Here is a 1,117,184-nt window from a genome sequence, read left to right as displayed (position 1 = left end):
CCTTCCACATCCCCCTCCATTCCACTCTCCCCTTCCTTCCACTCCCCCCTCCCTTCCACTCCCCCCTCCCTTCCACTTCCCCCTTCCTTCCACTCCCCCTCCATTCCACTCCCCCCTCCCTTCCACTCCCCCCTCCCTTCCACATCCCCCTCCCTTCCACTTCCCCCTTCCTTCCACTTCCCCCTTCCTTCCACTTCCCCCTTCCTTCCACTTCCCCCTCCCTTCCACTGCCCCCTTCCTTCCACATCCCCCTTCCTTCCACTGCCCCCCCTTCCACTTCCCCCTCCCTTCCACTTCCCCCTCCCTTCCACTTCCCCCTTCCTTCCACTGCCCCCTCCCTTCCACTGCCCCCTCCCTTCCACTTCCCCCTCCCTTCCACTTCCCCCTTCCTTCTAGTCCCCCCTTCCTTCCACTGCCCCCTCCCTTCCACTTCCCCCTCCCTTCCACTCCCCCCTCCCTTCCACTTCCCCCTCCCTTCCACATCCCCCTCCCTTCCACTCCCCCCTCCCTTCCACTTCCCCCTCCCTTCCACATCCCCCTCCCTTCCACTCTCCCCTTCCTTCCACTCCCCCCTCCCTTCCACTCCCCCTCCCTTCCACTTCCCCCTTCCTTCCACTCCCCCTCCATTCCACTCCCCCCTCCCTTCCACTCCCCCCTCCCTTCCACATCCCCCTCCCTTCCACTTCCCCCTTCCTTCCACTTCCCCCTCCCTTCCACTCCCCCTCCCTTCCACTCCCCCCTTCCTTCCACTCCCCCTTCCTTCCACTTCCCCCTCCCTTCCACTTCCCCCTTCCTTCTACTCCCCCCTTCCTTCCACTGCCCCCCCTTCCACTTCCCCCTTCCTTCCACTTCCCCCTTCCTTCCACTTCCCCCTCCCTTCCACTTCCCCCTTCCTTCTACTCCCCCCTTCCTTCCACTGCCCCCCCTTCCACTTCCCCCTTCCTTCCACTTCCCCCTTCCTTCCACTCCCCCCTCCCTTCCACTCCCCCCTTCCTTCCACTCCCCCCTTCCTTCCACTTCCCCCTTCCTTCCACTGCCCCCTTCCTTCCACTTCCCCCTTCCTTCCACTTCCCCCTTCCTTCCACTTCCTCCTTCCTTCCACTCCCCCTCCCTTCCACTCCCCCCTTCCTTCCACTCCCCCCTTCCTTCCACTCCCCCCTTCCTTCCACTCCCCCTCCCTTCCACTCCCCCCTCCCTTCCACTCCCCCCTCCCTTCCACTCCCCCCTCCCTTCCACTTCCCCCTCCATTCCACTTCCCCCTTCCTTCCACTTCCCCCTTCCTTCCACTTCCCCCTTCCTTCCACTCTCCCTCCCTTCCACTCCCCCCTTCCTTCCACTCCCCCCTTCCTTCCACTGCCCCCTCCCTTCCACTGCCCCCTTCCTTCCACTGCCCCCTTCCTTCCACTCTCCCCTTCCTTCCACTCCCCCCTTCCTTCCACTCCCCCCTTCCTTCCACTTCCCCCTCCCTTCCACTTCCCCCTCCCTTCCACTCCCCCCTCCCTTCCACTTCCCCCTCCCTTCCACTTCCCCCTCCCTTCCACTTCCCCCTCCCTTCCACTTCCCCCTTCCTTCTAGTCCCCCCTTCCTTCCACTGCCCCCTCCCTTCCACTCCCCCTCCCTTCCACTCCCCCCTCCCTTCCACTCCCCCCTCCCTTCCACTTCCCCCTCCCTTCCACATCCCCCTCCCTTCCACTCTCCCCTTCCTTCCACTCCCCCCTCCCTTCCACTCCCCCCTCCCTTCCACTTCCCCCTTCCTTCCACTCCCCCTCCATTCCACTTCCCCCTCCCTTCCACTCCCCCCTCCCTTCCACATCCCCCTCCCTTCCACTTCCCCCTCCCTTCCACTCCCCCCTTCCTTCCACTTCCCCCTCCCTTCCACTCCCCCTCCCTTCCACTCCCCCCTTCCTTCCACTCCCCCTTCCTTCCACTTCCCCCTCCCTTCCACTTCCCCCTTCCTTCTACTCCCCCCTTCCTTCCACTGCCCCCCCTTCCACTTCCCCCTTCCTTCCACTTCCCCCTTCCTTCCACTTCCCCCTCCCTTCCACTGCCCCCTTCCTTCCACATCCCCCTTCCTTCCACTGCCCCCCCTTCCACTTCCCCCTTCCTTCCACTGCCCCCCCTTCCACTTCCCCCTCCCTTCCACTTCCCCCTTCCTTCCACTGCCCCCTCCCTTCCACTGCCCCCTCCCTTCCACTTCCCCCTCCCTTCCACTTCCCCCTTCCTTCCACTGCCCCCTTCCTTCCACTGCCCCCCTGCCGGCTCCTCTCGCCCGGGCACTGTAATAAAGTCCAGTGCGTGGCTCTCATGGCTCTCAGGGAATGAATTTTCCCAACAAGAGCGGAGGGCGACTTGGGTTCACCGGGTCCCTGAACCCATTTGCTGAGCTTGAGAGGGAGTTCTGGAGCGTCGGCTGCCAGGCTCCGCTCCAGCCCGCCCGGCACTGGCTCTGTGGGACTCCTCATGGAGGACATGCTAATCCACAGGACAGAAAGGCCGTGCGCTGCAGGGCTGTGGAGAAGACCCGCGTATCTGCGTCCACACCAGCTGCAAGAGCCAGCGCCACACCCGCACCCCAGCCACAGCCCTGAGATTTTTGTTGTATTTCAGGAGAAAATTCCCGTCCCCCAGGTGAGACCTGGGTACTACAGACAAGCAACGTGTAACCCAACAGAGGAAGGAAGGTTCCAGAGCCCTCCCCGCCCAGCCTCCGCTCTGTGCCATGCTCAGAGTCACCTCTCTCAAGACACATCACATCGCCCCCGTGGGCAAAGACGCCATCTGCAAACCCAGCTGCTCCCCATGCTTCCCTCCCCCACCCCGAAAACCAAATCTCACCAAGAGCATGGCCCAGAGCATCGCTCTAGACACAAAGACGCACAGAGACGGGCAGGAGCGAATCACAGCTACAGTACAGGACACACAGCTCAGAGACAGGAGTGAGCGTGGCTGGTGAGCAAACGCTCTGGGATCTACGTGTGATACTGTAGTTACCACCCCCCCCTCGGCAGCCATGTTGAGAAAAGAAGAGACTCTGCATGCTTTTGCAGCCACAAACTTAAGTGATGAGCACAAGGGCCGGGCACCAGTGACTCACACCTGTCATCCTAGCTACTCAAGAGGCTGAGATCTGAAGATCTCGGTTCAAAGCCAGCCTGGGCAGAAAAGTCCGTGAGATTCATCCCCAATAAACCACTAGAAAACTAGAAGTGGCGCTGTGGCTCAAGCGGTAGAGCACTCGCCTTGAGCTGAAGAGCTGAGGGAAAGCGCCCAAGCCTAGAGTTCAAGCCCCACAACCGACCAAAAAACAAAACAAAACCACAAGGGCCCTGGCCTGGCTGTCCATGGTCATCTCCAGCCTCCCCTGAACCCCAGCTCCACCCCAGCCCCCAGAACACCCAGCCCAGCCCACCAAGGCCCCCTCCACAGCCAGGCCAGGCCTGCACGGCAGGATGCCCCCAACTCCCACCTCTGCTTCACAGTCGGCTTTGTAACCAGACAAGGACCTGTGTGTGTCACCCAGCCACACCAGGAGCTCTCTGTGTTCCAGACCCCTGTCAGTGTGTCCTGCAAGACACAGGAAATTGAAACTGGAGCGAACACGAGTTCCTGAAGGTCCACTGCGGGCCCACCCGAGGGAGCTGGCCACTGTGACGGTCCACCGCCCCGGGGTCTGTCCTCTTCCTCTTCCTCTCGGTCTCTGGGGTCCTGCTGTCTGTCCTCTGGTTCTGTCCTGTTCCTCTTCCTCTCGGTCTCTGGGGTCCTGCTGTCTGTCCCGTGGGTTCTGTCCTGTTCCTCTTCCTCTCGGTCTCTGGGGTCCGGCCATCTGTCCCCTGGGTTCTGTCCTGTTCCTCTTCCTCTCGGTCTCTGGGGTCCTGCTGTCTGTCCCGTGGGTTCCATCCTGTTCCTCTTCCTCTCGGTCTCCCGGGTCCTGCTGCCTGTCCTCCTCTGTAGCCTTTTAATCTTCACAGGGATCATCAGGTGATTTCTCGGCCACCTGATTCATTTGTCTGACAAGGTCTCTAGGTTGGAGGCTTTGCTCCTTTTCTACTTCTCTACTTCTCAGTATTAAAGACCTGGGGTGGGGGGAACCTGTGCAGGGGGCTTAGGGTAAACTGACTGCTGGGGTTGACTACCAGGTGAAAGATATTTTCAAGGATTAGAGGGAGCAAGAGAAAAGGGGAGATAGAAGATAGATAGATAGATAGATAGATAGATAGATAGATAGATAGATAGATAGATAGATAGATGCTGGATAGATGATAGACAGATAATAAACAAATGATAGATGATAGATAGATAATAGATAGACAGATGAAAGGTAGATAGATAGATAATCGATAGATGATAGATAATAGATCAATGGTAGACAGATAATAGATAAACAGATATAGTCAGATGATAGGTAGATAGATAGATAGATAGATAGATAGATAGATAGATAGATAGATAGATAGATAGATAGATGACAGATAGATGACAGATAATGATAGATGTAAGATAGCTACACAGATGATAGATAGACAGTTGATAAATAGACAGATGATAGATCGGTAGCTAGATAGATGATGGATAGGTAGATAGATCATAGGTAGATAGATAGATGATAGACAGACAGACAGACAGACAGATAGGCATACCAACAGATAGACAGGACTGAGGTGAGGAATCACTTGCCAGGCCCTCAAGATAGATAGACAGACAGACACACACACACACACAAATGGACAGACAGGACTGAGATGAGGAATCACTTGCCAGGCCCTCAAGATAGATAGACAGACAGACAGACCCACAGATGGACAGACAGGACTGAGGTGAGGAGGCGCTCGCCAGGCCCCTGGGTGGTCACTGGGCCCCGCGGCAGCTGGCTTGGCTTCTGTAACACAATCCCCAGACCGTGGGCTTAGGAACAGAGGGGCCTTCCCCTCACAGTGCTGGGCCTCCGGATCGAGGGGTTGACGGGGAGTCTCTGGTCTGCTCTTCCTCCCGGCTTGTGCCACCCCTGCTGTGTCCTCATGTGGGTAGACAATAAGGAGAAGAGGGTCAGCGTCTGATGTCTCTCCTGGGACGGCTTAACCCCATCATGGGGCCCGCTCCTCTGACCCCAGATAACCCAGAGCCCCCCAAATTCCACCACACGGGGGTGAGCGTGTGCCGTCACACCACCCCTGCACCCCAGCCCGGACGGGGTCTGCACCCCAGGAGCGGCAGCTCAAGGAACTCTGCCAGTCTGGGGCTACCTCCTTCCCTTGCAACCCTCCCGCAGGGCAGGGGCCTGTGACGGGAAGAGCAATGGCCCCGCGTGTCCTCATCGCGGGAGGCTGAGGGCGTGATGCTCTGATGTGGGAAACTGCAGTAGTCCACAGCCAGGATCGTGAGAAGACAGCGCCCTAAGAGACCAGGTGGCCTTGAACTTGTACCAGCTCCAAGAGACAAAGGCTTTCCTGGGGGCCGAGGGAGCTGGAACCAAGGTCCCTCGATCTGCGAGGGGGGTCATCGTGGTAATTCCACATGCAGCACACTGTGAGCGAGCTTACCTCCCCGCTGCCTGCCTGTCTCCACCGGCTTCACTCTGCGTCTCAGTGTGGGTCAGGTTCATTGTACTGTCTCCATACGTGCCCAATGGACCTCAGTCCTCCTCACCCCTCAGCAGCCTCTCTCCCTCCCCTGCTGCTGACTCCCCACTAGATGGTCCTCCTTCACATTCAGATTCCATTATTACCACCACCACTACCACCATCATCACCACCACCATCATCCTCATCACCACCATCACCATCATCATCACCACCACCATCATCATCACCACCACCATCATCACCACCACCATCATCACCACCACTACCACCCCCATCATCATCACCATCATCACCACCATCATCACCACCATCATCATCCTCATCACCACCATCATCATCACCACCACCACCATCATCACCACCACCACCATCATCCTCATCACCACCATCACCATCATCATCACCACCACCATCATCATCACCACCATCATCACCACCACCATCATCACCACCACCATCACCCCCATCATCATCACCATCATCACCACCACCATCACCACCACCATCACCATCATCACCACCACCATCATCACCACCACCACCACCATCATCATCATCACCACTATCTTACCATCGCCATCATCATCAGCCTTATCATCATCATTATTACCATCAGCATCATCAGCCTCATCAGCATCATCTTCCCCTCACCATCATCATTGTCAAAGGCCTAGCTCCATAAATGAGCAAGATCAAGTGATATTTGGTTATCTCACTCAACAAGATGATTGCCAGTTCCACTAATTTTCCTGCAGATGACATGATTTTATGTGAGAAAATTAATTCTGATTACATAAGAACAACTAGTTTATGGTAATCCTGCGTGGCAACCCCAGTAAACCATACACAGATGGGCCATGGGCCTAGCCACCTGACCCCAGAGAGCCCGGCCTGTCTCTCTGCATGATTAAAGCAAAGAAAGGAAACCCACAACAGAGAAATCGAGGCTAATTTTGTAAGAAAATTTTATTTTAGAGAAAGTTTAAGGTATTTTCCCCCTTTGGTTCCCTTTGAGAGTAGGGGAAAGAAAGAAAATAGATTTCTCTACTCCAGCCCCCCCACACACAAAAAAAATCTGTAGTTGTGTGAATGGCAGAGGCTCAATTTGTCTCAGCCTGTACAATTCCATCATTCTAGACTATTAAAATTTTTAATCAAAGGCTTCGGTTATTAAACTGCCTGAGGTTGGCAAAGGTTTGCTGTTATCTTACATTAAAATCCATCGTGATCCAAATAAAATGAAATTAATTTGAGATGCCAAAAGAAACCGGAGTCAATAGAGCATTAATATTTCCAGCAGCTGGGCGGTGAGCAGCGGGCGCCGGGAAGGGGCTCGAGGGGCTCCGCGGGGCCAGCCCGGGGCACAGGAGTCAGGAGGTGCGGCATCTGGGGGCCCTGGGCCTGGGGGGAGGTCGTCCCCACGGCCCCCGGGAGGAGCCCACGCCAGCAGGGGAGCGCCGCCCTAGAACGAGGATCTGCAGCTAAGGCTCGTCCACCGGCGGTCGTCTTCCAGGCCGGCAGCTCTGCTCCAGCAGAGCCTTCCTGTCCACAGCCCGTGCGGTGGGCCCAGACTTGAGCCTCCACAAACAGGGCCAGCCCACCCCTGCTGGGAAGCATCCCGCTCAGCCTCAGGCTCCGGTCCTGTGAGAGCCCAGCCCCCAGCCCAGCGTCCGCAGCCAGGCGCCCCAGATCCTCAGGGCCTGAGCCCCTCACCGTCTGCGGTCCCCACTCACACAGCCACGCGGGCCTCTCTCCACCACCCGGGGCGGGAAGCGTGCCCCTCACCACCCTGCAGCCCCTGGGCACACCTGGCTTCTGCCAAGAGCAGGGCAGAAGCAAAGGCAGAGCCCAGGCAGTGTGCCCCGGCCCTGCCCGTCACGCCACCGTTCAGCATTCGGCGGTGCGTTCTACCTCGATGTTCCTCCAGTTTAAGATGCCACCAGTCGCAAATGCTCCCTTATTTTATAGACCACTAAGAAAGAAAAACGCTGCCTATTAAACTACACGGGACCGCCCTATGGCTTCCAATTTCCTTTTTACACCTCGGGAAGGAGCTCCTCCACCTTAATTAGACTTTGATTCATCCTGGCCATCACTGCGGTAGCACGTGAAAAGATGAATCGGAGCAAAGCACATCTTAAAGGCACCCCCAAACCTGAGCACAGAGACATCCAAGCCTTCCATTCTGCTTCCGTCCAGGCCAGCGCTGGTCCCTGAGAGCGACCCCTGACCCGGGACCGCTCATCTCCCAGAGCGTGGAAGGGGACACGAGGCTGGTGCCGCCTCATAGAAAGCAGCAGTGGCTGATGGGGCCCCCCCGCCCCGTCCCTACCACGTTTGTCTCCCAGAGGTCAGCAGGCTCCACTGCCAGCTCCAGAATGTTCTTTGCAGGATATTGTTGGGGGAACGACGGGACATCGGAGCTGGGCAGGACACCGGCCTCTCACGAGGGGGTGGAGAGAACTCAAGGGAGCTGTTTCCCAGCCCTGCCTGCAGGCTTCCTCCAACCTGGAGACGTCCAAAAGCTCCGGGCTCTGCTAGAGTCAAGTATGTTTTCAACAATGAGGAAGCAAGACTGGGGGCAGAGAGCAGGTGTGCGCTCACCATTTTGACAGGGACCTAAAACTTTTCTAAGCTATAAAGTTTGTTGTTGGACACTTGACAAGCCACTCCTGTCATTCACAGGCAGAGAATGAAGCTCAAGCAAAAAATAAAGCCCAGCAAAAAATAAAAATACACAAGGACCTCCACCCCAGCAGAAAAGACTGGGAAGGGTAGCAAAGTCCTGCCATCAAAAGCACAAGGAAATTATGGGGGAGTGGAGAAGGAGGAGGAAATACAAACCCACAAGATTCTATCTTTAAAATACTGAGAGCAGAAGAGGCTGGCGATGAGGCTTGCCCTGGAGAGCCTCTGCCGAGCAAGGATGAAGCTGGGTGGGCTGGGACGTAGCTCAGTGTCTAAGCACTTGCCTAGCTAAGCGTAACACCCTGGGTGTGATTCCGAGTCCCAAAAAGAGAAAAGACAAAACAAAAGAAGAAGAGGGAATCCTTGAGCTCAAAATCCCAGTACCACCAAGATAAATATGTTTATTAATTTGTTAATAACAAGACACTATGGTTCTCTTTCCTTTTGCCACGGTTCCCTTCTCTTCCCTTGCAGACAGCTCTCAAAGCTGGAGGACGCAGTCTTCCAGCTGTGTGGGTGAGAACTTGACAGGGGAGTGTACACAAATGTGCATCCTGGCAGTCACTTGGGAAGCTACAGCACAGGTCCGGATCATTTGTGGATGAAGGCCCTTAGCATTCCGTCAGAACCTCAACCCACTGGTTCAGGAAATGGGTGGATAGATGGATGGATATATGAATAAATGGATGGATGGATGGATAAATGGGTGGGTAGGTAGATAGATGGATAAATGAGTGGATGGATATGTGAATAAATGGATGGGTGGATGGATGGATGGATGGGTGGATGGATAAATGGGTGGGTGGATAGATACATGAATAAATGTGTGGAAGGGTACATGAATAAATGGATGGGTGAGTGAATGAATGGGTGGATGGATACATGAATAAGTGGATGGGTGGATGGGTGGATGGATGGATAAATGGGTGGGTGGATAGATACCTGAATAAATGGGTGGGTGAGTAGGAAGGTGAGACCATGAATGCATGAATGAGCGATCATATGAGGCGCCCACCCCAGGCCCTACCTAGACGGTGGGACGACCATCCCCAGGACGTCTCCCCCTTGGGAGCTCCAAGCCAAGTTCCGAGAGATATTTCACCTACAGAGCAAGTGCTCCTGAGAGCTGGCGAGCTTCCTGGTGAGGGCCGTGGTCCCTCTCAGGGCATCACAACACCTGGCATCCTTCTGCAGTAAGGAGCTCTGCCTTTGCCCGCACGCCCGCCCACCGTCCGCCTCCTTTCCCGAGAGCCTCCTCCCTCCAGGCCTCTGGCTGCTTCCCTCCCGCTCCCTCCTGCCATTCATCCTCCCCACGATCCCACCCAAGATAAATGGGACGCCTTCGGGACCCGCAAAACTGAAGAGCGCAGTCACATTAGGAATGGACTGTGGGGCTGTAAATTATGTAATGGCTCCTATGCCAGCCCAAGCTGGTACTTCGCAGAGGGTATAAATAAAAGCCTTAAATGATTTTTCTGAGTATTTGATTTTCCATCTGCAGTTTATTCCCTTCTAAATCCCCACACAGGCCCATTTACTCACCTCGAGGGAAATATGTGAAGTGTTTTCCTCTTGGCAGTGAGAGGCCAAGGCTTCTGACGGAGGGCTCGGCTCCCAGGTGGCAGGCATGGTGAGCAGACAGCAGCTGAGCTCCTGAGGTCTGGCTTTCCACCTGTAACGTAGCTGTTTTCCGGAGGGTTCCTTCAAACCTAGAAACAATGACAGGGGAGAAGAAGAAACAGAGCCATGTAAGACCCTGACTCTGACTTCTATGAAAAGTTGCATCCTAGCCCTGCACCAGTTTTCCTGAGCTGTCTTGTCACCAAGATTTAAGGGTATACAATGAAGGGTAGAGAGAGGGCACCAAGACATAAAGCAACATTAAAGGCGAGGAGGGGAAAGATCCTACAAAAAGCATGGTCTTCCAGAACATGGATCCAAAAGGAAACCACTGGGCCTTGCTGGTTCCCCAATGGCAAAGCTTCTCATTGCTTCAGGACTTGGATTGAGCACTCCATTAGAGAATCTCCTCCCTTAACACCCTGGCAAAGATCCCACTTTCAGACTCCCACTGTGCAGCCGAAGTACCCAACCCAGTTCACCACCCCGCCCCACCTGGCATGGATAGTCTGTGATGGTGAATGGATGATGGACGGATAGACAGATAGATGAGTGATGAATTATAGAAATAGAGAGGAGCAGAGGAATGATGGATTCTGTAAGGAAGAGTGGATGGGTGGGTGATAAATGGTTAGGAAGATGGATGGGTGGATGGACAGATGATGGATGGGTGGATGAATGGATAGGAGATGGATGAGAGGCTGATGGATGAAGAATGGATGGATGGATGAGAACTAGATGTAAGGAAGGATGGGTGGGTGGGTGATGGATTATGAAAGGAAGTATGGGTGGGTGGGTGGATGGATGGAAGGTTTGATGGATGATAGATGGATAGATGAAATGAAAGATGGATTGATGGATCGATGGAGGATGGAGGATGGAAGGAAGGATTGATAGGCGATGGTTGGAATGAGATGGGTGATCATAGAAATGATACAAAGCTATGTATTATGAACAAGATAGACAAGGCTCTTTCGGGGAGACCTCATCCTGAAGATAAATAGCCTTACAATAATCAAGAGTGGGATTGTTCCTGCTTGCTGAGCAAAAATCCTAGCAAGCTTTTACTGGTTTTCTGGGAAAGGCTAAGGTTTGAACATTTTTCATAGTCTGTGTGCATGGTATCCAAAGATGGCTTCCATGTGCAAGCTCCTGGCTTAGATTGCTGGACTGTGCATGGTGACCACCCAGGAATCGCTGAGCCCTGCCTCCTGCTGGCGTAGTTATCTGACATAAAGGTCTGGGCCTCGTGATACGGCTGAAGGGCAACCGAGACTGAGTTTCTGAGAAAACACAGGGAGGTAGAAGAAACACACATCTGCCCAGCGAGCCCAGTTACAGTCCTGGGCAAAACACGTCTCAGAGCTGAATCAAAGGTGGGTGCAGCAAAGGGGATAGATAAGATGGAAATGCCAAGCCTTTTATTCCATTCTAGCCACACATCAGACTTCTGTAGGCTCTAGCGGAGAGTCAGTGTATTTAGCAAAAGCACCTTCATGTTTCTGAAAGGCAACCTAGGCAACTGTGACTGTAACCCCCAAGTTAGGGGGGCTACTCCAACAAGCTAGCAATGTATCACTTCACTGTGTGACCTCCACAAGGAGAGACTAAGAACAAGAGAAACTAGAAGAGAAACTTCTTGTCTCCCTTGTCATTGTGTGTTATTTATGTTGTCATTGTAAACTGACCCACCCGTCTTCACTTGGCTTAGTCACAAGGAGCACCTGGTCTGTAAACGTGCTGTCCCTGTGGCCTCATCTAGCATTCTATGGCAAAGCCGTTGAAAGCATGCTTATAAGGGGTAATAGGTTAAGAACCCAGGGTTTAGTTGCCTTTTGTGCCCCATGGTTGTCCTTCCCTGATCAGATAGAAGGGAGGATAGATAGAAAAAAAGATGATGGATGGAAGGAAGGATGGATAGACAGATGATGATGGAACGAAGGATGGAAGGAAGGAAGGATAGACAGATGATAGATGGAAGGAAGGATGGATAGACAGATGAGGGATGGAAGGAAGGATGGATAGACAGATGATGGACAGAAGGAAGGATGGATTGACAGATGATAGAAGGAAGGCTTGACAGATGAGGGATGGAGGGAAGGATAGACAGATGATGGATGGAAGGATGGACAAACAGATGATGTATGAAAGGAAGGAATGATTGACAGATGATGGACAGAAGGAAGGATGGACAGACAGATGATGGATGAAAGGAAGGAATGATTGACAGATGATGGACAGAAGGAAGGATGGACAGACAGATGACAGATGGAAGGAAGGATGATAGACAGATGAGGGATGGAAGGAAGGATAGATAGATGATGGATGGATGGAAGGAAGGACAGATGATGGGTGGAAGAAAGGATGATAGATGGAAGTTCAGGAATCTCTCTGGCATACTGTATTTAAATACATATGTATTTAAATAAAATGTAGAACCTGTCCTATGCAGAAGCAAAAGAATTCATCTCAACCAAGGAGTATGGCTGGAGCAGGGTGAAGGCAGAAGCTCAAACTGCTCACATCCACACTGGGCATTGGTGCTCTCTGACCATCAGTTACCCCAGGGGTGGATTCTGTGTGATTTGCTAGCTGTATAGTCCAGTGTTCTGTTGTTCCGCTTAACACAAGACTGAGCTTTCCAAAGACAACAGCAAGGAAGGCTGCTCCCTGTGAGACTTCAGGAAATGCTATTTCTGGGTTCTGAGTCCTTGAAACATGAGTAAGATGGCCTCTATGTCTCTCATGCCCTGTGGACCAGGGGGTCATGGAGGGTCTGAGCAAGGAGCACTAAGCTGAGAGTCAGTTCCAGGGAGGTGGTATCTCTTCTGTGGGGGGGGGGGGTCTGTTCTGTGGGGGTGGGGTCTCTTCTGTGGAGGGAGGGGAATCATCTCAACACCTAGGGTCAGGAGATCCCCAAAAGCAGGACAGTACCCTAGCCAAGGCCTCCAGCAGCTACAACACAGATGTGGCCCTCAGTACAGGCTGAGGCCATGAGTCTCCCCTCTGTGCAGGTCCTCCATCTTTCTGGAAAAAAAATGCCTTTCCAGTGGCCCTCAAGGGGAGAAAAATCTTCAGAACATCCAATTAATAAGGTATAAATATGGGCTCAGAAACGGGCTCCTACTAGCTGGTTCACATGCTAAAGAGCCCGCAAGACAGACAGTTCAAGGTCTCTCTAGCTCAAGCTGAGCGCCACGAACGTGGACACATGAGTCTGAAGCTTTAGCTGCCACCTGCCTTCCTCTCCAGGCAGCTCCCATCAGTCAGAACAGGCTAGGAGAACAGGAGAGACTTCTGCCGGGTGACTCTAATTCCCTTGGGACCCTTGTAACTCAACCCAAGGATGGGCCCACGGAGAAGGAGACCCCATCGCCTGCTAGTGGCGGGGCTGAAGGAACAGCTGGTCCCTCCCACGCTGTCAGTGGTGCCAGAACAGGCATTTGCTTGTTTTGCTCATTATTATGTCTAGGCAGCACATGATCACGGCCCAACAAATCCCTGAGGATGAATACATAAGGGGCGGGTCACACCTGAAGCGTCCTGGGCCCACACCACCCCCAGGGGCTGCGGCCAGAGGTTCCAAGCCCTCTCCCTTTGCATGGCCTCACCTTTGCGGGAACTGCGGCAGCCAGGGCTATGGAAGGCATCTGGCTTCTGACCCTGGGGGGGGGCCATGGTCCCTGGAAATGAGCCGGGCACCCAAGGCCCAGGTGGCCCTGCGCCTGGGGCCTGGGACTCGCTGCAGAGTTGTGCAGAGTTTCCCGTCAGCTGAGCCCTAGGGTGTGTGCGGAGTGGGGAGATCACGAGCTCTGAGTCTCGAATCCCAGATCAGCCGCTCCCTCTGGGCAAACTTCAAGCACCCCCGCCGCTCTGGGATGGAGGGTGGGAATGATGGTGGCTATGAGCTGCGCAGGCCACAGTGAGGACGAGGTGGGCGGCAGGATCTCCTGCTGGGGACGGCAGACCCTCACACCTGCTGTGGACGAGAGGGCAAGGTGGGCGGCGGGATCTCCTGCTGGGGACGGCGGACCCCCACACCTGCTGTGGACGATCTCCCTGCTGGGGACGGCAGAACCTCACACCTGCTGTGCACAGCTCTGAGGAGAGGCGTCAGAAGGCGGACAGAGCCGGGACCATGATTTCATGCAAGGTTAGGGCCCAGGATTTATTATCCTTTGGCATCCGGAGCCATAGTCCAGGACTTTCAGCCCAAACCTTGGCAGGCCAATGGCCAGCTGGAAAGGGAGGCCGAGGCCAGCAGCTGGCTCCTTGTGATCTTTATTTAAAGGAGGATCTTGCAGAACTGAGAGGTGAGAGGCTGAGAGTCAGCTGCTGCGGGGACAGAATTTTCTTCTGAGACAGATGAAAGAGGGAGGCACTACCAGAACTTCTGACCACTAATCACCACCATCACCACCACCACTACTACACCACCATCACCACCACCACCACTACACCACCATCACCACCACCACCACTACACCACCATCACCACCACCACCACTACACCACCATCACTACCCACCACCATTACCACCATCATCACCACCATCACCACCATCACTATCACCATCATCACCACCATTACCACCACCACCACCACCACTACTACTATACCACCATCACCACCACCATCATCACCACCACCACCACCACCATCATCACCATTACCACCATCACCACCACCACTACTATACCACCATCACCACCCACCACCATTACCACCACCACCATCACCACCACTACTACTATACCACCATCACCACCACCATCACCACCATCATCACCATCACCACCACCACTACTACACCACCATCACCACTACCACCATCACCATTACCATTACCACCATCACCACCACCATCATCACCACCATCACCACCCACCATCACCACCCACCACCACCACCATCACCACCACCACTACTACACCACCATCACCATCACCACCATCACCACCACCATCACCACCATTACTACCATCACCACCACTACCATCACTACCACCATCACCACCATCACCACCACCACCACCACTACCACCACCTACCACCATCATCACCACCATTACCACCATCACCACCCAACACCAACACCATCATCACCTTCACCACCACCATCACCACCCAACACCACCACCATCATCACCATCACTACCATCACCATCGCCACCATTACCACCATCATCACCAACATTACCATCACTACACCACCATCATCATCACTACCATCAGCACCACTACCACCACCATCACTACCACCATCACCACCACCATCACCACCAATACCACCCACCACCAATACCACTGCCATCACCACCAACACCAACACCATCATCACCTTCACCACCACCATCACCACCCAACACCACCACCATCATCACCATCATCACTACCATCACCATCACCACCACCATCACCACCCACCATCATTACCACCACCATCACCACCCAACACCACCACCATCACCACCATCACCATTACCATCATCACCACCATCAACACCACCACCACCATCATCACCATCACCACCACCATCATCACCACAATTACCACCATCACCACCCAACACCACCATCATCACCATCACTACCATCACCATCACCACCATTACCACCATCATCACTATCACCACCACCACACCAACACCACCATCACCACCAACACCACTACCACACCACACTTGGAGGTGTCCCAGCACAGGAGGAAGGGAATCCTCTCACTGGGGGCCCAGGTATGGCCATAGGGAGCCAGCGTTTTGCACCTGTCACCTCCTTAATCCCCATGAGGGGATGAATGTCAAGGCCTGATTTCAAACAGAAAACCCAGGCTTAGGGAGACTCCAGAATTGTTCAGTGTTGCTGACTGAGCAAGCCGGCATTCAGGATTTGAATCAATATCTGCCCAGATGCCTGTGTGCACTCTCTCTCTCTCTCTCTCTCTCTCTCTCTCTCTCTCTCTCTCTCTCTCTCTCTCTCTCTCTCTCTCTCTCTCTCTCTCTCTCTCTCTCTCTCTCTCTCTCTCTCTCTCCCCCCATCCCTCTCTCTCTCCCACCACCATCACCACCATCCCTCCCTCCCTCCCTCCTCTCACTGAACTCTGAGGAATCAGCTTGCATTTGAGCTCTCAGAGAATTCAAAGATGGCCTGGGAATTGCATCCTCACACACTGCTCCATTGCTCCACAGGTGTCCTGTGTCAGGGACCGGAATTCCTGCCCCCCACCCCCCACCCCGTCCCTACTGCAGTGAGAGCTGGGAGACCCAGCCCAGGAGACCCAGCCTGGGTCTCTACAATACTGAACATCATCCACAGAGCTACACAGCACCCAGCAAGCGCACCCTGGCTCCTCCTGCCCCAAGGATACACATCTTGTCTCTCTCCTGGGCCTAGAACTCAAGGGTGATGTCTGCAGGTGGGAAAACTAGGGCAAGCTTCTGAGAGCTGTGAGAAAAAGCATCACCCTCCCCGCAGGTGAGTGGCTCAGCCCTGGCTCCGGCTGGCCCCCAGGGAATACTTGGTTCTGAGTGAAGCAGCTGACATTGGTTTCCAGGAGCCCAAACAAAACAAAACAAAAAAACTGGGGCAAGCACTCTGTCTCCCAGCCTGAGATTACAGCATCCCGGCCTGACAGCCCCTGGGGGTCTGGCGGACTACTCAAGCAAAATGCAAAACAGGAGAGGATGCGAGGTTTGCTCTGCGCCCTGTGTCACAGCTGGCCAGCTGTTGACTCCCACACCAGGCGGAGCTGACAAGTAGATTGCAAACAGGTGCCACCCTCTGCTCTCTGGGCCCAGATGCTGTGTGCCTCCCCCGCCCAAGAACAATGCAAACCCAAAAAGACTGGCCAGTGCGCCAAAGTGCCAGGATCCTGGTAAGAGAAACGAGGATTGTGGGAAAGTGCAGGCGACCACGGTGAAGCGGCAGCTGCTGAGGAGGTGGGGAGCATTCTGGAAGCAGTCCTAGATCCCGTCCTGCACACCCCGGAGCGTTAGCAGGTGCTGGTGGCCTGCCATGCCATAACTCAACCCACCTGAGCTATCCCAGGCTCACCTGCCGAACAGCACCGCGTGACTGGGCTGGCAGGGGGAGGGGGCGGCTTCCCTGGAAAGAAAGCTAGGCTCTGCCTTGAATTGGCCCAGCCCCGGGGAAGGGAAGGATAACTGGGAAGGGGAAGGGTGGGAGTGGATGGATGAATGGCCACTTCACTGAGAGGTAATCATCAGAGGTGTTTCACACAGGACCCACAGGACACCAGCAGAAATGAAAATCAGCAAACATGTCTGCAATCACCTCGACAGAACATCCAGTTGTGTCACTGTGTTTCTGTTCTGTTCGGTGGTGGTCACTAAGTCCTTGTGTGAGCTCCGTCCTGGGGAATGCAAACCTCCCTGCGAGAGGGGTCTTTGGCCCCCAGTCCTCATATGAAGCACATGGCAAGGAATCCTTATGCAGACCGCGTGCTATGGAAGCCTTGGTGTAGAAGCATCTGCGCGGAACGCTTGGTGTGTGATTCCTGGTGTGAGATCGAGGGGATCCTCTGTGGGATCGCTGGGGGAGAGTCCTGATTCAGAGCCCTGGCATACGATCCTCAGAGTGGGACCCTCGGTATGGCATTTGGGGCGTGCAGTCCTTCACGGAGTCCTTGGTGTGAAGTTCTCTCTTGGCACACTGGTGAGGGCTCTTCAAGTTAGAACCTGCATGGAATCTACGCTCTTGGTGGGGAACTCCTCTGTGTGGATTCCGTGGGGTAGAGCCCTCCGTGTGGAATCCTCCATGGGAAGCCCTCAGTACTAAACCTCTCACGTAGAGTACTAGGTGGGTGTGTGGCTTGTACTCGGTCTGTGATCCTCAAAATTTCATCCTTGGCACGGTCTCTGTGGAATCCAGAGTGTCCAGTCCTCAGTGTAGACTCTCGGTATACAGTTGTTGACATGGATTTTTGGGGTACGATGTTCAGGCTAAAACCCTTCCTGGGGAGTCCTCTTTGAGGGTGTCTTGCTGTGCATGGAATCTTCTGTGCAGCTCTTACTCTGGACTTTCTGGTGTGAGACCCTCGGGGTGGAATCCTCGGGCGGGACCCCCAGTACAGACATGGTGCAGAAACCTCTGTGTGGACTCGGCAGACCGTGCTCTGTGTGAAACCCTCCTCGTGTGGTTCTGGCTTCAGCATGGAAGCCTCGGTGTGCCATGTCTGGTGTCTGATCTTGGGCCTGTAGGCCTTGGTGTGGCTCTTCGGTATGGAACCCTGAGTGGAGAATTGTGGGAGCGGGGAACCCCTGGTGTGGAACCCTTCCTGCGGATGGCTGCCCAGTGGTGGGTAATCTTTGGTGTAGACTCTTCGGGGTGGAGTTCTCCCTCATGAACGAGGAGCTGGCTCTCTCCAGTGGTCCTTGGAGATGTTGCTTCGTACGGGTTAAACACTAGCTGGCAGGAAGGCCTCTTCAGCGGCCTTGCGGTCACGGAGTCTTTCGCCTTGGGGTGCTGGGATGGGCTTGGGCTTGATGAACGCAGTCACCAATGCCGCGGTCACTAGGATGGGAACAGGAGGCGTGGTCTTCTTCCGGATGAGAGGGTTTCCTGACCTCAACAGCTGCCTGGGACTTGAGGAAGAGAACATTGTCTGGCCCCCTATTTCCTTCACAGCCTTAACTCCCAAGCTGAGAGGGCTGGGAAGGACTAGGGGACCTGTCCTGTCCCTAGCCTGTCCCTCCAGTGCGTGGGGTTGAGGGAATCTGGCTTCACTGTGTGTGATAAAATGCACGTAACACACACTGGACTAGAGCAGCAGTGCAGGCCAGGCCACCCAGAGCAGCTCCCCGGATTAGCCCCTGCATTGTCTCCAGCCAGTAGAGGTGACGGCTGTTTGGCCTTCCTAGGAGGAAGGGGTGAGCCCTGAACTAGGAGGGCAAAGGCCCAGAGGATGGAAAGACCCTCCTCCTCCTCGCCCTCCTTCCCACAGCACCTAGGAAGCCCAGCCCAGCTCCTTACGCAGGACCCGGCTCTTGTGGGCCCATCTGTGTGAGATACAGAGTCCAAGACAAGGCCCCACAGGGCCGAAGAGGAAGGAGGTGATGCGAAGGGGATGGGAGACCCCTATTTCACCACCCAGGGCTGTGACCCTCAGAGCCCATGCCCCTCTGGGCCTGTGGGCAGACCCCAGTGGGGTCCAATCCAGATCTCTCCTCCCATCCACTGCTGCCAAGAGGATAACAATCCATTTGTATTCACAAGACGATTGTTAGGAGATTAATTAAAAGGAGAATATTTTTAACTATCTGTACTAATCCAGGGGAAGAACTTAGAGATACAACCATCTGATCTGTAAGTGAGGAATGTACAGACCCTCCTGGAACTGGGTGCTGTCACCCCAGAAGACTGCAACTTGAGCAAATTGCCGCTGCCTTTCCTCCTAAATTAACCAAATTACCCAGGAATCATTTAAAATGTTTTTTTTTAGGGGGGGAGGGAGGGAGGACAGTCACATACCAGAGATAGGACAGGCTTTCTCCCTTAAGTCTGGAGAAAACCACTCCAACAGGCAGGTACTGACTGCCCTATCCAGGCTGGGCTGCGCGGGCTGGGCTTCCGGCCAGACACGCAGGCAGAACGGATGTTCCCTGGCATAAATAATGCAGCGTGGAAATCAGGCCAGCGCAGCCTCAGGATGGGGGACAGCGCGTACAGCCCAGGGCCAGCATCCCGTTTCCACCAGAGTAGCTCCTCAGAGTTGGAAGTTGATGATCCAAAACTCTGTCCCATGGGAAGTGCCAGGCCCCAGTGCAGCTAGACATGTGCCTCGCTGAGACACACACACACACACACACACACACACACCAGCACACGCGCGCACGCACACACAAACACACCGGCACACACACACATGCACACACACACACAGAGGTATGCATGTGTGCTCAAGCTCCCAGTGGTGCCACGTGTTCATACATAGGCACACACACACTCAGAAGCTTCTGGAGATGAAGAGGGTTCAGACCCTCGTGCTGGTATGGATAAGCCATGGGACTCTGGGTCAGAGCTGAACCTTCCAGGTCATCGGGGCACACAATGTGGACACGCAGCTGCCTCCACAGGAAGAGTGACAGGCGCGGGATTGTCACGGCTGAACCACCTCAAGCAACAACACCGCAGGCAGGAAGGACGCCGGTCCAGGCACCCGTTCTCTCCCCATGGCCCATCTTCAGTGCCCTTCTGCTGACGGCAGCTACAGGTGTCTGCCGAACCAGGAGAGGGCTTGTTAGCGCCTGAGCACAGCCCTTTCCCTAAAGGACGGAGCAGAGGGAGAGGCACAGGTGCAGTAAAGGCGCCTGGACTCAGTTCAGGGTGTGATACAGCACCTGTGCCTCCAGGCCACTTCACACACAGAGAGAGGGAAAAAGACACCACCCAGATCCGGAGAGGGCCCATGTAGCTCAGGCTCTCCTGCTCAGCAGCAGCCCCCAGGCCCCTCCCTGGACAGCCCCTTCATCCTGCCTGGGTCCCGCCCTGCATTTCCCCCTCGTGGCTCACAGAGCAAAAAGGTCCTGATCAACCAGAAACACACTCATACTATGGAATACAACAGCCCTGCCCTGGGCTGTCAGGAGGCAGCCTAACTCCCCACCCAGTCCCAGCCTCCACGAGGGTCAGTCACGGGAAAAGAGGCAAGGAAGGCTGAAGAGAAGCCACATCCTGGTCTGTTATACTGGGAAAAAAACAAAATGGGAAAGAACGTGGGGGCGCCACAGACACAGCCTAGGCTTCAGTGTGGTAGCCGAGGGCGCTGCCGCAGGACACACGAGACCTGGCGGGAGTCAGTTCAGTGACCCCTCTTTCAGGAAAAGTCTCCATACCCAGACGAGACTGGAGGTCAGATGGAGGTCTGGAGGTCAGGTGGAGGATTGGAGGTCAGTAGAGGCCTGGAGGTCAGGTGGAGGATTGGAAGTTGGGTGGAGGATTGAAGATCAGGTAGAGGCCTGGAGGTCAGGTGGAGGCCTGGAGGTCTGGAGGTCAGGTGAAGGTCTGGAGGTCAGGTGGAAGCCTGGAGTTCAGGTGGAGGTCTGGAAGTTGGGTGGAGGATTGGAGGTCAGGTGGAGATCGGGAGGTTGGGTCAGGTGGAGGATTGGAGGTCAGGTGGATTGGTGGTCGGGTGGAGGTCTGGAAGTCAGGTGGAGGTCTGGAGGTCAGGTGGAGGTCTGGAGGTCAGGTGGAGGATTAGAGGTCAGGTGGAGGATTGGAGGTCAGGTGGATTGGAGGTCGGGTGGAGATCTGGAGGTCAGGTGGAGGATTGGAGGTCAGGTGGAGGTCTGGAGGTCGGGTGGAGGTCTGGAGATCAGGTGGAGGTCTGGAGGTCAGGTGGAGGTCTGGAAGTCAGGTGGAAGTCTGAAGGTCAGGTGAAGGATTGGAGGTCAGGTATTTGTGGGGACAGGATATACTGCTTCACACCTGTGAGTTTGTCAGGGTGGGCTCAAGGACAGAGTCCACCTGGAGCAAGGACATATGTCTGCGGCCTCCTGTCTGCCAGCCCCCTCTCGGGGTGGCCCAGCCCCTCGGGGCTCCATTGGGTGAGTGTTCCCTGCCATAAGGAAAAGAAGCCACACGAACCGCAAACCGTGCGCGACAGCCCCTCCACGCCAGCAGCACCGCCGCACGTGCTCTGAAGAGAAGAAAACGAAGACAGTTCACAATTGCACACTGGAACTCCTCTCTCCAGCTGGCGCTAATCCAGCTCGGGAGGCGGATGGGGAGGGCGGGTTCGGGGGTGTGCTGGGACATGTGGCTGAGCAGCGGAGAGGCGGCCTGGGCAGGTGCGGCCTGCCCTTCTAACCCTGAGGGCTCCTGGGGTGCTGGCCCACCGCGTGGTGTGCCCTGCCCCCTCCCCCGTGTTCTCACTTCCCCACGGCCGCTGTGACAGACCAGTGTCCCCTCCCCTTGACTTTATAAGGGAAGGACAGTAGGTCCCGGCTGTGTATCAGAACTCAGGTGTGTGTCATGGTGGAGAGAGCCCCTCGAGGTGGGGGACGTGGGGGGGGCAGTCTGGGGTGGGGGGAGCTCAAAGCCTCAGCCTCGTGCCCAGGAGTGCCGGTGTGCAAGCTCCGCCTCCCAGTCTCACCAAGGCCGAGGAAAGACCTTGCAGATCGACCTTCCAGATCCCAGCTGCTGTTCCTTCCAGGAAAGGAAAGACGCCCCGCCTGCAGGTGGTCTGTGAAAGGAGAAGAGTGTTGTGGCTCCCAAGCTCCATCATCTCCAGGGCTCTTGGAGGGCCTGACACAGGCGAAGACCACCGGCCCAGGCAGAGTGCCGGACAGACGCTCAGGAAGGCCAGAGGTCAGGGACCGGGGCCTCCGGCGTGGGAGGAGTCAGAACCTGACACAGCCAAGCAGCCTTCCTGGTCCAGTTCACGGGGCAGGCGGCGTCCAGGCGAGGGGGGGACAAGGATAGAACCGGGCAGGACCTCGGCGCCTGCGTCCCTCGGGCCTCGGGGGCTCGGGCTTCCTGCGGATGGAGCCACCAGGGTGGAAGCACAGTGCGGCCAGCCTGGCAGGGCGGCAGGAGATACGGCCAGGACCTGGGGCATTGGAAGCCAGCGACGGGGTGCTGGGGACCACAAAAATTTAACACATATATACATAAAGGCACCGGGACGGGGTGCTGGCTGGGAAGGAGCAAGGAGTAGAGAGAGGGAAGAAGGAGAGAAGGAGGGAGAGAAGGAGGAGGGAGGCCCTGGTCCTGTCCAGCCCTGGCTTTGTTCCCCCATCTCCACATGCGTGTGTGTCGACAGCCCCTCAAGGTCCCAGAAGGCCCCGGGCCACCGTGTCCCCTGTGACCTGATCAATGCTCTCAGCATAAGTCTAATAAATTTCTATTTTTTGTGTGCCATGTATTTTTCCCCTAAGGGAGAAAATGATAATGCTAAACACTGAAAAATTTAAAATTCAAAAAAAGAGGACTGGCACATAGCTCCAGTGGGAGAAAGCTTGCCTAGCAAGCACAAGGCCTTGAGTTCAAAGCCCCTGACTCACCCCCACAATCCCCAAAACCCTCAGAAAACCACCCAAAAGACAGGTCAAGAGCTGACCCTGTTGTGAGCCAGCAATCGGCTATTCTCCGAGGGGACGGCGCTGGACGGGGAGAGTTGCTGGCCAGCTGCAGCCCTGGGCAGTGTGTCCCCTGACCTCTGCCCCTGAGCCCCAGCTGTCTACATGGGCAAACTCTGCCTGTCCCCAGAGACCCAGGCATGGGAGGCCCAGGCTCTGTGGGCAGAGCGGGCCGTGCTGTCTGCCCCTCAGAGGCGGCCCTTGGTGAGGCCAGAGGGCAGTGGGGTCAGGGCCCAGCAGCGTCTCCAAGGTGAGTGTGCAGGGCCAGCCAGCGCTGAGCACCGCGCTGTGTGGAGCCACTGTCCTGAGCAAGTGGACTCACTTCTCATTCATGCACGTATTCATTGGTGAGTTGAGAAATTAATCCCACCAATATTTACAGAGAGCTCACAGAGCTCTTCCAAGGGAAAGCATGAAGACGCCGGCCAAGTTCCCACCTAAGCCTCCCTCTCGAGACAGGCAGGCTTGCGGGGAGATCCTTGTTCCTACAGCCTGAGGCGGGCACCCTGGCCTCAAGGCTGGGGCCTCCATCCCCGTCCTCTTCTGTGGAACTTTGGCAAGTTGCCTCAGTGACATATTTGTTTCCTGGGCTGATGGAATGGGACTACAGACTACATGGCCTACGCCGCAGAAAACTGCGGTCGGTGTGCCCTGGAGGCAGCTACCTTCGCCCTCCAACCATGTAGACAGATGAAGGCTTTCTCCCACGTCCTCACTCCACCCGCCACGCGCGGACATGACTAATCTCCTCTCCTTTCTTCCTTTTGTTTATGGTTTTCTTCGAGGCAGGATCCCACTGCATCAGCTGGTCTGGCTCTTAATCCAGACCCTCCTGCCTCGACTTCCCGGTACCTGCCTACAGGTGTTTACAGATCTGCTGTGCGTGTATGCGGGCGTGTGTGCGTGCGTGCGTGCGTGGCAGTATGGGGGCTTGAGTGCAAAGCCTTGCATCTCCTCAACTTGCTCCACCACCATCACTGTGCCCCACTCCAGCCATGCCTCCAGCCTTTTGGCTGATTACTTGGAGATGAAGTCTAGGAGAGTTTTCTACCTAGACGCGTTGAACCTCGATCCTCTTAAATCTCCTCTTATAAAGAGCCCGTGGGACTGGATTAAGGCCCATCCAGTGACTTCCTTTTAACTGGATGGCTTCTTCAAACAAGGCCACAGATACATCTCAATGGAATGAATGGATGAATGGGGAGGGAGACAGAGTTCAGCCCATAACAATCTCTCAATCCCATTCCCTCAGGTGAAATCCCAGGCGGGAACACCTGCCCTCCTGCATCCCAGAGCAGACCTACCAGGTGGGGCCCGGGAAGCTGCAGAGCCTGAGCTACAAAGGGCTGAGCCCATGCTCTCCTCCTTCTCTCCAAATACAATAAGAGACAGGTCCCCCCAGGGCCTGGCAGCCCTCTGACCACTCTGGGACAGGAAAGGGCCTCCGTGTGTCCACCGGCAGAGAAAGTCCTTTCAAAAAAGCCACACTTCTTTGAAGGGATTCAGCATAAGGTCAGGGGAGTCTCACCGCTGAATCCACAGCCGCCTGCTCACCACACGGCCTGCCTGGCTGATGGCACTGGATGCTAAGACCAGCTCTTCAGCAGTCATAATATTAAAAAAAAAAAGTGGAAGAGGCAGCCCTCGGTGGGGGGGGCTTTGGCGTTTTGTCTGAATTCCATAATGAATAATTTATATAAAAGCTTTACTGGAGCCCAGCGTCCCACAATAAATGTTCCATGAGAACACAGGCAAATATTTCAACATCGATATCTCTCCGGTGGATTCGGCTGACGGCCTGAACCAGATTTGAGTTGCTACATTGCTTATTTACGAAAAATATCATAATCTTGCTTTTATTTGCATTTTTCCAGGCATTGGCGGGTGATGAATTTGAGAGGCTGGGCAGCAAACGCAGCTGCTGCTGTTGGCTCCCAACAAGAGCAAGGAAGGGAGGGAGGGAGGGAGGGAGGGAGGGAGGGAGGGAGGGAGGGAGGGAGGGAAGAAGCTGCCTGGTTTCTAGGCCATAGCCTGTCCTGAGCCAGGGCTGAGAGAGGTGGAGAACAGTGGCTTCTCAGACGCTGCCAGAGGCTTGAGATCTGTTCCTCAGCCTCGTAGAGAAGTCCCTGGCTCCAATCCTCCTTCCAGATGTTACTCGGTATCTCTGAGCTTTCGCTGTCCTCATTTGTAAAATGATAGAAAGAAGTCTTCCCGAGCTGGGCATCCTCCTGAGATTGTTAACGGGTAAGGCCACCATACCATCACTCCGACCAGCGAACGGCAGGGAGAGCAGGGCAGACCCCGCATTCCAGAGCCTGAGGGAGCCTGGCACCCGTGGGCTGTCTTCTCTGGCACTGGGAGAGGTGCAGGCCCCGGGACCCAGCACCCACACTGCACACCGGAGACTCACGCATCCACAGACTCAATGGCATCCTCCCCTGTCTCATCGTTCTCCTCCTAGAGATGACTCTGTCCCAGGTCCCGGGCTGCGAGACACCTACAATGTGAGAAACTCCTGCCTGAAGACCCCTGAAGATACTCACCCAGGCGGAAGGGAGAGGGAAGCCCAGGGTGGGAGCTCAGCGGTGATGTTGGGCAGGGGAAAGGCAGAAGAGACGGTGCCCAGGGCCTGGAGTCACAGGAAACTCCCTACCTTGAAGAGACCTGGCAGGCACCACAGACCGTGATGGCCTGCCTGGCAACGTGGGCATCAGCCCCAGCTCCACAGTTAGCTAGCTGACTGTGGACAAAGCTCTTCGCTTCTCTGTCCCTCTGTCTCCTCATCTGGAGGCTCCCAGGTGGGATGTGCTTGTAGCCTTGGCACAGGACTGAGCTAATGTCACCACTTGGAGAAAAGTCCCTGGTCCCACTCAGCCTGCTCATTCTGCAAAGGAGCAAAGAGAACCCAGGGGGGTGGGGCCTCCCTGTTCCATGGAGGCTGGACTCCGCCCACGGCTCTGTCCTCCTCCTCCGGCTCTGCCAGGCCCCGCCACCCAGCTCCCCATCCCCCTCTGCCCAGTGGCACCCCGCTTGGGGTAGTGTCTCTCCTCTCTCTGCACTGCCCCTGGCCTTGGAGGTCATTCCGCCTCTCAGCTCAGAAGAAGCCCAATTAGCCAATCACCGTATGGCATTGTCTTTGTCAGAGACTGTTTCACCAATCAGCACACAGAATTATATATTAGCATATAATAGGTTCGGGAGTGGGCACATGACTTCCACCAGCCAATCAGAGTTGAGAAGGCGGTTGACTCCATCTCTTCTTCTCCCACCCAGTCGGAATGGGAACGTGGCTGGTTGTCCTCGTAGCCATGAGAGAAACCGCCTGAAGAGAAGGCAAAACAGAGTCCAGAGAAAGGACCTGGAGGCCTGACCGTGCTACGCCTGCAGCCCACCCTGCCTGGGACTCTGCGTTCCATGGTGAGTGGTGACAGATCTCTTTATGACCTGTGGAGACCTTGCTGGCAAAGTCTGAGATTCATTGACTGGTCCCTGTGGTCTTCTCTGAGAACTCAACATGGTGGGCAGTCATCTCAGTCAGAGCAATGGAAATCCATGCAACTCTTCGGCCCCCACAGTCGGGGAATGGAACAGACAATTGACAGATACCCATTGCCCTGGGATTGGGGTCGTAGCTCAAGAGATAGAGTGCCTGCCTAGCAAGCACAAGGCTCTGAGTTCAAACCCCAGTGCCACAAAAGGAAAAAGTTCAGCAGAACTGACGTTGGTGTTGTGTGACAACTGATTCATGGGCTTAAAAAGTTAGACATGAAAAATGCCTTAAAAGCCATGGCATAAGCCTTTTGAACAATTAACAGGCAGTTTAACAAAAACAATATGTATATAGAGATATAGAATAATATATCATTGTATAAGACATATAAAACATAATATAACATGATATATTAACAAAAACTATAGAGAGAGACATAAAAATAGAGAGAGAGAGATCTATATATCAGGAAGCTGAAATAAGATTGTAAAGGGAGTTATAGTAGGAGGGGTGGATAAATGAAAAAGGGGACAAATATAGCAAGAATACTCAGTGTGCATATGTGATGACATAGGACATAGGAAATGAATCTAAGAGGAATGAACAGGTGGATGGGACAGAGAGGGGAAGGAGTGATTCAGATCTAGAAGCACTGGACACTTGGATGGACATGTTAAATTGTTACCCCTTGCACAACCTTTTAAAGCTCAGGGAAAATAAATTTAACGTAATTGAACTTATTTTTTTGGGGGGGGGTTCCAGTCGTGGGGCCTGAACCCTGGGCCTGGGTGCTGTCCCTCAGCTCTTCAGCTCAAGGCTAGCACTCTACCACTTGAGCCACAGCGCCACTTCTGGCATTTTTCTTTCTGCTTATGTGGTGCTGAGGAATCGAACCCAGGCCTCATGCATGCAAGGCAAGCGCTCTACCACTGAGCCACCTTCCCAGCCCCTGAACTTATTTTTTATTCATTTGTTTTAATTGTTATTACAAAGGTGGTGTACAGAGGGGTTACAGTCACATGAACCAGGTAATGAGTATGTTTCTTTTGGGGTAGTGTCACCCTTCCCTTGCTGCCTGCCAGTTTTTCCCTCCCATCCTCACCCACAAGTTGTATGGTTCATTACTTATTTAATTTTAAAAGAAACAGATTAAAAAATTAAAAAAAACAAATGCTCAGATCAAATTTCAAGACACACAGACCACAGCACCTGAGACGAGAAACAGACCAGACAGGGTTAACGGCAGATGCGAAGCCCCACTAGAGAAGATCAGTGAGCTTGAAGACACAGTAAATTTTTAAAATTCAACACAGAGGTGTGGATGTTGGGAATCGCTTCAAGCAGCCGGGAACACGTGTGACTAGAATCGCAAAAGGAGAAAGAGGAAATGCAAAAATCTCTTTAAAGAAATAATGGATGAAAGTATCCCGAGTCTGAGGAGCCTGCCAGGTGTGTGACGGTTGCTGAAGACTCTGAAAGGGGCTTGCAGCCAGAGTGAGAAAGGAAGTCAGATTTCAGATCGCATCCATCAGCTTTCTGCGCCTGCCACCTTCCCTCCCGCCCTCCCCCCCCCCCCGTGGCAGGGCCTGGCAGCTGGACAACCACATGTGGGCACAGGCACCAAGGAAATTAAAGTTCTCTCTTTCTGGCTCAATGAGTAGAAATTGGTCTCCTACTGCTCTGAGAAAGGGTGAGACTCCTTACATATTTGCCCTTCTTTCCTCTCCCTGACCTGGAGTCCTGCAGTGTGTTTAGCAGGTGCTCACGGGGGCTGAAGCATGGAGGGAAGGGACCTTCCTCTCCAGTTTGTAATCTGGAGATCCGCCTTCTACCAGCACTTCAGGACACAATCACAGAAGCCTGTCAGGGCAGAACCATGAGACCCCTGGACTTCCAGTCAAGGACCACAACGGGCCAAAGAGAGCCGGGGACGATGGCAAAGGTAACAGTGCTTTAGAACGCAATCCTATCCATGATTTGTGAGCCTAGTCATCCCCTCCCCTCAAGCTGCCCAGAGCTGACCCACGTTCACATTCAAAGGCCGACACTCGGTTGGTGGTACATGGGTAGGCTGAACCTGAGCAGCTCAACAGAGGCTTTGCAAACTGCCCAGGCCCTGGAGCAGCCCGCGGGGAGGGAGCAGCTTGGAACGCATCGTTTGAACTCAACTAGGTGTGTTTCTTGTTAAAAGGAAAATATCAACATGTTTTCAAGTTTAAACAAAGCAGAGTCTCATAATGGAATTTCAAAATGTTCAGGATGCAATACCAAATTACATAGCAGACAAAAGAACAAAATATATATCTCAACTTGCATGGGGGGAAAAATAATCATTTATTGCTAGTGAAAAGGGGAGGAAGATACCAGGAGCGTGCCTGAGATTTAAAGGGATTTAAAGTGGGGTCTCATTCTGTTTTCCATTGCTGTAATGACCTTCCTGACGCAGGTTATTTTGTAAAGAACAGAGGCATATCTGGCTCACAATTCTGGAGGTGGCCTGATGGCTGGCAGAGTCCAGAGACCTCTCTCTTCACATGCAGCCACTTCCGTTCAAGCGTGGGGCTCTTCCCCATGGCCTCATTGGACCGCACCCCCTTCCAGGAGCCCCGCCGCAAAGCCATAGTCGTATTAAGGCCCCAGCTCCTGGGTGCTCGCAGCTGAGATCACATCTTCAGCAACTTCACGTTCCCTGCACCCAACGTCCCCTCTCTCCTGGGACCACGCACGATTGTGACCTGGGGGAGCTATTGCTAAGGCCCATAGCATTCTTGGGGGACAGGGCCTGTGGTTTCCCCTGGGGACAGACACCTCACCCCTCACCCCTGACTCTGACAGCATGAGTGGGTCACAGAAGCCCAGAGATCACGCCTCTGTCCCAGCACCTGAGGGACATTGACCCAGGGCTGTCCGCACTGCTCATAGCTCAGCCATCCGTGTCACCACTCCCCCAGAAGCCCCAGGCCAGCCATGGGAGCTGCTTGACCCCGGCCCTCTCTACCCGAAGGGGAGAATGACAACTTTCTGACACCATCAGTCTCCTCTCAAGGTCCTCAAGCAGCTGTGGGCAGCCCCAGGACCTTTTCTCCTCCTATCTAGAGGACAGTGATGACCAAACAGACCATTCAGGCTCGTTGCTTGGACGCCTCAGCCCTCAGCCCCCCTCAGCCCTCCCTCGGAAACAGACAGCTGTGGAGGGCGGCGGTGAACCACGACTCCCTGGCACCCACAGGGCTCCATCTCGGCACTCAGAGGGCGGAGTCCGAAGCTGTGATTGACCTAGCCTATCGCCCAATCACAAGTGCAAGGGTGAGCTGCCACCTTTTCCCATGGGTGCTCAGAAAGAAGCTGGTGGGACCCAGGGCTGCGGAGGCAGGATGCTCGCAGGGCACTCGGGAAAACGTTTCTCACACGCCCGTGTCTGTGTGCAGAGGCGAGAAGAGTCTGACTCAAAGACTCGACCCCCACAGGGGTCAGACACCGGGTAACAGCGAGACACCAAGCCTTTCTGAGTTCTTTGTATTCTTCAGAAATCTGTGGCTCCCAGTGAAGAGCCCCTGGAAGAGTCCACGGTTTTCCAGGGCTGGTGCAGTCCTCGCTATTTTGTGAGGCCGAGATTGGGAAGATCCGAGTTCCAGCCAGCCTAGCAACAGCTAGGTGCACGCCCACCATCCCAGACAACCAAGAAGCCGAGATCAGAAGGACTGTGATCCCACGCGTGAGACTCCATCCCAGCAGAGTCAGAGGGACAGCGTAACAGGCGCCTGACCTCTCAGCTATATTGGAAGACGAAGTAGGAGGATCGCTGTCCAGGCCAGTGTGGGCAGAAATCAAGACCCTATCTCGAAAATAACCATGGCAAGCCAGGCAGTGGTGGCTCATCCTCGCTACTCAAGAGGCTGAGATCTGAGGGTGTCGATTCAAAGCCAGCCCAGCCAGGAAAGTCCATCAGACTCTTACCTCCGTTTAAGCACAAAAAGCCAGACGTGGAGCTGCTGCTCAAGTAGTAGAGTGCTAACTTTGAGCACAAAAACTCAGGGACAGCACCCAGGCCTTGAATTCAAGACCGAAGACCAGCCAAAGGAAGAATAGTAATACTAATAACCTAGAGCAAATAAGGCTGGGAGCCTGGCTCAGCTACAGAGTGCCTGCCTAGAGTGCAGACTGCGCTCACACCCCAGTGCCGCAGGGAGGAGGGGGCAGTTAGTGTTTCTACCAAACACAGCCTTTGTGTTTCTGTAAAACAACCTAGGCAATAGCTATCATGGGCCACACGGCTGAGCTGTCACCACACAGAAAGAACACGCAAGATTCCCCCTCGCGCTGGATGGTACAGCCAGGGAAAGCTGCTGTGTGCAGGCGTGGAGGGATGAACCCCAGGAAGAGGAGACCCGGAGCCTGCACAGGGGGTTCAGCACAGGTGCCATCGTCCATCACCTCCGGGTGCCCAGGGGTCCCCGGCCCTCGCCAGCCCGTGTGTCCTTTGTGCTCCCGGGGTAGCAGGGGAATCTTATCCTTGGTAGAATTTCTAATTTAGGACGCAGTTGCAAGTTTTCCATGGGGGAAGGAGTGAGGCGGAGGGGAGAACGTGGGGAGCCGGCGGTGAAGGTCATATACTCCAGCACCACTACCGCCACCAGATCCAGACACGTCACCAAGGAGGCCCAGGTGGCTGCTGGGTGGCCAGCCCTGCTCCAGGCAGCCCTGGTACCGTTAGCGTCCAAAGTCTGCCAAAGAGGAGCAGAGCAGAAGGGAGCTCCTGGCCAGTCACGGGTCTCATTTCCTGTGCCAAGAAAACCCAACCCCAGCACTGCAATTCTGTTTTTGGAGGGGGTCACTGCCCCCTGCACCAGCCACTGCACCAAACAAAGGTGAGCAGCCGCCGGGCCCAAACAACCTGAGAACCCGGCGGGCACAGGGGCGAGCTGGGGGTGGGGCCTGCTGGGTGCCCGCTGAGACGCAGGCTAGCATACACGGGTCCCGTGGCCAAGCCACCAGACCTCCTGCCGGTGGGAACTTCATAAGCTGCCACATGAAATATTTACCCACTTACACCAGCTTAAGTAATTTGAGTTTGCTGGAAATCAACATCATGTTTTCATTTTTAATGAGTCTCCGCAAGGCAGCCGCTTCTGTCACAGGCAGGTGTGTGTGAGGGGGCAGGAGCCTTGGCCAGCTGCGGTTCTCAGCTCTGCACACCACACTGAATAACGCAGCCTGTGAGCAAAAGCCTCGCTGCCGGCCGCAAGGGCGTGGGGCCATGGCCCGGGCAAGCCCCACGTGCGCCGCTCGCGCCCCTGCCCTCTCTGAATGCCTCAAGACACGGGCTGCGGTGGCTGTCCCCATCCCCAGCTGCCACCCAGGACCGTGCTTGCTGGGCTGGAGGAAGGGACCGTGCGTCTGCTCTGAGGACCTGGACACGGGCAGTGCGATGCTTCATGTTGTGTGTCTGGGCCAGGGATGGCCACATAGCGGATAGGGCATGTGTGGGTGTGTCTGTGAGGTGCTTCCTGAAGAGCTTGCCACTTAAATCAACAGGCAGAGTGAACAGTCTCACCGACCAGTGGGACATCATCCAAAGAGAGTGGATTTTAACCACAAAGGTGAACCTCGTCCAATGAGACAGCGTGATCCAACCACATAGAACAGAATGGTGGAGGGAGGGAAAATTTGGTCTCCTTGAGCTGGGCCTCCGTCTCCCCCTGCCCTCGGGCATCAGAGCTTCTGGTCCTGAGACTTGTACCAATGGTGCCCTGGGTCTCTACACATATCAGCTGTCCTAGGTCTCCATAGCTTACAGACCTGCAGCTCAGGGGATGTCCGGTCTCCATAACCATGTGAGTCAGTTCCCACAGAAAGGCTCCTCTGTATAAACAGATATTTGTAATGATAGATGAAAGATAGCATACAGATAAACAGGGCAGATAGATAGACAGACAGACAGACAGACAGACAGACAGACAGACAGACAGACAGACAGATAGATAGATAGATAGATAGATAGATAGATAGATAGATAGATAGATAGATAGATAGATAGATGATAAATAAATAGATAGGTGATGCTGGGTGCTGGCGGCTCACGCTTGTCATCCTAGCTACTCAGGAGGCTGAGATCTGAGGATCACAACTCAAAGCCAGCCCAGACAGGAAAGTCTGTGAGACTCTTATCTCCAATAAACCCCCAGAAAACTGGAAGTGGCGCTGTGGCTCAAGCAGTAGAGCGCTTGCCTTGAGCTGAAGAGCTGAGGGACAACATTCAGGCACAGAGTTCAAGACCCATGACCAACAAAAAAATAAATAGATAATAGGTAAACAGATAGATGATAAACAGATAGATGATAGATAGATGATAGATAGATAGATAGATAGATGATAGATAAACAGATAGATGATAGGCTGATAGATGATGGATTGATGATGACAGATATTGACATGGGCATGCTGTTGACTCTCCATACTTCTAGGCACCATGGACTTAACCAACTACAAATTTAAATTTTTTTCAGAAAAAAAAAGCTTGTTTTTGCTCAAAAGTGCAATCTAAGAAAGTTGATCTCATATAAGCTGGGAGCAGAGCATGGGTTCCCAGAGGCTGGGGAGAGCCGGGAGAGAGAGGGAAGGCGAGGTCAGCGGGGCCCGGCGTGGCTGTCTGACAGGAGGAAAACATGCCTGCGTTGCGTGACACAGCATCGCAGGCACAGATTCCTTATCAGAGCAGCTAGATGAATCTGAATGCGCTCACCGCAAATGTTTAGATGAGAGATATGCTAATTACCTTGAGTTATCACTACCCAACGCAGACATGAGTCAAAACAACGCACTGAGCCTCATAAATATGTACAAATATTCCGCATCAATCAAAAAATTAAAAAGAAGGGAAATTGCATATGTTCTGATCATATACACTTTTTCTAGTCATTATTCCCTAAACAATACAGTATAACAACTATTTACATAGCATTTCCATTGGATTTACATCACATTTACATTGGATTAGATGTAAGTAATGTAGCCATGATTTACAGCCTGTGGGAGGGCTGGGGGTGTGGCTCAGGCATGCCTGAGGCCCTGGGTTCCATCCCCAGCACTGTGGCTAAACATTTCAATCCTAGTCTATGGGAGGATATGTACAGATTCTAGGCAAATGCTGTGCAGTTTCATAAGAGGAACTTGAGCACACAAGCGTACAGGGTATTCATGGGGGGTCCTGAAAGGAAGTTTCCCATGGACACTGAAGGACAATTACACTTATACATACATGGGGGGGAGGGGGAGATGGGGGAGGAGGGGAGAGAGGAGGGAGGGAGGGAGTGGGGGAAGGGAGGGAGGGAGATCTTATTGGCTCTATTTCTCTGGAAAACCCTAACAAGAGAGCTCTCCTGGATTCTCTGAGGCCCTTGTGGTCACAACGTGTCTTCTTTATCAGAAGGTGGCAAGGCAAATGGCTGCATCTGAAGGGAAAAAGCGCTTCACTGCTGGTTTGAAGACGGTGTGAGGGACCACTAGCTAAGGGGTGTGGGTGGCCTCCAAAGCTGAGAAGAGGAGGAATACATTCTCCCCAGAAGCTTCCAGAATGATCCCATCCCGAGCACCTGTCCTAGACGTCTGTCCTCCAGGCCACAAGAGGGCAACATCATGGCCTCCCAGGAGTGTGGCAACCCTGTGACCAAGGACGGGGATGGTGGCCTTCCAGCCTCTGTCGCTCAGCCAGCCACACAGCTCCCCTGAAGCCCGGGCCTCAAGTCTCAGCACGCCCCCTTCCCCCACTTCGCACTCTGTGTCTCTGGTACCCGAGTCCCCTCTGTAAGTGAGGACCAGGTAGGTGCTGTCTGTGTGGTACCCCTGGAGCTGCCCCGGCCCCTCTCAGGGGTTCATGAGTAGAACACAGGCCGTTCATCATCACACCCTGGCCTGGTGCAAACGCAGGGGTCCTGTAGAGAGGCACTATGTGCACAGAGCATCGCTGCGAGCCACAGAAGGAAACGCAGCCCCAGGCCCCACCTGGCAAGCCTTCAGGCTGAAGGCAGCGGCCAGAGCGCTGAGGGAAGGGAGCTCTGGGCTGGCAAAGTCACATCTGTGTCACCACAATGACCTTGGAGGAACGCGAAGAAGATGGGGAGGCCTCCCGCTCCTCCCCAACCCCAGCCCTCCTGAGGGAGAGAGAACGAGCTCCTGGAATATTCTGATTCATGCGGCCGACAGACGGCCCAGTGAACCCGGGCCCTGCCCTTGGGAAGCCCAAAGCCTGGATGGAGGAGAAGACCCCAGCAAGACACCAAGATGGCAATAGTCCCAGCCCTCCTGGATGCAGCCCGGGCAGGGGTGGAGCATGATCTGCATACATTAAGCACCTGCTGGGTACACACACCTGTCACAAACTGCCACAACGTAGGAGAATTGTCCAGATGGCTCCATCTGAGAAAGGCGTCTGTCACCCAGCTATTGGGGCTACGTGCCAGGCACGCTGTGACTCAGGAGATGGCAAGGACAGCCCAGAGCGGGGGTCTGGGGGAAGGGACAGCCTCCTCCCTGTGGAACCAGGCAGGACTGGGTGTGGGTGGCTCTGCAGGGGACGGACAAGGCACCCCCCCCCCCGCCCTGTTAGAGGAGCATGCGGCTGGGAGCTTGGAGCGCCAGTGGTGAACTTGGCTTATGGCTGTGAACTTGGGGTCCCGGGAGAGCCTCTGTGTGGAGGGGAAGCACAGGTAATGTGGGGCCTTGGAAGGCAACAGAAAGGCAAACAGAGGCTGCAGGTGCCTGCATCCTGCCCCCTTCTGTGTGGACCTTGGGGACCACTCCAGCCCCAGGGACGTTTTCCCCTCCCAGGGACACTTGCTCTTCTCTCATGCTGACAGCCGGGGGAGAGAGTGCTTGACCTGCTCCTCGCCCATACTGGCAGGACAGGGCCAGCCATGGGGCTGCCGATGAGGGGAGCACCCACAGAGTTCACGGCACTCCCTGGCAGGGACGGGTGAGGGAAGGGACTGGGCTGGGAAGGAGGGAGGGGGCTGGGAAGCCGTGTGCCTGGCCTTCCTCCCAGCTGCCCTGGGAGGACCCACTTCAAAGACCGTCACAGGAGACCAGGCAGAACTCAGCCGGCAGCTGTCAGAGTACCTGAAATGGCTTCAAACTTACTTAATCCCTCCGACTCTTCAGCTATCTTACATAAGCTGTCCATCCATCAGCAGGGAGCTTGGCATACAATGAGTAGGGCTATCCCCAAATGACCCCGGCCATGAGCCAGCGGGGACAGGGACTCCTCCTCCTCCCAACCTTGCGCCCCACCGACTCCACTCAGGCCCGGGAAGCTCAGGAGCCCCATGGGGCCTTCCCAAATGGAGGCTATTGAGCCAAGAGAATTCTCCACTCCTGCTGAGGAGAGAGCGGGGTTTGCATGCCTGGGAAGAATGAGTTAAACACCAGGAATCACAGGGAGACTGTAGGCCTCTGCTGATCAGTGCCAGGTTTAGGCCCTCTCCTAGGAGCTTAAGTGGATCATCTCATTTAAAGCTCACCTCAATCCCCACTTTCTAGTAGCTGGTGTTATGGAACATTTTGGATCAATATATGATTTGCATACCCAAAATGCACAACTCTGAGGTGCTCACTTCAGTGACGTCTGGCAACTTCTGTGCCTGTCGGAATCTTCACACAGAAAAGGAGGCACAGCAGGACTCCACCCCTAGACAGCTCCCGAAGCCCGGTCCAGCCCGCTGAGTGTCCACACAGGCCACGGCTCCTCTGTTGAGGAACTTGGTCAAGGCAGTTGTAAGAAACCCTTCACCACAATCTGGCTGCGGCTCTCCCTGAAGGGAGAGGGGGGCGTAGGTCCTCCCCAAGGCCCCTGGGGTACCACGCAGTGCCACCCTAGCCCTGCCCGACCAGGCAGGGAACAGCACCTGCCCGTGGGCACCCATAGAGGGACAGGCCACGCCGGCAGGGGCACTGGCCACGCCGGCAGCTCTTGCTCCCAGGCAGGCAGCGTTCCCCCAGCCCAGCTGCACTTGGGACAGGACCCAGGACCCAAGACAGGAGCATGCGTTGGAAAGGGAAGGGCGCGGAAATCATTTCCAAGGAGCCCCAGGTACCTACAGGAGGGGCGATCTCCAGCCTGCATGTCTTCTGCAGGGTCCGAGACCCTATGGCCATCCACTGGCAGTGTGCAAAGAGCAGCTTGCACACAGTCAGCCTCTGACGATCAGATCCTGAACTTGCACCCGTCCACCTCGGCTCCTCGCCCTCTGTGCCCGGGCCCCGGCCAGCCACCCTGCCGGCCTTTGCCCTGGCCTATAAGAGGCACAGAGCCCAGAGAGAACTCAGGAATCCCAAACAAGCTCAGCCCTCCGCTCATTCATAAAGGGTGCTGTCCTTGAGCCAGGCACCGGTGGCTCATGCCTGTAATCCTAGCTGTCCAGGGTTAGGAAAAAGGAAGGAAACAGGCTGGACTTCATCTTCCACAGGCAGACTGTTTGTTGACATAGAGTAGTGAGGGGCCTTCCTTGGAGACTGTGCAAAGAGTCGACAGGAGTTGTGGGTTTTTTTGGGGGGGTTAGTTGGGCCCACTATGGACTGCTTACAGCTAGGCTTAGGTAGATTGTTTGGCCTGCATCAGGCAGTCTAGTCTGTGCCTATCTTTGACAGCCTGACATCTGTATGCACCTGGGAAGACTGGGTGGGGGTCCGTCCTTCACTTGGGAGGCTGAAACCTGAGGATATTGGTTTGAAGCCAGTCTACACAGGAAAGCCCATGAAACTCATCTCCACATAACCACCAAAAAGCCAGAAGTGGAGCTGTGGCTCGAATGGTAGAGCACTAGCCTTGAGTAAAAAAGCTAAAGGGTAGCACTAAGTTTAAGTCCCAGTACTGCCGGGTGCCAGTGGCTCAGGCCTGTCATCCTAGCTACTTAGGAGGCTGAGATCTGAGGATCGCAGTTCAAAGCCAGCCTGGGCAGGGAAGTCCGTGAAACTCTTATCTCCAATAAACCACCAGAAAAACCGGAAGTGGCGCTGTGGCTCAAGTGGTAGAGCACTAGCCTTGAGCAGAAAGCTGAGGGACAGCACACAGGCCCACAACCGACAAAAAAAAAAAAAATTCTAACACACACACACACACACACACACACACACACACACACACACACACACACACACACACACACACACACACACACACACACACACACACACACACACACACACACACACACACACACAGGTCTCAGCTGAGTGCTGGTGCCTGGCATCTATTCCTAGCTACTCAGGAAGCTGAGATCTAAGGATTGTGGTTCGAAACCAGTCCAAGCAGAAAATCAGTCCAATTGGAGACTCATCTCCAATTAACGATCAGAAAGCCAAAAATGGATCTTCAGCTCAAGTGATAGAATGCTATCCTTGAACTAAAAACAGCTCAAGAACAGCACTCAGACCCTGAGTTCGTGCCCCAGGACTGGTACCAAAAATAGGATGGATAGGACACTGGTGGCTCATGCCTGTAATCGTAGCTACACAGGAGGCTGAGATCTGAAGATGAAGGTTCAAAACCAGCCCTGGCAGGAAGGTCTATGAGACTTTTACCTCCAATTAACCACCAGAAAACCAGAAGTGGAGTTGTGTGGCTTAAAGGGGTGAGTACTATCCTTGAGCAAAAAAAAAAAAAAAAAAAAAAAAAAGCTCAGGGGTAGCACTTAGGCCCTGAGTTCAAACCCCATGACTGACAGGAAAAGGAAAAACAAAAAAAAGATGGTTTTGGAGCAGGGAACAGCGTCGTCATCACAGCCACTCGACTTCTGAGTGTAAAGACGCAGATGACTTTGAGTCCCTATTTGGAGAAGAAAACAGATGATTTGCACAAAAGCAGCTGTTGCTGTGGGCTGAGAGGAAAAGGCAGGAAGAGCTGGCCTCGGCGGCTGGCCTTCCTGGCACACAAAGGCGTCCCTCGAACGAGTAGGAGACCCACGTGAGCCAGGAAGCCACAAATAGCGCTGAGAGGGCGAGCCCTTTGTAGCTGGTGAATGTCGGGACAGGGGCCCAGAGGTGGGAGGCGGGTAATCAGGGGCACCTTGCTGGGCAAATAAGGAGCCCTTACACTCCATCCTCCACGCTGCTCAGAACAGCCACTGCCTCCTTGCTGAGCCCAGGAGCGGCAATCCTGGAAGCAAAGCCCCCGGCCCGAGAGCACCCTTGGGGCCCGCGGTCTCTCGTGTGTCTGACCACGCCCTGCCATTGCTCTGCATCCTGGGCTGTGGGCAGCCGGGACTTGGGCTTGGGAATTTGTCCTGGAATCAGTGGGAGCGTTTCTGTAGGACACACAAGCAGCAGTCCACAGAGGTGCGCCGCGTCCTCCATGAAACACGTGCATGTACCTCATGAAGGGCGGGTAAACGCTGCCTGGAGAAGACTAGTGAGGACATCCAGGTGCCATCCCATCCCTGCCACGCTCTTCACACTGCAGCTCGCACAAAGCAGGCTGCCAGAGGGGACTCGGGAGCTCGTCTGTCTGAGCACCCATCTGCAGACAGGTGGCTCAGTCCTACTCCACAGGCCTCCTTTCGAATACCAACACCCCTGCTCAACTTCCAGCCTCCGACCTGCCCCTGGGAGCCCCCTAAAAGGAAGAAAGGAAGGAGGACCCAGTCTGTTGAGTCTCTATGACATGCCAGCACCTCCGTGTCTCCTACAAGCCTTGTCTCACACCTGGAAGCAGATGCAGGAGGCTCTAAGATGTCTAGGCCTCCCTGTCACCCACCCAGCAGGATCTGACCAATCAGCTCCAGCTGTCCTCTGACACGGACGATTGGCTCACAGCAGGGCCCAATCAGAATGCAAAGATCACCACCTGCCCAGGGTGAAATCTGGGGTGTGGAGCCTAAGCCTCCACCTCCTCCCAATCTTCATAGAAGTTGGGACTGAAATTATTCACAGGTGGAAATTGGAGGCAGCAGCTGAGCCCTGCAGCCTTTCTTGGGCTTGAGCCAATTTGGGCTATCTATTTCACCTGCAACCCAGAGTCATGTGGCACATTGTCCCTAGGTCAGATAAGGAAAGTGACAGGCAGAGGATGAAGTAATGTGGTCAGGTTCACACCACATTGACTTGCAGGCTGAGCTTCAAATTTTAACCAGGAAGCATCTGAATCCACCCAGAATAAACTGCACTGGATCTGACACTATACTAGTAGGTAATAGTATATAGGTCATTTCTTTCTTTCTTCTAAAAAAGAATTAAAAGTGCTACCCTTTAAACCTCAACACGGTATCTTCCTTATCATTTATAATGTTATTTTAGAATCCTTGGAGGAAATTTTTAGGTGGTTTTGGAGATTTTTATATACCTCCCTCATGCTCATTCAGAAAAAGGGCATCTATGGAGAATAAATTAGCTCCTGCTATCTCTGAACTCCCTGCCGTCAGAGCTCTGCTGTCCCGAGTCACCTTCTGACTCAGCGTGGCTGTGTGTGGCTCCCAGTGTCAGTGCTGGGCCCCTGCCAGGAATGACGGGAAAGGGATTTCTACAAAGAGGCCTGCTGCCGTGGCTGAGCCCTCTCTTCTAAGCGGCTGATTAGCATTCCAAGTCTGCATGCTGGCGCTTTCGAGGAGTCGAAGGAAGATTCTCAACTCAACCAGGATCCCTAGTCCCGCCCTGGTTTGTCAACTGGGATATCAAGGCTGAAAGTCCCATCTAGAGGAACTCCCGGTCGGGAGCATGTGATTCTGAGGTACCAGAATGGGACACAACACCTTTGCGCTGGGTGGTCCAGACACAGGAAGCCCCCCTTATTCGCATGTGAACAGTCAAAATAAGTAAATAAACTTGAATCTGAAAACAATATTTTTAGTGGTACTGGGATTTCAACTCAGAACCTTGAGCTTGTCGGATCGGAATATACCACTGACCCATACCTCCAGGCCCTCCCTGGGCTTTTTGTTTTTGAGATAGGGTCTTACTTCCTGGACTGTGATCCTCCCACTTTTTTAAAATTCTCCCAATAGCTGGATGATCAGCATGCATCAACATGCCCAGCTTCTTCTGTTGAAATGGAGGGTCTTGGACTTTTGAAGTGTCTTCAGCTCTCGGTGTGCCTAGGCAGCCTGGAAACTCAACACTCCTGATCTCAGCCTCTTGCACAACTAGGATGACAGGTACAGACCACTGTGCCCAGCTATTTGTTGAGAAGGGTTTGGTAAACGTTCTCCCCAGTTTATCTTTGGACCACCATCTTTTCCACCTCAGACTCCTCTAAGTAGTTACTATTACAGGTGTGAGCCGCCAGTCCTTGGCACAAAAATGTCCACTCCTGTACAGGCATCAGGCTGCGCAGGCAATGCTGAAAAGCTTTCAGTCACCTGACGTTATGATCTATTGTGTTTCACCTGTTTCGTGATCTGCTGTCTCCCTGCTCTAAATTGTGTGAAAAATCTACTTCCCCCAAAAGCAAACACCAAGACAGACGTGAACGTGCTTAATTGAAGTAACAAAGTGGAGAGTTTAGACTCGATGAATAGTAGCATGTGTTGAGTGGGTGGGAGGGGTCATATAGAAATGAACCCGTGCAGTACTGTACTGGATTCTTTATACTGGGCATGCGGCGTGGGCTTCCCTGATGACAAGCTCCACGACACTGTCACACACCTGCCACACCAAGGATCTACCACGGCGTGTCCTCCGTGCCCCAGGGCATGTGCAACACCTGCACACTCATTACCTACCTGTGGCAGTGAGCAGCCCATTCACCTGCATTTCACTAGGAAGACCCAGCAGGTAAGAGGCAAAGCTGCCTGCCACCCAGCGCTCTGAGGGACCCGAAGCATGTCTTCCTCGCCAGGTTCTGGACCAAGGAGGAAATAAGGCAAATGTGTCGGTGGACAGGGAACCACGATCTCAGTGCTGTCACATCAAGCAGACTGTGGCCCGGGAGCAGACCTGTGCGGCCTCCAGCAGGGACGCTGAGTTACAGGGCACATACGGGCTGCACGCCTCTCGGGACGCTGAGTTACAGGGCACATACGGGCTGCACGCCTCTCGGGAATGGAGTCAAGAGGGGAAGGAAGAGAGCTGGCACGCGGCCCTGCACGGTCTGCTCATCCGCTGCCTGGTCTCCTGTCTCGTGCTGCCCCCTGCTGTCAGGACGGAGACGCCCAGGCTGCACTGGGTCAGACGTTTCTCCTTTGGTCTTGCAGGGTTGAAATGTTGGGGAGTCTGTATCCAAAGCGGGGCCTTGGCACCTCCTTGCTGCGTGATCTCCAGCAAGTCCCCTCTGGGCCTGTTTCTCCAAAGATAAATGAAGGCGAGAGGAGGCTCTGGTGGTTTGTGGTGAGACTCCCATGACGTAACCCAGAGCAGTCCTGGCTCGGCCACAGGCGCTCTCAGCGCGTGTGGATGGCTACCCCTGGCCTGTCATGTGGCAGCCAAGCCCGGGCCGTCCTCACTGTCCACAGTGGGTGACACAAACCACAGCGCTCCTGACCTGAGACACCCACTCCCAGGCACCGGTGGACGCCTGCTCTCTGCAGAGGTGGGGACTGCAGGTCAGGGGCAGGGTGTGGAGCCTGCAAGGCTGGGCTTCACGCTGCTGCCGGTGCCAGTGTGTCCCGACTGCCCCGCCGTCCTCGGGGGGGGGGGTCCCTGGGCCCCAGTGGCTTGCCTGTGGGTGTGCGCACTACACCCCAGGCCCCTCGCTCAGTGCATCAAGGGGTTCAGGACATCCCATGTCACTGACATTGGGATTTTAGACACACATTTTTAAAAGCCCTTGCTAGAGAAATCTCCCCTCTCCTCAGAGAACCTCACACAGAAAACATTTCCCTTCAGCCACAGCGCCCTGCCCCTGGCGGCCAACGGGAACGGCTGGCACACACACTGCTGTGACACACTGCCTGGCCTTTAACCTCCAGTAGAAGTGAGCGGCTTCAGCAACCGTTGGGGTGGGGGGGGGGGGGAGTCGAGATAATGCATTTGGCACAAACCAGGGAAAGTGGGCCTCGGGTTTGGAAAGGGGCTCGGGTCTGCTGGGGCCAGCCAGAGAGAGGAGCCTGCCGCACCGGGGCACCCATGGCCATGGGGAGGAGGATGGGCTTCCAGACCTGGGGGTGTATCTCCATCATCGAGAGTCTATCTATCTAAGCAGTGTGGCACCCTGGGCTCTCTTGGGCCTGGCACAAACAGTAGAATGACATTATCTGTGCGCCTCTCTGTGGGAAGGGCGCTTCCCCTTGGCAACAGAGTCGAAGGATGTTTAGTCAATTAAAATATTATTCCCAAGAACATTTCTTCCTCACTGAGAAAAAGGCAGGGTGCCTGTGTTTTCCTTGAGGATAGCATTCTGTGAAGCCTCTTGCTTCCTTTTCATCAGGCTCCTGCAATAGGCAGTAGTTCAAAGGAATGTCAACAGGAATCAAGAGAGAGAAACAGAAAGTGTGTACACACAGGAGCACCTGCCAGAGCACGCATGGTGAATCACTTACTCCTGCCCTCCGCTTCCAGCAGGCGGTGACCTCTCAGATGCCCTGCCTGGGGCCTTGGTCACCCCCACAGTCCAAGTAGCTCAGGGTGGGGCTAGCTGGGACGGTGGCTGGCTTCTAGGGTGATCAGTCCATGATGCTTGCCCATGTGACAGGTCCTTAGTAAGAACTGTGGAAGCAGAGGCGGCTGGTGAGACTTCACGCGTGTGTCATACATTGGTGAGGGAGGGCAGCCCCTGGGGAGAGCCCTGAGCTTTTCCTGGACTCTGCCACACCCATCCCCTCTTTTGAGTATTTTTGCCCTGTGTCCCTTCCACAGGATAAGCCGTCACTGTGAGGATGATGGCTGCCAGCCTGAAATCCTGTAGGAAGAACCAAGCCTCAGGGGGCCCTGGGGGTTCAGCCGCACTGTCTTACATAAGCTGGGTCCTCACAGGTGGCCTGAACACTTGCTCTGGGGGAGGGGGGAGGGGAGAGGTAAGGAGGGGATTGCTTTCCTGACTTCCACATCTGGGTCATTCTTCCTTGTGGAATGCTAACAGTGTACATCCTAGAACTGACACCTCCCGGGGAAGGATTATCCCCCAACCTTTTGCTCTCAAAATTCAGGCTGAGTTAGCTGAGAATGTCCAAAAATTCCAAACAGTTCTGTCACACAATCCTTAACAATGCAGAAACCTTGGGTGAGCTGACACCCCACGAACTCAGAGCAGTGTGTGGAGCTCAGATAAGGAAGCAGGCCCTGCCCCCCTCCTCTGAGGAGGAGGAGGGAAGGGGGCAGGAGGGAAGCTTGAGCTCACAACACAAGGCAGGGTGAAACCACTTCCTTAGACAGCTGAGAATAGCCGGGAGTGCACAGCCTTGGCAACGCCAGGCCCAAGAGGCAAGGTTATAGCTGAGACAGCTCACACCTGTTAGCCGCTGCAAACAGGCGGCAGGCAGCCCTGGCGGGGCTGCTGACACTCACATGCAGTGCCATTTATCCAGCACTTAGCTACTGCCGAACGCCCGGACCAGACTTGCTCCCAATTCTTAGGGAAGAGCAGGATGCAGTGCCCACCTCAGGGCCCTCGGCAGGCAATGCCCATCAATGAATCAGAGATCCCTCTGTGCAGAGGACCTGGGTGAAAGAAACTGACGGTTTGCCGTTCTGGTCCTGGGCCGTGGAGAGCACCGTCCACCCTGACCGGCAGGGGGAAGCAGGGCCATGTCTGGCCAGCCCCATGGCTCTGGTTTTCTCAGAACTGCTTTCCTGCTGACCCACGTGCCGGCTACATGTTTGTGAGTGAGCCATCCTCTTCCTGGATGTCTTTGTCCTCCGCTGAGGTCCACCACAGGGTACGGGGAGATGGACCGATCTCAATGTCTTCTTCCTGGGGCCAAACCCATCCAATCCCTCATCTCCAGGAGAAACATGATGCCTGCCGGGTGGCAGAAAGGCCTCCAGGCTGTGCCCACCCTGCAGGGCAGGCATGGCCCCTCCAGGCTTGTCCTTCACTGTCCCCTTGGAGGCCCTGGATCCCGCTGGACAGCTGGAGAAGGGAACACTGTGGCCTGGAAGGCACACACGAAGGTTCAAGTCTGATCAGATTTAGGTCCGGGAGACCATGAGGCTGACCTGGGCTTGGGCGTGCATGGTTCTGAGGAGTCAATCCACCTCCTGCCAAAATGGGACACCAGGGCGGGCCAGGAGAGCGCCACGGTGGGGCTCCCCCGGGCACCTGTCCCTGCGTTAGAGGACAGGATGAGGCAGGAGAGGACAACGCTGGTCTGGATGAAGGTGAACCCTTGACCTTGGGCGGGTTCCCAGGCACTGGCTCTTCCTGTGTGCAGCTGGCACCACCACAGGGGAGGGGCGCCGAAGCATCTGTGGGAGCTAGCCACCAGGCTGTGGAGAGAGACTCACTCCCTCGCTCCCTCATCTAGCCCCCACTTCACACTTCACATGACTGTAGGCACCAGTACCACCCTGTCTCATGAAGGAGCCGGCTAAACATGGATTTTCATCTGTTTTTGTCTTTTTTTCCCTACTGGCCCTAAGTCGCTCAATGCATGGTACTTTTCTCACAGAGCTAGAAAATTAGCCTTTTCCAGGCTCTGCAAATCCCAAGACTTTCCTTCCAAGGACATTTGAAGTGGGATCCTGCTGCAGAGCTGGCAGAGCTGCCACAATGAACGCGGCCCAGCCTGGTGCCCAGATGATGTCAGAGGCTGCGATGTGAACTCTGGGTTGGGATCTGGAAGAGGGGAGGCTGTTCGAGGCATATCAGGGCAAGCTCAAGGCGCTGTAGGGTTTCTCCGCCAGCCTGGCATGGGCACTTGGGACTGGCCAAGCAGACTGCAAGCTCTCTGTTGACAAGAGCTGTGCCTGCCAGCTCCCAGCCAGGCCCTTCGGTGGTGCACGCAGCTTCTCATGACACTGAAGCTCTCACCAAGTACTCAGAGGAAGTGTGGTGAAGGAAACAAGAGCAGTTCCTCCACAGGAAGACGAGACATGTGGAGACAGAGCCTGGCCCTCCCTGGCATCCTTCCGCTCAGTCTGTGATAGTAGAACACACCAAGGACTTCCCTCTAAAAACCTTTCTATCCAGACGACCTACACCAAGATGCTTCTGAGCGGCTATCGGTGACAGAAGCACAATTAACTGAAGAGAAAAGAAGGAAGCCAAGAATGGAGAGACAAGTGAATGAGAAAGCAAAGAGTATGCAGAAACTGAAGGAAGAATGCTCTGCGCTTCCTGTCAGTGGACCACACGGGACCGAGAAGGGCTGTGAGCTGGGTCACCACACACCTCCTTGAACCGTCGACGCAGGCCACTGCCTTGGCTTGTCCTGCCTTCTGTGTCCTTCTGTTACATCTCATTCTACATGAAAAGGCTCAGAGGGGTAAGAAACAACCCCTCATCATAGAAGCAACCATCTCTTGGCAGTTAGAGGCCAAACTCTGGCCAGGTGCACTGTGAATGACCACTGACCACTGGTCAGCAGAAAGCTCGTCAACTTCTTCAAGTGTTTGTCAAAGGCAAGCACTGTGCTGTGTGCATGACAGTGTTTAAGCATACAAAGTCCCCTAGGAATCTGTGATCTCCTCCCTGTTGGCGGAATAGTGAGGGCTATGATTCATTCTACAGATGCCACCTGGCCAGCTGAGGCAGGACCTTGGCAAGTTCTAGGCCCACCTGGGCAACATAGCAAGAACCTGTCTCAAAATTGAAAGGGTGGCTGGGCGGTAGAACACCTGCTGCGAGTGCCCAGGTCCTGCTTTCAGTGCCAGACTGGAAAAAGAAAAGGAGTTGGTCCTCCTAGACACGACACTGTCCGCATCCTCAGGGGTCCCCAGCCTGCGTGGGAGACCAACTCCACACAGCCCGGTGCGGACACCTCATGCTGGAAGGCCAGGGGCACAGCTGATGGGGAATGAAGGAGGGAGGGCACACGGAGAGACAGGAAGGAGTGGGGGCTCCAGTTCTGTCACACCTGTGTTCCCTCCAAAACCTCCTGCAGCCCTCTCAGCAATCTGAGGGGACAGAGGCTAAAAGTTCCAGAACATTCCCTCTCCCAATTTCTGTGCCTGTGATCTCCTCCCCCGGTATGTTTCTTCCTGGTGGGCGTGGAAGGGGGGGAGGGAAGTGGTGACCCTTGGTTATCCCTGTAGACATGTTATTGATTACTTTTGTCCCTCCTGGAATCCAGGGTGATTGCTAAGTGCAAGAACTTACGCTGCTTTTGCTGAAAAGCACTGACTCCTTACTTAGGGCAAACATTAACTAAAAGCGCAAGGAAAGCTTAGCATCTCTGTCTCTATTTTGTGTATATTTTCTCTGTCTGCACTTAGCAATCACCCTGGATTCCAGGAGGGACAAAAGTAATCAATAACACGTCTACAAGGAGAGATGAAGGAAATTTCCCTAAAAGAGGGGACAGCAGAGCCTCCCAGGACTGCTTTTGATAACATCTTCTCAGGAACCCCTGATCAAAGACCATATGTTAAACATACATTAACTCTCCTCTCTCTGTCTCTTTCTCTCCAACCCCTCTTCATCTATTTAAGCCAAAAGCTCATGTCTATAACTGAGAAAATTACTAAAGGTAGTCTGAAAGATTTCCCACGACTGCTCAGGCCATGTCTAAATCTCCTCTTTGTGCCTGTCACCATCACCTTCTCTATTTTGTGTACAGGGGTAATAGCTGGACCCAACATGTGGCATCCCAGGACTCTGGGCCTGAAGACTAAATCTCCAGTATATGAATGAATGAAGGAATGAATGACCATGGTCTGGGATGCACTGGAGATACATACCAGATTGAAAAGGGAAGAAGGCTAAAAATCTGCCATTGACAGACTGACTTTGGGGTAGGGGCATCTGGTAATGACTCTCTCAGAACCGGGCAGCAGCAGGCAGCCATGCCCAAGGGGAACCCACAGTCAGCAAGCATTTAGCCAGTCAGTGCCTACTATGTGCAGATGCAGGGCTGGGCCTTGTAGATCCCTTTGAGACTGGTAACCTTGCTCCGCTAGCAGTGAAAGATACGGATCAGCACTCAGTGATAGCCCTGGCTGCCAGGAACAGCCAGAAAAGTGAAAAACAGCTCCAAGGCCTTAGAAGCCAAAATGATCAGGAACTGCTGATTGGACGTGCCAGTGGGACGCAGGAAGGAAGTGTCCAGCGCCATCCCGGGAGGAGGCCTGCGCTGCAGTGTGGCCATTCCCATTGCCCCCATTAGGAAGGTGGATCTGTGGAGAAAGACCTCGAGCCCTCCGGGGTGCTGACCTCTAAGGCGTGGCCTCCTGTGTTCACACCGAGGAAGTGCCTTCTGTGGTCTGCCCTCTGAAGGACTGGGTGACTCCAGAGCCAGCTGGAGCACAGTTCATTTCCTCTAACAGGCTTCCCTCCTGTCACACATGTGTGAGCTGCCTTCAACGTCATCAGCTAGCACCTCTGCGCTGGAATGGATGTGTGGGTGTGTGTGTCCGTCTGCAAACGTCTTCTCGCACTGCCAAATGCCACAAGAAGCCTAATTCCCGGGTGCCCGGGCAGCACCCCGCGGCCCGGCCGGACGGCAGGCCCGGGCCTGGAGGAGCCCCCATCACCTTCCCACCCCGGACCTGGGAACAGCAGACAAGGACGCTCAGCCTGCCGGGTGCTGCTGGGCGCGCTCGCCCCGCGCCCGACCCCGGAGGCGGCGGCCCCATCCCCGGCTCTGCAGGGCCGGCAGGGCCTGGCCTCCTGCGTGGCCTGGACAGGGCTTTGGGGTGTGATTCGAACCCGCGGAAGCCGCTGCCCGGCTGGCGGCGGCGGGCCTCGCGGCGCCCCCCGCGCGAGCCGAAGCGACCCTTCCCGCGCCCCGCCGAGGCCGGCCGCCGACGCGCGCGGGCCTACAGGCCCACCCCTACCAAACATGGCGGCCGCGGAGACATCCCGGGACTTGCCCTTCACAAACATGGCCGACGGCCCGCTCGACTTCCGGTTCCGGCGTTATGCCCTCGGAGCCGCGCCACGCCCACCCGCTTGCGTATAGAACAGCTTTGTTGGCTCTCGTGCCGCGCTGTGATTGGCCGTCGTGCGGTGACGTCAGATGCCGCCGCGGCGCGGGTTCAGGTCCGCGGGGCTGGGGCTCTGCTGGGAAGCGTTGGGTCCGGCGCAGGACGGCGGCGCGGCGCGGCGCACACTCATGAGGAACAGGAAGGTGAGGGCCGAGGCGGCAGGCCGTGCGCCGGGCTCCCGCCGCCCGTCCGGGAGGCGAGGCGCGGAGGGGCGCGGGGCGGCCGACCCTGGCCTCGCCCCGCACGGAGGGGCTCCCCGGCCACGCCCAGGGGTGGGGACGCCCTGGCACCCCAGGGGCCTCCCGGCCCCGCCCTGGGAGCCGGCCTTCCCGGCCAGGCCCCGCCCTGGGGTCCGGTCCCTACCCCCGACGGCTCCCGGCTGCGGGGTTGACTGCGCGCTGCGCCCGGGGGGTGCGCACGGCCCCCGCAGGGAACTGGGGAGAGGAAGCAGCCGGGAAGGGCTTCCGCCCCGGGGGAACGCGTTCAGCGCGGGCCCAGCCTGCCTCAGCCACGCTGCGGCGGCGGCGACCTGGTTAGGGAGGGAGTGGGGAGCGGCCCCAGACACCCGTGGGCCCTGCCACCTGGCGTTGGAGGACGCGGGGGACTGTATCCTGGCTGGCCTCGTTTGCCTTCTTCCTGCCTCCACCTCTGGAGCGCTGGCACCACCGCGGTCGGTCACTTTCCGCCTTTCTATCTAGTGTGGCTCCTGTAGACATTAACTGGATCTTTAAACAAAACCCCCAGGCAGATAGTCACTGCCTTTTGGCTGAATTGTTTAACCCATTTACGTTTAGTTTCATTGATTGAGTAGCATATGCCATTCTTGTAGTTTTCTGTGTGTCCCATTTAGTTCCCCTGTTCCTCCTCTGCCTAAGTGGATTTCATTGTACTTCAGTATTACCAGTGTATATTTTCGGGGAAACTTTTACCATATACATTTTAATCACATCAACTTCAGAGTTGTGGGAGCTTAATTCCAGTGAGAGTCAGAAATGTTAGTAGCTCTTTTCCCTACATGCACTTTTTGTGTGATTTATGTATTATATCTATTAACATTTGCACCTAACAACAGTATTATGATGTATTATCATCTGCAGTAGCTTTGCTCTTATCCACAGTTTTGTTATTTGTAGATGTGGTGTTTCTGTACATATATGCACATTGTTGTGTACAGCTTCTTTTAAGTCAGTTTAGGATGTCATTATCTTGACCTGAATGACCCCCTGTGGATTTGGGTTGTTGACCGGACCACTAGCATCAGCCTCAAGAACTCCTTCAGTATTTCTTGTGAGGTGAATCTACTAGCAACAACTTCAGCTTTTGTTCATCTGGAATTTTTCTTCCACCTTTATTTCTGACAGATACCTCTCCTGGCTATTAGAAGTGGGATGGGTAGGGTTTTCTTTCCTAATACTTCGGTTGTGTTTGAATGTTCTCTCTGTAGCCTCCACCATTCTGCTGATAAGCCAGTGGTCCGTCCATCTTTTGAGATTCTCCCCACCACCACTCCCTATAGAGCAGAGTTCCTTTCCTCCTCCTGCATCCATGGTTTTCACCCTTATCTTTGACTTTTTTACTTTCCAGAACTTTTACAAAGATGTGGATATATCTATCTTGAGGTTCATTCCAAGATGTATAGATAGCTGTTTCCAGTAAATAGGAGTTTTCAGTTCGTATTTCTTTGGATGTATTTTCTGCTTCCTCTCTCTCCTCTCTTTCTGGTAGTCCCTTCATGTGTATGTTGGTATGTATTAGTGTTTCTGAGGCTCTCTCCATTTTTCTTCACTGCTCTGTATTCAGGGACACAGTTACACTGACCTGCATTAGGAGCAGGGTTGCGCTGATTTTTAGGGTCAGTGTTGCGGTCTGTAGTCTTGGAGACAGCTCCTTTGCATTCAGGGTAAGTTGACAATGTGTTGACATTACGATTTCTGAGGTTGGAGCTAGGCGGTCATTTAGGCTCAGTTCGACCACCACCCTGGGTTCCGTCCCCAACACTACGGAAGCTACCTGCTTTAAACTGTAGGATTGGGACTCTCAGAGAAGGGTTCTGCTCTTTCTTGATACCTTGTGTCAAGAATTTTATCACCATATAAATGTTTGAGAGGCATCTAAGATAGAGCATGTATGGGGGCTGGGAAGGTGGCTCAGTGGTAGAGCGCTTGCCTTGCATGCATGAGGCCCTGGGTTCAGTTCCCCAGCACCACATAAGCAAAAAGAAAAAAAGCCGGAAGTGGTGCTGTGGCTCAAGTGGTAGAGCGCTAGCCTTGAGCTGAAGAGCTGAGGGACAGCGCCCAGGCCCAGAGTTTAAGCCCCACGACCAGACCCCCAAAAAAAAAAAGAGCATGTATGTACTGTTTACTGTGCTGACTTCAGGCTGGTTAACATGCAAACACTGGTTTCTAGGAACAGGGACAACGGGGGACAGATGGTTCTAAGGCCCCCAACCCAGAAGAGTTGGGTCTGGATGGGAACTTTGAGGCCATAGCTGCCTTTCCATTTTCATGGAAGTCAGGCTGGGGTCAGGGGCTGTCTTCAGGAGTCATTCTCTTGATCTGGGAAACTTGCAGCCATGTGTGCTCCTGTGGGACTGTTGTCTGAGCCGTGGTCTTGTCTGTCTAGCTCACAGGTGGAGTGCGGTCTTCAGCACGCCTGAGAGCCCGGAGTTGTTCTGCAGCCAGCTTGGCCTCTGCACAGGACGTCGTTGGCTCCAACTCTGCCAAGACAGCATGTCTGGTGAGCCTGGTTCCCAGGGGAAAGCCCACGTCCTGGCTGGGGATTCATTTAACAGTGTTGCTCCTTCACTAGAGGGGACGGTTTCAGAGGATGTGAGGCAGTGCTGTTCCTGCCTGCAGCCAGCCACTCTGCAGTCCAGTACAGCTGTGCCCTTTGAAGCGATATGGGTCTGTTACCACACTATTCACTCTGAAGGCTAAGTGTGTATGTGTTGTGTGCGCACTGGTACTGGGCCTTGAACTCAGGGCCTGAGCACTGTCCCTTAGCTCTTTTGCTCAAAGCTATCGCTCTACCACTTCAGTTACAACTATTTCCAGCTTTTTGGTGGTTAAATGGAGATGAAAGTCTTACAAACCTTCTTGTCTAGACTGGCTTCAAACTGTGATCCTCAAATTTCAGCCTCCTGAGTAGCTAGGATTTGAGGCACCTGCTGAACCCAAAGGCTCTTAGAGGCTCAGGGATGAGGCCAAGGCCTTTCACATTCTGCCATGCAGTGCACTGTGGCTCTTGAGCTAGACCAGTCTCATCCCTATACTTGGTAGCTGGGTCCGCTTCTCCACCTCAGCCAGGATCCGGGACATAGGGGTTACACCACACTTTACCCATGGAGCTGCCAGTCACATTTCATCCAAGGCAGTTTACCAAGGGTTTGCTGAGCACTTAGAATGCAACAGGTCTTATTTGGGGACAAAAGCAAACACCTATGCCTTCGTATGACTGGACTTTTCAATTACAGTCAAGAAGCCACAGCCCTGGGAGGACTGGGTGTTGGGTGTCTCTGGAGTCATCTTGGCCAGCTGTCAGCTGGGACTCAGCCCTTGGGTGGCAGCACAGAGACTGGAGCTGACGTTCCAGCTCACCCACGTGAGGTGTGAGGACAGGAGCCTCCAGATGTGTGGCGCGCCTCCATGGTGGGGTTCTCTCTCTCCCCTGGCAGATCACCTCATCACACAAGGCCCTAGACAGAAGAACTTCCAAGAAGTTCAAGTATGACAAAGGACATCTTGTGAAGGCCAAACTGCAGAAGCTAGTGCCTAAAAGGGACGGCACTTTGCCTAAAGGGGCCCCCAAGGCCCCTCAAGAGAGCGAATGTGCAGAAGGCGGCGTGGTGCTCCCCACTGGTGAGACAGCTGTCCTCCCCCAGCAGGAAGCTGCAGCTCCTGTCCACAGCCCCAGCCCAGCCGCGAGCGACACTCACTCCATAAAGACTGAAGATAGCCTGGCCACCCGGGAGCCCAGCCCCGGTGCTGGCACGGCAGCGGAGGCCTGCGGCGGTGCTGGCAGGCAGGCCCCGTCAGCACCCGAGGTGGAAGAAGCGCGGGCACCGCTGCTTCAGATGGACAACAGTGCATTTCAGGATGAAGACAGTAATCAGCCCATGCCAGTGAGCCGATTCTTCGGGAACGTTGAGCTCATGCAGGTAAGTCCCTCCTCTTCCACTCCTCCCTGCTCCTCCCCAGGGCTGCTCAGGCCGCAGACCAGGCAGGCCTCAAGCCACGCAGCCCCGCTCATCACTCACAGATAGAGTCCCCACACAGAGTTAAACGTGAATTAATGATGTTGCCACAAGAGGAGAGACAATGCAAACCCGGAGTACTCACAGCCCAAGACCCCCAAGAGGACAGCTGCCCCCATCAGGAAAGCGTAGGGGTGGCTGGACCCATGGCAGGGTTAGGAACAGCCATCTGCTGGCCGGGGACAACCACACTTCTGTTAAGGTCATATCTCTGGTGGGGGAGGCCAAGTGCTTGATTGATGGTTTCCACACATAAAGGCGCCACCCCCCAGGGCTGACCCAAGGCTGACAGGCCACCTGCAAGACTCAGGGCCAGTCACGTGCAGTTGTGGATCGGTGCGCGTGCAGTGTCACTTAGGGCTGAAGTCTGTGTTTTCTTTCCCCTCCAAGGACCTGCCACCAGCCTCTTCAGCTTGTCCTTCAATGAGTAGACGAGAATTCAGAAAAATGCATTTCAGAGCCAAAGACGATGAGGACGAGGACGAAGTAGAAATGTAGGGAGCACAGCAGTGACTTCTTTGCATACTTGGTACAACTGAGGATTCCAGGATTTAGGAATTTGTAACATTTTTATAAAATCTATCTGCAAGACAGTGTGTTCTTAATGGGACTTGAAAATTGATGCCTAGAAGTGCAGCACGCAGAGCAGGGTGCCTGAGGTTTCCTTGCGGGTGAAGGCGGGGCTGGGCCACCGGTGAGAGCGAACTTCGCCTGAGCTCGTTGATTTTGACAGTGTACAAAGTTTGTGTCTGCTATCAAAGTCTGATCATTCTTGAGACCAACTTAAAGCCAGCTCTTAAAGGACTCTCCTCTCCTTCTGAATGTGAAGCTAATACTTACCTTGAAAAATTTTTGCAAGCGATATATGGGGAAGAAATAAAATATATTTTGAAAACCTCTTAATGAAGCTTTAGATTCCTCTAAAATCTACCTCCAGTCTTCAGTGTTTGTGAGTCCAGGGAGGAAATGAATCCCACTGTAGGCTGGGACCCTGGGGCAGGCTCTGGCGTGGCCATCTCCCTGCTCCAGGCGTTCAGTCCCCGTGGACTCCCATCTGGAAGATTATCCCCAGCCCCCTCCTTGCTTTGCAGAGCCCTCGGACGGGAGGGCAGACCCCTGCCTGACACCGGCTATGCAAGAGGAAGGAGCCTGGATCCCCAGATAAGTGCAGGCCAGTTATAAAGACCTCCTGACACGCAGGGGGAGCATGCGTGGCTGGGCACTGTCCGAGACACCCAGGTTGAGTGGGAGCAAGATGTCCAAGTGCTCTGGAAGCAGAGACTCCCCAACTCTCACCGCTCAGAAACTAATCAGGCCAGGTGCACTGGCTCACGCCTGTAATCCTAGCTAAAGAGGTAGAGATGGGAAGGATCCACGTTTGGTTTGAGGCCAATTGTGGAGACCCCCATCTCAGCCAGTAAGAAAGCTAGATGTTGTGGAGTGTGCTTGTCCTGTCATCCCAGTTACTTGGGAGGTGTAAACAGGAAAACCATGGTCTGGGCTGGCACAGCATTTAGAGCATAAGAGTATTAAAAAATAAGCCAAAAGGGCTGGAGGCATGACTCAATTGGTAGAGCGCCTGCCCTGAATTCACACTAATATGAAAAAGAAACCCACTCTCCCTGCAGGTAAATTTTTCTCTAGTCATCTTCCCCTTAACTGTGACCAATAATCCTGTCATTGACTGATTATCTATCATTGGAAGCTGTTGCTTGTCCAAGTCCTCTTGTGAGCAAGGTGATGGCTTCTCAGAGTGGAGAACTCTGTCAGGGTTATCAGCACGCAGCTTTGAGATACCGAACTCCCCCCACAACACCCCACCATGCCTGCAGAAGATTCCCACCAAAAAGGGAAGAGGAGCTCAATGCCTTTGGGGGCCACCCTGTTCTCTCGCCATCCAGCCTACACTCACAGACACTACCAGGTGTGTCCGGGCAGTGATCAGTGCCTCCTAACTATCCATGTGGCATCTCCAGAACCAGCCCTAGGAAGCGGAGGTGTCACCTTGTCAGAGGATCCCGTTTGGACTCACCTAGTGTTGAGACAACAGACCTAAGTCCCTGGTCACTGGCAAGGTCCCCTAGGGACACAAATGTCCAATCAGAATAGCACAGGAGGGGCAGAGAGACTGATGTGACCCTGTGTGCTCAGACAGCTCCGATGGCAGTGTGGCGACTCCGAACCAAAACCTCAATATAGCAGACATTAAACGCAGTGGTTGTGAAGCAGTTGCACTGCACTTTTCTGTCTGGGGTAACAGTCATCTCACAAATGTGTGTGAAGTATCAGTAGTGAACACTGCATACTTTCACGGGACACATGCCAGGACAGACCAGTGAATGCCTCCTGTTCTCCCTGACGCTGGGACATGGCCACAGCGAACCTGGACCCCACCCAAGTCCCGACACACAGCAAACCATGAACACTGTTGGCACCAGCAGGAGGGCCTGATGAGGCCAAGCACAAGCTTCCCAGTATCCCCAGGGAGCTGCAGAGACCTCCCCCTCCCTCCCCACCTCACTTACCCCCCCCCCCCCCCCCCCCGGCCAGCCAGGAAGCTCAGCACAGCCATGTGCTGAATGCTATTGAAGGCCAGTCATTAGGTCTGGGCGCCTTGTGAGGACCTTCCTGTTCCCACCCACTGTGGGGCAGGGTACCTGAGGGCTTCACCCCCGCAGGCAGGATATCCTGAAGAAGGCCCCCTCTCCCCCGGTCCTCACTGCGATTCAAACAGCCCTTTACTCTAACTGCAGTCTAGTCTGGCTTCTGACCCCTCTGTTCACTCCTGTCAGCCTTTCCCCAAGCCTCAGTATGCCTGGCCCTGGCCTTTTCTATGGCTGCCTCCAGGAGCGTTGGTTCCTCCAAGAGCTCTCCTCTGGCCTCTGCCTCCACCTCGCTAGGGTACGGGAAGGCTGGGATCTCAAGGTCGGACTCACTGGACTGGAGAGAGCATGGCACAGGCCAGCGGAGAAGCCGGCAAGACCACGCCAGCTCGTGCCATCAGCAACCCACAGCTGAGGCTGCGACCCACCCCCACACGCTCTGCTTTCACATCCCACTGCAGGACAGGCCTCCGGGCACACACCATGCTCCCGTGAGCCTCCCTTGCTTGCAGTCCTCAAGAATGACCTTAGAATGTGCTAGGTATGCCACATCCCAAGGACTGGCCAGAAGAGCAGACTCCGTCTTCTGGAAGCCACATGGCCTCCAATGCCTGGCCCCAGAGCAAGTATTAGGGAACTCCATCTCGGGAAACAGAGAAGACACCACTTAGGAGGCAAAATTGGGAGTCTTGGAGAGCCAGAGGACTGCTGATGGACTCCTGTAGCCTCGAATGGACCAGTAGCCTCGAATGCAGCTAGCACAAAGCTTACACAGGCCAAAGCCACATAAGCTGTAAGGAATTTATCCTAACAAAAGGGTTATACAGGGCTGGGAAGGAGGCTCAGTGGTAGAGTGCTTGCCTTGCATGCATGAGGCCCTGGGTTTGAATCCTCAGCACCACCTAAGCAGAAAAAGAAGCGCTGTGGCTCAAGTGGTAGAGCACTAGCCTTGAGCTGAAGACTGAGGGACAGTGCCCAGACCCAGATTTCAGGCCCCAGGCCCCATGAGTGACAAAGGGCCGGGGGGGGGGGGGGGTTATACACAGCAAAGTGAGTCCTGGAGCCTCTGGGTAGGGGATCTAAGGCAGCTGCTGCTTGGGGTCTTGGTTCAGTGCAAGGGAGCATGAGCAGTCAAAGCTCAATCTGCCCAGGGCAGCTCTCAAGCTGTGGAAACGAGCTCAACAGGCCTCTACTGCTGAGAAAATCACTTTCTCTGTGTGTGCATGCTGGCTGGCTCAGACTCAAGCACATGCCTGTTATCCAACATGGGCATGCCCAAGCTACCCACTCCCATCCCTGTCTGGAGCTTTACCCCTCACCTGTAACCCCTGCTCCGCCCGGCTGAGGCCCCCAGAGCAAATAAAAGGCAAGGTCCCAGCCCAACCAGCCTGCAGCCCTGGCCCAAAGCTCGGTTTTTCTGCACAAGCTTGTGCCTGGATCTCACAAGCCAGGCTCAGGGAGTGGGGAGGAGGGGTGAGACCTTCACAAGGCTCAGTAACGGGAAGCTCCAGTAGAGGGCAGGGCAGAGGCCCTGGTGTGGTGTTTGAGAGGTATGGAAAGGCTGGTCCTGACAAAATCACGTGAAGAGACACAAGTGAGGCAGGGAGGCGGGAACTTTCAAGAGCTCCACCCAGCTGCTGGCTGAGGCGTCAGGAAGCAGGACTCAACCATTGACCTCAGTCAACCATTGACCTCTGCCCTTTTATTTTTTTTTTGGTCGGTCATAGGACCTGAACTCTGGGCCTGGGCTCTGTCCCTCAGCTCTTCAGCTCAAAGCTAGCACTCTACCTCTAGAGCCACAGCGCCACTTCCAGCTTTTTCTGCTTATGTGGTGCTGAGGAATCAAACCCAGGGTCTCATGTATGCAAGGCAAACTACCCGAGCCACCTTCCCGGCTCCCCTACTCTGATTTTTATACCATTCAATGAATGCAAACTTTGACATGTCTGTTTTGGACACTTTATTTTTCTGATTACATAATGAAAATAAAAATCTAAGTATTACAAAATGTATGGCTTTAAAAATACAATGAAATGTTATAACATAATCGTTTCTTTAAAAAATGTTCAAGTATAACACAGTACATGACGTAGGAAATTAGTCGTCGTACTCAGATCCCACCCCTGTCCAGCTCCTTATGTGTCATGCCCCTCACGACTTAAAAAACCAAGGGACTAGGGTTTCTGTGGCAGAGTACCGCCAGCAAGCACACAGCCCTGAGTTCAAACCCAGTACAGGCAGACACAGGCACAGAGCTAGGGCTCAAGCACTACACAGCTCTGTTTCCACACGCAATAGGAAAAACTGGCACACCAATGTGTAAAGCTGCTACAGCTTTGCTTTATAAGCATGTATTTGGTTGAACCATGAAATTAAATATATCCAACCCATTTTTTAGCTATAAAAACAGGATTTCGCATGGCTCAACACAATGCCACAATCAGCTATTCCCACTGAGAGATCTAGAACATTTCTGCCATGATGCTATTCTAAGCAATCTAGCAGTGGAGCAGGGAGCAGCAGAGAATTGAGGCCCTCATGCCACTCAGCAAGCTCAGCCCGGCGCTCAGGGATGTGGAGGTCCTTCACAGGGGCACGCAGCACAGCTGTATCGGGGAGAAGGCCCCTGAGTTCTAGACCACTGCCCTGACCACCGGGAGTGCACCCCAGAGCTGCCCTTGGACGTTGGGCTGTCAGAGGACGTGGGAAACAGACTGAGAAATGTACTGATTGCCCCTGAAGGGAAGATTTCTTAAGTTTTCCCCAGGAACTACTGAAGTGATGAGATGGCCTGTCACAGGTCTGCACAGCCCCGCACACGGCAGGCCGGCCCTCACCGGCGTTTCCGGGCTGGCCGCCGCCGCCTCCTGGGCCCAGTCCCAGCTCTGTAGATCCTGCTGTGGTCACACTGGAGTTTGTGGATGGTTTTCTTGTGGCAGGCGATGTGTACTAATTTCAGGTTCTCCAAGGTGAAGAGCAGGCCATAGAAGTACTCCCAGTCCACCTCCCGTCCGCCCCGCTCCTGGAGTGCTTCAGCCAGCGTGGGCACAACGGTGCGCTTCTTCTCTATCCTGCAAAGCCCGGGTGGAGACCATCCCTCTGCGGTCACGGTGCCACTGCCCTGGGGCGCTCTGACCGGCCACAGGGACTGGGCACGCCTCCTCTGAGCCCAGAGAGTCGCATGGTAAGGCCTCACTACAGAAGGCCCACTGCAGAAGGTTTAAGAGTTCTACAGGAACCACAGCTGGAAACATCCCAGAAGAGCCAGGTGGCAGTAAAACGGGAGTCGCTGAGCCTCTGGCAGAGCTAAGACGCTATCTTCATCGTCACAGGACCTCTGAGCAGAGCCCATGCAAGCCACATTCACCTTGCATGTTAAACCCTGATCTGTGGGCACTGTTTAAATGTGGAAAATACAGGGGAAAAACATTCATCCCCAGCCAGGCACCGGTGGCTCACGCCTATAACCTGAGCTGCTCAGGAGGCTGAGATCTGAAGATGGTGGCTCAAAACCAGCCTGGGCAGGAAAGTCCATGAGACTCTTCCCTCTAATTAAACACCAAAAAGCCAGAAGTGGAGTGCGGTTCAAATGGTAGAGAGCTAGCTTTGCGCAAACAACTCAGGGACAGCACCCAGACCCTAAATTCAAGCCCCAGCACTGACAACAAACAAAAAGTATATTGCCTTCCTTCACAATTACCCATTATCTACAATGTGGCTTGTGGTTATCTCTTTTCATCTATATGTAGATGTACACAGTAACATGGACGCTTTAAGAACAGAGCTTTTACTAGTAAAGCTGAAGTCCCCGCTCTCTAAGTCATGCCTCCGTTGGCTTCCTAGGGGCATTATGGCAAAGGCTCTGACCTTACTACTTCTGTGTGTGATTCTGCTTGCAGACAGAGTGTTTCACTGTTTCAAACACCTCAGGGACCAAGAAGTGGCACGTGTGTGGGCTGCAGAGCAGCCCAGGCAGCAGGAGGCCCGCAGCAGGGCTGGACAGGGCCCGGGGAAGCACTGGAGAAGGGGACCTGGACCAGGGCTTGGAGGAGAAAGAAGGGAAGCCTCATCATATCAACCATCAGTGCCCCTTTCAGGAGGCATGAGATGCCGGCCCTCCTCTTGCCTTCCTGCCGGCCTGCCTGCTCTCCTCCTGCCTGCCTGCCTGCCTGCCTGACTCTGCTGCTTTTCTGGACCACCCAGGGCTGGGTCCTTGGTCCCCTGCAGTCCTACATCCACAGGAGCTGGGCCATGCACCTCCCACAGCTTGGCTGCAATCCAAAGGCAGGCCCAGTGTGCAGCACTGCGCCCCTAGCTGTGTCCTCTTTGCTGGTGTCACATGCCACACCTGAGCTCAGGGAGGGGCACTCTGCGTGTGGTTCTTGAGACTGAGTTGTCCTCAGTCCTTTGTCAAACTTTATCTTGAGGCAAGGTCTTGCTAAGTTGCCAAAACTGGCCTCAAACTAGAAATCCCCCCATGTGCCAGGGCTGAGACAGCCACTGTCATCACACCTAGTTCCTGCCAGGCCTGCGTCCTGCACAGGCACCAGCTCCAAATCAACAGCACTGATGTGACACAGGAACAGCTGGGCCCGCTTCAGAACCTCAAAACAAGGCATCCATTGGGAATAGATTATAAGACCACTGCATGGAGACATCAGGAGGTGAGCACTGACAGAACCACTTCCAACACCTGCCACAAGACCCTCACCTCCAATACCAGCCACAGGATCCTCACCTCCTACACCAGCCACGGGACCCTCGCCTCCAACCAGCCACAGAGCCCTCACCTCCAACACCACCCACGGAGCCCTCACCTCCAACACCACCCACAGGACCCTCACCTCCTACACAACCACAGGATCCTCACCTCCTACACCAGCCATGGGACCCACGCCTCTAACACCAGCCACAGAGCCCTCACCTCCAACACCAGCCACAGGACCCTCACCTCCTATACCAGACACGGGACCCTTACCTCCAACACCAGACACGGGACCCTCACCTCCAACACCAGCCACAGAGCCCTTACCTCCTACACAACCACAGGACCCTAACCTCTCACAGGGTTTCTGGGTCCCTGAGACCCTCAAGCTCAATGAGGAATAGAAGACCACTGCCTGTGAAACAGGCCACACAGAGCTCTACTTTTGTGTGGCGCAGCCTCAAAGCTAGCCCAGGGAGGAGCACCAGGGCAAAGTCCAGCTGTGGAGCCCGTCCTCCCTCCCTGGGCAGACAGGGATACCACACAAGCACACAATGCCACTAGGCAGGCCAAGCCTCCGTGACCACAGGCCTCATCCTTCTATACAAAGTATGAACTTCGTGAGGCTGGCCAGTCACACTGTCTGACCCAAGGCCCACACCTAAGTCACACCGTCCTGTACAGTGACCCATGCCCCTGCACACCCAGCAGGGCACTGCAAGGGCTTTGTGGTCACCTCCAGGGGTCAGGTGCCTGCTAGACCCTTGAGCCGCCACACAACCATGCAGACACAAGCACAACCATGTAGATGCCCTTTAAATGTACTTAAAAGGGATGATTAAAGATAAAAAAGAAATGAAAATAATGGAAAGCAAATTAGCCTAACTTGTTTCAAAGTGTTAGGGCCTGAAGCTTGCCCGGCAGGTACTCTGCGTCCCAGGGCCTCTCTTGCTTTTTCAGGTAGTCCCGAGATTGTGCTCAGGGCCAAACCCTTACACCTCCAGCACAGCTGGGACCACCAGCACACACACCACAACACTCAGCTTGCCAATGACTGAGGGGGGGTGCTGCTAACTTCTGCCAGGGCTGGCCTTGAAAATCAGACTTATAGGAGGCAACAATGCTTGATAAGAAATGTACTCATTATCTCGCCCATGTAATTATAACCCCTCTGTACGGTATTTTCACAATAAAAAAAAAAGAGAAAAAAAATCTGATAAATGTACTCTTCCAATGACATGTAAACTACACCTAAATGAAGCTATTAAAATAGTAACATCAAAAAAAAAATCAGACTTATTTTGAAAAGACTGCTAAAAGCCCTTCTGAATAGGAAATAACACCGGATAGAGCACACATACTAAAGCCAGACAACTGCCAAGTGCACAGAGAGTGCTGGCTCTCTGCTGCCACAATAAAATGTATGTGAAGGAAATGGAGGCTTGGCCTAGGTGGTAGAGCACCAGCCAGTAAGTGAAAGCCATCAGATACCAAGGTCTGAGTCCTGGTCTCAAACCAAAACGAAGTGTGTGTATAGGTGAGGGGAGGCCCAAACACCTCAAGTCCAAGGTGAAGGTGCAGCATGGTCTGTTGGTCAGGTCAGCCCGCCTTCTGGTTTGTGGGTGGCCAGCTTGCTATGGTATCCCAAAGTGGGAGAGACTCCTTCCCCTTCCCCCATTGTAAGGACATCAGTCCTGCTGGATCTGCCCCTCACCTCGTGACCACATACCTTCATTACCTCCCAAGGGATCTCTCCAAGTACATCATACTGGGAAACAGACTCAGTGTGAAACTGGGGACACAGCTCAGTCCATGCAGCAAGTCAACCAGAAGAGGGCAGCAGCACAGAGCGAAAAGGTGGAGGGGCATGGCACAGGAGAGCAAGACTAGGCCAGCCACGCCTATGAGGGCCTGGAGGAGCTTCATAGCGACTCTCCAACCCCAAAGAAAACCTGCCACAGAGCAGAACAGAAGCCCGTCAGAACAGAAATGAAGACCCAGGCCTACATGTGCATCACTTTCCAAGAAAAAAAAAATCTGAAACTACCACTAAAAAGACAGAACTCAGAAAGCCAACAGGAGCAGATACCAAAGGGCAGTGGGGGAGGAGGATAAAAAGGCCAAAGCGGTCCAGAGCAGACGGGGCAGCGACCACCCTTCACCTGCCCTCCAAAGGAAATGAGACACAGGAAGCGCTGGGAGTAGAGAAGTAGGTGACGCTGTGGAGATGAAGCATAAGCATTCTGTGCAGGACAACAGCCTTAAGAAACCAGGGCAGATCAACAGCAAGCACAGAGACCAGAACAACTGACACGTGAAAAGAAAACTCAGAGTAGAACATGCAACAAAGTAGTCAACAGATATTTACTGAATGGCTACCGTGGTCAGATGCAGAACTAAGAGACCCAGTGATTTAATATTCCAGGGCAAAATCAAAGTCTCAGACAAGAGACAGAAGGCCATGACTAACAAAAAAATCACATGCTGGCACCCTTGGCTGTAACCCTGCCCTGTGGCAGGGAGGCAGAGATCCAGAGGACTGTAAGATGAAGCCCACCTAGGCAGAAAAGCCTAAGATCTCAGCTCCAAATATAAATCACAAAAAACTAGGCTGGAAGTATCCCTGGGGTGCTAATGTTTATGAAGTTTCCCTCTAAAAGTTGGGTCTCTTAGGGTCTTTGACGTCGATTGCAGAGCAAGAATTTCTGGACAAGTCATAATGGTACGAAAACGTGGCAGAGCTTTATTGACTGAGTAAGCAAGTAGGCAAGCAGACAGACAGGCAAGCAGAAGGGCAGAGGCCCACTCTAACACAGTATGGGTGGTCTCAAAGGGAGAGACACAGAACTCTTTGACATCAGGGACTTCTATGATAAAGGCAGGGTCTGACTTAAAGTTACGCAGAGAAGTGTTTATCTTTACTACTTGGGTTCAGGGTTTCTGAGACCAACCTGTACTTTATATATAGGACCACCATGTTTGGGCATCCCTTCTAGGAAAGAATACATTCTGCCATGTATTTTAAGTCTGGTATTTATCCTCGAGATCAAGATCCTGCCACAGATGTTTATCCTTTGGTAATCAGCACTCTGTGCTGGGAGAAGCCATTTTTCCAAGTATTTGCTTCTCCAGAACACATGTTGTTTTTACCAGGTCCTTTCTCAGTTTTCTAAGCACATGTGTTCTTGGGGCCAGCAGACAAGGTCAGATGGATAAAGCTACTCTTGCTTTTTTTTCTCCTTATGCTAATACTGCATCTTATGAAGTAGCACAGGGTTAAAACAAAGACAACGGGGCTCCTGTATTTCTAAGTACAGTGTTTCTGCCTTATTTTCACTAGTCTGCCCTGCCTCATTTTCTCCTAAAACAACTTTGGTCCCTCAATCTTAAGCAAGTTGATGAGTGAAGATCATTCTCCTGTATTCGCTTTACTCTGTTTTTGCATTCCTGCCTTTCCCTAATCTATCCTGCCTCAGAAGTGTTCTCTGAGTGGGGAGTGCCAACCCAGCCATTAAACCCTGAGTTCAAAACAAAAACCCCAACAGCAAAGACCACACTGCCCAAGGACTCTCTACCCTGTGCTAGCTCAGCAGGAGCTCACAGCTGGCTGAGAGCATCCTCCTGCAGCATGCCCCCGACACGCCACAACTGCCAGAGCTTCCCTTCCCGGCTCTTCCGCTCCACCAAGTGCCCATAGCCGCTGACAGCCCAGCCCTGGGCAGCCAGGGGCCCAACCCTGAGCTCTGAGCTAAGAGGAACAGGTCAGCACCAAGCACTGGACAGCAGCAGAAGAGCATCTGTCCAGCCATCCCTTCCCCATGCATAATACCTAGGGCTTCCAGCCAGAACCACACAGGCAGCACCAACGGCTACCAGTGAGACAGTCACACACCCTCAGTAAGGACAGGCCTGGAGCACTGCTCTTCCAGTGTGTGAACCTGAAATCCAGGCCCATGCGCACTTACACGTGATCCAGATTCCATGTGCTGAAGAGGACTCGACTCTCCCTGCTGCCATAGGGGTTGATGGAGTGCTTGGAGGTGCAGCCATCCAGGTCGAAAGGGCCCTGAAAGGACAGAGGTCAGGAAGGACATCGAGGCCCTCACTGCTCACTGCCACCCACAGACAGGCTTACTGGGTGGCAGGTCCCATGGGGGTAGTCCCTTGAGCCATGCATGGTGGGCGCACCTGTAATCCCAGCAGGGAGGAGGTAGAGTCAAAAGGAGCAGAGCTCAAAACAGCCAGACTGGGCTATGTTAAGAGACCCTATTCAAAACAAAATAGTCATATGCTGTTTGAGAGATTACATATTTTTCAGTCTCTGGAATTGCTCCCCTTTCCCCATTCACTACCCTGGCTTTGTATTCCCCCATCCAGGGGACAGGCAGGCTGCTGTCACTATCCCAGAGATGGGACTAGCCTCGCCTAGCGTGTCCTTACTGGGGAAACCCACCGGCTCCTGTCCGTGCTCCCGAGACCACACCACCGGCCTCCTATCTGCTCCTGTTAGTGCTCCCACGGCCCTGTGATCACACCACCGGCCTCACCTCTGTGCCCACTTTGAATGTGAGACCCAAACCTTCTTCTAGACCAATATCTGAATATCCTCCCAGCCACACCCCACGAGGGCAGTGCTCATCCACCTGGGTGACCCCAGGATAAAGGGTCTTCGGCTCACCTGGCAGGAGAACCAGCCCTCTGGTGTGCAGAGTCGGACTCCAGCCGGGGCTTTGCGGTCGAAGTAGCTGCCATGGTACCGCAGATCTTTAAGCTTCTGGCCCATGGCATCCAGGATCCGCCTGTACTCCTCTTGTGCTTCTCCACCCAGCACCGAGGCGTAAGCGCTCACCTGGAGGGGCCAAGGGCACTGCTGAGCCTGGGAAATGCCCCGAAGCCTACAACTGCCTCCTATGCAAGGCCCTCAGGGACTCTGTCCCTCTAGCTAGGGATCCAGACTCTGCCTAAGTAGTCAGGTGGTCTGAAGGTCTGGCATGGCTCACCTATACCATCCTGAGAAACCTCTAGGGCCCCTGAGTAATAATGCTGCACATTAGGCTGGAAAGGATTAAGAGATCAAGCTGAGCATGGAGGTGCATGCCTGTAATCCCAGCACTAGAGAGGCAGAGGCAGGAGGGTCAAGAGTTCAAGGCTGGCCTAGCGTACATAGCAAGTCTCTCTCTCAAAAAAAAAGATTGATTTTACACAATCAGCTGTCACAGCTGCTTCCCCATGCTCAGGCAAGCAGGGGTGAGGGGAGGAGCCCATGTACCCGAGGGAGAGTGCTGGTGCCGGTCAGTAACCCACAGTCAGCTAGCTAACCCAGGACACAGGCAGGCCTTGTGCCTACAGTCAGCTAGGCTAGGAAAACACTGGGACACAGGCAGTCCATGTGCCTACAGTCAGCTAGGCTAGGAAAACACTGGGACACAGGCAGTCCATGTGCCCAGAGTCAGCTAGGTTAGGAAAACACTGGGACACAGGCAGCCACAGAACCTCATGATGGAGAAACACAAGAGACAGTAGAACATTCACAGTTGTGCCACACTTTTGAATGTCATGAACCTAGCCATGTGTGGAGAGCTGTAGGGACAGGACAGGCCCTTCTGGGGAGACATCTCTGTAGCCGCTCACAGCTAATGCAGGAGGAACCCAGAGGCGGCCAGCAGCCAGCAGTGAAAAGCAGAACTGCTCTACCTCTGCAGAGAGAAAAGGTCTGCGAGCAAAGACTGGCCATGAGAGGAAGGGCTGTGGCTCTAGCTGCCTGGCCCTCCGGCTCACAGGTGACTCATCACAGCAAGCATGTCCAGTCTCCCCTGACATCTGCCACCAGAAAGAAACCCGGAAGGCCAGGACCACAGTGCCAGTCTCCCGCACAGCACCTCACCACACTGAAGCACAGGTGAGGACACTGAACAGGTACCTCCCCTCCCCAGCAGAGCGACGGGCAGGTGGGCAGACACAGGACGCCAGCACAGGATCAACACAAGTTGTGAACCAGATCTGAAGAACACCCCAGTGAGACATGGCTGAGAGCCCAGGAGGCCCTGGGGAGGCAGCAATGCTGCAGGCCAAGCAGCCAGGCAGGGCTCTGCACCAGGAACCGCTGCACAGAGCAGCACAGCACAGCAAGTCTTGCTTCCACAGGAACTAATGTTTTGCCCAAGCTTCAAAGCAGGGGTGTAAGACAAGGAACAGGACAGCCTCCGAATCTCTTCCAACCACACCACAAGGATGACACGTCAATGAAAGGCAGAGGGACAGAGCCCACCAGCTCTGTCAATGCCTGGGCTCCAGCTGGCAGATGTGCCTAAGGGGACAGGAAGCCCCGCCGATACAAGCTGCTGCCCCAGAGCCACCTCTGTCCTGCCTAGGGGATCAGAGGAGGCCGAATGGAGATAGGTGAAGGGGGTGCAAGGCCTCACGGCCAGGACCTCCCTGGTGACAGACACCTCACCCTCAGACACAGGCCTGCCTCTCCCGCCAGAGACCCACCCTCCACTCTGCACTTGTAGGAAGCCCAGGCATCACGCATGGAGCGTGACAGAGGTCGTCAGGGCAGCAGGTCTTGATGGTGAAGAACAGCTGTGCTGGGGTTTCCAGTCTGCCCCACACGAGCCTGCTGGTGACTTGCTACTCAAGAGCCAGTGCTCAGGGCCAAGAGGAATCTCCACAAAGCACCAGCAGCAAAGCAGCCCTCAACCCTGGGCCCCTCTGAGGACCACATTGTGCCCCACAGATAAAAATGAGCAAAAGCTGAAGAAGAGGCCACAGTCCATCTGTGAAGGCATCAGTCAGAGAGAATGGAGGAGAAAGAGAATGAGGAGCCTCCGTACTTGGGGTTGGCTCACATCACAACGGGTTGCCAGTCGGCAGACAAAGACATTCACAGGCTGGGGCACCTCTGTAGTGACGAAATGCGCAGGCCAGGGCTCACAGCCAGTCAGGACGCAGCCCGGATTCTGGTGCTGCTGAGGCAGCGGTCAGAGGCCGTCTCTCGCTGCCCTCTGCAGGCTTCGGTCAGCGGCCACACAGGCACACAGCAGTAGAGGGGTGGCAGCTCACCAAATGCCACCCATCCTGGGCCCAGAGCCCACGCAGAAGACCTGGCCACGGTATGAGCTTACCTCTCTCAAGTAGCCCCGGATCCGGCTCTCACAGCTGTGCCTCAGGTAGCCACACTTATTCCTGAATCGGGATTCCAAGCCTACAAGGGATGAAGATGCCATGAGCCCACGGGGTAGCCTGGGTGGGGATGGGGAGGACATGGGGGCCAGACTACTGCATCTGGAGGAACACCTGAAGCGGCATGCAGGGTCTGTGTGGGTTTTGCTTTGGAGCACCTCAAATACTCCTGGCTTCTCCCCCAGCTTCCGTTCCCAGGAGGGCTACAGCCTCCCACATCCTCACCAACTCTCAGAGGCTGAGTGATAAAGTGTGCTCTATGCAGGCAGTGGAGCAGGCCCCCCACAAGGAAGAACATCCTGACAGGACATGGCCGAACCTGAGGACAGCTTGCTGCATGACAAGCCTTCACCAAGGGACAAAAACTGCATGACTCCACTCATAAGGGAAATAAGGGGCGGGAGCCAGACAGCGTGGCTCCCACCCATGAGCCTGGCTGCTCAGGAGGTTGGGATCTGAATCCGTGTTCAAAGTCAGTCCAGGCAGACAAATCCAGGAACCTCTTATTTCTAACAGACTCAGTGGCCCCGGGCTATGTACCTGTACACCTACAAGCTCAGTGCAAACTCAGTCCCCCAAGGAGATTCTGCTAACCAGACTGTAAATCTACTATGTAGGTACATTTTTTTTTGTCACTTTCTGAAAGCCGCATAACAACTATTTATATAGCAACCATAGTTTATTTGGATCATTAACAATACAGAGACACATGAGGTCGCCTGAGCACCACCACAATCTATACGGGACTCACCTAAACCTGTGGACTTTGGTATTCTGAGGGGGCCTGGACCAATTCTATACAGATACCGAGACAATGTTCTTAGAAATGGCTAAGGTGGTTGGACAGAGTGGATCATGGCAGTAATCCCATCTACTCCAAAGACAGAGCATGGGAGGATCCAGGTTTGAAGCCAGCCTAGGCAAAAAGTTAGCAAGACCCCATCTCAATAAGCCACACATGGCAGTAAACCTCCGCAAGACCAGCTTCAGGAGACACTAAGTAGGCAGTCTGCAGTACAAGGCTCACCTGGCTGAAAACTAAGACCTTACCTACAAAATAACTGAAGCAAGGGTGGCCTGGCAGTAGTGTTCCCACATGACTCAAGTGGTAGAGCACCTGCCTAGCAAGTGGGAGGCCCCGAGTTCAAACCCCACTACTGTTGTAAAGAAACTCAGTCATGAGAGACAGAGAAGCCACTTCTTCAGAGGTCAAATTATGACTCTTTATTGGAGAGCCGGGGACTGCAGGTAGATTCCTGTCTCAAAGTCCAGCAGCCCCAAATACAGCTAGCACAAAGCTTATATAAGCCGAAACAACATAAGGTGTATGCAATTAAACCTTAAAAAAAGTGTTATAAATAAGCAAAGCAAACCAGATGAGGACACTTAAGCCTAGTAGAAAAGCAAACCATCTAGGGAAACCATCAGGGGAAATCAAGGGCCAATTATTAGGGGAAGCATAGACTCAGTCTCCTTCACCACCACCAGAAAAGATTAAAATGTGAATCTGGTGTTACCTACATTACCACAGCTTTTTAAACAATCATGAAAGTACCAAGGCCAGCCAGAGGCACCAGGCGACCCCCACCCTCAAGTCCTTTCTGGCTCAGGCCCTGCGGCCCAGGCTGTCAGTGAGCACCTGTCCTGACCTCCAGCCAGCCCAGCTGAGAAGCGGAGGGGACCTGATGCGGATGCCGTTTCTCCAGGGCCACCGCTGAGGTAGGCCCCCCCTGCCCACTCCCACCACGCACCTTCAAACCAGGGGGGGTCCTGTTCCCGGGTCTCGGCAGCGATGTTCTGGCTGGCATTGTGCAGCAGGTCAGCCAGGAGCTTCTGCCGCAGAGGAGCCTGCTCATCGGCCAGCAGCTGCCGGGCTGCCTGGATGACTGCTGAGTGTGGCTCTTGAAAGACGCTGAGGAAGCGGCCGAGGTCACTCACATCTGCCGCCAGCAGGAAACAAACAGAACTTTGGTCAGGAACAGAGGTTCCCCACCCAGCCCGCAGGACTACAAGACTCAGACACTCCACGCCACCAGCCCTCTTCCTGGCCTGCCACCTCTAGCCATGTGACCCCAAGTCTGCTGCTCAGGCCTCCTCCAGTCAGGGAAGGTGCCCTAGAGAACACCAGCACCACCCAGGCACACCTGCCCCACCCTCGGCTTTTCCACCCCCCCTTGAGGCCTCCCACCCCCTTCCCCCTCTCCTGGGAGCCACTCCACACCTCGAACAGTAGTGCAATCTCCCAGCAAGCACTCAATATCCAGTGAAACCAGGGCCCTAAGGACCTCAAAAGCAGTAGCAAAAAAAACCCTACAAGGCTATAATGGGGCGGTGTCAGGGGGCTCAGGTGGGAGAGCCTCACCTGCCTGCAGCGCTGGTTCCATGAATGGCACCGAGCAATCCACACGCTGCAAGGCTGTCCACTTCCTGGTATTGAAGCTGAACTACAATTATGTCAGGTGATAACTTGTGCGTTCCAGCTATCTTGGCAACATCCCACAAACCTATCACCATTTTTAAATCTTTAGAAAACAAATATACTGAGTTAGGAATATGGCTCAGTGGTAGAGCGCTTGCCTAGCATGCATGAAGCCCTGGGTTTGATTCCTCAGCACCACATAAGCAGAAAAAGCAGTAAGTGGCACTGTGGCACAGAGAAGCTCAAGGACAGAGCCCAGGTCCTGAGTTCAAGGCCCAGGACTGGAGGGGGGGGGAGAGAGAGAAGAGAGAAGAGAGAGAGGGGGGGGGAAACAGATGCACCCAGGAAAGGATTAGTGGCCTCAGGGAGGGAGGATGATAGAAGACAGAGGCAGCAATGGAGATGGAGAGAGCAGCTGGTCCTGCTCTGTCCAAACACCACCTCGCACAAGGAAAGGAAACATCCATCCTCTGTCGGCATTTTGGTCCAGATCCACCTCCACAGGGTCAGCCCAGGTGCCTTGTGGTGACTTGCTTCTCAGAGGCCCACCAAGAACAAGGGCTTGTAACCCACTCAGAAGGCACACCAGCCCATGCCTGTGGCTATGCAGAACTCCACCCTTCAGCTCCCCCTCCGCCCTTCATCAGATGACTTCCCCATCTCTGAGCTCCCAGTCCTTCCTGCTGCCCAGATCCACCTCCTGCAGCGATGCCCCCTTTGCACAAGAGCCCAATGCCCTCCCAGAGGAGGGCACACGAGGTGCAGAACTTGCTGTCCAGCTGCTTCTGAACGATTTCTCATCGGGCCTCCAGCACAGACGCCCTTAAAGAACCACCTGCCAAAGCCAGCACCCAGGATGACAGCCACCTGCGTTACCGCGCGGAGAGCCTGTTCTGCCCAAGGCAGCCGGGCGCTCCCTGTCCTTGTCAGTAACATGACCGGGGGCTTCCTCTCAGCCTCCGCGGGCTGCGGCTCCAGCCCGCGGGCCTCCACACCGCGGCCTCCTCGCCAAAGGCTCTGCACTTACAGCCCTGCCAAGTCTGGCCGGCGGTGAGCAGCAGGAGCTCGGCGTCGTCGGGGATGCCGGGGAAGTAGTCTTCGGTCACCTCCGTGCCGTCCTCGTACAGGCACAGGCGGGAGCCGGGCACCGGGACCTGGGGAGGACGGGGGGGGGGGGGGGGACGCTGGACTCCACCGCTGTCTGCGGAGGGGCGCAGGCCTCTGCCCGGGGCGGCGGCGACTGCGGCGCGCGGCTCGGAGAAGGGGGCGAGTGCGGGCCGGGCCGCAGAGCCGCACGCGCGCCTCGGCAGGAACCCCACCCCGAGCCCGGGGTGCGGAGGGCGCGGGCGGTGGCGGGGGAGCCCCGCGGCCTCGCGCCCGGACGCGGCCCCAGCGCCCGCCCGCTCCCGGAGCCCCGCGGCCTCGCGCCCGGACGCCGCCCCGCCGCCCGCCGCCCGCCCGCTCCCGGAGCCCCGCGGCCCCGCGCCCAGACGCCGCCCCAGCGCCCGCCGCCCGCCCGCTCCCGGAGCCCCGCGGCCTCGCGCCCGGACGCCGCCCCGCCGCCCGCCCGCTCCCGGAGCCCCGCGGCCCCGCGCCCACACGCCGCCCCAGCGCCCGCCGCCCGCCCGCTCCCGGAGCCCCGCGGCCCCGCGCCCAGACGCCGCCCCAGCGCCCGCCGCCCGCCCGCTCCCGGAGCCCCGCGACCGACCTGGAAGCGGAGGCAGCCCTTGCGCAGCAGTTCCTCGTAGCTCCGCGCCGCCACGCCGAACTTCCGCGAGCTGTGCAGGGCCCGGATCCGGACGGCCTTGGGCTGACGGAGCACCGCGCACATGGCGGCGCGGCGGCGGCAGGCGCTGCACCGAGCGCCGGGCCGACCGGGACCTGAACCCGCGCGGCCCGAACACACTCCCCGTGCGCAGGCGCAGCTCGGAACGCCCGCTAACCTTGCGCAGGCGCAGCTCGGGAGGGCGGAGCTGCGCGCGTGCGCAGGTACGGGCGTGGAGGCGCGTAGGCGCGCAGGCGCAGAGGCCCGGGCCGGCCCGGTTGTCATGAGAGCACGGCCGCGGCCCGGGCGGTGGGCGGAGGTGGCCCGGGCTGCTCCTCGGCTGCCACCGCCGCCGCGGCGGCCTCGGGGTGCGGGCGGCCCGGGGCGGCGGCGGAGGCGTCCCCTGAGCCCGAGAGGGCGGAGGTCATCGGAGGGCTGCCCGCCCGCCGCGCTCCTGCAGCGCCCGCACTTCCGCCGGAGTCGTCGGTGCTGAGCAGGTACCCGAGGGGCGGCGGGCGTCTGCGTTCCGCGGCGATCGGGAGATTGGCGGGCCCGCCGGGGCCTCCCGCGGCCCGGCCCGGCGGCCCTGCGGGGCCCGGCGCTGCCCGCCCCGGCCGCCCCGCCCTGCCCCGCCCCGCCCCGCCCAGCGGCCTCCTCCGCCGGGCGCCGCTGCCCGGCGTTGGATGCGGTGCCCAGCCTCCTGCCCTGCAGCGCACGCCTCGCTGACGGGGACCAGCTTCCAGAACCCTGTGGAAGACTCCACTCTGACTTGGTTTTTCTTTGAGGTTACTCTGAAGCCTTCCCGTCGGTTAAGATTGCCTTACCCCGCCCCCCCCCCCCATCGCTATTTAATACTGACACTTGTTTCTTTAACTGGAAACAGTTTTAGTTCCGTGACGGTGTAACAAAATCTCTGGAAGTTGCTACTGTGGCGTTTTAGTTCAGCTTAGTCTGGTGCGAGAACCAAGCATGGCCAGGGAGAAGAGTGATGGCACTTCGGGGGGAGCTTGGATCCCGATGCCCTGGGGAAGGCCAGCTGGCAGGATGCCCTCATCACACTCTAGAGCCCTGCAAGTGTCCCGTGTGATACTGATGTGTGTGAAGAGCACGCCCAGGGACGGAAGGCCCTTGGGGATGCTTTTCAGATGTCAGTACCACACTGGAGCCCGGGGCTGGTGGCTCCCACCTGTCATCCTGGCTGCTCAGGAGGCTGAGCTCTGAGGATCTCAGTTCCAAGCCACCTGGACAGGAAAGTCCAGAAGACTTCTTATCTCCAGTTAAGTAGCAAAAAGCTGGAAGTGGACCTGTGGCTCAACTGTTAGAAGCCAGCCTTGAGCAAAAAAGCTGGACAGCACTCAGGTCCCAGTACTCACACTCACACACACATCCGTGGTGGCCAGTCATCCTCGCAGGTCTTCAGGGTGAATACTTTGGAATTTATTGGGGGCAGCTGCAGAGACACATCTGTATTTGGACGTAAATGTCCAGTGTAACCAATATTTTGATTGGTACGTGAACCTAGTTGCCTGAGAACAAAAGCCATTGCCATGGTAGGCAGAGTTTGACAAGACACTGCCTTTAAAAGGTGATCCAAGGAATGAGAACTTCTGTGTGCAAGGATGCTACCTGTGAGCTTGAGGTTCAGTTTGGCTGAGCATTGGAATTGAAGACAAGAAGGGCTCGGAGAAGGTAGAAGGACTGTATCTAGTACAGCCTGGCACACCACATGGCTTTGGATGGTAAGGGTGGGTGTGGCCAAGTGGGGGGAGGTCAGCTCCAGGCTCCTAGCCCCAGTGACCTTGCAGATCAGGGAAAGCTGTGCCGTTCCTGGGGTGCAGACGTCACTGGGGGTAGCCAAGGCCTTATGTCACTCAACATTGGCTTTGGACTTGCTTTTTGTTTATCTTCTGGGTTTGTTTAGCTGAGTTTTCCTCTACTGTACTGCCACACCACATACACTTGGTTGAAACTTCTGGAATCGGCCGAGCTGGTCCGTCGCACTGTACTTTGCATAGATATAATTTTGCTTGTTGTTCTGTTTTAAATGCTTTTTTACTCTTACATTTCAAGAAACATTAGCAAGTTCCAGCCAGTCATTGGTTTATGGAAGTGCTCCTCCTCAGGGTCCCTGTGAGCTGGAGAAAGATGGCGCTTATGCACTGGGCATGTTAAAACGAGCCAGGCTTCATCCGACCTCCGAAAGAGGATTCTAATTACGAGTGTGTTTTATCTCAGAGACATTTCTAATGGATTCTTTTTAATCTTCTGACTTAGCAACAGGTGGTTTGGGTTTTATTCCTCTGACTTAGTGACAGGTGGTTTGGTCTTGCTTTCTATGTGATTTAACCTTGCTCCAATGGCTTGCTCAGCAGGGCTTTCATTGGCTGGTAACTGAAAAATAACAGGGAGTCTGGGAGTGGTGCAGGCCATCAGAGGCCTCACAAGTGGCCCCCGCCTATCAGTACCACTGCCCTCAGCCGGAGGGGAGCCTCTGCCACAGATGGTCCCGGCAGCCCCTTCTTCTGCATAGCCCTGACACAGAATCATCTGGGCCACAAACGTGTATTCCCATGAGAGCCTCTTACTGGGCAGGGGCATGCTATTTGTGCTCTGATCCAGCCCAGGAGCATACCCCATGTATGTCAGGGCCTGAGAAGATGGGCAGGCCAGACGCCCAACGAGTGACCAGAGGAAAGTCAGCGTGTGGTGCTGTTTGCAGCAAGGACAGCGTGGTGCCAGGCCACAGAAGTAGATGTCCCTGCCTGTCCTCCACATGCCGATGTCCAGCTGCAGTCAGAGTCGGTCTCCATAAGGTCACAACACGGAAAACTGACTCAGGGTGTTCTTTTCCCACTTTCTACATTCTGGCATTTTTGTTGCAGTGAATTCTTCCTTGTGTGAGGAGAGTTTGGAGGGAGGAGAGTCTTTAATTAGCAACCACTAATTGTACTAGGGCATTTCATCATGATGTTTCTGTACATGCCAACTGTACTTGGATCAAACTCACTTCATCTGCACTTCACCTCTTTAAAATTTTCTTTAAGTTTTTTATGTTCTGTTCTCACGCATGTATAGAAACTACTTCAACCATACGTATCCCCATTACTCGCCTTTCACTCCCCCCCTCCTGCAGACACTCCCCCAGAAGACCCTGTTTTGCCTTCTTGTCACTCTTTTGTTATTGTTGTCCAAGACTGAGACTCAGATTCCCTATCTGACACTTGCTTTCCCTTATTGGGTGGTGCTCTACCACTTGAGCCACTCCAACCCCCCGTCACTCTGAAGAACTAGATTCCACACATGAGAGAGAGCAGGCAATATTGGTCTAACTGTACAGAGGACATCATTTCATTCTTTTGTATAGCTGAATAGCACTCCATTGTGTACATTTACCACATTTCCTTTATCCCTTCATCAGTTGGTGGGCACCTGGGCTCACTCAGTATTTTGCCTGCTAAGAATAAACATGGTGGTAGGGTGATTCGCCTTCCTTTGGATTTATACCAGGAGTGGTGCAACTGGATCATATCTTAGCTCTGTTTCTAGTTTTCTCAGGAACCTCTACACTGATTTCCACAGTGGTTAGTTTACATTCCCACTCACAGTGCAGAAGGCCCTCCCCTACCCAGACTTTGCTTGTTTTCTTGGTGGTGGCCAGTCGGACTGGGGTGAGAGGGAATTTCAGTGCTGTTTTGCTTTGTATTTCCTTTATGGCTGACAGGGAACATTTCTTCAGGTGTTTATTTGTGCTTCTTTTGAGAACTGCCTGTTCATTTGCCCAGTTGAATTTCTTCCCCTGTTCATGTTTAGCTAGCCACCAAAGATTTTTTTCCTAGTCTATAGGTTTTCTTTTGGTTCCAGGGATTGTTGCCTTTGCTGTACAGAAGCTTCTTAATTTGATGTAGTCTCGTTTTCCAGTTCTTATTCTTATTTCCTGAGGAATTGGGGTTCTGGTCCGAAAAATGATATATGTACTTTCAAGAATGCTCCCTATGTTTGCCTTGAGAAGTTTCACCCTTTCTTTTTTTTTAAGTACTGATATGACATGACTTATTTTTTGTTTTTGTTGTTATTATAAACGTGATGTACAGAGGGGTTACAGTTTCATAAGTCACGTAATAATTACATTTGTGTTGGGACAGTGTCACCCCTTCCCTCACTCTTCCCCAGTTTTTCCCTCCCATCCCCACTCACAAGTTGTATAGTTCAGGGCTGGGAAGGTGGCTCAGTGGTAGAGCGCTTGCCTTGCATGCTCAAGGCCCTGGGTTCGATTCCTCAGCACCACATAAGCAAAAAGAAAAAAGCCGGAAGTGGCACTGTGGCTCAAGTGGTAGAGCGCTAGCCTTGAGCTGAAGAGCTGAGGGACAGCGCCCAGGCCCAGAGTTCAGGCCCCACGACCGGACCAAAAAAAAAAAACAAGTTGTATAGTTCACTTTCAAGGTAGTGTCTGGTGAGGAAGTTTCAGCTTTTTTTGTCTTACATTCAGATCTTTGATCTATTTGGAGTTCATTTTTGTACAAGGTGAGAACTATCAACACTCTTCTCAGTCTCCCATCTGTGGATATACTTCTACCAACACTGTGTTTTCCTAGTGGGTTGTTGTTACCAGTCCTAAGGCTTGATTTCAGGGCCTGGGCTCTGTCCTGCACTTCTTTTGCACACGACTAGCTACCACTTGAGCCACAGCTCCACTTCCAGCTTTTTTAGTAGGTTATTGGAGGTAAGAGTCTCACTGACTTTCCTGCCAAGGCTGGCTTCAGACGGCAAGCCTCAGACCTCAGCCTCGAGTAGCTAGTGTTCCAGGTGTCAGCCACCAATGCCCACCTCCTAGTAGTATTTTAAATACATCCTCAGCCAGTCGTCCAGTCCCTGCAGTCATCAAGTTTGCACTTGGTGAACCTGTCATTTTCATATAGCAATCACTGTTACCCTAGTGATCAATTCTTGTTATACTAGTGATCAATCACTGTTACACTTGTGGCTGAGTTCCCCCACCCCTCCTGTCATTGGCTACTAGTTTACACACTGGCTCTATTACTTTCCTAACTAATGCAGAAAAACTTGCTGTTTGTAACCTAGCAAAAAAAAAAACTTGGTTTTTGCCATCACAAAGTATCACAAACTGGTACTGGAAGGCTGAAGTCCAGGTGCCAGCCGGGCCTCCCTCGCTGCGGGCTCTAGGGGAGGCTTACAGAAGCCCCTGGCATTCCTCTTGGCTCCAGTTTCTGCCTTTTGTTTGGTTGGTTTTTGTTTTCTGGAGATTAAACCTAGAGCCTCACACATGCCAGTCAAGTGTCTTCCCTCTGAACTGCGCCCTTCCTCTTCCCCTTCTTAGAAGTCTGACGCCAGCCACATTGGAACGGGCCCACCCTCAGCACTTCATTTTCACTGGATCACACCTGCAAGGGCCCTGTTTTCAAATACGTTCACATTCACATGTGCCACAGTAGGGACTGAACATCTTTGGGGACATGAGTCAGTTCACAGCCCAAGCCAAACTTTGAACAGATACTTTGGAAAATCAAGGTACATTCTACCTTAAGTAGAACTATATTTATGAAAAGTGATGGAAAATTCTGAAGTCTTTGTGAACTTCTGTGTACATTAGGCATGCATGAACTAGCACTTTCAACATTAGGTTAGCGAATTCCTTTAAAGAAAGTGCCCCTTGCTCTTATACAGCCCAGGTGTGCAGAATGCCCCACAAGATTGGATTCGTAGTGGTCAGCTCTTCTGGACATGAAGACGGCTTCAGTGCCCGGGAACTAATGATCCACGCACCCACCGTCAGTGGATGGAGGTCACCAAGGTAAAGCTGGAGTGGGGGGAAGGGGAGGCAGGGAGACCGTGTCATGTGACTTCCTTTCACCTGACTCTGCTGTTGCTGTAATTTGGATGCCATAAGCCACAGGATTGTCAAATTGTGCTTCCGTGTTACACATCCCAATGGCTTTTTGTTTTCCAAGAAAGTCTGATGATCCTATTTCCCTTATAAGATGAGCCCACATTCTGGAAACGGTACAAGAACAGGAGAGGGTGTGTGCCTGTAATCCCAGCTCTCTGGAGGCATGCCTGCAGACACGCATCTTAGTCCACAGTGATAGCCTGGGTTGTGAAGCAAGACCCAGTCTCAGTAAGGCCAAAAGCTAATATAATAGCCCACTGGTAGAGCTCTTTGCCTCCCACATGCAAGGTTCTGGGTTCAAACCCAGCACATAAAGGTCACCCTGCAGCCCTTCTGTTCACCAGAGGTCAGTGCTGGCTACATTTCCTCAGTGACTGTGTGCCACTGGAAGGTTCTTACAGAGAACACACAGACCATTTTTTGATGATGTTTGTAAATAACAAAATAGCCCTGACATGGCACTCTGGTGCATTGACACAGCCTCCTGAAGGGTACATCATACTCTCAGAGGAAGGTCAGGGCTGTTGATGAGGGTCTCCTTCCCTATGGCCACACCCCTCACAGGAAGACAAGTCAACCAGCGCCCTGGGACAAGCTGTGATGCCCTGTCCCGGGGCCCAGAGTGCTTGTCACTGGCTGGGAGAGATGCAGAGGGGCTTTGTGGGGGTGGGCAAGTCCCTGCTGTGCTGTCCTCAGGACCGCAGACTCAGAGAGCCCAGAACCAGAGAACAAGGGAAAAACCTACAACTCGCACCTCTACGTGTCAGTCACAGTGACATGGGTGAGGCCTTTCCTGACTGCCCTGTCCCACGCACGGTGCCTCTCCTCTCCCATCCCCTCAGCACGGTCCTCCCGAGGCCACACTGCATGGGCGTGTTCACCAGTGTCCCGTGACTGCTGTGCTGTTCCAGCCTGCACACAATCAGTGCGTACCGTGGGGCGTTCCTCCATGGGTAGGGCCCCCACGTGCCTCGGTGCGTACCGTGGGGCGTTCCTGCATGGGTAGGGCCCCACGTGCCTCGGTGCATACCGTGGGGCGTTCCTCTGTGGGTAGGGCCCCACGTGCCTCGGTGCGTACCGTGGGCCGTTCCTCTGTGGGTAGAGGCCCACATGCTGGAGCCTAGGTTCCCCCAGCCCAAGCATGCACAGCAGGTGGTCCCAAAATGCTAGCCCAGCACTGGAAGCAGGTGCTTTCCAGGTTCCTTGGCCTGTCTGTGTGCACTGGTCCAGGCTCCTAAGACTGACCCACTCGTGCCAATAATACCTTCAGGTTCCCCTCCAACATCTGTCTCGTTGCCAAAAGCAAGGTTTGTGCCAGGCAGCTGCGGGTCCAGGCCTCAGCTGTACCTCTGAAAAGCATAAGAGATGGGAGCCGACTGCCATCATCTCCTGGGGACCCTCTGCCCCCTGCTCTGGATGCCGCTACCCACGCTTGGCGGCCGGAAGCTGTTGGCTTCTCTCAGGAAAACAAGGATGTGTGCGTTGGCTTACAGATTCTGCCAGTTCCCACAAGAAATTGTTCTTCAGATGGTGGAGAGATGTCGAATACGAAAACTGCAGTTACTAGCCCACCAGTACATGATCGCCAGTAAGATCGAGTTCTACATTAGTGAAAGCTTGCCGGAATATTTTGCGCCATACCAAGCAGAGCGATTTCGCAGACTTGGGTAAGAATAGAATTTAAAATGTACACACTGTTGATGGTTAATGTGACCACATCTCCCTCGGGGCTCCCGTCCTGGTCCTCTTTGCCATTCCTAGCATGGCGCCATCTGTCTGGCGCAAAGGAGGCCCTGTCACATCTGCTAATTCTAGCGTTCAACTGCTTTGCAAGTAGAGAGCTTTTCTCAAGAATATGAATTAGGCATGGTGGCACAAGTCTATAATCCCAGTTACTTGGAAGGCAGAGATAGGAGGATTGCAAACCGACTCCAGCCCAGGCAGAAGTCTGTAAGACCCCACCTGAGAAACTGAAAGAAAAAAGAAGCTGTGGCCTGGCTCAAGTGGTAGAGTGCTTGCTAATCAAGTGTGTAGCCCTGAGTCCAAATCCCACTCCCATAACAAGACCATAGACTAGAATTTGACTTGGGAGGCAGTTCCCAGGCTTTTATTTAAACTCGTCAGGTACAGTGGGAAAAGCTGCATTTTTGTCTTCAACCTATTCTTCCTCTGTGTTTTTTGTTTTAGCTATGTCTCTCTCTGTGACAATGAAAAGACTGGTTGCAAAGCCCGGGAACTGAAGTCTGTTTATGTGGATGCAGTAGGGCAGTTTCTCAAGCTGATTTTTCACGAAAACCATGTCAACAAATACAACATATATAATCAGGTGAGACAAATGCCCTACGCTTGTGACTCTGCGCCCTCCTTTCACAGAGTTATGGGTTGGGTGTTTTCTCTTACGTGCATGTTAAGACTTGACTACAAAGAGAAGGTTTGGGGTAACCGCTGCTCCTGGGTTCAGCCAGGCTGTCTCCCTGAGTATGGAGCTGTGCATGGAAAAGCAGGACACCGGACTTCAGAGAGCTTAAGAGCCATACTTCCAGCTGTTTTAACATCCTTTGAATCAAGCCTGGGGAACATCCAGCCTCGGGCCATGCAAGGCTGTAGAAATCACTTGATCCAGGATGGGCCAGGCATGTGCTTCTGTGCAGCTGCCCGAATGTATGGCCGTGAATGAAGTTACAAATACACAAATAGTCTGTGGCAGAAAAAGGGTTCCTCTCCCCCGCTCCAACTGGCTAGAATAGCCAATTGGTTCAACGCAAGACTGTTACTTAAAATTACATAATTTTCATGTGTGTGCCGGTCCTGGGGCTTGAACTCAGGACCTGAGCACTGCCCCTTAGCTTTTGTGCTCAAGGCTAGTATTCTACCACAGCTCTACTTCCAACTTTTTTAATTGGCAATCAGATTATCACAGACTTCCCTGTCCAGGCTGCCCTGAACCACAATCCTCAGATCTCAGCCTCCTGAGTAGCTAGGATAGCAGGCATGAGCCAGCAGCGCCCAGCACATAATTCATTTTGAAACTAATAATTCTGTATACTATCATAACACTACAGTTGATGCATTTTGATATATATATATATATATATATATATATATGTATGATCCCTGTGGTAATACTGTTGCTCACAGTTATAAGGCTTGAGACATCTCAGACATTACATTTTGTTGATTTTACCTCTTTCTTAGGTTGCTTTGGTTGCGATAAATATCATTGGAGACCCTGCAGATTTTGGTGACAAGAATAATATTGTAAGTTTGGGAGTCTCATTCCAAGTCATTTATTTTCATCACAAAAAATATCATTAAAACCATTAAGAGGATATTTTTTAAAAAATCTTTGTAAAACTGACTAGTGAATAACTATCAGATTATTTTAGCAACTATAATTTGTCTTCTACTCAAGAATTTTAACTATCCCTCTAACAGACCAGGACCACTGAACCTTGCTAAAACTTTCTAGCAATAGTTGTAGTTACACTTCCATGTTGTCCCTTGTTTGCTTAGATTCTAAGCAGATATTTTGCTCTTATAGACCTCTAGAGAGAAGCTAATTGACCATTATCTTGGGCACAACCCTGAGGACCCAGCCCTAGAAGGAACTTACGCTGGGTAAGAACCCTCCCCTACTTCCACAAGAAACCTTCACGACCATCATCAGAATCACCAGTGTCAAGTCATTTCCGAGGTGTGGATTGAGGGCAACTGGAGTCATGTAGGCATCTGGAGCCGATAAGCACCTGATCGGAATGTCTTGCCAAGTTGTAAAGACAAAGGCAGCTGTGATAATTTGCCAATCTGCACCTTTGCCTTTAGAGACTTCCTCAGTTCTAGCCTTGAGATGTCATCCTCCCTCAGGTACAGGCGGATGAAAGCATCAGCTGTCCTCGGGCCCAGGCAGATTCAGCTAGACAAGATCATTGTATGGCTACTTTAAAGCTACATGCATGTCATATAAGTTCTTAAAAATTACATTTTTCTCCACCTCTTTCCCATTATGTTATTTTTCATGTATAATTTTCATGAATACACTTCTACTGCGTGTGTGTGTGTGTGTGTGTGTGTGTGTGTGTGATTAATCGAAGTAAGAGTCTCACAGACTTTCCTGCCTGAGCTGGCTTCAAATTAGGATCCTCAGATCTCAGCCTCCTGAGTAGCTAGGATAACAGGCATGAGCTACCAATGCCCTGCTACAACCTCTTTTAATCTTATTTTTTGCAGTGTTATGTATCCCTGGCAGTAAAGAGTTGGGAAACTTAGAGAGCCAGATGGCTTCATCCCTCCTCACCCACTCCTGAGTACATCCTTAGGACACACAGGCTGAGCTCAAAGTCACTGCTGCCAATGAGAGAAGGGACATGCTGTTTGTTATGGCACAGGCCCCTATCCCAGGATGGCCTTGCCCGCACTGACGGCAGTCTCCTGTCCTGTCCTGGTGCCTACCTACCCCAGGAAGGGCAGTGAGAGGTTTGTGAGGAGCTGGCGTAAGCTGGAGCACTGGACTTTAGAACCCACTGTCGCCTCTGGGATTCCACAGTGCCCCTACTGCCATCGTCCTTGCAATTCTGACTGCAGAACTGTGGAACACTGTTTTGTTACTTCTGTTGATTTGGTAGAATGTATGTGATTGCGCGCATGTGTGTGTACAGGTATGGGCATGTGCATGCACTGGTACTGGAAGCTTGAACTCAGGACCTTTGCTCTCACTTGGCTTTTTTTGCTACTGATGCTCTACCACTTGAGCCACACCTCTGAGTTTGGCTTTTTGCTGCTTAATTGGAGATGAGAGTCTCATAGATTTTTCCTTCTTGGTTAGTTTTGAACCTTGATCTCAGATTTCAGCCTTCTGAGTAACTAGGATTACAAGCCTGAACCACCAGCACCTTGTGTGTCCAAACAAATTTTTCATGGCATTTCTTTTATTATAATTTGCCTATATGTAGTGATATCCAGGTCACAGATGCAACCAGGCACACACCATGCTGTTAGGGCACTGGCCACGGAGACTCTCCTGGTCCTCGGTGGAGTCTCGGCTGAGTGGTTGGACCTATATTGTTGCCTCAGAAGGAAGATGGCTGTTGCCCTGTTGTGGAAACTTCAAAGAATGAAGCATTACTTAATCAGAAGGAAGATATGCAGATAATGAAAAAGATTGTGTATATTCAGGGGCCAGTGGCTCACACCTGTCATCCTAGCTACACCGGAGGCTGAGATCTGAGGATGACAGTTCAAAGCCAGCCTGAGCAGGAAAGTCTGTGAGATTCTTATCTCTAATAAACAACTAGGAAACCAGAAGTGGCTCTGTGGCTCATGAGGTAGAGTGCTCGCCTGAACTGAGGAGCTCAAAGATGGCACCTAGGCCCAGAGTTCAAGCTCCATAGCCGACAAAAAATAAAATAAAATAACTAGCAAAAGACAAGCTGGAGGCATGGCTCAACTGGTAGAGCAGCAGCCTAGCAAGCAGAGCCCTGAGTTAAAACTCCAGTATCACCAGAATAAACTGATTCCTAAAAGAACTTTTCTGGACCTGCATAGGACTTGGGGTGAAATTGTACAGTGTAACTCTGAGTACAGCCCAGTGGTAGCAACGTAAACCTTTTGTGGTCATCAGTTAGCGTGATGACATGGAGCCTAGACTGGACTGCTGCCCCCACACCAGCTGGAGGGAGGCCTGGTCGCCCATTCTGTCCTCTTGTTTCCCATCTGTATTTGACTCCGGCAGCACACAGGCCCCTTGCTTCTGCCACATGTGGCCCAGATCTGCTCTGGGAACACTTTTGCATGAATGAATGAATGAATGAATGAACGAACACACACTCAGCTCAGAGGCCTGTTGCACAGGCAGCTAAGCATCAGGGTAGGGCTCTAGAGGCAGAATGGCCACTCTGGAGGCTGGGAAGGTGGCTCAGTGGTAGAGCGCTTGCCTTGTATGCCTGAGGCCCTGGGTTCAATTCCTCAGCACCACATAAGAAAAAAGCAAAAAACCGGAAGTGGCGCTGTGGCTCAAGTGGTAGAGCACTAGCCTTGAGCTGAAGAGCTGAGGGACAGAGCCCAGACCCAGAGTTCAGGCCCCACGATCGGACCCAAAAGAAAAACAAAAACAGAATGGCCACTGTGACTTAGAGCTCACGGCTCGAGGGCCACCAGGCCTTTCCTCTGGAGGGGCCGTGGACAGACGGCGCCTTTCCCCAGCCGTGAACAGGTGCGCAGGCCTGCCTGTCCTCAGTGGTCTTTTCTCTCCTCAGGAGATCTGACTACATCTCCCCCCTTGATGACCTGGCTTTTGACATGTACCAAGATCCTGAAGTCGCCCAGATCATACGCAGGCTGGATGAGAGGAAGCGGGAAGCTGTCCAGAAGGAGCGCTACGATCACGCCAAGAAGCTGAAGCAGGCCATCGCCGACTTGCAAAAGGTGCTGCTTCTGAGAAGCCACCTACCCCTTTGTGAAGCGCAGGTCCCTGAAAGCCAAGGAGCTAGTGCGGGGCCAGGTCCTGGGTCTCAGGTCATGGAGACAGTGAGCACCCCGAAGGCATGCGTGGCTCAGGTTCACCACCACCATAGCCCAAAGCTGTGGCCCTCAACACTTGCTGCAGGGACTGAGGGGGAGGGGGTGGGGCGAGGCGATGGGCCGTCTCAAAGCTTGCATGGGGTCCTGGCCGTGGGTGCTAGGACAGCAGCAGGACCTTTGGGAGACACACAGCCCGTCCTATAGTGCTCCAGTGCCTGGCCCTTCCGCGTAGACTCTCACGTGGTCCCTGCCTGGACCCTGGCGCTCCACAGCAGACCTGACCTCTGTGCCACAGGTTGGCGAGCGCCTGGGGCGGTACGAGGTGGAGAAGCGCTGTGCAGTGGAGAAGGAAGACTACGACCTGGCCAAGGAGAAGAAGCAGCAGATGGCGCGCTACCGCGCCCAGGTGTACGAGCAGCTGGAGCTGCACGGCCTCCTGCAGGGGGAGCCTGAGGTGAGGGCGTGGGGGGGGCGGGGACCGCTGTGGGGGAGGGGGAGCAGGGGGTGCCCCCCCCCCCCGTGTATAGCTGGCAGATTCTGCTGTGATGTGATGTTGAGCATGTGCAGTAGAGGAGGAAGGGAACAAAGCCTAGGTCAGGAGGTAGAGGCACTGCTGTTTGTCCACCAGCTCCTCGTCCCTCCAGCCCTGGCCTCTGTTCAGTCCAGGGACCCTTCGGGGTGTGTGCAGTCACGGGAGGTATACCCGCACAGCCTTGGTGCCCACAGGTATCATCTGGCCTTCTGATCTTACAGCTCATGTAGGTGGGTGAGCCAAACCCTGTGCAGGAAGGAAGCTTGGGCCCTGAGACCCACTGAATGGGTGGAGGATGCAGGTGCCCTGGCTCACCCAGCCCCTCCATTCCGGCTGCTGGTCTCTGGCTGCTGGGATGGGGTATGCCTCTGCCTTTGCAGCACTTGAAGCAGGAAAGCAGCCAGAAACCCGGGCCGAGGCCTGGGAGCCACACCAGGGCAGTGACCACGTCTGTTCTTCTGGGTGGCATTGCACAAAACCACTTGACCCACACAGTGGACAACAGTGCCCAGTGTTGAACCCAGGCCTCTTTGGATCCAGCCCAAGTGCCTTCTCTTCTCCTCCCCCACTCCTGCTTTTCCCAGGGGCAGGGGGGGAGGGGGGGCGGGGGGGGAGGGGGGGCGGGGGTTGCACGTACATGCCCACGTTCACACTAGGATTTAGGCGTGCCTAGAGATTCTGTAGCCCCAGTCCTAACTGTGGAGATGGCCGAGGGAACGCCACAGAATGCTGGAAATGGGAGCTTTGCTTTGTTGCGAGGCTTGACAGCGTGCAGGAGTCCTTCTCCCAGTGCAGCATTGGCCATGGCCCAGGAGTGCAGCGTCTCTTCCTCTCCTCCAGACACGAAGGCCTTTCGCTCTGCCCCTCCAGCCCCTCGCACATCCTGGCAGTCCCCGCCACCAGAAGCCAGTGCCCTCGCCACCACAGCCAGAAGAGGCGGTGCCAGAAAACCTGCCTGCAGACCCCTTTCTTCAAGAGAAACTCTCGTCACACACCCTGGAGACTCTTCCTCGGTGCTTTGCCGCAGACCCATCGCCTCCCGCCGCTGGCCCTCTGCCACGAAACCCTGTAAGTCCCTCTGCTGCCGCCTGGTGCACAGTCCCATCCGCAGCCCGCTGACGCCCACGGGGCCTGTCCCACTCCAGGTCTTGGTATAGGAGGACCCCAGGCCAGCCCACCTCTGGCCTTCTAGGAGGGACGCGGGATCACTGAACACAAGAGCCAGTTGGCATGGCTGGGGCATGGCTCAAGTGGCAGCCCACCTGCCTCACAAGCATCAGGCCCTGAGTTCAAACCCCAGTGCTGCCTGAGCACTTTGACAGAGGTCACAGAAAGCATGACTTGAAGTAGGGGTTTCACTGACTCCTGCAGCTAGCAACATAAGAAATCACGCAGGGTTTGGGCTAGTTTGATTCAGGAGCTCAGCAATGTCAGCAAAAAGCAGGTTTCTTCCTAGTGCTCCGTGCACTTTGGCTCCTCATCACCACAGAGCCGGCTGCTGGTGTGCGGGCCACTTGGGCCATCTAGGGTAAGCACATGCCTCACTCTGCGTGGGAGTCCTCAGATTCACCCCGCAGATGAGCCTCAGCCACATACCTCATCAGCCTCCGGCAGAGGAGAGATGTGGCAAGGCCTTCTGGGAGATTTCAGATACGCTACTGGACGAGGAAGGGCCAGTGTTCCCCAGAGCGTGTCCATGAGGGAGCAGAAGAGAGCAGAACAGCCATGGCTCCATCTTGGTCTAGGGTGCCCCTGGGAGGAGCTGTCACCACTCCCCAACACCCCGTCTTTACCAGGTTGACTGCTTGAGTTGAAATGTCCCTCAGTGGTCACTGTTTGGTGTCCTCAGCTTTGACCACAGGGTGGATGTTAGAACAGGAGCAAAGCTGCACACGGGCGCAGGCTCACTACTGTTTCTGTAAGGGCCGAGGTGGCTTCAGCACCACAGTGACACCTCCTCAGGACCTGGATCGCTTATCTGCTCATCCCTGAAATCCTGCTCCGTGCTGGCTTGTTTAATTGTATGCCTGTATCCCCATGGGAACAGGACCAAGCCCATGAGGGCAGGAAGTCCACCTTCCTCGTTGTGGGGTGGGGGCCGCCAGGAGCAGTGCCTGGCATAAATTCAGCTCAGTAAGTGTTGGCTGGACTGGTGGGCAGTAAATAGAATGGGCAGCTGCCTAGCCAGGGGGCAGAGAGAGCTTGTTAAATGTCAGCTGCCAGACATGAACATGTCCATTAGAATCAAGTTTGGTAGTTAATTAATTGTAAGCAATAAACTAGGAAGACATCAGTGATCTTGTCAGAAAAAAATAACCTTCACTTTCATAACCTGTGTGATTGAACCAAAATGACCCCTTCTGCATGGAGCCCTTAGCCTGGGGTGTTTTAACTTGTTTGCCAGGGAGGCTTGCTATAAAAACATATATTTATCCAACAGTACAGCTCAGAATACATGGCATAGGGAGGGGGGGGGAGGGAAGAAGGAGGAAGGGAGGAAGAGGCAAGTAGAGGGAGGGAGGGAAACAGTCAAGTCCACATGGATTTTTATTTCATCTAGTGTTGTTTAGAAAGGCTATATAATAGGAGGCCTGGTCTAACTTTGGCACTTACATCCCATTTATAGTATAAAATACTATGATAATATAACAGTTATAAATAATCTGATGGTACTGCTAGTTAAGAAAATGCACCATTAGGATCACTCACTTCCCTTGAGAACAGAAAGCTTGGGGACCCCTACCCTGACCCCCAGAGCTTCACCGCCTCCTCACCTCCCATGGCAGGTGGAGACTCTGCCCTATGACGAACGGCCCCTTCCAGCCTCTCGCAAGCCGCAGGAGGACACCTCAGGGGAGCCCGAAATAAGCCAAGCAGACTCGAGGGGCGCTCAGAGGGGAGGCGGCACCGTGGAGCCAGAGCCCTTGACAGAAAAGGCCTTGCGAGAAGCCAGCTCCGCCATCGACGCGCTGGGAGAGACATTGGTAAAGAAGAGAACCCAAGGTGTACTCACATGCACACACATGTGCGCACAGGCCAGGAAGGGAGGAGGCGCGAGCAGCCAGGCTTTGTTTTAGACCGTTGCTGATTTCCCCAGGGAAGCCACACACTATCACCCATACTCACTGCAGAACAGGAGCTCACATGTCAGATTTTGTGCATGAGCATTTATTTAAGACCAAAGTTCTTTTGGTGAAGATTAGCTCCCCTCGGAAACACCAGCTACTTCCAGTTTCTTGGGGAAGAAATACCCAGCTGTCCCAGGCCTCAGCTTCACAGTATCTCTGTGCACCTGTCACATTTTTAACACTTGTACACGGATTTGCAGAAGATCAGTTACTAGAACAGATTCTTCTTCCTACTAAAACACAAGCCATGTCTCTGGGTTGCGCAGTCTGGGGGACCTTATATGGTGTGGGAACCACTGTCCCCTACAGCAAAGGAGACTTGTGCTTGTGGCAGGTTGCTGGGGCCTATTCCAAGACGTGGTCCTGCCGAGAGGATGCGCTGCTGGCTCTGAGTAAAAGGCTGATGGAGCTGCCCATCGGAACCCCAAAGGAAGATTTAAAGAACACTCTGAGAGCATCCGTCTTCCTCATCCGAAGAGCCATGAAGGACATTGTGATCTCGGTGAGTCCTCCAGGCCCCGGGTTCCACAGCTCCACAGCGGCCCAGGATGGCTGTTGGACATTCTGGTCCCTGTGTAGCCATCACTGTGCACCGATGGCATCCAACAGGAGATGCACTGCGCAATCAGAGGGGCAGCTGTGCACCCCGGTCCCTCCTTGGCTCACAGCCTCTTCTCCATGATCCTCAGCAGCTGTGCGGGGGCCACAGCTCTCAGCTCATGTTTATTTTCTCAAGAGACACAGGAAGCCCACGTGCTGCCAATGCTTTTTAAAATTTTCATTATTATTTTATTGTTCTAAGGGTCTGTACAGAGGGGTTACAATTACATAAGTCAGGTAAAGAATGCATTTCTGCTGGGCTCACACTTGTAATCCTAGCTACTCAGGAGGCTGAGATCTGAGGGTTGCGGTTTCCAGCCCAGACAGGAAAGTCTGTGAGACTCTTAACCTCCAGTTAACCACCAAATAACCAGAAGTGGCGCTGTGGCTCAAGTGGCAGAGTGTTCGCCTTGAGCTGAAGAGCTGAGGGACAGCGCCCAGGCCCAGAGTTCAAGCCCCACAACTGACAAAAAAAAAAAAAAAAAAGAGTAGCTGCAGTCATGGTGGTGAGCAAAGTGAGTTATTAGCCTGAAATGATACTTAGATCGCACTTCATACATAGGCACAGGCTGGAGCTCCGTGGTAGCAGACCTGCCTGACACGTGCGATGGGTAGGATCCCACCACCAAAGAAGAGTTGGTCCTCGGCCTGGCTGGGCTCGTGGTGCCGGGGCTTGTGTGTAGGCAGTGGAGTCCGATGGCCTCAGGTCACAGCATGTGCCACACCCCTCCTGACGGCAGGACAGGAACAGGGTCACATGGGTGCAGGAATCTATCTAGAAAGCAGTCTCCAGATGGCCTGCCGGGCCAGACCTTCAGACAGGCCGTCCCGTTGAGTAGATGGTTGAGACTCATCAGGGGTGGTGAGCGCCATGGTGGCTGCTGGTGAGACCCAGCCACCACCTGCGTGCTTACCCTTCCTCTCAGGTCTTTCAGGCTTCTCTGAAGCTGCTGAAGATGATAATCACGCAGTACATTCCCAAGCATAAGCTGAGTAAAGTGGAGACAACACACTGCGTGGAAAGGACTCTGCCCGCGCTGCTCACCAGAACCGGAGACTCCTCCGCCCGCCTTCGGGTCATGGCTTCCAACTTTATCCAGGTCTGACCTTCCCCACAGACACACCCCACCCCGAGGAAGCCCAGGCCCCAGGCACCCGTCCCCAGAGCCTCCTTCCTGCTCAACCCATGCCAGCGAGAGGGGTTTTGACTTAGACATAAACTTTCAGTAAAATGAGTGGTTTGGTTTTTACAACATTTCTTTTATCCAACATTGACTATTTAAGTTAAAAAAAAAAAATGACCTGGTGCTGGTATCTCATGCCTGTAATTCTAGTTACTCAGGAGGCTGAGATCTGATCTGAGAATCTTAGTTTGAAGCCAAGCCAGGCAGGAAAGTCTGAAACTTGCCTCTCCAATTAACTACCACCAAAGCCAGAAGCGGAGCTGTGGCTCAAGTGGCAGAACTCTAACCTTGAGCACAAAAGCTCAGAGACAGTGCCCAGGCTGACGCTTCCCACCCCAACCTCTACAATAGCTGGAATTATAAGAGTGTGTGACTGCACCATGCCTTATTTCTTTTTTTTTTTTTTTTTTTTTTTTTTTTTTTTTTGGGTCCGGTCGTGGGGCCTGAACTCTGGGCCTGAGCACTGTCCCTCAGCTCTTCAGCTCAAGGCTAGTGCTCTACCACTTGAGCCACAGTGCCACTTCCGGCTTTTTTCTTTTTGCTTATGTGGTGCTGAGGAATCGAACCCAGGGCCTCAGGCTTGCAAGGCAAGCATTCTACCACTGAGCCACCTTCCCAGCCCCTGCCTTATTTCTTTTAAGCCTTATTAAATCCTGAGTGGTCCGGAAGGCTCAGATGACATTGTAGTGAAATGTCACAGGAACTTAGTTCTTTCACACAAGCGTGCCAAATGACCAGCCACACATTTACAGCTTATTTGTTGCTTAAGCAGTTTGCCGTGCATGCTTCTCTGAAGAATTTTTTTATTCTCCTTTGGTCTTTAATGTTTGTACAGTCAACCCAGGGACCCAAACATAAAGTTAATTGTGCTGGAAAAACAAGAGATGATTTTAGATGTGATGTGTGGATCTATTAGCCAGACATGGTGGCTCACACCTGTAATCCCAATACTCCAAAAGCTGAGGAAGAACTGAGAATTAGAGGCAAGGCTCGGCTACATGGTAAAACCCTGTCTCAAAAGGAGAGAAAACAGATTTCTTCCTATATTAGAATTTAAGTGCTTGAATATTTTATAATGTCATCTTTAAAAAGCATCTTTCCAAAAATATGTTGGAGATGAAAACATGTATGGTTTCATCATTTAAGATGTTTTTAGTTTATTATACTTGAAGGTATAATTTTATTCTCTAATTAAATATCTTACAGATTCTACCTCTTTTTTTTTCATACCTGGGTTTGAACCCAGAGCCTTAGCAAGTGCTCTACCACATGAGCCTTGCTTTTGCTCTTTCTGCTTTAGATTATCTTTTTCTACAGATCTTGTGCTTTCTGCCTAGGCTGGCCTCAGATCATGATCCTCCAGCCTGTGCCTCCTGTGTGGCTCAGATTAACCTTGTTTGTGAATCAGAAATACTGGCAGCTCAGACCTCAAATTTCCTACTGTTTTCTCTGCAGCCCTCATTAATCTCCCAGTGACCATGACTTGATTTCTTGGGCATGGGGTTTATACCATTCAGTAGAAATGTGGGTTTATACATCAATGATTTTCCTGGAGTTTATTCCAATCACTTTTCACTTCTCTATTTTACATCAGCATTTAGGTTGAAGTTGACGCTATGTGTACTAAGTTGTTTGTGGCATTTTGAAGTAGGAATTGACAGACCTCGTTGGCTTTGTAGGAAATGGCCCTGTTTAAGGAGGTCAGGTGTCTGCAGATCATCCCGCCTTCCTTGGTGCAGCCGCTGAGAGCAAACACTTCCGTCCATCTGGCGATGAGCCAGGTGGACCTGCTGGCCCGCCTGCTGAGGGACCTGGGCACGGAGAACTCGGGCTTCACCGTGGACAACGTGATGAAGGTGAGCCGCCACTGTGGTCACCCACCACATGGCTCCAGCAGGAGGCCACACCTGCAGCCGGGGGGGGGGGGGGGAGGGGGTGGGGGGGCATCTCATCCATGTCCCATGGATGAATGAATGACTCTAGAAAAATAACCAGGTCTGTCCAACACCTGAGAGCCCCTTGAGTCTTTTCTGTCTGAGGACCTTTGGGGTGTGTGGTTTGCACAGATCAGAACATGGTATGTGAGAGAGGTAACGGCCACACTGAATAGGTACATCAGCACAGCCACCTTCCTGTCTAGCCTGGACCACTGATACCAACCTTCAGTCCCCCATCCCAGGCTCCTCCACTCTGAGTGATCACAGCTGAGGCCGTGGCCCTGCTCTGCTTTGACCGCCCAGGGCCCTGTCTGGCTCGCCTTGCCAGTCCTGTCCTGAGCTCCGCTCTGTAGACCTTGTCAGAGGAAGCCAGCTGTAGGCCAGGGCCACCAGGGCCCAGTTGTTCTTGCCATTTTTCCTGCCCTGACATTATTTATGGCTCTGGTCTCCTGGCGGTTGTGTTCAGTTCTGTTTTGAGACAGGCTCTCACTTTGTGGTCCCAAGCTGGCCTTGAATCACAGTCTTCTTGCCTCACCCCCGAGTGCTAGGCTGCAAGGTTTGCGCCTGCACGGCTGGCTTGCAGCCACCTCTCCCCTGCCCGCAGGTTGGAGTGCCTACTTCTCCAGGGCCAGAAAGCGGCCTGCGCACGCAGGTTTTTGCTGTGGCACCTTACCCACTTCAGACCAGGCCAGGCCTTGGTCGCAGGGAGCTTTTGTGTATGGCAAACACTAGGGTTTCAGTGGCTGAAAGTTGATCGCTCTCTGTGGCTGTGGTCCCATGCCATTTACAAGGCTGGAGGGCACAGATAAAGCAGGACCAAGGGCCTGAGTGGCCAGGCACCCAGCAAGGTGTGAACAGACAAGCCAGCCTCAAACAAGGAGGCCAGCCATGGCTGCGGATGGACAGTGAGGGCTCCGTGAGGTGGTCATCGTGAAGTCTGTGCCCAGGGCACCCTACGGTGTGGCTTGAGTCCAACGTGTACAGCCCAAAGTAGGCAGTCCTAGAGTCTGGGTCACATTCCTCTTGGCCCCATGGTACCGAGGAGGAAGGAGACTGGGTGCATGGGTGTCCCTGAGGGGACAGACTGAACACAGGGGCTGGAGAGGCGGGTGGCAGGAGGACAACAGGGTGCGGTCACAGTCACAGGATGGGCCAGCGGCCACCCTGTGCATACATGCTGCAGAAAGGAGGGCGCGCACGTCGGTTTCAAGTGATGCCGACAGGAAGGGGGCCGCTCAGGAAGGCTAAGACGAGGCCAGCCACCCCTCAGTGCTTCTGTTTCTTACAACAGACAGGTACAAAACAATTGTAGCTAACTCTCAACAGCAGATCTGTGAGGGTCACTGTATTTCCTCTTCTACGCGTTTGAAATGCCTTGTGCTCTTCCTATGAAATCTATGGACGGGTCAAGGCCCACCAATGCTCGCAGGTGCAGGGCAGAAAGAACACAAGGCACACATGTGCAGTGTGTTTCTCTGGAAAACCGTGTTGACACAAGAGACCTGAGCGCTTTCTTTACTTACCAAACTTGTATAATGTGCCTCTACTTGCTCTTAGCTAGAAACAAAGCTAACGTCATTAGTCTGAACATCGGTAACAACTAGAGTAGCCTCCTCCTCTCAGTTCGCAGTGAGCGCCCTGGAGCACAGAGTGTATGAGGTTCGAGAGATGGCGGTACGGGTGATTCTGGACATGTACCAGGAGCACCAGGCCCTCACCCTAGAGTACCTCCCTCCAGACGACAGCAGCACACGCCGGAATCTTCTCTACAAGACGATTTTTGAAGGATTTGCTAAAATAGATGGCAGGCCCACAGATGCTGAAATTAGGGTGAGTTCACCCTCGCGGTAGATGGATGAAGCCACATGCTTGGGGAGCTTGTGCAGGTGCGTTCGGGGATACAGCTAAGAGTGATGCTTCCCTTAGTTCAGGACCTGGCTCCTACACTGTGAATGCTGAGTGCTGAGGCCATGAGCCAGTGGCTCACTGCTGAAATCCTAGCTGTAATCCTCAAGAGGCTGAGATCTGAGGATCATGGTGTGAAGCCAACCCAGGCAGGAAAGTCCAGGAGACTCTGATCCATCTCCAATTAACTACCAAAAAGTCAGAAGTACAGCTGTGGCACAAGTGGTACAGTGCCAACCTTGAACATACAAGCTAAGCCCTGAGTTCATGCCCCAGCACTGGCACCAAAAAGAAAAAAGCATCTTGGTTCCCCCAGTCCTGGCTCTTCCACTAAGAAAGCTGGTTCTCTGAACTCCATTCCTGGCTCTTCTGCCTCATGCCAGTGAGACCCTCACACCCCAGCCTGGGTAGACCAGTGGTTGGCACCTCTGTCTCCCATGAATCCTAACCTGTAGGATTTACTTAATCCTAATTATATTCTTGCCACTGAGGAGCATAATGTGTCAGCAACACACCTCACACATCTCCCACCGTCAGAAAGCCCTCCTCACAGGAAAATGATTTTTTCCAGGCACAGAAAAGAGCAGCTACAGAAGAAGCAGAAAAACAAAAGAAAGAAGAAATCAAAGTTCTGCAGGGGCAGCTGGCGGCCCTGAAGGAAATTCAGGCTGAAGTCCAGGTCGGGAAAGTTCACACTTCCTTTGCTGCTTGGTACAAATGGTATCTTTGCTGCTTCTGAGTTATTTTAGGTTAGGGAGTTGGAATCAAATGTCAAAAACCCAACCCCTCTAGCTGTGGGGCTTGTAGGAAGTTGCTGCAGGTGGACAGAGGAGGTCCGGGGCAGGGAGGAGACGAGGGACAAGGGAGAGAGTTTCTCTCTGACTGAAGGTCTGATTTCAGCACACTTGTGAAGGAAGTGTGTAAATACTCCTCACCTGGAGGCCTTCACCCAGGACTGGGGACATATCACCTGCGCTGGGACCAGATTCTATTTGGCTGGATAAAAATGTGTCCTTCTAAACTGCCCAGTGTCTGGGGTTGGAAATAGTCTTGTAACCTGAATATTGTAGTTAAGTTCCTAAATTGAAAGAAAGCACCTTAAGAAGAAAGGGGTGAGCCAGGCACTGGTGGCTCATGCCTGTAATATTAGCTACGCAAGGGGCTGAGATCTGAGGATCGTGGCTCGAAGCCAGCCCAGGCAGGAAAGCCTATGAGACTCTTTTATCACCGATTAACCATCAAAAAGCCAAAAGTGGAGCTGTGACTGTAGTGGTAGAGTGCTAGCCTTGAACAAAGAAGCTCAGAGATAGCACCCAGGCCCTTAGTCCAAGCTCCAGGACTGGCAAAAAAGAAATGTTCATGGGTTTGAGGTACAGTCTGCAACATGCACGAGGTTCTTGCTGGCGGCCATGGCTGCCTAGCTCTGCATGCTCTCATGGCACATGCTAAAAGACCAGCAGTGTGCACAGGGCGGATTGGAACCTAGGCCTGAAAACACTGCTGCTGGGTAAGAGCAGCCACAGCAGCTTTCCACCAGAGGTCAGGAGTCAGGAACGAGCAGCCAAAAAGTTCAAAGGCAGGAAGGGCTCAAGGAGCTGGGGCCGCAGCCAGGGCCTGGGCTGCCATACATCCCTGTGCCACAGGTTCCGGGCCACTAAATGCTTTTGACCACTCAGTGGCCGTGACAAACTGGCAAGGACCTGAAGGTCCTTCCTTGTGACACAAGGCTTATGCTGACCAAGGACGTCTCTGTTTTGTATCCCAGGAGAAGGAGAGTGCAGCGGTGATGCCCGCCATTCAGGGTAGGTGAATTTACACCTGGAAACCGCTTCTGCTCATTCCCCAGCTCCAGCAGCCAATCCTGCTCAAGTAAGGAGTTCCACAAAAGATGACTGAAATTGTTCTCTTTTGATCCATCTGTCAGACCCTCAGGGAAGGAGAGTGGCCCCGCCTGCTGCCCCGGATGCCCCCGACGACCATTATTTGGATAAGTGAGTCACGCTATCTTTACCTCACGGTGTGATAACTGTGGTAGAAAGTCTTACAACTTCTCCCTGGGTCACTGCGATGACTCTTAACTATGATTTTAAAGCGTGGAAAAACCACCCTACATCAACAAGCTCAAGTTAGACAGGTCACTGCCCTGCACCCCACCCAGGTCACTAGCTCCACGGCCCCTGTCTGCACCCCAGCACGGATCACCGCCCTGCTGCCCACAAATTCTGTGGCAGCAAAACACTTTTCACTGCTCAGTGGCCATGACAACCCTTCACGGACCGTAAGTGTCTTCCTTCCTTGAGCTCGAAACCATCCTGCGTGTTGATGGCCGCTGACAAGGGGCAAACTCAGAGGAGCCTCCGGTTGATTTGTCTCAGCCACCTGCTTGGCAGAGACTGCTCTGGCATCTGAACGGGCCCCTCAGCCCTGCCACCCTCCCAGCGAGGTCCAGCTGGCCCTCAGAGCAGGCCTGGGTACTTCCGGACAGGAGGACGCCCGGCCGGGATATGTTAGGAATGTCCACGTGGGCTGGGCGCGGAGGGGCCTGGGCGTGAGATCCTTGTGCTCTGTTGCAGTCTCTGCATTTTTTGTGGAGAGAGAAGCGAGTCCTTCACCGAGGAGGGCCTGGACCTGCACTACTGGAAGCACTGCCTCATGCTGACGAGATGCGGCCACTGCCGGCAGGTGAGGCGCGGGCGAGTCCGCGGCCCCGCGGCTCCGCAGGGCGGTCCCCCGCTGCCGCCCACCGTGTCCCCACCCCCGACACCGCACATCTGAGGGGAATTGTGCCGCGTTGGCCATCACGTCTTCCCTATGGTTCATGCTTTTTATGAGCCGCTTGGGAATTCTTCCCTACCATAATTATTTGAAGTTTTTAAATTTATTGGCAGTACTGAGGTTTGAACTTAGGGCCTTGCAGGACAGGTGCCAGTCTGCCTCCGCGGTGCTCCTTTTTGGTGTGTGTATTGAACTCAGGACCTGGCACTATCCCTGAGCTTCTCTTTCAAAGCTATCTCCCTACTATTTGAGCCACAGCACCACTTCCAGCCATTCAGAAAACCAGAAGTGGCTCTGTGGCTCAAGTGGTAGAGCGCTCATCTTGAGCTGAAGAGCTGAGGGGCAGTGCCCAGGCCCAGAGTTCAGGCCCCATGACCAACAGAAAGACTCACAGAATTCCTTGCCTGGGCTGGCTTCCAGCCTCAAGTAGCTAGGATCCATGCTCCTTTTTTTTTTTCATTTAATTTTATCATCATTATTAAGGTTGCCATTTCATGAGTTGGGTAGTGAATACGTTTCTTCTTTTGGACAGTGTCCCCCCTTCCTTTGCTTTCCCTGTCCCCCTGCCCGTCCCCCCCTCCTTCGCTTTCCCTGTCCCCCCTTCCCGTCCCCCCTACATAGTTCATTGTCCACATAGTGCCAAGCTCCTTTTCTTTCTTTGCTTTGTCTTTTTCTTATATATTTTTTACGATCCTTAAGTAGCTGTATAAAGCCACCCTCCTCCTTCAAGGAGAAGAAGACAAGACATTTCTCTCTCACCTTGAGTTCTTTCAGGCCCAGGCACCAGTCTGTCCTGGCACGCCGCACCCCCTGTCAGGAGACTCCAAAAACCTCTTTGGGGTGATTGTCCTCTCCAGCGCTGGGCCAACTCCAGCAACAGAGCTCGGGATGCCAAGAGAATCAGTCCCATCTCTGCCCATTCTTAGAAATGCTGGGGAGTAGCCAGGCTCACGCCGGTGACTCACGCCTGTAATGCTAGCTACTCGGGCGACTGAGATCTAAAGCCAACCCAGGCAGAAAAGTCCATGAGACTCTCCAATTAATCACAGAAAAAGCCAGACATGGTGCTGTGGCTCAAGGAGCTCAAGGACAACACCCAGGCCCAGAGTTCAAGCTCCAAGACTGGCCAAAAAAACAAAACGGGGGAATCAATTTGAATCCAGAGCCATACATACAAACACTGAAGAACTCAGATCAGCCCACCCACTGCTCTGCAGGCCTTCCACGGTTCTAGGTGACATGGAGATCGGGGCTTCACGCACCTCCAGCTGCCCTGTGGGATGAGTACCGAGGGTTTTAAGACACGGTTGGCACACTGTCCGGCGCGTGTGGGCACGGAGCAGGGTCACCCCGCAGGACACCACTGCAGCTCAGCAGTGCGCCCTGGGTTTCCTCACATGCAGGTAGTCGAGATCTCAAGCCTGACTGAGCACCTGCTGACAGAATGTGACAAAAGGGAGGAGTTTGGAAAGTGCCACCGCTGCAGCGAGGCCGTTCCCAAGGAGGAGCTGCCCAGACACATCAAAGCCAAAGAGTGCAACCGTGAGTGCCCCGCACGCACCCTGCAGGCCGGCCTGGGCCTGCCCCTGGGCCGCTGGGGGCGGAGGGACAGTAAAGGCTGTGTGCAAGCCTCATGTCTGCCAGCCACGCCACCTGCGTGTCCTGTGTCTCTCCCTTATTTAACTTTCAGATGTTCAGCTAAATTATTTGGCAGGGGCAATACTGGCGTTTGAACTCTGGGCCTTGATCTTACTAGGCAGATGCTCTACCACTGAGCAGCTCCTTCAGCTCAACTAAATCAGTTTTACTAAAATCGTTTCAGCTGCTAAGTCAGAGAAGCTGGCGAACCGATGTCCTCTGTGCCATGAGAATTTCACCCCCGGCGAAGAGGTGAGTGAGCGTCTGGGAGAAACATGGGCCTGACTGATGCTGACATGAGGGCTGGACCTGTGCGTGGGAGTCACGCTCCTCCTCTCCCACCAGTCGCTTCCCCAGCACTCACTGGGGTCCACCCAAAGGGCTCTGCTCTGCAGACAGTCAGAATGCAACGGCCTTGCTGGTCCTTGCAGTCATCTGTAGAGAGTGGCCTAGTCCTGCAGCCCACTGGCTGCTTGGGGTTAGTGCAGCCTGGCCCGTGCAGTTCGCCCACTGTGGTTCCTCCCTGCCCCGGGTGCGTGGTGAGTCCCTGGGGAGGACCAGCACTTCCTGCTCTGCTCTTCCACCCTCGGAGGCAGCCCAGAGCCCAGGGGCAGCCCGTGGCTCTGCACTACACAGAGCACTGCGCTCTGTGTGGCGGGCATCAAGCTGAGCCACGTGCAAGCCATGCCTTGGAGGCTGGCTCCTGGCTGCCCCACCCCCACCTCCCCCTCCCACTCCCCGCCCGGCTCCAGAAGGAAGTGTAGACCTAGACTTAGGTTCATTTGTGCATTTTATATTCAAGTCTTTGGGGAAGCCCTGTGTGACCTCCATCCCTGTGGAATAAGGCGTGTTCCGAGTCAGTGGCCACTGTCCCTTGCCCTCAGTCTCCTAGAGTACCACCCCCTTTGTGATGTCAGCGCGCTTGTGTGCACATTGGCTCCCTTTCCCCAGCTGCGCCAAGCTGAGCAGTGCTGACATCAGCAGATGGCAGCGCCTGCTGTAGTGTCTGTGCTTTGGAGCCCACGCCACAAGCTTCGGCCTGGGGCGTAGATAGCCAGCACCGTTTGCCATCTCACCCTGCCCTGCTTCTGAGTCCGCACACAGGGTTCTGGCTCCACCCATACCACCTGTGCTCACCCACGATCTCACCTGGGGCAGGGCTGGTTCTGAGGGCTCAGCAGGTTGTAGGCCCCTGGCGCTGTCTGGGGTAGAGCCCCACGCATGACCTGCGTGGTGGTGGAGGTCACAGGCTTCCATGCCCCCTGCAGATGCGCCCCTCACCCTGGCCGGCAGCCCTGTCTCAGGTCCCTCTGGGTCGCCACACTGACAGCTACCTCTTCCACTACAGGCCTGGAAGGCCCACCTGATGAGCCCCGCCGGCTGCACAATGAACCTGCGCAAGACCCACATCCTGCACAAGGGCCCAGTGCCAGCGCAGGGTGAGGCTTGTCCCCTGTGGGGCCCAGCACCACATCCCCGCACTCCACGCTCTGGCGCCCCACTGAGCAGGAGGCCAGTCACATGGCCCGTGGCCGCTCCGCCCGAAGTCCTCCTAGCGAAGGACGAGGCAGGCTCACAGTGCTCCATGACCCTCCCTACCAGATGGACTCCAAGGACTGGCAGACATGGAGCTAAATAGACCCTTAAGTAGTGCTACTACTTCATTGATAAACCACCCTGGTAGACGGACACCTCATGAGGGAGTGCACCTTCACTTTCAGAGTGACACTGTGTGGAAAAGCGGGGGCCCGTGTCACTGCGCAGGCCGCACCGGGCCTGCTCCGGCTCACGAGGCCTGATGCCATCCTAGTCCAGCCCCTCAGCAGTGAGAAGACCGAGGCCTATGGCTCCTTGTCCCCGGTGCCCGTTCTGTCACCATTCTGCTGGCAGCTGGGCAGTGGCTTCTGCCCTACAATAGGCCTCCCTCTGAGCCTCTGTCCATTCTCCCATTCTCCTGCTGCCCTGCAGCCATCAGGTCCCGCTCCTTGCAGTGGTCACCTGTGGACTGTCACCAGTGTCCACTATGCAGACCCGCCAGGCTGGGAGACAGCCTTCAGCTCTGTCTGTTCCTCCCAGCCATTCGCCCTGTCCCAGTGAGGTCTGCGTCGCTGCTCTAACAGTCCCTGTGCCCCGTGTGGCTGTCTTCTCTATAGGTAAAGGCCCCACCGCAGCCAGGTCGTGTTCGTCTGTGGCCAAGATCGGAAGTAAGATCCCCACCCCCAAAGGAGGCCTGAGTAAGAGCTCTCGCAGGACGCACACCCAGCGGTGACAGGCCCTCTGCCTCCTGTGTCTTCATTTCCTGATTCTAAACACATCTGAAACTCTCTTGCAGAGAGTCCTGTGCTCTGTCCCTCGGCTCGTTGCGTCTGCTTTCACGTAAACGGTGTAGATTTGACCAAAGAACCCACCGAGAGCTAGGGCCTGGCCACATTGTGGCTGAGCATGGGCAGGAGGGCCCGAGAGCCCGGGCCACAGCGGCCAGCACCGCTCCCTTTCCTGCCCTTGGCCCAGGCTCAGCCCTGGAGACCCCAGGCCGATGGCGGCTGTGTCCACTGTGCCTTGACTTCCACAGCCTGTCTGCTAGGCCTCCGGGCAGTACACGTGCTCACAGGAAGCAGGGCTACGTCTGGAGGATTTGTGTTCTCACCCAATCAAGAAATCAAGGTAGAAAAGGAAACTAGAAGGCGCCATCCTGAGAACGGTCTCCAGAACACTGCACCCCGTGCCGAGCACCGTCCCTGTGACTCCACCTGGAACATGTTCTACTCTGAGGGCTCACCACGCCTCGGTTCAGGGGTTCAAATCCTCCACATGGATTAAGTCCTGGAAAGTCAGGTTTCCTTGACATCTCTGATGGCCCTGCAGTCATCCAGCGTTTGAAACCATTTGGGTTGTGACATGGAACGCCTCCCCCACACACACCACCCTGACTCGCGCCCCTGCAAGCCCGACCTTCCCGCCAGCCCTGCTGTACCCTGTTCCTTCTCCTCCACTATGCCTGGCCCCTTCCCAAGCGGTGTGTGGCCTGTCAGGAAGCAGCCATCAGCAGCTCAGACCACACCCCTCCCTCGCGCACTCCATCCCACGCACAGGTCACCGCTCCCTTCCAGGAAGTTTGGTGAGACAGACGTGCCTGACATCTGCCTGGAAACCCAGCACCCTGTCTACCACTCCGCTTGCTTCCTGAGGCCGCTTGGGTAGGCTTTCAAAAAGCCATTTGGGAACATAGGGGATCAAGGAACTTAGTGTTATAGTGTGTAAGTATTTTTTAACTCCCAACCATGTAGTAAAAACTAAAAAATGCTAGGTACTCGAGTGATGTCCCTGGGTATGTCAGCGAGCATGGACAAGCTGTCCAAGACCCGCTGGGCACACAGCTTTACCAAGCCAGCGAGGTACCCACACCGCCGTGTTTACAAATGCTATGGTTCCAGACATGTCCACTGTTACTTTCTAATCCGTTTTCAGTAAAATACCTCTTTAAATAAAACAATAATGAAAAAGCTAACCAAGGAATTATTCTTTTCTCTGATGGAAATGCAGACAGACATGTAATGTTCTTCATCTGCTGTAACTTTAAGACAGTATTTTTCCGAATACTTCAGTTAGCTGGTCTTTGCCGGGACTGTGGGAATGATTCTGACAGCCCGCTGTGTGTGGTGCCCCACACCGGGAGCACGGACCAAGACAGGAAACTGAAGTACTAACACCCATCGGCCATGTATAAATAAATACATAAATCTGGACACTAATAATTGAATTTTCATTTATGCATATGTTGTGAATATTTAATATTTATTGTTATAACGATATTAAGTAATCTAATTTAAACATATCTATACATTTGACATGAGAACACAAATGTAAATACTTTTAATGAAAATTTGCAACTTTTTAATGTTTTAACATCCTTTTCTATTTATCTTTATTTCAGGTACCAGAATTATAAGTTATATATTTTTATTGTTACTGTTTTAGGGCTTAAGCATTGAATTCATCTCAAGTATATTAATATAATAAAAAGATCACTAAATGTTTTGGCACTTTTATTTGAAGATTACGAGACAACAATTCGTCAATGACTGTGACATCAGTGGACATGAATGGAAAGTGGGTGGGCCTTGAGCCTTTAAGAGGGTGGACTAGTGGCCAGGAACAAACTGTCAGTGTTAAACTGTCCTAACATAGCTGGCTCCCTGAGGTCAGCCATGGAAATGAGCTGGTGACATAGCCCTGAGGTCAGCCATGGAAATGAACTGGTGCTGAAGAACAGGGTAGATCAGAGCAAGCTGCTGGCAAACTTCCTGGTGTCAGAGTTCTCTTAAGTGACCATGGAGGAGGATGTCTCTCGGAAGGCTGTCAGTAAAAAATTTTAAAAAGGCAGCTGTCAGAGGGCTACAGCTGTATGCCAGCTGGGCACGCAGAGTGCTGTTGATGGTTTTATACTTGCTCCTATTATGAAGTCCTAGTATATACACCAATGCAGACTAGCTTAAAACTGGAAGTCACAGCATTTAAACGGCATTATTCAGATGTGTGTCCAGCAATGGTGCACGTGTGGAGGGCAGGACAGGACCCACCTGGTGATGGACAGTGCCAGTGCACCCAAAAGAGGGCCCCTCAGGAGCCCAATCAGAGTGGCCTACAGTCTGTGTACACACCACCTCAACTGGCCCACTGGGGGCAAGCTTGTGCTATTGCTGTCAAAGACAGAAGCAGCTGGGAAACACTCCTGGCAACAAGGCCAGCAGCCAGACCAGACTGGGGCACTATCTATGGCCCAGCCCCTCCCTGAAGGTGGACAGCAGAGGGAACGGAAGCCCAGGGAAAGTGGGCTTCCAGCTCTGCCTCTCCCTTTCCCAGGCATCATGAGGAAAGCAGTCTGCGGCAGCTCAAGCCCAGAGCCAGCTCACCATGGGCTGAAACCTCTTGAAATGGGACAAGAATAAACACTTCCTTTTTCGGCCTTTGTCTTGACGTGTGGCCGACTGAGAGGGTGGGATTCTAGCTCCGTTGGAAGCACTGATTAGCACAGACCAGGCTCCGGTGTCAATCCCCAGCACTGAAAGTGACCCAGCTCTTCTTTAAGGTACGTGGCCAAGAGACAAGCAAACATTAAAAAGCTGGGCCTGGTGTGGCATTTCTGTAATCCCAGCAGTCGGGAGGCTGAGGCTGGAGGATCCGGAGTTAGGGGCCAGCCTGGGCTCCATACTGAGACCCTGCCCTTAGGCAGGCGGAGGGAGGCTGTTAATGCAGTTCTTCGAGGTGAGCATCTTCTTGTTTCCTTGAAATAAGCTAAGCGGTTGGCCCGCAGCTCTGAGCACCCACAGGCCCCGGGAGAAGGCCGGGCTCCAGCAGTGCCTCCTTCCGCCTTCCCCGGGCGGGCGCTCGCCACTGCGATGAACTGGAGGTAAGTCTCAGGGACTTCGCTGCCCGGGCTGGCTTCGAACCGCGATCCTCAGGTCTCAGCCTCCCGAGGAGCCGGGATGCCAGGCGTGGGCACCGGCGCCCGGCCGGCTCCGCTCCACCCGCGCTCCCGCGCCGGGGCGGCGGCGGCGGGCCCCGGTGTGGGCTGGGGGTGACGGGGCCCGGCCCCGGGTCGCGCTCCGGGGGAGGAAGGCGGCCCTGGGCCGCACGGCCGGGCCCCGGAGGGGGAGCCGCCGCCGCCGCCGCCGCCCCACAGGCCCCCGCGCGCGCCCCTCTGGGCCGCTCTTCTCGACGGTGCGCGCAGCGGCGCTCTGGCGTCCGAGCCCGCTCTCGGTGGCCTCCCATCCGTACAACCGGAAGTGCCGCGCGCGCCGGAAGCCGGGGCGGGGGCGAGGGCGGCGGCGGCGGCGGCGGCGGCGGCGGCGGGATGGCGGCCGCCGCGGCGCCCGACGCCTGGCCGGAGCTGGAGCTGGCGGAGCGCGAGCGGCGGCGCGAGCTGCTGCTGACCGGGCCGGCGCTGGAGGAGCGGGTGCGGGCGGCGGGCGGGCGGCTGCCGCCCCGGCTGTTCACGCTGCCGCTGCTGCACTACCTGGAGGTGAGCGGCTGCGGCAGCCTGCGCGCGCCGGGGCCCGGCCTGGCCCAGGGCCTGCCGCGCCTGCACAGCCTCGTGCTGCGGGGCAACGCGCTGGGCCCCGGCCTGAGCCCGGCGCTCGGCCCGCTGCCCGCGCTGCGCGTGCTCGACCTGTCGGGCAACGCCCTGGAGGCGCTGCCGCCGGGCGAGGGCCTGGGCCCCGCCGAGCCGCCCGGCCTCCCGCAGCTGCAGAGCCTCAACCTCAGCGGCAACCGGCTGCGCGAGCTGCCCGCCGACCTGGCCCGCTGCGCCCCGCGCCTGCAGAGCCTCAACCTCACCGGCAACCGCCTGGACGCCTTCCCCGCCGAGCTCTTCCGGCCCGGCGCGCTGCCCCTGCTCAGCGAGCTGGCGGCCGCCGACAACCGCCTGCGGGAGCTCAGCCCCGACGTGGCGCACCTGGCCTCGCTCAAGGTCAGCGGGGGCCCGCGGCGGGGAGGGGGCCGCGGTCACGGGGGCGCGCCGCGCTGCGGGCCGCCTCGGCCCTCGGGCCGGTCCCAGTGCCCGTTAGGTGGCGGTGACGCGCGCGAGCCCGGAGGCGGTCCTGGGGACGAGAGGTCCCACGAGGTGTTTCCTTCGCACCTGACGGCCGTGTGGCGGAGCCGGATCCCCGAAAGGCCCAGGCTTGCCCCGGAGCCGGCGGCAAAGCCTCGTGTGGGTGTGTGGTTCGCTTAGCGTGGGTTTCCCGGGCTCCAGCAGAATGCTCGGCCCCGGGGGTGGGACGACGCCGGTGTGGAGCCCAGGCCTGCCTCTCCGTGAGGTCCCCTCTTCATCCACCCGTAGCAGGCAGGCCCGCCGTTCTCCCCCCGCTGCTCCGCCCCGAGTTTACACAGGCTTTTCTTATTAAGACATAAATGGCTCAGTAACTGGATTTGCAATGGCAGTCAACTTCTGGGGTAGTGCAACTCATGTGGCAAATGTCTGTATCTGTGTAAAGGTTTCTCTGCACTGTGTGAATGTGTGACGGGGGTGCGGAGATCAGAAGTAGATGGAGAGGCTGTGGGCTGAGACTCCCTGAGTGAGGTCATCCTTTTACTGCCCAGGTGTGAGGCCCTCCCCTCACCCTCCCACAGGTATATAACTATCCATTCTGCCTGCCCCTGTGTGGATGTTTTGGTCTGCCAGGACTCTGTTGAGCCTAGTGTGTGTCTTGACATGGCTTCTACGTCCTGTGAGTACACCCTCAGCTTACATTGCTTTTCCCTATCACTTGTCCTGCCCAGGCTCGGTTGGCTAGTTACGCTGCTCTTGCTGCAGTTTCTTGGCTGCTCTCTGTGTAGCATCCTGGTACTCTCCATCACTTCACCATGACAGTGTGCCATTTCTTAACATAAATGGAGTAGCTGCCAAGCCTTCAGGCCCAGACTTGTAGCATTTTCCCATGTCTACAGTTCATCCAGTCAAATAAGCCTGCAAAGCCCAGGCTAGGGTATAGAGGCAAGGACGTAGACACCAGGAGATGTCTGGATTAGGGGCATGAGTCGCAGCAGAGGCCTTTGCCTGTCCACTGACTTCACAGAGGAAAGCGATTGCAGGTGAAATCCTTGGCCTAGTTCTTAGACGACTTCCCTGGGACTGCAACAGGAAGACCTGGACCCCATTTGCCACTAAGCAGCGTGGGACAAGGAGGCTGAGGAGCTGGCCACCCTCTTCTGTCCTCTGCCTGCCAGTGTACTTGGCTTCATTGCCCTGTCTTGTACCTGCTTTGGCTGGCTGCCCTCTGGGGGAGACCTGAGAGACACTGGACAGCCTGCCATCTTGCAGGCTCTGGTGCAGTGCCACCAGGGCTGTGGTGGGCAAAGGCAGGGATGTCAGGTTGCTCCTGCCACACCACCCAGGCCCATGGTGCTGTCCTGTTGGGTCTGCTAGGAGGAGTGGCATAGTACCTCAGCTGGTTAACAGAGACTTCTCCGGGGGCCCAGGAATGGCCTTGTCTGCAGCTCAGACACAGTAACCAAGATGAACAAACCCTTCCCATATACCCCGCGTTTCTCAGCTCCTGGGAGGTGGCCAGGCATACTCAAGACCTGGAGAGTCCAGGTTCCTTGGCAGCATTTGACAGGGTGTGGTCTGAAGAATGGCACTGGGGTGCTCCTGCACATACCTGTCCCTGACACAGTCACGCCACTGGGATCCTTCTGCACACATCTCATGTCCACACGGAAACCTTGCGTCTGGGACCCGAGGGGCCTGTGATGACACTTCCTGTTGTCGGTGGTGCTCAGAACCCAGCCAGGCATCAGGAGGCTGCAGCCCAGCCTCACAGCCACTCTGGCATTGTCCGGAGGCACAGACTCTGTGCATGAGGCCAGAGGCTGCTGCTTCCCACCGGCGCTGGTCCTTCTCTGTGAAGCCTGAGGCTTCTTTCCATTTCCGTGACCTTGCTTCCTTGTGGGTGCCCAGGGTAGGGGTAGGAGGAGTACTTGGGGTGAAAAATCTGTACGCGCCAGAGCTGTGTCTTCACACTGCAGGATACCACTCTGTGTGCTTCTCTCTGCCTCACTCTCTTTTCTGGCGCCCCCTTTCTCCCTCTCTGTCTTAGGAGTTCCTATGGGACTTCTAGCAAATCCTAGACAAATCTTCCCTCATCCAAATTTTCTTTAGCATAAGTTTTTGCCTTAATAGAGCTCTCAAACCAGAGCCCCTTTGGACCATGTACTGACCTCAAGCACTGTACCCAGGCATCAAAGCCTCTGGACTGGTGGCCTGGCAGGCCACGCTCCGCAGCAGTTGGCCCGGCTTGCTCTAATGCTGAGCTCTGGAACTGGCTCAGAACCGGTGTTTGGTTCCCATGCTGCTGGCTAGGGGTACTGTCAGCCTAGACTCTGCTTCTGATAGGAGAAGCTGGCAGGCATGCTCTTGGTGAATGGCAGGGCCACCAACCAGTCAGCCTACACCCCCAGATCTGCGTGCAATGCAAAGCATCTGGAGAGGAATAATAGGTTCAGTATCCCTCATCCAAAAACCTTGAGCACTGACACTACACCCAAGTGGAAAATTCCACATCTGACTTTATGTGCTGGGTGGCAGTCAGACATGGGTCACTGCAGTCACTGTGTAAAACACTTCTGTGTACGTCCAGTGACATCATTGTGCACTTGGGTTCCCTCATTGATGCATCCCGACTTTGAAATGCTGGCTTGGGACAGAGGCCGCCCCCCTGCAGCAACAGTTCTATCGGACAGTCTGATCCCCACGTCCAGCTGCAGTGGTGCTCGCACCTGCCTCCCCCAGGGGTGCCCGGTGCTGAGGCCTGCTGACGGCTGCTGGGTCAGACTTTCCTTTCTGGAGGAGCGCTCGTTTGCCTGGGTTTCTGCTGTGCCTTTGGAAGCTTATCCAAAGCCCCTTCCCTGTGCCCAGCTGTCACATACACGCGCACGTGCGCACACACACACACACACACACGAGTCTGGCCGCCTCAGCCCCAGAGCAACCAGTCATTTCCCCCCCCTCTCCCTAGTTCCAAATGGAGCTGGTATTCGGCCACATCGCCACACAGAGAGAGGTGTGTGCTTCCAGGCACCTGTGTGTCACAGAGCTCAGGTGTGTCTGGAGCCACACCTCCCTCTGGACTCCCAGAGACCCCAAATGTTTAGTCCTGGCATCAGCAAGTGAAGAGCAAGGCCGGCCAGAGCCCCTCCATCCCCAGAGGAAATAAGAAGCATTAAGGTTCCAAGGCTGCCAGCCAGTCACACTGGGCAAGATACCTGTCAGGAACAAGAAGCACAAAGCAGGCAGTGGCCTCTTTCCCACAGCGGAAAGGGAAAGAGGGAGCTGTACACCCGCTGCACCGGACCTCCCCACCCAGGCTCCAAGGAGGAGGTATCAAGAAGGCCAAGGACAGTGTTAGCTGAGCACTGTGGTCTGCCAGCCCACAGTGAGAGCTATGGAAGACTCCTCCCACTCCTGGGCTCCAAGAGTGCGTGGGCACAGACAGTGAGCGCAGTGCCTCGCCCCCAACTGTGTAGAAGGGACAAGCAGACAGGCCACATCCCTGCAGCTTCGAGTCTGAATGTGGGCAGAGTCTGTCTGGAGACTTTGCTCCATTCTCTCTCTCTCTCTCTGCTCAGCACCACCTGGGAACCTGTTTCTGATGGGAGAAATGCTGGTTTGCTCCGCACCTTGCTATCTGCTCTCCTCTAGCTTGGTGGCTGACCAAAAGAGATACAGGATTCAAGAGAGATGCTTGAGTCAGAGAAAAGGTTTTCTGGAGGTGACTGCCCCTGCAGACCGCTCCTTCCTGTTGGGGACTCCTTGCAGGACAGAGATGGTGTATTTAGCTGGGCATAGTGGTGCAAAGCTATAGTCCCAGTTACTCAGGCATACTCAGAGAGATCACAAGTTCAAGGCTAGATCCTATCTCAAAAACAAAAAAGCAAACGTTGGGGAAGGACAGCTGAGGGTGGTAGAGCACCTGCCTAGCACCAGCCAGGCCCTGAGTTCAGGCCCCAGAATCACAAAGATGCAAAAAGATGTGAAGCGTCTGGCGTCCAGGTGGATCGCTGCGTGTGGCTGCAGCTTCAGGGTGTCTCAGTAGAGGAGCTCCCCTCCCCCTCCCCCACGTTTGGGTCCCTTGACATGTACATGTTCTCCGTTCTCTTCCCAGATGCTGGACCTGTCTAACAACCAGCTGAGTGAGATCCCCGCCGAGCTGGCCGACTGCCCCAAACTCAAGGAGATCAACTTCCAAGGGAACAAGCTCCGAGACAAGCGCCTGGAGAAGATGCTCAGCAGCTGCCAGACCAGGTCCATCCTGGAGTACCTGCGTGCCGGGGGCCGTGGCGGCTGCCGGAGCCGGGGCAAGGCGGACGGCGCGGAGAGGGAAGACAGCCGCAAGAAGCGGAGGGAGCGGAAGCAGAGGCGGGAGAGTGGCGAGGGGGAGGAGGAGGCAGCCGACATGGCCAGACTGCTGCTCCGGGTCCTGCACGTCTCTGAGAACCCCACGCCCCTGACCGTCAGAGTGAGCCCTGAGGTTCGGGATGTCCGGCCGTACTTCGTGGGCGCTGTAGTGAGAGGCATGAACCTGGAGCCCGGAAATGCGCTCAAGCGCTTCCTCGCCGCTCAGGTGTGGGCACAGGCAGCAGCCTGGGGCTGGGAGGGGCCGGGTCATTGGGGCGCGTCCTGGAGCCATGGTGAGGAGTGGTGCAGCCCTGCATCTCAGCTGAGAGGCTGCTGTGCCTCAGTTCCCCTCTCCAGTCCACGGGACGGGTCAGGAGCTGCTGTTCTTTGGTGTCCACAGCACCCTTTGCTCAGCCCTGGGCTCCGCGTCTGGGCTCCTCACCTCTGCCCTTGCTCTTTGACACTCCGCTTCTGCATTTTACCCTACCCTCTGAAAGTGGCCTTACCACCACCAAAAATGCATGCCAGCCACTTCAGTTCTGGGCTCTGGGCAGGTTTTCTGATTATGTAGTAAATTGCACGTTTTGTTCTACACAAGGTGGTGGTGAATCGTCCCCTTGTAGCAGTGACGCGGCTGGTAGGTTTTGCTCATACCAAGTGTTGTCTGTCTGGGATGCCAGGTCCTTGAGACAGAAAGCACACCTTTGCCTGTGAGCCCAGCTGCGCCAGGCTCCCTCCCTCCTGCCCAAGGCAGCCGAGTCACTGCCCTAGAGCCCTGCTCACTCTTGCCGCCCTCTGTGGTTCGGGGAGGAAGCGAGCAGCAGAAGAGCTACTGGGGAGCTCTGCTGAAGTTGTGCTTGTTCTGCTGTCACACATGTTATTTCAGGATGGGTTCTTGGAAATCTTAAACCCTGAGTTCTAGAATTAACGAACCAGCACTGCTGTGGCCCTGGGTCGGGAGGCAGGTCTGAGCGAGGTCCGCAGGCTGAGGACCTCACGTAGCACCTCACTGTGCCCTTCCTCCTCTCTGCCTGTGTTGTAGACTAAGCTCCACGAGGACCTCTGTGAGAAGAGGACAGCAGCCACCATCGCCACCCACGACCTGCCCGCCGTGCGGGGACCCCTGCTCTATGCAGCCCGGCCACCTCAGGACCTGAAGGTACCTGCCGCCCCGCCTAGCCCTCAGCTCTGACTGCTTTTCCAAAGATGCTAATGGTTGAGCCCAAACCTCCTGGTGTGCTTCTAGGCAGTACTAGTACAAGGGGAAATGAGACACTGGTGTGAAGTCGAGCTCTCTAGAAGCGGTTTCTTTCATGTGCTCATTAACTTGCATGTTTGTACCAGTCCTCAAGGGTAACATTCTACCACTTGAGCCACAGTTCCACTTCTAGCTTTTAGGTGGTTTATTGGAGATAAGAGTCTCACAGACTTTCCTGCCCACGCTGGCTTTGAACCACAGTCCTCAGACCTCAGCCTCCTAAAGAGCTAGGAATACAGGTGTGAGCCACTGGCACCCAACGGCTCATTAAGTTTTACCTGAAAATTGTATTTAATGTTCCCATTGTAAAACATCTGCCTTCAGGTTGGCTTTGGGTGAGCTACTGTTGCAGGGGTCCTTCAGATGCTAGCTGTCGGACCTGGCCAGCTCTGCCCGCTGAGCCCTGTAGGCCCTCAGAAACACAGGTGTGCGCTGGCTGGACTTAAGGTAGAGCTGTCTGAGAATATTTGAGGTTAGAGGCACTTCTCCAAAGGCTCCCACGAGAGAGCGCTCCATCCTCAGCCTGCTGGCTTTCCGTCCTAGAGACTTGCTGGCTCTGTCTAGAGGTCAGTCAGAGGAGCACGGGAGCTAGAGTGTCATTAATGCACAGACTGGAACAACAGGACAGTAAACTTTTGGGGTTGTGGGGTCAGCAAGTGTGTGGATTTTTACCCTGACAGATCATCCCCTTGGGGCGGAAAGAAGTCAAGGCCAAGGAGCTGGTGCGACAGCTGCAACTTGAAGCAGATGAGCAGAGGAAGCAGAGGAAGAGGCAGACGGTGTCAGGACTGCACAGGTGAGTTGGCTGGCCCTGCTGGCTCACCCCCACTGAGCCCCTCCCGCTCCTCAGCAAGCCCTCCACGCTGCCAGGTCTGCAAGGGAGGGCAGGACAGACCTCCCCAAGTTCCCTGCAAAAGGCAGACAGACGGTAGCCTGCTCTCTCTCCAGGGGCTTGGGCGTGAAAGCCTTCCCTGGGGAGACTGTGGTACCAGGGTGGAGGTCTCACCTACCTCTCGGGCAGGATGGCCCTCTGGACAGCAGTGGAATGGCTCAGGCACCACCAGGCATGTCAGCAAACCTGGTAGCATAACGAGTTTGAGCCCTGACCTGGTGCTAGGAGCTGCTCCATTTGCTCAGGCTGGCGGGTGGGTGTGCCCTAACTGCCTGCTAGGAGCTGCTCCATTTGCTCAGGCTGGCGGGTGGGTGTGCCCTAACTGCCTGCGATCTGTCCTGTCCCAGGTATCTGCACTTACTGGATGGGAAGGAAAATTACCCTTGTCTTGTGGATGCAGATGGAGACGTGATTTCTTTCCCACCCATAACGAACAGTGAGAAGACGAAGGTAGGGTGACGAGGCGGATGTGGCTTCCCTGTGTTGCAGTGTAAAGCCCTCTCTTGGGGGCCTTGGCCGTCCCTGGTGCTGCCCCACAGCAGGCATTCTATTGGTGCTGGGCTTGTCCCCGGCCTTGTTGGAAGGTCCTGGTCTCGCTTTGTTTGGGTTTGTGTTGCGGTTACCAATGTCTGATTTTGTTGACTGGTCTTTTCTGAAATCTGACATCTTTAAGATTAAGAAAACGACAAGTGATTTGTTTTTGGAAGTCACAAGTGCCACCAGTCTGCAGATCTGCAAAGACATCATGGATGCCCTGGTGCTGGTGAGTAACGGTAGCTGCCTGGCTCCCTGTATGGGTAAGTAGCCAGTCCTCTTCCTTGCCTAAAAAGGAATTTTCCTTTGCAGAAAATGGCAGAACTAAACAAATACACATTAGAAAACAAAGAGGAAGGATCACTCTCAGATACAGAAGCTGACACACTTTCTGAACAACCTTCGGATTCCCAAAAGAACCCAAACCCTGGGAAGGATGGACAGTGCCCCCTGGTGGTGGAGCAGGTCCGAGTGGTAGACCTGGAAGGGACCCTGAAGGTGGTGTACCCGTCCAAGGCTGACCTGACCACCGCCCCTCCCCATGTGACTGTGCTTCGCTGACACCCGCCGAGGCACCGGAGCCCCCGGCTGGCACGCAGGGGAGCCAGTGGCCGCGATCTTGCAGAGGCTTGTGTGTGGCGATGTCATCGGTACCTTTTCACCTGGCTGTTTTTAAGGTGTCTGTGTTTGTTCGGCTTTTGGGTGGTTGGTGGGGTAAAGTGACATTGTCACTAACCCAATCTTACTGTTTTCTGTGGAATTTCCCAAATACCAGGATTAACTGTTCAAAATGTTCTGATCATGTAGCCCCAGCAAGTAACTCCTTACAGGAAAGACAAACACTGAATGTGGTGTGAATACGCTGTATGTGACTAGAGAGGGCAGAGGACGTGGATTCTGTAGAACCGTGGTGATGTGTCTGACGTGCACCTCTCACCTTTCCCAGCTTGCGTCATCTCACCACGTTTGTAATGTGATCTTAGAAGTGGCAGGGTTATCCTCTTGGCTTGTGGCTGGCAGTACTCAAGGGGCAGGTTTGCAGGGAGAGGCAGGACCTGCCCCACATGACTGTACCAGGGGTCAGGCTGGCTGGTCGTGGCTCACATATTGGCCCTGCAGGTGCCCCTGCCCTGCTTCTGTGAGCAGACAGAAAGGCCCTGTGTACAAATTGTCAGGGCTGACTGGGGGAGGTAGCAGGCTTTCTAACCAAAAATCGCCATGTATGTGTGTCCAGCACCAGCCACTCCCTCCCTGGAGCTGGACTGCTTGGTCCTGAGGAGCTGCCCACTGCAGAGCACCTTCCGACCGCATGCCTTACCACCAGTCTGCAGATTTGTAATGGATGGCACTGTCTTAGCTTTGGTGGTCTTTGGCCGGAGTGGAGAGTTTTCTATCTTGTATAGAAGACATGATTGAGTTTGTGCAAGTGTCCCAGTAGCCCACAGGGACTCAGGAGGGTCCTAACCAAGCCAGGTGGCTTTCCAAAGCTGGAGACGTGGGCCAGCTGCCCTGTCCCCCAGCCTGACCCTAGGTTCTACCAGGCCTTCCTGGTGGCTAAGAACGCTGTGGCTGAGCACCGCTGCCTGGCAAGGCCTCCGTGGCTGTGCCTGGCGACTGTTTATCCTCCCCAGAAACTCGCAGATGCGGTGTGCAAGGGTGGTTCTGTCACCTCATGCTGTTGACCCTCACGCCCCTGGTGCTGCGCTTGGCAGTGTCTGCTGGGAGGCCCAAGGTGCTCTCTCCAGCTGGGACACTACTCCTGCTCCAGTGGGAGCCCAGGGGGGCCCTTTGGGGAGCTGCGGCTGCTGTGGCTCAGCCCTTGCAGGAAGTACGCTGCCCCTGGGCTCACAGGGACGGGGCACAGGCACGGCTTCGGGGTCACCACACCGCCCGGATGAACCAGCGCCTGTTGTGTTCTTTTCTGGGGCAGCCTGGATTCTGGGAAGGTTTGAACTTCCAGCAGAAAGCTCCCGCGATGTTCTTTCTGCCCACCCGACACTCTTAATAAAAAACATTTGACAGAAAATATCTCTGCTTCACCCAGTGATCTTCCCCACTTACACTCCCAGAGGATTTGTGGGAGAGTTGTAAAAATTTACTAGGTCTGCCTGTGGCTCTACATGGGGAAACTAAGGGCCTGGGCCTTGTGTGATCTTTGTTGGCTGCCCCTACCATCTCTGCCTAGATCAGGAACCCACCTGGGCCTCCTCCATCCATGACTCTGACTGGCCCAGTGCCCTGTCCTGCTCCCAAGTCTTCAGTGGGAAGAGAGCTGGGTAGCCATGATCTATCCATGATCTCCCAGCCTTCTGGAGCCCAGGGGCCAAGTTACAGAATGGGGCTGAGGCCTGAGCAGAACTGGCTCAAGTGGAGGCTGTGTGCAGCTGGAGTGGCTGCCCACTGACCGGCCCCGGTCTCTGCCACAGCCCCACTCAGGTGCTGGCGGAGTGTCAGGCCATTGTGCGGGGTGACTCGGGATGGGGGCTAGGGTGCAGGGTGCGGCAGCCCGGCAGACCCCAGTGGTAGCTCAAGTGCTGGACCAGCCAGAAGAGCAACCGGTCACCTTAAGTCCATGCTGTGGCCTGTCCCTCCTCATCCTACCTTCCTGCTGCTTGTGACTGAGGCTTGGGCATCCCTGGGACACCTGGGCAGAGTGCTGGGTCTTGGCTCCCCTAGAAGCTGAGCAACCATGCAGTACCCCCTGTTCCCAGCCTGAGGGCCAGTGCCTGTACCTCCCCCCAGCCCTAGGCCACGGCCATCCTGCAAAAGCTACAGGGAGGGACTGGAGCTGAAGCCGAGGCTGTAATGACCAGCCACTGGGACAGTCCCTGCCCAGCCCAGGAGCATCCCTCAGGGTCCCAGTCACAGCCTTTTGGGAATGGGAGGCCAGCTATGCGAGACCCCGTCCCCATTCTCCTCCCCCCCCCCCGCCCTCTCCCCCCAGATGGGATGGAGAAGGTTCTATCCATAGGACCAAGCACAACCTGAGTTTTCAGCACCTGGACCTGCCATCCGGCCTCCTTCCTGTGGCCCTGAGGACAGCAGCTGCCCATGCCCAGTTCCCTCAGCCCCTAAGTGAAGATCATTTTGCAATAGACCAGGGCAAGTGTGTAGCCCAGAGTCCCCAAGGCAACCAGCTGCAGCAGCCCGAGTGATCACAGCCTGTCCACACACGGCCATGGGGGGTGGGGGGGGGGACGACACAGGCCCAGCACATCCTGACCCTCAGCTTGTCCGTGTCCCTGGAGAGGGCCCAGACAGGAAGGGGCACATTCCAGGGCACGGAGCCAAACAGGAAGGGCTGCGAGGAGGACAGGCCTGGCCCTGAGTCACGCCTCACCAGGCAGCCAGGGCAGCACAGCCGGTGCGCATCGTGTTCCTCAACAGTCTCTTGATCCCTCGTGCGCACACAGGCTCAGCCTGGAGCCCTGGGGCACCTCGGGCCTGCCTGGAGTGGTTGAGAGGCCAGGTTGAGGCCCCCTGCGGACCACCCTTGTGAAGTGGGTGGCCAGGGAGTGCCTCGTCCCGTTTGTTGAAGAAGACTTAGTGGTGCCCCTGGGAGAAGGCGGCACAGGAATGGGAGGGTGGGCAGGATCGAGGATCCATGTCAGAGCCCACCCTGCACAACTACGCCAGAAAGGGGCTGCCAGGAAGGTGGGCTTGGGCTGTCTGCACTAAGCCCCCTGATCTCTACCTGGCCTAGATGGCCACAGGCTTGTGGGGACCCGGATCCTCCGCCACCAGTGCCCCGAGTGGCCAGCTGTACCCAAGCTTGTGTCTCATGTCCTGTGAAGGACTTCCGTGTGTGAGGGTGTGTGGCTTGCACATCTGTGCGTGCCTACAGGCTCTTGTGTGGGTCTGGGGCAACCATATACACCACACGTGGCAGGCCAGGTGCCAACACCTGTATGCAGTGTGCTCTCTGCTCCAGGGACCACATATACTTTTCCATGGAGGGGATCCAAACATGCCAAGGGGCCCCCTATCCCCGTGCCCCAGCGTGTGGCCAGCATCGAGCATGTGACTTAGAATTTATTTGCACTTGTGCACATAGTAACCGGTGACATAGCCCAGGATGAAGATGACCCAGAAAAGAGCAATTCCGCCGAGTACTTTCATGGCGACCCCCAGCTTGCCTGTGCAGAGCTTCTGGAAGATCCTAGAGAGAGAAGCAGTGGGAGGTGAGGCCTGGCCAAGACACAGGCAAGGCTCCTGAATGTGCTGTGGGACGGGCTGTGGGGGGTGGGGGAGAGCAGACCCAGGCCCCACGGGAGGCCGCCGGCCCACCCGTCAGGGGAGGCCCTGCTAGAGTCGGAAGCCAAGGGAAGGCCGAGGGGGGGCGATGGGCCGCCAGCACCAGGGCTGCACATGGGGTGGGCTGGCACAGGGAGCGAGGCCCCGGGGTGGGCAGGGCTGTGTCTGCAGGGCAGCCCGTGGGGCCTCACCTCCTGCAGGACGACTCCTCCGTGCTGGAGACAGCAGCCATGCTGACCTCGTCCCGACTGCTGTCATCCCACCTGCTGTAGTGGACGCCGCTCTCCTGGGGCTGCATGCCGCCCCTGGGGGGAAGGAGGTGGACTCAGCACAGCCCACACCGGGCCGGTAGGGGCCGCCTGGGCGCCAGAGGGGAGAGTTGGACTGTGCTCACCTGACTCACCAGGGTGGTAAGTAACTAGCTCAGGTCACGTGGCTTCAGGAGTGGAGCAGCCCCTGGGGCCTCCTCCAGCTGGACTTACCAGGACAAGCTGGCACAACTCTGACACTAGGACCCAGTGGCCAAGCCTAGCTGCTGCGGCCGGTAACTCTTCCTCCTCAGCCCTGCAGAAAAGAGCAGGGCTGCTCCAGAGGCTGGCAAGGGAAGGGATGAGCAGTAGGCAGTGACTGGTACGGCCAGTGCAGCCCTCCAGGGAGGAGGCCTGCAGCTGTCCTCAGCCCCCCCATGCGGTCTCACCCCGTCTGCACAGGGGTTATGCCAGGCCCCTGGGGGGCCCATGCAGGCCAGCAGACCACACAGCCCAGGGCCAGAGAGACCCAGGTCCTGCTCCGACTCACAGCGCTGGGACTCAGCTCAGGTATCCCAAGAGCAGAGGGAGGGCTGGGACTGAAATGAGGGTCAGAGTCACATTAGAGCCAGCACATGTCGCCTGCCCCTGACTGGGGCTGGAGGGAGTGGGGGCCTCTTGACCTTTAACCTCTGACCTCTGCTAAGACCTCCTGTTTACCCAGAGTGTGGGTGAGGCACTGGAAGGCCACGGTCACCTAAGCCGTGGGATGGCACTCAGTGTCCTTTTATGGTGTCTGGCCCTGCAGGGGCTGCCTACACAAGCGGCCCCTCACGCCTGGAAACGGAGCTGCCCTGTCCTTCCGGGAAATCCTGCGCACTCAGGCCTGAATGCACAGCAGGCCCCTGCTCCGTGAGAAAGCAGCCCTGAAATTCAGGACTTCCCATCATGCATCTGTGTCTGCCCTTGCCCTGATGTCAGGCTGATGTGGGGGGTGGGGGGGCGGAGGAGACTGTAAGAAGCCCAGCCACAGGTGGGAGCTGGTGGCTGGTGGCTGATGCTTGAGTTTCAGGAGTTCCTGGAGTGTGGACCCTGCTATCTGGGCGTGCCAGGCAGCAGGGTTCCTGGAGAGTGTGATCTATCTCAGGCAGCTCACCCATCCCTCCTAGTGGGCAAAATCTCCAATCTTGCCTCTGGCAGCAATGAGCCGGCATCACATGACAGCTACTACTGGGCTAAGATAAGCGTAACACCTTTGGTCTCCTTTCCCAAATCAGTAGGTGCGTGCCAAGTGCTGGGTGCACGGGAAGATGGTGCTTTCATGAAGCAGCCACTGATGGGAATCGCCTTGCTCTCAAAACCCCACGCTCCTCATAGCCCATGGACCCCCACCCACTGGGGGCCAGTGTTTGGAAAAACATCAGCCCTGGCCCTTTCTAAAAGTGCACATTGCCTCTGGAAAGACTGTCTGCGGTAGTTGCCCAATTTCACAACTAATTACTTCCTCATTTTGCTATGCTTAGACCCTGGGCCCCCTCCCTCTGCACCCCTGTATCTCTGACTCTGCTTTGTGTGCTTGGTGTCCCTCTGCAGTGATTATTAAAGTCTAGTCTGATCTGTTGAGCAGTCTCCTTTCTTTCATCCACTAGATCTTCCCTAACAGCCACCCCTTTCTTTTCCTTCTCCTGGCTGGGAAGGCAGCAGCCTCCCTGCAACCCAGGCTTACATGAGCAACTCAGCCTGCACATAGTCCTGTCTCCAAACCCACAGCACCTGCTGCCTCCTACAGGCTCCTGGGTGTGTGGAGTGTGGCCCCCAATTGTTTCCAGCTTTGGATCCTGTTCTTTGCTGATGAAGGCAGAGAACACATGGCTCCCAGACTATCTGGTTGGACACGGCCACCAGGAGCCCGGCTCTCCAGGCCTTCCCTCACCCCAGGTCTGTGCAACAGCTACAGGCCCGGCCAGGACCCTAAGAGCCAGCTCTCGCCCCCCTCTGGGGAGGGTGTGAGCCCAGCATTGCTGCACAGCCACTCCCCATTAGATCCTCTGGAGACCCCGCACTTACAGATCAGATCTGGAAGCCGCAGCTCTGGGCCCCGGAAGGAGGTCAGAGTCTGGCCAGGGGCTCCCACCGCCTCTGAGCTGGCCGGGCCGGGGCGCGATGTGCCAGAGGATGCCTCGGCCTTAAATAAGCAAAACGCAGGTGAAGGGAGGCGCTGTGGGCAGGCAAAGGGGAGGGGAACTGGCCAGAGGGTGTCCCTGGCTGCTGGAGGGGGTGGGCGGGCAGTTCCGGGCCTGCTGGACAGCCCTGCCCAGCCCGGGCAATCCTCTAGCGGGGGCTGGGAGGGGGCTCGGAGAGCTCTGGAGGGCCCCAACGAGGGGAGTCCAGCCCCACCTCCTCCCTGGGCCTCCCCGGAAGCCACAGCCTCGGTCCAGGGGTCTCACCTGCGCCCCCACCGGGCCGCTGCAGACGCTTCTCCAGCGCACTGGGGCGGGGGCGGGGCCTGCGTGGGGGCGTGGCCTGGGCGGAGCTAGGAGCCTCGGACATCTCCAGGCACCGGGGCGGGGCGAGGGCGGGGCCTGGGCGGAGCTAGGCTGCGGTGGGAGGGGCCGTCCAGGCACACGGGCGGGGACGGGGGCCTGGGCGGAGCCAGGCCGCGGTGGGCGGGGCCTGCGGGGAAGAGTGGGCCGGGTCTGGGCGGGGGTGGGCGGGGCCGAGGCCTGGCTCCAGCACCGGCTCCAGACCGCGCCCGCCGCGGGTGCTCCCCGAGCCCGCCGGGTCCGCCCAAGCGCTGCGGAGGCTCCTGGAGGCGCCGTCGCTCAGAATCCGGGGTGAAGGGAGGTCCGGCTGGCGCTGGCCTGACTGCCTCCTGGAGAACGAGGACCCGGGCGGCCCGGCTGCCCGCGTCCGGCCCGGTGCGGGCTGCGGGCGGGGACCGGGGAGGACGGCGGACATTCCTTCCACACACTCGGCCTTTGACCCCCAAGCCCATGCTGTCCAAAGGGCGGGAGCAGAGCCGGAGGAGGCCCCTCCCCCGCCCCTACTCCCCACCCCGTCACCCACCTCCCACCATCTTCCCCCACCCCCTCCTCACCCCGCCACTATCACCCCCACCCCGACCACCATCACCCACCTCCACCCACCGGTTCCCCACCCCACCGCCCACCATCACCCGCCCCCTCCCCACCCCGCCCACGTCACCCACCACCCACCATCTTCCCCCCCACCCCCTCCCCACCCCGCCCACTATCACCCCCACCCCGACCACCATCACCCACCTCCCACCTCCACCCACCGGCTCCCCCACCCTACCCACCACCACCCACCCCCTCCCCACCCACGTCACCCACCTCCGCACCCCACCCACCAGCTTCCCCCCACCCCCCTCCCCACCCTGCCCACATCACCCACCTCCACCCACAGGCTCCCCTCCATCCTACCCACGCCCTCCCCACCCTGCCCACCCCCACCCCACCCACATCACCCACCTCCCAACTCCACCCACTGGCTCCCCCACCCCACCCACCATCACCCACCCCCCACCCCCCTCCCCACCATCTCCTGAGCGTGGCCCAGGCCTGAGGCATGGCACCATCCATAGACAGTCTGCTTGGAGAAGCTAGTTCCATCCCCAGAACCACAAAAAATAAAAACAAATTGTGAGAATGTAGGCCAGTCAGTGAGGCCCTGGCGAGAGAGGAGAGAGAGAGAGAGAGAGAGAGAGAGAGAGAGAGAGAGAGAGAGAGGCTGGTGAGGTGAGGCAGGAGAGGGGTGGGCTTGGCTGGGAAGCCAACAGGAGCCCCGTCCCAGGCCTGCAAGGTAGGGCTGGGGAGGTGTCCCTGCTGGGTGTGGCTCCAGGAAGGAGCTCCGGGCCCCTGCCAGTGTGTGGCCCCCCAGTGAGGGAGCTCTGGGATGGGGGTGGGTACCAGGGAAGGAAAGACCACAGGCAACACCAGGGTTTAATTCTGTCTCAGATAGTGCTTCTCCCAAGGTGGCTTCCCAGCTGGCTCCTGGCATGCTCTGGGCCACCCAGTCCTAGGGTCCCAGGCTGGGCCAGTCTCCTGCTGGGGTCCCAGCTAGGCCTACTTGGAAGTAACCTTCTTGACCTTCGTAGGCAGGGTGCTGTCGGACTGCTGCAGCGGTGGGACCTTGACTCCCTTCTGCTTCAGCTGGTTGTAGTACTCATTTCTTTCCGAGATGATTTTCTGGACAAGAAACGACGCCTTTAGTGGCTTCCTCCACCCACCTGGACTTGGAAACCCCCCGACCCCCAGAACCACTCTGCAGCAGTGGTGTGCGAGAAGCTGTTACCATAAAGCTCCCTTCCTACCCCTGTGGCATAGATGCTCCCTGGCCACAGCTGCTCCCTAGTCTGGGGTGGCGGGGTGGGAGGAGACCATGCACCTGGATGACCTCACCCCTGGATGACCCCACCCCTGAAGCCAACACCGAAGCCACCTCTCCATCCATCCCCTTAACGATTATGAGGCGAGTGGGATTCCTCCAGACCAAGACACCATCCTCCCTTCCACCCTGGGTGGGGACATTGTCCCCTCCTTCTCTCCAGCTGCTCCTTCTGGTCTTTGCCACCGACAGCAGGCTTCTCCTTGGCTACACCTCCCCCCACCCCCTATCTTCCAACCAGCAGGAACAGGTCCGGGGTCCTGCTCTGCAGGGGACAATCACCAGGCCCACCCTCGCGGGCAGCCAGTGTGCGGGGCTCCCAGGGCAGTGCCATTGTGTACTGGTCATCCCTCTTCCAGGCCTCTGGGACCCCTCTGGGTCCCCAGGAAGCCGCCTCCCCAGCAGGGGGAGCAAGCAGAGCAGTGAGGAGCCTGTGGGGCGGGGCCTGCTGGAGCATCTGCTGTCAGTGAGGAGCCGGGCAGGATGTGTGCGCCACCATCCTGGCCCAGCGGAGGCCAGTGGGGGCAGAGAACCTCCTCCAGCCAGGCACCTTGCCCCTTCCCCGCAGCAACTGCTGACCCCACCGTGCGGGAGAGGCTGAGGGTGGCCAAGGCTTTACTCCTCTATGCCATGGCCATCCCTGGAGTGGGGAAGGGTTCGAGAGCACACTGTACAGGACATACAACCAGGAGCAAGGGCTGCATTCTCTGAATCCATCCCAGGCCTCCTGCCCCCTCGCCGCCCCCCACCCCAGCCCCCAGCTGTAGGTGGGGCTGAGGACACAGAGGTGGCCAGAAGCAGGGCGCACCTGCAGGGTTTCCAGGATGGAGTTGTCAGAGATCTCCGTGGTTGTCTTGGTCCCACTGGCACTGAAGGCAGCCTGGATGACCTTATTCCGGAGTCTCTCCAGCTGCAAGCAAAGGGGGACACAGCTGCTGGGGCAGGCCAAAACCAGATCCAGGTCAATCTGGAATTGAGACTAACGCATTACCACACTAAGTGTCATTTGTCTGTTCTTAGAACTGGAAAAGTAGAACCTGCATGCATACATATACACACGCATACACATATGTGATGTAGCTCAGTGGCTGCATGTGTGCTTAGTGTGCACCAGGCCCTGGAGTCTATGCCACACCATAAAAATAAGAAATAAAATTATAGCTGGGTGTGATGGCTCCTGCCTGGAATCTCAGCTACCCAGGAGGTGATTGGGAGGATAGAGGTTCCAGGACAGCTGGAGAAAAACATCAGCAAGATCTCATCTCAAATCAATAAGCCAAGCATGGGGGCACACAACAGGGATCCCAGCTACCCAGAAGCATGGGTAGGAAGCTCGCCCTGCAAAACCTAAGACCTTATTGGGTGGGGGGGGAGGCTAAGAAGAGGGCTGGAGGTGTGGCTCAATTAGTAGAGCATTTGCCTAGCAAACACCAGACCCTGAATTCAAACTCTTAGGACACCCACGGTGGGGAAGGGTTAAATAAATATATTACAAAGCTGCTCACAACGCCAAGGGCACCCTTTTGTCCCCAAAGGAGTTTCAAGAAGCGTGCTCGGCCCTTGGGCCACTCTCCAGAAAGCCAGTGTGACAGCGAGTGTGAGCTCACTGGCACTTAAAAATCTAGTTTACTTCATACAGTACTGGCCTTGAACAAAAGAAGTGTAAGGATAGTGTGCATGCCCTGAGCTCATACCCCAGACAAGCCAAAAGAAAAGAAAAAAAGTCTTTTAGTCAGGTGCAGTGGCTCACACCTGTAATACTCAGGTGGCTGAGATCTGAGGATTGTGGTTCAAAACCAGCCTGGGCAGAAAAGTCCATGTGAGACTCTCCAATTAATCACTCAAAAACTGGAACTGGAACTGTGGTTCCGAGTGGTAGAACTCTAGCCTTGAGTGAAAAAGCACAAAGGGATAGCACCCAAGCCCTGAGTTCAAGCCCCATGACTGACAAAAAAAATCTAGCCAGGCTCCAGTGGCTCACGCCAATAATCCTAGTTACTCAGGAGGCTGAGATCTGAGAATTGTGGTTCGAACCCAGCCTGGGTAGAAAAGTCCATGTGACTCATCTCCAATTAACCACCAAAAAAGTCATAAATGGCCCAAGTAGTAAAACACCAACCTTGAATGAATAAGCTAAGGGACACCCCTCCTACCCTGAGTTCAAGCCCTAGTTCTGGCAATAATAATAATAATAATAATAATAATAATAATGATGGCAGGCTTTAGTGCCCTGGTCTCAGCCAGTCAACAGCCCAAGCTTGAATGAGGACAGAACCAGGTTAGGTTGATGGAAGGGGAAGACAATATGTCAACAGCCACATGCTTGTGACTTTGTTCTCAGCTTTCTCTGAATCCTAAACCAGTCGTGGCTGAGAACTGAGTTTCAGCTTGGGACTGAGTCCCTGGCCAGCAAGGGCACTGCCCGCCCGTGTGCGCACCGGTGGCCAAGAGCAAGCCTTGCAGGTGAGTGGCCGCAGCATCTCCACAGGGCCCAGCACCACCTCAGGGGCTGGGCCGGCCTGCAGGCTGGGCAGGTGGGGTGGGTCATCCATCCTGCTTCCCTTCCCCTGCCTGGGAACTGGGAATTAACAATCCACCCCATAACAAAGCAAAAGAAAGACACAAAGGGGTCCACATAGGCAGAGAAGAAGTCAAACTATTCCTATTTGCAGATGACAAGCTCTTACATCTCAAGAATGGATGAAATTAGTATGATGAAAATGGCCATGCTGCCAAAAAATGAGCTACAAATTCAGCTCAATCCTCATCAAAATCACAATGGATAGAGAAAACAATCCAAAAACTCATATGGAACAACAAAAACCTAGAGTAGCCAAAGCAATTTTTTTTTTGGTCAGTCTTGGGGCTTGAACTCTGGGCCTGGGCGCTGTCCCTCAGATCTTCAGATCTACCACTTGAGCCACAGCGCCACTTCTTGTTTTCTGCTGGTTAATTGGAGATAAGAGTCTCATGGACTCTCCTTGCCTGGGCTGGCTTTGAACTATGATCCTCAGATCTCAGCCTCCTGAGTAGCTAGGATTACAGGTGTGAGCCACCTGCACCTGGCTCCAAAGCAATTTTACATTTTTTTGGGGGGGTCCGGTCGTGGGCCTGAACTCTGGGCCTGGGCGCTGTCCCTCGGCTTTTCAGCTCAAGGCTAGCACTCTACCACTTGAGCCATAGCGCCGCTTCCAGCTTTTTTCCTTTTTGCTTATGTGGTGCTGGGGAATCGAACCCAGGGCCTCATGCATACAAGGCAAGCGCTCTACCACTGAGCCACCTTCCCAGCCCGTTTTTTTTTTTTTTTTTTTTTTTTTTTTTAAGCAATGGTGGTATCACAGTCCCAGACCTCAAACTTTACTACAAAACTACAATAACAAAAACAGCTTGGCCTAAAGACCACTAGAACAGACAAGACCACCCAGAAATAAACTCACATATTTACACCTACCTAATATTTGATATGGGAGCCAAAAATATACATTGGGAAAAAGATAGCTTCTTCAATAATTGCTATTGGAAAACCTGGACATCTGTTTGTAGAAAACTAAACTTGGATCCCTATTTGTCACCATGCACCAATATCAACTCAAAATGGATCAAAGACTTCAAGTTCAGACCTGAAACATTGAGACTATTGCAAGATGGAGTAGGAGAAACACCAGAACTCATAGGAATAGGCAGGAACATTTTGAAAGAGTTGACAAATGGGATTACATCAAACAAAAGTTTCTGCATATTAAGGACATAGTTACTAAACTAGAAAGACAGCCAACAGACTGGGAAAAGATCTTTACCAGTAATACATCTGACAAGGACCTAACATCCAAAATATACCAGAAACTCAAAAAATTAACTCCCCCCATACAATTAATAAACCAATCAATAGCAAAGAAGCTAAAGAGACTTCTCAGAAGAATATAGCTCCTGGCTATAAAGGTAATGAAAATCAAATCAACCTTGAGATTCCATCTCATCCAAGTTAGATTGACCAACATCAACAAATGCTGATGGGGATGTAGGGCAAAAGGAATCCTATTGCACTAACCTAAGCTAGTACAACCACTCTGGACAGCAGTCTGGAGGTTCCTCAAAACACTATAGGACTTCCCTACCACCCAGCCATACCACTCCTGGGCATCTACCCAGAACATCATGAACCAGGATATGGTAAAGACACCTACACATCCATGTTCATTGCTGCACTATTCACAATAGCCAGTTGTGGAAACAGCCCAGATGCCCTACAATAGATGAGTGGGTCAGGGAAATGTACCTACACATGATGGAATTTTACTCATACATCAGAAAGAATACTGGGTCATTTTCAGAGAAATGAGTGGACCTAAAACAAACCATGTTAAGTGAGGTAAACCAAGCCAAAGGAGACAAATGTCACGTGTTCTCTCTCATATGTGGAAGCTAGATCTAAAATACACTGGGCATGATAAATTATATGGGGAATCTATGCATTTACACACAAACAAGCTGACTAAAGGAGGTTATTCGGCAGGGAGGTATCCAAATACCTAGCTCCACTGAACATCTAAAGGACTGTTTACCACAAATAAATTCCAAGACATAGAAACACATTTTTTTTCTTTTGCAAGGGGTGGGCAAAGGGGGACACAGGACAAGAGGGACAAAGGGTGAGCGAACGCAGTGACCGTATCAATATACACTATGTAAAATAGATGCCATGTAATGTGGAGGGGTACATGGGGGGAATGAAGGAAGGGGTGATACTGCCCAAGAAGCATTGTACTCATACCCCGACTTACAAAATATTAAAAAAAAAAAAAAAAAAAAGAATCCACCCGTCACTGTGTTAGGGGTGAAATGACGTCTTGTGCCCTGCTCACCACGGACCACTGTTGCTTTCCTTCCCCCTCCACTCTGCCTCTTGCATCCCTGGCCTTTTGCCCCTTGACAGTTCAACCCAAGACCCACTTCCTCCATAAACTAACAAGGAAGATTCCCTCCACCATCTTCCTTCCTTCCTTCCTTCTTTCATTCCTTCCTTCCTTCCTACCTTCCTTCCTGCCTTCCTTCCTTCCTGCCTTCCTGCCTGGCTGGCTTCCTTTTATTCCTCTTTCTTCCTCCCTCCCCTCCCTCCCTCACCTCCTTGCCTCCCTCCCTCCCTCCCTCCCTCCCTTCCTTCCTTCCTTCCTTCCTTCCTTCCTTCCTTCCTTCCTTCCTTCCTTCCTTCCTTCCTTTTCTTCCTTCCTTTCTTCTATTGGGTTTAAACTAAAGGCTTGGTGCTTTCTAGACATGGGCTTTGAGCTCTGCCTCCAGCCCCTTTTGCTTAGGTTGCTTTACTACTACTGCTACTATGGCTGCTGCTGCTGCTGCTGCTACTACTATCATTAATTTTGCCCTGTGCCAGTCTTGACCAAGATCCTCCCTCCTGTGTTCTCCCACAGGTGTGGAACCTTAGGCAAGCACCATCATGCATAGCGTATTGACTGAAATGGGGGTGGCGCTAACTTTTTGCCCCAGCTGGCCTCCGACTCCCATCCTGCTGATCTCTAACCTCCTGAGTAGCTGGAATTACAGGTGTGAACTACCGTGCGAGAAAGCGATAACCTTCACATGTCTTGAGGGTCAACTCCATGTCGGGTGCTGGCTCAGACCCCAGGCCGTAGAAGCCAGAAGCCTCTGCCTGCTAGAGCCAGCTGGCTCGTGCACAGCCTAACCGGATGGGTGTGCCTGCCCGTCACAGGCCGAGGCCCTCAGCCGGCCGGGCCGGGCCTACCCGGGACTGGGCGCTCTCCAGGGCCACGCGGGCTTGCTGCTCTGCCTGCTGGGTCATCTCATTCCTCATCTGCAGGTCTTCCTGCAGCTGCTTTCTCCGCTGCAGGTGGTTCTGGCACTGGTCCACCTGGGCCTGCAGCTCGGCCACCTTGGTGTCCAGCTGGGAGATGGTGACGTCTCGCTCCGCCACGTCCTTCTCCAAGTTCGAGACGTTCTGGGGAGAGCCAGAGGAAAGAAAAGTGGCCACGTGGCCAGAACCGCTCCTTCGGGGGTCCCACTGCCTTTCCCTGGCGTTCTCTGAACCCAGCTCAGCCCTACTCGTCACAAGGGGCCCGTGGGGCGGGTCTGGATAAAGAGGTCGGGACTCAGCTGCTGAGATGCTTCAACCCCACCTGTGTGTCTCAGCATCCTGACGCACAGCCAGGACCTGCCACCCCAGCGCCCACTGGCCGTCACCTGCCGGAGGATGAGGTTTTCCCTCTCGATAAGGCCCATCATCTCCTGGTGCTTCTTTTCCTCCCGGAGATTGGAGAACTGGAAGGCAGACGGAGGGTCAGAGAACACGCAAAGCAGCCTGCCTGCCCCCGAGGGGGAAAGGTGGGGAGTCTGTGGAGAGGAACCTGGGAACACAGAAGGTAGGGTGGGAGCCTGGGGGTATCAGACGCTATGGATCAAAGCAAAGGAGTCCTCAGCCGCCGCCGGCTCGCTTCACACTCCCGTTCTTGGGAGTCTCAGAAAGTGGCAGCACCCGACTCAGAAGTCTGGACATTGAAGAGCCCCAGACTTTCCCTGGACCTTGTGCACCAGGAACGTGCCCCGGGGCTGCCTGGAAGAGACCCAACTTTGTGTTTCATGTGGTGCTGCTGAGTTTGAGCCCAGTGGGGGGCCTTAGGCCTGCAGGACTCCTCCCTGAGCCCAGGCAGAGCGCGCCTACTCCCAGCCTCTCTCCACCAGGCCCGAGCACTTGCAAGCGAGGCCTGTGTCTGCAGGCAGACATCCCCCCGTTCCCTGGCTTCCCTGAGGGATCAGCCAGACTGACAGGAAGACTGCACGGCTCACATCCGTCCTCTGGGGACAGCTTCTCCACGGAGCACTCCGCGGTCACCCCTGCACCCAAGCCTCCGGGCAGCTCTGCCCTGGAGCAGATGTCCCTCGTGAATGACAGGAAGCAAGACACACTGGAAGGGAGTGTGTAGGGTGCAAGTGTAAGGGGCAGAACCACAGCTGTGCGGAGGTCCCAGCACTCGGGAGGCTGAAAGGAGGAGGGCCGCGGCCCCGGCTGCATAATGAAATCACGGAAGATTCCGGACTGGGGCTGGGAAGGTGGCCTAGTGGTAGAGTGCTTGCCTAGCAAGCATGAAGCCATGGGTTCCATTCCTCAGTACCACATACACAGAAAAGCCAGAAGTGGCGCTGTGACTCAGGTGGTAGAGCGCTAGCCTTGAGTGCAGAGAAGTTGAGGAACAGTGCCCAGGCCCTGAGTTCAAGTCCCAGGAGTGGGAAAAAAATAGTCCAAGCTCACACCTGAAATCCTAGCTACTCAGGAGGCTGAGATCGCAGTTTGAAGCCAACCCATGCAGACAAATCCATGAGGTTTTTATCTCTAATTAACCAGCAAATGAGCCAGAAGTAGAGGCATGGCTCAAGTGGTAGAGGGCTAAACCATGAGCAGAAAAAACTGAGAGCTAAAGAGCCTGAGTTCAAGCCCCAGTACCAGCACAAGGAAAAACAAAAAAAAGAGGGGAGGGATGGGATGGGGAGGGGAGAAGAGGAGAGAACAATAATAAATTGTTCCAGAACTAGAGACAAGTTTCCAAATTGCCACCATGTGCTCCTGCAGCAGATGAACACACAGCTCATTCAGCAGGCCCAGCCCTGAGAGGCCTCGGATCACCTGGAACAAAATCAGGCTCTCCCAGCCAGCCCAAACGGGCCATGTGAGGGGACAAAGCTCGGGTGGCTGTGAAGTGAGGGGGTGGGTGGCTGAAGGCGTGTCCTGTGGGGGGCAGCAGGGTGAAGAGGGGAGCATTGGGTTATGACAGAGAGAATCCTGTAATGGTGTTATAACCATGCTTTCTCAATACAGAAAGTGTGTGTGTGTGTGTGTGTGTGTGTGTGTGTGTGTGTGTGTGTGTGTGTGTGTGTGTGTATGTGTGTGTATGTGTGTTGGGGTTTGAGCTCAGGGCCTCAGACTCTTTACTCAGCTTTACCACTCAAGGCTGGGACTTGATCACTTGAGCCATACCTTCATGGTTTTTTGTTAATTTTTCTGGTTCATTGGTGATAAGTGTCTCACAGACTTCTCTACCAGATTGGCTTTGGCTACCAGCACCCATGTAAGATACAGGGGTTTTCTAAAGACTATGCTAGAAATGTTGAACGTGATTTCTTTGGGACAAAGATAAAGGAGAAAAAGAAAAACAAACACATGAACCTATTTGCTTCTGTGATAGGTATCGTGACTCCTTCAGATTAAAAAAAAAAAAAAAAAAAAAAAGAACGTGAAAGTACTTCCCGGAACAAGAGTTGGCGGGGCGGATTAGCACCCTCGAAGCATGGCTGGGCCTCTGCTCCAGATGTTTGGGCATCATGATATAGGAAACAGACACACTCGGGGCCTGAGGAGTTGGAATCCTGGCTCTGTCTCCACCACCATCAGCTGTGGAGTTCTGGGCAGGTGCTCAGAGACTGTGAACGTGAGGTCCCACCCCTAGGCCGGGCCGGCCGGGCCAGGCCAGGCCTCTGCGGGCGAGCGGCTGCGGGCTGGGGGAGCACAGGCCAGCCAGTCAGATCACCTTGTCGGACATGGCCTGCAGCTGCTGCTTCCGCTCCCGGAGCTCTCGCTTCAGCATCTCGTTCTCCATGTTGACCTTGCGCAGCTGGGATTCCTGGAAATCTATTTGTCGGTGTAGGGATGTGATGGCTCCTGCAGAGGTGGGGGGAGCGAGGGATGAGAAGAAGATGGGCGGGAGCCAGGTGTGACCCCAGCCCCCCCCCGTCCCCCAGGCCCAGAGAGAAGGACTCGCTCGGCCCCTCCCCGACCCCCCCCAGCAGAGAAGGGCGAGCAGGGCCGGGCCCCCACCTACGGCGAGGGAGTGCCGGGTCCTGGTGAGCTCCAGCTCGTTCTGGAAGTCCAGGAGCATGCGCTCGTACTCCTCCAGCTGGGCCAGCAGCTCCTCCTCGAAGGAGTCAGTCAGCGAGTACAGCTTCCTGACTGGATGCTCGTCTTCCTCCGGCAGTTCCCACCCATCCTGATCCTCCTCCTCCTCTTCCTCCTCCTCTTCCTCTTCCTCCTGCTGCTCCTCCTCCGTCCTCTCCGCGTCCCCTGCTCTCTCCTCAGTGGCGCCCATGCTGCCCTTCGCTGGAGCTTTGGCTGCGGCCTCCAGGTCCTTCTCTTCCTCCACTCTCTCCAGCTCCAGCTGCTGCTCCCTGGCGGGCTCTTGCGCCTCTTGCATCTGAGAGATGGGGAAGCGGGAGGGGCGGACAGGGAGGTGGGTCCCCCCAGGACAGGAGAGGGGCCACCAACTCAGACCCAAGCAGCCCCCCCCCCACTGTGTCCCTCCTGCCATCGGCACACTGCACCTTACCCGTGCCCTCCGAGGGCTGGTCTGACCCCCACCGCCTCCCCCTATAGCTGGGGAGGGCCGGCCCCAGCAGGACTGCAGGTTGGGGACCCTAGCTCCTGGCACTGCCCCGGGAGATGCTGGGACCAAAGCCAGTTCCACACCTGAATCCAGAGCTGCATCTCCTCCTCATCCTTGTAGATGTTCTTCAGGACGCTCAGCTGCCCCATGGACAACTCCTGTGGGACACCCCATGTGATGCCCACTCCCGAGAGACACCCCGCCTGGTGATGCCCACTCTGCACGATACCCTGTATGATGCCCGCCCAAAGTCCTCCGGGTGTGTGGGGGACTGCAGGGCCAGGCCGGGGGCTGCGGGTGGGCAGCCCTGTGGGGCAGCAGGGCCCTGGACCTCCTGAGAGCAGGTCCTGAGCAAGCAGCCTGGTGGTGAGGTGTGCCCTTGTTTGTAGGAGTTGAGGGAGCCCAGCCACACACACACACACACACACACACACACACACACACACACACACACACACACACACACACACGTCTCCACCCAGTGGCCCCAGGTCTGGGCAGCTTCCATGCATTGCCCCACATTCTTGAGTCTCCACCTGACCCCCTCTCTCCCTGCCCCTCATGTCAGCCTGGCACGAGTCCAGGCTGCATCCTCTGGGGAAAGAAGTCAAGTGTTGGGAATGATGAGGGGACCCACCCTGGGTCCTACCCAGACTGGCCTCCACCTGGACCTCAGGGTGGGTGGCACTCTGTCTCCACTTCCAGTCCACCTGCAGGCTGGCCGTCCCCCTGTCTCTGACTTCAGAGGTGAGCTCTGCCCTTCCTTTATGTGGGCCTCCAGCGGGCTGGGCACTTTGGAAGCAGAGCCCACAGCTCATGGGGGTCTTAGAGCCCCGCCCCGCCCACGGGCACTGGCTCACCCTCCTGGGTAGAAGCTCACCCTCCTGGTAGAGGCCACGGACGACTCCTGGCTCTTGCTTCTCAGGAGGGCGGCCAGCTGCTTCTTGAGGACCTCTTTCTCCTTCCGGAGCACCAGGATCTCCTGGTCTTTCTTCTGTACCTGTGCCTCCAGCTCAGCGAGTCGCTGGATTTCTTCCCCCATCATAAGTAGAGAGTGATCCTGGCAGAAAAACAGGGGACGCCCTGGCCACCAGCCTGGCGATGCTTGAGCTTCTGCAGCCCCCTTCCCAGCCTTCTTCCCAGCACACCACCCCCCAGCCCAGGTGGAGCTCTAGATTCCAGGCAGGGTAGATCTACTGCCCAGACACCCTCCTCACCCAAACTCAAGGCCAAAATACTTAGCCCCTTAGTGCCACCCCGGTCTGACAGCAGACACTAAATCCTATCCAGGACATATTTGGTCCCCCTGCCCCAGCCTGGCTCCTGCCCACCCCCACCACGGTACAGGTGCTAGGCTTCTATTCTGCCCTCACAGTTAAGCAGCAGCCCCCTCCAAGATCTTTGGGGTTCTGGAGATTTGTCAGGAAGCCCATTCAACCTTCCTCCCTCAAAACCTCAACTCCCCTAATGCTTCAGAATTGAAGACAAAGTAACATCTTCAAGCAAACAGGGGCTGAAATCAAGTCTCAGCAACAGTCTCTGAACTCGGAGGAATGTTGAAAAGGAATTCTCCAGACACATCGGGGAATGGTCCCCAGAAGAATATTCTAGAAGGGGTGTGCACATAAAGCGATAACCCTCAATATGGCTCACAGATCAAAGAAGAAATCACGCAGGAAGTGAAGACCCATTTAGAACTGAATGACATCAGACATTTGGGTGTATCAAAACCTGCAGATATGGCTAATGCTGTAGTTAAAGTCAAACTTATAACCTTGAGAAACATCTATGAGGAGAGAATAGAACAAATCAATGACATAAATGTCCAGCCAAAGAATAGAAAAAAAAGAATTACACGACAAGTAGATTATAATCCAGTCTCTCACAACATGGATTTAAAAAAAATGAAAGGCTAACATCAGATATTGTCTCACACACGAACCACTGCATGCCAAGTTGAAAATTATTATTTCTATTACTTAGAATACACGATCTAAAGTGGGAATTTCTGGGTCAACAGGTAATAGGGTGATTGCCAGTCAAGTTCATGCCAGCGTTAACTGCCACCCTCTGGAATGGAGACAAATGGAGACAGAGAGACTGGTCAGACTTCTGGTTCATGGCAGCCCAAGTAGGGGTCTGGGGGTGATCTTAGGCCACATCTGGGCCTGGCTGCCCAGCAGCCTGCGGGTAGGCAGGGCGCAGAGCCGTGGCTGGTACCTTATCATGGATGACAGAGATGTACCAGGGCATCCTCCGTTCGGGAGTGACCAGGAAGCCCGTGGGGATGGAACTCAGGCTGGAGCTCAAGGTGTCCTTCCGCAGGTAGCTGAACTCGCAGGCGCTCTTGCTGAACTTGAGGGAGTACCCTGTCAGGAGGCAGAGGTCAGCAGCCGTCGGCCCTCCTGGTCCCGCTTGTGGAGATGCCCACTCTTCCTGCCTCCCTGAGACCCACGTGTGCCCACAGCTACCATCTGTCTCTTAACCCTGCCTTCATCCCACCATCCAAACATCCTAGCCTACAGGTGGCCACAAGGAGGAGAGAGGGGGCCGCTCTGGGTGACCACACCTGTCCACACCAGGCCCAGAGGACACACAGTGGCACGGGCAGTACGGTGTTCATCCAGATTCCCAGGACAAAGGAGCCAAACCCCGGGAGTCAGTGCGAGGGCTGCCCCGTGTGCCCTGTGGTCCACCCACTCCCAGGCTCAGCATTCTGTCTCGATTTGAAGGGGCAGCATCTCCACTTCCCCAAGCCTGAGGGGAGCACAGACCCCACAGGCCCTGGGTTTCCTCCACTTGAGACAGCGGAGCCACGTTGGTGGAAGTCGTTGTCGGCGCGAGCGCTTGGTGGGTCCCTCCGGGAGTCTCCTCAGAGCCTCGGGAAGGGACAGACCCTCCCGCCACAGTTTTGCCACCACAAGGAACGGCAAGGGCAGAGCCGTGCTGCACAGCCGTGCTCCACAGCAGCGTCTGGGTGGCCCAGGTGCTGGGGGGCAGGACCAGGACAGGTGTCCCTGGGGACGTGAGCCGCAAGCCCAGGGCTCCGGGGTCTCCTCACCATCCTCGTTCGTGGTGGAGCCCTGTCTGTCCAAGAGAGGTTCCTCAGCCGCCCTCCAGTTTGGAGAGCTGACGCTCATGACCATGGGCAGGGTGACCACGCTGTCCGAGCCTGCGGGTACAGGGTGCCACATGTGAATGGAGTGGTCTCGCCGCCCCAGGAGCTCCAGGGCAGGGACTGTGGTGTCAGTGATCTTTTAACATCAAGCAGGGTGGGGCGTAGTGTTGTACCCCGGTCATCCCAGCCACTCAAGAGGTAGAGATTAGGAGGATCTCAGTTTTCCAGGCCTACCTTGGGGAAAAAGTGAGTGAGACTCCATCTCAACAAGTTGGGCATGGTGTTCATAACTATAGCCCAAACTACTCAGAAGACATAGGTAGGTCTATACGGCCCTCGGTCCAAGGATGTATTCAGAAATGGCCTAAATCAAAGCAGGAGTTCCAACCTCCTGTTACCACTATGTGTCAGCTGCACAGGGCAATGTCAGCATCCAGTGGATAGAATGTGATGGACACAGATCCACAGCCAGCACCCTGCTGGACCCCTCAGCTCCAAGAGACACAGACCCTCAGCCAGGGTACCATCAGTCTCTAGGGCCACAGCTTCTCATCAGGACAGTGGGGTCTGGGCACAGGCCTGGAATACAGGTGAATGGTGCATACATCAGTAGCGTGATTAAAGCACAAGCTCTATTTCCCATGCTTTAAGCTCTACTCTCCCTCACTGAGCTGCAAAAACAGTTACAAAAGCAACATTCTCCTCCCTCTGACCTTGCCTGCTGGCTCAAGCAAATACTACATGTCAGAAACCCAGGGAGGGTATACAAGAAAGATGTTTGTCCTGGGGAGAAGCACTTAGTAAAATGACTCCTTCGATCAAGAAGTGTTCAGAAGGCTGGTGGCTCACACCTGTAATTTTCTAGCTACTTGGGAGGCTGAGGTTTGAGGACTGCAGTGTGAAAGCCAGCACAGGGAGGAAAAGTCCCTGAGACTCCTATCTCCAGCTGACCAGCAAAGGGCTGAGCTATGGCTCAAGTGGTAGAGTACCAGCCTTGACCGAAAAAAGCCAAGGGACAGCACCCAAGCCCCCGAGTTCAAGCTCCAGGACTGGCATGAAGTATTTAGGGAAAAAATACTCATCTTTAGGAAGGCCACCTGACTTAAAGGAATGACTGATGAGGCCCATCCTTTGTTTAAAAGGATGCAGGAGGAAAACACACATCTTTATAACCATGCCTCAGATTGAGTAAACTGGCTGGATGTGGTACCCTGGGACTCCAATGATCATGGCAAACAAGGGAGCAGCCAGAATGACTGAATGCTCAGGTGTCCAGGACCCAGGCAGACCATTGTCCTTCAGGTGAGTTCCCCCCAACCCACTTTCACCTTAAATCCTCCATTATCCCGGCCCGGTGCACCTCTCCAGGGCACGTGCACCCAGGTCTGGTGGGGAGCGCCCTTTCTGGGCCGTCCCCTCGACCTTGATGGGTCCCCAGACCCAGACTCCTTTCTGTGAGGACACCATGAGCCTTGTCCCCTAGGGTGTGGGGGGGGGCTCCTCCTCCCATAACACATGACTGGGCCTGGACTCAGGGACGGGGCAGGGAGCAGGGGGTTGGGACGGGGCCGTGTCCCTAGGAGACAGGAAGCTGTGCCTTCTCTGAGCCTTGGCGGCTGCATCAGAACCAGGAGGGCTAGATGCATGGCTTCCAGGTCTCCTAATGGGTGTTTTTTTCCTACCAGGCCATTGTAGGCCTTAGGGGCCTCTTTCCTGAAGCTTCTAGTAGCTCCCACCATCTCCCTTCTCCTGCACTACTGGGCTGGCGGGGAGCAAGGGTGGCAGGGAATGGTAACAGTAACTGGGGAGGCTGTTCCACCAGCCTCCCTCCTTTCCAGTGGCTGCCGCTCCTGCTCTGCCCTGTGGGGGAGCAGCTGCTGCAGCTCCCTGGAAAGCCGGGCCGCGCTGAAGGCTGCTGGCTCTGGCGCGACTCTTACCCAAGTGCGTCATGGATGTGGCTCTGGTACTGAACTGGGGGCATCCGGGCCGCATGAGGAACATTCTCCTCAGTTCCTCCATTTTGGACACGAAGCCGGTAGGGCTGGGAATGTCCTTGAACCCATGGCGGGGGGGGAGCGGGGGGAGGAATGAGGCCACCATCACCGAGAGAAGGCAACTGGCTGGCCCCCCTTTCTGCCCCCCACCCCCCGCAACCGGCAGGCTGAGAGGCCCTGCAAGGCTCACTCAGACCTGAGCAAACACCCCTTGTTCCATTGGCCTTTGGGGCCTCCCCGAGGGCCCCGTATCTGCGACCACCATCCCAGCACACACCCCTCTCCCCCAGCGCAGGAAGACTGCAGGGGACCCGTCCACCTGGCCTTCCCTTCACCCTCCCTTCTAAGTCACGCCTAAAGACATCTTCCGCTTCCAGCCAGAGACCCCGGGATGCAGGCTGGCTGAGGAGAGGTCAGCCCTGCCCGGCTGCTCCCAGGGATGTCTGGGAGCTCAGGATTCAGGCTTGCCTCCGTCCATCTGCCTGTGGCAGCCCACACCAAACTCTGTGCAGCTGGCCGGGGCCGAGGGGCAGCTCCCCACTGCCCCAGGCTCACGGGGTGGCTCCTCTCCGGGGCCCCTACCATCTTGGAGTAGCAGCGGCTGACGTGGGTCAGCCTGTCCCAGGTGCCCCGCCGCTTCCTCTCAGGGTTGTGTGAGTCACGAGTGGCCACGCTCTGGAGGACCCTCATGCCCTTGGCGATGGGGTGGAGGGACAAACTGCGTTTCTCCGCAAGGCTGCCCTTCTTCGACAGCATGGCGAAGGAAGGACAGAAAGACAGAGAGTGGTCCTTTTGTCAGCGGACTGCTCCGGGCAGGCCCTCACTCCCAAGGTGTGCTCTGTGGTCTGGCTCAGACTGTCCAGGGCATGAAGAGCTTGGGCTTGGACCTATGGTCAGGTCCAGGCCAGTATGGGCCAACTTCGAAAGCCCCCCCTCTGATGGGATGCTGGGAGCAATGTGGCATCACAGATGTCTCCATAGAAACAGACGGATCAGATTCCCCCCCATTTTCTGCAATTAGGAAAAAGAACTGGGAAGGGGACCCAGAATCACTCAGAATGTCGCAGCCCAGGGGATAGGGTGAAAGCTGGCATCTACTCTGGGTTGGCTCTCCAGGTTCTCATTTTGGTTCTTTCTGATCTTCATCATCAGTTTTTCACCTTACCTACAAAGAAATTCATGATCTCATCCCTCCAAAAATGTCTAAAAACAATGTACCACCCAAAAATGCTTCTAATAAGCCAGGCTCTGGTGGCTCATACCTGTCATCCTAGTTACTCAAGAGGCTGAGATCTAAGGATCACAGTTCAAAGCCAGCCTGGGCAGGAAAGTCTGTGAGACTCTTATTTCCAATTAATTACCAAAAACCAAGAAGTGGCGGTGTGGCTCAAGTGATAGAGCTCTGGCCTTGAGCGCTTCTAATTTCTTTTATGCAGCCAAACATAAGATTGACAAATAAACCTACATATTTGAACTTTCAAATATTTTTTTTTTTTTTTTTTTTTTTTTTTTTGTCGGTCGTGGGGCTTGAACTCTGGGCCTGGGCGCTGTCCCTCAGCTCTTCAGCTCAAGGCGAGCGCTCTACCACTTGAGCTACAGCGCCACTTCCGGTTTTCTGGTGGTTTATTGGAGATAGGAGTCTCATGGTCTTTCTTAAGAGCCCGGGCTGGCTTTGAACCGCGATCCTCAGATCTCAGCCTCCTGAGTAGCTAGGATTACAGGCGTGAGCCACCAGCGCCCGGCTACTTTCAAATATTTTAACAAGCAATAGAGCTGTTTTATCCTTTTTGGATTTTGAGGAATGATTCTCACCTGGAAGATTCATCTCTGCTAGTTATTTGTGGTCTTGTGTACACAATTTCTTTCTTATCTCACTTTCTTTCTCTTTCCTTCCTTCCTTCCTTCCTTCCTTCCTTCCTTTCTTCCTTTCTTCCTTTCTTCCTTTCTTTCTTTCTTTCTTTCTTTCTTTCTTTCTTTCTTTCTTTCTTTCTTTCTTTCTTTCTTTCTTTCTTTCTTTTCTCCAATCCTAGGGCTTGATCTCAGGGTCTAAGATTCTTTTGCTCAAGGAGAGCATTCTACCTCTTGAGCCACAGCTCCACTTCTAGCTTTTTCTGTGATTAATTGGAGATAAGAGTCTCACACACTTTCCTGCCCAGGCTGTCTTTAAACTGTGATCCTCAGATCTCAGCTTCCTGAGTAGCTAGGATTACAAGCGTGAACCACCAGGACCCGACAACCTTACCCACCTCCCTTTCACTGCTTCCCTCCCTTTTTCTTTCTTTCTTTCTTTCTTTCTTTCTTTCTTTCTTTCTTTCTTTCTTTCTTTCTTTCTTTCTTTCTTTCTTTCTTTCTTTCTTTCTCTTTCTTTCTTTCTCTTTCTTTCTCCCTTCCTTCCTTCTTTCCTTTGTTCCTCTTTTCTTCCCTTCTTTCTCATTCCTTCCTTCTTTCATTCCTTCCTTCCTTTGCATGTGTCAGTACTCAGGTTTGAATTCAGGGTCTTGTGCCTTGTCCTTTTTGCTCAAGGTTGACACTCTACCACTAGAGCCACAGCGCCACTTCTAGCTTTTTGCTAGTGTCTAGGTTTTCTACATGCTTGGAGGATGTGCTTGGAGTGGTTTAAATGAGGGTGTTGGTACTAGAAAATTCACCCAGGAAGCAGGAGGCCCTGGTAGTTGGGTGGTGGGGGTGAGTGGCAGGCTGTGTTGGCCTCGGGGCCCCCTGCTGCCATCCAAGTTCTAGAGCCTAGTATGGTCCCGTGGAGGAGGGCAGGTGATGAAAGGGCCGGTGATGTGGGCTCACTGTGTCTGCTGGCGGCACTCAGACCAGGGACCTCGAAGAGCAGGTGGCCCTGTCTGTGGCCACACCTTCAAGCTGGTGTCCTGAGTCTTTGCCCGAACAACAGAACAACAACCTGGAGATTTCAGGATTAATAAAACCCGATTGATTGCAAAGTCCAATCAGTAGACACTTATTTTTGTTGTTACGTTTCTTTTTAATTGCAGTATCAGGTTTTTGTTTTTGTTTTTGTTTTCCAGAGGTAGACGTGAGTAAGGAAAGCTCTCTTGTGAATCAGGAGCTTCCTCTGGGAAGAGGGCTCCAACATCCAGGAGATAACAGGCTCAGAGAAACCGCACCATGGTAGGAACGGCAGGAGCCCGTGGAGACAGGTGCTGCCCAGCGGTCTCTACTCCAGCCCTACCCCCACACCAGGCTCCACCCACCAGGCCCTGCCCTGTGAGCAGGCCCTGCCCTATGATTGGCCACCACACAACCAGAGCCCCACCCTGTGGCCGGGCCCTGTCTGTCTCTCCCCTGGGGCCAGCGAGTCAGTTTCTGGATCCTGGTGATCCCTGATGAAAGCCACAAGGCAGGTGTGTGGGCCAGCCCGAGCCAGCCCCGACCACACCATGCCCGCCCCAGGCAGCACCGTGGGAGACTCGGTGCCCCCTTGAGAGGTCCCCCATACAAAATGCTAATTCATAAACAACGAGACGGGGGTTTGTGTAGAAAAGAAAGCACAGGGGGCTGGGAAGGTGGCTCAGCGGTAGAGCGCTTGCCTTGCATGCCTGAGGCCCTGGGTTTGATTCCTCAGCACCACATAAGAAAAAAAGCCAGAAGTGGCGCTGTGGCTCAAGTGGTAGAGCGCTAGCCTTGAGCTGAAGAGCTGAGGGACAGCGCCCAGGCCCAGAGTTCAGGCCCCACGACCGGACCGCCCCCACTGCCAAAAAAAAAAAGAAAAAGAAAAGAAAAGAAAGTCCAGGCGTGTGACTTGGGACCAAGGCTTGGCTTTGGGCCGGATGCTGGCCCTGGGTCTCTTGTTTGCCTGCGTTCAGGCTGTGCTGGTCTTCACAACCACTCCTGCGGCCAGCAAGGTAAGGAGGGGTGTGTGATTGCCTTGCCTGGCTGTCAGGCCATTCTTGCTTTTTCCTCCTTTGGGGCAATGGGAGAAAAAACAGTGAAAAAAAGATGTTTTTTTTTAAAACAAAAAAAACTGATTAGGTGGAGGCATGGCTCAGGTGGTAGAACTCCAGCCTTGAGTATAAAAGCCAAGTGAGAGCTGGAAGCCCTGAGTTCAAGTCCCAGTACTGAAACAAATAAACAAACAACACAACAACAACAACAAAAAGTAGATTGGCAGAATGATTCAAGCGTAGAATGCCTGATTAGCACTTGCCAGGCCTTGAGTTCAAGCTCCACTATTGCAAAAAAGGCAAAAGCAAAGCAAAAGTCTGGGACTGAGAATGTGGCTTAGCAATAGAATGCCGGCCTAGCATGCATGAAACCCTGGGTTCAATTCCTCAGTGCCACATACACAGAAAAGGCCAGAAGTGGCGCTGTGGCTCAAGTGGTAGAGCGCTAGCCTTGAACATAGAGAGGCTCAGGGACAGAGCCCAGGCCCTGAGTTCAAGACCCAGGATTGACAGATTAAAAAAACAAAAGTCTGAAAAAAATCTGTTTAAAACTTTTTAAAAGTGGGTAACAACTCAGTGAAGTTAGTTATTGGGCTCAAACTACTGTGCACTTAAATATCTATTACGGTTATACCCTCATCCCGGCGGGTAAAGGCTCTCTCCACAGGTAAAATTCTCCTGGGCTCCCTCTGGGACCAGGCTCCTGAGGTCTGATTGCACTAGAGTTCATGGGACACCTTCCCCCCGCCCCCCTGCCAGCCTCAGAGGGCTCTGACCTGGGTTCCTCCACTTGCTGGGCTGTGAGCTCCCCTGCCTCTCCCGCTCCTCCTCCCTCTCCCTCTCCCAGTGCAGCATCACTTCCTGCCTGGGGAAAGACTTCGCAGGACCATGCCGCTGTGTTCACAGACTCCATAGCCTGGCAAATCTGGGAAACCCTCTGGGACAGACCCTTACACAGATTTTCAGAATTCTGTGGGTTGGCTCTGGGTTCTGATCATTGCTTTCATTTGTGTGGTTGGGTTTTGCTATGTGGAGACTTTTTAATTGGGTAGTCTCGTTTGTCAGTTCTTGTTTTCTGGGCAACTGGAGTCCTATTCAAACTATACTGACCTGTTCTTATGGCAGGTCCAACCCTGGAGCAGCAGCATTTCTACTGTGTTCCGAGGGTTGGGACTCTACCCAGTCTGGCCCCAGCCCTGATCGAGAACTGCAGGGGGACAGAGGATGAGCTGTCTGTATGACCGGGTCCCCAGTGGGCCAGGCGAGCACAGGAAGAGCTGCTTGGACTGAGGAGGCAGGAAGGGGGCCTGGGAAGGCAGCCCCTGAACAGTGTGATGGCACAGGCCCTTACTCAGAGGAACGGGAAGGCTGGCTGGCTAAAGTCCTCACTAGAACTAAGTTAAGTGAGCAGACTCTGCAGGCTGGGGTACAGGGCGGACATTTGGGACAAGGAGTGGACAGGCATGAGCAGCTCCTTGGCCTGGCTGAGCAGGAGGGACAGTGGTGGGAGGGGAACTTGCTGTAGGAGGGGAAAACTTCGTGGAACTAGCTGCCAGCGCGGCTGGGAGCGTGGAGGGATTTGTGCCAACGCCTTGTGCTCTGGCCTCGGCTGCCCACGCCAAAGCTGAGTTTTTCTTCGTCTGGGGCAGAACTGCGTGGACTATGGGTCTCTGGCTTTCTCTCCCCTCTAGTTCCTGCTCTGGCTTTTCCTAAAACTGTCCCTGGATCACCAGCAGGCATTGCTGGCTTCCTCTTCCCATGGGAGGAGGAAGGGACATTTGGGACAAGCCAGTCCTGGACTTTACAAAGAAAGGACTCCGGGGCCAGAACTGCTGCACATGTGAAGTCCCTGGGCAGCCACTGCTATGGGCAGACTTCATTACCTGTCAGAGGAAGCGTCTCACTGAGGGCCTTGGATGCAGGTGCTGCTTCCCTGGGGAGGATGGGCCCCTGGTCCCAAGTCTGCAAGAGTCTTCCCTGTATGTATCATTGTGTGATGTTCTTGCTGATTCTGGGGTGCAGATGTAGGAAACTGCCCAGAGCTCTGTAGTTCTTATGACTTAGAGACTTCTGTCTGGCTCCCTGGTTCTTACACTCCCTAGCCGTGACTGTGTTTTTCTCTGTTTTGCTGTTTGCTATAAAGTCTATGTGAAAGGTTAGAGGACTTGAGGCAGTGACCATTTGTTGCTTGTTTCAGAGGTTGTGTGCCTTTATAAGACCTGCAAATCCTTAGCTCGGGGCTCTCCTCCTGGGCTCCTCTGTGTCGGAGTGTAGGACGAGGCCTGAGCTGCAGCCTGTTTAAATAAAACAGCTGTAGAGTCTGACTCTCGGTGATCTTCTTGGAGGGGGTCCTGTGACCTTGGCATAACATATTAGTGGGGGCTCGCCCGGGATCCCCCCAAAGACCCCCGAGACCTCAGACTCCAAAGGTAAAACAATGCTGTCTTTGTTAATTTGTCTTGTCCTGACATTGGTTTGTTTTACTTTCATTTTCCCTTGTGAGAACGGCTGCTCTGATTCGTAAAGGATTGTCGAAGCAGACACGCTTGCACGGCAACCCTGGAGGAACTGGGAGACGTCCCAGATCCTCTTGTGGGGCGGGGGTAACCCTGCCATGTGGGGCGGGGGTCCTTGGAACCTCGCCGTGTGGGGCGGGGGTCCTTGGAACCTCGCCGTGTGGGGCGGGGGTCCTTGGAACCTCACTGTGTGGGGTGGGAGTCCTTGGAACCTCGCCCGTGTGAATTGTGGGGCGGGGGTCGGTTCGGTGTTGGGCCGGAACTGACCAAGAGGGCCTCCTAACCGAGGCCCAACTCGCCCACTGTGGGTCTGCTCCTTCTGTGGGGCGTGGGTGTCCCATTACTGGAGTCAATTGACCAATATGGGAGATCTCCACTTCGTAAGCTTTTTTCCCATAATTGTCAGGCCTGGGTGTGTTTTCTTTGTACTGGTTATTGTTTTTTGGGCTGTACAACTGATGGGACTGGAAACCATGGGCACCACTCCATCTAACCCCCTAGACTTACAAAAAGAAACTGAGAAAGAGGAAAAGAAAAGGTACCCCTGGTTTTTCAGGGAGATAACTTGGAAGAAGAAATGTTTCCTCCCCCATACTCCCCTTTCCAGATTCCTTTTGCAGAACCTGAGAATGATCAAGAGGTCGAGGGAGCTATAGAACACTCGGCACCTGCCCTTAAAGTTTCTGAGGGGCCAGTCACTCGACGACACCGTGGTATCAACCCCCCTTCTAATGCGGCTGTTTTACCCTTACTCGCTGTAGGTCCTGTGGCTGCAGATGGTCAACAGCAACTCCAATATTGGCCATTTTCTACCAGTGATCTATACAATTGGGGCACCCAAAATGCCCCCTTTTCTGAGAAACCCCAGGATTTAACTTGTTTGCTTGAAACTATTCTCTTTACTCATCAGCCCACTTGGGATGATTGCAGTCAGCTTTTACAGGTCCTTTTTACCATCGAAGAGAGAGACCTTATCTGAGAGGCAGCCTGGAAACATATCCCTGGCCCCACAGGAGCACCCATCACGGATCCTGCCCTGATCGCTGCCTATTTTCCTGAGATCTAACCAACATAGGACTACAGTACGGTTGAAGGTAGGGAGCAACTCCTCGTCTACCGCCAGACTCTGTTGGCAGGTCTCGAGGCAGCAGCTCGCCAACCTACTAATATGGCCAAGGTTTATGATGTAAGACAGGGAGGAAGTGAAAGTCCGGCAGCATATCTTGAGCAGCTATGGAAGCTTTTAGTCAATATACCCCATATGATCTTGAGACCCAGAAATCAGCTCAGATGATTATGTTTGCCTATATAAATCAAGCTGCACCGGACATAAAGCAAAAGTTGCAGGCTCTAGACAAACTTGGTGAAAAGTCTATTAGGGATCTAGTAGCCGTGGCAGAAAAGGCTTATAAGAGAGAGACAGAGGAGCAAAGACAGGAAAGGAAGGACAGAGAACGTGAAATTGAGCGTGAAAAGAGAGACTGGGCCAAGGAAAAGAGGCCAGACTTGTTGGACTCGCCACTATCGCATGTTGATTATATCTGGTTCACAGATGGCAGCAGTTTCATTCGAGATGGAAAAAGGTACGCAGGCGCAGCAGTCACCACGGACACTGAGATAGTGTGGGCAGAAGCACTCCCCTAGGGAACATCTGCACAAAGAGCAGAGCTAGTGGCACTAACAAAAGCCCTACAAATGGGAAAAGGGAAGAGACTAAACATTTAAACAGACAGTCGGTATGCTTTTGCCACCGTGCATATCCATGGAGCCATCTACCAAGAGAGGGGGCTGCTGACAGCTAAGGGAAAGACTATTAAAAACTTACAAGAAGTTTTAAGCCTCATCCAGGCCTTATGGGAACCAGCAAATATTGCCATTATGCACTGTCGTGGCCATCAAAAGGGAACTGATTCTATAACCAAAGGAAATAACTTGGCCGATCAGGCAGCTAAGGAGGCGGCTCTCCTGCCCAGAGCGGAAGGGCCACGAGCTTTGCCTCCTGAGCCTCAGTACTCCCAAGAAGACTTGGAGTGGATAAAGAAAATTCCCATGGCCTATAAACCCCAGGGCAGAGAAGAAAATAAAGACTGGTGGAAAACTGGTGAGGGGAAACTTATCTTGCCACAAAGATTGGGCAAGGGGATTCTTAAAAGAATCCATCGGGTCTCTTACATGGGAACCTGAAGAATGAAGGACTTGCTCCAACACTCAGAAGAAAAATTAGGCAAGGAAATCAGCTCATTGAGGACATTGTTAAAAATTGTAAAGCCTGTCAACTCGCCAATGCCCCCAATCAACCCGTTACAAAAGGAGCTCGCCTCCGTGGAGATAGGCCAGGTGTGTATTGGGAAGTAGACTTCACAGAAATTAAAACTGGAAAATTTGGATATAAATATTTGCTACTTTTTGTAGACACCTTTTCAGGATGGGTTGAAGCCTACCCAACAAAACATGAGACCGGGAACGTCGTGGCTAAGAAGAGCCTGGAAGAAATCCTACCCAGGTATGGCTTCCCATCCACCATTGGGTCGGATAATGGACCGGCCTCCGTCTCAAAAGTAACTCAGGGAATAGCTGCGGCACTGGGGACGGATTGGAAATTACACTGTGCTTATAGACCCCAGAGTTCAGGGCAGGTAGAAAGAATGAATCGGACTCTAAAAGAGACCTTAACTTTGGAGACTGGCGCACACTGGGTATCGCGCCTTCCTTTTGCCCTGTTTAGAGTAAGAAATTCACCCTATCAGCTTGGCTTTACTCCTTTTGAAATAATGTATGGACACCCTCCACCCATTATCCCTAGCCTTCAGACTGAATTGCTTGCTGATTTGGATGATACTGAATTTCTGTGTAAGTTTGACTATTTACAGCTGGTACATAAGAGTATGTGGCCCCAGTTTAGAGCATTATATGATTCTGCTTTTATTTCTACCCCCCATTTGTTTAAATCAGGGGACTGGGTGTTTGTTCGAAGGCACAACTTGATCTCTGGAACCACAGTGGAAGGGACCTTACATGGTGCTACTGGCTACACTTACTGCCCTTAAGGTGGATGGCATTGCTGCTTGGATCCACTGCTCCCATGCCAGACTGGCTGACCCCTTTGCCCTGGACGATGATGGGGAAACATGGGAAGCCTCCAAGCATCCTACCCAACCACTCCGCATATGCCTCAAGAAAAGAACAATGAACTGATTGTTACTGGTATTGTTGTTTAATAGTATGGCTAAGGTCAGAGAGGGACTAAGCTGTTGGAGTTTAGTTTGGGGTCAGAGCCACAAGATTGAGTCTCAGGACCATAAGTCAAGGTGGGGAATGAAAGGTTAGAGTACTTGAGGCAGTGACCATTTGTTGCTTGTTTCAGAGCAGAGCAACACGTGGTGCTAAACCACCTGGTTGTGTGCCTTTATAAGCCCTGCAAATCCTTAGCTCGGGGCTCTCCTCCTGGGCTCCGCTGTGTCAGAGTGTAGGACGAGGCCCGAGCTGCAGCCCGTTTAAATAAAACAGCTGTAGAGTCTGACTCTCGGTGGTCTTCTTGGTGGGGGTCCTGCGACCTTGGCATAACACTATGTACCATGGATTTTCTTTTCCTGCCCGTCTTGGCGCTTGAACTCAGGGCCTAGGCTCTGTCCCTGAGCTCTTTTGCTCCAAGCTAGCACCCTACCATTTGAGCCATAGTTCTACTTCCAGCTTTTTTGGTGATTACCTGGGAACAAGTAGCTCATGGTCTTTCCCATCTGGACTGGCTTTGAATTATGATCTTCATATCTCAGCTTCCTGAATAGCTAGGTTCAGATGTGCTCAAGTCTAGCACTCTACCATTTTTGCCATAGCTCTACATCTGGCTTTTTGGATAAGAGTCTTATAGACTTTCTGGCCCAATTCTGGCTTCAAACTGTGATCCTCAGATCTCAGCCTCCTGAGTAGCTAGGATTGTAGGCAAGAGCCGCTGGTGCCCATTGCTTCTGCCTTTCTGACTGTACCCAAGCTCTGTTTGTCCCTTGTCCTTGCTTCTGAGCAAGGGACAAACCTAGGGACGGCTCAGTCATGAGATCCAGTCATCGGAAAGGGTGCTTTATTATATTACAAAAACAACATTTCCCACCAAAACACAGCTAAAAAAATAACACATTTTTTCTAGGATTACATTACCAAAAAGAATTAATAATATAGTTGGAACAAATCCATTAATACTGCTCAACAAAGCATGATATTGTATTGGAAACATGGACTTGTGTGTTGTTTATTTTGTTAAAGCATTCAAGTGCTTTTCCAGGCTGAAAGGCTCATGTGTTCTAAAAGATGCATTTTGCTCCGTGCCAGATTCCTGCACAATTGTGCTGGTGGTGCTGAGTGTGGTGGCCCCCTCAATGGCCCGGGACTGGAGGAAGCATCTAGACACAGCCACCGCTTGTAGAAAGTAGCGTGGGGGCCACCGGTTGGACACAGGGTGTGCGGTAGCTTTGGGGAACCCCGCGGGCCAAGGTGGAGCCACACATGGGCACACAGGGTCCTCTGGCCCCATCTTCTGTGAGCAGGTGGCTTCTTCTCCACCACTGACCGCTTCCGGACACTGTCCTGGTGCTGCTGGACACCTGGTGCCTGAAAGGTTTGTTTTCTCTTGGGTTTTGAGTTTTGTAAATGAAGGGCTTAAACCAGTCAGCATGCTTGTTCTATCTGTGTGTCCTCTCACAGCAGTGGCTCCTTCTCTCCTGTGGTGCCCTCCAGCCATGGCACCAGCACTGGGGGCTCATCCCGGATCTGAGGAGACAGGGGGTCTGGCTGCCCCTTACTGCCCCTCTCCCCCAAATATGCTCTTCCTTCCTTGGAGGTCTCTCCCAGGAGCACTCTCTGGAAGCCCCATGACAGCCCCTCTGTGATGCGATCTGACAGGGAATGGGTCTAAGAGCACAACATGTGTGACGCCACATGTTTCTCAGCCTGGCCCTAAAGGCAAGGGGAGGGACCTGCCTGGCCTTTGAGGTATCCCTGGAGAACTAGGCTGCAGCTGTATCTTCAAGAGCAAGTGAACGCTTAAGGCCTGGACCCCAACCCATCTGGCCTTGGTTTCCCCATCTGTCAGGACAGATGTGTGAGGTGGGTTGGGGCTGCCACATCCAAGCCCGGGAAGCACCAAGGCTGCTGTCCCACCGGGGCACAGGTGTGCATTTCCCCAGAGATCCCTGGAGGCCAAGCTGTGAACGCTGACCTGTAGCTGCAAAGGTCCACCGGGTACTCAGCCCTGGCCTCCAATGTGGAGCCTCCTGGCCCCTTGAGCTAGTGTCCTCAGTCTCTGGACTGTGGGGCAGCACAGCCTGTGCAGATGGGGACGGCGTGCTAGCCAGCTCCCAGGAGGAAGCCCCAGAGTGAAGCTGTCTTGGTGGGCTGTGTCAGTACCATCCTCTGCCTGAGGGCTCCACCTCCTCTGTCAGGGGTCTCTGGTGAGAGGAGGGTGAGCGGAAGGAGAGAATGCCACCACATGTGCTCTGGCAAAGGGCAGAGGCCCACACCTGAGGCCCTGCTGTCCTACTGTGGATGGAGGCCCAGCTTCTCACAGGCTCCCTGCCCTAAAGGGCTCCTTGGAGGTGGAAAGGTACCCATCACAGGGTGTGTGCAGTGGGTCTCCAACCCACTCATTGGGGTGATTCATAAAGGCCTGAACCCTCCCCCCGCACCTCTCCTCTTGTCCCAGTGCTGTCCTGGGATAGGACAGCATAGCCCTGGCCTCTGAGCCCTGGCATTGGCTTTCTGACCCCTGCCTACATCATCCCCACCCCACCCACCCCCACCAGAAAGGGCTTCAAGGAGAAGCACAGGCCCCTTCCCCAGCCACACTCTTTCTGGGTTTCTTTACCATCCAACCATCCTTGGGTACAAGTGACTGCCTTGTCTGCCTGCCTCAGGGTTTGTTTTTGATTTTGTTTTTAGGTTTGTTTATGGTTACAACACGAATAATCCAGGAATGTGCTAAGTTGGTCTTTGAAGGAAATGTGGGAAAGTTTAAAAAAAAAAATCTGACCCACCATGTAGAAAGCATCGTTTTATCAAACATGGACAATTTCCAGCAGTCCGAGCAGCACGCCACCCCTCTGTGCTCGGAGAGAGAAGGCTGTGCTTTGGGGCCAGCATGCTATTAGGACGAGGGCAGGCGGTCTGGTACCGGAAGCTCCCTCACTTCCAGGGAGAGGCCTGGCCCACCACCGCCATCTTCTGCAGGTCAGATACACTGACTATTCCAAGCGGCAGCAATGGGCACGTGTTAGGGACAGAGCCATCCTTGCATCCCGCGGAGGAGGCCCAGCCCCACCGTGAGTGAAGACATGGTTTGGAATGAACTCACAAGTACATGTGTTTGGGGTAGCTCCCCCTGCTGTTCCCGGCCATGCGGAAGCAGAAGACTTCAGAGAATACTTTTTGGCAGCCCATCAGCATCCGATAGAAGTATCTTGTTCACTCCCCAGTGGCATGGAGGCAACAGAGGCTGGCGTCCCGCCCACAGAGACAGCCCCTGCCTTGGCGACCAGCACACCTGGGCCTCGCCCACCACCAGGTAGGAAAGCTCCAGAAGTCTCCTCCGAGCCATTCAGGTCCAGTTCAACTGGGCCTCTCTGGGGGCCAGCGAAGTCTTGCAATGTCCCCTTGGGAATGGCGCCTGGCGGTAGGTCCTGGCTTTTTCTGTGGACATAGCCCACAGGTCCAGGCTCAGGAGCGCTGGTGGAGGAGGACGGGGAGGCCAGACAGGCTCCCGGGAGGTGGGGCCCTCAGTGGCTCTCGCTCTCGGTGAACTCCTCTTTGATGGATTGCTTCCGGGACTTGCAGTCAGGCAGGTCAAAGCCGAAGTCTGCCCACTCCTCGGGGCCGGCCACGCCGCCCGGGCCCCCACGGTTGGGGATGGTGATGGTGTGGCGCACGCGGAAGTGCACGGCCTCCATTACACGCTGGCGCTGCAGCTCGCCCGAGCCCCCGATGGAGATGGTGGCCGCGTTGCTGCTGGAGCGCAGCAGCTGCTGGCCGCAGTCATGGCCCTGCTTCAAGTCCTGCAGGCCTCTCCAGATGGTCATGCGGTACTGGTCGGGGATCTTCAGGGCCCCGAGGTCCTGCGAGAACAGCCACGGGCTTAGAGGGAAGAAGCAGGTGCAGCCCTGGGCCAGGCTCCCCTCCCCCAGCCAGGGCCAGGCTCCCCTCCCCCAGCCAGGGATGCCCCACCTGCATCGGTTGGCCGTCCACCCCCCACTACTTCTTGTGTGCTGAGAGGCAGTGTGCGTGTGGGGGTCTTAGAAGGGAGAATGCACAGGGGCTGCTCCTGGTGCTGCGACCAAGTCAGAGCAGAGATGGAGGCCGGAAGGACCACCTGCCTTCTGGCCTTGGGGCTGGTCCCCCTGTTAGCTCATCCCAGGCCATCCCTGAGCTCCCAGCTTAGCCACAAGCACATGAATCACAGTAGTAAGGACAGGGTTAAAGCGTGGCCTCAGGGTTGCCAAGCAGGGACCACTGAGGCCTGGGACCCGGGGCAGGTGGGGGCAGTTAGCAACACACAGAAAGGTTGTTAGGCACTAACTCCAGTTGATTGACAAGTCACACCTGGCCACCTATAGCTCTGGCCTGGGCCCAGGGCTGGGGATGGACTCGGGTAGGCCTCCGGCCCAGGCTGATCCAACTGGCTGGAGAACAGAGGCTGTACAAGGCACAAAACGGAGGCCCAGGACACAAGGCCAGCTGTTGTGCCCATGGACTTCTCATGCCACCTTCAGGACACATCTCCTAAGTCGACCTGCCAGTCCCATTGAGCCCAAAGACAAGCCCTGGCTATCTGGTCAACCCTGAATGTTTGGTAGCCACAGGTGTCAGAGGAGATGTGTGGCTTTGACCAGCTAATTGCCTTCTCTGGGCCTGTTTCTCCATGGATACACAGCTCTGAACTACCACCAGCTTCCTCTGGCTCTTGCATTGTTCAACTTTTTATGTCTTGGAAATGGCCCATCCCTAGACATCAAAGGGAGATTGTCCGGGTCACGGGAGATTCAAACAAGAACAACCCCTGGAGCACAGCTCCCAGAAGCAGGGATCATGTCCACCGCCTTCCTTCGGTGTCAGCTAACCTTGCCTATGAGTCCTGACTTTGGGGTTCACTGACTTTGGGGTACAGTCTGTGGAGAGTGCATCTCTTCTGCTTGACTGTGGGAAAAGTTTGCAAATTTCCCAGCCAAGAGAAAGAGCATCTCTGCCCACAGCTGTGCAGGTGGGCAGCCATTTACCTCTATGGTTAGGTTCTGCAGGTGATAAATGTTCTGTAACCCTTGGGACGTGAAATACTCGATGCAGTTTGGACAGCCCAGTCCTGTTAGGAAGCTGCAGACAGAATTGGAGAAATAAAGCAGCGTTAACTCCAAGCACCCAGGCTGTGCTTCACTCTTCATGCGGGGAGCGGGGGAGGGAGTGGACAGCTGGGGTGAAGAGGACCTCCTGAAGGGCAGCCCCCAACTGCCCACTGCCCACAGGACAGGACGGGACAGGATGGGACGGGATGGGCCAGGCCAGGCCAGGATGGGACAGTGTGTGAGTATGACCGCTCCCTCCCTGCAGCAGGAGCCATGCGCGTGGTTAGTGGACAGGGAAACAGCAGGAGCCAGGAGCCAGTGGAAGCCCACTCACCTGACAAGGCTGGGGTCAGCATGGTAGGGGGGTGGTGGGGTGCAGTGGGACCCTGAGACCATGGACTGGGAGCTGTGACCACCGTTCATCTCCCCGTTGGCTGGCATGCTGTGGTTGTGGCTGTTGAGCATGCCAGGGCCTGGGAGAAGGCAGGGCAGGCTGTCAGAGGGAGCTGGGCGTGGCTCCTGGGAACTACCCCTGCCCGGGCTGTGGACCCTGGGCTGTGGACACTCAGACTGCTCCCAAGGTAATGACAGCATCTCCAGTAGAACCTGAGCAGGACGGAACACACTGGGCCCAGTCTCCTGTCCCCGTGAGGTGGGGACAGAGGGCAGAGGGCTGCTGGTGCAGGATGCTCTGTTTGTCAGTGAAGTGATGGACTAAGCACTCGTCACTGGGTCCTAAAGGCTTTACGCCAGGCCTCACCACCGGGAATGCACCACGGTGCCCACATCAGGGCATTCTAGGGAAGGCCTGGACTTCCTGGTCCGACTTCCTGTAAGGTCCAGGCCCTGATGAGGCCTTGCATTAAATCCATGGAGCAAGGGAACCTAGTACTTCTGTTTTGTTTTTTGCTTTTTTGTCAGTCGTGGGGCTTGAACTCTGGGCCTGGGCGCTGTCCCTCAGCTCTTCAGCTCAAGGTGAGCACCCTACCACTTGAGCCACAGCGCCACTTCCATGGGCTTTCCTGCCCAGGCTGGCTTTGAACTGTGATCCTCAGATCTCAACCTCCTTAGTAGCTAGGATGCCAGGCGTGAGCCGCTGGTGCCCTGCTTCTGCTGTTTTGCTGATGGGGAAGTTGAGGCTCTGGGCTCAGCTGCCAGACTCATGGTTGTGCCTAGGTCCTATCACCTCTGCCTCCCACCAGACACGGCCCTCCCTTCCCCCGTCAGGAGCGAGCAGAGCAAACCACCTGTGTGCCAGCAGGCCAGAGCCGCTGGGGGAAGACAGCCAGCAAGACGCTCCCGAGTCTCCAGCCGGCCCTGCCCCTGGGTCTCCCAACCCGCTGCCCGGGTCCTCCGCTGCCCGGGGACTCACCCATGGGCCCCAGGTTGGCCCCAGCTGTGGTGCTGTGCGGGGGAGGCTGGCCCACCAGCTGGTTGACGGAGGGCAGCTTGCTGACCCCACCGTGGACCTTGTTCATGGGGGACAGGACTGGCCCATAGGACGGAGGCTGCAGGTGGCTCCTGTTTGAGAAGCAACAGCGCACGTTCATGGGAGGCAAGGGCAGCTCTGCGCCCCCCCGCCTGGTCTGGCACCTACAAGATGTCCCTGGGGGGGTGATGAAGACCCTGACCCTAGTGAGCCCTCAGAACAGCTTCATGCCGCGCCTCCAGCTGCCCCCACCCATCTGCATCTCCAGCACGGTGCTCAGCCCGTTGGGAGCGGAGGTGTGCCGCCGCCACCGGTATCCGTCTCCCACTGTCCCACTCCCCTCCCTGCCTCTCCTCTCTCTTGAGCTTCGGAGGGGGACGTGGTTAGGGAAGGCTGTGATCCTGGACTCCAGGGAAGCCCACAGTTCCAGAAGGCTCCCTGGAGGAGACAGTGCAGTAGAGGCCTGGCCCCACTGCCCGTCCGGTGGCCCCTACCCTCAGGGCTCCTGAGTGTCCCACTTTCCCTACCCAGGTGGTGCGGCTGGGCCCAGGGCCAGGGTGAATGCGGCTCACTCACGGCCTCTGCAGGAGCTGCTGCTGCTGCTGCTGCTGCCGATAGGAGTCTACCAGGGGCTGCGGCACGAGCTCCATCAGCTCCAGACTCTCCTTGACCTTCATCAGGATCTCAAAGTTCTCCCGGCCTCGCACCTGAGCGCAGAGAGGTGGACCCTGTGCCCAAGTGCAGACAGGACTTCTCCAGCCCCACCCTGGTGGGAGGGGCCGGCTGCAGCCCTGGTGTGGGGGGGCTGGTGGGAGGGGCCGGCTGCAGCCCTGGTGGGGAACTGGGGGGAGGGGCCAGCTGCAGCCCTGGTGGAGAACTGGGGGGAGGGGCCAGCTGCAGCCCTGGTGGGGGGGGCTGGTGGGAGGGGCCAGCTGCAGCCCTGGTGGAGGCCTGGTGGGAGGGGCTAGCTGCAGCCCTGGTGGGGGCCTGGTGGGAGGGGCCAGCTGCAGCCCTGGTGGGGGGGTTGGTGGGAGGGGCCAGCTGCAGCCCTGGTGGGGAACTGGGGGGAGGGGCCAGCTGCAGCCCTGGTGGGGGCCTGGTGGGAGGGGCTAGCTGCAGCCCTTGTGGGGGGGTATGGGAGGGGCCAGCTGCAGCCCTGGTGGGTGGGGCTGGTGGGAGGGGCCAGCTGCAGCCCTGGTGGGGGGAGCTGGTAGGAGGGGCCAGCTGCAGCTCTGGTGGAGGCCTGGTGGGAGGGGCCAGCTGCAGCTCTGGTGGAGGCCTGGTGGGAGGGGCCAGCTGCAGCTCTGGTGGAGGCCTGGTGGGAGGGGCCAGCTGCAGCCCTGGTGGGGGGGGCTGGTGGGAGGGGCCAGCTGCAGCCCTGGTAGGGGGGTGTGGGAGGGGCCAGCTGCAGCCCTGGTGGGGGGGGCTGGTGGGAGGGGCCAGCTGCAGCTTCAGGGGAGGCCTGGTACAGGATGAAGCATTGCTCTTCTGGAGGCTCCCCAGCACCCTAAAGACTGGCTCCTCTGGCCCTTTCTCTTTCCAGGTGCATGTCTGCCCTGAGCCCTGGACAGTGGTGAAGCCCTGTCCAGAGGAACTGTGTCCACTCCTCCCAGCACCAGGCCCTAGTCCTCTTCTTTCTACCCAACAGACACAGAGTTTTGTGGGAGGGAGCTGCTCTTGACTGCTCAGGAGAAAACATTCCCCATCACTGGGGACGAGTCCTGTCAGAGGCCAGGGTGACTTAGTTCACCAGCTAAGTGGTCACAGACAGCCGTGAACACAGCTGTACCACACCAAGTGCCAGGCTTCGGGAGCACCAGGTTCCCACTCAGTTTCCACACTAGTGGGCAGGGCAGCTTGACCAAGGAATGACAGGAGGCATCTGTTGTCCAGGGCGCTCTTGGGGTTTTGAGTCTCGCTGCTGTCCTGGTCAGCCCTCCGGTCCTCGCTGTGGTCTCCCTGGGTTGGATCTGACTCCCTCCCACCTCCCTCAGGGCTGGGGTCTCGGCTCTCCCAGGCCCCTCTGGGGCTCCCCAGGCCCGGCTCTGCAGACACAGCCCAGGAAGACCTGCTCTCCTGGGCGCGGCCTGGCGCGGGGTCCCCACTCACGTGCATGTAGTACATGTCCTCATCCCCGGCCCGTCGCTTCTTCACATTGGCACCCAGCGAAGGCATGGTGGGCGGGCTCTGCTTAAAGGCTGGAGGGGGGGAGGGGCGGGGAGGCAGGAAAGACCAGTGAGCCAGGCCCAACGCAGAAGGCAAAGCCTGGGACCCAGGTAACAGACACCCCCACCCCCGATGTGAGCTGACCCACCCCTGGGTACAGGGCCAGCACAGGGTAAACCTGGATACTGCCCATGCCAGATGGAGCTGGACACAGGGGGCCGCATGGTCCCTGGCCCTCTGAGGTCCCCCCGTTCCGGAGGTCCAGGGTCTGTGGGACACCCAGACAGTGCTCGCCCAGGGAGGTCTCTGGGCTCTGGACGCGGGTGTTCATGATGGCCTGCCAGTGTACGGCCCCAGCCCGAGCATGCCCAGCTCCGCCCAGCCATGCCGCCCGCCCACAGCCCCGCCTGGAGCCCCACGCACTGCGCTTGCTGGCAGCCCCGCTCTTGGAGGCGCTCTCGTTCAGAGCCTGCTGCTCCCGGTAGTGGTCCTCGTCGGCCTTGCGGTCCCGACCAGGGCAGGCACAGATCCGGCCTTCGAAGGACCGGCGGCCTAGCACCTGTCCACTGTGGGGGGCGGGGCACAGGAGAACGGTGAGTTTGGGGGACCCACCTAATCCTGCACACCTACTTCAGACCCCAAGGGCAGCGAGCTTTCTAGCTGGGAGGAGGGCAAATCAAGGCCAAAGCTTCGAGGGTGCTCTGAAACATTAACCTGAGACTCCCAACCTGCCTCTCCACCCCCAAGGCCCAGGCAGCACTGCGGGTCAGGCCTTCCTTCTAGCAGCTGCTCCCCCCCACCCCCCGCCGGCTCCCGGCATCCCACACCAGCCGTTGGCCTTGGCTTCCTTGTGTCCACAGCACATCCTCTCTCCCCCCGCCCCGGTGCTGCCCAAGTCCCCGGCCCGTGTCCACCTCCCTGTCACCAGCAGACTCACTCCCGGGTCTCCAGGGTGATGATGATGAGGATGGGCCTCCGGTTCATGCCCCCCACACAGCTGCTGTTACACATGAAGTTGTACAGGATGGTGGTGAATTCTGTTCCCACCTACGGTAGAGAAGGTAGGGAGGAGGCTTGGTGTCAGCAGGCAGGGACCACACACTACAGTAGGAGGGCCCGAGACTCCCCAGCCAGTGCAGATCTGCCATCCACTCACCCATCTATCCACCCATCCAGCTACCCTCATCCATGCATCTGCCATCTAACTGTCCGCTCACTAATTCCTCCATCCATCTTTCCATCTGCCCATCCATCCGTCAGTGTGTCCATTCATTTGTCCTTTCTTCCTTTGTCTATCCTTCTATCTGTCCATCTGTCCCTTTATCCACCCACTCATCCATTTATCTATCCATACAGTCACATGCCTGTCCATCCATCCGTCTGTCTATCCATCTGTCCAAGCATCTGTCTGTCCTTCCCCTTCCCATCATACAGTACACTGAATACCAAGCTCCTGCTGGGCTTTATGAGGCTTTAGATCTGGTCTCTGTTTTCAGGGAGGCAGAGCCTGCGGTCTGCCAGCCTCAAGAATCTCCTGCTGCTGGGGATGCAGGCTGGAGACAGGGGATGGGCTTGTGTGCGAGTAGCTGTGTATAAAGGGTGGTGGTGGTACATGTGTGAACCCCTGCCCCAGGACACCCCATCCCCATTTTCTGGGGAAGTTTGGAGCAGAGTTGAGGCGTAAACTTGGGTCTCTTGACCACTGCACACGCTGAGATCACAAAATGGGCAGTTTTCACAGTCTCCCTGGGTCAGGGGACTAAAGACAAGACCTGAGAAGGCAGCCGCCTGTCACAGAACTGCTGGGATCTGGTAGCCACCAGGGGGCGAGAGAGCCTGCTTCCTGAGCAGGCTGGGCCGAGGAGGCCGGGCATGGGAAGGCTGGTCACACCCTTCCAGCCCTGTCCTGCTGCTGGGCCGGCCTGGGAAGCTGGCCTCACACCAGACACAGCATGGCACCTTGCTGTCACACACTCACTGGGGACCCTCGTCCTGACTCCCCATCCTTCCAACTTCCCTGGAGTGCCTCAACCCTCAGGCTCCCTCCAACATAGCCTTTCAACCCCAGAGCTTCCCGCTGCCCTGTCCAAGGTCAGACCCTCACCCCAGTCTGTCATCTGGTGACTCTAATGCCCCTGTCTCCAGCCTGCTCCCCCTGTCTCCAGCCTGCTCCCCCTGTCCAGCCTACGCCCCGTATCCCCAGCCTGCATCCCTTGTCTCCAGCTGCTCCCCCTGTCCAGTCTGCACCCCCTGTCCCCAGCCTGCTCCCCTGTCTCCAGCCTGCTCCCCTGTCTCCAGCCTGCTCCCCCTGTCTCCAGCCTGCACCCCTCCAGCCTGCACCTCTGTCCCCAGCCTGCATCCCTTGTCTCCAGCTGCTCCCCCTGTCCAGCCTGCACCCCCTGTTCCCAGCCTGCTCCCCCTGTCCCCAGCCTGCGCCCCTTGTCCCCAGCCTGCATCCCTTGTCTCCAGCTGCTCCCCCTGTCCAGCCTGCACCCCCTGTCCCCAGCCTGCTCCCCCTGTCCCCAGCCTGCTCCCCCTGTCTCTAGCCTGCTCCCCCTGTCTCCAGCCTGCTCCCCTGTCTCTAGCCTGTTCCCCTGTCTCCAGCCTGCACCCCTCCAGCCTGCACCTCTGTCCCCAGCCTGCGTCCCTTGTCTCCAGCTGCTCCCCCTTCAGAACCACGCCCATGCAAGTGCCTGCCGTAGCTCCCCACCCAGCCACCCATCCCCAAGTCCTGCTTCCTGGCAGGCCTGGCAAGCAAGGGCAGGACATGTGGGGGGGGGTCAGGCCAGAGATGGGGACCACCACCCGTCACCCTGTCCTCTGCCCATCCGCCGGCCAGCCATCTGGCATAGCATACACAACACCATGCTGGCTCTGGGGTGCTAAGAGGCTCTTCAAGCAAAGCTCGGTTCCCTTCTCTGTGATCTTCCCTTTCTCTGCCTCATCCTGCCATCCTGTGCTAGTCTAGGAGTCGCCTTCTAGGTTACTGCCAAAGCCAGGATTCCCTTCTATAACTGCAGCCCTCACAGCACAGAATTTACTGTACCCCACCCCTAGCGCTCACTGGCTGGGCTCTGTCTCAGCCAGCCAGAGTCTAAGACGCCTGAAGCCTGCTCCTCTCTCCTCCAGAGCCTAGGAGCTCCAGGTAGGTTCCAGCCCTGAGAGGAGCTAGTAGGGAAAGCTTCCCGGAAGGCAGGGCTAAAGACCCGAAGGTTGTTTGCCTGCCCTTACTCTAAGGCTGGAGACACTGAGGCCAGAGAGAGGTGGAGTTGGAACCCAGGCCCCAAGCTGTGCGCACAGTAGGAGGTCTTGCAAGTGCCAGCAGGGGGTGAGGAAGAGCCCCCTGTGCTGGTCCTGTACACAGGTCAGAGTGGACCCAGGTGAGACCCAGGCCTCGCCCCACCCCCACTCCCCGTGCAGTGGGCTCGAGAGGCCCCGCCCCCAGCCTGGCCCCAGCCTACCTGTGGGGGTTCATAGGGCACCACCACGCTCTGCCTGCCGGTGACAGGATCGTCTATGTACTGCGACAGGTTGTTGCCTTCCACGCGGATGAGGTGGCTGGCTGGGGCAGACTGTCCTGCCAGGAGGGGACCCTGCTTCAGAGAACGCCCGGCCAGGTAGCCAGGACCCCCAAATGGCCCCATGGGTGGCCTCCCAGATGGGGCTCAGACCTGCTGCTGCCCTGCTTCCTGTCCGTGCCCTTGAGCCTGAACAAGCCCCCCACTCCTCCTGCTGATCTCTGGGCGCCAAGATTCCAGCACATGGGAAGGGAGCCCACCCTGACTTCCCAGGCCCCGAGAGACCTGTCCCAGCCAACTGCTCTGCCAAAGCATCACCGCCAGCCGATCTGGGGGGCTCTGGGGGGGTACTTGCTGACCCTCCCTTCCCCTAAGGGAATGGCTAAGGTCCCCACTCACCCGCCCCGCATGGCCAGCCCTCCCCTCCCGGCTGGGCTCCGGCCGCCCACCCTGGTGCTGAGGACGGCTGGGGACTGGTGGGGCCTCACCTTCGTTGAAGTCCCGGCCAAGTTCATGGTTGGGGCAGCGCTTCACAATGTCGGTCACGTGCTCTGCCTTCTTGTAGACGGGCATGGCCCTGATGGCGGTGCCCGGGGGCGGTGGCGTGGACACCTTGATCTGGATGGGGCACGTCTTGGCGATTTGGCAGTACAGTTTCTTTAGCAGCGGGGAGTACTGGGCAGGGAGAGATCACAGTCTGGCTCCTCCACCCTCTTGCCCAGGTTGTGTCCCCTTCTTAGAGTGCCAGGCTCCCCCAGCACCCTTTCCCAAAGCACTCTGCTGCACCCCTGTTGAAGTCCTCGCTGCATTCCTCCCTCCAAGCCTGGAGCTGGGCACTTCTACCCAGGCACCTGCTCAGCACTTGCTTGGTGATTCACCCCTGGGCCCCACTGCTGCGGTGGTTAGTTCCTGACACCATCATGTGTGAGCAAAGGCTGGGGAGGGGAGGTAGAGCCGGGGCAGGGCTGAGGGCTGGGAACGAGGCAGCCTGGAGCAGGCCTTGCTTTCCAGGACTGAGCCTCTGTCCTCAGTGCAGAGGTTTGCAAAGGTGGCTCACACCTGTCATCCTAGCTACTCAGGAGGCTGAGACTTGAGGATGGTTGTTTGAAGCCAGCCTGTCCAGGAGAGTTCATGAGATTATTATTTTTTTTTTTTTGGTAGGTCATAGAGCCTGAACTCTGGGCCTGACTGCTGTCCCTGAGCTCTTCAGCTCAAGGCTAGCGCTCTACCACTTGAGCCACAGCACCACTTCTGGCTTTTTCTGTTTATGTAGTGTTGAGGAATCGAACCTATGCATGTGAAGCAAGCACTCTACCATTGAGCCATCTTCCCAGCCCTCATGAGATTCTTAACTCCAATTAAACTCCAAAAAGCTGGAAGCGGAACTGTGGCTCAAGTGGTAGAGTGCCAGCCTTGAGCAAAGAAAGCTCAGGGAGAGAGCTTTTGTGCCAGGCCCTGAGTTCAAACTCCAGGACTGGAAAAAAAATACCCAAACAACAACAACAACAAAGAAACATAACCACAGGCGAGGGGGCCCCTATGTACCCTGCTTTAACAGAGACCGTGAGTCTCTGCTTGCTGGCTGGAGACCCTGACACTTTCTCTCCTGTTGGAACCACCAAGTCTAGGCAGCATGTTCTGAAACCTGGTCTGCACTACTCCCTGCCCCTGAAACAACAAAGCCCAGGGCCTAACGGAGGCCCATCTGGGACCAGCAAGGGCCAGTGAGAGGCCGCCCTTCCTAATCAAGCCCCCTCCCCCATGGGACCTTAAGCCTCTGCCCTGTGGCCTAGGCTGCCCCGTTGAGACCCAGATTGCCCGGGTGGCCACTCATATCTACGCTGGTGGTTCCTCCACTGCTCATTCCTGGCACCGGAGACTCACAGGCCCTCCTTTCCCTAGGGACTGCAGGGGAGTTCCCCAGTCTCAGATCAGAGGATGCTTTGTGTGCCATGCCATCCCCTGAGTGCACTGCGAGGACTCAGATTCAGGAGTCACACCAGCTACACATGCCTTGGGGAACGCCCATCTCCGTCCACCATGGTACAGTTTGGGAAACTGAGGTCAGAGATGGGGAACTGCTGGCTGGCCAAACCTGGAGGGCTCAGGGGGAGCTCACACACACCCAGAGCCTGTGCTGTGGCATGTGATGGGAGCCCACCACCCCAACTCCTGCAGACAAAGGACTCCCCACCCCCAGCCACAACAGTGAGTGTAGGAATCCATGTGCCCCCAGCTGGCGCAAATGCCCACAAAGCACAAAAGGGAAAGGAGGGACAGACAGACAGACAAGGCCCACGGTGCCGGCACAGCACAGCAGGGGCAAGCATGCACCTTGAGTCCTCTCTGAGGCGTAACTCGGTGGCTGCAGGTAGGCCTTGCTTCCCGGGGGCTGACTGCCAAGGTGCAGGGTCCCCCATCACTGTGAATGCTGCCCCTGGGCTCCCCAGAGCAATACTTTGGGAAACGCGTTGTTCTGCCTTGTACCTCAGACTTAGGCTGCAGGGGAGTGGGGGGAGAGGCAGGAGGGACTGGTTGGGACTCATTTGCCTCTTGAGCATCTGTCTGGGCTCTGGTTTTCTGCACAACGCTGGTGCACTGCAGTGTGGTCTCCATTTGGGGACAAAGGAGCAGGCCAGAGGGGTTGGGTGGTGGCAGCGTCTGCTCGGTGCCAGCACCCTGGGCAGGTGAGGAGGCTGGCATGCGAAGAGGAGGCCACTGAGCTTCTCTGAGACTCAGGGACACTGGTGTGGCGAGCCGGCCGTGGCTGCCATTGATGAAGCACCTTTTCATGCAGTGTGCATGCCCCCCTGGAAGGCAGGATCTGGAGGGGAGGTAGACCCCATTATCAGCAGCATAGAGCAGATTGGGAAAGGTACAGCTGGTGCTCAATAAACACATTGACGCTGTGCCCTGGGGGAGGTCTTGGGTGAAGCAGTGCTTACGGGGCACCGAGTGTCCTCCAGCATTAAAGAAACCAACCCCCAACCCAGACCCAACACTTTGGGCCAGAGTAGTGCCCAGCCCTCCTGCCAGCTCCCAGGCGATGTTCAGAACGAGCCCACAGCTCATGCAGGGCATCTCATGAGTATCAGACATGCTCCCAGAGGCTCTGCCGGAGAGAGGCCAGCAAGGGGGCTTCCTGGTGGGGGAGAACCCCTCCAGTAGTGACAGAGGGCTAGCTGACGGTTGGGAGACCCATCCCCTTGGCAGGCATGTGCAGAGTGCCTATTGTTTGCCAGGCCTAGGCTTGCCTAAGGAAAATGGGCATGTGCAGCTGATGAAGGCGATGGGGGAGAGAGAGCTGGTGCCAAGGTGGAGGGGTAAGGGGGGAGCGGGGCAGGGGCCATGCAGGGCTTGGATCCCTCCCTGCTGTGGCCTTACCCAGAGCCCTCATTCTGACTGATGCTCCAATCATGGCCAGAGATTTGGTTCTAGGCCCACCAGGGCTGGGGCTGGGATAGCCTGGGAGTGCAGGCCAGGTGGGCCAGGTGTAACTGAGCCCTGTGGCCACATTCCTGGGCAGCCCTGACACGCCTGGAGGGAGGGCGGGGCCTGGGCTCCCCAGCCAAGTGCTGACAGGGATGGAGCTGGGCTGCCAGCCTGGGGAGGAGGCACAGGAGGCCCCCTGCAGCTCCCGAGCAGCCCCCCCTACCGCAGGGACCCGTGACCCCAGGGCCCCAGGGATCATAAGGATCCTGTGTCCCCTGTCCTCCAGGGAGCCTGGGCCTTACCCTCTGCTGTGCACTCCTGTGGTTGCCCAAAGCTGAGGCCACCCCAGCTCTGTGCTGGGCAGAGATGGGTCCTGGCTGGGGTGTATGAGGTGGTCCCCCCTACCCCGCCCCCCTGCCCCACCATGAGATCCCAGGAGGTCTCAGCTAATCTCCTCCAGACTCCCGCCCACAGGGCTGGCCCGGGACGCAGTGGATGCCCCGCCCTGGGGAGGGGCTCGAGCTCGGGGAGCTGTCCCTGGTACCGATGCTGGGACCTGCCTCATGGCTATCTCTCAGAGCCAGGCGCAGGGCTGGAGCACACAGCCGCGCCAGTACCGACAAACAGCGCCCAGGCAGACAGAAGCAGGATACTGCCCTAGGGTGAAGCTGGTCACCCTTTTCCCTTCTATGCTCTGGGCAAGGCCACTGGCCCCCAAGGCCGTCCCTAACAGTGGCCTTTAGGACATCTCAGAGTTCCATGAAGGAACCACAGGCAGGGAGGCCTGGGGTCCCCCATATCTAGAAGAATGAATCAGGGCCCATGGGGGGACGGCTATGTGTTGCTTCCAGCCCTAGCACAGCTTGTGAGGTCAGCCCTCAGGGGCTAGGGTCTGAGGAAAGGGGTAAGACAGGGCCCCTGGTGGCATCTCTGTACAAGGTCACCCCGAGATGCTTCCTTTCGGCCTGCCCCCTCCCTTCTCCCCTAGAACCGCTAGATGGATGTGTTTCAACAGATTCTGAGCTGATAAAATCTTATTTATCTTCGGCTGTTGACACAGAGCGGTCCGGACTTGCCTGCTCGGATGCGTGTGTTCCTCGGTGCTTGCAGGAAACGGTTTGCCCAAACACTGGTGCAGCCCATCCTCTGCGTGGCGCATCTGCCCCGCCCGCCCTCCCTGCCTCTCCCCCCCCACCCCCATCCAAGATGGGCCCCGGCCTGGCTGGGAGCCCCGGGCCGGGCAAGGCTGGGGGGGGATGAGAGGGCGGGCGGAGGGCGGGCACGGCACAGGGCTGTTAATTTCCTCGCACCCGCTCTCGGCAGCTGGGTGCCCGGCACAGGCAGGTTTGGGCAGGAGGACAGTGGAGAGGTGATAATAACTTGTCTGTCATTTTCCCGGGACATGTTGAATCTTGTAAACCGCAAATACCGTTAACCAGCTTGGGTGAATCTGTTACAACAGATTCTAGAAGCCGGGCGGCTGTGGGGGCTTTTCGGTTTTTAAAATGATTTTTTTTCGTAACTCACTTTCATCCGTTTTCCATACATGCACGCATGTGTACATGTCTGTGCACATAGGTGTGCTTAAAGCCGCATTCCTCTTTCCTCTTACCCCCAGTGGGGTCTGGAGACCCCCCTTGAGGGTGGCCCCCTGGGGCCACAGGCCTTCTCTATCCCTACAACAGATCCCAGAATGAGCCATAGAACATGCACGAAATCTGCTGGGCACAGCGGGTCTCCTGATGCTTGCTCCTGGGTGAGGCCGGTCCAGGGGCCGCTCTGTGATCGCCCCTTTGTGGCTGTGTCTCGGTCCTCGCTGGCATGGGGTAGGTGCCTACCCGGCTCAGGGGCTCAGGGAGGATGGGAAGGCCAGCCCCTGCCCCAGGGGAGTCCTCTCTCTGGAGATGGAAGGAGTCACACGTGACAGTGCCCCCCCATCCGTGTGCTTCAGCACACCTGGGCGTCCAGTAATGGAGGGCAGCGAGGGTCCACGCACTGAGAACAGAGGCCTGGGGGCTCCAGAGAGCTTCGAGGCCACAGCAAAGCGATAGAAGAGGTGACCGTAAGCCCTCAAGAGTGGGTATTAGGGCCCAGAAGAAGGGATAAGAAACCACCCTGTGGGGAGGGGAGGGAAGAGGGCCGTCTGGGGCATCCCTCAGGAGCAGGGACTGTCCTATCATGATTCCAGCCAGGTACCAAGCCAAACAACAGGAGCTCTGTGGGGACCTCACCAAACCCCTCCTCCAGCCGGGGTGTGAGAGGAACCCACGGGCCCTCAGGTCACGGGGCTCGGTCCCGCCAGCCCACGTGCCTGTGCTGCCCCTTATCCCTCAGCTAGGATCTGAGCTGGAGGGGGAAGCGGATTGTCCTCCGGAGGGCCTGGTGGACACCTGCTCAGGAACGGAGGTGGGCAGTGCTAGCAGCCTGAGCCATGGGAGGGGGGACTCTCCCCCACAGTCTGGGGGGATCTGGAGGTGAAGCCGAGGGTCTGCATGGACACTGGGGACACGGTGGCCCCTCTCAGGAGCCAAGAACAATTACGCTGCATCCTCCAGAGTGCCTGAGTCCACCCCTACTGTCACTCTACCTCTGTCCTATTGCAGCAGGCAGAGCTTGGCTTCCCAACCTGCCAGTTCAGTCAGGACTCACTGGCACCCAGACCCGGGCTGCGAGCCCTCCAACTGTGAAGTACACATCGGGTCTGCGCCCCTGGGTCCCAGCATGCAGCGCCTCGAATCCTGAGGATCTACAGAGTGATCGTGTCTAGCTGATGGCTGGCTGCAAAGGCTTCGGGATGGGGTCTGGCTGGTCAGGAAAAGACCAGGGTAGGACTGGAGGGCTGGGACTTACAGCCTTGGGGGTGGGCAGGAACAGAGGTCAGCGATTGATCAGTCGGGCCAACATAATGAGGCACCCACAAAACCCCAAATCGTTCCCAGAGGGCTGGGCCCCGAGAGGGCCAGGGTGTACACACTGCTTGAGGCCTTGCAGGCTTGCTGGCGAAAGGGAGCCCCCTCCTCCCACAGCTCTGGGGGCCACAGAGGTCTTAGAGGCTGAGCCTGAGTTCAGATCTTTCTTTCATAGCTAGACCTCCAAGCTCCGTCTCCTAGCCTCCGACAGGACCAGGCTGGACAGGTCTGGGGACCTGAGGACTGGGCAGTCTGGCCTTCCGCACCTCTGGGTCCTGCTTGCATAGCCTGGACAGCCAGGTGGATAGTGAGGCTACCCATAGGTCAGCACGCAGGTCTCTGGGCTGGGCCCACTCCCCCAACGGGGTAAGGAGCTGAGCATGGGGGCCTGATTTACCCCGCTCCTCCCTTGGCTCTTCCTGACATCAGAGTGTGAGGATGCGGCTGACTGTAACGGGGGCTCCCGGCGGCTGTGCAAGGCCCATGCCCACCCAGAGGGCATTCTCCGACACACCCTGTGAAGTGCCAGTGGTTGCTGCCACTCCTCCTCGCCTCCCAGCCGGGGCAGGGTGTGGACTCGCTCTGGCCTCGTTCTGGACCTCAGGGACAGAAGGGACCGGGGCAGTGTTCTGAGTGCACGAACCGCAGTGGGTCCAACACGAAGCCTCTCCTCCCCGAGCTGGCCCACATAAGTCTCTCTACCACCAGCATGGTTTCAGACATGGCCAGCTAGAGAGCCACGCTGGCCAGTTCTGACCACCTTGAGAAGACAGCCCACACTGGGCAGCCCCTGGGCAGCCTCCGGGCACTGGACTCGGAGAACATACTCAGGCACAAGCCCAGCAAGGAGCCCATGTCCGGCACCAGCTGGCACTGGGTCAGCAGAGAGGCTGGTGGTCGCCTGCCCTGCCCGTGGCAGCCAGGCCTCTGATTGCCTCAGCCCCCAGCCCGACCTGTGACCTCCAATTGGAAGGACTCACTGCAGCCTTTTGAACCAGCCTGGACTTGTCATTGTGAGGAATGGAAGTGGGCTCTGGGTTCACAGGTCCGTCTGAGGTTTCTGGCTATGACTTTCCTGGAGAGGTGGGTATGGATGGTTCAGCTCCTTCCCCGGGGCCCTGCATCTCTCTCACAGCCAGGGGCCGGCGGTGGGCAGGATGGGGAGGGTGGAACTTCCTAGGCCTAGGAAGTTCACCTGACTCCTTACCAGAGAAGCTGGTTCCCATTTGTCATTAAAAATCAAGGTGGCTAGGCACCAGTGGCTCACACCTATAATCCAAGCTGATCAGGAGGCTGAGATCTGAGGACTGTGGTTTGAAGCCAGCCTGGTCAGGAAAGTCTGTGAGACTCTTATCTTCTATAAGCTACCTATAAAAGGCTCGAAAACGGAGCTGCGTCTCAAGTGGTAGAGTGCTAGCCTTGAGCAAAAGAAGCTCAGGGACGCCGGGTGCCAGTGGCTCACGCCTGTAATCCTAGCTACTCAGGAGCCTGAGATCTGAGGATCACAGTTCAAAGCCAGCCCGGGCAAGAAAGTCGAGAAACTCTTATCTCCAATAAACCACTCGAAAACCAGAAGTGACGCTGTGGCTCAAGTGGTAGAGCGCTAGCCTTGAGCTGAAGAGCTGAGGGACAGCGCCCAGGCCCAGAGTTCAGGCCCCACAACCCACACAAACAACAACAACAACAACAACAACAGCAACAACAGCTCATGGACACTGTCCAGGCTCTGAGTTCAAGCCCAGGAGCAGCGCCCCACCCCCTCCCATCAAAGACACACAGCAGTCTCTCCTCCACCACAGACAGCAATGAAAGCTTGATGTGGGCCGAGGAACAGTCTGGGCTTCAGGAGTCCTTTGTCCCTGGGAGGTAAGCAGGTGGCCCTCCGAGGGGCCAGAGCCTCCTTACTGCTGGTCACAGAGGTCCCGGGGACGGGGGGGTCCTAATCCCTCCCCACAGAGCTATGAAGGGCAGGCCCAGGAGGGGCCAGGCTGTTGGGGTGGGGGGGTCCCAATCCATCCCCACAGAGCTATGACCAGCAGGCCAGGAGGGGCCAGGCTGTTGGGCGGGGCAAGGGGGGGTCTCATTTCTACCCTTGGCCATCATCTGTGTGGTAGGGGGGGCAGAGCACCTGCCTGCCCCCGGGCTTGGGGTGCTGCAAGGTCACAGCGACAGGAGTGGCATGCGTGGAACCTTCGAGTCCATGCCGGGGTCTTGCTCTGGGCCACCCTCTGTCATGTGTTTGCTGAACATTCGTAAGAGGGACGTTTGCCAGCCGCTCCCACCATACTACCATCTGGGGCGCAGCCAAGGGGCATTGCACAGAATGAGCCAGGCACCAGGTCCAAGCAGCTATCTCTGTTTTGGAAGGAAGACCTTGAAAATGCAACATATAAACTGGAACACACTCCTCCTCAGCTGCTCGAACCCAGGATGTTCCGTGCCCTTCAAGGGTCCTGCCTTCTGTCCCCAGATGCAATCCTGGTGGCTTGAGGCTCAGCTACCTTGGCTGCAGGGATCAGCCAGTGACTGTCCATGCTGTAGCCAGAACCAGGCACTCTCTAGGAGCCTTCCAGGCTGCCAGGATGGTGGAGAGAGGAGAGAGGACCTATCTCGGGCCGTGGGCACAGGGGCCCGGACCCCAGCCAGAGCTGGTGCTGGGAGCTCCTCTCCCTCTGGAGCTGGTCTCCCCCCAGCGATTGCTGGTAATTTTTTCCCTAAGTGCCCTTGTTTCCCCCTAATAACCCACGTTTTTATCTCCACAATAAACATTGTTAGAACTCTTCCCTCGGCTCTAAATACACATAATTGCCCCTGGTGCCGGTAAAAGGTATTAATTCCACTTATGCATTCCATAAACTTTTAGGATAACGCAATTGATATCGCAGTCGTGTTGGGACACCTCCGCTGCTCTGCTGCCTGCAAACCTCCGAGGGACTGGAGAGTGTACTCCGAATCCGTTAGCATGGAGTCAGCCTCAGCCTCCTCAGGAATCCCTCATGGAGCCTTGGGCTTCCCGCCTGCTTTGCCCCAGACTTGTAACAGAGTCCAAGGGCAGCTGGGGGACCCTAGCGGGGCCACAGGTCTATCTGGAGTCCTCCAGGGACCAGCGGCATCCCCAGCATTGTCCTCCCTGCAGTGCCTGCCCCCAAGGTGCCCACGGATGCCACGCGAGCCTTTGTGCCTGGCCGTAGAGCCCCAAGACTGAGCTCAGCCATGTTCCCCTGGCCAACCAGAGCTGAGCAGACAGACACTGAACTGGAGCTGGGCAGCGTCCAGATGCCCATGACTCAATCAGGCTGTTCCAATGGGCAAAGGACATGGATCTGATCATTCCTCTCCTGGGCCTACAACACTGCCAACCAAGGGGGTAGGGGACAAGATAAGAATGACCAAAGGCCAGAGAGCCCTGCCAACACCCTGATCCCCATCACTCAGAAATGGCCCAGGGAGACTGAGAAACAGACAAAGCAACCGGTGCCCACATCTCCCACCAGCCCCACTCATCCACCATCCACAGAATCCCCACTGTCCCCGCTCTGACCAGTCCTAGTGTCCAGCTCTTCCCCGCTCCCTAGTGGTTCATGCAATGGATCAAACACGGTCCATTTTATGATGGGGAGCAGGACAAGGCGGCTCATACACATGGGCTTTGTGTGTGCTTCCCAGGCCCTGTTCTGAGAAGCCCCACAGCGGTTCTGTTCCCTTCTTTATAGCAGAGGAAAGACAGACAGAGAAGAGGAGCAGCAGTTGGTTCACAGGCAGAGATGAGACCAGGCAGCATGCGGCCAGCAGGCCGCCATCTCCACCCATACAGCCTGCAGCGTCCCATCCCTGGCATTGGCCCTGGTTTATAACTTGGTGACTTCTGCAGGGTCAGAGGTTGCCAGAACGGCATGGGTGTTTACCTGTGTGTGCTGTGCACGTGCATGCATGCATGCATGCATGCCTATGTGCTCACACACGTGTGTGTGTGTGTGCGTGCGTCCTGGACACGTGTGCCCCTGTGTGCTTGTGTGCCTGTGCTGTGCGCATGCGCATGTCTGCAGACGTGTTTGCTGAGGGCCCGAGCCTTTGGTACACGCAGCTCTCACAGCTGAGGGAGGACGGGCAGAGAGTGCCCCCGCCAGCTGTGGGGCGCTCACAGCGGGACTCAGCCACGCAGAGGCCAAAGACCCCATTAACAGCTGTAGCCACGAGGGGGCTGGTGAGGGTGCATCCGCTGATCTCAGGGAGCAGCGGAGGCAGCAGTGAATATGGAATTGAACTTGAGAAAAATGGGAATTAGCTATCAGTTACCAGCCGGTGGTATGGCGGAGGCCAAAGGTGGCACAGAGCGGAGGCCTGGGCTGCAAGTCTGGGCAGCGACCTTGGGACCCCCAGGAACAGAGAGCAGCTGCTGCCCGCCCCTTCCTGGGCAAGGAGAAAAAGCCCTCGGGGGTCTGCTCCCAGAGCGCCAAGGTGCCAAAATCTCATTATCAATGTTGGTCCCACCTCCGCCCTGTCTGGCCTGGGAGGGTTGGGGAGGGGGACAGGGGCCCGGCAGACCACAGCATTCCCCCTGCCCTCCTGTGAGGCTCGGCTTGGCTGCTCACACTAGGAAGGGGATCGCCTGGAGGCCCTCCGCGTGCTCTGCCCCCTGGTGTGACTGGCCAGCAGCGCAGCCTCAGTCCTGAGCAGATGACCCCAAGGGGTCACTTGGGGGGGACTTGGGACAAACCATGGGTCTCCTCAGCCCTGATGCCACATGCTTGGCAGGGGGTGGCAGAGTCCCAGGCAGAGGTGGGCAGCTCCTGCTTCTCCCTGGGAACTGCTCAGATCATCTGAGGGTTCTGATCACCCCTCCTCCCTCCCCAAAAACCCGCTGTCAGACACTGGGGGAAGGAGAGACAGCTCTTTCCAGCTGCCCACCAGGACTCCATGCGGTGGGCAGGCCCCTCCCTCGCTGGACCTCAGAGCTGGGGTGGAGGGCGGGTCCCGGCCCCTCCCACCGCAGAGAAGGGAGAGGCTTTCGGCAGGTGCCGATCCGGCCCACCAGGCTGACGGCTGCCCATCACCCCACCCCGGCACAGCCTCTGTGCCCATAGGCCATAGCCCACAGAGCAGGAGCTAGAAAGGGCTGTAGGAGTGCTGGCCTGGAGCCCAGGCCCACGTCAGACTTCTGCCCGGTCCTCTGCCCCCCAGAGAGCATGGGGAAGCCAGGGGACGTAGGTAAGATGGGACCAGGGAGGGGAGGGGCCTTGCCACCTCCCACGGGCAGGGAGCGTATAAACCCCGGCACTGGGGAGCAGCTCTGTCCCAGGGGTTCAGCAGCTCCTTGGACGGGGTGGAGCCCCAAGGGTGAGGAGACAGTGCCCCGGGAACCTCCTGCAGCCCCTGGGCTCAGGGTCCCTCTGTCCTCATCCACTGTGCAGGGAGACCTGGAGGAACCCAGGATGTCCTTCCCTCCCGGTGCCCTCCCTCCCCGCATGCCCGGGGAGGGTCCCAAAGCCTCAGCCCGCCTCTCCCGGCTCCTCTCTTCTCTTGCCACTCTGCCCCAGTGCCTCAACTTACCTAGGGTCTATGTAGCTCTGAGCAAGCTACTTTCCCTCCCAGTGCCTCAGCCTCCCTGGATATAAAGCAGGAGCCATAACAGAGTCCAGCCTGCGGGCTCCTGGGTGGGTTTCGGCAGGCCGGCGACGTTAGCCACACGGGAAACTCCTGACTATGAGCCCAGCTGAGGACCAGAGTCCTCGGTGCCATGGTTGTACCCTGTCCCGTGTCAAGGCTTAGAGACAATACCCCCAATTCAGCAAGGGCAAAGCCCACATCCTCTGGCAGGGCAGGCGGCCACTCGGCCAGAGGACATGGCCTCTGTGGACCTGAGCCAGTCTCAGATGATTCTCAGCGGTCTCACACTTCTGCTCGGGACAGAGTTCCAGGCAGAATCCCCACGGACGCACGGGAAAGCCAGCCAGCCTCGGCGGGCACAGCCTGCCCCTGCCTCCTGGACCGTGCTGGCAGCCACACAAACACATCCCACCCCTCCAGGGCCTGCAGGAGTCTGGCTAGCTGCTTCTGGTCTGTGGGCTGGGCACACTCAGACTACCAGCCCCGAGACCCGCCTCCTGCCCTTCCCTCCTCCTGCCTTGGGCCAGGGGAGATCCCCCTGTGGACAGTAAGAATGCTCCACCGCTCAGCCAGCACCGGCCACTCCGCCCCCAGGGGGAGCCCTGCAGGTGCCTGTGGGAGTAGGGGGGGGGGGGGACGGGAGGGGCAGGGCAGGGTCAACTCACCGTCCAGGTGGCGGACTTAGCTGTGCTGGACTGCTGGAAGGTGACCTCGAAGTGGTGGGGACCAGGGTAGTCCGTGTTGGAGGGGATGACGGGCGCGGGCGACATGGTGTCGAAGGTGGAGCTGGGCTGGGCGTAGGGTGAGTGGGTGGGCACGCTGGCCGTGTGCTCCGGGGTGTAGGGGCTGGCTGGGGCCGGGCGGCTGCTCATCTGGTCCATGGTACTGCTGAGCAAATTGAACTGGGCCTGTCAGGGAAGGGGGCGGAGAGAGGGGAGAGACATGGTCGGTGGGGCTGAGGGTGGAAGCCCCAGCCTTGAGCTCCTGTCCCATTGGGGAGGTGTCTTGTTACCAGAACCTTAAAGGGCCAGCCGGCTCCAAGTCATCCCAAATATTTCCTCAGGCCCCCACCCCACTCCAACAGGCCACTACTTGTGTTGGGATAAACTAACACATTCACCTCGCCCGCCCCTCTCCGTCCGACTCCTCGGGTGCCAGGGTTTCTGGGGATCCACCCAGCTGCCAGCGAGGTAGAATCTGAGCTTCCCACACCTGGAGCAGACGGAGCTGCTTCTCAAGGAGGCTTCTAGCTCCTGGCACCCCGTGGGCTCCACCACACTCCAGGGCACACCATCCGTCCTGAGCACGCCCGCCCCAGCCCCAGTTCAGAGTGGGCAGTCTGGGCTCCATGAGCCAGGTCGTGGGGGCTGGGCAGGGGGCAGAGGGCCCTGGTGGCTCTGGTGGATGGGGCTGTGTGCAGTCCTGGAGACGGGGGGGGGGACAGCGGGAATCAGATGTGACCCCTGGATGTAGCAAGTGATGGGACCCCATGGCAGAGGCTCCTTTTGGATTGGCTTCACTGAAGGGGCTCCTGCTGGCCTTCGCTGGGCATCCCCAGCACCCCAAGAAAGATGAGCTGGCAGCAGGCGCCTAAGGGAGCCCCCAGTCCACACTTGGGTGTCCGAGTGGCATGGCAGGCTGGAGGTGCCCTGGAGTCTAATAAATCCTGCAGCTCTGAGAAGAGGAGGGCCTGGAGGGCAGTACAGAGGGGCACAGCTGGCCAGGGATGGCCCCTAACTGCAGGTGCCTGGATGCTCTTTCCCTGCCCCTGTGCTGGGGGCCTCCCTGCCCTCAGGGCTCTTCCAGGCCGGAGGCGGCGTGGCATCTGAGCCGCAATAGTGGCTCACCAGCAACCGGCAGGGCGGTGCAGCCGCCAGCCCAAGGCCTTGGGGAGGAGGGACCGCAGTGGGGTCTCCTCTACTCCGCACCCCTCTTCAGAGAGGACTCAGGACACTGGCCTCTATCAGCACACCTCCCTCTGCCAGCCTGTTTCCTCTAAACTAAAAAAAAACAAGCGTATTCCTGACAACAGGGCCTGGCCAGGATTCCATCCTGGAGCCCCATCTGGGCTCCAGAGCCATGAGGACCCTGTGCTCAGCCCTCCTATCAAGGGCTGGGCCGAATAATCTAGTGCCAATGCCCTGGCTGTCCACCGTGCACAGGACAAGGATCTAACCCCTCCTGGTCCTGCTGAGGAGAGCAGAGTCCAAGTCCCAAGGGCCCAGCTGTGCCTCCCATTGGAGCAGACTAGGGTCCACTATCGGTGGTTGCCTGGGGACAGGAAGATCAGCCCAAGGGACACCACGGGGGCAGGGGAGGGACAGGGGCAGCCCGGGTCCTCTCTCTTTCTTGTTTTAAATCTTTTACTGAGGGAAAACCCTCATCGAGGGCCAGGGCTGTTCCTCCCAGAGAGAGGCTTCTCAGCGTGGGAGGGGGGGCTCATGCCCTGTCCTCATTCCTGGCCAACCATACCAAGAATACCTGTTGCTGCCGGGCGCCGGTGCCTCACGCCTGCAATCCTAGCTACTCAGGAGGCTGAGATCTGAGGATCATGGTTCAAAGCCAGCTCAGGCAGGAAAGTCTGTGAGACTCTGATCTCCAATAAACCACCAGAAAACCAGAAGTGGTGCTGTGGCTCAAGTGGTAGAGCACTCGCCTTGAGCTAAAGAGCTGAGGGACAGCGTCCAGACCCAGAGTTCAAGCCCCATGACCCACAAAAAATTATTAATTCATTAAATTAAAATCATTTACAGAAGCTAAGAACCAGTGCTCACACATATAATCTTAGCTACACAGGAGGCTCAGATCTGAGGGTTACAATTCCAAGCTAGCACTCACAGGAAAGTCCCTGAGGCTCTTATTTCCAATTAGGCAGGAAAAAAACCAACTAGAAGTGGAGCTGTGGCTCAAGTGGTACAGCACTAGCCTTGAGCAAAATAAAAAAAAGCTAAGGGACAGTGCTCAGGTGCCCAGGCCCTGGGTTCAAGCCCCAGTACCAGGACACAAAAAAACCTTTTACATATCTGTGATTTGGTAGGAGGTGGTGGTCATTTAGGAGAACACTGGGAATTCTGAAAGAGAACCAAGGGAGATGAAACAAACATGGACTGATGCGGGGAGGGATGGGGGGGGGGGGGGACCATGCTACCGGATAAAGTCAAATGCGTGGTGTTTCACAGTGTAATGGAGACCACAGGAATCACAGCCCCCACCAGCCTCCTGGCCTTGTTTCCTTCACCAAAGTGAGACTAGCTTTCGAGGGAGCAGTCTGCCATGGTGGGCATGGTAGGGCGGCTCATGTGGTAGAGCCAGGTGGAGCGAGGGCAGGGTCTGGCTCTGGCTCTAGCACTGTTGGCTTCCATTGCACCCCAGGCCTCCATTGCTGGCACAGTGACAGTCACCACCCAGATTAGATCTCCAGCCTCTCTAGGCCTGAGCTAGCCGATGGCCTCCTTGGGGTCAGCCGCCGGCAGAGCCTTGGCAGGAAGACTGGCCAGAGCCAGCTCACGTGGAACCACCCAGCAAGCCCAGCAGGGGGGTCAGGTCCTGTCTACCGCTGGCACCCCGGAGGTCTCACTGACCGTTCTAGGTGAGCTATGACCATCCTCCTAACTTCCTGTACCACAGGTTACCCCGGAGTCACCCGGGGCCACCCCCAGGCCAGTACCCAAGCTGGGAATTCCTCAGCTATGAGAAGAAGGAATCGCTGACACACACCACCACATGGCTAAGACAAAACACAGTGTTGGGCAAGAGAATCGGACACAATGTGCCACCCAGCACATGGCTCCCTGTGTAGGGTGTCAGCGGTGAGCAAAGTCTGAGAGACAGAGGCAGCCGGGCGGCGCTGGCGCTGGGGGGAGGACGATGGAGCGGGGACCGCCGAAGGGTGCGGGGCTTTTTGGAAGGATGGACGTTGGCGATGGTCGCGCAGATCCACCCACTCCCAGACCAGGGAGAACCCGCTCAGGCCCTTAATATGTGTGCTTTTCATGATGTATGAACTGGGCTGCTTTAATACAGGAAGGAGCGGGGCAGGGGTAGATCGTGCTTGCAACCCCAGCATTTGGGAGGCTGAGGTAATTGGATCATGAGTTCAAGGCCAGCCTGGGCTCTATACAGTATGACTGTCAAAACAACAACCCACAAACACACAAGGAAGGACCCGATCCTTACTGACCCCAGCTCTTGGGCTGTGTTAAGAGAGGTGCAGGCATGTGAGAGCTGCCCACCCCAGGAAGATACACCACACGCCCTATACCCCATGCAGGGCTCTGAGTGGAGAGTCCGCACCCCTCAACCCAGGAGCTGCCAGCAGGAGCCCGGCAGGGAGGGCTTCGGGAGACCCAGGGGAGGATCTGAGCAGGACAGGCCTTGCCTAGGGCTCAGAATCCCGGATTCTTCCCCACAGCCCAGGGTCGCTAAAGACTCCTGACCAGTGCCGGCCTCTGACAGCCTCCCTCACCCATCATGGCTCCAGGTGCCAGAGGTCACTACTCCAAGGGGCCGTCCATCCCCGGCTACACCAGACATCCTCCCACCATTCCCTAGAGGTGTCTCCTGGATGCCCAAGCTGAGCAGGGATCCATCTGTCCCACTGGAGCCCAGGATGAGTGGAATTGTACAGTCAGAATCCAGGACTCACCCCTGCCACTCATCACCCTGTGTTTACAACCAGACGATGTTGGCTAGGGCTGAGTGAATTTTTCATCACGTCTATCCGTTCCTTTCCCTTTTCTTTGTCTGCTTGCTTTACAGTACTAGGAATCAAGCCTGGAACCTTGCACATGCTCACCAGGGGCTGAAACCATATTTTCAGCTCTCCTGTCCCTGCTCACCTCATCTGGCTGTGTTTAACGAAGGCATAATTCCATTCTACAGTCGATCATCCCTCTGTTTACATGCGGGATAGGTCTAGATGCCCATGAGTACTGAAAGTCCCATGTATAAATTGGTATGGTTTTGCAAAGACCTTCAAAATATACTCCCTTCAACCATAAACCATTTCTAGGTGAATATCTCTCTTCATGGACAGAGCAGAAGCCACAGACATAGGTAGATTCCACCTACTGCATCTCTCCCGTATGACATTGAATAAGATCCTCTAAATCCATGACAGAGAGGTTGATGATTGAGCAAACTAGAAAAGGGAGGGATGGAGAGACGGATGGACAGATGGATGAATGGATGGATAGGTGCTTGGACAGATGGATGGAAGAATGGATGGATGGACAGATGGGGACTTGGACAGATGGATGGATGGATGGATGGATGGTTTGACAGATGGATGGATGAATGGATGGACAGACAGATGGGTGGTTGAACAGATGAATGGATGGATAGATGGATGAATGGATAGATTAACAGACAGATGTTGAAAGTAATAGATCTATTCTAAAAGATAATAAATACATGGACAGGTATTTATCACATCCGGTCTATAGGATAGCAGCAGGTATTCTTTTTTTTTTTTTTTTTTTTTTTTTTTGTCAGTGGTGGGGCTTGAACTCTGGGCCTGGGCGCTTGTCCCTCAGCTCTTCAACTCAAGGTGAGCACTCTACCACTTGAGCCACAGCGCCACTTCTGGTTTTCTGGTGGTTTATTGGAGATAAGAGTCTCATGGACTTTCCTGCCTGGGCTGGCTTTGAACCGCGATCCTCAGATCTCAGCCTCCTGAGTAGCTAGGATTGCAGGCGTGAGCCATTGGCTGGCTTTGAACCGCGATCCTCAGATCTCAGCCTCCTGAGTAGCTAGGATTGCAGGCGTGAGTCACCAGCGCCTGGCGGCGGCAACAGATATCCTTTGTACAGTTGGCCAGGAATGAGGACAGGGCATGAACCAGCCCCTCCCACGCTGAGAAGCCTCTCTCTGGGAGGAACAGCCCTGGCCCTCGTTGAGGGTCTTCCCTATGGGTGGGAGACACTCTCACACACCCCTACAGGCTCCCTAAGCAAGAATGGCCTAGTGCCGGGCTCTCTGCCCAGAGGAGTCCCCTTAGGTCAGGAAAGCGGGCAAAGGTAAGCCCCAACAATCTCCATCTCTGCACCATCCAGGTAACAGGAAGTCCCGGGTCTGGGCAAAGAGCCTGGCCTCCCTGGCTCAGAAGCAGGGTCAGGCCCATGACAGCAGAGTTCGTATTTGAACTTGTCCACATTCTTTAATGGTCTGAGGGCAGCGCCAAGGACTTAGTCATGGAACTCACAGGGAAGCCGATAGCATCTGCATGGAGCGGTCTTGCAGAAGGAAACCCAGAGCCCTTCCACAGCCAGCCGCCAGCGCGGGCACTCTGAGAGGTCCATGGAGCAGGCTTGCAGAAGGAAACCCAGAATGCTTCCGGCAGCCAGTCGGCCAGCGTGGGAGAGGCTGGTGGAGAGATGCTGGGGGTTCAGGGATGTGGGGCACCCTGCGGCCTGTCCCTCCCCTCCCTCCCAGTCTTGCCTTCTGTAACAGGGATCCTCTGAAGACCCTTCCTCCAAGGGGTGTTGGGCTGGGCCAGCTCCTCTGTCCAATGGGCCTTGACCCTTCCCTGTCTGCTCTGCTACTGCATTTCCCACACTCTCATGTCTGGCCATAGTGTCGTCTGTGCCACCGGAAGATGGCGGAGACCCCACGGATTAGGAAGTGAGGGTGACTTTTTGCTTTGCCCACCACCTGGCTTTCCTTCCCGCCCCCAGGTCCCCTCCTATCACCCTCTCTCCACCTGGGTCTCAAGACTCAGTCTGGGTCCCCGATCTACCTCTAGTAAAGCTGCTGGAACGTGAATACTGCGTGGGGAGGCCTAGACAGGCCCATGCAACAGCCCAGGGGTCCCCCAGAACCAGAGGCCACCCCGAGGCTGAAGCGAGACCCTCTTGGCAACAGTGACAGACCTAGGCAAAACCAGGACTTTTTTGGTTTGTTTTGTTTTCAATGAGAACTCCCAAGATAGTGGGCTGATTGGGACATGCCCGGCCCGCGGCGCCCCACAAGTGCCTACATGTGTACACAGGGCTGCTGGGCGCAGCCCAAAGAGACAGAGAGGAGCGGAGGGAGACACGGAGCCGGCGGTGGCCTTGCCTGCGGGGACCCCAGCGTCCAGAGGGGGGATGGGAGCTTTGCCCGGGGCTCTGGGCTGCAGGAGAGCCTGCCTCACACCAGACACTGCCCACCCAGGGCAAGACCGTCTGGCAGCCCCCCAGACCCCTGCGATGCTTCCCCGACTTGGAGCCTCACACACACACACCCAGGCCTCTCTTCTCAGCGGGACACAGGGTGGGCCAAGGGAGATCAGACCCGCTGGCAGGCTGCATCAATCTGGGGACCCTGTGACTGGGGACCCTCCTCCCCCAGGTCCCCAGGTCCCTTGGTTCCAGAGGCTCCTCTCTTCTCCCTGAAGATCTGCTAAAGTTTCCCAACTCACTGGGTTGGGAGCAGCCATCACAAAGGAGTCATTCTAGTTCCTTGACCAGCCTCTAGATGCAGCTCTATTCCCAGACCGTGTCCTCCTTGACCTCTCTGTACTCTGTCTCGAGTGACAGCCAGGTAGTGACCAGGCCTCTCAGAGAACCAGGGAACAGGCACACAGAACCAGGAGCAGGTGCCCAGTGCCCGCCCCTGCCCTGTCTGCTTGGGAGCAGAGGAAGGTCGGAGCTCAGCTCTACCTGCAGCCTGGGTCCCGCTAGCTGGAGCCCCATTCGAGCCAATGGTGCCCTCTGGCTTAGCTGGGACAGTGGGCAGGGTCCCTGTGAGGTGGGCAGGAGGTAACCTGCTTAACACCTCTGGGCCCTGCTGTCCAGGTCCAGCGAGGGCGCTGCTCCCTCCAGCCACGTCCTGAGGCCGAGGCCAAGGGGTACAAGAGACCTCCCAGGACTGAGCAGAGCATCCCCCCCACCAGCTTCATCTTCTCATCTGCCTGGCTGTGAGGTCCAGGGTCCAGAAATGCTGGCCATGGGGACCACCAAGGGGAGGGATGACGGCTCACTGTGGCTCAGGGAACCAGCATCCAGAAGGACCCTCTCCCGAGGTGGAATCTCCTCTTACTGTCGCGAAAGCTCAGCGGGGGGTAGGGGGAGAATTGAGGCTGACAGACACAGGAGAACCTGACCCAGGCCCAGGGCTCCACGGGAGGACACAAAGGAGGGGAGAGGACAGAACCACTGTCCCTGGACGGCTCCCTGGGCAGGAATTGGAGCCTGGCATTGCGGGCATCTGGCATGGAATCGGCTGCTCAGAAACGCTTGAGTGACACAGGCCTTCCTTGACACTCAAGGGAATCAGAAAACGGGCAGATAGTTCCAGGGTCTGCCCTTCAGGGGCCTCCGGTGGACGTGTCCATGTATGTGCTTGCCCACTGTCCTGGCCAATCACAGCCCCAAGCCCAGGTGGTACCCAAGGACCAGGTTTCTCCTACAGAGTACTATGAACGAGGTTGGGGCCTTCCTTCCATCCTTACCTCGGTTCCCCAGACTCACCCGTCCTGACCTGAAGCAAGCATTGCTAGGCACAGTGCCCTGGCCTTACCACCTGGGGCGTGGCCTCTCACAGGAACTTGTATTCTGGCTGGCACTGGAGGCTCACACCTGTAATGCTCAGGAGGCTGAGATCTGAGGATGAAGTTTGAAGGCCAACCCAGGCACGAAAGTCTTATCTCCAATCAACCACCAAAAAGCCAGAAGTGGAACTGTGGCTCGTGGTAGAGCACCAGCCTTGAGTGGAAAAGTTGAGGGACATCACTCAGGCGCTGAGTTCAAGCCCAACACACATATACACATGCACATGCACACACACAAATTTACATTTTATATGTTCACTGTTTCAAATATATAAACCATCTCGAACTACTTGTGTTTAGATGTGGATGGAAAGTAAATTTCTTTTTCAAATTTGTGGTCCACCCTCCCTTCCCCTCCTCCCCTCGCTCTGTGGCATCTGAAGCTGTTTTTCCGGAGTCTGAGATGCTCAGATGGATCCCAGCTGCATCGTGAGCTCTGGTGACAAAGGGCAGCATCACACACCTTCTTCTCCCTGGGATTGCTTTTCTAAAGAAAACAGCCATGGGAAAGCCTGCCAGTTCACCTTAAAATATACTGGTCATTCCTCCTACCACGCCTCACTGCTGTTCCAGGGTAACTCCTACCAGCTCCGTACCAGCTCAGCTTCTTCCTGGAAGTTTCTAGACCTGGCCAGCAGTCCCACTGTGCTGGGGCTTTCTCTCCCACGGCTCTAGGTATCATGCACCCACACGGGGTCCTATCCTGTCCCCTCTGATGCAAAACAGGTCTTGGGTCTTCACTGACCTCTGCCTGGGCCCACAGGGTCCTGCTCATCTGGGGGACCCCAGGCTCTGGGCAGACATGGTGTGTTTGTGAGAGGCGCTCCCTGTGGAAGCACAAGGTCTCACTCAAGCCCACACTAAGTGCTGCCCTCCCTCGGGTCAGAGCCTCCAGCAAGGGGCTCCACGGGCCTCCCACCCCAGGCCCAGGCCATCCTTTCTGGAAGGTGGGCTCAGCACCCCAGCGGCACCAGAGCCCGCGTATGCCCTGACTCTTTTCTCTTGTGACCTGAGCCAGGCCTTACGGGGAGGAGGGGGGGCATGGGGAAGGGGGGGAGGGAACCTGGCTACCAGAGAAGGAAGCTGCCACCAGGGAACAGGGAGGAAGCTGCTGACAGCACGGAGGGACAATGCGTCTACAGCCTGGCTGACCACGACCCAACACCCCCAGATGCACCTGTGACTTCAGAACCTGCTTCTGGGCTTCCTTTCCCTCTTTGCCTCTCCCTCACTCCCTCCTCCTCCTCTTCCTCCTTCCTTTCCCTCACCTCTCCTTTCTCTCCCTCCTCCCTTCTCCCTCCCTCCTTTCCCTCATCCATCCATCCTTCCTTCCCTCCTTCTCTGCTCTTTCCTGTAACCAGGCAGCCCAGGCTGGCCTGTCTCAGGACTCCACCCTGCCCTCTCCTCCTCACCCCTGTGGTTTTCCATCTGCAAGCCGCCCTGGCCTCCATCCCCTTCTGCGCCACCCCTGCTGCTTCTCCAGTCTTCCAGCTCCATTCTCACCCGGGAAGCCAAGGCTGCCGGGCCCTTCGGATAGGGAGCTAGACCAGTTCAGAAGACCCACAAACACACTGAGACTCTCGGCCGAGGACCTCGAGACTTGGGTCTACGTCCTAACTCAGCACAGCTTAGCTGCGTCACTTTCTTCTTCAAGAACGATCTATGCATTGGGGTCCACCCCAGTGTACTCATAGGGGCACAGTGAGGACGGAAATCGGGGCTGGGGATGCGGCTTGAGCCGTGGAGTCCCTGTTTAGTGAGCACAGAGCCCTCAATTCCAGTATCCCTCCCCCCCATAAAAGGATGGGAAGTGGGGCTGACCGGTGGAGGAGGGGCAGACGGAGCCCTGGACCCTCTGTTGGTCCTTCCCATGCTCCGTTCCAGAGCCACCTCAGCACTGTGCTCCATCCCAGCTCTGCCCACTCCCCAGCAGGCTCTCTCCCTGCTCCCCTGGTTGCTGGCTCCCCTACCAGGGTGGCAGCTCTGAGTGGGAGCCATGGCGCGTGCCTGGGGCCCCCCTACCCCTGTGCAGCCCATCACCCATCCCCCGACCACGCCAGCAGACACAGTCGGCTTGAGGGACAGGTCTGGGCTCGGGGTTCCACCGGACGCCTGCCCCTCACTCTGGGCCAGAGCCACAGCTACTCTGCTTTGACCCTGGCACCAGAGGACAGAGAGTCAGCACCCCCCTCCTCTCCCCTCTCCCTCCTCCCCTCCCCCCTCCCCTGGCTTCCAGAACCCCAGACTCAGACTGCCATGGATTCTTCTAAGAGTAAGAAAGTCTTCAGATCCCCGCTCTCCTCCGGTGGGCATGTCTGAGCCTGGGCCCAGCCTCACCCTGGGGTTAGTGACTGACACCAGCCTGGCCCCGCGGGGGACAAGCCACCCCGCTCACTTCCTCACTCGCTCAGAGACCTCCATCCCTCCTGTGTTTCCCACAGTCTCCCGGGCCTGTGATTAAACAGATGGAAATGCCAGCAAGACGTGACTTGTGCGTGGGGGGGAGGGCTGCCACCCTGCAGGTATGCACACTGCACCCTCCTCTCCCGCCAAGGCAAGGCCTGGCCTAGCCCATGCCAGGGCCATGTGGAACTTTCCACACTGAGCCCGGGAAGCATGCCCCCAGAAGCCCCGCCACAGGCGTGTGTGTGCAGGACCCACAGCCCCCCCCAGCTGCCCCCCCCAGCTGCCCCCCCCAGCTGCCCCTGCCCCATCTCAGCCCACACAGAGCCCGAGGCAAGAGCATCACAGAGGGTCCCTGCGGGGCCTGCATGCGGCGCCCTGACGGTCTCCAGTGCTGCCAATGAGAGGCCATAGCTCACAGGACCATCTGAACACAGGTCCCAAGGGCCTGGGGCAGGGTGGGGGGGGTGAGAGGTGTCCCCTGGATCAGTGCAGGAGTAACAATGCTACTTCTGCTTTCCTCTGGACCCACCACTGTGCATGGCCCATCCATCCATCCGTCCATCCATCTGTCCTTTCCACAGCTGCTCACGGGACTCTGTCTTCTCGGGGGACATGGCGGGGGGAGGCCCCAGCCCCGGAGCAGTTCAGGAGGGGATGGGTGGAGACCTGAGACACCGGGTCATGACACGTTCGCACCTTGCGGGCGCAGGGAGGGTAGCCCAAAGATGGCGAAGGCAGACCGGGACAGACTGGGGTACAGCCACCGCGGCTGAGGTCAGAGGCCTCCAACCTCAGACACAGCCTGCCTATCTTCTCTCCCACCCTGCACACTCAGGGGGCTGCTTCCCGCCAGCCCCAGGATCCTAAGCCAGCTCCCCACAACCTCATTTCCTGGGCTCTCCTAGGGATGGGAAGCAGGACGGTCATCGCCCCCAGCCTCCCGGATGGACAGCCAGCAGCAGCCCACGGGGGCCTGGTCCTCCCCAAGCAGTGCTGTGCAGTAGGTGCCCGGCATCTCTGCCTTCCCTGCGTCCCGCAGCTCAGCCTGCCTGTCATCTCCGGGAGCTCTGGCCTCCTCCCTGCTCACTCTCACCCCAGTGTCCCCACACTCCCCGCCCCCACCCCAGGGCCTAAGTGTCACGGTACATACCCAGGGCTGTACCTCTGTGCCCTCCTGCCCACGCGCCCCCACACTTGAGCACACAGTGGCCCCGATGCCCCCTCCAGTGTGACCTTATAGCCTTCCAGACAGCACTGCCCGTTCCAAAGGAAATCCCAAGCACCTTCCCTGAGTCCCCCTGCCCTTCTTTAAAGGAGCATGCAAGCCCCCTCCCCAGCCCCCCCGGGCGGGGCCTCAGCACCCCCTCGCTCTCTTCCTGTCTGCCCATCTGTGGCTCTCTCGCTGGATGAGGGCCTATGGCATCACAAACACAATGCCACCACAGGACGACGCCCGGGTCTCACTGCAGAGCTCCGCTGTGCTTGACCGTCTCAGACCAAAACCTTCAGATCACCCTCCCCCCCCCACACACACAGCCAGCCTGCCAACGAGTCCTGCCAGAGCCCTGGCTCCTCACACTCCCTCCTCACCTGGCCAGGCTGTCAGCATCTCTCACCTGGACCAGTCCAGCCACTTCCCAGCTCCCCTGTCCACCCCGCCCTCCTGTGGTCTGTTCCCAGCACTGCACCAGGTCCTTCTGTCCTTCCACTGCTCCCGGAAAGCCTCATGGACCAAATACATGTAACAGTAGAAAATAATGACGATGACTTCTTCATCCACAGGAGGCCAACAATGGCCCCTCTGTCTTGTACAGTGACTACCTGTGTGCACACAATAGGCACCCACTGTCTACTCCCTTGCACATAGTAGGCCCTGCGTGAATCTTTACAGCGACCCTGGAACACCTCCCCGGGGCCCATCCCCAGGCCTCTCCAGCTGGGGAGAGGGCTGCTGCTGTCCCAGACCCCCAGGGAGCCTGCTCCCACCACACAGCCAACTCCACGCTCAGCGCCCTCATGTCCTTCTGCGCTGAGCGGCACCAGGAGTCCTGGCATTCATCCACACCACACTGTCGACGGACACATGCTGTGCCAGAGGGGCGGGAGGCAGGCAGCCAGGTCCCCCTACAAACCTGCCAAACCCACCCCACGCAAGGCACTGAAGAGATCTAAGGCTCTGAACGGCAGCAGAGCCTTAGCGTCCTGGGGGAGGGGAAGTTGCGGGGCAGAGTATGCTAGGGAAATTGGGGGAGAAGAACAGAGCATGCCAGCCTCCATCTTCACCTTGTCTGTATACAGAAAGCACTGCTGTGGGTGGCAGGGCGGGGAGGGAGGGGCTGAGCCCCATCCCAGGCTGCCCTCGGCTCACACATGGAGGGATCCACAGGCAGGGGCTGCAGATCAGGTCTCTGCATGGAAGACTCGGGGCACGGAAGCAAAGACAGAGAGATGGCAGGGGAAGGAAAAGCACCTGGCTCCCAGGCCTGGCTTCTCTGAATCTCTACCAGTAGACGCCAGGGTTGGCACAGCCAGTGACCAGCACCTGCCACGGAGACCCTGGCCTGAACAGGCAACAAGGCAGAAGAAACCCAGGCTCCTCAGGTACAGCCAGCAGAGGCCAGAGCCAAAGTCCTGTTCGACCCTGAGCCACACGGAGGTGCATCTGCTCAGCAGGAGATCCAGCCAGGCATCAGACACATCTTTCTCAGGCTGGGCTTCCTCCATGGGCTCCCCAGCGGCCGGTGCACTCAGACAGAGAAAACCAAGATGGATGACAGACCCAGCCATCCTCATCAAAAGTCTTGTTTGTTCCTTCAGGCCTCGCATACCTTGAGCTGCGTCATTCAGTGGAATGGGGACACTGAGTCACCTGCCCAGATTAGGACGAGCCCACTCAGCGGGCTCCCCTGGGTGGCATAGAAGTGGCCATGGGGCCCCAGAGAGCTATGAGCTCCACTACTCCCTGTCCTTGATGCTCAGCTCCAGACATAAGGGGTGCCCAAAGAACGCTTGTTGATGGAGCAAATGAACGAACGAATGAATGAATGAATGAACAAGCCACAGCTAGTCTTGGCCTCCCAGAGGTGGAGAACATGGAATCCCTTGGTACATGGTGGGAGAAGTACGCTCCTGTTGGCCCTCTGTGGCTGCCTCAGTGATCTGCCATGCTGATCATTTTATATGGCCCCTAAAAGCATCCCAATGGCCCTCGGCCGGAAGGCGTTCTCAGCCCCAGAGGGAAGCAGAGCGGGGACATGGGGTCCATTGCTGGGCCTGGGGCCTGGGTAGAGGGGCGGGGTGGGCGCCTGTGGTCCCTGGGGGATGGAGAGGGTCCCCATGGCCCAGGTCAATGGCCTTCACCTCTGTCCTGATGCGACGCCCACTCCAAGAAGGGAAAAAACAAAACAGTCACGCACACCGCTGCTCCCAGCTTCACAGCTGGCCGGCCAGGGGCTTCCAGGACCCAGCTCCAGCTCAGCCTCCAGCAGTCACAACCAGATCCCGAGGCAGGAGGCAGTGCCACCCGTGGCTGGAGACCCACCTCTGAGAGTCCAGGCCACGGTGCGTTTCCAACAACGACACGCTGGATAAACAGATGAACGAGTGAGGGGTGGATGACAGATACCAAGGAGGGGAGGCCAGGGGGCTCCCAGCCCGAGTGCACAGACCCCCACATGCAAGCACAGCGGGAGACTAATGTTGCCCTTGTCTGTCTCCTGAGACCCTGAAACTCTGAACAACAGCAGCTGGGAGAAGGGGAGTGTGCCCAGGCCAGGCGGCGCACACAGGACACTCCCCTGCAGCCACACACCGCCATGCCTCCCAGTCCTGCTGTGACCTATACTGCAGGCACGAGCAGACACATGCACATACACTACCATGACACAAGCACGGCTGCATATGCACATGTGTGTATGCATTTATGACACACATGTACCCACATAGCCATGTCACACAAGCACACCTGCTTAATACTCCCACAGCAACCTGCACACACATGCATTCAGCCACACATTTGTGACAACACACATTGCACACGTTCTCAACTGCATGTGTACCTACCTTCACACTGATGCATAAACACACAAGCACACTCAAGCATGCCAGCTCTCACACACACACACACACACACGCACACGCACACGCACATCTGTTGCACACTCCTGCATGCTCTGGCCGTACCACTCTCCGAAGGTCTCTGGTCCCCAGCCTTTGGGACTCCACATTCACGACGCCTGTCCGCGGTCAGCAGAGCTCAGGGACGCTGGGCCCTGTCCAGCTGCCCCCTGTTCCTCGCCCATTGCTGGTCCCCTGCAGCCCTCACAGGGAAAATGGCCCCCTGGAGCAGCGAGAGCCACCCCTCAGCCTGCTCAATTAGCAGCCTGGTGCTGGCCTGACCCCAGGGATCTGGCAAGTCTGAAATGAGCTCAGATCCCCAGGGCTCAGGCCAAGCCTCCGCTGCAGCCCCCTGTGCCAGGCCAGCTGCCCCTGTGTGGCAGGAGCAACAGGAGGCTTTGGGGCCAGCCTGCCACACGTCTTTGACCTGGAGCTCACACCCAAACCACACAGAGCCCACACACCGCAAAAAACCCCATCACCGCCGCCGTCAAGTGAACAAACTCCCAGGTGAGTGTGCCCTTGGCACACCCAAGCCCAGGAGCAAAGATGAGACCTCCAGGTACCCGGAGCCCTGGGCAGCTGGGGTTGGCAGCGCAGGGTGGGGCAGCTCAAGAAGCCCCGAGCCGGGGCGGAGCTGCCACCCCAAAGCTGAGACGCATCGGAAGCCCCCGACTCCAGGGCTGATCTCCAGGCCCAGGCCACCAGTTCCTGGTCCTCAGAGCTACACCAGGAAAGACAAGCATCTCCGCATCTCCAGAATGTGCCTGGCCTCCAGCCCGGGAGGGAGCATCCTCCCGCCCCCCCTTAGACACGTCCTGACTCTGCCACACCAGCTGGCAGCAGATACTCAACAAGGAGAGAGAGAGAGAGAGAGAGAAAGAGAGAGAGAGAGAGAGAGAGAGAGAGAGAGAGGTCGTCTTTTGAACCTCCACCACCACAAGCCGCCTCCCACCGAAGCCCCTGAGGAAGATGGCACCAGGTCCCTTAGTGCAGGGCATACCCCACCTACCGTGGCGAGGTGCCGCATGGGGTCACCGAGGTACAGCATGGTACGAGCTCGGGAGTCCGCGCACGCCGGGGAGCCGGTGTGCTGTGGGTGGAGGCATGGGTCTAGGTGGCCGGGTAGGGTGAAGGGTCTGGGCCGCCCGGAGGGGTGGACGCAGGGGCCAGGCTCTGTGGCTAGGGAGGCAGGAGCCAAGGCTGCCCCGGAACATGTGGGCTGTTAGTTGGCATTTTTGCCTTTTCCATCTCCCTTAGTTCTGTCAACTGGCTGCAGCTAACAACAAAACCCAGGCCCCGCCCCTTCCTCCCTCGTGACCATTCATGCACGTTGGGGCAGGCCTCAGCTTGCCCGGGGATGTGTTGGACCGCACCAAGGAGGTGGCGTGGGGGGAGCACCGGGTCCGTGGCCGGCTCCACCGTCACCCCTCACCAAGCCATCGCCCAGGAAGACCTTAGGGGCCCCCAGCACTCACAGCACCAGCAGCCGCCCCCCTGAGCATGAGGGCCGAGCCAGGGTCCCTGATACCCTGGTAAGCAATAATAGGCCACCCCAAAGAGCGAGGTGGTGTCGCCAACCTCGGAGACCCCGGCAACCCGGGCTGAGTGAGTCTCTCTCCTACCCAAGGAACGGGGAGTCTGTGGGGAGCACCCCACACGCAGGAGAGGTCCATCCATGGGGAAACCAATCCTTGGACTCTTAGGGGTAAAGGGAGGGCAGGAGTCAGCATCCTGGGTGTGGCCATCCTCCTCAAAGACCGAAAGTGGCACGTGGGGCCAAACCCAGAGCCCTGCTTGACACACGTCATTTGCTCTTGCTCCTGTTGAGCGAGCCCCAGGAAGCAGCGCACGCACAACCACGGCCACCAGGGACAAGCCCCACCCCCATCACAGACATGGCAGCCCAGCCCTATCCTCCCGGCATGTCCTCCCTCCCCTCCCCCAGCCAGCAGCTGGTCCCTCATGCCTCACAGGGGCCACTGCCACTCCCTTGCTCAGGAACATCCAGCTTTCTGCTCCATTTTAGCCATCTCTGGCACAACATCCCCCCTTGGCGGAGGGGCCCAGTGTCCTCCCTGCCGGCAGGCCAGAAGTGGTCACTCGGGTCTGCAGAATTGATGGCAGGACTTGGAGTTTCTGGCAGCACAGTTGGAACCCAAAGCAAGAGCCTAAAACTCTGCAAGAAACGATGAGCATCAGGGGGACCCTTTTCTTCTGGACTTTTCCTACAGAGTCCCCACCCACCCACGGCCCTTCCTGGAGAGCTGCCTGGCATAGGCAGAGCGTGGGGGTGTGGGTCACCCACAGCCTCAATGGTGCACTAGGACCGGTGTTGGGGACCTGTGCCCATGGGGGCCGCTAGAGGCTCGGTGTGCACACAGCCCAGGGCCGGCTCTACCCCAGCGCTCCACCTGGCCCTGTCTGTGAGCATCCAACCAGCAGGTCTGTTCTACACCCCATGAGCCCATGGAGAAGAATAAAGCCAGTGGCTCATGCCTGTCATCCCAGCTACTCAGGAGGCTGAGATCTGAGGATCACAGTTCAAAGCCAGCCCAGACAGGAAATCCCATGAGACTCTTACAGCCAATTAATTACCCAAAAGTGGGAAGTGCTGCTGTGACTCAAACAGTAGTGTGCCAGCCTTGAGCAAGAAAGCTGAGAGACAGCATCAGGACCATGACCTCAAACCCTAGTACCAGCACAAGGAGAGAGAGAAAGGGGGGAGAGGAGGAGAGAAAGGAAGGAAAAGAAAGAAGAGAAAAGAAAATGTTAAATCGTTGTTTGCTAGTCAGATTCTGGAGGAGGTCGTCGGGGGTGGGGCCCATTGGGAAGCTCTGAACAAGTAAGCAGCCTCCTTCCGTGGGGTCAGGGAGGGGGCCCGTAAGCCCCCCATGGTACCCCAGGAAGGATGCTCCAGAACTCCAGGGAGAGAGTACTCTCAGCTTCCAGACTGGCCGGAAGGTGGCTCTCATCACCCACGTGGGAGGGACAGACCCTTGTGGGTGACGTGTCCGTTCTGGCGGGTGGGTGGCTTTCTCCCCCCTCCCCCGCCCCCGCCACCAGGGAAGAGACCAGGGAGGCTCAGTGAGCTGACTGGGTAGGGCTTCCTGGGGGTAGTGTATAGGCTGTGATATCCTGCTCCTCCCCCCCCCCCCATGTTCAATCTGCCCTACTCACGATGCAGCTCCTCCCCCAAAGGACAGAATGTCCTTTCTGCCCACCTGCCCCTTCCTGGCAGCGTGGCACCCACGCCTCAGCCCCCTCCCCACAGCTGAGCAGGCGCTCCATGATTCTCCACAGCTCCTGCAGCGGAGGGGCAGAGCCACACTGCACCTTCTGCCCTGGCCTGTTACAGCCCTTCCTCCTCCCCCTTCCCACGGCCCACCTGCCCCCGACAGCTGTCACCAGAGAAAGGCGCCAGGAGAGGCGGGAAGGGACTCTGAGGGGGGAGGGGACAGCCTGGAGGAGGCTCAGGGGAGAGCACAGGGAAGGAGGAGATCCTCCTGGCGTGGGCCGTGTGCCCACGGTCCCCGACACCTGCCCCTCGCCCTTGTCTCTGATGTTCTCTGGTCCTCCTCCGCTGTCCTGCATCCTAAAAGCTGCAGGGGCCTCAGCTCTCAGCCCTGGGACAGAGACTCGGAAGGGGGCAGGCGCATCCAAAGCCCAGGCCAGCATGAGAGTTTGGGGCATCTGGAGGGCAGGGGCAGGGCCTCCATCCCCAGCCACGGTGCTTTCCCTGCTTGCCTCTTGCAGACAGGGTCTGATCTTATTTTACTCATTTTTGCATCCATCTATCCATCCACCCGTCCATCCATCCATGCATCCACCCATCCATCCATCCATGCATCCACCCATCCATCCATCCATGCATCCACCCATCCATCCATCCATGCATCCATCCACTTCCACTCGTTTGTTTTTCCTGTGCACTGCAGCCTTGCTCTGCAGTGCACGGTGGCCTGGGACTCAGCTCTCCAGCCTCGGTCACGGGTCACACCTGGCCACAGGTCTGTGACTGTGCAGCCAGATGTCAGCAAGCCACCTCGGGTCTGCCGGGAACGAAGGCGTTGAGGTCAGGGAGCCCCGGCTGCAGGGGCCAGCGTGGAGAGCACCCACGGCCCCTCTCCCTGAACCACTCAGGGGCTCTGGGAAACAGAGCCTGGTCCACACAGGGCTGTCCCCTGCCCTCACCCGCACACTTGCCAGGTGTCACAAGACCCCAGCGGGCCAGACATCACCCAGTGTCCTCACACTGACGTCTGGAGGACCGGGGAAGCAGGGCGGGGGGAGGCCCGCAGAGGGGAGGCCCAGCCGGGCCTGGGCTCAGGGAATCCCCACCTCCGAGATGTGAGCTGTGCACCAGGAATTCGTGCATGGTTTCACTGAGAGGCATGCCACTGCCTGATGGCGTGGGCCCCTTGTCTGCAGAGGTGTGGGCTCCCTGGAGCCGCATGTCCCAGCAGGCCGGGGCTCATGAGCACCCCGGCAGACTCGCTCAGCACTGGGCCACCTGAGCCTTGACAGGATGCACATCCCAACCAGAGGGTCCTGGCCTGGATCTCCGGTCAGGCAGCAGCAGGGCTGGCGGGGAGGCAGACAGCTCTGCAAGGTCCTTCCTCCCAGGAGCCTGGCAGACTCCAGGATCTAGATGGGAGGGGAGGGTCAGGGCCTGGTCTCTGGGGACAAGGGAGGGGGCAGAGGTGGGGACAGAGCCTTACTATGGCGCTACCTGCTTGAATCGGAGGCCCACCATTTCCGTGGGTACTCAGGTGCTGAGCCTAGCTTGAGGTTTGTACTGAGATGGCCTCGTGAGCAGGGGCAGGGGGAGCAGGGGGAGAAGCAGCGGGATCAGGAGGAGCAGTGGGGGGGAGAGGAGGTAGGGGAGGCAGTGGAGGGGGGAGCAGCGGGGGGAGTGCTGGGGGGTGCGGGGCAGCGCAGGATGAGACATTTGAGAAACGGCCATCATGAGGCGCTGCCCCGCCCTGGCCATGACCTGTGACCTCCACAGAGAGGTGGTGAACGGGGCGCAGCCCCTCCCACGCCCCCCTCCCTCGCCCTCTGCTGTCTCATGGATGGAGCCCAGAGCCCTGGATTTGCTGGGTGCTCCAGGCAGCCTGGCCGCCCACCTGTGCAGGGGTGCCCTGGGGAAAATGACAGGCTCCAGCTTCTGAACGGGCAGCCTTGGGAAGAGGAGGCCAGGCCTCGTGCCCTCTGACCTCCAGAGTGGCAGGCTCTGCCCCTCCTGCACACAGGCCCCTTGTGGGTGAGGGGGAGCCTCGCTCACCACTGGGGAGGCCTCTGCTTCCGACCTATGCCTCCTCCCCCTGACCTGTGGCTCCTCCCCTGACCTGTGGCTCCTCCCCTTGACCTGTGTCTCCTCCCCTTGACCTGTGGCTCCTCCCCTTGACCTGTGCCTCCTCCCCCTGACCTGTGGCTCCTCCCCTGACCTGTGGCTCCTCCCCTTGACCTGTGGCTCCTCCCCCTGACCTGTGGCTCCTCCCCTTGACCTGTGGCTCCTCCCCCTGACCTGTGGCTCCTCCCCTTGACCTGTGGCTCCTCCCCCTGACCTGTGGCTCCTCTCCTTGATCTGTGGCTCCTCCCCCTGACCTGTGGCTCCTCCCCTTGACCTGTGGCTCCTCCCCCTGACCTGAGGCTCCTCCCCTTTGCCTGTGGCTCCTCCCCTGGCCTGTGCCCCTTCACACTCTTGGCAGAGCTGACCCATCAAGTCCCCCCAGAGCTGTCCTGGGCCCTGGGCCTTGTGGGGCTCCAGCACCCCAGTGGCCCACCAGAGTAGGGACAGCCGGCTTCACAGGCCTCCCAAGGGTCAAAGGTCTTTGTACCCCCTTTCTGGCACATACCACCCATCAGCTGTCCACAACCTGACCCCACCAGAGCCTGGAACAGTGGCCAGAGAGGCACGCAAGACAGACCCCGCCGGCCACCGCGCCGGCCTGCTTGCCAGGAAGAGCCAGGATGGATTCTCTCCTCTCTTCCAGCCCTGGGGTGGGGGTGGGGGGGTGGAAAGTCCCTAGGATGGGAAGTGGCACCGCTGTCCTGCCTGCCATGTCTGCTCCCTTCTTAGGGAAATGAGAACATTTGCGGGCCCTTCCCCTTCCTCTCTGTCCTGACCTGGCCTAGGGGACAGGATGGAGTCAGAGAGAGAGAGGCAATGACCGGGCTTCAAAGAAAGAGGGGTTCCCGATCCAGGGGGATGGAGAATACTGGAAGAGCCTGGCGCCCGTCACCAGGAGACGAGGGGCTGTCCAAGGACCTCGCTGACCAGGAATAAGAAAATCCACAGAGCATCTGGACCCAGCCACACCTGCAGCCTCCTTCCTATACCCAGACCCCAGACCCACCCAGGCTTAAGTCCTTTGTAGCTCTGAACTGACCGATGCAGGAGGAAACGTATTTCCTACGTCGAGATAAACAAAACATCCGGACAAACCCCAGGCTGTGCCAACCCAGACCCCGCTTCCCAGTCCCGCTGCACCACGCTGACCGCCCCACTCACCATGACAGACGTGCTCATGCCCTGCAGGTGGAAGACGTCCGTGCTGGCCTCGGCACTGCCCACCGCATCCGAGTTCCCCTGGCTGGACTGGGGAAGGTCGAAGTAGGTGCTGTCCGGCTCCCTAACGGGGGGGGGGGGGGAGAAGGTGCGGGGGGACAGGGGAGAAGATGGGCCATCAGTGTCCAGCCTGGGCATCACCCCCAGATCTCCTGGGCCAGGGGTGCAAGGATATCCCGTGACAACCAGTGACACCTATGTTTCAGCCCCAGGAGTCCTAGAACCCCTGTGCTACCAGAATCTTCCTAGGGGCCTCCTCCCCTGTCCCCCTCATCTTCCCACCCTCCTTCTGCCCCTTAGGACTCTCCTGGCCACTCCTCAAGAGACGCAGCTGTGGGGGAGAGCTCAGGCACTGGGTGCTATGTCCCCAGGAGAATGGCGGCCCCGCCTGACCCCTCACTTAGCCCTGCCCCAGTCAGGAGGCCAGCCCGGGAGCAGCGGGGCTGGCAGGGGCTGTACTCACAGGGAGCTCCAGAGGTGCTCGAACGTGGCTCCCTCGTGGGGGGCGGTGGAGCTGGGCTGGGCCATGTCCCTGCCCTGGCCGCCCAAGGGCCGCTCACTCTGGAGGGAGGAAAAGCGACCATTGAGCACAGAGAGTCTCATCCATGGCCCTCCTGTGCCACACGTCCAAGTGGGTGGACAGGCGCCGGCCGTCCCCGAGCACTGGCCAGGGGCCCCCCATCTGAGCGCAGCCCCCACCTGCCACCCCTCCCCTCCACTCCTCCCTCGTTGCCTGCCCTCCCTCCGCCCTGGAAGCGGAGGCTGAGGCTGAGGTGAGAAGCAGGAGCTCAGGCTTCGGGCTCCTCCGAGACAGGAAGTGGGGTGACAGCAGCGTGTCCACGGGCAGATCCCAGTTACCATACACTACATCTCTCAGTGTGACTGGTGTGGGAGCAAGCCAGAACCGGGGGCTCCCTGATGCCCAGGACGGAGGGCAGCATGCCCCCTGCCCAGCCAGTACACAGGGCCGTGTCCGGGCTGCTCCGGGACTGGGGTGGTCTCACACTCGGGAGCTCGAAGGACGTCCAACACTGAGGCTGCAGCCCTGGAGCTGGACCAGAGACTGCAGGGGCCCAGGCCCCGCCCCTGGCCCAGAGCCCCAGCTTCCTCTCTACTATGGGCTCTTAGGCGGCCTCACCCCAGCCTCCCGGCCCCTGGGCTCCTCAGAACCTTCCTCCACACCCCACACCACCCCAACCAGGAGGAGGCAGGGGACCAGGCCAGGCACAGCAGGACCAGGTGTGGCCCACACAGAAAAAAGGGGCAGGGACCTCCAAGCCACTGTGGGGTGGGCAGGTCCCGTGGGGCCCTCGCCCCGGCTCTCCGAAATCAGCCTGGCCGTGCCCCGCAGGGCCAAGCTGACAGGCCCAGACCTGCCCACTGGCACAGACGAGGGCACAGCCTACAATCTGTTACAGAGCCGCCCAGCACGCTTCTAGAGCTGACACGTGCCAGGCTGTGGGTCCGCAGAGGAGTGGCGCCCGCCGCAGGGCCACCTCTGCGACCCGGCGGGGCACAGGCGAGCGGAAGCCTGAGGGGGGCCGCCTGGCCAGGCAGCGAGGATGGCAAGCAGCACCGGACAAGAGCCACGGGCCGCAGGCCGACTCTCACGCAGCCTCCGCGGCGCTGCCTGGCACAGACACGCTCCCCGCTAGTCAGGAGACCGAGGTCACACAGCCGCAAGGGCAGGAGCGGATGACCACGTGGTCTTTTGTGGCATCAGAAACAGACTCACCCCGCCCCCACCCCCACGTCCACAGGGTTCTGGGGTTTGTAACAAGTGGCTGATTATCCAGCGCAGAAGGCTGACAGAAACCCACCTGGCATACCCTAACCGCTTTGCCGGTGCCGGCGGGCTGGGGGACAGGCTGGGCAGGGCTCAACGGACGGTAGGGACCGGGTTGAGCGCTTCCTTAGATCCAAGATGGCGAACCTGGGCATCTTGCCCCCAGGCTTCTCATGGTCCTGTGGCCTCCCGCACTTTGCCCCTGGCCATCCCAGGAGGGGACAGAAAGAACGTGGCTGGTGCGTCAGGGTGAGCAGGGCGAGGCCAGGGGCCCTCACGGCCGCACGCTCACTGCAGCCCATGGGAGAGAGCCCCGCCACCGCCACTAGGAGACAGACGCTTCCCTCTCTCCACATGGGAGAGAGCACACGGCCCTGATTTCAACCCCAGCGCGAATGGATCTTGAACGCGGGACAGTCTCCAGAGGAAACGAGGCCAGCCCCCGAGGGTCACGTCAGAGCACGCCACCCTGCGACGTGTGCAAACCCAGAGCGATGAGGCGGACGGGGGGAGGCGAGGGGGCTTCATGGGGTGGCTGTGTGCTAGAATGGACAGAGGTGGAGGCCGCCCCGCACAGAGGCCAGGACGGGCAGGCGCCTCCTGTGCAGCCGCGCAGCCCTGGCCACGGCTTCCCCGTCCCGCCCCGCTGTCCCATCCACGCTCTCGGGCCTGCCGGTGCCTGCCCTGACCTCAGGCCGGTAGCCAGGCCTTTGGGGAACCAAGGGGGGAGGGGGGCCCATCCTCACCCCTTGAGTTCACAGGACCTGAAGGGGCACCCGGAGATAGCTCAGAGCTGGGACACCGACCAAGCCCCACACCAGGGACATGGTAAGGAGGCTCAGGAAGGAACGGTGGTAAAGGCGCAGAGGCTCTGTGCGGATCCTGCCAGCGGTTCCTTCCCCCTCCTCCCCCCGTCTCTACCCCCCCCCCCCCGACCCCGGACCACGCACGCCACTCTATCCCTCAGCCAGCCAGGCTCTGCACCTACCCTGACGCATGGGAGGAGCAGGAGAGCAGCTGTCCTCGGTGCCCTCAGGCTCAGGACCAACCTTGAGCCCATTTTGGTGGCCACAGTCCCCCATCTGCCCCACCCACCTCAGCCCTTCCTCCCTGGTGGGAGCCTGCACCACCCCTGCCCAGCCCCCAGCGCTGTACCGCTGCCCCCTCCCCCAGCTGGGGCATGTCCACATGCTAACCCAAGGGTGGGGTGAAAAGCCACCACTCCCTCACAGAGGCCATCTTTAGTGCCCACCCTGGTTACCCTGTCCTGTTTTCTTCCCAACTCCTCTCATTACCTCAGTTCCTTATGTGTCTGCCTAGGGACCGTCTCCTCCCAACACTAAGAGAGATGGGGAGACAGGCAGAGACAGAGAGAGAGAGAGAGAGAGAGAGAGAGAGAGAGAGAGAGAGAGAGAGAGAGAGAGAGAGAGAGAGGGAGGGAGGAAGAGAGAGTGAGAGAGAAAAACAGGGAGAGACACATACAGAGAGAAAGACAGTGAAAAAGACACAGTGAGAAAGAGAGAGAGAGACAGAGAGAAAGACAGAGAGAAAGACAGACAGACAATGAGAAACAGAGAGACAGACAAACAGACAGACAGAGACAAAGAGAAAGACATAGCCAGGCACTGGTGGCTCATGCCTGTAATCCTAGCTACTCAGGAGGCTGAGATCTGAGGATCAAGGTTCAAAGCCAGCTAGAGCAGGAAAGTCTGTGAGATGCTTATCTACAATAAACCACCAGAAAACTGGAAGTAGTGCTGTGGCCCAAGTGTTAGAGCACCAGCCTTGAACTGAAGAGCTCAGTGACAGCAGCCAGGCCCAGAGTTCAAGCCCCATGACCAACAAAGGAGAGAGAGAGAGAGAGAGAGAGAGAGAGAGAGAGAGAGGGCTGGGAATGTGGTTTAGTGGTAGAATGCTTGCCTAGCATACATGAAGCCTTAGGTTCCATTTCTCAGTACCATATACACAGAAAAAGCCAGAAGTGGTGCTGTGGCTCAAGTGGTAGAGTGCTAGCCTTGATCAAAAGAAGCTCAGTGACAGTGCCCAGACCCTGAGTTTAAGCCCCAGGACTGGCAAAGAGAGAGAGAGAGAGACAGACAGACAGACAGACAGACAGACAGACAGACAGCAAGAGACAGTGAGAGAGACAGAGACATGACAGAGAGAAAGAGAGAAGAAAGAGAAAGATGGGTTAAGATAGAGATGGGAAGGGAGAGAGGAAGATCCAGAGAGTTAGAGCATATGCCCTGTCCTGTCCACCCCTCTGTGTCCCGCCTTGGGCCCAGGTCCAGTGAAGGGACACAGACTGTTCCCCATACAGGGCTCACACAAGGAGCCAGTCAGCAAACGCTCTGACCCGGGCCTGAATGTGGGCATTGGCCATTAGTTGTGTATTCCATGGTGTCATTTGATTGCACCCTCCCTTCCAGCCTCCCTGCCCTGGGCTGGGCCACTGTGTCCCCCCACCTGCAGCCAGCCAAGGCCTCGCTCGCTGCCTTGCTCAGCTGCCTGCCTTCCCTGCCCTGACGGCTCCCAGATCCTCGGCACCTCCAGCCTGCAGCACGGGCCTCTGCTGCCACCTCCAGGAGCTGTGGCGAGAGCCAGGCGCGGAAGGGGCTGGAGGGGCTTCTAACAGGACCCTGCCTTGTGGGAAGGAGCCCAGGAGCTGCACCTCGGCCTTCCCAAGGCTGCCCCCACCCCGCAGACCCTCTCTCTGCAGCTAGCCGCCAGCCTCCGCTGGGGAACGCACTCAGCTTCTTCCACGACACAGGGGACCTGGAGATCTCCCACATGTGAGGAGCTGAACCTCGGTTTCAACAACACCTACCCTGACCACGGGGGAAGGAGGGCCGGCATTGTGCCCGGGACCTCGCCAGGACTCTCCCCTGACCTCAGCCCTGCCCAAGCCGCATCCGGGTGGGGGCTCAGGGACCTCAGGCTGGACAGGACAAGGACGCAGGACACACTCTCTTGTAGCCACTCCGTGTGCATCGCCCTGCCTTCGGCAAGAGCAGCCCGGGACCTTGCCAGGACTCTCCCCTGACCTCAGCCCTGCCCAAGCCGCATCCGGGTGGGGGCTCAGGGACCTCAGGCTGGACAGGACAAGGACGCAGGACACACTCTCTTGTAGCCACTCCGTGTGCATCGCCCTGCCTTCGGCAAGAGCAGCCCGGGACCTCGCCAGGACTCTCCCCTGACCTCAGCCCTGCCCAAGCCGCATCCGGGTGGGGGCTCAGGGACCTCAGGCTGGACAGGACAAGGACGCAGGACACACTCTCTTGTAGCCACTCCGTGTGCATCGCCCTGCCTTCGGCAAGAGCAGCTCAGCCATCCCACAGCGGGATCCAACCGCCCCTCCAGCAACATCCCCACGAGAACGCCACGTCCCCAGGGACGCGGCCTCCCTTGCATTCAGAGCTGCGGTCTCCGGAGGAACAAAGTGCGGGACTGAGTTCCCAAATGTCTCGGAGCATTTTAAAAGCCATGTGGCACGGGGCGGGCGTGAGGAATGCTGAGAGGTTTGGAAGGAGTTCCGGGGAGGCTGTAAGATGCAAATCGGAGACTGGCAGGACTCTCCACAAAGACCGAGCTGTACAGACAGAATGAACCCCACCATACCAAGAGGGAGATGGAGGCCAACCCCATCTGCCCAGGGCCTGCCGAGGAGGACTTCCAGGTCTAAGGAAGGCAATGAGGGCCAGGCCATCTGGAAAGCTCACAATGCCCTGCCCCCCCCCGCCCCGTGCCCTGGCTCCCTGGCCCTCCAGGTCAGGGGAAGAACCGAGGACACTGGATGGGGACTTGCAGGGTCAGTCACTTGTGGCCGGAAGTGGATGGCCTCTGACATCCACAGCCCTCCCGGGTGCCACGCCGACCCCAGTAGAGTCTGCTTAGCATGGGAAACCATCTATCAGACCATGATAGGGGCCTCGAGACCTATCTCTGAGTTTTGGGACTTCACCGAAGTCTACCTCAGAGAATGGGGCTTTACAGAAACCTATCTCCAAGTTTTGGGACTTCACCGAAGTCTACCTCGGAGAATAGGGCTTCTAAGAGGCCTACTCCTGGGAAAAGGCTGGCAAAACCCCTGGGAAAAGATGTGTTTCTGTCTTTCTTCACTGTATAAGAGTGCCTATTAATCTTTTACTGCTTCTACTGCTCTTTGTACTTACTCATTGTCAACGTTCCCTTATTCAAAGCTCTTTCTTAAGAGTGTTGATGACTCCAATATCTGATGAGTGTCTTAAAAATATGACTAACTCACCAGAGTTAAGTGCTACCCTGAAACCCCTCTTATGGAGGCTAGTAGACAAGTTATAAGTAAATATAAAAGTATTGGAGGTTTCACAAAGTCACTCCAGCAGAAGGAATTGTAAGAAATTTACAAGAAGCTGTAGGCGCAGCTAGAACAGAAAGAATGTATGGCAATTGCTGAGATAACTACTTAGGAGAAAGAACTTCCTGTTACTCTCTTTCATTTATTAAGAGACTTGCTAGATCTAGGCCTCCGTGGTGCTTACTATTAAAGAAGGAACAGGAAAGATCTTAATGGGACAGTTAAGGCCTCTATAGAAAAAAGTAGTGGTTAACTGGTGACAATCATCGAAACCCATTGTATTTCTTAAAAATAGAGGTAAAGCAGGAAACAAGTGCCTATCAGGTGACCAGCTGGTGACCACCCAAGGATGAAGCCCTGCAGCAAGATTGTGTAACCTTTTGCCCTTTCTTCTGGAGACTTTTGCTATAAAAGTTTGTTATCCTCTGCATTAAATCGCATTCAGCACTCAGCATCCACTCCTAATGTGTGTGAGTTGTCTGTTTGCCATCTCCCCATCCTATTCCAGGTTCCTCCCCTAGGTGTCCTCCGTCGTCCCTACAGAACCCGGTCCGCGGCACCCGGGTCCCTCCCCGCCTCGCGGGTCTGGACAGGTAACCTGCTCCCAGTCCAGCACTGCCGCGACCCACAGAGTAGGAGCCGCTACCTGACAACAGCAGGCCTCCGCCGGCCACCGCCTCCATCCCAGGCGCCACGGAGCCTGTTGAGCCAAGCAAGCACCTGTGACTCGGGTACCGCAGGGAGGGGCCCCACCCCCACTGGGCCTCGCAGTGCCCCAGAACACAGCCGGAGGGGAGCAGCCCAGGGTGGTGCAACCCGTCCTCCGCCCAACCCCCATGCCCACTGCCTTCTCAGTTTGACTCACGGTTAGCCCAGTGATCTCCCTTCCCCGGGCTTAGCACGCTGCTTCCCCTTCACACGGCTGAGCATGCTCCTTTCCTAGGCCCATGTAGCAAAGGCGGTGAATAATCAGCCTCTAACACCCTCTACCTTGGGATGGCACTCTTCTGGGGCAGCTACCACCATCTAAGGCAGCAAGAGCCTCTTAGAGTGACCTTCAGGTCTGGGCAGCTGCAGGGCCCCTTATCTACTACTTGGGCAGCAGCCATCTGTCCTAGTCCGCCATGATGAAGCCCCTGGCCCGCACATCCACACCGGGGTCTCGGCCTCCTAGCCCCTTCTAGCCCCTCCTAGCCCTCCTAGGCTATATAGGTCACCCCAGACAAGAGCCGGTGCTTCCTCTCACTTCTTCTCCCTTGTGAGAAGGGGTCTTGCCCTTCCCTTTACTGGCAATAAACCTCTGCTTTGTTCTCTGTGCCTGGATGTCTGTGTGGTTTTCTGATAAGCTCTAACACCCCCTGAGCCCATTGGGCAGAGGGGGCTCAGCTTCCAGTGGAGAGAGACTGAGAGTGTTGCTCGCAGGCTCCACATACCCCTGCTCACCAGTGAGCTCTCTTCAGGGTGCCCAGGCTGTCCACTAGCCCTCAGGGGCCCCTGAGCAAGCCATGGCTGGGAACTTGGAGCCCCAGCTGCCCAAGTCTGGGACTCGCTCACCACATGGCGCCCTGCGACCCAGCTCCCCAAGGGGGTCCCTGGCTCTCATCTCCTCCCCCACCCATCCCATCCGGCCCTCCATGGCGCCCACCCTCCACCCCCACCCCTGTCCTATCCCTGAGCAAGCCCTCTCGGTGGCATCCCGTGTGGCCGGGCCGGGCGGCAGCTCTGTGTTCAGCCTTGGTCTACCCTTCCTCTCCTTCTTGTCCTCGCAGGCCAGGCCAGGCTCAGCCCTCTGGGAACCCTGGATCTCGAGTCTCCTCAAGCCCCCTTCCTGTGCCTACAGATCCCCAGGAGGTGGGATCCCATGAGCCTCGGTCCACACCAAAGGCTCCCATCCTGCTCCCTCCTCCTGCCCGGGCCAAGGACAGACTCCATAACTCCCTCCTGTAGACGAAGACCCTCAGAGCCACACCCCGCCCCTGGGCACGGCCCCCTCCCTGGTGCCAGCAAACCTGGTGCCTGCCCTCTTAGTAGAACTCAAAGCAGAGCTGTCCATGTTTAACCCAAGGAGAAACAGGACGGTGTGCCCCGTACCAGCCTCAGTGATCCAAAGCTCCAGTTTTTCCGGGATGGGGTGGGTATCAGGATCTCCTCTGTTCAGGTTGGTGGGAGCTGGGAAGCCTGCCTGGGCCGTGTCTAAACTAGCACATCTCCAGAGCAGCTCAGTTGTTCTGATGGCTGCCTTCCTACCACTGTCTTCGGCTTTCGTTTTCAGTGACTGAAACCAACATATCAAACAAACCTGAGGTCACCCCAGGAGGAGGCCGGTTCAACCATGCGGTGGCCCTCTCTCCAGGGAAGGTGTGGGGGCCAGAAGAGCCCTGCCAGGCAGAGCACCTGCTCCTCCCGCAGCAGCCTCCCCCACACCGGCCCCACGCACGGAGGGCCTGCATCCTGAGCTTCCAGACCTGCGTCCTCAGACAGACAGGGCTCTGCCCAGTCCCCTGGCCCACGGGAGCTGAGCACTGGCTATGAAAGACACATTTAGCCCTCCCACCCTGGGGTGGGGTGTACTATGCGAAATATGGAACGTGGAACAGCTGGAGGCCCGATTAAGCCTCCATCTCCGAGGCTCCGTTAAGCTGCCCGCTGCCTCCGGCCCCCGTCATGGGAAAAGGGATGGGGGCAGAGGCCGGAGGAGCCGTGACCCTCATCTTCATCCTTTGGCCTTCATCAGTGGCCTGGAGAGGTTGGAGGTCTGCTCTCTCTCACCCCTGACTAAGAACAGCAGGAGGCGGGTAGATGGGGGAAGACGGGCACGAGACAACCTTCAAACCACAGGGCCTGCCCTGTCCCCTGGAACCTTCTCTTCTCAGACAGGCACTTCTCTTCCCCTAACAGGGACCCAAGGGATTGTTGTCACGCTCAGACACCGCCTCTGGTCACCTCCACATTCCCACTGCAAAGTGCCCCCTGTGTGGACCCGAACTCCTCGTCCGTGGACTCAGCATGTCCTGTCTGTGCGGACCCCTGCCCTGCAGGCCGAGCGTCCACGCCTTTCCAGCCACCTGCTAGGAGTTCCCACAAATCACACTTGTGCATGCGCGCGCACGCGAGCACACGTGCACACACACACATACACACGCACAATCATCAATCACGTTTCCGGCTTTCCAGCCTCAAAGCTCCCTTCCTGCGGTGGGCTGCAGGGCTGACGTGACCCTGGTCCCCCCTCACCTCTCCCTCCAAGAAACATGCCCGAGCGGCCCTGCACCAGCTCAGCCCTCACCCAACAAAACCCGCCTGGCCTTCTGGGCACTCAGCAGCGCTGGCCTGGCTCTGGGCATCCCGGAGACCGCGCTCCGCCCTTCTGTCACCCGCGGGTGAGTTTCCAGGAGTGCACACCCACCACATCCCACCCAGGGCTCCGGAGTGTCAGTGCCAGGCTGAGCCCAATGCCAGGGAGCCTTCCTAACCCCTCCCCACAGACACCTGCCCTGCCTTCCTGGTGGCCCCCCAGTGGGGGGACAGAGAAGCGCCCCAGATCTTGCCTGCCCCCAAGTGTAAAGAGTCAGTCCAGCCCCAGAGTATGCTAGAGCCAAATCCAGATTGTGACTCCGCGGGTCTTTTTTGGGGGGAGAGGGTTTGATCATGGAGCTTGAACTCTAGGCCAAGTGCTGTTGCTGAGCTCTTCAGCTCGAGGCGAGCGCTCTACCACATGAGCCACAGCGCCACTTCTGGTTTTCTGGTGGTTCACTGAAGATAAGTGTCTCATGGACTTTCCTGCCTGAGCTGGCTTGGAACTGTGACCCTCAGATCTCAGCCTTCTGAGTAGTTAGGATGACAGAAGTGAACCATCAGAGCCCAGCCTGACTTTGAGGGTCTTAAAAGCTCTAGGGAGGGAGAGAATTATGGATGTGGTGATGTTGATCAAGACACATCGCACTCATAACCTGACTTAGGGAACTTCTTTGTATATACTTCACAATAAAAAAATTGGGGGGGGGTCTGATTATGGGGCCTCAACTCTGGGCCTGGGCGCTGTCCCTCAGCTCCTCAGCTCAAGGCTAGCGCTCTACCACTTGATCCACAGCGCCACTGCCGGCTTTTTTCTTTTTGTTTATGTGGTGCTGAGGAATCGAACCCAGGGCCTCAGGCATGCAAGGCAAGCACTCTACCACTGAACCACCTTCCCAGCTAAAAAAATTTTTTAATTGAAGAAAAGAAAAATAAAGCTGGTAGAGGTGTCCCCCCCACCATCATCATTATCATTACCACCATCATCATCCCCACCACCACCACCACCACCATCAATATCACCATCACCACCATCATCATTACTATCACCATCATTACTATCACCATCACCATCATTACCACCATCACCACCATCCTCTTTCTCCTCCTCCTCACCATCCCCATCCCACCATTTCCCACCCTCTGTTCTATAGTCCAGACAGGAAAGGTGTCTCCTGCTGGGCAGTCCTGTCCCTTAGAAACTTTCCCATTCTTGGCTTCTCTAGAGGAAATTTCGGTTTGCCTTTAGCCTGATAAAGCCCGGGCAGGTGCCCCCCTGAACGCCTGGCAGCCCCGAGGCCCCTTCCCCTGTGCAGATGGGGTATGTGCTTCCGGGACTCACAGGACTAGGGACGGCTGCTGAGTTTGCTCTCCGTGTCCCTGCCCTGGCCCTGGGCCCCTGGGCTCGTGTGTGTTCACATGTAACGAGATTACCATGCGCCGGTGCTCTTGTCTGCATTGCTTAGCACTGCTGCCCCAGCATCAGCTGGTGGCACCGGTGAGGAAGCAGGAGGAACAGAACAAATGAGCTGTCTGTCTCAGCGGGCGGGGAAGGACGTGTTTGGTCTTACACCTCTCGCCTCTTTGCCCCTGCTTTGGGCTTCGGTCTGCCAAGAGCTCGGAGTGCAGGGGGTGAGATGTGGAGCTGGGCCTGCCCGTGTCACAGCCCCGCCCAGTGTCCTCTCCCTGCCCCATGAGCTCTGCTTTAGGGACCGTCTTCTCAGGGCAGGTGGTAAATGTACCCAAGGTGGCAAATAAGGGAGCAAGCCAGGAACACCCCAAGACTCCAAGACCTCACCCTTGTAGGCTGCGTCCCAGCAGGCAGGCCGGAGAGGCCCGGGCTGGGAGCCTACGAGAGTAGAGGAGGGGATTCCGGGGCCTGGCCCCAGTGGGCTCTGTGGACACCCAGGGGGGACTGCCATGCCAGTCCCCCACTATCCACCCTGGCAGTACACGTGCACAGACTCACACATGCTCACATGGAACCACACGGTGCATGTGTGTGCACATACTTACATACGTATGTGCAGACAGAACCAGCACCCTCAGCACAGAGCATCTCCCGCTGTGGGCTCGGTGGAACCCTAACAACTTCTTGAGCTGGGGTGCCCCGTCCAATGCAGGCCAGCAGTGCAGGGAGACCCAGCCAAAGACAGAGGGGCTTCCTGGGCCTTCCACTGGGTGGAGGCCAGACCAGATAGGACCAGGAGGACAGGCCAGCTGGAGCAGGCTCTGGGGCCAGGTGACAGAGTCCTGGGGAGAGACGGCGAGTTCTAGGCTGGCCCAGTACAACTGAACATGGATGGGGTTCCCAGCTGGGCAAAACCCTGGCCGTGCCCTGCCTGGGCAGGGCCTGGCCAGCCGCTTAATGCCCCCTGGCAGGGAGTAGAGAGAGGAAGTGAAGGCAGCAGCAACAGAACAACTTCCGTCCCCGGCTCCGTCCACCCCACGTCAGGGAGTGGGCTTTCCAAAGCGCCGTGCCGGGGTGGCTTGTCCCACCAGGGAAACAACAGCCAGCTCCTCCTCAGATTGGCCTGGCCACCAGCGGGCCTGCTGGCCACCAGCAGGCGGTGGCTCTGTGCCCTTGAGTGGCTCCTGCCCCGCGGGCTGTCAACCCCTGCTTTGGGGCCTGAGGAGAGGCCAGCAGAGCCCGTGCCTACCTTGGTGGAGCCTGGGCCCAAGGAGGGTCGGTGGGGCCGGCCAGGCAACAGCGGCTGGAGGCCCTCGGCTCTCCCGGGCAGTGGCAGCAGCGTCCTGGTTGCCTAGGTGATGACATTGGAGTTGTGGAAGGCGGGAGGCAGTGACCAGCTTGGAGCCAAAGGGTGGCCAGGAGGCGGGGCAGGGCGGGGAGCCCTGGGGCTGGGGACCTGCATGCTGGCCTGGGCCCCACCCCTGCCCTCCTCACAGGGACTTCGCAAGGCTCCCTGCATGTGTGAGGAAGCCCAAGTCAGGAGAGAGGACCCGGGGGTCCGCGCCTGACTCCCCGAGCAGAAATGTCTGAGCACACAGAGCCAGAAGACAGCGCTGCGGCTGAATGTGGTCTTCTTGGGCATCTGGCTTCCTTTCCTGGGGCCCTTCAGAGCCCATTCTCCACCCCCTATCCTTCGCCTCCACAGGCACGTGCTGTCCGTGTGTCCCACGCAAGGAGCCAGCTTTGTAATCGTTACGTTAAACCACGGAATTGTGCTGACGCTCCACTGACTGTCCTCCATGCACACACAGCAAGCTCGGGTCATTCGACGTAAGATGCAGGCGCAAGCCTAACTCTGAATTCCCCAGCCCACATTCCTCTCTGCTGGTCACCGGCCTGTAAGGAGCCCCCCACCTAGTCGGGGGACCTTCCCATGCCATCGTCCCCCACCGCCTCCCATTGGGGCAGTGCAGATGGTACAAAGCTCGAATTCCCAGACAAATCCATTCCGGAGAGCCAGGAGGGCCCCATGGAACCACGGGGTCCATCCAGGAAGGGGAGGGGGATGGTTAGAGGCTAAAGCAGAGGTGGCCAGCACACTGGAGAAGGGCCTGGATGGGCTCTTCCTTGACACAGCCCAGTCTCCTGAGCCAACCAGCTCTTCACAGCTGGACGCCCAGCAAGAGGGCTTCACACATTCCCCACCTGACCTCCATAGGGAAGAAAGCTCCAGCATGCTGTTATAAGCCACCAAATTGTGTGGCCATGTTACAGCAGCGTGGGAATCAAGTCTGAGAAACATCACTTGCAACCGGGGTCCTGATGCCCTGGCCCAGCACAGGACGTGCTGGAAGCCCTGAAGGTCCCAGAGGACAGACATGGAGAAGAAGAAAGGGGCCAAGCATGGTTCAGACCAAGACAAGGTCAGCCCTCCCCGTACATCCTCTGCATGCACCTCACCCCCAAGGGCCCCAAAGCCCCATGACTGCGGTGTGTCACACAGTCTCTCTGTGTCTGTCTGTCTGTCTTGTCTGTCTGTCTCTCTATCTCTCTGCCGGTAGGATGGATGTCTGGTGCATTTCTGAGCTTTTCTGAGGGCAGTCAAGGGAAGCTGGGTTCCAGGCCATGTCAAAGCAGAAATGCATATGGCCCCAACCACCCAGGAATGTAGCTGTCAGCTCCAGACATGACTCAAGTGGTAGAGCGCTAGCCCTGACCTGAAGAGCTGAGGGACAGCGCCCAGGCCCAGAGTTCAGGCCCCACGACCAAAAACAAAAAAAAAAATTTTTTTTAATTAAAAAGCTGTTCCTAGGCTGGATGCCAGTGGCTCATGCCTGTCATCCTAGCAACTCAGGAGGCTGAGATCTGAGGATGGAAGTTCAAAGCCAGACACGTCCATGAGACTCATCTCCAATCAAGCAGCAAGAGGCCCTAAGTGGAAGTGTGGCTCAAGGGGTAGAACGCCAACCTTGAGTGAAAAAGCCAAGCAAGATCTCAATCCCCGAGTTCCAGCCTCAGTGCTAGTATGTGAGCATACGCGCGCATGCACACATACACACACACACACACACACACACACACACACACACACACACACACACACACACACACACAGCTGTGACTGTCACACTGGCCCAAAGCCAGGATCCTATTTAAGCTGAGTAGGGCAGGTGAACTCCAAGGAGACCGAGTCCTTGTTTCTCTCCTTCAGAGCCAGAGCTAGAGGGGACAGTGCTCAGGTGAGCCTGGCCCCAGTGCCCTGTGATCTCAATAACAAGGTTAGTCACGTTTAAGATGTGGTAAGGCCTTCATCCTGTGCAGGACTAGGGAAAATAGCCCCGTGTCCCTGCCACTCAGACACACCCAGGACACACCTGCCTTGGGCTACGCTAATGCGTTTTTTTCTTTCTGGCCAGCTGGCTCGGGTCTCATGAAGCACTGCTTTGGCCAAATACATGTGCTCCTTTCACCCCCGATGGAGCTTCCTTCAACCCGCCCTGGCCTAGGCTTCCTGAAAGCACGCGAGGGTGGCCCCAGAGAGCAGAGGCTCGGAGCACACAGGAGACCCCTGGCCACATCCCAAGTTCAAGCACAGCCAGCCCTGCTCCCTTGGTCAAGACCCTTCCTTACCTGGCCCTGAATAATCTGAGCAGCAAGGGATGTTTTATCAGCCCCTTTGGGTGGGTTATAAAATACAATTGAATACTGTGTTATTTTCTTATGTTTTATTTTTCAAATGGTAACCCCTCAGCTGGGCACGTGGCTCACGCCTGTAATCCTAGCTACTCAGGAGGCTGAGATCTGAGGATCGCAGTTTGAAGCCAGCCTGGGCAGGAAAGTGCATGAGACTTATCTCCAGTTAACCATCAGAAAACCAGAAATGGAGCTGTGGCTCAAAGTGGTAGAGTACTATCTTTGAGCAAAAGAGCTCAGGGACAGGATCCAGATCCTAAATTCAAGTCTGATGGCCCCCAAAAAAGGTAGCCCTTCTGTACAACAACATCTTAATAATAGTTCTAAAATTATATTTTTAAAAAGAACCTGAGGGGGCTGGGAAGGTGGCTCAGTGGTAGAGTGCTTGCCTTGCATGCATGAGGCCCTGGGTTCGATTCCTCAGCACCACATAAGCAGAAAAAAAAAAAGCTGGAAGTGGCACTGTGGCTCAAGTGGTAGAGCGCTAGCCTTGAGCTGAAGAGCTGAGGGGCAGCGCCCAGGCCCAGAGTTCAGGCCCCACAACTGACCAAAAAAAATAAAAATAAAAATAAAAAGAACCTGAGGATCAGTGCCTCACATCTATAAACCTAGCTACTCAGGAGGCTGAGATCTGAGGATCACAGTTCCAAGCTAGCCTGGGCCGGAAAGTCCATGAGAATCTTATCTCCAATGAACCGCCAAAAAGCAGGAAGTAGAGCTGTGGTTCAAAGTGGTAGAGCACTAGAGCCTTGAGCAAAAATCTCAGGGACAGCACCCAAGCCCTGAGTTCAAGACCTAGGACCAGCATATGTACACACACACACAAGGTTGGGTCTTGAGGACTGGAGTTAATCTGGACTCTCAGGTAAGGTAGGACCAGGCAGGACACAATGTCTGCGAAGCCTCCTCCAATTCCCTCTGAGCCTTTGAGCCCCACAGAGACGCCAGGCAGAGAGGCAGTGGTGCAGTCCCCAGGACAGACCCGTAACCTGGGTGGGAGGATGCTTCCCTCTATCTCAGGGAGCAGCAGACCTGAGGTGGGCTGGAGCCTACTTCTGCCGACTCTAAAGTCAGCCACTCACCCCAACTTTTCTCACATTCTGACACTGTGAGTTCCTGGGCACAAGCTTGGCCATTCAAAGAGTACGAAAGCAGCCAAGTGCTCACATCTGTAATCCCAGTTACTACTCAGGAAGCTAAAATGTGGAGAATCATGGTTGGAGGCCAGCCAGGAAAGAAAAGTTGATCAGACTCCATCTCCAAAAGGCAGGGCTGGAGGCACAGCTCATGAGGGAGAACACTGCTGGGTGCCGGTGGCTCACGCCTGTAATCCGCAACTCAGGAGGCTGAGATCTGAGGATCGCGGTTCAAAGCCAGCCCGGGCAGGAAAGACCGCGAGACTCCTATCTTCAATGAACCACCAGAAAACCAGAAGTGGCGCTGTAGCTCAAGTGGTAGAACGCTCGCCTTGAGCTGAAGAGCTGAGGGACAGCGCCCAGGCCCAGAGTTCAAGCCCCACGACCAACCAAAAATAAAATAAAAATAAAAATAAAAGAGAGAGAGCACTGTCCTAGTTGAGTGTGTGACACTGAGTTCAAACTCCAGTATGCAAAAACAAACAACCAAACAACAAAAGCGAAGGCATCTGGACAGCATGAAGCAAGCTCCCACCACAGAGAGCTGGCTGAAATGTAGAACAGGGAATGAGTTCTCATTATGATTTAGGAAAGGAAGACAAGGTTGGCTCAAGTGAGACTTCTGGCTTCTCTCAAAAGGACTCAAGGTTAGTGAAGAAACTTAAAGAATGAATTCTGAGCATTCTACCCCCCACACACCCCTCAAGAGCGTTTATTGGTTCAAAAGTGTTCTGCATGACTAGCTGCTATCCTGATGTCAAGAGCAGACCCTCTCTGTGGTTCTAGTGCTTTCGAAAATCACACCAACCGGAGGAAGGCTGGAGATGGATAATGTTCTTGGAATTACATTGACCTCAATCTTCCAGTCGTCTGGCTCCCTATCTTTTTTAAAACCAGGATCCGTCATTTTCACATTAATCCAATTAGCGTCCTGTTTACCCATGCCTCGTCTTTTTTAATTTGCAGCTTCATTCTGAAAGCTCGGGGACACTTTCTCAACTTTGTCTCTCCTCCCTCATTACTGCCAAATAATTAGTCAAACAGCCGTCCCTGATCAAAAATTAAGGACCCAGCAGCAAGCCGGAGCATGCCTGACTCCAAAAGAAAGAAATGACGGGAGGCTGCTCTAATTACCAGGCTTGGTTGACAGTCCTTGTCCAAGGGAGGCGAAGGCTGAGCCGGAGGGAAGGAGGGCCGGGCCTGCAGATGGCAGCTCGCTCTGGAGTTGGCCAGCCTGGTTTCAAGATGCCTGCAGAGTCCTTCCTTTGTGGTCTTAGGAGCCAACTCACCTCAGCATGGTGCCACAGAGCTGGGGGCCTGGGGGAAGTGGGGTGAGCTCACTTGCCTCTGTGGCCCTCTCAGCAGGAACTGCTGAGCCCCCGGCCATGCTGCCACCCTGCAGATGCTACCAGCCCTCCCGTGTCCTCTCACAGAGGAGCAGGATCCACACCGGGCCCTGGGAGGCCCCTGGTGAGCCAGGCCCTCACAATGACCAGGCCGGTGGGTCTGCCAGTGCGCCAGGCGGGCACCAGGGCTCTGCATAAGTGAAGCCCTCGCTCTGGCTGAGGGCAGGCATGGGGACCGCCAGGAGGCGTCTTCCAAAGCCCAGGAAGCGGCTCAGGAGAGGGAAAGGGACTGCCCTGCCGGCTTGAGGGAGGAGGTAAAAGGCAGAGGTCCCTCCTGGCAGGAGCCACCTGCCCAATTAGCAGGGCTACCCCAGATGCACCCACAGCCCGCTACCCAGAGCAGCAGGTGAGCAATTAGAGCCCAACCTGTCCTCTGGGGAGTGACCTGCCAGCTGCCACAGGCGGGGCCACGGGGTGGTGTCAGGCCCCTCCTAGACGCAGCACCCCAGGCAAGATGACAGAGTCTGCCCGGGCGGGGGCCCTGGCTGACAAGAGGTGGGGGGACACTAACTGCTTGTGCTCAGGTATGGGAGGGGCTGGAACAGCTTTCCTGGGCACCCGGTGCCCTGGGCTGTCCTCAGGGCCTCTCAGGTGGTACCCAGGGTGGTTCAGCATCAGCTCACAGGAGGGACACAGTCACAGCTCCCCAGGGGCTGGTGCAGAGGCAGCAAGGACACAGTCACAGCTCCCCCGGGGCCGGGTGCGGAGGCAGGTTGGCCAGCCCAACCAGGACACCCGTGGGCCTCCGGCTGCGGTAGCCCAACACACAGCATGGTGGCATTTGAGAAGGCAGAAGCAAGAAGCTCCCTCTCACCATCCCCTGACCCCTCTTCCTGAGACAAGCTATAAAATAACTATTGGACCAGGTACCAGTGGCTCACGCCTGTCATCCTAGCAGCTCAGGAGGCTGAAATCTGAGGATGGTGGTTCGAAGCCAGCCTGGGAAGACTCTTATCTCCAATTAACCACCAAAAAGCTGGAAGTGGAGCTGTGGCTCAAGTGGTAGAGCAGTAGCCTTGAAAACACACACACACACACACACACACATACACACACACAGACGACAACAACAACAACAAAACAGAAAATGCTAAGGTCATACAACCTGAGTTCAAGTCCCAGTACTAGAACAACAACACATTGTTAGGTCTACCTCTGGGTAGGGTAAGAGCCTCCTGTGCCCAGGAACAGGGAAGACCCTGCGTCAGCAGGCTGTTCACGACCTGCAGCTTGTCCCATCCAACCAGACCCTCTGTCCCCCAGTGCGCTTCCGCAGAGAGCAGGGCTGACTCCGTGTGTGCCGCCGCCGGCACTGACCTGGACGAAGCAGCTCTGCTGGGCTGAGTGTGAGTCCTCATTTCTGGAGGTCATGTAATGCCCATGCTCAGTCGGGCCGGGGCGTTCCCTTACTAGCCTGTCTTTCATCACGATGGCCTCTCTAGGGCTTGGCATGGGACAGAGGCCCTGCAGCCTGCCGGGCAGACACAGCTCTGCCTGCCTCTGGCCTCCGCCATTGTGCTCATCTTCTGGGCCTCTGCCTCCCTATCTTGAAATAGGATGGGTTGTTAAAGAAACGGCACAGATGAGGACAACACCAATGCCTAAGACACACTCAGAGTGGAGGAGGGTCCAGCGCAAGGATCCTGACCTACTTGTTACTCATTCATGTACCCAGTCCACAGACCGGTACGCAGAGGTAGATTTCCCTTCACACACAAGCATTCTGTCCCCACCCTCGGGTTCAGGCCTGTCCCAGGCCAGCTCTAGCTGTTTCCATCTCATGGGGGCTCTTTGGAAAAACTGAGTCTACCACGAGGGCCTACAGACCTATGTTGGGGTTTGAATCAGCTTACCCCAAAATGTGCCTGTGAGAGGCGGGAGTGGGCACATTTGTGGGGTACACTGAGTGTCTTTGTGTGTGTATGTGCTGGTCCTGAGGCTTGGAGGTAAGAATCTCGGGGGCTCATTGGTAGAGCACCAGCAAATGAGTGAAACCATCAGGTGCTGCATTCCAGCCCCGGTCTCAGGCCGGGAAGAGTCTCATGGATTTTCTTGCCAGGGCTGGCTTTGAGTTGTGATCCCAGGACCTCAGCCTCCAGAGGAGCTAGGATTACAGGTGTGAGCCACAGGCGCCCAGAAACACTTTGGAGTATTTCTCGCTGTTTTGCAAGCCTGAAGACATATGGTGGATCTGAGCCGCCCATCTGCGGGGCCAGTGACACTGGCACAGGTCATGCTCATCTGTGCGGGGTCTACACCAGGAGGAGAGCACCCCGCTTGTGATGTGTCTATCCAGCCAGGCATCTGCTGCTCCCCCTTCGCTGCCCCTCCCCCTTCTACATTAGTTTCTACCACCCCAGAGGCCCAGGCCCGCTCTGTCCCTCAGGACAGCCCTAGCTGCTGTTATCTGAGCCTCACCCTCCTGTGGGGCTCCTGTGTGTATGGACGCGTTCACCCTGGCAAGTTTAGGGTTCTCATCAGCATGGTGACAGACCTTGCTGTGGCCCGGATGACGTTCTTGCCTGTGTTATGTCCTAAGCACTTGGTGCCATTGGATCAGTCATCCATGCCATCGCTTTCTTAGGAGTTTATCTAAACGCGAAGCCCAGGGCAGACATGGCCTTCTCCTCTTGACCCTGGCTGCCTGCTTGGCACTGGCCACTCCCGCCCCACAGCACCTGCCTTGTGTCCATCACAGAGCGGCGGGCCCATGACCAACCCCACATCCCTGGTCACACAAGACAGTTTACACACACACACACACACACACACACACACACACACACACACACACACACACACACACTCAGACCCATCCCCACCAGCCTGGGGCGGGGACGCTGTCTCTCTCAGCCTGTTTCTGGGAGAGAAGTTGGGTGACGGTGGGGAGCTACGAATTCAGCAGTCGCACCCCACTCCTGAACGTGTCTGTCACTGGTGTTGGTGTTGAATCACTAGCCAGATAGTTTGACAGAGAGGAGGAGAGAGGTCAAGCCATGTTTTCCCATCTCAGATACACTGCCAAACGTCATTTGTGTGAGAGCTCTATTTTTTTTTCTTTTTTAAAAATTATCCCTAGAAAGGGATTACGGTTACATAAGTCAGGTAAAGAGTGCATTTCTTTTTGGACAGTGTGACCCCTTCCCTTGCTCTCTCCCAGTTTTTCCCTCCCAATCCCCCCACAAGTTGTAATGTTCATTTTCAACAGTGTCCAGTGAGTGCCACTGCTGCAGGTCTACCCTTTGTCCTTCCATTTCTGTGCCACCTCTTACCCTCCCAAAGACAAATACACAACAAAAAGGAATGAAACCAAAAACAGCACAAAAGAAAAAAAATTCCTCTTGTTTTCATTTCCTGGAGTTCATTGTGATAAATATTATTTTGTTCGATCAGAGATGCACATAGGCACTGCTGAAAGAGAAACAGGCACTTGTGTAGATTGAACATTCTTAAAACTTCCAGGCAAATAGGAAAAGGACCAAAATCTAGCCCCAGTTCGTGTAAACTGGAATAACCTTTGGCACATAAACACTAGCTTAAGTTTGCTGGATTAATTTCAACCGGCACATCTTCCCAGTTTTCGGCATCCAATATAAACCCAGAAACACACTGGTGCTCTTCCTGGGTCTGCGGGTCCCAGGAGCTGCTGATCTCCTCTGGATGTCTAATACGTGCACGGTGGTCCCTGCCTGTCACCTCGCACATAGACACGCAGTAAAGGGAACAGGAAATAAGTAAAAAAAATCTGCCAGGTCTCTGCTTTCCTGACATTGCTGCAAACCGTCCCCCAGGGGAAGTAACTTCAGATCATAACTAGCTCTGTTTAAAATCACAAAAGTGTGTGAAATTTCCAAAGTCTCATACACACATGATTGTTAAAAACAGGAGCACTAAACAGATGTCGGTAGAACAAAACTTGGCGAACAACCTTCTCAACAACTGTGTTTTGCAATGTCTGCTTCAGAAATCATTTCCCATTCTGAATGGAACATAACGTATGTATGTCTAAAATAGCCCGGTGAAACCCCCGGGTACAATGAATACACCTAAAAAATGAATGTAAAACAGGCTCCCTTGCAAAGGTTGACCAAGAGGATGAATGAGGATGAAGATAGTCCATGCCGTTGCTTTAGCATCTATAAAATTCCAACAGTGAAGCCTGCTGAAATTGTTTGAAGAAGGGGTGTAGATTGGGGGGAGAGAGTGAGGGAAGACATGAGGTTCGTCAGGCTCCATTATTCACATGTGTAGAACTCTCTCTCTCTCTCTCTCTCTCTCTTCACACACACACACACACAGACACACACACACACAACCTCTCCTATGTAACTGTGCTTGCATAAAATAAATGTTTATCACATCTCGTGGGTAGTATGCACCTTTAAAGTTATATACTAAGTTAAATATCTATTCATTGCACATCTAGATCACTTGAAACTTTGTAAGTTGAAGTATATCGAATTCTTTCCCTTTCCTTCCTTTGTTTTTCTTCTTTTCCTTTCCTTTCCCTTTCTCCCTTCCCCCTCTCCCCTCTCCCTCCCTTTCTCCTCTCTCTTCCTTTCCCCTTTTCTCCTTTCATTTCCCTTTCTACCTTCTCCTCTTTTCCCTCTCTTCCCTTTTCTTCTTGACCCTCCCCCTCCCTTCTCTTTTCCTCTCCCTTGCTCCCTCCTGTCTCCCTCCTCCCCTCCCCAGCCCCCAGCAGAGCCTTTCCCTAAGTGCAGCACAGTTCCTCCCAAGTCTAGATCTTTTTGTCTTTTTGATGGGCTTGTGCAGGCTAGGCGAATCTCCTGTCACTCAGCTATGCTCCCAGTCTGACTTTTGGCTTATTACTAAAGCTAAGGTATTTGGGTTTGTTCATAAACACATCTGTTCCACAGTAAAAAAAACTGAACTACAGGGAGCCACATGTTTGTAGGAATGGTGACGAGGCATATTTGAGGATGTGCCCGTCTATAGATAGAATGCTAGCGTCATAGCTTGCTGCTGCTTGCTTCCAAGTTTCCACCGGGATATTAGACTTATGAAGAGTTATAAGTCAATATATGTAATTAAAACAGCCAAAACTATTAAGAATGCAAGAAAAATAAAGCATGGTTTTGGTAAGAAGAGCCGCAGGAATGCTTTTTGTTGTTGTTGTTGTTCTGGAAAATGAACAAGTCATGCATGGATCTAATATAAAGGTTGCTTCAGAAATAGGAAGGAAGGGAAAAAGAAAACTAATGGTCATAGAAAGCTGGCAAGAGATGGAAGGGAGAGGAAAACCTTATGTGGTCAAGTTTCCTAAAACAGACTTCTGTTAGCAGGGTACTCGTGGCTCAGGCCTATAACCCTAGCTACTAAGGAGGCTGAGATCTGAGAACCACATATGAAGCCAGCCCAGGCAGGAAAGTCAATGAGACACTTACTTATCTCCAAATTAACCAGTAAAAATCTGGAACTGGAAGCGTGCCTCAAGTGGTAGAGTACTAGCCTTGAGCAGAAAAAAGCTGAGTTCAAACCCCAGTGCTAACAAAAATAAAGGGGGAAGGGGGAAACAGAAAAATGAGTATTAATATCACGAGTAAACTGATGTGGTCTGGGCTGAGCTCAGTGGTAAAATGCCTTCACAGGACCCTGGGTTCCATCCACAGCTCTGAAACAAATGACGATAAAAAGTAACTGGGGCTGGGAAGGTGGCTTAATGGTAGAGTGCTCACCTAGCATGCATGAAGCCCTGGGTTCAATTCCTCAGTACCACATAAACAGAAAAAGCCACAAGTGGTGCTGTGGCTCAAGTGGTAGAATGCTAGGCTTGAGTAAAAGAAGCTCAGGGGCAGTGCCCAAGCCCTGAGTTCAAGCCCCAGGACTGGCAATAAAAAAAGAAAAAAGTAAATGGATGCAAAGCTAGACTTTCTACTTCTTCTTTTACAGTTTTCCTGCAGGATTGGCTTGACCTTTTTTTTTTTTTCGGTCAGTCATAGGGCCTGAACTCTGGGGCCTGGGCACTGTCCCTCAGCTCTTCAGCTCAAGGCTAGTGCTCTACCATTTGAGCCACAGCACCACTTCCGGCTTTTTCTGCTTATATGGTGCTGAAGAATGGAACCCAGGGCCTCATGCATGCAAGGCAAGCACTCCACCACGGAGCCACCTTCCCAGCCCCTTATTATTAATTTTTTAAAATATATTTTTATTATCTTCAAGTAGTTATACAAAGAAATTGCCATTCAACAAAGCAGTTAATGAATATAATGCATCTTGATCAATGTTACCCCTTACATCATTCACACTGGCTTGATCTTGATATGAGATTGTTAAGAGAATTTTCTTCAACCTCTAAGAAATCTGCCAAAAAAAAAACAAAACACAACAACCACCAAGATTCTGTGTTATGAGAGTAGTTTCCTGAACTTATGTTTTCCTTAATACTTAAGAGAACTGACTTCTATTTAAAGTTCTATGGCTTTTTGAAAATTGTATAACCTTTCATACTTGTCTTTCAAATACTTAGCTATTGTCCTGATAAAATTATGTATTGTTATTTCAGAATGATCTGTGATCTTCTTTAACCAAGTGTAATACTTTTGCTATTTTGATAACTGTCCAAAAATCAGATTCCAAATTAAACCTTTTTTTGTCTCTAACACTGGAATTTTCAGATGCCCCTCTCCTTTAGAATATTTCAAAAGAACTCACTAATTTTCCCTCTAGAGGATAGTAAACTATTTACTTGCATGAGAAGGGTTATCAAAAAATGGGTAAATGCATTTCAAATCATAAAGCATTCCAAAACTCTATATATCCTGTATTGTTATAATTCAAATTATTTTCTTACAATGTGACAGAAATGACAAGATTTCCTGGCTGGATAATAAGCTCCCCTCTTGATTATCTGAAGTTAGTTGTATTCAGAGGCTTTCCTGAAAGCTCTTTCAAGCAAGTCTAACCCCGAGTGTCCATCTTCAAAGAGAACTGGGAGCAGGGCACTGCCTGGCACAGGTTTCTAATATGATTATGGTGACAGTATCAAACTGGGTACAAATCTCCACAATTCTAACCATAACTGACAGCAATCTGAAAACATTAAAATTTGTAGACAGAGCTGAAATTACTTGATTCTCCCAGAATGGGAAAACAATTGGTATTCATATTTTCAAATCAATATTGACCTAAATTCAAAAAAAATCACTTTAACTTGGTACCTGCCCTACAGGCTGAATAAGGCCCCTCACTCTCAGGGAGGGCCAGGAAACCTAAGAATATGTGGGGGGCTGGCACGCTGGGAGCTGACACCTATAATCCTAGCTGCTCAGGAGGCTGAGATCTGAGGCTCACAGCCAAATCAGGCAAAACAAAAGCTGTGAGATTCTTATCTGAAGTTAATCGTAAAAAACTGGAAGTAGAGCTGTGGCTAAAATGGTAGAGTGCCAGCCTTGAGTAGAAAAGAACAGAGTGTAGGTGAAACCCCAGGATGCACACACACACACACACACACACACACACACACACACACACACACACACACACTTTTTTCTTTGAGTACCTCTGAAAAGAAAGTTCCACTGGGCTACACGGGACTGCAGGTGGATGCTGGTGGGCAGCGGTGTTGCCCGGCTTCCTGGCCTCCAGAGACTTAAAGTTTAATCTGAGATTCCTTATTAACGATGCCAGCAAAGCAGAGCTAAAGAGAACCTGTACGGTCACTGTCGGGATAACCATTAGAGTAAGTCTGCGTTTCTCTTCTGGAATGGAACCCATCCTCGGGCTCTGCCCAGCCCTCCATAAATCAGGCCAAGTTCAAGGACATTTTGAAACTAACATCAGTCTACTGTGATTGATTTGGGTAGAAAGGGAAATGACGCTAGAGGAAAATGATATTTCTATAGAAAACTAGAGTGCACCTGTTATTAGTGTTTTCCTGTTGCATTTAGGTGTCATTTTCGGTTTCCACAGAGGACTGACCCTGACTGAATTCTTCTAGCTGCCATCTTGGGGATGTTTCAGATGGGGATCATAATTCACCCCATACCAGGACTGCAGGAACCTCGAATTCCACACGGATAATTGCTGATAATGTTGAGTGGATTGCTTTGAGTGGTCCTTTAATAGAGACAGCTGTTCCACCACACACATCGCACCTCCCCCCCCCAGCCCCAGCCTCCATCATCCATCTGACTCCCTATGGCACCTAGCCCTTCCTGCCACTCTGCATCATATACATTATATGCCTTGCTCATCTTGTTAATGTTTTAAGTCTCATATTTGTGTCACTAAAATTGTTTTTTTGGTTGGTCGTGGGGCTTCAACTCTGCACTTGTCGCTGTCACTCAGCTCTTCAGCTCAAGGCGAGCACTCTACCGCTTGAGCCACAGTGCCACTTCCAGTTTTCTAGTGGTTCATTGGAGATAAGAGTCTCACAGACTTTCCTGCCCGGGCTGGCTTTGAACCACGATCCTCAGATCTCAGCCTCCTGAGTAGCTAGGATGACAGGCGTGAGCTAGGGGTGCCCGGCAATTGTTTGTCTTTCTAAGTTCTTTTTAGACAAGGTCTTGCTGTGTAACCCAGACTGGCCTTGAACTTATGATGCTTCTGCTTCAGCCTCCAAAGTGATGGGATTATGCCATCATACTCAGCTCTGAATTTGTTTTTCTCTTGTGGATCTGTGTGGTGCCAATTTATGTCACAGCCTAGCCAACAAACCAAGAAGGCGGGGCAGAAGGAAGCAAGGTGTTCTCCCTTACAGCTCATTCTTTGGAGAGCCCTCCCCTCCACAGGAATGTCTTAGCCATAGAAATCTGATCTAATTGCACCTACCCCCTCCATGCACCCCTGCCCCAAGCTTCTCTACTGCCCCAAGACCTGACTTCAGAATCTTGCTCTGTCTCCAGCAGGGCACCTCCTGCAGCCTGGCCTCTTCAGGACTCAGTGGAACTGCCCTGTGATCCAGCCTTTCCTTCCTTAGGGCTCTTCTGCCCCCTCTGCCTAGGACGGTATGCCCTCACTAGCCTTTCCTGAGGCCCCTTAGTACCAACTGTTTCTTGCTCCATGTGTGTCTGGAGACTACAGGAACCCTTCCTTGAGGGAGGAAGGTTGCAAATACCTAAAGCAAAACAATCACCAATTACTGAACTGCAATCTGAACGGCAGTCTCCCCAAAAGAAACATTCGCCAGAACCTTCAAATGTGATCCTATTCAGAATTGGAGTCTTGGCAGATGTGATTAAGCCAAGGATCTCCTGAAGAGATCTCCTGGGTTCATCTGGTAGGTGTGGAGCTTTGATGACAAGTGGTTCAAGGAAATGCGAAGAAGAAGGTGGGGGGGGGAGGTGAAGAAGGTGTGTGTGGCAGAGACAGAGGCAGCGGGCACATCAACAAGCCAGCAAACACAAGAATGGCTGGTAGTCCCTGGTGTAGAGAAAGGCCGTGAATGCCCTTTCCCTTTGAGCTCCCTAAAGGAAGCCACCCTGCCACACCCTGAGTGCAGACTTCTGTCCCACAGATGAACACCAGTGAATTTGTTTCTCCATTTAATATTTAAAGGGCTAATTTGCTGCAATTGTGGGTCAGCAACAGAGCACCTGCTACCAAGGGGAGCCCTTGAGTTCAAACCCCAACATTACCAAAAGAAAAAATTCTAAAGGCAATCATACCCTGTGGCCAGTGGCTCACACCTGTAATCCTAGCTGCGAAGGAGGCGGAGATCTGAGGCTAATGGTTCAAAACCAGCCTGGACAGGAAAAGTCCTTGAGGCTTTTATCTCCCATTAGTCACACACACCAAAAAAAACTAGAAGTGGGGCTGTGGCCCAAATGATAGAGCACCAACTTTGAGCAAAAAAGCTAAGAGGGAGTGCCCAGGTCTTGAGTTCAAGCTTCAGGATAAGTGAGCACTCACCACACACACACACACACACACACACACACACACACACACACACACACACACACACACACACACACACACACACACACACACACACGTTTTTGAAGTGCTGGTCCCAGGATGAGTGGGCAGGCAGACAGCAAACTGTGAGCATTTGTCTACATCACCTCCACACAACCTGACTATGACTGGGGACAAGTAGCTGGCCAATGTGCTATGTATAATCAGCTGTACCAGAGTCAGACAGAAACAAGGCTGGTGTAAACAGGGACCTAGGAGTCACCCTCACGTAATTACTCATCAACGTTTCTTCTTTCTCTTTTACTGTTGAAGTAGAACCATGAGACAATACTGTGTCTTAAAGTAACTAACGGCTTTGTTTCCACCGTATTGTAAATGAGTCCGTTATAAAATGGTGGCCACACACAAAACACAATGATGTTTTAAACGATTTTTTTTGTTTTACTTTTCACAAACTCAAGTTTCACCGTGTCTACGTTGTCATTTGTAGATATCTGTAGACAAGTCATCCCTGAATTAGGCGACAGAAAATCATCTCCCACTGAAACAAATGTACAAGTTACTTTTATGCACTGGTAAAAATGTGCTGTTTGGGGGGCTCAGGGCTAGTGAGCCCTGAGCTGCAGCAGGGCTTCCCTGGCCCCACCCCCTGCAGCCCCCCTCTCCTCTTAACCCTGTCTCCTCTTTTCATCTCAGAGACTGCCTGTGGTCAGCATTGTAGATCCATTCCTGGGCCTGGGTGGGGCCTGATCTATAAATAAACACAGATGCCACCCAGGTCGTGGGCAGATCTCTGCTGCACTGGCATCTCCCTGCCCCCAGATCCCAGGCTACCAGAGAGCCGGCCCTCCCTGCGGCCACCCTGGCCCTCCCCACCCAGGGGCAGCACGTAGGACCAAGAGCCATCACGGTAGGGGTCACTGAGCGGTGCCAGGCCCTTCCAAGCCCTTTGGATATGACAACTTGTTCACGGCTCTCCCAAACCTTTGAGGCAGACACTGTTATCACCCTACTTTGTAGGTGGGTAAACTGAGTCTCTGAGCTGTGAAAGTGGCTTGCCCACAGCCCAAGGGCAGAAAGAAGAACTTGGACTCCTGTGCTGTGACTTTCTGTCCAGAATGGCTTTGCGGTTGGGGCTGCCAGCGGACTTAGCAGATGGACACCTGTTCTCCACAGCCTCAACCAGGAAGACCACAGGACAGACGAAGCCCATGGCTGCCCCATGGTCTGTCCAGGAGTGTGTGTGACACTTGCCCCCCCCCCAGCTGTAGCCCCAACTGATCAGTGCGCAACACCTTTGACGCTTTCCATGCCTTTTAATATTATTTTTAAAATTACATTCATAAAATCTTGCATAGCAAATTTCTAAACACTTTCCTGTTCTTTTCAAAGCAACGCTTTAAAAAACAAAAACGGGACAAATCAAAGGCACAAATTTTGGAACCAGTCAAGGGGTAATTTATTTTGTTTCCATTCACTCAATTTCCTCTAACGCGGAAGTGAAACAAATAAACAATGACGATAGTAATTTTTTAAAAACTCAACAACAAAAAAGTCAGGTATTATGTTAATGAGACGCGGGTCCCAAGGGTCCACAGGGATACAGACTCCAGCCCAGCGGGGAGCCAAGGGGCTGGGGTCCGAAGTCGGAGGTGCACTCTTTTCTGACCCCTAGCTGGCGGGCCTTCCGGCCGTCTGTGCCCCCAGACGCCTAGGTGTGTGCAGACTGGCTCCTTCCGAGCCACTGGGTAGGAAGGTAAGAAGACCAGCTTCCCCCATCCTGAGGGCGCTGGCGCTGGAGGAGGGCGAGGGCCGGGAGAGAACGAACCCGAGTTCCCTCTTCCGACCTGGAACCTGATTCCGTCCCCTGAGTGCTTTACCTTCCCCTTGGTCGGGAAGCAGAGGCTGGCTGGCAAAGTCAGAGCCCCGGGAACCGCAGGGCGCCCAGCCGCACCGGACGCGGGGCAGGGCCTCCCCGCGCCCAGAGCCCCCGCGGGCTGCGCCCAGCGCCCCTGCGGGCTGCCTGCGCCCTCCCGGCCTTCCTGCTGGGGGCGCGGGGGTCCGGGACGCGGACTCCTGGGAACCGGCCCTGCCTGCGGAGAGGAGCGTGCGGGATCCCGCACGCCTTCCAACTTCCACCCGCACCCGACCCGGAGACCGGGCCTCCTCCGCCCCTCGTCAACTGGATGGCCAAGGGGCGAGCGGGGGGGGGGGGTGGTGGGAGGGGTGGAATGCACCCCGGAACCCCCGGGCTCCCCACCGGCAGATCCTGGCCCCCACAGCTCCTGAACCCCTGGGAACGGCGTGTCCCCCGGTTCTCCCGCCCGCCCAATCTGCTCCTCACCTCTAACCCCCAGCTTCGAAGCGCCCGGCACCCCGGTTCCCCCCCCCCCATCGAAAGCAGAGCCCGGCGGGCCCCAAGCCTGCAGCGGGTTCCCGCGCGCTCCTACCTGCTGCGGCCCGAACCCCGGGCGTCGGCGTCCGGGCCCGGGCGGCCCCTCGGTGGGCGCGGGCGGCGGGCGCGCGGGCGGCCGGGCGCGGGCAGGGAGGCGGGGCGGGCGGCCGGGCCCGCGGCGGGTTATATGGGCGCGGGGAGGGGAGGTGCCGCGGGGAAGGGGGGTGGCCGCGGGCGTTAGCGCTCTTCGCGGCCCGGCGGCGGGAAGGCAGCGCGGGCACTGGGCCGTGGCAGGCGGAGAGCCCGGCGACGGGGCCGGGCCCGGCTCTCCTGCCCGCGCCCCGCCTCCCCAGCTGGCCCTCTCCGAGTCGGGGTCCGGGCCCGCTCCGCCCCGCGCGCTTCCCGCCGCCGTTTGGCGCGCGTCTCCCCCGCGGAGCCCGGGCCGCGTTCGCCGGAGCGAGCGGGGCTGGACGCGGGCGGGACGCGATCGCAACCTTCCGCAGGTCTGAGGGCGGCAGCCGGGCTGGCCGGAGCCCAGGGGGGCGCCCCGGAGCGCGCAGGAGCCCAGGGGGTGACCCCGGGGCCCGAGGGCTGACACCCGTGCGTGCAGAATCCCGGGGGGCGATCCAGATGCGCGCCCGAGCCCAGAGCGGCGACCCCGGGGCCCAAGGCTGACCCCGGTGCGCACAGGAACCCAGGGGGTCGACTCCGGTGCGCACTCCGCGTGCGATGCCCTTGCCCCCCCTCCGCGCTCTCTCTGGGGGCCCCAGGCGCCCCATCCTCAGGAAGCCTAAGTCCTCCCGCGTCCCGCACTGCGGAGCCTTGGAGTCGGGGTCAGAGGGGGCCTCAGCTGGTCGCGTCCACGCTCGCTGTGGCCAACGGAGCGGACCAGGGTGAGGACGGCGGGGCGGGTCAGAGAGGACCACGCCGTTCCCGAGCAGCTCGCTGCCCACTCCGCTCTCCGCGGCGCCACGGCCCCCAGGAATCTAGGGAAAACCCCTCCCCCCTGCCAAGGTCTCCCTCTAGGCCCGAGGGAGTGAGTCTTGGTGCGGACCCCGCAGGACCGTGGCCCCATCCCGCTTCCTCCCCTGGCAGTTTGCCCAAGGCCCCAGGGGTTCTGGTTCTCGGTTGAGGGGCGACACTGGCACGCGCGAGTTGCGCACCGAGCAGCTTCGGGGAGGCGGGGACTGTTCTGACCCGACGCCGCTGTCCCCAGGCTCCCTCCGACGCCCGGAGTTGGGGGCCTCTGGGGCCTCATCCTGGCAGGCCCGGCCTCCGCGGGACTGGGAGACTTGGTACAGCAAAAGCGAGACTTCAACGGGGGTCTTACAAAACCAGGGTCTGGTAGGCAGGTACACCTGGAGCAGTCGAGGGAAACGTCTTATCCTCCCAGCACTCCGGGCTCCTCGGCTGGCTGCGCACTGCGGGGTGTGCGATCCTTCCTCACCCTCATGGGATAGTATTCCCGCTCCCTTCGGGGCTTCCTTTCCCTTTCTTTACAATGATACTTAGTTGCCCGTTGTCCGCTGATCTCGCCCAGCCTTCTCTTTCCTGTGTGCCTGGGGACTCGGCGGGTGTCAGCAGGTCCTGGAGCGCTCAATCTCTTGGGCATTTCTCCCCAATGTCCAACGTTCTGCCTTAAAAACGGACCACAAGCACTTTTATTTCTTACAAGTGCCTTGCAAGTAATTTCGCAAGGACACGGAATTAATCCTGTTTTATTTTCTTGATTTTCAAAAGAAATACTTTATAGGCAAACATTGGAGTCCCCGCGCTTCGCCGGGGCCCCTGACGTTCGGGAGACCCGTGGTCTGACTCTGCAGGCAGGAGTGGGGGTGGGGGGATGGGGACCCTTGTCCACGGCGACCTGGCAGGGCGGCCACAGTCGCATTACTGTGGCTGCCAGACGGCGCTGCGGGCAGGGCCAGCTGGTGAGACCCGCGCGGCGCCGCGCCTCGAACCCACCTCAGCCAGCTACCACCCCGCTCGCCGGCAGTGTGTTTCAGAGACGCACACCACGCCGGAGGCTGGAGAGGGCTGGGGACGGAAAAAGCCTCATCGTACTGCCTGCTCGAGGCGCGCACAGACCCCACGTCTTTGGGGGTGTTGGTTACACCCCTGGGGAGCTTGGGGAGGGGGCCGGCGGCGCTGGGAAGCGCTCGACTGTCAGAACGCAGTGTCCAGGCTGCAAAGGCGCTGGCAGGGCCCGCGGATTCCACGAAGGGTGTCGTGCGCACGCGAGTGGCAAGGCCCGTCCCGCGAAGACCTGGTGTCTGGAATGGATTCGACATCCAAGAGGGAACCTGAAGTTCGAAAGCCAAGCCCCCGCGCAGGTGCTGAGTCCCAGGTCCCGCAAGCGCCAAGATCCCAAGTGGGAATCCGGCCGCGAGAATCCGGCCCCAGCGCCGACCTGACTCGGTCCTTCCTCAAGCACCTTGGAGTCCGGGTTTGCTCGAGGAATGAACAGGCGGGAGCGGGTGATGCTCTGGTTCGCGCTGCTGGCTCAGCGTCAAATTCGTTCCATCCCTGTTCCGAGAAACTCTGGAGCAAGAGATGACCCCCCCCCTTCCAGGAATAAACAAAAGCTGGGTGTCCTGGCTCACACCTGTAATCCTAACTACGGAGGAGGCTCGGATCTCAGGGTCGTGGTTTCAAATCAGCCTAGGCAGGAAAGTGTACGAGACTATTATTTCCAAATAACTCTCAAGTGAAAACAGAAGTGGAGCTATGGCTCGAGTAGTAGATCGCCAGCTTCGAAGAAAAAGCCAGAGGACAAGCCCAGGCCCTGGGTTTAAGCCCCAGCACACACGCGCGCGCACACACACACACACGCACACACACACGCACACAGAACCCAAGCAAAGCAAATGTTATGCATCACATATAACATGATACGTGTAGGCACTATATTAAATATATGTGATGACAAACATATACGTGCGCGTAAATATTTACACACGTGTGTGTATGCACACATAACCACGTTGATTACGCACACATAACCAAATTTAACCAGTTCCCTGTTTAATTTGAATTTCAGGTAAGCGAGACCTATTTCAGTCTGAGTTACGTCCCAGGTCACTAAAAGCAGTCACTGTTTATCTGAAATTCAAATTTAGCCGTCGCCTCCCGCATCCAGTCTGCCGCCCCAGCTGGAGGGGGGGAGAGTTGGGGGGATTCCTAGGGACCCGACAGTCCCGCGGTGCGGCCCGGGGCTCCGCGGGAGGCCGGGAGGCCGGCCCGTCCCGCCCGGGGCGGGGCTCGGGAATGCGACGCCCCCCCCCCGCCCGCGGCCTCCAGCAACGCCCTAAGCGCGGCGCGGACTCCCGGCCCCACAATGCAGCGCGGCCGCCCTGCGCGCCCATTGGCTGCGGCTGGCTTCCGCCGCCTCACTTCCGGGGCCGCGGCCGGCGGCGGTCGGAGCCCGCGCGGCGGCAACCATGAACTTCTCCGAGGTGTTCAAGCTTTCCAGCCTGCTGTGCAGGTTCTCCCCGAACGGCAAGTACCTGGTGAGCGGCGGCGGCGGCCCCCGGCGCGGACCCGCGGCGCCGGGAGCCGGGCGGGCAGCTGAACGGAGGCGCCGGGCTGCAGAGCTCCGAGGGCGGGGAGGGCGGGAGCGGAGCCCGGGACCAGGGGCGCTCGGGCGGGCGGGCGGCCGAGGCCGGCGGGGACCCTGGCAGGCGCAGGTGCCCGAATCCGGGGCTGAATCCCGGAGCAGGTGTCGGGGGCCGGAGCGGGACCTGGGCTTGCAGATGCCCTTAGAAGGTGCAGACTCGGCCGGTCCCAGGGCCGGAGGGGGGCCCGAGCAGGTGCCCTGGGCAGGGGTGAGATCCGGGCAAGGGCAGATCGCCTAGGTAGGCGTCAAGGGCCCCGGGGCCGGAGGGGAAGCTAGGCAGCGACCAGCTTCCTTGCACAGGCGAGTGAGGTCAGAGCAGTCCAGGGGGATGAGGAGGTGCTGCTGGCTTGTAACTGGAGGGTGTGAGCGTGCCAGCCCACTGTTACTTTGTCACAAAGGCACATGTATCATTTCCCTTGCTGCAGACTGATTCCCGGTGGGCTGCTTCCCTACCCTGTGTCCTCAGCACACCGGAATAAAGCATTAAATAACCAGCAAGGCGAAGAAGAGTTTGTCAAGACTATAGTTGTTTTTTTTTTAAGCTGCTCCTTCCAGGAGTGACAGGAAAGTGTTTAAATCACTGAGCAGTAACTCTGTTTCAAGAAATACCAATGTGATCAATGGTGTCGTTTGCAGGGGAAGAAGGAAGGGGGTGGGTATGTGACCCTGGAAAGCCATTAAGCAGAAGAAAAGCCTCACAAAAAAGTATGCTTTGAAGCCAGGCGTTGGGGGGTAAGCCTATCTACTCAGGAGGCTGGGGATAGTGGTTCAGAGCCAGCTTGGGTGGACAAATCTAGTTACCCAGCAAAAAGCTCAAAAGAGTTCAAGTCCCAATACCACAGGGGAAACATGCTTTAGTTTATCTATCCACTGTTTTCTGTTAACCGGCCACAGCTTTTTTTTTTTTTTTTTCTTTTTTCCAGTTTGAGCTTTTGTTGTCATTCCTGTTACCTTTGCCCAGGTCTTTGAGATCTCAACTCTCAAGTTTCATGTTTACTTTCTTTATAGAAAGTTATTCTAAATGGCATACAATAGCATTCAGCTACAAAAGTAGAAAATTAACTTAAATGGCACCTCAAGAATTACTATGTTTTTCAAGGTGCCCCTCCACAACTGTTTATGAAAGTTTCAGCAAATAAGAGGGGTTTTTTTGTTTTTTGTTTTTTGTTTTAACTTGTGTGTCTAATTTTGGTGCTTTGGGGCTTGTACTCTCTCAACATTTTGGCACTCTGGTTATAATCTCTTACTGGAATTGTATGTGTGTGTGCACATATGCACGCTGGTCCTGAGGTTTTTAAACTCAGATCCTGGGCATTGTCCCTGAGTTTTTGTGCTCAGGGCTGGTACTCTGCCACTGCCACGGCTCCACTTCTGGAATTTTTGGTGGTTAATTGGAGATAAGAGTCTCCTAGACTTCCCTGCCTAGGCTGGCTTCAACCCACAATCCTCAGATCTCAGTCTCCTGAATATCTAGGATTACAGGCATGAGCACCAGTACCAGGCTTATTTATTTTATGATGATTGTTTCACTTGTATAAATTTATAGAGTACATGTGATAATTGAATACACGTATGCGCGGCGTGATGATCAAATCGGTAGTACTCTAAAACCTAGTTTGCAGGTTCCAGAGTTATCTTTGTGTCACTTATCTTGTTTGGGGGAGTGCGTGGTGGTTGATAAACACAAAGCTAAGTAGACATTAAGTGTCTGAGACAGGGAAGGAGCCGGTCTCTGAGTACAGATCAGTGCTGGCGTTCTGGGAGCTCCCCACAGAGTAGCCTTGCTTTCTTCTCTTCTCCTAGGCTTCCTGTGTCCAATACCGGTTAGTGGTCCGGGAGGTGAGCACTCTTCAGATCCTGCAGCTGTACACCTGCTTGGACCAGGTTCAGCATATAGAGTGGTCAGCAGACTCCCTCTTCATCTTGTGTGCCATGTACAAGCGTGGAGTCGTCCAGGTGCGTGTGCTGTGTGCAAGCAGGGCGTGGTCCAGGGGTGTGCCTTGTACATGTGGGGAATTAGCCAAATGTGTGCCATGTGCAAGTGGAGGGTTGTCCAGGTGTGTGTGTGTACTATGTACAAGTGAGGAATTATCCAGATATGTGCTGTGTACAAGTGGGGAGTCATCTAGAAGTGTGCTGTGTACAAGGGGGGGTCATCCAGGTGTGTGCAAGTGTGTGTGCCATGTACAGTAAGGTTTATGCATTTGTGTGTGCTGTGTACACTGGGGCTCATGCAGGTGTGTTTGCTGTGTACAGTGGGCACATGCAGGTGTGTGTGCTGTGGACAGTGTTGGTCATGCAAGTGTGTGTGCTGTGTACAGTGTTGGTCATGCAGGTGTGTGTGCTGTGTACACTGGGGCTCATGCAGGTGTGTGGGCTGTGTACAGTGAGCACATGCAGGTGTGTGTGCTGTGTACACTGGGGCTCATGCAGGTGTGTGTGCTGTGTACAGTGTTGGTCATGCAGGTATGTGTGCTGTGTACAGTGGGCACATGCAGGTGTGTGTGCTGTGTACAGTGGGCTCATGCAGGTGTGTGTGCAGTGTACAGTGAGCACATGCAGGTGTGTGTGCTGTGTACAATGGGCACATGCAGGTGTGTGTGCTGTGTACAATGGGCTCTTGCAGGTGTGTGTGCTGTGTACAGTGGGCTCTTGCAGGTGTGTGTGCTGTGTACAGTGTTGGTCATGCAGGTGTGTGTGCTGTGTACAGTGGGCACATGCAGGTGTGTGTGCTGTGTACAGTGGGCTCATGCAAGTGTGTGTGCTGTGTACAGTGGGCTCATGCAGGTGTGTGTGCTGTGTACAGTGGGCTCCTGCAGGTGTGTGTGCTGTGTACAGTTGGCACATGCATGTGTGTGTGCTGTGTACAGTGTTGGTCATGCAGGTGTGTGTGCTGTGTACAGTGGGCTCATGCAGGTGTGTGTGCTGTGTACAGTGGGCTCTTGCAGGTGTGTGTGCTGTGTACAATGGGCACATGCAGGTGTGTGTGCTGTGTAAAGTGTTGGTCATGCAGGTGTGTGTACTGTGTACAGTGGGCTCTTGCAGGTGTGTGTGCTGTGTACAGTGGGCTCATGCAGGTGTGTGTGCTGTGTACAGTGGGCTCTTGCAGGTGTGTGTGCTGTGTACAGTGGGCTCTTGCAGGTGTGTGTGCTGTGTACAGTGGGCTCTTGCAGGTGTGTGTGCTGTGTACAGTGGGCTCTTGCAGGTGTGTGTGCTGTGTACACTGGGGCTCATGCAGGTGTGTGTGCTGTGTACAGTGGGCACATGCAGGTGTGTGTGCTGTGTACAGTGGGCTCATGCAGGTGTGTGTGCTGTGTACAGTGGGCACATGCAGGTGTGTGTGCTGTGTACAGTGGGCTCTTGCAGGTGTGTGTGCTGTGTACAGTGTTGGTCATGCAGGTGTGTGTGCTGTGTACAGTGGGCTCATGCAGATGTGTGTGCTGTGTACAGTGTTGGTCATGCAGGTGTGTGTGCTGTGTACAGTGGGCACATGCAGGTGTGTGTGCTGTGTACAGTGGGCTCATGCAGGTGTGTGTGCTCTGTACAGTGGGCACATGCAGGTTTGTGTGCTGTGTACAGTGGGCTCATGCAGTTGTGGCATGCACAGATAGAGACTCTGCAGGTATGTAATACAGGCCATATTTTCAGAGGCTCATACAGGTACTCTGGTGAGGATAGTGTTCATATTTAAGAAGGACTGATTTTCCTGTGTGCCATTTTGTTTTGGAAAAAAATGTACTATTCAGTTCCAATTGGTGTCTTTTAAGGCTATAGTGTTCTAATAGTTGAGTTGAAATACTTGTAAAATGAGAAGTCTTAGTTTGCAAGCAAATGCAAACACAAGTGTTTACGAAACGCACAGCTGCACCTTGGACTTGTATGTTTTAGGAAGTACTACCAAAGTACACCCAAAGCCTAACTGGCTGTGATCTGGGCTGGAGGCAGTACACTGCTCTGAAGGAAATTTCCACAGAAGGAAGTGGCCAAGCAGTGTCTCGCTGCTGCAGTGGATCTGGCCCCAGCCTTTTTGGCTAGAACTTCACAGTAGTTCTCCTTTTACTGTTTGTTGTTGTTTTGCTTTTGGTGTTTTTGCCAGTCCTGGGGCTTGAACTCAGGGCCTGGGCACTGTCCCTGAGCTGCTTCTACTCAGGGCTAGTGTTCTACCACTTGAGCCACAGCACCACTTCCAGCTTTTTCTGTGTATGTGGTGCTGAGGAATCCAACCCAGGGCTTCATGCATGCTAGGCAAGCACTCTACCACTGAACCACATTCTCAGCCCCTCATTTGATCCATTTTGAAACTACCCTCCCCTTCCCCCCCCTCACCCCTGCAGAGCTGGGTGGGGTGAGGTGGTCAGTGTTCAACCGTGCTTTACCTCTCGTGAATCTAGGTGTGGTCTCTGGAGCAGCCAGAATGGCACTGCAAAATTGATGAGGGCTCCGCAGGACTTGTGGCTTCCTGTTGGAGCCCAGACGGACGCCACATTCTGAATACAACCGAATTCCACGTGAGTGAGTCTCCACCCACCCACCTCATCCCCCACCCCTCCCTTTCCTCCCCCCTGGGTCCTGTTGGCATGCAGCACTTGGTGTGTGGCAGCCCTTTCCCACCCTTAGCAGTGTTCTGAACCCCCCCTCTCCCCCCAGCGGCCCTTGTCCTGTTGGGAGCTGTCCTCAGTGGAGTGTGGCCCGGGGAGCACTGTCCTTCCAGTAGTTCACAGGAACTGATAGAGGTGGCCAATATGTATATTTAGGTTTTGTATATTTAGTTTTATGTATATTTAGCATACATATATTTAGTTTTTGTTTTTTTGCCATATTGAATTTTGGCAAGATGCCAAGTGCATGCTCAATTCCTCCTCTTCCTTCCCTGGCAGCTGCGGATCACAGTCTGGTCCCTGTGCACCAAGTCTGTGTCGTACATCAAGTACCCCAAAGCTTGTCAGCAGGGTGAGTCGTCTGAGCCCCTCAGATGCACAGCTTTGCCGTGGTTCTGGGACCCTTTTGACATGGAGAGCTTCAAAGTAGCTCCAACAGCATGCCACACGTGCGTCCACAGCTCCTCCGCGCTGGGTGACCTCTAGTGAGACTCCTGGACATGCTAAGTCTGTACCTGGCCTCTAAAAGACAAATCTGCCCCACATTCACCATGGAAGATGCTTGGCTCTCACAGAGCTGGGGTCAGCTGTCGGATCAAACTCAAGCTCCTCGCAGAGGACTGGGTGATGGGGTCGCTGGGCCTGGGGCCTCTGGGAGGAAGGCTTGGCTGGCCAAGCACACCTGGTGATATGCTGGAATGCACACCCCATCCTAGCTGATGTGCTCAGATCCCAGAGGCTGCGGGGACGGTGCTTTGTACTTCGGCTGTAGAGTTGGGCTGCTAGCATCTCTCAGAGGGGACAGGCATTTCCTTAGTGGAACTAGTAGTTATTTTTTTTTTTTTTTTTTTCCCCTCACCCCTAGTAGTTATTTTTGAAGCATGGAACTTGGCCTGGGGCTTTTTAAGCTAATGCAGAACTGGGGAAAAAAATTTATGGTTTGGCCAAAGTTTTTTCTGAGTATTTATCTTTAATTTTTAGTTTTTCTTGGCTAGGTGCCAGTGGCTCAAGCCTATAACCCTAGCTACTCAGGAGGCTGAGATCTGAGGATCATGTTTCAAAGCCAGCCCAGGCAGGAAACTCCATGAGACTCTTATCTCCAGTCAACCACCAAAAAGCCAGAAGTGGCACTGTGGCTCCAGTGGTAGAGTGCTAGCCTTGAGCACAAAAACTCAGGGACAGCACCCAGGCCCTGAGATTAAGCACTAGGGGTGGCACACACACACACAGACACACAAAATTAGTTCTCCCAAATAATAAAATGTAAAAGCAAAAATAATACAGTAAAAAGTTGACTTTTGTCTTTGAGACAGGGTCTCACTGGGTTGCCCAGCCTGGCCTTGAGCCCAGAGCTCTCCTGCCTCAGGCTCCTGAGTGCCAGGTTTCAGGTGTGCCCACCATGCCCAGCTTACAAGCTGACTTTGTCTATCCGAAGATATCTTTGGGTTTCCTACAATTTTATTTTAAATAGAAGTTTGTAATTCACAAGGCACTTTATTCTTTCTGGAAGATTTCTGAGACTCATGAGGGATCAGCTCATTTGATATAACTCAGAAACTCTGGTGTGTGTGTGTGTGTGTGTGTGTGTGTGTGTGTGTGTGTGTGTGTGTGTGTGTGTGTGTGTGTGTGTGTGTGTGTGTGTGTGTGTGTGTGTGTGTGTGTGTGTGTGTGTGTGTGTGTGTGTGTGTGTGTATGCACGTGTGCGTGCGCACCAGTCTCCTGCCCTTAGATGAGCCCTGTGGCCAGACGTTGTACTGCAGGCTGCATTCGTGGGTCTTCCTTTTCTTGACCTCTGCTTTGTTTTTCTCATCCTTCCTTGGCAGTTACTGCTGTACTTTCTCTTGTTTGACACTTTTTGCTTCCTTTTTTTTTTTTTTTGGCAGGAATAAGTTTTACCAGGGATGGCCGGTACCTGGCGTTGGCCGAGCGGCGAGACTGCAGGGACTATGTGAGCGTGTTTGTATGCAATGATTGGCAGCTCCTTCGGGTAAGGCTGCAGGGGCGGGAGGCAGGGAGCAGGTGCCTCAGGACTCCAGGCATATGCGTGCAGCACAGAACTATAGGGCTTCCTGTCAGGGATGTGACTGACCGCCGTGCCCCCCCTCCCACAGCCATCAGTGCACCGCATTCACAAAAATAGGCACCGCACCAGGAGGAACACGGTTGAGCTTCACCCCTACCGAAGCTAGATCTCTACACGTTGGGGGCTGCAGCACAGACTACACTGCCCTGCAAGTGCATGTGTCTGCAGATGGCAGAACCTGAGCACGATGCAATAGAGACACGTGGGGAGGGAGGGAGGGAGGGAGGGAGGGAAGGGCCAGTGTCGGAACAGGGTTTAGGCAGTAGTGGTCTCTGAGGAGTGAGGCTCGCTGGGCAGAGCAGGTGGGGATGCATGGGATGTGCAGGGACACACAGTGCATCTTGTCGGGTGGGCGCCAGGAGGCAGAGCCCAGGCTGGCCCTGCCAGTGATGCCTGCGCAAGGTGCAGGCCTGGGACACAGTTCCCGGGAAGGATGCAGACATTTCTGTGTGTGAAAATTAAATGTAGAACATTAGAAACGTCCGTTGTAACCTAAGGCAGGGCAGGGTCAGTCCTCAAGGGGTCTCCCTGTCTTCCCTTGGCAGCACTTCGACACCGACACCCAGGATCTCGTGGGGATCGAGTGGGCGCCGAACGGCTGTGTGCTGGCGGTGTGGGACTCCTGCCTGGAGGTACGCAGTGGGGCGTGTTCTCGCCCGAGAGCTTCCGTCCGCGTTTACCTCACGCCCTTGACAGCCCTCCCGCCTCACTTCCGCGGTGACAGGGCGCTGCCTCCCCTCCCGGCTCGTTCCAGTCTGCACCTCTCCACACTGGAGGCCCAGCCCTGGTCCTCCGCGTCACCCCGGCTGGCAGCGGGGTCTCGCTGCAGCAGGCCCGTGGCGGTGCCGTGCTCCAGGCACATGTGACGTGTCTGCATGTGTCCCCTCCCCTGCAGTACAAGATTCTGTTGTACTCCTTGGACGGCCGGCTGCTGTCTTCATACTGTGCCTACGAATGGTCCCTGGGCATCAAGTCTGTGGCCTGGAGCCCCAGCAGCCAATTCCTGGCAGTGGGCAGCTACGATGGGAAGGTGAGAGCGCGCGCAAGGCATAGACCACCTCCGGGGGGCCGGGTGGTGGCACAGCCACACAGCGTCCGTGGTTCCTTCCCCAGGTGCGCCTCCTGAATCATGTCACGTGGAAGGTGATCACTGAGTTTGCCCATCCTGCTGCCCTCAACGACCCCAAGATAGTGAGTCTGCCCTGCAGATCTCTGCTCAGGCACGGGGGGTTGGGGGCAGGTGCTGCCCCTTCACTTCGTGGGTGGTTGCCCCTGACATTTCCTGTCACCAGGCTCCCCTAGCCCCTACAGGCCCGTACTTTCCCTGCCTACCCCAGCCACATGTCTCCTTCTTGGTTTGCCCTGTTGCAGATCCCTGCTTTCTACAGAGGAGCCAGGGCCCTGCCAGAAAATTCTAGATATCTGTTGTGTCAGCCTCTACTCTGGGTCTCAGGCAGAAAAGAGCAGACAGACTGCTGCCTCTGCAGAGTGGGGACAGAGGGACAGACAGGGAAGCAGGGCTGGAGGGCTGCAGTGGGAGCAGCCTGGGGCCCGTGGCAGAGAGGAAGGCCCACCTGGTGTCTGTCCAGCAGTGTTAGTGCGCCCCACCTGCTGACGCTGGCCGGGTTGCTGGGAGACAGCAGGGAACAAAGACAGATGCTGCCTCCCTCTCAGAGTCCACCTGTCCAGAGGTAACCCCAGACCAGCACGGTGAGCAGCGGGGGCTGCGGGCCAAGGTGGGGAGCTGCCAGGACCTCCCCAGAGCTGCCCTTGAGCACCACATGGGAGGAGGAGGAGGAGGCGCAGGGGGTGTGAAGTACCAGGAAGGCGGGTCTGAGGCAGAGTCTGGAGGAGCACAGCATGACTGAACACCGAGCATCGCGCATCTGTGTGCAAGGGCCCCGCTCGTGAAAGGGCTGACCCGACCTGGGGAGGTGCCGGGCCGAGCAGGGGCCACGTTGCTGCCCCTTCCTCCTAGTGAGGGTAGATCCTGCTGCCATGCCAGGCCTGGGTGCCCGGCACCCTCCGGCCAGCCCCCACATCCTCTGGCTTCCCAGTCTGTTACAAACCGGTTGGTGGCCTCCTTGTGTCTCTCAGGTTGTGTATAAGGAAGCCAAGAAGAGCCCACAGCCGGGGCTGGACCACTTGGCCTTCCCGCCGCCCCTCCCAGTGGCCAATCACCTGTCAGCTGCAGAGAGCAAGTGTGAGCAACCCACCCACGACTCTGCTCTTCCTGGGTGGGAGGAAGTTTGCTTGTTTTCTGCGTGTATATGTGGCATGTATGGTTCCTCTTTCCCGGTGCATTTTAGATCTGTTGTTTTCTGTACTAGAGATTGAGCCCAGGCCTGGATTGTTCTTGCTGGCAGGCGCTATACCCCTGAGCCGTGCCCAGCTGTTTTGTTTTTGAGGGTCCTGTAGCTTTTTCCAGTGTGGCCTGGCCCTGCTGTCCTCCCTCCACTCTTGAGCAGCTGGGTGCTGGGTGTCTGGTGTTCAGCCTGTGCCGCCCCCCCGCCCCCACCCCGTCACCAGGGGCTTGAGGGGGACTCGCTCAGAACACCCAGACATTGCTTATTGACTGAAAGCCCTGGAAATCCATTCGAGACAGCTGGTTCTGTGAGGCCAAGGTTTATATGGAAATTAAACCCCCCAAGTCTGGAGGGTGACTGGGCAGGGGCTGGACACCGGTGGCCTGGGGCCCATGCTTGAGCCCCTCTCTCTGCAGGGAGGGTACAATGAAAGCACCTGCCTACACAGAGGGGGGTGGAGGAAGGGCTTTCTCAAGGGCCTGTGGTAACCTGACCACCTCCTGCCGCCGCCACTAATCCCTTCCTATAGCTGGAAGCGGGAAAGCCAGGAGGCTGAGTGGGGCCCAGCTAGACCGTGAGCTGAGTGGCTGGGCGGGGTGGGGACATTCCCTCATCTGGGTAGCCAAGACCATGGCTGGGGCGGTGGGCAGGGAGCTGCTGGCTGGCCACCGCTCTCCCATCTCTGCTGCAGGCCCTGTGTGCGGTGGCACCCTTGCACCCCAGGGCACGTGGGCAGGCCTCCTACCAGCTGGGGCGCCTTCCAGTCGAGCCCGTCAGAGGTCGGCTCCCTCTGACTAGAAATGGGAGCTCCATCCTCTCCTGCAGCCTCAGTCCTCCCTCCCTCCTGTGTTCCAGATGAGATTGCTTCGATGCCAGTGTCCTTGCAGACCCTTAAGCCCATGGCCGACAGGGCCAACCCCAGGATGGGCGTAGGGATGCTGGCTTTCAGCCCTGACAGCTGCTTCCTGGCGACGAGGAACGGTCAGTGTGTGCTCACAGCCTGTCAGCATCACCATAGAAACAGCCAGCAAGGATGAGGGCGCCCTGTGTGGATCTGCTGACACAGAGAATGTCCTGCCTAGCAGCTCTGCTGTCAGTTCAGGGCCCCGCCGCCCTGCTCACTCCCATTGGCTCCTTAGGGAAGAGCCAGGGTCCAGGGTGGGGCTTACCCTGTGGGGCTGGCAGCCTTTGCTCTGCTCCACTGCTGGTCCCTTTGACCGTCATACCCCATGCCCCCCGCCACGCGTGACCCCATGCCGCTGCTTGCTCTCTTGCAGACAACATCCCCAACGCCGTCTGGGTGTGGGACATCCGGAAGCTGAGGCTGTTCGTGGTGCTGGAGCAGCTGTCCCCTGTGCGCGCCTTCCGGTGGGACCCGCAGCAGCCACGACTGGCCATCTGCACGGGGGGCAGCAAGGTGTACCTGTGGTCCCCTGCGGGCTGCCTGTCAGTGCAGGTGCCCGGGGAAGGTGAGCGTCTGGGAGTGGGGTGGGGACCGAGCCTCTGGCACAGTCAGGCAGCAGGGAGCCCAGCCGCAGAAACCTGCTGCTGTCCACAGCAGCAGTACTGACAGCAGCAGTACTTGATCTCAAGTCCCTGCTGCCTGAAGCTTTCGTGGCTGGAGGTGGCTCTGGGTCTACCTGGCTCACCCACAAGCTGCCCTCACAGAGATCCTGGCCTCTTGCTCTTCTAATCTGTGTCTCTCCCCAGGTGACTTTCCAGTGCTCTCCCTGTGCTGGCATTTAAGTGGGGACTCCTTGGCCCTCCTCAGTAAGGACCACTTCTGCCTGTGTTTCCTGGAGACCAAGGAGGGGGTCAGCCCAGCCCTAGGACAAAGGGATGGCCACGCATAGGACCTGGGCAGACCCCAGGCAGAGCTTGCACACAGCCTCGCCTCGCACGAGGGCAGGCTGGGGAGCCCTCCAGCCAGACTCCGGCTGCTGATGTGATTCTATTTTTCTGTAGCAAGATTTCTGTAAATATGTATAGTGTACCGCTGTAATTTTCATTATTTAAAATAAACACTTTTCAGTTCCTAAGACTACTGACCCTTGCTCCCTTCTCAGGCACGCTGTGGCTTAGACTCAGGCAGACCCCGCCTGCTGAGCTCCTCCCAGAGCTGGAGACAGCGCCCCTCTGCTGTAGGTCCTCTTCCAGCCACCAGCCACCGAGCACTCAGGACAGAGGGTGGCTGCTCCCTGCAGTGCAGTCTGCTCTGGAGTAGGGGCCCAACTCCCTGAGGCACACCCCCAAGGGGCAGCGGGTCAGTTATGCAAGGAGTCCTGAGTTCCTGGGTCTTGCTCTGCAGGGACACCCCTGGCCTGTCCAGCCCAGCTCCAGGCAGCTCTATGAGGTGCCCACTAGGCAGCCAGGCCAGAGCTCCACACAGTGAATCAGGACTCGCGTCTGGACCTGTGCTCCCCACTTGCCTGCCTTTCCACAGAGGAGCTAGCAGGACAGGCTGCATCCCCGCCCCAGAGCAAGCGGACAGGCCTGCAGAGCTGCACACATGCTGGTGTGCCATTTTAACAACAGCAACTTCAAAAAAGGAGCAATGTCTCTGTGGTTCTAAATGTCTTTACTACACAACCAAAGCACGGGCTGAGCCCTTGTGCACCGTCTGCACGCCCCAGCCTGACAGCCTGAGGCCCACAGCACTGGGAATGAGGACACGGACAGCAGCAACTGAATTTACTAAGTGCTTCAAGTGATGGGGGAAGCTGTGGATGCAGCCTTGGACACCACCAGGGAACGATGCAGAGGCTGCAGGAACAGGGTGTGTGTGTGTGGGGGGACACATCCAGGAGGATTTCATGTGGCCTTTTATGAAAGTGCATCTTTAATAAGCAAACCTCCCAGCCCCCTTTAAACATGAATAGAACACAAACTTAGGATACATCTAGCTGTCAAAATTGTGTGCAAATAACGATCAATGGCAACTCTCTCAAGTTATAAATTGTGTTAAGGACTAACCTTTTATGCCTCGACAAGGTAACAATTATTCACACAATCTGGATTGATTCTAGAAAGAGGATGACTTTAAGCTGAACTTATTTACAAGACCTGCTGTTCACTAGGAGCTAAGCAGGCCTAGGCTGCATCTTGCTCGTGACCAGTCTGCTGACTGCTTTCGTATTGAGCTTAAAAAGTGGACTGGATCTCAGATACAAAACTTGACGCCAAGTGTAAACATCTGTGCAGTCGTGCAGGCACTGAGACCAGGACCCTGCCACCGCACGGGTGGGGGCGGGGGGCGGACGGCTACAAGCCACACTGGGCATGCTGGAGGGGCGGGGCTACTAAGAGCCTGGGACATGTGGAATCGGACTCAGGAACACCAGGGGCACGGCAGCTCATCTTTATACTTTTGTAAGCTCACATCAGCCGGCATCCGACATCTGACTAAATACATAGAATCCACTTGACTATTCTAACTGTGCTCAGACCCCTACACGACACCCCACCCCTGTGGCCCACGCCCCAGCCCACCGCCAGCCTCGGGGTGTGCCCACCGTGCTGACGCTCAGAAGCCGATTTTGCCTCTGGTCATGGAGTAACCCAGTTTGGCCTCGTTGTTGATGAAGGACATCAGCCCCACATAGGTCTCAATGAAGAGTGGGCACTCCAGGACCAACACGCTGTTACCTTGTCCTGGCAAAGGACTTTCTTTCTGGGCTTTTTTGACAGCCTGGATTAACAAAGCCTTGAAGCTTTCCAGCTTTAAAGAGAGACAGAGAAAAAAAAATTACAATATAGCTTTAACTTTTAGGCAAAACCAGAATCATCCATTACATGGAAAAAGTAGCATTTTGAGAATTTAAGCCCCTCTAAACTCCGTAGTCACATGTGACATCCTGATGGGGGGGAGGGTCTAAGGAATGCATCACAGACAACCCATCCCCTGCACACACAAAGGATGGGCAGGCAGAAGCAAGATGGCACAGGGCAACCACAGGGTGTGAAATCCGGGAGACAGAGCAGCGCCACCTGCCTAGCACCTCAGACGGGCACTAAGCTGCTTCTGTTAAAAGGAGTATACTCTAAATAATCTTAAAGTGTATAATAAACATATAAATCAGTATGGTCATACTGTTACCAGTATATCTCCTATATGTAACTGCACTGCTATGAGGACCTTTTGTTTTTGTGCAGAGCTGGGGCTTGAACCTGGAGTCTTAACATTTGCTGTACAAAATTTACAGTGAGGGTTGTTCGGCCAGCATCGTCACCAACAATCAAGGAATGTGTGGCCACATGACTTGAGACAAGCCTGGTGTCACGAGGCAAGGGCCTCATGGTCTCTGCCCCCTCCCTGGCCGCTGTGACCTCCCTGCTCTGACCGCATTGGTGCTGACTGGAGTGGCCATGGCATACTGCACTTCCTGAGGGAGCAGCGTCGGCCGCAGCCCGGGGACCCCTCGCTGCTGCAGTCTTCACCACGGTGCTCAGCGGGATGAGAGCAGCACAAACTTGCAGAGCCTTTAGTAGCTCCTCATCCCCCACGGTCAGGGGGCAGCCCCACCACCCAGGCTGCATCCCGCCTGACCCTCTTGCAGCACAGCCCCTCATCAAAACGCAAGCCATGTCCTTCCCGTCAGCTGCGCTTCGTGCTCAGCAGCCGTGCGGCACCGCACTGGATGGTGCTGGCTGACAGCGCGGGTCACTGCGGAGGGAGGGGCTGTGCGGCATCGCTGCCCTCCGCTTACCTGGCACAGAGACGCCGTCTTCTCATCCACCCCTGCCATCGGGTGCTCTATGAAAGTGGCATAGGGCACGCTGGTGGACCAGGGGTTCCACCTGCTCATGAAAGAAGGGCGGCTCTGCTTGTCCCACTGAATGCGGATCCCAAAGCCTTCTCGCCTGAGGGAGCAGAAACGGCTGTCAACAGCGCACACAGCACTGGGGCTGAGCGTGGGACAGCCAGAGCGGCTCCACACAGGCAGACCTCACACGTTCCCCACAGAGAGCGGCTGGATGTCAGCGGTCACTACATCTCCAGGAACAACTGCTTTAAGAACTCCTTAAGTGTAGCCGGGCGCTGGTGGCTCATGCCTGTAATCCTAGCTACTCAGGAGGCTGAGATCTGAGGATCGCGGTTCAAAGCCAGCCCGGGCAGGAGAGACCGTGAGACTCCTATCTCCAATAAACCACCAGAAAACCAGAAGTGGCGCTGTAGCTCAAATGGTAGAGTGCCCGCCTTGAGCTGAAGAGCTAAGGGACAGCACTCAGGCCCAGAGTTCAAGCCCCACGACCAACAAAAAAAAAAAAAAAAAAAAAAAGAACTCCTTAGGTGTGACTAATTTTGTTCTCTTGGTTACACTAAACTTCACTTTTATATGCCTATGAAATTGGAACTATATGGAGATTAGCGTGGCCTCTGTGCAAGGATGACATGCAAATTCATCAATCATTCCATAGTTTAAAAAAACTCACAGCCAGGCATGATGGGAAACACCTGTAATCCCACTTGGGCGGCCGAGACAGGAAGGAGGATCATGAGGTCAAGGATAGCCTGGACAGTACGGCAAGGCTTTGTATTCCCTCCTCCCGTAACCCCAAATGAACGGGAATATATTAATCTACTCAAGTGTTTTTGGTTTTTGGTGGTGGTGGTGGTGGTCATGGGGCTTGGGCACAATCCCTGAGCTTTTTTTCTCAAGGCTAACAACTCTACCACTTTGAACCACAGCACCACTGCTGGTTTTCTGGTGGGCAACTGGAGATAAGAATCTGCACTTTGGGGCTGGGAAGGTGGCTCAGTGGTAGAGTGCTTGCCTTGCATGCATGAGGCCCTGGGTGCCATTCCTCAGCACCACATAAGCAGAAAAAGCCAGAAATGGCACTGTGACTCGAGTGCTAGAGCACTAGCCTTGAGCTGAAGAGCTGAGGGACAGTGCCCAGGCCCAGAGTTCAGGCCCCATGACTGGCCAAAACAAACAAACAAAAAAAAAAGAATCTGCACTTTCTTCCCCAGCTGGCTTCAAACCACGATCCTTAGTTCTCAGTCTCTGGATTACAGGTGTGAGTAAGCCACTGGTACCCGGCCGTCCCTGTAATGTCCTAATGAGTGTTGGCTAAAACTTTTCTAAAGGTGAAGTCTCCTGAATTCCAGATCTCTAAGTTTTATAGTTTGACGATGTGCTGATGCCTACACATTTCTCTTATTTCAGAAAACTCTCTTAAAGCATTGATCAGCTCTTGAAAGTCAGTCATGAGATATTTTCAGATGTATCTAACTTTTGGCAACATCTATACATTAAAAAGTATCACCTTACTTTTTTTTCTTTTGAAAATCAACCAGTAAGGAATACAGCATGGCCATGTAATTTTCTCCTGGCTGGAGATAGAATATGCTTATGTGGGAAAGTTCCAAGTTTGCTTTTAACATATCAGCTCTGCTTCCATCTATCAAAGACCACATAAACCAATTTTACTGCAGGCCTAAGAGCTGGGGCTGTTTCCTGCCAGCACCCCTTTCACAGAGCCATCTGCTGCCCTCAAGTCACTAACCTCTATTTTAAGAGCCTTCCATTACTCCTTGAAGCTGAGGGCAGAGACACAAGAGCACCAAGGAGGGCCTGAACGGTAAGGGGACTCTACCCTGACACCCCGGGACCTGGGCCCTCTGCATGTACTTACTTGTTGAGCGACTTCGGGGGAAACTGGAATTCCCCGTAGGAGATGGTGTCCACCGCACCCAGCGCCACCCTGACCACCTGCTGGCACTGAAGGCTGATGAAGTCGTATTTACAGATGAGCAGCGACTGGTCGGTGACCAGCACCAGCCTTTCCTTCTCGTTATTCCAGTGGTCCACCCTGGAGGCCAAGACGAGTCAGCTGGGGGCTATCGCAACGGCCCCCACCCTTCAGGACCATGGTCCGGCCGACCCGGGCCCACGATTCAGGGCAGGACGTAGAGGCCTTCCTGGGGGACCCAGGAAGGTGCCCCGGCCGCTCTGCCAGGCCGGCCGCTCTGCCAGGCCCGCCCCTCCACCCGAGCTCACGCCACCCCGCTTACTCGGTCAGCAGCCACACCCCCTGGATCTCGCCGTCCTCCACCGGCCGGACCACCGCACGGATCTCCTCCACCGCCTGCTCGATGGTGCCGGGCTGGGCAAGGCCGAGCCAGAGATTACTCCACGCGGCCCGTCCCGACCTTCCTTCCCCGGAGCCCTGGCCCCCGCCGTGGCCCGGCTTCCTCCCTGGGAGCCCCGGCCTCCGTCCCGGGAGCCTCGGCCTCCGCCCCGGCCTCCTCCCCGGGAGCCCGGGCTTCCGCCCCGGGAGCCCGGACCTCCGCCCCGGCCCGGCCTCGCCCCGGCCCGGCCCAGCTTCTCCCCGGGAGCTCCGGCCTCCGCCCCGGCCCGGCCTCCGCCCCGGCCCGGCCCAGCTTCTCCCCGGGAGCCCCGGCCTCCGCCCCGGCCCGGCCTCGCCCCGGCCCAGCCCAGCTTCTCCCCGGGAGCCCCAGCCTCCGCCCCGGCCCAGTCTCGCCCCGGCCCGGCCTCGCCCCGGCCCGGCCTCCGCCCCGGCGCTCACCCGGAACACGAAGTACTCCTTGACGCGGGCGCGGCGCGTGGGGTCGTGGACGCTGAGCGGCCACAGCGTCTGGCGCAGAGGCGCGCCCGATCCCGGCCGGGCCCCGCCGCCCGCCGCCACCTCCTCGCCCGCCGCCAGCAGCGCCGTCGGGCTGGTGCCCGCCGAGTCCACCGAGTCCCGCAGCTGCAGCATCGCCGCGCCGGCCCCGCCTGACCCCGTCCTGGCCGCCGTCCGCCGCCGTCAGCCCGGCCGCGCCCCCCGGCCACGCCTCGCTCGAGGCCCGCCGCGATTGGCTGCGTCCTGGCGGCCCCGCCCACGGCCGCGCTCCCCCGAGTGCCAGGATTGGCTCTGTCCCAGCCATCTTTCGCCATTGGCTCCGGCCCGCCGCGGTTCAGTCACTCCCCACCATAGCATCGCCGGAAGCGACGGCGCGCAGACTACTTCCTGTTTACGGATCTGGAGGGGGCGGGACCGAGGCCGGTTGCCGGGGAGATGCGGGAGGCAGGGCGGAAGGGGCGGACCCGGTTTCCCTGGGGGAGCGGCGGCCGGCCTGCACCGGGAGCGACGCCCCTCGGCCCTCCGCAGTGCAGACTTGGATGTCCGCTGGGGGCCCGGCGCCGTGCGGACGCCGGCGTCCATCGGGGCGCACGGCCGCCTTTGGAGGCAAAGAGAAGAGAGCCCGAGGCGCAGGACGGATGCGGGCCAGGGCGAGCACGGCCGCTCGCGTGCGCGGGGCCGGCCTGGGTCCCCGCACAGCTCCTACCCGGCCCTCGGCCCATCTCCGTGAAAGCCGCAGGTGAGCGGGCCCGCGATGCAGGCCTGCCAGCCTAACCGCTCCGGAGGCTGAGACCCCAGGAGCGCGGTGCGGAGCCAGCCCGCAGCCAAGGCCGTGAGACCCCCATCTCCAGAGAACCACAAAAGGCTGGAGCGGAGCGGTGTCCAGTGACAGAGCTAAGGGGACAGCTCGTAGGCACTGCGTTCACACCCCATTACTGAGAGGGGGGAGGGAGCGGGAGAGACAGACGGAAACAGACAGACAGAGAGCACGAAAGCTGCTGGTCCCAGTGCTGCCCTCCTTTGATCTCTCCCAGCTGCCCCTGGGCCTGCATTGATGACAGTCTGCTGTCGCTTCTGACTCCCTCTACCCCATCATGCCCCCTCCTATGCCTCCATTTCCCCCAGGCTTTTTAGAAACTTAGTCTCCCAGGAGACATCTTGCCATTCACCAGGGCTCAGTAGATGCTATGTTCTCGGCTTTACCCAGTCGTCCTGTTCTGTGCGCGCGCATGTGAGTGTATGCGTATGAAGGCGCATGCAGAATATTTGCTGGAGGGCTGGAACTGGAGATCCTGTAGAGGGAAGAGTGGAGACGTTCTGAGGGGTGGCAAACACGGAGGTGTGAGCCTGGGCCAATTCCAGGACGCTTACCTGAATGTCTGTGAGGGCAGATTCCACGCGGGTGCCCGAGCCCTCTGGGCATACGGAATGACCTGAACACCCATAAATCAGAGCAGCGACAAAGCGGGGACAGGTGACTGAGTGGATGAGACATGAACCCGGCATTCTGTGCCTGTCTCAGCCACCCAGCAAAGCGCCCCACGCTCTCTGTTTAAAACAGAAACTTTCTCACGCTTTCCAAGGCCCAAAGTTCAGAAGCAAGGGGTGGCCAGGGCCTCACAACCTCGGGAACTCTTAGGGATTTCTGGTACTGGCCTGTGGCTGCCTCTCCTGTCTGTTCCTGTCTCCTCCGCTCATAAGGATTCCATGTTGGGTTAGGGTCCATCTTCAGGGGATCAGCCTTGAAGACCCTTTTTCCAAATCAAGTCACCGCAGCACTGGGGAAGTCAGAGCTTGAATGTACCATCTTGGGAGGGGGACGCAACTCAGCCAGAACAAATGGGTCATTGAAAAGTTTCAGAGACTGCATCTCGCAGGGAGTGAGTGGGGTTCCATGGAGTTCCAGGCTTCTCATGGCTCCGTTTAGAGGTGGTTCCTACATTGGCCAGCAGGGGGCAGCATACCCTCTGGGCCCACAGAGTGAATTAAGCCCTAGATGGATGGAGTGGTTATTTATCTTCCCCCAGAAGCCTGGAAACCTCGGCTGGGAAGAGTGGATTCTTAGTTTCCTGATGGAAATCAATGGAAACCACTTTTCTTAGCTTCTGTTTTTCTGGGGTTTGGACTCGGGGCCTCACCCATACCACGCCAGTACTCTCCCAACTGAGCCACGCTCCCGGCCCGAGTTCTAGCTTTGACGCCTGTCTGAGGGACACAGAGGGACCCAGGGAAGAAACTCGGAAATCAACCAGCAAGCTTCTAGGGCAGAGCTTCAGATGCATGCCTCTCTCTCTAGAGAATATTCCAGATTTGTGTGTGTGCTCAGGGTCTGGGTGCTGTCTCTAAGCTTTTTTCCTGCTCAGGACTGTCACCCTACCCCTGGAGCTGTAGCTTCACTTCTGGCTTTTCTGCTGGTTAGTTGGAGGTGAGAGTCTCATGTACTCTCCTGTCCAGGTTGGGTTTGAACCTGGATCCTCAGATGTCAGCCTTCTAAGTAGCGAGGATGACAGCATGAGCCCCTGGTGCCCAGCTGTCCCCAGTTCTTGCGGGGATGATGTTGGGCTCCCGGTCATCACTGGCATGTGGAAAGTCCAGTGACCTTGAAGGCGCTGTGGACGCCTGTGTCTGAGGGCCTGTAGATGCCACTGGCGTCCACCATGCTGTCTCCCAGCTGTCAGGAGGGGTGCCTAGAACTGCTCAGACAGGGCAGCGCGCTGCTGGGGCCGGCAGACCCCTGGGATCTGGGCAGCTAGAAAGGAGGTTTCGCCTTCCTCCTCGTGGGAGCCTCTCCGTTTCGGGCAGGCTTTGGGCAGGCTGCAGGACGGCGGCCCGCGGTGGCCCTGGGAGAGGACGGCAGCCATCTGCTTTGGAAATGAGCTCAGCGTTTGGGTCCCCTGCTCTCCCCTCTCCATGCATGCTGTTTTTCTTCAGGCCAAAGATTATTTTTGTTATTTCCAACAGAGACTGAGACACACATTGCCAAGTGGTGTCTTTCAAAAGTGCTTTTCAGGAAGGCTACAATGATTGTTGGCCGTTTGTAAATATAGGACGCTGTCCACACCTCATGTGCCACAGACAAGTCTGTATCCTGTAAAAGAATGGCACAAATACATCCTAAGGAGGAGTCTGGACATTTGTCTCCAGTTTCAAGGAAGACCTTTGAATGCCAGGTGCCAGTAGCTCACGCCTGCAACCCTAGCTACTCAGGAAGCTGAGATCTGAGGATCACGGTTCAAAGCCAGCCCAGGCAGGAAAGTCCGTGAGACTCTTACCTCCAATAAACCACCAGAAAACCAGAAGTGGCGCTGTAGCTCAAGTGGTAGAGTGCTTGCCTTGAGCTGAAGAGCTGAGGGACAGAGTTCAAACCCAACTGACAAAAGAAAGGAAGGAAGGCAGGCCGGCAGGCAGGCCTTTGTGAAAGGAACTTAGGGCAGAGTCCAGGTTTGAGGTGGCCCTCCCACATTCATCCAGGAGGCCAGCTTCAGCACCTCTAACTGCCACAAGGGGGCAGTGTCCTCACAGGGTCTGCACAGGCGGGGAGCTTCTAGTTGAGACCTGCCTTCCCATAGTTCTGAAAGAATGTACCTATTTAAGGCGATCCAACTAAATTACAATCAAGCTAAAGAACAACGAATGAGAAACACCAAAATAAGAGGGACCGGCGGGCCTTGTACAGCCAGACGCTGCCCAGCAGAATCCCAGGGGTGCGCACTGCCTCTCACCCCGGGACACAGGACAAATACGGCAGCGATTTGGGCTGGGGGTGAGAGTGGGTCGAAATGCCCAAAAGCCTTTCTGCAGCTTGTCATTGGAGAAGCTGTTTCCTGACCTCGGCGGCCTCGGCACCTGGACACCGGGTGAGGTCATCTTCCTTGCAGCAGACTCAGGGCAAACTCTGCATGCAGTAACTGCGTGCAGTGTAAGAGCTGGGGGCCTGGCTCAGCTCGGTGGAGCCGTGCCTAGCAAGTGCTGGGCCCTGACTTCCGACGTCAGCAATCCCCACACACACCTTCCTCCAAAAAGAGATGCAAAGCACATGATCTGGGTCCTGTGCTTATTTTCAAGACCAAAACTTGGACTTGCAGAGTTGGGTGACACCACTGGCAACATCAAAGCCATCATTCCACTGGGGAAAACGGCAGTAAGGATTACGCCCCACAAAGTGTTGTTTTCTCATGAAATTGGACCAATACAGAAAGCATTTCCTGTTCACCTTAATTGCTAGAAAACAAAACCTGTTTATAGTGCATTAAATGTGTGTGTGTGTGAGAGAGAGTGTATTAAACACCTATGGACAGAGTAAATTAGGTACCCTCTGTATTCGGTTGCCCTGTCAGGAAGAGGCAGTTTGATGCTCAGCTATGGCTCCATCCCTCCTGTGCCAGGCTGGGCAGGACTCTGGGGGGAGGGGAGACAGGAAAGGGCAGTCCCTGGGGTCTTCAGGCCCATCACCGCTCACCTGCTTTACCTGCGCTGGGGTTGAGAGCCCTGTCTGAGAATGGAGGTGGATTTCTTCTACCTTGAGTAACGTGGGAGAAAGATGTGGCCTGTGCCCCGGGAAGGCGGCGTGGCAGGTGTCCTCACCACAGGGACTTCCCAGAACCGCACCCGTCTGTGCCCCCGACACCTGCCCGGGGCCTGGCAGCGGAACTTGGTGTCTGGTCAGAGGCAGAATCACAAGGAGGCCCAGAGAGCAAAGCTTTGCTCAGAGTCCTCTTCAAATGGGAGGCCAGGGGACCCAGAAATGCATGCGTGATTTGCTCATTTTTCAGCAAAATAGCTTCTTTTTGTGTTGCTTTTCTTCAAGAGGACCCTTGAACGTTATGTTTCAGGGCACACCAAACCCAGGTCCTCCCTTGCCCAGAGATTCCATTTTATCTGTTGGCATTCTTTCCTTCATCCTCAGATAAACTGGAAGAATTTCTGAGACTGAGTCACCCTCCCATCCCCGCCCCGGGAGGGAACTCGGCCAAGGGGCACCATGCATGCACTTCCACACCATCCACACACTTCCACACCATGTACACACTTCACACCACGTACACACTTCCACACCATCCACACACTTCCACACCTTCCACGCACTTCCACACCATCCACACTTCCACACCATCCACGCACTTCCACACCTTCCACGCACTTCCACTACAGTGCACTTCCACACCATCCACACACTTCCACACCACGTACACACTTCACACCACATACACACTTCCACACCTTCCACGCACTTCCACTACAGTACACACTTCCACACCATGTACACACTTCCACTGCAGTGCACTTCCACACCTTCTACACACTTCCACACCATCCACACACTTCCACACCTTCCACGCACTTCCACACCATGTACGCACTTCCACACCTTCCACACACTTCCACACCATCCACACACTTCCACACCATACACGCACTTCCACTACAATGCACTTCCACACCATCCACGCACTTCCACACACACACATGCTGACACACCAGTGGATGGTGCCCAGCTGACTCCAGGAGGAGGTGGTGAGCCGGTGGTAGGTTGGTGAGATGCAAACTTGTATCTACACCTTCTGGGTGGGGCCCAGGGCTGAAGCCGGGCACTATGGGTATTTTCTTCAGGCCCTCAGACAGACATGGGGGAAAACCAATCCCAATGCCAGGTTTTGGGCAGCGTTTCTGTAAAGATGCCAGCGAGGAATAAGCAGAGGGTGAGGTTGAGGGCAGAGCTGGGCAGACTGGGGTCCTGTCTGGAGTGCTGCCCCGCGTTTGGGGTCGTCCTGAGCAGTGAACTCTCTGGAATAGAGTTCTGTGCCCTTCACTGTGTTTCTTTGACTTATGGAGCAGGGCAGGGGCTGCCCAAGGCCGGACCCCTGTGTTTAGCTCCTAGGTCTGCAGTCCACTGGCCCTGTTTCCTCTCCTGGCCCAGAGCACCCTGCCTCTACCGCAGAAGTAACAGCACCATGTTCCAGGCAGAGCCTGATCCCCATGAACAGGACAGTGGGGGAAGGGGGGCACGGATGTGGCTCCCTCTGCCTCTCAGCCCTCCATGGAGGAGATCAGGGGTTCTGGAGTCTTCAGTGGTGGTGAGGGAAGGACGGGAGATGGCCTGCTAGCAAAGAGCGCACATCTGCAGCTGGCTCAAGTGGGCATCCAGGCTGTACCTCCCAGCGCCTTCAAAAAGCGCCCCCAGGGCCCAGTGTCCAGACCCAGTGTCCAGCTCCGGGGCGGCCCGGCTGTCTCCCCAGGTGAGGTTTCAGGGGGGAGAGGAGGGCTTGACTCCGGCCCCACAGCCCCCGCAACGCCCAGGCCGCGTCTTAGAGCGTGCCCAGAAATGGGGATGAAAAGGTTGGGAGAGGAAGCTGTGGCCAGGGAGGGGGGAGTGCCAGGCCAGGGTGGGCGGAGTGTCCACGTGGTCCCATTGTCCCCCCACCTGCGACCTGGGAAGGCAGAGAGGCTGAAGTCTGCGTCGAGGGTGCCGGGTCTGGGGGAGCGGCGAGGAGAGCCGTCGCCCCCTCCCCGGTCCGGGTCACTCATCGGACCGGGATCCGGGGCTTGGGGTACGTGCGCGCGCGAGGCCGGAGGTGGGGCCGGGAGCATGGAGGAGGAGCAGGCCTGGAATCGGACCCCAGGCTGGGGTGGGGGGATTGGGCGGGGCCTGGGGCGAGGGGGCGGGCCGGGGGCGGGCCCGGCCTCTCCAGCGCCCTCTCTGCTCCCTGCCCACGGCGCCCGGGGAGTGTCGGGCGGGGAGGCCCAGGCGCGCGGGGCTCGGCGCGGCTCCTCCGGACGCGAGCTGGAAGCTGGATCGCCCGCACCTGCAGCCACCCAGGGCGCGGGGCATCCGGGCTCCACCCCGCGCGCCCTCCTGGGCCATGGCACAGGTGGAGACGGCGGCTCGGGGCCGCCGGTGAGGCGCGGAGGGCCCGGCGCGCGCCATGCCGGTCCCGCGCCACGCGAGGTCGGCGGGGCGCGCGGTGGCCCTGGTGCTGCTGCTGCTCCCCGCGGTGCCGGCGGCCGTCCCGCCGCGGCCGCGGGTCCTGCTGCAGCCCAGCATGTGAGTTTCGGGGGCCAGAGGCTCGGCCGCGCTCCCGGGACCCGGGCCGGCGCTCGCGGCTTTGTCCCTGGGACCCCAGGACCATGGTCTCGGCCTTAACGGGGGCGGGTGGTCACGACCCCAGGGTCTGTCGTGCGTGGGGTTCCCCGATGCGTCCTCTGCCCCTGGGGTGTGGGCTCGGGCCGACGCTGAACTTGGGGGACGAGGGCTCCGGGCCCCGCGGCGCAGGGTCAGCCGTGGGCCGGCTCGCCCCGTCGGAGAGGAAGCCGTCCGCTCCCACTTCCTCTCCGAGCGGCGTCCGAGTCTGGGGGCGCGGGTGTGTGTGCGGTGTGTCTGGGGGCGCGGGGGCGGAGTGTCGGGGTCTAGGGGCGTGGGAGTAGGAGTGTCGTGGGTCTGGGGGCGCGGGGGCAGGGTTCGGGGGCGGGGAGCAATGGATCTGAGGGCGCGGGGACGGTGCGTCCAGGGGTACGCGGGGGCAGGATGCCGTGGGTCTGGGGGCGCGGGCGTGAGGTGCGGTGGGTCTGGGGGCGTGGGGGCGGTGTGCCGGGGTTTGGGGTGCGGGGAGGGGTGCGGTGTGTCTGGGGGCGCGGGGGTGGGGTACCGTGGGTCTGGGGAGGTGGGGGTGGGGGCGGGGACGGTGCGTCCTGGGATGCGGGGGTGGGGTGCCTGGGTCTGGGGGCGCACAATGGCGGGGTGCGGGGGCGGGGAGCCATGGATCTGAGGGCGCGGGAACGGTGCGTCTTGGGGTACGCGGGGGTGGGGTGCCATGGGTCTGGGGGCGCGCAAGGGCGGGGTGCCGTGGGTCTGGGGGCGTGGGGGTGCGGCGCGGTGGGTCTGGGGGCGTGCGGCGGGGTGCTGTGGGTTTGGGGCGCAGGGGTGGGGTGCGGTGGGTTTGGGGGCGCGGGGGCGGGTGTCATCGGTCTTGGGGGCGCGGGGGAGGGCTGTCGTCGGTCTGGGGGCGCAGGAGTGGGTGCCGTAGGTCTGGGGGCGCGGAGGAGCGGGGCGCAGGGCTTGATTTGTGTTCCCCACGTGTGCTCCGGAGAGGAAGGCTCGGAGCAAGCAGGGATGGCGGGCGAGAGGGGAGGGGAGCCGCCGCGATGGATTCAATTTTGAAAGATTCCCCGACAGGCCCTCAGCGGTCCTCCCTGACGGCAGAGCGTCCAGGGTCGGGGTCGGAGAGATGAGCCGGCCGCGCCCGGGGCCTGCAGGCGGCGGGGAGGCGCGCACACCAGGCCCCTCTCCTTGGGGCACCGGGCCGGCACGGGGCTGCACGCAGCGGGAGCAGGCGGCTCCGCCCCGGCCCCTCCCTGAGCCCCCTCCCCGGGTCGCCTCCCTGCGTCTTGGTTTGCAAAGGGCCGGGGGCTTTCCACCCGGAGACCTGGGCCCCGTGCCGTCCCCGTGACTCGAGCGGACATTCCCCCGGGAAGCCGAGAGCGCACCCGGGCAGGATTAGCGGGGGCTGGTGGGCGGCTGTGGGCCAGCCTCCTGGGAAGCCAGGGCCAGGAGCCGATGGGTGTCTCTGCCCCATTGTGCTCCCGGTAACTGCAGCTCACCGCCCCTTCTGGGCCCCCTCCCGGGCCCCCTCCCGCCGTGGTCTCAGGTTTGAGTCCTGTGCCTCTGGGAGTCATCTGTGAGAGAGAGTCCTTCCCTCCCTCCTCCCTTCCCTCCCTCCCTCCTTCCTTCCCTCCCTCTTTCCTTCTTCCCTCCCTCCCTCCCTTCTTCCTTTTCTCCTTCCTTCTGGTCCTGGAGTTTAAACTCAGGGCATGGTCCCTTAGCTTAGCTTTTTTTCACCCAAGGCTGGCACTCTACCATTCGAGCCATAGCTCCACTTCCAGCTTTCTGGGGGTTAACTGGAGATCAAGTATCTCATGCACTTTTCCTGCCCTGGCTGACTTCAAATCTCCAGTCTCAGATCTCCGCCTCCTGAGTAGCTAGGATTACAGGCGTGAGCCACCAGTACAGACTACAGGTTTTGAGAGGTGTCAGTTAGCCTTTGCTTTCCTCATCCCAGAGGAGTATGGGAGGGGCTGGGAGCACAAAGGGCTGTGGAGTGTTTGGTGCTCACTGCGGCCTCCCTTCCTTTTGGAGGCAGGGGCTGGCAGGGGCAGCAGTTTTGCCTGAACTGTTAGTTAGCTTCAGACTCTGGCCCCCCACAGCTACACCTGGACATCATGGGTACCTGGGGCTCTGAGAGGTGCTGACGGTGCTATTCTAACTCCCACCCCGGACGCCCTGTGGGCCCTGGTGAACCTGCTTGAGCCACGTGACGGTGCTCCAGCATCCCAGGACAGCGCGATCTGCTGGCTTTTGCCTCTCCCTGACTGCTTCTCCCCTGGGGCTGGGAACAGCCACTGGCCAGGCCCGGGGAGGGGGGCGGGGGATTGGTGAAGATCCCTGCAGGCTTCCAGGCACGGGATCCTGCGTGCCAAGACAGTTGCCTACACACTGAAGCTAAGGGCTGGGCCGGGCTGGGCCGGACCAGCCAGGGGCAAGGGTTTTTCATGGAGCAGCACCTGTGCTTAGACTCAGCTCGCCTTAGCCCCTCCCACCCGGGGCAGGCTGTCTCTTCCAAGCTCAAGCCCTGCCCAGAGGAGGCCCCTACCCCGCCACTTCAGGATTTGCTTTGAGTGGCCAGATGTGCCCACAGGGGGATGCTGTACCTCTGAGAAGGGGGAGGAGGGGCTGGGCACGGTGCCCGGGGCTTGTCTCCTGCCTAGAGGAGGAACTGAGCGTTGTCAGGTCTGGGGGGAACTGGACTCCTCAATCCCAGAGCCTCACACTTCCCTGCATGCCAGCTGCCCCCAGGCTGGCCTGGCGTTGTCAGAGGTGAAGGAGGCGCTGTTGGGAGAGCCAGCTGCCCTCGGGAGTGGGGGAGGGGCAGCCTGGCCTGGCAGCCGCCTGGCCTGTCTGCCTACCCCGTGCCTCTACTTCTGTGTACAGCTGCCCAGGACACCTGCCCAGGCTCCCTGGGAGGTGTCCGTGGGTCGTCGAGTGAGTCCTGGAGCCCTCGGGCTGCTGTGGCTCTGAGTTCCTCTGCACGGATGTTCTGGGGTACATCATCTATAGAGGTGGGCTTCTTGGGCCCATAGCAGAGTGAAGGAGGAAGAGAATGGCCTGCGGGTGGGAGGTGAGCCTCTCCAGCATTGGGGAGGTCAGGAGCCGGGCCAGGCCCAGCCCAGGGAAGGCTGAGGGGAAGCTTGCCCTGGTCTAGCTAGCCCCAGACCCCTGGCCTGTCCTCTTAGGCTCAGCCTGGGGTTCTTAGCCTGTGACCGCCTTTGGGAAGCTGAGGGGGGGGGAGTGTCCAGAACCCCCTCTTCAGCCATCTGAGGGGACAGAGTTCTAGCAGCTCCCGGGGAAGGCTGTAACTGTGGAGCCTGTTGCCCTGGCTCGATGGCACCTTACGGACAGTTGTTGATGAACTTTCCGGCCTAAGCACAGAGGAAGTGCTCCTGGATAGGTCCTGCATCCCGGGGGCAGGGTGGGGGTGTCTGCAAGAAGCCTCACCTGGCCCAGGAAACCCCACAGCTGGTCACCCCCGTAGCGTGTGGGTTCCAGATGTTTATGGTGTCTCGTGGGTCCTCACCCTGTGGTCATCCTGGGCGAACTGGCCAGCCATGGCCCTGCGGTGGGAAGTTTGGAGATGGTGGGGGCGAGGGCCCGGCGGGGGTCTGGGCTGGGGTGTGTTTTTGGCAGCCCCTTGGGCCTGTCTGGGCCTGGCTGCACTCGGCTGCGTTGTCTGGACGGGGTGACGGTACCGTGGCCAGGCAGACACAGCTGGGTGCTCCTGTCATCTGTGGATGCTTTCATCCCCCGAGGGGTGGGCTTTCCACCCAGCAGAGCAAGAAAAGGAAGAAAAATAAAGTGTCAGGTTGCCAGAGCATCCGGCTGGGGGTGGCTGGCCGGGGGCCAGGGTCTCGGAGGCTGAGGCTGGGGTCCCAGCTCGTCCACTGGGGATGTGGACCGAGTCCAAGGATGCACTCCTTTTCCCCCGGAGCCCCTGGGAGCGGGACTGGAGCTGGGGCAGGCAGGAGGGGGAGGGCCCCCCTGCTCTGCTTCCCCAGGGAAGCAGAGGAGACTCTGCACCGGGATTTGCCAGGCTCCCTGTGGTACCCCATGGACTGGATGCACACTGGTCCACTGGGATGACACGCGTCCCCTGGTGCTGGAGACAGCGCAGAGCCTGGCCCTGCAGGCCCAGCCTCGTTCCATCTCCCCCGGGCTGGTTCCCCTCCGTGGGTCACCTCCTGTGAAGCCTTGTTCTCTCTCCCCAAACTTTGCATCCCGGGTCCTTTCCCCTCAGCCGGGCGCTTGGGCGAGCCTGAGTTCTGGAAGGCCTGGAATGTTCCTCCTGCTGGCCTATCCTCCCAGGGCCAGCAGCCTTTCCCCTCTGGGCCTGGGGGGGCTCTGGAAGGTCGCTGTAGCCCCTACGGTGCTCTGGGTTCTGTGTCCTGAGCTGGGGGCTTCTTCAAGGAGAATCACACTGAGCTTGGAGTGGGGTGGGCTGCAGTTTCATTTTCCGGTTTCTCAGTCCCCCGTGTGGGCCCCGGGGCTGAGAGGGAGAGCCTGAGCCCTGAACCGGTGGACTTGGCACACCCTGGGCATGGAAGGCCTGCAGAGTGCCTGCTGCCATGCCAGGTTCTGGGCGGTTGGGTGACAGCTCAGGCGGTGTGTCACCCCTGTGTGTGAGGTTCGGTGGCCCCCGCCCCCACTAACTCTGTTCCCTTGTTCTGGAACACAGGGTGGATGCTGGGCGGCACATGCATGGCATGGGTCTGGACCCGGGGGGGGGGATGTGGGGGTGACCGGGGCCTGCTGTTGGTGGTGAGGTGCTGACAGTCCCTGTCCTCCATGCAGGCCCCACGTGTGTGCTGAGCAGGAGCTGACCCTGGCAGGCCACCGCCAGCCCTGTGTGCAGGCCTTCATCCGCACGGTGCCTGTGTGGAAGCGGGGCTGTGGGCAGCAGGCGTGGTGCCTGGGCCAGGAGCGCAGGTATGTGGCAGGGACCCAGGACCAGAGGGGGTGGGCTCTGTGCTCAGCCTCCAGCAGCGGTGCCCGCCCCCTTCCCAGGGCCCAGGCCGCAGGTGTTGGGGCCCTGTCCTGGGCTCTGGGGGGACCCAGCCTCTTCCACCCCCAGGAGTGAGCCGGCGGGGAGGCCACCCCACAGGAGGCTCTGCTGCTCATCATAGAGCTTTTGGCAGGGAGAGGGCCTGGGGGAGGGGTTGTGCGGGGAGGGAGGGGCTTGCTGCCTGACCCTTAGGCCTGGTTCCCAAGCCTGCTGGAACCTTTTATTGCTCAATATCGAATTTCAACATCAGTCTTAAGGAGTGCCTTTGCATACCTCTTCTCCGTTTATAGACTTGGGGTTGTAGAATCTGTCTGGCTGTCGGGGGGGGGGGCTGGCTTCGGCCCCAGTTAGGTGGGAGATGTCTGCTCTGGGGGTCTGGGGAGGGAAGGCAGGAATGTGTCCCACGAGGGGTGCGGTGCTCTGCTTCTTTAGCCAGGACTCCAGCCTGTGAGGCTCTGGGAGATGGGGTGGGGGCGGGGCGCCCGTGTCAGCTCTCCCTGCACAGGGCGCTGCAGGGATGGTGGCTGAAGGGGCTGCTTCTGCACTGATGTCTGCTGCCCCGGTCACCCCTGTTCACCTGGGGACGGTGGTCCCTGCCCCCAGGGCCCTGCCCGTGTCGGGAGACGTGCACACGGAGGCGAGCTGTGTGTCTGGCTGATGCAGCTCAAGCCAGCGGCGCACAGCAGAGCCTCCTCCATCCCCAAGGAGCTCCCGGCCCCAGGCCTGGAGGGCCAGAGACAGGCGCTTCACGGTCTCCCAGCCTGCACACGCGGGTAGCTGTCATGCATCTACAAAGCCGACCGGTGGTCCTGTACGCCCCTCGGTCCCTGCCATAGCTTGAGCAATGCTGCTGTTTCTGGAAGCAGCCAGAAGCCACTGGGATCCAACGCTGGAGGTGTGGTGGGGGCCGCCTGGGGAAGCCTTTGAGGCTGGCCGGGATGGTTGTGTCCGGCACTGGGTGTGGCAGGGCCTCCGCCTCCGGGCTGGGTGTCTGGAGACACCTGCTGACCCAGAAGACGCCACTTCCTGGGCTCTGAGCCAGCACCACAGGGTTTCCAACATGGTGTGCCTTTGGTTCTGTGTCCGGATTTCCTGGCTTGTGTGTCTGTGTGTGTGTGTGTGTGCGCGCGCGCGCGCACGTGCGCGTGCATGGATACATGTCTGTGCAGTGCACTGCCCGGCTCAAGATGTCTGGGCTCTGTTACCAGTCCTCCCTCCCCAGCCCGTGGTGGTTCAAGCTCAGTTCTGAGGGAACTGGTTGAGTTCCAGGCTCAGGACAATCCACGAATGGGCAGCTGTCTGCTGTCTAGTCTGGAGGGCAGCCAAGACCCACCTGTGCTCTGCACCTGCCCATGTCCTCTCCCCTTCCCCCTCCCCTTCCCCCCCCATCCTCCCCATGTCCTCTCCCCTTCCCCCTCCCCTCCCCCCATCCTGCCCATGTCCTCTCCCCTTCCCCCTCCCCTCCCCCCGTCCTGCCCATGTCCCCTCCCCTCCTCCTCCCCCCTCCCCCCCCTCATCTGCACCCTGGGTGCAGCTGGGTCTTCTCACTGCACTGGGGCCCTCGGGCTGCAGCCTCCTGCCTGGCTTGCAGGAGCTGGCCCCCAGTGGGCACCCAAGGCTCAGTTTGGCTCCTGGTGATCAGAGTTCCCTGGACGGCTCTAGCTCTTGCTTTCCTCTCCCTCTCGTTTCTTCCGAGTGGCTGAGGGCTGAGCCAGGCCGAGCAAGTGTCTCCCAAGCACTGTCGAGATAGACATCTGTGCAGCGGCTGCCCAGGACCTGGAGTGGCCAGGTGCTGGGATCTTCTGCCCATTCTTCCTGTGAGCCCTCCCCCTCTGCCCAGTCCAGTGGCCAGCCCTCCTGGACATCGCCTCTCTCCTTCCAGCTGAATCATAGTCCCCAGGCCCCACCCAGTGTCCTGGGGCCTCATCTGTTTCCCTGGCTTCTGAGCAGATGCCCATGTTCACCTCAGTGTGAACTCTGCCAGGAGCAGGTTCTGGGCGGCACAGGGAGGTGGGTTCTGGGGAGATGCAGGGAAGGAGGGAGGGGGGCTCGAAGCAGGGAGCTGTGACTCCTGCGTGCGGTGCTGTGCGTCCACTGCGGGCAGCAGGGCTGGGACCTCCTGGTCACCTCCGCTCTCCAGGGTCTTCCTTCAGAGGCCGCCGGGGGAGGAGCCAGGAGGAGCCGCACGTAGCCGGCCCTAGCCACAGCCCGGGCAAGGGGAGAAATATTTATGATGAACAGGCCCAAACCTGCTGCGGGCCAAATATTGTTTGTGCCTTGGTCACTTTCTGTCCAGGCAAGCGGTTTCATGTCCTGCCAAGGGGGGATCTTGTATTTTGTATAAGACGCTCCCAACGTTTCCGTGTGGTGTGCATGCAGGAACACGCGTGTCCGGGAAGCTGAGCCTGGTTTGTTTGTCCAGCAGGCCACAAGGCTTCCGGGCACTGGCCCCAACAAGCAGAGGCCAGTTGTTACCTGGAGACAGCTGTGCCTGCCACCGGCCACTCCCGGGGCTCTAGGGCCCTTGACCCTGTGGCTGTTGGCTGGGCCCCTGGACACCTGAGAACAGCAATGGGACTGGAGGAGGGGGCTGGGGTCACTGTCATCCCCCCCCCCGCAACCCCGTCAGCTTTCTCTGTCTAACCTCTGTCTCTGTCTCTGAGTCTGTTTCTGTCTCTATTCCCGTCTGCTCCTCTCTCTGTGTAGCTGTCTCTCCATCCGGTCCTGTCTCTGTGGAGATCAAGGCCTCACAGCTTGGGGCCGGAGGATGCAGGTGTGTGGAGCGCTGAGCTCTGCATTTGTTTGCTGGACCTCGAGGCCAGAGTGCCCAGTCCAGCCTCGGCCAGGGCTGGCTCCTGCAGCTCCAGTGCCACCCACATTCTTCCGCCTTACAACGTGCCACCATCTCTGCCCACCGCCCCCTGCCTCCTGCCTTGTCCTCGTGTTCTTGGGAGGATGCCAGCTTCAGGGTCAGGCCCACCCTGACAAAGTGTGGCCTCAGCTAAGCACAGATTCAGCAGGCCTTAGATTCGTCAGGTGACTGGTGACCTTGGGGGAGAGATGAGCAGCAGAGTGGACGGGCGGATGGCCGTGTGTCTCACGGACTTGCTGGGGACAGGAGTCACCCCAGGATGGAGGGCACCTTGGCCAGGCTCTGGGCAGTTGAGATTTGCTCTCTGATGAGGCGTGTGTGTGTGTGTGTGTGCGCGCGCGCGTGCATGCACGCACGCAGGTGCCTGTGTGTGCATGCGTGTGCGTGTGTGGGACTCTGGCTTGCCTTGTGGATGGTCCACAACTCTCATTTCCTTGGGAACTGAGATCCTTCACCAGGTCTGGAGGGCACCGCCCTGGCCCACTGCCCAGTGCTGGACCCCTCAGGCCATGATTCTTGTGAAAGTCCTTCCCTGTTCTGGACTCGGCATGTGCACTCTGACCCCTGACCCTCCCGGACTGGCCTGTGCCGAGAGCCAGCTGAGAGCCAGGATGTCTCCCGCCCCAGCGTGGAGCTGAGCCTGCCACAGGGAGGTCAGGGGCCACACTCGGCCTGATCTCGGGGGAATGTGACAGCCCTGCGGTGCCGTGGGAGCAAGGCTGGCCCTGTGTGGTCAACACGTTTCTCTCCCTTCTTGTTCCAGAACCATCTACTACATGGGTTACAGGCAGGTGTACACCACAGAGGCCCGCACTGTGTTCAGGTGCTGCCCGGGGTGGAGCCAGCAGCCCGGCCAGGAGGGCTGTCTCTCAGGTGAGTGTCCCCCTCCCTCCCTCTTTCCCACCTTCCTTTCCATGCAGCGGGACACGTCCTGGTCTCAGACCTGTTCATGCTGCCCACAGAGCCTCCCGCTGGCCTCTGCCCACCAGCAGCAGTTGGAGTGGATGGGTAGAAGTGAGGCCTTGTGGAGTTCCAGCAGGGCCTGCTGCAGCCCGGGGAGGCAGAGCCTGGTTGTGCCTGCAGGGGTGGGAAGCCTGTGCTACATCACAGACGATCCCTGCTCAGAGAGGTGTGCTCACAAGTGTGGAACCTGGCTGCCCGGGCTGCTTAGGAAGGGGCCTGTGGACAGAGGGATGGGGGAGAGGTGGGCTGACAGGTGTGGGGACAGATGGGCTGACAGGTGTAGGTGAGGACAGGTGGGCTGACAGGTGTGAGGACAGGTGGGCTGACAGGTGTGAGGACAGGTGGGCTGACAGGTGTAGGTGAGGACAGGTGGGCTGACAGGTGTGAGGACAGGTGGGCTGACAGGTGTAGGTGAGGACAGGTGGGCTGACAGGTGTAGGTGAGGACAGGTGGGCTGACAGGTGTAGGTGAGGACAGGTGGGCTGACAGGTGTGAGGACAGGTAGGCTGACAAGTTTAAGGACAGGTGGGCTGACAGGTGTAGGTGAGGACAGGTGGGCTGACAGGTGTGGGGACAGGTGGGCTGACAGGTGTTGTGGGGACAGATGGGCTGACAGGTGTAGGTGAGGACAGGTGGGCTGACAGGTGTGAGGACAGATGGGCTGACAGGTGTGGGGACAGGTGGGCTGACAGGTTTAAGGACAGGTGGGCTGACAGGTGTAGGTGAGGACAGGTGGGCTGACAGGTGTAGGTGAGGACAGGTGGGCTGACAGGTGTGAGGACAGGTAGGCTGACAGGTTTAAGGACAGGTGGGCTGACAGGTGTAGGTGAGGACAGGTGGGCTGACAGGTATTGTGGGGACAGATGGGCTGACAGGTGTAGGTGAGGACAGATGGGCTGACAGGTGTAGGTGAGGACAGGTGGGCTGACAGGTGTGAGGACAGGTAGGCTGACAGGTTTAAGGACAGGTGGGCTGACAGGTGTAGGTGAGGACAGGTGGGCTGACAGGTGTAGGTGAGGACAGGTGGGCTGACAGGTGTGAGGACAGGTAGGCTGACAGGTTTAAGGACAGGTGGGCTGACAGGTGTAGGTGAGGACAGGTGGGCTGACAGGTGTAGGTGAGGACAGGTGGGCTGACAGGTGTGAGGACAGATGGGCTGACAGGTGTAGGTGAGGACAGGTGGGCTGACAGGTGTAGGTGAGGACAGGTGGGCTGACAGGTGTTGTGGGGACAGGTGGGCTGACAGGTGTGAGGACAGGTGGGCTGACAGGTGTGAGGACAGGTGGGCTGACAGGTGTGAGGACAGGTGGGCTGACAGGTGTAGGTGAGGACAGGTGGGCTGACAGGTGTAGGTGAGGACAGGTGGGCTGACAGGTGTAGGTGGGGACAGGTGGGCTGACAGGTGTAGGTGGGGACAGGTGGGCTGACAGGTGTGGGGACAGGTGGGTTGACAGGTTTAAGGACAGGTGGGCTGACAGGTGTAGGTGAGGACAGGTGGGCTGACAGGTGTTGCCTGAGTGAAATAGGCAGCAGTCCTGCGTCCCTACACTGAGGGTCCACAGTTCCTTGGTGTCCCTCCCTCTGGGGACAGGCAGTCGTCCTGAGGTGACCTGCAGTGGGAAAGGGAAGCGCGCAGGCCTGGTGGCAATGTTTGTCCAGGAGGGAAGTGAGTCATCTGGGCAGGAAGGGAGCAGAGGAAAGAGGGACGAGGAGGCCAGGTCGGGGTAACATGGGCGGGGTTCTGGCCGGGCCCCTGGGGGGGGTTGTGCCCACCCCCTCCGCCCCTTCCATCACACTACTTCTCTCCCCACGCACCCAGGCGTCCCCTGAGTCTCAGCTGCTGGCGTCTGAGAGGAACAAAGGCGTCTGTCTGGTGGGGAGGGGGGGAGACATCAAAGCCGAGGTTCCCTGGCTTCCTCTTTGGGCTAGCTCTTACAGGGGACAAGACAAAAAGGGGGCCTGGGGTTAGGAGAGGAAGTGGGGCCGCCAGCCCGCCCCCAGGGCTGCAGGGGGAGGACAGGGTCGTATGCAGACTGCAAGGGGAGGGGGTGGCCTGGGCTCCGTCCCAGGCAGAAGGGAGAGATGAGCAGGGCTGGAAAGAGACGTGCAGGGCAGCACTTAGGGCCTGGGCTGGGCTCTGGCAGCCCTCTCCTTCATCTGTGTCTGGGCGTGGCCATGCCAGGGCCAGGGTGGGCAGGCGGGCAGGGCTGGGACTGGACAGTCGGCAGCAGGCTGGCCCGTCCCCACGGGAGGCAGCGTGTGGGGATGGGGCCGTGGCAGGCGTGGGAATGCCAGCCTCTCTTCTGGCCTCGGCTCACGCCAAGCCTTTCCTGTCTGCACCAAGTTCTAGGCTGTCACCTGCATGTGGGATCTGCGGATCTTAGGAGAAGCCAGTGACCCAGTGGTGGCCTGACCGACGTAGTAATGAGATGGGAGTGTGGTGGGGCCTTGGCCTCTGGGCCAGCCCTGGGGACGGCACGTCCCACTATCTGAGGCCGCAGAGCCCCCAGCTGCAGCTGGGTGCCCTTAGTTGCTTGCCTCTGGGATTTCATCTTCAGTGCGGGTTCTCTGATTGATGCACCTTGCTCTTGTGTGTTTTAATAATCCCAGCAGTGCGTGCTGCTCGATCCTCTCCGCATTCCTGCTGTTTAACTCAGAGGTGAGCGGCTGGGGCGGGTGGCGGCAGGGCCCCGGCCTGTCCCGGTGGCCTCAGCCTCCTTCCCCTGCCTGTCCACCCCAGCGGCCCCAAGGATGGGATGTGTGGGGACGCGGCAGGGGCAGCACCTGCCCACAGGAAAATGTGGTCTGGCTAGGAGGTGGACTATAAGCAGTCCTTGTCCTGGGGTTAGACTTTGTGGGGTCACATAGCTGGGGAGGAGTGGGGAGGACAGCTAAGGAGGAGGATGTCCTGTGGGAGGACAGCTGAGGAGGAGGAGGACGGCTGCCGACCCGGGGGAGGGGTCACCCCATCCGTTGGTGGTGACCCAGAGACTCTGGCCGCCGTGTCCCAACTCCTGGGGCCTCCACCACGCGCCCCCTCACCTGACAGCTGGGGCTCGTGCCTGGCTGAGACAGGGGCCCCAGCCTGGGAGCAGAGGGACAGGATGAGGGGCCTGCACAAGGGAATTGCCTGGTGTTGAGCACGCACCTTCTTCCCCTCCCGCTCCTCCATCCCGTCTCTTCAGGCAGGCCCGCCCCGCCCCAGCCGTTGGAAACCTTTCTAGCTTCCTGTGACCTGGCACCTTGGGGGGGGGGCACCGTGGCGGTGAGGGCGGGCACTGAGCCCCACTGTGCAGGAATGACAGAGCAGAAAGCAAAGGCTCAGAGAATGGCAGGAAGCCGCTAATCGCATCCTGCTTTCTGTGCAGTTACAGCGTTGTGGCTGGGAGGTGTGTCGGGCTGATAGCCGGGGCAGGGTGTCAGGCTGATAGCCGGGGCTTCCTGAGATCCGAGAGCACGCACGGCCGTGACCTGGAGATTTGGGGTTCATCCGCGCCTGGCGGGGTGCTCTCTGTTCTTTGGTGTGCCAGTACTGGTGATGGAACTCAGGCCCCAGACACTGTCCCTTAGCTTTGTCTCTCCAGGCTAGCACTCTACTGCTTGAGCCATCCCTCTACTCCCAGCTTCATTTTTGGTAGTTAATTGGAAATGGAAGTCTCATGGACTTTCCTGCCTGGTTGGTTTTGTACGGTGACCCTCAGATCTCAGCCTCCTGAGTAGTTCAGGATTGCAGGTGAGAGTCACCAGCATCCGGCTGGGGTGTTTTCTGAATTCCATCCTCTCCCAAATCTGTCAGACAGCGCTGTCTCAGCCATAATCACTCCGAGTGTCCCCACGTGGACCCTTGTGTCCTGCCTGATGGGATGGACAAGCAGGGATGAGGCACCAGGGAGACTCTGCCTCTGCCCCCCTTTGTTTCTCCCACCCCCGGGCTCTGGGGTCAGCTCTGATGTGCGGGGTCCAGTGTGGGGCCATGGGTGGAGCGGTGGAGGCTGAGGGGGTGTCAGAAGCACACGGCTTCTGGTCGGCTCTGGCCCAGCCAGCGCTTCTCACAGCTGCGGGAAGCAGGTTTTGTTTCTGTAGGACGTTGGCAAAGCCTTTAACAGGCCAACAGGCCCTGTGGGCCCGGAGGCGACCGAGCACAGAGTATTCCAAACTGAAAATGCAGGCAGCGCCTTCCCCAAGACAAAGCAGCGGCAAAGTCGAAGCAGTAGCACAGGTGCGGAGAAGCACCGATGCCTCCTGGAGGGATGCCACAGCACAGGGCTTGGCGCTCTGGCCCAGGGCGAGGCCCAGCCCTGGGCCTGGGCACGGAGGGAGGCTACGGACCACAGTGGGGGTGAGGCCAGAGGAGCTGGCTGAGATGGAAGTCGGGGAAGGCTGTGGGTTCAGGGCTTTGGGGGCCTGAGGTGAGGGTCGGTAGGTGCCTGCCGGGCAGGGGGTCCTGGCAGGGGACAGAGGGTGCAGCGAGGTCAGCGGCGGAGCCTGGTAAGGGAGGAGGCCGCCGTGATGACCACAGCGGTCCTGCAGATCCACTCTGCCCTAGGCCCGAGCCTGGTGCCCAGCAGCCGAGGCACCAGGTCTCTGGAGGACTTCACTGGGGTCTAGGACATCTGGCCTGGTGGCCACTACCTCCTCTGCCCCCAGAGCAGGCTGCTTAAGGCTTGGCGTTGGGGGTGGAGGGCTGCAGGAAAGCCGTGGGCCGGGGCGCCCTCCTCCTTTCCTGCTCTGCTGTCTGCGTTTCCTTTCCGTCTGGCCATACATCAGCCCCACTCCCCAGCGTGGGAATCGGCCAGGCCACATCCCAGGCCCCAGCCTCCCTTCCTCCTGGTGACCCGGGGCACACAGGGGCCTGTTGTCCCTCTGTGACCCCCTCTCACTGTCACTGTCCCCTGCAGGCCTCCCATCCACGAAGCCAGGCTCAGATGGGCCCTGGACCCAGGTACAATTTACACACATGCTGCCTTGCACAGATGTGCACACGCCCACGTGCAGCCATCCCCACCCATGCACACGAGCTCACTTCGGATGCTCATGGCCACACACACCCACTCAACACATCTGCTGGGCACAGGCTCACACAATGCATGCCTGCACACCCGTGTGTGCTCACACGTTCACCTCACAGCCGCGGTGTGCTCACACCCAGAGTGACCCGTGCTCTCTCTCCTCCAGCCTCTTCCTTGAGAGGGGGGTCTTGTGAATTTTTTGCCTAGGCTAGTCTTGAACCCTGATCCCAACAATCTGGGCCTCCCAAGGACCTAGGATATAGGCGTGAGCCACTGCAAGCCTGGCCCGGCTTCTTTTATGATAGGACGGTGATGCTCACAGGCTCTGGGCCTCACAGCCTCTGGAGATGGCTGTTTTCCATATCACTCCTCAACCCTGGAGGACTTCCTGGTGCAGATCAGGGTGATGGTGGGTCTCCCTGGGCTCTGCTTTGCCCCTTGTCCCCAGGAGGCCCAACTGGGAGCACCCCCGTGCAGGGATTGGTCTGGAGGCAGAGGCTGAGTTTGCTGCGGGGTGATGGCTGCGGTGTCTGAGGGAGGCCCGTGGTGGTGGATAAGATTCTGGGAGGTCAGGAAGAACCATCTGCGAAGAACCTGGGTCCCCTGCCAGCACGGGTGTCCTCCTGACCTGACATCGAAGTGGGACAGTGTTGGGCACCAGCCCTGGCGCTGGCCACCCTTGCTCTGTGACCCAGGGCTGCACACCCGGCCCAGCGCTCGGGCTGGAGGGCAGCTCCCTGGCTGGCCTGGGCATGGGGGAGTTGTGTGCACAGCTGGCCACGTCCCCTGGCCTCCGCCGCTGGCCCCTGGGAACTCAGGGCTCCTTAGCTGACTGCCACGGCCCCCCTCTGCGGAGGCATCCCTCCCTGCTCCTGGCAGGAGTGCCACGGGGGCCGCAGGCTGGCCGAGCCCACACGCCCTGCAGGCTCCAGGATGGCCGGGGCAGCTGGGCACTGTTGAGAACCCCCACCCAGCGAGTGAGCCCCACAGGATGGGCTGCCCCGCCCCGCCCCGCCCTGCCCCCCCACCCCGCCCCGCCCCGCCCCGCCCCGCCCTCCGCATGTGTATGCTGGTCAGTCACGGGTGCTCCCGTCCCCTGCGAGGCGCTTGGCCACCTGGTCTGGACACCCCGGCTTGAGGGGACACTGAGGCGGGGGCTGCCTGCCAGGCCCCAGGGGACTGCAGTCTCCACTCTACCTCTGTGGCCTTGCTCAGCTCTCGGGAGCCTCAAGGCAGCAGGTGCAAACACGGCCCCAGGCTGGAGCCGTGAGAGAGGGCTGGGCAGGGGTCAGCCACGGAGGGGGGAGGAAGCCCTCCACCCCTTCCCTCCACCTCCCTCACTTCACCCCTCCCGTCCAGGTCTGAGGGGGAGCTACCTCTCTGGTTGGTTCAGCCATCAGGCTCTTGGGGGGAGCTTTAGCTGTCCCCCACTCCTCCTCCTCCACGGGCTGACCTCTCTCCTTCCTTGCACCACCACTCCCGGCTCTGCTCCCCCAGGAACTTCCTGGTGCTACGCACCTTGTGGAAGTGAATTCAGGTTCTTATCCAGGGATTCCATTTAACCTGCTGGCTGAGGCTGTAGCTGCGTCTAGGGCTGCGGGGGGAGGGGTGTCTCTCAGACTGGTGTTGGGGACCAGCAGCCTAACTGAGCCCCCCAAACCAGGAGACAAGCCTGTATCTGGACAGGGACTCTGGGAGGGGTCTCCAGGGGCTGTGTCTGGACTGGGACTCTGGGAGGGGTCTCCAGGGGCTGTGTCTGGACCGGGGACTCTGGGAGGGGTCTCCAGGGGCTGTGTCTGGACTGGGACTCTGGGAGGAGTCTCCAGGGGCTGTGTCTGGACCAGGAATTCTGGGAGGAGTCTCCAGGGGCTGTGTCTGGACCGGGGACTCTGGGAGGGGTCTCCAGGGGCTGTGTCTGGACCGGGGACTCTGGGAGGGGTCTCCAGGGCTGCGTCCTGGAGGTGGTTAGCACCAGCCCGCGTCTCCTCACGGTCTCATCTTCTCTCCACAGCCGAATGCACCGCTGGCTTCTGTTTCAATGGTGGCCACTGTGCGCCAGGCTCCGCTCAGCTGTGCCACTGTCCCGGAGGCTTCCAGGGGCCCCGCTGTCAGCACGGTGAGTGGAGGCCCTGGCTGGAGGCGGCCTGCCGGTGGAGCTGGGCACCGGGGAGGCAGGCTTTCCTGTGCTCAGCTGTATACTTCCCTCTGGATGGCCATCCTCCGGCCGCTCTCCCAGCTCCGTGTGGCCCATCGGGGCTTGGTGGGAGGAGGAGGTGACCTTCAGAGGCCCTCTGTGGTGGGTGGCGCTGCACCCCACAATCTCAGAGCCCACATGGTCCAAACACAACATTTGTGGGTGGGGACATGGCGCCCAGAGACAGGGCAGTGAGCGGCCGGGTGACAGGGGTCCCCATGCCATACTGCGTCCCCAGCCAGAGCGCTCACTGTCCCTAATGTTGAGGGGGGGGGCTGTCCGAGGGCCTCAGTGGACGGCCAGCCATAGACCTGCCCCGCACAGACCTGGAGGTCGAGCTGCAGCGTGATTGGGGAAAGGTAGGCAGGGTGAGTGGAGCGTGCCAGGGGAGAGAATGTGCAGACGGAGAGAAAACTCAAAAAGAGCTTCTGCCAGACTCCCCCTGCCAGCTGGGCGCCCTGGCTTACACCAGTAATCCTGCCTATTCAGGAGGCTGAGGTCAGGGGATCAGGTTCAAAACCAGCCCGGGCAGGAAAGTTCGTGAGACTCTCAGCTGCAGTTAGCCAGCAAAAGGCTGGAAGTGGAGCTGTGGCTCAAGTGGTAGTGCAAGCACCGACTGAAAAAGCTAAGGGACAGCGCCCAGGCCCCGGGTTCAAGCTCCAGTACCGGCATAAACAACTGATGTTATCCTAATTGCCTTGAGGCATGGGAAATGAGGCGCACTTCCTCTGGGGCGCTCCGAGAGTCCTGAGCCCCATCCACCACATGCAATATCTCTCCTCCTTCCTGCGGGTGGGTGCGCGGGGCCTGTCCTACCCCGGCCTCCACTGCCCCCTTTGTCAGGAGACGGGGCTCTGGGTTCCCTGAGCACTTGGCTAAGCTCGGGTATTGGGGAGACACCATGGTCCCATGGTCGGGGGGCCTTAGGTGGCTGTATGGCAGGCCTGTGTCTCCACCGAGCCCACCCAGGCTGTTTCCTGGGCCCTGGGTGTGGGATAGCTCTGCGTGCCGTTCCTGAGTTCCAGGTTCGAGGATCCCAGGCCTAACCGGGCCTCCTCCAAGACCCCCTGTGGCCACTCAGAGGTGGCCCCTCTGCCCCAGCAGAGTGCTGGGGGCCCTGATCCCCCTCCGCACTGCTGCCCGGCAGCTCCTCTGCCGCTTCTCAACTGCCCTACCCAGGACAGGGGGCCTTTGGCCGCCAGTAAGTACGGCAGGAACAAGCTGGAAGGGTTCACTTAGGGCTAGGCACCTGGAAAATGGGGTGTTCCCTGGGGCTCGGCATCTAGTCGGGGTATCCTGAGCCTCTTCACCAAGAAACTCTGTGCCTTTGGGGGGGTTCAGCCCCCCACGGGGGCCTGTCTGGGCTGGGCTGAGTGGCGTGGTGGGCTCAGGCTGGTGCTGTGGCTGGGGTGTGCTCACGGCTCCTGCCCCCCAGACTCTTGGCCCTGACTTGTGGGTCACAAACCCTACACCTGTGCTACAGGCTTAGCACCACAGCAGCAGGCCCGTTCCCCACAGGGAGAGGAGCAGAGGACTAGGAGCTGGAGGCCCTGCCCGGCCCCGAGCCAGATCTGTGTGCTTTGCCTCCTCCACTCTTCACTTTGTCTGCATTGGGAGGAGGAAGGCCCCACGGCCGCTGGCCATGGCTGCGTGGGGCCAGCTGGATGCCAATGAACCCTTGGCACCTCTTGGTGCTGGGCCACGCCCGGCTCAGGGTGGGTCCCACTGAGATCTGCTCTGGAAGTGGAGGTCCTGAATCAGGGCGGGGCCCCTGACCATGGCCGGCTTCTGATCGGCAAGAGCTGGGTGTGCAGCACTGGCTGAGCAGACAGGGATGTGCACAGGGGTGTGCAGGACTGGGCATTCAGTGCTAATCGTGCAGGGCTGGATGTGCAAATTGAAGTTACAGGGCTACAGGATGCAGAGTGAGGTATTCAGGGCTGGGCTATAGGGCTGGGCTGTTGGGCTGGACTAGGGCTGGGTGTACAGGGTTGTGAGAATAGGGCTGGGTGTGCCGGGCTGTGAGCGTAAGGGCTGGGTGTGCAGGCCTGTGCATGCATGTCTTTGTAGGGCTGAGTGTGCACGAGTAGGTGAATAGAGCTGGGTGTGTAGGGCTGGGTGTTCGGGTCTGTGCATGCATGTCGGTGTGCGTGGCTAGGTGTACAGGGCTGGGTGTGCAGGTCTGGGTGTGCAGGGTTCCATGGTATAGAACTGGGTGTGCAGGTCTGGGTGTGCAGGGTTCCCTGGTATAGAACTGGGTGTGCAGGTCTGGGTGTGCAGGGTTCCCAGGTGCATAGTGGGGAGTACAGGGCTGGGTGTGCAGAGCTGAGTGTGCAGGAGTAGGTGTGCAGGGCTGGGTGTGTAGGGCTGGGTGTGCAGGGGTAGGTGTGTATGGCTGGGTATGTAGGGCTGGGTGTACAGGGGTAGGTGTGCAGGGCTGTGCCTGCAGGGCTGGGTGTGCAGGGGTAGGTGTGCTGGGCTGGGTGTGCAGGGCTGTGTGCAGGGGTAGGTGTGCTGGGCTGGGTGTGCAGGGCTGTGTGTGCAGGGGTACGTGTGCTGGGCTGAGTGTGCAGGGGTAGGTGTGCTGGGCTGGGTGTGTAGCGGTAGGTGTGCTGGGCTGGGTGTGCATGGGGTAGGTGTGCTGGGCTGGGTGTGCGGGGTAGGTGTGCTGGGCTGGGTGTGCATGGGGTAGGTGTGCTGGGCTGGGTGTGCATGGGGTAGGTGTGCTGGGCTGGGTGTGCAGGGGTAGGTGTGCAGGGCTGTGCCTGCAGGGCTGGGTGTGCTGGGCTGGGTGTGCAGGGGTAGGTGTGCTGGGCTGGGTGTGCAGGGCTGTGTGCAGGGGTAGGTGTATTGGGCTGAGTGTGCAGGGGTAGGTGTGCAGGGCTGTGCCTGCAGGGCTGGGTGTGCTGGGCTGGGTGTGCAGGGGTAGGTGTGCAGGGCTGGGTGTGCAGGGGTAGGTGTGCAGGGCTGGGTGTGCTGGGCTGGGTGTGCAGGGGTAGGTGTGCAGGGCTGTGCGTGCAGGGCTGGGTGTGCAGGGCTGTGCGTGCAGGTCAGGTTCAGGCTAGGGCTGTCGTAGTGGAAATGTGCAGGGCCGGCCGGCATGAGTCCAGGCTGCAGGCCGCCCGCAGGGTCAGCCTGGCTCTGCCCTGCCCGGTGCTCTGCCTTTCCTGCTCACTGTCGCCTGCCCTCGGAGCCCGACTTGGTACTGCAGCCCTGGCTCCTTTGCCGGACCCCATGATCCTGGATATCTGTTCTGAAAATGGACGCCCTTGTTTTGGGCCCCCGACTTCTGTGGCTGTCATGTGTGGCGAGGGGCCCCAGGAGTCTGCCCTGCCCAGTCCTCCTCTCCTGCCTCCCTCCCGGCCCTGCCTCTACATCCCCAGTCAGGCTTAGCTGCCCTTCTCTCCCACGCTGCCCAGAAGCCTGTGTACTGCTGTACAAAGCAGGCCTGTGTGCGTTGTGGGGCCTGGCATGTCCCGGGTGCTGCTGGCGGACGAGCCCCCACACCCCTGGAGCAGATGGTGGGACAGTCCACAGCGGGCGGCATGCGGGCATGCGGGCAGAGGGAAACCCTCCCTCCCAGGTGGGGGGAGCAGGGGTGTGGCGTGAGGAGCTGGGGGGGCCTTGGGGGCTGTCTGGCCTGGCGGGTGCTTCTGCCCCCTCCCCAGTCTACCCAACAGGGCGTCTGCTGCCCTGTGCCCAGGCCCGCACTGGGCCTTGCTGGGTCCCGGCACTTTAGGTACCCCATTTCCTGAACAGGCAGCTGGTGGAGCCCGGCTGCCATGCCAGGAAACAGCCCGGGAACCAGGCAGGCCACTGTGGGAATGTGGGGTGGGGAGGTCAGTGCGGGTGAGGCTGTCCCCAGGAGACATTCACCCAGCATCCACTCGAGGTCCCTGGGGGCGGAGGAGAGCCAGTGCTGCCCGCTGGCCTCGGTGCTGCCCTGTGTTGCAGGGTGAGTCTGGCTGTCTCCCCAGGTCCAGACACTGCTCAGGGCTGCCGCTCTTGGCCGCCAGCCTCGGCCAGGCCTGGGGACTCTGGCTCTCCCGCAGTGGGAGTGGGGAGGGAGCAAGGACTGCCCAGGGAGGCGGGCTGGGCATGGCTGTGTCTTTTCACTGCCCCTCCATGGCTCAGGCCAGGGGACCCTGCCCTACTGGACCCGAGGCTGCCCACCCCCAGCACCCCTGAGTCTGCCGCAGCCACAGGGGCCCAGCCTGGACAGGTTTCTAGTGGCAGCTCAGCTCCGTTCTGTGGGTGTGGGCTCGGGCTGACCGGCCCGGTCCTGGCTGGTTCTGTTCTGTGGGTGTGGGCTTGGGCTGACCGGCCTGGTCCTGGCTGGTTCCGTTCTGTGGGTGTGGGCTCGGGCTGACCGGCCTGGTCCTGGCTGGTTCTGGTTCCTCACACGGTTCTCAGGGTTCATCATCTCCAGGCTCTCGTGCAGTCGGGTGTCCTGCTTAGGGCTAGAGCAGGCTCAAGGGGAGGGCCACCGGGCTGCTGGGTGTGCGGTAAGGTCCCAGCGCGCCTGGGAGGAGCCAGCATCCACGGGGAGGACTCGGCACATCTGGCCTCCCCAGAGGCCTTACTGCTTCAGGGCTGGCTGGGTTCAGCCTGCTGAGGATTCAGGCCCCTGAGAGCAGCCCAGGGTCTGTGCTGGCTGCTGGGGAGAGGACAGTGGGCTGGCACCTGCCCTCCTTCCCCGGGGCCCGCGCTCTGCTGTGGGGGCAGAGCTAGGGCAACCGTGGCATCTTTGACCCCTGATAAGGTCAGGGGCCTCACAAGGTGGCAGAGCCCCTGGGGAGCCTGCCAGCCAACACCTGCTGGTCAGGTGGCACCCTGGCTCAGCTGGGCCGTGACTGTGGCCGGCAGCTGGAGAGACGGCCGGGGTTGCAACCCCTCACCGGGCCGGCTGTGGGAACGGCACGGTGCCATGTCCTCCCCTAGAATCGCTTAATTACCGGCTTTGCCCTCCGCCACCCACAAAAGCGCCTCTGCCTCACTCTGGAGAGAGTGGTCCCCCAGCGGGCTCTGCGGTGCTCATGCAGGGCGGTGCGGCCTCTCTCAGGGCCAGCTTCAGCGTGGGGTGGCGTTGTATTGACATAATCACAGCAGAGACGCAGAAGCAGCTGCTCCCAGTGTGGAGGGACGGGGCATGGGATCTGCCCTCCTCGGGGCGCCAAGGTCCCAAGTAGCCGGCTCTGTTCAGAGCAGCAGGAGGCCTCCCGGCCTGGGGGGCCCTGCACCCACCCTGTTCTCTGGGTGGTCTGTCTAGACAGTTGTCCCCAAGCTGGCTGGTGAGAAGGCGCCGTGTCCTCCCCTGCCCTTCCTGACAGCATGGAGCCCAGAGGATGTCCAGACGCTGTGGACCACAGGGCAGTCCTGCAGCTTGCTGACCTCAGTGTGGACGGATGCTGGGCCCATTCCACGCGGGGACCCTGAGCCTCCGCCAGTGCTTGGGTTGCTGGGAATCTGTGGTGTCTGGTGTTTACCCCAGAGCGGGGCTGGAGGCCAGGGAGCCTGGACAGCAGAGGGGGCGTGGGCGGCCAGCTGCCCAGTGTTGGGGCGCTGACATTGGCCGTGCAGGCTGCAGGAGCTCCCGCAGGGAGGGTCTGGGGCTGAGGAGCCGCACGGGACCTCTGGCAGACCTTCTCTTGGCAACTGAAGCCAGGCCTCTGCCCATTTGCCAAGAAGCTGTGGTGCCTGGTATAACGGCTCCTCTGGCCAGACCGAGGGCCGAGCGCTTTCTATTCTGGGCAGAGGAGCACCTGGGCCAAGCAGGACGGAGAAAATGGGTATGGAGCCCGCGGGCGGCAGCCCAGACATGATTTGAGATGCCCCCCACTCGGGCTGCCCTCCCCTGCCCCTGGCGCTCAGGCCCATAGCCTCTGGGAGGCATGTGTGTTCACAGCCCCACGTGGTGTGGGGGAGTCCTGTCAGGAGGAGCTGAAGAACTGGTGGGTGGTGCCCCAGGCCCTTAGCATTGGGGCATCTGGACAGGGCAGGAGAGCAGTTGTCTCCCTGGCCGCCCCCCCTTGGCTCTGAGGCCACACTCCCTTGGCTCCGAGGCTCCGCCCCTTGGCTCTGAGGCCACACCCCTGGCTCTGAGGCCCCGCCCCTTGGCTCCAAGGCTCCGCCCCTTGGCTCTGAGGCCACACCCCTGGCTCTGAGGCTCCGCCCCTTGGCTCTGAGGCCCTGCCCCTTGGCTCTGAGGCCACACCCCTGGCTCTGAGGCCCTGCCCCTTGGCTCCAAGGCTCCGCCCCTTGGCTCTGAGGCCACACTCCCTTGGCTCCGAGGCTCCGCCCCTTGGCTCTGAGGCCACACCCCTGGTTCTAAGGCCCCGCCCCTTGGCTCCAAGGCTCCGCCCCTTGGCTCTGAGGCCACACTCCCTTGGCTCCGAGGCTCCGCCCCTTGGCTCTGAGGCCCTGCCCCTTGGCTCCGAGGCTCCGCCCCTTGGCTCCAAGGCTCCGCTCCTTGGCTTTGAGGCCACACTCCCTTGGCTCTGAGGCTCCGCCCCTTGGCTCTGAGGCCCTGCCCCTTGGCTCTGAAGCCACACCCCTGGCTCTGAGGCTCTGCCCCTTGGCTCCGAGGCTCCGCCCCTTGGCTCCGAGGCTCCGCTCCCTTGGCTCTGAGGCCACACCCCGGCTCTGAGGCCCCGCCCCTTGGCTCCGAGGCTCCGCCCCTTGGCTCCGAGGCTCCGCCCCTTGGCTCCGAGGCTCCGCTCCCTTGGCTCTGAGGCCACACCCCGGCTCTGAGGCCCCGCCCCTTGGCTCTGAGGCCACACTCCCTTGGCTCTGAGGCCCCGCCCCTTGGCCCCTTCCTGCAGCTCAGGCCCTGCCAGCCAGGTGCTTCCGAGCCTCCCAGCCTCCTGAGGGACTCAGCGGGTGTGGCAGTGGTGTGGAGGCTGGACAGGACACAGTTCCTTGGTGGGTCAGCCGGTCAAGGGCTGCCCTGTGAGGGCTGTTTATGATGCTGTCCATAGACAGGGGGCTCTGGCTGACCCTTCTAGCAAGAAGATGCTGGTTTTCTAGAAAATGCTCGGACTTCAGAGCAGCCTGGGAACTGCTCAGTGCCAGCAGAGGCTGAGGGGCTGGCCTGCGTCTCGTGTCCCTTCTGCCCGCATGATGGCCTCCCACAGCTGTAGCTGCACACGGAGGCCAACTGCGGCAATCTCCCGATGGCTGGTCCTCAGATTCCCGGGGTGTGGGCCTGTGCACCCCCTTCCTGACGGATGATTGATGAGCGCCCCGCAGGCGCGGCCGCTGCCAGCCGCATCCCCAGCGCGTGCGCTCCCTCTGGATCTCGGCATTCCAGAGCCGGCCTGCCCGCTGCGCCCTGCTGCGGCCCGCTGCGCCGGGCCTGCGTGGCACCGCCAGGACCCAGGCAGCGATAACAGGCCAGGCGTGGGGGAGGAGGCGGCGGCGAGTGTGGGTAGTCTCATAGAGGGTGCCCATCCAGTCCTGGGTCTGTAGGGGCTCTCACTGGAAAGGGAATCGCAGGGCCCAGGAACCTCTGAGCGGCCATCCACGCGGTCCTCCAGCAGTTGGCTCCGCCAGCCTCACCCCACCGTGCTGGGGTCGCTTTCCAGACTGAGGTCAGAGTGGACTAGGTGGCGTTTCCTGCATGGAGCAAGACGGGGCCCAGTGTCCTGTTTGCCCTGGCACAGTTCTGTTCTCTCAGTGGATGTGGTCACCCCACTCGGAGGAGGCCCTGCCCTCCTCAGAAACCAGTGTGCCAGGCCCTCAAGGCCTGGGGATAGGCTGCTGGCCACTCAGTGTAACTGGGCCCTGCAGAAGGTTCTGGGACATGCGGGGTGGGGGAGCCGAGCCCCACGGTGAAGCTGTCTGGGGTGTGGTGTGCAGTGCTGGTGGTGAGACCTCTCTCTGCTGGAGGAAATGGGAGGGCGGCGTTTGGCAGCAAACTGAAGGTGACAGCGGTCCCCTTCCCGCTCAGTGCTCGAGGACGCGTCCCGTCCACGCTGGATTCTCACAGGCGAGGAGGAGGGGGTCCGCCATCTTGGGGTCCTGGGCTGCTTCCCTGGGCCCCTTGGTGGTGGCTGAGAGGTGCACCTTGGGCAGACAGGGCTTCCTGGCTATTTCCGGTTGTGCCGACGGTTCCAGGAGGAACTGTCGCTGGCCAAGTAAGAGGGCCTGGTTTGGGCCAGTGTTCGGACCAAGCCACCGTCAGCCCTTCCCCCTTCCCCCGGAATCGGGTTCCCCTGTGTAGCTTCATCCACTTGGACATCAGGGTGACTGCTGTACATCTGGTGACAGCTGAGTGTGTCTGGAGGAGAGGCAGACGCAGGCAGGGGACGCACCAGCAGGGAGCCCGCTCCTTGTCTGCTGTCCATCCGGGTATCCCTGCAGTCCTCCCCGTGTCAGATGTCCCTGAGCAGCGGGACATCCGAGAGGAACCTCCTGCAGCCCAGCTCGGGTCAGGGCAGGTCTAGGGGCTCACAGGCCTGGCTCCTGGAGTAGTGGGGCACTGGCACCCCCTGGTGGCAACAAAAGGCCTCTGCAGGTCCCCGGCTGCCTGGCATTTGAGTTTTAACAGATGAACTGCCTGAACTGAGTGGGTTGAGGGTCTGCTCCCTGCCAGGCTCTGTTCCCGATTTTGTCAACTCCTGACACCGTCTCCGCCAGTCTGATCATCTGCTGTGTCCTCACTGCATGCTGGCCCTGCACCGGGACTGGCCGTGCAATCAGCACAGGCCCTGAGCTCTGGGGCGGGGCCTGCGCCAAGCGGAGCTCACGGGAGGAAGGCTGTGACTCTGGCATGGGTGCTGGCAACACATAAGTCAGGATGGCAGAAGGCACCCAGGGCCGAGGCAGAGGAGGGGTAGACTCAGGCAGGTCCCGGGGGACGTGGCTGGGCAGGGTGGCCAGCATGGTGGGAGGGCCACTTTCCAGTCTGGTGGCTGTGCCAGGGGGGTAGTCCTGGATCACTGGGAACTTTGGATTTGGGATCAGGTCTGGGCAGGGTCTCTGCAGCTGCCCAGGGAGATGAATGGCTAGTTCTGGGGCCGTGGCAGGGTAATGTGGTGGTTGGGGCGGAGATGGAGGGAGTCCCAGTCATGGGGGGGGGGTCAGGCAGGTTCCCGGTGCTGCCCGGTCCTGGCCTGGGGGGACGGGAGGGGCAGCTTTCCCAGGAGGAGGGGGCAGGAGCAGGCTGGTGGGTGTGACAGGGAGGGGCCTTCACGGTGCACGCTGACACGTGCTCACACACACACACACACACACACACGTATGTAGCGCAAAGCTATATGCTCTATTCTCATAGGTGGGCAGCACAGGGCCAGCGGCTCTCTAGCCCTGCCCCATCCCAGGGCTCCTGTCTGCAGAATGGAACAGACGCACTCACACCCCTCCAGGCCTCTTTAATTCAGACAGTGCGTCAGTAACCCCCTCTGAGGGGCATTGGGGGAACTTAGATCTAAATCAATATCTCACGTAAAGCAATCCCAATATCCTCTTCCCTCAAGTCTTTATTAGCCTTTCCTAACCCCAGCAGGGGGCAGGCAGGCCCTGGGTCCCGGCCCATTCTTCTGGACCTACAGTCACCAGGAAGCAGAGGATCAGGGTGGGGGACACGTGCCAATCTGGGGCAGGCCTAGCCAGCAGGCCCGGGCTGGGCAGGTCAGCGGGCGGGGCGGGGCTGCCTCAGGTGGGCAGGAGCAGTCTCTCCCCAGAGAGCTCCTCCGGCCAGGACAGCTGCAAAGACTCCTGCCCAGGCCTCCTGACCCCCCCGACCCGTGGATCCTCAGCTCTTGGGCTGAGCTCACACTTAGAGCCCAGAGGCTCCAAGGCGTGTGCAGTCCTTGGTTTAAACCCAGGGATGTGAATGGTCCGTGGGCCAAGCCTGGCTGAGGGCTTACACCCAGGGGGCTTCCGGTGAGGCCCAGCCCCGGTGCTGGCAGGACTCTGCACGGTGAGCAGTAGGGAAGTGCTGAGTGCCCCTGGCGCTTCTGAATCTTGGCCCAGAAACAGAGACAAAGAGAGTGTGTCACATCCTGCTGTCAAAGTCTGCAGGGCGGGCACCTGAGCCGGGACCCTCCAGGCTTGCGTGAACTCCTATGGGCTTGGGAAATCCGTGAGCTTGGTGGAGAGACAGGAGAGGGAGGGAGTGCGGGGGGGGGGGGGGGAGGGGGAAGAGGGGAGCGGGGGGAGGGGGCAGGCCCTCAGAGAGCCTGGCTTGGCCCACACCAGCCCCGTTAACTCTTGCTTGGCGCTGGGTTCCCTCTGCAGCCTGGCTGCTCCACCAGAGAACGGAGAGGTCCCAGGGCCTCAGCCGTGGTGGGGGAGTTGAAGACCTGGATATGTGGGGAGCTAAGGAATGTTCTTGGCTCCCTCTGGGTCTTCACATCTTGTCTTGTTTTCTGGGAAACAAATGGAAACACACACATAGCCCGTTCCCACAGTTTTGGAGGTAGTCTGGACCCGATAGTGGAGAAGCGTGGCTCGCGTCATGGCTCTGTGGCTCCTCCCCAGGCTGGGGGCCACGGTGAGGGGAGCGGGGCTGTGCCCTGGGCACGCACAGGTGTGGACAGCAACAGGCATTCAGTCCGGTTCTCCCGGCTTGCAGTCCAGACGCAGCTGCAGCCGACGAGAGCCCGGCGTCTTGTGTCTGGGAGGCTTCCTTGACCTCCTGCCACTGGTGCTGGGCGACTCTGGCTGTGATGGTGACCTCTCGTGACAGGTGCTGTGGGTGTCAGCCTGTGGGCTGGTGACAGGAGGTGACAAGCCTCCAGTGCTGCTCGGGGCTCCACGTCCTGGCAGACCCAGCGATGGCTGATGCGCTCGGCCTCTGCGTCTGCGTGGACGCCTCCCTTTCCCTCCGGCCACCAGGCTGCCCACGTAGACAGTTGTCTGTGGTGGCTGACCCCCAGCAGCCTCACCTCCTGGGCCCGAGTCCTGCTTCAGCCCCTCTCCCCACCCCCAAAGCTTGGCTTAAGGCCTGAACCCCATCTTCTAGCTGGAGCCAGCGGCACTTGGTCCCACCAACTTCTAAACCCCATCTTTTTTCAGACACTAGTGGCTCATGCCGCTGCTGCTCAGGAGGCTGAGATGTGAGGATCATAATTCAAAGCTGGCCTCAGCAGGAAAGTCCCTAAGACTTTTCTCTCTAGTTAACCACCCCAAAAGTGGCACTGTGGCTAAAGTGGTAGAATGTTAGCCTTGAGCACAAAAGCTCAGGGACAGTGAGAGGCCCTGAGTGTTTCCACACACACACACACACACACACACACACGTTCTGTCTCTCTGTCCTGTTATGTGGGTGGCCGTGTGCTGCGTGTGTCGTGGGTGTCTGAGCGGCCCTGTGGTGAGGTCCAGACGTCATCCATGCACAGCTTCGGAGTGCGTGGCATTCGGGCGCTGTTCCTGCGACAGAGCCTGTTATTCCTGTAGCTGGAGAGCCCGCCCAGGGGGAGGCAGTGGCTTCACGCGAGGGCCCTGGGCTTCGCGTGGGGACGGGCTGCCCACCTCCCGCCCTGTGCGCGGCACTGGCCCAGGCCCCTGTGGTCCGCCCTTCTTCAGCTGCTTTCCCCAAGCGCTGGCCTGGCACACGAGGTGCCTCTCCCTCGGGAGGGTGGGGCGGCCTGCACTGGACCTGCCACTGGACCTGCCACTGGACCTAGACACCTGTGTCCCTCCCACAGGGCCTAGGGTCTAAAGGAAAGCGCCTGCCCTGGCAGCACAGGCAGCAGACCTGGTCTCTAGGCTCTGACGTAGCCCCTGGGAGCCAGTGCTACAGACAGCCCCCCCCCAGGGCAGGCGTGGCACCTTTAGACAAGGAAGCCATTGTTGCGCCTCTGCGGTGGGTGTGGCTGTTACACCCCTTAGTGTTGGAGCAGCTTCCGGAGGCCCCCCCTCCGCACTTCTCCCAGGAAGCCTCCCTGATTTGTCCTTCTGTGCTCCACTGGAGCACTCACCCCTACACTGCCCTCGCTCCGGGCTGGGCATCTAGTTGCCCCCCGCAGTGTGTGTGGGGGACCAGGTGGGTGAGGCACCCCCTCCTCGGGCCCAGCTCTGGTCTGTGCTGGGGTGGGGGCGGGGCCTGACGTGTTCGGGCCGCCCCGGCTGGCAGGTCTTCTGAGCTCTGGGAGAGAGATAACCACCCAGCAAGGTGGGCACGTGGCCGAAGCCGGGCTTGTCTGGACGGCGGCCTCCCCCAGCCCTGCTGGGCACCGTGCCCTCCTGGCAGCCAGGGGCAAGCCAGGAGCGGTAGGGGAGCCCTTGTTTGTTTGCTCTTCCTTCCTCGAGGTGCTCCACGCCTGGTGACTCCAGCGTTTCTTCTGCTACCACAACAAACCACCCACTGGATGACTGGCCGGGTGGAAGGAGCCTCTCTGGGTCCCCATCCTTGGCCGACTTCCGCCGAGGCCCCGGGGGAGTCTGTGTCCTTACCTCTCGCACGCCTCGGCTCCTGGCCTCTTCCTCAAAGCCACCCTCGCAGCGCCTCTCTGTGCTGCTTCCCCGGCTCCCCTGGCCTCTCCCCCGCTGCGTCTGCCTCCTCTCCTGCCTCCCCTCCCCCCCCTCACAGGGACCCCCTGGTACAGAGGATGCAGCCGACGATCGAGGACTCAGGCAACTGGTGAGCAGCCAAACTCCTCCTTGGCTGTGCACAGAGTTAGCACGTTGGCGGGCTCGGGGAAGGGGGAGCCTGGGGCCGGGCTCTGCCTGCAGCTGTAACTAGACACTGGACAGCAGATCAAGAAAGAGGGATAATTGCACCTCCTGTCTTGGAGCGTGCGAGTTCACAGTGCGGCGCGGACGGGCCTCCTGCGTGCCTGGTGGCCAGTTTCTGATCACTGCAGTGTCTCCTCCTTTTCTTGCCCTGTAAGGTGCTCTGTGCAGGCTGAAGACTGGCGTGGGGCCGGCAGGACCAGCCTTCGTTGTTCTGAGGTTTCTGTCCCTCACTGGGCCTCCGGGCAGTTCCAGGGTGGAGGGGCCGTCCCTGCTGGGCCCCGGCTGCTGGACCGGCAGACAGAGGAGCGGCGCCGTCTGGAGGAGGAGGAGGCGGCGTGGCATGCAGGAATTGCTCCCACCCTGCGTGATCAGACTCCGGGAGCTCCAGGAGGCAACTGCGCTTAGTTCCACCCTGCAACACAGTTCTGGGGGGGCCGGCCCTCATGTTGGCTTTCATGAAAGGAGGGGGCATTTTGTGCCCCAGGGAGTTGACAGACAGCTCTTGGGCCGAGATCGTGGGTTCTCAGTGACCCCACGGGCCAGAGAGCTGGTGGGGCTGAGGAAGCAGAGGGGGGGGCTCATCCTTGTGCACATGCATTTGGGCCCAAAGGCTCCGTACCCAGGTCACGAGCCAGTGACGGCCCAGCCCAGCCCACAGTTGCCCTCGCGTCAGCCACCTCGGGAGGGGCTCCGTTGGTCAGGGCGCTGTGCCAGCCCGCCCCAGGGCGGCTGGGACCCGCCAGTCCTGGGGAGGGTGGGCGTGGCCCGTCCTGAGAGGCGCGTGGAGCGCGTGGACCCTTCCCCAGCGGGTAGCGGGATTTTACGAGCTGGGTTTGCTTCGGGAAGTTGTGCTCAGACAGATCTGAGCAGGAGCTGCCTGGATCCTCCCTGGTGGCTCTGTGCTCGTCAGGGCGGGGGGGGGGGAGGGGGGGAGGGGGAGAGGGGGAGAGGGGGGGCATGGGCGGGTTCTGACTTTGGCTCTGGTCCCCATCTCACCTGGCAGCCAGGAAGCTCAGCCTTGGCCTGAGACCCCAGGAAGAGCTTCTCATACAAGCCCAGGCAGGTGTCCGACAGGGACCCGCTGAGCCCTGTGGGGACCCGGCCCTTTCCTAGGGGATCCGGGCCCTGGGAAAGGAGCCCCACGGAGCAATGCACAGTGCCTTGGGCCTAGGTTCTGTTTGTGTATGTGTCTGTGTGTATGTTTACTCAGGGCCTCATTGTCTCCCTTTGTTTTTTCACTCAAGGCTGGAGCTCTGCCACTTGAGCCACACCTCCACCTCCAGCGTCTTGCTAGTTACTTTCGGATAAGAGTCTCTTGGATTTGTCTGCCTGGGCTGGCTTCGGATGGCGATCCTCAGCTCTCGCCTTCTGAGCAGCTAGGATGACAGGTGTGAGCCACGGGTGCCTGGCTGACTCGTGCTTGGATCTGATGGGGGAGAGGTTGTCGGGGAGGGAAAGTTGACTTGGATCTGATGGGGGAGAGGTTGTCGGGGAGGGAAAGTTGACGTGGAGACGTGCTGTGGCCAGGGCTGAGGTTTGTGAGTGCGCCCTGGAGGACCTGCCCCGGAGCCTCTGTGCAGTCCCAGGCTCACCCCTTCCTGCCCAGGGCTTTGGCTTGGGGGCTCTATCCCCAGAGCCGCGACAGACTAAGTTCCAGTTAGCAGCACTTTGTGACAACACAGGAACTAGTTACCATCACCCCGTTGCCTCTGGCCCAGCCTGGGTGTGTGTGGGAACCTGACTCCAGGGGAATTAGCGGCCGTGAGGCCCGGGCGGCGGCATCAGACCAGCTTCCAGCTCTGCCCCGCGCCGCTGGCCCCCAGGTCCCCCCTGCCTGGCCCGGGCTGGGTCCCTGCCCTCCTTTGGGTGCTGCCCATGGCTCCGCCACTCCACCTTCCCTGCGGGCTGCCTCGAGAGCCCTGCACCGGCTGACCCGCGAGGCTCTGGGCCCAGAGCTGCACAACAACCGTCACCAGCACTTCCTGGGTCCCCACTGCCTGGGCAGAGTCCTACCGCCCTTGCCTGTTCCCTGGGGAGCCAGTGCCTGCCCCCCGAATTTGGTAGGGTGCCCAGGAAGAGGAAGTGATTGTGACTGCACCACCTGCAGGAGCCCCTGAGCCCATCCAGCCAGGGTGTGAGCTGCAGAGCAAGCCCGCACAGGGAGCCCCGCGTCCTGCAGCCCCTCGGCACAGGAGGGCCCCCCCCCGGCTCTGAGGCAGAACATTCCTGCGGAGGAACATTCCTGGGGAGGTAGGAGGGAGCAGAAAATGAGGGGGAGGAGGAGGAGGCCCCCCTCCCACCATGCATCCACCCTCGTGGGAGCCCTGTCCTAGGGGAGCTCCTGCTCCCCCCCCCCCCCGTCACACTGTCTGCAGTTGGGCACCACAGGGTAGGAACTGCACACTCCTAGAAGAAGTGCTTGCTAGCCCCCCGCCCCCGGCTCAGGGCTCTCGGGAAGCTCCCGTATCTTCAGCCCCTGTCCTCTGCTCTCTGGAGCCCTAGGTGTCTGACTCCAGTCCAGCTGGTTTTCATCAACCCTCTGGCTGAGATTTAGGGAGCAGCCCTGGCCTGTCCAGGTGACACCTGGCAGCAAGAAAGGGGGGGTGGGGTGGGGAATGGCTCTTGGCCCTCAGGCAGGCAAGGCCTGTACATCTCCTGACAGGCAGCAGCCTGAGGCCTCTGGTAGTGGTGGTGGTGGTGGGGACACGGTCAAGGCACCCACAGACCTCGGCTGAGACCAGGGCCCGGCGGCCCCTGTGGCTGCCTCAGGCTCTGCGGTGAGGATCGGCCTCCCCTCCCAGCCAGCTCTTTCTCAGGGCCGGGCTGTGGAGGGTTCCCCATTCCGCCTCTTCCAGAAGACTCCCAGGCAGTGTCTCCTACACTGAGGGTGTGGGCTGTCTCAGTGTCACCATGTCACCTCCCGTGTCCTTGGACACCGCCACGTGGCTCCTGGATCTGTCTTGAGGGGGTAGGGGGGAGGCGTGGGCCTTGCATGTGGGCCCGGAGGCCCGGCCGGGCACTGGCCCTCGGGCAGGGCCTGGGGTGTGGAGAGGACTTAGGCCTCTGCTCTGTCCACTGACTGGGCCTCAGCCCCTTCGTGGGGACCCTGCTGGGCCTGGTGTGCAAAGCAGCTATGCAGACCGGGCCGGGGGAGCCAGCAGTGGGGCAGGGGGTCACCTGTGTCCTGCGGACCACTCCCCACACTGAGACCTCCCTGTCCAAGTTGAATGCCTGGGCTTCCTTTCCAGTTCTTCCACCCTTCCTGGGCTCCATCCTGGGCCTGAGCCCCACTGCCCTTCCAGAATGGCCCAACCCCAGGCACTGCGGGGCTTTCCGTGTGACTGCGTGTCTGTGTCCCGCTTGTTCCTAGAGCCTGAGCCGGGGAGGGGGTGGCGCGGGGGTGGGACAGGCACATAGACTGCACTGCGGCCAGCTCTGTGCTGCGGCCGGGGAGGGGCTGGGAGGCCGTGCCATCGTCCTGTCAGGGGCAGGGGGTGTGCACGGAGACCACTGTGGGGGGACCTCCGCTCAGGGGGACGTCGGAGTGGGTGAAGCACCAGGACCACCACAGGGTGACGTCCACGCGGGGGCACTGTGGCCACCATGGGATGCTGTCCACTCGGGGGCAGGGGGGCACTGTGGCCGCCATGGGATGCTGTCCACTCAAGGGGCAGAGGGGCACTGTGGCCGCCATGGGATGCTGTCCACTTAGGGGCACTGTGGCCACCATGGGATGCTGTCCACTCAGGGGGCAGAGGACACTGTGGCCACCATGGGATGCATCTACTCAGGGCCACTGTGGCCACCATGGGATGTGTCCACTCGGGGCCACTGTGGCCACCATGGGATGCTGTCCACTCAGGGGCTGCAGACAGCACTTGGCTCTCCTGGTCCCACCTCCGGTGTGGGGTGGGTGGGGCCCGTTCTCTGCCTGTGGCAGGTAGGTCTCCTGTGGCATGGGGTGGGGATGAGCCCCGTGGGCAGGGGCTGCAGCAGGTAGATCTCCTGTGCAGCAGGCAGTTGCTGCTAGGGATCCAGGTCCCCTCCCCCAGTTTCTCCACCCCCATCCAGCCCTCTTGAGCAGCTCTGGACTCTTGCAGGATGGTAGGTCTGGAGGGCAGGGGTTCATGAGGAAGTGGGACCAGGTCTCCTGGCCTGGGCAGGCTGTGCCGCCGCCGCCGCCGCTGCCGCTGCTGCTGCTGCTGCTGCAGGTCATCTGGGGAGTGACAAGCGGGAACAAGCCTTGGGGACAGCATCAGTGAGGGAAGGTCCCCACGGCTGGCGGAGAGGTCCATGGGTCGCACTGCCACTCTGTTCCTGAGGGACGTGAACAGATGCAGATGCACACGTGTGGCTGTGCGCCCTCCCTCTCCGCACTTGGCTGGAGCTGCTCCTGGTGGAGGTCCGCCCCCCAGCAGCCCCTTTGGGGTCCTGTCACTACCCTAGCTTCAGCCCACATGATTCACGATGCTGAGCAGGCAAAGCATGCAGCCGCCCCGGGGCCCGTGCCGTGCTGGCCCACACTGGCTGCTTAGCCCTGGCTCTGTGCTTCTTGGAACCTGCTGTCACCTGCGTGGGCTCCCAGCCTTGTGTAAATGTAGAAGTGTCTGGTAGGCTGGGGTCAGGAGTGCCAGGAGGCTGGCACCGCCGGCTGGAGCTGCCCAGCTGAGTGTTGTGCTTTCTTGCCTGCTGGACCCCTCATGTCCCGGAGCGTTCTCAGCTCTGCCCGGTAACATCCACGCCCAGCACTGACAGACGCTCACCACCCGCCCTCTCCCTTTCTGCACGCGTCACGTGACTGGAGCACCACCAGGGCTGCCTTCACTATCCGCCTAATGCTGATCTGGGGGGTGACGGGAGCCGTGTGTCACTGGGGTGAGGGGAGGGGGGGCGCCAGGACAAGGAAGCGTTTAAAGGCAAAACGAGGAGGGCTGCTCAGGTTGTCTTCTTCTTTCTTTTCCCCACAGCTGCAGAGAGTTTAGGTAGCAGAGAGGAAGTAGAGGCCCTGGAGGGAGGGAGCACTGGGGCTAGCAATGGGGCTGCTCTCCTCAGGTTCTCCCAGCACCGTATCCCCCCGCCCCCCCCAGGCTCCCGGGCCATGCCAGCCGAGGCTGGACGGGCAGCTTCTGGGCCGACCTGCTCACATACATGTTTTCTGTGTGAAGTGGACTAGGTTTGGAAGAATGGGTTGTGACCATTCTTGTTTCCAGGCAAATGTGCGTGCATGAGACACCCTCCTTCAAAACCGCTGGCTTCTGTTGATTTCCTGGTTAGGGCTCCACTCGGAGCTGTAGTAGCTGGGTTGAAGACCGAAGCCTGCCCTCTGCAGCCCGGTGCTGTACAGGGGCCAGGCCAGGAGCAGGACGTGCCCCTGTGGAGGGGGAGATGGATCTCAGGCATGTGTGTGGGGGCCACTTTAAACAGGCCATTGGGCCCCACCCATCAGGTGTCAGCCCTGACCGCCTTGCCCTGAAGTCCCTACCTCTTACCAGATAGCCACACACTCCCCTGTCCAGCCAGAGGGGGCCCGCCGGCTCTCCCCTGCTCTCTGGCCCGGCCGAAGGCTGCCAGTGTCTGGGAGAGGCTCGGGCGGCAGTCCTGGCTTCTGTCCTAGAGGTGCTTGTGCACTGAGGATTTCCGTGGCCTCCAGACGGCTTCAGTCTAGCTGTCTGGATGGTGGACCTTGACCGGACATGGGCCTGGACCCCCAGTCTTAGGGAGGTGCAGTCCAGCTCTAAGATGCGTCACAAGGCTGGGGTTCCCAGCCTGGGAGGGGGGATGCGGGGAGACAGACATAGCATGTAGTAACTAGGCCCAGGAGTAGGGAACTGTCCATATTGAGTGACCACCTGACTACCAGCCCCAGCCCCCCAGCCTCCTGTGCCCTGCCAGTTCAGGGGCTTTTGTCGTGGGCACACAGAAACCCTGGAGCTCTGGGCTGCAGCGGCCCCTCCTGCTTGGTGTCCCCCGAGATGAGGCTCTGTGGGGTGGAGGCCCAGGGCCCATGGGGTGGGCAGGGGTCCAGGGGACCCAGGGCTGCCGGTGCCAGCATGAGAGATGTCTTAGTCTGTGGCACACCTGCATGGCCGCCTGCCTCCCAGGAGCTGTGCACACATCTCATACGCTGCCCTACCAAGCTGGCCTTTGTGCTGTCCCCCCAAGCCAGCAGATGGGGGACCCCAGGTCTGACCTCCCTGTATGCTGGTGCCTGCCTCACCCCGCGTAACTCGCGGCATTCCCGGAAAATCCCCACTGTTAACCCCTGGGGCTGGGCTGCCAGCTGCCGGCCAGCTGTCTAGAAGCAGCTGGCCTGTCGTTTGGGCCGTGGCTTTTCTTATGGGATAGTGGCCACACTGAAGGCTCTTAGCTAAGCTGGTGCAGAGAAGTGCTGGAGCTTTGGGGCTGGCCCGCCTTCCGGCGGTGGGAGGTGGGCAGGCAGCTGGCCGTGTGTGCCTGTGGCAGGTCAACACTCTCGCTCGCCCTGAGCCTGCTCGGTCTCACATTCACAGGGAGAGCAGAGCCGTGGCCTGTGGTCCTGAGAGTTGAGGGCAGGGACGCTTACTTGGCACCCCTTGGACCTCGGGAAGGGTAGTTCGGCAGGTGCAGTGGGTAGAGATGCCAGACCGGGGTGTCTGAGGGCAGCCTGGCCCTCCCTGCTGGAGCCCTCATCCCTCCAGCCCCGACTGGCTGGGTCAGTGCCAGCTGACCCTGGCAGACCAGTGAATAGGAGCTACAGAGTGGAGCGCCGGGCAGATCCCAGGCCGCTGTGAGGGTGATGGTGGTGATGGCGTGGGGTGACCCTGCTCCCACAGTGGAGAGGCCTGGGTCTGTGCCATCCAGTGGACAGGGAACGGAGCTGGCCGCCTTCCAGTGGGGAGGGGGCCGAGCTGCCCAGACGCTGGCTGGCAGCCTGCAGCGTGTCCTCGGGGTGCTCAGGAGGGACTCTGTCCTGCTGGCAGTGTCCCTGGTGGCCGGGGAGCCGGGTGCTCACCCCCGCTTCTCTCCACAGACATAGACCTGTGTGCCTTTGACAACGGGGGCTGTGAGGGCGCGTGCTGCAACACAGTGGGGGGGCTTCTACCGCCGCTGTCCGCCCTGCGGCCACCTGGGGGGTGATGGCAAGACCTGCCGAGGTAGGACTGTCCCGGGGTGCTCGTCCCGGGAGAAGGCAGGCGGAGGGTGGGCAGCGGAGGCCTGAGCTAGCAGAGGGAGCCAGCCCGCCTCTCAGGGGCCTGGGGCTAGACACGCTCACCAGCCTGGCCCCCACAACTCTGCCCAACAGGGCACACAGCCCGAGGATGCCTGAGACAGACGGGAACAGATGGGATGGGGCCGGGAGGAGGCAGGAGGGCATCTGGGCCTGTGCTGCCCACACCTCCCTCGCCCCCTCCTTTGCCTCCTCTGGCCGCCCTGCCCCCTCCCCTCTGCCAGCAGACGGGGGCCTCTGCTCTGCTTCCCCCTCAGACCGTCACTGACATCTGGCCGCCTAGGATATCTTTAGCACAGCTCAGCACTGTCTCTAGCCGTGCAGCCGTCCAGCTGGGAGCTGTACCACAGGGTGGGAGGCTGGACTAATGGACTGGGGGTTCAGAGGAGCAAGGGTCTGTGGGAAACAGGGATGTCTGTGTGCTTCCTTCTGGCATGTTCTTGTGGCCTAGGAGGCCGGGGCAGAGGAGAAGGAGCTGCTTACACCCCAGGCTCTGGGGACCCCCTGGGTAAGGGGGAAACTCGGGGTTCTGGGCTCGGTGAGGAGCTAGCACCCCCTGTGTAGACTCTGTCAGGTCCTGGACCCCCCAACTCAGCCTGGTCTTTGCCATGGTTTCTCCTGCGAAGTGGGCTTCACAGGGGTGACAGAGCCAGGACATGATAACGCAGGTGTGCAGGTGGTAGTGGAGAGGGGGTTATGCCCTCGGGTCCAAGTTGAGCGGCCTGTTGCTACAACGTACCGGGCCACTGTGGCCAGTTGTGGGGCAGTCCCGGGCCAGTGCCCCTCCACGGCCAGTCAGGTCCGAGGAAGCCTCACGCCTCAGGCTGGAGGGTCAGTGCCCAGGGGGCCAGTGGCTGGTGCAGGTCAGAGTTAGGGGTGGTGCCTGTGCCCCCCCTCGCCAGTCCACTCGGGGGGTTGAGCGCGGTCTCTGCATGTGGGTTCTCCAGCCGCCCCCTCCGCCCCCCGCCCCCTCCAGGGCTTCTTGCCAGCCAAGATTTGGGTCCTGGATTGGGGCCAGAATGCCCCGCTGGACCTCCACCATGGAGATGGCTGCTCATTGATTTCACGTCTTCACGGGAGAGCGGCCCATCGTCCCAGCCTGGTGTCACCACAGTGTGTTTGGTTACAAGGGCCCCAGTAGGCCCAGACTGGCCTGGATTATGACCAGCCATGGGACCCGGCCATGTTCCTTCACCTTCCCTCCTATGAGGAAGAGATTGATTTAACTGGTGCATGGAATGACTGTGGGGCCCTAGCTCAGGTCTGGCCCTGGGCAGGCTCCTCAGGAGCTGGGTCATCTCCTCTATGTTAGCCTGACCCAGCCAAGTACCACCTGCCCGCAGCACACCCTCCTAACGTGTGTGTGTGTGTGTGTGTGTGTGTGTGTGTGTGTGTGTGTGTGTGTGTGGAGCTGGACTTCCCGGCCCCATGCCCCTCCAGGCTGGGGCTGGCCCGGGGGACCTGATCCTGATCTGAAACTGCACTTCCTTGCTGGCACTCCTGCCAGGGCCTGGGGCCGCCTGGATGGAGTGTATGCTATCCCCCATGTGCCTGCATGCCCGGCCTGGTCTGCTGATCTCTCTCTGCCGGTGTCTGCCTGTCCAGCTGCCCTTCTTCTGCTGGTCCACCCCGTATGCTGCGGGGAAGCAGCTCTGCCTGCCCCGGTAGGAGGAGGCCCTGCACTGAGGCCACGCTCGAAGTCACTGGTGCCCTGGAAGGGCGGTCGGGGGGGCAGACAGTGCTCCCTGTGACCCTGAGCCTTGGCTCCCTTCAGACATGGATCTGCTGCTCTGGGGAGGTGGGCGGGGCCAAGCCCAGGTTCGGCCTTCCCTGCTCTTCCGCCAGCCTGGGATGGGCGGTGTGGGCTCCATAGCGGCAGTCCTGGGCAGGTGGTGTCAGGACGGGGACAGGCTCCCTGCTGCAGGCTAACGGGGCTCCAGAGGGAGCTGCCCTCTTCCCAGCCTGCCTGCATGTCTCTGTCTGGTGTGTGTGCTGGGGGGGAGAGGGGGGGTCTTGTTTGGCTCCTGGACTCTGGGGAGAAAGGAGTGGGGTCCTGTGTTGGTGCTTCACGCATGGCTGGGGTCTCTGCTGAGAGTCCCTTTGACACCTGGCGGAAGGAGTGGCTGGAGGCAGGGCGTGGGCCAGATTACCAGGGACCGGTGCAGGGGGCTACACAGTGTCCCCACCAGGGACCAGCCTAGGTCCCCTCCCTGAAGCACAGCCTCCGGCCCCGCTCCCGGCTCAGCCCTGGCCTCGGCCTCTGCAAATCCACAGCCCCAGCCCTGCGTGTTGGGGATAACTGGAGCTCTGAATAGTCATGTCAGGGGAGGGGCACTGCTGAGAGCCAGGAGCCTGTGTTTGCTCTGTCTCTGCCAGCCCGGCCGCCCCAGAATCGCGACTGTGGGGCAGGGGTGAAGGACAGTTGCTCTTGGGGTGTGTCCGAGGGCGCAGGCACGCACAGATCCCAGGGGGAAGGACGGCTTTGCTGGCTCACACGTAGGGCGTTACGCACCGGGTTGACGGTGGGGTGAGCCCAGAAACCGCTCCGGGTGATGAATCGGTGCTATAAAACAGCTCTGGCACGCGAGCCTGGCCTGAGCTACCTTGGCCTTGGCCCTGCTCTCAGGACCCTGTCCAGGCCGGCGTGTGTCATGCTCTGGGAGAGAGTCTTCAGCCAGAGCCTAGTCCGCTCTGCTGGGTTGGGCGGCTGTAGCCCCATGCTCTCCTGACCCTGGTCAGGTGGGCCCGAGACTTGTGTGTGGGAAGCCCAGTTTGGGAAACAAATGCAGGCTTATTTCTGGGTACCATGCTCCAGAGATCCCTCTCGAGCCAGACTTCTGTGTCCCTGAGAGCCGGGCTGGAGGAGCAGGGCTAGAACCCCCCTCAGGTCCTGGCCGTGTGGCTTTGAGTGACTAGTCAGTCTCCCCATCTAGAAAGTGGGACAAATACTGCTTTTGCCTTTCAAGGCCTCCTGGAGGATCCAGGGCCTTGTGGCAGAAATGCTGCAGGTGGCAGCACCAAGGCCGGCATCAGAGGCGGCCGGTGGTGCAGAGAAGCGGTGCCCCTCCTGCATGCGGACCTGGGCGGCCTGGCCCAGGTCCCTGCCCTCCCTGGCCTTCCCTTCCCCCAGGGTTTGGGGAGCAGAACTCTCCCTCCAGGCCTGAGGCACATCTGTGTGAGGCTCCAAGCTTCCCTCACTTTGCTTTCTCCCCCACTGACCCTTGATTTAGAGTTCAGTCCCGAGTGAAAACACTCCCATCCATAGCATAGAGTCAGACAGCCACACGCCAGTGGCTCACGCCTGTAAGCCTAGCTGCTCAGGAGGCTGAGATCTTAGGGTTGAGGTTCAAAACTAGCACAGGCAGGAAAAACCATGAGACTCTCATCTCCACTTAACCAGCAACAAGCCAGAAGTGTAGCTGTGGCTCAAGCGGTAGAGCACCAGCCTTAACCAGAAAAAGCACGGCACCCAGGCCCTGAGTTCAAGTCCTAGCGTCAGCCTGAACCTACACAGGTCCTTCTGCCATCAGGAGTGTGCCGAGTGTGGGCATCCAAGGGCTGCCTGCTGCTGGGCCCGGGTGTCATCCAGCCAAATGCCTGGAGTCCTGGGTCGTGGGAGGCGGGAAGGGCTGGTCGGCCTACCTTGTGTCTGTCACTGAAGGCTGTTAGCTTATCTCATTGGCCTCAAGTTTGACTACACACACACACGCACACACGTGCGTGCACACACATACATGCACAAATGCGCATACACATCACACATGCACGCACACACACACATGCACACACGTACACACACGCGTGTGCACACACACACAGATTCACACTAAGCAAGTGCTGGCTGGGCCTGAAGGATGCAGTGTTGAGGAGAGTCGCTCTGCCCCATTCTGGGAAGTCAGCTGCCAGGCAGAAGAGCCAGGGATCTCCTTGGGAGAAGTATGAGGACCCAGAGGGTCTCCATGGCTGGGCCCGGCCTCCCGAAGGCCGGCTTCCCCACGCGGGGGTGTTAGTCTGCCCCGAGACCGTCCTGCAGTTCCTGCTCCAGCTGACCAAGCTTATGACAGGAGATAAGGAAGGAAGGAGCCTGGGAAAGGGGGAGGCTGGCGGGGACAGTGTGGGGACTTGCAGGGCTTCCTCCAGGGGAGGGGACAGCTGTTCCCTGGGGAGACATGGCCTTCCAAGACTGGGCCAAGTGTCTGTGAGAGGCCTGTGTGGTCACCCCAGGAGACCAGTCCCCCACCGTTCCCAGGAGCCCGGCCCCGCCTGCCCTCAGCTGTCACTGTGGCTCCAGTCCCGTCTCTGTCACACTCCCTCACTTGGCCTCCATGCTGGGGGAGCCGCCAGGTCCTGCTGTCTGTCCCCAGGGAGGGGAGGAACGTGGGAAGTGACTTACAGCCCTGGTTAGGAAGCCCGGCTTGACAGCTGGCTGACCCAAGCCAGCTGTGCTGTTGCACGGGGAGGGGGAAGTGGCGCTCATCAGACCCCTGGCCTGGTGCCCGGGGCAGGTGCCTGGCACCGGAGGTGGCTGGGCGTGTGTGTGTGTGTGTGTGTGTGTGTGCGTGCGTGCATGTGTGTGTGTGTGTGTGCATGTGTGTGTGTGTGTGTGCATGTGTGTGTGTGTGTGTGTGTGTGTGTGTGTGTGTGTGTGTGTGTGTGTGTGTGTGCACCTGAGGAAGCCCTTGGTGGAGCTTTCTCTCACCTTCCCCAGAGAACTCGTCCCCATGGGCTCTCAGGCGACTGTTGGCCTTCCTGGAGCAGCCTGCCCTCCACGGACCAGGGAGCGGTGGGCTGACTGTGATTTGTGTTGAAGGATCTTGTGTGGGGTGGTGCTGTGGCTCCCACTAGAAAGTGAGCTCGGGGCCCAAAGAGGGGCTGCGATGGCTGCAGAGGCCCAGCAGGGGTGGCTGGGGGGAGCCCCGTGGCCAAGTCTGGAGGCTTGTGGGCCCCCTTGCACGGGGCCCCCACCTGGCGTTGTGCCCAGCTGCGGTGTTTGGTCCTGGGCTCTGTCGCCTGGTCCTGTCTCCCCGGGGCTCCTCGTTCGCTCTCTTCCTTCTCTGGCCAGCTGTGCGAAGGCCGGTGATGAGGTCCTCTCGGGTCCTAGGTTCGAATCCCCAGCCTGGTGAAACTGAGAGACAGGGCCTTTTGGGAAGTTGACTTGTCCTTATGCACGAGTTGATAAGGACTGTGTTTGCTGCATTCCTGCCCTGCTTAGAACCTGGGCCGTCCAGGGCCAGTGTCCTCTGGATGCGGGCAGGGAAACCTGGCTGTGAACGTCCAGGCATCTGTGGCCAGAGGCTCCTCCGTCAGAGGTGCTGAGAGTTGAAAGCTCTCGTTTCCCGGCGCTGGCTTGCGTTCTTTCCTCTAGTGAGCGAATTCTGGCAGGTGTAGCCTTGCTTGAGGCCAAGACAAGAGTCCAACAGCTGTCAAGGCCAGCCGTCAGAGCCAGCCGAGTGACAGGACAAAGGGCCTGCCCCGCCAGCCTGCCCTGTCCCCGCAGGGAGGCCATGGGGAGATTCCCGGAGGAATCTGCGGCTGCAGTAGGGACTCTCCTGACGGCAGAAGGGCCTGTGTAGGTCCTTCAGTGAGAAATAACATGCAGAGGCTCAAAAGGCCTGGAAGTGACCCTGGGGCCCGCCTGGGGCCGAGTGCCCCACGGACAGGTGAGGCCGCAAGGGTCAGCCTCAGGAATGTGGAGCGGGAGGCAGGGGGTGAGCACTTGTACAGTGAACCCCAGGTCACCCTGGCCCCACTGGGTCAGCAGCCCCAAGGAGGACAGCTCTGGACCGTACAGGAAAGGTCTTTCCCTGGTTCTAGATGTTTCTGTGGCAGGCCTGGGGCCTCCTGGATGGGGGAGAGGGCAGCCCAGACACCTGTCTTCCTGGGACCTTGGTGGTTCTGGGTCCCTGCGTGGTCCAGAGCTCCTCCTGAGGAGATGGGTGATTGGTGGGGAGCTGAGGGACAATGGCTGACCACCTAGGGGACCCCAGGATGCCTCAAGAGGGCACACTGGTCCAGCACTTGTGTCTGGAACAACATCTATCCCTAACAGGTCTTCTGGCCAGGGCCAAGGCACAGGGCCTGTCCCTCAGCCAGGTCCTGGACAGGGCAGGGCAGGGCAGGGAGGCCAGGCAGGGCAGGGAGGCCTCTGCTCAGCCTGCCCCTCCCACCTGTTCTCCTCCACTCTTTCTTCTCTGTTTCTGTCCTCTGTCCCCATGCGTTTCTGCTTGTCCAGTCTAGCCTCTGTCCTGAGCTCGGGCCTCCCAGCCGGGTCCTCATGTCTGGGACCCATCTTCACTGGGACTCATCTCTGCTGTGCTGAGAGAGATATGGCCGCACTTGCTGCCGACCAGCCCCGTGGCCCCCTTCCTGCTGTGCTCTGCCTCTTCCCAAAGCTGGTGAGAAGTGGGCCCAGACCCCTGCCACCCCGCCAGGCTTTGCCAGAGTCTGGAGGAGGGGTGAGTGGGAAGGCAGAGCTTCCTTCCTCCTGGGAGGGGGCAGATGAAAGAGTGTGACTGGAAGCAGGGAGGGGGAGGGGGAGGACACAGGGGCCTGAGCATCATCCAGCAAGGAAGGTCTGAGGGAGGGCGTGGGCACCCAAGGCAGGGGTGGGGTGCGGGGGTCCCCTCAGGCCCCTCGGCAACACAAAGGGTTCCCTTGGAGGCAGAGTGAACATGGGCTGGGCTGGGGGTTCAGTCAGGAGCTGCCGGCTCATGGCAGGGAGAGGGAGAAGGAGAGGGCAGTGGAACGAGGGACCGGTGAGGCCCCTGGCACCTCTACCCAGCAACCTGCACCTGCCCTGGGCCCTCCCCAAGTCTGTCTCCTCAGGGCCCTGAAGACCTCACCTCCAAAGGTGGCTCTGCCCGGCCTCTGCCCAGCCTGTCCTCTGGGTGAGAGCTGGAGGGCCAGGGCGTGGCTGGTGCTCTCCGCCTCCTCCTTGGCAGCTCTTGTGTCCCCAGGAGGTGGCTGGCCTCCCGTGGGGTGGGAGGGCTACTTCCCTTGTTGGGGGGGGGAACCGCATCTGCATTTGAGGCTCCTGGTCCTGAGCATGAACCACCACAAGGGAGATAAAGCAGGCGGCAGCTGCCCCGCGAGGCGGGTTGCACGCACACACGTGTGCACACGTGTTCCGTGGCCCCCATGCAGTTCCAGGACTAGCCCACGGGGCTGCCTCCTGGACACAGCCCGGGGGCCGTGCTGGGGTTCAGTGCCCCTAGTGGCCTGGTTTCTGGAGGAGGCTGTGGGTCAGTGCTGGACGTCCAGGCTTGTCTCGTGGCTGCGGCTGAGGCTGTGAGGGGTGGGGGCTCCCTTCTTTCCGCCGGCCCCTGCCAGGAGCAGCTGCAGCTGGAACGGCAGCTGGACCGGTGGGGACAGCCCTGGTTTTCATTTTCCTTCCTCGGCTTGGGTGAGGAGCAGAGACGGTAATGGGTTTACCAGGAGGCGGGCTCGGAGCGGCTCTGGGAGCTGAGCCGGCCCCGTGCACTGTGAGGCCAGGCCCGGGCCGGGGCTCTCCACTCCCCAAATAAACTGCAGGCCTCAATTCAGCAGAGGTGGTTGGGAGGAAAGTTCGGGAGGCCAGGCTCTGTGAGGAAGTGAGCTGGGCTGTGTTTGACTTCACCCTGCAAACTCATGTCCTGCTCTGGAGGTCAAGAGGAGCCAGGCAGGTTCATGGCAAGAGGTTCATGGGCAGCAGGGCTCTTTGGCATAGAGGCCTTAGCTCCTCCTATTCGGGCAGGTTCTGGCATCTTCCTGACCGCCTTTCCTGCAGCTGGGGACCGGGCAGGTGCACATCTGGTGGAGTCTGTGGGCAGCCCCCTCCTTCAGCCCCACACTGCTTTTCTACCTGCAGCCCGACCTGTCAGCCCTCATCTGCCCACATGATTATGCCTGAGACCCACGGTCCAGGCAAAGGCCTGCTGGTACACCCAACTTCATTTTCTGGTGCTGGGACTGGGGCTTGAACTCAGGACCTTGCACACTTGCTTGGGTTTTTTTTTTTTTTTTCTCAAGGATGGTGCTCTACCATTTGAGCCACATCTTTACTTTTTTTATTGTGAAAATACTGTACAGAGGGCTTACAATTACATGGGTAGATAATGAGTACATTTCTTATCAAGCATTGTAGCCTCCTCCTTTGTTTCCCCTTCCCATCCCTTCCCATCCTCCCCCCACCCCTCACCCAATCCTCCCCACCCCCACCAAAGTTGTAAAGTTTGTTTTTCCACATAACAACTTGTACATCTCATTGTTGTTTACTTTTTTTTGTTGTTGGTTGTGGGGCTTGAACTCAGGACCTGGGTGCTGTGCCTGAGCTTTTTTTTGCTCAAGGCTAGCACTCTACTATCTTGATCCACAGCGCCACTTCTGGTTTTCTGGGGGTTCACTGGAGATGAGTCTCCTGGATGTTCCTTCCTCCAGGCTGGCTTTGAACAGCAATCCTCAGATCTCAGCCTCCTGAGTAGCTAGGATTATAGGCATGAGCCACTGCCGCCTGGCCCACATTTCCACTTTTGCTGGTTAACTGGAAATAAGAATCTCATGGGCTTTCCTGCCCAGGCTGGCTTTGGACCATGATGGTCAGATCTCAGCCTCCTGAGTAGCTAGGGTTACAGGCGCGGGCCACCAGCTCCCAGCCAACCTCAACTTGGTCTAAGGTGGCTTAGGCCCAGCCTGGCCCCACATGGCAGGCACCCGGGCACACCTCCCTGTGTGCCCGGGGCACGCGCCAGGGGCACGTTACCCCTCAGGGACCTTGGCTGTTGCTCGCATACCTCCACCTGACAGTCTTCAGTGGACTTTGTTCTCACCAGGTGCCAGATGAGAGGTTCTGGTCAGGTGGGCTGCATCAGTGGTGTGGACAGGAGCCTCCTGGGTCCTCCGGCGGATTCCCCACCAGGCCCCTAGGCGCCTGAGAGGGGAGGTGTGAGACAGAAATGCCCGCGGGCCTCGTGTGCTTCTCTGTAGCACAGTGCTATTGTGTGTTCAGCCTGGGCAGCCTGGCCACTGCTGGCCCTTTGAAGAGCCAGCAGCCGTGCCCTGGTGCCCGTGGGCTGGGCTAGGGGTAGGGCTTCAGAGAGGGCTGCGTGGAGATGTTTGAGGGGGACACTGAGGGGCAGTCCTGCAGAGCAGGGGTCAGCTACGCCTTGTTGCGCTCTCCCAGCGCTCACTGACTCCAGAAAAGGGCAGTTCTGCTCCGCAGTCCCGAGCCAGGGGCTCCGCAGGGGTGAGTCTAGCTCTGATCCCCTGTACTAGCCCGCTGGCCGCCCAGACCGGGTGGGGGGATGGCCCCTTCTGCTGACACAGACATTCCAGCGGGCAGAGGCGCCCAGCTGTGTCTCAGCATCAGGAAGGCATTTCCCCAACGGCGTCCAGACCCCACAGCCATGGGCCTGATGTCCTCGGCGGCACCGGCGGGGGACGGCGGCGTGGCTTCAGGCACCGTCTGGACTGCCGCTGGCCTCCTGCACGGTGGCTGCTGCCCCTCGGGGCCACACCCGAGTTCCTGGGCCAGGCCAAGGGGGTCGGAGGACGTGGAAGCCTCGGGCCCCACTCCAGCCGGGACGGGAGCTGGAGTTGGTGGAAGGGGGTGGGACAAGCGGACCAGAGTGGGTCCCAGTTTGGATTTGGAGGGCCTGGAGCCCGAGGGGGTGGTGGGTGCAGACCGGGCCCACGCCAGGGGTCCTCCCGCTCCACGCGTGTTCACGACCGTTGCCGCTGACACAGGCCTCACGGCTGAGGCACTGCGGGCTCATCCTCCCCAGCCTGGCCACCAGCACCTGCTGGCTCTCCTGAACTCGGGGTCGAGCACTCTGCCCATAGGAGGGGCGCAGGCCCCAGGAAGGCATGTGTGCACTGCAGGGTGCTGCTGGGCCGGGCCGGGCTCTGGAGAGAAGGTGGGCAGGTGGATGATCAGGGCCTAGGTGAGGCCACCTCTCTCTGCCCAAGTGTCAAGACTACACTGGCCCTCTGCCACATCTCCTGGTGAGCGGGCATCTGGGGGCAGGGTCTCTCTGGAGTTGCTGGAGCTAGGAGTTCTCTTGAGCCGTTGTCTTAAAGATAGTACCTGAAGATGTCTCAGGTTCCGCATTCATACCTCCGAGATGGGGACATGGCAAGAGGCCGGTGTGTCTTAGAGCCAGGCCTCAGCATCCACTGGGCACTGGTCAGCTCTGGCTGTGGGTCTCATTCTCCACCATTCACCGGTGCCCGTTGGGTACTGACCTGTGCTAGGTGCTATGTGACCCGGCAGCACAGGTCCATCCTCCTGGCCTATGTGGCCGAAGTGGCCCCCTGTCACGTGCCCTCTGCCCGCTGCCCTTCTAGAGTCTTACGAGGGGAGACAGCCTCCATTTTCAGGGGACAGTGTGTGCTTCTGGGACGTTGCTGTTGCTGCTTTTGGGGACACATGGTGGAAACTTCCCGGAACAGTTGTGGGCAGGCATTTGTCCCCTCCGTGTCCCCTCCCTCCCAGCGGTCAGCCTAGTGCCCAGGGTGCCTTCAGCCAACACTAGGTTGGTCCCTGAGACAGATCGTTGCTGGGGGTTACCCTGCCCTCCGCCCGGCACCCCAGCTTTCTGGGCACCTCTCTCGTACCTTGTGAGGCCTTGGGAAGAGGGAGGGAAGGTGGCGCCCCCCAGTGGAAGTGGAGGAGGGAGTTGAGAGGGGGTGGAGGTCTTAGGGGTCTCCTTCCCAAGCTGGAATCCTGCAAGGCAAGCTGCGATGGCTAAGTGTGGGCTTTCCCAGGGGCACAGCCCCTGCTCCCCCCCAAAGGCAGCTTTCCCTGTTGCCTGCCGTGAGATTGTATGGATTTGTGTGCTCCTGTCTCTGGATCCATTGCTCTCCCCCATCTCTCCCAACCCCAACCCTCCCTTCCAGTTCCCTGGTTCCATCTTTACACTTCTGCAGTGAATATCACGACTCCATTCGCCCACCCTTCTTGAACTCTCCATTCCTCTGCCCCTATCTGAACTCCCTCCTTCTCTCCCTCCCTCCCTCCCTCCCTCTCCAAAACACATTTCACCTTCCTGATATTCCCCTTGGTAAACACAGATTAGTGGTTGTTCAAAGGAATTGGGACTTCACAAACCTCCTCTGTACACACCATACTTTAGGTGTGCGTGGAGATGTGTGTGTGACCGTATGCACGGTAGGCTGTGCCCTTGCCAAACCCCTGCAGCCCCATCCTGCCTTTGCTGACAAGTCCTCCCTGCTCTCCAGCCCTGTCCAGCATGCTCTCAGGCGGCCTCTTGCAGAGACCAGGTGCAGCCCAGGGTGGGCAGTGCCGGCGGGGGTGGGAGGGGCCCACGGCCTTCGGGCTTCCCACTCAGTGCTGTGGCCTCTCACGTGCCCACGTCTTCCCCCAGGCCTCCCCTGCAGGGCCTCCCCGCCTGGCCAGGATAGCGTCTCTGCTTTGGTTTCTCTTCTGTGTTGGCGGGGGAGCTCGTGTTTGTGCATGTGTGTCTGTGCAGATGTTTGCACGCGCCAGTGTGTCTGTGCGCGCCTCTGGCTGTGGGAGGCTGTGCATCTGTCTGCGCCCTGAGTGGGTGGTTGCACCCGTGGGTCTGTTTGTGCACACGTGTGTGTGTGTACGCGGGAGGGTTGCCTGGGCTTTTGAGTGGGTCTCAGTCTGTCTGGATGGATCTGGGTCCGTGGTGAGCCTGTGCGCTGGAATGCGCGGGGCGGGGCCTTGGCGGGAGCAGCTCAGCCCCCTGGGGGCAGCGGGGCGGGGCCAGAGGCGGGGAGTCTGAGGATTTGGCTTTTACCTGCAGGGGGCGGAGGGAAAGCTGAGAACATAAAAGGGGCCCAGCGGGTCCGAGGGAGCTGAGCTGATCTTGTGGCTGGGCTGGGCTGGGAATACCAAGCTGAGCACTGGTGTCTGAGCTCCGTCTGCTGCAGCTGCCCCACGGATCTGCAGACCAGGCATGGAGGTGTCCTGGGGCCGCGGCTGGCTGGCTGCCCTCTGGTGGCTGGGGTTCCTGGGGAACCTGGTGAGCGTCGCGGGCACACACTACCGCTACCTGTGGAGAAACTGCTACCCGTGCCACCTGGGCCAGGCTGGCTACTCCGTGAGCACCGGTGACCAGAGGCCAGGTGGGCTCCGGGTGAGCAGGGGCGGGCGGGCCCCAGGGCGCTCCCTCCCCAACAGATTTCCCTTTGTTTCCTTTTTGCAAAGTTTGTGCCAGGCCGCTTGACAGCCGGGGACTGGAGGGAGCAGACTGCGCAGCACCAGGCACGCAGCACCCAGCTTTGGGACAGAGCCAGGGTGTGCCCAGGAAGCAGACACCGTCCCTCCGGGACTGGCTGCAATGTGTTGATCTTAGGAAGGTTGTGTACGCCTGTGTGCGTGCATGTGCATACATGCATGTATGTGTATGTGTGTGCATGTGCTTGTATCTTTCTGCTCCGGTCTCAGGGATGTCCCCTGCCTTCTATGCCAGCAGCATGGGGTCAGGTCACGGGTCAGGCTGGAGTTGGCCCAGGGGTTTCTGAAGCTGGAGCCCCTCTCCTGGGTCCCAAGAGACTTGGCCCTTTGGGACCACGTGTGGGGGTGTGGGCTGTCCTTCCTGCCTGCTCACCACCAGCCTCCATGGACCTGGCCACTGGGTTCCTAAGAGGCTGTGGACTTGGGGCTCCTGTAGCTTCGGGGTACAGGGGCCCCCATTGTGTCCTGGATCCACCCTGTCCCTCTGCTGCTGGCATCTGGTGCCAACACTGGGCTAGTCGCCCTCCACGAGGCTGTCTGGAGCTGGGGACCCTCAGGAATGTGAGGAGGGGGGTGGTGTCTTTGGTTCCCATTGAGTCACCCCTGAACCCCAGGGGGGGTCCCCTGAGCTGTCCCCTGGGGGATAATCTCCCTCATGCCTGGAGGATAGCTGCCTCTCCTGGTGTGGTCACTCTACCACCTGGACCCAGATCGCCTCCAACCCGGGACAGCCTTCTGCTGACACCCAGGCTGGTGTGGCACCGCATCAGGGGGGCACTGAAGACTGTGTGCATGGAGGTCAGTGGGCTGGGCTGCCTTGCCCCGCCCGCCCAAGGCCTTCAGAAGGGCCGGGAGGGGCAGGCCCTGGGAGGGAAGGGCCCTGGCGTGGTGAGGGGGGGGCAGGGCGGAGCCCACTAGGTGCCAGAAGAGCGGAGCTTGCTGGCCTGTGTCCAGGGGTCTCCGGATTTCCGGAACTTGGGCAGTCTTCAAGGGGCCTTTGGGGTGGTTTCCGCAGCGGCAGTGTTGGCTGTGGGCCGGTCCCCCTGTCCGTCTGGCTGTACGTGCTGACAGTGGGTGAGGGTAGAGGCGGCCCCAGCCTCCTGAGTGGCACCCACTTGGGAGATGCAGGGCTCCCAGAAGACCCGGCCAGGGTTGGCACAGGGCTGACAGGGCCAGTGTGTGCCGCTGCTGCTCCCGTCCTCCGCCTGCCGGTGGTCTCCAGGCGCAGCCGAGGGGCGATCGGGAACCCGGGGCATCCCTGCAAATCCCGGGCCTGGCTGTTCCTTAAGACCACCCTGCCAGCGCTTTGCTCCCAGCCACACGGCCCCTCCCGGGTGCCCCAGGCTGTGCCTGAGGGGCTAGGGCTGGAGTGGGTTTGCCCCCTACCAGGTGTTACCGGGAAATGAAGCCCAGCTCTTGGAAAGAAAAGAAGGGGTGGCCCCCATCCCTCACTCGGTCCGCCCTGGGGTGCCAGCTCTGCCTGGGGCTCAGGCCCCCTTGTGGCGGCGGGTGGGCATTGCCACTGGAGTTGCCCATGCTTAGCCAGGCCAGCTCTGTGTGTGGGGAGGGCTCACTGCAGGTTTGGGGACAGTGGTCCTGGGAACGAACCCAGGGCAGGTGGACCTGGGAACCCAGCTTCCAGACGTGTTGGGAGGGGCGGGCAGCGGCTGTGGGCCTCCTGGTGGGCACAGGGGACTCTAAGCTGGGCCGGGAGCCCGGCTGGGAAGTGGGGGTCTGCTGTCCTATGGCCTGGGCCTTCAGGACTTGTAATTTGCTGAGTCTGGAGAAGACTCCGGAGACAAACAGCCTGGTGGGCTGCATTTGTGTCTTGTGGCTGCTGTTGCACATTGCCCTAAAGGCAGACTTATTACCCTGGACAGCCCTGTTTTTGTTTTTTTTTTGGGTCCGGTCACAGGGCCTGAACTCTGGGCCTGGGCGCTGTCCCTCAGCTCATCAGCTCAAGGCTAGCGCTCTACCACTTGAGCCACAGCGCCACTTCCGGCTTTTTTCTTTTTGTTTATGTGGTGCTGAGGAATCGAACCCAGGGCCTTATGCATGCAAGGCAAGCACTCTACCACTGAGCCACCTTCCCAGCCCATACCCTGGACAGCCCTGAAGGTCAGGGTCTGCCCTCGGAGGCTCCGGGGAGAAGCTTCCCGTGACACTCCAGCATGGGAGGCCGCCTGCATTCCTGGGCTGTCGGCCTCCTCTTCCATCCAAGCCGGCCTCTCCACATCTTGCGGCTCCAACCTCTGCTTCATCCTCACGTCCCAACTCTGACTCTGAAGTGGATCTTCTGTCTCCCCCTTGCAAGGCACACCTGGATAAGCCAGGACAGTCCCCCATCTCTTGATCTTATTTGTAAGGTCTCCTCTGCTAAGCAAGGCTCTGGGAAGACACACACAGACATCTTTGGGGTGCTCTTTGTCAGCTGCGCTGTCCCGCGTCTCCTGTCTCCTCGGGTTGCTGTCAAAGCCCTGGTTGCATGCCCAGCCCTTCCTGGGTCCTTGGAGATGTCGGGGCTCCCTGAGTGACGGGGCAGCCAGGGCTGCTCAGGTGCTTTCAAACACATCTACAAAGGCTCTCGGGGCTGGAGGGACCCCAGCGGGAGGGCACCTGGCCAATAGACAGGACTGGGTTCTTGGGGTGAAGGGTTCAGCCTTGAACCCACCCAGTAGGTCTAGACACTTCCTCTGGCACACAGCAAATGGGGTACATGGGTACTGAAAACCATGCCAGTGCTTCTATTACCCCTGTGTACATCCCATCGCAGATGCTACCATGCTGAGCAGGCACCCAACCTCTATACAGCAGTGTTGGGGGTAAGAAGAAGTTGGGGTCCGCGTGTCAGTCCCCCCGGAGGGGTGACAAGGCCCTGGCTTGCTGGGAGGCGGTCTGCCAGGAGTCAGAGCTGCTGTGGCCCCTTTGCTCAAGGCACCTTGGCAGAGCATTCAGCATCTGTCTTCTGCTGGGTGCAACCCTCAGCTGCCTGCCCCAATCCTCTGGCCTGGGACTCAGTCACTGGAGTCGCTCCACGTGCTCGGGCCCCCTGGTACTTCAGTGCCTTTGCCGTGCCTGAGCCCCAGGCCACAGAGGGGGCTCCTTTGGAGCTCTCCTGGGGGACAGGGGGTGCAGTAGGTGTCTGGTGCCAATAGAGGCTTCGCCTGGACCACACACAGGTGTCCTCGCCTCCCTGTATTCTGTTCCACCTGCGTCCATCTCTGTCTGGGCCTCCCTGCCCCGCAGCGTGGCAGACGTGGGCCTAGAGAGCAGGGAGAGGCCAAGACACCCCGAGCCCCTGCACGTCTGACATTCCCAGGGTGGGATCTGGCGCAGGGCCCCGGGCAAGGCTCTTCCTGGGCCTCGGGTTTACACCCTGCCACTTCCCCTGGGGCCTGGGGCCTGGTACTGAGGGAAACCCCTGCAAGAGTCACGGCCTTGGGCTCTCCCTGGCCTCTGACTGCCTACCCAGCTGTGGGCAGAGAGTCTGCCCCCGCCCCGAGGCCAGGAGGTCAGGGTCAACCCTTCCTCCTGCCTCTCCTTTCCTGCGCTTCCCTGAGTCTACAAGCCGAGCTTCAGACCTGCTTCCCCTCAGGCACTTGGCCAGAGGCGGGGTGGGAAGGCCAAGGAGCGCGAGGTCCAGGGCTCCCGTCCCAGAGAGGTAGCAGTGCCACCCTTCCTGTTTGGCACCAGAGCCCTGGGAAGGGAGGGTCTTACTTGTCCTGGAGCTGCCCTGAGCAAACCACAGCAGACGGCTTAAAACAGCAGGGAAGTATCTTCCCTTCCCTTCCCTTCCCTTCCCTTTCCCTTTCCCTTCCCTCCCTCCCTCCCTCCCTCCCTCCCTTCCTCTCTCCCCCCCTTCCTCCCTTCCTTCCTTTCTTCTTCCTCCCTTCCCTTTTCTCCTTCCCTCCCGCACTTCCTCTCTTGTGCCCATACTGGGGCTTGAATTCAGTTCCTCACACTCTTGCTTCATTTTTTTCACTCAAGGCTGGCACCCTACCACTTGAGCCACACCTCCACTTCTGAACAGGGAAGTTTCTCCCTTCCTCTTGGAGACCAGGATTCTGAGCTCAAGGTGTGCAGGCCTCTTCTCTGGAGCCTGCAGGGGAAGGCCTGACCAGCGTCTCTCCTCAGCTGATTCCCATCCATTCGTAGCTTGGGGACACTGCACTCCACTTCTGTTTCATTGGCACGCAGCTTTCTCTGCATAGGACCCCAGTCCTGGGATTTGGGGTTCACTGCTCACAGAATGATCTCATCTCCATCCTGTTTTACCCACAAAGGCTGTTTGCAGACAAAGTCACGTTCTGAGGTTCCAGTAGATGTGAGTCTGAGGGAACACAGGCCAGCAACCCCCCTTTCCTCTCTCCCCTCGTTCTCTCCATTGCCTGGGTGTGTGTCATTTCAAGAGTCCCCATGTTTTCCTTCTGGGCTCAGAACCCCTGGACAGGGCGGCCAAGTCCTGCCCTGCAATGTCATGGAGATTTGGCTTCCATAGGTGGCTCTGTTCCATGCTTGGCCTTGTGGTCTGGGGGGGGGGCCTCCTCGTGAGCCTGCTCCCACATTCTGACTGACCTGGGTGGCAGCTCTTCCGTGCCCCCCATTCCCTCTTAGGGAGGGCTGGGCCTGGCTGCCTCAGTCTACCCTGGCTCTTGGAGTGTGGGCTGGGGGTGGCAAGAGTTACAGGCATGGCCCGAGAAGGAGGTCTTGGGCCTGAGCTCCTTCCGCTCAGTGAGACAGGGTCTGTGTCCGATGGCTGTTCCACTGGTAACCCCGCCCCCTCCCACCAGATGTGGACGAGTGTCGCTCGCACAACGGCGGTTGCCAGCACAGGTGTGTGAACACCCCCGGCTCCTACCTCTGTGAGTGCAAGCCTGGCTTCCGGCTCCACACGGACGGCAGGACCTGTCTGGGTGAGTCTCCTGGGCCCCAGTCCGGGTCTGTGGGCCTCTGCCGTGCCCCACACTCCAGGGCGCTGTGCCCAGTCTTGGCCCTCACGGGTGAGTCCTGACCAGGCTGGCATTGGGGCTGACTCTGGGGCCTCAGTGTTCATCATCAGGGCTCCAGCCTGGGGCGGGGCGGGGAGGGAGGGGAAGGGGCTGCTGAGTCCCGGCTACACCCTGCCTCTGGGCATCCCACAGCCCACTGGTGGAGGCTGCGGCTCCGTGAGCAAGCAGGTCTCCAGGTGCTGAGTTAGCCGGGTCCCCGTGGTCTAGGTTGCAGCCACATGGAGTCTGGCTGGGCCTGGCCATCTGCAGGGATCATCGGTGTGGCTCCCTGGTGGCTGTGCTGCCTCCCAGGCTCAAGGGGGACTCCGGCCACCCTTGGATGACAGGGGGGCCAGGCAGCAGAAGGCCATTCATGGCCCCTGCAGAGCTGGGCCTCGGGAGTCTGAGGATGCAGGCCGGGGCAGGTGGACCCTAGCCCTCAGATCCCCTGCTGGGTCTCTGCTGCGGGGGATGACCTCAGTGGAGACATGAGGACACGGCCTGCTCGGGAGGGTTAACAAGAGGTCCAGAGAGAAAGTCTGCAGCCCAACGAGGTGGTGAGCAGCTGCCTTCTGCCAGCTCTGGACCAAGACAGACTGACCCTTGCCTCTGGCCTCCGTGTGGTTCTCTTGGATACTGCGAGGATGCCGGCACCCCTTCTTTCCACTGTGGAGATCCAGAGAGAGCCTGAGCTGGCTCTGAGCGGCCTTCCTCCTTGGCTGCCATGTGGGTGGCAGCCTGCCGGCCTGGGCTGGGGGTCGGGGGAAGGAAGGGGGGGAGCACTCTGCACACACATGTCCAGGCCGCTGTTCCCAGGAGCCAGGCAGCTGCCCTGGGTGGGAAAGTCAAAGCAGATGCAGGAATGTGCTGCGTCTCAGGAGAGCTAAGGCCAGGCGGATCCCAGCTGGCTGCCTGCTGGGGCTTTTGGGAGCCTGTGGCCAGTGCCCCTGGAGAAGTGGCATTGGACAGAGGCACATCCTCCCCACCCCCCCACCCCTGCTCTCAGGGAGGGTGTTTTGTGGAAGAGGGTGACTTGGGGCTGGTAGACAGAAGTCCCCTTGCTGCCGGCTGGTTTTCTGCTGTCCCCAGGGCTGGGACACTCACTCCATTTTTGTCTCCACCACCTCTGCTAATGAGGGCCTTCAATGAGATGCCTGCCAAAGGATCAAAGACGAGGATTAAGGCGTGGATGGCTAGGATGCTCTTTAGGGCCAGCAGTACCCCTGTGGCCGGGCTGTCCCAGCCAGTGGTCCTGGGATGTTTGGTCCCTGCCTGGATGGCCAGGCGGTCTTTCACTGTGCAGCCCATGTGTTAGGGCTGGAGGGACTAGTGGCGTCTGGCCTCAGGATGCCCAGGTGGGTGCCCCTCCGCTGGGCCTCTGTTCTCTGCCCCTGCTGGAGCCGGAGATGCTAGGATTCTAGAACACATGACCCCCCACCTCCTCCCTCCCTGCCTCCCTTTCCCCCATGGCCTATGGCTGAGTCTAGCTGGGGAACACCTTCCTTTCCTGGGAGCCCTGTTCTCGGGTGGGCACCTTCCCAGCCCCCTTCCCACACCTCCCCAGGGGTTTGACCCCTGCAGACACCTCTTGGCCGTGTAGGCATCTGGCTGTTGGTGGTGGATTCTGTGTGTCTGGAATTCCTAGCCATGTCTGGGTTTGGTGTGGGTTTGTCACCTGTCTCCACGGGGTGCTGCTTTCCTGTGGGCCTCAGCAGCTCAGAGTGAGAATTACTGGGGGGATTACCCATACATGGCAGCACTGGCTGGGAGCTCTCGGTCTCGGTCTCGGGGGGCTGCCCCCCTGAGGGTCCTGGGAAGACCCCAGAGGCGGCGGCAGTGCCGGAAGACAGCCTGCAAATACACTTGACTTCACCTCCAAATCGGGGGGGGGGGGATAGAGAGGGAGAACAGGAAATGGGCATGCACCACGCGGCCCTCCCTTCCCCACGGTCTTGTGGAAATAAAACCCAGAGAGGTTTCTGTTTCCATTCTTAAAAATGCAAATTCCTAAGAAGGACTTTGCCGTCCGGCCACTGCCCTAAGGGAAGTAGCTCCCCATGTGGGGTTCTCGGAGGCATTGCTGGGGATCCCTGGGGGGTGCCCCTCCTCTCTCTGGGCTGGGAAGGGGGGCGGGGAGGCCTGACCGCTGGTCTACCTTCCTGCCCACAGGGGCAGGGGCTGGAGCCAGTTCCTTTTCCAACTATGGAAAGTGGGCCTGCTCCGAGCCGCGGTTTGGCTGAGCGGCTAGGCATGTCAGTCCTACTTTTCTGTGACATCTTGCAGAGCAGCAGAGAACAAAACAATCCCTGGGTCCCTTACTGCTTGGTGCACGGAGCTCTCCGTCTGCATGTGGGCACCTGCCTGCCTGGTGGTCCTCAGTCTGACCTGCGGACGCTGAACGCGGACGCGGCTCTTTCCCCGGGTCCCTGAGTAGCACATGTGGGGCCAACCTGAAGGGCCATGGCTGTCCCTGGCTCACCCTGCAGAGCCCCTCCAGGTGTAGAGCACCGGGCAGGCTCTAGAACAGAGGTGGCTTTCTAGTCTCCTGGTCTCATTTCTACTGGCCTTGGGAGGGCTGTGCTCAGGGTGGGCTCTGCTGTCCACACGTGTGCCCTGCTCTCCACCTGGCTCTGCAGGGGTGTGCCTGTGGCAGCTTGTGGCCTTGGGCAGACTCGGACCTGAATCAACTCATCGGGGCAGTGGGGGGCGCTGCCCGGGCCCCCGGCTTACCCCCTCGGTTCTTGTCAGAGAGGAGGCTGCTTGGGCCCTGCAGGCCGCTGCTGGCAGTGACTTGGGGCCCGGGCCAAAGCCACAGGCAGCTGAAATGTGCAGACTGCCAGTCTCATCCCTGAGCAGCCACAGATGTGGCTTCCCCAAGCCTCCAGCCTCCGAACCCCCGTGAAATTGCACACAGGGTTTGCGCGCAGCCCGCAAGGCCCTGTCTGAGCCGAGCGCAGCGGGGAGTGGTGGGAAGAGGAGCGGCCGGCCCCATGGCCGTGAGCAGGCCAAGGCAGAGCGGGGAGGCTCTCACCCCGACCCAGGGAGGCCAAGGGCACAAACCACATAGCCTGGGCTGGTAACGAAGCCCAGCCAGGAAGACCAAGGCAGCTGTTAGAGTCTGTTAGACTTTGCCAGAAAACCATGCAGACATCCAGGTACAGAGAACAAAGAAAAGGTTTATTGCCAGTAAAGGGAAGGGCAAGACCCCTTCTCACAAGGGAGAAGAAGTGAGACGAAGCACCGGCTCTTGTCTGGGGTGACCTAATATAGCCTAGGAGGGCTAGGAGGGGCTAGAAGGGGCTAGGAGGCCGAGACCCCGGTGTGGATGTGCGGGCCAGGGGCTTCATCATGGCAGACTAGGATGGATGGCTGCTGCCCAAGTAGTAGATAAGGAGCTCTGCAGATGCCCAGACCTGAAGGTCACTCTAAGGGGCTCTTGTTGCCTTAGATGTTTGGTGGTAGCTGCCCCAGAGGAGTGCCATCCCAAGGTAGAGGGGTTGGAAGTTGATTATTTACTGCCCTTGCTCCATGGGCCTAGTGTTGCCTAGGAAAGAGGCCTGCTAAGTTATGGAGAGGGGAAGGGGCGTGTTAAGCTTTGGGAAGGGAGCTCATGGGACTGACAGTGGCCCCGCCAGGCATGCAGGGAGATGGTCGCCACGGGAGTTAGTTGAGGTGAGCTGGGGAAGGGTGTGTGGAGCTGCAGGAGGTTGCTTCACCTTGGGGCTGAAATAGCATCTCTCACGGATGACGGACGGCACTGCTTGGGTAGTGGTCATGCGGTCTAGGGGGATGGATTGTTTTCTCTACCCATTAAAGAAGTTAAAGGCAGAGACGTGTTTAAGGTAAAAGAGTAAGTTTATTTGAAAGTAAAGGAAAGCCATGAAAGAAAGCAGCAAAACTCCCCCACGAGGGGCCCAAAGAGTCCAGAGGGTCCCCTCCCAGGGTCTTTCACCGTCAGAGGCTCCTCCCACCTCTGCTCTCCCGGCTTTGTGCTGATTGCTTGATGGCGTGTACAAGGGCTGTCCCAGCTCTTTCCATTGGTTGAGCGGGCACCCGGAGCATTATGGGAAGAAGAAGCATTTGGTCAGGACCCCGGAGCACTATGGGAATAGGAAGCACCATGATGGGCTGCATATTAGCTGCTACCTGTTAGGTCTGCCCCTAACAGTTCCACCGTCTCTCCCTCAGTGGGGGCCTACCATCCAGATGCTGCCTAACCTCTGGAACTCGGCATCTGACGGGCCTGACGGATGGGCCATCTAAATGGAAAACCAGGAACACATACGTTCTCTAGAGAAACAAAAGCTAGTGATGCTCACGTGGCCTCCACGGGCAGGGGCGTGTGAGGCGGGACAGGTTGGGGCTGTGGCTGGGTGAGGAGCGGGTGTCCAGGCAGTAAGGGTGTTGGAGGTTGGCCTCATCAGTGCGGCCCGCTCACGGTGACTGGGGGCAGGGCCGCTGCTCTCCAGGCACCTGTGACCCCTTGGAGGCTCCCTGGGTCCTTCTTCGCCACCCCCTCCTTGTCTACCTGTCACCTCGGCCAGTCCACTTGAAGCCCATCTCGTTGGGGGCTAGGGCTTCCACACACACGTTTTGGGGATATAAACCTTAACACAGAGTGTCTGGTCGTGGGCAGGGACCGGAGCAGGCCCCTGGCAGAGAAGGCCCCTGGTCTTGGATGGGAGCTAGAGGCTCCAGCAGGATTGGGCTGAGGTTTCCTGCCCCCACCTCGGGCAGGGCTTTTCCTTTACGAGAATTCCATTTCAGTGTAATAGAAGTGAAAGCGGAGCCGGGGCTCGTGGAGCCGATTTATGTATTTATTTTTGAGATCCCGTCTAGTCATGTAGCCCAAGCTGGCCTGAAACTCTCAGTCCTCAGCCTCCCCAGTGCTGGGATTACAGGCGTGAACCACCACACCCAACTGTGGAGCCAGCTGTGTGAGTGCCGATCGCAGAGGGAGGCCGAGGGGTCTTCTCCCGCTCGGAGGCCACGTCCGACCCTCACTTTCTGACAGACGCCCGAGATTAGCTCCGAGTTCTGATTCGCAGAACTAGAACCAGGTGCGAGGCTTTGGCTTGTGGCCTGGGCAGGGGTCTGTGGACTGAATCTCAGTGACGAGAGGAAGCGGTCATCATCCCTGGGGCCCTGTCACACAGAGCCCGGCCCTTCCCAGAGCCGCACATCCCAGCACCGTGGAAAATCTGCCTCGCTCAGCTTTCCGGGAATCCACGCAGGATGTATGGAGTGGTGCTGGCCCGGCTCCCGGTGGTGCACAGCTTGGGAACATCTGGAGATCACAGCTCTGTGGCCTGGAGGACAGGAGGATGGGGCCTGCGGGTGCCAGGCAGAGAGGGATCCTGGGCCCTGCTGTGGACAAGGGGCGGCCTGTCTCCTTCCTGCCCTGCCACGGTCTCCCGGGCCCTGGTCCTCATGAGGTGCCTGACCAGCCTGCTTCCCTGCCCGGACTCTGCCCGGCTCTGCCAGAAAGGGCTTCTGGTTCCTATTACGTGTCCCGAGCAGGGATGCTATTGGTGTGGTGAACACAAATAAACAGAGCCCCTCGGAATGCGGGGCCGGCGCAGGCTGCGCGCACCCCTGATTCTATGGAAGAAAGGCCGGGGCCGAACCAGCTCAGGTGAAGCCAGCCGGGCCTGGGGGTAGACAGCTCCTGCTCTCTGATCTGGGAGAGAGTTGGACCCAGGGCGTGGCTCAGGATATTGCTGCCGTTCTTCCCACTTCAGTGTGCTGAAGCCCCACTGCCACCCCCAACTTCTGGCTTTGTTCCGAGGATGTGGGGTGGGCCCTCAGCCGTGCCCCCCCCCACATGGGGAGAGGGCCGTTTTGTGAGGGCTGTGGTTTTTAAACCAGCTTGCTTTGAAGGAAGCCTTGCCTTTGGCCGACAGTGCGCCTGGCCTCCTCGGAGCTCCGAGGCAGCTCATGTGCTCCGTGCGGCCGCCGGCGCCGTGGCCCCGGAGCGCCTGCCTGTCTGTGGTGCCAGCCCCAAGCCCAACCCGTGTGCGGCCCAAGTCCCACACCAAGCCAGCGCTCGGGAAGGTGGCATCGTGGGGAGAGCCCGCAGCCTGCTCCGGTGCCACGGCTCAGGTCTGCTCCAGCCCACCCTGGCTCAGGCCCGCGGGCCCGCGGCGGTGCTCTGCCCTGCCCGGCAGCAATACATTCTTGCGGCTTCCCTCCTGAGCTTGGAGCCAGCTTCCTCTAACCACAGAAGGGTTGCCAGATACCTGATTGCAACCAAATCCAGGCTGGCTGGAGGAGGAGCTGGCTGCGGCTGGCCTGGAGCTTACCACCAGCGCCTTGCCCAGTCCCACTTCCACCCCAGCCTCCCTGGCCAGCGCAGGGCATGGGCACAAGTCTACCCACAGGATATCCAGGCCCTCACCCATTCGCCTTGCTCCCGTAGAGCAGGGGGCCAAGCGCATAGGGCTGGGGCGCCGGTTCCCGGCCTGCGGTCTCACGGAGTGCTGTCCCTTGGCCACTGGGAAGAGTGGGCATCCTGGGGTCAGGTGTGAAGCGTGGCCCCGGCCAGGCCACAGGTGGCCATCCACAGCATCTCCACGCCATCTGCCTTGAGGACCAACCCGGAGGGAGGTCCCTGCCACCCTCTGCCGTCCTTCCAGGGGGCGGGGGGCTTGTTCCTGGGGTGCCGAGGCTTCACCTTGCCTACCCAGTGGCCCTTGATGTGCTGCGGTGTGTGCCGCCTTGGCTCTGTGTCCAGATGTCAGGCGGGCTGGGACAGGAGGATACAGAAGATGGCCGCCATCCTGCAGACCCATCGGTGGCAGAGAGCAAAGTCAGCCTGTGGGCCAGAGCGGCCACGGAGCAGTGCCTCCCCCTGAAGCCCCGCTCGGGGGCCAGGGGTGGATGGACGTCTCTGAAGGCCCTTGCGGGCTGGGCCCTGCCTGTCCCTGCCAGCCCTCCCTCCTGGGCTGACCTGGGCTCTCTGTGTCCCCAGCCATCAGCTCCTGTACCCTGGGCAATGGGGGCTGCCAGCACCAGTGTGTCCAGCTCACAGCCACGCGGCACCGCTGCCAGTGCCGGCCGGAGTTCCAGCTGCAGGAGGATGGCAGGCGCTGTGTCCGTGAGTGGATGCCGCAGACTCCCCGGGCTGGGACCGTGGGCCGGGGGGAGGAAGGGGGGACAGGGAGATGTCACAGAATTGGGGCTCATAGGGCTAGAAGTAGGTGCTCACAGAGCTGGGGTTACAGAGGTGTGGGGTCACAACACTGCTGTTGGTTCTGGTATCCTGGCCTCCAGGAGAGGACTCTGGGGCGGCGGTCCCTCTGGAAGCCCTCAGCAGCTGGTCCTGTGGGGTCCTCTGAACCCCTGACAGCCCTGAGCTGGGGGGTGGGCAGCTCAGCGGCTGGCGGCTCCTCAGCAGAGCCCTGCTGTGGGGTCTTCCAGAGGGTCTCAGAAGCTTCCCACCCATGGGGAGACCAGCCCCTGCCCAGGCCGGAACAGGGGAGCTCAGAGCTGTGGGCATGCGCCCCGCTGCTCACCCCACATGGGGAGATGCGTGGGAGACTGGGGGTTAGGCGGGCTCTGGGGACAGGAGTCTCAAGTTACCCGGTCCCCTTCCACCCTGCCCTGATCTCCTCCCGTCCCTCTGTGTCCGCTGCAGGGAGAAGCCCGTGTGCAGACGGGAACGGCGGCTGCATGCACACGTGCCAGGCGCGCCGGGGCCTTGCCCACTGTGGGTGCCATGCGGGCTACCAGCTCGCCTCCGACCGCAAGGCCTGTGAGGGTAGAGCGTGCTTCCATTCCCTCCGGCCCCCGGGTCTGTGGGTGTGGGAACAGAGGCGCCTACCCAGCATGCCTGGGCGAGCTGGGATGGTCCTCAGTCTTCCCCCTCCTCGGGGGGAGTAGGGATCGCTCCGTGAGCCACCTCCCCAATCGTGCTTCACCAGGAATAAGGGACATTGCTCAGCGTAGCATTTTATTTTGGTGTTTGGCAGTACTGGGGTTTGAACTCAGGGCTTCAGGCTTGCTAGGCAGGGGCTGCACTACTCGATCATGCCTCTAGCCCTTTTTGCTGCAGTTTTTTTTTTTTTTTTTGAGGTAGGAACTCACTTTCCCTCGTGTCTACTCCCTGGGTACTTGTAGGATGACAGGTGCACAGTGCCCAGCTGTTGGTTGAGATGGGCGTCTGGAGAATGTTTGGCTTGGATTGGCCTTGAACCACGATCCCCACCCCTCTACCTCCTGAGAAGCTGGGAGTTATAGGCACTGGTACCCAGCCTATTTAATCTTTGTTTTGGTTTATTTGCTGGATTTGAACTCAGGGACTTGTGCATTTTTTTTTTGTCAGTTGTAGGGCTTGAACTCTGGGCCTGGGCGCTGTCCCTCAGCTCTTCAGCTCAAGGCTAGAGCTCTACCACTCGAGCCACAGCGCCACTTTCAGCTTTTTCTGTTTATGTGGTGTTAGGGAATCGAACCCAGGCCTCATGCATGCAAGGCAAGCACTCTACCACTGAGCCGCCTTCCCAGCCCCGGGACTTGTGCTCTTGCTCAGTCTTTTTTTGCCCACATCTGGTGCTCTACCACTTGATCCATGACTCCAGGTCCTTGGGCACAGTTTCCAGATGCCTTTCCATGTCCCGCTAGCTCTCATCATCACAGTCGGTGACTTATGTGCTTCGCTTTATGCCTGGGTGTCTGGGTGTCCCGGCTCTTCCTTGTATCTGTGGACCCCCGGATGGGCAGACTTGGGGGCGCCTGACCTTGGGTCCAGTGACTTCCGAGGGAGTCTGACATGTTAACTGGCAGCCTGTGCAGCAGTGGTCAGCTCCCAAGGCACCCTGCGGGATGGCCAGCTGTCCACAGGGCAGGGACGGCCCCACACACTGTACCACCAGACCTCGTCTGGGTGTGACAGGCGAGCCTGTCACTCTGGGCACAGCTGGTTGCAGCAGGCTCAACGTCACACACACAGGAAGATCCAGGACGCCCAGATGCCCAGGGACCAGTTTTCCCCTGGGGAACCCGCGGGGCAGCTGTGGCAGGCAGGATCCGGTCCTGAGAGTGTGCGCCGCACGGCCACAGCCGGGAGGCTGATGCTCACGAGCTGGCGTCAGCAGCAGGTGCCGGTGCCACCGCGCTCCTCTGGGACCCTGAGCCTGTCCCCTGCTCTCTTCCTTCAGATGTGGACGAATGTGCCACGGGGCTGGCCCAGTGTGCCCACGGCTGCCTCAACACTGAGGGATCCTTTAAGTGTGTGTGCCACGCGGGCTACGAGCTGGGCGCCGATGGACGGCAGTGCTACCGTGAGCAGACCGTGGGCAGAGGGCTCCCAGAATGCCCTGGGGTGCCATCTTCACCTTCCTTCCGTGGCGATGGGGCCCCAGCTGTTGGGCGGGGGGCTGCTAACCCTGTGCCCTGTCCCCTGTCCCCGCCGTCTGGCTTTGTTGCAGGGATTGAGATGGAGATCGTGAACAGCTGTGAGGCTGGCAACGGTGGCTGCTCGCACGGCTGCAGCCACACCAGCACGGGGCCACTCTGCACCTGCCCCCGTGGCTACGAGCTGGACGAGGACCGGAAGACCTGCATTGGTATGAGCCAGCTCCTTCCCGGCTGCCCGCCCCACGCCAGCCCAGGGCTCACCTCGGGTCGGTATGAGCCAGCTCCTTCCCGGCTGCCCGCCCCACGCCAGCCCAGGGCTCACCCCGGCTCAGGGACTGGTCTGATGCCACATTTGGAAGCCAGTCCCGCCCTGGCTGCCTGGGCCTGCTCTGTGTAATCCTGTGGTTGTGTGTGAGTGTGTGCAGGCTGTGCCCAGGAGATGGTGGATGGGGTGCACAGGTGGGCTCTGTGTGTGCCCGTAGATGTCGACGACTGTATGGATTCCCCGTGCTGCCAGCAGGCGTGTGCCAACACCCCTGGTGGGTATGAGTGCGGCTGCTACGCCGGCTACCGGCTCAGCACTGACGGCTGCAGCTGTGAGGGTGAGTCCCCGCCCTCGGTCGCACCTGGGTGCCGGGGAAGGACGTCGGGTCCAGGCTGGCCCTCCAGCCTGCCAGTCCCTGTCCCCAAGCCCCATTGCTTGCTACAGAAGGGCGGTGCCAGCCTCCCTCCCTCTCTCTGGCCTGTGGTCACCGGCCGCTCTCACGGGGTGGGGTCCGCCCTCCTGGCTGCTCTTGAGCGGATCTCCGGTCCGGCCTCCTTCGGCGGGGGCTGGCACCACCTGAGACACTGCCGTTCTGTGGGTTGGCATTGCCAGTGTGCCTGGGCTCTGTCCAGGGGGCAGGGCCAGGGCGGGTAGGGCCCCCGTTCCCGACGCCAGGAGCTCCGTTTGCCTGCAGATGTGGACGAATGCGCCTCCAGCCGTGGAGGCTGTGAGCATCACTGCTCCAACCTGGCCGGCTCCTTCCAGTGCTTCTGCGAGGCCGGCTACCGGCTGGACGAGGACCGCCGAGGCTGCACCCGTGAGCATCCCGGCTGCCCCTCCCTGCCCCCAGTCCTGCGCGCTGTCCGGCCACGCGCCGCCCCCGCTCCAGGCCACCTCTTGCTTTGGTGGTAGGGCAGCAGGGCCGATGAGACAGCCCTCCCCAGACAGATGCCGGCCGGGGGTTCTGGGTGGCCCAGCTCCCCTGATCAGATGAGAGATGACCCGCTCTCCTTGGGAGAGCAGTGGGTGGCAGGCATAAGGTGCCTGTGTGGTCCTCCCCAGCCCTGGAGGAGCCCACGGTGGACCTGGACGGCCAGCTGCCCTTCGTGCGGCCTCTGCCCCACATCGCGGTGCTGCGAGATGAACTACCTCAGCTCTTCCAGGATGACTACGGGCCCGAGGAGGAGGAGGCGGAGCTCCGGGGAGAGCACAGGCTCCTGGAGAAGTTTGGTGAGGGCTTGGGCCCCGTGCTGCCCTCCTGCCCTCAGGGTCAGCAGGCCGCTGACCACGGTGTCCCACAGTGACCTGCAGAGGGTGCATGTCCATGTGGGGTTCAGGAGGCCCGCAGCTCCCAGGGAGGCTCTCCCTGGCCTCCGCCTTTGGCTCCTTCGAGGGCCTCTGGGCTGGGATGGCCCTCTAGTCCTCTTTCTTGGTCTGAGGCTGAGGTCCGGCTCTGAGGCGCCTCTCCCTGCCTGTCCCCAGTCTGCCTGGGTGACTCCTTCGGCCATGACTGCAGCCTGACCTGCGCTGACTGCAGGAATGGAGGGACCTGCCTCCCGGGCCTGGATGGATGTGACTGCCCGGACGGCTGGACCGGGCTCATCTGCAATGAGAGTGAGTCCCTGCAGGACAGTGCTGAGCGGGGGGTGGGGGGTGAGCCCCAGACAGGGCCAGTGGCACCATGGGCACCACTGGGGGGACAGCGGTGGGCACCATGTGCATCACTGGGATGGCACTGGGCACCTGTGGGCATCACCAGGTGACAGCGGTGGGCATCGTGGGCATCACTGGGGGGACAGCGGTAGGTGCCTGTGGGCATCACCGGGGACAGCGGTGGGCACCGTGGGCATCACCGGGACGGCACTGGGCACCTGCGGGCATTGCCGGGCTGTGATGGCTGTGAGGTTCGGGGTGCTCGGGGTGCGTACGTGCGATCAGAGGGAGAGGGTGCGGGGTTGGATGGTGACGTCTCGTCCGCCGTGAGTGTGGCTGGGTCTGGGAGTCACAGTTGTGCACTCCAGGCGGTGGCGTCTGAACCCGTGTGGGCCTTGGAACGTGTGTGGTGGGGACGCTGCTCAGAGCCCTACTGACCAGTGACCCTGGTGCTTCTCCTCACCCCCGTAGCTTGCCCCCCCGGCACCTTCGGGAAGAACTGCAGCTCGGCCTGCGGCTGTGAGAACGGCGGGACGTGTGGCCCTGTGACGGGGGCCTGCCGCTGCCCCCCGGGAGTCGGCGGAGCCCGCTGTGAGGATGGTGCGTGCGACCCCTCGGGAGCCTCTGCGGCTGCCCCTGGGGATGGGGGGGCCGGTCTCCTGCCCGGCCTCCTTGTGGGGAGGAGGGCCCGTAATGGGGGCTTTGCATGGACTCCTGCCCACCGGCTTCCAGAGCTTCTGCGGGGCCTGGGACGGAGGAGGCCTTTAGAGGGACAGATGTCGAGTGTTCCTTGTTGCTAATTCCCTGGGGCTCAGCTGCGGCAGGTGGAGACCTGGCTTGCAGCAGGTGCTTGGACTGGGCTTCCTGGGGAGGAGGGGAGCCCCCTTCCCGTTCCCAGAAACATTCATGTAGTGCTGGAGCTCCACAGGCTCTGGGGAGGACCGAGGGCACCTGGCAGACACCGGCCCGCCACTGCTTTGCCACATCCGTGTGGCTCCCTGGAGACTGCTCTGGGGTGCCCTGTGGGAGGGTTCCCAGACTCCCCAAAGGCCAAACAGACCTGGCCAGGCGAGTCCAGGAGGGTCTGGGCCCTGGCGGGACCCTGTGTGGGTTTCTCCGTCTCTGGGCACCTCAGCTCATGACTGCTTCGTTCTGGTCAGTGCCCGGTGACTTCCCACGGCTGTGCCCCACTGCCTTCCCCTCCTCTCAGATCCCTCAGCCTGTCTGGCGAGGACATTTGGGCCCACGTGGATAACGCAAAATGGCATCATCCTGGACTGATGATGCCATCCTGGGCATGCTGTCATCTTGTTATGATGTGTCATTCTGGGGGGGATGGCATCATCCTGGGGTGGTAATGTCATCCTGTTATGATGATGTCATACAGTTATGATGATGTCATCTGGGAGTGATGATGTCATCCTGGGGATGGTATCATTCTGGGGTGATAGTGTCATCCTATTATGATGATGTCATCCTAGGGGACGATGTCATCCTGGGGTGGACTGTGGGTCCACCTCCCATCCACTGCAGCCCCTTTGGTATGGGTCAGGGGAAGACATTCTGGAAAGCACAAAGCTAGCCTTGGAGCCTCTCGAGCCTGGGGCTGGGACCTGGCCAGTGGGCTCATGCGTCCTTCCTGCTGTGAGGCGGGGGAGTCAGGCCTCAGTCCCACGGAGGAGCAGAGTTGAGGAGGCCGCAGGCTGGGGGGGAGGGGACGCTGTCCCTTAGGCACACGCTGAGCGTCGTGCTCCGCCCCGACCCTTGCCTCGGACCGTGGGGAGGCTGGCCAGACGGTCCCTTGCCTCGGACCGTGGGGAGGCTGGCCAGACGGTCCCTTGCCTCGGACCGTGGGGAAGCTGGCCAGGGTCGGGAGGTGCATCGCTCCGCGCGGGCGGGGCTTCTCCCGTCTCCTGTGCCGGGGGACAGATGTGGGAACCTGGCCGCGCACCACAGCTCTCACTGAGGCCACCCCCATCTCCTCAGGCTGCCCCAAGGGCTTCTACGGGAAACACTGTCGCAAGAAGTGCCACTGTGCCAACCGGGGCCGGTGCCACCGCCTCTACGGGGCCTGCCTCTGCGACCCGGGGCTGTACGGCCGCTTCTGCCACCTCGGTGAGTGCTGCTGCCCCAAGTGCGTAAGCTGGCCCCGGGCCAGAGGGGCTGAGACTCTCCCGTGCTGGGAGCCCCGTGCAGCGTTCTGGGTTGGTTTGGGATCTGCGCTGCTCCGGGGGCGTCCCCCCCTTCAGGGAGCCTCCTGGCCCTGGTCTCTGGAGGGGCTGGGCCGTAGGCACCGGCTGGACGAGCCTCCCCAGGGAGCCTGGCAGGGGCCTGGGCACTGGTTGGGTTTTGGAGTGAGGCCTGGCAACGAGGCCCGGGGCCCGGTCCTCAGCCCCCCGCCACAGGGTGAGCCCTGGAGTGCACAGGGAAGGAAGAGGCTGGTGGGGGTGGCGGAGGGCAGACCTCCTTTGGGCATTTGTCAGAGGAGGGTTTGGAGAGGGGAACGTCAGGACTGGGTAGGAACGGTGTGGTCCAGGGCGAAACCTTAACTTCGCAGACCCTCGTTCTCGGCTATAAAATGGGCACAAGTGCGATGCTGGGATCCTCGGAAAGTTCTGGAAGGGGGCACAGCCTCCGGGGTCTGTCACTGTTGCCGTAGTAACCAGGGCTGGGAGGGGCGGGCCCTGCGGGCCGGCAGGCCCCTCACGGCTCTGTGGGTACAGCCTGTCCGCCCTGGGCCTTCGGGCCGGGCTGCTCGGAAGACTGCAGCTGCGAGCGGGCCCACACCCACTCCTGTGACCCCAGGGACGGCGGATGCTCCTGCAAGGCCGGCTTCCGGGGCCGGCGGTGCCAGGAGGGTGAGCCAGGGCCGGGAAGGGGTCGCAGAGGGGTGGAGCGGGGCGGGGTGGGTGGTCCTGGGCGCCTCTCACCCTCACCTCCTCACCCTGCAGAGTGCGAGCCAGGCTTCTTTGGGCCAGGCTGCCGGCACAGGTGCACCTGTCCACCAGGCGTGGCCTGTGACCCTGTGGGTGGCGAGTGTCGGAGGCAGTGTCCGCCTGGATACCTGGGGGAGGACTGTGGCCAAGGTGAGTGGCCACCCCCGGCGATCCTGGTGTGTGGGTCACGTGGGTCGTGTGCATGTGTGTGGCTCAGACGGCCGCTCGGCTCGAGGCTGCTGGCCATAGTACCCGGGCCCCCGTGGAGCCTTTACCTGCTGTGGCAGCAGCTGCTTGTGTGTGCTTTAGAACTGCCCAGGCCTCTGCCCGGGCCTGACCCAGAGAAGGGGTCAGTGCCTCTCCAAAACCGCTCTCACTCCTTCACCCCACTGGGTGTTCTGAGAGCACTGCACCTGGAGTCCGGGGGTGAGGGGGTAAGGTATGGGCTGCAGCTGCACAGGCAGAGATGGGGGGTCCCGTCCAGGCAGATCTCAGACACAGAGCCCAAGTGGACCAGTGAGTTCAGCCCTACGACCGGCCTGGAGCAAGTCATGCTGGGAACCCACACCCTGACCTGTTGGCAGTGGGAGGCAAAGGGAGCTGGATGGGAGGGTGGGGCACCGGGGCTGCCAGCAGCCCCCAGCCAAGCCCCCTGTGCCCCTCAGCCCATCTGGGCTGGGCAGGGATGACAGGCATCACGACCAGGAGCCCTGAGCAGCCGTGGGCCCATGAGGGAGGGAAGGCCTGGGTGTGTGCCCTGGGGCTGCGGCGGTGGCTGCTGTTGCGGCCTCCCTTGGCAAGGGCCCTGCTGTCCACTCCTGTTGGCCTGAAGAGCTGGTGGGAGCTGATGGGACCCATACATAGTTCCTGCCTCAAGGAGGCCGGGCCAGGGAGGGGTGGCAGAGCCGTGGCCGCTTCCCTTCCCTGCCCGCTGGGGGTAAAGCACAGAGAGGCCCTGCCCCACCTAGCCTGCCCAGAGGCCACAGAGGAGCAGTGTTAGGAAGTCAGCACCCTCTGGCCAGCATCTCAGCCCACATTGGCCGCAGCGACCAGAGCTGTGAGCACCCTGGCCAGGCCCCAGCCTGCACCCAGTGTCTCTAATCTGTACCCAGTGTCTGTACCCAGTGTCTCTCTCTGAACCCAGTGTCTCTGTCTGCACCCAGTGTCTGCTCCCAGTGTCTGCACCCAGCGTCTGAACTCAGTGTCTGTCTGCACGCAGTGTCTGAACCCAGTGTCTCTGGCTGCACCTAGTATCTCTATCTGTACCTAGTGTCTGTATCCAATGTCTGCACCCAGTGTCTGTATCCATTGTCTGCACCCAGTGTCTATCTGCACCCAGAGTCTGCACCCAGTGTCTGTGTGGGTGCTTTGGCTGGGCCCGCTCTGGGATAATGCCAACTCGCGTTCTCACGTTCTATTGGTGCAGGAGTGACATGGGTATGGGTGGAATCCCACCCTGGACACACGGTGTCTGGCTTCAGGTTGAGCTCAGTGGTTCCAAGTGTTTGCTTTCCCACTTGGGCAAGCATTGCGGGGCTTATAGAGATGTAGACAGTGCCCAGCCTCTGACAGCTCCCACCTGACACACACACACACACACGTACACACCCATGTAGACATGCAGTGTGCACAGTCTGCACGTGTGTGCATGGGCACATGCATGCACACGCGCATACTTGCAGCGCAGCCACCCCCAGGCCTGGGACCTGCCTTCCAGGCCTCATGTGGAGCTCAGAGGAGGTCTTGCCCAGCAGTCCTGGAGCCAGCCCGGGCGTCAGGAGGTAGAAGCCCCCTCCTCTTTTTGTTTTTCCTTGCCTGTTAGGGTAAGCCTTCCGTGCCCCAAGAATGAGCCACAGGAAATGACACACACACTTTTATAGACATTTCTGGGAACTATTACTGTCCTGCGCATGGGTCTGCAGCTAGTTAGTGAGGAGGCCGCTGCGGCCCAGAACGTGGCCAGTCTCCCTGCCCCGCCCCGCCCTGCGGACTCCTGAGCGTGCGCGGGGGCTGCGCGTGCCCCGGCCTGCCCCTGCGTCCCGGGACGGCAGCTCTCACCTGCTGCACACCTGTGGGGCCTGCAGCGTTTCCCTGACATCTGGGCTGGCGGCAGGGCAGCCTCCCCACGCTGTGCTCTGCCAGGCTCAGGGAGTGGTCACTGCGGGTCACAGGCTCCTAGAGCCCGGGGCGTGGCACCGTGAACCTTCCTGCAGCCCTGCTGTGGAACCCAGTGCCAGGCCACCACCGCCAAGGTGCTCTGAATCCTGGGCTGTTGGGCCCCTGTACTGAGTTCAAGGTGGGGGAGCCCAGGCCTCGGGGCCCCGGCTTGTCTCTGTTTAGAACATTCTGGACACCACTCCTTACCACCCCACTTCCTGTGAGCACCATGGGGTGGAGGCAGATTCTCCCACAGTCCGTGGGGCTGAGTCGGAGGTGCGGTACGGTGGGGAGGAGAGGGGCTGGATGGGTGCACCCCGGTGGGCTGGAGTGGTAGGGGTTCTCTTGGGGACCCCAGTGGGGCTGGAAGGGGGACAAGGTTGCCGCCTGCTCCTGGGAGCTCTCCAGGGTGCTGGTGGCCGTAGCTCCTGCCTGACAGGCCGCGTGCCCTCTGTCTGCCCCTGCCCATCTCCGATGGTGCCCCAAGGCTAACCTTCCTCTGTCCCTGTCCTTCTCTGCGACCCACCCTGGTAGTGCTCCGCTGCTCCTGCTGGGGCTGGAGTTGGTGCCAGCGCGGGGCAGCGCAGGGCAGGGCAGGGCAGTGTGGGGCAGCGCAGGGCAGGGCAGGGCAGCACAGTGAGGGGCAGCACGGGGCAGGGCAGGGCAGTATGGGGCAGCACGGGGCAGGGCAGCGCAGGGCAGGGCAGGGCAGGGCAGTATGGGGCAGCACGGGGCAGCACGGGGCAGGGCAGGGCAGTATGGGGCAGCACGGGGCAGCATGGGGCAGGGCAGGGCAGTGTGGGGCAGCACGGGGCAGGGCAGGGCAGCACAGTGCGGGGCAGCACGGGGCAGGGCAGGGCAGTATGGGGCAGCACGGGGCAGGGCAGGGCAGTATGGGGCAGCACGGGGCAGCACGGGGCAGGGCAGGGCAGTATGGGGCAGCACGGGGCAGGGCAGGGCAGTATGGGGCAGCACGGGGCAGGGCAGGGCAGTATGGGGCAGCACGGGGCAGGGCAGGGCAGCACGGGGCAGCACGGGGCAGGGCAGGGCAGTGTGGGGCAGCACGGGGCAGCACGGGGCAGGGCAGGGCAGCACAGTGTGGGGCAGCACTGGGCAGGGCAGGGCAGTGTGGGGCAGCACAGGGCAGGGCAGGGCAGTGCGGGGCAGGGCAGGGCAGCACGGGGCAGGGCAGTGCGGGGCAGGGCAGGGCAGGGCAGCACGGGGCAGGGCAGCACAGGGCAGCACGGGGCAGGGCAGCACAGGGCAGGGCAGGGCAGGGCAGCACAGGGCAGGGCAGGGCAGGGCAGCACGGGGCAGGGCAGGGCAGGGCAGCACGGGGCAGGGCAGCACAGGGCAGGGCAGGGCAGGGCAGCACGGGGCAGGGCAGGGCAGGGCAGCACGGGGCAGGGCAGCACAGGGCAGGGCAGGGCAGGGCAGTATGGGGCAGCACAGGGCGGCACAGTGCAGTGCAGGCAGGGCAGGGCAGCACGGGGCAGAGCTGGGCAGGGCAGACTCCCGGGCTGGGCAGGCAGGGACAGTGTGAAGTGGGCCTCCCATGCCCAGGGCTTAGTCCTCTCCTGCCCCCCTCCTACAGAGTGCCCAGAAGGGACTTTCGGTGTGAACTGCTCCGGATCCTGCTCCTGTGTCGCAGCACCCTGTCACCGGGTCACCGGGCAGTGCCTGTGTCCACCAGGGAGGACGGGGGAGGACTGTGGGGCAGGTGAGTGGCCTCCTCCTCTCTGGGGTACTGACTTCGGGTGCCTGGTCAGGGCTGGGCCGGAGGATGCAGCCCTGAAGACCGGAAGCTCCTGTGCAGCAGCTTCAAGCACTCACCCTGGACCCAGCCTGGGCGTGGGAGGGTGCTGTGGCCCAGGTGCTGTGGCCCTCCCGGCCTGGGTGGCCGGTTCCCTGCACGGGGTCTCCTAGCCCCTCTCGCAGTTGTCCATGTTGCTTGGTGAGCTGCCCCCGGCTGGGGTGTGGGTCTGGGGTGTGGGTGAGCGTCCTGCAGTCCTGGGACTACCTAGGACTCTGATACTCCAGCCTGCCCTTCCTGTGGGCAGCCCTAGGGGAGAGCAGTGGTTTCCTCTGGGCACAGAGGCCTTCAGTCGGGGCAGAAGGGGAGACTGACTAGCCCTGGGGACACCAGATTGTCCCGAGGGCCGCTGGGGGCTCGGCTGCCAGGAGATATGCCCTGCGTGCGAGCACGGCGCCAGCTGCGACCCCAGGACGGGAGCCTGCCTGTGCCTCCCGGGCTTCGTCGGCAGCCGCTGCCAGGATGGTGAGTGAGGCCCACACCGACCTCAGCCTGCCGCGCCGGCGCGGGTGCGCTGGGTGCCACGTTTGCCCTCTCTGCCGCCCACAGCTTGCCCTGCAGGCTGGTTCGGGCCCAGCTGCCAGAGGAGGTGTTCTTGTGCCAATGACGGGCACTGCCATCCAGTCACCGGGCGCTGCAGCTGTGCCCCCGGGTGGACTGGACTCAGCTGCCAGAGAGGTACCTGGCCTCCCCAGCCTGCCCCTCAGGCCGCCGCCTCTCCCTGCCCCGTCCCGGGCTGCTCAGGGCCTTGATCCGGCCGTGGTGGTGGGGAGATCTGGTGGGGTCTGCGCAGGATGACGCTGTGCTCTCTTGCAGCCTGTGACAGTGAGCACTGGGGCCCGGACTGCGTCCACTCCTGTAACTGCAGCGCGGCCCACGGCCACTGCGACGCCGCCAGCGGCCTGTGCCTGTGTGAGGCTGGCTATGTGGGCCCCCGGTGTGAGCAGCGTGAGTCCTAGCCGGCCCCCAGCCACACACACCCCCACCCCCGCTGCCCGGTGCACAGGGCATGCGCGTGCAAACACAAATCACACTGCATGCACACCTGGGCACATGCACTTGCACGCTTGTGCACAGAGGCACGTGTGCACCTGTCTTCCTGTCCCCATCTGGAGTTACCCCAGCGGGTAGGGAGAGGGTGGGCTCAGGCCAACTTGTCTTAGAAGTCGGTAAGATCCGAGACCTTCCAGAGCCTGCCTGGGACTTTAATGACCAGGTGCCCCCTCTGGTAGGGGAGGGGCCCTGTTGCTGGCTCTGGCCCCTGGCTGATGGGGCCGGGCTGTCTCAGGGTGCCCCCAGGGCTTCTTTGGGCCTGGCTGTGAGCAGCGGTGCCAGTGTGAGAATGAGGCGGCCTGCGACCACGTCAGCGGGGCGTGCACCTGCCCCCCCGGCTGGCGGGGCAGCTTCTGTGAGCGCAGTAAGTGGGCGCAGGCCAGGGATGGGCCCGGGGGCTCCTGAGCATAGCAGGGGTCCCCGGTCACGGTTACCTCCGCCCACCCGCAGCCTGCCCTGCCGGCTTCTTTGGGCTCGACTGCCTCAGCGCCTGCAACTGCTCCGCGGGGGCCGACTGTGACCCGGTGAATGGCTCCTGCATCTGCCCCGCCGGCCGCTGGGGCCCCCGCTGCTCCCAGGGTGTGTGAGGCTCCGCTCGGCCCGGGTGCCGCGGGGAGAGGCTCCCGGGCTCTGGGGGAGGGAGCATCCTGGGTGTCCAGGGCTTTGCCCCTGAGAACCCCAGGGCCTGTCCCAGATGTGGCCGCTCTGTGGAGGGGCGGCCCAGGCCGGGCTTGGGGCAAGCTGAACAGATGCCCCGCATCTGATCAGGTCCCTGATGCCCCCTCTCCCCCTGCAGCCTGCCCAGCCCTCACCTACGGGCTGAACTGTAGCCAGGCCTGCAGCTGCTCCAACGGGGCCTCCTGTGACCCAGTCCACGGGCAGTGCCACTGTGCGCCTGGCTGGACGGGGCCCTCCTGCCTGCAGGGTAAGCCCTGCCGGGGGTCCGGGCTCCAGGCCTCGATTGTGGCCTCTTGCTGGGTCTGTGTGGGACACCTGGGCAGTGGGTGCTGGGGTGGACACGACTCAGCAGTAGCCAGGGCAGGGCTGGGCGTGGACTCCCTGGGTCCCTGACCCTGGGGAGTGGGGTGCCCTTCGGTGCTGCAAAGCCAGTTGGTGGGCTCCAGCATGGGGCTGGGGTCGGTCATCAGCCGTGGGTGAGCTCCCCACCCCACGCCCTGGGCTGTGGAGGGGTGCTGGGAGCCTGTGTTCCCCGAGGGACCATGCTGGTCAGAGGCTGTAGCTTGCTTTCTCTTCCTGGCTCCAGCCTGCCCGGCTGGCCTCTACGGGAAGAACTGCCAACACTCCTGCCTTTGCCGGAACGGAGGGAGCTGCCACCCCGTCCTGGGCCACTGCACCTGCCCCGAGGGCTGGACCGGCCTGGCCTGCGAGAATGGTGGGCCGGGTCAGGCCGCAGACAGAGGGCTGGTGGGCCAAGACAGGCTCTGGGCCAGAACACAGGGTTCTGGGTGTGGGTTCACAGCTTGGTCCCCACGTTCACACGAAAACGCAGGCCCTGGGTTGGGAAGCTGGGGCCGGGGCCTCCTGGGCTCCACACACGGAGCCTGTCCTCCCCCTCTCCCTGCAGAGTGCCTCCCTGGACACTCTGGAGCCGGCTGTCAGCTCAGCTGCGCCTGTCTCCACGGGGGTCTGTGCGACTGGCGCACCGGCCAGTGCCTCTGCCCGGCTGGCTGGACCGGGGACAAGTGCCAGAGCCGTGAGTGGGGGGAGGGGGCGGGAGGCCCAGGGCTGGTCCTCACAGAGCCACCAGCGGAGGGGCGGGGCAGGGGGGGCAGGGCAGGGGGGGCAGGGCAGGGTCTGGTGTCTGAGCTGCCCAGCCTGTGGGCCTAGAATGCCAGCCTCACGGGGCTGGGGAGTGTTTGCCTCTGCTCTGCTCTGAGGGGGGTTGGTGGGGAGAGAGACGATCCGAAGCCATGCGGACTGAAGCCTGCGGTGTGTAGGGCACCGTCTCGGCTGAAGCCCTCTGCTCAGGGAGCCTGGTTATCCATCCAGGCCCGGAGCCCCTTCAGAGCCTGGACGGGTGGGCATGGAGGTGGACCCAAGTCTATCCTGAGTATGTGGTGGTGGGCGCTGGGGCGGCCCCAGGCAGGCTGGTCCAGTGCTCTTCACACTTTACTCCCGTGGCTGGGCCCTGCCTCCTCCGAGTCCCCGGGGTCCTGCGCCGCGGCCCAGCCCCTGCCTGCCTTCCTCCCGCAGCGTGTGCGCAGGGCACCTTCGGGGCTCGCTGTGAGGAGCGCTGCACCTGCCGGCGGGGGGCTGCTTGTCACCACGTCACGGGGACCTGCCTCTGTCCCCCGGGATGGCGGGGCTCACGGTGTGAGCATGGTGAGCCCCCCCACCCCCACCCCCCGTGCGGCACCTGGGCTGGGTGGGGGCGGGGCCTTCCTGCCCCGGGGCCTTCCTGCCCCAGTCACGGCCTTCCTGCAGGCTGCCCGCACGGCTGGTTTGGAGACGCCTGCGCCCAGCGTTGTCACTGCCCGCCCGGGGCCTCCTGCCACCACGTCACCGGAGAGTGCCACTGCCCGCCTGGCCTCACGGGGCTGGGCTGCGAGCGGGGTAGGTGACCCCCGGCTTCTGCTCCACCCACGGCGTCAGCCGGTGGGCCTCCTGGAAAGCTGCCCACTTGGGAGGCTGGGCCGGGCCTGACCCCACTTTGCCTACATCCAGCCTGCCAGCCTGGCACCTTCGGAGAAGGCTGCGGTCGCCCGTGCCAGTGTCCCGGCGAGACCTGGGCCTGCCACCCCACCACGGGGACCTGCACGTGTGCTCCCGGCTACCACGGCCCTGGCTGTCAGCAGCGTGAGTGCTGCCTGTGCTCTGGGGCCGGGGTTCTGCTGGGCCCCATCCCAAGGGGCTCCGCGGAGAGGGGGAGGCGGGATGTGGGGCGCAGGAGCTGCGTGCTATGCGATGGGGAGCTGCGGCCAGTCTCTGGCAGCCCAGCCCTGGCAGTCGGACCTCTCTCCTTCCAGGATGCCCTCCTGGGCGCTTTGGGCCAGGCTGTGCGCACACATGTGGCTGTCTCCACGGAGGCCTCTGCGATGCGGCCACCGGGGCCTGCGCCTGCCCCGCCGGCTTCCTGGGAGCCGACTGCAGCCAGGGTGAGCGCGGTCTGCGAGGCTGGGTGGCTCACCATGCGTCTCCCAAGAGCAGGGTCTGGGCACGGACGGGAGGCGGTGCTGACCTCGCCCCCTGACCGGGCGTGCGGCACTCCCGGGCTGAGTTGAGCTGGGGTGGTGGAGAGAGGGCATCCACGCCACCGTGGCCCGCTCCCCCCGCTCTCCGGCCAGCCTGACCGGTGTGGGCTGCCCTCGGCCCATTTGCCCCAGCCATGTCTGCCAGGGGCTAGAGCAGGGCTGGGCGGAGGCCAGGCTGGCTGCTAGCGGTGGCTCGGCTAGCTGCAGCTGAGTGTGCTAGCTTCCTGCCAGAGAGCCTTTCTCCTGAGTCATGGGGGACTTCCCTGTCTCGGGCCCAGACAGCTGAGGGTGACTGTGAGGACGGCGCTGGCCCTGAGCGCACCATCCCCCCCCACCCAGAGCCTGCGGTTGGATTGAGATGCTGGGGAGGGGGGGATGGTTTGTGCAGATGTAGAGCCTTCCCACCCCGGGCCCATCCTGTCCTGTCTCCCAGGTGTACCTGTCAGGACCCACTCACCCGTCCCCTCCCCACAGCCTGTCCTCAGGGCTACTTCGGCCTCAACTGTGCCCAGGTGTGTGCGTGTGGGCAGGGGGCAGCCTGTGACCCCGTGACCGGCACCTGCCAGTGCCCCCCAGGGACTGCAGGAGCCCACTGTGAATCTGGTGAGTGTCTCCTGGGAGGGAGTAGGCACCTTCCAGGCACTGAGCCACCGCAGAGGCCCATGGGGCGGGTTTGTTCCTAGGAGCCATTATGAATTCCCCAAGGGACGGAGTGGGATGGTGGGTAGGGGTCTCAGAGGTGGCACTGTCACTGTGCAGTCTGGGTAAACCATTCTCCTCCCCTCCCCCAGCCCTGCCTCTCCCAACTGGCCCCTCACGCACAGGCTGAGCATGGGTTCTGACCAGGGCCCCTCCCGGCAAGGGGGTGGGGTGGCTGGAGCCGGATCATCTCCTGGAGCGCCCCCCCCCCCGGCCCTCTGTGCCAGTCCCAGGCAGAGGGGACACAGGAGCGCAGGCGGAAGGGCAGGCTGGGACAGGGACGGCAGTTCACAGCCAGGACGCTGCCCCTGGCCACACCCCAGTCCCGCAGCCCAGCCTCTCCCTGGTTCCTCATTGAGGGGCTGAATTACCGCCCCAGGTGCTCAGCCTGGGGCTTCCCAGAACCCGAGAGGCCAGGGGGCAGAAGCCCAGGTCCAGCCAGGATAAGGCCCAGCCCTGCCGCGCTTCCAGGCTGGGCTCCACTGTGGATCAGGTTATAAGTGAGGGTCACTGAGGGGCCCGTGCCCCTCGCGCCCATTCCCGGGCCTGAGCTCTCGCCACCACGCCCAGACGGCTCCCCAGCCTGTCCTGCTGGCTCCCACAGGTGGTTCTGCCCGAGTGGCAGGTGCTGGCAGCCCCCAGAGGGCCATCGTCCCCTTTGTCTCTGAGTGACCCTCGGACCCGACCATGGGCGGCTGGAAGCGCCGGGTGAGCCGTGAGACCCGCACAGTGCCTCCCTGGCCCGCGGGCCGGGCGGGCGAGGCCAGCACCGGACACTTGGGTGTTTGCTGAAGGAGCGTCAGCCCGTGCTCGGCCATGCCCCCGGTGCGTGTCCAGCCCGGCCAGAGCTCTGAGCCGCACTGTCCCGCTCCCCAGGGTGTCCCCGGGGCCGGTTTGGCCAGGGCTGTGTGCACGAGTGTGACTGCAAGAACGGCGGCTGGTGTCACGCGGGCAGCGGCCACTGCTCCTGCCCCCTGGGCTGGACAGGGCCTCACTGCGAGCAGGGTGAGTACTGTGGGGGGGGAGGGCAGGAGGCCCGAGTCCCGCCAGTGCCTGAGGGACTGTCTGTGTCCAGCCTGCCCCGTGGGGCGCTACGGTGCGGCCTGCGGCCTGGAGTGCTTCTGCCAGAACGGGGCCACTTGCGAGCCCACCACGGGCACGTGTCGCTGCAGCCCCGGCTTCTATGGACAGGCCTGCGAGCACCGTGAGTCCACGCCGCCCCTGCGCCGCCCGGCCTCCATCTGGCCTCGGCCTCTCAACAGCTACGTCTGTCACACGGCTGAGGCTGGGATGTGAGGGAGCTGGCCGGGGAGGGTGGGGGGGGGAACGCAGACACACAGCCCCCCCCTCGCCTGGTCCCGCTCCCCCTGGGAAATTGGGGGCTTCCCGCTGCTTCCTGCTCTTGGCGCTCACTCCCTGACCCACTGTGCCCTCAGCCTGTCCCGCTGGCTTCCACGGAGATGGCTGCCAAGGGGTGTGTGAGTGCCAGCAGGGGGCCCCGTGTGACCCGGTCAGCGGCCGGTGCCTCTGTCCTGTGGGCTTCCAGGGCCGGTTCTGTGAGCGGGGTGAGTCTCCGGTTCCCCTGCGGGCCCCCAGCTGCCCTCGCACCCCGGCTCTCAGCAGCCGGGCAGGGGCTGGGGACGCTGAGCCCGCTGTCCCCGCAGGGTGTGAGCCAGGCTTCTTCGGAGAGGGCTGCGGGCAGCGCTGTGGCTGTGACGGAGGAGGACCCTGCCACCCCTCTACCGGCCTCTGCCTGTGCCCACCAGGGCGCACGGGAGCCGCCTGTGAGCTGGGTGAGTGGGGGCTCCGTCCTGGGGTGGGGCCGTGGGGTCGGGAGCCGTCTGACGGGGGGATCTTGCCTGGGATGGGGTGTGGGCATGAGTCCCCTGTCAGTGCACATCCATCCTATGGGGTACGTGTCCCTGTGGCCTGTGGTTCCCGTGCTGGACCCAGGTGTTCCATGGAGAGCCCGCTGGGCTTCAGCCCTGGCTGGACCAGGCTCTGCCTGCCAGCCGCCCACGGTCCCGCCAGTGTCTGCTGCCACAGTGGTACCTCTGCCGTGGGGGAGACCTGGGTGAGATGGAAAGATGTCCTGGGCCCATCAGCCACTGGTGGGATTCCACATGGAGGGGACAGTGGTCCTTCCAGACCGGGAGGCCCACTGGAGGGGCAGGCCAACCTGAGGGGCAGAGCCACCAGAGGGGTGGGCCAACCTGAGGGGAGGAGCCACTGAAAGGGGGCGGGGCATCCTGCTGGGCTTTGCCCTCCGCCTTGTGACCACCTGGCCTCTCCAGTACTGGGAGCCAGAGCGGCCATTGCCACCAGGCTTCCGTTTGCCCGTCGAACCACTGGCAGGGACGCAGGGGGTGATTCTGGGCATGCACCGTTGCCTGTGTCCTCCCGTGCCTGAACGCAAGGACACAGATGTCTTTGAGGGAGGCAGGGCAGAGATGGCGGCAGGCCGCAGGGAGCTGAGGCCCCCGGCCCTCCTCCGCTCTCCGCCGTGGCCCGTCCAGCCCCGTCCCTCTCATGTGTGCCCGCAGAGTGCAGAGCGGGCCGCTTCGGGCCGGGCTGTGCCCTGCGCTGTGACTGCAGAGGAGGCGCGGACTGCGACCCCGTCCACGGGCAGTGCCGCTGTGTGGACGGCTACACGGGGCCCACGTGCCAGGAAGGTGAGCCGGGCCGGGGTGGCGTGCGCCTGCCGCCGCTGACACCCGACGTTACCACATGACCCGAGCCAGGCCAGGAAAAGAGCCTCAGCCTTCCTGCCGGCCACGCGCGGTGCCCAGAGTTCCTCAGCCACCCTAGCGCAGGGCCGGGTGGGCTACGCGGCCGGCCTGAACTGTCCTCAGCGCCGAGGGGGCTCACAGGAGAGGGGCATAATGCTGCCCACAGCGCCACCCAGTGGTCCAGGGTGGTAGTGCACCACTGGGCACCCCCTGAGCAAAGCCAGGGTTATTTAGTGGGTCTCGGGTGTGCCTGAGTGGGGACTTGCTGGTTGGGGGTCCTGGGCCCACCTCCTGCCCTGGGGTGGGCTTGGCTTGGCTTTGAGGATGAGCCCTCCATAGTCAGCTCAGAGCTCTGCTTTCACCCCGGGAACTGTCACTCTGGGGAGCCCCCAGGCCCCTTCTGCTTGCATGGAGTAAGGTGGAGGAGATGGACTGTGTGGGGCCTGGCTTCACTGTGGCTGGGGCCTGAGCTGTGCCTTCCCCTTGCAGGCGGGCCCTCCCGGCTCCCCGAGAGCCCAGCCCCAGCCCCAGGCTCAGGTAAGGGGTGGCAGAGCACACTGGTGGGCAGAGGCTGGAGGAGCCCCGCAGCAGAGGGCTTTCTCGATGCCCGAGCCCTTCAGAGCCAGGCCTTGGAGGTGGAGCCGGGCAGGGCTGAGTGGATAAGGCTGGGCAGCTGGGAAAGGAAGAAGAGATACCAGCCTGAAGGCTGGCCGTTACAGAGAACCAACCCCCCCTCCCCCGCCCAAGCCTGACCCTTTCCTCTCCTCCCGTCCCCAGTGGCCACATGGGCAGCCTCCAACAGGACTGTGAAGCACCAGCCCAGTGGTCCATCTGCCCCAGAGCCACACCGCCCCGCTGCAGCCTGAGCCAGGCCTCTGGTGTCCACCGAGGAAACGCATGGACCCCGCGTTCCTGGCCCGGCCCCTCAATGGCTGTGGATTTCTACAGTTGTGGATCTGCCCCAGCCCTGTGGCCTTGAGGAAGGAGGCCACGAGAGACCCCTCATGTGGCCACGAGGGACTCAGAGGAGTGGATTGGTGCTCGGGCCACCTCATCTTCACCGGGAGCCCCGCAGGCTGTTTTGAGGAAGGCCTGGCCCGCCCTGGCCCTGGCTTGGGCCAGAGACCATGTGGGGCGGGGGGCTCCATCCGAGCGAGCAGATCCTTTCGGTGCTAGACCCTGGACTGCGGCAGCTGGCCATCTCCAGCCTGTATTTATGTAGATGATGATTTACGGGCAGCCCCACTGGCCGCGCAGCCCGAGGCCTGCACTCAGGTGGTGGAGCCGGGAGGGCCTCCGGGAGGCGGGCTCGACTCCTGTAAAGCCTGGCCAGTTAAAGGCGTCCTCTTGGCCCGAGTCTTTGTGTCTAGTCTTTCCCAGATCTGCCTGGATAAGAACCTCACCAACCCCCCCCCCCCCCCGGGTGTGAAGCTGCTCAGGCCCGTCCAGGCGGAAGCGGGGAGGCCTGCAGAACACCTGGTGCCCGGAGACCTCAGGTGTGGCTGGTGCAGCAGAGGTGGTGCTCGGGAAGGAGGGCCCCAGGAGAGGAGGCTGGGGCAGAATGGAGGCAGCCAGGTGGAGGCTCCAGGGCGGAGGCTCTGCACACCTCTCCAGGCTCATTCCAGCCTATGCAGCAGTGCCAGTAGACAACAGGGCCGGAGCCAGAGGCTCCCTGGGTGAGACAGGCCAGCCCCCCACCCCCATTGTACAAGGCTGGTGCCGGCCAGAGAAGCGATGCCCAGGGGCATGGAGTCCGGGGGGACTACTCAGAAAGGCGGTGGTGAGCGGGCATCGGTGACTCACGCCTATAATCCTAGCTACTCAGGAGGCTGAGATCTGAGGATCGTGGTTCAAAGCCAGCCCAGGCAGGAAAGTCCGTGAGACTCATCTCCAATAAACCACCAAAGAACTGGAAATAGTGCTGTGGCTCAAGTGCTAGAGAGCTCGCCTTGAGCTGAAGAGCACAGGGACAGTGTCCAGGCCTGGAGTTCAAGCCCCACTACTGGAAAAAAAAAAAAAAAAAAAAAGCAAGCAGCTGGTGCCCAGGGGTATGGGGTGGGGCCGGGTGGGTCCGTCGAGGTAGCTTCTGGGCAGCAGGCTGGGGTGGACAGCGTGGAAGCACAGGGTAGCGGGACACTGCCTGAGACCCTGCTCCCTGTCCCGCATGGCCAAGGCCCCTCACATCTGGGATTCCCTCCCCACCCCTGCCCCATTCATGCCAGCAAAGGCAGCTGGCAGCCCTGTGGCAGAGAAGGCCCCGGGCAAGGATGAGGGCTCCAGGACACTTCAGTAGGGGACACGGGATCGGCCTGCAGCGCGGGAGCTCACCGGTGGGCGGCTGTGTGATCTCAGGTGACACAGGAGGGGTGCGGGAGGCGCCACCACCACAGAGAGCGGAGCCAGGGCCTCCAGCACACTTGGAAACCAAGCGCCACTGAATGGGCGTGGCCTCCGGGCAGCAGGGAAGAGCAAGGAGAGAACACTGCACAGAAAGCGTCCTGGAAGAGGTCAGGGGAAGCCCGAACCGCATCCTCTGCCGAGGTCCTGGACGTGAAGCAGCGGTGGACAGGAAGTTCCCAGCGCAAAGGCGGACCGTCTCCCAGGACAGAGCAAGACAAGAGCACCATCATCCACGGAACTAAAGACCACGGGGACTGGGCGTGCCTGTGATCCCAGCACTCGGGAGGCCAGGCCCAGAGGACTGAGAGTTCAGGCCAGCCCGGGACACACGGCGACCTTCCATAGACTTGCAGATAGACAAGAGGAGAACATCAGGGCCAAGAGAAATTCTTGATGCCCAGGGGAAGGGGCAGGGGGAGTCAGGCAGAGGATAGGAAACGCCGAAAGCCAGAAAATGGTGATCTGTGCCTTCAGAGGCTGAAGAGAGAATACGAGACCTGCATTGGCTATTCGGCTGAACTGGTGAGGCGCTGGCTGAGGCGGGGCAGCATGGAAGGGCCCTAGGAGGGTGGGGAGCCCATGAGGGGTGGCAGGGCCTTTCCCGTGTGGGGGACAGCCAGGAGGGAGCAGCCTAACAAGTCCCCAGGCAAACGGCTGCACTGGACATCCCCAGCAGAGCTCCAGACTGCACTAGAACACTGAACGAGCCGTGCGGGACTCACACCTGTGATCCTACGCTCAGGATGCTGAGACCTGGAAGATCACTGTTTGGGGCCAGCCTGTGCAGAAAAGTCCACTAGATTCTGTGTCCAAAATAATCAGCAAAAAGCAGGGTTGGAAGCATGGCTCAAGTGGTAGAGCTCTAGCTGAGTGAGCAAGCACAAGGGCCTGAGCTCCAAACCCTGCTATCACTACAAAAACAAAAAAGCCAATTACACACGACTGAACCTTGACTGTAAGAGACCCAACTAAACGGTAGAAAAGATAACCACACAATGAAAAGCTGGGAAGGCGTTTTATACTGCAGGGTGAAAAGCATTACCGATGTCTGAATACACATACAATGAGGCTCAACACTTCTTAGAGTAAAGACAGATGTAGCAGGTAGGGAAATGGGTTAATTGGTGACTGCAATGTGCTTTACAAAATCCAAGTTAAGCAAACAAAACAGCAATGATAAAATCTGGATAAACTTTAGCACACAGCTACATATTCATTTATAATATTTGCATGTTCTGTTTATACACATTTATAGTTAAACTTTACACAGCAAATGGAGAACTCTGTGTGTGTGTGTGTGTGTGTGTGTGTGTGTGTGTGTGTGTGTCTGTCTGTCTGTCTGTCTGTCTGTCTGCCTAGGGATCAACTCTGGGCCCTTGCACACACTAGGCAAATGCTCTACCACCGGGCTACAACACCATTCCTGGAACACTGAAGGGAACCAAAATGTCCTTTGAAATCCAATAAACATAGGTGATTTACACTTTTTAAGACCTGAAGTGCAGCTGGGTGCTGGTGGCTTACACATATAATCCCAGCTACTTAGAAAGTTGAGTCCTGGAGGATTGTGGTTTGAAGCTAGGCCAGGTGAGATTCCTTTAACCAGCAAACAGCCAACCTGGGGGCGTGGCTCAAGCCTTGAATAAACTAGCTGAACATTCGGGTAAGCCCTGAGATTAAACATCAGTGGGGGTGGGGGGGGGAGAGGGGTGGAGGGAAGGGATCTGAAAAGGGGAAAAAAGGGAGAATCAAATAGACAATACAGAATAAGGCATTTTTTAAAGGAGGATTATAGGGAACTTTATACTGATAACTGACAAGGGGAAAAAAACGGATAAATTCTTCCAAAACGCCAGTTGGTGTAAGCAGAGATGGAGAAAGGGACGGAGCAATTAAGTAAATGCCAAGGCACGCACCCTCCCTCTGCCCAGCCTAAAGGCACAGGGTGCAGGCGTGGGCTTTGGGGCCGCCTGACTTCGAGCGCCAGTGAACTTGCCACACTTCATGGGGCCAGTATTTTTTTGTCGGTCGTGGGGCTTGAACTCACGATCCTCAGATTTCAGCCTCCTGAGTAGCTAGGATGACAGGCGTGAGCCACCGGTACCCAGCTATGGGGCCAGTATTAATTTTGTTCTAAAACCTGGTCTAGGCCAGGCTAGGAGAGCTAACTGGAGACATCTCATAAGCATGCAAAAATCCTAAGGAAAACATTAAGTATCCAAATAAAAAAAGCAGCAAGAAAGTGTGTGTGTGTAAAGAAGAGAAACCCAGAGCAGGGGTACTTGATAGAACCAAGCACCTGCCTAGCGGAACAGAGAAACTTTCCTGACCAGAGTCAAGCAAGTGGTGGAGGCCAGTGAACTCTGTGGCTTTCCCATACCTCCACCTGTGGCCTTCTGCACCACCCAGTGATGGCCACTAGAGGGCAGTCTCAGCGCCTTCCTTCTTCCAGCGCCAGCATTTGTTCTCAGGACCTTGCGTCTCTTCTGCATGGCATCCCCCACGGGAGCTCACGGTCTGGGCGGCAGATCTCAGTTCCCAGGCTGGACACCCTGGAAGTGGACCTGGGTCAAGATGCCTGCACCGTCCCTCATCTCAGCCCCCCACCCTGGCAGAGCTCCGAGGCCCGGGGAAGTCTGCGGTATGAGGCTTGCGGACAGGAGGAAGGTCTGCGTGGTTCCAGCAGACACGGATTCAGCGAGGTCGGGAAAGGAATAAAAACACAAAATCACGTAGAACATACAAAATCTAAAAATGACCAACACCAGCCAAAAGCCAGCGGAAAACAATCTAACCATTCACTGTGGGAGAAGTGTTGGGAATGTGTTGGGCAGTATTTCCTCTCTTTACAACTGCTTAAAACTGTAAAGACCTAAACAAAAGAAACCCGAGGAAAACAGAAAATGGGAGGAGAGAAAGCACCTCCCAGTCCTCACATTTGTCAAGATTCCAGTGTGCCCAATGGAAGGGCAGAGACAGGTGATACATTAGACTGAGATGCTAGGTTAGGTGGGGGAGGGATGGTCCCGCAATCCGCAGTGTCCAACGCGGACTGGGTAGAGAGGGAAGCGATGGGAGCGGCGGAGACGGAGACCGAACGCGGCTGGACATGCCAAGGACGCTGGGAGAGGCAGTCGCTGCCAAGCCGTGTGGAAGCGCTGGTCAGTGTCTTTTGGGGGCCAGGAAGGTGCCAAGTGCTGATCTCAGCCCTGCTTGAGGGGCCAAGGTCCTGACCGGAAGTGCTTCTGTTGGCCACCGGGGGCACTGGCGAGGCGCGCCAGCACATGGCTGGCAACAGAGGGAGCCTGGGGACCTGCGGGACAGTAGATGCAGTGGAAAGTTCTGGTGAAGCTGCACGCAGGTGGCCCTTGTCTGGCGCTGGTCCCCTGTGCTGCTGACACCTCCTGCTTCCGCCTCCCCAGGGAAAAGCCAGGCCCTTCCCCTCCCCCCAGTGCCCACGTGGAGGCTGGGCACTGAGGTCTGTCAGGATGAAGGCCTTAGTCCACAGCAGCTCCGGGCTGCCTTGGGAAAGCGCTCAGAGCCGCCCTCATTCCCCCCTGCCCTGCAGACCGCTGGCTACTGAGCTGCCCCATGGCCAGCCAGGCCTGCGTGTGGGGTCTGGACACCAGGGACGCTGGGCTCCGGGCACAGCACAGGCCTCCGGAGAGTCTCTGGAATCACTGGGAACATCCATGGCCGCTGCAGGCTTTGACGCCAGCAGTGGGGAGAGGGCGTGGGCCTCGGTGTCCCTATCTGTAGGAGGGTCCATCCATGGCCCTGCTCAGGCCACCAGCTGACCAGGAAGAGGGCCAGAGCTAGACAGGCCTGCCCCTGGTGCCTGGCAGGTGACCGGCCCCCTCAGGCCCTGCTGTGTGGACAGAAAGCCCCTGGGGCCTAGCCCGGGCTGTCGGTCACCACTTACAGACTAAACCAAAGCAAGCAGAGCCACCTGCCCCGGGTGACATAAGCAAGGACAGGCTTCCGCCAGTCCCGGCCTGGTGGCATCGTCCCAAACGCGCGGTTCCGGTTACCATGCACTGGCAGGGGTCCATGGGTGGGCCAGCTGCTCCTCACTGACCCTGGGGGTCAGGAACAGAAAGCTACCTGCTAGCTCTTCTGCCAACTGGGGGGGAGGTGTTATACATGCACACACACACACATCTTGTGCATGCACTTGCATCCATGCACACCCATGCATGTGTGCACATACCTGTGCACGTGCACACCCATGCACACAAGGCTATGCATGCACACCTGTGCACGTGCACACCCATGCATGTGTACTCGCACCCCTGCATGGGCCCTCAGACCCGTGTGCACACATGCACTTACACCCACCCATGCACACTCACACCCCTCCTTACTGCCCAGCAGCTCCTGAAAAACCAGGACTTGCCCAGCATGCAGCTGGAGAAATGGAGGCTTGGGCCGCCCAGGGCCCCAGCTCCCAGGTCAACCCCAGGCTGTGGCTTTCCCGAATGCTGGCCCTGCCCTGTCCCACAAGGCAGCCGAGAAGTTAACTTCTGTCCAGGCTGGGCCCGCACTGGCCCTACCAGCCACTGCCAAGGAGCTGCTGACCTCCGTGGCAGCCCCAGGGCGGGCGGGGGGAGCAGGTGGCGTCTCTGGGAGTCTGTTTCTAGTCTGCACTGCCGGGGGGGGGATGCACCCCGACTCTCACACAGAACCTGGGGCCCGGTGGGATGCCAGACTCCCCGGCACGTGCCGGGTGCCCACCCCACTCCAGCAGCAGCTCACCCACAGGCAGACGCCTCCCACCCCACCGCCTGCTGAACGGAGGGAGGGGGGCTGCTGGGGGCAGGGTGGCCTCCAGCCCCAGGGCCGCCCCAGAGAGGGGCCTGCAGGCCTCCTCGGTCCCCGGCCAGACCTCATGGGCAGGCAACGGCTGGGGCACCCCCGACGCCACAGCTGTCCCTGGCTGGTGCAGACGGGGCGTTGCCAGGGTCAGCGTGGGCCAAGGGGTGCAGTGCTGTCCGCCCCCCCCTCCGCACAGACCCCAAGCTCTCGCTGCGACTCGTGGCTAGACCGCGGCTGCGTTCAGGGTTGCTGTGCACATCTCAATTTTAATGCCATCTGTCACTTAAACCTCTGAAGCCCCAGCTTGCCTGCAGACTCCTCCTCCCACCGTCCGTCAGCACGGGGCACCCGGGGCCCGGCACGCTCTGGGCGCCAATCAGGGGCAAGAGGCCGTGGTCCTCCATCATGGCCAGCCAGGGCACAGCCGCCCCTCGGGTGTCCAGCGAGGAGGGCGACACGGGGACCAGAAAGCCGGGCCCATCTGGAGCCAGCTGGGGCCGGTGCTGCAGGAGCCATGCCCTGTGAACTGTCCCGGGTGCCCGGGGCCATCTTCCTTCCGCAGAGCGCACACAGCCTGCACTTGGCCCCACGTCTGGGCGCACGGGGACAGGGCAGCGCCCCGGGCACAGGGCCGTCGCGTGCGCTGGGCCCGGGCGGGGCAGCGTCTCGGTCAGGCCTGGGTCCCGGCCGGCTACACGTCCGTCTCCACCCGCAAGCGCTCCATCCGGCGGACGTTGTCTTCCACGGCCACGCGGCTGGTGATGGTCTGGGCGAAGCCGTCGGGGAACCAACCCGTTTCTCCGTCCCGCAGCCTCTCTCCGTACAGCCACCCTGCAGAGCCGGGGCAGTGAGGGGCGGCGGGGGACGGCAGGCCCCACGGGGCTCTCGGACGCGAGGTTTGCGTGTGGAGCTGCCCCGCCCCTCCCAGCGTCACCCCAGTCCCGTGGGGGGGACCCCTCCCGCTCAGGCAAGGCCCGGAGGAACTTGTTCCCGCTCATTCTGGTCATTTTCAAAGTTCTCGCGGGGTGGGGGGGGACGACGGAGGAACACGCAGGTCCCCCCTGCTCGGCCATGGCGCTCAGCCTCCCCTCCCCCACCATTATCCCCCCCCCCCCCCCCCCCCGCTCACCGTCCTCCTCCTGCAGGACCAGGACCACGTCTGCCTGCTGCAGCGTGATCTCATCCGCCTGCTTGGCGAAGTAGGCCTTGGTGATCTCCACCTGGGGCAGCTCTGGGGGGGGGGGGGAAGGCATCATGACAAGCCTGGGACTGCTGGGGGGGGGGGGTCCTGCGGCCCCGCCCCCTGCAATGCCTGCCCCTCCCCCACCCATTGCAGCCCAGCACCCCCTTCCCCCCCCCCCCCCAGCTGGGAGACCAAAGGCCCCAGCAGTGGCAGCGAGTATGGCCGCCCTGAGCCTCCTCTACTCCGTGGCCTCCGCTTCCCCGGCTGTGGGTGGGTGAATCTGCCCTTAGAGCCCAACAAAAGGGCAGAGTCTGGACCTAGGAGAGCATCTGAGGGAGGCCCCGTGCCTGGGGCGGGCAGGGCTGAGGCCCGGGGCTGGAAGCTGCCCCCTCTCTGGCCAGCCCCGCCCCACACTCACCTCCTTTGCCGTCCAGGCCCTGCCACTGCCTCTCCTTGTGGGTGAGCGCTGTGATCCAACGGGCGCGATCGCTCCTGGGGGCGGACGGGAACGTGAGCCAGGCCCTCCCCCTCCCCCTCCATGCTGGACCTGCCATTCTAACCCGCCTGCCGTTCCCGACCCCTGCTCCACCTTGCATCACTGCTCCTGGGCGAGGTGTTCCTACCTCGGGGCCTTTGCATGGCTGTGCCCTGGACAGCACTGCCTATGTCTGCTGCCTGGCTCTCCCCCGCTCTGAGCTTCGACTTCACCCGATAATGACGAGGTTTCCTTCCCACACTCCATCCCTGCCTCGCCCTCCCGGGGTCTGAGCAGCTCCGTGGTTCCTGCCCTGCATGCCCGGGCCCCAGCACACACGTGCCCGGAGGCAGGCTGCGGGCACACAGAGGTGCTTGGAGCAGCCCCCCCCTCCCCCACCGGGAGCTGCCACCCGTCTTACGCGGAGTCAGAGGACAGCAGGATCTGCTCCTGGCGACCCTCGCTGTTCCGCAGCAGGGTCACCTGGAAGGGGTGGGGCACAGAGGAGCTGCGGCTGCCGCCCGCCGGCAGAGAGGGCTCCGTGGGCTCCAGCTTCCGCACCTGCACCTGCTCCAGCTGGGCGTAGTCCTGGACCAGGTAGTTGTCCTCGCTGTGGGGACGTGGGGAGGGGGTGTCGGTGGAGCTCCCCTTCACAGGGGTTGCCTAGACAGGCCCCAGGTCTGGGGGCAGAGGCCCGGGGCCCGCAGAAGCCCTGTGTGCTGCAGGAGCAACCTGGCCGGCCCGTATGGCACAGGGCTGAGTGCCAAGGTCAATGGGCCTCGGGACACTTCTCTGCCCCCTGGCCTCTGTCTGCCCCCAGTCGCTGGGCCCCCGGCCTGGTGTGTTCCCCTCCCCCCATCCCTGGGCCCATGGGCCGCGCCCACCTCTTCTTCTTGGTGATGATCAAAACGTCACTGAACAGGAACAGGTAACACGTCGGCCGGCTGGCGATTTTCCTAAAAAGCCCAGTTTCCTCCACCAGGACCAGCTCCCCCCGCTTCAGCAGCCAGCGGGAGGCGGAGATCAGAGGAAGGGACTGGGGACAGACAAGTCAGGTGGGCAGCTGGCCAGCAGCACAACCCCTGGACCCCGAAATGGGGTGCCTGGCCGGCTGCCAGACTGAGGGCTCACGAAGTGTGCAGGGCTTTACACAAAGCTCGTGCAACTGGCTGACGTGCCCTGGATGCCCAGCGGCCTGGACAGCTCTGTCCAGCCTCCAGCCAGGCCACAGGTTTGCTGGGCAGCTGCTCAGCATCCCCGCGGCTGGGGTGGAGCCCAGGTTCAGAGGCTCGTCCTGAAATCAGTTGCCCGCTTCAAACACGAGAGGAGCTGAGCACAGGTGCACGTGTGCGAGGGGGGGGGCAAACGCCCGACACCCTCACACCCCGTCCACCAAGCCCCCCGGAGGCCGCCTGCCCTCTCCAGCCCTCACAGGACCCACCGCAAGGCCGCCTGGGCGCTGGGACTCAACGCACAATGCAGGGCACCTCTGCGTGGACAGTGGAGTGGCCAAAGCCCCAGAGGGAGGCCCAGGCAGGACCACACGCAGGTGGCACAGACCACACAGGCGGAGGGGGGGGGCGGTGGCTCGCCGAAGGGCTCTGTGGCAAATGAGGCCTGAGCCCTTCTGACGGGAGGGGCTGCGGGCTGCCCAGGCCAGGCAAAGTACCTTGGCTCTTCCACAGGACCTGAGCCTCACTAAGCCTGGGCTGGTCCGCAGATCAGCGTCCTTAGGGATGCCCAGAATGCAATCCTGGGTAGGCAACGCCAGGGGCCTGGGCAGGGGCTGCGGGGAGACGCCCAGGCGGGGCACTCCCCAGAGGCCCCTCTTCGCCCTCAGGCCCAGGGAGTGTGGCCCCTGACGGCAGAGGGAGGACCGCGGGGAGTGGGGGGGGGCCGCTGGCAGGGGCCTGGCCCCAAGGACACCCACCTTGACCTTGCCGAAGTCCAGCTGCGTGTGCAGCGTGTACATCTGCTCCGTGCGCTCCATCCTGTGGGCTCCCTCATTGCACTCCTTCACCAGCTGCAAGCGTGGACACGAGTGAGCGGGGCCAGGCCGGCCCTGGCCTCGGCTTCTCCACCCGCAGCGTGAAAAGCTCGGCAGGGGTGATCCCCGAGCCTCCCCAGCCCCGCACGGTGCTACCAGGCTGGTGGGGGGAGGAGGACCGGGAGAACGGAGGACTGGGGAGAACTTGGGGGGAGTGAGGACTGGGGGAGCAGAGATGGCGTGGAAACGGGGGATAGTTCAGGCAGGGCGGGGTGCCCCTACCACCTGACTCCTCACCTTGCTGATGGCCTTCAGTGCCCGGCTGGCGGCCTTGTACCTTTCAGGGTGACCCTGAGTCTTGATGCAGAGTGTCTGGGGAAGACGCAGCAGTGAGGAGGGGCTCCCCAGGACTGGGACAGGGGCTCCCCTCCAATCCCAGACCCTGTTGGACAAGCAGTGGCCCCCAGAAGACTCCTGCTGGGTGTCACCAGAGGCCTGCACGTCAGGCCTTCACCATATCAAGCCAGATCGAGGGGAGCAGGCGTGGCGCCCCACACCCCTGCTGCCCATCTGAGCTGTCTTCTCCCGCTGGAGGGAAGCGAGGACGGAGGTGGTGGCCCCACCGCTAGGGCTCTAGGGGCTGAGGTTCCTCGCCAGACTGTGGGCACCCAGCTGGGCTTGTACCACATGCACGCCTGGGTGTGCAGGTACACGCGTGTGGACACGGGCACACTCGTGCATGTGTGCACTCGGCAGGCCACAGCAATCATTTCCAATCACTCCGACAGAGCCAGGGTGGAGGGGGCAGTGGGAGGGGCAGCGCCTGGCTGGGGGAGGGGGCCTCCAGGGTGGGCCCCCACCGCGGGGCGTGGACGGGGGTCCGTCAGGGGACTCACGTCGGTGAGGAGGGGCAGCCGGGTGACCCTCTGCATGGGGAGGATGAGGAAGGAGATCATGGGGAGGCCTCCGCACGCAGGCCGCTTCTCGATCTCCCTCAGGACCTCGCGGAAGGTGGCGTTGCTGGTCCTGCAACGGAAGGCAGGGCCGTCCCTTCAGCTGGGGGCCGGAGCCCTGGGCGGCCCGCGCAGAGGCAGGGGCGGGGCGGGGGTCCCCCACGAGGGCCGCACGCACGAGAGCTTCTGCAGAGTGCGCTGCTGGTAGACCTCGTTGGCGCAGTAGGCGACGTAGGGGTGGAAGTGCCGCTCGGCGTGCTCCTCCAGGATGTCGCTGATGTCCTCCACGCACACCTGCTGCTTGTGCCGCTGCTCCAGGGCCTCGAAGAACCTGCGGCGTGCGGGGGGGTGGGGGGGTGAGGGCCTGTCCTGGAGGCCCGTGCACATGTGTGTGACGCAGACAGGCACACACAGACAAATGTGCGCCCACACAGGCACGCGAGTGTACACACACACATTCACACGACAGGATCCACGCTCCTGGAGGCAGCATACAGCAGGCGTGCGGCGGGTCAGATCTCAAGCTGAACGGGAGCGCGGGGGCACGGGCCGGCGCGCTGCAGTCCCACCGTGTGCTGGGAGCCAGGGCCCCTCCAAGACAGCACAGGTCGGCTCCTCTCCCCACCACCCGTGCAGCATCGGACGCACACCTGGCCTGGGCACGAGCTCAAGAGCAGAGGGGAAGTTCCCAGCCTCCTAGGCCCCAAGGGGCCTCGCGGGGCTCCGAAGGACGAGGGAGGGGCCCTTCTCCAGGGACACAGGCTTGCACGCGAGGCAGCTCTGCCAGGCGAGCTCAGGCCATGCTCCAGGGCGTTCTGAGGGGCGGCCACGCAGGCTGTGAGGGCCCGGCTGGCAGACCCGAAGGGAAGGAAGCCCTCCGCTCCTCTCTAAGCTAGGCCTTGACCGGGGTGGTGAGGACAAAGTGAGCTGATCCCAGCAGAGCTTGGCTCGGGGCTCTGCTAGTCTTGGCTGGACCAACAATGGCTGCCCGGGGTGTGGAGCCTTCTGTCTATCCTGCAGTCACTAGAAGGGCCAGACTCTGAGACCCGACTACCACTCGAGGCCTGGGTGGGCCTGCCCTGCCCACTGCTGGACCTGTCTGTCTGAAAAGTCTCTTCACTGGCTGGGACATGACAAGTGTCCCTGGGAGCCCTGCCGTGCCCTCCCTGTAACCAGGGACACTCTGAAGGCCTCTGCCCTTGGGAAGCCCTGGACTACGAGATGCAAGATCAGGACATCCTGTGGACCAGGTCAGAGAAAGCAGAGGCCCAGCTGCCTTCAGGCCGGGCCAGTCAGCTGACACACATGACTCTGGGATTTCCAAGAGTGGACCACCAGCCACTGGCCCAAAATAGCACTGGTCCCCAGGGGAGGCCATTGTACAAGGCCAGAGGAGGCAGCCAGAGTCCCACCGGACACAGGGACGACTGGCCCGAAGCCTGTGGAGTCCGAAGGCAAACAGCCTGCTCCACAAAGGGGACCCCACCAGGGAGACCAGATGGGGGTGGAGGCGGGTCTCCCCTCAACCAGCTCTGAGTCAGGGGTGGGGAGCTTCTGACACCACAGCTCTAGAGGAAGGCCCCCCCCCGAGGGAGGACAGTCCCGGCCCTGCAGCTTCCGGCATTGAGGGTGGACGCGCCCACAGGCAGCAGATGTGGTGGACTTGGGAGAGGCGAGGCTGATTCCAGCCATGTTCCCAGAGCCCAGCCTTGACACCTGAGCACCATGACCCACCCACCTCAGGCCCACCTGGGCTGCATCCTCAAGGAATTAGATGGACACAGGCATACACACACACACACACACACACACACGTGCACACGTGATCAGACATGTTCACACAGACACGTGTGTACGCACACCATGCACTGGCATGAGCACACACAAGACACAGCCACGCACACAAGACACAGCCACGCACACACACGTACACGCATGTAAGACATGTATATAATGCTCATGTGTAATGAATACACATGCACATCAGCATAATGCTCATACAAGCCCACACACGTGTATACACGGACACATGGGACACAATGTATACAAACTGCAGAAATGCCCACGTGTGCAAGGCACATACATGGGTACGCATGCATACGCGCACGTGCGCACACACTCCTCTGCAGGCCTACAGCTGCATATTTGGCCCATCCTCCACCTCTGGGTCCTGCAACCAGAGCACAGCTCCGCCACCAGACACTACTGCGCAGAACATGACCTGGGCTGAAACCTGAGGTTGCTCCTTGGCCTGGGGAGCGCCCTGTAGGCACAGCCTTCTTGTTAGGAGCGCCCGTGGCAATGCCTGGCCAGGCGGCCATCTGCAGCCAGCACTGTGGAGCAGGCTGCCCTGTGGAAATCACCCACCTCTCCCGAGTGCTCAGCCCGTCACCCAAGCTGGCTCCTGGAGGCTGCTCCTAACAGTCCCGTCCCCAGATGCAGCCCCTCTCCCCAGAGCCGGCTGATGCCACCATGGTGCTGACTGATGGGGAGGGGGGGGTGCTTCCCAGACGTCCTGCCTTTGAGAGGGGGTCTGGACACGGGGGCTGGGTGAGAAAGACTCACTTCTGGCTGGCGGCCAGCACGTCCAGGATGTTGGAGAAGAGGTGGTGGTACTCCATCTGCGTCATGGCTGCCCGCAGTTCTCGGGACTGCAGGAACTCGGCCACCAGGATGCTCAGGCTGTGCAGGTAGGAGTACTCAGACGTGAGAATCTCAAACATGGCCTGTGGCAAGAGCAGACTGGTGAGCCGCTCTGCCCCCGTGAATGTACGCTCAGGGCAGAGGAGCTGAGGGGGAGGAGGTGCTCTGGGCGGCAGGTGGTGGGGTGGGGGAGGACCAGGGATCCCGGGACAGCCCGCCTAGCTCTCCAGCTGAGCGGACCCTCCCTAGCTCCAGACTCTGGCTCAGCCGAGCCCCTATCCTGGCTGGCTGAGGCTTTGTGAAAAGACTCAGAGAAGGGCTGGCCTGAAGCAAAGGCCACAACACTCAGCCAGCATGATGGATTCCGACTGGACGAGTGGGTGGACACCACTCTGCCCCCTACCCGGGTGCTGTGTGGCTTCCACGGTCAGGAAGCCCCCGCCGGCGCCCCTACCTCCTGCCTCTTGCGCTCCTCCGTGGACAGCGTGTCTAAGATGCCTGACTCCACCACCTGAAGAGGGCAGAGGGCTGGGAGTTACAGATTGCACATCCTGGAATCGAGCCCGAGCCCCCTGGGGACCAGAGCCGACGTGAGGCCGGAGCAGCCCGGAGGAGGCCAGGCAAAGCCAGCCCTGCCCAGAACCCCTGCAGCTGCCCGTGATCGGCTCAGAGCTGGCTGGTCCTCTCTCTCGAACCCCCAGGGAGAGCCGGGCCGGCCCAGGAGGAGTGACAGGTGTCTAAGGCAACATTTCAGGTGGAAGGATCTTGTTCCCCAAAATCTGCCCTGGTGGGGAGGCCGGAAGCCCACCCAGGGAGGAGAGTGCCGGGCAGGGACACAGGCAAACAGCACCGGGCAGGTGTGTGCGTCAGGGCTCGGGGGCGGGACAGTGACACAGAGCCAGCCTGGTGGCACTGCCAGCGCTCTCCGCCCCTTGGGGCCTGTGGCCCACAGGCAGCCTTGGTTAGCGCATAGTTCCTACAAGCTGTGGCATGCCTTGTCCCTGCAGAGCGGGCCCGGCCATGCTGGATCCGGGACGGCCATGACTGCTCTTCTCCTCTCGACTAGACAGACAGGCTGGCCACGGTGCCCGGGCTTCTTACCCAGCCAGGGTCTGATATCGAGCACCATTTCTGGAGCGCAGTGTTCTGGGCCCCGCCCAGGCTGAGGGGCGGGAATGCACACAGATCCACACCCCGCAGACAGAACACGCGTGCGCCCACACTCCCCCCTCCACCAGGCCCTGCTCCGCTGCGTGTGCCATAGCAGCCGCCCAGAGCATGGAGACAGCCAGGGAGGGGCGCCACGGTCCTGAGACAGAGGGCAAGCCAGTCAGCCTTCCTGCACAGCCACGGCCCTTCTGCTTTCCATCCACAGCAGTGCCCTGGGCTCCCACAGCCGGACAGGCTCCCTTTCCAGATACGAGACGTCCTGGCTCACTGTGGAAGCCAAAGTGTGGCACTGGCTCCAAGCTCTGGGTCCCCCTCCTCGGCTAAATACCCCTCCTCCTCCAGATCCTCTGAACCCATCCTCAGCTGAGGGCCCAAGGGGCCCGCACCACGTACCCTGCACGTCTGTCTGAGCAGGGGTGATGACAGAGGACCAAGCAGGTCCCTGACTGCCCTCCCTTCCAGTGACCGCAGGGGGCTTGCTGTGGTCTCCACCTGGCTGGCCTCTGCCATGGGCCCTACCTCCGGGAGCTGGCTCCAGGTGACCTGAGCGGGCCGGTAGCTCTTGACGACAATGGTGGTGTCCACTCTCCGGGCCCCCTCGGGGCTCGGGGGCTCATCCAGCACGTCATCATCGGACTCGTGGCTGGTGTTCAGGCCCCGCTCCCGGATCTCCTGGTAGAACCGGGGGTCTGGAAAGAAGAGCAGAGTCACCGTAGGGGACGGAGCTTGGGGGAGTCCTGCAGAAGGCTTCCTATGCTCCCCACTCCCTGACAGCACGGGGCACTGCAGGGGCCCCAGGGTAGCTCCCCGCTGGCTCCTGTGGCCCTGTGGGGTCACCAGGGAGTCAGCTGGCAGCCCAGTGATGAATGGGCTGAGCTGACCAATCGGAGCCATGCAGGGACAGGCTATGCCTGGCCTGGGAGGGGAGGGGCCAAGGGGCCTCTGAAGGCCGGGCTTGGGGGGTGCTGGGTGCCACCTGGTGGCTCCGTCTCTGCAGCAGCCGGGAAGCTGGCCGCGAGCCCTGGAGAACTGCTCGGGCCTCGCTGAGATGGTCGAGGAAGACTCGGTCCTCGCTCCTGGCCGTGGGCATCCTGCCAGGACCACGGCATCACGGCACACCTAAGGTTGGGTGGGGGCACCCGAGCCCCTAATCCTTCCCAGGCTTCACGGCCTCCACCTGGCCAAGCGTCTGCAGGCTTCAGCAGGTGCAGAGCGGCCATCTCTACTCCCCCACCCCCGCCCCCCAGCCCCCAGAGCGGGCCTGGAAGACGCGCGCAGAGTGCACCCCACGATCTGGCCTCGGTTCCGCCGGGTGCTCACGGGTGACCCTCCCCCCGCGTGGGTCGCACGGGAAGGAGGAGAGCTGGTAGTGATAGTCACGTTGCCCCGGAAGGACTCTCAAGCTCCCCGGCATCATCCAGACCAGCTTCCCCTGGCTAAGGGCAAGGCCTCGGCGGCCGCAGGAGCCACCTACCGTCCTTGAAGGAGCCCTTTTGTGCACGCTTCCGCCCCAGGGTCTTCTGCAGACACAGAGACACAGACCGTCAGTCAGGGTGGGGGACACGGGGACCCCACGATGGGAAAGAGCTTAGCTGAGCACACAGAGGGGGTCCCGCTTCACCGGGGCCTCTGGACTGCCAGGCAGAGGCCAGGACCAGTGGGAAGGGTGGAAAGGGCTGGAGCAGGCAGAAATGGGGACCGAGGCTGGGCAGATCCAGGCAGGCCTCCTGGTGGAGGGGGGACCCCTGAGATTACAGGAAGGCTTGGATGGAAGCCGGGACAGGCAGAGGTCCAAGATGGGGCCGTGGGGTAGGACCTGGGGCGGTAGCAAGAACAGGCCGGCTGGTTACTGCCTGATCTGTGGCACTGGTCAGGTAGAGCAGAAACTAAAGGAGCCCAGCAGAAGGGACCAGGGGGCCCAGCCTCGGGGTCCTCACCCCTAGCTGCCCACCGAAGTTGCAGACCAGCAGAAGGGGCCAGGAGGCTGAGCCCCGGGGGCCTCACCCCGAGCCGCCCACTCAGAGCCCACTACTTGGACAGGACACCAGGCTTTGGAAGGTCCGGTTCCAGGAAGGCAGAGGCCGGTTTCTGGTTTCTCAGAACCAGTTGGGGCCTGAAAACTCCCCTTGCTGGTTGGGGAAGGGAGGCGCTCCCAGCCACACCTGGCCCGGCTCCCTCAGCACCTGGGGCCGCCCGGCAGCCTCTTCCCAGTCCTCTCCTGGTCCTCTGGCCTCCCTGCTTCAGCCTCCTGCCCAGCCTGGGCCTGAGCAGTGAGGAGCCGCTTCTTCTGCGCCCCCTGCTGGACCTCGGCCCCCCCACTGCGTCCCCTCCATCCTGGGGCTCCCCAGTGATGGGGCCTGTACCCCAGAGCAGGGCATGCCCTGGAGCTCAAGCAATGAGCGAAGGTGGGGTCAGCAGGGAGCGAATGATGGAGAGGTTGCAGGCCTGGCCCCGGGAGGCAGATGGTGCTACCCTTGCAGCTGGGGCGTAGGGGCCCACTGTGGACGTTCCACTAGTGTTGGGGGTCTGGGCATCTCAGGTGGGCAGGGAAGGGCACTGGGGTCACAGGCCCCACCTTGGCCTCCAGCGAAAGCCCAGGGCCTGTCCAGGTGGCCCTGCCCAGCAGCTGCCACCTTCACACGCAGTCTCTGCTCCTTCCAGGGTCCAGCCAGGGCCCAGGGCCCAAACTCTGTGCCCCCTGCTCCTGGAGTGCACCGCAGGACAGTTGTCAACCCCCTCACCCACGGGAACGGGGGGGGGGGGCACCCGGGCGGGCGGAGGGAGGCACTGTGGAGGTGCCCAGGCAGGCACTCCTGCCCTGTGCTCCATGGGAGCCTGAGCCACCCAGGCCCTGCCACACCCCGTCCAATAGGACCAAGCAGGATAGGCGGGGCCCTAAAAACCCTACAGCCCTATTCTGGAGATAGGACACTGTGCCCAGGGGCCAGGCAATTCTCTCTCAACACAGCCTTCCTGCTAGGGCCTGGCCCTCAGCTACAGAAAGCAGGTAACTCAAAGGGTTCTTGAGACATGGGGTGGAGCCCCGAAAGTCCCTCCTTCCCCCCACCCCCCACACCTCCGGGCTGCAGTAACTACCCCAGGAGGGATGAAGGCAGAGCCTTCCCAGCTTCAGGGCCCGATAGGGAAGTCTGGGAAATGGACAGAATGGTAGAGGAGTAGACTCCTCCAGGGCTAGAGATTGGGGCTCTGCCCACCTCCCTTCTCAGTCGGTCAGGAGCCCCCTGGCAGGGCAGGCCAGGACTGGTCCTGGCATTGGACAGGGTGGATCCAGCTCAGACTCAGAGAGTCGCCAGGGCCGTGCTGTCCACTCTGGATGCGGGTGGGGACGCAATCTGCGGGCAGCCACACCCTTGACCCCGCTGAGCCTCTACAACCCCGTAGGACAGGGTGCTGGCCCTCACTGCCGGCCTCTGGGCTCAGCCAGAACAATCTGGTCAGCAGCCTGCACTCAGTAGGGCTCATTCACAACAGCCACCAAGATGAGGGAGGAGAGCCAGCTGGGCACCACCTTGCCCCTCAAGCCCCGGGCACCACCCTGCCCCTCAAGCCCCGGGCACCACCCTGCCATTCAAGCCCCCGGGCTAACCTTACCTTGTTTTTGGCTGGACAGCGGGCTGAAGGCTGGCTGGACTCCTCGGCTAGAGCCTGGAGCTTGGAGCTGAGCTGGACGGAGTCCCCCTTACTGCCTGGTGGCCCCAGGCCCTTCATTGCCGCCCGGTAGGACTGATTCCTCAGGTTGCGCTTCAGCATTCCCCTGGGACCTGCGTCCATGTCCATGTCATCCAGGGAGAAGCTGGGTGCCGGGAGGAGCTGCGGGTCCCTCCGGGCCGCCTCCTTGCTGAGCATGGCTGCCCCAAAGCTCTGGTGTCGTGCTGGGGTCTTGGCTTTGCTGGCCACGGCCAGGCTCCTGGGGATGAGCTGCTGGGTGCCCATCTTGAGGGCCGCGGGGCTCTGCGTGCTCAGGATAATAGGCCGCGACTCCTTGTCCTCCGTGGATGATGCCGGTGGCACCGAGGCCTCAGGCTCGAAGGCAGCATTGGTCCTTGCCCTAAGGGAGCCCCGGACCATGGGGAGACCAGATGCGGGGTTCCCATTGGCATCGAGCCGCAGCTCGGAGTGGAAACGGTATTCCAGGAGCTTGTCCTCCAAAGAGCTGTCCGAGTGCCGCTGTGACATGCTGGGCGGCTGCGGGGCCTGGGGGACAGAGGTGAGGGGGTGAGGGGGGCCTCCCCGCATGGTTCTCTGGGACGTCCATCCTTAGCATCTGCCCTGTGCACAGCCCCGGGACACAGCAGGCTGGGGATATAAGCAAGCGTGGAGCTGGCCGTCAGCTCAGCCTGTCCCCGGGCGTGTCCCTGGGAGAGGCCACAGCCCACCGGAGCTGCACAGGGAGCCAGGGACGGCTCACCCCAGCTCCTGCCCACAGCTCATCAGAGGATGGAGGCCGAGCCCCTCCTGGGGTTGTGCTAGCCACTGGCTCTGTGCTGAGGGACGGGGGGTGGGGGGTAGGTAAGACTGTGGTGGAGCTTAACTGCATTCCATGCCCGTAGCACACATCAAGTCCTGGGCATGGACAGGAAGAGACAGTTGAGTCCTGCAGACCAGGACTAGAGAGAATCCTGGCCAGTTCCCGATGCTACCTGGTGGCCACAGGTCTTCTAAAACCACTTTATCGGAGCCCAGGTGAAGACAATCCCATTTCCCTGATCAGATGACCGACAGTGACCCCACCCCTGCCTTCCTGGTGGCCCCGGAGGAAAGCTGGCTGGCTGGCGGCCCCGGGACACAGCAACCTAAGCTTAGGCCTCGCTGGCTCTCCCTTCCACGGCTGGGGCACACCTTCCACACCACCACGACTGGCCATCAACCCCCCGCCTCTCCATGGTGGCCACATGCCCGCACTGGAACCCGTGAGCTCGGGGTGGGACCGACAAGCCGTCTCAGGAGCCATGGTGGGCCCGGTGGCAGGGACCGGGGTGGGTGTGGAGCCAGCCGGGGACTGAGGTGTTTACAGGGTTCCAGGACCGGAGCCACAGCCAGCACAGCTGGGCAGGAGCCTTACAGCCGCCCCTGCAGCATGCAGTGCCACTGTGGGCCACCAATTCTCACCCATGGACACGCCGGCCAATCCCACCGGGCAGCTGTGTCCCCGAAGCTGTGTCCCCCAACCCCACCCCTTTGTCTTCTCCACTGCCACTGATGGGTTGCTGGCCTCCTGGCCTGCAGGGTGCTTGGCCCCAGCCCATCCCCCAGCCCCCTTTGACACAGGGCAAGGTGGGGGCAGAGCAGGCACAGGACTGGGTTTTGTCAACGAGGAGAAGGTTAAAAGGAACATGTGTCCTGTTTATTTTGGTTGGTCGTGGGGCTTGAACTCTGGGCCTGGGCACTGTCTCTGTGCTCTTCAGCTCAAGGCGAGTGCTCTACCACTTGAGTCACAGCGCCACTTCTGGTTTTCTGGTGGTTCACTGGAGATAAGAGTCTCATGGACTTTCCTGTCCTGGCTGGCTTTGAACCGAGATTCTCAGATCTCAGCCTCCTGAGTAGCTAGGATGACAGGCAGGATGCACTGGCACCAGGCCGGAGGCAGAATCTTAAAGCTGGGTGTGCGACTCACCATCATGCCAACCCCTCCATCCTCCCGCATCCGCTCTCCGCAGCACCCCTCCCTTCTGGCTCAGGAACAGAAACCCAACGTCCTCAACGATCAAGAAACACCACCGCTCCACCCAGGCCCTAGTGTGTAACACGGACACACTGAGGACACAGCTACCTCCTGAAGGTGTGCAAAATGGCCGGGTGCAGGGGCCACACCAGCAAGTATCAGGGCCGGGCTGAATCCAAACTGCCTTCCTTGTCAGACCAACTTCTGGTCCTCAGGCTGCATTGACGGCAGAAATACCTGGGCGCTGGGGACCTCGGCAGGATCCAAACCCCCCAAACTCACTGAGATTACCCCACCCCAACCCACCCCGCGCTCCTTTTTAAAAATAGCAACGGGGAGTGTAGATGTTAAGATGTAAGTCTCACCAGGTCTGATGCTGGTGTCCGGTCTCAGATGGGGTGACGGGCAGAGTCGGGGGTCCACATCAGTGGGGAGGCTGTGGGCTGAGCACCAAGCCACCACAGCCTTGCTATTTCCTGGTGGACCTAGAAAGGAAGGTTTCCCAGGGCTACTGGCACCTCTCCGAGCCCAGGGGTGACCGCGGCTTTCGACCCGCACAGTGTCTGGAATTAAGGGTGCAGCAGCTCCCAGCCCTAGCCTACCTCCCCCCCCCTCCCGCCCCGACTCCCGGCCTAGGAATCTCTCCCTGCAGGGTGGGGCTGGCCCTACAGCTGAGGCAGCTGTGGGCCACCCAGGAAGCTGGCTGGCGGTCCCTGCCCAGCCCCTAAAGCCACCCAGCTCTCCCACTACACAGGACATGGTGCCCTGCTAAAGCTAAAAAATCCGGTCCCAGGAAGGCACAAACGCTGGCTGAGGCTGGGCGGGGGAGGGGGCTGGAGCCCTGACTGTCTCTGAGGGCGCATTCCTGAGGACATTCCAAGTCACAGGCTGAGGACAACAGCAGCCACACCAGGCCCTCCTCCCCTGGGAACTCCAGTCTGGGATGAGGTACTGCCAGCCGCGGGGGCTGGGCTGCACCCTCACAGGGTAAACGCGAGACAAACCAGTTGAGTTCCGACTTCTACCATCTGAAGACACCGAGGGCTCAGAGGGCAGCCGTTTACCGGGGGCACCAGGTCGTCAGAAAGCACAGGGGCCCCAGCTGCTCAGGTACCTCATCTCCTACCAAACAAACATCTATCGGCTTTCTCTGAGCCGGTGCCCAAGGCCCAGTGGGAGGCAGCCCCACCCAGCAGAGGGCAAAGTCTGCTCCGGGGCCCAAAGGTGCCCAGATGGGAACCTGTCAGGTGAGCCAGGGGCGAGGCGTGACCTCCAGTCCCCGCAAGGCACCACACCCACGGGCCTGGGGCTCCACCTGCCCATGTCCCCCCTGGGATGTGGGCACCTGCCCCTCCCCCAGGAGCCAGAAGCCCACTGGGCGCTCAGCTGTGAGGCTTTCAACGACATTAACGAACTGCGCGCACAGATTGCTCCCAAGCATGGAAAGGTCATTTTACGGGTTGGGTGGTCGGCTGACCTCCCTGCCCCCTCCCAGGGCTGCCCTGTCTGGAGAGGCCAGCACTGCCCGCTGGCACTCCGCTCTGCCCTGGCCGTCTCTGAACACGGCCTGGGCCACACGGCCCTTGGTGACGGGAGCCTGAGGCCTGGCCTGCCTGTTAATGATTTCCCTCAGTTCCACAGCCCGTTCTCCTCTGTTAACTTCCCCGGGTTCCAGTTTCTCAGGCACACATTCCATGCGCTTAGGAAGCACTTTCTGCTTCCGGGCAATCCTCTGGGCACAGGCCTGGTCCTCGGGCCACCCAGGTCTCCCCCTTCCTGTCTTTCCACACTGGAGCCTGGGCCCCGGGCCTCATCCCTCTCCATGCGAAGCACTCCTGGGCACGAGGAGGACAGATCTGAGTGTCTGAGAATGTCTTCCTTCTTCGCACCGCCTGGTAACTATGGCGAGTCTAAAGTTCCTGCTTAAGATTACTTTCTTCTAGAATCAGGAAGCATTTTCCATGTCTTCCGTGGTACTGAAGAGGCCTCCCGAGTCCTTCCAGGCTCTGGGGAGATTCGGGCCCCTCCGTGTTCAATGGCTCAGCGAGGTGTCTGGTGGGATTCTTTTTTTTTTTTTTTTTTTTTTTTTTTTGGGTCCGGTCGTGGGGCCTGAACTCTGGGCCTGGGCGCTGTCCCTCAGCTCTTCAGCTCAAGGCTAGCACTCTACCACTTGAGCCACAGCGCCACTTCTGGCTTTTTTCTTTTTGCTTATGTGGTGCTGAGGAATCGATCCCAGGGCCTCAGGCATGCAAGGCAAGCGCTCTACCACTGAGCCACCTTCCCAGCCCTCTGGTGGGATTCTTCTTTTTTTTTTGGTCAGTCGTGGGGCTTGAACTCTGGGCCTAGGTGCTGTCCCTCAGCTCTTCAGCTCAAGGGGAGCGCTCTACCACTTGAGCTACAGCGCCACTTCCGGGTTTCTGGTGGTTTATTGGAGATAGGAATCTCACGGTCTCTCCTGCTCGGGCTGGCTTTGAACTGCGATCCTCAGATCTCAGCCTCCTGAGTAGCTAGGATTACAGGCCTGAGCCACCAGCGCCTGGCTACTGGTGGGATTCTTGATCTGCTGGCTCTGATGGTCTGGGCTGTGCTGTGTGAGGCTTCATATCATTTCTTGGGTAATTTCTCTCAACTCTGTTTTCTCCTTCCAGAACGTCTATTTGTAAGTACTGAAACCTCTGAAATTTTCTCCCAGTTTCTTACCTTGTGGTCTTCATGCTGTACAGAGGCCTCTCACGCCCTCCCGTTGCTTTTCAATCACTGCATCCTGTTCTTGCCTTATGGATGCACAGCTTCTATTAACTGAAGGGAAAAGAACTGCTCTTTCTTGTGCATGTTTCCTCTGTTGGCTGGCCACGGGGGCATGGCTCTTTCATGCGTGCGTGTGAATGCACACACATGTACACACACACTCACTCTCCTGTTAGCCTCTGTCTCAGGCTCAAGGCTCTCCTCAAACACCTGCTGGGGACAGTTAGCAGGCTGCTTCTGCTTTCTGCAAGAGGAAGGACGTGTGCTCAGCCACACACTGGGAGCACAGCTTCTGTCCTGTAGGAGATCTGTCCTGCAGAGTATCCGTCCTTCAGGCCCTCCGGTCCCCCACTCCATCGTGTGTGTCTGGCATCTTTCCTCCAAGCTGGCTGGCGTCTGCAGAGCATTCCGTCCGTTCTCACTGGGACACCAGCAGAGCCAGGCCAAGAGCGGTGTCTCCCTCCAGTGTCCCCCGCAACAGGACCTACTACAGTGCGGCCAGCGTCCCACCCAAGTCCCTGGGCCATAGAAGCAGAGGAGACCCTCAGTGAGGGCGGCCCGGGTTCCCCGAGCAGGAAGCTCCTCCAAAGATACACACAGTCGTGAGGGCTCGGCATGCATCCCTCTCTCCCCCCAAGTCTGGGAGCCCTGGGGGGCAGGGCAATTTCCTGTTCCTGTTCCCACTAACAGGGGTGCAACTCCTGAGCTTAGGGGCTGATGTGTGACACTGGCACTGGCTCTGCCCTGGTCTCCGCACCCTGGCTCTGTATCTCGAGGAAGAGGCCCGGCACTCTGTGAGAATTGACCCTCGTGAAGTGTTGGCGTAACATAAGCAGACGCAGGCCAGGGTGGCTCCACAGAGGCTTACAGACCCGTGCGGGGGCATGTGGGGGCTGTCTTCCTGCTGCTTCAGCTCAGGGGGTGGGCTGGAAAGTCCCCTTCCCCAGGATGGGTGCCTTGGAACCCATGCTATTGTCCTGTGGGGCAGGGAACAGAAGGTGGGGCCGGGCGGGGTCTGTCTCTGGATGGCTCAAGGACCGCCCCCCACCTCTCCCGGGTGAGCCTTCCAGTGCTGAGCGGCCTGTGCCTTGCGTGTCTGGCTGCATGTTGGATCCGGCCTGAGGTAGGCAGGCCGCTCTGAGCCCAGCTCTGTAGTGATTCTTCCCAGCAGATCAGCTTCCCAGGCCCTGGTGGGCACTCACACCAGCCTTTCCACTCCCCTAGGAGCCTGATTTCCCAGCCCGGGCTATCACTCCTTAAAGCTGCTCATCTCAACCCCAATTACCCTGAGTGGGGTACACGGGCCCCTCCGGGAGCTTCCCTCTCCAGGTCAGGGGCAGCCCCGCCCTGGGCATTTCTGCCCCAGCTACCCCCACCCTATCTGGGGGAGTTCAGCCTCTCCAGCCCCAACCTACAATGGCGCCCTTGTACTCGGGTAATTCTGCCTGGGCGAACCACATCAACTGGGGGCAGGATTTGGCTTTGTCAAGCACAACACACACCAACCAGCACCACTGGCAAGATGGCCAGGGGCTCAGCCTCAGAGACTCTCACCCTGGATCGGCTTTGCTGGCAGGGGACAGGGTGACACTGGCGGTAGTCACCAGTCCTGGCATCCTGTTGACGTGGCCACCTTAGACATCCACAGTGCACAGGACAGCCCTACAGCAAAAAAGGCCGCCAGAACAAAGGTCTGTGGCCACTGAGTCCCTTCCAGTGGTGGTGGGGGAACTCACCGGGCCTACCTGGACACACACACCCAGCCTGTGGCACCACTTACGGCTCCCAGTCCATTCCAGGTCCATCCCACGGACCCGGGCGCCACTGCAGGCCGGGCTGGCATGGCCGTGCCCACACCTGGACAGGAGGCAGGCTCTGCACAGCCGTGTCTGTCCGTGGTAAACCAGTGTCCTTCAGTGCTGGCCCACCCACTGTCTTTGGCCCTCCCCAAGCTTCTGGAAGCTCTTCCATCTCTGACAGGTGAGCAAAGTGACCTGCTGGGTCAGAACGCTGGCCAATGAGAGCCAGGTAAGATGCCAGGTCCCGCTCTGACCTAGATGACTGTCCCCAAGCCAGGTACCCCCGGCAAGCAGATTCCAGACCTGTCCACCACAATGGGGACACACAGTCACCTGAGCACTAAAGTGCCCCAGGAGCCGGACACTGACCAGATCCACAGACCAGATCCAGAAACCGAAACCAACGCTGCCGCTCCCCCCCCCCACCTCCAGCAAACGGGCAGCCCTGCCCCACCCAAATGCCAAAGCCGACTGCCTTCCGCAGGCACAAGCTGTGGGGACCCTGGCCGTTCACCACTGTGCCATTGGCAGCTGCCCCGTGCGGTGCTCCTGTGGGGCTAACGCCTGAGAACCCCTCTCAGCAAGGGACTTGCCCCTACAGACGTGGGGGGAAGGTGTGGAGCGCTGGAGTGGCTCAGGCCGCCCCACGCCCAGCTCCTGTGACTTAGGGCTGAAGCCGCCCAGGACCCCTCCCCTCCCACCACGGCTGGGTCCCCGGCTCTGGGCAGTGCTCCCGAGTAAACGTCCAGTTCTCTCCTTGGACCCCAAGCAGGGGAAGGGATGGTCTGGCTTGTGTCCCCCGAATGGAAGGTGCTCAGTAGCTGACCCGGCCCCTTCAAGAGGGGCTTGCATTACCTCTATTTACGATGAGCACACCAAGGCGGGAGGCTTAAGTGACTTCTACCTAGCACCATCCGAACCCAAGGTCATATACGGAGGCCCTTGGCCAGGGTGGCCTCAGGGAAGAGAGCAGCCTCTGAGACCCTCCCACCAGTCCAGCAGATGCCAGGCAGGACCTGGCCCCAATGGCCCCATGAGGACCTCCACACCCCCATTTAGTCGATAAACAGGCGGAGCAAAGCAAGGAAAGGGACCTTGCGCCCCTCACGCGGGAGGCTGGCTGGGGCCTGTCCCTACCCCCTCCCATTTCACACGGCTGGAAACTAAGGCTCAGAGGCGGGGCCGGTGTCCAGACTGCTAAGTAAGGGACCCACGGCTGTGGAAGCAAACCCTGCCCCTCCGGGCGCCCGAGGAAGCCGTGCCCCTCCCCCTGCGCCAGGGACAGGGGCGGGGAGGGCGGGGAGGGCGCGGGGAGCCTCACGTGCCCCCTGCACCCCTTCAGCGCTCAGGCGAAGCAAATACCCCGCAAGACGCGGGGTCGCTCCCGCCTGACCCGGGGATTCCCAAGCGTCCCAGCGCCCGCCGAGGGCCCCGCGCCCCGCGCCGGGGGAGATCTCCATGCGCTGTGAGGCTCCCGCGCCCGCCAAGGGCCCCGCGCCGGAGATTCCCGCCCCCGCCGAGGGCCCCGCGCCGGGGGAGATCCCCGCCCCCGCCGAGGGCCCCGCGCCGGGGGAGATCCCCGCCCCCGCCGAGGGCCCCCGCGCCGGGGGAGATCCCCGTGCGCTCCGAGGTTCCCGCGCCCGCCGAGGGCCCCGCGCCGGGGGAGATCCCCGTGCGCTCCGAGGCTCCGGCGCCCGCCGAGGGCCCCGCGCCGGGGGAGATCCCCGTGCGCTCCGAGGTTCCGGCGCCCGCCGAGGGCCCCGCGCACCGCCGCAGTTCCCCGGGCCGGCGAGGGCGGCGCTCTGGGCGCAGGGCGCAGGGGCGGCGGCTGGACGCCTGCGGCGGACCCCGGGCCGCGCACGGTGGTCCTGGGCCCCGGGCGGCGCCGGGGTCCCCGCAGGCCCCCGAGGCGGCCGCCCCCCGTCCCCGACTCACCTGTCCTCCGGGTCCGCCGGCGCCGCGGGGCGGAGCAGCAGCGACGCGCCGGGCAGCCAGGCGCGCGGTCCGGCCGGCGGCTCGTGCCCGCCCTCCCCGCTCTCCCCACTTCCTGTGCGGCCCGGGGCGGGGCGGGGCGGGGCGGGGCGGGCCCAGCCCGGCAGGTGGACTCCCGCGGGGCAGGGCGTCGCCCGGGCACCTGCGGGGCCTCGCCTGCTGGCCACGCCTCCCGCGTCGCCCCGCCCGAGCGTCCCGCGCCCACGGGGCCGCGCGCCTCGGGGTTGGGGGCGGGACGGCCTCGGCCGCCCCCGGCTGCCCTGCGCTGCGCCGGCCACCCTGCCCCGCTCCCTGCCCTGGGCTCCCCCGCCGGCCTCCTCCTCCAGGAAGCCCGGCCTTCCGCATTCTGTGAAGCGGGGCCGCGGGCTCACCACCGCCCGGAGGGGCCAGGCCGACGCCCCCACACCCCGCTTCACAGAGGAGGGCCTGAGGCCGGGAAAGGAAGACGCTGGCCAGCGGCACAGCCTCCCCGGAGCCCTGCGGGCGCTTGTGCCTGGCCTGGCCTGGTTCTCGGCCCACCGCTCCCGGTGCTCGGGAAGGGACTGGGTGCTGCGCAGGCCTGGGCCACACGCGCAGAGCAGTTACCTGGGGCAGAGGGACAGAGACGCTGCTGCCATGCACGGTCGTGGCTCGCACGGAGGTGTGAGCGTGGCCAGGTGAGAGCCTGGCTGAGGCTGTGGAGAGCTGGAAGCCCCAGGGCTGTGCCGCCAGGAGCAGGGGCAGGAGCAGGGCTGAATGCAGGAGCCTCTCTAGGCTGTGGTTGCTCGGATGTGGCCAGTGTGCTCTGACGGGTGCCTCCTGCCCCTGGGAGAGGGGAGGGTGCAGCCAGCGCGGGGCAGATGCCGGCTCCAGGAAGCTGACGCCATCCTGCCTGGACGGCTTTGAGCTGGGGCTACTCACCTCCCGGGTCGGCGGTTTCCTGTTACAAGTCGAGGTGTACCTGTTCCTCGGCCCTGCTGTGTCATCCTTGGCCATTCTTGATGGGACTCTGCACACAGGTGGTTCATGGACTGCACAATGACGCTCCCAAGAGCGTCAGAGCGGACCCAGCGCCTCCAAGAGCGTCAGAGCGGACCCAGGGCGCGCCCTCTCCTCTGTCACCACAGCTCCTCCTGCGTGTCCAGCTCACAGCAGGAGCCTGGTGCCTGGGGACTCACGGCTGTGGCCCGGGGTCCCAGAACTCTGCCGGGAGCTGTTGTGCGTGCCAGTCCGCTTTCTGACCTTTCAGGAAGGGGCTGTGGCCAGGTGAGAACAACACCTACAGTGAACTAGTACTTGGGTCCCCGGGTACTGTCTAACTAGTAAGCAGAGCCTCCCCTTACCAGCACTGGCTCTCTGGGCTCAGAGGATGTTTGGGGATCTTGGCATTTTCTTGGGGGCTGGTGTGGGGGGGGGAGAGACAGCATGAGGAGGGGCTGTGGGGTACTCTTCTCCCAAGCCCTCCACGTGTCGCCTGAAGCCCAGTTGTCTGGAGGTGTGTGGTGCCCACCCCGGGGTGCAGGTGGACACTACCTCGTACCACAGGCTAGCCACCATCTATCTTACTGAGAGTTCACCGGGCACCCTTAGTCACCTAGGGTGGCTCTTTTGCTTCCCAGCAGCTCCCGAGAAAAAGTGGCTCACTGCTGCCTCTCTGAGGCCATTGCGGGTACTGCACCACCGCCACCACCGGTGGAGAAACTGGGGTCTGGAGTTGAGGGCTCCAGACCTACACTTCCTGCTCGCCTGTCCAGCCCTCGAGTAGAACCTGACCTGGTCACTCAGGCCTGCAGGTACTGCTCTGCCTCCACACTGCGTGCTCTGGGGACTTGTCTCAGAAGCCGGCACCAGGCATGGAGGCTTCGGGCCACTCATCCTGGTGGCCTGGGCCCTGGTGCCAGGCATTGGGCCGGAGCGCACGCGTCACTGTTACCTTCCGAAGCTAAGCTGCCTGTAGTCTGCACTGGGGAACTTTCTCCTAGGGTCCCTTGGCACGGGAGTGGAGGTGAGCGCCCGTCACTGGCAGCAGCTGCCCCTGTCTGTCACCTGAGCCCTGTGCAGCCATCCATGGAGCTTGCTTGGCATCTTTCCGACTTCTTCTCAGGCTTTGGAGCCTCGAGGCAGAGTAGCAGTGTCCTGGGCCAGGAGCTGAGGACCACAGCCAGAAGGAGTGGGCAGGGCCCTGCCTGCCTTGCTACCTCCGTCGGTGGTGCAAAGGATGTGTGGCCAGCGGGAGGCGCACAGTGGGTGACTTTCCTTTTCAGGACCGCAGCCTTGGCCCCGCTCATGCGTGGCAGGGCTCCCCCAGGTGGCCCTGCCCAGCCAGAGGGCAGTGGGCAAAGGCTCCTGCTGGCCTGGGATGACTCAGAGGCCAGGAGAGGCCTGGGCCAGGCTCCCGTGCGTTAGTGGAGGTGGGGCTGCGTGGAACTAGGCTGCTGTGGCCCAGCACAGTGACCTTGCTGAGCGGGAACTGGGCCTCAGAGAGCCAGTGTCCCTCCTTCTTGCACTATAAACACAGATAGCCACAGAACAGAGAAGCCAGAACCAACACCAAATGGTCATTTCCTCCTCTCACATGCCTGCCAGTGCCAGGCTTCACAGTAGGAACTTCACGTGCATTATCTGATTCTTTTAAAAAATTTTTAAAATTTATTTACTTGTTTCTATCTGTTTGTTTATTCAACTTTGTGCTGCTTCTGGGGCTTGAACTCAGGCTTGAACTCCCATTTTCACTGAAGGCAGTTGGGTGGTTTTGTTTTCCTTGTATGAAACTAAATACTCTCTCAGCAGATCCAGTGATTCCAACGCTTGGCATTTATCCAAAGGAGTTGTCCACACAGAAACCTGCACACAGACGTTCACAGAAGCTTTGTTTATAATTGCCAACACTTAGAAGCTTACCTGGGGGGTTGAGTAGCCTGAGATCTCAGGATCGTGGTTCAAGGCCAGCCTGGGCAGGAAAGTCCATGAGATATTTGTGGCCAATTAACTAGCAAAAGGCTTAAGTGGTCACACACCAGCCTTGAGAGACAGAGCTAAGGGACAGTGAGAGGCCCTGAGTTGAAGCCCCAGGATTGGCACAAAGTAAAAGGAAGAAACAACTTAGAAGCAACAGATCTGTCCTCTGTCAGATGAGTGAGCAGGTGGACAGTGATATGCCCAGCGCTGGAAATTCACCCAGTGCTAGAAAGCAGTGAGCTCCTGAGCCACAGGAAGACCAAGAGACAGCATACTGGGGGAAAGCGGGATTCTTTCACTAAGCGAAAGAAGTCAGCTAAGGAGACTGTGTGCTATAGGATTCTAGCTATACATGTCTGGAAAAGGTGAAACTGTGGGGATGTGGAAAAGGCCAGAGTTTGCCCAAGGCTGTGGGAGGGAAGGAGGGAAGGCAGCACACTGAGGAATCTTAGGGCAGAAGGACCAGTCCGAAGACACTTGGCTGTGTATACAAGGCTTACATGTGTCAGAATCCACGGCCTGTACGTGGGAACAAAGCTGGTGGAGACCACGGGTGATGACATAGCGCTGCCAGTTCAGCCATAACCAACACGTCACTGGCAGGAAAACCCGGCGGGCATACGGCGGAGCCCTGCAACTTAGGAGCGGTTTTCCTGTGGACCTAAATTAGCTGTAGAAAAGCAAGGACAAAAACTCTCAAGCACTGGCGACCTGCAACAGCCAGCCAGGGAGCCAAACAAGAGCCCCTGTGGCCCGAACAAGGACCCCAAATGCCCGGAACCCAACTCAACAGTGAGAACGTTCTGATTCCTGCCCTGCTTCCAACTCATGCTCAAGCCAGATACACAACCCATCCACGGGATGCCTGCCTCCACTGACCGGCCTCCTGCTAGCTGCCTCCAGTGCCCCCAGCTGACAGCGGCCCGCCCTGCAGCTCCTACAGCTGCCCTTCCCCACCTCTGCATCTCCACCACGCCCCTCTGAGCTCGGTCTCTGAGTGTGCATTCCTACACCGCGTGCTGTGAGCTCGGCCCCTGGTGTTCGTTCTTTTCCACACTGTGTGCTCCAAGCTGGGGCTGGGCTCCCAGTTCTTACCAGTTGGGCCATGGTGATTATAGCTATATGCACATTACTGCATCTGACTTTGGTGGAGACAGATTTGCAGCTTGCTGCAAATTTGTGTGTATTGATTGTACCAAGGGGCTCCCATGGGGTTTGAAAGGTGATCACTGAAGTGTGTGTGTGTGTGTGTGTGTGTGTGTGTGTGTGTGTGTGTGTGTATTTATACTGGTACTAAGGCTTGAACTTTAAGGCCTGCATACTGTCCCTTAAGCTTTTTGACTGAAAGTTGGTTCTCTACCACTTAAACCACAGCTTCATTTCTGGCCTCTTGGTGGTTAGTTGGAGATAAGAGTCTCACGGACTTTTGTGCCCGGGCTGGATTCAAACCACAATTCTCAGATCTCATTCCTCTGAGTAGTTAGGTGTGAGTCCTGGCAGTCTGACTGTCACTAAATTTTAAAGGCTGCTCTGCCTGGCCTTTCTGGCTTCCAGGCTTCCTGGTCGGTCAAGAATTCTACCCGGGGTAGAGGATGGGCCAGTTCCTCCTCTGGGGTCTTGGTTGGGTCCTAGCCTGTCTGTGGGGCCACTGTCACCCCTCAAAAGCTGTGTGGGCTGGTCCCATCTAGTAACCACAGAGTCCTATTCTGTGACGCCCTGGACCGCAGGACGGAGCTCAGCCCAGCTTCTCCTGCCTGAATTAGATGACGGGGTGGGACGGATGCTCTCTGGCCGTTCTCCCAGCCAGGCTGGTGCTTGGGCTTGGGGGCTGGGGACCCCGTGAATAACCTCCATTGCAAATCACCTCGCTCTGGGTCTCTCTGACTAGATACAAAAGCCTCCCTGGCCAAGTATGGACCCATCTTGATTTTCAGAAAACTTGCTGCTGTGAGAAATAAGCTTGAAGGGTCTCTAAAGAGACCCAAATACGATTTAAAAAATAACCACTAACTCGCTTGGCCCAGAGCAAAGCTGAAGGGAAATGAAGAATACGTCTTTACTCAGGAAACAGATTCTTCTTTGACACATTTCCCCCCCTCCTGTTGATTTTTTTTCATCCTGTGTCCAAAATGGGGCCTTTCTCCTCCATCTTTTATGTGGGGCCATAACCGCAGAGAGACAAAGTCCACTTGTCAGCCGGGTTCTGCCTGCTGCTGCCGTCCTTTCCTCCAGGGTCCCCCAACAATAGACCCATTATCGGGTACTCTGAGAGCCCACGCATTTCCCTCTCCCCTCTGGGGCTCATGGGCAGTCAGGCTGCCAGGCTGGAGGAAATGGGGACAATTTCCACTTGATGGAGCCCCAACGTGGTAAACTCTGGGAAGGGCTGTTATGGGGTGTGTTGGACACCATCCGCTGGGACTTTGGGGAGCATGGGCGTCCGCCAGTACTGTCACTCACGCCATCTGTCCTCCAAGAACAGAAACTTATTCCCAAAGAGAGGCCTTTCAAGAGGTCCCGGGCCTTGAGCTCTGCTGAAATTCTCACCTGATACAGCCATCACCAACCCCCCTCCTCCCCCCCACACCAGCCCTGCACAGCAGAGAAAATAACAGGGTTCAGCACCCCACGTTGGGTCTGGAGCCTTGAACCAAGAGTAAGGTCCACTCTTCCCCCTTGGTGTAGCTGCCAGGAGCTCACGGTGACCTCCGTCAGAGCCTGTTTGGCTCCTCGGTGAGTCCCAGAGGCTCCGGTCATTCCAGAATTCATGTTGAGTGACTCTCAGGGAAAACCATTCACCAGCACCTGTGCCTTCACACACGCCTCCGTCCAGGGGCTCAGTCTGGCCCGGGGCTCAGAGAGCAGCGTCCAAGCCCAGGACACTGTTGTAGTTGGTGAGCAGAGATGGGGTGGGGTGCAGTGTCCCTCCATATCCCAGGGCCTTGCCACCCCAAACCCTTCTAAACCCTTCTCAATCCGGGACGAAGTGGGGCTATTTTGCTGCATGTAAATGCGATAACTGTATCATCCTAATACCCGGAAGGACCGGGGGCCCTACGCGGTCGGTGGGGCTCGGGCAGCTGGCTGAGCCCCCGCTGCTGTGAGTCCTGTTGGTGGCTGTCCTGGCTGAGGGTGGGGGCAGGGGCAAGGGGCAGGGGGCAAAGAGCAGGTGGGACGTTCCCGAAGGGTGGGGGCAGGTAGGGCCTTTGGCTGGAGTGAGCAGGAACCCCCTGGGTCCAGTGTATTGGCCTCGGCCATTTCCAACAGGACTTGGAGACTCTGGGAGTCAGGCCACAGTCTCGACCCTTCGGTTCATTCCTTCACTTCAGCTGAGCTGAGGATGGGAGCCTGGAGTTCTACCCAGAGGAGGGGGAGGAGGAGAGGCGCCATCTCTGTGGGGACGTGGGGACATCTCTGTGGGCACCCACAGGAGGCCCAGCTCAGGACAGCTGGGCTGGCACTCCCTGCTTGAGGTTCGCTCGCTGTGGGCCTCTCTGTCAGACCCCAGGAAGGAGTCCCCGGCAGGTCCTCCAGGAGAGAGACCCCCCCCCAGGGGAAACTCTGTCTGCTCCCCGGCAGCCCCCGGGGCTTTGGCTCATCCCCAATCCACTGTCAGGGAGGATCCAGGCCTAGCTGGGAGAGTGGCGGGTGTGGGAAGTGCTGCCTCCATCGGGAGGCCGGCAGAGGCCCACTCTCCCAGAGGACAGCTCCCGGAATGCTGAGCCCGATGCCACGGGGCTCACGGGTGGACTGCTGGGGCCAGCACTCCCGGAGCGAGGCCGGAACCCTGGAGGTAGCCCAGCGGGAGCATCGCCTGACACACGCAGGAGTGCACACGCTGGTGGCTGTTGCTCCCACGTGGAGAGGTTCAGGGCAGCCTGTGTGAGCGGCTGCTTCCCCAGCAAATGGAACAGCGGCCAGCCGCCGGTGGCTCACACCCATCATCCTCGCTACTTGGGAGGCCGAAATCTGAGGATCGCAGTTCAAAGCCAGCCCAGGCAGGAAAGTCCATGAGACTCTTATCTCTAATTAAGCACCAGAAAACTAGAAGTGGCGCTGCGGCTCAAGTGGTAGAGCATTAGCCTTGAGCTGAAGAGCTGAGGGACAGTGCCCAGGCCCAGAGTTCTGGTCCATGACCGACACACGCACAAATAATAAATAAATAAATATTTTTAAAAAGTAAGAAAATGGAACGTCCAGGTGCCTGTATCAGTGGAGATATGGGGGTTGGAGGGGATGTGTGCCCTGAAGCCTCCCTGGGCACCACTGTCAAGGTTAGTGAGCTCGACCTTGACCAAGCCCCCGCCCCCAGCCCTCCCTGCCATCCTCCTCCCAATGACGCTTGAGGGACAGCAGCTTAGAAAAGCACACAGATTTATTGCATATCAATTTCATGTATAAATTCATTGTAACATCAGAAAGATTACATTTGGTGTACGGTCCTATTCTACAATATTACCTCAAAATCAGCACCTCCTAGGCTTTATCCGGAAGAAATTTCTCTACACAAGTACATCTGTCTTGATTACAAGCATCAAAATGAAATTTGCAAAATCGCTCTTTTGATTAAGTTTCTACACGTCCCGTCTCCTTGTCTCTTTATTCTCGCACAGCGATTTCCATATCCAATAGGAGCTGTGCCCCCGTTTGTAAGAGGAGGGGGTCAGCTCAGGATTCCCGGTCTCCGCCTAGACCCTACTCACATATCTGTATTCAGGAAGTGCATCTACGGAATCGTCCTTGTAATAAAAACTCACAAACAGACACGGTAATGACCGCTAGACACTTGTCATGCACAACTCACTTATAGAAACACAACAGAAGCAATTTACAGGGAAGCTGGGTGAGATCGAGCACCAGCCTCCTTCTCCGTGGTTTTCCTTTTGTGTTTTCAACGTTCTATGAAAACTGGACATTTACATTTAATTTCCTCTTCAACACTATACAGCTCCAAAAAAGAAAACAAACAAACAGAAACAGAAACAGAAATGGAACCAAATCTGAATGTAACAATGACAGCGGGCACACAGGCTTGGTCTTGCCTGAAGAAGCAAGGGCGTATATACTTTCACTTACCAAGTATATATGCATTTATATGCGGACTTTAAATTACACATTGGGACACTCCCCTTAGGTGAAGAGAGCCAAGGGGCATAAGAGGCCCGGAAGGAAACTCCAAGGTCGCCTTGGTTCACAAGTGAATTGCACGTTTGGAAACGCAAGCTGCCTTTATTCATTGTATCTTTTTTTCTCTTTTCTTTTCCAAAAGTGGTAATAAGAAATCAGTGAGAGAAAGGAATCTCACACACACACACACACACACACACACACACACACACACACACACAAATGGAATGGAAGGAGAAAGGAACTCTTCTCAGAATCACGCAAGAATGTCTTTGTCACAGTATTCAAAGCTGCAGAGACACAGTTTCATGGCTTTTGATACCCGGCTGACCGCCGCTGACCAAGAGCAGCTGTGTCCCATCACCCGCAGCCGGGAAGTAGTGCCATCTTGTCCCGGCTCCCTGTCCCCCGCCCCAGCGCCAGTGCCAGTGCCAGGCCCTCCCCCGGCCCCCAATCCCGGAGACAGCGCGGTGAACACGCTCAGCAGGCTTCAGCCACCGGGGCAGGGGATGGGGGGATGAGACCACAATCCAGTGCTTCGAGGCTTCGCATCTAGACACGTGATATGTATGTAGCAAGTGCTTTCTTTGCGAATGCTCACTGGGGAAGCGGTTGAGGTGAGGAGGCCCCAGGGCCCAGCACTGGGGAGCCGAGGCGCTGGGCCAGCCAGGGCTGGCTAGACCAGCTGCACGCCTGGCCTCTGAAGAAGGGCCTCTGGGGCTGAGGGGGGGGGTGTTTTTCAGACCATGCAGTGCCCACCCTGTCCCCTGGTTTGCATAGGGACACTCTCGCGGGATCTGCCAGGATGGGGGAGCTCCCTGCTTTCCACCTGATGGTCCTGAGGTTGCAGCAGCCGTGATGCTGGCAGAAGATGGCCAGGCACCAGAGTCTGGGGCCACCAGAGGGAGGGGGCTCAAGGAGCCGTCCTTTCAAATCTCCACGAAATTCAAAGGACAGTAGTCCTGGCCAGACAGAAGGCTCCTGGCCCTGCACAAATCTGGCCCCGTAGGACCTCTGGCTCCAAGGCCTGATGGTGGCCATCCAGCCAGCCGCCTTGTTCCATCTCTGTTCACGCTACATAGCAAGCCTCAGGGTCCTGCTAGCGCTTGGTGCTGCAAAAGCCTGGATCTCAGCATTCTTAGGCCCAGGCCCAGTTCCCTGGTCTCCAGCGGATCTCTGGGCACCAAGGGCACTGGGCCTGAGTGAGCAGAGCATGGAGGGGTCTGGTGCTGCCGAGGAAGAGGGAGGCAGGGAGGATCGGGCTCCCTGGTCTAGGGCTGAGTTGATTCAGTGTATCAAGGATGTGCCAGCACAGGGAATAAGTGCTCTTTTCTTTTCTTTTCTTTCTTTCTTTTTTGGTCTGGGAGTCCAAGGACGGAGTCCCCAAATATCAAGTGCCGGGACCCGAGGGGCTGAATGTTCCGGATAATCTGGATTCATTATCATCCTTATTAGGGGGCAAAAATATTCAGCTTAAAATATGCAGCCCAGGCTCTTGGCAGAAGGAGAGGAAAAGAATAAAAGAAGAAAGACTATTCAGGAAGTTTGGCCCCGAACGGCAGAATGGGCCTGAGAGGCCTCTACAGCCAAGCGGGGCGCCACCCCCCGCTCCCCCCCCCCCCCCCGTCTGCTCTACCGATGCCAGAAAGATTCGCCAGCCAGCCAAACACGTCCACCTTGGAGAGAGAGAGAGAGTCACCGCAAAAAGAAGCACACACCTTACTCGTTCGCAGCAGAAAGTGTATAATTGGGGTTTACAGAAACGGGCATTTGCATCTGAGGTTGACGTTGTACAAGGATCCCGCGTAGATCAGGAGGAAGGAAAAATTCTGTGCATGGATCTGGCCTACCTGTGCGGCTGAGGGGCTGCCCCGGCTTGGCAGAGCAAGGTGAATGGTTGGGTTTGCAAAATCTGACAAGGGGGCCAGCGCCAGCTCTTCCGCACAGCGCTGCCTCTGCTCTGCCGTGAGCATCCTTCCGGTCTGTGCTCCTGGGGGGCACGGCTTCAGCACCAGCAGGGAGGGTGGGGGGGTGGGGGGGAACCTTTGTCTTGCCCCAGCTTTGGGATTTCTCTGTGATCTGTGGGTTTGTGGTGTGTGCAGGGACTTTCCTCCTGGCCAGTCCCCAGTGCAAGCCAGGACTGCCGGACACTGCCAGAGACCCCCTGCTCTCGCCGGGAGTGGCCAGGCCCTGTGTGGGACACGCCCACTCGGACACTTCCTGTTGCTTCTGGGGAAAACGCGGAGGAGCTGTCTGTGGGGACAACAACCAGGCTTTCGTTTGTTTGTTTTTAAGGGCAACTCAGGCAATTTCTTTTCTCCTTGGGACACTTGCTAGTTGTTTTTTTTTTTTTCTTCCAAACAATAAAAGAAATAAATAGAACACTTGTCTTAAATGCAAATGAAACTCAGATTTAACAAAAACAAATGATTGTCTGGTAAGAGGGCAGCACTATAGCAGGGTTTGTTGGGGGGATGCAAGGGTTTTTGGCACATTTCAAAGCCTCCCCACTCCTTGGTTATCGGTCAAACAACACACAACCTTATCACATGGTTTTGGTCCTTCACCAGATACTTATATTAACATTATTTCTTCACAATAAGATGTCTAATGCCAAAAATACTGTTAAGGAAGAAATAAAATAAGAAAAGAAACGAATTAGAAAAAAAATTACAAGTTATATACAGATTAAGGTAAATTCCATTAGGGAAAAATATTATTTGAAATTGGCCCCTATGGGAATAATTTAAAGCCCATTCAAATGGAAAAGCGGATACCACCCGAGAGAGTGAGGCATCTGGGCCTGGGCGGGCCCAGGCTGCGGCCTGCGCTCCTTGCAGTGGGTTTCCTGGGTTCATCTCTCCAGGAACGAAGAGCCCAAGTGGCAGCTGGGTGGTGGATCCGGAGTCTTAGGCACAGGTAGCGCTTGGCGTCCTGAAGTGCGGCCGGTATGCAGAGGTCACGGGAAGGACACTGAGCATCCGGGGGGAAGGGGGGGTTCGGGGTGGTGTGAGTCTGGAGGCCCAGAGGCCCTGTCTTCAGAAGAACAGCAGCTGGAGCCAGCGTGGGGACAGCAGAGACGTGGACCGAGCGGAGGGGGGACCACCAGGTGCTTGGAGGACCCGAGCCACAGGCTCCTGACTTCTCATACAATTGGGGGTGCTTGGGTGGGGGGCCAGGGCGGGAGTGGAGGGCTGTGGAATCCTCTGTAGGCCACACGAGTGGACAGAAGCCTGACAGTCCAGCCTTGAGCCAGCCTGAAGCCAGGCCCACTCAGAACTCCACCCCCAACCCCCACAGAGTCCACGTGGCACTCAAAAGAGTGGTCTGTGCCCCTCAGCCTGTCTTGGGAGCACTGCGGTCACCTTGGCTGGTACAAATAGGGTCAGAGAGAGAAAACTCTCCCGTTTCTACAGTATAAAGGACGCACCCAAGCACGGGGCCAGGTGCCAGGCAGGCGTGGGTTCGCAAAGAAGCTGAAATCTCAAAGCAATGCAAAATTACTTTTAAAAAACAATTTGCAAGTCTCTCTCTCTCTCTCTCTCTTTTTGATTTTTAAAAAATACTATTTTTAAAACCCACATGCTTAAATAGACTCTGTAAGTCATTAAGGGTTAACCAAAAGGGTTACTCTCGTAATTTTCTTTATAAAAATGGTCGGCGCGATCTCTCTCCTTGGCGCATACCTGTGTCTTTGCATTTCCCTCCTTGATGCCACGCAGATGCCCGCGAGCGGTGGGCAGGGTCCACCAGGCTGGAGAGCCCGTGGTGGCCTCGGGCAGCTCCTACGGTGGCAGGCGGACAGCGTGTGCTGGACCGGTGCAGAACAGTGTCCTCAAGACCAGGTCTGACAGTTGGCCAAGACCGATAACCGCTCCTGGGACTTTCAGGTGTGAGTTTTTCATCGGAAAAGTGAGACTTGAACTACAGAGGGGCTGGGTGCTGAGTGACCGAACACAGGTGTCAGAGGCTTCTCCCTGGCATCGCCTCCATTCCCCCAAAAGCTGCTGCCCTGGCTTCCGACTCTGGCCCCGGGGCCTCCAGGCCTCTCAGAGGTGATTGATGGAGCTGAAGGCCCCGGACTCCGACGTGGCTCCTGGGATGTTCAACCAAGTGTCCAGCGAGCTCTGGGCGGGGACGTGGGGAGGCGCGTCTTCAGAGAGGGACAGCATCATTGCATATGCCTGGCGGGAGAGGGCAGCACACGGACAAGTGAGCCCTGTCCCTGTGGGCAGGGCTGTGCCCACCCGCTGCCCCAGCCCACTCAGCCTCACCCCATCCGGATGGCCTGGGAAAACACAGGTGCCAGAGAGCCCTGCTGCCTCCTGGCCTGGGAGAGGGAGATGAGCCTGGCGGGCGCAGGGTCAGGAGAGGGCCACACCTCCTCACCAAAGTGAGTTCAAGACCCCCCGGCCCCGTCCTGCCTGGGACCGCCTTTGGTCTCTGAACCATCCACAGTGGTCTCTCCATTCTCCCTCTTTTCTCTCCCCAGTGATCAGCAAAACGCCCACTGGCAGGTGTCTGGTCCGGGCGGGACCTTGGGACTCAGTAGAGGTTATTGCTAAGACCCATACTAAGTAGATTCCTTCCCTGCCTTGTGGGCATTGGGCCCGCGGGTGCATGCCTGTGCTTGAGACTGCGGCGACACCACAGAGCCAACCCCAAGGTCAGATGTACCACATTCGGGAGCTGGCGGAGTTACAATGGGATCGGAGGTATCTGCTGGCCTCGGCCTGTCACAGGGCATGCTCCTGCTGGGGCCACCGGGACTGGGGGCCGTGAGGAGGATCATGAAGGTTGGGTACTGGGGAAGCCCAGTTCCAGTCCCCCCCACCCTTACCCTAGCAAACACTGTGGACAGAATTAGTAAGAGACAAAGACAGACATGCAGACGGCTTTTGCTGAGACTCGAGGGGTGGGGCTGTGCCCTCTGGGAGGCTGCGGGAGGGGGGGCAGAGGGAGACCCAGGCCTCTTAGAGGAGCAGAGGCAGGGCTCTGTGGTCCCCGCCCGGAAGGCAAGAACACAGTCCTGGCTGACAGGAACCTGTGGGGAGCAATGAGCCCTGCATGAGGAGCCCCTTCCGGGAAGAGTCCCGGCTGCCATTTGCCTGGCTCAGATCAGAGCAGGGAAGACCCAGAGGCTGGACTCTGCTCATGGATGCTCCCTGCTGGGGGTGGGGGGAGCAGAGGGAGACCCACAGTCACACCTGTCTGCCTGTGGGAGGGCAGCACCACTGGGACATCTCTCTAGCTGGAGCAGGGGTGTGGGAGGAGGGGCACCCTGAGCTTCTCCCAGGCCTGAGCCAGCCGCAGCAGGAGGCCAGCGCTCGGGCTGTCCCTGGATGAGCACCATGGTGGCCGCCTGCCTGCCCTCGGAGCCACGTGGAGATACACAGGGCGCAGGGCTCTGTGGGTACCTACCTGGTTCTTAGCCTGCCTGTACAGGGTCTGTTTTAAAGTCTCAGAATCTAAGGTGGAATTAAGCACATCTTTAACTTCAAATGCTTCCTCAGCTGCTCTGCGGAGGTCCAGCCCCTTCCCAAAGGTCGCCGTCGGCTCCAAAGCTAACAGACTGCCTCCTCGCTCCTCAACACACCTGCACCAAGGACCGGGAGAAGGGCCTGGGGTCAGCTGACTGGCCACTGGCCGCCTCTCTAGTGCCGTGCGGCCAGCCCTTGGCCGGCACGCACGCCGCAGGTCTCTACCAGCCGCATGCGCAGACAAGGAGACAGACACAGGGACACACAGACAGACGTCTAGACGTGAAGCCACACGGAGGCGGAGGCAGATGCAGGGGGCGGGGCGGGGGACCGAGGGCAGGGGCGAGGAGGGCATGCACCAGGCTCCGAGGCAGCAGGCAGGCGATTCAGTCTTAGGGACCCAGGGTTGGGAGCAGGCCTGGATTCGGAGACTTCAGGCAGTTTGGGAGGGGCTGTCTCCCCTCCCAGGACGCAGAGGCCGGGGAGGTCAGACGTGAGGTCACGTGTCTCGGGATGACCTCTCCTGGGAGCATCTCAGGCCGGCAGGGGAAGTGCCTCTGTCCCGTACCACCTCTGCCACCCCGCCCTGCACCCACAGCCCTGCCAGAGGCTGAACCCCACTGCCCCGGGTGGAGAGGGCAGGGCATGGCTGCGTCCTGCTCAGCGGGGAAAATGTGTCTTCCCTTCTTCCCTCTGCTTCCAACCTCTAGATGCCCAAGGACCCTGACTCTGCCACCTGGCTCCAGCCTCCGGGCAGCAGTGGCTGCGGGGCCAGGGTGAGGCCAGGCTGGAGGAGGCAGCTCCCGGCGGGTGGAAGAGGAAGGTCACCCTGGTCACATCCCAGTTCCCACGCCCACCTTCGGGTGTGCTGGAAGCCCAGGGCCAGGGAGGCGGGCGGCTCTTCATCCTCTTCATCCTCGTAGACTCCCTGGGGCTCGGGGGTGGGGGACACCATGTCGTCCTGCGACTTCCCGGCCAGACTGTCATCATCCTCTTCCTCCAGCTCCTCCTCTTCCTCCTCTTCCACATCCTCTGGCTTCTCGCTGGCCGAGCCTGGACACTGCGGGTTGTCATCTAGATCCTGGGCCTCGGGCCTGAAATGACAGGGGAGGAGGGACGTGGTCAGGGCAGGCCGCAGGTCCAGGCCTGCCCAAGGCCTATCATGAGGACCCCAGGAGAGTCATGGACACAGGGGGGGCTTGAGCTGCCTAGCATCAGGCCTGCACCACCAGGAAGGGGCGGGCTTCCCGAGCCCAGGCCGCCTACCTCAGGGGCCAGGATTCAGCAGCCTGGATTCAGCTTTTCTGCCTGGTTTGGGTTCCACTTTGTCAGCAAGGAGAATCTGGGTGAGGGGTGTGGCTCTCATTTCCCTCAGTCATTGGAGGAGAGGGTTGGGGAGGGGGCTTGGAACTGGGCCCTGCACCCCTGCAGCCCCCAGCGGGTGTCTGCTCAAGCACAGGACATGGAGAAGGGCTCCATGCTCACGGCGCCAGCCCCTGCGCCTCAGCCTTCCTCCGGGCTGACCCTGGTGGCACTGAGGCACTGTGGTCTGGGGGGGGGGGACACGAAGCCTGGCTCATGGCAGTGAAGAGACTCTGCTGGTGGGCCGTGCATTTGGAGGTTGCCTGTGCCCACAGGGCTGAGCTGGGCAGAAGCCACTGCGGCAGGGCTTGTGGAAACCCGGGCGCCACTTTCTTGTCTTTCCACGTGGGAGCACTGGAGATGCAGGCGGCTGACTTGGCAGGCCTCGGGTTGGGGCGTGCCCTGGTCCTCGGTCACCTGTGGAGGTGGTGGGCTCACAGCAGGAGCCTCTGGTGTGCGTGTCCATCTCCCCGGGCTGGGCGGGGGGCTTGGAGCTGGCTGCGATGGGGCTCTCCTTCCCTGAGCGGGGGTGGGGGGCTCGAGGGCGTAGGAACTCAGCCCTCACAGTCTGCTCCCAAGGCAGGTTGGGACCGGGCGGGACCGGGCGGGTAGACAGCCCGGCCCGGGGCTTGATCACGCCCACCAGCTGCCAGGTGTGGACAAATCATGCCTGCTGGGCAGTCCTGAGCAGATATAAATAGAGTCTAGTTGGGAGCAGGCCACACTGGGCTTTGCTGTCTGGTCCCTCTGCACAGACGTGGTGCCCGGGGTGTGGGGCAGGAATTGTCCCTGCGGGCTAGAGTCCTTTGCATAGGACAGCCACGCTGGCGGGAACACGCCAGCGTCCAGCTTCTCACAGGACAACTGCCCTGGCGGGAACACGCCAGCGTCCAGCTTCTCACAGGACAACTGCCCTGGCGGGAACACGCCAGCGTCCAGCTTCTCACAGGACAACTGCCCTGGCGGGAACACGCCAGCCTCCTGCACCGCTTGCAGTGGCAGGAACTGGTGCTCAAGCCAGCAAAGGCAGCCTGAGGTCAGAGGCTGGCAGGCCTGGCTCTGGGTGGCACAGAGGAAGCATCTCCAGCTCCCGGTGCCCCCCAAAGTCCTCCGGGCTCCTTGCTATGTGCACGCGTGCCACCTCAGCCTCCGCTTCACCTGTGTGCACACGTGTGCACAGCCTTCTGCCCATCTCCATCTCTCCCATTTTTTTGGACGGCCCCTGATCATGCTAGAACCTTGTCACAACCTGGTGGCCCCTTTGGAGACCCTGTTCTCTAACGGCCACAATCTGAGGCCCGGGGGAGAGCCTACCAGGGGGCTTTAGGGTACACTTCATCCGAGGACTTGTGGGTGTGGGGCCAGGAGTCCTGGCAGACCTCACTGCCAAGGAAAGGACCCAGGACTGAAGATCAGATGATGCACTGCCACCCGTGGGCTGCCAGGGTCATCCATGTTCTCGCTTACGACAGTGCCTGGGGCCCTCTGGGCCCATTCCCAGTGTGGGCCAGGGTCGGGAAGGTGGCTTAGTGGTAGAGTGCTCACCTAGCATGCACGAAGCCCTGGATTGTAGTCCTCAGTACCACATACACAGAAAAAGCCAGAAGTGGTGCTGTGGTTCAAGTGGAAAGTACTAGTCTTGAGCACAGGGAGGCTCAGGGACAGAGCCCAGGCCCTGAGTAGAGTAGCGAGGGGCCGCGGGAGAGAGCACTGAGTCAGGGCCCCGGATTGAGGACTAGGAGGCAGAGACAGTGAAATGCTTTGTCATGATTGCTTGCATAGGTCTTCCTAGATGAACACTGAACACATGACGTTCATGCACACACACAAGCACACACAAGCACCCCCACACATCTGCACACTAAGAGCCACATGGTACACATATAGTATACACGGATGTGCTTATGCACGCATGTAGGCACACGTTACACACACATCTGCACCTGAGTCCACACACATGCTATACAATGCACACGTGAAAACACATGAAGTCACACATGTGTGCACACATGTACATGGATGCATATGGCTATGTACACGTGTGTGCAAAGGCGGTCTCTGACACAGTAATTCTATTCAGGATTTTCTCGAGTTGATGGCGATGTGAAAGCAACACACCTTTGGGAGGAGCTGCACTTGGCTTTTGGATTTTCCTCTTTCCCAGGTACAGGCAGAAGCAGGGAGTCAAAGCTCTTTGCCACCCTTACCCCGTACCCCCAATTCCAAAGACGAGAAGCCACCCTCCACAGAGCTCTGTGATGTCAGATTCCTGGAGAATTGCAGGAGGTAGTCGTCACTGTGCTATAAAGCAGGCTTTGTGGAGATGCTTGTGTCTAGCTTGGGCGAGGCGCGCTCTGAGCATGTCCAGGGCTAGTGCTCTGAGCATATCCAGGGCAGCCTCTGCGGTGGTGGAGGTGGTTGTGTTAGGTGTGAGGAACACATGTTTGGGCAGCATTTTCCCCTGCTGATGAGTTTGTTGGGACCTGCTCCATGTTGGGGTTCAGGGCCCGGCTGGGCTGGTGCAGGAGCCCACAGCTGTCTGTGTCTGTGTGCATGTCTGGAGGTGTGGGCCCGTCCAGCCTAGGCCTCAGTCTATGTGTCACCAAAGTAGGACACCTAAGGCTCCGTGCGTCCCCTGGCTGCACAGGGCTGGCAAGAACCACCCTTTCTAGCTGGAGAAACTGAGGCAGGCAGGGGGAGCGGGGTCCTGGTCTGCCATGGGGCCTGGTGTCCGTCAGGGTGCCCGTGCGGCCCCACGGGCGGCCCAGTCCGGCGCTGCCCGCCCAGCCCGCACCATGCTCTGCTCTCACCTTTTGTCCGTACGCGTCGAGGCCTGGTTCATCTCACTGTTGGCGATAAAGTTCCTGATCTCAGAGAAATAGGAGTCTTCCTTCTCGTCTAAAAGTGCGTGGTTGTCAGACTCGGAGGTGGGGGACGAGGCGCTGGTGCCCAGGTGGTTTGTGAGGACGCCCGCGTGCTGGCTCACTGTGGACAGGGTGGGGGGTCAGGAGAACTCAGGGGAGCCCCGACCCCAGGCCCTGCCTGCACTTGGCCTGCTCTCCCAGAGCCACTTCTTAGGGAGAACCAAGAGTGGTTCGAGGGGCGAATCTGCCCACAGTCCTCGGGCCGCCTAACTCCCTCTCCTCCTCCCGGCCCTGGGGGCTCCCTGCGTCCCCTCCCCCTGCTCCCCGCCCCTCCCCCACCCACCCACCTGGCGTGCCCTCGTGCTCATGCTTCTTCAGGTGTCTGTCCAGGTTGGTCTGCTGGCCGAAGCAGCGGTTGCACAGGTGGCACTTGAAGGGCTTCTCCTTGTTGTGAATGTTGCGCACGTGCCGCTGCAGGTTGGAGGAGATGCTGAAGGAGCGGTCGCAGTACTTGCACCTGGAACACAGGCATGCCTCACCTCAGAGAAGCCCGGGGTGGGAGGAAGACCCAGCCTCCATCCCCAGCGGCCTCGGAACCATGACCCGAGGGCCCAGGAGCGTGCTGGGGAAGCCGCCCCCGGAGATAATCAACCTGAAGAGGCAGGGGCTGGCCACCTGTGCCCCGGATCTGGAGGAGAGACCCCCCCACCCCCTGGATTCTGGCTTTTGTCTGGGCCTGGGCCTGGCTGGTAGGTACACAGCCCAAGGTGCCATGCTCCTGGTGGCCTCAAGAGGGCGCCACCGCACCATGGAGAGATGCTGAGATGACAGGTTCTTCACTGTGATAGGCCAGTACCAGGAAGCCCTGGCCCGTCCCCAGCCCACAGCATAGTGGGGTTACAGGAAGGCCCTGTCTCACTTGGGATCCCAACATGACAGTCCTGTAACATTCTCCACGGCCCTGTGGGTGAGGTGGAGGCTCCTGAGCCTCACTGCCTCTTTCAGGCACGGTCAGCTCCAGGGAGCCAGGGTTCCAGTCCTGTCCCCTCTGTGTAGACAGGACCTCACCGGCCAGGACAGGATGCCAGTCCTGCGCATCCCAAACTCGTCAGCAGAAGGCGCTTCACTGCTGGAACTGCGGAGGGCCCAGCCGCGTGAATGGTCTGCCCCATCCATGCACAGACCCTTGCGCCACTTCCGGCTTTTTGCTAGTTCATTGGAGATAAGAGTCTCACAGACTTTCCTGCCTGGGTTGGCTTTGAACTGTGATCCTCAGATCTCAGCCTCCTGAGCAGCTAGGATTTCAGGCGTGAGCCACTGGTGCCCGGCTGGACTGCCTGTGTGTTTGTGTTTGGAACACGATCTCTGCTACACCCATAGCTCAACACTTAGGAGACCCAATGTTCAGGTCACGTCTTTTGAGAACTAGGGTCTATGCCAAGAGCCCCAGTGGGGCAAGGACGTGTGTGTGTGTGTGTGTGTGTGTGTGTGTGTGTGTGTGTGTGTGTGATGGCTCACGCCCACCCCAAGTGGGCGCTGCTGTTCTAAATACAGCAGCCTCACATGCCACAGGGCAAGGCCTCCCCCGACCCTGAATCGGAGCTGGAGATGCCAGCAAGGAGACTGGTCACGAGTGTTTGTCACATGGTGGGGACGGCCCGAGGACACTCGGGGCACAGAGTAGAGGGCGGTGTGGAGTGGCTTTCACAGCTCTGTGCGTCCCAGAAACTGACAGTGGAGGCCAGAGGCTGGGCGCAGTCACCGCCCGGGTGGCTGCGGGACACGCCACCCCTCCCCGGGGCCGCTGCGGGACACGCCACCCCTCCCCGGGGCCGCTGCGGGACAGGCCACCCCTCCCCGGGGCCTCTGTGGGACACGCCACCCCTCCCCGGGGCCGCTGCGGGACAGGCCACCCCTCCCCGGGGCCTCTGTGGGACACGCCACCCCTCCCCGGGGCCGCTGCGGGACACGCCACCCCTCCCCCCGCCAGGACCATGGGGTTCCCAGCCTAAGCCTTGAGCTCTCAGCGCCCGCAAGTCCCCTGTCTGCAAGCTGCCGGCTACAGCCTAGGAAGTTCATATTGGTGATTCTGAGAATGTGAGGCGCCTCTAAGAGAGCGGGGGGGGGGGGTGTCCCCTTTGGCTCAAGCCCCTCCCTCCTCTAGGCCCACGGCGGCTGCCTCACAGCTCCTGCAGCACTTTCCAGGCTCCTTCCTGAAGTCCTGCATCCTCCAGACAACGGCCCCTAGGGAGGGGGCTTCCCCTAGAGTCCCAGGCAGTTCTAGGCTCAAGAGTGTCCCCGGAGCATCAGGCTGTTACAGCCTTTCCACCGGCAGCCCTGGGATCTTCCTGTTCCCAGGTACCATCGGGAGGCCCTCCCTGGAGGCAGGGGTGTGTGTGTGTATGTGTGTGTGTGTGTGTGTGTGTGTGTGTGTGTGTGTGTGTGAGCGTGCACATGTGCATGCTGGTTCTCTCAACCTGAGCCATCACAGTTAGACACATGCAGGTGGTGGCTTGCGCTGCTCAGCGCTGGCCTGAGATGCTTGGCTCCCAGGGTTTCTACACACCAGCCCAGAAGGAGGAAGGCCACACCCCACAGGGCCCTCTGCCCTCAGTGTCCTCGCAGATACAGACACCCCGGCAGTGCCAGGCCCCCTGCTTCCTGCTCTTTGGGGGTGATCACTCAGGAAGGAAAAGTTGATTTGCACCCACAGAGAAAGCCAGGTCTGGATGTTCACTGACCAGCTCGAGACTGACCCTGGGCACGGGAGAGCCTCGGGACTGTCTGCGGCGGGCTTGGGAGACAGGAAGGAGGAGCCTGGGACGGTGTGGGTGCTGGTGTGGGCCGTGTGCCTGTGCGCAGCCCTGGGCGGGAGGGGCTGTGGGTCCTGCCTGGCTGCAGAGTCCTGACTGTGGCCTCTCCTGGTTCTAATCCAAATAACGGCCCAGGCAAACGTCCACTTGAAATTTAGGGGAGCAGCGAGCTTAGGGCTGTGAGGGGCCAGAGTTGGCCCAGCAGCTGGGCTCCACGCCGTGGAGAGGTGGACAGGCAGCTGGGGAAATTTATAGCCACACAGCATAGAGTAACACGCCACAGAGCTCACAGGAGTGGGAAGGAAAGGCCGGGCACACTGGGAGCCGGGATGCACAGGACCGGGGAGGAGGAGCCGGGCACCTGCCAGGGCCCAGAGGGACACGGCCACCATCAGGGAACTGCTGCGGCCGTTTTGAAAGTGAAGGGGGAAACAGAGTAAGGAGGCCAGGCACCTGCGGCTCACGCCTGTAATGCTAAGCTACTCAGGAGGTAGAGACCCGGAAGGTCACAGTTTCAAAGCCAGCCCAGGCAGGGAAGCCTGCAAGATTCCATCTGCACAATGATTAAAAAGCAAGGTTAGAGGCATGGTTCAAGTCCTAGCAAGTCCTGCTCCACTCCCAGTAAAGCACAAGGCCCAGAGTTCAAATCTTGGTACTAGGGGTGGAGGGGGAAGGGAGGGAGAGAGAGGGGGAGAGAGAGAGAGAGGGGGGGGGGAGGGAAAGGGAGAGGGAGAGAGAGAGAGAGAGAGGGAGGGAGAGAGAGAGGGAGGGAGGGAGGGAGGGGGGCATCCATGGCTCATGCCTATGTTCCTAGCTATTTAAGAGACTGAGATCTGAGGATCATGGTGTAAAGCCACCCCAGAAAAGGAAAGTAAGGAAAGTCTGTGAGACTCTTATCCCCCATTAACCAGCAAAGAAGAAGAAGAAGAAGAAGAAGAAGAAGAAGAAGAAGAAGAAGAAGAAGAAGAAGGAGAAGGAGAAGGAGAAGGAGAAGGAGAAGGAGAAGGAGAAGGAGAAGGAGAAGAAGCAGCAGCAGCAGCAGCTGGAAGTAGAGAAAGAGAGAGGGTGGGAAGAGAGAGACTTTTAAAACTTAGCATTGAAAATAAAGACAGAAGACATGTAGGGATGCCTTGTAACCCTTCTAAGGGGATAAGGGAAATCGTCTTTCCTGGCAGATTGCAGGACAAGATCTGGGAGGAGATGGAGGAGGCGCTGAGGTGGGCCCCTCAGACGTGGGGTGCCTGGGAGGTGCCCAGGCCAGCCATCAGGGCTCCCATCCAGGCAAGACACAGGTGCCCCTTGGCTGCAGTCAGGGTGATCTCGGCATGGCCTGGAGGAAGAACGTTGGGACACAGCCCCTGCATGCCCAACGCCATCTTGACATCTCTCTGAGCCAAAGCCCAGCAAGCCTACTTGCTGGAGTTTCAGGAAATAAGACGACGACACCATCGACACCTTTACTCAGACTCCAGGTTGGGGGAAAGCTGGGAGCTATAAGACTGCTTCCTGGCTGGAGCAGACGGGAAGGTGGCCTTTCCTCTGGGAATCATGCCCCCCCCATGCTGGCACTGTTAGGGTACTGAAACACATTCTGAATGATTTAGATAAGAAGGCAAGGATTTAAAGGGAAGAACCTTCCAGCGCCCTCAGGTTTGATGAGCTGATGGTTCAAGGATCGTTTTTTTCTGGGGGCTGGACTCTACAGGGTGCACACCTACACAGAAGTGCACGTGTGTGCACACAGAGTGGGCGTCTGTGTGGACGCTGGCACCAGGCAGTGCCCACACTGGGCAGGGTGGGGCCATGTGCGTCTCGGTGGGCCTGTCCTGTGCAGGGGCTTCCACGATGGACTTTATTTTCTTCTTCCAACTTGAAATCCTTCTGCTGATCAAAGCAAGCCCAGAAACCACCAGCAGTACCATCGAGAAACAGCACGCTCCCACCCCTCCGCCTTGAGCCAGATAAAGTCGGGATTTGCAACACAAACTTGCAAAGCAATTATTGTTACCAAAGTCGAAACTCACAGATTGGAGAGAGCAAAAGAAATCAATGATAATTAAATTCTTCTATAAACACGGCTGGCCCCTCTGGGGGCTCTTCGCATGCCACACTGTCCGGAAGTCGGCTCTCATTACAGAAAAAACACACGGCTTGTTTTCTGGGAGGGGACCAGACCAAATAAATCTTTGTGTTGCTAGCCTTTGTTAAGTTGTAAGTCACTATTTTTGGAAGGCAGGCAAGGGGGTGGGGGCTGTGTGTGGGACGGGAAGGCTGGGAGCCGGAGGATCTGTCATTGTCGTGGCCCTATGCGGTGGTGTATGTGCTGTTTACCTGAATGGGGTTTGGGGACCGCCTCCCTCCCCGGGGACGGTCACAGATGGAATTTCCAGGGCCTGTATCCTCATGCGGTCATTCCCTAGCGATGCCAGCTCTGCACGGACACAGTACAGAAATCTAATTTCAACGTGAAATCAAGCCAAACCCTGTCTCCAAAGCCTCGGAAGATCAGGCACACCCCAGAACGTGTTACTAAACTGGTCCTGGCAGAGACAGGGTCGCTCCCCTGCTGCATTGGGGCGACCATCATCTGAGCTGTTTGAAAAGCTCACTCCTGGGGTGGGTGCCTGACAGCCTCGGGAAGTCAGGCCCTCACGGGTGGTTCTCTCCTGTCCCGTAGAGAACCGGGACACTAATCGGACAGGGACCCGGGCTGGGCTGCAGGGGAAGGGGGCAGTGACACGTGGGAATCTCTGAGCTCAGGAGCCTCATCTTTGGGGTGGAGATGTCCAGACTCACTGGAAGGCTACTGGGAACCCCAAGTTCAATGGCACACACATGCTGAGATGCTATGCAGCTCCTCTGAGAAAGGAGTATGGTGGTAACAGATGCTTGGCTCCCCCTGGCGCCCTGAGCAAACTCCCCATGACTCGCTAAGGCAGGGATGGAGACCCACAGCTGCTGATCATTCCTGCGCCCATCCACGGTCCCTGTGAGGAGAACCACGTCAGGCGGGGGGCTGGAGAGGGGGAGGCTCTCCAGAGCTCTCCGGCTCCCTTTGGGGCCTGCCTTCAGGTAGAACCTGCCTCTGATGACACCTGGTGGCAGGGGGAAAGTTGCTCCCTTCCTCGTCTGTGAGCATTTTAGGAGCCTTCTAGAAGCTTCCAAGACAGTGCTTCTACAACATTCCAGAAGGTAGGCAGTGGTGGGATCAGGAGGGAGAGGTCCAGAGTCCTCCAGGAGAGCATTGGCTCCTTTCACTGACCCTCTGGGGGCCACAGCCCGTGGGGTGTCAGAATCAGAGTATGGCGGAGGCCCTGAGCCGCGAAGCTGAATCCCAGCCCGGCTGAAGCCTGGCAACCCCGCCCCCGGCCAGGCTGGCCGTACCTGTATGGCTGCTCCCCGGTGTGCGTCCGCAGGTGCCTTGTGAGATTTGCTGATCGGGGGAAGATCTTGCCACAGTACCTGGCAAGGAGGGAGTTTTCAGGGTTTAGGTGACCCACAGTCCTCTCCCAGCGTGCTCCCCGGCCAGCACCCCGCACAGAGACCTCGTCCTGGGGAAGGACTCACCCCAGCGTGTGGGCTGTCAGTGTCTCTTGGCCCTGATCCCAGCCCCAGACTTCGAGAGAGGCTCGGTTGGGGGGAGGAGGGGGGAAGGAACCTTGTAGATGGTCCAGGCCCGTGCTAGGGGCATCAGAGCCGCAGTCCCGGGGCACAGCTGGGACCAGCTCAGACAGGACAGGAAGTGTCCTCTTAGCACCATGGCCAATGGCAGAAGCTGTGGGGTTGGGTTCATAGTCTCCTGAAGAAATACGGTAAGCACTGACCCAAAGCCCAGCTGGATTCCGGGCTGGGCTGAGGCTGCGTCTAGGGCTCATTTGAACCCAGCTAGGTGGGGGGTGCAGGGGGGGCACAGCCCGGGGGACCTCAGACAGGTGCTTTCCGAAGCCTAACTCCGAAGCGCTGCGGGCCCTCCCGGCCAACACCCCAGGGGCGTGCAGGTCCTCACCTGCACGTGTACCGCTCCTTGCCCTTCCTGAGGATGGGGTCTGAGAGCGTCGGGGGTGGGGACCGGAAGTTGAAGGCGTGGTGGGGCAGGGGCTGCAGGGAGCTGCCCGAGTCGGCTTTCATGGCTGCGAAGCTCTCGAGCTTTTCCGTCATGGTTTCGATGGCTGACATCTAGCACGAGAGAGGGCAGGGGTCAAAGGTCAGAGGGCGATTCTGTCTTCAGGGCGTGGACAGCTACCCTTAGAGCCATCACCATTCTTTTTTTTTTTTTTTTTTTTTTTTTGTCGTTCGTGGGGCTTGAACTCTGGGCCTGGGCGCTGTCCCTCAGCTCTTCAGCTCAAGGCCAGCGTTCTACCACTTGAGCCACAGCGCCACTTCCGGTTTTCTGGTGGTTTATTGGAGATAGGAGTCTCATGGTCTCTCCTGCCCGGGCTGGCTTTGAACCACAATCCTCAGATCTCAGCCTCCTGAGGAGCTAGGATGACAGGCGAGAGCCAGCAGCGCCCGGCACCATCACCATTCTTTACGGTGGAGAGTGTCCACCTGTGGTCCTCTGGTGGCCCTTGGAGCCCAGGGCTCTGGAGAATGATTAGTACCAGCCCTCACACCAGGAGCTTGTTAATTCATGGTGGAACATGGGCTCCGGCTGCCCACAGGTGGAAAAAGCCACAGGGTCCCAGCTAGCTGGCCCTAGCCATGGAGACCTCGGCCTTTCTCAGAGTGCACAGTATGTCCATCTGGGACTGACTTAGGACATGGCTGTCTAAGGGACACTGCTGGCAGGGGACGGGGCTTTGCTCTAATGGCAAATATATTTGTTACTTGGAGACAATGGGGTACAATGAAAACACCTTGGAAAGCATTTGCTGAGCCCAAGTTGTACTTAGGCACCATGGCAAAGCCCCTCCCCCGGCCCACCCCAAACCCTGGCTGCTGCCCCTCCCCCCGCCCAGTGGCTCAGGCTGGTGGGATCTGGGTTTCACCCCATCAGTGTGGCCTCATGTGCACACAGGCGCTAACCATCCCCACTGGCGGACCAACGGAAGCCACCTTGCTCTCTTGGCCACTGTCCAGCCCAGATGGGCTCCCAGTGTGGAACTGGGGCTCCAGGCTCAGAGACTGACTGCGGCTCACCTGCCTGTGGGCCTGTGCGTGAGCCTAGAACACGAGATGCCCCTGGCCCCCGGGATTAATGAGGTCTGGGCCCAGGCAGACCTCTGGCCTGCTCCATCCTGCACCCAGAGGACCGCACGCCTGCATGTGAGGCTCCAGGACCGAAGGGTCAGAGGATGGGCACCTGCTGGCCCAGGCCTCTGTACAGTACAGTAGTGACCTCTGGGCTTTCGAGAGCCCTGTAGTCATCAGGAGCATTCTGCCTGAGTGCAAGCCCAACCCTGGACCGTTTAATTTGGTGACCTATTCGTCATGGCTCCCCGGCCCCTTCCTCCTGGCCCTCGGCCACAGGGGCAGCCGTAGGGGTGGCAGGACCATGGGAGGAGTAGGCAGGAGAGACAATGGGCAGCCGGCCCCCCACCAGCCAAGCCTCTCTTCCTCGGGCCTGGGTGGGTCCGGCCTGGCTGGCCTGCTCTGCCCGATCAGATATTCCTGCGGCCTCCCCACACAAACACAAACACAGGATGCGCCTGGCGGGCCTGGCGGCTTTTTCCAGCCCATCCAAGGAAAATCAGGGGAAGCTATTAACCAAACTTGAGGCCTGGCGGGACAATGGGAGGCACTAAGTTTAGCTGTGAACTCAGCCAGGGCCCAGGTTTCACGGACCAGGGTTCGTGGAGCCGGGAAGCATCCAGGAGAACAATGGGTGGTGTGGGCTGGCGGGTGGGTGAGGGGGACCCAGGGCCAGAAGCTGGTGGTTCTGTGGAGAGGTGGGCATAGCATACAGGACACCTGTCAGACTGCCCTGCCCTGTGCCCAGCCCCCAGAGCATGCAGCCCGGGCAACAGGCTGGGGTTGCTGTCAGCCGCCCAGGTCTGGAACCCACATCTAGGAGCGGACCTTTCCCGTTGCACCGAGCTCCCTTTGAGTGGCCTCGCTGTCCTTTTCTCCCCCTGCCTATCCTGCCCCTACCCCTGCCCCTCTCCATGTTGGCTCATCCTCTCTCTCTCTCTCTCTCTCTCTCCTTTCTCTCTCTCTCTCTCTCTCTCTCTCTCTCTCTCTCTCTCTCTCTCTCTCTCTCTCTCTCTCTCGCTCGCTCGCTTTGGTCGGTTGTGGGGCTTGAACTCTGGGCCTGGGCGCTGTCCCTTAGCTCTTCAGCTCAAGGAGAGCGCTCTACCACTTGAACCACAGCATCACTTCCGATTTTCTGGTAGTTCATTGGTGATGAGTCTCACGGTCTTTCCTGCCCAGGCTGGCTTTGAACTGTGATCCTCAGATCTCAGCCTCCTGTGTAGCTAGGATGACAGGTGTGAGCCACCAGCGCTCGGCATCTTCTTTCTCTTGATTTAAACACTCTCAAGGGCTACCCACCCAGGAAGACCAGTTGCGAACTGGTGTTGTCTTGGTTGTGTGGGGTCTGTTCCCAGTGTTCAAGATTCTGGGCTCCACCCCAGCTCTGCCTGCCTGTGGCTGAGTGGAGGCCATTCCCTCCTGGGCCCTAGAGCGCATATACCCCCTTGGGCATGGTGCCCAGCCCAGGAGGCCCCCGGAGGGGAATCCCACGGGGATTCCTCCTTCCCAGCCTCTCTGGCCTTGTAGTGAGGCGTGGAGTCCCACCAGGAAGGGTGACAGACGCGAGGCCGGGAGACGGCCCGGCGGGGTCCCCAGGCACAGGCTGCCCGGCGCACGCCTGGTTCTTACCTGCGGGTGGAAGAGGAGCGGCGAGGGCCGCAGGTACTTCTCCTTGAGCACTCCCATGGGGTCCGTCACCTTCCGCTTTTCTACCCTGCTGGACGGCAACACAGAGGGTTACGTACCTGCCGAGCCTCCTGGCCACGCGTCCGTCCAGGGCAGGCCCGTGGCCAGCTCAGGGGCGCCCACAGCCGCCCTGCCTCCTGCCGCCCGAGTCCTCGCGGGCCGTGGGGCTGGCCTGGGCTGTCAGCCCAACCCCCGCCGCACTCACTCACTGCTGGTGCCCTGCACACGTTCCCCATCACATTCAAGGCCCCCCAGAGCCCCTGCAACAGTTGTCAGCCCCCATGCCTGTCACAAAATGCTCAGGGCTAGAATCTACAACATTCTCTGAAGATCCCATGGGCAGCAACTTCCTGCTCGTGGGCTGGTCAGCCTTGTGGGGGGGGGATGGGGTGGGGGGAGAGCCTGTGGGGTCCCTGGCTTATCCACAGGCTCTGTGTGGAACATTCTGGATGCTTAATGACTATATCCTGACTTTCCTGTTTCACCTTGTCCTGGGCTTGGGGACCTCTGCCTCTGTGTGCGTGCGTGTGTATGTGTGTGTGTGTGTGTGTGTTTTTGTGTGTATGTGTGTGTGTGTGTGTGTTTTCCCGTCGGTCCTGGGGCTTGAACTCTGGGCCTGGGCACTGTCTCTCAGCACTTCAGCTCAAGGCTGAAGCCACTGCACCACTTCTGGTTTTCGGGTGGTTCATTGGAGATAAGAGTCCTGCCTGCACTGGTTTTGAACCTCGATCCTCAGATCTCAGCCTCCTGAATAGCTAGGATGACAGGTGTGAGCCACCGGCGCCTGGCTTGTCTTTGTTGATAAATGTGAATGATTGGTGTGTTTCACGAGGGACCCCCTGTAGCAGTCAGGGGGGCTCATCCTCCATGCCACCGGAAATTGCACTTCAAGAATCTTCCCAGAGGACCAGGGACAACTTCATGAGATGAACTTCGCTGGTGAGTGGAGGTAGAGGAGAGGCATTGACCACCAGGCCCTGGGGTGGGCAGATGCGGGGAGGGGGCGTGGCTGAGGTGGGGGTGGGGGGTGGGCGGATGCAGGGGGCGGGGCTGAATCCCTGAGCCTCAGCGCTGCGGTGTTTGGTTTGTGCCCCCGCCCTGCCACCTCCCTGCAGATACTCAGAACAAGCCACGCCTTGTGTGTTCACTGGAGTCCTACGTGTGTCCCGCTCACCCACCCCAGCTCGGACGCTGCTTTTCCCAGGCCTCCAGGGCAGAGCAGGCCAGGCCAGGGAGGGGGCAGCAGGGAGACCCAGCAACCCCCACAGGATGACATCCGACCCCAGTGAGCTCCAGCTCGGCTTTGCTGCCTGCCTCTCCCTCACCTTGTGCCCCCCACTGACTGCAGTGGCCGCGTGCTTTGTACCCTGGCTCCCACTGCCACCAGGGCCTGCATCCTGACAGGTGCAGAAGGACCCGCGGGAAGGGGGGGGCGCGGGGTCCACGCCATCCATTGGGCGGCAGCTAGCGGCCTGCCCTGCTCCACCAGCATTTCCCCTCCTCTTTATCTTCTGCCATCCTAAGGCACAGCAGCTGAGTGAGTCCTCTTTGCCCCTCAGAGATGGGGCCCGGCCCCTGGGGGCCTTCCAGAGCCCGCTCCAGGCATAGTGATGCAGGTATTCATAGCTGGGTGCACGCGGGCCCTCACACCCCGAGAAGGGTGGACGCTGAACACAGCCCTCTGTCCTCCCCGAGAGGCTGCCTCCCACGGACACGGGCCCTGCGCGCTCAGCCCCCTGCCTCTCAGGGGGGCTCAATGCCTGGAGTGGGATTCAGTCCATCCACCAGAGATCCTGATGTTTCACACATCTTCCCTACCTCTCACTCCTCCTCCTCCTTCTCTTCTTCCTCTATCCTCCTCTCCAGGGACCCACAAGCCCTCTCTGATTTCTCCTAGTCCACCCATGCCAATGTAGCTCCTGGGGTAGGGGTGGGGCCACAGAAAGATGGGAGAAAGCCAGGCCCTGGTGGCTCACTTCTGTAATCTTAGCTATTCAGGAGGCTGAGGTCTGAGGATCGCAGTTCAAGGCCAGACTGGGGAAGAAGGTCTGTAATACTCTTAGCTCCATAAGAGTATCACAGAAAACGGGAAGTGGCGCTGTGCTCACGTGGTAGAGCGCTCACCTTGAGCTGAGGAGCTGAGGGACAGCGCCCAGGCCCAGAGTTCAGGCCCCACGACTGACTTAAAAAGAAAAAAAAAGAAAGATGGAAGAAGGGCTCAGAGGCATATGAGGACCCTGGCGTTTGTGGGAGGTGGAGATTTGGTCCAGAAAACAGCTAGACACCAGGAGGGGTGTGAAGGGAGGGTCTCAGGAGGAGCTGAGGCAGGGTGGAGGGTCTCAGCTGGGGTCTCGGCAGCTCACCTGTCCAGAAGACCCCCCTCCTTCCCTCCGCTGAACCATGCCAGATGTCCCCTACCTTCTGGAATCTAGCAAGGATGGAGGGAAGGACCTTGAAGTTAACAGAGAGACAGACAGACAGATGGACAGATGGATGGACAGACAGATAGATCCTCCTTTCCACCAGGCCTGCACCGCCCCCGCCCAGCTCACAGCACGGTGGGCCCAGCGGCCAGGCGGGAGCAGGTGAGGGCGGGACATGTGAATACCTGTAGATGGGGTCCATGAAGAAGGGCGAGGGCTTGGCGTAGTGCAGGGAGGGCTGCTGGGGCAGCTGTGCCGGGCACACCTTGGGGAGCCCCTCGCCGGGCCCCAGCTTCCGCTCGCCGTAGATGTGGTTCTTCCGGGGCTCCCGGCTGCCTCCGTTCAGGCTGGCCCGCGCCCGGCTGCCGATGCTCAGGTCCAGCGGCTGCTCCTCCCCGGACGTGGGCACGGAGGGCGCCTTGGGCCCCGGCAGGACGGGCTTCGCCTCTTTTGGTTTGGTGGTGAGGTCGAAAGGGCACTCGGTGCTGGGGCCGCCCAACTTGAGGGCGTCCCGGGGCGACTTTGGCTCGGCCTTGACCAGCAGGCTGTGGGTGAGGGCTCGGTCCGTGAAGGGGTACAGGGAGTGGGGGAAGTTGGGCAGGAACTGGAAGGGGAACACAGAGTGGTAGGGCAGCGAGCCCATCTTCTTCTCCTGCATGCCCATGAAGCCGGGCCCGAAGTACTTCTCGGCGATGGACGCGATGGCTTTGATGGAGTCGCCCGCGGCGCCCGAGGCGGTCAGCAGCTGCTCCTCGGGCGGGGGGAAGAAGGAATGCTGGGAGTAGAAGACGGGCACCTCGGCCACGCTGTTCACGGCCCCCGGGGGCGCTGAGCTGCCCCCAAACTCAGCCTTGCCCTGGGCCGGCTTGCCCTTGTCTTTGACCTTGTCGCGGTCACTGTCGGCGTCGCTGTCCAGGTCGGAGCCGGTGCCGGTGGTGGTGTCCAGGTCGGTTCCCGTCGTGGTGTTGATGTCCTCGAAGTCGCTGCCGTCGGACATGTCCGGGCTCCTGGCCTTCGCCTTCTCCACGTACCCGTCCTCCAGGCGGCCCTCAAACTTCTCCTCTGAGCCCGCGGTGGCCGCCAGGCCCTGGCTGCCGTTGTTGACGGCCGAGACAAGGGGCAGCGCCGGGTTTCCCAGGGGGCTGGGGAGCTTGGCGTCCTGAGTGTGGCTCAGGGGGCTCTTGAGCAGCGGCGTGGGAGGTAGCAGAGGCGGCCGGGGGTACAAGGACGGCGGGAAGATGCCCGGGAAGCCGGGGGTGAGCGTGGGGAAGGCCGGAGGGGCCGCCGAGAAGGGCAGGCTCCCCGGGTGCGGCCTGGACGGGAAGAACTCGGTGAAGCCCAGGCCCCCGTGGTTGAGATTCGGGGAGGGCTTTGCCTTGTCCATCACCGGGCTGGGTGTCAGGGGCAGGCCTGGGGCAAAGATGCCCCCCGGCGTGTAATGGTTCTTGCCCTCGCAGAAGCGCCGGTGCTTGTTGAGGGAGGAGGTAGTGCTGAACATCTGCCCGCAGTCCTTGCACTTGATCTGCGTGCGGCAGTCGGCGTGCATCCGCTTGTGCCGGCACAGGTTGGAGAACTGCGTGTAGGACTTGTGGCAGACCTCACCTAAAGCATCAGCAGAAAGCAAAGACAAACACGGTATGAAATTACCGGGAAACCCTGGGCCTTGAGGGGCATGGGGTCCAGGTGGGCGCCTGCGTGTGGGTGTGCGTCCATGTGCACACGCTGCACATGCGTGTGTACACAGCACCCAGCCACCCCTGTGTCTGTGTATGTCTGTGCACTCTGCAGAGTAGATTGGAGGCACACACATGTGTGCACATGTGGACGTGTGCATACACAAACGTGTGCGTGTGTGTGTACAGGTACCCCACCCAGGGAACGGCCCGAACTGGTGAAGCCTCCGCCAGGCCCTTTCCCAGGCTCTCCAGGCCAGGAGAATCGTCCGTCTGCACCTCAGCACTCTGAAGTGTGAATTGGGGGGAGCGATGCCAGACCCTCGCTCTTCAGAAACCCCTGGGAATGCGAGCCTGCTCTCCAGGCTGGACCAGGGCTGAGCGAGGATGCACTGCGTCTCTGCCATCTGCTGCTCAGAAGCACTGGACTCAGTACCTCCACCCAGCCTCCCTCAGCACTGCCGTGGAAGGAAGATGCCGGCTGTGGAATCGGGCCCGGCTTCGGGGCTTGGAGGTGGTTCGGCCTGCTCCTGGGGTTTTAGGAGCTCCAGAGCCAGGTCTAGGTTTGGGGAGCATGGCTCCTGGCAGCGCGTGGCCATTTGGGGTGGCAGAGGCTTGGCTTGGGAGGCGAGTCTGAGACAGTATGGGCTGGGCGGGAGGGCAGTGGATGCTCTGTCTGGTCACCACCACCACACTGGCTGATGACCCCATGCGGGTCAGATGCAGAGAGAGCCCAGCCTGGCTCCACACGCTCAGGGACCCCAGATGGCCATTTTCCTGAGGCGGGAGGACTGGAAAGTCTGCCCTCTTTTCTCTTGCTTTTTTTTCCACCAAGAAACGTGTTCAAGCACAACCAGAGTGTGTCTCTCTGCAGGACGATTTGCCCCTACATACAAACCTGGTAGAAACGACAAATAAATGCACGCGAGCATCTTGCTCTCCACAGATCCTTGGCTGCCTGCTTCTGTGCACCTCTTTTGCTCTGAGACGGCTACACTCTTTGATCGTGGTATCTAGTTAGATTGACTGTGCTGCCTGTCTGGTGGTGTGGCCTGGCAGGGTGTTTTTCTGGCTGAAGGAGATGAACTTTGTCTCATGTAATCAACTCTTCCCTTTGGGGAGACTCCTCAGAGAGAAGAGAGGCCTCACCCCACAGATACTCTATAAATACGCCCTCACCCAGCCAGCCTGCAGGGTAAGTGGGCTGGCCCGCCCCTGGGGTCACTCAGGCCACACCAGTGATGCTCCTTCCTGCCCTCAGGCCTTAGGAGGAAGCTAGGCCATCGGATCTACTCTTGAAGGTGATCTGGGGGCTCAGGGCTCTTTCCCCCCACCCCCTGCTCCCCGAGCAGCCTCTTCTGCACAAGGCCCTGCCTCATCGCAGGACCACGCGACCACTGACGGAAACTGCGTAGAAACGAACCTAGCTTCTTGCGGGCGTTTACCCCAGGCAGGTGGTGACAGGATGGAGAGTGGACCGGGCTGCTCCGCAGGAGGCCTGTGCCTGACTGCACAGGGCATGCGTGAAGCCATCCCACAGCACACGCTCAGCACCCGGGAGCCCGCAGGGTCCTCAGAACTCACCAAGACCCAGGTGGCCCACAAGCCCTGCGACCCGTGCCAGGTGACCCGTCCACTTTCCTTTGGTCCCCATCCTGGGCCTCCTTTGTAGGCTCTGTGGGTGCAGCCCAGATGCTCATCACCGGATCAGGAGTGGTACCCACCTGCACTGCTGGCCCTGGGCGGAGGTCTGCCCTCCCCTCCACCCTAAGAAGCTGCTTCCCGCCCGTTGCTGTGTGCACACCACCAGGAGGGCACTGACCACAGACTGGGCTCCCTAGGGGACCCCGTGCCCAGGCCAGCTGGGATCGCCACAGAGTTCCTGCTAGAGCTCATCCGGGTGGACGTGAGCCCAGGGGACGGGAAGGGGATGCAAGGAGGGAGGCACTGTGCTGGCCTTTGCCCACTGCCGTCCTCCAGCCCCTGAGAGGACATGGGAAGTGGGCCAGAAGAGGACCGAGGGCAGAATGGGCAAGGGACAGCGCCACGGGCCCAGAGGACACCAGTGGGCGGCGAAGCGACACGGGGGTCTGGAGTGCCGGAGGACCCAGGGTCACATGGTCGTGCCTTCCTAGGACCGGCGGTGAGGGCTTCTGGATGGACAGCGGTCCCCTGCATGCGGGCCTGGCCATCTGGACATCCAGGGCTGCCCCGCCGCCCCCTGGCGCGGTGACGGGTGCGGACGGGCGGGCAGGGAACTCACATATGAAAGGCTTCACCGTGCTGTGGATGTGCTTGTGCTGCTTGAGGCCCGAGGACGTGGCGAACGTCTTGCCGCAGTCGGGGCAGGCGTGTGCCCGGGCGCCCACGTGCTGGGAGCGGATGTGCCGCTGCAGGTTGCTGGGGTCCGTGAACACCTGGGGAGACGGGCTCCGTGGGCACACGCCCTGCCCGGACTCCCCACCGGCCCCCGGGACATGGTGGCCTGGCCTTCCCCTCTCCCTCACCGCCCTCCCCGAGCCAGGACATTGGAGCACCAACCATGGCGGCCGAGCCCCAGGGCTGAGACACTGTTTCTCAAAGGCTTCGGCTCCGGGATCTTGCCCCTGCCGGCCTCTGCCATCCGTGCCAGAGGGCAGGGACTGCCCTGGGGCGGGCCCGGGTTCTTTCTGGGACTTCCTGTCCTCTGGGTCACTTGGAGGCCCTGCCGTGGCCACACCCACCCGCATTTGCTCAGCGGGGTGGAGGGACGGAGCAGTCTGCAGGCAGGGGTGGGTCTGGGCCCGGTGGGACCTGTTGGCAGGGGTGGGTCTTTGCTCTGCGGGCCCGTGCATAGTACCTTCACGCAATTTTCACATTCAAAGCGCTTGCCGCTGTCATGAGACATCTGGTGGCGGATGAGGTTGGACTTCCAGTTGAAGGCCTTGGGACACTGGTCACACTTGTACTCTCGCTCTTCTGTGTGGACAATCATGTGCTGCTCCAAGCTATACGCAGGGGACAGGGGTCACTCCAGGGCCTGTCCAACAGGGACGCTGTCCCACCCCACACGACTCTTCTCTTTTCAGGCCCTAGGAGGCCCCCTTTCCCCCAGCACATGGTCTGTGGCTCAGAGCCTGCTCAGGTGGCATCTGGACATCTCCTTTCTGGGTGGCCCACAGAGATAAGGCGCAGGGACAGCCTCTCTATGTCAGACGCAGGGGCTGGTGCGGGACCATGCTCGGTCTTTCACCCAAGACCAGCCAAAGGCAGGGCAGGCCTGTGTTCTGGCTGCTGCTCTAGACCATCCCAATTTTGAGGCTAAGCCTGGGCCCAGAAAGAAGGAGTCTAGCAGGATCCACATTGCCATAGACCCAGGCTAGGGGCCCCAGGAGCCCCTTTTCTGGGTGGTCTTTGGGTGCCCTCCAGGCAGCCTGGCACACCCAGGGTGGTGGCCAAGAGTAGAGGCCAGGGTGTCCAGATGGTGGGCAGGGCAGCTGCTTGGAGGGGCCGCTCCTCCTGGCTGGCCGGGCATCCTCTAATCCCGTCCCCTTGGGGACCCCTGCCTCTCCTCCGGTCCCCAGGATGACCGTTAATCTTCATGAGCGAAGCAGTAATATATCACAGCCCGTTAATTACGGGGCCCAGCCATCCATTTAGATCAGAAACGCCTGCTTTTCCAGCGTGGAGAGATTGTATCTTTTCCCTGTTGTTAATTGTGATTTATGTGTTTATGTAAAGAAAACACGGGCGCTCTTTAGCCACACTCAGTTCAATGGGCCCAGTCGGGATTGGGCCACTTACTCCCCCAGTCATCTGTTTAGAGTGGCGGGCCTGCAGTCCCCGGGGAGCCTGGTCTGGATTGCAGTAAATCCCGAGTAATCACATAGTTAGCAAGTGGCCGGATGAGGTCTCTTCTCCGGCTACGCAAGGTGATCCAGGGGAAAGGCACCAGCGCAGGGAGGGCCTCCCAAGCTAGAAAGTTTCCTGGCTCCTAGAGCCTGGGGCTGGAGGTCCTGGCTTTCCTCACACATCCCAGCTTGCCTAGCTTGTCCAGGGGTTGCTGTGGGTCCTCAAGACACCCACCCACCCCTGGGGCCCCGGTCTCTGGGTCCTGGCTCCTGTCTGGCCTTCAGGGAAAGGGAGAGCCAGCTGGGCCTACTTGAGTTGTTACAGTGCCTAGTTGTCACTCTGCCAGCCTGGTGGCCTCTGTGCACATGGCGGGGGGCGGGGGAGAGGGGGAGGGCTTCATGGGATGCCCAGAGGAGCTGCACATGCCTCCTGAAGGGGAGGCCACCTGCAAGTCCCCCTGTGGTGGGCGCTGCGGCCCTTGACCTCTCGGCCTGGTAGCAGAGGCGCAGGCTCTCTGGGTTTAAGGGCGAGTGGAGCCGGTGGTCTGACCAGGCATGGGCCTGCCTTCCTGGGGATAGGCCATTGCGGGACTCTGACCCTCCTGCACTGGCCACGCAGCTGCTGGGCCTCCAGGGTTGTTTCCGCACGGGCCCGCTCACAGCCCAGGCCTGATGGGTGGTGGGCCGGAGCAGGGGCAGGGGCGGCACCTGTACTTGTTGGGGAACATCCGCTCGCAGTCCTTGCACTCGTGCACTTGTCCGTCGTCACCGCCGCCGCCCGCGCCGAGGCCGTCCGGCTTGAGCTCCTCCCCCAAGCCCTCGTAGAGCGCGGCCCCCGCTGCCCCGCACGCGTACTTCTTGTGGCGCCGCAGGTCTAGCTTGCACTGGAAGAGCTCATCACACTCCTCGCAGCGGAACGTGGGCTCCTCTGCGGGACAGGAAGAGAGGGGCACATGAACAGGGTACTGCCTGGGGTCCCACGGAGGCCCCGCCCCGGGCCCACCTGCTCCCTCCAGCCTCCATCCTGCCCAGAGCCACGAGGGCACAGGCAGGGACTGCAGGCAGTGCCAGGGGACTCTGATCGCTGTACCCGAGGAAACACTGGCAGCGCCAGGGCCGCCTTGCATCTTAGGTGGCCAGGGGGTGGGGGGGAGCTGAAGGAAGGCCTGCCTCTCCAGTGCAGAAGAAAACCAGGCCAACTGCTTTGTTTATGAATTAGGAAGAAAAAAAAAACCAGGACAGAGCTCCAACCATATAATAAATTATTGTTGTCAAGGTCAAACAAATTAAAAGGGGGGCAAGCTATTATTAAGTTTATGAGGCAGCATCCTGACCACAGAGCCAAGCCAAACAATCAGCCGGGAGCTGTAGCTCTCGGCAGGGGGGTGTGAGGGGTGTGGGAGCATGGGGGTGTATGTGGGTATGTGTGGGGTTTGGCTCATTCCTACTTCCCTTGCTGCAGCTGCCTCAACAGCAACCTCCACCTGCAGGGGGCGCCCTCCACCCCAGGATGACCCAGCGCCCCCCCCCCACAGAGAAAACACCTGCACATGTGGGTATGTGTATAGATGTGAGTGTATGTGTGCATCTAGTGCACAAGTGTCCAGCCATGCATGGTTGTGTGTGCAATGCAGTTGGGTTTGTGTGAGCGTGCATATTCCAGCAACCCGCACCCATCTCTGCAAACCCGTGTGTGGATGTGTGTGCATGCCTGTGCATTTGCACCCAGGTTTGTGCGTACAGATCTACTCACATGTACACATGTACAAACGGGCATGTGTGTTATATACATGATTACATGTGATATTTGTATACTTGCACAGATATGTGGTTTGTGTGTGCTTTGTGCAAGTGTGTTGGCCTGTGTGAAGGTATATGTATTCATTCCTGTACATCTTTGTGTGTTCATGCCTGCAGTTTTCATGTACTTCTATGTGCTATGCAGGCATCTGTATGTGCTCTTTACGAGTGTTTATGTGCATAGGCAAAGATGATGTGTTTTGAGTGTTGCATGCATGAATGTGGGCACACAGATTTGTGCTGTGTGTGTCCATGTAGGCATCTGTGACATTGCATGTGCACTTGCACATGAGTGAATATGTATGCCCATGTTTGTATGTGTTAAGGAGTTATATTTGCTTGCTAATGTGCCAGCTGTGAATGTGTGTGCATGTGAACATACATGGATATGTGTGTGTGCATGTGTGTATGCTCACGCATGCACAGGGCTCTGTCTGCACTGAGCAGAGCTTTAATAAACTAGGCCTGACCACTGGCTGAGCCTAAGAGGCAGGAGGTGTGAGGGCGGTGGGGGGAAGGAGGGGCCACTTTCTGCCTTCCATTTGGGGAGATTGAATGACCACGTGCCACTTCAGAGTCCCCGGGAGAGAGCCGCTCTGCAGCCGGACAGCGTGTGGTTACTGGGGGTGCTGCGGGGGCTCTGCCTCTGCGTTTTCACTGGCCAGCTGTGGCTGGGGAACCCGGGTCGCTGGCCTGAGGGAGGGGAGGAGCCCTGGGGCTGGAACCCTCCCACTGTGTGGGGAACCCTGCTTCCACAGGGCCCTGTGAGAGTTTGGGGGCACTCACTGTCCCCTCTCAACCTCCCCCATCTACAGATTTTCATCAGGGATGGAGCCGTGGGTCTGAATGCCAGCATGGCCCCAACCTGGCCCCAGAGAGCTTCCCCTGTGTGCTGGGGGGGGGGGGGGGCTGAGGGCCTTCCGCCCGTGTGGGCCTCAGAATACCACTTCCATGGTGCTAGTCTGGCTCATCAAAGAACAATCCTAGAAGCTGAGATCTGACAACAATACTGTCTATAAGAAGAAATCTCAACCCTGCTCATCCGTACCACTGACCAAGTAAGGTGGACTTTGGATCTAAAATTAAAATTGGGGGGCTTAAGATGAAAATCTAGCCCTCTGAGGGTACCTGGGCAATGGGACCCACCCTGGTGACAAGTGCTGCCCTCCTTCTCCCCTGCACCCTTCCCTCCCAGCCTCATCTGCCCCTGCGAAGGGCAGAGCTAGGGGCAGGACAGGCTTCAGACTTCCAGGCCCGTGGGAGTCTCACGGCTGGACTCCTGGCCCGAATCCATACCTGGGCCACTGCAGGCCATTTGTTTTTATCCCATCATGCAAAGTTCATTTTAAAGAAGTTTAAAGAATTGCCAGGTGCTGGTGGCTCATACCTGTAATCCTAGCCACTCAGGAGACTGAGACCTGAGGACTAGGGTTCAAAGGCATCCTGGGATAGACAAATATAAGACTCTTATCTGCAATAATCCAGAGAAAAGCTGGAAGGGGAAGCGTGGCTCAAGTGGTAAAGTGCCAACCCTGAACAAAAAAACGCCTAGCAAAAGCACAAGGCCCCAAATTCAAGTCTCAGTACTAGCTTAAGAAAACAAAGGAATTTTAAAGAATTTCTAAAAGGGTAAGTTATACCCTGATATTTTATTCTATCATACCCCTTCATGTTTTCTTTCTCTCTCTCTCTCTCTCTCTCTCTCTCTCTCTCTCTCTCTCTCTCTCTCTCTCTCTCTCTCTCTCATAAATACCATACAATACATTGTGTCATCTTGACTTCTTCAGAAGGGGAAGTAAATTATTATGAGCTTTTCAGAAAAGCATATTTGAATGCAAATGACTTCTTATTTTCTCCCAAAAGCAATAAATTCTCATGAAAGCGACTTCTCCCCCACCCCCAACACAAGAGTTGAAAGAAAGCAACTCCCCAGTCACCTGAGGAATCTGGCTGGCTACCTGTGTGGGCATTGGGCTGGCATTTCCTCACAGAGCTCAGCTCCAGGGAGGGGTGGGTGCAGGCCTAAAGCCCCAGAGCCCGCCCAGGGGCAGTGTCACACCCCCCCCACCTCCTGTGGCCACGCCCCTCACCACCTGCCACCTGCACATCTGCACAGGGTCCCCAGCCAAACCCCTTACCCTCCATAAACGTACACACCTTCAAAAAGAGCAGCTGGAAATAAAAGTCTTCATCTAAATGAGGAGAGGGCTGTAGACTGGGGTAGAGGTCTGCCCCCCACCCAAACCGTCACGCACCAGCGCAGCGGCAGCCTCTGTGTGGCCTGTCAAAACCCGCACCTCACCCGTCTAGTTTAAGTTCTATGAGCAACTTCTACGGCCAGGCAGAAAAATAAATCAGTGCCTAATGGCTTTGAGACCGAGGGGTTCACAATTATGCACCATCCACATGCTAATCTACAACTCGAGCCTCAAAAGCGTTCAAGAGCCTACTTCAAATTCCTGCAGCGATATGGGCCCGCTGCATTTAGCCTGGGCTAGGATAAAAGATTTTTTTAAAATGATAATTATCTTAGTGAGGAACTTTATTTTTCATTTTCTTTCTGTATGATTCTGAGTTTAACTGGGGGGGGCGGTGGCTGTGAAGGGGGAGAAGGAATGAGTTTGACAGCAGATGCTAGAAAAAGTCAAATATTTGGTGTCAGACTATTATGTGTGGAAAGCAATTAGCCCAGGAACGTGCGATCAATTATTAGGAAAATGTAGACCGGGGTTATTTAATATCAGGGGAGGGAGGTGGATGGAGAACAGGAATCAACTTAAAAAAAAATGCTTTTGGAAGAAAGAATTCCACTCTACAAGTGGAATTCCAGAGTTGAGTGTTCCCCTTAAGTGAAGGAGATTTATCTTCTGGGCTCTCATGTGTTCTGTGAGATTCACAGGTCTTTCCAACAATTATTTTAAGGAAAGTGAGACCTTCCTTAGAGATGGTGGGGATTTATTTTTCTTCTGGCAATGGCCTAATTTAAACCAAACTTCAGAGGACAAAACAGAAGGGACCTGGCTGGTGAAATTATTCCTTCCTGACAGCTCAGGGACACGAACTGCTGCGGTCTTATTAGGCGAGACTTTGATTGCAGGGCTATTTCTGGGGCTGAAAGGGTAAACCAAGGCAGAGTTCTCTGGGTCTGGTCTCGGAACTTTCACGCCAAATCCAGCGCCCTGCTCTCTGGCTGGAACGGACCACTCCTTCTTGTAGGAATGAAGTGGCCCTCTGAGAAACTTCTGGGTAATCATTAAGCTGTGGGGTGTCTGCAGGGGAAGGGAAACCCAATCCTCTCCCATCCCTAGAGTTTTAGAAACTGCTAGAAGGGAAGAACGCTTTTCTGCTCACTGGTGGGGCAGAACCTGGAGCTACGCAGGCAGGAAGGCCATCATAGGCCACCAGACCCATGCTCCACGGTCAACATGGTGTTCTCCAGACCCACTGCTCCGGGGCGGCAAGTGGACAGATGCTGCTTCACATGGGTGGGAGACGAGTCTGACCTGTGGGCTGTGGGAGGCTGGCTTTCTCTTGACCATCACCTCTGAGATACTTGGGTGTGGAGGGATATGTGTGGAAACTTCCTGTCCCTCCTGACAGCCGGTGCTCTCCGACAACCCACAGCCCTGTTGGGAAAGGCCTAAGGACTTCCCTCCCATCCATGAGGACCTCTCCAAGCCTGGCTCTGCCCTCCCACTGGAAAAGATGCTCTCACATTTCCTTGGGTGTGAAGCCTCTGATGGGCTTGGTTCCTAAAGGCAACAATGCCTTCCTCTCTGTCACACGAGACTGAAGTGTCTCATCATGGAGCGGTCCCTGGGGCTGTCCATGTCTCCATGGCACCAAAATGATTTTAGCTTTAAAACTAAAAAAAATATTAAAAATATACTGGGTAGGGCTGGGAAGGTGGCTCAGTGGTACAGCACTCGCCTAGCATGCATGAAGCCCTGGGTTTGATTCCTCAGTACCACATAAGCAAAGAGAAAAAAGCTGGAAGTGGCACTGTGGTTCAAGTGGTAGAGCGCTAGCCTTGAGCAAAAAGAAGCTCAGGGACAGCTCCCCAGGCCCTGAGTTCAAGCCCCAGGACTAGCAAAAAAAATATTGGCTAAAGCTGATAATGAAAATAATATAGTTTTTTTTAATCACCAGAGACTCTTAACACTAAAATGGTATAATTCAGCACAATACCAACTTGTCCAACTTGTGTGATGCCACTCTTAAATTTGAGGTTCACAGAAGGAGAGAGGGGCCTCCAGGCTGGAGAGCTGAGCAGGGAGGCCTGGGGATTCCTGGCCTGGTCACACGAGATGCCCTGGGCACCCTCCTCCTGTGGGGTGGGCTCCTGGACAGTCTTAGTGGGGTCTTACCATCCAGGCTGGGTGGCACTGCACCCAGAGAGTAGGCCCCCTCCTTTATGTGGACCAACAGCTCCTCTCCGGGCTCGATGTCCTTAGTGACTTTATAATAAATCTGGAATGGAGAGACCAGAGAGAAGGGGTCAGTGCGGATGCCGTGTCTTCTGCCCAGAGCCACTGTGCGGACACTGCCCGGCACGTCCCCTGCGCGGCTCATCGGGAAGGCCACCCACAGGCCACTTGAGTGGGCTTATAATTGCTATGAAGAGGGTCCCCTCAGGAGCGTTCACAGCATCTGCTCGGAAGGAATCAAGTCCCTTTTAATTTGTTCCACCCTGTTCTGTATCAGTAGACAGGGCACAAAATTAAAGAGGCGAATGCCAGTGTCCAAGTCCCGGTGACTGGGGAATGTCCTGGGAAATACCCCAGACACGAGTGGTTTTCCATCTGGAGTGGGGCTTGAGTCTGTTCTCGAGACTCCTTTGTTAACATGGGCGTAAGTGAGACACACTGGCGGGGCTTCAAACGCGTTGGCTTGTTTATGAAGGTGGTATGGCCACAGGCTCACGGGGTTGGGAACAGTGGGCTGTGATCTCCCCAGGGGCCTGGCAGCTGGGGTGCAGGGAGGCTGGGGGCTGGGAGGAGTGCGCGTCCACCCGAGCTTGGCCTCCAGCGAGCGCAGGGTGGGCTCCACAGCCCGGAGGGAGCCTTGGGGCAGAGGGGGACTCCACTTGGGATGGCCAGAGCAGCGGCGGCACGGGTCTGAATCACATCAGACTGAGCCTGCCAGCGTCACGGTGATTCGTGAACAGGTGGTGTGGAAGTGGGGTGCCAGATGGTCAAGGCACTGCAGGTCCAGGGTGACTTTGGCGGGCGCCGGGGAGTTGGGTCTCACTGGACCCTGTCTCGCAGAAACACTGGAGACACCTGGAAACACAGGTCCTCCTCCGTGTTGGCCCCCAGAACCCCACAGGCCTCCCCACCAGCACAGCCAACGCAGGAAAGCACACATCGTCAGTCCAGAAGCGTCCAACGTCTAAGAACAATCTCTTCCTCCTACGGCACACGGGTGTTTGGAACTCTAATCTGCCAATAAGGAGCTGTAACCTGGAGAGAGGCCCAGCACCCGGGAGGCCCAGGGCTGAGGTTTCTCCTCCTGCTTGAGGCTAGCCCACTGCACTGCACCCATGGGGGAGAGGAGGCAAAGATGACCGGGGACCAGGAAAGGAAAGAATGCTCTCAGAGGAGACACGGGCAGGAAGGGGTTTCCAGACACGGAGGGGAGGTGGCGGTCTGGTGTGGGGACATTTCTGTCTCACTCACAGATCCCCGACTGGGGTCGTTGGCCCTGTAGAGACTCAGCACAACCAGGCCCCAGCAGGCAGCTGGCCTCCCAGGCCGAGCTGGCTCTCCCCGGAGTCCCGGGCAGCTACCTCCAGGAGGATACCGTGAGCCCCAAAGGACAGAGACAGTGCCGGTCCCCAGGGCCCGGGACAGCAGACACAGGAACTGCACACGGTAGAAAGCCTGCAGGTGCACGCATATCTTATCGGCGTGTGAAGTTACTTCATGGTGCGATCATTAGTAGTTATTTTATTTGGCAGTCTTTCCCGGGTAGATTGATAAAACAATGAGATTTTAAAATGGAGAACAGAAAGCAAACCAAATCAACTTCTCGAAGGAAACCAATTGTCATTGTAATCCCAGTTTTGTATCACTTGATCTAAAGGAAAAAAAATCAAAGTGGTTGAATAATTTCTAAAAAGAAAAAAAGAGAAAAGAACAGCCACCACCAAACCAGACCCGAGCCACTGTTTTGGAGAACTGAGTGTCACAGTGCGGAATTCAAGAAGCAAAGAATGGAGGCACGCTGGGACCAGGGGCCACGGGGCGGTGTTAGTAAACAGGAGTGATTTTTCTTCCAGCCCACAAGCCCACGCGCACACAGCAGGGGCCTGCTTAGGGCTGGGTCTCAGTGCTTGGTGTGGCCCAGGTCGATGCAGGGGTGAGGAGAGCCGAGGCTCTGAGCCAGGCAGCCCCTCCCTGCCCTGGTTAAGCGTCAGGGAAGACTGCCTCCCACTGCCTTCCTCCACAGGCCATGGCTGCCCACATGCCCAGCCTGGCACCAAGCACCGGCTCGGCAGTGGCCTGCTGCACTGCGCTCCCTTCGAGACCCCTGGGACTCCCCCCCCCAATCAGCCTCCCTGTCCCAGCCTCACCCCACGCCTCCAGGAGCCCCCCCGGCTGGCCCCTGACCCTGGGAGCTACCCAGCGTCCCCCCTACCCCAGGCCCGCAGGAATCCAGGGGACCCCACCCCAACCTCTGCTCCTCAGCTTGCTGGGCCTTCTGGGCTCCCTACTGGGGCTGCCAGGACTTTGAGCCTGGGACGGAATTAATAGCTATTAGCACTAATCGCCAGACTCAGAGAGGGCGTGGCTTGGGGTGCCCCGGACCTGCCTGCACATGGGGGGGGGCAGGTTTGGAGGGAAATGGGAGAGGGGAAGACCTTGGGGGAGTATGCGGCACTGCCCTTGCAGAGCGTGGAGGTGGCACCAGCATGCTCCGGGGATTGTAACTACCTGCTCCGAAGTGGGGGTCTGGGGCCCTGGGGGGCCAGTGGCTTCCTGGGACAAACCTGGGACAAAGGCCGGTGTCAGAGGGAGCTGGGGGTCTGGCTGCCTCTGTGCTTCTAGGGTGGGTGTTACAAATTACCATTTACGGTCCCGTGCCAGGCCCCTTCCGTGTGGGGCCCGTCATAAATTATAATTGCAACCCCTTAAAAATTCCTGCAGCGGGTTTATTGCGCGGCCCTTGCTAGGTCCGTGGAAGTTAGCAACATGGTGGCTAGGACTTTTCATGCATGCGGAGGGGAAAAAAAAAAGGGCCCACGGGAGTCTGATACTCATTACCCTCCCCTCCCCCCCCCAGGCCCCAAGGGCCAAAGGGAGTGGCTACAGGAAAGTCACCAGAAAGTCTTTGTTACATTTTCTAGACCTGCATGGCCCCACAGGCTAAGTCCTTGGGTCCTGGGGCAGCAGGCCTGGCATCTTCTCCCCGTTTAAGGGTTGAGGGTGCAGCCCCTCTTACCAACAGCTGAGATTACGAGCCTAATAAATGTCTGCTCTAAACGGCTCTAAAAAATAATGATGGCTAGCAGACAGGGCAGGAGCTGAGCCTCTGTTTCCTCCCCTTGGCTTCTTTCTGCCGACAACAGTTTTTATTGAACTTGGGCGAACGGCACTGAACACAGGTCCTCAGAATTATAAGTGTACTTAGCATGACCCAAGCTATTTTCTCCCTCTTTTATCACTTTTCAGACACAAAGGGGCAGCTCCTTGTAGGTACACAGAGCTCTGGTAGAAGTCCCTGGCGGCCTTCTCACCCAGAGACAGAGAATTGCCTGTGGAAAGCTGGATTTAGGGCATGCGAAGTTCATGGCGACAGAGCCTTTTATGAAAATGAGCTTTACTTCCCCTGGGAATGTTCTGGAAGACAAAGAAATATTTTTGTAATGGCTGTGAGCTTTTAGATTCTGTCTCCCCGAGAGTCCCCAAACCATACTGAAGATACTATGTTCAGATAGGAGGGTGTAAGAGATACTCTTTTTAATTCCTACTTAATCCTGGAATTTTAGCATTTATATAAACGAAAACCTCGGTCCAGAATGCACAGGATAGAAACAAGCTGACCACAGGTTCTAGGTCAGCGGCTTGAATACGGGCAGCATCCCCTCTCTCCTTCCTGGAATGAATGGCTGCTTGAATCAAGCAAGTGAAAGCCCAGGCCATTCTATTTTCCTTCTTCTCTGGCCAGTATAAGAAATTTTAAAGAAATGTTGGAATAAAGTGGGTGAAAATTTCTTTCCATGTAAATATCTTGGAAAGAAAAAGAGAGAGAGAAAGAGAGAAAAGGAGGCACAAGAAAGGAAGGAAAAGAAAGGAAGAAAGGCAGGAAGAGAAAGAATGAATGAAAGTATGAATGGATGAATGGAAGAAAGAAAGAATGAGAGAAAGGAAGGAAGAATGAAAGTAAAGGAAATAATGAGAGAAAGGAAGAAAGGAGGGAAGGAGGGAAGGAAGGAAGGAGGGAAGGAAGGAGGGAGGAAAGGAAGGAAGGAAGGAAGGAGGGAGGAAAGGAAGGAAGGAAGGAAGGAAGGAAGGAAGGAAGGAAGGAAGGAAGGAAGGAAGGAAGAAAGGCACACCAATTTCTCACTATCTCAGGCTTCCAAATTCCTTGACGTAAGTTGGTAAAGGTCTTGGAGTGGTTCCCTCAGAAAGACACGTGCATTACAAATGGAAATTAAATTGCCTTAAAAATCACTACTAAATAACAAATTCAGTCAGTGACTGGGTTTGTCCACTGAGAGAGAATCTTGGTCCCGAGGCCGTCACTGGGCATATGTGTGTGTGTGTGTGTGTGTGTGTGTGTGTGTGTGTGTGTGTGTGTGTGTGTGTGTGTGTGTGTGAGTGTGTGTGTGTGCGTGTGTGTGTGTGAGTGTGTGTGTGCGTGTGTGTGTGTGTGTGTGTGTGTGTGTGTGTGTGTGTGTGCACATCTCTCAGAACCTCTGAAGACCTTCGTCAGGTCCCAGCCTTGGCTCTGGGGACTTGGGCAATCTCACTGTGTGTGCTGCATGCTGTCCCCAAACTATGAGCCACGTTCCTCTGGGGAAGAGCTGCAGTCACCCAGAACCCTTGGGCCATCTGAGGGTTGAGCAATTGGTGGTTAAAAACCAAATTCCAAAGATGGTCTGTGACCCAAGAGCTGCTCCTCCACGGCTGCTCACCCTGTGGACATGAAGTTTGATTTCTCCTGTTCCCGGTGGTTTTCCTCTGGCCTGTTTTGTTGCCTGCTCTCTCAAAGGTGTGCAGAAGTTAGGGGCCAGAGCAGGGCTGGGCACACTGGGCAGACTGCAGGAACATGCAGACAATGCCTTCCTTCCCTACCTAGAGAGGAAAGGACTCAGTGACATCCCTGTGATATGCCACTTCCCTTCTTCCCAGGCACTGCCGAAGCAGTTTTATTTGTGCCTAAATCTTTATTGCTTTGTCATTACATATTCTGCCACTTTCTTCTCAGCTCACACATTGAATAGAAAAACAATGTTATTCCTACGTGTATCCCTTTCTTAGTTTACAATGTGGATCAGAATTGTGAACATGGGAGTTCTTCGTTTATTGTTAAACCATCCACATTTTGAAATTGCCTTGGCTAGTAAAATATTGCATTTAATTAAGAGAAGATACATTTAGACAAAGGGTTACTGGGAAACAGCACGGAATACCTTCAACCTTGCGGCTCTTCAGAGAGAAAGATAGTCCAGTGGCATGTGACAGCATTTCTGAATCCAAACAGACCTAAAGGTGTTCCGTAAACTGTCTAAGAAATGCTACTGCTTGCCTGCTTGCCTTCCGAGGGAAACTGATGTCTCCTATTTGAACCGACTCAGTTAAAATTTTACGATTTTTAATTTTAAAAAATGGTGCGGCGTAAGAGCAAAGGAGTCAAGCAATGTCAGGGGGTCAGCACAAGACACCCCTGTTTAAAATTCCAGCCCCAGCAGATCACACGCCCTGGTGAGGGAAGGGGGGGGTCTAGGTCGGGGCCAAAGAAACGAAAGCAGAAGAGACCAGCCCTTGGCCACCAGGCTGCACCGGGTTGAGCCACACCCGGTTTTCATTAAGAGCAAGGACCGGCTGTGCATCCACTGTCAGTCTTCTGCTCAGACGGCTTCATTTAGCATTTCTTGGGGAGGGGGTGCCCCATCTGCCCGACTGTAGGGAAATTCTGCCGCTGAGCCCAGGGCAGCACCTGGGCCCTCTGTTCCCAGGTGTCCCCGGGGGCTGTCCAGCCAGGGCAGGCCAGGCTGCTCTCCTACGGTCAGGTGATCACAGAGCAGAGGGGGCCCTCTGGCCTCTGGCTTCTCTGAGTTGTGTTGGGAAGCGGGGCCTCCGTTGTTTTCCCATCCGCAGCCTGCTGGCTGGTGGAAGTCCCCCCACCACATCCTTGCCGTATGGAGACCATGTGAGAAAAAGAAAAAGAGCACCTGCCCGCCTGCCCGCCTGCCCCTCCGCCCGCCTGCCCGCCCACCGTGCCCAGGCGACTGCCCGCTCCTTTGGCCACGGCTTCCTCCTGCACACCTGCCCTTCATGTCCAAGCCCTTGCTTTCTTTTTTACCCTTAAAGCAAATCCAGGAACAGACACTGTCTGTGTCTCTTTAACATTTCAAACCAACTCATTTGCTCGGAATCGCAGGAGAAAGAACCATCCACGTGTGACCTGCATGTCTGGCATTTTCTAAACAGAAAGCCGGGCCTGGTGATGGGCTGGGGTGAGACAGGACCTGGGGCTGGGTGAACTGAGATTGCGCCAGGCTGGCGACATCAGCCAGAGCTCGCGGGTGCCTTGCTCACTGACTATCCAGCAAAGCTACCGGGCTGCAGCCCAATCAGCCCCTAAATCCTGGAGGAAGCGCTGAACCCCCACTGACTGCTACCAGGTGGGTCACCTGGAAGCCTTTGTTCCGGGGAGTGGGAGAGCCATTGGCCCCAGAAGGCTGTGATGTGCCCTTGGCCGTGGGCCAGGTAGGCATCACAAGACACCTTTTGGGGCCCAGGCTCAGGCCCAGGAGGAAGCCGAAGGGACATGGCGGCCTCTGCCGCGGTGTGCTGTAAGGAAAGGGCCGTGGGGCCTGCAGGAGTGGGTGAGCCCCTTCTCATGGGGTCACGTGGCTTCTTAGGAGACACTCGGTCGCAGAGGTTAGGAGGGGACATGGCCCGTTAGGTGCCATGGAGAGTGGTCCCTCTGGGGTAACAAAAACCCAGGGAGGTGGAGGAACTCGAGCTGCCCCAGGGGCACAGACCCCGGCCAGCCCTGCCTGGGAAGGGGGAGAGGGGACACAGTGAGCTGCTCTTCCGGGCGGAGGCAGGCCCAGTCCAGGTGAGATCTGGGTGAGCACGTGTGGCTCCTGGTTAGCCGGGAGCTGCACAGAGCCGGGGGGGGGGGGGGCAGAGGAGAGTCGCTGTTAGTTCCAGGGCCTGTGTGAATCACAGCACCACGCAGCTAGAACCCTCACCAGCTCAGAGAGACAAGACTCCCTCCCATGGCGCTGATGTTCAGGTCTCTTCCAGGACATCAGCAGGCCTGGCTTTTGAGTTTACCCAAGTCCTGACCATCACCAGGAGATTCCCAGGGGGACCAGAGCCTAGGTCTCTAGTCCACCTGCTGACCTGAGTCTTCAGTTCACCACCACTCTCCTCTGGGGATTGTGGCTTCCAGAAGTTTCTCTTAAGATGCTGCTTTTTTCTTTCCTCTGACAACAGTGGCTGAGGTCATGTGCCTTGAACTTCGAAATGAGGTTGATGCCTTTCTGACTTATTCGCTGTGGTAAATACCACTCACAGACCCAACACTGACGATTTTGTGCAGTGCAGACGTGCAGGTACAGATATCTTGCCTTCAGTGTGGAGGAGTGTGTATGTGTCTCATGGAGTTTCCTGCTCGGGCTGGCTTTGAACCTTGATCCTCAGATCTCAGCCTCCTGAGTAGCTAGGATGACAGGTGTGAGCCACCAGCGCCCGGCTACAGTTGGCTTTTGTACCCTCAGGTGCGTGCGTGTGCATATGTGTGGATGTGTGTGTGGTGCTCATAACTTCTCAGACATTCTGGTAAAACCCCCTTGGGATGGTGGAAATCTGAGGAACTCCATTAATACTGTGTAATGTTTCCTATTCAAGGAGAAGCCTGTCTTCAAAACCTTTTGGTTTTTTTTTTTGTTATTACTATTTCTGGCCAGGTTTAATGTCCGCCCCAGAGCAGGGCAAGGCGGGCTGCCACGAATGACTGTGGTCAGGACCTGGGTAGCAGGGCTTTCGGTGGGGGCTGCAGCTGTCCAGAGAATCAGCAGTTTGGCTTTTGAGAATCTATTGAATAATTGGTTTGAAATCTACTATCTCTTCCTCAAAGTCACATCATTTAACCAGGAAATATTTACTGAGACTACACTGGTTTTTCATATAGTGAGTTTAAATGTTATTATCCAAGACTTTGAATACATCCTCATCAATGGCTCGTTTTCCTTGGATGACCAAAATTCAAAGGTGAGATCTGGGGATCGGAAGGAAAGGCCTGATGGCTTCTAGCAGTTTCTGACCCATGCCTGATGGCGGTCTGCAGCCACGGCCCTAGCACCCAGCTGACCACCACCAGGTGGCACACTGGTGCCCCAAGGCCAAGCACTGCGGTGGGGGGGGGATCCTATGTGGCTTGGCGGGAATCTCAGGTGCCCCACAGCACTCAGTCTGGGTAAGGGCCTGTCTTCTCTCAGGGGAAGGGAGGGAGGGGACAGGAGGAATTTATGCCTTTGGCTCTTTAAGGTGGCATGTGGCAAAGCTTCAATTTCCCATTGAATGTGTAAGTGTTATTCTGCCCATGGACCTGAACTGGGAAAAACTCATCCCACAAGGCCAAGGTAGAGGGAAACCCACAGAGGTGCACAGAGGCTGAAGGCACCCAATATGACACCAGCTCAAGGGAGCTCCCAAGGTGAGCACAGAGCTCAGAGCAGGTGGGGGTTGGGGGGGAGGGGGGTGGCACAGAGCTCAGAGCAGGTGGGGGGGAGGGGGTGGCACAGAGCTCAGAGCAGGCGGGGGGGGGTGTCAAGTTGGGAATGAACTGGATGGACACAGCAAGGAGCACAGAGCAGTCCCACGCTGGTCCAGACGATGGAGCTGGACCCAGGCGCTTGCACTTGGCTCACCCATGGAGCTCTAACAAAGCCTCTGAAATGTGCATTCGTAAAACAAAGATCTTTGAAGACAAACTTCTCTTTGAAAAGATTATTAATCTGCGTGGTTTCCAAAAGGCTTGCTGCACAGAGGAGCCTGCTTTCCTGCTTCCGTGTGGCCCCGTTCTGATGAACATTTGTTTTCTAAACCATTAAACGCGCATCCTTCGCTGCTCTCCACGCTTGCATTCGCCGAGGCCCTTCCACTTCCCAGCCCAGGGCCCCGGCTCGCAGTACACCTGAACACAGGTCTGCTCCACAGGGCAAATTTTTGGAAGTCAGCATGGCCTAAATCTAATTCTTCATACAAATTTCATTTTCATCTGGAGGCAGAAAAAGGTTTTTTTTTTGAGTTCTGTTTTAATGTTTAGGGTGTGTCTCTTGCTTTGATTCTGCATTATTATTATTATTATTATTGTTTACAATCAGGAAGTTTCTCTTTCTTCCAGATTTTGGACTCTGAGAGCCACTGAGGTCCTGGCAGCAGAGGCAGATCCACAGCCCTGCCTGGAGACAGACGGGGTCCTGTGTCCAAAGGTGTCGCTGCCTGGTCCAGGCTGAGTCTCCTCCAGACTCAGCCCCTGAGAAGGCAGTACCGGCAGCCCTCGGAGGCCAGAGGGCCTCCCTCCGGTTAACTCATTGCAATTTTAAATGCAGAGTATTTCTCTAGTCAAGAGCCTGAACCACTTTTAATAGCTTGCCTGGACTATGAGAGAATGTGGCCTTTGTAACGTGGGCTCCATGAATGGTTTGAAAGCACCGGGACTCCCCCCGCCCCCTGCCCCATGAAACTTCACACACAGGCCCAGAGATATAGGCAAGAACAAACTCTGCTGCTGGGGGTTAGGGTCCCCGGCACCCCAGAAGAACCCAGTGCTCTGAGCACACAGCACAGAGTCTCCAGCAACCCCTACATGCTTGAAGATAAAGAAAGGGGCAAAGCAGCAGGGTACACTTTGCCTCCTGGGGTTGGTAGAACCCACACCACTCTCCCGTCAGCTGTGGGTCTGGGTACCTGCCCAGCCGTGTTGGCTACAAGCCACAGAGCTCCAGGCGCTGACAGGTTTTCATCACAGTCAGACAGCCACCCCTGCAGCAAGACAGGGCTGGAGAGAGGACCCTGGCCGGGGCTCAGGCTGTCTCCCTCCTCAGTGCCCCCATCCACCTTGATGCAGTATCCCCAAGGACAGCCCTGGGGGACACCCATCCAGACCTACCTGCTCGTTGACCTGACACATGGTGAGGTTCTGGTCATTACAGGAACATGCCACACGGATGTACTTGAGCCAGCTGCCGGTCCCCGCCTGGTGAGTGTCCACACAGAACTTCTCACTGCCCAGGTCTTCAGACATCTGTCAGGGGGGAAAAAAAGCAAACCATGGTGAGAGGCAACCCAAATGCTACAGCGGCACGCTGCCCAGGTCCCGAAGACCCAGAGTGAGGTGAGAAGTCACATGTGACTTCACCCCCACACCCCACGCAGCGTGAGGCCCTCACCACGCAGCCTACCTGTGCCCCGGCGCCTTTGGGAGAGAGGTGGGGGATGGCCCTTTCTGCTGTCACCTAGCAGATCATTATCCTGGTCAGCAATAGCACGAGTCTTTAGCCTTGTGGGAAAACTCCCCAGCAAAAAACGGTCCCAAGCGTGAGAAAGGCAGAGGCCGCTGGGCTGAGAACAAAGCCCTGTGCCAAGGACACAAGCCTGTGCTGGGCTAGAAAAGAGTGCTTCTGAGATGAAAGGTGTTACTGGGTGTGCAGCTACATCAGAGCCTGTGCACGCACGTGCGTCAAGGTGTGCACGCTCACCCGTGCAGGTGCAGGCTCACACCAGCTTGCACATCACCCTGCGAGAAAGCAAGGCATTTCACGTCCTTGAAGCCGGGAAGTTTCTGTTTGACACCTGTGGCCTGCACATGCCTGGCTTTCCTGCGCTTCCCTCCCTCCCCTGGCTCCCCACCTCCCCCAGCTTGGCTTTGTTTTGCTCTTGTGCTCTGAGCTCTACTTGACAGCAGGGCAGTGAGGGCTCAGGCTTGCTCTCTGATCTCACCCTGCCACAGAGAGTTTCTGCAGAAGCTGCTGGCCTCACAGGCCTTGCTTCAGAATCTGAAGGTGGCACACAACAGCACCAAGCAGGCGGTCAGGAGGCTGGCCGCCACCCGCTACCATACCCTGTGGTCTGGCAGGCTAGGTTTTCTTGTAAATTGGGAGGGAGGTTGGTGGGCAGGATCTGAGGCCGCTACCGCACTGAGTCCTAGAACGTAGAGCGTGTGAGTCCTGCCGTGCAGGTGTGTCCCGGGAACAGCGTGCACATGTAGCTGGACATTTTCCTGTATATAGGTCCCCAGGTGTAACCCGGTGTGCAGATTAGACAGGTGGGCAGGTGCATCCTAGGGCAGATGTGTCTGGTGCACAGGTGTGTGTCTAGGTGCACAGGTGTGTCCTGTGGGTGGGTGCATCCAGGTATGACCACCTGTGTCAAACATGCAGCGGTGGCAGGTGAACAGGTATACCTCTATGTAATCAGGTATTTCCAGGTGTGCAGGGGTGACTGGAGAGCGAGTCCAAAGGACCTGGTGAAGGCCGGGCAAGGAGGCAGGCAGCGTCTCACAGAGTGAGAGACGGCTCTGTGGGCCTCCCGCCCTTCCTGTCCCCTGGGGTCCTTCTGAGTGCTCTGCTGTGAACAGCAGGACCCAGGGGAGGCGCTGTCTCCCACCTCCAGGTCTGGGAGCCCCCTCCTTCCAGCCAGAGTCAGGTGCTCTGGGAAGAAGTCAAGGAACCTCAGACCATCCCTGAGTGGCCAGGGCTCTCCTGGCTTGGGACTCAAGGGCAGTGTCCCTCAGCAGGCCCAGGAGCCGCTGCTGAGCCCGGCTTTGTCTCCGCCCAGCTGGAGCCTGTGGGTTCCACTGTGGCAGCTCCTCCTCAGCCACAAGCTTCTGGGTGCTCAGGCCCAGCTTTGCGAAGATGCCTGCAGGCTGACCTGGAGCGGGACTGTGGGCCCTCTGTGCTGACAACCCTTGACCTTTTGGAGACTTAAGCGTTGGTGCCAGACGGCATGGGGCAAACAAGGAGAACTCACTCTGTCCCTGCCTGTCAGCCCCGGGAGGCCGCTGAGGAGCGCACCATGGCTGCTGAGCCTGCAGCCCCGTGCGGGCAGGCCCCACTTGGCCACAAGGCCCTCAGCCCTTCTGCGTGGGTTTTCCCGGGTAACAGACCCACTGGGGTCCAGTCAGTTCAAAGCAGTGAGGAAGCACCTGGCCTGAATGCCCTGCCTCTGCGTCCCTGTCTCTTCCCGAGCCTTGGGCAGAAGGCCAGGCACCTAAGCCACACAGGTAGCTGAGGGTCTTCGGTCTCTTCCCTGCTGACACTAGCCATGGGCGACTGACTGAATTACTGACAAAGCCTGGGCAGAAAGGGGTGGGCAGGAGGGACTTGGATATAGGAAGACCTCCCAAGGCAGAGGGGCGCCCCTGTGTGCCTGCCACACGCTGCTGGCTTGCTCCCAGGGCCTCTGCAGCTTCTTCTGGGGCAGCCAGCAGGTTCTCGGCAGCTCCTCTTACTGAGGAAGTGGCAGGGAACGGAGATCATGCAGCCGTTTCTGGGCTGGGCAGCTGCTTCTCTGTGACTTGGGTCAAATGACTGAGCCCTCCAGCCCCTCGTCCCCATCTTCTGCTTTGCCCAGGGTCAGTCCGCAGGCCTGACCACTCTATGCTGGCTATGGACAGGCCCACAAAGCACCTGCATGTCAGAAGCTGTGTGTGTGCAGTGGGTGGAGAGAGAAGAAGACACAGAATACTAACAGGCCTGGCCCTGCACAGAACGCCAAGCCCTCCCACTCACGATCCTGACTTCCCCTCAACATGGAAGTACCAGCTGTGTTGGCACAGCGGGCACGTGCTGTCCCCCTCTGAGCCCAGGGACCTGGCAAGGGTTAGGCCACCTTCCCAGGGGTGCCAGGTCGCAGTGGTGTACCTGCCCTTCCCCCGGCCCGCAGCCTCTTCCCAGCCCCTGACCCCTGAGTCTGTCACAGAGTGGCGTCACTTCCTGCTGGCCAGGACACCAACGCCCATGAGCACTTGAGCTCTAGCTCCTGGGCAGTGAGGAGGAGCCTTCTGGGGTCCACACGTGTCCTGTGACAAGAACCCGCTGGGCTCTGGGCGCTTCTAGAAAGAAGAACTGGGGACGGCCGAGCCCTTGAGAGGGTGTCAGGGTGTGCCCTGTGCAGCAGGGCACAGGCTCAGGCAGCCAGGGCCGGCCTGACGGGGGCTGGGGCAGGGTGTCAGCCCCCTTTCTGATGTGAGTGAACGCCACATCTAGCCACATCTGGGAGGCGGGCCACTGCATGGGCTTGAGCTTTGACATGAAGCCATACAGCTGTGAGCCACACAGGAGGCTGACGGCTAGTCGGGAGACAAGCGACACGCATGGGGAGGAGAGCAGGGACAGCGAAGGAGGTGGCCCAGCCTGTGACATCCTCTTGGCCTGTTTTGTCAGGCACGTGGTGGCTTTGGGCCTGCACCCCCGTCTAGACCCACAGTTCAGCTCCCTGCCTGGTCTCCACCCCAAAGCCTGCTTCTGTTGGGGCCAGGCCTCGGGAAGCCCAGACCCTCTGATGAATCTGCTTACCCCCAACTTGGCCTTTCAGACCCCTCATGTCCCCTGCCAGTGTTCCCAACTCATAAATCAACCCCGGCAGAAACGCTGAGCTTCGACGCAAAGGCATGGAAAAACTGTCTGAACCTTGACAATTTTTGTTGCACATCATTTGAGGTTTCCTGCACTTCTACATCATGGGTCTCCACTGGGCTGGTTCTTTCATGTTTCGCGGGCATGGGCAGTGCCGACCCCGTCCAGGGTGAGCACGCAGGCAGGAATGGCCCAGCATCTGTCATCAGCTCCCCTAATGGGTTCTGAGCAGGCGGGAGGGAGCAGGGCCTGGGAGTGGCCCCCTGGGCCCACATCCTACAACAGCAGCATGGCTCCCCACACCCCACACGTCTGCACACGGCTCTGGCTGACACCCACAGCTCTCTCCAGTGAGGCGGAGCCTTCTTGCCCGTCCCCTTCTTTAAGGATCCACAATTGATTCCGAGCGACTGGTCTGGCTGCAGAGTCTTGTGGGTCACTTTTTTATGATTAGGTGCACGTGTGTATGCACGCGCACACACACACACACACACACACACACACACACACAGGGGCACATGTACCCACACTAGCATAGACACACAGGCACATGCAAAATGGCTATACACGCACACACACATGCACACACACATACACACGACAACGGTTAGGATTTACGGCATCCACAAGTAGCTGAACAGAAAGTCCATTCTTGTGACGGGAGAAGGGAAGGCGTTCTGGAAAACTCGCCAGTGCGGGGTGGACATGGAGCCTGGATGAGCTCATAAATCCCCATCCTGACGCTCGTTATAGCCCGGTGCTGACATGGCCAAGCGCTGAGGAGAAACGTGTCAGGCGCGATGGAGTTGCACGGCTGCCAGCAGACAGGAGCCGGGCAGTCCGGTGAGCGGGCCTGGGGCCCACCTGCTCAGGCTGCGGCGGGGCGGGGGCTGGAAGGGCAGGTGGGAAGGGGGGAGGGGATCAGGGAGGAAGGAGGGATGGAGGGAGGAAAGGAGGGGGAGAGCCAGCGAGTGAGCGAGCACTCTTCTTCTGAGGCTGGCTTCTAGAAGAAGCTAGCTGGGTCTCCCTGACTTGCCCTGGGTGGCACTGGGCGGTGGTATGGCTGGAGTCGGGAAGGGTCAGGATCTCAGAGACCTCGGAGCACAGCCCAGGATCTGGAAGGCTCTGTCGTCTGACCAGATGAGAGGGCCCGATGACAGGGACGGTGCTGAACTCTACTCCGGGGATACCTGGCTGTGTGTGGGTCTCAGGCAGATTCTCTTGGCTCAGGGTCAGGCTGAGCAGCAAGTTAGAGGTCCCCGGATCATGGCGCACCTGGGGTGCACACACATCTTCTCAGGGTAGAATTCCTCTCTCATACCAAGGCCATGCAAAGGCCTCCGAGATGTTGGGCAAGGACCTTAGGATTCACAGATGGTCTCCCCAAGATACAACCTGGAACCACAGATCTCTTGAGGTGCAGGCCTTGTGTGCTCAGCCAGACACCCAGACACCAGGCCCTGCTCAGCATGTGGCTAGTTCTTCTCGGTTCTCTCTCTCTGGCTGCTCCTCTGTGTCCTCGGTCCCTTCCACACTGTTCAATTGACGTCTTCCCTCTCCCTTTTGCCCTCTCCCTCTCCCTCTCCCTCTCCCTCTCCTCTGTGGGCTGAGACTCCACCTGGGAGGGAGACTTACACATGTGAGTCTCCGGCAAATATCAGAGGGGTGGAGAGGAGGGGCCAGGCAGACCTGGGGTGCAAGGGCTGGTTCTCACTGTCTCTGCAGTGGCTGGTCACTGGCCCTTCCTGTGACTTAGATACAAACATACTTCAGGGTGAACTCACCCGGGCCTGCCACTGTTCCCCTGTGGCCTGCGTGGGGTGCTCAGGGGTGGGACTTCCTTTCCAATCATTGACTGGTCCCCCTTGGCATTGGTGGTTTGTCTTGTCAGTTACAGACTAGAGCTCTGACCCATACCTGCTTTCCCTATCTAAAGCGAAATAAGGAATGAAACACAGACTGTGGCAAATGCAGCGGCCACCTGGCGTGAGCAGCCGGGGTCACAGGCAAGCCATCTGACACTGGCTGCTCATGGGGTGCTGAGGACCCTGGAGAAATAATGAGCAGGCCCTGCGAGCTCACCATTGTCAACTGCTCCTGCCTCGAGGTCCTGCCTCGGTTTCCCCTTTCTGCTTCCTCGCCACGAGGAGGCCACAGCGGCCTGTACAGATGGCAAGCTCCCAGGAGCCGCTGCTTTGCCCTGTGCTGGCCCATGACCCTTCTCTTAGTGGCCATAGCAAGTTCCCCAGAGCCAGTTAATTTGGTGTCACTTTGCTTCGAACTCTGATTCTTGTGAAGCTGAGCATTTTACCCATTTTACCACCTCACACGTCTCCCCTGAGAAACGCCTCAGGCCACACCCAGCCACCGTGTACACACGCGAGGTCCCAGCAGGATCCCCGACCCGGCCGCACGAGACACAAACTCCAAGTAACCGTTGTCGGTGACTTGCCAACAGGAAGCCATCAGCCCGGACCTGACCCTGCTCACGTCTACTTGCCACAGATGGTCTCCAGCAAGGCATCATGGGGTCGGCCTTGTCCCCAAGGGGTCACCAGGACCCTGGTCATGGGCTCCTGGCTCTTTCCTGCCTGAAATCTCCTCTACCTTCCTCTCCGGGGCCCAGGCCTCCATTCCTGGTGTGCCGTACCTTCCTCGCTCCCAGGCCTGCTGAGTGGAGGCTACCTGGAGCCGTGGAGCCCCTTCCACTGGGCCCCGTTGCTGGGCATTGCTGGCCGCTTTGATGACAATGCAAAGCCAGGATGTGGGGGCTGAGGCTGAATCTGCTGGGAAAAGTGAGCCAGCAAGACCCTACGGAGCCTCTCACCTCGAGAACTCCGGAGACAGCGGGAGTCGCCGTGCTCGCGGGCCCAGATATCAGTTCCTGCAGAGGCTCCTGGCCCATGGCGGTGTGGATCTCTGAGTCACAGTAATCCAAGCACTCTTGGGAGATGCTGGGCAAAAAGGCCCTGCTCACCTGTGTGTACCCCGGCCTTGTGACGGGAGAACCAAGACTGAGGATGGCCTAGGGCTGCTCCCAGCATGCACCAGCCCGGGGTAGCGGGTCTTGCGCCTGTGGCTGTCCCTCCAGTCCACACCACTGGCAGAGCTGTGTTGCTAGCAAAGGCTGGCGGTCCAAAGGCTGCAGGTCCACAGCAGGGCCTCTCCTTCCCCACCTCCCCTGAGGTCTCAGGCCATCTCCGATCTTGGCTGAGGCCAGAGCCTTGACCCAAGTCTCCGGAGGGAGGAGGAAGGGTCACGGGGCAGTTGCATGGCCACTGTTGCTTCTCCTGTCCATCTGGAACAGTGCTGACCCAGTTCCAATGTGACCAGCTCCAACAGTTTTTCAGACCTAAACTTGCCTGAAGCTGCGCGAGGAAGCAGTAGAATTCTAGAGCCTGGACGTTGCTTGTTGGCAAAGCTTCGCCTGACCTTCTGAAACGAGCTGCCTTTGCTTTGGTCTGGGTTTTGATCATAAAAGAGCTTAAGAAAAACCCTTTACAACCCCAAACCAAATGCCTGTGGCTGCACCCCTACCCAGGGTGAGCGGGCCGGGTCTGCCACAGGAAGCCCCTCCTGCGCACGGAGGCCAGGCCAGGAGGTGTCAGGCTACTTTCTCTGGCTCTGAGATGGTGACAAAGTGCAGAGCTTGTGGGCGCGGCAGCCCCTGCCAATGCACGCGGGAGAGTCCCCACAGAGAGCAAGCCGTGGCACGGTGGTGTGTGTGTGTGTGTGTGTGTGTGTGTGTGTGTGTGTGTGTGTGTGTGTGTGTGTGTGTGTGAGAGGGGGGTTCAAAAACAGCAGGCACGTGGTTTCCAAGGCCCTGTGGGAGCGAGACCTTTGGGTGTTTTTTCGTTTTTTTTTTTGTTGTTAGACAAAGGCTCCCAGAGTAGACACCCAATGCACCGCCATGGCAGGCTCTCTTCTTGTTGGGAGATGCTCCTGCCTGATGCCCAGTGAGTCATCTGTACCTTAGCACACAGCTTCAGAATGGGGTTGCTCAGGACCTAGGGCCTCCTAATCCTTAGATCCTCTCCCACGGCATGGCTGTCCACCACAGCCATCACGTGAGGCACTGGAACAACTAGAAGAACGATGGGTCCCAAGAGCACCTGATGCCTCCCAGCAGACAGGGTGGTCAAAAGCCTTCCCACCCACAGGGCTCCCAGCAACGGCCCTGAGCTCCTCTGATCTCAACCTTGGCCAGCCCCACCCCCACCAAGGCTGTGATCACCTCTGCTTCCTTCAGTGGTAGCTGCTGACCTTGATGACCCCAATCATTGGGTCCCACATCTCCTCAGGGACAGCCACCTTGGAACCACATTTGACGATGGGGAAACCAAGGCACAAAGGAATCCAATAATTGGCTGGAGGTTGCAGAGCTGAAAAGGGGCAGATGGACTGGGCAGCGGGCACTGGCTGCTCTTGTCAGTATTTACTGTGCATCTTGTCTCATCCTGACTCACTTCTCCTTTACTGGGGGATGGAGGCTCAGCACAAAGGGTGCTTCTCCAGAGCCTCTTCCAGAACGGGTGTTCAGTTGGGACTCACTGAATATCTCCAGGAATGGGTGGGGGGGGGTGGATGGGTAGATATGTGAGTTGGTAGATAGGTGATGGGTGGGATGAATAGGTGGGTAGATGCGTGTGATAGGTATGTATTTGGGTGAATGGATGGATTTTGAACGGGTGGGTTGATGGACAAATAGACGTATGTAGGTTATATGGACGGAGAAATGAACAGATGGGTTGATGAGTGGCCAACGGTAGATGGGTGGCTGGGTGGATTTGTGGATTGTAGTTGGTTGGATAAGTGAATGGATGGCTAGGGGGCTAGATGGACATTGGGTGGGTGGGTAGAGAGACGAGGGCACTGGTGGGGAGACAGATGGTTTGAGGAAGGGGAAGAGTTGTCCCACAACCTGCCCAGCCCACAATGGCTTCCTCAGCTGCCACAATAAAACAGAAGAGCTGTAGTTTGGAAGAACAAAGGGCACCTCTCCTGGGAGGCTTCCTTGGCCCCTCAACCCAGGGTGGGCGCACTCCAAGAGGCCTGCCCAGCCCCCACCCTCCCGGGGGAGGCCCTGCAGTGACCAATCCTTCTCCACCTCACATCCTTCTCCTCCCACAATAGCAGCGGCCACAAAGGTTTCCTATGTCTGAGTCCCAGAGCCAGGCAGCCCGGATAGGGTCAGAGCATGCTGAGGAACTACACGACTGTGTTGGGGGGCTTCAAGTCAGCTGAGAACGCCCTGGAGTGCCCCCTGTGCTTGCTTTTGCGTGCTGGTCTCTTTTCTCCTCTGCGCTTTCTAGTCTGGCCCTTTCCCTTCCCTCTCCACCTTGGGTTCTGTGAAGGTCCTGCCAGTCCTTCCAGTGGCCTTCCCTTTGGTCACCAGAGCCGTAATTTGTCTCAGATCAGTTACAGAATCGTTGTGCTGAGTAATGTTCCTCACAGCACAGTGCAATGGAGACCTAGCTCCCCAGAGCCAAGGCTGTGGCTAGTCCGTGGGAGCTGGCACACAGTAGGTGCCTAGCCAGAGTCTGCACACGGCAGAGTTATATCTGGTGCCTTCCACGGCCCTGACGCAGTGCCTGAGAGCCCGTCCCTTTTCCTCCTCCCAGGGGCTCGTGGGTAACAGAGCAGCCAGTGACTCACCGCCTTTCGTGTCAGCCTGATGTTTTGAGGTCAGCTCTGGGAAATAGCTCAAATCTCAACAGGCCAAGTTCAAGCAAACACCTTGCCAACCCCTACAAAAGCACAGTCCTTGCTGCTCTTTGACATACAAAAATGGTCATTGGCAAAGAGCTTGGTGCAGCCCATGTTGTCTTTGGAAGTACTAGAAATAGCCAACTCTAGTCTCTCGCCGGAGTGGGCCCAGGTATCTGTGCAAGGAAAGATGCGGGCCAGGCCCCGGCCTTTGTTTTGGCTTTACTGAGTGACGAGCATGCTTTTCCTCTGGGTGATTTATCGTGGTTCTGCTTCCCACATTGTTTTTCTGCCTGGAACTCGGCCACACCAGCTGGGTGAGCCGAGAGGGGCCCAGGATCCACCGCCTATGATACGCTTAGCCGACCCGCTTTGTGTAGCCAACAATCCCAGAGTCTGATGTGGAGCCCCTAAGACACAGGAGATGGTGACGCAGGGTTGGCTGCTAACCAGGGACCCTGGTTAAAGCTATACACGGAGCCCATCCCTGGCCGTGAGCTCAGCCTGAGACATCTCCCTGGGGATCCAAGGTAGCTTCCTTCCCACACCGGGCGGTGGGTCAGATGGGCAAGTCTGAATGACTCCTAGACAGGGGTGTGGTCAAGCAGCCTTGAATAAACAGATGGAACCAACTGACCCCACAGCGCTCCTCTTTCCCTGTGTTCTAGCCAGCGGAGGTGGATGACAGTTACCAAAGGAATGACATGTTTTTTAAGTCTTGGCCAGTCACGTCCAATGTCTATTGGAACCCAGGAAATGGGATGGAAGAGAAGTATTACAAGCCCAGTCACAAGAAGCCAAAATGACCTGAGCACCTCTTCCAGCCTTGTGGGACGCAATGGACCCAATTAGTTACCCAGCATGTGAATGGGGGTGTCTGGGAGCCATAGGACATTTCATCCGGGTCTTTCTATGTAGATTCTGCTATGATATCCCCACCCCACCACACACACCGGAAAAGACAGATGGAGAGGTTACATTGCTTTTTCTCCCTCAAGGAGGCCTGGAGATCAACTTGTTCTGCAGATCTGTGTTTAGCAATGGTCTCAGGATGTGAAGGGAAGTCCACAGAAAAAGGAGACAGCACATGGAGCTAGAGCACCCCCTGGCTGGTGGTGAGTGTCCCTCAGTCCTCACGGTCCTGGGCTGGGGCATTCTCCCCGGATGGCCAGACTGCAGCTTCTGTGGAGGAGGATCCTCTTCCCCGCCAAGATAGAGCCCTGCCTCTCAGGGTAGGAGTGGGGTGGGGGGGAGACGGAGGCGGGGATGCCGTGCCTGGGGACTCTGGCGGGCTCTGGATCCGGTGGGGGACACCCAGGGTGCCTGTCCTAGTGGCCGACACCCCCAGACTTCCCTCCAGAGACCTGCTTTCTTTGGCTGTGGCTCCCGAATGGGAAATTCGATCTCAGAGTCCATGGGTCAGGGCTGACCTAAGCAGTGACCTGTGGTTGGTCCATCTCAGCAGTGGCTTGGGGTGGGCCTGGAAGGACAACAGGTCTTTATTTATTCCTGGCTGGTTAGGAATGTTCACTAAGTCAAGTTCCACGTTGCACACACCTCCTCCCCTCTGGCGGGCTGTTTCCTAGAAGGTTTTCTGCAGGTATCTGAGAAGGTTCAGCCTTTGCTGTGCCAGAGACCTGAACCACACAGCAGCCTCTGCTCAACCTCTTTCTCACAACCCATGCCGCTTTCATTTTAAATCACCTTTGTTGGGTTTTCCTCTCTCGACAGTGGGTACTACTGTGCTTGGGGCTTTGTGCCTGGGAAGCTGGTGGTCTACTGTTCGAGCCATGCCTGCAGCCTTGTTTTGTGGCTGGCTATTTTGTAGATCAGTTTGGAGTCTCATGAATTTTTCTGCCCAGGCTGGCCTCAAATTTTGATCCTCCACGTCTCAGCCTCTCATTCAATGCCTGAGCCGCCAGGACCCAGCATAAAATAATTAAAAAAACAGAAGCAAACACTTTGATTATTATTCTATCACTCCTTCCCCAAGGGTGTGGAAGATAAGCTTCTTTTAATATGATATCCTACTTTACTTTCTAAAACCTTAATGAAAAATGTAGCAGAACCCTCACATTTAAAATAACTGCCTTTCCCACCTACTCTAGCAAGTCACTGAAGTCTCAGAAGCACGCACAATAAACTTGGGAGTATAATTACCTTAAAACACACGACTTCCGCCAGCCATAGTTTACACTTGCATATACACTCAGCCCTCGGCTTCCACGGCTGTGGGTTCAACCGACCATGGGGAAAAAATACCCCACCCCACCCCAAAGTGTGCCTGTACTGAGCCTGTACCGACATTTCCCTCGCTCTCATTTCCTAAACAGTACAGCGTAACGGCTGTTGGCATAGCCATGGCTCATCAGGTATTCTAAGTCGTGGCAGGGTGATTAGTCCATGGAAGGATGTTTCTATGGCAGTTTCTAGAACCAATTCCCCTCATTTGCAGAGAGATGACTCTTTGCTACAGTGGAAACAGACATTCTCTCAAGAGAATAAGAACCACCTGCCTGCATGCACGGCTCTGAGCAGCAAGTAGAGACCTGGAGGAAGAGTCGGGCAAACCACTCCTCCTCATCCCAGGCGGTCTCAGGGTGTTGGTGTGCTGGGCTTGGGGTCCGCGGAAAGGTCCCTTCTAGGGGGGTCCCAGCCCTGCTCAGCCACAGCACGGGGCTCGTGGTCAACTTTTCTCTTTCCACCCACGCCAGGTCTGGGGGAAGCCACGCCCACACACCCAGCTTCCTCTGCCTCGTGGGCCGTGGGGACTCCTCCCTGCCACACCGGGAGGGCTCAGCGGCGGCGGCGGCCACCTCTGCTGGTCAGAGCACAAACACTGGAAGACGCTCACACCTTCTCCAACCGGCCGCCAACATCTCAAAAACAAAGCCGAGCAAAATAAAGCCCACGTGCAGCCCACTCTCTGCGCCACCCCCCATGCCACAAAGTCTCCTTTGTCCACGGCAGACCCAGGCAGACTGACTGTGGTATGGCAGACACAGCCACAGCCTGGTATTATGCAATAGGATGTTAACCACACATTCTAATAAAAAATAAAATAAATAATAATAAACACTGGAGCGAGAGTACAGATCTTTCACGAGACGCCCTAATCATTTTTCTGCTCCAACCTCAGTTTTCTCTGGAGCGGCTCCAGGGAGCCCAGGGTGGTAGGGCCGCCGTCCTCTCATGGGGGAACAAAAGGGCTTTTTCAGTCTTCGGGGCTGTCAAGTTTATCCAAATATTCTCAGCTTACTACTAGCCCCTTTCTGAATTGATATTTGCAATAAAAGGACACTTTGTATCTGGAAGTCACACTGGGCCCCGGGCGAGGATGGCAGGCCAGGAAACCTGCCGCGCAGCCCCGTCTGCGCTTCCCTGCTCGGGTGCCCAGCGCGGTCTCCGGCACCAAGAGGCCCAGGGCGGTCAAGGGTGTTCCTGTGGGCAGGAGGAAATGGACGCAGAGGATACCCGCCCTCCCACCGGGCAGCAGCCCTGGCCCCAGCTCTAATTTGGGCCAAGCCTGTGCAGTCTGCCAGCAGCCGCCAAATGTATTAAGTCATGCTCTTGGTCCGGCAGTGGGAGAGAATTCATTCCAGCCGCACGGAGCTGTGCGAAGCCTGTGTTCTCCGGCTGTCGGCAGGCTGGGCTGGGACAGCCAGCGAGCGGCCTGATTAGAGCCCTCCTGGCCCAGGACAGGGCTATTTTTTATCTGTTCCTCCTCCCTATCAGTCCAGACCCACTCCCACTGGCAAGCCATTCCTGGGGACGCATGCGAGGTCACGCACATACATGTGTGCATGTGTGCACAGGCATGTGTGTGCACGTGTGCAAGGCATGTTGCGTGCATTGTGTGCCCCATGCATTCAGACACATGCCACTGGCGCCCTCCAAAGTGATCTCCGTGGCCCCACAAAGGGCATTTCCTTTTACCCCAGCCTCCTCCGAACGGCTCTGATTAGGGCTCATGATAATTCTCATTAATCACCTTGGGCTCCTGCAGAATGGAAAGGAGGCTGCGGTCAAGTGACAGGAGCCACTTAGGCAGTATTTATGTGTGCAGCGGCATCGCGGGCCTGGCCGCCCCTGGCCTGTGGCTAACATCTGGGGCTGCCAGCTGCCCAGCACGGATCCCCACATGTCTCCCCCCTTTATCTGACTTGGGGCATGCCAGGAGCACTTGGGACCCTTACTACCTACGGCTTAGGAGAGGGATAGCTCTTTAAGGCTTAGGGGCTATGTGGTACAGCCCCAAACATGAGGAGGAAGAATGGGGGTTCAGATCTTATGTCAGCCAGGAAGTCTCCCTCCTCATGGCCTCTCCTTCCTTCCCAAACACAGCCTCACACCTCCTCTCCTCTTCCTGACCCTCGGGGCGGGGGGGTGGGGGGTGGAGAGACCATCCCTGAGAGGTGGGGTAGCACTTGGCCACCTGTGAGGGCTTGGGAGAGGGTCAGGGCCCCACAGCTGAGCATGAAAAACAGAATGGTGGCAGCACCAGATCAACGCCTGCCTGAGTAGCCACCCCAGGTCCCCCCGGGGAAGTGTAGCATTCCAGATGACCATTCCATGCGGCTCTTATTTTCCTGAATGGAGGCACAGTGAACACACAGATCTGACTTTAGCTCTGCCCGGGCCTACTAGCCAAGTGGCTTCTGGCTTGGAGGAATGAATCTAGGTTTTTGTGCTGTGTGTGTTTTCTTGGGGGAATCCCTTTCCTTCTTGTGTTTTGCCCGTGTGTGTGTGTGTGTGTGTGTGTGTGTGTGTGTGTGTGTGTGTGTGTGTGTGTGTGTGTGTGTGGAGGGGGAGTGGCAGGATGGAAATTGCTGTGACCCAGCCTGGAGTGAGCCTTCTCTGTGCTGGAGGGGGGCAGAGAGGGGCCACACAGGCGTGGGCAGTTGGGCTCACACACAAGCAGCCAGCCCAACACAGGCTGCTTTCTTGTGCAGTAAACATGTCCTGCTCGGGGTTTGGGGACAAGTACCAGGCTTCTGGTCACCTTGGTGGCCATGGTCATTAAAGTTGCGTCTGGCTCTGGCTTCAATAAAACCCACCTGTCCCCCTCCCCCACCCCCCGCAGCTTGAGCGGTGAGGAAGTGACTGCTAGTCAGCACAAAGTCACACTGCCGTCCAGCCTGCTTTAATTTTGCCCTTGCACCAGGGGTCACATGCAAGGAGTTCCGGGTCATTTCTAGGCTGTTGCTGGAGTGGGTGAGGGGTGAAAACTGCAGACGTGTGCAGCTCCACCAAGGCCTGCCCAAGATGGCAAAGGAGCTGGCACCCTGCATGGGGCCGGCCCTGGATGCGCACCCCCAGGACTTGGAGAGTCCTTAGCTCGGTCTCAGACCTTAGGATTCAGGTATCAAGGTCAAAACGAGGCTGTTGTGTGTGGCGGCAGTTGGAGTCCTCTTCACGGGAACATTAGGAATCCTGCCCCCCCCCAGTCATTAAACCACCCACAGCCCAGGCCTTGGTGAATGTGGCAGCTCTTCTGACCAGCTTTCTGTTTTTTGTTTTTGTTTTGCCGGTCGTGGGGCCTGAACTCTGGGCCTGGGTGCTGCCCCTCAGCTCTTCAGCTCAAGGCTAGTGCTCTAGTGCTTGAGCCACAGCGCCACTTCTGGCTTCTTTGGCTTATGTGGTGCTGAGGAATCCAACCCAGGGCCTCATGCATGCGAGGCAAGCGCTCTACCACGGAGCCACCTTCCCAGCCCCCTGACCAGTTTTCTTTAGCACAGGCTGTTAACAAGCTTGCAGCGGCAGTGCGGGAGAGGTTGGTCTGAACTCTTTGCTTCCAGAAATCCATGTGAATCTCAGAGAATGCTGGCTGCCTGCCCAACAGGCAGGCGTAGGGAGCGCTGCTTGCATCTCAGGGTGCATCCATCCCCAGGCCCGAGGCCCGGCAGCAAGGGGGCACCGTGGAGGGAGAGCCTGCTCGCCCAAGGAACGATGGAGTTTGCACACATGTCCAGCGACCCTCGGGGGTGACTTAGTGCAGGGGCTGCTTGTGGCTGTGGACATCTAAGCCGAGTGGGAGATTTGGATCTGTGCTGTTTGAAGTGGTATCTTCCTTTTTCTCTTCTTCCTTCCTCCTCCTTCCTGACCTCTGGGCAGATGTGGCCCTGCCTCGAGGTGGGCTCTGGGCTGTGCACCTGCTCGGGGCCCGCCTGGCACTTGTTTGGAAGGGATGGAGGGAGCGCCTGCATTTCGTGCCGGTGAAATCAAGGCTGGATCTGAGTCTCAGAAATGAAGGCATCTATGAGCGCGTGACATCTGGGGGACGTGTGGCCAGGACGACCAGCCATCCTGCACTGGACTCGCGGCTCCTCTGGGCTGGCCTTGAGCCCGCTGGCGCTGTGCACTCCAGGGACTGTCAGCCGGTGACCCCCTCCACGGTGTGTGTGTGTGTGTGTGTGTGTGTGTGTGTGTGTGTGTGTGTGTGTGTGTGTGTGTGTGTGTGTGTGTGTGTGTGCGGAATTCCCCAGAGATGAACACCTTCTCATGGAATGTTTAATTAAGGCTGACGCAGCAGTCGGTCTCCTGGGGGTGTTGCTGTGTTACACCAGTTGTCAGTGGGCAATCAAGTCATTCATTAAAGGGACACTTGTCCTGGGGTGCTGGGACAGAAGCCTTGCACCCTGGCCTGAGGTAGAAGTCTCCAGTTTCTGTCTTGGCATTGACCCAGCCAAGGAGCAGTGGCCTTAGGCTGGAGGTCATCTCTGCACAGACTTAGACTTGTCCTCCATCCAGAGAGAGATAGCAGGTGAAAACAGGGCCATCCTCTGGGAACGCTAAGAGCCACGAGGCTGGGGAGCCCCCAGCTTTTGTGAAGGGCTTGGTGTGGGCTTCACCCTTAGTGCTGTTCCCCCCTACAATCTTTGGCACCTACTTGCTTGCCCTTAGAAAGGGATATGTGGGTCAGGTGCTGGTGGCTCAAGCCTGTATTCGGAGCTACTCAGGAGCCTGAGAGCTGAGGATCAAAGCCCGTCTGGGCAGGAAAGTCCAGGAGACTCTTATCTCCAATTAACCAACAAGAGGCTGGAAGTGGAGCTGTGGCTAACGTGGCAGAGTGCCAGCCTTGAGTACAAGAGCAAAGGGACAGCGCCCAGATCCTGGGTTCAAGCTCCAGCACTGACACCACATATATCACAAACTGTGTGTGGCTTCCATAATCCATGATGAAGTTGTGTCCCTCCCCCCCACCCCGCTGCTTTTCAGGGAGTATGGCCACCACCGCGTCCACCGTTTCTACAAAACCCGCCCCAGCCAGCCGTCCTGGAGTCTCTCTGGGCCTGTCTCTTCCAAGGAGTCTCCTCAGCCTCTCGGTGTGGAAAGGCCTCCATCTTAACTTCTTACCTCTTCTTGCCTTGCATGGCCTGAGCCTGTAACCTTTTTTAACCTTCTTCTTTAACCTCCCTGAGCCAGGGGCAGAAGCATCTGGGGGCAACGACGCCTAGGAGCAGGCAGACAAACCTCATGTCTCCACACCTCTGCCCAGTCCAGGGTCTTCAATCAAGTCTGTTGTTCATACCTTCAAGAACAGGGCTGGGTCCCTAGAGCCAGCATGAGGATCCGGGCCAGGCTGGGATGTCCCTTAGAGGAGTCCGCCCAGGGGACGGGAAACTGAGTCTGCCTCCAGATGGCTCAGAGACCTGGCTGTCACCCATGCCCCTCTGTGGCAGTACCTGCGGTCAGTTAGTGCTGCTGCCAGCAGCTGCTGGGCCTCAAATCTATTCTTTGCTGGCCACTTGGCACCTCTCCCACAGCTGGAGGATGCTCCCTTCGCGTCCCCACACCCCGTTGGGATGGGGAGGGTTTGGTGCTCCCAAATGTGCTCCAGCCTTCATGAGTAAGAGCGGACCGCTCTCTAGATACAGAAGATGCCTGTGCTCAACAAATCTCCTTCGCTTTGAGCCCACACGTGCGGGGGGCTTCTCTGCATGGGTGGTGGGTGGGAACAGGGCAGGGCGTCCTGACTGCCAGACAGAGCCCGCCGCCTCCAGCCCTGCTAGAGGAGCAGAGGCGGCACGGGGGCTGGAGCAGGCCCAGGGACCCGGGACAGAGCCCGCGGGCTGCAGGGGGACAGCAGAGGCGTGGTTCAAAGGCGGGCCGGAGCCTCTCCGGGAGCATCTGAGGCTTCTCACAGTGAAACCGTGGGGTGAGGAATGTTGTCTCCTCAAACCGTCCCCCACTTCAAAAAGGCTTTCAAGCCGTTCAATGGCGCACTGTTCGCAGACACTGTGCGATTGTTCCGGGCACGTCTTCACTCAATCACCCACAAGTGGCTCTGTTGAAGAAATGAAAGTGTCCGCAGCCCCCACCCCTGCCTGGAGCCCCCCCTTCCCGCCATGCAGCGGCACCGCCACAGCTGGCTTGGTGTTGGTGACTTTCCAGGGAGGATCCACTCTGAGAAAACGAGGTGGCCCAGGCTGCACAGAGCCGGGGAGAGTCGTGCGTGGAGCGGGACAGGCAGCTCTGTGGAAGCGTCCGCCCTCACCCCTGGGCGCCATGGTGAAGCCCCCTACTCATCCTTTGAGTTCTGCTCAGAAGCCACCTGGCTTTCCTCCCGTCTCCTCCAAGAACCCAGGGAGGGCATCAGAATGGCGGCTGGCTCAGGGGATGGCCTCCTTCTCCTCCGGGAGTGAGGGTCTCTCAGGGTGTAGGACCAGGGCCTCTCTCTGGTCCTTGCGGGCAGGACTGGCAGCCCAAGGTGCAGGTCCAGCCCTGGTCACCCAAGATGGAGACACGCCCAAGCCACCCCTGTGATCTTGGGCTTGGTTTCCGGCTGAGGACCTATGTCTTCGCGGAGGGTGAACAGCTCACAGAGCTGAGGCAGCCTCTGGGGCAGGATCTGGGGGAGTGAAATGTCCGGGGGGACTTGCTCCACTTGGGCCAACGCCTCTTGCATACTGGGCCGCAGAAGAAGAAAAGTCTGCCTGTCCAGAAGTCACTGCACACATATGGCCGATGTTAAAGCTGCACTTCCAGGAAGGCAGACAAAAGAAGTGCTCGATTCATTTACCCGATCTCATGTGACGATTAGGGACAGGGACTGTGGCCTGCTGATAGCTCGCATGGAGTTTCGATCGTGCCTACCTGTTTGTCCCCAGCCATGCGTGGCCTAGCTGGGGGCAGGGGACACCACCCCAACAGGCAGGCTGTCAGCCTTCTGTGAGGCGCTCGGGTCCTGAGTCAGGCGCCCAGCCCAGATGCAAGTCCACTCAGGAGGCCCCGCTGTCTGAGGGGCCACACGCGGGACACACATGGGAAGTCCTTGTCTGATGCCAGCTTCTCCATAAACATCGCTTTGGGGCGAGCGCGTTGTGTCTGACGGGCTGGTGCCTGATGCCCCCGTGCCGGGGCTGCTGCCGACAGACAGGCTCCACGTGCTCAGCCCGGCCGCCCGGAGGACGGGGCGACCCCACCCCCGCCCTGGGAGGAGAGGAGTGAAGATTGCCAACGGTTTTCTAAAGAACTTCGCGAGACGGCCCAAAGAGACGGAGCTGTGACTGCGCATGAGGATAAACAACGGTGACAGGTGGAGGCTGAAACCCGAACTGCAAAGTAACTGCAGACGGAGATTCGTTACAGATGGCGCGGACAGGCCTCTCCTCGGGAGGCGGCCCCGCGTGGCTTCTGACTGGGGCCTCAAACCCTGCCGGGGGTGCCTCTTCCTGAAAGCCTGGCTGCAGCCCTGGGCCCAGGGGACACCCTCGCCAGTCTGAAATGGTAGCGTCTGTGAACTCTTGACACTCGGGGCCGAGGGGGGGTGCCAGGCCTGTGTGGGGTGGCTCGGATTTAGTTCGTGTTCCTAGTTCTTTGTACTTGGAAAACAATTCTGCATTTAAATGAAGCATATCTCTACCTACCAACCTTACTTACCTATTATCTATATCTGTCTATTTATATCTACCTATCTACCTACAATCTACCACCTATTTACCTATTATCTGTCTCCCTATCTACCTATTTATTTACCTATAATCTATCACCTATTCACCTATTATCTGTCTGTCTACCGGCCTAATTACCCATCTGAAGACTCCACTTTGCAACAGAGACTGAAGCCAACCAGACGCAGAAGGACCCAGGGTGACCGCATGAGAGGTGGCAGTAATAGCATTCTCCCCTGGGTTGTTCACAGGGGAGTCGGCCCTGGGTGCTGTCCATCCCTCAGATCGGGCCTGGAATAGCCTCCCTTGGAGTGACTCATCCTGCACAGAGACTGTGTAGACGAATAAGAGTGAGCCAGGAATCACAGAGACTGAGAGTGAGCCGGGAATCACAGAGAATCTCACGCCCTTAGAGCAAAGCACCACTATACAAATGCAGCAAACGTCTGTTTGCGGGGAGCCCGCCTGGCTGGCCAGGTCTGTACATTTTGTTGTTACTCTGTAGAGATGTCCCAGGTTGATGAGCAGGGACTGAGGGAAGGGAGGGGCTGGAAGGGTCCAGGGCTCTAAGAACAGGGAAGGAAAAGGCCAGACGTCGAGCAAGGCAGGTATCCAACCATCATACCAATGGACACTGTTTGGGAAATTCTCGATGCCTCCCAGGCCTTTGGTCCTGTCTAGTGGCCATCAGTGTCTGGCTCTCTACCTCCAGACCTTCAGAGGGTCCAGAGAAAGCCCCTTCCAGGGTCTGCTTGGTAGGTAGGCTGAGCCTGCAAGGCAGAATCGGGTGTTTTTGGGTGACTTTTGTGTGCACAGGGTGAGGGACAAGTTGCCCTCCAAGGCCAAAAAAAAAAAAATAGCCAGTGTCTATGATGTCCTGTGGCTTGGGTGCTGACTACATCCTGTCGTGGCTGTAAGAGTGGGCAATGTGGGATGGGAACCACACAACAGGCCCATCTGCCCATCTTCCTTGATGGTTCATTCCTACGCTAGCCACGAGCCCCACCAGAAGAGCCTGGCAGGGCTGACCTGCCTCAGGGCCTCCTGGTCCAGTTGTGGGCACACGTCAGAGGTCTTGTGATATTGAGACCATGGTCACCGCAGGCAGGGTCTCTCCACCTCTCCTGCTGCGAATGTTTGGGATGGGGCATCTGCGTCACCTGCCATGAGCATTGGGTTCGGGGCCTTGTCTCCTGTGGGTTGCTATGCTGGGAAAAGTAGGATGGCCAGCAGGGGCTGTGGATTCTTACTCCAGACCTTGTGTTCCCCGTCCAGGGAGTGGCCCAGGGAGGCTGGAGCAGCCTCCTGTGTGCCGGGCACTGTGCAGGAGGCTTCCCGCCCTCACGCTAGACTTGGGAGTGGACACTAGCAGCTGGAGAGCGTTCCTCCTGCGAGGGGACTGAGCACCGTCTGTGTACTGGCCACAGCCCCCAGGGGAAAATGCTGCTTCCTGGGTCCAGGGAGCTGAGGAGGAGAGGGTGTCCAGGAGCCTGGAAGACTGGCATGGGGCATAGGAGCTATTTCTCAGGCTTTCCCCTGGTCCCTTGGTGGGACGTCCCAGCCCACTTCCTGTGGCCAGGGGGGGACCTGGGATCTCCGATCTGTGATCAGGCAAGGGCTCAGCATGGGTGAGAAGACGGCTCTACTCCAGGTGTGTCCAGCTGCCCCCAGACCTCCTCCTAGAGTGTTCCATGCAGCAGCACAGGGGTGGGTGGCCTGCCTGGGCCTGGGGAGGCATTTCCCTTCACCGTCCAGCTGGGAACACAGGGACCCCGCAGTGTGTAGAGGGACAGCATCTGCCTGCTAGGTGGACGGGTCACTCGGCGGCTAGGGCCAGCCCCAGACACCAGCCGAGCCAGGCACCTGGCCTTCTTCCTCAGCCTGGCTGCAGAGAGGTTGGCCACCCCATGTCTCTCTGAGGACCAGGGCTGAGCCGGTGCTAGGGCCCAGGCTCGGAGACACTGCAGACAGGCCGGCTTTGCATCTGGACAGTGTAGGCTGGCGTGTTTGTTCCAAGACCACTGACTCAAAAGCTAGACTGTGCCAGGCGCCGGTGGTTCACGCCTGCAATCCTAGCTACTCAGGAGGCTGAGATGTGAGGACCATGGTTTGAAGTCATCCTGTGCAGGAGAGCCCGTGAGATTCCAGTAAAATGCTGGAAGTGTAGCTGTGGCTCAAGTGCAGGACACCAACCTTGAGCAAGAGAGCTACGGGAGAGTGTACAGGCCTTGAACTCAACACTCAGTCCAGCACAGAATAACACACACACACACACACACACACAAAACCCATAAAAGTAACAAGTAAAAGTGGGCCACTGTGAAAAGACTGTTTTCTGACTCTGTGGGAGCAGGAGGCATCTTGATTCTGAGTGTCTTCTCGGCTTGCTGGTCTAACGTGGGTCTACAACTTACAACAGTGCCACCCTCGTGGGCCCACTGAGCCCAGACACAACCACACTGGTGATCCAGAAATGGCAGACACCCAAGGCAGGGAGTGGCAGCTGCTACTCATACTTTTAAATGCTCTGTGATCAGACTGGAAAATCCAAGACCATGGGGCACTTCCTGTGTTGCTCCCTGGCTGCAGAGGGAGGAGTTCGAATGCTCTCTCCCCCATCCTGTCCTGTGGGTGTCAGGTCTGCCTTGGGCTGATCAGAGGGCAGCCACGCATCATGGGAGACCGCTGCCGGAGCCAGGGGCTCTCCCAGTGAGCCCGAGGGTTACGGTGAGGAGCAGAGGGGTGGGCCTTGGATCAATTCCACCAATAGCGGACTGGGGCCTTGGGAGCCAGGGCTGTGACTCTCCGTGCTACAAACCGGTGTGAGCCAGGACGGTGTTTGCTTAAGATTATGGAGGGTTTGCTAACGCTGTTGAGTGGGTCATGGGAAACGCAAACGGCACTGTTTCTAGAACCTGCAGCAGTGTGGGGCCCTCGGCGGTGCCAGCTCCGGGGTGCCCTGCCGCGGGAGGCACCCAGCGGAGCCTTTGCCTGGGCGTGGCCAGCAGCGTGCCGAGGGGGAGGCGCTGGGATTCCCGGGGCCCTGGACCCCCCGGAGGTGCTCCAGTGCCACTCTGCAGGCGCATGGCAGTCAGGCCTCACCTCGGGGAATGGCTGAATGTCAGGCCTCACCTCGGGGAATGGCTGAATGTCGCTTCACTCCACACTGAGTGCTGGGGGTCCCCCCAGGGCGGGGGTCTGAGGCTCACACTGAGGCGGTGTGGGCTCAGCGGGGTGTCCAGGTGACAGCTCACGGACCAGGGTGCTACCTGTAGCCCTGGGGGTCTCCACTCACACAGGGCCGTGGAATCACTTTCCCAACTCAGGTCCCCCAGCAGTCCGGAGCCTCTAGAAACCAAGGGAACACAGATCTGACACCCCCTCTCCTGGGTCTGGTTCTGTCTCACCCCTTTTCCATGCCTCACAGGGGGTGAGGGAGATACCGTGTGCAGGCTGCTGGCCTGCCCCTCAGAAAGCTCGGCAGGGCTGCCAACCCGGGCCTCAACCCGGCAGTGGGCCCATCAGTCACTCCCCGAGCCACTGAGGAAAGGGAAGGGAGAAGCGACGCAGGGGTGAGCCGGGGCTGAGCACCTGGGAAGCGCGACAGACGGGAGGACTCTGGGCTCATCTCCTTCCCTGCCTCAGCCCTGGTCCCACAGGCATCTCAGAGCTGGAGATCCGTGTGCCTCTCGCACACTCACAGGTCTAGGTGTTCAGTGGCCTAGGTTCCGTTCCCCCTTGGCCGGCCTCTCCTGTGAGACTTTTGCTTTTGGTGCCAGTACTCAGGCTGGAACTCGGGGCCCAGGCGCTGTCCCTTAGCTTTTTTTACTCAAGGCTGGCACTCTACCACTTGAGCCACTTGAGCCTTCTGACATTTTGCTGGCTAATTGGAAATAAAAGCCTTGGAAGCCTTTTGTAGGCTGGTCTCAGTGTTTCCCTTGCTGGTCGGCCCCAGGATGATGCTCGGCCTCAAGACCCCGCATGATTTCCCGCTGCAGGTCGCACTTCAGTCTGTCCCGAACTCTGGAACAAGCGTACACGGAGGCCAGCCTAGCCCTGGCCACGAAGCCCGGCCAGACCTTCCTCCACCTGGCACAGTCAGCCTTCACACAGCCATGCCTCACTCAGATGACAGGAACAGCACCACCGAGCTGTCGGCGGGCTTCGGTGCCACCCTAGCCGCCACGCACTGGGAGGTGGGCAGCACGGCTACAGACACTGGCCCACAAACTTGGCCCTTCCATGTGGGGGTCGGAGAGAGAAGGAAACGGCTCTCTTTGCCCATGCAGACAACAGCTGCCCTGTGCTCACACGCCATTACCTCCTTCCCCCAGCACTACATACCCCAGACCTAGGGTTCTGGGCCCAGAGGTCCCATTGTCATCGGTGGTCCGGGGACCAGGATAATCTAAAGGACCCAGCGACAGGCAGTAGCTCAGTGGCTCTTTATTAGCCAGTCCCTGGGAAATGGTGTCATTGGTGGCACCTTGCAGTTAATTTTTAATAGAAATCTTTAGTTTGAAATTCATGGTATTTCTCTTAGAGGTTACAAGAGGAGGCGTTCCCTGACCAGGCCAGTGGCGGGAGGAAGGGGCTGTGTTCTCTGTGCTGTGTTCTCCGGCCTGGGGAGGGGAGAGGCCAGAGGAGGGAGGAGCTTCTGCCACAGGGCTAGCCTATTACCCCTGGGAATTAGGGCCCTGGGCCTGTGATAGCCCAACCTTCACACAGGAGACAGGTGATCAAAGGGGACACAGATGCTTCTGGAAGCCAGCGCTCAGATTCCTTAACAAGTACAAACGCCAGCTGCCCTGGACAGCTTCCCGGGTAGGTGTTCAGGGCCAGGTTCACCTGTGAGGTGGGACAAGAAACACTCCCTGCTCTGAGCAGGCAATGGAGGCTCAGCCAGGCCGGACGATGCCCTCCTCCCACCCTCTCCTCCCCCTCCCCCCGCCTGCCTCAGGCAGTGGGTATTTCACACCTGGTTAACTTTCATAAGGCGCTGGGCCTGCAGGGAAGCCTTCCAAGGAAGAGCATATCAATCCCAGCTACCAGAGGCCAGCCTGGGCCTGGGGAGCCTGGGCCCCAGCCAGTTTTGTAGCCTTTGGGGCTCGGGCCTCTTATCGGTCTCCTTCCCTGACCCTGCCCGGGCCTCTTATCGGTCTCCTTCCCTGACCCTGCCCAGGCCTGGTGGCTCGGTCACCCCTCCGGCCCCTCTCCTTTCCTTAGGTGTACTGCCTGGAAACAGCCTCAGCCTGGCCCAGGAGTCCTCTGCAATCGGTGTGGGCACAAATCCCCCGGGACAGACACCCCGAGTCCTGCCTTGTGCGGGTACCAGCCGGTCTGCAGAGACGAGCCCCCTGCCCACCTCCGAGTCACCCCTGCACTCCACACAGAACTTCGATGCATACCAAACGCGGTCCGACCTCCACCCTGAGTTATCTATTGTTCATTAAGCTGGGCAGAGGCCTTGTGCTTGGGGGAGGGGGGACAAGCTGGGGGGAGGGGGGCAGGCTAATGTCTGTTTTCAAGACGTGACCAATCCCAGTCCTTTTTTTTTCTGTTTAGTATAATTTTATACTGGGTGGATGTATTTAGGCCTGAATGGCCTAACAGTGGTGATTAATATTGTGCATTAGGAGATTCCAGCGCAAGTAGTCGGGAGCACGCTGTGCAGCTCGGTTCTCATCAGATGGTCAGGCCCGCAGGCCTGTTAGAACCAGCAGGAGACCTCGAGGCTTAATCACAGAGGCTGGGCCCGTGGAGGGAGAAGAAAAGGGAAAAGCGAAAGAGAACAAATAAAATGATAGAGCAGAGAGGCGGAAATGCTACCAGAACCCCTGACCCTCCCCCAGCCCCTGCTACAGCAAGGGGGGACGGGCTGGAGGGGGAGCGGCCACACCATTTATGGGGGGGGGTGAGAAAACAATTAAAAACTGCAGCAGGCTGCCGGGGACCACAACTCTGTGGTGGGAAGTCTTGCAAAGGTGGGCGTTGCCGGGGTAGGGGGCGGGAGAAGCAGAAATAAGTCAGCCGGTGGGCAGGGGCGGAGCAGGGGGGGCAAAGGGGAGCTGGAGCCCTGGGGCCCAGGCAGAGCTGCGGGAACAAAGAGGAGGTGACCGGAAGGGGGAGCAAGTGCTTTGAAGTGTGGGAGATGGCGGCCAGCCGCCGTGGCATGTGCTGGTATCCCGAATCCCGGAAGGATGGGCGCAAGTCCGCTTTGCCCAAGGACCCAGGCCCCTCCCGGGAGTGACCTTCTAGATGAGGAGTAGGTGAACATTTTGCTCTTGGGACGTGCTCAGAGTCCAAGGAAAGGGGATCCACTCAGAGATGACCACCCTGGCCATCTACCACATTTCACCCTGGCCACCCCATAGTCATCTGCCCTTCCCTGCCTGTAACTGTCCCCAGCTCGGGACCAAGTCCCAGGCACGGGGAGGGGGGGAGCGGGAAGGGGTGCTCCTGGCTCGAGGGGGAGCGAGTGCGTGTGATCTCACAGGGTGTCTGTCTTAGGAGGCCCATCCCATGACTGGAGAGTGAGGAGCAGGAGGGAGCCGAGGCACAGGATGGGGTGCTGTTCAAACAGAAGCTTTTGGTATCAAGTAGGCTGCCGGTGTGGGGGAGCGGCCCTCGGGCCCCACCCTGCCGGGACGGGCTGGAGGCGGCCCTCCTGGCACCCTCGGACTGCCGGCAGCCACATTCCTTTCCATGGCAGGCCGTCCGTGTGCAGGAACCAATGTCCCCCCCGCCCCCCCGGGAGTTGGAGAGAGGCTTAATTTTGTGGGAAAGTTCTCAGCGACTCTCTGTTCTGGAAGGAGACAGTGAAGAGGGTTTGGAGCCAGACAGGCCTCTGTCACATGCTGTGTGGCTCCCAGCAGACTCCCCTCCTTCTCCTCCTCACTCTGGGGGGGTGGTGGTAGTGAGAGGACCCAGCCCTCCCAGGCTCAAGCACAGCTGTGAGCTTAAGGTAGGGAAACGCTGATCAAAGCTAAGTTCTTTGCTCTGGATTTCTGTAGCATGCCTCCCCGGCTGATCTGAACAGACGACAAAGTGTTTGGCCTGTGGCACCTGTGCCAGCCCTGTGGTCACCGCTGGGCCGGGTCTGTGCTACCCAGAAAGGCCAGGATGGTCCTGTGTGCCCAGGCCTGCAGGTCGCTCTGCTCTGACTGGGCAGGCTGCGGGTGTTTCTTCTGGGGCTCAGAGACCTCCCTCTCCCTGAGCTGGAGAACGTGCCCCAGACCCCAGTCCAGCCAGTCGATGGCCATTCTCAGGACCCAAGGCTTACATGGCTTACCCGAGCCTCACCAGGAGGCTGCCAGTCATCCCTGTGACAGACGGCCCCCGCGCTCTGCTGGCTATTTTTGGATATGGCTTTTGGATTTGTTTTTTCTCCCAGGCTCCATTAAAAAAAAAAAAAAGGAGCAATAGCAGAGCTGGGTATGGCTTTCGGAAAGTACAAGGCTTGCGGGTCGTGAACCCCCAAAATACCAACATGGCTTGAGCTCTACCCATGTGGGCCCCTAAAAGAGGCTGTGCAGGGCCTCCAATTCTAAGGAGCCTTGTGTTGCTGGCTCCCAGGAGACCCGTCAGTCTCAGGGCATTTTATCTTAACACATTGCATCTGGGCCCCGGCATCACCAGACTGGGCCCTGGCTGAGGTTCCTGGACTCCCAGACAGGAGGACACAGTGCAGGGGAAGCGAGGGCAGCTGCTCCCAGTGGAGCTGGTGTGGCATGGCAGAGCCAGGCCCTGCTCCTCCCGCCTTCCGGGCTTTTCTGTCCCCTCCTCTTTCCCCCTCAACAGGCACACTGCTGGGTCAGGTGCAGACCTCTGACAGTGACCCCTCCAGGGCTGAGGGTACAGCGGGGCGAGAAAGCAGTGGTCACGGCAGCTGAGTGTTCAGTAGAGGGAGTAAGCTGGACCAGGGCTGCAAGGCCGCCGGCATCAGTGCCAAGTTCCACACGAGGATCAGCGGAGCCCCGGCCTCTGCGCATGCTCAGAAAAGCGAGGGTCCCAAAGTCAGCTCAGCTTGCTTGCTCGCTCCGTCCACCAACACATAGCTCCGGGCCCCCCTCAGTGGTCCCAGGACAAGGACCCCCCCCAGGCCTTAGGGTGACAGCCCTGATCTAAGCTCTGGGCCGAGACGCAGCGGGTGCTTGTGGAGTGGGGCAAGGGCGGGCAGTGGCAGATGGCCCCACTCCCGCCGCTGCCGCTCTGGGAGCCTGACCCCAGGTTATCGGGGCAGCAGCTTCTGTGACGACCTCATTAAGTACGGTGGCCATGTCAGCACCTTTCCAAAGCCCCTTTTATCACTCACAGCGTGCTGGTGCGGCCCCGTCCACACCTCCTCCCCAACACGGCTCTATCTTATCTCCCTCGGGGTGGGACCCTAGCTGGGAGCCAGAGAGCACATCCAGGAATGCTGAATCCAGACAGCCCGACCATCGGCTCCAGCGGGGGCAGGGGGAGGCCGGAGAGCGGCTGTGGTGGTTCCTTGCTGACAAAATTATACAGAAACACATCGACTTCTGGCTCCTGAAATCCAATAATCGTTATGGCGATTATGTGTGAGCAGCCCCGGCCTCTCCTGTCCACACTGTGCCCCACCCAGGGTAGGAGCAAAGGGCCACAGTCCATTGGGATCTTCCCAGCCTGCCGGTTCCCAGCCGGCCCCTTGTTCCTTTTGGCTGGCCTGGATGGAAAAGAGCCTGCTGCTGACAGGGAGCGAGCTCTGAGCTGTGTGTGTGTGTGTGTGTGTGTGTGTGCTCTGAGCTGTGTGTGTGTGTGTGTGTGTGTGTGTGTGTGTGTGTAGTGGGGGGGGGAAGGGGTAAGAGGGACACAGTGTCCCAGTGAAGGAAGGGATGCCTGGTGTCAGGATGGGGCTCAGCGGCACCTGACACTCAAGGTCACCTCCCAAGAGCGGCTTCTTGAGTTCAAAGGCCCGGGAAGCCCGTCCCCTCTGCGGTTGGCCACCGAGGAGGGAGCCTTTGAGTAGCCTGTGCGTGCCTCTCCCCACCGTCTCCGCACACTCAGGCTGCCTTTGTGAGTGGCAGAAGCCATGCCACTGCCCACTCCCGGGAATGAAGACGGCTCTTTGTCCCAATGTCCTTGGCTGCAGGTTTGGGGATGGTTCTCAATAGCTGCTCCTGCCCTGCCCCCCTCTCTCTCCACTCTCTGCTCATCCCGAGGCATCACACATGCATACTAAAGAGTGTCCCGGCCGGAGGCCAGGCAGTGGCTGGAGGCTGGAGTGTGGGCGGCAGAAAGCTCAGGGTGCAGGGCCCAGTGCCCAGGGTAGTAAGGACCAGAAATACCACGAGATCTGCTGGATCTGTGCAGCTGAAATGCAAACAGAAGCACCGGGGGCCCCTGAGACCCTCAGACTCCACCTGGGACCAATGTGACCCAGCCCACACTGCACTCCTGACGAAGCCTTGCTGCCCACCTGCCCTGGGTTCCCGCCACCCCTGGGTCTTGTCAGAGGCCGGAACAGCTGACTGGCAGCTGGGTTCTGGCCTTGGCAGGACCTAGTATCTCTGTCTGTCTGTCTGTCTGTCTAATCCAGCTATAGTCCAGCTTCCAGCCACTCCCAGGGACCCTGATCCTGGTGCTGGCCCGAGAGGCACTCAGCAGCGGTACTGGGTTCTAGTGGTCACTAGGGTGGATCCAGGATGGCCTCCTTGCAAAATGACCAGGAGCTGGCCTGCCCAGTCCAGCCCCTCGGGGAATGGAAGCGGAGGTGGGCCGGGGCGCATGCTGGGTGCTGAGCTCTGTTCCTTGCCTGGGGCTGCTGTCCACGCTGAACATCCCTACAAGTCTCAATTCTACCAGACTGAGATTGGCCTGCACTGGGCCAGCCCACGACTCAGTTTACCTTGCCTGGGGCCAGGACAGCCCTTCCAGGAGCAGGCGGACCACTCCAGTCCAGTCGCCTGGGTCAGGAGCAAGGGGCCTGCTTGGCGGCTCCCGGGGCCGATCCCAGGGACAGAGCACCCAACGCTGCTCTTTCCTTAGGCCAGGCCTTCCCACCGGCAATGTGGGGAGGCCCTATCCGCCTCTGGGTTTTCTCTGGGCTGGGCTGAACCCTCCTGTGTGTCCCCATCCAACATGGAGCCCAGGGAGAAAGCACAACCCAGGAGCAGAGGTGCAGTCCCCTATCCCTCCGCCAACCCCTGCTCTCAGGGCTGTCCCGACATGCGCCTCCCTCCCTCCCTCCCCGGGAGCCCGTCTCCGGAGCACTGTCTGAGGAAAAGGCCCCACTGTGAGACGCTTCCCGGCGTCCCTGAGGCCAGTGCAGAGGATCAAGGTGAGAAGAACAGGTTGCAGGGTGAACGCTGGGATTCGGTCTCACCCGAGACAGACAAAAACACGGATGAGGTCCAAACCACCAGTTAACTGGCCAGCCCGCGGGGCCGTGCAGCGGACGCTGGCCGCCTGGGGTGCATGGGGCATGGACCTCCCAGGAGAGGGCCAGTTAGTTGCCTGCCCCGCAGAGCCACCACGGTGCCAGAAGTGACCGCGGCCGGGGCGTCACTGGTGAGAAGAGGCGCCTACTGTGTGTCCAGAGGGGCCGGCTGCCCGCCAGGAGCGGGTAGGAGGGAAAAGTGGGGGCCTGGGGCAGATGCAGGGGCAGAAGAGGGCAGAGGGCAACACAGGTGATTGTCCCGGCCTCTGGCCTTGGCACGGCGGCATGTCCAAAATGTCCACGGTGTACGTGTGGAGGGGACACCCCCACCCCAGAGCTCCAGCTCTCCCCGCAGATCTCGTGGTATTTCTGGCCCTTACTACCCTTGGCACTGGGCGCTGCACTCTAAGCTTTCTGCCGCCCGGACTCCATGACAGTTGCGGGCGGCCCTGGGGTCCTCCACCGGAGGCCGAGGCCTCTCTCTGCCCCTTTGTGCAGGGCCGCTCGGCGGCGCCCTGCGGAGGGCGACACCGCGCTCCACGGTGGGGGCAAAGCCAGGGGCAGAAGCAGAAAAAGCAAGCTGATAAACAGTTTCCATCTCCAACATTTTCCACATTCAATTATTTTTAAATTAAATAATCTCTCCCTAGGAGAAAAAGGGAGCGTTCCCACTCCGCTCAGCCCTGTCAGGTCTCACAAAGCCCACATTGTGGGGTGTGCTCGAGAACGAGGCTCCTCGGAGCCCGCCCCTCAATGCCCCCTTTTGTACTCGGGTTTGCAGGCAGCCCCTCAGATAGCCCTGTGTGGTGGAGACCCTGGCCCCCAGCCACGTGGCCTCTTTGGGGCTCTTGCTGGCTCCCAAGAGCCTAGGGTGGGGGGACTAAGCCGCTCTGGGTGGAGTGAGAAGGCTGCCAAGGAAAACTCGGGGCTCAGAAGTGGCAAGGTAGGGCCTGTGGGGGGGTAGCAGGCAGGGAGGGGTCTCACTACGCCCATATTTGGATGTGACGGCTGGAAGAATGTGTGCTTTACACCAGCACATCAGGACAGAGGCTCACGCCGTTACCGGGTGGGTGTCTAGGTGAGGTCCTTGAGCAGTGTGGACCTTTGTCACTGCTGGCTGCCATGTGGGATGCTCCTGTCTTGGACGGTGCCGAGGAGGATGGAAGGAGACCACAGAGCTCACAGGAGGCCTGTGTGCTGCGTGGCTCTGAGCGGGCATCCGGGCAGCCCAATGCCCACAGGGGCTCTGGGGTTCCCACCCACACATGCCAGAGGCCCTCTGCTTGCAGATAACAGTTACACACTTTGGGGAAAACACATTTTAAAAATAAAAAAAACTACTCAGAGATACTCGAGAATGACAAAAGCAGAGAGAGACAGATGGGCCTTAAAGGTGGAACAGCACTGGCGAAGTCAGCATGGACCTGGCTCATCTCTCAAGGCCACTGCCCACTCCTGGCGAGGGGCAGCTGGAGCTGACCAGAAGCCTGTGGGGTTGAAAGGTGAGATGTGAGGTGGGGCTGCTGGACCATCACAATGCTGAGGATGGACTGGAAACTGGGAACTTGAGTCCTGTCCACTTAACAGCAGCGTGGCGCACAGCTTTGCTTTTCCTTTCAAACACAGAAGGGCAAAGACTCCAGCCCGGGACTAAGGGACAAATGACCACAGACCCATTAGAGCCAAGTGTATTCTCGCACACCTGCAGGCTCAAGGCGAATGCCTGCCGGAACAGAAATATCACTCCTTAGGGGAATGCCGCAGAAGCCCGATTCTACAATGTCTCAGCCACAGGATGCAATAAAAGAGTGACTAAATGAGTGGAGAAATAGGAAATGCGACCCCCAACCAAGACAAAAGTTAAGTCAATGCAAATCAGTTCTACTTTGACCCAAATGCTGGAATTAGCTCATTTCAAAAACAAAACAAAAAACAGCTCTTATAAATTCGTTCAAAGACTTAAAGGAAAAGGTGATCGTAGGTATGAAGAAAGGGGACAAACCAGCAGAGAGCAGACGATGATCAAGAATCAAATACAAATCCTAAAGCTGAAAAGCACATGAAACAAACACATCTGCCAGGCAGGCTCTCCACAGCAAGGCAGAGATAGAAGAGGAAATGGCAGGTGAACATGAAGAGGAGTCCGGAGAAATGGCCCACGTGAAATAACAGGAAAAATACTAAAAGCAGACGAACCACGCTTCAGTGTCCTGCGGGACAATATTGGTTGCATGTCCCACTGGAGTTCCCAGAGAAGAGGAGCTCTAGGAAATGGAGCAGGAAAAAAGCATGGAGAGAAATAATGGCTGAAAATAAAACACTAAAGAAAGAAAAATGAAAAACATCCACTAATGAAGACACAATCAAGAAAATAAAAAGGCAAAACCATGTCCCAGGGAGAAAGTACTTATACTATACATACATGACTAAAGATGTGTATCTATAGCATATAAAGATCAGAAATCAAAAAGCAATCCCTTAACAACATGGACCACAGACTTGAGCAAATACTTCACAAAGGTAATCACCAAAGCTAAAAAAAAAGTGTACGAATATGTCACTAGTCACCAGAGAACTGCACTGCACCCCAAGCCCACAGTGAGAGACCATTTCATCCTCCCTCCCACAATTCACTGTTAAAACATTGAGGACACCTGTAGTCACTCACAGCAGAAGCAACCAGAACGCTCCCGGGGTCAGGAGAGAACACATGTCCCTGGAAGAATGCTCCCCCAGTGTCCTCTAAATTCAGACACGTGAGTGAATTACCCTACAAGCCATCAGCGTTATCCCTTGGTGGTTTGCATAAGGGAAATGAAGGCTTTGGTCCACAAAAGGCTTGAAAGCAAATGATGCTCCCAGCAACTTTATGAATATTAACCCCAGTCTGGAAACAAGCTGTGATGTATTCACACCTGGATTCTATACTACTCTCCACAGTGAAGAACAAATTACTCCTGAATGCAACATGGCCGACATTCAACAGCAATACACTCAGCTACTCAACAGAATGGATGAATGAGCTCAGGTGATGTCCACGTGCCCATCGGGGGCTATTGATCCGGAGTGGCTGGAGCCATGCAGCTATTGTCCATCTAGATTCTGCCAGTAGCTACCTCTGTCAGCAACGTCCATGCATACACTCAGGGTGTGAGTGTTTTTATCACAGAGCCCATTTCACTCTACCTTCTTGGGGACTCTGAGTCTAGGTGTCCTGGCTCTGTCCCTCACCATTCTTCACAGCCAGTGGACGGTCCAACACCAGCACTTTTCCGTCTGCAGGCAGATAATGATGTGGCAGGAAGCAAAGGTAGTAACCGTGGGGGGCCTGGCTGCCCCCCATCTGCCCTGGGGGCTTCCTGAGGGGTCAGGAAGTTCTTCTCACAAAGAACTTGGCACTTCTGGGAGTTCAGGAGATTTGAGTTGGAGCTATTCGTGCTCTTTTTCAAGCCCCCGCTGTGCACGCCCCGTGGATTTTGAGGTGCGCTGGGGGGTTCGGTGGTAAGGCCGGCAGCGGCCACAGGGGCAAGGACTTCCCCAGCTGCCTCAGCCACACCGGACAAGACGCCGCCGTCATCCTGTGACGCCAGCCACAGTTGCCAATCTTCCCATCTGGAAGTTTCCTGCTATATGGCCTCTCCATTTTGCCTGTTCCCCATTGGAAGATCCTCAGAGAAAGGCTGGCTCCATCGCGGGTCCTGACTGCTGTCTGGGGCTGTGTCCTGAGCTGTGTAGCCTGCACCTTCCTCTCTGAACTGAGGGTTGAGCTTTGCCACCCAGCCTATGGCCTGCCCCTGCTATCGTGAGTGTGTGTGTGTGTGTGTGTGTGTGTGTGTGTGTGTGTGTGTGTGTGTGTGTGTGTGTGTGTGTGTGTGCACGCGTACCAGGACTGTACTGGGGCTTGAACACAAGGCCTGGGTATTGTCCATTTACTTTTCTGCTTGAGGCTGGGGCTCCACCGTTTGAGCCACTGCCCTACTTTCAGCTTTTTGGTGGATACGAGTCCCATGGACTTTCTGGCCTGGACTGGCTTCAAACCATGGTCCTCAGATCTCAGACTTCTGAGGTGTGAACTACTGGTGCCTGGCTTATTGCTGCTATTTCCAAGATGCCCTTGGATAACTGGGCCAGAAACCCGGGGCAGAGAGTTGACCTCTGTCACGGTGCCCAGCGTCTAAGCCAATGCGGCTTTTCGGGTCCTTGCTACCTGAAGGTGTGGCTGTGTGTTTACCCCATCTTGGCCAAGGAGGAGGACAGACAGGCAGCCGACAGGAGTGTGTGTCCCGACCCGTCCCCCTGACCAGACGGGAGCCTTTGGCCCCCACGCTGCCCCCAAGGTCCGGACTCATAACAGCCCTCTCCACTCTGTGCAGGGACTGGGCTTTGCTCACCCCATCTGGGGGCCACAGGGGCCTCCATGGGGCCACCCTTGACTTGTGCCTCCCGTCCCACCCATCCCTCCAGCCGGTGATCTCATAAAGAGGCTGCTGTTCATCTCCCTGCTCCCCAGTGAGTGGAAACATTTAGTTAATAATTTAACACTGTGCTGTCTTCTGCATTTCCAGGCCCCCAAAGGAGATCAATGGAGGTAACAATCGGCTTATTGAGTTTCCCGGCTGTATTTCCTGAAGACACAGGCAGGCGAGTGCAGAGAGACAGACTTGGAATGGGGGGGGGAAGGGGGGAGAGGCCGCGCAGGGCGCTGGAGATGGTATTGATGTGAGTTGTCAAAAATAATTGTTTTATTTTCCCGGTGAGTGTTCAGATAGCCTGGATGCGCTGATCCGTGACTCAGGCCCTCCGGGCTTGGGACGGGACACACAGGGTCTATGCAGAGATTTGGGGGTGCAGCCCAGGTAGGATCCCAGTAATAACCTAGCTGGCGTTGCAGGGACCTGAAGGGCCACACTGAGGAGGGGCACAGGGAGAAAAGGGGGTCATCGCTCTGGCACTGGGACTACTCAACAGCAGATTCCAGTCTCACCCCGGCGTCAAGTCACCCTGGTGAGCAGTGACACACACCCCAGACACACAGCCTTCATAAGGCCCCAGAGACAGAGGAATGCAGGTGTCCGAGACCCCAACCTGCCTGTCCAATGGCACTCCACCGCAATCCTGCACAGGACTGCCGCTCCCTGGGGACTGAGACCAAGTGGGCCGATTCCTTCTTCCCTGGGTCATGCAGAACTTGGGGTGCGGGGGAGAGGCGAAGGGGGCAGGCGAGGGGAGTGAGCCCCCCCAGCTCTGAGGAGGACAGGCAGATCCCACCACCTTCTCCCCTCTGCAGACTGGAGTCATCCAGGGTGATAGTGTCACCTGTCCAGGCAGGGGGTGTGTTAGGTTCCATGAGATCAAGATGGTCTCCACACCACCCACCCCTCCATCTGGCCTCCCTGCCCGAGTCCTGTGGCTGGGACAAAGCTGCCTGCTTCTCCAGTGCTCACTGGAGCGTGCTTCCTCCAGGAAGCCCCCGAGGATTTGCTAGGCAGAGCCCACGTCCCTGTCCTTCCCAGCCAGCCTGGAGCGCTTCCCAGGGCTTCTGAACATCAGCACTGTGAGCCAACATGGGTCCATCCTCTCACTGACCACCTGGGCGAGGAGGCCAAGGCCAGTACAGCCCTGTCTTTCCTTGACGGCCAGTTCGGTGGTCAGTTTCCATTGAGGCTGGAAAAGCAGGAGGGAAGGGTGGAGCAGGGTGGGTGACTTGAAACCACAGGTCTTCCAGAGACAGGCTTCTCTAGCTGGGTGGGGGCTGCTAATCACCCTCAGAATGGGGCCATCCTGTACTCCAGGCTTTGAGGAGCCTGCACAGGCCCACAAGAGGGGAGGACATGGTTCAGTGAACAGCACGCCCTCTCCTCCACCGCTGCCCAAGGATAGCGCCATGTCACTGGAGCCGTGTGCTCACTGGCCAGAGAGAGCCCTGCTCTGTCCCAGGCAGAGGCCTCCCGGCTGCTTGCACTGGGCCTGGAGAGTGTGGTGGTCCTCACCCCTGGGCTTCCCTGGTGTCAGCGGAGGCGAGGCCTGAGGCCAGGCTGACTGCAGGCCAAGCCCTGAAGATGCTCACCAACGGCCACCCTGGCACCCAGACAGACCCGTGCCCCCTCCCTCTACTTTGAAAGGGTCCTCTGAAGTCAGAAAGCCAGGTCCTTGATTCTCGGTGGGTGAGTCACTCAGGTAACTGGGGTGAGTGGAGCTCCCTGCTCAACCATGCGTTTGTGACCAACCCACAAGACGACGCCCAAGCAGTCTTGGCTGGGCCTCTCCTCCCCCCACCCCTGCCCAAGGGAGCCACTGGTTTCTGGTGGGCTCGTGTCTGATCTGAGGTGAGGGGTGAGGGGTCCTCTGGTGGCCTCATGTCTGGGCGAGGGGTCCTCTGCTGGTCTCATGTCTGGGGACAGGGGTTTCTCTGGTAGGATATGGGCGCCCTCACATCTGGCTGGGCAGGACGCATTCTCTTTTCCTTCTCTCTGGCAGCTTCCCACCCCTTCTCCAAAGAGCCCCTCACTCAGCCCCAGGGGAAGTCTGGTCTGCTGTTTCCCTGCAAGCATGGGACTGAACAAATGACAGCTGAGGCTCAACCCTCACAAAGTCTATGTTTTGTGCATGCATGTCTCGGTGTGCATGTGTATGCATGCCAATGTATATATATGCATGTGTGTCTGAGTGTGTGCAATCTGTACGTACAAGTCTGCATGAACACATGTACATAGGTGTGCATTCCTCTGTGTGTATGCCAGTGTGAGCATGTTGAGTGGTTATATTACATGGGTTCACATGTGTGTGCAGGTCTGTGTGCACATGCACATTGGTGCAAGCATGTACACACACATGCATATCTACATGGATGCAGGTCTCCGTATAGGCACATGCCCCCCAACGTGAGCATGCCCATGTTTGCATGTGCACACCTATATTTACACATGCATATATTTGGGTACATACATGTACACAAGTGCATGGGTACCTGTATCTACACATGTGCCTGGCTGTACACAGAGGACAATGTGTATGCACACATCTGTGTGTAAATGCATGTGCATGTCACTGCATGTCTATATGTGTGTCTGAGTGCATATGTATGCACACACATATCTCTGGGTACACATATCTCTGTATAGCTATGACTACATACACACATACCTCTGTTCACCCACGTACATGTCTGTATACAAAGATTCATTGGTACATTGTGATGCGCATGGCAGCACATACATGTATTCACATTTACTGGTGATGTGTGCATGCCTACATGTCTACATGCACATGTAGATGTCTATGCACACATGTGTCCTGCACATGTGACTACATATATATACATCTCTATATGCAAATGGATATCCGTACACATGCATGAGACAATCTATGTATGGATACGTGTGTGTATGAACACACATGTACGTTCACATGTGCATGCATTCACATGAATGCCTATTTGTATGCACACTCATGCCTTCCTATGCTTTCATCGTATGCATCTGTGTCTCTCTGTCTGTGTTCATATGTGTGTGCATATGGGGCTGGGTTTGTGTTTCTTTCTTCTTTTTCTGCCTCTCTTTCCAGCACCGTTCGCAGGTGTTAGGCTCTAGGTGGCCTGTGACATGGAGATTGAGGGAGAAAAGCAAATCAGTGAAAAAGGATCTCCATCGCTGAGCTCCTTGGGCATCCCCAAGCAGAGAGAACACAAATGGAAACTGCCGCAGGCATGCAAAGTGAGATCAGCCAGGCGGAGCTGAGGTGTCTGCCTGCTGCCTGCTCAGGCCCGGGCCCAGGGTTGGCTGGTGTGGAGCCCGGCCAAGCAGCCTGGCGGGCCCTGCTGGCACTGCTCCCTCAGCAGGTAGCTCTGCTGTGCAGGCCTCAGGCAAAGAGGCTCCTGCACTCAGAAGCAATGATCCTGAAGTCCCACTGGGAAGAGAAAGAAAGACAGGAAGGAAGGAGGAAGGAAGGCAGGAAGGAAGGAAGGAGGAAGGAAGGCAGGAAGGAAGGAAGGAAGGAAGGAAGGAAGGAAGAAAGAAAGAAAGAAAGGAAAGAAGGAAGAAAGGAAGGAAGGAAGGAAGGAAGGAAGGAAGGAAGGAAGGAAGGAAGGGAAGGAAGGGAAGGAGGGAAGGAAGGAAGGAAGGAAAGAAGGAAAGAAGGAAAGAAGGAAGGAGGGAAGGGAAGGGAAGGAAGAAAGGCCAACCAAGTTGGAAATGAGAAACTCATTCTATCTCTGTTTGTAGATGGCATGATCTCATGTTTGGAAAAGATGTCACAAAAATTCAAACCATTAGAAGTGGTAAATTCATTTATGTAAGTTGCATGATACAAAATCAATATACAAAAATCAGTAGTATTCCTAAGAATAATAGTAAACTAGCTGAAAACAAAACCAAGAAAGCAATCCATACAATCCATACAAATAAACCTAACTATCTAGAAACAGATTTAACCAAAGGAAATAAAAGATCCTTACAATGAAAACTATAAAACACTGATGAAGGAAATGAATGACACAGAAAAGTGAAAAGACATTTATGTTCAGTTTGGAATAATTAGTATCATTAAAATGTCCACACTACCCAAAGCAGACTTAGTGAAATTTCTACCCAAGCACCAATGGTATTCTTCACAGAACATTTCCAAGGTTCTTTATTTAGAATTATTTTGTGGTGATACCAAGGATGGAACCCACAACTCATGCATGCTGGGCAAATGGTCTATCTCTTGAGTCACATCTCAACCTCTTTGAGTTTGAGTCTCATTAACTTTGCCCACGCTCTCCCCAAGCTTAGAATTCTGTCTCTGTCTGACCAGTTGGGATTACAGGTATAAGTCACCATGCCCAGAATGCTCCTGAAATTCTTATATAACCACAAAAGATCCCCAGACAGCCAAAATAATCCTGAACAAAAGGAACAAAGCTGGAGGCGCTACAAAATGTGGTTGTAAAACACACTTCAAAGCTATAAAACCCACACCGCACAGTACAGCCACTACTATCAACACACAGATCCAAGGACCCAAAGAGGATAGAAAACCCAGAAATAAGCTCCTATATTTATGGTCAGCTGACTCTTAACAAAGGCAGCAAGAATACACATTGGAGAAAGGAACGTCGTAGAGAAAATCAGGCACTCATATGTCGAAGAAAGAAACTAGATCTCTACCCTTACCAGTTATAAAATCAACTCAAAATGGATCAATGACTTAACGGTAAGACCAGAAGGTACAAAACTACTAGAATAAAAGTCAAGGGGATGGGACATTGGAATGAGCAATGAATATATATATATATATATATATATATATATATATATATATATATATATATATATATATATATATAATTTTGAGATGAGCCCTCAAAGCACAGGGGAAATCTCAATAGCTGACATATGGGGTTGTATCAGATTAAAAGCTTCCACACAGGAATAAAGAGCAGAGTGAAGAGAACTTAGAGCTTCTTCCAACAAGGGATTCCTAATATCCAGAATACACAAGGAACTGAAAAAGAAATCCAACAGAAAAAAAATACTCAAATCCAATTTATGGGGTTGGAGGTGTGGCTCAGTTCATAGAGCACCAGCCGGTGAGCAATGCATCAGGTACCAAGTTCGAGTCCCAGTCTCACAACAACAACAAAGAGTCCATTATAAAAGGAAGCAAATGCAGAAGTGGAGCTGTGGCTCATGTGGTAGAATGCCAACCTGGAGGGAAAAAGCCAAGTTAGAGTGTGAGGCATGAGTTCAAGCTCCAGTATAAACACACACAAAAGGAAAATATCCTAAACAAACATTTTGCCAAAGAAGATCGACAAATGGCCCAAAGCTCAACATAATTGATCATCAAGGAAATGTAAATCAACCTACCATGAAATATCACCTCAATCCATTTAGAAGAATTACTATTTCTTGTTAAAAAGAAAATGCTGGTGAGGATGTGGACAAAGGAGAACTCACACATGCTGGTGGAAAGTGGAATGGTACATACATAGTCATTATGGAAGAGAGTATGGCGGTTGTAAGGGAACTCAGTCTTGAGAAACGGAGAAGCCACATCTTGAGAGGTCTAATGGGGAGTCTTTATTGGAAAGCCGGTGACTGCAGGAGGACTCCTTTTCTCCAAGACCTGCAACCCCTAGGCTACAATGTCAGAAAACTGAGCCATGAGAGAAAGAGCAGAAAAATAAGACCAACAAACTGACCAACTCCAATGGAGAACTGAAGTGGGACACCATTGTGACCCGAGGAGAGCCAGGAGACCAGAGTCACAGACACAAGGCATGACATCATGGTGTCTGAGCTGCTCTGGGCCGAAGGATCAGGTCAGGGGACAGGGTCACAGAGAGCTTGAGAGTTCCTGACCCAAGATTGGCAGGTCCAATAACCTATTGTCCAAGTCCCTACCCTTGCCTCGATGAAGTCAGGCACGCCTTCCACAATCAGGACAATATGGCGCCAGTTAAACCCAATTCCCTATTCACCATGTGGTCAAGATGGCCCCTGTTAGACCCAGCCTTCCCATTACATGCCTATGTACCAACATACTAAAAACCCAACTATTGTATGAATCAGAGGTCCCTCGGCTGGGTACACACCCAAAGGAATTGAGATCTGTTTGTCAAAGAGTTACCTCAGGGCTGGGAATGTGGCTCAAGTGGTAGAGTGCTAGCTTTGAGCAAAAGAACCTTGGAGACAGTGCCCAGGCCCTGAGTTCAAGCCCCAGGACTGGCAAAAAAAAAAAAAAAAAAAAGAAAGAGAGATATACCTCAACTTCCCTACCTATAGCAATTCTACTCACAAGAGCCAAGTAGAGAATTAACCTAAGATCCCTCGTGCTCATCAACAGATGAGTGGATAAAGAAGGTCAGGTTGGTATCTACAATGGAATGTTACTCAGCCTTCAAAAAAGAACAAAATCCTGTTAATTTTCAGCTGCCTGGATGAGCCTAGAGAACATTATATTAAGTAAAGGAAATCATGCACCAAAGACAGACACCACAGTTCTTACCCATAAGTGGAGCCTAACAGGCTGTTTCTTTCTATTCACAAAGGTAGAGTAGCCAGTGGATTCAGACAGGGGTGGGGCATGTGAGAGAGAGGAGGGCGATGGACACGGGTACAGTTGGATGTGAGGCGTTCTTTCCAGTGCTCTGTGACAGAGTAGAATGTGGCTGACCAGTTCATTTTGCATCTCAAAACAGGCAGTAGAGGTGCTGAGAACTCCCGACACAAGGTGCGGTTGTGTTTGTGGAGGGCATTGATGGGACAACTGCCCGATCTGATCACTACCTGATCACGTGGCCCGTACACACGCGCACTGAAATGTCACATCGCAGACTATCAACGTGTGCGATTGCTGTGTGTCAATCAACAGAATTCCAAGTTGTGTAGCACAGTAGAAGAGGGCTTGACTGGCACTGGGTCTGACCTCAGTATTGCAAACCTCAAACCAACGAACCAACCAACCAACGGACCAGCCAGCCAGCAAGCAGAATTGTCCCACGGGAAGCTTTGGTGTCCCATCAACCAGGGCTCCTGCCCCCCTCCAAGACCACAGCTCCAGAACCCAGGCTCCTCCAGGAAGCCACGTGAGACTGGGCCACGTGGCCAGGCCGTGTGGACAAGCCGTGTGGATGACCCTCCCCAGGACAGGGCGTCCGCAGCCTGGGAGGTGGCATGTGGAAGGCTGCTTCCTGTGTGTGAGTCACTGTGAAGCTCCGAGCAGGGTGGTGGGGAGAGAGGAGAACACACCACACCAGGGGCTTCCCTCCCTCACACCTGCGGAGATGTTCACAGGGTGCACACACGCACACACACCACACACCTGTACACAGTGCGAATGTGTGTGCCCATACACGCCCACATACATGCATGGGCAGCACAAAAGTCCCACTCAGGCACACAGATACCACCCTACCAACACATTCATCCTGCAGTCCACCCATGTACAGGAGTCAGGCAGACCCTGGGCACACACACATGCACACTCATGTACACTAACACCTGCTCTGGGATCATGGTATGTCTTGAGCCCAAATGAAGGAGTGCAGCCTGCAGGTGACCCTTGCTGGGGCTCTGGTTCACCGCCCCAGCACCCCTGTGCAGCCGGTCCCCCGAGGAGGGGGGCAGTGAGTCCCCCAGGTGTGTGGGGACAAAGAGGCCACAGCCTGTCTAGCAGCTGTCTCGCAGGACCTAGAACTCTGGGTCCCCCAACTGACTGACTGTGGGGACGTTGGTTCTAAGAGGGAGGGGTGGCCAGGGGGAGCCCTGAGGCCTGGCTCCTGTGGCTTCCACTGCCCCGTGGCTCGTGTGCCCGCTGTGGCCTGTGAACATGGGTGAAGAGTCAGCAGGTGGCCTCTGGCTGGCCTGCCTGCCCGCCTGGGGGCCTTCCGGGGTACAAGGCGGGCTCCCCTCCGGGAGGGGGACCGCACGTGGGCCCGGAGCAGCTCTGAGAGGAGCAGACACTTCCATTCGGAAAGTTTATTTGCAGAATGACGACCAAGGGTGTGTTGTTTTAAACCTCAGCCAAAGGTTAGCTTTCAGATCTCCTCTGCCTGACTCTGCCTGCTTGAAGCCCTGTTTGTTTGTTTGGATTGGCCAGTCAGAAGTTAAAGTAAACACGCTCTGCTCCTTTTAGGATCTGGCTCAGCGCGCTTCGGGTGCATGGCCTGCTGACTGCAGTGAACTAAGAAGGAGCCCTTTGTGGGTGCCCCGTGGGGCGGGCCCTCCCCGTACCCTTCCAGGAGTCCGGTCCTGCGGTCTCCACGCTGCCCTGCCCTCTGTCCATAACCTTCCTTCCTTCCCTTCCACAGGCCAGGGGCCACGAAGGCTCCCAGGGCTATCCTCTCAAGCCCGGCCAGCCGCCCCCGGCCCCCTGAAGCCTGGTCTCTCTCAGGCTGGAGAGGTGAAGGCTTGGGCAAGTGGCTGGACATACACACTGACTTTGTCCTCTGGGTTGGGACAGAGGGGCTGCGGCGAGTTTGGGATCACGGTGCCCCACCCCTCTGGCTGGACCCTGCCACAGCCCAGAGAATCACGGGTTGTGTCTGCAGGTGCCTCTCAGAGAGCCGGACAGGCAGCCCCCGCAAACCCCAGCTCCATCATCTCTGGGGCTTGAATTCTTTCGGATGGACACCCAGAGCCCCGGGCACAGGTGGAGAGGGGCCCTGGGGCCCCTCCTGTGCCCTGTTCCAGCCATGCCACAGGAAGCTCAGTATTCTATCTCCATAGCCTCCAGAAGGTTCTCTGGCCAGAGCAAACCCTCTGTCCTCCGTTGGGGCTGCTTTGGGAACCTGTCTCCCTTTGTCAGGACAAGAAATAGATGCCCGGGGTACTATGGAGTCTGACTAGGTAGAAATAGATGCCCAGGGTACTGAGGAGCCCAACTAGGCTCTCCCTGCACACACGGTCTATGACTGTGACCACCATGGCTTATAGGCAAAGAGAAGCTTCCAGAAATCTTAAGAGGGAAATGGTCACACCTGGCAGGAGGGTTTCTGCGTGCCCAGCACCGCGACTGTGTCTTCTCTGGTCCCGTGGCTCTGGTCCTCCTGGGCCAGGCCCCTGCCCAGCCGAAGGTCCCTGCTGCCCCTTCCACGATGCCCACAACCCCTTGAACAGAGAGGCCCCCTTGGCCCCCCAGCCCTTCTCCCTGCCCCTGTTGCTATAGTGACCACTCAGGCGGTCACTACAAGCTGACAGACCACGTGACCTGCTATCTCACTCCGAGCTCTGTGCCCCCAAGGGGTGGACCGCGTGCCCTTGCAGGAGCTCAGCACCCGTGGCCACAGCAGCACAGGTCCCAGTCACTGGGGGGGGGGGGGGGAAGAGGTGCCCCCTGGAGGTTGGGCAGAGGAACAGCCACGCCATCCAGCCACAGGGTGCGACCTGAGCGTGGGAGAATTCCAGACCGGATGCTGAAGTTCTGCTGTCTAGGTGACCACCAGCCTGGAGCTCAAAGGCTAAGGGGCAGCACCCAGGGCCCCAATTCAAGCCCAGGACCAGAGTGTACGCGTGCACGTGTGTACACACACATTTATGAGCAATCGATGGTAGTTTCGTATGCATTTTGTCACAAATTTAAAGAGAAAGCAACAAAAAACACGACACAGAAACAACAACAAATACTCAAATCCAAACCCAGACTCCACAAAAGCTTCAGGACCCACATCTTCGCAGCCTGCCCTCCCCAGCATGTCTTTAGCTGGTTCTTACCTGGCCAGGTTGGCCCAACTGACAAGGTTCCCCCCCCCAAGCCCCACCCCCTCCATCCCCCCATTCCCCCCCTCCCCCAGTGCCTGCTTTCCTGGGATAAAGGCTCCCTCCCGGGCTGACACAGGAATCCTGCGGGGTAGCACAGGGGCTGGTCCACGTGGGGTGGGGGTCGGGGGTTGCGGAAGGCTGGCTTTGCCTTCCCCACCCCCAGGCCCCCCAGCCCCAGCAGCTTGCCCCTCCTCACATCCCCGCCCTTCGATTAGAGGCTTGGGGACGCTCGTCTAATACAGCTCCTGCTGAAACAACAGGGTCTCTAATTGAAACGTATGAGAAACAATTAAGAGTAATTGGAATCAATTAATAGATGATTTTCTCAGAACGCGTACACAATGTGAGCAGGATCTCATTATGGTCTGTAAGTGCACAGATCTCCCCACACTGGGTTTGCCTTGGGAGAGAGCGCTGGAAGATTCTGGAGAGCATAGGAACGGGGATGGGGCTGGTAGGAGTGAGCCAAGAGGATTAGGGAGATGGGGGGATGGCCGGCCCCTCACGCCTGCTACCTGCCCAGCCTGTGCACCTGCTCCCAAGGCCAGCGCTGTTGCCTGTTGCCAAGGCCTGGGCGTGAACCAGCCCTCCCTGTCCTTTGTCCTTTGAGAGCTGCCCACGTCTGCATCCGTCCACAGAGGTGAGCGGGGTTCAGGCTGTGCGCAGAGCCCGCTGTGACCAGACACAAGGGCTCCACCCCAGTCCAGATCAGAGATGGGTGCCCTGGGTGGGGATCCCTGCCTCCCCCCTGGAGGGGCAGCGCTCCCCTCTGGCCTCAGCCCGGGGGAAGATTGTTCTCTGCCCTGTCCCACCAAAGCAGCCCTCCATGGTCCGGAGGAGAGGGTTCGAGGCCGTCCATCGGGGTTTGTACAGGCTTGGTTTTCTCCAGGATTTGCCTAGCTTTCTTGGAAGGCAAGAGCCCCCCCCCCTCCCCCCAGCCTCCTCTCCCCAACCCTCCGCCTGTTGTATCACTTCTCCACAGTTATCTGTCTAGGGATAAATTCTGGAATGTTCCATTTGTTCTCTCCTGTATTCATTCAACAACTAGGTGGCCATTCCCATGCCAGACCTGGGCCTGGAATCTGGGGGTTTCTGCACCGGCCGCGTCCAGGCCTATCAATCACAGAGGCCTTGGGATGTCGGGGCTGTCAGGCCAGCCCCCCAAGTCTCCTCCTGTGCCCCCAGGAGAAGCGGCGGGGTGCCTGGGGCTCTGTGGTGTATAGGGAGGGCTTGACTGGTTCCTCTGACCCCCTGGAAGGGAAGGGGTTCTCTCCCCAGGGGCCAGACCCTTACCGATGGCCCCAGGCTAGGGGTGAGCTGCCGAGCAGGCTGGTCCCCCTCCTGGGTCCCTGCCCCAGGTGGGCAGCGGAGCCTGTGCAGTGGGCCAGCTCCAGCCTTATCAGATGGAGCTGAAGGGTTTCTCTTCATTCAGCTCACTTCCTGTGAGCTCAGAGCCAGGCTTAAGACACAAAGGGCTGGCCCTTATCTCTTCACCCCTCACCCTGCAGTCACACCCCGGAGGGCTCTGATTTCAGCAGATGAGAGTCACTGGCTGCAGGGGGAGGAGGGGTCCAAAGGGCTGTGGGGAGAGCAGAAGGGGTGTGTGAGCCAGTGAAGACCTCCCAGCCTTCCCACCAGACACAGCCTGAAGGGCAAGTAAGAGGCTCGCAAAGGCCTGCCCCCGTGGCCTGTTTGCTTTTGCCAGAGGAAAGCTCCTGCTCCATAGCTAAGACACCTCTACTGCGGAGGCTGGAAAAGGGGGTGCTGACTTTAGAGCTGAAGCAGAGATCAGGGCTTGGTTCAGGGCAGGGAGCAGGGGCAGGGGTGGGGCCTAGACAGGAAGTTCATAGCAGCCAAGAGCACATACTCAGCTAAAAGGGAAGCGGTAGCTGGGCACTGATGGCTCAGGCCTTTAATCCTAGCTACCCAGGAGGCTGAGATCTGAGGATCATGGTTTGAAACCAGCCCAGACAGGAAAGTCTGTAAGACTCTTAACCACCAGAAGGCTAAAAGTAGAGCCATGGCTCAAGTGGTAACTAGCCTTGAGCAAAAGAGGTCAGGGACAGCACCTAGGCCCTGAGTTCAAGCCTCAAGAGGGCATGTGCGCACAAGTGTGCGTGCATGCGCGCGCGCGCACACACACACACACACACACACACACCACTTGGAAAGCTGTATCCCAGGGAGCTGGACCCAGAGAAGAGGCAGAGAGAAGGCCCAGGACACTGCTCTGGGCTCCTGGCCCTTTCACAGATGGCAGGAGTTGTCCTGACCACCTGCGGCGTGGCTGCTCCACTCTGGCCAGGCAAGAGTTAAGGGCCTGTGTTTGACTGGACAAGTCCGGGGGGAAGTGGGTGGCAGAAGTCTCAAAGTCATCCTTAGCCAGCCCCAAGCTCCTAACGCCTCTGCCCTGGCTGTGTGCCCTGGTGGAGCATGAGCAGGTGGGGCAGGATGTCCAGGGAGGGATTTGAGGGGTGAACTTAGCTGAGGGGTTTCCTTCCCCCACCGCCTGTGTTCTCATGGCCAGAGCCTTGGGGGGCTGGAAGGGGCAGGGCAGGGCGGGGGCACTGGTGGATGTCCATCCCCCTTTGGCCCTGCCCCAGGAAGCCCTGCTGTCCTCGGTGAAGCCTGGGCTGGGGGCCTGGGTGTGGGCACCCTCCTTGGGCTAGCCCCTCCCCTGCCTAGGTTTTCCCTTACAGTGAAGCCAGGCTGACATTTGAGCGAGTCCACAGCCTCTGTCCCACCGACCTGCTGAGTGTGGATGGCAGCCTGGACAAGACCATCAGAGCCCGGGACCCCCGGCTCCCCACCTGGGGAGGATTTGAATTCCATCCTCACAAAACTGGATCCTAAATCCAGAGAGCAGGGTTCGGTGCGGAGAGCAGGGGCCCGGCCTGGCTGCCGACTTAGCCTGCCTCTGAGAGCCCACCCTGGGGCCGAGCCCAGTTCACTCTGCCTGCTGTGACCCCGGCCCGCTTCCTTCCTCAGGCCCACCCCCACCCAGCTGAGGTCCAGGCCCTTGGCACGGGGAGCTGCCGGCAATGCCATGAGGCTGTGAGGTACCGAATGCCGGTGTTGCCGAACGGCCAAGGGGGGTCCTCACATGGTCCAGAGTGAGCGCTTGCTGAGCATCCAGGGAGCATGCTCGGGTCCCAGAGGAAAACCCCACATCTGCCTGGGCCCTGCAGGGCTTTGGGGTCCTTGAGTCCCTGGCTAGTTTGCTACAGGCCTGCCTTGCACATACCGAGTCTTGGTGCTCAGGCAAGAGTTGGGAGGCCAGAGAGGAGAGCGGGCTGCCGGACGACCACGGAGGGGCTGCGAGCGCACCTTACTCGTATCACACAGGCCCAGGGAGCGGCTCTTTCAACCCTGTGGAGGAAGCTGAAAGAGGCTGCTCCCCAGGCCTTGGGGATTCTCTCTGAAGTCCAAGCCTGGTGTTCCAGGGTTGGTGGGATAAATGCCAGGCACAGACGCACATCTGTGGGATGGGGGAGCAGTGCCGTCACCCTGAAGATCTGGGTCACTGAGTTAGTTCTCGACCGGATCCCAGGCCTGCAGGGACCGGGCCCCGAACCCTTTGAACCAAGAGGGTCTTCGTTGGTCTGTGTGCGGCCCCACGAGGTTCCCTGCAGGTTGGGCTCCTATCTGGTCATGTAGAGTCCAGCTGCTGGGAGCGCTGAAGAGCTAGACACAGGCTGGACCCCCACACCCCAAAAGGCTAGGCTGCTAACCCAGCCACAGTCCTCGTGCAGAAGTGACTGCTTCCCTTGCCCCTGCTGCTACTCAGCCCAGGGATGTTTCCCCAAGATGCAATTTGACCCCCAAATAGCAGTGGCTTTGAGAGGCCCTGACCAGGAAGCACTTGAGTCTCTGGACCCATGACAGCTGAGGACTAGGGCAGTGTTTGGGAAGTCTGAGACATTGCCCCGTCTGGCCATTTCCCCCTGTGGTCAGGGGACAGCCTCGCTGCTGGACTCCAGCCCAGCAAGCCCAGCTTCCCACATGTGAGACAGGGATCCAGAAGTGGCTTGGGGAGACCCCCCCGTGCCCTCTGAACCCCTCAGGCCTGGCAGGCACCGGGGGGGGGGCAGGTGCCGGGGCCTTCGTACCACTCTGGCAGCGTGTGTCCACCTTCTGTGTCCCTCCCTGCTACCACCACCGCAACTTCAGAAAGGCTCAGCTTCCTTCCCAGGCGTCTGTGGGAGGCCCAGGTGCACGGCGGTCACCGGTGCTCACCAGATCGGCTGTGGAGTCGGGCTAACGTGGCCTCTGTGGGGATGACCATCTCCACCTGGGACCCTTGGCATTGTTGGTCCTGGGCCCTCAGGGCGGGCATGGAAAGATGACGCCACGGAAGGCGGCTGGGGAGATGGGGTGGCGGGGTCAGAAGGGACACTGCGTGGAGAGAGGGGAATGGGGGGCGGAGGGGCCTCAGCCTCAGTCCGTGCCACGGAACCCCAAGGTTCTTGTTGGGGCAGCCTGTCCAGTCAGCCCCTGGCCTCCTCTCAGGCGCGCACACGTGGACTTGGACTGTTTTCCCCTGGAGTCTTACAGGGTTATGGGGCCAGGCTTTGAGGGGAATCCTGCAGAGCGACAATTCAGTAAGAAGAAAAAAATCACAAGGATGTAGGCCCCCACGGGAGTGTAGGGGCCTCCATGCCTGCTGGACTCCGCTAGGGCTTGGGGTCCAAGGTCACGCAGCATGCCCCCAGCCTGTCCACAGGCTCGTCCCCCCCCACCCCAGGTCATTGGTGGAGCCCAGCCGGGGGTGAGGGGTGGGGCTGAAAGCCGATTCCTGCCAGGAGCAGAGGATTCTCAGTCCAGACAGAGGGGTCCTTGTGCAGGGCCAGCGGGCGGGGCATGGTCTGGGGTGGGGGTGGGGAGGAGCTACCTTTTCTGTCCTCACCCCTGACACAGAGCAGCCTCCCTCTGCCACCTGGCCTCCTGGAGAGACGATTGTCAGAGGCCTGGCTGGCGGCCACCACTGCCTCCAGGTCTCCTTCGCTGGGGCTCTGCTGCGGAGACCAGGCTGCACGCATGCCAGCGGTCAGCGGCAGAAGCAGCGCGATGGTGCTCTCCCCCCACGTTCACACTCACGGGAGCATCTGACAGGTCCTCATCCGAGAACCAGGCTTTTGTAGATGCAGTGGGTGAAGACCAGAGCACACGAGGTTCGGCCAGGCTCTCATCCAACCACTGGTGTCCTGACCAGAAGACGGACGGGTGGAGATGGTCAGAGAGAGGCCACAGGAAGCCAGAGGAGGAGCTCAGAGAGCAGGTCTAAAAGCCACAAGCACCAACACCGCCAGAGTTGCCCGGGCCAGATCCTTGGCTCGGCTCAGGGGAGCCAGCTGGGCCTTCGCTTGGTTTTGGACTGCCAGGGCCCCGTCATGTCTTAAGCTCCCGGGATGAGGGGCTTGTTAGGGTGGCTCCAGGACCCTCGCGCCGCCCCTTGGCTGTCGCTGGGGTCCTGTTCCTGGGATGTGGCCTCTGGCTGGGTGTGCACTTGGGGCATGGAAGGGTTTGGAGGCAGGGCTGGGGTGTTCTTTTCCTCTCTGGGCATGGCGGGGGGGGGCTCTACCATCCCTTCCATACCCCTCCCTACTCCAAGGAAGGATGTCCCCACTTTGTGTCCAAGGGGAGCACGGGGCGCAGCTGCTCATGCTGACGGTGGGCATCCTTCCTCCCTACAAAGGAGAGCACCGCACAGGAAAGACCCCCCTTTCTTTGTGCCAGTACTGGGTACTGGGGTTTAAGCTCAGGGCTGGGCTGCTGTCCTTTAGGTTTTTCACTCAAGACTGCCACCCTACCACTTGAGCCACAGTTCCAGGCTGTCTTTGAACCACGATCCTCAGATCTTGGCCTCTGGAGCAGCTAGGATTACAGGTGTGAGCCACCGGTGCCCTTTTCTATCTCAGAAAGTCACGAGTTGGGCCTGGATGCAAGATCAGGGCTGCCCCACTTCAGAACTGGCCGGGGAGCTCAGGGACCATGCGGAGCTGGGGCGGGGCGGGTGGGGGGCAGGAGGGGATTGATTGGTTTACCCAGCGAGGAAGCAAGTATCCAGAAAAGGAGGGGGCTGTGGCCATGGGGAGGCTGTTGGACTTCAGTCCTGAGCACTGAGGCCCAAGAGAGGCTCTAAGCAGAAGCAAGTGAAGCAAGATGACCCCCCTTCTCCGAGCTGCCCCAAGAGTGCCTGCCTGGGGCCCCGCCAGCCTGCTCCTCTCCTCGTACCTCTCTGAGCCTCCCTCGAGGTGGGGGGGGGGTCAGGGAACACGGGGCGGGGGGGCACAGAGAACTCCCTGAGCTGCAAAGGTCCCTTTGACATCATTACACAAGCTATCACATCGTTACACGCTGCAGCCAGCAGTTGTAAATACCGGGGGACAGGGGAGCTCCGGGTAGATGAGGTTCTGGGATGCGAGGCCTGTAGTTTTTACTGCTCGGGATTAAGGGTAATCAGGCCTGCCGGAAAGTACCGCCACTCCTGCCGGCCCTTGATGGAGCTTTTTATGACGAGGCACATGGCTACCCAGACCCCCATGAAAGCCCAGCGCTGAGAAGATGACGGTAGTATTTTGCTCCCTCATCAAACGAGCAGGAGACTGCGGTAAACGGCACGTGCCAACCTGGATGGTGCCCACAGATGCCAGGATGCTGCCACCACCCAGAGACCAGCCAAACACAGCCAAAGGCAGAGCACAGCGGAAGGTTCTGAGAGTAGGGGCCGGGTGTGGCGGCTCGGGGTGGGAGGGTGTGCCCGCAGTGCCGCGCCCACCGTCCAAAGCTGCGGAAAGCAAGCGCAGGCTGTGTGTGGTAGAAGAGACAGAATTCAGGGAGACCCACATAGCCACATCCCAGCCACATTCCTAAGGAATAAAGTGCAAATGTCCTTCCTCCTTCCATAGCTGTAGCAAGTGGGAGGTTGGGGGGGATGGCAGGTCCAGCAGTCCGGGGACCCCCACTACAGCAGGAAAGGCAGAGGGAAGATGGAGGCCTGGCCGCCACTTCCCCTCCCTGGGCAGCGGGGCTGGGCTCCTGGCACAGCACCCAGCACCCAGCCGGCGCTCCCAGCACAGCCAGCCCGTGCGTACCTGGAGGACACCGTTCTGTCCCGGGGCCAGCAGTTCCCCGCTACCAGCTTAGAGTGGCCCACAGGACTGCGGGGACCAGCCTGGGAGCACGCGCTGGGCCTGGGCACACAGGGGCACACACAGGGCAGCGCAGGAGGCTCCACTGTCTTTAAATTCCGTTTTTACAAGGAGTGTGAGATTTATAGACTCTGGAGGAGACGGAAACGGCGTAACGGAGCCAGCGGGCACCTATGTTTTGGGCTGTTCCTCTCTCAGAGCCTGCTCATGCTCACAGTCTTGCACACCTGCACACCTCTAAACGTACACACTGTACACAGCACAGACACACACACGACCTCACAAAACACCCAGACACGAGGGTACCTACACACACATATTCACATACTTACACATCAATTCACATCATGACACATACCAACACACACATGCACCCACGTGGAAATGCACACACATGCACAGAAATACACACACACCACACAAGTGTGCTTTCATCATCCTCAACCCACACACCCACACATGAGTACTCAGACACACACCCGCACCCCAAACCCTCACCAGGCATGAACACACTCTTGTACGTGTATTCACACTCTCACACCCCTGCACCCGTGCCATCAAGCCCACTGGCTGCTGTGTGTGGCCACTTCCACAGCCAACCACACTGCCCTCTCCCTTCCCCTGCTCTCCCTCCTGATAACCCCATGGATGTACTCATAGTCCTCAGATGCTCCGTGTGTGTGTGTGTGTGTGTGTGTGTGTGTGTGTGTGTGTGTGTGTGAGAGAGAGAGAGAGAGAGAGAGAGAGAGAGAGAGAGAGAGAGAGAGAGAGAGAGAGAGAGAGAGAGAGAGAGAGAGAGAGAGAGAGAACAGGGCAGGCCCTGGTCCAGCCTGGGTCCCTCTTGGGGCTGGGGCTGTGCACAAGGGTCCGAGCAAGGAAGGCATCTTCCTTGGGTCCCCGACTAGACCGCACTCCTGGCTGCGGGGTGGCGGCGGGCCCCCTGTGGCTTGTTCTCCTGGCATGGGACCCAGGCTCCTCTCGGGGCTGGGCGGGAACTGTGACTATGCAGGTGTGGCTTGGCAGGGGTCAGCCGCTGGGTGTGGCTGCTGAGTCACCTGGGCCTGGGGTGGATGACGGTCCAAGGACTTTGTCTTATCTCCAGAGGACCTTTGTGCAGCACCAGAAGCTGGCTATGGCAGGAAGGCCCTCCATGTTCTAACAGTTCTGGAGTTTTCTTTAAACAGGTAGGTCAGCATTATCGATTCTTCCTCTCTTTCCTGATCTGGGCCAGGGGCAAATGAGGCAGACTTTGTGCCCTGAGATAATATAGCTCTGACTTGGCTCGCAGGAAAAACAAGGCTGTTCCCCAAGACAGCAAGCCAGACAGCCCACGGGCTCCCGTGCCCCCCCGCCCCCGCTGCGGTGGCCCATGGCATGGGGCCTTGCAGAGGTCAAGTTCATACTCAGGCTCCCCATTACACCCACCCACACTCTAGGTGCACAGGCATGCACACGCAGAATGCCACCAGTGAGCCTCCTCATAGTCTCCATCCCCAGGGATTCCTAGGGTCCAGTCCTCAAGGGACGTGTGTGTGTGTGTGTGTGTGTGTGTGTGTGTGTGTGTGTGTGTGTGTGTGTGTGTGTGTGTGTGTGTGTGTGTGTGTGTGTGTGTGTGTGTGTGTGTGTGTGTGTGTGTGTGTGTGTGTGTGTGTGTGTGTGTGTGTGTGTGTGTGTGTGTGTGTGTGTGAATAGGGCTGTATTACTGCCAACTAACAGTAGAGGGCGCTGTGCTGGGAAAGAGGTGTAGGTAGCTACCAGCCTCCGCCTCCCCACCCCCACCTTCTTAGGGGATGGCTTTGCTGGTCTCTCTTCTCATAGTCACCAATGTCTTCCTCACTGGGGTGCAACTGATGTCCCAGGAAACCTCAGGGGTGCTACCTAGGGGTCAAAGGCCATTAATCTAATCTGACTGCTCACAGCTTGTCCTCTGCAAATGTGTGGACATATTTGCAGACAGACAGCTCTGTGGAGACACTGGGGAGAGCCCCGGGAGGAGCAGGAGCTTGCTGTGGACAGTGGCTTCCCAGGCCAGGCAGGTGGGCTGGGGTAATGGAGAAGAAAGACCTCAGACTTGGAGCCAGCAGACCCAGCCTGAGCAGCAGCTCTGCCCCGTGACACGATGAAATGAGAAGCAGCCCTGGCCTTCAGTTTTCCCGCTACCAGGAAGTAAGCTGGGCGAGGACCTCAGTGCCTCCCCATTCTCTTTCCAACCCGGAACCAGGGGCCAGCCAGTAAGATGCTGGTCCCCTCGCCCTGGGTGGGGGTCTCTCCCCTTTCTACTCCGGAGGCTCCCTCAGGATGGCTGATGACTTCAGCCTTCTCCGTCGGCCCTCGGTCCTTACAAATTAGAGAAGGTCAGACTTCTTGGCACCAATTCCCAAGAATGCCAAAGGAAAACAATGACCCTCCTGCCTTGCAAGCATCCAACTTCGTTGCCAGTGATCTCTCTCTCGTAAGAGTGGGACATGGTGCTCAGGTCCCTGCTCCCGGGACCCCTTCCGCAGGCAGGATACGGCGGCAGTGGCCTCTCCTGACAGCGGGACCCTGGCCGTCAGCGGGGCTCACGGGACAGGAAGTCACCTGTGCCCTGTCTGGCCACGTCTGTGACCATTTGCAGCACTGAAGATATAAACGAGTGAATCACGGATCTCAGGGTCTTTATTTCTCACCTGGAACTGCATCTTTCCTGAGAAAGTAGAGCATGGCTGACAGCGAGTTCAACTTTCTTGGCTTTTTTTTTTTTTTTAATGGTTTCTTACTGTTACCTATTTCTCAATAAATTGGTGGGGAGGGACCTTTTCATTTTGGCATACTCTAAATGTCCAGATGATGTTCCACGTTTATAAATACATATTTTTGTCATTTGTAATTTTGGAAATGGGGGCACCTTGTGGGGGAATTCAAACACAGTGGGGGGGGATGGGCTTGTGTGGAGAGGATGCTGGCAAGGAATGGCCCCAAACTGGGAAATAAATTTTATGTTTTTGATGTGCCCTATCTTCTTTGCCTACATCTTTTGGCTTAAATTGTGAGAGAATAAGAAGAAAAGGACACGGGGGAACAAAACGAATTTTCTTAAAAACTAGCCAATCAACAAGAGCTCAAGAGCAGAGCCAGGGCTAAGAAAGCTGTAGGTTAGCAACCTGATGAGACAGATCAGGAAGCAGCTCCAAAGACACTCTTAATGCAGTTATTAAAATCCGGTACGTGTCTTCCCTTATAATTGAGTTTCACCGCATAATTTAAGAAAAGCCACACACACAAAAAAAAAAACCCCTTGCAGTAAAAAAAAAAATCTGGGGTATAATTTTCTTCAATCAAGCCTGGCTCATGACTGCAATTACCCCGAACCCTTTGTGAGATGTCTGCGATGCTCCGGCCCGCTCCGGCCGCTGTGGGTGGCGAACTTTCATGTGCCTCTCAAACTGGTCTTTATTGTAAGGTTTCAAATTAGCGCTAGCAGCAATGAGCAAATTTGATAATTCGATCTCAAATTAGTTAATGTAATGTGCCAGTAACCACTAACTAGTGCGTTACAAAGAGGAAAATGTATCTTTTTGGAGTTGGGATATAAAGTTAACCAGCCTGTCATTTTGCCTCTGGAAAGTTTTTTGGGTCTTTATTAAAGGAAATAATCCCATTAGCCATGTCACCCTGGAGGCGCTGTGGTGTCCGGGGGAAGAGAGGAAGAGGAAGAGGGGAAGGAAGAGGAGAGGAGCTGGCATGGCGCTCGTGGGCGGCGGCCAGGGTGACCGACGTCGCTGGCCCAGCCAGCTGTCCTCCGACGGCTTCCCGGGGCAGCTGTGTCTGCGGCTGGGTGGTCAGAAGCTGGGCAGATGGGTCTGGTCCACAGGGACCAGAGGACATCAGGGCCCCAGAGGAAGTTGGCTCCTGATGCAAATGGGAAGCTTCTGGAAGGTCAAGTGATGCCCAGACTCAGAGCATTCTAGGGCCTTAGGACTGGATGCTGAGACCCTGTGGGCCAGGCCCACCCTTTGCCCAACAACAAACAGATGGACCGAAAGTGGGAGTCCCAGGGGGATGAGCACCCCCTTCGCCTGTCCTTGTCAGCGGGGGTCCCCTGGGGTCCGCATCCTCACCTCCTCCCTGTCTCATCTCCCATGGAAAAGCCAGCCACACCTGTGGGTGACTCATGCGGCTGTCCCTTGAGCAGGTGGCCAAGGGGACAGCATCTCTCCTCACCGCAGATCACCAAAGGTGCGTACTGGGGACTGAGGCGAATTGCGGAGGCCGCGGGCCCGGCTGGCCCTCACTCACACTCGCTGCCTCCTGGCTCCCCCGTCTGCTCCTGGTCCCACCTTCCTCTCCGCACTAAGCACAGACTGTTGACATTCTTCCTTCAAGTGCACGTGACCCGTTCCCTGGCAGGTCCCGCGGCAGCTCTTTGGAGCTAAACCCCACCCTCCAGACAGGAGGCCAGGCTGGCTGAGCCCCACGCTGGCAGTATGGGGTGCACCGGGGCATGGAGGGGGGAGGGCTGGACCACCGGGGAGGCTCCACAGAGGCCCTGGCCTTTCAACTTGAGTCCCAGATGAAAGGCATCTCCGGCCCCGCCCGCCTCATCACCATTCCCACGCGGTCCTGTGGAGGAGAAGGCCGCTCTGCCTTTATCTGTGTGGCCTGAGCTCTTCCCTCCAGGAGGAAGGCCTGGCCCGTCCCACTGAAGGCGGCCGCTCTTCTCTCATCTGATGGATGAAAGGAATCTGGAAGCCTGATACTGTCCCTTGAGATGTCATTCAAACCCTCAGGTACCTCTGCGGGCCGGGCCACCGCCATGGGCCAGGGCATCCGTGCCCCCGCCCCCACCCCCACCCCATTCATCCTGGACCTCACCTCTGCAGCCCGGCTCTAATCAATAGAAAGCAGAGTGTCCTGGGGGAGTCACAATTGGTAGGCTGGGAGAGTAAGAATGTGATTAGAAATGAAGTCGCTAGGGATGCTATAAATTGGAGCCCTTTGAAAGCAGCCAGGGCAGATCAGCTTTCCCTCATGGAGGGGCGGGCGGGGGGGGTGGGGGGGATCTTGTCAGTTTTCATGTAAAGCAAAGAGATGAAAAATGCAAAAGACAAAAGCTTCCAGGCCCCTTTTCTCTCCAGGCGCCCAGGGACAGAGACCATGTTCTCTTGGCTCATTAAAAAAAAGTATAACAAAGAATAACAACTTGCTAACTGCTCCCTAGGACAAAGAACAAAGGGGAAGTGTCCCGGGCCATGTCTGCCATGCACCGGATGCCAGTTCCTGGGGTTTGCTCCCCACCTTCCAGCCGCCCCCTCCTCCAAATCAAGCAAACTTCAAAACCTATCCGTGTGGCATTCCTGCCATGATGGATCTGCCCCTTTTCCCAAAATCCACATATAAATCCCAGCCCTGCGCAAAGAGGCCGCCACAGCCTGATTTATTTGGGCAGCTGAGGAATTGTCCTGTGGACTTTCAAAGACTTAGAAAAGAAGGGAATGCAGGGGGAGAGACGGCACGATAGCCGAGAGAGTACACGGGCCGCCCTGGCAAGTGTCCTGGCTCTCGCAGTGGGGGTCCTGCCCCTCTGGCCTTCCAGGACGGAGGGTGCTGTTCTGAACAGCCACCCCTCAGCCGATCCGTCTTCCCCCGGATATGGCTAATCGGGCGCAAGTGTCCTGGCTCTCGCAGTGGGGGTCCTGCCCCTCTGGCCTTCCAGGACGGAGGGTGCTGTTCTGAACAGCCACCCCTCAGCCGATCCGTCTTCCCCCGGATATGGCTAATCGGCGCGCTCCTCTTCTTCTGTGATGTTACCATCGCTCTATCATAAACGGGCTATGAAGACATTTGGAGTTGCTACTGTTGTAATCTATCCAAGATGAATAGGGGTGAAGGCTGAAATAAACTCCGGGCTTCCTGTCCCATCTGTCTGCCAGACTGTGGCTGCAGGTCGGACCATCCTCCCTCCAGGCTGGTAATTGCCAAAAATGAAGCAACTGAACCTGAACCAGAAGATCAAAGAACTCAGGAGGAGAGGGGGAGGGGGAGGAGCCGTTCCGAGAACAAGCTGGCTACGGGCGGGCGATAAAGATGGGGACACAACCCAAGCCCCCGATAGGCCTTCAGTAGTGGGGGAAGAGGAGAGAGAAACAGAGAGAGAAGAGAGAAACAGAGAGAGAGAGAGAGAGAGGAGCCATAAGAAAAACAGAGAAAGAGACAGAGAAGCAGTGAGACAAACAGAAACATGCGTGTGTATGTGTGTGTGTGTGTGTGTGTGTGTGTGTGTGTGTGTGTGTGTGTGTGTGTGTGTAGAGAGAGAAACAGAGACAGAGACACACACAGAGGCTGGGAAGGCAGAGATAGGACAGAGACAGAGACAGATAGGTAACATAAAGGCAGAGAGAAATACAGAGACAGAGACAGCGAAGAGAGAAATAGAGACAGAAAGAGACAGAGAGACAGGAAGAGGCAGAGACAGAGAGAGACAGAGATAAGAGAAACCGACACAGAGCTAGAGACACACAGGCAGAGAAAATGGCAGAGAGACAGCGTGTGAGCTGGGGGAAAAAGTTGGCTCCTAGATGGAGCAGGACCAGAGGGCGAGGCCATGGGGGAGGTGGGTAGGATTGCAGGGAGGGGTCCGGGTTTTCTTGGCCCTAGTCCTGACCATCCTCGAACCTGTGGCTCCCCCATTACCTGCTTGTCTGATCAGTCATGTGAAGCAAACCTTCCAGCCTGTACTGAGACACAGTCTCTCTTTCTGACTCTCCATGTTTATCCATCTCTGTCTCTCCTTCTCCTTTCAGGGACAATGACATAAATAGTCTTGGGCAGCAGGGTGTTGAGAAAATCTAGTGAAAGTGATCTTGTGAGGGTCCTGCCCCCAGAGGTCTGCATCACCATACTCGGAGGTTCCCCTGATCCCCCCCCCACCTCTTGCCCCTCCCTTCCCCCCCCAGGCTGCTCCAGGCCCGGGCTTCTTCCCTCAGGCTTCGGTGACAGGGCTCAGGTCTGCTTCACACCCCATGGGGACAGACCGTGGTCCAGGGACCTCACTTCCTGCACTGACAGTGGGTGACTCATTAATTACATTTTATTTTCAGATGGCCGAGCTCTGCAACCGGCCCAGGGTTCCCCCATAATCGGCGATAAATCGTGGCCGAGTGCTAACAGTGCGCACATTTTCCCCCCATTAATACTTCCTGTTTCTGGACGCTGGGCGGGAGCCAGCTGTGCGGAGCTATGCCGCACCGCGCCGGGCTCTCCTGGATGCCGGGCCTCGAGGCCGCTGGGCGGGCGGCGTTCCAGGCCTGGCTGGCAGCTAATACCCTCACACATTCACAAATCCCACGCTTGGCGACGGGCAAGAGCGGTGCCGGGCTTACCCCCCCCCCCCCCAGGTCCCGGCCTGGGACGCCGGCCTCCGAGTGGGGACCCCAGGGCGTGGGCCACACAGCCTCCCCAGCTGGGCACGGTGGACCCCCACGGGCGATTTCTATCAGCTGGGCATGGCGGACCCCCACGGGCGATTTCTATCAGCTGGATCTATCTATTGCCTGGATGCCCAGTGGGAGCGGAAGAACACCAGGACATGGCTGTATGGATCTCAGAGCCCTCCCCTCTCCCTCCCCTGTGATACCAGCATCCTCTCACTGGGGTGCCGGGTGAATCTGGCTGGCAGGGCTCTGCGTGGCCTCACGCTGACTCGGCCCATCACAGGCGCATGCAGCTCAGCTCCAGAGGTGAGCGGAGTCCCCAAGGGTGCCTCACCGCCAGCCAGCTGCTCAGTCCCTCCCCGCCTTTGCTCCCATTGCTCCCATTGCCTCACGTTCTGGAGGCAGGACCAGGGATAAGACAGCCAACACCACACCCCTGATCCTCAGCTGGCCAGGGTTCACAATAGTGGGCAAGAGCCCTGATGCTTCCTGGCATGCCCCGGCATAGAATGTGGCCCAAGAGTCCACATGTGTGCTACCACATGCGTGTGCCACTGCCTGCAAATGTGGCCCCTTGGAGGAAAACCCAGGGCCTTCTGAAGGGCGTGCCCTGGGTACTAATGTATGAATGTATGTGACGTGCGCAAACATGCACACTCACGCATGCACACTCACACATGCACACGCACACATGCACATGCACACATACACTCACACATGCACACTCACACATGCACACGCACACATGCACACACACATGCACACTCACACATGCACACTCACACATGCACATGCACACATGCACCCCGGGGGTACAGGCGTGTCTCACAAAACCCCTTTCCCACAGGTTAGAATCACACGTGTTCAAAATCCAGGCACACTTTTCAGAAGTTATTTCTGGAAAAATGTTGAATCTCCTAACAGCAATAAAAGGAAAACACTGGCTCGGCCAACATAAATGCCTCTCTGGAACCTGCCCCAAACGTGGCGGAGTATTTGTGTGAGTTTGAAATTCCAGCCTTCGGAGAGCAGAGCAGCTTGGCCATGGCGCGGTTTTCGTGGAGCAGGAAGGAGGGCCCCTTCCTGGAGGCCCCTTGCTGTTGCGGCCTCTTTGGTGAGCCTCAACCGCTGGCCCTGGGCTCCCTCTGGCCTCCCCAGGCCTCCCGGGAGGAACAGACGAAGCCAGACACTGCAGGCCTCCAGGAGGGAGAGGGGCCTGAGGGCGCAGCGGGAGGGCAGTCCGCCTGCAGCACAGGCCTAGGCAGAGGGGGAGCATGGGCCTCCGGCCCCCAGATTTCTCTTCCCGGGCCTCAGTCCTGCATCCACCTGCCATCTTGCTCTTGAACCACCCAACTGGCTAAGGGATGCTCCTTTCTCCAGGGCCAGGCCACAGGTTCCTAAGAGCTGGGCCCACCTCCTCCTCCCTCCTCTCTGGGTCGCTGAACTGGACGCAGGCCCTGGCAGGTGCTGGGCATGAGAAGGAGCCCCACCGGGGCCCAGGGGCTGCTGGCATTGCAGACCTGGCTGGAGGCACGGGGTAAGCCGGGCTGTGCTCCCAGAGCTACCTCGCCGGAGACGTGTCACACGGCAGGGGCCCACGGGCCTGCCCGTTCACACCCCGCATTCTGCCATTGGGACAGGCCGAGCTCTTGAACCTCATTTTCCTGGACCTTCCTAAGCTGCTTTCTTGGGGCTCCTGAAGCATGTGGCTGGCCGGTGCCCCGGGGGCTTACCTGTAAGCCCGGCTCAGGGTAGAGGACTGGGGTTGGGGTGGGAATCCTGCCTTTTGGATCTGGGAGGAACGCGGTGGATCTGCATCTCAGGTCCTGCGCCGCCCCAGAGCAAACCCCCACCGTTCTATGGCACAGAGAGCAGCGTAGGGACCTCCAGGGGTCCAACAGACCCAGAGACGCCAGACCTCCCTGGCGATGCCATCCGAGGGCGGCTCGGCCTCCCTGCGCCTCCGTTTCTTCATTGGCTAGCAGGTCAGGGTGGGGGGAAATGAATGAAGGCAATGCTGATTGAAGCCTGGCTTCGTCCTGGGCGGGAAATGGATCCTCGAGCATTGCTTTTCTTTCTTTCTTCCTCTGAGCATCTCCAAGACATTGCCAATGGGCCCCATGGCTCTGTAGCCAGGAAGCTAACCCAGGAGTCAGGCACAGGCCTGGTGTGGCGACGGCAGGAGAGAGCGAGGCCGGCTTCCGCCGGGCAAGCGCTGCAGAGTCAAGTTCTACCCAAGAATCTGTCTCTGTCTGTCTCTGTCCCTCTGTGTCCTTGGCTCCTCTCCTGCATCTCCTGAGGTGAAAGAGAGCAAAGGAGTTGTCTAGACATGGAGTACGCGTTCTGGGCGCGGCACGGCAGCAAAGCTGGGTCCCTCAGAGCAGGGGTAACACTGCGCGATTGTTGCAGGACGCTCTGGTTCTCATTAGCGGGAAGGGATGTCTCCATCTCAGGACAGGACTCAGCTCTAGCCCTGGGGAGTTAACTCCTTCCCCGCCATCTCCCTCAACACCCACAGCCACAGCCCAAATCTTCAAACAGGGGTGTCTGACTACCCAATGTTGCTCCACATCTCACACACATGCGTGAACAAAGACACACAGGCTGACACATACATATGCACATGCGTGCATACTCTTACACACGCACTTCTCACACCCACGTTTATGCTCATCCCGTACACACACCTTCCTGTGCATACATGTGCACATACACACTCAGACATATACCAGTGTGCTGCCCAGTCACTCATTTGCAGAGAAGAAAATGAGTAAGACGAGAGTGACAGCAGTAGCACTGTGTATAAAGCTTTTGCTTCAGAAAGGTGCCCGTGGTTCATACCCATAACCCTAGCTCCTCAGGAGATCTGAGGATCCAGGTTCAAAGCCAGTCCGGGTAGGAAAATTTGTGAGACCTTTATCTCCAATTAACCACTAAAAAGCCGGAAGTAGAGCTGTGGCTCAAGTGGTAAAGAGCTAAAGGAAAGAGCTAAGAGAAAGAGCTAAGGGACAGTGTCTAGGCCCTGAGTTCCAAGCCTCAGTACTGACATGGACAAAAAAAGGGTAAAGGTCACAGTGTGTGAATTATGTCTCAATAAAGCCAATATGTGCATGTTTATATGCGTTTCTACTTATAAAACCCATGTTCCTGAGTGGCTTATTTTCTAATGCATGCATGTGAATTTAACAACTTGCTAGCCCTTGTAGGTTACCCCCGAACCAACACTCAGTGTGTCCTCAAGGCCAGTCCTGGCCCACAGAGCAGTGATAGTGACAAGCTTGTTACTGCCTGGTTTAGTACACGTGGCCAAAGGCTCAGTCTCTTTCTTCTAAGACAATGTTTCAATACCCCAGACCTGCAGCTGACAACTAGTAGAACAGACAGTACAGTCAGGACAAGTCTGTACAACGTGCACTGTCATTCAACCAACGTGCTCCCCAAATTCAGCCAGCACTGACTCCGTCGGTCTCCAGGTCCCAGTGTATGCCGAGCACACCCCAGCGAAGCCCGATGGGAAGAAACTGGCAGGCATATCTGCAGGCTCTAGCGGCCTGGTGTGTCTCCACTGGGTAGTAGAACACGGCTCACGTATGAACTGTGCACCTGGGGATGTCTGGGGCATCTTAGCCAGCTTGGAACAGTAGCTTTGCTAAGTAATTACTTAGTAATAGCCCAACCGACAGACAGACCGAGAGCCCAGACACATGGCCAGATTCCCGTGGGTCTTTTTGATTGCAAACATGCCTTGTCTGACCACTCTGCCTTTCCAAGCCCTGGATGATGGCCCATAGCTGATGCTTAGAGAGATACTACTGTGAGCTGGACTGAGCCGGGGACAGCCCCAGCAGAGGGCCACCAAAACTCCAAAGACACTCCAGGTGCTCGACATGCAGGGAACCACCGAAATATCAAACCCAACCTCTGTCCCCAGCACTTCGATCTCCAGCTACAAACACCATGATGCTTTTTTTCTTAGCATTTGTGCAGTTCGTGTTTTCTGAGCCTTGCTCTGTGTCGGGTGAGGTCGGCGATGGCCGCGGGAAGCCCCGGGCGAGCTTACCGGGTAGAAGGGAGTCAAGGAAAATGAGGTTATGGTTGTGGGTGATAAGTGCTGAAAGCAAACAGATAACGGCAGCCCCCAGAGTTCACCACGCTCCCAGGTGCAAAGTCCACCTCTGTAGCACTGAAGGAATGAGGAAAGTCCAGGCTTTAAGACTGAAACTCTCCATGGATGGATAGAGTTGTTAGTTACCCTGACACATGTAAACAGGGGTGGGCGCAAGCGGGGAAAGGCTGTAGGAAGAGAGGAAGCTAGGGGAGATGGCAATAAACCATGCATGGATGTTGCACGAGACGTAGACAAATTTCCTGAAAAACTGTCATACAATAGAGTTGCCCTTTAAATAAACATAAAGCTAAGTAAAAAGAATTCTCTAGTGTTGAGTTGTACTGGCTCTGCCCACCAAGTGGCCCATGGTTCCTGTAGAAGACAGGGCAGTTCTAGAAGTTTCTCAGCATCACAGAGAGATCTTGCTGTGCAGTTTGCACCTCCGAGGAGACAGGACCAGGATGTTGAAGGCTCACTGCTGAGTAGGGAGAAAAGAGGGTGCAGGAATCAGACTCAAGGGGGCGGCTCGGGGTCCGAGCGATAGCTGTGGTGTTTGTGTGTGAAGGTTCTCCCCAGGGGCGCGTGCGTGTGTGGAAGGCTCGGTTCTCTGGTGGGTGCTTGGATCACGAGGGCAGGCTGCATCGGTGAGTTAAGTCACCAGTGAGCTCAAACCGAATGGGCTGGTAGGCGGTGGGGCCGGACCGGCAGCCACGGAGGATATGACCTGAAAGGCACATCATTCCTGGCCCTTCCTGGCCACTAGGAGTCAAGCAGCCTCGCTCGCCCCCTGCCCCCCCCCCCCCCCCCCCGCATGATGCTGTCTTACCTACGAGCCCACATCAATGACGTCAATGACGTCAATGGAGCTGAAGCCTCTGAGACTCTGAAGCTCTTCCTCTTGAATTTTGTGTGTACCAGTACTGGACTTGAACTCAGGGCCTGGCCTCTGTCCCTTAGCTTTTTCTCTCAAGGACTCTGCCACTTGAGTCATATCTCCACGTCTGGCTTTCTTTGCTAGTTAATTAGAGGTAAGAGTTTCGTGGATTTTCCTTTCCCTGGCTGGTTTTGAACCTCGGTCCTCAGGTCTCAGCCTCCTGGGCAGCTAGGGTTGAGCCACTAAGGCTGGCTCTCCCTCCCTCCTAGGAGTCACCTGTGTTGGGTGTTTTGTCACAGCAACGTGAGAGGTTCATGCTAGAAACTGCTGATTGAAACCACAGTCACTTGCTCCCAGGTCCCTGAGGTGTGGCTCTTTCAAACCACCCCAGATGTCGGGCCTGCTCCTGCATCTTCCACCTGCTCACCGTTCCCTAAATCTCTAGCTTTCTCCCTGGGGGTTCGGTGGTCCCTGGAGGCACCTGGATGGCCAGCTCCTCCGAGACTTCTTTGCTTTGCTCTCCTGGAGTGCCAGACCCTGGATCCCAGTCCTTCTCTTGCTCCCTCAGCCATGCTTATTCTTTCTTGCCTCTGAGCTGCCCTTCCAGATGGTAGCTGGCTTTGATTGGCTACTGAGGGTTTTGTTGCCTTCTCTGATCCTTTCTGCCACCGGTCTCCCCTGCCAGCTTTTGTGCTACCTCTGGTCCTCAAAATCCTCACATCAGATGCAGATGGGGGTCGCTGGGCCCCCGGCACTAAGCCAGGTGCCGGGAGAGAGATAAAGAGCAGAGAACCCAGCACTCACGGACACAGATAAGGCCAGCAGTGCTGCGAGACTGACCGCAGGCCCTGAGAGAGGTGGCCGCTGGGCGGGGAGTGGGTGGAGTGACATACCACGCACAGGGCCTGTCCCCCTAGGCCCCTTCACCGACACGGAGTCACACATCATCTAATGGGGCCGACATGTGCTACAAAGCTCACAGCTAGGTGACCTTGTCAGGGTTCACGAGTCACAGACACCATGGCCTGGATGGTGCAGGTCCATCACTGGATGTGCAGGTCCATCACTAGATGACCAGGTCCATCACTGGATGAGCAGGTCCATCACTGGATGGTGTGGGTCCATCACTGGATGAGCAGGTCCATCACTGGATGAGCAGGTCTGTCATTGGATGAGTGGGTCCATCACTAGATGAGCAGGTCCATCACTGGATGGTGTGGGTCCATAACTGGATGAGCAGGTCCATCACTGGATGTGCAGGTCCATCACTGGATGGTGTGAGTCCATCACTAGATGAGCAGGTCCATCACTGGATGAGCAGGTCCATCACTGGATGGTGTGGGTCTATCACTGGATGGTGTGGGTCCATCACTGGATGAGCAGGTCCATCACTGGATGGTATGGGTCCATCACTGGATGGTATGGGTCCATCACTGGATGAGCAGGTCCATCACTAGATGGTGTGGATCTATCACTGGATGGTTGTGGGTCCATCACTGGATAAGCAGGTCTATCACTGGATGAGTGGGCCCATCACTGGATGGTATGGGTCCATCACTGGATGGTGTGGATTCATCACTGGATGGTGTGGGTCCATCACTGGATGATGTGGGTCCATCACTGGATGGTGTGGGTCCATCACTGGATGGTGTGGGTCCATCACTGGATGGTGTGGGTCCATCACTGGATGAGCAGGTCTATCACTGAATGAGCAGGTCTGTCATGGGATGGTGTGGTCCATCACTGGATGGTGTGGGTCCATCACTGGATGGTGTGGGTCCATCACTGGATGAGCAGGTCTATCACTGGATGAGCAGAACAGTAACCAGGAGGCATTTGAGGCTCCCACAGAGTGCTTGATAAGTAGGAGCAGGCTAAGTACTGATGAACAAAGCCTGACGACTGATTACACACCCCCCTGTCACGCTCAAGGGTGACACGGCAATATGTCACACTTACTCTCAAAGGCGGCATGTTTAAGGACTGGCAGAGCAGCAGGTTTGCTCATGCCAACACCACCACTGGGTGTGAGGGACAGAGCACTATGGCACTGCGATGTCCACCCCATCACCAAGTGACCCACATTCTCAGCTTTGTTACAACCCAACGGGACCACACCCTCTGTTACAGATGTACTTCAAATGAGGACAGGAGCAATATGCAAAACAACTGCCCTTGGCATTTGCTCTGGGCCCTTGACCCTGCCACCAAGGTACACACAGCCCCCTGCCAGCCTGGCCACGCTGAGCCTCCCAGCTGCCCCGCTGCGGCCTGGGGCGGGCTGGCCCTGCTCAGAGCCATACCCACTGCCTCTCTGGAGGACTGGGTGGCACAGGAGCATGGGGCCAATCTCCACACCTGCTCACATGCTCTCCACTCCTGCAGATACCCCGAAGCAAGGCTGGCGCCTCAACTTCTCTCCAACCCCTGCCCAAGCTCAGGGTTCTGCACAAAGTGAAAGACCGGTGTTTCTTAGTGAACATGAGATGCATCTGTCTCTCCTCTTTCTGGAGCTGTGCTGGGTTGCAGAGCTGACCATCCAGAGCTCCTGCTTCCTGAAGGCCTCTCAGCCACTTCCCGAACTCTTGACTATAAGCGCGCGTGCGTGCGTGCGTGCGTGCGTGCGTGCGTGCGTGTGTGTGTGTGTGTGTGTGTGTGTGTGTGTGTGTGTGTGTTGGGTCCGGTCGTGGGGCCTGAACTCTGGGCCTGGGCGCGCTGTCCCTCAGCTCTTCAGCTCAAGGCTAGCGCTCTACCACTTGAGCCACAGCGCCACTTCCAGCTTTTTTCTTTTTGCTTATGTGGTGCTGAGGAATCGAACCCAGGGCCTTGAGCAAGCAAGGCAAGCGCTCTACCACTGAGCCACCTTCCCAGCCCTGAGCACATCTTTTCTACAAGAGAAATAAGGCTCTTTGTCCCTGCAGACGGAAAGGGGCGGAACAACAATTCCCTGAGGGCCAAAAAGCCACTCAACCAAGCTGAGAGCTGGTCCCCCAGGGACCCTGCCTGGAAGGTCAGCCAGCCAGGGCGCCGGCTGGGGTTTGAGGGGCCATTCAGTGAAGATGGACGTAGCTCCATCGGCCCTTCCCGAGAAGACCCAGTGCAGCGCCCTCCACCACCAGCATTCCCGGTTCAGTCACAGAGGGGCGACCGGTCCCTGCTGCCTTCCTGTAGGGGTTGGGTCTCACGCCCCAGGGAGCCCTGCATTCAGCCGGGCAGAGCTCCATCCTTTCTCCACTGAGGGCAGTAATGTGCTCCCTTCCGAAGTGGTGTCCTCAGCCTGCACGAGTCTGGAAGGATTCAGAGAATCCCAGGAGCCCTGTCCACGGAGGTTCTCCCAGACTAAATAAAGCTGGCGTTGGGCGAGCCACGGCGGCCAAGCCTCGGGGCATCTGCCACTGCCCGGGGGGAGCGTGGAGACCGCGCAGGTCCCCGACACCGGTGCCAGGGGAGGTGGCCGTGAGGGCGCTCTGTCCACCGTGCTGCCTGTGTGGCTCCCTGTAATGGGCCGGTGGGCTGCACGCGGGCACTGGAGGGCGTGTCTCCTTGTGTCCATGTGCTGAGGGTCCCGGGGCTCAGGAGGGAGCAGAGACAGGTTTCACGTCCAGGAGCTCATGTCAACCTTCAGCACTGTCCCACATGGCTCCACCTGACCTCAGACGCATCCCTTTCTCATCTGGAGGGGGGAGCCCCAAGCTCCGAAGCCCATGGCTTGCCCACCTCTGAGGTCTTCCCTGGATGCCATCCTGTCCCTGTCCAGCCAAGGGACCTGCTGCTAACTCCATCCGTCAGCTGAGAGACCCGCCCCTGCCTCACAAGCAGTCACCTGGCAGGAAGCCCAGGTCTCAGGTAGAAGGGCTGAGAAGGGGCAGGGGTGGGGGGTGGGAGGGGTGAGGCAGCAAGTAGAGGAGGGAGCAAGATGGCCGGGCAGATGGAAATCCTTGTGCTTTGCCCATTTTTTTTTGTTTGTTTTGTTGGTTGTGGGACTTGAACTCTGGGCCTGGGCGCTGTCCCTCAGCTCTTCAGCTCAAGACAAGAGCTCTACCACTTGAGCTACAGCGCCACTTCTGGTTTTCTAGTGGTTTATTGGAGATAAGAGTCTCATGGACTTTCCGGCCCAGGCTGGTTTTGAACCACGATCCTCAGATCTCAGCCTCCTGAGGAGCTAGGATTACAGATGTGAGCCACCAGTGCCCGGCTGCCCATTCTCAAAGGTGGGACTGGTTCTTGTACTTTCCTCTCCAGACAGACATAGGAAGGTGGGATGCTCTGCCATCAGGTCTAGATCCCCAGCCCTGCTTCCTCCCTGCAGACGCCTTGGGGTCAAGGGCTTCTCTCCAACCTCTGTCAGGAGCTCGTGTGCGGAGCTTAAAGCGGGCGACGAATACTTCCTGATGAAATGAGTGTGACTTCACATTTTTCTTTTAACAGAGGGAAAAAAAAGGAAGCAAAACGCCTGGCCTGGTCTTGGCTTGTGCTGAGCGCTGCGTAGCCTGGGCTCTGGTTCCTTTGTGGCTACTTTTTTTGAGAAGACTCTCTGTCAATCCCACCCTCCAAAGTGGGGGGGGGCTGGAGACAAGAGCAGCGGCTCAGGTGGTGGGGGGCAGGGGAGACTTCCTTCCCTCCAACTCGCTGTTGGGGTGAGGTAAGAGGGGACTACTAGGGCCCTAGGTGTCAGAGAGCTGGGTGCCAGCCACAGCAAAGGCTTCAGAATGGTTTGGCCACTTGGGTATGATAGTTTAGGCTTTTTTTGGGGGGGTGCCTCCTCCACTCAGATTCCACAGTCAAACTGCAGAATCAATTGGGGTGGGAATGATGGGAATGCTGCTGAAATCCCGGCTGGTCAGTGGTCAGGAGGAGTTCCCATCGTCACCCGCCTCTCCAGCACAGAAGGCCAAGAGAAGGACAGGGGACGCAGGGTCCATCATCCCCTACCCCTCCACACACACACACACACACACACACACACACACACACACACACACACACACGGCCATGCATGTACACATACACGCATGCACATGCACACACACACACACACACACACACATTTTGAGCACTAGCTTGGAAGTTGTACTGGCTCTCTGGGTAGTGCCTTTCAGGTATTCCTCTCCCTGCAGGGGCTGGGCCTGGCCACCATACTCCCAACGGGGCAGACCCAGGCAGGAGAGGCAGAGAAAGCCACTGGAGCCGGAGCAGCACCGCCGCTGGCTTCGACCTCCCGGCGACCGCGGCAGCATCGGGTACAAACAGCGCACTAGATCCTCCCATAAATCCCGTTCAACAAGCTCTTAACAATGAAATACCCTGCTATTAGCTGAGACAACCACTTACTCAAAACAAATACTATTCACGAGTTGCACCGAGACGCGTTTCCCCTATGAACATCAGTTCCTGGCCGGGGCACCTCAATCTCTCTATTTATGAAACAATAATGGAATTCTATTTAACGGCACAGCACCGACTTCGCCGCCGCTCATAAGTTTGCATGGTAACTTTGCCCCTGGCGATCTGCTCCCTCCTATTATGGCCTTGTCCCGGTTCACGGGCGGATGAATCATGGCCTGGAGAACAACACAACCTTTACCCACACACTATTATCCAAACCAGTGTCCGTGGCAGTTTCAACGCCTTCATCCAACACGGCGGGCAGATGTGTTTTCTCGGGCTGGGATGCAAATATCGGGCCCCATTACCATGACGCCACCCCCAGGAGCCCTGGGGAGGCTCACTGCTTCTCTGGTGAAGAGGGACTTGCCTGGCCGTCCCGGGTTTCCTGCCGGGGGAAAGCTGGCTAGCAGCGCCTTGGTCCTGGCAGCTCCCTCTCCCCGGCGGAGCCTTTGAGCTCGGGCTGTGTGATGGACGCTGTGTGGATTTGGGGGGTCAGTAGGGTTTTCTCCATCCCCACAGATGAATGTTCCTAGCCAGGACTGTGCCTTGATGGGCTGATTGACCTTGGGGTTAGTTATAGAAAGATGGAGGTCCTAGGTCTCAGGCCACGCTCCTGAGCTTGAGGCCTTTGTGTGTGGCCATCTGGCGAAGACGAGGAGGAGCAGGGCAGGGCGGGGCCTCCGCTCCTCGCGCTGGACGGCACCGGGACCGCACCCAGGCTGCGCTGACGCTGCTGCCCGCGCCACATTCCCCATGGTTTGATAGTGGGGTCGCATTCCCGGCACCCCAACCCAGGCATTAGTTAAGCCGGGGCTCCCTTCCTGACCTTGGTGCTGATTCCACGACCACTCATCTCCCAGGGACAGCCCACGGGACAATCCCCTTCTGTCAGATCCAGGCAGACTGTCTGTCCGTCCCTCCTCCCTTCTGGAAGCCCCCAGCCCTTATCTGCCCCACACAGGGAGGTCAAGGTGAAGGTGATTCGTGCCGCCCGCTGAGAGGACGCCTTTCAGCACTCGGGGCTCACCGTGGCCCCAGACAGGCAGCCAGGGGCCAGCGCGGCACTCAAGTGTGTTTATCTCTTGTGCTCTTTGCTTTCCCTGGGCTAGAGACATGGGGGCAGAGGATCAAAGGCTGCCGGACGGAGCCAGCCGGACACTGCTTTGATTCCCAGGGGCTAAAAATGAACGGGTTTGGACAGGCTGCGCACCCTCCCTGCGGCTTTATCGCCTCCGCCGGCTTCACAGCGTAATAACGCGAGTGTTGAGTAACGCGAGCGCTGAGGACAGAGGCGGGCCTGGCAGATTCCGTCCAGCCTTGCCATTGGACAGCGCGGCTCGACATGCTTCTCCTCAATAAATCTGTCATGTGCGGAAGGTCGTTAGCACGACCTTGAAAGGAGCACATCCTGCCAAGGCCTCTTCGGTCCACAGAGTTCAGTTTCCAAACCAACCTCTTCTAGAAGTGCTCGAGCACCTTCACGCAAGGCTTCTTCTACCCTGTCCAGCTCAGGCTGGACAGAAAGGCACCTTGAAGAGGCCAGGCACTGGGCAGGCCCCGGGGAGTCTCTCCGGGAGGGGACAGGTCCACAAGGCAACAGGGGACCCCCAGGATGGTCCCAAACAGTGGGGTGCTCGGTCACTTTTCTTTTTCTTTTTCTTTTTTTCAGTCATGAGTCTTGAACTATGGGCCTGGGCGCTGTCCCTGTGCTCTTCAGCTCAAGGCGAGAAGGTGAGCGCTCTACCTCAATCTTGGGCCACAGCGCCACTTCCATCAGTCACTTTTCTATAGAGGACTGGAGACAAGGCTGGACGGGAGTCTGTCCTCCACACCCTACCCAGTAGGTCTCAGACTGGACCCAGGGCCACCTGTAGGCAAGAACAGAAAGCTCAGGGGCTTTCCTAAGCTGCCAACAACCCACGGTAGCTGTCAGAACTCCTGTGTTCAGATGGAGAAACAGGCTCGGAGTGGAACCCTCCCCAGGGGTGGACTCCCCAGGGAAGCAGAATCTGCATTTCTATTCACCATTATCTGATGCAGGCTGCTGCTGTCCCCCAAGAAGGATCTGCGGGTGAACCCTGAATGTGCACCCAGGACAGACCTGCCCTGCCCTGGGACCTGACTGTCACATGCTGCGTTCCCTGCTCCAACCCTGCCAAGGCAGGCAGTCCCTGGGCTTTCCCGTACCTCCCCTGGGAGGGAATTCGAGGATGGCCTCTCTCTCCCAGGCCCCTGAAGTCAGGAGGCCAGTTGCTCCGACTGCATGGAAAGACAGTTAATAAGGCTTCCGATGAATGATGAGTGTGGGTTTCTGCACCATTAATTTCCGTAACTATCACTCTTTGAAAGACAGCTCGGGTCCCGGCTGCTCCCACCCTTCCCAAACAGAGCAGTATTATGTGGCCAAGTTCAGATAGGTGTATCCCATTTCAGGGACCTAATAAGGCCTGCCTCAGGAAATTTTGCGATATTTTGTCATTTACGGACCCATCTTAGATTTCTTTCTCTCTGTGTCTCCCTCTGGAGTCCGGCTCTGTCTGGGCAGTGGGTAGAGTTCCTTGCAGCAAGCTGACAAGCCCCAGTGAAATCTGGGGAGTGGCTATCTTGAGAAGAGGGGCAGCGTGGAAGTGAGGGCCACCATATTTTAGGGTGCTGGATACATGAGACCCTTTCTGGAATGCTGGGCTTTCAGAGCTGCGGAAACCCAGTGAGTGTCTGTGTCCTTATACCTCTGTTTCCTCATCTGTAACCTTGAGCCACTGTGAGGATAAAGGGCTCCAACGGTGCAGGGGACACTCCTGACCCTTTACTCATCCTCTCCATTTCCTACTTCCAAATGCCCCCAGTAGGCCTCAGGCAGGTGCTCTGGGCAGAAGCTGGGAGGCAGGGAGTATCAGCCGCCATGCTGATACACTGAGGCATGACATGGGAGTCATGGGAGAAAATAAAAGGCCTCTGTTAACAAGCAACAAACCTTTTAAAGCCAGAAAGGTGCTGTTAGAGACAAGAGCAGCAGGTATAGCACCTGAGTGCATGCACGCATGTGTGCACGCGTGCGCACACGTGCACACATTCACACACACACACACACACACACACACACACACACACACACACACACAGAGGGCATCAAGGCCCCAAGGTCCTGCCTGCCCTTCATCCTGGAACTAGATAAATACCTAAACCCGGGGAGCTGCCAGCAGTTGTGGAGCTCTCTGGACCAGTCCCTAGTCTTTGCTGGTACTTCAGCGCCCTGCTTCTCTTGCTGGCCTTCAGGCGTGGGGGAGCCTAGCCTTGCCTTGGCCCAGGGGACACTGGAGCACTGTGGAGAGTTCCTCGCCATCAGAGCTGGCCTCAGACTCGGGGTGTGTGTGTGTGTGTGTGTGTGCAGGGGCGCAGAGGCGCAGAGTTATCTTGCAGGTGCCCTAGCTGGCCCCGCCCAGACCGAGCACCCAGGCTCAGACTGGGTAACGCACACCTCCGGGGCCTGGACAGAGGCTCCGAGGCCCACTCCTTGGCCCTGCTCCCCAGCGTCTTCCTGGTGGTTGCCACACCGGTGGCTCCTCCCACCCCAGCTGGGAGCTTTCCCACCCTGGCCTGCAGCAAGAGCCAGATGGCCAGTCGCTGAGCAAGAGGGTAGTGGCCATAGTGGGACCCAGAGCAGCACAAACCCCGTCTTGGGGTCTTGTTCCAGGGACCAACGGCCAGCTGAGTTCCAGCCCAAGGGACCTGAAGTGAGCCCCGGGGACACTGTGTGACTGTCCTCTTCTTTAGTGGGATGTCCAGGGCATGGCCCCACAGGGGGACACCCAGAAGGGCCGTCTACCCCCGGGGTCATTCCGCAGGGGCAGCCTGGACGGTGACCCTGACCCATCCTAGCTCGGCTCTTCTTTCTTCCCCTCCTCCCCCAAGGGACAGCTGCCCTCCTGGCTCCAGGCCTGGCGTCCCTCTCCCACAACAGTTTCAGAAACCCAAGTCCCAGCACTGCGTGGCCATGGCCGCGGTGGTCTTACCACGGCCACTAGAGCAGGGGGCAGTCACAGCACCGTGCCAGGCAGGGCCGCTCCCACCCCTGGCTCCGTGCGTGGGGCCTCTCACCCACTTTCTCGTGATGAGCCTGGGCTTGAGGAGCAGCAGGCCAGTGACCCTCACAGTGTGTGGGCTTTCCTGACGGCTGGGAGAGCAGACCACGGGTGATTTCATGCAAGGAAGGACAGGGAACCCTGCTCAGGAAGGGACCCTGATGCTAGGCCCGCTTCTGAGCTCCACCCCCCCCCCCCCCATGTCCAGGGATCTGCTCAGCCTGCCCCGCCCAAGCACTGGTCTGGGGTCAAAGGTTAGAGGTGGCCTCTCTTGAGGACAAAGACCCTAAGTGCTAGAAGGTTTGCCCAGTTCCCTTTTTCTTGGGACCAGTGCTATCATAGGCTGGTGTGTGACACCCAGGTAGCTGGCTTGGCTTTGTATTTATTTTTCTTTCTTTGTCAGTACCAAGGGTTGAACTCACAAACTCATGCTTGCTCAGCAGATATCCTAACACTTGAGCCTGGCTTTTTGCTGGTTATTTTGGAGGTGAAGTCGTATAGACTTTTCTAAAGGCTGGCTTTGAACTGTGATCTTCCAGGACCTCAGCCTTCCGAGTCCCTGGTGCCTGGCCAGCCTGGTATGGAAGGTTTTGTCCCTTGATCAGTCCAGGGACCCAGCACTGGCCTCTGCCAGCCTGAGCCCCTCTCTGGGGAGCACGTGTGTTGACACACCTGTCTCTGTACCTAGCAACATGGGAGGCTTCCTGCAGGGCCAACTCAGACGACTAAGCAGCGAGCACCACCCACAGACTAAGCAGTGAGCACCACCACAGACCCAGGGGCCAGAAATGCCAGGAGGCCTGGGGAGTGAGCTGTGTCCTGAAGCCCTGGTAAGTTGAGGCATCCTGAAATGGCCATGGCGTCAAAGGTCAGAGGTCCCGACCCCTATCCAGAAAGCTGACCCCGTTGTGGCAGTCCCCTTACTGACCCCCTAGGCCCCCCAAGACTCCACAGCTCAAGCTGCAGACAGGAAAAAGGGCTCGGGGGCAGGGTCAAGGCCCAGCCGTCAGGGACGGGCACAGGTACCCCAATCTCACTCGGCCCTCTCTGCTCGCCGGTGGGTGAGCCGGGGCCAGGGAGCCCCTCACCCTCTGTGCCTCGGTTTCTCTGAGTCATGAGGACTGCAAGCCTCGCACGAGTTAAGCCCCCAGCACGTGAAAGGACACTGGTACAGAAGGAGTACGGGTGCTGGCCCTCGGCTCCGGAGTCTCTCCCACAATCCAGTGCGGGACCCAACCCGGAAACACAAACGTGGGGGTGCAGAACGCTCAGTCCCTGGTGGTGCCACTCTGGAGCAGAGCCTTGGGCTGGGCCCAGACCGGGAGCGGGGGGAGAGGGGGTGGGAACCTCAAAGCGGGAGGGAGAATGACCCTTTGGCTGTTGTCACAACACTCTGGTTCAGAACCTTCTAGAAGGTGCGTTCAGGAGGGGCAGGGCCCCCGCTGAGCCTGGTGGTGCCCTGTGAAGGGTTAACCTCAGCCTTGGCCGCCGCCCACAGGCTGCTGGCTTTATCAACATGTGCATGTGCCTCCCATTACCCACACGACGTACAGTATTTTTGGTGTCTCTATCAAGTTGATTCAATTACTGGGACCACTGTGCGAGAATATCCCCTCCAGGCGGGCGAATGCTCCAGTGCCCCGGACAGGGCGGGGCGGGAATGCTGACTCCAGCCTGAGCAAACTCCTGTAATTGACTTTTAAAAACTGGCATTAGCATTTAAATGGCCCCGTCGTTACGGGGTGAGGGTTCAGGAATATGATCAATTTATTGAGCTCTTCAAATGTTCTTTGATATTTATTTTCCTGTGCCTCCCTCCGCTGCTGCAGGGCTTTCTGGTTTTGCTGTCAGCAGCGCGCCGGCCTTTGATTAGGCTCCCGAATGGACACCGAGCCACGGAGTCCACCTGCCTCAGGTGTGGAGACCAGCTTGCCACAGACCTCGCCAGCCCATGCGTGGAGGGGTGGCACCGCTTTCCTGATGGGGAGGTGGCTGGATGTCTGGTGTGCAGAGGTGTGTGTGTGTGTGGGGGAAGTCCTTTATCCTGTGGCCCACGGTCACAAAGGTAGAGGCTACACAGACAGCACACAGTCTGGCCTCAGTTTGCCGGAGTGCTTGAGTGCTAACCTGCCTTCTCGAGCAGCATGCAGGCTACGCGTTGGGCATGGTGCTGGCAGTGGCCTTGGCACCCTGTGCCTCCCAAGCCCAGCTCTATGCAGGGGCGCGCCACTGGAGCCTGCAGCTGGCCGGGAAGGGCCTGGTGAGGCGGGTGACACATGCCACCCAGTGTACCAAGCCTGCAAGTTTCCCACGGTGACACCAACCCGGACCCTCTCCCCCAGAGCTCCAGCCAGATGGCCTTCCATTTGACCTTGTCCTAGGCAGGACACTGCTGTGTGCTGGGCCCCACACATTTACACCGAATCCCCTGCCAGAGACGGGTCTACAGTCCTGTGGTCCCCTCCAGCTGTCAGAAGTATATCAAGAATCCATCTGCCCTGCCCGGATAGCCTCGGGCCTGCGGTTCCCGGCTTGGGCTCTTTTGGAACCCAGGCCAGAGGACAGCAGGGTGCCTTCCCAAAGCCATAGGCACCCCGTGACAAACCTCAGTGGAAGTCCAGTCAGGGCAGGGCAAGGAGACAGTATAAAGCTACCTATTCATATGCACTCTGGGAGGTGAAGCGAGGCACACATACTGGGGTGACTTCGGTCCCCCCTAAACAAATCCCTGAGCATAGAACCCACAACACCTGAGCCAGGCCGTGGGTCCCATGTGATTTGGGGGTGACTCCAGCGCTGTCACACACCCTCAGGCTGGGATGTGGAGAGACGCTGTTTTCTTAGCTTTCAGCCTCTTTTGGATGCAGCCAGGCCTTGCTGGGACCCATGTGGTGTGGTTTGGTTTTGTGTGTTGGAGGTGCTGGGGGTCAACCCCAGGGCCTTGTGCATGATGAGTGAAGGCTCTACTGTTAATCTACAAAGCACTGTGTGGACTCTTGTTTGTTGTTGTTGTTTTGGTTTGGTTTTGGTGCTGGGGCGTGAACTTAGAAGAACCTGGGTGCTGTCCCTTAGCTTTTTGCTCAGTTCTCTACCATTTGAGCCACAGCTTCAGTCCAGCTTTTGGGTGGTTAATTGGAACTAAGAGTCTCACAGACTTTTCCTGCCCTGGCTGGCTTCACATAGTGATCCTCAGCTGCCCGAGTCGCTGGGATTAGAGGTGTGAACCACCAGTGCCCAATCACTTGATAGGTTTTTAAAATGAGGGTCTGGCAACTCCAAATGCGGGAAGTGTGGCAGATCTGTGGGACTGGCCCTTCTCAGACCTGAACACCCGCCTCCCGGTCCCTCTGACTCCCCGGCGCCCAGCTCAGAGCTTCCAGGAGAGGTCTGCTGTTGTCCAAAGTCTCAGGTTGGTTAGTTCAGCTTCCCTGTCCCCCGCCATGTTCACACCAGTCTCTCCCACGCCGCCAGCCGACAGGGCCTCAGGTGCTGCCCACCCCTCGAGCTGAGTCAGCTACAGGGGTGAAGAGGGCCCGTCCTGTACACCCTTGGGGCCCAGTGCCAGCCATGCAAATGTCTGCCTGGTAAGCCTTCCACATTTCCAGTCGGGACACACAGACCCATGAAAGAGCACGTGATACCAGAGACTCCCTCAGTGAGCTACTAGAATGACAAACGTATTGTCAAGAAAGGAATACAAACACCCAAGTAGAAAACTGACATTTTGGTACCAAGTAACTCTCTCTAAGGGCTCTGTGGCCATGCCAGCAGCCATGTTTGCAGCAGCCCGGCCAGCTCTGCTTTTGGGCTCTGAGGGGAGACTCCAGAGGCTCTCAGCAACACAGAGGCAGTGACACCGACAGAAGGGGAAACCAAATCCAAGTGTCTCAAAGAAGGTCCTGGTCTTCAATGCCCTAGTGATGGATGCTGACGTGTGGCGGGGGGGCGGGGGGCGCTGTCATCAGAGCAGCAGCCAAGGCCCCAGGCTCTGCTGCTCCGGCCGCTCACAGCAGTGACCCTGGGTGCCGCGCCCCACCCTAGCATGGGCTGCTGGTGGGGCTGGCTACGGTGCCCAGGAGCTCCAGCCCCTCCCTCTGCCGGGGAAAAGCCCCTTTCCCGGGCGCCCTCTCCCCTCCCCCCCTCCCCCCCCCCCCCCTCCCGGTTTCCAGCCTGCTTTTGCTCTTGTCGGCACCCTCGCGCTTCTGGCCCCGTCTTCGATTTCTTTTCTATGAAACTTGGAGAACGTCGGTTGACTCTGCGCGGCGTAAGCGCCTTAAGAAGTACTTAAACCCCCGCGACCACACGGTTTACATTAGAAGTCAGACAGGAGCTGGAAACGCTCCGCTCTTTAGTTTAAAGGTTCCCAAAAGACAGATAACGTCTGGGGAAACCCGGACATTTTAATGTTGCTTTGCAAAGTTGGAGGAGAGATGTCCTCGCTCAGGCAACAGAGGGCGCCTGCACCCCAGCTTCTTGGTGCGGTGGGCGGCAGCCCCTGCCCCGGCCAGGCCGGGGAACTCAGTGGCTCCTCCACTCTCTGGGCTGCTGGGACCAACAATCTGACAAAGGTGGCATGGCTTGGCCAGCAGCCCCTGGCCGGACACCGAGAACTTTTGCCCCAAATGTTTCTGCATCTTCCAGACACAGCTGTGGCGTACCCAGCCCCAGCCTTCACCAAGTGGACTATGGGTGGCTTCCCTCTTCTGCCAGATTTTGGCTCCTGCCGGGGACTGTAGCCCCTGGCTCTGCCGGGGTGGTGCCCGGAGGCCAGAGCAGCTGGTGGCTGGAAGCTAGCTTTGCAAAGGCCCCCTCTGCGGTATCTCCCTCCCAGACTCCAGAGCTCCCTGGCATCGGCAGGGAGGGGGGCTGGCTTTGTGTGGGGCAGCACCGGGGCCACCTTGAGCTCTCTTTAGCCAGGGTCTAGTAAAGGAGGGAGGGACAGGGATTAGAAAATGACCTGGAAGGGCCCAGAGAGCACAGGAGTCCTCTGTCGGCTGAGGCCGCTGGCCAGCACTGCATACCACTAGACGGTGAGGAAGTTGACATCCCTGAGCAATAGTGGTGAGTGGCGTCAGAGAAATGACAGGGGCCAGAGCCCCCAGCTCCTGCGCACACCCTAGGACCTGGCCAGACACCTCCCAAAATAGGAATGGGAGGGACGGAGACGAAGCCACATCCCCTCCGGCGGGGCTCCCCGCTGTCACTTGCAAATCCACAGGGGACCTTGTGAAGGTTGTCCATGTCCGCTGTGAGGGCGCATGCCACCAGAGGCTCCGCACAGGGGGGTGTCTGGCCTCACGCAGCCGCCCCCGGTCCCCTTCTTCTGGGGAAACGCTCACTGCTCCATCAGGAGCTGCCCTGTCAGTGAGGCAGCCTGGCACCTTGGTGCCCTCCCCAGGGGGAAGGCCTGTTCCCCAGCACCCTCTGAAGACCTCCTCGTGTGTGCGGAGGAAGGGGGTCCTCACGGGGAGGGAGTGGATCCGCTCCACTCAGGATCGCACACCAGCCGCAAGGAACTCACGCCGCTAGGGTTCCGATCTTTTAGAAGAGTTCGGGAGACAGGCGCAAACCACCATGCTTTTTCCACAAGACTTTGCAGACAGAGTTCACAGAGCCCCCAACGGCCCCGGAGATGGAGGCTCATTGTTACGGGGACACTCCGTCCAGAGACATTTTAAGATGCACGCGTGGACGGCGGTGCCACTCAGAGCAGGGAGCAGCCCAAGGAAGGGACTTCCACATGGAACCCGGGCGGGGCTGGCGTGGAGTTCAAAGCCCCTGGCCAGTCAAAAGCGTGTCTGGAGCTCCAGAGCTAGGGACCAGGTTTCTGTGCCAGGGACATGGGGGCCACGCCAAGAGCCCCACGGTCCCACCCTGCACGCAGACAGCCCAACGCTTCCCCGTTGGCAGGGTCAGCCTTCATTTCCAGGGCAGGCGCCAGTACCTGGCACTTCCTGGCCTCTCTGTGGAAATGTTTGCATGCTAACTCTTGGCTACCCCAGCCTACAGCACATTCCTCTTCTAGAACATTCTCAGAACTCGCGGCTCAGGTCTGTTTATAGGTTGGAGAGCAGAGTCAAATTGGATACCGGACGCTGCTTTTCATTTGTGAGCCCAAAGGGCTTCCTTGGTGGAGGAGAAATGGCAGCTCCTACCCTCCCAGATACTGGACCAAAACCTGGGCCAAAAGCACCCGGAGAGCCACATGCGTTGTCTGCTAGAAGGTGGACCTCCGTACTTAACAGGGCCCCGGTGTGGTCTCTAGGGAGTGGCCCAGAAGGCCAGGTGTGTGGACCTCAGGCTGACTCGGGTCTGTTTCCAGAGGGCCTTGGGACCTGCAGGGAATACTGCCCCAGCGTCACCTTTCTAGGCATTGGAAACCCCTGATCCCAGCCCCATGCATCCTTTCAGAAATGTAACACTGCCTTGCTGCTCCAGGTACCAAGGCTGGGAAGTCAGCCCCAAGACAGAGCCACGCCCAGGATCATCAGTTCTCAGGGACCCCCACCCCTGTCATACATTCAGCCAAAGTGTTCATGGCTGACTGAGCCCGAGTGAGGCCCTACCCCCCCTTGCCAGGGCTCCTCCCAGGATGCCACCCAGGACCTCGGGGGCCGAGACCCGTTCCACACCAGCCCTGGCAAAGCAAGGTGGAGGGGAGAGTCCTTCCTGCTCTTCCCATCCCTGACTCCTCTTTCTGAAAACACGGCTCATCAACGTGACCAGAGCTCACCAATCAACCCAATCACGGCTCATCAATCCAATCAAGGCTCCTCAATGAATCACAGCTTCCTTTTTAACCGGGAGCCAGTCTCCCTCAAGAGACGTTTCTCAGCATTCCTTGTGCTCAGAGCTACACGGCATGTGTAGACCGTGGTTCTCAGCCCAAGCCAGGACGAGAGAGGCTGGTCTCTCCCGGCTCCCTGACAGAGGAGATCTGTCTGGATGGCTGGCATTGTTGAAATGGACTCCTCTCTACCCGCCAAGCCTGGCTTCTTCTGAGGAGCCATTCCCCTGCTGTGGGGCTGAGCACGGACAGAGTAGAGGGACTGACGGAAGAGAGGGAACTTCACATCGACCCAGAACCACCTGCCCCAGAATTATATGACAAGTCTATGGCCACCCCTCACATACTGATATACACACACATATTCTGCATGTGTACACACCCACACCCACGCATGCACACACAACTCTGAAGACCTCTGACACTGCCTGTGGGCACAGAGGGCATCCACGCTGCCCTAGCGCCAGGTGTCTATCTCCAATCGTAACTCTACGTGTAGCAGAGGAACCCCGGGTACAGTTGAGTTTCTTATTTAAACATGCTTATTCCCTTCCCCTTCCCCAAGGACTGTTTTACAGAGACTATCTGCCATCATCATGATTGGGAAAAAAGAATGGATATTTCTAAGAAAGGTCTGAGATTCCATTAAGTTTTGGTCCCTGGGGACAGCTCACAGAGGTGAGGGTCCCCGCGGTGGAGCTGCTGGGGCCGGCGGGAGACAGGACTTCCCGCCTGCCGACCACACGCCACTTCCTTGCCACCTTCCTCCATGGCCTGAGTGAGTCCCCTCTGTGGCAGCCAGGGCATCTGCCCAGCCCTGACCTGCTTTGCGGCTGACCAGTCCCGACCGCATGACGCGGCTGCCGAGAGAGGGACAGGTGGCCTCCTGGGTGCCTCTTGCTCGTGTCTGCTCCATGCAGGGGTCAGAGAGAGCCCCAGCCCAGGGGGCAGCAATCAGGGTAGCCCAGCGGGCTGCTGCCCCGGGGTGCGGAATGCAAGGAGAAGCCTCTTCAGAGGTTTCTGGATGGGCCTCGGCTGGCCTGTGTCTAACTTGGTCACTTTCCTCCTCGATAGCCAAGGGCCGTCCAGCTCAGGGGGACTCGAAGGCATTGTGCGGTCTGTTGGCCCTTCCTTCTCTGAGGTCTGGAATGAGCATGTGCACCCCAGGTCCCGCCAGGGCTTGGGCCCGGCCGTGGGCTGCGTGGGCAAGGCCGTGGGCCCCCTCGCACCAGTCCTGCCTGCCTCAGTCCCCCTCCTCCGACGGGCAGGTCACGGTGTAAGGTCTCTTTGGGAAAGGGGAGAAGCGCTCCACAGCCCCAGACCCAGGGTCCAAGCTGCTCTGGGGGTCACTGGCCACAGCTTCACGTCGACTTCCTGGACAAAGTGGATGAGAGAAACTGGAGCCGTCCGGGGCCCCACCCCAAAGGTAGCCAGGCTGATGCTGACAGACAGAAAGCACACTGTGAGCTCAGGCTCTGCAGGATGCAGGCCTGGCTCCACTCCAGGAAATACCAGGGCCTGGGGAGGCAGTGGGGCTGGGGGCCGGGCATGGGGAGGGCTTTGAATAATCACCTGCCCACTTCTGGGGAGGAAGGGAACGGCTGGACACTTGGACACTGTCCTTGTTAGGGCTCTGCCGTGACTCTCAACTTCCCTGCCTTCCAGTCCAGTCCAGGCTTCTCCAGTTGGACACAAATCCCAGAGATGTGACAACTGTCATTTGGTCAGCACAAACGCACGAGCTCCTGGGTGGTCAGTTTCTGAGGGCTGGTGAGGCAGACCACAACCGTGAGCTTCAGCTTAAATAATGCCCCTGGCAAAGCCCCCACAAGCTCTGGCAAGGACAGATGGGTGGCGACGGGGCTCCCAGACGTACAGCAGGTATGGCTGGCGCTACAGGGGAGCCCAGAGATGTCCCCGCCATGTGTCCATCTTCAGAGGGGCTGGGCAAGGCGCTTCCAAACCCCAGCTGGGCCAGTGCTGTCATCAACGCCCTGCCGCGGGAGGTCCTATTTAGAAGTGGAGTCTGCAGGGCCCCCCACGCTGCAGGCTGCGGTGGGGTCCAGCCTGCAGCAGGGGGTGGATTCAGCCCATTCTCACTAGTGGAGCCCGTGGCTTAGGGTGCTTCTCAGGCCGCGGTCACTCCAGTCCCTGGGACACAGCCTGTGAGACCCAGGGAGGCCTGGGGGTTCTCAGCAGCAAGAGGCCCAGTGACAACAGGGTTTCAGGGTCCTGACGGGGGCTGGGGAGTGGACATGGGTGGGGAGAAAGGGGAATCCTCACAGAGTCCGCAGACACACGGCCCGCCCTCCATACCCCTTCCCTTTTGGATATAAGGATCCAAGGCCTGTGAGTGGTCACTGCTTATCTGTAGTCTCCGGAAATGTACAATACATACATGTGCTCATGTGTGCCTTATCTGTAGGGGTATGGCACGTGTCTCTGTGCATGGGTGGACATGTGCATCTGTGCATGGGTGGCAGGAGCGTTGTGTGTCCATGTGTGCCCACATGTCTCTGCACACATCATTACGCACATACGCCTCCATGCATACATGAGCAATCTGAGCATTATGGGCTGTCTCTGTATTTGTGTACGTGTGTGTTACTTGTGTTTCTGTGCATGAGTATGATGGACATGCTCATGCTGTGTGTGTGTGTGTGTGTTCTTACGGGTGTGTGTTCCTGTCATGTGTGCTGCTTGTCTCTTGGTGTGTGCGTTTGTGACGCTGTGCAGGTCATGCATGTCTATGTCTCTGTGCGTGCATGCAATCTTTTCACGCACCTGTGCTTGCTGTGCATACCTGTCACAGGCAGCATACATACTATTTCTCTGCATGTGCGTGTACAGTGCTTGGTGTGTGTATCTGTCATGTATGTCCTGTGCATCTCCATGTCCGTGTGTAACATGTGAATGTGTGTATCCGTGTCCGTGTGCATGTTGCCTCTGTGTGTGTACATGTGTGGGCTGTATGTGTGTCTCCAAGTATGGAGGAATGTGGCAATGGTTGGAGCGCCTTCTTCGGGAGCCCTGTGGTGCCCAGGCAGGCCTGGGGCTCCTGGCCCAGAGGCTGGACCCATCCACCTGACTTCCAGAGGCCTGAGCAGCTTCTCAGATCACCCCTGCCGTGGCCGCCCTCCCGTGCCTCCTCCCAGCCTGGTTCTTGTCTGTCTGCTGGCCATTGTGCACAGTGACCACAGGCAGCAGGTGACGAATGGCTGGTGTCAAGTCCTGTCATACCAATGCAGTCCTGAGGGAAATGCAAGGGGCTCTGAAAACAGCTTTATTACCAACCTGTGGCCACAGAGATGATCAATCAAACTGATCAGCAATGGCAAAGGCGTGAGAGACAAGAGGCAGATGCTGGCCTCCGAGCAGGGTGGGGAGGTGGCGGGTTCCCTGTGCACTTGACCCAAGCCCAGCCCCCTTTGCACACGCTCCTTCCATGGCTGGGTGGCCGGGACACCGGCTGGGGCAGCCTAGCTGATGTGAAAGCCTGAGCAACAGACAAGGCCACTGTTGGACCCAACCCAGAGCTGCTGTCCAGAGGGGGAGAAAGAGTCAGAAGACAGGGCCTTTCCTGGCCATGTCTTTGCTCACATCCCCCTGGACAGGTGCAGGCCGAGAACTGCCCACAGTGACGGGGTCTGAGGCCTCCCTGGAACGCAGGCTCTGAGCTCCCATGGGTGGTGAGCTGGTGGCCCCGTGGGGACAGATATAGAAAGAACAGGAGTCTGGGGATCCTTCTACCTAGGTGAATCCACGGCCCTGGCTGCACTGTGCTTGGCACCAGCAGCCAGGGGCCAGGTTGGCTCCGGTGGCAGAGGCAGCTCAGGGCCAGGTCGCGTCCACTCTGCAGGGCAGACCCTCGGGCGCTGCCTCCTTCCTGGCTCCCCAGCCTTCCTGTCAGATCACTGATGGAAATCACCGCCTTGGATGCAGGTCTGCCGGTTTGGGCCAGGCTGCAGGAAGACCCTGGCAGGACCCCCGAGCTGGAAGGGGCTGTCCAGGGCAGGATGAATCAGTCCTTTCTTGGGACGTGACCCCGCACAAGGTCGTTTTCATCAGATGTAATTGCAAGGAAAAATAAACCTGCCTTAACAGAAAACAGCCTTCCCGTTCTGTTCCCTCCATGAAGCTTTTCCAACCCCGGGTTTTGGCAAGTCCTGGCTGTGGGTAATTATCAACACAACGCAGGTCCAGAGACGGATGCCAGCTGAGTGGAAATGGCGCCCGCGGTGTGAGAGGGGCCTGGAGACTCCGGCGGCAGGGGATGGAATGGCCAGGGGGCACCATGGGCTGGCATGGACTGTACCCTCTGAGATGGAGGGAAAACAGGTCCCACAGCGCTGGAGGGCGTCTCGGGGCCAACCTCTGTGTGAGGATCGTGCGGCTGGCTGCAGCTGCGCGGGCCGTGGCTCTCCCCAAACGCAGGCTCTGCCCCTCCATTCTGTCACCCTTCGCAGTCACCCGAAGTCCCAGCGAAGCCCTGCAGTCTCCTTCCTCGTGGGAGGCCAGCAGGCCAGCCCTGGCATTCGCTCCATCCGCTGTGCTGAAGGAAGACTGTTCCTGAGGGGTGTGGGCAAGGGTTGGGTGAGCCCGGCCGTGACCCCTGCCCCTGCAGACAGACCCCTCGGGATGTTTCTTCCCCTGACTCTTTGTTTGGGGTGTGAGGAGGATAAGCGAGTAGACAGAGGGGCACGCGGAGGCAGCACGGAGAAGGGCCAGGCCTGCCAGTGCCGGAGGATGGCGCCCAGCTCTCCCTCCGCCCTGACATCCGCTGTTCATTTCCAGGACCTGTCCCAAGCTCAGGCCTGACAGGCGGATGCCACTCACTTGGCTGGATTCTGGAACACTCAGGCTCATTTGCCAGGCAAAATTAACGAGAAAAGAAAGGCCTGAACGAGATAGTCATTCATGACTTCTGCCGGGCCAGTCTGCCCGTTCCTGAGCAGAACAGTACAATAAAAAAAAAAAAAAACCCCAAACCAACAAAACACAAAGCAACCCTCCACCGGGCACAGGTGGGAATGGCGACCTAAAAGCCTAGCGACCTGCGGCCTGTCCAGAGCAGCCTGAGGATGAAGCACGCGAGCTCCTCCCCGGGGTCTAGGTGGGGCCAGCTCTGGACACCTGTCCAAATCTCAGGTCCAAGGCTGTCCCTTCACGGCTTCCTCCCCATCGCTGCCCGGCAGCTGGCTGACCCAGGACCCCCACCCCCATGTGCCTGTTCTCTGTGCGGTGCCCTCGCCGCCATCACCGCCCCCTCCCCCAAAATATACAAAGGAGAAGAATGTAATGGAAAAGCTAGTAATGCAGCAGCAGCAGCAACAGCAGCAAAATAACCCTCTGCTAATGGCTACCAAACTTGCTGCGTGTCAGTTCTAGTGACTTTGTGCAGAGAGAGTGTGTAATGATCACGCAGCTCCGAGACAAGGCCTCTCTCCGGCAGGAGCCGACATGACAGGGCCTGGAAGGCAGGTGCTACTGTAATTAGCTATTGTTTGACTATCAAAAGTCAGGGCTGATTAAAGCCACTAAGCACAAGTGCGCTATTTTATTTCAAAGAATATTATGAACTGCACGCTGGGGCCCTTTCAGAATGGACCTTCCTTCGGCAGCTAGCGAAGAGCCCATGCCAGCAGTAATCAAACGCAAAATCTGCATAAACCTTCAGGGTTTAATTCAAGCAGAGACCTCTCATTAGAAATATGTTACTTTATGAAATCTGGTCGCCAGCAAGGGGAGAAAAATGTGACTTCTTAAGAAAAATGAATGGCACCTCTTTAGTGATTAACCCAGGATTAATGGAGGCCCCCACTGCTCGGCCTAAGTCCATTTTATTGCTAATTCATTTAGGTACCATTTCAGATACGCCTGATGAAAGTTACCTGCTAGGGCGCCAGGTTTTGGCAAGCGAGGATAGCCATTATGGTCAAATCCCAAATACACTTTTTATTAGAGAAGCTTTGAAAAGTGTCTTGTGCTAGTCTTTCCCCCTCCTCCCTTCCTTTCTTTTTTTTAAGAGACTTTCTATTTAATGTACTCAATTAGTTAAAAACTTGGATCCTGGTTCATTAATCAGAGATGGATGTGACTGTTTGACTTTGAGCTTTTTGCCTGTTTCGCCAGGGTGAGGGAACGCCCCCCCCCCGACACACATACACGCGCGCACACACACGTAACGTACCCATGCATTTCACAACACTTTCACATGCCCCCTACCCCTACAAGTATGCTCGCATCCCATGATCACATGCCCTCACACACACATCCATGTCTACACATACACACACTCACGTGTCCACACGTACCCACGTACTCATGTAACCACAAGTGCATCCTGTGCACCCACCCCTCCACACCCACATGCACGCACACCGCCCCCCCCAGCTATGCTCATACATACTGGCACATCCACCCCTACTTGCTTGTAATCCGTATGTACACATGATCAGGCACCAAGGGCCCAGGCTCCAGCTCTGCCCCATGCCCGCGTCCCTGACAGCACCCCTAGAAGTAGGCAGTGTTTGTTTTTCTGGATACTGAGGTAATGCCCCGAGGTGGGGGTCCCCTGGGAGGCCACGCCTATCTGCCACCAGCATTAGGAGTGGGCAGGAGCCAGAGAAGGCCCTGCCAGGCCACCGAGTCCAGCCCAATCCACCCTGCTCCCACCTGGCCCCCAACGCCTCCCTGCTCCTGGGTGCCATCTGCAGATTCCAGCACCTCCCCTCCCGTCAGACCCCGCGGCCCTGGCCACCGACCAGGCTCCGTGGAGGCCCAGCCTCTCCTTTGTCAGAGGGACATTCTGGGGTGAACGGCCAGGTGGGATGGGCAGCGTGGTCTCCCCTCCTGAGTCCCTCCCTCAAATCAGCTTGGCATCGCCTTGGTTTACTTCGAAGGATTGAAAAAGCCCGGAAAGGAATGTGAAACCAAACGACGGAACAGCGGTGGCGGGCAGTTGTTGACATTGTGCACAATGCGCCTCGAGCTTTCTCGGCAAGGAACGGGGGCCTCCACGTAGGGCCGGCGCTCCCCCTGGGGGCTCTGAGTGGGAGGGCCTGAGCTCCTGCCCCTGTCACCTGGCCAGGACTCACAGGAGGGGTGGCGGTCACTGACCTTGGCTGGTGGCCTCGGACTCACTGCCCCGGGGTGGGCCACAGCAGGTCCAGGGGTGCCACCGGCCCCTCTGACCACAGCAACCAAGATCCTCTCTGGGGAAAGACAGAGATGGCTCCCATGTATAGAGCACTCGACCCAGACTTGACCTCAGGGCAAGCTCATGACCCTGGCCAGAGTGACCCCTGGAGAGTGAGTGACCCCTGGGGCCCAGGCCCACCTACCCTTCTCTACCCTTCTTCGGCGCAAGAGTGGACGAGGCCAGCCCACCCTGGGGAGGCCCAGGCAGTACCAAGGAGAGCCCAAGGCATTGTCTACTTTGTTCAAGGCCTGGGCTGCCTTGTGGCCCCCAGCAGGGAAGGACTGCAGCCCAGCACCTTGTAAAGACGGGGCGTGTCTGGGGAGCCTTCAAACCTTTTTCAAGCCCTGTAGAACTGGGCTAATGTGGCCCCTGTGAACATGAAGGCCACCTCTGCAAGGCCTGGGAATAGAGCCCAGAGGTCAGCGGGTTCTACAGGCCCGGCACAGAGCAGCACAGACCCAGAACAGAGCCCAGCTCCACAGGCCAGTCTCTGTGCACAGGGAAGGGCCTGGAGCTTGCCTGGACAGTGGGTTTTGAGCGCTCCATGTCCTGAAAGCTACAAAGGAAAAATGCATTCACACGCACCATGTCTCTGGCCTGTGTGGGACTGCACACACAGGGCACCGTGGGACCTGGCCAGGAACTTACAGGCCCACAAATCTGCTCTGGACAAACCTGAGCCAGGTCTTCCCTGGGTTGGAGTGCTTCCTGGTCACTGGCCACCTCTGGACACTTCTGGAAAGGATGGAAACCTCCTGCCAGCCCCAAGGGCTCTGTGTGCCAACCTGTGCGGTCCCCAAACAAATAGCGGGCAGGTGACATGCGGTCAGGGAGAATTTGTCTCTTATACGAGACCCATGTGCCATTGTAAAGGCAACTTGTAGTCAGGTGTAGCCAAGCCAGGCTGGTGAGGTCAGGTCTGCGTGGGGTGGTGAGCTGGTGAACACCAGTGCTGGCGGGGAGGCCCATGAGGGCTGTGGGCACTGCCAGAAGCTAGCTGCCTGGCCGGCCTCTGTCTCCAGCTCATCCATAGGGCTCTGCTTTGTTTTCTGAGCACATCTTCCTATTCTGCTGGGGCTCTGGAGGCAGGGACAGCCTCTGCCGGCCTGAGCCCCGGACAGTGATTGATTGGGGGCAAATGGTCTGGGGGCACCTGTGTGGCAGCACCTGCTCTGAGACAAGATCAAGACCTGGTCCTTCCACAAAGGACCAGCTGGCCATCTGGGGTCTCCTCAGAGCAACTCCAGGGTCCCTCCAGGCCTGCAGCTGGTACTCCGGCTGTGGACTCTGGCTGTGGACTCTGTGCTGTGGACTCTATGCTGTGGTCTCTGTGTTATAGACTCTATACTGTGGACTCTGTGCTGTGGACTCTGGCTGTGGACTCTATACTGTGGTCTCTGTGCTGTGGACTCTACACTGTGGTCTCTGTGCTGTGAACTCTACACTGTGGACTCTGGCTGTGGACTCTATGCTGTGGACTCTATACTGTGGACTCTGTGCTGTGGACTCTGTACTATGGACTCTATACTGTGGTCTCTGTGCTGTGGATTCTGGCTGTGAACTCTATGCTGTGGACTCTATACTGTGGATTCTGTGCTGTGAACTCTATTCTATGAACTCTACACTGTGGACTCTATGCTGTGGATTCTGTGCTGTGGACTCTATACTGTGGACTCTATGCTATGGACTCTACACTGTGGACTCTACACTGTGGACTCTGGCTGTGGACTCCATATTGTGGACTCTGGCTGTGGACTCTGGCTGTGGACTCTATGCTGTGGACTCTATACTGTGGTCTCTACACTGTGGTCTCTGTGCTGTGGACTCTGTGCTGTGGACTCTGTGTTGTGGTCTCTGTGCTGTGGTCTCTGTGCTGTGGACTCTGGCTGTGGTCTCTGTGCTGTGGTCTCTGTGCTGTGGACTCTGGCTGTGGACTCTGTGCTGTGGTCTCTATACTGTGGTCTCTGTGCTGTGGACTCTATGCTGTGGACTCTGTGCTGTGGACTCTACACTGTGGACTCTGGCTGTGATCTCTGTGCTGTGGACTCTGTGCTGTGGACTCTGTGCTGTGGACTCTGTGCTGTGATCTCTGTGCTGTGGACTCTGTGCTGTGGTCTCTATACTGTGGTCTCTGTGTTGTGGACTCTACACTGTGGACTCTGGCTGTGGACTCTATGCTGTGGACTCTGGCTGTGGACTCTGTGCTGTGGACTCTATGCTGTGGACTCTGGCTGTGGACTCTGGCTGTGGACTCTACACTGTGGACTCTGGCTGTGGACTCTGTGCTGTGGTCTCTATACTGTGGTCTCTGTGTTGTGGACTCTGGCTGTGGACTCTGGCTGTGGACTCTATGCTGTGGACTCTGGCTGTGGACTCTGTGCTGTGGACTCTATGCTGTGGACTCTGGCTGTGGACTCTGGCTGTGGACTCTACACTGTGGACTCTGGCTGTGGACTCTACACTGTGGACTCTGGCTGTGATCTCTGTGCTGTGGACTCTATGCTGTGGTCTCTGTGCTGTGGACTCTGTGCTGTGATCTCTGTGCTGTGGACTCTACACTGTGGACTCTGTGCTGTGGTCTCTGTGCTGTGGACTCTGTGCTGTGATCTCTGTGCTGTGGACTCTGTGCTGTGGTCTCTATACTGTGGACTCTGTGTTGTGGACTCTATGCTGTGGACTCTACACTGTGGACTCTGGCTGTGGTCTCTGAGTTGTGGACTCTGCTGTGGACCTTGGCTGTAGGATGCAGCCTTTCGGTCTGGGGAAGGTCTGGTGTCTGTGCTGGAGGTATAATTGGCACAAGCATGTTGGGGTCTGTACTCTGACCCTGAGAACCAGAGAATCTCCAATAGGCCCAGGAAATGGCTTGTCTCCACCGGTACATTCGCAGCCCTGCCTCCCTGCCCCACCTCCGTGTCCCATCCAGTACTGTCGGGCTGTGCTCAGACACCCTTTGATGCATCTCCAACTTGAGAATGCAGGGTTTCTGACTGCAGCCACTCTGTCTGGAACCTTCTTCTGAAGTCAGCCATTGCCTCTGCCTGCCCCGTCTTCCGCACTATAGAGCAGGAAGCAGGCCCGGGGGACTGCCTTCACAGTCTCCATAAAGCACCTGGGGGTCTGCAAAGGCTGGCCAGGGGTGCAGACGTTTGGAGACACCTCCCCCAGTCTTATAGCTGGTGCCCAACCTCAGGGGCTCCTGTGGAACTGGCCGTGAAGCACAGAGTTATCCTTAATCCTTGGTTTGGAGGGTGGAAGCTGGTACGGGTGCCTGGGGCCCATGCTGGGAGGACAGAGGCCCAGTGACCACACAAGGGCTCCTGGCCTTTCACCTCGCAGGGCCTAGAATCTTAGAATGTTCTGAGGACCACTGTAGGCTGGGGCAGGGGGAGGAAGCCGGTCTTGGGGAGGCCTCCACTGAGGCAGATGGCTGGGCAGGCAGGAGCTGCAGGAGCGTTGCGAGGAAGCTGTGGCTCCTGCAATGGGTGATGGGTATTCTACAGCAGACTCTGGAAATGGGGCCGGGGGTGGGTCTGCCATCCCAGGGCCGTGGCCTGGGCCTCTGGAGTCCTCAGTAGGAGTGTGTTCACCCTTCTCAGCCATCCGACCCCCGCCAGGCCGTCCTGTCCTCTTACACCCTCATCCAGCCGTTATCCTCCACATGCACGTGTTAATTATCTTGCCACTGCTGTAATTTCTCCCCGTAGTCCATTAATTAAGGGGTCACAATCCCAGAGCATGTTTACCCAATAAGCTTTCTTTTTTAATTATCCTAATTGCTTGGAGCCTGACAAAGACCCTGCCCTTCTCGTTCCCAGTAGATTAGCAGATGATAAACGCACTGCCTTGTGCGTGTAGCCACGCCGCGCACGCGCTCGCTGAGTGCCGGCCTGCATCCCTGCAGGGTGGTGACTCGTGCCTCGCCCGGGACCTGCATGCGTGTGTTCACACGCACGTGCAAACACAAGCCACAGGGTAGCTGGCCTGAGGGCTGCCGGGGTCCACATCGATTCCGCTCGTGGGCACAGGCACGGACGAACCACAGGCAGAGCCTCACTGCTGGCTGGAGCAGAGGCCCGGGGACGGCCCGCACTTCCTTCTGGATTTGCGCCTCTGCAGAGGTGAAGGGAACATGCCACAGTCCCTTGCCCTGCACGGCATGAGGCTCCTGCCGCCGGGCTGGGCCTGTCTCAGCGGTGGACACTCACTGGTCCTGTGAATGGAGAATCTGCTCACCGAGGGAAGGGCCGGCACCCCACTCTGCCCCAATTTACAGGAGGAGAAAAGGAAGCTCACCAGGGACAAGGCCCCTCCTAGCACCTTCTCATTTTGAGCAACAGAGCTCCAAGAACACAGTCCCTGGGTGTGGTTCCCCAAGTCACACAACCCTCACACACCCAGCAGGTACCCACGCATCGTGTCCACCCCAAGAGAGCCACAGGCCGGCTCAGTTTCCGGCACACATGCACTCAAACAGCACTAATAGCAGCTGAGACGGGAACAGAACCCGTGTCCACCAGTGACTGTACACACAGTGGCCTGGACGGCCGCCGACCAAGCAAGGGAAGGGAACAGAGCAGGGGCATACGTGCGACAGGAACAGACCCTGAGCACAGAACACCGCGGGAAGATTCCGACGCAGGCCACACCACACGCTGCAGAATTTCTTTTAAAGGTAAGTCCAAACACAGCCTGCAGACGTGGGGTTGTCGGGGCCAGAGGAATGGGGCCAAGACGGTAACTAGCAGTTCACAGAGGTGCAACATGACAAGACAGATTGGCTAGAAACTTTCAAATGCCAGGCCAGAGCCAGACACTGGTGGCTCACCCCTGTCATCCTAGCTACTCAAGAGGCTGAGACCTGAGGATTGCAGGTCAAAGCCAAACCCAGCAGGAACGCTTATGAGACTCTGATCTCCAATTCACTACTCAAAAAACCTTAAGTTGTGCTGTGGCTCAAGGTGGCAGAGCACCAGCCTGGAGCTAAAAAGCACAGAGACAGCGCCGGACCCCAAGCTCAAGCTCCATGACCCACCAAAAGAAACAAGAAAAAAAAGGAGATGTGCAGCAAATGGTACACCCTGTCGCAGCTGGGGTGAGTATGTGGGGAAGCGTCTAGTGGCCGGGCCAGCCAGCCTGGTGGACCCTTCTTGCCTTGGAGGAAGGCCGGCTGGAGATCCAGGATGTTTCCTGCACCGGGCCTAGCATCCCCTGGCAAAGCCTCGTGGCAGTACCCAACTCAGCTCATCGATGAACTTCATTCCAGTGTGAGCTGTGCCAGGCTCTGGACTCTTGGGGCAGGCAATCAATCCACGTCTGCAGAGACAAGCATCAGTGATGTCAGGGGAGAGGAGATTCCAGCCCACCCTGCCCTCCAGAGAATTACGGGTACCGCAGCCATCCTTGGCTACCTCAGCCAGCTTGCTGGCGTCTAGCTGTGCCGGGCAGGCCCACGAGTTCCGTGGAAGTTTACGTCTCTTTAATAAAGATTAAGATGTCAGACAGGCAGTGTTGCACAAAATCCTACTTTTATTAAGTTCTCATTACCAGCCGGAGAACAAGGCCAATTGCTGAACTTCTGAAGCGGCACGGTTTCCCGAGAAGAAAATGGTTATTAAATATGCATTTATGATGACGGGGGCTTTGCAGTTCTTGCTGAGTAAGCGAATGGGCATCTTGCCGCCCTGGCTGCACCCAGAACAATGGAGACTTAATGAAAAGTGACCGGCTGCGTGGCCTCTCGCAGGCTGGGGGGGCACCCTGGGGGAGGAGGGGCCTGGCCTGGCCTCCGGGCTTCCCAGAGCCCAGCTGGGGATGGCAAAGGTCTCACAAAGATGCCCCTGAACAAGAGCCGGGGTCTCCACAGGCACTGACCACTTCAACACTGTGCTGACCACACTGTCTGTCCACCTGAGATCCACCCCCTCCTTCCCACAGACCGCCGCAGGCTCCCACGCTCCTGCTGGAGCCCCAGGATCCCGCAGGCCCACGCGGGGCCAGTGCATTCAGCTTCTCCCCCTTTCTTAGGTCCCTTGTCCTCTTCCCGGGCACCTGAGGCTGGTGCTCTGAGTCACCCGGTTGTGGCTCCACATGGAGAAAATCACGCAGGGTGACCTCCTCTCCCATCACGGGACCCTCCCTCTCTCTAGCCACGCATCCTTCCCCTGGGACCCAGATGGGGACCCCCCCGACCTCGCCCCGGTCCCCTGACATCAGTCATCCAGTCAGCCACACTCAACTGCAAGTCCCGCGGCTGGCTCTCACCCCCTCTGCGCTCTCCTCCCATCCCCAGGAGAGATGGCCTGGTGAGGACCAGCCATCTCAGTCCAGGAGCTAAGGGACCCCATATTCTGCCGGTGTCGCTCATGGTGGAGCCTTGGCCGTCGGCGCCTCCCACACCCTCCCCGGGGCCACCTCCCTGCCCCCGCCCCCCAGGGACCCATCAGCGCACTGCCCTACCTGTGTGCCTTACCCTAGAACTGGGGGGTCTGCCCTGGAGGGGCATCCCGTCCTTCCCAGTAATGCTCACTTCCTACCAGCCTCAGGGAGGCCCATTCAGAGAGGCTGCACACCCTCCACCTGTAAGTTGGGTGCTTTCTGTGTCTCATTCCAAGGGGTGGGTGGGAGCCCAGAGGAGAATTTGATGTCTTACTGATGGCGCAGAGCCTCGGCCAGGGCCATGCTCCTGCTCAGTGTGTGTAGAGCACCCTGCATTCCCTCAGGAAAGCCAAGGACGAGGCTGGCTTCTGCTGTCTATTCTTCTTCCTTTCCTCTTTTCCCTTCCCTCCCTCCCGCCCTCCCTCTCTTCCTTCCTTCCTTCCTTTGGAGGTACTTGGTTTGAACTTAGGACCTTGTGCTTTCTACCACCTAAGCCATGCCTCCAGTCCTTTTTGTGCTTTGGGATAGGATCTCCCCTTTATGCCCAGGTTGGCGTGGACTGCAATCCTCCTATTTATGTATCCCACAGAGCTGGGATGACAAGTGTAACTCTGCTCTCTGAGGAGCTCCTCTCTTCTCCCTCTCTGTCCACAGACACCTGGACAAGAAATGGTGTTTCCTGGACTCTGGTGCAGGTCTTATCTGGTCCTGAGTCCAGGCTGGTTTGTGCAGCATGCGGCCGGGTGGCCGTGGTGAGCGCGGAGTATCTGCCTGCCGGCCCCCAGGGTTCAGAAGCCTCTGCTCCCAGGCCTGTTTGCCAGAGAGGGTAAAAGGGACTCTCACTGCTGTGTAAACAGACTTTGCAAAGACTCCTGCGTTCTCACCCCTCTCCCCAGCTCTCCAACCCGCCCTGAATCGGCCGGCTTATCGGCAGGGCCGTCTGGTGGTTAAAAGATGTTTCCCTGAATTGTGAGGGTGCATAGAAACCGAGGCATGTCAGACCCAGGACAAAGGAACTCAAGTGTTTGAGATGCAAAAATATTTTGACCTGGCTACATCATTTTTCAAAGGAAAAAAAAAAGTCGTTCATGGCTCACAATTCACTTGCTATCTCTCAGGAAGTCCTGTATTTCTTATTAACTCCCCCGGGCCTGTTTCTCTGCGTGAGAGGTCGTCTGGGAGGGCCGGGTGTGAGTGTCGTTTATGAGTTCTCCTGCTGCCCCTTCCTGTTATTTTTTTTCTTTTAATACCTCATCTTAGGGTGCCCTTTCCGTCGCAGTGCTGCTCCGTGCCTCACCTCCAGGATGCTGGCGGTCTCAGAGTTCCAGCGTGCTTGGACACAAGACTCCAAGAAGCCGAGTGGCTCGATCCCCGTCATGCTGTGGTGAGGGGAGCCGGGGCTGACGCTCCTTGGTCCCCTCCTCCCTCATCTGCCCATGGAATGAGTCCATCTGGATTGGGTCTCCAGGGCTCATGACCACCATCATCGACAATAACATCATCACTACCATCATCACCACCACCATCATCACCACCATCACTCTCTCCATTGCTCCAAACTCCACCTCGCTTTACTACATCTACAGGTGCAGTGCGTGAGATCGTTCATGCACTTACAATCACAACTCCAGGCAGTACCAGTCTTAGCTCAATTTTTACAGATCATGAAGTTACACAGCAAGTAGTGGAGTTCTTTCAGGGAGCTTTTGGCCCGCTCGACATTCCTCTCGCCACGGAGTCCTGCATGCCCAGAAAGGCCCCTCCCAGTGGGATTTCAGGAGCAGCTCAGTGAGGTTGCTGTGGGGTTGGAGCCGAGCAAGCAAAGCACCTGAACACCTCTGACGCTGTGTTTCAGATCTGGTGTCTACAGCCACAGGAACCAAGCTGTCGGCGGGGTGCTGGGCAGGAGCCCCTGCCGGAGTTCCCCCAGACCCTGGCGTGACGTGTGTGAAGAACAGCCCCTTCCTTTTGGAAGGGTTCGTCAGGTGTCAGGAGGGAAGCTGAGCCGATGACATTATCGGGCTGGCAGGACAGGCCCCCAAAGAGGGAAGAGGGCCTTGTGTGGAATTACAGTGCACACCAGGGCCCACGGGGGAGGCAAAATCCTGAGTGCTTTAAGAGGAAGCAGAGTTGGGGAACTGCAATTTTTAGACCAACCGTGGCAGGAAGACAGGGTCATAGGACAATGATCCCCAAAACCAGTGAGGAAAGGAAAGAGAAGCATCCTGGGGCCTCGGGGCAGAGCTTTCCTAGGGCCCCTTGCTTGGGGGTGGGTCCTGGAATCACACACGTCTACTGAGACGCAGCGCTCCGGGGAACCACGGGGCTGCTGGGCAGCCTCCAGCTCAGGCCCTCTGGGCACAGTGGGGCCCCGAGGGGCAAGGAGTGGCTGTCCTGCAGGCCTGCTGCAAGAGTTCAGAGTTCCCCAGTGCCGCCTGGGCTTGTCAGCCTGCGGCCACGCAGCCCATCTTCCGCACCCCAGCCTGACTTTGGAAGAAGAAAGACACAGCCGTTGTGCACGAGGCTTGGTACGTGTCCGCCCCGTCCCCCTCCGCAGCTCCTGCTTTCGGCCGCCTCCTGGGCTGGTGAGGATGGACAGAGGCTGCCCATGGGAGAGCCACGAAGCGGAGATGCGCCCCGTCCCCAGCTCTCCTCTAACCCCAGGAAGCCACCAATTGCAACCGCCCTGAGGTCTAATTTGATGTTTTTCTCCACCTTGCCAGTTCCCTTTCATTGCTGCTTCTGTACTGCTTGTCCAAAACAGAAATACAAAGGGAGGAAATCTATTCAAAATTCCTCCTCCTCATTTTATTTTTGCAGCTCTCTGGGGTACCCACGCTTCAGATTCTCTTCCGATAATTATCTGCCCTTTCGGGGCCTTGGTAACCCAGAGCCCCAGGCTTGCAGAGCGAGAAGGAAGGCTGGCCTGGCCGAGGCAGGCCGGGTGTTGCCAGCGGACTCACGGACCTGCGAGCTGGCCTCGGTTTTGTAAAGCAGGTTTCCCCCTTTTGATCCACGATGAACGCCCCACCACACTCCTTCTGCGTGATAATTTTCTGTCCCCACCAACACACACATGTCTGAGGCCAATGCTGTAAGCCTCGGCCATTGCTCAGACATAACAGAGGCAAAGCTCCAACATGAAATAATGCATCCTGCTTTTTATTACTTCATTTATCAACGGCCTACTAGAGCAACATCTTGCCAACTGGGTGAGGGAAAAAAACAACAACCATTCACCAGTACAGCCCAGCTGATGGACGTGGTGTCAGGTGGAGAATGGACCCCGTTAGCATGCTGAGACAGGGAGTCATTCAAAGAAGGAAATATTATTAAATAAGAAAACAGTACACTCATGCTGAATCTGTTAAATTAAGAATCCCACCCTCTCTGGCCAAAATCAATTTGTTATCTTTCACATTTCCCCCTCCCTCTGGGTAACGGGGGGGGGGGGAGTGGGGGGGGGAGCCGCCCAGGGAAGTGCCTCCTGGCATCTCCCCCACTCAGGCCCAGCTGAGCCCACCTGCCTGATGGGAAATGCATGCCCGAATGCAAAGCGAAGAGCTCAGGGGGTTCTTGGAAGGATACCCCTAAGATTGGAGCCTATCTCCAGGAGGAACGGCACATCTGGGAGTCTCCAGGGAATTGAGGATACAAAGAACTAATGCTGGGAGTCTCCAGGGAATTGAGAATACAAAGAACTAATGCCGGGGCTCAGGCCTCAGAGGAATTCTAACTCCAGGACTGCAGAGATTTGCACAACCCAACCTTACATCTCCAGCACCTGGGACAGCTCCTAAGCCCACAGTAGGTGCTTAGTAAATATTTGTTCAGCAGGGGAGTGGGAGGGAGAGGGAAGGAAGGGAGGGAGGGAGGGAGGAGGGGAGAATGGGAGGGAAGGAAGTTGGTTTTGAGACAGGTTAGTTTTGAGGATCTGAGGAATTACAAGGAGATACAAAGAATTTTCAGTCAGAATGAGCATGGCTAAGTCCAAATAACAAGTAAGACACCAAAAATCCCACAGACCTAACAAAATGCCAGAAAGTTTGATTTTCCTGTCAGCCCAGTGTGACTCTCTGGGGTGCTTCTGCTACCATTTCTGGATCTCTCTAGAACTTTCTGATTGTAGAGTTGGGGGCAGAAAGCCCCGTAGGGTGTCACAATGTGACCAGCAGCTCAGCCTAGGATCAGTAAGTACAACATAGCACACATCCCTCTGCTCATGACTCGATGGCTCCATGCAACCTCAGCTGGCCCAAAGCCGGCCCAGGTTCAGGTTAGAGCAGCCAAACGCCCTGCCTGATGGCAAGACCAGAAGCCTAGTCAGCAAGACTTTGACTCCAAAGAAGCTGAAGCTGCTCGCCACCAGCTCGGAACCCTTTACCACCTGCCCCATTGCTGTGGCCTGAGGCCCAACACCCCCCACGGAGGCCGGCACACGGAGAGCCCCACGCCCCGGGGAGGTGCATGTCAGGCCAGCCTTCACCCTTCACCACCAAGAAGTGACCTTTCTAGCTCTATCACACATGCGTGTCTGTGTGTGCGCGTTTTATATGTGCACGTGCGTGGCATATCGCTTCTTGAAGAACTTCTTCTTTGAACCAAGAGTATTTTTGGAGCCATTTCAGGTGTGAAGGAAAAGGGATGAAAAGTACAGCCCCCCCCTCCTACTCCCCCCTCCTCTCCCCCTGCCCCAGGCTCCTCTATAGCTAGCATTCTGCAGGGTATTCAGGGCTACGATTCTCACACTCGAGTGACACCGAAATGCTCACACAAAGCCCACGGCTGGCGCCAGGGTTCACATTCTGAGTGCTGTGTTCCAGGGCCTTGTACCCATCACCACTGCCCCGAACACGCCTCGAGGCTCTGCTTATTCACACCTGGCCTTTTTAGGTTTTGTCTGATCGCCATAGTTTTGCTTTTCCAGAACACCACGCCTTCGGAATCCTGCAGTGTATGTAGTCTTTATGTGGGCTTTTCTCACTTCAGAGTCCTGCATGCTTTCCTTTCTCTTTTCGTGGCCTGGCATGAAGATTCTCTCTTTAATGCTAAATGATGCTCTAAATGTCCCCTTTCTGGGCCCCAGGCACCGTGCGGAGTTGGTTTATTCTCTCCTCTACTAGTTAAGCCCACTACCCATCAGTCACTGCCAACAAGCCAGAGCCTCGGGGCTGTTCTTCCCTTGCTGTCCGGGCATGACTCCTCCCAGGAGAGGCCCTTGGACACCTGAGCCAGCCTGGCATGGACTTTCACCCCACAGCTCTGAAGCCAAGTCCAGGGCCTCTTCCTGAGGAAAAGACTGCCATCCTCAGGGCTAGGCATGCCCACGGGTATGCTGACGCCGGCAGAGGCCAGGGCAGGCTGGACAGCTAGCCTGTCCTTGGGCTTTATTCTCAAAGGACACTCCCTGAATCATACTCGGTACTTTGGCTTGTGACCCAAGAGCTGGCCGGATGTCGGGTCAGATGCCATCTTCTTTAGGAAGCCTTCTGTGCCCCACCCAGGTGCTTGGCTTCATGGCCATGGCCTCCCACGAGAGGTGGAGTTCTCTTTCCAGCCTTCCGTGGGCTATGGTTTTGGCTGGGGTGAGCCGAGAGGAGGTCAAGCCCGTGAATCTGCTCCCATCCTGCCCCAGAGATCACACTGGTCCAAGCAGGACAACAGGACATCGGGCCTAGCCCAATCCAGCCATCGGTGGAGAATCATCATCGGAGGCTGGCTGAGTTTGGTGGAGCCGTTTCAAGGTGCCACACCTGGGGATGTTTTGTCATCCAGCCTCGTTGTGGCCACATCTGATGGCCAAGTTACCTCTGGTGGGCCCGTCCCGTCCTGGCTCACTTCTCCTTGTCCTGTACTTGTCCGAGCGTGACTGTCGAAAGCCAGTGTCTGCCCGGCCTGAGGCTGGCAGAGTAATGGCAGAGTGGCTTCAGGCCCTGACCCACAGCTCTGAGCTCCATTTTCCTCTGCAGTGAAGCAGGAATGATGAGGGGTGCGGGCGGTGATGGGTCAGAGGGGTGTGGCGTGACCATGGCCGCAGCAAGCATGGCTGTGACCCTCGGGGCCTCCCTGGATCAGAGGAGGCAGCCACCCACTCTTTCATGACCCGCGCGCATGCCCTCTCCTCTCCCCTTCACAGCCCCTTCCTGGCCTGCACTGGGACCCAGGCCCCAGGAGGCAGAGTCTATAGCTTGCTGTGGCCGCCGGGAGCAGATGCCAGCTACTCAGAACTACTCCGGGGACACCACACGTCTCTGCAGTGTCCACAGTGGACGTGGAAACTGGGTACATGAGTGGGGACCCCCCGGAGAGGGTCTGCTCCATCCCCCAGGCCCAGGCCGCCTGCACCCCGCTGCCTATCCTCCCTGGGCCTAGTGCAGACACCCTTTCTAACAGCAGCTGGCTTCTTAGCTGGGAGCTGGCACCCAGCCCCAGCTCCCCACAGCAGGCCGGAGCCCTGCGCAGCCCACGGAGGACGGGGCCCTCACTGCCTCCTCCCTGCTCCCTGGCAGAGAGAAAGGCCTTCTCTACTCCACTGGTCAATTCTCCCCTCCCCGTACCCAGCAGTGGCCCAGGGTGGTAAGGAAAAGGCCGCAAGCATCCCCAGCTGGTCTCATGGAAATCACCTCCCAGGTCCTCAGAGCAGTCCTGGCCCAAGATGCTCGGCCAGCAGCAGGGCCCAGGCCTGGCTCCATTTGGAGAAGAGCCTCTAGGGACATGGGGCTGGGTGGGGTGGGGATGCAGCCAGACACGGCTGCAGGGGAGTGACCGGGGATGTGGAAGGCCCCAGGGAGATGGCACCATGCCCTGACGGGCTGTGGTCTTCACCCTGCCGCTCTGTCCATACCCAGCCAGAGCGGGCCCCACTTCCCCTAGGACAATGACCTTGACGAGAAGAGGTGGCCGGGGCTGGGAAGGGTGAGCCGCCCCCGGCCTCTTTTGAAAGGCACGGCTGTGTTAGAGACCTTCCCTGCTCAGGCCCCGGCTGCTGACTTTGCTGAGGTGTGCGTTTGTGAGCTTCAAGCAGAAGAGGCTCAGCAGAACTCAGAGCTGATATATATTTCTCCCCTAATAGTGCAGGACAATTTAATTAACTCAATATCGCACCCACCTGAAGATTACGGACCGAGTTTATTGACGCCTCCATCTGGCTCCTATAAAACCAGTAATGCAGCCAATAAATCCTGCCCCAGAACAGGGTGCCATCCGCCGCCCTCCTGCCGGGGCTGCTTAGGGGACGGGGCTTGAGAGACCCCATCAGGGCTACCTGGAAACCCCCAGACCGCGGGTCTGTGTGAGGATGGGCCCAGCTGGTCCCGGGCAGGAACCTGTGAGCCCTGACCCTCTGCGGGGGCAGGCGCTCCGCAAGAGGCCGCCGCGGACTGCTCACACCTCCAAGGCCCCGGGCAGGAGGGGTGCCCCATGTTCGGGCCCCGCAGACCGTGGCACAACACCTCCAGTCCGTCCCACCCAGCCCAGGCACGGGGCCAAGCCTGTGGCTCCCTGCGCTGACTTGCTCCTCCCCAGTGTTCAGAGAAGGAAAGCTTAGGCAGAGCTTCAAAGTTCAAAGCCAAGGGCCCCAGAGGGCAGGACTGGGCTCTCGGGGTGGGTGGGGGCAGGCAGGGAGGGCGGTGCCCCCTCACTGGCTGAGAGGAGCCAGTGGTGCACAGGTGGTCACATGCCCAGGTGGTGTGAGCTACACCTGGTGTGAATGGGGGAGGTTTGGCTTTGTGATTGAGTTCTGGACGCAGGGTCCCCAGCGATGGATGCAGTTCCTGAGGACAGCAGCAGTGTCGACGCTCACTCCCTGCAGGGGCCCTGGGAGAGGGACTGCAGGCCTGGCCCTGGTCTTCCGTCCCCCTCCTCCAGGGCCTCGACCTCAGGCTGGCGCCCAGGGCCTGTCCAGGTGCACCTCTGGGGATGCTTCAGGGGCACAAATCCAAACTCATCAATTTTTCACAGAAATAGAGACATAAAAAATGCTACCCCACCCCATCCCACGCCTCTCCCAGCCCTCCCCCCCCCACCATCCCCGAGCCCCTTACACCTCCAGGCTGGTCCAGCAGAGTCCCCGATTAACTCTCACACACAGGGCCCTGGAGATAAACCAGCTGTAGCAGGTAATAAATTACTGCACAGGAAATTAATTAGCCGCACCTCTCCTGGTCTAATCTGATGGTTAAGCTGATTTAAGGGATGCTCGGGTTGGGGTGGGGGTGGGGGCGGTGGAATCAACTTAATTTAGAAGATGGGAGGCTGTGAGGTTACATTTCTACAGTCTTCATGTAGCCCAAAACTCACCTGCGCCTGGCTAAGGGACCATTAGTCACCCTCCCTTATCAGCAAGTAAAGGGGCCCTGCCCCAGCAGCCCAGTTCAGATGCTGCCGGGAGGTCAGAGTCTGCTGGGGGCCCCGGGCATCTGTAGAGCTGACCCCTCCACCCCGCTTCCCCTGAGACCCTTCAAGGCCCATTTTCTTCCGGCAGGGCGGCCTTTCAAGACACATGTCAACAGTTGGGAAAACCTGAAGCCCCCATCCTCTGGGGATGGGAAGCAGCTGTGGGGGGTGGGGGGGATGCACAGGGGAGGGTGGAAGGGGGAAGAGGAGAAGGAGTCAGATACCAGGCTGGTCCCCAAGGGCAGCCGAGGGTCCCCAGGGCCATGGGCCTCGCGTGGTTGCCAGGAGGGGAATCTTGGGGGTGGTACCTCCCGACTTTCTGCTGTCTTGGCCGATTTACACCTCTCCGCGTTGCAGTCTTTGATTCAGCAAAATCAAGGATGCAAACTTCTTAGGAGTACTTAGTTTCCATGGCAACCGGAGCTGACCTCAACATCATTGTTCTCAAGAGGGGACTGACTTTACTATATGTTCATTCACTGAATTAATGGACTCCCGGTTCTTTTATCAGCAACCCCTGAACAATGGAATGAGAGACATGTCGTCAAAGGGCTTTCAGCCACTGTCCAGCCTTTTGTCCCCGGCTTACGGCAAGCAGGCCAGTCTATTCAGCCCGAGATTATCAAAATCAACTCGGGGCTGTCTCCGGGGCAGCTAAACACACTTTGATTTCATAAAGACATAACTGATCCCACATGCAAATTAATCAGTTTGATCGCACATTCTTAGAGTTAGGAAGGGGCTCTGCTGTGATTTTTTTTCTTTTTTGGTAATAAAGTGTGTCTGTAGGGAAACTAAAATTTTGTTACAATGCTTGGGTGGGTGTGAGTGTGGCTGCTGGTAAGGAGTAAACAAGGAAAGCATATCTAAAACTTACCTCTATGGTACAATATACCCTCAACCTAGCCACGATCAGCCAAGCTGAGAGCAGTGTAGAGCCTTCCAGGTCTAATAGATACCACAGCCAAGCAAAGGAGGGAAGTCTTCAGCATCTCCCCATGGCAACCCCATCCCTTGCCCTCTGTCTCCTCTTCCCTCCCGACTCTCCAGGCACAGGGGAAATGCCTCTGCTTTCCTCTGGAGGACGCCATAGAAGCAGAGTAAACCAGAAGATGAAGGATGGAGCACACACCCATGGTCATGTCCAGAGATAAAACAGCCTGGCAACCCCCAGCCCCAGCCACTGCTCAGTCGCGGCCCTGTTTAGACCCCCGGGGTGTGTGGCCTCCAAGTCATTGACACACAAAAGCCACTCGGCAGTGGTCCGTCTCTGCTCCATCCTTCCTGGATGGACTGAGCTCACATCCCTGGCCCCAGACATCTTTCATGAGCCCAAGGTGTCCACGGATGGGCACAGGAAGCCTCAGGGTTTTTCCACTGCCACAGGAATCTCGCCGGGGTCACGCGATAGGAAATGCCCGTACAACAGCCCAGTTGGACAGACGCCGCTCGTAACATCCAAATAATCATTTCACAAATTATCATAATCATCAATCAATCAAACTGTTTGGACAATGGGAAGGCTGGGCTATCAGATGGCTTTTATGACCTGTAGCGTTTTGTACATAATAATAACAGAGAGATTGATGAACCTATCACAGGTCCCTCTTGCTTCGCTGGGGCTGTCGTTAGCTCAATTTATTTTTGACTTTCTTCCCATATCTCCAGCCATGGCCCCAGAGGACTGGCTACAGAAAAGGCACCTCTGTCCAGGCCCCCCAGTCTGAGTCTGGAAGATGTAAACTTCCATTTGTTTATCTGAGGTGTGAGTATATGTTGGGGGGGGGAGTAGAAAATAAAAATACAAGAGGAAAAGGTCACTTCCCTTTGTTTGTGGTTTCTCCCCAGCTGTGCGGTATTAACACGTCCTTCCTTTTCAAGATGGTGAAAGAAAACAAGATAAAGTGGACAAAAGGAAAGGCCGTGGGGGCCTGCGTTTCCCCTTTTCCTATCACCGAAGAGATTGAATCAAAATTCTTTCGGCTGATACCATCTCCCTGGGTGGACTACACTCTTGTTAAGGGATAAATTCAAGCCCTCCAGAAAGTCAAAGAATAAATTTAAGCCTTTTGCCAAATGTCTATCCTATTGGATTTTGATAAGACGGCCATTGAGCCTTAATAATGTCTTCCATCCATTTTCCGTGAGCCCTTAACACGGCTCTTTATTCGTCCCCAAAGCCTCTTCGCCCGGCCTTTTTATTACCGGCCCCCGCACGCTCTCCAGGGAGCCGCGCGACCAAGTGATGGATGGACAACTTGCTAGATTATCTCCCGCAGATGTTTGCTCTCCAGGAGCCGCGGGCTTCCCCTCTAAGTAAACAGAGACTAAATAGAGTCACCGGCAGAGGGGCCGTCCCAGAGGTCCGGCACTGGCGTACTGCACCAGGCCGGCGGCCAGAAGAGGAGACAGGGCCTAAGTGACTTTTCAGAAAGTGCAGGTCACACGCCGTGGGCACACACCACCATGTGGGGCTGGCAAAGGCATGGAGGCTTGGGAACTGGACTCGGGGCTCAGGACCTTGTACTGGAGCTGAAGCTGGGCTGCGGGCAGCATGGTATGGGGTCAATGATGGGAGAGTGGGGGGGACACAAAGGATGAGCCAGAAGGGGACCATACAGGAACACTTAGGACCAGAGGGGGCAGAGAACACAGAACTAGTAGACTAGAGAGAAGGGGGGAGGTGGGGTAGGGAGAGGGGAGGCTAGAGAAGGTGTCCAGACATAGGGCACAAAGGGCCTAGAAGTGAAGGGATGGGATTGGTAGCCCGGAGCAGGGGGGAGCCCCGCCCCTTTGGGGGCGTGGTTTTACCAGGTGTAGCAGTTCCAATGCAGCTTCTGCATTGCCACCCTGAGGGACCCAGGCTCCATCGCCTTTAACCTTGGAATAGATGATCTTGGCACTTAGACTCTATAGCACTGACCCCCACCCCCCTGCCCCCGGAAAACATGGCTTTTCTGCCTGGCAGAGTGCAGACCCTAGTAGAATGAATGAGGTCTGTTACATTTCATCCCTAAGAGGGACTAAACCAAGCTCAGAGACATTGATGAAACAGCCCAGGGGGTTAACCGGCCCCCGGCCCCTGCCCACTCTGCCCATCTCATTTGTATTCAAGTAGTATGTACGTGTTAGGATGACCCAAACTGTAAAACCAGTGAATTGGGAAGCCACTGAATTCATCTCTTAGATGGCACTCTTGTGCAAGAAGTTACACCAGCTATAAACAATGTGATATTCCCACATGTTGCCATGACCCTAGGCAGCATTTCTGTTTGCCAGGTGGGACCTTCCACCTGGAAAGAACCGGATGAGGCGGTGTCTCCCTGCCTTGGGTCCCACTGTGTGACAACCCCCCCCCCCCCCCGCTCTGGCTTCTCCGATCATCCCAACAGTGTGATCCTGGGCAACCTAGAATCTCCTCAGTGCTATCAACGCCCAGGTTCAGCTAGGGCTGAGAAACTGTGTGCTGCAGTGGGCAGAGAAGCAAAGTCGACGATGCGGACGGTGATGGGGGGTGAGGAAGCCCGCCCCCAGCACCACAACGACCCCCCATGGGGCAGTGAGCGGCTCACAGCTGGTCGCCTGCCTGCATCCCCTCGGTGCCAATATGCTCGGGCTGCGTGGGGGTCCCGGTGACCCTCGGGGGCTTCACAAGGGCATGGAGCTGAGTGAATGCCATCTCCCCGGCCCCACGGCCACCCCACCTCACCCAGGAGTGGTCCTCGGCGGCCCCCCACCACGAGCAGCCTCTAGATAACCCAGGGCCACATCAGATACGGCCAGGGCCCCTCAGGCAGAGCTCACGCAGTGCCATGGAGGAGCCCCACGGGAGGGCAGTCACGTTGATCCTCATCCAGCCAGAAACATCCAGACCTCACCTCTCTACCACCCCTGAGGTTTAAACTTGACTTCTGACCTCCGGCCTTGACCCTAGTTCTCATGGCCCACGCGGCATGCACTTACGCATCTTCCCCCGCCCCTCCCACCCGCTCTCACAGCACATCTGAGAGACACATCAAGTTAACAAGGTTGTCTGGCCAAGTGTCCCACAGCCTGGCTCGGGGCGTGTGTGTGTGTGTGTGTGTGTGTGTGTGTGTGTGTGTGTGTGTGTGTGTGTGTGTGTGTGTGTGTGTGTGTGTGTGTGTGTGTGTGTGCGCGCGTGTGTGTGTGTGAACACACTCCAGAGGGGAAGGAGACTGGAGTTGAATACAGGTTGTTTGTTTGTTTCCAGGAAATGAAAGCAACTACAGCGATTTGAAACACAGAAACTCTGCTTCGTGTCTCTTGCTTTCCTATGTCCTTTGAGAAAATATAAACTCATTCAAAGAGGCAGGAAGGGAGAGAGAAAGAGGGGAAGAGCCATGATGTGATCAGACGAAGGAAGGAAGGAAGGGAGGGAGGGAGGGAGGGAGGAAGGAAGGAAAGAAGGAAGGAAGGAGGGAGGGAGGGAGGGAGGGAAGGAAGGCCTGCCTCAAGCATCCCTTGGCAGTGGGCATTGAGAACAGACACCTATCTCCCTACACAAGAATTCTAGAGATTGCACGGGGACAGGGACAGGGACAGGAAGGAAAGACTTCTGGTCAGAGGTCCTACAAGAGGCCATTGCAGAGCCAAAACATGCTGCCATCCCCATGTCCTCCCAAATCCACACCCGGGGCTGGACCTGGGAGAAGGGACAGGTCCTACCCCTTTGCAGAAAGCTCGGCCTGGCCTAGAATGTTCTGCACGGATCAGAAGCTCAGGCCACACCTCACATGAAGTCAGCAGGGTACCTCCACCCACAGGAAGTACCAGGTAAGGGGTAAGAAGAGTCAGGTGGCAGCTGAGCCACCCACTGCGGATCCAGCCTCCCTGCAGCTTTGTCGACACAGTAACTGGGACCTGCTCTCTTTTGATTTGGAGCCACACTGCCCAGAAAGAGGACATTACTTATTTGACTGGAAAATCCTAAACACGAGATCAACTGTATTTGCGAGTGTGTGCATCTGTCCCTGTGTATTTGCATGTGTCTGCACACACACAGGAAGCCCAAGGCTCTGCCCGGTGAGTGGGTGCAATGCTTTGGAACTGATTTGGGAGCAAGCCCTTCTCCCTGCTGTCTGGGCTGCAGTGCGTGTGTGCATGCGTGCGTGCGTGCGTGCGTGTGTGTGTGTGTGTGTGTGTGTGTGTGTGTGTGTCTCCGTGGGTATCCTTCTTCAGGGACATGTGTATTTTCTCTTTGCATAGATCTCTCTCGGGGTCTTTGGGGGCTTGTGTTTGTCGACTAGCTATTATCCATCATCAACCAGCAAGCAAAGTAGCAGCTAATGCCCAGCTGACATTCTTTCTTTCACCTAATGGTTTGCTTATTTAAAGCGATGCTTGAACCCTCTTTGCAAGCTCTGAGTACAGCAAAGGCTTTGTTGACTCTCAGACAATTGTGTCCACCCCCATATTCTTTTCACGTGAGTATCTAGAGACGCTAGCTAAATCAACATCACCTGCCTTGATGTAGTTTCTATGTGTCTGCGTGGCCTGAAGCATTCCCACGGGCCCAGAGTTCTCAAGAATTGGGATGGCACCACCTCACCTGCTTCTCAAAATCACAAGCGCCCCGCCCGTCACCCCTGAACCACAGCCCAGTGCAGTGACTGGCGGGCCCTGCATTGCTCGGGGCCTCAGAGCGCAACAAAATCCGCACCTCTGGCAGCCTAGGGGCACCTAGAAACTCACAGGTGCCCCATCAGGTGTCTGGAAAGGCGCAGGGGAGAAGACAGAGGACCGGCTGGCCTACCTTTTTGATGCAGCCCTCCTGGGACGAGACCTCTGTGTCAGCCAGCATCTGTTGCAAAACAAGTTTGAAAAGAGGCCGGTTAGTAAGGACAACATGCCAGCCGGGAGCGCAGTGGGCTGCCCACCGTAGGGGCAGGTCAGAATGTCCTCTGCCAGGAGACCTTGCTCCTCCATGCTACAAAACCAGGAGCTCTGTTGATGAGCAGCCCCTTTATTGTAACAGAGTGCTACCCCCCGCCATTTGCTGAGGACTGGAAGTATCCTCCAGGGCTGTCTCCTAACGCTGCCCCAAGCCCCGTTTCGCAGATGGAGCCACCCTGCCTAGCTCTTCAGAAGCTGTGTGGGACCCGCATGTGGGTCTCTAAAGGCATGCTGTATGTGTACTGCCAAATAACTCCACAGCACTCGGGGAGACTCAGAAGCGGGGGACAGACTGGCCAGCAAATGTGCTTGGCCTGTGTTTGTGCAGCCCGGGGCAGGTGCGGGGGAGGCGGGGATGGTTGGGAGTCCGCCTGCCCTCTGGGACTTCCAGTCTGGCTTGGGAGGCAGAGTTCAGGGGAGTCACAGGTGTGTCCCAGGAGAGTGGACCAGGTGGCAGGAGGAAGGCAGGGGGCACCACAGCATTCTGACATTCTGTCTCTGGGAAGAGATTCTAGAAGGACCGTCTCTCTCCCAGGCACTCAAGTGAAAGCAGGAGCTGTGGTGCACATCACAGGAGTACACTGGCACCGGTGAGCCGTCCACCCTCAGTGAGCCGTCCGTCCACCCACCGGTGAGCCGTCCACCCACCGGTGAGCCGTCCACCCACCGGTGAGCTGTCCACCCATCAGTGAGCCGTCCACCCACCGGTGAGCCGTCCACCCACCGGTGAGCCGTCTACCCATCAGTGAGCCGTCCACCCACCGGTGAGCCGTCCACCCACCGGTGAGCCGTCCACCCTCAGTGAGCCGTCCACCCTCAGTGAGCCGTCCACCCACCGGTGAGCTGTGGGCAGCACAGGACCCGCTCCTCCTTCTGCAGAGGATGAGGCTGACAGTGAGGAGAGCGTGTGGCGAGCCGGGCCTTCCTCCCTCCCCGGAGCGCCCTCCGCGAGCTTTCCTTGGCTCCATTCTGAACGGTTGTGGCATTTCGCCCGGCATCTCCTCTTAAAAACCACCAAGCTCCACTCCAGAGGGTGGCAGGTCAGCGACCAGCCCAGAGTGCTAAAGCTAAGCAAACTGACAAATTAGCTGCAGAAATTGGACTTTTCCCTTCTGGGTTGGAAGTGTGGCACATAGACTCACATACATAAATTGTAATGTCGCTTTCAGAAGAACAGAAACCAAGATTGAAACTAATACTTGAAAAAAAATAAAATGAGAAGTCATGGCGAATCCAAGAGTTTTTTTCCCTTCCCCTTCAAATTATGCCATGATGGACCGCAGTGGCTACAGCAGGTGGACGTGGCACTCCGGACATGGCTCCCCAAATGTGGCCCTCCCGACGTGGCTTATTTGCCTAGCTTAGCCGTAATATCAGGAAGTCAGCCCTCCAAATGGTGCGAGTACTAACCGAGTGGAGATTTTACATTTCTTTTCATTAATACCAAACCTGTGGTCTGGAAAGGAGCTATAAGCGAACGGGCGCCGGTGGCTCACACCTGTCATCCTAGCTACTCAAAACGAGGTCTGAGGATCACAGTTCAAAGCCATCCTGGGCAGGAAAGTCATGAGACTCTTAACTCCAGTTAACCATCAAAAAGCCAGAAGTAGAGCTGTGGCTCAAGTGGTAGAACACTAACCTTGAGCTAAAAAGCTCAGGGACAGTGCCCTGGCCCTGAGTTCAAGCCCCAGGACTGGCACAGGAAGAGGAAGAGGAGGAGGAGGAGGAAGAGGAGGAAGAGGAGGAGGAAGAAGAAAAAGGAGGTGGAGGAAGAATAAGAAGGAAGAGGAGGAGGAGGAGGAAAAGGGGGAGGAGGAGGAAAGGAAGGAAGGAAGGAAGGAAGGAAGGAAGAAAGGAAGGAGGGAGGGAGGGAAAAAAGGAAAGGAAAGGAAAGGGAGAGAGAAGAAGATGAGGAGGAAGAGACTGAAAGGGAAGAGGAAGAGGAGAGGGAGGGAAAGGAGGAGGAGGAGGAGCAGGAGGAACAAGAGGAGGAGGATGTGGACAGAGATGGCTGTGTGGAGATGGAGGCTGAGACAGGAGCCACACAGTCACAAACCAGAGGCTCTGGCACCAGCACCTAGAGGGGGCAGGACAGGAGGGTTCTCCCATAGAGCTCTTATGGTGCCTGGCTGTACTTGGACTTCAGACGTGTGCCTGCTGTCCTGGGTACATCACTGAAGGTGACGGAGCCTTGGCTGGAGCCCCAGCCAGGCCTAGGGCTTCGGTGCCTGCACAGGCCCCTTCAGCACACAGACACCTGCTCTTCGGCAGGGCTGCCACGCGCCTGCTGGCACACATGTACCATCCTGGATCCCTGCTGGCACACATGTACCGTCCTGGAGCCCCGGGTGCTGGGCGTTGGCCAGGAGAAAGCACTCGGTGGCCTCTGGTTGGATGTTTACAGTGTGGCTCCTTCCAATCAGAGTTGGACAGGCGGGAGCCGCAGTGCTGCAGGCCCACAGCCGTAGGGTCCATGGTCAGAACCCTTGAGGTGTCCACGGAGGCCACCGGCAGCCTCTGTGCTGGCCTCTGGGCCCTGGCTTCCTTGGGATTGGGTTGCTCAGCTGGGTTTTGGGATGTGGGTTGTCAGGCAGGGGAGTGAACCACAGAGGGACGGGGAGGAGTGTGGTTTGGCCTCCTCCATCACATGATGCTGGGCAGGAGGGGACACGGGGTCCACCGGCCACTCAGGGGAAGGCTGAGCCTGGACTGTGCAGAGGGAAGCAGCCTCCGGCAAGGGCAGGTTGCAGCCCCGTTCTGGAACTGCCTGCCCCTGTTTAATGGCTGCCTTGGCAGGTATGAATACCATTAACTCGGCCTCCTCACCGGTGGCTGACCTCGGGTGGAGAAACCGCCGGGCGCTCCCTCGGCCTCTGGGCCTTGGCTTCCTCCCCAGCCCAGCCGCTGCTTTACTGAAAACCCTCTTTCTTCCGCAGCCTGGCCTCAGCACATGCAGCTGGCTCGCTCACTGCTGGCGGTAACGGCCGCACTTGCGGCTTCGTCTCCGCACCCCGGCAGAAGTATTAGGTGTGTTTTGATTGAGCATTTTAGCCAAAAAAGCGAGGTTGACCTCCAGCATTTAGCTTCTCTTTGGAGTAGCAGTGCCAGGGGTTAGCTGAGTGGGGTTGGTCAAAACATCTTTTTCAACTCTTAAAATAAATACGCTGTTCTCCAAGGAGTCAGTGAAGAGCAGACATACACTCTTACAAAGAGACACATGCACGTGCAGACACATACGCACCATCCACAAACACACCCATGTACACACATGCATGCACGCAAATGCACACAAGTGTACACACACACACGCATAAGAAACACCCATGCATACACATCAGCATACACATGTACAGGCACATGCATGTGTGCACACATGGGCTCATATTCTCATAGTTCTGTGGCTCTGGCACACCCCCCCCCGGGGGGCTGGATTTCTGTTTCATGTCACGAATAGATTGCAAAAGGATTCCTCTCTTCACAAAAATCTCAGTAAAGATTTGAGAGCAGCCCTACTGGAGGAAACACAGACTAGTTCTGGTCATGAGCTAGGAAAACCAGAGAGATGTGGATAGAGGCCAGTATGTGTGTCTGCCCAGGCTGGCCTGTGGTAGACATGTCTACCATGCTGTCCTGTCCGATGGGGTTCCCAGAGCTCTGATGTATCCACCTTTTGTTCCTGGCCTTTGAGCTTAACTCTGTAACCTATATATCTTCTGTGCCCATTTCTGAAGGTTTCTTTGCATCCAAAGTCTTAGAACCTGTGGGAAGCTGATTCCAAGGCCTTCTCTGTGGGCAGGTGCTGAGGGCCACTGTAAGAGGCAGGGTTGATGGAGGCCCCCCCCCACACCCACCACACAGCCTGTGCTGGTCTGAGCATCACTTGCTGACCCATGGCAAGCTCAGCAGGAGAGAGCAGCCAACCTAGGGCAGCACAAGTGACCTGCCCCTGGTCAGTGGGGTTGGCTTCCATGTGGTCTGCCCTTCCATGAGGATTTTACACCCAGCGGACAGAGCCCTGGCTGCAGGATGACTGAACCTCACGTTTCAAATTCAGCCCCCCAGGCTGCCAGTGCCTCTCCTCTTTGGGAAGATGGAATGGGTAAGGAGTAGCTCTCATCCTTAAATGTCCTTATCTGTCGATGTCCTAAAATTGTTGCCAATTTGCCTGGGGTCAATATTGCATGAGAATCTTAGCACCGGGGTGAACTGGGGCTTCAGCCAAAGGTCATCTTGGGGTGGGGGCTGGAGGTTCTGTCATGGGCATCGGGGATGCCAGCTCTCATTTCTCATACCAGCCCTGCCTGGGGCAGGGCCCAGCAGCACCCCCTATTCCAGACAGGAAACAGAAGCCAGGGCAGTTGATGGCACAGGGTAAAGGTCAGGCTGCTGCTAAGCACGGGACCACGTTCAAGTCCGGGCCTCCAGCTCTGCACTTGGGCTCTGGAGGGTCACAGGCCGCTGGACGGAGGCATGGACAGAAAGTAGCCTCGTTCCTCCTATCTGGAGGCTGACCATACCTGGCCCTGGCCAGGCCTGTCCCAGGAGAAGGGCGCTGCCCACGGTGGGCGGGAGTGCCGGCCGGAGCTGGGCAGGGCTGGGCTGGGTGGCCGTCCACCCGCAGCCCCAGCAGGAACCTCGCGAGGCACCGAGTCCCCGACCAGAGCTGGCTCCCGGAGCAAAGGCTCCAGCGGTGTTGACACAAACTCTTGAGCTCGCAACTGGGAGTCGGGTCATATTTATTTATTTTCTGCATTAAAAAAAATCAGCTTGGCTATGTTTGAGCTTCAGAAATGATTTTTTTTTTAAAAGAGCGGCGGACACCGTTTTTTAGCTTTTTATACCTAAACAGATACTTCTCAGTTCTTTCAAGTGTGAGCTGCCCAATGAACGGGGCTCTCTGCACTCCTAAGAAAAATATTTACACAGCAGAGTCTGTGCAGCCAGCGACCAGCTCTGCAGCGGCTCCCCAGCTGTTTACACGCTCAGACCCTCCCCTCCCCCACCCTGCCGGGGGTCCTCCACGGAGAACCCCACCAGACGGAGGACCAGCCCCGGGTGAATGCATTCATTCACCCATTTTACCTTCTAAAGCCTCTTTGTTTGGCTGACCAGAGACCCCAGGCAGCGCTGCCTCCAGGACATGGAGAACAGCTGTAGGTGCGGCCTGCTTTCCCCAGATGCCACCCCGTGGCACCAGGCGCCCCACGGAAGTGTGTGGGCGTCACCTCTCCTGGCCAGTCTGAGCTGTGCCAGGGCCTCCTGCCCGACTCTCGTGGCAAGGGCTCACTCACGAAAGGCTGGCAGACTTCAGTCCCATGCCCAAAGGCTTCTCCTCAGAACTGGGCTTGCCCTGCCCTGCCTGGCCAGCATGGCCACACAGACCCAGAACTGGGCATGGCTTCCCTGACTTCTGTGTTCCAAGAACACCGTGTCCACGGGTAGCTCTCCACCTGGGAGTGCCGTCCTCTGCCAGATCCACTGCCCAGAGCCTGCAGCCACTGCCTGCAGGATGGATGGATGGGTGGATGGATGCACACATGCATCTCCAGGCTGCAGTCTCTATTCTCGGTGCACACCCCTTCCCATCCTTGCGTCACTGAGCACCTTGCCGTCTACCCTGCCTCATAGACAGCGTCCCGAAGACATTGAAAGAACACCAAGACGGCACACACCAGCCTTTATAGGGTGGGGGCAGAAACAATAGAGTCACATGACATAAAGGGAGGGGAAGTAGTGGGGAGGGAGCAGGACGCCTCCCCCCCCCGCAGGGCTGTATGGGGGTGAGGGGAGCCAACAAGGCTGGAGCAGAAACCAAGTAGCCTCCCCCAAACACAGAGAGTGCTTCTGAACAACACTGAGGTGCAGCCGGGGCCTGACGCTGGGCCTGACGGGTAGATGGCCGAGGTGTGGGGCAGAGGACCTGGGAGGACCGGTGGCTTGGAGAACTCTCTGGTCCCTGGGTGGTTCCGGCTGGCAGGTTTGCTAGAGGAGTAGGTGGGTGTCTCTCCTCTTGCCGGGTGTGTGTGTGGGCCCTGACCAGCCCTGCCAGGGGTCACCGCTCCCCGTATTCAGAACCTGTCTGGCTTTCCCAGCAGCGGAGGGAGAGGCTGCCAGGTGTGCGAGGGGGGCCACAGGCGGGGCACGCCGCACACTGGTGAGAACATGGCTCCCGTCGATGTATAAGGCTCAGAACGCGTACCGGAAGGAGGGCTGTGTTAGCTCCTCTCTACAGAGAAGGAAGAGGCTCAGAGACGTGAAGACACCTTTACTACATCTGCACAGAAGTCTAGGTGGACCTGGGGCTCAGGCTGATGGTGGGTCCTCCAAACAACCAAGGTGGGGAGCAGGCCTGGACAGCCACTTCATGGGGGGTGAGGCCCAGCCTTGGCCTCTGACCCCAGGCCACCCAGCATCTCCCAGAGCAACCCTGCACCTCTCTGATAAAGGACCCAGACGCTCTGGGCATACTAGCCTTGTTCCTGACTCAGCACCACTCCATCGGCCAGACACACACCCAGCCTGGGAGGCTGGCACGGTCATCATCCCTGCCCCAGAAGTCAGTGAGACCCCTGGAGAAGGGTACTGCTGTGTGTCTGCCGTACTGCTCCCTTCCTGACTGCCCAGCCTCTCCTGGGCTTCCCCCTCTGCTCCCAGGGGTGTGGGAAAACTGCAGAGGAGGTAACCTTGTCCTGACCTTGACTGGGCCCTCCAGTGTGGCAGAATGGGGACTGCAGCTAGGCTCACCTGCTCTTAGGATCTGAGAGGGCATTGCAAGGATTCCTGCTGTCTAGATGCCCCAGCCCAAGGCTGCACCTGAGACAGAGGAGCACCTGCAGGTCTGCTAGCTCCGCCCAGCTCCGCCCCTCCCTCGGCCCACGGCCCCGCCCACCCGAGGCAGAATTCAGTTCCATACCAGAGAGTGTGGCTCAGCCTGGGGGGGAGGGGGACACCCCATCCTGCCACCCAGTGCATTCTGGGTCTCAACTCCTCCAGTTGCTGGTCAGATCTTGCAAGACAGGAATCTAGTATCAGCTCTGCTCAGGCGTGGCTGGGCAGATCAGGCTTCCAGAGCCCCCAGCCCCTGACATCTTCTCAGAGATGGGGGAGCGCCACCGAGTGCCGGCCAGTGTAGTGGCCCTGGAAGGAGCAGCTGGCAGGAGTAAATGCCCTGGTAGGGGCTGGGACAGGCGTCAGGGGCCCCGCAGGCTTCTTATTGCAGGCGGGGGTATGGAGGGTCCCGCTAGGCCCTAAGCAGACCTCCTCCTCCTCCTGAAGACTGATGTCCCCAAGGAAGCGCATGCTAATCATAAGAGCAGATGAACACGTGACCCTCTGGATCAATGGCTCCTGACAGGCCCTCACTTTCAGTATCAGAGGAAGTGCTCATGGGTCTGACAGCCTCCCGCAGACAGTGCTGGGGAGGGGGAGCTCTGCAGAGGGCTTGGCTCTGGGTCAGGATGCAGTGCGTCCTGTGAAGGAACCGGGCTCTGGAGGGAGCTGCCCAGAACGGGGAATAACCAAGGGGCCTCTGCAGGCACCAGGCCCCACCACCTGGCTCAGCGGCCACAGGACAGACGCTTCACTCCTGTTACCTAGTGAGAGGCTGAATGAGTGGAAGGCAGCCTTGACCCTTGACCCCACTGACTTCCTACTCCTCCCTCCCCTTCCTGCCTTTCTCTACCTGCTCTTACCAACCCCGACATAGGAGAATCAAGGCAGGAGAGCACAGGAATCCTCTTGGCTGGGTTGCCGCCTGAGGGGAGGCAGACCCCCCAAGGTGGGGAGGGAGCAGACCCCGGAGGCTCCGTTCCCACAACAGGCACCGCCCTGAGCACCAATCAGATCTCCAGGATGCCAGGATAAATTCGGCTGCAAGCAGTGGAGCCAGGTCCAGCCCAGCACCAGCCTTGGCTGGGGGCTGCAGCCATGCGGGACCCGCGGATGGGTCTGGACGCAGGGACTGCTACACTAGCTCTCCGGCGGCCACCCTGCGGGGCCCCGGGCAGCTCTGCAGTGCCATGCCATGTTCTAGCCATGTCACCAAGGGACCACTGATGGCAGAAAGCTCTGGGAGCTCCCTGCAGATGAAGTGAGGAACGTGGACACAGTGCACCCAGGGAACCATCCCCACAGATGCTCATAATCTCCAAAGCTTCATCAGCCCGGTTTTGGGCTCAGGACACTTAAAGATGGCCTGTCCTCTCGTGGGGTGTTAGCCATTCCCTACAGAAACAACACGGGTGAGTGCGAGGTGCGGTGGCCTGAGCTGCCCAGGACAAATGCGGTATTACGCTGCTCACAGCTAGTGTCTAAAACAGTAAGCAGTTCGGGGGTGGTAGAATGTTCTTACCAGTTCTAAGAGGTCAGCATTTATAAAAACGGACACGGATACTTTTTGTGGCCCAGAACAAATAGACAAATATTCCCTTCTTCCCTTCCTATTTTCCTCCTTCCTTCTCTTAAATTCCCTCCCTCCCTCTTTCTCTCTCCTTTTCCCCTTCCTTCCCTCTCTCCCTTCTTTCCTCTTCCTCCTTCCTCTTTTCCCCCTCCGTGCTCTCCCGGTGAGGCTGGGCTCAGGCTCTCATCCATGCTGGACACACCACTCAGAACAGAACAAGCCTTCTTTGTGTCAGTCACACACAAGTCCCCCAGTTGCTTGACCCAGCCCCGAGCTCTGTCCATTGCAAACCCAGATTCACATCTGAAATGTGGCCTTGCAGCCCCCGCGTGGCTTCTGAAAGCTCCAGTGTACCTCCCACTCCCACTCACGGCCACTGAGCAGCCACCTGCCATCCCTGCTCAGGAAGGGGCACCCTGGGCGTCCTCCATGGCAGCCCAGCAGGACCACCACAGCCCCGTGAACCCTGAACCCCACTGCTTCCCAGCGGGGCCTTGCTGCCCGTGTGGGGAAGGTAAATCACTGTGTCGATGATTGGCTCTATAGGAACATTTGTCTTTCATTCCCAACCCTTTTTAGTTATAGAAATAACCTTGCTATCGATAGGATTATATTAATGTGCTTCAGCCTGACCCCGTTTATTGATAGCTTGTTTGTTAGGGTGATCTTTAATAAACATAAGTGGATAAAAAGGGGACATAGATCTCCTGGTGACAGCGTCTTTGTCACACACAAATTTGACAGCGTCTTTGTCACACACATTTGAGAGTCTTGAGACATGAGGTCTCAATTCCCAGGATTTGGGCTCTTCTGGGGTGCTATGAGAGATAAACCCTCTTATTGGGGTTTGGAGCATCTCCTCACATTCCAAACAGGAAGGAGTTTTACGCCCCTTAAATACAGCAGGTGGCGGCTTCTGGGGACAAGGAGCCGGCATCTGGACGTGGGCAGCCCGGCTGCACAGTCCCCTCCTGTCCCGCACCACAGGGCCCTTTACCGCCGCACCCCCTCCTCACACAGCAACACTCGGAACCACTTTGCTTTTGCGTGCTGCAACACTGCGAGCCAGAACGACGAATGTGTATGTGCCTACTCCTGGATGTAGCAGAGTAACAGTGTAGCCAAGCCGCCATGACGTCACTCTCCTCAATGCCCTCCGAAAACCCACAACATCCTTCCCCGGCCCCAGACAATGCTGACGCTCAGAGACACGGAGCCATTTGTCCAACATGACACAGCCCACTCTGCGGGGCATGTGCTGAGCCAATGTATTTGGCCTCTCTGCAAAACCAGTTAGATCAGGAGAAGCAGGAGGGCGGGGGGACAAAAGAAGCTGGGCTTTCTCTCTCACAAATGATCTGCTAGAAGGAGACAAGGCAGCAGAGTAAGCCCCGAAGGGGCTGGGGTTTGGCCACAGCTGTGGTGCTAACTTGAGACCCCTGTGCACGCGGGGGGCGGGGAGGGGCGGGGGGAGGCAGAGAGCCGACAAACAAGACCGCACACTTTCCTAAAGGGATGGACCCTGTAGAACAGCTGTGCCGAGGAATTACACGGTGATCTGAGACTGCTGGAGAATTCCAGAAGGCCCACCCCCAGTCCAAGAGGGGGAGATGAGAGGGGCAGGCAGGCAACAAGACCTCAGGACCACTCTACCTCTGTTTCCTAAGCAGATCCACGCATCCCACTTCTGCCGCTGTAGGTACGAGTTCAGCAGCAGGCTGCAAGTTCAGGGCTCAGCATGCTGGACATGCTGCAGAGCTCTGCTGGGCGGCCTGGCCTGGCCTGGCCTGGCTCCAACTTCATGGCCATCTGCCCTCAAGGATGCTTGGGGTTTCCAGAGCAATGCCATGATCTAGTCAACCTCTGCTCAGCGGGCCTCACGGAGCTTGCAGAGGTAGGGGCAAGGAACTCTGGCTGAAGGTCTTCCCACCCTGAAGTTGGCACATCTCCACACCTGGACAGTGCTGGCCAGCCCAGCAGTCGCAAGCTCTTGCCTTGGGATGGGATGAGAAGCGTTGGCACATGACTATGCTGATGAAGATGATGAAAGTGAAGCAAACGGCAGCCAGGCCCTACCCGTCAGTCCTGTTTTGAAACTTGGAAGAATGTCTCAAAAGATAGGCCTACTGTTCCTGGGACTGCCAGGGCCCACAGATCAGCAGCCCCTGCGGGGTTTAACCTACACCCCCAGATCCAGCCCAGCAGACGACTTGGTGCCTCAACTCCTGGTAGAGGTCAGTACTCTACTGCCCAATGGCCTAACCCATGCCACCGCTGGTTTGGGTATGGATTGTGGCTTTTACCTTTTTGTTGTTGTTGTTGTTGTAGGGCTTAAACTCAAGGCTGAGGTGCCTATCCCTTCATTTTGATGCTCTACCACTTAAACCACCCCTCTACTTTGGGCCTTTTGCTTGTTAGTTGAGGATAAGCATCTCATGGACTTTCCTGTCCAGGCTGACTTCCAGCCACCTTGCACACACTGTTGTCCACGCACCACCGTCCATGTACCACCTCTACACACCACCATCTACACACCACCATTCATGTACCACCATCCACACACCATCCACACACCACCATCTACACACTACCATCCACACACCACCATCCACACACCAGTATCCACACACCATCCACACACCATCCACACACCACCATCCACACACCAGTATCCACACACCATCCACACACCATCCACACACCACCATCCACACACCACCATCCACACACCATCCACACACAATCCACACACCATCCACACACCATCCACACACCACCATCCACACACCACCATCCACACACCACCATCCACACACCACCATCCACACACCATCCACACACCATCCACACACCATCCACACACCATCCACACACCACCATCCACACACCATCCACACACCACCATCTATACACCGCCATCCACACACCATCCACACACCACCATCCACACACCATCCACGTACCACCATCCACACACCATCCACACACCACCATCTATACACCACCATCCACACACCACCATCCACACACCATCCACATACCACCATCCACATACCACCATCCACACACCACCATTCATGTACCACCATCCATACACCATCCACATACCACCATCCACACACCACCACCCACACACCATCCACACACCACCATCCACACACCATCCACACACCATCCACACACCACCATCCACACACCACCATCCACACACCACCATCCACACACCACCATTCATGTACCACCATCCACACACCACCATCTACACACCATCCACACACCACCATCCACACACCATCATCCACACACGAATATCTACACACCACCATCCACACACCATCCACACAACAACATCTACACACCACCATCCACACACCACCATCCACACACGAATGTCCACACACCACCATCCACATACCATCCACACACCACCATCCACACACCACCATCCACGCACCACCATCCACGCACCACCGTCCACACACCACCGCCCACATACCACCATCCACACACCACCATCCACGCACCACCATCCACGCACCACCATCCACGCACCTCCATCCACACACCACTGCCCACATACCACCGTCCATGCACCGCCCACGATGAGCCGCTGTCCGCACATCACTATCAAAGGCCATGCTCTTCTTTGCTTATTTTTTTAAAGACCTTTAAAAAAGTAAAGACCATCCAGGTACCGGTGGCGCATGTCTGCAACGGTGGTGTGTGGACGGCGGTGTATGGATGGCAGTGGTTGGACAGTGGTGGATGGATGGTGGTGTTTGGATAGTGGTGTGTGGATGGTGGTGTGTGGATGGTGTTGGATGGATGGTGGTACGTGAATGGTGGTGGATGGATGGTGGTACGTGAATGGTGGTGTGTGGATGGTGGTGTGTGGATGGTGTGTAGATGGTGGTGTGTGGATGGTGGTGTGTGGATGGTGGTGGATGGATGGTGGTAAGTGGATGGTGTGTGGATGGTGGTGTGTGGAGGGTGGTTTGTGGAGGTGTGTGAACGGTGGTGTGTGGAGGTGGTTGTGGACAGTAATGTGTGGACAGCAATGTGTGGACAGCGATGCGTGGACAGCTGTGTGTGGACAGGGTCCGCAGCAGATGCACCATTACTCAAAGGAGAGAAGAGATGGAATTACTCAGGTCAGTTGAGCTGCGATGTGAAAGCAGCCCGGGCTTCCCTGGCTGGTCTACGGGAACGTGGCGGCTCCTCTCCCGGGGCCCGTTGTCCACAGTGCTACCAATGCTAAGTGCAAAGGCAAAACTCCCAGCATGTGTAACACCAAGTGCCGGGGCAGGGGGTAGAGGGAAGCAGGCCAGCAGGCAGTAGCGGCAGGCAGGCAGGGCTGCCGGACACTGGGGCGGTACCGCTCTGCCCATCTGGGACCTGTGAGGGGCCATTCTCAGCCTCGGCCTCCAGCAAGGAGGCAAGGGCAGGAAACTGGAAGCAGTTGACACCGCTCTCCGCTTCCTGTAGTTCCTTCCTTTTTTTCCCAACAAGAGGAAGCAAAACACTGGTCCGAGACAAGTGTCTCAGTGCCCTGTGGCTCCTCTGGGAAGGGCAGCTCTGGCCTCTGAGAGGCAGGAGCTCAGTGGGCTTCTGGCCTAGGCGGTCAGATTCAGGAGGCTGCCGTATGCAGGCTGCTGGGAAGACATGGTGGCACTTGAGAATCTGGAACGTTCTTGCCACTCTCATGTGGAGAACGATGTGGGATGTCAGGGTGTAGCAGGTGTTATGGTGTAGATCTGTCCCTTCGAGACCCCAGCTGCAGAGCTCACTGGGGGTCCTGACATGGTCTCCGGGGATTCCAATCATGTGAGGGGTCCAGGGACAGCCGCAGGGGCCACGCATCCTGCCCAGGCCACAGCAAGGGCATCTAGACAAACCAGACGCCACAGCCTTGCACTGTGTCCTCGCGGGTGTGCGGACTGGGACTTCCTCTCAGTGTCACCTTTCCCTGCTTCCTGATGTGTGGGTCCCTACTCTGAGGAACATTCTGGAAGCCCAGGTGGCTCCACCTCCTCCCTCCAGGCTGTTCACTGCCCACTGCCTCAGGGACACAGACACACACACATGTGCACGCGCGTGTGCATTTATGTTGGCTGACTTCCCTTTTCTTTCTTGTTCTGAGACTCCCCCTACTCCCCGCTTTCCTCTCTCTTCTCCCCTCTCCCCTGCTTTGTCGGCAGCTGCCAGAGTCTTGGGGCGAGTGGCTCCATTCCAAGACCTTGATGTGGGCGAGGTGGCTGGGGGGGACTGTGCTCCAGCCTGCGGGGAGAAGCCTGAGAGGAGAGGCAGGGGACCTGACACTCACGTCCTGTGAGTCCTGCAGCTGTTGGCCAACAGGGCAAGATCCCCATCCAGGGCAAGAGACAGAGCATGTGTTCCTGGCCATGGGGGAAGCTATGCCCCATGACCAACCCCCAGGCTCTGAGACCCCATCTGCACTGAACACATCTGCGGGGGGGGGGGGGGGAGGGAGGGAAGGGGAGGGAGGAGAGGAGGAAAGGGGAGGGGTAGGAGGGGAGGGGAAGAGGAAGAGGGAGAGGGAGAAGAGAGAAGGGGGAGGGGAGGAGAGGGGAGAGGAGAGGGGAGGGAAGGGGAGAGGAGAGGAGGGGCTCAACTCTGGAGAGCCAGGTTTGGAGTGAAGGTAGAAGAGCAAAGAGAATGCCAGTGGCTAAGACACAGAAGTTGCTTCTGGGCTAGACTGTTGGGTGAGGGCCCGGAGGTTGCCAGGGCGATATGAACCCTTGGGGCCTGAGGTGGTCCCCGCGGGCCAGCCTCCCTTCCTCTGTCCTCAGGATGCAGGACAGGAGTGATCATCGCCTTTGGCTCCCGCTGGGGTCCATCTGGGACTTGTCTCTCAGCGACGTCCCTCCTCCCAGGGGCTGGCCTAGGGACCCTTTCGGCCCCAGGGTGCTCCTCAGATTGGTACAACACAGCCTGTCCTCCTCACGACCTCCATCTTCTGTCTGCTTGGATTTAATGGTGGCCGTGACAGACACTCCTTGACTGACACCCCCATCGACCGTGAGCTGACCCGCTGTCCACCACAACCCAGCAGCCCAGGGAGCTGCAGCGGGCCGGCTGCTTCCCAGGTGACCGTGAGACCATGTGGCTTTCTGGGGGCCGTGGTTACTTCCCACTGTAAGAGAGGATCGCAGCGCAGACCTCCAGCCCAGGGGAAGACCAAGCCCAGATTCCAAGTCCAGCCACATTGCTTTTGCATCTGTGTAAAGGCAGAATTTCAAAGCCAAACTGCCACTATGTTAGGCGACTATCTGTGCTTAACAGAGTGGCATCCTTAGGGCTGCCCGGGGAAACGGAAGCAGAGCCTGGGGGTGCTCTCCCCTCCCCACCTCACACCCAGGCATTCTTTGATTAACACTGACCTTCCCTACATCCCGCCACCGCCGCTGCCGCCGCCGGCCAGCTTCTCTCCCCAGAAGACACTCTGTGCTTTCCCAGGGCTTTCCCCCGAGGGACAGAGACTTGTGTCTGGCCAGATCTTCCCTGGTGACTGTTGAGACCCTGCAAAGTATGTCTGAGGTTCCTGTTGACCCAAGCAGCCTGGAGACTGACGAGTGATTCTTACCGTCCTGAAGACCTTCCCCACCGAAAAATGACAATCAGACAAGACAGTGACAGCTGGGCAAGGAGCGCACAGCTGAAAACAGAGACCTAGAGGAGGAACGAGCCTGGGGCTCAGGTGCAGCCCCAGCCGGTTCCTGTGGGTTCTAGCTGGTTAGTGACTCTCAGGAGGAGACCAGAGCTGCATGGCTAACTGGAACTCTAGCTCAGGAGCAAGTTCTGCCTAGGAAAACCGGTGCTGGAGACCATTTTTGCAGTGGGGTTTGCCATCATTTAGAATCATGGAAAGTGTTTTGGGGGAGGGTGTAGACCTGGGGAGGTGGGGGGGGAGTACAGAAGTGGCCGGAGACTTTGGTTTTTCCCTTTCACCAACCACTGGATCCCAGACCCCCCCAAGTCCTTTAGGCACTGGGCACTTGAGAGGAAGGCAGAGTCCCCAACCTGGGCACCGCCTGGCCCTGGGGCTGCACAATTCTGCCGCCACGCAGCATCTCCGGTCAGGGTAGACATCACAATCTTTTTACCCAATTTTCCAGCTGAGTTGACGGAGGTCTGTGAAGGTCAAGGAGCTTGCCCGGGGTCACTGAGTAAAACAGCTAAGCCTGTGGCCTCAGGACAAGGAGGCCGGGCTCTGGTCCCCGTCCCTAATCATCCAGCCAAAGGCTCTTTCATAAATAATAGAAATAACAGGGCTTCATTTTTCCTGGGAGGACCAGCTCCCGAGCGGCCACCAGGCCACAGGCCGGCGTGTGCTCCAACGCTCGCAGGCCAGGGCAAGGTGAGGCAGAAGTGGTAGGAGACAAGGGGCTTGGCACACCAGTTTTGGCTCCCACGAAGGCATTAATTTGTAACAGACATGCAAAGAGCTGGAAAGAGTGCACGCGCTCCCCACACAGGACAAGGGCTGATTACTCGTTGCTGACAGTTATTAGCCTGTTATTAAACGTATGAATTGCCCCTTTCATACCACATTGCCGATCCTTAAAGAGCTTTATGAACTAACATTAACCAATCCAATTAGCAAAAGACACTGTATTTGTGTAATTAGTAATTTGAGGCTTTGTTCTGTCTTGGTCTTAAAGAGAACAGGCATTGGATGTTGATTAACGCGTAACACTGTACAATTAGGAGAAGTGGTCGGAGATTAGCCGGAATGTTCTCGCTCCCTAGGGTCTCCCGTGAAGGGACCCGGGTCTTGCTAGGATGTGCAGGGGTTTATGCTTGTGGCATTTAAGCAGATCCGATTGCTTCCTCTTGCCTCTGCAGTTGGCACGGCCTTCCACATCAGAAGGGGAAATATTTATTTTCATTACAAATTTAGAGGCTGAGGAGAGTGAGGAACCTTGTTATTAAGTGCTCCAAGCCCAATTCTGCAGAAAATCTCAAAATCCAACTTTGAGTATTGATTGCAAGTTTTTTCTTTCTAATCAGTTGCCAAAAGGAACATGGTGGGGGAAAGACATCTCAGAGCAGCCTTGCCAAACGGCATTTCTGTTTATGTCTCTGAGCGAGCAGTTACATCTCAGAGACGCAGAGCCGGCCACGGTGGGCCCAGATGCTGCAGATAAGAGCAGCCCGCGGGCTGCTGCCGGGAACACAGGGATGCCAGGCGTATTTTGTAGCCACCTTCCCTCACCCCAGTCCCCAGTGGAGGCCCACTGAAGCACAGTGCTGAAATCTCACCTGCATGATCTGCTCCAGGTGGCATACCCCCATGACAGGGAGGACCCCGCTTTCCCCTTGGGGGAAACTGCAGAGCAAGCTCCGTGGGTCTGAATGATTTCCTTAGCACTTCCAGGCATTTCTGAGTTCTGGGCAGTCCCTGGTCCGTGTTCAAGCCACAGCTCCCAGTCTTACCTTACCTATGGGTACCTGAGCAACTAGCATGATGGAGGGGTTTGGTTTCAGGTACTGGTACTGGTACTGGGGCTTGAACTCGGGGTCTGGGTGCTGTCCCTCAGCCTTTTTGATCAAGGCCAGTAGTCTACATTGGAGCCACACCTCTACTTCTAGCCTTTGGCTGATTCATTAGAGATGAGAATCTTTCAGATGTATCTGCCTGGACTGGCAGATCCTCAGATCTCAGCCTTGTAAGCAGCTGGGATTACAGGCCAGCCACTGGAGCCCTGTAATGATGGGTGTAGAGTGGTTGTCCCCCTCCCCCATGGGCCTGCAGAGACCTAGGTTCTGGGTTCACTTGATCACCTGAAGCGCAGACGCAGGCAAATCAGTCAGATCTGTTCCCACAGGGGTAGACAAGTTAACAGTTGCACCCTGTGATCAGACACACCTGGGGCAGAGCTCTAGCCCTGCGTGGAGCCCAGATGTTGGGCCATCCAGTCAGTTACCACGGACTTCACCCCAGGGAGCAATGCGGGCAGAGCCCTGTTTTTGTTCCGAGCAGGCTTCCCATGTGTATTTGTGCATGAGTCTCCGTTCTACACCAAAATTGAAGTTGCGAAGCCTGATTCCTTATCTGCGATGTTTTTCATTTCTCTCTGGGCCCACGCCCACCCACGCGTGCCTGCGTAGGCATCACGTTGGGTTTGTCTGTAGAAACAGGATGCACGCCCGAGAGGCAGTGGGCAGCCCTCCCCGCACCAGCCCTGCCTTCCCGAGGCCGCTAGAGATCCAACCACACAGGCACGCTCGAGAGGCAGGGCCGACAGAGACCCGGGTGCAAAGAGCTCAGAAACCTCTCCAAAATATTTGGGTTTGTCAAAATCCCAAACCACCCCTCGCCAGGCAGTTTTCCTGCTAGTGTTTGAGCCCGCGGGTATTTTAAAGGAAATGAAATCCGTGTGTTTCTGATTTATTTATACTTAACTCATCAAAATGCTGTTTTAAAGAGCTATTTTGTATCCAAAATGCCCTTTCTGCTTTTTTTTCCCCCTTTCCAAACTAAAAGCCCTATTCTGCCAAGCAAACATGACCTTAAACTCCAATGTTCTCAAGGTTCTTTTGAAAATCAAGTTCATGATGTCCAAACCGACTTGAACTGAGACCAGAGGTGCCGCTTAGTTGCCACCCCTGGAGACACACAATGACTGGGGTGACACATGTGACCTCTTTGCCTCTGTCCCAAGTGTGTGTGTGGGGGGGAGGGGGGTACTGCCACCCATCAGAGTCCCCGGATATTGTATCCAAATGACAACAACTTCTGAAGAATCCCAGAGAGAAGACCTTCCAGGATCTCCCTGTGCTCCTGCCCGAACCAAGTTCAGGGTCACCTGGAGACCAGACAGAGATCAGACAGGGGCCTGTGAGCATTCCCTTTCTGGTCCCGTGAGGCCCACAGCATCTGGTTTATACCTGGACCATGTCCCGATTCTTTTACGTCACTCTCCTCCCTCAAGATGTCCCAACATGGGCGTCCAGGTGTATGCACACAATTATAGTAAAAAGCCAATTCAGGATAGACACAGGAAGCTTCTGCCACCACCCAGAGTATGCATGAGAGAAAGGAATCGCTCAGCTGAAAGCTGGGGCACAGCAGGCCTCCAGAGGCAAAACAAATGGGTACTGGCAACACTGTCATCTGACCTATAACACCAGGGCTCACGTTATATTCTTTTGGGTGTGATATTTATTTCTGGCTGATTTCATGCCATGGAGTTCAATTATGAACTTGATTGCTTTTTTTTTGGTGCACGATATAAAATCCTTTATTCTTGCAGCATTTAATTGTGTTCCTTGGCAGATTTGGTATTCATCACAGCCCTGCTGTCCTCAGCCACAGAGATAAACCATCCAAGGGGCAATAAATGTCCACTCTGATTATAGATGCTTTCAGGGAAATTGATTATCTATTTGAGGGGCGGAGCAGACTGATATATTGCGGCCTCTTTACCTGACACAATAGCTTCTCTGGAAGAGAAATTTCTCAATCGCAGCGATGGATTTTCTATTATCCTTAACATCCTCAAAAGTGACACCCGTTTATCTTCATATTTGAAAATAAAGAAAAAGACTGAGACGGAGTGAGGAAACTGGCCTGCTCTCTCACCCATTCACAGTATTTCAAGTTAGAAAAAAAATCAAGCAGGAGCTAGGTGCCAGTGGCTCACGCCTGTAATCCTACCTATTCAGGAGGCTGAGATCGGAGGAGGATCGAGGTTCAAAGCCAGCCTGGGCAGGAAAGTTTGTGAGACTTCCCCTCCTCCCCAAAGAGCTAGAAGTGGAGCTATGGTTCAAGTGATAGGGAGCTACTAGTTGGTACAAAATAAAGCTCAGGGACAGTGTCCAGGCCCTGAGTTCAAACCTCAGGAGTGGCACAAAAATAAAATAAATGAAAACACAGCAAGGAGACAAAACACTGAAAGCCAGAAAGTAGTATGCTTCCCTGCCCAAGCTTTTCTTTACTCTGCCTTTACATTGCTCAGCTGGGCTCCCAGCCCTGCTCCCAGCTCCGGTACCGCTGTGGCATCTTGTACCAGGTCTGTGATCCACTAATAGATTTGTTCCTAAGGTTTGTGATATCATATACCAGCCAAATACTCAAACACATGACACATTTCCTGCAGCCCATGGCAGGAAAAGCAATCTTTTAGATAGGTCTAATTTGACCCAATGGGGAAAAAAATCCAAGCAAGTTTCTTTTAAATCTTGGCTCTAGTTGGATGGCCCAAAATACCCTTCTTCCTTTTGTCACAGGGGTGAGAACAATGTGTGTTTGCACCAGGGCACCTGGGCAGGGTGCACTGGGCTCCACCAGCCCAGGAACTTCCAGGACAGAAGGTGAACTTCGGCTCACCAGAGCCGCTTCTATTAGTCAAGAGATAACAGGCATTATAAACTAAATAAAATAAAATAAAATAGGAGTTTGCTCACCACAAAAATCGATAGCAACTGTAATCAACACCGCGATTAGCTGTGCCCTCGCTGTGTAGGTCCAGGCTGTGTTCACTTGATAATTCCTAACAGTGGAAGAAGGCCTTTCTTCTGGCTCTGGCCGAGGCAGGGCCACCCACAGGTGCATCGGTGGGCAGGTGGTTCCCTCATCTAATGCAGCCTGGCATCCGTACCCTCCAGAGCTGCAAACTGGTCTCTGCCTCGGCCAAGAGCCAAGGGAACTGTGCCCTAATGAGCTCCTTTAGGTCAAAGGGCTCAAGCTTTGGGGTTTGAAGACCATGAGCCGGGCAATTACAGGCGCAGGAAGGAAGGGATCAGAATCAGGTTCAGTGTCAGCCAAAGCACCGGGGCCAGCAGCCCTGGTACTGCCAGAGCTCCGCCAAGTAGCGTGGCCTGGCCGATCCCTAGACTCCATGCCCTCGGTGTCAGCCAAGCCCAGGCACCGGCAGTTCTGGAGTGCAGCCAGGACACAACACAGACCTTGCCCTGCATGGTAGCTGGTGAGCCAGGCCTGGAGGTAAGCTCTGCCGCCTGAAGAAGTCACAGGTGACACTTCCTCCAGGGGGCCAGGGTGGGATGGCTGGGGATGGCTGTGGAGCCTCCTCCCGCAGAAGGGAAGGAGAGGCCTTCCCTGAGGAAGAGAGGCTGCCCGTGACACTCTGCTGTAACCGGCCCTTCCCCTGGGAAGGCCAGGCCTGGGTGTCTTCTGCTCTCAGGTTAGTTATTTGCTTTGGGTGAGTGATGGGCGGGAGGGAACCTGCGCTCAAGGTCGCAGCACCTGCTCTGAAGGCAGGCCCCTCCTTCTCTGCCTTCTGAGTCTCATGTCAGGAACAGGAACACGGTGGGGATCCTCAGAGGCCCCGAGATCTAGGGAGCGGCTGAGTGACAGACGACCTCATGAGCTCTTCCACCCCATGTGCGAACCCCCGCAGCTTTGCTCTGCACAGGGTCCTCTGTGCCAGCAGCTCCCAGATGACTTCCAGGCTCTAGGGTTCCAGGTGAGGGCAAATTCTCCACACCCAGGGAGGTGTGGCTGGGAACGTGCGCACACGGAGTCTGCTTGCCCGGGAGCACATGTGTTTAGTGTGCACGCATGTACATCCACACTGACATGCTTGTCTGTGCGTCCCATGCCCCCAGCCTCCAGACAGCTCAGGGCCAGGCAGGAAGAGGCTGAAGAAAATACCATGTACTGAAGAAAATATAATTTCCATAGACTGGGTCCACTCCAGACAAGGGATTCCCCAACAGTGTGGGCTGCTGGCTTTCTCCACTTTATTGCACTAAGACAACATACCCAGGCCACTCTTTGCATATTTGGGGAAGGAAAAGCCCTACACACCTTGTCAGATTCGATTGTCTCTGTTACTCTGTAAACCAAAAGCTGGCAGAGGTTAAGTAACTAGGACACACAGCGGGACGCTGTGCCCTGGTGAAGCCATGCCCGGATGATGGGGGACTCCAGCCCTCGGCTCTCGTGGTAGAGTTGCTGTTACACCAGAGACCAGAGCCAGGTAAAGGCAGTGGGCCCTGCCGGGACCTTCGCCCAGCATGAGAGTGTTCTCCAAGGTCACATTCGATGCCAGAGTTGCACGTGGCTGGTCTAAACCAGATCTTCACAGTGGCCTAGGCACCAGATCCATAACTGTCCCCACTTCTGGCCTCCTCCTGGACTGTGGGAGTGACTCATGCTCCTTAGACAGGGTCTCCTGGGCGTGGGTCAGACCCTGCTTCAGCCCCCGTGCACTGAGCAGGCGGCAGAAGCTTGCTTGGCTGCTCCCTGCACTAGGCGGGGCTGGTGTCCTTTCCTCCCCAAGGACAAGACAGTGGGACAGGGTGGAGCACCATCCTCTGAGGAGGGGAGCAGGCTGCCCGAAGCCCGCACCCTTAGCTGGCTGCCATCTTTGGGCTTCTCTTTACTGTGTGACCCTCAACCACCAATGGCATCTGAGACCATCCACCCTGCCCTGGTCCCCGACACGGAGAGGAGGCTGAGGGGTCTTGACCTACCCAGGCACCTCTAGACGATCCCAAAGGCTATCTCTTTTTGCTTTTTGCAGGGGAGAATGCAAGTAGCCCAGGTGGGCAGCAGGATGTAAGGAGGTGATTTTCTGGCTTTGTTTAGTACCAGTGAGCCCAGTGCTGCTCCGTGTCCTGTTCTGAAGCCTTCCTGATCTGGTCAGAGGCCCACCAAGCTGATGGGATGGGGGGGGAGGGGTCAGGCATCTCCCGCTGTGACCTGGGGTGACTCTGAGAGGACTGACACCAGCTCCTGGTCACCCCACCGATGACAATGCTGGGAAGCCACAGCCCAGGGCAGCTCTGTGGGAAGGGCTGTCTGGAGGAAGCGGCTTCAGGTCCACGGAGGTGCGTGGAGGGACACACGGCGTGGGCTCCGTGGGGGGAGAGAACGGGGTGCTTTTATCCCCGCCCGTGTGGGCGCATAACGGATGTCTGCTCCGACGAGGGTCTGTCTGGAGTGGTGGGCAAAGCCGCCTGGGTCTCGCGAGAGTCCCCCGGAGGCTCCGCCGTCTGAGGTTGCGTGGTCAATGGTTTTCAGGGGAGGCTCATTATTATCGAGCGCCAGACATCTGTGGCCTGCACAGTGCTGTCACATTTCCCCTGGGAGACCCCGGCAGTTCCAGGTCCCTCTCCCCCTCTAGCTCAGTGTATCTCGATGGCTTCACGCCCACAGGAATCTGCTATGTTGAGAAACTCACTGGAGGCTCCTCCAGGCAGAGAGCCCTGCCCTGGACTCCTAAAGGGGTGAAGCGGGGAGCCATTTGCTGGGGCTTCAAATGCCCCGTTGGAGATGCAGCCAACTCAAGATTTAACTATTAAGTCCAGGAGAACATTATCTGCACCAAATCTCCTGGGTACAGAGCCATACCAGGCTGGGGAGAGGAGCTCATCGCCCCGCAGACAGGCCAAGAGAATCATTAACCCAGCTTCCGCCTGGCTCCTTCCTGAAGATGCTTCCCAACCCCCCCCCCCACACACACACAGGCCCACCAGCCCCGGCCCTCCCCTCCCACGCCGGACGCTCCCCCCGCCCAGCCCGGCACAGCTTCTCGGAGAGGGGAAAGAATGAGAAGGCAGGTCCTCGGGGAGCTGGCACCGCAGACAATGTGTGTCTTGTGTGAGTGATTCAGCGCTGTGGCCAGTCAATCTGGTTTCTGGGCCTGCTGCCCTGACCCTCTTTAGAGCTGCTGGCTCTCGTCGGCACAGTGTGAAGCATTTTCTTTCACGGCACTGACACTCCGCAGATTGAGACGTCAGCCTGGTCCAACTGCAGCAAATTAGCAATTTTTCTTTTGCTAATTGGAAATAAAAATGTTTGCCGAGGGAGCCGTTTGTCGGCATGCGGTTTTCGGTTTCTGTGCACCGGGAGGCTGCGTTAAAAACGCATCCCGAGGGGCTGCCTGCCCATGGGGCGGGGGGAGGGGGGGAAGAAGAGGGGGCTCACCGTAAATTCTAAGGGGTCTCCTGGAGGTAGCGCAAGGCACCACCCTGACAGCTCCTGCTCCGAGGGCCCTGGCCGCCCCCACGTCCCCACATCCCCTCCTCTGGGGAGCAGGCCAAGGGCCATTGTGTACTTTCATGAAGCCATTAGCTGGGGCAGGTGGCAAAGCCGTGAGCTTGTGAGGAAGCCCGTTAGGGAAGAGCAGAGACAGACCCAGGAGGGCTCCCACACAAGTTTCCACCTTCTCAGCTCAGAACGTACTCCCCACCCCCGCCCACCCCCCAAAAAAAAGCCCAGCGGAAGAATAAGACTTTCAAAGCCACATGCTTGGGATCCAGCAGCTGCTCCACCCCACCCCATTCTACAGTGGGGGAAGACCTAGCATCTGGGCAAGGAAAGGGGAGGCGCATGCCAGGCGGGGCTCACGCGCCCCGGGCTCTGAGCGCAACCCCATAAACCAGACGCAAGGCTGTCTGAACGCAAGGCAGCACAGTGGTGATCTACCAGTACACTGGCCCGGCCACGCCCACCCGGGAGCCCGCACACACGTGTGCATGGCTGAGCGGTAGCCTGTCCCCTCGATGGCCTCAGCCCTCAGCCAGCGTGTTGAAGGGTACTCAGGAATCCAGGGCTTCAGGCCAGCACACAAAGGGTTATGGAACCCCCCTCCTGCTTTCTGATAAAGCATTTGACAGCCATGCCTAACAATTCTTTCTGCTAGGATCTTTTCTTGATGTCTTTATGTGAATATGAAGCTGGAATGAAAGGCCGTGGGGGACCCCCACGAGAGAGGAAAAGTATGAACCAAGGGCGAGGAAGGAAGAGGGCTGGGGGGGTTCCCCTGTGGAGGGCCAGGGCCTCCCCTGACACCCGCACCGGGCTCCAGGAGCCCTTTGTGAGTGGGACGGAGTCCTCTTCCTCGCTGTGACAGCAGCGTTTTGTTGGCGAGGGACGAAGCAGGGGAGTGGGCAGCGAGGGCGCGGCCCTGGGCTGTACATTTGGGCCAGGGGTGATTAATGGCTCCATACCCCACTGCACTTGGCCGTCTTCCCAGACCCCAACGCCAGGGACAGAGGAGCGAAAACTACTGGCAGCGACCTCCAAAGGATCTCCTTTGCAGGAGACCAGTGAGGAGCAGGCTAGCACCCCGAGGACTTCCAGGCCGAGGGCAAAAGGCCCGGCCAGTCCAGAGGGAAACCTGCAGAGAACTGGAGCCCGCCGCCACACTTCTGAAGGGCTCCCCCACATGTAGGGGGACCTGCTAGACCCCAAGATGTGGGGGTCACCCTCCCGGCCAAGGAGGAGCCCCTCGAACCCACAACCTGAGCCTGTCGACGGCAACCAGGTCCTTGCCAAGTTCTGAAGACGCTGATGTGCCTCCTGGCACTCCCAAGGTTCATGGCATCCAGAACGGGGAGTGGAAAGGAACGCTTTTCCTCCCTGGGCCTGACCTGGCCAGAGCCAGGAGGGGCCATAAATCCAGCAAGGAGAGTGGTTCCCACGGGATCCCGTTCCCATTCCAGACCAAATAAGTCTGAAGAGGCCGAGGCAGGGGCCCAAAACCTCCACGCAGTCTCCTGAACTGAGAGTAACTCTCTGAGCCGCCTGCTGCAGCACCCCACGTCACAAGCGCAAACCTCTGTAGCCAGCAGCCCAGCAGCTCTGCAGCTGAGATGATCCTGGGTTGATTCCTGCACAGAGCCAACGCAGCCGAAAAACTCACTCAGAGCCAGCTTTCCCTGGAAAATGGGAGGAGTGTGTGTGTGTGTTTCATGGATGCAGCATGTGCAGATATGTGTGCATGCGCACATGTACACACGTGTGCATGTCTGTGTGTGCGTTCATGTGCATGTGTGTAGATGTTACGTGTATGTGCATGTGTATACATGTGTGCGTGTGTGTGAATGCATGTATGTGTGCATGTGTGTGCATGTCTGTGTGTGCATGTGCATATGTGTGTGCAGATATTACATGCATGTGCGTGTATCTACATGTGTGCATGTGTGTGAATGTATGTATGTGTGCATGCATGTGCGAACAAGTAGGAGGGCATGGCACATGCTTTCTTAGTCCCCGTTTGGAACAAGCTTCAAAATGACCAACAGTCTGACCGACCCAAGCTTCCAGGAGGGAAGACGTGGGGAAATGATACCTCTGGCCGGGCGCGGCGCCTCCCCTCTGCCCTTCAGCATTCCAACAAGGGACGGAGCTAGACACTGCGATCAATCAGACCCTTGCAGGAACCTGGCCAGCCTGTGGCTTCCCGAGAGGCCGAGGGGAAGGGACGTGCCGGGCCCAGTGTCCTGGAGGAATCTGCCCATCCCGGTTCTCTGATGCCGGCCAAGAGTCACAGCCCTACTCTGTAACCTCAGGAGGCGCTTAACCGTCTGTGGTCCCCAGTTTAGGCTTGACTTCAGGTCGCTTCGCAAGGCCACACAGAGCAAAAGGTCGGGTGTCTCACGGCTCTTCCTCCTCTGGGTTGGGGAGGTTTGGGGCCGACGGTCAGAGCCTCCTAGGTCACCTGCGCCGGGGTGCAGTACCTGCAGCACCGTGCCAACCAGCCAGGCTCAGGCTCACAACCACTCACATCCTCCCAGTAGCCCCAGTCCAGGGTCGAGGATGGACGGATGAATAGAGAGCACCCCTGCCAGGCGGGCCGTCGGGGGAGGGCCTTGGGGCGCGCATGCTCCCTGGGCCTGCTCTGCAGCCACCCCTCCCGCTCCCCAGCCCTGAGGCGTGGATGTCACCAGCGTGACAACAACGTGAGAACCGTTCTGCGCTTTTTGTTGATCGGACACTATTTGGACATGGCTCGTCCAGCGTCTCGAAGGCTTGGCAACGGCCACATCAGCGCGAATTTCTCCCCCAACTCTTCACTGGGATATGTGGACACATTTTTCCCATGGAAAGAGAGCGTGGCCTTTGTGAGGGGGGCACGGCCAGCCCGAGTTACAGTAAAGATTAATCCCAAACAAGAGACAAGAGACAGACAAAGAGCATCATACACTTCGGCTTTCAATGGATGTTTTCATAAATGTATGAATAATTTAAATTATCATTGCCGAGTATTTATTCGAGTGTTTCAGGGGGAAAAATGCCTCCTCTTTTTTCTGCCTCGATTCTTTTCATTTTTGTCTCATCTCTTTTATGTGCTGCACAGGCTGTTTTCTTGCCATCTGAATCGGCCGGAACAATGGGATGTAAGAGACTGCGGGGCCGACGAAGAAAGCCGCCCTTGTTGCCGACGCCGCGCTTGACGTTGATTAATGAGGGTGCGGACACGGGCAGAATTTGTGAGAGCCGAGGGGAATCGGGACCTGAGGGCACCCGAGGAGGAGGGCAGGGGCTGGCAGGGAGAGAGCCAGCGCCGTTCCTCCATGCCCAGTGGGAAAGGGCAGAGGGGACGCACGACCCCCCCCCCCAGCACCCAGCACAGAGCAGGTGACTTGACAGGGCCTGAGAGGAACGGGGGCCTGGGCCGGGGTCTCTGGCCTGATGCCCGTCTCCCCGTCAGGTGTCGGCTCAGCAGGGAGGCTGAGGCCCTACGCTTGGATGCTGAGTGGGGGAGCCTTTGGCCGTTGGCCATACTGACCCCTTCGTACCTTCTCAGATGTGTTCCCTCCGGTCTGCGGGGCTGTGCCCAGTGGGCTTGGCCAGATCTGCATTCGGCAGACTTGCCTTCCTGCCCCAAAGCCACCTGCCCAGCTAGAAGAGTTTGGGTTGGGTTAGGGTTTCTTTATCCTGCCTGCTCTCATCCATCCCATCCTATTTATCGTTGGGTTCCTCTCCGACACTCCTGGAACTCAGGACTGACAGCTGGAGTAATGGCAGGGACGGGTCAGCAAATGAGCAACACAGGCCAGCCAAGCAGCCATACCATGATTGGCGGCTGTGCCCCTCCCCGCCCCCCCCTCCACAGCCCACCTCAGGGCTCCACGCCGAGTGGAAGCCTGGGAGCCGTGCCACCACATGCCACCAGGATCTCAAGACTTGCCCTGTCCAAAGGCCTGCGGCCACCAGAAAAGCCCCTCCCCACCCCCCACGACCAGGGTCAAGGCCATCCCACAGGTCTCTTGCCTGGGTGGGAAGTGCTAGCTTGGCGTTTGCCATGCTGCGTGAGATGAGGGAGGAGCGCTCGCGGCCGTGGCCCATCCGTCGGCAAAGCCATGCCGGCCTCTGCCGAGTGCTGTTAAGACAGCTCCCAGAGGGCTGAGGAGTCGCACAAGGGCTGCCAACTCTGAACATCAGCTCCGGGTCCCTCCGTACGGCCCAGACAGAGAGGGCACTTCGCTCAGAAGGAGAGAGGTGGTGCTAACACACTTATCTTAGTCTAGAAGTTTCTGGGCTGTGTCCAGCAGGAGAATGAAATGCAAAGATGGCGGTAGGGATAGAAAGCTTTCCTTTTCGAACCTATCATGGTTCTCCCTTGGTAAACATGTCTCAGGGAAATAAAGTTTTTCTGGTCCAGTCCTGCCTCCTCCTGGCAGGATGGGGGCTTGGACGGGGGTTGGAGCCATGAGCGCTGGACTCGTTTGACTGAGGGACCAGGAAAGATTCAGACTCGTGTCTGGTGCAGCTCAATGGGCCCAGCCGCTGGTTTGCACCGCACCCTCGCTGCGTGCTTGAGTTAATGTCCCAGGCTACGCAGACTGGATAAGATCTAGAGCTGCAGGATTAATGGGGGATGGCCAGGCCTCCCGGGAGGGGACCAGCTTGGCCTCCAGAGTCCCCGTATGCAGCCTGTCTGTGAGCTGTTTGTGGCTGAACCCTACTCCCTCGCTGCACAACACAGTCCTTGGGGGGCCGTCTCCCGACAAGGCACTTAGGGCATTCCTCAGGAGCATCCATCCAGATGCTCAGATTTTGGCTACACAGGTCACTCCTCGGGGAAAGGGTGACTTCAAGACTCCAGAACCCCAGGGGATCCCCAGGGACTCTCCGGTGAAACCAAACAGCACGCTCAAACCCCCAGTGTTGAGATAAGCTCACCCCTCCTCCCCTTACGGCACGTGGGACTTCCCAGCAGTGACAAGGCTGAGTGGCAAATTACAGTCATCGCAACTTTATAATTACAACAGCTGAGCAAAGACAACTGGGGACCCGTCACCCCTCCCCCGTAACACCCCGCCCCCCAACAAAATGGCTAGAGTTGTGTCAGCAAATCAAGCAAAAATGGTGTATCGATGACTTGACGGGCTTGCCATGTGTAATCATCAAGATCTGGGAAGGTGGTTTGTTTTTCTCTCCCTCCTTATCGATGAATGGGGGGTCTTGATTGGCTAATTTGGGGATCTGAAATTATGGTTGCTGCTGGGGGTGATGGTTCCTTTCTGGCAAACGGGGTCTGCTGGGGGCCCCTGCCACGAACACGGCCCTCAAGGAAGTGGGTGTCACGCGGGCCTGGGGACGCCCCATGTGCTCCCCACATGACGTGACTGGAAAGGAAAGTGCTGGGGCGAGGGAGGGGGAGGGCAGGAGGGAATGGCTCAGCACTCAGTTCCAGGAAAGGGCGGAAGGTCCCTTAACAGGAGGGGCGGACACTTGACAACTCGGATCTCCAGAGGCCAAACTTGAAGATCTAGGCGGGAAAACCGGGCTGGGAGAGAGGGATGGGGGGCTGCGCTGGAAAGCGGGCACTGGGTAGGAGCCATTAGTACCCCATCTCATCACTTTTAATGCGTGCTAAGCCCATACACGGTGGCAGGTAAGACAGTGCAGGGCGGGGCATGGCAGGCGGCGGGCAGCAGGGACAACCAAACGCTCCCTGTGAGTCAGGCCCCGTCCTGGGTCCCAGTGGGGACCTTGGGGACCTGGGCAGGATACACACAAGCTTGTGAGGAGAGGGGCTTCAGTGGCCTCTGGGGTCTTCATCGTACTTGGTTGGGACACCCGGGATTCTTGGGGTGCAGCTCTCTGATGCCCTGCTTCTCCCCATCAGGCTGGGCTGGGGCATCCGCATCACCTGAAAAGGTGACCCGAGAGTGACCCAAGTCCTGATGCCAACAGGCAGGATGTGAGGAGCTTAGCTAGCTCCAGGCTGCCCGAAAGGAGAAGGGCAGGAAGGGACCAGAGCTCGTCCAATGTGCTCTTCTGGGCACTGCCCACCCGGGCCCCTCCTGAGGCCTATTGCTGTCCCAGTGAAGGGGGTCAAGCACCTGCCCAGCCACCCAGCCCTGATGGGTTTTCTCCAGTGGTGAATGGAGTGTGAATTAGCAAGAGTTCTCAGGAGCCTTGTTACTCCCACCAAAGGCAGCGACGTGAAGATCCATCAATTCAAAGAGGGCGTCCATTATCAAGGCAAGGTAGGGAGGGACGCATCGTCCCCTCTTCCGTGTTCCTCCATTTGCCTGCTGTCACAAGGCGGATGGGCAGAAGGGAGCGGTGGGGCCGGCTCTCTGCTGTCCACAGGCACAGGCCCGCACGCACACCTGCACACACGCACGCTCTGAGCACCTTCGGCTTCCTGGATTTACTGCTTACGGAGAGCTGAGGTCCATCCCTAGAGTGCCAAGACAGAGGCAGTGTGGGGCACTGCCCAGCTACAACGCCAGGGCCTGAGGACCAAGTTCTAGTCACCAGCCCAAACTGCCAGCACTGATTGGTTTCCAACACACAAATCCTCCAGGGCCCCAGTGACACCCAAAAGACTCCATTCTAGCCAAGCCAGTGCTCAGGACCTCACCAACAGCTCCATTTCTGACTAATCAAGTCCACGGCTTTTACACCAGAAAGCTTAGTACTTTATAGAGACGCTCGGATGATACATTGTCGGTCTCACGGTACTTCCAGAAAGATAAGCCTACTTCAAAATGGAAAAGTAGCTTTGACAGTTGGACTCAGACACAGATCTGTGACCATCAGAGCAGATGGCTGGCTCTAAACAAGTGTATATTTGACACAGACACAAGAATGTGACTGGTGAACAAATAGATGTGAGTAATCACCAAATACATACCTAATGAGGGGCTTGGTAAACAAATCTCTAACGAGCACATAAATTAATGAATGAATGAAGAAACGTCTAATGAGCCAAGCAATATAGCTAATTAATACATAAATGTCCAGTGAATGAATAAACATATATCTAACACAAATAAATATGTAGCAAACTGATAAATGAATGTCTAAAGAGTGTCATTCAATGTACATTAACAAACACATACCTAATAAGTGAATACATAAATGTCTATGTATATGAAAATATTTAAAGAGTAAATGAATAAACAAATAATAAATAAGACAATGTCTGTGGCTCACGGCTGTAATCCTAGCTACTTAGGAGGCTGAGATCTAAGAATCATGGTACAAAGCCAGCCTGGGCAGAAAAAGCACATGAGGCTCTACTCTCTAATTAACCAGCAAAAAGCCAGAAGAGGAGTTGTAGCTCTAGTAGTAGAGTGCCAACTTTGAGTGAAAAAGTTAAGGGATAACACCTAGGCCGTGAGTTCAAGCCCTAGTATACACACACACACACACACACACACACACACACACACACACACACACACACACACACACACACACACACAAATTAATGAATACACAAACAAGTATCTAAAGGGTGAATGAACAAATAAATAACGACAGATGAACAAATCAATATCTAATAAATGAATAATGCATAACAAATAAATATCTTATGAATTAGTGGATATGTATCTAATGAATGCTAGGTGCACATATGTCTAAGGAATCAATAGATAAATGTGCAGTGGGTGAATACACAAATAAACAATAAGCAAGTATCTAGTGAGTGGGACAGTACCCAAGCGCCCATCTGGAGGGGCCCAGCCCTGGGATCCACAGTGTGCATTCAAAGGCAAAGCCTCCTGAATCCCGGTCCCTCAACGTGCAGCAGGGTCTGCTCTTGGAGGCTTGGCTTGAACACATCTTATTAGGCTTTGTGTGCAGCTTACAGAGCTCAAACTGGAACTGAAAGTCAGACACCTTCCCTTCTCCGATGCCCACGCTCCGTGGCCATGTTGTGACTGTGGCCTTGGTCTGACCGGGCAGCCTGGATGTAAGCCTGCCATGGCCTTCACCAAGCCATAATGGGCTCAGCCTTCCTGGATCACCGTTTTCCCACCCGCCGCACCGATGCTCCTCGTCTTGTCAGCTCAACGCAGGACCGATCGAGTGGGAGATGGCCCTGGACAAGCTGTGCAAACCTCTCAGAGCTACAGAAAATCCAGCCGTCCAAGAGTGCCGTCCACACTCCCCATGCACCCACAATGATCAAACTGAACTACGGGAATCAACGCAGCTCAGAGAGAACTGTGTTCTGGCAGTACAATTTTAAATGTGGGTATTTATTCAAAATGTTCATGTTCTAGGAACATTTGCACACCTAGCAAATCGTGAAAGGAAGATTATATTAATAATCATGATTGTCAAGGTGTCTTTCTGCCATAGGCTCTGGAAGGGTAGTGTGGTATTTTCTAGGTTCAATAAGAAATCTTCCAAAGAGCTGACATGAAAGTACAGATTGGAGCTCTCCATTTAGCTTGGGAGGTTAATGGAGCCAGACATATTTCTAGATGCTTCCCCTCTACGCATTCTCTTATCCTGCTGGCTTGGGAATGTGAGTGAGCTGGAGTGAGCTGGAGTGTTGCTCCCCCTCAAACCATGGGGCAGAAGGCCCCTGGGGTCCTCTGCTGACTCAGCTCTCCAAAATAGCAGGGAGCCTTTGCTAGAGGGTTCTAGGACACTCCACAGAGATGTTCTGCTTCTATATGCACCTGCACCTACAGAAATGTGTGACAAGGGAATCCAGGCTGTCTGGGAGGCCTGGCCCATGCCTTCTTTTTGCCTCTTGTCTGGCAGTTCTAGGGAGCACACGAGAGGGCATGACCTTTAGAAAGTCCCCAGGAAGAAAGAGAGAGCAGCTGGGCCTGTTCTGCCCAAGGTGACCTTGAGGCCTTGTGAGGACGGCTCTCTGGTGTCAAAGCAAGGCCATTTCTGTACTCGGGCTGTTTCAAGCTCCACTGTGCTTAGCAAATCCCAATCTAAGGTGTAGTTCATGGCCTTATCTTCCAGTTCCCTTTCCACCCAGGCGTGGGATCCTGCCAGATAAATGATTGATTTTTTCCCCCTCTTTTTCTCATACTTTCTGACTCCATATGAGAGGAGGCCTGAGGTCTGCCTGCCAGACAGGACAGCACACAGCGTTCTCTGCCGAGTCCTTTGGAATTCCCACTGGCTGGCTCTCCGAGATGTCCTTGTTGCTACAGACACCTGGGGGGGGGGGCCGCTACGGTCCTGCCCCTCCCTCCACAGGACGGTCGGAACATGCCACGCCTGGCTGGGAGAAGTCTCACCCTGAATCTCAGCAGAGTAGTCAGACCAGAGGTCTGGGCCCACTGAAGACATGGGGCTGGCAGGTTCCCTGCGGGGAAATGGAGTCTGGCTCCTACCCTGGGCCCAGCAGGTCTCCATCAGGGTGGTCTGCTGCCCAGAAAGACGGCTGACAACGTCTGACAGGCCGTGGCCATGGCGGGGGTGGGCGGGGAGCGTGGCGCGAGGCCACGGAGCGCCTGCCGTAGCAGGAATGGAGAATTACCGGGGCACGTCGGCACATCGGTGGAGCTGGGTGAAAACCTCTTTGAGCCAGGGAAGGAAGATTCCAGAATGAGAGAGGCCTGGGTGGGGATGGCTGCACCCTTCTCTGAGGCTTGGGGGAGGTGCCCTGCTGGACCAGCAGAAGCCCTGGGCTGGAGCTGGGCAAGGCAATCTCCTACAGGTTCTAAGGGTCTCACTGTGGCCCAGGAGGCCAGGGCCACCCTGCAGAGGGGCACACAGAGGGATGAGGCGGTCACCATGGCAACAGATGACAGCACTACCAAGCAAATCCAGGGCTGTCCTGCCCCCGTGTACCCCTAGGACGCTTGATAAAGAGCCAGAGGGTGGGTTTGTCCCAGGACTAGGGGCTTTCTACATTTCCACTTGCCCAGAATTGGGATCTCACACAGAATTGGAGGCCGCACACCAGTCCACCAGGGAAGCCTGCAGGCACAGCGTCGGCCACACATAACACAACTACCTGGAAACCTCTGCCCCACGGCCGCTCCCACCAGTCCCCGACGGAGGCCACGGCCGGCCCTCCCCACACAGCGCTGGACCGTCCAAAGGGGCTCATCTGAGGAGCACCGTCCACCAGGAATCTCTCAAGTGACTGACAGGTGTCAGAGGGAGTGAGGGAAGGGGCAGGAGGCCGGGGAACTGGGCCAAGGGTTTGCCGTTGCTCCCTGCCGTGCAGACGGTAAATGACTCGATCCAGTGGCTCCGTCCTGGGGCAGTGTCCTGTCTTTCAGCAGAGCTGGACTGGGTGACCCTAATTAAAGCCCTTTCTGCCCCCTTTACAATGATCACACAGGCACCCTGGGCTCTGGAGGAGCAGCCCTTCTGTCCCGGACTTCACGGGCACCGGTGCTGCCACGCCTGGGAAGCTGTCCTCGGGAGGAAGGCGGGGTGGGACACAGCAGGTCTGCTTCCGCAGGGTGGTGGGAGTCACCAGCCACGCGTGTTGTGTAGTCAGGAATTTCTTTCCAAGTCATAACTGGTGTGAGCGGCTGCGCAAAGCTCCTGCATGCGCTTCCTTCGGAGGCTGAAGGCAGGAGGGCTGGCACCCTGTGCCCTTGGTGCGTCCTCTAGGGTCTCCTCCACACAGCCTCCATCCCATCCGGCTCTAGCCTCAACCCACTTCCTGACTCGTGTGTTCTTCCTTCTTGAAGTGCCCTTCCTCCAGAGCACTTGTTTGCCGGCTGCATGCTTGGGCTCTGTACCCCATTCGGGGCTGGGCCCGGCTTCCCAGCCTCTGAGGCTCCTATGGTCCTTGTCTGTGATCCCTGTTCCAGAAGCGTCCTCAGACAATCCAGTCCTCCTGGGTGTGTGGGCTGCCCACCCACCTTACGTCTCCAGGATTGGCCTCCATTCCCCAACACCCACATCCCAGCCCTGTGGTCAGGTATTACCACAAAATAGCTCTCAATCCCGGCCGATAGCAGACTGCTGGATCCTAGTAGAGCCTCAGCCAGACACCCTGTCAAGAAGTGTGTGTGTGTGTGTGTGTGTGTGTGTGTGTGTGTATGTATGCGTGCAATTGTGTATTTGAGAGGCTGTGTGTGTTGCAATGGGTGGTGTCATATGAGATGCGAGGTATCTGGGCTGTGTGGCTGGGTGTATGTGTCAAACTGTGTATGACTGATGGTATGAGTGTGCATGAGGCTGTGTGTAGGTATGAGTGTGATGTATGTGGGCATGAGGCTGTGTGGAGATATGATTGGGTGGTTATAGGAGTGTTGTGTGAGTGTGCTGTAAGGTTGTGCAAGGCTGTGTGCATGCTTGTGTGGTCATGTACGTGTGTGAGGCTGTGGTTATGTGTGTGGTGTGGAAATGGGGTTGGTTGAATGTGAGGGTGTGCTATAAGGCTGTGTGTGTGCTTACATAAGGGTGTGCACAGTTGGGGGGGGGCTCTTGGGATCTTGGTGCATCTCAGGCCCCGGAACCTCACCCTCCCTGAAATCATGTCCTCCTCACTTCTCAGGGAGGTGGAAGGCCCACCTGCTATCTGGCCACCCAGCCGCTGGGTCTCCAGGTTTGGGAGGGGCTTCAGAGACTCTGCCCTCCGGGATGGCCCTGGTCCCCTGTGCCAGCCATGATGCCTGGGTGCTCTGCAAACGCACATGCTCACGCACCTCCGGGACACGGGTCCAGCCCTGCTGAGCAGCCCCGCAGGCCACGCTCAGGCCCACAGGTTGTCCACAGAGGTTTGGGGCCATCATCCCCAGGCTGGTGTGGGGCACAAATCCAAGTTTAGTAGGTGCTTAACCCCCGCCATGCTCAGGGCTCCGGAGGGTAGCAGGTGGGTAGAGGAGGGCTCCTCCCGGGGCTGGAACTCAAATAGCAAATGAGCCAGCTCCTCGGGCAATTATGAAGGACTGCGGGGAGGGGGACAGGGAGGGGAGCGTGGCCTCATCTCCCCCCAGGAGCGTCCAGCCCCAAACATTCATATCCACCAAGACGCCCTAATCACCGATTCCCATTCTATCCTAATCCTTATTTTCTTTAAAAAATGGATTAGGCAAATCTCATCTGGAAAATTAATTAATGTATGAACTCAACAAATATTTACTGAGCATAGCACTTTGTAAAGTGCTTATTTTTTCATGTAATCTCTCTGCCCCCCCTTCCCTCCCTCAGGCCCTCTCCCCCATAGTTGCCCATTTTTCTCTCTTCCCCCCCCCTTTTTTAGGCTTGGGGCTGGTCTACTTCTGTATTTTAGGGTTTTGTAGTTGCTTCTGATGGCATGTTTTTCTAACACAACTTTCAAGATCGGTTGCTTTCCAATGCATGGTCTCACGAGTCCATGTTAAATGTCAAGATTTTGTGTGATATAGACAGACGGGCGGGGGGGGGGGGGGGATAGGGGAAGCAGGTCTCCTGGGCCTGCAAGCTCCTGTCACCCCTGGGGGACACAGGGAGCTCAGGGGAGTTGGTTCCCACTGCTGTCCCTGGGATTATTTTTCCGGGTAGGTAAATTTGTCCTCCAAGGCGCCCCGCCCCCAGCCAAACAAAAGTGAGCTCGCTTGTCGCTTCCCCCAGGAGAAAGGGAGCGCGGCGCCTTTTCATGAGGAGTGAATGGGGACCCTCATTTAGGCAGCATTATACCCGGACCTTCATTTCCCCTTCCCCTCTTTACCTCATTCAGGGGGCTTCTGACTTCGACTAATTCAATCACAATCCCACCGGGCCTTCCCAGCCCCCGTTCCGGAGCACATTGTCCCGGCGCGGCCGCCCCCACACACAGGGGTGCCACTCTCCAATTAGCCAACCGCTGGGGCCCTGTCCCTCTCCACTCCTTTCCTGCCTGCCCGCCCATTTTTTTTAAACCATTTCCTTTTTGAATGAGACGCCCAAGGGCCTTCAAGGACTAGTGTCTCAGGCTGCGGGTTGCGGCCTGGAGCCCAGCAGGACCTAGGTGACCATGTTCAAGCCGGTGGGCGCAGATGCAAGTCCGCACCCGGGTCAAAGGCGACTTTGAGGATTTCAACAAGTGTCAGGTGCCAGTGGCTCACGCCTATAATCCCAGCCACTCAGGAGGCTGAGATCTAAAGACCACGGTTCAAAGCCAACCCACGTAGGAAAGTTTGTAAAAGGCTTTTATCTCCAATTACCTAGCAAAAAGCCAGAAGTGGAGCTGTGGCTCAAGTGGTGGATAAGAAGAGCTAAGGGTCCATGACCCAGGCCCTGAGTTCAAGCCCTAGTACTAGCACCAAAAAGAAAAAGGAACTCTCTTAAGCAAATAGCCACACACACACACCCACACACACCCACACGCACACACACACACACACACACCTCTGATGGGTCCTAGGCCTTACCATGGGCAGTGTGAGCCCACCTGGCCGACTCCACCTGGGTCTGGGCTGGGCTCTGACGGCCAGGAGGTCTTACAGGGCACGCATTCCTACCGAGCCGCTGCCTCCAAACCAGAGGACTGCGGCCAGGTTCTTTATCTGATCTATGTCAAGTCTTCCTGTTGCACCACTGAACACCTACACTAACCTTTCCTGCCTAAGTGAGAGGATTTCGAAGCCACGCAGTGGGGTTCCGCGGGAAGCCCCGTCGCACTCCGACGTTGCCCCTGCCAGACTTCCCCTGCCATGCGGCCCAGGGGACACGGATGGCCGGGTGTGTCTGAGAAGAACCACGCCGATGCCCGTGGCCTCTGCACTGTGGTTGTCACCAATGTCTCAAAATGTTAACCTTGAAAAAAATGTCTCTTCCTGTTAGGACTGTAACAGTAAGAGACAGTGGGCGGCACCATGGCCAGTGTGTTATTTGTTCACGGTTCACACGCTCCTGCGCATCACTGTGCGTCCTATCCAGGCCTGGTGCCCCTCACGTCCAATCCATCCCAGCCTGGTGCCCGATCCTAGGAATCAACATCAATACGTGCATTGTCTTGGACACCTATAATACTAGGGGATGAATCAGCCCAGATTCTTGAACTCTTAGGGGTCTATTACAGGCTGAGCTCTGTCCCCCTGTTCCCCTCCCCACACCTCAAGTTGTATGTGGAAGCCCTGGCATCCGGCACGTGGAATGTGGGAAAGTCTTTGCCGAGCACATTCATTTGAGTGAAGAAAAGTAGAGTGGCCTTAATTCAAGGAGTGTCCTTTTAAGAATGGGTCATTTGGGGACAGGTGCACACAGGAAAGAGGTCACATGAACATGAAGCCCAAAGATTTTCCCGCAAACCGCCAGAAGTCGAGCGAGAGAGGCCTGGAAGGGAGCAGAGCCGAGCCTCCCTGAGCTGGAGGAGCTGCAGCCCCGCCAAGCCAGCGCCACGCGTGGGTAAGTGGTAAGCCAGCGCCTGGCACTTGGTGACAGCAGCCCAGGGGCTGCCAGGTCAAGTGGCAGCAGTAGCCATCTGCCTTAGCCACATGCGTTGACTCACTATCCAGTCAGCTGATTTCCCCTCGAGTGCGTCTACTGGAAGCCAGCATAGCCAGAACAGGAACGCACAAACAGCGTTGGCAGTAACGTAATTCTTCTTCCAAACGCATCCTTCACCAAATCTCTCTGATGCATCAGAGAGACCACTGGAGAGGTCCCTGGTGAGCTTTCCAGGCTGCAGACTCCTAGAGACACTCAGCTGAACCATGGGGGGCGGGGGGCGTCCTTTAAGAAGAGGCAAGGGTTACGGTCCTCCAGCTCCTCCCCTCCCCTTCCCTTCCTCCTCTTCTTCCTTCTCCTCCCTTCCTCTTTCTCTTCTTTCTCCTCTTCCACCCCTTCATCCTCTTCTTTCTCCTTCCTCCTCTTCCATTTCTTCTTCCTTTGCTTTCTCTTCCCTGCCTTCTATATCTTCTCTTTTCCTCTTCTTCTTCATATTCTTCCTCTTCCTTTTCTCCCCTCCTCTTCCTCTTTTCCATCTCTTAATGCCCTTTCCTTTTCTTTTCCTCCTCCTTCTCTTCTTCATCCTCTTCTTTTCTTCTTGTCTTCCTACTTCCTCTTATTTCTTCTGTTTCCTCCTCCTTCTCTTCTTCTTCTTCTTTTTCCTCCTCTGCCTTCTTCTCCCCTCTTCTTCCTTTTTCGAATATCTTCATGCTCTTTTCCTTCTTCCTCCTCCTTATTTTCTTCCTCTTCATCCTCTTTGTCCTCTTCTTTCCTCCTTCTCTTCCTTTTTCTGCCCCTCCTATTTTTCTTCCTCTTTTCTCTCTTCTCTTCCTTCTCCTCTTCTTCCCTCTCTTCCTTCCTCTCTTCTCTTTTTCATTCCTTCTACCTCCTCCTCCTTTTCTCCTTCCTCCCATTCCTTCCCTAATTCACTGCCATGCTTTCCCTCCACACTCTTGGCTAGGGTGGAAGATCTGGCCCAAGTCTGCAGGTGGCTTTTCCTGGGAGGATATTTGGGTCAAGGAAAAGCATGAAGACCTGAGGTGCTCAGACATTTCTCCTCAGATTCTTCCCGGCACCCCCACCCCCAGCCAGGCTGCTGAGAGTTAAACAAGGTTTCAACTCCTGATGCATGTTCTGGAGAGCCGTGTACTGTCAGGGACACCCGAGTTATTCTTTAATCCCACGAAGACTCTGAAATCTTTGAAAACGTGCACCTTTTATTTATAGGAAAGCCCTGACTGAAGGCCTTGGAGCCAGTGCCTTTCTCGGCAAGCAGGCTGGTCAAGAAGCCATGGCTGCTCCCATCTTCTTCCTCCCTCTGACCTCCACTTCTTCTCCCTAGGCCTTGGCCATTGGCACGGTGAGGTCTCAACTTGAAGGACAGATGGAGACCTCTGCCTCCACAGGGAGTGAGAAATGGAGCCCGTGAAATGGAGCCCGTGTGCCCCTCCATCCCCAGCGTCTCCCCTAGTCAGACCGGGGAGGGGAGGGGGTTGCTGGCTGTCTTAGGTGTGGACAGAGGGGCTCTGCTTGGCTGTCTTTTAGAGGGACGTGTGTGGCGTCACTCCTGAAGGCTCAGACTGGAGAGAAGGTCAGACACGGCCCCTGCAGCAGTGCGGGAGCACACAGGAGAAGCAGAGCTGCGGATGCTCGGCCCAGGCTCTGTGGACTCAGGGCAGTGGCAGTGTGGAGGGCACTGGGGCTTGAGTCCAGCCAACATCTCTGCCCATGGGGCTCAGGGGTTTCTCAGACATGTTGATAGTTCTTCGTGCTCATGAAGCTGGTGGCATGTCGGCTCCAGACAGCATGAACTCTGGAGGAGGCCCGGGCTCTCTGGGGTACAACAAGCCATCCTAACCAGGGCAGTGGGAACTTTCTAGAAATGTGAACATGGCTAGTCTGGGAGCCTGAGCAGCTCTCCCCACTTCTTTCTGTGGAGGGACTCTGTGCATTGGACAAGAAGGACAGAGCTGGCCAGTCTCCTCCAGAAGCTGGATACCTGAGCCATGATCACCAAGCTCTGTAGAGACCCAGTGGTAAGGGGACCCCAGGAGCCGGCTCAGCACTGCTGGGTGCTCACTGCATTCTCCTTTGGGTGTAACTCAGTACTGCAGCAGGAGCCAGGGGAGGGCCGGGTCACCTCTCCCACCCTCTCTGCCCGCGGGGACTCTTCTCCCGCGCTCTTGGCAGGCTGATGGCTCTGGAGGTGCCTGTTGAGAACCAGGAGCCAGCCAAGCGTCCTAATCCCCCGAGCCCCCACCCCACTCTGCGCAGCGCTCTCTCGGGCCTCTGCTGAGAGCCAGGCTGAAACGAAGGCTGATAAATTAGTCTAGAGGGAAACAAGGCTGCTTCTACTTGTAAAAGGTCATTTCGACTTTGTTCTGGGTGAGGGTTTATCTCAGCTGCCGCAGGGACAGACAATGCCCGGGGCCTAAATGGCAGAAATCTTAGCTCTGCTCGTGAAATTACGGTGCTGATAAGCCCGAATGGACTTTAGAGAGATCTAAATGGGAAAGGAGTGGATGCAGGTATTTTTGAACGTGATTGAACAGGGATACACAATGGGATGTACAATTAAACTGGGCATTAACCCAGAAGGAGAAACTCGGCCTGAAAGCCAGACAAAGGGTGGTTCCCAGGGCCCTGCTTGGGACAGGGAATCCCTGCCTCTGCCCTGCGCTGGCTGGACAAGGGACACAGCTGGGGAGAGAGGATGAGGATGGGCGAGCACTCCCTGCATGCAGCACGGAGGCCGCGGGCCTGGCCCCCTTCAGGCAGCAGGAGTGGCACCGCCAACAGCTGACAAGCGCGGGACGCTGCACTGATGGCCCCTGGCTGCTGCCAGCCTAGTGAACCGGGACCGGCCGGGGAATTGCGGCAAGGCATCCTGGGGGCACTCCAAACTGCCAGCCCATTCTCGTATTGATATAAGATGCTGCTGCTGTTGTTTTATGCCAGTACTTACTTGGGCTTGAACTTTTTGCTTAAAGCTGGTGCTCTACCACTCGAGCCACACCTCCACTTCCCATACTGTGACTGAGCTGAGTCTCATGGATTTTTCCTGACTGGCTTCAGATCCGAGTCTCCTGGGGAGCTGGAGTAACAGGCCCACGCCACAGATGCCTAGCTTCATGTCAGTTTTAAACAATGTGAAAAGAATGTCCAGAAGGTGTGGGAGAAGCGTCGCGCATTACGCCAAGGGACCAGGCTCCTGGCCTTTCCCTGAGGAGCGGGCAGGGCCGCACTGAGCCCTGCACAGTGGCTGCCTTTGTCAAGGGCAAGCCTAGGGGCAGCTCAGCCCAGATAGCTCACTTGGGGCCCTGCAACCTGGCCCTGAGCAAGCTCTTCCCACATGCAGAGAGAGGCGGTCCGGGTGGACAGTCTGGTCCGCGGTGGCCTGTGAATAGTAGCAGCAACCCTATCTCTGGCTGAGCCCGAGACACACGAGGTGCATTCCTACCCAGGAGACGGCAGCCGCAGGAATCCCCGCTATGGAGAAAGCTCTGATACGCGGGCCAACCCCGGAGGGTCTGGTGAGAGGCCAGTTCTCCACCAGAGAGGGACCCTGGGGCTGCGGCTGCAGCCCTGCCCAAGACCTTTTATGGCCTGGAAAGCCTGGGGCTCTTGTCTGACCTGACCAGGGGGTGGGGAGCTCTGAGAGGGCTCCCCTGGGGAGCTGCCTGGGCAGCAGCGGCTCCACCCCCTGGAGCGAGCGTGGAGCGTGTGCCATTGGAGGCCTCGTGAAACCTGCCACCAGGAAATGACTCAAGGTCGGACTCTTTCAAGTGCCCGGGGCTGGCACCGCTGGGTTTCTGCTAGGCAACTCTGTGCGCCTTCCGGCGTAAGCCCAGTGTGTGTGTGGCAGCACAAGGCCATCTCAGGCCCAGCCCGGGGTGTGCGTGGATGAGACTCGCGTCTGGGCATGTCACGCCCCACCTGCCCCCCAGACCCCGTTCCAGCTGTGCGGGTCCTGTTCCCAAGGCCGCACCTCAGCCGAGGCCACGCCCACCGCCCGCCACACACACACACACGAGGGATCTTCTCTGCTCACACCCAGTGCTCGTGACACAGAAAAGACGCAACAGAAAGCACACTGGCGAGGAAGGACCCCCGGGCCAGGGCAGGCCCGTCTCCGCCATGCCTGTGGGGTGCCCGCCCCCACGTGGCCACGTGGCTGTCAGTTTGCCGTTTTCCACACCTCAGCCTGGGAATCTAGCACGGTAGGTGGAAAGGAGACTGGACTCAGCGTTTGGGCCCTGACCTGGAGGATCCCAGCATAATCCTTCCACACTGCTGCCCTGGGACCTGGAGGTCTGGACGCCATTCCTTACAGGCTGACCGCCAGAGCCAGGGACTTCCTGTCCCTGTGAGACACTGCCCCTGAGTGTCCCTGATTTCCATCTCGGGGACATCTGCTGGCATTCCCTGGGGGTCTGAAGAATCGCTCCCACATCATCATCAACGTCCCCACGGTGAGCGCCAACTGGCTTGCCCTGGGCACCGCAGTGGGCTACGGAACAGAGCTCAGGACCCTCTACAGAGGCATCACCGCGTTCACTTTATTTTTCCTGCCACTGGCTCCCCCCAACCCCTGCTCCCCCTACCAGGGCTCAGGGAGGAGGGCAAAGGCTGGAGAGAAGGGGGGAGAGCCATCCCTGTCTCGTGTCCCTCCTGTGACTCTACCTACCTGAGCTGCTCCCTCCATAGACTCAGAGATGGGGCTTCTGCTACTGCAGCCTCAGTTTCCCCTTGATCAAGTGAGGATGGCTGGATGTTAATCTTACCACTGCTAAGGAGGAAGAGTCTCGTGTGGACCTTGGCAGGTGTCCAGCAGGTGCCCGAGCAGGGCTGAGCCTTTTCTGTTGCCCGGTGGTCCTTGGCAAAGCTCAGTCCCTTTGGGAGAATACCCTGGTGTCTAGTCTTATTCTCCTTAAGGAAACAAGAAGGGAGGGAGAGAAGAGGGAAAAGGAAAAGGGCCGAGGGAGACCCCACTCCACAGACAGCCAGACTGGGGGCAGGCCGAGCAATCCCTAGGGCAAGGCTGGGCAGAGGCCAAGCTCCCTCCCTCCTTCCTCACAGACAGCCTAGACACTAGATCACATCTGGGTTCATGAGCCCCCTTCTGAGTAGGGACGGGCTCTGGCTGTCACTGAGATGTGTGTGTGTGTGTGTGTGTGTGTGTGTGTGTGTGTGTGTGTGTGTGTGTGTGTGATGAGAGAGAGAGAGAGACGGATGGCAAAATACCACTTAAGAAGTTGGCATTCGTGGATGTCTCTCCAATATGAAAAGAAAACATTTATTTCCTTTTTTCGCCTGTGAATCAGAACACTCTATTTAAAGCAAGTGCCCTCTGCCGGGTTGTGGCTGAGCTATTACCCCTTAAGGAAGTAACGGAGAACCACCGGGAGGTATTCTTAGTCATTCTCTCTCCTTTTTTCTAAAATTCCTTATATACCCGGGCCTCCAAGCTGGGCCTAAGATAGTGCAGGATTCTGTGGCATTCTTGGGCTAAAAATGTCTGGGCTGATGTCAGGGTGCTTGGGAGAAATGGGACAGGGTTTGCGATCAGGCGCTCCTTGAGAACCGGGGCCGTGTGCACCGTCTCCCCTCGGGGGTCTTCAACTCAGCCCCATTCCCACACTGCTGGGTTCTCCCAAGCCCACGTCTCTAGCTGATGGCCAGGAAGGGGGCTTAGTACATCCAGGCATTGTCTGGTATTGATTCCAGAATCAATCTCCCCTCAAAGCCTGGGAGAGATAGGCTCCCTGGTTTGGGATACTCTCTGTCCAGAGCAGTCTGCCTTCACAAACACATTCAGATGTCGCCGGGGTGAAACATCCACCAGGCTTCTTTGCCTAAACAACACTTCTCTGGGACCCGACAGAGACCTGGCCACCAATGTCAAGGCCACCGAGCTGCTCAGGGAGAGGCGGGCAACGCCTCTCAGAGCCTGGCCGCAGCCACGCTGCTGCCCAGGACAGCTTTCCAGGGTGGCGCAGTGAACGGCCAAGGCCACGGGGAACACGTGGAACCAGCAAACAAGGCGGAGGGATGCGATGTACCTGGTGGGCACGCGTGGCGACCCGGGGGCGGATCGGCATTGGCCCGCCCCTCTCCCAGATGGGACAGGACAAAGCCCGAGATGCGGTCTGTACCCATGCACCCCCCGCAGCGCAGCGTGAGGGACGGACGGCTGCAAGGGCCTCTCCTGCCCGGCACAGGCCACCCAGCTGTGCCGGCGGGTGTGAAAGGAGGCGCTGGTCTGGGCCAGAGTGTACTCCAGGACCAGAGGGGGGGTGTGCATCTGTGAGTGTGAGCCTGTGTGGATGCCCGGGGTGTGATGAAGCAGAATGCTGGTATGAAGATCCCTGGCCGCACCTGAGACCAGCCTCCTCTGCAGATCCTCCTCTCCTCCACTGCCTCCCAGAGCCCAGCCAGACCAGCCTCCACTGCAGATCCTCCTCTCCTCCACTGCCTCCCAGAGCCCAGCCAGACCAGCCTCCACTGCAGATCCTCCGCTCCTCACACCGCCTCCCAGAGCCCAGCCAGACCAGCCTCCACTGTGGCCCTCCACCCCTCACACCACCTCCCACAGCCCAGCCAGACCAGCCTCCACTGCAGATCCTCCACTCCTCACACTGCCTCCCACAGCCCAGCCAGACCAGCCTCCACTGCAGATCCTCCACTCCTCACACTGCCTCCCACAGCCCAGCCAGACGAGCCTCCACTGTGGCCCTCCACCCCTCACACCACCTCCCACAGCCCAGCCAGACCAGCCTCCACTGCAGATCCTCTGCTCCTCACACCGCCTCCCAGAGCCCAGCTGGACCAGCCTCCACTGCAGATCCTCTGCTCCTCACACCGCCTCCCAGAGCCCAGCCAGACGAGCCTCCACTGTGGCCCTCCACCCCTCACACCACCTCCCACAGCCCAGCCAGACCAGCCTCCACTGCAGATCCTCTGCTCCTCACACCGCCTCCCAGAGCCCAGCTGGACCAGCCTCCACTGGGGGTCCTCCACTCCTCAGAGCCCAGCTGGACCAGCCTCCACTGGGGGTCCTCCGCTCCTCACACCGCCTCCCACAGCCCAGACAGAACTGCCAGACTTGGGTTTCCTTTGGATACCCTTGACCTCAGCCCCACCACAGGACCTTCTGAAGCCTGGCTCTCTGCTGTGGGGCAGAAAACATGGACGGCTCTTCCTCTCTTCCCAGGAGGATTGCTCTAGACCCTGACCATTGGCCAGACTCTCCTGGGAGCTGTCACAGACCCCAGCAGGAATTACCTGGATCCTAAATCTAGAGGCTCCTGGTAAACAAAGGTCTCCGGCCCGGCCTGGGCTCTGGTGTTAGTGCTGTCGGGGTGACACTAGTGGCCCTACCCCTCGGCCCTCCGTCAGACACTCGGGTCTGGAAAACACCCCTGACCCTCAACCACACGCAGACACACAGACACACAATGTTCACACCTTCCTTTGCAAACTCAGCTGGCACTGGGCTGGGAGCTCACGGTGCCCAGTCACCTGCCCTCGTGCCGGGGACCACCGGGTCCAGCTGCCCTGCCCGCACAGCCCAGGGCCTTGGGCAGGTCCTCCAGTGGGGGATGACCCTGAGAGCCCAGACTCTGGGCAGCCCCAGCCTGCTGACCAGCTGGCCCTAGACACACAGGCTCTGCTTCCATATGGGGCAGCCGGGAGAGTCCTGGGAATGGCTGGCTCTGCTGAGATGCACACGGCCCCTCCTCTTGGGGGCCACATGGGATCCCAGAGCCTCGGGAGGTCAGCACTGGAGGCCCAGGGCCAGGAGGGTTCACTGCTGCTCCAGAGCAGCCGGGGCAGCTCTCAGTGACCGCATGCCCCAGCTAACTCTTCCCCATTGTCCACTGGGCATTTCCATCCAGCCTGTCCACCCTAGGTTACTGGATCACAAAGATCTTCTCCATATGCATGGTGACTCAGTGGAACCATGAGGGCCAACTCCAGACTTTTTTTCCTTTTTGTCAGCCAAGGGGCTTGAACTCTGGGCCTGGGCGCTGTCCCTCAACTCTGCAGCTCAAGGCAAGCGCTCTACTACTTGAGCCACAGTGCTACTTCCAGTTTTCTGGGAGTTTACTGGAGATAAGAGTCTCATGGACTTTCCTGCCAGGGCTGGCTTTGAGCCACAAGCCTCAGATCTCAGCCTCCTGAGTAGCTAGGATGACAGGCGTGAGCCACGGGCACCTGGCTAACTCCAGACTTCTAACAAGCCGGCAGGGAGGCAGGGCCCCAGGCGGATGGGCAGAACGTGACCACCGGGGCGTGGAAGTGCGTCGCGGGCGCGCACGCGCGCGCGCCAATTTCCAGTCTCTGGATGGTATTTTGGACTAGAAAGAAGTGGAGTTGCAGACGCGGAGCGAAGGCTGCTGGTGACATGGGCCTCTCGCACCTCTGCCCAAGCTCAGACCTACGGCCAAGCTCGCCAGCCCTCGGCCCCGCCCGTACCCGGGGGTCTGCTCCAGCCCCTGCCCCCACGCCAACGCACACCTGAGATGACTGAGGAGGGGGCCGAGGGGCCTCACTATCACCCCTGCCCACACCCCTCCCCCCCACAGGACCAGGCCCTTCTTGTGGAGAAGCCTCCTCTCTGAAGGGGAGGGCACCCTAGTAACTGGACAGGGAGACACAGGTCTGGAGGTGGGGGGGAGGGCTGGATCTTTAGGGTCCCCCTAACTCCTCAAGTTCAGGGGTTAATCTAGGGCTGGGAAGGGTCTCTTGGGGAGCCTGTGGCTCTGGATTCTGGGCAGAATTCACTAGAGAATGGCTCCTGCCGCCACCCCAGGACCCACTATGCACTCAGCCCGCGCCCCAAAGCCACCAAGGCCAGGCAAGGTAGAGACACAGCTGTCCCCTGTCCTGGTAGCAGATGTGGCCACGCCAGGGGCGCAGCCTCGTCTGTGCTTGTGGACTTGAGTCCTCTGGAAGAACGTGCAAAGGATCCAAAGGATCCAGGTGCTGGGGAGACTACGTAAGGGTCAGAGGAGAGAGGGAGGAGGCCTGCTGACCCCGGACACCACCGCTGACGCCGAGACCCCCACGGGAGCCCCTGAGTGCAGCCTCCCTCCCCGGCCCACCCTCTCCCTCTCCCCCCCCCCCCCCCACGCAGGTCTGGCCACACCCAGGGAACTGGCAGTGAATCCACCCATCCATCTCCCCTGCCACCAGCCTCAGCCTTTCACCAGAGACACCTTCCCGCGGCCTTCCTGACATCGGGGCTCTTCTCTTCCCAGGAAGAGTGAAGCCTGGCATTCCCGGAACACGCGTAGGTGGCGGCTGTGTGCACACACGTTATGTTCTCTATAGCTCCAGCCTTCCTTCCAGGTTTATGTTTTGGATAATGAGCTCCTATTAAAGTTACAGAATTTTTCTCCAAATCTGAACCGGCGGGGCTGGAGTCGCTTTTGCCCACCTGTCCCCCAGTCCTGACTTATCTGGCCATCAGGGAGTCCCGAGTCCCCAGGGGTGGACAAGGGGGCTTGACCCTCTCCCAAACCCCGTGGGCCCCAGGGCCGCTTGGAGGAGGCAGCGTGGGGACTCACAGCACAGAAGAATCCAGGCAGCCTCAAGATTCCAGGTTGCTTACTCTCACAACTCCAGAGCTTCCCACAGGCTCCGGCCCAGGCCTGGCCTGTTTGTTGATTGAATAAATGAACAGATCCATCAACATTCACTCACTCGGGCCAGGGGGTGAGGCTGTCCACTTGAGCAAAGTTCTTCAGCTGATTGAAACCCTATGGGCGCACGGTAACGTTTTCCTCCGGCTTCTTAAACACAAGCATATGCATTTATTCAGCAGATGATGGCTGAGTGCCGATTACGGGCTGGGCACCACCACGCTGCTGAGAGCGGCTTTCTGGGGGACAACTCAACAAGAGTCCACCAGACCAGGGAGGACACCGTGCGAGTGTGAAGCCTGCTCCCGTCGCCTGCCTTCCTTGGGGTCCGGCCCTGCCTGCCCACAACCCCCCCCCACCCCCGCAGGCTGCGGGGCCCACCGCTGCAGACCCCGCCCAGGGCAGGTGGCTTTCTGAGCAGCCCATCCACAGCCGGCTCCCTCTGGGCTGTCACTGCAGCCATCTCTTAATTAGCAAAATAAACAGCATGATGACAAATGTCATGATTTACTCAACAAATGATCAAAATCATTGTCTTCACAGCCCCCAGGGCAATGAAATGCAATCACAGGGTGATTTATCCCAGGCAGGGTGAGTGGAGCGCTGCTGTCTCTGAGCAAGGCGGGGTGGGCGGGGGGGGGGGGTTATATCTATGCAGCATCAGATGCAGAGGGGGAGGTTGGGGACTAAAGTACCCTCTAAACGAGCCAGTCTCCTGAGCCTAACGGGTCATGTCCAGCTGTCCAGCGCCGAGCCTACAGCGCTCACAGACATGCCAGTCAGGCCCTGAGTGGATGAGGCACCAGACATGGACGTATTTTCTTCAAACATGACAAGGAGGTGAGTCCTGATGGGGTCCCAAAGTGCGTGGGAGAGGGGGACTTGGAGTCACTGAACGTTCCTGGTTCACACAGGAGCGGGGGAAGGGGAGAGCCTCCGAAGGGCTCTGGATGTAGGGGAGGGCTTAGGAGCTCAAGCAAACATCAGGAGGTGTGGGCTTGGCTCCCCCCTCCCCACCCCTCCCGGCTTTGCTCAAGGAGTGTCCACACCGAGTGAGAATGAGCACCGACAGTCCACGCGTGGTCTTGTCAGCCTCTCTTGGGGGACAGAAGAGCTTAGCCGGGGCCTCCCAACCCAAAACCTAGTGTTGACTGAGAAAAGGAAATCATCCTTCCCTGTTACTTCAGCAGAACGATCCAGAACAAGAATTGTTCTCAGAGTGGACAGAAAAGTGGTTTCCGTGGTGTCCCTGTGGCCCCCAGAGGGGCACCTGCCACAGGGACAGCTTTGGTGTGACCCCGAGCCCCTCAGGAGAAGCTGAGCCCCTGAGCTTTGAACTGGCCACAGAGCTGAGCTCCTAGCCACCCCTGCCGAGGGCAAACAACATGGTCCTCCCTGGACCCCATTTGTCATCTTTGCTAACACGTCAATGACTTGCTCTTTTTCAGTGAATGAAGGCTGTGTTCATGATAGTGAAATTCAATTATCCCAATCCATAAAACATAATTACTAGGCCGAGAGTGGGAATCGGGCATCACATTTGGGATCATCTTGAACTGATAACCGTGCATGCCTGGGACTTCCCCTCGGCCTGGCCAGGGACATCCTTACACACAGATGCCTTCTAGTAGCTTCTCCCACCCCAGACCTGCAGAAGCACAGCCTGGAGCAGGCGGCAGATCAGGGCTGCCTGGGGTGAGTGGCTGGAGATGGTTAACAAGAGGCCTGGAACCATGGAGAGGCCTCCAGACCTGGTCCCAGCTTTCACCCACTCTCCACCCATTTATGTGATCAGGAGATAAGGCACACAGGCTGCAAGTCAAGGAAAGCTAGGAAGGGAGTGGACACCTGCCAGTCTCTCCTGAGCTGCCTTCAGGACTCCAGGGAGCAAAGAAATCAAGCGATAGTCAACTACTTTTCAAGATACCAATGGAAAATTCCAGCACGGCTGCTTAGCAGAAGAGAGGTCTAAAGCCTTTTCCTACTCCGGCGGCCCCAGCTCAGGTCTGCGGAGGTAGAAAGAGATCACTTCCACCTGAGTCATGGGCTTCCAGCAAAGGTGGATTGAATCAGCGTCTTCAGAAGCCTCTACCTCCTCCTCCCCTCCCCCCTTCCTCTCCCTCCTCCTCCCAGCTTCCCTGGGGAACATGGTGGCTTCCAGTCCAATTCCACCACTGTCTCTAATCATCAACAACACAGACCACTGTGCAGCTGAGCTATGTGGTAAAAGGGTAGAGAGCCAGAGACAGATGACAAAGCCAGGTAATCGGTGCTTGAACTTGCAAATAAAACAAGGTCAGACGAGATAATGTGCGTCTGGAGTAGTATTTGACGACGTTGGGGAGAGGGCGAATATTTCTAAGCCCTGGCATGAAAGGAAGCTGTCGGGTCAGGACCTCGGGACAAAACGCTCTGCAGAGAGAAGGGGAAGGAGGTGGCGGGAGGCGGCTGCCTCACGTCCTAGGAGAATAAATACCATCGCAAAGTCAACAAGCGCAGGCTGGTGATAGTGACAGGCTCTACCAGGCCCGGCACTATAGGAACCATGATATGGGGCATTGCTTTAACAGAAAAAGCAAAAGCAAAAAGCAAACAGAAACTTACATCACAGCAGACAAGAAGAAAAGTCACCTCAAGGTCATACAAATCTACCTGTAGAATTTGCTTTCCAACCATCTACAAGGCACCTACTAATTAAATTATCTAGACCTTTGTAAAGTACAGCAAACACTCTAAATCCTCTCTCGGGCACACCTGGCCGGGAGGGACAGGAAAGGATCCTTGCGGAAGTCAGCACCAAGTCACATCCCCCAATCACCCACCGGGCATGCTGTTTACACAATGCTTTTGCTGGACCCGGGAGGGCGTCTTTCCCACCACAACTGAGCCAGGTACATGCCCACTGGAGGGCTGCGATTGGAACTCCCCCCATCCTGCCTGACCTTGCTCTCTGGGTCCTGGCCAGTGAGTCCTGAAGGTGACTTCCACCTTCAGGCCCACAAGCTGTGCCCCGCCGCTGCCCCGGGATGGCCCCCGGACACAGGGCTGAGCTGCGATTCCACCCCGTTCCACTTTGTTGGATTACTGGGAAGCTCAATCTGCCTTTTCCTTAGACTGCCTGGTTCCTCTGAAGAATGAGGGGCCCAGGCCCACACTCAGATAAAACCCCATGTCCATGACAGAGGCCCTGCGCCCCAGAACCTGCCTGCTTCGGTGTCGTCCGTGTGACCTGGAGCCTCCACAGACAGGAGCCTTCACTGGACATCCTGGACATCCTGACGGGAAGGGCCTGGGGAGAAGCAGGGCTGGGGGCCTCTCATGAGCCCCCTAAGGGGGAGGAAGGGCCCCATGCATGAGGGGACTCTGTGGAGCCGTGCAGAGTCACAAACCGGAATCCTTCCCTCATTCAATACAGAAAATGAAGATGTAGATCATTCTGGAAAAGTCTCCAAGGCCCCTGAGGCTGGGAAATGTACTAAGATGGAACAGGAGGCCTGTGTCCCACCTGGTGTGCTCCCCAGCCCAGCTGTTGTAGGACCATGGCCATTCCATTCCCAGCCCCCTCCCCACCCTTCCACCCCCGCCCCGTGATTATCTTCCTTCCCCACTCCGGGCAGTGACCAAGGAGCAGGCGCTACGGGAGGCCGTGAAGTGTCGGGGGAAATCTGGACCTGCGTTCCCATTTCCCACCAATCAGGGTCCCAGATCTAGCCACGGAGGCTTGGTTAAAGGCATGAGTGCCATTGTGGCATGCATGGCTCCCCAGAGGCCATGTTGAGAGCACCCCTCCCCCAAAACCAGGGACAGGCACCCTCCAACACCTGCTCAGGGCACTTCTGGACACCTCTGGACACTTCTGAGCCTGCGGGGACATCGGCACCTCATGTGATGCGACCTTCTCCGTCCTTTCTGATCTGCCCATGCAGGCCAACCTCACACAGGCACCAGTGCCACTGAGGCTGGCAGAGACATAGGCGGAAAGGTTCATCAGCAAGACAGCCATCTGGCAGGATGAGGCTTGCACCCGCAGAGCTAAGAAGTGGGGCCCCTGAGGGGCTGGGCAGGAGCCCTGACAGTATGTCCCCGGGGTGTCTGAGGGCAGCACGCTCGGTGGCATTTAGAGCTGCCGCAGCCCCCTGGGGTTAGAACACAGCCCTGGCTAGAGGACCGCCATCTCTTCGGGGACTTCCCCCTGGCTCCTCGGCCAGGGCGGGCTACACCTACCATCTCTCAGGAGGCGTGGCGAGCTTCAAGACATGAGCTCATGAAAGACACATTTCCGGGAAGAGCGCGCCGCGGCCGTGGGGGCCGGCAGCAGCCACAGGACCCCAATGTTTTCTGAGTCACGTCATGCAAGCTTCAGGATAAAATAACCCTGGGAAATGTGACATTCGAACGCTCTCTCCGACCCACCGAGCCTCCCGCCTCGGGCCGTGGCTGCTCACCCGGCTTTATAAATAGATTGAACACAAGACAAATGACCGCGATCAATCATGCTCAGACTCAGTGCTCACCTCCCATGCAAAGTCCGCCTCCTTCAGCGCGGCCCGGGGCGCCACCATGCAGGGCCCAAACCGCTCCCCGACTTCCATCTTCCTCTTGGCCCAGATCCCCAGGCCGGCTCCAGGGATGGAGGACTCCCTCAGCTCGAAGTCGGGGGGGATGGGAATGTCTTCGGGAATGTAGACCGGAGCCTCGTAGGGCGATCCCTCCTTGGGAGTGAAGTCCTCGCTGGTGGGGAAGGGGGACGGTGGTCCCATGGGGATGGGGGACAGGATGCTGTCTTCTGTCTCTTCTTCGGCACTCTGGCCGGCCAGCAGGTCCGGGTCGGGCTCATACATATTATTTACAATGTCACCGTCACCTAAAGGAAATCACACAGTCAACCTCTGTGGTAAAGGGACTCCCCAGGGACATGACCCTTCTAGGACCCAAGGGTCAGAGAGGTCCAGCAACCCTGGCCACTGCCCTCTGAGCGGCAGGCACCATCTCTGTACATCCTGAACCAAGCAGGCAGTGTGCAACGCCAGAGACTCTCGGAAGATTTTTTTCCGCCCGGCTCCTTCAGGGACCAACCTGCGAAGTGCAGGCAGCCCTGTCCCGCCAGCCGCTCGAGGACACGCGGTCCAGCCCCGCCGCAGGGGGAACAGGCCAGGCTGCACTGTGCCTCTCGGGACTGAGGACACGTGAAGCCATCACTGATGGGGAAAATCTGGCCCCAGAACCACGCTGGTTCTCCTCTGTGGCCTTGGAGATCGAAGGCAGAGATGAGTCTTGGAAGGATTCAGGACCCCAGGGCGTTGCCGGGCCCTGGTGACGCCAGGGCAGGAGGGGGCCAGGCTTGCCAAGGTCACGGGCACAGGGCTTGCAGGGTGGCAGATCACAGGGCTGGGTAAGAAGAGGCTCCCCAACTTGTTCGTGTGGGGAGGGCTGGTGCCAGGGCAGGCCTGCCCGTGGTGTTCAGGGGGTGGCCTGGCAGCTGGGGGACACGTTGACACCGGGGAGGGAAGGACCAGGAGGGGAGGAGTTGAAAATAACTCCAGTCCTGGCACTCAGCATTTGCCCTGCCCCCCCCCACACCCAGCCCAGGTGAGTATTCACAGTAGCCAGAGGTAGGAACAGCCCAAAAGTCAGTTTGAGATGGAATGGCTGGATGAAGCTGCGGCGGTGCACTGGCCGGCCCATCTGCCCTTGGGAAAGCACAAAGCACTAACTTGCTGCTGTAAGGCACGAACGCTAGGCAGCCAATCTGGAACATCCTCACTCCCCCCGTCTTCCTGCTACACTGCACGCAGAACCCGAACTCACGCCTGCCATCTCACAAAGACTTTGGCCCATGGACCAACCACCCCGACTCCCCATCACGAGGCCACCTGCTGAGCACCCTGACCAGACCCTGGCCCCCAAGGCACGGCCCTGTGCATACAGGCAGACATCACCTTCTAGCCTATAAATCCATACACTCATTATCTGCCCATTAAACATGTTCAAAATGCATCATGCAACAAGAAAGAAGCCAGACACAAAAGGTCAAACACCGTATGATCGATCCCATTTCTATGCAGAATCCAGACCAGGCAAACTGGCTGAGGTTGTCTGGCACTGGGCCGTGGCTGCTAATGGGTCCCAGGACTCCTCTGGGTGGAGAGAATGTTCCAGAACTAGATAGAGGTGGAAGTTGATTTGCACAATGTGGTAAGTGTTCAATTCACCAGGGGAACTGCTTGCTTCAGAATGGTTCCCTTTCCTGACACCCCAGTGGACCGTCGGGAAAGTGAGGAGAAGGAACGGGGAGGGGAGCACCGGCCTCAGCACCTGCTGGCCAGATCCAGAACTTTCCACCAGGCCCTCTCCAGGTGTTGGAACCTGTGGAAATGACGGGGTCTTGTCCCTGGACCCCTCCCCCGCCCCTCCTTGCTCCCTGACGCGGGAAGTCTCCAGAGAGATAAGAACTTTGAAGCACCAGAAAAATAATTTCAGATTCCTCATGCTGGTTACAAACAAATCTGCTTAGAAGTAACAAAATGTTTTCTTTCAAAAGAAACCAAAGTCTTAGGAGGAAAAAAATCATGCGGATAACACTTATTTAATTTAGCAGCATTCACAGAAGTAATGATTATGTTTTAAGTGGCCAACGGTTCCTTTTTAATTGGCTGGTAGGATCCTTCCAGAAAGGGAGCAGCAGAGCCACGAGGCTACCCCGAAGCTGACGCGTTGTTTAGTTTGAAAGCACACCCCCGTACGCCTCCCCGTCGACCGTGTGCAGCATAAAGGTAAATTAGAAGGGGGGGGTAATTAACATGCCACCTTATTATTTGGAACTGGTAACCACACACAGCTCCCAAACACGATGGCACTGGAAACCCACGTCCTCCACCACAGGCTCCTTGACTCCCTGGGGGTGAGCGTGCCGGGGTACGCATGCCTCTACCTACCTCCCAGCCCAGCCAGGGAGCCGAGCTGGTTCCTCTGGGAGTTCGGGGGGGGGCGGCCCAAAGTAGAAGACATGTCATCGGGCACAGCTACTGCCAGACTCTTTTACACACACACACACACACACACACACACACACACACACACACACACACACACACACACACACATACACACACACACACACACACACACACACACACACATACACACACACACACACACACACACACACACACACACACACACACACACACACTTCCCTCACCTACGAGAAGAAAATCAATGCTTCAAGAGCATGCTCAGTCCACTGGCCAAGCCAACAGCATGGGGAAGGAGGGTTGAGTTTCCTGCTGATTAAAGGCAGGCCTGAGCTTTCGCACGGGCCTCGGGGCTCCAGTGGTCACAGGGGTTAAGTGACAGACTCCAGCCTCCAGGAGAAACCCAAGTGTTCATTCCTCCATTCCAGAGGAAGCAGAAAGCCAGCACCGAGCCTCCAGAGCCCTCCAAGAGCCTGGCAGAAATCACTCCTCTCTTGGGGGTGAGGGGGAGTGGGAGGCGGTGTCCCTGGGACTCAAAGATCACAAGCTCCAGTCAGGACACCCACTGAGGTGGCCAGGCCAGGCAGGAGCCAGCTGGTCCTTCTGCTCCTGGACAAGCTTGTTCCCAGAGCAGCCATCTTTGTACCCCTGCCTCAGCCCCCCACCCTGCTCCAAGCCCCCCACCGCAGGACCCTCTGCCCCAGACCCCCTGGCCTGCCCCAGGTCCCCCCACCCCCCGCCCCAATCCTTGGCAATGACGGTGTCATCCTCTTCAGCCGACTCTGTCCCAGGTGAGCACTCAGAGCCAAGATGCTGAGCTCTTTGAGGCTCTGTGCACTTATCAACTTGTTGGGAGCTGAGCTCTTTATTTGGGGTTACAGCAGTCTTGCACTAGGGCCTCATTCCTAAACTTTCCCTTGGGAAATCTACCAAAGTCATGAGAATGAGGAAGGGAGCTGAGGGAGGGGCGTCAGCCCAGCCTGGGCCATCTTGGGTCACAGCCGAGGCCACACGCTGACCTGGAAGTTCCTGCCTGGAGCACCTGTTCTCGGCCCAGTCTGCTTCAGAGGACCCCGAGCCGAGACCCCAGATGTCATTTGTAAAATGGTCCAAGAAGTCTCAAAACTTAAATGTTCCCCAGGGCCACAGGGCTGGAAGCCCACTGTGTGCTGGGCTGCCCCCCTCCTCATTTCACTCCCAGCCCAGGGATCAAGGCATCAATCCACCTTTCGGGGAACAGAGCGGCCGCCGGGAGCAGGGGAAGGGGCTGCGGGGAAGTGCGCAGGCTCCACACTGCTGGCTGGCCCTCCGTGGCTCCCGGATGACCTGGCCTCCGGTGCGGCGGGGTTCCTCTGTTGGCTGGCTGGTTCCGGTCACTGCTGGATTAGCACAGTGATCCTAAGTTGATCCTAAGCTTATGGCCATTGTAGGTCTGCTTTTGCAGTTGGGGTCTCTGGGGACACGGTGATGGGTTCAGGAAGCATTTGCCACCACCTTGGTGAGAGGGAACAGGAAACTCCCAGCGTGTGGTTTCTTTAGGGGCGAGAAAGGCAGGGCCCTGCTGAGTGCCCAGCGGAGACGTGAGGGGTCAAAGGGAGCCAGGTTTGTGCTCCAGGCTGAACTGAGGTGAGGCCTGGCCCGGGCCAGCGTGCTCAGGACTCAATAGCACACCCAAAATGCCATTAGAACAAAACACCAGACTGGGCGGCACCGGCTATGGGACAAGCCGTGTGCCCAGGGGCCCACAACTGGGGTAGAGGAGCCCCCGACCCAGAGAAGGACCTGTGGAGCCCACACCCATGGGCCACAGAGCTTCACACGGAACAAGACGTCTGTTCTGACTGGCCGGGCTGTCACTAGGATGAGAGCACAGGTCACCTCTGTGAGAATCCTGCAGGTCCGTGGGAAGAGCGAGGGATGGGGTCAAAACCCAGAGGGACACGCCGGTCCTAGCGTGGCCGGGGCTGCTCTAGATGTGCCTTTCGGGGGCAGCATGGGTCCAGTGGTTGGGGCTGGCTCCTGGGAGGGGCAGCAGGTGACCCAAGGCCACCCAGACGTGAGAGCTGGGAAGGTGAGACAAGCCATGGGCGGGGTGAGGCATTACCGGCAAGGTGTCCCAGCTGTGTCTGGAATTCTATGGACTGTTTATTCCCCCGTCAGGCAAGAGTCTCAGAGCAAGGTCTCAGGACCAGCATCACCACATCCCTAAGGGCCATGGGCTTCACTCTGAACCTGCTGACCTTGACTTGCAGGGGTCGGGGGTCAGGGGGGCACCTGCATCACAGGGCCCTGTGCCAGGTCCCTTGAGTTGGGAACCACTGTTGTGGCTGAGGTCATGGGGGTGGGGTGGAGGGAGAGGAGAAGGAAAGAAGGCAGGAAGTGTATATCCAGGGATCCTAGAAGACCTAAAACACCTCCAAATCACCCTGAAAACACGGGCTGACACCAACTAGAGGCCTAGGCATTTCAAGTAAGTAAACAAACCTGCCATTCAGCTGGGGAACTGATTGCTAAGGGAAAACAAGAATGGGGCCCCCAGCTGAGTTTCCCCCTGTGTCCGGGAGACATCACGGTCTCCTCTCCGCAGAGCTCAGAGCTCACCCTGGTCCAGTCTCCATTGCAAACCAGCTGAGGCTGGCTGGGAGAAGGGTCCATGTCCACTCTCCCTTCTCTGGCTGCGTAGACGGGGCCCCCACAGGCTCTGTATCTAAACTGCATAAGCTGCTCTCTGCCATTAAGCTCTTTGTGGGGTGAGAGGTACCCCTTGGGTGAGCGCCGGTCCCTAACATGGCTGGCAGGCCTACATACCCCCTCCACAAAATGGGGCAGGGTTCTAGGAAAACCCAGGCCTGGATGAATCTCTTGAGATGATGTTTAAATTAGGGAAGCTTCCTGTACAGAGACAGTCTGATGCCATGAATATTCTAGAAGAATCCCTGCCTTGGCAGTCTGCAATGGTCTATATCGTCCATCACGGCAACCCCAGGACAAGGTCTATCCTGCGGAGCAGTGTGACCGGTGAGCAGGGGCCCCCTCCCTACCCCAAAAGCAACTCAAGGTGGCCTTCAAACTCATCCACCTGTTCTATGCAATGTTTAAAACCCACTGGCCAATTCAGGCAAAGGCATGGGACAGAGCTTGAACATCCCGGTAACGGTGAGACTGTAGGGAACAGGGGAGGGGGGGAGGGGGGAGGGGATGTCCTGGTCCCTGACTGGCCGTGGGACGTTCAGTTCTAGGACTCTGGAAGTGACCTATAAAAGAAGAGTCTGATCAAGACACGGCTTATCCTTGGCTCTGGCCCCCTCTCTTAGTCTGCACATGATGTGAACACGGCCTGTTAGCTGTGGTTTGAGCTCATTCTTTAGGGGACTTGCTATTTCCTGTGCACTGATTGGGCCTCCGGAGCACACAGCCCACACTGCACTTGATTTGGTTCTCCCATAAGGCAGGACCGTGACTTCACCCTCTTTGTAAATCAAGGGCATGAAGCCTAGAAACTAAACAACTTGCCCCATAGCTAGTTGGGCCTAGCTGGAGAGTGCTTGACAGACTTCATTCTCAAACAGCATCCTGACAGCCCCCCCGCAGAAAACACCTGCAAGGGTGACCTGATACTAAATGGATCGAAGATCTTAATGTAAGACTAGGAACTCTGAAGGTGCTAAAGGAAAACCCTCAAAAACAGAGACATAGGGAATGAGTTTCTAAATAGAAAACAAACACACGTGAAAAATGGGATTGCATCAAATTAAAAAACTTCTGCACAGCAAATGAAAAAAAAAACACACTCCAGATTCAAATGAAAACTTATAGGGTAGGAAAAAATCTTTGCCAGTTACCCAACAGATAAAATATTAATATCCAGAAAATATAAAGAGCTCCAAAAAGTATACAACAAAAGCATAAGTGATCTAATTAATTAATGGGCAAACGAACTGCATAGATACATCTCAAAAGAAATACAAATGGCCAATACATGAAAAAGTGTTCCAGAGTCTTAGCCATAAAAAGGAAATGCAAATCAAATGATCATTGAGGTTCCATCTCACCCCACATAGATTGCCATCATCAAGAAAACAAACAACAAATGCTGAGGAAGATATGGCAGAAAGTGGCTTAACACTGGGGGTGGGACTGTAAGTCCATGTAGCCACTAGAGAAGGCAGTATGGAGTTCCTTTAAGAAAGTAAAGGTAGAACTACCATACCCTACTATACCACTTCTGTGCATGCAAGATCAGAAGGAATAAGTCAACATTCAGGTTTATAGCAGTGCTGCTCACAAGAGCCAAAATATGGAATCAGGCTAGGTGCCTACTCTCTGATGAATGGACAAACAAAGGTGGTAAATGTACACAATGGAAAACACAATTCTGGCATTTTCAGAGAAATGGATGGAACTAGAAATCGTGTCAAGTAGAATAAGACTGAGAGAATCAAATAGCTCATGTCACTTCTCATATGCAGAATCTAGACGTAAAAATTAATGGCAAAAGTATAAAACAGGTTCTGTATACAATATATAGGAATGGGGAAGGAGAGAGTATGGGGAAAGTGCGAATATACTTGAAATGGTCTATAAACAAGTATGAAAACAGAACAACAAAACCTGTTGAAATTGTTCAAAGATGTGAAGAGAGGGAGTGAAAAAGAAAGGCTTAGCATGTAATGATACCTTGCTTGTGTCCAGCAGAAGAAATACGGGATGTAGATGGATAAATAAATGTGTGACTAAATAGATGGATAGGTGGGTGGGAGCATGGATGGATGGCAGAGTAGATGGATAGATGAATGGATGGATGGATAAGTGGGTGGATGGATGGATGGGTAGATGGATGAGTGGGTGGATGGATGGATGGGTGGATGGATGGATGGATGGATGGATGAGTGGGTGGGTGGATGGATAGATGGATGGATGGATGGATGAGTGGGTGGATGGATAGATGGATGAGTGGTTGGATGGATAGATGGATGGATGGATGGATGAGTGGGTGGATGGATGGATGGGTGGATGGATGGATGAGTGGGTGGATGGATGGATGGGTGGATGGATGGATGAGTGGATTGGTGGGTGTTTGGTGAATGGACCAGTGGGTGAGTGATGGATGGATGAGTGGGTAGATGGATAAGTGTATGGATGAATAGGTGAAGAGATGGAAGAATGGATGGGTGGAAGAATAGGTGGAGAGAGGGATGTGCAGACAAATGAACATGTGGATAGATGGACAGATGAATGAGGATGGATAGACGGGTGTATGGATGGATGAATGAATTGGTGGATGGGTAGATGGATGGCGAATAAACCTATGGGTAGATGGCTGGACAAATAGGTGGATGGATGAATAGTTGAATACATGGATGAGTAGACAGATATGTTATGGAGGAAATTTCTCTTATTTTTGCTTGTCTAGGTGGTACTGGTTTTTTTTTTAACTCAGGGCCTTAGGATCCCTTGATTTTCTTGTTCTATTGGTGTTCTAATACTTGAGCCATGACTCCAGCCTTGCTTTTATCTGATTACCTTGGAGATGGAGATTCACAGACTTTTCTGCCCAGGTTGGCTTTGAATCATGATCCTTCTGATCTCAGCCTCTTGAGTAGCTGGATTAAAAGGTGTGAACCATGGGCACTTGGAAGATTTTTTCCAGTATACTATGTGATCCAGACTGACCTCTAACTCACAATCCTCCTCCTGCCTCTGGCTCTGGGGCACTAAGATTGTCTGTGTGTGTCACCAACATCTGATTGCTGATAGCAATTCTTATGTATTTCTTGTGCTAGTACTAGGACTTGAACTCAGGGCCTGGGCACTGTCCCTTAGCTTTCTCATCTAAGCTGTACTTCTAGCTTTTGGTGGTTAGTTGGAGATAAGAGTTTCACAGACTTTCCTACCTAAGCTGGATTCAAACCACAATCCTTAGATCTTAGCTTCCTGAGTAGCTAGAATTACAGGTGCCTGGCTTCTTCTTTTTATTGTGAAAATACCGTAGAGAGGGGTTACAATTACACGGGCAAGATAATGAGTACATTTCTTATCAAGCACTGTTGCCTCGTTTGTTTTCCCATCCCTTCCCTCCCCCCCCACCCCCGTCCCTCCATCCGATCCTCCCCCACCCACCAAAGTTGTAAAGTTCATTTGTCGATATAATTTGTACATCTCATTGTGCAATGGGTCCACCTCTATCCCTATTTAAACGACTTGTTTTTTCCCTTCCCCTCCACAAATTATACCAACATCAAATACAGTGAAAGCAGGGGTTATACCATGGGGGAGGGACATACAAAGCAACAAAGAAATCATCTTATAAATATGTTAGAAACAATTGCATGAAAGAAAAAAAACATTTGAATACTTATCTTGGGGTTCATTTCCCTAACATCAACTTATCTGACCTTTTCTACTTGACTCAGACATATACTAGTTATTGCAAATAAGGGAAACTATGGGACCTATGTTTCTTTGGGCCTGGCTTACTTCACTTATATGGAACCAACCCAGATGCCCCTCAGTAGATGAATGGATCAAGAACATGTGGTATATATACACAATGGAATTTTATGCCTCCATCACAAAGAATGACATTGCCCCATTTGTTAGGAAATGGAAAAACTTGGAAAAATTATATTGAGTGGCTTCTTTCTTAATGGAAAAGCTGGAAGTCAAGACGTGCATCCCTCCCTAACTCTTTCCCTAAAGATAGAGCCTGTTAAGATGACTCTGGCTTGCCTCCCCTCTTGACTCTGAATGGTTACATTAGAAAGGATGTTGGGCTCTCTCTCTCTCTCTCTCTGAAGCAGGGAAGGCTTCTCCCCTGCCCCTTGAGAGCCATCTCTTTTCCACCCTCCTTCCCAGTGGGTGGGGCAGCGGTTAGCACTCCGGGCATGTGACTGCCATGTCTGTGACTTTTGGGGTCCAGCCAAAGGCCTGCCTGGGTCTCTGGGTCTCAAGGGAGCTCATCTCACTTGAGCTTTTTTTGGACACATACACACACAAAAGATCCTAGTTTTCTATCTTCTGCCTCTTCTTTTCCTTTTCAGACCCAAGTAGGGAAGAAGATGATATTCAGATTATCTCCCTCACAGACACCCAACAAAGTTCCCCTACCTAAGTGCCTATAAATTCACATGAGCTATGAATGTCCCTTCACCTTGGGAAAGGGGAGGGGGAGGTGTGGAGGGGGGGCAGTTGGGGGGAGATCCAGGCACTGGGCCTACAGAGCTGTTTGGAGGGAGCAGGTGCAGAGGTGATTCCTAGAGAAAAACGAGACGTTCTTGTTTCCAGCAGGGGATTTCTTGGCAGCTACAGTTCTGTGGAGGGGCAGCACCCCGGTGCAGCTACCTCAGAGGAAGGGTTCGGACGAGCTGCCTGGAACTCACGGACCAAACCCATTTGCTAGCTTGGGGAGTGACTGACTCCATCTTGCTTCTATCCTTCTGCCTTTGAAACATACCTATATCCACAGTGATTCTCCCCAGCCCTGAGTCTGGGCCTTGACAGGAACCACACCGCCCTGGTTTCAGTAGATATTGGTGGGAGGGGCGGCCAGCCCTACCCCCGTCCTGCCGGGCAGCCCGGGACTCTGACTGCCCTCAGCCCTCAGGCTCCCTGGAACTCACCTCACCCAGTCCCAGACCCAGAGCCTCGAACGCATTGTGCCTGTTACTAACACAGCAGATGAACAGCATCGAAAGGACAGTTCTGCAAACATGCCAACTATTAATAGTAGTTGATTACCCTGTATCTTCCCAAACCCCGCCAGGGACCTCATCCAGAGTAATGGGCCCCAGCGACTGGCAGAGCTGGACTTCCGTGAGAGCCGGGGGACACCTGAGAAGGTGGGGGAGTCTGGGAGCAGGCCTCTCTGAGACGCCCCAAACTTGCCTGATGTGTGGAAGCATCCCCATAAAGAGTCACCCCTTGACCGGGCCCCTTCCCATGTGCACCCATCCTCCTCACAAACACTGCCCCCAGCATGGCCCTTCTTGGCTGATGAAGGGTTGGGGTCAGAAGAAAACAACAGGGCCTCCGGCTCTGGCAAAATCTCCTTGCAGTCTCTTGCTTCCCGTGCTAATGCCTGGAACAGCCCGCGTTCTGACTCAGTACCTGAGAGGGATGTTGTGCATGTATCGAGTTATAAGAGACACGTCGAGGAGGGTGGCCGTCTGAAGACCGAAGCCAAGATGCAAGGGAGATGGCCTCAAATCAGGGAATCTGTGGGGCTCCCTGGGAGCTAGGAGAAGGAGGAAGGGTCCACCCCAGAGCCTTCCTGAGGGAACACAGCCCTGCTGGCATCTCGACCATAGAGATCTGGCTTCCAGAAGTGTCAGAGAGTATGTTTCTATCATGTTAGGCCACCCAGCAGGCCCAGATCACTGTGAGAAAAATCCACAGCTGGCGGGGCTGACAGGAGGGGCAAACACCTAACCCCCCCCCCCACTTGACTGTCCACAGCGCTCCAAAGCAAGCGACAACCAACCCATTTTGCAGCTGAAGAAGCTGATACTTCAAGAAGATGAAGAATCAAAGGAGCCCCTGGTTAAGGGGAGCCCCTGGGAACCCGGGGCATCCTGCGGCCGTCTGTCCCTGGTCTCCTCAAGCTCCTCACGGCCTGTGGCCACGCTTTGGTCTACCTCAAGGCCAGTTCGCCTTCCCAGGCACAGCCTTGGGCTCAGAGAGAACAATGTCTATCCAGATGTAAGAGCAAGGCTGCCCTCCTAGCTCCTTCCACTTGTGGGCAGCCCAAGCCACAGGGCATCCGGGGTCATCCAGGAGCCCACAGCCAGCAAAGGCCCCTCCTCATCCCACAGGTACACCTCACCAGCAACCTGAAGGGGGCCCTTCGCCAGAGCTAAGAAGGGCTCTGTCCAGCTCAGGCCACCTGGCCCTACTTAAAGCTGATGCATTATTCTAAGGCGATTATTTGTCCTGCAAGGCTCTAGGGACAGCGAGCCCTTCTGCTGCCTGCATCTTCCATTTCCTGGCCGCCTCCACCGCCCCGGGCAAGCACTGAATGACTTGCAATGCCTCCGTAATTTTTATCAAGCCTTGTTCCTGGTAAAAAGCCTCTTTGTTTCAGAGAGATGTGATTTGGCCTTTTTCTTCCTCTCTTTTATTCCTTGGTTAATATACCACTTCCCCGAGCCCCGGGGGCAGCGAGGTAGCCTCGGATTGCTCAAATCTCACTGTTTTCCTTCTAAATCACAGCAAGGCTCCCCGGACCTGCTAAGCACTATCTGAGCTGGCAGGCTGAGTGGGGCGCCCTCCTGAACCCTCTGCCTCCCGAAACTGTCCACGCTCAGCCCCTCCAATTTCAGGAGGGAGGGTGGCTCCCGCTCCAGCTCCCCGAGCCACCACGCATCAACAACGCAGCAAACAAGGACAAGCGAAAGGAAAGAAAGTGAGACTGGCGTGTCACTCACAGCAGAGAGCTGGCCCACGCATGTGCCATGCCCGGAGTCCACACCGAGCAGAGAAAAAAAAATGTGGCAAATTTCATGTAACATGGAATCTCTACCATCTCAACCTGTGTGTGCGTGCACGCATGCGCGTGTGCACGTGTGTGCCCAAAATGGGGCTTGAACTCAGAACATGGGTGATGTCCCTTCGCTTTCTCACTCCAGGCTAGCACTCTACCCATTGAGCCGCAGCTCCACGTCTGCCTTTTTGGAGTCTCATTGACTTTCCTGTCCAGTCTGACTTCCAATCCTGATCCTCAGATCTCAGCCTCCTGAGTAGCTACGATTACAGGTATGCACCACCTGCTCTGTCATCTTCACCATTTTTTTGTTGTTGTTGTTGGTCATGGGGCTGGGCGCTGTCCCTCAGCTCTTCAGCTCAAGGCTAGCGTGCTACCACTTGAGCCATAGAGCTACTTCTGGCGTTTTTTTTGGCTTATGTTATGCTGAGGAATTGAACCCAGGGCCTCATGCTTGCAAGGCAAGCATTCTACCATTAAGCCACCTTCCCAGCCCCTCTTCACCATTTTTAACTGGACAATTCAGTAGCATTAAGCACATTTAAATTACAGTGCACCTCACCCTGTCCCGAACGCCTTCATCTCTATTACTCTGTCCAAGTTGAACGTTCATTTCCATTCCCTGCCTCCCCTACCATTCCAGTCTCTGTCCTTACCACGTTGACAGCTCTAGGGACCTGATAGGAGGGGCATCATGGGACTTGTCCCTTGACTGCTTTATCTCACAGCACGTCTGGTTCTCGAGGAGCCCACGTGCAGTGTCAGAACCACCCTCCTTTTCAAGGCCCAGTGATATTCCATGGCACAGACGGACCACCGCTTTCTCTACCACAGCCGCTTCCAGCTTTAAAATACTGTGAACAGTGCCGCAAGGGTCAGGGTGCGCCCGCATTTCTCTGAACTCATGGGGTGCTGTTATACCTACAAACCCGCGGGGATGAGGGCTCTGGTAGGCTCACTCACCAAAGTACAACCTCGTCCTGCCAGCAGCCCAAGGTTGGTGCCCTACTGCTTGAGTCACAGCTCTACCTCTGGCTTTTTGGGTTAATTGGAGGTAAGAATTTGACAGACTATCCTGCCCTGGGTGCAAAATCCTCAGATCTCAGCCTCCTGAGGAGCGGGGTGACAGGTGTGAGCCCCCAGCCCCCTGCTTCTCGCTCCTATGGCCCCCCTGGAGCCCCTTCTGGACATTCATCCAGGTTTGCTTTGGGCTTCAAGTCCTAGAGTCCTTCTGGTAATGGGAGGCAGGGCCCATGGAGCCCACCAGAGCCAGAAGGGACCTGAGAAGGTAGGACAGGAGGTGGGCCAGAGCTGGGGGTGGGGACCCTCTCCAGCACACACACCGCTTTCTGAAAATTCAGGTTTGGTGGGATACGGGTGAGAAAGTTCCCCGAGCCCCTGCCAGAGGCCACATCTGCCCACTGCGGCCCACGGGAGACCCGGCTGCCCTGGGAGGCGGTACCCTACAGGGTGCGTTCAGAAGAGAGGGGACGCGCCATGAGGGTGGGCGGCATTACGCCCCGCAACCTGCCTCCGCCCAGGTGGGCGGCGTGGTGGAGGAGCAAGGGGTTAAACGCTGAGCAAACGTGGTGACGACTGCCACCAAACTATTTATAGACACGTGTATCTCCGACGTCCCCACCAGCCGGGCCCAGGCCGGAGCGAGCCAGGCTGAGGGTAAACAAACGCCGCCTGAAATAAAGATGGCTGGAGAAGGGCATGGAGTCCCTACCCTCTGCCTGGGGCCCACTTTCCCAGGGAGGGGCCCAAGGGGCTCCAGGGCCTGGGGGGAAGAGGCAGGGATCCTGCTGGGGCTGGGGGGGGGTGAGGAGTGGCTGGGCTTGATTGACACAGCGAGACCAAGCACAGAGAGGCAACCGTGGCCTCTGGCCTCTGAGCTTCTTCCTCTGCTACAGACAGATGTTCACTATAGACAGTGCTAGGCCTGGCGCTCCCAACAGCCCTGGCTGCTTGGAGAGTGTGTGGGGGGGGGAGGCACCGAAGGGGGCAGAAGAGGGGGTGGCCAGCCTGGGGGGAAGGAGCCACTGTGCTGCTGGTGGTGGACTGGGGCCTTCACCTCCTCCTGCCCTTCCCAGACACAGCCTCTTCCAGGCTCACCACTGGCTGCCCTGCCCGAGTGGGGCAGGGGACTGCAGAAGCTGAGCCCCCTTGAGATACAACACCCACGCCCCTCTGCAGCCAGAATGGAGGGTGGGGAGCACCAAGATGTCCCCCTGGGGGCCTGGTGCTGCCCTGTGGGGGTGCCCAGGGGCACCTCCTTCCAATAGGCTCTGTTCTCCTGCCCAATGCTGCCCGGGGGTGGAGGGGGCCCCAGGAGATGAGAGGTCATCCGGGAGCAACCCACAAGCCAGGGATGCTCCCCGGGATCTGCGTGCATTCAGGACAGGGTGCACCCTCTGCCTGGCACCCAGAGCAGCCTCGGGAGCTCGGCCACTCCGCCCGAAAGGGCTGCAGGTGATCGGCCACCCCCGGACCTCTGGCCAATTCGGCCCTAATAAAGACGTTTACAGTCTTAACCATCAAATAAAGTGCTTCACTCCATGGAGCTCCTCTGCCCTGCTCAGCCGCTCCGCAGCTTCATTTAGCAAGCCAGTGGTGAGGGTAAAAAAAAAAAAAAGAAAGAAAGAAAAAAATTCATTAATTTTTATTAACAGGGAGAGCCATTTGTTCCCTGTGACAATATTTGACTTGTCGAAATGATTTTCACCTCTGCCACGAGGTGGGCGCTGGTCCCATACATCACCTGATTACTCGGAGCACGCCGGCCGCAGTCATTAGGCAGTGAATTAACGACAGTCCCCACCACTATTAATCACCCTGACAAAGGCGTTAGCTCGCCGCTGACCCGAGCACGGTCCACGGACACAGCAGCCAGGGGAGAGGGCTTCCCACCGGGGGAGGCGCCCGGGGCCTGCTGGGCACCTGGTCCGTGCCAGCCTGCCTGTCTCCCCTCCACGATCTTGACGGGATGAGCGGAGCCCAGAGGCGGCAGCACGGAGCCCAGGCCCTGCTCAGCCAGGGTCACGGGTGCTCTGATTTTCTTCGTTGATCGACCATTTGTTTTTCCCCCATGGCCACAACTATCTCTAATATACACAATCCTCCCTTCCCCCCCCCCCCCCCCCGCCGTCCTTACTGCCCAGCCCAGGAGCCAGGCCTGTTATGATTCTATTTTATAGGTCAGGAAACTGAGGCACGGAGAAGTCAGAACCTTCCCAAAGTCCTGAACAGGTCTGGGGTGCTACTGGGGTTCAAATCCTGGCCTGGTGAGCCCCATGGCCCCCCAGCTCAGCACTTACGTCTCCCGTGCGGGGCCCAAAAGCCTGGCACAGGAGTGGGAGCTGGGCCCACTAAGTAAATCCGATGTTTCCGAGAACGTTCTATGGCGCTGAGTTGTCTGAATGGCAGGACCTTAGGGATCAAATCTTCATGAAGCTCGGTTCCTCCTAAGGCCCCCCCAGATCATGGGTTTTGACAAAAAGGAAGAGCTTCCTCTCCCAACAGCCCCGGGCTTCCCCATCCAGCGCCGGGTGCCGAGGCTCAGAGAGCAGAGTGACAGGGAGAGCGTTCTGGGCGGGCCCGTCACTCACCAAAGAAAGCTCGAGCGCCACAAACCCCAGAGCAGGCCTCACAGCCAGGAGAAGTCACCCTCTCCAGGGTCACAGATGCATGGCTGCGGCTAGAGCCCCCCTCGCTGGCCAGGCACCCGTGTCCCTGGCGAGGCCAGGTGCCCTCTGCCTATGGGAGGACATGGCAGAACCGCCCGGCTCTGGGATTCAGCTGGGAAGGAGAGTGCCAGGCAGGTCCGATTGTCAGGGGACTTGTCACAGGACATGAGCAGAGCACTTCCCACGGGAGGACACTTCCCAGGCACACTTGCCGTAAGAGAGCAGGGGCAGGTGACCCCGCTCCCCTCATTCCCTGACAGAGTTCCACCATTCTTTCAGTGTGACTCCCACTAATCACCTCTACCTTTTAAACCAGTGTCTTTGACTTAACCCAGTCCTCAGATCTGGTCTCCCTGAGTTGACGGGGTGAGGCTGCTGGAGGTTTGGAGGTGGCAGGGATGCGGGGGGAGGGGCGGGGAGACGAGGACCCTCCCCGTCCATTTGCCTTCTTTCTCTGGATTCTCATTTTCTATGCTTCAGCAAATTTCCTAATTTTCCTCATTAGCAACTAATTTACAAGTCTCGGCCATCTTTCCACCTGTTCCTTTCACCGAGGATGTCGTAAGACGGGAAATAACCACTTGCTCACTTGTGTGAGGGATACCGGTACCCAGCTTCCCAGAAAGCAGGGGCCCGGCTGGTCCTGGGAGAGGGGGGAAGAAGGCGGTGAGAAAGGGGGGTCTCCATGGGAGACCATTTGCCGAACCACACCGGTGCATTTAAATGACCCCTATGAACAGCACCCCAACTTCTACTTTGGGGCCTGGGCCCCACATTCACATCCCAGAATGGCCAGAGAACTGAGGGCAGCTCCAGCTCCCCCTCCCCCGGCCAATTCCAAGGTTGGCCTTAGGTGGGGTCTTTTTTGAGAAATTCCTCTCACAGATGGGCAACCGTGGGCCTGGTGCATTGGCTGAGGTCACCCCAGAAATCCCTTTCCCCTTGTTTTTCTCTCCACAGCACTGCTGGGAATGTCTCTTTGTCAAAAGAGCTCACTGACGGTGGTGTCAGTAAAGAAGGGAAGATATAGGCCCAGTCGAGTCTGTCCTGGGCTGGCTGACTCTGTCTCCTTAGGGTTCATTCTGGGGAGGATGGGGCAGAACTGGGGGGGGCAATTTAAGGCATGCCTCCCCCCACCCCAGCCCCTGATGCGGTAAGCTGGGATGTGGGTCTGGAGGTCTCTGGATGTTGCGTCCATCAGTAAACAATGGCTTCTGACTGTGCTGGGCACAGAGCCAGCAGCACCCAGGGCTGGTTGTTCACTTTGGATGGGCAGAAAAGTCTCAGGGCCTCGTGCTTGGTAAGGAGGTGCTATACCACTTAAACCATGCTCCCAGACTGGGCTTTAATGGTGAAGACCTTGGGCTCACTCAAAACAGCAACAGCCTTCTTCTAGGCAGCTGGCACATGCCAGGCGACCCCACCCTGTGGTGTGGGAAGGCTGGGCCAGGGCTGGCCAGAACTAGCCCATGAAATGGAGGTGTTCAGGGAATGTCCACCTCATGATCCCTTTCCTTTCTTTTTTCCTTTTTATTTATTTGTGTATTTATTTTGTCAATCATAGGGCTTGAACTCAGGGCCTGGGTGCTGTCCCTGAGCTCTTTTGCTCAAGGCTAGTGCTCTACCACTTTGAGCCATAGCACCACTTCCGGTTTTCTGGTGGTTCCTTGGAGATAAGAGTCTCACAGACTTTCCTGCCCGCGCTGGCTTTGAACTGTGATCCTCAGATCCCAGCCTCCTGAGTAGCTAGTATTACAGGCTTGGCCACAGATGCCAGCTTTGATTCCCTTCTTTTGAGACCATCAATGAAGCCTTGTCCCGGGGAACAGGGCACCCCAAGAAGGCGCCTGAAGAAAGCAAGGGTCTACAACAGCAGCTCTTCTCCAGAAAGACATCTAAGCCCCCAGGGGATGTGGGGCTCATTCCCTTTCTAGAACTGTCCACACGTCCTCTACAGGACCTCCACGCAGTACTCCACAGCCAGGTGCCTGGCTCTCTACGGCTGGCAGGGCCTCACGGTGTCTGTTGAGTGGCATGGTGAAGGCCACATCCAGGTGAGGAACCCCGGAACAGTGAGGATCTCCGCATGGCAAGGACCAGAGCCTGCTCCCAAGCGGCCCTCTTCCAGGCTGCTCTCGTTACCGCCTGCATCCCTGGCTTGGTTTCCTCTGCTAAGTGGAGGCTCTGGGAAAAGCTGTGTTTGGAGACCTGGGCTTTCCTGGCCACAGATGAACTTCAGCCAAATGGAGGCTGGGGCCCAGAAGGGACCAGAGGCTTGGAAGGGCTCTGCTACCGCCGTCCGCCTCTCCGTGCCAGCAGGGCCCTCTCTGGGGCACTGCTCAGCTTGCATTTTGCTGAGAGTTCCACTGCACAAGCAGTGTGGTGGTGTGGAAGGGACGTGGAGCGCCAACCCAGAGGCTGCCCGGTGCTCATGCTGGAGAAGTAGCCCCGAGAAGCTCTGCTCCGAGGACCTGGCCCTCCCGTCGCAGCCACAAGAGCCACGTCCACGTGTGTCCTCAGTGCTGGGCCTCCGGGCACAGATGGGGGAGGATGGAAACATGGTGTTGGCAGCAGGCAGGGCAGCGGAGACCACGCCTTGTCCTCTGGGAACAGACACATGGCCCGGCATGGCGGGGGCGTGGCCCATTGGCTCCCAGAAAAGACCACTGACTAGGAGTTAGGGTCAGCGCATGCCCGCCTCCTCATACCCCACCGGGGCCAGGTACTTTTCTGAGAGAGGCGTATATGGGCTCAGTAAGCAGAACCCCACAGCCGCCTCATTTCCCAGCACCTACCCACCGCAGCCCCCTGCCCCGGAGCTGCTCCCGCAAGCACGGCAGCACCGCGACCTCATTCCCTCACGGGTCACCTCACTTGACCGTGCCTCCTGTGAGCCTGCCGCCGGCACTTAGCTAGCAATCTCTCACGCAGCCAGGCCGCCCTCCAAACCCGCATCCACCCCGGAGCTCTCTGTCCGGTCAGCAGCGCCTTCCCATTGCAACACAACTGAGTCTAACTGGAGGTCGGAGGCACAGCTTTCCAGCCCAGGCCTTCTCACGCAGCCAAGCCCCAGCTCTCGGTGCCCAGCCAGCCACTGCCAACCCTGACAAACGCATTCTGGAGGCGTCGGTCCAGCCTTGCAGGCTGCCGTCAACTATGTTTTCAAAAAGTAGGGATTCGGATGTGCAAAGCTTTCCGTCGACAGAACCGTGGCTTCTCAAATAGCCCATTACGCCACTGGCCAACTGCAGACAACCTAAAATTATTTTAAAATCATTTTTTTGAACCTTAGAAAACCACAAAAGCGGAACAGCACCTCTGTTTATCGTGTTATGCCTGCGCTGCTGGCCGGACATCTGAGTTGTACAAAAGCCACAGGGCAGAGGCTCTGGAAGCCTGGCAGCGGCGGGCCCTGCTGGGGGCTGAACTGTGGTGCCTTGGAGACCTAGGGTGGGGTTCTGATCCCCAGCACTTCAGACTGTGACCACCTTCCTAGGAACAGGGTCCTGGAGGCAGGTGGGAGTCGGCGTCCCATGAGGTCATATGCTGATTGCAGTACGGGCCCTACACTCGCATGGCTGTCTGCGTGAGAAAAGACAAATTCAGACCCAGCCCCACACTGAGGCACAACCCAAGACCCTGATAGAGTAGTGGGGGGGGGGCTTCCATAAGACAAGGATCGCCAGAGACTGCCAGCAAACCGCCACACCCCCAGGCAGGAAACTGAGTCACACTGAGCAACACATCAGAGGTTTCCACTCGTGTCCCATTTCCCCAAGCCTTCTAGAAATGCTGGGGCCCCCAAACACTCCTGACACAGCTCTGCGTCAACCCTTGACCCTTGACCACCAGCTTCTGGCATTTCTTCTACGGTAAAACAGGGATGGCCGGGTCCCAGCTGTGCAAGAAAACTCAGGCGAAGACACGGACTGGAGCCGCAAGCCCCACGCTCCGCCCGCGCGGGTCCTCCTGGGTAGTTGGCTCGCTGCTGTCAATCCTAAATTATTCACTTCCCGGGAGCAGGGTCATTTTCCGAACCAAATCTCTTACAAAGCTGAAGAAAGGGACGTTTAATAAACGCATAATGATGGTGATGCGGGGTCCGTGACCTTGACCAGGGGGAAGAGACGTGAGCGGGCCGGCGGCTGGGAGGCTGCTGGCCACAGACTCTCAGAGCAGCTTCGAGGGGGCTTGCTTCCCCACGTTAAGCTTACATCTTAACACACAAGCCCCCAGATCCATCAGGACCCGAAGCAGAAAGGAGGCTGCTGGCCAGGCAGGGCAGGGTTCCTGTCTGCTGGGTACAGAAGCATTTCCGGGGGGGGTGAAGAGGTTCTGGGGGTACAGAATGCCAGGCGACCTCAGAGCCGCAGGGCTGCAGGGGACCGACTCCGGCGTACATATTCTACCTCAATTCAAACCAGAACAAGCCCTTCTTGGGGCTGGGATTTCCCACCCAGCCCTTCTTTTAAAATCACCCCCCTTCCCTTCCCCACCTGGGTCAGATGGCTCCCCAGCCTCTCTTCCCCAAGGCCCCATCCTGCAACAAAATGACGCAGGGCACTCCCTGCGTGGGCTGGGGTCCCCAGGCCTTGGGGGCACAGGAAGGGAGCGGCTGGCAGAGATCCCACGTGCTCCAGCAGCTCGTGACAAAGTGCCTCCCGAGAGGGGCCCGGTCATGTCACTGGAACACAAAGGGCACTGCCAAGGAAGTGATTTTCAACCTAATTGTTCCCGTTCCTTTTGTTAACCGTCTTCAGGGGCGCCGGGGAGATCTGTTCGGCTCACAGAGCGAAAATCCACTCTAAGAGGATGCACGGCCCAAGACGGGGCCACTGGCTCCTCACCTAAACAGGAGCCCTTGTGGGCGGCGTGCACCTCTTTGTAGGTTAGGTTAAAAACAAATCCCTGCACGGTCTGATATTTCCAGAGAAAACATGGCATGCTCCTTCCCCGCCCGGGGCGTGCTGGGGTTGGGGCCATCTTTGCTGACCGGCTTCTCGAACAGCCAGGCGGGTATGGGGACACTTAATTGTGGAGCCCGTTTGCTGGCAGGAAGCCCTACCTCGTCCAGCGGGCAGCCAGCATGATAATGAGACAGTTTCTATGGAAATGAGCTTATAACTATTCATTTTCTCCCCATTGCCGACCCATCCACAAAGAGGTTTTTCCAAAATGACCCCCGTTTTCCTGCCCCCCAGCATCTCCTCACGCCACTGCCCGGCCCGCTAATCAGCTCGAGGAGAAAAGGAAAGAGGAAATGCCGTCCTTTGACGAGATGTGGGAAACCACCTCGAGTTGTGCTCCGTGTGGTTGTGACCAGAAAACAAAGAACCCGGGCCTGCTCTGGGGCCAAGCTCCGAGGAAACTTTTCCTGAGCACTTGCGAGCGTGGCCTTGGGTTTTCTGGTAAGATCGAGCGCCGCTTTGCTAGCTTGGGTGAGACTCTGAATGTGATCTGTTCTGCTGACACCTACCCCACTGGCCTCCTTCCTGCTGCCCACCCTCACCCGTCAGCTGCTCCCTCGAACCAGGGCAGGGGCTCAGTTTAGGTCACCCCCAAGTCCACTCCTGGCCCTACTTCCAGGCTTGTGAATGTTGGAGAAAGACACGCGTAACCGTGGCGTTGCCACTTTCTCTGAGTTCTCTGTACCTTCATGCTCTCCGAACGGCTCGGCAGTGTAGTCATGGATAGAGGAACCTAGGAGGAAATCCTCAGGCCGGTGGGCACACTTCCTCGCGCTCACCCCCACTCGTCTTTCCCCGGCTGTGTGGCCTTGGACAAGGTGGCTAACATCTCTGAGCCTCAGCAACACCTGCTGGGAGAGGCGGGAAAGGGCGCCCTGCCAATTGCAGAGGGCAGAGGTGGCGCCCGGTGGTGGCTGCAGATGGTACGTGGAGCAAAGGTCTCTGGGGTGGGGTCGCTACCACAACCCGGGGACTGTGGCTGTCAGCCAGGGTGCAGCTCTGGGAGGCCACGGGACCCCCGATCCAGGCCCTGTCCAGCTGGAGCCCAGAGGCGCTAAGCCCTGTCCATTCTTCAGTCCTGGGGCTCTCTGTCCTCATCCCTAAGGTCATTGCCCCCCAATAGTGTGACGCAGCTGCCGGGCACGCGGGAGGCACCCCGGGGACACTTTGTGAGTCCGTGAGGGGCAGGTGACAGAACGCGGCGTCTTGGGCCGATGCCATCAGAGCGGCTGTGCCCTGGGACCGAGAGCGCCGCTGCTGCGTGAGGTCTGCGGTGGCTGGCGGCTGGCGAAGGCTCTAGCTCTGGCCGTCCTGCCTCCTCGCCCAGATGGCACAAGGACAAGGACCCCCGTCTCAAAAGGAGGTCCCCGGGGGCCGCTCCCTGAGGTCATGGGCCAGCCTTTTGGAGCAGAGCTGGGGGCTGGGTACCCCCAGCACCGGCTTGGAGCCGGGTCAGGCAAAGAAAAGGCAGGGGATGCTTGGTTAGCTCTGAGCCCCTGATACACAGCAGGTGGTCGCTCGGAGTACATGTGTTCAAGTGGGCCTGGGGCCCGACACGCCCCAGGACTCCCTGTCTCATCCGGCAGCGTGAGTTTGGATGGCCACCTCTGACCCTGACCGGGAGCCCTCGGGCACCCTGGCCAGCATCTGACCTTGGCAAAACTGCTCCCTGGACGGTGATCAGGTAGAGGCCCTGGACGTTCAGTGAGGTTCCTCCTTCCAGGCCGACAGGCCTGTCCAGGTTCCTATGTTGAACCCTGACCCCAGCTCCTCACAAGTCTTTAAAGAGGTCGTCGTGGGAGAACGAGGTCATAGGTGGGCCCAATGGGTCTTGTATCCTTGTAAGGGGAGGGATGGCCATGGGACAACCCGTAGAAGCCTCAGAGCAGGGCCTCAGGAGGAGCTGGTGCTGTGAAGCTTTGGTCTTGGGCCCCTGGCCTCCGGAACTTGTGGAAAAGAGACTCACATTGCTTAAGATGCTCAGTTTGTGGCACTTCGTCACGGTAGGCTGAGCAGATGACACGGCACGCCTCCCAGGAGCAGCCCGGCCCAGAATGAATGCGCGGCCACAGACAACAGGAACTGGAGGTTGGGGCTGTGGCTCTCAGCTCCTTTGGGTCCAGCCTCCTGTCTGCCCCAGGTACCCCAGTCCACAATCTCTGGTCATGCCTAGGGGATACTTCAGTCAACAAAGGCTTAGTTCAGTCTTCATAAAGCCGGCTCACCTTGGTATGATCAAATTGTAAAACCATCACTTGCTCTAGTCCTGAGAGTCAGAGGTACCTGCTCAGCACTTATTGAAAATAGCAGTTTTAAAATTCCAACAATTCATCAAAAATAGAGAAATAACCATGATTTAGGTATATGTGGGGGAAAGACACTATTTTGAATAAAATTTAATTGTCTCTTTAAATAATCACAACATAAATGAAGAGAGGAAAGGGGAAGGATACAGTCATAATATCTCATGCATATCCTACGAAACTAGGAAAATTGAGGTGAGGGGTTGGGTTGGGAAGGATAAGAAAGAATGATCAAGACATAGTTTATTTATAAGCTGATTTGTAATCCCATTATACTACTATTTTTAAAGATAATAAAAGCTAGTTAAAAATAATAATTATCACACACATTCAGCTGAAGACAAGTTCTAAAATTCAAATTAGATCTGAGTCTCCCTGAGGAAAAAAAATCACTTCTTATGAAAAGTCTGCCCAGTGTTCTCTCTAAGACGGTGGGACGTGAGATCTTCATTTTCAGAGCCTGTGTCTGTATTCTTTATGATAGGCATCCATCCACTGTCTCTCTTATGCACACCTTTAAACATTTTGCAATGTGTAGGTTGCAGAAGTAAAGCCTCGGGCTGGGGCAAAAGAAGAGCTCACCATCTCTCCAGAAATGAGCGGGGCTGCTGTTCCCAGACCCCAGCAGGTCAGGTCCCTCCCACCCTGGGTGTCTCTGGCCAGCTGGGTGGCCAACTGACTCTAGACCCAGCATCTCAACCTTCTGGAGTGTCCCCTCACAGATGACCCTGCCCAACAGGGTTCTTCAGGAGTCAGTTCACAAGCCATGATATCCAGCCACAAGTTACCTGCACTCCCACACTTTTCTAGAATCTACCACCATGTCATCTGCAAATGGATCCTTTCTCATCTGTAATCCCTTTGCTGCCCAGGACCTTATCCTACAAATAACTGGGTCCAGCCAGCCTCAGTCTGCTTCCAAGGAGAAATCAACCCTGGGAGAGATTGGAGGGTTCGACTGCCAGATAAAATGCCATAAATGTAATGCATACAATTGAATAAGTGCAATAAATACAGTAACATGCAGGCCGTGTTTGCGACATACTTATACTAAAAGATGATGGCTGTTTATCTGAAATTCAAATTTGACTGGTTGCCCAGGTTTTCATCTGCTGAGCCTGGTCTCCTTCCCTGAGGGTATGAGCCTTTGCCTCTGTGCACTCGTGGCTGGGTGGGATTCCTTCTCTCTCCATGCCAGGCTCTGTGAACACAGCAGCTCAGCCAGACAGGGGCCCAGGCCCCATTCTGGGGGACCGAGTTGTTATAGCAAGCTCCAGGCTCCCTGCTCACCCCCAACCCCAGGCTCTGTCGACTCATGGAGCCTCACCAGGGGGTCGTGTGCAAACGCCACAGTCAGAACTTCAAGTGTCCTTGGGTCCCTGCTGCTAACACTATGGGAACCCAGAACGGCGTGGGACACCCACCCCAGCCACACAGCTGGTGAAGAGACCCAGAGAGAAGCTGACCACTGTTTCCCTCCCAGCTAAAAGCAAGCCTGAGGCGTGACCATGGTGGTATGGGAAGCAAGTCCCGGCACAGGCTGTGAGGTGCTGTCCTGCCAATCAGGAGCCTCATGGGGAGCCCTGCCCAGAGCTGAGAGGGCAAGCTGCCTTCCAACAGGCCATGAGAAAAAGGTGTCTTTCCAGAGAGAGAGAGAGAGAGAGAGGGAGGGAGGGAAGGAGGGAGACAGAGACAGAGAGACAGAGGGGGGAGGGAGGGAGGGAGGGAGGGAGAGAGAGAGTTTGAAAAGCACAACCGTTGCCTTCAGGAGAGGAACAAAACCCTTCTAACCTAGAAAAAGCATTTGCTCCTCCTTTGGGGGGCTATTGGCGTGGTTTCGGTCCATGTGTCTTTTGGATGCTAGCTACGGACTGCTATAAAATCCAGCCAGGAAAGCAGAAAACAGAGGGGTTGTGATAGAAAAATAGCTTTGATCACCGTCTCATAGAACCATCTTCCTAAAAGTCAAAGCGATCACAATGAAAATTCAAGAGTCCATAGCCCAAACATATACTCAGCCCCACCGCCTAGGAGCTTACAGCCAGCTCCATCTGTTGCTCGGGGCAGCCCGGACCCTCATTCTATCACAGCTCAAAGTAGGTTATCTGAATAAATGGAGAGGAAATCAACGAGATATATTAGCACAGTGGGATATTTGTCATCCTCTCTGTCCTTCCTCTCCCAAGAATATCGGTGATGAATTTGCAAATGGTCCTGGATTATGACAGAGCTGTTTTCTTTCTTCATTATTTATCCCTTCTCTGCCCACCTCGATTAGAGGCCACAGTGACAAATGCACAAATAAAAGGCAAAGACAATATTTTAGCAATGTGTTGTAAATCTCCTTCTACGCATTATTAATTTAAGAAAAAAAGTCCATTACATCCAACAGCTTCTGAAGAGGAAGACAAGGGTAGCGTAAGAATGGCTTCTGCCCATGAGGGTCAGAGAAAGGAAAAACAAAATCAGTTCCGTCCCTGAGCGGAGGTCGGCTGGTCTTTTCAACCAAATCCTGAAGCCTTTCAGCCACCTCGCTTTCATTTAAATAAAAGACCAACACTTGCTTCCCCCAAACGCAAGCCGGGTTTCTGCAAAGTAGAAGATGGGGCCGTTTGAAATTATCTCATTTTTCGGGAACTGCAAAGGCAGGTGAGGCCCGATGGCGCTGGGGCACTGGGTCCCTCCTTCACCCTCCCGGGGGCTCCTGTCAGGAAGAAGGGGAGAGGAAGACGGGCGGAAGGTGCTGGCCCCGCAGCCGTGGTGCAAGGGCCAGGCCCCTTTCTTCTCCCAAAGAGATCTCGGAAACACAGGCTGGGCTGCATCAGCTCAGACGGAGGGCGTTCAATGGGGGTCCCGGGGCAGACGATGCAGAGCAGAGCTGGCACGCTGCAGCCACAGCCCTGCAGCCTGGGCTTTCTTTCCCTCTGTTTTCTTTTCTTTCAAAACCTCCAATAAAGGAGGGCAAACTCCTAAGTTCCAACAGCAGCCTTAGCTGGCCCTGGAGCTGTCAGCCAGGATCCTACCAGCTCTGGGCACCTCTGGGGAGGAATTCCTTCCAGAAGCTTCCTTGGGAGATCAGGAGGGGCAGGTAGTAGCTGCCAATATGACCCTCAGGAAGAGCTAGAGCCCCTGGCGGGTGGGGGAGGGCGGCAGGTCCACTCCAGCCCCAGGCCAGCCGGGAGCCCACCTGCCCGCAGCGCTTAGCATGGGACTCCTGGAGATCTGGGTTTGCTTCTCCAAGGGCTGAGGGAATGCATGCAGAGAAGCCTCTGGAAGACCTGGTTTCGGGGTTTTACTTAGGTTTTTATTGCTGTTTGGGATTTTTTTGCTGTTGTTGCTGTTTTGGTTTTTTTTTTTAAGACAAATTTTGAGTTTCTTTTTCTGTTGCCGAAACTGAGGTCTTCTCTGTGTGAGCAGAGCAGTTTTCCTGGCAGCTTCTGGAAACGCGACCCCTGCCCTGCTGGGCACCCCAGACCCACGCATGCCCCGAGAACCCCTCCTCACCTGGCCTCCTCCGAGTACCAAGGTCTTCTTGACCAGGTGAGGGACAACCAACAGCCTAGCAGAGACTGGAATGGGGCCTGTGCTGGTGGGGGTGGGGGGGTCAAGAACACTGGGGAGCCCACAGGGGGCCATGGTACAGAGGTGGGGAAGGCAGGAGGAAGAGCAAGCTCCTTCAAGCCAGACTCAGCCATGGTCATGAGACCACGGGACAGGGGAAAACAGGACCCAGAGCCCCACTCCTGCAGCCCTCAGCCCCCACCTCCAGTCTGGAGCATCCTTCACCCTAAGGTTCCAGGCCATTCCCATAGCATTCCAGAGACCACCACGCATCAGACGGCTCTGTCCCTCCTGGAACCACTCACTCTGTTAGTATGAGCGCTGCCCCCTCCCACCCCGCCCCAAAGTGTCCATCTCCCCGCCCCCCCTCCCGGGAGAGTGTGCCAGCCTGCAGTGACAGCCCCGTCAGTCCATTTAGTGACTCAGTGGTGGATTGCTCGGCAGATCCTAATGACTCACCACGGACCTGGGCCTGGCAGGTCCCGGTGACAGCCCAGCAGCACACACAGACAAACTGGCAGAGCCCAGTGGGACCATGGCTTTAAAATCAGCAACTCACAGACAAAGGGCTGGAGGCCGGATGGGAACGGGAGTGAAATCCCTGCCTGGGTGGATTCGACTGTACTTTCTGTTCATCATCCTAATTGCTTCGGGAGTTGTGGCTTTTTTTTAAAAGCCGGGCATGCAAAGGAAGCCCTTCTCCCCCCCCCCGCCCCCCAATCCCCCAAGAACGCGTTAAGTCGAAAGTGGCCAGAGTCTGGATCCCAACGTCAATATGCACATATTCATTTGAATTTTGTAAGACAAGTACTGTGTCTTATTAATATAATTGCCAGCTACTGAAACAGTGTATTGACTGTATTTTCTGTGCCACTCTGGGCTTCTCAATGGTGCGGCAGTGGTGTTCAGCTGGTGTTTCCCGGGCGCAGGACCGTGAGGCAGCGTAGATTAAATGTGTACTTGAAACCCCCACTTAAAGCCCTGCTAATTATTTTTTGATCCAAACAGAACTGCCTTTTCCGGAAGGGTAGATTGGGGTTCTTTGAGACCAAATGGTAGCTCACAAACTGTTGGCAGTGTCGAGAATCAACCTCCAAAAAGGTTCTCGGCAATCTTCCTTGCTTTGTTTTCCATGTAGCGAGCGATGGGCCATGCCTCATCAGTCCTGCTCCCGGCCAGCCCGGGGTCACCCTTATAATGAGGCCCTGCCAAGGGATGTGCAGCTTTTTTTCTTTTTTCTTTTCTTTTTGGCGGGTCATGAGGCTTGGACTCTGGGCCTGGGCGCTGTTCCTCAGCTCTTCAGCTCAAGGCTAGCGCTCTACCACTTGAGCCACAGCACCACTTCTGTTGTTGTTTTTTTTTTTGATGGCTCATTGGAGATGTCTCTCACAGACTTTCCTGCCCGGGCTGGCTTTGAACTGTGACCCTCAGATCTCAACCTCCTGAGTAGCTAGGGTTATAGGCGTGAACCGCCAGCACCCAACCCTATGTACAGCTTTTACGCCAGGCCCACCAACTGCCCACCCCACCAGGTGTGGCGGGGCCAAGGGTCCCCTCCCAGTGTCTGCTCCTAGAATCTGGACTGAGCACAACACAGACTCCACACGCAAGCATCCCACATGCTCTCGTGCTCAGGCACAGACAAGCACACATGAACACACTCGAACACACCTAGATGAAGACTAGGGGCCAACCAGGTCCCCTCACAGACAACCCTCTTGCCCCAGCCCACCTGGTGTTCCGTGGGCTGCGGCCCAGGAACAGAGTGAAGCAGAGGGGAGGAGAAAGCCTGCAGATCCTGCCCCTTCTCCCACTCAAAGGGGAAGAGGAGGCCGCTTGAACACACCTGGGAGGCTGGCTCTGGCCTGCTGGCCGTTGATCTCAGACCTGCTGTTAGCTTCCTGGACACCGCACTGACCAGGGTCCTTGAGGAATGGCCTCTCCTGGTGGTGCCCAGAGCCTGTCTTCCAGTCTGGGAGGGCAGGGAGGGTGGAAGAGCAGCAGCTGGGCAGGGCCGAGCCTCCGGGACCCCTCCCTGCAGCCCGATGACGAGGACCACTCGGGATTCAGGGCATGACCCCTGCATCTCAGATGCCACTTCTGAGTCAGGCAGGGCTGCAGGGTCCCAGCCCCACCATGGGGCAGGCGTGAGGTAGACAGCCTCATAGCACTGTCCTCCAGCACAGTGACCTCTGCTCTTAGAAAGCCCTGGGGAAGGGTAACTCCTGAGAGAAATCTACTCGGGGCTGGAAGCGGCAGCACAGCCGCTGAGAGGCCATTACTCTTCCAAGCTTCTCTTTTTCCTGAGATGAGGATCTAGCAAACAGCACCTGCTCCGAGGATGAGGAAGCCAGAGAAGAGATGGTCAGTAAGCAGGCTAAGGTACTCAGCACGTCTCTGTGGATGGGTGAGTGTAGGTGGGTGAATAGATGGATAGATGAACCGATTATAAAGACAGACAGACAGATTTATTGATTAACTGATTGATTGATAGGTGGGTTGGTAGGGAGATGGGAAGATGGATGGGTGGATGGGTTGGTGGGTGGAAGGATAGATGGATAAAGATAGACTGATTGATTGATTGATAGGTGGGTTGATAGGTGGATGGATGGATATAAGGATGGATGGATGGATGGATGGATCAATGGATAGATGGATGGGTGGATGTGTGGATGGATAGATGGGTGGTGGCTGGATGCATAGATGGATGAGGGATGGATGGATGGATGATGGATGGATAGATGATAGATGGATGGATGGATGATGAATGAAGGATGGATGGATGGATGGATGGATGGATGGTTAAATAAGCTCTGCCTCCCAGATCAATAGCTTTGCTTTCTGGGTTCCAAATAAACCAACAGAACATTGCCCCAGGTCTGCAAGGATCCTTCGCCCACCCCCTCCCACACCAGTACAGGAAGCTCCAAGCCAGAAAGAGGACTCAACACAAAATCCATGCACAGCCAAGGTCTGATTCTTGGATGGATCTCACTGAGCATGAAGCCATTAGAAGAGCTGGGGTCAGAAGGCAATCAGTGCAGAAAACAGGAGAGGAGCCCCACCTACCCAGACCCTCTCTGGGGTGGCTTACATTTCCATGTCTAAGATTTAAAACCCACTACTCGCCATGTGGAAGGTTCTCCAGAGACTGTGGAAGAGGGCAGGCCTGACGTGACACCGGCTCTGCCGGACGGGGATGAAAGGTGAGAGGGGGATTCTGGCCTAGACACATTTGCCTGGATGGATTCCACCAGCCAGCACAGCTGGGCTGTGTCTTCTGCAGGAATGAAGACTGCGAGTGACCTCTGGAGAAACACTGCTGGTCTAATGCATTCCTGGTGGCTCAAACAAGCTGGCCGGAGCACGGGCCGTGGTCACCCCAGGACAGGGGCTGCGGGGCAGTTAGCTAGCCTCATCAGCACTGGTCTCTGCTAGGTCCTGGCTGAGCAGCCTCCAGGCTGCACTGGACACAGAACTGTTTCCTCCAGCCTCTGTGGACCCCTTTGGCAGCAGCAGAAGAAACAGGCACATGCAAGGGTTAGAACGTTAACTCTTGGCTCTGTAGCTAGCCAAGGGCCGTGCCCAGATCACCAGCCTTCATTTACAGCGGAGTAAATAAATCCTGGTGGTTTCTGTGCCTCTCCCAAAGCTACTCCCCTAGTGAACAGCTGCTACGGGCTTGCAGGGATTCGTATCGGCACTGGTTCTCACAGGTTAAGGAGGGCTCCCCTGCCCCGTCCTTCATGGCTGGCGGAGTTCACTGGCCTCATCATCCTTCCTGAGGAAGAAGATGTGGGTTCGAGGCTTTGGCTCTCACCTAAGTTCTGTGTTCCGGGCAAAGCTGCTCCCTGTGGCTGGACCACAGGCGGAGGCTGGCAGCATCTGTCCACCTTGCCCGCGGCTGCCCTCCCCCTCCACACACCCCATCCCATCCTCTGAGGCTCTCTCAATGAGGAACCACAGACTAGAGGATTTGAGTCTCTCTCTCTGTTTCTCTCTCTCTGTTTTTCTCTCTCCCTCTCCCTCTCCCTCTCCCTCTCTCTCTCTCTCTCTCTCTCTCTCTCTCTCTCTCTCTCTCTCTCTCTCTCTCTCTCACACACACACACACACACACACACACACACACACACACACAAATATAAGAAGAGCTCCAGGAAAGTCCTGGCCCTTCGTCCAACACGTTTCCTACACTAGTGAGCCACCTTGCCAGAATTATGACTTCTACTGTCCAAAGAAATACAGTAACCGATGCCTTGACCCCATGCAAGGCTTTTAGTAGGGCTGAGTGAGTGAGAGGACTTGAGGGCCCTGTGGACCCTGTCACCCCAGGGACCCAGTGGGGAGTGAGGGTCTCCCCACACGTGTGCTCATGACAGGATAGGCCCCGGCAGGACCCCCATTTCTGCTGTGTGCTGGAAAGAAGCTGACAGTACCATCTCTCCACCCCAGGCACTGGGGTGTACTGACATGCAGGGCACCAGGTTAGCCCACACTTCAGCCCTCAGGATCAATGCCAGACAATGTTCTGCCCCTTGCAGGCCGGCTCAGCTCCTGCGGGGAGAGACCCTGATTGGCCGTTGGCATATCCAGGTGTATGTCCACAAGTCCTCAGATGAACCAGCTCTAGCCAGTGTCTCCTCTATGGCTCCCAAATCCAAGGAATGAATTGGGCACCCCCCCTCCCCCCGCCCCCCGCTCAAGCCAGGCTAGCAGCCTCCCTCCTGCTCAGCCACAAACAGAATCAGCAAGGCCATGAAGAAGAAATAAAGGAGCTTTAAACACCTCTTGGTGGTTCAGCCCCACTGAACTTCTAGCCCCTGGGAGGGGCTAGAAGGAAGAATGGAGAAAGCCAGGGAGCCTTATCCACCCTCAGCAGGGCTGGATGCTTTCGGGCAGGGGCATGGCGGGCACCTTCCGGGGAGCAGGACAGGTGGCTGTGGACTCACAGGTAGATAGGACGCTCTGGTAAATCTGGAGGGCATGCTTTTCCCACCGCCACACACATGCCATTTTAGAGAACTATTGAGGGGGTGAGTGAGACTAAAACCGTCCCTGAAGAAGACGCCTATTCCCGTCTCCTGGTTTGTGGTGCTGCGGAAGGCACCATTCGATCAGTCACAGATCTGAACGCTGACCTCTGGCACAGAGATCAGGTCTGAGAAACCCAGGCCCAGCGCGTACATGGGGTAGCCCAGTGCAGGTGCAGCCGCGGAGCCAGGCCCTGCCAGGAGCTGGCACCAGCCGGGACAGCCATCAGCACCCTCCTGGTGGACATGCATGGCGTTGGCCACCCCGTGGGAACACCCGGGCGGAACTTCTTCCTCTCCGAATACACGCAACAAGCAAGACAGGCACACAGGCCATACCACAACCAAACCACCTCCGTTGCATCTCTGCACCTCACCAACAGCCAAATCCAACACATGGCACAGGTACACCAGCCCTGCCCCATCCATCTTTTAAATGGCCTTGTCCAGAGACAGAAACTGACCCTGATGGGCTCTTCAGACCAAGGCCGGGGCTCCCCATACATGACCCTGAACACAGGGGCCACAGGACTGAGTGACAGCCATAGGGGGGCACGCAGGAGACCCTAGAGGTGTCAAAGGACAAGCCCCAAGTGTGCCAGGCTCTGCCCCTCGAGATCCCTCACACAGGTCCTGGGTCCACCCCATCCATGACATCCTGGCACACAGCAGCTTGTGCCCCAGCCTCTCTTGCCTGACTCTTTGACCAGCTCCCTGGTGAGCCTACATGGCTCCCTGGGCAGCCTGGCTGTGGTAGCCCTGAGCTGGGCCTGGGAAGGTAGAGCTGGTCTTCCCTAGTGTCCTTGCACCGGCCTGACCCATCAGCGTCTGCATCCAACCACCCTCCGCGCGGGCCAGTGGCTCTGCTACACATCAGACTTCCACAGGGACTGTGTGGTAAGAGCCCCTGGGGCTGGGCCAGCAGGTCACAGCAGGGCCGCCCTGATCCTCAAGGCTCAGGAAGGAGCCTGCTGCTCTGACTGGAGCAGGTAGGGCACGGCCAACCACTCGGCCTCCCGGGGGAATTCACCCACACAGACCATCAACCTCTCTTGTTCCTGACCTAGGGCCCAGGTCGCAGATATAAACCACGGAGCCTGGGCAGGGGAGTTGACAGCCCTGGGCCTCAGAGAACACTGATGGCCTGCAGGATGAGGAGCCCAGCAGAGTCTCTCCCTTTACAAGACAACACAGAGCAATGAGGACCCCTTCCAGGCACTGAGACCCCACCCCCCCAAACAGGAGACAGACTGCTAACCTCACAGAGGTGTAGCAGGCACACAGGTGCATGGCCGCACGTGTGCACCGGAGCCAGGGTCATCTGGCCCAGGGCCTCTGGTGCACGGCCTGGTTCTGTCTGGGGACAGTCTGCCGAAGAACTGGGTCATAGCAGGAATCAGAATACCCACACTACACACAAGAAGCAGGACCCAAACCCTCAGCCCCTCGTGCTGCACACGCACATGCACTCACGTGTCCGTGTGCACCATCCCAGACCACAGACTGCAGCACGGTGCACGACGCTCACAGGCAGGTCGGGTTGTGGATCTCTTCTAGTGGACAGTTGGGTAGCGCATTCGATTATCCTCCAGACAGTCGACTTCCGCAGGGAGAGGGAATTTAGCAAGGGGCCCTTGAACTCCATGTGAAGGCATACTCACGGGTTAGTAGAACTTCCACCCCAGCCTCACCAGAGGAGTGAGTGAGAACAGGAGAACTTCAAGCCTAACATTTTCATGTCGGTGCTATGTTGGGTGAGATCTAAGTATCTCCCGGCTGAGCTCACTCTCATGTAGAACGCTGTGTGCTGCTGCACTGGGGCTCAGGAGGCTCAGGCCTGGGGGAGGGGGAGGCCTGTGAGACCCCCCCCTGCAGGTGCTTTCACACCTTGATGATTTGTGGGGGGGGGGTGCCTGGGGACCACCTGACCCCTGGGTGATGAGCTGCCCACGCACCGAGATAGGGAGCCGGGGTTCGCTCAGACAAATTAGATAATTAAATGGAACTCAGTTAGATAAATTGCACTTTGTTAATGAGGTCCTCGGGAGCCTCGGTGGGCAGCAATGACCTCACTGTCTGCAGAGCTGCAGACCCTGCCAGAGCCAGTCCTCATTGTGGAGATGACCTAGAGACCCGGGAGGTGCCACACACTCCCACTGATAAGATCGGGATTTCTGCACGTGGAGGCAGGAGATAGGGAGAGGGGAGGGACACCCCGGGGGCAGGGGTCCTGACTCTGTGCTGATCAAGGACGCTCAGCCAGGAGAGGCCACAGGCCCTGCTTGACTGAGAGGAAAGCCTAAGGATTTTTCTGCAGATCCCAGGCCAGGACACTGCCCCAGAGCCCTGTTCCAACATCCAGGGCCCTGGAGGCCAGGCCAGACAGAGGCATCCACAAACTGCAGTGTGTCCACCCTGCCTGGGATGGTCAGGGGCCACCGGCTGGTGGGTTATGGCTACATCTCACTTCTGTACCTCTTAAATGGCCCTCCGTAGAAACGAGCTGGCTCCATCTTTGCTTGGAGGATCTGCGGGCACAGGTACGCAGGGAGTCTCACGGGGGCTCCCCGCAAAGTGGCCGCAGGTCCAGCCCCAGCCTGGCAGAAGGGCTCCCTCCTTCCCAGCCCAAGGGTCTGAAGGCAGAGGCTCCGACCCTGCGCCCTCCGCGACGGAGCGGGGCGTGCCCCACAGCTCCTCGTCCCTCACACAAGGATTCGCATTTCCCCAGGTGGGACCCTGATAGCACATGGTGGGAGAGAGAGGGGCTTATCTGTCACCAGCCCTGCCTTCACCTTGTCCAGAGCAGAAGGGACCCTGGCTGCAAGGTGACACAGACACATCCTTGGCCCTCATCCCAGGTAGTTCTTGAGGCCTAGAGAGTTGGGGCACAGAAAGTCATCTCCATCCACTGGGTCACACAGTCCTTCGCGGTGTGGGGCCTGCGTGTACCACTCTGCCCACAGCCTGGCCAGGCCAGGATGGGACCGAACATTTTAGGTGATCACCTGAGATGCATGAAGCAGGGCTAGAGGTGCCACTCTAGGGGCAAGGAAGCTTGGGCCTGGGCAGCGTTTCCCTAGCGCCCTCGGGGCAGGGGCAGGGCTGTGTGTCCAAGCCAGAGGCTGTCTTGGTCTGCCTCCCAGAGGACCAGGGCCTGTCTCCCTGGGGGGACTCAGGCCGACCTCCTTCCTGAGCTGGGTCGCTGAGAGGTGATGAATCCTGGGAGGGAGCCACAGATCCAAGGAGGACAGAGAGAAGACATGAACTGAGGGGGAGAGGGTGGGCGAGCTGCTGTCTTCAAATACAGCAGTGGGGGGGAGAGGGAGCCTCGTGAGCCCAGGGACGTGCAGACCCTCCAGCCCCATTAGAGAATCCTCCTGGGAGGCCTCTGCCGCCTCCTCCTCCTCCCCCTCCCCCTCCTCCTCCTCCTCCTCCTCTGCCTCCTCTGCCTCCCCCTCCTCCTCCTCCTCTGCCTCCTCTTCCTCCTCCTCCTCCTCCTCCTCTTCCTCCTCCTCCTCCTTCTCCTCCTCCTCCTCCTCCTTTGCCTCCTCTTCCTCCTCCTCCTCCTCCACTTCTTCCCCCTCCTCCTCCTCCTCCTCCTCCTCCTTCTCCTTCTCTCCTCCCCCTCCTCCTCCTCCTCTGCCTCCTTCTCCTTCTCCTCCTCCTCCTCCTCCTCCTCTTCCTTCTCCTCCTCCGCCGCTTCTTCCCCCCCTCCTCCTCTTCCCTCTCCTCCTCCTCCTCCTCCTCCTCCTCCACTTCTTCCCCCTCCTCCTCCTCCTCCTCTTCCTCCTCCTCCTCCTCCTCCTCCTCCTCCTCCTCCTCCTCCTCCTCCTCCTCCTCCTCCTCCTCCTCCTCTTCCCTCTCCTCCTCCTCCTCACACATCCAGACACTCCGCTGCGTGTTGGCCCAGACACACATGACACAGCCCTTTTCCTGAACCTCCCAGTTCGAAAGAGAATACAAAAGTGTGTCAAGCTTGGTTACCTTTCTCTTTTCCTCTTGTAAAATGGAAAGAAGCAAAGAGAGTGGTTACAGAAAAGTCCAGTAACGTCTACAGCCCTGGCTCCTTGAGTCAGCACCTGGGCCCCTCCCCACACACCCAGGGGGTACAGTGCGGGTGCCGCTGAGTCAGGATGCCCTGACAGACCAACGGGGCAGTTCCTTTGTCCTGAGCCCAAACCCTCATCCACAGCCCATATGCTCAAGAGGCCAACCGGAGAGGACAGGTGCCTGGGCTGGACAGCTGTACCGACCAGAGCCCACAATGTCCGGGCTCCTTGGCAGTGCCGCTCAGATCCATCCAAAAAGAGGCCGCACACCAGCGCCAGCTCCCCGGCAAACGCGCTCTCCCCGCTTGTTTTTATTTGAAATGACAGGCCACCGAAAAGACAGAATTCAAGCTTCTGTGCGCACGCACGCTCTCACTCAGCAGCAGCCCGGGCGATTTAATGAGAAACACAGCCTGTATCTGGGAAAATATTTAGGATTCTCTGAAGGAAAAGTCCCTGAGGAGGATCTGCAGTCGGCCTTGGGTGCGGCTGAGGGGGCCCCGCTGGGGGAGGACGGGGCAGCATGCGTGATCCACCCCAGGTCCCTGGGCCCTGAGCTACCCTTCTCCCGACATGTAATATCTAGGACCTGGCCCGGCCGGTAAAGCAATTTCTTCTGCTCAGAGCCCTTTGCCCCTTCGGAAGCTGCCTGCGTGCCTGTACGCGCGGCTCACTGGTAGGTATGATCGTATGAACTTCCCGGGCTGCCGGGTGGATGAGATGCAGGATGGGAAAGCTGGGCAGTGCAGACACTTGCTGGGGTGCATGTGCTCATGTCAGAGATGCCCCCAACGGAAGCTGCACATCTTTGAAATTTTACCCTTGGGTGTCTGCCTCGGATAAGAAGCACCCCATTACTAAGTATACCCCCCAAACCAGCATCCATCCTGAGTTCTGGAGCCGGTTTTCAAGTGGGGATAGAGACTCTGCTGGGGCAGGGTGACACGGGCTAGGAGGCCACCCTGCCAGGCTCTGAGGGCCTGAGGAGCCAGGAAGGCCAAGCTGTCGCCCCAGTCCCCAGACACAGCTCCCCACATCCAGCATGGAGAAGGCAATCGTCTACCGCCCAGATGTTTCCACTCGATTTCTGCAAATCTGCTCCAGGCCTAATACATCGCTGTTTGTTCTAGAAATCAAAAGGTCTTGCCTGGCTGTGAAAGATGCTTGACCGCCACCCGCCCTGAGCACCCCCCCTCACTCCCCGCTTCCTGCAGGACCAGCCCCCTCCCCCCTCCACGAAGGACGGGAGGAGGGAGGGTTGCGTGCTGAGGTGGCTTTCCGTTTCCCAGGCACTCAGCTCAGCTTTGCAAGGCGCATAAACTCCTGCAGGCCGGAGGTTAGTGCTCACTCAGGCTGCAGTGTGTGCACCACGGGGAGTAGTTCACAGTGGGACCCCAAGTTTAAAAAAACACTGGTATAATGCATACTCTTATCACTGGACCTAAAGGCTACTGATTCCCAAGAGCCAGAAAAAAAATTATATACATATATATTCACACATACAATCATATAAGTGTGTGTGTACATATATATACATCGATATATAGATTCACATATCTATATATACACATACAAACATATAAGTGTGTATGTACATATATATACATCGACAGAAAGATACACATATCTATATATACTTATATATACACATATACAAACATGTAAGTGTGTATGTGCATATATATACATCGATAGATAGATACATATATCTATATAGATATTATCTTCCCCATGGGGGTACATTTCTGTGCATGGGGCAACTGAAGGACTATGGTCAACCCCAAGCTAAGAGGACAGGGATGATCCCAGTGTTTATGCATTTGTCCCATCTTCCCTCTCTTTCCATCTACTTCTTGTCACCATTTTCTCTCTCTCTCTCTCTCTCTCTCTCTCTCTCTCTCTCTCAAAAAAAAAACAAAAAACAAAAAACAAAAAAACCCAAGCCTGGCAAAGCACACGGAATAAGGCCATCTATTTCCACAAAATTTATCATCTCCTTAACGGGTCACTTTGGCCAGGGTGTTATTTACACAGCATCTGGACCGCCAGATTCGGCTGCTCCTGGCTCTCGTTCCCGCAGCCCCAAGGCTGAGGAGGGTCTAGGCAGAGGCCAGGCCGCCTTTGATATCTTACTGATAACGTATTGTACAATTAGATCAATTTGACAATTTCCATTATGGCTGATAAAATATTTATCGAGCCTTGGAGATGATGTCTGATCTCTGTGCCATTTGTTCTGCTAATGGGGGGAGACTGACGAGGCTGCAGACAGCGCTCCGAGCCCGCTCCTCTAGCCTCCTCCCCATTAGGTTTGCAAATTGCCGGCACCAGTCATAAATTACCGCCCAGCCCAGCGAGATTGATGCCGAGCTGACAGGGCAGGTGGGTGAGTTGTGATGACATTGTTTCATGGAAGCATTAATCACTGCAGAAAGAGAAAATACCCTCAAATTGGCCCATAAGTCTAAATATTAAGGAATGAGAAGCAGGCAGCCAGAGGATGGTTTTAGCAAGAGCTGGGAATTGGGAAATGAAAAACATTTTCTATTATTTAACAAATCATCTTAATAATTTCCAGTGTTTTTCCTCGGAGTTCCGGGGAGCCCAGACAGCCAGGGCCGATCTTACTGCCCCTCTGCCATCACAGGTGTTTAATAAAACATGCCCGTGACAGCCGCCGAGGCTGCCCGGTCGCCGGCCGGGGAAAGGAAGAAATGCAGAGGGCAAAGCTGGTCTGTGTTCCTGCCCAGCCGCCTGCTTTACCAGGAGGTTTCCTTCCGGCAGGGATGGGAGTGGAGCTGGGTTTTGCCGAGGAGGAGGAAAGCCCCCTGGCCACGGGACGTGCATGCTAGAAACTGAGGCGAAGACCCGATGGCACGTGGGTTCCGCCGGTCCCAGTCACACACCAGGGCTGTGCCGGCACCAGACCTGCCTCCCACATGCGGCGTGGGAGCTGCCGCACATCCGCACTGCCCGTTCCTCCGAGCCCTGCGCTGGGCTGTGGATAAAATAGTGCTGCGAAAGATAAACGGCCTTAATGAATTGCCCCAAGTTACACAGCCAACGCCGTTTTAATGGCGAATGAAAAATAAACACATCAATACGCAAGTAGAAACTGCGGTCCAGAGATGGGCTCTCGGCAGAGAGCAGTGGGGGTCAGGGAGGTCGGGGTTCTGATCCCAGGCCCCTCGCCTGCCTCTGCCTTTCCCCCCCCCAGGGCTCACGCCTCTCCTCAGCCCCGGGGAGGCCTCTGGGTCCATCCTGGATTTGGGGCCCTGTGTGAGACCCCAGTAGCCACATCTCAGCTCAGAAGGCTGCAGTGCAGAGTAATTAAATTAAATTCATGCTGTCCTTGTTTGGAGGCCACCCTTGATTTAAGGCCAGAAAAGGAAGCAATTAAATTTAATAAAAACCAGGTTCCTAAACAAAGATACATGGCAAATGTGGCCATCCGGAGACTGCATCCGCTGGGGAGAGAGGGAAAGGGAGAGGGGAGAACGAGAGGGGGAGGGGGGAATGGGGGGAGACAGAGGGGACTTCGGGTGCTGCTGATGTCCGGTTTGAAAGAAAAGAAATAATCTTCTCCCAGAACATCCCTACCACGCCGCTGGAAAACGCCTGCGTCACCGAGGACTTTGTCTAGCCGGAGTCCACCGGCCCGTTCTCAGAGAGATTCATGGCCGGGGCCACGCCCACAGCAGTAACCTGAAGCTGACCTGTCTGACCAGATGTGATTAGAAGGGCTCAAGGTCAGGGTGCACAGACATATGACTGGGCAGGGAGTAGGGGCAGCTTTGAGAGCGGGGATGAGGAATGAGAGGGAGTCTTGAGCCACCCTCCATCTCTCCCGCCCAGCCAGGAGCTCTGCTGTCGGGGTGGGAGGGGCTCCCAGACGTGGGACAGTGACACACACCCACCATGGCCAGCAGAATCCAGCTCCGTAGAAGTTATTCTGCACACGGCCACAAGGACAAACCACCCAGCCCGGCCAACACACGCTATCCTCCAGGAAACCCCGGGTAACAGCACTGGCTACCAGTCGCCGTGGAATCCATAACAACAGCCAGCCAGTGACACGCAAGTGCTCCCTCCCGCCCAAGACGCGGCCCTGCCGACTGAGCCCTGGAGGGCTACAGGGGTCTGGAGCCCCAGCTGGCCCCAAGCCCTCCTGGCTGGACCATGCAGCTGGCTCTCCTGGCTGGGTGATCAGCATTCACAAAAGCAAGACGCTGCCATCAATCTACTGCCCGCTTTGGGCAAAGTGGCATGTGATTCATTATTTAAACATGGGTCTCGCACCCAGGTCACAGTGAGTGGCCTTGCTCCCTGCACTGGCCGTCACACAAGTGCTGAGCAATCCCGGAGGGGGGGGGATTGGGCCCAGCTCTGCAGCGGGCTGGAAGCCTTGTTGTCGCTGCAGCTCTGACGTGCTCAGTCTCAGGGCAGGACAGCACGCTGGGAAGCAGTAACCGCCATTGGGCCGGGACATCAATCCATAGCCCACGCAGCCATCCCCCATCCCCCAAAATGAGAACACAAAAATCTGCAATGGCTTCTGCACTTGAGTTTATCTATGAGAAAAAGTCACAAGAGAACACAACTCCAAAGCCAGCTCCTAAGCCTCAACTCCACCAACAGAAGCCCCATTATCTGATCCCAAAGGGCGAAGTTGAACGCCCACAGCCTAGCAGAAAACTGCCCGAGAGGGAGGTTGAGAGAGCAGTGCAAGGAATGGTCCCCATTTTTCCTTCTCCTCCTCCTCTTCCTTCTTTTCCTCCTCCTCCTCCTCTTCCTCCATCATCCCTGAAAACCAGCAACAGAAGAGATATATTGTAAATCTGCCAACCCAAGCCCAGCCAGAGACAACGTACCCTTCCTGATCTGTGCAGCTACCTCCTAACAACCACAAGGCTGGGTGCCCCATCCCCCATTACTGTTGGCAGCCGACCTGGGCCTTGGCATCCACTGGGCAGGGACAGAAAGGCCTTCTAGAACTTTCCAGAACCGTATCTCTCCTATTCCCTACAATGCTTGAGCTTTACTCTGAAAGGACGGGCAAGTTCAGCTCCGATGGTGGTGTTCCCCAGGCAGCGTCTCTAAGTACTAGAGACGAGTATGGGTGTGCTAGCCTGCAGGGCGAGGAAAGGTGCGAATGTCAAAAGCTTCATTCATTAACACAGGGGGTAAAACGTCAGGAAGTAGGCACTGATCCCCCTCCCCACCCCGCTGTCTCTGGGAGCCTCATAGGCCTGGGTGCCCCAGAGCTGGCAGTACTCTGGGATGGTCCCAGACACACCTTAACAGTCTGCACGCCCCGCACAGCTGCCCCTTTAAGACCAGGATCCAGCTTTGTATCTCATTGGTGGGTTTGCTTTCAACTCACTCCGAGATGGATGCAAAAGAAAAAAAAAAAAGCCTGAGCCTCAGGACTTGGACTTGGAGCCAGTCCTTTCATTTCCATACAGACCGATGGCCTGTGTTCCATTGGGTTGGATGTGGCCTTGCATTTTCTCCCAGACCACCCCAAGATTGCAGAGGATGGGGGGGGCAGCAGCGAGAAATGACAAGAGGCGCAGAACGCTATTTGACAAGAGGGCTGGGCTCTGCCTAACCCCCAGAACAACAACGGAAAGAACGCCAATCCTCCAGAGCCCCGCGTCTGGGCATGCTCCTCCTGTCCCAGCCAGATCTGTAGATCTCGGTCCCACCCTCCCCCCACCCCCAACACACACACACTTGGGCTGAAGGAGTCCTGAGACACTCAGCACAGGCCAGACAGGCCTGGAACCACAGGGCTCTGAGGAAGGGCAGGGCTTCTCACTCTCAGCTCCAGGGGTAACACTGAAACATCCCAACTGGAGCGATACTCACCAGGAAGACAGGGAGAGGGGAGCTCCGAGAAGCAGAGTTCTGTGCAGGGGTATTCCCGTGAGCCTGTGGGGTGGGTGGGACTCTGTCCCCTGGCTCCTGGGACATCTGGGCGGGGAAAAGGCAGCTTGGGGACAGTCAGGGTCACCCTGCCCCTGCACACGAGCACAGCCTGGGGGCCGGACTTCTGCGTCCCACACTGGGACTCTGACTCAGTTTCCCCATCTGTACAAGGGGATGAGACTCCTTCCACCAGTCCTCCTTGTCCACTCCCTCTGTCTGAGGAACAGCTGGGGTGAGCTCCACAGGGCTCTGCTGTCCATATGCACCACCTCCAAGCAGGAGTGACCGAAGAAAGGCAGAGTTCAGGCTTACAGAGTCTAGAACTCCTGAAGGCACTTGGGCTGCTGGTGGCTATGGCCGGGTTGGCTCCCAGCACCCTGGACCAGGCTGCCCAGGCCCGGGGTGAGAGATGGACACCCTGCTGTGCTGTCAGGGTGGAAAGGAGGTCTTGGCCATCTGCAGAGAGAAGCTGGACTTGCTGGGAGCCTGGACCGCGCAGGGCAGGGCTGCAAACCCCTCCTTGGTCCGTACCGGCAGCCAGCACCAAGGACAGGAAAAGCGGCTTTTTGTGACTCTGGGGATGAAGGGGAGTCCTGAGAGCTGCCCACTCACACGGACGCTGGGACCGGCAGGGACGTCATCACACCCCTGATCGAAGGCTACTCTCGCCCTGCAATCAGAGAAACTGAAACTCCAGAGTGGCACAGTGACCAGCCAGGTCTCCGGAGGTGGCCAGGCCTGGGTTCAAACCCCAGCTTAGCGACTTCCAAGACAATGTGGCCCCCTCCATGGGCCTTTACTTTCTGTAAAATGGATGGAAGTACAGAGCTGCCCATAGGCCGGTCATCGTGGCCCTGGATGCAGCAAGAAGGCCTGGAGTGAGTGGTCCATAGCCAAGGGTCCCTTTTCCTTAGCGGGGTGGCAACTCCCGGGCCCTGCCGTCCTGCCCCATGTCCCGTGGCTCTGGGACAATGCCTGCAAACAACGTCCTGCACCTGGACTGTCTGTTTCAGCTGCTGGAAAGAAACAGGAGTCAGCCCAGCAGTCCAGCCGCCCGCAGGCACTCAGCCTGCTCCCAAGGGCCCCTGCTGTGGGACAGGGCCACAGGGGGAGACTAAGGTGGGGGTCTCAGGGTGAGCATGGGGAGATCCAGCCCAGAGACCACAGGGCTAAGAGAAGGGAGGGTTCCGTGGAAGTTTGGTGTGAACAATACAAATGCCTGTTTCTGGGGGTAACTCGACCCTATAATTATGCCTAAGCCCCAGAGGGTGTGCTGGGCCCACAATGCCCGTGCTCCGGAGGAGGCCGGGCAAGGAGACCCTCTAATTGTCATCTCCACGCCGGGGCGCATTGAGTCAGGCAGGCTCGGGTTACCCAGGCTCACAGCTGGTGTGTCACCTGCCCTCCTTGCAGGGGTGGGGGGGGAGGACAATGCCGCAGCCCCCAGACACCCCAAACCAAACGCACAGTCAGGCAGGGTCAGGGCTGACCTTGGCAGCGGCTTGGGGAGCCCCCAGCACATTGGATAAGCCTCATTGTTAGCCCTAGGATAAAAAATGTGGCCTCATGTGTTTTCTTTCCTTGAGAAAATGTCGGGCCAGTGGGTGCGGTCTGCCAGGCAGAAAGAGGGGGTAGAAGAGACGGCCTTCCTCCACCTACCCTTCCCACCCACCCCAAAGCCTCAGGGCCCTCCTGGTCCCACAGGACCCACCGCACATTCCCCAGAGAGGACTGGACCAGACCCCTTGGGCCTTGCTCCCTGGAGTCGAGCGTGGGGTTTCCACAGCCCCCCAAATAGGCGAGGGGCGAAGGGGCATAAGGAAGGTCTCCTCCTAGCCACCCCTGACCCCACTGTTGGCCAGTGGGCTGGTGCCGGGCTCCTAGGCCCCAGCCTGTGGGTGGCCAGAGGCTCCGGGCCGCGCCAGCAGCTTGGCCATCTAATCCTGAGCTAAGTCCCAGTGATTCCCTCTCCTGGCTCTTGGGGAGGTGGGTCCCCAGTCCCCCACGCAGGCTGGGGTGGTCAGGCCCCTTGGTCAAACAAAAGGCAGCCTGTTCCCGCCTCTGCCTCATCTCGGCTTAAGGACATTTTTGTCATTTTTGACCAGCTAATGTCTTGAAAAAGAAAAGTAAGTTGTCTAATCGCGTTAAATTTAATCTTCACTTCTTCAGCCACTCTAGGTGCCAAGGCTGACTTTGCTGGACCAATTAGGTCAAGTTCTTTCAGGGCCTCACAGCAACTCGAGGGAGGGGAGGGGGGAGGCATGTTTCACGGTTCTTTTTCCTGTTTCCTGGCCCGGGGAGGCCGGCCCCACAGGCCTTTGGAGTTGGTCCCAGTGGATCTGACTTCCCCAGTTCAGATGGGGAAGTGGCTGGGGAAGTGGGAAGTAGCTCTGCCCCTCTGTCCTCCCTTGGGCAGTCTTCCCAGCCTGGTGCTCCCCTGGCCTCTGAGCCCATGCTCCCGTGGGACCCGCTACCTGGCATCCCCTCCTTTAGCCGGCATCTGGGTAACCCTTCATCTTCTAAGACCAAGATGGCGCCTCATCCCTTGAGCCTTCAGGACTCCCCATCTCTTCCCTGGCCCTGCGCCCCTCTGGCCTCTCCCCCGGATTCTTGTCTCCTGGGAATGTTCTGAGTGCAGCTTCCTTCCCACACAACCCCAGCTGGAGGGAGCCAGGGTGGGTGCCTTGACCTCTGGGACTGCAGACCTCGGACTCCCAGTGGAGCACAATGCGCGGCCCCCGCCCTCCACCGAGGGCTTGGCAGGGGGGAGGGACGCCAACAGACAATCTGGTGTTTGTTTTCAATAAGGGAAGGCCCAGTCTCCAGGGGGAAGAGAGGACCCCCTCCCCCAGGAGACAGACCCAAAGAAGATGTCCCTCACTGCCCTTGGGGGTACCGGGGAGGCCCGTGGGGATGGGCTGGTTGGCTTTGCCACGCCAGGCCGCGTCACTTAGGAAGGAAGGCACTGGTTCCCTGGAGGGCTGAGGGAATACCAAATCTCCGCAGAGTGGGATGGGACCTCACAGCGGAACCACCCAGGGCCTGTTGCTGGCAGGTACTGCGGGGACTCCGTACCTCTCCCCGTTCCACTCTGGCAATGGGAGAAGCAAGCCCAGTCTCCTGCGATCAGAACCTCCGAAGAAGCCCCTGGCTGAGCCTCCAGCTCCCTGCACCAGGACCCCGGCCGGGGCTCCTGCAAGTGACCCCTCCGGAGAGCGCCGCCATGACTGGGTGCATCTGGAGGGGTCAGGCCGGAGTGACCAGTGCACTGGGCTGGTGTGTGCCCCTGGCTAGGCACCCCGGTGTGCTCTGCAGACCATCCGGAACCTGAGGAGAGCTTACCAACTCAGCCCCCAGAGCTGACCTTGTCAGCACCTGCTGCAGGGGTGCAGGCTAACTCCAAACCAGCTGCGGTGTAGAGTTAGCACAGTGCGGTTTCACCCACAGGCCCATTTCCCACACGTTTCGGAACCTGTCAGTGATTGCAAGGGGCTGCCGTCCAGGGTATTATGGCCCTGGACCTGCCCGGAGTACACCGCCACCCCGAACGCCAGCCCAGAACGCCTAACAGGATGTGCTCAAGGCAGGCCAGACCAAAGAAGGGTCCCTTTGCCTCAAACATGACTTGTTTTAAGCAAATCATCTTAGGAACTACAGAGCACAGGGTGGACAGAATGGCTCTAGAAGATTCTGGGCCTCACAGAGCTACTGAAGAAATAGGGAAAAAAGAAATAAGGATAGAGGGGTGGTGAAGTTGTTTGAAGCAGCTCAAACAGCTCCGGCCAAATCTCCAGGGTCTGTGGTGGGGAACTACCTGTGGTGATACTGTTCCTAGAAGCTCAACCACCTGCTGGGACATATCTAGCCCTGTGAAAGGTTCTAGAATGTTCCAGAAAAGTCGGGAAAGTTCTGTAGGTCTCTGTGGCTGGCTACTAAAGGGGGCAGAGGAAGGTATTGCTTGAATCTGACTCTCATCTCTTTCTACCTCCATCCAGCTGCCTCCTCTCCTCTGCCCCAGACATCGTGGAAATCAGACCCTGTAATGACCACATTTTCTGCTTTGCTGTGCAGCCACATTACCCTTCATCCTGGTTCCAAATTCCGCCCTCCACGTCCTGACATCCTGGCTGCCCACACTGCAGAGACCAGAACACAGACTCCAAACCCCAAACCCAGATAAATAAGTTTAAACCTTTAAAAAGTACCCTTAATGCCCCATTGTGCCCTTGATTGCTCATTTCCCAACTATATAATTAGCACATAAAGAACTCTCTCCTCCAAATTAAATGGCAGTAATTGGGTTTTTAAAAAACTAATTTAAATCCTAAACCCTTTGAAAAAATTGTCATTGTTTATATATTAAACGGACTAACATTTTAAGTATTATGGGGCTAATTTAACAGCTTTTCTAGGACATAGGCTAGGAGGGAGGGAGGGAGGGAAGGAGGGAAGGGAAAGGAGAGCAGAGGTGCTTGGAAGAGGAAGGGTCTCCGGAAAGCTCATGGGGGGCCCAGCTGGCCACTCACTCGGGACAAAGCCCACTGCGGTCTCCCAAGTGAATGTGGCGGAGTCGGGAGACCAGGTTGAGCCCCAGGTCCGGGGCCTTCGGAAGAGGCCTGAGCGGATAATAAAAGCAGAGCAGACCAGGGCAGGCAGGGACCTCACGGTGCCAGTGAGGCGGAAATATTTGCTTGTTGTTTCGAGATTTGTCTCATTAAAAATGTCCCCCTACATTGCACGCATTCAGATGGAAGGCTATCAGTCTGAATTATTTCTACTTAAACATTTTTATTTTACTTTCCTAAAATAATAATAATAATAATAATAATAATAATAATCCTTCAGAGTAAAATTCATTGAGAAGTATGTTGAGCCTAGGGATGAAGCTACCAATTTTTAGTTAAAAAGTGTTTCTTTTAAACTATGTGTGTGTGTGTGTGTGTGTGTGTGTGTGTGTGTGTGTATGTGTGTATCTTGAATGACTAGAAAAACAAATCCCATTCTTCCATAGTAAGAACTGAAAATTGTAAGGCTTCCGATGCCTTTACTATTAATGTAGAAATGGAAGAATATTACAAAATAAACCTTCCCCTGGCCTTAAACTTAAAAAAAAAAAGTTTTGGTCAAATGAGAGGAAAATATAAAGCTGGACAATGGCAAGAAATATTTAAAATGCAAAAGGGTTAACTTTCCTTTCCAGGAAGTTAAATGTCTACACAGAGTACAACCAATGTTAGCAAGAATGTGTGTGTGCACATGCACACAGGCGCACACACACACACACACACACACTCACACTCAGACGATAGAAATTGTGAGGGGGCCGTATAGTTACGAGCAGCCGAGTCACACAGGGTCACATGTCCAGAAAAAGAGGGAAGTGAGGCCTGGTTGGTCTCGATCACCACAGGCCCCCGGCAGGCTCCGAACAGCCGCTGTCTCCCTCCAGTCACAAACCCTTCCCACGCCATGACGCATGGATGCAGGCCCAGGGAGGGCCTGAGTGAGCCTCATACAAATGCCTTGCGGAGTCTACAGAGAAAGGGCCAGGGTCTGCCCATCCCCAAATCAGAAGCAGGACACAGCCGCATAGCAATCAGGTGAAATCTGTCTCTAATGAGCTCTTGAAATTTAAGCAACTAAAGACAAAGGCCCCCCAAGCCACGGCTGGGCACCTCGGCCAGGCAGGGAGGAGGAGGGTAAAGGGAGTCCCCCTCCTCCTAAGAATCCCCGAAGGCCCCCAGACCTCGAGGACAGCAGCCCTATGCTGCGGGCTTAGCGTGGCTGTCAGGGTCAGTTCAGCCCCTCACTTTGCCTTCCCACGGGTGAGCCATGGTCCTGTCCTGGCAGCAATGCTGGGGACACCCAGGTGGAAGACACCCTCGTGACTTGGGACTGGCCCTTGCTGGCCTCCAGGTAGAGCCTCCTGTTGTCTCTGGACTGACAAGGCCCCACTGAGTGTTGAGACCCCAGGGCCCAGGTGTCACGTCACTACCCCCGAGGACAGCCTGGCGTAGGAAGGGACAGAGGAGTCTGACAGAGACCCATCCCCCCAAGGCATGGCCGCCTGGCACAGGCCAGGATAAGCAGCAGCCCCTCAGGGCCTTGTGCGGTAATCTTCCTCCAGACAATTGCACAGAAGCTTCCGGGCCACACCAGTGCTTTCCTCTCCCTCCTGGATGCTCAGGAGGCTGCTCGCTCTCACAACCAAGAGCCCCAGCCCTGCCGGCTGAGACCAGCCACGGTCCGGCGAGCTGGTGGCCTGGCAGACACAATGGGCATGACCCTCCCTCCCCTGGACTAAGTCCCTGTGCGACAAGGTGGGGACTTCCTTCCCCCCAGAATTTATTTCCACGGAGAATAGGAATCCATCATCACATAAAGATAAAGCCACCAACTATAACAAAACCCCGTGCCAAGAGACACTGTCACCACCCAGAAAATACCGACTATAAGGCATGGCGTCCAGTAGCAAGGCGGGGAAACAGGACAGTCCATGATGCCAGGGTGGCCATGGGGCGCTCACGCCCAGGACTGGCCAGCATAGGCTACCCAGCAGCCACCAGCCCAGCCTCAACCCTGCACTCAGGCTGCCAGCCCACCGCCATGCCACGTGAGTCTGACGGTGGGAGGGACCCCCCGGGTCCCTGAGCTGAGCTGAGGTGGTCGGGAGGAGCAGCAGGGGCTGGGGGCCAGCTGGGAACACCAGTTCCCTGCCTCCAGGCCAGGCATGAAACAGGCCGGCCACACAGAGGTGGGGCTACAGGCATGACTGAGTGCTAGGCCTTCTGGCACTCTGAGATGCCCACCGTGCCCCACCCACGCGTCTGCTGGGGCACCGGCCCACACCCCCGCAGGACACACAAAATGGCAGCCTGACCACTCCTGAGATTTAATCCTCCCTCTCACTGACACCGCAGTGACCTGCCAGCTCCCCCAACCTTTCGGTTTCGGAGCTAGAGTCCCTCCAGCCTCACTCTGGGCTGGCAAGCCCCGGCAGTGACAAGGGCAAGGGCATGCCACCAAGACGGAGGTCCCCAGAGACCTGGGTCTAGATTCCGTGAATGCTCTCCCACGGCGGCTTTGCAAGGAGCCCCAAGGTCAGAACACAGGTGCAGAAGTAACCTGCGAACATTTCAAATTTACACGGGACACGGTGAGAAATCAGAGCTCCTCTCCTGCCCAAACCTCCAGGACAGGCGCTCAGTGTTGCCAGCTGGTCCTTCGCCGGCCCCGCCAACTTCCTGCTCTTTTGTTTGCCTGTCCCCGAAGCGCATGTTGTCCACTGCAAAGTGACATGTGTGTGCAGACAGCCCCGGCCTTCCTTCCAGCTTCCTTCAAGGGCCCTGAAAGCACAGGATGGCATAGGAGGCGGCCCCTTTCTCAGGAATTAGCCATTCGGGAGTGGACTCCAGAAAATGTCCTCAGACACCAGAAGTACCCAGACAAGGGCCAATCCTGGGGCCTGACCAGAGCTCAGAAGCCTCCTCCTGTCTGGGGTCACACCACCCAGCTTTCTGTTCAAGCCAAACGGGGCCCTCAACGGGCAGCCAAGGCCCCAGGGCTCCCTGCCCAGACACCATAGCTAATCCCGGACCTTCTGTTCTCCACCCCTAGGAGATGCTCGGTCTCCACAGGAACCTTCCATTTTCCTACCCATAAAGGCACCCTGGCCTCCCACTAGAGATGCGGGCGTAACCTCTGCACGGGCCACGGGCACAGCCAAGACCAGCCTGACGACCCCCGGCCTACTGTCCCAGCACCGAGGGAGCTGGAGGGCCGGGAGCATCTGGAGGCTTTTACGGGCCGAAGGGATCTGCTCAGCAGCCACTCGTCCAAAATGAAACCAGAAACCAGGTTTAATCACTTGAACTCGATAAAGATTCCCCAAGTGCCCGGGGAAGCTGGGCCAGGCCGCGCGGGGAACCGGTTTCCTTTCTCCCCAGACACACGACTCATGCAAGCAACAAAATGAAATACGCTGGCTGCACCCACGGAGTTGAGGGGTGGGGGCCCTATCTCACGGGGCATCGTCTGGGTAAGATGATATCAGATGTAGCAAACAAGAAAAGCAAAGTTCAAGAACCACCATATATCAGCTTTTGGCAAAGTGCACGCACCCCTGTTATGCATTTGAAATAACTCCATGCCAAGTCGTAGCAGGCTGGGCCTGCCAGGAACCGTGAGGTCAAGCGAGGATTGCAGAAGAGTGCAAAGATTTGTCTTTAAAAAGCGCAGTGCTGAAATCTATTTTGAGTTTTGCAAAACAAGAGACCGTCTGGGGTGCTCTCGCTCTCTCTCTCTCTCTCTCCCTCTCTCCCTCTCTCCTTCTCTCCCTCTCTCCCTCCCTCTCTCTCTCTCTCTCTCTCTCTCTCTCTCTCTCTCTCTCTCTCTCTCTCTCTCTCTGGCCTTTCCCTTTTCATTTTAAAACTAGTGTCTAAACCAAGTTCCCACCACTGGCACCCCACGTCTATGCCGAGCCTGGTGCCACCCACCCTGCTCCCGGTCACACGACTTCTCCAGGCAGCCCCCGGGGCTGGGGACTTGGGGCTGAGTCTGGTAAGGCAGGACCCTAAACCCACAGAGTTTTTAGGACACACAAGAAGGCAGCCAGTACTGACACGCACAGAACACATGCGCCCACCTCACCCCAGACGTACTCCCAAGGCCCAGCCTTTCTGGAATGGTCCTTGCATCCCCTGTCTATGCCCGTGCACAGATACTTTGCCCACCAAAGAACCCCCTTGGCTCCTACCCTGGGCTCCATCCATCATTCCAGGCCTGGCCCCTGCCTCTGTCCATCTTCCCACAAGGAAGTCCTCGTGAGCACCCCAACACCTCTGTCCCCCACCCTTGACCCCGGCACAGGCCTGGGAGACTGGTACATACTCAGTGGCTTCCCATGCCCACCCAGGGCCATGACAGCCACACCGGGTGCTGTGCCAACTCGTTTCTGAAGGAGGCACAGATAGACCCCAAGACACCCTTCTCAAGGTCATAGGCACCTCAATATCACCCACACGTGGCCTGGGCAGCCACTGGTCACGCAGCTCCCATGGACCCTCCCCACGCCCATTTGTGCAGTGGGTCTGCCCCAGCTGGCCCCTGGGGCCCAGGTTGGACTGAGCCACTGAGGCAGGGATGAGGCCTGGGGAGGAGGGCACCACTGGCCGGCAGACATTTTCCCAGGCGCGTCGGGTTGGATGGGCGGCGTGGGGACCCGCTGTGCTTCTGCAAGCCAGAGGACCGGTCCGGGAAGGGAGGCTGGGCCCACAATGGCTCCTTTCTCCCCTCGTTTATTGAGACAGTTCAGTTTGGAATATTTAAACAGTTGTATATTCACAGATTGCAAGACGAGAGACGATTACCTAAGGACGAGGTTAGCCCTGTGATCAATGCATAATCAGATAACTGCCCGCGCTCTGCCAGCCCTTGCGGGAAGATCAGCCACTCACACTCTAATTCCTCCTGCTAATTAAGCAGCCTGTTAATTGCTCCCGGGCCTCTAATGCCCCCGTCATTATGCCTGTAACAGCCGCCTGACAGCAATGGGGCCGGACGGGGCCCACAAAGGAACTCAGCCCTTAATGAATCGGGCAGCGTGGGGACCTGGTCTCATTGGCCCCACGCCTGGCCTGTGCTGCACTCCGCTCCAAGGAGCCAGGCTCAGCGGGGTCAGCGCCCCTTGAGAGCGGACGCAGCAAGTTACAAATGCCCAACCTGCCAGGATGGACAGCAAGCAGCCCAGCTGGGGTGGGCGGGGGGAGGACCTGTCTTTCATCCCCGAGGGACCATGAATGTGCCCTAAATTCACAGCTCCTCTGGATCCTCAGCCAGCAGCAGCCACGGGCAATGTGGCCCGAACTGGCCCGCGTTTTCAGAGCATTCATCTGGCTGATCAGCGATGATGTCCTTGCGAGGCTCGGAGCAGCAGCTGAACAGCTTGCAGCAAGTTTCCCTGTGATGTGCCTCAGTTTCCCTGTGTGATTGATGACAACGTGTCCTCTTCCTCCATCCACAACTGTGGTTACCAGGCCTGCCCATTCCAGCCCCAGACTCAGGGCTAAGCTGTGCAGTAAGGGAATGAACTAGGCAGTGACTTGAGGACAGCGGAGGGGACCGGCCAGGGGAGGTCCAGCTCCCTCGTGAGTGCAGCTGCCCACCACACGCATCCCTGGAGGGTGTTACTCTTGGCGCTGACCAGCCTGAGCAAGGCAGAAATGTCAAAGCATTAAGGCAAAGAGAGGCTCGGCAGAGGTATGTTTGGTTTGGTGGGCCTGGTGGGTTTTTCCAGAACATAAGAGCCAGAGAATACAAGGGCCCAGGGACAGGGAGGTCCATGCCCACATAAGCCAAGCGCCGGGAGCCACCTACCCCTGGCCATCCAAGAAAACCACAGCTGCTTCTTGCCAGCACTGGAAGTCAGAGCTCTTCCCCGTCCTTCCTCCCGATAGGTCTGTCCCGCTGGGTAGGACCGGCCTTGATGGCACTTCTGGGTATTGTGCTGGACTTGTCCTTCACTGACGCCTCACACCGGCCTCAGGGACAGTAAGCTCATCCCCAAGTGTCAGCACCCCAATCCAGAGGGGCGACTCTGGGCTGGCCTGTGGGTGGACAAGACGCATGGACCTAGGACTGTCCGCCTTAAGCCCTCACTTTTCTTGCCCTGTCCCCTAGGGCCTGACATGATGGCCAGAGTGGCCTAGAATATGGTGGTCAGCTGTTGTACTGTCAGTTATTAGACAGTGGGTCACATCTAGAAGTCACAAGGGCAAGAGTGGAAGTCACTGACCAGCATAATGGGCCCAGGGCAAGGCTGGTGGGGCAGGGCTCGGAAGGAATCCCACTTTGTCCAGGGCCACGGCTCCTAGCCCTGCTCAGGTTGGCTGTTCCCTCCCGAACCTCCACATTCAGGAGCATTGTGGAGAGCTAGGGGCCAGAGGCACTTCACACTGGGGCTTTCTCCCTGGTCCTGATACCACGGGCATTGCGTAGACAAAGGGGCCTAACGGGCAGCCTGGGGGCGGGTCAGTGATCAAAACTGCCGCTGGCACCGAGGAGAGGAGGTGCCTTGAGGTATGAAGAGCCCACAGTGACCACGGCAAGCAGCCCAGAGACCCCGCCTGTTAACCTCCTGTCTCGCCCCCAGATGAAGAGAGGCTGAGGTCCCACAGCTTGTACCTTCAGAGCTGGGACGTAAAACCCGGGATCTAGCCACCACCTGCATGCATGCCCAACCCCACCACGGACATGAGAGGCAACCAGGAAGTGGGAAATCAGGAGCCTCGGCCTTCCCGCCTCACCCCACACGGGCCACAATGGAGCCCCTGAGAACAGGCACAGAATAAGCCAGCTATCCACCTGTCTCTCCTGAGAGCAGAGGGCTGAAATCTGCCCTGGAAGGGTCTATAGGACCCAGGAGGAACATGCAGGTTATAGACAGCGGAGGCTGTGACAGGCAGCCGTACGCCACGGGCAGCCATGCTCTGCCCCCCCCCCCCGCCCCTGCCCCCCATGCCCACACACACAGGAACCGCATCAGGAAGTCAGAAATCGGCAGGCGCCCACGGGGGCGCTGCTCTCCTCTCTCCACCGGGACGGCCTCCTATTGGCACCAGTTCCAAGGGGCCTCTGAAGAGGAGACTCCTGTTGCTGGGAACCCAGTCGGGAACACACACCAGCAGCCTCTGGTTACCTGTGCAAGGGCCCCAGAAGCCCTCCGACAGCCAGGCCCAAAGGGGAGGGAAGCCGACGGCGGGTGGCAGAGAAGATGGGACATGCAGTGGGCTTCAGACGCACATGCGACCTCCACACACAACCTCCGTGTCCCCAAACTCCCATGCCCGCTTCCACTCCAAACAGCCTGCTTGGAGAAGGGCTGCCGACAGAGGAGCGGGCTCTCCTCCCTCCTGTCCCCATCCTCTGGGCCCCACTGCCCGGAGCAGCAGGTCCACCGCCCCCCTGTCCTCCTCCAGACCCTGGGCTCCCTATCTCGGACTGGAGTCCTGGTTTGAATTTGCACGAGACCAGGGCTGGTTTTCATTCCCTGGCAGCTGCCTTCCTAGGGCCCTACAGGAAGATTCAACCTGTTCAAAGTAGAAATAAAATAAAATAAAATACAACGGCATCTCTCCGCCCCTTATTAAATTAAAAATTCTGGCCAGTAAGGGAAACCCTAAATTTGATTTCCTTTCCTGGGCTGTTTTCAGTGTGAGGTGGGGTGAGGGCATGGGCTTAGAGGAAGGGCAGTGCCCTGGTATTTGTTGAGTCAAGACAGCTCACTTTTTTTCACTTATATAATGGTCCTTTCTTTCCCTGCAGGCACTTGAGTTCTGTTTATTCTGTCCAAACCCTAAACTCCTCCACGAGGCTGCTCAGAACTGCCAAAGGAGCCCCTCGGCTGGGCCTGACACCCTCAAGTGCCCATGGGCCTCTTGGCCAGAGCTTAATGAAAAGACATCAAAACGGGCTTGGAAAAATCTTGAAGGCCTAAGAGAGGATGGCTCCTCAGACTGACAGCTGACCGGCTGGGAAAACCGACAGAGCCTGGGCTGGGGTGGAATGTCCCCCAAGCCCAGGGACTGTGCTGGACTACTTGAGGGTGGGGGTGGGGGCAGGCCCCTGCAGAAAGTGGGCAAAAAGGATGATTTGCAGAGAGAGAGAGAGAGAGAGAGAGAGAGAGAGAGAGAGAGAGAGAGAGAGAGAGAGAGAGAGAGAGAGAGCGCCAGAGCCAGAGCCAAGGTATCTTGGGAAGGGACTAGAAACCATTAGAGGATGTGTTTTGTTTTTCCCAAAACTGAATGGAGAGGCTGAGTGGGGACAGGCAGGTAGCAGGCAGAAGCTTCCATCAGGCAGTCGTGACACTGGGGTGGTGTACTGGGGGGCAGCCTGGGCCTGGGCCGTGGTGGGGATGCAGCCCTTCCCCGCCTGACCTCCCCAGTCACCGCGTTCAGGAAAGGGGCTGATGGTGCCGCATGGTCCCCTAATAAGATCCATACTCCTCAGAGTGTGCGTTTAATATAAAAGATCTGGTGATACCCAGTGCCCTCGCAGGAGCCCTCCAGTCCCACTGAAAGGCCTTTGTGTGGGGAGATTAGAGGAGGGTTCCCTTTCACTCCCTGTGATGATGCTCACTCACTCTATCACGGGGGCACTGACGGGGCCGCAGCCTTCCCCCTCCCCCACATTCCAGGGGCTCAGCCTCCTCCAGAGGAGGTGCCAGCCAAAGAGAGGCCTTCCCAGATGGACAGTGGAGCTGGGAGCAGAGCTGGCCAGGGTCATGGCCCTCAGAGCTGTGACACCGCAGCCTCCAGGGTCCCCGAGTTGGCTCCCTGGCCTGCCCCGCTCAGATCCACATCTGTTTCTGTGCCTTTGGAAACCTGTGTCGCCCCTTGTCCCAGGCTTCCCGGTTCAGACCTTGCGCTGGGACACCCTGGCCTGCCCTGCTGATCCACGTCTGTCTCTGTGCCTTTGGAAACCTGTGTCGCCCCTTGTCCCAGGCTTCCCGGTTCGGACCTTGCGCTGGGACACCAGGCACTTCCTCCTGGGGTCCTCCGCTCACTTAATCTTCTTCGGGAATCGATCTGTTCTCTGCCTTTGCCTGAACACAGAAGTCCAGGGCCTTCCTCCAGGGCAGACAGCTCTTAAAAGAAAAGCTGGCCCTGCCCACGGGCAGACGTCTGGAGCTACTGAGTCCTGGCCTCATTCAGGTGGGATCCTGGGCAGTGGTCCCACTCAGGTGGGACACAGGGGCATCTACTCCGTCCCGGTTAGCTGACCCCGTGGGACTGGACAGCCCAGACACCCTGGGGCCAGTGGGCTTCACAGGGGCCAGACTGTCCTTGGCTTCCAGCCTCCCCTGCCCCCCCCCCAGCCCTGCCTCAAGAGCTGGGCACTAATTGCAGCATTTTCCTGCACAACAAAAAGAAAAGAGGAGAAACACCCACTTATGTTGTCCCAACACAAGATTCTGACATGTTAACAAGTTTATTATATCCTGTTTCTAATCTAAACACAGAAGGAGTTCTGTGCAGAAGTGGGAAGTCAGCCTCTAACGGCTCTCCAGGCCCACAGCCTCCCTCCTTCTGGCCGCCCGTGGCCAGAGCCCCGCCTGGCCAGGGTTACTCCTGAGGTCCCGGCTGCCCTCCCAGGCCACAACGCCTTTAGCCACAATCCTCGTGACACTTGAGAGCCCGAGAGGCCCGCAGGAGGGAGGCCAGAGCTGAGGTCTGGCGAGGGGGCTTCCCTTCCTCAGGCCTCGAGGGAGTGGTGATACACCCTTTGGGCCTATGTTCACACACACACACACACACACACACACACACACACACACACACACACACACAGTGGTCCTCCACGAGGGACAATCCCCCAGGGTCATGAGAGAAAACCCCTCTTCTCTTCCCTGCTACCCTGTAGCTCCATTTTGTACAAACCCCTGATGGGCAGTGGGGTGCTCTTCACGCACAGGGGTTTGACATCTTGATGGAGTGTCCACTTTGTGGCCACTGTAGGCCATTGTGAGCCAGACGGCAGAAGGTCACCAGCCCATCTCTGGAACACTCCCGTGCATGAGGCGGGGTGGCTGTCAGATCAGGGAGGCAGACATCTTGCAGAGTTGATTCATCCCCTTCCTTAATCACTTGAATTCCAAGCTGTGGACCGACAGCAGCCTGGAGGCTGGGCCATCGTCCCTCTCCTGTCCCCTTCCCCATCGGTGGAGCCAGGGCCAAGAGAGGGGGGATTGGCCTCTCCCACCTGTCCCTGGGCTGGGAGGCCCAGAGCCCTGGGCTCGCCTGAGTCTCACTGGCTTGTGGAGGGACCTGTCAACACTTGCTGTCCCTGGGGCTCAGACTCCTGGACAGAGGGCAGAGCTGCCCCGTCTGAGAAGGTGCCCCTGTGCCTTGACCCTCCCTAGAAATGGCCTCTGAGTGGGGCCTGAGCAGAAAGCTGAAGGGCCTCGCTCCCTCTCCCTCCCCATACTCCACAGATGGACTGTGTCAGCTGCTGCGCCGGGCAATCCCGCACGGCTGGGGCAGGCCCTTCTCGGCTTCTGCTGCAGCTCCCAGGCTCTACTCCTGGCTTACATAAAAGGAGAAGCTCCGTCATAGAAATCTCATTCTGCAGAAACACCGCCTCCCAAAGTTCCTCAGACCTCGGGACTTGGTTTCCTATCGGCCTGAGACAGAGATCTAGAACTCTCTCCCTGCATGGCCACTCAGCCCAGTGCCTCCCACCCGACCCCAGGTTCAGTGAGAAAGCACGTGGCACTATCACCCCTTCCCTGGATGCCTGCCCACCCCAAAGACAGCATTCCAAAGTCCTTTACCTCCCCAGGCCACGCTGTGGGCTGAGGAGACTGTGTGGGGAACTCTCAGCTCCTACACCCCGCTGGGGCAAGCTGCTGGGGGGGCCCGGGTTGTGAAAACCCACGCTCCCGCCCCCGCCATAGCCTTTCAGGGAAATGACTTTCCGAGCTGGGGCCTGGAGATTGGTAATTAACGGACCCCAGAGGCCCAGGCCTGCGGGTGGGTCACCTGCCTGGCCATACAAAGAGCCTCCATTGTGCTGGGCCAGGCCACAGCGCTCAGACACAACCCTCGAGGTGGTAACCCTCTCCTCTCCACCAGTGCCCGGCAAGGAAACCCCACAGTGGCTAAGAGGTGGTGAAAGGTGGGCTGCTCCTAAAAGGAAACAAGGAGGCCAGCCAGGCAGGGGGTTCTCCACACAGCCCTGGGGTCGATAAGATGTCCAGGCAGAAGTCGAAAGGCTGGTGAGCTCGGCCACAAAGACCCGCCGCGTGGAGGCCACCAGAGACAGCCACGCTGCCCTCACTCTCCCGGGCCTCCTCCCATGGCCACACAGTCCCCCACTGGCCACCTTAAGGTCAAGCAAGTAACTGAGATGTACCCCATCCCCTCAGCCAGTGCCCATCCTGGCAAAGGTGGGGTAGGGACTGTAGTTCTTTCTGTCCCAGGCAACTCTGGTGCCTCAGACACCCACCTGTTAATACATACATGTGCACATAGTTACACACATACATACGTGTTTGCATGCGCGTACACGTGTTTACCCCTGCCCAGCACACTGGCAAAGTCCTTGTGCATTGGGATCCATGATATCCCCAGACTGAGATCCAGCCAGCCTGGGTCCCTGACCTTACTCCTCCATCAGCCCCGGCCTCATGTTCACAAGGAAGATACCTCTCAGGCGGCCCTGAGCCAGAACTGTGCCACGCCTCCACCCAGCCCTCCATCTTGGCAGGTGCCTGCGTCACGTGACGTGGTGCAGGCGCTATCTCCCTGTGAAAGGCTCCTGGCCACACAACCTTGCATCTGACCTCCTCCGGTTTCACAATCGGAGCCAGCTCAGCCTGAGCAGGAGGCCCGGCCATATCTACCGAGCCCTGGCCAGGCCACTTGCTGCTCTCAGGGGACTGGACAGGGGCGGGAGCGCGACTTGGCATTGGGACCACCAAGATTTTCACTTTCCTTCTGGACAACTCTTGGTTTTCTGTACTTTGAACAGGCCTGACCCATTCTTCCAGGATTGCTTCTTTTCCTGGGATTTGGGAGATGGCTGGGTATGTGCATGTACACATACATGTGCACATGTACGCGCACGTGAGCACACACACGCACACATGCACGCACACACACACAGCTTTTCAAAATGAGACTTGGGAGGGTCTGAGGGTCTCTGTGGGACAGGCTGGACCCCTTTGCATTTGTAGGAAGCTGTACAGATGTTCTCATGAATGGGGTCTGTGGAACCCAGGACAATGTGACCCCATGGTGAGGCTCACCTCTGCTGATTGGCATTGGTGAACCTCAGCTTATCCCTGGACTTCATTGGGAACCCTGCTCCTGTCACTTGGGATGGACAAGGGTCATTCTCTGGTCTGAATGACTCCAAGAATCATGCAAAAATAGAAGCCTTGAAGGCAGGCCAGCAGGGTGGCTAGACCATGTGGGCACCTGCCCACCTAGGACTCGGACCCCTTCCACACTCATCAGCAATCTGAGGGTGAGGGAAACACAGAGCAGGAAGCAGGGGTTATCCCTGCCTGTCCCAGTAGCCGCCTCCCGGCCTCCTCCACACAGACCCTGGAACCCTGGTTTCAATTGGCCCATGCATGCATGGTCTAATCCGATTTCCTACTGCTAAAGAGGACTGCAGCCATGACCACCGGAATGCTGGCCTGATATTCCTGGCCCCTGCTTGCCATATTTGTATTTAAAGTGCCCTTGAACCTGGGCCAGCCTGGGGCAACTCTCAAAGGCGGGTGGAGACAAAAAAAATCAGGAATGCATTATTCCAGAAGATGTTAGCCTAAAAAGCCATAGCTAAAAAACTTAGAGCAGAGAAGCATAAAGAGGGGACTCACCCCCTAGCTCCTGATAGGAGCCCCCAAACTAGTCCTTCATAAGAGTGCCCAACTGTCGTATCACACACACACACACACACACACACACACACACACACACTGGGACAGGTGTTTGCTGAGTCCTTGTGCCTGAGTCTTTGTCTGGCAGTCCACACATTCAGGATGAACTTGGACCTGAGACTCCTAATTTCCCTAGGGGTGTGAGTGTCATGCTTTCCTAAAGGGGGTGTCAGGCCTTGGGGACCTTCTCCCAGACTCCAACGCAGGATTCCTGAGGGCCACAGCCTTCTATAAGCAGTCACCAAGGCAGATCCACAGGACAGAAGCGGACCTGGGTGGAGAGGTCAATGGTTAAGCAGCCTCACGGCCAGAGAGCCCCTGGCCATTGTCTGCCCAGAGCCTGGGCACAGGCGTGAGGTGGACAGGCCACACTGTCTGCGTTTAGAGCCAGGGTGAGGACATGGCAGGGCTATCTCTGTCAGAACCAGAGTCCTTGCTCTGAGTAAGCATGCCCAGGGCTCAAGTTTCCATGCCAAGGGACCAGGGCAATGGAGTCCTTGGAGTCTTTTCTGAAACACCTGAGTGTGTGTGTATATGTGAGTGTGCACGTGCGCACGCACGCACGCACATGCACTTGCACCTGCACCCATACTGGCGCTTGAACTTAGGGCCTAGCACTGTTCTGAGCTTTTTCTGTTCCACTTCTGGTTTCTTGTTGGACAATTGAATATAAGACTCTTGTGGATTTATCTGCCTGGGTTGAATTTGAACCTTGATCCTCAGATCTCAGCCTCCTGAGTAGCTAGGATTACAGGCATGAGCCACCAGCACCCAGCTGGTTTTGAGGTTTTATACATCAAGAAGTATCCTTGATGTATACCTTCAAGAAGGATAGATGCTCAGAGCATGTGGCCAGCAGATGGGTGGATTCAGGCTGACATTTACCTCATCCCCGCGGCGCACCCCCCAAAGGCCTGGGTTCCCTGGGGCCTGGGGCTGTTCCCTGTATCACCAGTCAGACATGCTCCCTCCCTGCCTGCTGTGCCCACGGAAGTGGGGCTCAGCCATCATCCACCACTCTCCTGGATGAGCCCTTCCTGCTGGCAATCAGCGAGGCCAGATCTGGCCCCAATCTCCCCGACCCCCAAGGGCTTTGCCAGGTAAGGGGCCACACATCTGTCTGGCGTTAGTGCCTACGTGAACCCCTGAGTTTAGGGGTGTGGAGGGGCAGTGCCGGAACCTTCCAGGAGGGCTGTGCCAGGCTACACAGCCATTACAGGTGTCAGGAGCAGACAGGAGGCCACAGTGCCACAGCACCTCATGACGCGCAAGAACCGGTAGCCCACGCTTCCAAGGAGACGGGAGAGGCGGGGAGGAGGCAGGTGGACAGCTAGTGCGGAGTAGGGCACAACCTGGAACCTTCTCAGCTCCCCCTCCACGCCTCCCTCCACAAGAGAACGTGCAGCCGTGTGAGAAGAGCATCCGTGAGCAGACCGCGGGACGAGGGCTGAGTGCCACAACCAGGCGCCACCTGGTCCCCATCACCTAGGGAATGCTGGGCCCCACACCCTGCAGCCCCAACCCCACCACGCAGCTCCACCGAGCTCACAGGAAAGGCCGGCGCCGTGGGCAGAGTGTACACAGCCTATCGCCGGATCTCCCCTTTGTCCATCTAAACGCCATTCACAAGGCCCGGCGCTCTCTGCCTGATGGAATATTGATCCTTGGAGTGCAAAGTCCGGCGTGCCGTTAGTCCAATCTGCTCGGAGCTGACACAATCCCGTCATCTGTCATCCTCCCTGTCCTGCTGGGTTTGCTCAGGAGCTGGGCTGTTTGCTTTACCTGCCACTTGCTAAGCCTCCCACATTCCTCCCTGATGGGCATCCGTGGGGCCGCCGGGTTCTCACAGTCCTCTGCGCCCCAGCCCGCTGGGCCCCAAGGCCTTGCAGGAGGGTCTGGGCAGCGTCTGCCTGTTGGGGCCCGGAGTGGCTGCGTGTTGGCTAAGCAGCAACCCCGCAAGCACCCGACCAAGTGCTCACCTGTGGCTTGCACCAGGAGCAGGGAGTTGTGTCAACCTGCCTGGGGTCACGCGGCTATGTCAAAGCCAAGGGTAAACAGCTCGGAAGCAAGTTCAGGCTGAAAAGGAAATGTATCCAACCACAAGGGCTGTATCCTGAGGTGCCAGGATGCCCCCATGCCAGGCTGGGGTGAGCACAGGCCTGAGCAGGTCAACACAGGGATGAGGCTGGATGTAAAGGAGGAAGGTCCCAGTCCAGTCCTGCCTCTCAGCAGCCACTACTGTGTGTGCACCTCTGTGTACATGCATGCACCTGTGTGTACATGTGTACCCCTGAGTGTACAGCCATCCACCTGTGTGTACATCATGTGTGTACACGTGTGTGCCTGGGTGCACCCGTGTGTCTGTGTGTACATCCATGCACATGTGTGCATGTGTACAACCTTGTGCCTGTGTGTACATCCATGTGTACATCCATGTGCACACATGTGTTCTCTGTGTGCACATGTGTCCATGTATAGATGTGTGCACACGTGTGTGCGTGCATGTCTATATGTGGAACATGTGCTTTGTGTAGTGCACTGTGTGCTTTGTATGTACATGTGCGTGCCTGTGTGTATATGTGTGAGTACTTCTGTGTACATGTGTACAAAAATGCTGACCTCCTAATGCAGCAGCACAGTATTACAAATGAACATCTAAATGCAAACCTGAACTTTAAAACTCAGCTCTTCTAGCTCTGGAACACACACACACACACACACACACACACACACACACTGCACATTACTGGTAGGCTTAAAAACAGTCAAGTGCAACCTTTGCATCCCAAATGTTTTTAAAAGAGGAAAAGAAGAACTACTGGGTCCTCTCAAGGAAGAACGTGAGTCTTCTAAGCTCTCAGAAGACGCAGGCATTAGGGGTACCTGGGGACCCAGGAGCCCCTGGAAATGTTTGTGTCTGCCACCACTATGGGGGTCCCACTGGCATCCAGGGCTGAGCTCCCCCAGGATGATCACACACACACACACACACACACACACACACACACACACACACACACACACACGCGAAGTGGTCCACCTCCCCGGCAGCCGCACACCTACTGTAGCCCCTGCATCTGCTCCCAGCAGAACCATGAGGCCACTGCCTGTGCCAACGGAGGACACTGAGGCACAGAGCATCCTCCCTGGCCGCCTCCTGGGGGTGTCCTGCCTCTTCTGACATCTCAAACCCGGGGGAGGCATGGGTCTGGGTCACATGCCCCCCTCACGGCCAGCTCCCTCACAGCGAGCATACCCCTTCCCCACGTCAGTGGGCACGCAGGATGCTAAGCGACCAAGGCTGGCACTTTGGAGACTTAAAGATACCCTGATGTTCGTACCCATTTGCAGAACCCTTTTCCCGCGTGACTCAGGAAGGCTGAGCTTCTGAGCCCATTCCACAGGAGAGTGCTGCAGGCTGGGACCCGTGGGTCTGCTCTACCGCCCATCCCTGGCCTCCCTGGCCTCCCTGGTCTAGCAACTCCAGCTAGACCTGCAGCTCTGAAAGTGTCATTCTTTCCCACGTTGGCTAGTAGAGGCCTGGCCAGAGAGCAGCTGGCCGGATGCAAGGGGTCTCCTTCCTCTAGGAACATGTGTGGGGGTACAGCCCGTGGCTGTTGGGAGCCAGAACCACAGACAGACACACAGCATCTAGGAGTGACTTTCCTCCAAGCTGTCAGTAGCGAAGTAGACAAATAAATGCATGCCCGGGGCCAGGCTGCTGGGCCGGGCTTGTAACTGGAAGTAGCCAGTTTGTGTCACAGAAGCGTGGCTTGCCTGCCCTCCTGCATTTATGGGAACGTTGCACGGGTGGGAGGGGTGTCGGCCACGCTTTATTTGAGGGAAACTTTTAAAGCTGCAGCGAAGTCACATTGGTGAGCAGAGGCAAAGGCAGAGGCAGGCTGGGGCAGCCGCGTGGATGCCCGCTCAGGGTTTTCAACGTGTCTTACGCCAGAGAACTCGGACAAAGACAAACGGTGCCTGATTCGGTTCCTCTGCCCTTTGTCGCCAGGGGAAGAGACACAGCCGCCCCAGCCTGCCTAATCCTTTTCATCTGGTGGTAGCAATCCAGCTTCTCCTTTAACTACGACATTTTTGGTATTCCCTTCCAAATTCAACCCTCCCCGCCAACCCAAAAAAAAAAAAAAAAAAAAAAAAATACAGGGGAAATGAGTTGGTAAGCCTGGATAGGGCAGGAGTTTTATTCAAGTCTTTCTACTTACTTCCCACCTAGATAAGATCTTAATCACAGCCCCCAAATTATCCGCGCTGACATTTATCAACGCCCGTCATCCACGCCGCCCTCACCGGGCCATCAGCCTTTCTTCCTGTCCTCCTCTCAATGGAAGTTAATTTCGAGTACATGATTTATCTTGCCGGGGAGCAGCTCCGAGGCGGCCCACCTTTTCAAAGGGCGGGCTGGGAGTGAATTATAGCCGGGCTGTCCAGTGATTGGGTTCCGTGGGGAAGCAGAATAGGCAGCAGGATGGTGCCTGGCGTGATGCTGGGCCTTTTCAGCCCGCGAAGAAAAACGATTAGGCCTCTGACGGCGGGGCTGACAGGCGAGCCCGGGGCAGCAGACAAAAGGCTGCACCTGAAAGCTGGACAGAGCTCCTGCCCCAAGGGGCTGTCGGAGCCGCCCTCACCCACCAGCTGTGACGGCGTGTACCCCACCCAGGGGCACCCCACCTTGCCTGCCCCACCTTGCTCCCGTCCTCCTGCCCACCGACTCCCTCTCCCCTCCTCTTCTTCCCCACCCCTCTTCGTTCCTCCTCCTCCATCTTTCTCTTACTCCTCCTCCTCCTTTTCATCCTCTCCTCCCCCTTCTGCCTTCCCTCTCCTCCTCTTCTTCCCTCCTCTCTCCTTCCTTCCCCTCCCTCTACTCCCATCTTCTCTCCTCTCCCTCCTCCCCTTCTTCCTCTTCTCTTCCTTTTCCTCCTATCTGTATTCCTCCTCTCTCTTCCTCCCCTCCCCTCGTCTCCTCTTCCCATCCTCCTCCCCTTCTTCCTCCTTCTTTCCTCCTCCCCTTCCTCCTCTCTCTAGCCTTTCTTCCTAAACTCCTCCCCTGCTCCCCCTCCCCCCCCCCCACCTCCCTGCACAGCAGTTCTTGCTCCTAATTCTCTCCCAAGTGCTGGCCTGGCTCTCAGCCCTTCTACAAGAATCCCTCCTCTGTGTGTGGATCCCTTCCCTCAGAGGGCGAATCTCATCGGGCTCCCCCACATCAACGCCAAGCACAGGGAACACACAGAGGCCTGTGCGCATCTGCCCCCACCCGGGGGGGGGTGAGGCAAAGGGCAAAGCTTTTCCCTCCTCCCTGCCTCTCTCTCCCCGTCATGGGGGACTTGGCAGGATGAGGGGGAGCGTGGGCTGAGGGTCCGGCTGAGGCCACCCAGGACCTGGACACAGGACCAGGTGCTTTCCCTGGAATGCCCAGACCCCTGAAAGTTCCTTACTGCCCATGCACAGCCCAGGCCAGGGACCTCCCACACCAGCCTAGCGCTGCCCCAGCCTGCTCAGACATGGTCAGTCCCTCCCAGCCTCCTGCTCCATGTGCCCCAGGCTCAGGATAGCTGAGGATGCCACAGCAGGGGCCCTCAAGCCCACGCGCTGCTTCCACAGCCCCTCTGTGCCCCATCTCAGTGCCCCAAGGCTCTGGGGCTGCCCTGTCCGGGACCACAGGGAAGGTCTGACCCGGAGACACAGACCGAGAAGGAATGTCACACCCAGCCAGTCTTGACAACCCCCCCCAGAAATGTTGATCTCAGTGTTGATTTGCACCCATTTCTGAGAAAAGATATACTTTGACTTCAATGACTAAACTGTGCTCAATTAATATCTTTCCACATCTGGGACGAGGAAGTGGCATGCAGAGCCAGGAGCCGGAGGAGGCCAGGGACTGGGCACTAGCACGTGAAGGTTCCCTGCACAGCCCAGATGTGTGCTGCAGCTGCCATCCCTGCCCGGCCTGCCCGTGCCCGCACCCCTCCTTGCCTCCCCCTCCGGCCTGTGGAGGACCTGGTGCTCAGCATTCTCAAAAAGCAGGAGTTCTGAAAATCACAGCCCACTGAGCCAGCAGTCCTTGTCACCTGATGCAAGAGCCAGACACCAAGGAAATAGATCATGCTCCCCAAGGCAGAATGAAGCCCTCTGGAGGTACACGCAGGATGCGGATATCTGCAGACCACAGCTCCCTCACTGCCCCCTTTTCCCAGACGCCCATCTCCCTGAGGCTTTTAGTGCATGGGGAGAGAGTCTGATGGCTGGAAGAGTGGGGCCCTTGAATGCCAGAGGCATGTCTGCAGATGCCAGCCTGCCCTGCGTGGGCATGCACACTCTGTGGTCTCAGAGATGTCCTCTGCACCTGAAAACAGGGGTGTGCGTGTGTGCGTGTGTATGTGTGTGTGCGTGTGTGTGTGCGTGTGTGTGTGCGTGTGTGTGTGCGCGTGTGTGCGTGTGTGTGCGTGTGTGTGTGCGTGTGTGTATGTGTATGTGTGAGATGAGTAAATAAATAAAACACTACAGGACAGGCCCCTAGCACAAGATACATGATCACGCATCGTGACTGTGCGGTTTTGACTGCTTCATAAAGGATGAAGGAGGCTCACAGGGCAGCCTCAGAGCGCACGCTGACTCTAGCACTCTGGGTTTCATCCTTGATCACACTCAGACAGCAGTGGAAATTCTCCCCCACTCCACTGTTCACTGACAACCATCGTGTCTTGCCCAAATGTGAGGCTGTTCCCTGAGGGCTGCTCAATTAATTCTTGGCTTCCGCCCCTGGTCTAATGGCTCCTGATGCTTCACTAAGGCCTCCTGGGAACACTAAGTATTAGACAGTTATTAAAAGACAGTTGACTTCTGGGAGCAACGTGGAGAGGAATCATTTAGCATCTGTTAGGGAATCGCATTGAACTGCACACTGAGGAGAGCTGCCGCCCGCCGCCCACCGCCCACAGCCCTGGGGGCTTGTCAGCGCGTCTCTCTCAAGAAGACACCAGCCATCCCTTGGCCAACGGTAAAACAACACCAGATACCAGTATGCATCCACAGCATCTGGGCCAGTTGGAGTAGCTACCTGCAAAACACCAAGGAGGAAATATAATCCTAAGAACAATCCTAAAACAAGCAAAATCTGCAGCACTAGAATCAAGGCAAAAATCCACGCCACACCCCACCCCGGCCACAGTCATTTTGGGGACCATGGAGCACATTCCTATTATTGGATCTAATTTTGTTTTGTTAGATTTTTTTTTTTGCCAACACCTTTTGGAAGGATCCATCTTGGAGCAGCAAAGGATCTTAATTCCTCAAGCTATGATGTTTAAGCAGAAAACTGGCCTCTTGTACCCTCTCCCCAGCCCCATGAGAACTGTGGCCTTCTCTGAAGGAAGGGTCTTGGCCTAGAGCTCCCTGAGAGTCTTGCTGGCTGTAGATCGATGGGCACAGGGTGAAGCTGTGTGTTTTGCAGTGGGTTCAAGTTTTGAGCTATATCACAGCATCTCCATACCTTGGTCCGCTCTACCCAGTTCCAACGTGGGAATCGGCACAGTGGGAATATTTATGACAGGCCTGCTGCTAATGTGGTGATGACTGTACCCGTTGTGGCAGACCCTGCACTGGCCCTGGCATGGATGACCAGCAGGAAGGCCCAGGAAACCCACAGGGACACAGCCACAAAGACACACCCACAGGCACTTTGACAGCCACAGAGGCTGGTGACATTTCAACTCAAAGGGGAGAGCCCTTCCTCCTGGTAAATCAGGCTGGGGGCACAGCTGCCTATACCATGCAGGAGGTAAAGCGAGATGCCTCCCTTGTACCAAATGCACGGATTCACAATAGAAGGATTAAAGGTTTTAAGTGTGGACTTCTAAACCTCAGAACTTGTACTGAGGCTATGCTTTGGGGGGCAGAGCACCCAAGGTATAGGTATAAGGCTCCAGGTTCAATCGCCAGCATTGCAAAGTAATCATTGTAGCTACTCAGGAAGAGGAGACTTGGAGGACATAATTCTAAGCCAGCTTGAGTAGAAATGCCATGAGATACTAACTCCAAAATAGCCAGCAACGGGCAGGGCTTGAGGCATTGTGGCTGGAGTGGTAGAGTGTCAGCTGAACAAACATGCTGAGCGAAGTGCGAGGCACTGAGTTCAAACCTCAGTGCTGCCAGAGAGGAAGGAAGAAAAGAGGAGAAGGGGGGATGGGGAGGAGGAAAAGGACGAGAAGAGGAGGAAGAGGAGGAAAGGAGGAGGAAGAGAGGCTGAAGAGGATGGGGAGGAAGAGGGGAAAAGGGAAGGAGGAGGAGGAAAAGAGGAGGAGGGGAAGGAAGAGAAGAGGAAAAGGAAGAAGAGGAGGTAGAAAAGGAGAAGGAGGAAGAAGAGGAGGAGGGGCAGGAGAGAAGGAGAAAAAAGCAGAGGAATGGAAGGGGAAGAATGAAGAGTTAGAAGAGAAATATGGGATAATGCAATAAAATAAGATATAAAAACACTAAGAACATGTGAAGAGACAGACCACTTCTGGCTGTATAAAATCACTTTTGAGAGCCCCCGACACACACACACACACACACACACACACACACACACACACACACACACACACACCACACACGTGTTGTGTGTGTGTGTGTGTGTGTATAACAAGGAACAAATATGTGTCTCATCCTTCACACCAGCAACACTGCAACAGCTCCCTGATAACCTGACATCGCTCCCCCCTCCCTGGAGAGGCCAGTCCCAGGCTGGACATAAGGTGACCATTGGTACAGGAGCATGGCAGATGACCGACTGAGCAAGGTCAAGACCTGGGCTCAAGGACAGACGTTTTGAGGAGGGGAGGAGGAGGAGGCCAGCTTAGCCAAAGGAGTTCTCAGGGATCGAGTGTCTCTTTAACAAGGGAAGGTGGTTCCAAGGTGTTAGTCCAGCCGGGAGGACAAAAGGGGACAAGAACCTACCCAGGACGCTTTCCATAATTACTGAGATATCCTCACCAGGCTGGCCACAGACACCGGCCACGGGGAAGTGGGCCGAGGCCAGGAGAGGTAAGCAGCAGGTGTGCCGAGAAGAGGCTGCTGTTCCGGGAGATCTGTGGGCTCCCTGTCGCGCATTAAATGATATATACTTAAGGGATTGCTCTGTTTACATTAGAATTAGCTGTGTAGACTGACACCAAGGAACTGCTGGCTTCCAAATCCTGAGCCGTGTAATCCATCCCTAAGCCCCACACACCGAGCCACCTGGGCGCAGGACTGAACGTCCAAGTTCCTGGGGCCCAGCCATGGCGCCTGGACTGGCAGCCCCCACCGCGTGGATGCTGGCAAAGCTCTCGGGAACCCCCCAGACTGGTCCCTAAGGCCAGCAGCATAGAGACATGGGCAGGGGCGAGGTGGACAGAGAATTCTGTGGCCCCTCCTGAGGCCACCTCCTCTGTGATCCGGACAAACCGCAGCCCTGTGTCCCTATGACCTGGTCCTTACAAGGCGTCAGCGCTCAGAACAGACCAAACTGGTGTGGCATCCGTGTGCCCACTTGGTTGGTATGTGAGCAGGCCTTGGAGGGTACTGGGAAAAGCAGTCATGGAACCAAAGCTGCCCAGAGCTGTGCCCCCTGCCCAGCCTGTCTGGTCATAGCTAACCGAACCGGTCACGTCCTGTTCCCTCAGTGCTGGCCTCGCTCTGGCAGGGCTACCTCCCCGGTGCCCTCTGGACCCTATGGCAGTCCAGCTGAGCATCTGCCCCCCACCGTGTTGGTGTAAGACAGTGACCTGGGTGTCAGGGACCATGGGGGTTCCTCACTGCCTCCTCCTTATGCACTCTATCAGCCTCACCTCCCAAATGCCCATCCTGCCATCTTCCAGCCCCTGCCTCCCCCCCACACACCCCAGGCCCTGGCAGGAGCCCCCGCTTGCCTCCTCTTAGGCATCTCCGGAGGGTCTTCTCTGTCCTACAGCCCAGTAAGCTGGCAGGTAGGACCAGCTCACGCTCTCCGAAGGCCCCCGTGGTCCCCCTCACACCTGGAGCCCAGCCCATCCACCTTGCTCAGGTGACAGTTCTCACGCAACCCTTGCCCTCTGCCCCCTCCTCCCGGATACACGCTCTCAGCAGCCTTGGAGCCAAGCTTCCAGGCCCTCTGCCTGGCCAGCACCTGCCTCTCCTAGGCCTTCTGTCCCTACTGCAGGTTCCCCACAAGACATCTCCCCCACCTGTCCCAAGGGCCTAGCTGTCTTCTAAATGGACTATGTCCCCCCTCTGGCATGGAAGCACCCACCTGCTGACCTGACCCCCTGGCCCTTCTCCTAGCACCCTCATCCACCCCGCAGGGCTGCGATGAGGGGCACTGGTGGGTGGTGAGATCTCTCTCAGCCCTTTCTCGGCCCCAGGTGCCGTACCCAGGGTCCTCATCGTCCTCAGGAAACCAGGACAGCGACTCCTAGAGGCAGCAGCTGGACACACCGAGGGAACCTGCCCCGCCCTCGCCCACCGAAAGCAGGGCCAAGGTGCACTCTGGGGCCCGTGGGGATGACCCCTCGGCTGTCACCCAGAAGCCGCCCTGCGATGTGCCGGGCCCTCCTGCCTGGGCAGGCCCTGGTGTCCTGTCCCATCCTGTCTGAGGAAGAGGAGGGAGGGGCTGTAAACAGAAGTGGCCTCCTCTGGCCCCTTTCTCAGGGAGGGACCAAAGCCAGGCTCCCGAGCGGCTAATTAGCATGCTGTTTGGGGCCGCGTTAGGAATGTAATTACTGCTGGAGGCAGAGCCCGCCCAAGGAATGCATTCTGAAGGTTACCATAGGAATCCCGAGGCCTATTCATCCCGGCAATACTAATCACAGTCATAAGGAAGGGATTGGGGACAGGCTGTGGGTTAACATCTGATGAGCTGCCCGCGAACAAAGCCCCCCCCCCACTTGCTCCTTAACCCTTTGGCGCCCAGAATGGCAACTGTCTAAGAAGCCCATTCCTCCCAGTCAGGTTCACCACTGTGCTTCTGGAAGAGCCTACTGACCAGCCTGGGGGGGGGGGGGGGGGACGGTGGTCCTGATCCTTGATGATGGGGTCTGCACAAGAAAAAGGAGACACTGTGCAGCTGAGAGGTGAACAGGCAAACCCATGCTTAGGGACAGGGCCTAGGGGACACGGTCCAGCTGCCATGACCCAACCAGGCAAACAGACCAGACCCAGCCCTTGACCTTGAGGCCCAGGGAAACTGACAGGTGGGAAGGAAGCTGGGAAGGGCAGCAAAGGCCCCGGCTCCGCTCAGCCCTCACTCTGCTGGGAGAGCTGGTCCTCCGGGGAGGCCTCGCCTAACCAGACACACTTGAGCCAAACTCTCTGGGCACCATGCCCTGGGACAGCCTATCCTGACTGAAGGACACAAGTACAAGGGACCTGGCCTTCCGTCCTGGTGGTCTCTCATCTCTCATCTCAATGCTGCTGCGAGCTGGGAGGACAGGAAACCCATCCTGACCCCAAGGGTCACGGTCCCAAGGTGGAGTGACCATGACCTGGGAATGGCCTGCAACAGGCAGGGTGGGAAAGAGGCCTGTGGGCCCCTCAGGAAGGCTCCACCGTGGGGGGGGGCCCTCAAGAAGGCTCCACTGTGGGGGGGCCCTCAGGAAGGCTCCACCATGGAGGGGCCCTCAGGAAGGCTCCACCGTGGGGGGGGGCCCTCAGGAAGGCTCCACCGTGGGGGGGGGGGCCTCAGGAAGGCTCCACCGTGGGGGGGGGGCCTCAGGAAGGCTCCACCGTGGGGGGGGGCCTCAGGAAGGCTCCACCGTGGGGGGGGGGGCCTCAGGAAGGCTCCACCGTGGGGGGGGGCCTCAGGAAGGCTCTACTGTGGGGGGGGAGCCCCAAGAGGCCTCTGCCAGGAAGAGAAAGAGCCACAGCCCAGAATGGAGAAGCAGAGAGGAGTCTAAAGAGAGAGCCACCCCTGGTAGAGCCCCAAATAGCAAAAGGGCTCAAGTACAGCGACCTGGGACCTTGGGGGTGGCCCCTCGGCCCCTCTCACCGGGCTAGGGGTTGCTGGTTTCTCTTCCCAGCTGTGCTGAGCATTTTGTAAGGGCGTCCACCCTCCAGGATGCTATGCCTGCTGGAGATGCCCCACGTATCCCAGCATCCTAGTCCTTCGAGACTGTCTGCCCAGAGAAGGCACACACCTGAGCAAACAGCACAAGTGTCTCCACACATCACCACCCCCCCCCCGCCCCCAGGCACAGACAGGCCTGCCCTCCAGCCGTGTCCAGCAGGGACAGCAGCCCCTCGGTGGCCTCCGCACAGCCCCTTCCCTCTGGGGCTGCCTCCTGGGTCCCACAATGCCACTTGTTAGCAGAAGTTCTGAAGGGCGGAAGGGGGTGAGCGGAGAGCGTGCACTTATGTCCTGAGCCACGCTGTTCTCCACAGACCTGGGGGGACCCCGTCTCGGTGGGAATCGCCATTCAGTGGTGGCCCAAGTCACTGTGTGCTATCAACACGCCTTTACCCAAGCCCAGGAGCCAGGACTTCAGGGAGGAAAGCAATTTGTTTGTGAATTTTACCCTTTGTTATGGAAAGCTGTTGGGTTTTAAGAAATTGTAAAGGTTTGAACTGTTAACTCCCAGGGTAGTCCCGCCCTATGGATGGGGAAGTTTGTGGATGTGTTTATTTCTTTAAAAAAAATACATATACAGAATTGATGTTAAGTAGCCGTATGCAAATTTCCTGGGGCCTGTTGATTTTATTCTTTTGAAATCTTATTGAAAAGGCTCAAACCCCACAAAAATGGGGAAAATTGTACACTCCAGAGCAGCTCTGATTTCTATGGATGCTTCTAGGCACAAGCCTGTGGGTCTTTCTGAGAGGGCCCAGGGGCCAGCTGCAGCTCTCTGGTCCCTCCCGACCTGCACATGGCCTCTGGGGATGTCCAGCAGCCCTGGCTGCATTCGGGTCTGCTCCAGACCCCACAAGCAGGGCTGTTTCTGCCTCAGCCCTTGAAGACGTGGGCATTTGTGGGAACCTTTTGCAGCCTGGTTTGTGGTGAATGAACTGGGTCTCCTAAATTCTTATGAGCAATCCCTGACCCTCAGCACTGCAGAAGATGGCTGCACTCAGAGGTAGGGTCTTTAAAGAAATAAGTTCACTGAGATCATCAGACTGGCATCCTTATGAAAACAGGACACTGGGACACACACAGGAACGGCCATGTGGCCACATGGGGAGAAGATGCCATCTCCTAGCTGAGGAGAGAGGCCGCTGGAGGAGCCGGTCTCATGACATCTTGATCTTGAACATCCAGCCTCCAGGACCAGGAGACAATGAACTGCAATGGTCTAAGCCACCCTGTCTGCCATGCTTGGGGTCAGCCGCCCAAACTGGCCCACACACATGACAAGGGTGAGCAGCATGGAACTGCCCATCTTCCCACCTACCAGGACAGCGTCAGGAAGAGTCAGGGAAGAACATGCAAATCTACTCACACCCTGCAGTGGATTCATGCGAATTCACTGGTGTCGTCCAGTTCCTCCTGGAGGAGACCACGTCTCCAAACACATCTGGATCACTACTATGTAACCATGAGGCTGAAGCCCAGGGCTGCCAGCCTGAGCATTACCTGGGAGGAGGGCAGGGGGAGGGGGAGGGGGCGCTGGACAGAGCAGAGCACTACAGAGGTGCAGACTCCACCCACACACCACACACTGTCTGCTCTGTGTGCCCACCCATCCAGGTGTGTTGCATCGCCCAGTTCACAGCTGGGGTCTTCCCGAGGGGAAAGGGGAGGACTTCCCACAGGCCAGACATTTCTACAGCAGCATATCGGGTGCCCTCACCAAGAGAACAAAATGCACATCCAAGACAGAAAACCCCAGTGAGCATGTCTCCAAATGCCCAGAGGCCAAAATTGGGGATGCTTTGAATTCAAAGTCCAGTCTATGGCAGAGGTACCCTGCCTGCCAGACAGACCTAGGGATGGGCTCGGGGGAGCGGGGGGGAGGGGGGCTCAGAGGGGAAGGCGAGGTCACAGCTAAATCTTACAAACCAGATCCACCACTGCTCACCAGAGGACATGACCACATCAGCCTGGCCAGCAGAGTCTGATTGAGCATTTGTGCATCCTGGCCACGACCCTTGGCGGGGCTGGACTGCTCCTCCCAAGGGAACAGAGAGGCCAGAACATCCCCCTCCTCTCTGCACCCCGATATTTTGGTGGCCTAGACTTCCTGTTTTGGGTTCTTCGCCTGTGAAATGGGTGCTGGGAGTGTGGACAAACTGCCCGAAAAACTGCCACCGCTGGGGTCCTCCCAACTCTGCCTTTGTCTGCTTCTTAAACTAGGTTTGGATGGGAAAATAAAAAGTCTGGGAGGGAGTTGTCGGCTCATCCTAGCTACTTGGACGGTAGAGACCAGGAGGCTCACAGTTTTAAGCCAGCCTGGACAGAATTTACTCTGTGAGACCCTCCCATCTCTTGACACCAAAGACTGGGTGTGGTAGCATGCCATCGACATGCCATCGACAAGCAGGAAACGTGACTATAATAACCAGGGTCCAGGCTAACCTTCAAAAAAAAAAAAAAAAACAAAACCCTATCTCAAAACTAACTGGAGCAAAAAGGGACTGAAGCGTGAGTCAAGCAGTGGAGAGCACAAGGCCCTGAGTTCAAAACCTTGTACCTTCCCATCTCTGCCAGGACTGCCGCTGCCAGTCCAGGTTCACTGTCTCCCAGCCCGTCCCGAAGATGCCGGGAGGACCAATGGCTCCGGCTTGTTGAAGCGGCCCATTCAGCACAGATAAGCCCCTTTAGAAACTAGGGGGAATTTAATTCAGCCCCTGAGTGACAGCACGAAGATTTATCCCCTGGCCAGACAATGCAGCGCTGGGGCTCTAATCTCCCCCCAGACAATGTGCTGCCTCTCGGCCTGCGTCTCAGGCTTTCCCACGATGGCTGGTGATTAGCTGAGGTGCGTTGGATGGAAGCCACTATCTCTCAAGGAAGAGTGTCTGCTCCTCCACCCAGCCGCGGGCGGAGAAGGGAAAGCTGAGCCTACAATCTCTATTCACCAAACCAGCGTGCAGGGCGAAGAGGCTCCGCGCAGCCTACGGTACTGGCCTCATCTCCGCTCACATCGCCCACCCGGGAGCAGCCCCTCCCTGTCCTCCTCAGGACAACCCCGACCATCCCTCGGCCCCTCAGCTGACACCGGCCCTGGGGTGAAGCCAGAACTGTTGGCCACGTGATCTGAATGAAGCAAGCGCCTCCCCTTCCGGCCATCTGGCCGCCCAGCCTTGGCCTTCCCTCTGGGAGAGATGTCTGCACAGTCACCTTCCCCTCCATGGGGACCATGTTGGTCCTTCCTTCCCCAGTCTGGAGATCTCAGGGGAGCTCCTGGCAGGGTCTCAGGTGCTTCAGAGCCCACCAAAGTCTTCTTGTCTCCCAGCATGGCTGGAGAGACCATCCGGCCCTGCAGAGACAGGTCATCTCTCCATTGTGGGTGCTTTATCAGGGACATCACTCCCTAGGGAACAGAGTGGATGCAGGCAGTTGAGGGAAGGGGGTGGAGACTGGTGGAAACTTGGAGAAGCACCAGCTCTGGGGTCCCTGTGAGGGCCTGGCCAGGGAGGGAGGGAACCGAGCGTGCTCAGGAGTATCTGGGACGCCCAGTCAGGTGGCCCTGCCTGTCACCTTTTGTCGAAGTGACCAGTTGCCATGGTTCCTAGCCAACACACCAGGAGAGGACAGAGCAAACGACTCTCACTGATCGCCACTGCGGGGTGACCCTGTCTCCATGCCGGGAACACCTGTCACTCCTCACCTGACCCCTTCAGCCGGCCCAGGATGCCTGCATTCTGTGGTCCCAGACCACAGCCTGGCTCCACAGGAGCCGCCATGTTCCCCAAGGGTCGGGGGCGGGGGGGGGTGTCTCTCAAGACTGTCCCATGTTCCCCCTGGAGCCTGCTCCACCGGACACTGCCCCTCAGACCCCACCATTCAATTCTGCTCCCACTGACTTCACACAGAGCTGCCCCAGCCCCAGAGAAGCCACGCTCCTAGAGTCAGCCAGCCTGGGAGGACCGGCACGCAGGTAGACCCAGCAGAGAATGAGACAACGCTAATGAAAGGAGCTGACAGACAACCGGTGGATGCGGTGATCACAGGCGACTCCCAGTGACGTCAGCAAGGAAGCCCCCTTCCCCAGGCAGGCAGGACACCCAAGACAGAGGCGATTCTACTAGCCAGGCAGGCCTGCCATGCCCCCTCCCCTCCTCCAACTTTGTCTCTGTGCAGATGCGAGCTCTGCGGTCATCTTGGTGACCCACCCCTGACACACGCAGGCACACCCTGCAGACTACCTCTGGGAACAAGTTCAAGGATTCATACTTCTTTGAGTCCAAATCACATTCAACTCAAGGACCTATGTCTACACCCCGTCCCCACCCTGGAAGGGAGAGAGGCTCAATGGAATGGCTTCCAATGCAGTTCTATGTGTCCATAAGGGGGGAGGAGGAGAGGTGTTTAATTCCAGTTTAAAACTAAACCTACAAAATAGAGTTGGAGGCACGGCTCAGTGATAGGGCACCTGCCTAGCAAGTGCTAGGCTCTGAGTTCAAATCCAGAACCACCCAAATAAAAATTTTAAATTAAATAAACCACAAAACAGAGCCAGGTTTGGCGGTACACACTTGTAATCCCAGCTACTCAGAGAGCAGATACAAGAAAACTGAGATTGAGGCTGGCCTAGGTGATATTAACAAGACTCTGTCTCAAAAACTAAACACAAACAGAAGGGTTGGGAGGTAGCTCAAATGGTAGAGCATTTCCCTGGCATACCAGAGGACTTGGGTTCATCTCAGGTAGCACTACTAACACACACACACACACACACACACACACACACGTGTGTGTACACACACACATGCATGCACTCACGCATACCATAAAACAGTTGAAATGTGTAAGGTTATGTTTGATGAGTAAATTTCAGAGGAAATGGCCCTTCTTCTCTGCAGTTGTACACTGAAGAAACGAGTCAAGAAAACAGTGATTGCTACTAGTTGATCCCTGGTTTGAACCAAACCTGGTTTTGGCGTAAGGAGGAAGGTGTGCCAGACACGCTGGTCTGCTGCGGCCTGTGGCTTCTGGCCTCTGCCTGCCAGCTCTGCAGGTCTGCGCGGGCATCGACACCCCGACCCAACACCACTGCAGCTCACCTCAGCTCCAATAGGGCAGCTGGGCACACTCCACACCGCTCGGTCCCCGAGGTGCGGGTGTCTGGTGTCTGGCTCAGGTCACTGGCCTGGACTCCTGCCCAGCACACGGCAACTGCCCACAACCTCTGACAGCCATTTTCCATGTGGCTAATCCCACAGTACAGCGACACGGAGGCCAGGAACCCACCACAGATACCCAGGATCCCTGGCCCCTTTGGTTACCCCAGACCTGTCTCTCAGCCCTCAATGTAGGGGCTAGGAAAGCACCTTCAGGGTCCTGTGTGGGTGTGTCCATCTGGAACAGCTCCCTCTCTGGCGAGGCCAAGGCCCACTCCTTCACACCCACCGCCGCCCAGAGGCCGTCCTAGGATGGGTGTCCTTGCCTGCATTCTACAGGGCGTTCTCAGAGCTCTGGACTGTGGGAGGCGGCCGGGCCTGGCTGGGTCCACCATACCATGCAGAACGGCTGTGTACGCTGTGCCCCGGCCCAGCCCTCCCCAGACCAGGAAGGAAACCTGGAGAAACCACATTCGCAGCTGCATCTCACGTCTCTGCCGTCCACTGGGGCTTGTCGGGATGGGGGAGGGGCTGCAGACCTCCACCCTCCCCCAGGCACCCCGAGGCACCAGTGGGAAGGTGGTAGCTTCACCACGGAGGGGCCACGGCCCCACCCCAGGGCCCCCGGGCAGCAGAAGGAAGACCCAGGAAGACCAGGGCTAACGCAGCCCACATCGCCATGCCCAGCAGGTCCACAGCGTCCAGGAGCATACACAAGAGGCCAGCTTGCTGAACAGGGCAGGAAGGGGCCGAAGGCCTTCGCCTCCCTGTGACCAATAAGTCCCTGTGTCTCTTAGATCAGAGGTGCCACTAGGTGGTTTTATCCGTTAAGAATCAGACATACTTTTATGAGGCAGAATGCTGACGTAGAGTTCCCCTTTGGGCAGGAACCTCCCCTCTGGGATCTCTATAGGGTCCAGTAGCCCCAAGAAGCCCAGTGCAGAGACCCACATCTCCCTTTCTTTAACCCCCTCCAGGGCTAGGAGCAGCAGCAGCGCCAGCTCCATGGGGTTTGGGGCGGGAACTCCCGGGCTATACCCCGGAGTGTGAGGTGCCCACACCCCAGCTCCCTGGGGTCGCTTCCCTTGTGTAGGTGGCAGGCACTGGCTCTGGGCTTGACACAAGGCCTAGATCTGGACTGCTCCCTGCCATGTCACCTGCAGGGCCCCACGCCAGTGCACAGACACACTGTCTGGTCACTGTGGCCGTTATTTACAGAGCCTGAGCGTGCCGGTGCCCGAGCCCTCTGCACACGTGGCCTCAGCAGTCCACCTTGCTGGTAGTGCCTCCACACTCATCCTATAGGTCAGGAAACACACACCACGAGCTAAGGAAATCTGCCCCAGATCAATACCAACGAAGGGCCCAATGCCCCCAAATTTTCCTACATGAATCCCTGCTCCACTCCACACTGGGGGGGGGGTCCACCTTCCACATTCTGTGGCCTTGGCAAGCCACACAAGGATTTTCTGTGTGAGTTCCCTACCAGGGAAGCGACCCGGCTCTCTCCCCAGCCCCGGCCTAGGTCTGGCCCCACCTGCATGCGTGGCACTGTCCTTGGAGGAACTCAGAGCCCGCAGACACCCCCGTGGGAAAGCATGGGAACACGCCGTGGAGGGACAGATGGCCTTGGCCCACTGAAATGAGGCGCGCATAGGGGCAGTTATCTAACACGACGGTGACAGCCGCGTGAACCACAGAATAAGGAACCCAGAGAAAGCTCATCCTGCGAAACCGAGGCAGCCCCTAGCCAAAGCATAACCACCGGCTTCTGCCGGGAGACACGGCCACTCACCACCTGTCAGGCTCTAGATGCTTCCAGGGACCACTAGGCCTGACGCGCAGAGCTGAGATGGCTCACGAGTAGCCCACGATGCTTCTAGAGAACACAGCCAAGTGGCCGAGGGAGCTGGGTCAGCACCGCGGCCTGGGGGGGAGCTAGGTTGGGGGGGAGGCGCCCGTGCATGGTAGAAGAGGAAGAGGTTGGGCTGGGGAAGCAAGCACGGGGCCCTGAAAGTCACTTTCAGCCCAGCTAAGCGGCGTGGGCTCTAAAACCATGCTCTGGCCTCACACGCCTAACCTCATTCACTCCCTGGTGGTCCCAACCAGCCAGGGAGAGGCAAGGCGGACACGGGCTGGGGGGGGGGGGGGGGGCGGGGCTGGAGGAGACAGACAGAGGAACCAGCAATGGAAGGACCTTGAGGCCGGACAATGTAGGAGAGAAAAGGAGGTGGGCAGCTGTAGGGAGAGGGAGGTGTTGGGAAGGGAGGGCGGCCATTCCACACCCCAAATGGACAGGCAGGCCGAGGTGCAGCTGTCACCCCATCTGGCCAAGTGGTAGGGTAGGTCCGAAGTGAGTGGCAGCAAAGGGAAGGGAGATGGAGGCCTGCCCACTCTGGCCCCTCTCCCAGCCCTGCACGGAAGGATAGACACCTGGTACAGAGTGTAGACCGTCCCCACAGCAAGCCACGGCCTGTGTGGGGCCTAAGCAGACCCCAGGGCACCCCGAAGCAGCAGGCATGCCCTACAGTCACCCCAGCCCGCAGTTACCACGCAGCCTCTCTAGTGGCCCCTGTCGCCTCCCAAGGACTGGGATCGTCCTGGCCTCTGCCCCCCTCCAGCTCCTGGCCGCCTCTCACGTCCACCGCCTTGGGCTCTCCCTGCAGCGTGGACTAGCCGGCTCCACTCCGGCCTAGCCTCCACTCTGCTCAGGATTCTCTGCCACAGGCATACCGTACTCCCCCTCCCCAATTCTACAGTGTAGGTATGGTCATCCCTACGTTTGCCTAGAAGAAACTGCGGCAAGGAGCAGGGGCTGAGCCCAGACCACATGCGGCCCTGGCTCTACAACACCCATTCAGCCTTGAACCACCATGAGTATGTGTGATTCTGTTTTTGTTTTTGTTTTTGGTAAGCTGTGAGGCTTGAACTCTGGGCCTCAGTGTTGTCCCTCAGCTCTTCAGCTCAAGGCAAGCGCTCTACCACTTGAGCCACAGCGCCACTTACGGTTTTCTGGTGGTTTATTGGTGATAAGAGTCTCGCAGACTTTCCTGCCCAGGCTGGCTTTGAACTGCGATCCTCAGATCCGGGTCTCCTGAGTAGCTAGGATGACAGGCATGAGCCACCGACATCCAGCTAGTACATGTGATTCTTAAATATTTCCTTTGCTCCACAGACCCCAGATTGAGCCCAGGCCTCTTCAGAGATGCCTCCCTTGATATCACTGGGCAGTGGGAAGGGAGAAACATTCAGTCACCTTGAGCCAGGTGAGCGCCGCTGGACAGACACGGCCAGTGAGTAAGGTGCTAGCCACTGTGGGCTTGGTATCCAGGAGGGCTAGGCTCAGCTCTGCCCTTCCTGTCCTCAGCGGGAGAAGATTCTTCACCTCAGCCAGCACATTGGACAGTCAGCTCCCCCAGTGCCCCAGCCGGTACCCAGCTAGGACACGGCCCTGACCCCAAGGTCGTCATGTTCCTCTAGCCGAGGAGTAGGAGGATGGCAGGTGTGGGCTGCTCGTTCTGTGTGCTGATGGTAGAAGGGCTGTGGAGAGGGGCCTGGAGGGGCCATGGGGACGCAGCTGCCCCGCCCTGCCTGGCTTCGTGTGGGCCAGGCATTGCCTGTGCTGTCACTGACTGACAGGATCTCCAGACTGTGGGCACTGGTCTCTGCAGCCCCCGCCCTAGTTCATCGCCTGGAGTCCCCACCACACAAGCAACAAGGATCTCTAGAAAGTTCAGGGAACATGAAAGCTTGCTCGCTCCTTTGGGGGGATGGCCCACATTTTCCAACCAGCGAGTCTGTCTGCACCAATAAGCCCATCGCTTTCCTGGTCAGCACCATGAAAGTCACCTCCACAGCACAGCTCAGCAGGGCCCCCTGGGAGCCGCCAACACGCATCTCAGTGTCGCCAGGCCCAGCCATGAGTTCCAAGGGACTGAGATGGTCCCCCTCCCAGACACACCTGCTCTTAAACCCTGAAACCAGGCTCTGACTGGCCTGGTCTGACCCCAGGACGACAGGTGCCAGGGACTCTGCACTGAGCACTGAGCGAAGTCCACTCTGCAGGGCTGTGCGGCTGGGCTGACCTGGGATCTATGTTCGGCGTCATGCAGGAGATGCTCAGGAGGAAGGGCTGCAAGGGCAGGCCCTTCACGGGCACGCTCCCCCTCCCCAGTGCTCCTGCCCCCCGACCTGCTGGCCCCCACCTGGCGAGAGTTCCCCTTTCATGCGGCCGGCCCTGCTCCGTGTGGCCCCCGGCCTCCCCTGCCTGCGTGCCCAGGTGCTCATTTCTGGGTCACTGGCAGCCACAGACCACACTGGCTACAGCACCACTTTCCTCAGATCAAGGTGACCAGCCAAAGTCACCACTTCTGCTTAGCACTTCCTAAAACCCGGCCCCGACCGCAGAATCGCAGGAGTCCAAGCTCCCGTGGCTCCCGTGGTGACTTTCAAAACATCCTCGGAGCTATGGGAAAGTGTGCCAGAAATGCCTCTGCTGCCTGGCCTGCCCGCCACGGTGGCACGCTGCTGTGCATGGACACGGCGCCTCAAAATGCCCTGCCGGCCCCCAGAGCTCCCCTGCACCTTAGCCAGTCCGCCCCGGCCGCTGCCATGGGCAGGTGAAAGCCGGCATCGGCCCAAGCTTCCATCATGAATGGAACGCCGCCCTTCCCAGCTGCGGGCCTCTGGGCCTTCCCGCTGCCAGCTGCTCTTCCCTGCCTGGTTGTGCCCCTTCCCAAGGGCGCTCGCCGCAGGGTGCCCGGGGTCCCTGCGTTGGAGACTGGCTGGGGGAGGCGGCTGAATGCCCCACCCCCTCCTTGCTGGAGCCCCCCCTGGGCCCCTGCTGCCATATTCCCTGCAGGATGGGCTCCCAAAGCGCTGCTTCCGCTCACCCGGAACCTCGGAGCTGAGGGCCTGGCATCCACACCAGCACTGGAATCTGCAGACACTTCCAGAAGCCTAAAAAAGTGTCCACTTTCCGCACAGAGGACCCCAAGAAAAGACCCTGCCCCTTCGTGTGTGCTCAGGAGGCCGCACAGCTGGAGTTCAAAGTCAAGAAGCTCTAAGGCCCTGTCAGGAGCAGGTGCTGGCATGGGCACGAGGAGCGGCCAGGCTGGGACTGGGGTCACCAAAGGCCACCTGAGACCACATCCCAGAGGGGAGAGTCGGGCTGAGCAACTCCCAGGGCGGGCACACGGTGTGTTCCTGGAGGGGACAGGCACCTGAGACTGGCTTAGGGGTTGAGGGACAATGCTACATCAAGTCGGAGAAGTCTCCACATACCAGAGCTGCCCCAGAGGAGCCGGGGGCCCGGCTGGCGGAGACCCACAGCCTCCATGGGCCTGCACCCCACTTCCTGGCCAGGGTTGAGTCCCTGCTGCTCCCTGGGGAGGACCATCCCCCATGATGACACTGGGCTACATCCTAGAAACCAGGATCTTGCAAGAGTTCTCCGCTCCCACCCACCCCATTTGACAAGTAAGGGGACTGAGTGGCCAGGGCAGAGTCGCCAAAGAAAAGTCCGATTTGAACCCAGACCCAGTGGTACAAAGTCTGTCTGCCGAACACTGGGATCCCGAATCCCAGGGTTATCTGGCTTGTAAGTGGCTGCTGGATTAGGGGAGCTTCAATCTCCTTTACCCTACTAGATGTTCAATGCACAGAATAGGGGGACAGAGCTTCTTGCTGGAACGTTTAGGGAGGCCACGTGGGGTAGTCCATCCTCAGCCATGGAACAAAGCCATGAATAAATAAACAGAGGAATGAATGGATGAACGAATGAATGAATGGATGGATGGATGGAGTAATGTTGAATGCTGGATCACAGGTGTATGAGGAGCCTGCTCTGCGTGACCGGTCAGCCTCGAGGATGGAGCAAGCAAGCCCTCTCTGGTCCATATCTGTGACTAAACTGAGATGTGTGGGAGGGGGTGCCACCTGGGGCTCAGAAGTGTTCTGGGTCTGGGGCAGCGGCAGCCAAGGAGAAAGGGAATTCACAAAGGCCCCTGGAATGTTCTCAGCAAGGACACCTGCCCCAAGCCCAGCCACCGGGGAGTCCCATGCCTGGCAGGGACATTTCTGTTTAAGTTGGGGGACTTTCTTATTAAAAAAAAAAAAAAAAAAAGGCCGATCGAACAACGGGCATTTTGTGGCCTGGAGACACCTTGGTTTATTTTCTCAAGAAGGAGCATGGACAGAACACCAGGCCGAGGGATGCCCCCCCTCCAGACGTGCAGCTGTGGCACATAGCCCACGGCAGGATGGAGGAGTCCCAGGCCCTACCCCTTCCAGAAATCAGTGCTTGGCCTGGCTTGGCTCCCAACATATTGGGTGCAAAGGGATCCACACCTCCCTCCTCCTGTCCCTTCAGGGCAGGGGTGGGTAGGTGACCAATGTCTAAATGGACAACTCTCAGAGATACCCGCATACCCTGGAGAGGCTCAGCCAGACGTCTCTGCCCAACCACAACCAAGGGCATCTCATCTCCCAGAGGCCCTTGTGCAGCTGCTGTGGGGTTCTGAACTAGAGTTAGACCCCACATTGATGGGGAGAAGGCAGGAGGAGAGGGTGGCTGTGGAGAACCGGCCATCGGCTCCTGTCCTGCCCATCAGGCAAGACTGGGAAGGCAGTGGACAGGTGCTGCTGGCCACAGCCTCCTCTTCTTCCATCTCCCTGGCCTTTCCCACCGGGAGGAAGGGCTGCCCTCGGGGGATTGTGGGAGGGAAGGCTTCAGAGCACATTTCACTTTCGCTGCTCCTGACCACCTCAGCAGAGGGTCCAGCTGAGGTTGAGTCAAACACAGAGTGCACAAGGGGGAAAAGCCTGTTGGGGAGTTTCTTTACTGTGTTCTGGGCCGCTCTCTGATTCAAGCCCTCCCATCTCTGGGTCTCTGATTAAATGCAACAAAAGGGCAGGTTAGTGAGGTTTTGTCACTGGGCTTGAGGATGGAGGCGGTGACTCTCCCTGGGAATGGGAGCACGCCTCGGGAGCCCTGCCTTCCCCTCCTCAAAGATCCCGCAGCCAAAACCAAACTCCAGCACGGACATATTGAGCCCAGAGCCGTGGCCAAAGCCAAGCCACAGGAGCAGCAGAGAGAACGTATAAAACAGACGATCCTGTTAGAAGCTTAGCCCTCATAAATCTCCACCGCGCTGCGGGCTGGCTTTGGAAGGTGAGAGAAACAGCATCAGGAAGCGGAGTGAGGAGAGCAGAGAGAATGTGGCAGGAAGGCCAAGGAGCTGGGACGTCACGGAGCTGGGGAGATGAGGAAACATGGCTCACAGAGAAGTTCCGTCTAATCCTTGCTCAACCCCAAATGGGAGGCTACGCCCAGAGCCCCTGAAGCAAGGCATCTGTCTCCCTGGAAAATTGATTTGGCAATAACCACGGACTTGTTGTCCAAAGATGTATCAAGGTTACTCAAAAAGAAAGAAAGAAAACACAAGAAAAAAAGAGTAAAAGATGAAAGCATTCAACGGTGGCGTACACAATGAAGACACGGCCCTGTCCTAGCTGACGACAGATTTATAATGTCCAAGAAAACTGGGCTCTCGAGCGGGCCATGGCTGATGAAGAACGTGCCTATAGATTTAGGCCAAAAGTTGCTGTTGCCCTAAATCTTCTCTCATGATTGAAACACTCCCCACCCCCTTCCATAAACCAGAAATGTTAATTTCCTCATTTGGGGTCAGGTCACCTAACCTGACCCTAATGTGGGAATCTGTTTCCTGCCAGGTCCGGACCAAACCAGGAGCACCCCACATCCACCTCCTAAGCTGGCTTCCAGAGCCCTCAATTCAGGGTAGGGCCAGGCCCTGGTCAAAGGGCTCCTCTCCACCCAAGACCCAAGAAGTCTCAGTTCCCCCTACCTCCCACTGCCAGTGCTGCCTGCCCTCTGTACCTTCCCAGGCCGCCAGCTCTGGTCCCCTGGGTGGGACTCAGTAAGGTCCCTGTGTGCCAGGCCACCCTAACTGAAGAAGCAGCAAATGCAGAATCTCCAAGGCCGGTTTCTACTTAAGCCACAAATACGTTGGTGTTAGCATTGAGAACTATAGATCTTTAGACTTCAGCTTTTCTCTCCTTTTTCCCTTTCTTTTTTTAAAATTTTTGTTAGCGATAAATGATACCATGTTCAGATCGCTTAATTGCCTCACTACTGGAAATCTCAAGCAAGTTCTCTCTCTCTCTCTCTCTCTCTCTCTCTCTCTCATCTAGTCCTGAGCAACTTTTGCACATCTTTTGCCAAATTTACATAATACTTCATTTTGTAAAACAATACAAGAAGTACTAACAGATTAAAGGAAAAGTCATTCCCTTTGCTCCAAAAAGAAACCACTGAAAAGGAAGAATCGGTAAGTCTCCACCCAAAGGATGAGAGGTGGGGGACATGGATGCTGACCCTGGGGTCACCCTGGTGCCCCCCACCCCCGTGTGCAAGGCACAGCCTGGAGAGCCCCCAGGTCCGATCAGCACTGCTGTGGCTCAGCAAGCAAAGCCCAGGAAGTGTCTAGAAGAGAAAGCAGGCCAGGCGGCCAGAGCACAGCATGTCTGCTGGAGGTCCCAGGCACTGGCAGGCAAAGCCCCACGCTGTCTTCCTGACTCCTGGGAGAGCCCAGGAGGGACCTAGGCCTTCAGTGGTAACTGCAGGGGAAAAGACACCAAGCAGGGTCAGCTGTGAGAGGTCCTCACTCACTCACTGCGTGAGCATCGTAGAGATCACAGAGACAGTCAAAAAGCATCTCCTCAAGAAGGCGTCAGCTTCTGTCCCAAGGGGAGAGAGGCCCAGCAAGACACCTCTGTCCAACCCCCCAAGCCACACGGCCCTCTAAAAGAGTCCAACTACTGGTGTCTGCAGACATGTTTGGAAGCCCTTCTGAATTATGCTAAGGGTGATCAGGGCTGGAGCCTGGAGCAGGACGGTGATCAGTACAGACAGACAGCCCCAGGTCTCCAGAGGAGCCACTGTGCCTGTCAGTCAACAAGACACCTGCTTGTGGAATCCCAAATCACGATGCCCACACGCTGCTGGCTGCAGCAGGGCCAGTCCAACAAGGCCCGGTCAGGCCTGGGCCTGGCGCGGGGGGGGGGGGGTCTCCAGACGCCTCCTACCCTGGGATCCCAAAGGTCAACCTGGACACCTGGAAGACTTGCCCTACATGGCCAATGTTAGGACCACCCTGCCATTTGCCCCAGGAGAGTGAGCAGGTGAGCAAGACACTGACACCCTTGGAGAACTGTGGACAGCCACAGTCACTCTGTCTGACAGAGAGCGGTTTCAAGAGGCACACAGCTAGCGAGGGCAGGTGCCAGCACTCTGTCTGTCTGTCCGGGTCTATCTGAGCCTGAAGCCTGCGGTGCCCAGCAGCAGATCAATGGGAAAGGCAAGTGCTCCACCTCCCAGGACCGGGTATGCAGGGGCCTCCCTCCGCCCTGGGTTACTTCCAGAGTGGTTTGTAACAATTCAGAGAGGGAACACTTGACACCATTGGGATGTCTCCAGGCTCTGCAGGTGATGGGACAAAGCCTGGCTCTTGGCTGCAGAATGAGTGTGACGCTGTGAGACAGGAGGCCCTGAGATCTCCCCTGTGAGCGGTCTCAGTGACATGTCTGTCAATGCCACAGCGGCCCCTGTCCACAGTCTACAGGGATGTACATTCTAAACGTGAGTCCTGGGGACCAGTCCTCAGGCTAGATATGCCTTCGAGGCCATGCTCTGACAGAGATGGATCTAATTTGGAAACAATGATGGGTCAGGAAGAAGAGTTTGAGTGCTTGGTTGAATCTGTCTGCTGCTGGGTCAAATCCAAAGCATGGAACAGCTGGATCAGCCCTTGAAGCGGGGCGTGCACGAACCAACCAGCCTGCTCTCTACCTGACAGGCTCCGCCCAGGACCCACACAGGCTGCCCAACCCAGCTGGCCAATAGGCCCAGAGCTAGCTGCCCACTCACTCACTCCGACCCCATCCTCTGCATCCAGGAGCCCAGAATGTGTGCTCCACCAGACAGCTGAGGTAGCGGGGGGAGGGTGCGGCATGTGGGTGCTGCCTGGTCCCACCTGACATCTTTTTGGACCCTTTTGATTTTTTTTTAAAGCAGTGTGCCATGCGGGTAGAGGCCTGTGCGGCCTCCAAACAAATTCTCAAGGGCAAGTGCAGAGTGGCAGTGCCTCCCTGGCTCAAATGTCCTGGGACACGGGCCCCCCTTCTGGGGCTGCACCTCAAGTTTCAGTGACAGAGTAGACACAGAGCTGCTTGCTTTATCGGCAGCCTGCGGGGAGCACTATATGGCTGTGGCCCCTCACCCCCCAGCATTCCGGGCCTCCCAGGGGGGGGCAGATAATCCCACAAAGGGCCTCGTGCCAGAGTCTGGACACTAGAAAGTGCTTTCTCCAGCTACCGAGTGCTCTGGGGTTTGCTGGAATCTTCGGACTGGGCCCCGGAGTTCAGATTGAATGTCCCTTTGAAAGGGCCAGAGGCGGCCCTGGCACCCCACTCTGAATCTGTCTGACACCAGATGGGGGGGCCTCCATCCTACTCTACCCCAACAGATCAGGCCCCCCAGGGCTGTAGTCTGATGAGGAGGGAAGGGAAAGGCTCAGATTAAGCCCCAACAGACAACAAGGCCTTCTCTCTCCCCAACAGCGTCTGCATTTGGCTGTGCCCAGCCACCCTCTCCTCTCTTTTTCTCCACAAGCCGAGGGACTGCAGAGCTCCAGGGGCCGAGGCTTCCTGAATGCCCATCCTGTTCACCTGGCTAAACCGTCCCCTCTCTGAAATCCACGTGCAAGTCTCCACAACAGACCAAGTTAGAGTCTGATTCTGGCCATCATGTCTGTGCAAATAGACTTCTTTGCATACACACACACACACACACACACACACACACACACACGGGCACAAGTACACAAACATACACGTAGGCCATGTGCGTGAACACCTTGATAACAGCAGAGACACAGGCCTTCTCCGGTAGGAAAGAGGCATTTGGCCCTGGCCGCGGGCCTCTCTGTCCCGACCAGCAGAGGCAGAGAGGGCACAGCCACAGGCAGCACTTCCCCAGCTCAGCTCCGGGGTTGGAGGGTGCTTCCTGGAGGGTCCCCCATCTCTCAATATGAGCCCAGTCTCCCCAGGGCCTCCTTAGAAATGGAAGACGGCAGCCAGTTGTACCGGGTTCCCAGCAGGATGACGGCATTCCTGCCCAGAGTCTACAACCTAGGCCCATATTCATCAAGGGTGGGCCACGACCCTGTGTCACTGGTCAAGCTGGCCTGGACGCTCTTGACAGAGCTCCGAGAGCACCTGTCAAATCCTGAATGTCACAAGAAACAGAACATCTCCCCTAAGACCACCCTGACCACAGGGAACTAGGCCCGTGGGGCCTCGGGCCTGCCAGCCACACGGGGACCCAGAGGCCAGACTTCTGCTCATCTAGTTCCTGTGTTTTGGTCCCACCAAGGTGCTGGAGCCCCACTTGGAGCGTGGACGTGAAAGCCAGGGGCTGCCTGTGAGCCAGAGGCTGGCAGGTTCCACGTGAAGTTGTCATGGCATCGAAGGTGACTGCCCACATTGGGAGTGACATTCACAGGGGTCTTTGCCACCACCACCAGCAGGTGCCAAGGCTTGGCTACACTCCCTAGTCCTGTCTGCTGGCCCTCGAGGCCTGGCCCAGCAGCACTGGAGAGGGTGCCTGGCGTTCGGATGGGGCGCTGGGGCAGACCTGGCTCTGGGCCCCAAGGTACCCTTTCCCTGAGTCCAGGCCAGGCTCTACCCATTCCCAGGGATGAGAACCAGCTGCAGAATCAGGGTGCTGGAGGCCCAGCTGGCTGCCAATCCAGCAGGTGGGCCTGCTGGGATTGTCCCCAGCCACAGGGCCTCCACGGAGAACCCTACTTCCCCTCCATGCCCGGCACGGCGATGCAGCCCTGCATACATCATCATCCAGGGCTTGGTGAAGACAGAGCTGGAGCTGCATTCCACCCACCTCATCCTCTTCCTGACACTGCTGTGCTAACTCTGGTGGCCCAGGGAGGAGGGCTCCAGGGCCTGGGGGCTGGGCTGAGTCAGGCCTCTCACAGTCTCCCTCCCCACTCCCCCTACCCCTGCTCCTCTTTGTCAGGATCCAAGCAACCTAACACCCCAGGCAAAGGGAGAACTTGGGCAGGAGCAAAGAAGGATTTCTTATGGAGCCTGCCAGTCCCAGGAACCCAGGTGCAGAAGAAGGCCCTAGAACCCTGCCCGGCAATTAGCAGATGAGATTCAATAACAGGAGCAGCTTTCAGTGGCTTTATCTAACCTTTAGAGGGTAAGATTAACACCTTCGATGGAGAGAAAGTTAAAACTTGGGGCCCTCTGCTTTGCAATTCTGATTCCCAGCCAGGAAACCAGAGAGTGCCCCCTGGGGCGCGCCATCGACCCCCAGCCCCCCCCACCCCGCTCTCTTGCTCTCTTACTTTCTAGGCTTTTCGTTGTTGAAGATTTGTTTGGGCTTTTTCTTTTTAACAATTCAACAAAACGTTCAGCTGCCCCCAAGGCTGCACACTTGTGCACACGTGGGCCCCGACGGGGCCCTGGAGTTAGGGACAGGGACTCGGGTCTCACACAGGCTTGTGGTCGGAGACGTCAAGGTTCTGAAGGGATATTAAAAAATCTCCATCATCCAGACTTACTGGTCCCTGCTCAGATTTCACTTGCCCGGAAGAAGCCGTCCAGCAGGCTCATCTGCACCCAATCTCAGCTAAGTCCACCACCGGTCAGCAAGTAGGATGGCCTCGAAAGTTCGTGTGCCCACAGGCCGCAGGTGTGGGAGTGGGGCCCTGGGGTTTTTGTTTGTTTGTTTGTTTGGGGTTTTTGTTTTTTAAAAAATGGACTGGCAGCAGCACTGATGAGATGAACTTTAAGAATTTCAGGACAACGTCCGGCATAGCCAAGAAGCTCTTATTTTTTTAAGTCATGTCAAATCACTTCCAGGGGAAAAAAAAATCGATCTGTCTTTGATAGCTTTTCTTCCGGCTAATGTGATAAATAAATAATTAGCTGCATCGTCAGGCTGTTTCATTAAATAAAAGGATGGCTAGGTAGACTGAGATAGACTGACCAAGAAGCACTGGGCCGGTTGTACCCCCCCCCCCGTGCCTCATGACACCATTTGTATTCTGTCAGTCACTAGCTCATGTTCGGCCGAGCTGGGAACTGAATACCCTATTCAGAGAGGTGCTCGCACGGCGTGTTATTGAAATTTAATATTTTCACACACAGACACATCATTATCTCGCAACTCGACACTGGCAGCATAATTCTGTAATTTTTCAAGAGGCCTAATTTTTCTCAACATGAACCCCAGGGCCCAGGATTGTCTAAACAGCCCGTCTCCTCTTTGTTTCTTCTTGGGGTGACAGGCTGCAGAAAAGTGCTCACCGATGGCTGTGGCCTCTCCACCTCGGAACTTCTCTGGCCTCTTTTCCTACCACCTCCAGCTGCAAAACTGCTTGAGGGCTGTGCATGGCACAGGCCGGTGAGAGCAGCTCTCTCCAGCACCAAGCAGGGCTAAGGGCACAGGGTCCCACGGGACTCAGTGGCACTTTCAAAAGCACAAGCAGGCAGGGCAGTGTGTGATGTCGCTGATAAATGAAAAAGAGAATGTCCCGGAGGGACGGTGAATGCCAGTTCCATCTTCTCACACAGGTGCACGCACATACGTGTGCAGGCATGAGGCTCACGTGTGCACAGGTGGACACATCTGCATGCTCAGGGAGACGGTTTCGGTGTGTCGGCAAGATGAAGGGTCCACAGGAGGGGCTGTTTCTCTCTCCAGCAGGGTCAGCTCTAACCAACAAAGCACCCTCTGGTTTTCAAGTAGTTCAGGAATGTGTGGGCTCTTCCAGGGATAAGGGCCTATGAGTGATTTACAAGGAAGGCCAGAAATTTCCCAGGAAGCCATCCTTTCCTATGAGCAGGTGGCAGAGGGGAAGGTGGCAGAGCCTCTGAGCCAGCCCCCAAGCCTGGCTGCTGCCTGAAGCTTCAATATTCTACTGAGTCCCTAGATAGCCTCTGGAATGGGACTTCCCTCCAGATGGGACCCCGCGATCTGGGGGTACACCAACCTCTGGAGACCTTGTTCCTGTGATCCAACCCAGTGTGCTTGCCTTGGAGCTGGATTGGTACAAGAGTACCTACCCATCAAGGAAGTCCCCTCTGAAGGCTGTCTGGAGCCTTCTCAGGCCAGCACAAGCCAAAGACATCCATCTTCAGCACAACACACAGTGAGCTTTTCTCTTCCTCCTCCTCCTCCTTCTCCTCCTCCTCCTCCTCCTCCTCCTCCTCCTCCTCCTCCTCCTTCTTTTCACTCAGGGCTTCAATAGAGACTCCAGATGGAACTTCTCCAGAGAGAGAGAGAGAAGGCGGCGTGGTAGGGGATGAGGGTTAATGCACAGCGCTTCCTGAGTCAGGTCTTCCTCTCTGCCCAGGGACTGCGGAGGCCTTCCTGTGGTCACCGGTGAGCATAAATTTCAGTATTTGTTTAAATGTTTTATGGACTGGTGTGGCTGGGCCCCTCTGAGGAAGCTGTTCCAGCCCACTGGGCAGATACAAACGTCTGATCGTTTTCAAACACATGGCCCCTCTCCTCAGAGACTCTCAATCGGAATCTATTATGTAAATCCATATTTTGGTATAATATTGGCTGCCGGCTTCTGAATGTAGTTAAACTGCATCCCAGGAAAGAGCTCAGTCATGTTTCTCATGTGCCAACCCCGTCATTTTATCCCTCTGCCCAAATGCCAGGGGGCCCCGCCTGCCACAGGCAGCTGGGGAAACCGATTCCATGTGAATTCAAGAGGGACTCTCAGGAGTCCTCCAGCCAGCCATTCTCCTCTTGGCCTTGGCCTTCTCCATACGGAACTCGGCCCGGGTCTCCCATCCCCTCCACCAGCCGTGGCCAGGCCATGGCAAGCAAGAGATGTCAGGTAGGGTGTTAGTCTGACTCTGGCTTCCTCCGCCTCTGAGCAGACTGGACACAGAGGCCCAGGGCCCACAGCAGGGATGCAGAATCCAGTAGCTACCCGCTAAGCCCTGACTCACTACTCAGCAGTAAGCAGCACACAGCACACGGCATGGCTGGGAACAGCCAGGTTCCCCCAGAGCTCAGGGACCATGCTTTGCTCTGGGTGGGCCCCAGAGGCATCCTGTAGCGGTGGGGTGGGGGCCTCTGCCCCTAGATGAGCACAGCTTAGAGCCCAGCACCCAGCAGACCCACAGAGAACGGAGAACATTCTGAGTGCCTGGGAAGAGGAGCAGAGGCATGGGAATGGAGCTACCCAAACCAGCCGGAGAGCTCAGCCCCTGCAGGGGTGGGAGGCCTCGGGCAAGAAGAGAGCTGGCAGATGTCAACAGCTGTTTTGGCCCCGGAGACCAGTGTAAGGCTGAAGTACACCCAGGGGGCTGCAGGGTGTGGCTGCCTTTGATCACAGGGAGCCCCATTGCACACACAGGGCCACAGAGGTCCAGGCACCTGTACCTCCAATTATAAAAATAAAGAATCAGCTAGGGGCTGTGGGCGTGCTTCATCTCGGGACAGAGTTGGATAGCGGGAATCAAAATCAGTCCATTGCCAAAGCAGAAGGAGCCCCCAGAGGTATAGTTTTAGGGTATGGTTTGTATCTCATCTAAATCTGCACTGCGTTGCTAGGGTCCATGCACCCTGCCCAACTTCAAAGTCCTCCCCCATGACCCCTACGAAGGGTTGGGAGGCAGGACACCCACAAAGCCATTTTCTAAACAGGCCAAGGAGATAAAAAGAAAACTCGATCTGATTTCAGTCTGATCTGAGTGAGATTCTAGTACACCCAAACCTGTCTCCAGGACGGCCATCCACCTGCTGTACTTCCCTGCGACCTGGTGCAGTCCTTCCTGCTCCAGGCGTGGGGAGGGGGGTGGGGACACACGTGCACAGATTCACACCTAGACACATACTCAATGTTTTGACCAAGTTAATACCCACTTTTATTCTCTAAAACATCCTCACCCTTATAAGGCACAAGGTAAGTGCTGGCCTGCTGACAAAGGATGGACACACACACACACACACACACACACACACACACACACACACACACACACACACACACACACACACACACACACACACACACACACACACACACACACACACACACACACACACCCCATGGTCCCAGAGCCTGAGCCATGATGGAGCGGGACGGGGGAGGGAAGGGGGGAAAAGCAGGGTCCTTAGGAGCCCTTGAGGGCAGCCTCCAGGAACTTCTGCAGGCCAGGACTTGAAATGTGCACTAGGCATTTGGCTTTGTTATTCTTTCTAAAGTAGGAAAGTAGACAAAGCCACTTATTTCTCAACTCGACAGTGTTCCAAATAGAAACTAAACTGCAGGCACACGGCGGTCACTTTGGTGGGGTCTGCCACAAGTCAGCTCTGGAGAGACCCGGTCCAGACAAAGCCCAGGCCTGCACACAGGGCCAAAGGACCCAAAGACATCTGGGCATATCTGGATTGCCTCTAAAACACCCCATTATCACCCAGGGTTGAAATTCATGCAGCATATAAATTCTGTGTCGAAAGGAGAAAAACAAATCTGCTTAAATCCATCCAGGTAAGTCAAGAGGCCAAAAGAAGGGAATCAAAACTGTCCTTAATGGGGCCAGGAAAAGCCTGCACGGCTTTCTGGGAATTATTCAAGAACCCCTGGTAAGGCCTACGAAGTCCTCACATCCCACAGCCAGCAGCCCTGCTTCTTGGAGGCCCCGGGTCCTTCATGGTGTGGGGAAGCCAAGGCTCCCCACACTTCTGCCCAGGGGTATGGAGAAGCAGTTCACTTTCCATACAGAGGTGTGTTTCCTGAACCACAACTACGCTGGGAAGAGCCGGCAGCCACTCAACAGGGCACCCCCAAGCCCAACTCAGATCTCCTTAGAGCACACTGCTGTAGAGACAAGAAAGCAAAAATCCAAAGATCCCTGACTTGCCTAGCACCTGCTCCCACAGGGCTGTCTGATGGCGGTTCACACACATCCGTGATAGCCAGAGGCCAGTATGCTCCATCCCTCAGCCACTGCACAGGCAGCTCAGACTCAGCCAGGACTTCCATTAGCAACCCCCCCCCCCCACTCCGCACGCGTGCGTGTGTGCGCACGCGCGCACGCACACACACACACATGCCTGTGCTCAGGGGAGCACAGTCGGGAGGTGAACATGGTTCTTGCACACACAATGCCCACTGTGAACAGTGAGCATGAGTCTGGTGACCCTCCTAACCCAGTGCATTCAGAAAACATGCACTCCAGAAAGCTCACTTCCCCAAGCCAGGCTTCTGTGGAGCTGAGCTAACGCGTCTGGCTAGCCACCCAAGTTTGAGCAAGGAAATGGGGGGGCGGGGGGGGAGGTTTTGCTTCCCTGCCGTGAAGCCATGCTGATGTGTATCATCCCCCTCCCACCTGAGCTGGGGAGCTGGCCTCTGGGCTGGTCACCTCCGGCCCTCAGTAGGTTTCAGGTAACTCCCTGGCTGTTCCACCACAGTCTTAAGTATGGGGCCCAGGCTGGATGAAAACGAGACCTCCATCCTCCTCAGGTTCATTTAAACATGGTCTCTGCTGCTTCGGTCTTGAGGGCTGAGCGTGGCGGGTTAGAATCCGCACAAGGCCGGGTGTGTGAAATGTGTTTGGGATAATGCAGGTCCGTATTTAGAGGAGATGAAATATTCACCAGGACTGAGCCATGTTTTAAAATGATTATAAATTATTTTAACAGTGCATTTGCAAAGGGTTATAAAAACAGCCATAATATATTTTTTTCCTTAGATTCTAGAATTACCAGTGTGACAGCTAATGCAATAATGATTTGTTTCAAATGCCAGTGTTTAAGCTGTATAAAGCTGATTTTATACATTTTTCCAGTAGGCCGCATTGTAGTTAATGAAATTAAACACACCAATCGCATTTGTCCCCAGGGGACGAGGAACTGAACACACCACTGGTTTATTTTTTTATTAAAATAAATTGCAGCCGGCAAGATGGACTAATTGCATACAGAATTGAAAAAGAAACATTCCATTGATATAATTAAGCCAATTTTCATGGACAGAAATGGTTATAGTGGATATAAAATAAGCAAAGCCCTCACCAGAATCCAACTTCTCCCCTTTTTTGCACAAAATGTGAACTATTAAACAAATAAGTATCTCCAGGGCGGTACTGCCATCTTCCCGTTCCATATTGTTCCTGAGTCTTGGGAGAGGCTGCCGGTGGCAAGGACCAGCCCGGGACCTCCACCCAGTGAGGATCTCAGGGTGAAACCCTCAGATTAGGAAGTGATCAAAGCAGAAAGCTTGGCTCCGGAATCCGCTAGAGCTGGGGTCACTCCAGGCCTTAGAAGGATGGCCACTGTGGACCTGGCCCAGTCTCCAGGAACAATGGCAGATTCCAGGATAGATCAGCAACCTCACACAGCCCCCTGACGCTCAGCCGACTGACGACTGACGGGGGGGTTGGGCAGGCGGTTGGAGAAGGCAGGTTCCACACACCTCAGGTCAGAGCCTGCTGCACTTGCTCTTGGCCAAATGCAGTGTTGGGAGTGGGCAAACAAACACCATCCCTGACCTACACCCAGCATCTGTGCACCCACCCTTAGAGAGGACACCCACAGCCCTGGCCACTCTTCCTTGCAGCCCAGAGACCAGCCCTGAGCAGATGAGGAATGCATTGTGCATGTGACCCAGGCACCCGTTCGGGGCTGCATTCACCGGCTCTAAGCACAGGGATGTCTGCTTGTCTTTTAAGGACAAACCTGATCCAAAGTTCAGCATTGGCCTTGTGAAAACGACTTTAGCTTGGACACATTCAAAAATAAAAAAGAATTGAGTGTGATGCGTAGAGCCGGCAGGGAGAGCAGCTCTGTGGGGGTGGGGGAACCTCAAGGTCTTTATCAGACTCACCACATTCCCTCAAACCCCGAACCCCCACCCCCTCCCCTGCCCCATAAACCTAGGGAGGCACTTTCTCCGTGCCAGGAGTTTGTTCCCCTTAGGAAAGCAGCCCTACTCCATGCCTCACAACCCTCCCAGGAGGGGCAAAGCTATCAAGTCTATGGGGGGACCGGCCACTCTCTCTGGGAACCCAGACTGGCTGCCCCCAGGCTGTCCTGCACAGGGGCAGCCCACATACAAGGGTCTGTCCACTGCCTGCCAGGTTGGTGTCCAAGAAAGAGGAGATGGAACCTAGACCGTTCTCTGCCCCCATCCCCACACACAACGCTCTCCCCAACCCCCACTGCAGACTCAGACCCCATGCTGGGTGCACTCCTGGGAACTCCAGGCACTGAGCAGCCAAGGACAGTGGAGGGAGCTCAGGAGAGGGGCTGGAGCCCAAGGAGTGTGGGGTGGGGTTGAGGGTTTAGAAGTTCAGCCCCAGAAGCAAGGACCCTTGGGCCTGACCCAGCCACAAAGAAAAAGGCACTGCTGGACGCGGGGCCCACAGCGTGCCCACCACTCCAGCTGCAAGGTAGAGATGCAGCCGGCACCACGGCACGGCACGGCACGTGGTGGCTGGCTGTGACTGCGTGCTGCAGGCGACTGCCGCTGCCACCACCACTGCCGCCAGCACAGCCCGGAGTTCCCGGCCCTGAGTGCTCAGCACCCCCCCATCCAGCTCAGCACTCCAGCCAGGCTCCGGCAGCCTCCTCCACCTCTGGAAGTTTCTTTCGGCTCCGGAGAAGGCACAGAGGCCACTCCTTGAACTACAACTTCCAAGACTCGGGTTTGATTCAAAACCTAATACGTTTATTTAACACTATTCCAATTTTTAAACGAAATTATTCGAAAGATTTTTAATCCTGAATAATTTTTCTTAAAATTCTAATTATATATCACTTTAATTACCAGCCCCAGCCCCAAAGGACTCCTAATTGCCTCCTAATTGAATAAAGCGGGAGGTAATCGCACCCACCGAAGCAGGCGTAGCACTTGCTGGATATGCCTAACCCAGGGGCCCCAGAAGGAACTCTAGCTGCCTTCACACCCCCCACTCCGTTCTGGACAAAAATTCAGGGACGTAATCCCTTACCCCCCCATCACTGCCTAGAAGAACCTTGCAGGGTGGCAACAAGGGACACCTGCTCCTCAGAGACTACCTGAGCAGAGAGGCAGGCCGGCGCAGGCCAGGAGGTGGTGAGAGACCCCAGGGCACTGCTCATGCTGGCCAAGACCTTATCTACAGCCCCTCACCCACAGACTTGTCTTGGCAAGCCCCCCCCCAGCACACAGCAGAGACAGGACCACTGGCACATAGCACAGCGCCACAGGGCACTGGCAGCCAGCCCCGCACCCGCCCCTCTCTATTTCGCCCAAAGCGGGCAAGACAATCATTCCTTAACAACTCAACAACCAGCTCCCGGTACCTACCGCCGCCCTAGCTAGTATCCAGGAAAAAGGAGGACAGGCTGTCAGAAGGAGCTGCGGGAAGCGCTGACTGGGGGCAGCCTGCAGGGAAGGTGGCCGGGGAGTGACCTGGCAGCAAGAGCCGGGCCTATCTCATCGGCAAGAAGAAGGCTACAAGCTGGGCCTCCAGTGGACTCACCCCACCTGCTTTGCACACATCACCACAAGCATGTGCAACACACTCACACACAAAGACCCACGCCTGGTAAGGCAGTGGTTGCGGAGAGGTCACGGGCCCAGCCTGTGGTGTCCGGGCCCATCAGGTGTGAAGCGGCCTCAGAGGAGAGCTATGGTGAGGGCCCTGACAGTGAAGTCTCTGGGGCACACGCCTCCACAGAGGCCCCCGGGCTGTGTTGTAAGCAGGGTGCTGCGCTAAGCCCCCCCACCGGCCCACCTGTCTCACAGCAGTGACAGAAACAACAAACTATTGTTAGGAATTTCGTTTTCAAATGTAGGGCCAGCTCGGCCCCAGGTCCCTACTGGCCAGCCAAGGCAGAGCCTGAGGAAGAAACCCTGGTCCTGGGCTCAGATTTCCCCCCAGCAGAGCCCAGCCCTAGCCTAGAAGCCCCTTAACCTCTTGCCCCATCACGGCCCCCCAAATGCTACCACCTAGCAGGCCACCCAGATTGGGTCATGGAGTTAGAGTCATGGAGAAATACAAACGAAATTACAGCCCCAGATGCACCCTGAAGGGCGGGCCCCCCCAGCTCTGGGTCATGAGATCATATCCACTGGCTTGGTTGCCTTTCTGTCCTCAGTACACAGATGGAGATACAGCCCAGGGCCTGAGTACAAGTGCACTGCCCTGCCATGAAGAGCCATGGCCTTGCTCCCTCCCCTCGCCGTCCACCCTGGTCTGGGCACGGCAGGGTTTGTTCTGTTGGCCGCCGAGCTCTCCAGGTAATGGCGTCAGGTTCCCAGGGATGTTCACGTCTGCTTAAAATAGTGTCCAGTGAAATTAAATTCCTCTGCGGACCCCTGGCTGCTGACAGCCGGCAGCACCTTCCTTGGCCACCCCGGGCAGTGGTCTCAACTGTGGATGGAGCTTGGGGCTGGGTCCCAGAGCGTACCCAAGGGAGAGTTCTAGGCCCTTGGGCCAAGCTTCCGTAGGCAGATCCTGGCTAAGGGAACTGGGGACGAGGAGCGTCCGTGCCCTCGTTGCTCCAGCGCGCAGCCGTCGGGACCGTCGGTCCTCCGGCCTCCAGGCCAGGCCGCAGATCCACAGCTGGCGGACACCGGGCTCCGGGCACGGCAGACCTGAGCGCAGGTGGGGCGCTTGGCAGGCTGGGCGCGGGCGGCGTCCCGCCCAGGGTGGGCCTCCGAAGGCCCGGCTGCTCGCCCCGCTCGCCCCGCTCGGGGAGCGCGGAGCCGGCCTCTCGCTTACAGCGAAGGCCCGAGGAGCGCAGCCGAGTGGCTGCCGTCCCGCCCCGGCCTTGGGCCCTCGCGCCCGGAGACCCTGACCGGGGGATCGACGCCCCGAGCAGGCTGGCGGCCGCACGCGCTCCGCGCCGCGCGCAACGCAAGTTCCACGCGCCGCGGAGAGACTCGCGGGGCGCACACGGCGCCCGGGCCCCCGCCGCGAACTGTCTAGCCCCCATTCGTACCAAGGGGGCCCGGGGTCGCGGGAGGCCGGGGAGGCCCGGAGCCCCGCGGGACCGGGCACCCCGCCTAGTAACGACGGCAGGAGGAGGCCGGGGGAGGGGGGGGTGTCTGCGGGAGGCGGGGGCTGCTTTTCCCTGCAGGCCGGGCGCGCAGCCTCCGGGGCGGGGGGCGCGGGGACGGGGCCGGCGGGTCCGTCCGAGACGAAGGAGAAGCTTCCCTGGAAAGCCGCGGGGACCAGGCCCGCGGGGTTCACGCTCAAGGGCTCGACTCCCGGCCGGGCAGAACCGGGCCCAGGCTCGTAGACCGAATGGCCCCGAGGCCTAGCGGGGAGCCGGGGCCCAGTGGGCCCGGACGCCCCTTCCGCGGGCGGGCGGGCGGGCGGCCGAGCGAAAGGGAGGGGGCGGCCGGGGCCGGCCGGGGCGGCGGGCAACACCCGCTCCGCTCCGCGCGGCTCCCGCCGCTTCGCTGGAGCCGGACCGCGGCTGGGCTGCAGGAGCCGCGCTCGCCGGGCCGCGGCGCCGCCCGGCCCCACCTGCCCGCCGCGACGGCCGCCAGGGCCGCAGCCCCCAGCCCGCCGTCCCCGGAGCGGATGGCGCCGGCGCCCGGGCGCGGAGGCCGCGGGAGCGGCTCGGAGGCAGGGCGGCAGCGGCGTCCGGGGCGCGGAGCCCGCGGTGAGGACCGGTCGGCCGCGGGCTGCGCGCGGAGCCCGGGGCTCCGCCCGAGGCGGAGCGAAAGAGAAAGTAAGACCCGGGCCCCAGGCCGTCCCGGCGGGGCAGTGCGGGTCCCCAGGGCCCGGCGGGCGTGCGCGCGGGGCTCCGAGCGGGGCCCGCGGCGGCGGCGGCGGGTCGGAGCGCGAGCGGCGGGACCGGCAGGCCGGGGGCCGCGGCGCCGGGACGGCCGGCGCGAGCCGCCGGAGTCGCGGAGCAGCTCCCGCCGCCGCGCCGGGCACCGCTGGGGAATAAACTTCGCCGCCGCGGGTCCACGCGCTGGGAAAGTCTCCATTTTGCTCCCCAAGAGGCTGCGGCCGCCGCGCCCGCGCCGCCCCGGCCCCGGCTCCCGGGGAGCCGGGTGGGCGCCGGCCCGCGCCCCTCCTCCGCCCCCTCCCCGGCTCGGGGTCTCCCTCCTCTGCGCCCGGCTGGCGGACGCCAAAGGCGGTGCTCTAGCGCCCACTATTTCAAAAGCCCGGAATATGATTTGACCAGGACTGAGAGCCACTCGGGGAGAGGGAGCGAGGGAGCGCGGGAGCGCGAGCGGGAGGAAAAGTTCTCTTCCTCTCCTCAACTTTTCGCTAACTTTCGCTTTTCGCCCCCTCCACCCCCAGCCCGCCCCCCGCCCCCCTCCCGGCCCCCACCGCGCGCCTCGGGTTCCCGGGCCCGGGCGCCTGCCACGGTGGGGGGGGGGGAGGGGGCTCGGCGGGGAGGGGGCCGGCGCCTTCGGGGAGCGGCGCGCGCGGCCCGGGCGCCCCGAGCCTCCGAGCCGGGCCCGGGCGCCCCGGAGCGCGGGAGGCGGAGCAGCCCCCCGGGGCCCCGCGGCCGAGTCCGGGCGAGTGGGGTGGGGGCGGTCAGGCGGCAGACGCGACGACCGCGCCCCGACGCGCACCCCTGGCCCGGGTACCCCGGGCCCCGGCGGCCCGGGCCCGGCGGCGCGGCACGGCCGAGCGCGGGAGACTTACTTTTGGCTAGCTTCCTCGCCCTCGCCTTGGATCGCATGGTGTCGGCTCGCGGAATCTCTCTCCTCCTCCTCGAGCCCAGAAGCAGCTACACACTATCTTCATCTCCCCAGCATTGTCAGTTTGGACACCTTCGCACATGCGCACAGAGCACTCAATCTGACACCCCTCGCCGGGGCCAAAAAAACTTTGCCATGTATTCATCATCCTCATCGTCGCGCCGCCGCCGCCGCCGCCGCCTCGGCGCGGGATTGGGGGGCTCTCCGCGGCCTTCCCGGCCTTCGCCTCCCCGCTCCCCCCGCACCCCCCCCCCCGCCGGCGCGGCGCGGAACGGGAGCTGGCCCTTTAAGAACACACTCTGCGCCCGCCGCTCCCGCCCGGGGCCCGCACCCCGGACACTTTAAAAGGACCCAGGTGGCCCCGGCGGCGAGGTGGCCGTGCCCCCGCCCTGCCCCCGCGCCGCGCCGCGGCCCCCGCCCCGGCCCGCCCGGTCCCCGCCAGCCCAGCGCGCCGGGCTCGGACGCGGGTCCGCGCGGGCCGGGCGGCGCTGGGTCGCGTGTAGTCCTGATTAAAACGCTTTCGTTCCCGGTCCCCCTGGCCCGCTCCTCTCCCCAACTCTGCCCTCGGCCCGCGCCCCGCCCCGGGGCCGCGAAGCGCGTGCCGGGGCCCGCGCGCCAGATCCCGGCTCCTCCGAAGCCCCCGCCGCCGCGCCGCCCGCCCCGGGGGCCGCCGCCCGCCGCCCCCTCCCCGCCGTCCCGCCCCGCGGCGGCCCCCCGGGGGGCTGCGCCCGGACCCGCCGTCCCCGGCCGAGCCCGGATGCCCGGAGCGGCGGAGGGCGGCGCGCCCCGCGGCGGGAGGGGGCGGGGGGGGCGGCCGTCCCGACGGCGGGGGGCTCGCACCCCGGGGCGCCCCGCACTCCCCCGCCCGGGGGCGCGCCCCCGGCCTCCGAGCCCGGCTCGGCCACCGCCACGGCGCCAGGTGAGTACCCGGCGCGCGGGCGTCCGGCCGGGCTCCGCGCGGGGCTCCGGGCGCTCCGGACCCTCCCCGCGCGGGGCGCGGGCGCGCGCGGCCCGGACGGCGGGCGGCGCAGGTGGACGAGGGCGGACGGGGGCCGGCCCGCGGCGGCTCTGCACCCCGCAGCCCCCCGACCCCGAGGCCGGCGGCGGAGGGGCCGGCCGCGCTGGGGCTGGATGCGGGCGGGGCGAGGCTGAGGCCCCGCTCCGGAGCCGCTGGGATCCGAGAACGAATCGGAGGCCCACGGAGATGGAGCCCCGGCCGGGTCGCCGTCCCCGCGCTGTGCGGACGCCGGGGCCCCGCTGGGCCGGGAGCGGCCACGGCGTCACCAGGCCCCGAAGCTGGGGTGGCCGGAGAGTCTGGGTCTCCCCGCCACCCCCGATGGGGCCTCGGGCCACGGCCACCCCCTCTTTGTTGTGCAATAAAACCCGTGTCGGCTGGCGGAGACCGACTCGTGGAACCTAAGCCGAGGCCTGGGTCCTGGCGGGGAGTGCTGGAAGGGGCACGCGGGCGCGGGGCGCAGGACACCCCCAGGGAGGCCCACGGGAGCCGGCGCAGGCTGGAGGACGCCGGGCCTTCCGCCCGAGCCCGCGTGCCCCGCCAGCTTCCCGAGGCCTTCCAACCCCTTCCAGGTTCCCACGGGTTGGGGTGCCCCGTCCTGCACCCCACTCCCAGGTCAGAGGAAGTGTCACCGGTTGCAGCCTCTGCCTGCTCTGCCCTTGGGTGAGTGTGGGGCTCGGGACCAGCGCCCCAGTCCCGGCTGTCCCATTAGGCACCCTCTCTACACCGATTCTCTGTCCCCTCGGGCTTACAGGACTCCGGAGGTCTGGGGGGACCGGAGGGGGGGGTGGGTATGGAGGTCCCTGACAGACAAGGCTGGCAGTTTCTGTCCTGCGTGGAGGACTTGGAGCCAGCTCACTCCTGGGAGTTGCTGGAACCCAGGGCCACAGGTCCTGTCCTGCCTAGCCTTTCCCGACTGCGGTCCTGACACTGGCGGGGGCTGCCGGCCAGGGATGGCTCAAGGTCACCTAAAGCCTCCGGGACGCTCCTTGATTAGCTCACAGCCTCCTAAGAGATTTGGCAAGAGGCCTGGGAAGATACAATGGCGCCTGTTTAGGAGTCTCACCTGGAGAAGGGTCCCTGCCCTTCCCCCAACCCAACAGGGCCACCGGCTTGCCTCTTTTCCCCAGGCCGCGGTGGAGGCCCCAAGGTCAGAAAGGCCTGGCCTTCTTCCAAGGTGCCCCGTTCTCAGGCCCTCTTCCCGCTCCCTCCCTCTGCTCAGGAGGGGATTCTTGGAAGTCCCGGCAGCTTGAAGAGGGGCAGTGAGCCGATGGGCAAGGCCACCTTTGCCAGTGGAGGTATGGCAAGGAGGAAAGGCTGTCATGTCTTTCCTGCCTCTGCCAGAGCCCTGGAACCCACAGGACAGCCTCGCCAGCCTGGGGAGGACCCGGGAAACCAAAGCTAGCCAAGGATGGGGCTGGCCGCAGAAAGAGCTACCAGAGCGCCTCCGGAGCAGCGTTGGCCACAGTCTGCTGGAAGGGCCGCCGTGCTCCATCCCCAAGGCCATGGCCCTAACCCCGGCTGGGCCCGGCCTGGCTTAGAAGCAAGAGAGCGGGGCAGGCATTGAAATATTGAAATATGCCTCTGAGAAGGAGAGGGTAAAGCCGGGAAAATCGGATGTAGATGGGAATGGGCAGGCTTGCGCCCCTGAGAGGTAGTCTGCGGGGAGCAGGGGTGGGGAGGTGTCTTAGAGGAACAAGTATAGGTAGATGGGGACCCTGTGAGGAAAAAGTCATTACTGGAACGTTTAAGGGAAGTTTTCAAACGGAGCCAAACCCTGGGGAGTTTTGGTGCTGACAGGAAATCTGGAGCACCCGCTGGGGACCAGAGGTGCGCCTGCTGGTCCGGAGCTTCTTCCCGGTAGGAGGGTGAGGTGTGGTCTTTGGGAGGGCAACTCTAAGCTAGAGGACTGCAGGCTGCATTCAAGTTCCAGAACCAACCTGGCTGCTGAGTGCAGGGAAGGGGGGCCTCAGAGGACACCTCTCTCTCCACTTGTGCTGTGCACAGGGCAGAGGCGGGAGTCCCCAGATCCCAGCCTTTCCTAGCTAGTTGGAAGTGAGGCTGCAGCCCAGAATGAGCAGATCGGCTCCTCCAGAACAAGGGTGGGCTGAGGGGAGCGCGAAGCTGATCCTCATGGGGTGAGTAAGCTCCTCTGTTCAGGGGTCCCCGAAACAGCCCCACACTTGGAGAGATCACGCTCACTGCCCCTGAGGAGGCCTCTGCAGAGGAGGCTGCCCAGAGGCCCCACCTTCCCCTTCCAGATGACCCCATTGCCCATGCGGGGAGCTGGACTGCAGACGGGTGGCGGAGGACTGGGGCCGCACCACAGGTATTGACCTCCCGCAGGTCCGGGCTGCTTCTCCGCCCCTCCTCGGTGCCGTGTGAATTTGGCCACAGTCAGGACTCTACGGGGTTGCTGGTCAAGTGTTTTCTCATTCCCCTCCCGTTTCCGGATAGCAGTGTGAGTGGAGGCGCGTTTGCAGTCTGTCCGTGGGCTTTCCTGGAAGATCCGCAGTGGCGGCAGCAGGGTTCTTCTAACCAGACCCCTGCCTCACCCCAACACAGACAGAAGAGAGGAAGGTGACTTACCCCACCTTTGGTGGAAATGCACCCCAGATTTAAACAACAGGAGGCCGTGGAGGGGGGGGGCTTGGGAGTTGGCTGATTTGGTTCCCCCTCATGGAGAGGAAATGGACGTGGTCAGCTGCGACACCCCCCACCCACGTGTGCGGAGGGTGTCAGTGCCTTCCAGCCCCGTCCGAGCGGCTCCGCCCAGGGGTGTTTGGTTGGTGGGAAATGGTTGAGGTATAGGGCACAAAGAACACAACACAAAGGGAGCCCCGTCCCCGCCGCACCTCAGCGCGGCATCCCCTCACTCCGGGGGCAGTATTCCAGGCTCCCCTCTCCCCGACGCCCCCCTCAAGACCAGCGGGAACTCGGCTGGAGGACTCGGCGGATCAGAAACATGCCCCAGTTTCACCCCTGGCGGTTTCCAGTGCCGGGCTTGGACCTCTAGTCATTGAACCCCGTTCTGGGTCCCAAGATTTCCCAGGAATGTGAGCCATGTAGGGGATTTCGAACAAAACCCAGATGTTCGCACACTTCCCAGGGACGCAGGGCAGCATGGCGCGTGTCCCTTGCACACAGGCAGCCTCCGGGGAGGCGGGGGTGCTGATGCTACCCACCCCGGTGGCCCCAAAGAATTTATCTTCCCCGTTTTGCGTTGAGTTCCTGCCCCTGGTGACAGGCTCTGAGGGGCAGATGTGTGCAGAATCCACGGGTGGACTTGGCCCTGAACACTGCAAGGATCCCACGAGCAGTTGTTTTGTTCAGCTTTGTTTTCAGGGAGAGGGACCGAGGGCCTGAATCCTCCCCCCAGCCCCGCCTGCCTCCGCCGTCCTCTCCCTGTTGGGGCCTAGGAGAGAGTTTGCGCTCCTACCCCCGCCCCAAATGGTTTCTTTAGAAGCTTCTGGAAGTCCCCGATGACTCCTTCCCGCCCGGTGAGCACAGAGGTTGGTCCCAGGCACGGAGGAGCCTCGGGCTCGCGCACCTCCGCAGAAGCGCAATAAACGGAATCGGTTTCCCACGCTTTTCCTCTCCACCCCAGAACCTTTGAAATTCCGCCAACAAATCCTGTGGTCCCGCCGGTGCTGCGCCTGTTCTTAAGCCAGGTGCTCACTCCAAGCTAGGGGAGAAGAGCCTCTCCCGACACGGGTACCACAGGGCGCCAGGAGCTACTGCGTTCCGCAGCGCCCTGGCCTTCGGGTACCCTCGGAGATGCCCGTGGCCTTGTGGTCCAGGGACCGCACCCCAAGGCGGCCCACGTGGAAGCGGTCATCGCCCGTGCTCCGAGGTCCCACCCTGTCAGCAACGAAATTGTAGAGCCGTGCTGCTCCTGGGGCCAGGCAGCCAAGACCCAGGAGGCACTGGGTGAGAGTTCGCCATCCAGAGGCCCAGAGTGAGTGCAGAGGGCTGGTGGGGGCTTCTCTGTGGTAGCCCGGCCTCTCCTTTTGCAGTCTCCAGCTTTCGGATGGATCCTTTCAGTTACAGCCAGGCTCTCTTGCTACCAACCCTTTGGATCTGAAAACCAAATTTTGTCTTTGGCTCTGTGGACTCAGTACCCCTCCGGTAGAGCCATGGAGGAGGTGTGGGAGATTCCTATCCCACCTCAGTTTCCCCTTGCGGATCACAGGCAGACATCTGATCTCAGGTTTATTGTGCCATTGGCAGGAGAGAACCCATGGCCAGGAAATAGCAGCCGTAGGCTGAGTCTGGAGCCCAGCGCAGCCCAGCGCAGCCCAGCCCAGCACAGTCTGGCCTTTGGGCCACGCTTGCTCCTAGAGGTCGGTGCCCCACCAGGAGCGGACTGACCTGCTCCCTTCCCGTGGTCTTCCCGTCTTCCCGCTCCCTCCTCCTTGCCACCCCAATGGGGGGGGCGGTCTCCTACGTTGCGGAGCCCAGGTCTCCTCTCCCACCAGTGTAGGTGGATTTTGCTTTTGGGGCTTTTCTCTCAGGTTCCCTGGGGTAAGGGGCACCGCTGTCGGAGGCATCGACCTAGAATGCAAAACCCAGAAGAGAATGGGTGGGCGCTGGCACGGGCAGGGGGAGGGAGGGGGAGAGGGGAGCCCCAGGCCTGGTTCAGACTAAGCCAGTCAGTGGGAGGACACACACACACCTGCCCTCCTCTTGACTCTGGGTCTTAGGTCTTCAAGGTGCTAGTTAAGGTCCTCCTGGCTGAGTTCAAAGGAGCCCTGGGACCAAACATAAATATGTATATATCTATATCTAGATATCTGTATAAACTCAGGATCGGGGCTGGGTTGCTGCACAGCCACCCCTCTGGACCAAGGAGGGGTGGGAGTGGAGGAGCTGAGGGAGAGACTCAACTAGAGTGAGATTCCCAGCCCCACCCCCTCTGAGTGGGTCCCTCGTGACCGAGCAAACTGGCTCCCCCTCTGCCCTCTCCTAAACCAATCATCACAGGGCAGCGGTGGAGGCTCAGCTCAGGGAGCCAGCAAGGGAAGGCAGGGGAACAAATGGCCAGTTCTATGGCGTGACCCGAAGGTGACCAAATCCACAGCGCCCGTGGACGGGGCCTCCGGGGGAAAGCATCGGTGCCTGAAGACTGTCAAACACCAGCAGGAAACTGGCCGCTCAGCGGGTCCAACGCCTTCCTGGGTTTTGCACCCGGCACTGTGGCACCCACATCTGGCAGTCCTGTATGCTGGAACCCAAGGCTAGCCCATGCCATGTGTCCAGGCTGCCCCACACCAGGAGAGAATGTGGTGAGGACACCGTGTTCCCCAGTCCCCAGAGATCACATCCCTGAGGACCCACTGTGGGCCAGGCCTCGGTGAAGACAGCAGGACCCACCCAGAGCAAAGCAGTCCTTCACCCACAGCAAGATGCTCCTCTGGAGACATTTGGAAAGTCCTCAGGCAGTGCAAAGGGGAGGGCATCTGCCGAGAAGGGACAGGGTGGCGTCCTCCTCCCTCCCTCCCCATCAGAACTGTGGCAGTCAGACAGCCAGGGGCAGGGTGATTAGAAGAACTTCAGATCTGAGGGATCCCAGGTCCCTCTAGCTTCCCTGGTACCTCTATTGTCTCCTAAAGTGGGGTGGGCATATGTATCAGTATGGGGGGGATGGGGGTGTGTGGGTGAAAGCTGGCACCTCCTGGCTCTGGGAGCCAGGACGTCACTGGTACACCCCCCTCCCCTCTCTGACATTCTGTGTGCCAAGGGGCCCTCCACAGAGACTCAACTAAGCCTGTAGAACAGCAGACCCTGGCAAGACCAGAGAAGGCAAGTTTGGTAGGGCCTACCAGGACCAAGCTTGAGGATCTGGGTTGCTGCAGAATGTAGGTTCCACTTATATGTGAAAGTCTTGGCAGTTTCCTGGTCCTTGGGCTCCCAGAACCCCCCCCCCAACTCTGGACTGTCCTAAGCTGCTCTCCAGCCAACTGGTATCCTGGCAACTGCAATCAGGGCTCTCACAAGTCTGGTCTCGGGCCTCAGACCCAGCATTTGCTCGCTCACTCACACAGTCCTGGAACTTAGAGTCTGGTGGTGCCAGCAGAGCCGAGGGCATCTTGCCACCCCCAAAGCCCAGACACCTGAGCGGTCATTGGTTGGGGCAGTGCTTGATGCTCAGTGAATGAATTCCAGGTGAGTGGTTGTAAGTCACCCAAGGCTGGTGTCAGCTGGAGGAGCCAAGGGCCACACGTGTGCTCAGGGCTGAGCCAGGGGTCTATGCTAGTCACTCCGTCCCTGCATTGGGCACACTGCTGCCAGCACCATGCGAATGAGCAAGCCCCAGGGGCCCTTTCTGAACCGCACATATATGTGGAACAAAGCCAAAGCCGGCCTGCCCGGGGTGGGGGACATCCAGCACAATGCCGGAGCTGGCCACGGGAAGAGCATTCTCCAGAATGCACTTGGCCTTTGCACAGGGTTTCCTTCCCAAAGTCCTCAGGCTGAACCAGGAATCCTCTGTCAGGCTACTGTCCCAGGTGTTGTCCACACAGAGACATCCAAGAATGGGTCCATGGGGCAGGTGCTGTGATCATCCCCACCTGGAGGATGTAGGCAAGTACTGTCCTTAGAGGCAGACCCAAAAGGTCAGAAGGCTTGGGGGAAGAAAGCCTAAAAGCGACAGGCAGCAGCCGCAAAGACCTGGTTTCAGGATGTGAGACGTTTGCCAAGGGCCATCTCCCAAAATCCCCTGCCTCACTTGGAGACAAAGGTGAGGTTCAGAGGGGGCTCTGGCCTCATAGGCACTTGTCTGGGCACAGAAAGTCCTAGCCACGTGAGGCCTATGCTCTGGACTCCCCCTCCCCCCTGCCCATTCCGGACTGCAGCCAGGACTGGGCTGTGGCTACATGGGAGCTGTAGGGGGCGTGAAATTAGTGCTGACACAATGAGAAGGTCGTGGGCAGCTTCTTGCAAGGTATTTGCAGCCCTCATATTATTTTTCTAGACACCAAAACTGTTATCTGTTAAGTGTGTACAAAGCCTGGGCCGCATGGGACATGGCTGTTGTAATACATATGAATAAGGCAGTTTTCACATTAGAGAAATAACAGTTCCTCGTCGAAATGTGGCACTTTTAAAAGAGGTTAATTAATAAACAGCAGGTAATTGTTCGTGGCACATCGTGGCAGAGGGTAATTTTCATTTTCGAGGATAGAAGGGCCAAGTGCCCCTCCCCACACAGCATTTTTCTGTAATAATCACCTTGGCTTCCCCTCTGCCTTTAATTTTTACAGCTGGAGCTGTTTATCATCGCTCCAACTTTCACTTTAAAAAAAAAGCAAAACTATCACTTAAACAAAGCCATTGAAAACTCGGCATCGTATGTAGATTTTTTTAACATAAATAAATCATACCAACCGAGATTTATGTTCACAGAGTGATCTCATTCATTGAAGACTGCCTTCCCACTCAAATCAGCAACATTTCTGCATGCATGCATGCATGTGTGCGTGTGTGTGCGCGTGCATGCGTGTGCATGCACGCGCTCACTAGCATCCAGGCTATTCTTTTGTTTTTCCTAGCACGTTAGAAAGGTCTCACCCTGAGTCAGCCCAGCTGAGCCAAACCTCGACAGTGAGAAGGGGCTGCTTCAGATGCCTTGGCTTTTGAAGGTCAGCCTGAGGATGAAGTCTCCCAGCAAGAGTCTGTAGTCCCCTCCCCCACCCCAGGTGCCTGGAGCACCAGCTGAAGAGGTTTTGAAGAAGTTAATCACTTTGAGAAACAAGTGAGGAACATTCTTATCTAGAGGGTCAAGAAAAAGAATTGGTAGCCGGGCACCAGTGGCTCACACCTGTCATCCTAGCTACTCAGGAGGCTGGGATCTGAGGATCAGGGTTTAAAGTCAGCCCGGACAGAAAAGTCCGTGAGACTGTTATCTTCAATGAGCCACCAGAAAACCGGAAGTGGTGCAGTGCTCAAGTGGTAGAGCGCTCACCTTGAGCTGAAGAGCTGAGAGCCAGCACCCAGGCCCAGAGTTCAAGCCCCACGACCAAAAAAAGAAAAAAAAAAGGAATGGGTACTCACACATGCTACAACACAGATGGACCTGGGAAAATCCTTTGTCTGGTGAGGAAAACTAGTTATAAAATTCTTATGGGCTGGGCACTGGCAGCTCACTCCTGTAAACCTAGCTACTCTGGAGGCTGAGATTGTGGTTTGAAGCCAGCCCAGGCAGAAAAGTCCCAGTGAGGCTCTTATCTACAATTAACCAGTCAACAGCCAGAAGTGATGCTGTGGCTCAAGTGGTAGAGCGCTAGCCTTGAGCACAAAGAGGCTTCAGGGACAGCGCTCAGGACCTGAGTTCAAGCTCCACAACCACCACCACCAACAAAAAATTCTCATGGATAATGGTTTACATGCAATGTGCAGAATAGGCAAATCTATAGAGATAGAAAGTAGATGATGGACGGCCAGGCGCACGGGGTGGGGGTGGGGGGTCAGGGGTTCTTTCTTGGAAAAATGTTCTGGCAGTAGGCAGGTGACAGTGGTACTCATTATGAATGCGCTGAATGCCCTGGTCTTGTTCACATGGATAGAAGGGTGAAACTACAATATGTGAATTATTCCCCAACATGGCTGTTCCCTAAAAAACACCACTTAGCATTCACATTCAAAAGCCAAGGCATTGGCCGCTCCTGCCTGTAATCCCTGCTACTCAGGAGGGTGAAATCTGGATGCCCATGGTTTGAAGCTAACTATGGGCAGAAAAGTCCCCAAGAGTCCATCTCCAATTAACCAGCAAAACGCTGGGGCTGGAGGTGTGGCTTAAGTGGTACAGCACCAGCTGTGAGCAATCAGGTGAGAGGTCCTGAGCTCAAGCCCTGCAATACTGGCCCATTTTTTTTTTCAAGAAGTCTTAAAGCTTTTAATTTTTGGACTGGACATGCCAATAAAGGCTGGCATATCCCACGGTCAGCGGGTACCAGTGCTCACACGCAGGTGCAGGACGAACCCTCTGTGTCTCTGCAGGGCTCCCCCTCCTCTCATATCCCATGCCCCTCCCTCCTGCCAGCCTGAAGGCCAACATCTCCAGTTTCCCACTAAGCATTCATTTCTGTCTTGGTGCTTCACACCAGCCATGGAGGGCAGCTGCAGCAGCTTCTTGAATCAGAAGCACAGGTGAATGGGAAGCATTACCATCACCTCTGATGGCTGAAGGAAATGTGGCCCATCCACACACTGGAATATTACTCTGCCATGAAGAGAATGATCTCTGACACATGCTGTGAGGTGGATGAACCTTGAAAATACCATGTGGCTGAGCTAGAAGCTGGTAGCTTCTGGCTCCTCCGAAGGCTGAGAGCCAGGGGAGCCTGGACAGAAAAGATGAGATTCCATCTCCAACATATCCAGCAAAAAGCAGGGCTTGCAGCATGGTTTGAGTGGTAGAGTTCCAGCTAAGTGAGTAAGCCAAGTGAGCAGGAGTTTCTCAGTTCAAACCCCAGTACCACCAAAAAAAAAAAAAGTAAAAGAAACAAAGACCGCAGGGAGACAGACGAAAGGCCACACAGTGTGTGATTCCAGTTATTTGAATTGCCCAGAACAGGCAAAGTCATTGTAGGAGTTAGATTCTTTCCTGTCAAAGTGGTTGCTTGACATGGCACTGCCATTTTAAGGGTGACGCCATCTTACACAGGGCTATTTTAGTTCAGCTACATTCTGTTACAAAAACTGTTTTTCTATGATCCAGTGATACCACTCATGGGCATCTACCCAGAACATAAAGATACTTGCACCCCCATGGATATTGATGTACTACGCATGAGAGCCAAGTTATAGAAACAGCCCAGATGCCCTAGGATGGATGAGTACATGATGAATTTTTACTCATCTATTAAAAAGAATAATATTATGTTATTTGCCGAGAAATGGATGGACCTTGGGAAAATTATGTTGAGTGGAGTAAGTCAGTAAGTGGAAGCTAGATCTAAAATATAAACATAGCAAGAAAGAGAGAGTGGATGCGTAGATAGATGGATTAAGGGACAGACGGATGGATGGAGGATGGATGGATAGATGGTGGATGGATAAAGGGATAGTTGGATGGATAGAAGAGGAAGGGCTAAATATTAGATTCATAGAAAATAGCCAGATAGATGATAAAAGATAGCTAGCTAGCTAGATGATAGATAGATAGATGGAAGGTGAGTGGGTGGAGGGATAGATATGTGGACAGATGGGTGGTTGGTGGAACCCCACTCAAAGTACAGATGGTGAAACCGAGGCCCAGTGGTTCAGGTCATGTGCACAGGTGCCTGGGACTCCACTCTCTGTCTTGTTATCAGCTGCCTGCAGCAGGTCTTGTGCACATCTACCACTGACCAAGATTGGAGCTCTTGGGGTAGGGACCTGCTCCTGTAGGGACCCCCAGCCTGTCGCTGGCTGGTGTTTGACACTGGGCACAGACTTAGCAGAGGGACAAAGATGCCCACCTGCAGTCATGGACGTGCAGAGCACAGGAGGTGGCGGGTCCAGATTCTTGGAACTGGCTTCCGAGAGCAGACCCCTTTCCGGGACCCTCACTTCCCAGCAGCGGGGTCTCTCCAGCTCCTTCATGTGTACAGGACTCAAGTCAAGATGTTCCTACAGGACGATGGAAGGGCAGGACACACAGGGATACAGGAGACCTGGAGGAGGAAGGGAACCCTGGGAGGTGCTGGGGTCCTGGGAAGGAAGGAGATCTGGGGAGCCTGGAAGGAGGCCCTGGTTGCTCTGGAGTACACCACTGAATGAATATGCAACCACATGTTCCATGTGGCCTGGGGCACAGCTGGAGCCCCGCTCTCTACAGCCCCCCATGGCACATTCTTGCCTGGCTGCATCCCTGAGATTCACCCAGCAGGGTGAGTGGGTCTTCTCTGATCCAGGGCAAGTGGGAGTGGGTCTTCTCTGATCCAGCTCCTGGCTGATTCCAGCCGGGTGCGAGGGGGCTGTGCCGTGCATGCTGGTCCTCAGGATGTCCTCTCCCGGGCTGTGTCTTTGCCTCAACAAATGGTTCGAGGACCCACCGGGGTCGGCTGCAGGGTGGTGCTGGCCTCCCTACAAATGAACCACGGCAGGAACGGCTGCCCCAGGCTTCGGGGTTTTTATGGGTTTGCCTTAAAGATTTTATTCCAGAAAAAACCAAAAGCAATTAATCCAAATTACAGAGTAGTCATTTACAATAATATTTGCTTTAAATATATGTATTTTTAAAACCCCCTTAGCCGTGTGCCTTGAGTGAGTTCGAGGTGAAGGACACCTTGAAATAATTATATTTTTTTGCTCATTTTATGTTGTGAAAATGGCTTAGTCGATTTGGGGGAAGAATGTAAAAGCGTTCGGCTGCCTCCTTTATGGAGGCAGTGTTGTTTTTTCTCTCATTCCTGCCAGCGTGACCACACCGTGGTCCTTGGCCCTTTTGCCCCACTTTCAGGATGAGTTTCTTGTTCCAGCTCAGTCCAGGCCTGGGCACCAGCAGGAGGGAGCCAGGCCTCCAGAGACCCAGCTTGGGGGGGGTGTATCAGAAGATCAGGGGGTGGCCGCCAGGCAGGCCAGCACGTCCCTGGGTAGGTAGAAGGTGCAGGGTGCAGCTGTGCCCTCTGTCCCAGGAATGACTTGGATTTTCTCGCCCAGTGTGGTGAGCTTAGCCCGGGAAGGGTCCCGTGAGGACACTCTGCTGGTAGGAGGCTTAGGACTTGGAGGATGGAAACTCATTAAGAGACAAAGTTGCACTTAGTATGGCAACAGAATGCTGGGGCAGTGGCGGGGGAGGGGGGAAGACTGGGATATGAGGCCTTATCTGGAAAAGAAGTAAAACACAAAAGGGCTGTGACTCCGCAGCGGAGCATCTGTCTACCAAGCATGAGGCCCGGAGTGCACACCAGACAGAGTACCAGCACCACATGCTAACACACACACACACTCACACACGCACACACACACACACACACACACACACACACACACACACACACACACACACACAGGTTCAGAGCCTAATGGGTCTGGTAGAGAGAACTTTGCTCTGAAAGTGAGCCCCCAGCTACCATGGAGTGTTTATTGATCATGAGCTTCCTGCCGTGATGTCCTGCTCACCACAGGTCCAGAGGCCGCAGAATGACCCAGTCACCACGCACCGAGTTCTCAGAGACCATGAGTCAAAATAAACCTTTCCTCTCTCTAAGCTGTCTCCAGTATTTGTCACAGCAATGGAACGCTAACACCATGGCCTTGACAATCATGTCAAAAGTCAACTAAGTTGGGGTTGGTGGCTCACACATGTAATCCTAGCTGCTTAGGACGCTGAGATATGAGGATCTGAGGATCACAGTTCGAAGCCAACCCAGGCAGAAAAGTCCCTGTGAGATTCTTATCTACAATTAACCACTCAAAATACAGAAGTGGAGCTGTAGTTCAGTGGTAGAACACTAGCCTTGAGCTGGAGAGCTTAGGGACAGTGCCCAGGTGCTGAGTTCAAGCCCCAGGACAGACAAAAAAAGAAAAAGAAAAAAGTGAACTCTGTGTGTGCATGTGTGTGTGTGTTCCATTATTGATCTACATGTCTAGAATTTCACTAGTACACCATCCTGATGACTATTGCTTTGTAATAATCTTTCAAGTACAGTATGCATTCCAACTTTTGTTCCTTTTCTTTTTCAAAAAAATAGGCTATTTTAAATCCATTTCATTTCCATGTAAACATGAAAAAAAGTCCATTTCTATGAGACAGCAATTTGGGGTCTATACCGCTTTTGCCTTGAACCTGCACATTGGTTTCAGGATGGTTTTCACTCTAATGGTGTGGAACTCTCTTCCAGTCCTTGAACATAATATACAATCTCTTCTAGTTTGCCTCGCTGCCGGTCACTCACTGCAGGGCATCAGAGATGACCCTGGGCTCTTTCACCCAAGGAGAACTAATATCCAGCTGAGCTTGTGCGGTCCTGAGATGGTATCTGCAGTGCTATCGCCAGAATTCCAGGGACCCAGCCCGGCTCCAGGAAAAAACAGGGAACTCAGACAGGTAAAAGGCGGGAAGCAGAGGTTTTGTTCTACCGAAAAGTCCATATGCTCGTACCATTTACAGACAAGCGCTCTCCAGAGACAGAACATAGCAAAAGAAGAAAGCCTTCTGTTTTTCTTTTAAAGGCTCATGTTGATGGCCTAAATCTGCTAGTGCCTTGAACCTAGAGTCCTCAGATTCCAGAATGAAGAGCAGTAAATTTCTCTTATCTATACTAGGCTCCATTCTTTTCTTCTTTCTACTATTTTCTTACTCTTCTCTCTCCTGTCCTGTCATTTCCTCTCTTCTTTTTCTCTTCTCCTCTTTCCCACCTTCACCTCCCCCTCCTGCTCTTCCTCCCCTTCCCCTCCTCCTTCTCCTCCTCTTCTCCTTTTTCTTCTTTCTTCTTTTTCTCTCTCTCAAACCCCAAGACAAACCAGTAGATGAATATACAGTAAGGTACATTTAGTAAATTGTTAGTGCAAATGATAAACAAGGTCAGTAAATTTTATGATGATGATATCAGTGTAAGTGGGAAGCATATGTTCAGATACTCATATATGTGCTTACAGTAAAATTTTCTCAACTTTTTGGAAAATTATCCTGGGAAAGTGTTGGGCAAAGATACATCATGTTCAAACATGGTTCATTCTAGGCATGCAAAGATGGTTTTAACTCAAAAAATTGGTAAAGTCACATCAGGAGATACAGAGGAACACATCAGTGAGTGCAGAAAGTAATTCACTGCAGCTCAGCACTGGCTGCACTCCTGTTTTCCAAAGCCCAGGACTAACAGCAGGTTTCTCAATGACTGAAGTCAGAAGCGTGGTTGTGGAGATTAGCAACAAGACCAGGTGCTCCTGCTGCCAAGCCACGGGGCGGGCACAGCAGCCAGATGGAGCCCAGCCGGCTCCACGTGACACCCCTGTCACGTGCAGACGAGAAAGCAGAGTGCCCAGGGCTCAAACGAAGGAATGACCTCTCATGATTTGCACCTGGAGTGTTATTCCTCTAGTCAAAAATCCTAAGTAATACACAAGATTGTAGATGAAAAGTCAACTCAGAAAAACAAAAACAAACAAACAAACCAAAAAAAAAAAAACATGAGCACTCTCCTCTGGGCAGGAAATCAGCTAACAAAATCTAAGATGTTCTTGGTGTCTCCGAAATGTGTGCTCAGGAAGAATTCACTTCCCAAGAATGTGTCCAGCTCTATTGTAAAGAACCAAAACCAAGCTGAGGAGAAAGAGAGGCACATTTTAAAGATGGTAGCCCTTCTCGCCACCCGTCCATTCAATCCTCATAAAAACGTCCTCGGTACTTTCAGACCTCCCAATTAACTTCTGACATTTACACACACACGAAGCCAACAGAGAGCTAAGAAGAGCCCAGGCAAGCTCTCCCCTGCTGAGCTCTAGACTCCAGCAAGGAACCCAGCAGAATGGGCACAGAGGAGCCCACAGAGCAGACGCCCAGCTCACCCAGAGGTCCTCCTCTGGGAGAGCATAGGCAGCTGGTGGCGGTTTGAGAGATGGACTGGCGCTGCAGAAAAAAAAAAAATCAATCCTCTGCACAGGTGAACTTTGGATGGATAAAGTCCCAGGTGTGAAAGATAAAACCACAAGGGTTCCATTAAGAAGAGAGGCTGGGAACTCGCCTGGTGCTCCTGGGGGGAGGGGCAACCCTCACCTCCTGAGTAGCTGGAGGAGGGCAGAGCTGGCAGAGTCACCACGACCCCTCAGAGTCATAAAAGGACCCCCTGCCAGGGGAGCCCAGGGGACAGACATCCCCTGGGGAGTTCAACTCCTCAGAGATTAAAGTCATGCAGATTTCAGACAGGATTTTCCCCTATTTTTCCCCACCTCAGCCCAACCAATTTGCAAACATTTGAAAGGCAAATAATGTCAAGTGCTGGAGAGCCTTGGGCTGGGAGCTGGGTCCCTCCGGCTCCTCCTCCTCTCGTGAGCTTCAGCCCGCCTAGAAGACTCACTGCAGCGGCCCTGCTGTTGGCTCTGGCACAGGGTAGGGGCTCCGGGCTCCAGGCTCCAGGCCCATCTGTGCAGGTGGAACATGGGAGCCCCAGGAACAGCCCCGGCAGCGGTCACAGAGGAAGCAGTCTGGAGAGCAGGGGAGCCAGCCTGGAGAAAATCTCACACACACAGAATGCACGTGCACACATCTGTGCAACACACATGCGGAATACATAAACACACAACATGTGCACACAGGCACAGCATGCATGCACACACACACATATATAACTCATAACCTATGTATACAACCAATGACATTTGACACATGCATGCAGAACACATATAAGCACAACACAGTCACACACACTCTCTCTCTACCCCTAACAACAGCAAATCCCTCTCCTCTCCATCTCCCCCTTCCCCTCCCCCTCTTTTCTGAATTGTGGGACCAAGGAATGAGATACATTTACACACCAGCATGGCTGTGGAAGGGACAGGGAGGGAGGAGGGGTGAGACTGGGGTTAGGGTAAACTATAACAAAACAAATAAGCAAAGGCACTGTGCCAACAATTGGCTCCCGTGGGCGAGCCAGCCATGTGATTAGCAGGACTTCCTGCTCTCCGTGGGGGGAGAGGAAGTGGCAGGGACTCCCAACTCTGTGTCTGGCCCTGAAGGTGCTCTGAGCCCTCCAGGGTGCAAGGCCACTGCCCTGGGTAGGTTTTGGGCCACCCTGCCCCTGTGGGCACCTGTCTCCGCAGGCCGCAGGGCAGGAAGGATAGGAAGGAAGTCTCTCCCTGCGGGGGGGGGGGGATGGTGGGTGGTCTGCAATCTCCCCCTCCCCCCTGACGCCCTCCTCCTGGTATGGCTGTCGGCTGGGTGTCCAGCTGGGTAGAGGAGAGCCCCACTGGGCAAGCGGCCCCCTAGCATGTCGCTCTGGCTCTGGGAGCTGGAAGGGCCAGTAGACACCACGGTGGGTGGGACGCGCCCCCCCTTTCAGAGGGTTTAGCAGCAGCAGGTGGGCTGCCAGAAGGACCAGCTGGCCCCAGCTGCCTGTCAGCAGGACAGCTCAGGACAGGACAGAGACCGTGAGAAGGGGCTTTCCCTTGGCTCCGGACAGCCCCACGTCTGTCTAGCCCACGGCAGGCTGCGGCCCCTCCTGGTGGAAATGAGGCTTAGCCTTCACAAGGCAGTTCCCACAGGTAGACAGGGAGCAGGGGGGGCTGGGGCGGGGAGGGAGAGCAGGGGGAGCAAGAAGCTATAAAGCAGTCCAGGTAGCACAGAGCCAGCGCCTAGCTTCCTTTCCCATGTCCCCAGCCCAGCACTGAGTCACTGCCTAGGCTAGCTCCCTCCATGCTAAGCATTATATATATATATATATATATATATATATATGATAGATGAGGAAACTGAGTCACAGAGTGACCTTACCCAGGTCACAGAGCTGAGCTTTGGGCCCAAAGCCAGCTGGCTGCCTGTAGACATGATTCTCAGATGCTGTTCTTGGCTGCCTGAGACAGGCAAAGAAAGGCTTTGAGGCATGAGGACGGGGGGGGGGGGGGGGGGAGGATACTCCAGATCTCAGGAGCAAGGTCACCTGAAGGACATTGATGTGTACACACGGCTGGGCTTCACAGCTGTTTTGTGTCTCCAGGCCCCAGGCCCTTTGCATGTGTCCTCAGCTCTGCTTTTTTCCCCTCTTCTGCGATGTGGGCTCAATTGTCATTGCTGTGGGGAAGGCTCTGATTGATCTCATTGAAGAAGTTAAAGTAAACTCATTGTGTGTGCCAGTATGGAGCTTGAACTCAGAGCCTGGGCACTGTCCCTTACTTTTTGCACTCTACCATTTGAGCCAGAGCTCTGCTTCCTGCTTTCTTGGTGGTTAATTGGAGTCTCATGGACTTTCCTGGACTGGCTGTGAACTGTGATCCTCAGGTCTCAGACTTCTGAGTAATCACAGGCATGAGCCATCAGTGCCTGGCTAAAGTAAAATCTTTTAAAGGGGTAGTTTGGAGACTTTTTTTTTTCAAAGTGGGCTAACAATCTTATTTAGCTCATCAATTTATGGGGGAGTGGAATGATAGGAAATGGCTGATTTACAAGGGACCAGCAAGATGTGAAAAACATACTCGGAAAACAATCTGGACTCGGGACACAGGTGGGCAGTAACACGGACGGGTCTGCCGCAGATGCCCCGTGGCGGGCCACCCAGGACGAGTGGGCTGCACCCCTGCCCGCAGCGCCTGCCCCTCCAGGGAGACAGAAACCCTGTGTGTCTCTATCCATCTTCCATAGCTCTCAGGCTCCGAGCAGCTGGACACCAGGGAAGGCCCATAATTCAGATAAGCCAGGGAGGGTCCGCCAGACCTCTGTCTAAGAAAGTCCATCCAGAAAGCGCTGGAGAGGAAGGAGCTGAGGCCTGAGCTCAGACTGCCGGCATCAGACCTGCCCTGGGGCTGGAGAGAGGCCCCGAGTGGCCTCAGGTGCATTTGAGCCGAGGCCAGGTCTCCCGGGAGCCTGCTCCCTTCCAGGATCCTGGGAGGCTCCACCCTGTGCTGGGCTTGTCCGGGAGGCTCAGTCTGGGCCACGGAGTTTATGTATTTGCCTCCCTGGGAAGTCACACAGCAGTCTTCCTTGAAGAATTCCAGCGCTTGCATTGCGCAGCTGGGACGTCCATAGCCAGGGAGGAGGTGGCCACTTCAGCACGGGCTGCCGTTGGTTAATCACGCCCTGCATCTGTGAGTGCAGGCGTGTGAATGCATGGGTGCCTGTATGCACACATGTGTGAGTCCCCATGTGTGTGCATGCCTCTGTGTGCGTGTGTGTGTGCACGATGTGTGTGGGTATCTGCGAATGTGCGTGCATGTCCCTGTACATGTGTGCATGCGATGCATACATGAACACACGGGTGTGTGTGAGTACCAGCATACATACATCCGCACGCATGCATGCAGGTGCCCACGTACATGCATGTGTGTGGGTGCATGTGGAACACCTCACGTCTGGTGATGAGTATGTCTACACCATCACACGCACTGCACCTCTTTACCTCCAGAGCATCACCAAGATGCAGATGGCTGATCCAGGAGGAGGACTGTAGTCAGGGTGGGGAGCTCCCCCTGGGGAAGGCCCAGCATGGGGAGGCCAAAGGAGTCTCTGGGGCCTTGGCTGGCTGTTCAGGGCACATAGCAAGTCCTGTGGCCAGGCCTTCCGTAACATTGAAGCGATTGATTTTTTGCTACACCTTGGCTTTGCCGTACTTTTGTTGCGGGGATTTAATATGCCATTGGTATTCAGAAGCTCGCTTCTGCCTTCCACCCTTCAGAAGAGCAGGGGCTGGTTTCTAGCAAACAGAACCCATAGGATGTGTGTTATGGTCTGTATACAAGCAAGCAGTGCACACGCACACACACAGACACACACACATAGGAGCACTTATTTTAAATAAATGAGTCCTATGACCGAGGGCCTGGCAATGCAGGGAGAGTGGATAGAGCAGGCTGGAGTCTGCACGCAGAAGCCGCCCCTCTGGGAGGGGCCTTTGTCTTTTCCTTTAAGGCATCATGGCTTGGCTGAAGCCGACCCACAGAAGACAGGAGTGTGTGCTGTAGTCAGAGTCCATGGCCTGCAATGTCCAGAGTCTGACCAACAATCTGGGCACCATGGCCCAGAAAGATGATACATGGAAGTAAACCACCCAGCATTCCCCACCATGAGAGGACCACAGACCCCCACCACGAGATTCCCTACAGACCACCACACCACGAGAGAGACCACAGACCCCCACCATGAGATTCCCTACAGACCACCCCACCATGAGAGGACCACAGACCCCCACCACGAGATTCCCTACAGACCACCACGCCACGAGAGAGACCACAGAACCCCACCATGAGAGAGAGGTCCACCAGGTCCCCACACCAGGAGAGAACAGTCCACAGAATTCCCAGGTAAGCCTCAGGTCCACTCTGGGCCTTCCAGAGTGAGACTGTGAAAGCCAGGCAGCTTTCCTGGCTCACTCAAGGGTGCCTGAGCCGTGTGACTCTAGTTCAGCTCCTCTCGGAAGGAATCAGCCTCCTGCCTGGACCAGGACCGGGACCCAGCCAGGACCTTTGGCCTGGGGCCCTGTCAGCTGACGGGGCTCTGCCTGGCTCTGCCCTTCCCCCCCCCCCCCCCCCCCCCCGCAGTCAGTCCGGGATTCTGCAAATAGGAACCTCAGTGGCCAAATCTCCGCGCCCGCGCCTGGCTCCAGGAAGGAGCGGAGCCTGGGTTGGCAGGGTGGGCAGGAGGAGGCCGCTGTAGCTCCGCTCGCCTGGAAACGGGCCTGCCCGGCACACAGGCTTTTCCGCTCACGGCCCTTTACCTCCCGCAAGCACAGACCAAAGCCAGTATTTTCAGGTCTTTATTGAGTCCTACACTTCCTCTTCTGTGATTTATGTTCCCGGGGATGAGTTTTATGTGAAACATTCTCCAAGCTCCCCGTGAGATAAAAGACAGCCCCTGCTCTGGCGCGGCGGAGCCTGCGTCTGGCTCTCATAGATCTTCATCGCTCTCTGCTTCTGGGCTCCGGCCTCCCACACAGGCCCCAGAAGCCAACCCGCCTCATCCTGCCGGGCGCCGCCTGAGCCTGGCGTGTGCGCCATGAATCCCAGCCCCTCTTTGGGAGTGGGCCCTGAGGGTCTCCTCTCCACAAGTGGGGTCCCCCCTTGCTCTCCCTTTCCTGCCCAGCCACCTCTCACCCTACAGCCTGAGCCTGCAGTGACCTTAGCACGCCCTCAGCTCCGGTGACCCCAGTCCCCCCTTCTCCAGGGCTGTGTCCCCTTTGCTCCAGCTCACAAGAGTCCCGACTACACGTGGTGCATTTCCAGTGACCGCCAGGCTCCTGGGGTCGCAGCCCCATTCTTGTGGGAATCTCCAGGGCCGCCCCCCCCAACACACATACTCATACTTGGCACGGAGTGTGTCAGCTTGCTGGTGAACGTCCCTGTATCCACAGAGCAATAAAAGAGAGCAAAAGTAGCTCCAGCCGCTCTCCCCCCACCATGCACGGTTTGTGTGTGAAATGTCCCAGTCTAACTGGGGGAAAGAGGAGAAGGCTCTGAAAGCGTCCTCCCGTCTTCCCTGGGGTGCTGGGGCAGCCATGGGGGCCGAGCCAGCCACACAGAGCAGGCCTGGCCTTCCGTGCTGCTCACTCGCTGGCTCTTCCAGGCCCGGCTGCAGTCCGTGTCCAGCCCCGCCCTGCCTCCCCAGGCTCCCTGTAATTGGCCTGAGGATTTCACACTCTGGAGCCGGGCTGGTGCTTGTTTTGGCTGGCTGGGTGCACGCAGCCCATCCTCGCCGGCCGGGGTTGCATAACTGTGAGGTATCCACTTACAGCAAGGCCCGGGCAGCCAGCAGCCGTGGAAAAGCTTCCCTGCAAGGCACCGCTCCACCAGGCCTGGGTGGGGTCTCTCCTGCCTCCTGGGCCTTGGGCAGTATCTCTGCCACCAGGAGCCCCGGGCTTCCGGAGCCAGGAGTGGCCACCTCTGGTCAGAGTTGGCCCGCTTGGTCGTGGCCCTCCACCCACTGATCACCCCCACCCCCAAGGTCCCAGTCACCACCAGCACTGCCAGAGCACTGTGGGCCTCGGGTCAACAAACAACTATGGGGGGCTGGGGGAGCAAATCCAGGAAATGGCCTGCTGGACACGCCTGCCGCCAGCCCAGCCCTGGATGCCCCCTCCTCCCCCAGAACATAGCCCGGCTTCCTAGCCCTTTTGCCCCTTGGACGTGGCTCATCTGGCTTAGGTGTGAAGATGTCCCAAAGCCCTGGGCCCACACTGGCTGCAGCCAGAAGGTGGGGTGAGGGAAACGAGAGATTTGAATAATGGGAGAAAGTTATTATGTCTTCGTGTGAGCTGGAGCCCGGCCGCCGTCCCCCATGGGTGTGATAACTAGGGACGTCTTACGTTTCCCTGCTCAGAGCCAGGGAGTGCTGACAATACCCTCATTGTTCCCGGCTGGGCATTGTCATCGGATGACGGCCCCTAAGACACAGCCACTGAGCCCTGGATTAGCACGCACCGCAGCACCGTGGACATTCACAGGAAAGACAAAAGCTGAGGCTGGATTAGAAAGTGAACTCGGAGGAGGGAAATGGCCACTTGCAACGGATGGCTTTGCACAAATGTCTGGTGACAGCTCCACCCACAGCCGGATAGAGCTGTGCTGGGGAGCCCGGGTCCCAGAAGCTTGGAGGCGGCTACAGACTGGAGTTTCTTTGCCTGCGGCAGGTAGAAGGCTGGCACTAGGGCGGCACTGTGCTGGGCACACCTCCAGAGGGAACCTCCCGGGTCAGAGCATGCAAGGGACCCAGGCCCTGCCCTAAAAGCCAGGCACCCTTCCAGGAGATCTGCCCCTGCCTTGGAGCTAGTGAGCAGCTACCTGCGGGAGGGGGGGGCTCCCCAAGCAGCTGGCCATGACGAGGTCAGCTGGTCCCAGTGCATCCTGGGATTCCCTTGTAGAAGATGAGGCCTCTGCAAAGAACTGTCTTAGTGAGGGATGGAAGATGCTGTCCACAGATGCCTGCCGCACCCCCAGAACCTCGTGTTCCACTGCTAGGCAGCCCCCCCATCCCGTGCCGCTGAAGGGATGGAGACCACCTCTGAGTCAGAGAGGGGTGGGCAAGGGGCCCAGGCCTGGCCTCCCGGGGAAGGACCTGGGCTTGCCTGCCGAGCATGGGGCTGCCCGTGTGGGCTGGTTTCTGCCACAGCCCCATGCTCTTCTCTCCTGTGTTGCTCACTAGCCCGGCCTGCATTCGCACCCACGTCCCTCTCTATGGAAGCGGATGAGCTCTGTTATACTTGAACTTGGGGCTCAGCCCTGCCTCACTGCCCTGGAACGCAAAATGGGAAACCCTGAGCCACCTTGTGTCCCACCACGTTTGGAGGAGGAGGCATGGAGGGGCTGCAGGTTCGAATTCAGGAGAGATTTCCCTGGTCAGGCGCCTCGCGGCTGAGGGCAGGGGCAGCCCTGGAACGTGCCGGGAAATTCCAGGTTTGTCCACGGACTTGGGCTGAGCCCGGAGCCGCCTCCTGTGGCCCCCTGGAGTCCTCGTGGACTTGCGGCTGCACTTGGCTCCTCTTCAGGGCCCAGGGATGGACTCCTGCGACCTTGCCTGACCTTGATCAAATGAAGTAACTAGGGTCTGCAGCTGGCCTCTTCCTTGGACAGTGTGACTTCTGAGGCAGGCGCGGCCAACCTTTCCTCTTCCTCCCCCACAAACTCCTCCAGTCCAGTAGGAGCCTGTCCTCAACACCCCGGCCATTCTCACCCTGTTCCTGGCTCCCAGGGAGTCCCTGCCGTGTTGTATGGGTGGAGAAATGGAGTCCAGGAGCTGCTGGAGCCAGCCAGCAAGGTCTGGACAGTTCAAGGTCAGACAGAAGCTTTCTCCTTGTGAGGGCCAGCCCAGCCCCACACCCCAAATCTCTTACCTTAGCACCCCTCAGACTGAAGCAGGGTCAGACTGCCGATGAGAAGAATGAACTGCAGCTCCTTCCAGTCCCCGCCATCGCTGGCTGACCCCTCTAAGCCTCCCACTCCCCACAGAAGCCCAACCCTTAAGCCAGCTTGGTTATGATGCTCCTGCTAGCCACTGCTTGGGGAGTCTGCCTTCTCTCTATTCCCCACAACACTCTAAGATGCAGTACTGACTGAAGGAGACTCACAGGTCAGAAAAACACCATCGCCACCATAAACATCGCCACCATTATCACCATCATCACCACCAGGATCACTGCCACCATCACTATCATCACCACCACCACCACAATCATCACCACCACCACCACGATCACCACCACCACGATCACCACCACCACCACCACGATCACCACCACCACCACCACGATCACCACCACCATCACTATCACCACCACCACCACGATCACCACCACTACACACTATCACTACCACCACCACGATCACCACCACCATCACCATCATCACCACCACGATCATCACTATCATCACCACCACCATCACTATCACCACCACCACGATCACCACCACGATCATCACTATCATCACCACCACCATCACTATCATCACCACCACCACCACGATCATCACTATCATCACCACCACCATCACTATCATCACCACCACCACCACCACCATCACTATCATCACCACCACCACGATCACCACCACCACCACCATCACTATCATCACCACCACCACGATCACCACCAACCACCACCACGATCACCACCACCACCACCACCACCATCACTATCATCACCACCACCATCACTATCATCACCACCACCACCACGATCACCACCACCACCACCACGATCACCACCACCACGATCACCACCACCACCACCACGATCACCACCACCACCACCACGATCACCACCACCATCACTATCATCACCACCACCACCACGATCACCACCACCACCACGATCACCACCACCATCACTATCATCACCACCACCACCACGATCACCACCACCACCACCACGATCACCACCACCATCACTATCATCACCACCACCATCACTATCATCACCACCACCACCACGATCACCACCACCATCACCATCATCACCACCACCATCACTATCATCACCACCATGATCACCACCACCATCACTATCACCACCACCACCATCACTATCATCACCACCACCACCATGATCACCACTACCATCACTATCATCACCACCACCACGATCACCATCACCATCACTATCATCACCACCACCATCACTATCATCACCACCACCACGATCACCACCACCATCACTATCATCACCACCACCATCACTATCATCACCACCACCACCACCACGATCACCACCACCACCACCACGATCACCACCACCATCACTATCATCACCACCACCACGATCACCACCACCACCACCACGATCACCACCACCATCACTATCATCACCACCACCATCACTATCATCACCACCACCACGATCACCACCACCACCACCACGATCACCACCACCACCACCATCACTATCATCACCACCACCACGATCACCACCACCATCACTATCATCACCACCACCATCACTATCACCACCACCACCACGATCACCACCACCACCACCACGATCACCACCACCACCACCACGATCACCACCACCACCACCACGATCACCACCACCATCACTATCATCACCACCACCACCACCACGATCACCACCACCATCACTATCATCACCACCACCACGATCACCACCACCACCACCACGATCACCACCACCACCACCACGATCACCACCACCATCACTATCATCACCACCACTATTGCCGTTGCTACCACAGCACCTTCCACCTCCTTACTGTTGGGCGGGCCAGGGGTTGCATCCCACTACCACAGGTGGAGCTGAAGCAGTATAGCCTTAATTGGTGTCACATGATCCCATTGGGTCTCATAGCGGGGTGGAGGATGGGCACTGGGATGGGTTATGGTGGACATCCGCTCAACTTCTCTTTCTGCTAAAACCAGGGAAGTGGGCTTGAGGAGGTAAGGTCTTCCCCACAAGGCATTTTGTCAGGCTAAATCTTTTGGTCTGATTTTCCCCCTTCCCTTTCCCCCTTTTTCCTTCTCCCTACATCCCTCACTCCCTCCTCTCCCATCAGCCTGGGGTAGATACCACTGTAGTATGAGTGGCAGATACCACTCATAGCGTGTTTCTTCCGGTCTTAACAGTACATTCTTCTGTATGTGTGCGTACAAATGTGCCATCCATACACAAATGTCCAGGCCAATGTCATTGTTTTCATCCCCCAAACAAAGGCAGGGGGAAAGAGGCAGATCATTTGGGAAGAGCGCTGTACTTTCTGGTTCTCTTCTAGTAATATTTGGGAAGAACTCCTTAGGACCTATGTTAGAAATATTCCCTTCACGTATAACTCACTCAGCAGTTAGTTTGGAAGCCGTGAACTGCATTTCCAGTAGATTCTAGAAACATCGCAATCACCCAAGAGAAGTGTGGAGAGAGCCCTGGCCTGCCAGCTCCAGGCGCACTCCCTGTGCCCAGGATGGCAGTGTTGTCCTGCGGCCTGCCAGGACACAGCAGAGGGGAGCAGCATTCCCTGCCCCCACTGACCAGGGCCCCAGCACGGCCAGAGGCCCTGGTTTGAAATGCTGATTCCAGGCCTAGGCCTAAGGCCCAGGGCTCTACCTTCAGAACACATGGTGGGTAGAGGCAGGCCCTGGGAGCCTGGCCCAGGGCTCAGGGCTCTCCAGGCTGGGAAAGGAAGCTGGTGTGTGTGGTAGAACCACAAAACCAGCCCCCCTCGTCCCGGTCAGAAATAATCCTGTCGCCCGCAACCAAGCCACACAGAGCCAGACGTGCCATGGTTTTGTGCTTTATTGAACACCCAGCTGAAGCTGCGGTTCACCTCACGTCCCGCAGGTCCCCCCCCCGTGAGCCACGCTGCGGCCCCCGTGCTCCTTCAGAAGCACCTCCTCTGCACCACGGACGTCCCAAACTCCTTGAAGTCCGAGGCGGTGACCCACATCTGCTTGAAGCTGCTCAGAGAGGTGACAATGGAAGCCCCGATCCACGTAGAGAACCAGCGGTCGGGGGGCGCGGTGATCTTGATGGGGGTCCCTTTGGCCGCCAGCTGCTCCAGCTCCCTCAGCAGCCGGTCGTCCAGGCCCTGGAACAGCGTGCTGCCCCCAGACAGTACAATCTCCCCGAAGAGCGTCTTCTGAATGTCAGCATCACATTTCGTGATGCTGGTGGACACCATCTTGGCCAGCCCTGGGTTCTGGATGCCCAGGTGCTCGGGTGAGAAGAGGGCCTCAGGCGCCTGGTACAGCTGGTCCCCGATGTAGATGATGCTCCCATCGGGAAGCTTGTACTCCCTCAGCACCTCCTCCGCCCGCCGGGAAATCTCCTTTTCAGGCTCCAGGGCCACATAGCACAGCTTCTCCTTGATGTCATCAACCAAGGTCTTGTCCAGCGAGCACGGGAAGGTCCGCCCACTGGCCAGGAGGAGCCGAGTGAGGGACTCCGTGATGTCCTTGCCCCCCACGTAGAGTTTGCTGACCGCATGAGGCAGGGAGTAGCCCTCAAAGATGGGGACGGTGCAGGTGACCCCATCCCCACTGTCCACCACCAGGCCTGTGACGCAGGCAGAGGCGTAGAGCGCCAGCACAGCCTGGTCCGACAGGTAGAAGGCCGGTACCTGGAAGCTCTCAAACACCATCTCGGCCATCTTCTCTCTGTTCTCCCTGGGGTTGAGGGAGGGCTCCGTCATGAGCACCGGGCGGTCGCTTGGCTTCACACCCAGCTCCCACTCGAACAGGTGCTTCCACAGCTTCTCCATGTCCTCCCACCCCGTGATCAGGCCCCGCTGGATGGGCCGGTGCAGGTGCAGGGCCTCCTGCTTGTACAGGGCTTCCTCCCCGACGAAGTACTTCTTCTGGTGGGCCTCCGTGGAGGGCATCTTGAACTTGGGGTGTCCCACGACGGAGCTGATAACATGGCGAGGCCCGATCTCTCCCGACAGCCCCGCTTTGCAGAGTCCAGACCCGTTGTCGAAAATCACGGCCGGAGAATCTAATACGTGTGGGTTAAACATGTCTGCAGCATTCTCTTCTGAACGTCACCAAAATAAAGATGGGCCTTCTCTGGTCACTGTGTGTCACGGATTCCACGGTTCCTGGAGGCCGAAGTGGGGGGGGGGCGGGGTGCTCCCAGGCAGGGCTGGCAGGCGGGCTGTCTCCAGTGCCTTCCTAGGAGGCCTCCATGCTCCTCCTGGCTCTTCTCCTCTCAGAGGGCTCCCGCCCACAGGGCCTTTTGTAGGGTGACTGGCCCGCAGGTAACAATCTTGCCAAGGTAACCATTGTTCTCACAGCTCTTGGGGGCGGGGCTCTGGGCCCCTGGTCTTCCTGTAGGGTGCTAAGTGGAGGAAGCCCCCCAGTGGAGCTCATAAGCCTGTGATCTCACCTGAGAATTACCAGGCCAGGTTCTGAGCCCCTCTCTGGGCCCTGAGCCTCACTGTGTGTAATGACAGCATTTCCCGTCACCCCTTGGGTGCCCCCCCCCGAGCCCTGTTTGGAGAGGTGACTTCCACTAGGCACTCAGAACATTTTATTTTGTTCAGACTCCTCCAGGAAGCCCTGGGTGATTTCTCCTCCTCCGCTCTTATCGGCTTTTGTTCCCTGTCCAGAGAACAGAGCCTCCTAAAATGGTGAATCTATCAGACGCACACCTGCCTCCTCTGGCCTCGGTCAGGGGCCTCTCTGTAGACGCTGAGGTGTTGGCTCAGACCCACAGCCCACAGCCCACAGCCCTGGGAACCCAGCAGCTGGCTCAGGAAGACGCAGCCCCCACCAGATCCGGGGCGTGGTGCAGTCAAAGCTGGATGAGGCTCGTGCAGGAATGACCAGCCGTGGAGGGTTGACGCACATGACCGTGGCCCCGCGGCTGGGATGGCGGTGCCGGCCATGCCCCTGGGAGGGCCACGGCAGTGCTCGCTGGGTGCTGAGCCCCGGCTCAGCCTGGGCGTGAAGTGGCAGCTTCCCCAGGGTCTCCCCGTCCACCCCTGCACACAGTCAGGCACAAGCTAGATTCTCTCTCCATCTGGAAAGGTCTGCTGACTCTCAGGCCTGGTGCTCAGGACCTGTGGCAGACCCTGGAGCAGGAGGCACTTAGAGAGGTGGCTGTGCACATTGAGGCCACACACTGGTGTCCTGCTTAATATCGCCTGGGTCCCTGGGGTCCTACACCCACGGCCGGAGGGCGGCTCAGCCCCCAGCCCGTGCTGGTGGCTGTGGTGACAGGTGGGCACCGTGATGATCCAGGTTGGTGACCCAGCCTTCCGGACACTGCCCTCAGTGGGGCAGTCCCGGCCCTGGAGGGGCCCCCTGTGCCCGCAAAACCCATCAGGGCCTGTTATCTATCTAACCCCAATCCTCCACGGCCTGGTTGTGCCATCATCAGCATTTGTGGAGGGTCTGCTGAGACTTGGGGGGGGCTGTGACATTTAGGGGCATTGTCCCTGGGGAGCTGCTGTGGAGGAGGGGGAGGCAGAGGGCGGCGACAGCGTTCCTGGCTGCTCACGTCACAAAGGAGCTGTGTGTGAGCTCAGTTCTCGAGGTTGCCCAGCCCTTCGGGGGCTGTGCTCCGAAGATGTCTAGATTCAGACAGAACGTGGTTCCTGGCGGGAGGGGCAGAGGGCCTTTCTGGTGAAGTGCGTGGCCCTCTCCTGGTGGCCCTGGGCACTTGTACCAAGGATGGAGAGGGAGAGGGTTTAGACGCACCCCAACAATCAAGGCCGTCCTAGACCCTGAGTGCCAGGTCCCTGGCAGTATGGGCCCAGGGGAGCAGCCAGGGGGCAGAGCGGCCCACGTCCACCCCAAGCGTGGGCCTTGCCCGGGCACCACAAGGGGCTCTAGGAGGTTAGGGACAAGAGTGGAGCTCAGAGCCCACCGGGCAAGGCCAGCCCAGAGCCCGGTGCCCAGAGCCCGTGCAGGCCCTGCGGACACTCCGTCTTAACCATGAGGGTCCAATCGGGTGATGGGTTGTCCACCATGTAATCGGGGCAGGGAGCAGGAAGGGCTCTGAGGACCCCCCTCCCACCCTACCCCCACCCCCGCCCTTCCAGGAAGACGAGAATGTCCGTCCCCTGAGAGCAGGGTCACATGGCCTCGGAGATCACCGAGTGGGTTTATGAGCCACAGCCAACGTGATGTTGGGCTGGTTTTGTGTTCCCCTGGGGCAGGTTTTCCACCCCATGCGTCTCAGGTGCTGGAAACTTCCCAGAGTCCTCTTTGGGACTCTGACTCCTGAGGTCTGTGGCTCTCAGAGGTGGCCACGCGTGGCTCCGTGCAGCAGAGACCCGCAGGTGTCCGTGTCCCCGTAGGGATGAGACAGTGGCAGGACAGAAACCCTTGGTAGCTGGCCAGCTGTGCAGCTTCAGGGAGCAGACGCAGCCAGGGTGTTTACCATTAACACAGGGACCTTTCCTCTCCCAGCTCCAATTAGAAGCCGTCCTGGTCTGCCCGCCCCCACTCCAAACCAGCCAAGCCTCATAAATCGCTTGAACAAGTTTATGGGTGAACTGGCTATAACTCCGTCCTCCCCCCGCCCCGGCAGGCGGGCAGGGCTCGCCGTGATTCTCCTGGAGGGCCGGCAGCTTCCGCTCCATGCGAGAAGGTGCGCTCCTATTTCCACTCCAGTGCTCAACCCCCCCAGCAGCTCCGACCCACTCCTGCGCCCTTAGAGGTGCACCAAAGGCCCCGTGGGAGCCGGGGCAGGCCCCAGGACCCTTGGAAACATGCCAGCCATTCAGATTTAGGAGTTGGTTGGCCTGGTGAGTCTGCCCCTGCTTCCCCCTGGCCTGGCTCCCCCAGGCCCCAGGGAGGGCCTGTGTCTCTCCCACTGTCCCTGTTCCCATCTGTCGCTGATGCCCAGAGCCTCAGCCAATTAGTGACCAGCAGACCGGGCTCATTAGTGCTGCCCACATCTGGTGGCCAGATTCTCCTGCCGCGGACCTGCGCGCCAGGGGCGCGGCCCAGAGCAGAGCAGGCCTTCAGTCGGGTGGCGCACTGTCTTGTAAGGGACAGGATGGGGTGTGTGCGTGAGCAGACTGGCGGGGGCTCTGTGGCCATGAGTATTCAGCTTGTGATAATCTCTCTTCCCCCTCTCTGCCCTGCCACCTCAAAGGCTGAACTCCTGACCATGCACCCTGCCAGCTGAGCCCTGTTGAATCATAGAGATAGAATTGGTATCATCCATCCATCCATCTATCCACCTATTCATCCATCCCATGATCCATCCATCCATATACTCACCTGTAACTCATCTGTTCCTGGACTCATTCACCCAGCCACCCACACATTCATTCAAACAACTTTGTATGCACCATCCACCCATTTTCCCATTGATTTGTCCATTCATATATCCTTCCTTCCCTCCTATTTTTCCATCCAGTTGTCAGTAGATCTATCCATCCATCTACCCATCATACACCCATTCACCCATCCATCCATCCATCCATCCATCCATCCACCCATCCACTCATCCAACCATCCATCCATCCACCCATCCACCCATCCATCCACCCATTCACTCATCCAACCATCCATCTATCCAACCATCCATCCACCCATCCACTCATCCAACCATCCATCCATCCACCCATCCACCCATCCATCCACCCATCCACTCATCCAACCATCCATCTATCCAACCATCCATCCATCCACCCATCCACCCATCCATCCATCCATCCATCCAACCATCCATCCATCCACCCATCCACCCATCCATCCATCCACCCATCCATCCATCCACCCATGCACCCATCCATCCACCCACCCATCCATCCATCCATCCATCCATCCCCCCAGCAATAGTCTACCCAACGATATCCTTCCATATGCTTCCTCATTTTCCTCCTTCCTTTCTCCTCTGTCCCTCTAGAGTGGTCCTCCCTTCTGCCTTTGCCCACTCAGCACTTGCCAGCCCAGCACTCTAGAGCCCTCACTGGGTCAGACATGGCCCTCAGGCTGGATCCCTGAACCGGTCTGGGTGGAACCAGCCTGGCTGCCTCTACACACAGTCAGCCTCCATGGACAGAATAAAGGACTTGGCCAGCAGGCCCTGAGAACACAGGAAGCCTTGGTGAAGCCGTCTATGGTTCCTGTGCGGGCACAGGGAGGCAGGTTGGTTTCAGGAGGGGCAGTCTGAGGCCAGCGTTCCCTTCCTCTGGGCGCAGGGTAGATTCTACGCAGAGAGTAGCTCTCCTCGGCTGGGCTTGCAAGCCCTCAGAAACAGAGCTGTGGTCCAGGTTCTTGCTTAACCGTCCCCTCGTGGGCCAATTCTGACCGGAGGATGTGGGAATCAGAGCCACCCACTTCCCTGGCCACAGACAGCTTCTTGATGTCCTCTTTCCTCTCCCAAGGATCTGACACCCTATCTGGGGAGAAGGAAAGTCCAACTACTTCTCTGGTCTCTGAGTGAAGAAGGATGAGAGGGGGCACTGACCTGCTGCGTGAGCTCCGGCAGCCATTGCACAAAGACCACAGACCAGAAGATGGGAACAGCAGGATTCATTGTCCGTCCACCTGGAGGCCAGAAGTTTAGAGCCAAGATGTGGGCAGAGTGTGTTCCCACTAAGGCTCTGGGCCAGGGCTGGCTCCCAGAGCCTGGAAGTTCATTGGCTTGTGACCCTGTCATTCATCTTTGCTGGGAGATCTTCCTGTGTACGACCCTCTTTTCCTAGAAACTCCACATCTGGAATTGGGGTTACCCCGGGGGCCTCATCCTACCTCAGTCGCCTGCGGAGGCCTGATTTCCAAATAAGGCGACAGGTACAAGTCTTGGGGGATTGGGAGCTCACCCGTGAATGTGGGGGACTCAGTTCCACACCTGTCCAGGAGAACCGACTGCCCCTGTGAGCAAGCGAGGCTCAGCCTTGAAGATGCGGAGTAAAGCAAGGCTCCCTGTAAGCAGGGGGTTCTGGGAACATTCGGGAAACTGTGCAATGCAGAAGAGAACAAGATGGCTCTGCTGCTGCGTAACAAATACTCCCGACACTCTGCAGCTTCAATACTGTCTTACTATCTGATGGTTTTGAGGGTCAGCTCAATTGGGAGCCCTGGCGCGGGGACTCCCAGGGGCCTGAGAGCTGCCAGCCAGGGTGGAGGGCTCACCTGAAGACTGATGGGAGGGCAGGACAAGCCCCCCTCCACCTCGCTCTGTCGCTTGCCGCGTGGGCGCTCACACCTAGGGGACAGCAATCAGAGAAAGACCTACGCAGATGGGGAAGCTCCAGACGGAAGCCACGGCCGGGTGGACTCAGCCCAGACAAAGGGGAGGAGCAGCACAAGAGCGGTGAGACCACCAGGCCCCAAAGAGCACCAGCAGAGCTCCGATTACCACCGGCAGCTGCAAGCCAATCAGACCACCACAGGGAGGCTCACCCTATCTGCCGGTGTCAGGCTTGGCGGGTCTGAGAGTCAAGTGCCTGTGGCCTTCTGAGGAGCGAGACCCCAGGAGTGGAGCTCAGGGGGCAGGTGCTCCCCTGGCTGGAGCTGCCTCTGGACACTCCTGCCGTCTCTCCTTCACCACCGGTGCTCGGTTCTTCATCCTTCAAGACTCGGTGCCTTGCCCTGACACATCCCAAACCATGGAGGGTCTTCCTCAGCCTGCCTCAGTATCCCCAGAGTAAATAAGCCCCAGGTGCCAGGCCCGTCCCAAGGGAGCTCAGGAAAACAGTGTTACTCGCGCCCCCTCCTGGTGCCCAGGTGCAACTGCGGTCGGGGCGGCCTTGGGGGAGCTGGGAGTTGGTGTCAGACAGCTTATTACTTCCACGGTGAGGCAGGAGGAAGGGTAGTGGGGTGAGGGGGAAATCAATGTTTGCTAAAGAAGGAGGCGGGATTACCCTGCCTCCGTGGAGAAGAGGTTTATTTTCAAGTGTATTAAAGAGATTACCCAGAGGAAAGTCCCCTGGAAGGGCGAGCCTATGGATGGAGCAGCGTCCACCGCCAGGCGCGTTAATGCACTCCCGCCGACCGGACGCGGCCGAGCTCTGGGTTTTAAATAGTTTATAGCATTTCAGATGCGGCTTCGAAGTCAAGGCGGTCCCTGGAGACGGCAAACAGACTTCTACACTTAGCCGGTGATAAATAACCAAGAGAGCGCGGGGCCCGGAAGGATTCCAGATTTAATTCAAATAATTTAGAATCGAATGTTGAAAGAGCTCTTTGCATTCCTCGGCCATGCCTGCTTCCAGCTCAGGAAAGAAAAGGCTTTGTGTTGGGGGCTGAGGCGGGGGGCGCTAACCACCTTACCATGCGCCTGCCCCGTCCCGCCGAGCATACCGGCATTTTTCATATTACAAATGGCAGGCGTAGCTTCTGAAAGCCAGACACCAGAGGAAGCGGGGAGATTTATCATCTCTGTGGAGTTCCAGCTCCAGGTGGAAAGGTTTTTGTCGATGGCAAGCTGCCGCCATGCCGAACCGCACACCCCATGATCATGGGGGTGGGGGTGGGGTCAGGTGGAGCACTGGGCGTGGAGTCCTCACCACCACAGGCCCTGGGCTCTTCCTTGTGCCTGGTTGCACATGTCTTAGAGACCTGGTGGAGGAGGAGTGGGCTGGATGGGTCCCAGTTGTCTGGCCACCCTAGATCAGCAGGTTCCAAGAGAGCAGAACTGCAGCTGGTTCGTCTGAGGGTCTTCAAGTGAACGGTACTAGGTCACCCAGCACCTGTTCCCCCACCCCTTCCAAGCAATGAAAATATAAGAATGTGACTTCATTTGGAAATAAGAGGCTTTGCATACGCAACCAGGTAAGCCAAAATGAGGCCATACCTGATTCAGGTGAGCCCGAAATTCAATGACAGCACCTCAGAAGACAAGAAAGAATGCCCGGGGAAAGGCTGTGTGGCAGCAACAGAAAGGGAGACTGGGCAGGCCACGCGGCTACGAACGGAGGAACGTCAGACAGCACCTGCGGAGAGCGGCGGGAAGGCCCCAGAGGGCTGCGGAGGCCGCTCCACACCTTCCTTTTGGACGTCTGGCCTCCGGTCCGTGTGCGGGAAGCGCCACGCTCTCTGCCGCCTGACTGTGGTGTTAGTCAGGTTCCTAGAGTGTGGTGAGTTCTTTGCTTGCCTTGCGTGGCCACGGCAGGCGCCTGCCTCTACCTACCTCTCAACGCCAGCCTCCTGCCCGCCTCTGAGTGCCCTTTAATCTCTCAGAAGGTACAAAGAAATGCAGCACCTCCTTTCAGAGTTTGGGTGTTTGAGTGTGAGATCAGGCTTGGGTGACGGGGCTCTGGAGGGTCTGGCGGAGGCGTGAGGGCGGGGAAACCCAGCAGAGTGGGGGTTCCCCCAAGCCAGCAGTCTCAGCGCACCCCAACTGCACCCGACTGCTCCCCCCTCCGGCCCAGCGGAGTCCCAGGGAGAGGAGGCATCGGTGTCAGGGCCGGCTTTCAGATTCTGGACTGGAACTGGTGGCGGATTTAAGATCTGGAGGAGTGAGGATAGGAGTTTTCTAGAAGGAATGCACCATCCATCTTGTCATGTGGCAGAGCGAGGTGTTTGGTGCCCCTCCCCCCTCGGGTGAGGGCCTCGGGGCCATGGCCTTGGGGACGGGGTAGGAGTGAGCACCGTCACTGACAGAGTGCCGTGCTGCAGCCCAGCGACCTTCATCCCGACCTCTTCACTCAGTGCTCCGGCTCTCTTGGGAGAGCCGTTTGTGGTTGTCCTTTGTGACGGCCTCTGCTTGTGACAGCTGGCCAGCAGCTGGGTCACGCTCCCAACGTTCCCCACGCATGTGGTGGGCAGGCCGGGGCCAGGCTCTGGGCGCTGGCCACCCCCAGGCTTGTCTTTTCCACACTGGGCTCCATGAAGCCCCTCGGGCCCCCAGGGCTGGGGGGGGGAAGTTCATTGTGTCCTTCGGGTCCCAGCCAGTCACCATGGTGGGAAGGATGCTGGAAGAGCCACTCTGGCAGCCACCACACCCCCAGGAGGGTGCCGGCCAGGTGAGCAGCTGTGGACGTGTCACCAGTCCCCGAGGAAGGCCCGCGGGTTCCCAGGGATGCCAAGCGTTGCATTGTCTGTCCTGGGCTCCCCGGTGCCCAGGCCCGTGCAGGGCAGAGTGGGTCTCTTCTGACTCAGGTATGCACGTATGGAAACACCTGGTCCGAGAAGCAGCATGAGCTGTCCCTGCCTTGCTGTGAGGAAGAGGAGCTGGGTGGGGGAACGGGGGAAGGGGGGAGGAGGGAGGGCGGCACTATCACCACCATCACCACTGTCACCTCTAAGTGGAAGAGCTCCTAAGCCTCTGTCCTCGGGGCCACAGACTTGGTGTTCTCCAGAAGGGAATCTGATCAGAAGGTGGGCACAGGTCTGCTTCTCCAACACGCCCTGCCCCATCTGTGCAGACTCCCGAGACAGGCCTAGAGGGCGGAGGCAGCCAGGGGAGGCTGGGCGTTCAAGCGCACGCTGGGTTCCTGAGAGGCCGCAGGGCCGCTCCTGTGGTGTTTCACCACCCACCTTCCACGAAGCGGGCTGGAGGGTCGGCCAGGGCGGACGAGCACCAGGGGCATGGTCACGGGGAGGCCAGGGCGGACGAGCACCAGGGGCATGGTCACGGGGAGGCCAGGGCGGATGAGCACCAGGGCATGGTCACGGGGAGGCCGGGCTCTGGCGGCTGGGACTGCACGCTGGGCGTGTGCCTGCCACGGGGCAGGGCAGTGTCTCCTCTGCCCACACACCAGAGACAATCCACAGGATGCTCGCTCCAGGCTCGCCAGCATGGGCGGAGACTCCGAGGCTGCTGGTGCAAGGTTCGCTGTGGGGAGGCTGGAGATCTCTCCAGTCCTGGATGCCCCAACCACCGGCCACATCCTTCCTCCCTGCTTCTTCATCCCCTGTTACCGATGCCACAGCCGGCCTGGCACAGGGTGCAGAGATGTAGGAGCCACCAGGCCGTCCCTACCCCACCGGCGTCCCCAGGAATCAGCGCTGTTTGCTGGGACCGGCCTGGGTCCCAGCAGGCTGTGGGGGCCCTGCCCAGGCCCTTCCTGGACCGAGGACTCCATCTTCCTTGCTGGAGCACTGGGTGTTGACGGCTCTTGCTCTCCTTCTCAGGACGATGCCACCATCTTGCCTGGAAAGTTGTGTACCCCAGGGAGGCGCACAGACAGCACCTGGCATGGGGGGGAGGGGAAAGCGCATGGACAGGCCTTTGTCTCTGCTATTCACGTAATGTCCCAGAGTCCATGAGGCCACTAGGTCCTTCCCTCCCTCCCCCACCCTGCCCCAGCCTCCCCCTGGGTTCCCACAAACCATGGGCACCCGCATCCATGTCCGAGGATCTGACTTCAGAGAGACATGCTGAGTCTCACGATTAGCTACATGACTGGAAATTTCCCTAAAAATTTTTTTTAAAAAAGCCTTTGAGATAAATGATTGCAATGAACAGTTTGCTCTGAGAACAAGAATAATCTGAGATTCAAAGCCTCACCCCAGTGGCTCTGGCCTCACTCCGAGTCCTGTTGTTATGAAGGAGAGGGGCAGCCTGAGAGGCCTACAGGACCCCCCGGAGCCTGAAGCACTGGGGGCCACCCGCCCCAGGCGACACTGAGGGCAGCAATGAGGCGGAAGGACGGAAGCCGGGTACTCAGATGCCTGTTCTCACCTGTCTCTCTAGCAGCTGGATTCAGTGGAACCAGGGCTCCAATCACCATACCATGGCCACTCTCAAGTTCAGAGCTGAGAAAATACTTGAACGGTGGTGAAGCAGGGGCCCAGAGGGACGTGGCATGGTGTGGCCGGAAGGCACAGGCACATGTGCTCAAGGGCTGGGATGCAGGGGTAGTGGCATCTGCACTCTGACCCCTGAACACACCCAACGCCCCTCCAGAGGGAGAACAGGCCTTCCAACCGGCGTGACACCCATCTCTCCCCCCATAAGATAAGCATGCTACTTTCATGTCACACAGGAGACCCAGGCACTGGTCCTCTGGGTCCTGCCTGCATTTCTAGCCCTCAAAATGCTGTAAGCCAGCTCTGCCTCTGGGCTCACCATTTCCCTTGCTTCTCTCAGACCACCCCTCCTCTCAGCTCCCCTGCCCTGGCCAGCCTGGGAGGTGTCTTCTCCTTGCCAGCCACTGTGAATGTGTTCAAAGACCTAAAAAAAAGTATGATAATGATGTCACACCAGATAGAGAGTCTCAAACAATCAATGGAGCCTATGAAAATAGTCAAATGGAAATTCTGGAGCTGAAAAGTGCAGTAGTTGAAATTAAAAATAACTTATGAATGAGCTCAACAGCAGAACTGAGCTACAGCAGAGTTGGGAAAGTTGAAGTTGAAGGTTACTCTGAGATGTAAATTCTCCACACTTGATCTTAAAAATAAGTTAATCTACAATGTAAGAAGTTCAATGAACTCTGCTCAGAATAAACTCAAAGACCCAAGTCTAATACAGAGCAGCCAAACTGTCCAAGGCGAAGACAGAGAGACAAAAACACAACAGTCACTTCATGAAGTCAGCACTATCCTGTATCTAAGCCAGACAAAGACATCACAAGGAAAACAAAAACTACAGAACTCCTTATAAATGTTGATACCAAAATCCCCAACAAATACAAACAATTCAAAACCAACAAAAATACATGAAATTAAATGGTCTTTAGTAAGGCTGATTCAAAGAATCAATTGCTGCAACAGCATTGCAGTATAATGTAGGTATAAAGAAAAGATCTTGCAGTGGTGGAGGTCCAAGAACAGGGTGCTTGTACCCATTCCACTCTGAGGAAGACCTTGTGGTGGAGGGCAGGGTGTGTGCAGAGGAAAGAAAGGATCTTACATGAGAAGCTTGGGGCTGGATGGGCCAGGCTTAGACTTTTGTAATCATCTCTCATTAGTACCAAGTGGGACATCAATCTCTTCCAAAGGCATGCCCCTGATCCAGAGACCTCTCACCAGGCTCTATCCCTAAAAAGTCCCTCCCCCTAACTTTGCCATTCTGAGACACATGAGGGGCCACAGCTAAACATACTCAAACAGTAGCAGTATAAATCTCCGCCTCTGGGAACAAAATAGAAGACTTACTGGAGAAGTGATTGATTCTAAGACCAGACCTAGGAAAAATTAAAATGGCCTGGAACACCCAGCAACATGAGGTAGTGCTAAGTTTTTTCTGTAATGAGAGGCATGACTAAAAGAAAGATCCTATCCAATCACTTAATGTGATTGCACTCATATTCAGCATCAGACAACAGACTCTAGGTTAAATTTATTTATGACGACAGATGTTTAAAGTCACAAATAAAAATTAAATCCAGTAATAGGAAATATGGAAACATATAAAAGACAACCCACCCCAAACTGGATTTATTGGAAGAATGCAAGGATGGTTCAAGATTAGGAAGTCTAATTCAAATCAGGTGTCAGGAGTTTTGATTTGGCTTACCTCTGAAAGCTTTTGACTGGGAGAAGTCAAATACATGGAGTTTAAACACATAACCCTCTCTCTCCCTCGCCAGTTCTCCTCAGCTGTCTCAGGACCCTTGAGAAAGTCATCTGAGGATTGGTGCTTCTTCTGCGTTGTCCTCCCCATACCTGGTGTGACATGATCCCCAGCTGTCTGCTCCAAGAGGCCTCACAACCACAACCCCAAGTCAATCTGTAAGACAGAGGCTGCAAGGAAGACCTGAGCCCACAGCAGGAAAACATATGGTTGAGAAATTGTCCTCAGCTCACCTACCCCGTCAGCCAGACGGCTGCTGCGTTGCAGTTAGCGGGCGGGCGGATGGGCGTGGGCTCCATTTTGCTCTTGGCTGTCATGTGCTAGGCTCACAGCCAGGGCTTCTGTAGTCCTGTGAGAACATGAATGTCACCTGGTCTTCGCCTTTTCCTCTTCAGGGTCTTCCAGGCAGGGAGCTGTTCTCTAGATCCAGATGCGGCAGTCAGGTGGAAGACTTCTATCCACCCCTGACACATCCAGCACACAACAGTGGTGAGCGGAAGCAGAAGAGCTTTGCAGCTGTTGTAGGGGCCGTCAGGCTGGGTGGGCCTCACCGAGTCAGATAAGGGTCAGGGCTCATCCTGAAGAAGGGTGAGGGTGAGATGAGACACCAGAGGCTTTGGATACCCAGGAGACCGAATGGCAGTGACTTCAGCTCTGGGCCTTGAGGCGGGCTCCAGCCGATAGCCACACAGCCGCAAGCAGCCATGAGAGCCTGAAAGCGGATCCGGAAGTTCAGAGAAGAGCACCATCCGGCTGACACACTGAATGCCACCTGTGAGATCCCCAGCCAAAACCCCAGCCAGACCCCTGACCCACAGAAACCGTGAGATGCTGGATGGGTGGAGTGTGCCAAGCCACAGTGCTCCGGGAGATTTGTTATGAGGCATAAGAAATCCAGGACACCGTCTCCCTCTGTTGATGGCGGCGGGCGGAGCCAGTCCTGTCTGTACACACTCCTGGGACAGAACCGAGTGCAGAAGCAGGCACACATTCAACTGATTGCAAAACAGCTGGGAAAGGAAGGTATTTTTAATAGCACACACTGGCTCCACTGGTTAGACGCAGGAAAAGAAGAAACAAGGCTTCCCCCTTGACCTCACAGCACACACAAAAATGCACTCCAGGTGGATCATGGCTGTAATCGTGGCGGGGGAAATGGTGTAGCCATGGCCTCTAGTAGACCAAGACTGCGCATGGGGCCCTGAAGCACTGGTCATAAGATCTGCATATTAAAAATGGAGGCATTCCACCTGTTAAAGACACTGCTCATGATTAAGGACAGCGGGTGTGTGGGTGCACAAGGAACTAGCTCAAAGCAGGAAACCCTGGAGGAAAGTGGGCAGAAGACACCAACGGGGATTTCTGGGGTCAGGAGAGAAGCAGGGAACACATCCACAGAAAAATGGCCAGAAAGACCCGCACAAGCAAAAGGTGCCTGGGATCATACACAGCTCAGCTGTGCCTGAGAGACTGACAAGCCACGTGTGGCAAAACCTGGAGCCCCAGGATGCCGTGGCCTTGCCAGCAGGCCCTCCTCAGAAGGAACTCCGCGAGGTCTGGGAATTCCACGCAGCGTGAACCAGGCGGGAAGGGTGCACAGGCTGCCAGAGGAGCTTCCAGGAGAGTCCCTGAGACACGAACCCAAGCTGCTCGGCACTTGAGGGGTGTGCTGAGTGCCATCGACATTAGAACGGGTAAATGAGCCAGCCATTCCAGGGGAAGCAACTGCTTCCCTGCCACGCCCCAGGCACCACGGCCCCAGAGACCCAAGCCCTGTGATCCTGCCACCCACCAGTCGGGAACAGGCAAAGGAACCCACCGTGCACAGGTGTGGAGAAGACCTGCTGTGGTGCATCTAGAATTCCAGAATGTTCTGCTTCTTCACGAGTCCTGCACACCTCCCCGGGTGTGTGCCATTTGTGAAAAGCCACCTCAGAGCACACTGCCACACTTGCCTGCTGTCTCCTTAGAGAGATATAAGGATATGGTCTATTAATATGGTAAGAATAAGATGTAATCAAATACAGGGACTTACAAAGGACAAGTCACAGGAAGAAAACACAGAGAACATCTCAGCAGAAAAATGGGTAAGAGCTACAAGCGCATTTTACAGGGGAATTTCACCAAAGGCCTGGCAGAGAGCCCCGGCGTCTCCAGGCAGGAGGGGACCACGCAAGCGCCCCTCACAGCGCTGAAGAACAGAGCGCCGCCGACCTCCTGCGTGCCCTGCGGCCTCGGGATTGGCGTGGCGTCTGCGAGTCCCTGGACAAGTCCATCGGGCGGAGGTGCGCCTTGGCCAGCAGCCACTTGTGGGAACGCCCCCACAGAGCGGCCTCACGCATGCACAAGAACCACAGGAATCAGAAGCGCAAACTCTCACAACCCGCCTGTGTCCATCACAGGGAGGGTGGGGAGACACGCTGCGGCCTGTGTCCGTGCCGGGCGGCGAGGGGCAGAGCATGGTGCAACACAGAACACAGCCTCCTCCCCCTCCTCCTCCAGAGGTGGAGATGTTATTCCACACGGGAATGCATGCCAGGGGTAGGAATGGGACACACCTACATGACGGTCCTGGTGGGAGCAGCAGAGAGTGATAGGGACGTCCCCCGTGGTGGCCAATGAGATGGCCGGAGCCCAGGATGCCCTCCCACCATGGTAGCCAATGGGATGGTGGGAGCCCAGGATGCCCTCCCACCATGGTAGCCAATGGGATGGCGGGAGCCCAGGATGTCCCCCGTGGTGACCAATGGGATAGCAGAAGCCCAGGACATCCCCCGTGGTGGCCAATGAGATGGCCAGAGCCCAGGATGCCCTCCCACCATGGTGCCGGCTGCCCTGCGTGCTCCTCTCTAGGCATACAAGGCTCCACCGCTCCTGAACCGTGACACTCAGGTGCCCTGTCCACCCCGCCCGCTGGGGCAGGGCGCTTCTCATCCCGGCCTTGGGAGTCTGCTGGCTCTTGGGGTCGATGGCCCGGGCCGCTACCGCTGCTGTCTCAGGTGACTGCAGACTGTGGGTGCGTGCTCATCCTCGGGGGCTCGCAGGTCCCCGCAAGGGCGCCTGGGCTCTGCCCCAGCCTCACGAATCACCACTCCGAGGCTTCCAGCAAATCAGGTCCTCCTTGCTCACCCCCGCTGGAGGAGTCCTAGCCCTGCGTGTGCGTAGTTTGTGCCCTGCCTGTCTCTGCTCAGATCCCTGCTGTCCTTGGGTGAGGGCTGGGGACCGGAGACCCCACCTGGGCACAGCTCACTGTGACCATTGTGTCGGGGCTGGACGCATTCTACAGCACTGGCACGGAGGAGGGCCCGGGTCTGGGCCTGCCCTCACAGGATGCCGAGCCCGGCCTTGACAGAAACCCAGGCTGTCAGAATCACTGCTTTCTGTGGGCTCACCTTTCTCTGGCCGGGGGCACTAGCGGATGCAGGAAGAGAGATCTACTTACCCAGAGCAGGCCCAACACCATTCGAGGCCCCGGCCGTCTTCCTGGGGGTACCACGTCTTGTCAGGTTGCTCAGACTGGTCTGGAATTCACTATGCAACCCAGTCTGGCTTTGAACTCTATAGAACCCAGGCCGGTCTCAGAGCCACAATCCTCCTGCCTGGCCTCCCAGGCACTAGCTTCCTTACACGTAGCAATGGCCTCTGGCTCTTACTCCCTGATACCGAACTCTCCTTCCCTGTCTGCCTAGTAGATGTTTTCCAGAGGTCTGGACTCCAGGAGGGGGCCATGAGGGAATTTGGTATGAGCAGGGACAGTTTTTACTGCCAGGAGGGGGTCTCCGTGTGCTAAGCAGGTCCCAAACCAACAGCTCACTCTTCCCTCGGCCTCTGCAAGAGTAAAGTTTAGTTACTGAAATCCTAGGCTTCTGGCTTCTCTGGACCTCCACAACCTGCTCAGGCCCCAGCCTACCCTAGAGCCCTTCCAACAGCCCACAGAAACACGTTTAGTGTATCCACCAAGAGGCAAGAGAGTCAGGTACAGATGGGCTATTAGCAAAGGCTAAGAAAATATTGATAGATGGATGGATGGATGGATGGATGGATGGATGGATGGATGGATGGTAGACAAATAGTTTAGTGGATGACCAGACTGATAGATAGATGGATGGCAGATGGATGTGGTTTGGTGGTTGGATAAGTGGGTGGCTAAATAGATGGACAAATGAGTGGATGGGTGATGGATGGATGATGACAGAGGAGTGGATGACAGGTGGATGAGTCGCTGAATAGCAGATGAATGAGTGACTGGATTGGTGAGTGGATGGATAGGTAGATGATTAAAGATATGAAAGATGATTGGGTGAATGAGTCGATGGACAATGGGTAGACGGCTGGACAACCAGATGGATAGGTAGATGGGTGGCCATCAGATGGGTGGCCGCATGGCTAAGTGGCTGGATAGACAGACGGGTAATGTCAGACTCTCCTGAAGCCAGGCCTTCCTCTCATTGTTCAGCAGAATCCCATCAGTCCCACAACTCTCCCGTGGCTAAGGAGTTCCAGCAAATGAGTACCCGCTGGCCAGGGGGACACCCTTCCACCGTTTGTACCAGAAACGCTGTTCTGCGGTCCTTGAGTCAAGCCAGGTCTGGAGGCCTAAGGTCTGGAGTTGCTGAGGGGAGATGAGCTCTGAATTGGGCACAGCTGCCTCTAGACGCCCCTAGATCAGGTTCTTTTTCTCTGAAAAAAGTAGAAGACAAAGGGGGGAAAAAGCACACCATTCCATTCCAGAATGACTAGAAGCTTCCTATGAAACGTAATAGCTAACTTTGGGAGGTCTTCTGGGGTACTGCGCTAAAAAATTGGGGTGTGCTGTCAGATACGTAGAGCAAAAGGCCAGTTTGTCACGTGGGCATTTCTCTGTCTACAGGGAAAGCAGCCAGTGGGTGACCGGTGAGGGCAGGCCATGTCCAGGGTTGGCGGTGGGCGAAGGCTCCGTAGCTTTGTCAGGACAGTGTTGAAAGCTGCAGTTCCAATGAAGCCACGAGGCCCTGGCCCAAGCAAGGAGACCACCACCCCCGGGAAGCGGCTCTTTCCTGCCACCCAAACAACCGGGCCAGCCCCAAGCTCCACACACCCTGTGCCCACGAGGGTCTCCCCGGGCCCCACCCCGCCGCTGGCCTGTCACACAGAGCATTTAGTGAGTTTTGTGTATACCAATAAAAAAAATAAAAGCTGCTGTTAAAATGGAGGCCCTGGCACATACCTGGTTTAGATCACATAGGGGCTGGCCTTGTGTGCTGGAATGCACAGCATCTGTCCCAATTAAGTCTTGTTTTTTAGCTTAAAAGATATTAGCCCGATCACTAGTGTTCTGTTTAGGACATGAATGGCGCATTGTTCTGCCCCGAGCAGCCCTGCAGACTCCGCAGACACCATTAAACGGCTTTGCGGCCCAATTAGAAGTGGAGGTGGGCTGGTAGTGGGGCGGGGGCTGGCCACCGGGGCACAGCACTGGACGGACACGGCTGGGGGAGGGGCGGCTAACACAGTCCAGGTGTGGGGAGCGTAGGCTCCAGCATGCTCGTGTCCCCGCTCATCCATCTTGAGATGCCCGCTGCCCAGATGTGGTGGCCAGCACGGATAGGAGGCGTCTGGCAGGAAGGAATGGACGATTCCAGCAGGCCGCAGTGCCCGGAGTGCCATCGACCTAGAGAGGCCCTTGTTGGGCCCAATAGATGCTCCCTTCTCTGCACGCGCTGGCGTGTGTGTGCACGCACACACACACACGTGCACATGCAAGCACTTACACTCACAGGCACACACATACTTGTTTGTACACACGCACACACATGTACATGCACACACTTGGCACTTACACTCATTGCAGATACTTACACGTGTGTGTGCACATGTGTGTGCACACACTGGGCACTTACACAATGCACTGTGTATACACGCATGCATGCACACACATACATGTACATTCAGCACTTACACACACTTGTGTGTACACACATGCACCCACATGCAATGCACAGTCAGCACATACACTCACATGCACACACTTGTGTACACACACACACACATCCTCTCTCTCACACACACACCATCATTCAGACAGATCTGCAGGTGGCACCCATGTTCCCCGTGAGGAGGAGTGTGCTACTGCTCTCTGCCTTCTTCTCAACTGGAACGTCTCATGTTGCAGCGTCTGGGCATCTTACCCGTCTGCTTCATTGGGACACTGAGGGTTCCCTTTGCCCCTGTGACCGAGAAATCCATCTACAGAATCAGCACAGAACCGTCCCTCGAGGCCGAGTTGGTCCCCAGGACTCTGCCACGGGTGGAGGTGAGGCAGCCCCTTCCCCACCCCTGGGTCCACCAGAGAACAACCGCAGAGATGGGGTCCCATCTCTGGACCCCAAGTGGCTTCACTCATCACTGTGACTGTTTTCCTGTGTCTACCTATGGAGCATGCACGTTCCCACAGGCCAGGGCAACTTCAGCGGGAGTGCGGACTGCGTCTGAACTATGCAAACCAAACAGAGCGAGCACTTGGTGACTCCAGTCACCTCCACACCCTGTGAGCATCTTGGGCAGGTGACACCCTGAACGGGAGGGGGCTGGGCTGCCTCTGCCCTGGCCTCTCCGACAAGAGGAGTGGTGCACATTGCTGTCCTGATGAGCCTGACACAGGTGTCCCGGCCCTGCTTCTTCCCCGAGTGCCACCTGCAGCCTCATTTCACAGCTGAGCGGACAGAGGTCCAGCTGTTCACACAGGACCTCGCACCCCCCGCCATCAGCCCCAGTCCCATCTCTGGACTCGAGGCTGCTCACTGTGAAGGTTGTTTTATCCATCCCTGGGACTCAGGGAAGCCATACTTTGCTGACACCCCGCACTCCTGGAATGAGTGGAACTGACCAGCACATGTGGGCAGTCTCCCCCAGTCCAGGCAGCCTCAGCCTCCTGCTGGCCGCTGCCCAGTCAGAACCCTTCACACCTCTCTTGCTGCCAAATAGGCACTTCCTGGAGATGTTTTGGGACGAGTCCTCTGGTCGTTGTAGCTAGAGCATCAAGGGACAGAAGCAGCTTACTGAGGCACTGTATGAACATGCCATCTTTTTCAAAACCAAACAAAAATGATAAAGAGAATAGATTATTGGTGCTAGGTCAAGCCCTGTGAAAGTACCAGTTTGTAGTATGAGAGATTATATATCCACAAGAGCCTGTGGGTTGAGTTGTGAGCTGAATGGATGATAAGTGGGTAGATGGATAGATGCATAAATGGATGGATGATGGAAGGGAAGAAGAAAGGAAGGAAGGAAGGAAGGAAGGAAGGAAGGAAGGAAGGAAGAGCCGTGGCTGAAGGAAGGAAATGGATGTATCTCAAACAGTGTTATTATACCTTGGCATTTAGCCATTGGTCTCAGAATTATTAAACACTAAAAATTATAGTGGTTTTTTACATTTCAAAGAATTCAATAACTAGTGAGTCAACGATTTCACAAGGTGCAGGATGTATAAGCAGAACTATGTGACAGGAAAATGCTAGAAGAAAATGTAGGGGAGGGGGGAGGCTGGGAAGGGATGTGAAGGGTAAACAAAGGAGGAGGCTGCAATGCTTGGTAAGAAATGTACGCATTATCCTGCCCATGTAATTGTAACTCCTCTGTACAGTATGTTCACAAATAAAATAAAATTAAATAAAAAAAAAGAATACAAAGAAAAAGAAAAAGAAAATGTACAACTATCACTGGCATGTTCTACGTCTTCCTCTTTCCGGTATTTTCTAAGTGCTCTATGGTGAGAATCCATGTATTCCCAAATCTGGGGGCAGGGGAAAGGAAGCCAGGACAGGGGCTTCCGACGCCCCGTTCCCGAGGAGGTGGCGTCCTGCCCTGGGCCTGAGACAGGGGCCTCTTTCTTCCCTGGTTCAGGCAGTGGCTGTCATGATATCACCCCCACGGCGCGTAACTCGAGAGGCAGGGTGGGAAGTGTTGGGACTGATTGATCAGAGTTCCCGTGTCCTCTCCCGGGGGGCCCGGGGGGCCCAGGGGCCAGGCCAGAAGCGGCAGCTGGTTACGTCTCTCACCAGTGATTAAGGCTGGGGCTGCATCTTCCTCTGGCAGGGAGAAGAGCGCACCGGTATCCAGTTTCCACACCAGGGTCTGGAGTCAGCACCCTGAAGGAAAGTCACATTTGTGCAGGGTCCCCTCCCAAGACCGCCGCCTCCCCCCTGCCTCCCTCCTCGGTGGCCCTCTCCACCTGCCCCCTGCATGGCTCGCTGGGTGGGCTACAGTTGTTGCTCCTCTCCACAGAGGAGACGAGGGGGGCGGGGGGGTCGCGGGCGGGTGTGGAGCTGTCTCTGGAAGATCTGGGAGCTGGGAGCACTTGTGGGTGGTTCTGGTGGTGGACAAGGTCTGGGTCACTCGATCAGCACCAAGACAGGAGGCTGTGTTGTGGTCTCATGGTTGAGGCCTGATCATAAACAGATGCACCAAGAGGCCAGGGCTGGTGTGGGACAGACCCACGGGCACCTGGGCTCAGCCCTACTTGCTGGCCGTGGGTTGCGCTGCTTAACTAGTAAGAACCATAGTGCTGCAGGCTTTCAAGTGAGTAGCTGGCCGATGCCTGGACGTAGGAAGTAACTGGCCAGCATCCCGCCCAGGACCCGGGACAGGACTTGGAGCCCCATCCTTGAGGATTCCAGCATCTAGGAACTTCCCACACCTGGCTACCAGGCCCCCACAATGGCTGTGCGGGGCCTCCTTCTCAGAGGGTGCCTCAGGAAGGCGTGTGGCCATTTCGACTGCGACTGTGTTTTACATCGCCTGTAGACACCCCACCACCACACACTCTCGTGTTTGGAGAGCTGTGTGGCTGGCAGGCTGGTAGGTGTGGGGCACTGCCCGGTCCAGCCCTGGGTCCCTCTCCCCAGAGCTCTGGGTATCGTCCACCTCCAGCTCTCCCAGGAAACCAAGCGAAGGGGCCAGAGGCGGCGTCTGCTTTGGTCAGAAAGGCTGAGATACCTGGTGTGCCCGACTTGACAGAGAGCCACGGGTGGGTTTCTGAGCAGGTCCTCTAGGGGCTGGGCTGGCTGTCCCGCAGGAAGGTCACGTGTGGGCCCTAGGCCGGCTCTATCTCCTGAACACTAAGAAGGTCTCCGGGAGCCAGAAATAGGGTTCCCAGCATCACAAATTTCTCTTGGAAGCTGGGGCTCAGAGAGGGGGAGGAACACCCTCAGAGCAAACCAGCCTCTAAGCAGCAAGGCTGGAGTTCACGCAAGCCTTCCTCCAGCTCCGAGTGTGGCTGCCCTGGTCCCGGCCACCCCGAGGGGGCTCACCGCTGGCCCGCACTAGCTAATGCAGGCACAAAGGGATGCTAAGAAAAATCAATTTACAGTAGAGCTGGGCATCTATTTCAGGGCAAAAACAATCGCCTTTATGTTCAAGGGAAAGGGGAGAAAGCACTTATTTAAATTGCTGTCTTCTAACTACACAAGGAGCTATTTTCAGAAACCATTCAAATGTGGTTTTTTTTCCCTTCCTTTCTGCAGAAATCCACCTTCATGCTACCCTGCGTGCACCGGCTCAGCCGTGGACGGGCTGTGTGCAGAGCTCCTGGACCCCCAGACCCCGGCCTGGCGCCTTCCCTGAGCAGGGCTGGCTGTCCAGGCTGGGTGAACGGGGCGGGGGGGGGGCGGGGAGGAGGGGGCAGGGGCCTTCCGAAGCCATTAAAGACCTCGGGGCCAGCCTGCCTCCTCACCACGGCCAGGAGGGGAGGGATAGGTCAGAGCCCCCTCTCCAAGGCAGTTAAAACGTAAACGCAGCCCCCAAATCACATTAAATATGTTAAGCAAACACACGGCAGGCGGCGGGGATATTAGGTCATTTCTCATAAATATTAATACCGGAGTTTTCCACCGGGCGAAACGACAGAAACAAAGGTGCCCCTTCAGGTGGAGCCTGGTGCGCTCGGAGCCCCTGGCACGGGCCCAGCGGGGGAGGGGAGCACGCCCGGCCCCAAGAAAGACTTCTGGGCGCACGCGGACGCAGCCAGCCGCGGCGGGAACCCTGGCCCTGAGCTGGTGAGCACTATGTGGGAAAGAAAAGGCATCGCAACCTGGGGGGGGGGGAGAGCTTCCTTCCCCACCCCCACCCCCACCAACACCCTCACCCCTCACCCATACACCCAGCACCCACACCCAGCACCCACACACCCAGCACCCACACCCAGCACCCACACCCAGCACCCACACACCCAGCACCCACACCCAGCACCCACACCCAGCACCCACACACCCAGCACCCACACACCCAGCACCCACACCCAGCACCCACACACCCAGCACCCACACACCCAGCACCCACACCCAGCACCCACACCCAGCACCCACACACCCAGCACCCACACACCCAGCACCCACACACCCAGCACCCACACACCCAGCACCCACACCCAGCACCCACACCCAGCACCCCCACACCCAGCACCCACACCCAGCACCCACACCCAGCACCCACACACCCAGCACCCACACCCAGCACCCACACACCCAGCACCCACACCCAGCACCCACACCCAGCACCCACACACCCAGCACCCACACCCAGCACCCACACCCAGCACCCACACCCAGCACCCACACACCCAGCACCCACACCCAGCACCCACACCCAGCACCCATACACCCAGCACCCACACCCAGCACCCACACCCAGCACCCACACCCAGCACCCACACACCCAGCACCCACACCCAGCACCCATACACCCAGCACCCACACACCCAGCACCCACACCCAGCACCCCCACACCCAGCACCCACACCCAGCACCCACACCCAGCACCCACACACCCAGCACCCACACCCAGCACCCACACCCAGCACCCACACACCCAGCACCCACACCCAGCACCCACACCCAGCACCCCCACACCCAGCACCCACACACCCAGCACCCACACACCCAGCACCCACACCCAGCACCCACACCCAGCACCCACACCCAGCACCCACACACCCAGCACCCACACACCCAGCACCCACACCCAGCACCCACACACCCAGCACCCACACACCCAGCACCCACACCCAGCACCCACACACCCAGCACCCACACCCAGCACCCACACCCAGCACCCACACCCAGCACCCACACACCCAGCACCCACACCCAGCACCCACACACCCAGCACCCACAACCAGCACCCACACACCCAGCACCCACACCCAGCACCCACACCCAGCACCCACACACCCAGCACCCACACCCAGCACCCACACACCCAGCACCCACACCCAGCACCCACACCCAGCACCCACACCCAGCACCCACACACCCAGCACCCACACCCAGCACCCACACCCAGCACCCACACCCAGCACCCACACACCCAGCACCCACACACCCAGCACCCACACCCAGCACCCACACACCCAGCACCCACACCCAGCACCCACACCCAGCACCCACACCCAGCACCCACACACCCAGCACCCACACCCAGCACCCACACCCAGCACCCACACCCAGCACCCACACACCCAGCACCCACACCCAGCACCCACACACCCAGCACCCACAACCAGCACCCACACACCCAGCACCCACACCCAGCACCCACACCCAGCACCCACACACCCAGCACCCACACCCAGCACCCACACACCCAGCACCCACACCCAGCACCCACACCCAGCACCCACACCCAGCACCCACACACCCAGCACCCACACACCCAGCACCCACACCCAGCACCCACACACCCAGCACCCACACCCAGCACCCACACCCAGCACCCACACCCAGCACCCACACACCCAGCACCCACACCCAGCACCCACACCCAGCACCCACACACCCAGCACCCACACCCAGCACCCACACCCAGCACCCACACACCCAGCACCCACACCCAGCACCCACACCCAGCACCCACACCCAGCACCCACACACCCAGCACCCACACACCCAGCACCCACACCCAGCACCCACACCCAGCACCCACACCCAGCACCCACACACCCAGCACCCACACCCAGCACCCACACACCCAGCACCCACAACCAGCACCCACACACCCAGCACCCACACCCAGCACCCACACCCAGCACCCACACACCCAGCACCCACACCCAGCACCCACACACCCAGCACCCACACCCAGCACCCACACCCAGCACCCACACACCCAGCACCCACACCCAGCACCCACACCCAGCACCCACACCCAGCACCCACACACCCAGCACCCACACACCCAGCACCCACACCCAGCACCCACACACCCAGCACCCACACCCAGCACCCACACCCAGCACCCACACCCAGCACCCACACACCCAGCACCCACACCCAGCACCCACACCCAGCACCCACACCCAGCACCCACACACCCAGCACCCACACCCAGCACCCACACACCCAGCACCCACAACCAGCACCCACACACCCAGCACCCACACCCAGCACCCACACCCAGCACCCACACACCCAGCACCCACACCCAGCACCCACACACCCAGCACCCACACCCAGCACCCACACCCAGCACCCACACACCCAGCACCCACACACCCAGCACCCACACCCAGCACCCACACACCCAGCACCCACACCCAGCACCCACACACCCAGCACCCACACCCAGCACCCACACCCAGCACCCACACCCAGCACCCACACACCCAGCACCCACACCCAGCACCCACACACCCAGCACCCACACACCCAGCACCCACACCCAGCACCCACACCCAGCACCCACACCCAGCACCCACACACCCAGCACCCACACCCAGCACCCACACCCAGCACCCAGTCAAATGTCTCCAGAGGCGCTCTGCCACAGGCCTGGCCGGCCCTTCCTCACCTCTGGACGCACCTGTGTATCCACTACGGGGTGGGGTCGGCTCCCAAAACGGGAGGCACCACAAGACAGCTCTCCAGAATATGCTGTGTGCTCTTTGTCTCTCCCTGTGTCTCTCTGTTTTTCTGTCTGGCTGTCTCTCTGTCTGGCTGTGTGTCTCTGTGTCTGTCTGTCTCTGTAACTCTGTGTCTCTCTCTCTGTCTCTGTCTGTTTCTCTGTCTGTCTGTCTCTCTGTCTCTGTATCTCTGTGTGTGTGTCTCTCTCTGTCTCTGTATGTCTGTCTCTCTGTCTGTCTCTGTATCTCTGTGTCTTTCTCTGCTGCTGCTGCTGCTGTTCATGCCGCCATCAGCTTGGTTCTCCAGCCCTCTGGCCCGAGGGAGGTCGGGAAGGAGCAGAGCACGTGGGTCTGAGGGGGCTTCTCTTACGCCAGTGTCACAGCGGTTGTGGCTATGGCATGGCCACGTTTTAAAGCCTCAGGACAGAGGACCCCACAGGCCTCCAAGCCTGCAGCTGGACTGCTGGACTTTGTCCAGAGGCCTCCGTGCACATGGGCCACACGTCTGAACTCCTTAGGGGCAGGCCTGGTCCTCAGAGCCCGTATCCACACATCCGTGCCCACGAACCGGGCCTGTACCCATGCAGCCACACCCACGAACCGGGCCTGCTCAGCTTGCCACGTGGCAGGGCTGCTGTGGGCACGGGCTGGCATGGCCACGACGGCTCCAAGAGTCCACGTGGCCCTGGAGGAGCCATTTTCCAGGCCTGGGTCTAGTTTTCATCTGCACGTGTGTTTGTGAGGCGCAATCATTTAAGACAGGCCAGACAGAGTATGTCCACCATCCAGCAGCTCAGCGCCAGCGACAAGAACATCTTGGAGGTGGGAGGCGTCAGACACCTCCCATACAAAGAGGAATAAGACGGAGGATCGTAAGAACCAGGCGAAGAGCAAGGCGGGCGGCTGGGCACTCATGGGAGCAGGGTCTCCACACCTTTAAAGTCCCAAGAGGGGAGGAAACAAACCCCAAACCAGTGTACTTCAAACGGCAAAGCAAAAGAAATACTTTTTTGGCAGTCCTGGGGCTTGAACTCAGGGCCTGGGCACTGTCCCTGAGCTTCTTTTGCTCAAGGCTAGCGCTCTACCACTTGAGCCACAGCGCCACTTCTGGCTTTTCCTGTGTAGTGGGACCAAGGAATCAAACTCAAGGCTTCATGCATGCTAGGCAAGCACTCTACCACTAAGCCAGCTTTCCAGCCCAGAAGTGCTTTTTAAAATGAGCATTCATTAGTAATACAAGAGGGAATTTCAGTGTGACAGTCAACGCATGTTTCCAACACATCCCAACCAAGCTCACGCTGTCTTTCTGTCTGTCTGTCACTCCCTGTCCCTCCTTTCCCCACAACAAACTGAACGGGCTTCATTGTTGAATTTTCACACTTGCAGATCTGTTGTCCCCTCCCTCCCGTGTCCACGCACCCCGACGGGACCGCACGTGTGCCACTTCCTCTGCTGCACTCGTGTCAGGCCCTTTAAGGTTTGATTGTTATTGTTGCTCTAACGGTGGTGTACAGGGGGGTTACAGTTAACGAAGTCAGGTAAAGCGTACATTTCTTTTTGGACACTCTGAACCCTCCCCTCGCCCTCTCCCCATGTTATTTATTTATTTATTTTGGTCAACTCTATCTCCGTGACGCCGTTGAAAAGATCATAGGATGGCGTCTGCCCCATGATGGGACCCCGAGCAAGCGCAGGCGTTGAAGATTTTTATGGCCGGAGCTGAGTAACAGTGCTCCCCTCCGCAGCGGGCAGCGTTTGCATCTTGCAGATGCAGCAGGGCCGCCCGAGGCCCACGGGGAGGAGCCCTGCCCGCCGGCCAGATCCCTCCCGTGCAGCCCCACTCTGCAGCCAGCGGAGCCGCAGGAACCTCACGCTGCTGGGTTATTTTTGGAAGCTGTTAACGATTCTGTTTGCCTTCCCACTGCCCTGACCCCTCCTGGATGACCCAGCCACCGCTGGCCACCTGTCCTCCACCCCGGATCAGACCCTGCCACGGAGGCCCAGGGTCCCTCCTGCCTCTCTGCTGCTCCCTCCTTGGTGAGAAGGGCAGCAGAGGGCATTGCTCAGTGACCAGGGCGGTCCTGTTGCGAGCTGCTTGCCAGATGGCTACCCCGGCCTCGGTTTACTCTCCAGAGCAATGGGTAGAGCGTGGTCGCTGTGTCTGCGCGTGTAGCACTGGTTCTGTCGGGGGCAGACAGGCCGGGTCGGCAGCGACAGAGGGATTAGGCCGCAGCTCCCCTCGGATCTCAGCCTGAGGTCGGTGTGGCCGGGCCGGGCTCAAGGCGTCCGGCACCGGGGCTGGCCAGCTGCCCGCCCCCATGCTTGCGGGGAAGAGCACGCAGTGGTTTATTACCCCAAGTCGAGTTTCCCCTTGATTTCCAAGCCCGCGTGTGTTTATAAAGGAAATTTAATCGGGTTGTTTTTAATTCTCTCACACTTAACTCATCAAAATGCTATTTGGTGAGTCGGGACTAGTGAGGGTGCGCTGAGCTGGGCTGGCCAAAGGCAGCGGCCTCCCTGGGGGGGGGCGCGTGGGGCTGGGCTGGGGCTCACCCCCCCAGAGCTGCCTTCCCCCCACGTGCCTCCCACCCCCGAGAGCCCCCGCCCCCAGAGCTCCCCCCACGTGCCTCCCACCCCCGAGAGCCCCCCCCAGAGCTGCCCCCATGTCCCTCCCACCCCTGAGAGCCCCCGCCCCCAGAGCTGCCCCCATGTCCCTCCCACCCCCGAAAGCCCCCCATCCCCCAGAGTTGCCCCCACGTCCCTCCCCCCGAGCCCCCCACCCCCCACATGCCTCCCACCCCCGAGAGCCCCCCCAGAGCTGCCCCCATGTCCCTCCCACCCCCGAAAGCCCCCCACCCCCCAGAGTTGCCCCCACGTCCCTCCCCCCCGAGCCCCCCACCCCCCACATGCCTCCCACCCCCGAGAGCCCCTGCCCCCAGAGCTCCCCCCACGTCCCTCCCACCCCCGAGAGCCCCTGTCCCCAGAGCTCCCCCCACGTGCCCCCCACTCCCGAGAGCCCCCCACCCCCCAGAGCTGCCTCCCCACCCCCTTGTTCCTCCCATCCCTGAGAACCACCCCTGCCCCCCCCAGCGCTGCCTGAGAGCTGCCCCACCCCCCAGCATCCCCCCTGGAGAGCTGCCCTCCCGCATTCCCCCCCACAGCCACCTCCCTCCCCCACAGTCACCCCCTGCCCCCCACAGATGCCTCCCCCCACCATGCTCTCCCCTCCCTCCCCCATGGTTCTGTTGGTGTCCAGGAGGGAGGGCTTCTGTGGGGACGTGGGAGACTCCAGGAATCCTAGAATTTGGATCCACACCCCCAGATACCGCCCAAGTCCAGTCCAGTCTCAGCTCCTGAAGGGAGGTAACCCAAAAACACAAGATGTGGGGGGCTGGACAGCACACCTTCCCACCCCAAGTCGGCATTCTCAGGAAGGAGGAAGGAGGAAGGAGGGATGTCCTCAGTGGTCCCATGTGGGGCCCGGCCTGGGGCTCTGGCAGGCAGTGCCCGGGGTGGACGTCCCTGGTGACCACCGGCGGCCGCCGCTGCGGGCGAGCGGTCTCCCCGGTTGAGCATCCAGCACGCGCCGTCCACCACGGAACTCGCTCCTGAGGCTGTGAGCGTTCTGCGGGGGCCGTCGCTGGCTGAGAGGGGCAGTATCGGCAGAGGGAGAGACACCAAGTACCCTCCCCACGCAGCCCAGGTGGCATCGAGCGCCCGGAGAGAAGCACGTGGCCCGCAGCTGGGCACCTGCACAGTCCTGCCTAAAGTAGCTGCAAAGCTGCTGCAAATGGGGCGCGAAGCATTTGCAGGCACGGTGGGCAGAGCCTGGCAGTTCAGAAGGAGGCCCTGCGGTGGGCACAGGACTGGAGGTGGGGGCAGCGGCCAGGCCTGCCACGCGCAGTCAGGAGGGTGCGAGAGGGCAGAGACGGTCCCCAGCCTCGGGACATAGCCTTTCCCCTTGCCAGTCTGGGGCCCAGCCTGGGCACTGCCAGGCTCTATGCCCTGTGCACATATGGCCACTCAGTATTCACCATCACACACCGCGGTGGCCGGGGCAGCAGCTCTTCCCGCCAGCCATGTCAGGGCAGTGCCACCTCCCGCTGGGACCCCTCAGGGGGTGGCTAGTGAGCTTGGAAAAGGCCAGCCCTTTCTGAGTCTGTCCTGCCTTCCTTGTCCTCTTTGTCATGGGGACGCGGTGTTGGGGGCCCGGCGGGTGGCCCTGACCCGAAGGAGGGAGAGCTGCACAGGCGCAGGCTGGGGACGGGTAACCCAGAGCCCACAAGCTCTGCGGGACAGGCCGGTGTGTCCGGGCTCCCTCTTCCCCCAGCCCAATCGGACGGCCCCCCACTCCTCACCCCCTGCCCATGGACGCCACTTGGATGTGGGGAGTGGGTGGGGGTGCGGGTGGCTGTGCGTGGTGCCTGGGAGCTGTGGGCCGCGGGGTCACTCTGGGTGGCTCCAGCCCGGCTCCGGCCCTTCCGTGAAGCTTGGGGGCGCCTGCCCTCAGCTCACTGCCCCACCCCACCCCATGTACCCTCCTTTGACAACAGCGCCCTGAGACCCCTGCCTGAGCCGGCTTGTGCCAGGCCAGGGGGTCCCAGGGCAACTCCAGTCCTGCCAGAAGTGCCAGCCTCGAAGAACCGCTCGGAAGAGGGTCCCCAACATGAGTGTCTGGGCCTGGCGGGGTGGAAGGATGCGGGACGGGTCAGCAGCTGACCCCACACAGTCATTGTGGGCATGGGAGGGTGGTGTAGCCAGAGCTGGAGGCCAGTGTGGCTGACGGGACAGCGGACACACAGACCTCGGGCACCTCAGACACTTAGAACCAGCTGGTGCAGAGACAGCGGTTTCTGGCCCCCGCTTGGTCTCCTGGCCACCTGTTTTCTCAAACTTCACAGAGGCTCTTGAAGGGGCATCAGCTCCCGGTGAGGTTCTTGGGAGCCCCAAAGGTGAAGGCTGACCCCCTCCCTGCAATGCGGGAGGTGAGGAGAAGACAGCACTGCAGACTCCAAGGCTGCCCAAGCTAGCCTGATCATCATACCAAGGCCCCGAGTGGAGGCTCGGGCCCGGGGTGGCCCCAGGCCTTCTGCAGATGCTTGTGCCCAGTGGAGATCCTCAGGTCACAGTGGACACCTGGCCCCAGGGGACAAGACCCAACGGTCTTCCTGTCTAGGGAACTGTCCTCCAAGGGAAGCGTCCACTCCCGACAGCCCAGCCTCCACCCTCCCAGGGCCGCCCCTGGTGCAGCCCGAAGGGCAGCCTCCGGCCTTCCGAGAGGGCAGGTGAGCGGCTGGGTTTCCATCTGTAGCTGCCACATCGTCCCACGGGGCGGGGGCGGGAGGTGCCGAGAGGCCATCATCAATGGCCTTTTCATTTCATCTGATTTCACCTCCGCGAGCGCTCGCTCCCTCTCTCCCTCACAGAATTACTCTTATCTGCAAGTGATTTAAACTCTAAGGTTTACCGAAGATTTAAAGAGTGTGAACACAGTTGGAATGTTTTAGACTAACAGTGAAAGTTGCATTTTAAGAAAATAATTAACTCCCAGGGGAGGTGTGGGTTTTGGAGCAATGACAGACCCTCAAGGCTGCTTTCCCTATAAGGAGTTTCCAAATAATAAAATATCTTTGATTCCCTGCTGATGTCAGATGAGAACCTGTAAGTGTGCAAGCAGACTGTCATTTTTTTTTTTTTTAAAGAGGGCCCATTAGTGTCTTAAAGATACAGCGCTGGGCCCGTGGAGGGGAGGGGTTTGCTCACAGTGCCCTCAGAGTGACCAGCCTTGCAGGCAGGCCTTGGACCCTTACCCCGGCACCCCAGCACTGAGCTCCACCCGCCACGCCGCCTCCCCGAAACCCAGGGAGAGAGGCGCAGAGCTCCCCGGTGGGCCTAGTGCCCACACGTGTGTCCAGCTGGCCTGAGAGGTGTGGAGGGGCTTGAGCTGGACTTGGGGGCCATCCCTGGGGTGAGGGTGGTACTCCATCCAGGTCCTGTGCTGTGTGTGCCCTGGGAGGCATTCAGTCCGATTTCCTCTTCTGCTCACGCGAGCTCTGAGGTAGGTGTGTCCCCATTTCCCAGACAGGAATGGTGCGGCTCCGGAGCTTGCTGAGGACCCAAAGCTGGTCAAGAATGCGGAGCCCAACTGTAGACCCTGGCCAGCTCCCTCCCGGCCCCGAGTCCCCCTCCGGCCCCTATGGCTTTAGACTGGTCTTTCCTTCACCATCCACAGGGGGACGGAGACCAGGAGCCACGTCAGAAAGGATTGCACCGGCCATGCCACTCCCTGGTACGGGGCTTGCTGGGCGCAGGGGGTCGGGGAGAGGGTGGGCGGGCACCCAGGAGGGTCTTTCCTGCCACCTCCTCAGGCAGGGGAGACTCCGTGTGTCTGACAGCAGCTTGTAGAGTCTGCCCACCAGCCCAGCTATTCCCAGGGTCCGATCCCTGGACTCTGTCCAACCTATTCACTGGGCCAACCTACAGCCGTCCACCGTCCCCTGGCCCAGGGTCTGGGCAGAGCCCCGACCCGCTCCCAGGGCCCCTTCGGAGGACACGTCAAGGAGCGGTGGCCTGTGGACAGCTGTGCAGAGTCCCATCCCGCCCCTGTCTGTGGGAGGGAAGCGAGGGTCTCTCCTGCCCAGCACCCATCCTGACACCCCCTCCGGCCCCGGCCGCCCTCGGAGGACGCAGCTCCTGTGTGGAGAGGCCTGGGGAGTATCCCCACCCGCCCCCCAAACCCAGAAGCCAGCCCACCTGGCGTGGCTGTCCAGTCTCTGCGCTTAGGTAGAAGAACGGACCCAAATATGGCGGGCAGTCCACGCGGCTAACACCTTCCCACAAATCTGTGACTCTCAGGAATAATTCTCTCTAGCAATTTACTTGCAAAACATTCGGCCATTAACACCCAGCCAAGAGTGGATGGCAGGTCACAGACTATTAAAAATATCCACACCTGGGTCCTCGGGCGGCCTGTTTAACCATGGCCCCGAGCGGGGCGTTCAGCCAAGGCTGCGTGTGCCTGCCAGGCTGGCCCTGAGCCTGCCCTGGCCCTCCCCAGCCCGCCCCCAGCCTCCTGCGCCCCCTCCCTCTGAACCGAGCGTGGCCTTAGGGAGTATATGGAGGGGCGTGCCTAACCCGGAGCCCACAGGCTCACTCAGGATGACCACGGATGGGACAGCCACTGGGGGGTTGTGGAGGAAATCCAGGACAGCGAGAGGGCCCCAAGGGCCACGCAGTCCTAGACTTACCGCTATGTGGAGCCATCCTGGGCCATGAATGGACAAAGGGCACCTCCTTGTATGTGTTGTACAACCCGGCCTGGCCACCATAGCCCACTCAAGTCTTCTGGGAGAGGGTCTCTCTTCAGAGCAGGGCTGAGGCCTGAGCCCATCCTGCAGACGCCCCCCTGCAGTGCGGGGGGCTGTTCCCGAGCGCCCAGTGAACTCATCCTCGGGAAGGACGGTGAGCATGGGTGCTGGGACTGCACTAATAGCCCGCCCCGCCCCACCCACACGGCTGGACATCCTGGCTCGGGCCTGCCATTCGAGCTACATGGGAGGCAGCAATAGGAACCGTGGTTCAAGGTCAGGCCAGGCGAGAAGTTTGCAATACTCCATGTCAACCACTGTTAGGGTGCAGCAGTGCATGCCTGCTGCCCCAGCTGCAGGAGTTGGGGGGACAGGAGACGGTGTCTGGGTTCAGTGGCACAAGCTTGCCATCCTTGGGGACCCGGGAAAGCATGGCAAGGAGGGCCACGGTCCGGGCTGACCTGGACACGAGGTGAGGCCCGGCCTGATGAGCAAGGACGGCGATGTGGCTCCGGGGGTCAGGGTGTCTGTCTAACACCTGGGAGGTCTGCACATGCCCCAGTGTGCCCACCCCCATCGGAGCCCTCGTACCCCACCTCCTCGTACCCCACCTCCTCTGCCAGGCGCCCCCTGCAGTCCTCAGCGCCATCTCTAGGAAAGGAAATGGAGACACGAGACGCAGACACACGCCTCCCTGGGAGGGCTGGACGGGAGGGCTTTGCTGCTGCAGCTCCTCTGTGGCACCCAAGAAGACCTCAGGCAAGGTGGACGGGCCACCAGGTCCCAGAGGAGACCCGTGCAGGAGACCCACCTGATGGTGTGTCCCAGGCCAGGCCCTGTGTCCCTGTGGGCTGAGCCCTCGGGGAGGCTGAGCAGATGCTGCTGGGGTGGTTTGGGCAGAGCCTGGGGGCGGGGCGAGCCCCAGGGGCTGCAGCTAGAGCCCGGCCAGATCCCAGGTCCTGAAGCCCGGGTAAGGCACCCATACAGGCTGAGCAGTCCCCAAGCCCGGGGTGTGAGGCATTCTCCCCAGCCTGAGGCTGCACCGGAAGTGGATGGACAGGCCTTGAACCTCCTAAGTGTGCAAAGCAAGGACTTCCGTGACCCCAGGGCATCCAGGAACCAGACAGCGGCTACGGCCACCGTCCCAGGCACGTGGCCGGCGCAGCCTCGGAGTCCTCCTCCAGCTGTTGTCCTGCGGCCGCCACACAGAGACCATCAAGGCCCAGAACCGCCTGGGCCCTGGGCCACGCAGGGACATGGCAGGCGCCTCCCTGGGGAGCCCCACCTGTCCCCAAGGAGACCTATATCACTTCAGGAAGGCCCAGTTACACCGCTGGCGCTGGCTGAGTGTGACATGTAAACTGAGGCGGGGACCCGGTCTGTATCGGGCCAGATTCTTGGGGTTTTAAGAAGTAAACAAGTTGGCTCTGGCCCCTGCGCCGGCATCCGGCCCCGGGGACCTGCCGGCTCCGGTCAGCTGACAGGAGATGGCCTCCACTCAGGAGATGGGGTGGGCTGGCCACCCCTCAGAGAGACACGGAGGCCACATTCCTCCAGCCTCCAAGCCAACAGCCTCACCCTGGACCGTCCTGTCCCCTTCCCCCCACAGAGCCAGGCGTCCCTGGAGACCAGGCCACTGAAGGGTGCCTAGGCTTCAGATACCCAGCACCACCCTGACCTGCGAGGCTCCAACTCCCCGCCCCCTCCCACACTCCCTGGGCAGCGCTGGGCTTTGGTCAGACGCCGCTTCGCCATCTCCACGCTGCAGCCTGTGGCTAGGGAGGGATCGCCCCACCGGGAAGCTCACGCCCATGGGATCGTGGGGCAGGATCCACCACACTCAGCTTGAGTGTCCTGTGATGTCTGCTGATGACCACAGGAAGGCCAGGACCAGCTCCACCTGGCCAGGTTGGATCCCAACGCCAGCCCAGGAATGCAGGGCTGAGGACAGGAGGGATGAGGCGAGTCCTGGATGTCAGCCTTCCCAAGAGGCCATTTCCGCGCTCCTCCCCGCCCCCCTCGCCCTCCTACTGCCCTGACTCCACCGCCCACCAAGCCACAGAGGTTTATAACACACGGTGCGGTGCACCAGGGAAAAGAGCATTGTCATTAAGGGATTTAATGACAGCATTGTCCAGTACCGAGGATTTGTTCTGTCTCTCATTACACATTTTAACAAGCGTGTTTCTCTGCAGCGCAGCCCTGCGTCCCGGGCCCCCCTCCCCTCCGCGTGTGTTACTTTCATTAGAAGGCGTTTTATGAAGCCACCGATCACAGAGGAGGGTCCAGCCCTCACCCACAGGCCCGGCATCCTGTGCTGGTGCTGCCGGGTGCCTGTGCGAGTGTGGGGAGAGGGACTCTCATCTTGGCGTCCCCTCCCCGGCAGGAGGTGGGAGCTGGGACTCAGGGTCATCCCTGGAGGAATCAGGGAAGCCGTGGCCCTGCCCTGGTGCCAGCGGCATGCATCTGGCCCTCTCAGGGCCTCGTGGCCACTCAAGGCCTTGCGGCTTGTATTAGCAGCAGCTCTGTTTCCCCACAAACCACTAAGTAATGCGAAAACAAACCCAAAAAAGTCAATGCAAAAGTGATTCTATAAATGCAAAACTTGGCCACCTGGGGGCCCGCCTGCCCCTGGCCTCCAGGGGACCTGGAAGCCCCTAGAATTCCTGCGAGTCTTTGAAACATGACTGTAACCCAGGACCTCTCATCTCTCAGTGATCCCCCGGAGCAGCACACCCAGGGCTTCATAGTACAACCCTGAGTCGGCCTCAGGTACCTGCGGGGCCAGGGGTCCCTTCTGGCTCATGCAGCAGGAGAGGCTGAGGACCCCAGCGTCCAGGAGGCTGCGCCCCTGGTGCCCTCTGAGCCACCCTCCTGGCTAGCCGTCTTGGCATGGGCCTGGCCACTGTGGACACCAGATTAGCGTAGTGTTTGAGCATGGACACATCTGCCTACTGGACCAGTTAGAGGACAAGCTACCCCTGCCAAGAAACATTACCTCCTCCTCCTCCTCCTCCTCCTCCTCCTCCTCCTCCTCCTCCTCCTCCTCCTCCTCCTCCTCCTCCTCCTCCTCCTCCTCCCCCTCCCCCCCTCCTCCTCCTCCTCCTTCTCTGCCTCCTCTTCCTCCTCCTCCTCCTTCTCCTCTTCTTCCTCTTCCTCCTCCTCCTCCTCCTCCTCCTCCTCCTCCTCCTCCTCCTCCTCCTCCTCCTCCTCCTCCTCCTCCTCCTCCTCCTTTTCCTCCTCCTCCTCTTTTCTACTGGAGCCACAGCTCTACTTCCAGCTTCTTTGGTAACTAATCTGAGATAAGAGTCTCATGACTTTCCTGTCTGAGCTGGCTTCAAACTGTAATCCTCAGATCTCAGCCTCTGAGTAGCTAGGATTTCAGGCGTGAGCCACAGGAGCCCAGCCAAGAGACTTCTAGGCTAGCAAAGTCTGAGTGGTTGAGAGGACTGGGGTGGACAGAGGGCCCGCTGACAGGGCTTGGGGTCTGGGTGCCCCTGGTCTGCAGCCAGGTGACTCTACCTCTAGCTCTCAGCACTGATGCCGGCCCTTTGGCGGTCCATCCTGATTGGCATTTGGGGCTCTCTACCTTGATCATTAAAGAAGCTCAAAGGAGCCTGTGACTGGAAGGGAAAGAAGGACTGCGAGGGGACAGAAGTCACCACCCCCGGGGACCCAGTGCCAACTGGCCTCCAAAAGACAGGCGTGCGGGACCCCAGGTCTAGCTGGGATCGCCTGGCTCTTCCCTGCTTTTGCATGCCCAGTGGACGGGAGCCCAGCAAGGTCCAGGAGAAGGTAGCAGGGTGAAGAGAAGTGTCCCTGTCCCAGCTGCGGCCAGCTTGCCCCGCCCCTAGCAAAGAACCAATGAGTAAGAGAATAATAAACCCTGCAGCCCACTCTGCCTCCCATTCAACTGGCCCGGCCGCTGATTGTGGTCACAATACCTTGCATTCATTACACTCCTTAAAGAATGGCGTTGGGGGAACAGGAAGTGGCCCTCGTCCCCCGCGTAAAAGCCATGTGAAGCCATGGACCAGGTATGTTCTCAATCAGGAAGCAGGCAGTAAATAAGCATTTGCGTCCCACAGCGGTGCACCGGCTGCCCTCGGGCTGCAGAGGGGCACCTAGAGCGGAAATTTGTTTAGCCCTATAAAAGCACAGGCCGTATATCAATAGATGATTAAAAATGGAAACGTTGCCGTCTAATGGATGGTATTGATTTTAATAAGCGTTAAGTACACGAGGTTCAAAGATAAGAACCGCCCGGCCATCTCCACGCTCTGGGAAAGTGATTCATGCAAGGAAGAAAAAAGGCCTCTTTTCTAAATTGAACCTCTCCACCGTCGTGCAGGAAGAGGTTTCCAAGCTGGCGTCCAGCTCACAGGGTCCCGTGTTCAGTAGGAACGGTGACCTGCAGTCCCCAGCACCGGGTGTGCCCACAGACCTGTGCCAGGGGCCCCGGCCTCCGACCTCTGCAGGACGCTGAGCTGTCAGTGTCTGCTCACCCCAGGGCCGTGTTATGCGTCCAGTGCCAGGGCTGCCCACACGGTGATGTCCATCACGGGGATTCATCGGGGAATTTTCTCGATTCCAGGGGGTGTCCCAGGACCCCAGGACATACGTATAACTCCTTTGAATTTGAATGCTAAATCTGAATGGTCTAAATCTTATGTTTGAGTGAGAGGCTTGTGGTCTGAGCTGGGTTCAGGCAGGAACGGGAAAAGGCAGGCTGCTCTCCTGTTGTATGTCACCGTAGGAAGCCCACACAGGGCAACTCCCTTTGTCAGCTCCCCGACTCACGACAGTCACTCCATGAAGCCACCAGCTGGACACCAGCCTTGTGCATTTCAGCTGCCCCTGGCCAGCTCATCGTTGAGTGATGACTTGGCCAATGTAACCCGCCTTGGTGCACCTCTTCACAGTCTGGGAGCGGGAAAGGGTCCACTCAACAGTCACCCCCCAAAGTTCCAGCTGAGGCCCTCCAGGAGCCAGCTCCACCAGCCTTTCCTACACGCCATCTCCTTCCCTGACTCTCTGAGAACAGTTCACTCACCCCGTGCACAACCGGGGAGCACTGTAGAGATTCTCGGTGACCACAATGGTGGCTGTCTGCCCACCCATTCAGCTCAGAACCAAATCAGAACCAAAGGCCTCTGTGGGGCCCGGCCCGGAGGATCTGGCCCAAGGGCAGCCCGCAGCAGCCCGTCCCCAGCTGGGAAAGGCCAGCGTCACGCTGTGTTCTAGCTGCTACAGACGGCCACTTGGAATTTTCTGATAAATTATTTTGTCTAGCCAGCGTTCCAGACCAACCTCCTTGGCCTCCAAATCCCTTATAAATCATTTCCCCTTGAGTGGGAAACGGAATTCCACCCAAGTCTCAGCGCCAGGCGGGCAGACTTTTCTTGGGAGAAATGTCTCGTTTTCATAGACAATAGGGAGAGAGCCCCCAGGCACCCCGTGGCTGCGGCTGGTGAAAGCCAGGGGTTCGGGATGGTTCGGGGCTGAGGTGGCAGAGCAAGACCTGGGAGGCGGGAGGGAGAGTCTTAGAAAATGGGCGTGTAGCTTGCCGTAAATGACACTGCCTACAAAGCACCTACTGTGTATGCCAGGCCAAGTGCTGGGGCCCCCACAGAGGCCGAGAGGCAGACTGGGGATACCCAATGTCCAGGCCCAGTGAGCTGCTGCGTTTGGGTCTAGCCAAGACATACACCGCTAGAGTCTGGGCGGCTGGGCTGGGTCCATCCTCCCCTTTTCCAGCCTCCTGGGCTCCTACGATCCGGACTCCTGGACTTCCTGGACTCCTTGGCTTGTGGATGCTTCACTGCCCTCCGACTCCGCCTCTCTGAGGATCTCCTCCTCCTTTCTGACTTCTCTCTTCTTAGGAGGGTTCCATCCATCAGCTATAAGGCCCGCTTGAAGGATACAGTAGGGCTCATCTTCACTACACTAACTACATCTGCAGTGACCTCTATTTCCAAACAATGCCATACTGATATGTTCCCCAGGACGAGAATTTTTAGGGATATTTTTCATTCCATCCCCAGGGAACAAAGTCTCCCCGGGCAGCAGCTCTACCACCCCAGTCCTCCCCTGCCCCGCCCTGCAGCATGGCACACAGGCTCTGTCGTGATGGTCACGGACTGAGACTTGGCTGGGTTGCTGGCTCCTGGTCTCTCCAAGACTCTCACTCACAGAGCTCAGCTCCCCTCCAAGCCCCTAGCTACAAGGGACAGCTTGCTTGAGCCTCTGCCTCTCCTTAGGCTGGTCTCATTTTACATTTCAGCTACAGGTCTTGGCTTGGTACCCTCTCCACAGGAAGCCCACCCATCATAGCCAATAGGACTCTGCTGGTTGGCTTTGTTTCTCTCCTCATAACTATAGCATACACTGGGTTTCTGTCCCCATGAGACTAACTATATGCCCCACTGAGGCACAGGCTTACCTATTTGTTCAACACCATACCTCTCAATTAACTTAATATTTGGCACAAGACCCTTGGGAAGTAGTCATTGAATAAATATATGGAAGGATGAGTGGAGGGCTGAATAAGACAAATGGATCAATGAATGGGTGGGTGGGTGGGTGGATGGATGGATGATGGATGGATGGGTGAGTGGATAGATGTATGGATGATAGATGGATGGGTGGATGGATGGATGCCTAGCTGGCTGGCCAACTGTCTTACTGTCTCATCTTCATGTTTAGCACACACACGGCACATGCAAAGTACTCAGGGAACAGGCAGGTGATGGGGACATACAGAATTATCCTTATGTAGAGTTATCCTTCCCCACAGATGCGCACAGGGGAGAATGTCTGGCCTCTTGTGCTGGGGAGGGCATTCACTCACAGAATAGGCACAAAGCCTCCGCTGGCTGGGAGCCATGGCTGTCCCCAGTGCCCTGGGCAGGCTCCCACATCCCTCTGAGCCACCGTGAAACTCTCCCTGCCACACCATTTGTGCCTTTCTCCTCCTCAGACAAGGGCACCCCTGATAGAAAGGTTCAACCTGAACTCCTCGACTCCAGGGCCGAACGTGGAAGTGGTCACAGATGACACAGGGCTCTGACCAAACGGCAGTACCCGCGTCTCACGTGTATGAGACAGAATTCCTCCTTCGATCTTCTCTTCAACCCTCCAAAAACAGGCACACGCCACCGTCAGCTTCCAGGTCTTTCTGAGCAGCGTGTGCGGCTCTGATTGCTGCGCCCGGGCCGGAGTCGGGCCACCGTGTGGTGAACATGCGAACTTCTGCTAGGATGGACTTCCAGGACTTACACTGGCCGGGTCCTCTCCCACAGCCTACCTGTCCTGGCTCAGGGAGTAGTGGCTCGTGGGTGGGGTGCCAGCATTTGCCACAGCAGAGCCACGTGACAAAGCCCCAGAAACACAGCCCCGCCCCCCCCAAGTCTTGTGAGCAGGGGGATGCAGCCCACCCCGGCTGGGCTCAGCCCAGAGGCCTTGCCTGCCTGGGCTCACAGCGGCCCAGCAGGGCCCGTTCTGGGCCTGGGCTGCAGGTCAGCAGTGACTCGTGCCAGATGCATCCTGGGTGGCTGCAAGTTCTCAGCTCACGTTGTCACCGACGTCGCCTTGGCCCGAGAAGTCACAGGGCTCGGCTCCAAGTGACAGAGGGAGGGGCAGAGCGGGGAAGTCACCCCACACCAGGCAGCCGGGAGGGAGGCGGTATTTGCGGAGCAGCAATTCAAACGATCACATATGTTCTCATTAGTTTCTCTAAGTGACTATTAATTTCACTAATAGCCTGTTGGCTGCAAGAGGCTAGGGGCTGTGCTAATGTTGTTCACCTTTAGAAAGCCCTGAGCAAATATTTGCTTGACCAAAGAGTGACACCCCCATGTCTGGATCCTGTTTACACAACATTATTACCTCCCGCTCCCGCTCCACCCCAGCATCCTCTCTACGGCTGGGCTGTGCTGGAGTAGGGAGCCCTGAGGCACAGGCCCGGGACGCTTGGTGTCTGGTCCACAGGATGTGGGGTATCAGTCAATGCCACACGACAACGAAGCACCACAGGCTGGGTGCCAGAGCAGCAGACCTCTGTCTCTCCTGGTCCTGGGGGCTCAAAGTCTGACTTCAGGTCGCCACAGACTGCTTCCTCCTGCGGCCTCCCTTGGGTGGCAGAAGGCATCCTCTCTGTCCAGTGCGAGGCTGTGTCCTGATCTCTTCTTCCAAGGCCATCGGTCCAACTGGACCAGGGCCCCATCGCGATGACGCCATTTTAATTTAAGAAGCCCTGTAAAGACCCTGAATACAGCCGTGTGCTGAGGTACTGGTGAGGTCAGTGTATTTGGAGGAGACCCAATTTGGAGGAGACTCCAGCCCAAGGGCTTGCTGAAGTGGTGTCTTCTGACCCTGAATAGAGGTGGAAGTCTTAGGGCTCTGCCCGCGCTGGCCTCTCATTGCTGGAGGAGTTACAGCCCCCTCAGTGGCCGGTGGGACCAGCGCGACCGTGTCCAGGGAGGCAGGGCGGGGCCAGGACTGAGCAGCCCTCTACAGGGAGCCTGCCGGGAGGGATGCAGCACAGGGCCCCGGTGAGCCGCCAAGAAGGATGCGGGGGAGCCCCGGCATGCGCGGCCCAGGGCCTCCTCACCCATGCCGACACGCCCCCACCCATCCCGGTCTGGGGTAAGCTTTGGGCGGGGTGCTCACCCGAGGCCTCCGGCTGGAGACAGACCCCTGAGGCCACCTGCGAGGTGACAAGAGCAGTGCCAGCACCCCCGCCCCCAGGAGCAGACTCAGGAGGAAGGAACGGGGGCCCTGGGCACGGTCGGCCAGCCTCCGTGCCTTGGCTGTCCACTCCAGACCGCTCTCCCTCAGGACATCTCCTTCCCGGGACATCCGCTGTCAGTGACATCAGTCCTCGGGACCCCGCCGTCCTCACAGTGACTCCCCCGAGCAGGAATGGCTCAAATTGCACCCAAGACAGAGCAGAGGCGTCTGGGGGGTGGGGGTGGGTGGGCACCATCAGCGGACGCGGTGCTCACTCAGAGGAGTTGGTCTCTTCGGCCTTTCCCCTGGCCAAGGCCCAGTCCTGTGGCTGCCGCGGCCTCCCGTCCGCCCAGAAGCAATGGCGGCTGAGGGCCAGGCCAGGGCCTCTTCTAGTTCAGCAGGTCCTTTCCCGGTGAGCAAGGGACACAGCTGCTGGTGGTGTCCCTTCGACGAGGCTGTCTCTCCAGGGGGTGAAGCCCACGGAGCTGCCCCAGGATAAACTCAAAGAACAAGACCCCAATCCCACCCAGCCCTCTCCCGGGCAGCCCGGGGCACACAGGCTCCGTCCCCCATGCTGCCGATAGACCAGGGCCCTTCCCCCACTGTGTGCCACGCCAAATGTCCCATTGTGTGTCCTCACACCGATACCACGCTGGCCTCGTGGCCTCAACTTTGTACCACTTAGTTTTCTGTTGAACAAGATCTCCCGCTGTTCAAGCGTGAAGTGGCTATTCTAGGGTTGATTTTTTTTTTCCTTTTAGAAGTAAAATTCAAAATCAGCATAGGATTTTGACAGAAAAACCACATGAACATTTAATTAGGTTTGTATTAGTTTTATAGATCACTCTGTAAAATATTTATATCTTTGCCTAATTGGGCCTTTCAATCTAGGAGCATGGCATAGCTTCAAATTTATGTAAGTTTTCATAAATTTCTTTAAAGATCTATATTGTTTTCTATGGTTCGTTTGCCTGCCTGTCACTGGATTCCTGACTCAGAATTTGATAGCTTTGATGTGATCATAAAGAACAGATTACATTTTTTTCCTTTATTGCCAATATATAAAAACCATTCGTTGAATTCATTTACTACATTTAATAATAAACAAAAGAACCTCAGGATCTTTTGGGTATCTTAGTTACATAATCATATAATTTGGAAATTACGGCATTCGTGTTCCTTACTTTTAACTGAGCCTTCTGTTGTTCCTTCTTGCATTGTTGCATTGGCTGAGATCTCTAATCCAGGGTTGGAGTTTGCAGTAGCAACGTCTTGTCTTGTTCCCAGCGTCAGAGAGCTTTGTTCACTGTTATTTGTGACACTGGTTGAAGGTTTCCTCAGATTAGGAAATCTGCCTGTGCTCCTACTTTACTAAATGTTTGCATTCTGCTTTGTATCATGAATAGATTTTTTAAAATCAAGTCTATTAAAATATATTTATCAAATCTATTGAGATTATTTTGTGACTCTCTGTTCCAGCCTTTGTGTATGGTTAATTACAGTGATTACTTCTGAGAGTGTTAATCCATCTTTGCATGCTTGGAATAAGTCAAACTTAATATAATTTTTACATATTGGTGATTTCAAGGGTATTTTTTTATTTGGTCTAGGATCTTTTGTACTCCTTTTTAGAAGTGGTGAACCGATGGGTATACATGAAGGTTCTTGGCAAGTCTACGCTGGGTTTTGTTCACAAACCAAGACATAGGTAGTGACCTTCCCTAGTCCCCGAAAGACTACATAAGATTACCCTAACTCTTAAAATGGAGCAAAGATGTTTGTTTATGAGAAGGATTTTTATTCAACACTGAATTTCTTTAATTGTTACAAAATAATTGTTTTTCTATTTCTTTTGTTTCCTTTTTTAATTATTTTCTTCCTTTTATACTCTTTGGTTTGTAAAATGACTTCTTGGAATAATTGCCTATATAATCTATTTTCATTCTTTTTCTTTTCCTGTTAATGTTTTTAATACTACAAATTAACCTTCAAAGATTTTGTATTTTTTTTTTGATCGGTTACGGGGCTTGAACTCTGGGCCTGGGAGTTATCCTTCAGCTCTTCAGCTCAAGACTAGCACTCTACCACTTGAGCCACACACCACTTTTCTTATGGTTTGTTGAAGATCAACCATGGACTTTCCTGCCTGTGCTGGCTTTGAACCGTGATCCTCAGATCTCAGCCTCCTGACTAGCTAGGATTACAGACATGAGCCACTGGTACCTGGCTTGTATTTTTGTTTTCATTGAACTTTAAATACTTTCATTTCCAACGTACCTGTTTTTTTTTACCTGTATAATATTTTAAAATGTTGTTATTAAGTTACCAGTTTCTTTTTTACTGTTGTCGTTGTTGCGTGCTTGGTGCTGAACAACACTGGGGATTGAACCCAGAGTCACACATACTAAGCAAGTCTTCTGCCTCTTAAGCCACACTGTTGTTTTTCAGCCCTGTTGTTTTTGTGTTTTGTTTCTAAAGTAGAAAATCTCCTTAATGTTTTCTCAGGCTGACCTCAAACTTATTACCCTGCTGTCTCTTCCTCCCCCATAGCAGAGCAGTCAGACAATATACCCCACCATACCTAGCTACATCTGTTTGTTTCCAACACACACGCACACACGCACACACACACACACACACACACACACACTATATATATATATATATATATGTACTTACAATCTTTTGAAATGTATGATTTATCACCAAGTATAAGCTTATTTTGTGATTTATTAAAAAGTATTATTTCACATGTGATTTATTAAAAAGTATTATTAAAAAGTTTTCCAGGGAGTGGAGCTGTGGATCAAGTGGTAGAGCACTAGTCTTGAGCAAAAGAAGCTCAAAAGCAGCACCCAAGCCCAGAGTTCAAGCCCCAGGACTGGCCAAAAAGAAAAAATCAGTTTTCCAGTATGGAAACATACTGGCATATACTCTATGCCCATTAAATCAAACTGTTGATCTTATCTTGTTGTCTAAATGGTCTCTATCTTTGATGATAGTTTGTCTACTTGTTCTTCTAGTTACTAAGAAACTGATGCCAAAAATCCACATCCCCTGTGAACCTGTCAGTTCCTTCTAATTCTGTAACCTTTTGCTTTATGTATTTCAAGGCTATGTCGTCAGATGCATGTGCATCTATAATTCATATATCTTCACAGACAATTGAACACTTATTAATGTAAAATTTCCATCTTTTCCTCTGGTTATGCTTTTCACCTTGAAATTTATTTCATGTGACCTGTATGCAGCCAATTTAACTTTCTTTCTTTCTATTGTTTTTTCCCTACAGAGCATATTACTTTCATAGCAACACAGAGTTTTTTTTAATGGTCAGGGATTATCTGCATATTCTGGATACCAGTCCCTGGTCGCACAGACAATTTGTAAACACTTCTTCCCATGGTGTGTGTCATCTCCTTACTGTCTTGATAGTGTCCTTTGAAGCATAAAAGTTATAATTTTTAAAGTTTTAATTTATATGTTAGCCTACAAATGTTTGGCAGGAGGGTTCCAACTTACTATGTCCTTTTATGCCTACAGCACATCTTGATCAGTCTTCCACCCCCTTCCCTTTCCCTCCCACCTACCCCTCCCCTGCACCACACATATCAACTCCCCTCTCTCTCCCTTTTTTTTGTTTTTGGTCGGTTGTGGGTCTTGAACTCTGGGCTTGAGCACTGTCCCTCAGCTCTTCAGCTCAAGGTGAGCACTCTACCAATTGAGCCACAGCACCACTTCTAGTTTTCTGAGCGGTCTATTGGAGATGAGAGTCTCACGGACTTTCCTGCCTGGGCTGGCTTTGAACCGCCATCCTCAGATCTCAGCCTCCTGAGTAGCTAGGATGACAGGCGTGAGCCACCGGCACCCGGCTTCGCACTCTCTTTTTTACACATGAACACTGAGGATTAGGACTGTATTTGTTCACTGTCCCCTTTCCTTTGTTGTTGCCCCACACACACCAACCTTCCCCAAGTCAAGACCTGTTTTAGCTCCTCAGTATTTGTTGTGTTAAACTGTTATAGTTCAGAGGGTCTCTCCATGGGAGCTCCCTGCTGTATGGGCTCTTTCAGTCAGCTTATTCACCTGTGTATGTTCACCAGGGGCATTATATTTCAGGTCTACCATGTCCACGAGAGAGAAAACATGTGTCCTGGCTCTTCTAGGGCCTGGCCTGCTTCACTCAGTATGACTTGTTCAAGATTCATCCATTTATCTCCAAATGATGAACTTTTGTTCTTGATGGCTGTGTGGTGTGTGTGTGTGTGTGTGTGTGTGTGTGTGTGTGTGTGTGTGTGTGTGTGTGATGTTTTCTTGATCTGTTTGTTTGTTGTAGGGCATCTGGACTTCTTCCATAACTTGGCTATTGTAAACAGTACTGCAATGGGCATAGGTGGGCAGGTGTCTTTATTGTGTCCTAGTTGCAGTCTTCTGGATCATTTAAGTTTCTAACACAGCCTTTCTTAACCTTGTAGTTCATCTTGTCTGCACCCTCGTAGTTAGAGGGTAATTTTTTTGAGCAACATATGCTTGGATTTTGCTTGTATACCTTTCGCAAAAAGAATTAATTTGAAGTTTGTTGTTATGGAGTATGACCATCCTTATCCTTGAGTTAAGTAATTTGATCAGTTTACATGTAGTGTAACAAATGAATGATACATCTGGGCTTAACTGTATCTTTCTATTTATTTTCTATCCAATCCAAACAGTCTGTTTCTTTTTTTCTCTTTTCTTACCTATTTCAGCTTCATTCTCTTTTAATTACTCCACTCCATTATCAATATAAATATCAGTTATATGTATATTTATACTCATTAAGACATAGTCATAGAGATTCTATCATTTATCCTTGTCATTCAAAATGCTATATGGTGGTTTTAATCTCCCTTCAGAAAATGAAAATTATGCTGGGCGCCGGTGGCTCATGCCTATAATCCTCAGGAGGCTGAGATCTGAGGATGGCGGTTCAAAGCCAGCCCAGGCAGGAAAGTCTGTGAAACTCTTATCTCCAATAAACCACCAGAAAACTGGAAGTGGTGCTGTAAGCTCAAGTGGTAGAGCACTAGCCTTGGGCTGAAGAGCTGAGGGACAGCGCCCAGGCCCAGAGTTCAAGCCCTATGACCGACAAAAAAAAAAAAAAAAAAAGAAAATGAAAATTTTAGAAATCTTATTTTCATCTTGTCTAATTGATATGTGCTGGTCCTGGGTCCTGAATTCAGTGTCTAGGTACTGTCTCTGAGCTTTTTCACTCAAGGCTAATGCTTTGCCACTTGAGCTACAGGCTTTTTGGGTGGTTAATTGGAGATAAGAGTTTCATAGGCTTTCCTGACTGAATGCCACGGCTTAAAGCTATGATCCTCAGATCTCAACCTCCTGAGTAGCTAAAGTTATAGACATGAGCCAGCAGCACTTGGCTGTATACATGGTTTAAGTCCAGTGTAAACTTTGTCTAACCCGTCAAGGATCTCTATGTCTTTCCATGAGTTATTTTCTTTCTAGTGAAAATTTCAAGGTTTAGTAAGAACAAGTTCTCAGATATTGTTGCCTAGAAATTTCTTCCGCTTACCTTATCTCTTGAAAAATCCTTTTTGCTGTCTACAGACTTTGAGATAGAAACTTATTTCACGTAAGACTTAAAAGACATTATTTTATTGTCACCGGGATTCTGCCTGCTCACTAGCTGTGGAAACTTTGAAGGTAAAAGATCTTATTTTTTGATCTTCAAAAAAGAGTTTTTCTTCTTTGATTTTCAAGTGTTCAGTATGTGTGACCCAGGAGAAAAAGAAACAGCGATTGGAAAGAAAGCAGAGAATCAGACAAAGGCAATGTTTGTCCCATGCCGATGGCCGATGACAAGGATCTCTTGTCACAGTGCGTCTTCTCTCCATTTTGTAGATCTGTCTGTGGCCCACTTTAAGGTCTAGAGACGACGAGTCTGCAGAACTGGTGGCCGCATCTCGAGGAACAGCGCCGGGATTCTAAGTTCCCTTTTCTGAGTTTTGATCTTCTAGGTCTGGGTCCTCTACTTCTCTAGTTTGAGCTGCTTCTGTCTGTCTGTCTGTCTGTCTGTCTGTCTGTCCTAGTTGCTCTCCGTAGGAGGTGGCATGAAAGCTCTAGTCTGTCCTAACCAAGTATTCTCTCCTCTAGATTTCCCTGTCAGAGACAGACACAAAGGTTGTGCAGCCTAGTTCATCGTGTAGCCCAGGGGGTAGACTGGCTGTTGGAGGAGCAGGCAAGCTGGGGGGCCATGGGAAGGGTGGGTGGGGACAGGGGACGGTGTGGCAGGTGGGTCGGCAAAGCCAGGTAAGGAGGGTGAGAGGAGAGGCGTGGGGGGGGGGACAGAGAGCACAGAAGGCGCTGTGGGAAAGACTGCGTGCACTCCGTGCGCTCGGCCTGACTCCCTGCCATCCAGGCCTCTGCCCTGCGGGGTCCTCCAACCTCGCTAGCCAGGCCTGCACCACGGGTACCCAAGGGGGAGAATTCCCCTCCTCGGAGCCCTGGTCTCTGTCCAGGTTTGGGCTAGACAGAGAACTTCATTGGTGCTCAGCCATTTCCTGCTCAGCGCCCCCCCACGCCCCCCCCCACCCTCCGTGGCACATGGGCTGTCACCTTGGACACTTGAGCTTCCCTGGGACCAGTAATGACCTCCATATGGCTCTGACATGGCTGCCATCTCCGCGGCGAGTTCGTTCTGACATGCTTGACCAGGAACCCCATTGCCGCTGCTCGGCAGGGGCGGGGGAAGGATGAGCTGGGGTGGGAATGTGGGGGCCCAGGAATGCATCTTCCTGGTCCTGTCTTCAGCTCGGGACTTCAAATACCCCCGTGCAGACCCTCAGCCCAGAGTCTCCCTCCCCCCACGCTGGCAAAGACCCCCATCCCCGTCCAGCCCCCCGCCCCCGCCCAGCCCCCCACCCTCCATCTCGACAGCGCTGAGCTTGCTGGAAATGGCACCGGGCAGCTTGGGGGAGCGGGCAGGGCCAGCCCAGCGCGCTTTCATTTTCCTATGGCTGCCATGATTTCTCTGGGCAGTCTCTAATCCCAGATGACACCTCTGGGCCCTCGGGCTGCTCCCCAAGTTGGAATTCCAGCCGGCAGTTGCTCAGATCGATCTTCCTCCAGTGGTGCTAAGGGCCTGTGATTGCACCAAGGCCCACCCCTTCCGCCCGCCCGCGTCCACCGCGGCAGATCCTGTTTCCATCCGCGTCTGCCTTTGAAGATGGCATTAAATGCCTCACCAAGAGGCTTTTATCATCCCAGAAGTATTTTTTAGCTCAGAGGTTACCCAAAATAGATCTTAGAGGGCTCCGTTTACCTCCAAGTGAGGATGAGAGCGCTGGCTCGAATGAAACCCAAACCCACCCCAGGCACTGCCCCAAACAAAAGGGGGTATTTACGGAGATTTGGGGGAGTCCCCTGGGCCCAGGGAGGGCCTGCCCGGGCACTTTAGAAGGTAAGGGGATTCCTCTCAGGTGGTCGGACGTGTGGGAGCCGCCCCGCCCTCTCGCCCACCGCCCCCCGGGGCGTTGGAGATCTCGGACCCCTGCAGCTGCCCCTCCAGGCCTCCCCGTCTCTCCTTCCCCTGCTCTGCCCAACGACAAGTCCCCTTCCCCCATTTTGACAGCCAGTTTCGCAGGCGAGGCTGCTGACCCCCAAGTCCTAGCTGGAGATCCGATGGCGCCCGGGAACCGCTCGTAGTCCGAGGGGTGCTCCGCGTCTGGCCTTTGCCACGCGATCTCTCCACCAGCTCCTCGGGTTTCCCTGGCATTCTCCCCCACCACACCCCGGGGAGCCCAGGCCCGGCGGGCACGGCCGCTCACACAGCCTTGGGACCAAGAGGCCAGTTCTGCTTGCACCTTCTTTGCTCTTCTTTCTAAAAGTGGCAGCACCACTGAAGGAAGTGAGCCGATACGGGCTCCAGGCTCTGCCCAGCATCTCCACGAGCAAGCTGTTCAAAGGTGCCCAGAAACCTGAGCAAGGGGGGCCCACTATGGAGGAGGAAGGAGGGAGAGAAGCAAGGGAACTTGGACCAAGCCCCGGCAAGCCTACCAGTGTCGACACGGATCACTAGTGTCCCACAGCCTGGTGTCAGCCCTGGGGTCTAGGCTGGCAGACTCAGGGCAAAGATGTCATGTGGGTCTCACTCAAGGCTCAGGGGAACGGTCCACTCCTCTTCTGCAAGAACAAGCAGGAATATTTCAAAAGTGACAGGTGTCAGATAAATGGTAACTGACTCTGCCTTGGACAGTGCCTGTGTTCAGAGCCACGTACCCCAAGCCTCTAGGCAGCGCCACCGCTGCCAGCTCCTGGAGGCTGCCACGGCCCCTGCGAGTGGCAGTGTCACCCACTTCTGCATCATCATCACCAAAGGCCTCTGTGGCTTGTATTTCTGTGTCTCCTCTTCCCTCAGGACAAAGAGGCCTTCAGCAGATTCAGAGCCTACCCCAGCTCAGCATGGCCTCACCTGAAATCACTACACCTCTAAAACACTGCTTCCAAAAAGGCCCCCACACTGGGCACCCGTGGCTCACACCAGCCATCCTATCTCTTCATCAGGCTGAGATCTGAGGATCACAATTCAAAGCCAGCCTGGGCAGGAAAGCCCATGAGACTCTTATCTCCAATTAACTAGCAAAAAGCCCGAAGTAGATCTGTGGCTCATGTGGTAGAACATTAGCCTTGAGCAAAGGCTAAAAAATAAAGAATATCAGGGACAGTGCCTGGACCAGCCAAGCTCCAGTCCCAGCATGCACCATACACACACACACACACACACACACACACACACACACACACACACACACACACACACACACACACCTCACTATGAGGTTCTGGGTAGGCGGGCATTTGAGGGGAAGCGGTTCAATCCTTCTTTTTCGAGCCTGCCTCCAGCCCCACCCCTGCCTGCCATTAGAGAGACGCCATCCTAGGGAGAGGACGGAGGTCCTGCTTCATTAGCATGCGAGTTGGCTCCGGGGAGGAGATGGGCATGGACAGAGGGTAGGCCAGGGGCTTCCAGGCCTACAGGTACTGAGGCCACTGGCCCAGGGTAGCTGGCAGGGATGGGGAGCAAGAGCAGGGAGAGGCCTTCCCCATGGCCGCGGATGAGGGCAGCCACGGGCCCCCCGGAGCCCTCAGGCCCGCAGAGCTCCTAGAACGTCGCCCCAGCACAAGTGTGCCCTTCAGGTGTCCACCGGCAGCCCCTGCGGGAAGCAGTCCAGCCTGGCAGCCCAGCACCAATCCGGAGCACCCACCGGCTCCCCTCACCGCACAAAGGCGGCCTCGCTCGCGGTGCGTGGAGCGTGCCGCGTGCAGACATTGTGCCCCGCAGCCCCTGAGCATGCTGGGACGCGAGGAGAAGAGAGGGAGCAATAAAACTCTGCGGGTGGATGTCAGGGGCCCTTATGGCTCAGACCATTGATATTTGTTCAGAGCCCTGAATGCCCACGAATTAGCTAACTACACACGGCTAACAGGTCGGCACACAGCCGGGAGGGGCCTTCTCGGGAGCAAGAGCCCTGTAATTGCCCGTGAGGAGTTCCTCCTCCAGGCCTGCGGTGGAGTAGCCCGGGTCCCCTGTGCCCAGTGCCCGGAGACGGTAGAGAGGCAGCAGATGCTCTCCAGGGCGCCTCCCTCACCAGCCAGCCAGGGGCGGTGCTGGGAGTCTGCCCGCTCGCTGGCGCTGTGCCTGCTCACCGGCCCGCCGGCCCGCCCGCCCACAGCACCTGCTGTGAGCTTCTCCTGTTGGCCCCAGAGGGACGCTGAGTTTGTGACCAGGAAGGTCACAAGTGGGCTCCCCCTCTTGCCTCTGCCCTTCCCCATCATTAGGGTGCCTGCTTCCCCATCCACTCCCCCTCCGAGTCTTCATGCTTGTCCCCCAAGACCAGACACCCCCAGTGTGGGCAGGGCCCTGGGGGTCTCAGACCAGCGGCTGTGGTGTCTGCTAGCCGGCTCTCCGCCCTGGGCTCTCCTAACCACAGGCGGTAAGCACTGAGCTGGTTAGCTCTCGGTCTATAATCCAAGCCTCCAGGGCGGCCTGGCCAGCCCTTCTCCAGCCTCAGAGAGTGTGGCTGGGCTGAGGGAAGGCTACCTGGTGAGGGAATACCACACAGGAAGGAGACTCGGGGGCCCCACCACACGCCGTGGCTCCTGGGGCTCTTCTGCCCATCCCCAGGCACGGACAGAGCCCAGAGCTGCTCCCCAAATCACCAGCACCAACCTAAGGCCGGCACTGCACCCAGCTGCCCTCACCGCCTCGTTCTGTCTTTGACTTTGTGCTGTGGGAACCCGTGCCCAGTGCTGGGCAGTGCCACCTCCTGCCTGGGGGGCGGTGTTGGTCTCTCACTGGCTGTACCAGTCTGGCCAGCGCCTTCCGTCGCCTCTGAAGATGGGTTTCCCTAAGCTAGATTCTCCTCTCCTGGGCTTGCAGGTAGTAGTAGGCCCTCCTGTGGAGGACAGAGCGGCCCTTTCCAGATGGACCGGGGGAGGCCCGAGGCACGGGATGACCTCCGAGACCCCGAGCAGGGGAAGTGGGCCCAGGGCTCCGTGCGTGTGGGGAGGATGGAAGGGCCCTGGCGGGGCATCTTGTGACGCAGGTGTCCGAGACCATCCTCAGAGCCCCGTGGACCCTGGGAAGGTGCCTGGCGCTGTTTGGTCTCCCAGCTCAGCTTCTTGGTCTGTTTCCATAAAGTCACCTTCGTGGCCTTGGCATTGCTCGCTGACCTCAGTCAGGTTAGGAGACGTGTTGAACTAATGATGCAGCTGGGCACTCTGGCTCACGGTGACTGTGGGGAGGGAGTGGGGTGGGGAGGGGAAAGGGAAGGTGGGGAGGGGAGGGGAGGGCTGGGGACAGGTGGGAGGGAGAACTTCAAACAACAGAGGTTGAGTCCGTGTTATGTTTTGCTAATATTTGAATTTTACCTAAGATTACTTTTTCTCCCCCAATTTAATATATTGGTTTAAATAAAAAAATCCTAATAAATCTTCAGAGAAATATGTCACAGCAGAGCTTAAAAACCGTAGTGCAATATATAACAGTTCATAAAATATTCTCTCCAAATAGCCAAAATTGTAGGGCGTTTGGACCAGAAGTAGTTAACTCCAGGCGTGGTATTTTATTAGCTCCTAAAATTAAGAAAGGGCAGAGCTGTTTCACAGCCAGATAATTAAGTACAGTTTTCTCTTTTTTAATTCTATAAAATTAAACTTCCTGTTTAAAGGTCTGTAGGGGCCTTGGGCGAAGGGGCCACGGATGAGCCCCGAGGGCAGCCGCGGACCGCCTCGTCCCCTGTGCCCGCCACTCTAAAACGCAGGCCCTGGAAAAAACGCACCTCCGTCAGCAAAAACTCGCAGGTCGTAAATCAGAGATCCATTTTTTTTCACATCATTTTAACTAATCCATTAAATCGTGGTGCCCAGGGCTCCATCAGCCACAGAAGGGATGGCCAGCAGGACCCTCACCTCTCCACCTACAGAGGACGCGCTGGCCGCCACGGGAGGTGGAATGGGCTGGTCTGAGACCCTCCCGGGCCGGCAGCCGAGGACAGCAGCGCACTCAGCTGCCGTTCCTCCTCCCGGGCTTTCTCCGTGGAAATGGAGTTCCAGCAGGCCGGCCTGCTAGGGCCAGCCCTTGCTTCCTCTGTCCCTCTGGTTGTCAGAGTGACCACAAGAGAAGTGGGGGGGGGACGTCGGGCACACGGGTCTGTTGGTCTGAGTGCACACGCGCAGTGAGAGTCCCGGGGCACTGCAGGGCGAGGGGACGCAGGCGTGTCTCACCACACGCGTGCTGTGCTGGACAGACCTGAAACTGCCCCTGGCCAGCACCGAGGTGAGGCTTTTTACTTAGGGCGAGTCCTGGAAAGGACAGGGCTGGGTACCTGAGAACTGTGCCCTGCAGGTCACCCTCCCACTGAAGACAGGAGCTTAGAGCGGCCCGGGCCTCTGGGGCCTGTACTCCATGCCCCGCTGCTGCCCGGGTCCCGGAACCCCAGGGCAGCAGTCCTGTATGAGCCAACGCGTCATAGATGGTCGCCAAGAAGCTGACCCTGGGGGCCAGGGCCCAGGGCCGGCCTGCAGCCCTCAAGTCCTGCCCCTCACCAGGCCAGCCCAACAGGCTGACTGCGACAGTCAAGGCCTCATGCTTGGAAAGCCCTCCCATACCATACAGGGGCAAGAGACTGCATTTTCAGAGCGAAATCCTGGCTGAGCCTTAAGGGGAAAGTTTAAGAGCCTTCCATACAGCTTTTAGGTTTTCACTCAAGCCGGTTGTCAGGTTCTGGGTCTCTACAGGGCCGGCAGAGGGGGAGGGTCTGACCCCAAATTCTTGACATAAGGCACAGTGCCACCGTCCTGCCAAAGACTGCTCCCGTGAGGACAGGAGAAGCCACATGCCACCTGCACTAACATGTGTGCACACAGGAACCCACATGCGCACCGTGACAGGACGGTAACACATGCATAGATGCAAAACACTCACATTGACGCTCACACTAATCTACATGCCGTACATAGACATGTGCCCAGTGTGCATGTGTGTGCATGCCGGCATGCACACAGACATCTACGCACACACAGACACACACACAGAGAACCCTGACACACCGCTCCCCTCCGCCACACTGAGGACACGCCTTCACCGCACATGCATGTACACACAAGCACACGTGCACACACAGCACACACAGAGGCCAGCTCCCTTCTGACCCCCGTCCGAGTTGCCCAGCTGTTTGGGAGGCAGGCCCCGGCCATCTTGTGTGCTCTCTCTTAATGCTTCTTGCCACGCCCAGGCTGGGCAGGGAGGCTGGCCAGGCAGGGGTAGGACAGAAGGAAGCTGTGGATTTTGGAGCTGGGATTCCATCTCCTGGCTGAGTGGAAATCCCAGCGATCAAGTAATGCCTGTGACCTCGGGACTGGAGGCCCCCCAACAAGACGCCCTGGAGTCTGCTCAGTCAGCAGGACTAAAGAGGAGGTGCAGTGGGGACAGGCCAGCCTGGAGGTGACTCCCAGCCACCCTGTGCTGGGGCATTGTCCAGCGTGGTGACACAGGCCCGGCAGGCGGAGGGCTCCTGACGTGCGGTGGTAAGAAAAGCTGTACCGGCTTTAAAGGACAGGCACATAGGTTGTTATCCCCTGGGTCCCTTTTGTGTTCCAGATCAAGGCTGGGGACACAGAGACGCCGTGGGACCTCGCTGCATCTGTGAGTTCTGGTCCTCATCCACCATAGAAGGAAGGGCCCAGCCCCTCGCCTGGCTTGTGTTCCCACTGCAACCTCGTGTGGATGTTGTACACACACACACACACACACACACACACACACACACACACACACACACGAACGTGCTCTTCATTCCCACGCTCCCATGCCAGTTACATTTCCTTCCTGGGGTTGGAGATGTGCTCAGCTCTCAAAAATCTATGTGCCTGGCCTGGTGTCCGGAGTGCCCATGGAGGTGGCCCAAGGAACAAAGGTCACGCTTGTCCTTCTAGAGGCTGGTGGCCCTGAGAGGATCAGCCCCCCCAGGAGCCTGTGGCTCTGCACCCCGTGCCTGGCCATTACTCATGGCTGACCCAGCCCTGAGCTCCAGCCCAGTGAGCATCTGAGCGGAGACAGCCGGTCCAGGTGAGGCGGTGCCCAAGCATGCTAATCGCAGCAGCAGCAGCAGCAAACACGTGCACATCTGCAGGTTGTTTAGAAGACAATCCATCAGAGCCTTCTGAGGCTGGCGCCCAGCCAGGGCAGCGAGGGCCGAGGAGAGCAGGAGCCACAGGGGCCTCCAGTCTCGGTGGCTCCGGTGGTGGTGGACAGGGGGTGGGAGAGGGTGGGGGAGAATAGATTAGATTTGTCTCCAACGAGACTTTGTGGTCAGCCTGGGGCTGGCTGGGGAAGCTCAGGAGGGAGGAACGCACAGCCAGCAAGAAGATGTCTACACTGAGGGGCCTCTGGGCCTGGAGGGGCCTTGCTGGGTCGGGAACATCAGCTGTTCCCCACCCAGCAGCAGGAGTGTGGGCAGCACAAATGGGGGACACCGAGGCCGGCAGGAGAATGAGGTGCCAAGGTCACTGGGCTCCTGGAGTAGAATTTCGCCTCCTCCCAGACCTTCCTGCGCCGTGACCTTCCCCACAGTGACACTTGGAATGTGCCCGATGCAGGATCCCAGACACTGCGTGCCTCCGACAGATGAGGCCCAGGAGCAAGAGGCCCAGCTGGAGGGGTGAGGCTGGGCTGGGCCTCTCTGGGGAAGCAGGAGCCCCAAACGGGCATGCTCTGTGGAGTGTCCACAGGGACACATAAGGACAGAAGCTCCAAAAGAAGAGCCATTTGAAGTCCTTTCCTCACCAGGAGCAGGCTCTGCTCAGATCCAGAGGATCTCTAAGCCTGTGTTATAGAAGGAGGAGCTGAAGGAACTTCGAGGCCTGGGGGTGGGAAGGCCGCAGCCTGGCCCGGGGCCGGGCCTCGCCTGCGCACCACCGGCTCTCCTGGAGAGAAAGAAAGTGAGGTCACATGAGCAAATAGAGGAGATCAGCTGCTGACTGGGAAAGGAGAACAAGAAGATGGGGAAGAGCCCAGGAGCAGGCGGAGCCCCAGGGACCGAGCCCCGGGACTCAGCACCTAGGGGTGGCACCATGGCATGTCCCGGAGGAGAAGGAGAGGGCGGCCCAGAAGGTGCCGAAGCTGGAGGGAAGCGGGTCACGTGCGGAGGATGGGAATCAAGCTGGCATCAGACCTCGGGGCAACCAGGAGCTCAAGGACAACAGAGCCACTCTTTCCAGATTCTGCGGGGAACCACTTCCACGTCAGCATCCGTGTTCCACAAACAGCCAAGCAGGAGCGGAGGGAACACAGGTGGCTTCAAGGACTGAAAGATCCCCTTGCTCAGAGAGGTCCCGAAGGATGTGCTCCAATGAACCAAACGCAACAAAACGCACGACTGGGATCCGGGAGCTGGCACTGAGAGGCAGGAGAACCTCAGCCTGCAGGGCGGAAGGCCCCACACAAGCTCCACCCTGCACAAGCCCCACCCCGCACAAGCCCCACCCCACACAAGCCCCACCCACACAAGCTCCACCCCACACAAGCTCCACCCACACAAGCTCCACCCACACAAGCTCCACCCCGCACAAGCTCCACCCGCACAAGCTCCACCCCGCACAAGCTCCACCCACACAAGCTCCACCCACACAAGCCCCACCCTGCACTAGCTCCACCACCCCGCACAAGCTCCACCCTGCACAAGTCCCACCCACACAAGCTCCACCCCACACAAGCCCCACCCCTAACAAGCTCCACCCCGCACAAGCTCCACCCACACAAGCCCCACCACACACAAGCTCCACCCCACACAAGCCCCACCCACACAAGCCCCACCCCTAACAAGCTCCACCCCACACAAGCTCCACCCACACAAGCCCCACCACACACAAGCTCCACCCCACACAAGCTCCACCCACACAAGCCCCACCCTTCACAAGCTCCACCCACACAAGCCCCACCCACACAAGCTCCACCCCTCACAAGCTCCACCCCACACAAGCTCCACCCGCACAAGCTCCACCCACACAAGCCCCACCCACACAAGCTCCACCCCGCACAAGCCCCACCCCACACAAGCTCCACCCACACAAGCTCCACCCCACACAAGCCCCACCCACAAAGCTCCACCCCACACAAACCCCACCCACACAAGCTCCACCCGCACAAGCTCCACCCACACAAGCTCCACCCACACAAGCTCCACCCACACAAGCTCCACCCCGCACAAGCCCCACCCACACAAGCTCCACCCCACACAAGCCCCACCCCGCACAAGCTCCACCCTGCACAAGCCCCACCCACACAAGCTCCACCCCACACAAGCTCCACCCTGCAAAGCCCCACCCACACAAGCTCCACCCCACACAAGCCCCACCCCTCACAAGCTCCACCCCACACAAGCCCCACCCAACACAAGCCCGACCCCAGCACCCCGTAGAGGTGCAGGAGTACAGGGCCATCCCCGGTGCCCACAGAAGGACGGTCACCCTTTCTCTGAAGAGTGCAGAAACGAGGGCTCCAGAATAAACAGGTGAACCAAGCAGTAACCTGACGCGTTTACCCTTTTATCTGCACATCTGTAGGAGGGTTTAAAGGTCATTAGGACAGTGTCCGCCCCCCCCAAAAAAACTTGGGAAACAAAAACATGTTAAAGTATGCAAAGAGAAAGGTTAGGGACAGAAGGGAGGGAGGCCCTGGTCCTCTCCGTGTTTCTGTAGAGACGGTTGCTTCTGCATTCACAAGAAGGCAGCCCTGGAAGAGGCTGTTGTCCACATCCAAGAGGTAACTAGATCCACAGAGTGTGAGCTGAGAGCCGGAGCCCTGGCCAGTGACCGCACAGAGTGGGCGGGAAGCCCTTGTGAATGAAGCGTGGTGTGGGGTGTGGAGGGTAGAGGCGTGCGGCTTTATCTTCTAGTGTTGGGGATTGAGCCAGAGCTACATGCCAGGCAAGCACTCTGCCCTTTATTCACAGCCCTCAGTACCAAGCCTCGAACTCAGGGCCTGGGCACCGTCCCTTGGCTTTTTCTCTCAAGGTCAGCACTCTACTACTTGAGCCACAGCTCCAGGTGGTTAATTGGAAATAAGAGTCTCATGGCCATTGCTGCCCAGGTTGGCTTCAAATCACAATCCTGATCTCAGCCTCCTGAGTAGCTAGGATTACCTGAGTAAGCACCAACCCTCATGACTACACGTATTTTAAGAGGAGAAATGCAGATTAAAGTTGGAACAGACAGAAATGGCTGCGCTGCTTCGGGGTAGGAGTGAGGGTACTGGTAGGAAGTGCAGGCTGCTGCCGTCCAGCGAAGCCTGGGCTGCTGGCATGTGCCACCTCCATGGAATATGGACTCTTGTGGTTCTGACGCCGTGGGCCACACCTCCGTGCGGCTTCTTCTAGAATACACACAGGGACGGTTCTGACACCACGTACTCCACGCGTGTGCAAAGGGGAAGATGGAATAACAAAGGTGGTGTTCCTTTGGGGGCCGCCTGGAGGGTGCCCCTCGCTGCGGGAAGAGGTCATCCCTGGATGTGAGCACCTCTGACGTTTCTGTGGGACCGGCTGTCCCTATCGGGTAGGTGCCACGGGGTGTCCTGTCCTGTCCTGCCAACATGGCCTGCCTGGCATGACCGGGCCGAGGGCAGCCGCAGGTGCCCGGCTGGGGCAGTCGGTAGCAGAGTCGAGGTGTGGAGGTCTCGTCTGCATTTCCAGGTACCCCATGCTGTGGGAGTGCAGGCGGCAGCCTTCTCTGCCACGCAAGTGGACCCCTGGTCCAGCCTCCAGCCCAGCTCCTCCCAGGACAAGGGGTCTTGTCAGCCCAACCCTCCATGGTATCAACAGTTCAGGCTTGCCTCCACCCCAGGGGAGGCCGTCGGTGACCAGAGAATGGACACTGGTCGCTGGACACTGCGGTCTGGGGTGGTGGAGGGGGTGGGTGCCCGGTCTTCCCAGGGTGCAATGGGCTGGCCAACTCATCAGGTGTGGCCCGGCGCCCTCTGCCCTTCCTGGAGCCTACGGCAGGGGTGACTCCTTGGGAGAGTGCCTGCCGTCGGCCCATCTGCAGGGCTTCATCCCCTGCAAGTAGCCCAGAGCGGGCCCGTGCCAAGTCCATGGAGGGCTGCATGGCACGCAACAGGTGTGGAGCCCGAGGCGCAGGGCCAGAGCCCAGGGGCCGGTGCCCGCTGGATGCCAGGGATGGCGTGGGCAAATAGAGGCTCATGGGTGTCCCAGCCTCACCCCAACATGGGACCCATCCCCACCCTGCCACAGGGCGATGAGTGGACCTTCCCACACCCAGCCCGCACGGCCTCTGGACCCGGGCCCCCACCGCATCCAGCCTGGACCCCAACTCCAACATCATGGAAGCCTCTGGTCATCAGTATCACTCCTGAGGGCCCTGCATAGGCAGGCCACAAGAGAAGCTGGTGCTGCCCGGGAGGCAGCCAGACCCCCACGGGCCACAGGCGCCACCCCTGTCCCCCTACCTGGAAACGTGCATTGTGGGTCTCCGCTCCGGGACCTGAGCATGGTGCTGTGAGGGAACCATGAGGCTGATCCTCTCCATGGGTTCACCCCATTTGGCCAGTCCGGGAGGGGGGTGCCCTGCTTAGAAGGTGGACTCCACTTGGCAGATGGGGTCCTTAGGGCAGGGACGTTTCTAGCAGGCCCGTCTCGGTATGACTAGCCTGAACCTGGTGTTGAAAGATGGCAGAGATGATCAATTGGATGTGAACGAAGTGGCCTCAGGCCCCTCTTCATGGTGCAGTGTGTAGAGCCGGCTGTGAATCTCCAGGAGAGGCTGGCCGCTCACAAAGGTCTGATTCGGGTGCAGGCCGTGGGGAAGCAGCTCAGGGCGGTGCAGGGGGACTTGGCCCCTCACCTCAGCCCACTGCTTCCAATGGTGTCCTCGCTCCCTCCTCCCCTTCCTCCCCCCCCGGGGGGAGGGGCTGCCCTCACCCCGCAGCACCCCACTCTCTGCCCTCGGTGGAGCTCCCAGGCCCAGGGGAACAGAGAATGTGGCTTATAAAATCGTGTGCTCTGGTTCAACCCGTACATGGCTGCACACAGTCCCTGCCCCAGGGAGATGCTGGGGTTCCAGGCGGAAAGAGAAGGAGCACCCCCCCACACTCATGTCCCTCCAGGCTGATCTTGCGCTGTGCAACGGGAGAATCCTGCCACCCACCCCTCCCCCTCGACCTTCAGATAACCTTCAGTCCTTCGGGGCTGGGCATGTCCAGGCCTGCCCTCCCTCCCCTAAGCCCCTGGAGTCCCAGGGCAGCCCAGCGGGCAGGGGCAGGCCGTCGCTCTGCCAGACACTCTCAGTCCTGCCTGGCTGCAGTCTGAATCTTTCCTCCATGCCCCTCTGGCTTCTGGGACGTGGGGGTCGGCCCCCGGGGCAGTCAGCACCGACCCGACGTCAAGATGGACAACGTGGCCCTCCAAGACCAGTGCCTCCTCCACCCTGCGTGGCAAGCGGCTGGCATGGGGGCAGGTTCTGGCTCTTCCCGGTGCTCTCCAGGGCTGGGCAGGACCGAGGCTGTGTGTCCCAACTGGCACCGCAGCCCCTCCCTCACCTACTCCCCTCCTCTGCCCCAGACCCGTCCCCAAGGACAGCTAGAGCAGGAGAGATGGAGAGCGGTGACAGATTCATCCTCACCTCTGCCACAGTCCAGGAGGGACGAGGCGCTGCTGGCCACCCCTTACCCCTGACTTGCACTGGGCCAACCAAACCAGAGGAAGCAGTCAGGGGTCCCCAGGCATCAGCATGGCCCAGAGCTCAGAGCAGAGGGAAGAGGTTGCTAGACAGGTCTGAAGCACGCCGACGCTTATCCAGAGCACATCTCTCTGCAAACACTGGCCACCAGAACTGAAATGTCTCCCGTTGACCACTAGCCGTAAGCGGGGCTGCGCTCTGAGCCTTCCAATGCCCAGGGCAGAGTGGAGTCACAAAGCCAGCGCCCCAGAGGACCGCGCCCTTCCCAACACGGAAGGGTGCCCAGGACTCCACAGGGGACAACCTCCCCTGGGGCAGGGCCCCAAGCTCAGCCCTGCTGTCTGCAGTATGGGGGGCTCCTCTGGCCCCATTGGATGGCTCTGAAGAGTGACTGCAGTGGCCACGGTGGCCATTCCCAGGGGCAGAGCACCCGGCATGGGTGCTGCACGCAGGCCCTAAGGCCACGAAACAAAGAGCCACAGGTGATCAGCTGAAGCAACAGGTTTCCATCCTCTCCCAGTTCTAGAAGCCGGAAGTCCAGGATAGGTGAGGGTAGCGCTGCCCCTTCTGCGGGCCAGCCCCGGGCCAGCCCTGGCCTCCACGGCCTTGCGCCGGCCTCCGGCATGGCTTGGCGCAGGTCCCCATGGGCACACGCACGTGAGTTTCTTCCTGTGCCCAGACTTCCCTTCACCCGAGGGACTCCATCTTGTTGACCCAACGGTCACATCTCAGACTCACCCTGGGAGTTATGCTTTCAATATACAAATTTGGAGGGACCCAATTCCGTCCATAAGAAGAGCCGGGGGTGAAGAGTGGGGGGTGGGGACCCCAGAGCCTGGAGGAGCCCACTGGGCAAATGAACTATCCGCCTGAGGGGGGCAGCTTCCAAGGAGGGAGAAAACGCAGACGAGACAGACACCCCGTCCCAGCCCGGCTCAGAAGGCCTGGTGACACCGCCCAGACCCTGGCGTTCGTCGCAGACGGCAGTGGTGCCTGCAGCCAGGGATGCGTGCAGCCGCAGCCCCCTGCACAGAGGTGGCTGGAGGAGCCAGCGAGGGGTGCAGCTGCTCGGGGGCCCTAAGAGCCCAGGTTGCCTGGGCTTTCAATTATCCCGACAACGCGTCGCAGAGGCCGGGGTCGGGTTACAATGGCCAGCCCTCACTTCAAGAGCAGCCGTAAAACAGAGACCCCGAGCATGCTCTTTGCTTTTTTTCCAACATTAGCAGCTCATCTGATACTTACTGTGTGGGTCCAGTTTCCTGAAAGCCGATGACACGCCCGGGCTGCTGCCCAGCCGGTGCAAGCCTGTGTCCTGAACACACTCGCACGCCTCTGGCTTCAAGATCACAGACAACTTGGGCCACCCGGCCATAATTGTTTTTCATGACCTGCTGTATTAGGTTTATCCTTCTTTTCTACCTGAAAATCTTCAAGCATAAAAGCTCCCTGTCCTTTTATGTTTCTGGGCTTGTGGCTGAGCCCCGTGCAGTCCAGCCTCGGGGCAGAGGTGTCCCTGCCCGGTCCTGTGCGTCATGGCTGCTTCACACTCACTGCCTTCCTTTCTAAGTGGCTTCTTTTGCTTCTTTCTCCATCTATTATTTTTTAGAGGGGGGAGCAGTAATGGAGTGTGAACTCAGAGCCTTGTGCTTGCTAGGCAGGTGTTCTACCACTTGAGCCATGTCCTCACACCTCTTAGTTTTAGCTTTGTTGTTTAGATCTCATCTCAAGTTTTTCCCCTAATCCTTCCAGTACCGGGGACCCTGGCAGACAGCACCGTGCAGGCTTGTTCCTTAAGGTTTTACTAACTTCTCACCCTTGAACCGCTATCCTCCTATCTCCCCCTCCTGAGTAGTTGGGATTACAGACCTGAGCTGCCATGCCCATCCTATGGTCTCCATCTCCACGTTCATTGTTTCGCTAATGTGGTTTCCAGACCCTTGGTCTGGACTCTTGGGGGAATCAAAGACCCAGAGCTTGGAAAGGTAGATTCCACATTTTAGTAAACACTTCCAGAGGGGACCTGGGGGCTCCCTGTGAGGTGTGGGATTTCTGAGGACTGAGCTGGCCAGGCAGAGGAGGGGGGACCACCTGCTTCCACGCCCACCTCATTCCCAACCCCCCCCCGCAAGCTTTGCCTTTCCTCCCTGTGCCTCAGTGTCCCTGAGAGCTTCCGTCCAAGGAGTGGGGAGCCGTGTCCCATGGAAGGAAGCCCGTTTACCAGGGGTTGGGGAAGCCGCGTCCCATGGAAGGAAGCCCATTTACCAGGGGGTTCCGAGCTGAGCTGTGGCTGAAGAGCTGCCACGCCCCATCTGCCTGCCCTGAGTTCTCTCCTGGTATCTCCAGAGGACACGGGCAGCTGGGCAACCCTGCAGATGGGCACGCCATGCTGCCACCCAGGGGCTCCGGGTCAGAGACCCTCAGGGCTCAGCCTGGGGGCTCAGTTTGGGCTGGGCTCTTGGGGGGAGGAAAACAGCCAATAAGGACAGACTGTGTGACACCGGTGCTGGGGCTCCCCTCAGCGGCTCGGCGTGCACCCCCAAGACCCCAGGGCACCTCCCAGGGCACCCATTCTCAGTGGCCAGCCACACCTCGGGCCCGCTGTTCCCTCTGCTCTCAACAGCCTGTGCAGCAGTCAGCACAGGCCGTGTGGCCCTCGTACCCCCCCCCACACTCCCTTCCATCACACCCACCTGCTGCTTGCGTGCATGCACACACACGTATACATGCACGCATGCACACACTTCCTGTGGCAGCCTTGTCCTCCCAGCAGGAGGGAAGCCGCAGGCCCGCATCTCACCCTCCTCCTCCGTGACAGCAGAGCCTGGAGCCGGCCGGGCCAAGGTTGGAGGCCCAGTTACTCCACTCCCAGCTGTCAGCGCCGATGCTGGGGAGAGCACCGAGGCACACACAGGATGAGGGCAATGCATTTCCTGCCATGGTTGACCTTGTGTGTCCCGTCCGCACCTCTGGTGGGGTTGGGCCCTGGCCTGTGTCCTGGCCTCGGCCCCTGACCCTCCCTGAGAACCGTATTCAGCCGCACAGCACCAGCATCTGCCTGGGGCTCAGCGGGCCTCTCTGCGCCGGCTAAGTCCCATGGGGGGCCGGGAGGACCCCTGGAGCTGGAACCCAGCAGGTGACCAGTGACCCACTTCACACTGGCTGCGAACCCCCGGGATGCCCCTGCCCCAGGCTCAGGCCAAGGCTGAATGTCCACGCCTGGTCCCTGCTTCGGACTGAGGCTGTTGTCAAAGCCAGAGGCCACCACTGTCCTCGGGAGCCTGCCCGGGCCCCGGAACCAGAGGCTCCTGAGCAGACAGAGCCGCTGCCCCTGGAGTAGGGGCAGCCCCCCGGGAGTTCCAGAAGCCTCCGCAGCCCGGTGTGCGGATGACAGCCGCGTGACCGGGCGAAGACACCCGCACGCCTGCAAGGCCTCTCACCCGACATGCACTCACCATAAAAATACCACGCCTGCTCGCCAGGGATTTATAACGCCATAAAGTGTAAACAAACAGCTTTTTAGATCAAAGTAGCATAAATAACAGACGCGCCGGCTTCTGGAGGAAAGTTAATAAATCCGAGGTTTTCAGCGGAAAATCGCTCCTGGGTTGACACCTCCATCCTGCGGGCCGGGCCAGGTGGGGGAGACTGTCCCCAGGGGGTGACACCTGGACACAGCGTGACTGTCCGTGTCCCCCAAAGGAGGGGGCACCCCGCTGCGAAGCCAGCCCAGCCCACCCCTCCGCTCCTCACAGCCCGGAAGGACCCACCGCCAATCCCCCTTGTCCCACCCCCCCGCTGGAACTAGAGATCCGGAGGCCACTGCGTGTTCCTAAGCTACAAGCAGAGGCTGATCGGGCTCTGTCCCTCCTCACCCATCTGGCACAACCTGCACAGGACGCACGGCTTACCACACCCAGAGAGCCCACGCGCTTCTCAGCCACGGCAAGCTCACCAGCAGCCCGAACCCGTGCACACTGTGTGTGTGTGTGTGTGTGTACGCATGTGTCAGTGTGCCCAGGCTCTGTGTGGCAAAGGCAGATCCACGAAACCACCTCCTACCTGGTTGCTCCCCAGGTGGAGAGAATCAACGCGCACCTGAGCAGGCAGTGTGGGCCCCTCCCATCCAAGGGGGCCTTCGGGAGAAAGGAGGCGCCCAAACACGGCCTATGCCAGAGAGGTGGTCAGGATCCGAGAAAAATACAGAACACCAGATCAGCAGCAAACCACGATTTAGCACGACCGTACCCCAGTATTGCTCGGGATCTTTTATGGGCCGGAATGTACCTCATGTGGGAGTCTGGGACCCAGCTCCTCAGAATGGAGCCAAGGTTGGAGAGAGGGTCTCTAGACAGGTAACTGAGGTAAACTGAGGTCAGTCGGCTCGGCCCTAATCCCGACAGACTCTTTCCTTGTAATGTGGACAATTTGGACACCAAAGGATGGCCAAGTGAAGGGAGACACGGGCAGACAGGGACACCTGCCAGCCTGGAGCGAGCCTGGCAGAGCCCAGCCCGGCAGAGCCCAGCCCTGTGACCTCTTGTTCTGTGATGTCGGCCTCCGGGCTGAGACCGCAAATCCCCAGCCCATGGGCCACCTGCCCGTGATACCACGCAGGCCTGGCCTGACTGCACACACGCTATCCATCTCCGGCTGAACTGGCCGCACCTCCTGAAGCCTCCCCTACCCTCTCCAGAGAGGAGGTGAGGGGCCTGGCCTTGAGGCCCAGCACAGACCATGGCTCTGACCCGTGGCCAAAGGCTGCTTGGGGCAAGAGCTCGCACTGGGGCTGCAAGCTGTGGCTTCAGTCCAGAGGGCAGCTTGAGAGCGCGTGGCGGAGGGCACGGTCCCGGGCACGGCGCCTCCTCTGGCCAGCTATGGGACTGCCCCACGCCACCACCGTGGTGTGGCCCGTGGGATCCACCATCTCTTCAGTGGCAGAGGGTTTTAGGGGTTTTCGATGACACAAAGGATTCAGGAGGATGTTCTCCAGCAAACCACGGGCAGAGAAGGTCAGAGCAAGGCGCTGGAAGGTGAGAGAAAGACACACACCCCCCCCCACACACACAGACGCACACACGTGGCCCCAAGCATCTAATTGGAGGACAGAGCCACGGTGCAGTCTGGGGGGTTACTTGCTAGGATTGTTCTTGATGCAATGTGGGGCCCGGTGAAGAAGGGGGCAGGTGCCCACGCCACACTCTGACACCCCAGCGAAGCCAGGGAAGCTCTCCTCAGAACCAGCAATGAGCTTTGACAGGGCCTCCAATCCCTGCAACGGGCTGACATTAATCACCCCAGAATTACACCGCAGCGGCTCTGAGGGGAGGCTGGGGCTGCATGTGTGCGCACCATGCTCTTCCTGCTGGGTTTTCTCCTTTATGAGGAAAAACATGACCTTTCTCACAGGCAGCTCAGCAAAGCCAGGGCATTCCCGGGAACTCCCAGCGGGGTGCCCCACATCCTCCATCTCAGCCCAGCCCCGCTGAGCCACGTACCACCTGTGCATCCCTGGATGTGCTGTGCCCTGGGGGCCTCTACTTCCAGATGCACAGCCCCCCCCCGGGGGGAACAGAGCCCAGGGAGAGACACAGGGGCAGGCCTTTGGTTCCTGTCAGGTGTGCAGACCCAGGACCCCACAGGTCGGCGGTGACACCCCGGAAAGCCACAGCATCTCTGCCCAGCACCAGGATCTCTGTGCCACACGAGGGACCATGTGTGACCCGGGGCCGGCCGGCCCCTCCACCAGCGCTGGGATGGGTGGTTTTGCTCTAGTGCACTCGTCTAAAAATATCCCTTTCTGTGTGTTTTGACTCCAAGCCCAGGAACATGACTATGTTTCCATACAGAGTGAGAGACGCGGGGCGCAACACATCTTGGAGTGATTTGGGAGCCTTTCCTCCCAGGACATTCTCGCAGTTGTAACACGATGGGTTTTTCTAGAATCTAAAACACCCAGTTGGCCGGCAACGCGGGCGGAATATTTGGTCTTCCAAACCATAAAGATCTGAGACTATAAACTTGTTTCTTAAATGCTTCAAAGCATAACATTGACACCGCGTTTTTGCTGTAAAACAATCCGGGAGACACAGCGGCCCTGGGCGGGCTGACACCGCAGCGTGGCGAATCGCTGCCGACACCGGGGTGTGGGGGTCTCTCCGCGCCATCCGGCTCGGGGAGGGTCATCCCTCGGGGCCAGGAAGGTGACCGGAACTGCAGCGCTGGGTGGCCAAGGGACAGGGGCGCCTGATGCCCTCGGGGACTGACCCTGAATTAGGGAGCTGAGCTCAGGGGCTGGCAGAGCATCCTGTTTCTTTCCCAGGTGCCCTCTGCCACCCTTCTGTACCTGTGCTAAAGAGGAGAAGAAGAGCAGGGCTCCAGGGACACTGGAGCCACCAGGTCCCAATGACCCATCCCTTCCCTGGGACCCAGTCAACGGGGTGCTGCTAGAAACCTCCGGAGGCTGCCCGCAGCAACAAGGCAGGAACAGCAAAGTCAGTGATGCGTCTGTGTCTCCCTTGTTTGCCCCTCACACGGTGGCTTCTAACCGTCTTTACCCACTGAGAACCCCTGAGAGGGTATCGTGGCCTTGGCCCCCAGAGCTCGGCTGTCCACGGCCACTGGGCAGTGGAGCCATGGCTCCCGGGCCAACGGGGGCCGAGGAGCAGAAGCAGCGTGAAGCTGTGGCCGCTAGGGTCCTCGGGTCTGGCACAGGCAGGCTGAGAACCACGAGGGGTCCCCAGGCCACACCCACTCCGCTCTGAGGGGTCCCCAACCCCGGGAGGACCTGTCTCTCTCACACAGAGACTGTGGAACTGGCCTGGCCTGGCCGGGCTGTTTGCACAGCCCAGTGGCAAATTGGGCAGGGGGCACAGGGTCTCAGGAAGGGCATGACTCCAGAGCAGGAGAGAATTGGTTGCCCGTAGGAAGTGTCTCTCTCTCTCTCTCTCTGTCTCTCTGTCTCTCTCTCTCTCTCTCTCTCTCTCTCTCTCTCTCTCTCTCTCTCTCACACACACACACACACACACACACACACAGAGGACAGTGGCCTGGTGGACAGTTGCTGCGTGGTGGATGAACACACATGCACACCCATGGGGAGGAAGAGGCCCCGCCCGCATGCCTGCATGGATGAATTGTGCAGGCTGCTCAGAGGGAGCGGCCAGACATGAGAGAGCCCATCGAGCGTGGTCCCGTCCACCTGAAGTGTCCAGAGTGGGCAGAGCACAGCGGAGTGCAGGCAGGAGGCAGGCAGGGCAGAGGGCGCCCAGACCAGGAGAGATGATGTCACGGGCTTCTGCAGGGAGGAAGAGGATGGTGATGTGCCTGAAGAAGATTTGCACACATCTGTGAGTTTACTCACACCCCTTGGATCATGTGCTCGAAAGCGGTGAAAGGGGCCGGGCGCTTGGGAGAGGCAGAGATGAAGAGGATGGAAGTTCAAGGCTATCCTGGGCAACAAAGCTCCCCAGTCCCAACTGCACGCGAAGGCGATACCGTGGGTCAGGTCTGCCACTCCGGCCACGGAGTAGGTGCAGAGAGCAGCATCAGGGCTCAGGCAAAAAACAAGGCGCTGCCCAAAAAGTGTGAAGCCGGAAGAGGCAGGCGTGGAAGGCTCAAGTAGCAGCGTGCTTCACAGGCAAAGGTCAGAATTTAATCAGATGGTATGTGCTCATCAATCCATCAGGGAGGCTGCCGGGTAGCCCCTGCCTCTCCTGCACACCGCAGACCCCACCCCTGACCCTCCTCCGCCAGGCTGGCTGCTGGCTTCCTTCTGTGTTCCTTCTAGACTAAAAGCTTGGCTCAGGGCTGCCTCTGAATTACACATCAACAACCAAGTTGCTAGTGTCCATTTGTCCTAAACACTTGAGGGACGCCCGTGGACTCCTTGTTCATCTGAATTCAAGTGTGACTGGACACCTGGCCATCCTGGCTGGACCTCTGCTGTGAGACACACCAGCAGGTGCCCAGGATCGGTAGGACATCAGAGGGACAGGTGGGGCGGGCACCCTTCCTGGGAAGCCAGCCTCGCTCCAGCCTTTCCTCCAGCGTGAGATGCATCCTGTGGGCAAAGGGCCCTCCCAAGCTGGGGGGGGATGGGGGTTCAGCCGAGGGAAAGCGGGAAGGGCCTGGGCCTGGGTGGCCCTGGGTTTCCTCTCCACATCTCAGTACTCCCTGGCACCTTCCATAGTCTCTGACTCCCAGAAAGCCACAGCGGTGCTCCAACCTGGGACCAGAAAATTGACTTCCACAATCAGAGGCCGGGGTCCCAGGGCTGGCAGAGGCCAGGGCAGGGCTTCCGTGCCCCCGTCCTCCTCCTCCCCCACCGGCCTCCACACCACTTGTAATGCTGGCCGCACAGGTACTACGCCTGCCCGCTGCGGGGAAATGTCAGAGAGACCGGCAAAGAGAGGGAGGGGCTCCGGGGGTCAGGGAGGCCGTGCCCGTGGGCCTGGGGGAAGCAGGCAACCGCAGGCTGGTAAGGGGTGCGGCCGGAGGCCGCTGCTAGACAGCCTCCCCTCATGCAGCTGGACAAAGGCCTCGGGAATGAGCAGGTGGAGGGTGGGGAAGGGTGCTTTGGACAAGACAGGTGCTGGGAGCCTCAGCACCCAAGGGTGCATCAGAGTCCCACCCATTGCCAGGATCACTAGAGACACAGCAGGGGGCGGTGGTCATCAAAGTGCGTGTGGCCCCTCCGGCCAGCCCCAAGACCCTGCTTAGGGATAGTCAGAGAGGGGCCGTCCTAGGAGGCCAAGAAGAAGAGGCCAGCAGGCCCGAGGCAAGGAGAGCTGGCTGTGGGCAGAGCAGAGGGGACAATCCAGGCCTGGGGGAGCCCAAAGGCTGTCTGGCCGTGCAACTTGGGGCAAGTTGCTCGCTCTGGCAGCGATACCTCCCGTGTGAGGGCCGCCGTCAGAAAAGGGAGCTCCGAGCTGGCGTAGGAAGAAGAATCCAAGACACTACTGTCGGCGTGGCTCTGGAGGAGGCCACAGGTAGACAGACCTTTGCAAGGAGCACCTCAGCCCCGCCCGGTGGGGCCCCACAGCGCTGGGCCTGCCAGGAACAGCCAGAGACCAGAGTACCGGCCCCCGGTGCCCGGAGTTCCTGTCTGCAGACAGACACACGGCTCCTCCCGCTGCACGCAGCCAGCAGAGCCGAGGTCAGGCAGGCAGGGGTCCCGAGCCGCTCCCCCCCCCCGAGTCCACCCACCCCACCAGCAACCAGCAGCACGGGGGCAGCGTGGGCACACTGCCCGCTCCCACCCACCAGGAAGGCCCTTGCAGCTGCTCCTGCTAAGCCGGCGGTTACCAGGGCTTTGCTGTGGGCTTTCTCCCTCCCGACTTTTGATATTTCGGGGCCCACTTTTATATTTTAATGCATGTTTTTATGGAAATATTTATGGCGCACATGTAGCACATAAAACACCATTGTAAAGCCGTTTTGCCCCAGTGCTGCTGAAACAAATGGTGTTGTTAGTGATTTCACAGGGTCCTCTCTGGCCTTAATGAGCACGGGCTGGGCCGGCTGCAGCCAGGTCCCGGGAGCTCGCTGGGCTGTCTGCACACTGCCCCCGTGGCCTGGTCTGCAGGGACGCCTTCCCCTCCCTGCCTCCTCCCTGCCCCTAGGAGGGGCCAGCCGGGGGCTTGGGAGTCTGAGGACTCTCCTGAGAGACCCTGGCCCTCCTCCCCACCGCAGTGGGCTCCCTTGTGACTTAATAAAAGCCCTTGGGGGTGAGACGGGAGGGTCTCCCCACTGTGAGCTGGCCAGTTCGTGGGCTAGCCTCACCCATCTCTGCGGAGTAAGAAGAATGTGCTCCCCGATCACCAAGACCATCACGCCAACGATAGCTCTTAAAAGGGGCAGAACTCAGAGCGGGCCACCAAAGTGGCCAAGTTTAAATTTTAATTCACTGGCATCAGAAAGCCTCTCCGGGCCTCGGCTTCCCGGAGTGGGTGAGGCCGCGCATAATTGAGTGGGCACGCCACGGACACACCGGGTCGTATGCCCAGCAACTCTCATCTGAGCAGCCCTGCGTCTGCAGCCCCGGGAGGGGTGGAGGGGCGGAGGGGCGGAGGCCACACAGGTGACCAGGCCCCAGGCGGTCTCGGGCCAGAGCCGGCCTGGCAGCCATAGACACCACCGCCAGTGGGGCCTTTCTAGAAAGTTCCAGGAAGGCCCCCTGCTGAGGGCCTGACACTCCCACATCAACTCCAGAAACTGCCTCTGCTAAGGACACGTGTGTACTCCCTCATGGTTATTCCTGGCTGTGACTCAACACCCACCTTCAGACGGCGTGTGGGGTGACACAAAGCCAGGCCCACACTCCAGCATCTGGAGGCCCCGCGCCTCACCCTCCTCTGCCCCTTAGGAAGAGAAACAGACGTACTTGGTCCACATAAAATGTCTTTGTATCTATAAGAGATGGCCGGAGAAACAGTACTTCTAACTGCTGACCAAAATGTGTGGTGACATGTTGAAAACCATTTCCTTCATCTCGTGAAAACCTCCCCGTTTCTCTCTCCTGGATTCCGAGATCCAGGGCCCCAAGGATCAGAAATGATAGGAAACAGGAGCTCATTTGAGAGACTGACGGGCAGGGGAATCGGTGCCCACGATCCTGTGAGGGCAGCTAAGTAAACAAGGGTCCAGTCGGGACCTCAGCCAATCCTCAGCTCTCCGAGCATGCCCTTTCAGCTTGGTCCCTGCCCTGAGCCGGAAGTTAATGATGCATGTCACAGTCACCCATCCGTGTGACACTGAAGGACAGGCGGAAGTGCTAAGCCCTGGAACCCAGCTACTTGGGAGGCTGAGCTCTGAGGATCATGGTTCAGAGCATGGTTTGTTTGCAACCAAATCTGAGACTCTGATCTCCAATTAATAAAAAAGCCAGAGTAGAAGAATGGCTCAAGTGGTAGAGCGCCAGCATGAGCAGAAAAATCAGAGCCAAAGTGCAAGGCCCTGAGTCGAAGCCCCAGTACCAGCACAAAGAAGGAGAAGGAGGAGGAGGAACGGGAGAAGGGGGAGTTGGAGGAGGAGGAAGAGGAAGAGGAAGGAAGGAAGGAAGGAAGGAAGGAAGGAAGGAAGGAAGGAAGGAAGGAAGGAGAGAAACGGGGGGAAACCTGAATACAGGAAATAAGCAAGCAGTGAGCCAGAAAGAACACCTAGCCACCCAGCCGGCCCTGCCCCTTCCCCCCCCTCCCCCCCTCAAAATGCTTATCCACAAATCCACTCACCCACCCCCAGCTGCACCGCCTGCTTCCCCATCCCCGGCCCCACACCTTCCCTTTATTTATTTATTTTGGGGGTAAATAAGTGTTTCCTTTTGTTCCAGCAAAAGCGTGACCCACGTCTTTGCATATTTTAAATATTCACGCATGTAAAAGAACGGAAACACGCGTCCTCGATTCATTATTTAGGGCACTTTCTCTGATAAAGCAGAACCCCCTTCTGAAGGGGAACTTCACATTTTATTTCCATTAAGGCCTCTCGTTAAACTTTAAAACCTGCTTTGTCCCTGTACTTGAGGACTGATATTTCCGTCTGTCAGGGAACACGATTGTGCTTGTCGACATGACAGGGGGAAAAAGACCAAACAGGAAGGGAAATGCCAGCCTGTCAGCCAGCCGTGATGGGGCCGAGGAGTTGCCGGGTGGGAGGGGCGGGGTCAGGACCCTCGTGGGACGGGGGCCTCAGAGCCCGAATTCCAGGGCAGCTGGATCAGAGCTCCAGGGAAGAGAGGCCACAGCTCTCTAGCGGGACTCCAACAGCTCTGACTGCAGCAGATGCGGTCCAGAGAGCCCGCACGCTGCCTGCAGGCTTGGGGAGCCCAGCCCCAGCCCCGACCCCAAGTCTGGGTGCCTAAGCACAAGTTCTGACAAGGCTGTGTGCAAGCGCGCAGACGCAGAGCGTGAGCACACAGCTGTGTGTGCACCCAGGGGCACGCACCCCATCCCTTGTGGCATCCGCATGTGTGCACAGACCTGCGAGTCCCATGCCTGTGGCCCCAGGGTGGCTGGCACAGCCAGAGCGCCTTCCCAGCGGGCCCTGCATGCCCACAGACACAGTCCTGGCTCCAGCACACATAATCTCCTCCAAGGCCGGGGCCCTTGGGCCCAGGGTTCAGTGTGGGATCCTCACGATCCCACACCGTGTGTACACATGTGTGAGTGCAGACCAAAAACACATGTGGAAGTGGGGACATGTACAAATGTACTGTGTGTGCACACATAGGCATGCACACGAACATGTGAGCATGTGTGGGCATGCGTGGGCAAGTGTGACGTACTGACATGCGGTGCATGTGTGTGTGTGACAGTATATGCACGGACATGTGTGTGCACCTATGTGACAGTGTGTGGACATGTATGGCCACATGCATGCAAATGAGCCACAACATTATACACATGCACAATGCACACATGCGTGTGCAGGTGTGTGTACATGTGAATAGTTGCATTGGGAAGGTATGTGCATGGACATGTGTGTGTGATGTGGGTGTGCATGTGTAAGGAAGAAAGAGAGACATGAGGGCAGAGGGCACGCACGTGTGTGCCTGTGTGGGTGTGTGGACATGTGTGTGTAGCATGTGTGGGTTGTGGACATGCATGTGTTGTGGACATGCGTGTGTTATGGACATGCATGTATAGCCCATGGGGATGTTGAGCATGCGTGTGTTGCCTGTGTGCATATGTGAACATGTGTGTGTGAGTGACAGCATGTGCGTGTGCATATGCACTGTGTACCTGTATGAGCACATGTTGGCGTGTGTGAGTGATGTTGTGGACACGTGCTCGTGTGTGTGTGAGTGAGTGTGGGCACGTGGACGCCCGGGCAGCCTGCCCCAGGATGGCAGCCGTGACAGGGATGAGCCCGTGCAGCCCAGATCCTCTGGCCCCCGGGCTCCCACTCAGATTTGGGGGCCGTTCAGGTCTGGAGATGACAGAGCCCCAGTGCACGAGGGGAGTCCTGTTTGTAGTCAGAACTGAGCAAAGGCTCTGCTTCCCCCAGCCTTCCCTTCACCCCAGGCTGATGGGGAAAGATCCCAGACAGGCCCAGGAGGTGCGTACCCCAGGAAGGGGCTTCCTTCCCCCCAGGGGGCCACTAGCTCAATTTCACGCTCGTGCCTTCCCTCGGCCTTGTGGAGCTGGTGTGGGGAGGGGCCCCGGGCCCACAGTCACAGCGGCACGGCCGTGGCCGCACACCCTCCCGGAGGGCGGGCCACCGGATGGGGGTCTGGCGGCAGCTGCCACTTCCACAGGAGGCCCTTCTGGCGAGACGGCTTTCTGCCTCCCTCTAGAGCTCTCCGGAGGCCCTACACGCCAGGCCACTGTGGGCGCAGGAGGCTGGCGAGTGTCTGCAGAGTCCACGTCCTGGGGCCGCGTGTCCTCTGCCAGGAGCCTTGGCAGATGTTGCTGGGCCGATCGAGGCTCCGGCGAAGGCCCTGCCTTCCCTTGACAGCCCCACTTCGCGTGTTTTCCCCATTCACAGACCATGTTTACAGAAAAGGGGGCAGGGCCTTTTGCAGCCCCCAGAAGAACAGGAGGACTTGGAGGCTTCTAGAACAGAAAAGGCCTCTGTGGGGGAGGATCCCGGGAAGGCAGAGGGAGGGTGGTGTAGTCAACCCGGGAAGAACCGGCCGGGAGCAGCCATGAGCAGGATGAGGCCACAGCGGGGAGTGGCCCTGACGCCCAGCTTCCCCAGGGTCTACCTTTTCTGGCTCCGGGCCCCGGTGTGGCATCCTGTGGGAGTCCTCCCGGCTGGCAGGCAGGAGGGGAGTGAGACTCAGGGGGTGCCACCCACTTCCGGACTGGGGTCCCCCTGAAACCCAGTTCCACCAGGATGGCGCACCTTCCACCCTGCCTCAGCCCCCAGCCAGTGGGTCACGGCTACACCAGGACCTCTGCTGCCTCAGCCTCTGTGCTGGTCCTGCATGAGGTGACTCTGGAGCCACCGAGCGCCCCAGGGCTCGGTTCAGTGTGAGGGCGGCATCTGCCAGCCCCTCCCCGGGCAGAGGGAAGCCAGGAGGCTGGAGGTTGGTCCCTGAGCTCTGGCTCTGCACCCACAGGCCTGGCCTCTAGGGTCGGAGGTGGAGAGCAAACTCAGCCAACCTCCGTGCCTCCCTGTACGCTGGGGGTGCCGGGTGCCATCCTCAGAGCCGGCTGGGCCTTCCTTCCTACCACACAGATGGCAGCTGCAACGAAGGCCCCTCTGACATGACCTCTGACCTCAGAGGCTCTGGCTACCTTCTCTCCCTGGACACCGTCAGACTAGTCATGGGCCCAGACGGCGTTTTCAGGGGTGGCCGAGGCAGGGCAGGGCAGGCTCGGAGCACCGAGACACCAGCAACAGGAAGCTGCAGCCGCAGCGGGCAGAGGTGCCAAGGAGGCTCGGCGCCTCGGCAGACAGGTCACAGAGGCACCGCCAGGCCCAGGGCCACCTGATGCACCCAGACCTCGCTGAGCAGCTCAGACAGGACCCCGTGTGCAGGCAGCCCCCCGCCAGGGTGGCGTTCCTGCTGTGTGCAGCGGGGGGGCCCAGCTGCCAGCTGGCCTCGTGACCTCGGTCCCGTCCGGCTTTGCAGCCTGCGGCCGATGGTGACACCACATCCTGGCTTTGCCCTCGGAGCAGCTCCTGCGAGCGTGGCTTCCTGGAATCCCTGGTTCCATGGAGCAGCCTTTGCCAGCAAGTGTATGACGGAGACGCGTGTCTGGAGAGAAGCTTGGGGTGGCTGGCTAGGCTGTGGGTGACATGGGGCTGGACCCGGCCCTGGGGGCCTTCTCTTCCTGCTCACCAGCACAGAAAGCAGTCACGTGATGAAAACTCAGACACTGTCACTGGGGCAGGGAGGGGGTGGGTCTCAAAGTACAGAAGCCAGGACCTCACCGTGCCCCCCCCCAAGTCCCTAAGACATGCATGGAGCCCAGCATGCAGGCAGGAGCAGATTCCTGGTGGGTATCTGACGGGAGAAGAGCAGGCTGCCACTGTCCCCACACCTCCCCAGGGAGCAGCAGGCAGGAACAAGGCCCTTCCATGACAGGGGACCACAGCTTCTTCCGCGCAAACGCCAATCACCTCCAGGGGGAGCAGCCCAGAAGCCGCTCCCGCCCCCCAGAGGCCCGAAGAAGAGCCCCTCCCAGGCCCGAGGCTGCTCAGTTCCGGGCACACACATTCACACTCCACAACACTTACATACTCACCAGCCTCTGCACGCTCTTACACTTACCAAACACACACCCGCACAATACATGTGTGTGCTCACACATTTCACACAGTTGCCACTGCCTTGGAGCTGTTGAGCAGTCAGGCCCCGGGGACACACATCCAGACCCAGTGCCGACTGCCTGTAAATGCCGCGGGTGCACAGGCCCGCGCGGGCCCGGCGGCCGTGTGACAGGTGGACCAGGGACGTTATTGAACAGCAAGACGGCGGTGCGGTGACGGCGGTGGTCCTCCCACGCTGAATTATCTCTGGCAGAAATAAAAATCAGCTGAGCGCTGGGTTTCGATGGGCCACAATCTGTTAGCAGAAAATTGGACTGTCACCGGAGTGCCATGTTCATTTTGGCTGATTAAAGAGATATTAATCTAGTGTCACCGATACAGCACTGTCAGCGGAGCTCACCGGCGGCAGAGCAGGGGCCGGCCGCACAGCCGCGGCGACGTGGCGGGAGACGTGGCTGGGTGTGCGCCAGGGCCACCAGCACGTCTGGGCAGGGCCGGGTCCCCCCTGGGCTGTGTCAGGTCCCCCGGGGCAGCCACTGGGGCCATACCCTGGCCTGAAGGGCACGAGGAGAACTCCATGGCGCGTGAGCTCCGGAGCCCTGGTTCCAGACGTCACCTGCGCACCCTCACTTTTGAGGGGCACTCAGAGCACCCAGCTCTCGTCTGCACGGAGCAGGCTGAAGCCCAGGGCCCTGGCTCATCACACCCGGCTCAGGCCTACGCTGCCACAGAGAACAGCTCTGTGCACCCAGACCCCAGGACACTGGCACCCTGAGACCTGCAGACCCAGAGGACCCATGTAGTCACCCAGGGGTCCATCGACCGCTCTGCTGCCCAGCCACAACCTCCCTCACCAATCCACCTTTCCTGCAAGTACCTTTGGGGCCAGGTCTCCAGGCGACCGGGGCAGACACCTCTCTTTCCACGGGTCCTGGCACCGGGCCTGGGCCCTGACTGGCCTCCTCACCCCACCGCCGAGGCTGGGCTCTGGCTACCTGGAGGGTGACTGACGGTGCAGGGATTTGGGGAGCAGATCTCAGCTCAGCTTGGACTCTGGTTGTGTCCCACGAGTCACCACTCATGGGGGTGGCTGCCAGCAGGGAGTCAGGCCTGGCTCTTCACTGTGGAACTCAGGGGAGGGACTATCCGTCCAGGTGGGGCATTTGGCCCCTCCAGATGTCTGAGGCCCATGCTGAGCCTTGTGGCTGCACCACAAGCCGCCTCAAAATCTAGTGCCTGAATTACCAGCAGCCACGTAGTTCCCAGTGAAGCACGGAAGTGGGAAGAATCCCAGGGAAGACTCTGATTGGTCAAGCCTAAGTCACGTGACCATCCTCCGTGAATCACTGAAGTCTGGAGATGAGGCAGGTCTTGGGCTACTGGCCCATCCTCTGAGCTGGGGATGGGTCAGTTTCTCCTGCACCGTGCAGGCAAATGGGGCGAGTGCCCATTCCTACCACATGTGGAGAGCCTCGGGCAGGCACACCCCCTCCCCCCCCCCGACCTCTTTATTCTACACCTAGTCCTCAATCCATACAGGATCCCAAGCCCCGGTCGGGTCTCGCCTCATGAGACCCAGCTTAGCAGAGCCCCAGGCAGTAAATACATGGATTTACAAACAAGCAAACAATGCCTGTGCCCAAGGCACTGGGCACCCTACCCGGGATCACACTCAACTTCTGTGGGTTCACAGGGCAGGGCTCTTCTGGGAAGCCAAAAGTGGACAGGGCCGTGCCCTGGATGGCCAGAGCCTCGGGAGATTCCCCAGCTCAACCAGACCAGGCTGGGGGTCTGAGGGCGGTGGGCAGGGCCCCCCTGAGGCCTCTCCCCAGCTTGGGGATGGTGTCTTCTCCCTGGGATGCCCAGATGGCCCCTCCCCTCTGTGTTCCTGTCTCCTTGTAAGGAGACCCCCGAGCTCTGAGGAGTGGAGCCTCACCCCGACAACTTCATTTAGCCCTCCTTATCGCTTGGCGAGCCCTGCTCCGAGTACAGTCACCTAGGAGTGGAGTTCTGGGGCCAGCGCGTGACCCATGGACGGATCTGGGGGACACAGCACCCACTCTTCCTTCTCAAACACCCCCCCCATGCTGAGCAGGCTGTGTCTCCATCAGAATTGCTGTCTGAGTCCCCACACAACAGACAGACAGCCACCGGGACCACCGGTGAGTGGAGAATGGGAACACATGGGCCCGGCCCCCCCCCCCCGCCACCCCCCCCCACACACACACACTGTGCTGCGTCCAGGCCACTGACAGGACTTGAGGGAAGTCTGAATCGAAGTCTTTTGTCACTTTGCCATCAACATCCAGACCGAGCACCATGGTGCGTGGGCAGCATGAAATATTCAAGAGAGTTCTATTATTGAATTAACTATTTATCGATTTATAATTTAAAAGATGTATGCCCAGCTGTTAACAAAGACTCCAAGCCAACTTTCCTGGGCCCCCGGGGACTTTGTTCTGCAGCCCTTCCCCTCACACACAGAGCTGGGGGCCCAGGGTGATGGGGGAGGGGGTGCAGGCTCGCCGGCCCCTCCCACACACGCACGCCCTGACCACCCCATCAGCCACTCTGCAGAGTCCAGTCAGAGCTGCTGGCCCGGGCCGGTCCCCTGGCTCTGTGTCCCGCCAAACGAGAGAACACGTCTGTGGCTCTGCTTTCAGCTCTAGAGGGCGAAGTGCTGAAGTCTGAGCAGAGCCGCCGATCTTCAACGGGTGCTGTGATGTGAGTGAGCCCCGGGCGCATGCGTCTTCCCGTGGGGCTCATGGTCCCCTGGCAATGTGGCGTTCACGTTTATTTCTTGTAAGACCGTTCCTCAGGCTCATCGCAGAGCCGGAGGTGAGAGGTGCAGAGTGCACTGCATTCCTCCTGCCCGGCCCCGCCTGGTCCTGGGCGTGGCTCTCGGCTATGTCCTGACGGTCGCTTGCGACGTCACTGCACAGATATTCTGCACTGTGACGGGTGACAGCCCCGGTGACAGACGCACTGTCACCACCAGCAACTCGGATCCGGGCCTCTGTCGAACGGGACATTCGATTGGTTTGGACAAAGGCATCCTTGCGGTGTCAGATAGAGGAGTCTTGGAGGCCTAGAAACCTCCTGTCTTCCACCTGTGCATCCCCTGGCCTCACCCCAGACACCCACTCCGTCCACTGTCTCCACAGACGTCTGGCTGGCTTTGCTGGAGTTCTCACCTTCCTTAGTGGGTAGGTGTCTTTATTGTACCCATTTTACAGATGTGGACAGGAAAAGCAGCTCAGCATTTCACACAGCAGGGCACCAGTGGAACCAGGATGGGCGCAGACGGCTCTGCCGTCCAGTTCCTCTGAGTGGCTGGACAGGCGCACAGCCGCCAGGGCTGGGGGACGAGCCTGGTTGGACTACGCTCTGTCTCAGCGGTGGACTCCGACTGCTGCTCTGGAAGCTGAAGGCTGACCGCGACAGGGACCTGTCTCAGCCCCTCGGAGGCCGCTGCAGTCTCCGCGGGCAGAAGAGGTGGCTGAGCTTCTGCAGGCCCTACCTGCGTGCCGGGAGCGGCAAAACGTGGTGAGGATGGCCCAGCGTGGAACGGCACGCGCTATAAGTAATCACTATTTTAAGATTCCCATGTCGAGTCCCTAATGGCATTACCAGGAAGAGGGATTAAACCCGGGAAGATAATTACCAGAATAGCAGCCTCCAAACTGTAATCACATCTATTAAAATGACGCGCTCAGGAGAACCCCGGGATTATGTGTGAGCGCTGTCCCCGGGGGCACTCCTCCATCTGCAGAGATAACCCTCCCAGGCCCGGCCGCCCTCCCCACGCCGGGCGAGCGCCACGCCGGGCACGCAGCTCTGCCCCATCCCTGCTGGGGGTCAGGGACCAGGAGCATGCGTGGCTCCCAAGGGAGGGGCTGCCCGGCCCAGGCTAGGTGGTCCTTGCCCAGCCACTGTCTGACGCCCATGGGGACAGTGGCCTGCCCGCTGCCATCAGAGAGGAAGGCCCATTCCGTCCAGGCCCGGGGTGAAGTTTGCAAACCCATCTAGAGTCCATCCAGGCAAGGCCGGAGGCCCAGGCACCACGTGAGAGGTGGCGGGAAAGCCCCTGGGGACCTCGTACAGAGGTGTGGCAGGCCACGGAGCCATCCAGGAAAGGGATGGGACACCGGCACTGGACAGCACCATGGCCCCTGAGCCTGAGAGGTGGGAGGAGGGAGAGATGCCAGACCCAAAGGGACCCCCAAAGCCTGCACGTGGGGGCCACCGCCAGAGTGCGGGAGGAGGGTCCCTTCTACCAGAGCCTCACAGTGCCAGGGCCACGTGGGCACATGCAGCCCTTCAACTGGGCCTGCCTGTGGACACGGAACCTGGCAGAGGAGAAGCCAGTGTTCCACCTCCATCCACCCACCCGGTGCTCTGCTAGCGCTGGTGGCCCTGCCACCGGGTGCCATGCTGTGTGGGCTCGCCCCGCCCGCCCCGCCCGCCCCCCCCCCCCCCCCCCCCGCGCACGCCCCGCTCACCCCGCCGCTCACCCCGCCGCTCACCCCGCCGCTCACCCGGCCGCTCACCCCGCCGCTCACCCCGCTCCCTCTTGCTCATTCTCACTCATCCTCGCTGCAGGCTGTAGCCTGGGTCTTACGAGTCATTGGCCTCGACCATCCCACATGAGCTGTTTGCACGCGTCAGGGGCTGTGCATTTGTTCTGGGTCCCTGGCCTGGAGCACCAGGCTTGTCCACTCCGGAGCAGAGGTTAACTTGTGGTGGTCCTCATAACTCTCGCTGCCAGATGGAAAACGAGCAGCCCCCGGCACCTGCCACGGGCACGCTAGAAGAAGGCCAGGCGCCCAATATGGCCCCTGATCTCATGGACGAATGATGAATAACTGACTAAAGTGGCCAAGGAGCCTGGGAATTATGCAAATGAGCGGGAATTATGCAAATGACCTTGCCAACGAGCTCCCTTCTTGGCTGTGGCTCATATCGGCCCCGGGCGGGGCCTGAGAATCGAGCTAGAACTGGGTCCCGGGGGAGGTATTTTGGGGTGTTCTGCTCCTTGACAGTGAAAAGGGGGCCTCAGAAGCCGGTGCCACGTGGAGACAGCGAAGTTCACAGGGTCGTCCCCGTTACAGGTTGGGACGGAACTCCTTCTGCAGGACGCATTCTGGGGCCCTGTGGTGACCGCAGCTGCATCCTGAGGTGACATGGGGGTGGGGGGACTTGGGCCGGCCAAGAACTTACACCAAGGCACAAGGCACACCAGGCTCCCAATGCAGTCAAAGCACCAGAAACCTGTGGTGTGGCCCTGAAATAATCTCATTTCTTTTAGCCTCGGGGATGAAAACGCTGAAAACGAAACCTGAATTTAATCGTGTCAACTGTGGAAACACAAAGAAAATCGAGCTCCTGGATTTGTCAAGTCTCCTCCGGGGAAGTCAGGCCCTGCTTCAGAGCACCGGGCCCGGGGGCCCGGGCAGCCGCAGGACAGTGCATGTGGTCCCAGCGTCCGCCCATTTGACATTCCCTGGTCAGAGAGGCTCAGCCCCCACCTCCCCTGTCTGTCTCCCCATCTCCCCTGCTTCCTCCACCCCAGGAGGCTGGGCCGGCTCTGAGCATGGGGGCATCTGACCGAGAGCAGACTTGCTGCCAAAAGACCCAGCTTCGAGGATCTCTGCAGAATCCTGGGGAGACCAAGGGGGGGCATTCCGGGATGCGGGGTTGGGCAGGCAGGGGGTTCACTCAGCAGGCATGGTGGGGCCATGCACAGGCTGACACCGCTAGAAGGAGCTTGACGTGTCCAGGCGGCTGATGATGGACAGGCCTGGACAGCTGGTGGGCAGTCAAATCTGCAGAGATGCCAGACCCTCTCCGGCCTACAGGAGCAGCAAACGCAGCCTGAGGGCTACGGGAGCTCCCCGCAAGGTGTTTTTATGGCGCACCCCCACCCCACACGTCCACCAGGATAGGCCTCGCAGCACTGCCTGGGCACAGACAGGACACCGGTCCCCGAGTCCTCCATCTCCATCTTCCATACTCCACCAGCCGGAAGGGCTTGGGAGGGACGGCCCTGCTCCAACCAGCCAGGAGGCCCCAGGAGGCCCCAAACAACAGACACGGATGTGTTCTTGCACGGCAGAGCCCAGAAACCTAAAAGCGGTGCTGCCAGGCCCCTATCGACCTCTCAGCAGGACCACGGTCCCTGCAGAGGCTGGGGGTAGAGTCTGAATCCTCCCAGCCTCTGCTAGCTGCCAGCATGCCTGGCTCCGTGGCCCCAGCCCTCTGACCCTCAACGCCACATCCTCAGATCACGTCCTCAGACCCCCGTCTCGTCCGCCTTTCTCAGACGGGGCTCACTTTGGGGACCACACCCCGCAGCCTGGGTCCTGCTCCCGCCCCCTCCCCCGTCCAACTCAGCACTACTGTGACCAGGTCGGAGGCGCAGCCCTGCTTCAGCCCAGCCTGCCGGGCCTTCCTGCCACAGAGCTGATGGCTTGGCCACACCCATCGGGCTGGCTCCATCTCCAGGTGTGGTGGCTTGGCCACACCCATCGGGCTGGCTCCATCTCCAGGTGTGGTTTGTGTGTTGTTGTCTCTTGGCAGCACTGACGTTTGAGCTTGGGGCCTTCCACCTGCTAGGAGGGTTCTCCACCGCCAAGCCAGGCCCCGGCCCTCTTCATCTGAGTTGTTTTTTGAGTAGGGTCTCCTACTCCCCCTAGTTAATGCTTTTCACGCCATCTATGACAGGTGCTCACCACCATGCCCACTTTTTACTGGTTGAGATGGGCTGGCCTTGAACTGCAATCCTCCCAATCTCTGCCTGATGAATAACTGGGATTATAAGAGTGAGCCCCCCGGCCTGGCTACACGTTGATGTTCTGAACAGCCCTGTTCCTCCCCTGGATAGAATCGCTGGTCCCAAATGTGGAGCACAACAGAATCAGTTCCTCTCGCCTTGCCCCTGGCCCCATCCACTCCCAGATGCTTGCTCCCCTTCCCTGTCCCTGCAACTTTGGACTCTGGGGGTTTCAGGTCTTGGATCTAGGGACGAATGCTTCCACCAGGTGACACAGCGCGCTTCTGTGCTTTTGGAAGCCAGGACTCACAGCTGGCCATTGGGGCTCCGGTGCCCCGGAGCTGATTGACGGGTGTGACGATGTGTGTGTTGCTGTGTTGGCAGGAACTTTGTGAATACCCAGAGAGGGGCTCACCAGCATGTCCATGTCCTGCTGTGAGAAAAGAGCGGATACCCAGAGAATGCAGAGCCGTGGGTCACCCCAAACTTGGGTCACCCAGATACTGGGAAGCCGAGCAAAGGATACAGACCATGGCAGAAGGCATCTCTGTAAGTATAGACTTCAGCGCAACCAGCCTGGGAACCACAGCTGCCACACATGGGTGCTTCCTTACACACGTGTGCATCTATGCACATATCCAAGTGTCTGTGTGCCCATGACCATCCCTAGAAATCTAGGATTTCTAGGATGCTACACGCTTCCTCAAACATGTGGGCATCTGTGCACACATTGCATGTTGCACTTATCAAATGTGAATGCGCACACATGTGGGGACACATGTGGGTGTTGGTGAGGATGTTGGGATGTCTGTGCATGCATGCAAGGTTGGGCATGTGTGTGCTGTCCTGTGTGTGTGCGTGTGTGTGCACCTGGGTGTTGCCATATCCGTGTGTGTAGGTGTGTGCATGTGTGTGCACATTGTGTGTGCTAGTTTCCCCTTCCTCCCTCTATCTTGCCCAGTACTTTTTCCTGGTGGAGAGCTAGCAGTAGTCAACATGACGATCTGTCTACAAGTCACTAAATATCAAGATGGTATCTGAACTGGAGAGAACTCAGCAGTTTGCAGAAATCATCCTCAGGGTGAATTACGTCTTCTGCAGGAGAGTGTTTTCACGACAGAGTCTAGTCAGGCAGAGGTGCGGGCCGGCTGCTGCTGTCCTTGTCTGGAGCTGACAAACACATGCGTAGACGGTGCTGCGTGGACAAGGTGGCGGCCTGTGCCGGGCACTGCCGGTGTCCGCTCCACCACTGGCCCAGGAGCGAGGCCTGCAGCCAGCAGGACTCAAATCTAGGATGTGGGGACGTGAGGCTGGAAGCTGTGTGGGCTCGGGCTGGCTTCCAGGACCCCTCCACCTGTGAAAGAATCCCTGGCTGGGGAGACAGCTGCGAAGGGTGTGCTCACTGAGTGCCTGGCTCGTGGGGGTGAGGACATGTCTGTGTGCGTGTGCTGTATGCTAACGTGTGGCTATGTGTCTGAGTGTGCCTGTGTTGTGTATGTCCAAGTGGGAGGTACCCACGTGCTCGTGTCTGCGCTTGTGTGGTAAATGCATGTACAAGTGTGCACATGGCTGGTGAAGGCAGTGCGCATGCCTGTGCGTGCATGAATGTGTGATCTGTACACTGGTGTGTGCTACTCACACGCTGTGTCTCGTGAGTATCTGTGTGCATGTGTGTGTGCCGTGTGTGAGGTGTGCCTGCATGTACATTGATGTGTGTTTGCATCCTGAGTACCTGTGTGGACATTGATGTGTGTTGGGTATCCATGTGTGTGTGTGTGTGTGTGTGTGTGTGTGTGTGTGTGGTAAGAGCACACCTGCGTGTCTGCACGCTCCGGAAAGGAGGCTGTCTGTCCTGATGGCTCCTCTCCATTCCCCATGGAGGTCACTCACAGTGGTAACAGGCTGGGGCTTTCCAAGGGGCCAGGTCAGACCCCCCCAGGTGCCCATGCACACCCCAGGGTCTCAGGAGTCGGAGCTGACCGGGGAGGAGGAAGGGGAGCGTGCTGCAGCCCCGCTGCTCTCTCTGCTCCTCAGCCCACAGAACGACTCAAGTTTGCTGCTGGAACGGCTGTGCTTCGACACCCCAACACCTTCCCCCAAGAGCAGCCGATGCCAGGGTCTGGGCACCCTGGGCCACGCAAGGTGGCATCCAGGGACGCGGCCTGACGGAGACCAGGCAGGAAGGACACCAGAAGGGGAACAAGGGAGCCGGCACCATCGCACGTCTCCAGAACCCCTCGGTAGCCAGGAACAAGGCCTCCCGTGACACCTCCGCGTCCCAACCCCGAGGAGGGGTCCGGACGGTCCTAGCCCCTGCCGAGCCGTGGCCCGTGTCCCACGTGTGGCCTTGTGATCAAATCCACCAGAGGCCAGACTGGCTGAGATCTGACCTCCCGGGTCCCTGGGACGGACACCCTGAGCCCGAGGGGACCCCTGCCCGGTCCCACCCACCGAGCCCCAGCCCCTGAGCGCTGCGGTCTGCATGCTAGGACATGGCTGTGCCCCTCCCACCCCCCACCCCCGCCAGGTCTCCGCTCCCCTCCCCTCCCCCACAGAGCAGTGCCTCTCCACTTTCCTGGGCTGTAGTTCTTGGCCTAATTATCTCTAACCTTCTGTTCGAAGACTGCTGTCCTTGCCTGATAAAAACCAGTAACTTTGAAAGCAAACGGGGTCTTAATTTTCCTTGACAGCCCTGCTTGAAGCATGCGGGCCTAGCTGGGGTTTAATTAAATGCACATTCGTATTCCAAACAAATTAAGTACAATTAAGGACTCTGAGTTATGGGTATCTATCACTCCGTGATGTTTTTGTAAAAATTACCCCATCGAGATCAAAGTCGGAGGACCCTTGCCTTAATTGCTTCATTAGGGCTCCACGCACCGGGCTTCAGGAGCCCCGGCCCTCGTGTCTCTTTGGGAATTACTCCAACGACGGCTCTCGGCGTAATTGCTTCCATATTTCTCTCCTGGAGACGTCCCGGGCTCCACGGATCAAATGCAGTGGCTTCAGGAACCCAGTTCTGCTCTGGTCCCCACACCCAGGCCGAGGCGTTTCGGTGGCGCCTGCAGAGAGGCCCACTGGGCTGCCGGTGGGTGGCCTGCCCCTGCCCCGCCTCGCTTTGGCCTCTTAGTCGGGGCAGCTGGTGGCCAGGGCAGGGGACAAGGACCAGACCGTAGGTCCACCAGAAAAGCTGCTCACACCCGACAACCCATCTGCATGGCCAGCCATGGCTCTCCCGCCTCTTGCTCTGAGCTAGTGTTGGGGTTTGGCCCCAACCTGAAGCCATCAGACAGCGCAGAGTCAGGAGTGTGGCCGCTGACTCTGGCTCTGAGTGCTTGGTATAACTTACAGGCTCAACCCAGGCCCCCAGGCCCGCAGGTGCATCCAGGGGTGACACTGAAGGCTCAGCCTCCACACCTCAGGAAGCAAGGGCCGCGCTGTGCACCTCAGTCCCCCGCTGGCCCCCGGGCCCTCAGGGGCCAAAGCCCCATCCGGGCAGCTTGGGGCCTGTGTCCAGTCCTGGACATGTCTCCTGAACACACATGGGGGACAGTGGACATCGCCAGACTCACTACAGGGAGGGTAGCTTCTCCTGGGTCACACACTCAGATGTCCTCTATAAGGTTAGGGACAGTACTGTGGGACTCCACACCATGACCCTCAGCCAGGGAGGCCCTCCCCCCAGGGAAGCCCAGTTACATCAGTGGTCAGAGGATGTCCCGGACGGGGGACCTTCTCTCAGACCAGCCCCTCACCCTGGCCACCGCCCCCCCCAAATGCAGCTCTGGACAAGGGACTCCAGCCACAGGCTGAGTCATGGTGGCCAAGAGGCCAGAGTAGGTCCCCAATGTGGCCAGCTCAGGGACGCCATGGGAAATACCCTGCCCAGCCTACCCAGGGCTGACTGTCATCTCTGGTCACATGTCCTACTGCTCCAGTCAGCTCTTACCTTTCAGAGGGACCCCAGCATGGGTGGCATTTACCAAACTGTCCTGTGCAATGCTGGGACTCATGGGAGCCGTCAGGACATCAAAATCTAAATGTCACTGGTCATCCCTCTGTCCTGGGACTGGAGCGAGGCCGCACATGGCAGCCCCGTCTCTTCACGGCACCCCTGGGAGGCAGGTAGGAAGCAGAAGCCCAGAGACGTCAGACCCCTGCACCCAAGTCACCAGCAAGTGAGCGCTGGGGGGGGGGGGGTGGAGGGGGACAGAGTCCTCTCCCTCGGGGGACAGGGGCTCACACGGAGCAGGTAAAGCAAGTCCTGCTGGGTTTGTCGGAAATCCAGCCTTGGCTCCGGTTTGGGCTGGACAGTGACACATCACAGGCAGCCGGGACCCCTGCTGGACCCATTACCCCACCAGCCAGAGGCTGAACGGAAACCTGCGTCTGCAGACACGCTCGTTGAATATGCATAGCTCTATTAGCATCCCACAGCAGCCCCCAGGGGCGCCGCACCATAAACCTTTAAGTAGAAATCAAAACAGGCTTGGAGCAGGGCAGATGGAGAGCTGGGTGCCAGGCTCCACTGGAGCCGAGGTGCCCACAGGCCTCGGTGGACGGGTCCCAACCCCAGCGTCCCGCAGCAATCCAGCCCTGGCGGGGGGGGGGGGGCGGGGGGGGGCTTCACAGGATCCGCTGTCTCCCCATAGCTGGGGTGTCGCAGGCCCTAGAAGTTTGAGACCTTGTGGTCAAAAGCTCGTTCCGGCCGTGTCTGGCCGTCCCTCTGGGCGCAGTGACCTCTCATCAAGGAAGATGACAATCACACACCAAGATTCTTCCCAGACCGCCCCTCCCTGCCCTCCCTCGACACCCCTCCCCATTGCAGGCTTCTGGCTCTGTCCTGCCCAGAACAGTGCCCAGAGTTGGGTCCCGCCACTGCCAGCCCTGCCCTGGCCACTCCTCTGCCATGCCCCGCAGCCTGGCCCTCGGTGCTGCTGCCCGCTCCTCCACCGCCATCTTGGTCCTACATCCACTCACTCCTCCCCAGACCCTTTGGGTGTCGCTCAGGGTCCTCCAAAACCACTCAGGGCTGGTGACGCCCAAATATCTGTGGCCCAGCTGTGCAGTGCAGTCTCTGGAGTGCTCACAGCCCAGGACTTGGGGGGGGGAGGGCTGTACTGCACCCCAAGGTGCCCCAGACCCCATGTTCAAGGAGACCCCTGCACTGCGGTTGGGGTGAACGTGGGGTGAATGTGAGTGGCCTGCATCTGCCCTCTGGGCTTCAACTGAGAGTCCGCACCCCACACAGGTCGGCCCCCATCGCCCCTTCCCCAGGCCACCCAAAGCAACCAGGAAAGCCTGGAGGGGGGGGTGCAGAGGGGCAGGGAGGGAGGCCCCGGTGGGCTCTGGCACCAGGTTCTGTGGGGACCAGGTGTCCCGCACACTTCTGGGTCTTTGCTGCTAGAGTGAGGGCCCCAAGTCATCGGCTGCTGTGGCCGGTCAGGGGAAGGGAAGAAACTCTCCTCCCCGTGGTGGGACAAGAGAGAGAGCATAGCCCCGGTCAGTGGTGACCTCCAAGACACAGAGGCCCACAGAGGCCCTGCCGGCCAGGGGCCAGGTCTCGGGAAGGCCGGGGCTGCTCAGCCTCTGATCACAAGTCTATAAAAATCTTTAAAAATGGTGCTGGGGGCAGCAGGGCCGGGCCCATGGGGTCGGCTCCCGGGTGCCCAGTGCCTTGGACAGCTGGGCCCCGGGCACCAGTGTGTCATTGCAAAGGGACAGTGACACATGGACAAGTGTGGCCTCCCAAGGGCCCTTCTACTCTCTTCCAAGCCCTTCCTGACCGGCCCGGGCATCACCCTGCGCTCCAGCTCACCCCGCTCCCACCAAAGATCACCGCAGAAAGGAGCTGAGCTGGAAAGAGGCGCTCGGCACTGAGATGACCCTGGCTCCCGAGCAGCGCACGCCTTGCTTATAAAGACACAGAGCCCCCGAGCGCACACCGGTTCACCTGCCGCTGTCTTTGAGCAGCATCGGAGTAATGAGATCAAAGACCACGGGACAGGATGGGGCTGCAGGCCGTTACCATGGTTATTTATTAGTCTGTCCATTTACCTCCTGCCCTGCTCAAGCAGGACTTAAAAGCACGATCACGGGACGTGCTTGCCTACTGATATAGATTCTCCAAGCCGGCTGGGCTGAGCCATCAGCCGGGCCCATGGCGCTCCATTCTGAGAGGAATTTTCCCACCAACCAAGGCCCTGGGTGGCTTCCTCCGGGGGCAGGAAGGCATAAAATACCAACCCCTATTTTTCAGCGGGACAGAGGATAAACCTGTCATCAGATTTTCTCTGCGCATTTCTTGCTGAAGTCCAGCATGCCTTGCCCCAGGGTATAACGGCTCAGACCAAGCCCCTGGACTCCTCTGTTGTCTGAATCCTACAACGTCGCCATATTGGGAGATGTGGGATTTCAGCTAATGTTAATGGATATTCATTTCTTTTTTCTTTCTTCCTTTCTTTTTAATTTGGGACTGAGATTTGAAATCAGGACCTCAGGCTTTCCAGGCAGGTGTTGTACTGCTGAACCATGCCTCTAGACCAAGGAAGTCTTGCAGTGTGGCCCAGGTTCACCTGGAACTTCTGGATTTGCGCAATCCTCCTATCTCGACTTCCCAAATAGCTGGTACACCCGGGTTTTTCGCGAAGGATCTCAAGAATAAATCGTTCTCAATATTCACAGTGGCCCCAATCCAAAGGAGAAAAGATGTAGACCCGGAGGGAGGGGAGAGAGAGAGAGAGATGAGAGCAATGTGACCACAAGCTCAGGGACACCGGCAGCCACCAGAAGCTGGAAGGTGATGGCAGTACCTTCCGCCAGGGCCCTTGTGGGGCCGTGGTCGGCCAGCCAGGATGCCCAGCGGCAGAACTGGGAGGGAAAGAAACTCTTCTGCCACCTGGTCTGTGTGTGCAGAAGCCCCAAGGGAGGAGAGCTGGGTGCCTGGACCGGCCCCGGCCCCCTGAGTGCACAAGGAAGGACCCGCCCCGTCTCACCCTCAGTGTTGCTCTTGGCCCGCAACGGCAGCCACGTAGCACTTGGACATCCCACCAGCCCCAGCACAGCACCAGCCAGGACCCAAGGAAACCAGGATCCACAACCCCAGCCCAGAGGATGCAGCTCACCCTGCCTTTCCCTGGGCCCAGGACTCTCCCCGGGATGCCGAGGGAAGCTGGGGCACCCCTCCCAGGAGGGACCCCACAGAAAGGTGGCCCAGTGGGTCAACCTCGCTCAGGCAGGACATAGGGCTGTGGGTGGTGTCCACGAGGCACACAGCACACCGGTTTCTATCCCAGAGATGCGGGAAGAGGCGGAGTGGGAAAGGGCCGCGTGTCTCAGCACCAGGAACAGAGCGCATCCTCTCACGGTGCAGACACAGGGGAACGGCGGGCAGGGTGACACTGCTCAGAACCCGCAAGTGACCAGCCAGCTAAGCACAGCACAGGCAGTGTGTCACAGACAGGAACCCGACCAGGCACAGAAGGACCCAAACACCAACGTCACACCTCTGCTTTGGCTCTCCCGTGGCACAGGGCAGTCGGGCACCATGCACCTGCCTGGTTTTCTTTCTCCCACTGGTGAAAACCGCGCCGTGGCCCAGCACTGCCTCCCTGAGCATGCGACACACTCCCTTTGTCCTCTCCCTCCGCCAGGGACATTGATTGCAAGTGAAAAGCCAGGGGCTCAGCTTGACCACTATTTGTTTCCATAATGGTACCTTCTCAACCTTGAAACTAGGTTCTGTTTTGAAAATTATCTGACATCTGAAAATGAGCTGATTCCTGGACAAACGCCGGCCAGCGTACCCAGGACCGGGAAGCCACGAGCCAGTAAATGAGTTGTGGGTCTGCTGGTGCGGCCGGCAGTGGCGCCGGGCTGATATTCCTCCTGGGCATGTCTGTGGGCCGGATCCCGCTCAGAGACGCCGCCCTGCAGCCGCCCCTGCACCAGCGCGGGGTCCGAAGCCTGGCTGCTTTGACCAGATGGCCCAGTCCAGCGCCTGCTGACCGCAGGAAGCGAAAATCAGCTCACACAGGGACGCAGACACGGACACTGAGGCTGGGGCCTGTGGGCTGGTAGTTCCCGTGAGCGCTGTGGCCTGGGCGTGTGTACACAAAGAGGCGGCACACACAAGGAGACACGTGCCAGTTCACACATAGGCATGCGTGCACACACGGGCACGCACCCATGTCACGGGGGCTCTGTCTAGCACCTCTAGAGAGACTGGTCCTGGCCTTGCCCCGGCTCTGCTGTGAGCTGGAGCCTTCGGTGTTCAATGGGCAAAAAAGGAGCAGCCTGGGGCTCGGGAGGCCAGACCAGGCCACGCCCAGCTCGGCCGCGTCCACAGGCTCTGGACACCCAGCTGCCCAATCTAGGGGGCTCTGCTGCCCATGCCTACCTGGCTCCTGCCCCAAGATGGGCCTCTTGGGCTCTATAGAAGGATCTGAAGGCAGGGTACCCAACAGGACCGCAGCGCCAACCTAGGGGATCCGAGCAGCTCACCGGCAGGGGCCGTGCCAGGCAGGAGTCCCAGCCGGGCGTGCAGGGCGGGTCAGCAGGGGCGTGCAGGCCTGCTTGCTGTCCAGCAGCCACGTCCAGCCCTCCCCAGTGCTACCCCCTGGCTAGGGGAGGATTCGGAACTCGGAGAGGATGGACACAAGGTGTCCGGGGCAGGTGGCCCCATGGCACGGCCCGGCGTGTCCGCCTGGCTGAGCACAGGCGAGCGCCCACTTACTATTTTGAGGCAACGGGAGCCGCAGCCGAGCCACTCAATGTCGCCAGGAGCTGGGCAGGGGCTGGGGGGGTGGGGGAGGGCAGAACCTTCAGAACTAATGTCAATTTTCTGCATCAAATATTTTGATAATTAAACAAAGCTGATCAAGAGAAGCAAGCAGCACGGCTCCAGAGCCCAGGAAGCAGAGCCCATTAAATGGAGGGGCCAGAAAGTGCCCGAGGCGGCAGCCCCAGATTAATGGCTTGACGGTAATAGATTTTCCCAAGCTCAGCCACACGGGGCAGCGTGGGGGCAGGGAGGGGCTCAGCCGCCCCGGGAAGCCATGCAGGCTGGGAGCAGGGCAGTAAATCAAGGTGCCCGTGGCTGCCCTGGGGCCGGCCGTGGGCCGCCGCCTGCCCACCCGTGTCTGCGGCATCCCTCCCCTAGGCCGCTGAGAGGAGTCCTCTCGGCACACCAGCGCCCAGGACAAGGCCTGCTGCACACACATCACCGCTCCGTCCGCCGCCAACACAGGTGCCGTCGGCCCGTGCCCTGGGTCAGTGACCCTCCCAGCTGCTCCCTGAGCCAGGCAGAGAGGATTCTGGGTGAGGCCCTGTCCACGTGACCCCTGCTTCCTCAGAGCCGAGGACCTGCAAAGCAGCGGCAGGAAGTGAGTGTCGGCGGCGACCCGATAGGATCGCGCCGCAGGGATGGGTTACATTTGCCATATTTTCCGGGGCTGGGGGCCAATGTAGAAGGTAATGAAAGCCAGGGCTCCGGGCTGGCTCTGCCCCCCACCCACTCTGGCAACCGGGGAAGGGCGTGCTTTTGTAGAAAGCTCTGTGTGGCCCTGGTTCGACGGGGTGGCCGGGCCGTGTGGAAGGCCGGCCCTGATGCCTGGGGAGGGGCAGCGCCTGCGGGTCCTGTCCTGGAAGCGGCTCAGCCTGTCCCCCAAGAGGGCTGGTCCATTCCCTCCGCCCCCGAGGGCTTGGGCACCCGAGAATGAGGACTGGTCCTTTGGTGCTTTCCTGGAACCAGTGTTGGGGACGGGGCTGTAGGAGACAGGAAGACGGCACTGGGCTGAGCGAGCGGCTCTCCCTCCGGGGTGGACCCGGGGCTGGCCTCTCTGCACATGCGTCCTGAGCCTCGTCCGGTGTGGATGCAGACACGCTCGCGCTCCTCAGAGGGGGCCGGCTGGTTCCCAGGTCCTGGAACAAGGCCTACATGCTGTCCTCTAACCTTCACGATCCTCAGGCAGAGAGCAGAAGGGACAGGAGGCCCAGGCCTTGGTGACCAGGGCAGGGCCCGTGCAGTGTCCTCCATGGATGTCTGGGAACTAAGGATCACCAAGGGTCCAGCTTGCGTCCAGCCCTGGAGGCCTCTGGGGATGCTCAGGACAGGACAATGGCCAGGTGGTGTCCTCTCAAGGTCACTGAGGGGTCATGTTGGCTCGGGCCTGGATCCTCCTGGCCAGCCCAGAGATCCTCCACTGGGCTCGGAGCCTGATCCCAGAACTCTCCTCCTCCACCTTTCCTTACACAAACACTAAACAAGCAGCCACTCTGGCCCCTCGGTATGGCCCCCCGCCCCGGGCCTGCCCGGAGCCGGCCCCTCCCGGCCCCTCTGTCCCCCACATCACCCCAGGGCGGTGCCATTTCCCACGCCAACATGTGTTATTCCAATTAGAATCATCTTTCCTGAAGGTGGTCCAGTGTGTGTGTGTGTGTGTGTGTGTGTGTGTGTGTGTGTGTGTGTACATGTGTGTGTACATGTGTGTGTATGTGTGTGTATGTGTGTGTATGTGTATGTGTGTACGTGTATGTGTGTGTACGTGTGTGTGTGTGTGTGTGTGTGTGTGTGTGTACGTGTATGTGCAAGCTGGCACTGGAGCTTGAACTGTTCTGGGCTGGGACACTCTCAGCTCTTCATTTGGGGCAGCACACTGAGTCACGTCTGGGCCAAGGCTCCGCTGGTGGCTTTCCCGCTGGTTAGCTGGGGACGGGTCTCACAACGTTCCTCCTGTGATCCGGCTCTTAAACTGGGAAGACAGTGTGGACGGGAGGGAGGCCAGAACGGGGGTGCCAACGGAGTCAGGCGGCGCCAGGGCCTGCCTGTGCCCCAGGACCCTGCCCAGTGTGTGAGCAGGGGGAGCCCCGGCCTGTGACACGTACACTCCGGAGGCCGGGCTGCCCGGGCGGGGAAGGGAGCTGAGGTCAGCTGGCCTGCAGACACCCGCCTCGGGCACCTGTGCACCCGGCGGACAGCTCGCCAGCACCCGCTGCAACCCCCTCCTCCCACACTCGCATCCCGTCAGCCATGGCCAGGGCAGGTGAGGCCTCGGTGCCACCCAGCCCGCCAGACAGAGCCCACGCCTGCGCCCAGCATCCTGCCCGCCCTGCCTCCACCTCCAGTCACTCCTGCCTTGGCTTGAGCCACAGGGATGGAGGCCATGCTCACCCTGGACCTCTCTGGAGCTGTTTTCCTTCCCAGCGCCCTTGCTGCCTGGCTCACCAGTCCTGCAGGGCCTTAGGGCCTGTGGAACAGTGACCCACCCGTGTGAGGTCCTGGAGTCCACAGGGGCAGAGACACACACACACAGACACAGACACACACACACCACACACACACACAGACACACACACACACACACCACACACACACACAGACACACACACACACACACCACACACAGACAGACAGACACACACACACACACACACACACCACACACAGACAGACAGACACACACACACACACCACACACACACACACACACACCACACACACACAGACACACACAGACACACACACCACACACACACACAGACACACACACACACACACACATACCACACACACCACACACAGACAGACAAACACACACACACACACACACACACACCACACACAGACAGACAGACACACACACACACACCACACACACACACACACACACACACACACACCACACACACACACACACAGTGTGAGGCCCTGGACTCCCCTGGTCCCGCCCCCTGGGGCAGTGCTATGGCAAATCACCTTCTGGCTCCGCCCCCCAGACCTTCAGCTGGGAGCCCGTCCTTTGCTGCTCCCTGGCAGCCGTGGTTGGGCCGTAGGAGACACTGCCTTGGGTCGGCCCAGGGAGGGCCTCAGACCCCAGCTGGGCCCCCCCGCGTGCCCCACGGCCCCTGCCCCTGGGTACGGCCCACAGCCCCTCCACTCCCCTTCTTGCCACTCTGTGGCACTCACCGCTTCTCCTCAGCATTGTAGGATGGAGTGCCAACCCCAGGCCTCCCACAGAGTCCGGCCCGGGACCCCAGGGCCTTCTGGGACCCACAGATGTGCCATTACCTTCCTGCCCCACACCCGGCCTGCAGGAGAGAAGCATGCCCGCGCACGCGTCCCCACCGGTGCTTCCGCACCAGGCCAGTGGCCCCTGGGCCTGCAGCGGCTCTGGCTGTGAGGCTGGGGACCCTGCCTTGTCCTCTCCCCCGGGGCAGGGACCCAGTGTTCATGGTCACCCGGGACACACAAGGCCACAGGCTCCAGAATATCTGTGGCCAGGGCTCAGTGACGGCGGGGGTTTAGGAGCCTTGGCGCAGAGCCGGCGTGGGGTCCTCCTGAAGTGGGGTGGAGAGCCAGGCCTCCAGGAGGAAAGCCAGGACCCAGACTGAGCCCTGCAGGACGGGGGGGGGGGGGGGGAGGGTTGAGATTCATACGGCCAACATAACGTGGGGGATACCCCCCAAGAAGGGTTGCAGAGCGAAGGGCAGGATCCAGGGGCCCCTTCCAGGGCCCAGACCATGGCCTTCAAGAGCCAGGGACCAGCTCTCCACTTGAATCCCAGCTCCCAACCCCGGCCACAGCGAGGCTGGGCTGACTCACACCCCTCTCCTGCTGACACAGGAGGGGGCCCTGCCTCCGCCCAGACGCCCCCCTGCCCCCCCCCGCTACACACACACACACACACACACACACACACACACACACAGGAGAGCCCCGGAGCAGCCCTGCAAAATCTGCCCTGGAGATGGCCATGTGTGGCCCACATCAAGGTGTCAGGATCGGGCGGGCACCCAGAGTTGAACAGGGCCCATAAATCCCCGGGCAGCTGGGTCTGGCTCTGTCAGGTACCGACATGGGGACTTGGCCGTGACAGTGGACGTAAATCTGCCCCCAGGCAATCCGCTGTGGGCAGCAGAGCGTATCGAGGAAGCAGCGGCCAATCAAGGCAGGCTGTCCCAGGACCCCCTAGGCTGTGGGGAGGGAATGACCTTGTGTGGAGTGGCTATCAGAGGGAGGAGCCAAGGCCACAGTCCTCTGCTCCCTTGGGAGAGAAGGACCCGGCATGGACGCCCTTCTGCCCCCTCTGCCCTCTAGCCACGCATCGTGCCCAGCCGAGTTGACCAGGGCCCTGTCTTGGCACCCAAGCCCTAGGTTCCCACCCTGCCACCTTCCTGCCGTGACCAGCTGAGCTCTGTCCCGTGAGGCCGTGCCGCCCTGGGCCAGCCTCTGATTCCTCCTCCGCACAGCGGGACAGACCTCCCGGGACACTGCCTTGGGTCCAACAGGGTATGTGACGGGCCGGCTGCAGGGCTGTGGAAGCCAGCACCAGGAGGCCGGTCCTCACCACCAGTGAGCAGTCAGGAGCCAAGCTGGCCCTCTATGGGCACCGGCCTGGTGGAGCCAGCCCTGCAGGGTCCCCTTGGGCCACCCTCCCTGCCGCTCACACCACCACCCCTGAGCCCAGCCCCCTCCACCCCCTGGCCCACTTCCATTCCCGGCTTGGCCCACATCGGCCTCCTGGGGCCCCAGCTCCCATCATCCAGCCCGGAAAGCAGGTGGCACTGCCGGGCTGTGGCAACACCAGGTGATGACCAGGTGGTTGACCTTTCTGCGTCTGACCCGCTCCCCAGCCCCGGCCCAGGCACCGCACCCCACAAAGATGTGTGGAATACACTTTGGCAAAGTAGCAGGATACAGAATTAACCCACAAAAATCAGTAGCGTTTCTGTATGCCAACGGTGTACAGGGAAATCATGAAAAAAATTCTATTTGCAATAGTCTCAAAAAAAAAACCCTAGGAATTAATCTAACCAAAGACATAAAATATCTTTATAGTGAAAATGATTTTTAAAAAATCTGAAGAAAGAAAGCAAAGAGGACACCAGGAAATGGAAAGACCTTCCATGCTCATGGATAAGTAGAAGACAAAACGATCTGAAAGCTCATAGAGAACAACAAAAGACCTGGAATCCTCAAAGCAATGCAAGGCAGAAAGGCAAGGCGGTGCAATGGTGTCACAATTCCAGACCTCAAACTCTACTTCAGAGCCACGATAACAAAAAGAGCTTGGTATTGACCCAAAAATAGACCCAAAGATCAATGAGATCGATTAGAAGACCCAGAAATAAAATCATACACTTAAAGTTATTGAATATTTGATAAGGCAGCCAGAGACATAACGATGGGAAAAAATAGCCTCTTCAATAATCGGAGTTGGGAAAACTGCATCCATAGGCAGAAAACTAAAAGTGGATCCCTGTTTGTCACCATGCACTAACATCAACTTAAAGTGGATCAGAGACCTCAACATGAGACTTAAAACTTTGGAACTACTGCAATGGAGAGTAGAAGAAACACTAGAATTTCCAGATATAGGGGCTGGGAAGGTGTAAGGGATTTGGTTAGCATGCACAAAGCCCTGCGTTCAATTCCATGGTACAAAAAATAAATACCTATTTTTAAAAAGAACTTATAGGCATAGGTAGAAACTTCTTGAAAAGAGTCCCAGGGGCACAACAAATAGAAGAGAGGCTCAACAAGTGGGCCTATATCAAAATAAAAAGTTTCTGCACAGCTAAGGGCATAGTCACTAAACTAGAAAGACAGCCAACAGACTGGGAGAAGATCTTCACCGGCAAAGGCCTAATATCCAATATATACAAGGAGCTCAAGAAACTAACCCCTCCCAAACTTAATACACCAATGACTACATGGGCAAGAGAGCTAAAGAGAGACTTCTCAGAAGAGGTAAGAACAGCAAAGAAACACACGAGGAAATGCTCATCATCCCTGGCCATAAAGGAAATGCTAATCAAAGTGACTCTGAGATTCCACTTCACCCCAGTAAGATCGGCCAACGTCATGAATTCCAACAACAAATGTTGGTGGGGAGGTGGGGGGGGATCCCTACTGCACTGTTGGTGGGAATATAAACTAGTACAAACACTCTAGACAGCAGTCTGGAGTTTCCTCAAAAAACTAAACATAGACCTTCCCCACGACCCAGCCAGATCATGTGCCAGATCATCGACCCAGCCAGATTGTGTGCCAGATCATTACAAGTCAGGATATAGGAAAGACACTTGCATACCCATGTTTATTGCTATATTATTCACAGTAGTCAAGTTAGGGAACAGCCCAGATACCCCACAATAGATGAGTGGATCCAAAAAATGTGGTCCCTACACACAGTGGAATTTTACACCACCATTAGGAAGAATAAAATAATGTCAAATGGATGGAAGTAGGACGAATCGTAAGCCAAGCTCCAAGCAAACAGTGAGGGTTCTCTCTGATTTGCGGAAATTAGATCTAAAATGCACTGGGCTATGACAAATTATACAGGATTCTAGATACACAGTGCACACAGCGAGACCAAAAGGATACTCTTAAGAGAGGAACACAAAGGCACGTTGTCTACATGCCTCTTCATAGTGACATAAAGTTATATGTATGCATGCATGTATGTGTGTGTATATATATGTATATATATGTCAAAACAAACCCCAAAAAATGGAAACAAGAGATCTCTCTTCTTTTTTTAATTGTTTATTTTTATTTTTGGTGATTCTGTCTTCTTCTCTTATGTATGGTCTACTCACATGTCTATCTTTGGGAGGGTGGAGAAGGGCACAGAACTCAAGGGGAAAAGGGTGACAAGCCCAGCGGTGGAGCTCCCCGGACGCTGATGAACGTGAACTGCACAGCTCGTGGGTGGAGACGGGAGGAGGGGCGGGGAGAGGGTGAGGGACTGCAGATGTTGCGCTCATGACCTGCAAGTGTGGTCCCCCATCACCTCTGTCATTAATAACAATAAAGTAAATTACTTTGTAAAAAGATGTGTTGAGTAGCTAGAATGAGGGTACAGCCAGGCCGGTGGGGACAGGTGGATCTGCCCCCCTCTCAGGGCCCCCACCAAGCCTGGGCTCCTCAGAGCCGGGTGCAGCCCTGGCTCTGATATCAGACGAGACCCAAAACGGGCACCCAATCTAATACGTAGACCTGCTGGACATGGGACAGGCCAGCGGGTGGAGGCCGGGACACCACCTTCCACGCCACCTCGCCCTTCCCGGAAGGCCCTTCCCCCCTCCCTCCTCCACACATGGATGGAGCTGGTGGGGCAGCGCAGGTGGGCAGAGAGAGGGTTGGTTCCCAGAACCCCGCTCTGGGGCCCCAGCAGCCCCAGGAGACCCCTAGGCCTCCAGACCCAGGCACCCAGTGCAGAAAAGCTGCTGCTCCCGCCTCACCGGCCTCAGAGCCCCCTGAGGACGCACATGCGCACAAGCTGAGTCCAGGGTGGAGAAGGGAGGCCCCCAAGGGGCCCTGAGCAGAGCCAGTACCAGCCTGGGGCCCGTGGCTTTGGGGCCCAGCTCCGAGACGCGCCATTCAGACCTGGCCAGCCACGGCGGCTCTCCCAGCCACCCTGGCGGGGGCTGCAGGTAGTGACCAGGCCAGCGACCTTCCCGTCCTTCTCCAGCCAGGAAACCACACGTCCGTGCAGCAGCCACTGGCAAAGGGGCGGGCGGGCAGTGGGCACCAGGTCCCCTGTCCCGTCCCCTGGGGGTTTCGCCTCACTGGCCGGAGCGTGCCCCACAGTCACTCGGCCAGCAGTGGGGGATCCCCTCCCCAGCGGCCGTCGGGGTCCACCCTCAACGCCCCTGTCCACGAGAGATAATGGTTTAATAAGCGATCTGTTTTTTATTTAAAGGGTCGGCAGTAAAACCCAGATCACATTTCTCACTTGGTGGGTTAAAAAACCGCTTACGCTCATTTCTGCAATGTAAAGCGACACTCTATCAAATCAAACATTTCCAGATGGGCCCAGCCTGGCCCCGGCCTGCTCCAGGAAGGCTGCACCGCCAGGGAAAGCAGGCCAGGTGCGCCACCTACTGGCCAGCAGCCAAGCAGCACCCGCCTGTCTTTGCTAGCGGCCGGTGCTGCCAACACTGGCAGATCGCCCTGGGGCCCAGGGGCATCAGCGTTTCCCGGAGCCCGCAAGGGCCGGCCAAGATCCCCATCACCCCACCCAGCCCTCTCTGCCCACAGTCTGCCCCCCACTGCCCGCCATGACCACAGGACTACAAGGCTTGGAACACTAGCTCCTCAGGAGGCTGAGATCTGAGGACTGATTTGAAGCCAGCCCAGGCAGGGAAGTCCATGAGAATCTTATCTCCAATGAACCACCCAAAAGCCAGAAGTAGAGCTGTGGCTCAAGTGGTAGAAGACTAGCCTTGAATGAGAACGCTAAGAGACAGTGCCCAGGCCCTGAGTTCAAGCCCCAGTACCTGCACGCACACACACACACACACACACACACACACACACACACACACACACACACACACACACACACACAGACCCAGTCAGAGCCTCTTCCTCAGCCTGAGGTCCAGATGCCACATCCTGGCCCCGACTCAAAGGACAGAGTGTGGTGTATGAGCTCCTCACAGGTTGAATCCACTCATGAGGGGTCCACGAGCCTTCCGCCCCACCAAGACCTCTGGACCTGACACCAAGAGCCCCAGCAAAGACACAACAGCATGCCACCCATCCAAGAGCCCTGGGAGTCCAGCCGCCTGGGCTCAGGTGCGTGGGGAGCCTCGGGGGCCTGGGGGGGCGCTGGACCCTTGCCATCTCCAGGGCAAGCTGGCGTGCGCCCTAAACACATTCCCGGGATTCCCCCGCAGCACGCAGTTTTCACTCTGAATTAAACCCAAAGCCAACTTTAAATTTAATAATAGAGTTATAAACTCTTGAAAGTATATGCATGGCTGACCGACCCCAGAGAGGAGAGAAGATCTATAAATAGAGGCCCTTGTGAGCAAACTTCAGGATATGGTCCAAAGCGTGGGAATGTCCTATTATGAGAGCTGCCATGTGCCTGTGCCCGCGTGGAGGGGGTGGGTGACAAAGGACATGCTCCCCCCTCCCCCGTGTCTGTGTGGACAGGCTGGTGACAGAGGACACGCACCCCCACCCCCCGTGTCCATGTGGACAGGCTGGTGACAGAGGACACGCACCCCCACCCCTCCCCCGTGTCTGTGTGGACAGGCTGGTGACAGAGGACACACAACCCCTATGTCCGTGTGGACAGGCTGGTGACAGAGGACACGCACCTGGACCTCCTTCTAGAAGGGACCCCACCCAAGAACACAGACACCCATGGAGGCTTAGTACAATTTCTTTTTGTTGTTGGTGCTGGTGGTTGTGGGTCTTGAACTCTGGGCCTGGGCACTGTCCCTGAGCTCTTCAGCTCAAAGCAGGTGCTCTACCACTTGAGCCACGGCACCACATCTAGGTTTGGGGCAGTTAATTGGAGATGAGTCTCACAGACTTTCCTGCCTGGGCTGGCTTTGAACTGTGATCCTCAGAGCTCAGTCTCCTGAGTAGCCAGGATGACAGGCGTGAGCCACCAGCGCCCGGCTCTATACCAGTTTCCACACTGTGACAGGGCAGGAAAGACAGGAGCCAGCAGGTCAGGGTTTGACCCAAAGCACCCAGCCAGCACAATGTGATCAGAACCAGCCACACAGGTTTCCTGATACCCCCAAACTATCAATACCACCATCACCACCACCATCACCACATCACCATCATCACCACCACCACCATCAACATCACCATCATCACCACCACCATCACCATCATCACCACCATCACCACATCACCATCATCACTACCACCACCATCAACATCACCATCACCATCATCACCACCACCATCACCATCATCACCACCATCACCATCATCATCACCATCATCACCACCATCACCACCATCATCACCATTATCACATTCACCAGCATCACTGTCACCATTTTGCCCATAAACCATCACAGGCTGCCACCTCTGCCCCACTCATTCCCTGTGCTGACCTGGGCTGAGGCTGGGGTTCGGGCCGTTCGTGGCCCTCTTGTCTCTAGAGTGGGCCTCGAGGGAGCACAGGGCAGGAGCAGACTCCTGACTCAGGGGAGAACCGGGCTCCTTGGCGGGATCCGCCCAGGTTGCCGAGGGGAGGGGCCGGCGGAGGCTGGGCTCTGCCCGGGGGACTTCCGGAGAGGCCGTAACTGGACGGGGACTCCTGCCCACCGGGACCAGCGAATGCTCTTAGACGGCCTCTCATAGCACCTCCAGGGAAAAAGAAATGAAATGCTTCAGCCAGACTCGCTCGGGACCAGGGCGGGGTGCCAGTGACAGGCCCGAGGAGTGGGCTGTGCTGCCCTGCCCGAGGGGCCACGCCCGAGCCGGAGGGAGCGACCTTGCCCCGTGCCCAGGAAGGAGCCGCAGTCTGGCCACACGCTTCCTGCGATCACCACACCTCGTCAGTGCACTGTCTAAAGGAAGGTCACCGATCTTGCCGCTGGAGCAAGCTTGCAGCCGGGGCTGGCATGTCTACGTCGGGCGTGACAGTCTGCAGTGCCAGCTCCGGGGGCCGGTGGGACAGCCAGGGCTCATCGGGAGCCCTCACTCGGCAAACACCAGGAGGGCCAGGACCCCAGCCCCTCCCTGCCAGCCAGCCTCTGTCCGGGACCTGAGGGGCAAGCCCTCTGCCCCCTAGTCCCTCAGTCACACCCGACAGTCACCACCCAGACACGCAGGACCCCCAGGGACGCTCTGCGGTCACCTGCCTCTCCCCAGTCCTGGTCACCGGAAGTCACCCAGGATCTGCAGCGGGGAAGGAGAGAGCCTCTCCGGTCCCTGCCTCGCTGTACGGAGAAAGCCACCTGGTGACCAAAGCCAGGGCTCTCTGGTCCGGACAGGACGCTTCCCAGAGATGGGAAGCAGAGGCCCAGCTGAGGCCCCGTGTCCGTGAGCTCGCCCCGCCCGGGCCGGCGGAGGGACGCTGGCCCCGCCACCCTACAGCTCTGTCTCCTTGTCTGGCACCTCTTCCCTGGGGCTCACCGGGGGAGAGCGCCAGCTTCCGCTTTGTCTGAGCCCTCTGGGGCTCACTGGCCTGGGGCTCCTGTTGGGGTCTCCAGCCACGCCTTGGCCACAGGGGTCACTGGCCTCCCCAGGCTGTTACCCCTCAGGGCTGGAATTCCCCAGCCCAGGCTATCCAGGGGGAGCAAGGCTGAGACAGGACAAAGGCCAGGTGGGGGCTAGCCCCCGGGGCAGGCTGACCTGACAGGCAGAGGCCCAGCTCAGAGCCCACAGTGCCCACCTCCACAGAGCCCCCAGAGCCCACAGGCTGGGAAGTGGGCGTGCCTTGTGTCCTCCCTTCCATGGCCACCAACCGCAGTGCCAGCCTGGCCTGGCCTCCGTGGGTGTCATCAGAGAGGACACAGAGGCCAGGCCTGCATCCCCCCACCCCCCACCCCCCGCACAGAGACCAGGACGCGCGGAAGCTGCCGGGGGCACACCTGTCTCCTGAATCCAGGCGTGCACAGGCCTGCCCTCCGCTCCACGGACAGATGCCACGCTCCCCGAGGGACGGGGCCTCCCTCTCAGAGGCCCGGGGCTGGCCAGGCTCACGTGTGCATGTACCTGCCCCCCCCCCGGCCGTGGGGCTGGCCCTCAGGGGTCTCCTCTCCAGCCTCTGTTGATGAGCTCCCTGCAAACCCGGGTGAGCTCTGTCAAAATATTTTTAGCATTTGTTCTGTTTTAAAACCCTGAGGTATTGGAGTGCACTAATCTTGGGAAAGGTTAATTTATTCATAGGGGTTTTGACAGAGATGTATGGTACCACGCGGCGCGGCCCCCACCCGGGGGGAAGGCCGGTGTGTGCAGGAGAGCTGGTATGACCAGCAGGCCAGGCAGCGTGCTCCGGGGGCCTGACCCAGCCCTCCGGCCGCCCCGGGACCCCGCCGCTCTGCCTGGCCAGGCCCGGCCTGACTCCCGCACTCCCCTGCTCCCAGGACCCCAGACCGAGGTGAAAGGCAGAGTCTGGCTAATGCGCAAGCCCTGTCAGGCCGGTCACCCGTCCCGGTGACCCTGCAGCCGTGATGTAGGGGAGCACAGCCACGGCCTTCCTCCGCACCACCCAGGAGCCAGAGAAAACCCCGAGCCTTGCAGCCGGGCTGGGCGTGGGTCTCCTAGGCTTGTGGCTCCCGGGACAGAGGGCACAGGCGGCCCCCGGGAGCGGGGGAGTGCCGTGCCAACCCCGCGTTGGTAATCTGGAACGCTAATTCAGCACCTCGGGTCCGTCCACCGTGAACACGGCCAGGACAGCACTCCAGGGCTGGACTGAGCTCACGCGTCAGAGCTGCACGGAGCCCTGGTGGGCGGCATGGCAGCAACAGGAGGACAGCTGAGTGACTGGCAGGCCTGTGCCACCCCACCAGGTGAGGCCACGCCCCCGGGGAACTCCCCGCCCCCCCACCCCCCCGCCCATCCCCCCGACCCCCCCTGCCCTCCCATCCTCCTGCCCCCCCACCCCCCGCCCCCCCGCCCCCACCCCGGCCCAGCCCCAGCCCCAGCCTGGAAAGACTGTGTCCTTGAAATGGATGGGAGACAGATGCGAAGTCCGGAGCTGCATACACAAGGCCGTGGAGGGCCAGATTGGGTTACGCCGGTGAAATAACGTAAAATAAATACAAAGACGGTTGGTATACTTCAGGTAAATTAGCCTGATTCAAGCTGTCAGCTTTAGGAGAAGTCTAAATAAACAGAGCTTGCTGTCTCTTCCTGGCAGGGTGAGGACGGTGTGTCCGGCCAGGCTGTGAGCTGATTCCAGGACCTGCCCATGGTCGATGGCTCAGTGGAAGGACTGCCCCCCACCCCGTGCCCCACGGAGGGCCCGGGAGCCGGAACTGGCCCTGCACAGAGCCGCTGGTCCCAACAGCGGTCCAGGTGGGGCCGGTGGCTGGGGGGAGGTGGGGAGGGATGAGGAGCGGGGAGGACCTCAGAGCCGCAGCCTCCGCCTCCGCCCAGCACATCTGCCACACAGCACCAGCTCTGGAGGTGACAGTCAAACGCAATCTGAGGACGGGCCCGAGTTCCGGTCTCTCCGGGCCCAGCATTTCCTGCAGGGTGCCTGTCAGAGGCCTCTGGTGGCAGTGGCCTTGGCCGTCGCAGTGGCCATGGGCAGCCGGGGGCGGGGTGGGCTCTGCCGAGGGGCGGCCCCGTTGCCCTAACACCTGTAGGACCCACTGACTCTGGTGAACGTCGGGAAATGCAAAGCTGTCAGCTGGCCCAGCTGGCCCCATGCCCACCCACTCACCCACCACCCTCCACAGGGCCCCAGGCCCAGCCTGGGGCAGACGGGGGGCAGGAGGAGGGGTAGGAGGAGGTTCTGGGGCTGCCAGAGGAAGCAGTTTGATCTCCAAGTTCATTGATAACCATCTCCCTTCCTGGACAGTCTGTGCGTGCTCTGGGGAAGTAGGCTGGAATCCTTGGTGCTGGTTCCCAGGCCCCCCCCCCGACCCACCACGCTCCTGTCCCTCCCCCCCACCACGCTCCTGTCCCTCCCCCCACCACGCTCCTGTCCCTCCCCCCACCACGCTCCTGTCCCTCCCCCCCACATCCCCCCCACCAGCCCCACAGAAGTGCCAGGCCCTGAGGAAGCTCAGAGCAGATGACAAGGGACTGGGGGAGAGCAGGAGGAACCTCAGTGCCCCCCAAGGCAGCCCAGCCGGCCCACAGCGCAGTACCGACGCCCAGGATCTACGTCCTTTGAATCAGCCTCTCCTAGCCCAGGCAGGCAGCTCACACCTGTAATCCTAGCTGCTCAGGAGACTGAGACCAAAGCTAGCCTGGACCACATGGCAAGCACTCTGTCTAGAAAAACTGAAGGAAGCTGGGCACAGTGGCTCACTGGCTCACACCCATGATCCCAGCAACTCTGGAGGGAAGGAGAGATCGGGAAGATCCAAAGCCAGCCTGAGGGGAGGGGGAGCACAGAAACACAGGGACAGAGGGTGACCTAATCCAGCAGCATACTTGCTAACACGGTGCTGGAAACTGACTGTACAACTCGGGGAGGGGTTGCCAGGAGGGGGAAAACTGGGAGAAAATGAGGGAGGAGAAAAGGCGTTCAAGAAGAAATGTACTTGCTACTGACTTGTGCAATTAACTTCTCTGTGCATCACCTTCACAATAAAAGTTTTTTAAAGCCAGCCTAGGCAAAAAGTTCGCGAAACCTCTTCATCTCCATCAATAAGCCAGGCATGGCGGTGTGCACCTGTGGTTCCAGCCACATTGGAGGTTATAAGTAGGAAGAATGAGATCTGTGGCTATCTGTGGGCAGAAATGCAACCTGGAAAGTACTAAAGCAAAAGGAGGCTGGGGTGTGGCAGAGCACCTGCCTAGCAAGCATGAGTTCAAACCCCAGTATTACTTAAAGGAATGTTTTCTGGAGATTTGGCGGGCACAGATAGGCAGTGCAAAAACAGGAAGAGCATGATCACCAGGATGCCGGAGCTGGCCTGGGGGACAGAGCATCACCAGGATGCCGGAGCTGGCCCGGGGGTCAGAGCGTCACCAGGATGCCGGAGCTGACTCAGGGGACAGAACAGCTTGGAGGGCCGGAAGCCGGCTATGGGTCCTTCTATATCTTTCTCGAGGTGTTTGCTCCCTGGAAGCGCTAGAAGGGGTCACCTGGCAGTCTCCGTGCATGAGGTAGACTGCCTCACAGCCCTTCCTAAGGAAGCCAGCAGATCCTCGTGGCTTCCCTTCCTCCACGACCTGCCCCGGGCCTGTGAGCACAGGACGCCACACCCACGCCTCACCCTCGTCTCCGGGAAGTACGGCGAGCGGCAGAGGTGATAACCCCACAGCACAGGGCGCCCGGCCACCCGGCCTTTATGGCCGCTATCACTAACACACTGGTCCTTCCGGAGTTGACTTTTAAGCATCAGCAGGTAGGAGCCTGGTGAGCTGCTGGCTGGGCGGTGGACGAGCAGAACTTACAAAGCAACACCCTGCTTGAGCGCGCCTGCACGCTCACACTACATTAAACAAATGAACCACATCGCGCCCCCTCGCACAGAGGCGTGCCCTCCCGCATGCCCACGGGTGCTGGGTGCTTGCCGCCTCCAGGCAGGAGCTGGGCACCCGACAGAGCCCACGCTGCCGGGCCGCCGGGGGCAGGGACCCCCGCGTCTCTTCCTGATAAGGGCGCAGTGTCTTTGCCCTTTGGACATCATGCCCGGTTCACAGCGAGGTTAATTCTGCTCTCAAATGTGAGTGGACAGAAGCGATTGTTGCCCCAGAGAACATCTGTCCAGTGGGCTGGGCAGTCTCACACCCGGACCCTGTGCACAGGAAACCCGGGGGCTCCCCCAGGCTCCCCGCCCCAGTGCCCGGCCGCCTCCCTGCGCAGGGGCTGGGGAGTCCTGCCCACTGGGCGTTGGTGCTGACCTCTAGTGGACAAGGCTGTTCCAGGGCCGCAGAACAGGTGCCCTGGCCCCAGCCACCAGTGACTGGAGAATCCCACACAAAGGCTTGCCTGGCCTGGGGCTGCTCCACCCCGGCTCCCGGCTGGGCAGGAAAGAGTCCCCTTACTCGGCTCTGACCTTGGTGCTCACTCGGAGATGGAGCCCCGGAGGGTCATGGGAGGGCCACCGCCCCTGAGCCAGCACCAAGCTCTGCCCCAAGGGCAGGAGGACTGCCAGATACACCTGACTCCAGACAGGCCCAGTTCATCAAGGACCAAAGGCTGTCCACAACCTGAATGGCCAAGGGAGGCAAGCATGCCCGCCTTGTCTTTCTGGAAACCCCCTCCAAGGAGATTTAACCTGGCCCACATGAGCCCCTGCCTTCCAGTTCTAGGGTCCAGCCCGTCCTGCCCAGAGCAGAGGCCCCTGGCATCCCTCCAAGCTGGCTGCGTGGAAGGAAATCTCCCGTCCAGCTACCTAGTGCTCATCTCAGCCCACACCGGGATGGATGAAAGTCTGGCCGTGAGGGGCCGGGTGGGGAAGGGGAAGCTGGCCTCTCCTCCCTCCCAGGGGCCGGCTGCTCGCTGCAGATGGTCACAGGTCAGTAGGGTCCACGCAGATCCCATGCCTGTCCCCCAGCCTCCAAGTTTCGATAAGTGGTAAGCTCTAACCAGTGCCCTTCCTGCGGGTCTGAGTGAAGGCTCGGCCCCCTACAGGATCCCTGATGCTTGGGACACCTGTGTGCCAGACAGTGTTTTACACAGACACACACACACACACACACACACACACACTCGCTCCTGCTCAGGACGTGGCAGGAGGAAGCCGTGCTCGGATGCTGCTGCCCAGGCTCTGAGACCTCGGTCTGGCTCTGGGGCAGGTCCTGGGGTGTGGGGGCCACGTCTCAGGCCAGCAGCCTTGCAGGGACCCCCAATAGCAAGGCAGACCCTCCCGGGGCAGGAGTGGAAACACCTTCCCTCCCTTTCCAAATGGGGTGCAGGCCCAGTTCTCAGGCCGCTCCACGGTGGACCCCACGCTCCCCACCCCGGCAACGCCGGGCATGGGGGCAGGTCACCTGCGTTCCGCACCCGAGCAAGCAGGGAACACGCAGGGTGCCTGGGGAGGCCCCTCTCCCGCTGTGTTCCACAAGCCTAGGGTCATCCCAGACTCCAGGGGTGCAGCCCAGCAGATCCCAGAGCTGTGCGGGGAGCTGCCCACCCGTCAGAAGCTTCCAGCTACAGACCCTTCTGTTTTATTAGAGAAAACTGTCCTCCAGGGAGAAAGGCCAAAGCCCGGGGATGGTCACGGGGCAGTCAGCAGGGACTGCCCAGCGCCGGTCACCTGCTGGGTGACCCCAGGGGGACGGCTGTCTCTGCTTCCTGGGCTGTGCCAGGGAGCACAACACCTGCCCAAGGAGGCAGGCAGGACAAACAGCCCCTGGCTGAGGTGGGTTCCACCAAGTGCCTCTCTAACGTGAGCGGGGGTAGGGAGGAAGTCTGCTTCGGTAGGGAGGAAGTCTGCTGATTTGCACCTGTCCTTCCCGTCGTCCTCCTTTCCTCCCACCTTCCCTTCCTTCTCTTTCTCTCTCTTCTTCCCCTTCTGACACGCACTTTATACCAACACAAACTCAGGGATTTTTATTTATCATTTTTTTGTTTCTGTTTATTTATGTTTTGTGCCAGTCCTGGGGCTTGAACGAAGAGTCTGGTCACTGTCCATGAGCTTTTTTGCTCAAGGCTGGCACTCTACCGCTTGAGCCACAGCTCCACTTCTGACTTTTTGGTGGTTCATTGGAGATAAGTCTCATGGATGTCCCTGCCGGGCTGGCTTTGCTCACCCTCCTGAGCAGCTAGGATGGCAGGCCTGAGCCACTGGTGCCTGGCTCTTTTAGCCTTTATTACAACCCAACTGCACCATGCTGTTCCCCACACTGCCCGCCCCTTCCCAGCTGTCCGTCTCCTTGCCTTACTTCCTGTGTCCTGGCTCTGTAAGGTACTCATGCTCTTCTTGTCCCACCGTGGGCCACCCTTTCCTCAGGGTCCCCTGGTTCCTCCACGAGAGAATGAGCTTAGACGCCAAGACCTAGATGTGGCATGCTGGCCGCTGGAGTGGCCCTGCTGGGCTCTCAGTGGACAGAGCCAGGTCCGCACAGCTGTGCACATGTCCCAATGTGTGTGCATGCACACGGGAAACACAGGTGCCCGTACTGACACAGTCACATGTGACCATACAGCTGTGTGCACACGGCGGCCAGGTGGCATTAGAAAGGGCAGAGGGGAGAGCTGGGCATGCCTGAGAACCGGGGACAGAGGCAGAGCCCCGGGCTGAAGGGTGTGACGGGGAGAAGACATTTGGGGGTGAGGCAGCGACACCGTCCACGCTGTCTTCCTGTGACACGCCAAGGGGACAGAGCTGGGGAGACGCTCCTGTCGGGGTTGTCCGCGGGCTCCCGCGGCGGACCTGCCCTCCTGGAAATAGGAGCATAGAACTGCACATCCTCAACCTCTCCACCACTCCGAAATGTCCCAAAATAAGCTACTGTTACTGCCCCAGCACGGCTCTCCACAGGTGCCACGTGCCAGCGTCTAGACTCCAGCCAGCAGGTCCACACACAACAGCCTCAGCGCCACCTGCGTGCCAGGTTGGCTGGGACTGGCCACGGAACCAACACAGAGATACTGTGAGGTCCGGCCACAGAGGTGCACAGAGACCCCAGGCTCCGGCCATGATCTCAGGTGCCTGACCACAAGCCTGTGGCTCACCATAAACCCAGCCCACCCGACCACAGCATCACCATGAACACAGCCTACTGTGCCACAGAATCACCATGTACACAGCCCACAGTGCCACAGAATCACCATGAACACAGCCTACTGTGCCACAGAATCACCATGAACACAGCCCACAGTGCCACAGCATCACCATGAACACAGCCCAGCTGACCACAGAATCACCACGAAAACAGCCCACTGTGCCACAGCATCACCATGAACACAGCCCAGCTGACCACAGCATCACTGTGAACACAGCCCACCTGACCACAGCATCACCATGAACACAGCCCAGCTGACCACAGCATCACCATGAACACAGCCCACCTGACCACAGCATCACCATGAACACAGCCCACCTGACCACAGCATCACTGTGAACACAGCCCACCTGACCACAGCATCACTGTGAACACAGCCCACCTGACCACAGCATCACCATGAACACAGCCCACAGTGCCACAGCATCACCGTGAACACAGCCCACCTGACCACAGCATCACCGTGAACACAGCCCACCTGACCACAGCATCACCATGAACACAGCCCACAGTGCCACAGAATCACCATGAACACAGCCCAGCTGACCACAGCATCACTGTGAACACAGCCCAGCTGACCACAGCATCACCATGAACACAGCCCAGCTGACCACAGCATCACCATGAACACAGCCCAGCTGACCACAGCATCACTGTGAACACAGCCCAGCTGACCACAGCATCACTGTGAACACGGCCGACAGTGCCACAGCATGTGGGTGAGTCCTGAGAACCAGAGCCCCTCCTTCTCACAGTCCGGGAGGGAAGCCGCTGCGGGGAGTGTGGCCCCCTCGGCCCCAGGCAGGTAGGCATCCTGACCGTGGGCGCAGGCCGCCCCCTCTGCCAACCAATCCTGCCAATGGCTGCATCCCACGTCCATAACTCCACCAACAAAACCGGGCTGAGAATCCCCAACAAGGCCGGGGCCTTGATTCATGCTAATGGTTTTCCTCACCAGCTGTGAAAATGCATTTTCCATAATTTAGCTGTCATTACAGCGGGAAGGAGTTATACAACACGCACACGCGGTACGCGCAGAGGCCTGGAGGAGGCGGTCCCAGCGAGACCACGAGGCAGCTGGCCCTGCCGGAGAAAGGCAGCGTGGCTGCGGCACAGCTGGGTGGAGGCCGGGACCGGCCCGCTCCGGCTCCCTCGGGCCCGAAGACAGTGGGTAACAGCGGGTGACAGCCTTGTCTGGGCCACTCCCACTTTCCTCCCCTGCACCATTTCGCCCCTGGGGAGCTCGAGGCCCAGGGCCAGCCTCCCCCCCTACAACCTCTGCTGGCTGGAAGCTAAACAAACTTGTATGCCAGACGCCAGAGCTCACACACACACACACACACACACACACACACACACCAGCCCTGCCACCTCCCCCAGAGCTCACTGGAGATGGTCTACCTTTCCACAGAAACAGAAAAAAAAAGCAGTCAAGTGTGGAGAGGGAGGGCAGCAAGGAGCACACAGCCGGGGAGGAAGGACAGAGTTAAAGATGAGAAGAGGAAGACACCACCAGCCCCCTGCCCTGCGAGTCAGAGCGGCCCCGTGAGCCCCGGGGGCACCAGCCAGGCCCAGGACACAGAGCATGGGGCGCTGTACCCATCCAGGGGGCACACATTTTGGTTCAAGCGTTTTGCTCAAGAAAGCCATTGTCAAAGTGGTAGAGGTTAGGGAGAAAGAAGGAAGGGAAGGAGAGAGGGAGGGAGGAAAGATAGAAGGAAGGAGAAGGGGAGGGAGGGAGGGAGGGAGGGAGGGAGGGAGGGAGGGAGGAAAGTGGGAGAAATGGAAGAAGGAAAGGAAAGAGGGAGGATCCTGCAGAGCTCAAGCTCCTGAAGTTCTAGTGAATTCTCTGAGTGGCGTGGCCATAGACATCCAGCATACTGCAGCAGAAACCGCAGCACCCTGGTGGCTCCCACAGCAGCCCTCAGCCCAGGACAAGTCCCCTGAGTGGCCGGGCGGCCCACTGACCGCAGCCGGGCCCTCCCCAGCGCACCCCCAAACCGGGAGTGCACGGGGATGGGGGTGAGGCAGGGAAGGGCCAAGAAACAAACCAGCGTCGAATCAATTAACGTGCGTTCTTCCGAACCCGTGCACGCTTTGCCTTCAATTAGCGGCTCTCGCGGCCCCCGCTGCAGGCCCGGAGCCTCCCCACGGAAACTTTCTCCTTCTTGTTTTAATCTTTCCCCGAGCCCGGCCTTTCCCCTCCAGCCCATCTAATTGAAACTAATCTTCGCGGGCAAGGCCTGTCTCCCCTCCTAATCCTCCTGGGGAAGTTCACCTGGTCCCAATTACAGCCACGCGGGGCCTTCCCTGCCCGCCCTCCTCTCCCTCTGCCAGCCTCGCTTTTTGAAAGTCTGCATTATTAACTCCATGCTTTGGAGTTCCTGCCCGTCACGGGGCCGTGAGATGCTATCGCGAGCTGTCGATGGATAAGGTTACCACGAAGGCATTTTGTGGATTACGTTTCGCACAAAGGCGATAGAGGACATGATAGCGCAGAACGGTGAGCTGGGGGGGGGGCGCGGGAGCCAGGGCAGGGCTGGACGGGGGCCCCCGGGGCGTCCCATTTTCCACCTGCGTACCAGGGAACCGGGAAGGGTTCTGGAAGCTTCCTGGGGGAACCGCACACTGCCCCCCCACCCAGCCACGCGGCCACCGCTGGCCCCTGCTCCGGCGGGGGGTGAGGACCCTGCACTCCAGCCGGTTCAGAGCGGAAATCCTACATTTCCAGGCTGTCCCCAACGTCAAGTTTCCATGCTCCGGGCTGGAACCCCGCCGCTGGGGAGAGGGCAGCGTCGGTTATCGCGGTGATCAGACCTCAGATTGGCAGCTGGGGATGTCTCTGGTGAATTTTTTTTTAAGAGAGACTGAAATAATCATTACTTAATGAAGGCAGCTTGGCTTTTCTTTTTGTAAGTCCCCACTCCAGGACTACAGGAAAGGAATTGCTTATGGGGGTGGAGGGGGCCAGGACCCCAGGACTGGCAAGGTCGGTCCATTGACCCATACACAACACACTCAGAGTCTCAGAGGCCAAATCCCAGGGCCGAGTTCTAAAGTTCTGCCTGACACCTGGAGCCTGGAGCCTGCCAGGGTCTCGGGCAGGGGCTAGCTTGTGGGGGCTCGCTGGGGGGCCATGGTAGAACTTTCCGGAGCAGCCTCAGAAGGGAAAGAAGCCCCATGGATAAGCGTCACAAGGCCCCCAGTGAACGAGGCCTCCCTCCACCCGCGCCGCAGCCCCTCCGCTGCCCACCCAGGGCGGAACGCAGACTGCATCGCTAGACCCCCCACAGGAGGACCGTGATACCTCGGGACACCAGCTCCACACCCTCTACCTCACACTACCACCCCATGAGACCCAGGAGCGGCTCCCTTCCTTCCCCTCCCGTGGCCCCTCTTTCCTGGAAGTCCTGGGCTAGGTCAGGTAGCCAGCTCCAAGCCTGGTTTTCTCGCCTGTAACGTGAAGCTGCAGCTCCCTGTCAGGTTGGGTGAGGGAACAGCGGGCTGACTGCCCAGAGCTGCCCCACACAGGCCCTGCAGAAGGGCCTCCTGCCCGCAGCCCCGTGCGGGAGGCCTCCGGTCAGAGGTCCCCCACAAAGTCAATCTACTCCTGGTGGGAGCAAGCACCAAGCTCTGCAGAGATATGGGTGCCACTAACCCTGAACCCCTTCCTTGCCAGCAGGTGAATCTGATGGAGGAGGACAGGCACAGTGAGTCTGATGGAGAACCAACAGAGATTCTGCTCCAGGGCAGAAAGAAGCCAGACCCGTGTGAGATTGGGGTAAGGACGGTGCCATGGCCTTGGCCCATTCTCATCAGAAAAACTGGCAAGTATGTGAAGTGATGTTGCCTGGGTGATTCAGCTACTCAGTGACGAACACATATCTCAAGACATCAAGCTGACTGATGTATCATGTTACACCTATGCATTTTTTTTATCGGTTGTGGGTCTTGAACTCTGGGCCTGGGCGCTGTCCCTCAGCTCTTCAGCTCAAGGCGAGCACTCTACCACTTGAGCCACAGCGCCACTTCTGGTTTTCTGGTGGTTTATTGGAGATAAGAGTCTCATGGGCTTTCCTGCCCAGAACAGTGATCCTCAGATCTCAGCTTCTTGAGTAGCTAGGATTACGAGTGTGAGCCACCAGTTCCTGGCTCCTACATGTGCATTTTTATTTATCAGTTTAAAGGAGTTTGGAAGGGAGAGTGACAGAGGACGGGACTGGGTACCTGGGTACATTATATACACAGGTACAAATGTCACCGTGAGAACGGCCCCCACACCTTGTAAAACAAATGCAGCTAATAAGAGTTTGAAAGTATTAAATAAATACCATGTCTTTCCTGAATAACAATGTCTGCTGTGTGTTTTTTTTTTCTCATTTGTAGGGTAGACATAAAAACACGTTGGAAGTGGTGCTGTGGCTCAAGTGGTAGAGCAATCACCTTGAGCTGAAGAGCTGAGGGACAGTGCCCAGGCCCAGAGTTCAAGCCCCACGACTAACAAAAACAAGATAGATATCTGATTTGTGATCCACGTAGCTCAGACCTGGCTGGTCCACTCTCACCAGATACTGGTTCTCTCCAGATACTGTAACAAGACACCACAGGCTAGGAGGTTTAACCAGCACAAACTATTGCAGTTCTGAGGCCAGAGGCTGGGGTGGAGGAACTACTGGGCTGGCTCCTCCCGAGCCCCCCAGCTGGCGCTGGCCACCGCTCTGTGTGGCTGCCCAGCTCCTCTTCGAATGAGGGTGTCTCAGGCTGGATGAGGGCACAGGCACCTTCTGAAGACCTGGGCTGAGAACGCGGATGTGAATCAAGAGGGAAAGAGACACAAAATCCACCCGTGTGTAGGAGCTCTTTCCTTATTTGGGAAAAATCACAGCCACCCACACGCTTCACCCCCACCCAGCCTGCAAGATGGCCCCTGGGTCTCTGCCTTGCAGGGCGGTCAGGCAACAGCCCACCTACAGGGTACAAGCAGGGCAGGGCCAGGGCCACTGTAGGGAGAGGGGACAGGGGCGTGGCGGGGGGATGGGGGACACAGGTGGGGGGGACAGGGGATGGGGTGGGGGATGGGTGGGGGCAGGGGGCAGGCAGGGAGGATGGGGCACCGGCATGGGGGACGGGACAGGGGCCAGGTCACAGGTGTAGGTGTGGGGGGAGGGCAGGGGAGGGGCGTGGGTATCTGGCCCAGAGCTAAGGACAAGACCCTGTGGAAGGGAACAGCTATGTCTCCACAGTGTCCATCGCTCGGGGCCAAGGGGGGGGGGGGCGGTCCCCAGATCTCACAGAATTCTGATGTGGACGAAGCCTTCGTGTTTCTGGTGTATGGTGTCTCTCAGACCACTGAGCCCATTCTGGTTGTTGCATGTCCAACACTACAAATAAGAAGGAAAGAATGCCGCTTGCTGTGCATGCTGGAGCCCCGCTCTGCCCTTTTTGGGTATTGGGAGGTATTTTTGAACTAGGATGCTGATTTATGCCCGAGCTAACCTAGACTGTGGTCCTCCTATTTTTGCACTTCCTATCACAGGTGGGACCAGAGACATGCACTGCTACACGTAGCTTCTTCCTATGGAGATCGGGGCCTCCGTCCAGACCAGCCCAGAACTGTAAACCTCCCAGTGTGAGCCTTCTGTGTGGCTGCGATTACAGTGGGAGCCACTGGTGCCCAGCTCTAAGGTTCCGCTGTTTTCAAGCATTTACTTGTGGTAATTTGTCACACACCCTAGGCAAAGCAAAAGAGGAAAACAAAAAGCAGACAGTACAGCAGATGCATGGGTGATCTGAGTACCAGAAGAAATGTTTTCAGCTCCTTCAACCTGCAACCAGTCCGGTTAGAACACAGATGGTTTGAACATGGATAGAGCCTGCTTCACAAATGGGCTTAGTGCATAACAGAGGCCCACGCGTGGCTGGCTCACAGGCATCCGTCCAGGAGGCCAACGGGCTGGGATGGCTTCTGGCAATGTCTTCTGGGCAGACGACTTTCACGTGTCAGAGATCTGGGGGCCTTTGTGGTGATTAACCCCCCACAAGAGCTCCACCCTCCTGGTCCAACCTCCCCTCATGCCTCCACCTCCTAACCCCTTCCACAGGGCCCAGGATCTCAACACGTGAGTGTTGAGGGCTCCGTTCCGTCCATCACACACACCCGACATCCATCCCCAGGAGATGAAGTCCACTCAAGTGACCAAGGAGTAGCAACCAAGTCATCACTGTCTAGGACAGAAGTGGCTGTGGCTTACTGCAAAGGCCGGGCCAGGGAGCAGGGGATCAAATGCAGCTCCAAGGCCCAGAATTCCAGGGTGCACCCCAGACTCGTGAGAGGAGTTCACACAGACTCGTGGGAGGAGTTCACCCCAGACTCGTGAGAGGAGTTCACACAGACTCGTGGGAGGAGTTCACACCAGACTCATGGGAGGAGTTCACACCAGACTCATGGGAGGAGTTCATACCAGATTCATGAGAGGATGAGAGGAGTTCACACCAGACTCATGAAAGGAGTTCACACCAGACTCATGGGAGGAGTTCATACCAGACTCATGAAAGGAGTTCACACCAGACTCATGGGAGGAGTTCATACCAGACTCATGAAAGGAGTTCACACCAGACTCATGGGAGGAGTTCATACCAGATTCATGAGAGGAGTTCACCCCAGACTCGTGAGAGGAGTTCACACCAGACTCGTGAAAGGAGTTCACACCAGACTCGTGGGAGGAGTTCACACCAGACTCATGGGAGGAGTTCACACCAGACTCATGAAAGGAGTTCACACCAGACTCATGGGAGGAGTTCATACCAGATTCATGAGAGGATTTCACCCCAGACTCGTGAGAGGAGTTCACACCAGACTCATGGGAGGAGTTCACACCAGACTCATGAAAGGAGTTCACACCAGACTCATGGGAGGAGTTCATACCAGATTCATGAGAGGAGTTCACCCCAGACTCGTGAGAGGAGTTCACACCAGACTCATGGGAGGAGTTCACACCAGACTCATGGGAGGAGTTCACACCAGACTCGTGGAAGGAGTTCATACCAGATTCGTGAGAGTTCACACCAGACTCATGAGAGGAGTTCACACCAGACTCATGGGAGGAGTTCCCCTCAGACTCATGAGAGGAGTTCACACCAGACTCGTGGAAGGAGTTTTCCCCCAGACTTATGAGAGACATTCACACCAGACTCATGATTACACAGAGTCTTCTCAGGCTCTAGTAGAAGTAAGCTAGAAATCAAGCTGACCAAGATAACCAGAGCCAGGCACTAGTGGCTCACACCTGGAATCCTACCTACTCAGGAGGCTGAGCTCTGAGGACCATGGCTGAAAACCAACCCAAGCAGGAAAGCCCATGAGACTCCTATCTCCAATTAATGATTAAAAAGCTGGAAGTGAGCTGGGTACCCATGACTCCCACCTGTAATCTTAGCTACTCAGGAGGCCGAGATCAGAGGATCACAGTTCAAAGCCAGCCTGAGCAGAAAAGTTCCTATAAGACTCTTATCTCAGAGCTAGTAGAATACTTGCCTTGCATGCATTAGGCCCTGGGTTCAATTCCTCAACACCACATAAACAGAAAAAGCTGGAAGTGGCGCTGTGGCTCAAGTGGTAAAGCGCTAGCCTTGAGCTGAAGAGCTGAGGGACAGTGCCCAGGCCCAGAGTTCAGGCCCCATGACTGACAAAAGAAAGAAAAAGAAAGAAAGAAAGAAAGGAAAGAAAGAAAGAAAGAAAGGAAAGAAAGAAAGAAAGAAAGAAAGAAAGAAAGAAAGAAAGAAAGAAAGAAAGAAAGAAAGAAAGAAAGAAAAGAAAAGAAAAAAAGACTATCTCCAATTAACCACTCAAAAACCGGAAGTGGCACTGTGGCTCAGGTGGTAGAATGCTAGCCTTGAGCACAAAGAGGCTCAGGGACAGTGCCTAGGCCCTGAGTTCAAACCCCATGACCAACCAAAAAAAATTGGAAGTGGTGCTGTGGCTCAAGTGGAAGAGAACCACCCTTGAGCATAAAAGCTCAGGGACAGTGTCCAGGCCCTGAGTTTAAGCCCCAGCACTGGCACATTTAAAAAAGAAAGAAAGAAAGAAAGAAAGAAAGAAAGTAACAAGGTGGAGGGAAATAATAGTTTAAAAAAATTAGATGACAGTAAACAAAGGGCTGGAGGTGGAGGTATGGCTCAAAGGAAGAGCATCTGTAGGTGCTAGGCCTTGCGTTCACACCAGGTTCAAAGGAAGGAAGGAAGGAAGGAAGGAAGGAAGGAAGGAAGGAAGGAAGGAAGGAAGGAAGGAAGGAGGAAGGGAGGAAGGAGGAAGGAAGGAAGGAAGGAGGAAGGGAGGCCAGGAGGGAGGGAGGGACTGCACAGCCTTGGCTAAGCATTCCACCTGTGGAGAGGGTATAAAAGGCCTCCAGAGAGGCGGCTGGTGCCCGCTCGGCCCTCCCCAACACCAGAGTCCAGCCCACATCTGACTGACGGCAAGAAAGGGGAACAAAAGACATGGGATTAGACAGGAAGACATACGGCTTTCTTATTTGCCGACAGCAGGATTTTATATGCAAAACGTCTTAAAGAACCACAGATACCTCATTAAAATGATTAAGTAACTCCATATGGTCGCTGGGTTCGAGGCCAATTCACGAAGTCGGTCCCATTCCTGGCGGCGGCGGTGCGCGCCCCACCACCGCAGGGGCCGCGCTCTGCCTCTGCCTCTGAAACCCGGTTCACATGCCCACGCCGGGGCCACCGCCCTGCACGTGTGCGCACGCGCACGCCCACCAAGAAGAGCGAGTCCTGATCACGCATCACACCGCACCTGCAGAGCCCTTCCCAGAATGCTGCAGATTCTGATTGCGGAGGTCCAAACAAGGAAGCCTCCAGAGATTGACAGGGGAAGGGTGAGTGGTGGCAGTCAGCAGAGAGCTCCTCCAGAGCGTCTCAGACCATCACCCCAGACACCGCGGAGGAGAGGACAGGAGCTCTACATACATGCGTGATGCATCATGGTACACAGCCGTCCTGGAAGCATCTAGAAAAGAATGTGCTCAGTGTCCGTCCCACGGAGGCAGTACAAGCCAGAGACATGCGCCACACCCCCCGCCAGAGGGTTAAAGTCAAAGCCTCGCAAGACCCAGCCCTGGTGAGCACGTGGCGCTCTGGCGTGGCTCGTGGAAACTGAGCCGCAGTGTCTGCAAAGGCCAGACGAAGCATATGTCACAGGCAAAGGCCGGACGAAGCATATGTCACAGGCAAAGGCCGGACGAAGCATTTGTCACAGGCAAAGGCCGGACGAAGCATTTGTCACAGGCCAGAGACTTCACACCTGGGTTCTTCTCTGCCAGTGCACACCCACGCATCGAAAGTCACACACAGACCAGACGTGGTAGCACACACCTGTAATCCTAGCTACGCTGCAGGCTGAGATCCAGGGGATTTCTGCTCAAGGGCAGTCAAGGCATAAATGTGAGACCCCATCTCAAGAAACAGCTGGATGTGGTGGCACACACTCAGCATCCTAGCTACACAGGAAGTACAAATAGGTGGATCACAGGCCGAGCCGGGCATACACATGAGACATTGTTGAATCACAGAGACTCCAAGGCCGGGGGGGGGGAGGGGCTGGAGGACTTGCAGGTGCACAGGCCTGGGTGCAGCCCCAGCCCCAGAGCTTGGCCTCCACAGCAGAGGCTCCGACAACAGAGTCCCCAAGGTGGTGTCACAGAGCCAGGCGGCTGCAGCGTCCCCATCCTGGGGGAGCTCCCAGGATGGGGGGAGGCAGGGCAGACAGGAAAGGGCGCCCACGGTGACTGACCACATGAGCAAGCCGTGGAACTGGCGGCCAGTGTCGGCCAGCTTAGGAAGAGAGTCGGGGCTTCTGTCCTGACCCAGGCCGGGCGCATGCACTCACAATGGTGCTGTTTTACACACACACACACAGAGGAAACTCTGCTGCTTCCGCTCCTCCGTGAGTGACCAACGTGGGCCCTGTCCTCAGGGTGTCACGGCCACACTCAGGGCCAGCGTGCACAAACTGGCTGGCTCTGGGAGAAGTTTCCAGAACAGTGCTGAGTGTGGGACATTTCCCCGTTCCTAACCGAGGGTCCGGTGAACAGTGAACAAAGGGTCTGTAGTTCTCCAGAACCAGAGTGCACTGGCCCCAGTTCAGGTCTGCCCGCTGGGCCTCCCAAGCCCTGGCGGGAAGGCCGGGGGCCGGCGGGGCCCTCAGCGCAGCCCAGGCTGGGCCCGGCGCCCTCCTGCCAGCCCTCCGTGCCTGACTGCGCTGTGTGCCCGGTGTTCGTCTTCTGATATCATAATGGCTTGACCCCTTTTCAGCCATCAGCAAGAAAATTCTTCACTTCAATCTGCAAGTATTTTGCTGTTAAGAGTGAGAGGACACAAATGGTTTTATCTAGATGTTCCTGGGTTGAGCGAGACAGAGACAGAGTCAGAGAGAGAAGGGAGGGAGGGAGGGAGCGAGGGAGGGAGGGCTAGCTCCAGGGCCTCGCTGCCTGCCTTCCACCGTTTCTCTAACATCGCATTCTGGGGTGTGGGATGGGGAGACAGCGCTGACCCTGCCTTGGGCTTCCGGGCTCCCAGGCCACAGTCCTTCAGAAGAAAATGATTGCAATTTGCATAATGGGATTTCTATGGAAATCACAATTCATCTTCAATCTCACATTAGCAAACAGACACCAACTAAAAGGCCTCAACACATTTTCATTCAAAACCACCAGGCCACCTGAAGACCTCTGGGGAGGTGGCCAGGGCCCTGGCCCCGGGGCCATCTGTCCTTCAGGGAAGCGGAGCCTTCGGGAGGCCGGAGGGGAGGGCTGAGGGCGGGGGCATCTGAGGGACCTGCTGCTGACTCAGACGCCTGGGAAGGGTGGGTGGGCTTCACGGGGCTGTGTGGTTTTTATTTGCAAGCCCAGAGTGGCAGCGCTGGGGGGCTGGGGCTGCTGTGTGGGCCGGGCTGAGGGGACCACCCAGCCAGGTGTGGGACCACAAGCAAACAATGGCCAGGAAACCAGTCTGCTGGAGTTTTACACCCCAAGGTGAGTTACTGGGACAGAGGGGTGAAAGCTGGGGTTTTCCAGGTGACCGCTGGGCTCGGGGGCAGGGAGGACTTGGGTCCCAGGGGCTGGCCCCCGCCTGTCCCCCACCGTCCAGCCCCCCACAGCTCAAGCAACCAGGGCGTCCTTCTCCTACTCAGAACCCAGGGACCCTGGCGCCTCATTTCCAGCCACACGCTGCCAGAGGAGGATAAGCTTCTAGAAGGCTCTAGGCAATGGATGCAGGATGGGAGGGAGGCACAGGCTGCCAAGAAGAGGCTAGCCAGGGATCGGGCGGAGGGCCGTGTGCACAAAGCCCCCATTCTCCTCCACCGCTCGCCTCTCTCCAGGGAGGGGCCGAGAGGTGCTCAGCTTTTCCACAAAGGTTTGTCCGGCCACGCTCGCTCCGGCCCCCACGTGCCGCCCGCCTGCAGAGCTTCCGTCCGCAGCTTCCTGCGCGCTCGGCCCTCTCTGGAGCTGAGCTCTGGAAACTGCTCATCACGCACACGCCCGGGCCTGTGCGCAGCTGCTGCCTGAACTCCTCTCCTTTTTTTTTCCCCTGGCTTTATTTTTATTTTTAAATTTTTTATTGTAAAGATACTATACAGAGGGTTACAGTTACATGAGCAAGATAATGAGTACACATCCTATTGAACATTGTTACCCCCTCCATTGTTTTCTCCCTACCATCCCTTCCCTCCCTACCTTCCCCGAGGTTCTTTTTTTTTATTGTGATTAAGTGATTACATAATTTCCCAAATTTCACAGTATTGTGGAATAATGATGCTCATTTAAAGTCACAAGCTCATTCTAACTTTCCTGGAACAAATTGTCTATCACAGTCTATAACATATAACGGTGTACACATATACAACATGCATGTGATCAGCAGCATGGGGATATTTAGTAGTGGTTCGACCAGATGAGTGGAAGTTCTTTGTTTCTTAAGTCCTGTTAATTTTGTTGTATCACCTAACATTTTGGATTTAACATCCACTTATCAGGGAGACCATGTACCGTTTGTCTCTTCATTCTTGGCTTACCTCGCTCAACATGATTCCTTCTAGCTCCATCCATTTCCCTGCAAATGTCATTATTTTGTGATTACTACTGGCTGCATAATATTCCATTGTGTATAGATACCACAATTTTTGGATCCATTCATCTGTGGTGGGGCATCTGGGTTGTTTCCATATCCTAGCTATTGTGAACAGTGCTGCAATAAACATAACTCCTATCCTTTTGCGAGAGCCCTGAACCCCTCCATGATCCTGCAAACCCCAAGCCAGCCTATACACCCAGGGGCCTCTTCCACCCTCATGCTCTGTACCCCAAACACAGCATGCGCCCACAGCACGCCGGCATGCGCCCACAGCACACTGGCATGCACCCACAGCACGCCAGCATGCGCCCACAGCACACCAGCATGCGCCCACATCACGCCAGCATGCGCCCACAGCACGCCAGCATGTGCCCACAGCACGCCGGCATGCGCCCACAGCACACCGGCATGCGCCCACAGCACACCAGCATGTGCCCACAGCACGCCGGCATGCGCCCACAGCACACCAGCCTGCGCCCACAGCACACCGGCATGCGCCCACAGCACGCCAGCATGCACCCACAGCACACCGGCATGCACCCACAGCACGCCAGCATGCGCCCACAGCACACCAGCATGTGCCCACAGCACGCCGGCATGCGCCCACAGCACACCAGCATGCACCCACAGCACACCGGCATGCACCCACAGCACGCCAGCATGTGCCCACAGCACGCCGGCATGCACCCACAGCACACCAGCATGCACCCACAGCACACCGGCATGCGCCCACAGCACACCGGCATGCGCCCACAGCACGCCAGCATGCACCCACAGCACACCGGCATGCACCCACAGCACGCCAGCATGCGCCCACAGCACACCAGCATGTGCCCACAGCACGCCGGCATGCGCCCACAGCACACCAGCATGCACCCACAGCACACCGGCATGCACCCACAGCACGCCAGCATGCGCCCACAGCACGCCGGAATGCACCCACAGCACACCAGCATGCACCCACAGCACACCGGCATGCGCCCACAGCACACCGGCATGCACCCACAGCACACCGGCATGCACCCACAGCATGCCAGCATGCGCCCACAGCACGCCGGCATGCGCCCACAGTACGCCGGCATGTGCCCACAGCACACCGGCATGCGCCCACAGCACGCCGGCATGTGCCCACAGCACGCCGGCATGTGCCCACAGCACACCGGCATGTGCCCACAGCACGCTGGCATGCGCCCACAGCACGCCGGCATGCGCCCACAGCACGCCGGCATGCGCCCACAGCACGCCGGCATGCACCCACAGCACACCGGCATGCACCCACAGCACACCGGCATGCGCCCACAGCACACTGGCATGCACCCACAGCACGCCGGCATTTGCCCACAGCACACCGGCATGTGCCCACAGCACGCTGGCATGCGCCCACAGCACACCGGCATGTGCCCACAGCACACTGGCATGCGCCCACAGCACACTGGCATGCGCCCACAGCACGCCGGCATGCGCCCACAGCACGCTGGCATGCGCCCACAGCACGCCGGCATGCGCCCACAGCACACTGGCATGCGCCCACAGCACACTGGCATGCGCCCACAACACACTGGCATGCGCCCACAGCACGCCGGCATGCACCCACAGCACGCCAGCATGCGCCCACAGCACACTGGCATGCACCCACAGCACACCGGCATGCGCGGGGAGCAGATGAGTGGAGGCAAGCCCCGGAGGAGCAGCGAGTGGGGGCGGGCTTGCGCCTGCCCTGCCCTCCCGAGGGAAGGACCGCGTCCCCACGCGTGGTTTTCTGGGATCTCAGGGTGGAGCCGTGTTAGCCGGGAGGGGAGGTGGCTCTGCGGTCTCCCTAGCTGGGAGAACAGAACGCGGTCCTCCCTCTCTCGTGAGGCCTCGTTGGCCCTGCAGGTCTGGACCCCAGCACAGTACTCAGGGCAAAATTACCAACCAAAGCCTAAACATGCAGAACGTGCACACGGCTCTCCCCCAGCCTGGAAGGGACACCTGCTCACAAAGGGAGTTCTGCCCCTCGCAGCTGCGCTTGGCCTGTCTGGGATGACCCCCAAATGCACCAGGAGCATTGATGTGGAAGCCACTATGGCACATGGTGGATGCAGAATGTGGGAATGCCGGAGGGAGGGGGAGGGGGCTGAAGTCAGGCTCACGGACTGTCCACGTGCAGCGGGCGAAGCGAGTGGCTGGCGGCTCGTGGCTCAAATGCAGGGCCAGGCCACGCAGCCCTGTCTGGAAAATGAAACGCCTCCCACCCGTGACAAGAAGCTCTTCCTGCCAACCGAGAGGGGCACGCGCCGGTCCTCCCCGGCCCAGGAGCAGGAGAGGGCTCTAGGGGCGATCTCTCGGTCAGACCTGCTCTGGTCTCTGCGCTGGGGCCCTGACCACAGGACAGGCAACATCTCAGGCATCGAGTGTCGGTGAACAAATGGGCCAAGAAATCCTGAGCGCAGCGCTGGGAAGCGGGTGTCAGACACGAGGCTGGGGGGCCGGTGAGGGACGAGGGGGATAGGAGCATAAGCCCAGGCCAAGGAGACGGGGGGGGCAATAAAGCAGAGATGCCCTGGTCCCCGGATAACCCCCACACACACCTGCACCCACTCTCCTGCCGACCACACACCGTGGTCTGCCCATTCAGAAGCAGCCGGGCTTCTCCACACACCAGTGGCTCATACTTAATCCTAGCTACATGGAGGCTGAGAGCTAAAGATCCGGTTTGAAGGCAGCTTGAACAGAAAACGTTTGTGAGACTCTTATCTCCAGTTAATCAGCAAAAAGCTGGAAGTGGAGCTGTGGCTCAGGTGGTAGAGTACCTGCCTGGGGAAGGCTCAGAGACTGCACCCAGGTGCTGAGTTCAAGACCCAGTACTGGTACACGCACACACACACACACACACACACACACACACACACACACACACACTAGTGTGAACGAACAACTGCCCAGCAACTCTGCAGCCAGTCCACCTCAGGCCAGGCGCAGGGGGCAGAGCGCAGGGTGGGCTGGGCTCTCTCTGCGGGGCCTCGGCTAGAAAGTTCAGCCAAACACAGGCCTTCCTCATTCTCCTGTGGAGGCAGAGGACCCACACCTGCCCACCCAGCACTCCGGGGAGCCGCGTGGCAGGAAGTCAGGGGGAGACAGGAGCCCCGCCCTCAGCCCTGCCCCCCCCCGCCCTGGCAGAGGCAGGGAAGCATTCGACCCCGCCACCCAGGGGCCATCCTGCCCGCACTCACGCCCAGCCTCCACCGGCTCTATTAGGAAGAGTATGTTTTATTAATACAGGATATTAAAGTTTAATACTGTGATTACAGGGGAAAAATGGGGCTTCACCTTAGAGCAGGATTAGAAGGTTCCAGAGAGAGCCAGAAGGGAGTGGGCATTCATCACGGCCCTGCCACAGCCGGCATCCACCACACCCCGGGCGAGCCCGAGCTGCCCAGGAGGGGCCTGGGGGGTCCAGGGCCACCTGGGGAGCGAGGGGACTCCAAAGAGGGGATTCCAACCCAGCACCCCAGCCCTGGGTCCAGAGAGAGGGCGCCCCTCCCCCCCGTCCAGGACACTATCCCCCCCCACCCCTCCCTATCCCCCCCATCATCCCCCCCCAAGGAAGGGAGGGATGTGGGGCCTGTGGTGTTACAGCACCATCTAGCAGGGGCCCAAGTGCGCAGGCCACGCCCACCCTGTGGAACCAGGGCCCCCAAGGTGGGACCACCAATGGAAGGTTCCAGAGAGCCAGGGGGCGGGGGCCAGTGAGCCAGGCAGCGTCCTCGCTGGTCGGAAGGCCGCCGTCCTCCCCTGCCGCTGGCCAGTGCCTGCCCTGTCCTTCAGCCCTGCCCGGCCGTTCTGCTCAAAAGGTGAAGTGAGGGAGCCGAGCGCTCTCGGAGGGTACTGCAGACCCTCCCGGGGTGCCCCCTCCCCAGCCCGGAAGCCCCACCCCCCCTCAAAGATGAGGCCGCTGCCCCGGCCGCAGACAACACCCCACAGAGGCCTGAAGGAGCCAAGAAAGTCATCGCTGGAGTTCCGGAGGCCAGGGGTCGGGCCGGGGCACGGCGGCGTGGCTGTGCCAGGCGGTGTCCTCACGGGGTCCCCGGGGACCAGGAGACACGCATAAAGGACACTAAAGCCTCTGCGCAAGGGCCTCGGCGCCATTCAAAGAGAAGGCTCTCAAAGGTCCCGCTTTCCTCTTTGGGGCCAATCCTTGGGCTTGAACTCGGGGCCTCGGCGCTGGTTTTAGCCCTTGCAGCAAGGCTGGCACTCCACCACTTGAGCCACATCTCCCCTTCCAGCTTCTTGCTGATTGACTTTCCTGCCCCAGCTGCCTTCGAACTGGGATCCTCAGACCTCAGCCTGAGTAGCTGCGCTGGCAGCTGTGAGTCACGCGCCCTGAGGCCATCGTGCTGGGCCTTACCGTCCCCCAGTGGATTGTGGAAGGGGCGGATGAGACGGGGCAGACACGGCCATCTGTGCCAACCTGCCCTCGCCACGGTGGCGGACGCCACTCACGGACATGGAGCCCAGCCCCGGCGGGGACCGCGCCCGGCCAGCAGTCAGGCGGGCAGGGCGATCAGAGAGGGCGCCCCCGGTGCCCCTGCCCGGCGTGCCCAGGCCTGCCCGGCGTGCGGGTCCCGGCACCTCTGACAGGAAACAGGATGAACACCGACCTCACTCCCAGATCGGTGTGCGCTGTCGGGGTCCAGGTCGGGGCTGGGTACCCCGACGGTGGCTCGGCCTGCCCCCTCTTCCCCGCGAGGCAGCTCCGCGGCCCCCGGCAGGCCACGCAAGGACCCCAACCCTGGGAGGCCCCAGGCCCATCAGCGGGACCAAAGCCACCCAGAGGACAGGAGTGACCCGAGCCTGAGCGGCCGCCTCAGACGCTGCTGAGGGCAGCCGCCCGGAAGGTTCCACCCACCGAAAGCATTCCTGACCACGCCCTTCTGGGAAGCAGTTAGTGTGGAAGGGAGTGTGGAAGGGAGTGTGGAATCGTGTAAGAAGCAGCAGAAGCCATGAGAGGAAAAGACTTCCTCAGCTCCCGTGGCCTTGCCCTCCGCGACCCCTTGGCCACGCTGTGTGGGCAGGTGGACGGGTCCCAGGGCCCAGCCCAGAGCGGGCTCCACGCCCACCCCAAACCCCGGGCACAGTCCAGGCTCTGACTTCCCAGCAACCGCTGGAGCAACGACCAGACCTGGGACACCTGGTGGGGAACAGGGAACCCCAATCCTCACCTCCCACGTTAAAACAAAAGGAAGGAAGGAAGGAGGGAGGGAGGGAGGAAGGAAGGAGGGAGGAAGGAAGGAGAGAGGAAGGAAGGAGGGAGATAGGGAGGGAAGAAAGGAAGGAAGGAATGAGGGAGGAAGGGAGGGAGGGAGGAAGAGAGGAAGGGAGGGAGGGAGGGAGGGAGGGAAGAAGGATGGAAGGAAGGAAGGAAGGAGGGAGGGAGGGAGGAAGGAAGGAAGGAAGGAAGGAAGGAGGGAGGGAGGGAGGGAGGGAAAGAAAGAAATTCAATAAAAAAAAAAATAAACAGCCCAGACAAGTGCCTTTGCGGCGCGTGCGTGGGTGGGTTGCGCTGTCATCCTAACTAACTACTCAGGAGGCTGAGATCTGAGGGTGGAGGTTCAAAGCCATCCCGGGCAGAAAAGTCTGTGTGTTTCTTATCTCCAGTATGGTAGAACATTGATCTTGAGCACCAAAGCTCAGGGACAGCAGCCGGATCCTGAGTTCACGTCAGTGCTGGGACAGCATCATAACGAGTTTAAAAATAAAAGTAAACGAAGATCCTTGCACTTGTCTGCATTTGCATCTTCTCCCCAGGGATGCTGGCCCCCAACCCTGGGGGGAGGGCCTCCCTCTCTCCCCTCCCCCCCAGCCCACGGCCCCACAGGGAGAATGAAATGTAAAGGAGGTAAGATCAGAGGAATGAAAGCTCCACTTTCCTCCACCCTGAGTCTCCCAGGTAAACAGCAGGAGCTGGGCATGTGCGCGAAGCCAGCCGGGCTCCTCCCTGGCCGCCTCTGCTGGGGACCCTTGGCCTCCACGGACCTGGGCACCCCACTGGGAAGTCTGGTCAGGGAGGACTTCCTGGAAGAGGGGAGCGGAAGACGCCCAGGTGAGCCGTGAGGGCTGAGGAGGACACGGCAGAGCCGCAGCCTGGGCACGGGGGACGGGACGGGACGGGGGGGGCCGGGGGAACTCGTGGGGGGGGCGGGGCAGCTGCTCCAGCCGGTGTAAAGGACGGGCCAGATGGACGTGCAGCCCTGGCAGCCCCGGTCCCAGGAAGTCAGGACCAGGAGGCCCCTGGACACCTGGAGGTCCCGGGGTCCCCCGCCACGGGGCTTCCGCTGACCCGGAACCCGCAGGCCCCTCTCCTCACCTGAGCCTGGAGGCCAGCCCCGAGGCGCGGAGAAGAGAACAATCCACCCGCACGGAGGCCTTGCCTGGTGTTGTGTTTTTTATTTAATTTTCCAACGAACACACTCTTTTATCATCCAAAACCGTGAAAGTAAATTAAGAAGAAATGGGTTTCTTTCAATTAGGCTCAGCGCTGCTTTGAGTAACTGCCTATAATTCTATTTAATGAAAAAATAAAATCATTATTCCACTTCCCCCTGCCCTGTCACAAGCCCACAGACGGGCTCCATTAGCGTGCGCCGAAGATTTATTTAATTAGAAAAATATTTTGTTTTCTCTGATTCTGAGGGAAAAGAAAGAAAAATATAAAAAAAAAAGGAGGGGGGAACGCTCCAGGCAAAAAAATTAATCAAATCTGTTACCTGGTAGTTAAGGACACGCGTGCGCGTGCGTGTGCGGGGGGCGGCCTGTCCGTCCACCCGTCTCGCCCCTCGGATTCCCACCCAACTTTGGGTCCCACACAGCCCGCGGGCCACCCTGCCTCTCTCCATGCTCGGCAAACGCAGATACCAAGACCTCGCTGCCGGGGACCCCCCCCCCCGCCCTGGGGCAGGCAACGGGGAAAGCGGCCAAATTCCTCCACCCCACGAAGCTTTGTCCTCCGTCTAACACGCCAGAACCGGAGCCTGAGCCACACCTGCTACTGGTTAAACGGAGCCGGCAATGGCTGTGGCCCCCAAACCTAGCATCCCCCCCACCGGAGGCTGCATCCGGGCCCCAAGGAGCATCGGGAGCAACCCCTCTCCCGCCCTGCCCAGACGCCAACCTGTGGGGTCTGGTCACCTCTGCTGAGACCCCAGTGACCCCTTCTGTCGCCTGTGCGCCCTGCTCCGCCCGCCCCACCCCGGCCCCCCTCGAGGACACCAGGCCCCCGCCCTGGGCCCCGCAGGAGAACCTGCTCCTGGCCGGAAGGACCCTGTGACACACAGACAGACTGCCCCGCGGCCCCTCACACCCGGGCAGGCCAGGCCTGCAGAGAGCCGGGGGAGCCTGGGCCGGAAGGGAGCACCCATGGGTGCTGGGTGTTCTCAGCCCTGGAGCCTCCTCCCCCTCTCCATCCCCCTCCCTCCTCCTTTTCCCCTCTTCCTTTCTTCTCTCCTCTCCCCTCCTCTCCTTCTTCCTCCCCATTTTCCCTCCTTTCTTCCTTCCCGTCTGCGCCCTTGAGACCCCAAGTGCCCGTGATCCTCTGTCCCCACTGGCTTCCACCAGAAGGCACTGACTTGGCTCCACTTCCAAACCAAAGGGCAGGGCGCTGGGTGGGTCCTGCCCCCCACCCCCAGCAGCCAGCCCCAGCCTCAGAGCAAAGCCTGGGGCCCCCCCGCCAGCAGCCAGCCCCAGCCTCGGAGCAAAGCCTGGGGTCAGGGGCCTGCGTCCACTCTGTCCTCCCTACACGCGGCCTTGCTCCCAGGGGCGTACAGCGGGGCTGCGGGATCAGCGGCTGAGCACCGGTGACCAGGTGACAGGTTCTCTACCGCTCTGTGCAGCCTGGAGTCCCGGTTAGAGCCTGGACTGCAGCCTGCGCTTGCACGCGGAACAGAGCCGCTCCTGTGGGGAGAGGCCACTCTTTCCGTTCCGCTCAGCCCTCAGCGATCGGTCAGAGTAACGCGCTGCGGACGGGCTGTACTCTGACCAGATGCCCGCGAGAAGCCTCACGCTGAGCCGCAGACACGTTGCCAACGGGTCGCTGAAGGGGTTGAGTGGGGCTTCCAGAGCTGGCCCCGGGCGTCTGTCCAGGTGGGGGGGGGGGCAGCGGAAGACCGGAGACGTGGGGGAGGCGCGGATCGCAGAGGCCCTGGGTGCGGCCGCCCCGTGAGACCTGCTGGCTGGCCGGGTGTAAACGGATGCCCACAGCCACTGGTCCAGTGGGGTCCCTGAGCGCCTGCCCTGCCCAGAGACACTCCAGAGCCTTCCGGGGTCTCTCTTCCGCCCTGTGTTGGGGGGGGCACCCTTACATGACCGCTTCTGTCCAGCCAGGAATGTGAGCACAGCCCTGCCTGCGCCCCGCCTCACTGACCCCCTCTGCGGTCAAGGGGATCCCTGAACCCACGCCCTTGTACAACCCAGGCCTCTCCCCATTCTTCCCTGATGTGGCCGAGCTGCACAGAGCCAGGAGCTGGGCAGTGCATGGAGTGCGGCTGCCCTCTGCTGGTGGCTGTGGGTAATGACCACAGAAGGCCCGCTCCCTCCCCTGGCCATGCCGGTGGGCATCAGCAGACCCTGGGAACCTGGCCTCCAGGCAGACCTCGTCCACCCTTACCACAGCCTTACCACGAACCCCCCGGCCTCCGGTTCCTGGTGACCAGGCTGGGCCCCGGCCTCTGCGTTCCCAGGGTGACCTTGGTCCCTAGTCTCCCTGCCTCTCAGGCCCCAGCCCCCCTTTTTGTTTGTTTGTTGTTGTTGTTGTTTTGGGCTTGGGGTTTGGGGGGTTGGTTGATCATGGGGCTTGAACTCTGGGCCTGGGCGCTGTCCTTGTGCTCTTCAGCTCAAGGTGAACGTTCTACCGCTTGAGCCACAGCACCACCTCCGGTTTTCTGGTGGTTTATTGGAGATAAGAGTCTCACAGACTTTTCCTGCCCAGGCTGGCTTTGAACCGCAAATCCTCAGATCTCACCTTCCTGAGTAGCTAGAATGACAGGCGTAAGCCACCGGCTTACAGACAGCGTTGTGCCGACTCTGGGCCTGCTGTCCCCTCTCCATGCTGTCCCCTCTCCAAGGGGACAAGCAAGGTCTCCTGCCCCAGGGGAGCGCTCACCCAGGGACAAGTGACCTTTCTCATGGTCTGCGGGGCTGAGTGTGTTGTTACCGTAGAGCAGCAGGCTGGAACTCCGGGGACTCGGTCTGAGTCCACGTTGGTGGGGGAGGGGAGGGTGGAGTCCACACAGTGACCCAGAGGGGTCTGCCACCCTGCCCACGCTGGGCTGGCCTTCCCTGGAGCCCAGCTGCTCAGCCGCCCTCTGCACGTCACAACGTCTCAGCGTCTGGTCTGGAAGCCGGCCGGGTCCTGAGGCCCTGGGCTTTACGCACCCACACCCAGAGCTGCACGGTGCAGCTCTGCTCGCTAGGTTTTTGTGTGTTTTTCCTGTCAGTTGTGGGGCTTGAACTTGGGGCCTGGGCGCTGCCCCTCAGCTCTTCAGCTCACAGCCAGCACTCTACCACTTGAGCCACGCACCACTTCCAGTTTTCTGGTGGTTTACTGGAGATCAGAGTCTCACAGACTTTCCTGCCTGGGCTGGCTTTGAACCGTGATCCTCCGACCTCAGCCTCCTGAGTAGCTAGGATGACAGGTGTGAGCCACGGCGCTCGGCATGCTTGTTCTTCTTAACCCTGGAAACTCTGCTGGCTTTGCAGACCCTGGAGCACCGTCTGCCTGAGCCTCAGCGCCCCAAACCTCCCCCCAGCTCCCCATCATCTTCACCTGCGTTACAGGAGAGAAAATGACCCCAAACAGAAAAACAGCTCTTGTTGGCTGCCCCTCCCTGGGCCTGTCCCTGCCACACGGCACACGCAGGCGTGCATGCCGCACCGCTGCACCCCGGTCGCTACGCACTCAGCTCCCAAAGCCTGCGCAGGGAGCGAGATCGGCTCCTCCAGACGGCCACCAGCCCAGAGTGACAAAGCCCCGGCGGCCCTCTGCCTGCTCCCCGGGGACCTGCACAGGGAGGGCGTGGCCTGGAGGGCCCCGGGGGACAGGAGCCGGGGCTGCTGGGGTCCAGGCTGGCAGCTCCTCCGGGGAGCCGGGGCCCCGCCTCCAGAGAAGATGCCGGGGTGGTAGCATGGGGTGGGGACAGTTTGGGGTGCTGGGTGAGGGTACCCCGTGTATCAGGGACGCAGATGCTGTGGCGGAGTGCGTTGTATTTTCCCACCATCCCACGCACCCGCCGCCTTTGCTCGCGTCTCCCTGGATGGTGTGCTTTGGCCAGTGGTGTGTGGTCCCAGGGGCATGGCCCTGCAGGTGGGGGAGGGGCGCTGCCCACGGGACATCCTGCCGTGTCCCCCCTCCCCCCCTCCCCCCCCCCGCCCAGCACGGTGGAGTCCAAATTGAGGTATAGCTCAGGACTGGCTGAGCAGGTCCCCAGAGGAGCAGTCCCAGCCTTTTCCACCAGCCAGAGGCTGCCACAGTGCCTTGGCTCCTGCCTCTCCATCCTCAAAGCCAGCCCCGGGGCGGCTCTCTGGGCCTGGCCCCTCCCCGCCCCTCGTGAGAGCACCATGTGGGCCATTACCCCTCCCAGATCCTTCATCCATCACCTCTCCCCGATCCTTCACTCTGCTCCCCTAACCCCAGCATTTGGGGGGCGCAGAATGGCCAGGCCCCAAGAGAGACCCGGCTCTGGAAGGGAAGGTCTAAGCTGAGCTGGGCCAAGCCAAGTGGACTCCAGAAAAGCCACAGCAAGGCAGCCGGCCCCTCAGGTTCCAGGCCAGGGATGAACTCGGGCGCCTGCAGCTAATACCCCACGCGTGGTGCCTTTCCTGGGGAGGGGGAGGGGAGCCCAGACTCCACGGAGCCTGGGGGGGCCACGGTGCCCCACCCCCCGGAGGAGCAGGTACTGGGAGAGGCTGCAGCGGAGAGGGCACTGGCCGTTCAAAGACCCTGGCACAGCTGCCACCGGCATGTCGGGGGCGGAGGGCAGCCGTGCTGGCCGAGGCTCAGGGCACCGGTGCCCCGTCGTCCCCCCCGCCCTCCGTCTGGGCTTCCTTCACCGTGGAGGCCGCGGCTGGCGTGGGCAGGGGAGCCGGGCTCACGTGCCGCCAGCCGCTCTGTGAGCATCACCCCTGGAGCTCTCTCTCTGCGCTGTTCTCGGTTCCTTTTCCCTTTGTGTGTTCGTTTATCTGTCTTTGGGAGGGCCGGGAGGCTCAGAAATGGAGGGACGCGGGGTGAACATGGAGCGGTGGCACTCACTGGACACCGTTGAAAATGAACTACACGGCTTGTGGGTGGGGATGGGAGGGAAAACCGGGAGAGAGAAAAGAAAGGGGTGACACTGCCCAAAAAGAGATGCACTCCGTACCGACTGACCAGCCCCTCTGCACATCACCCTCATAACAACAACAACAAAACTCATCGCTTCTTGTATTTGGTCCAAGAGAGAAGGTAAACTTGCCTTCAGCTGTGTATGTGACGGTCCCGAGGCTTGAACTCGGGCCGGATACGCACACTTGGCCTTTTCATTCAAGGTTGGAGCTCTGCCATTCGAGCCACAGCTCCACGTCCTGCTTTTTGGCGGTTCCCAGACCTGTCTGCCTACGCTGGCTTCACACTGCACTCCTCACCTCTCAGCCTCCTGAGCTGCTAGGATTCAGACGTGAGCCGCACCCACCCTGTCCAGAATGCACCCTGTGAGGTGCATTGCACAGGCCCCGCTGAGCCGTGGCCCTGACCCGCCCCGCCGTGGCCCTGACCCGCCCCGCCTTGGGCTTGGGCTCGGCTTCGGCCGGCCTGCTAGTAGTGGCAAGAACCGCCCAGAGTCAGCGTAGAAAGCCTAGCACCCCGCGTGGGGACCGAGCACTGGCACCTGCCTGCCACCAGGAACCCCACTGAGCCATTCAGCCACAATGCGGGACCCTAGATTTTCCAGTTCCCCCCTTCCTCAAGCCTGGCCTCCTCTCGTCATGGCTGAGTCCGCCCATGAATCTCAGATAGCACCAGCCCACAGTAATGTCTTTCTGACCATGACAACAAGGGTCAGAATCACTTCCCTCCCCAGTGACCGTCTGTCCAGCCCATGTGGCCTCTTCTAGTCCACACCCCAGCCCAGCCCAGGCCCACAGCACGCCCCACACCCTGCCCACACCACCCAGACCCCAAAGGCCACCGCCCGAGGACACCCCACCCCCACCCACCCCAGAAAGAGGGCGGCCCCATCCGATTTCATTAATCTCATCTTGCTCACGTGTCAAAGTGCACGCGATTTCTTGTAAAAATGATCTGGCTGCTAATTAGGCTGTTTATAATGTGTTTCCCCGGTTGCTAATGATAATTAACATGCAAATTAGCTCAGGGAGGGGAGGCTCTGGGGCCCCCGGTTCATTACCACGTTAATTACTGTTTGCATACTTAAGTATCACAGATATAAATGGCAGCATTTAGTATAATGGGCGAGATGATAATTATACCAACGGCATTTTGAAAAGTCATTTCACTGTGTTATTTTTCGGCGTGATTAATGGTTCCTGGTTGCCTGGTTGATAAACTTCGTTAGTTCAGACCAATATAGGCTGTGCACACAAACCGCTCCCGGCTCCGCGCCATCAATCTCGCCCCGTCCCCTGTCGGTTACAAAGTTTCAGGGGAAAGAAATGGCAATGGCAAACGATGAGTGGCTCGGGAAGGTCTAGATTTTAGAGGTGGTCAGGGACGACAGACAGACAGACAGACAGACAGACAGACAGACAGACAGGGGCAATAGACACACACAGGACAGACGGACACACAGGACAGACGGACACACAGGACAGACACACAGGACAGACGGACACACAGGACAGACAGACACAAAGGACAGACAGGGTCCACAAAGGCGCCAGAGTGGGGCAATCCCAGGGTCACCTCTTCTAGGGGAGACAGCTCCCCGCAAGCCAACACAGAGGCCGGAGAAGATGCCTCTTCCTCCTCCTTCTTTCCTTCCTCCCATCCTTCCTTTCTCCTTCTTGACCTCCTCCCTTCCTTCCACATTTCCTCATTCCTGCCCTCCCTCTTTCCTTCCTCCTTTCCTCCCTTCCTTACCTTTTTCCTTTCCTTCTTCATTCCCTTATCCCTCCCTTCCTCCTCCCTTCCTTTCTCCTCCTCTTCCCTTCCTTTCTTCCTTCTTCCCTCCTTCCCTGTTCCCTCTTCCTTCCTCATTCCCTCCCTCCTCCTTCCCTCCTTTCTCTTTCCCTCCCTCCCTCCCTCCTCCTTTCCTAACTGCCCCCCAGGCCCTGCAGGGCAGTAGTGCCCTAGGAGGCTGACATTGCCAATGTAATGACCTCAAGGTTGAGAAAATCCATGGGGGCACGGGCCAAGGTGACAAGGAGTGTTATTTGGCAGCGGTGACTGTCTGGCCGGAGGACAGAGCAGCCCCAGCCTCCCGAAGGCAGAGCGTATACAAGTCACACGCAGGCGCGGTTTACGGAAGCTCAAAGCTGGCTGGGGCGGGGATATTCTTCAGCTGTGGTCAGATCCAGGCAGGCAGCATCCTGGAGGCCAGAGATTCAGGATTGGAATTGGGGGTTACCAGGGAAGGAGAAAAAGCTGGGTTGTGACACAATGAAGACATGAGCTCAGGGTGGTGGCTATGGGACAGGGCGGGGACAGGGCAGGGGACAGGACAGGGACAGGACAGGTGACAGGACAGGGACAGGACAGGGACAGGACAGGGGACAGGACAGAACAGGGACAGGGCAGGGAGACTGATTCAGGAGAGGGAGTCAGCCAGAGTCCTGGCCTGCAGGAGTAAGGGGCAGCCTAAGTAGATGGGGGATGGGGGTTAACAGCTATGCAAAGGCCCTGGGGCAGAAACAGGCTTGTGGAGGACAGGGCTGGGTCTGACTCCCTGCAGGGGCTGAGCGGAGCTGAGCCATGATGGTATAGAGGTGAGTGGGAGTGGGGGCAGGTCCCCAGGATGGTGTGGAGAGAGATAGGGGACACACACACACAGCTCTTTGGGCTGTGGGGTATTTAGTTATTGGATAAGGCAAGGGGTCTGGCTTCCAAGTTATGTAAAGAGAGGTGCTCTGGGTTTGCTGTAGTCCCACCTGGAGTTGCTTTCCAAGTTTCCAGGTGAGCATCATCCTGCCATAGAACCAAGGAGGCGCCTGCTATCTGCGATTTGGGCAGAGGTTACTTAAGTTTGGGGAAGCATTTTTTTGGGAAGGCACACGTCCTGTCAGACAAGCACTCACTCTTGGGGTGAGGAATGCCCCCTCGGGAAGGGATGCATCCTGTTGTTCCTCTCTGAAGCGAAGCTGGCACTCTGTTTCTAAAGGCCCTACTTCTGGGCTGTCCCCACACCAGGCTTTGCTTTCATTACGTTATCCAGCTTCGTTTCCCCTACAATGGCTTTTGTTCCCTTCCTCTTAAGGGAAGAAGTACATGAAGGAATATCTTCTGTATTTGCTGTAAGCTGACTATTCCTCATTTTCCCCAGTTTATCCAGCCTCAGGGGTGCGGCCCCCAGATTCTCCTCTTCTCTTTGCTGAGAAGTGTGGGATCCTGCAGCAGACTAGCCACGGAAGGCCACGGAAGGCCACAGCCTCCCCATGCCGCTCCTAAGCCTGGTCCTGACTGGGTTCTCAAGCCCTGGGCTGAGCTGTTCGCAGCGGGATCCCAGCCCCTCTGCAGACGGGCAGCCCCCGCCAGGTGCTGGCACCTGTCCTGACTCAGAGAACCACACCTGTAATGCAGAGCAGGGCAATCCGGGAGCAGCAGGCGGGCGTGGAGCTCTCCTCCTGATGCATTATTCATCTAGGGACAGAAGAGGCGTCTGGGAGACAAGGTGTGGCCCCGGCACCATCTGCTTCTGCCCAGGGCTGCCCAGAGGGAGGAGGTCCCGAGGCAGGGCTCCTCCTGCCCAGGCTCTCTGGCCTCCTCCTCCGCTCAGAACAGTGCTCTTCCCTGTCTGGCTCGCTGGTGGCCGGGAAGCGAGGCTGAAATTTCACCCGATGGCGGCCAGGCCTCCTCGACCCTAAACCCCAGCCCAGGTAAACCCAGAGCCTGAGGGGCTCTGCTGTCTGGAGTGCTCTGAGGGTTCTCTGAGGCCCACAGCCTCACAGAGCGCTCTGGACCCACGGGCATGGGGGTCTGGTGGGAGCCAAGTCCAGGGCCTGGCATGGCGCTCAAGGGCCGGCCGGGGCAGAGCTGTCCTCTGGGCAGTCCAGCAGCAGGGCAGGGCAAGAGGAGGCTGGCACCCAGTGGAAAGCCGTGGAGTCGTCCCCTCGAGGGGGAAGCTGGGGCTGGATCCCACAGACCTGGGTGGACGGGGCCGGGTGGACGGGGGGCTGGCCAGCTTGGATCTGGGGTCATGCCATGGCTCCTCCCCCACATTCACCCTGATGGTAGCTCTCTGGGCCAGCAGGGGCCGGACCTCACCCTGGGGAGGGAGGGGAAGCTTCAGAGAGGCTGGTGTTCACAGGGCCTCAGAGGGCTCCCAGGTGGGCATGGCAAAAGCGGGACCATCCGGGACCCCTGTCCCCGAGGCTGTACCGCAGAAGGCAGGTTGGTAATGGGAGGGCACAGGTGGGTAGGGGTGGCTGGTGCCCAGCAGGAATAAGACACACTGCTGTGGGAGACGACCTGGCCCCGGATCTCCCGACTGACCCTTCTTGGAAAGCACGTGGGGTCCAAGGAGAGGAGTCCGTAAAGATCCACTTGGGTCTGGGTGCAGTTGCTCCATCTGCAATCTTAGCTTCTCATGAAGCAGAGACGGGGACGCAGATCAAAGTTCAAAGCCAGCATAGGCAGAAAGTGAGCAAGAACCCATCTTAGCCAGTAAAAGCGGGGCGTGGTGGTGCGGGCTTGTCATGCCAGCCACCGAGGAAGCACGAATAGAAGATTCAAGACCCGGCCAGCTCACGCGTAAATGCAAGACCCTACTTAAAAAGTAAGGAAAACAGAAATGGCTGAGGGCATGGTCCAAGCCGTAGAGTGCCTGCCTAGCAAGCTCAAGGCCTTGATTGAATTCAAACCCCAGAGCAACACACACACACACACACACACACACACACACACACACACACACACGTGGGAACAGGTATACCCATATGATTTTGGAGAACTGAGATGGCTCCCTGACAGCCCAAAAAGCCTGCTGAGCATCCTGCCCCCATCTGCCCCCATCTGCCCCTACCTGCTTGTCTTCCCCAACCTGCCCCTGTCTGCCCCTACTTGCCTCTATCTGCCCCTTTCTGCCCCTGTCTGCCCCAGCAGAGGAAATCTTATGGACTGTAAGACCCTTAAACAACTAGAATCTAGACTGATACCTGCTTCTGGGCCATGACCCTGAAACTGCACCAGGAGCTCTGCCTTCTCCCCGCCCCCCCCGCCCCCCTCTGCTGCCAGGTTTTGTCTGCCGCTGGGTCAGAGGTCGGCAGAAGCTGCGCAGACGGCTGACTATCTCTAGGTGAGCTGCCTCCGCTCAGCTCCGAGCCCCCCCCCCCCGCCCCAGGCCAGCTCAGACGCCCAGTGCCTGCAGGCCTTGGGACCCTCTGCACCCCTGCAGAGACAGGGGGGACAGATGAGAAGTAATGTGGCTGCAAACCTGCCACCTCGGTGCCCCAGGCCCTTCCACAGCCCCTGACAGCAGGCTCCATTACAATGCTCGCCTAGCTCGCCTAATTAGGGTAATTAACATGAAAGTAATCAGAGCAAAGTAACGGGAGAGCACTTATTAAACCGTCCCGCATTAATCGCAGGGGTCTGTGCCTTTCTGAATGTCAAGTTGCTCAAGAGTGGCTGGGCTGCCCAAAGGGTGAGTCCTTGGCCCTTCCGACCTATCTGCCCTTCACCTCTGACCTCAGCTGGGGGGCGGGGCTCAGACCACATCTGCCCACACCTCAGACCCCAGCTCGGGCTCCGCCTTCCGCATCATAGCTTCCTCCCTGGTATGAGGACCCCACCCCCAGCGGGCTCCCCACCCTGTACCCTGTGTCATGGAGAGGCCGGGGCTGGCCGGGCACTGGGCTCCTTGCTTAGTGAGTTGGGAGGGGCCGTGCTTACAGCAGACCTCGCTGGGAGCTTGGAACTGGTTGGTCCACCCTCCACAGAGCCCCCCATTCTCAGACCATCCCCCCTCGGCCCCCTACTCCCCTTTCCTGGTCCCACAGGAAGAGGAAGTGGCTCCTAAAACACTGCTCCCAGCTGCCCCTTTCTTGACCTGAGTCCACACCTGGACCTCACCGGGAGAGAGGCGGACTGTGCGGGTCCTGCAGCCCGGAGGGGCTGTGCCAGGCTCGAGGGCTGCCCTGGGCTCCCCTGGCTGCCAGGCTCCGGCGGGAGCAGGAAGAGAGACGCCAGAAACAGGCTGGGTGTAGAGAAAGGGGCCGTCCTTCACCAGCCAGAGCAGGAGCAGCGGGTGGAGGGGGGACACCGCGGGTGGGGAGACCCCGGGATGAGAGATTCTCAGAGCCGCGGAGGCAGGCTCTGGGGTGCCTCTTCAAGGGTGTCCCGGGGCTGGCTCCCTCCGGGTCCCCAGCCTCGGGGGAAGCCGGCCTGGGGCGCGCGTGGCATGAGTACATCTGGCCACAGGGGGCGCCGCTGAGCAGCCAGGAAACCTCAAGTGTTGACCCTCTCCCGGGAAACCCAGAGCTCCTCAGGCCACCCGCTTTGCACTGTGCCCGTGGGAGCAGCTGCTGCAGCCAGGGACCGGGCGGGGGGGGGCGCCAGGGGCAGGGCCGGGGGAGGCAGGGGCCCTCCAGAGCCACTCCGGTCACTTCTGTCCCCAGAACTAGGGTTTCCAGGGCCGCAACCTTCCCAGTGCCCACCGACCAAGGCAAGTGAGCATAAGTGTGTGTGTGTGTGTGTGTGTGTGTGTGTGTGTGCGCGCGCGCGCGCACCTGTCTGCCTGTGTCAGGGGCTCGCTGGGGACCCTGGGCAGCAGGCACTTGCAAATGGGAAATTATGGGTCCCATTGGTCCTTTGGCTACAGTGGGGAGGTTCGTGGAACCCCCCTCAGGCACCTCCTGCCCCGCCCATGGCCAGGCAAGGGTCCCCAGACAGGATCAGGCCTCTGACCCCTCAAGCCACTCAACTTGTGCCCCACCCACCCACATGGGCTGGGGGTCCGTCTCCTGAGGTTCCACACCACACAGGAGGCCTCTGAGTCCTGAGAGGGGCAAAGGATAGGGCCGGGGCCCGGCTGTGGACCGGCCGTGAGGGAGCACCGTGAGAGCCCTTAGCGACTGGGTCCCGGTCCCCGCACCGGACGGCAGCACCCACCCTGGGATCTCAGCAGGAGGGGTCCGGAGGCTGCAGGCCGGTGGACGGGACACCCGGGGAGCCAGCTAACCACAGTCCCCTCTCCAGGTGACATGGGCCAGTGGAGGCCGCAGAGATGACGTCCGCCCAGACCCTGGTGGCCTCCCTCTGCCGGGAGGGGGACCAGCAGCTGACCCTCGGGGAGCCAGCCCTGGCCACCGCCTTCTACCTGGCCGCCTTCAGCTGTCACGCCCCCTCTGCGGTGCGTGCTGTGCAAACCGCCCTGGCCGAGGCCCGGGGAGGCCCCGTGGTGGCCACCCTGGAGGCCTGGTGCTGTGGGGACAGCCAGATCCCTGCCATCTGCTGGGACGGCATGGCGGTGGTCTCACTGACGGGAACGTTGGCCTCCGCGTTCCTGGCCGCCCTCTGCCCGGACCACCCGGCCCGCGTCCTGCACGTGCTGGCCGGCCTGCTGGCCTGCGGGCACCACGAGGAGGTGGCGGAGCGCTGCAGCGAGCTGCTGGACGCCCACGCCTCGCAGGCCCTGGAGCTGCAGCTCACGCGTGCCCTGGCCTGGGTTCTCGAAGGGAAGCGGGCCGGCCGGGGTGTGGCCGCTTACCTCCAGGCCTTTGCCTCGAGCTCAGCCCGGACCGTGGCCTTCATTCGCACGCACCAGCTGCCCTACCTCCCCTCGCTGCTCACCGCGCTCCGAGACCGCATCTCGGGACCCGCGGAGGCCACCGACAGCGCCAGCGGGCCGAAGTCGTGCTGCCGGGGACTCCTGGCAGCCCTGGACCCCGGGAACACCTGGTGCGATGCTTCATCCCCTGAGGCTCTGCTCCGTGGAGGCCAGTTTGAGGCCTGCCTGGAGGCCTGCAGCCAAGCCCTGCAGGCTGACGCCACGGACAGCCAACCCCAAGGTAGGAGGGTGAGCCAGGCCTCACGTCCTGCTGTGGTGGGAGGAGGGGTGGAGCCTGGGCTGGTGACACCACGGTGCCAACAGAGGCAGGCCCTGGTCCCCCACAGGCACCCAAGTGGGGAGCCCACAAACGTGTTGAAAACTGGGGCAGGCAAAGTGCACAGTCGCCGGTGCTCAGGGAGGGCTCCTCAGAGGGGGTGGCGTCTGAGCTGAGACCGGAGGGTTGCAGGCAGCAGAAATGGCATATGCCAAAGCCCATGGAACGCAATGATCAGGACCAAAGCGGCCGGTGGGCAGTGTGGCTAAGGCCCGAAGGACTCTGGAGCTCACCCTCGGAGCACTGTGGCGTGTGGGGCTCCCTCGTGTGACTTCTGAGTTTCTTCCAACTGTTTTGTGTAGAATAGGAGCCCAAGGGAAGACAGACCTGCTGGGAGCAGGGAGGCTGGGAGGTGGCCGGGAGGGTGGAGAGGCCGCGGGGTCCCTGGAAGAGACAGCAGAGCTGAGATCGGGGAGAAAGGATTGCTGACCAGTGACCATGGTGGGTAGACCTAGCGCAGGGGCTGGCGGGAGCTGGCACAGGGGACTGGCGTGGGGAGGGCCGGGACGGGCAGACTGGAAAACGGATGTCAGGAGCTCCTGACCTCCCTAGATTTCTTTCGCTCTAACAAACAAAACACCTGAAATCATCAGCTCGTTGAGAAGGCGCAGGGAGGGGCCAGACGGAACAGGCTGGGCCGGATGGAAAATGTATGTCCACACCAGCCAGGCCCGTCCCTACCGCTCCCCACAGACCATCACGGGGCGCTCCGTGACACCGCACAGAACCCTGGGCCTCCAAGACACGGGGTGCCCACGGGGGCGGTGAGTGGACCCTCAGGGACCCCAGGGCCAGGGGGACAGAGACATTCCTCCACCCCCTGCCAACAGAGCTGACCAGCAGCACTGCCCCACCCATGTGCCCCGCCCCGTGTGCCACCAGCGCTGTCCCCTCCGTGTCCACCAGTGCTGACCCCCCCCGCCCCGTGTGCCAGCAGCCCTGCGCCTCAATGGTCGGTGGTCATCCGTCCCACTTCCAGGCTCCAATGGAAATTCATCTGAAACCCCCTTGGCCCGGCCCCATTCCAGCCACTGGCTTGAAAGGTGGCATTTCCTCTGCAGGGGCTCCGTGCCCCTCACCCCAAGGACGCGCGGAGGCCGGGCCCTGGCAACCTCGCGGGACACCGCTCCCAGGAAGGGAGGGGCTGAGTGGTTTTCTGTCTTATTTGGGCATCTTGGAGCCCAGTGCTTCCCCCTGAGAAACAGAGATGTCCCCAGCGGAGCAGGACAGAGGGCCGCGCAGCAGAACCTCAGGGAGCACGTTGGCCACAGTGGCCACAGAGCAGGGCCACGACCTGACTCACCCAGGAACGGGGTCACCCGTCCAGTCCTGGCAGCCAAAGCTGGAGGTCGGAGCAGAGGTCCTGAACCAAAGCAGCTCTAGCCCCAACTTCTACCATCGCCCACAGACCCCAGGGTCTAGGGGGGCCATTATTCACGCACCCACCTGAGAGTCCGCCCCCCCATTAGATCCCACACAGTCTCACATCTCCTAGACTTGCCTTGTTTTTTCTTCCTATCACGTCATTCCTGCCCTCAGCCCCGCTGACCTCTGTCTCCATTCTGCTCTGATTGTTTTTTCCTTTCATTCATTGCACTTTCCAATTACTCAGTCTCCACGTTTTCCTTTGTCTTTTCTGTGTTGAGCCAGGCTGAGACTATGTTGTGCTTGCTGTCCTGGAACTCCTAGACTTGGCAGCCCCCGTGGCCCGAACTCCAGCTCGAGGCTTTGCATTTGGTTCTTATTTATTCACTTATTTTTGCTGGTACTAGAGCTTCAACTCAGAGCCTGGCATTGACCCTGAGCGTGTGTGTGTGTGTGTGTGTGTGTGTGTGCATGCGCGCGCGCGTGTGCATGTGCACGCACACACACTCACCCATCCTTGGGGCTTGAACTCAGGGCCTGGGTGCTGTTCTTGAGCTTCTTTTGCTCAAGGCTATCATTCTACCATTTGAGCCACCCCCACTTCTGACTTTTTTGATGGTTTATTGGAAAAAAGAGTCTCAGAGACTTTCCTGCTTTGCCTGGCTTCCAACTGTGATCCTCAGATTTCAGTCTCCTGAGTAGCAGGATTAGGATTACAGGCATCAGCCACATGACTGGCTGTTTGGTTCTTTCTAATTTGTTTCTGTTGATCTATGGAGATTCTACATCTGTTTATCCATTATAACCCCATTTCTTTAGTCCTTGAATATGCTCAGTTTCTTTAAAGTCCTTCGTTAGCTAACTCTGGCATCTGGATTACTGTGAAGTCAGCTTCTGTTGATTTTCTTCTGGTTGTGGTTCAGGATTTATTTATTCATTTTGACGCTGGGTCTCGCTATGGAGTATGTGTGCTGGCCTTGAACTCACTTTAGAGACTAGACCAGGTTGGCCGCAAACCGGCTATCCTCCTGCGTGCTGGGGTTACGTGTGTGTGTGTGTGTGTGTGTGTGTGTGTGTGTGTGTGTGTGTGTGTTGGTCCTGGAGATCAAAGCCAGGCTCTTAGACAAGGCAGGTGCATAGACCACTGACCTATGTCTCCAGCCCAATCTGGTATCTCTTTAAATTGCACATTAGAGGTCTGGTTAAGGCTTTGGAGAGCCTCTGGGTTCAGGTAAGGCCCTCTGACTAGGGTTGGGCTTTGTTTCAGTAAGAAGTTCAGTTGGTTGAATTCAAATTCAAATTCTGTCTTTTGTTCTTCTGAGGGTCAACATCTCCATTTAGCTCCCCTTTAATTGAGGATTAAACTCACGGCCCCAAGCTACTTAACACTTGGGTTAGACACCCAGACCTTTGTGGTTGTTTTGTTTTTGAGATACAGACTCACTATCTTTACCGGGGCTGGCCGGAAATCCTTGATCCTCCTGCCTTTGTCTTTTGAGTAGTTAGAATTGCAAGCTTTTGTCACTGCTGGACATTCTACGCAGTTCTAGAACCACTTATGCATTTTACAGGTCACTTAGTTTTCCTGTAAGACTCGGCGGTCTGCCCAGAGCATAAGCGGATTTAATGGACGGGTTTTTATCTTACCCCTCCTGTGGCTCCTGATTCAGGATTTTCTCCTAACTTCCAGGGCGCTGAGCTCTGTCTCACGTCATCTGAGGACAATAAAGCTGCAGGTTTCTCTTGTGCCTGAAACATAGATTAAGGAATTGGCAAAGGCAAAGGGCACAAGCTTGCAAACTTCTGCCACACGTCCCGGCCTTCAGGGACAGCGTCAGTGTCTGCCTGCGCTGGGTGCTGTCCAGTGGCTTCGAGGAGTGGCTTCCGGTATTCCACATGATTTTAGTTATTGTTACCTATGGATCATGCACCCAATGAAGCAGTTACACTATTAGCAGACCCTGGATCCTCTCTTGTAAAGTTAACACTACAGACCAGGGAGAGACATCCGCTGCTATGCCACTGTTGTTTTAATTTCCATTTTCCTGATTACTAGTAGGTTCACTAGTTTCTTTTCAGTCTGGTGGGTAGAAAGGTGACAGGGTCTCACTGCTTTAACACACATTTGTGTCATTACTGTGATGTCAAAGATCCTCCATGTTTTATTGGATATCTGCTCTCTCTATGGGGAAGTGTACTTGTTAATAATTCTTCTTTTAAATTTTGCCAGTCCTGGGGCTCAAACTTAGGACCTGGTTGCTGTCCCTGAGCTCCTTTTGCTCAAGGCCACCACTCTACCACTTGGGCCACAGAGCTACTTCTGTTTTTTTTTCTGCTTATGTGATGCTGAGGAATTGAACCCAGGGCTTCATGTATTCTAGGCAAGCATTCTACCACTACACTACGTCACATTCCCAGCCCTTGTTAATTCTTGGATTTTTTTTTTCTTATCACTAGGTCAGAATGCTTCATATATTCTGCATTTTTTTCTTTTTTTTTTTTTTTTTTTTTTTTTTTTTTTTTTTTTTTTTGTCGGTCGTGGGGCTTGAACTCTGGGCCTGGGCGCTGTCCCTCAGCTCTTCAGCTCAAAGCGAGCGCTCTACCACTTGAGCTACAGCGCCACTTCCGGTTTTCTGGTGGTTTATTGGAGATAGGAGTCTCACGGTCTCTCCTGCCCGGGCTGGCTTTGAACCGCGATCCTCAGATCTCAGCCTCCTGAGTAGCTAGGATTACAGGCGTGAGCCACCAGCGCCCGGCTATTCTGCATTTTTTTCTAACCTGTTGTTTATTTGAAAAATATCTTTTCTACATTTGTAGATTGACCTCTTTATTTTCTATAGTTTGGTGCAAACAGAAGGTTTATACTTTTCTTTTTTGTGCTAGTACTGAAGCTTGACCTTAAAGCCTGGATGCTGTCCCTTAGCTTTTTCTGCTCAAGGCTAGCACTCTACTACTTGATCCACGGCTCCATTTCTGGGCTTTTGGTGGTTAATTGGAGGTAAGAGTCTCATGGACTTTCCTGCCTGAGCTGGCTTTGAACTGTGATTCTCAGATCTCAGCCTCCTGAGTAGCTAGGATGACAGGTGTGAGCCACCGGCATGTGGCTTAGGAAGGTACATTTGTGAACAGTTGGTTGTAAAATTAACTCTTCGTAGAAATAATTCTTTGCTGGATTACTTCCTTGTAGAAATAATGCCTCAGTTTTCATCATACACTACGTTGCGCGAGGGGATTGGTGGTGAGGTGACCCTTGACCTCTGTGACTTGGGTCCTGGGGAAGGTGACCTCTGCCCACCACAGAGCCATGGAAGGCTCACACTCGCCTGGAGGCGGGGTCTTTCCCGGCATTCACTGCATTCCTGCGGCCTGCAGCCCTGGGGGGGGGGGGGGTCCTGTGGCTTCAGGGCTCCATCGCTGCACGGCTGTCAGGTGGGGGTCAGCGCTGTTGGCTCATGGGCCAGGGGTCAGTGCTGCTGGGACACGGGGCAGGGGTCAGCGCTGCTGGCACGCGGATGGGGTCAGTGCTGCTGGCACACGGGGTGGGGGGCAGACGGGGTGGGGGACTGGTTCTGCTCCCCCCCGGTCCCTGGGCTTCTGGACCCTGCGCTCCGGGGCTGGTGTCTCTGGCCGGTCCGGGCGCTAACCCGAGGCGCCTCCGCTTCGTCCCCAGGGGAGCGCCTGGCCGCGCTGCTGGTCACGCGCGCGGCGGCCGCCTTCTTCCTGGACGGGCGCGGCGGGGACGCGCTGCGGGACCTGCACGACGCCTTCCGCCGCTGCCCGGCGCGCGCGCGGGCGCAGTTCCAGGCCCTGCTCTCGGCCGCGGACCGGGCGCGCGTGCGGGCCCGGGCGCTGGAGGCCGCGGACCTGGGCTTCGCCCGCTTCCAGGAGGCCGTGCGGAGCCGCCCTGCGCTCCGCGAGGACTCGGGGCGCGAGCTGCTGGCTCCGGTGACCCGCGCGCTCCGCGTCCTGCTCCGCCTGGCGCCGAGCGGCGCGCGCCCCGCGCTGGGGACCCGCCTGGCCGAGTGCCTGCTGCTGGCCGGGGACGTGGCCGGAGCTCGGGCGCTGTGCGATCGCCTCCTGCGGCCCCGGCACCCCGGGGGCCCGGCGGAGCCCGGCGCCGAGGACCGCGCGCCCGCGCAGGCGCTGCGCGGCTTCTGCGCGCTGCACGCGGGCGACGCGCGGCGCGCCCGGGAGGACTTCCAGGCGGTGGTGACGCGGGGGCCGCCGCACGCCGGGGGCTGCGCGCGCGCGCTGTGCGGCCGCGGGCTGCTGCGGGCGCTGGCCGGCGACGCCTTCCTGGGGGCGCTGGACTATGTCACCGCGTGCAGGCTGCGCCCCGAGGAGGCCCTGCTGGCCGCCAAGGCCTTCGTGCCCTGGAACCAGCGGGGCCTGCTGCTGACCGTGCTGCGGGAGGAGGCCCGCGGGATGCTGCTGCGAGCCCGGGCCCCCGGGCCTGCGCGCGCTCCCGGCTGCGGGGGCCAGGCGGCGGAGACCCGGATGGAGCGCCCCGCGCAGGAAGGGTGAGCCTCTCGCTCAAGTCTCTGGGGTGAGGGTCAGAGGGGTACATAGCCTCGTCTCACGCCTGAAATCCCAGCTGCCCAGGAGGCTGAGACCTGAGGATCACAGGCCGAGCCGACCCAGGCAGGAAAGTCCACAAGACTCTAATCTCCAATCAGCCACCAAAAAGCCAGATATGGAGCTGTGGCTCAAGTGATAGAGAGCCATTCTGAGTGAGAAAGCTAAGGGACAGCACCCAGGCCCTGAGTTCAAGCCCCTGTAAGGGAACAAAAGCCTCCCTGAGGCTTTGCCCTGGGGTGGTAGCCACCCCGTGGGAGTGGTGGACATGGTCAGAGGAAGGTGGCCAAGCAGACCACGTGGAAGGGGAACCTGGGGGCTTGAGGACACAAAGGAGGGCCGTCCCCTGAGGCCCAGTAGGAAGGCAGCCATCCAGGCCGGCCCTTGGGGGTAGGGTTCCCTTGTTCAAGGAGCAGGGAGGCCAGGAAATGTGGCTCACACCTGTAATCCACACTACCTGGGAGGCAGAAGCTGGAGCATGGGGGTGTGAAGCCAGCTCAGGCAAAAAGCCTGCCAGACGCCCATCTCAACCAGCAAGCCGGGCATGCACCTGGGGTCCCAGCTACACAAGAGGCGTGGGTGACCCTCCCCCCAAAATAACCAACGCAAAAAGGGCTGGGGGCATGGCTTGCGTGGTAGAGCTCCTGTCTGGCAAACAGGAGGCCCTGAGTCCAAACTCAGTACCCTCAGGAACAGACAAAGAACGAGCGCAGGGAAGGGGCTTGCCCACGCTGAGCCCCGCTCCCTGCAGGGATGCCCAGGGCGTGTACCAGCTGGCCACACTGCTGCTGGAGCTGGACGTGGACGATGAGACATCACGCCTCCTGGTGGCCGATTGCCTGTACTGCCTGGGCCGCCTGGAGGAAGCCCACAGGTGCTTGCTGGTGGCCCTCTCACGGAGGCCCCAGGCAGGCCCTGTGCTGGCCAGGCTGGCCCTGCTGCAGCTGCGGAGGGGCTTCTTCTATGACGCCAACCAGGTGAGTAAGCCGGGCAGGTAGAATTGGGCACCGCTCCGTGGAGGGCACGGGCCTCCTCCAGCCTTGGCTCTGTGGCTTCTTCAGCCCCGGCTCTGCCACCTGCACAGGCCCTCGCCTTTCCGACCCTCAGACTCCTCACCTGTGCCTGTGTCTATGGGTGTTGTGGGGGTTGACTAAAGCCAGAAGCCCAGAGCCTGGCAGGCTCCTGTGCGCGGTAGATACTTCACATTTGCTTTGACAGAGGTTATGAAGAAAAGGGCCAAGGATGGATCCCACGTACACTAGGCTGGGACATGACTGTGCCCAGGATGGGGAGTGGACAGCAGAAGGGGCCCAGCCTGTCCCTGAGCCTTGCCTGCCTCCTTACACCTGTGTGGAGAGACCCTCCTATTTGTGCCAGGACCCACAGGTCAATTTGGGGGGAACTTCAGGCTTTGGAGTCTGGGCTAAGGGACCTACCAGCCTCTTCCTTTCTCTCTGGCCTGGTTGGAGTCCTGGTCCTCTTGGCCCAGGAGGGCCCCCCGGAGGGCAGGACACTCTTGGATCCGCTGTCCTGCTCCGCCCTGGGAGCCCGTCTGCACCAGCAGCCAGCAGGGGACAGCACTGGGAACCCTTGGGTGGCTTGGAGAGAGACATTTTTGTCTTCTGAGGGTCTTGCCCTGCCCCAAGCATGGACTGACCCTGCTTGGCCAGGCCTGAGCTCCTGCTCCACACCTTCTGAATGACTTCCTTGGGCCTCTGTAGGTTAGAGATTGCAAGCTCACGCCTGTCATACCCACCTCCCAGCCAGGTCTCCACCTCCTGGGGCAGAGGAGACTGGAATCAGAGCCATAGGGGCCCTGAGCCCACCCTGCCCAGTACTGCAAGTGAGGACCAGAGCCTCCCTCGAGAGCCCACACACACAGCTCATGACTCCTTTCCAAAGCTTGGGTCCAGCAGAGATCCACCTGGGCTCAGCAATGAAGCAGAGAGGGGGCCGACGCCGGCATGGGGAAGGGAGGAGCGAGGGAGATGGGAGCCATGTATGCTGGGGGGCACGGAGCAGAAGGGAAGAAGGGGCAGTGGGGCAGAAGGGACGTCAGGGGTGACTCTGCTCCTGTCCCCACAGCTGGTGAAGAAGGTGGTCCAGTCCGGAGACACGGCCTGCCTGAAGCCCACCCTGGACATCTTCTGCCCTGAGGACAGACAGCTCCTGAGACACCACTGCCACACCCGGGCCTTGAGCATCCTGCGGGCACGGCCAGGCGGGGTGGACAGCGAGGCCCACACCAGGGAGGCCATCGCCTACCTCTCTCTGGCCATCTTTGCCGCAGGTAGGAGCTCCCACCTACCCAAGCCACAGTGCTGCACTGGCCACAAGTCCTGGGGGCACACATGGGTGAGCAGGGTGGGCTCTCCTGCCAAGGCCTTGGCTCTCTCTACAATCTGATCAAGGCTCGGAAGGGTCTGGGCCAGCAGACGTCCGGAGGGGCATGGCAGCGTGTCTTCCTCGGGGGAGATCTCCTCTTCCCAGAATTTAGGGCCTCCTCCCTGGCTTCTCCACAGAGGCCTCACCTCCTCTCACTCATGCCATGCTCTGAGGAGCTGCTCCTGCTGGGCCTCCCCCGGCTTTGCCTCAGTCAGCTGCGTGGCCTCCAGCTGTCCACCAGACCCCACCCGCCTGACCTGTGGCCAGCAACCAGGCCGGCCTGTCTTGTTGCCCCGTGGGGTGAGAGCTTCCCAGGGGGAATCCTGCAATCTGGACCCACCTAGGATGGGCATCAGAGGGACCCCAGATGAGGGGACACAGGGGGACAGCGGAGGAGGGCCCAGCCACAACCATGTCCTAACACACATGCCTCCTGCAGGGAGTGAGGCCAGCGAGCCCCTCCTCACTCGAGCCCGCTGCTATGGGCTCCTGGGCCAGAAGAAGACCGCCATGTTTGACTTCAATTCCGTGCTGCGGGCAGAGCCAAGGAACGTGCAGGCTCTGTGCGGACGGGCTCTGGTGTACCTGGCGCTGGACCAGCTGCAGGTGCCAGACTGCCCTCCTGACCTGGGTGGGGGAGACCCAGGGCCCTCCCTTCCTTCTCTGCCTGGGGAGGCCAAGCAGGGTCAGGTCATCATGAGCTTTAAGAAAGACCAGAGTCTCCCATCCTCCCATCTGCACTGTGGGTGATGGGACCACATCCCCAGGGAGTTCTGCCCATCTGTGAGCCCAGTCACAGTCTGCATGGATAGATAGCACTTTAAGCCCTTGGGTGAGTGGAGGGTTCTGGTTTAAACTAACTCCTCAGTGGAGGCAAAGGTCCTTCTAATGGGGTGTGGGCCTTGAGGTAGCCCCTCTGCTGCGTGGGTGGGGGGATATATGTACTCGTGTGTTGCAAAGGGTTTGTAGAACAAGTACAGAGGAAGAAGTATCAGCTTTGATTAGTCATGTCTGCCACACAGGAATGGAAACTTTCAGACTCTGATTTAAGCTTAACATACTTGTTTTTTTTTTAAGTGATATTTATGTTATATATTTAAGGCCTTGTACAGATAGGACTTGAGTCCAAAATGAAATACCAAGGGCCAGACTGGCTGGAATAAACCCCATTCACACATCAGAGACACAAAGTCCATGCCTTCCCCAGGCCTGCCCCTGAGCACAGGCACAGGAACTCAAGACAGCAGGGTTCAGACCCAGGTGGGAAACCTCAGCTAGAGAGCCTCACCTCTCCTGCCTCAGTTTCCTCTCCTATAGGACAGGCTGCTAGACAGCCAAGCAGAGGAAATCACAAGGAACATTGTAAATGCTGAAAGATGAATTAAAATGAAAACAGATACTGTGTGAGACACAACCAAAGTGATGCTGGGATGTTTACAGATGCCAATGCTACAAACCCAGCAGTGTCCACACCTGTAATCCCAGCTACCTGCTGCTACTCAGGAGGCAAAGGCAGGAGGATCAAGTTTTGAGGGCTGCCTGGGCAATGTTAGCAAAACCCTATCTGAAAACAGAAGGGCTCGAAGTGTAGCTCAAATGGTAGAGTACCTGCCTAATGAGTATGAGTCCCTATAGAGAAAAAGGAGAAAGAGAAGAAGATGAGGAGGGGGAGGAGGAAGAGGCGGAGGAAGAGAAGGAGAAGGAGAAGCAGCTGCTTCAAATCACCAGCCTCAGGAACTAGAAAAAGAACCTCCCAGATTGGATAACCTACATGATATGGTGGCATGGACAAAGTTGAACCAAGAAGTATAAAATTTACCAAGGCTATGACTAGTAGAGATTTAACCAGTCATTAAAACTTTCCTGATGGGCTAGAGGGCTGGCTCCAGTGGTAGAGTGCTCATCTAGCAAATCTGAGTTCAAGCCCAAGCACTGCAAGATGTAGGAAAGAAAGAAAAAGGGAGGGAAGGAAACAAGAAGACAATCCCTGGACCTACACAGCTGAGCTCACTAAACATTTAAAGTACATCAATCCTCAAACTTTTCTTTATAAATAGAAGAGCAAGGGTGCCTCCTAACTCATCCTGACCCAGCATCCTGGGGCACCAAAGCCACATGACACAGCACACAGACATCCTTCATGAACACTGACACTAAACTCCTCAACAAATACTAGCACAACAAATTCAGCAGCATGCAAAAGGTTTATACACCATGACCAGGAGGGGTTTGTTGATGGTATGCAAGGATGGTTCGATCTACATTACATGTCATTATGGGATGAAGTTGGGAAGCACAAGGCCCTCTCAACAGAAAAGGCATATGACATAATTTAACACTCTTCTATGATTAAAAACACTCAGCAGGCCAGGCACCAGTGGCTCACGCCTGTAATCCTAGCTACTCAGGAGGCTGAGATCTGAGGATCGCGTTCAAAGCCAGCACGGGCAGGAAAGTCTGTGAAACTCTTATCTCCAAAAAACCACTAGAAAACTGGAAGTGGCGCTGTAGCTCAAGTGGTAGAGTGCTGGCCTTGAGCTGAAGAGCTGAGGAACAGCGCTCAGGCCCAGAGTTCAAGCCCCACAACCAAAAAAAAAAAAAAAACAAAACAAAAAACAAAAAACAGCAAACTAACAATAGACAGAAATTATCCCCAATATAATAAAATGCATATGAAAACCAACAGTGAACATCAGACCAAATGAGGTCAGGTCAGAAATAAGGCGGGGCAGACACTTGAATCACTGTTCAACACAAAGCAAAAGTTCTACCCACAACTATAAGTTAAGAGAAAGAAACATGAGGCTTGAAAATGGGAAAGGAGGAAGCAAAACTACTTTTGTTGCTTTGTTACAAATGATATATAAATAAGGATTCCATGAAAAGCATAAATAAATGCCTATTGGAATTCAAATGAATTCCACACAGCATCAGGACATAAACTCAGCACATGAAAACCTGCTGCATTTTTTTTTTTGGTCGGTCGTGGGGATTGAACTCTGGGCTTGGGCGCTGTCCCTGTGCTCTTCAGCTCAAGGCAAGTGCTCTACCGCTGGAGCCACAACACCACTTCCACCTGCTGCATTTTTGATGACACACAAACTACAAAAAAAATCCATAAAGGAAATTTAGAAGTTTCATTTACAATAGTATTAAAAATAACAAAATATATAGGAATATTCTAAAATTAAATTCAAAAGGTGTATACAACAGAAACTACAAAACATTGATAAAAGGAATTAAACACAAATAAGCAGAAACACATCCCACACTCACAGGGTAGGAGGCTTAATACTACTGGTCTACAAACTCCATGCAGTCAACCCCGTGCTGTCCAGGCTCCATGGGCTCACAGCTGACATCGTAGCTACACAGGAGGCTGAGATGGGGAGAATCAGGGTTTATGGAGCAATCCTGGCCAAAAGTTCATGCAAGGCCCATCTCCGAAGCAAAAGCTGCATATGGTGGCCTATGCCTGTCATCCCAACTAAATCTGGGAAGTGTAAATAGGAGGATCAAGGTCCAGACCACCCTGGATAAAAAGCAAGAACTCTATCTCAAAAAGAACCAGGGTGAAAAGAGCTGGAGATAGGGCTCAAGCCGTGCAGTGCCTCCCTAGCCCGCATGAGGCTCTGAGTTCCAGCCCCCGTCACCAAAAAGAGAAGGAAAAAAAAGCATTGTAAAATTCATATGACATTTCAAGGGACAGTGAAGAGTGAAAGCCATCCTGGAAGAGGACAGTGCTGGATGATCCTAAGCTTCCTACAAAGCCACAGAGGCCAGCTGCAAATGACTTACCTTAACGGATGATCCTTGATCCCCCATGCCTTCTTAAAGAGGCTCGGCCTCTCTCCCTCTGCCTCCCTGCTTCCCCGAAACTCTGACCTGTGTGCACCAGCCACGTCCACCTCTCCCCGTGTTGGGCTTTCTGTCAGGCAAGGCCTCCATGTCCAGTCCTTAGTCCACTTGATGATGCTGGGCCTTGACATGCCCGCAGGTAGCAGTGGCAGGAGGCTGAAATGGAGGACGGACAGTGGGCACAAGGTCGGGCAGACACACAGACCAGGGAGCCGAGTCCTTCAAATGCCTGACCAGAGACAGGCCATGGGGGGGATGGCTGCGGGAGAGGATAGAAAGGAAGGCCGGAGGCAGGGTGGAGCAGACACGCTGGGGCCCCAAGGGGAGAACTGAGTAGGGAAAGACGCCGGCCACACTCCCGTTCTGCCCACCTGCCTCTGCTGGGTGACCCCACACCCACCCCACTCTCCCCTCCCCTAGGAGGCCGTGGAGGACATCGTCTCTGCTCTGAAGCTCAACCCGGAGCTCGTGGTCCCTGAGATCCGCTCTCTAAAGCCAGAAGCCCAGGCCCTCCTCACCCGGGGCCTCTACACGCACTGCCGGGCCCTGCTGGGCCAGCGGGCGGGCGCGAGCGCCCCCTGCGAGGACGAGGACTCCAGGGGCCTCCTGGTTGTCGGAGAAGCACTTGTCAGAGTCGATGCTGCCCAGCCAGCCTGGCACGTCCTGCTCACAGACATCCTGACAGCACGGGGTATGTGACAGCCCGGGTGGGCACGTGGAGAGCCTCTCCCACCTCCCAGCCTCCGCACGCCTTTCTGTGCAATGAGCGCGCCCAGGACTGTTTCTACTGCAGCCCTGAATGCCAGCCCTCCCTCTGGCAGCTCTCCTAGTTCTCCAGCCACACAGACCCGACCTGACCCTCCCCGGTCCACTCCATGTCCAGCAGGTGCCAGGCTGTGTTCTGGGCATGTGTGTGCCCAGGCAGGACTTTCCTGGCATGGAGTGTCCTGAGGTGCAGTGGCCAGTGCTGTCCCCTCCTGGGGCTGGCTGTGCCCTCACCAGCTGGACCTTGGCCAGCAGGCAGAGCAGGGGAGGGCACTCCTGTGCTACAGCCCCGCTGATGACTGAGTTTCCTGGACCTGACAGGCAGCTACGAGGAGGCTGGTACCCGCCTGCGGGAAGCCCTGAGCCCCCCTCCACCGCCAGAGGCGGCCCAGGCCCGGCGGGGTCTGCTTCGGCTGAAGACGGGACGAGATGTGCCAGCAGCTGCCCGGGACCTGCAGCGCCTGGCAGAGACCGATGCCCCTGACCTCGAGTTCCTGCTGCGTCTCCTGGAGGCCCCGGAGCGACAGAGCCTCGCTCAGGTTTGCCACACCCCGGCCACGCTGCCCTCCCTGGGACCTCGGGCGGCAACGTCTCCCCCTGCTGAGTTAGCTGCAGCTGGGGTGGGGTAGGAGCAAGCAGGGGCTCCAAGTGTGACCACCTGAGCCTGGGCAGCCACTGGCTTCTTAGGGTGAAGCCAGTGATGGAGGGGGCTCCCCCAGGGGCCAGCCAGGGGCACCTCACCTGGCAGGAAAGCACCCCAGCACGCAGCACCAGGCCTGGCTAGGAGAGGGAGACTGGGTGTTGGGGGGAGGGTCAAGGGGGTCAGGACACAGGCCTTGGGCTCCAGGGACAGAGGGATTCTCACCCCAGGACTGGGAAGTGCTCCTCTGCAAGGCCCTTTTCTCCCTGGCTCTGAGTTCTGGCCGCAGGCACCATACACTAGGCCACACCAGGCCTCACCAGGCCACACGAGACCACCTGATCACACCTGACCTGCCTGACCTCACCTGACTGTACCTGATCTCACCTGACCACACCAGACCACACAAGACCACACCTGACCATGAGACCACCTGATCACACCTCATCACACCTGACCACACAAGACCACACCTGATCACACCTGACCCTGCCTGACCTCACCTGATCACGCCTGACCACACCTGACTACACCTGACCACAGAAGACCAAACCTGACCACATGAGCCACCTGATCACGCCTGACCACACAAGACTACACCTGACCACACCAGATCACACCAGACCACACCTGACTGCACCTCATTGCACCTGACCTCACCTGATCACACCTGACCTCACCTGATCACACCTGACCTCACCTGATCACACCTGACCACACCAGACCACACCTGACTGCACCTCATTGCACCTGACCTCACCTGATCACACCTGACCACACAAGATCATACCTGACCGCACAAGATCACACCTGACCGCACCTGACTGCACCTCATTGCACCTGACCTCACCTGATCACACCTGACCACACAAGATCACACCTGACCACACCTGACTGCACCTCATTGCACCTGACCTCACCTGATCACACCTGACCTCACCTGATCACACCTGACCACACACGATCACATCTGACCACATCTGACCACAGTAAGCCATGCCCGATCACATTATGCCTCATCTGACACCTGGCCATGTCAGGCATTGGGGGGGCAGTTGAGCTGGGAGCAGGGACTTCCTAGCACAGAAGGACACTGGGGCTGGGTGCCTCAGTGCAGGCAGGATTAGAACACAAAGGAGGGGTCTTGGAGGCCAGATCCCACTGACCCCAGTATGGACCCTGCTGGCCCCCAGTATGGACCGCGCTGGCTCCCTGTGCAAACTCCGCTGGCCCCAGTGTAGATCCCCACTGACCCCAGTGTAGATCCCCACTGGCTCCCTGTGTAGATCCCCGCTGACCTCAGTGTAGATCCCCACTGATCCCAGTGTAGATCCCCACTGATCTCCAGTGTAGATCCCCACTGATCCCAGTTTAGATCCCTGCTGACCCCTGTGTAGATCCCCACTACCCCAGTGTAGATCCCCGCTGACACCAGTGTAGGTTCCCGCTGATCTCCAGTGTAGATCCCCGCTGATCCCAGTGTAGATCCCCACTGACTCCCGTGAGGACACCACTGGCCCCCCATGAGGACCACTGCCAGTCCCCAGTGAAAGGACCCTCACTGGTCTCCTCCCCAGGGAGCCCACAGAGGGTGAGATCCCACATAGCCCTCCTGGAAGCCCCCAGCACCCGGGGTTGGGGCCAGGGGCTGCTGGGGCAAAACAGGGAGAGCAAAGGAGTAAGGCCAGCAGGGAGGTCTGATGTAAGAAGCCAAGCAGTGAACCACCCTGCCCCGAGGGGCCACCCAGGAGCCCGGCCAGGCAGAGACCAGGGTTACAGGAGGTCTGAAGGGAGGGTGTTCGGGTGGGGCCCACCAGAGGGCTCCGTGGACAGCCTTTGCAAGAGCTGGGAGGAGGCCCACGCTGTCTTCTGGACAGGGGAGGACCACCACCAGGTGACCACCAGAGGCCCTGGGTCCAGACAGCCAAGGACAGTGCTGGGCTGGGCTCAAAGCTTCCCAGTGGTGGGACACAGAGGAGAGATCTGCTTTCCCTGGAATGGCTGTGCTGACCCTGTGCGGGCCCTGCTCTGGCCCTGCACTGACCCTGCGCTGGCCCTGCACTGACCCTGCACTGGCCCTGCACTGACCTGCACTGGCCCTGCGCTGGCCCTGCACTGACCCTGCACTGGCCCTGCACTGGCCCTGCACTGACCTGCACTGGCCCTGCACTGACCCTGCGCTGGCCCTGCGCTGACCCTGCGCTGGCCCTGCGCTGACCCTGCGCTGGCCCTGAGCTGGCCCTGCACTGACCCTGCACTGGACTGACCCTGCGCTGACCCTGAGCTGGCCCTGCGCTGACCCTGCGCTGGCCCTGAACTGGCCCTGCGCTGACCCTGCACTGGCCCTGCGCTGACCCTGCGCTGACCCTGTGCTGACCCTGCACTGGCCCTGAACTGGCCCTGCGCTGACCCTGCACTGGCCCTGAACTGGCCCTGCGCTGGCCCTGTGCTGGCCCTGCGCTGGCCCTGCGCTGACCCTGCGCTGACCCTGCACTGGCCCTGAACTGGCCCTGCGCTGACCCTGCACTGGCCCTGCGCTGACCCTGCGCTGGCCCTGCGCTGGCCCTGCGCTGGCCCTGCGCTGGCCCTGTGCTGGCCCTGAGCTGGCCCTGCACTGGCCCTGAACTGGCCCTGCGCTGACCCTGCACTGACCCTGCACTGGCCATGTGCTGGCCCTGCGCTGGCCCTGCGCTGGCCCTGTGCTGGCCCTGCGCTGACCCTGTGCTCTCCCCCTCCTTCCCTCCCTCCCCACAGGCTGCAGCCCAGGAAGCCAGTGCCCTCCTGAATGCAGGGCACCCTGCGCAGGCCCTGGGCTACTGCTCCTTAGCTGTCCTGGCGGATGGTGGCCCTGCTCACCTGCGCCTTCGCGCCTCCTGCCTAGCCCAGCTGCAGGAGTTCGGCAGGGCGCTCCGGGACCTGGACCGTGTGGTCCAGGACGGTGCCGGGGACGGAGACCTGCCAGCTCGCGCAGAGGACCTCTGCTCCCGGGGCCACTTGCTGCTGAGCCTTGGAGATGAGGACGGGGCCGCAGGAGCCTTTGCCCAGGCTCTAGAGCTGTCGCCCACCCAGACCCAGGGCCGTCTGCTGGAGCGGCCAGGTCGGACGCGCGTGGCCCATGCGTTCCTACGTCTGGGACAGCGCTGTCTGGAGGAGCAGCGCTATGAGGAGGCCTGGGCAGCCGCTCAGAATGGGCTCCTGATCGACCCTGAACATGGCGGCCTGAGGAGGCTGAAGGCGAGGGCGCGAACGGAGGCATCCTCTGGCTGCCGGCTGCACTGACCAGGGGCTGACCTGGGCTGGCCATGGGGCACTGTCTGCACAGGCTCCCTGCCTGGCGCCCCTCCCAGCCCTGGGGTGTCTGGATGGCCTCACTGCCCCGGTGGCTGCAGGTGGTACCCCTGACTGGGATCTTGCAGGTCGATGGGCCCCGGAGATGTACTGCCCAGAGGGCCTTCACTGGACACGAAGCTACCTTGGTAGACTCCAGCCCAGCCTGAGTTCAGGGCTGCCTTCCTCAAGGACAGACCTCCGGGCTCACAGAGGCTGCCCGCATGGAGTCACCCCTTCCAGATGCTTCACCAGGAGTCCAGCCCAGAAAGCCCCCCCACAGTCCCCGAGTGGGTCAGGGAGCAGAGTCCAAGCTGCTAAGAGGCTTGTCCAGTCCACGCTGGGGGTGTAGCACAGAGCCCAGAACTGCAGTCCCCCTCGTGAAAAGCTTCCTGCCCAGCCTCGCTCCGTCTCTCCTGCTTGGAGCCCCCTCCCCCCCCCGGCCCCGCTTCTCCTGTCACTTCCCACCCAAGGTGTCACGGAGGCAGAGTCCACGCTCCTGCCCTGCCTTCCCCCCACCCCACCCCACACACTTGCAGTGGCCTCCACCCTGCCACTCCCTCCGCCCTCTCCTCCTGAGGTCTCGGCCACACTCACAGGCTCTGCCACCCTCCCCTCCCCTCACCCCGGACAGCTGAGGCCCAGGCAGAGGTGGCCATGCACCCCTCCAGGCACCAGGTCAAGTGGGCAGATGTGGCAGGTGGCTCCCTTCCTGCATCTTGTCCACTGGGCCACCAAGGCCTGCCACAGCACCACAGAGGCCAGGCGAGGGGCTGGTGCCTGCCACCAAGGCCTACAGGGACAGGAGCCGAAACTGGCAGTGGCCCCCCACTGGCTTCCCTACCTGCTGCCCACACCCCACTGGCCTCCCCACCTGCTGCCCACACCCCAGATCCCCACTGGCCTCCCCACCTGCTGCCCACACCCCAAGTCAACCAGGTCCTTTCCCGCCTACTGCCCACACCCCAGATCCCCACTGGCCTCCCCACCTGCTGCCCACACCAAGTCAACCAGGTCCTTTCCCGCCTACTGCCCACACCCCAGATCCCCACTGGCCTCCCCACCTGCTGCCCACACCCCAAGTCAACCAGGTCCTTTCCCGCCTACTGCCCACACCCCAGATCCCCACTGGCCTCCCCACCTGCTGCCCACACCCCAGATCCCCAGGTCCTTTCTGCCTGCTGCCCACTCCCCAAATCCGCAGGTCCCTTCCCACCTGCCTTCCCCACCCCAAGTCACCAGGTCCTTTTTTGCTTCCCAAGAATTTTCCGTGAAAATCCTCACCAATGCCTCCAACCCTCCATCCTTCGGTCCCTGGGTGTTCAATGGCACTTCGGGCATCTGCCAACAGCCACGGAGCCACGGTCAGGACCAGAGTCCTGCTGGCTCAGGTGGACAGCGAGAGGCAGGCTGGGTCATGGGAAGACCCAGCCCTCGGCTGCAGGACGGACAGGCAGCACCCAGGTGCCCACACTGCCCTGGGCTTCTCTCCCCCACCTCCGGCCCATCTGCCCACTGGGAACATCCTGACACTCCAGATACCGTTCACCATGTCAGCTCCAGGACAACCTCCCCTGCTTCCCACCCCACCTTCCCCTCCCCCCCCCCAGCCTCCCACCTCCCACCCCCTCCCTGAGCCTCCCACCTCCCCCCCAGCCTCCCACCTCCCCTCCCCGTCCCTGAGCCTCTCACCCCACCCCCAGCCTTGCTTCTCTAGCCCCCAAAGGCAGCAGCACAGCTCATCTCCCAGGACTCCCTCAGCCTCAGCCTCCCGGTGCTGCCTGTGATCCATCCGCACCCCCAGGGGAGGACGGTGGTAGAGGCCATCAGGGCACCCTTGAGAAGAGCCCCAAGGGCCACTCACCCTGTGTGAGAACAGGCAGGATGCTGGGCAGCAACCCCCGCCCCCTGCCAGCCAATAAAACACCCGTCTAAGGTATTCTGTTACAGCGTCATAAATGGGCCCACAGTTCCCCTCCCCCCACCCAGAACCCACTACTCCCCACACACACCCCAGGACCCACAGTTCCCCTCCCCCTACCCCACTACTACGCACACACCCCAGGACCCACAGTTCCCCTCCCTCCCACCCCACTACTCCCCACACACACCCCAGGACCCACAGTTCCCCTCCCTACCCCCACCCCAGAACCCACTATTTACCCTCTCCACCCCTACCCTGGGACCCACAGTTCCCCACCCCCACCCCAGGACCCACTACTCCCCGCACACACCCCAGGACCCACAGTTCCCCTCCCCCCACCCCACTACTCCCCACACACACCCCAGGACCCACAGTTCCCCACCCCCACCCCAGGACCCACTGCTACCCTCCCCACCCTACCCTGATGACGAGGGGCAGAACTGGTCACTGTCCACATCCCCACCCACTGGAGCTCAGCCGGGCTTTGTCTCAGAGAACTGTCCCCAGCCCAGGGAGGTCCCCAGACCATAACCCTCTGACAGTTCAATGGAAGAGTCCAGAACTGAGCTGGAGCGTGAGCCCAGGGCCCTGCAGCTCATGCTCTGCAAGTCCACTGGCCAGCCGCATGGTCACCCTCCACGTGCCCGGCTGCAGCTGAGAGAATGTGGGACCAAGGGTGCCCCAGGGAAGGCCGCTGGTGACCTTTGGCCTCTCCCAGGTCACTGGACCGTCATGTCCCGGATTCTCTCCACCAAGCAGCCTGCTGTCACTCATGCCGTGAGTGGAGACAGCGCTGTGCTGACCAGAGTCCCCACGGGGCATCCAGGCCAGCCGACCCACGCTCTCACAGGTATCAGGTTCATGAGCTAGCTGCCCCTGGCCACCCACACCCCGTGGCCCCCACGCCAGGAGCTGTGCCCTCCCAGGGCTGATGAGTGGACGGGACCAGCGTCCTTGGACTCCGGAGACTGCTCCCACTAAGAGGCCGAGCCCCGCGCTGCCACTCGGAGTCTCAGGGTCCCATTCCTTCCTCTTCCACAACCTCATTTTCCCCTAAGAGCTGGAGGGACCGCAAACATCACCGGAGCTGCAGCAGATTTCCTCCAGTGATCTCAGCAGTACGGCTGGGGCCGCAGGACCCAGGGATCCTGGTGGGCCGAGAGGCCTGTGCTCTCCTGGGACTCACTGTGTCCAGAGGCCTGACTGTGTCTTCCCATTGGCATACAGATGCCCAGGTGAGCCCACGTCCTCCCGGTCACCTGGGCTGCCCTCCGGAGCCTGGGCACAGGACACGCACAGCAGGTGATGGCTGGCGTGGCCAGGAAGCCCTGGCGTGGCAGGTCCCCACAGGTGGCCAGGGACCAAGCCCACGCGAGGGCCGCCCCGGCCTGCCCCAGGACCGCCCCCCCCCCCGCGCACGTGCACACCAGTGCTTGACAGGCAAGGTCCACTGGACGGGCCACACCACCAGTCCATCTGAAGAACTGTGAATCCCTTGAAATCATGGACCTGGTAGCGGCCCCGTTCAGAGACGGCAGACCTGGCCTGGGAAGCAGGCTGGGGTCAGCAGTGACCCCAACGCCCCCTCCCCCAGCTCACCCTCACCCGCCCGGACTCCGGCAGCTACGTCTGTCCACACACTGGCCTTGCCACTGGGCAGCATTTTCTTCTGCCTGCACTCTGACCAATCCCCCAAGTCCCACTTGGCACGTGAGGGGTCTGAGGCCCTGTCACGGAAGCCCCCAGCAGAGGCAGTGCAGGGCCTTCCTTCAGAGGCAGCATGCTGGGTACCAGGGCGGGGGGGGGGGCGGGCTCGGAGGCCAGCACTGACACAGGGGCGCAGGACCGAGGGTCTGGAAGCTGGTAACCAAGTCAGGCCTGGAACAGGGAAGCCTGGATGGGGTGGGGCACCTAGGATGGGGCGGTCTGGGATGGGGCGCCCGGGCTCCGGCTGAGATTGACTCTGCTCAGAGCCCACCCCCTCCCAGCAAGTAGGCCGGGGCCCCTGCTGGTATCTGGGACCCTGGGGGACAGCTCTGGGTAGAGAAGGGCTGCCCTGCCTCTCCAGCCAGCCTGCCTGCCCCCACATTCCCCATGGACCATGCATAGCAGCATCTACCCCTGGCTGACATGGCAGCTGGGCCGCCCTGCAGCCTGGCCCTCCCTCCAGTCAGCAACAGCAAGGCCCACCTTGCTTGCAAGGCCCTAGGAGCCCACCGCCCTCATTAGAAGGGAGAGAAGACAGGGACAGGAACTCCCAGGCCAGGTGAGCACCTTTCTTCCCAGCAGCCCCTGGGGCTTATCAGACTGAAGGTTTGAGGAGAAAGGAAGAGGAGCCTGTCCGGTGGCTCACGCCTGTAGTCCTTGCCACTCAGGAGACTGAGCTCAGAGGCTTTCTGTCCAAAGCCAGCCTAGACAGAAAAGCCATAGATTCCATCTTGATCAGCAAAATACCAGACTGGAAGCATGGCTCAAATGGGAGAGTGCCAGCTGTAAGCAATCCAGCTGAGAAGGCGCGTAAGGCTCTGCCATGAGACCGTCATAAGAAGAAGTAACTGCAGGGGAAGGGAAGGGAGGGGTGGGGAGGCACTCGTGGGGAGGACCCTCACCCCCAGGAGCCTCGCCTGCCCCTCCCCCACACGAGCCCACGGAACTCCAGAGTGCCCAGCATCACAAAGGAGGCGGGAAGTGACCTCACCGCGAGATCCTACCTGATACCACTCTCCTCCATCGGGAGCCCCACTCCCTCGACTAGCTTCACCCCAGTTCTGGGACAACCCAGCCTTCAGGGCCCTGGCCAGGGGGTGGCCACTCCTGAGAGATCACAAGGTGAGTGAGCCAGGGCTGGCCCTAGGAGGACCCTGCCGGCGCCCGATGGCTGCGCTGACTGCGGCGGGGAGGGAGCCTCGCGCCCCTGCTGCCCAGGATCTCCGGCGCCCGGGCAGGGGGCCGCGCCATGCGGCTCCACCACCAAAAGCTCCCTGCCCTCTCCACAGCAACGCACAGAGGCCCCCAGAGCGTCTCCACGGAGACCAGCTGCAGCTGGGCCTGGCCACCACAGGCGCCAGCCACGGCCCAGCCCCCCGCTCCCGTCCTGTCCCAAGCACAGACCCCTCGCACCACCCTGTGCTAGCTGGCCCTGTCTGAAGGTGTTATTATTATTGTACATGAATTCACCGCGTTTGTAGGCCAGAATGAAGTGAACTGGCCAAACTGTTCAAAGTCACAAGACTAGGGGGACGTGAGGCAGGCTTCACAGACAGGGCTGATGCGCTGGCCGCCGGGGGGGGGGCACTCAGGGAGACCTGCCCGTGGGCAGCTGCGGCCTCTGGGGCGCGGCAGAAGTGGGAATACCGCCACAGCGGTGGAACCGTGTGAACAAAGTGACCCTGCAGAGCAGTATGAAGCTGGTGACGCTTGCTTATTTGAACTTGGAGGCCAGGTCAAGGAAGGCCCCCCAGAAAGGTGGACTGGTGGAGGGAGGAGAAAGGGCATCTGAGGCTGGGGAGAAAGGTGTCCAGAGGCACAGCCCAAGCTGATGGGGCCACGGAGCCCTGGGGTGACGGCAGGGGAGCAGTGACCTCTGAGCTCAGCACTGGTGGGGAGTAGAGGGGTGAGACTTCCTGGGGAGGAGAGTGTGGGACAGAGACCCTCAGAGGAACTCAGAGAGTCTGAGGGAGGGCTGGCTCCAAGAAGCCTGAAGGAGGCCGCTGTGGGGCCGGGGGGGGGGGGGGGGCAAAGCCAGGGTCCAGCTCAAATCAGCACCACATTGGAAAACCAAGAAGACCTGCTGGCCCTGCCACCTTTGTAGGGACTGACTGGCAGGGCCCAAGCAGTGTCCAGCCCTTCCTGAGTTGGGGCACTTGGCAGACAAAGCCCAGGCAGGTGAAGAGACACACATGAAGCCAGGCAGCAGTGGCTCTCACATGGAGGCTGAGGTCTGAGGATGGAAGTTCAAAGCCAGCCCCAGAAGGAAGGCTAGGAGACTCTTACCTCCAATTAACCACCAAAAAGCCAGATGTGGAGTTATGACTTAAGTAGTAGAGTGCCAGCCTTGAGCAGAAAACTCCAAGAAATACAAGGGAAAGCACTAAGCCATGAGTTCAAGCCCCAGTACCAGCACAAGAAAAGGAAGGACAGAGAGAGAGAGAGAGAGAGAGAGAGAGAGAGAGAGAGAGAGAGAGAGAGAGAGAGAGGAAGAGAAAGATAGAAAAGAAGGAGGGAGGGAGGGAGGGAGGGAGGGAGGGAGGGAGGGAGGGAGGGAGGGAGGGAGGGAGGGAAGAGAATCTGGGAGCCCACACTGAGCCAGAGCAGAGCTGAGGCCCAGGCCCATGGAGCACACTCAGAAGTCTCTGTCCCCATGGACTTCCCAGTCTAGCCTGTGGTGTCCTTAGCAGCAACCTGTCCCCGGCCCTGTGGGTCTCCCACTGCCGCCCACTACTGCCCACTGCCTGTATGAGAAGATAGAGGAGTCGGGCCCAGCTGCGCAGCGCCGGGCGGCTGCCTGACCTGCACGGTCACAGCGCTCTGGTGGGAACCCATCCTTCATTCCCCTGTGGCTCCTGGCCTCCAACAGGAAAGGAGGGCACAGCGTGCCCACAGGCTGAGCAGCTCCCTTCCTGAATCCCGGATGTCCCCGCAAGGCGCCCGGCCCACTGGTCCAGGACGCATCCCCCACCACCCCTGCACCAGCTCGTCAGGCAGGCCCCCTGCGAGGCCCGGGGCAGCCCTGGGCTTCCTGGGCCAGGCAGCATCTGCATCCTGGGCTGAGAGCAGAACCATGGGAATGGAGCTGACCTTGAGCCCAGCCTACCGCCCCAACCCGCCGCAGTGCCTCCCCGGCGTGGGGAGCCCAACCTGGAGACGGCTACTGAGGGACTCCTGCTCGCTGGGCGCCCAGAGCCCGACATGTGGGCTAGTGGGGAGAAGCAGGGGCCGCGCATCCCAGCCAGCGGGCCGGGCATCAGGAGCTCCCCGCCGCCTCTCCCTGCCCTGGCCTGCAGGTCGCTCAGCCGTGCGCCTTCCGTCCCTCCTCCGTCCGTCTGTCCGGAGTCTCACTGATGGAGAAGTCTGAGAGCCCGGTGGGCATCATGGAGCGAGCCGGTGGGCCCGGGAAGCGCAGGGGCTTCCCGCCGTGGGGGCTGCTGCCTCCCCTGCTGCTGGTGACCGGCGCGCTGGTGGTGCTGGGCGTCCTTTACAGCAGAGGTGAGTGAGCGCCCCGCGCCCGCCCGCGCCCCGCACCCGCGCCTGCTCACAGCCGTCCCTGAATGGGACAGGAGCCCGCCCAGGGCTCGCGGCTCCCAGGGCTGTGCAGGGACACTGACCTGCAAGGAGCTGGCAGCCCCTTCCAGAAAGCTCTGCTGCGGCTGGAGCTGGAACCGACACGGGTGCCGCGGTGTGCTCCCCACCCACCCCTCCGCCTCGGCCCGACTCCTGACGCATCCCCGCCCCCTCCCGCCAGCCCCCTCCCCAGCCTCAACCTCACAGCCCGCCGCAGAGCGCGGCTGCAGTTCCCAAAGAGCCCAGCAGCTGGAGCCCACGGCCTGGAGCCGGCCCCTCCCCCACTGCACCCCTGCCCCTCCCTCACCCCCTACAACAGGTCAGGTGACAGTCACCAGGACCTGGTGTTTTCCCAGGCTCCGGTGTGAGGCCCTGGGTGCTCCCCGGGACCCTCGTCTCCTCTGACCCCCACAAGGTCCCGTATGGAGGGGCAGGACGGTCTCTGGCCCACCAGGATCTCCCTGGGGAGCCAAGAGCCCAAGAACCTTTGTTTGGGACTCACTGGACTCAAAACATGGGGTTTGAGACTTCTGGGGAACAAAGCCCAGCCCCCACCATGGAGCTGTGAGGTGGCGGGGAGGGTGCGTGCAAGCCAGGAGACTTCTAGGTAGGCCAAGGAGCCCATCCCACAGGAAAGACCTGCTTGCTGCGCTCTCTCCTGTGATCTCGGATGCCAGGAGGTCTCTGCCCTGGCCTCTCTCTGGGTCTGCAGGCCAGCCTCTGGCCTCGCTTCAGGAACTCACTGGGCTATGGCCCCCTCGAGTGCCTCCCAAGGCCATACAGTCTCATCTTCTTGGCCGGAACTCTTGTCCCCCAGAAGGACCAATGACCCAGCCTTGGCCGGGTCCTGGATCTGTGCTGGCAGGAGGTTTTTACATTATTCACTTCTTCTCTGAGCTTTTCCTGACTCTTCATTCGTTTATACTTTTTTTTTTTTATTTCCAGGTGGATATGAGCATTTAGTTGCCTTTTTTACATTATTGCTGATTTCTGGCCTAATTGTGCTGTTGTCAAAATCTTCCCACCATTGCCATGAGATTCTCTGGGGTTTGGTGAGCTCGCCTTGGAGCTGATGCTCCGTCAGGTTGACACACAGTCCAGGTGTATACTGTGGGGCATGCTGGCAGCAGCGTGTGCCTCCCAGGAGGCAAATCCAGTCTGGTGTATATTTGCATTCTTCATTCTCTTGTCTGGTAAAAGATGAGTGTGTGTGTGTGCGCGCGCGCGTGCGTGTGTGTGTCTTATGCTAGAGAGTTGTCAATTTTCTGTAGTTGTGTAAAGCATTGACCTACCTTACCCAGTTAAGACTATTATTGGGGCTGGGAAGGTGGCTCAGTGGTAGAGTGCTTGCCTTGCATGCATGAGGCCCTGGGTTTGATTCCTCTGTACCACATAAGCAGAAAAAGCTGGAAGTGGCGCTATGGCTCAAGAGGTAGAGCACTCACCTTAAGCTGAATCGCTGAGGAACAGCGCCCAGACCTAGAGTTCAGGCCCCACGACCGACAGGGGGAAAAAAAGACTTTATTATTTTACAGATACAAAATTTGGTATAAATTGTAAAGTTGCTTTGATCAATGTAACACAATGTGACACTTAGCTGTACACGTGAGATTAATCTATTTTCTACCACATATCATTCTGCAGAAATGCTTTCAATCCTGTCTCAATTCTGTTTTCCTTTCAGTCCCATTCTGCCTTGCACATATGAACACAGCTCACTGCCATTTGCTTTGTCTGTTTTTCCCATTCCTTTCTCTGGAAACATTTTCTATCTTGCATCAGATGTACCCCCTTGCAGCCGTGAATAGCTTGCATTTTGGTTTTGTCTGTTTGCAGCCCCGTGATTACCGAAATGTGTCTTTTTGTCTACTGTGTGCATTGTGTTTCCAACGCCTGGCTCTGCTCTTCTCTTGCTTTTGTTTGGATGATCTATTATTATTCATTCTACTTCCCCTCGATCTGCTTGAAGCTTTTATATCTCTATGCCCTTGAGGGTTATGGTAGGGCTTTTTTTTTAATTACTTGCTATTTAAAAGTTACAGGTAAACTTTTTTTCCTGAAACTGTTTTGAGCTTGCTTGCTCAGCTGGTGCTTACCACCAGAACTATACCTCTAGATGGCTTTTTTCCGGTTATTTTGAGGTCCTGAGTTCAAATCCCAGTATGCCAAAACAAAAAGAAACTCAGGCCTGACGGAGACCTGCAGGACCTTGTCTGCATTTTGCAAGGCTCTCCGGGGATTCATCTGCACATGAAAGTTTGGGCAGTGGTCACCCGATTGTCCATTGTAAAAAAAAACCACAGGCTCAGCCTGTCTCACTCAGAAAGTGCCACAGGGGCTGGTTAACAACCTGGAAAAACATACATTTATTCTCCCACAGATCTGGAGACTAAAGTCCAACATCAAGGTGCTGGCACTTTGTTTCCCCTGAGAAGCTGCTTTCTGGCTGTGTCCTCATGTGGTGTAGCAAGCACACACAGGTGTTTTCTCCTCCTCTTACAGGGACTCTGTCCTCCCCAGCCAGGACCTCACCATCATGACTTCATGTAATCTTTACCACTCGGTAAAGGCGCCATTTCCAAGTACAGTCACACTGGGAGTGTGAACTTGGTATGGACACAAAGTCAGCCCACCTCATGTGGGAATCTTCTAAGCAAGACCTCAAAGATGCACGACCCCAAGCAATGCAGGCCTTTTTTGTGATGAGAGTTGAATCCTGCTGCAAAATAATATATCAGCAGTAAATCCTGAGCTTTTATAGATGTGGGAATACCTTTCCTTGGTATGCATCCTTCCGTGAACGTTTGGACAAGCAAATCTGGGCCTAGTGGTTTCCCTCAGGATGGTGGAGATCTGGGTCCACTGTCCTTTGAGTTCCATCGCTGAGGTCTGAAGTCAGCTGCCAATCTAGTGGCCACGGGTTTGTCAGATGAACCATCTTTTTTGTCTGAATTTTCTCTTCGTCTTTGCTGGTCTGCATTTTAGCCATGAGTTGTCATAGCTAAGACAATTCTGAATCCTGTTCCATTTTGTACTGTTATGATTCCTGAATCAAAGCATTAATAACATTTGCCAATTCCAGACAACCTCAGTCGCCATCTTTTTTGGATATTGTATCACATTATCTCCATTGTTTTCCTTCTACAATTCTGATTATGGGTCAAGGCGTGTGGCTCAGCAGTGGATTGCTTTCGTTGCATACATGTTTGATACTACTCTACCAGATATTAAAACAAAAAAGTTCTGATTACATATATGCTCAGTTTTTCTCTCTACTCTCCACAACTCAACTTTCCCATTGTATTTTCCATCTGTTTGACATTGTTTTAGATTCCTGGTAAATTCTATAAAATGGAATTCTAATTCACAAAATCTCTCTTTAGCTATGTTGTATCTAGTGCTTCACCCACTATTCTGTGTTATGGTTGCTTATAAACCTCAACTACTTTTTTTTTGGTCGTTGTTGGGCTTGAACTCTAGGCCTGGGCACTGTCCCTCAGCTCTTCAGCTCAAGGCAAGTGTTCTACCACTTGAGCCACACTGCCATTTCTGGTTTTCTGAGTGGTTTATTGGAGATAAGAGTCTCATGGGCTTTCATGCTCCAGCTGGCTTTGAACATGACCCTCAGATCTCAGCCTCCTGAGTAGCTAGGATTATAGGTGTGAGCCACTAGCGCCCGGCTAATGTCTTATTTATAGGGTTTTCAACTGATTCTTTTACAACATGATTTTTAAAAAATTATTTCTTGTTCCTATTCTCAAGTATTTTATTCTCTTAAGTTTTATACCACTTAAGCATTGGTGCCTTAAAACCACCCCAATACCCAGTGGCTTATAATATTAAATTTTCAACACAACATATACCCATAGTTTGGGCTGGGGTCAGCGGATCCAGTTCAGGCTCAATGGACAGCTTTGTTCCTTGGGAGTTCTGTCCACCTATGAGGATGGGGCCGTTCCTCTCCTGAAAGGGGTAAGAATTCAAGAGGACAAGTGAAAATACATGGGCCTTTGCTCAGAACTAGAATGCTTCCACTCCCACCTCATCCCCTTGGCCAGAGCAGGTCACATGGGAAATCCTCATGAAATCCCATGAGCAAGAGGATTAGTGGGGACCATACCTCTTTAGTGGTGACAACAGCAAAGTCATACAGCCCAGGATGCAGAGAGGAGTCATAATTAGGAGCTGATGCACCATCTTCTGGGTCAGATCTAAGGTCTGAGACACCTCCACCCCAAGGGTCTATGCTGCTGCTGTGATTTCTCACACATGGCAGATCTTTTTGTAAATCCCTGTCTGTGGGACTGCTATGCTATATGCCTGAGAGGTTTCCTCTGAGAATACATGTTTGTTTCCATCAGGTACCCTGGGACACGACCAGCCTTTGCCTGCATCAAGTTGGTTCTTGGCATGAGTTTCCTTGGCCACAGGACTCAACTCCCACACCTAACAACCCGCTCGGAAATATACGTTCTTGTGGGAGAATAGGTGTGGTAACCTTTTCTATTTCCAAGTGTCAGAGGAAGAGGAAGAGAGAAAAATGCAAATTACTTAAATCAAGGTCTTATTCAAGTGAAGGAATTTGGAAACTTTTATGCAGGAGGGAAAAACTTTTAGGAAAGAAAACTTTCACAGGGAATGTCAAAACTTCTTTTGTTTAAAATGCAGAGACTGAAAACATTGAGAGAAGTTATTCAAGCAGATGTAAAAGAGCAAAGAAAAGATGGCATGTTGGTTGGGTTTCTGTATCTATGATGGGGAACTATCCATGTGGTGTGTGTTTACTTCGCTTCCTGGTGACCACATTTTAACCCTAGCATCCTTTGTGTCCAGGGGGACTGTGGCTTTGCTTTTTTTCCTACTTGGAAGAAGAGATTTTATTATTATTTTTTTGTCAATTGTGGGGCTTGAACTTAGGGCCTGAATGGCATACCTGAACTTTTTCACTCAAGGCTGTCTACCCCTTTGGGCCACAACACCACTTCTGAGGGTTAACTGGAGATTAGAATCTTGTGGACTTTCTTGCCCAGGCTGGCTTTGAACTGCAATCCAGATCTCAGCCTCTAAGATTACAGGTGTGAGCCACTGACATCTGGCCGGAAGAAGAGATTTTTGAAGCTGGAAAATGGAACTCTGCCACACGCCACAGACATGACCTTGGACACCTTACCTGGATGTGTCCATAGAAAATCTCACCAGCTGTTTGTGAGAATTAACAAGAGGCCATAAGTGAAGTTGGAAAGCATTTCTATCCCCTTATGAGCCCCTAGGGGCTCCCTCCAGCAGGAAGTCCATGGAAGCCCATGTTGGGAATGTGGAAAGGCATGACCAGTGGTGTGTTCCACATAGGCAAGCCCTGTTCTTCCAGAACTATGCCCTCTGCCTCCCCATTCTGGAGCTCACCACTTCCCAACAAACTGGGCATCAATTGGTTTCTTGTTTCTGCACTGAAGATGTTGGGCTTTTCGTAGCATTTCTCATGGAGACAAATTCTTTCAACTTTAGTCTGAAATGTCTAGTTCCTTTTTCTCTTTGAAATATTTTGTTTCCTGTCAGTTGTGGGGCTTGAACTCTGGGCCTGGGCACTGTCCCTCAGCTCTTCAGCTCAAGGCGAGTGTTCTACCACTTGAGCCACAGTGCCGCTTCCAGTTTTCTGGTGGTTAGAGATGAGTCTCATGGACTTTCCTGACTGGGCTGTCTTTGGACCAAAATCCTCGTGCGTAGCTAGGATTTCAGGCATGAGCCAGCTCTCTTTGAAATATTTTTATTTTAACCTGTTCCATCTCCCTCTAGCTGGCAGTGTTTCTAGTGGGCAGTCAGCCATCAGTCTTACTGCTGTTCCCCTGAACACAAGGTGCGCTCCCCAAATGCAATGTGTTACCTCCTGTCTGCCTGCTTCTAGAAACTTCTCTGTACCTTTAGCTCACAGCATTCTATGTCTGCAGGTGTATTTTTCTTTGTATGCATCATGCTGTGGAATGTTGAGCTACTTGGATGGGCCAGTTTGTCTTGTACCAATTTTGAAAATTTCCTAGCTACGATGCTTTCCAAGATTGCTCTCTAGAACTCTAGACACATACATGTTTGATGAATTAATTGTCCACAAGTTTCAGATCTTAAGTTCAGATAATATTACGTAATTTCAGGGGGGGCAGAAATGCGTGTATACATAGTAAGAGAGTTCCTTCAATCATCTCTTCTGTTTACATGAAATACTGGGCACAAGTAATAAACCAATATTCATACAGGGCCGGGCACCGGTGGCTCATGCCTGTAATTCTAGCTACTCAGGGGGCAGAGATCTGAGGATCGAGGTTCAAAGCCAGCCCAGGCAGGAAAGTCCATGAGACTCTTATCTCCAATAAACCACTAGAAAACCAGAAGTGGCACTGTGGCTCAAGTAGTAGAGCACTCGCCTTGAGCTGAAGAGCTGAAGGATAGCGCCCAAGCCCAGGGTTCAAGCCCCACGACTGACAAAAAACAACAACAACAACAATATTCATACATTGCTATTAACCCCATTGTGTAATGGTCAGAGATTCTCTTCTCTGCTGTGTTCCTGTTAACAAAGTGCACGCTACTTAGATTAACGCATTTCCCTCTCGTGTCCTATCTCTGGTCCAGGCTCCTACCAGGATACCATGTGACACTTGGCTGTTGTGTTTTCTTAGCAATTCTTTACTACCATAGCTTCTTAGACACTTGTGGGTTTTTTCTTTAAATGATCTGTCTGACAGCTTTGAGGAGTACTGGCTAGGCATTTTGTAAAATGTTCTTGAACTTGGACTTGTCTGATATCTTCCTTATGAGGAAGGGTAACGTGTGTTGAGAGAAAGAAGAACAGAGCTCACGGCTGCTGTCAGCCCTGACCACCTGGCTTGAGGGAGCATTTCCCAGGTCCCCATACTCTCCTCTTACTGTTCCTCTCCTTAGCATCCTCCTCTCTGGGTGGAGGTCACTCTGTGCAGTTCTCCCTCATGCAGCGGGGAGTGAGGACCACTTCACTGGTGGCAGAGCAGCACACATGGTATTTGCAATTCTCCTGCAGGAGAGAGCTATCATTTTCCCTCGTTAATTTATTCAAAGGTTTGTCCCATCCCGGTATGGCCTCCTGAATATTTACTACATTTGTGTTATTTGGTTTGGAGGGCTGGTTTAGTCACATTCCCATTTCTAATGACTACCCCTCTTTTCCCTGAAGTTGAGCAGAAGCTCTTAATCGTTTGCCTCAACCCAAGCACCGTGCATCAGTTCCTCCTCATCCCGCCATGTCAGGGGTGAGGGGCCGCCTGAGGGCAGGCCGGGTCTGCCCAGCACCAGGCCTAGCCCATAAGATCACCAGGTGTTGGATTAATGACCCTTGTGAGGGCAGGCCTCAAGGCAGCTCAGGCGATTTTTGAAATACAGTCTGCTTTATTTCCCCGAGGCCAGGCGGAACAGCAGTTCTCTGTGTTTCTCAGCACAGCTGTGCTGAGAAGACAGGTGGACACCACCACACCCAGGTTTCTATTGATTCAGATGGGCCTTGCACCACATTGTCCAGATCTCAGCTTCCAGAGTCACTAGAATTATAGCAATGAGGCACTGCACACAGCTATAAAGGAAAGTTCTAGAAGCACAGCCTGCCCTGCCCTGTCCCTGCACCTGGGGGCTCCCTTCTGTCTCCTGACCTGCACCTGGACCTGGGGACCCCTTCTGTCTCCCTGCCCCGGGCCTGGGGGCCCCCTTCTGTCTCCCAGCCTGTCTCAAGGCAGGGCTTGTGGGGAGGGGGGCCTTGCCCTTCAGCAGACCGGGAGGAGCGGAGTGGGGGTAACGGCTGTCAGTGGTTCAGCACCTCCCTGCACGGAGCTCCTGTCCCCCTAATTGAGCCAAGTATCCCACCCTGATGAGACACCCCCCCCCTTGCATGGTCTGCTCCTGGAAGGCCCGTCTGCCCAGGTCTTGGTTTCCCTGTACCAGCGCTGCTGTGGGGTGTAGGGGCACACCACTGCCATCCCCAGGACCTCGGAGTGGGGCTCAGGTGGGACCCGGTGGGCTGAGTGCTGTGTCTTTCCCCAGGGAAGCAGCTGCCTTCCTTTACTAGCTGGCTGTGCTTCTCACAGGAAGAGAAGACGGTTGTAAAACGAAAATCCCGAGGTAGCCTTTGCCTTCCCTGACATCAGCCCCCAGAGAGTGGCTGGCACCTGGGCATCTGGGCCCGTGGCGGGCGGGGGCGCACCCGGGGAAGGGGGCTCTGTGTGCGCAAGAGGGAGCCGCAGTCTGTCAGCAGGCACCTACTGTGTGCAGGAGGCCCTCCTGGCACTGGGGAACCAGTTGGCCACAGGGACGGCATCTGGCACCTGCAGGAGGAGCTGGGGGAGGCGTCCCTAACGGTGCCTCAGCCTGTGGGGGCCCTGGGCTGCTGTGGTGACTGCAGCAGTCCTATCAGAGCTCAGACCACGAGGGGGAGGACCCAGACTGGGCTCCCGACCCTCAGGGCCTAAACTAGTCCAGGAGGTAGGGGCGGGGTTTCATACCACACCCACCCAAGCCCCTCCCCCCCAAGGCCGCCCCGCCCACCCGCTGCAGCCGGCCCTCACTTCCCTCCCCTCTCCTAACGCTCACTGCGGGCTCCTTGTCCCCAGCTATCCAACAGCCAGCACCCATGGATGAAGTCTGTACCACACCAGGCTGCGTGACAACAGGTAAGCCCCTCCCCCGGGCCCGGCGGGATAGGAACCCGCGGTGACTTCTGGAAGCAAGCAGAATTCTCAGAGGAGTCCTGAGTGGAAAGGTCTCCCATGGCCTCCACCAGTAGGGAATACCAGGCCCCCCTGTCCCCAGCACACTCTGGGTCCTGGGACATAGCTGCCCCTCCCCCCGGAGGGACCAGGTACCCCAGGGAGCACGGGGAGCCAGGAGCCAGGCTGAGCCCTTCCTAAAAGCAGGCACCCTTTCCACCAGCGGCCTCCGCCCTGGGGCAGAAATGCCAGAGGCCTGGAGGGGCCACAGGGGCTCCTGCGGTTCAAAGGGACGACCCCAGGGCTTGAATCGGTTGTCCCTCTTGCGTCCAGCCTCAAAGCAGCTCAGAGAGGGAGACTTATTCCCCAGGGCACACAGCCTGTCCCCAGGACTGGAGACTGCAGAGACGGTGTCAGGCCTCCCCCAACTCAGCTCCCTCTCCCTCCCGCGCCCGCCGGGGGTGGGCAGCTGCCAGGATCCTGCAAAATATGGACCCAACCAAGAAGCCGTGCGAGGACTTCTACCAGTACGCGTGCGGGGGCTGGCTCCGGCGCCACGTCATCCCCGAGACCCACTCGCGGTACAGCGTCTTCGACATCCTCCGGGATGAGCTGGAGGTCATCCTCAAAGGTGGAAAGCGGCCACTGCCTGGAGGGCGTTGCGGGGTCCAGCTGGGGCCACGCACAGAGGGTCGCCGCCCTGGGCACCCGGGAGCATGCTGGGAGAGGCCCCCGTCCCCAGCAATCTCCTCTGTCCAGCCTTCTCCTCTGCCCACAGGGGTGCTGGAGAATTCCACTGCCAAGGACCGGCCAGCTGTAGAGAAGGCCAAAATACTGTACCGTTCCTGCATGAATGAGAGTAAGTGGACTTGAAGGGGTCAGCTCCCAGAGCTGCCCGCACCCCGGCCAGCAGTAGCACTACCTGGGGCTGGTACAGGAGGATCTGTATGCTGCGCTGCCCAGCTGGCCAGGGGCCAGGCTCCCTATGCGGTGCAGGCTCACCACCAGACCTGTGTCCATCACCCAAGACACACTCTGTCCAATAGCAGCAGGCCAGTGGGGTTCCTGCCTGGGAGGCCAGCAATGTGTGTGCATGGGACACGTGTACGTCACGTGTGCATGTTATCCTGGATGCGTGTACATTAGTGTGTGTTGCACTGTATGTTGTGGTGTGCGTGTATGCATGTGGACTATGGGTGAGTGTATGTTGTGTGTGTGTTTGTATACACATGTCTTGTCTGCAGGGCTGTGTGTGCACATGGGTATGTGTGATGATGTGTAGATGTGTGTTTATGTATCTTGTGTGAATGGCTATGTGTCCATATGTGCATTGGGGGTGTGCACGCATGTGCATATGTGTGAAGGAACATGTGTAGGTGGGTGTGTACGTGTTTGGTGTGTGGTTGTGTATGCGCGTGCTTGTACACATGCGTGCGTAGGTGTGTTATGGGGAAGGTTTTCAGTGCCACGGTTCCTGTTTAAAAGACGTGCATGCTGAGGATGCCCCTGGCCCAGTCCCTGAAGCGCTGTGGCTGGGCTTGCAAACCAGCCTCTGGGCACCCCCTCGGCACCTCCACCAGGCTCACCCGGCCCCCCTTCCCCGCCAAGAGGCCCCCCTTCCCCGCCAAGAGGCCCCCCTTCCCCGCCAAGAGGCCCCCCTTCCCCGCCAAGAGGCCCCCCTTCCCCGCCAAGAGGCCCCCCTTCCCCGCCAAGAGGCCCCCCTTCCCCGCCAAGAGGCCCCCCTTCCCCGCCAAGAGGCCCCCCTTCCCCGCCAAGAGGCCCCCCTTCCCCGCCAAGAGGCCCCCCTTCCCCGCCAAGAGGCCCCCCTTCCCCGCCAAGAGGCCCCCCTTCCCCGCCAAGAGGCCCCCCTTCCCCGCCAAGAGGCCCCCCTTCCCCGCCAAGAGGCCCCCCTTCCCCGCCAAGAGGCCCCCCTTCCCCGCCGCCCGCCTGCAGGCGCTGTCTGTGGTGGCTCTGCCCCCCATCCCCCCGGCTCTGCCCCCCTCCCCCCCGGCTCTGCCCCCCCTCCCCCCAGCTCTGCCCCCCTCTCCCTCCAGCTCTGCCCCCCTCTCCCCCGGCTCTGCCCCCCTCTCCCCCCCGGCTCTGCCCCCTCCCCCCTGGCTCTGCCCCTCTCCCCCCCGGCTCTGCCCCCCTCTCCCCCCAGCTCTGCCCCCCTCTCCCCCCCGGCTCTGCCCCCCTCCCCCCCGGCTCTGCCCCCCTCCCCCCCGGCTCTGCCCCCTCCCCCCCGGCTCTGCCCCCCTCTCCCCCCGGCTCTGCCCCCCTCCCCCCCGGCTCTGCCCCCCTCTCCCCCCCGGCTCTGCCCCCCTCCCCCCGGCTCTGCCCCCCTCTCCCTCCAGCTCTGCCCCCCTCTCCCCCGGCTCTGTTTCCCTCCCAGCCAGCCGGCCGGCCCTCATCGCCACCCTGGCTCTGCACACGCCACACGTTCTTAGCTTCATTTGGTGTTCTCTCAAGGTTTGATCGGATCGGCACCATGAGTGGCAGCTTGCCTCTCCTGAGAGCAGCAGCTGGTCTCTGTGGACATTCTCTCCTGTGTCCTTACTCCCTTTGCCCAGGCTTGCCTCCCTGCTGCCAGCTCCCAGGCCTTCATCCTGGTCCGAGGGCTCAGGACTAGTGTCAGCCCCAGGGCCCTTGCATGCCTGAGCGCAGTCCTCGCAGGCTGCTGGGGCTGAGTGCGCAGGAGGGTTGGGCGTCGGTGGCGTGTGATAGCTCGTGGCCAGACCCCTGGAGTGCAGGTGACTGAGCTCTGCCTCTCTTCTCAGGTATGATAGAGAAGCGAGACTCCCAGCCCCTGTTGAACATCTTAGAGGTGGTGGGAGGCTGGCCGGTGGCCATGGACAGGTGGAATGAGACCGTAGGTAAGGCCGAGCTGCTCCCAAGGGACGCCAAGAGGCCCGTGTCTGCCAGAGCCGGCCTCGGGGTCCCGGGAGATGCTCAGGTCCCACAGCAGGAAAGCGACCCCGGCTGGGACAGAGCCTCTGTGTGGCCGGCCCCCCGGGGGTATCCCAGGCCCTGCCGGGTGCGTGAGCTCTGGGAGGCACGTGGGACAGAGTGGGTGGCCCTGAGCTGACACAGGAAGGGGGCGGGGATCTCCCCCCAGCCCTCAAGGCCCACGGTGGACCCTCTGTGGTGAGCCAGAGGGTTCCCTTCCAGGCCCAGAGTCCCAAGCTTAGGAGGGCAAGGGGCCAGGCTGAGACCCAGACCCCCCCCCCCCGCCTGGTCTCCCAGTGCGATGCTCACTCCCCAGGCCCCAAGTGGGAGCTGGAGCGGCAGCTGGCTGTGATGAACGCACAGTTCAACAGGCGCGTGCTCATCGACCTCTTCATCTGGAATGATGACCAGAACTCCAGCCGGCACATCATCTACGTAGGGGTCCCCCTGGGGGCTGGGTGGGCAGCCCCCTGCATCCCGCACTGGGGGTGGGACGTGGCAGGGGCATCAGGTCTGCGTGTAGATCCAGCTTCCCGCTCCCTGCCCAGGCCCACTTCGGAGCCTGCAGGGCTGCAGGGGGGGGGGCAGGGGTGAGTGGAGGGGGCAGGGCTGGGAGGGGGGTGCGGGGCAGAAACAGAGCTGGGGCCCAGGGCTGAGCTGGGAGGGCATGCAGTAGCCTGGTTCTCACAATGAGACCTTCCACACCTGGGTAGAAAGCCTGGCCTGAGAACCGTGGCTGCCACAGGTGCATGCTGGGCGGGCTGAGGGCACTGGCAGGCCTGGTGTGCATCCCCCTCCTCCAGCCCAGCCCCGCAGCGGGAGCAGCATGCCACAGCACCCCCTGAGGGGGGAAATCAAGGGTCGCACTGCACAGGGTCCTGGGCACCGCTGCCCATGACCAGGGTCACACCTTGTGTTTCCAGATAGACCAGCCCACCTTGGGCATGCCATCGCGCGAGTACTACTTCAATGAGGGCAGCAACCAGAAGGTGAGCGTGCGCCCCGGCCCCCCTCGCGGCCTTGGGTCCGCTGGTACCCAGGACTCCCAGCTGCCACCAGGCCTTCCAGCCCCACAGAGAGCTTCCCTGAGCACTTGGGCTTTAAGCCTGAGTGTTGCGGATGCAATGTGGACATGCAGCTTCGACCGCCCCCTGCCAGTTCAGGGGTGAGCCCACCAGCCAGGCAGCCTACAGAGCAGAGGGTGTCACCCCAACCACCTGTGCTGACCCCCGTCCATTCTACCAGTCCCCAGAGGCCCACGGGCAGTCAGCCCTGAGCCTGGCCTGCTCTGGCCTCAGGAGGTTGGTGAGGAGAGGAGCGAGGGAACCTGGCAAGCTAGGGCCAGGGGCCTGGAGGCCGGCGGCCCAGGGACAGCCAGGGAAGGGCTGCGGAGACCCAGGCTCAGGAAAGAAGGCAAGGGGCATGGAGGACAGTGACAGGCAGGGCGGACGCTGCCGTGAGGGCCTCCTGGAGGAGGGGGGCCCAAGCTGGGCTGGGAAGGATGGGTTAAGCCAGAAGGAAAGACCAGAAGGCCCATGAGCAGAGGCTGGAGGCCAGGTCGGCCTAGTGGTATCGGCCTGTGGGGTGCCAAGCCGTTCAGAGGGAGGAGAGGCTGCTGTGGCTTCGGCCTCGGAGGTAAGTCCCTCCCGGGATGGGGAAGTGGGGTGGCCCACGTGCTCCTGAGAGGGTGAATCTCTGGCCAGGCAGCTTGGCCGGGGCCTCCCCGAGTCCCCACCGGGCATGGCCCTGCCCATGCAGCCCACAGGGCTGTCTCGGGCCACAGAGGCTCCGCCACGGGCCACGTGGCCAGCAAGATGCGGCGGGGACGGGAGCTCAGCCAGGAGCTGCCCAGCAAACCCTGGGCACTTGGTTCCACAATGGGGCGGGAAGCCGAGCCGGCCCTCAGAGCACGCCAGGGCCACACAGCCTCGTACTGGAAGTGAGGTCACGGCCGCGGGCCCAGCCTGGGCAGGGCCAGCGACACAGAGCCCGCTGGACCAGCGTCCGGGGTGTACCACAACCGCATCCCCCTCCTACCGCACCCCACGGGCCTCCCAGGGTGTACCACAACCGCATCCCCCTCCTACCACACCCCACGGGCCTCCCGGGGTGTACCACAACCGCATCCCCCTCCTACCGCACCCCACGGGCCTCCGGGGTGCACCGAGTCACACCCCCACCCCACAGACCCCCCAGGGTGCACCACAACCACATCCCACTCCTACCGCACCTCATGGGCTTCCCGGGGTGCACCGGGTCCCCCGCCCCCACCCCACAGAGCCTCCCGGGGTGCACCGGGTCCCATGCCCACCCCACAGAACTTCCCGGTGTGCACCGGGTCCCCCGCCCCCACCCCACAGAGCCTCCCAGGGTGCACCGGGTCCCCCACCCCCACCCCACAGAGCCTCCCGGGGTGCACCGGGTCCCACCCCCACCCCACAGAGCCTCCTGGGGTGCACCGGGTCCCACGCCCACCCCACAGAGCTTCCCAGGGTGCACCGGGTCCCCCGCCCCCACCCCACAGAGCTTCCCAGGGTGCACCGGGTCCCACGCCCACCCCCCACCCCACAGAGCTTCCCAGGGTGCACCGGGTCTCACGCCCGCCCCCACCCCACAGAGCCTCCCAGGGTGCACCGGGTCCCACGCCCACCCCACAGAGCCTCCTGGGGTGCACCGGGTCCCACGCCCACCCCACAGAGCCTCCTGGGGTGCACCGGGTCCCACGCCCACCCCACAGAGCTTCCCAGGGTGCACCGGGTCCCCCGCCCCCACCCCACAGAGCTTCCCAGGGTGCACCGGGTCCCACGCCCACCCCCCACCCCACAGAGCTTCCCAGGGTGCACCGGGTCTCACGCCCGCCCCCACCCCACAGAGCGCTCCATGGTGGCCCAGGCCGCCAAGGCCGCCCAGCCCCATCCGGCATCCTTTGGCCCAGGTGCGGGAAGCCTACCTTCAGTTCATGATGTCCGTGGCCACCATGCTCCGGAAGGACATGAACCTCCCCAAGGATAGCCAGCTGGTGCAGCGGGACATGACGCAAGTGCTGGAGCTGGAGACGCACCTGGCCAATGTGAGGGGGCAGCTGGGCCGGGGTCTCAGGCGGGCCGGCCGCCGGGCCCCTGTGACCCTCAGCCCTCGCACAGGCCACAGCCCCCCAGGAGGAGCGGCACGACGTCACGACCCTGTACCACAGGATGGACCTGGAAGAACTGCAGTACAAGTTCAGTCTGAAGGTGAGGCGGCGCGCGGCCGAGCCGGGACCGCGGGAGGGCCGGCTCCGCTCCCTCCTGAGTGTGTGTGCGGGCCAGTGTGTGCAAAAGTGTCCCGGGACTTAGGTCTCACCAGGAGCAGGACTGAAAGACACTGCGGGCAGGCCTGGTCCCCAGGATCGCACCAGACCCCTGGGGAGTCCTTGTCCCTGATCCTGTGGGCTGGGATGACCAGCACTGACCAGCATGGATGCCCTGCCGCACAGCCCCCCACCCCCCAGGCCCAGCAGAAGATGGCGGTGGGTCCCGTTGGGGCCCTGGCTCTGGGCTCCATTAGAACACAACGTAAATCCCTAGCTGGCGGAGTTCAGGTCTGTGTGGCGAAAGGGAACAGGGCACAATGGCGACTGTCAGAATGAGACAGTGGGGGTGGGGGGGACTCTGAGTGAAGACAGTAGCCCCGTGCCCAGTCACTGAAGCGAGGCTGCGGGAAGGGAGCTGGGGCAGAGGCGAGTGAACCACACTGGTGTGGACAATTGCACAGAGGTTCGGGGTGGATGGGACACGCTTGGCCGGAGCGCCTCAGGATGCTGAGGACATGGGCCAGTGGTGAGGGTGTCATGAAAGGAAGCTTCTGGGTTCATCTGGAAGGTGTGAGTCACAGGGCTGCGGATGGGCGAGGTGTGGGGCCTCGTGAGGACATCCAGAAAGCCAGGTCTCGGGGGGTTCAGTACCAGGAACTGCCATGAGGTGTTCCATGCCCACCGACTGCGCAGACCACGTTTAGCCCAGGCCTGGCTGGCAGGAGGCCCTGCACTGCGCCATCTCCTCCCAGACACAGCCCTTACCCCCCCCCCAGCTGCAGGCACCAGCCCGGGGCCCAGCAGGCACCGGTTCATGGGCACTCTGGCCTCCAGTAGCCCACCACGCACACCCCACTCCGTAAGTGCCCATTCTCCCGTGGGCCTTGGGTGAACCCCGGGTCTGGACGTCTCTGAGTGATGTTGTCTACTGTGGATCCTTCTGGACATCCCCTGCCTCTGCCCTTCTCGTGGTGTTTCACCAGCTGCCCTGTGTGGACAGCGTGTCTGTCCAAGCCTCTGCTTGTTGATCTTTGGATCTGTTTGTTGGTGGTGCTGTTTGGCAGTACTTGGTTCAAACTCAAGGCTTTGTGATTGCTAGGCAGGTGCTCTACTGCTTGAGCCATTAAGCATGCCTCTAGCTCTTGTTTTCCTTAGTAATGGTCCTTATTTTGGTATTAACGTTAGTCTTGACTTCATTGGTTGAGAGTCTCTTTCCTCCTTTCTGGGAGTTTTGGGTAAGATTGACAGTATGTTCTTTTTGTTTTGCTGTTTGTTTTGTGTGTGTGTGTGTGTGTGTGTGTGTGTGTGTGTGTGTGTGTGTGTGTGTGTGTGTGTGTGTGTGTGCACACGTGCATGCATGCACGCGCCTGCGCCAGTCCTAGGGCTTGAACTCAAGGCCTGGGTGCTCAAGATGATCACTTCTGGCTTTTTCTGAATAGTTTATTGGAGATAAGGGTCTCACGGACTTTACTGCCCTGGTTGCCTTTGAACCATGAAGATGACAGGTGGGAGCCACCGGCGCCAGGCTTACTATGTTCTTTTTTAATACCAGGTAGAATTCTCTAATGTGGCCAGAAGGGCCTGGAAATGTATTTGTGGGAATATTTCAAATCATAGGTTTGGTTTATTTCACCCATAAGAGTATCTGCTCCCTACGTCTTGTTACTTTGGCCAGCTCTTGTTGCGTCCGGTTTTCCAGCTGTCCCAGTGTTGGCTCTTACCCACAGCACAGCCCATGGGCTCTCTCTTCTCCATGTCTTTTGAGCAATTTTTAGAGGACTGGGGTTCTAAGCAACCCAGGACGGTCTACCTGTGTCTCCCTCCCTGTCTCTCCTTCCCCAGGGCTTTAACTGGACTCTCTTCATACAAACTGTGCTGTCTTCTGTCAAAATCGAGCTGCTGCCCAATGAGGAGGTGGTGGTGTATGGCAGCCCCTACCTGCAGAATCTTGAAGACATCATCGACATCTACTCAGCCAGGTGAGGCCCTGCCCTGCTCCCCAGCCCCGCGCACGCACCGACCGTCAGGAGAGGACTCCAGCAAGCACAGGCCCCTGGTGTGAGGGACAGAGGAGGCTCCCAGCTTTGCATAGAGGAGTGAGGCCTCTCCAGCAGGCAAGGCATGCAGCGGACTCTAGAAGGCTTTTCTAGTCTAGTCCAGGTCGTAGCCTGCTGGCCAAGCTGCGTCCCCTCCTTCTGCAGAGAGCGCTCATTTGTCCTATTTGCTGCCTCCTGCCCCAGGACCATGCAGAACTACCTGGTCTGGCGTCTGGTGCTGGATCGTATCAGCAGCCTGAGCCAGCGATTCAAAGATGCACGAGTGAACTACCGCAAGGTGAGCGTGCCCCACACACAGGGGTTCCCCGCTCCCGCCCAGGCCAGCCACCCCTTCATTCATTCGGTTTCTGATGCTCAGCATCCTCGGGCAGCAGGGTACCAATCCGGCAGCCAGGGCCCCTGCCCTCCTCTGCTCTGGGGAGGGGTGGAGCAGGCCCCGGGGGAGGTGACCCGCAAGGCACCAGGAGAGCTGGCAGAGTTCCAGGGAGCAGACACAGCCCGTGAGGGACCGGAAGGCAGGGACAGACAGGAGCGGGGAGGGGAGATCAGGAAGGACTTCCTCCAGCGCAGCAGGCAAGGGCAGAGCTGCCTCTGAGGGACCCTGGCGTCTGGGACCGAGTCTGGTGAAGGACACAGCCCCTCTTCTACCTCGCACCCTTGGGAAAAACACACAGGCAGAAGTTCTCATACGACTTCAGCCGCGAAAAACCAGACCAGGGCTCTGGCAGCCCAAGAGGACACGGTCCCCAGAACTTCCTCAGAGTCAGTGCCAGCCTGGTGCCTTAGGAGCAGAGGCCAGGACCCGGACTTAGCGTAGGACTGCACCCCGGTCCTCCAGAGGGCGCCATTCCCCCCACGCCCGTGGCTGGCACTCAGAGGCCAGTCCCCACTCCCCTGTGCCGCACTCTGGCCCCGGTCCAGGCCCCCGGGGCCGGGGCCGTGGACGCTGGTACTCAGGGTGCAGGGAGGGTGTGAATGCGCGGATGCACACACCAGGCGCTGTACGGTACCACGGTGGAGGAGGTGCGCTGGAGGGAGTGCGTGAGCTACGTGAACAGCAACATGGAGAGCGCCGTAGGCTCCCTCTACGTCAAGGAGGCCTTCACCGGGAAGAGCAAGAGCCTGGTGGGTGCCCCTGCCCCCTGAGGCCGCCCCCTGGCGCAGCCCAGGGTGGGTGGGGAGCAGGCCCTGCCTCCACGACCCTACTCTTCCCCGTCAGGGCCAGCCAGGCCCTGGGCCGGCTGCTGCGGCTTCTGCTCAGGACACCTAATGGGCACGCTAACGCCCTGGGGACCAGGAGCCATCCTGCCCACAGGTGCCGCTGACCGCTGACCCTCTGCCGGCCAGCTCCCCGCCCCAGACCCCCGCCCAGCTGGGACCCGCACATGTTGTGCGGGCCGCAAGCCTAGGGCGGGCAGCAGCCAGCCACCCACGGGGCAGAATGAGGCTCTGGAGGCAGGGCGGTCACCCCACGGCAGTGTCGGACCCCACTCCAGAGGCCACGGCCAGCGCGGCGCTGACCTCAGCCCAGAGGGGCTCCGGGCCAGTCCTCAGAGCCCTGAGACTCGTCAGCCCCCGCGGGCCGGCTCTCACCCTCCACGCCCACCCAGGTCAGAGAGCTCATCAACAAGGTGAGGGCTGTGTTCGTGGAGACCCTGGACGAGCTGGGCTGGATGGACGAGGCTTCCAAGAAGATGGCCCAGGAGAAGGTGAGCGACCGACAGAGGCATCCAGACAGCCTTAGCCGGCATCCGGACCCTCTTCCCCCCCACCCCAAGAGTCTAGCCAGGACACCCGTCCTCGGCCCCTGGGAAAGGAAAACAGGATACAAACAAAAACCCAATGAAACAAAAAGGAAATCCCCAATAGCACCATGAACCGCTGGGAATGTCAGCCTCTGGAGCAAGGATGGGAGCTTCGAGACATCTCTCTCCATACCCCCATCACCTCCTGATGCCCTATACACACCCCCATCACCTCCTAACACCCTCTCCACACCCGCATAACCTCCTGACACCCTCTCCACATCCCATCACCTCCTGACGCCCTCTCCACACCCCCATCACCTCCTGACACCTCCACACCCACATCACCTCCTGACACCTCCACACCCACATCACCTCCTGACACCCTCTCCACACCCCCATCACCTCCTGACACCTCCACACCCCCATCACCTCCTGACACCTCCACACCCCCATCACCTCCTGACATGCTCTCCACACCCCCATCACATCCTGACATGCTCTCCACACCCCCATCACCTCCTGACACCTCCACACCCACATCACCTCCTGACACCTCCACACCCCCATCACCTCCTGACACCTCCACACCCCCATCACCTCCTGACACCTCCACACCCACATCACCTCCTGACACCTCCACACCCCCATCACCTCCTGACACCCTCTCCACACCCCCATCACCTCCTGACACGCTCTCCACACCCACATCACCTCCTGACACCTCCACACCCACATCACCTCCTGACACCCTCTCCACACCCCCATCACCTCCTGACACCCTCTCCACACCCCCATCACCTCCTGACACCTTCACACCCCCATCACCTCCTGACACCTTCACACCCCCATCACCTCCTGACACCCTCTCCACACCCCCATCACCTCCTGACACCCTCTCCACAGCCCCATCACCTCCTGAAACCCTCTCCACACCCCCATCACCTCCTGACACCTCCACACCCACATCACCTCCTGACACCTCCACACCCCCATCACCTCCTGACACCCTCTCCACACCCCCATCACCTCCTGACACCCTCTCCACATCCCCATCACCTCCTGACACGCTCTCCACACCCCCATCACCTCCTGACACGCTCTCCACACCCTCATCACCTCCTGACACCTCCACACCCCCATCACCTCCTGACATGCTCTCCACACCCCCATCACCTCCTGACACCTCCACACCCCCATCACCTCCTGACACCCTCTCCACACCCCCATCACCTCCTGACACCCTCTCCACACCCCCATCACCTCCTGACACCCTCTCCACACCCCCATCACCTCCTGACACCCTCTCCACACCCCCATCACCTCCTGACACCTCCACACCCCCATCACCTCCTGACACCTCCACACCCGCGTCACCTCCTGACACCTCCACACCCCCATCACCTCCTGACACCTCCACACCCCCATCACCTCCTGATACCTCCACACCCCAATCACCTCCTGACACCTTCACACCCACATCACCTCCTGACACCTCCACACCCACATCACCTCCTGACACCTCCACACCCTGTCACCTCCTGATACCTCCACACCCCCATCACCTCCTGACACCCTCTCCACACCCCCATCACCTCCTGACACCCTCTCCACACCCTCATCACCTCCTGACGCCCTCTCCACACCCCCATCACCTCCTGACACCTCCACACCCCCATCACCTCCTGACACCTCCACACCCCCATCACCTCCTGACACCTCCACACCCCCATCACCTCCTGACACCTCCACACCCCCATCACCTCCTGACATGCTCTCCACACCCCCATCACATCCTGACATGCTCTCCACACCCCCATCACCTCCTGACACCTCCACACCCACATCACCTCCTGACACCCTCTCCACACACCCATCACCTCCTGACACGCTCTCCACACCCACATCACCTCCTGACACCTCCACACCCCCATCACCTCCTGACACCCTCTCCACACCCCCATCACCTCCTGACACCCTCTCCACACCCCCATCACCTCCTGACACCTTCACACCCACATCACCTCCTGACACCCTCTCCACACCCCCATCACCTCCTGACACCCTCTCCACAGCCCCATCACCTCCTGAAACCCTCTCCACACCCCACTCACCTCCTGACACCTCCACACCCACATCACCTCCTGACACCTCCACACCCCCATCACCTCCTGACACCCTCTCCACACCCCCATCACCTCCTGACACCCTCTCCACATCCCCATCACCTCCTGACACGCTCTCCACACCCCCATCACCTCCTGACACGCTCTCCACACCCTCATCACCTCCTGACACCTCCACACCCCCATCACCTCCTGACATGCTCTCCACACCCCCATCACCTCCTGACACCCTCTCCACACCCCCATCACCTCCTGACATGCTCTCCACAGCCCCATCACCTCCTGAAACCCTCTCCACACCCCCATCACCTCCTGACACCTCCACACCCACATCACCTCCTGACACCTCCACACCCACATCACCTCCTGACACCTCCACACCCCCATCACCTCCTGACACCCTCTCCACACCCCCATCACCTCCTGACACCTCCACACCCCCATCACCTCCTGACACCCTCTCCACAGCCCCATCACCTCCTGAAACCCTCTCCACACCCCCATCACCTCCTGACACCTCCACACCCACATCACCTCCTGACACCTCCACACCCCCATCACCTCCTGACACCCTCTCCACACCCCCATCACCTCCTGACACCTCCACACCCCCATCACCTCCTGACACCCTCTCCACACCCCCATCACCTCCTGACACCCTCTCCACATCCCCATCACCTCCTGACACGCTCTCCACACCCCCATCACCTCCTGACACGCTCTCCACACCCTCATCACCTCCTGACACCTCCACACCCTCATCACCTCCTGACATGCTCTCCACACCCCCATCACCTCCTGACACCTCCACACCCACATCACCTCCTGACACCTCCACACCCCCATCACCTCCTGACACCTCCACACCCCCATCACCTCCTGACGCCCTCTCCACACCCTCATCACCTCCTGACGCCCTCTCCACACCCCCATCACCTCCTGACACCTCCACACCCCCATCACCTCCTGACACCTCCACACCCCCATCACCTCCTGACATGCTCTCCACACCCCCATCACCTCCTGACACCTCCACACCCCCATCACCTCCTGACACGCTCTCCACACCCCCATCACCTCCTGATACCTCCATACCCCCATCACTTCCTGACACCTCCACACCCCCATTACCTCCTGATACCTCCACACCCCCATCACCTCCTGACACCTCCACACCCCCATCACCTCCTGACGCCCTCTCCACACCCCCATCACCTCCTGACACCTCCACACCCCCATCACCTCCTGACGCCCTCTCCACACCCCCATCACCTCCTGACGCCCTCTCCACACCCACATCACCTCCTGACACCTCCACACCCACATCACCTCCTGACACCTCCACACCCCCATCACCTCCTGACACCTCCACACCCCCATCACCTCCTGACACCCTCTCCACACCCCCATCACCTCCTGACACGCTCTCCACACCCCCATCACCTCCTGACACCCTCTCCACACCCCCATCACCTCCTGACACGCTCTCCACACCCCCATCACCTCCTGACACCTCCACACCCCCATCACCTCCTGACACCTCCACACCCCCATCACCTCCTGACACCCTCTCCACACCCCCATCACCTCCTGACGCCCTCTCCACACCCCCATCACCTCCTGACGCCCTCTCCACACCCCCATCACCTCCTGATGCCCTCTCCACACCCCCATCACCTCCTGACACGCTCTCCACAACCACATCACCTCCTGACACCTCCACACCCCCATCACCTCCTGACACCTCCATACCCTGTCACCTCCTGACACCTCCATACCCCCATCACCTCCTGACACCTCCACACCCCCATCACCTCCTGACGCCCACTTCACACCCCCATCACCTCCTGACACGCTCTCCACACCCCCATCACCTCCTGACACGCTCTCCACACCCACATCACCTCCTGATACCTTCACACCCCCATCACCTCCTGACACCTCCACACCCCCATCACCTCCTGACACCTCCATACCCTGTCACCTCCTGACACCTCCACACCCCCATCACCTCCTGACACCTCCACACCCCCATCACCTCCTGACGCCCACTTCACACCCCCATCACCTCCTGACATGCTCTCCACACCCCCATCACCTCCTGACACCCTCTCCACACCCCCATCACCTCCTGACACCCTCTCCACACCCCCATCACCTCCTGACACCCTCTCCACACCCCCATCACCTCCTGACACCCTCTCCACACCCACGTCACCTCCTGACACCTCCACACCCCCATCACCTCCTGACACCCTCTCCACACCCACGTCACCTCCTGATACCTCCACACCCCCATCACCTCCTGACACGCTCTCCACACCCCCATCACTTCCTGACACCCTCTCCACACCCCCATCACCTCCTGACACCTCCACACCCCCATCACCTCCTGACGCCCTCTCCACACCCCCATCACCTCCTGACACCCTCTCCACACCCCCATCAACTCCTGACACCTCCACACCTACATCACCTCCTGACACCTCCACACCCATGTCACCTCCTGACACCTCCACACCCCCATCACCTCCTGACACCCTCTCCACACCCCCATCACCTCCTGACACCCTCTCCACATCCCCATCACCTCCTGACACGCTCTCCACACCCCCATCACCTCCTGACACGCTCTCCACACCCTCATCACCTCCTGACACCTCCACACCCCCATCACCTCCTGACATGCTCTCCACACCCCCATCACCTCCTGACACCTCCACACCCCCATCACCTCCTGACACCCTCTCCACACCCCCATCACCTCCTGACACCCTCTCCACACCCCCATCACCTCCTGACACCCTCTCCACACCCCCATCACCTCCTGACACCCTCTCCACACCCCCATCACCTCCTGACACCTCCACACCCCCATCACCTCCTGACACCTCCACACCCGCGTCACCTCCTGACACCTCCACACCCCCGTCACCTCGTGACACCTCCACACCCCCATCACCTCCTGATACCTCCACACCCCAATCACCTCCTGACACCTTCACACCCACATCACCTCCTGACACCTCCACACCCACATCACCTCCTGACACCTCCACACCCCAATCACCTCCTGACACCTCCACACCCACATCACCTCCTGACACCTCCACACCCACATCACCTCCTGACACCTCCACACCCTGTCACCTCCTGATACCTCCACACCCCCATCACCTCCTGACACCCTCTCCACACCCCCATCACCTCCTGACACCCTCTCCACACCCTCATCACCTCCTGACGCCCTCTCCACACCCCCATCACCTCCTGACACCTCCACACCCCCATCACCTCCTGACACCTCCACACCACCATCACCTCCTGACACCTCCACACCCCCATCACCTCCTGACATGCTCTCCACACCCCCATCACATCCTGACATGCTCTCCACACCCCCATCACCTCCTGACACCTCCACACCCACATCACCTCCTGACACCCTCTCCACACCCCCATCACCTCCTGACACCCTCTCCACACCCCCATCACCTCCTGACACCCTCTCCACACCCCCATCACCTCCTGACACCCTCTCCACACCCCCATCACCTCCTGACACCTCCACACCCCCATCACCTCCTGACACCTCCACACCCGCGTCACCTCCTGACACCTCCACACCCCCGTCACCTCGTGACACCTCCACACCCCCATCACCTCCTGATACCTCCACACCCCAATCACCTCCTGACACCTTCACACCCACATCACCTCCTGACACCTCCACACCCACATCACCTCCTGACACCTCCACACCCCAATCACCTCCTGACACCTCCACACCCACATCACCTCCTGACACCTCCACACCCACATCACCTCCTGACACCTCCACACCCTGTCACCTCCTGATACCTCCACACCCCCATCACCTCCTGACACCCTCTCCACACCCCCATCACCTCCTGACACCCTCTCCACACCCTCATCACCTCCTGACGCCCTCTCCACACCCCCATCACCTCCTGACACCTCCACACCCCCATCACCTCCTGACACCTCCACACCACCATCACCTCCTGACACCTCCACACCCCCATCACCTCCTGACATGCTCTCCACACCCCCATCACATCCTGACATGCTCTCCACACCCCCATCACCTCCTGACACCTCCACACCCACATCACCTCCTGACACCCTCTCCACACACCCATCACCTCCTGACACGCTCTCCACACCCACATCACCTCCTGACACCTCCACACCCACATCACCTCCTGACACCCTCTCCACACCCCCATCACCTCCTGACACCCTCTCCACACCCCCATCACCTCCTGACACCTTCACACCCCCATCACCTCCTGACACCCTCTCCACACCCCCATTACCTCCTGACACGCTCTCCACACCCCCATCACCTCCTGACACCTCCACACCCCCATCACCTCCTGACACCTCCACACCCCCATCACCTCCTGACACCCTCTCCACACCCCCATCACCTCCTGACGCCCTCTCCACACCCCCATCACCTCCTGACGCCCTCTCCACACCCCCATCACCTCCTGATGCCCTCTCCACACCCCCATCACCTCCTGACACGCTCTCCACAACCACATCACCTCCTGACACCTCCACACCCCCATCACCTCCTGACACCTCCATACCCTGTCACCTCCTGACACCTCCATACCCCCATCACCTCCTGACACCTCCACACCCCCATCACCTCCTGACGCCCACTTCACACCCCCATCACCTCCTGACACGCTCTCCACACCCCCATCACCTCCTGACACGCTCTCCACACCCACATCACCTCCTGATACCTTCACACCCCCATCACCTCCTGACACCTCCACACCCCCATCACCTCCTGACACCTCCATACCCTGTCACCTCCTGACACCTCCACACCCCCATCACCTCCTGACACCTCCACACCCCCATCACCTCCTGACGCCCACTTCACACCCCCATCACCTCCTGACATGCTCTCCACACCCCCATCACCTCCTGACACCCTCTCCACACCCCCATCACCTCCTGACACCCTCTCCACACCCCCATCACCTCCTGACACCCTCTCCACACCCCCATCACCTCCTGACACCCTCTCCACACCCACGTCACCTCCTGACACCTCCACACCCCCATCACCTCCTGACACCCTCTCCACACCCACGTCACCTCCTGATACCTCCACACCCCCATCACCTCCTGACACGCTCTCCACACCCCCATCACTTCCTGACACCCTCTCCACACCCCCATCACCTCCTGACACCTCCACACCCCCATCACCTCCTGACGCCCTCTCCACACCCCCATCACCTCCTGACACCTCCACACCCCCATCACCTCCTGACGCCCTCTCCACACCCCCATCACCTCCTGACACCCTCTCCACACCCCCATCAACTCCTGACACCTCCACACCTACATCACCTCCTGACACCTCCACACCCATGTCACCTCCTGACACCTCCACACCCCCATCACCTCCTGACACCCTCTCCACACCCCCATCACCTCCTGACACCCTCTCCACATCCCCATCACCTCCTGACACGCTCTCCACACCCCCATCACCTCCTGACACGCTCTCCACACCCTCATCACCTCCTGACACCTCCACACCCCCATCACCTCCTGACATGCTCTTCACACCCCCATCACCTCCTGACACCTCCACACCCCCATCACCTCCTGACACCCTCTCCACACCCCCATCACCTCCTGACACCCTCTCCACACCCCCATCACCTCCTGACCCCCTCTCCACACCCCCATCACCTCCTGACACCCTCTCCACACCCCCATCACCTCCTGACACCTCCACACCCCCATCACCTCCTGACACCTCCACACCCGCGTCACCTCCTGACACCTCCACACCCCCATCACCTCCTGACACCTCCACACCCCCATCACCTCCTGATACCTCCACACCCCAATCACCTCCTGACACCTTCACACCCACATCACCTCCTGACACCTCCACACCCACATCACCTCCTGACACCTCCACACCCCAATCACCTCCTGACACCTCCACACCCACATCACCTCCTGACACCTCCACACCCACATCACCTCCTGACACCTCCACACCCTGTCACCTCCTGATACCTCCACACCCCCATCACCTCCTGACACCCTCTCCACACCCCCATCACCTCCTGACACCCTCTCCACACCCTCATCACCTCCTGACGCCCTCTCCACACCCCCATCACCTCCTGACACCTCCACACCCCCATCACCTCCTGACACCTCCACACCACCATCACCTCCTGACACCTCCACACCCCCATCACCTCCTGACATGCTCTCCACACCCCCATCACATCCTGACATGCTCTCCACACCCCCATCACCTCCTGACACCTCCACACCCACATCACCTCCTGACACCCTCTCCACACACCCATCACCTCCTGACACGCTCTCCACACCCACATCACCTCCTGACACCTCCACACCCACATCACCTCCTGACACCCTCTCCACACCCCCATCACCTCCTGACACCCTCTCCACACCCCCATCACCTCCTGACACCTTCACACCCCCATCACCTCCTGACACCCTCTCCACACCCCCATCACCTCCTGACACGCTCTCCACACCCCCATCACCTCCTGACACCTCCACACCCCCATCACCTCCTGACACCTCCATACCCCCATCACCTCCTGACACCCTCTCCACACCCCCATCACCTCCTGACGCCCTCTCCACACCCCCATCACCTCCTGACGCCCTCTCCACACCCCCATCACCTCCTGATGCCCTCTCCACACCCCCATCACCTCCTGACACGCTCTCCACAACCACATCACCTCCTGACACCTCCACACCCCCATCACCTCCTGACACCTCCATACCCTGTCACCTCCTGACACCTCCATACCCCCATCACCTCCTGACACCTCCACACCCCCATCACCTCCTGACGCCCACTTCACACCCCCATCACCTCCTGACACGCTCTCCACACCCCCATCACCTCCTGACACGCTCTCCACACCCACATCACCTCCTGATACCTTCACACCCCCATCACCTCCTGACACCTCCACACCCCCATCACCTCCTGACACCTCCATACCCTGTCACCTCCTGACACCTCCACACCCCCATCACCTCCTGACACCTCCACACCCCCATCACCTCCTGACGCCCACTTCACACCCCCATCACCTCCTGACATGCTCTCCACACCCCCATCACCTCCTGACACCCTCTCCACACCCCCATCACCTCCTGACACCCTCTCCACACCCCCATCACCTCCTGACACCCTCTCCACACCCCCATCACCTCCTGACACCCTCTCCACACCCACGTCACCTCCTGACACCTCCACACCCCCATCACCTCCTGACACCCTCTCCACACCCACGTCACCTCCTGATACCTCCACACCCCCATCACCTCCTGACACGCTCTCCACACCCCCATCACTTCCTGACACCCTCTCCACACCCCCATCACCTCCTGACACCTCCACACCCCCATCACCTCCTGACGCCCTCTCCACACCCCCATCACCTCCTGACACCTCCACACCCCCATCACCTCCTGACGCCCTCTCCACACCCCCATCACCTCCTGACACCCTCTCCACACCCCCATCAACTCCTGACACCTCCACACCTACATCACCTCCTGACACCTCCACACCCATGTCACCTCCTGACACCTCCACACCCCCATCACCTCCTGACACCCTCTCCACACCCCCATCACCTCCTGACACCCTCTCCACATCCCCATCACCTCCTGACACGCTCTCCACACCCCCATCACCTCCTGACACGCTCTCCACACCCTCATCACCTCCTGACACCTCCACACCCCCATCACCTCCTGACATGCTCTCCACACCCCCATCACCTCCTGACACCTCCACACCCCCATCACCTCCTGACACCCTCTCCACACCCCCATCACCTCCTGACACCCTCTCCACACCCCCATCACCTCCTGACACCCTCTCCACACCCCCATCACCTCCTGACACCCTCTCCACACCCCCATCACCTCCTGACACCTCCACACCCCCATCACCTCCTGACACCTCCACACCCGCGTCACCTCCTGACACCTCCACACCCCCATCACCTCCTGACACCTCCACACCCCCATCACCTCCTGATACCTCCACACCCCAATCACCTCCTGACACCTTCACACCCACATCACCTCCTGACACCTCCACACCCACATCACCTCCTGACACCTCCACACCCCAATCACCTCCTGACACCTCCACACCCACATCACCTCCTGACACCTCCACACCCACATCACCTCCTGACACCTCCACACCCTGTCACCTCCTGATACCTCCACACCCCCATCACCTCCTGACACCCTCTCCACACCCCCATCACCTCCTGACACCCTCTCCACACCCTCATCACCTCCTGACGCCCTCTCCACACCCCCATCACCTCCTGACACCTCCACACCCCCATCACCTCCTGACACCTCCACACCACCATCACCTCCTGACACCTCCACACCCCCATCACCTCCTGACATGCTCTCCACACCCCCATCACATCCTGACATGCTCTCCACACCCCCATCACCTCCTGACACCTCCACACCCACATCACCTCCTGACACCCTCTCCACACACCCATCACCTCCTGACACGCTCTCCACACCCACATCACCTCCTGACACCTCCACACCCACATCACCTCCTGACACCCTCTCCACACCCCCATCACCTCCTGACACCCTCTCCACACCCCCATCACCTCCTGACACCTTCACACCCACATCACCTCCTGACACCCTCTCCACACCCCCATCACCTCCTGACACCCTCTCCACAGCCCCATCACCTCCTGAAACCCTCTCCACACCCCCATCACCTCCTGACACCTCCACACCCACATCACCTCCTGACACCTCCACACCCCCATCACCTCCTGACACCCTCTCCACACCCCCATCACCTCCTGACACCCTCTCCACATCCCCATCACCTCCTGACACGCTCTCCACACCCCCATCACCTCCTGACACGCTCTCCACACCCTCATCACCTCCTGACACCTCCACACCCCCATCACCTCCTGACATGCTCTCCACACCCCCATCACCTCCTGACACCCTCTCCACACCCCCATCACCTCCTGACATGCTCTCCACAGCCCCATCACCTCCTGAAACCCTCTCCACACCCCCATCACCTCCTGACACCTCCACACCCACATCACCTCCTGACACCTCCACACCCACATCACCTCCTGACACCTCCACACCCCCATCACCTCCTGACACCCTCTCCACACCCCCATCACCTCCTGACACCTCCACACCCCCATCACCTCCTGACACCCTCTCCACAGCCCCATCACCTCCTGAAACCCTCTCCACACCCCCATCACCTCCTGACACCTCCACACCCACATCACCTCCTGACACCTCCACACCCCCATCACCTCCTGACACCCTCTCCACACCCCCATCACCTCCTGACACCTCCACACCCACATCACCTCCTGACACCTCCACACCCCCATCACCTCCTGACACCCTCTCCACATCCCCATCACCTCCTGACACGCTCTCCACACCCCCATCACCTCCTGACACGCTCTCCACACCCTCATCACCTCCTGACACCTCCACACCCCCATCACCTCCTGACATGCTCTCCACACCCCCATCACCTCCTGACACCTCCACACCCACATCACCTCCTGACACCTCCACACCCCCATCACCTCCTGACACCTCCACACCCCCATCACCTCCTGACGCCCTCTCCACACCCTCATCACCTCCTGACGCCCTCTCCACACCCCCATCACCTCCTGACACCTCCACACCCCCATCATCTCCTGACACCTCCACACCCCCATCACCTCCTGACACCTCCACACCCCCATCACCTCCTGACACCTCCACACCCCCATCACCTCCTGACACGCTCTCCACACCCCCATCACCTCCTGATACCTCCATACCCCCATCACTTCCTGACACCTCCACACCCCCATCACCTCCTGATACCTCCACACCCCCATCACCTCCTGACACCTCCACACCCCCATCACCTCCTGACGCCCTCTCCACACCCCCATCACCTCCTGACACCTCCACACCCCCATCACCTCCTGACGCCCTCTCCACACCCCCATCACCTCCTGACGCCCTCTCTACACCCACATCACCTCCTGACACCTCCACACCCACATCACCTCCTGACACCTCCACACCCCCATCACCTCCTGACACCTCCACACCCCCATCACCTCCTGACACCCTCTCCACACCCCCATCACCTCCTGACACGCTCTCCACACCCCCATCACCTCCTGACACCCTCTCCACACCCCCATCACCTCCTGACACGCTCTCCACACCCCCATCACCTCCTGACACCTCCACACCCCCATCACCTCCTGACACCTCCACACCCCCATCACCTCCTGACACCCTCTCCACACCCCCATCACCTCCTGACGCCCTCTCCACACCCCCATCACCTCCTGACGCCCTCTCCACACCCCCATCACCTCCTGATGCCCTCTCCACACCCCCATCACCTCCTGACACGCTCTCCACACCCACATCACCTCCTGACACCTCCACACCCCCATTACCTCCTGACACCTCCATACCCTGTCACCTCCTGACACCTCCACACCCCCATCACCTCCTGACACCTCCACACCCCCATCACCTCCTGACGCCCACTTCACACCCCCATCACCTCCTGACACGCTCTCCACACCCCCATCACCTCCTGACACGCTCTCCACACCCACATCACCTCCTGATACCTTCACACCCCCATCACCTCCTGACACCTCCACACCCCCATCACCTCCTGACACCTCCATACCCTGTCACCTCCTGACACCTCCACACCCCCATCACCTCCTGACACCTCCACACCCCCATCACCTCCTGACGCCCACTTCACACCCCCATCACTTCCTGACATGCTCTCCACACCCCCATCACCTCCTGACACCCTCTCCACACCCCCATCACCTCCTGACACCCTCTCCACACCCCCATCACCTCCTGACACCCTCTCCACACCCCCATCACCTCCTGACACCCTCTCCACACCCACGTCACCTCCTGACACCTCCACACCCCCATCACCTCCTGACACCCTCTCCACACCCACGTCACCTCCTGATACCTCCACACCCCCATCACCTCCTGACACGCTCTCCACACCCCCATCACCTCCTGACACCCTCTCCACACCCCCATCACCTCCTGACACCTCCACACCCCCATCACCTCCTGACGCCCTCTCCACACCCCCATCACCTCCTGACACCTCCACACCCCCATCACCTCCTGACGCCCTCTCCACACCCCCATCACCTCCTGACACCCTCTCCACACCCCCATCACCTCCTGACACCTCCACACCTACACCACCTCCTGACACCTCCACACCCATGTCACCTCCTGATACCTCCACACCCTGTCACCTCCTGACACCCTCTCCACAGCCGAGTCACCTCCTGACCCTTCTTGATACAGCGCCATTAGCCCCTCAGCACAGGTCAGGAGCAGTCAGCTGGCCAGGCCTCTTCTCCCCGTGGGTGGCGCTGACATGGCTGCTCTCCCACGCAGGCCCTGAACATCCAGGAGCAGATCGGCTACCCAGACTACATTCTGGAGGACACAAACAATCACCTGGACGAGGAGTATTCCGGCGTGCGCCCACCCCACAGTCCACTCCTCTCCACCTCCCCCACAGCTCCCAGCCCCCCTTCCTCCGTCCCACCCCACAGCCCCCCTCCCATCCCACCCCACAGCTCCCAGCCCCTTCCTCTGTCCCACCCCGCAGTCCCCCTCCCCTCCCCATCCCACCCCACAGCTCCCAGCCCCTTCCTCTGTCCCACCCCGCAGTCCCCCTCCCCTCCCCCACAGCTCCCAGCCCCTTCCTCTGTCCCACCCCGCAGTCCCCCTCCCCTCCCCCACAGCTCCCAGCCCCCTTCCTCCGTCCCACCCCACAGCCCCCCTCCCCCACAGCTCCCAGTCCCCCCTCCCCTCCCCATCCCACCCCACAGCTCCCAGCCCCTTCCTCTGTCCCACCCCGCAGTCCCCCTCCCCTCCCCATTCAACCCCTCCCCAGGCCGTTACCGGGGAGGGCACCCTGTGGACAGTCCAGCTGCTACCCCTGCCACCCTCCTGGGCCTTGGGGAGACTCTGGCATCACCGTCCACTGCAGATAGGGAAACTGAAGCCCAGACCAAGGCGCTGGCACAGACTCCCAGGCTGGGCCCGTCCACATAAACTCAGAGCTCTAGGCCACCCAGGCTGCCTGTTGGAGCCTGAGGCCTTTCCCTCCCGCCCAGCCCTTCCCTTGCCCCCTCGGACCCCTCTGAGCTCCAGCTGAGCGTGACGGACGGCTTCCCGCAGCTCAACTTCTCAGAGGACCTGTACTTTGAGAACGGCCTGCAGAACCTCAAGGCCAGCGCCCAGCGGAGCCTCAAGAAGCTGCGGGAAAAGGTGGACCAGAACCTGTGAGTGGAGCGGCCAGTGCGGCCTCAGGGACTGCCCACTGGGTGGCGGTGGGGGTGTGCTTGCCCCGACCTGGCCTGGTCCAGCTTGGGGAGGGTGCTGGGCCTGGATCCTCCCTCAACACCCTCACCTGGGGGAGGGGCACCAAGAGGAAATGGCTCTCGGGATTGACCAAGACTCTGTGGGCACGGCCAGTTTGACCTTGGCCTCCTGGGGCAGGTTCTAGTCAGCCAGGACAGGGAGGGCCCCAGGGAAGGGTCCCAGCAGATGCAGGCCCCAAGTGACCCACCTGCTCCTCACAGCTGGATCATAGGAGCCGCGGTGGTCAACGCGTTCTACTCCCCAAACAGGAACCAGATCGGTACGTCCACCCCTTCTCCCCACCTGCCGCCAGCCTGTCCTCAGAGGAGGCGGGCGTCCCATTTCACCCAGGGTCCACCTGAGCAGGCCAGGAGGGAGGAGGAGAGAGGCCGCAGGGAGAGAGGGGGAGGGAGGGATGCAGAGAAGCCGCAGAGCGGTGGGAAGGAGCTGGGGAGGGGCCTGGGTCTCCCTGCCCTCCCAGCCTCTGAGCTGGTTTCCTCTTGCCACACTGACCTGGGGGCCCAGGGCCCTGGGAGGGTCCTGCCTGAGCCCGGCACGTGGCTAGACGCTCACCGCGTGTGCTCTGTCCCCTGGGGGTCAGTGTTCCCGGCGGGCATCCTCCAGCCACCCTTCTTCAGCAAGGAGCAGCCCCAGGCCTTGAACTTCGGGGGCATCGGGATGGTGATCGGACACGAGATCACACACGGCTTTGACGACAATGGTAAGAGGGGTCCCTGTGACCCAAGCGACGCCCTCCTCGTGGCTCAGATGGGAACAGAGGCCAGGGTACAGGAGGACAGCCACCCCCCAGCTGTGGCGGCCACACCTCTGGAATGGCCCTGGAGCTGTCTGGAGAAGCCCCTAAGGCACGGAGGAAGAACACAGGGGCAGAACCAGGGCTCCTGATGCCTGATTTTCCCCCTGCAAGGCACAGGCGGGCCTGGCCTCCCTCCATCTCTGTGAGGACCTGCCGCCATGCCCCCCAGGGTCTCTGCCCCCCCCCCGGTTGGCACTTCTAGGGCCCTGTGCTCCCTCACCGTCGATGCAGGAAGGTTGGATGTTCCAGTGTCTCGGAGGCTCCAGGGGTGTCTCGGGGGCTTGGGCAGGGTCACGGGGAAGGCCTCCCTCTTGGGGAGGACGGGGGAGCCCCCCCACAAGCCTACAGATGCCATTCACAGCTGTCTCCGCCCAGGCTCTGGGCTCCTGGTGCTGGCATTCGCTGAGGAGGCCCAGGGGGCTGCCAGGCACAGGGGTGGCCTCCGCTGGGGACTTCCGTCTTGTCTCTGCGCAGGCCGGAATTTTGACAAGAATGGCAACATGCTGGATTGGTGGAGTAACTTCTCTGCCCAGCACTTCCGGGAGCAGTCGGAGTGCATGATCTATCAGTACGGAAACTTCTCCTGGGACCTGGCAGATGACCAGAACGTAAGCGTGCCACCCGCCAGCAGTCAGGAAGTGGTTCCCCACGGGAACCACAGTGGAAGGAAGGGAGCAGAGCCCAGGCCCCCCCCCCCAGCCTGTGTCTCCCGCGCAGATCAATGGATTCAGCACCCTGGGGGAAAACATCGCAGACAATGGCGGCGTGCGGCAGGCGTACAAGGTGGGCCCAAGGAGGGAGGCCTTGCCCTGGGCAGAGGCTGTGCCCAGCCGGAGGCCCTGGAGAGCCTGCACAGCCTCCTGGCCGTGGCAGGCACCCACATGTAACCCAGTTAGTTTGTGACAGAAGCAACCTGTATCTCCAAGTGTGATAAAGGGGTGGGGACTAACGCCTGCCCAGCCAGAAGTCCTGAGCCCACAGCCTTCACTGCAGAAGTGCACTGTGGGGCTTGGCCAAGGCTCCGCCCCTCCCTGCCCCCTCCCCCGTCCTGCCCGCCCCGCCCCACCTGTGGAACTGCTCAGAAGGCTGATGAGGTGTCAGGTGCCCCATGCCGTCCCGGGGGACCCTGAGCTGGGGGACGGATCCTGGGGCCAGACCCCCGTTCTGCATGGGGCCCGGTGACTTGAGACCGCTGGCAAGCCCAGTCCCCCTCGGGTGCCGCAGGCTTACCTAAAGTGGATGGCAGAAGGAGGCAAGGACCAGCTGCTGCCGGGGCTGGAGCTGACGTACAACCAGCTTTTCTTCATCAACTATGCTCAGGTAGACACCCAGTGCTGGTCCACGGGCCGTCGGGGCTCCCGGGGCTCCCCGGCCATCTGCCTCCAGAGGGCCCCCACCCCGCCGCGGGGTGCCGGCAGGGATGCGGAGGGGCGAGCCCACAGAACCAGAGCCAGTGGGCCTGCAGGCTTGCTGGAGGAGCCGTGGGCTGAGGTGAGGCAGCAGAGGTCCGCAGCGGCGGAGCGGAAAGAGACAAGGAAGGAGCGGCTGGCTCTCCCATCTCCTCCGCAGAAAGGGAAGCCGGGGCCAGGGCGGCCCTGCTATAGCCACAGGGCACCCTTTCCAGAGGCTCCACCCCTACAGCCCCCCAGCCAACACCCCTCGTGCGTCCACAGGTGTGGTGCGGGTCCTACCGGCCTGAGTTTGCTGTCCAATCCATCAAGACTGATGTCCACAGTCCCCTGAAGTACAGGCAAGCCTCCTGCACCCTGGCACCCGTAATCCCCCCCCAACAACTTCACCCCGCCCCAGGCCTCTTACACCTCTCCCGCTACCACCTGTCCGCAGGGTGCTGGGCTCGCTACAGAATCTGGCTGCCTTTGCAGAAGCGTTCCAGTGTGCCCAGGACACCCCCATGCACCCCAAAGAGCGATGCCGCATCTGGTAACCAAGGTGCAGCCGCGCTGTGCGGCCCACGTCCACTCGCCGCCCCGAGGCGTCCATGCCTGCACGGTGCCCCCGCGCCTGGCGGCCACCGAGCCCACCCACCCGCCCTTGGAGCCTGCCCGGAGCGAGCCGCTGGCCGGGGCCAGGGATGCGCGGTGCCCTGCGGTGCCCGGCCCGGCGCCCCCGAGTCGCCAGGACCAGCGCCCAGCACAGCCCTATAGACGTGGCTAAATGTCTTCCACCCACTCTCCAAAGTGTATTCTCCTCAACTGTCCACAGCTTCAGACTTGAACTAAGTAAACGCTTCCAAAGAAAGTAGCCTTGTTTGTTCAAGAGGAGGGCACAGCACACAGGGCGGGCGGGCAGTGAGCTGGCAGAAACCCTGGCTGGGGGGGGAGGGCCTGGCTGGAAAGAACGGAACGACAGGGAGGGCCTTCTGACACCTCCCTCAGTCCTGGTACTGGTGATCCCACTGAGGCCACAGCGCACCGACTCAGGGAGCTGTGGTCAGCAGCTGCCCAGGGGGCCTGGCAGTATGGCCAGGGACCTGGAGTTTCAGCCAGAGGCTCAGACTGCTGCAGTGACAGGGTGGCAGGGGTGAAGGGGGGTGCGAGGCCACTGAGGAGGAGCCTGTGGTCAGCCAGGCTTGGACAAGTACGCCCAGAAAGCGTGAGGTGGCTGTCAGACCCGCTCAGAGGACAGAGTCCTTGAGACAGGGCAGCCAAGGTGGGGGAGCAGCTCTGCGGGCGTCTCCTAGGACCCAAGAAAAGGTGGCTGGGGATTCGGACTCCACAGAACCAGAGCTCTGCGCTGCCAGCCATCCCATGAAGCCACAGATGGCAGTGCTCTGCCCAGAAAAGGGCCTGTGGCCAGGGAGCAGTTCCTGAGCTCCAAGGCGAGTCACAACCTCCCCAAAAACCCAACAAGCTCCCCTGCATGCGAGCAGGGGTGCCTGCCCCCTCCCCCTTCTGCCGCCCAGGCTGAGCCTGAGCAAAGCCCCCTCTCCCCAACCTCAGCTGGCCTCTGCCCTCAGAGGTGTGGCCAAGGCCAGAGGTCACCTTGGAAAAAATAACAGGGCTGTTCCCAGTACTCCACGGTCAGAGGCCTGAAGACTGAATGGGGCAGAAAGGCAGCCCCTCACCTCCCCTCCCAGACAGCAGCACGGGAGTGGAGGGGCACACGGGAGGGGGCTGAGACACTGGGGCGTGGAGGGGTACACAGGAAGGGGCTGAGACACTGGGGCATGGAGGGGCGCACGGGAGGGGGCTGAGGCACGGGGGTGTGGAGGGGTGCATGGGAGGGGGCTGAGGCACGGGGGTGTGGAGGGGCACACGGGGGGGCTGAGATACCGGGGCGTGGAGGGGCGCCCGGGAGGGGCTGAGGGGAGACACTGGGGTGTGGAGGGGCGCATGGGAGGGGGCTGAGACACTGGGGTGTGGAGGGGCGCATGGGAGGGGGCTGAGACACTGGGGTGTGGAGGGGCGCACGGGAGGGGGCTGAGACACTGGGGTGTAGAGGGGCGCATGGGAGGGGGCTGAGACACTGGGGTGTAGAGGGGCGCATGGGAGGGGGCTGAGAAACTGGGGCATGGAGGGACACTCGGGAGGGGGCTGAGGGGAGACACCAGGGCGTGGAGGGGTGCACAGGAAGGGGCTGAGACACTGGGGCGTGGAGGGGCACGGGGGGGCTGAGACACTGGGGCATGGAGGGGCACGGGGGGGCTGAGACACTGGGGCATGGAGGGGTGCATGGGAGGGGGCTGAGGGGAGACACTGGGGTGTGGAGGGGTGCACGGGAGGGGGCTGAGACACTGGGGCGTGGAGGGGTGCACAGGAAGGGGCTGAGACACTGGGGCATGGAGGGGCACACAGGGGGGGCTGAGACACTGGGGTGTGGAGGGGCACACGGGGGGGCTGAGACACTGGGGCGTGGAGGGGCACAGGAAGGGGCTGAGACACTGGGGCGTGGAGGGGTGCATGGGAGGGGGCTGAGACACTGGGGCGTGGAGGGGCACACAGGAGGGGGCTGAGGGGAGACACTGGGGCATGGAGGGGCGCATGGGAGGGGGCTGAGACACTGGGGCATGGAGGGGCACACGGGGGGGGCTGAGACACTGGGGAGTGGAGGGGCGCATGGGAAGGGGCTGAGACACTGGGGCATGGAGGGGTGCATGGGAAGGGGCTGAGACACTGGGGCGTGGAGGGGTGCACGGGAGGGGGCTGAGACACTGGGGTGTGGAGGGGCGCATGGGAAGGGGCTGAGACACTGGGGCGTGGAGGGGTGCACGGGAGGGGGCTGAGACACTGGGGTGTGGAGGGGCGCATGGGAAGGGGCTGAGACACTGGGGCATGGAGGGGTGCATGGGAAGGGGCTGAGACACTGGGGCGTGGAGGGGCACAGGGGGGGGCTGAGACACTGGGGCGTGGAGGGGTGCACGAGAGGGGGCTGAGGGGAGACACTGGGGCATGGAGGGACACATGGGAGGGGGCTGAGACACTGGGGCATGGAGGGGCACACAGGTCGGGGCCTGGGTGTGGAGGGGCCCAGGGGTCGGGGCCTGGGCTTGGAGGGGCGCACGGGTCGGGCTGAGAGGCGCAGAAGCAGTGAAAACGTGTTCTCAGGGCTCTTTAATGGCTCTGTTGCTTGAGGGTCTGGCGAGGTCCAGCATGGGCCCAGTGGTTCCAGGAGGTTCTTCCAGCTCCCAGCACCGGGTCAGCCGAGGTCACCATGTACACCCGTCCCCATCACACTAAGGGCAGAGGGAGCCTCATCAGCCTGGCCACACTCCTCAGGGGCCAAGAGTAGTGCCCCCACACACACACCCACACACACTCACATATAAAGACAAGGACAGGCCAGACACAGGGCCCCAGGCCACTTCCCCTCCCCGCCCCCCGCCGGGCAGGTACACCTGGGACAAAACACAACCCCTCAGCCCTCCCTGCCCTGCAGCCCCCTCCGCATCCTGACACCCACAAAGGAGACGCCTGTGGTGCCAGCCCGCTAGGATCCCTGCCCTTCAGTCCTCCGCAGCCTAGTCTCCCTCTGGAGAACAGCCGCAATAACAGCTACATCCCCCGGCAACCACTGAGCACAAAATTACATGGATCCCAAGAGGCTACAGCTCAGTGTGTGGCCATGCCACGCCACGCCAGGCCACGCCACACCACGCCACATTCCGGCCCAGGTAGTGGTGGTCCTCCAGGGAGAGGGGAAGCAGGTTCTCCCCGAGGTCTCAGCTCACCAGGGGTGGCTGGCTGGCACAGACCTCTGCAGAGATGCCAGGGCCTGCAGGATGCTCTCCTGGGGGACACAGTCACCTGGAGACTTCTGGATGAAGTACAGCAGCACCTTGCCACCACCTGTGACAGCAGGCAGGCGGTCAGGGCACCCTGAAAGCTGGCCTGTGCTTTGCACCCCAGTGCCAAGAGGAGGAAGACAATCTGGCCAGCTGAGCCCAGTGGCCCTGCATGCCCTGACCCCCACCCAATTACCAAGATGGGAGATGTGCCCCCAGCCAGCACTTAGGTCATAGCACAAAGGAGTTGTGAGGGAGCGAGCGTGCCAGCGAGAGAGAACAGGGCATGGCTGCCACGTTCAGCAAGCCTTCCCGCTGAGGCCACAGCCCCCAACCCCTACTCCAACACACCTTTGCTGACCACCAGCAGCCCTCCACTCTGCAGAAGGTCCCCAGATAGGTTCCTCTGGATACCAACCGCCTTGGCCTGTGTGGAGAGGGCCAGGGCCAAGGTTGGCCACAGAGAAAAGCCTTCAGAGGCTCCCACCACTCCAATCCTGTATGGCCTTGGGGACTACAAACCTTGGCAGGCACATCACGCACGGGCTTTCCCAGGGCGGCTGGCAGAATACTCAAGATATTGTACCTGCAGAAACACCAGTTCCCCTAGTCCAGACTGGAGTGGAGCCCAGTCCCAGTGCCTGCTCCCAGTCTTCACCATGCCACAGACCAGTTCCAGATCAGGCCCTGTTCCACCCATGCATCTCAGCATGCAGCTAGTCCGCCAGGAGGGGTTCCTGGAGTCTCGGGGCTCCCCACCTGGGTACTGGCTGCTGGCCTAGGGACGGGCAAAGGAGGCAGGGTATGGGAACCAGGCCCTGGGCCGAGTGGAACCAGAGATCTGGCCCAGCTGGCGCTGCCAATCACAGCGGGCAGCCTATGATTTCCAGAAGGCTTAGACAGTACTCTGGTCTGCTAAGAGTAGACTATAGCTGCTGAGAGAAGGCCTGGATGAGAAGCCTGTTAGGGGCCTCCGGTGGGGGGCTGGCAGGAGCTGCCGATGACGCCCGCACTGGCTTCCCTGGGGAAGACGCGGTGGACAGGGGAGCAGAGGGTGATGAGGAGTAAGAAGCAGAGGCCATCGTCCGGCGCCATGCCCATGCTGCCCCCCACACACACACTCACCCCTTGAAGCCCCACTCTTTGTAGAGCTGCTTGCTCCCATCCAGGTAGAGCTCTGGAAAGAAAAGCCACAGTCCCGGGTCACCAGGGCCCCTGGCAGCCCGCCCAGACCAGGAGGGCCGGGAGCCCGGCGCGGGCGCGGCCCGGGGCCGGCCCTGACCCAGCCCCCCCACCCCCGCGGGTCGGGCCGCCCAGGAACCTCCGCAGGCCCCGCGCCTCGGGCCCCACCGCCACCAGGCGCGCGCCCTGGCCGCTGAGGTCCCGCGCGGTCCCGCGGCACACCGCGCGGCCGAGGCGCCGCAGCCCGGCCACCACGCACGCACGCCTGCTCCCGCCACAGGCTCCGCAGCTCCCCGGCCCGGCACCGCCCGGCCTCGCCTCCCCAGTCCCCGCGTGCTTCAGGACACACGCGCCCACCCGGGCGAGGTCCAGGGCGCTCACGGCCGCGGGAGCCGCTCCCCGGCCCCGACGGCCGGTCCGCGGTCCGTGCGCGGCTCGTCCAGGGCCCGCCCCCGCCGCCGGCCACGCCCCCTCCTGCCACGCCCCCATCCCAGGGGCTCCGGAGCTCTTAGCCACGCCTCGGCCACGCCCCTTCCACTTAGCTCCGCCTCTGCCCCTCGACTCCGCCCCGAAGTTGACCGCGCCACGGCCCGGGACTCGTTTCCTAATCCCGCCCTCCGCCTGGGAAGGAAGTGGGCTGCGCACTTCCGCATTCGTGCGCCTGCGCGCACAGCGCGTCGTCGCCGGTGTGATGCGGAGGGACGCGGCCGGGCCCCGGGCGTGGGGTGGCCTTGGGCTCCGCCGTCCGGGCCTGGGCCGCCGGTGTCCGGGCCCCAGCGTCAGAGCCCCAGCCCCGTCCTACGCGAGATATCTGTCTGTCTGTACGTTGTACTTGGTTAAGAAGTAGGCAAATCCGAGTATTCGCCCTTAAATGTGCGAAGGTGTAGCTCCCCCTCCTCCCCCTCCCCCCCCCGCCTCCTGCCTCCGCCTCTCCCCTCCCTCCCCCTCCCCCGCCTCCTCCCTCCTCCCCCCGCCTCCTGCCTCCGCCTCTCCCCTCCCTCCCCCTCCTCCCCCCCTCCCTTCCCCTCCCCCGCCTCCTCCCTCCTCCCCCCGCCTCCTGCCTCCGCCTCTCCCCTCCCTCCCCCTCCTCCCCCCCTCCCTCCCCCTCCCGCCTCCGCCTCTCCCCTCCCTTCCCCCCTCCCTCCGCCTCTCCCCTCCCTTCCCCCCTCCCTCCGCCTCTCCCCTCCCTCCCCCTCCCCCTGCCTCCTCCCTCCTCCCCCCCCACCCCCCCACCCCCGCCTCCCGCCTCCGCCTCTCCCCTCCCTCCCCCTCCCGCCTCCGCCTCTCCCCCTCCCTTCCCCCCTCCCTCCGCCTCTCCCCTCCCTTCCCCCCTCCCTCCGCCTCTCCCCTCTCTCCCCCTCTTCCCCCCCTCCTCCCTCCCCCTCCCGCCTCCGCCTCTCCCCTCCCTCTCCCTCCTCCCTCCCCCTCCCCCCTTCTCCCCTCCCTCCTCCCTTCTCCTCCCTCCTTCCTCCTGCCCCACCTGCCATCTTGTGGGCTGACCTGTAGGATCTTGAACTTCCGCCCGGGTCAGCCTGCAACCAAAACCCTACCTCTGCCTGCCAAGTCGCTGGGGTTACAGGCATTTAGGACCACACTAGGCCCTCCTTTCTGCTTCTCGAAAGTTGAAGATAAAATGACCATGAAAGATGCCCTCTGGACACTGAGAGAAAGCCATACCCTGTCCCCAGGGTGTGAAAAAGGCTGCCGAAGGATTCTGCAGGCCTCACTCAAACACTTCTTATCTTTTTGCCATCCCTGAGTCACTCGCTTAGCCTGCTACATCTGCAGACGGCTCGCTGCCTCTTTGGGCCTCCCTTTCCCTAATATTAGTAACCCTAATACGACCTGGTCCTCCCCTAACGTGAGTGACTTTGTATGACAGTCTGTGTGACCCAGGTGCTACTTATCCTCCAGGGCACTCATTTGTCCCTGCTCTCTTTCACTCATTTGTTCACACACACACACACACACCACTGATGTCCCGGAACTTTGGGGGGAGGGGGCTCTCCCAGCCAGACAACAGAACCACCAGGCCATGGGCTGGGATGGTAGCCTGGAAAGAAGGTCTTCGTTCTGGTTTTATCTGCGGGCAGAAAGGACAAGGACTGTCCACCTGCCTCTAGACCTGGTTTTCCGGTCCTGTGGCCTGTCCTGTTGTGACTCTGGCCTGGAAGTAAGGTGCAGAAAGACTGGCTTGCTACTCAGAGGCCCCCAGAGCCCTGTCTTTGTCCCCACACCTGAGGCTCACATGGGGAAACACCAGGGTTGGTCAGGGGACAGGAGTGGGGGCAGGTGAGGGTGAAGACCTCAGTGAGAGGTTTGTTGTGGTTTCTGTGGGAAAGGCCAGGCCAGGCAGGGTGGGCCAAGGCTTGGCAGGTTTGGGGGGCCCTGGGTGCAGGGGGCTGTCCCAGGCTGTCTGCTACTGCTCCGGGGTAACTGGGGCTGAGGATCACCTGAAATGTGAGGGCCCATTGAGGAGGAGGGGGGACTCCGCAGGTTAATTGACTTGCACGCAGATTATAGTGTGACTGTTTACTGTGTCTAAGAATTGCTCTCCCCAGAGGCAGGCTCTCCCCGAGATGTCAATCCCTCAGAACACAGCAGCAGGCCTGGGGAACGGGTCCTGCCATGAGCTGCTGACTGCAGAACCCGGGAGAGCCCGTGGGTTCCAAGTGCACCTCACACAAAGCGCCGGTGGGCATGATCTTGAGGGCGCGCTCTGGAAACCAGCAGGGCTCCAGGCCGGACCTTTCAAGAGCCTGACTACTTCCAGCCGGAAGCACCGTTCCCCTCAGCTGCACCGCAATTCAAGATGCACTTGAGTGCAGCCAGCTTCCTGATGCGCCCCGCATGAGCACTGTGGAAGGAGCCTGTGCTGCCACTACAGGGGAGGGAAGCACCAAGAGGAAGGCAGCTGCTCAGGGCTGCGCTGCTCCTGCCCTCAGGTCTGCAGTCCACTCATCCTCCAGCGCCCAAGAAAGACAAGCTCTGTGCCGCTGCGCAGGACAAACTGCCTTCCAGTCAGATGTTGCCTTAATTCTTTGGAGCTCCATTATTCGGTGATGATCCAGAACAGCCGGGGCCCAGTGTATGAAAACCAGATGTGAGATGCCATCACATCTAAGACAGAGTCAGACAGAGTGACAACTGGGCAGAGTGCAGTTTACAGGAAGAACACGACCTGGATTGCTGACAACTACAGGATCCCATCATCTGAGCCAGCAGGGACATTTAGGAAATAGAGCCAGACACCAGTGGCTCACACCTGTCATCCTAGCTACTACAGAGGCTGAGGCCTAAGGATCAGGGTTCAAAACCAGCCTGGGCAGGAAAGTCCATTTGACTCATCTCTAGCAGCAAAAAGCCAGAAGTGGAAGTGTGGCTCAAGTGGTAGAGTTCCAACCTTGGGCAAAAAAGCTAACAGACAGTGCCCAGGCTCTAAGTTCAAGCCCCAGGACTGGAACACATACATACACACACCACACACACACACACACAAATGGTCAGGACAAAAATGATTTCATCCAAGCCAAAGTTTACCTTATTTATCTCAAGCTGTAGAAAGCCTGCCAGGCACATTCCTGGCATAGCTGACAGGCCATAAGTGCCACCTTCCACTCTAATGGCATTGTCTTTATAGTTCCTTGGGAAAGTCATAGGAAAAACAGATCTGGGTTGCTTAGAAGTCAGGTCCAGGGGGGCCCATATGGGTGAGTAGGCGCCCGACACTGGTCAGATTTCCAGTCTGAAGTGAACCATTCACATGACTGAAAGTCCCTTCCTATAGCTCCCAGTTCCTCGCTCTGACGGTCTCTTATTCCAGGCTCTGTTCTCAATCTATGTGAATCCCTATATGTAGAACAGGATTCTTGCAGACAACATACACAGTCTAGCAACCTCTGTCTCCTCATGGGACTCCCTGAACCACTAGCCATTCTTTCTCCAGGCTCCACAGATTTGGATAGGAGGTGATGGACAGATAGATAGATAGATACTGGTAGTAGGTAAGCAGTAGATGGGTAGTAGATGGTGGAGAGGAGGTAGGTGATGGATAGTAGATAATGAGAGATATAAACTTCTAAAGCAACATCCAAACTGAAGTAGCAACTGTGAAGTACATTAACTAGGTAGGTTTCCTTAGGTAGCCAATGAAGAGAACACCACGCCTTATTCAGGCAGGTAAAGACGTTTATTGACCGAACTGCCCCTGCCGTGCATGGTGGAGAGGCATGGCTGGAAAGAAAGGGGCGACCCGCCCCTGGGCCAGGACTTATCTAGGCCAGGAACAGGAAGAGGTGTGGCCAGGTGGGGGAAAGTTGTGGATTCTGTGACCTCAAGGTCTGGGACCCTCCTAAGGTCAGATGGGAGGCAGGTGACCAGAGGTGGTCCAGGATGGGTCCTAGCAGGAGGGGAAGGTGGGAAGGTGATTGCTTCCAGGTCTTCCAGTTACCTAGGTAACAGATACTGGGCAGAAACTGAGCCAAGAGGTAGGGAGCTGTCCCTATGCAGACCTTACAGCAACAGATTTTTATTTCAGGGGCAGGAGTTAGCTCAGTGGTGGAGTGCTTGCCTTGCATGCATGAGGACCTGGTTTCCATTCCTCAGCACCACATAAGCAGAAAAAGCCGGAAGTGGCACTTATGGCTCAAGTGGTAGAGCACTAGCCTTGAGCTGAAGAGCTGAGGGGCAGCGCCCAGGCCCAGAGTTCAGGCCCCACGACCGACAAAAAAAGATTTTATTTCAAATGAATAAAATGACAACGGTGAAAAGTGGAGGTGTGGCTGTGTTGTGGAGTACTTGCCTAGTAATGAGGACCAGAACAAAAAAAAAAAAAGCACTGGGCACCAGTGGCTCACACCTGTAATCCTAACCACACAGGAGGCTGAGATCTGAGGATCGAGCTTCAAAGCCATCCCGGGCAGTAAAGTCCGTGAGACTCTTATCTCCAATAAAACACTCAGAAAACTAAAAGTGGTGCTGTGGCTCAAGTGGTAGAGCGCTAGCCTTGAACTGAAGAGCCGAGGGACAGCGCTCAGACCCAGAGTTCAAGCCCCACAACCAACCAACAAAAAAAAGGGGAAACAGGTCTGTGTATCACAGTTCAAAGCCAGCCTGGCTGAGACTCTTACCTCCAATAAACTCTTCAAAAAAGCCAAAGTGAAAGTGGAGCCTAACTAGCCTTGAGCATCTAAGAAGCTCAGGGACAAAATGAGGGAAAATAAAGGAAGTGGGGACAATGTCTCTTAGCAAAATTAAGATTAATAGACTGCCAGAGAGCCACGTAGACATCCAGGTACAGAGAACAAAGAAAGATTTATTGCCTGGAAAGGGGCCCGTCAAGATCCCTTCTCACAAGAGAGAAGTGAGAGGAAGCACCGGCTCTTGTCTGAGGGGACCTATATAGCCTAGGAGGTCTAGGAGGGGCTAGAAGGGGCTAGGAGGCCGAGACCCCGGTGTGGATGTGCGGGCCAGGGGCTTCATCATGGTAGACTAGGATGGATGGCTGCTGCCCAAATAGTAGATAAGGGGCCCTGCAGCTGCCCAGACCTGAAGGTCACTCTAAGGGGCTCTTGCTGCCTTAGATGGTGGTAGCTGCCCCAGAAGAGTGCCATCCCAAGGTAGAGGTAAAGTTGATTACTTACTGCCTATACTACATGGGCCTGGTGTTGCTTAGGAAGGGAGCATGCTAAGCTGTGGAGAGGGGAAGGAGTGGACTAAGCTATGGGAAGGGGCTCATTTCACTAACAATGTCAAAAGGAATTGAACTCATTATCTGAAATGGTGACCCCTCTATACACCTTAAAAATAATGTTTTTGGTTTTTTGCCAGCCCTGGGGCTTGAACTCAGAGCCTGGGCACTGTTCCTGAGCTTCTTTTGCTCAAGGCTAGCACTCTACCACTTGAGTCACAGTGCCATTTCCTCCCTTTTCTGTATACGTGGTACTGTGGAATGGAACCCAGGGCTTCATGTATGCTAGGCAAGCACTCTGCCACTGAGCCACATTCCCAGCCCTAATAAGATGTCTTTAAAAGAAGGAAGGAAGGAGCTGAAGCAGCTGCTGAAGCAGCTCAGAGACAGAGACCAGGCCCCGAGTTCAAGCCCCAGGACTGGCACAAAAAAAAAAAAAACCATAAAAAACTAAAGTACCTGTCTGTTAAATTGAAAGCCTGACAAAGCTGGAATCCAAGACAATAGCCACATTTGCTGGGGAAGAAATGAGCTGGCCGCCCTCACAAGCTTTCGCTCTCGAGTTCATCCCATCTGAGTCCTGTCTGGAGCATCTTTGAGCGGCTCCATGCCGGTCCCTCCTGCAGCCAGGGTGGGTCTTCCAGCCCTCGCCCTGCCCTCGTGTGGGTCCTCCCTGGACACGTCCCCTAGGCATCGCTCAGCGCAGACCATTGACAGGGACGTTGAACCCCAACCATGACCTGCAGGCCTGATCTCCAAGTCTCACCAGAACCAGGACCGGCAGAAAGCTGGGGCTGGGTCAGGCAGTTCTGGCTGCCGGGGAGGCCCGGGAAGCAGGGTCGTGGGCCTGGAGCAGCTGTCCCTCTGTCCTCACAGTGCCGGGGCCCATTCGGTGGACGGGGAGGTGTGTGGTGACTCATACTTCCTGCTGTGGGAAGCTGGGACTGGCCCAGGATGGGCGCCATTCTCACATGGTGTCCAGCGGGCGCTGTCCTACAGGTCACACAGGCTGTCGATCCAACCACGGCTCTCTCCCGTGCGGCGGGTGTGGCTGGCGGGGCTTCCGAGACGGGAGATTCATTGGCTTCATCTCATCTATTCTGCTGCCAGATAAATCCAGAATAAAAACCTGCCTTCCACGAGAGGAAGTGTTCTCATTGCCTTACTCAAATAACTGTAACCCCTCTGTACCTCGTCTTTACAATAAAAGAAGAAGAGGAGAGGAGGAAGAGGGGGAGGGGGAACCTGCCTTCCAGACTCAGGCCATGGGCCTTGCGGTTCTCTGAGCCATTTTGCTGTTCTCAGCTTGACTGCAGACTCAGCGCCCAGGCCCTCAACTTCCTGGGTCACCTACCCCCCACGCAAACACCCCAGGACAGCAACCGTAGGAGGCACAGTAGACAAACAATGATACCTGGTTAGATAACATCACGAGAGCCCGAAGTCCTGTAATACAAAGACACCCGCCTCAGGAGAGGGGCTCAGAGGAACTGATGGGACCTAAACACGGTGGACCCAAGTTCCCGGCTAGCTGCTGAACTTCCCGGAGGCGTGGGGTGGCTCCTGTGGCTAGCATCCCCAGGAGGCCCTGTGTGGAGGGGCACGCCCGCCCTCCCAGCTGCCTGGCCGTCATGCGTGAGCCACGGCTGGCCTGCCTCCAGCTCCAGTGCCCGCCACACAACGCAGGCACCCCAAGGACCGTGCCGTAGACAACGAACCCAGGCCCCTGGCCCTCTCTGTGGGGCCCCAGCCTTGTCCACGGAGGCCTGCCGGCCCTCCCGCAGGGCCAGAGGCTGATGGGAGTTGCGTCCACACCAGGAACGGTCAAGGCCCCCACTTTGCCATCCTTCCATGGAAGCCACCAGACACCTGGGCCGTGGGCAAGACCAGAGCTCCACCTCACCAGGCAGCAGAGACTGCTGCAGAGAGGGCCGGGGGCTCCCAGCCAGCACGCAGGCCAGGCGGCCGCCTCCTCGGTAAGCGGTGAGCGTGTGGAGCTGGGGTCTGCTAAGCCGTGGGCGGGGCCTGAGGCCATGGGGGGCGGGGCTGGCTGGCTGGCTTGCCTGAGTCTTTTCTTCAGTATGTAGATTGATAGCACGACCAGAGCCAGCAGAGCCAGGATGAGAACGGTCAAAAGCAGGACAAAGCCCTTGCTCCCCTTGAAGGAGCAAGTGACGTCGGTTCTGTTGGTCCCAGGCACCGCTTCCTTCTCCATCCATGTACTGCACCTAGGAGAGAGGAGCCAGGGGATATGGGCACCGGGCGGGAAATTGAGGCCCTTGTCTCAGAATGGCCCCATGGGATACAGAGGGCTCAAGACTTTGCTCCTTCAGACCACAGAGAGCCCTGCTCTGGGGGCTCGGGAGAGTGGCCGGACAACAGCTCTGGGAAGGGACTTGGGTCTCGCTCCTTCCAAGCCCTATATGGAGACACTCAAAGAAGGAAGGAAAGAAGAACAGCGAGACTAAGAGGGACAAAGCAGGGGCAATGGAGACATAGCATGAGAGAACGGGGGAGAGGGCCGAGGGCCAAGGGATAACGGCCGAACCTGGACATGAACGTGACAGCAGCCAGCAGAGAGGACAGAAGTGACAGAGGCCAGAGTGGTGGGGAAGCAGCCCGGCCTAACCACCCCAGCTCTACCAGGGCACCAGGCTCCTCTTCAGAGGTCTGAGCACTCAGATCAGCGCTGCAGTGGGAGAGGCATTTGAAGGAAACACAAGGAGCGGGATCTTCACTTTGAGATCCACATAGCCTCTTTCCATCTGTAGCAGTGGAGCCCCCTCCTCCTCCCCGCCCCACGCGCAGCAGGAGGAGGGCCTGGAAGTCCTCCCTGCGGGAGTGCTCGAGGCACATCCTGCTGCCTCCAGGAGAGGAGTTTGCAGGCGGGTGTTGCGGCTTCATTGTGGCTGTAGTGGCCAGCTGCCTGCCCACACAGGCTTCCCCACGCTGCTGACCTGACATCTGAGACCGGGGGGGGGGGGTTCAGGGGGTGCATCAGCTACAAGGGAGGGCATTCGTCTCCCAGGGGAGCAGGAGCCCCTCCCCCCCCCCCCCCCGCTCCAGGGCACAGTCTGGGATGCCCCGGCACCACCTACTTGGTCCAAGGCAGACATTGTTCTAGTGTCCCATTCGGCGAGAAGGTGCCGGGCTGGCAGTCAGCACACACTGTGTCCTGCTTGTCAGTGCCTGAGAGGTAGAGGAGGGAGCTGCTCCATGGGTCGTGGGAGGAATGTGGGGGGGGGGGTAGGCCACCCCTCAGAATGCTCCAGAGGGTGGGGCTGGGGGTCCCAAACTACCCTAGACACGGAGAGGCAGGGTCCTGCCAGCTCTGCTCCCTGAGCGCGTGGCAGGCACTGGGCAGGAGCGGAACTCAACACTTCACACTCGAGAGGACCTGAGTGGGGACCCCAGGCCCCTCCCACCCACCCCGGGCCCGCCCTGCCCGGAGTCGTGGAGCGAAGTGGGAGAACACAAGAGCTGACCACACGGCAGCCCTTCCAGAGCGCCTGGCCTCCTCCGCCCACCCTGTCCATTCTCTCCTCTCCTCGTCCTCCTCCCCAGTCCCTCCTCCTCCTGCCCTCCGCTGTCCCTCCCCTCCGTCCTTCCTCTCCGGTGGCCTGGTGAGGGCTGGGATGGGTAGCTCTGGGGCTGGCCCTCACGTGACCATCGCGTCAGGGTGTCTGGGGCTCTGGGGACCAGGGTGGCTTGGGGTGGGGCCCCCGCCACCCTCCGCTCACCTCTCTGGAGCACGCTCTGGCCTGGGTGGCAGGTGCTGTGTGACAAGCAGGCGACACACGGCGCGCCGTCTCCATCCTGGCAGAAGTGGCCCTGGCTGCAGCGGCACACCGTGTCCTGCGTGCTGAGGCACGTCTGCTCGGTCACCAAGCCCATGTCTGGGACCCAAGATAAGGACTGAGAGGCTCAGAGAAGGCTGCTGGGTGATGGGGGGTCTCCTTCAACTGGAGGGGTGCGTTGGATAACTTTCTGGTTGAGGAAGGGCTCAGCCTGGGGGCTAGGGAGGGCTGGGCAGCAGGGTCAACTCCCATGAAGCTGAGTTTCCAGGCCTGACCCTGCCCCGCCCGGAGCCCCTCCCAGACCTCCCCCCAGCTTAGCCAAGCGGCAGTGCCCAGAGCTGCCAAACACAGTGCCCGAGTCTCACGGAGGAGACGCTGTGGCAGAAGGCTGGCTAGGAGTTGAGTAGGTTCCTTGGGAGGGCAGCTGGACTTACGGGGAAATTGAGGCCCTTGTCTCAGAATGGCCCCATGGGATACAGAGAATTCTGTTCTGAGTCAGCTCTGCAGGCCGAGCAGGGCCCCAAGAGAGATACAGCCAGACCTCCTGGTGCACGCGCCCCTCAGCCTGTGGTCCAGCCCAAGCCTCCCTGGCGCATGTGCCCCTCAGCCTGGTGGTCCAGCCCAGGCCTCCCTGGTGCACGCACCCCTCAGCCTGTGGTCCAGCCCAGGCCTCCCTGGCGCACGCGCCCTCAGCCTGTGGTCCAGCCCAGGCCTCCCTGGCGCATGCGCCCTCAGCCTGGTGGTCCAGCCCAGGCCTCCCTGGTGCACGCACCCCTCAGCCTGTGGTCCAGCCCAGGTCTCCCTGGCGCACGCGCCCTCAGCCTGTGGTCCAGCCCAGGTCTCCCTGGTGCACGCGCCCCTCAGCCTGTGGTCCAGCCCAGGCCTCCCTGGCACTCGCGCCCCTCAGCCTAACCTCCCTGGTGTGGACCAGGCAGTTGGGTGGCAGGGGTTGGTAGGAGAGCCTGCCTGCCTTCTGCTGGGGCAGATGGGGGAGTGACTGGACCAAGACCACCCCGGTCCTCTCATAGTGCAGTCAGCCTAGGCAGACAGGGCTTCCCCGGACAGGAGACAGTAAGGCTGGCCGTGGCTTGAGGGTCAAGCAGGAGGGAGGGGAGGCAGGGGTGAAGGGGTGGATTACAGCCTCAGCCACCCAGATACCTCCCCATGCCCAGGGACTCAGACCTGCTCCCCAGCACTCCGCTGGGCTGCTTCTGCAGGTAGAGCACTGGGAGAAGGGGAGGGGGAAGGGGGGAAGGGGGGAAGGGGGGAGCCCAGGCTGAATCAGGTCTCCAGTTCCTCTGTCCCCTCCCATTCCTGGAAGGAGGATCCAACCCGCAGTGTACTCAGCAGTGGTGCATGCTCCCCTCCCCCCCCCACCTAGGTCTCCTGTCTGGGGAGCCATGGGTCTCCCGCCCTGCCTTTTCAGGAGTGAGACAGAGTCTGAGCGGGCCTCGTGTGGGGGACAGTGCCTTAGGCGGGGCCCAGCCATGGTGGGGTAGGAGCTGCTGGCCGCCTGGGCAGCCTGCTCTCCCCACTTCTCCAGGGCCAGCCTCTCCTCTGCCCACACCCAGACAGCTGTGCCAACTCCCTCCTGGGGCCACATGGGGACCCACATCTAGAGGGGAGGAAAGAGAGACAGCTGGTCCCCAGTGGATACCCGCCTCCACCTAGACCCATCCACAGGCAGAAAAACAGGTATGAGAGGCTGACATCAGCGACCCAGGTCACCTAGCAGATGAGGCAGAGGTGGGGTACAAGCCAGTGGGGCTGGGCCCTCAGGAGCCAGGGCCCCAAGATGGCCCTCCAAGGGGCAGGAGGGCCGGCCTGCCCCTCAGCAGGGATCCCTGGGCTCTGGGGGCCCAGGTGACAGGGACAGGTGGGGTGCAGGGGAGCCTCTGGGAGGAGGCGGGCATGCGGGCTGCCAGGGTGGCAGCCTACCTGGTTCACATTGTCGGCAGGGCAGACACTGGCTCAGGCCGTTGGGGTGGGCCGTGAACGTCCCCGGGGGGCAGGCCATGCACACGGTGCCTGTCAGCTCGCTGCAGACTTGCTTCACATGGTAACCTGCAGCCAGGCGGGGCAGATCTGCAGGAACCAGCCTGGGCTCCCACAGGTACCACCCCAGCCGCAAGGTCGGCGGGCTGCCCGAGCGCCTTCCCCGAGCACAGGCCCCGCTGCCTTCCACAGCGGAGTCTGCTTTGGGGTCTGGGTTTGGGGGTTTGTTCTTTTTCTTTTTTTTTTCTTTTCTTTTCTTTTCTCCTGAGAGCCGGAACTGCTCCAAATCTGCCGCTTTTGCTCGTCGGCTGGCACTCCACCATCTGAGCCACGCCCCCATCCCCCAGGGCTGTAGTCCTGAAGCTGGACCTCCCGAGGACACCCAGGCTCTGCTCAGGCCCTGCCGCCCTGCGGCTCCTGCCCCACCCCAGCCCCAGCTGCTGGTCATTCTGGCCGCCCTCCGCCCTGCCCCACTCTGCACGGCGCAGCCAAGTCCCCCTGGGCTGAAGGTTCCTGGACACAGTGGCTCTGTTCTCAGGGCTCCTTGGCTGTCTGTGTCCCTAGGCACAGGGGCTTTGGGCTTCCCAGGGTGGAGGGCCCAGAGGACACACAATGCTCAGGGTAGAACCGGGCAAGATGATCTGCCTTTACCCCCTTCATGTGTCCCCCGGGGCCCTCTTCCCCCCACATGTGCCCCCCGGGGCCCCTACCTTTGTTGCACTTCGGGCAGCACTCGGTGCCCACTGGATACTCCTCCTCGGGGCACAGGTGCTGGGCCAGGACATGCTGCCGGCAGCCCAGGAGGAGGAGACACAGCCCCTGCGAGGAGAGGAAGCTACGCTGGAGGGTAAGAGCGGCCCGAGGCCCTTCTAGGTTGCCCTGGGAGCTCATGGTCCCCCTCGGCGGGCCAGCAGAACCCCCAGGGCTGGCCGTGTCCCAGCAGAGGCAGAAGAGCCCAGCCCAGCCAGGACCTGGGTGGCCCCACCGTGGGTGGCCACCAGGGACCTCAGGCCACCCACCCAGGGCAGCAGGAAAGCCCCCCAGGGAGGAGGTCCCATCTCCACCCAGCCCCAGCTCCCTCGGAACCCCTCTCCCTGGCACACTCGGTACTTCTCAGCCAAGACAGGCAGCAAGGAGACACCAGCGCCCAAGGGCACAACTCCTCAGAGCCTCCACCAAGAGCCCCGCGGGGCCACATCCTGTGCCAATCCTGGAAGGCAGACTCCTGCCTGAGAGCTGGACAGCACCAGGGCACTGGCCGGCCCCAGGACAAAGCTCTGTGCCACCTGGGGTGCGTACAGGGCAGGGCCTGAGGAGGGGAGGGAGTCAGAGCTCAGAGGCATTCCAGCAGAGGGCCGGACTCACCAGTCTCAGGACGCTGGCCGCGGGGGCCCAGCTCTGGGGGGTAGACCCCCATTCTGGCCAGGCCTCCATGCCATTGATCAGGGTCTCACAGGCTCAGGAGCCCCACCAGCAGGGCCTGTCTCCATTCTGGGACTCAGAAAGTCACAGCAATCAAAACTGAAAGTAAAAGAGAATGGGGAGCAGGGCTGAGCCTCATGGGCGCGGACAGCAGCTCCCCTCCCCAGCCGAGACCCAGTCAGATCAGCAGGAGAGACCAGAGCCTTTCCTGGGCTTCATCCAACTAGATAGCCAGGCCTCGGACTCTGAGGCAGCCCGCCCTGTGCCTGCTCTCACAGCTCTGTGCTCTGCCCTGGCAGCACCATAGGGTCTGGTTATCATGCTCACCAGGTGCAGTGGCTTAACGGCTGTTACCAAGATCCTCCGGTGACCAGTGACCCTCTAGAAAGAAAGTCTCCAAAGGAGAAGACTCTCTACCTGGCCCTTGGGTACCAAGCTTTTAATACTGCCAGAAAAAAAAAAAAAAACCCTGAGGACACATCAAGGCAGAGACCAAGAAAGTTTACTAGACAGACAGACAGCACACAACTCAAACCTTGGTGCCAGCACACAGGCTAACAGGTGCAGCGAGTGCTTACCATCACGTATCTATGGTGAGAAAGGAAGCTGGAGTTTGGCTCAGCCTCAGCTGGGTTAGCCGAGGGCTAGTGATCACATCTGGTCTGATGCCTGGTACATTCTCTCATTCTGGCTTACACTGCTGGGTCAACGCCACGTGGGTCACCGATCTCTGCGCATCTCCTCAAGGGATGAATTCTACCCCCTGCTTCCTTTAAGTCTGGTGTCTATCCTCGAGATCAGTGTTTTAGACATGCCTTGTGCCAGGAGGAGTCATTTTCCCCAAGTGTTTGTTTTCCAAGGGTATCTTTTTTTAAAAACTTGTTATTGTTATTATAAAGGTGATGTACAGAGGGGTTACAGTTATGTAAGTCAGGCAAAGAGTACATTTCTTTCCTTTAATTTCATAGTTTTGTTCAAACAAAATTGGACAAAATAATGAGACTCCCAGTGGCATTTCTATAGACGAACAGAGCATGTGTGAACCACGCTCACCTGCCCTTCTGACTCTCCCCGCCTCTTCCTGGTTTTCTTTGGGTTTTTGGGATGCAGTACTGGTTTTTTTCTTTTAATTCAGGTCTTGTACATGCTAAACAGGTGAGCCTGGCCTCTGTACCTTCCCTTTTTGAACAGGGTCTTGCTTCAGCCATGGGACTCACCGGGCACCCCTATTTACACTTGTTGTGCAGCTGAGGTGACAGGTGTGATTCGCCTTGTCCAGCTTTTCACTGGCTGACTCTTGAAAACTTTTGGCCTACATTGCCTTTAACAGGTGAGCTTCCCTAGTCTGCCTTCCAAGTATCTAGCTTTCTAGCAGAGCCATGGATGGAAGAAAACAAGCAGTTGACTTGACTTAACCCCATGTACTTGTCCCTCAACACTCCATTGTGTTTCTAGTCTATTTTTTAATCTATTCTCTGTCGATACCTGGGCTGAATCGTTATATGGGGCAATGTAAATACTGCCGTGGGCACGCATTTGTCTCTTGCCAGCATACATGAGTAGAGTTTCATTTTGGACAACGTCACCCCTTCTCTCGCTCTCTCCCAGGTTTTCTCTCCCATCCTCAACCACAACTTGTATAGTCCATTTTGAACACAGTGTCCAATGACAGGGTGTCTCTAAGATATCCTTGCTCAGGTCCCAGAGCACACGTAGTATTTGGGCAAATAACTAAAGGCAGAGGAAGAAAGTTGCTCTTTTCTTACTCTTTTTTTCTCTTTTATTCTTTTTATGAGGACTGTAGCATACGGGACAGTGTAAGGCTAAAGGTAAAGAAAATAGTGCGTCCAGGGAGGGATTGGGTTGGAATGAATGGGGGGAAAATAGAGGGTGAGATCGCTCAACACACACTGACACATTGAATGGTAACTGCTTGTTCATATACTTAAAGAGAACGAAAATATGATTCTTAAACATATAACCTTTATTACATTGTGTTGAAGACTTCTGTGTTAAAGCAGAAAGAAAAATGCCATTTTATTACCTATTAAACCAATCTGACATGTGCATCAGAAGTAACCACAAAGAGATGGCCGAGGTGGAAAGAAATGCAAGCCTTCCAGGTGACAGTGTTTGTTGTCTGTGTGCACAGGGAGAAGGGGCGGACGCCTGGCCCAGTCCACAGCCACTGGCCACTCATTCATTCAGTCGCTTGCCCATTCAGCCCCTCAGCCCCTCCCTCAGCTCCTTGCTCACACACTCAGTCACTCATTCATTAATTCACTCATTCATTCATCCATCTCTTAATATCTTACACTCACCACCAGCCAGGTTGTTTCAAAGACACTGAACACTGACAAGATGAGATACAGGAGGCCAGATCCAGGTCACTTGACTGTCAACACGTTGACTGTGTTGGCTGTCAGTCCCTCATCTCAGCCCAGGCCCACGGTCATTGGCAGAGATTGATTAGACTCTCCAGAGAGCTGAGGTCTTACCTGAGACCCTACCTGGATCCCTGTCTCAAATCCACAGGTGGGTAGAGGGAGACCCATGGTCTTGGGTCTCTACATCCGGTACCCATGTGCCCTGCAACCCACCTGGTCCCTCCTCCAGTCCCAGCCAGAACTGGAGCCCAGAGACCCCCGTGGGCTTCCTCCCGCTGGTACTCTGGTGGGCCAGGAGAGAGCTGTGGAGGGCATTCTGGGTGCATCCCCAGGGCAGATGGAAACTAAGGTTGGATCAACTGGGTCACAGACCCCTGCTCCAAGGCTGGGCCTCTCTCAGTCCACGTCAGCTTAGGAGCCTAAGCTTGTGCATGCATACATGTACACGTATGTACACACACACACACACACACACACACACACACACACACACAGCCTAGCTACCCTGAGGACAGCTGGTACCTCTTGCTGGCCGCCTGCCTTGTTGTGTCAGCACCCATCTCCCCGCAGGACAGCCTGGAAGTCCCCTGTAATATTTCCCCTTTCTTCTTTTAGGGAGGGAGGGAAGGAGTGTGACCGGGTTTACAGAACCAACTACTTGAGTTCTGTCCTGAAGGGGCAAGGATGGATACTGGAGGGACCCAGGGCTTCTTCTTACCCTTCTGCCTTCTCAGCCAGCCTCGCCCTGGCTCTGTGTGACCCCAGGCTGAGCAGCAGGCCCAAGGCCTCTGCCTCTAGTCCCTGTCCACCTAACCCCTGATCCAGGAGACTGAATCAGGAACGTCACGAGTTCAAAGCCATCCTGGGCTATCTACCGAGGTGAGGCCCTGTCTCACATAGGCAAATGCATACCAATAAAAAGAGAACTGGCTACTGTGTTCCTTCCTCCCCGCGGTGTGGCTGCCCAGAAGCTGCACCCTGAATGCTGAACACATGCGAATCAACTGCTTTTCCAAACTTGAGCAACACCGAATCGTGATCACAAGAGAATAGTCAAGAGTTAATGAGCTGTCTGCTTGATCCATCTTTGCCTGAGGCCCAAACGGAGAGAGAGAACCGAGCAGGTCTCCACAGTCTCACTGGGCTAATGATAAGCCCGGAGCCGGAAGGTCTTTGCAGAGTTTGAGGAAGGACGGGACTTCCGAGAGGAGCGGCTCTGGCCTCGGAGAGAGGGCGGAGAGGTCCTGGGTCTGGGCCCAGTGGCTGGGCCTGTGAAAGATCCTGCTACAGTCCCTGAACAGCAGCCCTGGGAGCGCAGACCCCACGGGACCAGGAGCATTCGCAGCCAGGGGAGGCACCGAGCAGGCACGTGGGACCCAGTGGGTCCCCAGGAAGGCCAGTCCCTAGTGAGACACCAGCCTGTCCTAGAAAGATAAGGAAAAGCCAGAGAGGAAGAGATTAAAGTGAACACCCCGCACTGACACCCACACGGGAACAAAGTTCAACGCGCTCTAGAGGAAAAAAGAAATCCACGTTGTCAAAAGCCAGCTCACAGTATCTACCATTCTATCAGACACCACCAGTAGGCCAAAAAGCAGGAAATGCAGCCAAAATGACACTACAAATAGAATTGTCAAAGACCCTGGAATAACAAGTCACATCTTAGTCAGGCACTGGTGGCTCACACGTATAATCCTAGCTACTCAGGAGGCTGAGATCTGGGGATTGTAGTTCAAAGCCAGCCCAGGCAAGAAGTCCTAAGACTCTTATCTCTAATAATCACCAAAAAGCCAGAAGTGGAGCTATGGTTCAAGTGGTACAGCTCCAGCCTTGAGCAAAAAAGCTCTGGGAAAGTGCCCAGACCCTGAATTCAGCCCCTAGTACTAGCACAAAGAGAGAGAGAGAGAAAAAGGCCAGAGTTAGGTCCTGAGTTCAAAACCAGTAACGGCAGAAAGAAGAAAAGAAAGAAACGAAGGAAGAAGGAATAAAGAGAGAAGAAGGAAGGAAAGAAGGAAGGAAGGAAGGAAGGAAGGAAGGAAGGAAGGAAGGAAGGAAGGAAGGAAGGAAGGAAGAAGGAAGGGAAGGAGGGAAGGAAGGAAAAAGGAAGGGAGGGAGGGAGGGAAGGAAGGAAGGAAAGAAGGCAGGCAGGCAGTCTGGCGACATACAGCAAGGCAAATCATCATTAGACACCTGAAAGCAATAAAAGCGCAGCTTCAGACAGCACACAGACATTTGCTGGGTTTTTTTTTTTCACATTCAAATAAACCTGCTCTGTCTGCTTCACTTCACTGCCCTGCAGGTGATATCTCAGAGACAGACAAAGCTTGTTTCTCTGGCTGCCACAGATCACCCACGAATGTGGCTTTGCTCACATAGCTGGCTCAAAGACTTGGACACACACACACACACAGGCATGCCCACACACCTGGACACAAGCACACCCCGCTTGGGAGCCCAGGAAGCTGTCTACAAAGCCCGAACACCACTGTGTGCGCGTGTTACTTGGTGCTGGGAGCACCGTCCGTTGTGTTCCCCTGGGCGCAGGGATGGAAAGGTTCAACTCGAACTTTCATTTCTACATTTGCTTTTGCATTGAGTCCACCATCGCACTTCCCTTTTATGGACGAATGCTCTGCTCTGAGGCCAGGGGGCAGCCCCTGGGGACCCGGGTTTCCCCAGCGAAGGGCCTGGCCACCCCATTCCAGCCTGCAGAGCCCCAGGCAGCCCACCCCTCCTCCGTCAGCCTCTTCCCTCTGACAGGGAGTAGGTAGATACACAAAGGGAGTCCTGCTCCCAGGGTCCCTGCTCAGCTCACACTTACCAGTGCAGCCGACCCCCTTCCGTGACAGACTCGGGAGGAAGGCTCTTGCACAGGAGAAGGCCTGGCGTGCACTGGTATTACGCTGGTAAGGAAAGGCGGGGTCCCACCAGACCCCCTCACTCAGCTCAGCCCTGCTCTGCCCTCAGCTGAGGAAGACAGACCCATGGTCTTCTGCTCATCACCATGTCACGAGGATCTCCTCGTACTTTCAGGCTTTCTCCCCCAGCCCGGGGGTTTTCTCAGGTGTGGGGAGGGAAGGGTGCGTGCAGGGTGGCCTTAGACATTTCATGGTTCTTTCACTGTTCATCGGTGGTGCCTGGCAGGCCGGTCTGGGGGAGTCCGCAGACTTCGGTGCAGGTGTGGCTGATGGTGGCGTGGTCTTCCTTCTCCAGCTGTCCTTTGAATCTGTGAGGAGGCGAATGAACAAATGAGCGATCTGAGATGGGCAAGGTCTTCGATCATTCTCTCGCCAGCCCTCTGGGAGTACTGCCCGCTGCCCACCTTTCAGCTCTGTGCTTGGGAATTCAGGCCCAGCTCCCGGCTCCTGCCCGCCCCTTCCCCCAGGGCCACCTCCAGCGCAAATACATATTACACATTCATAGCTGGATTATTCCCAAGAGCCCAAAAGGTGGAAACAACCAAGTGTACAACCAAGCAAAATGCGGCCCACCCTCTCGACAGAACTCTAATTTACCCACGAAAAAGGAGTGAAGCACCATCACACTACAATATGGATGAACCTGGAACACATGGTGCTGAGTGAAGAAAGCCAGACAAAAAACAACAAACGCTGGGGGACCCCACCTCGTAGGACCCAGAACGGGCAGACGCAGGGGCAGTGTGGGGACCACAGGGCCGGCCGGGTTTCTCTTCGGGAATGAGAAAGTGGATGGTGCTGATGGTGGCACAAAGGGCATGTGTTCAAACAGCAACTCTCTTAACGCATATACTTAATTAACTATAATTTGTTGTTATTGTTGATTGTGGGCTTTAGCTCTTGGCCTGGACACTGTCTCTCAGCTCTTCAGCTCAAGGCAAGCGCTCTACCACTTGAGCCACAGTGCCACTTCCAGTTTTCTGGAGATAAGAGGCTCAGGGACTTTCCTGCCCAGGCTGCCTTTGAACCACAATCCTCAGAACTCAGCCTCCTGAGTAGCTAGGATGACAGGTGTGAGTCACTGGTGCCTGGCAAAATTATTTCTTTTATTTATTTTCTGTTTATTGGAGACTAAGGAATCGAACCCAGGACCTCATGCCTGTGTGGCAAGCACTCTACCACTGAACCACATTCCAAGCAAAGATTTTCTTTTTTCTTTTTTATTTTTTTTTGGGTCCAGTCATGGGGCCTGAACTCTGGGCCTGAGCGCTGTCCCTCAGCTCTTCAGCTCAAGGCTAGCGCTCTACCACTTGAGCCACAGCGCCACTTCCGGCTTTTTTCTTTTTGCTTATGTGGTGCTGAGGAATCGAACCCAGGGCCTCATGCATGCAAGGCCAGCGCTCTACCACTGAGCCACCTTCCCAGCCCCCATGAGATTTCCTTTTTTAAAGGAACACCAGCAGGACATGGTGGTGATTGGACAGTCCTAAATCTTGGCAGTACTAAGGTCAACACTTGCATGGAAAATCTGCCAAATGCAAGACTAAGTACCATGGAGTGGACCAGTGAAAGTACGCAGGACCCTTCAGGCTTGCTTCTCATAGCAACTGAACGGTCCCGTGAAGGAGCGCTCCCCTTCAGACGCTGGAAAGAGAAGAAAGGATTGGGGTCGGGTGCAAAGCTCTGAGTGTGATCAGCTCCACTTTGGCCATCAGCACAAACGTCTGGGAGGGAGGCGAAGGCCCCAGCTCCTGGCCCTGGCTGCGGCCTACAGAGCCACAGTGGGTTTTTTTTTCTTTTTTTTTTTTTTTTTTGTCGGTCATGGGATTTGAACTCTGGGCCTGGGCGCTTTCCCTTGGCTCTTCAGCTCAAGGCTAGCGCTCTACCACTTGAGCCACAGTGCCACTTTTGGTTTTCTGGTGGTTTATTGGAGATAAGAGTCTCCTGGACTTTCCTGCCCAGGCTGGTTTTGAACTGTGATCCTCAGATCTCAGCCTCCTGAGTAGCTAGGATGACAGGTGTGAGCCACCATCTCCTGGCTAGAGCCACAGTTTCTTAAGAGACTTCAGATCATATCATGACAGCAACCAGCAAAATATCCTCCAAGTGTTCCCTTTTTTGACATTTACACGTGACTGCTAGGGTTTGCTCTGTGATGTCAGATGCTGTTGTGATCCTCAGGGGGGCAGCTTTCTGGGACCCAGAACCATCTCTCCTCACATCCCTCACTCTCCCCATCCCCTTCCTCCTCCCCTCAAGTCTGTCCATCCATCCATCCTCCTCTCTCATTCCCTCCCTCCCTCATTCATGTCTTCGTTCTTGCATGCATTCATTCATTTGCTCAACCATTCTCCCAGACAGCGATGACAACTAGTTCTGCCTCCAGGATGCACACTGCCCTGATCCCTGACCCCTGACCTCTGACCTGGGAGCCATGGCTGCATCCCTCCAGCTTGCCTGAGCCTGCCAGCCTCTGCCCGGCCCCCAAGGCCGCCCTGTGTTCCCCTGTGAGCCGTCCAGTACAGCAACTTCCTTTGTGGAGTGCGACCCTGGGGGCAGCTGGGGAGCAGGCGGCTCTGCCGAGGGAGAGGACATAGCCCTCCTCTTTAGAGTGAGAAGGAGGCCTGGGGGCCAAGGATCACAGACCTCCTCCAAGGTAAGGTGCAGGACGCCGGGCCAAGCGGCGGCCGCCAGGGGGCAGCCCAGCCCAGGCCCTGGGTTCCCCAGCTGTCAGTCCTGGGCTGGGCCTGGGGCTGGGCCCGCAGTGGGTGCAGCCACCCCGCTGGTGGGGGGGGGCAATGCAGGGATCCCCTCCCTCGTGTCCAGTTCTCAGTGAGGGGAGGGAGCAACGCGGGAAGGAAGTGTGGGTGGACGGAGGGGCAGCCACGGCAGAGGTCAGCCTGGGGAGGGGGGGCCCAGGCCCCCTTATTCCCTGTGTGTCCTCAGAACACTCCTGAGTCTGCCAGACGCCCTCTCCCCCTCCCTCCCTTCCTTCCTCCTTTCCTTTTTCTCCCCTTCTTTCCCTCTTCCGTCCTTCTTTCTCTCTGAGGTGGGGGTGGCACGGTTGTCTCCAGGGCTCCTGAAGGTGACCTTGGGAGTGGTGGCACCTGCCATGCCCTGGGGGTGTTGGGAAGCAGCGTCCCCACCCCGGGGTGTGAAGGGCAGTTCCGAGGGTCTCCCCAGGCACCAAGGTCCAGAGGAGCAGGCTAGGTCTGACCACGGCAGCAGGAGTTGGTCCTGCAGGGCAGGGCTCAAGACGGGGACCCTTGGCTCTCTCCCTGGCCGTAACTCGGGCCAGGGCCCAGCCTCTCCATGGCTGCAGTCAGCTCCACCCAGGGACAGAGATGGTGTAGACCAGAAGCTTTATTCAGACTGCGCAGAGCTCAGGATCCACACACACAGGGCCTGCACCCTGAACACACGCCATCACCCAAGGAGGCCCACCGGGCCACACCCCAGCCCTGCCCAACACGCGGCCACGACCTTCAAATGCACACTGCTTACCCAGCCTCGTTTGCTTTCACAGAAAGCCTGGGCCTGGCGGGGACCCTGCGTGCTCCTGCCTGCCTCCCCTGGGCCGTGGACACACACAAAACCCGTGCTGGACTCTGGGGTGCAGTGGGCATCCCACCTCTGCACAAGGCCTATGGCTCAGATCCTGCCTAGCACAGGGACTGGGAGAGGGTGCAAACTTCCCACTGCAGGGGAAGAGCCTTGCCGGGACCAGTCTGCGCCCTGGCACGGTGGCCGCCAGGTGGCCCCAAGCCCTCTCCCCCGCGTCCCCCCCCCCCAAGCGGTTGCTGCAGAGCACTCTTGGGGAGAGGCCAGGGTCCCTTCCTTTGGTCACTGGTCACTGCGTGGCTTGGTAGGCGCGGTGCAGGGGCAGTGCTGGGAGAGGCCTGGGAGGGCTGGAGGAGGGGAATCCATCCATCCGCGACCCCGGCGAAGCTGCGCAGAGGGAGGGGGCTAGGAGCCGGAGGCACAGTGCAGGGCCACTCTGCCACCCACCGGGCACACAGGGCGCTCACCAGCGGTGCACCTCCTCTGTCCCCAGCTCTGCCGGCTGGAGCTGCACAGCCCTCTCCGACGGAAGTCCCTCCAGGAGCTCTGGCCAGCGGCACTGGCCTGTGGAGCACAGACCCAAAGGGCAGAAGGGGCTGTGCCTTTATGCAGCTGGGGGCGGAGGGGGGAGAAAGGGGGCGGAGGGGGGCGTGGAGATGGTGCTTTCCCACGACAGGCAGCCAATCAACTGCCAGACAACAGCCCTGGGCACCTCCCAGCATGGCGGGGCGGGGGTGGGGTGACACGTGGGTCCCCCCTGGCTCTGCGGGGGAGCTGGTGGTCTAGCAGTCTGTGTGACACAGGGCCTGGGAAGCCATCTCCCTGCACCCTGCAGCGCCCTCTCTGCTCCCAGCTCTCTGCCAGAAAGGCACAGGACAAGGGTCCCCTGGCCACCCCATCCCCCCCCCCCCCCGTCTTCTCCATCCCTCCTTGGGGCCTCCCCAGTTCCTCACCCCTGCCCTCCTGCCAGGGCCTGGCGGTCCTCCGTGGATGGGGCAGCCTGCTGGCCAGGGCTGGGGCTCCTGCAGCCACCTTCTCCAAGAAGTCACCCCCCTCCCCCCCATAAATTTCCGAGGGGCAGGAACCCCACCGCCCACCCCACTTTCCCCCACACACACCTGGTATTTGTAAACACTGAGCTCAGGGGGTCTCCCCCTCACTCCCTCAGGGAGCCGGGGTCCGAGGAGGAGGGGCCTTGCCCACTCTCTGCCCACCGTGCCCGTCCCTCCTGGCCTCTGTGACTTGCGTGACAGCATGGCGGCTGGGCAGCAGGGATGGAGGTGATGGCGGGCGTGAGAATGGCGCAGGCCAGCCAGCCAGGGAGCCACGGCGGTGTGCCAGCAGTGTGGCCCTGTGGGGACGCGCAGCGGGAGGAGGGGCGCCGGGCAGCGGGGGCAGGGGCACGGAGCCAGGCACCGCGGCAGAAGTGTGCGGGCACTTCCTGGGAGTTCTCGGCTCCGGTACCCAGCATGAATGATGGGGCCAGGAACGGTGCCAGCCTCAGGCAGAAGGGGTGGAGGGTGGTGGGCCTGGGCGACCGCCCACTGGGGGGAGCCTCCTGGGCCCTCCAGGGCCAGCAAGGAGACACCTCCCTGTCAACCCATCTGGCTTGGGGGTGCCCAGGTAGGCTGCGGGGGCCATGGGCCCCGCCCGCCCAGAGGCCCTGAATGGCCGGGTGTCTTTTGTGGGAAAGCAGCTGGCGCCCGGCCCTTTATGTGTGGCTGTGGGAAAGTCCCAGGGCCAGCCTCTCACAGCCTCTCAAAGCGAGGATTATCTCTGGGCCGGCGGGATGCCCTCTCTAAGGCAGAGGGTCCCTCCACCGAGCTCCGGCCCCAGAAGCCCCTGGTCAAGAACGGCCTGCCGAGTGGAGCGTCGCCCCAACGCCTGGCTCCCTTTCCCCCACCCCACATCCACACTCGGAGATGCCCACACCGCTGGCAGGGCTGCCAGGAGCCCTGCCCAGACCTCTCTGCCTGGCCCTTGGTGGGGGCCAGGGTCAGCAGAAGGATTTTCTTGGGCCTGAGTCATCTTACCCTGTGATCATGTGCCCACAGCTGGGCAGCCCAAGGCAGGCCCCGGGTTGAGGTCAGACTTGAGATTAGGAATTAATAGCTGCTGTGTAGGTAGGTAGATGAGGAGGGGGGATAGATGATAGGTTGATTGATTGATTTATGAGATAGATGATAAATAAATGAAATAGATGGTAGGTAAATAGATGAGATAGATGACAGGCAGACGATAGACAGATGATAGATAGATAGATAGATAGATAGATAGATAGATAGATAGATAGATAGATGATAGGTAGATGATAGATAGATAGATGATAGATAGATAGATAGATACATACATACATACATACATACATACATAGATGATAGATAGATAGATAGATAGATAGATACATAGATACATAGATAGATAGATACATAGATACATAGATAGATAGATGGAGGGATGGATGTCCCCTCCCAGCTCCAAGTCCTGAGACACTGCAGGACTGCACCAACTGCCGCCTGAGCTCCCCTCCGGACAGAGCCCAGGAAGAGCAGAACTGGGGTAGGGACCACCCACTGCAAAACCAAATGGGAACGGCAGGCATGGGTGGCTCATACCTATCACCCTAGCTACTCAAGAGACTGGGACCTGAGGATCACTGTTCAAAGCCAGCCCAGGCAGGAACATCCATGAGACTCCTACTTCCAAAAACAACCCCCCAAAAGCTAGAAATGGAGCCCTGAGCATGAAATGGTAAGGGACAAAGCAGAGGCCTGGCACAGCTGCGGGCCACGGGGGCTGTGGACCCCGCAGCTCTCTGCCTGCGGGGGTCGCTCTGCAAGCATGACCCCATCCTCTCTGCACCCCCAGTGGCAGAAACCGATGTCAGACCGCCCGGAGGCTGGGCAGCAGCCCTGTGGCTTTGAGCCTTGTGCCCACAGCCCAGGAGAGCCTCTGTGGCCTCGGCAGGGGTAAGGCTGTGTCAGATGTGCCAGGCCACGGGACCCAGGACACACAGGCTGTGGGCACCGGAAGGCACTGGCGGGCCAGATGTGGCGCAGGCTTCCAGCGTGGTTACCCAGGAGCTGCTGTCCCTTCCCTGGCCTCAGAGGCCGTGGGGGTGGGGGAGGAGAGGGGGCATCCCGCCCACCAGGAGGACTGCTCCCCAGATGGGCTCTGGGGCCCAGAGCCCGGCACACAAAGCCCAGGAGGCCCGTGGCAAATGAGTTGGTTGCCGCGCACGCGCCTTTTGTGCAGAATGAATGTCCATGGCTGGGGGCGGGGTGTGGGAACCCACCGGGAGCAGGCCTCCCGCCCAAAGTCCCTCCGTGTGGGGACGCGGGGCCGGGACCGCAGCGCTGGGCGGCAGCCTCCTGCCCGGCTCCCGGGGGCCTGCACATGGTCATGTACTGACTGAACCCTACATTTACCCCAGCTCCGTCCTCGGTTCACACAGAGAAGGGGAGAGGGTGAGAGACAGATGGGGACTGCTGGTCTCCTGGGGATAGCTCCATGGTGGGACAGGGCTGGCATTGAGTGAGATGCCCAGGGCACGGGGGGGGGCATTCTGGGACCTGCTACGATGCTCTCGAAGGCATAGGCACCACAGCCTCCCCTGTCTGAAGCCAAGACCCACCCTGGTCCTGGAGATGGGTCGGGAGGTGGAGGTGGAGGGGTCACTATCAGAACTGGGGCCACCAGAGCGAGGAGGGCAGCACTCAGAGGCCGCCTCCTCCTCTGGCCAGTGCCCTTGCTGCCTTTCCACCACCGGGGGGCTGGACCTTGGGGTAGCGCTCCTGGCACTGTGCCTGGCACCGGGGAGCCACTTAATAAAGCTGGTGATTATGGCCCCCCGGGAGTGGCAGCCAGGGAGCCCTCAGGGCCTCTTCCCCCTCCCTCCCATCTGTGCACGGAGCCAGGTCCCAAGCGTCCGGCCCCTTGCCACGGAGACCAGGTGGGGCTGTGGGTATGGGTCTTCCCGCTCGCCATTGTGGAGCCTTGGCAAGGTAGCCCCACACCAAGCAGGGAGCGACCAGGGGAGCGGGGTGACAGGGGAGCCCCAAGGGTGGCGTCAGGGGAGGGGCCCGAGGATGGGATCACAGGCTGAGCCTCTCATTTGTGATCTCCCCGGTCCCCCAAACAGGTGCCAGAAACTCACAGACTGGGGGGGGGGGGGAATCCCTTCCAGATTGTGTCCACCGAGTTGGGGTCCTGCTCCCTCTCAGCCATAACCAGATGAGAGTGGGCAGGGTGGGAGCATCCCACGGGCAGGAGCAGGTGAGGGGTGCCAGGTGGGGCAGGGAAAGGGTTTCCCATCCCGGAGCCCAGAGCTATCGTGAGCAAACTCCACTGCGGCACTGCCCAGGTAGCATCCATCCAGGACCCGGGACCCGGCCGGATCTCCTGGATTCTTCCCTTCTCCAAGCGAGCGCCGGGCCTGCAGGTGTCCAGGGAACCCCTCTGACCCGTTGGGCAGAGGAGTTGGTGAAAAGTCAGCCAAACTCCCAGCTGGAAGACTGTCCCCACGGACAGTCTCCGTGGGGAAGGGGAGGGGATGCTTTCGGAACAAAGTGGGTCTCTGGACTCAAAAGAGCCCCTCGCTGTAGGGGCACAGACCACCAGCTTCCCCAGGCCCCCGCCAAAGCTCATATGGCCAGTTGAGGAGCTGGGTGAACAACGCAGGGACGGTCGGTCGGCCTCCATCCTTCCTGCCAGGTCTGGGCCTCCCCCATCTGCTCCAACCCGTTGGCTTCAACCGACGAGTGGCAGCTCAGCCTTGAATCCCTCTGGGCCTCAGTTTACCTGTCTGTCCAGAGGGCACAATGCTGTTGAAACTCCCTGAGAATCATCTGGTCCCTATCCAACAAACTCTCATGCCAGCCCCTGAAACGGGGTGGGTGGCCCTTAAGATGGAGTGTGGGTTGCAGGCAGCCCCGAGGTTCTAGCGGTCCCTCTGTCCCACACCACTCCATGCAAAAAGCCACAAGATCACTCCCCTAGGCCACAAGTGCTGTGTGCATGCGTCCCTGTCCGACTCCTCTCTGGTGACATTGTCAGGGAAGTTGTCTTGAAAAAGAGCCCACTGCGGTCCAACATGCTTATGAGTGCTTGAATCAATGTCTCATCTCCTCACATGTTATAAAATCACTCTTCTTGCCGGGCACCCGTGGCTGGCTCATGTCTGTAATCTATCTACTCAGGATGCTGAGATCTGAGGATCTTGCTAAACCAGCCGGGCCAGGAAAGTCGGCCAGACTCTTGCCTCCAATTCACCACCAGAAACCTGGAAATGGAGGTGTGGCTCAAGTGTCGGAAGGCCAGCCTTGAGCAGAAACGCTAAGGGACAGTGCCCAGGTCCTGAGCCATTCTTCGGTGTAGCTGCAAAGCCAGGGAGGGGCCCTGGTGCTCACCTCTGCCATTTCACCAACTTCTGACCCTCCCCATCCCCAAGGCAGAGGCAGGGCTGCTCCGCACCTGCGCAGGGTTTTGGGGACCCCTCCGCACACCTTTGGGAATCAGAGGCGGGTCAGTGGGTGTCCCCCGGCTCCGCCCCGGGCTCAGGCTCCCACGTGGCCGCCGTCCCCACGTGGCGGCCCCTCCCTCCGGCTGGGCGGGTGGCGGTTCCCACACTGCGCGGGAACGGGAAGCGTGCCCGGGACCCCGGGGCAGGAGCGCCGAGCCTGCCCGGAATGAATGGGGCGGCGGCGGGGGGCGCGGGGCAACTCCCAAAAGACCATCTGGCCCGAGCTATAATAGCGCGGCAAAGGCCCGCCCGCCTTTCAGGAGTTGGGAACGAGCTGCTCTCTGACACCGGGGGTTTTAACCAGCTCGGGACCGCGACCCGGCCCTGCCCCGGCGCGGGGAGGGCGCGCGGGGAGGGGGCGCGGGGCGGGAGGGGATGGGGTGCGCGGGGAGGGAGGGAAGGGGGCGCGCGAGGAGGGAGGGGAGGGGGCGCGGGGATGGGGCGCGCGAGGAGGGAGGGGATGGGGTGCGCGGGAGGGGGTGCGCGGTGAGGGGGCGCGCGGGGAGGGAGAAGAGGGGGCGCGCGGGGAGGGAGGGGATGGGGCGTATGGGAGGGAGGGGAGGGCGAGCGGGGAGGGGGACACGGGGAGGGGGCGCGCGGGGAGGGAGGGCGATTTGGGAGGGGAGGGAGTGCCCGGCCACGTGGGCCAGGTCCCCCAATCCCTGCGTGTGAGGGCGCGGGCCCGGCGTTCCCACGGCCACCAGCCCACCCGCTATTCCCCCGGGCCGCCGCCTGCGGCCTGGCTTTTGGCGGGAAATATCTGGCAGCTGCCCTGGGAGCGCCAGGGAATGGGAGCTCAGGGGACACAGAGCTGGAACTGGTGGGGAGCCCTGGGCCCCAAGACCAGCCTCAGAGCTGGGGCTGCAGAGGGCCCTCTGGGGGTGCCCAGGGCCTCGCGCTCAGCTTCTGGAGCAGGGGTCTACCTGACTCCGGCCTGCCAGTGCCAGACCTGGGATCCCCTGGCCGGGGGAAGGGAGGGTAGAAGGCGCATGTGGGTGCCCTCGCCTCTCCACGCAGTGCCCTCACCTCCACGCAGTGCCCCCACCTCTCCACGCAGTGCCCTCTGCTCTCCACACAGTGCCCTCTGCTCTCCACGCAGTGCCCTCTGCTCTCCACGCAGTGCCCTCTGCTCTCCACATAGTGCCCTCTGCTCTCCACGCAGTGCCCTCTGCTCTCCACGCAGTGCCCTCACCTCCATGCAGTGCCCTCACCTCCACACAGTGCCCCCACCTCTCCACGCAGTGCCCTCTGCTCTCCACGCAGTGCCCTCTGCTCTCCACGCAGTGCCCTCTGCTCTCCACGCAGTGCCCTCACCTCTCCACGCAGTGCCCTCCCCTCTCCACGCAGTGCCCTCACCTCCACGCAGTGCCCTCACCTCTCCACGCAGTGCCCTCTGCTCTCCACGCAGTGCCCTCTGCTCTCCACGCAGTGCCCTCACCTCCACGCAGTGCCCTCACCTCTCCACGCGGTGCCCTCTGCTCTCCACGCAGTGCCCTCACCTCTCCACACAGTGCCCTCACCTCTCCACGCAGTGCCCTCTGCTCTCCATGCAGTGCCCTCTGCTCTCCACGCAGTGCCCTCTGCTCTCCACGCAGTACCCTCACCTCTCCACACAGTGCCCTCTGCTCTCCACGCAGTGCCCTCTGCTCTCCACGCAGTGCCCTCACCTCTCCATGCAGTGCCCTCTGCTCTCCACGCAGTGCCCTCTGCTCTCCACGCAGTGCCCTCACCTCTCCATGCAGTGCCCTCTGCTCTCCACGCAGTGCCCTCACCTCTCCATGCAGTGCCCTCTGCTCTCCACGCAGTGCCCTCTGCTCTCCACGCAGTGCCCTCACCTCTCCACGCAGTGCCCTCCCCTCTCCACGCAGTGCCCTCACCTCTCCACGCAGTGCCCTCTGCTCTCCACGCAGTGCCCTCTGCTCTCCACGCAGTGCCCTCACCCCTCCACGCAGTGCCCTCACCTCCACGCAGTGCCCTCTGCTCTCCACGCAGTGCCCTCTGCTCTCCACGCAGTGCCCTCTGCTCTCCACGCAGTGCCCTCACCTCTCCACGCAGTGCCCTCCCCTCTCCACGCAGTGCCCTCACCTCCACGCAGTGCCCTCACCTCTCCACGCAGTGCCCTCTGCTCTCCACGCAGTGCCCTCTGCTCTCCACGCAGTGCCCTCACCTCCACGCAGTGCCCTCACCTCTCCACGCGGTGCCCTCTGCTCTCCACGCAGTGCCCTCACCTCTCCACACAGTGCCCTCACCTCTCCACGCAGTGCCCTCTGCTCTCCATGCAGTGCCCTCTGCTCTCCACGCAGTGCCCTCTGCTCTCCACGCAGTACCCTCACCTCTCCACACAGTGCCCTCTGCTCTCCACGCAGTGCCCTCTGCTCTCCACGCAGTGCCCTCACCTCTCCATGCAGTGCCCTCTGCTCTCCACGCAGTGCCCTCTGCTCTCCACGCAGTGCCCTCACCTCTCCATGCAGTGCCCTCTGCTCTCCACGCAGTGCCCCCACCTCTCCACGCAGTGCCCTCTGCTCTCCACGCAGTGCCCTCACCTCTCCACGCAGTGCCCTCACCTCTCCACGCAGTGCCCTCGGCTCTCCACGCAGTGCCCTCTGCTCTCCACGCAGTGCCCTCACCCCTCCACGCAGTGCCCTCACCTCCACGCAGTGCCCTCACCTCCACGCAGTGCCCTCACCTCCACGCAGTGCCCTCACCTCTCCACGCAGTGCCCTCACCTCTCCACGCAGTGCCCTCTGCTCTCCACGCAGTGCCCTCACCTCTCCACGCAGTGCCCTCACCTCCACGCAGTGCCCTCTGCTCTCCACGCAGTGCCCTCTGCTCTCCACGCAGTGCCCTCACCTCCACGCAGTGCCCTCACCTCCACGCAGTGCCCTCTGCTCTCCACGCAGTGCCCTCTGCTCTCCACACAGTGCCCTCACCTTTCCACGCAGTGCCCTCACCTCCACGCAGTGCCCTCACCCCTCCACGCAGTGCCCTCGGCTCTCCACGCAGTGCCCTCGGCTCTCCACGCAGTGCCCTCTGCTCTCCACGCAGTGCCCTCACCTCTCCACGCAGTGCCCTCTGCTCTCCACGCAGTGCCCTCACCTCTCCACATAGTGCCCTCTGCTCTCCACACAGTGCCCTCACCTCTCCACGCAGTGCCCTCACCTCTCCACACAGTGCCCTCACCTCCACGCAGTGCCCTCTGCTCTCCACGCAGTGCCCTCTGCTCTCCACGCAGTGCCCTCACCTCCATGCAGTGCCCTCACCTCTCCATGCAGTGCCCTCTGCTCTCCACGCAGTGCCCTCACCTCTCCACGCAGTGCCCTCTGCTCTCCACGCAGTGCCCTCACCTCCACGCAGTGCCCTCACCCCTCCACGCAGTGCCCTCACCCCTTCACGCAGTGCCCTCGGCTCTCCACGCAGTGCCCTCGGCTCTCCACGCAGTGCCCTCTGCTCTCCACGCAGTGCCCTCTGCTCTCCACGCAGTGCCCTCACCTCTCCACGCAGTGCCCTCTGCTCTCCACGCAGTGCCCTCACCTCTCCACGCAGTGCCCTCACCTCTCCACACTGTGCCCTCACCTCCACGCAGTGCCCTCACCTCTCCACGCAGTGCCCTCACCTCTCCACGCAGTGCCCTCTGCTCTCCACGCAGTGCCCTCACCTCCACGCAGTGCCCTCTGCTCTCCACGCAGTGCCCTCTGCTCTCCACGCAGTGCCCTCTGCTCTCCACGCAGTGCCCTCACCTCTCCTCGCAGTGCCCTCACCCCTCCACGCAGTGCCCTCTGCTCTCCACGCAGTGCCCACCTCTCCACGCAGTGCCCTCTGCTCTCCACGCAGTGCCCTCTGCTCTCCACGCAGTGCCCTCACCCCTCCATGCAGTGCCCTCACCCCTCCACGCAGTGCCCTCACCTCTCCACGCAGTGCCCTCACCTCTCCACGCAGTGCCCTCACCTCCACACAGTGCCCTCTGCTCTCCATGCAGTGCCCTCACCTCTCCACGCAGTGCCCTCACCTTCACGCAGTGCCCTCACCTCTCCACACAGTGCCCTCACCTCTCCATGCAGTGCCCTCTGCTCTCCACGCAGTGCCCTCACCTCCACGCAGTGCCCTCACCTCTCCACGCAGTGCTCTCTGCTCTCCACGCAGTGCCCTCACCTCCACGCAGTGCCCTCACCTCTCCACGCAGTGCCCTCTGCTCTCCACACAGTGCCCTCTGTTCTCCACGCAGTGCCCTCACCTCTCCACGCAGTGCCCTCTGCTCTCCACACAGTGCCCTCACCTCCACGCAGTGCCCTCACCTCTCCACGCAGTGCCCTCTGCTCTCCACGCAGTGCCCTCACCTCTCCATGCAGTGCCCTCTGCTCTCCACGCAGTGCCCTCACCTCCACGCAGTGCCCTCACCTCTCCACGCAGTGCCCTCTGCTCTCCACGCAGTGCCCTCACCTCCACGCAGTGCCCTCTGCTCTCCACGCAGTGCCCTCACCTCTCCACACTGTGCCCTTGCTCTACTTCAGCTGTCGAGTCCCAGGCCCAGGGCCTTCACCAGCTGAAGGTACTCAGCCTTCGGGCCCAGCCCCCTCCAGGTGAGCCTGGCACCACAGTCTCAGGACCCCAGGTAGATAAGAGTTGAGACTAGAACTCAAAACTGGAGGGTTGGCCCAAGGCCCCCAGGTCACCTCGGTGTGTGTCACATGAGATCCTCCCCACGCAGACCCTCACAGACCCCACTGTAGAGGGGCAGGAGCTGGGCAGAGTCCTGTCCCCTGACCCAGAGACTGCAGGCCAGGAATCCTGTGGTGAGTGTCTAGCAGGAGCCTGGCTGCTCTGGGTTGGATCGTGCAGGGGAGGGGCGGAGAGGGGGGCTCCCTCTGGGGTTGAGGGCCAGTCTCTCAAGACCCAGAAGCATCTCGGCTAAGAACACTCGGCTCACAGACCGGTAAAGCGTGGCTCAGGAGGGACCAGAAAGTGTCAGCTGTTGAGATGAGAGAACCCCAAGGGCAGAGAAAGCTGTGTTCGCACTGGTCCCCAGGGCCCGGCCCAAGCTCCTCATCCTGGGGGTTCCTCAAACCCAGGGGTGGAGCAGCCTGGCAGGAGCCATGCCGCCCGCCCTGGGCAGGGAGGGGATGTGGTGCCTGCCGGGTGGGGGCCGTGCCGACCCAGCTTCCGAGTCAGACCCGGGGCCAGTACCGCACCACACCTTTCCTGCCCAGCCCAGCAGGAGCGGGTGGCTACCAAAAGCACGGCCTGTCCGGGACCCTTGGGGCAGGTCTGGAAGGGGAAGCAGAGGCCCAGGGAGGTGATTTCAGCAGCGGTCTGAGATCCCAACCCAGAGAACTTTGCTGAGACTGGAGTTGTGAGATCCAAGTGGAGCGAGGGAGTCCAGGGGGAGCCCTGGGCAGCCTGGCCACGGCCGTCCCCAGCCTGTCCCTCCTCCCTGCAATGCCTGGGTGACAGTCCAGGCAGGGGTTCTGTGGAAGGGCTTCAGGGTCGCCGGCTTCCATGGTCCCAGTAGTAAAAGGGGTCAGCTTCCACTAGGGCTGCAGTGTTCCCCAGGCCACTGTGACATAGGACATCACATGTCAGGGGTTCAGACACAGACCAAGAGCCCCCAGAACGGTGGAGCTCCCCCCCCCATACAGCCTGTATTCTGTCCCCAGGCCCACTAGCGACACCCTCAGTACCTGTCCAGCCGCAGCCCAGGAAGTGGGACCGGCTGGCCCCTGAGGGAGGAGGGTCTCCACCTCTGAGACCCAGGGGAGCCTGTTCAGCAGGGTGGCAGTAACCAGAGGGTACCAGATGGTACCAGACCAGGCCAGCTCTGCCACACTCACATGCCCTCGGTGCTTCCCGGACCCAGGCAGGTGGCCCAGAAAGTACTGAGCTAACCAGACAGCACTGCCCGCCCCCAGACACCGGGAGCGGCAGGACGGGGCTGGAGGACAGCATGATGCACCCATGTGGGCATGCACATGCTCACGGGCACACAGAGGTGCAGATCCACACGCACGCATACACAGGGGTGCGTCCCTCCAGCCAGACTTGCTGACCCCCGCCTCCTCTTCCTCCACACCTCAGGAGCTCTTCACCACAAAGCCCACAGGCTCCGGACACGTCCTCTCCCAGATGGCCCTGTGCCCCCAGAGGTGGGCCCAAACATGGGCACCTGTGTGTCTGAGTGTATGTGAACGGATGTCTGTGTATACGTGTGTGTATGAGAGAGCGAGAGGATTGCTGTGTGTGTGAGAGAGAGAGAGATAGGGTTGCGTGTATGGGGGGGAGAGAGATAAGATTGCTGTGTACGTTGTGTGTGTGAGAGAGAGATAGGATTGCACGTGTGTGAGTCTGGGCAGGCAAGTGAAAGTCCTTTTGAAAATTGTATGAGTAGTAAATGCTCATTTAAGAGAATACTGACAGCCAAATGTTGGTGACACACACTTGGAATCCTGGCTACTCGGGAAGCCAAGATCTGAAAATCAAGGTTGGAAGCCAGCCCAAGCAAGAAAGTCCATGAGACTCATCTCCAATTAACCATCAAAACGCAAGAAGTAGAGGTGGTGGCTCAAGTAGCAGAGTGACAACCTTCAACAAAAAAGCTAAGGGAGAGCACCTAGGCCCTAGAGAGAGAGAGAGAGAGAGAGAGAGAGAGAGAGAGAGAGAGAGAGAAGGGGGCTGGGACGGTGGCTCGGTGGTTGAGTGCTCGCCTAGCACGCATGAAGCCCTGGGTTCCATTCCTCATGTGCCACATACACAGAAAGAGTCAGAAGTGGCACTGTGGCTCAAGTGGTAGAGCAAAAGAAGACGTGAGCAAAAGAAGCTCAGGGACAGTGCCCAGGCCCTGAGTTCAAGCCCCAGGACTGGCAAAAAAAAAGAAGGAAAGGAAGGGGGAGAGGAAAGGAGCGGGGCGGGGCGCAATGGAGGAGTGTTGACAAACCTATACTGCAGAGCGCGCTGGCATGTGGGGCGTCCACGCTGCTCACCATGCTAGCGCACCGCACCCGCTGGCCAGCTCGTGGCCTCCTGGTGTGATTCGGTGCAGGCTCAATCTACACCTCCCCCATGCGAGGGTCTCTCCGGCTCTGTTCTCAGGACAAGGCTGGGCCTGTCCCCTGCTCAGCCCCGGTGTCCTGGCCTCTGGTGTTCAAAGGAGAGGGAGGATACAAACACACCCCCCCCATCTCCACACCAGGCCCTCAGCCTGCTCCTCACCGAGGGGAGGGCGTGGGAACTGGTGGGCTCATCACTAGCCTAAGAGAGGTTCGCGGGCAGAGGGGTCTACCCCCCACAAAGCACCTGCCAGCCGGTCGGTCGAGGCCACCACAGCCAGTAGTTCCCACAGCCCACCCTCCTGGCCGCCTTCCTCGGTGACAAAGGGCGGCGTGCGCGCGTGCCTTGCTGGCTGCCCTCACGCTGTGGCTGCCCTTTGTCCACACGGAGGCTCTGCTGGCCAGCCAGCGGCCATCTGGAGCGGAGGTGCCCAGCGTGGACGGACGCTGTGTCCCCTCCCACACACTCGGGGACCCCTCCCAGGGGCCAGCGCCCACTGCCGTCACCGCATCCACCCCCCCCCCACCACCCCCGCCGGGGCTCTGGATAGAGAGAAAGGCAGGAGCTGCGAGTTCCAGTCCCAGCCCTGCCCTCACACACACCAGAGGGCTTGAGCAGCGGATGCATCGCGTCAGCTTGTCCGGCGCGCGGGCCTGGCGGCCCGGCCTCTGAGGCTGCGCAGCAAGGGCCTGGTGTCTGTCACCACGGCGTGCCCATGCACCTGCAGCTCCCAGCAGGCTCAGCAGCCACAGGGGACTGGGGTGTCAGCAGCTGAAATACTCCTTGTCCACCTGGGGAGCGCTGGGCACCCCAGGCGGTCTGTAGGCCTGCCGCTGGCCGAGGACTGGATGGACCCAGAAGGGAGACCACAACATAGAACAACTCCAGAGGTCCCGGCCGCCCTGACACTGCAGGGGTGGGGGTGGGGTGAAATGTCACCTCCCCACCCCTGCTCTTGGGCAGTGTGGCTTTCTGAAAACCCCACCGCTGGACACCCTCCAGACCCTCGCCCCACCTGGGGTCAAAGGAAGTGAAAGCAGGAAGCAATCTGCAGCCCAGCTCCGGATCTCCCCAACCAGCCTACCACCACCCCATCAAAGCCCTTGTGAATCAGGCCCGGCCCAGCAGGGAAGCCTATGCCTGCTGAGACCTCCTGGTCCAGCCGCCCCGAGGGTCCGGGTCCAGGTCCAGGTGTGCAGGCATCCGGCAAAGGCCATTAGAAGCTGCTGTTTCCCCATAGGGACAGAGGTGCCTCTTCTCCCCAAAAAAACTCCTTTTGGCAAGTGGCGCTGTGGCTCCAGTGGTAGAGCACTCGCCTTGAGCTGAAGAGCTGAGGGACAGCGCCCAGGCCCAGAGTTCAAGTCTTATGACCTACAGAAAAAAAAGACAAAATGCTCCTTTCTAATTCAATTGTGGCAGATACATAAAACACAACCATCTGACCGTCTTCAGTGTCGTGCAGTAGTTCAAGTACACTCACTACCTTCCACCTGCATCTCCCCAATCTGAAACTCGGTCCCCCATTCCCCAGCCCCAGGCAGCCACTCTACTTTCTGCCTGTGAACTGAACTGCTAGTGGAATTGCAGCATGTGTCCTTTGGTGGCCAGTCAATTTCCCTTACATAGCATCCTCGAGGCCCTTCCAAGGTGTAACGTGCCAGGCTCTCCTTTTTTAAGGGTGACTAATAGTTCATTGTATGGATATATGATGTCTTCTTTGTCCACTCATTGGCTAGTGGACACATGGGTTGCTTCTACCTCTTGGGTCCTATGAACACGGTGTACAAATATCTATTTGGGTCCCTGCTGCTTTCAGTTAAGAGGTATAGACCCGGAAACGGAATTGCTGAATTCCATGAGGATTCTGGTTGATTTTCTTTTTGAGAACTCACAGCACTGCTCCACAAACTTGCATAAATCTTCCTTTGTCAAGCCAGGGGTCTACTGTAATCCTAGCTACTCAGGAGCAAGGTTTAAAGCCAGCCCAGGCAGAAAACTCCATGAGACTCTCATCTCTAATTAATTAGCCAAAAGCCAGAAGCGGAGGTGTGGTCAAGTGGTAGAACACCAGCCTTCAGGAAAAAGCTGCAGGCCAGCGTGCTGAGTTCAAGCCCTAGCTCATCTGCGGGGAGCAACCCCTCAGCCTCTCCTACCCCCCCCAACCCCTCCCCTGTCTGGGCTCTGCCGTCAGCCTGGGAGGGGCAGTCCTAACTCCGCAAATTCAGGCAGACCCATGCCAGACAAGCACACTCTGCGGGGAGCCCACACACACGGCCAGCAAAGTGTAACACCCGGATGGGGGAACAGTGACAGGCCCCCCCCCAGAGTTCTGGAACCCACAGGTGAGGGCCCCAGGAGGTGCAAGGACAGGGCAAACTCTCCCCCTCCTCAGAGCCCCCCCCCCGCCACCTCCTGCTGCTGTTGAGGTTGAGGACCCAAGTGCCCCCACTTCCAGCCTGGGGCGGCCATCCTCCCCCCTCAGCCTCCCCGCCCCCGCCCCCCACAGGGGCTGGTGTGAGCCAGGAGCCCAGCGAGTTTCCCACACTTTGGCCCCATTCACAGTGTTAAATGGCCCACAAAGGCCGGGCGTGTGCCTTGAGGCCGCCTGGGCTGCCATCTGGCCCGCACTTGGGGAGAGAGCCAGCCTTTCATCCAGCTGGGATTTAACACCATTCATTTCATATTTCCCACCACTGAAAATTGGATCAAAGCTGCTCTGCTCTGGGAGGGGGTACGGAGGAGGAGGGGGAGGGGCGGCCCCTCCCCCACGGCCCACCCACCACCCTCCCCTCGGGCAGGCTGCCGCCCTGGCCCACCACAGGGTGCGGGCAGTTGGGGTGGGGTGGAGGCTGGACTGCATCTTCTGGCACGTGTCTCCTTCGGGCCCAGGAGTGAGCTCTGGGAAGAGACCAGAAGGGCAGGATGCAAGCCCCAGCCAGGCCTGGGGGAACGGGTCTGGCCGGAACACCATGCTGCGGCTCGATTGCCCCACATACACACATCCGGGCACAGCCACGGTCCCTGCGGTCAGCATCCAGAGAACCGTCAGGGCACGTGTGCCCTTAGACCCAGCTGGCCGTGGCCAGAGCCAGCCCAGCCCGGATCGCTTCTGCGCCTTCGTCCTTAGCTTGCCCCTGGCCGGGGCTGGCAGGGCGATGGTGCCACAGCCCTTTGCAAGCTCTCCCCCGGGGAGCTCACCTACCGGACTGGCCGCCACCTAGCATGAATCCCGCTGTGGCTGCAGAGTGGCTCTACTGACCACTGCCGGGTCTCCCTGTGCAGCCTGTAGGCCCTGCCCATCCTCCCCCACGGTGCCAGCTGGTGCCAGTGCTCAGGACTGAGGTGGACAAATAGGCGTTGCCTAGACACTGCCCTCTGGGCTTAGAAGTGTCTTCTGCCCTTTCCATCAAACAAGGGCTGGAGTCCCCCGGTAGGCCCCACATGCTCAGAGAGGAGCCTTTAGCTTAGGGTGAGGGGTGTGCTAAGGGGGTCCTGGAGGCAGGAGAGCAGGGCTATCTACCCTATTAACTAGCTGACTGTAGAGGGCCATCCTGACATAGGCCAAAGAAAGCCTTCCCTTGTCCTGGACTCATCCATCCACAGGTAACCAATGGCTTCCTGAAGCCAGGCTCATTCAACAGGCCCTCACGGCGGTGGGTCACTGCCAAGAAGTGGGAACGTATTTCAGTATTTCCTCGTCAGCCCCTGGTCCGGGCTATCTCTAGATGCAGCTGTCATTGGACATGCAGGGAACCGGGCTCCAGATCTAAACCCGGGCTGAAATGTCCCAGTGCCAGCCTCTGGCTCCCAGGGCTGACGCCCCCACCTTCTGCTTGGACTTGGCTGGTCCAGTCTAAGTCCCACTCCGCCCCTCTGGCGCCTGGGGGACTTCTGGGCTCTCTCCCTGGCCATGGAGAGTCAGAATGAGACTGTTCCAGGCAGATGCTCCAGGCATCCTTCTGGAGGCCCACCGTGGTATTGGTCCCCAAAGCAGCCACCGGCCCCCAGTTCAGCCGGCTGGGTGCCACGCTGGGGGAACTGTCGAGGCGGTTCACCGCCGAGACATCACCCAGGTGGGCTCCAGTCCTCACCTCTGCCACTCCCACCCACTGGCCCAGTGCCTCTGGAAGGAAGGTAAATCCCGCAGGCGCCGGCAGGCGCGCAGAGCCTTCTGGAAGACCCACGGGGGCTCTAGGCCAGAGATGGGGAGAGGAAGCAAGGACTTTGCCTGCTGGTTCCAGAGGGGCAGCCTAAATTCCCCGCCTCATAAACCCCCTCTGGGGAGGAGGTGCAGGGGCTGGGGGGGCTGCATACCCCTCAGGCTCTGGCTTTCTGGGCATGTCCCAAGCCGGCATGGTGCTCCCTTCCCAGCTCCAGAGAGGTCACTCAGCCACAGGTCAGCCTAGGGAACTGGCACCAGAGGCCGACAGGGCTGATCCTGAGAGAGAGATCCTAGCCTCCAGCTGTGGGCCAGGGTACCACTGCCTCTTCCAGGAGAAGGAGGGGGGGTCCCCGGGCGCCCTTTCCCAGGGGCAGCAAATTCCCCGCCGGGAAGAGGGGGATGCCCCCACGCCACCCCACCGCACGCCACTCCTGGAATCCACTGCACTTAATCCTAGCCCCTCTGTGCGCCCTGGCCTCTGCCGGCCAGCAGTGGGGAGTCCCCGCGCGGCCCGGGGGGGGGGGGCGGGGGGAGAGGAAGGGGCCGCTCCTTCCGGCCCACCCCTCCCCGGGCCTGGGAAAAGGCAGCATATTGAGGCCCGGGGCTCCCCGCTTCAGGCCCCGGGATGCTAATGAGGGCGAGCGCGTTCCCACAGCCCGGACATTGTGCCGCGCGGCCCACCTGCTCCTCGGGGAGCGCCCATTGTGCCCGCGCCAATTCACAGGCAATTTAGCGTGCGCTAATGGGCCGGCGCCTTTGTGCGGCCCGCGCCGCCATTGGCCGCCGAGTGTGGGAACGGCCGCGGCGCCCGGGCCCCAGGCGCCGGCGCCTCCGCCCGCGCCTATAAAGGGCCGGGCGCGCGGGGCCGCGGCTGCGCCAGCCCGGGACGCCGGCCCGCCCGCTCCGCCCCGCGCCCGCCCGCCCGCCCGCCCGCCCGCGCCAGGCATGGCCCCCAGCACCGTGGCGGTGGAGATGCTCAGCCCCAAGGAGAAGAACCGAGTAAGTCCCCGCCCGCCCGACGCGCGGCCCCCGGGCCCCGGCCCCCGCGCCGCCCGCCTGACGCCCCCCCTCCCGCAGCTGCGGAAGCCGGTGGTGGAGAAGATGCGCCGGGATCGCATCAACAGCAGCATCGAGCAGCTGAAGCTGCTTCTGGAGCAGGAGTTCGCGCGGCACCAGCCCAACTCCAAGCTGGAGAAGGCGGACATCCTGGAGATGGCTGTCAGCTACCTGAAGCACAGCAAAGGTGAGCCGCGCGCCCCGCGCCCTGCTCGCGCTGCCGGGCTTCGCACCGCCCTGTTCCACGCCGCCCGCGCCCCCCTACCCCGCGCCCCGCGCCCGGGCTGCACGCCGCCCCGCGCCCCCCTGCCCCGCGCCCGGGCTGCACGCCGCCCCGCGCCCCCCTGCCCCGCGCCCGGGCTGCACGCCGCCCCGCGCCCTCCTACCCCGCGCCCGGGCTGCACGCCGCCCGCGCCCCGCCGCCCCGCCCGCTCACGCAGCCCGGTCTCCCCGCGCCCCCCTACCCCGCGCTCAGGCTGCACGCCGCCCCGCGCCCCCCTACCCCGCGCCCCGCGCCCGGGCTGCACGCCGCCCCGCCGCCCCGCCCGCTCACGCAGCCCCGTCTCCCCGCAGCTTTCGCCGCGGCCGCCGGCCCCAAGAGCCTGCAGCAGGACTTCAGCGAGGGCTACTCGTGGTGCCTGCAGGAGGCCGTGCAGTTCCTGACGCTGCACGCCGCCAGCGACACGCAGATGAAGCTGCTCTACCACTTCCAGCGCCCCGCCGCGCCCGCCGCGCCCGCCAGCGAGCCCCCGGCGCCGGGCGCCGCGCCGCCGCCCGCGCGCGCCTCCGCCAAGGCCGCCGCGGCCGCACCGCGCCCGCCCGCCCGCGGCCTCTGGCGGCCCTGGTGACCCGCCGGCCGGGGGGCCCCCCGCGCGTCCGGCCCCGCCCCGGGGGGCTGCCCCGCGGGCCGGCCGGCCGGCGGGCGGGGGAGCTCATTCTTAGAGAATGCGCGCGGCGGCGGCGCGGGGCCCGGCGCCCTGGGCCCGGCCGCGGCCGAGTGTCTGACCCCGCGGGGTTGAGCAGTTGACTTCTGCGAAGTCCCGGGCCGCCGGGTTCTATGACGTTCGTAGGGTCGGGCGCGCCCGCGGCGCCCCGGCCGGCGGAGGACTTGCTCCGAGCCCGCGGCTGCCAGGCCCGCGCCGGGCAGGCGGGAAGGGCCGCGGGCGCCTTGCCTTTTGTGAAGGCTGACTCTTGGTGTGTCCTCATAGGAACGGACTCAGCGCGTGGCCGCCAGGGCTGGGCTGTCTGGGAAGGGCGGGTCTCCACTATGATCCTTACAGGGTGCTGCTGCGCTGCCGTGTGGGTGGGCGCGTGTGGGCACGACTCTGGACTTGGCAGGCGAACGCTTCATCGCGTGGGGAGCCCACCGACCGCTCTGCACAAGGGCTTCTAATAAAAGCTGTCAAGACATCCGCTGTGTGTGCCTTGCGTCTGTCCGTCGGTCCTTGGCAGCCACGGGGTGGGTCTGCAGGGGCCCACGGGCCCAGGAGGGGTGCCCCTGCTTGAAGGGCTGAGGAGGAAGCAGGGAGGCGGGAAAGGCAGGGCGGAGAGAGGCCTCTCGCTTTCTACACACTGGAGATGACTGGTTCCTACTGGGGACTCGGAGGGGCTGGCAAGGTGACCTTTACCTTTACCGAGAGGGAGGCAAGGGCACAGTGCATCTCCTCTTTCCACAAAAAAGGATGTAGCTGGGCCACACAGAAGGAGAGCTTGAAAAGACTTCTCTCCCTGCCCTCCTCCTGCCCCACCACAGTGACCTCAAGGTGCCCCCGGGCACCTGCTGGACTAAGCCAGGCTGGCCAGCTTTGGTCAGTGCTAATCCACAGAATGCCAGCCATGAACCTTGCCAGGGGCTATCCTTGGCTTCAGAAAGGACACCTATTTTTAGGCAAGCTAAAACCTGTGGGCCACGTCTGTAAGAACCAAGACCCACAGCTCCCAGGCACAGTCTCTCCCCAGGTGAAATCCACGGGGCACGGGGTAGGAAGGAGCTGGGTATGGCTGCACATTTTCTGAAGGACAAGTCACAGAGGTGGACCAGGCCCTACCCCGGTTTCTTCCTCGCCCAGCATTTCCCCCCTCCCCTCTCTTCAGAGTACTCCTCCAGCCCAGGGCCTACCAGTGGCCTCTTGGGGTCTCTGGTGAGCAGATCCAGCCCACATGTTTATTGCACAGCAGCAGCATTTGAGTGAGTGGGAGTTGGCTCTGGGTATGGAGAGAAGGCAGGGCACAGCTCAGTGCCAGGTGCCTTCTGCTCCAGGGAGCAGACCTGCCTGCCCCGGGGCAGGTTCCCTCCCCTGCAAGCACACACCCTTGGGAAGGAAGCACCTGTTTGGCTGTCTCCACGGAAGCCGTGCCAGGTCCCTGAGCTCCCGGGCAGTACTGCGCTCCCAGGAGCCCGCTCAGCTGACAGTGATACTCTCAACTTGCAGACAGAGGCTGAGGACAGGAGACTCTTAAGTGACCTGTCCAGGACCACCAGAGGCAAGTGCTGACCCCCCCCCTCAGTTCCTTCCCAAAGCATCCAGGGCCTCCACGAGGACAGGCCTTCCTCTACTCACCCCAAGCCTTGCCCCCCCCCCCCCCGGGGTCGTGCAGAAACCCTGCCTTGCATTAGGCGGCCTCTGCTTCCTTCTCCCTACGCCGGTCAGCGTGCACAGCTTCCTCTGCTGCTGGTCCCGGACACAGGAGGCCGGGGAGGGGGACCTCGGCTTCCACGGAGTGCACAGGACTGTCAGCACCGAAGGTCACATGTGGGGGGGGGCAGAGGGCGGGTCACCCTCGCGAAGGTCAGGGGACATTGCAGCCGCACGCAGGGCCAAGTTCCCATCCGACCAGCGCGCGGCTGCGCGGGCCCAGAACACTCCCAGTTAACACCTGGCCGGCTGGGGTAAGCCCCAACCATCCCCGGGTGCAGGCCGGGCCTCGGGAGGACCCCTGGGACCGGCGCCCGGGCCGCCCCGCCCTCCCGGGGCGGGGCCTGGGCGGGGCCGGGCTCATTAGCATAATGCATGCGCGCGGCGGTTAGCAGTCAAATCTATGCGCATAGATCTCCATGGCCGACGAGGCGCCGGGCACTTCCAAGATGGCGGAGTGCGGGGCGAGCGGCGGCGGGAGCAGCGGGGACAGCCTGGACAAGAGCATCACGCTGCCGCCGGACGAGATCTTCCGCAACCTGGAGAACGCCAAGCGCTTCGCCATCGACATAGGTGGCCGGGGGCCGGGGGCCGCGGGCCGGCGCGGCGGCGAGGCGGGCGCGGCGGGAAGGACGACGGGCGGGGCGCGGGCCGCGCACGGCCTCGCCGGGACTTGTAGTCCGCGGCCCGGCGGCCCGGCCCGGCGGCGGCGGGGCTGCGGCTCCCGGGGGCCGGACCGGGGCACGCCGGGGCTCGTAGTCGGCGCGGCGGCGGCCCTGGTGCGGTCCGGGGCGGCGGGTCCGGTGCCGGCCCGGTGTGGCGGGTCCGGGGCGGGTCCCGGGGCGGTGGGCCGCGGTGATGCGGGTCTGGTGCGGGTCCCGGTGTGGCGGGTCCCGGTGTGGCGGGTCCGGGGCGGGTCCCGGGGCGGTGGGCCGCGGTGATGCGGTCTGGTGCGGGTCCCGGTGTGGCGGGTCCCGGTGTGGCGGGTCCGGTGCGGTGGGCCGCGGTGCGGGTCCCGGTGAGGCGGGTCCGGTGCGGTGGGCCGCGGTGAGGCGGGTCCGGTGCGGTGGGCCGCGGTGCGGGTCCCGGTGTGGCGGGTCCGGTGCGGTGGGCCGCGGTGCGGGTCTCGGTGTGGCGGGTCCCGGTGTGGCGGGTCCGGTGCGGTGAGCCGCGGTGCGGGTCCCGCTGCAAGGTCCCGGGGTCTTCCGCGGTTCGGAGACCACTCTGCCCCGGCGGTTGACAGCTGGGCGCGCCGCCCGGGCTCGGGGCGGCCGGCAGGTTCTGGGGACCCTGGGCGCCCGCGCCCTGGCCACGCCCCTCCCGTGGACTCCCGGGACACTGAGGCACCGGAAGGGGCCCGAGCTTGTCCAGGCCCCTGTTAGGAAGTGGCGCCGTCTGGATGGGAGCCCAACCACCCTTTAGCTTGGAGGTCCATCTCCTGCTTGGGGTCCCATCCACTTGGGGGTCCATCTCCTGCTTGGGGTCCCATCTCCTGCTTGGGGGTCTCATCTCCTGCTTGGGGTCCCATCTCCTGCTTGGGGCCCCATCTCCTGCTTGGGGGTCCAATCTATTGCTTGGGGGTCCCATCTCCCACTTGGACAGCCCCATCTCCTTCTTGGGGGAGGCCCCATCTACTGCTTGGGGTCCCATCTCCCACTTGGAGGGCCCCATCTCCTTTGTGGGGGCCCCATCTCCTGTTTGGGGGGCCCCACCCCGGCCCCCTCGAAGCCTGTGTGCTGTCAGCAGCCTGCTTAGACACAGGCTTCTCCCATTCCTCTTCCCTCACCCAGGGCTGTGGGTCCAAGAAACCACAACTGCCCGCGCCCTTGGCCACTCCGCGCTTCTGCGCTTCCAGATAGCGACCTCAGGTCAGCTGCACTGGCTGCTGCGCTGCTTTGGAAGCTGGAAGCACCCAGGGACGACTTGTTTATCAGAACATGCCGGTGGTTGTGACCTGACTGGATTTCTGGGGGCAGTGAGGCAGGAAAGGGCCCCAGGTTGTCCCGCCCTTGCCTGGTGCCCAAAGCTGAAAGGAGCCAGACAGGTGGTGGGAGAGCGGCCCGGGGCCTGACAAACAGGAGTGTGAGTGCCCAGGCCCTCGGGCCACTGCACTTAGCAGGACTTGCCCGTAATCACTAGATTGGTGCCAGCCTCAGGGCACAGAAGGCTGTACCAGGGTGTGCAGGGCCTGTCTTCTGCCAGCTTCACCGTGCTCACTGGACCAGCACCTCGGCCCTTTCTGCTACCTCTGGGGGGAGGAGTAGGTACCTACGGCCTTACCTTGGTGGGCTTCTCAGGGCAGAGCACTGTGCATGCAGGCACATGCCAGGGTGTCCTATTTGGGGTGTGGGTTAAATTTAACACCAAAAACACAGATTCTGGGACTTGGGACTTTGTAGTAATTCTGGAGCCTCCTAAAACCCATCTTTATGCCTGTGCAGTGTGTGTATGTGGGGGGGGGGCGATTGGGGATTGGACAGGAAGCGTTTGGCATTGCTCTGGGGCCGGGCCAGGATGGGGGTAGGGAGGAGAGCTCAGGGGCTTAGGACAGCCAGGGAATGAGCTTAAGTCTGTGACATGTTCACTAACGGGACATGGGCTGGTCCACAGCCTGACCAGGCAGGACTGGCAGCAGGACTGGCAGCCCTGGCACTCAGAAGAGGGCTTTAACTTGCTAACTAGGAGGACTTTGGCCTTCGGATACCTTTGGTGTTTCCACATCTGTGTGCAGACCCGAGTATTTGCTCTCACATATTCCCGTGATACCTTCGCACAGTGCAACCATTTAGAAATAACTGTAGCCTTCTCACTTGCCTGGTGAGAGGGTTCTTTCCTTACCACGATCCTGGCCGGCCCTGTAGGAAAAGCCGTTTATAGAAGTCATTCTGTATTGCTGAGCTTTCTGGTTTTTTTTTTCTCCTGCTTGTCGGTCGAGGGCCTTCAAACCCTTGAACACAGTTGTACCTTTTCTTTGCTCAGGAGGGTCGACAAGCTGTGGCTTGTCTTTGGCAGTGCCTTTTTGGGACTATCTTCTCTGAAGTATGTCTAAGGTGAACAAAGGCTTCTTGCTTTTCTGGGAGCTCAGCATCCACTTAGGTGTAATACCCCCGGGGCCATGGGGCCCCTGTGACATTGAGAGGCTGGTGCCTGGAAGCCTCTGTCTGACTTCCTTTGGACATTTGTGGGGCTTGGGCTAACTTGAACTCGAGCACCCAAGAGCCGGGAGGTTCTTTCTGGCCCTGGTCCCTGCCTTAGATATTGAAAACCACCCACCAGCCATGAGGAGATGTGGTGTGTGTTCCTTATGCCGACGGGAAGCCAGCTTGTTCAAGTGAAAACCTGGGTGCATCAACTCATTTCCTTGGGCCACTATCAAGATCAGAACGTGAAATGGAATTTTCTTAAATGACAGTCGAGTGCACCGGATGCCGGATGGCACTGTTCCTCTGTTAGTGATCAGAGTGTACAGAAAGGAATCTTTGAATTCTTCGTCAGAGACCACACACTACTGGGATCGCTGTTCTCGGTGGTTCCCTGTCCCCGTCCTCTGTCTGGTACCAGTCGGGTTTTAAGTTCACATAGCACCGAATGCCTTGTCCATGGAGGTCACAGTCCCCCGGGTAAGGCTGTTCCTACAGCCCTGGCATTCCCCAGAGAGCTTGAGGAGGACAGTTTCCAGGCCTCCTCCATCTTGGTTCTGATTTTTGCGCGGTCTGTCTTCCTCTTGTAGGTGGGTCCTTGACCAAGCTGGCGTACTATTCAACGGTGCAGCACAAAGTGGCCAAGGTGCGGTCTTTCGACCACTCAGGGAAGGTGAGCCACCATGCCTCTCTGCTGCCCACATACGTCAGCTTGGCTGTTCTGGAAGTTTGTTTTCTTTACTTTTAAAGCTTTAGCAAGGATTTTATTTTAATATAACGAGTTGAAGTAGGGGGAAATGGAAAAAGAAGAGAAATTTTTCTTGCGTGCCATTCAGGAAATGGAGTTAAGGCCTCCTGGAAATTGTAATATTGATACCCATCCCTGAGTCCTCACTTCGTCTCCCTTCCAACCCTCTGTGGGAGCACCCCAGTTCCTGCTCCTTAGGGCAGGTCTTTCCCGCAGGGCTTCCCGGAGGCCCCGGGGTATCCTGGGTCCCTCCCTCCTCTCCTAGGACTCTGCCTTAGGCCCCACCTGCATGCTTTGTGATTGATGAGCTGTGGCACCTGGGGCAGATGGCAGCGCTGTGCTCAGAACCCCCTGGCCTTGTCCTCTCAACACCCCGCTGAATTCCAGGACACAGAACCAGACCATGAGCCCCCCTATGAGATCTCGGTTCAGGAAGAGGTGACAGCTCGTCTGCATTTCATCAAGTTTGAAAACACCTACATCGAAGCCTGCCTGGACTTCATCAAAGACCACCTGGTCAACACCGAGACGAAGGTCATCCAGGCAACAGGAGGTGGAGCATACAAGTTCAAGGACCTCATTGAGGAGAAGCTGCAGCTCAAGTAAGTGGAGAGGGGTCCCAGGAGAAGAGCCCCAGCCCCCTGGTGGCTCCGATGGGTGTGGTGTGGCCCTGGGCAGCTGGGCTCCCTGTTGCAGTTCCTGCCTTTACGCGTGGACGCTGGAAAGCAGATCTGTCTGTCAGACTGAGAAGCTGAAGCTTGGCAGCGTCTCCGGGTTGGAGCTCAGGGCACAGCCGAGCAGCTCTGTGCCGTGGCCTGGCAAGCACACCACAGTTAGTGCCCTCTGGGCTGGGACTGCTCCACGTGGCCGGCTCTTTCTTTCCAGAGTGGACAAGGAAGACGTGATGACCTGCTTGATAAAGGGCTGCAACTTCGTGTTGAAGAACATCCCACACGAGGCCTTCATGTATCAGAAAGACTCCAACCCCGAGTTCCGGTTCCAGACAAATCACCCCAACATCTTCCCGTACCTTCTGGTCAACATTGGCTCTGGAGTCTCCATCGTGAAGGTGGGTCTCAACTTCTCAGAACTCTGAGCCAGTGACTCAGTGGCCACTCGTTGTCCCCTATGTTGGAGCCAGTGCTGGGCACAGGGCCAAACCTGACACGTGTCACAGAGGCGGTGCCCAGGCTCACGGAGCCGATGGCAGAGGGGTGAGCAGGCCCTGCTGCCGGTGTTGTGGCCACACCCCTGTAGCTGCTCTCGGGAGTGGACGGGAACAGCCCTGGCCGAGGTGGCCTTTGTGGCTGACTTATCCACCCTCGCTCTGTCCCAGGTGGAGACAGAGGACCGGTTTGAATGGGTTGGCGGGAGCTCCATCGGAGGCGGCACCTTCTGGGGCCTTGGGGCTCTGCTCACCAAAACAAAGGTATGCTGGCCTGTGGAGACCTCCGCTTCCTGCCCCTTTGCAGGAAGGTCTGTGGCTGGAAGGCTGTAAAGGGCCTGTCGTCCTGACACCGTATGGGCTCCGGACTCCCCAGCTGAGCTGGAGGGTTTGGGGGGCGGTGTAGATTGCCAGAGCAGAACCAGTGAGGTGGTCTGTGGCCTCCGATTTTCCTTTGCCTCTGATCCGGGGTGCTGAGGGGAGCTTTTTGTGTTCCTTTAGCAAGTTGGTTTCCAGGGTAGCATGGACCCCGCCAGCTGCGGGGCCGTCACCACCCCGCTTTGCCCCTGCAGAAGTTTGATGAGCTGCTGCACCTGGCCTCCAAAGGCCAGCACGCCAACGTGGACATGCTGGTGCAAGACATCTACGGCGGCGCCCACCAGACCCTGGGGCTGAGTGGCAACCTCATCGCCAGCAGCTTTGGGAAGTCGGCCACGGCTGACAGAGGTACCTGCCTGGCCGCTGCCACCGGGGTGGAGAGACTGGGCTTGCAGAGCGGCGCGCGCCCACGGCTCCCGCTCGCCGCAGGCCTGGCCAGCGCTCCCGGAACATTAACACGTTCCCAAGGAAGTGCGAGTCAGGAGAAGCGGGCTGGGTGGGATTTTCCTCCTTGAAAACAAAGCCTGGTGCAGCAGAGCCCGGTCCCATGTCACACGCGCATAACCTGTCTGACATCGCCCCCTCACGCCCGCTCTGTTTTCCTGCTCCTCAGAGTTCTCCAAAGAGGACATGGCCAAGAGCCTGCTGCACATGATCAGCAACGACATCGGGCAGCTCGCCTGCCTCCACGCCACGCTCCATGGCCTGGACAGGGTGTACTTCGGGGGCTTCTTCATCCGTGGCCACCCTGCGACCATGCGCACCATCACCTACAGCATCAACTTCTTCTCCAAGGTGACCGCCCGCTGACCATCCAGGAGGACCGGCGTGCTGACCAGGGCTGTAGCTGGCCACGGGGCACGGAGACACTGGAGGCACCGGGATGGGGCCACATCCGCCACCCCTTGCAGCTGGGCTCCCCGGGGCCCGGACAGCCCCCCGGGAGACCCAGACCCGCCCACCCGGCCTGGCCCTGCTCTCTAGCCAGTTGCAGGCATTCTGCCATTCAGCAGTGTGAGACTGCTGCCAGGCACAGGCACTCCAGGGCTTAGTCACTGACGAGCGCATCGCCCAGGGCGGCTGGTGGGGCGGCTTCCTGGAGGACACTGTCTCCGCACAGGACCACCCTTGCGTCCCGGAGGCCACGGGCTGCTCCCTGGCACTTGGGTCCTCCGGTCCCCGGGTGGCATGAAGTTGTGAGCAGAAGTTGGGGCCTCAGGCGCGGCTGGTGTAGAACAGTGCTGACCAGACACTGATTGCTGCTTGTGGGCTTGGCTGTGGCAGGGAGAAGTTCAGGCGCTGTTCCTGAGACACGAGGGCTACCTGGGCGCCATCGGGGCATTTTTAAAAGGAGCCGAGCAGGACAGTAAGTAGAGTGTGGCCGTGCGCGCGCGCGCCTCTGAGCGGTGGCAGTCACGTAGGCTGGGCCTGCGCTCGCGGCTGTCCGGGGAGCCGGGCCGGGGGGGGGCGGGAGCGGCAGGCCTCAGCACGCCTCAAGAATGGGTATTTCTAGTATTTAATAAGTGATTTTATCCCTTTTCCTCCCCCACTTTCCCCTTTTGAATCAAGGGCCAGGCTGACACGGTGACGGCTTCTCGTTTTTCCAGATCCTAACCAGTACAGCTGGGGCGAGAACTACGCAGGCAGCTCGGGGCTGATGAGCACGGCGCCCGAGCTCTGCCTGGCGCAGCGGACCAGGAGCGGCATGGTGAGTAGCCGCCGCCCGCCCCTGCGGCCGCGACCCCTCGCCTGTCTGCACCCCAGGGAGCGCCGGGGCTGGCTTCCCAGAGCCAGGGCCTCTCCCCAAGGCGGGGCCCGGGCTCCCAGCACTGCCTGCACAGCGCTGGGCACCTGCCCTTCGTCCCTGTTCCGTCCTGTACTTCAGGAAGTCTGTTGTTCCCCGTGTGGACGAGGCCCTTTGTGTCTGGGCTTGTGCTCTGGCGGGAGGTGAGCTGAGCACGTTGCACCTGTGTGAGGCCTGCTGAGGGCCCCCCCCCCCCCCCCCCGCCAGCCAGGGATCTGCTTGGCAGGGCTTGTCACCCCGCAGGCTCTGAGCTTCCCTGGTGATGTGCTGGGGTTGGCACGTGACTTCTGTACTCACTGTACACATTGGACAGGCCTTGTAAAGGCCAGGGTGGCCGAACAGCACGCATAGGTACCAGGCTATCCCAGGACACACAGGTCCAAGGCTATCCCAGGACACGCAGATCCTAGGCCATGCCAGGACACACAGGTCCAAGGCCATCCCAGGACACGCAGGCCCAAGGCTATCCCAGGACAGACAGGTCCAAGGCCATCCCAGGACAGACAGGTCCAAGGCTATCCCAGGACACGCAGATCCTAGGCCATGCCAGGACACACAGGTCCAAGGCCATCCCAGGACACGCAGGTCCAAGGCTATCCCAGGACACACAGATCCTAGGCCATGCCAGGACACACAGGTCCAAGGCTATCCCAGGACACACAGGTCCAAGGCCATCCCAGGACACGCAGGTCCAAGGCTCTCCTAGAAGACACGCTATCTCAGGATGCAGAGGCACGTCTTCTCTTCCTGGTTGGGGTGAGGGCAGGCCTCCTGGTGCTCGGGCGGCCCATGTGTGTTGCACATATATCCTTTCTGGGCTGGGTACAGGTGGAGACTGTGCTCAGGGTCTCTGCCCGAGCGCCTCATTCATGGAGTGCACTGCGATGCCTGCCCCAAAGTAAGCGAGGTGGGCACAAGGACTTCCCAGGAGCGCCAGGAGCCCGGCTGATGCCCTGCTCTTGGGCTGGTGATGTGTCCTGCTGACAGATGGGCACATGTCTGACATTTTTGGGGTGGTTGCTTCCAGAAGAGCCAGAACCAAAGTTTCTTGAAGCTTCCTTTTGCCAGGAAGACTGGGTGGCACTGAAGGCCACTTGTGCCAAGCAGGAGGAAAGCTAGGAAACTGGTGGCAGCCTCTGCACCCCTTTCCCCAGTTGGTTCATTCCCTGCCATCTGGGGCAGGTGTCTCGTCCTTCCGGTCTCACTGTCCAGGCGGCCTTGCTCTGCCCCTCAGTACAGGCCCACACACCCTGGTAAAGGGGAGCCTGGGTCCAGGTGTATGATGTCCCTGATAGTTGCCAAGGGCAAGGCAAGGTTGTCCCTGGTAGAGGTCACTTTGGGCTGGGCTGTGTCCCTTTGTGTGTGGGGGGGGGGGCGGGGGTCATGAGGCTTGAGCTCTGGGCCTGGGCGCTGTCCCTCAGCTCTTCAGCTCAAGGCGAGCGCTCTACCGCTTGAGCCACAGCGCCACTTCCGGTTTTCTAGTGGTTAATTGGAGTCTCATGGACTTTTTTGCCCTAGCTGGCTTTGAACTGTGATCCTCAGATCTCAGTCTCCTGAGTAGTTAGGATGACAGGCGTGAGCCATCAGCGCCCGGCTTGCTGTGTCCTTTTGATGGTTCCTCTGGACCAGGACACCTGCACTCCAGTGCGGGTGCTCACTTCTGACATGCTCACGTGCTCGCTGCCAGTGACTGGGGCGTACAGATGGCCATGGACGCAGCTAAGTGAGCTGAGGGCCGGTATGTGCTGGGCAGTCTGGCAGCCCTTTGTGGAAGGATGGATGTGGAGCCAGGGCACTGCCCAACGAGACTGAGGGACGGCACCCCGAGACAGGCAGCCCAGGAGACTGCGTGTCGGGAGGAGGTGGCGTGGGGACACGGGGACACTGGGTCAGGAGGAGATGGAGTGAGGGACACGGGGACACTGGGTCAGGAGGCGATGGAGTGAGGGGACTCGGGGACAGTGGGTCAGGAGGAGATGGAGTGAGGGGACATGGGGGGACACTGGCTCAGGAGGAGATGGCGTGAGGGAACATGGGGACACTGGGTCAGGAGGAGATGATGTGAGGGGACACGGGGACACTGGGTCAGGAGGAGGCAGAGTGAGGGGACACGGGGACAGTGGGTCAGGAGGAGATGGAGTGAGGGGACATGGGGACACTGGGTCAGGAGGAGGTGGAGTGAGGGGACACGGGGGGACACTGGGTCAGGAGGAGGTGGCGTGAGGGGACACGGGGACAGTGGGTCAGGAGGAGATGGAGTGAGGGGACACTGGGTCAGGAGGAGGTGGAGTGAGGGGACACGGGGACACTGGGTCAGGAGGAGATGGAGTGAGGGGACATGGGGACACTGGGTCAGGAGGAGATGGAGTGAGGGGACACGGGGGGACACTGGGTCAGGAGGAGGTGGAGTGAGGGGACACGGGGGGACACTGGGTCAGGAGGAGATGGAGTGAGGGGACACGGGGGGACACTGGGTCAGGAGGAGATGGAGTGAGGGGACACGGGGACACTGGGTCAGGAGGAGATGGAGTGAGGGGACACTGGGTCAGGAGGAGATGGAGTGAGGGGACACGGGGGGACACTGGGTCAGGAGGAGATGGCGTGAGGGGACACGGGGACACTGGGTCAGGAGGAGGTGGAGTGAGGGGACACGGGGACACTGGGTCAGGAGGAGGTGGAGTGAGGGGACACGGGGACAGTGGGGTCACTGAGGAGTCCTCGGTGCTGCGGAAGTGGGGTGGTGCTAAGGGACGGCAACGTGGCGCGCTGGCGGGACAGATTGGAAACCTTGAGGTGTAGACCCACCCCCGCCAGGCCAGACGACAAGTCCAAGGAGTGTCCACGCGGTTCTAGGAAGGCGAGTCGAGGGTTGTGCGTAGAGACGAAGGGGACTGTCACCTGCCCCTGTAGAGCGCAAAGCTTACAGCTGTCAGTTCTTTCTGTCTTTTTTGTTGTTGTTGTTGTGGGGCCTGAACTCTGGGCTGGGCGCTGTCCGTCAGCTCTTCAGCTGTAGACTAACACTCTGCCACTTGAGCCTCAGCCCCACTTTTGGCTTTTTCCGCTTACGTGGTGCAGAGAAATCAAACCCAGGCCTCATGCATTCGAGGCAAGCGCTCTACCACTGAGCCACCTTCCCAGCCCTGGTCAGTTCTTTCTGAAAGCAGACGGTTGCTACTCCTTGGCTTCCCAGTTCGACCTGCTGGAGATGGACCGCCTGGAGAGGCCCCTGGTCAGCCTTCCCCTCCTTCAGGACCCGTCCTCCTATGTGCCCGACACCGTGGACCTCACTGACGACGCCCTGGCCCGCAAGTACTGGCTGACCTGCTTTGAGGAAGCCCTGGATGGGGTGAGGGTCTGGGCCCAGGGGGAACCTGTGTGGGCACCCAGGGCTCCAGGTGCCCAGTCCCAGAAGCAGCTGGCTCCAGCCCTCTGAGGAGTCGCAGGGTGAAGACAAGGTGGAAGGCAGGGAGGGGTTTTCCAAAGCCACGCAAGCTGGGTTTAAGTCCAGGAAGGGCGATTCTGCTCTTGGGCACAAGGCAGCTCCCAGCTGCACAGCAGAAAAGCCGGAGTGGGGCGGGGGCCTGGATGCTGGCCAGTCCGCTCCTCTAGGCTCCGCTGCCCGCCCGCGGCTGGGCATCTCAAAGCCACAGCTGCTGCAGACAAAGTTGTGCTCGGCAGCCGCCGGCCTGCTTCTGCTGAGCCTCCTGCCCAGCCGGCGGGCCTTGGGGGACCCAGCCACCCCACTGTGTCCCTGCTTCCGGAAACAGGATGCAGCGGCTTCGCACTGTGACGGAGTATCTGGCAGGAACAAAAAGGAAGATTTATTGCCAGGAAGCACAGAGGGAGAGGCAGGGAAGGGCCAGGGCAAAAGCGTCTAAGACCCCCTTCAAGCCAGCCCACCACCCTTTTTAAGGCCCACCTCCAGCCACGACCCACTGTCCTCAGACACACCCCTTCCCAGGTGTCTGTTCACACCGACTGCGTCCGCCTCTGCTGGGGGCGAGTCTGCTCTGTCCAACCCCCAGGTCATGGCCTTGTTGGGGTGAGGCCCAGGAGATGGGGCGGAGTGTTTCCCCACCTCTCCGTAGCCAACATTGGTGGTAACGCTGGGCCTAGCTCTTGGGCTGTGGCTGGAGGCATGGCCCCGCTGTGCTCTGGCGCTGTGGTAGGAGCTCCCGCTTCTGCTGGTCTCTGCCCTGGCCCTTGAGCAGCTCACGTGTGAGCCTCGGACCTCACAGTTGGCAGGAGGGCGCAGGGGAGAGCCCGCCTCCGTCTCGCACAGTAGACACGGGAGAATGGCGCAGGACAGGCCCTACCCACAGTGAAACACTAGGCAGATGGCCTTGTCACCAGTGCCACCAGTGCTTCCACAGAGCCTGCTGTCCTGCCGGCGGGGGGGGGGGCAGCCCGGCCGTGGGGGCCTGTAGGGAACGTGCCCAGGGTGGGCCTGGGAGCCCCTGACCGCCCGGCTGTGTGGTAGGTGGTGAAGCGAGCTGTAGCCAGCCAGCCCGAGTCTGTGGACGCGGTGGAGAGGGCGGAGAAGTTCCGGCAGAAGTACTGGAGCAAGCTGCAGACGCTGCGGCAGCAGCCCTTGTGAGTGCCGTGTGCCCGGCCAGCACCCCAGGACACCTCTGTGGGGCTCCCCCTGGCCTCGCGGTGGGGGAGTGCCCCGCTCAGCCCCGCTCTGTCCCGGTTCCACCCCCAGTGCTTACGGGACACTGACTGTGCGCAGCCTGCTGGACACCAGGGAGCACTGTCTGAACGAGTTCAGCTTCCCGGACCCCTACTCCAAGGTGAGCCCGCAGCCGCGGCAGGCCCTCTCCAGGTCTCCATCAGCGAAGGCCAGGTGGGGACAGAGCGGCAAGCGTGTTCTGCCCTGAGACCGGGCTCTCGGGTCCTGTCATGGCCGTGAGCTCGTACTGGCCACAGGGCTCAGTCAGACACATTAGCCAGGCCTGCACGTCAGCCCCCTCAGATCCTGTGCGCAGCCAAGTGGCTGCGGGGGCCAGGGGGGGTGGGGATGTGTGAGGGCCACCAGAGGCGCGGCCGCCTGTCTGAGGGAGGGAGCCCATGGACCGGGTGGGACCGCGTGCCCCAGGCACGCACCCTGTGAGGAGATGGCCGCTCTGACTCCTGCACCCAGGCCAGAGCCTCACTGCTCCCCCGCCTGCCCCTGCCCCGCTGCCTGGGGGACCCCGGCTCCTGCCACTTCCCACACCTGGCCCCCTCCCCGCCCCACCCAGGTGTGCCTTGTGTCAGATGGCACTTTAGGCTTGTGCGTCCCCCTCAGCGAGCACCCTTGGGTCCTCAGCTTAGGTCTTGACCTGGCTGTCATGGAGGGCTGGCTTCTCTGCAGGTGAAGCAGCAAGAAAACGGCCTGGCACTGAAGTGCTTTCAGAGCGTGACGCGCTCACTGGACGCGCTGGGCTGGGAGGAGCGGCAGCTGGCCCTGGTGAAGGGACTCCTGGCTGGGAACGTCTTCGACTGGGGAGCCAAGGCCGTGTCTGAGTAGGTGTCCAGGGCCCCCCTGGCCCAGCCCCTTCCTTTGATCCGGAGCACATGAGTGTCCGTCCCCCGACAGGCTGTCTGGCCTGGCCCAGCTGCAGCGGCCGGGACGGCAGACAGGACTGCAGGGTGCCCGTGCTGCTCCGGCCCTGCCTGAGGCCAGGCGCACCTCCCTGAGAGGGAGGGTCGCAGGGGGGCGTGGGCTACGGACTTGACGTTGGCGGGGACGTTTGCGGCAGTCACACACATGGGGCCGCGACGGCTCATGCCCATCGCGAGAAAGGTGCTGTGCAGAGTGGCTCAGTGCCTGTGTGTCGGCCGCCTCGGCACCTCCCCCGGGCTCCTCGTGGCGGGCAGCTTCAGAGGAAGCCGTGTTTGTGCTGGAGAAGTGGCATTCCCGGCCCTCGCCCCACCGGGTGGCCACAGGGAAACGGCACGCCCCCCGGCCCCAGCCTCTGCCGGGGTCACAGGCCTGTCCCGGGGGGTGTTTCAGACGCACACGGAGGACCGTTTCCTGAGAGGCTCCTCCCCACCAAGCTCGGCCGCGTGGCACGGCAGGCGCTGGCCGGTGGGAATGGAACTTCGTTCTTTTCTCCATAGTGTCCTGGAGTCTGACCCCAGATTTGGGTTTGAAGAAGCCAAGAGGAAGTTACAAGGTACACACATGCTGATTTTCAGCATGTGGCTGGGTGGCCCGTGGGCAGTGGCCGGGTGGGGGCACGCCCCCTCAGCACCGGGCTCTCTGTGACCCTGGGTGTCAAGAGGTCCCGCCCTGGAGAGAGGAGCCGCCGGAACGGGCACCCTCGCACTCATTTATTTGGGTTACTGTTTCCACAGAACGGCCCTGGCTGGTGGATTCCTACAGCGAGTGGCTGCAGAGACTAAAGGTGTGTGGGGCTGCTCCCGCCTCTGTCCTGGGGAGATGGGCCCAGATGCCAGCGCCAAGGCCAGGCTGGGGGTCATCAGTCCACGGGAGACGGGTGGAACTGCCCCGGATGTCCCCGGATGCGGTCAGAGCACACAGCCTTGTCTCGTAGAGCTGATGGCAGAAGTTGCCCCTGAGCTGGGAGGCACAGTAGAGGGCTTGGCCAGCACGTGTGTGAGGCCCAACACTGCAGAGAAAATACAACGTCCCTGTTCCCTGCTTGGCCCGCAGTGACCCCTAGCCAGGTCAGCTGGCCTCTGCACCAAAGCCCTCTGGGACTTTTTTTAGCAGCCCAGAGGGACAAGCAGCATAGGGCCCCGCGACTGCCCGTGTCAGTGCCTGCGTGTCCTGGGAACCCGAGAGCCCCGGCCCGGCCCTGCAGGGGCGTGGAGTGGTGGTGTGTGAAATGTTTGGATGCACCTGTTCCCAACTGAACGTCCTGGTTTTGTTTTACAGGGGCCCCCTCATAAATGTGCCTTAATTTTCGCAGATAACAGTGGAATAGACATCATTTTGGGAGTCTTCCCCTTTGTCAGGGAGCTACTCTTTAGAGGCACGGAGGTGAGTGTGCAGGCTGTGTGGGTGGGACCCTTCCCCCGGGCACCTCCACTCGGTGGGGCGAGCCCCGCTGAGGGCCCCTGCGGCTGTCACTGCAGGTAGGTGTGGGCTCGGCTGGGTAAGGATCTGGACCTGTGGTGGCACAGCTCCAGTCCAGGGCCTAAGTTCCGTAGACTAGGGCTGACCCAGCCTTCTGGAAAGCCATTCACTGGGGCCTGGGGACGGGCGTCACCTGTCCCATGGGGTGGGCAGAGTTGGGAGGAGTTGGAGGGCACGCCGAGCTCACTGTCCCGGGCTCTGCTCCCTCCCAGAGGCCACAGAGCGACCAGGCTGCTGAGAGCCCCGCCCCTCAGCCGCTGGCTATCGGGGACCTGCCCAGGGCTGGCCGGGCGCATTGGGGCTGGTCCACGCCGGGCCAGAGCCACAGAGCTAAAGGCCGCGTCCCCGCAGGTCATCCTGGCATGCAACTCCGGCCCCGCCCTGAATGACGTCACCTATGGCGAGTCCCTCATTGTGGCCGAGCGCATCGCGGCCATGGACCCCATTGTCCAGTAGGTGCTTGCCATGTGCAGCCTGTTGGGGGCGGGGCGGGGCGGGGCGGGGCGGGGCGGGCCCACCCGCGGGCGTGGGAGTCGCCGAGGGGGCTCCCGGTGCTGACCCCCTGTGCTCTGCAGCTCTGCACTCCAGGAAGAGAAGCTGCTGCTGGTGCAGACGGGCTCCAGCTCCCCGTGCCTCGACCTCAGGTAACCGGCACCGCCACGGCCGGGGAGGCCGAGGGGGGGCGGTGTGTGACCCCGGAAAGCCACCCGGCCTAGGGGCCTAGAGGCTGGCACCTGTGGGGCTCCGCTCAGTGCCTCTCACATGACTGGCAACTGGATGAGGATGTAGGCTTCTCTGGGAAGGAGCTGGGGTGACCACAGGAGCGCCCGGGCAGCCCACCCAGGCCTTGGGGGTCAAGGCAGCTGCCAGGAAGCTGACCCTGGCAGACAGGCCCCATTAGCCGCGAGCGGAGCTCGGAGCCCCTCCTCCCCCCATGTCCCTGCCGGCCACCGCCTCCTAGAGAAGCGCCACCCGCACGCGTTTCCCACGTGCCGCCTCTCACTAATGCTGCTGCTTCCCCTCAAAGCCGCCTGGACCAGGGGCTGGCCGTGCTGGTGCGGGAGCGCGGGGCCGACCTGGTGGTCATCGAGGGCATGGGCCGAGCGGTTCACACCAACTACCACGCGGCGCTGCGCTGCGAGAGCCTGAAGCTGGCCGTGGTGAAGAACGCCTGGCTGGCCGAGCGCCTGGGCGGCCGGCTCTTCAGCGTCATCTTCAAGTACGAGGTGCCTGCGCAGTGAGGCGCCCGCCCGCAGAGCGCCCCGCCGCTCGCCAGGAGCACCACCCACGGCGAGCCCCGCGCCCACGCTCTGTGACTGAGAGCCGCAGCCCGCGCGCCCGGCCAGCCCTGCGCGCGTCGGGCCAGCGTCTGTCCCGAGTGACTCGCGACGGAATGTATTTAACTGTTAAATAATCTTTTATATATATATACATATATATATATATATATATAAACATATACATAGGTGCGTGTGTGTCTGGTAGGACCTCGTCAGAGGCACAGGTCACGTGAGGCTCGGCTGACCGGCCCTGGCACGGCACCCGCTGCCGCACACTGGGATCTGGATCTGGAGAGCCTGCCCCGCCACAGCACCAGGGCCCTCGGGGGCCCAGCAGAGCCCACAGCCAGTGTGGGTCCCACTGCTGTGATCTGCAGCCCAGGGCTCGGCCAGACGCCTGAGGTCCTCATGGCCATGAGGCTCCATCCTCCGCTGACCCATCGCCCGTGTGTGTGTGTGTGAGGGGTGGGGGGGCGCATAGAGTTGGGCTGCCAGGTGGCTGAGGGTTCTGAACCTGGGCTGCCAGCCAGGCCTTGAAGAGGCTTGCTTACCCCAGGCCCCTCAGATCAAGAGAAATGCAGGGGCCAGCAAGGCCACCAGATCAGTGATGCCCGGCCTGCCCTGCACGGCAGTGGCTCCTTCCCCCCCCCCCCCCATCCCCTGCCGGCCTGCCTGCCCTGCCGTGGCTCTTCTCCCCCTCCCCCTGGCTCTTCTCCCACACACACACACACCATCCCCTGCCTGTCTACCCTGCACAGCAGTGGCTGCTCCCCCCGCCCACATCACGATGCCTGTTGCTGGCCCCGGGCCGTGCAAGTGGTCCTGGGTCTGTCCCGAGTGCTCACCCTTCCATGGGCCACTCAGGCATGCCAGGTAGCCATCATCCAGCTCCTCCCCCTTCTTCCAGCCCAGGGCTTGAGTCTGCTCCCAGGCTACAGTAGGGAAACCTTCCGGCCCGCTCTGCAGCCTTCGTGACCAACTGCTCCCAACCACCCGTGGGCCGGCCCTGTCCTCACCTGCCCCTCCCAGGTTTAGAGCAGCCCCCTGGCCTCCCAGCCGGTGCAAGTCCACCAGGAGTCCTGGCACTTAGGTCTCCCACTGCCCAGGCTGTGCCCGCAGGAGGAGGTGGGGTGGTGGGCCCCTAGGACTCTGCACACAGGCCCCCCACAGAGCCTGCCCTGCACCACCTCAGATGCCTTTCTGTGTAGAGGACCCGGCATGAGCCAAGGCCCTGTGGCCTTCAGGCTTGCCACCTTCCCGCCCGTCTCTGACCCACCCTTTTCCCATCTGGAACGCGTGGGCTGATTTCCGCCTTGTTCCCTGAACAGACCAAGGTCCTGGGCTGGCACATGTCCCCGCCCTGCATCCTGGCTCTGCCCTCACAGGTCTTCGTAGTCAAGCCGGCTGTCAGAGCTCAGACCCAATGGCTGGGTGTTCCTCCCCAGCTCTGGGCACCAGCCCAGGCAGAGGTCACAGAGAGACCACAGCCAGCGAGGTGCTAGCAGGAACCCCCGCCCGGACGTGCTCAGTGGAGAAGGGTTGGCCCGGGTCCCGTGGCTGCCTGTGGGACTGGGGAGCCCAAAAGGCCCCGCTGTCCCCAGCCCTGTGCCCCCCTTCTTGAGGGTCCCCGGCCAGAGGCCATTTTTCCTGATGGGACACATGGGCTTCCTGTGCCAACCGCAGGCTGTCGGTCAGATGTTGAAGCCTCGTATGGGACATCCCGGCGCTCCTGGAATGTGGGGGAGCCCCTCCGGACCTCGCCAGGGGAGGCGGGCGGCATGGAGGTCAGGCCCCAGCCGTGCCCCGCAGGATGGCCAGTCCTGCAGCTTCCTGGGGAGCGGTGGGCGTGGAACCACACGCGGGAGGCTGTGACAGACAGAGGGCCAGGCCTGGTCGCTTGGAGCACAGGCTGGCCAGGCCGCCAAGGGAGCCTGGACGGGGTGGCTGAGGAGTGGAGGGGCCCGGTGAGCACTGCAGAGGGAGCAGACGCCAGTGTGTTTATTGGAGTTTACAAAGTCTTTAAAATGTCCAGTCAGAACAAGCCGAGTACAAAGTTGGGGTGGGGACAGGGACAACATCCTGTCACTCAGGGTGTGTCACGGGCATTCTGGGGACAGGCACACATCGGGCTGGAGAGGGCTGGAGACTCAGGGGCACGCTGGCTTACTGCACGCCCCCGGGGCCAGACGCCAGTAGAGCAGTGGGAAGGGCTCGGCGTGTCAAAGTTTGAGCCTCTTCTCTATCCATCGTAAAATGTGGAGCTGGCGCCCGGGCCGCCCCAAGGACCAGCAGAGGACTGCAGTGCCTCCCTCCCCAGGGGCAGGCACAGGAGGAAGGCCGGGGCGGGGACAGCAGCTCTGGGCACCCGCCCGCACCCTCCCTGCCCGCCTCAGGCTTCCGGGGAGGCCCGGCCCACACAGGGGGTCAGCGCCTTGGCGGCAGCACCACACAGCAGCGGCTCTGGGGCCCCCTTGGAGGGGACTGGCGGGTCCACGCAGCCCTCATGGCCCACGGAGCAGGCGCCCTCGGGGGTGCCCCGCTCCTCTTCTGGGGGTCCCAGGCCTCGCAGCCTCTGCTGCCGCTCCTGGGCCCGGCGGGCCCGGCTGGCGATGGCACGCACTCGGCTCTGGCTGCGTGAGGAGGGCCGCCTCAGGAAGGCCGGGGCCCCGAGCCCCCCCTCCCCGCCGGGACTCAGGCTGGTGGGTGAGGTGATGTCCTCGGCTTCCTGGAAGCCGGTGAGCCAGCGCAGCTGCTCAGTCAGGGTGTCTGTCCGCACCCCAGGCCCCGTGGGGCGCGGGGCCGCCCCCAGAGTGCCCAGGCCACGGCTCAGGCTGCGCGAGCCGCTCTCCAAGCCAGGGCCGAAGTCGTCGGCCGTCAGGTCCCCCAGGCTCTTGGACTTGGCCGCTGTGGGGCCATCCTGCGGGCCCCCCAGGGGGAGGCCGTGTCGCCGGGCCCGCAGCTGGTCCGCACTGGGAGGCAGCCGCTGGCTCGCGGCCTGCAGGTTGGGGTTGGATTTGCTCTTGGTCACCGGAGGCGGGTCCCGGCGTGTAGCGGAGGCCGAGCTGGACCGAGAGGGCAAGCGTCCGAACGGGACCCCCAGCAGGCTCTCGCAGCTGCGCCCCAGGCCCAGGCTTGGAAGGGACAGGTCAATGACGGTGTCGCTGGAGGACATGCTCGAGGACGAGGACACGCTGTCACGGTGGCTGCCAGGCTCCAGCCGCTGCCACAACCGGTCGCCGCCTGTGGCATCCGAGTAGACCGAGGGCGCAGGGGTGGGCCCGCCCGGGAGCCGCCAGGCGCCCAGGGGTTCTGGGAGCACCTGGCCCTCACTCTTGGCCCTTCGGACCCTGGGCCGATGGCCCAGGACCTGCGGGAGGGCCTTGCCGTCCGTCCCCCAGGGGCCTCCACCACCGTGCAGCGTGCACAGGGCCTCTTTGTTGTCCCCCGTCTGGACCTGGAGGGGCGCGGAAGCTCCCACTCTGCCCCCAGGGCCCGTGGGGCCCCGTGGCCCTTCACGGGAGGGGCCGGCGGGGGAGGCCGCCCGTGGCGGGGGCCCAGGGCCCAGCGCTGGCTCCTCGGCGATGGTTTCCAGGCTGCGCGGTGGGGAGACGGGCCGCTGCATGGGGAAGAGGCGGGCATCTGGGTGGAGGGGAGAGGGACAGAGGGAGATGCGGATGGAAACGGTGCAGAGAGATAGGGAGCACAAAGGGAGGGCAGAGAGAGAAAGGGGAGACGGAAAGACACAGAAAAAGGGGGATGGCGGGAGAGAGACAGAGGCAGAGAGATCGGGCAGAGTGAGGGAGGGACAGGAAAAGGGAGGCAGATTGGGGAGAGAGAGAATCGAGTCAAGGACTGGAGGCCCCCGACCCTGTGCCAAGGTCAGGCCCACCCCAGGTCCCCCCCATCCCCCACTGGCCAGCCTGGCCATCTGTGCACACCCAGCCACTGGGGCCAGGGGCAAACAGGCCAGATTCACGGGCCCCAAGCCACGCAGGGTCCACAGGGCAGCCGGCAGCCGCTCAGGGTGTTCTGGAGACGGATGTGGGGGCGAGGGCTGCACACAGTGTGTGGGGTGGGGGTGGTGGGCATACAGGGCGGGCGGTGGGGTGACGAGATGCACAGGGTGCATGGGGGCGGGGTGACGGGGGTGCACGGGGTGCGTGGGGGCGGGGTGACGGGGGTGCACAGGGCGCGTGGGGGCGGGGTGACGGGGTGACGGGGGTGCATGGGGTGCATGGGGGTGGGGTGATGGGGTGACGGGGGTGCACAGGGCGCGTGGGGGTGGGGTGATGGGGTGACGGGGGTGCACAGGGCGCGTGGGGGTGGGGTGACGGGGTGACGGGGGTGCACAGGGCACATGGGGGCGGGGTGACAGGGTGACGGGGGTGCACAGGGCGCGTGGGGGTGGGGTGACGGGGTGACGGGGGTGCACAGGGCACATGGGGGCAGGGTGACAGGGTGACGGGGGTGCACAGGGCGCGTGGGGGCAGGGTGATGGGGGTGCACAGGGCACATGGGGGCGGGGTGATGGGGTGACGGGGGTGCACAGGGCGCATGGGGATGGGGTGATGGGGTGACGGGGGTGCACAGGGCGCATGGGGATGGGGTGATGGGGTGACGGGGGTGCACAGGGCGCATGGGGATGGGGTGATGGGGTGACGGGGGTGCACAGGGCGCATGGGGATGGGGTGATGGGGTGACGGGGGTGCACAGGGCGCATGGGGATGGGGTGATGGGGTGACGGGGGTGCACAGGGCACATGGGGGCGGGGTGATGGGGTGACGGGGGTGCACAGGGCACATGGGGGTGGGGTGATGGGGTGACGGGGGTGCACAGGGCGCGTGGGGGTGGGGTGACGGGGTGACGGGGGTGCACAGGGCACATGAGGGCGAGGTGACGGGGGTGCACAGGGCGCGTGGGGGCGGGGTGACGGGGGTGCACAGGGCGCGTGGGGGCGGGGCCCATTACCTGGCACTTGCAGCTCTCAGTCCCTAACTATGGAGGCCGCACAGGGTGCAGGGACAGAAAGGAGAACATGGTCAGCAAGGGCTGGGCTGGTGGGTGGACAGACGGACAGCAAGGCCAGGAAGGGGCAGGGAGGAGGCGGTGGAGGCAGGCTCGGTGCAGCTCCCTCCCACCTGGACTCCAGTGACCAGGTGCAGGCCAGCGGCTGGGGCTGCTCCCGCTCATCTCCCCCCTGAACTGGCAGGGCTGTGGGCAGCCAGGGCACCCAAGCATGCGGGGCCTGGCCCTGGGGCTTTGCCGTGCCGCCCTGGAGGTGCTGGGTGCCACCCGGGGCCTCCAGGGCGTCTGGGGTGGCCTGCAGCTGCACCCTGACTTGCGCGGGGCTCCGGGGAGGGTTCTAGGCAGGCCTGGAGCCTGGCCCTGGAGGCAGACACGGTGGGAGCTGAAAGCCCCCAGACCCAGGAAGGTAGGCCCAGACCGGGGAAGGCTTGCCGGAGCCTGCCCAGAGAGGCCTGGGGCCCTGGGCCCTCTGTCCGCCTGGGGGCCAGATGCACACTCCCCTGGCCCCACCCCACAAGGCACCAGGGCTTCTTGGGCAGAGCGGAGGGGCCAGAGGCCAAGCGGAGGGAGCGCGGCGGAGCAGAGGCACACAGCACAGCGGGCGGCAGAGGTCCAGGCATGCCAGGTGCAGGAGGAGGTGGCAGGCCTTACCCGTGGAGAACATGGGGGAGTGGCTCCTGATCTCCTCCAGCTTTTGAACGAACAAGGCGTTCATCTCTCCCTGCAAGGCCCCCTGCTGCCTGTGGGGGCCCTCGGGCGGGCAGAGGGCCCCCTTGGGGCTGCCTGGGCTGTCCGGGCTGCTGGAGTCTGAAGACGCAGAGCCGCCGCCACCCGGCCCCTGCCGCGGGGCCCTGGGGCCCTTGAGGGCCTCTCTGCTCCTCCCTGGGGGGGCTCCGGGGCCCAGGGACTCCCCCCGGGCCCGGGGCTGTTGGCTGATGGCCGCGTGCCCGCCCACAGGCCCGGGGCTGGGTGGCCGCTCCCTGCGCAGACCCTCGGCGTCCACGCCGGCACAGGAGCCCACCACACACTTCATGCACGTGGCAGCCATCCCCGCAGGTCCCGGGCCCTCCGGGGCACGAGGGGGGCGTGCCCGGGCCGGGCTCCGCCCTGCTGCCGCTGCTGCTGCTGCTGCTGCCGCCGCTGCTGCTGGTGCCTTACCTCGGGGGCTGCTGCCGCCCGACCCCCTGGGAGCCGGGGCCTCGGGGGCAGGGCTGGGGGCGGCCACGTCGTCCGCCGCCCCCTCCGAGCCCACGTCCTGAGTGCCCAGGGCCAGCTCTGGAAAGCCCTTGCGGCTGGGCTTCTGGCTCTTGGCCGGGGCGCTGGCCGTGCGCCGCAGGAGCCGCTGGCTAACGGAGGGCCGGGTTGGGGGCTGCCCAGCAGCATGACTGTCCAGCGAGCCTGGCTTTGGGCCGCGGAGGAAGAGACCTTTTAGTCCCAGAGCCTGCTTGACCTGCAAGAGAAAGAGCCTGCATAGCCAGCCAGCGCGCGCCTGGCCACTGTGGACAGCTGGAGCGGCGGTCCCCGGCTGCCTTCCTCGCTGCCCGGCCACAGGACGCGGGGCCGCAGCAGCTCCATCGGGCCGGCAGGACCCCACCCCTCAGACTGAGATCCTGCCCCTTCTCCAACTCCAGAACAAGATCAGAACAAGGATGGGGAAGACAGCTTGCCCGGGTTCTCTCAGGGCCAGGCCTCCACCCTAAACCAGCCACTGCGCTCTCCCCTGTTCCTCAGAGCCGCAGGCCCGTCTTCGCCAAGGGCGGCATCCCCCCTCAACGCCTCCCACCACGGGTGCCCGCAGCCAGGAAGCAGGCTCAAGGGCTGCAGGGAGGCCTGGTTTCCATGGCCCTGCCTGGTCCCCAGGTGCTGATTCTGGCTCCTGAAAGAATTGCCCCTCCCAGGAAGTCCTCCTGAATTCTCCCGGGCAGTCATCAGTCTCGCCTGCTCCCTGCTCCCTGTCCCCCAAAACCCTCCTGGTCCACGGCTGGCTCCCCGTAGGACCACAGTTGGGCTGGGGCATCTGGCCCGCCAACACCTTTCCTGGATGGCTGGGCTGGAGACCCCTGCCCAGGGCACCGCTGGAGGGGGCCATGACCAGAACAACCCTCATCACATGCCAAATACCCGTGCCCCAGAGACCCCACGCACCAACCACGCCCCCCAGATGGGCTGTGCCGGTGCCAGCAGCCCCGAGCCCAGCGCCCAGCGGGCGTGAGCCCTCTGGGGGAGGTGATCATGTGGCTAGCACTTGAATCAGCTTCCCGATTCAAGATCCAAATCCAGTGCAATTTGGTCACGGTGGCTGGAAAGCCATTTAGAGGGAGATCCAGGATTCAGATTTGGAGTGGCGGCGGGGACGCCCCCTTGGGAACCCTGGTGTAGACTGAAGAGAAACGACAGCAGGATGGACAGACTGGGGAGCAGGAGGCGGAGGGGGCAGGCGGCCCAGGGCGCCCCCAGAGAGTGGCACTCGGAGGAGAGGGCAGAGGACGGGCAGGCCTGGTGTGGAGGGAGGTTGGCCGGAAGCAGGAAGGGGCCCTGGCCCTGGCGAAATCCTGGATCTGCCTCATAAATGCCACTCTCTGGCTGAGGATGGCCCAGGAGACCCCGGCGCCCTGTCATGACCCGTGTTGCATGAGCTGACAATCTCCAAGATGCTACCAGGAATCACAGATGCTAATGGGGGCGCAGCCTGGCATGCAGGTGAGGCGCCACCGGGATCCACCGTCCCGCGGCACCCGGGTACCTTCAAGATGCCTAACAAGGCTGTGCTTCTAAAGGTAGACTTGGGACATAGAGAAGCCCACTGCAAGACCAAAGAGACAGAGTGAAGGCAGGTGAGGCGGTGCTGGCCAGGGAGGGGCCCACGGCCCTGGGTGACAGGCAGACACACCACACACAGAAGGACGGTATCAGAGGACCGGAGACATCTACAGAGCCTCCAGGTCCCCGGGCGCAGCAAGAGAGAGAAAGTCAGTGGCAGGCCAGGCAGAACCGAGTGCCAGCCGGCCTGGGCCCTGAGGGGTGCCAGACATGTAGAACGGGGGCGGGGAGAGCCATGGATCGAGACCCCACCTCACCCTGGCCCGGGGCTAGCAGGGGCTGGGATCATGGGCAAACCCAGGGAGATGCCTTGCTGGCCACTCTGAAAGTCGAAGCTGAGGGAAGGCTCTAGAAAGAAAAGGAGAGCCACAGGAAGGGACCCTGTTCTCCATGGTCCCCGAGAAGCCGGGTGGGCCTGGGTGAGGCCACCGAGAGAGAGGTCTCGCTAGCAACGCCAAGAGCAGGAGGGAGCCCCCGGGCGGGCAGGGACGGACCCCCGGCCACGTCCACCTCTGGGCAGGGAGGCCAAGCACTGCCCGCACCTGTGTCACACGTGGAGGAGGCCCGCGGAAGGACTGCCAGGCCCCGGCGGCCCAGCAGGCTCAGGAGCAGCCGTGGGGCGCTGCTGGGGCCGGTACCGCCCTTCCCCAGCCACAGCCCCCGCAGGTGCCGCTCACCTTACCGCTGATGTCGCTGACAGACACGTGCACGAAGATGGACGCCTCTTCCATCCCTTCCAGGTACACGTGCCGGTAGCCTGGCAGAGCAGGGCGCCGCGTGTGAGGGGCGTGCTCTCCCTCCAGAGGTCCTCAGGCCCTGAGTGGACCGGGGAGCGGGTCCCGGAGGCTCATCTCCGCCAGGCTTCCGCCGGCCTTGCTCTGGGGTGACCCCACACGCAGCGCCCGCCCTTGCCCACCCCTGGTCTGCCAGGCCAGCTCCGTGGACGCCCGCGGTCCCAGGCCCACCCGCAGCAGACGTCACCTGCAGGGAGGAGCCCTCAGACTCCCCAGCCCCCCCGGGGAGCCCCCCAGCGCCCAGGGCCCCTGCCCACCTGGCATCATGCTGCTGAAAGCTAGCGTCCTCTGGCCAATGAAATCCCGCCCAATGGGGTCGTGGTCCCAGACCAGGAAGCGGATGAGTGCGATCTCGGGCATGTGCACGGTGAACACCAGGGTCTCCTCCCACATGGGGTTGAATCCTACAGGCATTGGGAGGAGGGCCTCCACCCATCAGAGGGGACCCACACTGGACGGGTCCCGGGCACAGGGCAGGCGGCCCAGCTGCCCCCTGGGGTCGGTCTGTCATCACCGACGCAGAGCGATGACAGCCTCGGGCCCCGGGCCCAGCGAGCTCCCCCGCCCCGCCCCAGATGCTCACCGTTGTCATCCACCACTCGAGTCTGCTCCTTGCTGCAGTCCACCGGGAGCCCGATGACCTCCACCTCCACGAAAGGGTCGATGATCTGGGAACAGGGTGAGGAGTGGAGCCGGGCTCAGGGCCCCCACGGCCCGGCCCACCCGTGGGAGCTCCTCTCTACCTCTCCACGGTCACCCAGCATGGAGTCCCGGGGCTTGGGCAGCTGCTGCCCGCTGATGATCCTCAGAGCCAGCTGCTTCTTGAGCTGCCCGGGCAGCGGGTCCTCCGAGTTGGGGTTAAAGACACCTGGGAGGATTGTGGGCATGAGGCAGAGCCACCCAGGGGCTGGGGCGGGGCGGGGCTGGGTGGGGCGGGGCTGGCCGGGGCTCCCATCATGCTCCTGTAGGCTGGAACATCCCGGCAACGCCACATCGCAGCAAGTCAGTTCAACACAACCAAGACGGAGTGGGATTGGAAGGGAACCCTCAGGCTGAGCTCCCAATGGGCCTTGCGAGGGTGGCTTGGTCCACAGCACCTGGGCCTGCGCCCCACAGACAGCCCTAGATCCCTCCAAGAAGTCCTGCCCTGCATCTGGAGTCCCAGAGCCCGGGGAGGGGAGGACTGCCTAATTCCCCACTCCCAGGCCCTGGCGGAGTTGGGGTCCTTTGCTGGGCACCTCCCCACAACACTCAGCATTCTGGCAGCTGATTCCACCCATCCTGCCCCCCGTCCTTCCCCCCAGGGTCCCGAGGCGCCAGGCCTTACCCTGGCACATGCACGGGGGCTTGAGCACATAGCCACAGCCGCCATTGGCACTGAACTTGGCGCGGTTCAGCTGCAGCATCCTCCCCTCAGACTGGTAGTTCAGGGCAACTGCAAAGGGAGGTCACTGGGCTGTGGGGGTCCGCCGTGCCAGACCCCCGCCCTGGGCTCCATGTGGCCTCTCAGCAAGGGCTCTGGAGCTCAGCCAAGAGCAGGGGGCCCTGCATTCTGTCAGAAGGATCCCAGGCACCCGACACGCTAGCCGCACAGGCGCAGACCTGGATTCTTTCCCAGCGGGCCTGGGGTCTCAGCGTCCGCCCTGGCGCTGGCCTAGTGGAACTGGTGACAGGCCTAGATGTTCGCCAAAGCCATGGTTGGGTAAGGGTGAGAGGGCGAAATGGATGGGGCCCCACTTGCGCACTCCTAACTACCCCTCCCCCCCCCCGCCGTCAGCTGAGCACCCACCCATCTGGCAGCCGGCATTCCAGAAGGGCTGTGGGTTGTAGTTGCTGGAGTCCACGCGGTAAGAGGAGGGGTAGATGCGGGAGAGCTGGCGCTGGTTGAAGCGCAGGTACTGGGCTGGCCTCTGCTGCAGGATCTGGTGGGCCTTGGTCTCGCTGAAGGATGTCACCTGCCAGCTGGACGCCACTGTGGCAGTGACTGCGTGAGTCCGCACTGCTCTGGACTCGTGCGGGCTGGGCCGGGCCGCCTCCCACACCACCCGCCCGCCACGTGGCCCTCACCCTCCGTCTCCACGTCGTGGGAACCCACGGACTTGGTGTACTTCACCAGGTCGGAGAGGGCCCGGGACAGCTTCATGGTCTTCTTCTGCCTGGCCGTCCTGTGGGTGGCAGGGACCAGGCCCTTCAGAGCGGGCTGGGGCCTGGCCTGGCAGCTTGGCCCGGACCCCGGGCCGGGCCCTCTGCTCTCCAGCAGCCGGGCCTCGAGACGGTGTGCAGTGGGGGCAGGCAGCAGCTCTGCCCAGGGCAGACAACCAGGCCACATGGGGACCATGGAAAGGCACTGCTGGGCATGGCCTGGCGGGGAGCTACCAGTAAGTGTAAAGGTCCTGGAACTCATCAGCAGGTGTGGGGGGGGGCAGGGGGGCTGCCAGCCATGGGGGAGTGCTGAGGGATGTAGTCAGGTACCACAGGGAGAGGACCTGGGGGCGAGGGTAACAGGGACTATGTGCAGCCCTGAGAGAGAGAAGGGAGGGGAGCGGTGGGGGTGGGGGAGGATGATTTGGGGGCCTCCAAGTTGGAAGTGGAGGTGTGAAACGCTGGTGAGACCCGGAGATGCTCTGGGAAGCCGGCGGAGACGCGAGCAGGGCCTGGGAGGGCCAGGAGCAGATGTGGCCCTGGGCAAGGCGTGGGCCGGGCGCTCGGGAAGGGGTGGGAGCTACGTCCTGGGAGGCGGAGCAGGGCCGGGGGGTCCCTTGGGATCAGGCGGCCCAGCCCTGGGCCCCAGCTGCAGAGTCCTAGCCACGCACAGGTCTGTGCCCCAGCCCAGCCCCAGCGCCTCAGCCCCCTCTGCCTCCTCGGAGGTCTACGGGGCGGCGGGGGGCGGGGGGAAGCACCCTGACCAGCCTCCCAGGGGCACCCTGAGAGATGGGTGAGGGGTCCGTGGCTGGCGGACCCTGGGACTGGACAGAAGTCTGCCACAGCAGGGCACTGACCCTCGGCTCTGGCCTCCCGGGGCGTCCAGGTCTTCGTCTCCCTCTTCCACGCTGGCCGCCTTCTTTATCTTGCTGCCCTTTTTCTGTGAGGAGCCCGAGGTCAGGCCAGGCCAGGGCCCAGGGCAGGAGGACGCAGGAGACGTTCACCCACCTCCCACCCCCGTTCTGATCTGCGTGTCCTGCTCCACCTGGCCCTGGCCCTGGCTCCATAGCTGTAGGCTATGGAGAGACGTGACCAGAGGGCCACCCAGACAATGGCTCCTGACCAGCCCTGGTCCAGCAACAGCTTGCACCTGGGGTGGATGGAGAGGGCCCCATGCGCAGGACCCCCTCCTGGGGTGGGTGGAGGACCCCATGCGCGGGACTCAGTCCTGGGGTGAACAAAGGATCCCATGCGCAGGACCCCGTCCTGGGGTGGACGGAGGACCCCATGAGAGGGACCCCGTCCTGGGGTGAACAGAGGACCCCATGCGTGGGACCCCGTCCTGGGGTGGGTGGGGACCCCGTGCGCGGGACCCCGTCCTGGGGTGAACGGAGGGCCCCATGCGCGGGACCCCGTCCTGCAGTGGTTGAAGGACCCCATGCGCAGGACCCCGTCCTGGAGTGAACAAAGGACCCCATGCGCAGGACCCCGTCCTGGGGTGGACGGAGGACCCCATGTGCGGGACCCCGTCCTGGGGTGGACGGAGGACCCCATGAGAGGGACCCCGTCCTGGGGTGAACAGAGGACCCCATGCGTGGGACCCCGTCCTGGGGTGAACAAAGGACCCCATGCGCAGGACCCTGTCCTGGGGTGAACAAAGGACCCCATGCGCAGGACCCCGTCCTGGGGTGGACGGAGGACCCCATGCGCAGGACCCCGTCCTGGGGTGGACGGAGGACCCCATGAGAGGGACCCCGTCCTGGGGTGAACAGAGGACCCCATGCGCAGGACCCCGTCCTGGGGTGGACGGAGGACCCCATGAGAGGGACCCCGTCCTGGGGTGAATGGAGGACCCCATGCGCGGGACCCCGTCCTGGGGTGGGTGGGGACCCTGTGCGCGGGACCCCGTCCTGCAGTGGTTGAAGGACCCCATGCGCAGGACCCCGTCCTGGAGTGAACAAAGGACCCCATGCGCGGGACCCCGTCCTGGGGTGGATGGAGGACCCCATGCACAGGACCCCGTCCTGGGGTGGATGGAGGACCCCATGCGCGGGACCCCGTCCTGGAGTGAACAAAGGACCCCATGCGTGGGACCCCGTCCTGGGGTGGACGGAGGACCCCATGAGAGGGACCCCGTCCTGGGGTGGGTGGGGAGCCCGTACGCGGGACCCCGTCCTGCAGTGGTTGGAGGACCCCATGAGAGGGACCCCGTCCTGGGGTGAATGGAGGACCCCATGCGTGGGACCCCGTCCTGGGGTGGGTGGCGACCCCGTGCGTGGGATCTGGTTCAGAGCTCCGCTCACCTTGCGCTTGGAGAAGCTGCTCATGAGAAGGCGGTTGTTCCGCCTGCCGGTGCTGGTGTCTTCCCCAGACTCCACGTCCTCCTCGGCCCTGCTCTGCCCCTAGGAGACATGGGTACAGTGTAAGCCCAGACTCAAACCAGCCAGCCAGGATAGGGCAGCTCCCTGGTGGCCCCAGAAGGCCTTCCTGGAAGAGGATGACCTGAGCCAGCCCCAGAGCAAGGTGGAAAGTGGGCTGGGATCAGGACAGTGGGGCTGGGGACTGGACAGGAGGACCAGAGTCAAGACAGCAGGACAGACTAGGGTCAGGACAGCAGGACTGAGCAGGGTCAGGACCGGAGGACGAGGGTCAGGACAGCAGGATGGGGTCAGGACAGCAGGACAAGGTCAGGACAGCAAGACGGGGTCAGGACAGGAGGACCAGGGTCAGGACTGCATTATTGAGTCAGGACTATGTCCAATCACACGCCCCCACCAGCGTCTCATAATGTGTGGTCTTAAACTCAAGGACGCCATTCTGACATTCTCTTCTGTGGGAGAGGACTGCTGTGAACGCGTTTCGGCTGGGATTCTCCAGCTGAGCCGGCAGAGGCCATGCTTGCCGGGGGGGCTCTGATCACCTGCCTGGTCCCCTCCGCAGACCCATCACACAGGGCTGCTCCCTAACGCGGCCCAGCAGCAAGCAAGCTTCCTACCCACTGGGTTTCGAGCAAGCCCCCTCTCAGCCCCAGCCCACAGCCCAGCCACCACCTCAAAATCTTTGCAACCATCGTGAACTTGTTCCCACTGAGCCGTGGGGAGACGGCGCCCCCCTGGCTTCTCCAAGGCCATGGCAGCCTCCCCTCCCCCCCCCAGCCAGGCTAGCCCTGCGCAGGCACACCCGGCGCCACCACTGAGCTCAGCGGGCCCTGCCCCACCGCAGCCTCTCCCGGGGATGGGGGCTCTGGACAGACGTGCGTCTGCAGCCAGGTAACAGCCGGGGGCAGACACGGCACATGCACCCCTGCACTGCACAGGTGAGAGTGCCAGCCCAAACACCCAAACCTGCACACACGCACGCACACACCACACACATGCCCACACACAGACACACACAGACACACCCGCACGCACACACCACACACATGCATATACGCTCAGAGACACACCCGCACGCACACACCACACACATGCATATACACTCAGAGACACACGCACGCACACACCACACACATGCATATACGCTCAGAGACACACACGCACGCACACACCACACACATGCATATATGCTCAGAGACACACACGCATGCACACACCACACACATGCATATGCGCTCAGACACACACCAGCACGCACACACCACACACATGCATATACGCTCAGAGACACCCGCACGCACACACCACACACATGCATATACACTCAGAGACACACACGCACGCACACACCACACACATGCATATACGCTCAGAGACACACCCGCACGCACACACCACACACATGCATATACACTCAGAGACACACACGCATGCACATACCACACACATGCATATACACTCAGAGACACACACGTAGGCACACACCACACACATGCATATATGCTCAGAGACACACACGCATGCACATACCACACACATGCATATACACTCAGAGACACACCCGCACGCACACACCACACACATGCATATACACTCAGAGACACACACGCATGCACATACCACACACATGCATATACACTCAGAGACACACACGTAGGCACACACCACACACATGCATATACGCTCAGAGACACACCCGCACGCACATACCACACACATGCATATACACTCAGAGACACACACGTAGGCACACACCACACACATGCATATACGCTCAGAGACACACCCGCACGCACACACCACACACATGCATATACGCTCAGAGACACACACACACGCACGCACACACCACACACATGCATATACACTCAGAGACACACACGTAGGCACACACCACACACATGCATATACACTCAGAGACACACACGTAGGCACACACCACACACATGCATATATGCTCAGAGACACACACGCACACACACACCACACACATGCATATACACTCAGAGACACACACGCACGCACACACCACACACATGCATATACGCTCAGAGACACACACACACGTAGGCACACACCACACACATGCATATACACTCAGAGACACACACGTAGGCACACACCACACACATGCATATACGCTCAGAGACACACCCGCACGCACATACCACACACATGCATATACACTCAGAGACACACACGTAGGCACACACCACACACATGCATATACGCTCAGAGACACACCCGCACGCACACACCACACACATGCATATACGCTCAGAGACACACACACACACGCACACACCACACACATGCATATACACTCAGAGACACACACGTAGGCACACACCACACACATGCATATACACTCAGAGACACACACGTAGGCACACACCACACACATGCATATACGCTCAGAGACACACACACGCACACACACACCACACACATGCATATACACTCAGAGACACACACGCACGCACACACCACACACATGCATATACGCTCAGAGACACACACACACGTAGGCACACACCACACACATGCATATACACTCAGAGACACACACGTAGGCACACACCACACACATGCATATACACTCAGAGACACACACGTAGGCACACACCACACACATGCATATACACTCAGAGACACACACGCACGCACACACCACACACATGCATATACGCTCGGAGACACACACACGCACACACCACACACATGCATATATGCTCAGAGACACACACAGACATGCACACACCACACACATGCATATATGCTCAGAGACACACACAGACACGCACACACCACACACATGCATATACACTCAGAGACACACACAGACACGCACACACCACACACATGCATATACACTCAGAGACACAGACACGCACACACCACACACATGCATATACGCTCAGAGACACACAGACACGCACACACCACACACATGCATATACACTCAGAGACACACACGTAGGCACACACCACACACATGCATATATGCTCAGAGACACACACAGACATGCACACACCACACACATGCATATACACTCAGAGACACACACGCACGCACACACCACACACATGCATATATGCTCAGAGACACACACACACACGCACACACCACACACATGCATATGCACTCAGACACACACACACACATACACCACACACATGCATATACACTCAGAGACACACACGCACGCACACACCACACACATGCATATACACTCAGAGACACACACGCACGCACACACCACACACATGCATATACGCTCAGAGACACACACACACGTAGGCACACACCACACACATGCATATACACTCAGAGACACACACATAGGCACACACCACACACATGCATATACACTCAGAGACACACACGTAGGCACACACCACACACATGCATATACGCTCAGAGACACACACGCACGCACGCACACACCACACACATGCATATACGCTCGGAGACACACACGTAGGCACACACCACACACATGCATATACGCTCAGAGACACACACGCACGCACACAGCACACACATGCATATATGCTCAGAGACACACACAGACATGCACACACCACACACATGCATATATGCTCAGAGACACACACAGACACGCACACACCACACACATGCATATACACTCAGAGACACACACAGACACGCACACACCACACACATGCATATACACTCAGAGACACACACAGACACGCACACACCACACACATGCATATACGCTCAGAGACACACACAGACACGCACACACCACACACATGCCCACACACAGACACACACAGACACACACAGACACGCACACACCACACACATGCATATATGCTCAGAGACACACACAGACATGCACACACCACACACATGCATATACGCTCAGAGACACACACAGACATGCACACACCACACACATGCATATACGCTCAGAGACACACACAGACATGCACACACCACACACATGCCCACACACAGACACACACAGATACGCACACACCACACATGCCCACACACAGACACACACACGCACACACCACACACATGCACACACAGACACACACACGCACACACCACACACATGCCCACACACAGACACACACAGACACGCACACACCACACACATGCCCACACACAGACACACACACGCACACACCACACACATGCCCACACACAGACACACACAGACACGCACACACCACACACATGCCCACACACAGACACACATTGCCTCAGGAGCACACTGGACACGGAGCGCAGTGCTGAGTGCAGGCCCCACACCAGACGCACCTGTCAAGTGCAGTTGGTGCGGCGTGAAGCTCGCCCCGCCGCTCTGAGCCCCACCCCTGCCTCCTGCCTCTGGGGGTCATCTCCAGAGCGGCTGACCCTTCCTGATGCCCATTTGGCCTTGCTGGCTCCGCCCTCCTAGTCAGCAGATCCCGCAGGCCCTGAGCCCACGGCGCAGTCACAGAGTCTGAGGTCCGGGGCCACCAGGGGCTGATCGGCCTTTAGCGACGTCCGTGTCCCCGGCCGCAGCACATGGAGCGGCAGAGTTGCATCTGGTATCACGGGAGCTGCTTGAGGTAGTGTGCTGAGGGGCGCTTCCAGCATCTCCCCCAAAGCACTGCCGTCACCAGCCACACGTGGCCACAAGCAGCAGAGAGAATGAGGCCGGAGGATCTTCCCCCGGTCAGGAGGGCCTGTGCTGGCCTCACGGAGGGTGGCAGGGCCCCCAGCAGAGGGGACAGACACCTACGCTGCTAGGATCTCCTAGCCCACTAGTGATCTGCCTGCTACCCCCCGGCATTCTCACAAGGAACCCCCCTGAGGTTCAGGTATGGAGGGGCTCGCAGCCTGCCCCCGCCATAGAAAGGCCCAAGGAACTCCAGGTGGAATTGTCCCACACCGATCCTCTCTCTGCCTGGACCCCCCACCCCAGGGGATTCCTGGCTGGACAGATGCCTGCCCGCGGACCTCCTGGTCACTCTGCACTCCGCAGATCCCCGCCGCCCCAGGGATCTCGTGCCGGGAGAGACCTGGCGGCGTGGGGCCCCCTGGGTGTCTCAACAGGAGCACAGGACCAGCAGCCGCCAACGTGAAGGAGCCAGGGCTCGGTTGCTCTCCTGTGCGCCCCGAGCGCCCCCTCCCCAGGAACGGCTTGCCAAGGGACATCTGAGTCTAACGTCACTCCCCACCTGGCTAGATGGAGCTGCAGCTGCTCTGTGCGAGATGGGTGCTTGGCATCAAAGACACAGGAAGGCTGCGTGCCCGCGACGGGGCCCGCGTGAGCTCTGGCAACATGGGCTGTGGGTGAGCACACGGACAACCACCTCTAAAAGTACCGGGCCCAGCAGGGGCCACACCCCCAGCGCATCCCCCCCAGCCATGGCCTGCAAGACGTAGGTAGGTGAGGTAAGCAGAGCAGACCCCGGGCTCTGGGAGATGCCGCAGCCTGTTTGCCCTGCACACCCCCTGCCCAGTCCAAGGCCAGCTGTCCACCTGTCACAGCCACCCCGGGATAGGCCAGCTGCGCACCTGTCACAGGCCAGCTGCTAACCAGCTCCTTTGTAGGCCACCTGGCTGATACAGCCGTCCTTCAAGGCTTGCTGCCCCTCCAAAGTGCTCCTGACCACTCAGCCTGGCCCCTCCCCAAACACCTTCAGCAGGCCCCCGGTGAGCATCGTCCCCACTTGGCTGGCCCTGTGCATCTGGGCGAGTCCAAGGAGTGTAGCTGTGTCCCCACCAGCTGGACCGCATGAGGGACCGGCTGGGATTTGAGAACCTGCTGAGCCCTCCCTGCCGCTCTGCCACCTTCACTAAAGCAGGCAACGCTCCACTCGCCCTCCACCAGGAGCCGCAGGCCTCCCGAGGACACCATGTGTGTGCCAGGTGTGTGTAGAGTGTGCACAGGCATGCAGGACATGTGTGTGGGCCGGCAAGTATTAGCCAGTGTGCACAGAGATACATGTATAGGCGTGTGTACAATTCTGTTGTGCAGAGATGTGTTGTTGCTGTATGTATGTATATAAGTGTGTGCATGAATGTGCGTGCATGCGTGTGCACCGCTGAAGGTGTGGGCACAGGCATATGTGGAGTTGTGCACAAGCAGGCATGCACACGTGATGTGCTGTGTGTGTGCGTGGGGGCGGGTACAACGGTGTGTGTGTGGTGCCATTATTTGTTCAGGTCTGCAGGTGCAGGCGTGAGTGCAGGGTGTGTGCACACGCCCCGAGTCCCTCGCGCAGCCCACTGCTGGCTCAGGGGTCTCACCTTTTTGGCCTCGGCTTTGTGCCCGAGTTTTCCAGGTGGGGGCAGCGTGGAGACAGTGAAGTCGTTGGGATCCTCGCAGTCACGGATCTTTGACTCCTTGATGAGAGAATCCAGCTTCTTCTTGGCAATGCTTTCCACACGCTTGCGGTTGGTAGAGGCCTGCAGGGGCCCGGAGCCAGCCGTTGGCACCGTCCCCAGGTCTGCGGGCAGCGTCAGGTGACAGCCCCCAGGGGACCTGCGCGCGAGCGCGCGCTCACACACGCGTACACACACACACACACACACAGCTCACAGAAGCTGCCACTGACCACAGGGCCTGCCGGCAGGCCGCTCCAAGCAGAACGTAGGCCCAGGCCCCCGGGATGCACTCAGTGACAATTCTGTCTGAGCTGCAGCTGACAGCTTGTGTACAGGCGACCCGCCCCGTGGGTCTTTGCAGAGGTGGGGTACACAGCTGACTACTGACACTGACTACCATGCCCTGCTCCACCGGGAGAGGATGGAGGAGAGGAGCAGACGGGAGGGGTACAGGCTGGACCTGGCAGCCCGTGTGGGGGTCCTCGAGGGAAGGCTGGGCTTGCACGCACTGGGGCAGACCCCGGATGCCCAGGGAGCGGGCACCAAATGGACATCACAGTGGAGGGGTTTATCACCACCCCGGGCCAGCTGGAGACATGGCAGGTACACCCAAGCCAGGAAGAATTCTGCTGCCTCAGGGCGTTCAAAAACAATTAGCCAGCCCTGGCCAGGAAGCCACCCGCCTGCACAATTATTTTCCCATCCAAAGGCCCTCAGGGAGGAATCAAGTGTGCACTGCCTGGAAGAGGCAGGCTGAGCACGGAGCTCAGAGCAGAGACACGAGTCACAGCGCTCCCGCCCACACCGAGGCTGCCCTCCACGGCCTCGGAGGCCGGGCCCGCCGTGGGGAGGAAGACACGAGGTGTCCCACTAGCGTGACGTGCGTGGGGCCGGGCAGGCTCATCCAGCAGAGGGCTGGCCTCGGGGCTGGTGCAGGTAGCCAGAGGAGCACTGGACACTGTGTGCAGATGGGATTGGCCAGGAAGCTCTGGGGAGTCCAGCAGACACAAACAGTGCAGAACGATTTCCCTCCCTGGCCCCGCTCAGCGAAGGGTCAAGAGGACCAGGCCAAGGGCCAGGCCTGAGACGGGACGGCAGCAGGTGTGTGGCTGACCCGGGGCCGGGAGCGTGGGATTCATGGCTCGTGGGGTGGGGAGGGCACTCGGAAGACCCCACAGATCCCAGCCAAGCCCGTGGTCAGCAGCTAGCCCCTAGCTCGCCCTGGGGCAGGACCAAGGGCTGCTCTCAGGGACATAGTCCCCCCCCCGCCGCCCCCCGACTCCCAGGCACACCGCCTGCCCTCGGCCCCCGACTCCCAGGTACGCCGCCCGCCCTCGGCCCCACACACCCCCACACGCCGCACACCCTCGGCCCCACACACCCCCGCACGCCGCACACCCTCGGCCCCACACACCCCCGCACACCGCACACCCTCGGCCCCCGACTCCCAGGCACGCCGCAAGCCCTCGGCCCCCCCCCGCACGCCGCACACCCTCGGCCCCACACACCCCCGCACACCGCACACCCTCGGCCCCCCCCCAGCACGCCCTCGGCCCCACACTCACATCCCCATTGAGGAGCTTGCAGTCCTCGTCGATCTCATCAGCGCTATCTTCATCAGACACCTCGCCTTCCTCCGCATCCTCGCTGATGGTGGCGGGGAGCTTCTTCCCCTGGGGAGGAGGCAGACAGTGGGAGGGACGGGACAGGGCAAGGTGTGGGGTGGGGTAGGGAATCCTGGCTGGCACCCGTAGGAGTAGGGGAGGGGCTCTGGAACCTCAGGGCAAGGGCCGGGGCCAGACCAGAGGACCTGCTTCCGTGTGCACACGTGGGCCTGTGACTGGACGGCTGCCAGAGGTCGATGAGACCAGGCCAGCGAGGGGCACCGCCACCCTCACCCCGGACGCCTGGCCGGGTGGCAGGCTCACCTTGACTAGGATCTTGCCCCTGAGCGTGTGTGGCGAGGGTAACGAGGTGGCGTCGTCCCCGCTCACGGAGGAGAGGTCCAGCTTGTCCCCGAGGATGTCCGTCAGATACTGGGCCATCTTCTTCTGCTGGACCACGCTGCAGTGGTTCTCAATGGAGAGGATCACGGGATATCTGGGATCCCAGGGAAGAGCAGGGGTGAGGCCAGGCTCCCGCCAAGGATGCGCGAGGCCCCACAGCTACGGGGCACAGGTCACCTCTCATTGAGTCTTTGCCAAGTCTGCACGCAGGCAGCCAGCTGCTTCCCAAGGTGACGATAAGGGAAATCAAATCAGTGGGTAGAAAAGGAGCGGGGAGAGCTTAGAGGCAAGTAAAGATAGCATGAGTTTTGGTGTTTTTTGTTTTATTTTTGGTTTTTTGCTTTGATTTTGGTCATGGGGCTTGAACTCTAGACCTGGGCGCTGTCCCTCAGCTCTTCAGCTCAAGGCGAGCGCTCTACCTCTTAAGCCACAGGGTCACTTCCAGTTTTCTGGTGGTTCATTGGAGAAAAGAGTCTCAGGGAGCCAGGCACCGGTGGCTCACACCTGTCATCCTAGCTACTCAGGAGATCTGTGGATCATGGTTCAAAGCCAGCCTGAGCAGGAAAGTCCTTGAGACTCTTATCTCCAATAAACCACTCAGAAAACTGGAAGTGGTGCTGTGACTCAAGTGGTAGAGTGCTGAAGAGCTGAGGGACAGCACCAAGCCCAGAATTCAAACCCCATGACCAAAAAAAAGAGTCTCAGGGATTTGCCTGCCCATGCGGCTGGCTTAGAACCGCGATGCTCAGATCTCAGCCTCCTGAGTAGCTAGGATTGCAGGCGTGAGCCACAGGTGGGAGGCTGGTATTTTGTTTTGTTTAGTTTTTTCCCAATTAAAAACAAACAAAGGCAATTGGAAACTCTAGGAAAACCAAAAGAAACATTTGAAAAAGAAGTCATAGCCTTACATATGGCACAGACTAAGCAATGCATAGAACATAACCAACATGATCCCTTCGACCTGCACACCAGAGCAGGAGCCTGTGAGTGAGCATAAGGTCCTCCAGTCTCGTGGAGGAGACAGGCCTGGCGTGCAACATCTGGGTGTTATGTGGGGCCACTACCACCTGTCCCGAGAGGTAGGAGGCTGTTCAGCGGAAGGTTTTCAGCTTCATGTTCATTTTCACCTCATGCGCATTTCACTTCGATTTTTACCCAAAGGCAACCATGCTCCTCTTAGGAAACACACCCAGGCCAAGAGGGCGTGGAATGGAGAGAGAAACAGGCAGCCACAGGCTGGGGAGAAGGCATGCGAAGATGGGGCTACAGTACTCATCCCCTTATTTCTTAGGCAAGAGACAGAAACCTAAAGCCTGGAGCTTGGGGTGCGCAGTAAATATGCCGGCCGCGCCCGAGGCGCCGGCGGCACCCTCGCTCTTTTTTATCGTGACCACAGGAAACGGGTGTGTTCCAGTCACCATGCCAAGAGCATCGCTGTCCCTCCGCCCGCAATTATTTTGATTTCCTAAATCCATCTGGCTTCGGCAGCTCCTTCACTCAGCTCCTTTCCTTCCTGTAAAGCCTTGTTTATCCAAGGCTCAGAAGAAATGCCACCAGTGCGGGAGGCAGGTTTCCATTTCCAGAGCCCAAATTGGATTTTCCTCAGCGGTATCTTCAGCCACAGCTGAGTGACAGCAAATTGAGTCTGGACACAGAATGACTTCTCGGGAGTAATTAGTGCTGGAGCCACGGCCGTGGCGGGCGGCGGGGCCGGGCGCTGCCTCCCAGCAGGCGTGGACAGACCCCAGCAGGCCTGCCCACAGCCACCTCGGCCTGTCATGTGGCCATCGGTCCTTCGTGTCCCGCCCTCCCCCCTCCCGTCTCCTGCCTCAGAGAAAGTCGCTGAAACAAGCCCAGTCCCTCGTGAGCGGCGGCCACTGTCTCCCCCTCCCAGAACCCGCTCGAGGAGCAGCCACTCACTCATTCTTGACGAAGGCGTACTTGTTGATGGTCTCGATGACGTCTTTGAAGAGGATCTTGGAGGTCAGAGTGTAGCCGTGGTGCACGATCGGCTCCCCGTCCGGCCCATCCCAGCAGTCCACTGAGGGCAGGCACACCCCTCAGCCCCAGGTCCTGGCCGTGGGGGCCCGGGAAGGCTGGGCAGGACACCAACTAAAGAGGGGTGTCCACCCTCTTTGCTTATGGCGCACCCTGCCCAGAGACCCCGGCGGCCCCTGGGGCCCCACCCCCTCGCCAGGCGGCAACGGCCCCGAGGGACAGGGAGCCAGCGGCGGGACGGCTCACCTTCTACGCAGCGGCAGCCGGCCTGCAGGACCCAGGCGTACATGTCCACCCGAGACTGGGACATGAGCTGGTCGCCCACGAGGTAGGTGTTGTGGGACGAGGTGATGAAGTAGTGGCTCAGAGGTCGCGTCATGTCCTGGTGCACACCGTAGTGCTCAGGGTTGAAGATGTCGCCGGCAGGGCTCCGGGTGTAGTTGGTGAAGCCTGGGGAGGGGGGGAAGGAGGTCAGTCCTCTCGGGGCCACCTGCCCTGTGTGGAGCTCGGACGGCTCGGGGCCCTGGCTTCCTCCCCGGCCGGCAGGACTGCGGGCGGCGCCCACTCACCATCGATGCCCAGCACCCCCTTGCTCTTGTTTTCCGGGCAGGGCTCAAACTGCTCGATGATATCCTGGCAGGTCTCGAGTGTCACGCCTTTCATCTAGACCAGAGCAAGGGCAGGAGTCCGGGCTAGCCTCTCATCAGTCCGGGCTAGCCTTGGGGGCACATGCCCCTCTTCCCATTGCTTCACTCTTCACGTCGGCTGACCAGAGTAGGCAGTGAGCTCAAGGCCGTAATGTTGACCACCGGGACTCGGTGGCCAGAGGACTACTCGTCGGTCACATGAATCTTGAGTAGCTCCCTCTACGTGTGGGTCCTTCCCACGCGGCCTTACGGAGCAGGCCACCCTCCACTGGTGTGGGGAGGCCCATGAAGGGGACGCGGGGGCGAGGAGGAGCCCTGCAGCACAGGGAGCCGTCTCCCTCGCAGCCCAGCCCGGCCCAGGGGCTCCCAGCAATCAGAGGCGGAGTGACCTCCAGAACTTGGTGTCAGCAGGACCTAGAGTGGACAGCTGCCTGGCCAACCCCCAGAAACCAGACGGGAAGTTACAGACAGGGGAAGGGAGCAAACGTGGACCAGAATCTAGAGCCCTCTGTGGCTCCCGGGGAGGCTAGAGTCCAGACAGCTCAGGCAAGGGCTCCGTCCACCTGCCCAGAGGAGAGTATTAGACTCCAGGCTGCAGGGTAGGTTCTAGGGGTTGAGGTCAGGGAGGAAAGGGTCCATTCCCTCCATCTCCCATTAGAGAGTATCCTGCCTTTGGCCTCCACGTGCCAGTGCCTGGACAGAGGACTTGCGGCTGGGCCATGTCCCCCAGCCTCATGCCGACGCCACGCACTGTGGCCGGGCTGGGGCGCTGTCCAGCCAGGGCAGCAGGACCAGCAGTGTGGGCTCTAAAGCTTCACTTGGCAGGGTGGGGGATGGGGCGTCCAGGGGATGGGGCAGGATGGGGGGGGAGAGGACGCCCAGACTGCAGGCCAGGGTGGGCAGCGGATGGGGAGGGGATAAGACAGGGCTGCGCACCAACCATGCTGGCCCGGTAAGCGACACTGGGGAGAGCCCGCTTGGCTTCCCCTGTGGCGACCCGCGTCAGTTACGGTGAGGTTAGGCAGGGCGGCGGGCACTGTGCGGGGGCCCGGGCACTTGGCCCTGAGGCTTGTTCCACTCCACACCGCAAGAGTCTCCGGAAGGGACGCCCGAGGGACAATCCAAAGCGGGGCCACCCCATCTGAGCTCCCTCCCCAGTGGGCGTGGCTTCCCTGCGGCCCTAGGCTGACCCGTGGGTGCTGCCACCCGACGGGCAGTACTTGCTCTCTGCCCAGGACTGGCGTTGGTCCCTGTGGCTTTGGACACTCCTGCTAGTCCGCAGGGCCGTGCCATGGGCCACTCAACTCAGCCCACTAGGGTTGGACAAGGAAAAGATACAGCACCCTGGGAATCAGGTGTTAGGTGGACAAGCAAACCAGGGCAGGTAGCCTCAGGCCCCTGGGGCTGGACCACAGGGGGAAGAAGAGATTCCCAAAGGTGGGGCTAACAGATTCCTCCTACGCGCACCACACCATGCTCTGTCAGGGCCACCGGTCGGCCACCGGTGCCTCCCTGAAAGCTCGGGATGTCCATGGTCAAGACAGAACTGTAGGGAGACACTGGGGGGACCCTGCCAGCATCTCCACCCACCTGGCAGTTCTGTGGGCCTGCCACGGAACACACCACAGGGCATTCTGTGGAGAATGGGAGCCGAAGCCAGTTGGGGCGCCGCGGGTTGAAATCCACCCTGAGCAGGTCTGTGAGGGCATCGCGCGGGCGCTAGGATGAGGCTGGACCGCCAGCTCGCTGCCCCCGCCCGGGCCCCACCTTCTGTTCCACCTCCAGGAAACGCTGCAGGTCGGCAGCGTCCAGGTGGTCCTTGTGGTTGCTGTAGGTCAGCATGAGCAGGTAGAGGTCCCGGCGGGTGGACATCATCTTGTAGAAGGCGCAGAATTCATCAAAGCCCAGAGTTCCCTGGCGGTCATCCGTGTCCGCTTCCTGCAATGCCAGGCTCTTGGTCACCACCGTGCTACACCACAGGGCCTTCATGACCCACCCCCTCCAGGCCCAGGGCACTGCCCGCCCCAGACCCTGCCCGGGCCCGGGCCCCGCAGCCACCCAAGGGGGCAGCTGTGCTTCTGATGCCAGACTGGCGATGGGCTTGGCCCTGAGACTTGACTGCTCCTCTTGCCCAGCGTGGGAGGCAGCATCAAAAACTCCTTTGCAACAGCAGCGACGGCTGGCCACCCTCGCCAGGATGAGCGGACTCCCGCAGCACGGCTGGGCCTCAGAACCACTGGCCTCCCCGCCCACTGGCCCGGGCTTGTGCGGCCCAGAACCCAGCGCCGGTATCTGCCTGTCATCCCCAGCAACAAGACAGAATACACACCCAAAGAAGCCACACAGAGCTCAGAGCCACAGTACAGAGGACACCAAGCCTGGCTCCAGCCAGCCTGGGGGGCTCCTGGGCAGTTAGGCCTGAGCACAAGTGTGCTGGGAAAGCCCCAGTTCCAGGGTTATCTAAGAGTTAATGAGACAGGGGCCTGCAGCTCACACCTGTAATCCTAAGGACTCAGGAGGCAGAGATCTGAGGATCACGGTTTAGAGGCAGCCTGGGCATAAAAGTCTGTGAGACTCTATAATTAACCACTGAAATGCTAGAAGTAGAGCAAAGTGCTGGCTGTGACCAGAAAAACTCAGGGACAGGGCCCAGGCCCTGAATTCAAGCCTCAGGACTAGTATAAAAAAAAGAAGAAGAAGGGATGTAATGAAATTATGTTGGCGCCGTTGGACCACCGCACAGGTCTTTGCTCGATTAGGCCGTTTCAGGCAGCCGGAAGCAATGTCAAGATTTTTCTACAACCAGATTGCTGCTAATTATCACAGTGAGCTGAGCCTGGCAGGAGGTTCATCTATTTCCCTTGGCTTGGAGCTCCTGCAGAGGCTACCGGGCGGGCGGGCAGGAAGGGCAGGCCCTGGGGGCCTGGGGCCATCCCTGATTGGCCAACTAAATGGACCAAGGCTACTAGGCCTCAGAGGTGTGGGGTCTGGGGTCAATGGCCCCAGAGCAGCAACCTTCCCCACCCTGTAGCTCTCTAGAACTAGCCCTGGAGCGCAACCCTGCCCTCCGACCGCCAGCTAGGGTCTCTGCCCAGGCCTTCCTCCAGCCCCCTGGTAGAACCAGGCCTTGGAGCCAGTCGAGTGCTCACTGTGCCCCCACAACAGGGCAGAAGAGCGTGGACTCCGAGATTCCACCTCAGAGCCCAAGTCAAGACCTCAGACTGGGCCCCTTGCTCAGGCCGACACACGGGGCCTGATGTCCCGTGTCACCTGCTGTCCGGCTCCTGCTGTAGCCCAAGGAAGGTCCTACTGAGGCCGGGACTGTCCCCACAGGCTCACAAGGAAGTGGGGTGGCCCAGCCCTGGGTCCCATGGGGGAAGGGAGGTCATCTCATCAGATGCAAGACACCTGCCAGTCCCCGCTGCCTGGGCAGACTGTCTCCACCAGGGTCTGCAGTGGGGGGGCCAGTCCCCGCTGTCCTCAGCGGGCAGTCTGAGAGCTCACTGCCCCTCTGGTGCCCATGCGCACGGACTCTGAGCAGGCAGCTGTGGCTCCAGCCGGGCATGACTGCTTGTCTAGCAGGATCTGTCAGGGGCTGGACACGGCAGAGCTGTCAGGCCAAGAGCTGTGTGTGTGTGTGTGTGTGTGTGTGTGTGTGCATGCGCGCGCACGCACGCGTGTGCGCACGCACGCCCATGTGCATGCAGACATATGTGCTCATGTACATATGTGTTGGGGAATCTGGAGCCCAAGCTTATATAGCCTCTTTCCCAGGCTGTAGCAGGCGCACGGCTGTAGGACTAGGTTTGCTGGCTCAGCCCATCCCTGCCCCAAACCAGGACCTGCTGACGGCAGAGTTTCTCTCCCCCGCAGAGGTTCCAGAAAGAGAACTAATTACAGACAATAAAGGCTGCTGCTCAGCTGAAGGATGCATTTTCATAACTTCTAACACCAGGGTGGTTGGGGGCCCCAGTAGCATGGGGGGCTGAGGAGAACTTCTGCCCACCTGGAAGGCTCCTGATGGGCCTGAGATGGGGGTCCTGTGGTACCAGGAAGGGGGTACGGCTGTGGGCCTTGGGGGCCTATTCCAAGGGCCCAGCCTGCCCCACTGCACGGGGCTGTGCCCAGCGCCCAGCCCCTTCCTGGGAGCTAGCAGAGCCGTTCCTGGCAGAGCTAAGCTCTGGCACCGAGCTCGCAGCTGCCCGGCCCACACAGGCCAGGGTCAAGCCGCCTCTCCCCGGGCGGGGCGGACACCCTGCCAGGCCCTGCCAGCCCCTCTTGGGAGCCCTGCAGGGCCCCGCAGGGCCAGGGTAACCTAGCAGCGATCCTGGGTGGTGCCCTGGAGACTCACCCTGAACATCTGCTTCACCCTCTGGCGGGGCAGGTTCACGTTGAGTTTGTGCAGCAGCTGCAGGACCTCGCCGATGCTCAGGCTGCCGTCCCCATTCTTGTCGGCCTCATCAAACGTCTGCTTCAGCCACTTTGGGGCTGAGTTAGGGGCCAACACAGGCTCGCAGGCCCAACCAAGCCCACCGGGGCAGAGAGCAGCGGGGGCCCCAGCCCGTGGCCCTCTTCCCGCCCCTCCCCCAGGCGCAGGGCCCCGCAGGGAGCAGGCTGCCCACACTGGACGGCAGAGGGGTCTGCCCTGCCCTGCCACCGGCCTGCTGCCCAAGGATATTGGTCTCGGGTTCGCTGGCGACGGGCCAGGCTGTCCTCGTCGCTGATGCCGGCCATGAGGTAGCGCAGGCCGGTGACCCAGGTGCGCGCCTCGTCGGCGCTGGGGGAGACCAGGTCCAGAGACTCGCGGTGGCTGCCATGGTAGATGCTGAAGCAGCAGTTGGGGTCAAAGCTGCTGTCAGGGTAGCGCTGGAAGATCTCGGACTGCCGGCCCTCGCTCACCTCTTGGATGGAGTCTATGGAGACTATAGGTGGGTGGGGGAGGGGACTGGTCACCGCCTCGCAGAGGCCAGGAGCCCCTGGGCCTGCACTGCATGGCTCCAGGACTGGGGTCCAGCCCACTTACAGCCCCTCCACCGGGCCCCCACGCCCGCTACATTTCAGCCCCTGTGGTCCCACAGCTCCTCCCCCCTACCCCATGAGTTAGAGGGTCACCTGCCCCCCCCAACCGGAAACCTCATGCATCTGCTGCCTTGGGACTGTGGCTAATCAAGGCTGCTGGGGGAAGGCCGGGCCAGCCGGCCCCTCCTGCCAAGCCCCAGTGGGCTCATCTCCCTGTTCTGAGAGCGGTAACTGGCCAGCTGGGCATGGAGGTCCCACGGTGCCTCTGTCATAGGCCCCCAGCCCAGCAGGCACGGGAGCCGGGACGTAGCAGGTGGACTTGGGGTGCTCTGCAGGCCCCAGCTCAGCTCCCACGGCAGGGGGCTGGGGGGTCCTTGCTAGCCACAGGGTCTGGACTCCACTGAGCCTCTCCCAGAAAGCTCTAGAAGTAATGAGCTCCAAAGCCCGCGCCCTGGGCAGGACCCCCTCGCAGCTGTGCAGGCCCCGGGCACTGCCAGGGAGCGCCCACTCCCGGCCCTGTGAATCCTACTCCGTCACACACGAGGACCTTCCAAGGCAGAGGGGTCTGAGACCCCAGCTGGGTCTCCAGGAGTAGGGGAGGCTAAGGACAGCACCGGTTCCCCAGCTCATCTCCCCTTCCGGGGCTCCCTCGCACCCTCACCCTCCTGCCTCCCAGTGTGTTGCGTGTTCTTGCCATTAGCATGCTAGCCACGCACCGTGGGCCCTCTGGGAGGCCCGGCCCCCGAGCCCAGGGCCAGCATCCTCCGATGCCCCGCCACGGGCGGTGCTCCCAGCAGTGCTGGGCTCCCTGCACACGCACCCGGGAGGCAGCTCCATGGCTCCCGCGGCGGCGGCAGACGCTGCCCAGGCCAGGCCTCCCTCGCCCTGGGGCTCGACGTTACCCAGTCCTCCTGGGACCCGTGGCAGCACTCTTGGTAACCACGGGGCTAAGGCCGTTCTGTCCTGGAACCGCTGGGGGCCGCCTGGGGGGCCCCGGATTCCTCCAGCCCCAGACCCCACCTCACACTCAGTGTGCCCCAAAGGGCCTGCATGTCCCCCTCAAGCCTCGCCCTCACCACACCTGGCTGGCACTTGTCTCTCTGATCTCTGAAAGCTTTCACCCCCTCAGCTGGACTACTTGCCTTTTGCCCTTCACCAACCCCAGCATTTGGCACAGGGCTGGGCACTGGCTACCCAGTCCCCACTGAGTCTCAAAGCCCTGCAGGGTGGACAGTCGGGCAAGAGCCCCTGGCCCATGTCCACCCTGCAGTTCCAGAGGTCACTGAAATCCAAGGCCACCGGGGTTCAGGGTCCCCGGCCGCAGCCGTCCAGCAGCCACACCCGGGAGGTCCCCCGCCCCCCCCACCCCCGCCCCGCTCCAGCCCCCCCTGCCCCCCCCCGCGAGCTCCCCAGGCTCCAGCCCACCCCGCCCCCTCCCAGCGGGCTCCCAGGCTCCAGCCCCCCCCTCCCCCCCCCGCGAGCTCCCAGGCTCCAGCCCCCCCTCCCCCTCGCCCCCCTCCGCGAGCTCCCAGGCTCCAGCCCCCCCCTTCCCCCCCCCGCTCCAGCCCACCGTCCTCCCAGCGGGCTCCCAGGCTCCAGCCCCCCCCACCCCCTCCCCCCCCGCGAGCTCCCAGGCTCCAGCCCCCCCTCTCCCCCCCCACCCCGCTCCAGCCCACCATCCTCCCAGCGGGCTCCCAGGCTCCAGCCCCCCCACCCCCTCCCCCCCCACGAGCTCCCAGGCTCCAGCCCCCCCGACCCCCCTCCACAAGCTCCCAGGCTCCAGCCCCCCCCACCCTCCTCCCCCCCCGCGAGCTCCCAGGCTCCAGCCCCCCCTCTCCCCCCCCCCCGGCTCCAGCCCACCATCCTCCCAGCGGGCTCCCAGGCTCCAGCCCCCCCCACCCCCCTCCCCCCCGCGAGCTCCCAGGCTCCAGCCCCCCTCTCCCCCCCCCCGCTCCAGCCCACCGTCCTCCCAGTGGGCTGCCCACTCACTCTTGGCCTTCTCGTTCTTGCGCGAGGGTCGCCAACGGAGACAGGAGCGGTGCTCGTCCAGGTAGTAGAGGCGGACCAGGCCCTTGGAGCTGCCTCGAAGCTTGACCATCTGCGTCCCCTCCTGCATGGCGCTCATGCATCGCTCCACTGGTGGACACAAAGACAGCCCATGAGCTCTGCGGAGTTGCTCAAGGACCCCTGTCTGCCCACCACCCCTCCTCTAATGGCCCGAGACACTGAGGTGAGGCCAGGTCCTGAGAGGATATGCCCGGCCCTGCTCAGCTACAGTTCAGCCTGCCACCACCGGCAGCCCCCGTAACCACAGGGGCCCACTGGCCACCAGCCAGACTGGCTACTGATCCGAAGCCCACAGCCAGAGCCACGTACCAGTGGCTCCCATCTGTAAATCCCAGCTATTCAGGGAGCTGAGATCTACAAGTTCACAGCTCAAAGTTTGCAAGGCTCTATGTCCAACTAATCAGCAAAATGCAAAATGGAGGCGTGGCTCAAGTGGTAGCGTGCCAGCTGAGAGTAAGTAAAACTGCAAGCCCCTGAGTTTAAGCTCCTTACTGACTGACGTGCATGCACGTGCGCACACACACGCACACACACACACACACACACACACACACACACGGCCCAGAGCCGTGTGTGCACGGGAGCCACTGTGCACAAGCCTCCAGGGGGCACAGCGTGGGCAAAGCACATCCCGGTGCCCAGGCTGGCTGTTGGCACCAGTCGTGAGCCACTCTTGGGAGTCACAGTCCCACTTCTGAGTGCCACGCTCCCTCCTTGCAGTATCCTCAGGACGACCACCCTCTCTCCTGAGGATCAAATCCAGTGCTAGCCTCCCCAGATCCTCCCCAAGCCTGAGGGAGGCCTCTGGGTGAAGGCACTGTGCTGAGAAGTTGAGCCATAACCCACTCCCTTTCTCAGACCCTGCCTTCCTGTCCTCTTGGTTTCCTGACCCAGGTCCCAGAGGAAAAGGCTGCAGGCTCTGGGGAGTTCAGGTCAGGCCAGCTGGCCTTGCCTAGGGACAGGTCAGTCCCTCACTGTAGACCCTGCAGACTTGCTTACAGAAAGCTCCCCACCCCCAGCTGAAGCTCAACGCCACAAGGGTCACACAATAGTTGGAAGGCCAGAGGTCAGAGCACACTGGGCAGGACCAGCCTGGGAGACTTCTTGAAGGAAGATCCCGCTGACTGTGTGGGCATGGGGAGGCGGGGAGGCTGGATTCTCCAAGGCACAGCGTGGTCACTGGTTCCGTGGGCTGGGGACAGGAGATGAGACAGGCCCCAGAGCCCACGCAGGAAGGTGGCAAATGCCTGTGGCCCCCATGGCCGGTAACAGCAGAAACGAGCAAACCAGACAGTCCTGACGGCGCCTCCGGGCCCACCAGGACACACACTGGACCGTCCCGTCCCTGACCCGCTGTCTTTTTTCCACCCAAGTCACATCTGACCAGCCCTCTGTCCACCTCTAGGGGCCAGGGTACCCCGCACCAGCACACATCCACCCTAACTGGCCAGAGGATGCTGCTGACCCCCCCAAAGTGACAGGGACCCTGACAGTGTGAGAGCTTAGGGGTCCCTGTGCCCCCCACCCCGGCGATCCGACGCGGGCTTCAGCCCTGCCGCGCCCCCCTCCACCTGCGTTTACCCTCCAGGAGTCTGGGGGGCCTCCTTTGGGGGCTAAGCAGTCAGTGTTTCTAGACCCTGGCGGCCCCCAGGGGAGAGGTAAGGGGTAGGAGGTTAGAGGTTGGTGTGGGGCTCCGGTGGAGTACAGGCCTTTAGCACCTCCAGGGGTCCCCCACCCTCCCCAGGCTCCTGCAGGGCCTGCGCCCCTGGGGTGTGGCCAGTTCTCAGCCAGGGCCTCCCCACTGTCCCTCTTACCTAGTAGGCTGAGCTGCCATCGAGGGCACACCACCATGCACCCCCCAACCCAAAGGAACACCTCTGTCCCACAGGCCGCGGCTCCCATGAGGGGCAGGGGCACTGGGCTGGAGGCCGGCATGCCCAGCCATGCTCACAGAGTCCAGGGGGCCCTGCAGGTCAGGCGGGGGCGGTGCCAGGTGCACAGGCCCCTTGGGGCTCACTCTCTCTACTCCACCTCTTCCTCTTCCTCTCCAGAACCCCTGGATTCCCCCCCACCTCACCCCCCCCACACAGGGCTGCCCTTAGACCCCTGGCATTGGCCTGACTACCACACACAGCCTCGCAGCCCCCTCACCAGCCCACCCACCCACCCTCCGGGGCCTAGGGAGCACCGGAAGCAGGGGCTGGGGGAGGTGCCCAAGCTCACACTGCCCACCCCCTGGCCAATCCCCACACTAATCCTGCAGGAAGCCAGCCCAGCTGGCCAGAGGATTGAGGCCAGGGAGCTCTCAGCTGCCAGGAGAGCATGGGGAAGAACACCGGTCCCGGCCACCAGGCCCACGGGAGAGTGTGAGCAAGAGCAGCAGGACAAATAGGGACTCTCCCAGGACCCAGAGATACGGCGGCAACCCCAACGGCATTACCAGCCCTGTGCGGGGCTGGGTGCTCAGGGCTGCTCTGTCCCTCGCTCCCACATCTCAGAGTCGGATGGGGACAGGTCCAGAGCATCAGTAGCAGTGTGCTGTCCCCTGGCTCTGTACCCAGCATCCAGGGCCCAACCTCAGAGGCTGGAGGCCAAAGCTGAGCCAGGGCGGGGCCACTTGCCCGGCCTGGGGAGCTGGATCCAAGGTATCAGGGACCATGTTCCGTCTCAGTTCTTAACACAGGCCGGTGGGAGATCTCCAAGCCTTCTGCCACTTCCTGTCTCTTTCATTCTGCTCTAGGTCCCTAGGCTGTGGGGCCTTTATCCCAAGGTCGCCCAGGTCTGACCTTTAGGGCCAGAGGTGCTAGTGACACATTGCCCAGAGCACAGACACACCCCCAAGGCTGCGATGCCCGAGCAGGCTGCCCGTCACAACCCAAGGAGGGGACCCGGCCCACCTACCTGACAGCTGGCCCCCCACCTGGCCACAGGCGGCCCCATTAGGGGCGGTGGAAGGGAAGGAACCATACAGCCCTCCCGCTCTCCCCGGGGCTGCCTCCCCATGCCAGGCCCCGTGACAGCAGGGCAGGCTGTGCCCTGGGAACCCGCCGAGACCCCAGCCCACAGCGGCCCACGGTGACCAGGACCCTCGTTCCTACTGCCTGGCCCAGCCTGCAGGCTCCGGTTATTTCCACATACTTAGCCATAGGAAGTCTGACCCCAGTGAACCAGGCCCTGCCAGCCCAGATCTGATGTAATCAACTCAAAGCCAAACACAGAACCCAATTAGGAGCCCTGGCCAGAGGCCCGCCTCGTGTGCTCGCTGGAGGTCGAAGGCAGCCTGCCCTTTCTGCCTCAGATTGGATTAGGGAACCATTAGCGGCTGGGACAGGAAGGACTGACTCCTGAGGAACTCCAGAGAGGGGCCACAGGGCCTCGGCAGCATGGCTACTCGTGGATGGGGAGCCCAGGGCTCCCAGGAAGCAGCAGTGCCAGAGCAGGGGATGGGGACACACACTTGAGGCCCTGGGGCCACCAGGGACCCCAAGGAAGGCAGGACGGGCAGCTCACGCCCTCAGGGTGCATCAGACTTCCCTTCACAGAGCCAGTCCCCGCACTCCCCTCGCACTCAGTGGACCCCGTAGACAAGACACACACAAGACACACACAGTTCTCCTCCAGACACGCCTGCTCCTGCCCTGTCTGGCCTGGCCCAGTCTGGGGTGCTCCTGAACCCAGAGCTCCCCAGGACCGGTCAGCCACGCCCTCCTGGCTCCTTGTCTGCCCTTGGCTCCAGCCACAGACTGGCCTTTCACCCTGGCAGCAGAGGGACTGGGGCACAGATTGCACGGGCCTGGCGCCAGTCCCGCGAAGCTTGGCTTGAGCCTCCGCACCCCAAACTCCCCAGCCCCTCCTCAGGGGCCCGGGTCATAATCCTCCACGACCAAGCAGGAAAGGCCCAGCTAATCCTCCTGATACAGAGCTCTGCCGAGACGCCCCTACCACCCCCTGGGGACCAAGGTGACCCTCGTCCCCTCTGGCAGTGGGTCGGGCCCAGGCAGGGAATGCTTAATGGGGCGCCCAGCCCTGTGTGGTTGTGGGGTTCCCCCATGCAGCGGATCTAAGGCCAGACAGAGTCAGAGGCGACAACCAGCCCACTGGCCATGTGGGGCTTGAGCCGGGGCCAGCTGGCAGGCCCTCAGCTGACTTCCCTGCTCCAGCCCTTCACCCCGATGCCTGGCCCAAAGCCAAGTCCACGGGGGCAAGGGCACCTTCCTGTGCCCCTCAGCAAGAGCCACGGCCCCCACACGTACACAGGGTCCACCTCACAGCCAGAGTCACGGGGCCGGGGGGTGGGGGGGGAGGGACGCGGGGGGTGCAGGTGAGGCCGAGACCGCCACCCACCTCTACGGCTGCTTCCTGATGGCAGACTTGGACACTCCTGGGAGGCCAGGAGGCCAGCCTCCAAAACAAGGCCACAGGGACTCCTCGCCCCTTCCCAGGACACCTTTCCACCCTAGCTCCTCCATGCTCTGGGCCCTAGAGCTCACTGCCTGCCCCAAGCTGGGCACCAGCTGCCCGCAGGGGATACAAGGGTCCGGCCGGGCTCCGACTGAGCTCCCACCCCCAGGGGGCTGGGCTCCGACTGGGTGGCTCGAGTCACCACACCGCCTCTCTGGCTCAGACGCCCTGCAGGGCTGAGGGGAGGGGGAAGACAGTAGCTGGCCCCAGCTCATGGTGGGCGGGCCTGCCCAGTCACCCCCAGCCCCAGGCCAGGGCCGCGGGGTGGGCAGTCCAGGCCATGGAGAGGTGAGCCTTCATGCCGCTGCTCCTGTCTCCTGTGTGTGGTGTGCACCCCAGGGACCCGTGACCCCACAGAAGCACGGCAGGCCGGACTCGCTCTGCCCTCTGTCCCTGCGTGACCCCGCTGGACACGCGCAGGTGAGAACAAGTGAACAGGCGGACGGAGGACGCAAGCGCACGGCCTGCCCCAGGCAGTGCCCGCAGCGTCTGCTCGGCCTCTGCTAGCTCTGGGGCAGAACACAGCCCTCCTAGAGGTCCTGGTGCTCAGGACGGACAAAGGGTTGGATAGAGATACCTTGACAGGGGGTACAGGGAGGCTCTCTGGGCCTCTGGCCCCACAGTGGCCCCATGGGAGGGCACTGTGGCCCAGGACAGTTCCATGGCCCCCTGGCCTTTGCAGTGCCAGGAGACAGGAGCCCCATCCTTCCCGCCCTTCCTCTGGGCAGCTCCTTCCCTGAGCTCTTGCAGGACTCCGGGTCTGAGTGGCTGTGGGGGGCGGGGCAGGCCAGGGCAGCACTGGGTGGCCTTGCTCTGAGGATGAAGATTGCTCTTGTCCCAACGCTGCTCAGAGCCCCGCCTGCCTGCCTACCCTCCCCCCCCCCCCGGAAAAGCTGGAAAATCAACTTACGCTTCCAACAAAACCACAGATCACCCCACACGTGCACAGGGACACCGGTGGGTGTGGCACACCCTCCTCACACACACAGGTCGGGCACACCCTACCCACTGGCCTCCACAGCAGGGACAAGGCTGGGCTTTGGCACGGCCTCCCACCCCCCCCCCGTCCCCGGCAGCGCAACCCCCTTGTTACCAGCCCGCCTCTCGCCCATCCAGGCCTCTTCATCTTCCTTTTCACCTGTCCTAGAGGACTCTGCAGGAGCCCCTCCCATGTCCACCCCACTTACAAGGATCCACAGCACAGGAAATGGGGGACAGAGGCCCCCAGGCCCTTCCCCAGCAGTCCTATGGTTCCCCAGCTCCCTGTCCCCTGCAGACCAACCCAGCACATAGCAGGTGCTCAGACAGTGTCTAGGGTGAGAGAGGAGGAGGAGGCTGCCCTGCCCTGGCCCACGGCAGCGCCCACTGGACCAGCGTGGCCCCTGGCCCACGGCAGTGTTCACTGGAGCAGCGCGGCCCCTGGCCCACGGCAGCGCCCAGTGGACCAGCGCAGCCCCTGGCCCATGGCAGCGCCCAGTGGACCAGCGCAGCCCCTGGCCCATGGCAGCGCCCAGTGGACCAGAGCGGCCCCTGGACCAGAGCCTTGAGGGAGGAAGGCAGGGTGGAGGGAGGACCAGCCCACACACATATGGCTGAGATTATTTAAACGTCTGAGAGGCAAGGTGCCCCCCCCACGTCTGGGCGCCTCCTCCCCAACTATTTTTACTTTATCAGGGAGTGCGAGCCGTCTCCCTGCAGCCCTCCCCGGCAGGACCCCAGGGGCCCAGAGCCAAGGCCGGAGCTCGGAGGGGCCAGGCAGGGATGCGGGACGATGGCTGTGGACGGGTCCGCAGGCCCAGGCGGGGAGCCTCCGGAGCCCCGCTTGGTCGGATGTGCCCTTTTCCTCCAGCAGCCCTCCCCTCAGCAGGGGCCTGGCTTCCCGCGGGAATGGAGAGGTCTCGCCACACAGCATGGGGAGGCTGGGGGGGGCGGGGGGTGGGGCCTGGGCAGGGCTGGGGCTGGGGGCCTGGGGCGGGGCTGGGACCGGGGCTGGGGGGGCCTGGGGCGGGCCTGCTGAGACCCTGCTCTGCCCCCCTGCCCTGGCTCACCAGCGCTCCAATGCGCAGGCAGCACCTGGGGGTGGAAACAGACTCCCCAGGGCTGTCCACTCTCCATAATGACTGGCCCGTCCCTGGTCCGCGCCTCTGCCTCCCGCCTCAGAGGTCCTCGAGTCTTGGGCCTGGACTACAAGGGGAAGGTGGATGGCAGCAACCTGGCCCGTCCTGGGCCAGTGTTAACAGCCCCAGGCCCAGCTCTCCAGATGAGCCAGCGGGGCCGCCACCCCCAGGGAGCTCCGGGGCTCAGGGCTACCCAGGACAGGGCTCAACCCCAGGAACTCTCCACACAGGACGTTGTAAGGCCGTGAGTGTCCACCGCCCAGTGCCTCTCCCCAGAGGCCCCTCGGCTCCTGCCCAAGCCTCTCAGCCTGCCTCCATGTCCAGGGGCCTGCATGGTCTCCTCATCCGGCCCTCCCTGCCTGCCCCAGAGCCAGGGCCTCTCTGGGTGCCGGAGCCATGTCTGGTCCCGTCTCAGCCAGGGTTCTGGGCCCCCTCTCCTGCCCCACCCGCCATCCCCAGCCAGCGTGGCCTGTGGCAGCTCAGTTCACGGCAGTGGCATTAATCACGTCCGACAATCCTGCCAGGAATACAACGCTATTAATAGCCCATTTCACAGCTTCCTGCTCTGGTAGGTGCCCCTCGTCCCGCGTCCCTGGGGGGCCCATCCCTGCCCCTCCCCCCAGCCTTCTGGAAGCATCAATTGCCACCTCCCCTTCCTCCAGCAGGGCTGGCCACGCAGCACCGGCGTGGGCTCCGTGAGAGCCCGGGGCATTTCGCAGTGGCTAAGTCACGGCAGACGGACCACAGCTGCTGTGGGGAGGTCACATCCTAGAAAGCCACCAGATTCCGCCAGCGGGGGGGGGGGGGGGGGGGGGGGCGGCCTCTCCCCAGACAGAGTCTCCAGAGGCCCTGAATGGGCAGAGCCAGCCCCACCCCTGCTTCTTACCTCCTGGCTCCGGGGGTTGGGGGGGCCAGGAGGGAGGGCAGCAGCTGGCTGGGCTAGGAGCTGCTGGGTGGAGCCACGCCGGGAGCAGCCGAGGCAGGAGGCAGAGGAAGGTGGGGCTGCGCTGCCCTCCAGAGCAGGTTGAGGATTCGTTTCCTAGAGAGCCGGGGCTCCTGCAGCCCGGCGCGTCTGCCGGGCAGGTGTTCGGAAGCGGAGCACGCCTTGAGCTCTGACTTCCCAGCACTTCTTCCTGAAGCCCCTGGTGCCTGTCCAGACACCCACCCACCGACCAGACCTCAGGCTTGGCCAGCCACCCCGCCTCTACCTCCCGCGCTTTCCCGGGCTGCCCACGGTGCTGGCCCGCACACCTCTGCTGACCCACAAGAATCTGAGCTCCGGCAGGGCGCCAGTGGCTCAAGCCTGTCATCCTAGCTCCTCAGGAGGCTGAGATCTGGGGTCATGGTTTAACGCCAGCCCGGGCAGAAAAGTCCTCGAGACTCTGATCTCCAACACACCACTAGAAAACCGAATCTGAGCTCCTCTGAAAAGTGGGCTGCCGAACCTGGCTCCCCGCAGCTCAGCCAGAAGGGCTGGAAACTGGGATCTTAGAGCGCTTCGGAGGGAAACCACAGCTGTTCCGGGCCTCCCCCGGCCACCTGAAGGCCAATGCCCTGAGTCAGAAGAGTGGTCCTGCCACCACGTCAGGGCCACGTCCCCACGCCCCAGGCCTGCCTGGCTCCCGCCTGAGTGGAATCAGATAGGCCAAGTGCTCTCTCCCTCCACTGCTGGCCACATGGGCACTGACCCTAGCTGGTGTGGGGTCTCTGCACACGGGGCTGCCCAGGAACCAAAGAGCCCCTCCCACCCCCGCCCTGAACCCCCTCCCAACCCCCGCCCCCTCCCCCCACAGGAAGGTCAGCCAGCCAGGAGCCCGCATGCGCGGACTTGTCCGATTACTGGTCGCCTGCTGGGCCCTCTCTGGACCCCCGAGAGGCCCTGGCATCCCGCCCCTGCCCCGGGAGAGGGCGCCGCCCGGCAGGGGCCCGCGGCACTCTGGGGAAGGCGCCAGGAGCCTGGGAGGCTCTTCAGCGGCGCAGATGGAGGGCTGGACTGGGGACGCGCGCCCATCTGCTCCATCCTCGGCTCCGCGTTGAAGCTGTGAGGACCCGCCGTCAGCTCCCGCGCCCCTTGGAGGAGAGAACACAGGGCTGGGGGCGGCCCTGCCGGCCCTCCACTGTACGGCCAGTCTCCCCCCACGGGCAGCTGCTCCCCCGTGTGTTTCCAGTCCCCGTGGGCCGCGGGGCCTTTGGGGGAAGGGGGCAGTACCAGCCTCTGCGCATCCTGAGCCCGGCAGCCGGCCCAGGGCACGGAGGCCAAGGAGCACAGGCAGGAAGATGCCACGCAGGGCCTCCCCAGGGTGCCCAACCACCAGGAAGCCCTGCCACCACCCTGAGCTGGGGACTGGGGGCCGGCAGTGGGGGCCCGGCCCCACACCAGAGTCCTCCATTCATAAAGGACATGTCAGCAGGGAGGTGGGAAGGACAGGAGGGAGGGGACGGACTCCTAGAAGAGCTGCACCAGCTAGCACAGCACGACCCTTTGCAGACACACTCCACCACCCTGGCGGTGGCCGCACACGGTCCCTCCAGTTTCTGGGCTCAGAAGGTGTCCCCTGTGTGCGGTCACAGCCTCTCTCCATCCAGCATGCCTGCTGTGCCAGCCCGGGGCAGACCCAGCCAGGCCCAGGAGCTAAACGGACCACCAACAAGGCAGGCTCCTGCTCTCAGAACCCCAGCCCTTGATCAGAAAGTGCTTCCTGCTGCCCAACCCAGCCCCACTGTAACTCTAGCTGCGTGTCCCCTTCATGCCCTGGCCCAGGGCTGGCACTGTTTTGGGGGCAGAAGAGACGGGACCAAGGAGAAGTCCCGTGCCGTGCAGCACTGGGTGTACCCTTTGGGCAGCTCTGAGAACCCTTCCCTCTCCTGGCAGCCCAGCAGCCCCCAGCACCCCACGCTGCCTGCCCAGGAAAGTGCCCCGACTCAGGTCAGAAAAGCGGGGCAGAGCTGAGCAAGGTTTGCCGCCCAGAACCTGCAGGGTGTTCCGAACAACACAGGCTCCTGTCCATGGTGCTGACTGGAGCCGGGGCTCCCAGGGCCGCAGCGCGCAGAGCCCATGGCCCCAGCCACCCTGGGAGGCGCCTACATTGGCCCTCTGGGACACCCCCGGGCGTCCCCTGGGGGTAGGGTGGGGTCAGGGGACAGCAGCTGCACCGCTGGAGCTCTTCCTCCACTGCACACCAGAACTCCACACCCTTTACCCGTGGCCCTGTCAGCCGTGGGGCAGAGGAGGGCAGGGGCTGGCAGGGGAGGGCAGGGGCTGGGCAGCAGGAGGTTGGACGGGTCAGTGGCTGTGCTCTGAGAGCCTATGGGAGTAGCCAAGCCTGCTCCCCGCCCCCCTGCCAGCCAGGGGCCACGGCTGCCCAGCACTGGCCCTGAGTCCCTGGTAGGGACTCAGCCCCCTTCCAGGCCCCTTCCCTCTCCCTTACCTTGGTCTCGGCTGAGCTCACTGGGGGGGCCAGAGTCTCCCATGGCCGGCAGTCTCCAGCACCGCTGTTACCGGCACGGCCCGAGGTGGCTGGGGCCCCTCGCCGGCCCCCCCTGCTCCCCAAGTCCCAGCCTAAGCCAGGGCGCCCCGCACACGGTGCCCATGCCGGTCAAAGCCTGCAGCCACGCTCCGCGCCCTGCGCTGCCGCGGAGATCTGCGAGGCTCTGCTCCGGAGGCAGAGGGAGGGAGGGACGGGTCCGCCCCTCCCGCGGGAGCCCCGCCCACCGCCCGCCGCCCGCCGATCCGGCTCTAGGTCCCCGCCCCTCCCCCCCCCAGCCACCTCGGGCAGAGCTGTGTGAACCAGGGAGGGGGTCTCCGGCGGGCACGGCGCCAGCTCAGCTCCAAGGCCGAAAGAGAAGGCAGCGCTGCCCTCTCTGTTTCCACGGGCTCCCGAGACCATTCACGGCCACCCTGAGCCCAAGCACAGGGTGACCCGGAACCCCTCTGACCACAGTCCCTCCACCCAGGGGCCTCCATGACCCCCGGTCCTCTGACCTCAGCCCCCCCCCAGGGGCCTCCGTGACCCGGGCCTCTCTGACAGCACTCATGACCCTGTGGGCTGGGTCTCAGGCTGCACTCCCGGCCTGGAGTGGGTTCCACTGAGCATGCAGGACGCAGAGGGTAGTGAGTGCTGAGCTGTCCACCCCAGACGAACGGCCAGCCCTGTGGACCTCGCAGTTACTGTGTAGCCTGACTCCCTGCATCCAGCATCAGGGCAAAGCCCCATTCTCCATTACTCCCCAACACACCATTATATACACACACACACACACACACACACACACACACACACAGCAAAGCCCCATTCTCCGTTACCCACACACTCCAGCCCAGGAGACACAGTCAAGGGTCCTCTGCTGCCCACAGCCTGTCCACCTGACCTCCCAGAAGGGGCCTGGGTCAGCTAGTGGGGATTGGGAAGGCCAGGCAGGTGGACGTGCCCAGGAGGGCTCTCTGAACGCCACCTCGAGGTGTGACTGCCGCCTGCGGGCCAGGCCCCAGGCGTGGTGGGGGAGGGGCTCCTCCAGGAGCTGTGCTGCCAGCTGGCCCTGCCAGGAGGGGCCTGGGCCCGGATGCCCAGCAGCTCCTCCTTTGTTGGCAGCCACGGTGCCCTGGGTCGGAGCGTCCACCGCCCATCTCTGGGCTGCTCTGGTGGACGCTGTGTCTCGTGGTCACACCAAGCCCGGTCAGCGCCCTGGGGCCTGTGCTCCAGCGGCTGGGTGGCGCTGCTCACACACCAGGTCTGAATGAGGGTCTCAGCTGGCTGTGCAGGAGAGGGTCGAAGGGCGGAGCCAGGGACAGAGGCCCAGGAGCGCTGAGGGAGGCCTCCACAGCCGGACGTCCGAGGGGCAGGCCCAGGAGGCTCACACACCTGGACTCTGTTCCCCCTGGGACAGTCCCCTCGAAGAGATGATCAGCAGAAAAGGAGAAACGGAGGCAAGGATCCAGAAGAAAGAGGGGGACGAAAGACAAGAACCACAGAGGACAGACCTAGGAGTGAGATGGGGAGAGGGCTGAGCAGCACGGTCTCCAGGGAGACCCAGGCCATCCAGCCTCGCTCCCGGACGTGGACAAAGCCCACCCCAGAGAGGCTGGGTGGAATCCAAGCTCAGTTCTAATGAATAATCCACCCGCCTGGCTGCGTGCCCCCCCACACACACACCACCGGGAGATGATTCCCGTCACTGCTCTGGCTGCGATTAAAGAAATCCACCACCGCACATGTTAATTTGCTAAGATTCTGATCTCCTAGGCCTCCTTGCTGGGCATTTAAGCAGAAATCCCAATTTGAGAGCATTTGACTGGACTGGCAGGGGAGGGGAGGCTCCAGGGAGGGAGAGCCTGTGGCACGCAGTTTAATCTTCCTGGAGGAGGAGGTGGAAGATGCAGCTGGCCAGGTGTGGGGTGGAGCGGAGCCCCCATCTGCCTCCCCGTTCCCTCCCCCCCGCTCAGCACCGTGCTCCCTGGTGTGGACACCGCACTCTCAGGCCACGGTGAGGCCCAGTCTGTCACAGGAGGGCCCCTAACCCTGGGTCCTCACTCCACGGGACAGGGCCTTGCCCTACAGAGCTACGCAGCTGCCCCAGTCCCCGTAGGGCCAGCGGAAGGCCAGAGCGGCCCACGGGCTTGGTGGAGTCCGTCCTCTGCTAGAGAGGGGCCGGAGGGTGCCTGAGGCCTGGATCCTCCCGGTGGCTCTCAGGGAGGCCTGCAGTGGACAAGCCCACCCCTGCGCCATGCCTCAGTGTCCTCCCTCCCCACAGGGACACCCAACACAGGTCCTTCCTGCCCCAGGCCCATTCCCTGTGCAGGGTGGCAGCCCCTCCCCAGGTCCCTGCAGCCACGGCTGGCCCTGAGGGCTGTGTCCTCACTCAGCTTCATGCCAAGGGAGCCACGCGAGCCAGCGGCACAGCGCCCATCCCACACCACCCGCCCGGGGCCCTGCAGCACTCCCTCTAGTCTACCACTGCCAGGGAGCTCCTCACAAACTACACAGAGGCCCCAACAGGGACAGAAGGCTGCTCGCTGCCCCGCAGCAGGGAGAGAGCCTGGGGAGAGCCAGGCCTCGGCTCCCATGAAGCCCGAGAGTGTGCAGCGCCACCGCAGTCCCGCACCGCCCCTCGGCTGTGCCTCTCCGTGCAGGTGCCACAGAAGGCCAGCGGAGGGGCTCCGTGTGCCCGCCCGAGTCAGAACGGTGCCTCGGACCAGGGTGGCAGGCAGGGAGCCCCCAGGGACCCCTCCCACCCAGAAGAGGCTGTGGTCCAACTGCCCTGAGCCCCAGAGCCCCCTGCTGGCCAACGGGCAGCACTTCGGGCAGTCAACCTGCCACCTGGAGAGGGAAGCGCTGCACCCTGGAGCCGGAGGCCGGGTCCTCCTGCAGTGAGGGTCAGCCCTGGGTGGCCTGAGCCGATGCCTGAAAGTGAAGGGGCCACAAACACCACAGCCAAGCTCAGCAAGCAGGGACAGAGAGGACGGTGCCCAGAACAGCAGGTCAGAGGCCCCAGTTCAAGTACCAGCTCTTCCTGTCTCAGTGTGAACCATAGGAACTCATGGCCCCATAGCCTCCCTTCCCCCTTCTGTCAACATATACAGGCCATCAGCCAAGGTAGGCCTGGCCAGCCTGGAGCCTCAAGCCAGGGGTCCCTCAAGCGTGGTCTCTGGGCAGCCAGTGGGCATGTTCAGGGGGCCCGGCTAGGTCAGAGGCTCTCCCACCAAAGGTCCACATGTGGAGCCCCTTCTGGTGGGTTCTGCTGCCGGGAGGGGGCCCAGGGCACTGGCCCTGCTGTTCTCGGGTCACAAGGGCGGCTGGCCACCGGGCAGCAGTGAGTGACCACTTCCCACCAGCCTCGTGGAGCAGGAGGCCACGGGAAACAGCTCCCCAGCCGAGCAGCAGAGCGATTCACACCTCTGAGTCTTTTGTGGGGCACCTCAGCTTTGGACTTCAAATTTCTGTCCTACATAAATCTCCAAGGAAACGCTGCCGATGGCCAGCTGCTGGGAGCGGAGACAGCTGTGCCCTCCTCAGCACGCTGAGCAGGCCTGGGCACAGCCCCAGGGCCCAAACCCAGCCCCGAGCCGTCCTCAAGGGGCCACCTCAGAATGCCTGAGCTACCAGGGTCCCCCAGAGGCCCGCTGCTCCCCATCTCTGTTTTCCAGACAGGGAAACTGACACCAGCAGGCAAGTCTTGACCGGGGTCCTCGAGCCAGGCGGAAGCGGGGCCTCCCGCGGGGGCTGCTCCTCGCGGTCTCTACTGCGTCGACTACAAGCGCTGTGTGCGCCTGGCACCAAATGCCATAATCACTTCTCAGACGTGCCGACTGGTGTTTCATGACAGTTGAGGACGGAAGCGGGGGCCCCTGGGTGACAGGCAGGGCTGACAGCCCTGCGCTGGGACAGAGGAGCCCGAGACGTGTCATTAATTATTCAACATCAACACCAGGTTTGTGTTGCTTCTCGCCTGGTCTGAGCGTCCTGTCGATGTCACCACTGTTAGCAGCAATCAAAGCGGCTCTGGAGGAATCGGCCCACCCTGCAGCCCTGGGCACCCCACAGCCTGCACCCCAGCATGCCCTCGGGGGCGAGCATCCTCCCGCCCTGGGAGGCCTGGGAGGGATGTGTGGCATGCCAGAAACCCTTCCCCAGACCCCTGTGTCCCCAACGGCATGTACTAGATCCAATGGCGTGTACTAGATCCAATGGAGTGTACTAGATCCAATGGCGTGTACTAGATCCCTGCACAAGGGTATGCCAGTGACCACAGCCTCTCCAGTGACCACAGCCTCTCCAGTGACCACAACCTCTCCAGTGACCACAGCCTCTCCAGTGACCACAGCCTCTCCAGTGACCACAGCCTCTCCAGTGATCACAGCCTCACCAGTGACCACAGCCTCACCAGTGACCACAGACTTGCCAGTGACCACAGCTGCCCAGTGACCACAGACTTGCCAGTGACCACAGCCTCTCCAGTGACCACAGCCTCTCCAGTGACCACAGACTTGCCAGTGACCACAGCCTCTCCAGTGACCACAGCCTCGCCAGTGACCACAGCCTCTCCAGTGACCACAGCCTCTCCAGTGACCACAGACTTGCCAGTGACCACAGCTGCCCAGTGACCACAGACTTGCCAGTGACCACAGCTTCTCCAGTGACCACAGCCTCACCAGTGACCACAGCCTCGCCAGTGACCACAGCTGCCCAGTGACCACAGCCTCTCCAGTGACCACAGCTTCTCCAGTGACCACAGCCTCTCCATGACCACAGCCTCACCAGTGACCACAGTTGCCCAGTGACCACAGACTTGCCAGTGACCACAGCCTCTCCAGTGACCACAGCTGCCCAGTGACCACAGCTTCTCCAGTGACCACAGTTGCCCAGTGACCACAGACTTGCCAGTGACCACAGCCTCTCCAGTGACCACAGCCTCTCCAGTGACCACAGCTGCCCAGTGACCACAGCTTCTCCAGTGACCACAGCCTCTCCAGTGACCACAGCTGCCCAGTGACCACAGCTTCTCCAATGACCGCAGCTTCTCCAGTGACTACAGCCTCTCCAGTGACCACAGCCTCTCCAGTGACCACAGCCTCTCCAGTGACCACAGCTTCTCCAGTGACCACAGCTGCCCTGAGACCACAGCTTCTCCAGTGACTGCAGCTGCCCCAAGCTGACAAGGAAGACACTGCCATCTCAGGCCCTCCAGTTCACACCCCCAAGCAGGAGCCCCACTCCTAGAGGAGTCAGGGTCAAAGGGAGCGCCCCCAATTCCAAGGCAGAAAATGGAAAGAAACGAAAGAGGGCAGAAACTTCTGGAGGTGGAGTCCACAGAGGCAGGCAAGGGGAAGGGGCCATGGTCAGTGGTCAGTCTTCACAACAAGGGGAAGGGGCCATGGTCAGTGGTCAGTCCTCACAGCATGGGAAGGGGCCATGGTCAGTGGTCAGTCCTCAGAGTATGGGGAAGGGGGCCGTGGTCAGTGGTCAGTCCTCATGCACCCCGCATGGGAAGGGGCCGTGGTCAGTGGTCAGTCCTCACAGCACGGGAAGGGGCCGTGGTCAGTGGTCAGTCCTCACAGCACGGGAAGGGGGCCATGGTCAGTGGTCAGTCCTCATGCACCCCGCATGGGAAGGGGGCCGGAGTTCGGCCCGAGCCCAGGACTAAGGTGCGCGAAGCGGGGGCTGTGTTGTGTCAGGCTCTGTTTAGGGGAGGTGGGGCGGGCTTCCAGCGGGGGGCCAGGAGAGCTGGGGTGACAGTGAGCTTCAGACAGGTCGAGACTGAATTGTGGTGCCCACACCCCGGCTGACGGGTCCCGGCTCACACCGGCTCACACTGGCCCTGGGTGGCCCCTCCGCACCCAGCCGCAGCCCCGGCCACCAGCCAGGCTCCCTGCTCCCCCGGGATGGCTCCCAGCTAGGCCTGGCCTAGGTCAATGGGTCAGGCCGTGCCCTGGGCCACGGCGGCCCTGCGGGAGCCTGAGGGAGCAGACCCTGCCCTGGCTGCCGTCCCTGCCTCCCACAGCAGCCTGACCTAGATTCGGTGCCGCGTGCAGCCGCCATGAGGAGCCGGGGCCAGCCTGGCACGGAGACGGACGGGCAGGACTCCAGGACAAAGCAGCCCACGGCCGGACCACAGTGCAGCCTCGGGCTCACCCCCGGCAGGGGCTTCCTCCTCCCATCCTGCCACGCAGGGTCCCAGGCACCTCCCGGACAGGGGTTTGGCCCACCCCCCACTGGGCCGGCATCAGCAGGAGGGGCAGCGACCTGACCCTTTGGTGTGGCGGGGGGGGGGGGGGCCCTCCTCAGGGGCTGCCAAGCTGCCTTCTTCCAGCTCTGGCGGGCCTGCGGGGAGGGCCGTCACCCCTGCACCGAGCCAGAGGCTCACCCCTGCACCAATGAGTTAAATCATCGCCCCTGCACCAACAGGTCAGGGACTGCTCCAACGGATCAGAGACTCACCCCTGCTCCAATGGGTCAGAGACTGACCCTTACACGAACGGGTCAGGGACTCACCCCTGCTCCAACAGGTCAGAGACTCACCCCTGCTCCAGCAGGTCAGGGACTGACCCTTACACGAATGGGTCAGGGACTCACCCCTGCTCCAACAGGTCAGAGACTCACCCCTGCTCCAGAAGGTCAGGGACTGACCCTTACATGAATGGGTCAGGGACTCACCCCTGCTCCAACAGGTCAGAGACTCACCCCTGCTCCAACGGGTCAGGGACTGCTCCAACGGGTCAGAGACTCACCCCTGCTCCAACGGGTCAGGGACTGCTCCCACAGGTCAGAGACTCACCCCTGCTCCAACAGGTCAGGGACTCACCCCTGCTCCAACAGGTCAGGGACTCACCCCTGCTCCAACAGGTCAGGGACTGACCCTTACAGGAACGAGTCAGGGACTCACCCCTGCTCCAATGGGTCAGGGACTCAGAGAAGCCAGGAGAGCGGCTGTGGTCACCCAGGGAGGCTGTGGCTCAGAAGGGCTCTGTGGCGCTCAGGCCTGCCCAGAGCCCCATCAACACCAGGCATAGGCAGGCCCCAGCCCCCAGGACTGATGCCTGGGCCCAAGCAGCTGGCCTTTCTCCCATGGGTCACCCCAGAGCGTCTCCGCTGTTTGCACAGATTAAAATCCTAAAAGGCTTCAAAAACAGAAGCATGTGCATGTTGCATGGAAATGCATGCAAATGTATGCAAATGTGCCCCTGTGGCTGGGTTCCCAAGGAGGAGGCCATGGTGTTCCTTCACAACCAGGACTGGCAGCTCCAGTCTGTCCCTCCTTCCCTCCCCTGCCTGTCCCGACCCTGCAGCCGGTCACAAAACTTAGCACCTACTGTGTGCCACACATTGCTGGGGGCCCAGGAGGAGGAGGAGGAGGAGGAGGCAGCGATGAGGAATGCAGGAGCAGCCCCTCTCCTCCAGGGAGCTGCCCAGACCATACAGAGCAGCACAGGGGCCTCCAGGAAGCCCTGAGCTGGTGCGGGGGGGGGGGGAGAGGAGACCCCAGGATGGAACAAACTTTGGGATTCCAGGGAAGAGAGCCGGGGTGCGAGGAGAGCCAGGAGAGCCAGGTGAACGTAAGGCTGGAGGGACATTTAGGGTCCCACCCTGTGCTTGGACCACAAGCTCCGCCCACCCCCTCCATCCTCCCCTTCCCCCCCGCCCCTGCCCCCGATAAACCTGGAATCTAAATGCTGAGACTTCCAGAAGGGTCCCATCTTTTTTGTCTGAGTCTGGTTCCACATCTTGAACTCAGGGGCTCGAGGTCACTAGCCTTTCTTGTTCACAGCTGCTGCTCTGCCACTTGAACCTCAACCCACCCCCCTTCAGCTCAGCTTTTTTGTTGTTGGTGGTATTGGTGGCAGGGCTTGAACTTGGGGCCTGGGTGCTGTCCCTGGGCCTCTTTGTACTCAAGGCTAGTGCTCTACCACTTGGAGCCCCAGCTCCACTTCCAGTTTTTGAGTGGTTAATTGGAGATGAGAGTCTTAGGGGACTTTTCTGCCCAGGCTGGCTTTGAACTGCAGTCTTCCCAGATTTTAGTCTCCTGAGTAACTAGGATGTCAGGCGTGGGCCACGGGTACCCAACTTAAGATCCCATCCTGCTTGTGAGAATTTCTACATTTCCAAGAGCCATCATTATATTCAGAAACTCCTTGGCTGGGTAATGAGAGCCGTTCAAAGTCCCGAGGAGCGCTGGGATCCCAACACAAAACAAGTGCAGCGGCTGGAGGGGACGCGGTGGGCTGGAACCGGCCACACATCTCCCCTGCGCCCGGGCAGTGCAGCTATGGGGTTTCTGCTCCAGTGACTCCCGGTGGGTGTCAAGAGCCCCCAGGCCCTGCCCCCGCCTGAGCAGCACCCTGGAGCAGAGAGACACAGACCAGTCCTCTGCACAGGGCCGGGCCAGGCTGGGGCCGTGCGCAGCACCACCCATCACGCCGCTCCTCGGCACGTCCGTGCTGCACACCGCTGCTGGGGAGGCTGCAGACAAGGCCACCTTGCTGGGCCGTCCCAAACAAAACCACGTCTGAACGGCAGCCGTGAGGCACACACAGAGTAAAGCCAGTGAGACCCTGCGATGCACGAGGAGACGAGAGCCTGGATAGGGGTGTGCCCAGCCCTGGAGAGCTGGCCCTGCAGGGACCCTGCTATGACCCCACAGCGCCTAGCACGCTGGTGCTCACCAAGCGGTCAAGAACTGGCCTCACCACACCCAGGCCCAGTGACAGGTCTGTGGCGCCTACCACAGCACCATTTCCCAGAGGACACAGAGACACATCGAAGACAGGCCAGAAGAAAGCTGCTGGACCAAGCATGACTCCCACCAGGAGGTGTGCACACAGCACAGGGCAGGAGTGTGCACACAGCTCAGGACAGGAGTGTGCACGCAGCACAGGACAGGAGTGTGCACACAGCTCAGGACAGGAGTGTGCACGCAGCACAGGACAGGAGTGTGCACGCAGCACAGGACAGGAGTGTGCACAGAGCACAGGACAGGAGTGTGCACGCAGCACAGGGCAGGAGTGTGCACACAGCACAGGGCAGGAGTGTGCACACAGCACAGGACAGGAGTGTGCACACAGCACAGGACAGGAGTGTGCACGGAGCACAGGACAGGAGTGTGCACGCAGCTCAGGACAGGAGTGTGCACGCAGCACAGGACAGGAGTGTGCACGCAGCACAGGACAGGAGTGTGCACACAGCACAGGACAGGAGTGTGCACACAGCACAGGGCAGGAGTGTGCACACAGCACAGGGCAGGAGTGTGCACACAGCACAGGACAGGAGTGTGCACACAGCACAGGACAGGAGTGTGCACACAGCTCAGGACAGGAGTGTGCACACAGCTCAGGACAGGAGTGTGCACACAGCTCAGGACAGGAGTGTGCACACAGCACAGGACAGGAGTGTGCACACAGCACAGGGCAGGAGTGTGCACACAGCACAGGGCAGGAGTGTGCACACAGCACAGGGCAGGAGTGTGCACACAGCTCAGGACAGGAGTGTGCACACAGCACAGGACAGGAGTGTGCACACAGCACAGGACAGGAGTGTGCACACAGCTCAGGACAGGAGTGTGCACACAGCTCAGGACAGGAGTGTGCACACAGCACAGGACAGGAGTGTGCACGCAGCACAGGGCAGGAGTGTGCACACAGCACAGGACAGGAGTGTGCATGCAGCACAGGACAGGAGTGTGCATGCAGCACAGGACAGGAGTGTGCACACAGCACAGGGCAGGAGTGTGCACACAGCACAGGGCAGGAGTGTGCACACAGCACAGGACAGGAGTGTGCACACAGCACAGGGCAGGAGTGTGCACACAGCACAGGACAGGAGTGTGCACACAGCTCAGGACAGGAGTGTGCACAGAGCACAGGACAGGAGTGTGCACACAGCTCAGGACAGGAGTGTGCACAGAGCACAGGACAGGAGTGTGCACGCAGCACAGGGCAGGAGTGTGCACGCAGCACAGGGCAGGAGTGTGCACACAGCACAGGACAGGAGTGTGCACACAGCACAGGACAGGAGTGTGCACGGAGCACAGGGCAGGAGTGTGCACACAGCACAGGACAGGAGTGTGCACACAGCACAGGACAGGAGTGTGCACAGAGCACAGGGCAGGAGTGTGCACACAGCACAGGACAGGAGTGTGCACACAGCTCAGGACAGGAGTGTGCACAGAGCACAGGACAGGAGTGTGCACACAGCTCAGGACAGGAGTGTGCACAGAGCACAGGACAGGAGTGTGCACGCAGCACAGGGCAGGAGTGTGCACACAGCACAGGACAGGAGTGTGCACACAGCACAGGACAGGAGTGTGCACACAGCACAGGACAGGAGTGTGCACGGAGCACAGGGCAGGAGTGTGCACACAGCACAGGACAGGAGTGTGCACACAGCACAGGGCAGGAGTGTGCACACAGCACAGGACAGGAGTGTGCACGCAGCTCAGGACAGGAGTGTGCACACAGCTCAGGACAGGAGTGTGCACACAGCACAGGGCAGGAGTGTGCACACAGCACAGGACAGGAGTGTGCACGCAGCACAGGGCAGGAGTGTGCACACAGCACAGGACAGGAGTGTGCACGCAGCACAGGGCAGGAGTGTGCACAGAGCACAGGACAGGAGTGTGCACACAGCACAGGGCAGGAGTGTGCACACAGCTCAGGACAGGAGTGTGCACAGAGCACAGGACAGGAGTGTGCACAGAGCACAGGGCAGGAGTGTGCACACAGCTCAGGACAGGAGTGTGCACACAGCACAGGGCAGGAGTGTGCACACAGCACAGGACAGGAATGTGCACACAGCACAGGACAGGAGTGTGCACACAGCACAGGACAGGAGTGTGCACAGAGCACAGGGCAGGAGTGTGCACACAGCTCAGGACAGGAGTGTGCACAGAGCACAGGACAGGAGTGTGTACAGAGCACAGGACAGGAGTGTGCACACAGCACAGGACAGGAGTGTGCACACAGCACAGGACAGGAGTGTGCACGCAGATCAGGACAGGAGTGTGCACACAGCACAGGGCAGGAGTGTGCACAGAGCACAGGGCAGGAGTGTGCACAGAGCACAGGATAGGAGTGTGCACACAGCTCAGGACAGGAGTGTGCACACAGCTCAGGACAGGAGTGTGCACACAGCTCAGGACAGGAGTGTGCACACAGCTCAGGACAGGAGTGTGCACACAGCACAGGGCAGGAGTGTGCACACAGCTCAGGACAGGAGTGTGCACAGAGCACAGGGCAGGAGTGTGCACACAGCTCAGGACAGGAGTGTGCATGGAGCTCAGGACAGGAGTGTGCACACAGCTCAGGACAGGAGTGTGCACACAGCTCAGGACAGGAGTGTGCACACAGCACAGGACAGGAGTGTGCACACAGCACAGGACAGGAGTGTGCACACAGCACAGGACAGGAGTGTGCGGGCAGCTCAGGGCAGGAGTGTGCACGTAGCACAGGGCAGGAGTGTGCACAGAGCTCAGGACAAGAGTGTGCACGCAGCTCAGGACAGGAGTGTGCATACAGCACAGGACAGGAGTGTGCACACAGCTCAGGACAGGAGTGTGCACGCAGCTCAGGACAGGAGTGTGCACACAGCTCAGGACAGGAGTGTGCACGCAGCTCAGGACAGGAGTGTGCACGCAGCTCAGGACAGGAGTGTGCACGCAGCTCAGGACAGGAGTGTGCACACAGCTCAGGACAGGAGTGTGCACGCAGCACAGGACAGGAGTGTGCACGCAGCACAGGACAGGAGTGTGCACGCAGCACAGGACAGGAGTGTGCACGGAGCACAGGACAGGAGTGTGCACGCAGCTCAGGACAGGAGTGTGCACACAGCTCAGGACAGGAGTGTGCACACAGCTCAGGACAGGAGTGTGCACGCAGCTCAGGACAGGAGTGTGCACACAGCTCAGGACAGGAGTGTGCACGCAGCTCAGGACAGGAGTGTGCACGCAGCACAGGACAGGAGTGTGCACACAGCACAGGACAGGAGTGTGCACGCAGCACAGGACAGGAGTGTGCACGCAGCACAGGACAGGAGTGTGCACGCAGCTCAGGGCAGGAGTGTGCACGCAGCTCAGGACAGGAGTGTGCACACAGCTCAGGACAGGAGTGTGCACACAGCTCAGGACAGGAGTGTGCACACAGCACAGGACAGGAGTGTGCACGCAGCTCAGGACAGGAGTGTGCACGGAGCTCAGGACAGAAGTGTGCACACAGCACAGGACAGGAGTGTGCACGGAGCTCAGGACAGGAGTGTGCACACAGCACAGGACAGGAGTGTGCACGCAGCTCAGGACAGGAGTGTGCACGCAGCTCAGGACAGGAGTGTGCACAGATCACAGGACAGGAGTGTGCACAGAGCACAGGACAGGAGTGTGCACACAGCACAGGACAGGAGTGTGCACGCAGCTCAGGACAGGAGTGTGCACGGAGCTCAGGACAGAAGTGTGCACACAGCACAGGACAGGAGTGTGCACGGAGCTCAGGACAGGAGTGTGCACACAGCACAGGACAGGAGTGTGCACGCAGCTCAGGACAGGAGTGTGCACGCAGCTCAGGACAGGAGTGTGCACGCAGCACAGGACAGGAGTGTGCACGCAGCACAGGACAGGAGTGTGCACAGAGCACAGGACAGGAGTGTGCACAGAGCACAGGACAGGAGTGTGCACAGAGCACAGGACAGGAGTGTGCACACAGCACAGGACAGGAGTGTGCACACAGCACAGGACAGGAGTGTGCACGTAGCACAGGGCAGGAGTGTGCACAGAGCTCAGGACAAGAGTGTGCACGCAGCTCAGGACAGGAGTGTGCACACAGCACAGGACAGGAGTGTGCACACAGCTCAGGACAGGAGTGTGCACGCAGCTCAGGACAGGAGTGTGCACACAGCTCAGGACAGGAGTGTGCATGCAGCTCAGGACAGGAGTGTGCACGCAGCTCAGGACAGGAGTGTGCACGCAGCTTAGGACAGGAGTGTGCACGCAGCTCAGGACAGGAGTGTGCACGCAGCACAGGACAGGAGTGTGCACGCAGCACAGGACAGGAGTGTGCACGCAGCACAGGACAGGAGTGTGCACGCAGCACTGGACAGGAGTGTGCACGCAGCTCAGGACAGGAGTGTGCACACAGCTCAGGACAGGAGTGTGCACGCAGCTCAGGACAGGAGTGTGCACACAGCTCAGGACAGGAGTGTGCACGCAGCTCAGGACAGGAGTGTGCATGCAGCACAGGACAGGAGTGTGCACACAGCACAGGACAGGACTGTGCACGCAGCACAGGACAGGAGTGTGCACGCAGCACAGGACAGGAGTGTGCACGCAGCTCAGGGCAGGAGTGTGCACACAGCTCAGGACAGGAGTGTGCACACAGCTCAGGACAGGAGTGTGCACACAGCTCAGGACAGGAGTGTGCACACAGCACAGGACAGGAGTGTGCACGCAGCTCAGGACAGGAGTGTGCATGGAGCTCAGGACAGGAGTGTGCACACAGCACAGGACAGGAGTGTGCATGGAGCTCAGGACAGGAGTGTGCACACAGCACAGGACAGGAGTGTGCACGCAGCTCAGGACAGGAGTGTGCACGCAGCTCAGGACAGGAGTGTGCACGCAGCACAGGACAGGAGTGTGCACAGAGCACAGGACAGGAGTGTGCACAGAGCACAGGACAGGAGTGTGCATACAGCACAGGGCAGGAGTGTGCACACAGCTCAGGACAGGAGTGTGCACACAGCTCAGGACAGGAGTGTGCACGCAGCTCAGGACAGGAGTGTGCACGCAGCACAGGACAGGAGTGTGCACGCAGCTCAGGACAGGAATGTGCATGCAGCTCAGGACAGGAGTGTGCACGCAGCTCAGGACAGGAGTGTGCACGCAGCTCAGGACAGGAGTGTGCACACAGCACAGGACAGGAGTGTGCACACAGCTCAGGACAGGAGTGTGCATGGAGCTCAGGACAGGAGTGTGCACACAGCACAGGACAGGAGTGTGCACGCAGCTCAGGACAGGAGTGTGCACACAGCACAGGACAGGAGTGTGCATGGAGCTCAGGACAGGAGTGTGCACGCAAATCAGGGAAGCTAGACCAACTTCAGGCCCGCGACCTTGGCCTTCAGGCTCTTGACACCAGCCCGCCTCCAGAGGATGTGAGTGCGGGCAGATGACGTAGGCACAGCAGCAAATGTTTATTTTTTTCATTAGGGCAAAAAAAGAAAGGCAAAGGAAGAGGGTGCGTCACTGGGAGCCTTCAATGAAAGACTGAGGCAGCCCCCACCCTGCCCGCCCCACCCTGCCCGCCCCCTCTGCTGTGGCCGGGCCTGCCTGCCACTGCTCCTCCCAAGCTTGGGCCAGGTGTGACCAGGGTGCGGGTGACGGCTGCTGGGCCTTCAGGGAACTGATCCCTCCTCCCTCGCCAGACTTTGTAAGGAAGCTCCCCCAGCGGGGCCTCTCCCACCCCACCCCCGCCCCAATTGCCAATAGAACCAGCAGCACTGGGAAACCGGTGGATATCTGCGGACAGGTGGCAGGATCTGGAGAGAAGCTGCTGGTGGCCAGAGGCCTGAGCCCTCCCGGCACACAAGGCTACTGCAGGCCACGGATCCTCTCTCAAGGCCAGACAGGCCCTGGGGCCCAGCGCAGAAAGGTGTGGGGCGCCTGGGTCAGGCGTTCAAGCCCGGCCCGGTTCCTGTTCCTGCTGGCACACAGGGCCACCAAGTGTTAGCCAGGCCAGGCTGGCTCCACGTACCCCAAGCCCCAGGACACCCCCCCAGAGGAGGACCTGAAGCCTCTGCCACCGCACCTGAGCACGGAGGCCCGATAGGTCAGACCCCAGATTCTGGGGACAGTTTGGTGCCCTAAGAAAGGAGATGGTGAGCTGCGGAGAGGGCCTGACCAAGGGCCGGACGACGCAGTGAGCCCCTGGAGCGCGAGCTACGGCGTGCACCCAGGGTCTCTTCCAGACTCGAACACAGCTCCTGGCCTCGGGCCCCAGAGACACCGAGGGGCCAGTCTTCAGAGGACATAGGACCTTCTTCCACCAAGACTCCTGGGTGAGCCACAGCCAGAGCAAGGCCCAGCTCCAGCTGCAGATGGGGAAACTGAGGCCAGGGAGGGAGCACTGCTACCCGTCAGGAAGTGCGTGGAGCCCGGGCCTGCTGCGTCCCCCACACCCCTCGCCCTTCAGGAGTCAAAGCCGCATCCGGGCTGCCAGGAAGAGCCACCGGCGACCTCGAGTGTTCCCGGGGCAGAGGCAGCGGTGACGGTGACGGTGACGGCTGAGTCATGCCCGCGGCTTTTTAAGGCTCAGCTGAGCGCAGGGGCAATTTAGGTCTCTTGATGAGACACACGCGCACAGGCAGAGCGCCGCTCAGAGCCAGCTCGAGAGGCAGGACACGGTGCCACGCGGCAGCCCCGGGCGGCCATTCCCACCCGTGGTGCCCCTCCTCGCCAGTCCAAGTCCCGCTTTGGGGGGTCACACAGGGGCTGGCCGGCGGGCGCTGCATAACCATGCTGGCCTCGAGGACGGCATGGCCAGGGTGCCCTCGAGCGGAGTCTAGCAGACTTTCTAGGAGCGAGCCTGGTGGCTCCACCCGACCCCACCTCTGTGGCTTCTCCAGCAGCAGCCAGGCGAAGCCCATATGGAGAAGGCCCAGAGGAAGGTGTCTGGGATGCACCAACACCGGTTCCAGACCTGGCTGTGGTGGCCCCAGGCCTCAGGTGAGTCTCCCTCTGGGTCCCGCTGCCCAAACTCACCCCGCGCTCCCCACCTCCCAGCCCGACGATCCCCAGTGCCGTGCTTGCCTTCCAAACACAGAATAGAATAATTCCCAATAATGCCAAGCCCAAAAATAACCCCACAATGTACACTTGCAGATCCCGCAGAGAATGAGCCTGACTCAAACACAGCTGCAAGCCGCTTTAAAAATACTTACACACACAAACAGGCACACAAACACGTACGCCCAACCTGCCGGCAAGAATGTCTGCCTCCACCCACGGGCAGGCGCTGCTCAACAGGTGAGCAGGGGTGAGGCCGGGGACGCGGCTGCAGGGAGGCCCTACCCTCACCCCAGGGCACAGGGGGTGGGCGCAGGGTGGATCCCCACTTGTCCCAGGGACCCAGGCCACCACCGGCTCCTCACGGAACTTGGGGGGGGGGAGACGTGGCCCTGCCAGGGCCCAGTGCACGGCCCTCGGCGCTCCCGCCCAGAGTGGAGGGACCAGGCAGAGGGGCCTGGTGCCCAGCCAGCGGTAGGAGGAGCACAGGGTTGGCCCCAACGGTCCAGCATCTCAGGGCTAGGGCCTGTGGAGGCTGACGGGCCACATGAGGGGCGCGGGTCCAGCGGCGCCAGCCTGGGCAGCAGCTTTGGGGTCCCCATGTCCCCCAGTGGGGACCCAGCTCACCCTGCTCCGTGTACCAGTGCCACAGTGGGTTCTCATCGAAGCTGAGTCCAGGGAGACAACCCAGAAACCCTCAGAGATGGGCCCTGCCTAGAACTGACAAGCAAGGGCCGGAAGAGACCAGCCGGGTCCCCTCAGGTCCCCAGAGGTCCAGCAACACCCACTCCCAGATCAGGACCCTCACCTGAGAAGGAGCTCCAGGACCAAGCGGGAGCCCGGTCAGGAAGGTCTCGGGTCACCCTCAGACCACCGGCCTAGGAGAGAAAAGTCGGAGGCCTTGACCCTCTACTCCCCACGCTGGAGGGCAGCCACGTCTCATCAGATCACGCCATCACACCACCCTGTCGGGCGTGAACCTCCAAGGGACCTGCAGAGATCACCAGCTGCTCAGAGAGACAGCCAGGCGTCCACCGGCACAGGGCTCGAGGCTCCCAGCCAGGGTCACCAACAGCCCTGCGGGGCGGGGAGGGGCCATGCTGCCCACAGACAGCCACTGAGGAGGGCAGGACACAGCTTTGGTGGCCAGCAGGTGCCCAGCCAGCCCTCTGGCTTGGCCCTGCAGCCCTCACAGCTCTTTCCAGGAGAAGTGACGTCTGGGACACATCATTCAGGCTGGGACCAGGTCTGGCGCTGCTCACCTCTGTACCTCCAGCCCCGCTGAGGACCTGGCAGGAAGCGGCCTCCACCAGCAGGTGCTGGCAGAGGGAGGCCACCTTCCTCCGGCCCGGAGAGCCTAGGCCAGCACCGCCTGGGGAGCGCATGACGGAGCTACCTCCGCCCCAAGGGAGCCGCAGGGGCCCTGGGGCCCGCAGACGCCACGGCCTTCCCTCAACCCCTCTGCTCAGGAGCATCCCACTGCCTGAGAAGTGCGCCACAGGCCTGGCCTGGAGACCCTTGCTCAGAAACTGGCCTCTCAGCGGGGAGCCTTCTGGAACAGCAATGGAGGAAAGCTGGGCCTCAGAGCCCCTGCCCTAACCCCCTCCCATGCTCCCCAACAGCAGGCCCCGCCCCTGCCCTAACCACCCCCCCCCCAGTGCTCCCCAACAGCAGGCCCGCCCCCCCCACTCCCAGCAACCCCCCCCAGCAGGCCTGGGAAACTCCTTCAGACCATCCCAGGAGTATAGCCCACCCCACTAAGCTTGAGCGCTTAGGGGAGCCCTCCCCAGGTAGGATAGGCAGAGGGGGGGGCTTCCCATCAGGCCCTCTCAGCTGCCATGATCATCAGGACACCAGAAGTCTCCGCTGGACACCATGACAGGGGATGCGGGTGGTGGCTGGGGCCAAAACACACCACTGACCTACTCCTGACATCTGCCACTCGGAGTGAGGGGATCCCAGACCTATACACCTAGAAGTAGAAGGACAGCCGTGCACAGACGCTGCTAGGTCTGCGCCCTACTGGGAGGAGAGCTCTGGGTCCCAAGAGGAGTGGACGGGGGGGGAGGGGGCGCTGTTATGGTCGGGGGGTTCTGAGGGAGCCCTTGAAGGAGGCCCAGGGTCACCCTCAACGTGACTGCCTACACCGTCCCTCTCCCAGCACGGGCCCGGCACTGGCTGAGCGCCATCTTCACAGACACCCTCACCTTAAAATGGACGATCACAAGGCCAGCCAGAAATACTCGCCTAGGCAATGTCTACGATGCAGAGTGCTCCGGACGGGGCCGCACAGGGACTGGGCACCAGCCAGGAGGCAGGGCAGTGCCCAGGCTGTGCCAGAGACGGGGGTAGGGGGTTCTCCACCCTGTGCTCCAGGAGCAGGAGGGGGTGGGCAGAGGAGCCTGCCAGGTAACTGCTGTAGCGTGGAAATGGGCAGCCCAGGCCAGAGGTGCAGGTGGGCAGCTCTGAGAGCAGCAGCAGGTGCTGTGTTCTCTTGGATCAGGACCCGTGAGGACGGTAGACCGGGATCCAGAGGTGTACCCCACCTCCACCCTCAGACAGCTCAGTCAGAGACCTTCCTGAAGAAGGCCTTACTTTGGGCTCTGTTGCCTCCAGGAGTGTAAGAGGCCAGGGACCTGGAGCTGGGCCGGGCAGGAGCAGGGAGGGGGGCAGGGGGAGCCGGGACCGAGGGCTGTGCCCTGCAGCAACAGCCCCACTCACTCCAGGAGAGCAGCTGTTGCCTTTGAGCTAGGATGAAACGCTTCCGCGGGCTGCCCTCCCACGGGGCCAGGCCCAGGTGGAGGGCCAGTGGGGAGGACCTGGCCTGGGAGGCTCCTGCTGAGCCTCCCGTTGGCGCCCCGAGGGCCCCCAGTCCACAGCTTCAGTTCGTTCCTTCTGTAAACCTGCACGGACATGGGGCCGGGGACAGCGAGGCCCGCCCCACACCCAGGAGCTGGCCACCAGGATGGGAGGAGGCTCCGAGCCCCCGTCCCACCAGCCTTGGCGGAACGCAGCCCTCACTTGGCAGACTTGGCATTTGTGAAGGATGACAAAGATCCTGGGGCTCAGAATGTGTTTTTTCTGCGGGAACAGACACTTCCATCCCCACGTGCGACGCCAGGCCCTCCCCTGCAGTCCAGTCTGAATCATCGCCTCCCGGGGCAGTGGACATGGGCCGAGCACACACCATGGTCCAGCCCCAGAGACGCAGGCGTGGACTGGAGTTCTACCTTTCCTTGGCACCAGGGAGCGGCTGCCCCACCCCTAGCCTGCCCCTTCAAGGTGATGGGGGAGGATGGGCTCCAGCTCCAGTCCAAGGAGGGGATGGGCGCGGGCTGGCCCTGAATGCGGACCATCTGTGGGAAGGTACGCCCCCAGGCCGGGAGAGCCATCACCGATGATGGGCAGAGCCTTGAGATCCGTCTTCATTAGCCCTGTTCTGGACTACAATTTCTCACCTGTCAGGACAATCACGTCCCTGGAGGCTGCCGTCTATCACTGTGAATTCACAGATGCACGCATCTGCAGTTAGGATCTAAAACAGGTCCACCAGCAGCCTGCCCTCCCCAGGACCGCTGGGCCCTGAGGCCCCACCGGGCGGAGCCTTCCCTCCCTGGTGACAGACCCTGGCGGGGTCTGTCTGGGACGTGCTAGGACTGCCTGCCGTCCATGCCTCAGGCTTTGAGTCCTGTTTCCAGAAGAGCAGGTAGTGTGTTCTAAGTCCTGTTTCCAGAGGAGCGGGTAGTGTGTACTAAGTCCTGTTTCCAGAGGAGTGGGTAGTGTGTACTAAGTCCTGTTTCCAGAGGAGCGGGTAGTGTGTACTAAGTCCTGTTTCCAGAGGAGCAGGTAGTGTGTACTAAGTGGCCAAGCCATGGGCCCTGGGCGGAGCCAGGAGATCAGAAGCCCCTCCTACCAGGACTGCTGAAGCAATCAGATCCTCCCAGGCTTCCCACCTCCTCCTCAGGTAACTCATTCTCTATCAGCCTTCGCCAGCCCCTTCTTACAGGTGAGAAAACTGAAGCTCAGGGAAATAAACATCTCGTCCAAGGACCCACAGGCCCGAGAGCAGCAGGTGGAGTGACTTACACCAGACCGGCAGCTCGTACACCTGCAAACACCTCTGATGAGCCCCGCCTCAGGGGAGAAAGCAGGAAGGGGCACCAGGCCGGGCCCTGGCCGGAGCAGCTCGCTCATTAACTCCTTTCATGTTTGCTGAAGGCAGCAGAAGTATCCCAGAAGTGCCTCTCTGCTTTGGGCAGGAGGCTCCCCGAGGCAATCAGAGGCTCTTGGAAAAGTGGGGCATTCCATGATTCGTTAACAAAGAGCCCCAGCACCGCTATCCATCCTGCAGTGAAGAGCCCCGGGCAAGGAAGGGAACTACAGGCTGTCTCCCCAAAAAAGCAGCACCTGAGGCTACCATTTTGCAAGTGTCAACCAAATCCTCCCATAGGAGGGGCCCCCAAGACCTGTCACCCGGAAGCCCAGCGTAGGGGAAGGGATCGCCATGGGCAGAGACCTCTGTGCCTGTCTGAGGCCACAGCTCCACAGGGAAGAGACGCCGCTCAGGACCTGCGTGGGAGCAGGGGTGGGGCGAGGTGGGAGGCCCAGGGCCTTTGGACACTACCCTGGCCTCCACTGGAGGACCAGAGTGTGGGCAGAGCGCTGGTGTGTCCAACCGGAGACTTCCCGGACAACAAGCGGCCTCACATCCTACCCACAGCCTACTCCTGCCAATCTCCTGGACAAGAGAGGACACCGCGGCCGAGCCTGCTGTGACCAGCCCATCTGTCCATCCACGGGGCTGTGCCTCCACCCCACTGACCCCCATCCTGGACAGAACCCGGGCCTTCATCTCCCGGGAAAAGCCCTTCTGGTGCTGAACTCTGCACAGAGGCGGGCGGTGTGGTGCTGAGTGTGGGGAGCACACATCCCGGCAGCACCACCTTTGGCTTTGTTATGGACACTGATACGTACGCACTTTTTCTTCAAGGCAAGTGAACAGTGGCTCCAGCCTGGGGCAGTGCTGGAGCCGGGAGTCCCAGAGGGCTCCGGCCTCCGCCTCCTCAGAACCTGGGGGCCGTCAGAGACACTCCAAACGGGGCGGATTTGAGCGCAGCTGCTCGGCAGGGCTGGCCCTTCCCTGGACCTGCCCCTAGCCTAGGAGCCTGCAGTGGCCTGATGACAAAAACACTGGGAAGACTCTGGGGTCCCTCTACCCCCAGTAGCCTCTGCAGACAGTGGCCGGCCCGAGCAGAGCCTGGAATGGGGAGGGGGCCAGACGGCCAGGCGGCTCTGTGCACCCCTCGGCCTGTCCTCCGCGGAGCACAGGCTGAGCTGTGACTCCTGCCTCGCTAGTTCGCCAGTGTTTGTGCAGGGGATACTCAGGTGAACCATATAATTGTTAGAGTGGGCTGCATGGCGGCCCTTTGAGAGATACAGCCCTTCCCCCGGCCTGCCAGCATGTATTTAGAGAGTGTCTCTGCAGATGTAACTAAGTTTAGGATCTCGAGTTAATGATCCCCAGTGCCAGTGATGACCCAGCTGAGCCCCAGACCCCACGCCAAGTGTCCTCACGAGAGAGAGGAGATGTGAGGGGGAAGGGAGGAGAGGGCCATGCGGAGCGAGGGGGGTACAGAGGAGGCAGCTCCGGCCCAGGGAGGCCAAGGCCAGCCAGGGCCACCGGTGGCTGGACACGGCAGGAAGGGAACCCACCCCTCCAGCCTTCAGAAGGACGATAGCCCCGGCCACACCGTGATTTCTGACTTCTGACTTCCTGAGGGAGACGAATTACTGATGCTTTACACCATCCATGTGTGGAACGTCTGGGACTGCGCTACGGGTCACCCGCGGGCTCCCGGAGTTCAGGGGGAGGGGAGGGGAGGGAAGGGAGGCTTTCCATTCCCAGGGAGGACAAGGACTCGACCCCAGCAGCCAGGGGCACTAAAGCCATTGCTCCCTAAAGTCATCCGTTCAGTGCCTGCCACTTCCAGGTGGCTCCAGATGAGGCCTTGACAGGGGGGGAGGGGGGAAAAAGCACAGATGGCCAGGTGGCCCTCCCGGGTCCCCAAGCCAGCTGGGGGGACAGGCTCCGTTGGAGGCTCCAGGCGCTACACACAGCACCGCTGTGTACCCCAAATCCAGTATGTCATCTTAGGGGAGCTCTGACACAGAGCGACCACTCAGAAGTGCTGGCGCCAGGTCTGCCAACAACCCCCATCTAGGTCCAGGCCGGGCCCGGGATGAGGCTCTCACATTGGACTTTGGGATTAGCAGCCTGGCTGAGATCTCTCCAGACCAGAGGGAGGGACGCCACAGCGACCCGTGCCTCCTGCCCCCAGCCTTCCCTGCTGCCCAAGCTCTCCAAGGCCAGCAGCCCAGTCACATCCTGGTCACCAACAGCCGGAGCCACGGGCCTCCACAGGGCCCTCCCACCCCGTCTGCTGCTCTGACACCATCCTGGCTGCCAAGTTCCTCCGGCCAGCGGCCCGCTCCGCCCCCTTCACACAGCAGTCTCAGGAGGAAGCCCCCAGGAGGAGAGCCGGCTCAGCACCTTCCCAAGCAGCCTGGCACCTCTGTCTTGGGAACAGGCCTGTGCACTGCACAGGCGTGCATGCATGTGCACGGGTGCGTGTGTGCATGGGTGCATACACAGGTGCTCCAGGGCACATACATCTCTGAAGGTCCAGCAAGGACGCCGAGGGCCATGACTCCACAGGACGCAGGTGAGCTGAGGGCCACAGGGCCTCCCACATGCAGTCCGAGTGGAAACAACTCCACAGACCCTCCGCCCTCGGCCCCCCAGAGGTGCCTCCAGTAGTTTGCCAGCGGAGCTGACGCCCGGCATGTTCCCCCACACACACACACAGAGGGTCAGGTGCACAGCAGCAGCTCAGAAAACAGGTATGAGGAGCTTGCTCCAATCTGTGGGGGTGGAGACCCCGGAATCGACGCCCAGAGGCTGCTGGGAACACGGGAGGGGATGGGGAAAGAAGGAAGGGAGAGACGCTGCGGGGGGCAGCGCCAGGACCAGTGCGGGCACCCGAAGCAGGGTGCCCTCTTAGGCTGCTGCTGGGCCAGGGACAGGACGGGCGCACGCACACACTCACACTCACACACACACACACACACACACACACCACTGCACATGAGGCTACAGGAGTAGGAGGCTGGCCTTGGAGGCTCAGTCTTACCTCTGGGAACCCCAGGAAGTGAAGGGGCACCCAGACCCCACCAGCGCTGGGCCCCACTCCATGCACAGCTGCCCAGCTCGTGGCCAGACTGGGCAGCAGAAACAGCCTCTTTTGTCCCTTTGTGCTGGGCGGGTAGAAAGGACAAAAGCTGACTCCCGGCTGGCTCACTGCTGCTGCTGGAGACGTCTCCAGAAGCCCTTCCTCCGACTGCCTCTGATGCTGCCTGTTACACAACAGACCTAAGAATAATCCGAAGGGAGGTCGCAGATTTTGTGCCTTGCCCGAGACCCTCTAGCTCCTGAGCGGGGCGAGGGACTGCTGGGCGTCAGTTTCTGCTTTTGTTCAGGACGTGGTCGTACGGAGGCCAGGTTCCCCCTCCCCACCCCCAGACCTGGAGCCCTGCTCCGGAGCCCTGCTTCCGGCTAGACCTGCGGTTCTCAGGGTGAGCCTGGAATGGAAGGACCCGCAGGTGGAATCCCTCAGGATCCAGCGCCACCTTTACCCAAAATGGCCTTGGGGTCAAGAGTTCTCATCCAACCTGTGATGGCCGAGAGTGGAAGTGACAGTTTTTGGAGGGTGTGCGGATGTCCGGCCCCCACATGGCCACCCTTTCCTGGCACTCAGGGTCAGGCGGGACCCCACAGCACGGAGCCTGGGGACCCAGGGGAGGTGGGAGCAGACTGGGCTACGAGAGGTCGGCTGGGCTGCGGGCAGGGCAGCGGGACCGGGGCGGGGCCACGGGACCCCGGGGACTGGCCCAGAGGCAGCCCCAGCCCCTCTGGCGGAGCCCTCCCCCTCTGCAGGTGGCAGGCAGCCTGGGTTCTGGGGGGCACACCCTCGGAGCAAGGCTCCCACCGTTCCTGGGAGCGGGCGGCGGGGCGGGCAGGATAGTTAGCTGCTAATGAAGTAGTCCTATTAGGCAGAGTAACCGAATATATACAAATTGGCCCATAGCTCTTCATCTATTGCAGACATTAAAAATTAAAATCCAATTACGGCTCGTATTGTCAGACCTGCCGTTTGAAGCAATCCATGTGTGGGGTAGGGGATTATGTAACCTGAGCTCTCAGTGATGGGACAGGAGGGCTCCGGCGCTGAGGCAGCCTCTGGGGGCTCTGACGGGAGCCTTCCTCCCTCAAGCCCCTCAGGCCCCATGGCAGGCATCTGGACCCAAGGGGGGCCTGGAGCCCGCTGACCTGCCCAGGCTGGTCCTCCACAGGAGGACCCACAGGTACTGCACACATGCTCCAGGACGCCCCCCCCCCCCCGCAGTGGGTTCCCAGCTCTGTGGGGAGATGGACTGAGGCCCGCCTCAGCCTCCCTGGCTGGTCCGAGGTGCCAGCACCCCACCCTGCTTCCCGGGGAGTGCCAGGCACAGCAGACCTGGGGCAGCAGATACGCGCCTGAGCCCCTGGCCCCTGCCCAGCCAGCAGCAGCAGGACCCTGAAGGTCAGCTGCGTTCTCTCGGAGGCAGGGCCCTGCGCAGCTGGCCTCGGGCAGGGTGCGGTGGGACTGCAGGCACTGCCCGCCCGGCACCTGTCTCCACCCCCTCCCCGCGGGGCCCTGCAGAAGCTGTGGCTGTGGAGAGGGGTCAGAGGGAGCGGGATGGGGGAGCCAGCCGCTTCTGGGAGCCCAGTGTGCCAGGGGGAGACAGACAGGCTTACTTCTGTCCTGCCAAACCCCCAAACCAGGCAGGAGGCAGAAGGAGGGCGACCTCTGACATCCGGCCTCCCTGGCCTGTGCTCAGGGGATCTGAGGCGGGACACTGGCCTGTGCTCAGGGGATCTGAGGCGGGACACTGGCCTGTGCTCAGGGGATCTGAGGCGGGACACTGGCCTGTGCTCAGGGGATCTGAGGCGGGACACTGGCCTGTGCTCAGGGGATCTGAGGCGGGACACTGGTGGGTGCCCCTGGTGGGGTGTGCAGCTCAGGTAGCTGAGCATCTCCTCAGGAGCTCGGGGCATGGAGAGACAAGGGCCCAGAGTGGGTGCGTTCTGTGTGAGTGCTGGAGAGGGCCCAGGAAGGAGCCTGCCCCGGTGGGGGTTCTGAGAGCTGCCTGCCGGGGGTCGCCAGGCAGCAGAGGACGTCCTGGGGAGGAAGGGCCCCTGCTCCCAGGGCATCCCCTGTCTTCCAGCTCACAAGTGCCCACATCCCCTGATGGATGCCCCGTAACTCTGCCTGCAGGCCCAGGGCCCCGGGAAGCACAGCTCCGTGGCGCTTGAGCTCTTCCCAGACGCCACCCAGTCGAGCCACAGGGCTCCTGCTGCCCTGCCTTTGGCGGGAGCCCCTGGAGTGGAGAGGCTGGCCGAGGGCCAGGGCGGCACCTGCAGCCCAGGCAGATGTGCTCGGACACCACTGCGGCCTGTCCACCCAGCACCTCTGGCAGCACCGCCCAGCCACGCCCCTCCCTCCGGCACCGTCCGGGACTTGGGTGCCCCCAGCAAGAGCGACCGCTCCAGAGCCACGACCGACTGCAGGATGTCCCAGCAGGACGTCCCCAGCCAGGGGAGGGGGGGGGAGGAAAGTTTGGAGGGGGAGCTGCCCTCAGACCCTCACCGGGCACCTGAGGCGCCCTGGCCCTCTACGCCTGTCCCCCTCACCCCCGCGAGCCCCCGGGGCACCCCGCCAGCGCCCACGACCACAGCCCCCCCCCCACAGCACCCGGCAATTAGCGAGGGTCCCGGGGCGGCAGAGGGAGCCGCGAGCGCCCTCCCGGGGGCGGCCCGACCCGCAGGAGAGGCGGCGGCCCGGCGACCCCTGCGCGCGGCCCGGGCCAGGGCGCAGCAACACCTACTGTGCTTCTGCGGAGCGGCGCCCGCGTCCATTGTCTCGGCCGGCGGCGGCGACGGCGGCCGGGGCGCGGACGGCGGCCGGCGGTCAGCGGCCCGGCGCGGCTGGGGCGCGGGCTCCGGTGGCCCGGCTCCGGCGACCCGCGGCGGGCGGTGCGCGCGGCGCGCTCGGGCGCGGTGACACTGCGCCCCGTGCAGGCGCGCGGCGCGGAGCGCGCTGTCACTCGTGCCGCCCGCACCACACCCCCTGCCCGCCCCGCGCCGGGCGGGGGCCGGGGCCGGGGGCGCGGGCTGGCGGCGCGCGGCGCGCGGAGCGGGCGCGGGGCGCAGAGCCGGGGCGCGGGGCGCAGAGCCCGGGCAGTGCCCGCCGCGCGCCCGCCCCGCGCCCACCGCAGCCAAAGTGCTCTCTCCGCACACACGCGCCCGCCGCGTCCCCGCGCTCCCGGCTCCCGCGTCCCCTCCGGCGTGGCCGGAGACCCGGACCGGAGGGGGCGGGGCCCAGCCGTCACCGCCCCCCAGCCCCCTCCCGCCACCCGAGGGCCGGTCACCCGCTCCCTCCCGCCGCGCCGGTCCGAGCCCCTCGGCCGGGGGCGGCTCCTGCCCCGGGCTCGGGGAGGGGCTGGGAGCCACTTTCTTAGAAGCCGACCCTCCTCTTGGAGAGAGGACACGGATGCGCTGCCCACCGCAGGGTCCACCCTCGGCCTGAGCACAGCCCTGCCCGCCAGGCCAGGTCCAGACTGCCCCCCCCCCCCGCTGTGGGCTCTGGGGACCCTCCTTGCGCCCTCCCCTCTGCAGGCCGGGTCCTCCCCCAGTGCCCCCCCCCGCCAGCCCCTCCTGCAGCAGGCCGCAAAAAAGGAAGAGGCAGCGATGGCCACGTGTCCACAAAGGCCTCAACTCCCTCCTGAGCTGCACAGTGAGCCCCACCTTGCCAACCCAGGCACAGAGAGGGCCCCGGCTCGCAACCTGTGGCTCCCAGCCCAGCCCCCAACCCAGGGCAGCCCTGGCCACCCAGCACCCAGCCCAGGGCAGCCCTGGCCACCCAGCACCCAGCACCTAGCCCAGGGCAGCCCTGGCCACCCAGCACCCAGCCCAGGGCAGCCCTGGCCACCCAGCACCCAGCACTCAGCCCAGGGCAACCCTGGCCACCCAGTCCCCAGTACCCCAGCACCCAGCCCAGGGCAGTCCTGTCTGCCCTCTAGTGCTGTGTCTGCACCTGAAAGGGGGTCACTGGATGCTATCTTCAGAGGGTTGACATGGGCAGTTCAGAATGGGAAGGGACACCCTGGTAGGCCCAGAGAAGAAGATGTGGTCCAAGAGGAGGCTTGAACCCTCAGACTTGGCCTGTCTGGGAAGAGAAGGCCACAAGGGGGGAGGTCCAAGACAGACACTGGGCCTGGAAACGGGCTCCGGGGACCCAGGAGGAGCTATGTCAGAGGATCATTTGACACAAAATGCTGCCAGGGTCCTCATTTTTCCCATGCCCACTCTCCAGCTGTGGCCTCGTGATGTAAAAAGACAGTAAGTTCCCACAGACTCATGAGAAGCCTCTGCCTCCCTCTCCCGGCCTCTGTTTCCCCATTTACAGACTCCTGACTTCCTCAAGCCACCCAGCAAATTCCTTGTCTGGATAGCAGACTCTGGAGCAGAAGCTGACCCACCATACCCCAGGGAGTGCCCCAGGCTCTCTGCTTTCTGTTCCTGGCTCGGCCCCTGCAGGGTGATAGAGGTGTGTGTTCTGAGATGCTTCCTGTGTCTGAGGTCAGGTGGCTCAGCCTCCGTGCAGGGTAGCTAGCATTGGCATTCCCACCACGCTGCAAGTCTACAGCAAAGCCTTCATCACCACCACAGTGCGGCTCTGCCGGAGCTGCGGCTGCCTTCACGCGCTGGGAAGGGAGCAGAGGCAATTAGAGGAGCTCCTCTCCGGCACTTTCCCCAGCAGGAAGGACTGCTTCAGAGTCCCTGGGCTCGAGCCATGCATCCAGGCTCCATCCCGCATTCCTCTAGCGATGTCTCTGCCCGCTGCTCTGCTCGTTCTGGGGCCTATACCACGCAGGCCAGAGCAAGGCAGCCCACTCTGCTCTCCCCTTCCACCCTGACGGCAGGAGCTGGCCCAAGGCCTCTGTGTGACGTGAGAACACACGGCCCCGACCCCCGTCCCGGGCACCCCCAGCACGTGCCAGGGACTGACCAGAGCCAGCCACAGGACTTCCATGCAGAAGCCAAGAAACTTCCTGAGATGGGACCTGTGGGTACCAAGGCTTCTCTGCTCCCGAGTCAGGAGGCCAGGGGCCTGGCCCGACATCAGCCGGCACTGGGGCTGGGGGCTTTCTTGAGTACTTCACCCATCTGCGGGGTGGGGCACATGCAGGGCAGAGGAGCCCAGCCCCCTCACCTTTCCCAACAGTACCATCCAAACCATCCCAGCAGCACAGGGCTTGCTGAGCGGTTGCTGGATGCCAGGCATGGAGGCAGGACCCCGGGGCAGGGCCAGATCCTGCACCCTGTAGAGTTCAGGCTCCTCTGAGGGAGCCTTATGCCAGCAGAGACGGAGCAGCTGAGAGCCAGACACCAGAGGGAGATGGGATCCAAGCTCACTGAAGCAGAGACACTCCTGCATGAATCCAAGACCCAGATTCAAACCGGAAGCTACAAAAGTAGTGTCCATGCTCAGGAGCGGTTCCAAGAATCCCTGGGCTTCTTGGGTGGGCGGGGCCAGGGTCTCAGGAACAGGGCCCCTGTGACAAGGAAGGGCATTCAGTGGCGCTATCTCTAAGGTCATGTGCTCTTGGACAATTCCAGCCCCCAGAGCCAACAGCCTGCCCTCCAGGCCACCCCTGCCCGTGCCCTGAGAGCCCTGGAGCCTCCTGTCCACTTGCACAGACCTCTCAGGCGTGCCAGGACGCGAGCCTCACTGATCACGCCTCCCAGTCTCTCCAATCTCACTGCTGCAGGGGCACGGGACACGTCAGATGCCTCATCCTGGCACCCTGGGTTCCCAGAAAGTCTGTCTTCCCCACCTTTGGGCCCTCCCCTCACTGACATTGCCTAGAGCATGACTCATGCTTCATGGGACCGGCCCTGCTTCTGCCTGATTCCCTGTCCCCCACACTGTCCAGGACAACCGCTCTGCGTTGAGTCTTCCCTTCCCAGTAAGACCATAGGGATCCAGCAGTCAGGGAGAGACATGTCCGTTGCTTCCCCTAACACAAAGCACCTGTCTCTAAGGGACCTTCTGGTGTCGGCTCTCCTTGGTGGAGACCTGGCCCCGCCGCTTGTGCACCCTGCGATGCAAGCTCTGTTGTGTGGCAGGGCAAGCTCTGGGGGGTCCAGAGACCTGTCTGCAGCCTGCAGCCACCACTTGGAACATGCAGGCCCGGAGAGACGCCCACAGGGAGGCAGCAAGAGGCGCAGCCAGGGCACCGCAGAGAGAGCAAGCACGCTCACCGAATCAATACATCTAATTGGGTAAATGTGCAATTCTCAACTGACTAAATTTAGAAAGTGTGTGTTTCATTTTCCACCAGCATCTGGTCTTAAGACGTCCCGTTCTCAATCAGAACTCAAGACAACGTGCGCGATTGGCTCCAGTCCCCACAGGCTCCCCCTCCCACACACAGGGCCGGGGCTGGAGCGGGTGCCAGGGCAGGAAAGGCCTAGCAGGGGTGGGTGGAGGCCAGGCACCCCTTGTGGGCACAGAGGGCTGGATGGGTGACCTGATCTCCAGCCCTGCGCAGGGCTGACTCTTGCCCCACGATCCACAGTCACTCTGCTATGCTGGGTTGGTGCCAACAAGAAGGGGCGTCCATGCGTTGCGGAAGACACAGGGTGGAAGGGGTGTCATCGCGCTGGGAAGCCAACGCTGCCTCCACGGCTCCTGCTGAACCTGGGACTCTGTGCTTTCATTAAGGCACAGAGACACAAAGACTGGGTGTGGTGGCCCATACCTAGAATCCCAGCCACTCCGGAGGCAGGGGTAGGAGGGTGGTGGTCTGAGGCCTGTCTGGCAAAAGCATGCGACCCTATCTGAACAGCAAACTAAGAGTGAACAGGACTGAAGTGTGGCTCAAGTATTACAATGCTTGCCTGGCAAGTGAGAGCGCCGATCAAACCTTAGCATAAGCGCGCGCACACATGCACACACTTAAAAAAATTAAAACCCAGAAATTTAGGGTCCCAGCACCCCCAAAGGACCCACCTCCTGGACGGAGATACTTCCACCCAGGACTTACAGGACAGAGCACCCGTCAACTGGGCCAGGGCCACCGCCACGCAGCCATCCGCCCGTCAGTCTCATCTCAGGGGCAGTTAGATCCCAGGAGTCCTGAGTCATCCTGGGCCCAAGCAGGGAGCCGTTCACGGCTGGATGTTGGGACATAAACTTCCCTGGCTCCCTGTCAAAACCTGTAGGGCCCTCTCCCTCCTGGGACCTGCAGAGGAAGAGGCCAGGGGACAGAGCCTCAGGCCCGCAGGCTACGGGAGGGTAGAGGCGTTCATGAGCAGGTGGGCAGAGGGGACAAGTGCCACCATGCACATCCAGAGGCCCATTCCGGAGAAAACCACAGCCTGAGATGTTGTCTGCTCTGTGTGTGATACAGATGTGGGGGGGGGCAGTGTTGGGACACCCTAGGCTACAGGGTGCCCGAATAAGAGTGGGCAGGGGTCCCCTTTCCTGGACGAGCCAGGACCCTCCCTCCCTGTGGACAAGCCCCCCTGGGGTCCCAGACCAGCCTTCTCTGCAGACCTGCGCCCAAGTCCACACAGCCCTGCCCGCTCAGGGGAGGGTGCCCAGGAGAGACCCAGAGCTGTTCTCGGGGAGCACCTGTGAGCAGAGGGCTTCTGGAACCCAGGACTGGGCCCTGACCCTTCCTTCCCACCCCATACCAGGCCTGCCACTTATATCTCCGTCATAAGCCTGCTGTCCCCTGCGCACAGAAGCCACACAGCGCACTACGCTGAGGGTTTTGTATCCATTCGCTTGCTCATTCATATAGCCGTTGACAAGCACGCTGAACATCCCCGGGACACCTGGCAGGGCAGCCAGAGTTCACTGTGCCTGCTGGAAGTCTCAGCCCAGTGATGAGCATGACAGGAGCACCCCGCGGCACTGGCAGGCACTGGGGGGTCTTGGGGTTCACGGCAGGAGGGTTCTTCATCAAGCAGGGGCTGAACACTGCTCACTGGGGCAGAGGGGGCTCCTGGGGAGCAAGTCACGGAGGGCTCGGTGACAGAGGTAAGGAGGTGTCGGCAAGTGAGCTCTAGAACAGAAAGACGGCCAGGCTCTCGGGTGTGCTGTGAACGCATTGCCTGTGTGCATGTGTGTTTGTGTGGAGGAAGAGGATGGTGGGAAACCACTTGCTCAGCTCAGGAGCCAGGGTGGCTCAGACGGGATGGGGACTTCAGCATGGGGAATGCAAAGGTCTTAGAGGAATGTCTCAGGGATGGACGGATGATGGACAGGTGGATGGATCAATGATGGATGGATGGATGAGTGGATGATGGATGGATGGATGGATGGATGGATAAATGGATGATGGATAGGTACATGGATGGATTAATGATGGATAGATGAAGGGATGGATGGATGGTGGATGGATGATGAATGGATGGATGGATGGATGAGTGGATGATGGATGGATGATAGATGATGGATAGATGAATGGATGGATGACAGATGATGGATGATGAATGAGGGACAGATGGATGGATGGATGGATGAGTGGATGATGGATGGATGGATGGATGGATGGATGGATGAGGAATGGGGGCTAGGTCAATGGATGGATGGATTTTAGCTTGAGGACGTCTGTGGGGTGAGTGCTGTTGGCTCTGACAGGGAGGCCTGGGCAGGGGTCTGAAGGTGAGTCTGGGTTGGTGATGAGTCTGTCTGACATGGGCAGAGCTGACCGGCTCCGTGGAGGTCCTCACTGTTGCTGTCTTGAGTGGTCTGGATGTCGTGAGGCCGGGTGGCACCCTGGGGTTCGGGTAAACCTGAGTGTCCAGTTAGGACGTCTGCCAGGAGAAGCGGGGCCTGCAGACCACCACGGCCCCTAGCTGGGCGGAGTGAGGGTGACCCTCTGTCATTGCCTGGTCACCTTCAGGAGGCTGGACAGGAAGCAAAACCCAAAGACTCCTGACCTACAGACCAGGTCTGAGCTTACACTGCCCACTCCTGCCTCTTACATGCCCAAGAGCCCTACACCAGCATGTATGAAGCACCAACTGCGGACCGGGCCTACAGATGCTCTCTTAGCAGGACGAGAGCCCTGCCGCCATGTTCCTGCTCAGGGCTCTGGATCCGTGGGCACAGGGGCCTGAGCAGATGGCATGTCCCCCTCATTCGTGCTCTACCCGAAGTGCACCCTGACCCCTGGGGCTCCCCACAATGCCTCTGGCAGAGCTGCAGATGTCCCCTCTCAGACGGCCCCTGTGCCACATGCCCACCAGTGCCCTTCTCCTCCTCGCAGGGCCGTGGTTCAGCAGGGAGCTGCCCCGGGAGAGAGGAGGGGCCTTTGCTTGTTTCCCGGACGCAGGGCAAGGCTCTGAGTGCCAGCCCCTGGTCATTCGTGAGCCCACATGGGCTTGGGCAGGGGTCCCCTCTGAAGCTGCCTGGAAGGCCAGGCCCTCCTGCGCCAGCAGCTTCCGGACTCCAACCACTCATGGCCGCCTCTGTCCTCCTGCCCATTTCAGCACCTCCTAAGGACTCTAGGCCCAGCACCCCTTCCTTGGGATCACAGCTGGGGCTACCAGCTCTGTGCTACAGCTCCAAGAGCACACACCCTGTGTCCCCAGACCCCATCGGCCAGCGTCTATGCTCCACCCGCCCCACACACACACACACTATCTTGACCAGAGATTGTATCGAAGCCTCGGGCCGCCCTGCACCCTGCCTCACACACACCCATCCTCCCGCCATGCCCGCAGCTGCAGGCCGGCCGCTTTCCCCCTAGAAAAGCCTGTCCCTGCACCAGGCCGGGCACTGACACTGAAAAGCCACTGGGGCCACAGGCCAGGCCCCCGCCACGCTCCACTGGCCCTTCATAGCCAGTGCCTCCTCCAGCTTCTCAGCCAGCTAGAGGTGGGAGCTTCAAAGGGCCTGGAGCTCATCAAACGCTGGTGCCCATGGCCAGAGACCCTGGGCTTCCACGGAAACAACCAGTGCCGACCGGAGGGAGATGTAAGGCACACGCAGAGGCCCTCCTTTGCTCTCAGACTTCAAAGTGTCCCAGACGCCCAGAGACGGCCACAGTGCTGCGCCCATGGGTGCAGGAGGCAGCCATTAAAAACCAGGCTCCGGAAGCAAATGCACAGGTTGCAAGGAGCCGGCCCGGCGTGCTGAGCCGGTGGGCTGATGGGGAGGGAGGCAGACACCGCGGAGTGAGGAAAGCAGGCAGGAGCCCAGCCCCACCGGGCACAGTCAGAATCCCGCACACAAAGGCTCAAAGGAGATGCGGACGGTGTTGGCGGATCTCGCTTGCTGCTTTATATTTTTGTATTGCGCTTTCCAGAGCAGCTCCTCTGAGACAGGCTTGCTTTCATAATCAGGAAAAGAAAAAAATACAAGAGAGGCTGACGGTGCGGGTGAGAAGTCCCAGGAGAGTCCGGATCCCAGCACAGCACACTTTGAAGTGGGAGAGGCCCCTGAAGCTCGCGTCCTGGCGCGGACATTCGCGCCAGCCTCCCTCCCATCCCCCGCACACAGCCGGAGTGAGCAGCCACAGCCCGGGAGGACAGATGGACGGACACGCAGCCCAGCTACCCAGTGCTGATGGCCGTGGCTCCTTCCCAGGAATTTCCAGGGCACAGGAGGGCCCTGGCCAGGACCCCCGGAGAACGCCCCATCTCTGGCCACTCCATATACCCCCCACCCCACCCCCAGGTCAGCTGGGCTCTCTCTCTTCACCACAACATGGCAACCTGGCTGAGTGTTTCTGGGTTAGCTCCGGAGCAGTCTCCGAGTCCTCTGCCTGTCATCACTGGAGTGCGTGGTCCCGGAGAAGGGGGCCCGGAGGGAGGGGCCCATGGCAGCAGGGGTTGGGGTCTGGGCCCCGGGGAGGGGGACCCGGAGGGCGGGGCCTCTGGCACTCCCCAGCCAGCACTGGGGACAGCTGACACAGCCCCTCACAGGCCCTAAGCACTGCCTAGTGGGAGATGAGCCAGCCCTGCGGGCAGCATGGTCCCTGGCCTGGGAGAGGGCAGGGGGGCCGGGAGGAGGGAGCCGCCGTCAGCCTCCGTGGGGAGGTAGGACAAAGCAGGTGACTGCTTCTGCCTCAGCTCCACCCATGCATCACGCATGGGGGGGAGGTGGCTGCCTCTGTCTTCCTGTCCCGCCCCCCTGCCCCCACCCCGGGCAGCGGGCAGCGGAACCCAGGAGGCCTCTCTCCCCATATCCCATGAGCCAGCGGCCCTCATGGAGGACTGGAATCCAGATCCATCCCCGCAATCCCCAACCCCGACCTTTCACCTCTGCCTCCCGTGACCCTACCCGATAATCTGAGGAAGGCGTGTGTGTGTGTGTGTGTGTGTGTGTGTGTGCGCGCGCGCGCGCGTGCACACACACATGGACCTCCATTGGGGCCAGGGACCTTGGCATGGCGCTGCACGCACCTCAGCACCCACAGCTTTCTTTACTCCTGTGCCTTGAGCCTGGGTGCCACACCCCAATGCTACAAGTCCCTGGCCCTGCCCACACGCCAGCCGCTCGTGTGTCCCCACCCTTCAGCCTGTGGAATGGATTGAGCTGCTCTAAATGAAACCCGTTACCACGGATACACCAGCACTGGGTAGGACGAATTGCATGGGGAGCTCTGAGGGCCGGAGGGCTGCACTAAGGCCTCCAGTGCTGCCCTGCAGCCCTGTGCCTGGGCTCCATCCTGTCCACCAGCCCAGAGACCCCCGCCTGGGCTCCATCCTGTCCACCAGCCCAGAGACCCCCGCCTGGGCTCCACCCTGTCCACCAGCCCAGAGACCCCCACCTGGACTCCATCCTGTCCACCAGCCCAGAGACCCCCACCTGGGCTCCACCCTGTCCACCAGCCCAGAGACCCCCACCTGGACTCCATCCTGTCCACCAGCCCAGAGACCCCCGCCTGGACTCCACCCTGTCCACCAGCCCAGAGACCCCCGCCTGGGCTCCATCCTGTCCACCAGCCCAGAGACCCCCGCCTGGGCTCCACCCTGTCCACCAGCCCAGAGACCCCCACCTGGACTCCATCCTGTCCACCAGCCCAGAGACCCCCACCTGGGCTCCACCCTGTCCACCAGCCCAGAGACCCCCACCTGGACTCCATCCTGTCCACCAGCCCAGAGACCCCCACCTGGACTCCATCCTGTCCATCAGCCCTGTGCTTGGACTCCATCCTGTCCACCAGCCCAGAGACCCCCGCCTGGGCTCCATCCTGTCCACCAGCCCAGAGACCCCATGCCTGGGCTCCATCCTGTCCACCAGCCCAGAGACCCCCGCCTGGACTCCATCCTGTCCACCAGCCCAGAGACCCCATGCCTGGGCTCCATCCTGTCCACCAGCCCAGAGACCCCCGCCTGGACTCCATCCTGTCCACCAGCCCAGAGACCCCATGCCTGGGCTCCATCCTGTCCATCAGCCCTGTGCTTGGACTCCATCCTGTCCACCAGCCCAGAGACCCCCGCCTGGACTCCATCCTGTCCACCAGCCCAGAGACCCCGCGCCTGGACTCCATCCTGTCCACCAGCCCAGAGACCCCGCGCCTGGGCTCCATCCTGTCCACCAGCCCAGAGACCCCACACCTGGAGACCCTGTGCCTGGGCTCCATCCTGCCCTCCAGCCCCATGAGGGTTTGGCCCTCTTCTGAGCAGCAGTCCCTCATTCCCACTGATGCTCTCTGCTCCAGGGCTCAGGGTGCAAGGTGGGAAGGTGGGCCTCGAACCCAGGTCCTGGCACCTCAGAACCTCACCGCCTTGTCTGGAGACCTGGGCCTAACCCCACGTGGACTGCAGCGTCCAGGAAGGCAGGAGGCAGCATGGAGCGGGCCAGGTAAGTGTGGCTAGAATCTGTGCGTGTGACCCAACCCAGGACCCTGAAACCCAGTGACCCCGAGCAGCCCCGAGGCCCACGCCACCCAGGACACATTGCTGCCGCCCTGCCCCTCACACACACAGGAACCCCGCTCACTCGGGGAAGCCCACTCACATCTGCAGGGCAGACACTGGCCCAAAGGACCGGCGCCCACGCCAGTGAGCGGCCGCGGCCCTGCTCAGACGGTGCCAGGAGGCACGGGCTGCCCCCGGGACAGGGTTTGTGCCTGAGTACCACCCCTGCCTGCTGCTGCAGAGCCAGGCCCGGGCCCCGAGCCCCTGCCCAGCACGAGAGGCGCACAAGCTCGGCATCAGTGAGCCAGGCCGGGGGACGGGTGCGGGGTAGGGCAGTCACAGGGAGCATGAGTGCAGGCTGGGGGCAGGAGCCCTCTTTCCCGGGATCCGGTGCCATTTACTGCATTGGGACCCCAAGTACCCCTCCACCTCCCCTCCCGCAAAGGCCCTGTCCGGGTGGAAGCTAGGAGACCTATGGGGCTCTGATGCCCCCTCCCCCCGTCCAGCCACTCCTTCCTTGGCGTTGGGTCCAGAGGTGAAATCGGGGCCCGCGTCCAGGCTGTATTCATAACCCAACACATGCATCCACCCTGGGGTGGAGGCCTGTCTGGGCACATCTGGAGAATGTGGGGCTGGCAAGCTGGCGGGGTACACAAGAGCACACGCACCACAGCCACCAGCAAGCTCACACGGAGACCCAAGGTGCAGATGACCAGCCCTACTCTGAGGCCTTGAGGCTGAAGGCAGACCAGAGCTCCCCTCCCTCCGCCCCATCAGAGACCCACGCCCTCTGGTAGGGAGGGAAGGCGCTGCCCGGGAGGCAGGCCGCACCGCGGGTTCTGGGCCCACCTGGGCAGAATCTGCCCGCGTGGAAGGCGGTGCACGCCGGCTGCCCTCGCTGCGTGTGCCCGGCGCCCCGGCCGCGGCCACAGCTCCGTTCTGAGGAAGCTGGCAGAGCCCTCTTCTCCCCCCAGTAACACCCCGAGCGTCACATGACCCCGAGGACTTCCCGGGCACGAGTCACCGGGCGGGAAAAGAGCCAGGAGTTGACGAGGCCTCACTCACCCACTTGCAGATCATTGGCACGGAGGAAAAGCCAAGTCCGGCCCAGGTCCGGCTCTGAGCTCTGCAGCGGAGGAAGGACATCCCTGGGGCTGGCGGGTGGGGGCGCCATCCCGGGGGGGGGGGGCGGTCTTCGGGTGTTGGCCTGGATTAGCAGAGAGGGCCGGCCATCAGTGGGGGCCGGAGGAGGGCAGGCCGAGGTCCTGCTGTGCCCAGGGGCCCTGGCGGCGCTGGCTGGGATGGATTCTGGGCCTGCAGCTCATCACACACCTGGAGTGAGCAGGAAGGGCAGAGTCAGTGAGGAGCTGCCAGCGCTCCAGTGAGGAACTGGCGGCCAGCCGTGGTCAGCGCGCCCCTGCGGGAGTCTGGACGGCCGCCCAGCCCCACCCCACCCTGGGTTACAGGCAGGCCCTGGGGGCGGGCACGACCCAGAACCAACTGCCAGGGCTCCAGTGGGAAAAGCCGTCTGCAGACGGTGGGACACCGTCTTTAGAACCTGGCGAGTGTGGTGACAGCGCTGTCTCTCTGGGTGGGGATGTTGCCCGAAGCGCGCGGTCCGAGTTAGGCACCGTTAGAAGCCTCTGCTCAGAAGCCAGCCAGCCCCCCGCCCCGAATGAGCTGTGTGCAAAGCGAGGGGCCTTCCGAAGGTGTCCCTGCTGCCCGCGGGCACGGGGGGGGGGGGTGGCATTCTCGGGCCCTGCTGCAGCCTGGGCTCTCACTGCCATGCCACTCGCCACGGGTCCCTGCAGAAAATGGAGGCCCTGTAACCTCCCAGAGCCATCTGCCAAGGGCAGGCCTGGTGGTTGACATGAAAGGCCTCACCCAAGGCACCCCAGAAGCTAAGCACGATTTGGCATGTCTCCACAGCCTCCCCTCGGCCCTGCGGGGAGCGTCCTCTCCCGCTCCCGTCCTCTCCCGCTCCCGTCCAACACCTCCTCTCCCGGCCAGCGCTTCCCGGGCCTGCTCCGGCCTTCCTCAGAGCTGCCCTGCCCTGCAGTGCCCTGCCGGGCAGTGCGCCCTCTCTCTCTCTCTCTGTCTCTCTGTCTCTCTCTCTGTCTCTCTGTCTCTGTCTCTGTCTCTGTCTCTCTCTCTCTCTTTCTCTCTCCCTCTCTCTCTCTCTCTCCCTCTCCCTCCCTCTCTCTCTCTCTCTCTCTGTCGCACTCTCTCTCCCTCTCTTTCTCTCTCTCTCCCTCCCTCCCCCCCCTCTGGAGACACAGGGACTAGAAGGTGCCAGGCAGGGGCCCCATTCCGCTGGGCTCTGGAGCCCTCTGAGCTGCCCCACACAGAGTCTCTGTTTCTAGCCTCAGCTGGACACCGGCACTGCGAGACCCACGACCGACCCATCCCCGCACATGAGGGGGCGGCCAGGGGCCTGGAGGTTCCGGCTCCTGACACGGCCCCTGGGCAGCCCAGGTGGGTGGGTGTGCCGTGTGCCCATGGGTGAGGTGCCACCCTCCCAGTGGGCCGCTTGGCTTCCCCCACCCCCCGGCTTTGCCTTGCCCACAGGCTCCTATGTGCTCACAGTCACCCAGGGTTCTCTGCCAGGGCTCCTGAGCCCCGGACCGGCCTCGGACAGCCCGCAGGCCCCCCGCCCACCCCGGGGGAGGCTCCCTGCTGTCCCTGGGACCCGCCCTGCTCATCCCAGCTCCAGGCTCACCCCCAGGGGTGAGGTCTCCCAGCCGGGGGCCTCTTGAAGCAGTTCACAGCATGCCCGCACCAGGCCGCGAGGCCACCGCGACGCCCGCCGGCCGCCGTGAGCCTGAGCCCCCGCTTCCTCCTGCAGCCGGAGCCCACGCCGTGCGCCGTGCCTCCACATGCCCGCAGGAGTGCGCCTCCTCCGGGCAGCACCAGGAAGCCTAATTAGGCAACAGCACCCTGCTGGCTGCCACAAGCTAGGGCGTGGCTGCCGAGGACCATGAGGTCAGCCATTGGCACGGGCCCCGCCCCACCGGCACAGGAGCCCCTCGCTCCAGCCACACCGGCCCCTTGCTCCCGGGGCAGCAGGGGCAGCCGAGGGGCCTGCAGCCAGTGGTCCGCCAGGGAGGCTCTGGTAGTGGCAGCTCTGGTCCACCGGCTGTGAGGCCCTCTGTGGCCCGGCCGGGTCCCCCTCACGCTGGCCACAGGGCTCTGGCTGACCCCTGTTTGCCCGCACTCAGGAGCCAGCATCCGACTTCGGCCTTTGGCTTCTGCTCGGACCCTGGGGTGGACGCCGCCCTGGGAGCCTTGGACCCTAGCGGCTGGCCCAGCCAGCTGGCTGCGGGTGGTGGCCTACATGGAGCCAGGCCAGGCCTGGGGAGGAGAAGGCCATACAACCCTGCTCCCACACCATCAGATCGTCAAGCCTGGGGCCCGAAAGCCTGGCCCGAGCCCAAGGTGTGAGATCCACTCCTAGGCTGGCAGACCCCCCGCCCCGTCCCAACCCTCCAGCCAGCCCTAGGCTCCCGTGGGCCTCTGGGCCCTGCTGGCACCACCGCACGCTCACCCGCCGCGTCCATCACCCATGCCCGAGGTGGTCCCTGAGCGTCCCGACAAACGGCTCACCCGGGAGCACCAAGAAGGCCGAGCAAGCCCCGGCCTGCCTCCCACCTCCGCCCCTCCCGCCTCCCACCTCCTCTGGCAGAGCCCAGGAAGCGGGCCCCACCCTTGGCTGGCACCTCCCGCCTGGGAGCCCCTGGGAGGGCAGGTGCCACGTGGGAGGGGAGCCCGCTTCCTCCTGGGACCCCAGGCAACCCTGCGGGAGGAGCGCCCTCCTTTCTCTGGAGGGAGAAACAGGTCCAGAGGGGATGAGGCCACCCAGCTGGCGGACAAGCGGGGACACCCGCAGCTCCCTTCAGTCCTTAGTACCCCAAGGCCCCCAGGGCCCAGCCTCCTCGCGCTCGGACAGCTAGAGGATGCCCCAACCCCACCCCACCCATCCCCAGCCCCCGGCCTCGGCCCTGGCTGCCCACCCCACCCATCCCCAGCCCCCGGCCTCGGCCCTGGCTGCCCACCCCACCCATCCCCAGCCCCCGGCCTCGGCCCTGGCTGCCCACCCCACCCATCCCCAGCCCCCGGCCTCGGCCCTGGCTGCCCACCATGGTCCCAGCTCTCCATGCCCCTGGGGAGTCTCTGTCCAGGCGAGCGCCTCCCACGTGGAGCCCACTGACCCCCACAGCCCACTCTCCCCAACTGTGTCCTCTGTCCCCAGGTGAGGAAGGGGGGTTCCCAGCCGGGGGACCCCAAGCCTGGAGCTAGGCTCTCTTGTAGAAGCTGCCCAAGAGACCCCCGCCCCCTGCCCCGCCATCTGCCCCAACTCAACACCCCTCTGCATGGCCCTGTCGCCCTCCAGACAGCACAGGACAGAGAAGCCGCAGGCCCAGGCAGGCTCAGCCACTGTGGAGCTGGTTGAGCCAGCCGGAGCCAGGTTGTGGAGCCGGACGGCCTGGCCCCGCAGGCTTCACCCACCCTGAGACGTGGAGGGGCATGCAGGCCCGGCCCGGGGCCCAGGAGGAGGCAGCCTCCCGGCCCCGCAGGCCCCTCAGACACTTGGGGGAAGATGTCCACCACAGCCCCCTGCGGGCACTAGAGGGGAAAGGGGATACGAGACCCTTACGCACAAGAAGAGCACATCCTGAAGGCTTCGATGGGAAAGGTGGGAACAAAGCGCACGCCCCACTCCGGACCCAGCGCTGGCCTCCCAGTGAATGACCCATGAATGCCACTCTGCTGTCCTAGTGGAGGGCTCATCTCTACCCCATGCTGGCATTCACAGGGACCACAGGGCCTCGGCAGCACGGAGCCTCACCACCCCTGCTCCTTGACGGTACCAGCAGTGACCACGCTGGTACCAAACCCCAACCCCAAGCTCAGCGTCCACAGTAAGAGGGGCAGGGACAAAGGGAAGTTTCGGAGAGTTATAGAGCCACTGGCTCCATCCACACAACACCACCCAGCCCGAGACGCTGCTTGCACCTCAAAGGCAACTGCTGGATGAGCCAGGGCATGCCAATCTAGACTTGCTTTCTCAAAAAGCAAAAGAAGCAGCCAGGCAGTGGTGGCTCACGCCTGTCACCCTAGCTACTCAGAGATCTGAGGATCGTGGTTCAAAGCCAGCCTGGGCAGGAAAGTCTGGGACATTCTCATCTCCAATTAACCAGCAAAGAGTTAGAGGTGGAACTGTGGCTCAAGTGGTAGAGCACTAGCCTTGAATAAAAAAAAGTTCAGGACCCTAGGACCAGCACACACAAGGCTTGTGGACACACTTGCAGTCCCAGCTCCCTAAGAGGCCGGGGGTAAAGATCCCTGGAGCTGGGGTTTGAGGCCACAGCAAAATCTCATCTCAAAGGGAAAAAAAAAACCGGAAGCCTGCCACTTAAAAGAGAGGAACCGGCGGGGCTCAGTGCCGGTGATAAAATTCAAGCTCATGTGAAAATTGGGGCTTTGTACAATGTGTATCCACCGCTGTGAGCCTGTCGGCGCGCAAACAGGCAACGGCTTTGCTCACCAGATCAGTCGGTGCCGCCGCGAAGGATGCTTTTAGATGGTGTATAATGAAATGTGTCCACGTTTGGGGGATGGGGGAAGCTGCCTCATTTGGTGAACCACCATCTTCCAGGCGACCACACACATGTTCCAGAACCAGGAAGAGGGGCCTTTAGGTTCAAGGCAAGAAACGGAGCAACGGATGTGTCGCTGGCTAAATCCCCGAAGTCCACAGATCACTTCGGGGTGCACCCCCCGGCTCCCCGCTGAGCGTGGCACCGGAGAGAACACATATCCCGGATCTGTGTGAAGCCACGTTTCTTCACATACTTCAACCAAAACAACACATTGCGACAGATGGAAGCAGACGCGGCTAGCGGACCCAGTTGTCTTCTCCACGCCAGATGCTGGAGAGATTTGCAACCACAAAAAAAAAGTAAATCATGTCACTCTTCTCCCTGGATTATTATTCTTTGTTGATGTGCGCAAGTACATCTTAAATGTTATTTATATTTACATGTGACCCGTTTGTTGTTATTTTTAACACGACTCCACAAATAAAAATTGTTCCAACAGTACTTTGGGTTTCCACCGTGGTAGGTCTGAGATGGCGGACCTTGGGCGCGCTGGCCAGGGGGGACCCCCAAGCTGCAGAGGTGTACCAGGGAGGGAGGCGCCTGCGTCCTGGGGGTAGACATTCCCCCAGGGCCGGCGTCAGCTCCCACCGCCAGGCTGGGAAGAGGCCAGAGATCCCACCGCACTTCCTCCGCCAGTGTCTCGACAAGAGCGCGGCTCACTGGGCGGAAATAATTAGGAAGTGCTCCGCTCCAGGGTTGGCTACCTTTGTTTTCAAGTCATCTGTGTGTTTTACATATGTAATTAGTTTAATTTGATTTTAATAATGGCTGTGCTCAACCACCAGCTCACAGAATGACTGGGGATGAAACCATCAAGTCTTACAAGCTGGCCCCAGCCGCCACAGCTCTCCTGGACGCGAGCAACACAAAAAAAGCTCTTTGGGGACCTGGGCACAAAGGTGGGGAGGGCTCCGGGGACGGCGGCCTCGGTCACTGCTGGTCATTGTTTAGAGTATTTGCCATGCTGTGATCCCCGTACTGAGGGACATGAGCAAAGCACCGTGGCGGATGCTGGGCCCCCCCCCCCGAGAGCCGGCGCCTGCGTTGGTGGAGAGCGGCGCATGTGCCAGGCGAGGAGCCCTGGGGTGCTGGGGCTCCTGGGGAGGAGGAAGCCGTGGTCAGAGCTCGGCTTGCAGGCTATGCTGGGCACCCGAGAAGCTTCCAGAACCTCAGTTTTCCTGAGGGGCAGGAAAGCCAGGCCTGGGCTGGACACACGCTGGACCCTGGCCCCTGCCTCCCTCCCCCAGCTCAGGGCTGTTGCTTGGCGTGGGGCAGGGGACCAAAGGGGCACTCGGCCAAGATGCCCACCCCCGGAGAGGCCCCACACCCCAGCTTGGCCTTGACATCCCCCCCGCCTTCCAAGCTGAGCCCACAGAAGCTGGAGGTGTGGAGACGCGAACTTGGGGAGCTCCATCTCTCCAGCACCAGTGGAACTAAAGGCCTAAGGTCTGGAGGAGAGGCAAGAGAGGGTGAGCAGACAGCCTTGCTCAGAGCACCCAACGGGGCAGAGGCTCTGAGCAAGCGCAGCGGCTCACAACTGGCTGGGTGGGGTCCTGAGTGTTGGGGAGCACATGCCAGCGGAGGGAGAGGTGGGGCCTGCCCCTCCGTCCCTGGGCTCCTAACTGGATCTTCCTGAGCTCCTGTGGGGCTCAGTGGGGACTGGAGCCCACTGGACTTCGGCTTCCCCCCAAGGGAAGATGCACACCGGTAATGAGGAGCAGCATGTGCAAAGGCCCTGGGACGGACTTCACCGCCACAGGAGCTGATGCTGGCTGAGGGCCGGAGCCAGCAGATGTCTCCCCACATGAGAGCTAACGGGGGGGTGGGGGGAGGGGGCCGCAGCGTCCTGGGAAACCCATGTCCATTCTCACTGCCTCCTTCGCTGACCTTCTGTCCCGGAGGAGGTTGGTTGTGCTGCCCTCCTCCAGCCGGGTGGGTGCCCTCGTCACCGGCAGAGCTCAGCGGCCAGCCCTGCCCATTGCCCTGTCCACAGGCAGACACCCTCAGCATCAGGCTGGAGTCGAGGCCAGCCAGGGCCTGGGGTGGCTGAGCGGGGACAGGGACAGGTCCCGGGCCTCCAGAGCAGGCGCGAGACCTCTGAAGGAGCTAGCAGGAGCAGGAGGGAGGACGGACAGGGCAGGAGCGGAGAGAGGAGGGAGGAGGGAAAGGTGGACTCCAGCAGGACCCAGCCCAGCTGCAAAGGCAGAGCTGCCGCCAGGCAGGAGGAGGGGACAGCAGGGCTGGCCTGTCGCAGAGGGGCAGACAGGAGCGTGAGCAGGACACACCTCCCTCACACCCAAGAGCCAGGGCTGCGGGTGCTCCGTGGCACTGAGCCCTGCCCAGGCGGGCGCCCGCCCTCCCCACCGCCACCTTGGGTGCCCGTCCCTCTCCTGCAGCCGCTCAGGGTCCAGGAAGGACGGCGCTGATCTATTACGTCTCTGTGACCAGGGCCCAAGCATGCCCAGGCCAGTACAGCCTTGCAGGCCGCCCTAGCAAGAAGCCGGCAGGAGAGGCCTTGTGGGAAACACTGTGCCCCTCAGATGGCCAGAGCCGAGCTGGGAGAAGCATCGAGCTCCCCGCTTTGCCAGGAGCAGCTTAATGTGCCCGGGTTCACTCCACACCAAGTCTCTGTAAACCCAAAGCTCCCGTCAAAGACCGGCTAAGGTGCCAGTGTGTCCATAATCTCCCTCCCTCTCCCTCCCTATCTCCCTCTCTCTTCCTCTCTCTCCCTTTCTCTCCCTCTCTCTTTCTCTGCCTCCCCCCGCCCTTTCTCTCTCTGCCATCTTGGAGCTTGAACTCAGGGCCTGGCTGCTGTCCCTGAGCTTTTGTGTTTAAAGTTAGCACTCTGCCACTTGAGCCTGGCTCCAATTCTGTGAGTGTGTGTGTGTGTGCGCGCGCGCGCGCGTGTGCGCACCCTTAATTGGAGATAAGAGTCTCTTGGACTTTCCTGCCTGGGCTGGCTTTGAACTATGATCCTCAGATCTCAGCCTCCTGGGGCTGGGAAGGTCGCTCAGTGGTAGAGTGCTTGCCTTGCATGCCTGAGGCCCTGGGTTCGATTCCTCAGCACCACATAAGAAAAAAGCCGGAAGTGGCACTGTGGCTCAAATGGTAGAGCGCTAGCCTTGAGCTAAAGAGCTGAGGGACAGCGCCCAGGCCCAGAGTTCAGGCCCCACGACTGGATCCAAAAAAAAAAAAAATCTTAGCCTCCTGAGTTGCCTGGCTCACTACGGGTCTCTGTCATCGGCGTATGGGAGTGAGCCATTAAATCTACATTGAAGCCTCTGGAGTCAGGCCTCCGGCCCAGGGCTCTGGCAATATCCACACAGGGTCCAGGCTGACCACCTCCCAGTCCAGCTCCTGTCCACATCGTGTCCCGGCCTCTGAACTGGCCTTCAACCCATCCCAGGAGCTGAACAGACAGTCATGGCTTCAGAGCCGATGGGGTCAGGCTAGAGCTCAGCCTCCAGACCCAGTTCACTCTCGGACACTGAGCTGGGGCTGCAGACATGTCCACTGACACGCCCTCCCCACCCAGGGGATGCCGGGGCCTGGGGGACACTGACAAACACGCGGGCACTTGGTGGGTGAAGGAAACACTGGCAAATGTCACATCAGGAGCCAAAGCCTTGGTCAACTGCCTCCGCTGCCCCGTGCTGGGCAAGAGAGTCAGGCGGGCGTGGGGTCCAGCCAGGCTCCTCGGGGAGTTTCACACATCCCCGCTGCTGCTGGGTCTGGGAGGAAGCTGCCCTCTGCCCCCAAGCCCGTGCCCCCACAGACCGGAGGTCAGAGGAGAGCAGGAAGAGAAGACGATGCCTGAATCTTCCCGCCTCCCAGGCCTCTTCATCTGAGGGGCCCAGGCCTCCTGGACGGTCCAGGCTGCCGTCTGCCCACACCCCTGTGCTGCTCACCCAGCTCATTCTCAACCCGACTCCCAGAGGCCCACGAGCCCCTCAGCTCAGGCCCGCTGCCAGCCCTCCACCCAGCTTCTGCTCCCGGACTGCAGGCACCAGGCCCAGGAGGTGCCCAAGGGGCCTGCGACCCTGCAGCCGGACGCCCTCCTCCCACCCTGCCCAGCCCCAGGGCCCTAAACCGTGCCCACCTCCCTTCCGGGAGTGGCGGCCTGGCCTGGACTAACCTCAGACAGCCCCCGACCCAGGGAGAGCCCGGAGGCTCCGCAGAGTCCTGCCAGACAAGTGAGAGGAGGGATGAGGAGCTGCGCCCCTCCCCACCCCTGCTGGAGGGAGGGCGGCGGGAGGCGCGGACTCCAGGAGCCCCCGCACCCAACCTCCTGCGGGGCAAAGAGCCCCCACCAGCGGGCAGTGCTGGGCGGCCAGCCCCCACCCAGGGTCCCGCTCTGTTCACAAAACCACGGTGGCGGCCACGGTGGGGCCGGGGGAGGCGGCACAGAGCCTGGCAGCGGTGCCACCGGGTACCGCACCCCGGTGCAGGCCTGCCGGGCTCGCGGCGGTCTGGGCTTTGAATGAGGGGCGAGAGCTTGCTAGGCAAGTGCTCTAGAGTGGCACTGTAGACAGGGTTTGCGTTTTTTGGGGGGCCTCAGACCTCTCCCGCCCCCGCGTCCACCGCGCCCACTTGTCTTTGAGAACAGATCCCACGTGTGGCCCCAGCTGGCCCTGGGCCCAAATGGTCCAGTCTGCATTTCCCAAGATGGCAGGCCCAGGCCCCCACACATGACTCTGCGCTGTTCTCCACGCTCACAAGACCAGGGAAGCACCCAGCCCTCCACGGCTTCGGAACCCAACCATCCCGGGCCAGCGGCTGGCTGCCCGCCCGGCTCACACGGCTGCCGTGTGGCGGCTCCTTGCTTGCTCCTGGGCGTGGAGTGTGTGCCAGGCTTGGGGCCGGGCCCTGGCATGGGGGGGTGAGGGGTGCAGTGACACCTACAGCCCTGGCCGTCCTCACCAGTCTCGGCACAAACGAGGGCCAGCAGACCCCGCACCGCCCCCTCCCACCAACGCCAGCTCCTGAGCCCCGGAGAGGCGGCCTCGAGACCAGGGGGAGGGGACTCCGCCCCGATTGACAGATGAGGAAACGGCCCCACCCTCTGCGCCAGGAAGCTTGCGGGGTCCCGTGGGGTTCCCCAGCCCCACCAGCCGCCCTGCCAGCCTGCCCTCGGCGCCGTCCGCCCAACCGGGCCTGACCCTCCAATGCCCACGCGAAACCCCATGCCAGCACGCGGGCTGCGCGGGCTCCGGCCTCCCCGGGGCCCCGCTGGCCCTGCTTGGCACCCAGGGCTCCGGGGCCAGCGCGCCAGCACCGGGTCCTCCCTGTGTTGGTGGATGGAGTGGGACAAGGGCTTCCCTGCCTGCACCGCGGGCTTCCCGTGAGGATGGAGCCCGCTCCCTCCTCCCAGGGCCCTCCGCTGGGAGCTCTTCCTTGGTGCCCGAGGCCTGGGCCTCCAGCGGTGACTGACCGCCCACCTCAGCCCCCGGGAGGCGCACACGCTCTTCCTCCACAAGGCAGCCCAGTCACTGCCTGTGCCCGAGAACCGCCCAGAGCCCCTTCCCAGGGACCACAGGCTCGAGCCGCGCCGGGCACTGCAGTCCTGCCCAACGAGCCCCTTGAGAGGGCACTTCGGGCACCGGTCCTTCCCAGTGCGGCCCTGGAGACCTCCGCCCCTGCCTGCTGCCCGGGCCCGGGGCCTCCCCAGCCGGGCCCGGGGCCTCCCCAGCCGCCCTCCTCCCAGGGCCCCTGCACTCCCCACCACAGCGCTCCCATACCTCCAGGCCTCCGTGTGCAGCAATGGGGGTGCAGAGCAGCGTGGGCCGGGCCTCCTCCTGGCTGCCCCGCCAGTGGAGAAACCTGTTCCACCAGGTTTGTGGTGGCCTATCAGGGGCCCCCTTCCCGGGCCAGGGCACACCCTAACGGTCCTGTGGTCCTGTCTGTGCCAGCTGCGGGGTGGGGGGCTCTGTCCCGAAGAGGGCCGAGCGGCACAGAGCCACACATCTGAGTCCAGAGCCCCTAGGCACAGGGCTCCTAGAAACTGCACCAGTGCCCAGCCTGCTCCACGCCCAGGTCTGCTGCCCTGTCCTTCCCAGTGGCCCGGAAAGGGCCTCCCGGACCAGGCCCCTCCTCCCCATCCCCGCAGAAAGCGAGGCGCCACCACCCCGACAAGAAAGGCCAGAGGGAACAAAAGTGGACTCCACCGTTTGGCCACCCAGGCTGGACGAGAGGCCTGGGAGGAGGGCTCGCCTCTCTTTTTCTCCTTTCCCGCCTCCAGGCTGCTTTGCAGTGGCTGGAGCTCCATGGACACAGCAGCCACGCGAACGGTGCCAACCTCTGCCCCAGCGGCGTGCGCAGGTGCCACGCCAGCAGGTGCCCCGGGCCTGCGTGACGGCAGGAGGGGAGATGGCCTGGGGTGGACGTGGCCGGGCTCCCCCACCCACCCCCGCCACACCACTGAACTCCCTGCCCCTGGCCTCCTCACCAGTGAAAGGCTGTGGAGCAGGAGGCCCGAGCGGCGTGCTGGAGGGAGGGCACATGAGACCCCAGACGCTGGTGTCCTGGGTAGGAGAGAAGCTATGAAGAGTCCCCGCAAGGGCAGGTGCACCAGCAGCTTCTGTGTTCCCGGGGTTTGCCAGGGACGCAGATTCCGCCAACCAGACCACTGGACGCTGCCACAGCAGCAGAAATCCCAGCTCCTCAGCATGACTGACACACTCCAAAAACAGGAGTGAAGGGAGAGGGAAAGAGGCTCTGTCAGGGTCAGGTATCAGCCCGGGTGGGCATGGCTGGAGTCGTTTCTACGCATGAGACGAGAACAGTGAGACCTGTTGTCACTGTTTGAAGAAGGTGGTAGGGAAGAGAGGGGAGAGCGGCAGAGAGAACGAGGCTGCTGGGCATATGGGATTCTTGTAAGGTTCTGTCACAGCGAAACCCTCCTTAGACCACTAACGCTAATAATTAATAATAATAAGTACCAGCTAACTGCTATCATCATTTCCATTTCACAGGCTGGAAAACTGAGGCCTGCACCATGTGCACTGTGTACAACGAAGGGCCAGGGAGCCTGCGGGAGGGCAGAGGTCAGCCAGCCCCGTGAGGCTGGGGGAGGGCAGAGGTCAGCCAGCCCCATGAGGCTGGGGGCAGAGGTCAGCCAGCCCCGTGAGGCTGGGGGAGGGCAGAGGTCAGCCAGCCCCATGAGGCTGGGGGCAGAGGTCAGCCAGCCCCGTGAGGCTGGGGGAGGGCAGAGGTCAGCCAGCCCCGTGAGGCTGGGGGAGGGCAGAGGTCAGCCAGCCCCGTGAGGCTGCGGGAGGGCAGAGGTCAGCCAGCCCCGGGCTGCGGGAGGGCAGAGGCTAGCGAGGAGTAGCAGGGCTCCCCAGTAGTGCCCACAAACAGCTTCACCCTTGGCTTAGAGTCCGAGGTGGCCCCCAATGGAACCCCAAGGCCAGGCTGGCTTTGGTCAGCCACTTTCCTCCATGTCTGCGGCCGTGTTCGCTGAAGGACTTGCCCACCCTTGGCCCCTGGAGCAGGATGGAGTCTATCCAGAGCCACTGTTCAGGCCACAGTCCCAGCGGCTTGGACAACAGGAGGCCAAAGGAAGGTGACAGGGGACAGATGCCGCTTCTCCGGGTAAGCACTCCCGACCCCTTCAGACCTGACGCCCCAGAGCACTGCAGCTCACTGGGGCCCCAGGTCCTCTCTCCAGGGGCGGGAGGAGGGAAGGTAAGGGTACCTGTCCATCCCATCTTCTGCCCTCTCTCCCCTGGGAGCTGCCCCACCCTCCTTCCCCATCTTCTTCCTGAGGCTGGGGGTGTGTGTGGGGGGGCATTCTGGGTCATAGTCGCTGGGACTTTCATTGAACCCACGGAGTGCAGAGCAGAAAAGCGTTGCCGCCCCCTGCTGGCCATGCAGGGTTCTGCCCGAGGGTCGGAGCCGGGACGGTGCAGCCCCACCCGGGGGCCCAGGGTCGAAGGCCAGGATCAGACGGAGATCTGGGGCTGCGATGTGAATGATGTGAACGCACACAACCCTAAGTCCCCCACCCCAGGACAACAAACAGCCTTCCTCCTCGTCCTCCTCCTCCTCTTCGTTGTCGTCGTCCTCCTCTTCGTCGTCCTCCTCGTCCTCGTCCTCCTCGTCCTCGTCCTCCTTGTCCTCCTGCTCCTCGTCCTCCTCGTCCTCGTCCTCCTCCTCGTCCTCGTCCTCGTCCTCCTCCTCCTCGTCCTCCTTGTCCTCCTCCTCCTCGTCCTCCTCCTCCTTGTCCTCCTCCTCGTCCTCGTCCTCGTCCTCGTCCTCGTCCTCCTCCTCGTCCTCCTCCTCCTCGTCCTCCTTGTCCTCCTGCTCCTCGTCCTCCTCCTCCTTGTCCTCCTCCTCCTCTTAGTCCTCCTCGTCCTCATCCTCTTCCTCATCCTCCTCCTCCTCCTCATCATCATCCTCGTCCTCCTCCTCTTCCTCCTCGTCCTCCTCGTCCTCGTCCTCCTCCTCCTCGTCCTCCTCCTCGTCCTCCTCGTCCTCCTCCTCGTCCTCCTCCTCGTCCTCCTCCTCGTCCTCCTCCTCTTCCTCCTCGTCCTCCTCCTCCTCCTCGTCCTCCTCCTCCTCGTCCTCCTCCTCGTCCTCCTCCTCGTCCTCCTCGTCCTCCTCCTCCTCCTCCTCGTCCTCCTCTTCCTCCTCGTCCTCCTCGTCCTCGTCCTCCTCTTCCTCCTCCTCGTCCTCCTCCTCCTCCTCCTCGTCCTCCTCCTCCTCCTCCTCCTCCTCCTCCTCCTCGTCCTCCTCGTCCTCCTCCTCGTCCTCCTCGTCCTCGTCCTCCTCTTCCTCCTCCTCTTCCTCCTCCTCGTCCTCCTCCTCCTCCTCGTCCTCCTCCTCCTCCTCCTCGTCCTCCTCGTCCTCCTCCTCGTCCTCCTCCTCCTCCTCGTCCTCCTCCTCCTCCTCCTCGTCCTCCTCCTCGTCCTCCTCCTCCTCCTCCTCCTCCTCCTCTTCCTCCTCCTCTTCCTCCTCTTCCTCCTCTTCCTCCTCGTCCTCCTCGTCCTCCTCCTCGTCCTCCTCCTCGTCCTCCTCCTCGTCCTCCTCCTCCTCCTCCTCGTCCTCCTCCTCGTCCTCGTCCTCCTCCTCGTCCTCCTCCTCGTCCTCCTCCTCGTCCTCCTCCTCCTCCTCGTCCTCCTCCTCGTCCTCCTCCTCCTCCTCGTCCTCGTCCTCCTCCTCGTCCTCCTCGTCCTCCTCCTCCTCCTCCTCCTCGTCCTCCTCCTCCTCCTCGTCCTCCTCCTCCTCCTCGTCCTCCTCGTCCTCCTCGTCCTCCTCCTCGTCCTCGTCCTCCTCCTCGTCCTCGTCCTCCCCTCCCCTCCCCTCCCCCCCCCGGCTCCTGGCCCCCGCCCCGCCCCGTGGCCGAGCGCAGGAGCAGGCCTCGGGCAAGGCCTGCGCGGGCCGCGGGCCGTGTTGGGCGCTGCCGGGGACTTCGGAGCAGCTCCGCGCTGCCGCCTGGGCCGCGCCTCCTGCTCGGACCCCGCCGGGCCGCCCCGTCCGGAGACCTTCGTACCCCGGAGCCTCCGGGACGAGACCGGAGCCGAGGCCGGCCCCGGCGCCCTGCCGCCGTCCGCCCGCAGGACCCGGAGCGCGGCGCCCTCGGCCGGATCAGGACGGCGCCGCGGGGCCCCGCCCCCCAACCCCCACCCCGGCCCGAGCCCCCGTGGGCGCGGACAGCCGTCCCGCCGCCGTCGTCCCAGGGGGCCCCCCCGAGGCCCCGCGCTCGCCCGGGACTGGACGTCAGGAGCCACCCGACAGAAGAGGACGCCCGCGCCCAGCTCTTAGCGCCGCGTGACCCCGCCCCATTTATTAGGCTCCGCCCCATTCCTCAGGCCCCGCCCCCCGCCCAGCCGGGCTCGTGCCTGGCCCCGCCCCACCGTGCAGGCCCCGCCCCCATCCCAGCTCCGCCCTCCGTCCAACCCGTTACGCTGCCCACTCTCCAGGCCCCGCCCTGCACCAGGCCCCACCCCGCTCCAGGCCCCACCCCGCTCCAGGCCCCGCCCCCTCCTGCCCAGCCGGGCTCGGGCCTGGCCCCGCCCCCGTCCGCGTGACACAAGAAGCCCGCACCGCACGCCGAGCTACGTCCTACGTCATCAGACTGGGCCCGCGCGGGCGCGTCGGGGACCTCGGGCTCTGCGGCCATGGCGCGGGCCGGTCCAGCAGAGGTGATCCGCTCGGCGCAGAAGGACGAGCACTACCGCGGCGGCCTGCGGGGCGCGGCCGGCGGCGCCGTGCACAGCCTGGCGGGTGAGCGCCCCGGGGCTGCCGGAGGCCCCCGGACGGCCGGGGTGCTTCCCCGACGCCCTCCCGTGGGCCCTGCTGCGGCCTCTGCTCGCTCGGGCGGGCAGATCTGGCCCGGGGCCTTCCGGAGTGGAGGACAGCTGCCCGGCGGCCCGGAGAGCGGCCTGCGGGCCGCCCGCGCTGCTCGGGACGGTCTGTGCTGCCGGCCGGTGCTCCGGGGACGAGAAGCTCCGCACCGGAGGGACGGCGTGCCCGCCGAGTCCAGAGGAGCCCGCCGCCTCCCCCGAGTAACGCGCTTCTCCTCGCAGGTGCAAAGAAGTGGCTGGAGTGGAGGAAGGAGCTCGAGCTGCTTTCGGACGTCGCCTACTTCGGCCTCACCACAGTGGCAGGTAGCCGTGCTCAGCAGGCCCAAGTCAGAAGACGGGGTAGTGGGAGGGGGCAGGGAGGCCGGGAGAAGCCTCAGGCCGCGCTGGATGCGACCCTCAGTAGTGTTCACTTCCCGGGGACCTCCACCCTGGTACCAGTTTCTCATTGGCTGATCGTGGCGACAGGAGCGGGTCATGGTGCTGGCAGTGGGCCAAGACTGGTGGCCATCCTTTAGAGGAGACACCAAAGGAAGGTCTCGGACTTGGCGCGCACCTGCGAGGTGTCAGCCAGTCCTACACAAGAAGGGTCACCATGGAACAGGAACATATTCTTGTTGGAGACATGATAAACATCAAGTAGCCTCCTGGGAGGCCGTGAGCCCTTCAGGGTAAAGGGCCTGTTCTGTTGAAAGCAGAGCAAGCAACGGGAGCACAGCGCTGAAATGGAGGCTGCCTTCGCAGATTGGGTTTTCCCCCTACAAGGTGTGGGTCATTGTAGGTCACAGGCAGGAGAGGGGCTGACTGCTAGCCATAACCAGACCACGGGGAGAGAGGTGGAAGGACACTTACACAGAGGCTGTATGAGCCTGGGTCTTGGTGAGACACATGGGGAAGAAGAGTCCAGAATGCACCGGGCACAAGAAGTCCCTCACTCATCACCTTCGGCAGAGATAGGAAGTAGGGAAGCAGACTTTCCTAGGTGGGGCTTGGAGCCTGCTCTTGGCAGGAGTGAGTTTGGAGGTGTTTATCCAACACCACATGGTAATGTCAGGCTGGCACTGACTTGGAAACTTGGGATTCAGGAATGAGCCAGGCCCAGACTGGGCTGTAAGTGGAGTCTACATCAGTATGTGGGAGGTGGACTGGATCATCACTTGGGCAGGGGATGATGGAGGAGGGACAGTAAGCGGGACTGAACACAGACTACAAGGAAAAACCAGCAACAGCGGGAGGGGGATCCTGAGCCAGAGCCCAGGAGCTCACGGCAGCCAGTCAGCCAGTCACCGGCTGTGGTGAATCGGCCAGCCTCGGGGCTTGATGAGGCCACAGCTCAGCAACAGAAGGTCATCTTTGCCTTAGGCAAGGCTTAAGGGTGACAGGCTGGGGGGGAGAGGAGGGGCAAGGATGATGGGCAGGGCTAGGGTCTGGGGCTAAGAGCAGGCTGGCCCAGGAGCCCACCCCTTTGTCAGGCCCTCATCAGTGTGCACCATCCTCAACCTCTCAGGCTACCAGACCCTTGGGGAGGAGTACGTTGGCATCGTCCAGGTGGATGGGTCCCAGCGGCGTGTGCCCTCCAGGCTCCGCCGTGGAGTGCTGGTGGCACTGCACGCAGTACTGCCCTACCTGCTGGACAAGGCCCTGCTGCCCTTGGAGCAGGAACTTCAGGCGGATGGCGACGGTGCACGGCCCTCACAGGGCAGCCTGGTGCCCAGTGGGCGCAGCCGGTCAGGAGCGCGGCGCTGGGTGCGTCGCCGTGCAACTTCCCTGACTGAACAACAGAGGAAGACCCTTCAGCGCACAGTCTCCATCCTCAGACAAGGCCTCGCCTACCTACATAGGTTCCATGTTGCCTGGTTTTACATCCATGGTGCTTTCTACCACCTAGCTAAAAGGCTTGTGGGTGTCACTTACGTAAGTAGCAGTGCAGGGCGGGGGATATGGTGGGTCTCTGTTCTGTGCAGACCTGGCCTTTGCAGGCCCATGCTGGTGACCTAGTCACCGCAGAGTGCTTTAAATGCTGAGACCGCAATGCTTAGAAAACAGTCCATTTTGTTCAGTTACAGTTGCCAGGAGTAGAGAAAGGGAGTAGAGAAAATCTTTCTTCCTGCAGCTAGCACATGGGGTGGCCAGGAAGTGGGGGTGTGGGCACTGACCAAGGGGACTGGTCCACCTCATGGTGGGTCCCTGCTACAAGCCTGTGACTGTGTCTATTTCTCTGCTTTATAGAATGGGCATCTTAGCTGCCATGGAGCCAAGTGTGGGCACTAGCTAGCTCCTTTCTTTTTCCCTCTTCCTACCATACCCCCCAGGGTCTTTGCCCACCACTGTCCAGCAGTCCTGACAGAGAAGCAGGGTCTTAGATCATGGTCCAGGGTACTTTTCCAGCTGTGACCCATGGCGACTACATGGCCTTAGCACGGCCAGCCAGGCACCCCACCCCCCCCCCCCCCCCGCCTGGCCCCATGGTCGGCCCACCTAGCTGTCAGCCTCGTCTCCTAGCGGATCTGTCCCCAAAGCTTCCCTGTGGTCCCACCATGTCTCCCTGCCCCGGCCCCTCTGCTGTCAGGCCAACCCAACTTCACAACCAGTGGAGCACCAGCAGTCCTGTCATGGAACTGTCTGATCTGTCTTCAGCGATGCAGACTGGCAGTGTTTTGGCACAGTCCTCTTGCCCAGAGAGCTTGCTGAGTGTCTCAAGAATGAGCACAGGGCTCCTCCATGGAGAGTAGGGCCCAGCTGGCAGTGGGAGGGGCACGGGAGGTAGAGCATTAAGAGGCTCTCGCTTCAGTCACCAACTGGGAGAGATGGGGACACGGTCGCAGCATCCCCAGAGGGGCCACAAGCCTTGCTGAAGTAGTGAGGCAGGGCATCTGGTGGGTAGTCTGCGTGCCAGCTCCCTGCACCATGCTCCTAGGAGTCCTGGCTGGTTCCCTTCTCCCTGAGACGTGGTTATCGGATGACCTCAGAATCCTCCCCTGGGAGGATTCCCCATCCAGCTTCATGGCCTTTACCTAAAGCTTCCCCTTGGACTCCAAACCTGACCTCTCAGGTCCAAGCCTCTCAGGCCAGGTGGAGGCCTGGGTCACTGAATGCAGGACATCCAGCAGACAGAGGCCAGGTCCCCTTGGGGTCCTGATGGGCATGGGGCCACCTTCCCTGACAGCTCCGCACTCGCCACCTGCCCCGAGAAGACCTGAGGGCCCAAGCAGGCTACAGGCTGCTAGGTCTCATCTCCCTAGCACACCTGGCACTCTGGGTGGGGCTGCAGCTGTACAGCTTCCGGCAGAGGCAGCGCGCCAGGAAGGAGTGGAAGCTGCACCGCCACCTGTCCCACCGCAGGTGAGGGGGGATGGGGGCCCGCTGGGGGAGGACAGCGGCAGGGGGCTCAGCACAGCAGCTGTGGAAGGACTCACCCGAATGTCCCCCTTCCCAGAGGTTCCCTGGAGGAGCGAGCTGTTTCCAGAACCCCTCTCTGCACCCTATGCCTGGAGGAGCGCAGGCACTCCACAGCCACACCCTGCGGCCACCTCTTCTGCTGGGAGTGCATCACTGAGTGGTGTAACACCAAGGTGCGTGCCACCCAGGCCTGCAGCCCACACTGAGGGTGGCGGGGTGGGCATCTTGAAGTAGGTCTGCTATGGGGCTGTTATTTGGGGCTAAAGGTCCAAGTCCTGCCTGTTGAGGCCTGGCTGAAAGTACAAGCCAAATGCTTGTGCCGGGTGCAGAGACCGGGCCCAGGCTGCCTCCAGAGTCTTGGGTGCACAGAACTCTGGTGCAGTTTACATATGCCAGACCCTCCCTGTGCCCATGTCCGCTGTTATCAGGTCAGATGCCCAGGGCACACGTGGTGCCCTCTCAAAGCGGCTGGCCTCCAAAGAAATGCTTCCCTGGTGATCCACTGTCCTGCCAGGAGCTCTGGCTGCCATTGTAAGGGAGGTTTTCAGTGGCTACAGCCCTGTCTAAGTTCCAGAGTGGCCATCCTGGGCTTAGCAGCAGGATGAAGGCACAAGCATCCATTCTCCAGAAACATGAGCCAGCAGTGCCAAGGTGTGGGCAGATTCCTGAGCACCCAGCAAGTCCAGTACGTCCTGAGAGGAGGGTCTAAGGTCCATTCATAGTGGGACCTGAGGGTCAGAATGGATCAGAATAGCACACTCAGCCTGACATGTTTGATGAGACAAAACCCTCCACAGCAGCTGGCTGAGCATGCTGGACACAGACATGGGAAAAGCCCTGGAGAGGCCCCGTGTGTCCAATGCTTGGGCACAGCATTGGAGCTAGCACTGGGCAAGCTGCTTCATGGTTGAAAAGTAGGGACATGGCCTTGTGTTTGTGTGCACCTCTTGGGAGATGCAGTAGGGTCAGGGCCACCCCAGCTGACATGACTTTCCTCTCCCCCACAGACAGAGTGCCCCCTCTGCAGGGAGAAGTTCTCTCCCCAGAAGCTGGTCTACCTACGGCACTACCGCTGACAGCCCAGCCCCAGATGAGGTGGAGTAAACGGTCTTCAGGGTTAACTGTACTTGCATAGAAATGGTAAAATTCTCACAACTTTTGTTTTTTGTCACGTAGAAGTCCACAAGGGGGCCCCACACGCAGGCTGCTGTTTGGCACACTGTCTTTCTCCAGAGTCTTGTTAAGATGGTCTAAGGTCCCCTCCTCCCCTCCTTGAGTCATGCAGCTGAGAACTAATCAGAAGTTGGCCAGAGAGGATTTTATTCATGTCTTCAGAGGGTTCCTCGGTGAGGCCACACAGGCAGCGCTGAGCCCTGGCACAGGAGTGGCACAGTGTGGTCAAATGGCCCCATGCTGGGAGCCGAGTAAGCCATCTCCAGCACCCTGCCTGAGACATCAGGCACATACTTGGCTTGCTTCCTGTATGGAGAAATCCGGATCTTCATACTAGCCAGAAGGCAGGTGAGGAGAGTCTACACTGGTGGCAGAGCCCGCTTGGGGCATTACCTGTCGTGTGCACGTTTGGGGAGGTCTGACCAAGGAGGCCCACAGGGGCAGTGGCACCTGCTTACCCCAGGTCACTGCACGACCCGCCCCCCACTCAGCTTGCCCCCAGCCTGCCCTTGCCTCTGGGTATTTCCAGGTATTAGCTCACTCAGACAGCTTGGTGCCCCCTAAGAAACAAATTCCACGGACATGCTGGCAAGTAAGAAGACCCAGAGGGTTTCATGAGACATGGGTTGGGCCTCTGCAGAAGGCAGGGCTGAGGCCCACCAGCAGCACCACGGCTTTGGTGTTCCCGAGAGTCCCTGTGGGAGAAACCGGAGCATGGGCATATACAACTACCCTACTTGGTCCTAAATTCACACCACTCCACTCAGGTGCAGTTTTCCATCACATTTCAGCCTCCGCACTGACTGACATGGAAAATGAAAACCAAAAGTTCCAGAGCACTCCACATAGTTATCAACTTAGAATGTCAGGTCAGATGTACAAAAGAATCAAATATGGACTTGTAAAGAAAGAGCTTAATTTTAGATGCCCAAAAGTTGGCAAATGAAAACTATACCACTGACAGTATTTCATGTCTAAAAGTGTAGTGGGTGGGAGATGTGGCCCTCCCCCAAGAGTGGGACATCTGTGCAGACCAAGCCTAAAGTGTCCTTTGGGTGGCTAATGGCAAGACTGGCCCTCCCCTTCCTTCCCCTCCCCCCTACAGAAGGCAAGGCTGGGCTGGGAGAGACTGCACAAGCCAGGGGTCAACCTTTAATACTGAAGGCAGGATGAAAAAGTCACTTAGTAAGATGCTTGAGTATTTTTTTATCACATCAAAAAGTAGACATGCTGTAGGTTCTATTTTCCCCCCAAGATAGTGAAAATTCCGTGTGTTAAACCCACAGACCTGGCCTGCTCTGGTCGGTTTTGATGGTTTTTTAACCATTCAAATTTGCGTGAGAACAAATTTAAATTAATCAAAGGCAAAACAAGCTTCACGTATCAAAGAAATATGTCAAAATAATCTCAAACAATTAAAATATAATATATATATTTATAATTCCAGGCCCTCAAAAGCCATCATGGTAGTTAAGAACAAAGTTTTGAGTCATGATAGGGGTCAGCTTGAAGCATCTCCAGTGAGATGAAATGCAGACACTGGCGCGAGAACCACCGTCACTCGAAAGCCACTCTCATGTCTCACATCCACCCACGCCCAGGAATTGGGCTGGCACGCACCGCTGGCACAGAGCAGCGAGCTCAGCACGGCAGGGAAGTAGCCCCGCGGCAGCCCTCCATCCTCCCCCACAGGTTGCCACCCACCTAGCCGCTCAGGCCTGCAGTTCATACACCTCTGTCGGATTGAAACATGAACATCACTGAAAAAAAGATCAATGCAATTTGGTTTAAATGCCAGTTTCTTCAAGAACCTGATATTTCAATTACAAATCATTGAGGCTCCTTTTAAAAAGAAAATTCCACTCCCTCGTAATCAACTACTTTATGTGAAGAAAAAGGCATTGTTACAGTGGCTCAAAACCGCTCTTGCACGCGTGACAGATCCCAGTCCAGCGTCTAACTAGCAAACGTCTTGCCCACGTCCTCCTTCCCTTTGTACCTCCTCTTTCCGTGTGTGAACGGTATGTACCGGTATTTAATCATGTGCTGGGAAAACAAACACACAAACAGACTTGAGTTACTCAAGAGTTCCCTGACCACATTTTCCCCTAATTCTGCAGAGCCAAAGGTACCCCTTAACTATTTCCGTCACAGATACAATCAGGACCTCTTCTTGTCTCCACATGGACAGAGCAGAACCTTCCTTAGCCCACCTAACTGGCCAGAGTCCTGTCTGACACCCAATGATTGGAGGAGGGCTCAGGAGCCGCTCCTCCCTGTAGTAAAGGCTGCACAGCAGTCGCATCTGGGAACATCCCCTCAACACTCCTTGGGCAGCCTGCACAACTGAGGCAGGCTGCCCTAGCTCCACTCGGTATCTTCCTCCCGAGCATCCAGGACTTGCACTCACTGGCCTTGGCTGGACATTCGGCATGGGTCCTCACAGAGCAGTGCCACCTCTGCTCTCAGCCAGACCTAAGCATGTCTTTCCCGGTGACCATCAGCACAGCACAGCGCTGATGTCGTTACCTTTATTTGCCTCTTCATTGTGATACAGAAAAGCATGATGAAGTACATCACCAGGATTGGCCAGAACACTGGGACGTTGAATGCCTCGAAGAAGGTACACACCATAGCCACGAGGATGCCCTTGGTAGCCGCGTGCCTTAAAGCAAGGACACAGGTTAGCAGCCAGCATCTGCGGACCTCCACCGGCCTCCACAGCTGCTCTTGCTTCAGCTCGCACATGGGCATCCGCAGAGACAGCTCCCTGCCCGGGAGCTGCATGGGACCTGTGTGTGTGTTGTCTGTGAATGTGCCACAATTAAGCACAGCCACGGCCTTCTCTGTTTCCTGGAGCTGTCTTCCCACACATTTACAAAACACAGCAGCAATGCTAAAGCCGGACGCACCTTATGCTTGCTGCTTGCCCTTGGCCTGGAGCAGCACAAAGGCCCATGGCCAACAATGGGAGCCTGGGGCAAAGTGGTGCCCACCCACCAGCACCTGCTCCTGCTTCTCCCTTTCCTACAGAACAAATCCAGGTTCCCTGAGGGATTCCAGGGTTTCTGGGCCTTGCCTACTTTCTGCTCCCTCTCCTATACCTATCCCCCATGTTCCATCATTACACAGCAGGGCTGCGGAGTAAAGGCCTATAGATTGAAGAACAGTTTGTTCAATTTTATTTACCCAACAGACTGGCTCCTCCTGTGCCACAGGGCTGAGTACCACCAGAGAGAGGACAGTAGGCGAGTCATACACAGACACACAAGAACTCCATCTACCCAGCCCACATCCCTGTCTCTTGTCTTAGTTTCTTGCGGTCCGAAGAAGGTCCAAACCCTGAGGGTGGACCCTGGCCCACCACAAACACCTTCTCGCAGGGCCCTCTCAAGACACAGCCAGGCGAAAGCTGGCTCACATCTGCCAGTCACGAGCAACAGGGCCTAGAAGGCAGCTGCCCAAACAGAGTCGCTGGGGCCCAAGTCCTCAGGATGCCAGCACCCTCCACCCTGGAGCCAACCTCTCATCTGCTAGCTTCAGACCACTATGCCAACACAGCCAGACAATACTTCTAAGTGGTAGGCTCACTCTCATGCCCAGCTGCCACCTTATGGATGAATGTCACAAGCAAAGCACAACAAACTCATTTGCTAAAGTCTAAGTTGCTGGCCAACTACAACAGAAGTTAGTTTTTACAGTCTCCCTGGCCATACTCAAGCATAGTATCTTTACTTACACCTTTAAGAACTAAAGGCGTGAGTGGACAGGAAGAAATGACAACACAGGAGGGTAACTAGTGGACAATTCACTCTCTATTTTGGAATGGCTGAGAGGATTGTATGTTTCCACACAAAGCAGTGATACGTGTCTACGGCGATGGCCACACCAGTTGCCGTGTACAGGTACTGACGTGTCACACCGTGCCCTCATACATGCACAATTACTATGTCAAATAAAAGGGTTAAGGTTTTTTTTTTTTTTTAAGTTTACTAGGAAAAAAAAAAATAGCTCACCAAAACTTAAACTCTGGAAGCCTTCTAATGAAGGGACGAAATTCCTCATTCTGTTTGGTTGGTAATGAAGGACCATCATCTGAAAGGCAGAACAAGTGGAGATAATGCGCCTGCTGCCTCATACTTTCATTTCTATTACCACATTCAGAAGTTTTCCCTGAAGCCTTTCACCCTAAGCCTCGCTGAGGGAAATTCAGTATGTATCACCTAACTGAAGAAAAAAGCAGCCAACTTAGTAAAAAGGGCATTGCTTCAGAGGATTCAATTTGGACTCTGAGAGGATTTCTACACAGTCTAAATGGATGAAAAAAGCCAGTCTCCCAGAGTTTTCATCAACTGTACTAGAAGAAAACAAGGGCAATTTGCCACTTACACAAAACAAATAGTAAAGAGAGAATGCAGCTCCTGCCTGTACTCCTTGCTATTCAGGAGACTGAGATATGAAGAGTGCAGTTTGAAGCCAGCCTGGGCAGGAAAATCAGTGAGATTCTTACCTTCAATAAACTAATAAACTGCCAAAACAACAAAACTGGAACTGTGGTTCAAGTGGTAAGAGCACTAGCCTTGAGCACAAAAGCTCACAGTACCCAGGCCCTGAGTTCATGCTCCAGGACTAGACCAAAAAGAATGCAGACCTAGCATGGTGGTGCAGGCTGGGTATGGTGGTACATGCCTGTGATCTCAGCACTCAAAGAGGCAGGAGGACCCCAAGTTCAACACCAGTTTAGACCACATAGAGAAGAGAACACAAGGCTGTCTCCAAAAGAACAGTGTGGTACCAACACAGCCTCATGCACCCACAGCTCCTTAGGACCAGGTCTCTGCTCCTCTTACCTCTCCCCATTTTCAGATACAGAAATCAAAGCCTACAGAAAAGGGTCTTAGTTACTGTCTAGCCTCCCGAAATAGTGACATGTAATAAAAGGTGCTGACTCTTTTTTTTTTAAGGTGCTGACTCTAGAGGAAGGTCACAGGTACTAGTCACCCATGTTGAAAATTGCTTGGAAGCTGGGAATGTGGCTTAGTGGTAGAGTACTTGCCTTGCATGCAAAAAGCTCTGAGTTCAATTCCTCAGTACTACATACACAGAAAAAGCCAGAAGTGGTGCTGGGGCCAAGTGGTAGAGCTCTAGCCTTGAGCAGAGAAAGGCTCAGAAACAGTGCCCAGGCCCTGAGTTCAAGCCCCAGAAAACTGGATTGGACCACCTCCTAACAAGGCAGACTCTGTGGCAGGCCACCAGCTGGCTTCCAATCACAAGCAGCAGGTACACCTGGGTAGAAGGCCTCAGCCGTTACCCACCCCACACGGGCCCATGTTCGACCAGAGCCATGTGAACCTCTTATGTGTAGCACAAGGACATGCCAAGAATATTTCAACTCCTCAGAAACCAAGGAGTGCCCACTACCCTCAACAGATGGTCATGCTGGGCACAGAGGGCTTCTTCCCCACAGGAAGTCCCGAAGCACCACCAGAACAGGCTGTGTGCGTAAGAGGCAGGTCTGGGAGGGCGGCTCGTCCATACTGTCAGTACCACACTCTGTTACGTGACCTCGGATATATTACAAAACCCCAGGTGCCTCAGTTTCCTCAACTGCAAAACGGAGAACAGAATGAGCAATGAGCCCTTCCCAGCTACACAGGAACTCATGAAGTGGTTCTACACGGACAAACATACCCTATTCCTGACATGACAAGTATTCATGAACACTGTGAGCCCAGCACAGACAGCTATACAAGAGGGATAAGGAGGCACAACACTACCCAGACAGTGCCTCACACAGTCTCATATCTACCTGAATCTTCCATTAAGGAAGGATCCACTTTGGGAGAAAGGAACGCAATGAAGAGATTTAGGTGGTAGATTCCCAATGCGTAGGTCACGATGTACCAACCCTGAAAGAGAAGGAAGCACAGGTCAGTGGGCAGCCTAGCCACCACAGGCTTGAACCAGTTCATTGTGCCAACAACCTGTAACACTCCACTGAACTGAAAAGCAGTGTTTTACTCAAGGTAAGAAGGCTGCAAGTTAGGTGACAACGAACATCCATGGTGACCATTAATCTCAAAGCACTCAGTGGGTCTTGAAACTAAAGTGATGATCAGAGCCCAAATTACAAACTTCCTCCAGGGTCCCATCAAATGCATGAGATTCCCAGACCACTGGCTTCCAATCAGGAGTGTAGAACAAGGGATTTGCCCCCCAAAAGACCATGCCTACAACAGGGATGGGGGTGGCTGGGCACAGAGGTGGCTCTCTGTGACCTCCTGGCCTGCTAACCAGCTGCAGATAGTCACACAGAGTCTAGAGCAGAATCGGCTATTGCCAAAGACATGACCAGCTGAGACCCCGCTGGAGGGTCATTGCCTGGAATATTTGTCTAGCCCAGAAGAAATCTAGTACCAGAAATAAAACAAAACAGCATCATGAAAATATGCTGGCAAGAGAAAGCCAGGCCTTCCTAAGGCTATACAAAAGAACTGGGGAACCCTAGCAGTCTCTTCATACAGCACACAAGAAGCACCAACTTAGCCCGTTAGATATCAGAAGCATGCCACCAATCTTGAAAGACACACACACACACACACACACACACACACACACACACACACACACACACACACACACACACACACACACACACACACACACACACACCCCTATTGAGCCATCTATTGCTGGAAAGATACCAGATCAGGCACACACACACACACACACACACACACACACACACACACACACACACACACACACACACACACACACACACACACACACACACACACACACACACACACACACACACACACACACACACACACACACACACACACACACACACACACACACACACACACACACACACACACACACCCCCTATTGAGCCATCTATTGCTGGAAAGATACCAGATCAGGTACAAACCTGATTCAGAAGAGAAGCTTCAAGAGCTTCAAGGCAACTTTCCGTTGGTAAACAAACCAAGTTTCAGTTTTTAAAAAACTGTGTATCCTATATATCTAAAATTTTAATTTTAGATATCCTATATGTATATTTGGTTTTGCTATAACGACCTGCTACCTTCCAGTAAACCAATGTTGGTCTACTCACAGGCTAAGTTCCTAGGTAAAAACAAGTTTCCACATGTAGAGTAAGAATTTCACACAGCACTGAAAGAATTAATGAGAGCAGTAAATAAATATGCTGACTCATGGACTGATAACCTATGAAATCTTGGGAAATAACAGGAAGGAAGGTATGCAATTTAAATGAAGGACCGTCATCCACACCACCCCAGGATGACATGCTCTGGACAAAAACTTTAACCTCTATCCCCCTTTTAAACCTACAAACACTGTAAACAGCTTCTTCTCTAGGGTACAAGGAGTCTCAGGGAGCAGGGACTTCACTAGGAGGCAACAGGCTCTAATAAGCCTGTGCCACCTGCCCTGTCCACAGACAGCCAAGGGTCTGCAGGTCACTTAGCCTCTTTCTCTACTTAATGCTTGAGCCTCACAGAAGAAGTAGCTCAAGAACAATGTAACCTTTGGGAATGCCACAGTCACTCAGGGCACCCAAAGTCCATGGAAGCAAGGATCTGTTACAGCACGCTACCCTGTACAGGAGAAGCTGCTCTGGGAGGCACAGCCAGAGGGACACAACAAGGTCTGTCGTCCAGACCAGGACACTCCAGGGGCAAAGCTGAGGCAGCCTGGGCACCCTGGGAACCTTAGCTAGGGAATTATAAATAACTCATTTTTTAAAAACAGGCAGAAGCCAGGCACCGGTGGCTCACACCTGTAAGCCTAGCTATTCAGGAGGCTGAGATCTGAGGATCGACGTTCAAAGCCACCAGGCAGAAAAGTCCATGGGACTGTTATCTCCAATAAACGACTCAGAAAACCGGAAGGAGCACTGTGGCTCAAGTGGTAGACCACTCGCCTTGAGCTGAAGAGCTGAGGGAGAGAGCCCAGGCCCAGAGTTCAAGCCCCACAACTGACAAAAAAAAAAAAAAAAAAAAAAAACAGGCAGAAAAGTCCAAGAAACTCTTAAGCCCAAGTAAGCACCAAAAAGCCAGAAGTGGGGGTATGGCTCAAGAGGTAAGAGTGTCAGTCTTAATCCAAAGAGCTCAGGTATAGCACCTAGGACCTAAATAAAAGCCCCAGTAGCAACACACCCACACACCCACACACATACCATCCCAAGAGGTAAGAGTGTCAGTCTTAACCTAAGCAACACACACACAGAGAGAGAGAGAGAGAGAGAGAGAGAGAGAGAGAGAGAGAGAGAGAGAGCACCAGATAAATATTGGTAACTCATGCCTATAATCCTACCTGCTCAGGAGGCTCAGATCTGATGATCGCAGTTCAGAGCCATTCTGGGCAAGAAAATCTGAGACTCTCATCTTCAATTAACCACCAAAAAAAAGCCAGAAGTAGAGATGTGGCTCAAGTGGTAGAGTGCTAGCCTTGGTGTTCAAGCCCCAGGACAGGCACAAAAAAACAACAAAAGAAAAACAGTCACTACAACTTTTCTTGTGTTTGATGCTGACATGAAAATTGATTAATGAAGACCCTGTCCTTCCACACAATCTGGATCAGCAATACTCCTACCACAGCTGAGTCTTTGTCATTTCAGCTCACACCTACCTGTAACAGGTAAACTCTAATCATGTAGACAAAACTCAGGCCCAGCGTCACGACCCACCGAACAGCTGTATAAGGCGTGGACTTGTCCAGCCAGGACTGGTAAATCTATGGAACACAAGTTCAAAGGTACATCAGTCCTAGAATTCCTCTGCACCAAAAGTGCACTTCTGTCACATCATTTGCAATGTCAAAAGAGCTACTTAAAACAATAAGAGAGTATACATAGCAGCAACTACAATTAACCCATAAATATTTGCAATAATTCCCAAAGCAGGTTTGTTCCTTAAGCAAAAATGTTAATAATTATCAGAAGCCCAAAGAGAACTCTGTAGGGAAACCAACTTCACCACAAAGATTTGTACTGCCCTGGAAGGTGCACAGCCAAGTCCACACAACAGTACCTCGAAACTCATTCTCCCCCCAAGGAAAAATGTGAAGAGTCTAGGCACTGGGGCCTTCTTCCTGCTCCCCAGGTTGTACTTCTCCCAAGACTTTGGAGACTTCTACCAGCCCAGTAGCCTCATGCTGGCCCAACACACAGTATGTGTCTTCACTTTTATTTTGAAAACGAATTTTAAATTTTTAGTTATGAGCCAGGCACTGGTGGCTCATATCTGTAGTCCTAGCTACTCAGGAGGCAGAGATCTGACGATCAAGCTTCAAAGCCAGTGTGGGCAAGAAAGTCCATGAGACTCTTACCTCCAAAGTAAGAAGTGGAGCTATGGCTCAAGTGGTAGAATGCTATCCTTTAGTAAAAATAAAACTCAGGGACAGTGCCTAGGCTTGAATTCAAGCCCCAGGACTAGCACAAAAAAATATATTATTATTGTGAATATTTTCAAGCAGTTGTAAAATACAGGAGTGTATCTATACTTACCACCCAGCTTCAAGAATTACCAACAGTTTGCCACATGGTAGTTTTAATTAAAAGTAGACATTTTTTCACTTATTCAACATAGTAGCAGCTACAATTACACTCTGTATTAGACTACTCGACTTACGTTTAAGCAGTGTTTGAAGAGTGTCATGCCCATCACTCTGATGCACCCTCAGATGCACCCACTACACCGTGATAACCTACATTTACCTTGGCCAAGTTGTGACCTCTCCGGGAGCAGTACCCAACAGCAGAGGCGTGCAGTGCAGAGAGGGAGGGGTGAGGACTGCCAGGACCAGCGAGTGATGTGGCAAGAATGAGAGAGGGCCAAGGTCCTGTCTGCCTCAGCCCAATCTGCACTACAGAGAAGGTAAGACGGATTTGGGAGGGTTGTCTTTTTTGGTCGGTCGTGGAGTTTTAACTCTGGGCTTGGGTGCCGTCCCTACGATTTTCAACTCAAGTCGAGCACTCTACCGCTTGAGCCAAAGCGCTACTTCCAGTTTTCTAGTGATTTATTGGAGATAAGAGTCTCACAGACTTTCCTGCCCAGGCTGGCTTCGAACCATGATCCTCAGATCTCAGCCTCTTGAGTAGCTAGGATGACAGGCGTGAACTACCAGCACCTGGCTGGATTTGAGAGTTTTTAAAGTTGGAAAAGAAAAAGAAAAATCACAGGTAACCAAGACCACATGTGGTCCTCCTTGCCTAGACAGTTCTTCACCTGGCCTTTCCCAGTAAAGAGCCAGACCCTCAAAACACAAGTGTTAAGTTAGGGCAAGACATGGCTTCACCTTCTGACAGTGCGGCAAACTCACCCTTTGGGAAGATGTGTCCGCTTTTTCCCAAATATTTATACTAATCTACAAACCCACTAACCTGTCCAAGACGTGTGAAAAATCTGTACACCACTGACGGTTTCCCATGGACAGAATCTCCAACGCTGTCACCTTCAGACATTCTGTAACTGAGAAAAACACAAGAAGCTCCTAAATAAAAAGCACTCAATGATGGGAATTTTTTGCCAGTATTGACCAATCTGTCAAGCGGGTCTTTTTAGTACTTAGTGTTTCTTTCATCCGGACTGTATGTGTGTCTCCCATGAACTGTTTGCCAAGAAAGCAGCAGTTGACAGGCTTTGGTACAGGGAGAGGATGGAAGGAGGTAGCAGCTGATGGACTTTAACTTCTGCTTGCTCCTCAACCACACACATACACACTCACACGTACACACACACACAGAGTGCTGTCCACCTTGCCAACTACGAGAGCTGTCCTTTCTCACCGTGGAATCCTCTAGCAGGCCCTTGTATGTGGCTTGTTCACCCTCCCCACAGATCTCTTCACTGAGACCCCATCTTCTTCATACTCCGCCAAGTCTGTCTTCCCAGTGCCTCTCCTCATCAAGAGGAAAATGTACTGGCTTACAAGCAGCTCATGTCCCCATTTCTTATCTGGCAACTAGAAGTAATACTATCTGCTCCAGACGATTTCAGCATCTGCTGGGATCTCAGGCAGAATTTACCTGTGAGAACCCAGGTGCCAAGTCACATGCTCTCTCTCCATTCCCAGATGGCCAAGAGTACAGGCATCATTACCCTCATTTTACAAAGGAGGAACAAGTCTCAAACAGACCAAGGTCATGGAAACACCTCTGCCCAGCAGCTCAAGGCCCAGCCTGATGCCCAACTCTTCCACTAACCATGAACTAGAACTCACCATTTTGGGGGAAAGTACCACTAAGTGGGAACCTCACAGTGAGCCTTCATGAGCTATTTGTGGACCCCTAAGTCAGGGGAGATGCTGGGGCAAAGTTCACATCCCCTCAAATCTGTGGGTGACACCTGTCCACACTCCCTCTGCTACGCTTGGGGTGGAGAGGAAAACACACTCCTTTCTTAACTAGGTTGAAGTCCCATCTGTGCTCAACAGCTCAGAGGCCTCAGCACCCGCTGGCCACACAGCCTGATTCCTCATTTGCAAAAGGAGGCTCTTTCCAACACCAGACACACTGGCAGACTTCACTCCACAGCAAGCCTTCAGCACAGTCTTACTGTCCCCACCTGAATGAGAAAACTGAGGCCCAACCCACAAAAGCTTGAGTTTTCCCAGTGATTGGTGTGTGGCGCGGTGAGCTTTGAACCAGAACCCATACCTGCCTAAGTCCAGCACCTTCTAAACCATAGCCTCACTGTGCACATTGGGGAAATTGTCCACTGGAAATCAGCATGCAAAAAGCTGACAATGGATGACAAGTAATCTTCTGATCTCAACTGGAGAGAGAGAGAGAGAGAGAGAGAGAGAGAGAGAGAGAGAGAGAATGTGTGTGTGTTTAATAGGTCCATAGGCTGCAGCCTCAAGTCTTTGTAAGGGTGAGTATGTGGGCACCAGTGGGTCACGCCTGTAATCATAGCTACTCAGGAGGCTGATACCCAAAGGTCAGCAAAGTCAAACTGGGCAGAAAAGTCTGTAAGGCTCTATCTCCAAAATAACCATCCAAAAACTGGAGCATGGCTCAAGTGGTTGAGTGCCAGCTGGGCAAGCAAAGCAAATGAAGCAAGTATGAGGCCAAGTTCAATCCCAGTATCACCACCACCAAAAAAAAAAAAAAAAGAGATGTAACTATGACCCCACTTTTCCTGGACCCATCAATGACAGTGCCCAGAGCTGTCCAGGAGACTAAGAAGTACCATTTGGTCTCAGGTAAGCCAAGCAAACTAAAAACACTTAATTTAACAAAAAATAAATTAATCAGTGTAACAGGAAAATGAATTAACATAGAATGGCCACATTATTTAGGCCAAAACCCAGCCTGCAGAAAACTGTTGCAGTCTTACTATTCATCCTACAGTGCTGGAAAACTTTTTAAGCTGACCAAAGTGTTTACCACTAAAACACTTTTGCCCAAGTTATGTACTCTAAGCGGCATTACTTAAAACTTTTCTTTAGACTGGTGCATGGAGAACCTAACACAAAATGTACTACCACTTTCAGGTCATCCGACAAACACTGCTCTACATCTTGACTAGACTCACCACCTGTAACAAGCCAAGAGGGATAGGCATGATTAAGAACATGAACTTTGGAGCCCAGTGCCAGCTTGGATCCCGTCCTACATGCCGCAGTGGCATGACCAGGGACAGCTATTTAAAACTGCTTGGGGCTCTGATCTGTAGAATGGGATAGTAGCACCTTGGTGCTTCCTCCAAAGGGTTCTTTTGAGGAGCTAAAGGCGGCCAGTGCTGTGCTCAGAGCCTGGCAGGAGGTATGTACCCAGCTCTCAAACACGTCAGACTTGTTCCTGGATTAGGGCAGTCCTCACACCAGCTGTTCTAGCTGCAATCCTCTTCCCTTTGCTGAGATTAAAGGTCACCTCCTCAGAGGCCTCCTCTTGCTGTCAAGAATGACCACTGGCTCCTGATGTTCCTCACCCAGTTTTTGTTTGACAACTGTTTTCTGATACCCTTCTGGCTTGCCTCTGAATTTCCTCCTACTAGAAGGCAAGCTTAAAGGAGACTGGGAGGTGGCTCAGTGGTAGAGTGCTTGCCTTGCATGCATGAGGCCCTGGGTTCGATTCCTCAGCACCACATAAGCAAAAAAGGCCAGAAGTGGTGCTGTGGCTCAAGTGGTAGAGTGCTAGCCTTGAGCGGAAGAGCTGAGAGACAGTGTCCAGGCCCTGAGTTCAGGCCCCACAAAAAAAAAAAAAAAAAAAGGAAGCTTGAGAGCCCCTTGGCCCCTTGTCTGGTTCTGCATGTACCATTGACTATCTATCGAATACAAACATCGCTCCACCAAAAACAAGAAAAACAAAAACCACTCCAGACAGGCCACCAGCACCATCACACCAGAAAACTATACAAACATTCTCTATGTGCCTGGTTCTGGAGTCCACCAACTGGCCAGCTCTTGTAATCCATCACTCTTACACTAGCCTCACGGAACAAAGAAGAAAGCCTTCTGCCCAGCATCTGCAGCTGACACTTCCTGATCAAGGAAGAGCCCCTGGGACTGCACACCCTTAGAGCCAGTCCCTCCCTGACAAGCCCTGAGACCCTACCTCTGGTTTCTTCCCAAGGCCACGCCTGGACTCCTCCCTCCTCTGAGTATGGACCTCCTCCTGGCTTTGATCCACTCTTCCTCCACTGCAGTCACCCCACACACACATCAGGACCCGAATGACAGTCTCAGTTATTGAGGGGCTTTTGCTCAACCCAACAAAGAATAGAGCAGTTCCAGAACAGTCTCCACCGAGAGGAGGAAAGAAGAAAAGCCACTGAACGGAAGGTTCTCGGTGCGAAAGCAGCTGTCGGGGCTCAGAGACTGGCGGCGCGGAAGCCAGCACCACCTTTTTATCGGGGAGAAGCGGCCGCAGCCTGCCCGGAGGACAGCCGGTCCGAGGCCTTGGAATACTACCACCGTGTAATCTTGAGCATCTAACGGGTTCCCTCTGCATCCCCAGGCGCAGGACCGCGTCCCCCACACACGTGCGGCGCGGCGGGCCGGGGACACGAGCCCCTCACTCGGGGGCCGGGGGGCCACGGCCACCTGCTCCCGCCGCCCTGCCGGGGCGGGCGGGCCGCGGCCGGGACGGGCGGGCGCTCGGCCGGCCCCTCGGTCCCCGGCCCGGGCTCGGCGCGGCCCCGAGCCCGCGCGGCCCGCTGACCCTCCCGGGCCCCGACGGCGCGGCGCGGCCCCGCCCGCCCGTCCGCGGCCTTGACAGCCGAGGGAGGCGGAGGCGGCGCCGCCCGGCCAGCCCCGCGCCCCGGCCCGCCCCCGGCACCTCGCAGCTCCGCTGCGGCCGAGCCGCGGTCTCCCTCACGACCGCGGGAGGAGGACGGCGGGCGGGACGGCCGCCAGCGTTCGACTCGGGGTCCGGGAAGCTGCACGGGCACTTCCGCTCGGTCCTGCGGCGCCGCCTCCGGCCTCCAAGATGGCGGCGGGGCGGGACCCAGAGCTCCAACCATTTCCGCTTCCGGTGTGTTGGCCGCGGCCGTTGGAGGGCGGGCCTACGGGCGGAAGGAGTCGGATGACGGAAATGTCCCGCGCCGCGCAGGCGCAATAGCTCCCGCCGCCTCCCGGATGGACTGGGCGCTCCGGAAGAAGTGGTGGCCAGCGCTGCTCCTAGTCACGCCCCCTTAGCGACCACAAGCCAATGGCAGAGGAGCTTGTGGTTGCTAGCGAAGCTTCGGCGACAAGATGGAGGTTACGGGCCAGGGCAGCTCGAGCTCGCTCCGGGTGCGTCGGGACCCGCCGCGGCGGCCACCGAGGGACGGTACGAGCCGCGTGCCTTGCTGGGAGTCCGTCGCCCCGGGAGGGCGAGGCTGGGGTCCCGCGGCCGTGCCATCGCCAGAGCTCGCTGCCCGCCCCCCGGGCCCGGCCCGCGGCCTCGGCCGCCCCCTGAGTCCGGACGCCCGGGAACACGAGGCCGAGCTGTGCGGGGCGGGCGCGCAAGGCCTCGGGCCTCCAGCCCGGGGGGCGAGCCGCACGGAGCAGCCTGAGAGGCCCGGCTCTGCGCGCCCGCCTCCCCGCTGCCCGCCCCAGCCTGCGCCTTCCGGACCGGAAACCGGAACTGGACGCCGGCCAGCGGGGATGGTGCCCTGCCGCCGAATTGTCGGAGATGAGACTGGCCAGGCCTCTCTAGGGGTGGCACTCTAGGGATGTCCACTGAAGGCAGGTCCCCGCGGGGTGGGGCTCCCTTTCTCCCCCAACATTGATGCTGCTCTCCTGCCTCCCTGCCAGCACCTGGCTAACCAGGCCTGCCCTTCACAACACCACCACCACCACCACCTCTCAGACGTCTTTTTTCAGGGTCCTGCTTCTCTTTGGTCCTAGTCCTCCTGCTCATTGAGCCTCTGTTTCTGCACCAACTTGAGGCTCCTCTCTATGTCCAAGACCAATGGAGGAACAGTAAACAGTTCTCAACTGAACCCCACACAGCCCTTAGGCAGGTAACTGGCTTGTGGAGAGATTATCTCCCCAGGACCTGCAGGAGCTCCTCCGGAGCTCCGAGCCATCTCACCTCCTGGTGTCTGTTGGTATCAGTGAAGCCATGGTGTCAGGTGGTCACTCTTGCTCATGTTTTCAATACCCAGGTTATGGTGTCTATGAATACCCAAACTCTTTCTTCCGATATGAAGGTGAATGGAAAGGAGGGAAGAAACACGGTAAGAAGCCTCAGTGGTCTATCCCTGAAGCTGCCCCTGGCAGCTCACGTAGTCACCTTTCTGGGGAACTTGGGTGCAGGAAACGCCCCATGCCAGGCCTGACTGAGAACTGCACCGAGGCACCAGGGCCACCCTGCTCCAGGTTCATGCTGACACCCACTTGTAGCTCATACACCATCTGTAGCTTTAGAGCCTGCTGCTACACACTGGTGCTGCCCCATCTGGGCAGCAAGGCTGGGCAGAGGCACCATGTCCAGAGCAAGCACATGCTGCCCCCAACCCCAGCATGTCACATACATGGTTTGGTCCTGATTATTTTAAAAAATGGCCTGCTTTTGTAGAAAATCCAATCCATAGAGGAAAGATATATAAACATCCCCTGAAATGCCTCCAATTCTGCCCCACCCCACAGGCCAAGCAGTACTGTGAATATCTCAGTGTCTGTGCTCAGTGGATTTATGTGTGTTCGTGGACCCTTCCTGCTCAATGTCACCCATTTTCCACTGCACAGTTGGCTTTTCATATCTATTGGCCGTTTAGTTTATAGTGTTTTTGCCATACAGATGTTTCTTTTTTTTTTTTTTCTTTTTTGTTGGTTGTAGGGCCTGAACTCGTCCTGGGTGCCATCCTTCAGCTCTTCAGCTCAAGGCTAGCACTTTATCACTTGAAGCCACAGCACCACTTTCCGCTTTTTCTATTTACATGGTGCTGAGGAATTGAACCCAGGGCCTCATGAATGCTAGGCAAGCACTCTACCATTGAGCCAGCTTGCCAGCCCCAGATGCTTCTTATTCTTATGCCAATATCAAGGATTTTCTTCTTCCATGCAGGCAGGGAGGCTCAGATATAAGATTTGTCAGAGGACTAGGAAGATGGCTCAGTGGTAGAGTGCTTGCCTTGCATGCCTGAGGCCCTGGGTTCAATTCCTTAGCACCACATAAGCAAAAAGAAAAAAGCCAGAAGTGGCGCTGTGGCTCAAGTGGTAGAGCGCTCGCCTTGAGCTGAAGAGCTGAGGGACAGCGCCCAGGCCCAGAGTTGAGGCCCCACGACCAGACCAAAAAAAAAAAAAAAAAAGATTTATCAGAACCATGTAGAGAATTGCACACTTTTTTACAATGTCTTCTTCAGACTCTTCTCTAACGTGCACAGAGCAAATGACTCATGTCTCGTCTGTATTCTTGATGCCTCTTGTGTTGTTTTAGACAGACTTCTGTATGTTGCCTAGGCTGGGCTTGAGCTTGAGATCTTCCAGCTTTAGCCAAGATTTTAAGCACGTGCCCCAGAGCAACTGAAGTCTTCTCTGAGATATAAATCCACCAAGTGCTGGGCGCCACTGAGCACCCAGTGTCACACCTGTAATCCTTCTGGCTACTCAGGAGAATAGGATTTGAGAAGTACAGTTCAAAGCCAGCCTAGGTAGGCTATGAGATTCTATTTTTTTTCACATTTCTAATAATTCTTTATTTTTTTATTTTATTTTTATTTTTATTTTTTGCTTATGTGGTGCTGAGGAATCGAACCCAGGGCCTCAGGCATGCAAGGCAAGCGCTCTACCATTGAGCCACCTTCCCAGCCCCGGCTATGAGATTCTTATCTCCAATTAACCAGGAAAAAAAATGGAAGTAGAGCTGTGGATCAAGTGGTAGAGCACCATCCTTGAGCAAAAAAAGGCAAGCAAGAGCACAAGGTCCTGAATTCAAGCCCCAGTACCAGCACACACGCACACACGCAGACATGCTCGGTTCCAGATGCTAAAACCTACAATCCTAGGTACTTGGGAGGCTGAGATTGAGAAAACTGCACTTTGAGGCCATCCCAAGGATATACATGAGACTCCTGAGTGTGGTGGACACGCCTTTCACCCTAGCTACACGTGCGGTTTTCAGGAATTGCAGGCCAGTTCCAGGCAGAAAAGTCCACGAGTTCTATCTTGACAGAAAGATCTGGTGGTAGTGCGCACCTGTTACACCAGCTATAGAAGGAAGAGAAACAGAAATAGGGAGATTGTACTCAGTCATGCGCCTAAGTAAGAAGCAAGATCCTCAAAAATAACCAGTACAAAAAAGCCCTGAATGCATGGCTCAGCAATACAGTTCCTGCCTAGAGAGCATAGGACCTGAGTTCAAACTGCAGTACTTTTTTTTTAAATCTGGAAATCAGCCAAGGTGTGGGGCTGATCAGCTCCACTCCCATGGGCCATCAGACTTGATGCTAATTTCTCTCACCAGGTCACGGGAAGTTGCTGTTTAAAGATGGAGGATATTATGAAGGCGAGTTTGTGGATGGAGAGATTACAGGGGAAGGATACCAGCACTGGGCCTGGTCAGGTTAGCACTGGATGTGGGTGTAAGTCAGTCCCTGCACTGGTCACAGAAGACACTAGAGAAACTAGGGCATCAGGCTCTCCTCACAGTGAGGGATAAGGACAGAACAGCCACGTGCCAGCGGGGCACAGCTCTACCTGGCCCCACAACTTGTGTACCCTTCATGCCCAGGAAGGACCTGGCCCAGGCCTGGGGTGTCCTGGGGATCCCTGGGTGGGGTCTGGCACTCACCTCTACAAACTTCTCAGCTCTCCCCACACACACAGTGTTAAAATAAAAATGCGTAACCCCAAAGGACAGTTTCCTTTTCTTTACAGACACTCCAGCCACACCGTGTCCTCAAACCACAGGGCCAGCAGAGGGTCCATGCTCAGCAGAGCTTGTCTCTCAGGCTCAGTGTTGCGTTGTTTTTAGAGAGCCTGGGGCGAAGACTTAACCTTCACCCAGTCAGGCCCCATGGGTGCCCTTGGAGAGGGTCCCCCGGGACAGTCTGCTGGCCATGTGCTTGCTTCACTAGAGAGTACCACACTACAGAGCAAGACTGAGAGACAGATGTCCATTCCAAAGCAGCGCCTCCCACACCCGGGGTCAGGCAGTGGGGGACAGGACCAGAACTGACATTCTCCTCATCTACACCCAGGAAATAGCTATTCTGGACACTTTGTTTTGGGAGAGCCTCAAGGACGCGGCATCATGAAGTACAAAGCTGGGGGCCACTACGAAGGGGAGCTCTCCCGTGGCCTGAGGGAAGGTCTGCAGCCGGCATGGGCGGGGAGGGACGGGAGATGGGAGCCCGATGGGCACGCGGGTGTAGGAACGCTCACCTGGTCTGTCTGCCTTGAGAAGTTGGGGCGGAGGCAGGGCTTACACCTTCCTGTCTGCCCCAGACCGCCCGGCACTGATCAGTACGCGGGACCCGTGGCTGAGGAGCCTCTGCAGCGATGCCTGGTGGCTGCCACACCACTGGTCCACTGGTCCCACTGTGTGGAGTTTAAAACCGCCCCCATTTTTTTGCTCATGACCTCGGGTCAGCGGGTTGGCCTGAGCCCACGGTTCTCACATTCAGCCATTCCTTAGAGCTCAGCCGGGCCCGACACTGCCTGGGGCCTCAGTGGCCCCTGCAGGTCCACTTTGGTGGGAGGCAGACCTGAGGAGTCCCTGTCTGCACCCTGGACACCGACCAGCCTAGCAGGTTCTGATACCTCAAATCACAGAGGCATCTTCCTCTTCTCTCTGGGTTTGCTTGCATTAGGAAGTAGAAATGCACTCAGAATTTCTACTGGTTCAAAGTGGTCCAAAGGCCACATTCCCATTGGTTTCTCCTCCGGCCTTTTGGGTGAGAGCAAGCGCCTTCCTTGCAGGCGGGAGGGTTGCTCTGCACACTGCTCGGCAGGTGATCACGTGCGTAGAGCCCGGGTGTTCTGTGTGACCCTCAGACGGCGCACTTGCATCTCACGTCACATTGCGCTGAGGTGGAGCCTGCCCCACGCTTCTAAGAACGGGGCCGGCGCAGTGCAGCTGTCACTATCCCATGTTACACCTGCCATTTCTGGCTGGACAGTGCTGGGCAGTGCTCTGGCCGCTCTGAAGCTCGCCTGGCAGGCAGCCTGGCTCTAGAGTGGGCAGTGGGCGCCAGACCTTTAATTCCCAACCTTCCTGCTTACCACCTCTGCCAGGCTGAGACTGGCCAAATGGCTGTAGGCCAAGTCCCTCCGGGAAGTGTGGGACCCGGGAGCAGGGCTCACCCGGGGGAGGCTTAAGGCGAAGCTCATGTCTACTCTCGGTTCCTTCCCTAGGACAGGGGGTTCTGGTGGACGTGGATGGGCAGACCTACCAGGGAGCCTTCCATGACAACAGGCGGCACGGGCACGGGCAGATGTGCTTTAAGTGAGTATGAGTCTTGGAGGTGGGCCAGCCCTTGGCACACCACACAGCAGGAGCAGCTCCCACAGTTCCTGGAGTGGCGCTAGTGGGGGTTGGGGGATAGGGCAGACTGCATGCCAGGCCTCAAGTGCGCTCTGGCATTTGCTGTTGGTGTGTACCTGTGTGTTCCTAGAGGCTCAAACCTAGGGCCTTCCGTATGCCACGCAAGGGCTTTGCACCCCGACCCTCCCGTTTAACTCGATTATGCGTATAGTGCTGGGCACCAGTGGCTCACACTTGTATCCTAGCTACTCAAGGGGCTGAGATCTGAGGATTGCAGTTGGAAACCAGCCTGGGCAAGAAAGTCCATGAGACTCTTATCTTCAATTAGCCACCAAAAGAAAATAAAAGTGGACCTGTGGCACAAGTGATAAAGTCCTAGCCTTGAGCAAAAAAGCTGAGGAACACTACCCAGGCCCTGAGTACAAGCCACCGTACCTGAAAGAATTTAAAAAATGACTTTATGTACAGTAAAAAACAACTCACCCTTCCTGCCCCACTTCGAGATAGAGGGCTGGTCCCCAAGCCCAGGTCCAGCTTTCCTGGATGGATGCTTGCCCAGCACCCACCCTTGGGATGAGGGCAGCCCCGTCCCCACCCTCCCCTGTCATTTCCTGTTCAGGGAACAAGGGCTGGGCAGGGTGCATGTGGGCGCACATGCGCTGCACAGCGCTCTTCCACGGGGCAGCAGGCCCTGTCTGTGCCTCACCCTCTCACGCCAACCCCGGTGAGGCCGGAGCTCACAGGCCATCTGTTCAGAGCCTATTTTTGCCTTGGCCCCGGTCGTGCGTGCTGAGCACAGTCGGAGGAGCTGGTCTGAGTCACCGTGGCCACCTGGCTCCCGGCTGAGGCCCTGCGCTCTGTCCTCAGGAATGGTGACAGGTACGAAGGCAACTGGGTCCGGGACCAGCGTCAGGGACACGGAGTGCTGTGCCGGGCCGACGGCTCCACCTACGAGGTACCTTGGGTGCCAAGGCTGGGGAGGCGGCCTCCTTGAGGCCCTGGGGGACTGGGGCTCCAGAGTGCTTCAGCTTCACCTGGTGCACTGCAGGTGAGGGACATGGGGTTGCAGCCCCCAGCACCCCAGGTCTCAGCTGGGGTGGACCCTGCCCCAGAAGTCAGGCTAAAACAGGCAGCATCCGAGATGAGCGGGTCTCGCAGACGGAGACAGCAGCTACAGTAGTGCCGCAGGGGACATGATACTAAAAGCGCCGTCGACCAGGAACAGTGCCAAACTTCCAAAAGGGCAAAGAGCAAATACCAACATGTCCATGTTTTCCTGGTGACAGATGGGCTGAGCTGCTCAGGAGGGTTGGGCCGTCTGGGCCTGACGGCAGGGCGGTCTCCTCCAGGGGAAGCACCAGCAGGGGACCTGTCGCACCAGGGCTTCCTGGCCACGCCAGCCGTCACCCGCGCTGTGTGTCCTGTGCCCAGGCTCCGTAGGGCAGCAGTGGCCGTGACCGCAAGGACGTGGGCTCACCTGGCAACTGTGGTGCCAACAGGAAGAAATGACACCGTCAGGCCTCTAGACACAGTGAATCCCCGTGAGAGCACAGGCCGCCTTGGCCCGCCGCGGTCCCTGGGTCCTGCAGCCTCTGACCCATACTGCCGAGAAAACATCACTGTAGAGGGACCATGGTAGCTGGGTTCACACCCTGACCAAGGTGCTGGTATGACAGGCCAGCGGGTAGAAGAACGGAGCCCTGGCAGCAGGAAGCCAGCTGCTCCTAAGATTCAGACACAGGTGGTCTCAGAGATGGGGGAGCAGGTCTTCAGGAGATGGCCCTGAGCTGCGAGTGAACACCACAGGCTCCCCGGGGGCTCCTCGGTGCCCTCGTACACCTACTGGCCCACTCCCTCAAGGAGAGCAGGGAAGCATGGACTGAAGGCTGAGAGGGGCCTGCAGGAGATGGAGCTGAGTGAACTTCAGAGGTGGCCAGCGGTGCGGGCTGCAGAAAGGCTGCGCGATGCCTCGCCTGTTACTCACACAGCACAGTTCTGCCTGGAGCCCTGCCTGTGTTGGACAAGCTACGATCAGAGCAGTGGTGCCCAGGCTGGCGCCCTCCAGGCCTCAAGGGGTCCACCTCTGCTGGCTGATGTCCATCCACATGCTTCTGAGCCAGACTCACCCATCCCCTCCACACAGGATGGGCTGCAAGTTCATGAGACCTGCGGCATGTCCCAGGCAGGCTGGAGCCAGAGGTACAACACTGACTGGCAAGGATTTGCCCCTTTCCCACCTGTCCCTCAACACCCAGAGACTCTCACGACCACAGCCGTCCCTCAGAGCGTGCCATTCCTGATGCACAAGGCTAGAGCTGGCAAAATGCAGGGTTTGCCATCACAGTCCTGGTGCACAGACCCTCAGCACACCTCTCTGAGAAAAGCTCCTGGGCTCTGTCTCTACATGGGCTCCCAACCCAGCAAGCAGCAGAGCAGCCGTGCTGGTCAGCAACTGGCCCAGACCATAACCTGATCTTTGCTTTCCCTGAGAGCCTGGAACGCTCTGTCCAGGGTCTGCTGCCCAGAGACAAAGTGCTTCCTGGCACCCAGCAAAGACCCTCACGGCCTGAGTGGGAATAGGGGAGAACCGTGCGTATCTGCCAGGGCTCGCCTGCTAGCCATGGCTGCCCACTGACTCCAGCTAGTGAGCTTTGCTGGGCCCTGTCCAGGCCTCCCTCCTGAAGCCTGAAAATAGCCGCATTGTCAAGGAATGGAACAGGGACATCACGACTCCTTCACCTTCCGGGCTCAGACATGTCCACCAGGGGGCAGTCTAGCCCTGCTCAGCAGCACAGTCCTCAGCCCTGGGCCCTTGTTCAGAGTTGGTTGGGACAGGAAATGCCCTGGGCATGAGGCTCCAGCTCACCAGCAGAAGGGTGAGCCTTTGGGTGGAGAGTCCAGGCACCCAGCTCAGCATGCAAGTGTGCATCCTTTCAGGTCGGCAAGCTCTTTGTTCCTCCTGGGGCTCGTCTGAAATTCACAGCACATTCCACAAAGGCTTTGTGCTCTGTGTGCAGTGTGCCGCCATTTCCACAGCCTACAGCTCCCTACTAGTGACAATACACGCCTGCAGCTGGTGCGCCAGGGCACATCGGAGAACCAGTTCCTGCAGCCCAGTTCAGAGGGCCCTGTGCCCGAGTGCCATCTGGCCACAGCACCCTGTACTCAGCCTTCTAGCGGAGGCGGGGGTCTGAGCGGGGTCCAGGGAGGTAAGGGAAGACACCCCAGCCATGGTGCCAGGTTGGCATCCAGAGCCAACTAGAACTCATGACACATCAAGAAGCCGTAGCGTGACTGTGCGCCAGCGGCTCACACCTGTAATCCCTGCCTACACAAGAGGCTGAAAACTGAGGATCAAGGTTTGAAGCCAACCCAGGCAGTAAAGTCCTTGAGACTCTTATCTCCAATTACTGAGCAAAACACCAGAAGTAGAGGTGTGGCTCAAGTGGTACAGTTCCAGCCTTGAGTGAACAAAGTCAAGCAAGAACAGAAGGCTCTGAGTTTTTGTTCTTTTAAGTAACAGCATAGACTAAAGCAGCCAGTCAGAGACTCAGAGTGTTTGGAGGTGCTGTGTGGGGACACACACAGGTCCAGGCACTTTTTATGGTGGCCTGGGCGAGGCTGAATGAACAAGCCCTCCCCCCATCCCGATCTCGTGGACCCCGAACAGAGGAGGCAACACAGGCCAGTGGGCAGGCCAGGGCATTTGGGCCGTCTGGGGTTCAGGATCCAGACACTGAGGATACCATGACCGCCAGCCCACGCTTCCAAGGCAGCAAGAGGTTTCACACCGCCGTTTGTGCAAGGAAAAGAATTGCCAAGTCTGTCGCTCGACCCAGATGAATGGGAAGAGACGGAGCCTTGAGCCCTGTGCTGGGAGACAGCCTTCGAGCAATGGCAGGCTGAGGCTACGCCGGGAGCTGCCTCACGCTGTCACGCTCCTTAAATAGATGACTGGTGAACAGGGGGCCCACAATCTGAGATCTGAGGATCGCAGTTCAAAGCCAGCCTGGGCAAGGGAAGTCCATGAGACTCTTATCTCCAATAAACTACTCAGAAAAAGCCAGAAGTGGTGCTGTGGCTCAAGTGGTAAAGTGCTAGCCTTGATTACAAAGAGGCTTAGGGACAGCACCCAAGCCCTGAGTTCAAGCCCCAGGACTGACATTATGTTATATGTATGTATATACGTACGTATATATACACATGTATATATATATATATATATATATATATATATATACATGTATATACATGTACATATATTTGGTAATAAGATACATAGACTGTGAGACTTACCATCTGTCCCTGTTTGAGAGCCCACTTACATTATTGGGCAGCCATGACCAATGTCCATCCACGGAACTGTCTCATGTCCCCAAACTGAGACTCTAGCCCCATTAAACCCTGACATCCATCTCTGATTCCCAGGAACTGGCATTCTGCTTTCTCTCAGGAAGTCTTAACTCCTCTGGGGACCAACTTTGCGGGCCGTCGTACAGGACTTAACCTTCTATCACGGGCTAATCTCAATAAATACTGTGTCCTCGAGGCTCACGCACGTGGCAGCATGTGGCAGAATTCCTGCTAAAGGGCCCGTGGTGCTCCACTGTGTGTGTACATCCCGCTTTCTTTGTCCAGCCTCGTCCGTGGACACGGACTGGCTTCCCTCCCTTGGCGGTTGCCGGTTGTGTCAGGAGCATAGGTGTGCGGGTTCTTCTTCGAGACCCTGTGTTCAGTCTCTGGAATAGACCCAGAAGTGGAATCCTACATCATGGTGCTTGTATTACTTTGCTGTCTTTTTGCAACAGGGTTTACCATGTAGCTCAGGCTGGCCTTAAATTTCATCTACCCTCCTGCCTCAGCCTCCCTAGTGCAGCGCCATACCCAGCTTGTGTTTTTAATTCGTTAAGGAACTGCCAAACATTTCCACAGCAGCTGCACCATTTCAAGCTCCCAGCCGTGGTGCACGGGGGTTCTGCACATCCTCACCCACACTTTCTGGTGTTTTTAAAACTGCCTAGTGAGTTTGAGCCCCACCAGTCATAGACAGCTGAGACCTAAGCCCCACCCACCACCCCCCTTGCTGTCACCACAGAGACAGAGTTACTGCGCTTCGCTTGGTGAAGCTCTGTCTTTCCTGGCTGGTCCCCTAGCACGGAGGCCTGCCCATTAACCCATGTCCACCAAGGCCCTGTGGCAGGCCTTGCATGTGTACATCTGACCATAAGATTTCAGTCCCCACATGGGCAAGGTCACAGATAGGAATTCAGCCCTTCTTTGACACTCAGGTACCTCCCCCACACACACACCAAAAAAAAAAAAAAAAAAAAAAAAAAAGCTAGGCCCACGAGCATTCTGCTTTTTACATTGTCCACAAAGCAGTTTTCTTCCTACAATACCAGGGTTTGAACTCAGGGCCAAGCTTACTTGTGACCACTTGAGCCATACCCACCTCCAACCCAGCTTATTTTCTGGCTATTTTGGAGATGGAGTCGCAAGACTTTGCTGCCCAGGCTGGTTTTGAACTGTGATCCTCTGGATCTCAGCCTCCTGAGTAGTTAGGATGACAGGCGTGAGCCACCAGCACCGGGCTCAGGTTTTGCTGCTGCTGTTGTTTTCGATTCTGGAAAGACTAGAGGGTAGTGAATTTTCCTCAGTGCCTTTGTGGCTGGCCTTGGCCTTTAGTTCCCATAAGAGTTTGGCACAGCTGTCCCTTACCTCAGCCAGATTTCCCATTTTACAGGAAAGAAATCTGACCTGGAGCCTGAGACGTTCCAGGAGAGGGCTTCAGCTGTGTGTCAGGAGAGCCAGCACTGGAAGCGCAGGGCACAAGGCAGCCCTGGGCAGCCGCACCGTGGAGGTTTCCTTAGTGTAACCAGAGCAGTGCACTGAGCTGCTCACGGGGAGTGAGACGTGCTGTGTGGTTTACTGTGGCACAGAGTGGGCATCCCGGGCTCTGCATGGGCCGTGGGGGCGTCCCGGGCTCTGCGTGGGCCGTGGGGGCGTCCCGGGCTCTGCGTGGGCCGTGGGGTCGTGGAGGCGTCCCGGGCCTGCGTGGGCCACAGCATTGTGGGGGTGTCCCGGGCCTGCGTGGGCTGCGTGGGCCGGGGGGTGTCCCAGGCCTGCATGAGCCGTGACGTTATGGGAGTGTCCCAGGGCTGCATGGGCCATGGGGGCGTCCGGGGGCTGCGTGGGCCGTGGGGGCGTCCGGGGGCTGCATGGGCCATGGGGGCGTCCGGGGGCTGCGTGGGCCGTGGGGGCGTCCGGGGCCTGCGTGGGTTGCATGGGCCTTGGGGTTGTGGGGGCATCCGGGGCCTGCGTGGGCTGTGTGGGCCTTGGGGTTGTGGGGGCGTCCAGGGCCTGCGTGGTCCAGACAGGAGGGCAAGTGGTCCAGAGCTGCCTTTAGCACAGAAGAGCAGAGTTGGAACACCGGTGCCTGGTGGTGACATCCATGGAGCCCAGCTACTCATGCTGACCCTTCCTGTTCCTCTGGAGTCTGCCCAGAACCCTGGGGGCTGTGCCGACGCCAGACTGCATATCCTTCCGTGGTCTGGACACGGGTGAGGAAGGGACAGGAAATCTCACAGTCTGCACTGGAATCCCAGGAACGGCCACTCAGCAGGAGATCAGCCCACTGCCAGCCGGAAGGGATGGAGAGTGGGGACACATCCGTCCTCTCCCCCCACCCCCCACAGGGCCGTCACTGCACACTGGAAACCCTCACCTCTGCAGGGTCGAGACCCGGGAGGGCCTTGCGGCTGGCCGCTCAGGTGGGCCAGGAGGCCAGGACCTCAGCCAAAGATCTCACCTGCTTTGGGCCCAAGGCATGGAAGTGTCTGCAAACAGTTTCCTCCAGAATCTGGACGCTCTGAGGCCACACTGGGGCAGGGCTGGAGGCCCGCTGCTCACTCAGCCACGCTTCCTGGTGTGGTCAGCCTGGTCCCGGTGCGCAGGAAGAGCCAGAGTGGGGAAGGACCCAGGGGTATGTGTGTGACTCAGGGCAAGGGGCATGGCCTCTGCAGGGTCACTGCTGCTGCTGCTGCTCCTCCTCCTCCCTCCTCCTCCTCCTCCCCCTCCCCCTCCCCCTCCCCCTCCCCCTCCCCCTCCTCCTCCTCCTCCTCCTCCTCCGTCATGGGGCTTGAACTCGGCCTGGACCCAGTCTCTCCGCTCTTCAGCTCAAGGCTAGCACTCTATCACTTGAGCCACAGTGCCATTTCTGGCTTTTTCTGCTTATGTGGTGCTGAGGAATTGAGCCTGGGGCCTCATGTGTGCAAGGAAAGCATTCTACCACTGAGCCACCTTCCCAGCCCCTAACTAATGGGTAGGAAGGAAGAAAGCCAGTGGGGGTCAACCAGGAAGCACTTCCTGCCTGAGAACAGGGTACTTGCTCCTTAGTTACTGAGCTCAATCTGCTGGCCGTCTTGAGCACCGTCCACAGGCAGCAGCGCAGGCAGGAATGGGGGCTGAGCCCACTCTTCCAGTGCTCAGGTCGCCAGAGCAACTGTGTCACGGACACCTATGTGTTCACTCCAGGCTTGCTTGCTTTGGGGTGAGCGTGGTCTACGTGTGGCTCCTCCCTCGCTGGCTGGCAGCGTCGCCACTCTCCTGTGTCCCTCGGCAACACTGTCCTCCCCTTCTGGCCATCTAGGGAGCGGCCGGGGAGAAGCAGAGCAGGCGTGGTGGCCACCTGGGGGATTCGTGCTGGCCGCTCGGTGGCCGCAGCTCCCATAGCTGGTCTTGGACCAAGCTCTGTACCGCCACGAAGCCAGAGTGGCTCCAGGGTGTCAACTTCCCAAGCCGAGGCTGGCCCTTGCCCAGAGAGCCACCCTGTGAAGGCGTCATCCCCAACCCCGGCGTCCTTGGTTCGTGAGGCGGCTTCCCATTTGCTGAGAAATTTGCTGGGAGGTTGTAACATCAGACAGCCATGCTTTCTGTCAAGGCGTGGTGCCAACCGTGCTGTCCTAAAGCCTCGTCGTACAACCCTGATCCACCCAGCAGTGCCCCGTGGCTGGCGCCGGTGCCGGGCATGCAGCCGGCAGCCCCCTGGGTGGCGGCGGTAGGTGTGTTTTGGCGAGCACCTTCAGCCACGTGGGAAGGGTGCCTGGCCACGTGGGGGCGAGTGGCTATCGCAGACTAGCGCATGGGCTCCTCACCCACGGCTGCTTCCTGGCCGTGGCCCCCAGGCAGGCAGCTACCAGGGTGGCACTGCTTATCACTGCCACCATGCCCAGACCTGCCCACAGCTGCAGGAAGGCCGAGACGGCTTCCTCGGAGGCCAGAGCAGCCAGAAGCTCCCACAGAAGGAAAGCGCTGGGTTCTTCTGGACTCTGTCTCGGCTCCCAGCACACACTCAAATCCAGCCATGAGCCACCAGGCCCCTCCCGAGGTGTCTGTGTGGACGGCAAGTGTTTATCTTGATGTGAGCATGCAGAATGTCACCCTTGGGAGCACTGGGACCGGAAGGAAGGAGATGAGAGGCAGGCGTGAGGACCAAAGTACCGGGGAGGGGGAGGGCATCGAGACCACTGGGGAGAAGCCGGTAACTGCAGTCCTGTGGTGTCACTTGGTGAGGTCTGGAATCACACGGTGGAGAAAGCCAGCCAAAGTGAGGTCCTGTGTACGGGCAGGGGCACCTCCGCTCTCCACCCTGCAGACCGGGCAGCCTCCTGACACGGGACCCTCGGACCCCTCCTGCCCACAGCCTCTGTGTGGGCCCCACATCCGTGCAGCAGAAGGGGAGAGCTGTGTCCACACGGGGGACGGCGGGAGCAAAGGTCAGGCAGGGGCCGCAGCTGCTCCTAACAGGACCGGGAGGCCAGTCAGCCGAGCAGCAGTGACTCCGTGGGGACACAGCGGGGTGTGGTGGTACGGGCCATCCAGGGCTGCGGGTCACCGGTGGCCCCTGCCACGTGCTTGCGGCTGACTGCCACCCCCTTGGCTGCCCCTTGTGTGGGGACAAGGCAGGAGACGTGGACCTTGTGTCCAGCAGCTGTGGCTCGCTTCCCCGGCCCCAGGACCCTCTCTAGACGCCTAGTGGGATCTGCTGTCCAGTGCGTGCAGGGGCCGCATGTCCCAAGCAGGCCCGTGGAAAGCTCTTTCCCGGTCTTTGGGGTGTCTGCACCTTTCAGGGCCCCGGCCTCCTCCGAGTGTGTATGGCCACAGCCTTCAGCTGCGCCGGCCATCCACACCCCAGAACCCGGCACTCGGCTGCTGCCCGGCCCTGTCACCACGTGGCCTAGGGAGCCCAGGTACATGCAGAGGCCTCAGCTGCTGAGTGCTGGGCAGCCTGGGCACCTGAACAGGAGGGTAAGAGGACAGAAGAGTGACGCAACCAACCCGTCTGGGGCCAGTTTTCCTCTACCAGAAGGAAATCATAGTCAGATGAAGCTCTGTTGCCATCTTGAAATTTTCCATGAAGGCCCTGTGATTCTCATGGTCCAGCTCTGGTGTGTGTGGTCTGGGGTAGAGGTGAGCCCGGAGGAGGCAGAGCAGGGATCTGTATCATACTCTCCGTCTCTTGGGCAGGGTGTGTGTGCATGTGTTCATTGGCCTTTTCACTTAGAAGCCTGGGCTAGCAGAACAGCTGGCCCCATGGCAGCGGGCAGGTTTGGGTCTCCTAATGACCGGCTCACAGCGTTGTATTTATGTCCAAGAAGGTTTCCTGTGCAGAGGGCACCTGTGTGAGCCGTGGTCTGTCTGTTTGCTTGGAGTACACCTTGCCCTCTTCCGCACTTGCTGGCGTCTTTGAAATGCAACAAATATTTATAGCAAAGCCAGCAAAATAGAGTGCCCAAACCAGCAGAACTATTGCGTGGACCTCGGGGCCCTGGGGTTTCCTAGCCACCCCCCAAGGCCACATGTGGACCTCGGGGCAAGGGGTTTCCTAGCTGCTCCCGAGGCCACATGTGGACCTCGGGGCAAGGGGTTTCCTAGCCACCCCCCAAGGCCACATGTGGACCTCGGGGCCCTGGGGCTTCCTAGCCACCCCCCAAGGCCACATGTGGACCTCGGGGCCCTGGGGTTTCCTAGCTGCTCCCGAGGCCACATGTGGACCTCGGGGCCCTGGGGTTTCCTAGCCACCCCCCAAGGCCACATGTGGACCTCGGGGCCCTGGGGCTTCCTAGCCACCCCCCAAGGCTACACTGTCCCATCCACAGGGACAGTGGCACAGCGATGTCTTCAGTGGGCTGGGCAGCCTGACCCACTGCTCAGGAGCCACCTACTGCGGACTGTGGATCAACGGCCACCCAGCAGGTCAGTGAGCTTTACCCTTTCCTGCCCGTGAGGAGCTAGCCCTGTCTCCCACACTTCCCTGGGCACTCCCACAACCCCTCAGCCACAGGGCAAAGTATTGGCAAAGTGGGTCACACTGTGCTGCTTCTTAGCGGCCTCCATCTGGCTCCCTGAGGCTTCCACAGGGAGGGGGCCACAGGTGGTCCGTGTCCCCAGTAGGGCTGGCCAGGCGGCCCTCGCTGGGGAACACCCCCTGGCCACGCGTTGTTCCTTGCCATTTGTCCCTGACTATCTGTGGCCCCTTCTTAGACTCGGAACAAGGGTGCCACCGGGTGGTGGCCCTCTGCACACCTCGGCGCCCATCCTGATGCACGGGCAGATGCCAGCCTGGCTCCAGGCCAGCCTGACCGTGCCCTGTGGGCACCAGAGGCCCCCTTGGCATCTGAGCACGGCGTGCGGTCTTCCTGCTGCCACGTTGCTCGCTAGCCGCCACCTCTGGCTGGACAGGGAGTGGTAGGGTCTCGCTGGAGCCATCCCACCACTAACTCCGCTCTGCCTCTCCCAGCGCCGGCCAGCAGGATTGCAGTCCTGGGTCCGGAGGTGCTGCAGGTGGTCCAGGGCACTCCCTTCACCTTGAGTGTGGAGCTGCAGCAGGACGACGGGGACATCGCGGAGAGTAAGCCCGGGTGGGAAGGCCCGGCTTCCCAAAGCACAGCTCTCCAGGGAGCCAGACGTGGGCCACGTGGGTGGCTCATGGTCCAGGCCCTCAGAGGCCTGCTCCCTGCTGGCATCTGTGTCTGTGTGTGTGCACACGTGTGTGTGTGTGCGGTGTGCGTGCGTGTGCAGACACAGGCATGGGGTGTGTACGTGTCAGTACGTGCATGTGTTTGGTCTCTCCCTGGAGACGAGGCTGTATCAGACATGGAAGATGGAAGAGAGGGCTTGGGTGGGCAATCTGTAGGCAGCCTCCCTGCCTTCCTGGATGGAGGAGGCGGCGGGAACTCCTGCCGTAGTAAAGGTAGACGTGTGAGTTCCCTGAGCCGTCCGCGCCATGCCAGCATCCCCTCGGAACCATCATCCCCCATCGTTCGGGAAGCCGTGCAGGCAGCTTGTCAGTACATTTGGTCACAACTGGTTTGTCCAGACAGTTTCACTGCGGTGTCGCTGGGGCGCGTTTGCTGTAACGTTAATCTGTACTGTGATACCACAGTCTGTATCAAGCTTGCAGCCACAAGCAGGTGCCAGCCCCTTCCAGAACGCACTCCATGTATGACCTGACAGGGATTGCCTCAAGTTGCCTCGCGTGTGCCCCTTGCCTCCCTCTCCTCTCTATCTCCCACACCTTCCTTTTTTTTTGGTCAGTCCTGGGGCTTGAACTCTGACTCTGGGCCTGGGTGCTGGCCCTCAGCTCTTCAGCTCAAGGCTAACGCTCTACCACTTGAGCCACAGTGCCACTTCTGATTTTCTGGTGGTTTATTGGAGTCTCACAGACTGGGGTGGGAAGGTGGCTCAGTGGTAGTGCTTGCCTTGCATGCATGAGGCCCTGGGTTCAATTCTTCAGCACCACATAAGCAGAAAAGGCTGTAAGTGGTGCTGTGGCTCAAGTGGTAGAGCGCTCGCCTTGAGTTGAGGAGCTGAGGGACAGCGCCCATGCCCAGAGTTCAGGCCCCATGACCAGTTAAAAAAAAAGTCTCACAGACTTTGCTCCCCTGGCTGGCTTTGAACCACAATCCTCAGATCTCAGCCTCCTGAGTAGCTAGGATGACAGGCGTGAGCCACAAGGGCCCTGCTATTTATTCTTTGTGTGTGTGTGTGCCAGTACTGGGGCTTGAACTCTGGGTCTCACACTTTTTTGGGCATGGCTCCTACTCTACCGCTAGGGTCACTCCTTCAGTTCAGGCTTCTTGCTGCTTAATTGAAGATAAGAATCTCACCAATTTGACTGTCTGGGCTGGCTTGGAACCTCAGTTCCTAGATCTCAGCCTCCCGAGTGGCTGGGGTCACAGGTATGAGCCGCTGGAGCCTGGCCCCTGCTTTTTTCCCCCTTTTCTGTCTTTGTTTTTGTTTGTTGTTGTTGTTTGTTTGTTTTTTTCTGTTTCACATTGGATGGTTTCTTTGGCGGTATCTTCAAGCGTACAGATCCTTCCTTCCGCAGGGCCTGTTAGGGACCAGTCAGTGGGATTTTCCTCTCATCATTGTAGTTTCTTTCCCTAGAGGTTTAACTCTCTTTCTTATGTCAACTAGGTCTCCACTCCATTGCCCAGCACCCAGAACTTGGTATAATCACTTCCTGTGTCCTTGACTGCTCAGTCTATCACTGGGTTGGTGTCACCCTGGGTTCGTTTTCTCCTATTGATTTTTCTCCTCGTGGCCATGCTTCCCACAATCCTGGCATGCCTGCTGGTCTTGGATAAAATGCCAGACATTGTAATTCGCCTTGTTGGAGGCAGACTTTCCTCATAATCCGACCTGTCTGAGCTTTTGCTCTGGGGAGGTGTCACGTTATGTGGGGACTGTTGGTCAGGTCTGGAGGAGAGCAAGTCTGGGTGATGACCCATTCCCCCTCTCCATGGCCCCTCCATGACCCATTCCTCCTCTCCACGGCCCCTCCATGACCCATTCCTCCTCTGCACTGCCCCTCCATGACCCATTCCCCCTCTCCACTGCCCCTCCATGACCCATTCCTCCTCTCCACAGCCCCTCCATGACCCATTCCTCCTCTCCACTGCCCCTCCATGACCCATTCCTCCTCCACTGCCCCTCCATGACCCATTCCCCCTCTCCACTGCCCCTCCATGACCCATTCCTCCTCCACTGCCCCTCCATGACCCATTCCTCCTCCACTGCCCCTGATGACCCATTCCTCCTCTCCACTGCCCGTGATGACCCATTCCTCCTCTCCACAGCCCCTCCATGACCCATTCCCCCTCTCCACTGCCCCTCCATGACCCATTCCTCCTCTGCACTGCCCCTCCATGACCCATTCCTCCTCCACTGCCCCTCCATGACCCATTCCTCCTCCACGGCCCCTCCATGACCCATTCCTCCTCTCCACTGCCCCTCCATGACCCATTCCTCCTCTCCACAGCCCCTCCATGACCCATTCCCCCTCTCCACTGCCCCTCCATGACCCATTCCTCCTCTGCACTGCCCCTCCATGACCCATTCCTCCTCTCCACTGCCCCTCCATGACCCATTCCTCCTCTGCACTGCCCCTCCATGACCCATTCCTCCTCTGCACTGCCCCTCCATGACCCATTCCTCCTCCACGGCCCCTCCATGACCCATTCCTCCTCTCCACTGCCCCTCCATGACCCATTCCTCCTCTCCACAGCCCCTCCATGACCCATTCCCCCTCTCCACTGCCCCTCCATGACCCATTCCTCCTCTGCACTGCCCCTCCATGACCCATTCCTCCTCCACTGCCCCTCCATGACCCATTCCTCCTCCACTGCCCGTGATGACCCATTCCTCCTCTCCACTGCCCGTGATGACCCATTCCTCCTCTCCACTGCCCCTCCATGACCCATTCCTCCTCTCCACTGCCCCTCCATGACCCATTCCTCCTCCACTGCCCCTCCATGACCCATTCCTCCTCTCCACTGCCCCTCCATGACCCATTCCTCCTCTCCACTGCCCCTCCATGACCCATTCCCCCTCTGCACTGCCCCTCCATGACCCATTCCTCCTCTCCACTGCCCCTGATGACCCATTCCTCCTCTCCACTGCCCCTCCATGACCGATTCCTCCACTGCCCGTTGACCCAGTGTTCCTCCACTGCAACGAGGACCTTCTAAGAACTAGAGCAGGTCTCCTGTGACTTCTGAGTCACACTGGCTCGGCTGTGGGGGACAAGGTATCCAGTTCTGAGACTCAGGCCCTTTTTCCCTCGCTTCCAGGGGTTTTCTTCCTGCCTCATGGAGTCCCGTGGGGCACCAGTGTGCTCTTCTGACCACTGGGGCTCAGCATGCCTCCAGGGCTTCTCGGCTCTACTCCTTTGCCCTTACTTGGAAACCCTGTTGCCCACAATCTCCTCTCTTTTCCTCAGCTGAGGAGTCAGCTGGTCAGCCTCTGAGCTCTGAATTGGCTGCTTCAACTAGGGGTTCTACCCAGGGTGTTGGTCTAGTTGGAATATACTCTACATCTGTTCCTTGGTGTGTCTAGAAGCTCTTCCCAGAGCTCCCTGTCAGCCCTAGGAGTTGAGGACCATCCGCTCCACCTCCTCCTCTTCCCCCTTGTAGGCATGGCCGCTCTGTCTCACCACAGCACCACGGCACACACACCCCCATACTGGCCGCTCCACCACCTCTCTGAGGCCCACTCAGACTGCCCTGTGACCCAGAGGGACAGCGGCTGCCTGCAGCTGGAGGCTCCCAGAGTCAGGCGCAGTGAGCTGGCCCTGGAGACATTTAGTAGGCACGGACTGTGACTGTGTGCCAGGCCCTTGGAGGGCACAGGGCTGGGGGCTGGACATGCTCCGGTCAAGGCAGGTTGATAGGGACTGCAGTGGACACAAGCCCTGCCCCATTGTACCATGTACAGCACTCACACACACATGCATGCAGACACACAGACAGACACACACACTGTCCCAGGGCAGTGTTGAGGCATGGTGAGCCCACAGTCCACTCACCAGGGGAGGCTCCCCCAAAGGGTGCAGGCTACTGGCCAGTGCTAGGTGGACCAGCAGGACCTTAAGCCCAGAGCTGGAGATTCAGGATCCAGAGTTCAAGGTGAAGGACAGAGATATTCCGTGGGAAATGAGGCGCCAGGGATCCCAGGAGACTTCCGCCCACATAGACCCAAGGAGGGCAAGCCAGGGTCCTTCTGTGTGACGAGACAAGTTGCATGGGGTCGCGTGGGTTATAACTGGGATGGCAGACTGTCGCCGTTCCCACACCATCTAAGCAGCTTGTTCCCGATCTCTCTCCTGGAAGATGAGAGCGGCCGGCTCCTGAAGATCTCAGCCGGCGTCAGATATGTGCAACTCTCGGCCTACTCTGAGGTCAGCTTTTTCAAGATGGAGGAAGACCACCACGAGACACCCATCCAGACCCCATTGTGAGTGAGGGCAGGGCCTCAACATCTCAGCTGCCCTGGTCACCGAGGCCCGGTGACCAGTGCTGGCCCGGGTTTCCAGATCAGGTCCGGGCCATCGAGGTAGCAAGCAGCAGCCAGGTGCTGGTGAGCGGGGGTGGGCACTAGCCCCGGCCTGGCTGTCAGGGAGGAGGGCAGGCAGGACCCACCCACCGGCCATTTTCTCTGGGCCTCAGTTGGTCCCAACCCACATAGCTCACCGAGATCGGTGAACAGTGCTCCCCAAGACTTTCCTTGGCCAAGTCGGTCAGAGGTCAGAAGGTGTCCAAGGTGAGAACACAGCCCGGGCTCCTTCCTGTCTGCCCTGCCTCTGCCCCCGCCCACCCCCAGCCCCACTCAAGGTCTCGTCCTGTCCTTCCCAGTGGCTTCCAGTGCGTCTCCTATCCCCTGTCCAGCCCGACCCCCTGGGCGATGGGGCCATCGGGAGCTGACCCGCCACCCTCCAGGGAAGACCTCGAGCCAGGGCTGGCCCCAGGCACCTGTTGTGTCCAGCAAGACAGCCCCAGCAGCCCTCCGGGTGAGTGGAGTTAACAAATGCGTGGAGCCCAGATCCTGGGTGGGAAGGAAACAAAGCCGTCTCTAAGAATTGGGGTACTTGGATCTGAGAGACACAGGAAGGCCAGGGAGGAGGCCCAGACCGCAGCAAGCCTCCGCAGAGCAAGCTGTCCTCCAGGGAGCAGTTAGCTGGTAGAGCTGCCCGCCTGGGCCGCACCCCACCAAGCAAGCTCACAGCCATGGGGGGACGCACACTGGCTACGAAGGCCGAGGGCGCGGGCGTGGGGTGCTGCTCGTTTCGTTGGTCCCGGTGACGGGGACAGGAGTGAGCTCGTGGCAGGACCCGCTCAGACCCGTCTCGCTTGGTCTGCCAGGCCCTGGGGGTCCCGCTGCCCCGGAGCCAGGGCGGTCACCACCCCACTGTGTTCCGCCGGCCGCCGAGGTGCTGGGGGGGCGCCGGAGGTCCTTTCTGGTCCGTCCACCGCTTGGCTCCCGCTGGCTCCACCCGTGTGTCTGGCTCGTGGCTGTTCAGAGTTGCAGCACCTGCCCCGGGCTCTGACCACAGCCCGGCACCGTGCGCCCACCGGTCTTCCCACATCCTTCTTGCCACGGCCCTGCACCCCCTCTTTCTAGACTGGGACGAGCGGAGTAAGGAGGCTCCATCAGCAGTGGGGCCTGCAGACTCACGCATCTCGTGTCTGGGGCACCGTACGACACTCCATGTGGGCCTGATGCCAGGGTCTCCTGGCCCTATGGTGGGACCTGAGCCCTGGGCTCTGCCTTTGGGGCGCAGAGGGTGAGCTCCAGGTCACAGCAGAGCAGGCTGCTCTGAAAACGGCACGGGCACACAGACCTGAGACGCAGAGGCAGGGACGGGAGGCTGGGCCGCTAGCCACTCCCACCGCAATGTGACAGAGGCCCTGCGCATCACAGGTGCACCGCCCCACCTCCCTGCGCCCAGGGTGGGTCACGGCCCCCCAGACCCCCACTGGCCTCCTTCACCCCTGTAGCCCCAGGAGGTGCTGGGGCAGCCGTACTGCCGTGGCTTGAGAGTCTGTCCCAACAGCGGCTGAAGAGCCTATTCCTTTTCACCCCAAACCCCAGGCTGTCCTAGGGAGGGGCACTGACTCTCTCCTTGTGGGGAGCTGCAGGCCCCGGCTCCTGGCAGGAAGCCCGCTTGGTCTGGCCTGGGGGCTGCCGGTCCACGGAGCGGGTGGGGTGGGGGCTGCTCCTTTGCCTCCACTGCCATCATAGAAGCGATTTCACGCCACATCGCCAGCATAGTTCTCATATTTCTGTGTAAAAATACTCCTGTGCGCCACGCCCTCCGCTTGGAGGGATTTCCCAAGTCCAGTGCTGAGTGTGGATGGAGCCCGGGGAGCGGGACTCAGTCAACACCCCCTGACCAGTGTGCTCCACTGCCGTGGGTTCTGCGCAAGGCTGTCTGTCCTCCCCTGCAGGTCCAGCTCTGTTGGACTCGTGATTCCCAGGACCACACCCCATACTCCCTGAAACGTGCTCTGGGAGCCGACCAGGCTTGTCCTGGGCCCCCCAGGGGCGGGGCGCATCCCAGGACCTGCGCGCACCTGGGGAAGCCCCTGTGGAAAGCCCACCTAGTGCGACCCCCTTCCCGGTAGAACTGTGAAGCCCTGCGCACATCTGGAGTTTGGCGCGCCCCCTCTCCGCCCCCAGCCCCCAGTCCCCAGGAGGCTCACTCACCTCCATTTCCTCTTCTGTAAAATGAGGGGAGCAGCCTCCACCTCCCAGCACCCGGGCAGGAGCAGGCTAGAGGCAAGGGTTCTCCCCAGCCTCCCTCCTGTCTAGGAGCAGGCCTGATTAGTCCAAACAGAGCCAAGGATGTTCTGGCTCGGAGAGGCGGCTCTTCCTGATGGCTTTTCTTTTCTTAAAACCGGGTGTTTCTCTCAGGAAAGGGCTGGTCAGGTGGGCTCCACACCCCTTCCCTAGAATAAATAGCAGGACCACTTTGTCCCATCCAGGGCTCTGAACTATCCATGGCTCTGTCCAGCCCACAGCTCTATCCTGTCCATGGCTCTGAGCTGCCTACGGCTCTGTCTTGTCTCCAGCTCCTCCTCCTCCTCACGCGTCCCTGTCTAGGCCAGGACAGTCCCTGTGAACTGGTTTCCTCCCACGTCCTCCCATTTCCTTTCTTGTATTGAGTCTGCCCTGCACCTGGTGGCGGGGATACCCCCTCTCAGTGGGGCGAGCGGAGGCTGGCCGGCCCCAGCTCCTGTGGGAGTCGTCGGGGCCCTGCCCCTGCCTCGAGGCCTCTGGGCAGCAGGAGACACCCTGCTCCTGTGTTGTCTTTCCTGGCACGCTGCAGAGGTTCGGCTGCGTCCTGGGAGACACCCCACCACACTGAGTGAGCCCGGAGCAGGCCACGGCAGCCGGGAGCCTTTCCCCTCTCATGCCAGGTGCTCTGCAGCACCCGGGCAGCTCCTGAGCCTGTCGCTCAGCCAGCAGGAGGAGGAGGGGGAGGAAGACCAAGCCAGCATCACAGGGCCAGAGGACAGGCCAAGCACGGTCAGCCTATGCCCAGCCCGCCAGAGACTTCAGTGTCAAGCTGCACCTGGAAGACACTCCGTATCAGTGAGAAAGCCGAAAGTGTGGAACTGTGACGTGGCTGCTGCGTGTGCAGGCAGCCTGGAAATCAACATCTTCGTCAGCATGAAAAACAACCAGGAGAGCTGGAGACATGGCTCAGGTGGTAGGGCACCTGCCTAACAAGCACGAGGCCTTGAGTTCAACCTCCACTTGCAAAACGAAACAAAAAAAAAACAGACGGAAGCTCCGTCCCTTGTGTGCGTGCCCTGGCCCGGTCACTGGCAGAGCCTGTGAATCCTGGTTAAGTCCTGTGTTTCTCAATACTGTGACTCAAGTCTCCATGAACAATGGTGCCCGTTCCTGTTCAAGCCACTGCCTTGGTTTACCCAGGAGAGGGCCAAGAAGTCACAGGCTCTATAGACAAGGAAGCATTTATGGTATGTGTTTAATGGCACTGGAAACGCCCCAGGGCATGCACCTAACAGACCTGGGACAACAGGGAGAACTTCCCGTCAAAGGGCCGTTTAACAGAAGGGCTTGGCCCTGCTGAAGAACAGGAGGGGGCTCCTCACAGACAGACTGGACACCCCAGGAACCACTCACAGAGACCGGGACACCCCAGGGACCACTCACTCACAGACAGAGACCGGGACACCCCAGAAACTACTCACAGACAGAGACCAGAACACCCCAGAAACCACTCACAGAGACCAGGACACCCCAGAAACCACTCACAGAGACCAGGACACCCCAGGGACCACTCACAGAGACCAGGACACCCCAGGAACCACTCACAGACAGAGACCAGGACATCCCAGGAACCACTCACAGACAGAGACCAGGACATCCCAGGAACCACTCACAGACAGAGACCAGGACATCCCAGGAACCACTCACAGACAGAGACCAGGACATCCCAGGAACCACTCACAGACAGAGACCAGAACATCCCAGGAACCACTGACAGACAGACCAGGACACCCCAGGAACCACTCACAGAGACCGGGACACCCCAGGAGCCACTCACTCACAGACAGACCAGGACACCCCAGGAACCACTCACAGACAGAGACCAGACACCCCAGGAACCACTCACAGACAGAGACCAGGACACCCCAGGAACCACTCACAGACAGAGACCAGGACACCCCAGGAACCAATCACAGAGACCGGGACACCCCAGGAACCACTCACAGACAGAGACCAGGACACCCCAGAAGCCACTCACTCACAGACAGAGACCAGGACACCCTAGGAACCACTCACAGGCAGAGACCGGGACACCCCAGGAACCACTCACAGACAGACCAGGACACCCCAGGAACCACTCACTCACAGACAGACCAGGACACCCCAGGAACCACTCACAGACAGAGACCAGACACCCCAGGAACCACTCACAGACAGACAGAGACCAGGACACCCCAGGAACCACTCACAGAGACCAGGACACCTCAGGAACCACTCACAGAGACCGGGACACCCCAGGAACCACTCACAGACAGACAGAGACCAGAACATCCCAGGAACCACTCACAGACAGACAGAGACCAGAACATCGCAGGAACCACTCACTCACAGACAGAGACCAGGACATCCCAGGAACCACTCACAGACAGAGACCAGGACATCCCAGGAACCACTCACAGACAGAGACCAGAACATCCCAGGAACCACTCACAGACAGAGACCAGGACACCCCAGGAACCACTCACAGACAGAGACCAGGACACCCCAGGAACCAATCACAGAGACCGGGACACCCCAGGAACCACTCACAGACAGAGACCAGGACACCCCAGAAACCACTCACAGATACCGGGACATCCCAGAAACCACTCACTCACAGAGACCGGGACACCCCAAGAACCACTCACAGACAGACCGGGACACCCCAAGAACCACTCACTCACAGACAGACCGGGACACCCCAGGAACCACTCACAGACAGAGACCAGGACATCCCAGGAACCACTCACAGACAGACCAGGACACCCCAGGAACCACTCACTCACAGACAGACCGGGACACCCCAGGAACCACTCACAGACAGACAGAGACCAACAACCCCAGGAACCACTCACAGACAGACAGAGACCGGGACACCCCAGGAACCACTCACAGACAGACAGAGACCGGGACACCCCAGAAACCACTCACAGACAGAGACCCGGACACCCCAGAAACCACTCACAGACAGAGACCAGGACATCCCAGAAACCACTCACAGACAGAGACCAGGACATCCCAGGAACCACTCACAGACAGAGACCAGGACACCCCAGGAACCACTCACAGACAGAGACCAGGACACCCCAGGAACCACTCACAGACAGAGACCGGGACACCCCAGGAACCACTCACAGACAGACAGAGACCAGGACATCCCAGGAACCACTCACAGAGACCAGGACACCCCAGGAACCACTCACAGACAGACCAGGATACCCCAGAAACCACTCACAGAGACCGGGACACCCCAGGAACCACTCACAGACAGAGACCAGGACACCCCAGAAACCACTCACAGACAGAGACCGGTACACCCCAGAAACCACAGACAGACAGAGACCGGGACACCCCAGAAACCACTCACAGGCAGAGACCGGGACACCCCAGGAACCACTCACAGACAGAGACCAGGACACCCCAGAAGCCACTCACAGACAGAGACCAGGACACCCCAGGAACCACTCACAGAGACCAGGACACCCCAGGAACCACTCACAGACAGACCAGGACACCCCAGGAACCACTCACAGACAGACCAGGACACCCCAGAAACCACTCACAGAGACTGGGACACCCCAGGAACCACTCACAGACAGACCAGGACACCCCAGGAGCCATGCATAGAGACCAGAATATCCTAGGAACTATGCAAGACAGAGACCAGGACACCCCAGGAACCACTGACAGAGACCAGAATATCCTAGGAACTATGCAAGACAGAGACCAGGACACCCCAGGAACCACTCACAGACAGACCAGGACACCCCAGGAACCACTGACAGACAGAGACCAGGACACCCCAGGAGCCATGCACAGAGACCAGAATATCCTAGGAACTATGCAAGACAGAGACCGGGGCACCCCAGGAGCCACTCATAGATACCAGGACACTCCAGGCACCACGCACAGAGACACCCCACGAACCACACACACAGACCAGGACACCCCAGGAACCATGGGAACCGTGCACAGAGACCAGGACAGGCAGGACGTGGTCTAAGGCTGGCATCTAGCCTCACCCAGAGCCGGCTGCGTACTTAGGACGATCAGCACTGCTGCAGCTAAGAGCAGGGTGGAGCTTCAGTGTCTGCGTCCTGTTCTGCCACCTACCACCGGTCTGTCTGTGCCTCCCGTGGGCCAGGGGCCACAGCTGCCACCCTGTTTTGGGGGGCGGGGGTGAGGGGAAGAGGCAGTTCTTAGTTGCACAGCCATACCAGGACACGTGGGGATACAAATTTACAAAGCACAGGCTCGGTTACCAGAGAGGAGGAAGCCCAGGTCGTAGTTCCGTCACCAGAGCACGCCTCCAGGCTCTGCTGGCACAGAGCTGTGTCAGGGTCTCCAGAGGCCCCTCCCCGGAGCTGCTCCCACGGAGCACCTGCAACTCGGGCTGGCCCCTCTGGAGCCATGCCCAAGGCCCTATACCCCAGCCTCTGGGGCCAGGACTGCTTCTATTGGAGTAATGGGTGCACAGGGAAGGCTCTGATGGTCAGGAGCCTGGCCCCATGAACACCCGGCCCAGGTGCCCCGTGCTCAGCTGGCTTCATGCTCCCAAGAGCCTGCAGGCCTCGGCTGGGTCATGCCGGGGTCCCACCGGCCACCAGCAGCCCTGGGAGATGTTGCGCCCCTCCTCCTCGAGCTTCTCCATAGCAGCCTGGGGTCCCCCGCTCAGACGCGGCCCTGTGGAAGGAGGGGTGCTCTGGGAGAGGGGTGAGGGCTGTGAGCCACCCAGAGGGAAGTGCCAGGCATGAGTCAGACCTAAAATTAAGGCAGAGGTGGGGAGGGGCGTTTGAGAGCCGTTGCTCATGTTCCCATGTGTTCCCGAGCACTAACGCTGGCAGGCAGCTGGGGCAGCGAAGCTGAGTCCACAGCGTGGGAATGGCTCTGCTCCTGCATGCATGCGCGCGCGCGCACACACACACACACACACACACACACACACACACACACACACACACACACACACACACACACACACACACACACACACACACACACACACACACACACACACACACACACACCGTGCCCAGAAAGACCATGGCCAGCCAGGCACTGGTGACTCACGCCTGTAATCCTACCTACTCAGGAGGCTGAGATCTGAGGATCACAGTTCAAAGCCAGCCCAGGCAGGAAAGTCCGTGAGACTCTGATCTCCAATGAACTACCAGAAAACTGGAAGTGGCACTATGGCTCAAGGGATAGAGCGCTCACCTTGAACTGAAGAGTTCAGGGATAGCGCCCAGGCCCACAGTTCAAGCCCCATGACCGACAAAAATAAAAGACCGTGGCCATACGCATTTCATAGCCTTGGGTGTGATGCGGCCACCTTGCCCAAGGACCGCAACACCTCTGTGCAATAGGGACCCCAAGAGGCCACTGGGTCCTCCCGGGACCCTGTCCCCATGGTCAACAAGAGAGGCTCGGAGTCCAGCCCAACTTCTGTTTCCCCCACCAGCAGACAGCCCTTTTGAGGTCCACCCAGAACCTGCCACCCCAAGTGGGCTGGGCTGCGCTGGACTCCGTACTGGACAGGCGGTAGCATGGCTGCCCGCAGCCCTCCACCCCAGCGGGGACTTGGCCTCTCAGGCATCCTTCCCCCAGATCCCATGGAAATTCAGCAAGCAAACCCTCTCGAGAGCTTGCTTTTCACTAACACAAATAGGCAAAAGAATGAAAACACATCCTCCTTCCAGAGGCCCAATGTCAGTAATATGTAATTGCAAAATGCAGTATTTCATTATTCTGTTGATATGAAATATCTCAGTGGTTTAATTGTTTTTAAGTTTCCAATAGACAATCTGCATTTCGACGAGCAGAAAAGACGATTTCCTAGACGTGGACGATTGCCAGATATCGCAAACCCTACTTTGGATAAATTACAGCACCCAGATTTCAGTAACAAAGCACATTGATTTTATATTCAGAGGGTTTTTATATTTAGTCTCTTAACCTTTTGTAATTCCCACCCACAGCCCAAAGCACAGAGCCCTTTTGTGTTCCTGATTCTCGGTGGGGTGTCTGCCTCACTCCATAATTTGGGCCCATTGACTCATGCAGCAGGTGTGGATGATGGCGGGGTAGACGTGTGGGTGCCGGGCCCCGTGACTGCAGGGTGGACACCGTGGGCGCCAGGTCGGAGGCTCAAACAATCCCCTGCAAATGGGCTTTGGGGCCTAGAACAGCCAGGCAGCGAGGGAAGGTCAAATTGCTTTCCTTTTTTCTTGCTTGCTTGCATTATTTCTCTTTTAATGCACAAAACCCTCCCAGTGAATGTTCTGAATTGGTCTCAGTGATTTCTCTTTCTCATATGCTAGCCAAATGGTTTGTCACATGGGATCTGTGAAGAATCAATCGTTATTGTATGACGATTTAAAAAAATCAAGGTGCCCTCAGCTGCTAATTAGGCCTCACCGATGAAGTGGAGCCGGGAATTTCTGGAAATTCCACTGCCTTGTGGGTGACACCACATTTTAGTACTAATTGTCTGTGGTTAATTATGGCACAGGAGCAAGGTAGAGCCAGATTTTCAAAGGGAAGTTTGCACTATAAATCATTTTCTAGGGATCATCATACAGAGAACTGTCCAAGTAAGCATAGCATATAAAGATGTTATACGACTTCCTATTCCAAAATGGTGGGAGAAGCGGGATTCCGGGGCGGGCAGGTCCCTGGGGAAGAAGGCAAGAAAGGCCCCTGGGTCTGAGAGGTGTGGCACCACTCCTTTGGGGTCTGGCCATCTTCTTGAGGTTACTCTTCTTTGGAGTACAAGCTGGATCTCACTGACCCCTCCCTTGGGCTGTCTCGCTCCTCCAAGGCTCTCCTGTTCTTCCTCCTCTTCCCTCCTGCCCAGCCCTGAAGCCATCAAGCGCAGCCCAAGGAGGGGAGAGGGGTTGTCTGAGGGATGCTGCCAGGGACAGGGAGCAAGGCGGGGCCCTCAGAGTGGGTGTGGAGCACAAGGGGTGGTGGAGGCTGGTTCTGCGTCGATGGGGGAGGGGAAGCGCAAATACAGAAAAGGAGTGCTCTGTGGGCTCAGGGTCCCGGGGGCTTGTGAGCGCCTGGCCTGCCTTATGGGCAGGTAGAAAGCAGACATGGCTGCGCGCCTCTGCCTCTGTTGACCCCCCAGCAGCAGTGAGCAGGTGGACACCCCGGTCTGGGCGTGGGCCAGGAGGGAACCTGCAGGGTTGGGGTGTGTCCGAGGTGTGGGTGGACCAGGAGGTGGGTGGACCACAGGGAGGGGCTGTGGCCAGCCTCTCAAAGCACTCCCCAAGGTCCCGCCACAGAGCACAAGAGCCAGTTCACACTGGGGGCTCTGGCTGATGTCACCATGACCCAGCCACCAAAGTGGGCTCCACAGGTAACAACAATTGGTGGAATTCCTGCTCTGCCAGGACCTCTCAGTGTGGGTGACGACTTCTCAGTGCACCTGACGATCTCTCAGTGCACATGCTGACCTCTCAGTGAGCCTGACGACCTCTCAGTGCACCTGATGACCTCTCAGTGCACCTGATGACCTCTCAGTGAACCTGACGACCTCTCAGTGAGCCTGACGACCTCTCAGAGCACGTGATGACTTCTCAGTGAACCTGACGACCTCTCAGTGAGCCTGACGACCTCTCAAGAGCACGTGATGGCCTCTCAGTGTGTGTGATGGCCTCTCAGTGCGTGCGATGGCCTCTCAGTGTGCGTGACAACTTCTCAGTGCACTTATTTTTGTCAGTTATGGGGCGTGAACTCTGGGCCTGGGAGCTGTCCCTCCTCTCTTCAGCTTAAGGAGAGCACTCTACCGCTTGAACCACAGTGCCACTTCCAGTTTTCTGGTGGTTTATTGGAGATAAGATCTCAGGACTTTCCTGCCCAGGCTGGCTTTGAACCATGATCCTCAGACCTCAGCCTCCTTGAGTAGCTAGGATGACAGGTGTGAGCCACTCACACCCAGCTCAGTGCACATTATGACTGCTCAGAGTGCAGAAGAGCAGGATGACTGCTGCGTGTGCAGAAGAGCAGGATGACCACTGCGTGTGCAGAAGAGCAGGATGACCGCTGCGTGTGCAGAAGAACAGGATGACCGCTGCATGTGCAATGTGGGTTTGACCACTCATATCTTGACAGTAAGGACATCACAGGGGTAGCCAACTCATGGTAGCCATGAGATTAGCTCTGGATGGGGTCCAAGCTGAGGTGTTCCCCCCTTGGACCATGGTATAGCAGTACTACATGGTATAGCAAGTTCTTGGGAATTTCTTGGGGTCTGAGACCTTGATGGCTTCTGACTCTGGATGGAGCCTTTATTCTGGATGGGGTCTGACTCTGGATGTAGCCTTTATTCTGGATGGGGTCTGACTCTGGATGGGGTCTGATTCTGGCTGGGGTCTGACTCTGGATAAAAGCCACCCACCGGGGCTGGGAAGGTGGCTCAGTGGTAGAGCGCTTGCCTTACATGCATGAGGCCTTGGGTTCGATTCCTCAGCACCACATAAGCAAAAAGAAAAAAGCCGCAAGTGGCGCTGTGGCTCAAGTGGTAGAGCGCTAGCCTTGAGCTGAAGAGCTGAGGGACAGCTCCCAGGCCCAGAGTTCAGGCCCCAGGACTGGACCAAAAAAAAAAAAAATCCACCCACCGTCGCTGGACCCATGTCCATCAGCTTCTGCTTTGCTGGCTGTCTGCATGGATGAGTTCTCATCAGCCCATCTGCTCTCTCTGGAACTGATGAGGTGGTCTTGACCAATGTGGCACCTCTGGCTTTTCCATGTCTTGACCAATGTGGCACCTCTGGCTTTTCCATGGTCATCTGCTCGTCTCTGGCCATGGCCTGGGGCCTTCTGAGCATATTTCTGCTCCTTGAGGACCCCTCGTCTTGGAACCTGTGTGTCATTGGCATCTCTCTCTCCATCAGCCAGGATGCTTCCTGTGATCTCCGTCCAAGCCCCACTCCCCCTCTCTCTCACACCGGTCACCCCGCCTGCCCCCTCTGGCCACACCCATTCTCCCTCTCTTCCGCCAAGCAGGCTGCCGCAGGTAGGACTTAGTGAGAGCAAGGAGGAGTCACAGGTGGGTGGGGTCGGGGAGCCCAAGCCCTGCAGCCCAGCCTTGCTCAGCCTTGCTGCTTCGTACACACAGCTTGCCGAGGGCAACTCCCAGAGCCAGGAGGCAATGGGGTGTCCGAAGCAGGCTCGGAAAGATCCCTAGCTTAGCCCAGTCTTGGAAGTTTGCCAGCAGAATCCCTGGCTTTGGCGTTCGGACACCGCGGTCCAGAAGGCCGGCGGCCTGGTGTGGCAGCTCAGAACAGGTCTCCAGCCATCTCTGGTGTAGGCAGGAGCTCAGGGCCCTGCTGGTTAACCTGTCTGAAAGGGCGTGACACACAGTGTTGTAGCTTTGCTTCAAATCCATCCTGGGCCCCTCCTGACCGGGGGCATGGGGCGGGCCACCCACAACTCAGCTCCTCAGCGACCAGACCACGGAGCTGCCGTGGCCTGACCACCCGCCCATCAGAGGACCTGAGGCAGAGCGCAGCAGTCAGGCAGAGCCGGCCGCTGCCCAGCCCTCCAGCCCTGCCTCTCGCAGAGAGACCTCTCCCCCACGACTTTGGAAATCAGACTTTTGAAATTCCTTGATAAAAATCCTAATTGGACCTGGCCCAGGTGGAGCACGGCAGGAGAGCGGTTCGGGATGAGAGGTTCTCTTCCACGCCGTGGAAGTGTGGCCCAGTGTCTGACCCAGGTCGGACGGTGCGACCTTGAGATGGGACCGGAGGCAGAGCGCACAGGCACAGCCTGGGGCATTCCACAGACGGGACTCGCTTGCTGCTTTACACCAATGGAGGTGGCCCCATGGGCCGGGGGACCTGCAGAGCAGGGTGAGCCCTTGGCCAGAGCTGGACATGTGCAGAGAAGGTGCATAGGCCACACGGGAAGTGCCTGGCTGAGCCCTGGAGGACCCAGGGCTTCTCCATCTCCTGGACCCCATCTCTGCTGGTCCCGCAGGGCTGGCTCAGAACGGTGCGGGGAGGCCTGCGAGGAGGCCAGCAGGGACAGGAACTCCGGACAGAGGACAGCCCTGCTGTCCAGAGGCTGATGGCAGACCTTCCTCTCCAGCTGGGACCACAGCAGCTAGAGGACAAGTCTGGCCTGGATACTCAGGACAGGTGGAGGGCCAGCAGCCGGAGGACAGCCTGGAGGGGTGACCCTAGGGTCACCGAGCCCCCCCCGTCCTCATTATGAGAGCGGAGGTGCTTGGATCCCCCCCTCAGGACCAGCTCCCCAGGGCATCCCTCCCGCCCTTGTCTCCCTGGCTAATGGAGTCACCCTAAAGACTAATGCAGTGTGTCTGGTCACCTCCAAACGAGGCTGCCCTGCCCCTCAGGACCAGTAACGTTTTATTTCCTGAATTCACTTACATGAAGAAGCACTTTGCCTGCAGCTTGTGTTCCTCTTCGTGAGTCCTGAGCCACGGCCACTTCACAGCCTTGTTTATTCCGGAGATTTCCCCACCTTCCTCCTCAGTGTCCTACACAGGTGATTAGGGAGTCTAATTGGCTTGGCTGTAAAAAGATAATTAACTGACATTTCCTTCCCGGGAGGTCAGGCTTCCAGAGCCCACACCAGCGCTCACAGCCCCTCCTCCAGTACATACAGGAGCCACAGCCCCCTCAGTCCACACAGGACCCCACAGCCCCCCTCCAGTCCACACAGGACCCCACAGCCCCCCTCCAGTCCACACACGACCCCACAGCCCCCCTCCAGTCCACACACGACCCCACAGCCCCCCTCCAGTCCATACACGACCCCAGCCTCCCTCCAGTCCACACAGGCAGGACCCCACAGCCCCCCTCTAGTCCACACACGACCCCAGCCTCCCTCCAGTCCACACACGACCCCAGCCCCCCTCCAGTCCACACAGGACCCCACAGTCCCTCTTCTAGTCCACACAGGCAGGACCCCACAGCCCCCTCAGTCCACACAGGACCCCACAGCCCCTCTTCTAGTCCACACAGGCAGGACCCCACAGCCCCCTCAGTCCACACAGGACCCCACAGTCCCCCTCAGTCCACACAGGCAGGACCCCACAGCCCCCCTCCAGTCCACACACGACCCCACAGCCCCCCTCCAGTCCACACAGGACCCCAGCCCCCCTCCAGTCCACACAGGACCCCACAGCCCCCCTCTAGTCCACACAGGACCCCACAGTCCCCCTCAGTCCACACAGGACCCCACAGCCCCCCTCCAGTCCACACAGGACCCCACAGTCCCCCTCAGTCCACACAGGCAGGACCCCACAGTCCCCCTCAGTCCACACAGGACCCCACAGCCCCCCTCCAGTCCACACACGACCCCAGTCCCCCTCCAGTCCACACACGACCCCAGCCCCCCTCCAGTCCACACACGACCCCAGCCCTCCTCCAGTCCACACACGACCCCAGCCCCCCTCCAGTCCACACACGACCCCACAGCCCCCCTCCAGTCCACACACGACCCCACAGCCCCCCTCCAGTCCACACACGACCCCACAGCCCCCCTCAAGTCCACACACGACCCCACAGCCCCCCTCAAGTCCACACACGACCCCACAGCCCCCCTCAAGTCCACACACGACCCCACAGCCCCCCTCCAGTCCACACAGGCCCTCCAGCCCCCCTCCAGGTGGCAGGTGACCTGCTCCCCAGGTGAGGAGTGGGGGGGAGCCTTTGGCCTGAGTGGCTCCCTGGTAACCCACGGGATGATCGGTTCCTCCAGCACTTGGAAGTGGCCCTTGTGTGTCCCGGTTACAGTAGTCTGAGAGGCCAGGTGGGGCCACAGACCCCAGACGCAGCCAGCTGCCCACAGGAGGCCAGGCCGGGCCTGCAGAGCCGGGCGTGCGGAGGGAGGGAAGCGGTTTAGGGGCCGCGTTCCAGCAGCGTGGCAGTGGGCCTCTGCATCCCCAGGAGTCGTCGGGGAATAAGGAGAGAGGGGCCAGCTCACCCCAGGCTGGCCGCCACCGCAGGGCCACCCCGGAGAATGGGTGGCAGTGAAAGAGCAGAGGGACAGGCCTCGCCAGCACCGCACGGGTCCAAGGCCTTGCCAGCGCCACGCTGGTCCGCACTGCGGGCCTTGCCAGCACCGCCCTGCCTGCGGGCGTCCGCGGCCTCGCCAGCACCGCACGGGTCCAAGGCCTCGCCAGCACCGCGCCAGTACAGGGGCCTCGCCAGCACCGCCCTGCCTGCAGGGCTGGTGTGCTCAAGGAACCTGGCTGGGTCAGAGCTGAGAAGAGGCAACCTCCCCAAAGGAAGGGACGAGTCAGAGGCTCCAGCATCAGCGTTCTGGGAGCTGGGGGCCCGCCAGGTGGAGCCAGGGCCTGGCGGGGACGTCGCCCCTCGCGCTTGCGCCTCTCCTCGATGGGCTCCGTGGTGTCGTGAAAGCCCAGGAGTGGCCAGAGCAGGGCCTCGTCCTCTGCTGTCCTCCACGGAGCAGACATGGCTGACAGTGATGTAGGTGCTGTTCCGTGGCTCTGTTTCTCGGAAGCCACAGTGCAGTAGTGACGGCCTCTTCCCCGTGACTTCACCAGATCTGCCGGCGAGCTTGCCCTGACTTGGACCCCATAGAAGGCAGTGGTTATTTTCAGGAGGAGATTCGCAGTGATAGACATTTATTCGCGTGCCAGAAAGGCTTCCCAACAATGGGCACCAGAGGCCCACGCCTGTCATCCCAGCACCTCAGGTGGCTGAGGTCTGAGGATCATGGCTCAAAGCCAGCCTAGCAGACAAATCTCAAGACTTACCTCCCATTAACCTGTACAAAGCTGGAAGCACGGACGTGGTCACCCTGCCACGACCCGGGAGCACGGACGTGGTCACCCTGCCATGACCCTGGAGCATGGACGTGGTCACCCTGCCACGACCCTGGAGCACGGACGTGGTCACCCTGCCACGACCCGGGAGCACGGACGTGGTCACCCTGCCACAACCCGGGAGCACGGACGTGGTCACCCTGATGCAGGCCAAGCCACTGGGATGTGGAGAGGGCTGCTTCCTCCCTGTGTGTTAGAGTTACTGGGAAAGGAGAGAGCGGATGGGGCTCGCGCCGCAGCCCGCTGCGTGGAGCGGCTGGTGCTGTTAGAAATCGTGCCATCAGCAGCGTTCCCAGTCACTGCCCAGGACATCAGGTGCAGGGGACAGCAAAGCTGACGGGGAAGGACACTGATGCCGAATGTCCTTGCTGAAGCAGAGACTTTTATAATGCACTATAAGATGAAATTAAGACACCTCTGAGAGAGATAATTCTCCACCTGTAATTTGGAGGCATTCAGGGCTCGCTCCCTGCAGACTGGACTCCGCACGGCAGCCCATCCAGTGTGCAGACAGGTGGCCTCTCCACTCACTGTGCGCCCCGGTCCCACTGGCCCCTCGTGCCTCACCCCGCCGGGGTGTGGAACCACCCGGGGGCTGTCAGGAGCACCTGGAGCCCAGCCCCCACGGTGGGTGTGTTGGGGTCCCAAAGACTTGGTACCAAGCAGCAATTGCAACGATTACGCATCAGGCTCAGCCCCTGTCCACACACCCTAGAGCCCTGGGAGAAGAGGGGCAGGAGGAGGAGGTATGGGGGTTCACAGACCACCAGTCCTCTGCTATTCTCGGGGTCTCTTGGCTGTTGCCCGGACCAGGAGTGGTGACTCCTGCAGTTTATCTTTTTTTTTTTTTTTTTTGTCGGTCGTGGGGCTTGAACTCTGGGCCTGGGCGCTGTCCCTCAGCTCTTCAGCTCAAGGCGAGTACTCTAACACTTGAGCCACAGCGCCACTTAAGGCTTTTTCTGCTTCTGTGGTGCTGAGGAATCGAACCCAGGACTTCTTGCATGCGAGGCAAGCGCTCTACCACTGAGCCACCTCCCAGCCCTCCCACAGTCTCAGGCCACACGTGCTGCGCGTGGCCTGGTGAGGGGAGCCACCCCTCGGGCAGGGCTGAGAAGAGGCTGCTTTGCCTGGCAGGGCCGAGCCGGCCTGTGTCCCTGCCGGCCCCGGGCTGACAGCCACGCATCTTGTGGAGGCGAGACCCCTGAGCTCAGGGCGGCAGTGAGATGGTGCTGACCCCAGGAGGGGCAGAAGGCGTCGACAGGCATGAGCGCCACGTCCCGTGAGGAGGACGCGGGTGGACAGCACACTCGATGGCCTGTCCACGCTGCCCTAGCCACGCTGCCCTGTCCACGCTGCCCTAGCCACGCTTCCCTGTCCACGCTTCCCTGTCCACGCTGCCCTAGCCACGCTGCCCTGTCACGCTGCCCTAGCCACGCTGCCCTGTCACGCTGCCCTAGCCACGCTGCCCTGTCCACGCTGCCCTAGCCACGCTTCCCTGTCCACGCTGCCCTGTCACGCTGCCCTAGCCACGCTGCCCTGTCCACACTGCCCTGTCCACGCTGCCCTGTCCACGCTGGCCTGTCCACGCTGGCCTGTCCACGCTGCCCTGTCCACGCTGCCCTGTCCACGCTGCCCTGTCCACGCTGCCCTAGCCACGCTGCCCTAGCCACGCTGCCCTGTCACGCTGCCCTGTCCACGCTGCCCTGTCATGCTGGCCTGCCACGCTGCCCTGCCACGCTGCCCTGTCACGCTGGCCTGTCACGCTGCCCTAGCCATGCTGCCCTGTCACGCTGGCCTGTCACGCTGCCCTGCCACGCTGCCCTAGCCACGCTGCCCTGCCACGCTGCCCTGCCACGCTGCCCTGCCACGCTGCCCTGCCACGCTGCCCTGTCACGCTGCCCTGCCACGCTGCCCTGCCACGCTGCCCTGTCACGCTGGCCTGTCCACGCTGCCCTAGCCACGCTGCCCTGTCACGCTGCCCTGTCACGCTGCCCTGTCACGCTGCCCTGTCACGCTGGCCTGTCACGCTGCCCTGTCACGCTGGCCTGTCCACGCTGCCCTGTCCACGCTGCCCTGTCCACGCTGCCCTGTCACGCTGCCCTGTCACGCTGCCCTGTCACGCTGGCCTGTCACGCTGCCCTGCCACGCTGCCCTGTCACGCTGGCCTGTCCACGCTGCCCTAGCCATGCTGCCCTGTCATGCTGGCCTGTTCACACTGGCCTGTCCACGCTGCCCTATCCACACTGGCCTGTTCACACTGCCCTGTCACGCTGCCCTGTCACACTGCCCTAGCCACGCTGCCCTAGCCACGCTGCCCTGTCACGCTGGCCTGTCCACGCTGGCTTGTTCACATTGGCCTGTCCACGCTGCCCTGTTCACACTGGCCTGTCCACGCTGCCCTGTTCACACTGTGTTGTCTGCATACCTCTGTCTACACCTGGGCAGGCCCCAAGGAAATGCCCAGGACAAAGACCCACCCTTGACCAGGCCACACATCCTGTCTGCTGCCTGCCCGCCCAGAGCTGGTACATGGCTGCCCAAGGCACGGGGAAAGCCGTAGGAAAGTCTTTTTCCAAGCTGGGCTTCAAGGGACTTTTCTTGTCCTGTTTGTCTTTCCAGGAGAAGCTGTGCACTCGGCACGGGGGCCCCTGCCCGGCTGCCCCGGGGCCAGCCAGCGCGTGAGGCACGGCCGCGCCGCCTTTGAGGACGTCTGCCTCGGGCCCCCTCCGCCGGGGCTGCGGCCCTTCCTGTTCCTGCCCAGCACCCGGGAGGTAGGCCGGGGGGCCCAGGCCCAGCCCAACACTGCCTGCTGCCCTCCCAGGCTTCTGTCCAGGTCCCCGGCCCGGCCCCTGAGTCGCCCCTCTCCTCCTATCTGTCCCTCTAGAAGGCTGGCAGCAGACCGGCAGTCCAGGGGTGCCCCGTGACACCGCCCGCCGCCCCAGAGCCACCAGGAGGGAGCAGGTAGGAGAAGTGGGTCCTCCCACAGCCCCCACCAGTGGGATCTGGAGGCGGGTGTGGGGGCCTTCTCGACACACGCCTCCGTTTCCCCCACGCAGGTGAGGCGCTGGTCACTGGGGGGGAGGCTGGCCAGGGCACGCCAGCCCAGGAGAGAGAGAGACCTCCCTCCAGAGGGTGACGCCCCGCGATGCCACGCCCTCAGAGGCTGGCAGGGCCGCGGTGGGCAGGGCGCGGTCAGTCCTGCGTGGGGGCCCGGGGCGGGCAGCGGCCATCTGGGCAGGTGAGGAGAGGCCCACCTGTGGGTCACACAGTGCTCCCGGCCGGGCATATGACCAGGCTCCGTGCACAGGAGGGGAAACTGAGGCACTGGGCTTGGAAGGTCAGCAACAGCTCACCCCGGCCAGGCTGGACTTTTGTCTGACAGACAGCTTGTCCGGCACAGCGGAGGGAGGTCAGGAGACCGCCACGGGGATGGGGGTGAGGACGTGCCGCCCGGCCCCATCTCCCCGCCAGATCTTGGTGGAACCCCTCAGCCCCTGAAAAGTGCCCACAGACAGCAGGGGAGGTGGCGGGTCCTTTCAGGGGGCAGCGCCTCCCACCCCCGCCCGCTGCTCTGCCGGCCGCAGCTGGAGCAAGTGCTGGGTTTGGGGCCCGGTTGGAGCCAGCTGGTGCCAACAGGGTGCGTGACCCCAGGAGAAAAGTCACCCACCTGTTTCTGTTTCCATTTATTACCATTTTTATTTCTTCTTCTTCTTCTTCTTCTTCTTCTTCTTCTTCTTCTTCTTCTTCTTCTTCTTCTTCTTCTTCTTTCTTCTTCTTCTTCTTCTTCTTCTCTTCTTTATTGTTGTTATTATTTTGTGGTGTTGGGGATTGAACCTGGTGCCTCACTAATGCCGGGCAGACACTCCACCACTAAGCCACGCCCCCAGCTACAAACCACCCCTCCTGAGCCGCCCTCCCTCCCCAGGACCCGCCAGGGCTGCGGCCCTGATCAGAGCTGAGGACGCGGGGAAGCGGAGAGGTGTTCCCGGTGCTGTGCATCTCTGGCACTAGGTCTTGTCAGCAAATGAGAACCAAGGAATTGCCGGTGCCCTCTCGACCAGCTCAAGGCAGCCACACCCTGGGCAGGGCACAGGGCACAGGGCACCGGCCCAACAGCAACTCCGGGAGGAGACTCGATTGGGCCAGAGGGCCTGAGGCTCGGGGGCGAGGCAGTGAGCGTGGGCCGAACGGGAACACAAGGCTGGCGAGGTGCTGGCAGGCCCGTGAGCCTTTGATGGCGGCCCTGGGACGTGAGCCACCTATTCCCCAGGGAGGTGCCACCCCGTGCCGCTCTGAGTCATGGCTCGCAAATTGAAGATGAAGCACCTTTACACAACAACTAAAGCACGTTAAAAAAAAAAAAAATCCGGGCAACGTGGAGCTGCCCGCCCGCCCGGCACTTCCTCCCAGGGCAGACGGAAGGGGCTGAGAACCGCCGGAGTCTTCGGGTGCGCGCCCGAGGGCCCGGGCAGCACGTGCGTCCCAGAGCTGCGGGGCTTCCAAAGCCTTCTGGGAAGGTGGCAGCGGCCCACACTGGCCACCTGCAGGTCCGGGTCCACCGCCAGGGGCTCCTGTGGCCACAGAACTGTCCTTTGTTAATGGCCCATGCCCCTCCCTTGCTTCGCCCCCTGCCCCCCAGCAAGCCCTGGGCCGTGAGCTCTCCACAGACCCCGAGGCTGAGGGCAGGCCCCTCCCTCCCCTGCAGAGGGCACCTCCGCCATCTTCGCCAGCCATCCTGGCCTCTCCAGGCAGCTGGGCTCCTGCCTCCCAGATGTGGACCCTGGGGACCTACTCGTGCTGAGGAGTCCCCGCACCCGGGAGGGGCAGGGCGCCCAGAGGCTCCAGCCTCCATCATCCAAGACCCTCTGCCCACAGTTCAGGGAGCAAGGCCCCTGGGAAAATGGAACCAAGGGTCCAGCCTGTCCCTGTCTTGCCCAGCTGTGCCCTGTGGCATGCGGGCTCTCACACAGCCTCATCTGCCCCATCCCTGCCCCTGCCCTGTCCCTGCCCTGCCCCTGCTCTGCCCCTGCCCCGCCCCTGCCCACATGGATACGCAGGCCCTTGTGAGCCCCACAGCGCAGCTGGATGCAGGTTGGCTGCAACGTGCAAAGCCCCAGCCTCCAGGAATCAGAGGCCCAGTTCCCGCCACTGCTCCAGCCTCTGAGCGCCAGGGCCCCAGACATACCACACAAGGTCCAGACTGGGTGCAGTCCTGGGTTGGGGGGGGTTCCTGATGGTTACATGAGTGGCTGCTCTGCCCTCTTCCTCCAGCCCCCGGCCTCCCCCTGTGCCACTAACCAGCTTGACCTGCGGCGCAAGGCAGAACAGAGCTCGGATGGGCGCCCCTCTGGGGGCCGGCAGGAGCAGCCACAGAGGCCAGGGCCCGGCATGTGCATATTGCCTGCTGCTCTGTCCAGGGCCCCTGCTCACTCCTGCGGGCCTGTCCCAGGCTTCTACAACTCAGCAAAGGCCTGTCCGACCCTGAGCCATGGGAAATCGTGTCAGCTGCAAAAGATGGTCCATTTCATAAATGTGCCCATGAATTGTCCAGCCCCCCAGCAGCACTCCACAGACCAGGGAGGCTCTGCTCGCCTTCTCCCCAGAAGTCTTCATTGCCTGCTTTATGATGGAGAACTGAGCACCTTCATGTAACCACCATAGCCACAGCCACAGCCACAGGCTCCAGGCGGCCACGGGGGAACTGAGCACCTGCATGTAATCACCAGAGCCACAGGCACAGGTGGCCACGGGGAACTGAGCACCTGCGTGTAACCGCCACGCCACAGGCCCAGGCTCCAGGCGGCCACGGAGAACTGAGCACCTGCATGTAACCACCACAGCCACAGGCCCAGGCTCCAGGCTCCAGGCGGCCACAGGGAACTGAGCACCTGCGTGTAACCACCACAGCCACAGCCACAGGCCCAGGCTCCAGGCGGCCACGGGGAACTGAGCACCTGTGTGTAACCACCAGAGCCACAGGCACAGGTGGCCACGGGGAACTGAGCACCTGCGTGTAACCACCACAGCCACAGCCACAGGCTCCAGGCGGCCACGGGGGAACTGAGCACCTGCGTGTAACCACCACAGCCACAGCCACAGGCTCCAGGCGGCCACGGGGGAACTGAGCACCTGCGTGTAACCACCACAGCCACAGCCACAGGCCCAGGCTCCAGGCGGCCACGGGGAACTGAGCACCTGTGTGTAATCACCAGAGCCACAGGCACAGATGGCCACGGGGAACTGAGCACCTGTGTGTAACCACCACAGCCACAGCCACAGGCTCCAGGCGGCCACGGGGGAACTGAGCACCTGCGTGTAACCACCACAGCCACAGCCACAGGCCCAGGCTCCAGGCGGCCACGGGGAACTGAGCACCTGTGTGTAATCACCAGAGCCACAGGCACAGGTGGCCACGGGGAACTGAGCACCTGCGTGTAACCACCACAGCCACAGCTCCAGGCGGCCACAGGGAACTGAGCACCTGCGTGTAACCACCACAGCCACAGCCACGGGCTCCAGGCGGCCACGGGGAACTGAGCACCTCTGCGTGTGAACCCCATGGCCAGCCACAGCCCGCCATAGGCCCTGGCTCCAGGCAGCCACGGGGGAGGTTTGCAGTCGGTGACTTTAGGCATAACTGCTCGCCGGTGACCCCCAGCAAAGGACCCAAAACACACCAGGGGTTGCCGGAGCCCTCCTTGCTCCTCGCAGGGAGAAACATGGGTTTAACCAAGGTTTCCATGATTAGTCATTTAATCATCCATGAAGGCCAACACAGATGGAGTCCATTAATTGTTTTTTTTCTTGAAAAGAGAGTTGATGTTCAACAGCCTGCATAGCCCTGCCCAGGCCGGCTTCTGTGGCTGCTGTGCCCCTGACATGGCCTTCTGCCCCTGGAGTACCCCCAGAGCGGTCCTGAGGCCCCCTCCCCTGCCAGCCAGGCCCCCAGCTGGCCACAAGCCCAACCAACAGCTGGAGAAACGGGGTTGGAAGCCAGCGCGCCACCAGCCCCGCCCAGCCCCGGGCCACACCCTTTTCCCTCCTGCAAAGCCCCGGCTCCGAGGCTGGGCTCAGGCTGGGGGGGGGGGCTGGGGGGGCAGCCGCCCACGGAGCACAGCCAAGGCCTGCAAAACCCCTCCAGGCGCGCAGGCCAGGGCGCCGGCCCGGCACAGAGCAGCCGCCGCGAGCAGCTTCCCGGCAGGCAGTGGGAATGGGCAGTGGGAATGGCCAGCCAGGGCCCCGAGAACAAGGGCCCCAGGCCTCTGCGTGCTGGAGTGGCTTCCGCGTGCTTCCTGGGGGAGCTCTGGGAAATACCGTGGAATGGAGTATAATAGAGGCAAAGACCTGGACCGGAGACGCGGACCGAGTGGTAGAGGGCTTGCTTAGCGAGCACAGGCTCTGAATTCAAATCTTAGTTAAGACCCATAGGCTGTGAGGCCGACATCTGCACGCCCCCTGGGTCTGGGGGGCTGAGGCCGGGCGTCCCGCAGACCAGGACCGGAGGACACAGCCACGAAGCCCCTGCCACCCCACCGGCTCCGCTCCACCGGGCACACGCCCGGCCTGCAGGAGGCGCCCCTGGGTGAGGAACCAGTGGGGCTGCGCCAGGCAGGGATGACGAGCAGAAGCAGGTGGGGGCCGGCGGAGCAGCTGGGCCCGGGCTGCCGCGGCTGGGGCTCACCCTGTGAGACGCAGAGCAGCGGCCCCGGACCCTCCCGGGGAGCGGCGCCCCACAGCCATGAGGCCGGGGCACCTGCGGGTCCGGGGCCCAGAGTCAACGAGCCTGGAAGACAGCCCAGACCAACCCCAGCCCGGGCCGGGCCCGCGTGCGGCAGGGCCAGGTGCTCAGGCGAGGCAGAACCATGCTGCGCTCTCGAGGGCCAGGAGGAGCGGTGTGGGTGCGGAGAGGCCTGCTCGTTCCCGTCTCCCTGGCCAGGCCTCCTGCCATGTCTTCACCCCTCTCCAGGTCCCCCCAATGACAGCATGCCCATTCCCCCGGGCTCCCGAGCAGAGCCATGAGGTCCTGGGCGAGAGCTGGGACCCATCTTGGGGTGCTCTCCAGTCGCCCTGACCCACAGGACACCCCACGACCGCATAGATCTGACTTCCTGCAGATTCCACGCTGCCATCTGGGAACAGGGGGCTGCGCGGTGGGGCGAGTGCGTGCAAGCTCTGTTGGGGGGGAGGGGGGAGGGACGGGGGCACTCCAGCACCGGCGCCTACGAGGAACGCCCACGCCCAACCTCGGTCTGAGGGGTGGGAGTGGACTCTGCTACCAGCCAAGATGGAGTAGGTGGGACCGGATCACCCCCAAAGGAAGGGAGCGCTGCAGGAGACCAGAGTCCTCGCACAACGGACGTCCAGAGAGGAAGAGCAGGAGGCACCGCAGAGGGACCAGCCTGGGAGGCTCCCAGGAGCAGACCCAGTGGGGACCGGGGAGACTGAGCGGAGGGCGAGGCTCGGGGGTTCCCAAGCCCGGGTGGGCGTGTGTGCTACCAAGAGCAAGGGGAGCCGCGCACAAGTGGAGGGGCAACGCCGCCGAAAGACCCAGCGGAGCCCCCCCTGCATGGCCTATTCCAGAATATTCCCAGGAGCGTGAAGCCACCCAGCCCCGAGGAGGTCGCCCGGGGGCTGCGGCTCCACAGCAGAGCACTACCAGCTCCGGCTTTCACCCCCCCTCCCCCGCCCTGCAAGACAGCCGGGGAAAGCCATTTGAAACCCGCCCGCGACAGCGTCGTCGGCTGCCACGTGCTCACAAGGCGCAGCTGGGAGCAAACCGGCAGAGCTGGAACGAGGGAAGGGAGCTGAGCCCCAAAACGACCCAGATGGAGCCCAGCAGAGTGAGGAGCAGGGTGCGAACACATCCCCGCCGGACACCGAGGCCAGAGCCCTCCGGGACGGAGGGGAGGAGGGAACGACGGGAGATGTAAAGAAGCGGAGCAGGCGTGGTGGTGCACGCCATAATCCCAGCACTCAGGAACCTAAGCTACATAGCAAGGCTTAAAAAAACCAAAAACTCTGTGTGTGTGTGTGTGTGCGCGCGTGCACACGAGCGTCTGTGTGCATGTGCGTGTGTGTGTGCGTGTGTGCACACGTGTGCATGTGTGTGCGTGCACGCACCTGTGCGTGGCTTTTTTTTTTTTTTTTTGTCGGTCGTGGGGCTTGAACTCTGGGCCTGGGCGCTGTCCCTCAGCTCTTCAGCTCAAGGCGAGTGCTCTACCACTTGAGCTACAGCGCCACTTCTGGTTTTCTGGTGGTTTATTGGAGATAGGAGTCTCATGGTCTTTCCTGCCCGGGCTGGCTTTGAACTGCGATCCTCAGATCTCAGCCTCCTGAGTAGCTAGGATTACAGGCGTGAGCCACCAGCACCCGGCTTGTGCGTGACTTTTGTAACTAGGGCAACTTAAAAAAAAATTTTTGATGAAAACTAAAAATGAATCCCAAAACCTCCCCGAGCCCTCAAGCACCGGAGCACATAAAGAAGGAAACCTTGAGGCGGGCGATCCAGGGAGGGAGCGTCCAGCGCACCCCGGGACACCGGCCTGGCTCCCAGGCCCCACCCTGCCCTGCCCCGGCTCAACCTCCCTCCTGCTCCACGGCCTCAGAGGCCAGCGGCCTGGGCCTGATGTCTCCAGCGGAGCCAGCGCCCTGCCTGTCCAGCCGCCGGCGCCCCTCAGCCCTGCACTGCCGGTGTCCAGCGTGGCGCCTCTGTCCTGACCACGATGGCTCCTGGGGCTCCGCACCCAGGAGGCCAGCCCCTGCCTTGCTCTCCCAAGCCTTGGGTCCTCAAAACCCCCTCGGGATTCGCACGCCCGTGGCGGCTCTCCGAGCAGGCATCCGCCAGCCTCTTCTAGCGTTGCATTAACCGCCCCGGCCATCCCCGCGCGCTGGTCGCTAGCGCGACCCGGGCCTGGCCGGCCTTCACACCTCCCTCCTCAAAACGCAGTCAGGTCAAAGCCTTTCATTTTCTTCTCTCAAACCCGCACGTGGTATTTGTTTGTTAAGCGGGGCGGCAGGAGAGCACACAGGGAGGCCTGGCCGGGCTCCTTGCAGGCGGCTGCCGAGACTACAGGACACCCTGTGGCCCCAGAAGCCTCGCCCTGGCCTGGCTCAGGTCTGAGGCCTGCCTCGGGTGCCAGGCCGGGTCAGCCAGGACGCAGGGGCGGGGGAGACCTCTCCATTCCCCTGTTCCCACGCGGGAAGCCGTAACATTCCCCGGGGAGACACATGGGCACCTCACACGGCTGCTCCGACGGGCTCCCAGCTTCTCCTCGGGGCTCCGTGCCCTGGGAGGCAAGCGGGGCCGGAGGCTGGCAGGGTGGCCACGCTCCCTGGCACCCTGGGCCCACTAGGGGTGAAAGGGCAGAGAACAGAGGAACATGGCAGGTGTAGGCCCACAGCTCCAGCTGGGGCGTGCGAACACAACGCCTCTGATGGCAGAGGGGACCCCAGAGCAGGCCCGGTCCCCGCACGAGGACCGCCGCCCTCTGCTGTCCTGGGGGCTGCTGGCCCTGTGGTGGCTGGGGCTGGCCCGGAGCCAGTCTCCTCTAAGTTCAGCCTCCTCTTCTCCATGCACAGGCCGGACGGGACCACAGAGCCAGGAGCAGCTGCGTACCCAGGTAAGCAGGCAGCCCTGCCGGTGTCACAGCCCTGCCGCGCCCCGCCCCGCCATGTCTGCCCCAGGGTGGGTGTTAGGGTGACGGCTGGCCCGAAGGCCATGGGGTGAGTGAAAAGAGCATGTCTGGGCGGGGAGAGGAAGAGCCAGTGGCCAGCGGGGGGGGGGGGGGGGGGAGGCTTGGTGACCAGGAGCAGTAGAAGGTGCACTGAGTCACAACTTGAACTCACCCGAGAAGAGGGGGAGCTGGGGGGCAGCGTGGACAGGGCCTTGGGCAGCTGGGAGGAGAGCATCTCCTTGGCCAGCCGCAGGGCTGAGGACAGGGGACCACAGAGGGAGATGCCAGCCCTGGGCCCCTGTGGATACTGGATGCCCCAGGGCCAAGTTCTCTGTCTGACCCCAGGGCCAGAGCAGGGTGTGGGCAGAGACCTTTGGGCCAAGGAGGCCTTCAGCCCTGGGCGCAGGAGCCGGAGCCTGGGTCCTGTCCCCTGTGCCCTGTGCTGTAAACCTAGAGCCCCAGCTCCAGACAAGGGTGGCGGTCCTTGGAGGAGCCAGTGCTGGGCAGCAGGCATGTGTCCAGAGGCCAGGTGCCTAGAGAGGCCTGGCCAACACAAACGACCCTTGTCCAGGTATCTCCAGGGCTCTGATGAGAAGGCCAGCAGGCTGCGGGGCCCGGAAACACCTCCCACGGGGTCGAGACCCCTCTCCGAGGGGGCAGGGCCCCGAAGTCAGTGCAATGCAGGCCCACACGCAGCCTGGGCCCATCGCACTGCAGCCGCGGCTCTGGGAAGGGCCTGGGGCCATGGGCTGCATCTCTACCGTCCCCAGGCTGCTCTGTGCCTGTGGGCACAGTGGCTGGTCCTGGAGCGGGCGAGGGCGGGCAGCACTCCGACGTGGGCGTGGAGAGCCATCTGCAGGCCCCGGGCCTGGGTCCTCGCTGGCCGGCCCTCCGGGCCCGTGCAGGCTCTGTGGAGTGAGGGTGCTGGGGGTTTGGACGTGGGGCCACGGGAAGGGAGGCCGGGCGCTGGCCATGCCCCAGGGTCAGAGCTGGCCCAAGGAGCCAGGCCAGGGCCCCCACTCGCCAAGCCTTACACATGCGGCCACCAGCCAGCATCCCTCCTGCTGCCCGCGGCCATCTGATGGACGTGGGCCCCAGGAGCAGGGTCAGATCAGGCCCGTGGCTGGATTCCACGGCCACTGCCCTCTGAGCTCACACTGGCTCCCGGCCAGCCTCCGTGGCCAGGGCCGCCGCAGCTGTGCGTCCTTGGGAACGCCCCGGGACTGGGGACCCAGCCGTGCGGGTCCCTGCACACGGCTCTGCCTGGTTTTCTTACTGGCCAGCTGGGGAGGCTGCAGAGGGCACACGTCCCTGCCCAGGTGCCCCCCCCCGCAGAACCCCAACTCCTCCAAAGACAGAGCGGGGCCCAGCCAATTCCTCTGCCCCAGGCCCAGTCCCATCCTGCCCCATGCGCAGTCTGCCCGGCCGGGCGGAGGGGCGGCGGCTCCTTTCCAGGCCAGCGTCTGGAATGTCGCTCTGCTCCACTCCCCCCCTCCCCCAGCTGCAGCCGCATTCCTGGTGTGAGCCCCGGCCAGCCCAGAGAGCTTTTTCCACACTCCGGTGCCAGCCCAGAGGCTTGGGGGAGGGGGAGGGGGGTTGCTATGGCAACCCCCTTTTTGTTATTTCTTATTTTCTTTTTTATGGTTTCTCCAACTTTGAAGCTCTCCAGACAGTTCACAGACTGCAGAAAGGAAAAGTCATTTTCCTTCTCCCAGGACCCCCACAGAGGGGCCCGGGGGTCCCCCCCCCCCGCAGGGCTGGGGCCTGGGCTCTGGGGCCGGGACAATTCGAGGGGAAGCAAAAAACCCACCACTCCCGAGAAGCCGCGGTGGCCGCGTGGGGCTGGCGGTGGCTGGGATGGGCCCGTGCCCAGGTGGGCCCGGGGCTTTCCGCGGGCTCCACGCAGCCTGGGTCTCATGAGGTGGCTCCCTCCTTCACCCCGGTTCCAGTCCCCCCCCAACCCCCGGGGCCAAGCCCCAGCACCAGGAGGGCGGCCTGGCCCTGGGGTCCAGACGCCGAGGGCGGGCTGGCGCGGAAGCTGTGAGGGGGAGTGCCAGCCTGGTCCACGTCCGCAGGGGAGTACGTGATCATCGTCCGAGACGCCACCGACCCACCGTTTCTGGGCCGCAGGCTGCCCCCTGCCTTCCAACACCTGCAAGTCCTGCCCAAGGGCGCCACGGTCCTGCCGGAGCCCCGGAGCCCCAAGCCCGAGGCTCCGCTCCCGGACAGACCCAAGGAGTCACTGCGGGCTTGACTGGGGGCACACACCACCTCCCCTGGGAGCCACCGTCCCGTGTCCCCAAACAGCCATCGACGTCAATAAAATGCTCCTCACCTGCTCAGAGCACCACATGCACGGCCCCCACCCCCCACAGGCCTGCGGGAGGGGAAGGATGCTGCGGACACAGGGGGGGCAGGACCCCCCCCACAGGCCTGGGGGAGGGGAAGGGGTGCTGCGGACACGGGGGGGGGCAGGACCCCCCCACAGGCCTGGGGGAGGGGAAGGGGTGCTGCGGACACGGGGGGGGGCAGGACCCCCCCACAGGCCTGGGGGAGGGGAAGGGGTGCTGCGGACACGGGGGGGGGCAGGACCCCCCCACAGGCCTGGGGGAGGGGAAGGGGTGCTGCGGACACGGGGGGGGCAGGACCCCCCCACAGGCCTGGGGGAGGGGAAGGGGTGCTGCGGACACGGCAGGGGGGCGGAGGGGGTCTCCCAGTCTGCAGGGCTGCCTCTCAGACACCCTGGCCACAGTCCCCCGCCCAGGAGGTGCTCGGGCCCACCCTGGGCTGGCAGTATGGGGACCTGGCTGGGGCCCCACAGATGCGGGGCCTCCTCTCCTGGCCGAGGCGGCCTGCCACCAGTCCCCCACCCTAGGGTCAGCCTCACACCCCCACCGCGGGGAGGCTCGGGCCGCTCTGCCAGTGCCCTCCGGGGTACCAGGCAGACCCTGGGCAGGCGGGCCCGGGGTCACCCCACACACACACCCCGACGTCTGCCCACAGTGTCTCTCCTCCGTCATTTGCCCCTCAGATGCAGTAAAGCACTTTTTAGCCTTTTTTTTTTTTTCCACTTCAAGATGAAACCACATTTCTGTCAAAAGAAAAACAAAGAAAATGATGTTTCAATTTAGGAAGGAAACATTGCCGGGAACGAGGGCGCAGCTGCCCGGTCCGCGGGCCCTGGGGCACTTAATGCCCCAAAGCATGCACGGCCTTTAAAGTCACAAAACCCACGGCAGGAAAGCGTGGGCCGCCCCGGGGCGGGGTCCAGCAGCAGGCCCACGGACAACGGGAGGCGGGACTGGGGGGGGGGCCAGCGGGAGGGCCTGTGGCTGACCTCCGCTCAGGGAGCTGCCCCCAACCCGCCAGCTGGGGGCCTCGGCGCCCGGCAGCCCTGGGAGGACACGGGGAACCCGGACCTCTGCTCAGGAGGAGAGCCCGAGGGCACCGTGCCATCCCGCCCTGCTCCTGTCAGGCAAGCCGGGCAGCCTGGGCCTCCAATGGGCAGAACCCTCTGGGTCACACCAGGCTCCACCTGCAGACACCAGCCCTCCGGGGGATCAAGCCCCGGCCCACCCCCACCCTGCCACACATCCAAACACGAGCCTGAAAAGAGCAGCTGAGCGGAGCTGGGCTGTGCAGGCTGAGCTGCCGGGGAAGGGCGGGGGGAAAGGGGTGCTGCACTGAGGTGGTCCCAGCCGGCTGCAGGCCCATGCAGGAAGAGCACCTCACAGATCTGCAGCCCCACCCCACCCCCTCGGGGGCAGCAGGGCCCAGGACAGAGCAGGCCCCGGGGCCTCGGGCAGCAAGGGGCACCCCGGGGCCACTGCCATGGCCTAGAGCCCCAGCCCCAGGCGCCTCGCTCCTGGAGCTGGGGCAGGCATTCCGAGGAGGAGGCGGCCACATCATGCTCCACTCACTGGCAGCCAGAGCGTGGGCTCCTCCCCGAGTCTTCCCACCGGAGCTCCATACCCGGTTCCAGCCGGACGGACAGAGCACGGGCCGCAGGCA

At 58.8% G+C, this 1,117,184-nt stretch overlaps 25 protein-coding genes, 3 long non-coding RNA genes and 1 other non-coding gene across 54 annotated transcripts; 15 read left to right on the top strand and 14 right to left on the bottom strand.

The window, feature by feature from the left end:
• Positions 1–42,733: 42,733 nt before the first annotated feature.
• Positions 42,734–48,392, bottom strand: LOC138837934 (uncharacterized). Its single transcript, XR_011375513.1, has 3 exons — positions 48,328–48,392; positions 42,936–43,101; positions 42,734–42,827 (listed from the first exon to the last, which is right to left on the bottom strand). It is a non-coding gene; the product is annotated as an uncharacterized lncRNA (long non-coding RNA).
• Positions 48,393–48,505: 113 nt separating this feature from the next.
• CUNH1orf174 (chromosome unknown C1orf174 homolog) lies at positions 48,506–53,632 on the top strand. 2 transcript variants are annotated; one of them, XM_070037185.1, is made up of 4 exons: positions 48,506–48,620; positions 51,100–51,213; positions 52,151–52,633; positions 53,120–53,632. In XM_070037185.1, the coding sequence occupies exons 1-4, from the start codon at positions 48,510–48,512 to the stop codon at positions 53,225–53,227; spliced, it is 816 nt and encodes a 271-aa protein (XP_069893286.1). In that variant the 5' UTR covers positions 48,506–48,509; the 3' UTR covers positions 53,228–53,632. The 2 variants fall into 2 exon arrangements, with proteins under 2 accessions (XP_069893286.1, XP_069893285.1); XM_070037184.1 differs by lacking the exon at positions 48,506–48,620 and adding an exon at positions 49,053–50,377.
• Positions 53,633–57,277: 3,645 nt separating this feature from the next.
• Dffb (DNA fragmentation factor subunit beta) lies at positions 57,278–71,771 on the bottom strand. Of its 5 annotated transcripts, none has more exons than XR_011375559.1 (8): positions 71,347–71,711; positions 70,666–70,792; positions 68,971–69,159; positions 67,162–67,241; positions 64,716–64,886; positions 64,003–64,103; positions 61,767–61,989; positions 58,319–58,403 (listed from the first exon to the last, which is right to left on the bottom strand). XR_011375559.1 is itself a non-coding variant. In XM_070037181.1 (7 exons), the coding sequence occupies exons 1-7, from the start codon at positions 71,686–71,688 to the stop codon at positions 58,166–58,168; spliced, it is 1,248 nt and encodes a 415-aa protein (XP_069893282.1). In that variant the 5' UTR covers positions 71,689–71,771; the 3' UTR covers positions 57,278–58,165. The 5 variants fall into 5 exon arrangements, 3 of the variants coding, with proteins under 3 accessions (XP_069893282.1, XP_069893283.1, XP_069893284.1); XR_011375560.1 differs by lacking the exon at positions 58,319–58,403 and adding an exon at positions 58,671–58,728; XM_070037181.1 differs by lacking the exon at positions 61,767–61,989 and having other exon boundaries at positions 57,278–58,403; positions 71,347–71,771.
• A 39-nt stretch (positions 71,772–71,810) lies between these two features.
• Positions 71,811–101,521, top strand: Cep104 (centrosomal protein 104). 2 transcript variants are annotated; one of them, XM_070037177.1, is made up of 22 exons: positions 71,811–71,900; positions 77,086–77,212; positions 78,802–78,975; positions 79,496–79,634; positions 80,504–80,566; positions 80,850–80,926; positions 83,560–83,728; positions 84,120–84,278; positions 85,227–85,424; positions 87,143–87,340; positions 87,819–87,986; positions 89,011–89,184; positions 90,948–91,124; positions 92,829–93,035; positions 93,682–93,789; positions 94,876–94,912; positions 95,035–95,101; positions 95,684–95,792; positions 97,289–97,427; positions 97,708–97,775; positions 98,872–98,962; positions 99,677–101,521. In XM_070037177.1, the coding sequence occupies exons 2-22, from the start codon at positions 77,100–77,102 to the stop codon at positions 99,790–99,792; spliced, it is 2,751 nt and encodes a 916-aa protein (XP_069893278.1). In that variant the 5' UTR covers positions 71,811–71,900; positions 77,086–77,099; the 3' UTR covers positions 99,793–101,521. The 2 variants fall into 2 exon arrangements, with proteins under 2 accessions (XP_069893278.1, XP_069893277.1); XM_070037176.1 differs by having other exon boundaries at positions 85,197–85,424.
• A 1,856-nt stretch (positions 101,522–103,377) lies between these two features.
• On the top strand, positions 103,378–113,127 carry Lrrc47 (leucine rich repeat containing 47). Of its 2 annotated transcripts, XM_070037179.1 has the most exons (8): positions 103,378–103,992; positions 108,185–108,643; positions 109,016–109,054; positions 109,460–109,576; positions 110,356–110,471; positions 110,915–111,017; positions 111,241–111,330; positions 111,414–113,127. In XM_070037179.1, exons 1-8 carry the CDS (start codon positions 103,378–103,380, stop codon positions 111,660–111,662), a joined length of 1,788 nt encoding a protein of 595 aa, XP_069893280.1. In that variant the 3' UTR covers positions 111,663–113,127. The 2 variants fall into 2 exon arrangements, with proteins under 2 accessions (XP_069893280.1, XP_069893281.1); XM_070037180.1 differs by lacking the exon at positions 109,016–109,054.
• Positions 113,128–115,115: 1,988 nt separating this feature from the next.
• Smim1 (small integral membrane protein 1 (Vel blood group)) lies at positions 115,116–118,168 on the bottom strand. The gene is made up of 4 exons (XM_070036939.1): positions 118,051–118,168; positions 117,671–117,788; positions 115,547–115,660; positions 115,116–115,260 (listed from the first exon to the last, which is right to left on the bottom strand). Exons 1-4 carry the CDS (start codon positions 118,151–118,153, stop codon positions 115,134–115,136), a joined length of 462 nt encoding a protein of 153 aa, XP_069893040.1. The 5' UTR covers positions 118,154–118,168; the 3' UTR covers positions 115,116–115,133.
• Positions 118,169–119,248: 1,080 nt separating this feature from the next.
• Positions 119,249–135,439, bottom strand: Ccdc27 (coiled-coil domain containing 27). Its single transcript, XM_070036938.1, has 12 exons — positions 135,103–135,439; positions 134,464–134,578; positions 132,470–132,580; positions 131,629–131,777; positions 130,289–130,468; positions 129,492–129,566; positions 128,847–129,219; positions 128,560–128,690; positions 126,221–126,298; positions 125,766–125,978; positions 120,819–120,920; positions 119,249–119,811 (listed from the first exon to the last, which is right to left on the bottom strand). Exons 1-12 carry the CDS (start codon positions 135,274–135,276, stop codon positions 119,689–119,691), a joined length of 1,824 nt encoding a protein of 607 aa, XP_069893039.1. The 5' UTR covers positions 135,277–135,439; the 3' UTR covers positions 119,249–119,688.
• Positions 135,440–146,974: 11,535 nt separating this feature from the next.
• Positions 146,975–202,100, bottom strand: Tp73 (tumor protein p73). Of its 2 annotated transcripts, XM_070036936.1 has the most exons (14): positions 202,029–202,100; positions 190,416–190,513; positions 189,896–190,016; positions 168,992–169,234; positions 156,867–157,053; positions 156,322–156,437; positions 153,798–153,907; positions 153,284–153,426; positions 152,804–152,892; positions 151,271–151,401; positions 150,638–150,786; positions 149,600–149,738; positions 149,203–149,296; positions 146,975–148,044 (listed from the first exon to the last, which is right to left on the bottom strand). In XM_070036936.1, exons 2-14 carry the CDS (start codon positions 190,478–190,480, stop codon positions 147,709–147,711), a joined length of 1,923 nt encoding a protein of 640 aa, XP_069893037.1. In that variant the 5' UTR covers positions 190,481–190,513; positions 202,029–202,100; the 3' UTR covers positions 146,975–147,708. The 2 variants fall into 2 exon arrangements, with proteins under 2 accessions (XP_069893037.1, XP_069893038.1); XM_070036937.1 differs by lacking the exons at positions 189,896–190,016; positions 190,416–190,513; positions 202,029–202,100 and adding an exon at positions 184,391–184,574.
• On the bottom strand, positions 198,684–221,579 carry LOC138838438 (collagen alpha-1(I) chain-like). The gene is made up of 8 exons (XM_070037944.1): positions 221,082–221,579; positions 220,389–220,646; positions 219,344–220,274; positions 218,774–218,986; positions 202,029–202,130; positions 201,167–201,263; positions 200,347–200,516; positions 198,684–198,799 (listed from the first exon to the last, which is right to left on the bottom strand). Exons 1-8 carry the CDS (start codon positions 221,577–221,579, stop codon positions 198,684–198,686), a joined length of 2,385 nt encoding a protein of 794 aa, XP_069894045.1.
• A 1,119-nt stretch (positions 221,580–222,698) lies between these two features.
• Wrap73 (WD repeat containing, antisense to TP73) lies at positions 222,699–233,930 on the top strand. Of its 2 annotated transcripts, none has more exons than XM_070036934.1 (12): positions 222,699–222,797; positions 224,708–224,860; positions 227,296–227,412; positions 227,782–227,854; positions 229,386–229,489; positions 230,131–230,217; positions 230,481–230,615; positions 230,699–230,776; positions 231,683–231,788; positions 232,747–232,872; positions 233,169–233,360; positions 233,602–233,930. In XM_070036934.1, exons 1-12 carry the CDS (start codon positions 222,729–222,731, stop codon positions 233,742–233,744), a joined length of 1,383 nt encoding a protein of 460 aa, XP_069893035.1. In that variant the 5' UTR covers positions 222,699–222,728; the 3' UTR covers positions 233,745–233,930. The 2 variants fall into 2 exon arrangements, with proteins under 2 accessions (XP_069893035.1, XP_069893036.1); XM_070036935.1 differs by having other exon boundaries at positions 222,704–222,786.
• Positions 233,931–234,452: 522 nt separating this feature from the next.
• Tprg1l (tumor protein p63 regulated 1 like) lies at positions 234,453–239,676 on the bottom strand. Its single transcript, XM_070037175.1, has 5 exons — positions 239,425–239,676; positions 238,910–239,001; positions 238,531–238,707; positions 236,598–236,751; positions 234,453–235,609 (listed from the first exon to the last, which is right to left on the bottom strand). Exons 1-5 carry the CDS (start codon positions 239,614–239,616, stop codon positions 235,415–235,417), a joined length of 810 nt encoding a protein of 269 aa, XP_069893276.1. The 5' UTR covers positions 239,617–239,676; the 3' UTR covers positions 234,453–235,414.
• Positions 237,211–237,313, top strand: LOC138838470 (U6 spliceosomal RNA). Its single transcript, XR_011375609.1, has one exon. It is a non-coding gene; the product is annotated as a U6 spliceosomal RNA (small nuclear RNA).
• Positions 239,677–246,236: 6,560 nt separating the features above from the next.
• Positions 246,237–327,534, top strand: Megf6 (multiple EGF like domains 6). Its single transcript, XM_070037174.1, has 38 exons — positions 246,237–246,523; positions 251,378–251,512; positions 255,224–255,333; positions 262,444–262,548; positions 299,504–299,626; positions 306,672–306,797; positions 307,338–307,460; positions 308,857–308,979; positions 309,127–309,264; positions 309,538–309,657; positions 310,015–310,137; positions 310,383–310,550; positions 310,803–310,934; positions 311,445–311,573; positions 312,960–313,088; positions 313,697–313,831; positions 313,925–314,059; positions 317,661–317,786; positions 318,213–318,344; positions 318,429–318,557; positions 318,696–318,827; positions 319,168–319,296; positions 319,383–319,511; positions 319,729–319,857; positions 320,197–320,325; positions 320,518–320,646; positions 321,147–321,275; positions 321,378–321,506; positions 321,618–321,749; positions 321,920–322,048; positions 322,619–322,747; positions 323,720–323,848; positions 323,919–324,047; positions 324,280–324,408; positions 324,508–324,636; positions 325,387–325,515; positions 326,062–326,109; positions 326,350–327,534. The coding sequence occupies exons 1-38, from the start codon at positions 246,405–246,407 to the stop codon at positions 326,436–326,438; spliced, it is 4,767 nt and encodes a 1,588-aa protein (XP_069893275.1). The 5' UTR covers positions 246,237–246,404; the 3' UTR covers positions 326,439–327,534.
• A 5,463-nt stretch (positions 327,535–332,997) lies between these two features.
• On the bottom strand, positions 332,998–354,402 carry Arhgef16 (Rho guanine nucleotide exchange factor 16). Of its 4 annotated transcripts, none has more exons than XM_070037171.1 (16): positions 354,321–354,402; positions 347,247–347,366; positions 344,811–345,413; positions 342,673–342,718; positions 341,718–341,887; positions 340,483–340,539; positions 339,951–340,111; positions 337,564–337,716; positions 337,329–337,458; positions 336,730–336,804; positions 336,376–336,468; positions 335,330–335,481; positions 334,867–335,055; positions 334,389–334,462; positions 333,917–334,018; positions 332,998–333,618 (listed from the first exon to the last, which is right to left on the bottom strand). In XM_070037171.1, exons 3-16 carry the CDS (start codon positions 345,393–345,395, stop codon positions 333,479–333,481), a joined length of 2,127 nt encoding a protein of 708 aa, XP_069893272.1. In that variant the 5' UTR covers positions 345,396–345,413; positions 347,247–347,366; positions 354,321–354,402; the 3' UTR covers positions 332,998–333,478. The 4 variants fall into 4 exon arrangements, with proteins under 4 accessions (XP_069893272.1, XP_069893273.1, XP_069893271.1 ...); XM_070037172.1 differs by lacking the exon at positions 354,321–354,402 and adding an exon at positions 354,006–354,099; XM_070037170.1 differs by lacking the exon at positions 354,321–354,402 and adding an exon at positions 353,364–353,452.
• A 9,477-nt stretch (positions 354,403–363,879) lies between these two features.
• On the bottom strand, positions 363,880–664,351 carry Prdm16 (PR/SET domain 16). 3 transcript variants are annotated; one of them, XM_070037164.1, is made up of 17 exons: positions 664,102–664,351; positions 564,229–564,578; positions 512,219–512,266; positions 404,961–405,095; positions 394,973–395,075; positions 389,514–389,733; positions 387,815–387,962; positions 387,239–387,392; positions 383,488–384,904; positions 380,823–380,910; positions 378,010–378,179; positions 377,388–377,465; positions 371,538–371,707; positions 371,137–371,311; positions 367,822–368,058; positions 366,906–367,080; positions 363,880–365,668 (listed from the first exon to the last, which is right to left on the bottom strand). In XM_070037164.1, the coding sequence occupies exons 1-17, from the start codon at positions 664,136–664,138 to the stop codon at positions 365,534–365,536; spliced, it is 3,840 nt and encodes a 1,279-aa protein (XP_069893265.1). In that variant the 5' UTR covers positions 664,139–664,351; the 3' UTR covers positions 363,880–365,533. The 3 variants fall into 3 exon arrangements, with proteins under 3 accessions (XP_069893265.1, XP_069893266.1, XP_069893267.1); XM_070037165.1 differs by having other exon boundaries at positions 380,823–380,907; XM_070037166.1 differs by lacking the exon at positions 366,906–367,080 and having other exon boundaries at positions 365,574–365,668.
• On the top strand, positions 404,983–417,127 carry LOC138838100 (uncharacterized). Its single transcript, XR_011375557.1, has 3 exons — positions 404,983–405,050; positions 415,131–415,247; positions 416,847–417,127. It is a non-coding gene; the product is annotated as an uncharacterized lncRNA (long non-coding RNA).
• A 965-nt stretch (positions 664,352–665,316) lies between the features above and the next one.
• LOC138838099 (uncharacterized) lies at positions 665,317–668,758 on the top strand. Its single transcript, XR_011375556.1, has 2 exons — positions 665,317–665,835; positions 666,517–668,758. It is a non-coding gene; the product is annotated as an uncharacterized lncRNA (long non-coding RNA).
• A 21,763-nt stretch (positions 668,759–690,521) lies between these two features.
• Positions 690,522–692,058, bottom strand: Actrt2 (actin related protein T2). Its single transcript, XM_070037169.1, has one exon. The coding sequence runs from the start codon at positions 691,756–691,758 to the stop codon at positions 690,625–690,627; it is 1,134 nt and encodes a 377-aa protein (XP_069893270.1). The 5' UTR covers positions 691,759–692,058; the 3' UTR covers positions 690,522–690,624.
• Positions 692,059–830,985: 138,927 nt separating this feature from the next.
• Positions 830,986–848,800, top strand: Ttc34 (tetratricopeptide repeat domain 34). The gene is made up of 8 exons (XM_070037168.1): positions 830,986–831,769; positions 836,901–837,750; positions 838,557–838,782; positions 839,891–840,095; positions 840,630–840,796; positions 844,469–844,739; positions 845,135–845,352; positions 848,208–848,800. Exons 1-8 carry the CDS (start codon positions 830,986–830,988, stop codon positions 848,730–848,732), a joined length of 3,246 nt encoding a protein of 1,081 aa, XP_069893269.1. The 3' UTR covers positions 848,733–848,800.
• A 4,625-nt stretch (positions 848,801–853,425) lies between these two features.
• Positions 853,426–892,487, top strand: Mmel1 (membrane metalloendopeptidase like 1). Of its 3 annotated transcripts, none has more exons than XM_070036932.1 (24): positions 853,426–853,533; positions 855,708–855,909; positions 864,043–864,120; positions 864,609–864,668; positions 865,174–865,335; positions 865,483–865,563; positions 867,482–867,577; positions 867,967–868,085; positions 868,574–868,639; positions 870,586–870,720; positions 870,794–870,883; positions 872,785–872,921; positions 873,183–873,276; positions 873,996–874,124; positions 874,610–874,708; positions 888,454–888,537; positions 889,246–889,349; positions 889,650–889,708; positions 890,030–890,149; positions 890,720–890,853; positions 890,963–891,028; positions 891,470–891,565; positions 891,919–891,995; positions 892,091–892,487. In XM_070036932.1, exons 2-24 carry the CDS (start codon positions 855,765–855,767, stop codon positions 892,188–892,190), a joined length of 2,331 nt encoding a protein of 776 aa, XP_069893033.1. In that variant the 5' UTR covers positions 853,426–853,533; positions 855,708–855,764; the 3' UTR covers positions 892,191–892,487. The 3 variants fall into 3 exon arrangements, with proteins under 3 accessions (XP_069893033.1, XP_069893032.1, XP_069893034.1); XM_070036931.1 differs by having other exon boundaries at positions 870,523–870,720; XM_070036933.1 differs by lacking the exon at positions 867,482–867,577 and having other exon boundaries at positions 870,523–870,720.
• A 2,091-nt stretch (positions 892,488–894,578) lies between these two features.
• Prxl2b (peroxiredoxin like 2B) lies at positions 894,579–897,158 on the bottom strand. Its single transcript, XM_070037943.1, is given in 8 exon segments — positions 894,579–894,938; positions 895,434–895,551; positions 895,839–895,914; positions 896,010–896,073; positions 896,613–896,664; positions 896,783–896,933; positions 896,935–896,985; positions 896,988–897,158. Coding segments are annotated over 8 exon segments (720 nt in total). The 3' UTR covers positions 894,579–894,901.
• A 4,805-nt stretch (positions 897,159–901,963) lies between these two features.
• On the bottom strand, positions 901,964–909,689 carry Tnfrsf14 (TNF receptor superfamily member 14). Of its 2 annotated transcripts, none has more exons than XM_070037163.1 (8): positions 909,516–909,689; positions 908,861–908,969; positions 908,094–908,219; positions 906,099–906,254; positions 905,457–905,547; positions 904,422–904,586; positions 903,773–903,804; positions 901,964–903,458 (listed from the first exon to the last, which is right to left on the bottom strand). In XM_070037163.1, exons 1-7 carry the CDS (start codon positions 909,582–909,584, stop codon positions 903,777–903,779), a joined length of 744 nt encoding a protein of 247 aa, XP_069893264.1. In that variant the 5' UTR covers positions 909,585–909,689; the 3' UTR covers positions 901,964–903,458; positions 903,773–903,776. The 2 variants fall into 2 exon arrangements, with proteins under 2 accessions (XP_069893264.1, XP_069893263.1); XM_070037162.1 differs by having other exon boundaries at positions 901,964–903,461; positions 909,516–909,688.
• A 26,415-nt stretch (positions 909,690–936,104) lies between these two features.
• Hes5 (hes family bHLH transcription factor 5) lies at positions 936,105–937,063 on the top strand. Its single transcript, XM_070036930.1, has 3 exons — positions 936,105–936,158; positions 936,237–936,402; positions 936,789–937,063. The coding sequence occupies exons 1-3, from the start codon at positions 936,105–936,107 to the stop codon at positions 937,061–937,063; spliced, it is 495 nt and encodes a 164-aa protein (XP_069893031.1).
• Positions 937,064–939,243: 2,180 nt separating this feature from the next.
• Positions 939,244–954,599, top strand: Pank4 (pantothenate kinase 4 (inactive)). The gene is made up of 19 exons (XM_070037161.1): positions 939,244–939,424; positions 942,582–942,664; positions 943,127–943,341; positions 943,625–943,808; positions 944,076–944,168; positions 944,477–944,630; positions 944,896–945,077; positions 945,567–945,648; positions 945,890–945,990; positions 949,277–949,432; positions 950,567–950,679; positions 950,792–950,879; positions 951,443–951,594; positions 952,192–952,247; positions 952,429–952,478; positions 952,973–953,077; positions 953,525–953,625; positions 953,749–953,817; positions 954,201–954,599. The coding sequence occupies exons 1-19, from the start codon at positions 939,271–939,273 to the stop codon at positions 954,412–954,414; spliced, it is 2,352 nt and encodes a 783-aa protein (XP_069893262.1). The 5' UTR covers positions 939,244–939,270; the 3' UTR covers positions 954,415–954,599.
• Positions 954,600–956,436: 1,837 nt separating this feature from the next.
• On the bottom strand, positions 956,437–995,848 carry Plch2 (phospholipase C eta 2). Of its 2 annotated transcripts, XM_070037160.1 has the most exons (22): positions 995,714–995,848; positions 985,630–985,776; positions 983,290–983,543; positions 982,973–983,101; positions 980,389–980,559; positions 978,544–978,637; positions 978,221–978,424; positions 977,897–978,017; positions 975,899–976,070; positions 975,536–975,643; positions 973,893–974,051; positions 967,538–967,636; positions 966,092–966,174; positions 965,160–965,257; positions 964,882–965,064; positions 964,420–964,527; positions 963,836–963,960; positions 963,676–963,760; positions 963,350–963,496; positions 962,976–963,055; positions 960,637–960,928; positions 956,437–958,092 (listed from the first exon to the last, which is right to left on the bottom strand). In XM_070037160.1, exons 1-22 carry the CDS (start codon positions 995,754–995,756, stop codon positions 956,843–956,845), a joined length of 4,152 nt encoding a protein of 1,383 aa, XP_069893261.1. In that variant the 5' UTR covers positions 995,757–995,848; the 3' UTR covers positions 956,437–956,842. The 2 variants fall into 2 exon arrangements, with proteins under 2 accessions (XP_069893261.1, XP_069893260.1); XM_070037159.1 differs by lacking the exons at positions 980,389–980,559; positions 982,973–983,101; positions 983,290–983,543; positions 985,630–985,776; positions 995,714–995,848 and adding an exon at positions 980,212–980,372.
• A 48,744-nt stretch (positions 995,849–1,044,592) lies between these two features.
• On the top strand, positions 1,044,593–1,047,002 carry LOC138838436 (uncharacterized). Its single transcript, XM_070037942.1, has 3 exons — positions 1,044,593–1,044,830; positions 1,045,113–1,045,609; positions 1,046,585–1,047,002. Exons 1-3 carry the CDS (start codon positions 1,044,732–1,044,734, stop codon positions 1,047,000–1,047,002), a joined length of 1,014 nt encoding a protein of 337 aa, XP_069894043.1. The 5' UTR covers positions 1,044,593–1,044,731.
• Positions 1,047,003–1,047,233: 231 nt separating this feature from the next.
• Positions 1,047,234–1,053,433, top strand: Pex10 (peroxisomal biogenesis factor 10). Of its 3 annotated transcripts, XR_011375555.1 has the most exons (8): positions 1,047,234–1,047,464; positions 1,047,767–1,047,847; positions 1,049,049–1,049,455; positions 1,050,708–1,050,883; positions 1,050,978–1,051,113; positions 1,051,948–1,052,035; positions 1,052,117–1,052,461; positions 1,052,881–1,053,433. XR_011375555.1 is itself a non-coding variant. In XM_070037155.1 (7 exons), exons 1-6 carry the CDS (start codon positions 1,047,359–1,047,361, stop codon positions 1,052,014–1,052,016), a joined length of 975 nt encoding a protein of 324 aa, XP_069893256.1. In that variant the 5' UTR covers positions 1,047,234–1,047,358; the 3' UTR covers positions 1,052,017–1,052,035; positions 1,052,117–1,053,433. The 3 variants fall into 3 exon arrangements, 2 of the variants coding, with proteins under 2 accessions (XP_069893256.1, XP_069893255.1); XM_070037155.1 differs by having other exon boundaries at positions 1,052,117–1,053,433; XM_070037154.1 differs by lacking the exons at positions 1,052,117–1,052,461; positions 1,052,881–1,053,433 and having other exon boundaries at positions 1,047,235–1,047,464; positions 1,051,948–1,052,100.
• Positions 1,053,434–1,053,980: 547 nt separating this feature from the next.
• Rer1 (retention in endoplasmic reticulum sorting receptor 1) lies at positions 1,053,981–1,066,594 on the bottom strand. Of its 2 annotated transcripts, XM_070037158.1 has the most exons (8): positions 1,066,428–1,066,594; positions 1,063,803–1,063,920; positions 1,062,528–1,062,615; positions 1,060,775–1,060,879; positions 1,057,923–1,058,022; positions 1,056,130–1,056,208; positions 1,054,643–1,054,778; positions 1,053,981–1,054,159 (listed from the first exon to the last, which is right to left on the bottom strand). In XM_070037158.1, the coding sequence occupies exons 3-8, from the start codon at positions 1,062,606–1,062,608 to the stop codon at positions 1,054,070–1,054,072; spliced, it is 591 nt and encodes a 196-aa protein (XP_069893259.1). In that variant the 5' UTR covers positions 1,062,609–1,062,615; positions 1,063,803–1,063,920; positions 1,066,428–1,066,594; the 3' UTR covers positions 1,053,981–1,054,069. The 2 variants fall into 2 exon arrangements, with proteins under 2 accessions (XP_069893259.1, XP_069893258.1); XM_070037157.1 differs by lacking the exon at positions 1,063,803–1,063,920.
• On the top strand, positions 1,066,587–1,115,496 carry Morn1 (MORN repeat containing 1). Of its 5 annotated transcripts, none has more exons than XM_070037151.1 (14): positions 1,066,587–1,066,919; positions 1,067,740–1,067,811; positions 1,070,040–1,070,081; positions 1,070,776–1,070,886; positions 1,071,932–1,072,022; positions 1,072,929–1,073,016; positions 1,082,219–1,082,315; positions 1,082,860–1,082,970; positions 1,087,232–1,087,355; positions 1,087,754–1,087,908; positions 1,105,120–1,105,271; positions 1,105,385–1,105,461; positions 1,113,079–1,113,119; positions 1,115,249–1,115,496. In XM_070037151.1, exons 1-14 carry the CDS (start codon positions 1,066,844–1,066,846, stop codon positions 1,115,425–1,115,427), a joined length of 1,416 nt encoding a protein of 471 aa, XP_069893252.1. In that variant the 5' UTR covers positions 1,066,587–1,066,843; the 3' UTR covers positions 1,115,428–1,115,496. The 5 variants fall into 5 exon arrangements, with proteins under 5 accessions (XP_069893252.1, XP_069893254.1, XP_069893251.1 ...); XM_070037149.1 differs by having other exon boundaries at positions 1,066,708–1,066,919; positions 1,070,040–1,070,138; XM_070037152.1 differs by lacking the exon at positions 1,066,587–1,066,919 and adding an exon at positions 1,067,205–1,067,317 and having other exon boundaries at positions 1,070,040–1,070,138.
• The last annotated feature ends 1,688 nt before the right edge of the window (positions 1,115,497–1,117,184 follow it).

The sequence above is a fragment of the Dipodomys merriami genome, unplaced genomic scaffold (genome assembly GCF_024711535.1).
Source record: "Dipodomys merriami isolate MVZ:Mamm:240054 unplaced genomic scaffold, mDipMer1.0.p SCAF_28, whole genome shotgun sequence".
NCBI classification, from domain to species: domain Eukaryota; kingdom Metazoa; phylum Chordata; class Mammalia; order Rodentia; family Heteromyidae; genus Dipodomys; species Dipodomys merriami.
Note: the sequence above shows the minus strand (reverse complement) of the source record. Positions and strands in the feature narration are given on the sequence as shown.

Bases quoted from the DNA above. Each gene is read 5' to 3' on its own strand.
- LOC138838436 (XM_070037942.1), top strand. From the start codon at position 1,044,732: ATGGAGTCTATCCAGAGCCACTGTTCAGGCCACAGTCCCAGCGGCTTG. The intron at 1,044,831-1,045,112 runs GTAAGCACTCCC...CTGGCCATGCAG, and splicing joins GACAGATGCCGCTTCTCCGG to GGTTCTGCCCGAGGGTCGGA. The intron at 1,045,610-1,046,584 runs CCTCCTCCTCCT...CCCGTGGCCGAG, and splicing joins GTCCTCATCCTCTTCCTCAT to CGCAGGAGCAGGCCTCGGGC.
- Tprg1l (XM_070037175.1), bottom strand. From the start codon at position 239,616: ATGCTGCAGCTGCGGGACTCGGTGGACTCGGCGGGCACCAGCCCGACG. The intron at 239,002-239,424 runs GTGAGCGCCGGG...GGCCTTGCCCAG, and splicing joins AGGAGTACTTCGTGTTCCGG to CCCGGCACCATCGAGCAGGC. The intron at 238,708-238,909 runs GTAAGCGGGGTG...CTTGGCCTCCAG, and splicing joins GGGGTGTGGCTGCTGACCGA to GGTGGACCACTGGAATAACG.
- Rer1 (XM_070037158.1), bottom strand. From the start codon at position 1,062,608: ATGTCTGAAGGTGACAGCGTTGGAGATTCTGTCCATGGGAAACCGTCA. The intron at 1,058,023-1,060,774 runs GTAGGTGTGAGC...CTTCTCTTTCAG, and splicing joins TTAGAGTTTACCTGTTACAG to GGTTGGTACATCGTGACCTA. The intron at 1,054,779-1,056,129 runs GTGAGCTATTTT...CCTTGCTTTAAG, and splicing joins CTTCCAGAGTTTAAGTTTTG to GCACGCGGCTACCAAGGGCA.
- Megf6 (XM_070037174.1), top strand. From the start codon at position 246,405: ATGCCGGTCCCGCGCCACGCGAGGTCGGCGGGGCGCGCGGTGGCCCTG. The intron at 307,461-308,856 runs GTAGAGCGTGCT...CTCTTCCTTCAG, and splicing joins CGACCGCAAGGCCTGTGAGG to ATGTGGACGAATGTGCCACG. The intron at 320,647-321,146 runs GTGAGTGGGGGG...TTCCTCCCGCAG, and splicing joins CGGGGACAAGTGCCAGAGCC to CGTGTGCGCAGGGCACCTTC.
- Smim1 (XM_070036939.1), bottom strand. From the start codon at position 118,153: ATGTCCGAGGCTCCTAGCTCCGCCCAGGCCACGCCCCCACGCAGGCCC. The intron at 117,789-118,050 runs GTGAGACCCCTG...TGCTTATTTAAG, and splicing joins GCGGCCCGGTGGGGGCGCAG to GCCGAGGCATCCTCTGGCAC. The intron at 115,261-115,546 runs GTGAGGCCCCAC...TTCTCTCTCTAG, and splicing joins GAGGAGTCGTCCTGCAGGAG to GATCTTCCAGAAGCTCTGCA.
- Lrrc47 (XM_070037179.1), top strand. From the start codon at position 103,378: ATGGCGGCCGCCGCGGCGCCCGACGCCTGGCCGGAGCTGGAGCTGGCG. The intron at 108,644-109,015 runs GTGTGGGCACAG...GTTCTACACAAG, and splicing joins AGCGCTTCCTCGCCGCTCAG to GTGGTGGTGAATCGTCCCCT. The intron at 109,055-109,459 runs GTAGGTTTTGCT...CCTGTGTTGTAG, and splicing joins TTGTAGCAGTGACGCGGCTG to ACTAAGCTCCACGAGGACCT.
- Pex10 (XM_070037155.1), top strand. From the start codon at position 1,047,359: ATGGCGCGGGCCGGTCCAGCAGAGGTGATCCGCTCGGCGCAGAAGGAC. The intron at 1,047,848-1,049,048 runs GTAGCCGTGCTC...TCAACCTCTCAG, and splicing joins CGGCCTCACCACAGTGGCAG to GCTACCAGACCCTTGGGGAG. The intron at 1,051,114-1,051,947 runs GTGCGTGCCACC...TCTCCCCCACAG, and splicing joins CTGAGTGGTGTAACACCAAG to ACAGAGTGCCCCCTCTGCAG.
- Dffb (XM_070037181.1), bottom strand. From the start codon at position 71,688: ATGACAACCGGGCCGGCCCGGGCCTCTGCGCCTGCGCGCCTACGCGCC. The intron at 67,242-68,970 runs GTGCGTGGTGGG...CATCCCTTGTAG, and splicing joins GGACCCCCCCTGGTTTGAAG to GCTTGGAATCCCGATTCAGG. The intron at 64,887-67,161 runs GTAAGCTCATAC...TGGCCCCTCCAG, and splicing joins TCCGGGGCTACTTGAGAGAG to GTGAGCGCTTACGCCTCGGT.
- CUNH1orf174 (XM_070037184.1), top strand. From the start codon at position 50,210: ATGTGTATGTTGGTATGTATTAGTGTTTCTGAGGCTCTCTCCATTTTT. The intron at 51,214-52,150 runs GTGAGCCTGGTT...CTCCCCTGGCAG, and splicing joins CTGCCAAGACAGCATGTCTG to ATCACCTCATCACACAAGGC. The intron at 52,634-53,119 runs GTAAGTCCCTCC...TTCCCCTCCAAG, and splicing joins GGAACGTTGAGCTCATGCAG to GACCTGCCACCAGCCTCTTC.
- Ccdc27 (XM_070036938.1), bottom strand. From the start codon at position 135,276: ATGCTGTCGAAGAAGGGCAGCCTTGCGGAGAAACGCAGTTTGTCCCTC. The intron at 126,299-128,559 runs GTGATCTGACTG...TCTGCCTTCCAG, and splicing joins TGCAGGCCATGTCCGACAAG to TTCTCCAATCTCCGGGAGGA. The intron at 119,812-120,818 runs GTGCGCCCTGCT...TTTCTTGTCCAG, and splicing joins CCATCCTGGAAACCCTGCAG to AAAATCATCTCGGAAAGAAA.
- Cep104 (XM_070037176.1), top strand. From the start codon at position 77,100: ATGCCCCACAAGATTGGATTCGTAGTGGTCAGCTCTTCTGGACATGAA. The intron at 84,279-85,196 runs GTGAGGGCGTGG...CCTCTCCTCCAG, and splicing joins TCCTGCAGGGGGAGCCTGAG to ACACGAAGGCCTTTCGCTCT. The intron at 95,102-95,683 runs GTGAGTCACGCT...GCTCTGTTGCAG, and splicing joins GACGACCATTATTTGGATAA to TCTCTGCATTTTTTGTGGAG.
- Tnfrsf14 (XM_070037163.1), bottom strand. From the start codon at position 909,584: ATGGAGGCCTGGCCAGAATGGGGGTCTACCCCCCAGAGCTGGGCCCCC. The intron at 908,970-909,515 runs GTGAGTCCGGCC...CTCTCCTCGCAG, and splicing joins CGGCCAGCGTCCTGAGACTG to GGGCTGTGTCTCCTCCTCCT. The intron at 908,220-908,860 runs GTAGGGGCCCCG...GCCTGGCTGCAG, and splicing joins CTGCCCGAAGTGCAACAAAG to GTTACCATGTGAAGCAAGTC.
- Tp73 (XM_070036936.1), bottom strand. From the start codon at position 190,480: ATGGCCCAGCCCAGCTCCACCGCCCCCCACGAGGGAGCCACGTTCGAG. The intron at 153,908-156,321 runs GTAGGCTGGGGC...TCTCTACCGTAG, and splicing joins TGCCCTATGAACCCCCACAG to GTGGGAACAGAATTCACCAC. The intron at 148,045-149,202 runs GTAAATGGCTGC...CTGTTCTCGCAG, and splicing joins TGCAGAACCTAACCATAGAG to GACCTCGGGGCCCTGAAGAT.
- LOC138838438 (XM_070037944.1), bottom strand. From the start codon at position 221,579: ATGTCGAATCCATTCCAGACACCAGGTCTTCGCGGGACGGGCCTTGCC. The intron at 220,647-221,081 runs GTCAGGGGCCCC...CGACTGCTCCAG, and splicing joins AGACCACGGGTCTCCCGAAC to GTGTACCTGCCTACCAGACC. The intron at 198,800-200,346 runs GTAATGATAATG...CCACTGATGAAG, and splicing joins TGGTGGGGATGATGATGGTG to GCCAAAGGATGAAGATGAGG.
- Plch2 (XM_070037160.1), bottom strand. From the start codon at position 995,756: ATGGGAGACTCTGGCCCCCCCAGTGAGCTCAGCCGAGACCAAG. The intron at 967,637-973,892 runs GTGAGACCCCTG...CATGTCTCCTAG, and splicing joins ACAAAGCCGAGGCCAAAAAG to GGGCAGAGCAGGGCCGAGGA. The intron at 960,929-962,975 runs GTGAGCGGCACC...TTTCTCTTGCAG, and splicing joins TCAGCGACATCAGCGGTAAG to GTCAAGCAGGCTCTGGGACT.
- Mmel1 (XM_070036931.1), top strand. From the start codon at position 855,765: ATGGAGAAGTCTGAGAGCCCGGTGGGCATCATGGAGCGAGCCGGTGGG. The intron at 864,669-865,173 runs GTAAGCCCCTCC...GGGGGTGGGCAG, and splicing joins ACCAGGCTGCGTGACAACAG to CTGCCAGGATCCTGCAAAAT. The intron at 890,150-890,719 runs GTAAGAGGGGTC...GTCTCTGCGCAG, and splicing joins ACACGGCTTTGACGACAATG to GCCGGAATTTTGACAAGAAT.
- Arhgef16 (XM_070037171.1), bottom strand. From the start codon at position 345,395: ATGTCACAGCGGCACTCGGACAGCTCTTTGGAGGACAAGCTCCTGGAA. The intron at 335,056-335,329 runs GTGGGCGCGGCC...ACGTCCCCACAG, and splicing joins ATCATCACCAAGAAGAAGAG to CGAGGACAACTACCTGGTCC. The intron at 334,019-334,388 runs GTGAGTGTGGGG...CCCCCCCCCCAG, and splicing joins GGGCCTGGACGGCAAAGGAG to AGCTGCCCCAGGTGGAGATC.
- Actrt2 (XM_070037169.1), bottom strand. From the start codon at position 691,758: ATGTTTAACCCACACGTATTAGATTCTCCGGCCGTGATTTTCGACAAC.
- Ttc34 (XM_070037168.1), top strand. From the start codon at position 830,986: ATGACGTCCGCCCAGACCCTGGTGGCCTCCCTCTGCCGGGAGGGGGAC. The intron at 838,783-839,890 runs GTGAGTAAGCCG...CTGTCCCCACAG, and splicing joins TCTTCTATGACGCCAACCAG to CTGGTGAAGAAGGTGGTCCA. The intron at 840,096-840,629 runs GTAGGAGCTCCC...TGCCTCCTGCAG, and splicing joins TCTGGCCATCTTTGCCGCAG to GGAGTGAGGCCAGCGAGCCC.
- Morn1 (XM_070037149.1), top strand. From the start codon at position 1,066,844: ATGGAGGTTACGGGCCAGGGCAGCTCGAGCTCGCTCCGGGTGCGTCGG. The intron at 1,087,356-1,087,753 runs GTGAGTGAGGGC...TGTCCTTCCCAG, and splicing joins ACACCCATCCAGACCCCATT to TGGCTTCCAGTGCGTCTCCT. The intron at 1,113,120-1,115,248 runs GTAAGCAGGCAG...CCACGTCCGCAG, and splicing joins AGGAGCAGCTGCGTACCCAG to GGGAGTACGTGATCATCGTC.
- Prdm16 (XM_070037164.1), bottom strand. From the start codon at position 664,138: ATGCGATCCAAGGCGAGGGCGAGGAAGCTAGCCAAAA. The intron at 384,905-387,238 runs GTGAGTTCCCTG...CTGATGCTTTAG, and splicing joins CACGGTGAAGCCTTTCATAT to GTGAGGTCTGCCACAAGTCC. The intron at 367,081-367,821 runs GTGGGCGTGGGA...TCCTTGGTGCAG, and splicing joins GGCTTCCAGCACACCCGAAG to GTGTGTTGAGGAGCGAGGAG.
- Wrap73 (XM_070036934.1), top strand. From the start codon at position 222,729: ATGAACTTCTCCGAGGTGTTCAAGCTTTCCAGCCTGCTGTGCAGGTTC. The intron at 224,861-227,295 runs GTGCGTGTGCTG...TCGTGAATCTAG, and splicing joins ACAAGCGTGGAGTCGTCCAG to GTGTGGTCTCTGGAGCAGCC. The intron at 227,413-227,781 runs GTGAGTGAGTCT...CTTCCCTGGCAG, and splicing joins TGAATACAACCGAATTCCAC to CTGCGGATCACAGTCTGGTC.
- Pank4 (XM_070037161.1), top strand. From the start codon at position 939,271: ATGGCCGACGAGGCGCCGGGCACTTCCAAGATGGCGGAGTGCGGGGCG. The intron at 943,342-943,624 runs GTAAGTGGAGAG...CTTTCTTTCCAG, and splicing joins GAGGAGAAGCTGCAGCTCAA to AGTGGACAAGGAAGACGTGA. The intron at 953,078-953,524 runs GTGAGTGTGCAG...GCGTCCCCGCAG, and splicing joins TACTCTTTAGAGGCACGGAG to GTCATCCTGGCATGCAACTC.
- Hes5 (XM_070036930.1), top strand. From the start codon at position 936,105: ATGGCCCCCAGCACCGTGGCGGTGGAGATGCTCAGCCCCAAGGAGAAG. The intron at 936,159-936,236 runs GTAAGTCCCCGC...CCCCTCCCGCAG, and splicing joins GCCCCAAGGAGAAGAACCGA to CTGCGGAAGCCGGTGGTGGA. The intron at 936,403-936,788 runs GTGAGCCGCGCG...GTCTCCCCGCAG, and splicing joins CTACCTGAAGCACAGCAAAG to CTTTCGCCGCGGCCGCCGGC.